Source organism: Phyllobates terribilis, unplaced genomic scaffold (assembly GCF_046119375.1).
Source record: "Phyllobates terribilis strain yellow unplaced genomic scaffold, ASM4611937v1 Scaffold_9__5_contigs__length_417890890, whole genome shotgun sequence".
NCBI lineage: Eukaryota > Metazoa > Chordata > Amphibia > Anura > Dendrobatidae > Phyllobates > Phyllobates terribilis.
The window spans coordinates 278,240,360-279,393,792 of NW_027362769.1; the positions used below are offsets into that span (position 1 = coordinate 278,240,360).

General features: G+C 46.1%; 2 protein-coding genes across 5 annotated transcripts; one reads left to right on the forward strand and one right to left on the reverse strand.

Moving 5' to 3' along the window:
• Window positions 1-212,162: 212,162 nt before the first annotated feature.
• Window positions 212,163-736,504, forward strand: SLC29A4 (solute carrier family 29 member 4). Of its 3 annotated transcripts, none has more exons than XM_073647824.1 (12): window positions 212,422-212,551; window positions 225,032-225,066; window positions 302,051-302,228; window positions 434,001-434,129; window positions 484,976-485,089; window positions 572,157-572,285; window positions 589,515-589,589; window positions 596,017-596,270; window positions 606,888-607,011; window positions 677,503-677,690; window positions 713,821-714,061; window positions 723,168-736,504. In XM_073647824.1, the coding sequence occupies exons 3-12, from the start codon at window positions 302,063-302,065 to the stop codon at window positions 723,308-723,310; spliced, it is 1,563 nt and encodes a 520-aa protein (XP_073503925.1). In that variant the 5' UTR covers window positions 212,422-212,551; window positions 225,032-225,066; window positions 302,051-302,062; the 3' UTR covers window positions 723,311-736,504. The 3 variants fall into 3 exon arrangements, with proteins under 3 accessions (XP_073503923.1, XP_073503925.1, XP_073503924.1); XM_073647823.1 differs by lacking the exon at window positions 212,422-212,551 and adding an exon at window positions 222,629-222,686; XM_073647822.1 differs by lacking the exon at window positions 225,032-225,066 and having other exon boundaries at window positions 212,163-212,551.
• Window positions 736,505-967,058: 230,554 nt separating this feature from the next.
• Window positions 967,059-1,091,805, reverse strand: WIPI2 (WD repeat domain, phosphoinositide interacting 2). Of its 2 annotated transcripts, none has more exons than XM_073647825.1 (12): window positions 1,091,581-1,091,805; window positions 1,073,362-1,073,444; window positions 1,072,147-1,072,316; window positions 1,046,933-1,047,029; window positions 1,034,272-1,034,369; window positions 1,033,920-1,034,012; window positions 1,025,501-1,025,571; window positions 1,012,167-1,012,274; window positions 1,003,002-1,003,166; window positions 1,001,049-1,001,156; window positions 988,346-988,473; window positions 967,059-967,758 (listed from the first exon to the last, which is right to left on the reverse strand). In XM_073647825.1, the coding sequence occupies exons 1-12, from the start codon at window positions 1,091,667-1,091,669 to the stop codon at window positions 967,646-967,648; spliced, it is 1,323 nt and encodes a 440-aa protein (XP_073503926.1). In that variant the 5' UTR covers window positions 1,091,670-1,091,805; the 3' UTR covers window positions 967,059-967,645. The 2 variants fall into 2 exon arrangements, with proteins under 2 accessions (XP_073503926.1, XP_073503927.1); XM_073647826.1 differs by having other exon boundaries at window positions 967,061-967,758; window positions 1,091,596-1,091,805.
• Window positions 1,091,806-1,153,433: the final 61,628 nt, after the last annotated feature.

A 1,153,433-nucleotide genomic window follows, 5' to 3' on the forward strand; every position in this document is an offset into this window, starting at 1 on the left:
TCATGGAGCCTGTGACTGAATACTCTGTACACACTACTGGTGATAGCACATGACGTCATGGAGCCTGTGACCGAATACTCTGGACACAATACAAGTGCTATCACCTGCCGTCATGGAGCCTGTGTACAAATAATCTTTACACAATACTGGTGATAGCACCTGCCGTCATGGAGCCTGTGACCGAATACTCTGTACACACTACTGGTGATATCACCTGCCGTCATGGAGCCTGTGGGAGAATACTCTGTATACACTACTGGTGATGGCACCTGCCGTCATGGAGCCTGTGACCGAATACTCTGTACACACTACAGGTGATAGCACCTGCCATCATAGAGCCTGTGACCGAATACTCTGTACACACTACTGGTGAAGGCACCTGCCGTCATGGAGCCTGTGACCGAATACTCTGTACACACTACTGGTGATAGCACCTGCCGTCATGGAGCCTGTGACCGAATACTCTGTACACACTACTGGTGATGGCACATGCCGTCATGGAGTCTTTGATCGAATACTCTGTACACAATACTGGAGATAGCACCTGTTGTCATGGAGCCTGTGACCGAATACTTTGTACGCACTACTGGTGATAGCACCTGCCGTCATGGAGCCTGTGACCGAATACACTGTACGCACTACTGGTGATAGCACCTGCAGTCGAAGAGCCTGTGACCGAATACTCTGTACACACTACTGGTGATGGCACATGCCGTCATGGAGCCTGTGATCGAATACTCTGTACACACTACTGGTGATAGCACCTGCCGTCATGGAGACTGTGACCGAATACTCTGTACACACTAGTGGTGATAGCACCTGCCGTCATTGAGCCTGTGACTGAATACTCTGTACACACTACTGGTGATGGCACCTGCCGTCATGGAGCCTGTGACCGAATACTCTGTACACAGTAATGGTGATAGTAACTGCCGTCATGGAGCCTGTGGGAGAATACTCTGTACATAGTAATGGTGATAGCACCTGCCGTCATGGAGCCTGTGGGAGAATACTCTGTACACAGTAATGGTGATAGCACCTGCCGTCATGGAGCCTGTGACCGAATAATCTGTACACTCTACAGGTGATAGCACATGCCGTCATGGAGCCTGTGACCGAATACTCTGTACACACTACAGGAGATAGCACATGCCGTCATGGAGCCTGTGACCGAATACTCTGTACACACTACTGGTGATAGCACTTGCCGTCATGGAGCCTGTGGGAGAATACTCTGTACACAGTAATGGTGATAGCACCTGCCGTCATGGAGCCTGTGGGAGAATACTCTGTACACACTACTGGTGATAGCACCTGCCATCATGGAGCCTGTGGGAGAATACTCTGTACACAGTAATGGTGATAGCACCTGCCGTCTTGGTGCCTGTGGGAGAATACTCAGTACACAGTATTGGTGATGGCACATGCCGTCATGGAGCATGTGACCGAATACTCTGTACGCACTACTAGTGATGGCAGCTGCCGTCATGGAGCCTGTGACCGAATACTCTGTACACACTACTGGTGATGGCACCTGCCGTCATGGAGCCTGTGACCGAATACTTTGTACACACTACTGGTGATAGCACCTGCCGTCATGGAGCCTGTGACCGAATACTCTGTATACACTGCTGGAGATAGCACTTCCCCTCATGGAGCCTGTGACAGAATACTCTGTACACAGTAATGGTGATAGCACCTGCCGTTATGGAGACTGTGACCGAATACTCTGTACACGCTACTGGTGATAGCACCTGCCGTCATGGAGACTGTGACCGAATACTCTGTACACACTACTGGTGATAGCACCGGTCGTCATGGAGCCTGTGACCGAATACTCTGTACATACTACTCGTGATAGCACCTGCCGACATGGAGCCTGTGGGAGAATACTCTGTACACAGTACAGGTGATAGCACTTGCCGTCATGGAGCCTGTGATCGAATACTCTGTACACACTACTATTGATAGCACCTGCCATCATGGAGACCGTGACCGAATACTCTGTACACACTACTGGTGATGGCACCTGCCGACATGGAGCCTGTAACCGAATACTTTGTATGCACTACTGGTGATAGCACCTGCCGTCATGGAGCCTGTGACCGAATACTCTGTACACACTACAGGTGATAGCACCTGCCGTCATCGAGCCTGTGGGAGAATACTCTGTACACACTACTGGTGATGGCACCTGCCATCATGGAGCCTGTGACCGAATACTCTGTACGCACTACTGGTGATAGCACTTGCCATCATGGAGCCTGTGACCGAATACTCTGTACACAGTAATGGTGATAGCACCTGCCGTCATGGAGCCTGTGGGAGAATATTCTGTACACACTACTGGTGATAGCACCTGCCGTCATGAAGCCTGTGGGAGAATACTCTGTACTCAGTAATGGTGATAGCACTTGCCATCATGGTGCCTGTGGGAGAATACTCTGTACACACTACTGGTGATGGCACCTGCCGTCATGGAGCCTGTGACCGAATACTCTGTACACACTACTGGTGATAGCACCTGCCGTCATGGAGCCTGGGACCGAATACTCTGTACGCACTACTGGTGATGGCACCTGCCTTCATGGAGCCTGTGAACGAATACTCTGTGCGCACTACTGGTGATAGCACCTGCCGTCATGGAGCCTGTGATCGAATACTCTGTACACGCTACAGTTGATAGCACATGCCGTCATGGAGCCTGTGATCGAATACTCTGTACACACTACTGGTGATAGCACCTGCCGTCATGGAGCCTGTGACCGAACACTCTGTACACACTACTGGTGGTAGCACCTGCCGTCATGGAGCCTGTGATCGAATACTCTGTACACACTACTGGTGATAGCACCTGCCGTCATGGAGCCTGTGACCGAACACTCTGTACACACTACTGGTGGTAGCACCTGCCGTCATGGAGCCTGTGATCGAATACTCTGTAAACACTACTGGTGATAGCACCTGCCGTCATGGAGACTGTGACCGAATACCCTGTACACAGTACAGGTGATAGCACCTCCCGTCATGGAGCCTGTGATTGAATACTCTGTACACACTACTGGTGATAGCACCTGCCTTCATGGAGACTGTGACCGAATACCCTGTACACACTACTGGTGATGGCACCTGCCGTCATGGAGCCTGTGATCGAATACTCTGTACACAGTACAGGTGATAGCACCTGCCGTCATGGAGCCTGTGATCGAATACTCTGTACACACTACTGGTGATAGCACCTGCCGTCATGGAGACTGTGACCGAATACTCTGTACACACTAGTGGTGATAGCACCTGCCATCATGGAGCCTTTGGGAGAATACTCTGTACACAGTAATGGTGATAGCACCTGCCGTCATGGAGCCTGTGGGAGAATACTCTGTACACAGTCATGGTGATAGCACCTGCCGTCATTGAGCCTGTGACTGAATACTCTGTACACACTACTGGTGATGGCACCTGCCGTCATGGAGCCTGTGACCGAATACTTTGTACACACTACTGGGGATAGCACCTGCCGTCATGGAGCCTGTGACCGAATACACTGTACGCACTACTGGTGATAGCACCTGCAGTCGAAGAGCCTGTGACCGAATACTCTGTACACACTACTGGTGATGGCACTTGCTGTCTTGGAGCCTGTGACCAAATACTCTGTACACACTACAGGTGAAAGCACCTGCAGTCATGGAGCCTGAGGGAGAATACTCTGTACACACTACTGGTGATGGCACCTGCCGTCATGGAGCCTGTGACCGAATACTCTGTACACACTACTGGTGATAGCACCTGCCGTCATGGAGCCTGTGACCGAATACTCTGTACACGCTACTTGTGATAGCACCTACCGTCATGGAGCCTGTGGGAGAACACTCTGTACACAGTAATGGTGATAGCACCTGCCGTCATGGAGCCTGTGGGAGAATACTCTGTACACAGTAATGGTGATAGCACCTGCCGTCATGGAGCCTGTGACCGAATACTCTGTACACACCACTGGTGATGGCACCTGCCGTCATGCAGCCTGTGGGAGAATACTCTGTACACACTACTGGTGATGGCACCTGCCGTCATGGAGCCTGTGACCGAATACTCTGTGGGCACTACTGGTGATGACACCTGCCGTCATGGAGCCTGTGACCGAATACTCCGTACGCACTACTGGTGATAGCACCTGCCGTCATGGAGACTGTGACCGAATACTCTGTACACGCTACTGGTGATAGCACCTGCCGTCATGGAGACTGTGACCGAATACTCTGTACACACTACTGGTGATAGCACCGGTCATCATGGAGCCTGTGACCGAACACTCTGTACATACTACTTGTGATAGCACCTGCCGACATGGAGCCTGTGGGAGAATACTCTGTACACAGTACAGGTGATAGCACTTGCCGTCATGGAGCCTGTGATCGAATACTCTGTACACACTACTGGTGATAGCACCTGCCATCATGGAGACCGTGACCGAATACTCTGTACACACTACTGGTGATGGCACCTGCCGACATGGAGCCTGTGACTGAATACTCTGTACACACTACTGGTGATTGCACCGGCCGTCATGGAGCCTGTGACCGAATACTCTGTACGCTCTACTAGTGATGGCACCTGCCGTCATCGAACCTGTGGGAGAATACTCTGCACACACTACTGGTGATGGCACCTGCCGTCATGGAGCCTGTGACCGAATACTCTGTACGCACTACTGGTGATAGCACTTCCCATCATGGAGCCTGTGACCGAATACTCTGTACACAGTAATGGTGATAGCACCTGCCGTCATGGAGCCTGTGGGAGAATATTCTGTACACACTACTGGTGAGAGCACCTGCCGTCATAAAGCCTGTGGGAGAATACTCTGTACACAGTAATGGTGATAGCACCTGCCGTCATGGAGCCTGTGGGAGAATACTCTGTACACACTACTGGTGATGGCACGTGCCGTCATGGAGCCTGTGACTGAATACTCTGTACACATTACTGGTGATAGCACATGACGTCATGGAGCCTGTGACCGAATACTCTGGACACAATACAGGTGCTATCACCTGCCGTCATGGAGCCTGTGAACAAATAATCTTTACACAATACTGTTGATAGCACCTGCCGTCATGGAGCCTGTGACCGAATACTCTGTACACACTACTGGTGATATCACCTGCCGTCATGGAGCCTGTGGGAGAATACTCTGCATACACTACTGGTGATGGCACCTGCCGTCATGGAGCCTGTGACCGAATACTCTGTACACACTACAGGTGATAGCACCTGCCATCATAGAGCCTGTGACTGAATACTCTGTACACACTACTGGTGAAGGCACCTGCCGTCATGGAGCCTGTGACCGAATACTCTGTACACACTACTGGTGATAGCACCTGCCGTCATGGAGCCTGTGACCGAATAATCTGTACACACTACTGGTGATGGCACATGCCGTCATGGAGTCTTTGATCGAATACTCTGTACACAATACTGGAGATAGCACCTGTTGTCATGGAGCCTGTGGGAGAATATTCTGTACACACTACTGGTGATAGCACCTGCCGTCATGAAGCCTGTGGGAGAATACTCTGTACTCAGTAATGGTGATAGCACTTGCCATCATGGAGCCTGTGGGAGAATACTCTGTACACACTACTGGTGATGGCACCTGCCGTCATGGAGCCTGTGACCGAATATTCTGTACGCACTACAGGTGATAGAACCTGCCGTCATGGAGCCTGTGACCGAATACTCTATACGCACTACTGGTGATAGCACCTGCCGTCATGGAGCCTGTGAACGAATACTCTGTACACACTACTGGTGATAGCACCTGCCGTCATGGAGCCTGTGACCGAACACTCTGTACACACTACTGGTGGTAGCACCTGCCGTCATGGAGCCTGTGATCGAATACTCTGTAAACACTACTGGTGATAGCACCTGCCGTCATGGAGACTGTGACCGAATTCCCTGTACACAGTACAGGTGATAGCACCTCCCGTCATGGAGCCTGTGATTGAATACTCTGTACACACTACTGGTGATAGCACCTGCCTTCATGGAGACTGTGACCGAATACCCTGTACACAGTACAGGTGATAGCACCTCCCGTCATGGAGCCTGTGATTGAATACTCTGTACACACTACTGGTGATAGCACCTGCCTTCATGGAGACTGTGACCGAATACCCTGTACACACTACTGGTGATGGCACCTGCCGTCATGGAGCCTGTGATCGAATACTCTGTACACAGTACAGGTGATAGCACCTGCCGTCATGGAGCCTGTGATCGAATACTCTGTACACACTACTGGTGATAGCACCTGCCGTCATGGAGACTGTGACCGAATACTATGTACACACTAGTGGTGATAGCACCTGCCATCATGGAGCCTTTGGGAGAATACTCTGTACACAGTAATGGTGATAGCACCTGCCGTCATGGAGCCTGTGGGAGAATACTCTGTACACAGTCATGGTGATAGCACCTGCCGTCATTGAGCCTGTGACTGAATACTCTGTACACACTACTGGTGATGGCACCTGCCGTCATGGAGCCTGTGACCGAATACTTTGTACACACTACTGGGGATAGCACCTGCCGTCATGGAGCCTGTGACCGAATACACTGTACGCACTACTGGTGATAGCACCTGCAGTCGAAGAGCCTGTGACCGAATACTCTGTACACACTACTGGTGATGGCACTTGCTGTCTTGGAGCCTGTGACCAAATACTCTGTACACACTACAGGTGATAGCACCTGCAGTCATGGAGCCTGAGGGAGAATACTCTGTACACACTACTGGTGATGGCACCTGCCGTCATGGAGCCTGTGACCGAATACTCTGTACACACTACTGGTGATAGCACCTGCCGTCATGGAGCCTGTGACCGAATACTCTGTACAAACTACTGGTGATGGCACTTGCCGTCATGGAGCCTGTGACCGAATACTCTGTACACACTACAGGTGATAGCACCTGCCGTCATGGAGCCTGAGGGAGAATACTCTGTACACACTACTGGTGATGTCACCTGCTGTCATGGAGCCTGTGACCGAATACTCTGTACACACTACTGGTGATAGCACCTGCCGTCATGGAGACTGTGACCGAATTCTCTGTACACGCTACTTGTGATAGCACCTACCGTCATGGAGCCTGTGAGAGAACACTCTGTACACAGTAATGGTGATAGCACCTGCCGTCATGGAGCCTGTGACCGAATACTCTTTACGCACTACTGGTGGTAGCACCTGCCGTCATGGAGCCTGTGACCAAATACTTTGTACACACTACTGGTGAAGGCACCTGCCGTCATGGAGCCTGTAGGAGAATACTCTGTACACACTACTGGTGACTGCACCTGCCGTCATGGAGTCTTTGATAGAATACTCTGTACACAATACTGGAGATAGCACTTGCCGTCATGGAGCCTGTGACCGAATACTCTGTACACACGACTGGTGATAGCACCTGCCGCAATGGAGCCTGTGACCGAATACCCTGTACGCACTACTGGTGATAGCACCTGCCGTTATGGAGCCTGTGACCGAATACTCTGTACGCACTACCGGTGATAGCACCTGCTGTCATGGAGCCTGTGACCGAATACTCTGTACGCACTACTGGTGATAGCACCTGCCGTCATGGAGCCTGTGACCGAATACTCTGTACGCACTACTGGTGATAGCACGTGCCATCATGGAACCTTTGACCGAATACTCTATACGCACAACTGGTGATAGAACCCGACTTCATGGAGCCTGTGACCGAATACTCTGTACACACTACTGGTGATTACACCTGCCGTCATGGAGCCTGTGGGACAATACTCTGTACACACTACTGGTGATAGCATCTGCCGTAATGGAGCCTGTGACCGAATACTCTGTACGCACTACTAGTGATAGCACTTGCCGTCATACTCTGTACGCATTATTGGTGATAGCACCTGCCGTCATGGAGCCTGTGACCGAATACTCTGTACGCACTACTGGTGATAGCACCAGCTGTCATGGAGCCTATGACCGAATACTCTGTACACGCTACAGGTGATAGCACCTGCCGTCATGGAGCCTGTGACCGACTACTCTGTACACATTACAGGTGATAGCACCTGCCGTCATGGAGACTGTGACCGAATACTCTGTACACACTACTGGTGATAGCACCTGCCGTCATGGAGCTTGTGACCGAATACTCTGTACCCACTACTGGTGATAGCACCTGCCGTCATGGAGCCTGTGACCGAATACTCTGTAAGCACTACTGGTGATAGCACCTGCCGTCATGGAGCCTGTGACCGAATATTCTGTACGCACTACTGGTGATAGCACCTGTCGTCAAGGAGCCTGTGACCGAATACTCTGTACGCACTACTGGTGATAGCACCTGCCGTCATGAAGTCTTTGATCGAACACTCTGTACACACTACTGGAGATAGCACTTGCTGTCATGGAGCCTGTAACCGAATACTTTGTATGCACTACTGGTGATAGCACCTGCCGTCATGGAGCCTGTGACCGAATACTCTGTACACACTACAGGTGATAGCACCTGTCGTCACTGAGCCTGTGACCGAATACTCTGTACACACTGTTGGTGATGTCACCTGCCATCATGGAGCTTGTGGGAGAATACTCTGTACACACTACTGGTGATGGCACCTGCCGTCATGGAGCCTGTGACCGAATACTCTGTACACTCTACAGGTGATAGCACCTGCTGTCATGGAGCCTGTAATCGAATACTCTGTACACACTACAGGTGATAGCACCTGCCGTCATGGAGCCTGTGACCGAATACTTGGTACACAATACAGGTGATAGCACCTGCCGTCATAGAGCCTGTGATCGAATACTCTGTACACACTACTGGCGATAGCACCTGCCGTCATGGAGACCGTGACCGAATACTCTGTACACACTTCTGGTGATGGCACCTGCCTTCATGGAGCCTGTGACCGAATAGTCTGTACACACTACTGGTGATTGCACCGGCCGTCATGGAGCCTGTGACCGAATACTCTGTACGCACTACTAGTGATGGCACCTGCCGTCATCGAGCCTGTGGGAGAATACTCTGTACACACTACTGGTGATGGCACCTGCCATCATGGAGCCTGTGACCGAATACTCTGTACGCACTACTGGTGATAGCACTTGCCATCATGGAGCCTGTGACCGAATACTCTGTACACAGTAATGGTGATAGCACCTGCCGTCATGGAGCCTGTGGGAGAATATTCTGTACACACTACTGGTGATAGCACCTGCCGTCATGAAGCCTGTGGGAGAATACTCTGTACTCAGTAATGGTGATAGCACTTGCCATCATGGAGCCTGTGGGAGAATACTCTGTACACACTACTGGTGATGGCACCTGCCGTCATGGAGCCTGTGACCGAATATTCTGTACACGCTACAGTTGATAGCACATGCCGTCATGGAGCCTGTGATCGAATACTCTGTACACACTACTGGTGATAGCACCTGCCGTCATGGAGCCTGTGACCGAACACTCTGTACACACTACTGGTGGTAGCACCTGCCGTCATGGAGCCTGTGATCGAATACTCTGTACACACTACTGGTGATAGCACCTGCCGTCATGGAGCCTGTGACCGAACACTCTGTACACACTACTGGTGGTAGCACCTGCCGTCATGGAGCCTGTGATCGAATACTCTGTAAACACTACTGGTGATAGCACCTGCCGTCATGGAGACTGTGACCGAATACCCTGTACACAGTACAGGTGATAGCACCTCCCGTCATGGAGCCTGTGATTGAATACTCTGTGCACACTACTGGTGATAGCACCTGCCTTCATGGAGACTGTGACCGAATACCCTGCACACAGTACAGGTGATAGCACCTCCCGTCATGGAGCCTGTGATTGAATACTCTGTACACACTACTGGTGATAGCACCTGCCTTCATGGAGACTGTGACCGAATACCCTGTACACACTACTGGTGATGGCACCTGCCGTCATGGAGCCTGTGATCGAATACTCTGTACACAGTACAGGTGATAGCACCTGCCGTCATGGAGCCTGTGATCGAATACTCTGTACACACTACTGGTGATAGCACCTGCCGTCATGGAGACTGTGACCGAATACTCTGTACACACTAGTGGTGATAGCACCTGCCATCATGGAGCCTTTGGGAGAATACTCTGTACACAGTAATGGTGATAGCACCTGCCGTCATGGAGCCTGTGGTAGAATACTCTGTACACAGTCATGGTGATAGCACCTGCCGTCATTGAGCCTGTGACTGAATACTCTGTACACACTACTGGTGATGGCACCTGCCGTCATGGAGCCTGTGACCGAATACTTTGTACACACTACTGGGGATAGCACCTGCCGTCATGGAGCCTGTGACCGAATACACTGTACGCACTACTGGTGATAGCACCTGCAGTCGAAGAGCCTGTGACCGAATGCTCTGTACACACTACTGGTGATGGCACTTGCTGTCTTGGAGCCTGTGACCAAATACTCTGTACACACTACAGGTGATAGCACCTGCAGTCATGCAGCCTGAGGGAGAATACTCTGTACACACTACTGGTGATGGCACCTGCCGTCATGGAGCCTGTGACCGAATACTCTGTACACACTACTGGTGATAGCACCTGCCGTCATGGAGCCTGTGACCGAATACTCTATACAAACTACTGGTGATGGCACTTGCCGTCATGGAGCCTGTGACCGAATACTCTGTACACACTACAGGTGATAGCACCTGCCGTCATGGAGCCTGAGGGAGAATACTCTGTACACACTACTGGTGATGTCACCTGCTGTCATGGAGCCTGTGACCGAATACTCTGTACACACTACTGGTGATAGCACCTGCCGTCATGGAGACTGTGACCGAATTATCTGTACACGCTACTTGTGATAGCACCTACCGTCATGGAGCCTGTGAGAGAACACTCTGTACACAGTAATGGTGATAGCACCTGCCGTCATGGAGCCTGTGACCGAATACTCTTTACGCACTACTGGTGGTAGCACCTGCCGTCATGGAGCCTGTGACCAAATACTCTGTACACACTACTGGTGAAGGCACCTGCCGTCATGGAGCCTGTAGGAGAATACTCTGTACACACTACTGGTGACTGCACCTGCCGTCATGGAGTCTTTGATAGAATACTCTGTACACAATACTGGAGATAGCACTTGCCGTCATGGAGCCTGTGACCGATTACTGTGTACACACTACAGTTGATAGCACCTGCCGTCATGGAGCCTGTGACTGAATACTCTGTACACACGACTGGTGATAGCACCTGCCGTAATGGAGCCTGTGACCGAATACCCTTTACGCACTACTGGTGATAGCACCTGCCGTTATGGACCTGTGACCGAATACTCTGTACGCACTACCGGTGATAGCACCTGCTGTCATGGAGCCTGTGACCGAATACTCTGTACGCACTACTGGTGATAGCACCTGCCGTCATGGAGCCTGTGACCGACTACTCTGTACACATTACAGGTGATAGCACCTGCCGTCATGGAGACTGTGACCGAATACTCTGTACACACTACTGGTGATAGCACCTGCCGTCATGGAGCTTGTGACCGAATACTCTGTACCCACTACTGGTGATAGCACCTGCCGTCATGGAGCCTGTGACCGAATACTCTGTAAGCACTACTGGTGATAGCACCTGCCGTCATGGAGCCTGTGACCGAATATTCTGTACGCACTACTGGTGATAGCACCTGTCGTCAAGGAGCCTGTGACCGAATACTCTGTACGCACTACTGGTGATAGCACCTGCCGTCATGAAGTCTTTGATCGAACACTCTGTACACACTACTGGAGATAGCACTTGCTGTCATGGAGCCTGTAACCGAATACTTTGTATGCACTACTGGTGATAGCACCTGCCGTCATGGAGCCTGTGACCGAATACTCTGTACACACTACAGGTGATAGCACCTGTCGTCATTGAGCCTGTGACCGAATACTCTGTACACACTGTTGGTGATGTCACCTGCCATCATGGAGCTTGTGGGAGAATACTCTGTACACACTACTGGTGATGGCACCTGCCGTCATGGAGCCTGTGACCGAATACTCTGTACACTCTACAGGTGATAGCACCTGCTGTCATGGAGCCTGTAATCGAATACTCTGTACGCACTACAGTTGATAGCACCTGCCGTCATGGAGCCTGTGACCGAATACTCTGTACACACTACAGGTGATAGCACCTGCCGTCATGGAGCCTGTGATCGAATACTCTGTACACACTACTAGTGATAGCACCTGCCGTCATGGAGCCTGTGACCGAATACTCTGTACACAGTACAGGTGATAGCACCTGCCGTCATAGAGCCTGTGATCGAATACTCTGTACACACTACTGGCGATAGCACCTGCCGTCATGGAGACCGTGACCGAATACTCTGTACACACTTCTGGTGATGGCACCTGCCTTCATGGAGCCTGTGACCGAATAGTCTGTACACACTACTGGTGATTGCACCGGCCGTCATGGAGCCTGTGACCGAATACTCTGTACGCACTACTAGTGATGGCACCTGCCGTCATCGAGCCTGTGGGAGAATACTCTGTACACATTACTGGTGATGGCACCTGCCGTCATGGAGCCTGTGACCGAATACTCTGTACGCACTACTGGTGATAGCACTTGCCATCATGGAGCCTGTGACCGAATACTCTGTACACAGTAATGGTGATAGCACCTGCCTTCATGGAGCCTGTGGGAGAATATTCTGTACACACTACTGGTGATAGCACCTGCCGTCATGAAGCCTGTGGGAGAATACTCTGTACTCAGTAATGGTGATAGCACTTGCCATCATGGAGCCTGTGGGAGAATACTCTGTACACACTACTGGTGATGGCACCTGCCGTCATGGAGCCTGTGACCGAATATTCTGTACGCACTACAGGTGATAGAACCTGCCGTCATGGAGCCTGTGACCGAATACTCTATACGCACTACTGGTGATAGCACCTGCCGTCATGGAGCCTGTGAACGAATACTCTGTGCGCACTACTGGTGATAGCACCTGCCGTCATGGAGCCTGTGATCGAATACTCTGTACACGCTACAGTTGATAGCACATGCCGTCATGGAGCCTGTGATCGAATACTCTGTACACACTACTGGAGATAGCACCTGCCGTCATGGAGCCTGTGACCGAACACTCTGTACACACTACTGGTGGTAGCACCTGCCGTCATGGAGCCTGTGATCGAATACTCTGTACACACTACTGGTGATAGCACCTGCCGTCATGGAGCCTGTGACCGAACACTCTGTACACACTACTGGTGGTAGCACCTGCCGTCATGGAGCCTGTGATCGAATACTCTGTAAACACTACTGGTGATAGCACCTGCCGTCATGGAGACTGTGACCGAATACCCTGTACACAGTACAGGTGATAGCACCTCCCGTCATGGAGCCTGTGATTGAATACTCTGTACACACTACTGGTGATAGCACCTGCCTTCATGGAGACTGTGACCGAATACCCTGTACACATTACTGGTGATGGCACCTGCCGTCATGGAGCCTGTGATCGAATACTCTGTACACAGTACAGGTGATAGTGACGCGCCCCTGGGCCTGCTGCTTCGCGCGGCATCGCGCGCACGGGAGCTTACCCGGAGCCGGATCTGTTGAGGGTTGTAGTCTCGTGGCGGTGACCCGGTCCGTGCCCAGGGAGTCAAACTGAGCGGCGATGTATTAGCGGTAGATGTTGGACGACTACGCCACCCGTTGAATGCAGCGAAGGAGCTGCCGCTGCAGGGCAGACCGCTGAGGCCGGTGGTTGGATTGTGCAGCGTGATACTATCACCCCCAACGGGAGGGGTATGGCCTCAGGGCAGCCGACGTGGCTGATGGGGGAAGCAGGAATCACTCAGAGACGATGCGGTGTAGTTCAGGGTCTTTACTGGTGATAAAGATAGACCCTCCCGGAGTACTGGCTAGCGATCGGGGCCTGGTCAGTCTTTGAGCAGATGGGATTTCCCCTGGCCAGGCGGAGTTGTAGGCCTCCCCAACTAATTGTACTCTTCCGGCTACCTTGCTAGAGGCGGGTAAAAGTAGCCCACGTCCCTGAGTGTACCGTGTGGTGCTCACCCGTATGGCCGGTGACTCGGGGCCTTCTTGTGGCGTCCGCTCCACGACGGCGGTGCTGGTCCCACGCGTGTGACCGTGCCTTCGGGTTTCTTGGCCAGAGGACCTGAAATCCCCTGCCGGGCGGTTTCTGCTGCTGGGTAAAGATTAGTCCCCACAGCCTCGGACTCCGGGTCCGGTGATAGCTTCTCAGTCAGGGCGAGCTCTGCAGCTGCCAGCCCCTGACTCCTTATAGCACTGCTCCCACAGAGCTCCTGATGTTCTTTTCCTAGATCTGCTTCTCTTCTCTGTCTCTACTTCTTCTCTACTCACTAACCCTGCCTCAGCCCTAGGTTTATATAGGGGAAGTTCTTCCCCTCCCAGGACTGGGCAGGAGGTGTGGCATGCATAGGATCCCTGACCAAGAGACCTCCCACCTGCTCTCAGACATAACATTGCTGTTACCGTGGAAACCAGACCCCTGGGGTGCCACATTCCCCCCTAGTGAAATTTAGTACTCCGGGACTAAACATTTTTTTTTTTTTTTTTTTTTTTAGAAAAACATAACAAGGTATAACCAATTATAATACAATAAGAAAAACACATAAAGATGGTTACGGCGTGTCCGCAACCGGGTGCAATTTTGAAGAAAAGCAAAGTGTCCATTTCACCAAAACAGGGAGACGTAACCAGGTAGGGGTCTGTCCTGCCCCGAGTCCTTAACAGTCTTTAGTCCATTCCTAGGTTACGCTCCAACCAATTGTACAAGGATTCCCGGTAAATCCACCAAGGACTCCTAAAAATAACTAGAAACACATAATTATTTACAAGTAACAGACAGGTGACCACAAATAAAACAATTTAAACACTTCAAATCCTCCAACGTGCGGGTAACTGGCCTCTAGTGGCCCTAGTGGACCTACGGAGCTGACTGTCTGGCCCTGAACTACAGGGTGTAGGAGCTGTCAAGGGTAAACTGGGCAGCTGTCTTCGGGCTCTTTGGCTCACTAGGGGTACGGCAGGCTCACTATGAGCAGAGGGTTGATCCTCCTGTTCTGCTGGTGTGGAGTCTGCTGCCTCCTGGACCGGCTGCTCTTCCAGCTCTACCTGTTGCTCCGTAGGCACTTGGGATGCTGGTTGGAGGAACGTGAGGACGGGTACCACAACTGCACCATTGACTTGAGTCCAGGACCGAGGGAAGTCTCCGAGCACAGTACTAACCATATCTTCCCTTTCCTCTACGGGTCGAGGGTCTTCTTGCTCTCCTTCTGGGTTCCGTAGCTGTTCGGGACACTTCTTCAGGTGATCCCGGGATACAATGGCTGTGGTTTCCCCTCCGTCTTTACTGATGGTACAAACCTTCGGGTTATCGTGGCTTGAGGGCAGTACGGTGTACGGGTCCTTCTCCCACTGGTCGTCCAACTTGTGGAGCCGTCTCTTCCTCTTCAAGACCTGCTCTCCGGGTACCAGGGGAACAGCGGGAGCATACTGGTTGTAAGTTTTCTCTTGTCTTTCCCTAGCGAGACAGAGACTTCGCTCCACGCTCTCCTGTACTTTCCGGTACTGCTGCTGCCTCTCTGTGTCCCAGTCTGCTTCCGGTGAATTGTCCTCGGGTGTCAGGACTCCCATCTCCAGGTCAACAGGTAGCTTACCAGGCCTTGCCCTCATTAGGTAAGCCGGGGTACAGTTGGTGGAACCTACAGGGATGTAGTTGTATAGGTCCACCAGGTCGGGCAGCTTCTCAGGCCACAGACTGCGTTCTTCCAGGGGCAACGTTTTCAGAAGATCCATTACCACCTGGTTCATTTTCTCACAAAGTCCATTAGTTTGCGGATGATAGGGTGTCGTCCTTATCTTCCGCCAGCCATACAGATTGCAGAATTCCTGGAAGACCTCCGCTTCAAAGGCAGGCCCCTGGTCCGTCAGCACTTGGTCCGGGTACCCGTGTGGACGGCAGAAGTGCTGCTGGAAGGCTCTAGCTGTTGTTTGAGCTGTTAAGTCCTTAACGGGGATGACAACCAAGAACCGGGAGTAATGATCCACAATGGTTAACGCGTAGACGTAGCCACTTCTGCTTGGGGTCAGTTTTACATGATCCAAGGCTACCAGTTCCAACGGCTGCTTGGTGACGATGGACTGAAGGGGGGTCTTCTGGCTGGCACGGTCCTTCCTTCTTAGGTTGCACGGGCCACAGTCTCTGCACCACCTCTCGATGGTTCCCCTCATGCCTACCCAGTGGAACCGCCCGCGCAGCAGGAACTCCAGCTTCTTCCATCCGAAGTGTCCAGCCCCGTCGTGGTATGCCTCCATCACCATGGCTGCGTCTCTTCGTGGCACCACTACTTGCCAGATTAGTTCATGCGTCCGGGAGTTAACCATTCTGCGGCACAACTTCCCCTTGTAATGGAACAGTCGACTCTTCTCAGCCCACAGTTGTTTGGCTTCCTCCGGAGCGTCTGGGTCAAGGCGAGCCTCTGGCCGAGTCAGCATCTCCTTCACCAGTCGGACGGCAGGGTCACTGTCTTGCGTTTCCTCCCAGTTGTAGTGAGGCAAGGGGTTAAACGTAGCGGCTTGCTTACTCCTTACCCGATGGGAATACTGGATAGTCCCATGACGGTGGAACGCGGGGAGTTCGACTTCTTCCAGTCCCTCTGGATCTTCCCCTACGTCCGGTAGGTTTGGCATCCTGGACAGGGCGTCCGCGTTGGTATTGGAGCGTCCTGCCCGGTATTTGATTGTGAACTCGTAGTTGGACAGACGGGCCATCCATCTCTGCTCTAAGGCACCGAGTCTTGCCGTGTCCAGGTGTGTCAACGGGTTGTTATCCGTGTACACGGTGAACCGGGAAGAAGCGAGGTAGTGCTTAAAGCGTTCGGTGACTGCCCACACCACTGCCAGGAACTCTAGCTTAAATGAGCTGTAATTTTCAGGGTTTCTTTCGGTGGGTCGCAGTTTTCGACTGGCGTAAGCGATTACTCGTTCTTTCCCCTGCTGGATCTGGGACAGTACGGCTCCTAGCCCGATGTTACTTGCGTCGGTGTAGAGGATAAAGGGCTGGCTGTAATCAGGGTACGCCAGGATTTCATCCCCCGTGAGGGCCATCTTCAGCTGGCGGAAGGACTCTTCTTCTATCTTCTCCCATTTGAAGGGCGGCTTCTGGTTCTTGGCCTTCCGGGACTGGCCTATCAGGAGGTCCTGCATAGGAGCTGCCTTTTTGGTGAAACCGGGGATGAATCTGCGGTAATAGCCTACCAACCCGAGGAACTGCCGCACTTCCTTTACACTGGAGGGACTTGGCCATTCCTTAATTGCGGTGATCTTATCAGGGTCGGGAGCCACTCCGTCAGCGCTCACCACGTGTCCCAGGTACTGCACCTTTGGTTTTAGGAGGTGACACTTGGAGGGTTTTACCTTTAGGCCGTAGTTTGCCAGAGCTTCGAACACTTCCGCCAGGTGTTTCAGGTGGTCCTCATAAGTCTTGGAATATACGATGACATCGTCCAGGTACAACAGGACCGTCTCGAAGTTTTTGTGGCCCAGACAGCACTCCATTAATCGTTGAAAGGTTCCTGGTGCGTTACAGAGTCCGAACGGCATGCAGGTAAACTCGCTAAGTCCCATCGGGGTGGTGAATGCGGTCTTCTCCCGGTCCGCCTCTGCTACAGGAACCTGCCAGTACCCACTAGTGAGATCCAAGGTAGAGAAGAAGTTAGCAGATCTTAAAGCAGCCAAAGACTCCTCTATCCTTGGTAAGGGGTACGCATCCTTGTGTGTGATACGGTTGATTTTCCGGTAATCTACACACATCCTCATGGTGTTGTCTTTCTTTTTGACTAAGACTAGTGGAGCTGCCCAGGGGCTACAGCTATCCCTGATCACCCCAGCCTCCTTCATGTCCCTAAGCATCCCCTTGGCGTGTTGGTAGTCTGCAGGGGGTACGGGTCGATACCTCTCTTTTATGGGAAGATGGTCTCCCGTGGGGATGCGGTGTTCTACCCCCTTGACTCGCCCGAAGTCTAATGGGTGTTTACTAAACACTCTCTCGTACTCTTGAACCACCCGATAGACTCCCTGTCTCTGGTGTGAGGGCGTGGAGTCAGTACCCAAATGTAGTTGCTGACACCAGTCCTCCATTGTTTCCTTAGAGCCGTTACTTTCCTCCGGGGAAGATGGAGGCAAGGGTTCTACAGACTGTATGGAGTTTTGATTGATGGTATACAATTTGGCTAGCGTAGCATACCGGGGCAGGTACACTTCCCTCTTCCCGATATTTATTATGCGAACGGGCACCCTCCCATGGCGTACATTGACCACCCCCCGTGCTGTCAAAATGGTGGGCCTACTGTCTGAGTAAACTGGTTCTACCATTGCCTGGTAATCTCTACCTCTCAGACCAATAGCTGCCCGGCACCAAATCATCATTTCACTTTTTGGGGGCATGGCAATAGGGAAAGGGTCACACATTCTTACGCTACCAATCTCACCACCGGAGAGTTCTATCTGTTGCCGTCGCATCAGTGCCCGGATCTCTTTCTGGAGCACTCGCTGCTGGCCGGAACTGGCGTTCTTGGCAACCTGCTGTAAAAGGAAAATCACTTCTGCAAGACAATTTTCAATTACATTAGTTCCTAGAGTTATCTTTGGGTGACTCTCGTGCTTGTCAATGTCTACAATGATCAGTCCCTGTGCCGCCAGTTCAACTCTACCGATTTTAATGGTCACCTCTTTACATCCAATTTGTGGCACGGGCTGACCATTGCTGGCGATGATACTCAAATCGTCGTCAGGGTAGCGGGTGATATCCGAGTCATTCCAGTACTGCTTGAAGAGCACGTACGGGATAGTGGTAACCTGTGACCCGGTGTCCAGTAGGGCACTCATAGGGATGCCATCCAGTACCACAGGCAAGACTGGACGTCCTCCCACATATTTGTCGCGCCAGTTCGATGGGCCTGATGATCTTTTTCCTGGGGGTTGGCCCTCTACCCCAGGTTGTGCCAGTTTAAAGGACAGTACCTTGCCATATGTCCGGGTTGATTGCAGCGGCGGCAGATGGGTTGTCCGTCCTCGTTGTATCGGTCGCTGGGTCTTCCTCTGGCCGGCGGGGTCCTCCTTGGTCGACGCCACGGGATGTCCTCCGGTCCGGATGCCAGCTGGATCTTCCCTGGAGTGGAAACCTGTAAAGACTGCACAGTTCGGGTTAGCGCGGCAACGCTTTTAGCTAGCTCTTGGACCTGATGGTGCAGGTCTGGAGCCGGGTCATTGTTCAAAGCCTGCGCATCAGCTCCCACAGGCCCTGCCGACAAGGGCGCCGCCTCCTGGTGGTAAGTGGTAGTGGGGCGTCTGTGGGTTACAACGCCACCTGGTGCCGGTTCTCGGAGCACCCGGATGGCTCTGTCCTTGAACTGTGCAAATCCCAGATGAGGGTCCTGTAAGGCCATTGCCCGCAACTGGGTTCGGTGGGTATTGCAATATAAACCCTCTATAAATTGTTCAGTCAACAGCCTGTCCTCGTCTCCCACGCCGTCAGGGTCGGTCTGCTTAATGGCTCTCAGGGCCTCTTGTAGGTTCAGAGCATAGTCCCTTATACTCTCTTGTGCTCGCTGCTTGCACCCGTAGAATCTAAGCTTGATCTCCGCTGAGGTGCGGGTATCAAAGGTGTCCCTCAGCCGGGTTAGTATCCCTGCGACAGTCCTCCCCCCAGGTGGCCAGGACTTTACCTCCCTTTTGGCTGCCCCGGTTAATTGGGCCACCAGGATGCTCACTTTTTGCTCTTCTGTGAGGGGATACACCTGGAAGAGGCTATCCAGCTTTTCTCTAAAGTCATGCAGGGTATGTGACTCCCCTGAGTACTGGGGTAGCCAGGCCGCTCCCGGGATATAGGGCATGGTGAAAGGCATGACTGCAGCAGCGGTGGCGCTGGCGGGGGTTGAGACAGTGAAGCTCTCCTCCGTATCCGACATCTTCCTCCCCCCTAGTGGACCGTGGCCTACCTTGCGATGATCCTCTTCCGTAGGCCGCGGCTCCGCAGTGGATCGTCAGGGTTGAGGACCTTCCGTCGCGCTCCTGTGACGTCGGCGTCTGCTGGACTCCTTCCAGGACCTTACGCAACGTCCGGACGTGAGGCGGGGCTTCGGTTCTCGCGCGCTTTCGGAGTCCACGCCCCTCTTCTTCCCGCGCGGCGTCTTCAAGATGGCGTCCAACGGCGGGAAAACTCCACGGATGGCGGGAAGAAGGCAGAAGATGGCGCCGGATGGCGGGAAAACTTTGCGGATGGCGGGAAAAAGGTAGAAGATGGCGCCGGATGGCGGGAAACCTCTACGGATGGCGGGAATCTTCACCACTGGTAAGTTTGAACAGTCTTTTTCAGGCACGCAGTACCCGGTGGTTGCGGGCACGAAATCCTGCCGACTACGCCAAAAGTTGACGCGCCCCTGGGCCTGCTGCTTCGCGCGGCATCGCGCGCACGGGAGCTTACCCGGAGCCGGATCTGTTGAGGGTTGTAGTCTCGTGGCGGTGACCCGGTCCGTGCCCAGGGAGTCAAACTGAGCGGCGATGTATTAGCGGTAGATGTTGGACGACTACGCCACCCGTTGAATGCAGCGAAGGAGCTGCCGCTGCAGGGCAGACCGCTGAGGCCGGTGGTTGGATTGTGCAGCGTGATAGTATCACCCCCAACGGGAGGGGTATGGCCTCAGGGCAGCCGCCGTGGCTGATGGGGGAAGCAGGAATCACTCAGAGACGATGCGGTGTAGTTCAGGGTCTTTACTGGTGATAAAGATAGACCCTCCCGGAGTACTGGCTAGCGATCGGGGCCTGGTCAGTCTTTGAGCAGATGGGATTTCCCCTGGCCAGGCGGAGTTGTAGGCCTCCCCAACTAATTGTACTCTTCTGGCTACCTTGCTAGAGGCGGGTAAAAGTAGCCCACGTCCCTGAGTGTACCGTGTGGTGCTCACCCGTATGGCCGGTGACTCGGGGCCTTCTTGTGGCGTCCGCTCCACGACGGCGGTGCTGGTCCCACGCGTGTGACCGTGCCTTCGGGTTTCTTGGCCAGAGGACCTGAAATCCCCTGCCGGGCGGTTTCTGCTGCTGGGTAAAGATTAGTCCCCACAGCCTCGGACTCCGGGTCCGGTGATAGCTTCTCAGTCAGGGCGAGCTCTGCAGCTGCCAGCCCCTGACTCCTTATAGCACTGCTCCCACAGAGCAGTTCTTTTCCTAGATCTGCTTCTCTTCTCTGTCTCTACTTCTTCTCTACTCACTAACCCTGCCTCAGCCCTAGGTTTATATAGGGGAAGTTCTTCCCCTCCCAGGACTGGGCAGGAGGTGTGGCATGCATAGGATCCCTGACCAAGAGACCTCCCACCTGCTCTCAGACATAACATTGCTGTTACCGTGGAAACCAGACCCCTGGGGTGCCACAATAGCACCTGCCGTCATGGAGCCTGTGATCGAATACTCTGTACACACTACTGGTGATAGCACCTGCCGTCATGGAGACTGTGACCGAATACTCTGTACACACTAGTGGTGATAGCACCTGCCATCATGGAGCCTTTGGGAGAATACTCTGTACACAGTAATGGTGATAGCACCTGCCGTCATGGAGCCTGTGGGAGAATACTCTGTACACAGTCATGGTGATAGCACCTGCCGTCATTGAGCCTGTGACTGAATACTCTGTACACACTACTGGTGATGGCACCTGCCGTCATGGAGCCTGTGACCGAATACTTTGTACACACTACTGGGGATAGCACCTGCCGTCATGGAGCCTGTGACCGAATACTCTGTACACAGTAATGGTGATAGTAACTGCCGTCATGGAGCCTGTGGGAGAATACTCTGTACATAGTAATGGTGATAGCACCTGCCGTCATGGAGCCTGTGGGAGAATACTCTGTACACAGTAATGGTGATAGCACCTGCCGTCATGGAGTCTGTGACCGAATACTCTGTACACACTACAGCTGATAGCACATGCCGTCATGGAGCCTGTGACCGAATACTCTGTACACACTACTGGAGATAGCACATGCCGTCATGGAGCCTGTGACCGAATACTCTGTACACACTACTGGTGATAGCACTTGCCGTCATGGAGCCTGTGGGAGAATACTCTGTACACAGTAATGGTGATAGCACCTGCTGTCATGTAGCCTGTGGGAGAATACTCTGTACACACTACTGGTGATAGCACCTGCCGTCATGGAGCCTGTGGGAGAATACTCTGTACACAGTAATGGTGATAGCACCTGCCGTCTTGGTGCCTGTGGGAGAATACTCAGTACACAGTATTGGTGATGGCACATGCCGTCATGGAGCATGTGACCGAATACTCTGTACGCACTACTAGTGATGGCAGCTGCCGTCATGGAGCCTGTGACCGAATACTCTGTACACACTACTGGTGATGGCACCTGCCGTCATGGAGCCTGTGACCGAATACTTTGTACACACTACTGGTGATAGCACCTGCCGTCATGGAGCCTGTGACCGAATACTCTGAATACACTGCTGGAGATAGCACTTGCCCTCATGGAGCCTGTGACAGAATACTCTGTACACAGTAATGGTGATAGCACCTGCCGTCATGGAGCCTGTGGGAGAATACTCTGTACACACTACTGGTGATAGCACCTGCCGTCATGGAGCCTGTGGGAGAATACTCTGTACACAGTAATGGTGATAGCACCTGCCGTCATGGAGCCTGTGACCGAATACTCTGTACACACTACTGGTGATGGCACCTGCCGTCATGGAGCCTGTGACCGAATACTCTGTGGGCACTACTGGTGATGACACCTGCCGTCATGGAGCCTGTGACCGAATACTCTGTACACAGTACAGGTGATAGCACCTCCCGTCATGGAGCCTGTGATTGAATACTCTGTACACACTACTGGTGATTGCACCTGCCTTCATGGAGACTGTGACCGAATACTCTGTACACACTACTGGTGATGGCACCTGCCGTCATGGAGCCTGTGATCGAATACTCTGTACACAGTACAGGTGATAGCACCTGCCGTCATGGAGCCTGTGATCGAATACTCTGTACACACTACTGGTGATAGCACCTGCCGTCATGGAGACTGTGACCGAATACTCTGTACACACTAGTGGTGATTGCACCTGCCATCATGGAGCCTTTGGGAGAATACTCTGTACACAGTAATGGTGATAGCACCTGCCTTCATGGAGCCTGTGGGAGAATACTCTGTACACAGTCATGGTGATAGCACCTGCCGTCATTGAGCCTGTGACTGAATACTCTGTACACACTACTGGTGATGGCATCTGCCGTCATGGAGCCTGTGACCGAATACTTTGTACACACTACTGGTGATAGCACCTGCCGTCATGGAGCCTGTGACCGAATACTCTGTACACAGTAATGGTGATAGTAACTGCCGTCATGGAGCCTGTGGGAGAATACTCTGTACACAGTAATGGTGATAGCACCTGCCGTCATGGAGCCTGTGACCGAATAATCTGTACACTCTACAGGTGATAGCACATGCCGTCATGGAGCCTGTGACCGAATACTCTGTACACACTACAGGAGATAGCACATGCCGTCATGGAGCCTGTGACCGAATACTCTGTATACACTACTGGTGATAGCACTTGCCGTCATGGAGCCTGTGGGAGAATACTCTGTACACAGTAATGGTGATAGCACCTGCCGTCATGGAGCCTGTGGGAGAATACTCTGTACACACTACTGGTGATAGCACCTGCCGTCATGGAGCCTGTGGGAGAATACTCTGTACACAGTAATGGTGATAGCACCTGACGTCTTGGTGCCTGTGGGAGAATACTCAGTACACAGTATTGGTGATGGCACATGCCGTCATGGAGCATGTGACCGAATACTCTGTACGCACTACTAGTGATGGCAGTTGCCGTCATGGAGCCTGTGACCGAATGCTCTGTACACACTACTGGTGATGGCACCTGCCGTCATGGAGCCTGTGACCGAATACTTTGTACACACTACTGGTGATAACACCTGCCGTCATGGAGCCTGTGACCGAATACTCTGTATACACTGCTGGAGATAGCACTTGCCCTCATGGAGCCTGTGACAGAATACTCTGTACACAGTAATGGTGATAGCACCTGCCGTCATGGAGCCTGTGACCGAATACTCTGTACACACCACTGGTGATGGCACCTGCCGTCATGCAGCCTGTGGGAGAATACTCTGTACACACTACTGGTGATGGCACCTGCCGTCATGGAGCCTGTGACCGAATACTCTGTGGGCACTACTGGTGATGACACCTGCCGTCATGGAGCCTGTGACCGAATACTCCGTACGCACTACTGGTGATAGCACCTGCCGTCATGGAGACTGTGACCGAATACTCTGTACACGCTACTGGTGATAGCACCTGCCGTCATGGAGACTGTGACCGAATACTCTGTACACACTACTGGTGATAGCACCGGTCGTCATGGAGCCTGTGACCGAATACTCTGTACATACTACTCGTGATAGCACCTGCCGACATGGAGCCTGTGGGACAATACTCTGTACACAGTACAGGTGATAGCACTTGCCGTCATGGAGCCTGTGATCGAATACTCTGTACACACTACTGGTGATAGCACCTGCCATCTTGGAGACCGTGACCGAAAACTCTGTACACACTACTGGTGATGGCACCTGCCGTCATGGAGCCTGTGACCGAATACTCTGTACGCACTACTGGTGATAGCACTTCCCGTCATGGAGCCTGTGACCGAATACTCTGTACACAGTAATGGTGATAGCACCTGCCGTCATGGAGCCTGTGACCGAATACTCTGTACGCTCTACTAGTGATGGCACCTGCCGTCATCGAACCTGTGGGAGAATACTCTGCACACACTACTGGTGATGGCACCTGCCGTCATGGAGCCTGTGACCGAATACTCTGTACGCACTACTGGTGATAGCACTTCCCATCATGGAGCCTGTGACCGAATACTCTGTACACAGTAGTGGTGATAGCACCTGCCGTCATGGAGCCTGTGGGAGAATATTCTGTACACACTACTGGTGATAGCACCTGCCGTCATAAAGCCTGTGGGAGAATACTCTGTACACAGTAATGGAGATAGCACCTGCCGTCATGGAGCCTGTGGGAGAATACTCTGTACACACTTCTGGTGATGGCACGTGCCGTCATGGAGCCTGTGACCGAATACTCTGTACGCACTACTGGTGATAGCACCTGCCGTCATGGAGCCTGTGACCGAATACTCTGTACACAGAAATGGTGATAGTAACTGCCGTCATGAAGTCTGTGGGAGAATACTCTGTACACAGTAATGGTGATAGCACCTGCCGTCATGGAGCCTGTGACCGAATACTCTGTACACAATACTGGTGATAGCACCTGCCGTAATGGAGCCTGTGGGAGAATACTCTGTACACAGTAATGGTGATAGCACCTGCCGTCTTGGAGCCTGTGGGAGAATACTCTGTACACAATAATGGTGATGACACCTGCCGTCATGGAGCCTGTGACCGAATACTCTGTACGCAATACTAGTGATGGCAGCTGCCATCATGGAGCCTGTGACCGAATACTCTGTACACACTACTGGTGATGGCACCTGCCGTCATGGAGCCTTTGACCGAATACTTTGTACACACTAGTGGTAATAGCACCTGCCGTCATGGAGCCTGTGACCGAATATTCTGTATACACTGCTGGAGATAGCACCTGCCGTCATGGATCCTGTGACCGAATACTCTGTACACATTAATGGTGATAGCACCTGCTGTCATGGAGCCTGTGGGAGAATACTCTGTACACAGTAATGGTGATAGCACCTGCTGTCATGGAGCCTGTGACCGAATACTCTGTACACACCACTGGTGATGGCACCTGCCGTCATGCAGCCTGTGGGAGAATACTGTGTACACACTACCGGTGATGGCACCTGCCGTCATGGAGCCTGTGACCGAATACTCTCTGGGCACTATTGGTGATAACACTTGCCGTCATGGAGCCTGTGACCGAATACTCTCTGGGCACTACTGGTGATAACACTTGCCGTCATGGAACCTGTGACCGAATACTCTGTACACACTACTGGTGATAGCACCTGCCGTCATGGAGCCTGTTGGAGAATTCTCTGTACACAGTAATGGTGATAGCACCTGCCGTCATGGAGCCTGTGCCCGAATACTCTGTACGCACTGCAGGTGATAGCACCTGTCTTCATGGACCCTGTGACCGAATACTCTGTACACACTACTCGTGATAGCACCTGCCGTCATGGAGCCTGTGGGAGAATACTCTGTACACAATAATGGTGATAGCACCTGCCGTCATGGAGCCTGTGACCGAATACTCTGTACACGCAAAAGGTGATAGCACCTGCCGACATGGAGCCTGTGGGAGAATACTCTGTACACACTACTAGTGATAACACCTGCCATCATGGAGCCTGTGACCGAATACTCTGTACACAGTACAGGTGATAGCACTTGCCGTCATGGAGCCTGTGATCGAATACTCTGTGCACACTACTGGTGATAGCACCTGCCATCATGGAGACCGTGACCGAATACTCTGTACACACTACTGGTGATGGCACCTGCCGACATGGAGCCTGTGACCGAATACTCTGTACACACTACTGGTGATTGCACCGGCCGTCATAGAGCCTGTGACTGAATACTCTGTACGCACTACTAGTGATGGCACCTGCCGTCATCGAGCCTGTGGGAGAATACTCTGTACACACTACTGGTGATGGCACCTGCCGTCATGGAGCCTGTGACCGGAGACTGTGTACGCACTACTGGTGATAGCACTTGCCATCATGGAGCCTGTGACCGAATACTCTGTACACAGTAATGGTGATAGCAGCTGCTGTCATGGAGCCTGTGGGAGAATATTCTGTACACACTACTGGTGATTGCACCTGCCGTCATGGAGCCTGTGGGAGAATACTCTGTACACACTACTGGTGATGGCACCTGCCGTCATGGAGCCTGTGACCGAATACTCTGAACACAGTAATGGTGATAGTAACTGCCGTCATGAAGAATGTGGGAGAATACTCTGTACACAGTAATGGTGATAGCACCTGCCGTCATGGAGCCTGTGACCGAATACTCTGTACACACTACTGGTGATGGCACCTGCCGTCATGGAGCCTGTGACCGAATACTCTGTACGCACTACTGGTGATAGCACCTGCCGTCATGGAGCCTGTGACTGAATACTCTGTACGCACTACTGGTGATAGCACCTACCGTCATGGAGCCTGTGACCGAATACTCTGTACGTGCTACTGGTGATAGCACCTGCCGTCATGGAGTGTTTGATCGAATACTCTGTACATGCTACTGGTGATAAGACCTGCCGTCATGGAGCCTGTGGGAGAATACTCTGTACACACTACAGGTGATGGCACCTGCCGTCATGGAGCCTGTGACCGAATACTCTGTACACAATACTGTTGATAGCACCTGCCATCATGGAGCCTGTGATCGAATACTCTGTACGCACTACTGGTGATAGCACCTGCCGTCATGGAGCCTGTGATCGAATACTCTGTACACGCTATAGTTGATAGCACCTTCCGTCATGGAGCCTGTGGTCGAATACTCTGTACACACTACTGGTGATAGCACCTGCCGTCATTGAGCCTGTGACCGAATACTCTGTACACAATACTGGTGGTAGCACCTGCTGTCATGGAGCCTGTGATCGAATACTCTGTACACACTACTGGTGATAGCACCTGCCGTCATGGAGCCTGTGGCCGAATACTCTGTACACAGTACAGGTGATAGCACCTCCCGTCATGGAGCCTGTGATCGAATACTCTGTACACACTACTGGTGATAGCACCTGCCATCATGGAGCCTGTGGGAGAATACTCTGTACACAGTAATGGTGATAGCACCTGCTGTCATGGAGCCTGTGGGAGAATACTCTGTACACAGTAATGGTGATAGCACCTGCCGTCATGGAGCCTGTGACCGAATACTCTGTAAACACTACAGGTGATAGCACCTGCCGTCATGGAGCCTGTGACCGAATACTCCATACACACTACAGGTGATAGCACCTGCCGTCATGGAGCCTGTGGGAGAATACTCTCTACACAGTACTTGTGATAGCACCTGTCGTCATGGAGCCTGTGGGAGAATACTCTGCACACACTACTTGTGATAGCACCTGCCGTCATGGAGCCTGTGGGAGAATTCTCTATACACAGTAATGGTGATAGCACCTGCCGTCATGGAGCCTGTGGGAGAAAACTCTGTACACAGTAATGGTGATGGCACCTGCCGTCATGGAGCCTGTGACCGAATACTCTGTACACACTACTGGTGATAGCACCTGCTGTCATGGAGCCTGTGACCGAATACTCTGTACACGCTACTGGTGATAGCACCTGCCGTCATGGAGCCTGTGGGAGAATACTCTGTACACACTACTGGTGAAGGCACCTGCCATCATGGAGCCTGTGACAGAATACTCTGTACGCACTACTGGTGATAACACCTGTCGCCATGGAGCCTGTGACTGAATACTCTGTACGCACTACTGGTGATAGCACCTGCCGTCATGGAGCCTGTGACCGAATACTCTGTACGCACTACTGGTGATAGCAACTGCCGTCATGGAGCTTGTAACCGAATACTCTGTACGCACTACTGGTGATAGCACTTGCCGTCATGGAGCCTGTGACCGAATACTCTGTACGCACTACTGGTGATACCACCTGCAGTCATGGAGCCTGTGACCGAATACTCTGTACGCACTACTGGTGATAGCACCTGCCGTCATGGAGCCTGTGATCGAATACTCTGTACACGCTACAGGTGATAGCACCTGCCGTCATGGAGCCTGTGATCGAATACTCTGTACACGCTACAGGTGATAGCACCTGCCGTCATGGAGCCTGTGATCGAATACTCTGTACATGCTACAGGTGATAGCACCTGCCGTCATGGAGCCTGTCATCGAATACTCTGTACACGCTACAGGTGATAGCACCTGCCGTCATGGAGCCTGTGACCGAATACTCTGTACACACTACTGGTGATAGCACCTGCCATCATGGAGCCTGTGGGAGAATATTCTGTACACAGTAATGGTGATAGCACCTGCGGTCATGGAGCCTGTGATCGAATACTCTGTACACCCTACTGGTGATAGCACCTGCCGTTATGGAGCCTGTGACCGAATACTCTGTACACACTACTGGTGATAGCACCTGCTGTCATGGAGCCTGTGATCGAATACTCTGTACACACTACTGGTGATAGTAACTGCCGTCATGGAGCCTGTGAGAGAATACTGTGTACACAGTACAGGTGATAGCACCTGCCGTCATGGAGCCTGTGACCGAATACTCTGTACACACTACTGGTGATGACACCTGCCGTCATGGAGCCTGTGACCGAATACTCTGTAGACACTACTAGTGATAGCACCGGCCGTCATGGAGCCTGTGACCGAATACTCTGTACACACTACTGGTGATAGCACCTGCCATCATGGAGCCTGTGGGAGAATACTCTGTACACACTACAGGTGATGGCACCTGCCGTCATGGAGCCTGTGACCGAATACTCTGTACACAATACTGTTGATAGCACCTGCCATCATGGAGCCTGTGATCGAATACTCTGTACGCACTACTGGTGATAGCACCTGCCGTCATGGAGCCTGTGATCGAATACTCTGTACACGCTATAGTTGATAGCACCTTCCGTCATGGAGCCTGTGGTCGAATACTCTGTACACACTACTGGTGATAGCACCTGCCGTCATGGAGCCTGTGACCGAATACTCTGTACACAATACTGGTGGTAGCACCTGCTGTCATGGAGCCTGTGATCGAATACTCTGTACACACTACTGGTGATAGCACCTGCCGTCATGGAGCCTGTGGCCGAATACTCTGTACACAGTACAGGTGATAGCACCTCCCGTCATGGAGCCTGTGATCGAATACTCTGTACACACTACTGGTGATAGCACCTGCCATCATGGAGCCTGTGGGAGAATACTCTGTACACAGTAATGGTGATAGCACCTGCTGTCATGGAGCCTGTGGGAGAATACTCTGTACACAGTAATGGTGATAGCACCTGCCGTCATGGAGCCTGTGACCGAATACTCTGTAAACACTACAGGTGATAGCACCTGCCGTCATGGAGCCTGTGACCGAATACTCCATACACACTACAGGTGATAGCACCTGCCGTCATGGAGCCTGTGGGAGAATACTCTGTACACAGTACTTGTGATAGCACCTGCCGTCATGGAGCCTGTGGGAGAATACTCTGCACACACTACTTGTGATAGCACCTGCCGTCATGGAGCCTGTGGGAGAATTCTCTATACACAGTAATGGTGATAGCACCTGCCGTCATGGAGCCTGTGGGAGAAAACTCTGTACACAGTAATGGTGATGGCACCTGCCGTCATGGAGCCTGTGACCGAATACTCTGTACACACTACTGGTGATAGCACCTGCTGTCATGGAGCCTGTGACCGAATACTCTGTACACGCTACTGGTGATAGCACCTGCCGTCATGGAGCCTGTGGGAGAATACTCTGTACACACTACTGGTGAAGGCACCTGCCATCATGGAGCCTGTGACAGAATACTCTGTACGCACTACTGGTGATAACACCTGCCGCCATGGAGCCTGTGACTGAATACTCTGTACGCACTACTGGTGATAGCACCTGCCGTCATGGAGCCTGTGACCGAATACTCTGTACGCACTACTGGTGATAGCAACTGCCGTCATGGAGCTTGTAACCGAATACTCTGTACGCACTACTGGTGATAGCACTTGCCGTCATGGAGCCTGTGACCGAATACTCTGTACGCACTACTGGTGATACCACCTGCAGTCATGGAGCCTGTGACCGAATACTCTGTACGCACTACTGGTGATAGCACCTGCCGTCATGGAGCCTGTGATCGAATACTCTGTACACGCTACAGGTGATAGCACCTGCCGTCATGGAGCCTGTGATCGAATACTCTGTACACGCTACAGGTGATAGCACCTGCCGTCATGGAGCCTGTGATCGAATACTCTGTACATGCTACAGGTGATAGCACCTGCCGTCATGGAGCCTGTCATCGAATACTCTGTACACGCTACAGGTGATAGCACCTGCCGTCATGGAGCCTGTGACCGAATACTCTGTACACACTACTGGTGATAGCACCTGCCATCATGGAGCCTGTGGGAGAATATTCTGTACACAGTAATGGTGATAGCACCTGCGGTCATGGAGCCTGTGATCGAATACTCTGTACACCCTACTGGTGATAGCACCTGCCGTTATGGAGCCTGTGACCGAATACTCTGTACACACTACTGGTGATAGCACCTGCTGTCATGGAGCCTGTGATCGAATACTCTGTACACACTACTGGTGATAGTAACTGCCGTCATGGAGCCTGTGAGAGAATACTGTGTACACAGTACAGGTGATAGCACCTGCCGTCATGGAGCCTGTGACCGAATACTCTGTACACACTACTGGTGATGACACCTGCCGTCATGGAGCCTGTGACCGAATACTCTGTAGACACTACTAGTGATAGCACCGGCCGTCATGGAGCCTGTGACCGAATACTCTGTACACACTACTGGTGATAGCACCTGCCATCATGGAGCCTGTGGGAGAATACTCTGTACACAGTAATGGTGATAGCACCTGCCGTCATGAAGCCTGTGGGAGAATACTCTGTACACAGTAATGGTGATAGCACCTGCCGTCATGGAGCCTGTGATCTAATACTCTGTACACAGTACAGGTGATAGCATATGCCGTCATGGAGCCTGTGACCGAATACTCTGTACACACTACTGGTGATAGCACCTGCCGTCATGGAGCCTGTGGGAGAATACTCTGTAAACAGTAATGGTGATAGCACCTGCCGTCATAGAGCCTGTGGGAAAATACTTTGTACACACTACTTGTGATAGCACCTGCCGTCATGGAGCCTGTGGGAGAATACTCTGTACGCACTACTAGTGATGGCACCTGCCGTCATGGAGCCTGTGACCGAATACTCTGTATACATTACTGGTGATGGCACCTGCCGTCATGGAGCCTGTGACCGAATACTTTGTATACACTACTGGTGATAGCACCTGCCGTCATGGAGCCTGTGACCGAATACTCTGTACACAGTAATGGTGATAGTAACTGCCGTAATGGACCCTGTGGGAGAATACTCTGTACACAGTAATGGTGATAGCACCTGCCGTCATGGAGCCTGTGGAAGAATACTCTGTAAACAGTAATGGTGATAGCACCAACCATCTTGGAGCCTGTGGGAGAATACTCTGTACACAGTAATGGTGATAGCACCTGCCGTCATGGAGCCTGTGACCGAATACTCTGTACACAGTAATGGTGATAGTAACTGCCGTAATGGAGCCTGTGGGAGAATACTCTGTACACAGTAATGGTGATAGCACCTGCCGTCATAGAGCCTGTGGGAGAATACTCTGTACACACTACTGGTGATAGCACCTGCCGTCATGGAGCCTGTGGGAGAATACTCTGTACAAAGTAATTGTAATAGCACCTGACGTCATGGAGCTTGTGACCGAATACTCTGTACACACTACAGTTGATAGCACATGCCGTCATGGAGCCTGTGACCGAATACTCTGTACACACTACAGGTGATAGCACATGCCATCATGGAGCCTGTGATCGAATACTCTGTACACACTACTGGTGATAGCACCTGCCGTCATGGAGTCTGTGGGAGAATACTCTGTACACAGTAAAGGTGATAGCACCTGTCGTCATGGAGCTTGTGGGAGTATAATCTCTACACACTACTGGTGATAGCACCTGCCATCATTGAGCCTGTGATCGAATACTGTGTACACACTACTGATGATGGCACCTGCCGTCATGGAGCCTGAGACCAAATACTCTGTACACACTACTGGTGATGGCACCTGCTGTCATGGAGCCTGTGGGAGAATACTCTGTACACAGTAATGGTGATAGCACCTGCCGTCATGGAGCCTGTGGGAGAATACTCTGTACACACTACTGGTGATGGCACCTGCCGTCATGGAGCCTGTGACCGAATACTCTGTACGCACTACTGGTGATAGCACCTGCCGTCATGGAGCCTGTGTCCGAATACTCTGTACGCACTACTGGTGATAACACCTGCCGTCATGGAGCCTGTGAACGAATACTCTGTACGTGCTACTGGTGATAGCACCTGTCGTCATGGAGTCTTTGATCGAATACTCTGTACACGCTACTGGTGATAGGACCTGCCGTCATGGAGCCTGTGGGAGAATACTCTGTACACACTACAGGTGATGGCACCTGCCGTCATGGAGCCTGTGACCGAATACTCTGTACACAATACTGGTGATAGCACCTGCCATCATGGAGCCTGTGATCGAATACTCTGTACGCACTACTGGTGATAGCACCTGCCGTTATGGAGCCTGTGATCGAATACTCTGTACACGCTACAGTTGATAGCACCTGCCGTCATGAAGCCTGTGGTCGAATACTCTGAACACACTACTGGTGATAGCACCTTCCGTAATGGAGCCTGTGACCGAATACTCTGTACACACTACTGGTGGTAGCACCTGCTGTCATGGAGCCTGTGATCGAATACTCTGTACACACTACTGGTGATAGCACCTGCCGTCATGGAGCCTGTGGCCGAATACTCTGTACACAGTACTGGTGATAGCACCTGCCGTCATGGAGACTGTAACCGAATACTCTGTACACACTACTGGTGATGGCACCTGCCGTCATGGAGCCTGTGACCGAATACTCTGTACACACTACTGGTTATAGCACCGGCCGTCATGGAGCCTGTGACCGAATACTCTGTACACACTACTGGTGATAGCACCTGCCATCATGGAGCCTGTGGGAGAATACTCTGTACACAGTAATGGTGATAGCACCTCCCGTCATAGAGCCTGTGGGAGAATACTCTGTACACAGTAATGGTGATAGCACCTGCCGTCATGGAGCCTGTGACCGAATACTCTGTACACACTACAGGTGATTGCACCTGCCGTCATGGAGCCTGTGACCGAATACTCAGTACACACTACTGGTGATAGCACCTGCCGTCATGGAGCCTGTGGGAGAATACTCTGCACACACTACTTGTGATACCACCTGCAGTCATGGAGCCTGTGGGAGAATACTCTATACACAGTAATGGTGATAGCACCTGCCGTCATGAAGCCTGTGGGAGAAAACTCTGTACACAGTAATGGTGATGGCACCTGCCGTCATGGAGCCTGTGACCGAATACTTTGTACACACTACTGGTGATAGCACCTGCCGTCATGGAGTCTGTGACCGAATACTCTGTACACGATACTGGTGATAGCACCTACCGTCATGGAGTTTTTAATTTTTGATTGAATACTCTGTACACTCTACTAGTGATAGCACCTGCCGTCATGGAGCCTGTGGGAGAAAACTCTGTACACACTACATGTGATGGCACCTGCCATCATGGAGCCTGTCACCAAATACTCTGTGCACACTACTGGTGATAGCACCTGCCATTATGGAGCCTGTGACCGAATAGTCTGTACACACTACTGGTGATGGCACCTGCCGTCATGGAGCCTGTGGGAGAATACTCTGTACACACTACTGGTGATGGCACCTGCCGTCATGGAGCCTGTGACAGAATACTCTGTACACAGTAATGGTGATAGCACCTGCCTTCATGGAGCCTGTGACCGAATACTCTGTACGCACTACTGGTGATAGCACCTGCCGTCATGGAGCCTGTGACCGAATACTCTGTACGCACTACTGGTGATAGCAACTGCCGTCATGGAGCCTGTAACCGAATACTCTGTACGCACTACTGGTGATAGCACTTGCCGTCATGGAGCCTGTGACCGAATACTCTGTACGCACTACTGGTGATAGCACCTGCCGTCATGGAGCCTGTGACCGAATACTCTGTACGCACTACTGGTGATAGCACCTGCCGTCATGGAGCCTGTGATCGAATACTCTGTACACGCTACAGGTGATAGCACCTGCCGTCATGGAGCCTGTGATCGAATACTCTGTACACGCTACAGGTGATAGCACCTGCCGTCATGGAGCCTGTGATCGAATACTCTGTACACGCTACAGGTGATAGGACCTGCCGTCATGGAGCCTGTGATCGAATACTCTGTACACGCTACAGGTGAAAGCACCTGCCGTCATGGAGCCTGTGACCGAATACTCTGTACACACTACTGGTGATAGCACCTGCCATCATGGAGCCTGTGGGAGAATATTCTGTACACAGTAATGGTGATAGCACCTGCCGTCATGGAGCCTGTGATCGAATACTCTGTACACACTACTGGTGATAGCACCTGCCGTCATGGAGCCTGTGACCGAATACTCTGTACACACTACTGGTGATAGCACCTGCTGTCATGGAGCCTGTGATCGAATACTCTGTACACACTACTGGTGATAGTAACTGCCGTCATGGAGCCTGTGAGAGAATACTCTGTATACAGTACAGGTGATAGCACCTGCCGTCATGGAGCGTGTGACCGAATACTCTGTACACAATACTGGCGATGACACCTGCCGTCATGGAGCCTGTGACCGAATACTCTGTACACACTACTGGTGATAGCACCTGCCATCATGGAGCCTGTTTGAGAATACTATCTCTGTACACAGTAATGGTGATAGCACCTGCCGTCATGAAGCCTGTGGGAGAATACTCTGTACACAGTAATGGTGATAGCACCTGCCGTCATGGAGCCTGTGATCTAAAGCTCTGTACACAGTACAGGTGATAGCATATGCCTTCATGGAGCCTGTGACCGAATACTCTGTACACACTACTGGTGATAGCACCTGCCGTCATGGAGCCTGTGGGAGAATACTCTGTACACAGTAATGGTGATAGCACCTGCCGTCATAGAGCCTGTGGGAAAATACTTTGTACACACTACTGGTGATAGCACCTGCCGTCATGGAGCCTGTGTTAGAATACTCTGTACGCACTTCTGGTGATGGCACCTGCCGTCATGGAGCCTGTGACCGAATACTCTGTACGCACTACTAGTGATGGCACCTGCCATCATGGAGCCTGTGACCGAATACTCTGTACACACTACTGGTGATGGCACCTGCCGTCATGGAGCCTGTGACCGAATACTCTGTACACACTACTGGTGATGGCACCTGCCGTCATGGAGCCTGTGACCTAATACTCTGTACTCACTACTAGTGATGGCACCTGCCCTCATAGAGCCTGTGACCGAATACTCTGTACACACTACTTGAGATGACACCTGCCGTCATGGAGCCTGTGACCGAATAGTTTGTACACACTACTGGTGATAGCACCTGCCGTCATGGAGTCTGTGACCGAATACTCTGTACACAGTACAGTTGATAGCACCTGCCTTCATGGAGCCTGTGGGAGAATACACTGTACGCACTTCTGGTGATGGCACCTGCCGTCATGGAGCCTGTGACCGAATACTCTGTACACACTACTGGTGATGGCACCTGCTGTCATGGAGCCTGTGATCGAATACTCTGTACACGCTACAGTTGATAGCACCTGCCATCATGGAGCCTGTGGGAGAATACTCTGTACACAGTAACGGTGATAGCACCTGCCGTCATGGAGCCTGTGACCGAATACTCTGTACACAGAAATGGTCATAGCACCTGCCGTCATGGAGCCTGTGGGAGAATACTCTGTAACAGTAACGGTGATAGCACATGCCGTCATGGAGCCTGTGACCGAGTACTCTGTACTCACTACTAGTGATGGCACCTGCCGTCATGGAGCCAGTGACCGAATACTCTGGACACACTACTGGTGATGACACCTGCCATCATGGAGCCTGTGACCGAATACTTTGTACACACTACTGGTGATAGCACCTACCGTCATGGAGCCCGTGACCGAATACTCTGTACACAGTAATGGTGATTGTAACTGCCGTCATGGAGCCTGTGGGAGAATACTCTGTACACAGTAATGGTGATAGCACCTGCCGTCATGGAGCCTGTGGGAGAATACTCTGTACACACAACTGGTGATAGCACCTGCCGTCATGGAGCCTGTGACCGAATACTCTGTACACACTACTCGTTATAGCAACTGCCGTCATGGAGCCTGTGACCGAATACTCTGTACACACTATATGTGATAGCACCTGCCGTCATGGAGCCTGTGGAAGAATACTCTGTACACAGTAATGGTGATAGCACCAGCCGTCTTGGAGCCTGCGGGAGAATACTCTGTACACAGTAATGGTGACAGCACCTGCCGTCATGGAGCCTGTGACTGAATACTCTGTACCCACTACTGGTGATAGCACTTGCCGTCATGGATCCTGTGATCGAATCCTCTGTACACATTACTGGTGATGGCACTTGCCGTCATGGAGCCTGTGACCGAATACTCTGTACACACTACAGGTGATAGCACCTGCCGTCATGGAGCCTGTGGGAGAATACTCTGTACGCACTTCTGGTGATGGCACCTGCCGTCATGGAGCCTGTCACCGAATACTCTGTACCCACTACTAGTGATGGCACCTGCCGTTATGGAGCCTGTGACCGAATACTCTGTACACACTAATGGTGATGGCACCTGCCGTCATGGAGCCTGTGACCGAATACTTTGTACACACTACTGATGATAGCACCTGACGTCATGGAGCCTGTGACCGAATACTCTGTATACACTGCTGGAGATAGCATCTGCCGTCATGGAGCCTGTGACCGAATACTCTGTACACAGTAATGGTGATAGCACCTGCCGTCATGGAGCCTGTGGGAGAATACTCTGTACACAGTAATGGTGATAGCACCTGCCGTCATGGAGCCTGTGACCGAATACTCTGTACACACTACTGGTGATGGCAGGTGCCGTCATGGAGCCTGTGGGAGAATACTCTGTACGTACTAATGGTGATAGCACCTGCCGTCATGGAGCCTCTGACCGAATACTCTGTACGCACTAATGGTGATAGCACCTGCCGTCATGGAGCCTGTGACCGAATACTCTGTACACACTACTGGTGATAGCACTTGCCGTCATGGAGCCTGTGACTGAATACTCTGTACGCACTACTGGTGATAGCACTTGCCGTCATGGAGCCTGTGATCGAATTCTCTGTACTCGCTACAGGTGATAGCACCTGCCGTCATGGAGCCTGTGATCGAATACTCTGTACACACTACTGGTGATATCACCTGCCGTTATGGAGCCAGTGACTGAATACTCTGTACACAGTACAGATGATAGCACCTGCCGTCATGGAGACTGTGACCGAATACTCTGTACACGCTACTGGTGATAGCACCTGCCGTCATGGAGCCTGTTGGAGAATACTCTATACACAGTAATGGTGATAGCACCTGCCGTCATGGAGCCTGTGCTCGAATACTCTGTACACACTACAGGTGATAGCACCTGCCGTCATGGAGCTTGTGACCGAATACTCTGTACACACTACTGGTGATAGCACCTGCCGTCATGGAGCCTGTGGGAGACTATTCTGTGCACAGTAACGGTGATAGCACCTGCCGTCATGGAGCCTGTGACCGAATACTCTGTACACACTACTGGTGATGGCACCTGCCGTCATGGAGCCTGTGATCGAATACTCTGTACGCACTACTGGTGATAGCTCCTGCCGTCATGGAGCCTGTGACCGAATACTCTGTACGCACTACTGGTGATAGCACCTGCCGTCATGGAGCCTGTGACCGAATACTCTGTACGCGCTACTGGTGATAGCACCTGCCGTCATGGAGTCTTTGATCGAATACTCTGTACGCGCTACTGGTGATAGCACCTGCCGTCATGGAGTCTTTGATCGAATACTCTGTACACGCTACTGGATATAGCACCTGGCGTCATGGAGCCTGTGGGAGAATACTCTGTACACACTACTGGTGATGGCACCTGCCGTCATGGAGCCTGTGGGAGAATACTCTGTACACAGTAATGGTGATAGAACTTGCCGTCATGGAGCCTGTGACCGAATATCTGTACACAATACTGGTGATGGCACCTGCCGTCATGGAGCCTGTGACCGAATACTCTGTACGCACTACTGGTGATAGCACCTGCCATCATGGAGCCTGTGACCGAATACTCTGTATGCACTACTGGTGATAGCACCTGCCGTCATGGAGCCTGTGACCGAATACTCTGTACGCGCTACTGGTGATAGCACCTGCCGTCATGGAATCTTTCATCGAATAATCTGTACACGCTACTGGTGACAGCACCTGCCGTCATGGAGCCTGTGGGAGAATACTCTGTACACACTACTGGTGATGGCACCTGCCGTCATGGAGCCTGTGACCGAATACTCTGTACACACTGCTGGTGATGGCACCTGCCGTCATGGAGCCTATGACCGAATACGATGTACACACTACAGGTGATAGCACATGCCGTCATGGAGCCTGTGGCCGAATACTCTAAACACACTACAGGTGATAGTACATGCCGTCGTGGAGCCTGTGACCGAATACTCTGTATACACTACTGGTGATAGCACCTGCCGTCATGGAGCCTGTGGGAGAATACTCTGTACACAGTAATGGTGATAGCACCTGCTGTCATGGAGCCTGTGGGAGAATACTCTGTACACACTACTGGTGATAGCACCTGCCATCATGGGCCTGTGGGAGAATACTCTGTACACAGTAATGGTGATAGCATCTGCCGTCATGGAGCCTGTGATCGAATACTCTGTACACACCACTGATGATGGCACCTGCCGTCATGGAGCCTGTGACCGAATACTCTGTATGCACTACTGGTGATAGCACCTGCCGTCATGGAGCCTGTGACCGAATACTCTGTACGCGCTACTGGTGATAGCACCTGCCGTCATGGAGTCTTTGATCGAATACTCTGTACACGCTACTGGTGACAGCATCTGCCGTCATGGAGCCTGTGGGAGAATACTCTGTACACACTACTGGTGATGGCACCTGCCGTCATGGAGCCTGTGACCGAATACTCTGTACACACTACTGGTGATGGCACCTGCCGTCATGGAGCCTGTGACCGAATACTCTGTATGCACTACTGGTGATAGCACCTGCCGTCATGGAGCCTGTGACCGAATACTCTGTACGCGCTACTGGTGATAGCACCTGCCGTCATGGAGTCTTTGATCGAATACTCTGTACACGCTAATGGTGACAGCATCTGCCGTCATGGAGCCTGTGGGAGAATACTCTGTACACACTACTGGTGATGGCACCTGCCGTCATGGAGCCTGTGACCGAATACTCTGTACACACTACTGGTGATGGCACCTGCCATCATGGAGCCTATGACCGAATACGATGTACACACTACAGGTGATAGCACATGCCGTCATGGAGCCTGTGACCGAATACTCTGTACACAGTAATGGGGATTGTAACTGCCGTCATGGAGCCTGTGGGAGAATACTCTGTACACAGTAATGGTGATAGCACCTGCCGTCATGGAGCCTGTGGGAGAATACTCTGTACACACTACTGGTGATAGCACCTGCCGTCATGGAGCCTGTGACCGAATACTCTGTACACACTACAGGTGATAGCACATGCCGTCTTGGAGCATGTGACCGAATACTCTGTAGGCACTACAGGTGATAGCACATGCCGTCATGGAGCCTGTGACCGAATACTCTGTACACACTACTGGTGATAGCACCTGCCGTCATGGAGCCTGTGGGAGAATACTCTGTACACACTACTGGTGATAGCACCTACTGTCATGTAGCCTGTGGGAGAATACTCTGTACACAGTACTGGAGATAGCAGCTGCTGTCATGGAGCCTGTGGGAGAATACTCTTTACACAGTACTGGAGATAGCAGCTGCCATCATGGAGCCTGTGACTGAATACTCTGTACACAGTACTGGTGATACCACAGGCCGTCATGGAGCCTGTGGGAGAATACTCTGTACACACTACTGGTGATAGCACCTGCTGTCATGGAGCCTGTGGGAGAATACTCTGTACACACTACTGGTGATAGCACCTGCTGTCATGGAGCCTGTGGGAGAATACTCTGTACACACTAATGGTGATAGCACCTGCCGTCATGGAGCCTATGGGAGAATACTCTGTACACACTACTGGTGATGGCACCTGCCGTCATGGAGCCTGTGGGAGAATATTCTGTACACAGTAATGGTGATAGCACCTGCTGTTATGGAGCCTGTGGGAGAATACTCTGTACGCACTTCTGGTGATGGCACCTGCCATCATGGAGCCTGTGGGAGAATACTCTGTACACAGTAACGGTGATAGCACCTGCCGTCATGGAGCTTGTGACCGAATACTCTGTACACACTATTGGTGATAGCACCTGCCGTCATGGAGCCTGTGGGAGAAAATTCTGTATACAGTAACGGTGATAGCACCTGCCATCATGGAGCCTGTGACCGAATACTCTGTACGCACTACTGGTGATAGCTCCTGCCATCATGGAGCCTATGACCGAATACTCTGTACGCACTACTGGTGATAGCTCCTGCCATCATGGAGCCTGTGACCGAATACTCTGTACGCACTACTGGTGATGGCACCTGCCATCATTAAGCCTGTGATCGAATACTCTGTACACACTACTGATGATGGCACCTGCCGTCATGGAGCCTGAGACCAAATACTCTGTACACACTACTGGTGATTGCACCTGCCGTCATGGAGCCTGTGGGAGAATACTCTGTACACACTACTGGTGATAGCACTTGCCGTCATGGAGCCTGTGAACGAATACTCTGTACACACTACTGGTGATGGCACCTGCCGTCATGGAGCCTGTGACCGAATACTCTGTACACACTACTGGTGATGGCACCTGCCGTCATGGAGCCTGTGGGAGAATACTCTGTACACACTACTGGTGATAGCACCTGCCGTCATGGAGCCTGTGACCGAATACTCTGTACACACTACAGGTGATAGCACATGCCGTCATGGAGCATGTGACCGAATACTCTGTAGGCACTACAGGTGATAGCACATGCCGTCATGGAGCCTGTGACCGAATACTCTGTACACACTACTGGTGATAGCACCTGCCATCATGGAGCCTGTGGGAGAATACTCTGTACACACTACTGGTGATAGCACCTACTGTCATTTAGCCTGTGGGAGAATACTCTGTACACAGTACTGGAGATAGCAGCTGCTGTCATGGAGCCTGTGGGAGAATACTCTTTACACAGTACTGGAGATAGCAGCTGCCATCATGGAGCCTGTGACTGAATACTCTGTACACAGTACTGGTGATACCACAGGCCGTCATGGAGCCTGTGGGTGAATACTCTGTACACACTACTGGTGATAGCACCTGCTGTCATGGAGCCTGTGGGAGAATACTCTGTACACACTACTGGTGATAGCACCTGCTGTCATGGAGCCTGTGGGAGAATACTCTGTACACACTAATGGTGATAGCACCTGCCGTCATGGAGCCTATGGGAGAATACTCTGTACACACTACTGGTGATGGCACCTGCCGTCATGGAGCCTGTGGGAGAATATTCTGTACACAGTAATGGTGATAGCACCTGCTGTCATGGAGCCTGTGGGAGAATACTCTGTACGCACTTCTGGTGATGGCACCTGCCATCATGGAGCCTGTGGGAGAATACTCTGTACACAGTAACGGTGATAGCACCTGCCGTCATGGAGCTTGTGACCGAATACTCTGTACACACTATTGGTGATAGCACCTGCCGTCATGGAGCCTGTGGGAGAAAATTCTGTATACAGTAACGGTGATAGCACCTGCCATCATGGAGCCTGTGACCGAATACTCTGTACGCACTACTGGTGATAGCTCCTGCCATCATGGAGCCTGTGACCGAATACTCTGTACGCACTACTGGTGATAGCTCCTGCCATCATGGAGCCTGTGACCGAATACTCTGTACGCACTACTGGTGATGGCACCTGCCATCATTAAGCCTGTGATCGAATACTCTGTACACACTACTGATGATGGCACCTGCCGTCATGGAGCCTGAGACCAAATACTCTGTACACACTACTGGTGATTGCACCTGCCGTCATGGAGCCTGTGGGAGAATACTCTGTACACACTACTGGTGATAGCACTTGCCGTCATGGAGCCTGTGAACGAATACTCTGTACACACTACTGGTGATGGCACCTGCCATCATGGAGCCTGTGACCGAATACTCTGTACACACTACTGGTGATGGCACCTGCCGTCATGGAGCCTGTGATCGAATACTTTGTACACACTACTGGTGATAGCACCTGCCGTCATGGAGCCTGTGACCGAATACTCTGTATACACTGCTGGAGATTGAACCTACCGTCATGGAGCTTGTGACCGAATACTCTGTACACAGTAATGGTATTAGCACCTGCCATCATGGAGCCTGTGGGAGAATACTCTGTACACACTACAGGTGATAGCACATGCCGTCGTGGTGCCTGTGACCGAATACTCTATACACACTACAGGTGATAGCACATGCCGTCATGGAGCCTGTGACCGAATACTCTAAACACACTTCAGGTGATAGCACATGCCGTCATGGAGCCTGTGAACGAATACTCTGTACACACTACTGGTGATGGCACCTGCCGTCATGGAGCCTGTTATCGAATACTCTGTACACGCTACAGTTGATAGCACCAGCCGTCATGGAGCCTGTGGGAGAATACTCTGTACGCACTTCTGGTGATGGCACCTGCCATCATGGAGCCTGTGGGAGAATACTCTGTACACAGTAACGGTGATAGCACCTGCCGTCATGGAGCTTGTGACCGAATACTCTGTACACACTACTGGTGATAGCACCTGCCGTCATGGAGCCTGTGGGAGAAAATTCTGTACACAGTAACGGTGATAGCACCTGCCGTCATAGAGCCTGTGACCGAATACTCTGTACACACTACTGGTGATAGCACCTGCCGTCATGGAGCCTGTGACCGAATACTCTGTACGCACTACTGGTGATAGCTCCTACCATCATGGAGCCTGTGACCGAATACTCTGTACCCACTACTGGTGATGACACCTGCCGTCATGGAGCCTGTGACCTAATACTCTGTACACACTACTGATGATGGCACCTGCCGTCATGGAGCCTGAGACCAAATACTCTGTACACACTACTGGTGATGGCACCTGCCGTCATGAAGCCTGTGGGAGAATACTCTGTACACACTACTGGTGATGGCACTTGCCGTCATGGAGCCTGTGAACGAATACTCTGTACACACTACTGGTGATGGCACCTGCAGTCATGGAGCCTGTGACCGAATACTCTGTACACAATACGGGTGATGGCACCTGCCATCATGGAGCCTGTGATCGAATACTTTGTACACACTACTAGTGATAGCACCTGCCGTCATGGAGCCTGTGACCGAATACTCTGTATACACTGCTGGAGATTGAACCTACCGTCATGGAACTTGTGACCAAATACTCTGTACACAGTAATGGTGATAGCACCTGCCATCATGGAGCCTGTGGGAGAATACTCTGTACACACTACAGGTGACAGCACATGCCGTCATGGAGCCTGTGACCGAATATTCTGTACACACTACAGGTGATAGCACATGCCGTCATGGAGCCTGTGACCGAATACTCTAAGCACACTACAGGTGATAGCACATGCCGTCATGGAGCCTGTGACCGAATACTCTGTACACACTACTGGTGATGGCAGCTGCCGTCATGGAGCCTGTGGGAGAATACTCTGTACACACTACTGGTGATAGCACCTGCCGTCATGGAGCCTGTGACCGAATACTCTGTACGCACTGCTGGTGATAGCACCTGCCGTCATGGAGCCTGTGACCGAATACTCTGTACACACTACTGGTGATATCACCTGCCGTCATGGAGCCTGTGACCGAATACTCTGTACGCACTACTGGTGATAGCACTTGCCGTCATGGAGCCTGTGATCGAATTCTCTGTACTCGCTACAGGTGATAGCACCTGCCGTCATGGAGCCTGTGATCGAATACTCTGTACACACTACTGGTGACAGCACCTGCCGTCATGGAGCCTGTGACCGAATCCTCTGTACACACTACTGGTGATAGCACCTGCCGTCATGGAGCCTGTGACCGAATACTCTGTACGCGCTACTGGTGATAGTACCTGCCGTCATGGAGTATTTGATCGAATACTCTGTACGCACTACTGGTGATAGCACCTGACGTCATGGAGCCTGTGACCGAATACTCTACACAGTAATGGTGATAGTAACTGCCGTCATTGAGCCTGTGGGAGAATACTCTGTATACAGTAATGGTGATAGCATCTGCCGTCATGGAGCCTGTGGGAGAAAACTCTGTACACAATACTGGTGATGGTACTTGCCGTCATGAAGCCTGTGACCGAATACTCTGTACACACTACAGGTGATGGCACCTGCCGTCATGGAGCCTGTGACCGAATACTCTGTACACACTACTGGTGATGGCACCTGCCGTCATGGAGCCTGTGATCGAATACTCTGTACACGCTACAGTTGATAGTACCTGCCGTCATGGAGCCTGTGGGAGAATACTCTGTACGCACTTCTGGTGATGGCACCTGCCGTCATGAAGCCTGTGATCGAATACTCTGTACTCACTACTAGTGATGGCACCTGCCCTCATGGAGCCTGTGACCGAATACTTTGTACACACTACTGGTGATACCACCTGCCGTCATGGAGCCTGTGACCGAATACTCTGTACACAGTAATGGTGATTGTAACTGCCGTCATGGAGCCTGTGGGAGAATACTCTGTACATAGTAATGGTGATAGCTTCTGCCGTCATGGAGCCTGTGGGAGAATACTCTGTACACACTACTGGTGATAGCACCCACCGTCATGGAGACTGTGACCAAATACTCTGTACACACTACAGGTGATAGCACATGCCGTCATGGAGCATGTGACCGAATACTCTGTACACACTACAGGTGATAGCACATGCCGTCATGGAGCCTGTGACCGAACACTTTGTACACACTACTGGTGATAGCTCCTGCCGTCATGGAGCCTGTGACCCAATACTCTGTACACACTACTGGTGATGGCACCTGCCGTCATGGAGCCTGTGATCGAATACTCTGTACACGCTACAGTTGATAGCACCTGCCGTCATGGAGCCTGTGGGAGAATACTCTGTACGCACTTCTGGTGATGGCACCTGCCATCATGGAGCCTGTGGGAAAATACTCTGTACACAGTAACGGTGATAGCACCTGCCGTCATGGAGCCTGTGACCGAATACTCTGTACACACTACTGGTGATGGCACCTGCCGTCATGAAGCCTGTGACCGAATACTCTGTACACAGAAATGGTGATAGCACCTGCCGTCATGGAGCCTGTGGGAGAATACTCTGTAACAGTAACGGTGATAGCACCTGACGTCATGGAGCCTGTGACCGAATACTCTGTACTCACTACTAGTGATGGCACCTGCCGTCATGGAGCCTGTGAGCGATTACTCTGGACACACTACTGGTGATAGCACCTGCAGTCATGGAGCCTGTGACCGAATACTCTGTACACACTACTGGTGATGGCACCTGCCGTCATGGAACCTGTGACCGAATACTCTGTACTCACTACTAGTGATGGCACCTGCCCTCATGGAGCCTGCGACCGAATACTCTGTACACACTACTGGTGATGACACCTGCCGTCATGGAGCCTGTGACCGAATATTTTGTACACACTACTGGTGATAGCACCTGCCGTCATGGAGCCTGTGACCGAATACTCTGTACACAGTAATGGTGATTGTAACTGCCGTCATGGAGCCTGTGGGAGAATACTCTGTACACACTACTGGTGATAGCACCCACCGTCATGGAGACTGTGACCAAATACTCTGTACACACTACAGGTGATAGCACATGCCGTCATGGAGCATGTGACCGAATACTCTGTACACACTACAGGTGATAGCACATGCCGTCATGGAGCCTGTGACCGAATACTCTGTACACACAACTGGTGATAGCACCTACCATCATGGAACCTGTGGGAGAATACTCTGTACACAGTATTGGTGATAGCACCTGCCGTCATGGAGCCTGTGGGAGAATACTCTGTACACACTACTGGTGATTGCACCTGCCGTCATGGAGCCTGTGGGATAATACTCTGTACGCACTTCTGGTGATGGCACCTGCCGTCATGGAGCCTGTGACCGAATACTCTGTACGCAGTAATGGTGATTGTAACTGCCGTCTTGGAGCCTGTGGGAGAATACTCTGTACACAGTAATGGTGATAGCACCTGCCGTCATGGAGCCTGTGGGAGAATACTCTGTAACAGTAACGGTGATAGCACCTGCCGTCATGGAGCCTGTGGGAGAATACTCTGTACACACTACTGGTGATGACACCTGCCGTCATGGAGCCTGTGACCGAATACTTTGTACACACTACTGGTGATAGCACCTGCCGTCATGGAGCCTGTGACCGAATGCTCTGTACACACTACTGGTGATGGCACCTGCCGTCATGGAGCCTGTGATCGAATACTCTGTACACGCTACAGTTGATAGCACCTGCCGTCATGGAGCCTGTGGGAGAATACTCTGTACGCACTTCTGGTGATGGCACCTGCCATCATGGAGCCTGTGGGAGAATACTCTGTACACAGTAATGGTGATAGCACCTGCCGACATGGATCCTGTGACCGAATACTCTGTACACAGAAATGGTGATAGCACCTGCCGTCATGGAGCCTGTGGGAGAATACTCTGTAACAGTAACGGTGATAGCACCTGCCGTCATGGAGCCTGTGACCGAATGCTCTGTACACACTACTGGTGATGGCACCTGCCGTCATGAAGCCTGTGACCGAATACTCTGTACTCACTACTATTGATGGCACCTGCCGTCATGGAGCCTGTGACCGATTACTCTGGACACACTACTGGTGATGACACCTGCCGTCATGGAGCCTGTGACCGAATACTTTGTACACACTACTGGTGATAGCACCTGCCGTCATGGAGCCTGTGACCGAATACTCTGTACACAGTAATGGTGATTGTACCTGCCGTCATGGAGCCTGTGGGAAAATACTCTGTACACAGTAATGGTGATAGCACCTGCCGTCATGGAGCCTGTGGGAGAATACTCTGTACACACTACTGGTGATAGCACCTGCCGTCATGGAGCCTGTGGAAGAATACTCTGTAAACAGTAATGGTGATAGCACCAGCCGTCTTGGAGCCTGTGGGAGAATACTCTGTACACAGTAATGGTGACAGCACCTGCCGTCATGGAGCCTGTGACCGAATACTCTGTATACACTACTGATGATGGCACCTGCCTTCATGGAGCCTGTGACCGAATATTCTGTACACACTACTGGTGATAGCACCTGCCGTCATGGATCCTGTGATCGAATACTCTGTACACATTACTGGTGATGGCACTTGCCGTCATGGAGCCTGTGACCGAATACTCTTTACACACTACAGGTGATAGCACCTGCGGTCATGGAGCCTGTGGGAGAATACTCTGTACGCACTTCTGGTGATGGCACCTGCCGTCATGGAGCCTGTGACCGAATACTCTGTACGCAGTAATGGTGATTGTAACTGCCGTCATGGAGCCTGTGGGAGAATACTCTGTACACAGTAATGGTGATAGTACCTGCCGTCATGGAGCCTGTGGGAGAATACTCTGTACACACTACTGGTGATAGCACCTGCCGTCATGGAGCCTGTGGAAGAATACTCTGTACACAGTAATGGTGATAGCACCAGCCGTCTTGAAGCCTATGGGAGAATACTCTGTACACAGTAATGGTGATAGCACCTGTCGTAATGGAGCCTGTGATCGAATACTCTGTACACACTACTGGTGATGACACCTGCCGTCATGGAGCCTGTGACCGAATACTTTGTACACACTACTGGTGATAGCACCTGCCGTCATGGAGCCTGTGACCGAATACTCTGTACACACTACAGGTGATGGCATCTGCTGTCATGGAGCCTGTGACCGAATACTCTGTACACACTACTGGTGATGGCACCTGCCGTCATGAAGCCTGTGATCGAATACTCTGTGCACGCTACAGTTGATAGCACCTGACGTCATGGAGCCGTGGGAGAATACTCTGTACGCACTTCTGGTGATGGCACCTGCCATCATGGAGCCTGTGGGAGAATACTCTGTACACAGTAACGGTGATAGCACCTGCCGTCATGGAGCCTGTGACCGAATACTCTGGACACACTACTGGTGATGACACCTGCCGTCATGGAGCCTGTGACCGAATACTTTGTACACACTACTGGTGATAGCACCTGCAGTCATGGAGCCAGTGACCGAATACTCTGTACACACTACAGGTGATGGCAACTGCCGTCATGGAGCCTGTGAACGAATACTCTGTACACACTACTGGTGATGGCACCTGCCGTCATGGAACCTGTGACCGAATACTCTGTACTCACTACTAGTGATGGCACCTGCCGTCATGGAGCCTGTGACCGAATATTTTGTACACACTACTGGTGATAGAACCTGCCGTCATGGAGCCTATGACCGAATACTCTGTACACAGTAATGGTGATTGTAACTGCCGTCATGGAGCCTGTGGGAGAATACTCTGTACATAGTAATGGTGATAGCTCCTGCCGTCATGGAGCCTGTGATTGAATACTCTGTACACACTACTGGTGATGACACCTGCCGTCATGGAACCTGTGACCGAACACTTTGTACACACTACTAGTGATAGCTCCTGCCGTCATGGAGCCAGTGACCGAATACTCTGTACACACTACTTGTGATGGCACCTGCCGTCATGGAGCCTGTGATCGAATACTCTGTACACGCTACAGTTGATAGCACCTGCCGTCATGGAGCCTGTGGGAGAATACTCTGTACGCACTTCTGGTGATGGCACCTGCCATCATGGAGCCTGTGGGAGAATACTCTGTACACAGTAACGGTGATAGCACCTGCCGTCATGGAGCCTGTGACCGAATACTCTGTACACACTACTGGTGATGGCACCTGCCGTCATGAAGCCTGTGACCGAATACTCTGTACCCACTACTAGTGATGGCACCTGCCGTTATGGAGCCTGTGACCGAATACTCTGTACACACTACTGGTGATGGCACCTGCCGTCATGGAACCTGTGACCGAATACTCTGTACTCACTACTAGTGATGGCACCTGCCCTCATGGAGCCTTTGACCGAATACTCTGTACACACTACTGGTGATGACACCTGCCGTCATGGAGCCTGTGACCGAATATTTTGTACACACTACTGGTGATAGCACCTGCCGTCATGGAGCCTGTGACCGAATACTCTGTACACAGTAATGGTGATTGTAACTGCCGTCATGGAGCCTGTGGGAGAATACTCTGTACATAGTAATGGTGATAGCTTCTGCTGTCATGGAGCCTGTGGGAGAATACTCTGTACACACTACTGGTGATAGCACCCGCCGTCATGGAGCCTGTGACCAAATACTCTGTACACACTACAGGTGATAGCACATGCCGTCATGGAGCATGTGACCGAATACTCTGTACACACTACAGGTGATAGCACATGCCGTCATGGAGCCTGTGACCGAATATTCTGTACACACTACTGGTGATAGCACCTACCATCATGGAACCTGTGGGAGAATACTCTGTACACAGTATTGGTGATAGCACCTGCCGTCATGGAGCCTGTGGGAGAATACTCTGTACACACTACTGGTGATAGCACCTGCCGTCATGGAGCCTGTGGAAGAATACTCTGTACACAGTAATGGTGATAGCACCTGCCGTCATGGAGCCTGTGGGAGAATACTCTGTAACAGTAACGGTGATAGCACCTGCCGTCATGGAGCCTGTGGGAGAATACTCTGTACACACTACTGGTGATGACACCTGCCGTCATGGAGCCTGTGACCGAATACTTTGTACACACTACTGGTGATAGCACCTGCCGTCATGGAGCCTGTGACCGAATACTCTGTACACACTACTGGTGATAGCACCAGCCGTCTTGGAGCCTGTGGGAGAATACTCTGTACACAGTAACGGTGATAGCACCTGCCGTCATGGATCCTGTGACCGAATACTCTGTACACAGAAATGGTGATAGCACCTGCCGTCATGGAGCCTGTGGGAGAATACTCTGTAACAGTAACGGTGATAGCACCTGCCGTCATGGAGCCTGTGACCGAATATTCTGTACACACTACTGGTGATGGCACCTGCCGTCATGAAGCCTGTGACCGAATACTCTGCACTCACTACTATTGATGGCACCTGCCGTCATGGAGCCTGTGACCGATTACTCTGGAAACACTACTGGTGATGACACCTGCCGTCATGGAGCCTGTGACCGAATACTTTGTACACACTACTGGTGATAGCACCTGCCGTCATGGAGCCTGTGACCGAATACTCTGTACACAGTAATGGTGATTGTACATGCCGTCATGGAGCCTGTGGGAGAATACTCTGTACACAGTAATGGTGATAGCACCTGCCGTCATGGAGCCTGTGGGAGAATACTCTGTACACACTACTGGTGATAGCACCTGCCGTCATGGAGCCTGTGACCGAATACTCTGTACACACTACAGGTGATAGCACATGCCGTCATGGAGCATGAGACCGAATACTCTGTACACACTACAGGTGATAGCACATGCCGTCATTGAGCCTGTGACCTAATACTCTGTACACACTACTGGTGATAGCACCTGCCGTCATGGAGCCTGTGGGAGAATACTCTGTACACAGTAATGGTGATAGCACCTGCCGTCATGGAGCCTGTGGGAAAATACTCTGTACACGCTACTGGTGATAGCACCTGCCGTCATGGAGCCTGTGGAAGAATACTCTGTAAACAGTAATGGTGATAGCACCAGCCGTCTTGGAGCCTGTGGGAGAATACTCTGTACACAGTAATGGTGACAGCACCTGCCGTCATGGAGCCTGTGACCGAATACTCTGTATACACTACTGATGATGGCACCTGCCTTCATGGAGCCTGTGACCGAATATTCTGTACACACTACTGGTGATAGCACCTGCCGTCATGGATCCTGTGATCGAATACTCTGTACACATTACTGGTGATGGCACTTGCCGTCATGGAGCCTGTGACCGAATACTCTGTACACAATACAGGTGATAGCACCTGCGGTCATGGAGCCTGTGGGATAATACTCTGCACGCACTTCTGGTGATGGCACCTGCCGTCATGGAGCCTGTGACCGAATACTCTGTACGCAGTAATGGTGATTGTAACTGCCGTCATGTAGTCTGTGGGAGAATACTCTGTACACAGTAATGGTGATAGCACCTGCCGTCATGGAGCCTGTGGGAGAATACTCTGTACACAATACTGGTGATAGCACCTGCCGTCACGGAGCCTGTGGAAGAATACTCTGTACACAGTAATGGTGATAGCACCAGCCGTCTTGGAGCCTATGGGAGAATACCCTGTACACAGTAATGGTGATAGCACCTGCCGTCATGGAGCCTGTGATCGAATACTCTGTACACACTACTGGTGATGACACCTGCCGTCATGGAGCCTGTGACCGAATACTTTGTACACACTACTGGTGATAGCACCTGCCGTCATGGAGCCTGTGACCGAATACTCTGTACACACTACAGGTGATGGCATCTGCTGTCATGGAGCCTGTGACCGAATAATCTGTACACACTACTGGTGATGGCATCTGCCGTCATGGAGCCTGTGATCGAATACTCTGTACACGCTACAGTTGATAGCACCTGCCGTCATGGATCCTGTGGGAGAATACTCTGTACGCACTTCTGGTGATGGCACCTGCCATCATGAAGCCTGTGGGAGAATACTCTGTACACAGTAATGGTGATGGCACCTGCCGTCATGGAGCCTGTGACCGAATACTCTGTACACAGAAATGGTGATAGCACCTGCCGTCATGGAGCCTGTGACCGAATACTCTGTAACAGTAAAGGTGATAGCACCTGCCATCATGGAGCCTGTGACCGAATACTCTGTACACACTACTGGTGATGGCACCTGCCGTCATGAAGCCTGTGACCGAATACTCTGTACTCACTACTAGAGATGGCACCTGCCGTCATGGAGCCTGTGACCGATTACACTGGACACACTAGTGGTGATGACACCTGCCGTCATGGAGCCTGTGACCGAATACTTTGTACACATTACTAGTGATAGCACCTGCCGTCATGGAGCCTGTGACCGAATACTCTGTACACAGTAATGGGGATTGTAACTGCCGTCATGGAGCCTGTGGGAGAATACTCTGTACACAGTAATGGTGATAGCACCTGCCGTCATGGAGCCTGTGGGAGAATACTCTGTACACACTACTGGTGATAGCACCTGCCGTCATGGAGCCTGTGACCGAATACTCTGTATACACTACTGATGATGGCACCTGCCTTCATGGAGCCTGTGACCGAATATTCTGTACACACTACTGGTAATAGCACCTGCCGTCATGGATCCTGTGATCGAATACTCTGTACACATTACTGGTGATGGCACTTGCCGTCATGGAGCCTGTGACCGAATACTCTGTACACACTACAGGTGATAGCACCTGCGTTCATGGAGCCTGTGGGAGAATACTCTGTACGCACTTCTGGTGATGGCACCTGCCGTCATGGAGCCTGTGACCGAATACTCTGTACGCAGTAATGGTGATTGTAACTGCCGTCATGGAGCCTGTGGGAGAATACTCTGTACACAGTAATGGTGATAGCACCTGCCGTCATGGAGCCTGTGGGAGAATACTCTGTACACACTACTGGTGATAGCACCTGCCGTCATGGAGCCTGTGGAAGAATACTCTGTACACAGTAATGGTGATAGCACCAGCCGTCTTGGAGCCTATGGGAGAATACTCTGTACACAGTAATGGTGATAGCACCTGCCGTCATGGAGCCTGTGATCGAATACTCTGTACACACTACTGGTGATGACACCTGCCGTCATGGAGCCTGTGACCGAATACTTTGTACACACTACTGGTGATAGCACCTGCCGTCATGGAGCCTGTGACCGAATACTCTGTACACACTACAGGTGATGGCATCTGCTGTCATGGAGACTGTGACCGAATACTCTGTACACACTACTGGTGATGGCACCTGCCATCATGGAGCCTGTGACCGAATACTCTGTACACACTACAGGTGATAGCACATGCCGTCATGGAGCATGTGACCGAATACTCTGTAGGCACTACTGGTGATAGCACATGCCGTCATGGAGCCTGTGACCGAATACTCTGTACACACTACTGATGATAGCACCTGCCGTCATGGAGCCTGTGGGAGAATACTCCGTACACAATAATGGTGATAGCACCTGCCGTCATGGAGCCTGTGGGAGAATACTCTGTACACGCTACTGGTGAAAGCACCTGCCGTCATGGAGCCTGTGGAAGAATACTCTGTACACAGTAATGGTGATAGCACCAGCCGTCTTGGAGCCTGTGGGAGAATACTCTGTACACAGTAATGGTGACAGCACCTGCCGTCATGGAGCCTGTGACTGAATTCTCTGTACACACTACTGGTGATAGCACTTGCCGTCATGGATCCTGTGATCGAATACTCTGTACACATTACTGGTGATGGCACTTGCCGTCATGGAGCCTGTGACCGAATACTCTGTACACACTACAGGTGATAGCACCTGCCGTCATGGAGCCTGTGGGAGAATACTCTGTACGCACTTCTGGTGATGGCACCTGCCGTCATGGAGCCTGTCACCGAATACTCTGTACCCACTACTAGTGATGGCACCTGCCGTTATGGAGCCTGTGACCGAATACTCTGTACACACTAATGGTGATGGCACCTGCCGTCATGGAGCCTGTGACCGAATACTTTGTACACACTACTGATGATAGCACCTGACGTCATGGAGCCTGTGACCGAATACTCTGTATACACTGCTGGAGATAGCATCTGCCGTCATGGAGCCTGTGACCGAATACTCTGTACACAGTAATGGTGATAGCACCTGCCGTCATGGAGCCTGTGGGAGAATACTCTGTACACAGAAATGGTGATAGCACCTGCCGTCATGGAGCCTGTGGGAGAATACTCTGTACACAGTAATGGTGATAGCACCTGCCGTCATGGAGCATGTGACCGAATACTCTGTACACACTACTGGTGATGGCAGCTGCCGTCATGGAGCCTGTGGGAGAATACTCTGTACGCACTAATGGTGATAGGACCTGCCGTCATGGAGCCTCTGACCGAATACTCTGTACGCACTAATGGTGATAGCACCTGCCGTCATGGAGCCTGTGACCGAATACTCTGTACACACTACTGGTGATAGCACTTGCCGTCATGGAGCCTGTGACTGAATACTCTGTAGGGACTACTGGTGATAGCACTTGCCGTCATGGAGCCTGTGATCGAATTCTCTGCACTCGCTACAGGTGATAGCACCTGCCGTCATGGAGCCTGTGATCGAATACTCTGTACACACTACTGGTGATATCACCTGCCGTTATGGAGCCAGTGACTGAATACTCTGTACACAGTACAGATGACAGCACCTGCCGTCATGGAGACTGTGATCGAATACTCTGTACACGCTACTGGTGATAGCACCTGCCGTCATGGAGCCTGTTGGAGAATACTCTGTACACAGTAATGGTGATAGCACCTGCCGTCATGGAGCCTGTGCTCGAATACTCTGTACACACTACAGGTGATAGCACCTGCCGTCATGGAGCCTGTGAGAGAATACTCTGCACACACTACTGGTGATAGCACCTGCCGTCATGGAGCCTGTGGGAGAATACTCTGTACACACTATAGATGATGGCACCTGCCGTCATGGAGCCTGTGACCGAAGACTCTGTACACACTACTGGTGATGGCACCAGCCGTCATGTAGCCTGTGGGAGAATACTCTGTACACACAACTGGTGATAGCACCTGCCGTCATGGAGCCTGTGACCGAATACTCTGTACACACTACTCGTTATAGCAACTGCCGTCATGGAGCCTGTGACCGAATACTCTGTACACACTGCAGGTGATAGCACCTGCCGTCATGGAGCCTGTGGGAGAATACGCTGTACACACTTCAGGTGATAGCACCTGCCATCATGGAGCCTGTGGGAGAATACTCTGTACACACTACTGATGATGGCACCTGCTGTCATGGAGCCTGTGACCGAATACTCTGTACACAGTACAGGTGATAGCACCTGCCGTCATGGAGCCTGTGTCAGAATATTCTGTACACACTACTGGTGATAGCACCTGCCGTCATAGAGAGTGTGGGAGAATACTCTGTACACACTATAGATGATGGCACCTGCCGTCATGGAGCCTGTGACCGAATACTCTGTACACACTACTGGTGATGGCACGAGCCGTCATGTAGCCTGTGGGAGAATACTCTGTACATACTACTGGTGATAGCACCTGCCGTCATGGAGCCTGTGACCGAATACTCTGTACACACTAATGGTTATAGTACCTGACGTCATGGAGCCTGTGGGAGAATACTCTGTACACACTATTGATGATAGCACCTGCCGTCATTGAGCCTGTGACTGAATACTCTGTACACACTACAGGTGATAGCAGCTGACATCATGGAGCCTGTGGGAGAATACTCTGTACACACTACTGATGATGGCACCTGCCGTCGTGGAGCCTGTGACCAAATACTCTGTACACAGTACAGGTGATAGCACCTGCCGTCATGGAGCCTGTGACTGAATACTCTGAACACACTATTGGTGATAGCACCTGCCGTCGTGGAGCCTGTGGGAGAATACTCTGTACACACTACTGATGATGGCACCTGCCGCCATGGAGCCTGTGATCGAATACTCTGTACATACTACTGGTGATGGCACCTGCCGTCATGTAGCCTGTGGGAGAATACTCGGTACACACTACTGGTGACAGCACCTGCCGTCATGGAGCCTGTGACCGAATACTCTGTACACACTACTCGTTATAGCACCTGCCGTCATGGAGCCTGTGGGAGAATACTCTGTACACACTACAGGTGATAGCACCTGCCGTCAAGGAGCCTGTGACCGAATACTCTGTACGCACTACTGGTGATAGCACCTGTCATTATGGAGCCTGTGACCGAATACTCTGTATGCACTACTGGTGATAGCACCTGCCGTCATGGAGCCTGTGGGAGAATACTCTGTACACACTACTGGTGATAGCACCTGCCGTCATGGAGCCTGTGACCGAATACTCTGTACGCACTATTGGTGATAGCACCTGCCGTCATGGAGCCTGTGGGAGAATACTATGTACACACTACAGGTGATAGCACCTGCCGTCATGGAGCCTGTGACCGAATACTCTGTACGCACTACTGGTGATAGCAACAGCCGTCATGGAGCCTGTGGGAGAATACTCTGTACACACTACTGGTGATAGCACATGCCGTCATGGAGCCTGCGGGAGAATACTCTGTACACAGTACTGGTGATGACACCTGCCGTCATGGAGCCTGTGGGAGAATACTCTGTACACAGTAATGGTGATAGCACCTGCTGTCATGGAGCCTGTGGGAGAATACTCTGTACACACTACTGGTGATAGCACCTGCCGTCATGGAGCCTGTGACAGAATACTCTGTATGCACTACTGGTGATAGCACCTGCCGTCATGGAGCCTGTGGGAGAATACTCTGTACACACTACTGGTGATAGCACCTGCCGTCATGGAGCCTGTGGAAGAATACTCTGTACACACTACTGGTGATGGCACCTGCCGTCATGGAGCCTGTGACCGAAAATTCTGTACACACTACTGGTGATAGCACCTGCCGTCATTGAGCCTGTGACCGAAAACTCTGTACACACTACTGGTGAGAGCACCTGCCGTCATGGAGCCTGTGACCGAAAACTCTGTACACACTACTGGTGATAGCACCTGCCGTCATGGAGCCTGTGGGAGAATACTCTGTACACACTACTGGTGATAGCACCTGCCGTGACGGAGCCTGTGACCGAATACTCTGTACGCACTACTGGTGATAGCACCTGCCGTCATGGAGCCTGTGGGAGAATACTATCTACACACTACTGGTGATAGCACCTGCCGTCATGGAGCCTGTGACCGAATACTCTGTATGCACTACTGGTGATAGCACCTGCCGTCATGGAGCCTGTGGGAGAATACTCTGTACACAATAATGGTGATAGCACCTGCCGTCATGGAGCCTGTGGGAGAATACTCTGTACACGCTACTGGTGATAGCAGCTGCCGTCATGGAGCCTGTGGAAGAATACTCTGTACACACTGCTGGTGATAGCACCTGCCGTCATGGAGCCTGTGGGAGAATAGTATGTACACACTACTGGTGATAGCACCTGCCGTCATGGAGCCTGTGGAAGAATACTCTGTACACACTACTGGTGATGGCACCTGCCGTCATGGAGCCTGTGACCGAAAATTCTGTACACACTACTGGTGATAGCACCTGCCGTCATTGAGCCTGTGACCGAAAACTCTGTACACACTATTGGTGAGAGCACCTGCCGTCATGGAGCCTGTGACCGAAAACTCTGTACACACTACTGGTGATAGCACCTGCCGTCATGGAGCCTGTGGGAGAATACTCTGTACACACTACTGGTGATAGCACCTGCCGTGATGGAGCCTGTGACCGAATACTCTGTACGCACTACTGGTGATAGCACCTGCCGTCATGGAGCCTGTGGGAGAATACTATCTACACACTACTGGTGATAGCACCTGCCGTCATGGAGCCTGTGACCGAATACTCTGTATGCACTACTGGTGATAGCACCTGCCGTCATGGAGCCTGTGGGAGAATACTCTGTACACACTACTGGTGATAGCACCTGCCGTCATGGAGCCTGTGGAAGAATACTCTGTACACACTACTGGTGATAGCACCTGCCGTCATGGAGCCTGTGACTGAATACTCTGTACACACTGCTGGTGATAGCACCTGCCGTCATGGAGCCTGTGGGAGAATAGTATGTACACACTACTGGTGATAGCACCTGCCGTCATGGAGCCTGTGGAAGAATACTCTGTACACACTACTGGTGATAGCACCTGCCGTCATGGAGCCTGTGACTGAATACTCTGCACACACTGCTGGTGATAGCATCTGCCGTCATGGAGCCTGTGGGAGAATACTCTGTACACTCTACAGGTGATAGCACATGCCGTCATGGAGCCTGTGACTGAATACTCTGTACACACTACTGGAGGTAGCACCTGCCGTCATGGAGCCTGTGGGAGAATACTCTGTACACACTACAGGTGATAGCACCTGCCGTCATGGAGCCTGTGGGAGAATACTCTGTACACTCTACAGGTGATAGCACCTGCCGCCATAGAGCCTGTGACTGAATACTCTGTACACAGTAATGGTGATAGTAACTGCCATCATGGAGCCTGCGACTGAATACTCTGTACACACTACTGGTGATAGCACCTGCCATCATGGAGCCTGTGACCGAATACTCTGTACACACTACTGGTGATAGCACCTGTTGTCATGGAGCCTGTGGGAGAATACTCTGTACACAATAATGGTGATAGCACCTGCCGTCATGGAGCCTGTGGGAGAATACTCTGTACACACTACTGGTGATGGCACTAGCCGTCATGGAGCCTGCGGGAGAATACTCTGTACACAGTACTGGTGATGGCACCTGCCGTCATGGAGCCTGTGACCGAATACTCTGTACTCACTACTAGTGATGGCACCTGCCCTCATGGAGCCTGCGACCGAATACTCTGTACACACTACTGGTGATGACACATGCCGTCATGGAGCCTGTGACCGAATATTTTGTACACACTACTGGTGATGGCACCTGCCGTCATTGAGCCTGTGACCGAAAACTCTGTACACACTACTGGTGATAGCACCTGCCGTCATGGAGCCTGTGACCGAAAACTCTGTACACACTACTGGTGATAGCACCTGTCGTCATGGAACCTGTGGGAGAATACTCTGTACAAACTACTGGTGATGGCACCTGCCGTCATGGAGCCTGTGGGAGAATACTCTGTACACTTTACTGGTGATAGCACCTGCCGTCATGGAGCATGTGGGAGAATACTCTGTACACAGTACAGGTGATAGCACCTGCCGTCATGGAGCCTGTGGGAGAATACTCTGTACGCACTACTGGTGATAGCACCTACCTTCATGGAGCCTGTGGGAGAATACTCTGTACACACTACTGGTGATAGCACCTGCCGTCATGGAGCCTGTGGGAGAATACTCTGTACACACTACTGGTGATAGCACCTGCAGTCATGGAGCCTGTGATCGAATACTCTGTACACACTACTGGTGATGGCACCTGCCGTCATGGAACCTGTGACCGAATACTCTGTACTCACTACTAGTGATGGCACCTGCCCTCATGGAGCCTGTGACCGAATACTCTGTACACACTACTGGTGATGACACCTGCCGTCATGGAGCCTGTGACCGAATATTTTGTACACACTACTGGTGATAGCACCTGCCGTCATGGAGCCTGCGACCGAATACTCTGTACACAGTAATGGTGATTGTAACTGCCGTCATGGAGCCTGTGGGAGAATACTCTGTACATAGTAATGGTGATAGCTTCTGCCGTCATGGAGCCTGTGGGAGAATACTCTGTACACACTACTGGTGATAGCACCCACCGTCATGGAGACTGTGACCAAATACTCTGTACACACTACAGGTGATAGCACATGCCGTCATGGAGCATGTGACCGAATACTCTGTACACACTACAGGTGATAGCACATGCCGTCATGGAGCCTGTGACCGAACACTTTGTACACACTACTGGTGATAGCTCCTGCCGTCATGGAGCCTGTGACCCAATACTCTGTACACACTACTGGTGATGGCACCTGCCGTCATGGAGCCTGTGATCGAATACTCTGTACACGCTACAGTTGATAGCACCTGCCGTCATGGAGCCTGTGGGAGAATACTCTGTACGCACTTCTGGTGATGGCACCTGCCATCATGGAGCCTGTGGGAAAATACTCTGTACACAGTAACGGTGATAGCACCTGCCGTCATGGAGCCTGTGACCGAATACTCTGTACACACTACTGGTGATGGCACCTGCCGTCATGAAGCCTGTGACCGAATACTCTGTACACAGAAATGGTGATAGCACCTGCCGTCATGGAGCCTGTGGGAGAATACTCTGTAACAGTAACGGTGATAGCACCTGACGTCATGGAGCCTGTGACCGAATACTCTGTACACACTACTGGTGATGGCACCTGCCGTCATGAAGCCTGTGACCGAATACTCTGTACTCACTACTAGTGATGGCACCTGCCGTCTTGGAGCCTGTGAGCGATTACTCTGGACACACTACTGGTGATGACACCTGCCGTCATGGAGCCTGTGACCGAATACTTTGTACACACTACTGGTGATAGCACCTGCAGTCATGGAGCCTGTGACCGAATACTCTGTACACACTACTGGTGATGGCACCTGCCATCATGGAACCTGTGACCGAATACTCTGTACTCACTACTAGTGATGGCACCTGCCCTCATGGAGCCTGCGACCGAATACTCTGTACACACTACTGGTGATGACACATGCCGTCATCGAGCCTGTGACCGAATATTTTGTACACACTACTGGTGATAGCACCTGCCGTCATGGAGCCTGTGACCGAATACTCTGTACACAGTAATGGTGATTGTAACTGCCGTCATGGAGCCTGTGGGAGAATACTCTGTACATAGTAATGGTGATAGCTTCTGCCGTCATGGAGCCTGTGGGAGAATACTCTGTACACACTACTGGTGATAGCACCCACCGTCATGGAGACTGTGACCAAATACTCTGTACACACTACAGGTGATAGCACATGCCGTCATGGAGCATGTGACCGAATACTCTGTACACACTACAGGTGATAGCACATGCCGTCATGGAGCCTGTGACCGAATACTCTGTACACACAACTGGTGATAGCACCTACCATCATGGAACCTGTGGGAGAATACTCTGTACACAGTATTGGTGATAGCACCTGCCGTCATGGAGCCTGTGGGAGAATACTCTGTACACACTACTGGTGATTGCACCTGCCGTCATGGAGCCTGTGGAAGAATACTCTGTACACAGTAATGGTGATAGCACCTGCCGTCATGGAGCCTGTGGGAGAATACTCTGTAACAGTAACGGTGATAGCACCTGCCGTCATGGAGCCTGTGGGAGAATACTCTGTACACACTACTGGTGATGACACCTGCCGTCATGGAGCCTGTGACCGAATACTTTGTACACACTACTGGTGATAGCACCTGCCGTCATGGAGCCTGTGACCGAATGATCTGTACACACTACTGGTGATGGCACCTGCCGTCATGGAGCCTGTGATCGAATACTCTGTACACGCTACAGTTGATAGCACCTGCCGTCATGGAGCCTGTGGGAGAATACTCTGTACGCACTTCTGGTGATGGCACCTGCCATCATGGAGCCTGTGGGAGAATACTCTGTACACAGTAACGGTGATAGCACCTGCCGACATGGATCCTGTGACCGAATACTCTGTACACAGAAATGGTGATAGCACCTGCCGTCATGGAGCCTGTGGGAGAATACTCTGTAACAGTAACGGTGATAGCACCTGCCGTCATGGAGCCTGTGACCGAATGCTCTGTACACACTACTGGTGATGGCACCTGCCGTCATGAAGCCTGTGACCGAATACTCTGTACTCACTACTATTGATGGCACCTGCCGTCATGGAGCCTGTGACCGATTACTCTGGACATACTACTGGTGATGACACCTGCCGTCATGGAGCCTGTGACCGAATACTTTGTACACACTACTGGTGATAGCACCTTCCGTCATGGAGCCTGTGACCGAATACTCTGTACACAGTAATGGTGATTGTACCTGCCGTCATGGAGCCTGTGGGAGAATACTCTGTACACAGTAATGGTGATAGCACCTGCCGTCATGGAGCCTGTGGGAGAATACTCTGTACACACTACTGGTGATAGCACCTGCCGTCATGGAGCCTGTGGAAGAATACTCTGTAAACAGTAATGGTGATAGCACCAGCCGTCTTGGAGCCTGTGGGAGAATACTCTGTACACAGTAATGGTGACAGCACCTGCCGTCATGGAGCCTGTGACCGAATACTCTGTATACACTACTGATGATGGCACCTGCCTTCATGGAGCCTGTGACCGAATATTCTGTACACACTACTGGTGATAGCACCTGCCGTCATGGATCCTGTGATCGAATACTCTGTACACATTACTGGTGATGGCACTTGCCGTCATGGAGCCTGTGACCGAATACTCTGTACACACTACAGGTGATAGCACCTGCGGTCATGGAGCCTGTGGGAGAATACTCTGTACGCACTTCTGGTGATGGCACCTGCCATCATGGAGCCTGTGGGAGAATACTCTGTACACAGTAACGGTGATAGCACCTGCCGTCATGGAGCCTGTGACCGAATACTCTGGACACACTACTGGTGATGACACCTGCCGTCATGGAGCCTGTGACCGAATACTTTGTACACACTACTGGTGATAGCACCTGCAGTCATGGAGCCTGTGACCGAATACTCTGTACACACTACAGGTGATGGCAACTGCCGTCATGGAGCCTGTGAACGAATACTCTGTACACACTACTGGTGATGGCACCTGCCGTCATGGAACCTGTGACCGAATACTCTGTACTCACTACTATTGATGGCACCTGCCGTCATGGAGCCTGTGACCGAATATTTTGTACACACTACTGGTGATAGAACCTGCCGTCATGGAGCCTATGACCGAATACTCTGTACACAGTAATGGTGATTGTAACTGCCGTCATGGAGCCTGTGGGAGAATACTCTGTACATAGTAATGGTGATAGCTCCTGCCGTCATGGAGCCTGTGATTGAATACTCTGTACACACTACTGGTGATGACACCTGCCGTCATGGAACCTGTGACCGAACACTTTGTACACACTACTAGTGATAGCTCCTGCCGTCATGGAGCCAGTGACCGAATACTCTGTACACACTACTGGTGATGGCACCTGCCGTCATGGAGCCTGTGATCGAATACTCTGTACACGCTACAGTTGATAGCACCTGCCGTCATGGAGCCTGTGGGAGAATACTCTGTACGCACTTCTGGTGATGGCACCTGCCATCATGGAGCCTGTGGGAGAATACTCTGTACACAGTAACGGTGATAGCACCTGCCGTCATGGAGCCTGTGACCGAATACTCTGTACACACTACTGGTGATGGCACCTGCCGTCATGAAGCCTGTGACTGAATACTCTGTACACAGAAATGGTGATAGCACCTGCCGTCATGGAGCCTGTGGGAGAATACTCTGTAACAGTAACAGTGATAGCACCTGCCGTCATGGAGCCTGTGACCGAATACTCTGTACACACTACTGGTGATGGCACCTGCCGTCATGAAGCCTGTGACCGAATACTCTGTACTCACTACTAGTGATGGCACCTGCCGTCATGGAGCCTGTGACCGATTACTCTGGACACACTACTGGTGATGACACCTGCCGTCATGGAGCCTGTGACCGAATACTTTGTACACACTACTGGTGATAGCACCTGCAGTCATGGAGCCTGTGACCGAATACTCTGTACACACTACTGGTGATGGCACCTGCCGTCATGGAACCTGTGACCGAATACTCTGTACTCACTACTAGTGATGGCACCTGCCCTCATGGAGCCTTTGACCGAATACTCTGTACACACTACTGGTGATGACACCTGCCGTCATGGAGCCTGTGACCGAATATTTTGTACACACTACTGGTGATAGCACCTGCCGTCATGGAGCCTGTGACCGAATACTCTGTACACAGTAATGGTGATTGTAACTGCCGTCATGGAGCCTGTGGGAGAATACTCTGTACACACTACTGGTGATAGCACCTGCCGTCATGGAGCCTGTGGAAGAATACTCTGTACACAGTAATGGTGATAGCACCTGCCGTCATGGAGCCTGTGGGAGAATACTCTGTAACAGTAACGGTGATAGCACCTGCCGTCATGGAGCCTGTGGGAGAATACTCTGTACACACTACTGGTGATGACACCTGCCGTCATGGAGCCTGTGACCGAATACTTTGTACACACTACTGGTGATAGCACCTGCCGTCATGGAGCCTGTGACCGAATACTCTGTACACACTACTGGTGATAGCACCAGCCGTCTTGGAGCCTGTGGGAGAATACTCTGTACACAGTAACGGTGATAGCACCTGCCGTCATGGAGCCTGTGATCGAATACTCTGTACACGCTACAGTTGATAGCACCTGCCGTCATGGAGCCTGTGGGAGAATACTCTGTACACAGTAACGGTGATAGCACTTGCCGTCATGGATCCTGTGACCGAATACTCTGTACACAGAAATGGTGATAGCACCTGCCGTCATGGAGCCTGTGGGAGAATACTCTGTAACAGTAACGGTGATAGCACCTGCCTTCATGGAACCTGTGACCGAATATTCTGTACACACTACTGGTGATAGCACCTGCCGTCATGGATCCTGTGATCGAATACTCTGTACACATTACTGGTGATGGCACTTGCCGTCATGGAGCCTGTGACCGAATACTCTGTACACACTACAGGTGATAGCACCTGCGGTCATGGAGCCTGTGGGAGAATACTCTGTACGCACTTCTGGTGATGGCACCTGCCGTCATGGAGCCTGTGACCGAATACTCTGTACGCAGTAATGGTGATTGTAACTGCCGTCATGGAGCCTGTGGGAGAATACTCTGTACACAGTAATGGTGATAGCACCTGCCGTCATGGAGCCTATGGGAGAATACTCTGTACACAGTAATGGTGATAGCACCTGTCGTAATGGAGCCTGTGATCGAATACTCTGTACATACTACTGGTGATGACACCTGCCGTCATGGAGCCTGTGACCGAATACTTTGTACACACTACTGGTGATAGCACCTGCCGTCATGGAGCCTGTGACCGAATACTCTGTACACACTACAGGTGATGGCATCTGCTGTCATGGAGCCTGTGACCGAATACTCTGTACACACTACTGGTGATGGCACCTGCCGTCATGAAGCCTGTGATCGAATACTCTGTACACGCTACAGTTGATAGCACCTGACGTCATGGAGCCTGTGGGAGAATACTCTGTACGCACTTCTGGTGATGGCACCTGCCATCATGGAGCCTGTGGGAGAATACTCTGTACACAGTAACGGTGATAGCACCTGCCGTCATGGAGCCTGTGACCGAATACTCTGGACACACTACTGGTGATGACACCTGCCGTCATGGAGCCTGTGACCGAATACTTTGTACACACTACTGGTGATAGCACCTGCAGTCATGGAGCCTGTGACCGAATACTCTGTACACACTACAGGTGATGGCAACTGCCATCATGGAGCCTGTGAACGAATACTCTGTTCACACTACTGGTGATGGCACCTGCCGTCATGGAACCTGTGACCGAATACTCTGTACTCACTACTAGTGATGGCACCTGCCGTCATGGAGCCTGTGACCGAATATTTTGTACACACTACTGGTGATAGAACCTGCCGTCATGGAGCCTATGACCGAATACTCTGTACACAGTAATGGTGATTGTAACTGCCGTCATGGAGCCTGAGGGAGAATACTCTGTACATAGTAATGGTGATAGCTCCTGCCGTCATGGAGCCTGTGATTGAATACTCTGTACACACTACTGGTGATGACACCTGCCGTCATGGAACCTGTGACCGAACACTTTGTACACACTACTAGTGATAGCTCCTGCCGTCATGGAGCCAGTGACCGAATACTCTGTACACACTACTGGTGATGGCACCTGCCGTCATGGAGCCTGTGATCGAATACTCTGTACACGCTACAGTTGATAGCACCTGCCGTCATGGAGCCTGTGGGAGAATACTCTGTACGCACTTCTGGTGATGGCACCTGCCATCATGGAGCCTGTGGGAGGATACTCTGTACACAGTAACGGTGATAGCACCTGCCGTCATGGAGCCTGTGACCGAATACTCTGTACACACTACTGGTGATGGCACCTGCCGTCATGAAGCCTGTGACTGAATACTCTGTACACAGAAATGGTGATAGCACCTGCCGTCATGGAGCCTGTGGGAGAATACTCTGTAACAGTAACGGTGATAGCACCTGCCGTCATGGAGCCTGTGACCGAATACTCTGTACACACTACTGGTGATGGCACCTGCCGTCATGAAGCCTGTGACCGAATACTCTGTACTCACTACTAGTGATGGCACCTGCCGTCATGGAGCCTGTGACCGATTACTCTGGACACACTACTGGTGATGACACCTGCCGTCATGGAGCCTGTGACCGAATACTTTGTACACACTACTGGTGATAGCACCTGCAGTCATGGAGCCTGTGACCGAATACTCTGTACACACTACTGGTGATGGCACCTGCCGTCATGGAACCTGTGACCGAATACTCTGTACTCACTACTAGTGATGGCACCTGCCCTCATGGAGCCTTTGACCGAATACTCTGTACACACTACTGGTGATGACACCTGCCGTCATGGAGCCTGTGGAAGAACACTCTGTACACACTACTGGTGATAGCACCTGCCGTCATGGAGCCTGTGACTGAATACTCTGTACACACTGCTGGTGATAGCACCTGCCGTCATGGAGCCTGTGGGAGAATAGTATGTACACACTACTGGTGATAGCACCTGCCGTCATGGAGCCTGTGGAAGAATACTCTGTACACACTACTGGTGATGGCACCTGCCGTCATGGAGCCTGTGACCGAATACTCTGTACGCAGTAATGGTGATTGTAACTGCCGTCATGGAGCCTGTGGGAGAATACTCTGTACATAGTAATGGTGATAGTACCTGCCGTCATGGAGCCTGTGGGAGAATACTCTGTACACACTACTGGTGATAGCACCTGCCGTCATGGAGCCTGTGGAAGAATACTCTGTACACAGTAATGGTGATAGCACCAGCCGTCTTGGAGCCTATGGGAGAATACTCTGTACACAGTAATGGTGATAGCACCTGTCGTAATGGAGCCTGTGATCGAATACTCTGTACATACTACTGGTGATGACACCTGCCGTCATGGAGCCTGTGACCGAATACTTTGTACACACTACTGGTGAAAGCACCTGCCGTCATGGAGCCTGTGACCGAATACTCTGTACACACTACAGGTGATGGCATCTGCTGTCATGGAGCCTGTGACCGAATACTCTGTACACACTACTGGTGATGGCACCTGCCGTCATGAAGCCTGTGATCGAATACTCTGTACACGCTACAGTTGATAGCACCTGACGTCATGGAGCCTGTGGGAGAATACTCTGTACGCACTTCTGGTGATGGCACCTGCCATCATTGAGCCTGTGGGAGAATACTCTGTACACAGTAACGGTGATAGCACCTGCCGTCATGGAGCCTGTGACCGAATACTCTGGACACACTACTGGTGATGACACCTGCCGTCATGGAGCCTGTGACCGAATACTTTGTACACACTACTGGTGATAGCACCTGCAGTCATGGAGCCTGTGACCGAATACTCTGTACACACTACAGGTGATGGCAACTGCCGTCATGGAGCCTGTGAACGAATACTCTGTTCACACTACTGGTGATGGCACCTGCCGTCATGGAACCTGTGACCGAATACTCTGTACTCACTACTAGTGATGGCACCTGCCGTCATGGAGCCTGTGACCGAATATTTTGTACACACTACTGGTGATAGAACCTGCCGTCATGGAGCCTATGACCGAATACTCTGTACACAGTAATGGTGATTGTAACTGCCGTCATGGAGCCTGTGGGAGAATACTCTGTACATAGTAATGGTGATAGCTCCTGCCGTCATGGAGCCTGTGATTGAATACTCTGTACACACTACTGGTGATGACACCTGCCGTCATGGAACCTGTGACCGAACACTTTGTACACACTACTAGTGATAGCTCCTGCCGTCATGGAGCCAGTGACCGAATACTCTGTACACACTACTGGTGATGGCACCTGCCGTCATGGAGCCTGTGATCGAATACTCTGTACACGCTACAGTTGATAGCACCTGCCGTCATGGAGCCTGTGGGAGAATACTCTGTACGCACTTCTGGTGATGGAACCTGCCATCATGGAGCCTGTGGGAGAATACTCTGTACACAGTAACGGTGATAGCACCTGCCGTCATGGAGCCTGTGACCGAATACTCTGTACACACTACTGGTGATGGCACCTGCCGTCATGAAGCCTGTGACTGAATACTCTGTACACAGAAATGGTGATAGCACCTGCCGTCATGGAGCCTGTGGGAGAATACTCTGTAACAGTAACGGTGATAGCACCTGCCGTCATGGAGCCTGTGACCGAATACTCTGTACACACTACTGGTGATGGCACCTGCCGTCATGAAGCCTGTGACCGAATACTCTGTACTCACTACTAGTGATGGCACCTGCCGTCATGGAGCCTGTGACCGATTACAATGGACACACTACTGGTGATGACACCTGCCGTCATGGAGCCTGTGACCGAATACTTTGTACACACTACTGGTGATAGCACCTGCAGTCATGGAGCCTGTGACCGAATACTCTGTACACACTACTGGTGATGGCACCTGCCGTCATGGAACCTGTGACCGAATACTCTGTACTCACTACTAGTGATGGCACCTGCCCTCATGGAGCCTTTGACCGAATACTCTGTACACACTACTGGTGATGACACCTGCCGTCATGGAGCCTGTGACCGAATATTTTGTACACACTACTGGTGATAGCACCTGCCGTCATGGAGCCTGTGACCGAATACTCTGTACACAGTAATGGTGATTGTAACTGCCGTCATGGAGCCTGTGGGAGAATACTCTGTACATAGTAATGGTGATAGCTTCTGCTGTCATGGAGCCTGTGGGAGAATACTCTGTACACACTACTGGTGATAGCACCCGCCGTCATGGAGCCTGTGACCAAATACTCTGTACACACTACAGGTGATAGCACATGCCGTCATGGAGCATGTGACCGAATACTCTGTACACACTACAGGTGATAGCACATGCCGTCATGGAGCCTGTGACCGAATATTCTGTACACACTACTGGTGATAGCACCTGCCGTCATGGAGCCTGTGGGAGAATACTCTGTACACACTACTGGTGATAGCACCTGCCGTCATGGAGCCTGTGGAAGAATACTCTGTACACAGTAATGGTGATAGCACCTGCCGTCATGGAGCCTGTGGGAGAATACTCTGTAACAGTAACGGTGATAGCACCTGCCGTCATGGAGCCTGTGGGAGAATACTCTGTACACACTACTGGTGATGACACCTGCCGTCATGGAGCCTGTGACCGAATACTTTGTACACACTACTGGTGATAGCACCTGCCGTCATGGAGCCTGTGACCGAATACTCTGTACACACTACTGGTGATAGCACCAGCCGTCTTGGAGCCTGTGGGAGAATACTCTGTACACAGTAACGGTGATAGCACCTGCCGTCATGGAGCCTGTGATCGAATACTCTGTACACGCTACAGTTGATAGCACCTGCCGTCATGGAGCCTGTGGGAGAATACTCTGTACACAGTAACGGTGATAGCACTTGCCGTCATGGATCCTGTGACCGAATACTCTGTACACAGAAATGGTGATAGCACCTGCCGTCATGGAGCCTGTGGGAGAATACTCTGTAACAGTAACGGTGATAGCACCTGCCGTCATGGAGCCTGTGACCGAATATTCTGTACACACTACTGGTGATGGCACCTGCCGTCATGAAGCCTGTGACCGAATACTCTGCACTCACTACTATTGATGGCACCTGCCGTCATGGAGCCTGTGACCGATTACTCTGGAAACACTACTGGTGATGACACCTGCCGTCATGGAGCCTGTGACCGAAAACTTTGTACACACTACTGGTGATAGCACCTGCCGTCATGGAGCCTGTGACCGAATACTCTGTACACAGTAATGGTGATTGTACCTGCCGTCATGGAGCCTGTGGGAGAATACTCTGTACACAGTAATGGTGATAGCACCTGCCGTCATGGAGCCTGTGGGAGAATACTCTGTACACACTACTGGTGATAGCACCTGCCGTCATGGAGCCTGTGACCGAATACTCTGTACACACTACAGGTGATAGCACATGCCGTCATGGAGCATGAGACCGAATACTCTGTACACACTACATGTGATAGCACATGCCGTCATGGAGCCTGTGACCTAATACTCTGTACACACTACTGGTGATAGCACCTGCCGTCATGGAGCCTGTGGGAGAATACTCTGTACACAGTAATGGTGATAGCACCTGCCGTCATGGAGCCTGTGGGAAAATACTCTGTACACGCTACTGGTGATAGCACCTGCCGTCATGGAGCCTGTGGAAGAATACTCTGTAAACAGTAATGGTGATAGCACCAGCCGTCTTGGAGCCTGTGGGAGAATACTCTGTACACAGTAATGGTGACAGCACCTGCCGTCATGGAGCCTGTGACCGAATACTCTGTATACACTACTGATGATGGCACCTGCCTTCATGGAGCCTGTGACCGAATATTCTGTACACACTACTGGTGATAGCACCTGCCGTCATGGATCCTGTGATCGAATACTCTGTACACATTACTGGTGATGGCACTTGCCGTCATGGAGCCTGTGACCGAATACTCTGTACACACTACAGGTGATAGCACCTGCGGTCATGGAGCCTGTGGGATAATACTCTGTACGCACTTCTGGTGATGGCACCTGCCGTCATGGAGCCTGTGACCGAATACTCTGTACGCAGTAATGGTGATTGTAACTGCCGTCATGGAGCCTGTGGGAGAATACTCTGTACACAGTAATGGTGATAGCACCTGCCGTCATGGAGCCTGTGGGAGAATACTCTGTACACACTACTGGTGATAGCACCTGCCGTCATGGAGCCTGTGGAAGAATACTCTGTACACAGTAATGGTGATAGCACCAGCCGTCTTGGAGCCTATGGGAGAATACTGTGTACACAGTAATGGTGATAGCACCTGCCGTCATGGAGCCTGTGATCGAATACTCTGTACACACTACTGGTGATGACACCTGCCGTCATGGAGCCTGTGACCGAATACTTTGTACACACTACTGGTGATAGCACCTGCCGTCATGGAGCCTGTGACCGAATACTCTGTACGCAGTAATGGTGATTGTAACTGCCGTCATGGAGCCTGTGGGAGAATACTCTGTACACAGTAATGGTGATAGTACCTGCCGTCATGGAGCCTGTGGGAGAATACTCTGTACACACTACTAGTGATAGCACCTGCCGTCATGGAGCCTGTGGAAGAATACTCTGTACACAGTAATGGTGATAGCACCAGCCGTCTTGGAGCCTATGGGAGAATACTCTGTACACAGTAATGGTGATAGGACCTGTCGTAATGGAGCCTGTGACCGAATACTTTGTACACACTACTGGTGATAGCACCTGCCGTCATGGAGCCTGTGACCGAATACTCTGTACACACTACAGGTGATGGCACCTGCCGTCATGGAGCCTGTGACCGAATACTTTGTACACACTACTGGTGATAGCACCTGCCGTCATGGAGCCTGTGACCGAATACTCTGTACACACTACAGGTGATGGCATCTGCTGTCATGGAGCCTGTGACCGAATACTCTGTACACACTACTGGTGATGGCACCTGCCGTCATGAAGCCTGTGATCGAATACTCTGTACACGCTACAGTTGATAGCACCTGACGTCATGGAGCCTGTGGGAGAATACTCTGTACGCACTTCTGGTGATGGCACCTGCCATCATGGAGCCTGTGGGAGAATACTCTGTACACAGTAACGGTGATAGCACCTGCCGTCATGGAGCCTGTGACCGAATACTCTGGACACACTTCTGGTGATGACACCTGCCGTCATGGAGCCTGTGACCGAATACTTTGTACACACTACTGGTGATAGCACCTGCAGTCATGGAGCCTGTGACCGAATACTCTGTACACACTACAGGTGATGGCAACTGCCGTCATGGAGCCTGTGAACGAATACTCTGTTCACACTACTGGTGATGGCACCTGCCGTCATGGAACCTGTGACCGAATACTCTGTACTCACTACTAGTGATGGCACCTGCCGTCATGGAGCCTGTGACCGAATATTTTGTACACACTACTGGTGATAGAACCTGCCGTCATGGAGCCTATGACCGAATACTCTGTACACAGTAATGGTGATTGTAACTGCCGTCATGGAGCCTGTGGGAGAATACTCTGTACATAGTAATGGTGATAGCTCCTGCCGTCATGGAGCCTGTGATTGAATACTCTGTACACACTACTGGTGATGACACCTGCCGTCATGGAACCTGTGACCGAACACTTTGTACACACTACTAGTGATAGCTCCTGCCGTCATGGAGCCAGTGACCGAATACTCTGTACACACTACTGGTGATGGCACCTGCCGTCATGGAGCCTGTGATCGAATACTCTGTACACGCTACAGTTGATAGCACCTGCCGTCATGGAGCCTGTGGGAGAATACTCTGTACGCACTTCTGGTGATGGCACCTGCCATCATGGAGCCTGTGGGAGAATACTCTGTACACAGTAACGGTGATAGCACCTGCCGTCATGGAGCCTGTGACCGAATACTCTGTACACACTACTGGTGATGGCACCTGCCGTCATGAAGCCTGTGACTGAATACTCTGTACACAGAAATGGTGATAGCACCTGCCGTCATGGAGCCTGTGGGAGAATACTCTGTAACAGTAACGGTGATAGCACCTGCCGTCATGGAGCCTGTGACCGAATACTCTGTACACACTACTGGTGATGGCACCTGCCGTCATGAAGCCTGTGACCGAATACTCTGTACTCACTACTAGTGATGGCACCTGCCGTCATGGAGCCTGTGACCGATTACTCTGGACACACTACTGGTGATGACACCTGCCGTCATGGAGCCTGTGACCGAATACTTTGTACACACTACTGGTGATAGCACCTGCAGTCATGGAGCCTGTGACCGAATACTCTGTACACACTACTGGTGATGGCACCTGCCGTCATGGAACCTGTGACCGAATACTCTGTACTCACTACTAGTGATGGCACCTGCCCTCATGGAGCCTTTGACCGAATACTCTGTACACACTACTGGTGATGACACCTGCCGTCATGGAGCCTGTGGAAGAATACTCTGTACACACTACTGGTGATAGCACCTGCCGTCATGGAGCCTGTGACTGAATACTCTGTACACACTGCTGGTGATAGCACCTGCCGTCATGGAGCCTGTGGGAGAATAGTATGTACACACTACTGGTGATAGCACCTGCCGTCATGGAGCCTGTGGAAGAATACTCTGTACACACTACTGGTGATGGCACCTGCCGTCATGGAGCCTGTGACCGAATACTCTGTACGCAGTAATGGTGATTGTAACTGCCGTCATGGAGCCTGTGGGAGAATACTCTGTACACAGTAATGGTGATAGTACCTGCCGTCATGGAGCCTGTGGGAGAATACTCTGTACACACTACTGGTGATAGCACCTGCCGTCATGGAGCCTGTGGAAGAATACTCTGTACACAGTAATGGTGATAGCACCAGCCGTCTTGGAGCCTATGGGAGAATACTCTGTACACAGTAATGGTGATAGCACCTGTCGTAATGGAGCCTGTGATCGAATACTCTGTACATACTACTGGTGATGACACCTGCCGTCATGGAGCCTGTGACCGAATACTTTGTACACACTACTGGTGATAGCACCTGCGGTCATGGAGCCTGTGACCGAATACTCTGTACACACTACAGGTGATGGCATCTGCTGTCATGGAGCCTGTGACCGAATACTCTGTACACACTACTGGTGATGGCACCTGCCGTCATGAAGCCTGTGATCGAATACTCTGTACACGCTACAGTTGATAGCACCTGACGTCATGGAGCCTGTGGGAGAATACTCTGTACGCACTTCTGGTGATGGCACCTGCCATCATGGAGCCTGTGGGAGAATACTCTGTACACAGTAACGGTGATAGCACCTGCCGTCATGGAGCCTGTGACCGAATACTCTGGACACACTACTGGTGATGACACCTGCCGTCATGGAGCCTGTGACCGAATACTTTGTACACACTACTGGTGATAGCACCTGCAGTCATGGAGCCTGTGACCGAATACTCTGTACACACTACAGGTGATGGCAACTGCCGTCATGGAGCCTGTGAACGAATACTCTGTTCACACTACTGGTGATGGCACCTGCCGTCATGGAACCTGTGACCGAATACTCTGTACTCACTACTAGTGATGGCACCTGCCGTCATGGAGCCTGTGACCGAATACTCTGTAAACAGTAATGGTGATTGTAACTGCCGTCATGGAGCCTGTGGGAGAATACTCTGTACATAGTAATGGTGATAGCTCCTGCCGTCATGGAGCCTGTGATTGAATACTCTGTACACACTACTGGTGATGACACCTGCCGTCATGGAACCTGTGACCGAACACTTTGTACACACTACTAGTGATAGCTCCTGCCGTCATGGAGCCAGTGACCGAATACTCTGTACACACTACTGGTGATGGCACCTGCCGTCATGGAGCCTGTGATCGAATACTCTGTACACGCTACAGTTGATAGCACCTGCCGTCATGGAGCCTGTGGGAGAATACTCTGTACGCACTTCTGGTGATGGCACCTGCCATCATGGAGCCTGTGGGAGAATACTCTGTACACAGTAACGGTGATAGCACCTGCCGTCATGGAGCCTGTGACCGAATACTCTGTACACACTACTGGTGATGGCACCTGCCGTCATGAAGCCTGTGACTGAATACTCTGTACACAGAAATGGTGATAGCACCTGCCGTCATGGAGCCTGTGGGAGAATACTCTGTAACAGTAACGGTGATAGCACCTGCCGTCATGGAGCCTGTGACCGAATACTCTGTACACACTACTGGTGATGGCACCTGCCGTCATGAAGCCTGTGACCGAATACTCTGTACTCACTACTAGTGATGGCACCTGCCGTCATGGAGCCTGTGACCGATTACTCTGGACACACTACTGGTGATGACACCTGCCGTCATGGAGCCTGTGACCGAATACTTTGTACACACTACTGGTGATAGCACCTGCAGTCATGGAGCCTGTGACCGAATACTCTGTACACACTACTGGTGATGGCACCTGCCGTCATGGAACCTGTGACCGAATACTCTGTACTCACTACTAGTGATGGCACCTGCCCTCATGGAGCCTTTGACCGAATACTCTGTACACACTACTGGTGATGACACCTGCCGTCATGGAGCCTGTGACCGAATATTTTGTACACACTACTGGTGATAGCACCTGCCGTCATGGAGCCTGTGACCGAATACTCTGTACACAGTAATGGTGATAGCTTCTGCTGTCATGGAGCCTGTGGGAGAATACTCTGTACACACTACTGGTGATAGCACCCGCCGTCATGGAGCCTGTGACCAAATACTCTGTACACACTACAGGTGATAGCTCATGCCGTCATGGAGCATGTGACCGAATACTCTGTACACACTACAGGTGATAGCACATGCCGTCATGGAGCCTGTCACCGAATATTCTGTACACACTACTGGTGATAGCACCTGCCGTCATGGAGCCTGTGGGAGAATACTCTGTACACACTACTGGTGATAGCACCTGCCGTCATGGAGCCTGTGGAAGAATACTCTGTACACAGTAATGGTGATAGCACCTGCCGTCATGGAGCCTGTGGGAGAATACTCTGTAACAGTAACGGTGATAGCACCTGCCGTCATGGAGCCTGTGGGAGAATACTCTGTACACACTACTGGTGATGACACCTGCCGTCATGGAGCCTGTGACCGAATACTTTGTACACACTACTGGTGATAGCACCTGCCGTCATGGAGCCTGTGACCGAATACTCTGTACACACTACTGGTGATAGCACCAGCCGTCTTGGAGCCTGTGGGAGAATACTCTGTACACAGTAACGGTGATAGCACCTGCCGTCATGGAGCCTGTGATCGAATACTCTGTACACGCTACAGTTGATAGCACCTGCCGTCATGGAGCCTGTGGGAGAATACTCTGTACACAGTAACGGTGATAGCACTTGCCGTCATGGATCCTGTGACCGAATACTCTGTACACAGAAATGGTGATAGTACCTGCCGTCATGGAGCCTGTGGGAGAATACTCTGTAACAGTAACGGTGATAGCACCTGCCGTCATGGAGCCTGTGACCGAATATTCTGTACACACTACTGGTGATGGCACCTGCCGTCATGAAGCCTGTGACCGAATACTCTGCACTCACTACTATTGATGGCACCTGCCGTCATGGAGCCTGTGACCGATTACTCTGGAAACACTACTGGTGATGACACCTGCCGTCATGGAGCCTGTGACCGAAAACTTTGTACACACTACTGGTGATAGCACCTGCCGTCATGGAGCCTGTGACCGAATACTCTGTACACAGTAATGGTGATTGTACCTGCCGTCATGGAGCCTGTGGGAGAATACTCTGTACACAGTAATGGTGATAGCACCTGCCGTCATGGAGCCTGTGGGAGAATACTCTGTACACACTACTGGTGATAGCACCTGCCGTCATGGAGCCTGTGACCGAATACTCTGTACACACTACAGGTGATAGCACATGCCGTCATGGAGCATGAGACCGAATACTCTGTACACACTACAGGTGATAGCACATGCCGTCATGGAGCCTGTGACCTAATACTCTGTACACACTACTGGTGATAGCACCTGCCGTCATGGAGCCTGTGGGAGAATACTCTGTACACAGTAATGGTGATAGCACCTGCCGTCATGGAGCCTGTGGGAAAATACTCTGTACACGCTACTGGTGATAGCACCTGCCGTCATGGAGCCTGTGGAAGAATACTCTGTAAACAGTAATGGTGATAGCACCAGCCGTCTTGGAGCCTGTGGGAGAATACTCTGTACACAGTAATGGTGACAGCACCTGCCGTCATGGAGCCTGTGACCGAATACTCTGTATACACTACTGATGATGGCACCTGCCTTCATGGAGCCTGTGACCGAATATTCTGTACACACTACTGGTGATAGCACCTGCCATCATGGATCCTGTGATCGAATACTCTGTACACATTACTGGTGATGGCACTTGCCGTCATGGAGCCTGTGACCGAATACTCTGTACACACTACAGGTGATAGCACCTGCGGTCATGGAGCCTGTGGGATAATACTCTGTACGCACTTCTGGTGATGGCACCTGCCGTCATGGAGCCTGTGACCGAATACTCTGTACGCAGTAATGGTGATTGTAACTGCCGTCATGGAGCCTGTGGGAGAATACTCTGTACACAGTAATGGTGATAGCACCTGCCGTCATGGAGCCTGTGGGAGAATACTCTGTACACACTACTGGTGATAGCACCTGCCGTCATGGAGCCTGTGGAAGAATACTCTGTACACAGTAATGGTGATAGCACCAGCCGTCTTGGAGCCTATGGGAGAATACTCTGTACACAGTAACGGTGATAGCACCTGCCGTCATGGAGCCTGTGATCGAATACTCTGTACACACTACTGGTGATGACACCTGCCGTCATGGAGCCTGTGACCGAATACTTTGTACACACTACTGGTGATAGCACCTGCCGTCATGGAGCCTGTGACCGAATACTCTGTACACACTACAGGTGATGGCATCTGCTGTCATGGAGCCTGTGACCGAATAATCTGTACACACTACTGGTGATGGCATCTGCCGTCATGGAGCCTGTGATCGAATACTCTGTACACGCTACAGTTGATAGCACCTGCCGTCATGGATCCTGTGGGAGAATACTCTGTACGCACTTCTGGTGATGGCACCTGCCATCATGAAGCCTGTGGGAGAATACTCTGTACACAGTAACGGTGATGGCACCTGCCGTCATGGAGCCTGTGACCGAATACTCTGTACACAGAAATGGTGATAGCACCTGCCGTCATGGAGCCTGTGGGAGAATACTCTGTACACACTACTGGTGATAGCACCTGCCGTCATGGAGCCTGTGACCGAATACTCTGTAACAGTAAAGGTGATAGCACCTGCCATCATGGAGCCTGTGACCGAATACTCTGTACACACTACTGGTGATGGCACCTGCCGTCATGAAGCCTGTGACCGAATACTCTGTACTCACTACTAGGGATGGCACCTGCCGTCATGGAGCCTGTGACCGATTACTCTGGACACACTAGTGGTGATGACACCTGCCGTCATGGAGCCTGTGACCGAATACTTTGTACACATTACTAGTGATAGCACCTGCCGTCATGGAGCCTGTGACCGAATACTCTGTACACAGTAATGGGGATTGTAACTGCCGTCATGGAGCCTGTGGGAGAATACTCTGTACACAGTAATGGTGATAGCACCTGCCGTCATGGAGCCTGTGGGAGAATACTCTGTACACACTACTGGTGATAGCACCTGCCGTCATGGAGCCTGTGACCGAATACTCTGTATACACTACTGATGATGGCACCTGCCTTCATGGAGCCTGTGACCGAATATTCTGTACACACTACTGGTGATAGCACCTGCCGTCATGGATCCTGTGATCGAATACTCTGTACACATTACTGGTGATGGCACTTGCCGTCATGGAGCCTGTGACCGAATACTCTGTACACACTACAGGTGATAGCACCTGCGTTCATGGAGCCTGTGGGAGAATACTCTGTACGCACTTCTGGTGATGGCACCTGCCGTCATGGAGCCTGTGACCGAATACTCTGTACGCAGTAATGGTGATTGTAACTGCCGTCATGGAGCCTGTGGGAGAATACTCTGTACACAGTAATGGTGATAGCACCTGCCGTCATGGAGCCTGTGGGAGAATACTCTGTACACACTACTGGTGATAGCACCTGCCGTCATGGAGCCTGTGGAAGAATACTCTGTACACAGTAATGGTGATAGCACCAGCCGTCTTGGAGCCTATGGGAGAATACTCTGTACACAGTAATGGTGATAGCACCTGCCGTCATGGAGCCTGTGATCGAATACTCTGTACACACTACTGGTGATGACACCTGCCGTCATGGAGCCTGTGACCGAATACTTTGTACACACTACTGGTGATAGCACCTGCCGTCATGGAGCCTGTGACTGAATACTCTGTACACACTACAGGTGATGGCATCTGCTGTCATGGAGCCTGTGACCGAATACTCTGTACACACTACTGGTGATGGCAGCTGCCATCATGGAGCCTGTGACCGAATACTCTGTACACACTACAGGTGATAGCACATGCCGTCATGGAGCATGTGACCGAATACTCTGTAGGCACTACTGGTGATAGCACATGCCGTCATGGAGCCTGTGACCGAATACTCTGTACACACTACTGATGATAGCACCTGCCGTCATGGAGCCTGTGGGAGAATACTCTGTACACAGTAATGGTGATAGCACCTGCCGTCATGGAGCCTGTGGGAGAATACTCTGTACACGCTACTGGTGATAGCACCTGCCGTCATGGAGCCTGTGGAAGAATACTCTGTACACAGTAATGGTGATAGCACCAGCCGTCTTGGAGCCTGTGGGAGAATACTCTGTACACAGTAATGGTGACAGCACCTGCCGTCATGGAGCCTGTGACCGAATACTCTGTACACACTACAGGTGATAGCACCTGCCGTCATGGAGCCTGTGGGAGAATACTCTGTACGCACTTCTGGTGATGGCACCTGCCGTCATGGAGCCTGTCACCGAATACTCTGTACCCACTACTAGTGATGGCACCTGCCGTTATGGAGCCTGTGACCGAATACTCTGTACACACTAATGGTGATGGCACCTGCCGTTATGGAGCCTGTGACCGAATACTTTGTACACACTACTGATGATAGCACCTGACGTCATGGAGCCTGTGACCGAATACTCTGTATACACTGCTGGAGATAGCATCTGCCGTCATGGAGCCTGTGACCGAATACTCTGTACACAGTAATGGTGATAGCACCTGCCGTCATGGAGCCTGTGGGAGAATACTCTGTACACAGAAATGGTGATAGCACCTGCCGTCATGGAGCCTGTGGGAGAATACTCTGTACACAGTAATGGTGATAGCACCTGCCGTCATGGAGCCTGTGACCGAATACTCTGTACACACTGCTGATGATAGCACCTGCCGTCATGGAGCCTGTGGGAGAATACTCTGTACACACTACTGGTGATGGCAGCTGCCGTCATGGAGCCTGTGGGAGAATACTCTGTACGCACTAATGGTGATAGCACCTGCCGTCATGGAGCCTCTGACCGAATACTCTGTACACACTACTGGTGATAGCACTTGCCGTCATGGAGCCTCTGACCGAATACTCTGTACACACTTCTGGTGATGGCACCTGCCGTCATGGAGCCTCTGACCGAATACTCTGTACGCACTAATGGTGATAGCACCTGCCGTCATGGAGCCTGTGACCGAATACTCTGTACACACTACTGGTGATAGCACTTGCCGTCATGGAGCCTGTGACTGAATGTAGCGCTGGCGTCCCTGCCCTCTGCTAGGCAGGGACGCTGCTCCCCTCACCGCTCTGCTCCGTGCCCGGCGTCCTCTCCCCGCTCTGCTGTCAGCGCGCGCTCCTTCCCGGCGTCCTCCTCCCGCTCTGCTCTCAGCGCGCGCTCCTTCCCGGCCCCTGTGCTTAGGGCGCGCGCGCTCCCCTCCTCTTAAAGGGGCCGCGCGCGCCGTCCTAAGGAGTCCCCGGCCAATGGCCGGAGGACTTCATCATATATAAGGCACCTCCTCCAAAATGGAGGTGCCCGAGCAATGTTGTTTGCACCTGTGTCTCACCTGTGCTTCAGCCCTCAGGTCCCGCTGCCAGTTTCCTGCCAGTTTCCTGCCAGTTTCCTGCCAGAATACTTGTTACCTGTCTGCCAGTCTGAGGTCCGACGGTCTGCCTTACTACTCCTGTCAGTCTGTCTAAAGGACCAGCCTGCCCGCTCACCTGGGAGCGCACATCAGCTACCTGCCTGCTTTCCTGAGGTCCGACGGTCTGCCTTACTACTCCGGTCAGTCTGTCTATGGACCAGCTTGCCCGCTCACCTGGGAGCGCTTCTCCGTTACCTGCCTGCTTGCCAGCCCGGAGGCTCCGTTGTCACGTGCTGTGACCACCAGCTATTCCAGACTCTTGCCCGCTCACCTGGGAGCGCTTCTCCGTTACCTGCCTGCTTGCCTACCTGGAGGCTCCGCCGTCACGTGCTGTGACCACCAGCTATTCCAGACTCTTGCCCGCTCACCTGGGAGCGCTTCTCCGTTACCTGCCTGCTTGCCTGCCCGGAGGCTCCGTTGTCACGTGCTGTGACCATCAGCTACTTCAGACTCTTGTCCGCTCACCTGGGAGCGCTTCTCCGTTACCTGCCTGCTTGCCAGCCCGGAGGTTCCGCCGTCACGTGCCGTGACCACCTGCTATTCCAGAGACTCTCGCTTGCTCACCTGGGAGCACACATCTACCATCTGCCTGCTAGCCTACCCGGAGGCTCTGCCATCACAGGTCGTACCTACCCTTTACCCAGAGACTGCCCTGATCACTTGCCGTATCTCCCTGTCCGTTCATCCAGAGACTGCCACCCGCTCCCTTACAAGGGCCGCCCCCTTGTATAGTAGCTCAGAGGTTCCGCCTCCCAGACCCGTTACAGTTTGCTCGGGCCATGGAACCCGGTGGCACCCAAGCTCCCTCGCTCTCGGACCTCTGTCTTGAACTGTCCCGTCAGAGGTCCCAACAGGAGTCCATCCTGGGTCACCTGCGGAATGTTAATACTCGCCTGAACACTCTGTCTGATCCACCAACAACCTCCGCCAGTGCCATATCTTGCAATCCGGCAGCTCCGCTGCCCACTAATACCATGGTATCCTACCCCGGACCCCGGCTTTCTGCACCTCCTCGCTTCGGAGGCGACTCCGTCCAGGCTCGGGGCTTCTTAAATCAGTGCACCCTGCATTTCGAACTTTTGTCCTACCAGTTTAACTCCGACCGGGCCAAAATTGCCTTCATCATGTCCCATCTCACCGGGGAGGCCCTGGCCTGGCTAAATCCTCTATGGGAGAGAGGAGACCCCCTGGTGTCCAACTTGCCTGCTTTTCTCACGGCTTTCCGGAAAGTCTTCGACGAACCCGGACGGAAGACCTCATCTGCATCATCGTTGCTACGCCTCCGTCAGGGGAGTCTCACCGTGGGCCAATATGCCATACGGTTCCGTACCCTTGCCTCGGAGCTGGCCTGGGATAACGACGCTCTGGTTTCCGTCTTCTGGGAGGGTCTGTCCGGCCGTATTAAAGATGAACTTGCCGGTCGGGACATTCCTACCACTCTCGATGACTTAATAACTCTTGCCACCCGGATTGACCTACGGTTCCAGGAGCGTGCCAGAGAGGTCACCCGTGAGAGGAGGTTACCACGTCTAGCTCCTACTTTTCAGAAACCCGTCACTCCTTCTGTCTCTAACCAGGTACACCCTCCTGAGCCTATGCAGGTCGACCAGACCAAGATGGTCAAGACCCATCAGGACTTACGCCGTGCCGAGGGGACCTGCTTCTACTGTGGCAGTAAGGAGCACCGGATCCGTGCCTGCCCGGAGAGGTCGGGAAACGCCTGTGTCTAGGTTCGCTCAGAGAGGTCCACCTAGACAAGAATAAATCCTCTCCATCCCTGCTGTTGTCAGTTTCAATCGTCTACGGGGAGAACCGTTATTTCGAACTAGCCCAACTGGACTCTGGAGCAGCCGGGAATCTTATTTCACAGTCCCTGGTAGAGAAATACCGCATCCCCACCAAACCTCTGGCTGTACCCTTGTCTGTGGCTGCCGTGGATGGGGGTCTCTTACCACGCCCCATCCAACTCATCACCGAATCCATTACTCTGCAGGTGGGAATGCTGCATTCTGAGAGTATCTCCTTTCATGTTCTGCCTGGACTCTCTCACGCCCTCTTGCTAGGTCTGCCTTGGCTCCAGAAACATGCACCCGTGCTTGACTGGCAAACCGGAGAAGTCCTTCGCTGGGGACAAGACTGTCATAAGACCTGCCTGGTTCCCGTCCATCCCGTCCGTCCCTCTCCTACCCGAGCTAATCTACCTGGACTTCCAATTCCTTATTGGTCTTATGCTGATGTCTTTAATAAAAAGGAGGCAGAGACATTACCCCCTCATAGACCATACGACTGTCCCATCGACCTGTTACCCGGTACTACTCCTCCCCGTGGGCGTATTTATCCTTTATCCGCTGCTGAGACCCGGTCGATGTCCGAATATATTGAGGAGAATCTGGCCAGGGGATTCATCCGGAAATCTACCTCCCCGGCGGGAGCAGGCTTCTTTTTCGTCAAAAAGAAGGACGGCTCTCTCCGTCCCTGTATAGACTATAGAGGCCTAAACCAGATCACGGTGAAGAATAAGTATCCCCTTCCGCTCATTCCAGAATTATTTGATCGTCTGAGGGGGGCTAGAATCTTCACCAAACTAGACCTCCGTGGGGCGTACAACCTGGTTCGTATCCGTCAAGGGGATGAATGGAAGACGGCATTCAACACCCGGGACGGCCACTATGAATACCTGGTAATGCCCTTTGGTCTCTGTAACGCTCCTGCCGTCTTTCAAGAGTTGGTCAATGACATCTTCCGGGACCTTCTCTACTCCTGCGTAGTGGTGTACCTGGACGACATCTTGGTCTTCTCTCCGGATCTCCAGACTCACCGGAGGGACGTTCGTCAGGTCCTGCTCAGGCTCAGGCAGAATCACCTCTTCGCGAAATACGAGAAGTGCCTCTTTGAGCAGACCTCGCTTCCGTTTTTGGGCTACATTATTTCTCAGACCGGCCTACGAATGGATCCAGAGAAACTGTCTGCCATCGAGAAATGGCCCCGACCGGAGGGGTTGAAGGCCATTCAGCGGTTCCTGGGCTTCGCCAACTACTACCGCCTCTTCATACCACACTTCTCTTCCCGGACTGCCCCAATTTCCGCGCTCACCCGTAAGGGTACTAACCCCAAAGAGTGGCCGCCCGAAGCAGAAGAAGCCTTTCTTTCCTTAAAACAGGCCTTCTCTTCCGCCCCGGTGCTGCATCGCCCGGACGGCAACAAGCAGTTCTTCCTGGAAGTGGACGCCTCCTCCTCTGGAGCTGGAGCGGTACTTACTCAAAAATCTTCTTCCGGGAGGATGGTAACTTGCGGCTTCTTCTCTAAACTCTTCTCCTCCTCAGAGCGCAATTATTCTATAGGAGATCGAGAGTTATTGGCCATCAAACTGGCATTGGAGGAGTGGCGTTACCTGCTTGAGGGGGCTCTTCACCCGGTAATAATTTACACTGACCACAAGAACTTGGCTTACCTCCAGCATGCCCAGAGACTTAACCCGCGCCAAGCCCGGTGGTCCTTGTTTTTTGCTCGTTTTGATTTTGTCCTTCATTTTCGCCCGGCTGACAAAAACGTCAAGGCGGACGCCTTGTCTCGATCCTTTCTGGTATCTGATCTCGAGGAAGATCCGAAACACATCATCGATCCCGCCAGAGTAATGCAGGTGGCTCCCGTGAGTCTAAATCGTCTCCCTCCCGGAAAGACGTTCGTATCAGTACCTGATCGGGAGAAGATCCTTCACTGGGGTCACTCGTCTAAACTGGCTGGCCACGCTGGTCAGAAGAAGAACCTCCAGCTTATTTCCCGGCACTACTGGTGGCCTACCCTGCACAAGGATGTAATAGACTTTGTTTCTGCCTGTGTGTCCTGCGCCCGCAACAAGGTTCCGAGACATCTGCCAGCCGGTCGCCTCCTTCCGCTCCCAGTACCTGCTGCCCCCTGGCAGCATATTGCAATGGACTTCATAACTGACCTCCCACTCTCTGCCGGTTGTACGGTCATTTGGGTGGTCGCTGACCGCTTCTCCAAGATGGCTCATTTCGTTCCCCTGCCAGGCCTCCCGTCTGCACCCGAGCTAGCTAGAGACTTTATTCGTCACATCTTCCGTCTTCATGGCCTGCCCCTCCACATCGTGTCGGATCGTGGGGTACAGTTCACCTCACGCTTCTGGAGAGCCACTTGTAAACTACTAGACGTCACCCTGGACTTCTCTTCCGCTTACCACCCACAGTCCAATGGTCAAGTGGAGCGGATCAATCAGAACCTGACCAGTTACCTCCGGCACTTCGTTAATGCCCACCATTCTGACTGGGTGGATCTCCTACCATGGGCCGAGTTCTCTTACAATAATCACGAGAGCGAATCCTCCTCCAAATCCCCGTTTTTTGTAGTCTTTGGTCAGCATCCTCGGATTCCTTTTCCTGTCTCCACCTCGGTGGACAACCCGGCTGCGGAATCTCTCGTTAGCAAATTTTCCTCCATTTCGGAGAGTACCCGATCCGCACTCCTTCAGTCTTCCGAGCGTATGAAAAGACACGCTGACAAAAAACGTCTGGACCCTCCTCAATTCCGTCCTGGGGATAAAGTCTGGCTCTCGTCCAAATATGTCCGGCTCAAGATCCCTTCCTATAAGTTAGGGCCTCGGTTCATCGGCCCACTGGAGGTCATCAGTCAGATCAACCCGGTGGCCTATAAATTGAAACTCCCGGCCAACTTACGGATCCCTAACTCCTTCCATGTATCTCTCCTCAAACCTGTGGTACTTAACTCTTTTTCCAAGTCTACAGGTACGCCTCCTGCTCCGGTTTCTGCTGAGGACGAGTTTGAGGTAGAGAACATTCTTGCCACCAAAAGGGTAAGAGGAAAGACCTTTTTTCTGGTAGATTGGAAGGGGTTTGGTCCTGAGGAGAGAACGTGGGAGCCCCGGGAGAACATCCATGCCCCTCTCATCCTAGCTAAATTTCTGTCTGGCCTAAAAAAGGGGGGGCCTAAAGGGGGGGGTACTGTAGCGCTGGCGTCCCTGCCCTCTGCTAGGCAGGGACGCTGCTCCCCTCACCGCTCTGCTCCGTGCCCGGCGTCCTCTCCCCGCTCTGCTGTCAGCGCGCGCTCCTTCCCGGCGTCCTCCTCCCGCTCTGCTCTCAGCGCGCGCTCCTTCCCGGGCCCTGTGCTTAGGGCGCGCGCGCGCGTGCTCCCCTCCTCTTAAAGGGGCCGCGCGCGCCGTCCTAAGGAGTCCCCGGCCAATGGCCGGAGGACTTCATCATATATAAGGCACCTCCTCCAAAATGGAGGTGCCCGAGCAATGTTGTTTGCACCTGTGTCTCACCTGTGCTTCAGCCCTCAGGTCCCGCTGCCAGTTTCCTGCCAGTTTCCTGCCAGTTTCCTGCCAGTTTCCTGCCAGAATACTTGTTACCTGTCTGCCAGTCTGAGGTCCGACGGTCTGCCTTACTACTCCTGTCAGTCTGTCTAAAGGACCAGCCTGCCCGCTCACCTGGGAGCGCACATCAGCTACCTGCCTGCTTTCCTGAGGTCCGACGGTCTGCCTTACTACTCCGGTCAGTCTGTCTATGGACCAGCTTGCCCGCTCACCTGGGAGCGCTTCTCCGTTACCTGCCTGCTTGCCAGCCCGGAGGCTCCGTTGTCACGTGCTGTGACCACCAGCTATTCCAGACTCTTGCCCGCTCACCTGGGAGCGCTTCTCCGTTACCTGCCTGCTTGCCTACCTGGAGGCTCCGCCGTCACGTGCTGTGACCACCAGCTATTCCAGACTCTTGCCCGCTCACCTGGGAGCGCTTCTCCGTTACCTGCCTGCTTGCCTGCCCGGAGGCTCCGTTGTCACGTGCTGTGACCATCAGCTACTTCAGACTCTTGTCCGCTCACCTGGGAGCGCTTCTCCGTTACCTGCCTGCTTGCCAGCCCGGAGGTTCCGCCGTCACGTGCCGTGACCACCTGCTATTCCAGAGACTCTCGCTTGCTCACCTGGGAGCACACATCTACCATCTGCCTGCTAGCCTACCCGGAGGCTCTGCCATCACAGGTCGTACCTACCCTTTACCCAGAGACTGCCCTGATCACTTGCCGTATCTCCCTGTCCGTTCATCCAGAGACTGCCACCCGCTCCCTTACAAGGGCCGCCCCCTTGTATAGTAGCTCAGAGGTTCCGCCTCCCAGACCCGTTACACTGAATACTCTGTAGGCACTACTGGTGATAGCACTTGCCGTCATGGAGCCTGTGATCGAATTCTCTGCACTCGCTACAGGTGATAGCACCTGCCGTCATGGAGCCTGTGATCGAATACTCTGTACACACTACTGGTGATATCACCTGCCGTTATGGAGCCAGTGACTGAATACTCTGTACACAGTACAGATGATAGCACCTGAAGTCATGGAGACTGTGACCGAATACTCTGTACACGCTACTGGTGATAGCACCTGCCGTCATGGAGCCTGTTGGAGAATACTCTGTACACAGTAATGGTGATAGCACCTGCCGTCATGGAGCCTGTGCTCGAATACTCTGTACACACTACAGGTGATAGCACCTGCCGTCATGGAGCCTGTGGGAGAATACTCTGTACACACTACTGGTGATAGCACCTGCCGTCATGGAGCCTGTGGGAGAATACTCTGTACACACTATAGATGATGGCACCTGCCGTCATGGAGCCTGTGACCGAAGACTCTGTACACACTACTGGTGATGGCACCAGCCGTCATGTAGCCTGTGGGAGAATACTCTGTACACACAACTGGTGATAGCACCTGCCGTCATGGAGCCTGTGACCGAATACTCTGTACACACTACTCGTTATAGCAACTGCCGTCATGGAGCCTGTGACCGAATACTCTGTACACACTACATGTGATAGCACCTGCCGTCATGGAGCCTGTGGGAGAATACGCTGTACACACTTCAGGTGATAGCACCTGCCATCATGGAGCCTGTGGGAGAATACTCTGTACACACTACTGATGATGGCACCTGCTGTCATGGAGCCTGTGACCGAATACTCTGTACACAGTACAGGTGATAGCACCTGCCGTCATGGAGCCTGTGACAGAATATTCTGTACACACTACTGGTGATAGCACCTGCCGTCATAGAGCCTGTGGGAGAATACTCTGTACACACTATAGATGATGGCACCTGCCGTCATGGAGCCTGTGACCGAATACTCTGTACACACTACTGGTGATGGCACCAGCCGTCATGTAGCCTGTGGGAGAATACTCTGTACATACTACTGGTGATAGCACCTGCCGTCATGGAGCCTGTGACCGAATACTCTGTACACACTAATGGTTATAGTACCTGACGTCATGGAGCCTGTGGGAGAATACTCTGTACACACTATTGATGATAGCACCTGCCGTCATTGAGCCTGTGACTGAATACTCTGTACACACTACAGGTGATAGCAGCTGACATCATGGAGCCTGTGGGAGAATACTCTGTACACACTACTGATGATGGCACCTGCCGTCATGGAGCCTGTGACCAAATACTCTGTACACAGTACAGGTGATAGCACCTGCCGTAATGGAGCCTGTGACTGAATACTCTGAACACACTATTGGTGATAGCACCTGCCGTCGTGGAGCCTGTGGGAGAATACTCTGTACACACTACTGATGATGGCACCTGCCGTCATGGAGCCTGTGATCGAATACTCTGTACATACTACTGGTGATGGCACCTGCCGTCATGTAGCCTGTGGGAGAATACTCGGTACACACTACTGGTGACAGCACCTGCCGTCATGGAGCCTGTGACCGAATACTCTGTACACACTACTCGTTATAGCACCTGCCGTCATGGAGCCTGTGGGAGAATACTCTGTACACACTACAGGTGATAGCACCTGCCGTCAAGGAGCCTGTGACCGAATACTCTGTACGCACTACTGGTGATAGCACCTGTCATCATGGAGCCTGTGACCGAATACTCTGTATGCACTACTGGTGATAGCACCTGCCGTCATGGAGCCTGTGGGAGAATACTCTGTACACACTACTGGTGATAGCACCTGCCGTCATGGAGCCTGTGACCAAATACTCTGTACGCACTATTGGTGATAGCACCTGCCGTCATGGAGCCTGTGACCGAATACTCTGTATACACTGCTGGAGATAGCATCTGCCGTCATGGAGCCTGTGACCGAATACTCTGTACACAGTAATGGTGATAGCACCTGCCGTCATGGAGCCTGTGGGAGAATACTCTGTACACAGAAATGGTGATAGCACCTGCCGTCATGGAGCCTGTGGGAGAATACTCTGTACACAGTAATGGTGATAGCACCTGCCGTCATGGAGCCTGTGACCGAATACTCTGTACACACTACTGGTGATGGCAGCTGCCGTCATGGAGCCTGTGGGAGAATACTCTGTATGCACTAATGGTGATAGCACCTGCCGTCATGGAGCCTCTGACCGAATACTCTGTACGCACTAATGGTGATAGCACCTGCCGTCATGGAGCCTGTGACCGAATACTCTGTACACACTACTGGTGATAGCACTTGCCGTCATGGAGCCTGTGACTGAATACTCTGTAGGCACTACTGGTGATAGCACTTGCCGTCATGGAGCCTGTGATCGAATTCTCTGCACTCGCTACAGGTGATAGCACCTGCCGTCATGGAGCCTGTGATCGAATACTCTGTACACACTACTGGTGATATCACCTGCCGTTATGGAGCCAGTGACTGAATACTCTGTACACAGTACAGATGATAGCACCTGAAGTCATGGAGACTGTGACCGAATACTCTGTACACGCTACTGGTGATAGCACCTGCCGTCATGGAGCCTGTTGGAGAATACTCTGTACACAGTAATGGTGATAGCACCTGCCGTCATGGAGCCTGTGCTCGAATACTCTGTACACACTATAGGTGATAGCACCTGCCGTCATGGAGCCTGTGGGAGAATACTCTGTACACACTACTGGTGATAGCACCTGCCGTCATGGAGCCTGTGGGAGAATACTCTGTACACACTATAGATGATGGCACCTGCCGTCATGGAGCCTGTGACCGAAGACTCTGTACACACTACTGGTGATGGCACCAGCCGTCATGTAGCCTGTGGGAGAATACTCTGTACACACAACTGGTGATAGCACCTGCCGTCATGGAGCCTGTGACCGAATACTCTGTACACACTACTCGTTATAGCAACTGCCGTCATGGAGCCTGTGACCGAATACTCTGTACACACTACATGTGATAGCACCTGCCGTCATGGAGCCTGTGGGAGAATACGCTGTACACACTTCAGGTGATAGCACCTGCCATCATGGAGCCTGTGGGAGAATACTCTGTACACACTACTGATGATGGCACCTGCTGTCATGGAGCCTGTGACCGAATACTCTGTACACAGTACAGGTGATAGCACCTGCCGTCATGGAGCCTGTGACAGAATATTCTGTACACACTACTGGTGATAGCACCTGCCGTCATAGAGCCTGTGGGAGAATACTCTGTACACACTATAGATGATGGCACCTGCCGTCATGGAGCCTGTGACCGAATACTCTGTACACACTACTGGTGATGGCACCAGCCGTCATGTAGCCTGTGGGAGAATACTCTGTACATACTACTGGTGATAGCACCTGCCGTCATGGAGCCTGTGACCGAATACTCTGTACACACTAATGGTTATAGTACCTGACGTCATGGAGCCTGTGGGAGAATACTCTGTACACACTATTGATGATAGCACCTGCCGTCATTGAGCCTGTGACTGAATACTCTGTACACACTACAGGTGATAGCAGCTGACATCATGGAGCCTGTGGGAGAATACTCTGTACACACTACTGATGATGGCACCTGCCGTCATGGAGCCTGTGACCAAATACTCTGTACACAGTACAGGTGATAGCACCTGCCGTCATGGAGCCTGTGACTGAATACTCTGAACACACTATTGGTGATAGCACCTGCCGTCGTGGAGCCTGTGGGAGAATACTCTGTACACACTACTGATGATGGCACCTGCCGTCATGGAGCCTGTGATCGAATACTCTGTACATGCTACTGGTGATGGCACCTGCCGTCATGTAGCCTGTGGGAGAATACTCGGTACACACTACTGGTGACAGCACCTGCCGTCATGGAGCCTGTGACCGAATACTCTGTACACACTACTCGTTATAGCACCTGCCGTCATGGAGCCTGTGGGAGAATACTCTGTACGCACTACTGGTGATAGCACCTGCCGTCAAGGAGCCTGTGACCGAATACTCTGTACGCACTACTGGTGATAGCACCTGTCATCATGGAGCCTGTGACTGAATACTCTGTATGCACTACTGGTGATAGCACCTGCCGTCATGGAGCCTGTGGGAGAATACTCTGTACACACTACTGGTGATAGCACCTGCCGTCATGGAGCCTGTGACCGAATACTCTATACGCACTATTGGTGATAGCACCTGCCGTCATGGAGCCTGTGGGAGAATACTATGTACACACTACAGGTGATAGCACCTGCCGTCATGGAGCCTGTGACCGAATACTCTGTACGCACTACTGGTGATAGCAACAGCCGTCATGGAGCCTGTGGGAGAATACTCTGTACACACTACTGGTGATAGCACATGCCGTCATGGAGCCTGCGGGAGAATACTCTGTACACAGTACTGGTGATGACACCTGCCGTCATGGAGCCTGTGGGAGAATACTCTGTACACAGTAATGGTGATAGCACCTGCTGTCATGGAGCCTGTGGGAGAATACTCTGTACACACTACTGGTGATAGCACCTGCCGTCATGGAGCCTGTGACAGAATACTCTGTATGCACTACTGGTGATAGCACCTGCCGTCATGGAGCCTGTGGGAGAATACTCTGTACACACTACTGGTGATAGCACCTGCCGTCATGGAGCCTGTGGAAGAATACTCTGTACACACTACTGGTGATGGCACCTGCCGTCATGGAGCCTGTGACCGAAAATTCTGTACACACTACTGGTGATAGCACCTGCCGTCATTGAGCCTGTGACCGAAAACTCTGTACACACTACTGGTGAGAGCACCTGCCGTCATGGAGCCTGTGACCGAAAACTCTGTACACACTACTGGTGATAGCACCTGCCGTCATGGAGCCTGTGGGAGAATACTCTGTACACACTACTGGTGATAGCACCTGCCGTGATGGAGCCTGTGACCGAATACTCTGTACGCACTACTGGTGATAGCAGCTGCCGTCATGGAGCCTGTGGGAGAATACTATCTACACACTACTGGTGATAGCACCTGCCGTCATGGAGCCTGTGACCGAATACTCTGTATGCACTACTGGTGATAGCACCTGCCGTCATGGAGCCTGTGGGAGAATACTCTGTACACACTACTGGTGATAGCACCTGCCGTCATGGAGCCTGTGGAAGAATACTCTGTACACACTACTGGTGATAGCACCTGCCGTCATGGAGCCTGTGACTGAATACTCTGTACACACTGCTGGTGATAGCACCTGCCGTCATGGAGCCTGTGGGAGAATACTATGTACACACTACTGGTGATAGCACCTGCCGTCATGGAGCCTGTGGAAGAATACTCTGTACACACTACTGGTGATAGCACCTGCCGTCATGGAGCCTGTGACTGAATACTCCGCACACACTGCTGGTGATAGCATCTGCCGTCATGGAGCCTGTGGGAGAATACTCTGTACACTCTACAGGTGATAGCACATGCCGTCATGGAGCCTGTGACTGAATACTCTGTACACACTACTGGAGGTAGCACCTGCCGTCATGGAGCCTGTGGGAGAATACTCTGTACACACTACAGGTGATAGCACCTGCCGTCATGGAGCCTGTGGGAGAATACTCTGTACACTCTACAGGTGATAGCACCTGCCGCCATAGAGCCTGTGACTGAATACTCTGTACACAGTAATGGTGATAGTAACTGCCATCATGGAGCCTGCGACTGAATACTCTGTACACACTACTGGTGATAGCACCTGCCATCATGGAGCCTGTGACCGAATACTCTGTACACACTACTGGTGATAGCACCTGTTGTCATGGAGCCTGTGGGAGAATACTCTGTACACAATAATGGTGATAGCACCTGCCGTCATGGAGCCTGTGGGAGAATACTTTGTACACACTACTGGTGATGGCACTAGCCGTCATGGAGCCTGCGGGAGAATACTCTGTACACAGTACTGGTGATGGCACCTGCCGTCATGGAGCCTGTGAGAGAATACTCTGTACACAGTAATGGTGATAGCACCTGCTGTCATGGAGCCTGTGGGAGAATACTCTGTACACAATACTGGTGATGGCACCTGTCGTCATGGAGCCTGTGGGAGAATACTCTGTACACACTACTGGTGATGGCACCTGCCGTCATTGAGCCTGTGACCGAAAACTCTGTACACACTACTGGTGATAGCACCTGCCGTCATGGAGCCTGTGACCGAAAACTCTGTACACACTACTGGTGATAGCACCTGTCGTCATGGAACCTGTGGGAGAATACTCTGTACAAACTACTGGTGATGGCACCTGCCGTCATGGAGCCAGTGGGAGAATACTCTGTACACTTTACTGGTGATAGCACCTGCCGTCATGGAGCATGTGGGAGAATACTCTGTACACAGTACAGGTGATAGCACCTGCCGTCATGGAGCCTGTGGGAGAATACTCTGTACGCACTACTGGTGATAGCACCTACCTTCATGGAGCCTGTGGGAGAATACTCTGTACACACTACTGGTGATAGCACCTGCCGACATGGAGCCTGTGGAAGAATACTCTGTACACACTACTGGTGATAGCACCTGCCGTCATAGAGCCTGTGACTGAATACTCTGTACACACTGCTGGTGATAGCACCTGCCGTCATGGAGCCTGTGGGAGAATACTATGTACAAACTACTGGTGATAGCACCTGCCGTCATGGAGCCTGTGGAAGAATACTCTGTACAAACTACTGGTGATAGCACCTGCCGTCATGGAGCCTGTGACTGAATACTCTGTACACTCTACAGGTGATAGCACCTGCCGTCATGTAGCCTGTGGGAGAATACTCTGTACATACTACTGGTGATAGCACCTGCCGTCATGGAGCCTGTGACCGAATACTCTGTACACACTACTGGTTATAGTACCTGACGTCATGGAGCCTGTGGGAGAATACTCTGTACACACTATTGGTGATAGCACCTGCCGTCATTGAGCCTGTGACTGAATACTCTGTACACACTACAGGTGATAGCAGCTGACATCATGGAGCCTGTGGGAGAATACTCTGTACACACTACTGATGATGGCACCTGCCGTCATGGAGCCTGTGACCGAATACTCTGTACACAGTACAGGTGATAGCACCTGCAGTCATGGAGCCTGTGACTGAATACTCTGAACACACTACTGGTGATAGCACCTGCCGTCGTGGAGCCTGTGGGAGAATACTCTGTACACACTACTGATGATGGCACCTACCGTCATGGAGCCTGTGACCGAATACTCTGTACATACTACTGGTGATGGCACCTGCCGTCATGTAGCCTGTCGGAGAATACTCGGTACACACTACTGGTGACAGCACCTGCCGTCATGGAGCCTGTGACCGAATACTCTGTACACAATACTCGTTATAGCAACTGCCGTCATGGAGCCTGTGGGAGAATACTCTGTACACACTACAGGTGATAGCACCTGCCGTCATGGAGCCTGTGACCGAATACTCTGTACGCACTACTGGTGATAGCACCTGCCGTTATGGAGCCTGTGACCGAATACTGTGTACGCACTACTGGTGATAGAACCTGCCGTCATGGAGCCTGTGGGAGAATACTCTGTACACACTACTGGTGATAGCACCTGCCGTCATGGAGCCTGTGACCGAATACTCTGTACGCACTATTGGTGATAGCACCTGCCGTCATGGAGCCTGTGGGAGAATACTATGTACACACTACAGGTGATAGCACCTGCCGTCATGGAGCCTGTGACCGAATACTCTGTACGCACTACTGGTGATAGCACCAGCCGTCATGGAGCCTGTGGGAGAATACTCTGTACACACTACTGGTGATAGCACATGCCGTCATGGAGCCTGTGGAAGAATACTCTGTACACACTACTGGTGATAGCAGCTGCCGTCATGGAGCCTGTGACTGAATACTCTGTACACACTGCTGGTGATAGCACCTGCCGTCATGGAGCCTGTGGGAGAATACTATGTACACACTACTGGTGATAGCACCTGCCGTCATGGAGCCTGTAGAAGAATACTCTGTACACACTACTGGTGATAGCACCTGCCTTCATGGAGCCTGTGACTGAATACTCTGTACACACTGCTGGTGATAGCACCTGCCGTCATGGAGCCTGTGGGAGAATACTCTGTACACTCTACAGGTGATAGCACCTGCCGTCATGGAGCCTGTGACTGAATACTCGGTACACACTACTGGTGATAGCACCTGCCGTCATGGAGCCTGTGGGAGAATACTCTGTACACACTACAGGTGATAGCACCTGCCGTCATGGAGCCTGTGGGAGAATACTCTGTACACTCTACAGGTGATAGCACCTGCCGCCATGGAGCCTGTGACTGAATACTCTGTACACAGTAATGGTGATAGTAACTGCCATCATGGAGCCTGCGACTGAATACTCTGTACACACTACTGGTGATAGCACCTGCCATCATGGAGCCTGTGAACGAATACTCTGTACACACTACTGGTGATAGCACCTGCTGTCATGGAGCCTGTGGGAGAATACTCTGTACACACTAATGGTGATAGCACCTGACGTCATGGAGTCTGTGGGAGAATACTCTGTACACACTACTGGTGATGGCACCTGCCGTCATGGAGCCTGCGGGAGAATACTCTGTACACAGTACTGGTGATGGCACCTGCCGTCATGGAGCCTGTGGGAGAATACTCTGTACACAGTAATGGTGATGGCACCTGCTGTCATGGAGCCTGTGGGAGAATACTCTGTACACACTACTGGTGATAGCACCTGCCGTCATGGAGCCTGTGGGAGAATACTCTGTTACATACTACTGGTGATGGCACCTGTCGTCATGGAGGCTGTGGGAGAATACTCTGTACACACTACTGGTGATGGCACCTGCCGTCATGGTGCCTGTGACCGAAAACTCTATACACACTACTGGTGATGGCACCTGCCGTCATTGAGCCTGTGACCGAAAACTCTGTACAAACTACTGGTGATAGCACCTGCCGTCATGGAGCCTGTGACCGAAAACTCTGTACACACTACTGGTGATAGCACCTGCCGTCATGGAGCCTGTGGGAGAATACTCTGTACACACTACTGGTGATAGCACCTGCCGTGATGGAGCCTGTGACCGAATACTCTGTACGCACTACTGGTGATAGCACCTGCCGTCATGGAGCCTGTGGGAGAATACTATGTACACACTACTGGTGATAGCACCTGCCGTCATGGAGCCTGTGGGAGAATACTCTGTACACTCTACAGGTGATAGCACCTGCCGTCATGGAGCCTGTGGGAGAATACTCTGTACGCACTACTGGTGATAGCACCTGCCGTCATGGAGCCTGTGGGAGAATACTCTGTACACACTACTGGTGATAGCACCTGCCGTCATGGAGCCTGTGGAAGAATACTCTGTACACACTACTGGTGATAGCACCTGCCGTCATGGAGCCTGTGACTGAATACTCTGTACACACTGCTGATGATAGCACCTGCCGTCATGGAGCCTGTGGGAGAATACTATGTACACACTACTGGTGATAGCACCTGCCGTCATGGAGCCTGTGACAGAATACTCTGTATGCACTACTGGTGATAGCACCTGCCGTCATGGAGCCTGTGGGAGAATACTCTGTACACACTACTGGTGATAGCACCTGCCGTCATGGAGCCTGTGGAAAAATACTCTGTACACACTACTGGTGATGGCACCTGCCGTCATGGAGCCTGTGACCGAAAACTCTGCACACACTACTGGTGATGGCACCTGCCGTCATTGAGCCTGAGACCGAAAACTCTGTACACACTACTGGTGATAGCACCTGTCGTCATGGAGCCTGTGACCGAAAACTCTGTACACACTACTGGTGATAGCACCTGCCGTCATGGAGCCTGTGGGAGAATACTCTGTACACACTACTGGTGATAGCACCTGCCGTGATGGAGCCTGTGACCGAATACTGTGTACGCACTACTGGTGATAGCACCTGCTGTCATGGAGCCTGTGGGAGAATACTATGTACACACTACTGGTGATAGCACCTGCCGTCATGGAGCCTGTGACCGAATACTCTGTATGCACTACTGGTGATAGCACCTGCCGTCATGGAGCCTGTTGGAGAATACTCTGTACACACTACTGGTGATAGCACCTGCCGTCATGGAGCCTGTGGAATAATACTCTGTACACACTACTGGTGATAGCACCTGCCGTCATGGAGCCTGTGACTGAATACTCTGTACACACTGCTGGTGATAGCACCTGCCGTCATGGAGCCTGTGGGAGAATACTCTGTACACACTACTGGTGATAGCACCTGCCGTCATGGAGCCTGTGACTGAATACTCTGTACACACTACTGGTGATAGCACCTGCCATCATGGAGCCTGTGACCGAATACTCTGTACACACTACTGGTGATAGCACCTGCTGTCATGGAGCCTGTGGGAGAATACTCTGTACACACTAATGGTGATAGCACCTGCCGTCATGGAGCCTGTGGGAGAATACTCTGTACACACTACTGGTGATGGCACCAGCCATCATGGAGCCTGCGGGAGAATACTCTGTACGCAGTACTGGTGATGGCACCTGCCGTCATGGAGCCTGTGGGAGAATACTCTGTACACAGTAATGGTGATAGCACCTGCTGTCATGGAGCCTGTGGGAGAATACTCTGTACACAATACTGGTGATGGCACCTGTCGTCATGGAGCCTCTGGGAGAATACTATGTACACACTACTGGTGATGGCACCTGCCATCATGGAGCCTGTGACCGAAAACTCTCTACACACTACTGGTGATGGCACCTGCCGTCATTGAGCCTGTGGCCGAAAACTCTGTACACACTACTGGTGATAGCACCTGCCGTCATGGAGCCTGTGACCGAAAACTCTGTACACACTACTGGTGATAGCACCTGTCGTCATGGAACCTGTGGGAGAATACTCTGTACAAACTACTGGTGATGGCACCTGCCGTCATGAAGCCTGTGGGAGAATACTCTGAACACTCTACTGGTGATAGCACCTGCCGTCATGGAGCATGTGGGAGAATACTCTGTACACAGTACAGGTGATAGCACCTGCCGTCATGGAGCCTGTGGGAGAATACTCTGTACGCACTACTGGTGATAGCACCTACCTTCATGGAGCCTGTGGGAGAATACTCTGTACACACTACTGGTGATAGCAACTGCCGACATGGAGCCGGTGGAAGAATACTCTGTACACACTGCTGGTGATAGCACCTGCCGTCATGGAGCCTGTGGGAGAATACTATGTACAAACTACTGGTGATAGCACCTGCCATCATGGAGCCTGTGGAAGAATACTCTGTACACACTACTGGTGATAGCACCTGCCGTCATGGAGCCTGTGACTGAATACTCTGTACACTCTACAGGTGATAGCACCTGCCGTCATGGAGCCTGTGACTGAATACTCTGTACACACTACTGGTGATGGCACCTGCTGTCATGGAGCCTGTGACTGAATACTCTGCACACAGTAATGGTGATAGCACCTGCCGTCATGAAGCCTGTGACCGAATACTCTGTACACACTGCTGGTGATAGCACCTGCCGTCATGGAGCCTGTGGGAGAATACTCTGTACACTCTACAGGTGATAGCACCTGCCATCATGGAGCCTGTGGGAGAATACTCTGTACACACTACTGGTGATAGCACCTGCCGCCATGGAGCCTGTGACCGAATACTCTGTACACACTACAGGTGATAGCACATGCCATCATGGAGCCTGTGGGAGAATACTCTGTACACACTACTGGTGATGGCACCTGCCATCATGGAGATTGTGGGAGAATACTCTGTACACAGTAATGGTGATAGCACCTGCCGTCATTGAGCCTGTGACTGAATACTCTGTACACACTACAGGTGATAGCACCTGCCATCATGGAGCCTGTGGGAGAATACTCTGTACACACTACTGATGATGGCACCTGCCGTCATGGAGCCTGTGACTGAATACTCTGTACGCACTACTGGTGATAGCACCTGCCGTCATGGAGCCTGTGACTGAATACTCTGACCACACTACTGGTGATAGCACCTGCCGCCATGGAGCCTGTGGGAGAATACTCTGTACACACTACTGGTGATGGCACCTGCTGTCATGGAGCCTGTGACTGATTACTCTGTACACACTACTGGTGATGGCACCTGCCGTCATGGAGCCTGTGACTGAATACTCTGTACACACTACTGGTGATGGCACCTGCCATCATGGAGCCTGTGACTGAATACTCTGTACACACTACTAGTGATAGCACCTGCCGTCATGGAGCCTGTGACTGAATACTCTGTACAAACTACTGGTGATGGCACCTGCCGTCATGGAGCCTGTGACTGAATACTCTGTACTCACTACTGGTGATGGCACCTGCCGTCATGGAGCCTGTGACTGAATACTCTGTACACACTACTGGTGATGGCACCTGCCGTCATGGAGCCTGTGACTGAATACTCTGTACACACTACTGGTGATAACACCTGCCGTAATGGAGACTGTGACTGAATACTCTGTATGCACTACTGGTGATAGCACCTGCCGCCATGGAGCCTGTGACTGAATACTCTGAACACACTACTGGTGATAGCACCTGCCGCCATGGAGCCTGTGATTGAATACTCTGTACACACTACTGGTGATGGCACCTGCTGTCATGGAGCCTGTGACCGAATACTCTGTACACACTACTGGTGATGGCACCTGCTGTCATGGAGCCTGTGGGAGAATACTCTGTACACACTACTGGTGATAGCACCTACCTTCATGGAGCCTGTGGGAGAATACTCTGTACACAGTAAAGGTGATAGCACCTGCCGTCATGGAGCCTGTGACCGAATACTCTGTACACACTACTGGTGATAGCACCTGCTGTAATGGAGCCTGTGGGAGAATACTCTGTACACACTACAGGTGATAGCACCTGCCGTCATTGAGCCTGTGACTGAATACTCTGTACACACTACTGGTGATAGCACCTGCCGTCATGGAGCCTGTGACTGAATACTCTGACCACACTACTGATGATAGCACCTGCCGCCATGGAGCCTGTGGGAGAATACTCTGTACACACTACTGGTGATGGCACCTGCTGTCATGGAGCCTGTGACTGAATACTCTGTACACACTACTGGTGATGGCACCTGCCGTCATGGAGCCTGTGACTGAATACTCTGTACACACTACTGGTGATAGCACCTGCCGTCATGGAGCCTGTGACTGAATACTCTGTACACACTACTGGTGATAGCACCTGCTGTCATGGACCCTGTGGGAGAATACTCTGTACACACTACAGGTGATAGCACCTGCCGTCATGGAGCCTGTGGGAGAATACACTGTATACACTACTGGTGATAGCACCTGCCGTCATGGAGCCTGTGGGAGAATACTATGTACACACTACTGGTGATAGCACCTGCCGTCATGGAGCCTGTGACCGAATACTCTGTACGCACTACTGGTGATAGCACCTGCCGTCATGGAGCCTGTGACCGAATACTCTGTACACACTACAGGTGATAGCACCTGCCATCATGGAGCCTGTGGGAGAATACACTGTACACACTACTGGTGATGGCACCTGCCGTCATGGAGATTGTGGGAGAATACTCTGTACACAGTAATGGTGATAGCACCTGCCGTCATTGAGCCTGTAACTGAATACTCTGTACACACTACAGGTGATAGCACCTGCCGTCATGGAGCCTGTGGGAGAATACTATGTACACACTACTGGTGATAGCACCTGCCGTCATGGAGCCTGTGACCGAATACTCTGTACGCACTACTGGTGATAGCACCTGCCGTCATGGAGCCTGTGACCGAATACTCTGTACACACTACAGGTGATAGCACCTGCCATCATGGAGCCTGTGGGAGAATACTCTGTACACACTACTGGTGATGGCACCTGCCGTCATGGAGATTGTGGGAGAATACTCTGTACACAGTAATGGTGATAGCACCTGCCGTCATTGAGCCTGTAACTGAATACTCTGTACACACTACAGGTGATAGCACCTGCCATCATGGAGCCTGTGGGAGAATACTCTGTACACACTACTGATGATGGCACCTGCCGTCATGGAGCCTGTGACTGAATACTTTGTACGCACTACTGGTGATAGCACCTGCCGTCATGGAGCCTGTGACTGAATACTCTGACCACACTACTGATGATAGCACCTGCCGCCATGGAGCCTGTGGGAGAATACTCTGTACACACTACTGGTGATGGCACCTGCTGTCATGGAGCCTGTGACTGAATACTCTGTACACACTACTGGTGATGGCACCTGCCGTCATGGAGCCTGTGACTGAATACTCTGTACACACTACTGGTGATGGCACCTGCCGTCATGGAGCCTGTGACTGAATACTCTGTACACACTACTGGTGATAGCACCTGCCGTCAAGGAGAATGTGACTGAATACTCTGTACACACTACTGGTGATGGCACCTGCCGTCATGGAGCCTGTGACTGAATATTCTGTACTCACTACTGGTGATGGCACCTGCCGTCATGGAGCCTGTGACTGAATACTCTGTACACACTACTGGTGATGGCACCTGCCGTCATGGAGCCTGTGACCGAATACTCTGTACGCACTACTGGTGATAGCACCTGCCATCATGGAGCCTGTGACCGAATACTCTGTATGCACTACTGGTGATAGCACCTGCCGTCATGGAGCCTGTGACCGAATACGCTGTACGCGCTACTGGTGATAGCACCTGCCGTCATGGAGTCTTTGATCGAATAATCTGTACACGCTACTGGTGACAGCACCTGCCGTCATGGAGCCTGTGGGAGAATACTCTGTACACACTACTGGTGATGGCACCTGCCGTCATGGAGCCTGTGACCGAATACTCTGTACACACTGCTGGTGATGGCACCTGCCGTCATGGAGCCTATGACCGAATATGATGTACACACTACAGGTGATAGTACATGCCGTCATGGAGCCTGTGGCCGAATACTCTAAACACACTACAGGTGATAGTACATGCCGTCATGGAGCCTGTGACCGAATACTCTGTATACACTACTGGTGATAGCACCTGCCGTCATGGAGCCTGTGACCGAATACTCTGTACACACTACTGGTGATAGCACCTGCCGTCATGGAGCCTGTGACCGAATACTCTGTACACAGTACAGGTGATAGCACCTGCCGACATGGAGCCTGTGATCGAATACTCTGTACACACTACTGGTAATAGCACCTGCCGTCATGGAGACTGTGAACGAATACTCTGTACACGCTATTGGTGATAGCACCTGCCGTCATGGAGCCTGTGACCGAATACTCTGTACACACTACTGGTGATAGCACCTGCCGTCATGCAGCCTGTTGGAGAATACTCTGTACACAGTTATGGTGATAGCAGCTGCCGTCATGAAGCCTGTGCCCCAATACTCTGTACACACTACAGGTGATAGCACCTGCAGTCATGGAGCCTGTGACCGAATACTCTGTACACACTAATGGTGATAGCACCTGCCGTCATGGAGACTGTGAACGAATACTCTGTACACGCTATTGGTGATAGCACCTGCCGTCATGGAGCCTGTGACCGAATACTCTGTACACACTACTGGTGATAGAACCTGCCGTCATGGAGCCTGTTGAAGAATACTCTGTACACAGTAATGGTGATAGCACCTACCGTCATGGAGCCTGTGACCGAATACTCTGTACACGCAACAGGTGATAGCACCTGCCGTCATGGAGCCTGTGGGAGAATACTCTGTACACAGTAATGGTGATAGAACCTGCCGTCATGGAGCCTGTGACCGAATATCTGTACACAATACTGGTGATGGCACCTGCCGTCATGGAGCCTGTGACCGAATACTCTGTACGCACTACTGGTGATAGCACCTGCCATCATGGAGCCTGTGACCGAATACTCTGTATGTACTACTGGTGATAGCACCTGCCGTCATGGAGCCTGTGACCGAATACTCTGTACGCTCTACTGGTGATAGCACCTGCCGTCATGGAGTCTTTGATCGAATACTCTGTACACGCTACTGGTGACAGCACCTGCCGTCATGGAGCCTGTGGTAGAATACTCTGTACACATTACTGGTGATGGCACCTGCCGTCATGGAGCCTGTGACCGAATACTCTGTACACACTACAGGTGATAGCACATGCCGTCATGGAGCCTGTGACCGAATACTCTAAACACACTACAGGTGATAGTACATGCCGTCATGGAGCCTGTGACCGAATACTCTGTATACACTACTGGTGATAGCACCTGCCGTCATGGAGCCTGTGGGAGAATACTCTGTACACAGTAATGTTGATAGCAACTGCTGTCATGGAGCCTGTGGGAGAATACTCTGTACACACTACTGGTGATAGCACCTGCCATCATGGGCCTGTGGGAGAATACTCTGTACACAGTAATGGTGATAGCATCTGCCGTCATGGAGCCTGTGATCGAATACTCTGTACACACCACTGATTATGGCACCTGCCGTCATGGAGCCTGTGACCGAATACTCTGTATGCACTACTGGTGATAGCACCTGCCGTCATGGAGCCTGTGACCGAATACTCTGTACGCGCTACTGGTGATAGCACCTGCCGTCATGGAGCCTGTGGGAGAATACTCTGTACACACTACTGGTGATGGCACCTGCCATCATGGAGCCTGTGACCGAATACTCTGTACACACTGCTGGTGATGGCACCTGCCGTCATGGAGCCTATGACCGAATATGATGTACACACTACAGGTGATAGCACCTGCCGTCATCGAGCCTCTGAGAGAATACTCTGTATGCACTTCTGGAGATGGCACTTGCCGTCATGGAGCCTGTGACCGAATACTCTGTATGCACTACTGGTGATAGCAGCTGCCGTCATGGAGCCTGTGACTAAATATTCTGTACGCGCTACTGGTGATAGCACCTGCCGTCATGGAGTCTTTGATCGAATACTCTGTATGCGCTACTGGTGATAGCACCTGCCGTCATGGAGCCTTTGACCGAATACTCTGTACACACTACTGTTGATAGCACCTGCCGTCATGGAGCCTGTGACCGAATACTCTGTACACACTACTGGTGATGGCACCTGCCGTCATGGAGCCTGTGGGAGAATACTCTGTACACACTACTGGTGATGGCACCTGCCGTCATGGAGCCTGTGACCGAATACTCTGTACGCACTACTGGTGATAGCACCTGCCGTCATGGAGCCTGTGAGCGAATAATCTGTACGCACTACTGGTGATAGCACCTGCCTTCATGGAGCCTGTGACCGAATACTCTATACGCACTACTGGTGATAGTACCTGCCGTCATGGAGCCTGTGATCGAATTCTTTGTACTCGCTACAGGTGATAGCACCTGCCGTCATGGAGCCAGTGGGAGAATACTCTGTACACACTACTGGTGATAGTACCTGCCGTCATGGAGCCTGTGACCGAATACTCTGTAAACGCTACTGGTGATAGCACCTGCCGTCATGGAGTTTTTGATCTTTGATCGAATTCTCTGTACACGCTACTGGTGATAGCACCTGCCGTCATGGAGCCTGTGGGAGAATACTCTGTACACAGTACTTGTGATACCACCGGCCGTCATGGAGCCTGTGGGAGAATACTCTGTACACACTACTGGTGATAGCACCTGCTGTTATGGAGCCTGTGGGAGAATACTCAGTACACACTACTGGTGATAGCACCTGCTGTCATGGAGCCTGTGGGAGAATAGTCAGTACACACTACTGGTGATAGCACCTGCCGTCATGGAGCCTGTGGAAGAATACTCTGTACACACTACTGGTGATAGCACCTGCTGTCATGGAGCCTGTGGGAGAATAGTCAGTACACACTAATGGTGATAGCACCTGCCGTCATGGAGTCTGTGGAAGAATACTCTGTACACACTACTGGTTATAGCACCTGCTGTCATGGAGCCTGTGGGAGAATACTCTGTACACACTACTGGCGATAGCACCTGCCGTCAAGGAGCCTGTGGGAGAATACTCTGTACACACTACTGGTGATAGCACCTGTCGTCATGGAGCCTGTGGGATAATACTCTGTACACAGTACTGGTGATAGCACCTACTGTCATGGAGCCTGTGGGAGAATACTCTGTACACACTACTGGTGATAGCACTTGCTGTCATGGAGCCTGTGGGAGAATACTCTGTACACAGTACTGGTGATTGCACCTGCCGTCATGGAGCCTGTGGGAGAATACTCTTTACACAGTAATGGTGATAGCACCTGCTGTCATGGAGCCTGTGGGAGAATACTCTGTATACACTACGGGTGATAGCACCTGCCGTCATGGAGACTGTGGGAGAATACTCTGTAAACACTACTAGTGATGGCACCTGCCGCCATGGAGCCTGTGACTGAATACTCTGTACACAGTAATGGTGATAGTAACTGCCATCATGGAGCCTGCGACTGAATACTCTGTACACACTACTGGTGATAGCACCTGCTATCATGGAGCCTGTGAACGAATACTCTGTACACACTACTGGTGATAGCACCTGCTGTCATGGAGCCTGTGGGAGAATACTCTGTACACACTAATCGTGATAGCACCTGCCGTCATGGAGCCTGTGGGAGAATACTCTGTACACACTACTGGTGATGGCACCTGCCGTCATGGAGCCTGCGGGAGAATACTCTGTACACAGTACTGGTGATGGCACCTGCCGTCATGGAGCCTGTGGGAGAATACTCTGTACACAGTAATGGTGATAGCACTTGCTGTCATGGAGCCTGTGGGAGAATACTCTGTACACACTACTGGTGATAGCACCTGCCGTCATGGAGCCTGTGGGAGAATACTCTGTTACACACTACTGGTGATGGCACCTGTCGTCATGGAGCCTGTGGGAGAATACTCTGTACACACTAATCGTGATAGCACCTGCCGTCATGGAGCCTGTGGGAGAATACTCTGTACACACTACTGGTGATGGCACCTGCCGTCATGGAGCCTGCGGGAGAATACTCTGTACACAGTACTGGTGATGGCACCTGCCGTCATGGAGCCTGTGGGAGAATACTCTGTTACACACTACTGGTGATGGCACCTGTCGTCATGGAGCCTGTGGGAGAATACTCTGTACACACTACTGGTGATGGCACCTGCCGTCATGGTGCCTGTGACCGAAAACTCTATACACACTACTGGTGATGGCACCTGCCGTCATTGAGCCTGTGACCGAAAACTCTGTACACACTACTGTTGATAGCACCTGCCGTCATGGAGCCTGTGACCGAAAACTCTGTACACATTACTGGTGATAGCACCTGCCGTCATGGAGCCTGTGGGAGAATACTCTGTACACACTACTGGTGATAGCACCTGCCGTGATGGAGCCTGTGACCGAATACTCTGTACGCACTACTGGTGATAGCACCTGCCGTCATGGAGCCTGTGGGAGAATACTCTGTACACACTACTGGTGATAGCACCTGCCGTGATGGAGCCTGTGACCGAATACTCTGTACGCACTACTGGTGATAGCACCTGCCGTCATGGAGCCTGTGACCGAATACTCTGTACGCACTACTGGTGATAGCACCTGCCGTCATGGAGCCTGTGGGAGAATACTCTGTACACACTACTGGTGATAGCACCTGCCGTCATGGAGCCTGTGGAAGAATACTCTGTACACACTACTGGTGATGGCACCTGCCGTCATGGAGCCTGTGACCGAAAACTCTGTACACACTACTGGTGATGGCACCTGCCGTCATTGAGCCTGTGACCGAAAACTCTGTACACACTACTGGTGATAGCACCTGCCGTCATGGAGCCTGTGACCGAAAACTCTGTACACACTACTGGTGATAGCACCTGCCGTCATGGAGCCTGTGGGAGAATACTCTGTACACACTACTGGTGATAGCACCTGCCGTGATGGAGCCTGTGACCGAATACTCTGTACGCACTACTGGTGATAGCACCTGCCGACATGGAGCCTGTGGGAGAATACTATGTACACACTACTGGTGATAGCACCTGCCGTCATGGAGCCTGTGGAAGAATACTCTGTACACACTACTGGTGATAGCACCTGCCGTCATGGAGCCTGTGACTGAATACTCTGTACACACTGCTGGTGATAGCACCTGCCGTCATGGAGCCTGTGGGAGAATACTCTGTACACACTACTGGTGATAGCACCTGCCGTCATGGAGCCTGTGACTGAATACTCTGTACACACTACTGGTGATAGCACCTGCCATCATGGAGCCTGTGACCGAATACTCTGTACACACTACTGGTGATAGCACCTGCTGTCATGGAGCCTCTGGGAGAATACTCTGTACACACTACTGGTGATGGCACCAGCCGTCATGGAGCCTGCGGGAGAATACTCTGTACACAGTACTGGTGATGGCACCTGCCGTCATGGAGCCTGTGGGAGAATACTCTGTACACAGTAATGGTGATAGCACCTGCTGTCATGGAGCCTGTGGGAGAATACTCTGTACACACTACTGGTGATGGCACCTGCCATCATGGAGCCTGTGACCGAAAACTCTGTACACACTACTGGGGATGGCACCTGCCGTCATTGAGCCTGTGACCGAAAACTCTGTACACACTACTGGTGATAGCACCTGCCGTCATGGAGCCTGTGACCGAAAACTCTGTACACACTACTGGTGATAGCACCTGTCGTCATGGAACCTGTGGGAGAATACTCTGTACAAACTACTGGTGATGTCACCTGCCGTCATGGAGCCTGTGGGAGAATACTCTGTACACTCTACTGGTGATAGCACCTGCCGTCATGGAGAATGTGGGAGAATACTCTGTACACAGTACAGGTGATAGCACCTGCCGTCATGGAGCCTGTGGGAGAATACTCTGTACGCACTACTGGTGATAGCACCTACCTTCATGGAGCCTGTGGGAGAATACTCTGTACACACTACTGGTGATAGCACCTGCCGACATGGAGCCTGTGGAAGAATACTCTGTACACACTACTGGTGATAGCACCTGCCGTCATGGAGCCTGTGGGATAATACTCTATACACAGTACTGGTGATAGCACCTACTGTCATGGAGCCTGTGGGAGAATACTCTGTACACACTACTGGTGATAGCACTTGCTGTCATGGAGCCTGTGGGAGAATACTCTGTACACAGTACTGGTGATTGCACCTGCCGTCATGGAGCCTGTGGGAGAATACTCTTTACACAGTAATGGTGATAGCACCTGCTGTCATGGAGCCTGTGGGAGAATACTCTGTATACACTACGGGTGATAGCACCTGCCGTCATGGAGACTGTGGGAGAATACTCTGTAAACACTACTAGTGATGGCACCTGCCGCCATGGAGCCTGTGACTGAATACTCTGTACACACTACTGGTGATAGCACCTGCTATCATGGAGCCTGTGAACGAATACTCTGTACACACTACTGGTGATAGCACCTGCTGTCATGGAGCCTGTGGGAGAATACTCTGTACACACTAATCGTGATAGCACCTGCCGTCATGGAGCCTGTGGGAGAATACTCTGTACACACTACTGGTGATGGCACCTGCCGTCATGGAGCCTGCGGGAGAATACTCTGTACACAGTACTGGTGATGGCACCTGCCGTCATGGAGCCTGTGGGAGAATACTCTGTACACAGTAATGGTGATAGCACTTGCTGTCATGGAGCCTGTGGGAGAATACTCTGTACACACTACTGGTGATAGCACCTGCCGTCATGGAGCCTGTGGGAGAATACTCTGTTACACACTACTGGTGATGGCACCTGTCGTCATGGAGCCTGTGGGAGAATACTCTGTACACACTAATCGTGATAGCACCTGCCGTCATGGAGCCTGTGGGAGAATACTCTGTACACACTACTGGTGATGGCACCTGCCGTCATGGAGCCTGCGGGAGAATACTCTGTACACAGTACTGGTGATGGCACCTGCCGTCATGGAGCCTGTGGGAGAATACTCTGTTACACACTACTGGTGATGGCACCTGTCGTCATGGAGCCTGTGGGAGAATACTCTGTACACACTACTGGTGATGGCACCTGCCGTCATGGTGCCTGTGACCGAAAACTCTATACACACTACTGGTGATGGCACCTGCCGTCATTGAGCCTGTGACCGAAAACTCTGTACACACTACTGTTGATAGCACCTGCCGACATGGAGCCTGTGACAGAAAACTCTGTACACATTACTGGTGATAGCACCTGCCGTCATGGAGCCTGTGGGTGAATACTCTGTACACACTACTGGTGATAGCACCTGCCGTGATGCAGCCTGTGACCGAATACTCTGTACGCACTACTGGTGATAGCACCTGCCGTCATGGAGCCTGTGGGAGAATACTCTGTACACACTACTGGTGATAGCACCTGCCGTCATGGAGCCTGTGGAAGAATACTCTGTACACACTACTGGTGATGGCACCTGCCGTCATGGAGCCTGTGACCGAAAACTCTGTACACACTACTGGTGATGGCACCTGCCGTCATTGAGCCTGTGACCGAAAACTCTGTACACACTACGGGTGATAGCACCTGCCGTCATGGAGCCTGTGACCGAAAACTCTGTACACACTACTGGTGATAGCACCTGCCGTCATGGAGCCTGTGGGAGAATACTCTGTACACACTACTGGTGATAGCACCTGCCGTGATGGAGCCTGTGACCGAATACTCTGTACGCACTACTGGTGATAGCACCTGCCGACATGGAGCCTGTGGGAGAATACTATGTACACACTACTGGTGATAGCACCTGCCGTCATGGAGCCTGTGGAAGAATACTCTGTACACACTACTGGTGATAGCACCTGCCGTCATGGAGCCTGTGACTGAATACTCTGTACACACTACTGGTGATAGCACCTGCCGTCATGGAGCCTGTGACTGAATACTCTGTACACACTACTGGTGATAGCACCTGCCGTCATGGAGCCTGTGGGAGAATACTATGTACAAACTACTGGTGATAGCACCTGTCGTCATGGAGCCTGTGGAAGAATACTCTGTAAACACTACTGGTGATAGCACCTGCCGTCATGGAGCCTGTGACTGAATACTCTGTACACTCTACAGGTGATAGCACCTGCCGTCATGGAGCCTGTGACTGAATACTCTGTACACACTACTGGTGATGGCACCTGCTGTCATGGAGCCTGTGACTGAATACTCTGCACACAGTAATGGTGATAGCACCTGCCGTCATGAAGCCTGTGACCGAATACTCTGTACACACTGCTGGTGATAGCACCTGCCGTCATGGAGCCTGTGGGAGAATACTCTGTACACTCTACAGGTGATAGCACCTGCCATCATGGAGCCTGTGGGAGAATACTCTGTACACACTACTGGTGATAGCACCTGCCGCCATGGAGCCTGTGACCGAATACTCTGTACACACTACAGGTGATAGCACCTGCCATCATGGAGCCTGTGGGAGAATACTCTGTACACACTACTGGTGATGGCACCTGCCGTCATGGAGATTGTGGGAGAATACTCTGTACACAGTAATGGTGATAGCACCTGCCGTCATTGAGCCTGTGACTGAATACTCTGTACACACTACAGGTGATAGCACCTGCCATCATGGAGCCTGTGGGAGAATACTCTGTACACACTACTGATGATGGCACCTGCCGTCATGGAGCCTGTAACTGAATACTCTGTACGCACTACTGGTGATAGCACCTGCCGTCATGGAGCCTGTGACTGAATACTCTGACCACACTACTGGTGATAGCACCTGCCGCCATGGAGCCTGTGGGAGAATACTCTGTACACACTACTGGTGATGGCACCTGCTGTCATGGAGCCTGTGACTGAATACTCTGTACACACTACTGGTGATGGCACCTGCCGTCATGGAGCCTGTGACTGAATACTCTGTACACACTACTGGTGATGGCACCTGCCGTCATGGAGCCTGTGACTGAATACTCTGTACACACTACTAGTGATAGCACCTGTCGTCATGGAGCCTGTGACTGAATACTCTGTACACACTACTGGTGATGGCACCTGCCGTCATGGAGTCTGTGACTGAATACTCTGTACTCACTACTGGTGATGGCACCTGCCGTCATGGAGCCTGTGACTGAATACTCTGTACACACTACTGGTGATGGCACCTGCCGTCATGGAGCCTGTGACTGAATACTCTGTACACACTACTGGTGATAACACCTGCCGTAATGGAGACTGTGACTGAATACTCTGTACGCACTACTGGTGATAGCACCTGCCGCCATGGAGCCTGTGACTGAATACTCTGAACACACTACTCGTGATCTCACCTACCGCCATGGCGCCTGTGATTGAATACTCTGTACACACTACTGGTGATGGCACCTGCTGTCATGGAGCCTGTGACCGAATACTCTGTACACACTACTGGTGATAGCACCTGCTGTAATGGAGCCTGTGGGAGAATACTCTGTACACACTACAGGTGATAGCACCTGCCGTCATTGAGCCTGTGACTGAATACTCTGTACACACTACATGTGATAGCACCTGCCGTCATGGAGCCTGTGGGAGAATACTCTGCACACACTACTGCTGATAGCACCTGCTGTCATGGAGCCTGTGGGAGAATACTCTGTACACAGTACTGGAGATAGCACCTGCCATCATGGAGCCTGTGACTGAATACTCTGTACACAGTACTGGTGATACCACCGGCCGTCATGGAGCCTGTGGGAGAATACTCTGTACACACTACTGGTGATAGCACCTGCTGTCATGGAGCCTGTGGGAGAATACTCTGTACACACTCCTGGTGATAGCACCTGCTGTCATGGAGCCTGTGGGAGAATAGTCAGTACACACTACTGGTGATGGCACCTGCCGTCATGGAGAATGTGGGAGAATACTCTGTACACAGTACTGGTGATTGCACCTGCCGTCATGGAGCCTGTGGGAGAATACTCTGTACACAGTAATGCTGATAGCACCTGCTGTCATGGAGCCTGTGGGAGAATACTCTGTACACACTACGGGTGATAGCACCTGCCGTCATGGAGCCTGTGGGAGAATACGCTGTAAACACTACTCGTGATGGCACCTGTCGTCATGGAGCCTGTGGGAGAATACTCTGTACACAGTACTGGTGATAGCACCTGCCGTCATGGAGCCTGTGACCGAATACTCTGTACACACTACAGGTGATAGCACCTGCCGTCATGGAGCATGTGACCGAATACTCTGTACACACTACAGGTGATAGCACCTGCCGTCATTGAGCCTGTGACTGAATACTCTGTACACACTACAGGTGATAGCACCTGCCATCGTGGAGCCTGTGGGAGAATACTCTGTACACACTACTGATGATGGCACCTGCCGTCATGGAGCCTGTGACCGAATACTCTGTACACAGTACAGGTGATAGCACCTGTCATCATGGAGCCTGTGACTGAATACTCTGTACGCACTACTGGTGATAGCACCTGCCGTCATGGAGCCTGTGACTGAATACTCTGACCACACTACTGGTGATAGCACCTGCCGCCATGGAGCCTGTGACTGAATACTCTGTACACACTACTGGTGATGGCACCTGCTGTCATGGAGCCTGTGACTGAATACTCTGTACACACTACTGGTGATGGCACCTGCCGTCATGGAGCCTGTGACTGAATGCTCTGTACACACTACTGGTGATGGCACCTGCCGTCATGGATCCTGTGACTGAATACTCTGTACACACTACTGGTGATAGTACCTGCCGTCATGGAGCCTGTGACTGAATACTCTGTACACACTACTGGTGATGGCACCTGCCGTCATGGAGCCTGTGACTGAAGACTCTGTACTCACTACTGGTGATGGCACCTGCCGTCATAGAGCCTGTGACTGAATACTCTGTACACACTACTGGTGATGGCACCTGCCGTCATGGAGACTGTGACTGAATACTCTGTACACACTACTGGTGATAACACCTGCCGTCATGGAGCCTGTGACCGAATACTCTGTACACACTACTGGTGATAGCACCTGCTGTTATGGACCCTGTGGGAGAATACTCTGTACACACTACAGGTGATAGCACCTGCCGTCATGGAGCCTGTGGGAGAATACACTGTACACACACTACTGGTGATAGCACCTGCTGTCATGGAGCCTGTGACCGAATACTCTGTACGCATTACTGGTGATAGCACCTGCCGTCATGGAGCCTGTGACCGAATACTCTGTACACACTACAGGTGATAGCACCTGCCATCATGGAGTCTGTGGGAGAATACTCTGTACACACTACTGGTGATGGCACCTGCCGTCATGGAGATTGTGGGAGAATACTCTGTACACAGTAATGGTGATAGCTCCTGCCGTCATTGAGCCTGTGACTGAATACTCTGTATACACTACAGGTGATAGCACCTGCCATCATGGAGCCTGTGGGAGAATACTCTGTACACACTACAGGTGATAGCACCTGCCGTCATGGAGCCTGTGACTGAATACTCTGACCACACCACTGGTGATAGCACCTGCCGCCATGGAGCCTGTGGGAGAATACTCTGTACACACTACTAGTGATGGCACCTGCTGTCATGGAGCCTGTGACTGAATACTCTGTACACACTACTGGTGATGGCACCTGCCGTCATGGAGCCTGTGACTGAATACTCTGTACACACTACTGGTGATGGCACCTGCCATCATGGAGCCTGTGACTGAATAGTCTGTACCCACTACTGGTGATAGCACCTGCCGTCATGGAGCCTGTGACTGAATACTCTGTACACACTACTGGTGATGGCACCTGCCGTCATGGAGCCTGTGACTGAATACTCTGTACTCACTACTGGTGATGGCACCTGCCGTCATGGAGCCTGTGACTGAATACTCTGTACACACTACTAGTGATAGCACCTGCCGTCATGGAGCCTGTGACTGAATACTCTGTACACACTACTGGTGATGGGACCTGCCGTCATGGAGCCTGTGACTGAATACTCTGTACTCACTACTGGTGATGGCACCTGCCGTCATGGAGCCTGGGACTGAATACTCTGTACACATTACTGGTGATGGCACCTGCCGTCATGGAGCCTGTGACTGAATACTCTGTACACACTACTGGTGATAACACCTGCCGTAATGGAGACTGTGACTGAATACTCTGTACGCACTACTGGTGATAGCACCTGCCGCCATGGAGCCTGTGACTGAATACTCTGAACACACTACTGGTGATAGCACCTGCCGCCATGGAGCCTGTGATTGAATACTCTGTACACACTACTGGTGATGGCACCTGCTGTCATGGAGCCTGTGACCGAATACTCTGTACACACTACTGGTGATGGCACCTGCTGTCATGGAGCCTGTGGGAGAATACTCTGTACACACTACTGGTGATAGCACCTACCTTCATGGAGCCTGTGGGAGAATACTCTGTACACAGTAAAGGTGATAGCACCTGCCGTCATGGAGCCTGTGACCGAATACTCTGTACACACTACTGGTGATAACACCTGCCGTCATAGAGCCTGTGACCGAATACTCTGTACACACTACTGGTGATAGCACCTGCTGTCATGGACCCTGTGGGAGAATACTCTGTACACACTACAGGTGATAGCACCTGCCGTCATGGAGCCTGTGGGAGAATACACTGTACACACTACTGGTGATAGCACCTGCTGTCATGGAGCCTGTGACCGAATACTCTGTACGCACTACTGGTGATAGCACCTGCCGTCATGGAGCCTGTGACCGAATACTCTGTACACACTACAGGTGATAGCACCTGCCATTATTGAGCCTGTGGGAGAATACTCTGTACACACTACTGGTGATGGCACCTGCCGTCATGGAGATTGTGGGAGAATACTCTGTACACAGTAATGGTGATAGCACCTGCCGTCATTGAGCCTGTGACTGAATACTCTGTACACACTACAGGTGATAGCACCTGCCATCATGGAGCCTGTGGGAGAAAACTCTGTACACACTACTGATGATGGCACCTGCCGTCATGGAGCCTGTGACTGAATACTCTGTACGCACTACTGGTGATAGCACCTGCCGTCATGGAGCCTGTGACTGAATACTCTGACCACACTACTGGTGATAGCACCTGCCGCCATGGAGCCTGTGGGAGAATACTCTGTACACACTACTGGTGATGGCACCTGCTGTCATGGAGCCTGTGACTGAATACTCTGTACACACTACTGGTGATGGCACCTGCCGTCATGGAGCCTGTGACTGAATACTCTGTACACACTACTGGTGATGGCACCTGCCATCATGGAGCCTGTGACTGAATACTCTGTACACACTACTGGTGATAGCACCTGCTGTCATGGAGCCTGTGACTGAATACTCTGTACACACTACTGGTGATGGCACCTGCCGTCATGGAGCCTGTGACTGAATACTCTGTACACACTACTAGTGATAGCACCTGCCGTCATGGAGCCTGTGACTGAATACTCTGTACACACTACTGGTGATGGCAACTGCCGTCATGGAGCCTGTGACTGAATACTCTGCACTCACTACTGGTGATGGCACCTGCCGTCATGGAGCCTGTGACTGAATACTCTGTACACACTACTGGTGATGGCACCTGCCGTCATGGAGCCTGTGACTGAATACTCTGTACACACTACTGGTGATAACACCTGCCGTAATGGAGACTGTGACTGAATACTCTGTACACACTACTGGTGATAGCACCTGCCGCCATGGAGCCTGTGATTGAATACTCTGTACACACTACTGGTGATGGCACCTGCTGTCATGGAGCCTGTGACCGAATACTCTGTACACACTACTGGTGATGGCACCTGCTGTCATGGAGCCTGTGGGAGAATACTCTGTACACACTACTGGTGATAGCACCTACCTTCATGGAACCTGTGGGAGAATACTCTGTACACAGTAAAGGTGATAGCACCTGCCGTCATGGAGCCTGTGACCGAATACTCTGTACGCACTACTGGTGATAGCACCTGCCGTCATGGAGCCTGTGACTGAATACTCTGTACACACTGCTGGTGATAGCACCTGCCGTCATGGAGCCTGTGGGAGAATACTATGTACAAACTACTGGTGATAGCACCTGCCGTCATGGAGCCTGTGGAAGAATACTCTGTAAACACTACTGGTGATAGCACCTGCCGTCATGGAGCCTGTGACTGAATACTCTGTACACTCTACAGGTGACAGCACCTGCCGTCATGGAGCCTGTGACTGAATACTCTGTACACACTACTGGTGATGGCACCTGCTGTCATGGAGCCTGTGACTGAATACTCTGCACACAGTAATGGTGATAGCACCTGCCGTCATGAAGCCTGTGACCGAATACTCTGTACACACTGCTGGTGATAGCACCTGCCGTCATGGAGCCTGTGGGAGAATACTCTGTACACTCTACAGGTGATAGCACCTGCCATCATGGAGCCTGTGGGAGAATACTCTGTACACACTACTGGTGATAGCACCTGCCGCCATGGAGCCTGTGACCGAATACTCTGTACACACTACAGGTGATAGCACCTGCCATCATGGAGCCTGTGGGAGAATACTCTGTACACACTACTGGTGATGGCACCTGCCGTCATGGAGATTGTGGGAGAATACTCTGTACACAGTAATGGTGATAGCACCTGCCGTCATTGAGCCTGTGACTGAATACTCTGTACACACTACAGGTGATAGCACCTGCCATCATGGAGCCTGTGGGAGAATACTCTGTACACACTACTGATGATGGCACCTGCCGTCATGGAGCCTGTAACTGAATACTCTGTACGCACTACTGGTGATAGCACCTGCCGTCATGGAGCCTGTGACTGAATACTCTGACCACACTACTGGTGATAGCACCTGCCGCCATGGAGCCTGTGGGAGAATACTCTGTACACACTACTGGTGATGGCACCTGCTGTCATGGAGCCTGTGACTGAATACTCTGTACACACTACTGGTGATGGCACCTGCCGTCATGGAGCCTGTGACTGAATACTCTGTACACACCACTGGTGATGGCACCTGCCGTCATGGAGCCTGTGACTGAATACTCTGTACACACTACTAGTGATAGCACCTGCCGTCATGGAGCCTGTGACTGAATACTCTGACCACACTACTGGTGATAGCACCTGCCGCCATGGAGCCTGTGGGAGAATACTCTGTACACACTACTGGTGATGGCACCTACCGTCATGGAGCCTGTGACTGAATACTCTGTACTCACTACTGGTGATGGCACCTGCCGTCATGGAGCCTGTGACTGAATACTCTGTACACACTACTGGTGATGGCACCTGCCGTCATGGAGCCTGTGACTGAATACTCTGTACACACTACTGGTGATAACACCTGCCGTAATGGAGACTGTGACTGAATACTCTGTACGCAGTACTGGTGATAGCACCTGCCGCCATGGAGCCTGTGACTGAATACTCTGAACACACTACTGGTGATAGCACCTGCCGCCATGGAGCCTGTGATTGAATACTCTGTACACACTACTGGTGATGGCACCTGCTGTCATGGAGCCTGTGACCGAATACTCTGTACACACTACTGGTGATGGCACCTGCTGTCATGGAGCCTGTGGGAGAATACTCTGTACACACTACTGGTGATAGCACCTACCTTCATGGAGCCTGTGGGAGAATACTCTGTACACAGTAAAGGTGATAGCACCTGCCGTCATGGAGCCTGTGACCGAATACTCTGTACACACTACTGGTGATAGCACCTGCTGTAATGAAGCCTGTGGGAGAATACTCTGTACACACTACAGGTGATAGCACCTGCCGTCATTGAGCCTGTGACTGAATACTCTGTACACACTACATGTGATAGCACCTGCCGTCATGGAGCTTGAGGGAGAATACTCTGCACACACTACTGCTGATAGCACCTGCTGTCATGGAGCCTGTGGGAGAATACTCTGTACACAGTACTGGAGATAGCACCTGCCATCATGGAGCCTGTGACTGAATACTCTGTACACAGTACTGGTGATACCACCGGCCTTCATGGAGCCTGTGGGAGAATACTCTGTACACACTACTGGTGATAGCACCTGCTGTCATGGAGCCTGTGGGAGAATACTCTGTACACACTCCTGGTGATAGCACCTGCTGTCATGGAGCCTGTGGGAGAATAGTCAGTACACACTACTGGTGATAGCACCTGCCGTCATGGAGCCTGTGGAAGAATACTCTGTACACAGTACTGGTGATTGCACCTGCCGTCATGGAGCCTGTGGGAGAATACTCTGTACACAGTAATGCTGATAGCAACTGCTGTCATGGAGCCTGTGGGAGAATACTCTGTACACACTACGGGTGATAGCACCTGCCGTCATGGAGCCTGTGGGAGAATACGCTGTAAACACTACTCGTGATGGCACCTGTCGTCATGGAGCCTGTGGGAGAATACTCTGTACACAGTACTGGTGATAGCACCTGCCGTCATGGAGCCTGTGACCGAATACTCTGTACACACTACAGGTGATAGCACCTGCCGTCATGGAGCATGTGACCGAATACTCTGTACACACTACAGGTGATAGCACCTGCCGTCATTGAGCCTGTGACTGAATACTCTGTACACACTACAGGTGATAGCACCTGCCATCGTGGAGCCTGTGGGAGAATACTCTGTACACACTACTGATGATGGCACCTGCCGTCATGGAGCCTGTGACCGAATACTCTGTACACAGTACAGGTGATAGCACCTGTCATCATGGAGCCTGTGACTGAATACTCTGTACGCACTACTGGTGATAGCACCTGCCGTCATGGAGCCTGTGACTGAATACTCTGACCACACTACTGGTGATAGCACCTGCCGCCATGGAGCCTGTGACTGAATACTCTGTACACAATACTGGTGATGGCACCTGCTGTCATGGAGCCTGTGACTGAATACTCTGTACACACTACTGGTGATGGCACCTGCCGTCATGGAGCCTGTGACTGAATGCTCTGTACACACTACTGGTGATGGCACCTGCCGTCATGGATCCTGTGACTGAATACTCTGTACACACTACTGGTGATAGTACCTGCCGTCATGGAGCCTGTGACTGAATACTCTGTACACACTACTGGTGATGGCACCTGCCGTCATGGAGCCTGTGACTGAAGACTCTGTACTCACTACTGGTGATGGCACCTGCCGTCATAGAGCCTGTGACTGAATACTCTGTACACACTACTGGTGATGGCACCTGCCGTCATGGAGCCTGTGACTGAATACTCTGTACACACTACTGGTGATGGCACCTGCCGTCATGGAGCCTGTGACCGAAAAGTCTGTACACACTACTGGTGATAGCACCTGTCGTCATGGAGCCTGTGGGAGAATACTCTGTACACACTACTGCTGATAGCACCTGCTGTCATGGAGCCTGTGGGAGAATACTCTGTACACAGTCCTGGTGATAGCACCTGCCATCATGGAGCCTGTGACTGAATACTCTGTACACAGTACTGGTGATACCACCGGCCGTCATGGAGCCTGTGGGAGAATACTCTGTACACACTACTGGTGATAGCACCTGCTGTCATGGAGCCTGTGGGAGAATACTCTGTACACACTCCTGGTGATAGCACCTGCTGTCATGGAGCCTGTGGGAGAATAGTCAGTACACACTACTGGTGATAGCACCTGCCGTCATGGAGCCTGTGGAAGAATACTCTGTACACACTACTGGTGATGGCACCTGCCGTCATGGAGCCTGTGGGAGAATACTCTGTACACAGTACTGGTGATTGCACCTGCCGTCATGGAGCCTGTGGGAGAATACTCTTTACACAGTAATGGTGATAGCACCTGCTGTCATGGAGCCTGTGGGAGAATACTCTGTACACACTACGGGTGATAGCACCTGCCGTCATGGAGACTGTGGGAGAATACTCTGTAAACACTACTAGTGATGGCACCTGCCGCCATGGAGCCTGTGACTGAATACTCTGTACACAGTAATGGTGATAGTAACTGCCATCATGGAGCCTGCGACTGAATACTCTGTACACACTACTGGTGATAGCACCTGCTATCATGGAGCCTGTGAACGAATACTCTGTACACACTACTGGTGATAGCACCTGCTGTCATGGAGCCTGTGGGAGAATACTCTGTACACACTAATCGTGATAGCACCTGCCGTCATGGATCCTGTGGGAGAATACTCTGTACACACTACTGGTGATGGCACCTGCCGTCATGGAGCCTGCGGGAGAATACTCTGTACACAGTACTGGTGATGGCACCTGCCGTCATGGAGCCTGTGGGAGAATACTCTGTACACAGTAATGGTGATAGCACTTGCTGTCATGGAGCCTGTGGGAGAATACTCTGTACACACTACTGGTGATAGCACCTGCCGTCATGGAGCCTGTGGGAGAATACTCTGTTACACACTACTGGTGATGGCACCTGTCGTCATGGAGCCTGTGGGAGAATACTCTGTACACACTACTGGTGATGGCACCTGCCGTCATGGTGCCTGTGACCGAAAACTCTATACACACTACTGGTGATGGCACCTGCCGTCATTGAGCCTGTGACCGAAAACTCTGTACACACTACTGTTGATAGCACCTGCCGTCATGGAGCCTGTGACCGAAAACTCTGTACACATTACTGGTGATAGCACCTGCCGTCATGGAGCCTGTGGGAGAATACTCTGTACACACTACTGGTGATAGCACCTGCCGTGATGGAGCCTGTGACCGAATACTCTGTACGCACTACTGGTGATAGCACCTGCCGTCATGGAGCCTGTGGGAGAATACTATGTACACACTACTGGTGATAGCACCTGCCGTCATGGAGCCTGTGACCGAATACTCTGTACGCACTACTGGTGATAGCACCTGCCGTCATGGAGCCTGTGGGAGAATGCTCTGTACACACTACTGGTGATAGCACCTGCCGTCATGGAGCCTGTGGAAGAATACTCTGTACACACTACTGGTGATAGCACCTGCCGTCATGGAGCCTGTGACTGAATACTCTGTACACACTGCTGGTGATAGCACCTGCCGTCATGGAGCCTGTGGGAGAATACTATGTACACACTACTGGTGATAGCACCTGCCGTCATGGAGCCTGTGACAGAATACTCTGTACACACTACTGTTGATAGCACCTGCTGTCATGGAGCCTGTGGAAGAATACTCTGTACACACTACTGGTGATGGCACCTGCCGTCATGGAGCCTGTGACCGAAAACTCTGTACACACTACTGGTGATGGCACCTGCCGTCATTGAGCCTGTGACCGAAAACTCTGTACACACTACTGGTGATAGCACCTGCCGTCATGGAGCCTGTGACCGAAAACTCTGTACACACTACTGGTGATAGCACCTGCCGTCATGGAGCCTGTGGGAGAATACTCTGTACACACTACTGGTGATAGCACCTGCCGTGATGGAGCCTGTGACCGAATACTCTGTACGCACTACTGGTGATAGCACCTGCCGTCATGGAGCCTGTGGGAGAATACTATGTACACACTACTGGTGATAGCACCTGCCGTCATGGAGCCTGTGACCGAATACTCTGTACGCACTACTGGTGATAGCACCTGCCGTCATGGAGCCTGTGGGAGAATGCTCTGTACACACTACTGGTGATAGCACCTGCCGTCATGGAGCCTGTGGGAGAATACTATGTACACACTACTGGTGATAGCACCTGCCGTCATGGAGCCTGTGGAAGAATACTCTGTACACACTACTGGTGATAGCACCTGCCGTCATGGAGCCTGTGACTGAATACTCTGTATACACTGCTGGTGATAGCACCTGCCGTCATGGAGCCTGTGGGAGAATACTCTGTACACACTACTGGTGATAGCACCTGCCGTCATGGAGACTGTGACTGAATACTCTGTACACACTACTGGTGATAGCACCTGCCATCATGGAGCCTGTGACCGAATACTCTGTACACACTACTGGTGATAGCACCTGCTGTCATGGAGCCTGTGGGAGAATACTCTGTACACACTACTGGTGATGGCACCAGCCGTCATGGAGCCTGCGGGAGAATACTCTGTACACAGTACTGGTGATGGCACCTGCCGTCATGGAGCCTGTGGGAGAATACTCTGTACACACTGCTGGTGATAGCACCTGCCGTCATGGAGCCTGTGGGAGAATACTATGTACAAACTACTGGTGATAGCACCTGCCGTCATGGAGCCTGTGGAAGAATACTCTGTAAACACTACTGGTGATAGCACCTGCCGTCATGGAGCCTGTGACTGAATACTCTGTACACTCTACAGGTGATAGCACCTGCCGTCATGGAGATTGTGGGAGAATACTCTGTACACTCTACAGGTGATAGCACCTGCCATCATGGAGCCTGTGGGAGAATACTCTGTACACACTACTGGTGATAGCACCTGCCGCCATGGAGCCTGTGACCGAATACTCTGTACACACTACAGGTGATAGCACCTGCCATCATGGAGCCTGTGGGAGAATACTCTGTACACACTACTGGTGATGGCACCTGCCGTCATGGAGATTGTGGGAGAATACTCTGTACACAGTAATGGTGATAGCACCTGCCGTCATTGAGCCTGTGACTGAATACTCTGTACACACTACAGGTGATAGCACCTGCCATCATGGAGCCTGTGGGAGAATACTCTGTACACACTACTGATGATGGCACCTGCCGTCATGGAGCCTGTGACTGAATACTCTGTACGCACTACTGGTGATAGCACCTGCCGTCATGGAGCCTGTGACTGAATACTCTGACCACACTACTGGTGATAGCACCTGCCGCCAAGGAGCCTGTGGGAGAATACTCTGTACACACTACTGGTGATGGCACCTGCTGTCATGGAGCCTGTGACTGAATACTCTGTACACACTACTGGTGATGGCACCTGCCGTCATGGAGCCTGTGACTGAATACTCTGTACACACTACTGGTGATGGCACCTGCCGTCATGGAGCCTGTGACTGAATACTCTGTACACACTACTAGTGAAAGCACCTGCCGTCATGGAGCCTGTGACTGAATACTCTGTACACACTACTGGTGATGGCACCTGCCGTCATGGAGCCTGTGACTGAATACTCTGTACTCACTACTGGTGATGGCACCTGCCGTCATGGAGCCTGTGACTGAATACTCTGTACACACTACTGGTGATGGCACCTGCCGTCATGGAGCCTGTAACTGAATACTCTGTACACACCACTGGTGATAACACCTGCCGTAATGGAGACTGTGACTGAATACTCTGTACGCACTACTGGTGATAGCACCTGCCGCCATTGAGCCTGTGACTGAATACTCTGAACACACTACTGGTGATAGCACCTGCCGCCATGGAGCCTGTGATTGAATACTCTGTACACACTACTGGTGATGGCACCTGCTGTCATGGAGCCTGTGACCGAATACCCTGTACACACTACTGGTGATGGCACCTGCTGTCATGGAGCCTGTGGGAGAATACTCTGTACACACTACTGGTGATAGCACCTACCTTCATGGAGCCTGTGGGAGAATACTCTGTACACAGTAAAGGTGATAGCACCTGCCGTCATGGAGCCTGTGACCGAATACTCTGTACACACTACTGGTGATAGCACCTGCCGTCATGGAGCCTGTGACTGAATACTCTGTACACACTGCTGGTGATAGCACCTGCCGTCATGGAGCCTGTGGGAGAATACTATGTACAAACTACTGGTGATAGCACCTGTCGTCATGGAGCCTGTGGAAGAATACTCTGTAAACACTACTGGTGATAGCACCTGCCGTCATGGAGCCTGTGACTGAATACTCTGTACACTCTACAGGTGATAGCACCTGCCGTCATGGAGCCTGTGACTGAATACTCTGTACACACTACTGGTGATGGCACCTGCTGTCATGGAGCCTGTGACTGAATACTCTGCACACAGTAATGGTGATAGCACCTGCCGTCATGAAGCCTGTGACCGAATACTCTGTACACACTGCTGGTGATAGCACCTGCCGTCATGGAGCCTGTGGGAGAATACTCTGTACACTCTACAGGTGATAGCACCTGCCATCATGGAGCCTGTGGGAGAATACTCTGTACACACTACTGGTGATAGCACCTGCCGTCATGGAGCCTGTGACCGAAAACTCTGTACACACTACTGGTGATGGCACCTGCCGTCATTGAGCCTGTGACCGAAAACTCTGTACACACTACTGGTGATAGCACCTGCCGTCATGGAGCCTGTGACCGAAAACTCTGTACACACTACTGGTGATAGCACCTGCCGTCATGGAGCCTGTGGGAGAATACTCTGTACACACTACTGGTGATAGCACCTGCCGTGATGGAGCCTGTGACCGAATACTCTGTACGCACTACTGGTGATAGCACCTGCCGTCATGGAGCCTGTGGGAGAATACTATGTACACACTACTGGTGATAGCACCTGCCGTCATGGAGCCTGTGACCGAATACTCTGTACGCACTACTGGTGATAGCACCTGCCGTCATGGAGCCTGTGGGAGAATGCTCTGTACACACTACTGGTGATAGCACCTGCCGTCATGGAGCCTGTGGGAGAATACTATGTACACACTACTGGTGATAGCACCTGCCGTCATGGAGCCTGTGGAAGAATACTCTGTACACACTACTGGTGATAGCACCTGCCGTCATGGAGCCTGTGACTGAATACTCTGTACACACTGCTGGTGATAGCACCTGCCGTCATGGAGCCTGTGGGAGAATACTCTGTACACACTACTGGTGATAGCACCTGCCGTCATGGAGACTGTGACTGAATACTCTGTACACACTACTGGTGATAGCACCTGCCATCATGGAGCCTGTGACCGAATACTCTGTACACACTACTGGTGATAGCACCTGCTGTCATGGAGCCTGTGGGAGAATACTCTGTACACACTACTGGTGATGGCACCAGCCGTCATGGAGCCTGCGGGAGAATACTCTGTACACAGTACTGGTGATGGCACCTGCCGTCATGGAGCCTGTGGGAGAATACTCTGTACACACTGCTGGTGATAGCACCTGCCGTCATGGAGCCTGTGGGAGAATACTATGTACAAACTACTGGTGATAGCACCTGCCGTCATGGAGCCTGTGGAAGAATACTCTGTAAACACTACTGGTGATAGCACCTGCCGTCATGGAGCCTGTGACTGAATACTCTGTACACTCTACAGGTGATAGCACCTGCCGTCATGGAGATTGTGGGAGAATACTCTGTACACTCTACAGGTGATAGCACCTGCCATCATGGAGCCTGTGGGAGAATACTCTGTACACACTACTGGTGATAGCACCTGCCGCCATGGAGCCTGTGACCGAATACTCTGTACACACTACAGGTGATAGCACCTGCCATCATGGAGCCTGTGGGAGAATACTCTGTACACACTACTGGTGATGGCACCTGCCGTCATGGAGATTGTGGGAGAATACTCTGTACACAGTAATGGTGATAGCACCTGCCGTCATTGAGCCTGTGACTGAATACTCTGTACACACTACAGGTGATAGCACCTGCCATCATGGAGCCTGTGGGAGAATACTCTGTACACACTACTGATGATGGCACCTGCCGTCATGGAGCCTGTGACTGAATACTCTGTACGCACTACTGGTGATAGCACCTGCCGTCATGGAGCCTGTGACTGAATACTCTGACCACACTACTGGTGATAGCACCTGCCGCCAAGGAGCCTGTGGGAGAATACTCTGTACACACTACTGGTGATGGCACCTGCTGTCATGGAGCCTGTGACTGAATACTCTGTACACACTACTGGTGATGGCACCTGCCGTCATGGAGCCTGTGACTGAATACTCTGTACACACTACTGGTGATGGCACCTGCCGTCATGGAGCCTGTGACTGAATACTCTGTACACACTACTAGTGAAAGCACCTGCCGTCATGGAGCCTGTGACTGAATACTCTGTACACACTACTGGTGATGGCACCTGCCGTCATGGAGCCTGTGACTGAATACTCTGTACTCACTACTGGTGATGGCACCTGCCGTCATGGAGCCTGTGACTGAATACTCTGTACACACTACTGGTGATGGCACCTGCCGTCATGGAGCCTGTAACTGAATACTCTGTACACACCACTGGTGATAACACCTGCCGTAATGGAGACTGTGACTGAATACTCTGTACGCACTACTGGTGATAGCACCTGCCGCCATTGAGCCTGTGACTGAATACTCTGAACACACTACTGGTGATAGCACCTGCCGCCATGGAGCCTGTGATTGAATACTCTGTACACACTACTGGTGATGGCACCTGCTGTCATGGAGCCTGTGACCGAATACCCTGTACACACTACTGGTGATGGCACCTGCTGTCATGGAGCCTGTGGGAGAATACTCTGTACACACTACTGGTGATAGCACCTACCTTCATGGAGCCTGTGGGAGAATACTCTGTACACAGTAAAGGTGATAGCACCTGCCGTCATGGAGCCTGTGACCGAATACTCTGTACACACTACTGGTGATAGCACCTGCCGTCATGGAGCCTGTGACTGAATACTCTGTACACACTGCTGGTGATAGCACCTGCCGTCATGGAGCCTGTGGGAGAATACTATGTACAAACTACTGGTGATAGCACCTGTCGTCATGGAGCCTGTGGAAGAATACTCTGTAAACACTACTGGTGATAGCACCTGCCGTCATGGAGCCTGTGACTGAATACTCTGTACACTCTACAGGTGATAGCACCTGCCGTCATGGAGCCTGTGACTGAATACTCTGTACACACTACTGGTGATGGCACCTGCTGTCATGGAGCCTGTGACTGAATACTCTGCACACAGTAATGGTGATAGCACCTGCCGTCATGAAGCCTGTGACCGAATACTCTGTACACACTGCTGGTGATAGCACCTGCCGTCATGGAGCCTGTGGGAGAATACTCTGTACACTCTACAGGTGATAGCACCTGCCATCATGGAGCCTGTGGGAGAATACTCTGTACACACTACTGGTGATAGCACCTGCCGCCATGGAGCCTGTGACCGAATACTCTGTACACACTACAGGTGATAGCACCTGCCATCATGGAGCCTGTGGGAGAATACTCTGTACACACTACTGGTGATGGCACCTGCCGTCATGGAGATTGTGGGAGAATACTCTGTACACAGTAATGGTGATAGCACCTGCCGTCATTGAGCCTGTGACTGAATACTCTGTACACACTACAGGTGATAGCACCTGCCATCATGGAGCCTGTGGGAGAATACTCTGTACACACTACTGATGATGGCACCTGCCGTCATGGAGCCTGTAACTGAATACTCTGTACACACTACTGGTGATAGCACCTGCCGTCATGGAGCCTGTGGGAGAATACTCTGTACACAATACTGGTGATGGCACCTGCTGTCATGGAGCCTGTGACTGAATACTCTGTACACACTACTGGTGATGGCACCTGCCGTCATGGAGCTTGTGACTGAATACTCTGTACACACTACTGGTGATGGCACCTGCCGTCATGGAGCCTGTGACTGAATACTCTGTACACACTACTAGTGATAGCACCTGCCGTCATGGAGCCTGTGACTGAATACTCTGTACACACTACTGGTGATGGCACCTGCCGTCATGGAGCCTGTGACTGAATACTCTGTACTCACTACTGGTGATGGCACCTGCCGTCATGGAGCCTGTGACTGAATACTCTGTACACACTACTGATGATGGCACCTGCCGTCATGGAGCCTGTAACTGAATACTCTGTACACACTACTGGTGATAGCACCTGCCGTCATGGAGCCTGTGACTGAATACTCTGACCACACTACTGGTGATAGCACCTGCCGCCATGGAGCCTGTGGGAGAATACTCTGTACACAATACTGGTGATGGCACCTGCTGTCATGGAGCCTGTGACTGAATACTCTGAACACACTACTGGTGATAGCACCTGCCGCCATGGAGCCTGTGACTGAATACTCTGTACACACTACTGGTGATGGCACCTGCCGTCATGGAGCCTGTGACTGAATCCTCTGTACACACTACTGGTGATGGCACCTGCCGTCATGGAGCCTGTGACTGAATACTCTGTACACACTACTGGTGATAACACCTGCCGTAATGGAGACTGTGACTGAATACTCTGTACGCACTACTGGTGATAGCACCTGCCGCCATGGAGCCTGTGACTGAATACTCTGAACACACTACTGGTGATAGCACCTGCCGCCATGGAGCCTGTGATTGAATACTCTGTACACACTACTGGTGATGGCACCTGCTGTCATGGAGCCTGTGACCGAATACTCTGTACACACTACTGGTGATGGCACCTGCTGTCATGGAGCCTGTGGGAGAATACTCTGTACACACTACTGGTGATAGCACCTACCTTCATGGAGCCTGTGGGAGAATACTCTGTACACAGTAAAGGTGATAGCACCTGCCGTCATGGAGCCTGTGACCGAATACTCTGTACACACTACTGGTGATAGCACCTGCCGTCATGGAGCCTGTGACTGAATACTCTGTACACACTGCTGGTGATAGCACCTGCCGTCATGGAGCCTGTGGGAGAATACTATGTACAAACTACTGGTGATAGCACCTGCCGTCATGGAGCCTGTGGAAGAATACTCTGTAAACACTACTGGTGATAGCACCTGCCGTCATGGAGCCTGTGACTGAATACTCTGTACACTCTACAGGTGATAGCACCTGCCGTCATGGAGCCTGTGACTGAATACTCTGTACACACTACTGGTGATGGCACCTGCTGTCATGGAGCCTGTGACTGAATACTCTGTACACACTACTGGTGATGGCACCTGCCGTCATGGAGCCTGTGACTGAATACTCTGTACACACTACTGGTGATGGCACCTGCCGTCATGGAGCCTGTGACTGAATACTCTGTACACACTACTAGTGATAGCACCTGCCGTCATGGAGCCTGTGACTGAATACTCTGTACACACTACTGGTGATGGCACCTGCCGTCATGGAGCCTGTGACTGAATACTCTGTACTCACTACTGGTGATGGCACCTGCCGTCATGGAGCCTGTGACTGAATACTCTGTACACACTACTGGTGATAACACCTGCCGTAATGGAGACTGTGACTGAATACTCTGTACGCACTACTGGTGATAGCACCTGCCGCCATGGAGCCTGTGACTGAATACTCTGAACACACTACTGGTGATAGCACCTGCCGCCATGGAGCCTGTGATTGAATACTCTGTACACACTACTGGTGATGGCACCTGCTGTCATGGAGCCTGTGACCGAATACTCTGTACACACTACTGGTGATGGCACCTGCTGTCATGGAGCCTGTGGGAGAATACTCTGTACACACTACTGGTGATAGCACCTACCTTCATGGAGCCTGTGGGAGAATACTCTGTACACAGTAAAGGTGATAGCACCTGCCGTCATGGAGCCTGTGACCGAATACTCTGTACACACTACTGGTGATAGCACCTGCTGTAATGGAGCCTGTGGGAGAATACTCTGTACACACTACAGGTGATAGCACCTGCCGTCATTGAGCCTGTGACTGAATACTCTGTACACACTACATGTGATAGCACCTGCCGTCATGGAGCCTGTGGGAGAATACTCCGCACACACTACTGCTGATAGCACCTGCTGTCATGGAGCCTGTGGGAGAATACTCTGTACACAGTACTGGAGATAGCACCTGCCATCATGGAGCCTGTGACTGAATACTCTGTACACAGTACTGGTGATACCACCGGCCTTCATGGAGCCTGTGGGAGAATACTCTGTACACACTACTGGTGATAGCACCTGCTGTCATGGAGCCTGTGGGAGAATACTCTGTACACACTCCTGGTGATAGCACCTGCTGTCATGGAGCCTGTGGGAGAATAGTCAGTACACACTACTGGTGATAGCACCTGCCGTCATGGAGCCTGTGGAAGAATACTCTGTACACAGTACTGGTGATTGCACCTGCCGTCATGGAGCCTGTGGGAGAATACTCTGTACACAGTAATGCTGATAGCACCTGCTGTCATGGAGCCTGTGGGAGAATACTCTGCACACACTACGGGTGATAGCACCTGCCGTCATGGAGCCTGTGGGAGAATACGCTGTAAACACTACTCGTGATGGCACCTGTCGTCATGGAGCCTGTGGGAGAATACTCTGTACACAGTACTGGTGATAGCACCTGCCGTCATGGAGCCTGTGACCGAATACTCTGTACACACTACAGGTGATAGCACCTGCCGTCATGGAGCATGTGACCGAATACTCTGTACACACTACAGGTGATAGCACCTGCCGTCATTGAGCCTGTGACTGAATACTCTGTATACACTACAGGTGATAGCACCTGCCATCGTGGAGCCTGTGGGAGAATACTCTGTACACACTACTGATGATGGCACCTGCCGTCATGGAGCCTGTGACCGAATTCTCTGTACACAGTACAGTTGATAGCACCTGTCATCATGGAGCCTGTGACTGAATACTCTGTACGCACTACTGGTGATAGCACCTGCCGTCATGGAGCCTGTGACTGAATACTCTGACCACACTACTGGTGATAGCACCTGCCGCCATGGAGCCTGTGACTGAATACTCTGTACACACTACTGGTGATGGCACCTGCTGTCATGGAGCCTGTGACTGAATACTCTGTACACACTACTGGTGATGGCACCTGCCGTCATGGAGCCTGTGACTGAATGCTCTGTACACACTACTGGTGATGGCACCTGCCGTCATGGATCCTGTGACTGAATACTCTGTACACACTACTGGTGATAGTACCTGCCGTCATGGAGCCTGTGACTGAATACTCTGTACGCACTACTGGTGATGGCACCTGCCGTCATGGAGCCTGTGACTGAAGACTCTGTACTCACTACTGGTGATGGCACCTGCCGTCATAGAGCCTGTGACTGAATACTCTGTACACACTACTGGTGATGGCACCTGCCGTCATGGAGCCTGTGACTGAATACTCTGTACACACTACTGGTGATGGCACCTGCCGTCATGGAGCCTGTGACCGAAAAGTCTGTACACACTACTGGTGATAGCACCTGTGTTCATGGAGCCTGTGGGAGAATACTCTGTACACACTACTGCTGATAGCACCTGCTGTCATGGAGCCTGTGGGAGAATACTCTGTACACAGTACTGGTGATACCACCTGCCATCATGGAGCCTGTGACTGAATACTCTGTACACAGTACTGGTGATACCACCGGCCGTCATGGAGCCTGTGGGAGAATACTCTGTACACACTACTGGTGATAGCACCTGCTGTCATGGAGCCTGTGGGAGAATACTCTGTACACACTCCTGGTGATAGCACCTGCTGTCATGGAGCCTGTGGGAGAATAGTCAGTACACACTACCGGTGATAGCACCTGCCGTCATGGAGCCTGTGGAAGAATACTCTGTACACACTACTGGTGATGGCACCTGCCGTCATGGAGCCTGTGGGAGAATACTCTGTACACAGTACTGGTGATTGCATCTGCCGTCATGGAGCCTGTGGGAGAATACTCTTTACACAGTAATGGTGATAGCACCTGCTGTCATGGAGCCTGTGGGAGAATACTCTGTACACACTACGGGTGATAGCACCTGCCGTCATGGAGACTGTGGGAGAATACTCTGTAAACACTACTAGTGATGGCACCTGCCGCCATGGAGCCTGTGACTGAATACTCTGTACACAGTAATGGTGATAGTAACTGCCATCATGGAGCCTGCGACTGAATACTCTGTACACACTACTGGTGATAGCACCTGCTATCATGGAGCCTATGAACGAATACTCTGTACACACTACTGGTGATAGCACCTGCTGTCATGGAGCCTGTGGGAGAATACTCTGTACACACTAATCGTGATAGCACCTGCCGTCATGGAGCCTGTGGGAGAATACTCTGTACACACTACTGGTGATGGCACCTGCCGTCATGGAGCCTGCGGGAGAATACTCTGTACACAGTACTGGTGATGGCACCTGCCGTCATGGAGCCTGTGGGAGAATACTCTGTACACAGTAATGGTGATAGCACTTGCTGTCATGGAGCCTGTGGGAGAATACTCTGTACACACTACTGGTGATAGCACCTGCCGTCATGGAGCCTGTGGGAGAATACTCTGTTACACACTACTGGTGATGGCACCTGTCGTCATGGAGCCTGTGGGACAATACTCTGTACACACTACTGGTGATGGCACCTGCCGTCATGGTGCCTGTGACCGAAAACTCTATACACACTACTGGTGATGGCACCTGCCGTCATTGAGCCTGTGACCGAAAACTCTGTACACACTACTGTTGATAGCACCTGCCGTCATGGAGCCTGTGACCGAAAACTCTGTACACATTACTGGTGATAGCACCTGCCGTCATGGAGCCTGTGGGAGAATACTCTGTACACACTACTGGTGATAGCACCTGCCGTGATGGAGCCTGTGACCGAATACTCTGTACGCACTACTGGTGATAGCACCTGCCGTCATGGAGCCTGTGGGAGAATACTATGTACACACTACTGGTGATAGCACCTGCCGTCATGGAGCCTGTGGCAGAATACTCTGTACACACTACTGGTGATAGCACCTGCCGTCATGGAGCCTGTGGAAGAATACTCTGTACACACTACTGGTGATAGCACCTGCCGTCATGGAGCCTGTGACTGAATACTCTGTACACACTGCTGGTGATAGCACCTGCCGTCATGGAGCCTGTGGGAGAATACTATGTACACACTACTGGTGATAGCACCTGCCGTCATGGAGCCTGTGACAGAATACTCTGTATGCACTACTGGTGATAGCACCTGCCGTCATGGAGCCTGTGGCAGAATACTCTGTACACACTACTGGTGATAGCACCTGCCGTCATGGAGCCTGTGGAAGAATACTCTGTACACACTATTGGTGATGGCACCTGCCGTCATGGAGCCTGTGACCGAAAACTCTGTACACACTACTGGTGATGGCACCTGCCGTCATTGAACCTGTGACCAAAAACTCTGTACACACTACTGGTGATAGCACCTGCCGTCATGGAGCCTGTGACCGAAAACTCTGTACACACTACTGGTGATAGCACCTGCCGTCATGGAGCCTGTGGGAGAATACTCTGTACACACTACTGGTGATAGCACCTGCCGTGATGGAGCCTGTGACCGAATACTCTGTACGCACTACTGGTGATAGCACCTGCCGTCATGGAGCCTGTGGCAGAATACTATGTACACACTACTGGTGATAGCACCTGCCGTCATGGAGCCTGTGGAAGAATACTCTGTACACACTACTGGTGATAGCACCTGCCGTCATGGAGCCTGTGACTGAATACTCTGTACACACTGCTGGTGATAGCACCTGCCGTCATGGAGCCTGTGGGACAATACTCTGTACACACTACTGGTGATAGCACCTGCCGTCATGGAGCCTGTGACTGAATACTCTGTACACACTACTGGTGATAGCACCTGCCAACATGGAGCCTGTGACCGAATACTCTGTACACACTACTGGTGATAGCACCTGCTGTCATGGAGCCTGTGGGAGAATACTCTGTACACACTACTGGTGATGGCACCAGCCGTCATGGAGCCTGCGGGAGAATACTCTGTACACAGTACTGGTGATGGCACCTGCCGTCATGGAGCCTTTGGGAGAATACTCTGTACACAGTAATGGTGATAGCACCTGCTGTCATGGAGCCTGTGGGAGAATACTCTGTACACAATACTGGTGATGGCACCTGTCGTCATGGAGCCTGTGGGAGAATACTCTGTACACACTACTGGTGATGGCACCTGCCATCATGGAGCCTGTGACCGAAAACTCTGTACACACTACTGGTGATGGCACCTGCCGTCATTGAGCCTGTGACCGAAAACTCTGTACACACTACTGGTGATAGCACCTGCCGTCATGGAGCCTGTGACCGAAAACTCTGTACACACTACTGGTGATAGCACCTGTCGTCATGGAACCTGTGGGAGAATACTCTGTACACTCTACTGGTGATAGCACCTGCCGTCATGGAGCATGTGGGAGAATACCCTGTACACAGTACAGGTGATAGCACCTGACGTCATGGAGCCTGTGGGAGAATACTCTGTACGCACTACTGGTGATAGCACCTACCTTCATGGAGCCTGTGGGAGAATACTCTGTACACACTACTGGTGATAGCACCTGCCGACATGGAGACTGTGGAAAAATACTCTGTACACACTACTGGTGATAGCACCTGCCGTCATGGAGCCTGTGACTGAATACTCTGTACACACTGCTGGTGATAGCACTTGCCATCATGGAGCCTGTGGGAGAATACTATGTACAAACTACTGGTGATAGCACCTGCCGTCATGGAGCCTGTGGAAGAATACTCTGTAAACACTACTGGTGATAGCACCTGCCGTCATGGAGCCTGTGACTGAATACTCTGTACACTCTACAGGTGATAGCACCTGCCGTCATGGAGCCTGTGACTGAATACTCTGTACACACTACTGGTGATGGCACCTGCTGTCATGGAGCCTGTGACTGAATACTCTGCACACAGTAATGGTGATAGCACCTGCCGTCATGAAGCCTGTGACCGAATACTCTGTACACACTGCTGGTGATAGCACCTGTCGTCATGGAGCCTGTGGGAGAATACTCTGTACACTCTACAGGTGATAGCACCTGCCATCATGGAGCCTGTGGGAGAATACTCTGTACACACTACTGGTGATAGCACCTGCCGCCATAGAGCCTGTGACCGAATACTCTGTACACACTACAGGTGATAGCACCTGCCATCATGGAGCCTGTGGGAGAATACTCTGTACACACTACTGGTGATGGCACCTGCCGTCATGGAGATTGTGGGAGAATACTCTGTACACAGTAATGGTGATAGTACCTGCCGTCATTGAGCCTGTGACTGAATACTCTGTACACACTACAGGTGATAGCACCTGCCATCATGGAGCCTGTGGGAGAATACTCTGTACACACAACTGATGATGGCACCTGCCGTCATGGAGCCTGTGACTGAATACTCTGTACGCAATACTGGTGATAGCACCTGCCGTCATGGAGCCTGTGACTGAATACTCTGACCACACTACTGGTGATAGCACCTGCCGTCATGGAGCCGGTGGGAGAATACTCTGTACACACTACTGGTGATGGCACCTGCTGTCATGGAGCCTGTGACTGAATACTCTGTACACACTACTGGTGATGGCACCTGCCGTCATGGAGCCTGTGACTGAATACTCTGTACACACTACTGGTGATGGCACCTGCTGTCATGGAGCCTGTGACTGAATACTCTGTACACACTACTAGTGATAGCACCTGCCGTCATGGAGCCTGTGACTGAATACTCTGTACACACTACTGGTGATGGCACCTGCCGTCATGGAGCCTGTGACTGAATACTCTGTACTCACTACTGGTGATGGCACCTGCCGTCATGGAGCCTGTGACTGAATACTCTGTACACACTACTGGTGATGGCACCTGCCGTCATGGAGCCTGTGACTGAATACTCTGTACACACTACTGGTGATAACACCTGCCGTAATGGAGACTGTGACTGAATACTCTGTACGCACTACTGGTGATAGCACCTGCCGCCATTGAGCCTGTGACTGAATACTCTGAACACACTACTGGTGATAGCACCTGCCGCCATGGAGCTTGTGATCGAATACTCTGTACACACTACTGGTGATGGCACCTGCTGTCATGGAGCCTGTGACCGAATACCCTGTACACACTACTGGTGATGGCACCTGCTGTCATGGAGCCTGTGACTGAATACTCTGTACACACTGCTGGTGATAGCACCTGCCGTCATGGAGCCTGTGGGAGAATACTATGTACAAACTACTGGTGATAGCACCTGTCGTCATGGAGCCTGTGGAAGAATACTCTGTAAACACTACTGGTGATAGCACCTGCCGTCATGGAGCCTGTGACTGAATACTCTGTACACTCTACAGGTGATAGCACCTGCCGTCATGGAGCCTGTGGGAGAATACTATGTACAAACTACTGGTGATAGCACCTGTCGTCATGGAGCCTGTGGAAGAATACTCTGTAAACACTACTGGTGATAGCACCTGCCGTCATGGAGCCTGTGACTGAATACTCTGTACACTCTACAGGTGATAGCACCTGCTGTCATGGAGCCTGTGACTGAATACTCTGTACACACTACTGGTGATGGCACCTGCTGTCATGGAGCCTGTGACTGAATACTCTGCACACAGTAATGGTGATAGCACCTGCCGTCATGAAGCCTGTGACCGAATACTCTGTACACACTGCTGGTGATAGCACCTGCCGTCATGGAGCCTGTGGGAGAATACTCTGTACACTCTACAGGTGATAGCACCTGCCATCATGGAGCCTGTGGGAGAATACTCTGTACACACTACTGGTGATAGCACCTGCCGCCATGGAGCCTGTGACCGAATACTCTGTACACACTACAGGTGATAGCACCTGCCATCATGGAGCCTGTGGGAGAATACTCTGTACACACTACTGGTGATGGCACCTGCCGTCATGGAGATTGTGGGAGAATACTCTGTACACAGTAATGGTGATAGCACCTGCCGTCATTGAGCCTGTGACTGAATACTCTGTACACACTACAGGTGATAGCACCTGCCATCATGGAGCCTGTGGGAGAATACTCTGTACACACTACTGATGATGGCACCTGCCGTCATGGAGCCTGTAACTGAATACTCTGTACGCACTACTGGTGATAGCACCTGCCGTCATGGAGCCTGTGACTGAATACTCTGACCACACTACTGGTGATAGCACCTGCCGCCATGGAGCCTGTGGGAGAATACTCTGTACACACTACTGGTGATGGCACCTGCTGTCATGGAGCCTGTGACTGAATACTCTGTACACACTACTGGTGATGGCACCTGCCGTCATGGAGCCTGTGACTGAATACTCTGTACACACTACTGGTGATGGCACCTGCCGTCATGGAGCCTGTGACTGAATACTCTGTACACACTACTAGTGATAGCACCTGCCGTCATGGAGCCTGTGACTGAATACTCTGTACACAATAGTGGTGATGGCACCTGCCGTCATGGAGCCTGTGACTGAATACTTTGTACTCACTACTGGTGATGGCACCTGCCGTCATGGAGCCTGTGACTGAATACTCTGTACACACTACTGGTGATGGCACCTGCCGTCATGGAGCCTGTGACTGAATACTCTGTACACACTACTGGTGATAACACCTGCCGTAATAGAGACTGTGACTGAATACTCTGTACGCACTACTGGTGATAGCACCTGCCGCCATGGAGCCTGTGACTGAATACTCTGAACACACTACTGGTGATAGCACCTGCCGCCATGGAGCCTGTGATTGAATACTCTGTACACACTACTGGTGATGGCACCTGCTGTCATGGAGCCTGTGACCGAATACTCTGTACACACTACTGGTGATGGCACCTGCTGTCATGGAGCCTGTGGGAGAATATTCTGTACACACTACTGGTGATAGCACCTACCTTCATGGAGCCTGTGGGAGAATACTCTGTACACAGTAAAGGTCATAGCACCTGCCGTCATGGAGCCTGTGACCGAATACTCTGTACACACTACTGGTGATAACACCTGCGGTCATGGAGCCTGTGACCGAATACTCTGTACACACTACTGGTGATAGCACCTGCTGTCATGGACCCTGAGGGAGAATACTCTGTACACACTACAGGTGATAGCACCTGCCGTCATGGAGCCTGTAGGAGAATACACTGTACACACTACTGGTGATAGCACTTGCTGTCATGGAGCCTGTGACCGAATACTCTGTACGCACTACTGGTGATAGCACCTGCCGTCATGGAGCCTGTGACCGAATACTCTGTACACACTACAGGTGATAGCACCTGCCATCATTGAGCCTGTGGGAGAATACTCTGTACACACTACTGGTGATGGCACCTGCCGTCATGGAGATTGCGGGAGAAACTCTGTACACAGTAATGGTGATAGCACCTGCCGTCATTGAGCCTGTGACTGAATACTCTGTACACACTACAGGTGATAGCACCTGCCATCATGGAGCCTGTGGGAGAATACTCTGTACACACTACTGATGATGGCACCTGCCGTCATGGAGCCTGTGACTGAATACTCTGTACGCACTACTGGTGATAGCACCTGCCGTCATGGAGCCTGTGACTGAATACTCTGACCACACTACTGGTGATAGCACCTGCCGCCATGGAGCCTGTGGGAGAATACTCTGTACACACTACTGGTGATGGCACCTGCTGTCATGGAGCCTGTGACTGAATACTCTGTACACACTACTGGTGATGGCACCTGCCGTTATGGAGCCTGTGACTGAATACTCTGTACACACTACTGGTGATGGCACCTGCCATCATGGAGCCTGTGACTGAATACTCTGTACACACTACTGGTGATAGCACCTGCCGTCATGGAGCCTGTGACTGAATACTCTGTACACACTACTGGTGATGGCACCTGCCGTCATGGAGCCTGTGACTGAATACTCTGTACTCACTACTGGTGATGGCACCTGCCGTCATGGAGCCTGTGACTGAATACACTGTACACACTACTAGTGATAGCACCTGCCGTCATGGAGCCTGTGACTGAATACTCTGTACACAATACTGGTGATGGCACCTGCCGTCATGGAGCCTGTGACTGAATACTCTGTACTCACTACTGGTGATGGCACCTGCCGTCATGGAGCCTGTGACTGAATACTCTGTACACACTACTGGTGATGGCACCTGCCGTCATGGAGCCTGTGACTGAATACTCTGTACACACTACTGGTGATAACACCTGCCGTAATGGAGACTGTGACTGAATACTCTGTACGCACTACTGGTGATAGCACCTGCCGCCATGGAGCCTGTGACTGAATACTCTGAACACACTACTGGTGATAGCACCTGCCGCCATGGAGCCTGTGATTGAATACTCTGTACACACTACTGGTGATGGCACCTGCTGTCATGGAGCCTGTGACCGAATACTCTGTACACACTACTGGTGATGGCACCTGCTGTCATGGAGCCTGTGGGAGAATACTCTGTACACACTACTGGTGATAGCACCTACCTTCATGGAGCCTGTGGGAGAATACTCTGTACACAGTAAAGGTGATAGCACCTGCCGTCATGGAGCCTGTGACCGAATACTCTGTACACACTACTGGTGATAGCACCTGCCGTCATGGAGCCTGTGACTGAATACTCTGTACACACTGCTGGTGATAGCACCTGCCGTCATGGAGCCTGTGGGAGAATACTATGTACAAACTACTGGTGATAGCACCTGCCGTCATGGAGCCTGTGGAAGAATACTCTGTAAACACTATGGTGATAGCACCTGCCGTCATGGAGCCTGTGACTGAATACTCTGTACACTCTACAGGTGATAGCACCTGCCGTCATGGAGCCTGTGACTGAATACTCTGTACACACTACTGGTGATGGCACCTGCTGTCATGGAGCCTGTGACTGAATACTCTGCACACAGTAATGGTGATAGCACCTGCCGTCATGAAGCCTGTGACCGAATACTCTGTACACACTGCTGGTGATAGCACCTGCCGTCATGGAGCCTGTGGGAGAATACTCTGTACACTCTACAGGTGATAGCACCTGCCATCATGGAGCCTGTGGGAGAATACTCTGTACACACTACTGGTGATAGCACCTGGCGCCATGGAGCCTGTGACCGAATACTCTGTACACACTACAGGTGATAGCACCTGCCATCATGGATCCTGTGGGAGAATACTCTGTACACACTACTGGTGATGGCACCTGCCGTCATGGAGATTGTGGGAGAATACTCTGTACACAGTAATGGTGATAGCACCTGCCGTCATTGAGCCTGTGACTGAATACTCTGTACACACTACAGGTGATGGCACCTGCCATCATGGAGCCTGTGGGAGAATACTCTGTACACACTACTGATGATGGCACCTGCCGTCATGGAGCCTGTAACTGAATACTCTGTATGCACTACTGGTGATAGCACCTGCCGTCATGGAGCCTGTGACTGAATACTCTGACCACACTACTGGTGATAGCACCTGCCGCCATGGAGCCTGTGGGAGAATACTCTGTACACACTACTGGTGATGGCACCTGCTGTCATGGAGCCTGTGACTGAATACTCTGTACACACTACTGGTGATGGCACCTGCCGTCATGGAGCCTGTGACTGAATACTCTGTACACACTACTGGTGATGGCACCTGCCGTCATGGAGCCTGTGACTGAATACTCTGTACACACTACTAGTGATAGCACCTGCCGTCATGGAGCCTGTGACTGAATACTCTGTACACACTACTGGTGATGGCACCTGCCGTCATGGAGCCTGTGACTGAATACTCTGTACTCACTACTGGTGATGGCACCTGCCGTCATGGAGCCTGTGACTGAATACTCTGTACACACTACTGGTGATGGCACCTGCCGTCATGGAGCCTGTGACTGAATACTCTGTACACACTACTGGTGATAACACCTGCCGTAATGGAGACTGTGACTGAATACTCTGTACGCACTACTGGTGATAGCACCTGCCGTCATGGAGCCTGTGACTGAATACTCTGAACACACTACTGGAGATAGCACCTGCCGCCATGGAGCCTGTGATTGAATACTCTGTACACACTACTGGTGATGGCACCTGCTGTCATGGAGCCTGTGACCGAATACTCTGTACACACTACTGGTGATGGCACCTGCTGTCATGGAGCCTGTGGGAGAATACTCTGTACACACTACTGGTGATAGCACCTACCTTCATGGAGCCTGTGGGAGAATACTCTGTACACAGTAAAGGTGATAGCACCTGCCGTCATGGAGCCAGTGACCGAATACTCTGTACACACTACTGGTGATAGCACCTGCTGTAATGGAGCCTGTGGGAGAATACTCTGTACACACTACAGGTGATAGCACCTGCCGTCATTGAGCCTGTGACTGAATACTCTGTACACACTACATGTGATAGCACCTGCCGTCATGGAGCCTGTGGGAGAATACTCTGCACACACTACTGCTGATAGCACCTGCTGTCATGGAGCCTGTGGGAGAATACTCTGTACACAGTACTGGAGATAGCACCTGCCATCATGGAGCCTGTGACTGAATACTCTGTACACAGTACTGGTGATACCACCGGCCGTTATGGAGCCTGTGGGAGAATACTCTGTACACACTACTGGTGATAGCACCTGCTGTAATGGAGCCTGTGGGAGAATACTCTGTACACACTCCTGGTGATAGCACCTGCTGTCATGGAGCCTGTGGGAGAATAGTCAGTACACACTACTGGTGATAGCACCTGCCGTCATGGAGCCTGTGGAAGAATACTCTGTACACACTACTGGTGATGGCACCTGCCATCATGGAGCCTGTGACTGAATGCTCTGTACACACTACTGGTGATGGCACCTGCCGTCATGGATCCTGTGACTGAATACTCTGTACACACTACTGGTGATAGTACCTGCCGTCATGGAGCCTGTGACTGAATACTCTGTACACACTACTGGTGATGGCACCTGCCGTCATGGAGCCTGTGACTGAAGACTCTGTACTCACTACTGGTGATGGCACCTGCCGTCATAGAGCCTGTGACTGAATACTCTGTACACACTACTGGTGATGGCACCTGCCGTCATGGAGCCTGTGACTGAATACTCTGTACACACTACTGGTGATAACACCTGCCGTCATGGAGCCTGTGACCGAATACTCTGTACACACTACTGGTGATAGCACCTGCTGTCATGGACCCTGTGGGAGAATACTCTGTACACACTACAGGTGATAGCACCTGCCATCATGGAGCCTGTGGGAGAATACTCTGTACACACTACTGGTGATGGCACCTGCCGTCATGGAGATTGTGGGAGAATACTCTGTACACAGTAATGGTGATAGCACCTGCCGTCATTGAGCCTGTGACTGAATACTCTGTACACACTACAGGTGATAGCACCTGCCATCATGGAGCCTGTGGGAGAATACTCTGTACACACTACTGATGATGGCACCTGCCGTCATGGAGCCTGTGACTGAATACTCTGTACGCACTACTGGTGATAGCACCTGCCGTCATGGAGCCTGTGACTGAATACTCTGACTACAATACTGGTGATAGCACCTGCCGCCATGGAGCCTGTGGGAGAATACTCTGTACACACTACTGGTGATGGCACCTGCTGTCATGGAGCCTGTGACTGAATACTCTGTACACACTACTGGTGATGGCACCTGCCGTCATGGAGCCTGTGACTGAATACTCTGTACACACTACTGGTGATGGCACCTGCCGTCATGGAGCCTGTGACTGAATACTCTGTACACACTACTGGTGATGGCACCTGCCGTCATGGAGCCTGTGACTGAATACTCTGTACTCACTACTGGTGATGGCACCTGCCGTCATGGAGCCTGTGACTGAATACTCTGTACACGCTACTGGTGATGGCACCTGCCGTCATGGAGCCTGTGACTGAATACTCTGTACACACTACTGGTGATAACACCTGCCGTAATGGAGACTGTGACTGAATACTCTGTACGCACTACTGGTGATAGCACCTGCCGCCATGGAGCCTGTGACTGAATACTCTGAACACACTACTGGTGATAGCACCTGCCGCCATGGAGCCTGTGATTGAATACTCTGTACACACTACTGGTGATAGCACCTGCTGTCATGGAGCCTGTGGGAGAATACTCTGTACACACTACTGGTGATAGCATCTACCTTCATGGAGCCTGTGGGAGAATACTCTGTACACAGTAAAGGTGATAGCACCTGCCGTCATGGAGCCTGTGGGAGAATACTCTGTACACACTACTGGTGATGGCACCTGCCGTCATGGAGCCTGTGACTGAATACTCTGACCACAATACTGGTGATAGCACCTGCCGCCTTGGAGCCTGTGGGAGAATACTCTGTACACACTACTGGTGATGGCACCTGCTGTCATGGAGCCTGTGACTGAATACTCTGTACACACTACTGGTGATGGCACCTGCCGTCATGGAGCCTGTGACTGAATACTCTGTACGCACTACTGGTGATAGTACCTGCCGTCATGGAGCCTGTGACTGAATACTCTGACCACACTACTGGTGATAGCACCTGCCGCCATGGAGCCTGTGACTGAATACTCTGTACACACTACTGGTGATGGCACCTGCTGTCATGGAGCCTGTGACTGAATACTCTGTACACACTACTGGTGATGGCACCTGCCGTCATGGAGCCTGTGACTGAATGCTCTGTACACACTACTGGTGATGGCACCTGCCGTCATGGATCCTGTGACTGAATACTCTGTACACACTACTGGTGATAGTACCTGCCATCATGGAGCCTGTGACTGAATACTCTGTACACACTACTGGTGATGGCACCTGCCGTCATGGAGCCTGTGACTGAAGACTCTGTACACACTACTGGTGATAGTACCTGCCGCCATGGAGCCTGTGACTGAATACTCTGTACTCACTACTGGTGATGGCACCTGCCGTCATAGAGCCTGTGACTGAATACTCTGTACACACTACTGGTGATGGCACCTGCCGTCATGGAGCCTGTGACTGAATACTCTGTACACACTACTGGTGATAACACCTGCCGTCATGGAGCCTGTGACCGAATACTCTGTACACACTACTGGTGATAGCACCTGCTGTCATTGACCCTGTGGGAGAATACTCTGTACACACTACAGGTGATAGCACCTGCCATCATGGAGCCTGTGGGAGAATACTCTGTACACACTACTGGTGATGGCACCTGCCGTCATGGAGATTGTGGGAGAATACTCTGTACACAGTAATGGTGATAGCACCTGCCGTCATTGAGCCTGTGACTGAATACTCTGTACACACTACAGGTGATAGCACCTGCCATCATGGAGCCTGTGGGAGAATACTCTGTACACACTACTGATGATGGCACCTGCCGTCATGGAGCCTGTGACTGAATACTCTGTACGCACTACTGGTGATAGCACCTGCCGTCATGGAGCCTGTGACTGAATACTCTGACCACAATACTGGTGATAGCACCTGCCGCCATGGAGCCTGTGGGAGAATACTCTGTACACACTACTGGTGATGGCACCTGCTGTCATGGAGCCTGTGACTGAATACTCTGTACACACTACTGGTGATGGCACCTGCCGTCATGGAGCCTGTGACTGAATACTCTGTACACACTACTGGTGATGGCACCTGCCGTCATGGAGCCTGTGACTGAATACTCTGTACACACTACTGGTGATGGCACCTGCCGTCATGGAGCCTGTGACTGAATACTCTGTACTCACTACTGGTGATGGCACCTGCCGTCATGGAGCCTGTGACTGAATACTCTGTACACACTACTGGTGATGGCACCTGCCGTCATGGAGCCTGTGACTGAATACTCTGTACACACTACTGGTGATAACACCTGCCATAATGGAGACTGTGACTGAATACTCTGTACGCACTACTGGTGATAGCACCTGCCGCCATGGAGCCTGTGACTGAATACTCTGAACACACTACTGGTGATAGCACCTGCTGCCATGAAGCCTGTGATTGAATACTCTGTACACACTACTGGTGATAGCACCTGCTGTCATGGAGCCTGTGGGAGAATACTCTGTACACACTACTGGTGATAGCACCTACCTTCATGGAGCCTGTGGGAGAATACTCTGTACACAGTAAAGGTGATAGCACCTGCCGTCATGGAGCCTGTGGGAGAATACTCTGTACACACTACTGGTGATGGCACCTGCCGTCATGGAGCCTGTGACTGAATACTCTGACCACAATACTGGTGATAGCACCTGCCATCATGGAGCCTGTGGGAGAATACTCTGTACACACTACTGATGATGGCACCTGCCGTCATGGAGCCTGTGACTGAATACTCTGTACGCACTACTGGTGATAGTACCTGCCGTCATGGAGCCTGTGACTGAATACTCTGCCACACTACTGGTGATGGCACCTGCCGTCATGGATCCTGTGACTGAATACTCTGTACACACTACTGGTGATAGTACCTGCCATCATGGAGCCTGTGACTGAATACTCTGTACACACTACTGGTGATGGCACCTGCCGTCATGGAGCCTGTGACTGAAGACTCTGTACACACTACTGGTGATAGTACCTGCCGCCATGGAGCCTGTGACTGAATACTCTGTACTCACTACTGGTGATGGCACCTGCCGTCATAGAGCCTGTGACTGAATACTCTGTACACACTACTGGTGATGGCACCTGCCGTCATGGAGCCTGTGACTGAATACTCTGTACACACTACTGGTGATAACACCTGCCGTCATGGAGCCTGTGACCGAATACTCTGTACACACTACTGGTGATAGCACCTGCTGTCATGGACCCTGTGGGAGAATACTCTGTACACACTACAGGTGATAGCACCTGCCATCATGGAGCCTGTGGGAGAATACTCTGTACACACTACTGGTGATGGCACCTGCCGTCATGGAGATTGTGGGAGAATACTCTGTACACAGTAATGGTGATAGCACCTGCCGTCATTGAGCCTGTGACTGAATACTCTGTACACACTACAGGTGATAGCACCTGCCATCATGGAGCCTGTGGGAGAATACTCTGTACACACTACTGATGATGGCACCTGCCGTCATGGAGCCTGTGACTGAATACTCTGTACGCACTACTGGTGATAGCACCTGCCGTCATGGAGCCTGTGACTGAATACTCTGACCACAATACTGGTGATAGCACCTGCCGCCATGGAGCCTGTGGGAGAATACTCTGTACACACTACTGGTGATGGCACCTGCTGTCATGGAGCCTGTGACTGAATACTCTGTACACACTACTGGTGATGGCACCTGCCGTCATGGAGCCTGTGACTGAATACTCTGTACACACTACTGGTGATGGCACCTGCCGTCATGGAGCCTGTGACTGAATACTCTGTACACACTACTGGTGATGGCACCTGCCGTCATGGAGCCTGTGACTGAATACTCTGTACTCACTACTGGTGATGGCACCTGCCGTCATGGAGCCTGTGACTGAATACTCTGTACACACTACTGGTGATGGCACCTGCCGTCATGGAGCCTGTGACTGAATACTCTGTACACACTACTGGTGATAACACCTGCCGTAATGGAGACTGTGACTGAATACTCTGTACGCACTACTGGTGATAGCACCTGCCGCCATGGAGCCTGTGACTGAATACTCTGAACACACTACTGGTGATAGCACCTGCCGCCATGGAGCCTGTGACTGAATACTCTGTACGCACTACTGGTGATAGCACCTGCTGTCATGGAGCCTGTGGGAGAATACTCTGTACACACTACTGGTGATAGCACCTACCTTCATGGAGCCTGTGGGAGAATACTCTGTACACAGTAAAGGTGATAGCACCTGCCGTCATGGAGCCTGTGGGAGAATACTCTGTACACACTACTGGTGATGGCACCTGCCGTCATGGAGCCTGTGACTGAATACTCTGACCACACTACTGGTGATAGCACCTGCCATCATGGAGCCTGTGGGAGAATACTCTGTACACACTACTGATGATGGCACCTGCCGTCATGGAGCCTGTGACTGAATACTCTGACCACACTACTGGTGATAGCACCTACCGCCATGGAGCCTGTGACTGAATACTCTGTACACACTACTGGTGATGGCACCTGCTGTCATGGAGCCTGTGACTGAATACTCTGTACACACTACTGGTGATGGCACCTGCCGTCATGGAGCCTGTGACTGAATGCTCTGTACACACTACTGGTGATGGCACCTGCCGTCATGGATCCTGTGACTGAATACTCTGTACACACTACTGGTGATAGTACCTGCCGTCATGGAGCCTGTGACTGAATACTCTGTACACACTACTGGTAATGGCACCTGCCGTCATGGAGCCTGTGACTGAAGACTCTGTAAACACTACTGGTGATAGTACCTGCCGTCATGGAGCCTGTGACTGAATACTCTGTAGTCACTACTGGTGATGGCACCTGCCGTCATAGAGCCTGTGACTGAATACTCTGTACACACTACTGGTGATAGCACCTGCTGTAATGGAGCCTGTGGGAGAATACTCTGTACACACTACTGCTGATAGCACCTGCTGTCATGGAGCCTGTGGGAGAATACTCTGTACACACTACTGGTGATAGCATCTACCTTCATGGAGCCTGTGGGAGAATACTCTGTACACACTACTGGTGATGGCACCTGCTGTCATGGAGCCTGTGACTGAATACTCTGTACACACTACTGGTGATGGCACCTGCCGTCATGGAGCCTGTGACTGAATACTCTGTACGCACTACTGGTGATAGTACCTGCCGTCATGGAGCCTGTGACTGAATACTCTGACCACACTACTGGTGATAGCACCTGCCGCCATGGAGCCTGTGACTGAATACTCTGTACACACTACTGGTGATGGCACCTGCTGTCATGGAGCCTGTGACTGAATACTCTGTACACACTACTGGTGATGGCACCTGCCGTCATGGAGCCTGTGACTGAATGCTCTGTACACACTACTGGTGATGGCACCTGCCGTCATGGATCCTGTGACTGAATACTCTGTACACACTACTGGTGATAGTACCTGCCATCATGGAGCCTGTGACTGAATACTCTGTACACACTACTGGTAATGGCACCTGCCGTCATGGAGCCTGTGACTGAAGACTCTGTACACACTACTGGTGATAGTACCTGCCGTCATGGAGCCTGTGACTGAATACTCTGTAGTCACTACTGGTGATGGCACCTGCCGTCATAGAGCCTGTGACTGAATACTCTGTACACACTACTGGTGATAGCACCTGCTGTAATGGAGCCTGTGGGAGAATACTCTGTACACACTACTGCTGATAGCACCTGCTGTCATGGAGCCTGTGGGAGAATACTCTGTACACACTACTGGTGATAGCATCTACCTTCATGGAGCCTGTGGGAGAATACTCTGTACACACTACTGGTGATGGCACCTGCTGTCATGGAGCCTGTGACTGAATACTCTGTACACACTACTGGTGATGGCACCTGCCGTCATGGAGCCTGTGACTGAATACTCTGTACGCACTACTGGTGATAGTACCTGCCGTCATGGAGCCTGTGACTGAATACTCTGACCACACTACTGGTGATAGCACCTGCCGCCATGGAGCCTGTGACTGAATACTCTGTACACACTACTGGTGATGGCACCTGCTGTCATGGAGCCTGTGACTGAATACTCTGTACACACTACTGGTGATGGCACCTGCCGTCATGGAGCCTGTGACTGAATGCTCTGTACACACTACTGGTGATGGCACCTGCCGTCATGGATCCTGTGACTGAATACTCTGTACACACTACTGGTGATAGTACCTGCCATCATGGAGCCTGTGACTGAATACTCTGTACACACTACTGGTGATGGCACCTGCCGTCATGGAGCCTGTGACTGAAGACTCTGTACACACTACTGGTGATAGTACCTGCCGCCATGGAGCCTGTGACTGAATACTCTGTACTCACTACTGGTGATGGCACCTGCCGTCATAGAGCCTGTGACTGAATACTCTGTACACACTACTGGTGATGGCACCTGCCGTCATGGAGCCTGTGACTGAATACTCTGTACACACTACTGGTGATAACACCTGCCGTCATGGAGCCTGTGACCGAATACTCTGTACACACTACTGGTGATAGCACCTGCTGTCATTGACCCTGTGGGAGAATACTCTGTACACACTACAGGTGATAGCACCTGCCATCATGGAGCCTGTGGGAGAATACTCTGTACACACTACTGGTGATGGCACCTGCCGTCATGGAGATTGTGGGAGAATACTCTGTACACAGTAATGGTGATAGCACCTGCCGTCATTGAGCCTGTGACTGAATACTCTGTACACACTACAGGTGATAGCACCTGCCATCATGGAGCCTGTGGGAGAATACTCTGTACACACTACTGATGATGGCACCTGCCGTCATGGAGCCTGTGACTGAATACTCTGTACGCACTACTGGTGATAGCACCTGCCGTCATGGAGCCTGTGACTGAATACTCTGACCACAATACTGGTGATAGCACCTGCCGCCATGGAGCCTGTGGGAGAATACTCTGTACACACTACTGGTGATGGCACCTGCTGTCATGGAGCCTGTGACTGAATACTCTGTACACACTACTGGTGATGGCACCTGCCGTCATGGAGCCTGTGACTGAATACTCTGTACACACTACTGGTGATGGCACCTGCCGTCATGGAGCCTGTGACTGAATACTCTGTACACACTACTGGTGATGGCACCTGCCGTCATGGAGCCTGTGACTGAATACTCTGTACTCACTACTGGTGATGGCACCTGCCGTCATGGAGCCTGTGACTGAATACTCTGTACACACTACTGGTGATGGCACCTGCCGTCATGGAGCCTGTGACTGAATACTCTGTACACACTACTGGTGATAACACCTGCCGTAATGGAGACTGTGACTGAATACTCTGTACGCACTACTGGTGATAGCACCTGCCGCCATGGAGCCTGTGACTGAATACTCTGAACACACTACTGGTGATAGCACCTGCCGCCATGAAGCCTGTGATTGAATACTCTGTACACACTACTGGTGATAGCACCTGCTGTCATGGAGCCTGTGGGAGAATACTCTGTACACACTACTGGTGATAGCACCTACCTTCATGGAGCCTGTGGGAGAATACTCTGTACACAGTAAAGGTGATAGCACCTGCCGTCATGGAGCCTGTGGGAGAATACTCTGTACACACTACTGGTGATGGCACCTGCCGTCATGGAGCCTGTGACTGAATACTCTGACCACAATACTGGTGATAGCACCTGCCATCATGGAGCCTGTGGGAGAATACTCTGTACACACTACTGATGATGGCACCTGCCGTCATGGAGCCTGTGACTGAATACTCTGTACGCACTACTGGTGATAGTACCTGCCGTCATGGAGCCTGTGACTGAATACTCTGACCACACTACTGGTGATGGCACCTGCCGTCATGGATCCTGTGACTGAATACTCTGTACACACTACTGGTGATAGTACCTGCCATCATGGAGCCTGTGACTGAATACTCTGTACACACTACTGGTGATAGTACCTGCCGCCATGGAGCCTGTGACTGAATACTCTGTACTCACTACTGGTGATGGCACCTGCCGTCATAGAGCCTGTGACTGAATACTCTGTACACACTACTGGTGATGGCACCTGCCGTCATGGAGCCTGTGACTGAATACTCTGTACACACTACTGGTGATAACACCTGCTGTCATGGAGCCTGTGACCGAATACTCTGTACACACTACTGGTGATAGCACCTGCTGTCATGGACCCTGTGGGAGAATACTCTGTACACACTACAGGTGATAGCACCTGCCATCATGGAGCCTGTGGGAGAATACTCTGTACACACTACTGGTGATGGCACCTGCCGTCATTGAGCCTGTGACTGAATACTCTGTACACACTACAGGTGATAGCACCTGCCATCATGGAGCCTGTGGGAGAATACTCTGTACACACTACTGATGATGGCACCTGCCGTCATGGAGCCTGTGACTGAATACTCTGTACGCACTACTGGTGATAGCACCTGCCGTCATGGAGCCTGTGACTGAATACTCTGACCACAATACTGGTGATAGCACCTGCCGCCATGGAGCCTGTGGGAGAATACTCTGTACACACTACTGGTGATGGCACCTGCCGTCATGGAGCCTGTGACTGAATACTCTGTACACACTACAGGTGATAGCACCTGCCGTCATGGAGCCTGTGACTGAATACTCTGTACACACTACTGGTGATGGCACCTGCCGTCATGGAGCCTGTGACTGAATACTCTGTACTCACTACTGGTGATGGCACCTGCCGTCATGGAGCCTGTGACTGAATACTCTGTACACACTACTGGTGATGGCACCTGCCGTCATGGAGCCTGTGACTGAATACTCTGTACACACTACTGGTGATAACACCTGCCGTAATGGAGCCTGTGACTGAATACTCTGTACTCACTACTGGTGATGGCACCTGCCGTCATAGAGCCTGTGACTGAATACTCTGTACACACTACTGGTGATGGCACCTGCCGTCATGGAGCCTGTGACTGAATACTCTGTACACACTACTGGTGATAACACCTGCCGTCATGGAGCCTGTGACCGAATACTCTGTACACACTACTGGTGATAGCACCTGCTGTCATGGACCCTGTGGGAGAATACTCTGTACACACTACAGGTGATAGCACCTGCCATCATGGAGCCTGTGGGAGAATACTCTGTACACACTACTGGTGATGGCACCTGCCGTCATTGAGCCTGTGACTGAATACTCTGTACACACTACAGGTGATAGCACCTGCCATCATGGAGCCTGTGGGAGAATACTCTGTACACACTACTGATGATGGCACCTGCCGTCATGGAGCCTGTGACTGAATACTCTGTACGCACTACTGGTGATAGCACCTGCCGTCATGGAGCCTGTGACTGAATACTCTGACCACAATACTGGTGATAGCACCTGCCGCCATGGAGCCTGTGGGAGAATACTCTGTACACACTACTGGTGATGGCACCTGCCGTCATGGAGCCTGTGACTGAATACTCTGTACACACTACAGGTGATAGCACCTGCCGTCATGGAGCCTGTGACTGAATACTCTGTACACACTACTGGTGATGGCACCTGCCGTCATGGAGCCTGTGACTGAATACTCTGTACACACTACTGGTGATGGCACCTGCCGTCATGGAGCCTGTGACTGAATACTCTGTACACACTACTGGTGATGGCACCTGCCGTCATGGAGCCTGTGACTGAATACTCTGTACTCACTACTGGTGATGGCACCTGCCGTCATGGAGCCTGTGACTGAATACTCTGTACACACTACTGGTGATGGCACCTGCCGTCATGGAGCCTGTGACTGAATACTCTGTACACACTACTGGTGATAACACCTGCCGTAATGGAGCCTGTGACTGAATACTCTGTACACACTACTGGTGATAGCACCTACCTTCATGGAGCCTGTGGGAGAATACTCTGTACACAGTAAAGGTGATAGCACCTGCCGTCATGGAGCCTGTGACTGAATACTCTGTACACACTACTGGTGATGGCACCTGCCGTCATGGAGCCTGTGACTGAATGCTCTGTACACACTACTGGTGATGGCACCTGCCGTCATGGATCCTGTGACTGAATACTCTGTACACACTACTGGTGATAGTACCTGCCGTCATGGAGCCTGTGACTGAATACTCTGTACACACTACTGGTAATGGCACCTGCCGTCATGGAGCCTGTGACTGAAGACTCTGTAGTCACTACTGGTGATGGCACCTGCCGTCATGGAGCCTGTGACTGAATACTCTGTACACACTACTGGTGATGGCACCTGCTGTCATGGAGCCTGTGACTGAATACTCTGTACACACTACTGGTGATGGCACCTGCCGTCATGGAGCCTGTGACTGAATGCTCTGTACACACTACTGGTGATGGCACCTGCCGTCATGGATCCTGTGACTGAATACTCTGTACACACTACTGGTGATAGTACCTGCCGTCATGGAGCCTGTGACTGAATACTCTGTACACACTACTGGTAATGGCACCTGCCGTCATGGAGCCTGTGACTGAAGACTCTGTAGTCACTACTGGTGATGGCACCTGCCGTCATGGAGCCTGTGACTGAATACTCTGTACACACTACTGGTGATAGCACCTGCTGTAATGGAGCCTGTGGGAGAATACTCTGTACACACTACTGGTGATAGCACCTGCTGTCATGGAGCCTGTGGGAGAATACTCTGTACACAGTACTGGTGATACCACCTGCCGTCATGGAGCCTGTGACTGAATACTCTGTACACACTACTGGTAATGGCACCTGCCGTCATGGAGCCTGTGACTGAATGCTCTGTACACACTACTGGTGATGGCACCTGCCGTCATGGATCCTGTGACTGAATACTCTGTACACACTACTGGTGATGGCACCTGCCGTCATGGAGATTGTGGGAGAATACTCTGTACACAGTAATGGTGATAGCACCTGCCGTCATTGAGCCTGTGACTGAATACTCTGTACACACTACTGATGATGGCACCTGCCGTCATGGAGCCTGTGACCGAATACTGTTAGGATTTGAACCTGTGACCCATTGCTTGCTAGTCTGTTCCTTTGCTGTGGAGCTATTCGGAACTTGTTTAACTCCTGCCTGAAACCATATGAACTTCGTCTGGGATAGAGATCATCACCTGCCCTGCTGATTGTTCCCGCCCTGATTGAGATTGATTGGACCTGCTATATATACCTGGCCCTGTGCAGCTTCCTGTTGCTGAGTATTGTGGTGCTCAGTCTAACTGAGTGAAGCATTATCTGAGCTCCTGACTTGGAAGGTGTTCTGCTGGCGCTTTCCTGCTTCTTGTGAAGACTCTGCTGTTCCTACCTCGAACTCCTATTGCCTAAACGAACCTGGTGCTCGTGTGTGATCCCGGCCGGCCCTTGCTCGGGCGGGCCCCTGCATCTGCTGACAAGGTGAACTACTACCGCCATATACTGCATCTTCTGACAAGGTGAACTACTACTGCCATATACTGCATCTTCTGACAAGGTGAACTACTACCGCCATATACTGCATCCCCAGAAGTCTTCCCACGGTCAGGTCACCTGTACACATCTGTTCCGGCCACTGACCTCCAGTCCAGTATCGCCAGTAGCGTGACAGAATACTCAGCCTCTCAAAAATGGAGGCCACTGGGGCAGAAACTATGGAGGCACGTGTCAGAAAACTGCAGGGTGCAATATCCAGTCTGCACGCCGAACAGATGAATGGAAAATCACGGGTAGACGCATTTATTGTACAGAGCGATCATAATGTTCAGAATCACCAACAAGCTATCCAAGATCTGCAGAATGCGGTACAAGTGTTGACTGCTCGAATTTCACAGCTAGAAGGACAAGCTGCCGTCTCGGCGTTTGCCATGCCCCCCAAGCTACCACCTTTTCGTTTTGGCGGTGATCGAGACAAATTTCGTGGATTTTTGAATCAATGCTACCTGTTCTTTGATACACATGCTAATCAGTTCCCGACCGATAGGTCAAAGGTGTTATGCATCATTATGCTGTTAACCCACAAAGCGATCGCTTGGGCTAATCCTCTGATTGAGACTCGGGACGCACGTTTAGACAATTTGAATGAGTTTATTCGAGCGATGCAGCAGATGTTTGATGACCCAAATCGTGCAGCTACAGCTGAATCAACGTTGCTGGCATTACGACAAGGCAAACGTCCCGTCGCAGAGTATGCTATGGAGTATAGGAGGTGGGCCGTCGACACCGAATGGAATAATGCAGCAAAGGTAACTTTCTTTAAAAGAGGACTTTCTAGTGTAATAAAGGACGAACTTGCCCGTGGAGACTCCCCTTCGGATCTGGATGATTTTATCAAGCATTGCATCCGGGTTGACACCCGTCTGTCTGAACGACGACAAGAGAAGTGGACCTCCATGAATCGTTCAACTAACTCGTATAACTCCTCCCTGCCATCGGTCACTAAAGAAGTGCCTATCCGAAATTTCCGAGATACAGAATTAGAGCCAATGCAAGTGGATGCGATCCAGAGACGAGCGAGTGCAGAACGAAGAGAACAGAGATTTAAAGAGAATCTATGTTTGTACTGCGGGGAAGCAGGACATTTTCTCATTAACTGTCCAAGTCGTCCCACAAACCGTTCAAGAAAAATGGTGGCGGCCATAATGGATCCTGATTCTTCCGACGAGGAGTCTTTCATCTCAGAGACTGATTACGCTAAAGATGAGATCCAGTCCATATCATCCATAGCTCCACATACCAGGAAGGAGAGCCGAGAATCCCATTATTTTGTAATTATCAAACTGAAGGTTAACTCCCAGTGGATCACCGCATCAGCCATGATTGACTCTGGGGCCAGTGGGACTTTCATGGATTCTGTGACGCGCCCCTGGGCCTGAGTCGCGCTGCGTTGCGCACGCGGGAGCCTACCCGGAGCCGGATCAGATGGGGGTAGTAGTCTCGTGGCGATGACCCGGTCCATGCCCAGGGAGTCAGACTAAGTGGCAGTCTATTAGCAGTAGATGGTGGATGACTACGCCACCCGTTGAATGCAGCTATGGAGCTGCCGCTGCAGGGCAGACCGCTGAGGCCGGTGGAAGGATGGTGCAGCGTGGATGGTATAACCCCCAACGGGAGGGGTATGGCCTCAGGGCAGCCGACGTGGATGATGGGGGTAGCAGGAACCACTCAGAGACGATGCGGTGTAGTTCAGGGTCTTTACTGGTGACAAAGATAGACCCTCCCGGAGTACTTGCTAGCAATCGGGGCCTGGTCAGTCCTTGAGCAGATGGGATCTCCCCTGGCCAGGCGGAGTTGTAGGCCTTCCCAACTAACTGTACTCTTCTGGCTACCTTGCTAGAGGCGGGTAAAAGTAGCCCACGTCCCTGAGTGTACCGTGTGGTACTCACCCGTATGGCCGGTGACTCGGGGCCTTCTAATGGCTTCCGCTCCACGATGGCGGTGCTGGTCCCACGCGTGTGACCGTGCCTTCGGGTTTCTGGGCCAGAGGACCTGCAATCCCCTGCCGGTCGGTTTCTGCTGCTGGGTAGAGATTAGTCCCCACAGCCTCGGACTCCGGGTCCGGTAAGAAATCTTCTCAGTCAGGGCGAGCTCTGCAGCTGCCAGCCCCTGACTCCTTGTAACACTGCTCCCACAGAGCTCCTGATGTTCTGTTCCTATATTTGCTTCTTTTCTCTGTCTCTACTTCTTCTCTACTCACTAACCCTGCCTCAGCCCTAGGTTTTTATAGGGGAAGTTCTTCCCCTCCCAGGACTGGGCAGGAGGTGTGGCATGCATAGGATCCCTGACCAAGAGACCTCCCACCTGCTCTCAGACGTAATATCTCTATCACTGTGGCAACCAGACCCCTGGGGTGTCACATTCCCCCCTAGTGAAATTTAGTACTCCGGGACTAAACATATTTTAGAAAAACATAACAAGATATAACAATAACAATAAAGAAACACATAAAGGTGGTCACGGCATGTCCGTAACTGGGTGCAGTCTTTGAAGAAAGCAAGGTGTCCATTTCACCAAAACAGGGAGACGTAACCAGGTAGGGGTCTGTCCTGCCCCGAGTCCTTAACAGTCTTTAGTCCGTCCTGGGTTACGCTCCAACTATGTACAAAGGATTCCCGGTAAATCCACCAAAGACTCCTATAAACAACTAGAAACACATAATTATACACAAGCAACAAGAAAAACAGGTAACCACAAATAAAACAATTTATACATTTCAAATCCTCCAACGTGAGGGTAACTGGCCTCTAGTGGCCCTAGTGGACCTACGGAGCTGACTGTCTAGCCCTGAACTACAGGGTGTAGGAGCTGTCAAGGGTAAACTGGGCAGCTGTCTACCGGCTCCTTGGCTCACTAGGGGTACGGCAGGCTCACTATAAGCAGAGGGTTGATCCTCCTGTTCTGCTTGTGTGGAGTCTTCTGCCTCCTGGACCGGCTGCTCTTCCAGCTCTACCTGTCGCTCCGTAGGTGCTTGGGATGCTGGTTGGAGGAAGGTGAGTACGGGTACCACAACTGCGCCATTGACTTGAGTCCAAGACCGAGGGAAGTCTCCGAGCACAGTACTAACCATGTCTTCCCTTTCCTCTACGGGTCGAGGGTCTTCTTGTTCCTCTTCAGGGTTCCGTAGCTGTTCGGGACACTTCTTCAGGTGATCCCGGGATACAATGGTTGTGGTTTCACCTCCGTCTTTACTGATGGTACAGACCTTTGGGTTGTCGTGGCTTGAGGGCAGTACGGTGTACGGGTCCTTCTCCCACTGGTCGTCCAACTTGTGGAGCCGTCTTTTTCTCTTCAAGACCTGCTCTCCGGGTACCAGGGGAACAGCGGGAGCATACTGGTTGTAAGTTTTCTCTTGTCTTTCCCTAGCCTGACAGAGACTTCGCTCCACGCTCTCCTGTACTCTCCGGTACTGCTGCTGCCTCTCTGTGTCCCAGTCTGCTTCTGGTGAAGTGTCCTCGGGTGTCAGGACTCCCATTTCCAGGTCAACAGGTAACTTACCAGGTCTCGCCCTCATTAGGTAAGCCGGGGTACAGTTGGTGGAACCTACCGGGATGTGGTTGTATAGGTCCACCAGATCGGGCAGCTTCTCAGGCCACAGACCGCGTTCTTCCAGGGGCAACGTTTTCAGAAGATCCATTACCACCTGGTTCATTTTCTCACAAAGTCCATTAGTTTGCGGATGATAGGGTGTCGTCCTTATCTTCCGGCAGCCATACAGAGTGCAGAATTCTTGGAAGACCTCCGCTTCAAAGGCAGGTCCCTGGTCTGTCAACACTTGGTCCGGGTACCCGTGTGGACGGCAGAAATGCTGCTGGAAGGCTCTAGGTGCTGTTCGAGCTGTTAAGTCCTTGATGGGGACGACAACCAAGAACCGGGAGTAGTGATCCACGATGGTTAGTGCGTAGACGTAGCCACTTCTGCTTGGGGTCAGTTTTACATGATCCAAGGCTACCAGTTCCAACGGCTGCCGGGTGACGATGGACTGCAGGGGAGTCTTCTGGCTGGCACGGTCCTTCCTTCTTAGGTTGCACGGGCCACAGTCTCTGCACCAACTCTCGATGGTTCCCCTCATGCCTACCCAGTGGAACCGCTCGCACAGCAGGAACTCCAGCTTCTTCCATCCGAAGTGTCCAGCCCCGTCGTGGTATGCCTCCATCACCATGGCTGCGTCTCTTCGTGGCACCACTACTTGCCAGATTAGTTCATGCGTCCGGGAGTTAACCATTCTGCGGCACAACTTCCCCTTGTAAAGGAACAGTCTACTCTTTTCTGCCCACAGTTGCTTGGCTTCCTCCGGAGCGTCTGGGTCAAGGCGAGCCTCTGGCCGAGTCAGCATCTCCTTCACCAGCCGGACGGCAGGGTCACTGTCCTGCGTTTCCGCCCAGTTGTAGTGAGGTAAGGGGTTAAGCGTAGCGCCTTGCTTACTCCTTACCCGATGGGAATACTGGATAGTCCCATGACGGTGAAACGCGGGGAGTTCGACTTCTTCCAGTCCCTCTGGATCTTCTCCTACGTCCGGTAGGTTTGGCATCCTGGACAGGGCGTCCGCGTTGGTATTGGAGCGTCCTGCCCGGTATTTGATGGTGAACTCGTAGTTGGACAGGCGGGCCATCCATCTCTGCTCTAGGGCACCGAGTCTTGCCGTGTCCAGGTGTGTCAACGGGTTGTTATCCGTGTACACGACGAACCGGGAAGAAGCGAGGTAGTGCTTAAAGCGTTCGGTGACTGCCCACACCACTGCCAGGAACTCTAGCTTAAATGAGCTGTAATTCTCAGGGTTTCTTTCGGTGGGTCGCAGTTTTCGGCTGGCGTAAGCGATTACTCGCTCTTTCCCCTGCTGGATCTGGGACAGCACGGCTCCTAGCCCGATGTTACTTGCGTCGGTGTAGAGGATAAAGGGCTGGCTGTAATCCGGGTACGCCAGGATTTCATCCCCCGTGAGGGCCATCTTCAGCTGGCGGAAGGACTCTTCTTCCAACTTCTCCCATTTGAAGGGCGGCTTCTGGTTCTTGGCCTTCCGGGACTGGCCTATCAGGAGGTCTTGCATAGGAGCTGCCTTTTTGGTGAAACCGGGGATGAACCTGCGGTAGTAGCCTACCAACCCGAGGAACTGCCGCACTTCCTTTACACTGGAGGGACTTGGCCATTCCTTAATTGCGGTGATCTTATCAGGGTCGGGAGCCACTCCGTCAGCGCTCACCACGTGTCCCAGGTACTGCACCTTTGGTTTCAGGAGGTGACACTTGGAGGGTTTCACCTTTAGGCCGTAGCTTGCCAGAGCTTCGAACACTTCCGCCAGGTGTTTCAGGTGGTCCTCATAAGTCTTAGAATATACGATGACATCGTCCAGGTACAACAGGACCGTCTCGAAGTTTCTGTGGCCCAGACAGCACTCCATTAATCGTTGGAAGGTTCCTGGTGCGTTGCAGAGTCCGAACGGCATACAGGTAAACTCGCTAAGTCCCATCGGGGTGGTGAATGCGGTCTTCTCCCGGTCCGCCTCTGCTACAGGAACCTGCCAGTACCCACTAGTGAGATCCAAGGTAGAGAAGAAGTTAGCAGATCTTAAAGCAGCCAAAGACTCCTCTATCCTTGGTAAGGGGTACGCATCCTTGTGTGTGATACGGTTGATTTTCCGGTAATCTACACACATCCTCATGGTGTTGTCTTTCTTTTTGACTAAGACTAGTGGAGCTGCCCAGGGGCTACAGCTATCCCTGATCACCCCAGCCTCCTTCATGTCTCTAAGCATCCCCTTGGCGTGTTGGTAGTGTGCAGGGGGTACGGGTCGATACCTCTCTTTTATGGGAGGATGGTCTCCCGTGGGGATGTGGTGTTCTAACCCCTTGACTCGCCCGAAGTCTAACGGGTGTTTACTAAACACTCTCTCGTACTCTTGAACCACCCGATAGACTCCCTGTTTCTGGTGTGAGGGAGTGGAGTCAGTACCCAAATGTAGTTGCTGACACCAGTCCTCCATTGTTTTCTTAGAGCCGTTACCTTCCTCCGGGTGAGATGGAGGCAAGGGTTCCACAGATTGTATAGCATTTTGGTTAATGGTATATAATTTGGCTAGCGTGGCATACCGGGGCAGGTACACTTCCCTCTTCCCGATATTGATTATGCGAACGGGCACCCTCCCATGGCGTACATTAACCACCCCCCGTGCTGTCAAGATGGTAGGCCTACTGTCTGAGTAAACTGGTTCTACCATTGCCTGGTAATCTCTACCTCTCAGACCAATAGCTGCCCGGCACCAAATCATCATTTCACTTTTTGGGGGCATGGCAATAGGGAAAGGGTCACACATTCTCACGCTACCAATCTCACCGCCGGAGAGTTCCACCTGTTGCCGTCGCATCAGTGCCCGGATCTCTTTTTGGAGCACTCGCTGCTCGCCGGAGCTGGCGGTCTTGGCAACCTGCTGTAAAAGGAAAATCACCTCTGCAAGACAATTTTCAATTACATTAGTTCCTAGAGTTATCTTTGGGTGACTCTCGTGTTTGTCAATGTCTACAATGATCAGTCCCTGTGCTGCCAGTTCAACTCTACCAATTTTAATGGTCACCTCTTTAAATCCGATCTGTGGCACGGGCTGACCATTGCTGGCGATGATACTCAAGTCGTCGTCAGGGTAGCGGGTAATATCCGAGTCATTCCAGTACTGCTTGAAGAACACGTACGGGATGGTGGTGACCTGTGACCCGGTGTCCAGTAGGGCACTCATAGGAATGCCATCCAGTACCACAGGCAAGACTGGACGTCCTCCCACATATTTGTCGCGCCAGTTCGATGGGCCTGATGATCTTTTTCCTAGGGGTTGGCCCTCTACCCTAGGTTGTGCCAGTTTAAAGGACAGTACCGTGCCATATGTCCGGGTTGATTACAGCGGCGGCAGATGGGTCGTCGGTCCTCGTTGTATCGGTCGCTGGGTCTTCCTCTGGCCGGTGGGGTCCTCCTTGGTCGACGCCACGGGATGTCCTCCGGTCCGGATGCCAGCTGGAGCTTCCCTGGAGTGGAAACCTGTAAAGACTGCACAGTTCGGGTTAGCGCAGCAACGCTTTTAGCTAGCTCTTGGACCTGATGGTGCAGGTCTGGAGCCGAGTCATTGTTCAAAGCCTGCGCATCAGCTCCCACAGGCCCTGCCGACAAGGGCGCCGCCTCCTGGTGGTAAGTGGTAGTGGGGCGTCTGTGGGTCACAACGCCACCTGGTGCCGGTTCTCGGAGCACCCGGATGGCTCTGTCCTTGAACTGTGCAAATCCCAGATGAGGGTCCTGTAAGGCCATTGCCCGCAACTGGGTTCGGTGGGCATTGCAATATAAACCCTCTATAAATTGTTCAGTTAACAGCCTGTCCTCGTCTCCCACGCCGTCAGGGTCGGTCTGCTTAATGGCTCTCAGGGCTTCTTGTAGGTTTAATGCATAGTCCCTTATACTCTCATGTGCCCGCTGTTTGCACCCGTAGAATCTGAGCTTGATCTCGGCTGAGGTGCAGGTATCAAAGGTGTCCCTCAGCCGGGTTAGTATCCCTGCGACAGTCCTCCCCCCAGGTGGCCAGGACTTTACCTCCCTTTGGGCTGCCCCGGTTAATTGGGCCACCAGGATGCTTACTTTTTGCTCTTCTGTGAGGGGGTACACCTGGAAGAGGCTATCCAGTTTTTCTCCAAAGTCCTGCAGGGTATGTGACTCCCATGAGTACTGGGGTAGCCAGGCTGCCCCCGGGATATAGGGCATGGTGAAAGGCATGACCGCAACAGCGGTGGCGCTGGCGGGGGTTGGAGCGGTGAAGCTCTCCTCCGTATCCGACATCCTTCTCCCCCCTAGTGGACCGTGGCCTACCTTGCGATGATCCTCTTCCGTAGGCCGCGGCTCCGCAGTGGATCGTCAGGGTTGAGGACCTTCCGTCGCGCTCCTGTGACGTCGGCGTCTGCTGGGCTCCTTCCAGGACCTTACGCAACGTCCGGACGTGAGGCGGGGCTTCAGTTCTCGCGCGCTTTCGGAGTCCACGCCCCTCTTCTTCCCGCGCGGCGTCTTCAAGATGGCGGCCAACGGCGGGAAAACTCCACAGATGGCGGGAAGAAGGCTGAAGATGGCGCCGGATGGCGGGAAAACCTCACGGATGGCGGGAAGAAGGCTGAAGATGGCGCCGGACGGCGGGAATCTTCACGGATGGCGGGAAGAAGGCTGAAGATGGCGCCGGATGGCGGGAAAACCTCACGGATGGCGGGAAGAAGGCTGAAGATGGCGCCGGACGGCGGGAATCTTCACGGATGGCGGGAAGAAGGCTGAAGATGGCGCCGGATGGCGGGAAAACTTCACGGATGGTAAGTTTTAAAAGTCTCTTTTTCAGGCACGCAGTACCCGGTGGTTGCGGGCACGAAATCCTGCCGACTACGCCAAAAGTTGACGCGCCCCTGGGCCTGAGTCACGCTGCGTTGCGCACGCGGGAGCCTACCCGGAGCCGGATCAGATGGGGGTAGTAGTCTCGTGGCGATGACCCGGTCCGTGCCCAGGGAGTCAGACTAAGTGGCAGTCTATTAGCAGTAGATGGTGGATGACTACGCCACCCGTTGAATGCAGCTATGGAGCTGCCGCTGCAGGGCAGACCGCTGAGGCCGGTGGAAGGATGGTGCAGCGTGGATGGTATAACCCCCAACGGGAGGGGTATGGCCTCAGGGCAGCCGACGTGGATGATGGGGGTAGCAGGAACCACTCAGAGACGATGCGGTGTAGTTCAGGGTCTTTACTGGTGACAAAGATAGACCCTCCCGGAGTACTTGCTAGCAATCGGGGCCTGGTCAGTCCTTGAGCAGATGGGATCTCCCCTGGCCAGGCGGAGTTGTAGGCCTTCCCAACTAACTGTACTCTTCTGGCTACCTTGCTAGAGGCGGGTAAAAGTAGCCCACGTCCCTGAGTGTACCGTGTGGTGCTCACCCGTATGGCCGGTGACTCGGGGCCTTCTAATGGCTTCCGCTCCACGATGGCGGTGCTGGTCCCACGCGTGTGACCGTGCCTTCGGGTTTCTGGGCCAGAGGACCTGCAATCCCCTGCCGGTCGGTTTCTGCTGCTGGGTAGAGATTAGTCCCCACAGCCTCGGACTCCGGGTCCGGTAAGAAATCTTCTCAGTCAGGGCGAGCTCTGCAGCTTCCAGCCCCTGACTCCTTGTAACACTGCTCCCACAGAGCTCCTGATGTTCTGTTCCTATATTTGCTTCTTTTCTCTGTCTCTACTTCTTCTCTACTCACTAACCCTGCCTCAGCCCTAGGTTTTTATAGGGGAAGTTCTTCCCCTCCCAGGACTGGGCAGGAGGTGTGGCATGCATAGGATCCCTGACCAAGAGACCTCCCACCTGCTCTCAGACGTAATATCTCTATCACTGTGGCAACCAGACCCCTGGGGTGTCACATCTGCATTTGCTCAAAAACATGGCATAGATGTGCAGAAAAGACGTTCACCTATTGTGATGGAGACAGTAGATGGATCTCCACTGAATTCAGGGCCAGTGGATCATGAGACAGGACTTTTGGAGAGCTATATTGAGCCGCAGCATCGCGAGATGTTGACATTCCTAATTATTTCTTCTCCACATTTTCCCATCATTTTAGGTCTGCCGTGGTTGCAGAAGCAAAACCCTATCATCGATTGGGAGATGAAAAAGATTAGTTTCCCCGAAAACGAAGTTCAGGCGGAGGTTCCAAGTGAGTCCTCATTAGAAGCAGCTCAGAATCCAGAACTGCCTCAGCTGCCAGCGGTGTATGAAGATTTCTTAGATGTCTGTGACAAGAGGGGAGCGGATACACTTCCCCCACATCGACCGTACGATTGCCCAATAGAGCTACTCCCGGGGGCGGCTATACCGTTTGGAACTATCTACCCTCTAGCGGGTCCTGAACTGAAGGCTCTCAAAGAATTTATTGATGAAAATCTAAGCAAAAAATTCATCCGTCCATCATCCTCGCCCGCTGGAGCCCCTATATTCTTCGTTAAAAAGAAGGATGGAGCACTACGGCCAGTAGTGGACTACAGGGAGCTTAATAAAGTCACGGTCAAAAATCGTTATCCCCTACCGTTGATCCCGGAACTCCTAGAAAAAGTACAAAGTGCGAAAATCTTCACTAAGTTAGATTTACGTGGGGCATATAATTTAGTACGTATAAAACCTGGGGATGAATGGAAGACGGCTTTTCGTACCCGATATGGACACTTTGAGAGTCTAGTGATGCCCTTCGGACTTTGCAATGCTCCAGCTACTTTCCAGCACCTGGCAAATGATATTTTCCGAGACCTGTTGGACCAGTTCATGGTCGTTTATCTAGATGACATCCTGATCTTTTCAAACTCTGTGGAGGAACATCAGACGCACGTAAGACGAGTGCTACAATGGTTAAGGGAGAATTCGTTATATATTAAATTAGAAAAATGTGAATTCCATCAAGAAGAGATCCAGTTCTTGGGATACATCATTTCACCTCAAGGATTACGGATGGATGCTAAGAAAACGCAAGCTATCACCGAGTGGCCTATCCCAAAAAATGTGAAAGAAGTTCAGCGTTTTGTGGGGTTCGCCAACTTTTACAGACGTTTTATCAAGAATTTTTCAGAAATCATGGCACCCATCACGCAACTAACAAAAAAAGGAGCAAAATTCATCTGGACCCCCCAAGGGCAAGAAGCATTCTCTCGTTTAAAAATGAAATTCACGACGGCTCCCATACTACGCCATCCTGACCCTGAATTGGCTTTTATCATCGAGGTGGATGCTTCAGACTGTGCGGTCGGTGCTATCCTCTCTCAGAGGACAGGGGAAAAGAAGTTGCTGCATCCCTGCGCATTTTTCTCACAACGTATGTCTTTAGCCGAAAAAAATTATGACGTGGGAAATAAAGAATTGCTCGCCATCATATCAGCATTCAAAGAGTGGAGACATCATCTCCAGGGGGCTGCATAACAAATTCTAGTGTTGACCGATCATCGCAATCTAGAGTTTATCAGGTCTGCGAAATGCCTCTCTCCTCGGCAGACCCGTTGGAGTCTGTTTTTGAATCAATTCAATTTTGTAATTTCATACCGACCAGGCTCCCGTAACAAGAAAGCAGACGCATTATCCCGAATGTTTTCAAGTGAGGCTAACCTCGTGACAACACCCAAACCCATTGTGGCAGATACTAAGATCTTGGGAGTAATACATGATGGAGATTTGCTGGAAGATTTGAAAGCAGCATACAAAACAGACTCGTTTCTATCACGTCCATCAGGGGATGTGCATCTGTTTTTTAAAAATCAAGTATGGACCGATGGTCGACGACTATATGTGCCAGAAGCAGTTCGGTTAAAAGTTCTACAACTAGTGCACGATTCTAAAGTTGCAGGGCACAAAGGGGTACAAAAAACGCAGGAATTTTTGTCACGTTTCTTTTGGTGGCCTAACTTTCAAGAAGACGTGAAGAAGTACGTTAATTCCTGTGACATCTGTGCCAGATATAAGACTCCACGTGCATCTCCTATGGGACTATTGCAGCCTCTCGACCATGGGGATCGATTTCAATGGACTTTATAGTAGACCTACCAGACTCCAAGGGAAAAACATCCATTCTGGTAGTAGTGGACCGACTTACGAAAGCAGCGCATTTTATCTCGTGTTCAGGTCTGCCTTCAGCAAAAGATACAGCTGATCTGATAATTTGCAATGTTTTCCGCCTCCACGGAGTGCCGGATGAAGTCGTCTCAGATCGAGGTGTGCAATTTACATCTAAATTTTGGCTCAGTCTATGCTCAGCGCTAGACATCAAGGTACGATTGTCAACCGCTTATCATCCCCAATCTAACGGTCAGACAGAACGTACGAATCAGATGCTGGAGCAGTATCTTTGTTGTTATATTTGCCATCTGCAAGACGACTGGGTAGATCTGTTGCCATTTGCGGAATTTTCATATAACAATTCACAGAATGCCTCTACGAAACAGACGCCATTTTTTGCAAATCTTGGATATCACCCAAACATCCTTCCCAAGAATCCTGTGGCACCATTAATACCAGCAGTTGCAGAAAGAATCTCTCTTCTACAGCAAAATCTGAATCTTCTGAAAGACACATTAAGGGAAGCTCAGGAGAAATATAAAAAAGCTGCCGACAGGTATCGTAGACCCACTCCCACTTTTAGGATTGGAGATCGAGTGTGGTTATCCACTAAGAATTTGAAATTGAAGATTCCTTCTCCTAAATTAGGACAAAAGTTTGTGGGACCATACAAAATCAGTAAGATTGTGAGTCCATTGGCCGTACGTCTACAGCTACCAACATCAATGAGAATTCATCCCGTGTTTCACGTGTCTTTGTTGAAAGCCGCCACAGCAAATCCATTTCCAGAACGTTCCCCTCTGCCTCCCGATGCAATTGAAGTGGACGGACAGGAGCAGTTTGTGGTGGAAAAGATCTTGGATTCCCGAATACACAGAAATTGTTTACAATACTTAATCAAATGGCAGGGCTACGACACGGAAGAAAATTCATGGGAACCAGTAAGCAACGTCAATGCTCCCCGTTTGATTAGACAATTTCATCAGCGGTATCCTGCAAAGCCTGGGCAAATTGCGTCCAGAGGCCGCCGTTAAGAGGGGAGTATTGTTAGGATTTGAACCTGTGACCCATTGCTTGCTAGTCTGTTCCTTTGCTGTGGAGCTATTCGGAACTTGTTTAACTCCTGCCTGAAACCATATGAACTTCGTCTGGGATAGAGATCATCACCTGCCCTGCTGATTGTTCCCGCCCTGATTGAGATTGATTGGACCTGCTATATATACCTGGCCCTGTGCAGCTTCCTGTTGCTGAGTATTGTGGTGCTCAGTAGAGATGAGCGGTGTTCGACTAGAACTGTTCGCCAATCTCAAATTCGAGCTGTTTTGGGCGGTGTTCGAGTTGTTCGACGAACCCGAACGATTTGCAAAAAATTCGGCTGTTTGAGGTTATGTTCGATAACTGTTCGTGCACCAAAAGCGTGTCCTGCATGTCTGGCGCTATTTAGAGCACCAATCATGCAGGGATTGTCTGCCACTCACTGTAATGCCACAGCCATGGTGGTTGTGGCATTACAGTGATTGCCCAAATCGATGGGAACAGTGCCAACAGTGAAACATGAAAAGCCGGCAATTCATCAGCGGCATATACCGGTACCCGACAATTTAGAACCGAAAGAATAGAGCTTCACACATAGATTAGATAGATAGAAACATGTCAGTCACACATATAAGAAGCACAGTGACAGTGTTGCTTACTGTACTTGTCATTTAGTGTAAAGGATTTATCAAAAAAAATAATAGTGTTTTCATGCACCGTCTCTTTAAAAAAGCCGGCCGGCAATTCAGCATCTGTACCCGACAATTTAGAATAGAAGGAATAGAGAATCACACATAGATCAGATAGATAGAAACATGTCAGCCACATATATACGAAGTACAGTGACAGTGTTGCTTACTGTACTTGTCATTTAGTGTAAAGGATTTATTAAAAAATATAATAGTGTTTTCATGCACTGTCTCTTTAAAAAAGCCGGCCGGCAATTCAGCAGCGGTACCCGACAATTTATAACAGACAGAATAGAGCTTCACACATAGATTAGATAGATAGAAACATGTCAGTCACATATATATGAAGTACAGTGACAGTGTTGCTTACTGTACTTGTCATTTACTGCAAAGGATTTATTAAAAAATATAATAGTGTTTTCATGCACTGTCTCTTTAAAAAAGCCGGCCGGCAATTCAGCAGCGGTACCCGACAATTTATAACAGACAGAATAGAGCTTCACACATAGATTAGATAGATAGAAACATGTCAGTCACATATATAATAAGTACAGTGACAGTGTTGGTTACTGTACTTGTCATTTAGTATTAAAATAAAGGATTTATTATTAAAAAAAATTGGCGTGGGGTTCCCCGTAATTTTAGTCTCTAGCGGAGGTTAAGCAGACAGCTGGGGCAGATGTTTGAAGCCTGGGAAGGGGGTAATACCCACGGAGCTTCCCAGGCTACTAATATCAGCCCCCAGCTGAATACCTAGCCTTTACTAGCTATTAAAATGGAGGACCCCCCCCCAAAAAATGACGTGGGGTCCCCCCTAATTTAATAGCTAGCAAAGGCTAGGCAGACAGCTGGGGGCTGATATTAATAGCCCAGGAAGGGAGCCATGAATATTGGCCCCCTCCCAGGCTAGAAACACCAGCCGTCAGCCGCCCCAGAAATGGCGCATCCATAGGATGCGCCAATTCTGGCACTTAGCCTCGCTCTTCCACGCTGCCCTGGTGCGGTGGCAGGGGGTAATAGGGTTGGGGTTGATGTCAGCTTATAATGCCAGCTGACATCAAGCCCAGGTTAGTAATGGAGAGGCGTCTATAAGACACCCCCATTACTAACCCCATAGTCAAAGTTAAAAAAAAAAAACACAAACACCCAGAATAAAGTCCTTTAATTGAAATAAAGACACATTCCTTTATTGTTCTAAATTAAACCATACTTACCATCACGCCCATTCCAGCTGAAGCCAACGATCTCCTGCAATAAAAGAAAAATAATAAAGCAACCTCATCCTTACCTTTCCATGGTTCCCACGACGGCTCCAGCTCTGCTACATCGAGATGACAGGCTGGACCGCAGCAGAACGCTGCCATCCAGCCTGTCATCCCGCAGACACTGAGAAGCGCAGGCATGCTTGCGCTCAGCAGTGTCTGGCTGTGACGGCATAAAGATGAGACGAGTTCATGTCCAATGAACTCGGCACACCTCATGCACGTCACTGACAGCGTGGGAGAATTCTCACGCTGTAGCGCTGAGTGCAGGAGAATTTTCCCACGCTGTCAGTGACGTGCATGAGGTGAGCTGAGATCATTGGACATGAATGAGCTCACCTCATGCACGTCACTGACAGCGTGGGAAAATTCTCCTGCACTCAGCGCTTCAGCGTGAGAATTTTCCCACGCTGTCAGTGACGTGCATGAGGTGAGCTCATTCATGTCCAATGAACTCAGCTGACCTCATGTACGTCACTGACAGCGTGGGAGAATTTTCACGCCCATTCCAGCTGAAGCTAATGATCTCCTGCAATAAAAGTAAAATAATAAAGCAACATCATCCTTACCTTTCCATGGCTCCCACGACAGCTTCAGCTCTGCTACATCGAGATGACAGGCTGGACCGCAGCAGAACGCTGCCATCCAGCCTGTCATCCCGCAGACACTGAGAAGCGCAGGCATGCTTGCGCTCCTCAGTGTCTGGCTGTGACGGCATCCAGATGAGCCGAGGTCATGTTCAATGAACTCAGCTCACCTCATGCACGTCACTGACAGCGTGGGAAAATTCTCACGCTGAAGCGCTGAGTGCAGGAGAATTTTCCCACGCTGTCAGTGACGTACATGAGGTGAGCCGAGTTCATTGTCGGCTCATCTGGATGCCGTCACAGTCAGACACTGAGGAGCGCAAGCATGCCTGCGCTTCTCAGTGTGTGCGGCATGGCAAGCTGGATGGCAGCGTTCTGCTGCGGTCCAGCCTGTCATCTCGATGTAGCAGAGCTGAAGCTGTCGTGGGAACCATGGAAAGGTAAGGATGAGGTTGCTTTATTATTTTTCTTTTATTGCAGGAGATCGTTGGCTTCAGCTGGAATGGGCGTGATGGTAAGTATGGTTTAATTTAGAACAATAAAGAATTGTGTCTTTATTTCAATTAAAGGACTTTATTCTGGGTGTTTGTGTTTTTTTTTTAACTTTGACTATGGGGTTAGTAATGGGGGTGTCTTATAGACGCCTCTCCATTACTAACCTGGGCTTGATGTCAGCTGGCATTATAAGCTGACATCAACCCCAACCCTATTACCCCCTGCCACCGCACCAGGGCAGCGTGGAAGAGCGAGGCTAAGTGCCAGAATTGGCGCATCCTATGGATGCGCCATTTCTGGGGCGGCTGACGGCTGGTGTTTCTAGCCTGGGAGGGGGCCAATATTCATGGCTCCCTTCCTGGGCTATTAATATCAGCCCCCAGCTGTCTGCCTAGCCTTTGCTAGCTATTAAATTAGGGGGGACCCCACGTCATTTTTTTGGGGGGGGTCCTCCATTTTAATAGCTAGTAAAGGCTAGGTATTCAGCTGGGGGCTGATATTAGTAGCCTGGGAAGCTCCGTGGGTATTACCCCCTTCCCAGGCTTCAAACATCTGCCCCAGCTGTCTGCTTAACCTCCGCTAGAGACTAAAATTACGGGGAACCCCACGCCAATTTTTTTTAATAATAAATCCTTTATTTTAATACTAAATGACAAGTACAGTAACCAACACTGTCACTGTACTTATTATATATGTGACTGACATGTTTCTATCTATCTAATCTATGTGTGAAGCTCTATTCTGTCTGTTATAAATTGTCGGGTACAGATGCTGAATTGCCGGCCGGCTTTTTTAAAGAGACGGTGCACGAAAACACTATTATATTTTTTAATAAATCCTTTGCAGTAAATGACAAGTACAGTAAGCAACACTGTCACTGTACTTCATATATATGTGACTGACATGTTTCTATCTATCTAATCTATGTGTGAAGCTCTATTCTGTCTGTTATAAATTGTCGGGTACCGCTGCTGAATTGCCGGCCGGCTTTTTTAAAGAGACGGTGCACGAAAACACTATTATATTTTTTAATAAATCCTTTACACTAAATGACAAGTACAGTAAGCAACACTGTCACTGTACTTCGTATATATGTGGCTGACATGTTTCTATCTATCTAATCTATGTGTGATTCTCTATTCCTTCTATTCTAAATTGTCGGGTACAGATGCTGAATTGCCAGCCGGCTTTTTTAAAGAGACGGTGCATGAAAACACTATTATTTTTTTTAATAAATCCTTTGCAGTAAATGACAAGTACAGTAAGCAACACTGTCACAGTACTTCATATATATGTGACTGACATGTTTCTATCTATCTAATCTATGTGTGAAGCTCTATTCTGTCTGTTATAAATTGTCGGGTACCGCTGCTGAATTGCCGGCCGGCTTTTTTAAAGAGACGGTGCACGAAAACACTATTATATTTTTTAATAAATCCTTTACACTAAATGACAAGTACAGTAAGCAACACTGTCACTGTACTTCATATATACAGTCATGGCCAAAAGTTTTGAGAATGACACCAAAATTATATTTTCACATGATCTGCTGGCCTCTGGTTTTTATTAGTGTTTGTCTGATGTTTATATCACATACAGAAATATAATTGCAATCATATTATGAGTACCAATAGGTTATATTGACAGTTAGAATGAGTTAATGCAGCAAGCCAATATTTGCAGTGTTGCCCCTTCTTCTTCAAGACCTCTGTAATTCTCCCTGGCATGCTCTCAATCAACTTTTGGACCAAATCCTGACCGATAGCAGTCCATTCTTGCATAATCAATGCTTGCATTTTGCCAGAATTTGTTGGTTTTTGTTTGTCCACCCGTCTCTTGATGATTGACCTCAAGTTCTCAATGGGATTAAGATCTGGGGAGTTTCCAAGCCATGGACCCAAAATCTCTATGTTTTGTTCCATGAGCCATTTAGTTATCACCTTTGCTTTATGGCAAGGTGCTCCATCATGCTGGAAAAGGCATTGTTGGGCGCCAAACTGCTCTTGGACGGTTGGGAGAAGTTTCTCTTGGAGGACATTCTGGTACCATTCTTTATTCATGGCTGTGTTTTTAGGCAAGACTGTGAGTGAGCCGATTCCCTTGGCTGAGAAGCAACCCCACACATGAATGGTTTCAGGATGCTTTACAGTTGGCATGAGACAAGACTGGTGGTAGCGCTCACCTCTTCTTCTCCAAATAAGCTGTTTTCCAGATGTCCCAAACAATCGAAAAGGGGACTCATCAGAGAAAATGACTTTGCCCCAGTCCTCAGCAGTCCACTCCCTGTACCTTTTGCAGAATATAAGTCGGTCCCTGATGTTTTTTCTGGAGAGAAGTGGCTTCTTTGCTGCCCTCCTTGAAACCTGCCCTTGCTCAAAAAGTCTCCGCCTCACAGTGCGTGCAGAAGCACTCACACCAGCCTGCTGCCATTCCTGAGCAAGCTCGGCACTGCTGGTAGTCCGATCCCGCAGCTGAAACAGTTTTAAGATACGGTCCTGGCGCTTGCTGGTCTTTCTTGGGCGCCCTGGAGCCTTTTTGACAACAATGGAAGCTCTCTCCTTGAAGTTCTTGATGATGCGATAGATTGTTGACTGAGGTGCAATCTTTGTAGCTGCGATACTCTTCCCTGTTAGGCCATTTTTGTGCAGTGCAATGATGGCTGCACGTGTTTCTTTAGAGATAACCATGGTTAACTGAAGAGAAACAATGATACCAAGAACCAGCCTCCTTTTAAAGTGTCCAGTGATGTCATTCTTACTTAATCATGACTGATTGATCGCCAGCCCTGTCCTCATCAACACCCACACCTGTGTTAATGGATCAATCACTAAAACGATGTTAGCTGCTCCTATTAAGGCAGGACTGCAATGATGTTGAAATGTGTTTTGGGGGTTAAAGTTCATTTTCTGGGCAAATATTGACTTTGCAAGTACAGTAATTGCTGTTAAGCTGATCACTCTTTGACAGGAGTATATGCAAATTGCCATTACAAAAAATGAAGCAGTAAACTTGGGAAAAATTACTATTTGTCTCATTCTCAATACTTTTGGCCATGACTGTATGTGACTGACATGTTTCTATCTATCTAATCTATGTGTGATGCTCTATTCCTTCATGTCTAAATTGTCGGGTACCGGTGTATGCCGCTGCTGAATTGCCGGCCGGCTTTTTTAAAGAAAGCGTCTTCTGAGCAGTTTGTGAGCTTTTGGACACCTTTGAAGGTGTTTTCTATGTGTTCCTATGTGTTTTTGTTTGCCTGCCATTGGTTTTAACGGTGTTCGACGGTGTTCTAAGGTGTTCGACGAACAGTTCGACGAACAGTTCCTCGAACATCCCGGTGTTCGACGAACCGAACCGAACCCGAACACTATGGGGGTGGCTCAACACTAGTGCTCAGTCTAACTGAGTGAAGCATTATCTGAGCTCCTGACTTGGAAGGTGTTCTGCTGGCGCTTTCCTGCTTCTTGTGAAGACTGCTGTTCCTACCTCGAACTCCTATTGCCTAAACGAACCTGGTGCTCGTGTGTGATCCCGGCCGGCCCTTGCTCGGGCGGGCCCCTGCATCTGCTGACAAGGTGAACTACTACCGCCATATACTGCATCTTCTGACAAGGTGAACTACTACTGCCATATACTGCATCTTCTGACAAGGTGAACTACTACCGCCATATACTGCATCCCCAGAAGTCTTCCCACGGTCAGGTCACCTGTACACATCTGCTCCGGCCACTGACCTCCAGTCCAGTATCGCCAGTAGCGTAACAAATACTCTGTACACAGTACAGGTGATAGCACCTGTCATCATGGAGCCTGTGACTGAATACTCTGTACGCACTACTGGTGATAGCACCTGCCGTCATGGAGCCTGTGACTGAATACTCTGACCACACTACTGGTGATAGCACCTGCCGCCATGGAGCCTGTGACTGAATACTCTGTACACACTACTGGTGATGGCACCTGCTGTCATGGAGCCTGTGACTGAATACTCTGTACACACTACTGGTGATGGCACCTGCCGTCATGGAGCCTGTGACTGAATACTCTGTACACACTACTGGTGATGGCACCTGCCGTCATGGAGCCTGTGACTGAAGACTGTGTACTCACTACTGGTGATGGCACCTGCCGTCATAGAGCCTGTGACTGAATACTCTGTACACACTACTGGTGATGGCACCTGCCGTCATGGAGCCTGTGACTGAATACTCTGTACACACTACTGGTGATAACACCTGCCGTCATGGAGCCTGTGACTGAATACTCTGTACGCACTACTGGTGATAGCACCTGCCGTCATGGAGCCTGTGACCGAATACTCTGTACACACTACTGGTGATAGCACCTGCTGTCATGGACCCTGTGGGAGAATACTCTGTACACACTACAGGTGATAGCACCTGCCGTCATGGAGCCTGTGGGAGAATACACTGTACACACTACTGGTGATAGCACCTGCCGTCATGGAGCCTGTGGGAGAATACTATGTACACACTACTGGTGATAGTGTGGCACCCCAGGGGTCTGGTCTCCACAATAATAGCAATGTTATGTCTGAGAGCAGGTGGGAGGTCTCTTGGTCAGGAATCCTATGCATGACACACCTCCTGCCCAGTCCTGGGAGGGGAAGAACTTCCCCTATATAAAACTGGGGCTGAGGCAGGGTTAGGGAGTTCAGAGGGAGAGTTCAGCCAGGAGGGCTGACAGGGAGCTGTGGCTCCGGCTGGGCCCAGCTCCTGGGCCATGCCCGAAGTAGAGACAGAGAAGAGAAGCAGCTATGGGAAGAAACATCAGGAGCTCTGTGGGAGCAGTGTTACAAGGAGTCAGGGGCTGGCAGCTGCAGAGCTCGCCCTGACTGAGAAGATTTCTTACCGGACCCGGAGTCCGAGGCTGTGGGGACTAACTCCTACCCAGCAGCAGAATCCGTCAGGCAGGGGATTCCAGGTCCTCTGGCCAAGAAACCCGAAGGCACGGTCACACGCATGGGACCAGCACCGCCGTCGTGGAGCGGAAGCTCCTAGAAGGCCCCGAGTCACCGGCCATACGGGTGAGCACCACACAGTACACTCAGGGACGTGGGCTACTTATACCCGCCTCTAGCAAGGTAGCCAGAAGAGTACAGTTAGTTTGGGAGGCCTACAACTCCGCCTGGCCAGGGGAGATCCCATCTGCTCAAGGACTGACCAGGCCCCAATCGCTAGCCAGTACTCCGGGAGGGTCTATCTTTGTCACCAGTAAAGACCCTGAACTACACCGTACCGTCTCCGAGTGGTTCCTGCTACCCCCATCATCCACGTCGGCTGCCCTGAGGCCATACCCCTCCCGTTGGGGGTGATACTATCACGCTGCACAATCCTACCACCGGCCTCAGCGGTCTGCCCTGCAGCGGCAGCTCCTTCGCTGCATTCAACGGGTGGCGTAGTCGTCCAACATCTACCGCTAATACCACGCCACTTAGTCTGACTCCCTGGGCACGGACCGGATCACCGCCACGAGACTACAACCCTCAAGAGATCCGGCTCCGGGTAAGCTCCCGCGTGCGCAACGCAGCGCGACACAGGCCCAGGGGCGCGTCAATAGCACCTGCCGTCATGGAGCCTGTGACCGAATACTCTGTACGCACTACTGGTGATAGCACCTGCCGTCATGGAGCCTGTGGGAGAATACTCTGTACACACTACTGGTGATAGCACCTGCCGACATGGAGCCTGTGGAAGAATACTCTGTACACACTACTGGTGATAGCACCTGCCGTCATGGAGCCTGTGACTAAATACTCTGTACACACTACTGGTGATAGCACCTCCCGTCATGGAGCCTGTGGGAGAATAGTATGTACACACTACTGGTGATAGCACCTGCCGTCATGGAGCCTGTGGAAGAATACTCTGTACACACTACTGGTGATGGCACCTGCCGTCATGGAGCCTGTGACTGAATACTCTGTACACACTACTGGTGATAGCACCTGCCGTCATGGAGCCTGTGACTGAATACTCTGTACACACTACAGGTGATGGCACCTGCCGTCATGGAGCCTGTGACTGAATACTCTGTACACACTACAGGTGATGGCACCTGCCGTCATGGAGCCTGTGACTGAATACTCTGTACGCACTACTGGTGATGGCACCTGCCGTCATGGAGCCTGTGACTGAATACTCTGTACACACTACTGGTGATGGCACCTGCTGTCATGGAGCCTGTGGGAGAATATTCTGTACGCACTACTTGTGATAGCACCTACCTTCATGGAGCCTGTGGGAGAATACTCTGTACACAGTAAAGGTGATAGCACCTGCCGTCATGGAGCCTGTGACCGAATACTCTGTACACACTACTGGTGATAGCACCTGCCGCCATGGAGCCTGTGACTGAATACTCTGTACACACTACTGGTGATGGCACCTGCCGTCATGGAGCCTGTGAGTGAATACTCTGTACACACTACTGGTGATAGCACCTGCCGTCATGGAGCCTGTGACTGAATACTCTGTACACACTACTGGTGATGGCACCTGCCGTCATGGAGCCTGTGCCTGAATACTCTGTACGCACTACTGGTGATGGCACCTGCCGTCATGGAGCCTGTGACTGAATACTGTGTACACACTACTGGTGATGGCACCTGCTGTCATGGAGCCTGTGGGAGAATACTCTGTACACAGTAAAGGTGATAGCACCTGTCGTCATGGAGCCTGTGACCGAATACTCTGTACGCACTACTGGTGATAGCACCTGCCGTCATGGAGCCTGTGGGAGAATACTCTGTACACACTACTGGTGATAGCACCTGCCGACATGGAGCCTGTGGAAGAATACTCTGAACACACTACTGGTGATAGCACCTGCCGCCATGGAGCCTGTGACTGAATACTCTGTACACACTACTGGTGATGGCACCTGCTGTCATGGAGCCTGTGACTGAATACTCTGTACACACTACTGGTGATGGCACCTGCCGTCATGGAGACTGTGGGAGAATACACTGTACACACTACTGGTGATAGCACCTGCCATCATGGAGCCTGTGGGAGAATACTATGTACACACTACTGGTGATAGCACCTGCCGTCATGGAGCCTGTGACCGAATACTCTGTACACACTACAGGTGATGGCACCTGCCGCCATGGAGCTTGTCACTGAATACTCTGTACACACTACTGGTGATAGCACCTGCCGTCATGAAGCCTGTGACTGAATACTCTGTACACACTACTGGTGATAGCACCTGCCGCCATGGAGCTTGTGACTGAATACTCTGTACACACTACTGGTGATAGCACCTGCCGCCATGGAGCTTGTGACTGAATACTCTGTACACACTACTGGTGATAGCACCTGCCGCCATGGAGCTTGTGACTGAATCCTCTGTACACACTACTGGTGATAGCACCTGCCGCCATGGAGCTTGTGACTGAATCCTCTGTACACACTACTGGTGATAGCACCTGCCATCATGGAGCATGTGACCGAATACTCTGTACACACTACAGGTGATAGCACCTGCCGTCATGGAGCATGTGACCGAATACTCTGTACACACTACAGGTGATAGCACCTGCCGCCATGGAGCCTGTGGAAGAATACTCTGTACACAGCAATGGTGATAGCACCTGCCGTCATGGAGCCTGTGGGAGAATACTCTGTACACACTACTGGTGATGGCACCTGCCGCCATGGAGCCTGTGGGAGAATACTCTGTACACACTACTGGTGATGGCACCTGCCGTCATGGAGCCTGTGACTGAATACTCTGTACACACTACTGGTGATGGCACCTGCCGCCATGGAGCTTGTGACTGAATACTCTGTACACACTACTGGTGATAGCACCTGCCGTCATGGAGCCTGTGACTGAATACTCTGTACACACTACAGGTGATAGCACATGCCGTCATGGAGCCTGTGACTGAATACTCTGTACACACTACAGGTGATAGCACCTGCCATCATGGAGCCTGTGGGAGAATACTCTGTACACACTACTGGTGATAGCACCTGCCGTCATGGAGCCTGTGACTGAATACTCTGTACACACTACTGGTGATAGCACCTGCCGCCATGGAGCTTGTGACTGAATCCTCTGTACACACTACTGGTGATAGCACCTGCCGTCATGGAGCCTGTGGGAGAATACTCTGTACACACTACTAGTGATAGCACCTGCCGTTATGGAGCCTGTGACTGAATACTCTGTACACACTACTGGTGATGGCACCTGCCGTCATGGAGCCTGTGACTGAATACTCTGTACACGCTACAGGTGATGGCACCTGCCGTCATGGAGCTTGTGACTGAATACTCTGTACACACCACAGGTGATAGCACCTGCCGTCATGGAGCATGTGACCGAATACTCTGTACACACTACAGGTGATAGCACCTGCCGCCATGGAGCCTGTGGGAGAATACTCTGTACACACTACTGGTGATGGCACCTGCCGTTATGGAGCCTGTGACTGAATACTCTGTACACACTACTGGTGATGGCACCTGCCGTCATGGAGCCTGTGACTGAATACTCTGTACACACTACAGGTGATAGCACCTGCCGCCATGGAGCCTGTGACCGAATACTCTGTACACACTACTGGTGATGGCACCTGCCGTCATGGAGCCTGTGGGAGAATACTCTGTACACAGCAATGGTGATAGCACCTGCCGTCATGGAGCCTGTGGGAGAATACTCTGTACACAGTACTGGTGATAGCACCTGCCGTCATGGAGCCTGTGGGAGAATACTCTGTACACACTACTGGTGATGGCACCTGCCGTCATGGAGCCTGTGACTGAATACTCTGTACACACTACTGGTGATGGCACCTGCCGCCATGGAGCCTGTGGGAGAATACTCTGTACACACTACTGGTGATGGCACCTGCCGTCATGGAGCCTGTGACTGAATACTCTGTACACGCTACAGGTGATGGCACCTGCCGTCATGGAGCTTGTGACTGAATACTCTGTACACACCACAGGTGATAGCACCTGCCGTCATGGAGCATGTGACCGAATACTCTGTACACACTACAGGTGATAGCACCTGCCGCCATGGAGCCTGTGGGAGAATACTCTATACACACTACTGGTGATGGCACCTGCCGTCATGGAGCCTGTGACTGAATACTCTGTACACACTACTGGTGATGGCACCTGCCGTCATGGAGCCTGTGACTGAATACTCTGTACACACTACAGGTGATAGCACCTGCCGCCATGGAGCCTGTGACCGAATACTCTGTACACACTACTGGTGATGGCACCTGCCGTCATGGAGCCTGTGACTGAATACTCGGTACACACTACTGGTGATGGCACCTGCCGCCATGCAGCCTGTGGGAGAATACTCTGTACACACTACTGGTGATTGCACCTGCCGTCATGGAGCCTGTGACTGAATACTCTGTACACGCTACAGGTGATGGCACCTGCCGTCAGGGAGCTTGTGACTGAATACTCTGTACACACCACAGGTGATAGCACCTGCCGTCATGGAGCCTGTGGGAGAATACTCTGTACACACTACTGGTGATGGCACCTGCCGTCATGGAGCCTGTGACTGAATACTCTGTACACACTACTGGTGATGGCACCTGCCGCCATGGAGCCTGTGACCGAATACTCTGTACACACTACTGGTGATGGCACCTGCCGTCATGGAGCCTGTGGGAGAATACTCTGTACACAGCAATGGTGATAGCACCTGCCGTCATGGAGCCTGTGGGAGAATACTCTGTACACACTACTGGTGATGGCACCTGCCGCCATGGAGCCTGTGGGAGAATACTCTGTACACACTACTGGTGATGGCACCTGCCGCCATGGAGCCTGTGGGAGAATACTCTGTACACAGCAATGGTGATAGCACCTGCCGTCATGGAGCCTGTGGGAGAATACTCTGTACACAGCAATGGTGATAGCACCTGCTGTCATGGAGCCTGTGGGAGAATACTCTGTACACACTACTGGTGATGGCACCTGGCGTCATGGAGCCTGTGGGAGAATACTCTGTACACAGCAATGGTGATAGCACCTGCCGTCATGGAGCCTGTGGGAGAATACTCTGTACACACTACTGGTGATGGCACCTGCCGCCATGGAGCCTGTGGGAGAATACTCTGTACACACTACTGGTGATGGCACCTGCCGTCATGGAGCCTGTGGGAGAATACTCTGTACACAGCAATGGTGATAGCACCTGCCGTCATGGAGCCTGTGGGAAAATACTCTGTACACACTACTGGTGATGGCACCTGCCGCCATGGAGCCTGTGGGAGAATACTCTGTACACAGTAATGGTGATAGCACCTGCAGTCATGGAGCCTGTGGGAGAATACTCTGTACACACTACAGGTGATAGCACCTGCCGCCATGGAGCCTGTGACCGAATACTCTGTACACACTACTGGTGATGGCACCTGCCGTCATGGAGCCTGTGGGAGAATACTCTGTACACAGCAATGGTGATAGCACCTGCCGTCATGGAGCCTGTGGGAGAATACTCTGTACACACTACTGGTGATGGCACCTGCCGCCATGGAGCCTGTGGGAGAATACTCTGTACACACTACTGGTGATGGCACCTGCCGTCATGGAGCCTGTGGGAGAATACTCTGTACACAGCAATGGTGATAGCACCTGCCGTCATGGAGCCTGTGGGAGAATACTCTGTACACACTACTGGTGATGGCACCTGCCGCCATGGAGCCTGTGGGAGAATACTCTGTACACACTACTGGTGATGGCACCTGCCGTCATGGAGCCTGTGACTGAATACTCTGTACACACTACTGGTGATGGCACCTGCCGCCATGGAGCTTGTGACTGAATACTCTGTACACACTACTGGTGATAGCACCTGCCGCCATGGAGCTTGTGACTGAATCCTCTGTACACACTACTGGTGATAGCACCTGCCGTCATGGAGCCTGTGGGAGAATACTCTGTACACACTACTAGTGATAGCACCTGCCGTTATGGAGCCTGTGACTGAATACTCTGTACACACTACTGGTGATGGCACCTGCCGTCATGGAGCCTGTGACTGAATACTCTGTACACGCTACAGGTGATGGCACCTGCCGTCATGGAGCTTGTGACTGAATACTCTGTACACACCACAGGTGATAGCACCTGCCGTCATGGAGCATGTGACCGAATACTCTGTACACACTACAGGTGATAGCACCTGCCGCCATGGAGCCTGTGGGAGAATACTCTGTACACACTACTGGTGATGGCACCTGCCGTCATGGAGCCTGTGACTGAATACTCTGTACACACTACTGGTGATGGCACCTGCCGTCATGGAGCCTGTGACTGAATACTCTGTACACACTACTGGTGATGGCACCTGCCGCCATGGAGCCTGTGGGAGAATACTCTGTACACACTACTGGTGATGGCACCTGCCGCCATGGAGCCTGTGGGAGAATACTCTGTACACACTACTGGTGATGGCACCTGCCGCCATGGAGCCTGTGACCGAATACTCTGTACACACTACTGGTGATGGCACCTGCCGTCATGGAGCCTGTGGGAGAATACTCTGTACACAGCAATGGTGATAGCACCTGCCGTCATGGAGCCTGTGGGAGAATACTCTGTACACAGTACTGGTGATAGCACCTGCCGTCATGGAGCCTGTGGGAGAATACTCTGTACACACTACTGGTGATGGCACCTGCCGTCATGGAGCCTGTGACTGAATACTCTGTACACACTACTGGTGATGGCACCTGCCGCCATGGAGCCTGTGGGAGAATACTCTGTACACACTACTGGTGATGGCACCTGCCGTCATGGAGCCTGTGACTGAATACTCTGTACACGCTACAGGTGATGGCACCTGCCGTCATGGAGCTTGTGACTGAATACTCTGTACACACCACAGGTGATAGCACCTGCCGTCATGGAGCATGTGACCGAATACTCTGTACACACTACAGGTGATAGCACCTGCCGCCATGGAGCCTGTGGGAGAATACTCTGTACACACTACTGGTGATGGCACCTGCCGTCATGGAGCCTGTGACTGAATACTCTGTACACACTACTGGTGATGGCACCTGCCGTCATGGAGCCTGTGACTGAATACTCTGTACACACTACAGGTGATAGCACCTGCCGCCATGGAGCCTGTGACCGAATACTCTGTACACACTACTGGTGATGGCACCTGCCGTCATGGAGCCTGTGACTGAATACTCGGTACACACTACTGGTGATGGCACCTGCCGCCATGCAGCTTGTGGGAGAATACTCTGTACACACTACTGGTGATGGCACCTGCCGTCATGGAGCCTGTGACTGAATACTCTGTACACGCTACAGGTGATGGCACCTGCCGTCATGGAGCTTGTGACTGAATACTCTGTACACACCACAGGTGATAGCACCTGCCGTCATGGAGCCTGTGGGAGAATACTCTGTACACACTACTGGTGATGGCACCTGCCGTCATGGAGCCTGTGACCGAATACTCTGTACACACTACTGGTGATGGCACCTGCCGCCATGGAGCCTGTGACCGAATACTCTGTACACACTACTGGTGATGGCACCTGCCGTCATGGAGCCTGTGGGAGAATACTCTGTACACAGCAATGGTGATAGCACCTGCCGTCATGGAGCCTGTGGGAGAATACTCTGTACACACTACTGGTGATGGCACCTGCCGCCATGGAGCCTGTGGGAGAATACTCTGTACACACTACTGGTGATGGCACCTGCCGCCATGGAGCCTGTGGGAGAATACTCTGTACACAGCAATGGTGATAGCACCTGCCGTCATGGAGCCTGTGGGAGAATACTCTGTACACAGCAATGGTGATAGCACCTGCTGTCATGGAGCCTGTGGGAGAATACTCTGTACACACTACTGGTGATGGCACCTGGCGTCATGGAGCCTGTGGGAGAATACTCTGTACACACTACAGGTGATAGCACCTGCCGCCATGGAGCCTGTGACCGAATACTCTGTACACACTACTGGTGATGGCACCTGCCGTCATGGAGCCTGTGGGAGAATACTCTGTACACAGCAATGGTGATAGCACCTGCCGTCATGGAGCCTGTGGGAGAATACTCTGTACACACTACTGGTGATGGCACCTGCCGCCATGGAGCCTGTGGGAGAATACTCTGTACACACTACTGGTGATGGCACCTGCCGTCATGGAGCCTGTGGGAGAATACTCTGTACACAGCAATGGTGATAGCACCTGCCGTCATGGAGCCTGTGGGAGAATACTCTGTACACACTACTGGTGATGGCACCTGCCGCCATGGAGCCTGTGGGAGAATACTCTGTACACACTACTGGTGATGGCACCTGCCGTCATGGAGCCTGTGACTGAATACTCTGTACACACTACTGGTGATGGCACCTGCCGCCATGGAGCTTGTGACTGAATACTCTGTACACACTACTGGTGATAGCACCTGCCACCATGGAGCTTGTGACTGAATACTCTGTACACACTACTGGTGATGGCACCTGCCGTCATGGAGCCTGTGACTGAATACTCTGTACACGCTACAGGTGATGGCACCTGCCGTCATGGAGCTTGTGACTGAATACTCTGTACACACCACAGGTGATAGCACCTGCCGTCATGGAGCATGTGACCGAATACTCTGTACACACTACAGGTGATAGCACCTGCCGTCATGGAGCCTGTGACTGAATACTCTGTACACACTACTGGTGATGGCACCTGCCGTCATGGAGCCTGTGACTGAATACTCTGTACACACTACAGGTGATAGCACCTGCCGCCATGGAGCCTGTGACCGAATACTCTGTACACACTACTGGTGATGGCACCTGCCGTCATGGAGCCTGTGGGAGAATACTCTGTACACAGCAATGGTGATAGCACCTGCCGTCATGGAGCCTGTGGGAGAATACTCTGTACACAGTACTGGTGATAGCACCTGCCGTCATGGAGCCTGTGGGAGAATACTCTGTACACACTACTGGTGATGGCACCTGCCGTCATGGTGCCTGTGACTGAATACTCGGTACACACTACTGGTGATGGCACCTGCCGCCATGGAGCCTGTGGGAGAATACTCTGTACACACTACTGGTGATGGCACCTGCCGTCATGGAGCCTGTGACTGAATACTCTGTACACGCTACAGGTGATGGCACCTGCCGTCATGGAGCTTGTGACTGAATACTCTGTACACACCACAGGTGATAGCACCTGCCGTCATGGAGCCTGTGGGAGAATACTCTGTACACACTACTGGTGATGGCACCTGCCGTCATGGAGCCTGTGACTGAATACTCTGTACACACTACTGGTGATGGCACCTGCCGCCATGGAGCCTGTGACCGAATACTCTGTACACACTACTGGTGATGGCACCTGCCGTCATGGAGCCTGTGGGAGAATACTCTGTACACAGCAATGGTGATAGCACCTGCCGTCATGGAGCCTGTGGGAGAATACTCTGTACACAGCAATGGTGATAGCACCTGCCGTCATGGAGCCTGTGGGAGAATACTCTGTACACACTACTGGTGATGGCACCTGCCGCCATGGAGCCTGTGGGAGAATACTCTGTACACACTACTGGTGATGGCATCTGCCGTCATGGAGCCTGTGACTGAATACTCTGTACACACTACTGGTGATGGCACCTGCCGCCATGGAGCTTGTGACTGAATACTCTGTACACACTACTGGTGATAGCACCTGCCGCCATGGAGCTTGTGACTGAATACTCTGTACACACTACTGGTGATAGCACCTGCCGTCATGGAGCCTGTGACTGAATACTCTGTACACACTACAGGTGATAGCACATGCCGTCATGGAGCCTGTGACTGAATACTCTGTACACACTACAGGTGATAGCACCTGCCGCCATGGAGCCTGTGACCGAATACTCTGTACACACTACTGGTGATGGCACCTGCCGTCATGGAGCCTGTGGGAGAATACTCTGTACACAGCAATGGTGATAGCACCTGCCGTCATGGAGCCTGTGGGAGAATACTCTGTACACACTACTGGTGATGGCACCTGCCGCCATGGAGCCTGTGGGAGAATACTCTGTACACACTACTGGTGATGGCACCTGCCGTCATGGAGCCTGTGGGAGAATACTCTGTACACAGCAATGGTGATAGCACCTGCCGTCATGGAGCCTGTGGGAGAATACTCTGTACACACTACTGGTGATGGCACCTGCCGCCATGGAGCCTGTGGGAGAATACTCTGTACACACTACTGGTGATGGCACCTGCCGTCATGGAGCCTGTGACTGAATACTCTGTACACACTACAGGTGATAGCACCTGCCATCATGGAGCCTGTGGGAGAATACTCTGTACACACTACTGGTGATAGCACCTGCCGTCATGGAGCTTGTGACTGAATACTCTGTACACACTACTGGTGATGGCACCTGCTGCCATGGAGCTCGTGACTGAATACTCTGTACACACTACTGGTGATAGCACCTGCCGCCATGGAGCTTGTGACTGAATACTCTGTACACACTACTGGTGATAGCACCTGCCGCCATGGAGCTTGTGACTGAATACTCTGTACACACTACTGGTGATAGCACATGCCGTCATGGAGCCTGTGACTGAATACTCTGTACACACTACAGGTGATAGCACATGCCGTCATGGAGCCTGTGACTGAATACTCTGTACACACTACAGGTGATAGCACCTGCCATCATGGAGCCTGTGGGAGAATACTCTGTACACACTACTGGTGATAGCACCTGCCGCCATGGAGCTTGTGACTGAATACTCTGTACACACTACAGGTGATAGCACCTGCCGTCATGGATCTTGTGACTGAATACTCTGTACACACTACTGGTGATGGCACCTGCCGCCATGGAGCTTGTGACTGAATACTCTGTACACACTACTGGTGATGGCACCTGCCGCCATGGAGCTTGTGACTGAATACTCTGTACACACTACTGGTGATAGCACATGCCGTCATGGAGCCTGTGACTGAATACTCTGTACACACTACTGGTGATAGCACATGCCGTCATGGAGCCTGTGACTGAATACTCTGTACACACTACAGGTGATAGCACATGCCGTCATGGAGCCTGTGACTGAATACTCTGTACACACTACAGGTGATAGCACCTGCCATCATGGAGCCTGTGGGAGAATACTCTGTACACACTACTGGTGATAGCACCTGCCGCCATGGAGCTTGTGACTGAATACTCTGTACACACTACAGGTGATAGCACCTGCCGTCATGGAGCCTGTGGGAGAATACTCTGTACACACTACTGGTGATGGCACCTGCCGTCATGGAGCCTGTGACTGAATACTCTGTACACGCTACAGGTGATGGCACCTGCCGTCATGGAGCTTGTGACTGAATACTCTGTACACACCACAGGTGATAGCACCTGCCGTCATGGAGCATGCGACCGAATACTCTGTACACACTACAGGTGATAGCACCTGCCGCCATGGAGCCTGTGGGAGAATACTCTGTACACACTACTGGTGATGGCACCTGCCGTCATGGAGCCTGTTACTGAATACTCTGTACACACTACTGGTGATGGCACCTGCCGTCATGGAGCCTGTGACTGAATACTATGTACACACTACAGGTGATAGCACCTGCCGCCATGGAGCCTGTGACCGAATACTCTGTACACACTACTGGTGATGGCACCTGCGACCATGGAGCCTGTGGGAGAATACTCTGTACACAGCAATGGTGATAGCACCTGCCGTCATGGAGCCTGTGGGAGAATACTCTGTACACACTACTGGTGATGGCACCTGCCGCCATGGAGCCTGTGGGAGAATACTCTGTACACACTACTGGTGATGGCACCTGCCGTTATGGAGCCTGTGGGAGAATACTCTGTACACAGCAATGGTGATAGCACCTGCCGTCATGGAGCCTGTGGGAGAATACTCTGTACACACTACTGGTGATGGCACCTGCTGCCATGGAGCCTGTGGGAGAATACTCTGTACACACTACTGGTGATGGCACCTGCCGTCATGGAGCCTGTGGGAGAATACTCTGTACACAGCAATGGTGATAGCACCTGCCGTCATGGAGCCTGTGGGAAAATACTCTGTACACACTACTGGTGATGGCACCTGCCGCCATGGAGCCTGTGGGAGAATACTCTGTACACAGTAATGGTGATAGCACCTGCCGTCATGGAGCCTGTGACTGAATACTCTGTACACACTACAGGTGATAGCACCTGCCGCCATGGAGCCTGTGACCGAATACTCTGTACACACTACTGGTGATGGCACCTGCCGTCATGGAGCCTGTGGGAGAATACTCTGTACACAGCAATGGTGATAGCACCTGCCGTCATGGAGCCTGTGGGAGAATACTCTGTACACACTACTGGTGATGGCACCTGCCGCCATGGAGCCTGTGGGAGAATACTCTGTACACACTACTGGTGATGGCACCTGCCGTCATGGAGCCTGTGGGAGAATACTCTGTACACAGCAATGGTGATAGCACCTGCCGTCATGGAGCCTGTGGGAGAATACTCTGTACACACTACTGGTGATGGCACCTGCCGCCATGGAGCCTGTGGGAGAATACTCTGTACACACTACTGGTGATGGCACCTGCCGTCATGGAGCCTGTGACTGAATACTCTGTACACACTACTGGTGATGGCACCTGCCGCCATGGAGCTTGTGACTGAATACTCTGTACACACTACTGGTGATAGCACCTGCCGCCATGGAGCTTGTGACTGAATACTCTGTACACACTACTGGTGATAGCACCTGCCGTCATGGAGCCTGTGACTGAATACTCTGTACACACTACTGGTGATAGCACATGCCGTCATGGAGCCTGTGACAGAATACTCTGTACACACTACAGGTGATAGCACCTGCCATCATGGTGCCTGTGGGAGAATACTCTGTACACACTACTGGTGATAGCACCTGCCGCCATGGAGCTTGTGACTGAATACTCTGTACACACTACAGGTGATAGCACCTGCCGTCATGGAGCTTGTGACTGAATACTCTGTACACACTACTGGTGATGGCACCTGCCGCCATGGAGCTTGTGACTGAATACTCTGTACACACTACTGGTGATAGCACCTGCCGCCATGGAGCTTGTGACTGAATACTCTGTACACACTACTGGTGATAGCACATGCCATCATGGAGCCTGTGACTGAATACTCTATACACACTACTGGTGATAGCACATGCCGTCATGGAGCCTGTGACTGAATACTCTGTACACACTACAGGTGATAGCACATGCCGTCATGGAGCCTGTGACTGAATACTCTGTACACACTACAGGTAATAGCACCTGCCATCATGGAGCCTGTGGGAGAATACTCTGTACACACTACTGGTGATAGCACCTGCCGTCATGGAGCCTGTGACTGAATACTCTGTACACACTACTGGTGATAGCACCTGCCGCCATGGAGCTTGTGACTGAATACTCTGTACACACTACTGGTGATAGCACCTGCCGCCATGGAGCTTGTGACTGAATACTCTGTACACACTACTGGTGATAGCACCTGCCGCCATGGAGCTTGTGACTGAATCCTCTGTACACACTACTGGTGATAGCACCTGCCGCCATGGAGCTTGTGACTGAATCCTCTGTACACACTACTGGTGATAGCACCTGCCGTCATGGAGCCTGTGGGAGAATACTCTGTACACACTACTGGTGATAGCACCTGCCGTTATGGAGCTTGTGACTGAATACTCTGTACACACTACTGGTGATGGCACCTGCCGTCATGGAGCCTGTGACTGAATACTCTGTACACGCTACAGGTGATGGCACCTGCCGTCATGGAGCTTGTGACTGAATACTCTGTACACACCACAGGTGATAGCACCTGCCGTCATGGAGCATGTGACCGAATACTCTGTACACACTACAGGTGATAGCACCTGCCGCCATGGAGCCTGTGACCGAATACTCTGTACACACTACTGGTGATGGCACCTGCCGTCATGGAGCCTGTGGGAGAATACTCTGTACACAGCAATGGTGATAGCACCTGCCGTCATGGAGCCTGTGGGAGAATACTCTGTACACACTACTGGTGATGGCACCTGCCGCCATGGAGCCTGTGGGAGAATACTCTGTACACACTACTGGTGATGGCACCTGCCGCCATGGAGCCTGTGGGAGAATACTCTGTACACAGCAATGGTGATAGCACCTGCCGTCATGGAGCCTGTGGGAGAATACTCTGTACACAGCAATGGTGATAGCACCTGCTGTCATGGAGCCTGTGGGAGAATACTCTGTACACACTACTGGTGATGGCACCTGCCTTCATGGAGCCTGTGGGAGAATACTCTGTACACAACAATGGTGATAGCACCTGCCGTCATGGAGCCTGTGGGAGAATACTCTGTACACACTACTGGTGATGGCACCTGCCGCCATGGAGCCTGTGACTGAATACTCTGTACACACTACTGGTGATGGCACCTGCCGTCATGGAGCCTGTGGGAGAATACTCTGTACACAGCAATGGTGATAGCACCTGCCGTCATGGAGCCTGTGGGAGAATACTCTGTACACACTACTGGTGATAGCACCTGCCGTCATGGAGCCTGTGGGAGAATACTCTGTACACACTACTGGTGATGGCACCTGCCGTCATGGAGCCTGTGACTGAATACTCTGTACACACTACTGGTGATGGCACCTGCCGCCATGGAGCCTGTGGGAGAATACTCTGTACACACTACTGGTGATGGCACCTGCCGTCATGGAGCCTGTGACTGAATACTCTGTACACGCTACAGGTGATGGCACCTGCCGTCATGGAGCTTGTGACTGAATACTCTGTACACACCACAGGTGATAGCACCTGCCGTCATGGAGCATGTGACCGAATACTCTGTACACACTACAGGTGATAGCACCTGCCGCCATGGAGCCTGTGGGAGAATACTCTGTACACACTACTGGTGATGGCACCTGCCGTCATGGAGCCTGTGACTGAATACTCTGTACACACTACTGGTGATGGCACCTGCCGTCATGGAGCCTGTGACTGAATACTCTGTACACACTACAGGTGATAGCACCTGCCGCCATGGAGCCTGTGACCGAATACTCTGTACACACTACTGGTGATGGCACCTGCCGTCATGGAGCCTGTGGGAGAATACTCTGTACACAGCAATGGTGATAGCACCTGCCGTCATGGAGCCTGTGGGAGAATACTCTGTACACACTACTGGTGATGGCACCTGCCGCCATGGAGCCTGTGGGAGAATACTCTGTACACACTACTGGTGATGGCACCTGCCGCCATGGAGCCTGTGGGAGAATACTCTGTACACAGCAATGGTGATAGCACCTGCCGTCATGGAGCCTGTGGGAGAATACTCTGTACACAGCAATGGTGATAGCACCTGCTGTCATGGAGCCTGTGGGAGAATACTCTGTACACACTACTGGTGATGGCACCTGCCGTCATGGAGCCTGTGGGAGAATACTCTGTACACAACAATGGTGATAGCACCTGCCGTCATGGAGCCTGTGGGAGAATACTCTGTACACACTACTAGTGATGGCACCTGCCGTCATGGAGCCTGTGGGAGAATACTCTGTACACAGCAATGGTGATAGCACCTGCCGTCATTGAGCCTGTGGGAAAATACTCTGTACACAGCAATGGTGATAGCACCTGCCGCCATGGAGCCTGTGGGAGAATACTCTGTACACAGTAATGGTGATAGCACCTGCCGTCATGGAGCCTGTGACTGAATACTCTGTACACACTACAGGTGATAGCACCTGCCGCCATGGAGCCTGTGGGAGAATACTCTGTACACACTACTGGTGATGGCACCTGCCGCCATGGAGCCTGTGGGAGAATACTCTGTACACAGTAATGGTGATAGCACCTGCCGTCATGGAGCCTGTGACTGAATACTCTGTACACACTACAGGTGATAGCACCTGCCGCCATGGAGCCTGTGACCGAATACTCTGTACACACTACTGGTGATGGCACCTGCCGTCATGGAGCCTGTGGGAGAATACTCTGTACACAGCAATGGTGATAGCACCTGCCGTCATGGAGCCTGTGGGAGAATACTCTGTACACACTACTGGTGATGGCACCTGCCGCCATGGAGCCTGTGGGAGAATACTCTGTACACACTACTGGTGATGGCACCTGCCGTCATGGAGCCTGTGGGAGAATACTCTGTACACAGCAATGGTGATAGCACCTGCCGTCATGGAGCCTGTGGGAGAATACTCTGTACACACCACTGGTGATGGCACCTGCCGCCATGGAGCCTGTGGGAGAATACTCTGTACACACTACTGGTGATGGCACCTGCCGTCATGGAGCCTGTGACTGAATACTCTGTACACACTACTGGTGATGGCACCTGCCGCCATGGAGCTTGTGACTGAATACTCTGTACACACTACTGGTGATAGCACCTGCCGCCATGGAGCTTGTGACTGAATACTCTGTACACACTACTGGTGATAGCACCTGCCGTCATGGAGCCTGTGACTGAATACTCTGTACACACTACTGGTGATAGCACATGCCGTCATGGAGCCTGTGACTGAATACTCTGTACACACTACAGGTGATAGCACCTGCCATCATGGTGCCTGTGGGAGAATACTCTGTACACACTACTGGTGATAGCACTTGCCGCCATGGAGCCTGTGACTGAATACTCTGTACACACTACTGGTGATAGCACCTGCCGCCATGGAGCTTGTGACTGAATACTCTGTACACACTACTGGTGATAGCACCTGCCGCCATTTAGCTTGTGACTGAATACTCTGTACACACTACTGGTGATAGCACATGCCATCATGGAGCCTGTGACTGAATACTCTGTACACACTACTGGTGATAGCACATGCCGTCATGGAGCCTGCGACTGAATACTCTGTACACACTACAGGTGATAGCACATGCCGTCATGGAGCCTGTGACTGAATACTCTGTACACACTACAGGTGATAGCACCTGCCATCATGGAGCCTGTGGGAGAATACTCTGTACACACTACTGGTGATAGCACCTGCCGTCATGGAGCCTGTGACTGAATACTCTGTACACACTACTGGTGATAGCACCTGCCGCCATGGAGCTTGTGACTGAATACTCTGTACACACTACTGGTGATAGCACCTGCCGCCATGGAGCTTGTGACTGAATACTCTGTACACACTACTGGTGATAGCACCTGCCGCCATGGAGCTTGTGACTGAATCCTCTGTACACACTACTGGTGATAGCACCTGCCGCCATGGAGCTTGTGACTGAATACTCTGTACACACTACTGGTGATGGCACCTGCCGTCATGGAGCCTGTGGGAGAATACTCTGTACACAACAATGGTGATAGCACCTGCCGTCATGGAGCCTGTGGGAGAATACTCTGTACACACTACTAGTGATGGCACCTGCCGTCATGGAGCCTGTGGGAGAATACTCTGTACACAGCAATGGTGATAGCACCTGCCGTCATTGAGCCTGTGGGAAAATACTCTGTACACAGCAATGGTGATAGCACCTGCCGCCATGGAGCCTGTGGGAGAATACTCTGTACACAGTAATGGTGATAGCACCTGCCGTCATGGAGCCTGTGACTGAATACTCTGTACACACTACAGGTGATAGCACCTGCCGCCATGGAGCCTGTGGGAGAATACTCTGTACACACTACTGGTGATGGCACCTGCCGCCATGGAGCCTGTGGGAGAATACTCTGTACACAGTAATGGTGATAGCACCTGCCGTCATGGAGCCTGTGACTGAATACTCTGTACACACTACAGGTGATAGCACCTGCCGCCATGGAGCCTGTGACCGAATACTCTGTACACACTACTGGTGATGGCACCTGCCGTCATGGAGCCTGTGGGAGAATACTCTGTACACAGCAATGGTGATAGCACCTGCCGTCATGGAGCCTGTGGGAGAATACTCTGTACACACTACTGGTGATGGCACCTGCCGCCATGGAGCCTGTGGGAGAATACTCTGTACACACTACTGGTGATGGCACCTGCCGTCATGGAGCCTGTGGGAGAATACTCTGTACACAGCAATGGTGATAGCACCTGCCGTCATGGAGCCTGTGGGAGAATACTCTGTACACACCACTGGTGATGGCACCTGCCGCCATGGAGCCTGTGGGAGAATACTCTGTACACACTACTGGTGATGGCACCTGCCGTCATGGAGCCTGTGACTGAATACTCTGTACACACTACTGGTGATGGCACCTGCCGCCATGGAGCTTGTGACTGAATACTCTGTACACACTACTGGTGATAGCACCTGCCGCCATGGAGCTTGTGACTGAATACTCTGTACACACTACTGGTGATAGCACCTGCCGTCATGGAGCCTGTGACTGAATACTCTGTACACACTACTGGTGATAGCACATGCCGTCATGGAGCCTGTGACTGAATACTCTGTACACACTACAGGTGATAGCACCTGCCATCATGGTGCCTGTGGGAGAATACTCTGTACACACTACTGGTGATAGCACTTGCCGCCATGGAGCCTGTGACTGAATACTCTGTACACACTACTGGTGATAGCACCTGCCGCCATGGAGCTTGTGACTGAATACTCTGTACACACTACTGGTGATAGCACCTGCCGCCATTTAGCTTGTGACTGAATACTCTGTACACACTACTGGTGATAGCACATGCCATCATGGAGCCTGTGACTGAATACTCTGTACACACTACTGGTGATAGCACATGCCGTCATGGAGCCTGCGACTGAATACTCTGTACACACTACAGGTGATAGCACATGCCGTCATGGAGCCTGTGACTGAATACTCTGTACACACTACAGGTGATAGCACCTGCCATCATGGAGCCTGTGGGAGAATACTCTGTACACACTACTGGTGATAGCACCTGCCGTCATGGAGCCTGTGACTGAATACTCTGTACACACTACTGGTGATAGCACCTGCCGCCATGGAGCTTGTGACTGAATACTCTGTACACACTACTGGTGATAGCACCTGCCGCCATGGAGCTTGTGACTGAATACTCTGTACACACTACTGGTGATAGCACCTGCCGCCATGGAGCTTGTGACTGAATCCTCTGTACACACTACTGGTGATAGCACCTGCCGCCATGGAGCTTGTGACTGAATCCTCTGTACACACTACTGGTGATAGCACCTGCCGTCATGGAGCATGTGACCGAATACTCTGTACACACTACTGGTGATGGCACCTGCCGCCATGGAGCCTGTGGGAGAATACTCTGTACACAGTAATGGTGATAGCACCTGCCGCCATGGAGCCTGTGACCGAATACTCTGTACACACTACTGGTGATGGCACCTGCCGTCATGGAGCCTGTGGGAGAATACTCTGTACACAGCAATGGTGATAGCACCTGCCGTCATGGAGCCTGTGGGAGAATACTCTGTACACACTACTGGTGATGGCACCTGCCGTCATGGAGCCTGTGGGAAAATACTCTGTACACACTACTGGTGATGGCACCTGCCGTCATGGAGCCTGTGACTGAATACTCTGTACACGCTACAGGTGATGGCACCTGCCGTCATGGAGCTTGTGACTGAATACTCTGTACACACCACAGGTGATAGCACCTGCCGTCATGGAGCATGTGACCGAATACTCTGTACACACTACAGGTGATAGCACCTGCCGCCATGGAGCCTGTGGGAGAATACTCTGTACACACTACTGGTGATGGCACCTGCCGTCATGGAGCCTGTGACTGAATACTCTGTACACACTACAGGTGATAGCACCTGCCGCCATGGAGCCTGTGACCGAATACTCTGTACACACTACTGGTGATGGCACCTGCCGTCATGGAGCCTGTGGGAGAATACTCTGTACACAGCAATGGTGATGGCAGCTGCCGTCATGCAGCCTGTGACTGAATACTCTGTACACACTACTGGTGATAGCACCTGCCGTCATGGAGCCTGTGACCGAATACTCTGTACACACTACTGGTGATGGCACCTGCCGTCATGGAGCCTGTGACTGAATACTCTGTACACACTACTGGTGATGGCACCTGCCGTCATGGAGTCTGTGACTGAATACTCTGTACACACTACAGGTGATAGCACCTGCCGCCATGGAGCCTGTGACCGAATACTCTGTACACACTACTGGTGATGGCACCTGCCGTCATGGAGTCTGTGGGAGAATACTCTGTACACAGCAATGGTGATAGCACCTGCCGTCATGGAGCCTGTGGGAGAATACTCTGTACACACTACTGGTGATAGCACCTGCCGTCATGGAGCCTGTGGGAGAATACTCTGTACACACATTTGGTGATGGCACCTGCCGTCATGGAGCCTGTGACTGAATACTCTGTACACGCTACAGGTGATAGCACCTGCCGCCATGGAGCCTGTGACCGAATACTCTGTACACACTACAGGTGATAGCACCTGCCGTCATGGAGCCTGTGACTGAATACTCTGTACACACTACAGGTGATAGCACCTGCCGTCATGGAGCATGTGACCGAATACTCTGTACACACTACTGGTGATGGCACCTGCCGTCATGGAGATTGTGGGAGAATACTCTGTACACAGTAATGGTGATAGCACCTGCCGTCATTGAGCCTGTGACTGAATACTCTGTACACACTACAGGTGATAGCACCTGCCGTTATGGAGCCTGTGACTGAATACTCTGTACACACTACTGGTGATGGCACCTGCCGTCATGGAGCCTGTGACTGAATACTCTGTACACGCTACAGGTGATGGCACCTGCCGTCATGGAGCTTGTGACTGAATACTCTGTACACACCACAGGTGATAGCACCTGCCGTCATGGAGCATGTGTCCGAATACTCTGTACACACTACAGGTGATAGCACCTGCCGTCATGGAGCCTGTGGGAGAATACTCTGTACACAGCAATGGTGATAGCACCTGCCGTCATGGAGCCTGTGGGAGAATACTCTGTACACACTACTGGTGATGGCACCTGCCGCCATGGAGCCTGTGGGAGAATACTCTGTACACACTACTGGTGATGGCACCTGCCGCCATGGAGCCTGTGGGAGAATACTCTGTACACAGCAATGGTGATAGCTCCTGCCGTCATGGAGCCTGTGGGAGAATACTCTGTACACAGCAATGGTGATAGCACCTGCTGTCATGGAGCCTGTGGGAGAATACTCTGTACACACTACTGGTGATGGCACCTGCCGTCATGGAGCCTGTGGGAGAATACTCTGTACACAACAATGGTGATAGCACCTGCCGTCATGGAGCCTGTGGGAGAATACTCTGTACACACTACTGGTGATGGCACCTGCCGCCATGGAGCCTGTGACTGAATACTCTGTACAAACTACTGGTGATGGCACCTGCCGTCATGGAGCCTGTGACTGAATACTCTGTACACACTACAGGTGATAGCACCTGCCGCCATGGAGCCTGTGACCGAATACTCTGTACACACTACTGGTGATGGCACCTGCCGTCATGGAGCCTGTGGGAGAATACTCTGTACACAGCAATGGTGATAGCACCTGCCGTCATGGAGCCTGTGGGAGAATACTCTGTACACACTACTGGTGATAGCACCTGCCGTCATGGAGCCTGTGGGAGAATACTCTGTACACACTACTGGTGATGGCACCTGCCGTCATGGAGCCTGTGACTGAATACTCTGTACACACTACTGGTGATGGCACCTGCCGCCATGGAGCCTGTGGGAGAATACTCTGTACACACTACTGGTGATGGCACCTGCCGTCATGGAGCCTGTGACTGAATACTCTGTACACGCTACAGGTGATGGCACCTGCCGTCATGGAGCTTGTGACTGAATACTCTGTACACACCACAGGTGATAGCACCTGCCGTCATGGAGCATGTGACCGAATACTCTGTACACACTACAGGTGATAGCACCTGCCGCCATGGAGCCTGTGGGAGAATACTCTGTACACACTACTGGTGATGGCACCTGCCGTCATGGAGCCTGTGACTGAATACTCTGTACACACTACTGGTGATGGCACCTGCCGTCATGGAGCCTGTGACTGAATACTCTGTACACACTACAGGTGATAGCACCTGCCGCCATGGAGCCTGTGACCGAATACTCTGTACACACTACTGGTGATGGCACCTGCCGTCATGGAGCCTGTGGGAGAATACTCTGTACACAGCAATGGTGATAGCACCTGCCGTCATGGAGCCTGTGGGAGAATACTCTGTACACACTACTGGTGATGGCACCTGCCGCCATGGAGCCTGTGGGAGAATACTCTGTACACACTACTGGTGATGGCACCTGCCGCCATGGAGCCTGTGGGAGAATACTCTGTACACAGCAATGGTGATAGCACCTGCCGTCATGGAGCCTGTGGGAGAATACTCTGTACACAGCAATGGTGATAGCACCTGCTGTCATGGAGCCTGTGGGAGAATACTCTGTACACACTACTGGTGATGGCACCTGCCGTCATGGAGCCTGTGGGAGAATACTCTGTACACAACAATGGTGATAGCACCTGCCGTCATGGAGCCTGTGGGAGAATAATCTGTACACACTACTGGTGATGGCACCTGCCGTCATGGAGCCTGTGGGAGAATACTCTGTACACAGCAATGGTGATAGCACCTGCCGTCATGGAGCCTGTGGGAAAATACTCTGTACACAGCAATGGTGATAGCACCTGCCGCCATGGAGCCTGTGGGAGAATACTCTGTACACATTAATGGTGATAGCACCTGCCGTCATGGAGCCTGTGACTGAATACTCTGTACACACTACAGGTGATAGCACCTGCCGCCATGGAGCCTGTGGGAGAATACTCTGTACACACTACTGGTGATGGCACCTGCCGCCATGGAGCCTGTGGGAGAATACTCTGTACACAGTAATGGTGATAGCACCTGCCGTCATGGAGCCTGTGACTGAATACTCTGTACACACTACAGGTGATAGCACCTGCCGCCATGGAGCCTGTGACCGAATACTCTGTACACACTACTGGTGATGGCACCTGCCGTCATGGAGCCTGTGGGAGAATACTCTGTACACAGCAATGGTGATAGCTCCTGCCGTCATGGAGCCTATGGGAGAATACTCTGTACACACTACTGGTGATGGCACCTGCCGCCATGGAGCCTGTGGGAGAATACTCTGTACACACTACTGGTGATGGCACCTGCCGTCATGGAGCCTGTGGGAGAATACTCTGTACACAGCAATGGTGATAGCACCTGCCGTCATGGAGCCTGTGGGAGAATACTCTGTACACACTACTGGTGATGGCACCTGCCGCCATGGAGCCTGTGGGAGAATACTCTGTACACACTACTGGTGATGGCACCTGCCGTCATGGAGCCTGTGACTGAATACTCTGTACACACTACTGGTGATGGCACCTGCCGCCATGGAGCTTGTGACTGAATACTCTGTACACACTACTGGTGATAGCACCTGCCGCCATGGAGCTTGTGACTGAATACTCTGTACACACTACTGGTGATAGCACCTGCCGTCATGGAGCCTGTGACTGAATACTCTGTACACACTACTGGTGATAGCACATGCCGTCATGGAGCCTGTGACTGAATACTCTGTACACACTACAGGTGATAGCACCTGCCGTCATGGAGCCTGTGGGAGAATACTCTGTACACACTACTGGTGATAGCACTTGCCGCCATGGAGCTTGTGACTGAATACTCTGTACACACTACAGGTGATAGCACATGCCGTCATGGAGCTTGTGACTGAATACTCTGTACACACTACTGGTGATGGCACCTGCCGCCATGGAGCTTGTGACTGAATACTCTGTACACACTACTGGTGATAGCACCTGCCGCCATGGAGCTTGTGACTGAATACTCTGTACACACTACTGGTGATAGCACATGCCATCATGGAGCCTGTGACTGAATACTCTGTACACACTACTGGTGATAGCACATGCCGTCATGGAGCCTGTGACTGAATACTCTGTACACACTACAGGTGATAGCACATGCCGTCATGGAGCCTGTGACTGAATACTCTGTACACACTACAGGTGATAGCACCTGCCATCATGGAGCCTGTGGGAGAATACTCTGTACACACTACTGGTGATAGCACCTGCCGTCATGGAGCCTGTGACTGAATACTCTGTACACACTACTGGTGATAGCACCTGCCGCCATGGAGCTTGTGACTGAATACTCTGTACACACTACTGGTGATAGCACCTGCCGCCATGGAGCTTGTGACTGAATACTCTGTACACACTACTGGTGATAGCACCTGCCGCCATGGAGCTTGTGACTGAATCCTCTGTACACACTACTGGTGATAGCACCTGCCGCCATGGAGCTTGTGACTGAATCCTCTGTACACACTACTGGTGATAGCACCTGCCGTCATGGAGCCTGTGGGAGAATACTCTGTACACACTACTGGTGATGGCACCTGCCGCCATGGAGCCTGTGGGAGAATACTCTGTACACAGCAATGGTGATAGCACCTGCCGTCATGGAGCCTGTGGGAAAATACTCTGTACACACTACTGGTGATGGCACCTGCCGCCATGGAGCCTGTGGGAGAATACTCTGTACACAGTAATGGTGATAGCACCTGCCGCCATGGAGCCTGTGACCGAATACTCTGTACACACTACTGGTGATGGCACCTGCCGTCATGGAGCCTGTGGGAGAATACTCTGTACACAGCAATGGTGATAGCACCTGCCGTCATGGAGCCTGTGGGAGAATACTCTGTACACACTACTGGTGATGGCACCTGCCGTCATGGAGCCTGTGGGAAAATACTCTGTACACACTACTGGTGATGGCACCTGCCGTCATGGAGCCTGTGACTGAATACTCTGTACACGCTACAGGTGATGGCACCTGCCGTCATGGAGCTTGTGACTGAATACTCTGTACACACCACAGGTGATAGCACCTGCCGTCATGGAGCATGTGACCGAATACTCTGTACACACTACAGGTGATGGCACCTGCCGTCATGGAGCCTGTGGGAGAATACTCTGTACACACTACTGGTGATGGCACCTGCCGTCATGGAGCCTGTGGGAGAATACTCTGTACACACTACTGGTGATGGCACCTGCCGTCATGGAGCCTGTGACTGAATACTCTGTACACGCTACAGGTGATGGCACCTGCCGTCATGGAGCATGTGACCGAATACTCTGTACACACTACAGGTGATAGCACCTGCCGCCATGGAGCCTGTGACCGAATACTCTGTACACACTACTGGTGATGGCACCTGCCGTCATGGAGCCTGTGGGAGAATACTCTGTACACAGCAATGGTGATAGCACCTGCCGTCATGGAGCCTGTGGGAGAATACTCTGTACACACTACTGGTGATAGCACCTGCCGTCATGGAGCCTGTGGGAGAATACTCTGTACACACTACTGGTGATGGCACCTGCCGTCATGGAGCCTGTGACTGAATACTCTGTACACACTACTGGTGATGGCACCTGCCGCCATGGAGCCTGTGGGAGAATACTCTGTACACACAACTGGTGATGGCACCTGCCGTCATGGAGCATGTGACCGAATACTCTGTACACACTACAGGTGATAGCACCTGCCGCCATGGAGCCTGTGGGAGAATACTCTGTACACACTACTGGTGATGGCACCTGCCGTCATGGAGCCTGTGACTGAATACTCTGTACACACTACTGGTGATGGCACCTGCCGTCATGGAGCCTGTGACTGAATACTCTGTACACACTACAGGTGATAGCACCTGCCGCCATGGAGCCTGTGACCGAATACTCTGTACACACGACTGGTGATGGCACCTGCCGTCATGGAGCCTGTGACTGAATACTCTTTACACACTACTGGTGATGGCACCTGCCGTCATGGAGCCTGTGACTGAATACTCTGTACACACTACAGGTGATAGCACCTGCCGCCATGGAGCCTGTGACCGAATACTCTGTACACACTACTGGTGATGGCACCTGCCGTCATGGAGTCTGTGGGAGAATACTCTGTACACAGCAATGGTGATAGCACCTGCCGTCATGGAGCCTGTGGGAGAATACTCTGTACACACTGCTGGTGATAGCACCTGCCGTCATGGAGCCTGTGGGAGAATACTCTGTACACACTACTGGTGATGGCACCTGCCGTCATAGAGCCTGTGACTGAATACTCGGTACACGCTACAGGTGATAGCACCTGCCGCCATGGAGCCTGTGACCGAATACTCTGTACACACTACAGGTGATAGCACCTGCCGTGATGGAGCCTGTGACTGAATACTCTGTACACACTACTGGTGATGGCACCTGCCGTCATGGAGATTGTGGGAGAATACTCTGTACACACTACTGGTGATGGCACCTGCCGTCATGGAGATTGTGGGAGAATACTCTGTACACAGTAATGGTGATAGCACCTGCCGTCATTGAGCCTGTGACTGAATACTCTGTACACACTACAGGTGATAGCACCTGCCGTTATGGAGCCTGTGACTGAATACTCTGTACACACTACTGGTGATGGCACCTGCCGTCATGGAGCCTGTGACTGAATACTCTGTACACGCTACAGGTGATGGCACCTGCCGTCATGGAGCTTGTGACTGAATACTCTGTACACACCACAGGTGATAGCACCTGCCGTCATGGAGCATGTGACCGAATACTCTGTACACACTACAGGTGATAGCACCTGCCGTCATGGAGCCTGTGGGAGAATACTCTGTACACAGCAATGGTGATAGCACCTGCCGTCATGGAGCCTGTGGGAGAATACTCTGTACACACTACTGGTGATGGCACCTGCCGCCATGGAGCCTGTGGGAGAATACTCTGTACACACTACTGGTGATGGCACCTGCCGCCATGGAGCCTGTGGGAGAATACTCTGTACACAGCAATGGTGATAGCTCCTGCCGTCATGGAGCCTGTGGGAGAATACTCTGTACACAGCAATGGTGATAGCACCTGCTGTCATGGAGCCTGTGGGAGAATACTCTGTACACACTACTGGTGATGGCACCTGCCGTCATGGAGCCTGTGGGAGAATACTCTGTACACAACAATGGTGATAGCACCTGCCGTCATGGAGCCTGTGGGAGAATACTCTGTACACACTACTGGTGATGGCACCTGCCGCCATGGAGCCTGTGACTGAATACTCTGTACAAACTACTGGTGATGGCACCTGCCGTCATGGAGCCTGTGACTGAATACTCTGTACACACTACAGGTGATAGCACCTGCCGCCATGGAGCCTGTGACCGAATACTCTGTACACACTACTGGTGATGGCACCTGCCGTCATGGAGCCTGTGGGAGAATACTCTGTACACAGCAATGGTGATAGCACCTGCCGTCATGGAGCCTGTGGGAGAATACTCTGTACACACTACTGGTGATAGCACCTGCCGTCATGGAGCCTGTGGGAGAATACTCTGTACACACTACTGGTGATGGCACCTGCCGTCATGGAGCCTGTGGGAGAATACTCTGTACACACTACTGGTGATGGCACCTGCCGTCATGGAGCCTGTGACTGAATACTCTGTACACGCTACAGGTGATGGCACCTGCCGTCATGGAGCATGTGACCGAATACTCTGTACACACTACAGGTGATAGCACCTGCCGCCATGGAGCCTGTGGGAGAATACTCTGTACACACTACTGGTGATGGCACCTGCCGTCATGGAGCCTGTGACTGAATACTCTGTACACACTACTGGTGATGGCACCTGCCGTCATGGAGCCTGTGACTGAATACTCTGTACACACTACAGGTGATAGCACCTGCCGCCATGGAGCCTGTGACCGAATACTCTGTACACACTACTGGTGATGGCACCTGCCGTCATGGAGCCTGTGGGAGAATACTCTGTACACAGCAATGGTGATAGCACCTGCCGTCATGGAGCCTGTGGGAGAATACTCTGTACACACTACTGGTGATGGCACCTGCCGCCATGCAGCCTGTGGGAGAATACTCTGTACACACTACTGGTGATGGCACCTGCCGTCATGGAGCCTGTGGGAGAATACTCTGTACACAACAATGGTGATAGCACCTGCCGTCATGGAGCCTGTGGGAGAATACTCTGTACACACTACTGGTGATGGCACCTGCCGTCATGGAGCCTGTGGGAGAATACTCTGTACACAGCAATGGTGATAGCACCTGCCGTCATGGAGCCTGTGGGAGAATACTCTGTACACAGCAATGGTGATAGCACCTGCCGTCATGGAGCCTGTGGGAAAATACTCTGTACACAGCAATGGTGATAGCACCTGCCGCCATGGAGCCTGTGGGAGAATACTCTGTACACAGTAATGGTGATAGCACCTGCCGTCATGGAGCCTGTGACTGAATACTCTGTACACACTACAGGTGATAGCACCTGCCGCCATGGAGCCTGTGGGAGAATACTCTGTACACACTACTGGTGATGGCACCTGCCGCCATGGAGCCTGTGGGAGAATACTCTGTACACAGTAATGGTGATAGCACCTGCCGTCATGGAGCCTGTGACTGAATACTCTGTACACACTACAGGTGATAGCACCTGCCGCCATGGAGCCTGTGACCGAATACTCTGTACACACTACTGGTGATGGCACCTGCCGTCATGGAGCCTGTGGGAGAATACTCTGTACACAGCAATGGTGATAGCACCTGCCGTCATGGAGCCTGTGGGAGAATACTCTGTACACACTACTGGTGATGGCACCTGCCGCCATGGAGCCTGTGGGAGAATACTCTGTACACACTACTGGTGATGGCACCTGCCGTCATGGAGCCTGTGGGAGAATACTCTGTACACAGCAATGGTGATAGCACCTGCCGTCATGGAGCCTGTGGGAGAATACTCTGTACACACTACTGGTGATGGCACCTGCCGCCATGGAGCCTGTGGGTGAATACTCTGTACACACTACTGGTGATGGCACCTGCCGTCATGGAGCCTGTGACTGAATACTCTGTACACACTACTGGTGATGGCACCTGCCGCCATGGAGCTTGTGACTGAATACTCTGTACACACTACTGGTGATAGCACCTGCCGCCATGGAGCTTGTGACTGAATACTCTGTACACACTACTGGTGATAGCACCTGCCGTCATGGAGCCTGTGACTGAATACTCTGTACACACTACTGGTGATAGCACATGCCGTCATGGAGCCTGTGACTGAATACTCTGTACACACTACAGGTGATAGCACCTGCCATCATGGTGCCTGTGGGAGAATACTCTGTACACACTACTGGTGATAGCACTTGCCGCCATGGAGCTTGTGACTGAATACTCTGTACACACTACTGGTGATGGCACCTGCCGTCATGGAGTCTGTGGGAGAATACTCTGTACACAGCAATGGTGATAGCACCTGCCGTCATGGAGCCTGTGGGAGAATACTCTGTACACACTACAGGTGATAGCACCTGCCGTCATGGAGCTTGTGACTGAATACTCTGTACATACTACTGGTGATAGCACATGCCATCATGGAGCCTGTGACTGAATACTCTGTACACACTACTGGTGATAGCACATGCCGTCATGGAGCCTGTGACTGAATACTCTGTACACACTACAGGTGATAGCACATGCCGTCATGGAGCCTGTGACTGAATACTCTGTACACACTACAGGTGATAGCACCTGCCATCATGGAGCCTGTGGGAGAATACTCTGTACACACTACTGGTGATAGCACCTGCCGTCATGGAGCCTGTGACTGAATACTCTGTACACACTACTGGTGATAGCACCTGCCGCCATGGAGCTTGTGACTGAATACTCTGTACACACTACTGGTGATAGCACCTGCCGCCATGGAGCTTGTGACTGAATACTCTGTACACACTACTGGTGATAGCACCTGCCGCCATGGAGCTTGTGACTGAATCCTCTGTACACACTACTGGTGATAGCACCTGCCGCCATGGAGCTTGTGACTGAATCCTCTGTACACACTACTGGTGATAGCACCTGCCGTCATGGAGCCTGTGGGAGAATACTCTGTACACACTACTGGTGATGGCACCTGCCGCCATGGAGCCTGTGGGAGAATACTCTGTACACAGCAATGGTGATAGCACCTGCCGTCATGGAGCCTGTGGGAAAATACTCTGTACACACTACTGGTGATAGCACCTGCCGTCATGGAGATTGTGGGAGAATACTCTGTACACACTACTGGTGATAGCACCTGCCATCATGGAGCCTGTGACTGAATACTCTGTACACACTACAGGTGATAGCACCTGCCGTCATGGAGCTTGTGACTGAATACTCTGTACACACCACAGGTGATAGCACCTGCCGTCATGGAGCATGTGACCGAATACTCTGTACACACTACAGGTGATAGCACCTGCCGCCATGGAGCCTGTGGGAGAATACTCTGTACACACTACTGGTGATGGCACCTGCCGTCATGGAGCCTGTGACTGAATACTCTGTACACACTACAGGTGATAGCACCTGCCGCCATGGAGCCTGTGACCGAATACTCTGTACACACTACTGGTGATGGCACCTGCCGTCATGGAGCCTGTGGGAGAATACTCTGTACACAGCAATGGTGATAGCACCTGCCGTCATGGAGCCTGTGGGAGAATACTCTGTACACACTACTGGTGATAGCACCTGCCGTCATGGAGCCTGTGGGAGAATACTCTGTACACACTACTGGTGATGGCACCTGCCGTCATGGAGCCTGTGACTGAATACTCTGTACACACTACTGGTGATGGCACCTGCCGTCATGGAGCCTGTGACTGAATACTCTGTACACACTACAGGTGATAGCACCTGCCGCCATGGAGCCTGTGACCGAATACTCTGTACACACGACTGGTGATGGCACCTGCCGTCATCGAGCCTGTGACTGAATACTCTTTACACACTACTGGTGATGGCACCTGCCGTCATTGAGCCTGTGACTGAATACTCTGTACACACTACAGGTGATAGCACCTGCCGCCATGGAGCCTGTGACCGAATACTCTGTACACACTACTGGTGATGGCACCTGCCGTCATGGAGTCTGTGGGAGAATACTCTGTACACAGCAATGGTGATAGCACCTGCCGTCATGGAGCCTGTGGGAGAATACTCTGTACACACTACTGGTGATAGCACCTGCCGTCATGGAGCCTGTGGGAGAATACTCTGTACACACTACTGGTGATGGCACCTGCCGTCATAGAGCCTGTGACCGAATACTCTGTACACACTACAGGTGATAGCACCTGCCGTCATGTAGCCTGTGACTGAATACTCTGTACACACTACTGGTGATGGCACCTGCCGTCATGGAGATTGTGGGAGAATACTCTGTACACACTACTGGTGATGGCACCTGCCGTCATTGAGCCTGTGACTGAATACTCTGTACACACTACAGGTGATAGCACCTGCCGTCATGGAGCATGTGACCGAATACTCTGTACACACTACTGGTGATAGCACCTGCCGTCATGGAGATTGTGGGAGAATACTCTGTACACACTACTGGTGATGGCACCTGCCGTCATTGAGCATGTGACCGAATACTCTGTACACACTACTGGTGATGGCACCTGCCGTCATGGAGATTGTGGGAGAATACTCTGTACACACTACTGGTGATAGCACCTGCCGTCATGGAGCCTGTGACCGAATACTCTGCACACACTACTGGTGATAGCACCTGCCGTCATGGAGATTGTGGGAGAATACTCTGTACACACTACTGGTGATGGCACCTGCCGTCATTGAGCATGTGACCGAATACTCTGTACACACTACTGGTGATGGCACCTGCCGTCATGGAGATTGTGGGAGAATACTCTGTACACACTACTGGTGATGGCACCTGCCGTCATGGAGCATGTGACCGAATACTCTGTACACACTACAGGTGATAGCACCTGCCGCCATGGAGCCTGTGGGAGAATACTCTGTACACACTACTGGTGATGGCACCTGCCGTCATGGAGCCTGTGACTGAATACTCTGTACACACTACTGGTGATGGCACCTGCCGTCATGGAGCCTGTGACTGAATACTCTGTACACACTACAGGTGATAGCACCTGCCGCCATGGAGCCTGTGACCGAATACTCTGTACACACTACTGGTGATGGCACCTGCCGTCATGGAGCCTGTGACTGAATACTCTTTACACACTACTGGTGATGGCACCTGCCGTCATGGAGCCTGTGACTGAATACTCTGTACACACTACAGGTGATAGCACCTGCCGCCATGGAGCCTGTGACCGAATACTCTGTACACACTACTGGTGATGGCACCTGCCGTCATGGAGTCTGTGGGAGAATACTCTGTACACAGCAATGGTGATAGCACCTGCCGTCATGGAGCCTGTGGGAGAATACTCTGTACACACTACTGGTGATAGCACCTGCCGTCATGGAGCCTGTGGGAGAATACTCTGTACACACTACTGGTGATGGCACCTGCCGTCATGGAGCCTGTGACTGAATACTCTGTACACGCTACAGGTGATAGCACCTGCCGCCATGGAGCCTGTGACCGAATACTCTGTACACACTACAGGTGATAGCACCTGCCGTCATGGAGCCTGTGACTGAATACTCTGTACACACTACTGGTGATGGCACCTGCCGTCATGGAGATTGTGGGAGAATACTCTGTACACACTAGTGGTGATGGCACCTGCCGTCATTGAGCCTGTGACTGAATACTCTGTACACACTACAGGTGATAGCACCTGCCGTCATGGAGCATGTGACCGAATACTCTGTACACACTACTGGTGATAGCACCTGCCGTCATGGAGATTGTGGGAGAATACTCTGTACACACTACTGGTGATAGCACCTGCCATCATGGAGCCTGTGACTGAATACTCTGTACACACTACTGGTGATGGCACCTGCCGTCATGGAGTCTGTGGGAGAATACTCTGTACACACTACAGGTGATAGCACCTGCCATCATGGAGATTGTGGGAGAATACTCTGTACACACTACTGGTGATGGCACCTGCCGTCATGGAGATTGTGGGAGAATACTCTGTACACACTACTGGTGATGGCACCTGCCGTCATTGAGCCTGTGACTGAATACTCTGTACACACTACAGGTGATAGCACCTGCCGTCATGGAGCATGTGACCGAATACTCTGTACACACTACTGGTGATAGCACCTGCCGTCATGGAGTCTGTGGGAGAATACTCTGTACACACTATAGGTGATAGCACCTGCCGTCATGGAGCATGTGACCGAATACTCTGTACACACTACTGGTGATAGCACCTGCCGTCATGGAGTCTGTGGGAGAATACTCTGTACACACTACTGGTGATGGCACCTGCCGTCATTGAGCATGTGACCGAATACTCTGTACACACTACTGGTGATAGCACCTGCCGTCATGGAGTCTGTGGGAGAATACTCTGTACACACTACAGGTGATAGCACCTGCCGTCATGGAGCATGTGACCGAATACTCTGTACACACTACTGGTGATAGCACCTGCCGTCATGGAGTCTGTGGGAGAATACTCTGTACACACTACAGGTGATAGCACCTGCCGTCATGGAGCATGTGACCGAATACTCTGTACACACTACTGGTGATAGCACCTGCCGTCATGGAGTCTGTGGGAGAATACTCTGTACACACTACAGGTGATAGCACCTGCCGTCATGGAGCATGTGACCGAATACTCTGTACACACTACTGGTGATAGCACCTGCCGTCATGGAGTCTGTGGGAGAATACTCTGTACACACTACAGGTGATAGCACCTGCCATCATGGAGATTGTGGGAGAATACTCTGTACACACTACTGGTGATGGCACCTGCCGTCATGGAGATTGTGGGAGAATACTCTGTACACACTACTGGTGATGGCACCTGCCGTCATTGAGCCTGTGACTGAATGCTCTGTACACACTACAGGTGATAGCACCTGCCGTCATGGAGCATGTGACCGAATACTCTGTACACACTACTGGTGATAGCACCTGCCGTCATGGAGATTGTGGGAGAATACTCTGTACACACTACTGGTGATGGCACCTGCCGTCATTGAGCATGTGACCGAATACTCTGTACACACTACTGGTGATAGCACCTGCCGTCATGGAGATTGTGGGAGAATACTCTGTAGACACTACTGGTGATAGCACCTGCCGTCATGGAGTCTGTGGGAGAATACTCTGTACACACTACAGGTGATAGCACCTGCCGTCATGGAGCATGTGACCGAATACTCTGTACACACTACTGGTGATAGCACCTGCCGTCATGGAGTCTGTGGGAGAATACTCTGTACACACTACAGGTGATAGCACCTGCCGTCATGGAGCATGTGACCGAATACTCTGTACACACTACTGGTGATAGCACCTGCCGTCATGGAGTCTGTGGGAGAATACTCTGTACACACTACAGGTGATAGCACCTGCCGTCATGGAGCATGTGACCGAATACTCTGTACACACTACTGGTGATAGCACCTGCCGTCATGGAGATTGTGGGAGAATACTCTGTACACACTACTGGTGATGGCACCTGCCGTCATGGAGCCTGTGACCGAATCCTCTGTACACACTACTGGTGATAGCACCAGCCGTCATGGAGATTGTGGGAGAATACTCTGTACACACTACTGGTGATAGCACCTGCCATCATGGAGCCTGTGACTGAATACTCTGTACACACTACTGGTGATGGCACCTGCCGTCATGGAGTCTGTGGGAGAATACTCTGTACACACTACAGGTGATAGCACCTGCCATCATGGAGATTGTGGGAGAATACTCTGTACACACTACTGGTGATGGCACCTGCCGTCATGGAGATTGTGGGAGAATACTCTGTACACACTACTGGTGATGGCACCTGCCGTCATTGAGCCTGTGACTGAATACTCTGTACACACTACAGGTGATAGCACCTGCCGTCATGGAGCATGTGACCGAATACTCTGTACACACTACTGGTGATAGCACCTGCCGTCATGGAGATTGTGGGAGAATACTCTGTACACACTACTGGTGATAGCACCTGCCGTCATGGAGATTGTGGGAGAATACTCTGTACACACTACTGGTGATGGCACCTGCCGTCATTGAGCATGTGACCGAATACTCTGTACACACTACTGGTGATAGCACCTGCCGTCATGGAGTCTGTGGGAGAATACTCTGTACACACTACAGGTGATAGCACCTGCCATCATGGAGATTGTGGGAGAATACTCTGTACACACTACTGGTGATGGCACCTGCCGTCATGGAGATTGTGGGAGAATACTCTGTACACACTACTGGTGATGGCACCTGCCGTCATTGAGCCTGTGACTGAATACTCTGTACACACTACAGGTGATAGCACCTGCCGTCATGGAGCATGTGACCGAATACTCTGTACACACTACTGGTGATAGCACCTGCCGTCATGGAGATTGTGGGAGAATACTCTACACACTACTGGTGATGGCACCTGCCGTCATTGAGCATGTGACCGAATACTCTGTACACACTACTGGTGATAGCACCTGCCGTCATGGAGATTGTGGGAGAATACTCTGTAGACACTACTGGTGATAGCACCTGCCGTCATGGAGTCTGTGGGAGAATACTCTGTACACACTACAGGTGATAGCACCTGCCGTCATGGAGCATGTGACCGAATACTCTGTACACACTACTGGTGATAGCACCTGCCGTCATGGAGTCTGTGGGAGAATACTCTGTACACACTACAGGTGATAGCACCTGCCGTCATGGAGCATGTGACCGAATACTCTGTACACACTACTGGTGATAGCACCTGCCGTCATGGAGTCTGTGGGAGAATACTCTGTACACACTACAGGTGATAGCACCTGCCGTCATGGAGCATGTGACCGAATACTCTGTACACACTACTGGTGATAGCACCTGCCGTCATGGAGTCTGTGGGAGAATACTCTGTACACACTACTGGTGATAGCACCTGCCGTCATGGAGCATGTGACCGAATACTCTGTACACACTACTGGTGATAGCACATGCCGTCATGGAGATTGTGGGAGAATACTCTGTACACACTACTGGTGATGGCACCTGCCGTCATGGAGCCTGTGACCGAATCCTCTGTACACACTACTGGTGATAGCACCAGCCGTCATGGAGATTGTGGGAGAATACTCTGTACACAGTAATGGTGATGGCACCTGCCGCCATGGAGCCTGTGACCACCCTGCGGGCAGGCAGACGTCCCCTGCACTGATGGCCAGCTCCTCACCATCCTGTCCGCAGGCGGCTGATGCTATATGTCTCCGGCCTCCACTGTGCACTGTGAATGGTTCTCATCTCTTCCATGACACAGTGGCTGGAGGCGCGGACATGAAGGAGGGCCTGTGCTCTGCACTCATCTATGGAGGGAGACATTTAGTAGGCGGGATTGGAAATGCATCCTGTTTTCTGCCGCCTGCCCTCTGTGCCGTGACTGACGTGATTCAGGCGCTGTCCTTTGTCCTGACGGTAAGATACCGGGGCTCGTCCCCAGCTCGTCCGCTGTTCTCTGCAGAAAGTAGCAGCTGCTGGACTACGTCTTGTCAGTAATGGCAGGCTGTATATGTGGCTGCCGGTGGCGAGTGGCCGATAGCGCGCTAATATGTGGGCGACGCTCAACAGATGGCCGGAGCTGGTGCTACACAGCCGGGTGCTGTCCGCCCGGGATGGGCGAGCATGGGAGACAGGGAGACGCTGGGCTCTGAAGCATTTGTTGGTTACATCAGGTTATTGCCGCAACATTTCATGTTTGTGCAGAAGATGGCACCTGTATGAGAGGCGCCTCCTGCCTCTGTCCCCGCCAGACGCTCCGGCCATACTACAGCAGGAAAGATGAAAGTCACCAGAGCGGGTGGTCCGGGAGGGTACAGGGGTATAGCTCCCACCCATAGTCCTAGGTGTGTGTGTAACGTGGCGCGGGGTAGTAGCCATGGGCGATGTGCTCATCTCTTACGCCCAGCACATTACATGAAGGTGGGGGTGCTGGCTGAGTGTGCGCTAGATGAAGGTGGGGTCCTGGGTGTCCGTTATATAAAGGTAGGGGTCCTGGCTGAGTGTCCGCTAGATGAAGTTGGGGTCCTGGGTGTCCGTTATATAAAGGTGGGTGTCCGTTATATAAAGGTGGGGGTCCTGGCTGAGTGTCCGCTAGATGAAGGTGGGGTCCTGGGTGTCCGTTATATAAAGGTGGGGGTCCTGGCTGAGTGTGCGCTAGATGAAGGTGGGGTCCTGGGTGTCCGTTATATAAAGGTGGGGGTCCTGGATGAGTGTCCGCTACATGAAGGTGGGGTCCTGGGTGTGTCATTACATAAAGGTGGGGGTCCTGGATGAGTGTCCGCTACATGAAGGTGGGGTCCTGGGTGTGTCATTACATAAAGGTGGGGGTCCTGGCTGAGTGTCCGCTACATGAAGGTGGGGTCCTGGTTGTCCGTTACATAAAGGTGGGGTTCCTGGCTGAGTGTGCGCTAGATGAAGGTGGGGTCCTGGTTGTCCGTTACATAAAGGTGGGGGTCCTGGCTGAGTGTCCGCTAGATGAAGTTGGGGTCCTGGGTGTCCGTTATATAAAGGTGGGGGTCCTGGCTGAGTGTCGGCTAGATGAAGGTGGGGTCCTGGTTGTCCGTTACATAAAGGTGGTGTCCTGGCTGAGTGTCCGCTACATGAAGGTGGGGTCCTGGTTGTCCGTTACATAAAGGTGGGGGTTCTGACTGAGTGTCCGCTAGATGAAGTTGGGGTCCTGGGTGTCCGTTATATAAAGGTGGGGGTCCTGGCTGAGTGTCCGCTAGATGAAGGTAGGGTCCTGGGTGTGTCATTACATAAAGGTGGGGGTCCTGGATGAGTGTCCGCTACATGAAGGTGGGGTCCTGGGTGTGTCATTACATAAAGGTGGGGGTCCTGGCTGAGTGTCCGCTACATGAAGGTGGGGTCCTGGTTGTCCGTTACATAAAGGTGGGGGTTCTGACTGAGTGTCCGCTAGATGAAGGTGGGGTCCTGGGTGTCCGTTACATAAAGGTGGGGGTCCTGGCTGAGTGTGCGCTACATGAAGGTGGGGTCCTGGGTGTGTCATTACATAAAGGTGTGGGTCCTGGCTGAGTGTCCGCTACATGAAGGTGGGGTCCTGGTTGTCCGTTACATAAAGGTGGGGGTTCTGACTGAGTGTCCGCTAGATGAAGGTGGGGTCCTGGGTGTCCGTTACATAAAGGTGGGGGTCCTGGCTGAGTGTCCGCTACATGAAGGTGGGGTCCTGGTTGTCCGTTACATAAAGGTGGGGGTTCTGACTGAGTGTCCGCTACATGAAGGTGGGGTCCTGGTTGTCCGTTACATAAAGGTGGGGGTCCTGGCTGAGTGTCCGCTAGATGAAGGTGGGGTCCTGGGTGTCCGTTACATAAAGGTGGGGGTCCTGGCTGAGTGTCCGCTACATGAAGGTGGGGTCCTGGGTGTCCGTTATATAAAGGTGGGGGCCCTGGCTGAGTGTCCGCCACATGAAGATGGGGTCCTGGGTGTGTCATTACATAAAGGTGTGGGTCCTGGCTGAGTGTCCGCTACATGAAGGTGGGGTCCTGGGTGTCCGTTACATAAAGGTGGGGGTCCTGGCTGAGTGTCCGCTACATGAAGATGGGGTCCTGGGTGTGTCGTTACATGAAGGTGTGGGTCCTGGCTGAGTGTCCGCTACATGAAGGTGGGGTCCTGGGTGTCCGTTACATAAAGGTTGGGGTCCTGGCTGAGTGTCCGCTACATGAAGGTGGGGTCCTGGGTGTCCGTTACATAAAGGTGGGGGTCCTGGCTGAGTGTCCGCTACATGAAGATGGGGTCCTGGGTGTCCGTTACATGAAAGTGGGGTTCTGGGTGTCCGTTACATAAACGTGGGGGTCCTGGCTGAGTGTCCTCTACATGAAGTTGGGGTCCTGGGTGTCCGTTACATGAAGGTGGGGGTCCTGGGTGTCCGTTACATGAAGGTGGGGCTCTGGGTGTCCGTTACATAAAGCTGGGGGTCCTGGCTGAGTGTCCACTCCATGAAGGTGGGGTCCTGGGTGTCCGTTACATGAAAGTGGGGTTCTGGGTGTCCGTTACATAAAGGTGGGGGTCCTGGCTGAGTGTCCTCTACATGAAGGTGGGGATCCTGTGTGTCCGTTACATGAAGGTGGGGGTCCTGGCTGGGTGTCCGTTACATGAAGGTGGGGATCCTGTGTGTCCTTTACATGAAGTTGGGGGTCGGGGGTCCTGGCTGGGTGTGCGTTACATGAATGTGGGGATCCTGGATGTCCTTTACATGAAGGTGCGGGTCCTGGCTGGGTGTCCATTACATGAAGGTGCGGGTCCTGGCTGGGTGTCCATTACATGAAGGTGGGGATCCTGGGTGTCCATTAATGAAGGTAGGGATCCTGGGTGTCCGTTACATGAAGGTGGGGGTTCTGGCTGGGTGTCCGTTACATGAAGGTGGGAATCCTAGGTGTCTGTTACATGAAGGTGGGGTCCTGGATGGGTGACCGTTGCATGAAGGTGGGGATCCTAGGTGTCAGCTACATGAAGGTGGGGTCCTGGGTGTCCGTTACATGAAGGTGGGGATCCCAGGTGTTTGTCACATGAAGGTAGGGGTCCTGACTGGGTGTCCATTGCATGAAGGTGGGAGTCCTGGCTGGGTGTCCATTACATGAATGTGGGGGTCCTGGCTGGATGTGTCAGACTGTTCAGATACAGCAACTCTCGTTCCATAAACTAGTGATCTTTATTAAAGGGAACCTGTCAGGTTCAGCTTGGTGTACGTGACCCGGCTTCAGAGGCTCAATGCAGTGAAGGAAAGAAGCTGCGCTCATGTTCAATGTTTGTATAGCGCTAGCGATGACGCTGACGATTGTAAGTTATGTACATGCTAAGTGAGCGACTAGTCTGGGGACAGTTTATTATAAATCGGTGGACGGCACTTTGGTCAAGGGTGCTCGAGAAAGGATTCCAACCCGTAACTAAAATAATTCTAGTTACTCGGCACTCAATAACATTTTTAAATTATTTAATTTTCAAGAAAATACTTTATTTTTGGCTTTTTTCATATGCAATCCAAAATTACGTAACGTTTCGACCTTTATATTGGTCTTCCTCAAACACTGTGTATACATAATGAACAAAAGAAAATCACATTACCATCCATGTCAAAAATACATCAGTTTAGTCACACAAAAAAAATGTCTGTTCAAAAAAATACAATTTCTATATTCTCAAAGAATTGATATGTGGTAGAAATCATAGTATACAAATGGATATACATCAAGCACAAATACACATATATGTATCTATAAATATACACAAGCAGGAAGTTCAGTGTCATAGTCAATTGTATCACATATTATCTAACATCACTTATTGTACCAATATCAAGAGTATAACTTCTCAAGCGGTATCATTAGTATTTTTTATAAATAAATGAAAAATGCCAAAAAAGGAATTAATCTCCATCCGAACTTAAGATGGTAGTGGACCCTTCAAACTTCAGGAAACCTTCACCAGAGATAAGCTAGGAAAAAAAAATCAAGAGAGACAGATAGAACAGGTTATAAAAGATATGAGCTTACCAGATTGGTAGGGAAATACCTCCTGGATTCTGCACTCTTGTGAAAAACGTGTACCACGTGTGAATCAGTGCTACCTGTTACCTTGCCCAGCTCGTGTTTTATGCTCTAGCCCCGGAAATAGATGTGTATGACTACATTACCTGATCAAAGTCCCACCCCATTGTGTGTCACATGACCAGTACCTCTGGCGTTATCTCATTCAGCAGAGAGCTCCACCCCCCAACATGTATATCTCCCACTTATAGTGTCATATGACGCTCCTAATAGTACCTCACCCCATTCGCGTCACATGACGCTCCTAGATAATACCTCCCCGGTCGCGTCATCTGACGCTCACAATAGCGCCTCCTCCCACTCGCGTCATACGACTCTCTCGGAGATGATTCCCTCCCGCCTCATGATTTTATGCTACAGGAAAGCGCTCACATATAACGCCCCTTATGTATCTGGCTGAAATTCTATATTGAAAGATATCCAGTACAGACCAAAGTTTGGACACACCTTCTCATTTAAAGATTTTTCTGTATTTTCATGACTATGAAAATTGTACATTCACACTGAAGGCATCAAAACTATGAATTAACACATGTGGAATTATATACTTAACAAAAAAGTGTGAAACAACTGAAAATATGTCTTATATTCTAGGTTCTTCAAAGTAGCCACCTTTTGCTTTGATGACTGCTTTGCGCACACTCTTAGCATTCTCTTGATGAGCTTCAAGAGGTAGTCACCGGAAATGGTCTTCCAACAATCTCGAAGGCATTCCCAGAGATGCTTAGCACTTGTGGGCCCCTTTGCCTTCACTCTGCGGTCCAGCTCACCCCAAACCATCTCGATTGGGTTCAGGTCTGGTGACTGTGGAGGCCAGGTCATCTGGCGTAGCACCCCATCACTCTCCTTGTTGGTCAAATAGCCCTTACACAGCCTGGAGGTGTGTTTGGGGTCATTGTCCTGTTGAAAAATAAATGATGGTCCAACTAAACGCAACCCGGATGGAATAGCATGCCGCCGCAAGATGCTGTGGTAGCCATGCTGGTTCAATTTTGAATAAATCCCCAACAGTGTCACCAGCAAAGCACCCCCACACCATCACACCTCCTCCTCCATGCTTCATGGTGGGAACCAGGCATGTAGAGTCCATCCGTTCACCTTTTCTGCGTCGCACAAAGACACGGTGGTTGGAACCAAAGATCTCAAATTTGGACTCATCAGACCAAAGCACAGATTTCCACTGGTCTAATGTTCATTCCTTGTGTTCTTTAGCCCAAACAAGTCTCTTCTGCTTGTTGCCTGTCCTTAGCAGTGGTTTCCTAGCAGCTATTTTACCATGAAAGCCTGCTGCACAAAGTCTCCTCTTAACAGTTGTTGAAGAGATGTGTCTGCTGCTAGAACGCTGTGTGGCATTGACCTGGTCTCTAATCTGAGCTGCTGTTAACCTGCGATTTCTGAGGCTGGTGACTCAGATAAACTTATCCTCAGAAGCAGAGGTGACTCTTGGTCTTCCTTTCCTGGGGCGGTCCTGATGTGAGGCAGTTTCTTTGTAGCGCTTGATGTTTTTTGCAACTGCACTTGGGGACACTTTTATAGTTTTCCCAACTTTTTCGCACTGACTGACCTTCATTTCTTAAAGTAATGAGCTGCTTTTTTCTTGCCATAATACAAATTCTAACCGTCTATTTAGTAGGACTATCAGCTGTGTATCCACCAGACTTCTGCACAACACAACTGATGGTCCCAACCCCATTTATAAGGCAAGAAATCCCACTTATTAAACCTGACAGGGCACACCTGTGAAGTGAAAACCATTTCCGGTGACTACCTCTTGAAGCTCATCAAGAGAATGCCAAGAGTGTGCAAAGCAGTCATCAAAGCAAAAGGTGGCTACTTTGAAGAACCTAGAATATTAGACATATTTTCAGTTGTTTCACACTTCTTTGTTAAGTATATAATTCCACATGTGTTAATTCATAGTTTTGATGCCTTCAGTGTGAATGTACAATTTTCATAGTCATGAAAATACAGAAAAATCTTTAATTGAGAAGGTGTGTCCAAACTTTTGGTCTGTACGGTATACATATGTACTACCCCTAACAGTGTGACATTATCTTAATTGGGATCATTGTGGTACCTCTCTAGATAAAATATCCTCACATCAATTGATTGTCAGCAAGCTATATAGAAGGGGAGGACAAAAGGAAAAATAAAGTGGAAGAAACGCAGGAGAAAAAACGTAAAAGAAAATAAAGGAAACTAGAGAGAGAGGAGGGGGAGAAAATGGAAGAAAGGCGGGAAAGAAAGGGAGGAGGAGGGGGAAAGGAGGAAGACACGGGGGGGAGTGGAGGGGGAGAACGAGGGAGGGGCCGGTGATGGGGGGGGGATTCTTTAAAGATATATAAACAGAGGAAACCAAAGGAGAGGAAAAAATAGTTACATACCCATATGTGAAGATCACCACCACCACAACCTTTTAACAATTCTGAAAAAGAAAAGAATCAAATTAGAACGTGAATCACAGATAACTGGAAACATCATATTCCTTATTAAGCCCTTTCTGGCGTAATGTTTAAAGGCGAAAAATCCAAAAGGCTTTGTTTTAATGTTTTTATTCGGTTACCCCCTCGTCTGGGAACTCCAATTTGTTCCAGTACCTGAAATGTGAGTTGAGTTATTGTATGTTTTGGCTCAATAAAGTGGCAAGATAGTAGCAGACCGATTTTTTTTACACCGTGTACTCGACTTATGTTGAGATATTCTATCACGTATATGTTGTGTGGTCTCCCACACATACATCAAACCACAAGGACATTTTATGCCATAGACCACATAGGATATCTCACATGTAAACAATCCCTTAATGGGTATCCCTTCACCTGTGTGCGGATGATATACTTTATCACCTTTCAATATGTGGTTACATTGAAAGCACTGAAGACGTGGAAAAGTTCCGTTTCTCCTAGATGACAAAAACCGTTGTGTAGGTAATTTAATTCCCGAACCTACATCGGCTTTGACTAACCTGTCTTTTAAATTTGTTGGTCTCCTGAAACAGGGTAAAACAGGACTCTGGAATTCCTCTACTCCTGGACAGCCTTGTGCCAAAATGTGCTAATATCTACGGATTTGGCGATGTATTTTATATGCAAAAGGGTGGAAATCGTGGACAAATGCCAGTCGTTTACCCAGTATCCTCATTGGTACCTGGTCAGTTTCTCCTGCTATAGAGAGTGTTTGTTCCGGATATCCCCTACTGCGAAATTTACTCTGCATTTCTTATCTCATTTCTTGCTGAACGGGGTCGGAAACTATTCTTTCTACTCTTTTAAATTGGGACTTTGGAATGGCTTTTTTAGTGGCTGTGGGATGGCAACTTTCATAATATAGAAGACTATTGCGATCTGTTTCTTTAGTGTATAAATCAAAAGTCAAAGAGCTTTCCCTCTTAATGACTGTAGTATCTAAGAAATTCACTTGATTCTCACTATATTGAATAGTGAACTTGATTTCTGGCCACACATCATTCAAAAACTCATGAAAGATCAAAAGGGAGTTTAATGGGCCCCCCATATGCAAAAAATATCGTCTATAAATCTTTTCCACATCACCGCATGTTGTTTAAATAATGGATGTACATACATGAAAGACTCCTCGAAACTCGCTATATAACAATTTGCATATGGGGGGTCCACATTGGACCCCATTGCTGTTCCCCGTTTCTGTTGATAAAACGTATCCTGAAACAGAATTTTTTTTCATACAATACAATTTTGAGTATGTCCATATAAAAAGATCTGACCAAACCAGCATGTCCTGTTCGTTTAAGTAGATCATCTACCGCTGAGAGTCCCTTATCATGCACTATAGAGGTATACAAACTTTTACCGTTACGGGTCCGGATGGTGGAACCATCTGGAGGGACCAGAGGGGCGTAACGAAGTGCCTACCCGGACCGACCCTGGCTATACGACGGCTTAGTCGACTCCTTGAACCAAGGAGGGACCGGGAAGGTTAACCAGGTGCCACTCTGGGACCGACCTCATGTAAGAGCAGGCGACTCCCACAGGGCTGACAGCCGAAGCAGACTGGCACGACAGATGGGCTGACAGATGTGCAAAATCTCATTAACATAATACTTAGTGTCCATAATCTCGATTGCTCCCCCCTTATCCGCAGGTTTTATGGTCAAATCCTTATCCTCCATCAATGAATCAAGGGCTTGTTTATCCAAACTACTCAAATTTGATGTACAATGTAAATGGCCCTTATCAATTTCCCGTTTAAAACTGGCAACCTCACTTTCTAGCAAAGAAATAAACATTTGCACAGGGTGATTATTTTTTGGTGGCATAAAGCTACTTTTCACTCTAAGACCAAATGATTATATAGAAACTAATGCCTTACTAGGTTCGCTGGTGTTCAAATGTCCATTCTCTTTATTGAAAAATGCCCTCAATCTTATATTCCTATAAAATCTTTATAAATCCATGTCCAACTTAAAGAAATTAAACCTATATGATGGACAAAAAGATAATCCTTTTTGTAATACTGCTAATTGTGCAGGGCCTAAAGTTTTAGGCGAAATATTAACCGGAAGTAGAGTTCTTATACCTGTGATCTGGTTACTCTTTGAAAAGTCATGTCTTCTCCTCCCTTGTCCTCCCCGTCGCAATTTCTTCTTCGATTGTACCTGTGTTTTGATCCTAAAAAAGTCGGTTGTTGATGATTTTCTCTTGTATACCTTTCGCTGTCCGTACTGGAGTATGAAGTGTCTGGTGAAACTCATCGACCTCGGGAGAAGAAGCGTCTGGTTTCCTGCCTTCTGTAAACTCAGTTCTGTATATAGTCCTTGGCGTCTCTAATAAACTTGGACTGTTTCCTCTTTTCCGATTCTTGATGATGGTTTACAAGATTATTCTCTATCTTTTCCTTCAAAGAGGTAAAATCCTCTGCTTTCAACGTTGTTTTTAGTTGGGATTCAATTTCATCTATTTTGGACTTAGTTGATATTGATTTCTGGAGATGATCAACCGTTAAGACCATTAAATCATGAGCATTTTTATTTCTTTAAGTTGATAGAAAGTGAAGTTGCCAGTTTTAAACGGGAAATTGATAAGGGCCATTTACATTGTACATCAAATTTGAGTAGTTTGGATAAACAAGCCCTTGATTCATTGATGGAGGATAAGGATTTGACCATAAAACCTGTGGATAAGGGGGGAGCAATCGTGATTATGGACACTAAGTGTTATGTTATTGAGATTTTATCACAATTACAGGATGATAATGTGTACTTACCTTTGAAATGTGATCCATCTTCGAATATTTCAAGAAAAATAGAGTGTACTTTACAACAATATCTGGGTTTAGGAGTGATAGATATGAAAACATATGAATTTTTGACTAAAAGTAATCCTATTACTCCCGTTTTTTACACTCTTCCAAAAATACATAAACGATTAAATAATCCCCCTGGACGACCAATTATTGCATAAACTGAATCCATATTATCCCCATTATCTATACTACTAGAGAAAGCACTTACACCTCTAATTTGGGGTACTAAATCATTTATTTGAAACACAGGTGATTTTATAGGATCGATCAAGAATTTGGATATTCCCGCTGAGAGTATCCTGGTGACGTGGGATATAAATAGTTTGTATACCTCTATAGTGCTTGATAACGGACTCTCAGAAGTAAATGATCTACTTAAATGAACAGGACATGCTGGTTTGGTCAGATCTTTTTATATGGACATGCTCAAAATTGTATTGTATGAATAATTTTTTTTTTGACTTTTGATTCATACACTAAGGAAACAGATCGCAATAGTCTGCTATATTATGAAAGTTGCCATCCCACAGCCATTAAAAAGGCATTCCAAAGTCCCAATTTAAAAGAGTGGAAAGAATAGTTTCAGACAGAACCTGTTCAGCGAGAAATAAGGTTGAAGGAAATGCAGAGTAAATTTCGCAGTAGGGGATATCCGGAACAAACACTCTCTATAGCAGGAGAAGCTGACCAGGCACCAATGAGGATACTAGGTAAACGACTGGCATTTATCCACGATTTCCACCCTTTTGCATATAAAATACATCACCAAATCCGTAGATATTAGCACATTTTGGCACGAGGCTGTCCAGGAGTAGAGGAGTTCCAGAGTCCTGTTTTACCCTGTTTCAGGAGACCAACAAATTTAAAAGACAGGTTAGTCAAAGCAGATGTAGGTTCGGGAATTAAATTACCCACACAACGGTTTTTGTCATCTAGGAGAAATGGAACTTTTCCATGTCTTCAGTGCCTTCAATGTTACCACATATAGAAACATGATAAAGTATATCATCCGCACACAGGTGAAGGGATACCCATTAAGGGATTTTTTACATGTGAGATATCCTATGTGGTCTATAGCATAAAATGTCCTTGTGGCTTGATGTATGTGGGGGAGACCACACAACATATACAGTGGGTACGGAAAGTATTCAGACCCCTTTAAATTGTTCACTCTTTGTTTCATTGCAAACATTTGGTAAATTCTAAAAAGTTAATTTTTTTTTCTCATTAAAGTACAATCTGCACCCCATCTTGACTGAAAAAAAAACAGAAATGTAGAAATTTTTGCAAAATTTATTAAAAAACTAAAGCTGAAATATCACATGGTCATAAGTATTCAGACCCTTTGCTCAGACACTCATATTTAAGTCACATGCTGTCCATTTCCTTGCAATCCTCCTTGAGATTGTTCTACTCCTTCATTGGAGTCCAGCTGTGTTTAATTAAACTGATAGGACTTGATTTGGAAAGGCACACACCTGTCTATATAAGACCTCACAGTTCACAGTGCATGTCAGACCAAATGAGAATCATGAACTCAAAGGAACTGCCCAAGGAGCTCAGAGGCAGAATTGTGGCAAGGCACATATCTGGCCAAGGTTATAAAAGAATTTCTGCATTACTCAAGGTTCCTAAGAGCACAGTGGCCTCCATAATCCTTAAATGGAAGAAGTTTGGGACCACCAGAAGTCTTCCTAGACCTGGCCGTCCAGCCAAACTGAGCAATCGTGGGAGAAGATCCTTGGTGAGAGAGGTAAAGAAGAACCCCAAGATGACTGTGGCTGAGCTCCAGAGATGCAGTAGGGAGATGGAAGAAAGTTCCACAAAGTCAACTATCACTGCAGCCCTCCACCAGTCAGGCTTTTATGGCCGAGTGGCCCAACGGAAGCCTCTCCTCAGTGCAAGACATATGAAAGCCTGCATAGAGTTTGCTCAGAAACACAAGAAGGACTCCAAGAGTATGAGAAATAAGATTCTCTGGTCTGATGAGACAAAGAAAGAACTTTTTGGTGATAATTCTAAGCAGTATGTGTGGAGAAAACCAGGCACCGCTCATGACCTGCCCAATACAATCCCAACAGTGAAACGTGGTGGCAGCATCATGCTATGGGGGTGTTTTTCAGCTTCAGGGACAGGACGACTGGTTGCAATTGAAGGAAACATGAATGCGGCCAATAACAGAGATATCCTGGATGAAAACCTCTTCAAAAGTGCTCTGGACCTCAGACTTGGCCGAAGGTTCACCTTCCAACAAGACAATGACCCTAAGCACACAGCTAAAATAACAAAGGAGTGGCTTCAGAACAACTATGTGACCATTCTTGTCTGGCCCAGCCAGAGCCCTGACCTAAACCCAATTGAGCATCTCTGGAGAGACCTGAAAATGGCTGTCCACCAACGTTCACCTTCCAACCTAACGGAACTGGAGAGGATCTGCAAGGAAGAGTGGCAGAGGATCCCCAAATCTAGGTGTGAAAAACGTGTTGCATCATTCCCAAGAAGACTCATGGCTGTACTAGCTCAAAAGGGTGCTTCTACTCAATACTGAGCAAAGGGTCTGAATACTTATGACCATGTGATATTTCAGTTTTTCTTTTTTAATAAATTTGTGAAAATTTCTACATTTCTGTTTTTTTTCAATCAAGATGGGGTGCAGAGTGTACTTTAATGAGAAAAAAATGAACTTTTTAGAATTTACCAAATGGCTGCAATGAAACAAAGAGTAAAAAATTTAAAGGAGTCTGAATACTTTCCGTACCCACTGTACGTGATAGAATATTTCAACATAAGTCGAGTATACGGTGTAAAACAATCGGTCTGCCACTACCTTGCCACTTTATTGAGGCAAAACATACAATATCTCAACTCACATTTCAGGTACTGGAACAAATTGGAGTTCCCAGACGAGGGAGTAGCCGAATAAAAACATTAAAACAACGGGAAGCCTTTTGGATTTTTTCGCCTCCAAACGTTACACCTGAAAGGGCTTAATAAGGAATATGATGTTTCAAGTTATCTGTGATTCACGTTCTAATTTGGTTCTTTTCTTTTTCAGAATCGTTAAAAGGTGGTGGTGATCTTCACATATGGGTATGCAACTATTTTTTCCCCTCCTTTGGTTTCCTCTGTTTATACATCTTTAAAGTCTCCCCCTCTCTCCAGCCCCTCCCTCGTTCTTCCCCTCCACTACCCACCTGTGAATTCCTCCTTTCCCCCTCCTCCTCCCTTTCTTTCCCGCCTTTCTTCCATTTTCTCCCCCTCCTCTCTCTCTAGTTTCCCTTTTTTCTTTTGCGTTTTTTCTCCTGCGTTTCTTCCCCTTTATTTTTCCTTTTGTCCTCCACTTCTATATAGCTTGCTGACAATCAATTGATGTGAGGATATTTTATCCAGAGAGGTACCACAATGATCCCAATTAAGATAATGTCACACTGTTAGGGGTAGTACATACATATATATCTGTCAATATAGAATTTCGGCCAGATACATAAGGGGCGTTATATGTGAGCGCTTTCCTGTAGCATAAGATCATGAGGCGGGAGGGAATCATCTCCGAGAGAGTCGTATAACGTGAGTGGGAGGAGGCGCTATTATGAGCGTCAGATGACGCGACCGGGGAGGTATTATCTTGGAACGTCATGTGACGCGAATGGGGTAAGGTACTATTAGGAGCGTCATATGACACTATAAGTGGGAGATATACATGTTGGGGGGTGGAGCTCTCTGCTGAATGAGATAACGCCAGAGGTACTGGTCATGTGACACACAATGGGGTGGGGCTTTGATCAGGTAATGTCGTCATACACATCTATTTCCGGGGCTAGAGCATAAAACACGAGCTGGGCAAGGTAACAGGTAGCACTGATCCACACGTGGTACACGTTTTTCACATGAGTGCAGAATCCAGGAGGTATTTCCCTACCAATCTGGTAAGCTCATATCTTTTATAACCTGTTCTATCTGCCTCTCTTGATTTCTTTTCCTAGCAAATCTCTGGTGAAGGTTTCCTGAAGTTTGAAGGGTCCACTACCATATTAAATTTGGATGGAGATTAATTCCTTTTTTGCCATTTTTCATTTATTTATAAAAAATACTAATGATACCGCTTGAGAAGTTATACTCTTGATATTGGTACAATAAGTGATGTTAGATAATATGTGATACAATTGACTATGACACTGAACTTCCTGCTTGTGTATATTTATAGATACATATATGTGTATTTGTGCTTGATGTATATCCATTTGGATACTATGATTTCTACCACATATCAATTCTTTGAGAATATAGAAATTGTATTTTTTTGAACAGACATTTTTTTTTGTGTGACTAAACTGATGTATTTTTGACATGGATGGTAATGTGATTTTCTTTTGTTCATTATGTATACACAGTGTTTGAGGAAGACCAATATAAAGGTCGAAACGTTACGTAATTTTGGATCGCATATGAAAAAATAAATAATATTCTTGAAAATTAAATAATTTAAAAATTTTATTGAGTTGAATTAGTCTGGGGACAGTAACGCCACATCCACTAGTCTAAGGCCTCATTTACATATCATAAACAGACTTTAAAAATAGTGTTTCGAAAGATCTGTTTTTGTGTGTAATGTAATATAGCGACTGTTAGGAAGGGTGTTTATATATGCAGACCCAACTGCCGGTGGTTCTGGGGGTACATGGAACCTGACAGGCTGCCTTTAAGCAGTTAACACAGTATGGAAAGTGTGACTTCAAATAAAAGACTTTTCAGCTCATCCCGAGCCTTGTTCTGATAGCCACTAGAAAAATTGTAAAAGTTGTGAGGCAGTGAGAGGGATCATATGCGAGGGACGGTACGTATTCCCCAGGATGTGCATATAAGCATATTGAACCCGCTGGAGTGCATTACAATCACAGAAACCGCTTTGGTTGCAGTGCAGAATAAAAGTAAAGTTTGGACTTGGTCAAACTATTTGGCTAATTTGGATTTAAGAAAGTCGGCATGGGTTTTTATTTTGGGAGTGAACTATAGGTGGCAGTGGGGCAGTCCACTCCCTCCAGCCCGGGTCTTGCATGTGGCTCATGGCAACAGATTCCATTTAAAAACCTGCAGCAAAGGTTTGGGTGTGTCAGTGTTGGGATTGCTAGCAGCAGAGCAGGAAGCTCTGCACTGCAAGCCTGTGTAAAGCTGAGCACAGGCCTGTGAAGGCGACGTATCTGATGCACCCTAAGTGACACGGCACGGCCGTCTCCAACGGCAGCAGGTTTATACTGTATGGATATCCCGGCTGCGATCCGGAGGACAGCTTTTGCATTTGAGTTGTGAGTTTTTGGCAATTAAAGATGTTTAAGTTGGACTTTCTTTGGGTCACTGCTCATTACTGCACAGTGAGAACATCGCCACACTACAAAGTATAGATCAGAGACATAGCATAATAAATTAAAGATATGTATATATATGTGTATATATATATATATATATATATATATATATATATATATATATATATATACACAAATAAATAAAAAAATATATATATTCAGTGGGGAAAATAAGTATTAGATACACTGCCGATTTTACAAGTTTTCCCACCTACAAAGAATGGAGAGGTCTGTAATTGTTATCATAGGTACACTTCAGCTGTGAGACACAGAATCTAAAAAAAAATCCTGAAAATTATATTGTATAATTTTTACATAATTAATTAGCATTTTATTGCATGAAATAAGTATTTGACACAATAGAAAAACAGAACTTAATATTTGTTTGCAATTACAGAAGTCCGACGTTTCCCGTAGTTCTTGACCAAGTTTGCACACACTGCAGCAGGGATTTTGGCCCACTCCTCCATACAGATCTGCTCCAAATCTTTCAGGTTTCGAGGCTGTCGCTGGGCGACATTGAGTTTCAGCTGCCTCCAAAGATTTTCTATTGGGTTCAGTTCTGTAGACTGGCTAGGCCACTCCAGGACCTGAAATGCTTCTTAAGGAGCCACTCCTTAGTTTCTCTGGCTGTGGGTTTCGGGTCATTGTCATGCTGAAAGACCCAGCCACGACCTAACTTCAATGCTCTTACTGAGGAAAGGAGGTAGTTGGACAAAATGTCGCGATACATGACCACATCCATCCTCCCTTCAATATGGTGCAGTCGTCCTGACCTCTTTGTAGAAAAGCCCCCCCAAAGTAAGATGCTTCCCCACCATGCTACATGGTTGGGACAGTATTCTTGGAGTTGTACTCATGCTCCTTCTTTGTTCAAACATGGCGAGTGGAGTTCATACCAGAAAGTTCTATTTTTGTCTCATCTGACCACATGACTTTCTCCCATGCCTCCTCTGGAGCATCCAGATAGTCATTGGTGACCTACAAACAGGCCTTGACATGTGCTGACATGAGCAGGGGGACCTTGTGTGCCGTTCAGGATTTTAATCCATGACGGCGTAGTGTATTACTAACTGTAATGTTTGAGATGTGGGCCCAGCTCTCTTCAGGTTATTGACCATGCCCTACCGTGTAGTTCTGTGTTGATTCCTGACCTTTCTCAGAATCATCCTTCCCACCCAAGTCGAGATCTTGCATAGAGCCCCAGACTGAGGAAGATTGACAGTCATCTTGTGTTTCTTCCATTTTCTAATAATTGTGCCAACAGCTGTTGCCTTCTCACAAAGCTCTTTGCCTATTGTCCTGTAGCTCATCCCAGCTTTGTGCAGGTCTACAATTTTGACAGCTCTTTGGTCTTGGCCATGGTAGAGAGGTTGGAGTGTCATTGATTATGTGGACAGATGTCGTTTATACAGGTAACAAGTTCAAACAGGTGCAATTAATACTGGTAAAACAGGTAATGAGTGCAGAGTAGGAGGGCTTCTTAACCCCTTTCTGATGCAGGGAGTACTAATACGTACCTGCGCCCTGTGACTTAATGACCAGGTACGTATTATTACGCCTTGGTGATAGCGCCGGCACAGAGGCTGTGCTGGCGCGATCTCCGCCAGGTGTCAGCTGATTTTGCATCAATTTATGATCAGCCGAGGTTCAGCACGCGGCACCCTCGCCAATCTGCTGTTATCGGTGCTGGCGGCCGGAAGTGTTTACCTGTGATGCTTGGCCGTCCACCTGTAGTGGCCGTCGCGGGGTACTGCACATCCGCCTCCTATTCAATTGAAGTGGACCGCTCCTTTAACTCCCCAAATGCTGTGATGAAAGTCGATTGCAGCATTTCCGGGGCAGGCAGAGGTAAGAGCGCCCCTCTTACCTTGGATCGGAGACCCCGTGCTGTGAGCACGGGGTCCGATCTTTGCCATGGTGACCCAATGTTGTCATGACGACATCCGGGTCACCAGGCACCAGCAAGTTAGATAGATCGAGCTCAGTGCACAATCTATCTAACTTGTGTCTGCAGGGCTGACAGACTGCATAGCATAGGGGATGCTACTGCATCCCCATGCTATGCAAGCGATCAGCCTGCAAAAAATGAAAGTCCCATAGTGGGATAAAGTGGAAAAACATCAGAAAGTGAAAAAATTTTTTTTTTGTAAAAATATAAAAAAAAAATGAAAAAATAATCCAAAAAATATATATACTGTACCCATAAATAAATATTACTATGAAAAAAATAAAATAAAAGTAGACATATTTGGTATCGCTGCGTCTGGAACGACGTGACCTATAAAACTGTCCCACTAGTTAACCCCTTTAATGAGCACGGTAAAAAATAAAAAACGTAGCATAAAAGGATACTTTATCATCATACAGCCAAACAAAAAATGGAATAAAACGCGATCAAAAAGGCGAATGTAAATAAAAATAGTACCGCTGAAAACGTCATCTTGTCCCGCAAAAAAACAAGCTGCCATATAGCTCCATCAGCCGAAAAATAAAAAAGTACTAGCTCTCAGAATAAAGCAATGCAAAAAAATTTATTTTTTCTATAAAATAGTTTTTATCGTGTAAAAACACCAAAACATAAAAAAAGATATAAATGTAGTATTGCTGTAAACGTACTGACCCTAAGAATAACGCTGCCTTATCAATTTTACCACACGCAGAACGGCATAAAAAAAAAAAAAAAAAACAATTCTTGAATTGTTGGTTTTTGTTTATTCTGCCTCCCAAAAATCGGAATAGAAAGCGATCAAAAAATGTCACGCGTCCGAAAATGGTACAAAAAAACTCCTTCAATTTGTCCTGCGAAAAACAAGCCTTTACATGACTCTCAGCCACGTACAAATGCACGGGGTGGCACACTGGATGAGGTAAAAATCTTCTTTAATTCACATAACGATTAAAACATGGATGCGGGGTAGCTGGTCCACAGTCGGACGATGGCCGTTTCGCATGCCAAGCACGCTTCTACGGGTCCAGGTAAGGCCTTTGAAGATGCTACACCTGCTAACGAGGGTAGCTGCTTCAGCTGTCACTGACTTCGGAGCTCCGCACTGAAAGGTACGCTCTGCACACGTGGTGCCGGTTATCACTCTCTTACATGACTCTGTAATATGGAAAAATTATAGCTCTCAAAATATGGCGATGCAAAAACTAGCCTTTGCAAAAAAAAAGTTTTTTTTAGTGTGTGACAGCTGTCAATTATAAAAACCCGATATACATCTGGCATCGCTGTAATTGCACCGACCCGAAGAATAAAGTTGTCTAATCACTTATGCCGCACGAGGAACGGCATAAAAAATAAACTGTAGGGTTAGGTTTGTGCTAGGGTTAGGATTACATAGTAACATAGTAATGTACAGTACAGACCAAAAGTTTGGACACACCTTCTCATTTAAAGATTTTTCTGTATTTTCATGACTTTGAAAATTGTACATTCACACTGAAGGCATCAAAACTATGAATTAACACATGTGGAATTATATACTTAACAAAAAAGTGTGAAACAACTGAAAATATGTCTTATATTCTAGGTTCTTCAAAGCAGCCACCTTTTGCTTTGATGACTGCTTTGCACACTCTTGGCATTCTCTTGATGAGCTTCAAGAGGTAGTCACCGGAAATGGTCTTCCAACAATCTTGAAGGAGTTGCCAGAGATGCTTAGCACTTGTTGGCCCTTTTGCCTTCACTCTGCGGTCCAGCTCACCCCAAACCATCTCGATTGGGTTCAGGTCTGGTGACTGTGGAGACCAGGTCATCTGGTGTAGCACTCCATCACTCTCCGTCTTGATCAAATAGCCCTTACACGGCCTGGAGGTGTGTTTGGGGTCATTGTCCTGTTGAAAAATAAATGATGGTCCAACTAAACGCAAACCGGATGGAATAGCATGCCGCTGCAAGATGCTTTGGTAGCCATGCTGGTTCAGTATGCCTTCAATTTTGAATAAATCCCCAACAGTGTCACCAGCAAAGCACCCCCACACCATCACACCTCCTCCTCCATGCTTCATGGTGGGAACCAGGCATGTAGAATCCATCCGTTCACCTTTTCTGCGTCGCACAAAGACACGGTGATTGGAACCAAAGATCTCAAATTTGGACTCATCAGACCAAAGCACAGATTTCCACTGGTCTAATGTCCATTCCTTGTGTTCTTTAGCCCAAACTTGTCTCTTCTGCTTGTTGCCTGTCCTTAGCAGTGGTTTCCTAGCAGCTATTTTACCATGAAGGCCTGCTGCACAAAGTCTCCTCTTAACAGTTGTTGTAGAGATGTGTCTGATGCTAGAACGCTGTGTGGCATTGTCCTGGTCACAAATCCGAGCTGCTGTTAACCTGCGATTTCTGAGGCTGGTGACTCGGATAAACTTATCCTCAGAAGCAGAGGTGACTCTTGGTCTTCCTTTCCTGGGGCGGTCCTCATATGAGCCAGTTTCTTTGTAGCGCTTGATGGTTTTTGCAACTGCACTTGGGGACACTTTCAAAGTTTGCCCAATTTTTCAGACTGACTGACCTTCATTTCTTAAAGTAATGATGGCCACTCGTTTTTTCTTTACTTAGCTTTTTTCTTGCCATAATACAAATTCTAACAGTCTATTCAGTAGGACTATCAGCTTTGTATCCACCTGACTTCTGCACAACACAACTGATGGTCCCAACCCCATTTATAAGGCAAGAAATCCCACTTATTAAACCTGACAGGGCACACCTGTGAAGAGAAAACCATTTCTGGTGACTACCTCTTGAAGCTCATCAAGAGAATGCCAAGAGTGTGCAAAGCAGTCATCAAAGCAAAAGGTGGTTACTTTGAAGAACCTAGAATATAAGACATATTTTCAGTTGTTTCACACTTTTTTGTTAAGTATATAATTCCACATGTGTTAGTTCATAGTTTTGATGCCTTCAGTGTGAATGTACAATTTTCAAAGTCATGAAAATACAGAAAAATCTTTAAATGAGAAGGTGTGTCCAAACTTTTGGTCTGTACTGTAGGTTGAATAAAGACCTAGGTCCATCCAGTTCAACCTTTCTCCCCGAATTGTACTCCCTGCATAACATACTAACTTACTGGGACTAGGAATCACAAACTTATTATTACCGTTTTTATTATTGCTGCACTATTACAATTAAAGATGTGCCCGCTTATAATTTTTTAATTAGTTTTATATTTTGTATTACTCTTATGTTTCTAATAGTGGTATTACTTAAATCCCTATTCTTAAATCTGTTGATCCAGAAGAAGGCAAAAACCCCAGGACACATTCAGCCAATTTGCATTACGGGGAAAAATTCCTTCTTGACCCCGAGAAAAGGCGATCAGTCTTAGAACCCTGGATCAAACCTAATTATGATACTAGTTATGTAATTACTATTATCGTATTATTGTACTACTATAGGTGTAATATTTTGTCTAATTTAACTGTAACTCACAATGTTATGTGTATCGAGGAAATCATCCAGACCTTTTTTGAAAGCTGTTATAGTGTCGGCCATCACTACCTCTTGTGGTAGGGCATTGCACAGTCCAACTGCTCTGACTGTAAAGAACCTTTTCCTGTTTCAGTGCCGGAATCGCCTTTCTTCCACTCGTAATGAGTGCCCCCTTGTCCTTAGTATGATCTTTGGAAGGAATAAGTCATGTGCTAGTTCTTTGTACTGACCACAAATATATTTATACATGGCACACACTCTTTTTCCACAGGAAATTGATCCCCAAAAAAAGAATTTATACGAGTATATTGTTGGACCATAAAATAAACTTTATTATATCAAAAATGAATTAAAAACTGTAAAATACAATGCTTCACAAAAAAGAGCGGGCAAAAAATTAATTGACATGCACAAACAATTAATAGGAAAATACTTTATCAAAAAAAATAGAATATATGATATGAAGAGGACTTGACCCTAATAGGTTGTTCAACAATCCCCCCCCCCCCAATTTTTTTTTGCTACTAAAATAGCCTATAGGATGTAAACAAAGCCAATTTGTGACTGAATCACATATTATGTGCATATAATAAAGAATGTATTGAAAATTGAGTACCACCTGTGTAATACAGGAATAAATAGGTATAGACTGACATGTTTATAGAATAAATAACTGTCCATCAGAGACACTTATGCAGAAAAAATTAAAATATATAGATGAATGAATAAATAAAAGAATAAATACTGAAAAGTTTTTACCTTAATAAAGTGCTATGTGCAAAAGACCGCCCGTCACCCAGACGCGCGTTTCGTCTAGCCTTCTTCAGGGAGCACCTAGAAGGCTAGAGGAAATAAAAGGTAAAAAACTTTTCAGTATTTATTTTTTTATTTAATTCATTCATCTATATATTTGAAAGTTTTGTGCATAAGTGTCTCTGATTGACAGTTGTTTATTCTATAAACATGTCAGTCTATACCTTTTTATTCCTGTATTACACAGGTGGTACTCAACTTTCAATACATTCTTTATTATATGCACATAACATGTGATTCAGTCACAAATTGGGTTTGTTTACATAATATAGGCTATTTTAGTAGGAATTTTTTTTTTTTTGGGGGGGGGGATTGTTGAACAACCTATTAGGGTCACGTCCTCTTCATATTATATATTCTATTTTTTTAATAAAGTATTTTCCTATTGTTTGTGTATGTCAATTAATTCTTTGCCCTCTCTTTTTGTGAAGCATTGTATTTTACAGTTTTTAATTCATTTTTTGATATAATAAAGTTTATTTTATGGTCCAACAATATACTCGTATAAATTCTTTTTTTGTGGATCAATTTCCTGTGGAAAAAGAGTGTGTGCCATGTTAATATTGAGTTTACGACCAGAATTACCATATAGGATTCCATTGGTGGAACTCTGTAGTTAATATATATTTATACATGTAAATGAGATCTCCAGTTGCATGGATTTATATTGTGTGACCAACTTGTCAAGCCCTTTTCCAAGTGATGCTCAAAATCGCTTGTAAAAGTGCTTGAAAATACGCATGCTTAAAACGCATGTAAAAAAGCTAAAATGCTTCTCCCTGGCAGAAAAAAACGCATGTCAATTCCGCATGCTTTTTTTCTGCCAGGGAGAGAAAAAGACGCATGCGGATTTTGGCGGGAATTTCCGCATCATGTGCACATAGCCTTAGGCTGTTATGCGGTACAGTATCGAATGCTTTTGCAAATTCCAGATAAATCACATCAGCCGCATTACCAACATCCAGATTTGCACTTACCTCCTCATAGAACACCAACATGTAGGTTAGATACTACCTATTTTTCATGAATCCGTGCTGATTATCATTTATTATATTACTCTCTGCGATATAACTCTGCAGGTCATCTCTTATGATGCCCTCAAAAACTTTGCACACTACTGATGTCAGACTTACCGGACGGTAGTTACCTTAATCCACCTTCTTACCTTTCTTAAATATCGGTACCACATCAGCTATCCTCCAATCCTGTGGCACTACCCCTGTTACAAGAGAGTCTAAGAATGAGATACAGTGGTTTGTGAATTACTGAGCTCAATTCCCTCAGTATCCGTGGATGAATACCATCTGGGCAGGGGGATTTGTCAATGTTTAAGTTGCTCAGTCGCAGGCGGACTTCTTTTTGTGTTAAAATAGTTATATTAGGTTGTGAACTTTGATTTTTGCCCTGTTGAAAGATCCCTGGAACGGACGGTTTGTTGGTGAACATGGATAAAAAGTGCCTGTTTAATATCTCAACCTTTTCTTTGTCCTCTATAATTATCTTATTATCATCTTTTAAGGGGCCGATACCATCTGATTTTTTCATTTTGGCATTGATGTATGTATAAAAATTTTTGGAATTTATTTTAATGTCGCTGGCGATTTGTTACTCTGTAGATAATTTTGGTAGCTTGATTTCTTTTTTACATTTCTTATTTAGGTCTTTATACTCCTGAAATGCTACTTCTGTATTCTCGGCCTTCAAGATTTTGAATGCCCTTTGTTTTTGTCTTATTAAACTATGTACTGTCTTATTTATTCATAATGGTTTCTTTTTATTCCTGGACATTTTATTACCAGAGAGTATACATTTTCTACAGGATTCTAATAGTATTTCCTTAAACATGCCCCATTTACGTTTGGTTTCCCCAGTTACCATGACATGGTCCCAGTCTACACGATTAAGTTCTTCCCTTAATTTGTTGAAATCAGCTTTCCTAAAGTTACAGGTTTTTGCATTTCCTTTTTGAAATGTTTTATTGAATATTACATTGAAACTTACCATATTGTGGTCAGTGTTTCCCAAATGTTCCTGGACCTGTAGATCTGAAACTGTATCTGGTCTATTTGACAGCGCCAGATCCAGCAGATTACCTCCCCTGGTTGGTTCATCTACCAGCTGAGAGAGGTAATTGTCCTGAGCTATGGATAAGAACTTGCAGCTTTTAGCACAATTGGACAATTCTATGTCCCATTGAATATCTTGATAGTTAAAATCCCCCATAATAAGAACCCTATTAGGCTATGTGCCCACGATGCAGAAATGCTCAGGATTTTTTCCTGAGTGTTTCTGCATCTCCCTGGCAGAAAAAAACGCATGCGGATTGTACATGCGTTTTCCTGCCAGGGACATGCGGAAGTGAAGCGTTCTTAACTTGCATTTCCGCATGCGGATTGACAAGCGCTTTCCAAGCAATTTTAGCATCACTTTGAAAGTGCTTGTCAACTTGGTCACACTATAAAAATCCATGCAAACAGCATGGATTTATATAGTGTGACCCGAGAGAATGTCAAAAAATAAAAAATAAATCTATACTTACCTTCTGATGGCCCCCGCAGTCTTGCTTCACCGTCCCGGCTCCCGGCAGATCGCGTTACACTGAAGGACCTGCCGACGTCAGCGTCGTGTGACCCGTCACATGACTATGACGTCAGCGCAGGTCCTTCAGTCCATCGCAAAGTGCCGGCATGAGAGGAGGAGTGCAGTGGGGGCTGCCAGAAGGTAAGTATATATTTATTTTTTATCTTATTCTTTTTTTTTACAGTTTTCTATGGTACCCAGGTCCGGAGGAGAGTCTCCTCTTCTCTAGACCTGGATACCATCCGCACATTAGAACGCATGGAAAGCACATCTACATATACCGTGATGCGTAATCCATGCGTTCTAATGCAAGTCAATGGCGGCGAAAACGCAGCACTTCCGCAAAATAATTGGTAGTGCTGCGTTTTTTTCCGCAATGATAATCCGCAGCGGAAATTTCCGCAGCATGTGCACAGCACATGCGGATTATCATTGGGGAACATGGCAGGCCTTCTACCATGCGTTTTTTAAGCGTTTCTGCAGCGTTTTTGACGCTGCGGAAACGCTTAAAAAACGCATCGTGGGCACACAGCCTTATTGTTTGCTGCATTTTTAATTTGTTGCAGCATTTTGTCCTCTACCAGCTATATTATGAGGCTTGTAACAAACTCCAATTAAAATCTTTCCATTATGCCCATCCCCATGTACATTAGCTCAAACTGACTCTACATTGTCGCAGCTCCCCCAATGTTGTCATTGAGCACAGGTCCAGGGTTGTGCTAGGGTTACTGTTAGGGTTGTATTAGGGTTGGGATTAGGGTTGGGTTAGGGATGTGTTGGGGTAGGGATTTTTTCAAAAGTAAAGAAAAAAATGATGACGATAAAAAAAGTAAAATAAAACACACGGGTATTGCCATGCACGGGCAATCCCCGCATTTCTTTTTGGGTGTCTAACAACCGTGAAACATGCTGGGCGGGGACTCGAGCACTTGGTGCTTACTAGAGTACCCGATGCAAACTCAAGTAGCGAGCACTTGCGCTCAAGAATAATGACAACTTATTCAATATGATGACCTAATGTTATGAAATTCTGTTTTGTACCTCTGGGTTTAAAATGTTCACTATACCTCTTGATAAAATCCTTGAGGGGTCTAGTTTCCAAAATGGGGTCACTTGTGGGGCGTTTCCACTGTTTAGGCGCATCAGCAGCTGTCCAAACGCGATATGGCGTCCGCTCTCGATTCCAACCAATTTTGTGTTCAAAAAGTCACACAGTGCTCCTTCCCTTCTGAACCCCACCGTGCGTCTAAACAGTGTTTTTTCCACACATATGGGGTATCTGCATACTCAGGAGAAATTGCACAACCGTTTTTGGGGTCCATTTTCTCCTCTTACCCTTGTGAAAATAAAAAATTTGGAGCTAAAAGATCATTTTTGTGGAAAAAGTTAGATTTTTTTTATTTTCACAGCTCTATGTTATAAACTTCTGTGAAGCACCTGGGGGTTCAGGGTGCTCATCACACATCTAGATAAGTTCCTTGAGGGGTCTAGTTTCCAAAATGGGGTCAGTTGTGGGGGTTTCCACCGTTTAGGTACATCATGAGCTCCCCAAACACAACATGGTGTCCACTAATTATTCAAGTAAATTTTACATTCAAAAAGTCAAATGGAGCTTCCTCCCTTCCGAACCCTGCTATGCGCCCGAACAGTGGTTTTCTCCAACATATGGGGTATAGGCTTACTTAGGAGAAGTTGCACAACAAATTGCATAGTGCAATTTCTCCTGTTACCCTTATACCAATTCAAAATTGGGGGCTGAAAAACATTTTTTGTGGGAAAAATGTGAAAATTTAATTTTTTACGGCTCAATGTTATAAACATCTGTGAAGCACCTTGGGGTTCAAGGTGCTCATTACACATCTAGATAAGTTTCCTGAGGGGCCTAGTTTCCAAAATGATGTCACTTGTGGGGGATTCCGCTGTTTAGGCACATCAGGGGCTCTCCAAACGCGACATGGCGTCCGCTAATTATTCAAGCAAATTTTACATTCAAAAAGTCAAATGGCGCTCCTTCCCTTCCGAGCCCTGCCGTGCGCCCAAACAGTGGTTTTCTTCCACATATGGGGTATCAGCGTGCTCAGGAGAAATTGGACAACAAATTTTGGGGTCTATTTTGTCCTGTTACCTTTGCGAAAATAAAAAAATTGGGTCTAAATTAATATTTTTGTGAAAAAAAGTTAAATGTTCATTGTTTTCTTCCACATTCCAAAAATTCCTGTGAAGCACCTGAAGCGTTAATAAACTTCTTGAATGTGGTTTTGAGCACCTTGAAGGGGTGCAGTTTCTAGAATGGTGTCACTTTTGGGTATTTTCTGTCATAAAGGCCCCTCAAAATCACTTCAAATGTGATGTGGTCCCTAAAAAAATGGTTTTGTAAATTTTGTTGGAAAAATGAGAAATCGCTGGTCAACGTTTAACCCTTATAGCTTCCTAACAAAAAAAAAATGTTGGTTCCAAAATTGTGCTGATGTAAAGTAGACATGTGGGAAATGTTATTTATTATCTATTTTGTTTGACATATCTCTCTGATTTAAGGGCATGAAAATTCAAATTTAGAAATTTTCACAATTTTTGCCAAATTTCCATTTTTTCCACAAATAAATGCAAGTCATATCGAATAAATTTTACCACCATCATGAAGTATAATATGTCACGAAAAAACAATTCCAGAATCAAGGGGATCCGTTGAAGCGTTCCAGAGTTATTACCTCATAAAGTGACAGTGGTTAGAATTGTAAAAATTGGCCTGGCCATTAACGTGCAAACCACCCTCGGGGGTAAAGGGGTTAAAGAAAAACTAACAGGTCTATGAGAAACAGACTTCTTGCTGGTTGGTAGGTGATCAAATACTTATTTCATGCACTAAAATGCAATTTAATTATGTAAAAATCATACAATGTGTTTTTCTGGATTTTTTTAGATTCTATCTGCAGACTTGAAGTGTAAATAAAAATTACAGACCTTTCCACTCTTTGAAGGTGGGAAAACTTGCAAAATCAAATGTGTATCAAATACTTATTTTCCCTACTACATGTGCATCTCACTAAATTAGAATATCTTCAAAAAGTTAATTTATTTAAGTTCTTCAATACAAAAAGTGAAACTCATATATTTTATATAGTCATTACAAAGTGATCTATTTCAAGTGTTTATTTCTGTTAATGTTGATGATTATGGCTTACAGCGAATGAAAACATAAAAGTCATTATCTCAGTTAATTAGAATACTTTATAACAACAGCTTGAGAAATGTTTTTAAAATCCAAAATGTTGGCCTACTGAAATGTATGTTCAGTAAATGCACTCAATACTTGGTCGGGGCTCCTTTTGCATCAATTACAGCATCAATGCGGCGTGGCATGGAGGCGATCAGCCTGTGGCACTGCTGAGGTGGTATGGAAGTCCAGGTTGCTTTGATAGCAGCTTTCAGCTCGTCTGCATTGATGGGTCTGGTGTCTCATCTTCCTCTTGACAATACCCCATAGAGTCTCTATGGGATTAAGGTCAGGCGAGTTTGCTGGCCAATCAAGCACAGTGATACTGTTTTTAAGGCTATGTGCACACGAAGCGTTTTTGATGCGTTTTTGCTGCGTTTTTTGTTAATAGGTCTGCCAGCTATAGCAATGCTTATCCTGATGTGCTGTGCACATGATGCGAAAATTTCCGCTCAGGATTAGCATTGCGGAAAAAAACGCAGCATGTCCATTATGCTAAGCGTTTCCGGAGCATTTCCCGCCCATTGACTTTAATTGAAACGCAGCAAATCCGCAGGTGTATGCGGATTTGCTGCCTTTCAGTTAAAGCCAATGAGCAGGAAACGCTCTGGAAACGTGGTGCGGGTGGTACCCGGGTCGGTAGAGGAGGACTACAACTCCTCTCATCCAACCTGGTAACAGCAGTAGTTCTTCTCAGCAGAGGCAGGAACCAACCGGCAGTGAAAAAATAAAGAAAACCAAACCTTCATACTCACCTGACCGGCGGCCCCCGGTGTCCTCCTAGTCCCCGGCGATGTTGTCTCCCCGGTGGCTGGCAGTATACTGCGGGGAACTCGCTTGCTCCCTGCAGTATACTGTGCTTCCAGGACCTGCGGTCATGTGATCGATCAGCTGATCGCTCAGGTGACCTCACCATAGGAACATTCAGAAGAACGTGCCCATGGTGGTAAGTTCACCGGGGCTCATCAGCTGATGAACCCCAGTGACCTCCTGCAGCAGCATGTATACTGTCAGTATACACTGCTGTTTTCTACAGCAGTGACATCAGTGATTGCTGATGTCACTGCTGTAAAAGTGTCCCAGATCGCTGTGGGACAATCGTTGACGGTACGTGGACTACGTTGTTGATGGCGGACAGGTGAGGGATATTGTTGTTTGTTATTTTACGTTTTTTTCAGAACATCAATGGCTTTGCGGACAGAGGGTAATAAAAAAAATTGTAGAACCGCGTGTTTTTTATTTAATTAAAATACGTTATTCTGGCCGTGTCTTTTATTGATAAAGCGGCAACCATTTTACTACGCGGTTAGTAATGGGGCGTCTTATAGACGCCTCTCCATTACTAACCTGGGCTTCATGTCAGCTGCCAATACAAGACTGATGTGAACCCCAACCCCATTACCTCACTCGCCACCGCTACAGGGCAGTGGGAAGAGCGGAGGATAAGCGTCAGATTTGGCACATCTCATTGATGCGCTATTTCTGGAACTGCTTAGGGGTGATATCAATAGCCGCGGAGGGGGCTAGTATTCATGGCCCCTTCCCTGGCTATTAATATCAGCATGCAGCTGTCTGTTCAGTTTTTGCTGGTTAGATTTTATAGGGGGACCCCACATAAATTTTTTTCTGGGGTCCCCCTCTAATCTAGTCAGTAAGGGTTAAACAAACAGCTGTGGGCTGATATTAATAGCCAGGGAACATTGTTGGCTAATGGCCCCTTCCCCGGCTACTAATATCAGCCCCCAGCGGTCGACTTTCCCTCTGCTGGTTATAAAACTGACGCGGGAACCCACGCCAATTTTTTTTAAAATTTTAGGCTCTGTGCCCACGATCCGGACGTAGCAGCGCTTTGGACACATATTTTTGCTGCGTCCAAAACGTTGCATTCTTATGAACGCAGGTAAATTCACATGTGTTCACTGAACCGTGTGTATTTACCGCTTCCAATACATTCTAGTGATCAAATTTCTGTTGCAGAGACTAGCGACTCCGCAAGAGAATTTGACATGCTGCGGTCCTGAAAGACGCACCGCATGTCAGTGTCCACGAGTGATTCGCAGCCTCTGATGCACGCATAGTGGACATGGGATTTCTAGAGATCCCATCAACTATGCTGTAACATCTGGACGCTGCGGGTTTGACGTTGTATAAACCCACAGCGTCAAACCTGCAACGGCTCCTGACCATGGCCATGTACCCAAACTTACCTTCAGCATGTAAATTTCTGTAGCGGACACTCTAGTCTCCGCTGCAGATTTTGACCAATTGAAGTGTCATTATATGTGGTGGATTCACATGCACCGACATCAAAAGTGCGGCATTAAAACACCGCGTTTTAGACGCAACAAAAATACACTGCTTCCAAAGCGCTGCTGAGAGCTAATTGAGGGGAAGTAGCGCTTAACGAAACAGCTGTGAGCTGTTAATAATGGCCAGGTATTATGTTTGCCTAAAGGCACCTTCCTAGGCTAAAAATAGCAGCTCACAGCAGCCACTTAAATTACATGAATAGAAATGCTAATGAAGATTGGGTGTATGGGATCAGCTGACACCTAGCCTTTGCAAGTGTTTTTTTGTTAATTATTCTAATTTAGTGAGATAATGACATTTGTGTTTTCATTTGTTGTAAGCTATAATCATCAACAGTAACAGAAATAAACACTATAAAAATAGATAACTCTGTTTGTAATGACTCTATACAATATTTGAGTTTCACTTTTTGTATTGAAGAACTGAAATAAATTAACTTTTTGATGATATTCTAATTTAGTGAGATGCACCAGTATATATATATATATATATATATATATATATATATATAGTCGACTGTGCGACCATTATATATATATATACAGGGTGGTCCAAAAGTAGGTGGCCAAAATTATATTTTCTAACACAAGCATAACATTGACAATTACATTTTATTCTGAACAATAATACAAAAGCCCTTAAATTTTATCAACGCAGGCGCTCAAACTGTTTTCCATTACAGTTTGCACAGCTTTGAAGTCTGCCTCTTCCGCTTCGATAAACTTTTTTGCACAAGTCTCTTTGGGTATTAATTTCTTGAAATGCATCTTTTATGTAATTTTTCAAATCTCTGACACTTTTTGGTTTTCGACTATAAACTTTGTCCTTGAGTACTCCCCAAAAGAAAAAATCCATTGGGGTCAAGTCTGGTGAACGTGTTGGGCAATCAAGTGGGCCTCTTCGGCCAATCCATTTATTAGGAAATGTTTCATCAAGATACTCGCGGACTACTCTTGAATAATGTGGCGGGGCCCCATCTTGTTGGAAATAAAGGTGTAATGCACACGCCCGGACTGACTGGCATGTGCATGTTTAGTGGTTCCACTGTGCCATGAACCGGAGAGTGTCTGGAGGGGCGTAACTAAGTATCTGCCCGATCCAACCAAGGTCGCACGACGGCATACGACGCCAGTGCACCACGGAGGAACCGAGCAGAGGGACCAGGGTCTACTCCAGGTCAGACTCCGGACATGGCTGTTGACCCACACCGGGGAATACAGGAACAGGCAGACTAAAGCGCAGGCTGGGTAGGGTCCAGTACAGACTGGGAGACAAATTCGGAGCCGCAGATGCGGTAAACAAACAGAGTAAAGCGAAACCGCAGGTGCAGTAGTCAAGGCCGAGCAGAGCAGAACCGCAGACGCGGTAGACAAGGCTGAGCAGAGCAAAACCGCAGACGCGGTAGACAAGGCTGAGCAGAGCAAAACCGCATATGCGGTAGACAAAGCTGAGCAAAGTGAAACCGCAAACGCGGTGGACAGGACTGAGCAAAGCGAAACCGCAGACGTGGTGGACAGGGCTGAGTAAAGCGAAACTGCAGACGCGGTGGACAGAGCTGAGCGAAGCGAAACCGCAGACACGGTGAACAGGGCAGAGCAAAGCGAAACCGCAGACGCAGTGGACAGGGCTGAGCAAAGCGAAGCCGCAGACGCGGTGGACAGGGCTGAGCAAAGCGAAACCGCAGACGCGGTGGACAGGGCTGAGCAAAGCGAAACCGCAGACGCGGTGGACAGGGCTGAGCAAAGCGAAACCGCAGACGCGGTGGACAGGGCTGAGCAAAGCGAAACCGCAGACGCGGTGGACAGGGCTGAGCAAAGCGAAACCGCAGACGCGGTGGACAGGGCTGAGCAAAGCAAGAACCGCCGAAGCGGCAAGCAAGGCAGAGCGGAGGGAACAGGGCTCAGTTCACACGGAACAGACAGGAAGGGAAAGGCAGAACCAGATACCCACAGGGTACTTGCAGAGAAGTTCCACTGTGCCATGAACCGGAGAGTGTCTGGAGGGGCGTAACTAAGTATCTGCCCGATCCAACCAAGGTCGCACGACGGCATACGACGCCAGTGCACCACGGAGGAACCGAGCAGAGGGACCAGGGTCTACTCCAGGTCAGACTCCGGACATGGCTGTTGACCCACACCGGGGAATACAGGAACAGGCAGACTAAAGCGCAGGCTGGGTAGGGTCCAGTACAGACTGGGAGACAAATTCGGAGCCGCAGATGCGGTAAACAAACAGAGTAAAGCGAAACCGCAGGTGCAGTAGTCAAGGCCGAGCAGAGCAGAACCGCAGACGCGGTAGACAAGGCTGAGCAGAGCAAAACCGCAGACGCGGTAGACAAGGCTGAGCAGAGCAAAACCACATATGCGGTAGACAAAGCTGAGCAAAGTGAAACCGCAGACGCGGTGGACAGGACTGAGCAAAGCGAAACCGCAGACGCGGTGGAGAGGGCTGAGCAAAGTGAAACTGCAGACGCGGTGGACAGAGCTGAGCGAAGCGAAACCGCAGACGCGGTGAACAGGGCTGAGCAAAGCGAAACCGCAGACGCGGTGGACAGAGCTGAGCGAAGCGAAACCGCAGACGCGGTGAACAGGGCTGAGCAAAGCGAAACCGCAGACGCGGTGGACAGGGCTGAGCAAAGCGAAGCCGCAGATGCGGTGGACAGGGCTGAGCAAAGCGAAACCGCAGACGCGGTGGACAGGGCTGAGCAAAGCGAAACCGCAGACGCGGTGGACAGAGCTGAGCAAAGCTAAACTGCAGACGCGGTGGACAAGGCTGAGCAAAGCGAAACCGCAGACGCGGTGGACAGGGCTGAGCAAAGCGAAACCGCAGACGCGGTGGACAGGGCTGAGCAAAGCGAAACCGCAGACGCGGTGGACAGGGCTGAGCAAAGTGAAACCGCAGACGCGGTGGACAGGGCTGAGCAAAGCGAAACCGCAGACGCGGTGGACAGGGCTGAGCAAAGCAAGAACCGCCGAAGCGGCAAGCAAGGCAGAGTGGAGGGAACAGGGCTCAGTTCACACGGAACAGACAGGAAGGGAAAGGCAGAACCAGATACCCACAGGGTACTTGCAGAGAAGTAGCGAGTGGACCACAAACTCACAAACGGAAGTACAGTGACAACGAGCAGGAGTTAGGTACGAGTTCAGACTCTGCAGAAAAAGGGAAGGTACGGACATAGAGAAAAACAAAACAGGCTAGGAGAGTATTCAGACAAGAACAGACACAGCAGCAAGATACAGGAGCGGGTCTAGGTAAGCGGCCCCTAGAAGGCGGAACGAACAGGCAGGAGCGTGTTCACACAGGCCTGCAAATATAGCCTCCAGGATAGGCAGAAGACAACAGGCTAGAAGATAATACAGACAGGACACAGTTCTGATACCGAAGGCAGGAAACATAAACGGGACCTGGCATATCAGTGACCAGAAGCCAACTGACAGAACACAATGCTCAAGCATGGGTTAATTGGAGCAGCTGGTTTAAATACCAGGTGACAGACAGCAATAGGCTGAGGACGCACAAGGGGTGTGCCTGCAGCAGGTACAAAAAGCAGGAAGTGATCGGGCGTCGCCCTTAAGCAGCAGAAACAGAAGCAAACAGACAGCATGGAGGGAAGCCAGAGAGACATTCTGGATTGGAGATCAAGTGCGCGCTCTTGCACAGTGGGAGATGGACCACTATGCAAGGACGCCGCCAGGTATGTTACAAAAGGTCATTTGAATTAGGCTGTTGCTGTAACTGGGGAACAACTTGATTCATTAGAATTTCGAGATACTTATCTCCTGTGACTGTTCCATCAAAAAATATTGGTCCTAAAACACCAAAACTTGAAATAGCACCCCAAACATTGATACCAGGCTCATTTAGTTGTTGCTCTAATGTTAAATGCATGTTCTCATTATACCAGTAAATACAATTATGTCTGTTAATATGGCCGGATAATTTGAAAGAAGCTTCATCACTCCACATAATGTTATCTAAAATTACTGGATTTTCTTTAATTTCGTTAAGCATAATCTCACTAAATTGCAGCTGCCTGTCTGGATCATCCTCCAATAAACCATGAATTAGACGTGGACGATAAGCTTTCCACCCAATAGATTTCAGGATTCTCATGATAGAAGCTCGTGAAATTCCCAGTTCCAAAGAGGCTCTTCTGGTGGAATTTTTGGACTCTTAACAAATGTTTCAGCAACAAGTTGTTTATTATCTTCTGTACGGACTGTTTTGGGTCGACCAGTTTTTGGAGCATTAAGGATTGAGCCAGTGGCATTGAATTTGTCACGAATGCGGTAAATGGTTTGTCTCTTTGGGGCTTGAGTACCAAATGTTTCAACCCAATTTTCTCTAACGGTTTCAGCATTTTGAGATTTCCAATACTCTGTTAAAATCCATTTTCTTTGATCTGTATTGAAATTATTTGCCATTATGTGTTATCTGAATTATCTGAAAAGAAAACAGATTTGGGGGAGATCTATCTGTGAAAACTAGATCTGTGAAACTGGCTCAGTTGCCCTTAGCAACCAATCAGATTCCACCTTTCATTTTCCAAAGAGTCTGTGAGGAATGAAAAGTGGAATCTCATTGGTTGCTTAGGGCAACTGAGCCAGTTTTACTTTACAACTTTACACCATGTTTGATAAATCTCCCCCTTCATAACCTTATTACACTTTCTGTCCACCTACTTTTGGACCACCCTGTATATATATATATATTGTAAGGTGGCTAATGGTCGCGTAGTCGATGGGAGGTATGTGTCATAGAGATGGCTGGTCTCTGTGATGTAACCTGTAGTGTTTCTCTAGTGCACATAAGCATCTGGCTGTTGGGTTACTTGTAGCTAGGAGAGAATGGGCGGGTCCAGCTACCCACATACCTCACCTCTGGCTGTGGTTAACGGCCTAAAAAATGGAGGCTGTTGTTTGACACATGGTCTGTGTGTTAGACGTGCGGGCAGCGTTCCCAACAGAGACGTGTGACTGCATGTCCTGGGTATAGTCTGTCGCAAGCCAGCAGGCATCGCCAGACAAAATGGAGGACTTGCTGAAACACCTGGTCCAGTCGCAGCAGCAGGAGGCCAACAGGCTGTTGTTACAGCAGATCCAGCAGCACCAGCAGGAACAATGGCAGCAGATGCAGCTTCTGGCAACCGCCATCCAGGGCAGGACGAGCGCCCCAACCCCAAGTCCGGCTGATGACACCCACGTCCGGAAGGCGGTAAAACGGGCTTTGCAGAAAATGACCCCGGGGTATGACGTTGAGGCCTTCCTGATGGTGTTTGAAAGGGTCGCCGAGAGTGAGAAACTTCTGCAAGGGCAGTGGGCAGAGGTACTGGCGCCATACTTGCTGGGAGAGCCCCAGAAGGCGTACTGTGATTTAGCTTTGCAGGACGCCAAAAAGTATGGCAAGCTAAAAACTGAGATTCTCGCACGCTTGGGGGTGACCATGACTGTCAGGGCGCAGCGGGTTCACCGCTGGGCGTATCACCAGGACAAACCACCTCACTCCCAAATGTTTGAACTGTTGCACCTGGTCCAGAAGTGGCTGCAGCCGGAGTCCTCTACACCTGCTTGCGCAGATGGTAGAGCGGGTGGTGATGGACCGGTTTTTGCAGCATAGGACGCCGTTGTTCATATTATGCATATCCGGCCTGCAGTGTGAACTGTCCACCCAGCGAGGGGCCTCAAGCATGTCCTGTGAAGGTGAACTGGCAGGAGGTAACGACACTGCTAGACTCCGGGAGTCTGGTGACCCTTGTGAGGGACACCCTTCCTCTCCAAATGATCGCGAGAAAAAAATTTGGCGTTCGGTGCATTCATGGTGATGCTAAGGACTACCCTATGGCCAGAGTGGACATTGAAATGGCCCACGATACTGACTCCCACGAGGTCGGCGTCGTTCAGGACTTATTGCACCCTATTATTATAGGCCGGAACTTTTGTTTATTTTGGGATCTGTGGGGGAAGGGTTCCGGGTTCGCTGGCTCAGATAAGAGACCAGTTAACCCTGATGAGGTATCACCACACCCAGAGTCAGACAGGTTTCCCTTCTTTTGTGTCCTTGTGGGGGATGAGGAGGTAGTGCTCCCTGAGTCTGACATTCCGGAGTTAGGGGTGACTAGCGAGAATTTTGGGTTTGCTCAACATAAGGACCTAACCCTGAAGGAAGCCTTTAATAATGTCACTGTCATAAATGGGGTTGCACAGGAGCGGGAGGCTGACACAAGGTTTCTCCATTTTATGATGAGTGGGGAGTTGTTGTACCGGGTCACAAAAGTGAGGGAGGAGTGTGTGGAGCAGTTAATAGTGCCGGGCCCCTATAGACGGAAGGTGTTGGACATGGCCCATTCACATGCCTTGGGGGGATATCTGGGAGTGGAAAAAAAGCAGGAACAGATCGTGCAGAGGTTCTATTGGCCCGGATGTCACCAGGAAATATTGAAGTATTGCAGGTCTTGCCCTATGTGCCAGTTAACCGCTCCCACCTCTCACTTTCGAAGTCCCCTCGTGCCATTGCCCATTATTGAAGTGCCGTTCAAGAGAATTGCTATGGACTTGGTTGGTCCCCTGGTTAAATCTGCTCGTGGTCATCAATATATATTGGTTACCCTGGACTGTGCCACCTGCTACCCTGAAGCGATTCCACTGAGAAACTCTTCTGCAAAGAGAATAGCCCGCAAGTTGGTCCACGTTTTTTCCCGAATAGGCTTACCAAAGGAGATCCTGACTGACCAGGGAACTCCCTTTATGAGTAAGGTGATGAGGAAGTTATGCAAAGTCCTGCAAATCTCCCAACTGATAACTTCAGTGTACAATCCTCAGACAGATGGCTTTGTGGAAAGGTTTAACAAGAATCTGAAGAGTATGCTGAGGAAGGCCATAGAAAAGGACAGTAGAGACTGGGACTGTCTCCTACCTTATTTGTTGTTCTCCATCCGAGAGGTTCCACAGGCCTCTACGGGGTTCTCGCCATTCGAACTCCTGTATGGACGTCATCCGCGGGGTCTTCTGGATGTCGCAAAGGAAACCTGGGAAGCCGATGTCACGTCCCACAGGAGCATTTTCGAGAATGTCGCTCTGATGCAGAAGAGGATTGCAAAGGTGATGATAAATAGCATAGGGATAAAATATAACCTTTATTAGAAAATTAATTAAAAAGGCCCAAAGTGAAAATGTGCATCCATAAATACAAGACGTACCATATAGTACTAAACCGTGGCATCCCTTCCAACACTCTTGCACCTCTCCAATCTATCCTAAACTCTGCTGCTCGACTAATCCACCTGTCCCCCCGCTATTCCCCGGCCTCTCCTCTCTGTCAATCCCTTCACTGGCTCCCTATTGCCCAGAGAATTCAGTTCAAAACTCTAACCATGGCATACAAAGCCATCCACAACCTGTCTCCCCCATACATCTGTGACCTAGTCTCCCGGTACTTACCTGCACGCAACCTCCGATCCTCACAAGATCTCCTGCTCTACTCCCCTCTTATCTCCTCCTCCCACAATCGTATACAAGATTTCTCCCGTGCTTCCCCCCTACTCTGGAACTCTCTACCCCAACATATCAGACTCTCGCCGACCGTGGAAACCTTCAAAAGGAACCTGAAGACCCACCTCTTCCGACAAGCCTACAACCTGCAGTAAACACCACTGCACGACCATCTCTACCCTCACCTAATGTATCCTCACCCATCCCTTGTAGACTGTGAGCCCTCGCGGGCAGGGTCCTCGCTCCTCCTGTACCAGTCGCTGACTCGTTTTGTTAAGATTATGTAAATGCTTTTGTTATGTATATCCCTATCACATGTAAAGCACCATGGAATAAATGGCGCTTATAATAATAAATAATAAATAATAAATAAATAATAATAAACAAGAATGCAAACAGGAAAAATTTGCCTATAGTACAGACAATCCTGTGTACAGAATGGTCAAAACATAACTTGTGAAAGACCACTTCCCAGGTAAAGTGGTGGATTCTTTAACCGTGCTATCAATGATAGAGTCCACCAAATGACCACATCCTCTCTAGCATAGTTCCCATCAGTCAGTAAACCAAATCAATGTACATTATATTGAACAGGTATACACCTAATATATGACTATGAGGAATAATGTAGGCTAGCTTAGTACATAAAGAAATCAGCCAAGCATATAGAAAAAATACTTTTTTCCACAGTTTTAAAGAAAGCATATAACCACATATAAACAATATCACTTTGTGGTGTAGCAGAAATATCACACAATCAAAGAGGAAACTTCAATACTTATCTGATCCTCCATTAGTGATGGGTATGAAGTCTTATATAGGCGGGCTCCCAACGCGTTTCCCTTTTGTCATCAGGGGAGTAAAAGTGCCCATGATCATGCCCTCATTCATTAGATATGTTAAACGGCCACAACCGGTCAGCCAGAGTGAGGCAATTCAATCCAGGAGACCGAGTCCTCGTGCTAATTCCTACGGTGGAGAGTAAGATCTTGGCTAAGTGGCAAGGGCCGTATGAGGTGGTGGAAAAAGTAAGTGAAGTAATTACAAGGTTCATTAACTAGGACGACATAAGCCATACGAGATATACCACGTTAACCTCATCAAGCCGTGGCAAGACAGAGAGGCTGTGGAAGCTCCCTGCTTGCTGGGCAAACCAGAAGGCGACGTTGGAGTAGTCGCAATAGTGGAAACGCTAACGAAGGCCCAGAAACAGCAGTGTCGGGAGTTGCTGTTGGAGAACCGGGATCTGTTCTCTGAATTGCCGGACTGCACAAATGTCATAGGACATGAGGTTCTGACGGAGCCACATGTGCGGGTGAATTTGAAGCCCTATCGGATACCTGAGGCCCGACGAGAGTTGATCTCAAAAGAGGTGGCTTGTATGCTGAAGCTCGGTGTCATTGAAGAATCTAAGAGCGGTTGGTCGAGCCTGATTGTTTGGTCCCAAAGCCCGATGGTGAGTGGAGATTCTGCAACGACTATCAGAAGTTGAATGAGGTCTCCAAATTCAACGCATATCCCATGCACGTGTTGATGAGCTGATCGAGAGGCTTGGGCCAGCAAGGTACATAACCACCTTGGATCTGACAAATAGATATTGGCTGATCCCCATGGCACAGGGAGCCAAAGAGAAAACTGCATTTTCTACACCAGACGGATGCTTTCAGTATGTCCGGATGCGTTTAGACTGCAGGGGACCCCTGCAACCTTCCAGAGAGCCATCGATCGCATCCTTGCATCCCATAAGAAATAAGCCGCAGCATACCTGGACGATATTGTTATCTTCAGCCCAGACTGGGAGACTCATCTGGAAAAGATCCAGGTGGTGTTTGATGCTCTGAGAAAGGCAAGGTTTTCAATAAACCCAAAGAAATGTGCCATGGGGAAAGAAGAAGCCAAGTACCTCGGATATTTTGTGGGTAGAGGCAAGATAAAACCCCAAATTACTAAAGTGGAAGCAATCCAAAATTGGCCGAGACCGCTGTCGAAAAAGCAAGTCATAGCCTTTCTAGGAATAGTGGGATATTACAGGAAGTTCACCCCAAACTTCACCATGATGGCCGCACCCCTGATTGACCTCCTTAAAGGGACAAAATCAGCCATGGCCAAGTGTACTGCAGAGGCGGAGACGGCCTTTCAAGAGTTGAAAGTGGCTCTGTGTAGGCAACCGGTCCTGGTTGCCCCCAACTTCAAGAAAGGGTTTATACTCCAGACAGATGCCTCAGATGTCTGTTTAGGAGCAGTCCTTTCCCAGGAGATACACGAGGAGGAGCACCCTGTCCTCTACCTGAGTAAAAAGCTGTCCTCCTGCGAGAAAAATTATTCGGGCATAGGGAAGGAGTGCTTGGCCATAAAGTGGGCGGTGGACACCTTGTGGCACTATCTGTTAGATCGAAAACATTTTTAACCCTACAGGACTTCCACTTCCATGTAGAACATAGAGCAGAGAAGCTACATGGTAATGCTGATGCGCTCTCGAGAATCCCCTGTCTGGTAGTAGAAGGTGCCAACCCAGAGGGGGAGGACCTTTACTTTGTTTGTCTGATCTAAAGGCTATTTGCTTTTCTGTTTGGCTTCTGGGTTTATGAAGCAATAAACTCACATGAACTTTTAAAGGAACAAGCCTCATGTTTTCCTCCCGTCGCACCCAAGTGAGTAAAACCCCTACAATGTATATATATGTATATATATATATATATATATATATATATATATTATATATGTATTTTCCATATGGTATCTAATGTATATACAGAAGAATAATAGACTAAATCCAGACAATTTAAATTTGTACAAAGCATATAATAAAACAAAAAGAGTAACAGGAATAATATAATTGGTAAACTGACAAAACGATATAGGGAATCATATATAAAACTTATAGAGAAATGTAAGTGTAAACCTAAAACCTGGTCAGAATAAAAGGACTCACCAGTGACAGAAAGTTACAAGAAACCACAGTAACACCAGGGCAGCTAGCATGAGAGTAGACCTGTGTGCACAGGTAATATGGCAGCTGCTTTGGAAGCATGTCATGGCGAGGGTGTTCATTTAAATGGTACAGGACCGAAAATGGGTGTGGAAAGGGAGGCAGAGCCATCTGATATTATCATAAACCATACATGTGTGGCTAGAGCTTTGTGCACCATTAAGATAAAGTAAAGGTAAAAGATATGGATCGCATTAAGAAAAGAGGATCTTATTGTAAGAGGAAGAAAAAAAAAGAGTAATCTATGTGGTAGTGATGCAAATCGCGTCATAAATGGGCGTGTCTTCAGAGGAGGAAGAACCTCCGGTATAGAGGTGTGTCTGTACAATGACAGGAGCATGCAGATACCCAGTGAAACATATTGCGTCACTTGTAGGCGTGTCAATGTTTGGTGAATGAAAAGAGGTCTGTTATCATAGAATGTTAGAGTTGAAAAGGACCTTCAGGGTCATCGTGTCCATCCCCTTGTTCAATGCAGGATTCACTAAACCATCTCAGACAGATGTCTGCCCAGCCACTGTTTTAAGACTTCCATTGAAGGAGAACTCACCGCAGCCTGTTGCACTCATTGATCACCCTCACTGTCAAAAAGTTTTTTTCTAATATCTAATCTGTATCTTTTCCCTTTCAGTTTCATTCCATTGTTTCTCATGTTTCCATGTGCAAATGAGAATAAGGATGATCCCTCTACACGGTGACATCCTTTCAGATATTTGTAGACAGCTCTTAAGTCTCCTCTTAGCCTTTTTTTTGCAAGCTAAACATTCCCAATACTTTAACCATGGAAACCCCCCTCAAGTGACACCATTTTGGAAACTAGACCCCACAGGAAACTTATCTAGATGTGTGATGAGCACCTTGAACCCACAGGTGCTTCACAGAAGTTTATACCATTGAGCTGTGAAAATAAAAAAAAATCACATTTTTCCCACAAAAATGTTTTTTAGCCACCATTTTTTTAAATTTCACAAGGGTACCAGAAGAAAATGCACCCACATTTTTTTGTTCAATTTCCCCTGAGTATGTAGATACCCCATATGTGGGGGAAAACTACTGTTTGGGCGCACGACAGGGCTCAAAAAGGAAGGAGTGACATTTTGGAATGCAGACTTTGATGGAATGGTCTGCGGGTGTCATGTCGTATTTGGGGTGCCCAGGCCCCTGTTGTGCCTAAGCAGTGGAAAACCCTCACAAGTGACCCCGTTTTGAAAACTAGACCTCTCAAGGAATTTAGATGTGTGGTGAGCACCTTGAACCCACAGGTACTTCACAGAATTTTACAATTAGTTCCAATTTTTTTTTTCATTTTCACAAGCATAGCAGGATAAAATGGACTCCAAAATTTGTTGTGCAATTTCTCCTGATTATGCTGATACTCCATATGTGGTCGAAAACTACTTTTGAGGCTGCGTACAAAGCTCAGAAGAGAAGTAGTGCCATATTGGAATTCAGATTTTGCTGGACTGGTTTGAGGGTGACATGTCACATTGGCAGAGCCCCTGAGGTGCCAGAACAGCAGAACCTCCCATAAGAGACCCCATTTTACAAACTACACCTCTCAATGAATTCATCTAGGCGTGCAGTGGTCATATTGACATCACAGGTAGGTCACCGAATTTTATACTATTGGGCAGTGCAGAAAAAATACATTTTTACAACAAAAAAAATAGTTTTAGCCCCATATTTTACATTTTCACACTGAATTGGGTAAAAATGGCACCAACATTTAAAAACTATTTTTGCTGAAAAATAATTACATTTTTATTACCAAAATTTTGTTTTAGCGTCAGATTGTACATTTTCACACTGGGAAATGGGTAAAAATGGCACCAAAATTTGTCCTACAATTATGTAGAAATACATGTGGCTGTACAGTACTGCTTAGCCACACGGCAAGACTCGAGAGGGACAGAGCACTAGTTGCTTCCTGGAGCGCAGATTTTTCTAGAATAGTTTGCAGACTCTACACAGAGCCCCTACGTGCTAAAAGAGCAGAATCCCCCCTCAAGTGACCCCATTTTGGAAATTATACCCCCTTTATCTACAGGTGTAGTGACGATTTTGACTCCATGGGTGTTTTCCAGAAACAAGCAGCAGTGATTGTTGCTGAGTGAAAATTGCAAACTGCCGTTGTAGTGACCAGTACGTTGTAGTGACCAGTATGTTATGCCCAGTTCGTGCTTCAGGAGACATGCACCCGTAAATTAGGTGGGCTCTCATCGCTACAGAAATGCCAAACATGTGGACGCAAAATGTGGTTTAGGCATACTGTGGGGGCCACGCTGCCAAAATTGGGGGATAAGGGGGCCACACATACCAGGCTTGGGGGATGAGGAGGCCACACATACCAGGATAGGGGGATGCGGGGGGCCATGCATACCAGGATTGGGGGATGAGGAGGCAATACATACCACGATTGGGGGCTGAGGAGGCCATGCATACCAGGATTGGGGGATGAGGGTGTCATGCATACCAGGATTACGGGATGTGGGAGGGCCATGCATACCAGGATTTGGGGATAAGGGGGCCATGCATACCAGGATTGAGGATGAGGGGTGCCATGCATACTAGGATTGGTGGATGAGGGGAGTCACACATACCAGGATTGGGGGATGAGGGCGCCACGCGTACCAGGATTGTGGGATGAGGGGGCCATGTATACCAGGATTGGGGGATGACAGGGGCCATGCATACCAGGATTGGGGGATGAGGAGGCCATGCATACCAGGATTGGGGGATGAGGAGGCCATACATACCAGGATTGGAGGATGAGGGGGGCCACACATACCAGGATTGGGGGATGAGGGGGCCACGCATACCAGGATTGGGGGATGAGGAGGCCATACATACCAGGATTGGAGGATGAGGGGGGCCTCGCATACCAGGATTTGGGGATGAGGGAGCAATACATACTAGGATTGGGGGATGAGGTGTGCCATACGTACCAGGATTGAGGGATGAGGGGTGCCATACGTATCAGGATTGGGGGATGAGAGTGTCATTCGTACCAGGATTGGGGGATAAGGGGTGCCATACGTACCAGGATTGGGGGATGAGGGGTGCCATACATACCAGGATAGGGAAATTTACCAGTTAGACGGTATTTTAAAATCATTGAGTACGTGGTGCCCATAATACTGCAGGACAGTGGGGTGCATTATACTATATGGGGGCTGCATTTTACCCTATGGGGTGTGTAATATACTGTATGGAGGACTATGGGGAGTGCATTATATTCTATGGAGGACCATGGGAAGTTCATTATACTATATGGAAGATTATGGGGGGCACATTATACTATATGGAGGATTATGGGGGGCACATTATACTATATGGAAGGCTATGTGGGCCATTATAATATTTTGAGGGCTATGTGGGGGACCATTATACTGAATGAAAGCAATTATACGGTGTGAAGGTTTGTGTGGGGTCCATCATACTGTTTGGAGGCCTGTGTGTGGGCCATTATGCTGTTTGGAGGGCTATTGCGGGCCATTATACTCATTATATAGTATGTAAGCATGTAAACCCATTATACTCTATGGAGGGCAGTGTGGGAGTCACAGTTGGGGGATCATACTGTGTTAGGGTCACCATACTTTGCCTTGGGAGTTGAAGTAGGGTGCAGTAGGGTCATTATACTGTGCATGTGGAGGAATGCACCATGGGGGTATCATACTGTGTTTGGGGGGCACTTTAATTGGCATCATACTTTATGGGGGTAATGAAAGAGGGATAAGAGGGATCTAGGACTTCAGCAGGAGGAAAATTACTAAGTAAAGGCTGGAAAGTTGTGAGATATGCTCTTCTGTGACACAGACAAGTATTTACTAATTTTTTTTTGGGGGGGGGCAATTAGACCTTCTGCTATGGGGCCCCATGATTTCTATCTACGCCCCTGATTAGCGGTCATGTGCCCGGAAAAGTGTGGGCTCATCGCTGGAGCCCGTGCCAAAGCGCGAGACACGACATGTGCCATACATGTACGGCACATGTCGTGAAGGGGTTAAAGGGATATTAAAAATGTATGAGACACAAGACACTCATAGCTGATGAGAATAATGGACAGCATAATACTTATTTTCAAATTACATGAAAATGATAAAAAATGTAAAGATAAGTAGTAATATATTATACCATATACAGTCTAGATGTTACAGATGTGTGTTTCACCAGCTAAGCTGGCTTCTAGGGGCAGAGCCTGCTGGACATGCCGTCTTTTTGTAGGTCAAATTCGGATTGACAGGTCTCACAACAAATCAGGTTGACCTGCACTATGTCAAATGAGCTAAACAAAAGAAATCTATTACTCTGTAATCAGATGAAGGATAAATTGGAGTTTTATTCTTATTTAATACCATTATGGATTAAAGTTCTTTAAAGCGAACCTGTCAGCAGGATTTTGCTAAGTAAACTACAGGCAATGTCATGTTGAGGCTGCTGCATTGATTAATATGATACCTGAGGTGAAGAAATCCACTATAGAGTTCAATATAAACGCATCACCCTCACCCACAAAGCACTCCATGCTTCAGCACCGCCCTACATCTCCTCTCTCGTCTCAGTCTACCACCCTACCCGTGCCCTCTGTTCTGCTAATGACCTAAGATTAACATCCTCAATTATCCAAACCTCCCATTCCCGTTTCCAAAACTTCTCACGTGCTGCGCCAGTTCTTTGGAATGCACTACCCAGGACTCTTCGATTAATCCCCAATACCCACTGTTTTAAGCGTGCCCTAAAAACGCATTTCTTTAGACTGGCCTATCACCTCACCTCACCTATCTAACTATCCTTTCTCCCCCCCCCCCATACAAAACTTCCTTCCAAATCAGGTCCCTCGTATCTTCTGTTCACACACCCCATTACTTAGTAGACTACTGTGTCTGTACTTTTTCAAATACTGGTTGGTGACTGGTTCATTTAGCATTAAGTGATTACCCTTTTTATTACATTGAGTGTTGATTGTACACTACAAGCAATTGTTACCATCCACCTTTCGTGTCTCCCCTATTTCCTCATAGATTGTAAGCTTGCGAGCAGGGTCCTCACTGATTTATGTGATTATTGTTATTTTGTAATGTCTTTTATTGTCTGTACAAGTCCCCTCTAAAATGTAAAGTGCTGAGGAATATGTTGGCGCTATAGATATATTATTATTAAATCCGTCTTCTGGTTCTTGTGTAATCAGTGTTTGCAGTTTTGAGTTAATGATATGTCCGTGCTCCAGGTTAGGACTGTAGGCAGGGTCTTATACTGTGCTCTAGGCCAGATCAGCAAGAAAAGACCTGCCCACAGGCTCTCCCTGAAGCACAAGTATGTTCCTCATCATAGAGACAGCCAGACAGAGACAGATAAGGCTGGGCCTGTGGGAAGATCTAGGCAATGCTGACAGCCTCCAAACGTTTCTTGTAGCCATCTGTGACAAATGGCACCAGAGAGATCCCACAGAATCCCACCGCTGCCACCACATGTGAAGAATGGCACCAGGGAGACCCCACAGAATCCATCCGCTGCCACCACTTGTGAAGAATGCACACCTAGCCACCTGCCTGATGTCACAGTTATGTCAGACGGATCACGTGATCTGCCCTTTGCACCAACGTGATATTCCACAACCACAACGTGTAAAGTCAGATTGGTACAGTCCTACACAGACACCCCCTATCCACACAGGTACAGAAAGGCACCGGGAGTGAGAAGAGGTGGCCCACTCAGTCACTGACATGGCACCACACTTACTTACACCCCTGACAGGCTGAGAGGCCCCTTCACTACCCCCAGTGAAGCAGAACCTTGTTGGCCTGGTAGAGCTGCCACCAGTTCCTATTAAATATAATTCCCGCTAGCGGACTGGGGGATTATATCGGGCCAGGAACCAGCCCCGGTTGCGTGTTCGTGGGACCGAACAAAGGACCTGAGAGTTCATGGATCGAGATAAAAGAGCAGCCCAAGGTTAAATTATATACACTGCTCAAAAAAATAAAGGGAACCCTCAAATAACACATCCTAGATCTAAATGAATGAAATATTCTCATTGAATACTTTGTTCTGTACAAAGTTGAATGTGCTGACAACAAAATCACGCAAAAATCATCAATGGAAATCAAATGGAGGCCTGGATTTGGAGTAACCCCCAAAATTAAAGTGGCAACACACACTACAGGCTGATCCAACTTTGATGTAATGTCCTTGAAACAAGTCAAAATGAGGCTCAGTATTGTGCGTGGCCTCCACGTGCCTGTATGACCTCCCTACAACGCCTGGGCATGCTCCTGATGAGGTTGCGGATGGTCTCCTGTGGGATCTCCTCTCAGACCTGGACTAAAGCATCCGCCAACTCCTGGACAGTCTATGGTGCAGCGTGACGTTGGTGGATGGAGCGAGACATGATGTCCCAGATGTGCTCATTCGGATTCAGGTCTGGGGAACGAGCGACCAGTCCATAGCTTCAATGCCTTCATCTTGCAGGAACTGCTGACACACTTCAGCCACATGAGGTCTGGCATTGTCCTGCATTAGGAGGAACCCAGGGCCAACCGCACCAGCATATGGTCTCACAAGGGGTCTGAGGATCTCATCTCGGTACCTAATGGTAGTCAGGCTACCTCTGGCGAGCACATGGAGGGCTATGCGGCCCTCCAAAGAAATGGCACCCCACACCATTATTGACCCACTGCCAAACCGGTCATGCTGAAGGATGTTGCAAGCAGCAGATCGCTCTCCACAACGTCTCCAGACTCTGTCACGTCTGTCACATGTGCTCAGTGTGAACCTGCTTTCATCTGTGAAGAGCACAGGGCGCCAGTGGCGACTTTGCCAATCCTGGTGTTCTGTGGCAAATGCCAAGCATCCTGCACGGTGTTGGACTGTGAGCACAACCCCCATCTGTGGACGTCGGGCCCTCATACCACCCTCATGGAGTCGGTTTCTAACCGTTTGTGCAGACACATGCACATTTGTGCCCCTTCCTGATTTTTTGTGGCCTGCTGGAGGTCATTTTGCAGGGCTCTGGCAGTGCTCCTCCTGTTCATCCTTGCACAAAGGCGGAGGTAGCGGTCCTGCTGCTGGGTTGTTGCCCTCCTACGGCCCCCTCCATGTCTCCTGGTGTACTGGCCTGTCTCCTGGTAGCGCCTCCAGCCTCTGGACACTACGCTGACAGACACAGCAAACCTTCTTGCCACAGCTCGCATTGATGTGCCATCCTTGAAAAGCTGCACTAACTGAGCAACTTCTGTGGGTTGTAGAGTCCGTCTCATGCTACCTCGAGTGTGAAAGCACAACCAACATTCAAAAGTGACCAAAACATCAGCCTGAAAGCATTGGTACTGAGATGTGGTCTGTGGTCCCCACCTGCAGAACCACTCCTTTATTGAGGGTGTCTTGATAATTGCCAATAATTTCCATCTATTGTCTATACCATTTGCACAATAGCATGTGAAATTGATTGTCAATCAGTGTTGCTTTCTAAGTGGACAGTTTGATTTCACAGAAGTATGATTTACTTGGAGTTATATTCTGTTGTTTAAGTGATCCCTTTATTTTTTTGACCAGTGTATTTAATCGCCTTAAGTGCACACTAGACAATACACTATATACATAAGGGTTATACATACATAATGGTCAGATATGCAAGCACAATAGCAGTGGTACAAAAGATTTAAGCAGTTATTAAGAGTCAGTTACCAGTCAGATGGAAGGCATGGCTTGCGGGGGAGGGTCTGCCACATGGGAAGCTGGTGGTCCCCTTTGTTGCAGGTCTTCTCCCACACGATGTGTCGTCGCGACCTCCCAGGGAAAAAGACACTGGGCTATAGTTGCTGGAGTTCTTAACCCCTCTGGGTCAATCCCCCTCCTGCCCGCTGGCTGGACCTAAATCTCTACCCCTGGTCTCTCTCAGCTACAAACTCCAAAAACTAAAATGGGCTATACTTCCATGATGGATGGTCCTAGGCAGCCGGTTCTGGTGTCATCAGCCAGGCCCCTGCTACGCAGGGAGACCAAACACAGGGGCCCTAGGGGTTTCCGAAAGGCTGTGTTGTGTATCTCCCCATCCTTACAGGGGGTCTTCCTGTGGCAGCTCCACAGCAGATGGTGGGGGTTTTATCACTCACTATCCCTCAGCCTCCTCCCTTATTGTTTAGCTGCAAAAGTGTCCAGTTACAGGTGTACATTGTAGACGTCTATAATCCCCTGTCAAACAGGGCACAATGATTGACGTAGGATTATATATTCAATATTCTTCACGCCATCTATAAGCTTCTTGCTCTTCTCAGCTGGAATTTACTTTCACTCTTCCTTTGCAGTTTGTTCAAGCTCTTGAATGTTTGCAGGGTTCTTTTTCCCAATGGCATATTTCAGCTCACCCCAAAGATATTCAATGGGATTGAGGTCAGGATTCATTGCTGCCCATTTTAAAACAGTCCATTTTTTCTTTTTCAACCATTCCTATGTCCTTTTTATGTGTGCTTTGGGTCATTGTCTTGCTGGAGGACCCATGATCTTCGACTCAAACCAAGTTTTCTTACATTGGGAAGGACATTTTGCTCTAAAATCTCTTGATAATACTCTGATTTCATGATTCCTGTGATACTGTCAAGGCCTCCAGTACCAGACTCAGCAAAGCAACCCCACAGTGTTATGGATCCTCCACTATGCTTAACTGTTGGTAAAGTGTTCTTTTCCTTATTAGCTTAAATGCACTGTCTGTAATCAAACTGTTGCTTCGCATTTCCAAAAAGCTCTATTTTTATTTTATCTGTCCACAGAACATTTTCCCAAAAGGATTGTGGATTGTCAAGGTAACTATTTGGCAAAGATCAGTCTTTCCTTTTTATGTGTTTTTTCAACAATGAATTCTTCTTTGGCCTTCACCCTTAAAGCTCTGCTTGGTTTAGTGTGCGGCGTATGGTACTTGTTGAAACCATGACATCAGACTGTTCCAGGTTGGCCTGCAGGTCTTCAGATGTTTGACGTGGTGTTTTTTCCACCATTCGCACCAACCTTCTGTAACATACCTGGCGGCGCCCTTGCATGGTGGTCCATCTCCCACTGTGCAAGAGCGAGCACTTGATCTCCAGTCCAGAATGTCTCTCTGGCTTCCCTCCATGCTGTCTGTTTGTGTCTGTTTCTGCTGCTTAAGGGCGGCGCCCGATCACTTCCTGCTTTTTGTACCTGCTGTGGGTCACACCCCTTGTGCGTCCTCAGCCTATTGCTGTCTGTCACCTGGTATATAACCCAGCTGCTCCAATCAATCCCTGCCTGAGCATTGTGCTTCATTCAGTGTGTGCTTGCACTCTGAAGGTGCCAGGTCCCGTTCTGTGTTTCTCTTGTCTGCCTATCCTGGAGGCTGTATTTCCAGGCCTGTCTGAACACGCTCCTAGCCTGTTCCTCCCGCCTTCTAGGGGCCGATTACCTAGACTCGCTCCTGTATCTTGTCTGTCCTGTCTGAACACGCTCCTAGCCTGTTCCCCCCGCCTTCTAGGGGCCGATTACCTAGACCCGCTCCTGTATCTTGTCTGTCCTGTCTGAACACGCTCCTAGCCTGTTCCTCCCGCCTTCTAGGGGCAGATTACCTAGACCCGCTCCTGTATCTTGTCTGTCCTGTCTGAACACGCTCCTTGCCTGTTCGTCCCGCCTCTCTGGGGGCCGTATTCCCAGACCCGCTCCTGTATCCCGCTGCAGTGTCGGTCTCTTCCGTACACTCAGTTCCAGTCTGAACTCTCTCCTATCCTTTACCTGTTTTGCCTCTATGTCCATTCCTTTCCTTTTTCTGCAGAGTCTGAACTCGTACCTAACTCCTGCTTGTTGTCTCTGTACTCCCGTTTGTGAGTTTGTGGTCCACTCGCTGCTTCACTGCGGGTGCCCTGTTGGTGTCTGGCTCTGCCTTTCCCTTCCTGTCTGTTCCGTGTGAACTGAGCCCTGTCCGTCCTGCTCTGACTCCTTGCTCACTGCTCTGGCAGCCTTGCTCCGCTCTGACCCTTTTGCTCACTGCTCCGGCAGCCTTGCTCCGCTCTGACCCTTTTGCTCACTGCTCCGGCAGCCTTGCTCCGCTCTGACCCTTTTGCTCACTGCTCCGGCAGTCTCGTCCTGCTCTGCTCTTGCTCACCGCTCCAGGCGGTCTCGTCCTGCCCTGCTCTTGCTCACCGCTCCAGGCGGTCTCGTCCTGCCCTGCTCTTGCTCACCGCTCCGGGCGGTCTCGTCCTGCCCTGCTCTTGCTCACCGCTCCGGGCGGTCTCGTCCTGCCCTGCTCTTGCTCACCGCTCCGGGCGGTCTCGTCCTGCCCTGCTCTTGCTCACCGCTCCGGGCGGTCTCGTCCTGCCCTGCTCTTGCTCACCGCTCCGGGCGGTCTCGTCCTGCCCTGCTCTCGCTCACCTCTCTGGGCGGCCTCACTCTGCTGTGTTTGTCCGCCACATCTGTGGTTCTGTTCCAGAGTCCCAGTGTGTACTGGGTCCTATCCCGCCTGTGTTCCTACCTGCTAGTGCCTTCCTGTCTGCACTCTAGCCGTGCTTGCCTGTACCCCCCTGCCTGCATACCCGCCTGCCTGCATACCAGTCGTGCCTGCCTATTCCCACCAGTCTGTGTGTCAGCCTAACCAGTCTGTTCCTGTATTCCCCTGTGTGGGTCAACAGCCGTGTCCGGGGTCTGTCCTGGAGTAGCACCTGGTCCCTCTGCTCGGTTCCTCCTTGGTGCACTGGCGTCGTATGCCGTCGTGCGACCCTGGTCGGATCGGGTGAATACCTAGTTACGCCCCTCCAGGCATTCACTCTCCGGCACGGACCAGTGGAATCACACGCACACGCCGCTCAGCCCGGGCGTGTGCATTACAGCATGCTCAGGCCATGGTTCCCGTTGAGCCCCACGGCCTTCGCTCTCTGAGACGTTTTCCAGCGAATACATGCATTAAAAATAAATAAATACAATTTTTTTTTCTCTAGCTGAGTTCCTGGCTAATTACGCACCCGTCCAGATGGATCTATCTGCTCTCGTTCCTGCGGATCCGCCACGTTACTATGGGGATCCAAGACAAAGTCGTGCATCTGTGGAGCAATGCATGCTACACTTCAAGTTCTACCCTCTATGTTTTCCCACCGATCGGGTTAAGGTGGCATTCATTATGTCTAACCTAGCGGGTGATGCCTTGGAATGGATCAACCCCCTATGGGAAACACAGGATCCTATCGTCCTGGACATAATGGCCTTCCTGGTGGCCTTTCTAATGGTCTTCGATGATCCTAACCCGGAGGCTCCTGCTGAAGCTTCACTTCCCAATATCCCGGAGCAGCCCCGATGGGTAATGTGTGTGGGTAGCGCAATAGTCCTCCAGCCCAATGAGACTACTGCCCACCCAGAATCCTCACAGGGTGACTACGCTCTCCGGAATACTTCTCCCAACCTCAAGAGGCAGTCCAGACGTGCTAGACGTAGAGGCAAGCCGTCACGCCAGGGTCTGTCCTCCCTGAGACCTCCTGACCCCAACCTTGAAGTCCCTACTGAAGCTTCATCTCCCTGTATCCCGGAGAAGCCCCAACGGGTAATGTGCGTGGGTAGTGCACCAGTTCTCCTGCCCGAAGAGACTACTGCCCATCCAGACTCCACACAGGAGAACTTCCTGCACCCGGCATCAGATGCTTCACCCACTTTAATCGGTGTGCATGTCCAAGGATGCTCCGAAGCTGTGATTACCTCAGAGTCTGTGCACCTCTACTACCTGGCGGAGGACCCCCAGTTGCCTCCTGAATCCTCCGGGATACCACTCGATGACAAATGGAGAGAGACTTCTCTACACCTGGTACTCGATACTTTGTCCGCTCCGTCCTGTGAGCCTGACAATGGGTACCCCAAAGTGGTAGATACCCCCGAGTCTCTACACCCCTCCGACCAGGCGGAGGACCTCCAGTTGTCTCCAGAACCCTTCGGGGTACTACCTGGTAGCGAAAGGACAGAGACTCTCCTATACTCTGTACCTGATACCTCGCTCGCTTCGTCCAGTGAGTCCAACCTAGTGTACTCTGAAGCAGAGGTTACCCATGAGTCTCTACACCCCTCCGACCAGGCGGAGGACCTCCAGTTGTCTCCAGAACCCTTCGGGGTGCTACCTGGTAGCGAAAGGACAGAGACTCTCCTATACTCTGTATCTGATACCTCGCTCGCTTCGTCCAGTGAGTCCAACCTAGTGTACTCTGAAGCAGGGGTTACCCATGAGTCTCTACACCCCTCTGACCAGGCGGAGGACCTCCAGTTGTCTCCAGAACCCTTCGGGGTGCTACCTGGTAGCGAAAGGACAGAGACTCTCCTATACTCTGCACCTGATACCTCGCTCGCTTCGTCCAGTAAGTCCAACCTAGTGTACTCCGAAGCAGAGGATACTCCCGAGTCTCTACACCCCTCCGACCGGGCGGAGGACATCCAGTTGTCTCCAGAACCCTTCGGGGTGCCACCTGGTGGTGAATGGACAGAGACTTTCCTATACTCGGTACCCGATACCTCGCCTGCTTCGTCCAGTGAGTCCGACCTAGTGTACTCTGAAGCAGATGTTTTCTCCGAGCCTCTGCACTCTTCTGACCCGGCGGAGGACCTCCAGTTGTTTCCTGAATCCTCCGGGGTACCACCAGATAACAAAGAGACAGTGATTTTTCCTCATCCTGTACCTGATAACCCGTCTAATTCTTCCTGTGAGCTTGACAAGATGTACCTCGAAGCAGAGTTTACCCCCAAGTCTCTGCTCCCCTCCAACCCGGTGGAGGACTTCCAGTTGTCTCCTGTACCCTCTGGGGTGCCACCTGAAAATATGTGGAGAGAGACTTCCTTGTGTGCTGTTCTTGGTACTCCACCCGTTTCGTCTGTTGCTGAGGATGGCTGGATAGGAGGTAGCAACCTAGCTAACTAGATGAGACCAGTTTTTCCTGTGGACAGTGGGAGTGATCTCCTTAAAGTGAAGGATTGGCCCTCGAATTCCCTGCGGAAGATTCTGGCAGGCCTGAAGAAGAGGGGGCGTAAGGGGGGGGGTACTGTAACATACCTGGCGGCGCCCTTGCATGGTGGTCCATCTCCCACTGTGCAAGAGCGCGCACTTGATCTCCAGTCCAGAATGTCTCTCTGGCTTCCCTCCATGCTGTCTGTTTGTGTCTGTTTCTGCTGCTTAAGGGCGGCGCCCGATCACTTCCTGCTTTTTGTACCTGCTGTGGGTCACACCCCTTGTGCGTCCTCAGCCTATTGCTGTCTGTCACCTGGTATATAACCCAGCTGCTCCAATCAATCCCTGCCTGAGCATTGTGCTTCATTCAGTGTGTGCTTGCACTCTGAAGGTGCCAGGTCCCGTTCTGTGTTTCTCTTGTCTGCCTATCCTGGAGGCTGTATTTCCAGGCCTGTCTGAACACGCTCCTAGCCTGTTCCTCCCGCCTTCTAGGGGCCGATTACCTAGACTCGCTCCTGTATCTTGTCTGTCCTGTCTGAACACGCTCCTAGCCTGTTCCCCCCGCCTTCTAGGGGCCGATTACCTAGACCCGCTCCTGTATCTTGTCTGTCCTGTCTGAACACGCTCCTAGCCTGTTCCTCCCGCCTTCTAGGGGCCGATTACCTAGACCCGCTCCTGTATCTTGTCTGTCCTGTCTGAACACGCTCCTTGCCTGTTCGTCCCGCCTCTCTGGGGGCCGTATTCCCAGACCCGCTCCTGTATCCCGCTGCAGTGTCGGTCTCTTCCGTACACTCAGTTCCAGTCTGAACTCTCTCCTATCCTTTACCTGTTTTGCCTCTATGTCCGTTCCTTTCCTTTTTCTGCAGAGTCTGAACTCGTACCTAACTCCTGCTTGTTGTCCCTGTACTCCCGTTTGTGAGTTTGTGGTCCACTCGCTGCTTCACTGCGGGTGCCCTGTGGGTGTCTGGCTCTGCCTTTCCCTTCCTGTCTGTTCCGTGTGAACTGAGCCCTGTCCGTCCTGCTCTGACTCCTTGCTCACTGCTCTGGCAGCCTTGCTCCGCTCTGACCCTTTTGCTCACTGCTCCGGCAGCCTTGCTCTGCTCTGACCCTTTTGCTCACTGCTCCGGCAGTCTCGTCCTGCTCTGCTCTTGCTCACCGCTCCAGGCGGTCTCGTCCTGCCCTGCTCTTGCTCACCGCTCCAGGCGGTCTCGTCCTGCCCTGCTCTTGCTCACCGCTCCGGGCGGTCTCGTCCTGCCCTGCTCTTGCTCACCGCTCCGGGCGGTCTCGTCCTGCCCTGCTCTTGCTCACCGCTCCGGGCGGTCTCGTCCTGCCCTGCTCTCGCTCACCTCTCTGGGCGGCCTCACTCTGCTGTGTTTGTCCGCCACATCTGTGGTTCTGTTCCAGAGTCCCAGTGTGTACTGGGTCCTATCCCGCCTGTGTTCCTACCTGCTAGTGCCTTCCTGTCTGCACTCTAGCCGTGCTTGCCTGTACCCCCCTGCCTGCATACCCGCCTGCCTGCATACCAGTCGTGCCTGCCTATTCCCACCAGTCTGTGTGCCAGCCTAACCAGTCTGTTCCTGTATTCCCCTGTGTGGGTCAACAGCCGTGTCCGGGGTCTGTCCTGGAGTAGCACCTGGTCCCTCTGCTCGGTTCCTCCTTGGTGCACTGGCGTCGTATGCCGTCGTGCGACCCTGGTCGGATCGGGTGAATACCTAGTTACGCCCCTCCAGGCATTCACTCTCCGGCACGGACCAGTGGAATCACACGCACACGCCGCTCAGCCCGGGCGTGTGCATTACACCTTCGAAGACATCTCTTGTCAATTTTTGTCTTTCCCCCACATCCAGGGAGGTTCTTGACAGTTCCATGCTTGGCAAACTCCTTAATAACATCGTGCACTTTTGAAACTAGGATACCAAGGACTTTGGAGATGGCCTTCTACCCTTTGGAAGTCTTGTATTTGCTAATAATAGCAGTTATGATGTCCTCAGAAAGATAGTTTGTCTTTACCACTGTGACAAAGGAACAGGGCCTACCATGTAACTTTTTAAAACACTGAAGTCATCATTCATTGGCTAATTCATGTCACAGGGGCACTGACAATTAACCACAGGAGAATCTCTTTTGTGATTTATCACAGGCGAGTCAAAATGTGTTTCCACACTAAATTAATGTTTTTTGTTTTAATTGTTTTTTTTTAAATGGTTGTTTATCATTTTCTCTTTGGTATTTAACATGAGCGCTCCATACAAAAAAACTTTCACTTCATTCATTTTTTTCAGGAAATATTCCACATTATGTACTTAAACTTCGTGGGTGCCAATAACGATGAGCAGGAGTGTATAAATTTAAATTAGATGGTTGTTTCATATTGCAATAACTAGTTTTGTCAAATCACAAAAGTTACATTTAGGAACAACATGACGTAATGGACTAATATAATTATTAGAAAACAAATCCAATATAATAGTTATAATAGTTCACACAATTCATGGATGAATTTAATCTTAGGATAAGCACAAGATGGCAAGATTAATAAATTAAGCTTAATACTTTAAATAATTAAATTATAATAATAAGATCTACTATACACTGTGTGCCGAATTATTAGGCAAATGAGTATTTTGATCACATGATACTTTTTATACATGTTGTCCTACTCCAAGCTGCATAGGCTTGAGAGCCAACTACCAATTAAGTAAATCTGGTGATGTGCATCTCTGTAATGAGGAGCGGTGTTGACTAATGACATCAACACCCTATATAAGGTGTGCTTAATTATTAGGCCACTTCCTTTCCTTTGGCAAAATGGGTCAGAAGAGAGATTTGACGGGCTCTGAAAAGTCCAAAATTGTGAGATGTCTTGCAGAGGGATGTAGCAGTCTTGAAATTTCCAAACTTTTGAAGCGTGATCACCGAACAATCAAGCATTTCATGGCAAATAGCCAACAGGGTCGCAAGAAGCGTGTTGGCCAAAATAGGCGCAAAATAACTGCCCACGAATTGAGGAAAATCAAGCGTGAAGCTGCCAAGATGCCATTCGCCACCAGTTTTGCCATATTTCAGAGCTGCAACGTTACTGAAGTATCAAAAAGCACAAGGTGTGCGATACTCAGGGACATGGCCAAGGTAAGGAAGGCTGAAAAATGACCACCTTTGAACAAGAAACATAAGATAAAAGGTCAAGAATGGGCCTAGAAATATCTTAAGACTGATTTTTCAAAGGTTTTATGGACTGATGAAATGAGAGTGACTCTTGATGGGCCAGATGAATGGGCCAGAGGCTGGATCAGTAAAGGGCAGAGAGCTCCACTCCGACTCAGACACCAGCAAGGTGGAGGTGGGGTACTGGTATGGGCTGGTATCATCAAAGATGAACTTGTGGAACCTTTTCGGGTTGAGGATGGAGTGAAGCTCAACTCCCAGACCTATTGCCAGTTTCTGGAAGACAACTTCTTCAAGCTGTGGTACAGGAAGAAGTCGGTATCGTTCAAGAAAAACATGATTTTCATGCAGGACAATGCTCCATCACATGCATCCAACTTCTCCACAGCGTGGCTGGCCAGTGAAGGTCTAAAAGAAGAAAAAATAATGACATGGCCCCCTTGTTCACCTGATCTGAACCCCATAGAGAACCTGTGGCCCATTATAAAATGTGAGATCTACAGGGAGGGAAAACAGTACACCTCTCGGAACAGTGTCTGGGATGCTGTGATGGCTGCTGCACGCAATGTTGATCGAAAACAGATCAAGCAACTGACAGAATCTATGGATGGAAGGCTGTTGAGTGTTATCATAAAGAAAGGTGGCTATATTGATCACTAATTTTTTTGGTTTTTGTTTTTGCATGTCAGAAATGTTTATCTCTAAAGTTTGTGCACTGATGTTGGTTTACCTAGTGAAAATAAATATGTGAGATGGAATTATATTTGTTTTTTATTAAGTTGCCTAATAATTCGGCACAGTAATAGTTACCTGCACAAACAGATATCCTCCTAAGATAGCCAAATCTAAAAAAAAAATACTCCAACTTCCAAAAATATTAAGCTTGGATATTTATTAGTCTTTTGGGTTGATTGAGAACATAGATGTTGATCAATAATAAAAATAATCCTCTAAAATAGAACTTGCCTAATAATTCTGCACACAGTGTAATGTATAATTGTAAGGCAGCGGTGTTCACACCGTGCAGTAACTGAGGCAGTGACCCAAGCAAGTCCAACATAAACTATTTTATTCAGCAACTCACGGGTAACAGAAAAGTCCTCCTGTTCGCAGCTGGGTTAACATCAGTCCATAAATATTGGTTGCCGGGGGGCAACTGCCGGGCCGGGCCGCTCAGAGCCTGACAGGTGCAGAGCCTTCCCAGGCGTGGGTTCAGCCAGACTCAATCCTGCTGAGCTTTCCTGCTATGCTCCTAGCAGGTTCCGATATAGCACCACACTAATCCTTAGTGCAGGGTTTTTAAAGGACCTTTGGCAAGAGCCACTGGAAAACCCGGGTTGGAGGGAGGAGGCCGCCCCACTGCCTTCCTGTAACCTCCCCCAAGAAATGAAGGCCCTGCCGGGTTTTACTTAATCTGCCTTAGCCAGATAGCCTGACCAGGTCAATGCTCACCTTCATTCCTGCATTGCAGCCGCAGGTGTGTTTGTGACTGCAATGCACTCCAATGGATTTAATAGGTCTCTGTACACATTCTGGGGGAATCTATCCTGCCTCTATCACTGGCAGGGGTACCAATAGGCTGCGGAAACTTGCGGTGGGTGTGGTCAACTGACATTCGGGGCAGAATTCGCAGTACTTTTGAACCTCCGCGTAAATCCCCGGCCAAAAGAATATACGCAACTTTGCAACTATTATGTCATGTCCTTTAAAGAATTGTAATCCATAATGGTATTAAATAAGAATAATAGTGCAGGTCAACCTGATTGGCTGTGAGACCTGTCAATCAGAAATTGACCTACAAAAAGACCACATGTCCGGCTGGCTCCGTCCCTAAAGGAAGACAGATTAGCTTGCGAAACGTGCAGATTAGCTTGCGAAACTGAGAGGCAGAACTAGCCGCATACACGCTATGTTCGGTCAGTGCAGTGCACACTGTAATTTCTTTAGCCTCAGTGTGCGACAGTTTAACCCCTTCATAGCAGAGGGATAGAGTTCCCTCTCTGCCCTGATGGTCTCCATCTTGTCCCAAATTTGCCAAAAGATGGCCGTGGGCCACCCAGGTACGGTAGCCGTAAGTTCCTGGTGAGAGCAGGAGCTGACATGCCCCCTGTCAGTCCAGAACGACTTGAACTATGAACTGTCACACTAGTTAACCCCTTCAGTGAACACCATAAATTACATGCCACAAAATTATGCTTTTTCATCATACCGTTGAACAAAAGTTGGAATAAAACGTGATCAAAGGGTCGAATGTAAATAAAAATTATATAGCTGAAAACTTCATCTTGTCCCACAAAAAACAAGCCACCCTACAGCCCAGTCAGCTGAAAAATAAAAAAGCTATAGCTCTCAGAACATAGCGTTGCAAATTTTTTGTTATAAAATTGTTGTTGACGTGTAAAAACTGCAAAACATAATATAATATGATACAAATGTGGTAACGCTGTAATCGTACAGACCCAAAGAATAAAGCTGCCTTATCACTTGTACCACATGGTGAGCAGCATAAAAAAAAACACAAAAAAACAGTTCTTGAATTGCTGATTTTTGTTCATTCTGCCTCCCAAAAATCGGAAAAGAAAGCGATCAAAAAATATCATGCGCCCGAAAAAAAAAATGTCACATGATTCTGTCGTCAGAAATCTAGAAAAATTATAGCTCTCAAAGTATGGTTATGCAGAAACTTTTATTTTTGTTAATTTAAAAAGCATTTGTTAGTGTGTGGTAGCAGCCAAATATTAAAAAAAATAGAAATCTGGTATCCTTGTAATTACACCGACCCAAAGTATAAAGTCGTATTATCACTTATACGAGAAATGATGCAAAAAAATAACTAAAACCAATTCTTAACATTCTGTTGATTTGTTCATTCTTCCTCCCAAAGATCGCAGTAAGGCTCGGCGCATATTTATCCTGCGCTCTACCCTGAGTGCTTACATCGGGGTTTCCATGTAAATCTCTGAAATATGTGATTCAGACGAACCTCAGGTCGAAGATTCCCTATAACGAGGCAGATGGAAACACTGTGAACGCTGTCTAGCCTATGATCCAGCAGTGTCCGTCTTTAAAAGCGCTGTAAGCAACAGTTTTAGGCACCTCTGAAAAGAAGGACACCACTGAGCTGAGGCCAAACGGAGTTAAGAGTAACTCTGCTGCCTCATTATAGTGAATGGATCCCTCGGGAGTTTCATCTGAATCACATCATTCGGAGATTTAGATGGAAACCTCAATGTAAGTGCTCAGCGCAGAGCAACCGTGATCAAAAATGTGGTGTAAAATGTTCCCTTTAAAAGCTTCAACTCAATCCACAAAAAAAGCAAGTCCCCACTCAGGTCTTTCATCTGTCAATGGAAGTATAGGGGACTTCCACGTTACTGGTAACAGGAAGGCTCTGAAAAGCAAAATGGCTGCCCCCAAAAGAAATCCAGCGAATTCTCCGCTCCAAAATCCAAATGACTCCTCCCTTCTGAACCCCAGAGTGTGCTTAAACCAAATTTAGCGTCCACATGTTTGGCATTATTGTAGTGAGGACAGCTTGCTTAATTTACTGGTGTGTGTCTCCAGAAGCACGATCTGGGCACAATGTACGGGCACTACAACTTACTGGGCACTACCTTCGTAGATTTCCAATTTTCACTCAGCAATATCTACTGCTACTTGTTTCTGGAAAACACCCATGGAGTAGAAATCGTCACTACACCTGTAGATAAATTCCCAGAGGGGTGCAATTTCCAATATGGGGTCACTTGAGGAGGGGATTCTGCTCTTCTGGCACTTAGGGACTTTGTATATGGAATCTGCAAACTATTCTCGGAATACCTGTGCTCCAAGAGTCAAATAGCGTTCCTTCTCTCCTGAGTCTTGCCATGTGGCAAAGCAGTACTGTATAAACACATATCAGGTATTGCCACGTTCAGCAGAAATTGTTTTTCAAATGTTGATGCCATTTGTACCCAATTCACCGTGTGAAAATGTAATATATGGGGCTAAAACTATTTTTTTTTGTGGTAAAAATGTATTTTTTTCTTCACTGCCCAATGGTATAAAGTTCTGTGACACCCCTGTGGTGTCAATATGATCACTGCACCCCTAGATGAATTGAGAAGTGTAGTTTGTGAAATGGGGTCACTTATTGGAAGGTTCCACTTTTCTGGCAACTCAGAGACTCTGCTAATGTGGCATCGTACCTGCAAACCATAACCGCAAAATCTGCACTGTAATATGGAGCTCTTTCTCTTCTGAGCATTGTACAGAGCCTCAAAAGTAGTTTTCAACCACGTATTGGTGTACACAAGAGAATTTACATAACAAATTTTACCGTTCCTTTTCTTCTATTAGCCCTTTTGTAAATTAAAAACTTGGAACCAAAGCAAGATTTCAGTGGAAAAAATGGTAATTTTCATTTACTCAGCCCAATGTTATACAATTCTGTGAATTGCTTGAGGGTTAAAAATGCTCATTACGCCTCTGGATAAATCACTCAAGAGGTATAGTTTCCAAAATGGGGTCACTTATGGGGGGTTTCCACTGTTTTGGCACATCAGGGTCTCTGCAAACACAACATGGCGTTTGCTATCTATTCCAGCCAATTTTGCGCTGCATAAGTCAAATGGTGCTCGTTCCCTTCCGTACCCTGCCGTGTACCCAAATAGTAGCTTTCCACCACATATTGGGTATCGGTATACTCAGGAGAAATTGCACAACAAATTTTATCTTCCATTTTCTCTTGTGACTTTTGTGAAAATTAAAAATTTGGGGCCAAAAGAACATTTTTATTTTCACGGCTCAATCTTATAAAATTATGTGAAGCACGTGTGAGTTCAAGGTTTTCACAACACCTCTAGATAAATTCCCTGAGGAGTTTAGTTTCCAAAATGGGGTCCCTTGTGGGGGGTTTCCACTGTTCAGGTACATTGGGGCTCTGGAAATGCGACATGGTGGCCGCTATCTACTCCAGCCAATTTTACACTCCAAATGTCAAATAATGCTCGTTCCCTTCAGAGCCCTACCGTGCGGCCAAACAGTAGTTTTCCACCACATTTTGCACAAAAAATTTACGGTCTATTTTCTCCTGTTACACTTGTGAAAATGAAATATTTGGAGCTAAAGGAACATTTTTGTGGGAAAAATTAAAATTTTCATTTTTTCCTTCCGCATTGCTTTAATGTCTGCCAAGCACCTAAAGGGTTAATAAACTTCTATGTGGTTTTGAGCACTTTGAGGGTGCATTTTTGTTTTTAATGGTGTCACTTTTGGGTATTTTCTGTCACATAGGCCCCTCGAAGTCACTTCAAACGTGATGTAGTCCATAAAAAAGTGGTGTAAACTTGGTTGGAAAAATTAGAAATGAAAAAATATTTTCACTCCGCGATCCAGACAGTGCCACCATTTTCTACAATGTTACACTCGCATCAGCTATTGAATTGGTCACCCCTCTCGTTCATTGTAGAGTGTGACGAATCAATTTTCTACAACGTCACGCTCGAATCAGCTAGTGACTCGGTCACCCCTCTCGTTCATTGTAGAGTGTATTGAATCAATAACCTTCAGTCGTACAACCCGGGCATAACAGCTTTACTAAAAAACTTTGGCAAGTATCCAGGGTTGTGGAGCGGCGCTACAAGAAAACACGACGACTTCACCACATTCAAACAAGCAACTTTCACATTCAATTTGGCCCTCACCTCTCCTAAACAGGACTGCTTCACAACCCTCATATCTTCATTATCCCACAACCCCAAACAGTTATGCAACACTTTTAACTCTTTCTTCCACCCACAACTGCCCCCTCCCTCCTCCCTCATCTCTGCGGAAGACTTTGCCGCACATTTCAAAAATAAGATCGACCAAATAAGGCAAGTCTTTACTGCTAAACCAGCTCACCCACTCAGACCACTGCCCTTCTTCCATAACCTTCCTCCCCACCGTCACTGAAGGAGAGCTTACTCATCTTCTCTCCAAATTGCATTTCACAACTTGTGCACTTGACCCTATCCCACCTCCTCCCCAACCTCACCACAACGCTTATCCTGGGCCCAACACATCTCTTCAACCTATCGTTAACTTCTGGTACCTTCCCGCCTGCTTTCAAGCATGTCACGATCGCACCTGTCCTGAAAAGACCATCCCTCGACCCGGCCTCTACGTCCAGCTATCGTCCCCTATTGCTGCTCTCGTTCACTTCCAAACTCCTCGAACAGCATGTCCATGCTGAACTTTCCTTCCACCTCTCATCTAACTCACTCTTTTACAACCTACAATCCGGCTTCCATCCCCACTACTCCACGAAACTGCTCTAACCAAAATTACTAATTACTTACTTACTTCCAATATTAACAGACAATTCTATATACTCCTCCTTCTAGACTTGTCCTTTGCCTTCGACACAGTTGACCACTCCCACCTACTACAAATCCTCTATTCCTTTGGAGAGAAAACCTTTGCTCTCTTCTAGATCTCCTCATACCTTTCTAATGGCACATTTAGCATCTCCCACTCCCATACTACCTCCTCATCCAGCCCTCTCTCTGTCGATGTCCCTCAAGGCTCTGTCCTGGGACCCTCACTCTTTTCAATCTATCTTTGGCCTGGGGCAACTCATAAAGTCCCATGGCTTCCAGTACCACCCATAGGCTGATGATACTCAGATCTACCTCTCTGGCCCAGATGTCACTTCTCTGCTGTCCAGAATGCCAGAGTGTCTATCAGCCATATCCTCCTTGATCTCCTCTCACTTCCTGAAACTGAATGTGGACAAAACTGAACTCATCGTCTTTCCTCCATCCTACCAAACTCCCTACCAGGGGTGTACATATAAATCATAGCAGAAGTTCTTTTTTTGCCCCCCACCCTCCATAAAAAAATCTCACAACTTTTCAGCCTTTACAAAGTCATTTCCTCCTACTGAAGCCCTAGATTCCCCTTTCATTGCACCCATAAAGTATGATGCCAACAAGAGTGCCCCACAAACACAGCATGATATCACCACAGTAAATTCCTCTGCAGTACCCTACACAGGCACAGTATGATGACCCTACTGTATCCCACATTAACTCCCCCGGCAAAGTATTGTGACCCCAACACAGTGTGATCCTCCAACTGTGACCCCCACACAGCCCTCCATGCAGAATAATGTGCCTACATACAGTATAATGGCCTCACACCTCACCACATTGTATAATGGTCAACACTAGCCCTCCAAACAATATAATGGACCACACGCAGCCCTCCAAACAGTATGGTGGACCCCACACAAACCTTCACACTGTATAATTGGTTGCACACAGTATAATGGCCCTCCATAAAGTATAAAGGCCCCACATAGCACTCCAAATATTATAATGCTCCCCACATAGCCCATATTATAATAGCCCCCATATAGAGTAATGGGCCCTATAATCCTCCATATTGTATACTGCACTCCATAATCCTCCATATAGTAGACTGCATGCCATAATCCTCCATATAGTATAATGCACTCCCCATAGTCCTCCATATAGCATAATGCACCCTCCATAGTCCTCTATACACTATAATGCACCCTCCACAGTCCTCCATACAGTATAAAGCACCCTCCATAGTTCTTCATACCGTATAATGCACTCCCCATAGTCCTCCTTATAATAGTATGCACTCCCCATATTCCTCCATATAGTATAATGCACCCAATAGTCCTTCATATAGTATAATGCATCCCATAGTCCTCCATATAGTATAATGCGCTTCCCATAGTCCTCCATATACTATAATTCACCCGTAGTCCTCCATATAGTATAATGCACCCTATACTCCTCTTTATAGTATAATGAACATTTAAAGTTTTTTTTTAGTTTTTTTTTTATAGTCCTCCATACAGTGTAATTCACCCCTTAGTCCTCCATACAGTATAATGCACCCCATAATTCTCCATATAGTATAATGCACTCCCCATAGTCTTGCATACAGTATAATGTACTCCCTATAGTCCATACAGTATTATGCAATCCCCATAGTCCTCCATACAGTATAATGCACTCCCACAGTCCTCCATATAATACACTGCTCAAAAAAATAAAGGGAACACTTAACAGAAAATAATTCCAAGTAAATCAAACTTCTGTGAAATCAAACTGTCCACTTAGGAAGCAACACTGATTGACAATCAATTTCACATGCTGTTGTCCAAATGGAATAGACAATAGATGGAAATTATTGGCAATTATCAAGACACCCTCAATAAAGGAGTAGTTCTGCAGGTGGGGACCACAGACCACATCTCAGTACCAATGCTTTCTGGCTGATGTTTTGGTCACTTTTGAATATTGGTTGCGCTTTCATACTCGTGGTAGCATGAGACGGACTCTACAACCCACAGAAGTTGCTCAGTGCAGCTCATCCAGGATGGCACATCAATGCGAGCTGTGGCAAGAAGGTTTGCTGTGTTTGTCAGCGTAGTGTCCAGAGGCTGGAGGCGCTACCAGGAGACAGGCCAGTACACCAGGAGAAGTGGAGGGGGCCGTAGGAGGGCAACAACCTAGCAGCAGGACCGCTACTTCTGCCTTTGTGCAAGGAGGAACAGGAGGAGCACTGCCAGAACCCTGTAAAATGTCCTCCAGCAGGCCACAAATGTGCATGTGCCTGAACAAACGGTTAGAAACCGACTCCATGAGGGTGGTATCAGGGCCCGACATCCACAGATGGGGGTTGTGCTCACAGCCCAACACCGTGCAGGACGCTTGGCATTTGCCACAGAACACCAGGATTGACAAAGTCGCTACTGGTGCCCTGTGCTCTTCACAGATGAAAGCAGGTTCACACTGAGCACATGTGACAGATGTGACAGTTTGGAGACGCTGTAGAGAGCGGCTGGAGTGTGTCAGCAGTTCCTGCAAGATGAAGGCATTGAAGCTATGGACTGGCCCGCCCGTTCCACAGACCTGAATCCGATTGAGCACATCTGGGACATCATGTCTCGCTCCATCCACCAACGTCACGTTGCACCACAGACTGTCCAGCAGTTGGCGGATGCTTTAGTACAGGTCTGGGAGGAGATCCCACAGGAGACCATCCGCAACCTCATCAGGAGCATGCCCAGGCATTGTAGGGAGGTCATACAGGCACGTGGAGGCCACACACAATACTGAGCCTCATTTTGACTTGTTTTAAGGACATTACATCAAAGTTGGATCAGCCTGTAATGTGTTTTTCCACTTTAAATTCGGGGGTGACTCCAAATCCAGGCCTCCATTGGTTAATAAATTTGATTTCCATTGATGATTTTTATGTGATTTTGTTGTCAACACATTCAACTTTGTACAGAACAAAGTATTCAATGAGAATATTTCATTCATTCAGAACTAGGATGTGTTATTGGAGTGTTCCCTTTATTTTTTTGAGCAGTGTATATTGCATTCCCCATAGTCCATACAGTATAATGCACTGTCTAAAGGCCTCCATATAGTATAGTTGCTCTGCACTGGTCTCTGCAGCGAGCTTTCTGAAGCACCCGCACGTCTCAACGCAGAGGTTGTCATCGCGCCCGTTGCTCTGAGATGTCAGGCGCCATAGAAGAATGGCGGAGGAGGAAGCGTCAGCTGACGCTCCCTCTTTCATCATTATTTTCATCCAGGATGCTGATACTGTTGAACCTGCGATGATGGGCGGAGGGAGGGGGCTGTTGCCGGCACTGGCACCGGGTCCCCCCTCACCTCACTGGCCTCATAGCAGCAGCGTGGCCTGCCGCCATTGGTAGTCTACTTCCTACTCGATGTTTCCATCACAATTAATCACACAACACTCTCCACAGTAAAGGAAGTCCGCTGCCTCGGAGTAACCCTCGACTCTGACCTGTCCTTCAAACCACACATCCAAGCTCTTGCCACCTCCTGCTGCTTCCAACTCAAAAATATTTCCAGAATCCGTCCTTTCCTGAACCCTCAATCTACTAAAATGTTAGTGCATATCCTCATTATCTTTTACCTCGACTACTGCAATATCCTCCTCTGTGGCCTCCCTGCTAATACCGCTCCAGTCTGTCTTTAATTCCGCTGCCCAACTAATCCACGTTTCTTCTGGCTACTCCTCTGCTTCTCCCCTCTGCAAATCCCTTCATTAGCTCTCAATTCCCTAACGTATCCGGTTCAAACTAACATTGACCTGCAAACCCATCTATAATCTGTCTCTTCAGTATCTCTCAGAACAAACCTTCCAATATCTCCCACCATGTAATCTACAGTATTCCCAAGACATCCTTCTCTCCTCCACACTTATATGTTCCTCACCTAATCGCCTCCAAAACTCCTCCCAAGTATCCCCCATCCTCTGGAACTCTGTGCCCCAAAACACGTCAGATAATCCACTACACTCGGAACTTTCAGACGTAACTTGAAAACGCATCTCAAGAAAGATTTCAGCCTGCAATAACCCACCTCACCACCACCACAGCTGCCGCAGTCTCTCTAGCCCAGGGTTCCCCAACTCCAGTCCTCAAGGCCCACCAACAGGTCATGTTTTCAGGATTTCCTTACTATTACACAGGTGATGGAATTATTGCCTGTTCAGGTGATGCAATTATCCTACTAAGGAAATCCTGAAAACATGGCCTGTTGGTGGGCCTTGAGGACTGGAGTTGGGGAACCTTGCTCTAGCCTACAGTCTCTTTCCCCATTACCTTGTAGACTGTAAACCCACAAGGGCAGGGCCCTCTCCTATCTGTGCCAGTTTGTCATTGTTAGTTTCTTGACTGTAATTTTGTATGTAACCCCTTCTCATGTACTGCACCATGGAATCAATGGTGCTCTAAAAATAAATAATAATATTACCACTCATATAAACAGTGCAAAATTCTCACTTGCAATAAAGACTATATTGCCCTAAGACATTTAATTATATCTCAATACACAACCTGTAACTATAACACCACTAAATATAATATTATATGTCTAGCCAGTCTGAGCATAAATATTTATAAATCCATTTAAAAAATCTGATGAAATTATAGTACTGCCTATACAGTCACTCCTTACTAAAATGGATAATTGTATCTCAATATTAGACCGGGAATTAACTTGGGGACCTCGGCCTATCCCATTCCTAAGGCCTCGTTCCCACTTGCGTATAAATACACCGAGTGCAATGTGATAAAAAATCCCATTGCACGCGCACCAATGTTATTCAATGAGTCAGAGTTCATCTGTGAGTTTTTCTTCAGCTGTAATCCGGATGAGGACAAAATCCCAGCATGCTGTGAGTGGCCACTTATATCAGACGAGACTCGCCAATGCAAGTCAATGGGTGCGAGAAAAAAAACGGACAGTATACGGACCATGCGTATGCTGTCTGATTTTTAAGCACACATCTCAAAGGAACCTCAGAATTTCATCAGCCCAGTACAGTAAATTTACAGCCAGAACCCTCAGAATAGATAGAATATATATAGGTGCTTTTCACAAAATTAGAATATCATCTAAAAGTTAATTTATTTCAGTTCTTCAATCCAAAAAGTGAATCTCATATATTATATAGAGTCATTACTGAGTGATCTGTTTCAAGTATTTATTTCTGTTAATGTTGATGATTATGGCTTATAGCCAATGAAAACACAAAAGTCATTATCTCAGTAAAATAGAATAATTAACAAAAAACACCTGCAAAGGCTTCCTAAGCGTATAAAAAGGTCCCTTGGTCTGTTTCAGTAGGCTCCACAATCATGGGCAAGACTGCTGACTTGACAGATGTCAAGAAAGCAGTCATTGACACACTCCACAAGGAGGATAAGCCACAAAAGGTCATTGCTAAAGAAGCTGTTCACAGAGTGCTGTATCTAAGCATATTAATGGAAAGTTGAGTGGAAGGAAAAAGTGTGTCATTGCTTCAAGATCCACCGCACACAGACGTATCCAGAACATGGGCTACAAGTGTCACATTCCTTGTTTCAAGCCACTCATGACCAATAGACAACGTCAGAAGCGTCTTACCTGGGCCAAGGAGAAAAAGATCTGGACTGTTGCTCAGTGGTCCAAGGTGTTGTTTTCAGATGAAAGTAAATTTTGAATTTAATTTGGAAATCAAGGTCCCAGAGTCTGGAGGAAGAGTGGAGAGGCACACAATCCAAGCTGCTTGAGGTCTAGTGTGAAGTTTCCACAATCAGTGATGGTTTGGGGAGCCATGTCATCTGCTGGTGTAGGTCCACTGTGTTTTATCAAGACCAAAGTCAGCGCAGCAGTCTACCAGGAAATTGTAGAGCACTTCATGGTTCCTTCTACCGACAAGCTTTTTGGAGATGGAAATTTCATTCTCCAGCAGGACTTGGCACCTGTCCACACTGCCAAAATACCAATACCTGGTTTAAAACAACAGTATCACTGTACTTGATTGGCCAGCAAACTCGCCTGTCTTTAACCCCATAGAGAAACTATGGGGTATTGTCAAGAGGAAGATGAGAGACACCAGAACCAACAATGCAGACGAGCTGAAGGCTGCTATCAAAGCAACCTGGGCTTCCATAACACCTCAGCAGTGCCACAGGCTGATCGCCTCCATGCCACGCCGCATTGATGCAGTAATTGATGCAAAAGGAGCCCCGACCAAGTATTGAGTGCATTTACTGAACATACATTTCAGTAGGCCAACATTTCGGATTATAAAATAATTTTTCAAGCTGTTGTTATAAAGTATTCTAATTTACTGAGATAATGAGTTTTGTGTTTTCATTGGCTGTAAGCCATAATCATCAACATTAACAGAAATAAACACTAAAAATAGATCACTCTGTTTGTAATGACTCTATATAATATATGAGTTTCATTTTTTGTATTGAAGAACTGAAATAAATTAACTTTTTGATGATATTCTAATTTTGTGAGAAACACCTGTATATACATTTTTAAATCTTTTTAACAATTTCTTGTCTATATTAATTTTTTGATGTTGTCTCTAATAAAATGTTTTAATCTTTACACTGGGTGTACACATTCTTTCTTCCTTGCTACTTTTTTTTCTTCACCGTTTTGTGACTAGATCTTACAGGGTTGATCTAGCACCCCTTTAACTGTTATTCTCTGTGCCCACTTTTTTCATTAACTTAATTCTGGCGCTTTGACCGGCTCCTCCCAATTGTCCTGGTGCGGTGGCAATCAGGGTAATGTTAGTTGGGGTTGATGTCAGCTGTGAATTGTCAAAAATAACAGCTGGCATCAAGCTCTGGGGTTAGTAATGGAGAGGTGTCTATCAGATCCCCCCATTACTAACCCAGTAATCAAAAATAAAAGCACTTAAAAAATACATTTGAAAAAACCGTCCCCCATACTTTCCCTGGTCCCCCAATTTGTTAAAAAAAAAGCCATGCAGGTCTACAATAGTCCAGAATTTCATAGAGTGCAGCCTGAGTCTGTGACTCTGATGAGCGGTGTAATTACTGACGTCACTGCTGTTCAGAGCCACAGGGTCTCGCAGAGTGCAGCTGGAGCCGGGAGTGGCTGCTGCTACAGCCTATGGAGCTTCCTTCTCTGAACGAGGCTCCATAACCTTTGGACGTCGGATTCGGGGATTGTCGTGGGAACGCCAAGGACCTCAGACCTGCATGAGAACTTTTTGTTTTCTAATAAATTGGTGAATGAGAGACAGCGTCTTGTCTTTATTTCTCTCTTTTTATGTTTTTTAGGTTTCCATTTGTGGACCACGGCGGACATGCATAGCCTTTTCTTCTTTTATTTAATAACTTGGTGAACCAGGGAAGGAGTGTGGGGGAGTGTTTTTTCAAATATAATATTTTTTTTTGTGTGTTTTTTTGATTACTGGGTTAGTAATGGGGGTTTCTGATAGACACCTCTCCAATTCTATCCCCAGGGCTTGATGCAGCTGTGATTTTTGACAAATCACAGCTGACATCAATCTCAACTACCATTACCCCTATTGCCACTGCACCAGGGCAATCGGGAAGAACCGGGCAAAGCACCAGAATTATTATTATTATTATTCATTTATAAAGCGCCATTGATTCCATGGCGCTGTACATAAGGGGTTACATACATAATAAGAATATCACTACAGTAAACAAACTAACAAAGATAGACTGGTACGGAGGGAAGAGGACCCGCCCTTGCGGGCTTAGAATTGGTGCATCTAATGTGATGCGCCACTTCTGGTGCGGCTGTGGGCTGGTATTTTTGGGCTGGGAAGGGCCCTATAACCATGAACATTTCCAGTCTGATAATATCAGCTCATAGCTGTCTGCTTTACCATTGATGATTATCAAAAATAGGGAGGACCCCACATTGTTTTTTAAAATTATTTATTCAGTTAAAGCTAAACACCCTTTAGTGTCGCATGAAAGGCACTAAAGAGTGCAAGTTTATTATATGTAGGAGGCTTGATATATATATCAACAGGATATCCAAATAATCTGTTATATATATCTATTCTATTTATTCTATCTACTGTGTATCTAAGATCTTTCTATAATCTATATTGTTATATAAGATTGCTTTATTAGGTTTGTAAACTAGCTTTAAGTTACCTTATATATTCGAGTATAAGCCGACTTTTTCAGCACATTTTTTATGGTGAAAAAGCCCCCCTCTGCTTATACTCGGGTATATACTTATACATAAAGTATATACCGGTGGTCGGGGGGTTGCGACGGCGAAGGAGTGGGCACAGGCAGTATCTGTCTGCTGCAGTTTATGTGTGCCCGCTGCTAAAGGAAATGAATATTCACTCTTCTCCACGCCCATGGGATTGGAGAGGGGTGAATATTCATTTTCTTTAATAGCGTAGTGTGAGTCGCAGCCTCAGCTTTCTCCTGCAACTCAGTGATCCTGTGAGCCACTATTAGAGAGTATGAATATTCACTCCTCCCCACTCCCATGGGTGTAGAGAAGAATGAATATTCATTCACTTTAGTATTGGGCACGAGGATAGCTGATCCGCAGCAGGAAGCAGCGGCTGTGACTCACACTGCACTAGTAAGGAGAATGACTATTCACTCCTCCACGCCCATTGTCCCGTGGAGAAGAGTGAATATCCCCGCAGCTCACCTCAGCGTCTGAGGGCACATGGCAGGGACGTCATGCACTGCTCAGCTGCTACTGGCAGAACAGGATGCAGCGCTGGAGCTGAGGGAAGGAAAGTGAGTAGAAGTGTTTATTTTTTTCATGTGTGCAGTGATGGAGGGGCCATGCATACCAAGATTGGGATGAGGGGTGCCATGCATACCAGGATTGGGATGAGGGGTGCCATGCAAACCAAGATTGCGATGAGGGGTGCCATGCATACCAGGATTGAGATGAGGGGGCCATGCATAAAGGATAGGGATGAGGGGGCAATGCATACTAGGATTGAGATGAGGGGGCCATGCATATCAGGATTGAGATGAGGGTTGCCATGCATACCAGGATAGGGGGGTCATGCATACAAGGATTGGGGATGATGGGGCCATGCATACCAGGATTGGGATGAGGGGGCCATGCATGCCAGGATTGAGATAAGGGGGCCATGCATACCAGGATAGGGGGGTCATGCATACAAGGATTGGGGATGATGGGGCCATGCGTACCAGGATTGGGATGAGGGGGCCATGCATAACAGGATAGGAGGGATGAGGGGTGCCATGCATACCAGGATTGGGGATGAGGGTACCATGCATACCAGGATGGGGATGAGGAGGCAATGCATACCAGGATTGGAGATGAGGGGGCCATGCATACCAGGATTGGAGGATGAGAGGGCATTGTTTACCAGGATGGGGAAATTTCCCAGTAGCTGCTGCATTTCCTACCCTAGGCTTACACCCAATAAGTTTTCCCAGTTTTTTGTGGTAAAATTAGGTGCCTCGGCTTATATTCGGGTCGGCTTATACTTGAGTATATATGGTACATAGAGCATTATCGTAAGTATAAGATCATGTTATAAACACATTGCATACGCATGTCATATGGATGCTAGGCGAGAAAAAAAAATTGCACACTCGCCTTGCACCCTGAGCCTGCATCTTTCCCTGCATATGACAGCTGATTTAATCAGGCATCATGTGCCTTTAACAGCCATTGGTCGAGTGTTAACCAGTTAAATCCCGCTGTCAGTCTCTGAGAGCATATCAATAATTCCACCCATCAACATCCTTGCCACATGATTAGAGGGCATCAATGGGTTTTCATGACAGCCGGGGGTCTGCAGAAGACGCCCTTGCCTGTCATTACAACGCTGGCACGTGGTCGGCGTTCATAGGAGATTGTGATTTTGATACATAGCATTGCTCAAGCTCTGCTATGTATAGCACAAGGAATTGAACGATTGCAGCTTCATGTCTCCTAAGGAGACTATTAAATAAAGTTAAAAAGTGAAGAAAAAAAAGTTTTTAAAAATATGTAGAAAATAAAAAAACACAAAAATTCAAATCACCCCCTTTTGCGCCATAAAAAAATGCACATATTTGGTATCGCTGCATTCAGAAATGTCCGATCTATCAAAATATAAAATAAATTCATCTGATCGGTAAACAGCATAGCGAGAAGAAAAAATCTAAACGCCAGAATTACGTTCTTTTTTACCTCCGCAACATTGCAATAAAATGCAATAACATGGGATCAAAACATCGTATCTACCCCAAAATGGTATCAATAGAAATGTCAGCTCAGGACACAAAAAATAACCCATCACCCCGCCTCAGATCCGGAAAAATGGAAATGCTATGGGTCTCGGAGGAGGGCGACATACGCAAAAACTTTTTTTCATAGAAATTTCGGAATTTTTTTTCAACACTTAAATAAAAACTAAATTATACATATTTGGTATCTGCGTACTAGTACCAACCTGGAAAATCATATTGCCAGGTCAGTTTTACCATATAGTGAACATAGTAAATAAAAAAAAACATAAAACAATTGTGAAATTGTACTTTTTTTGCAATTTCACTGCACTTGGATTTTCATTTTCCCATTTTCCAGTACACTGTGTGGTAAAATCAATGGTGCCATTCAAAAGTACAAGTTTCCCCACGAAAAACAAGCCATCACATGGCTATATTGACGGAAATCTAAAAAAGTTATGGCTCTCGGAAGAAGGGGAGAAAAAACAATGATGGAAAAAATGGAAAATGTCCTGGGGGTGAAGGCGTTAAAGACAATGTCATCCACCAAAGACATCTGCTTAAAAGGCAATGTTATGCACCAAAGACATCTGCTTAACCCCTTAATGACTGCCTTAATACATTTTGAGGTACTTATGCCTCAACGCCGTGAAAATGCATCGCAGAGGCATAAGTGTATAGTGCCGCACAGCGGCGGCAATTCCTGCAGTTGTCAGGTGGATATGACAGCTGACACCCTGCAGTATCAGCCCGGGCCGGGTTTGATGTCTATCGGGGCCGATTAACCCCTTAAATATCGCTGTCAATCGTGGGAATCATGGGTCTCGATGGTTACCATGGTACCCTGAGATCTTGTGATGATCCCAGGGTACGTTGGCCTGTGAGATCAGCAATAAGCTGGGTCTCACAGGCACAGTCAGTGAGTCACTGACAGGTCTCATACACTGCAGTGTGTGAGATCAGCAATCAAAGTGAAAATCACACATGTCCCACAGTGGGACTTGGTGAAAAAGTAAAAAAAAAGTGCAATAAATATGTCAAAAAGTAAAAAAACACACAAAAAAATGTACACAAATCATTGAAAATGCAGTGTTTGTAATAAAACAAAAATAAACGAGAAAACTTACACATAATTGGTATCGCCACTTCCGGAACGACGCTATAAACTGTCATGTTATTTATTCCGTTTGGCTAACGCCGTAAAAAAAAAACACGCCAAAAATGGCGCTTTTTCATCATTTTGACTCACAAAAAAATGAATAAAAAGTGATCAAAAAGTCTTATGTAAAAAAATAAAAAAAATATACATAAATAAAAACGCCAAACCACCCCGCATAAAAACAAGCCCTAATATGGCTCATTCGGCAAAAAAAATAAAAAAGTTACAGCTCTCAGAATGCGACGATGCAAAATCAAATTCTTTTTTGTAAAATACTGGTTTTAGTGTGTAAAAATAGCAAAGCATCAAAAAAAAAAAAATCTGGTATCGCTGTAATCGTACCGACCCGACAAACAAAATCGGTCTTATCACTCTTATCACTTTTACCGCACGGTGTACGGCGCAAAAAATAAAAACTAACTGAATTGCTCTTTTTTGTTCATTCTGTGTCTGAAAAATCAGAATAAAAAGCGATCAAAAACTACTATGTGCCCCAAAATGGTACAGAAAAAATCTGCAACTCGTCCCGCAAAAAATAAGCCATCATACAGCTCTGTTCACCAAACAATAAAAAAATTACAGCTCTCAGAATATGGCGACAAAAATAAGTACTTTTTATAAAAAAAGCATTTTTACTGTGTGATAGCAGCAAAACCTAAAAACAAAACTATATAAATCTGGTATCGCTGTAATCACACCGACCTGAAAAATAAATCCGCCTAATCACTTATATCTGTTTCTTCATTCTGCCTCCAAAAAAATCAGAATAAGGCTGAGCTCAGCTAAGGCTGCGCTCTCCATTGAGCGCTTACTTTGGGGTTTCGTGTAAATTCACCAAAACTGCAATTCAGACAAAAAAAAAAAAAACAGATGGAGCCACTCACTTATGAGGCCGACGGAGTCCCTTTGAACTGGTCTGTGTTCCAGCGGCGTCCCATCATTTTAGGCTTTTTTTTTAGCGCACAAGTGTGGACGATCACAGATCTGTGCACGCCTAAAAAGATGGAGACCACCAGAGCAGATGTCAAACGGACTCCAAAGTGTCTCCATTAGTGTTGAGCGAGTATGTTCTGTTCCGAGTATGCTCGGTCCGAGCTCCGAGTATTTACAGCTGCTCGGTGATATGGTTGAATCACTCCCCTGTGCATGATTTGCAACTGTTTGACAGCTTTATTACATGTGAGGAATGTGTAAGAAATAGACATTCCTCACATGTAGTAAAACTGTCAAACAGTCGCAAATCATGCACACGGGAGCGATTCTAACATATCACCGAGCAGCTGTAACTACTCGGTGCTCGGCCCGAACATACTCGGCGAAAGGGTTAATAGAACATACTCGCTCAACACTAGTCTCCATCTGTCTCTTTGTGTTGGGTGGTTCCGTTGGGGGTTTAGCCTGAGTTGCATTTTTGTGGGATTTACACGAAAACTCCGACTTAAGTGCTCAGTGTAGACTGGCGATACAGTCTTTTCTGGAAGCAATTGAAAATGATGTACCCCAAAATGTTACCAATAAAACCCCTAATTTATACCACACAAAACCAGCCCCCTCTCAGGTCCGTCATCTGGCACTGAAACTATAGGGGGTCCCACGTTACTAGTAGAACAAAGACTCTGGAAAAGCGACAGCTCACGCCCCCTCAAATAAAATCCAGTGAATTCTGCGCTCCCAAATCCAAATGTCCCCCTCCTTCTGAGCCCCACTCTGCCTAAACCGCAGTAAGTGGCCACATGTTTAGCATTATTGTAGTGGGGAGAGCAATTAACAATTTACGGGGTGTGTGTCACCAGGAGAAATGTATGGGGGCACTACACTTTATGGGGGCACCATGTATGGGCACTAAACTGAGATATTTGGAATTCTCCAAAATAAAACCTGGCGTGGATGTTACATAATATTCACTGCAGCAGTAGATGAATTCATTGAGATGTGGAATTTCTACAATGGGGTCACTTTTGGGGGTTTTCTGCTGTTCTGGCACCTTAGGGGTTCCGCAAATGTTGCCCACAAACTATTCTCCCAAAATCTATGCTCTTTCCAAATAGCCAAATAGTGCTCCTTCCTTCTCAGCCCTGATGTGTGGCCTAACAGTCATTTCTGATGACATATGGGGCATCATGGTGTTCTGGAGAAATGGCATAATAAATTATGGGGTCCTTTTTCTCCTATTATCCATTGTAAAAATTACAAATTTGGGGCTAAAACTACATTTTCGTGAAAAAAATGCACCCAAACAGTGGTTTTCCCCCACATGTGTCTGTGCTCAAGATAAATTGCACAACAAATTTTGGGGTCCATTTTCTCTTGTTACCCTTGTGAAAATAAAAAAATTAGGTCTGAAGTAAAAAATTTATGAAAAAAAAGTTAATTGTTCATTTTTTCCTTTCACATTGCTTCAGTTCCTGTGAAGCACGTGAAGGGTTAATAAACTTGAATGTGGTTTTGAGCACCTTGAGGGGTGCAGTTTTTAGAATGGTGTCACGTTTGGGTATTTTCTGTCATAAAGACCCTCAAAGTCACTTCAAATGTGATGTGGTCCCTTAAAAAATGGTTTTGTAAATTTTGTTGGAAAAATGAGAAAATCGCTGGTCAACTTTTAACCCTTATAGTTTCCTAACAAAAAAAAATTGTTTCAAAAATTGTGGTGATGTAAAGTAGACATGTGGGAAATGTTATTCATTAACTATTTTGTCTGACATATCTCTCTGATTTAAGGGCATGAGAATTCTAAGTTTGAAAATTGCAAAATTTTCCCCAAATTTCCTTTTTTTTCACAAGTAAACGCAAGTGATATCGAAGAGATTTTACCGCTATCATGAAGTACAATTTGTCACGAAAAAACAATCTCAGAATCAGGGGGATCCGTTCCACAGTTATTACCTCGTAAAGTGACTCTGATAAGAATTGTAAAAATTGGTCTGGTTATTAAGGACATAATTGGCTCCATCCTTAAGGGGTTAAAAGGCAATGTCATGCACCAAAGACAAATACTTAAAAGGCAATGCAATACTCCAAAAACAATTGTGTAAAAGGCTATGTAATATACCAAAGACTAAATGAATCTACTTGCTATAACCATGGTACAACTACTATGGATCTTTCATCATATGGACACACAATGGTCTTTTATAACACATATGGTAAGGGCTATCGACTTACCATCTTTCACTTTAGTATGCCATTTATATTTTGTTTTATTTAGCAATCTTATCTTTATTATTTACTCTGTGATACAGTCATTATTTTTTTCTGAGGTGCTTTTTACATTTTCAGTTTTTGCTAGCAATTTAATCAGGTTGCTGCCTTTAAGCATTTGTCTTTAGTATATGACATTGCCTTTTAAGCAGTTGTCTTCATTATATTAATAGTGCACAGATTCTTTACTTTTAAATCTCTCTCCATCCATCCATCTGTCCATCCATCCATCTCTCCAATCATCCATGTCAGTGAGTAAGAGTAGGGGATAATCTTTGTCAGGGCTGGTGTAATGATGCTTTGTACATTATTTCTGTTTCCTGCAGTGCCCTGTACAGGAGGTCATCCTGGGCCTGTGTGTGAAACTGGGGAGGAGTAGGAGGGGCTTAGGTGGAATTACAGTGGCTGTGCTCACTCTTGGCTTGCAGCCCAGCAAAAGGAATTATGGGAAATAGAGTAAGGGTATGTGCACACGATGCAGAAATGAAGCAGAAAATTTCTGCATCATTTCTGCATCTCCCTGGCAGAAAAAACGCATGCAGATTGTGCATGCGTTTTTCCTGCGGAATACATGCGGATTCACATGCGTTTCCACATGCGTTTCCGCATGTGGATTGACAAGCGCTTTCCAGGCGATTTTAGCATCACTTGGAAAGTGCTTGTGACAACTAGGTCACACTATATAAATCCATGCAAACAGCATGGATTTATATAGTGTGACCCGAGAGAGTGTATATACTTACCTCCGATGGCCCGCGCTGTCCTGCTCAATCCATTCTCCCTCGCCGGCAACTTTGAATTGAAAGACCTGCCGACGTCAGCGTCACGTGACCCGTCACATGACTCTGACGTCAGCGCAGGTCCTACAACTCACTGCAAGTGCCGGGAACCAAGCAGGAGCGGTGCGCGGGCCGACAGATGGTAAGTATGTATATATTTTTTATTTTATTCTTGTTTTACAGCTTTTTTAATGGTACCTGGGTGTGGAGGAGACTCTCCTCTCCTCCACACCCGGGTACCATCCGCATATTAGAACGCGCCAATAACGCAAGTACAAATGCAGTCTTGCGGAATTGGCGCGTTCTAATGCAAGTCAATGGCGGCGAAAACGCCGCGTGTCCGCAAAATTAATTGACATGCTGCGGATTTTTGAGCGCAGCGTTTACGCTGCGGAAAAATCCGCATCATGGGCACAGCACATGCGGATTTCAATTGGGGATCATTGCTGCCCTTCTACCATGCGTTTTTAATGCGTTTCCGCGGCGTTTACGCAACTGCAAAAACGCCGCGGAAACGCATTAAATACGCATCGTGTGAACTCAGCCTAAGAAAGGAGCAGATGATTCTGATGAGGAAGTGATCTCTGTAACGGGTCTGGGAGGCGGAACCTCTGAGCTACTATACAAGGGGGCAGTCCTTGTAAGGGAGCGGGTGGCGACCAGGGAAGACGGGCAGGAGGTCACAGCAGGTGACCGGGACAGTCTCTGAGTGAACGGGCTGGAGGTCACGGCAAGTGACCGGGGCAGTCTCTGGATGAACGGGCTGATGGTCACGGCAAGTGACCGGGGCAGTCTCTGAATGAACGGGCAGATGGTCACGGCAAGCGACCGGGGCAGTCTCTGGATGAACGGGCAGATGGTCACGGCAAGTGACCGGGCAGTCTCTGGATGAACGGGCAGATGGTCACGGCAAGTGACCGGGGCAGTCTCTAGGTAAAGGGTTGGTACGACCTGTGGCGGCTGATGATAGACGTGATCTCCCAGGTGAGCAGGCGAGAGTCTCTGGATGAACGGGTGGTCACAGCATGTGACGGCGGAGCCTCCAGGAAGACCAACAGACAGGCGGCAGATGAGCGCTCCCAGGTGAGCGGGCAGAAGTCTCTGGACAGGCGGGTGGTCACAGCACGTGACGGCAGAGCCTCCAGGTAGGCTAGCAGACAGGCAGCAGATGAGTGCTCCCAGGTGAGCGAGCAGGAGTCACTGGACAGGCAGGTGGTCACAGCACGTGACGGCGGAGCCTCCAGGTAGACTAGCAGGCAGGTAGCAGGTGTGTGCTCCCAGGTGAGCGGGCAAGCTGGTCCATAGACAGACTGACAGGAGTTGGAAGGCAGACCGTCGGACCTCGGGCAAGCAGGCAGGTGGCTGATGTGCGCTCCCAGGTGAGCGGGCAGACTGGTCCTTAGACAGACTGACAGGAGTAGTAAGGCAGACCGTCGGACCTCAGACTAGCAGGCAGGTAGCAGATAATCAGGCAGGAATCTGGCAGGTAACTGGCAGGTAACTGGCAACGGGACCTGAGGGCTGAAGCAGAGTAGTAAACAGTGCAACAACATTGCTCGGGCACCTCCATTTTTGAGGAGGTGCCTTATATATGGTGAAGTCCTCCGGCCATTGGCCGGGGACTCCTTAGGACGGCGCGCGCGGCCCCTTTAAGAGGGAGGGAGAGCGCGCGCGCGCCCTAAGCACAGTGGCCGGGAAGGAGCGCGCGCTGCCAGCAGAGCGGGAGGAGGACGCCGGGCACGGAGCAGGGAGGTGAGGGGAACAGCGTCCCTGCCTAGCAGAGGGCAGGGACGCCGGCGCTACAGTACCCCCCCCTTTAGGCACCCCCTTTTTTAGGCCAGACAGAAATTTAGCTAGGATAAGAGGGGCATGGATGTTCTCCCGGGGCTCCCACGTTCTCTCCTCAGGACCAAACCCCCTCCAATCTACTAGAAAAAAGGTCTTTCCTCTTACCCTTTTGGTGGCAAGAATGTTCTCTACCTCAAACTCGTCCTCAGCAGAAACCGGAGCAGGAGGCGTACCTGTAGACTTGGAAAAAGAGTTAAGTACCACAGGTTTGAGGAGAGATACATGGAAGGAGTTAGGGATCCGTAAGTTGGCCGGGAGTTTTAATTTATAGGCCACCGGGTTGATCTGACTGATGACCTCCAGAGGACCGATGAACCGAGGCCCTAACTTGTAAGAAGGTATCTTGAGTCGGACATATTTAGACGAGAGCCAGACTTTATCTCCAGGACGAAATTGTGGAGGATCCAGGCGTTTTTTGTCAGCGTGTCTTTTCATCCGTTCGGACGACTGAAGGAGTGCAGATCGGGTACTCTCCCAAATGGAGGAAAATTTGCTAACGAGAGATTCCGCAGCCGGGTTGTCCACAGAGGTGGAGACAGGAAAAGGAATGCGAGGATGCTGACCGAAGACTACAAAAAACGGGGATTTGGAGGAGGATTCGCTCTCGTGATTGTTATAGGAGAACTCGGCCCATGGTAGGAGATCCACCCAGTCAGAATGATGGGCATTAACGAAGTGCCGGAGGTAACTGGTCAGGTTCTGATTGATCCGCTCCACTTGACCATTGGACTGTGGGTGGTAAGCGGAAGAGAAGTCCAGGGTGACGTCTAGCAGTTTACAAGTCGCTCTCCAGAAACGTGAGGTGAACTGTACCCCACGATCCGACACGATGTGGAGGGGCAGGCCATGAAGACGGAAGATGTGGCGGATAAAGTCTTTAGCCAGCTCGGGTGCAGACGGGAGGCCAGGCAGGGGAATAAAGTGAGCCATCTTGGAAAAGCGGTCAGCGACCACCCAAATGACCGTACAACCGGCAGAGACGGGGAGATCAGTTATGAAGTCCATAGCAATATGCTGCCAGGGGGCAGCAGGCACAGGAAGCGGAAGAAGGCGACCGGCTGGCAGGTGTCTCGGGACTTTGTTGCGGGCGCAGGACACACAGGCAGAAAAAAAGTCTATTACGTCCTTGTGCAGGGTAGGCCACCAGTAGTGCCGGGCAATAAGCTGGAGGGTCTTTTTCTGACCGGCGTGGCCAGCTAGTTTAGACGAGTGACCCCAGTGTAGGATCTTCTCCAGATCAGGTACTGATACGAACGTCTTACCGGGAGGGAGACGATTTAGGCTCACGGGAGCCACCTGCATTACTCTGGCGGGATCGATGATATGTTTAGGTTCTTCCTCGAGATCGGACACCAGAAAGGATCGGGACAAGGCATCTGCTTTGACGTTTTTGTCAGCCGGGCGAAAATGAAGAACAAAATCAAAGCGAGCAAAAAACAAGGACCACCGGGCTTGGCGCGGGTTAAGTCTCTGGGCATGCTGGAGGTAAGCCAAGTTCTTGTGGTCAGTGTAAATTATTACCGGGTGAAGAGCCCCCTCGAGTAGGTAACTCCACTCCTCCAATGCCAGTTTGATGGCCAATAACTCTCGGTCTCCTATGGAATAGTTGCGCTCAGAAGAGGAGAAGAGTTTGGAGAAGAAGCCACAAGTTACCATTCTCCCGGAAGATGATTTTTGAGTAAGTACCGCTCCGGCTCCAGAGGAGGAGGCGTCAACTTCCAGGAAGAACTGCTTGTTGCCGTCCGGGCGATGCAGCACCGGGGCGGAAGAGAAGGCCTGTTTTAGGGAAAGAAAGGCCTCCTCTGCTTCGGGCGGCCACTCTTTGGGATTAGTACCCTTACGGGTGAGCGCGGAAATTGGGGCAGTCCGGGAAGAGAAGTGTGGTATGAAGAGGCGGTAGTAGTCGGCGAAGCCCAGGAATCGCTGAATGGCCTTCAACCCCTCCGGTCGAGGCCATTTCTCGATGGCAGACAGTTTCTCTGGATCCATTCGTAGGCCGGTCTGAGAAATAATGTAGCCCAAAAACGGAAGCGAGGTCTGCTCAAAGAGGCACTTCTCGTATTTAGCGAAGAGGTGATTCTGCCTGAGCCTGAGCAGGACCTGACGAACGTCCCTCCGGTGAGTCTGGAGATCCGGAGAGAAGACCAAGATGTCGTCCAGGTACACCACTACGCAGGAGTAGAGAAGGTCCCGGAAGATGTCATTGACCAACTCTTGAAAGACGGCAGGAGCGTTACAGAGACCAAAGGGCATTACCAGATATTCATAGTGGCCGTCCCGGGTGTTGAATGCCGTCTTCCATTCATCCCCCTGACGGATACGAACCAGGTTGTACGCCCCACGGAGGTCCAGTTTGGTGAAGATTCTAGCCCCCCTCAGACGATCGAATAACTCCGGAATGAGCGGAAGGGGGTACTTATTCTTCACCGTGATCTGGTTAAGGCCTCTATAGTCTATACAGGGACGGAGAGAGCCGTCCTTCTTTTTGACGAAAAAGAAGCCTGCTCCCGCCGGGGAGGTAGATTTCCGGATGAATCCCCTGGCCAGATTCTCCTCAATATATTCGGACATCGACCGGGTCTCAGCAGCGGATAAAGGATAAATACGCCCACGGGGAGGACTAGTACCAGGTAACAGGTCGATAGGGCAGTCGTATGGTCTATGAGGAGGTAGTGTCTCTGCTTCCTTTTTATTAAAGACATCAGCATAAGACCAATAAGGAATCGGAAGTCCAGGTAGATTAGCTGGGGTAGGAGAAGGACGGACGGGATGGACGGGAACCAGACAGGTCTTATGGCAGTCCTGTCCCCAGCGAAGGACTTCTCCGGTCTGCCAGTCAAGCACGGGTGCATGTCTCTGGAGCCAAGGTAGGCCTAGCAAGAGGGCGTGAGAGAGTCCAGGCAGAACATGAAAGGAGATACTCTCAGAATGCAGCATTCCCACCTGCAGAGTAATGGATTCGGTGATGAGTTGGATGGGGCGTGGTAAGAGGCCCCCATCCACGGCAGCAACAGACAAGGGTACAGCCAGAGGTTTGGTGGGGATGCGGTATTTCTCTACCAGGGACTGTGAAATAAGATTCCCGGCTGCTCCAGAGTCAAGTTGGGCTAGTTCGAAATAACGGTTCTCCCCGCAGACGATTGAGACTGACAGCAGCAGAGATGGAGAGGATTTATTCTTGTCTAGGTTGACCTCTCTGAGCGAACCTAGACACAGGCGTTTCCCGACCTCTCCGGGCAGGCACGGATCCGGTGCTCCTTACTGCCACAGTAGAAGCAGCTCCCCTCGGCACGGCGTAAGTCCTGACGGGTTTTGACCATCTTGGTCTGGTCGACCTGCATAGACTCAGGAGAGTGTACCTGGGTAGAGACGGAGGGAGTGACGGGTTTCTGAAAAGTAGGAGCTAGACATGGTAACCTCCTCTCGCGGGTGACCTCTTTGGCACGCTCCTGGAACCGTAGGTCAATCCGGGTGGCAAGAGTTATTAGGTCATCGAGAGTGGTAGGAATGTCCCGACCGGCAAGTTCATCTTTAATACGGCCGGACAGACCCTCCCAGAAGACGGATACCAGAGCGTCGTTATCCCAGGCCAGCTCCGAGGCAAGGGTACGGAACCGTATGGCATATTGGCCCACGGTGAGACTTCCCTGACGGAGGCGTAGCAGTGATGATGCGGATGAGGTCTTCCGTCCGGGTTCGTCGAAGACTTTCCGGAAAGCCGTGAGAAAAGCAGGCAAGTTGGACACCAGGGGGTCTCCTCTCTCCCATAGAGGATTTAGCCAGGCCAGGGCCTCCCCGGTGAGATGGGACATGATGAATGCAATTTTGGCCCGGTCGGAGTTAAACTGGTGGGACAATAGTTCAAAGTGCAGGGTGCACTGATTTATGAAGCCCCGAGCCTGGGCGGAGTCGCCTCCGAAGCGAGGAGGTGCAGAAAGCCGGGGTCCGGGGTAGGATACCATGGTATTAGTGGGCAGCGGAGCTGCCGGATTGCGAGACATGGCACTGGCGGAGGTTGCTGGTGGAGCAGTCAGAGTGTCCTGGCGAGTATTGACATTCCGCAGGTGACCCAGGATGGACTCCTGTTGGGACCTTTGACGGGACAGTTCATGACACAGGTCCGAGAGCGAGGGAGCTTGGGTGCCACCGGGTTCCATGGCCCGAGCAAACTGTAACGGGTCTGGGAGGCGGAACCTCTGAGCTACTATACAAGGGGGCAGTCCTTGTAAGGGAGCGGGTGGCGACCAGGGAAGACGGGCAGGAGGTCACAGCAGGTGACCGGGACAGTCTCTGAGTGAACGGGCTGGAGGTCACGGCAAGTGACCGGGGCAGTCTCTGGATGAACGGGCTGATGGTCACGGCAAGTGACCGGGGCAGTCTCTGAATGAACGGGCAGATGGTCACGGCAAGTGACCGGGGCAGTCTCTGGATGAACGGGCAGATGGTCACGGCAAGTGACCGGGCAGTCTCTGGATGAACGGGCAGATGGTCACGGCAAGTGACCGGGGCAGTCTCTAGGTAAAGGGTTGGTACGACCTGTGGCGGCTGATGATAGACGTGATCTCCCAGGTGAGCAGGCGAGAGTCTCTGGATGAACGGGTGGTCACAGCATGTGACGGCGGAGCCTCCAGGAAGACCAACAGACAGGCGGCAGATGAGCGCTCCCAGGTGAGCGGGCAGAAGTCTCTGGACAGGCGGGTGGTCACAGCACGTGACGGCAGAGCCTCCAGGTAGGCTAGCAGACAGGCAGCAGATGAGCGCTCCCAGGTGAGCGAGCAGGAGTCACTGGACAGGCAGGTGGTCACAGCACGTGACGGCGGAGCCTCCAGGTAGACTAGCAGGCAGGTAGCAGGTGTGTGCTCCCAGGTGAGCGGGCAAGCTGGTCCATAGACAGACTGACAGGAGTTGGAAGGCAGATCGTCGGACCTCGGGCAAGCAGGCACGTGGCTGATGTGCGCTCCCAGGTGAGCGGGCAGACTGGTCCTTAGACAGACTGACAGGAGTAGTAAGGCAGACCGTCGGACCTCAGACTAGAAGGCAGGTAGCAGATAATCAGGCAGGAATCTGGCAGGTAACTGGCAGGTAACTGGCAACGGGACCTGAGGGCTGAAGCAGAGTAGTAAACAGTGCAACAACATTGCTCGGGCACCTCCATTTTGGAGGAGGTGCCTTATATATGGTGAAGTCCTCCGGCCATTGGCCGGGGACTCCTTAGGACGGCGCGCGCGGCCCCTTTAAGAGGGAGGGAGAGCGCGTGCGCCCTAAGCACAGTGGCCGGGAAGGAGCGCGCGCTGCCAGCAGAGCGGGAGGAGGACGCCGGGCACGGAGCAGGGAGGTGAGGGGAACAGCGTCCCTGCCTAGCAGAGGGCAGGGACGCCGGCGCTACAATCTCTATGACGACAGACCTGGTGCCACCGCACAGCAAACAAAGCAAAAAAGCATAAAACAACATGAAACTTTGTTGAAAAGGTATATGGGGATCTTTAAAGGGAACCTGTCAGCAGGATTTTGCTACGTAAACTACAGGCAGTGTCATGTTGGGGTGGCTGCACTAATTAATATGATACCTGAGGTGAAGAAATCCGTCTTGTGGTTCTTGTGTAATCAGTGTTTGCAGTTTTGAGTTAATGATATGCCCGTGCTCCGGGGCGGGACTGTAGGCAGGTCTTATCCTGGTGCTCTAGGCCCGATCAGCAAGAAAAGACCTGCCCACAGACTCCACCCAAAGCACAAGTATGTTCCTCATCATAGAGACAGCCAGACACAAAGAGAGATATGGACAGAGACAGCCAGAGAGGGAGAGACAGCCAGACAGAGAGACAGATCAACAGCCACAGAGGGAGAGACACTCAGAGACAGAGAGACTCAGACAGCCAGAGAGAGAGATAGCCAGAGACAGATAGACAGCCAGAGACAGACAGCCATAGACAGACAGAGAGACTCATAAACAGACAGAGAGACAGCCAGCCAGAGATGGAGACATATAGACAGCCAGAGAGAGACAGCCAGAGACAAAGAGACAGCCAGAGACAGCTAGTGAGAGACACAGCCAGAGACAGAGAAAGCCAGAGACACAGACAGACAAAGAGATAGCAAGAGACAGATAGACAGCCAGCCAGAGACTGAGAGACAGATAGACAGCCAGAGACAGATAGACTCATAGACAGCCAGAGACTGAGAGCCAGAGACACAGAGAGATAGACAGACAGATAGACGGTCAGAGAGACTCATAAACAGCCAGAGACAGACACAGCCAGAGAGACAGTCAGAGACAGAGAGACTCGTAAACAGCCAGAGACAACCAGTGAGAGAAAGACAGCCAGAGACATATAGACAGCCAGTCTATATCTATGTCTCTGTCTCTGGCTGTCTATATGTCCCTGGCTATCTCTCTGGCTGTCTCTTTTTCTCTGCCTATCTATGAGTGTCTCTGGCTATCTATCTGTCTCTGGCTGTCTGTGAGTCAGCGGTCGGCGCTCATAGCAAGTGACCATTTTAGCTACACACAGCAGGGCTGAAACCCTGCTGTGTGTAGCACGAGCGATCAGATGATTGCAGCTTCTAGTCTCCCATGGAGACTATTGAAGCAGGTAAAAAGTGAAAAAAAAAAGTTTTTAAAAATATTTAAAAAATGTAAAAGTTCAAATCGCCCCCCTTTTTGGTCCATTTAAAATAAAACAATATAAAAAATCAAATATACACAGATTTGGTTTAGCCGTGTTCAGAATCGCCCGATCTATCAATATATAAAAATAATTAATCGGATCAAAACACCAGAAAAACGATAGTATCTACCCCAAAATGGTATCAATAAAAATGTTCGGTGCACAAAAAATAAGCCCTCACCCAGCCCCAGAAAAATGGAGACACTACGAGTCTTGGAAAATGGCGCCTTTTTGTGTGTGCAAACTTTCTGCTTTCACCACTTTTCACCACTTAAATACAGAAGAACCTATAAATGTTTGGTATCTACAAACGCGTAATGACCTGGGGAATCATAATGGCAAGTCAGGATTAGCATTTAGTGAGCATGGTAAAAAGCAAAAAAAAAAAACAATTGTGGAATTGCACTTCTTTTGCAATTTCACTGCACTTTGATTTTTTCCCCGTTTTCCAGTACACAATATGGTAAAACGAATGGTGTCGTTCAAAAGTACAACTCGTCCCGCAAAAAACAAGCCCTCACATGGCCATATTGAACAAAAAATAAAAAAGTTATGGCTCTGGGAAGAAGGGGAGCAAAAAAACAAAAACGCAAAAATGGAAAAAAACAAGATCGCAAAGGGGTTAAGGGAATTGACAACTAAGGAGCTTGATCACTAATATAATAAACTACAGTTAAAGGTCCACACAATTCATAAATGGGAATCTGGCTCTTGACCATGTGTAAAGGGAATGTTTTATCTACCAAACAATATCTATCCAAAGCCAAATATTTTGCAAAATTAAAAAAATATACAGAAAAAATGGTGAGTAGAAGAGTCTGTTTTAGACTAAAGTACTAATGCCGACCATACACATTAGATGGCTATCAGCTAAATGATGCTTCAGCTAATCGTTCAGCTGGCAGCCACCTTGGCTGGCTCTGCCATACACAAGAGCGCTCATTTGGACGTGCGCTCTTACGTTTTCTATTAGAAAGCTATTGCCAAGCATGTCTGGTGACGGCTTATCTCCTAGAGAACAAAGCTATCAGCAGTCTGAAATCGGACATACCCAATTCACATCTCCTGAGACGATCAGTTGTTTTGGGCCAGTGGCGTACATAGAAAACATGGGGCCCAAAAGAAGTTCTAATTGCCCCCCCCGCCCCCAAAAAATTGTCGGGGTTACAGAAGAGCATATCTTACAACTTTCCAGTCTTTACACAGTAATTTTCCTCATGCTTTTGTCCCAGATTCCTATTTCATTGCCCCCATAAAGTATTATGCAAGCAAAAGTTCCCCCCAAACACAGTATGACACCCCCATGGCGAATTCCTCCACATGCACAGTATAATGGACCTACTGTACCCCACCTCAACTTCCAAGGTAAAGTATGGTGACCCCAACACAGTATGATCCCTCAACTGTGACCCCCACACAGCTCTCTATACACATTAAAGGGCCTACATACCGTATAATGGCCCACACTAGCCCTCCAAACAGTATTATAGACCCCACACAAACCTTCATATTGTATAATTGCTTGCATACAGTATAATGGACCCCACATTTTATAATGGCCCCACATAGCTTCCATATAGTATAATGCGCTCCCCATAACCCTCCATATAGTATAATGCACTCCCCATGGTCCTCTATAAAATATAGTGCATTCCCCATGGTCCTCCATAAAATATAATGCACCCTCCAAGGTCCTCCATATAATAAAATGCTCTCCCCATGATCCTCCGTAAAATAAAATGCTCTCCCCATGGTCCTTCATACAATATAATCCACCCCCATGGTCCTCCATAAAATATAATGCACCCCCTATGGTCATCCATACAATATAATGCACCCCCCATGGTCCTCTGTACAACTCTAATGTACCCCCATAAGACTCTATATAGTATAATGCACCCCCATGGTCCTCCACACAATATAATGCGTCCCCATGATCCTACACACAATATAATGCTCCCACCATGATCTTACAGACAGTATAATGCACCCCCATGATCCTCCACACAATATAATGCGTTTCCTATGGTCCTCCATACAGTAGTATGCTCCCCTATGATCCTCCATTCAGTATAATGCGCCCCCATGGTTTTCCATACAGTATAATGCACCCCCCATGGTTCTCCACACAATATAATGCACTCCCCCCATGGTCCTCCACACAATATAATGCATTCCCCCCATGGTTCTCCACACAATATAATACACCCCCATACTGTATGATGGCCACCGGTCACTGATTTAAAAAAATAAACAGTATTCACCTCTCCTGGTTACACCTGATGCTCCAGTCTCCTCAGTGTGTGGTGTGATGCGCTGGACAACTAAGAGCAGCGGGTGCCCTGTAATGAAGTCATCGCACCTGCTGCTCTGACACGTCAGACGTCGAGGAAAAATGATGGGAGTGGAAGCGTCTGCTGATGCTCCCTCCTCCATCATCATTGCTCGGGTTGACCGTTAGTACGAGCAATGATGATGTAGGAGGGAGCGTCAGCAGACACTTCCACCCCCATCATTCTGTGCGGGCGGACGGCCGGGTGCTAATGGGCAGAGGCAGGGCCCGGTGAGGTGAGGGCCTGCTGTGGGCTCCCCCATAGCAGTGACGTGGTCTGCCACCATTGTCAGTACGAAATTGGGGCCCCTATACATAGTAGACTGTTGATCGAACCCATCTATATCAGTGGATTTTGCTGATATTACTCTAATACATATGGGGTCTTAAGTATAGCTCTTCCCCCTCAAACATTTATACAAGATTTTTTTATTCAAGATTTGCAATGGAAGCATCATGACTCACCGCCTCCAAAGAAGGCACGTGCCGAACCCTCGGCAGGCAAGGTCATGCTCACAGTATTTTGGGACCAGCACGGAGTAGTATTGATGGATTTCCTAGGAAAGGGTACCATGATCACTGGGGCATACTATTCTTCACTGCTGCGGAAATTGCAGGAGGCCATCAAAACCAAGAGACATGGCATGCTCACCAAAGATGTCTGCCTTCTGCAAGACAATCCACAAGTTCAAAACTCACATGTTGCTCAAATGGAAGCATGCTCCTATGGCTTTGAAATTCTACCACATCCCCCTTATTCACCCGACCTCACACCATCGGACTTCCACCTCTTTCCAAAAATGAAGTTATTTTTGAATGGCAAACATTTTCCAGATGATGAGACTCTAATTTCCGAAGTCACCACGTGGCTTTTGGAGCAACCTGCTGACTTCTACAAGCGAGGTGTTTACAGTTGCTTAAAGAGATGGGAGAAGTGTGTGTCCCTAGGTGGCACCTATGTAGAGAAGGACTAATAACTGCGGAAAGTTTTATTGCTCTCAGTCCACAGGAAGTGGGTCAGGGGAAATCTTTAATGATCGCCCCTCATATGTTATTTATCTTCCATTATTTGTTTTGAAACTTGTACTATCATAAAAGTGGATAATTTTTTTTACAGTTTACATCATTCTGAAAACATATGGGGGAAGGAATATGCAACAGGGTTGTTGTCATGAGCCAGAAAGATTCAATGTGGAATTCAGCGTCATTGTAAATCATATCATACATTTAATATGCATTTTCTTTGTCGTTATGTGTTTTACAGGTTGCACAGAATATGAAACCAGCTAAGGGTGATTGTTATAAAGAGCTTAGTCCAACCATGACTCATGAGGGAAATGTGGTTATGAGCTTTAGTTTTGATAGCTGCCAGCTTGAAGAAGAAGAACTGCAAGGAAGAGGAAGCCAACAAGCACAAGGGATCCTTACACTCATGGAACCAGGTGGCCGTAGTTCCATTTATTTATTATTCTGTGCAGTTTATACATAAGAGAACTAGAATAGGTATGAGTTGTTTTTTTTTTGTTGTCGTGAGGTCCTGAAATGATAGAATCTTGCTTTGAAACAGAAATTAGTGCAGATTACCTGATGTGCGTGTGTAAACAATGAAGAGGCCCCTTAATGACCAATAGCATGTCATGAGCAGATGTCAGTTCCCGCATCATGACAACCTATACACGTCATGTAATTGAACTGCCACTGTGTGAGAACACACAGTGACAGTTCCATGCCGACAGCGGTCACTGACCGCTGAGCGGTACCGCTAGAGATGCAGGGACCCATTTCAGCGGTCCCCACTCTCTGATTGTTGTGATCGGTCAGTCAATCTAACTAATCGATCACAGGATATGATCGGCGGGAAGTGCTGATACATCAGCACTTCCCAGCACGATCACCACTGGAAGCTTGGCTCAGCTGACATCCGAGCTCCAGCGGTAACAGCTAGGGCCGGTGCCCGCACCTCCCCTGTCTGATTAACCCTCTAGATGTCATGATCAATAGCGATCGTGGCATTTAGAATGTTGTGAGCAGACTCCCTCTCTCACCCTTATCGGCACCCCCACAACAAAATCTCAGGGAGCCGATAGTTGTAATGGCACTTGTGGGTCAAATAATGACCTACTGGTGTGCCAGGTATGGTGACCTGTGAGACCCAGCCATGGGCAGGGTCTCGCTGGCGTTCTGCCTGTGTAATCTCACAGGTCTCATTCATTGCAATGCTGGTGCATTGCAATGCACGAGACCAGTGATCAGACTAATAAAAGTTAAAGTCCCCTAGAGGTACTAAATAATACAGTAAAACAGGGATAACTGGGACTTGCAAAGAAAAAAAATGTACCTAAGCACTAAAAGTTACTAACTACTTGCCTGTTGTGCCCGGCGCCATTCTTTGCTGGCACAGAGTGGTCACAGACTTCCGCTGACCTCACGTCAACAGAGCGGCAGTTTTTTCGTCATTTTGACAAGGTGGGACTACTGGTGTCATGCTGATTGACCGTTTGCTCCCCGCCGCCTAATTGGGTGAAGCCTGCTGTCAATCAGCATGATGCCAGTAGTCCCGCCCTGTCAACAGGAAGAGAAACTGCTACTCTCTTGACAGGGAGGATCTGAATTTACGGCAGGAACGGCCAATGGCCGGCAACGGGTACAACAGGCTGGTAGTTGCCACTGTTAGCAACTACCTGCTTGTTAGTGCTTAAGAACATTATTTTTCTTAAAGTCCCGGATATCTCCTTTAATATCTCACTTGCGGGACTTCCAGGGGCAAAGATATTCTGAAAGTTGGAGCGCTCTTCATTTTTGGGACCCTAGCCACATCCCATGACCAGCCCCTATATGAGCTCAACAAAGAGAGGTATGTGGGCGTGTTTTTTGTTCAATTAAAGCAGATTTTGAGTTTTTCTCATTGTCAGTCCTGGAAGACACAGTTCGCTGTAGTACTGTACCGTTTCCCTAAAAGGAGTGCTTCCCTCCATAAAAGATCTATGACATTCCTGTGACAAACGTTTAGTAATTTTCTTTTGTTATCCCTTTTTATTTAATGTCATTATATATAGTGTATTGTTTTGTTCCCATTTTGTAACATATTTGCATATTTTTATAAACACTGCCTGCTTTTCGGATTAAATATAGAAAATTTAATAACTTAGTTCCTCTTGCTCTATAAACCACACCCCTGAAGCCATACGCTATCTGTAATGGGTGTCCAAATGTCATGTATAAACGACTGGTGGTGCAACTAGTTCCTTTTGTTATTGAGGAGTTTGGCAGTGACCATACCGGGTTATATATTCCATGCTTGGAATCGGATGTGTGTATGCTATACGTTCATGGTAGTTCTCTAATTACCAACCTAGTAGTGAATACAGCCACGGCCTTGTCTATTACTCGTCAGTCAATTGTGTAATTCTCCTGATGATTGGAGGCGGCAGAGTTTTGTTCCTTGACAAATTGGTGGCAGCGGTGGGATCTATGTGATCTCCCTGTTGTGTTCTCTTGACAAGAATATTGAAAAAAATATAAAAACAACACAAAATAAAGAACAAAAAATATTACATCAATAAATACACATTTATGTAACAACAAAAATAAACAAAAAAAAGTACACATATTGGTATCGCCGCTTCCGGAAGGACCCAATTTATAAAACTGTCAGACTTGTTAACCCCTACAGTGAACACCGTAAAATAAAATGAGTAAAAAAAGTGGCAAAAAAATATGTTTTTTCATCATACAGCTGGAAAAAAAGGGGAATAAAACGTGATCCAAAAAACAAATATAAATATTAATGGTATCACTGAAAATGTCATTCTGTACCGCAAACAAACAAGCCGCCATACAGCTCCATCAGTGGTTAAGAAAAAACTATAGCTCTCAGAATACAGCGATGCAAAAATAATATTAAAGCCTTAAAACAGAAAAAAATTATATAAATGTGGTATCGCTGTAATTGTAATTGCTGTTTTTTTTCATTCTGCCTCCCAAAAATCAGAATATAAGCGATCAAAAAATATTATGTGCCCAAATATAGTAGGTATAAAAACTCATACTCTTCCCGCAAAAAACAAGCATGACTCTGTCAGCAGAAATATAGAAAAATTATGCCTTTTAAAATCTGGCGATGCATAAACTTGTTTTTGTAAAAATAAAGGGCTTTTTTTTTTTAGCTTCTAGTCAACCCACAAAAAACAAGTCCCCACTCAGGTCTGTCATCTGATAACAGAAATATAGGGGGTGTGCAGATTACTGTTAGCACAAAGGCTCTGGAAAAGTGACGTGGCTCCCACCAAAAGAAATACATCTCCTAAATCCAAATTCCCCCTCCTCCTGAGCCCCACAGTGTGCCTAAACTACAGTTAGGGTATGTGCACACGGTCAGGAGCCACTGCGGGTTTGACGCTGCATGTTATGCGGCGTCAAACCCGCAGCGGCCAGCTGTTACAGCATAGTGGATGGGATTGTAGAAATCCCATGTCCACTATGCGTTCCTGTGCACCTGCGGATCACCCACTGACACGGACATGCGGCGCGTCTTTACAGACTGCAGCATGTCAATTTCTCTTGTGGAGTCGCTAGTCTCCGCAAGAGAAATTAGATCACTGTAATGTATTGAATGCGGTGAATCCGCATTGTTCAATGAGCACATGCGGATTCACCTGCGTACAGCGCTGTGGACGCAGCATAAAGTATGCTGCATTCAAAACACTACCTGTAAGGATCATGTGCACATACCCTTAGTGTCCACATGTTTGGCATTACAGTAGTGAGGAGAGCCCATTTAATTTACAGGTTGCATGTCTCCCGAAGCACAAACTGGGCACAATGTCCGGGTACTACAATGCATGGGCCCTGCAATATACGGGCACTACAATGGCATATTTGCATTTTTACTCTGCAATGTTCATGTCACAGGAATACAGACAGAGTGGGGTCAGACGATTGCAGCGTCTGGTGACACATACACCTGCGGTAGTTAGAATAGCTTCGCCATCCTATTAACAGTTCTGTCTCTCTTTGCTCTGGTGCTGCAAGGTTTAAATTGCTTAGTTGGACTCCTGGAGTTCTCTGCCTTGGTGTCACGGGTGTGTCAGGTGTAACTGACAATCGCTCTGGATCTGGCTGTAGAAGGTCACTGCGCTTGACATTGCAGACGCCTTCTTAATCCTTCTTCCTTTGGGACCCAGCGGCAACCTCCCTCCTGCTGCTAATTGACACACCCTTGTCCGAGTGTTAAAAACACTCAGTTTGCTTCAGGGAATCGGCGGTGATATTTTTATGTACCTTTGGGCAGGCTTGGAGCTTTAGCAATCGGTTAGCTTCTTCTCTGGTGCCCTTGGAGGATAGTTGGTGTTATCTCTCTGGTGTCTGCTCAAGCTAAGTTTTTCCCCTTTGTTTGTCTACCTTGTTGTCTTTAGTTTGTAGTGGGGCCTGACCAGTGCTCACCCCTCCCCCTCCATATCTAGGACCAAGCTACAGGGATATAAAGGGATTAGGTTTCCAGCTCGGCAATAGGTGTGGAACCTACATAGAGACGGTAGGATAGGCAGGGTGATATTAGATCTGCCTAGGGGTCTCCACTCCCCCTTTCCCTAGTGTTTGAGCTACCTCCCCCTCCTACCTTCGTGTTGCACTTAATCTTTCCCACACCTTGTGTGACATTATCACCGGCCGTGCATATATATACTGTATATATATAAAAAAACTGACATGTGCTTTTATTTGTGGGTGTGTTTTTTTTTTTGGGGTGTGTGTTTTTTTTTTCCTTTCTCCCTGAGTTAATGGATCCTGTTGCAGAGCTGGCAGAGCAGCTGTGCAGGCTGTCTCTGGAGGTGACTGACCTCCGCTATGAGGTTCAGCAACAGCGGCTGGAGGACCCTAATGTCGGGGTCTCTGTGAGTAGGCCGGTCCAGCTTGAACCGAAGGTTGCCCTCTCGGACAGGTTTTCAGGAGGTAGGGACAGTTTTTTAGTGTTCAAAGAAACTTTCAAACTGTATTATAAGCTTCGTCCTTACTCCTCTGGAAACAAGGAGCAGCGAGAGGGGATTGTGATCTCATTGCTGCAAGGAGATCCTTAATCCTGGGCTTTCTCTTTGCTGCAGGGTTCAGTTTGTCTCCAGTCTGTGGAGGGGTTTTTCAGGGCTCTAGCCCTCATCTATGATGACCTTGGCCGAATCTCCTTGGCTGAGTCCAGGCTGCGTCGCCTTCAACAGGGGGATCGGTCAGTAGAGATGAATAACTCCGAATTCCACAGATGGGCAACTGATACAAAATGGAATGACCCGGCTCTTAGAAGCGAATTTTGTCAGGGCCTTACTGAAAGGTTGAATGATGCTTTGGCAATGTATGAAACCAAAGAGTCCTTGGAGGCTGCCATGTCTTTGGCTATACGTGTTGATAGATGCCTTCTGGATAGCTGGGTGAGACCACCTTCTCCGGAGCCCTCATTTTTGGGAAATGCCCCTTTGCCGGGGTAGCGGTCTGGGGGTGAACCAGTACTGGGGGAGGTAAAAGAACCCATGCAGTTAGGGGGTGCCTCTGCATCGTACGTTTCCTCTGAGATCCACAAAAAAAGGGCGTGTGTTTTTTGTGTGGAAAAAAGGGACATTTTATTGGGGCCTGTCCTTCAATTCCTAAGAAAAAGGAAACTCAATTAACCCCTGGCAGTCTGGAGCTGGATAGCTGGATAATCAAGTGGTGCGTTTATCGTCAACCTGCAATTCTCGGTTTGTCCTAACAGCAGAGGTGGTGCTAGAGAGCAAGACCAGAAAATTTCTGTGTTTGTTGACAGTGGAGCTGGAGTCAGCATGGTTGATGCTGAGTTTGTGAGAACTCATGGTTTTGCTTGCTGTACTTTAGCTAAGCACATTCCCATCTTTGCCATCAACTGAGCGCCACATGCACAGAAAGCTGTGAGTCAGATTGTACATAATGTTAGACTGAGGGTGGGGTCGGTTCATTGTGAGATAATTCCTTCTATGTCCTGGATGGTCTTCCCACTCCAACTGTACTGGGTCTACCCTGGTTGGTGAAACATAATCTGTGGGTGGATTGTCAATCTAGAGAGATCATTGAGTGGGGAGATTACTGCCATGAGAACTGTTTATCATTTCCCTTTCTACAGTCTCTACAGAGTCTTTATCTGCATTTTTGTCTGGTTTTGAAGACGTTTTTTCTGAGCGGGGGTGTCAGGATTTGCCTCCTCATTGTGCATATGACTGTCCTATTAACCTGACCCCTGGAGCTAAACTAACAAAGTCCAGACTGTATGTTAAAAATACTTATTTACGTATATTTTTATAGAGGACTTCTTATCAGATGCGATTGATTAAAGAATATATGTCACAATATTCTTATAAAAAAAGTATTGATTTATTTTTGGATTGTCCATTAAAAAGAATAATTGCAGTAGTTACATAAAATAGGTGAAATAGTTACAAAGTGATTGTCCATTTGTTCATAGATTCAGCCATCGTTTCCTGGGATCCTGGATGATAGGTTGCGTCTGGCTGTGTCCAGCATGTGTGTCAGGGCCTACATGTCATCTGCTTCCTTCACACGTAGATCCTTTGTCTGGTATAGTGTGTAGTGGCAAGAGCCCCACCCTGTCTCTAACATGGGGTTATATATCCCCCTCATAGCATCTGTTCATCATATATGGCACTGAGTTAAAAATACCAAAAATAGCACTTTGTGATGACAGCTAAAAACCCTAGCACAATATCTGATGCAGTCTTATGCAATGTATGATACAGAATTCAGAATAAAATGAATATCTGTAATTAATATTTAACAATTCCCCTTTTTGAGGGTGACAGACATCAACTGGAATCCTCAAAGTAGATAGGTTCATCATTAGGATAACACGATCATCATTTCTTATTCTTCTTCCTTGGCAATATAATTTAATGTCCATAATAATAATAATATTAATAGTAATAATAATATCAATATCGGATTATTGTTCTACTCATTCAATAGCATTCAATAGCATAATGATGTGAATTCATGTTATGGTAAGCCGTGACTAATAGTCATATAAAATGTATAATTATACTTCCCCAAATCTAGATTGAAGTAATCGTGGGTCCAATCGTCATCATCTGATGTCATCAGATCTTCGTCTCGTCTTCTTCTTGGTTATTTTATAACACGGTCTTTAATTGAAAACACCTTTGGAATAAATTATAGTGTGTAGATATTGTACAGTTCATAATTGTATTATTCATTATTGTTCAGTCCATAAACTGTACTCTTTATTAGAAAGATCATGTGTGTCATTAGATGTTGAAAAGAAAACAAAGTTCATAGATGAGATGTAGCTTTGATATCTGTGCAGTGTCATCTGGACTTACGTTGGATTGTCTTTAGATAATTCTGGAATCTTCCGTGTCATCCACACTTGTCTCGTGTCCCTTTTGGAACAGATGTGACGTCTTTGATCGGCATAGCAAGGGTTAACTTGACACTTCCCTGCTTAATATAGCACCATAACTAGTACTTAATCCTTAATGTACAAGTCACATACTGTATGTCAGGCTGGCAGCTTCCTGACAGTTAAATGTTCAACAGCTTTCAGGTGATAAGAGACCACTGGAACATGATGAAAACTTGAACACAACACAGTACATTTAGGATCATCGTCCTCTGCAGTCGTGAAATGTATTGAATTGACACAGTGTATTATAAAACTCAGCATTCACAACATTTTTACCTTCTGAGACTTCCGGATAACGGTTGTTTCAGCTTGTAACTTTTGAGAATCTCTTTGATTTAGAAATATAGAGAAAATCTGGGCAGTGAGAAAGATAAAAACTGGGAGAAGAAAGGAGCGCTATCTGAGCGCAGTAAATAACATCACATATAGAATTTTGAAAAGGTAACTGGAGAGGCTCACCTTTGTGGATTGTGCAGATCCAGGCACAACTCTAGTAGAGATTTAATAAAATGTTTTACAGGGTCTCCACCAATAGTCTGCCGCTCATCCGAAAGCCGTGGTTGCACACCTTGTCCTGGCCCGACAGGTTGCCTCCACGTGGGTTTTTAACAAGAGATTACAGGAGGTGCTCCCTTTGATAATGATAGAGACTCCACTAAGTTTAGTGGAAACGTTCCAATAGGCTTGCAGGTGACTGCTCAAAAGCGCATAGGTTCAAGATATAAAAATTTATTTTGAATTAAAAACCACTTAAGGGATGAGTGGTTGACATATAATAGCATATAAAGGCACAACGCGTTTCTGCTCTCAAGGAGCCTTCATCAGGTGCATGTTGAGCTGTACAATATACAAGCTTTAAATACCCTATTTGTATAGTAAGGGGTGGGGCTCTCTCCCCCTGTATTGAGCTGAACTTCATTATATCAAACAGCCTACACCTTCCCACCCGCACACAGGCTGCAAGAACACTCCATCCCAACCACATTAAGAAAAAAGCCTGCCAGTAAAATGACCCGCATACACATGAAATACACAATTAATAGAAAGGATTCTATACAAAAATAAAACCAAGAGAATAACCAAGGAGAAAATGAGATTCTCACAACCCAATATGATGTATTGGATTAATAAAATAGATCTCTAAAGGAACCATTTTTGATTTTTAGTTTTACATTTGCATTCCCCATTTACTTCATATTCATTCATAAATAGATTCATGTTTTGTATAGTTGGCCCTTAGATATATAGAAAAATATATGTATGTATCTAATATATAAAGCTGAATGTGTGTATGTATGTGTGTATGTCCGGGATTGGCATCTGCACTGTCGCAGCTACAGCCACAAAATTTTGCACACTCACACATCTGGGCCCCGAGAGCGTCATAGGCTATGTTTTGAGGTGAAATTTTAACCCCGCGCATTCCAATTCACCAAACAATTTTGCCCCTATCTACATAAAGGGGAAAAAGTGAAAGGAAAAGTGTTGGAGGCAAATTGACAGCTGCCACATGTGAACAAGGGAGAATTAAAGAATGAGAGTGATGGCGCCAAAGAGTATATACCATACAGTTGCTAAGGTGGGGCCCCGACATGGGATACTCATACTCACCACACACGGGGATATGAACACACACACAAAATGCCCCACACACTACCACCTGCTTAAACACATATACACATATACCACCCTCAGCACACACACAACGCATCTCACAAAGATTTATCAGGCTGCCAATAGCAACCAATCACAGCTCAGCTTCTATTTTGCTACAGTTAATTAATCTGAGCTGTGATTGGTTAATGTAGGCAACAAAGGACATTCTCAGTATAACAAAGCACAAGGACTTCCTCCTCACAACCTCTTTCTAAAACCTGGAGCACCTATTCTGCTATTGAGAAATTTGCATCCACCAAAGCTGTGTAATGGAACAAGACTCTTGATTAAGAACCTGTTTCCACATGTAATTGAGGCAACCATTTTGACAGGATGTGCCACAGGAGAAGATGTTTTCATTCCAACAATTCCTCTCATTCCACCTGATTTGCCTTTTGATTTTAAACGCCTCCAGTTTCCTGTTCGCCTGGCATTTGCTGTGTCCATCAACAAGGCTCAGGGACAGTCCTTGAAAGTAGTTGGAATCAATTTACAATCTCCATGCTTTTCTCATGGTCAACTTTATGTGGCCTGTTCAAGAGTTGGAACAGCCAAAAATCTGTGTTTGCACCTGAAGGAAGAACTAAGAATGTCGTTTATCAAAAGGCTCTCGAATAAGGAGTAGAAGATTACTTCACATTACTTGGCCAATTTAGTTACATCTGTGTGGAATATCTCTGGTGTTGAAATATATCTTGTGAAATGCTTCTATTAGCTTAGTTTTTGCCTTTTAATAATTATATTTCTATCTATTTGTTTTGTGTTTTTTGTGTGGAGAATACATTTTTGTTAACACATTCTATTTTGCTAACAACAGTTATTAACCTGGGCGAAGCCGGGTAGTACAGCTAGTTATAAATAAAGGGCCGATAATAATAAAAAAATTAAAAACATTTCTTTTTTTCTCTTTTTCTTTCTTTTCCTTCCTTTGCAATAGAATAAATGTATTAAAATGGCACGAACCCCTCAAGTCCAAAAGCCTTTCCTCCAATGTGAATTCAAACCATGGGCTGTATTTGTATATATTTTATATATTCCATCTGTGAATAAAGAACATTATGCCTTTGGGCGTGGAGATGGGGTGAATATTCATGCCCTTTAATAGCGGGCACACGCGATCGCCCGGCAGCAGCAGGAGCCGCGCTGCAGCTACACTGTGTGCCGCTATTAAGGAGCATGAATATTCAGTGCTCCCCATGCCTATGGGCGTGGGGAGCGCTGAATATTCATTTTCTTTAGCAGCGGAGACAGTGTAGGCTGTAGCAGGCGGCTGCTGCCTCCTGTGCCCCGCTCCTCCGCTGCAACTGCTGCCCCCACACAGTATATATGTATATACCCCCCCAGCAACATTTGGACTATAAGACTCGCCCCCCATTTTCCTCCAAAATTTTGGAGGAAAAAAGTGCATCTTATAGTATAGTCCGAAAAATACGGTATATATATATATATATATATATATATATATATATATATATATATATACAGTACAGACCAAAAGTTTGGACACACCTTCTCATTTAAAGATTTTTCTGTATTTTCATGACTATGAAAACTGTACATTCACACTGAAGGCATCAAAACTATGAATTAACACATGTGGAATTGTATACTTAACAAAAAAGTGTGAAACAACTGAAAATATGTCTTAAATTCTAGGTTCTTCAAAGTAGCCACCTTTTGCTTTGATGACTGCTTTGTACACTCTTGGCATTCTCTTGATGAGCTTCAGGAGGTAGTCACCGGAAACGGTTTTCACTTCATAGGTGTGCCCTGTCAGGTTTAATAAGTGGGATTTCTTGCCTTATAAATGGGGTTGGGACCATCAGTTGTGTTGTGCAGAAGTCAGGTGGATACACAGCTGATAGTCCTACTGAATAGACTGTTAGAATTTGTATTATGGCAAGAAAAAAGCAGCTAAGTAAAGAAAAACGAGTGGCCATCATTACTTTAAGAAATGAAGGTCAGTCAGTCCGAAAAATTGGGAAACTTTGAAAGTGTCCCCAAGTGCAGTTGCAAAAACCATCAAGCGCTACAAAGAAACTGGCTCACATGAGGACCGCCCCAGGAAAGGAAGACCAAGAGTCTTCTGAGGATAAGTTTATCCGAGTCACCAGCCTCAGAAATCGCAGGTTAACAGCAGCTCAGATTAGAGACCGGGTCAATGCCACACTGAGTTCTAGCAGCAGACACATCTCTTCAACAACTGTTAAGAGGAGACTTTGTGCAGCAGGCCTTCATGGTAAAATAGCTGCTAGGAAACCACTGCTAAGGACAGGCAACAAGCAGAAGAGACTTGTTTGGGCTAAAGAACACAAGGAATGGACATTAGACCAGTGGAAATCTGTGCTTTGGTCTGATGAGTCCAAATTTGAGATCTTTGGTTCCAACCACCGTGTCTATGTGGTGACTCTGTTGGGGATTTATTCAAAATTGAAGGCATACTGAACCAGCATGGCTACCACAGCATCTTGCAGCGGCATGCTATTCCATCCGGTTTGCGTTTAGTTGGACCATCATTTATTTTTCAAAAGGACAATGACCTCAAATACACCTCCAGGCTGTGTAAGGGCTATTTGACCAAGAAAGAGAGTGATAGGGTGCTACGCCAGATGACCTGGCCTCCACAGTCACCAGACCTGAACCATATCGAGATGGTTTGGGGTGAGCTGGACTGCAGAGTGAAGGCAAAAGGGCCAACAAGTGCTAAGCATCTCTGGGAACTCCTTCAAGATTGTTGGAAGACCATTTCCAGTGACTACCTCTTGAAGCTCATCAAGAGAATGCCAAGAGTGTACAAAGCAGTCATCAAAGCAAAAGGTGGCTAATTTGAAGAACCTAGAATATAAGACATATTTTCAGTTGTTTCACACTTTTTTGTTAAGTATATAATTCCACATGTGTTAATTCATAGTTTTGATGCATTCAGTGTGAATGTACAATTTTCATAGTCATGAAAATACAGAAAAATCTTTAAATGAGAAGGTGTGTCCAAACCTTTGGTCTGTACTGTATATAACAACTAAAAAAAAAAATTTGTAGAAAAAAAAAGAAAAAATGTAAAAAAATAAAAATTTAAATAAGGGACTCATATCATTTAGAAACTATGATTTAGAAATATGAAAAGTCTTAAGATAGAATTCATAATTGCGATGTCTTGATTGAAGTTTTCATTCCCTAATCTAATACCAAATCTGGAAATTTTCTAACCTATAATATCACAGTGTACCATAGCAATCAGTAATATTCACTAATTATTATCAAAATATTAAAATAAATGATGTTTGAAATAATAAAACAATAATAGATAATAATTCATTATTAATCAGGTTCTTTATGTGATAAAATATTTTTATGTCATAGGTGTAATTACCTTTTCAAACCCATAGGTGTCAGTGTATTTTGATGTAACAAGTGTTTATATCCTTATTACTCAAACTTTTTTAATTGGATATATTTAATAAACCAATAATACCAAAGAATGTATACTCATGAACCAAAATGAATAAATATATGAATGAAAGAATGAATGCAAGAATGACTTGTGTTTACTCAGAAAATTGAAACATTTTCCTTTTTATATTGGAACCATATCATTATATTTAATGAAGCAATATTCTTGTATTAGACATTACTTTATTAAATATTAATGTGTTTTCTCAATTGAGATATTTAACTGAAATAAAATGAAAATTCAAATTAATAAATGGAAAGTAAGAATAGGGTAAGAATAAAAATTCAAAAATAAAAAATAAGAATAAGGCCTTTATATGTTAAATACAAATTCAGAAAGATTATGTTCTCAGTAACAAATCTGGATGATTTCATATTTGTCATAACCTTGTATTACTAAAACAATTAAATTATGCAACTTTGCATGTAATACCCTTCTTAGTTATATCATTATACCTTATTAATATTTTTCCTTTATTAAAAATGTGTGAAAAATAAGTATCGATCAAATGTGATTATGTAATCAAGATTAAAAACACATTTTCCCCCTTAATGCCAAAAATATTATTTTATAAAAGAATTAATGTATCAGAACTAGTGATGAGCGAGTATCGTAATATTCGTAATCGCTATACTCGTAACGAGTACTTTGTAATAATCGCTTATTTGTTCCGAATAGCGAGTACAATGTAAGTCAATGGGGCCCTGAGGAAAAGGCTGAAATGGATGGGAAAGTGATGAAACAGAATGGGAAGAGCCTGGAGAATATGCCTGCATGCATTTCAGACTCACATATGGTTTCTGGGAATAAGTTTGTCGCAGTATTACGCCACTTTTACAGACACAAGAACAACTACCAAACCTAACCTTAATTGCATTTAACTGGCCAAAAAGTTTAAGAAACAGTTTTTCCTGCAAAATCACTTGTTTATAAGGCTAAATAAACCAGAGAAACCAAAAAATATCCCTTTTTGTATTTGTTCACATATACTGTTGTGGCTTTTTTTCGCCTTTTACATTTGGGAGAGCCCTGACTTATACATTTTGCAGGTCCCTCTGTCATACATCATTTTTAGTTCGCTATTCCCCAGCACTTTACAAGCACAGCTAGAATGTACTAGTAGGTATGTTGATCTTTGACCTGAGGTGGCTCTGTAACATGCGTTTTGGAGGGACAGCTGTTACTTAGACATTTGGGCGGTCCCTCCATCATTGACACTCAGATAGTGGAATACATATTCCATAGCAGTTTACAATGTGCCCATTGTAGCGTTGGACTTGATCCCCTCCTCCTCCTCCACCACCATGTGATACTGCCGCCCTAAATTCAAATGTTTAGAGGGCCTGCAGTATGCAGGAAAGCTGAGTATTGTGAGAGCCCTCGTGTGGCCCTGTAGCATACATTTTGAAGTGCCCTCCTCTAGAAATTTTGGAGGTGCCTCTTGTGTACATTTGAGAGTGCCCTCATTTATTCATATTGTAGGGCCCCCACTATTATTTAACTAATTTAATGGCAGAGACCTCAGAGAAAATGGCCAAGAGAAATGGAGTACTAGAAGGTAGCGGTGAGTGCGGCCTATGATCCTCAGGTATGGCTGAACTCTGTGAACCGGAAAAATAAAGCTGCACTAGTCAACTGGATGACAAGCTCAAATATATCACTTGTGCAAGTCAGTGTACAAAGAATATACGGTGCCCCCCCCTCCAGGATGGGTTTGAGAAGCTTCTCCAAATGGCTTAGAGATTTTGAATTTGATTGTCAATATTCCCCAGATTAGATAGCAAGAGAAGACTTCGTGATACTGTACTGCTTGGTCTAGTGCAGAATGTGCATCATATTTCCAAAAATTACTCCTGGGGCTTGGGGCTGTGTCATAGGTGCAGGAAGATTCCTTGACAAGGGCCTCCCTTGACAAACATTATCTATGATGGAGTACTGTATTAGTTGTGGCCCTCAATTCAAGTTTTCAGAGGGCCATCAGTCGGTCATCAACAGTCAGTGTAAATTTCTATTGAATATGTATCCCCTATCTCAGTCATAATGTGTGACAAGGGCCTCCAATGACAAATATTAGTTTGGTAGGACTACTGTACATTCCAGATTTGTCCACTGCACAATGTGCATAGGGTTTGTGAAAATTAGCCCTATGGGCTGAGTCATGGTTGACGCAGGAAGCCCTCATCCCAAGGGCCTCCAATCACAAATAGTAGTTAGGCTGGAGTAGGAATACTGTCCTGGTTTGTCCATTGCACAATGTTCATAGGATTTGTAAAAATTAGTCCTATGGGCAGTGTCATGGTTGACTCACTATTTTGGCTGTGGCTGTGACCGCTAGCTTGGCTTGTTAAATCAACGTTAGAAAATCTGTCAACAAAACCCAATATGCCAAAAAAAGCCTGTTGTTAAGGGATGTGGACGGGGTGTTGTCAGTGGTGCGCGAGAAGGCACTCAGTCTTTGTCAGGTCAGAAGAAGCTTGATTCATCCACTATGTTCCTGGAAAAAGTTCCCTTTCTGGAACGTGTGTGGAAGCCAAAAGAGCGAGAGCAGATTCTGTCTTGGATAGCAGACAAGGCCTCTACGCATTTGTCAAGCAGCAACAAATCTTCCACGACCACACAGTCTATTGTGGATACATAGAAGGCTGGCCCTTCCAATCCTGAAGCTGGTTCTCGTTCCTCCCGCCATTATCAGTCACAAGAGACATATGACCCCAAGCTTCGCCACTCCGAGGATCTGTTTGGTACGTATCCTTTGGTTGGCTCTGGCCTATCACCGTGCAGCATTGAAGAGGGATGAGAGGAGGTGGCGTGCGTTGATGCTCAAGTATTTGAGGACCTACGGCCAGAAGAAAGCCACTTGGAGGAACATCATTTACTTTCTCCAGAGATGGAGGCTGATGATGATGAGACACAGTTGCCAACAGGTCAGCCTACAATGTCAACTGGAAGGAGGATGAGATAAAAGGCGAGGTGGTCGATGATGAGTCCACTGATCCGACCTGGACCATTGGCACGCATAGCCATGACAGCAACACAGAGGAAGATGGATATGTAGCATCAACACAGGCCTTGTGGTTGTGGTTTGCCTAGAGTGAGAACTGAGTCAACTGTTCCCAAGAGCACCGCCGCTGTTTGCCAAGTCAGGGCTAGGGGGTGTTCAGCTGCTGTGTGAAATTTTTTTTCTGAAAGTCCTTCAGAGAAAAACATTGTTGTCTGTGGCATCTGCCATACCAAGTTGAGCAAAGGCAAGCTGAGCACCACCAGTATGAGAAACCACATGGCAGCCAAGCAGCCCAGTAGGTGGGTGGAACACCAGGGTACCAAATCTACGTCTGCGGGTCAAACCAATAATAATAATAATATTCTTTATTTATATAGCGCCAACCTATTCCACAGTGATTTACAATTCAAAGGTTCATATTCAAAAGTCATAAGTAACATAGCTAAAGATAATACAATAATTAAAGCAAAAATAATAACGACCCTGCTCGTAAGAGGTCCGGCCATCTTAAGGGGACGAGGAATAGATAAAGGCTGCATGAGCTCATAACCAGCCAGTATCTGTAGTCCTTTTGGGTTCGGTGGAGACTTATGCCATGTCACCTGGGCTCTGTCTTTCAGAATCAGCTGTTCAAGAAGCAGGCGCTCATACCTCCTCCCACAAGCTGCGTTTGCTCACACACAACAAACATCAACCACATCCACTTCCTTGTGCCAGCAAAGCGTCCAGTTGTCTGTGCCTGAGAGCTTGGAAAGAATGTGCCTGAGAGCTTGGAAAGCCACGCACCCACAGGCACAAATACTAAATTCGCACAATGCCAAATTGCTAGCTGTGGAGATGTTGCCGTTTAGGCTTATGGGAACACAGTCTTCCGTGATCTCTTGGCTGTGGCTGCTCCATGATACAGTGTTCCCAGCCGCCACTATTTTGTCCGGTGTGCCATCCCTGCGTTACACACCCACATGTTAAACAATCTGAACCGTGCTCTCACCAACGACGTAACCCGGAAGGTCTACCTAGCAACAGACACCTGGACAAATTGTTGTGTACAAGAACGATACATTTCTGTCATGGCACACTGGGGGAAGCTGGTGGAGGGTGGGACAAAGGCGCAAACTGGAACATTACACATCCCACCCTAAGAATAGCGGGCCCAACTTCTGTCAGGATTTCCACCTCTTCATATTCCACTTCCTCTCTCCCCTTTTCCTGCTCTTCATCCTCTGCTGAATTACCCTCCCCATCACTGCCAAGCTGGGACCTGTGCAGCAGCGCATCGGAAAGTGGCAAGACGCCCTGCTGAAGCTGATCTGTTTAGGTCAGAAAGCACACACTGCAACAGAGCTGTGGCAAGCTTTAAAACAACAGACCGATCAGTGGCTTTCCCCGCTGAACCTCCAACCCGGTCTGGTCGTCTGCGATAATGGGCGTAACCTGGTGGCAGCTTTAAAGATCGGCAAACTGGTACACGTGCCACGCATGGCTCACTTGCCTAACCTAGTTGTTCAGAAATTTGACTTGCCGTAACTACTTCAGAAGGTGCGCCGTATTAGCGCCCATTTCCGCCATTCCTCTTGTGCTTTTGCAGCGCTGCAAAAGCACTTGAATTTGCCCAGTCACCGACTCATTTGCGACCTGCGCATTCCTATCATATGTTGGCGAGGATTAGTGAACAGCAGAGGGCAGTAGCTGAATACCAGCTTCAGCATGCCAGTCAGAATGAGAGTCAGCCACCACACATAACTGTCGAGTGGGTGTGGATCTCTGACATTTGTGAGGTTCTTGAGAACTTTGAGTACTGCACCAACCTTGTGAGTGGTGATCAGGCTATTATTAGCCTAACCATCCCGCTGCTGTGTCTCTTGAAACAATCACTTTATAATCTCAAAGAGGAAGCTTTGAGTGCCCATCATGTTGGTATGGAGCCAGATTTCCCAATTGGTGATATTACCCTGCCCGCCACTATTCTGAGGCAACATTGGGTGATGAGGATGAAGATGAGGAGGGAGAGGACTTGTTTTTCTGTGCTACCGAGGGGACTCATAATGCTCCAGAGGGGACACCCAACCCAAGCTTCATGTCTGTCCAGCCTGGATGGGCTAAAGAGGAGGAAGTGGAGAAGGAGGAGGAGGCGATTCAGCATGAGGAGAGGATGGGTACTGTTTCTACTGTTGGGGACACAGAACATTTGCCTTTTTGCAGCTTGGCCCACATGGCACCGTTCATGTATAAGTATCTGTGGCAAGACCCTTGCGTGATACACATTTTATCCAACAGTAATAATAATAATAATATTTATTTATATAGCACCAACATATTCCGCAGCACTTTACAATTAAGCGGAGACATGTACATACAATAAATTCAATACAAGGTAAGACAGTTTAAACAGTTACATTAAGAGTGAGGTCCCTGCTGGCAAGCTTACATTCAACAAAGAAATGGGTGGACACAATAGGTAAAAAGTGCTTGTTATTTCAGGTCAGGCAATTATAATAAGTAGGGATTTTCATATAAGACTGCATGATCCGGTCATCAGCCAGTATGTTTAAGTGCAATAATCAAGTATCGAGTGTAGTTATCGTGTGCATGGAGGGTATGGAGACATATGAATAGTAGGGTGCAGATTCAGAATAATATTTAGAATGAGAGAACAGGGGAAAGTTAGTTTACTGAGTAGTTGAGGTGGTAGGCTCAGAGATGGGTTTTTAAAGCGCGCTTGAAGACGTGGTGGCTAGGCATCAGTCGGATCGTCTGGGGTAAACCATTCCAGAGAGCTGGTGCAGCACAAGAGAAGTCTTGGAGACGGAGGTGCGAGGTCCGGATTATAGGGGATGCTAGTCTTAGGTCATTTGTAGAATGGAGGGCATGTGTAGGGCAATAGACAGAGATAAGAGAGGAGACATAAGGCGGTGCAGAACTGTGGAGAGCTTTGTGGGTGAGAGTGATGAGTTTATATTGGACCCTGTAGCAAATGCGCAACCAGTGTAATGACTGGCACAAGATGGGCGGCATCGGTGAAGCGGCTGGACATAAATACTACCCTGGCTGCCGCATTCAGGACAGATTGAAGTGAAGAAAGTTTGGTAAGAGGCAGACCGATCAGAAGAGAGTTGCAGTAGTCCAGACGAGAGTGAATAAGACCGACAGTAAGAGTTCTAGCAGATTCAAAGGTGAGAAAAGGTCGGATTCTGGAGATGTTTTAAAGGTGCAGGTGACAAGAGCGACCTATACTGGTTGGCCACCTTTCTCGATCCACGGTACATGGAGAAATTTCCTTCTCTCCTTTTGGAGTCAACAAAGAGTTTTACAATTGAATTGTTCAAGAGGGCCGTTGTAGATCAGTTGCTGAAAACATCACCCTCAGACAATGCTGGTGGCAGAGGTACCGACTCTTTTCAAACACCACGGGATAATGGGGAGAGACAAGAACACCAGCTCAAACAGAGGTGGGGGGAAAATGTGCACAAATTGGGCAATTTTCAATAAACCAGCACAACAGTAAAGGCTATCTGTGCCGGTAACAATGCAAGGAGGAATAAGTTGCAGAACATGGTCCAGGGGTACTTAAGTGACCATACATGCGTCCTTTCTGACGCTTCAGTTCCCTTTAATTATTGGATGTCTAAGCTGTACACTTAGCCCGACCTCTCCTTATATGCCTTGGAGGTGCTGGCCTGCCCAGCTGCTAGTGTGGTGTCAGAGCGTGTTTTCAGTTCTGCTGGGGCAATCATCACTGATAGGCGCACACGCCTCTCGATGGAAAATGCTGACAGACTTACTCTGATTAAATTCAACAAGGACTGGATATCTCTACAGTTTGTAATCCCTCCAGATGACAGCAAGCCAACCTAAATTCACCAAAAATGCAGATTCATGCTACTGCTAACGTCATCCCCTTCCCATAAGATCCCGTTTCCTTCCTTCGTCAACCATGACTCAGCCCATAGGGCTAATTTTTACAAACCCTATGCAGATTGTGCAGTGGACAAACCAGGACCGTATTCCTACTCCAGCCTAACTACTATTTCTGATTGGAGACCCTTGGGATGGTGGCTTCCTGCGTCAACCATGACTCAGCCCATAGGGCTAATTTTTACAAACCCTTGGGATTGTGGCTTCCAAAATAGTGGTTAAAATGGCCTGGTGCGTGCTTTTTAGCAGGCAGTAGGAAATGTGTGGACTACTGCTTTATGTAGGGCACTCAATGATTTTTTAAGTGGACTAATATGGACAGAAGGCAGGCTGACACCCCAAAATAGTGGTTAAAATAGCCTTGTGCGTGCTTTTTAGCAGGCAGTAGGAAATGTTTGGACTACTGCTTTGTGCAGGGCACTCAATTATTTAAGTGGACTAATATGGACAGAAGGCAGGCTGACACCCCAAAATAGTGTTTAAAATGGGCTTATGTGTGCTTTGTAGCAGGCAGTAGGAAATGTTTGGACCACTGCTTTATGCAGGGCAATCAATGATTTTTTAAGTGGACTAATATGGACTGAAGGCAGGCTGACACCCCAAAATAGTGGTTAAAATGGGCTGGTGCATGCTTTGTAGCAGGCAGTAGGAAATGTTTGGACCACTGCTTTGTGCAGGGCACTCAATGATTTAAGTGGACTAATATGGACAGAAGGCAGGCTGACACCCCAAAATAGTGGTTAAAATGGGCTGATGTGTGCTTTGTAGCAGGCAGTATGAAATGTTTGGACCACTGCTTTGTGCAGGGCACTCAATGATTTTTTAAGTGGACTAATATGGACTGAAGGCAGGCTGACACCCCAAAATAGTGGTTAAAATGGGCTGGTGCGTGCTTTGTAGCAGGCAGTAGGAAATGTTTGGACTACTGTTTTGTGTAGGGCACAAAACGCTTTTTTAAGTGGACTAATATGGACAGAAGGCAGGCTGACACCCCAAAACAGTGGTTAAAATGGGCTGGTGCGTGCCTGGTAGCAGGCAGTAGGAAATGTTTGGACTACTGCTTTGTGTAGGGCACTAAACGCCTTTTTAAGTGGACTAATGTGGACCTCAGAAGCCAGGTTCTGACCCCTAAAACAGCAGGGAAAATAGACCGGTGCTAAAAAAAAAGGCGGCACAAAATGCTACTTCTGTGTGTGCTGGAAAAATATTGCTTTGCCTCTCAGAAGAGCTGTTTTAAGATGGGCACTGGAAGAACACTTTAACCTCTCTCTACCTAATACACAATCTCTCCCTCCCTATACTCTGACTTTGCTGTCTGTCTAAAGCTTTGAAAAGAGCCATTTTTTGTGGTGTTATGGAGCTAGTTAGCGGCTCCTTTTAACACAGAACAAGTATATACTGCAGGTAGCCGTTAAAAGGGATTTTGTTTAATCAAGAGGCCTAAACACTCTCCCTAGCAGCTCAGCGATCTCTCCCTATACTTATAGAACGCAGGCTTCAGATGCACTGTGCACAAAATGGCGGCGGCAGGGCTTAAATAGACCCTATGATGCTGGGCTTCCAGCCAATCACAGTAATGCCACAACCAAGATGTCTGCATTACTGTGATTGGTTAAGAAGCCCCACATGTTTAGTGGCTGCAAAGAAGGCGCCAAAACTGCAGGGCGGGACATCCGAATATAGCGAGATGAGTACACAAATACTCGCAGAATAACGAGTAACCTGAATACCGTACTATCCGTGTGAATAGTAACGCATTCATCACTAATCAGAACCAAAATTAATACAATTCTTCTATGAATATTTTGTATAAATTTCATATCAATTTGTAGCATATATTTGTCTGACGATGTGTGTATTCATCTAGGTAACCATTAAAAAATAATAACCTTGAATACTATAAAATATAATTTGGAAAAATTATTCAAAGTGTAAATTTTCTTATATAAAGCATTTTGATGTGTGGTTGCACTTATCCACTATTAGCTAAATCAAGAAATAATAATTACTAAATAAATATATATATATTATGTAGATAATAATTAAGCATCATAATATTCTCACAATTAAACATATTTATATTACTTCACTTAAAACAGTTTTTTTTAAACATACATGAGGCCTCATTCACACAAATCTTAGCAGCTGCTCATTCACTTATCTGTCATTTCACTCTGACGGTCACAGATTTGTTCAACCATACATTCCACATACAAAGGTATGAATACGTATATATATATTTAACCCAGAATTATTGTATCCTAATTATCAATGCGCATTGTAAACTGTTAAATTTAACATCTTGATATTTCTTTGAATATTCCCCAAATACAACTAATATAAGATTTTTCTTCACTGAAATTTAGGGCACTTGAATAAAATGCTTTTGACTTGCAAAAATAGAAATGTCTTAGATTCTTTTTTACTGGCTACCAGGTTTAAATTAAACCAACTAAAGATAGGATGAATGGAAATCCATATTATTTGCTGAAAGTAACTGGTTCAGGACCGCCCACTGTACATAAACGTCGGCGCTGCCTGAGCTCTGTGCAGCGCCAACGTTTAAAAACGGTGGGTGGTCCCGCAGTGCTCAGGACCCTCAGGGTCCTGCAAGCGCTGCGGTTCTGGTGCAGAGCGATAGCTCTGACATGTGACATCATGGGGACCGGATTGGATCAGGTCCCCATGATGTTAACCTGTTCCTATCTTCTAGATGCCGCGATCCATAGCGATCGCAGCATTTAAAAGATAGTGACAGTCGGTGATCGGGACCCCCACATACCTTAACAGCGAGGGGATCCCGATGCTGTGACCTCTGACCTCATCAAGACCTTATTGGGTCAAGTCTCGATGATGTCAGCGTCACACCAGCCAATCAGAGAGATCACTAGGGAAGTTTGTTTTAGCAACAAACTTTCCCGGGCGATCTGCCTGATAAAACACTGTTTCCCCTCAGATCTCAGTGAAAGAGCAGAGGAGAAACAGTGTGACAAGAGCTGTGTCAGCCTTGCCACTGTGACAGTAAAAAGAAAAAAAAAAAAAAGAAAGTAAGAGGTAGGCTAAAGTTAGGTTTAGTCTTTCCTGTCAGTCAGTCCTGTCAGTCAGTCCCGTCAGTCAGTCCCGTCAGTCAGTCCCGTCAGTCCGGTGAGGTCAGTCCAGTCCGGTCAGTCCAGTTCAGTCAGTCCAGTTCAGTCCGTTCAGTCCAGTCCGGTCAGTCCAGTCTGGTCAGTCCAGTCCAGTCTGGTCAGTCCAGTCAATCCAGTCCGGTCAGTCCAGTCAAAAAATATAAAAACAAATAAAATGGACCGTCAGACTTATACCGCAGAGGAGGCGTATGCCCTGCTATGTTCTGACAGTGACGACAGTGCAATCTCAGATAGAGATGTGGATTTTGAGGGCTTTAGTAGCTCTAAACCTATAGATGAATTCCCAGAGAGGTGTCATTTCCAAAATGGGGTCACTTCAGGGGGGATTCTTTAGTTCTGGTACTTAGCGGCTCTGAAAAGTGCCAGAACAGCAGAATCCCCCCTAAAGTGACCCCATTTTGGAAATGACACCTCTCTGGGTATTCATCTATAGGTTTAGTGACCATTTACCTTTCTACTTATTTTCCCACCACTAGATTAATTTATACAGAGGAGTAGATAGTAAAATTCGGTCACTTTTGGGGGTTTCCTCTGTTTAGGCACCTCAGGGGCTCTCCAAATGCAACATGGCATCCACTATCGATTCTAGCCAATTTTCCATTCCAAAAGTCAAATGGCGCTCCTTACCTTCCGAGCCATGCCGTGCGCCCAAACAGTGGTTTTGCACCACATATCAGCGTGCTCAGGAGAAATTGCACAACACATTTTGGGGTCCATTTTTTCTGGCTGACCTTGTGAAAATTAAAAACTTGAGGCTAAAGTAGCAGTTTTGTGTTAAAAATGTGTTTTTTTATTTTCACACTTCAACATTATAAAATTCTGTGAAGCCCCTGGGGGTTCAAGGTGCTCACCACACATCTAGATAAGTTCCTTGAGGGGTCTAGTTTCCAAAGTGGGGTCACTTGTTGGGGGTTTCCTCTGTTTAGGCACCTCAGGGGCTGTCCAAATGCAACATGGCGTCTGCTATCAATTCCAGCCAAATTTCCATTCCAAAAGTCAAATGGCGCTCCTTACCTTCTGAGCCATGCCGTGCGCCCAAACAGTGGTTTTGCACCACATATGGGGTATCAACGTGCTCAGGAGAAATTGCACAACACATTTTGGGGTCCATTTTTTCTGGCTGCCCTTGTGAAAATTTAAAATTTGAGGCTAAAGTAGCAGTTTTGTGTTAAAAATGTGTTTTTTTTATTTTCACACTTCAACATTATAAAATTCTGTGAAGCCCCTGGGGATTCAAGGTGCTCACCACACATCTAGATAAGTTCCTTGAGGGGTCTAGTTTCCAAACTGGAGTCACTTGTTGGGGGTTTCCTCTGTTTAGGCAACTCAGGGGCTGTCCAAATGCAACATGGCGTCCGCTATCGATTCCAGCCAAATTTCCATTCCAAAAGTCAAATGGCGCTCATTACGTTCCGAGCCATGCCGTGCGCCCAAACAGTGGTTTTGCACCACATATGGGGTATCAGTGTGCTCAGGAGAAATTGCACAACACATTTTGAGGTCCATTTTTTCCTGTTACCCTTGCGATAATTAAAAAATATTGGGTCTAAGGTAATTTTTTGTGAAAAAAAGTTAAATGTTCATTGTTTTCTTCCACATTCCAAAAATTCCCGTGAAGCACCTGAAGGGTTAATAAACTTCTGGAATGTGGTTTTGAGCACCTTGAGGGGTGCAGTTTTTAGAATGGTATCACTTTTGGGTATTTTCTGCCATAAAGGCCCCTCAAAGTCAATTCAAATAAGATGTGGTCCCTAAAAAAATGTTTTTGTAAATTTTGTTGTAAAAATGAGAAATCGCTGGTCAACTTTTAACCCTTATAGCTTCCTAACAAAAAAAAATATTGGTTCCAAAATTGTGCTGATGTGAAGTAGACATGTGGGAAATGTTATTTATTAACTATTTTGTGTGACATATCTCTCTGATTTAAGGCCATGAAAATTCAAAGTTTGAAAATTGCAAAATTTTCAAAATTTTTGCCAAATTTCCGATTTTTTCACAAATAAACGCAAGTGATATCAAAGAAATTTTACCACTATCATGAAGTACAATATGTCACGAAAAAACAATCTCAGAATTAGGGGAATCTGTTGAAGCGTTCCAGAGTAATTACCTCATAAAATGACAGTGGTCAGAATTGAAAAAATTGGCCCAATTTTTTTACAGAGCCTGTTTTTACAAAGGCAAAAACAGGCTCTGGCGCAAAGTGGTTAAAATGTTAGATACATAAAATCATGCAGTCATTACAACTTCCTGTATGAATAAAGAAATAAATCCATTTTAGAGTTTTTCCAAATCCTGCTTTGAAATGAAAATTCTAAGAGAAACATAAAAGAAAAGATTAAATATCAAATTCATACTGAAACAGAATTATTTAAATATTTTATACATATATTGTCTCTAATGTAATTCAAAATATTGCTACTTTAATTTATATGTGAGGTTCTAATTTATTAATTAATATTTTAATTATATGACTAACACACACTGTTAGGTGGTTGCTAGACCTGAAATTGGGTCTCTCATTCTGGACCAACTGGGGCAGATGCTGCTTAGCATCACCATTGGTCCCAATGCCTAGCCAGTGCACAAGATGTACAGGCTGTCTCTTGGGGGTTTGTTCCTAGTAGTGTTAAGCATAGGTTGCGGAGGGGAACAGGGCTGCTACAGTCTAAGTCCACTGAGCATGCCCGTGACATGGCGGACCTTGATTGGTGGTTTGGTATCAGCTGATCCGGTGACCTGGCACCGCCTGATTGGTCACGGTGACTTCATCAGTAGTGCGACCAATAATGCGACGGTGGGCAGGGCTTAGTCTTTAAATAGCCCACCCACAAGCATGGCAGTGCGCTCTGATCATTGATTTTAGGTTGTGTTCCTGTGTGGACGCTTGGCTGTTTGGCTCCACGTGCTCTATAGCTGTTCTCTCCGTGACCTGCCGATGCCAGAGTTCGCTCGGCTGATTAGCACAGGTCGCTTAGGCATGTTTAGCGACGCTTAGGCAGGTTTAGCGGGGCTTAGGCAGACTTAGCTGGGGGGGGCAGGTAGTTCCCGTTTGGCAGTCTGGCTCCGTCAAGGAGGTTGCTATACACTTCGAGCAGACTACGGGCTCCGTATCCCTGGCAACGCCTGTTAGCCACGTGGAGAGTTACTCCGCAGTCCGGTCCCACACCGGCTGGAGCACGTACATGCCGGCATGAGTCACACACACTTCCTAGCACCGGCTGCGTAGCCTCTGTGCCGTTAACAGGGCTACCACTACGATTATTTGTGGCACATCTCTCGTTCAGTTAACGGAGATAGTGCAAATCCCTTTTCCCATCCAGGTGTGTTGTAACACTGGAGGGATTTACACTTTAAGTTGGTTGTCTTACACTCTTACCCGGTGGGTGTTCGGCCGCAGTCTTCGTGGCTGCATCACGGACCCCGGGGTTCGGTTGCATATCATTTTAATAAAGTTGTTGCAACCGTTCCCCTAACACACACACTTATATATATGGGTATATATGTACACTGCTCAAAAAAATAAAGGGAACACTCAAATAACACATCCTAGATCTGAATGAATGAAATATTCTCATTGAATACTTTGTTCTGTACAAAGTTGAATGTGCTGACAACAAAATGACACAAAAATCATCAATGGAAATCAAATGTATTAACCAATGGAGGCCTGGATTTGGAGTCACCTCCAAAATGAAAGTGGAAAAACACACTACCGGCTGATCCAACTTTTGATGTAATGTCCTTAAAACAAGTCAAAATGAGGCTTAGTATTGTGGGTAGCCTCCATGTGCCTGTATAACCTCTCTACAATGCCTCGGCATGCTCCTGATGAGGTTGCGGATGGTATCCTGTGGGATCTCCTCCCCGACCTGGACTAAAGCATCCAACTCCTGGACAGCCTGTGGTGCAACGTGACGTTGGTGGATGGAGCGAGACATGATGTCACAGATGTGCTCAATCGGATTCAGGTCTGGGGAACGGACGGGCCAGTCCATAGCCTCAATGACTTCATCTTGCAGGAACTGCTGACACACTCCAGCCACATGAGGTCTGGCATTGTCCTGCATTAGGAGGAACCCAGGGCCAACCGCACCAGCATATGGTCTCACAAGGGGTCTGAGGATCTCATCTCGGTACCTAATGGCAGTCAGGCTACCACTGGTGAGCACATGGAGGGCTGTGCGGACCTCCAAAGAAATGCCACCCACACCATTACTGACCCACTGCCAAACCGGTCATACTGAAGGATGTTGCAAGCAGCAGATCGCTCTCCACGGCGTCTCTAGACTCTGTCACGTCTGTCACGTCTGTCACATGTGCTCATGTCGGGCCCTCATACTGTGGATGTCGGGCCCTCATACCACCCTCATGGAGTCGGTTTCTAACCGTTTTTGCAGACACATGCACATTTGTGGCCTGCTGGAGGTCATTTTTCACGGCTCTGGCAGTGCTCCTCCTGTTCCTCCTTGCACAAAGGCGGAGGTAGCGGTCCAGCTCCTGGGTTGTTGCCCTCCACGTCTCCTGGTGTACTGGCCTGTCTCCTGGTAGCGCCTCCAGCCTCTGGACACTACGCTAACAGACACAGCAAACCTTCTTGCCACAGCTCAGCTCACATTGATGTGCCATCCTGGATGAGCAGCACTACCTGAGCAACTTGTTGTAGAGTCCGTCTCATGCTACCACGAGTGTGAAAGCACAACCAACATTCAAAAGTGACCAAAACATCAGCCAGAAAGCATTGGTACTGAGATGTGGTCTGTGGTCCCCACCTGCAGAACCACTCCTTTATTGAGTGTGTCTTGATAATTGCCAATAATTTCCATCTATTGTCTATTCCATTTGCACAACAGCATGTGAAATTGATTGTCAATCAGTGTTGCTTCCTAAGTGGACAGTTTGATTTCACAGAAGTTTGATTTACTTGGACTTATATTCTGTTGTTTAAGTGTTCCCTTTATTTTTTTGATCAGTGTATATATACACGTACATATATATACACATACATATATATACACACACACACACATATATATATATATATGCTCTATATATATATATTCTGTGACAGTGTCACTGGTTTTATATGTGAGGGGAGGTGTGTGTCTCTCAGGATGCTCTCCTGTGTGAACTAAGACCTACTTTATTTCTGCCAGCATGTTATATGCTGGTGGGTAGTGTTGAGCGATACCTTCCGATATCAGGAAATATCGTATCGGATTGGATCGGACCGATACTCAAAAAGTATCGGATATCGCCGATTCCGATACCGGAAACCAATGCAAGTCAATGGGACAGAAATATCGGAATGAAAATAAACCCTTTCTTTCCTTGTAGGTCAGACAGCTTGAGAAAGCTGTTTGGTACTCCACGCGAAACGCGCGTCAGGAAGCCAGTACCACCCACACTACTCTTTGGAGGCGCATCACTGATAAGGGGTAAGCGGCACCGAGGTTTACTAAGCTTGTGTGTTCATGCTATTGGTTTTTAGAGTATTACCCCTGATTATATTGCCACTGCCTGTGCAGCTTCCTACATTGCAATATATATATATTAATTGTCTACTCTCTCAGCTGTTTCAGGAAGTGTGGCTTTAACAAAGGCTTGTGCACACGGGTACCTCTTATTTTAAATTTTCCCAGGTGCTGTCATTTCCTTTTCCCTTATCATTGTTTTGCGCCTCTTGCTGCTATTTTTCATCCCCCTCCTGCTCAGATCTTGTCTAATTTTACAATTTTGTACTAAAATAACTATATGTATTAATAAAGTTGAATTTATCTTTATAGTAAAATTGAAAAAGACTCAGTGTTGTTCACTTTTTGTAACTGTCTTGTGGAGTTTCTTGTTTGTATTGGTGCACAGTTGGTTCAGACGGATTCATGTGCCCACAAACAATATGCGTTTGGGATTATTTGTTATAACTAAGAATAATGTAGAATGTATTATGCGAAAAGCCGGCAATTCATCAGCGCATACACCGGTACCCGACAATTTACAACAGAAAGAATAAAGCATCACACATAGATTAGATAGATAGAAACATGTCAGTCACATATATAAGAAGTACAGTGATAGTGTTGCTTACTGTACTTGTCATTTAGTGTAAAGGATTTATTAAAAAAAATATTAGTGTTTTCATGCACCGTCTCTTTAAAAAAGCCGGCCGGCAATTCAGCAGCGGTACCCGACAATTTATAACAGACAGAATAGAGCTTCACACATAGATTAGATAGATAGAAACATGTCAGTCACATATATATGAAGTACAGTGACAGTGTTGCTTACTGTACTTGTCATTTAGTGTTAAAATAAAGGATTTATTAAAAAAAAAATTGGCGTGGGGTTCCCCTTAATTTTAGTCTCTAGCGGAGGTTAAGCAGACAGCTGGGGCAGATGTTTGAAGCCTGGGAAGGGGGTAATACCCATGGAGCTTCCCAGGTTGCTAATATCAGCCCCCAGCGGAATACTTTGCCTTTACTAGCTATTAAAATGGGGGACCCCCCCAAAAAATGACGTGGGGTCCCCCCTAATTTAATAGCTAGCAAAGGCTAGGCAGACAGCTGGGGGCTGATATTAATAGCCCAGGAAGGGTGCCATGAATATTGGCCCCCTCCCAGGCTAGAAACACCAGCCGTCAGCCGCCCCAGAAATGGCGCATCCATAGGATGCGCCAATTCTGGCACTTAGCCTCGCTCTTCCCACTGCCCTGTAGCGGTGGCAGTGGGGTAATAGGGCTGGGGTTGATGTCAGCTTATAATACCAGCTGACATCAAGCCCAGGTTAGTAATGGAGAGGCGTCTATAAGACACCCCCATTACTAACCCCATAGTCAAAGTTAAAAAAAAACCACAAACACCCAGAATAAAGTCCTTTAATTGAAATAAACACACAATTCTTTATTGTTCTAAATTAAACCATACTTACCGTCACGCCCATTCCAGCTGAAGCCAACGATCTCCTGCAATAAAAGAAAAATAATAAAGCAACCTCATCCTTACCTTTCCATGGTTCCCAGGACGACTCCAGCTCTGCTACATTCACATGACAGGCTGGACCGCAGCAGAACGCTGCCATCCAGCCTGTCATCCCGCGGACACTGAGAAGAGCAGGCATGCCTGCGCTCCTCAGTGTCTCTCTGTGACGGCATCCAGATGAGCCAACAATGAACTCAGCTCACCTCATGCACGTCACTGACAGCGTGGGAGAATTCTCCTGCACTCAGCGCTTCAGCGTGAGAATTTTCCCACGCTGTCAGTGACGTGCATGAGGTGAGGTCATGTCCAATGAACTCAGCTCACCTCATGCACGTCACTGACAGCGTGGGAGAATTCTCACGCTGAAGCGCTGAGTGCAGGAGAATTTTCCCACGCTGTCAGTGACGTGCATGAGGCGAGCTGAGTTCATTGGACATGAACTCGGCTCATCTGGATGACGTCACAGAGAGACACTGAGGAGCGCAAGCATGCCTGCGCTTCTCAGTGTCTGCGGGATGACAGGCTGGATGGCAGCGTTCTGCTGCGGTCCAGCCTGTCATCTCGATGTAGCAGAGCTGAAGCTGTCGTGGGATCCATGGGAAGGTAAGGATGAGGTTGGTTTATTATTTTTCTTTTATTGCAGGAGATCGTTGGCTTCAGCTGGAATGGGCGTGATGGTAAGTAGAGTTTAATTTAGAACAATAAAGAATTGTGTCTTTATTTCAATTAAAGGACTTTATTCTGGGTGTTGTGTTTTTTTTAAATACTTTACTAGAAATTCATGGTGGTCATGTCTAATATTGGCGTGACCCCATGAATTTCGGGCTTAGGGCCAGCTGATAATGCCAAGCTGGCCTTAACCCCTTTATTACCCAGTGAGCCACCGCACCAGGGCCCTGGATGAGTTGGGTACAGCGCCAGAAGATGGCGCTTCTATGAACGCGCCATTTTCCGGGGCGGCTGCGGACTGCAATTTGCAGCTGGTGGGGCCCAGAAAGCTTGGGCCTCCCTGCGCTGCAGATTCCAGCCCCCAGCTGCCTAGTTGTACCTGGCTGGACACAAAAATAGGGCGAAGCTCCACATATTTTTTTTTTTAATTATTTCATGAAATTCATGAAATAATTAAGAAAAAAAGGGCTTCCCTATATTGTTGTGTTCGGCCAGGTACAAATAGGCAGCTGGTGGTTGGGGGCAGTCCGTTCCTGCCTGCTGTACCTGGCTGGACACAAATATAGTGCGAAGCCCCACGTCAATTTTTTTTTAATTATTTAATGAATTTCCTGAAATAATTAAAAAAAAATTGACGTGGGGCTTCGCACTATATTTGTGTCCAGCCAGGTACAGCAGGCAGGAACGGGCCGCCCCCAACCACCAGCTGCCTATTTGTACCTGGCCGGACACAACAATATCGGGAAGCCCTTTTTTTAAAAAAAATATTTCATGAAATAATTTAAAAAAAAAATACGTGGGGCTTCTCCCTATTTTTGTGTCCAGCCAGGTACAACTAGGCAGCTGGGGGATGAAATCTGCAGCGCAGGGAGACCCAAGCTTTCTGGGCCTCCCCCCCACTGCAAATTGCAGTCCGCAGCCACCCCGGAAAATGGCGCGTTCATAGAAGCTGGATGCTGTACCTGGCTGGCATACAAAAATATGGCAAAGCCCACGTCAAAATTTTTGGGAAAAATTAATTAAAAAATAAATAATAATTTAGGGACTGCATCTTTATTAACTCCTCAAATGTCATTTAGTGTTAAAATAAAGGATTCATTTAAAAAAAAAATTGGCGTGGGATGCCCCATAATTTTAGTCTCTAGCGAAGGTTAAGCAGACGGCTGGGGCAGATGTTTGAAGCCTGGGAAGGGGGTAATACCCACGGAGCTTCCCAGACTACTAATATCAGCCCCCAGCTGAATACCTAGCCTTTACTAGCTATTAAAATGGGGGACCCCCCCAAAAAAATGACGTGGGGTCCCCCCTATTTTAATAGCTAGCAAAGGCTAGGCAGACAGCTGGGGGCTGATATTAATAGCCCAGGAAGGGTGCCATGAATATTGGCCCCCTCCCAGGCTAGAAACACCAGCCGTCAGCCGCCCCAGAAATGGCGCATCCATAGGATGTGCCAATTCTGGCACTTAGCCTCGCTCTTCCACGCTGCCCTGGTGCGGTGGCAGGGGGTAATAGGGTTGGGGTTCATGTCAGCGCCAGCTGCCATGAAGCCCAGGTTAGTAATGATGGGCGTCTATAAGACACCCCCATTACTAACCTACAAAGTGTTAAAAATAAAAAACACACTACACCCAGAAAAAAATAATTTATTTGAAATAAAACACACCATTTTATTTAATTCTTAGTTTACTAAAAAAAATAGTTACCTGTCCACATTCCTGCGCTGATCTCCCATGCACAGCTGTCACATCTGGAGATGGTGACAGCTGTGCATGGCTGCTGTAAGCTCACACTGCCGGGAACACGTCCGCTCCCGGCAGCGGGAGCCACTGACTGAGGTCACCGGAGTGCATTCAGGCAGCGCAGCTCCGGAGACCTCCGTTACGGCACTGCTGTACCGTGGGAATTTCTCACGATACAGCAGGGCCGTAAAGGAGCTAACCGGAGCAGCGCTGCCTGAACTCCGGCGAACCCGCTTATGCAATGACGGGGCTGCTTTACGGCCCCATCATTCTAGCGGCGGCAGCGGTTCAGAGCGGTCACATTCTATGTGGCTGCTCTGAACTGGAGATCTTCGTGGGACACTCGTGGACTACTACGGAGGGGTAAGGATAAGGTTGTGGTTTATTATTTTATATTTTATTACAGGAGATCGATGGCTTCGGGGAATTAGGTGTCTAGGTGAGTATAGGTGTAGTTTTTTATTTTTTACTTTATTTTAGGTGGCGATCGGCGGGGACAGGTAATGTATGAACTAATTTATTGTAGGTAACCACTGGCCACCAATGACATGTATTTAAAATTTATTGGGGACACAGTAGGGCAATTTAAATAGCAGGATCAGGCTGATGGGAACTACTGCTCCATCGAGCTGATCCTGCTGGCACGAGTGGACGGGGGACAGACATAGGCCGATGGGAGTAGTAGTGTCACATCGGCCTATGTCTGCCTGCACGCACACACCCGCAGACATCGCACAGACACCGCACACACCCGCAGACATCGCGCAGACATCGCACAGACACCGCACACACCCGCAGACACCGCACACACCCGCAGACACCGCACAGACACCCCACACACTGCGCACACCCGCACAGACACCCACACACACCAATCATGACCGGTCTGGGAGGTGAGGCTGACCTGTGCGACCGTGGGAAAGTTCATGTGAGTTCATGCAATGCAGTGAAGCATGAACTCACATGAACCCTCCGAGGGCACCGCGGCGACTTCAAATGAACAGCTGATCGGCATCACCTGATACCTCAGCTGTTCATTTGAAATAACCGGCGGGAAAGCGCAGCACAGAACGGGAAAGCCGGCGGTGAAGTCTTTTCACTGCCGGCTTCCCCGCCCGAGTCCTTCGCTCCCCGCTCCTTGGTGCTGCGCTCCCCGCCCGGTCCTAACTTACGATCGGGATGGGAGGTGGCGAAGGGAGCGGAGGATCGGGGTGGGAGGCTGCAGGGAAGCAGTATGGGGCTGTGTGATTGTTTAAAAGCCGGCGGCTTTTTACCGCCCGCCGGCTTTTAAACAATCAGGAGAATTCTCCCACGCTGGGATGGCATTCTGATGACAGGCTGGATCGCAGCTGAGCGCTGCCATCCAGCTTGTCATCCTTCAGAGACACTGCAGAGCGCAGGCATTATGGGAACTTCCGATTCCGGTATTCGATATTGTAAAAGTATCGGAATTAAGTATCGGAATTCCGATACCGCGAATATCGGCCGATACCCGATATTTCAGTATCGGAATGCTCAACTCTACTGGTGGGTTTAATACAGTTATATGAAAAAGTTTGGGCACCCCTATTAATCTTAAGCTTAATGTTTTATAAAAATTGGTGTTTTTGCAACAGCTATTTCAGTTTGATATATGTAATAACTGTTGGACACAGTAATGTTTCTGCCTTGAAATTAGGTTTATTGTACTAACAGAAAATGTGCAATCTGCATTCAAACAAAATTTGACAGGTGCATAAGTATGGGCACCTCACCAGAAAAGTGACATTAATATTTAGTAGACCCTCCTTTTGCAAAAATAACAGCCTCTAGTCGCTTCCTGTAGCTTTTAATGATTTCCTGGATCCTGGATGAAGGTATTTTTGACCATTCCTCTTTACAAAACAATTCCAGTTCAGTTAAGTTTGATGGTCGCCGAGCATGGACAGGCCTCTTCAAATGATCCCACAGATGTTCAATGATATTCAGGTCTGGGGACTGGGATGGCCATTCCAGAACATTGTAATTGTTCCTCTGCATGAATACCTGAGTAGATTTGGAGCGGTGTTTTGGATCATTGTCTTGCTGAAAGATCCATCCCCTGCGTAACTTCAACTTTGTCACTGATTCTTGAACATTATTGTCAAGAATCTGCTGATACTGAGTGGAATCCATGCGTCCCTCAACTTTAACAAGATTCCCGGTGCCGGCATTGGCCACACAGCCCCAAAGCATGATGGAACCTCCACCAAATTTTACTGTGGGTAGCAAGTGTTTTTCTTGGAATGCTGTGTTTTTTGCCGCCATGCATAACGCCTTTTTGTATGACCAAACAACTCAATCTTGGTTTCATCAGTCCACAGGACCTTCTTCCAAAAAGAAATTGGCTTCTCCAAATGTGCTTTTGCATACCTCAGCCGACTCTGTTTGTGGCGTGCTTGCAGAAACGGCTTCTTTCGCATCACTCTCCCATACAGCTTCTCCTTGTGCAAAGTGCGTTGTATAGTTGACCGATGCACAGTGACACCATCTGCAGCAAGTTGATGCTGCAGCTCTCTGGAGGTGGTCTGAGGATTGTCCTTGACTGATCTCACCATTCTTCTTCTCTGCCTTTCTGATGTTTTTCTTGGCTTGCCACTTCTGGCCTTAACAAGAACTGTCCCTGTGTTCTTCCATTTCCTTACTATGTTCCTCACAGTGGAAACTGACAGGTTAAATCGCTGAGACAACTTTTTGTATCCTTCCCCTGAACAACTATGTTGAATAATCTCTGTTTTCAGATCATTTGACAGTTGTTTTGAGGAGCCCATGATGCCACTCTTCAGAGGAGATTCAAACAGGAGAACAACTTGCAAGTGGCCACTTTAAGTAGCTTTTCTCATGATTGCATACACCTGGCTATGAAGTTCAAAGCTCAATGAGAATACAAAACCAAAAAAAGTGCTTTAGTAAGTCAGTAAAAAGTAGGTAGGAGTATTTAAAACAAGAAAATGATAAGGGTGCCCATACTTATGCACCTGTCAAATTTTGTTTGAATGCAGATTGCACATTTTCTGTTAGTACAATAAACCTAATTTCAAGGCAGAAACATTACTGTGTCCAACAGTTATTACATATATCAAACTGAAATAGCTGTTGCAAAAACACCAATTTTTATAAAACATTAAGCTTAAGATTAATAGGGGTGCCCAAACTTTTTCATATAACTGTATATTAAAGGGTGTGCGGTTTAATGGGAATGGCAAAGAGGGCGGGACGCCATTCCCCCTTCCTCCCCTCAGGGTGTGGCTGAGCAATGTGTAAAAGCTCAGTCCTTTTTTTTTTCTCTGCAGTGTGGTCTGGAGAGTGAATTCTCCAGACAGTGTTGTGGAAGCTGCAGAGCTTTTTACAAGGACTTTGCCTGTGCAATTATGCTACCAAGAGTGGGTGGAACCCGCTCACCTATGGACTGAGCTATATTTTGTTTTGTTTTCCTCTTTAACCCAGAGGGGTCTTGTTTATTTTTCTTGTGGAACCCTGCATGAGTTTATGCCATATAATAAACCAGCAGGATATTAACCTGAGAATGTGTGTCCTGAGTCTGCCTCTGGGAGAGCCGAGCGAGTCATCTTACCACAATACATACATACGTATATACACTGTATACACATACAGCCATACACAATCTCTGCTTAAACATGTGTAATAGATGAATTTACAGAAACTATGCAATTATATAATTTTACTGTATAACATTATAAATAACTAATGATGCATTGTAACACTTTGATACAACATATAATTATAGTTTTTTCTTAGCCATTCCCTAAACCAAATCTTCTTTCTCTCTCAAAAATTTCCAGAAATTTCTATTTAGGAAAGACATTTCTTCATCCTTCAAAAGATCAGATGACTGAGCCTTCAGTTTACATTGCATTATGTCACTGTAAGCTGGCACCTGTCTCTGCCTGTCAATTTCAGCCATTTTTCTTTTTAGGGAGAGGTTACAGCTTTGAAACTGAAGAAATTGACTTTTGAATCATCTCATATGGCTTATAACATATATGAAATCTTCTGCGTATTTCATAGGTTTCATTTCGAGGATGACTCATTGGCTTTTGATATTTTTCCTTTTCTGGTTTTACAAATATAGCTTGATTTATTTTATTTTCACGATTCTCATGTTTTGTAGCAAAATCAAGCAACTGCGCACATTCAAATAAAGAAACTTTGTGTGATGCAATAACTCGAGATAACGGATTTAAGAATTTGAATTTTTGTACAAAAGTTGTTATCATTTGTTGTAATTTTCCATTTTTGATGAGAGTTTTGTACAACCGTTCAGATATGGAGATGAATATATATGTACATTCTTTCCTACCAATCCTTAAATTTTGAAGATCATCTATGTCTGGGAAATCCTTAGTGGCACAGTAAATCAAATATTTTAATATGTCCGAGTCATTTATCCATTGATTAGGAGAGTCATGTTCAGAGGACATTAAATTTAGATGTGTGGAAAATTTCCCAGGAATCCACATTTTAAATTATTGATACCTCTCCTCATTGGTTATATCAAACTTATCAGCAAAGCTCTCAAATATCTCTGAATTTCTACAGACATGGATTTTGACATAATATTTTGGCATGATTTTGTATAATTTTAGCAAATTTTTACTCAATTTAATTTGGAGTTGGCCCTCTGTGGCTTCTAAGTTCTCTGCTATTTTTAATGGCCCTTGTATATCAGCTTCTCTTACGTCACCTAGGTCCATTATCACTTCTCCTCCCTCATCTCCTAATATGTCAGTCTCTCGTACGTCAGTCATGTCAGTTTTTTCTATATCTGTCATTTTGTCAATACCTATTTCAGACACAAGATCACCTTCAGTAGCTGTTACAGACACTTGTTTCACATCTTGCTCAATTTCCACATTACAGTCAGAATCAGTATCACCATTTGACACTATTTCTACACAATTGGCCTTCTTAGACTTCTCTGACACAAGATTATGAAATACATCAACCAACTGGAAAATATTTCTCAATTTTTCTTTGTCTCTATAAAAGGACACCAGCTTAGATTTTCCTAACTGTAAATTCTCCAGTTCTCATTCTCTGTATAAACTAAGCCAAAACACATCTAAGTCAGTCCTGTCAGTAACTTTAAATTTAAGTTTACTTTGCTTAGAAAAAGAAGAAATTATATTCATATTTCTTACCTTACTTTCTCAGCTTTGGTGATCAGCACATCTTATCCTCCGTTCGTCTGATTTTGGTGCCTGTCAATCCATCTGACACATCTTAGTCCTCACTCATGTAGGTTCTTTCTGACTCTTGAAGTTAGTGGTTTTCCTGACACTTGAACAACAGCTGCAAACCTCTTCTCTCCCCCCTTTGTTCAAGAAGGAAATTCCACTTGAAAACACAAAAATCAGAACTGGATACTCGCCAAAATGTTAAAAATACTTATATACATATATTTTTATAGAGGACTTCTTATCAGATGCGATTGATTAAAGAATATATATTGCGATATTCTTATAAAAAAGTATTGATTTATTCTTGGATTGTCCATTAAAAAGAATAATTGCAGTAGTTACATAAAATAGGTGAAATAGTTACAAAGTGATTGTCCATTAGTTCATAGATTCACCCATCGTTTCCTGGGATCCTGGATGATAGGTTGCGTCTGGCTGTGTCCGGCACGTGTGTCAGGGCTTAGTGTGTCTGCTTCCTTCACACGTAGATCCTTCATCTGGTGTAGTGTGTAGTGGCAAGAGCCCTAAACTGTCTCTAACATGGGGTTATATTGCCCCCTCATTGCATCTGTTTATCATATATGGCACTGAGCTAAAAATACCAAAAATAGCATTTTGTGATGTCAGCTAAAAACCCTAGCATGATAGCTGATGCAATATTATGCAATGTATGATACAGAATTCAGAATAAAATGAATATCTGTAATGAATATTTAACACTGTATAATCTTTCTGGCCCTGAGAGACAAACCATGAAGGATTTCATTGCGGAAAGTCTGAAGAAGGGACATATCAGACCCTCATCTTTCCCCGTGACGGCAAGGTTTTTATTCGTGATGAAGAAAGATGGTGGTCTATGTCCCTGTTTAGAATTCCGGGAATTAAATAAAATTATCATCCGAGATCCATACCCTCTTCCTCTGATTCCAGATTTGTTCAGCCAGGTTGTGGGAGGTGTTCTCCAAGGTAGATTTAAAGGGAGCCTACAGTCTGGTAAGAATCAAAGAGGCGGATGAATGGAAAACAGCGTTCAATACCCCTGAAGGGCATTTTGAGAGTCTGGTTATGCCTTTTGGTCTGACCAGTGCACCTGCGGTGTTCCAGCATTTCATTAATGATATTTTCCATCATTTGGTGGGCAGGTTTGTGGTGGTCTATCTGGATGATATTTTGGCTTACTCATGTGATTTTGAGACATATCGAGGGCATGTTAAACAGGTGCTTCAGAAATTAAGGGATAACAAACTATATGCCAAACTAGAAAAGTGTATTTTTGGAAGTCCAGAAGGTGCAGATTTTGGGGTACCTGTTGTCATCTTCGGGTTTTCGGATGGATCCGGAGAAGATGCATGCTGTCCTTGATTGAGACCGTCCCGAGAACCTGAATGCTTTACAGTGTTTTCTGGGCTTTACTGATTTTTACCAGAAATTTATACAAAATTATTCGGTAATTGTGAACCCCCTCACTGGCAAGGAAGGGGTCAGATTTTTTTAAATAGTCGGATGCCGCCCTGCAGTCTTTCTTCTCCCTAAAGAGCTGTTTTGCCACTGCACCTATACTCAGTCAACCCGATGTTTCGCAATCCTCTATTGTGGAAGTTGATGTGTCGGAGGTGTGGGTTGGGGCTGTGTTGTGTCAGTGTTTTCCCCTGGTAAATGGCGTCCATGCGCTTTCTTTTCTAAGAGATTATCTTTGGCTGAGAGAAATTATGACGTGGGTAATAGGGAGCTTGTGGTGATTAAATTGGCTTTCGAAGAATGGCGACATTTCTTGGAGGGGGCTGTCCATCCTATTACTGTTATTACAGACCATAAGAACCTGTAATATCTTCAATCGGCTAAACGTCTCAACCCTAGGCAAGCTAGATGGTCCCTGTTTTTTTACTAGGTTCAATTTTGTTGTCACTTTCCATCCAGGGGTCAAAAACATCAAGGCTGATGCCGTGTCCCGGAGCTTCCCTGGTGGTGGTGACGATGAGAACCCTGCTACGATTTTACAGAAGGTGGTAGTCATTTTGACATTGTACCCTGAACTGGAGGATGAGGTGTTGGAGGCTTAAGAGGATGCCCCTGCTTCCTGCCCTTCAGGAAGGTTATTTGCACCGCAATCTGCACCGCAAAGTAATTAGGGAACTTCACAACTCAGTGCTTGCTGGTCATCCACGTGGTAAGGCAATTGCGGACCTCCTTTCTCGTCATTTTTGGTGGCCGGGGTTGCATCAGGATGTGACTGAACATGTGTCTGCTTGTAGTATTTGCGCGCGTTCTAAAGTATCGCATACCCGTCCGTCTAGTACTCTGCTTCCGCTACCTATTCCTAGCAGGTCATGGACACACTTGTCCATGGATTTTATTACTGACCTACTGGAATCTGCAGGCAAAACTGTGTTTTTTGTGGTCGTAGATAGGTTCAGTAAAATGGTTAACTTCTTCGCATTACTGGCACTTCCGAATGCCATGACTCTTGCTCAGGCATTTATAAATGAGATTGTGAAGCTTCACGGGGTTCCCTCCGATGTGGTGTAAGATTGGGGGACCCAGTTTGTTTCCAAGTTCTGGAAAGCGCTCTGTTCTCGATTGGGGGTGCAGCTGTCCTTTTCCTCTGCCTTTCATCCTCAGTTGAATGGGCAGACCAAGCAAATTAATCAGAATTTGGAGACTTACCTCAGGTATTTTGTCTCCTTAAACCAGAAGGATTGGGCATCTTACTTACTGTTGGCAGAATTTGCTATTAATAATCATCGTCAAGAATCTTCCGGCAGGTCACCATTCTTTGGTGCATACAGATACCATTCACAGTTTGGTACTTTTAGTGGGGGAGGGGCTTTGGTAGTTCCTGAGAAGGAATGTTTTGCTTCATCGCTCTCCTCGGTGTTGCAGGGGGTTCTGAGTAATTTGAAGATCATGGGAGATAGGTACAAACGTGTGGCTGACAGGAAACGCTCGCCAGGTTCGGACCGGAGTGTGAATGACTTTGTGTAGTTGTCTACCAGGAATATCACGTTCAAGGTTCCTTCCTGGAAGCTGGGACCTAGATTTATTGGTCCCTCTAAAATAACCGCCGTCATTAACCCAAAAGGATTTCGTCTTGAACCACTTCAGGCCCTTAAAATCCACAATGTCTTTCACAGGTCTCTGCTCAAGAAATATGTAGAACCTCTTGAGTCCTCACCCCTACCTCTGCCCCCAATCATCGTTGATGGTAATTTGGAGTTTCAGATTTCAAGGATTGTAGATTTTCGTCTCCAATGTCGTTCCCTACAATACTTGGTGCACTGGAAGGGTTATGGTCCATAGGAAAGGATGTGGGTTTCAGTATCAGAGGTGAATGCCCCCAGGCTGATTCGTACGTTCCACACCTCTTACCTGTTCCTGAGTGTCCGGAATCCATTTTAGAAGGGGGGTACTGTCACGGGTGTGTCAGGTGTAACTGACAGCCGCTCTGGATTTGGCTGTAGAAGGTCACTGCGCTTCGCATTGCAGATGCCTTTTTAATCCTTCTTACTTTAGGACGCAGCGGCGACCTCCCTCCTGCTGCTAATTGACACTCCCTTGTCCGGGTGTTAAAAACGCTCAGTTTGCTCAGGGAATCACTGGTGATATTTCTATGTACCTTTGGGCAGGCTTGGATCTATAGCAGTCGGCTAGCTTCTTCTCTGGTGCCCTTGGAGAACAGTTGGCGTTATCTCTCTGGTGTCTGCTTAAGCTAAGTTTTTCCCCTTTGTTTGTCTACCTTGTTGTCTTTAGTTTGTAGTGGTGCCTGACCAGTGCTCACCCCTCCCTATCTAGGGTCAAGCTCTAGAGATTTACAGGGATTAGGTTTCCAGCTCGGCGATAGATATGGAACCTATATAGAGATGGTGGGATAGGCAGTGTGATATTAGATCTGCCTAGGGGTCTCCACTCCCCCTTTCCCTAGTGTTTGGGCTACCTCCTCCTCTTCCCGTCGTGTTGCACTTAGTCTTTCCCACACCTTGCGTGATAGCTTGGTTATATCAGCTGTTCTGAGTTCATTACTCCCAGCATGTATAGAAACCGTCCTCCTTGCTTCTGACCTTGCCAGTGATAGTTTACCACTTCCTGGTGTGGAGTTGGTGGGGTACTCTGAGTTTGTAACAGGCGATTGGAGTTGCATTCAGGAGATTTCTGCATAGATTTGGTTTGTGTGATTCCTCCTAATCCACTTCTCATTTGCTTTTTTCCCACCTATTCCGTTCTTGTTTCCCATTCGGTTGTTTGGTGAGTGTTTTTGTATGATTGTTGTTTTCTTTTATCCCTGTCTGTTTACCCATTGTCTGTCTGGTTTGTGTTATTCTATACACTTCTGTCTCATACCTCTCTGGGTGGGGGAGGGAACAGATAAGTTTTATTATAGGCGCATCGCAAGGTACGAGACCCGGTGTCTCCACCTTCAGGAGTAATCCGGGTGACAGGGATATCCTAGGGTTACCCTAGTTTGAGGGGCACGGTAGGTGCCCACTGTCCCTGGCAATAACATGACAGTCCATTGTTGCTTGTTTCTGGAAAACACCCATAGAGTCAAAATTATCACTACACTATCACTACAATGTACTGGGCACTACAATGTATGAGCACTACAAAGGCAGATTTGCCATTTTCACTCAGCAACATCCACCAGAGAAATTGTGGTTGTCATTTTGTGATTGTGATTGAAATTGTCATTTTTACTTCTTTCCCCCTGTGAAAATGTAAAATCTGGGGCTAAAACAACATGATAGTATTAAAAATGTCCTTTTTTTCTTCACCGCTCAATGGTATAAAATATTCTGAAACACATATGGTGTCAATATGCTCACTGCACCATTGGATGATTTCACTTAGAGGTATAGTTTGTAAAATGGGGTCACTTATGGGGGGAGTCCTGCTGTACTGCCACCTCAGAGGCTCTGCCAATTGGGCACGGCATCCACAAACCATTCCAGGCAAATCTGCACTCCGATATGGCGCTCCTTCCCTTCTGAGCTTTGCACTGAGCCTAAAAAGTAATTTTTAACCACAAATGGGGTATTGCTGCACTCAGGAGACATTGCATAACAAATGTTGTGGTTCATTTTCTCCTTTTAGCCCTTTTGAAAATTAAAAACTTAGGGCTACAACAACATTTTAGTGGAAAAAATGTAACGTTTCATTTTCACAGCCCAATGTTATACAATTCTGTTAAATACCTGTGGGTTTAAAATGTACACTACATCCCTAGAGGAGTTCTTTGGGTGGTTTAGTTTCCAAAATGTGGTCACTTCTGCTGTTTTAGAACCTTGGCGGCTCTCCCAATGGGACATGGCATCCGCAATCTATTTCAGACAATTTTGCACTGCAAAAATCAAATAGCACTCCTTTCCTTCCAAGCCCTGCCATGTGCCCAAATAAGAAATTTTGTTCACATATGGGCTATAAGGATACTCAGGTGAAATTGCACAACAAATTACGTGGTTCATTTTCTCCTATTACTCCCTGGAAAATGAAAAATTTGGGGCTAAAACAACATTTTTCTGGAAAAAAAATAATTTTTAATATTCACAGTTCAATGTTTTAAAATTCTGTGAAGCACCTGTGGGTTCAAGATGCTCACCCCACCTCTAGATAAATTCCTTGAGGGGTGTAATTTCCAAAATTTGGTCACTTCTGGGAGGCTTTCACTGTTTAGGCACATCAGGGGGTCTGAAAACGCGACATGGCATCCTCTATATAACATAGTAACGTAGGTCCATCAAGTTCAACCTTTCTCCCCCAATTGTACTTCCTACACTAACACTGCACTAATTTACTAATCCCTATGCCTAAATCTCATAGCATAGCTAGAAAATAGAAGTGCATGGGTGGCACACTGCAGGGATAAAATCTCCTTTTATTCACATAAGAGTAAAAGCATGGTTGTGGGGGAGCGGGTCTCCAGTCGGACAAATGGAGACCCGCTCCCCTGCAACCATGCTTTTACTCTCATGTGAATAAAAGAAGATTTTATTGCTGCAGTGTGCCACCCCGTGCACTTCTATTTTCTTGCTATGCTATGAACTTTACCCGAGGAGGGAAAGTATGAGCAGTGTGAATAGTGCTGGTCACTGAACTGTTGCCTATGTCTAAATCTGTTGATCCAGAAGAAGGTAAAAACCCCAGGACACATTCAGCCAATTTGCATCATGGGGAAAAATTCCTTCTTGACCCCGAGAAAAGGCGATTAGTCCTAGAGCCCTGGATCAAACCTAATTATGATACTAGATATGTTATTACTATTACCGTACTAAATGTACTACTATGGGTGTAACATTTTGCCTAATTTAACTGTAATCCACAGTGTTATGTGTATTGAGGAAATCATCCAGCCCTTTTTTGAAAGCTCTTAGGCTATGTGCACACGATGCAGAAATGCTCAGGATTTTTTCCTGAGCGTTACTGCATCTCCCTGGCAGAAAAAAACGCATGCGGATTGTACATGCGTTTTCCTGCCAGGGACATGTGACGCGCCCCTGGGCCTGTGTCGCGCTGCGTTGCGCATGCGGGAGCTTACCCGGAGCCGGATCTCTTGAGGGTTGTAGTCTCGTGGCGGTGATCCGGTCCGTGCCCAGGGAGTCAGACTAAGTGGCGCTGTATTAGCGGTAGATGTTGGACGACTACGCCACCCGTTGAGTACAGCTAAGGAGCTGCTGCTGCAGGGCAGACCGCTGAGGCCGGTGGTAGGATTGTGCAGCGTGATAGTATAACCCCCAACGGGAGGGGTATGGCCTCAGGGCAGCCGACGTGGATGATGGGGGTAGCAGGAACCACTCAGAGACGGTACGGTGTAGTTCAGGGTCTTTACTGGTGATAAAGATAGACCCTCCCGGAGTACTGGCTAGCGATTGGGGCCTGGTCAGTCCTTGAGCAGATGGGATCTCCCCTGGCCAGGCGGAGTTGTAGGCCTCCCAAACTAACTGTACTCTTCTGGCTACCTTGCTAGAGGCGGGTATAAGTAGCCCACGTCCCTGAGTGTACCGTATGGTGCTCACCCGTATGGCCGGTGACTCGGGGCCTTCTAGTAGCTTCCGCTCCACGACGGCGGTGCTGGTCCCATGCGTGTGACCGTGCCTTCGGGTTTCTTGGCCAGAGGACCTGAAATCCCCTGCCTGACGGATTCTGCTGCTGGGTAGGAGTTAGTCCCCACAGCCTCGGACTCCGGGTCCGGTAAGAAATCTTCTCAGTCAGGGCGAGCTCTGCAGCTGCCAGCCCCTGACTCCTTGTAACACTGCTCCCACAGAGCTCCTGTTGTTTCTTCCCATAGCTGCTTCTCTTCTCTGTCTCTACTTCTGGCATGGCCCAGGAGCTGGGCCCAGCCGGAGCCACAGCTCCCTGTCAGCCCTCCTGGCTGAACTCTCCCTCTGAACTCTCTAACCCTGCCTCAGCCCCAGGTTTATATAGGGGAAGTTCTTCCCCTCCCAGGACTGGGCAGGAGGTGTGGCATGCATAGGATTCCTGACCAAGAGACCTCCCACCTGCTCTCAGACATAACATTGCCGTTACTGTGGAAACCAGACCCCTGGGGTGCCACATTCCCCCCTAGTGAAATTTAGTACTCCGGGACTAAACATATTTTTAGAAAAACATAACAAGGTATAAACAATAATAATACAATAAGAAAAACACATAAAGATGGTTACGGCGTGTCCGCAACCGGGTGCAGTTTTGAAGAAAAGCAAGGTGTCCATTTCACCAAAACAGGGAGACGTAACCAGGTAGGGGTCTGTCCTGCCCCGAGTCCTTAACAGTCTTTAGTCCATTCCTGGGTTACGCTCCAACCATGTACAAAGGATTCCCGGTAAATCCACCAAAGACTCCCATAAATTACTAGAAACACATAATTATTTACAGGATATGGCCGCTCTCAGTCCTCGGCCAGTGGGGATAAGGAATGGCTGCTCACAGTCCTCAGCCTGGTTTAAGATAGGGGCACATGGGGAACAATTCACTAATCCCAACGGGGACCATATTTTAATTAGCAGCAGTCCTTGTACCCTTACGGGTAACTATTTACAGCTCTTTATTCACGCTACTTCCCTTCAGTAGCTATGTCCTCTTTGTGCTCCCTCCTGAGGGTAGTCCTCAGACCCGTCCGGGTCCTCTTGGCTTTCCTCGTATTGGTAGTACTGCAGCTCCTCCTCGGTTAGCTGGGTTAGTATCTCTGCGACAGTCCTCCTCCCAGGTGGCCAGGACTTTACCTCCCTTTGGGCTGCCCCGGTTAATTGGGCCACCAGGATGCTCACTTTTTGCTCCTCTGTGAGGGGGTACACCTGGAAGAGGCTATCCAGCTTTTCTCTAAAGTCATGCAGGGTATGTGACTCCCCTGAGTACTGGGGTAGCCAGGCTGCCCCCGGGATATAGGGCATGGTGAAAGGCATGACCGCAACAGCGGTGGCGCTGGCGGGGGTTGAAGCGGTGAAGCTCTCCTCCGTATCCGACATCCTTCTCCCCCTAGTGGACCGTGGCCTACCTTGCGATGATCCTCTTCCGTAGGCCGCGGCTCCGCAGTGGATCGTCAGGGTTGAGGACCTTCCGTCGCGCTCCTGTGACGTCGGCGTCTGCTGGGCTCCTTCCAGGACCTTACGCAACGTCCGGACGTGAGGCGGGGCTTCAGTTCTCGCGCGCTTTCGGAGTCCACGCCCCTCTTCTTCCCGCGCGGCGTCCTCAAGATGGCGTCCAATGGCGGGAAAACTCCACGTATGGCGGGAAGAAGGCTGAAGATGGCGCCGGATGGCGGGAATCTTCACCACAGGTAAGTTTGAACAGTCTTTTTCAGGCACGCAGTACCCGGTGGTTGCGGGCACGAGATCCTGCCGACTACGCCAAAAGTTGACGCGCCCCTGGGCCTGTGTCGCGCTGCGTTGCGCATGCGGGAGCTTACCCGGAGCCGGATCTCTTGAGGGTTGTAGTCTCGTGGCGGTGATCCGGTCCGTGCCCAGGGAGTCAGACTAAGTGGCGCTGTATTAGCGGTAGATGTTGGACGACTACGCCACCCGTTGAGTACAGCTAAGGAGCTGCTGCTGCAGGGCAGACCGCTGAGGCCGGTGGTAGGATTGTGCAGCGTGATAGTATAACCCCCAACGGGAGGGGTATGGCCTCAGGGCAGCCGACGTGGATGATGGGGGTAGCAGGAACCACTCAGAGACGGTACGGTGTAGTTCAGGGTCTTTACTGGTGATAAAGATAGACCCTCCCGGAGTACTGGCTAGCGATTGGGGCCTGGTCAGTCCTTGAGCAGATGGGATCTCCCCTGGCCAGGCGGAGTTGTAGGCCTCCCAAACTAACTGTACTCTTCTGGCTACCTTGCTAGAGGCGGGTATAAGTAGCCCACGTCCCTGAGTGTACCGTGTGGTGCTCACCCGTATGGCCGGTGACTCGGGGCCTTCTAGTAGCTTCCGCTCCACGACGGCGGTGCTGGTCCCATGCGTGTGACCGTGCCTTCGGGTTTCTTGGCCAGAGGACCTGAAATCCCCTGCCTGACGGATTCTGCTGCTGGGTAGGAGTTAGTCCCCACAGCCTCGGACTCCGGGTCCGGTAAGAAGTCTTCTCACTCAGGGCGAGCTCTGCAGCTGCCAGCCCCTGACTCCTTGTAACACTGCTCCCACAGAGCTCCTGTTGTTTCTTCCCATAGCTGCTTCTCTTCTCTGTCTCTACTTCTGGCATGGCCCAGGAGCTGGGCCCAGCCGGAGCCACAGCTCCCTGTCAGCCCTCCTGGCTGAACTCTCCCTCTGAACTCTCTAACCCTGCCTCAGCCCCAGGTTTATATAGGGGAAGTTCTTCCCCTCCCAGGACTGGGCAGGAGGTGTGGCATGCATAGGATTCCTGACCAAGAGACCTCCCACCTGCTCTCAGACATAACATTGCCGTTACTGTGGAAACCAGACCCCTGGGGTGCCACATTCCCCCCTAGTGAAATTTAGTACTCCGGGACTAAACATATTTTTAGAAAAACATAACAAGGTATAAACAATAATAATACAATAAGAAAAACACATAAAGATGGTTACGGCGTGTCCGCAACCGGGTGCAGTTTTGAAGAAAAGCAAGGTGTCCATTTCACCAAAACAGGGAGACGTAACCAGGTAGGGGTCTGTCCTGCCCCGAGTCCTTAACAGTCTTTAGTCCATTCCTGGGTTACGCTCCAACCATGTACAAAGGATTCCCGGTAAATCCACCAAAGACTCCCATAAATTACTAGAAACACATAATTATTTACAGGATATGGCCGCTCTCAGTCCTCGGCCAGTGGGGATAAGGAATGGCTGCTCACAGTCCTCAGCCTGGTTTAAGATAGGGGCACATGGGGAACAATTCACTAATCCCAACGGGGACCATATTTTAATTAGCAGCAGTCCTTGTACCCTTACGGGTAACTATTTACAGCTCTTTATTCACGCTACTTCCCTTCAGTAGCTATGTCCTCTTTGTGCTCCCTCCTGAGGGTAGTCCTCAGACCCGTCCGGGTCCTCTTGGCTTTCCTCGTATTGGTAGTACTGCAGCTCCTCCTCGGTTAGCTGGGTTAGTATCTCTGCGACAGTCCTCCTCCCAGGTGGCCAGGACTTTACCTCCCTTTGGGCTGCCCCGGTTAATTGGGCCACCAGGATGCTCACTTTTTGCTCCTCTGTGAGGGGGTACACCTGGAAGAGGCTATCCAGCTTTTCTCTAAAGTCATGCAGGGTATGTGACTCCCCTGAGTACTGGGGTAGCCAGGCTGCCCCCGGGATATAGGGCATGGTGAAAGGCATAACCGCAACAGCGGTGGCGCTGGCGGGGGTTGAAGCGGTGAAGCTCTCCTCCGTATCCGACATCCTTCTCCCCCTAGTGGACCGTGGCCTACCTTGCGATGATCCTCTTCCGTAGGCCGCGGCTCCGCAGTGGATCGTCAGGGTTGAGGACCTTCCGTCGCGCTCCTGTGACGTCGGCGTCTGCTGGGCTCCTTCCAGGACCTTACGCAACGTCCGGACGTGAGGCGGGGCTTCAGTTCTCGCGCGCTTTCGGAGTCCACGCCCCTCTTCTTCCCGCGCGGCGTCCTCAAGATGGCGTCCAATGGCGGGAAAACTCCACGTATGGCGGGAAGAAGGCTGAAGATGGCGCCGGATGGCGGGAATCTTCACCACAGGTAAGTTTGAACAGTCTTTTTCAGGCACGCAGTACCCGGTGGTTGCGGGCACGAGATCCTGCCGACTACGCCAAAAGTTGACGCGCCCCTGGGCCTGTGTCGCGCTGCGTTGCGCATGCGGGAGCTTACCCGGAGCCGGATCTCTTGAGGGTTGTAGTCTCGTGGCGGTGATCCGGTCCGTGCCCAGGGAGTCAGACTAAGTGGCGCTGTATTAGCGGTAGATGTTGGACGACTACGCCACCCGTTGAGTACAGCTAAGGAGCTGCTGCTGCAGGGCAGACCGCTGAGGCCGGTGGTAGGATTGTGCAGCGTGATAGTATAACCCCCAACGGGAGGGGTATGGCCTCAGGGCAGCCGACGTGGATGATGGGGGTAGCAGGAACCACTCAGAGACGGTACGGTGTAGTTCAGGGTCTTTACTGGTGATAAAGATAGACCCTCCCGGAGTACTGGCTAGCGATTGGGGCCTGGTCAGTCCTTGAGCAGATGGGATCTCCCCTGGCCAGGCGGAGTTGTAGGCCTCCCAAACTAACTGTACTCTTCTGGCTACCTTGCTAGAGGCGGGTATAAGTAGCCCACGTCCCTGAGTGTACCGTGTGGTGCTCACCCGTATGGCCGGTGACTCGGGGCCTTCTAGTAGCTTCCGCTCCACGACGGCGGTGCTGGTCCCATGCGTGTGACCGTGCCTTCGGGTTTCTTGGCCAGAGGACCTGAAATCCCCTGCCTGACGGATTCTGCTGCTGGGTAGGAGTTAGTCCCCACAGCCTCGGACTCCGGGTCCGGTAAGAAATCTTCTCACTCAGGGCGAGCTCTGCAGCTGCCAGCCCCTGACTCCTTGTAACACTGCTCCCACAGAGCTCCTGTTGTTTCTTCCCATAGCTGCTTCTCTTCTCTGTCTCTACTTCTGGCATGGCCCAGGAGCTGGGCCCAGCCGGAGCCACAGCTCCCTGTCAGCCCTCCTGGATGAACTCTCCCTCTGAACTCTCTAACCCTGCCTCAGCCCCAGGTTTATATAGGGGAAGTTCTTCCCCTCCCAGGACTGGGCAGGAGGTGTGGCATGCATAGGATTCCTGACCAAGAGACCTCCCACCTGCTCTCAGACATAACATTGCCGTTACTGTGGAAACCAGACCCCTGGGGTGCCACATTCCCCCCTAGTGAAATTTAGTACTCCGGGACTAAACATATTTTTAGAAAAACATAACAAGGTATAAACAATAATAATACAATAAGAAAAACACATAAAGATGGTTACGGCGTGTCCGCAACCGGGTGCAGTTTTGAAGAAAAGCAAGGTGTCCATTTCACCAAAACAGGGAGACGTAACCAGGTAGGGGTCTGTCCTGCCCCGAGTCCTTAACAGTCTTTAGTCCATTCCTGGGTTACGCTCCAACCATGTACAAAGGATTCCCGGTAAATCCACCAAAGACTCCCATAAATTACTAGAAACACATAATTATTTACAGGATATGGCCGCTCTCAGTCCTCGGCCAGTGGGGATAAGGAATGGCTGCTCACAGTCCTCAGCCTGGTTTAAGATAGGGGCACATGGGGAACAATTCACTAATCCCAACGGGGACCATATTTTAATTAGCAGCAGTCCTTGTACCCTTACGGGTAACTATTTACAGCTCTTTATTCACGCTACTTCCCTTCAGTAGCTATGTCCTCTTTGTGCTCCCTCCTGAGGGTAGTCCTCAGACCCGTCCGGGTCCTCTTGGCTTTCCTCGTATTGGTAGTACTGCAGCTCCTCCTCGGTTAGCTGGGTTAGTATCTCTGCGACAGTCCTCCTCCCAGGTGGCCAGGACTTTACCTCCCTTTGGGCTGCCCCGGTTAATTGGGCCACCAGGATGCTCACTTTTTGCTCCTCTGTGAGGGGGTACACCTGGAAGATGCTATCCAGCTTTTCTCTAAAGTCATGCAGGGTATGTGACTCCCCTGAGTACTGGGGTAGCCAGGCTGCCCCCGGGATATAGGGCATGGTGAAAGGCATGACCGCAACAGCGGTGGCGCTGGCGGGGGTTGAAGCGGTGAAGCTCTCCTCCGTATCCGACATCCTTCTCCCCCTAGTGGACCGTGGCCTACCTTGCGATGATCCTCTTCCGTAGGCCGCGGCTCCGCAGTGGATCGTCAGGGTTGAGGACCTTCCGTCGCGCTCCTGTGACGTCGGCGTCTGCTGGGCTCCTTCCAGGACCTTACGCAACGTCCGGACGTGAGGCGGGGCTTCAGTTCTCGTGCGCTTTCGGAGTCCACGCCCCTCTTCTTCCCGCGCGCCGTCCTCAAGATGGCGTCCAATGGCGGGAAAACTCCACGTATGGTGGGAAGAAGGCTGAAGATGGCGCCGGATGGCGGGAATCTTCACCACAGGTAAGTTTGAACAGTCTTTTTCAGGCACGCAGTACCCGGTGGTTGCGGGCACGAGATCCTGCTGACTACGCCAAAAGTTGACGCGCCCCTGGGCCTGTGTCGCGCTGCGTTGCGCATGCGGGAGCTTACCCGGAGCTGGATCTCTTGAGGGTTGTAGTCTCGTGGCGGTGATCCGGTCCGTGCCCAGGGAGTCAGACTAAGTGGCGCTGTATTAGCGGTAGATGTTGGACGACTACGCCACCCGTTGAGTACAGCTAAGGAGCTGCTGCTGCAGGGCAGACCGCTGAGGCCGGTGGTAGGATTGTGCAGCGTGATAGTATAACCCCCAACGGGAGGGGTATGGCCTCAGGGCAGCCGACGTGGATGATGGGGGTAGCAGGAACCACTCAGAGATGGTACGGTGTAGTTCAGGGTCTTTACTGGTGATAAAGATAGACCCTCCCGGAGTACTGGCTAGCGATTGGGGCCTGGTCAGTCCTTGAGCAGATGGGATCTCCCCTGGCCAGGCGGAGTTGTAGGCCTCCCAAACTAACTGTACTCTTCTGGCTACCTTGCTAGAGGCGGGTATAAGTAGCCCACGTCCCTGAGTGTACCGTGTGGTGCTCACCCGTATGGCCGGTGACTCGGGGCCTTCTAGTAGCTTCCGCTCCACGACGGCGGTGCTGGTCCCATGCGTGTGACCGTGTCTTCGGGTTTCTTGGCCAGAGGACCTGAAATCCCCTGCCTGACGGATTCTGCTGCTGGGTAGGAGTTAGTCCCCACAGCCTCGGACTCCGGGTCCGGTAAGAAATCTTCTCAGTCAGGGCGAGCTCTGCAGCTGCCAGCCCCTGACTCCTTGTAACACTGCTCCCACAGAGCTCCTGTTGTTTCTTCCCATAGCTGCTTCTCTTCTCTGTCTCTACTTCTGGCATGGCCCAGGAGCTGGGCCCAGCCGGAGCCACAGCTCCCTGTCAGCCCTCCTGGATGAACTCTCCCTCTGAACTCTCTAACCCTGCCTCAGCCCCAGGTTTATATAGGGGAAGTTCTTCCCCTCCCAGGACTGGGCAGGAGGTGTGGCATGCATAGGATTCCTGACCAAGAGACCTCCCACCTGCTCTCAGACATAACATTGCCGTTACTGTGGAAACCAGACCCCTGGGGTGCCACACATGCGGAAATGAAGCGGTCCCACTGACATTTCCGCATGCGGATTGACAAGCGCTTTCCAAGCGATTAGCATCTCTTGGAAAGTGCTTGTGACAACTAGGTCACACTATATAAATCCATGCAAACAGCATGGATTTATATAGTGTGACCCGAGAGAGTGGTAAAAATAAAAAAATAAATGTATACTTTACCCTCCGATGGCCCCCCGGTGTCCTGCTCACTCCGTTCTCCCGGCTGCCGGCAACAGTGAATTGAAAGACCTGCCGACGTCAGCGTCACGTGACCCGTCACATGACTCTGACGTCAGCGCAGGTCCTTCAACTCACTGCAAAGTGCCGGGAACCAAGCAGGAGCGCTGCGCGGGCCGACAGAAGGTAAGTATACATTTATTTTTTATTTTATTCTTGTTTTTACAGCTTTTTAATGGTACCTGGGTGTGGAGGAGAGTCTCATCTTCTCCACACTCGGGTACCATCCGCACATTAGAATGCGCCAGTAACGCAAGTACAAATGCAGTCTTGCGGTATTGGCGCGTTCTAATGCAAGTCAATGGCGGCGAAAACGCCACGTTTCCGCAAAATTAATGGACATGCTGCAGATTTTTGAGCGCAGCATAAACGCTGCGGAAAAATCCGCAGCATGGGCACAGCACATGCGGATTTCCATTGGGGAACATTGCTTCCCTTCTACCATGCGTTTTTAATGCGTTTACGCAGCTGCAAAAATGCAGCGGAAACGCATTAAAAACGCATCGTGTGCACACAGCCTTATAGTGTCGGCCATCACTACCTCTTGTGGTAGGGCATTCCACAGTCCGACTGCTCTGCTCTTTCCTGTTTAGGTGCCGCAATCGCCTTTCTTCCGCCCGGGAGGAGTGCACCCTGGTCCACAGTATGTTCTTTGGAAGGAATAAGTCATGTGCTAGTCCTTTGTACTGAACAAACATATATTTATACATGTAAATGAGATCTCCTATGAAGCGTCGTTTTTCTAAGCTAAACAAGCTCAACTTTTTCAATCTCTCATCATATGAGAGACATTCATCCCTTGTAATAATCTAATTGCCCTTCTTTGAACTGACTCTAACTTCTGAATATCCTTTTTAACCCCTTCATGACCGGAGCATTTTCCATTTTTGCACTTTCGTTTTTTGCTCCCCTTCTTTCCAGAGCCAGAACTTTTTTATTTTTTGTTCAATATGGCCATGTGAGGGCTTATTTTTTGCGGGACGAATTGTACTTATAACGCCATCACTGGTTTTACCATATTATGTACTGGAAAACGGGAAAAAAAATCCAAGTGCTGTGAAATTGCAAAAAAAAATGCAATTCCACAGTTGTTGTTTTTTTTTTTTTAACCATGTTCACTGAATGCTAAAACTGACCGGCCATTATTATTCTCCAGGTCATTACGAGTTAGTAGACACCAAACATGTATAGGTTCTTTTTTATTTAAGTGTTGGAAAAAAAAATGGCGCTATTTTCCGAGACCTGTAGCGTCTCCATTTTTTGGGATCTGGGGCCGGGTGAAGGCTTATTTTTTAGCGCGCCAGGCTGACGTTTTTATTGATACCATTTTGGGGTAGACCCCATATTTGATCGCCCGTTATTGTATTTTATTGCAATGTTCCGGCGACCAAAAAAACGTAATTCTGGCGTTTTGAATTTTTTTCTTGTTACTCCATTTACCGATTGGATTATTATTTTTTTTTTATATTGATAGATCAGGCGATTCTGAATGCAGCAATACCAAATATGTGTATGTGGAGTTTATTATTTATTATTTTATTTTGAATGGGGCAAAAGGGGGTGATTTAAACTTTTATATTTTTTTAATATTTTTAAAAACATTTTTTATCCACTTTTTGCTTGCTACAATAGTCTCCATAGGAGACTAGAAGCAGCAGAAGTCCGATCGCCTCTGCTACATAGAGGCAATAAGCAGATCGCCTTTATGTAGTAGAAATGCTCACTTGCTATGAGCGCCAACCTCTTGGTGGCACTCATAGCAAGCGAAACATGACAACCAAAGGGGTCTGCTGCAGACCCTGGGTTGTCATGCCCACGCATCGGTGACCCGCAATCACGTGATGGGGTCACCGATGGGCGGGGCTAATGCCGCACTTCCGGGGCGGCGATGTTAAATGCCCCTGTAAGAGATTGACAGCGGCATTTAACTGGTTAACAGCCGCAGGTGGAACGCGATTCCACCCGAAGCTGTTGCGGGCACATGTCAGCTGTATAAATCAGCTGACATGTGCCCGGTTCAGTGCGGGCTCAGCGCTTGAGCCTGCGCTGAACAGGGGTTGCCGACGTGGTGCGTACTATAACGTACCACGGCGGAAAGGGATAAAAATGTGGAGCCCAAAACTGGATCGCATATTCCAGATGTGTCCTCGCCAGTGTTTTGTAACAATACTTTGGGATCGCAGGATTTATTTCTCTTTTTATATATCCTAAAATTTTGCTTTCTTTTGCGGCTGCTGCTTGACATTGAGTACTGCTGCTTAGCTTACTTGTAACCAAAATACCCAAGTCCTTCTCCTGTTCTGTAGTCCCGAGTATATTCCCATTTAATGTATATGCAGCAATAGGATTACACCGTCCTAGGTGCATTACTCTACATTTATCTACATTAACCCTTTCGCAACCTTGGGTTTTGTCATTTTTGCTTTTTCGTTTTTTGCTCTCCTTGTTCCCAGAGCCATAGCGTTTTTATTGTTTGGTCAATATGGCCATGTGAGGGCTTATTTTTTGCGGGACGAGTTGTACTTTTCAACGCCATTACTAGTTTTACCATATCATGTACGGGAAAATGGGAAAAAAATTCCAAGTGCGGTAAAATTGCAAAAAAAGTGCAATACCACAGTTGTTTTTTATTTATTTTTTTACCACGTTCACTGAATGCTAAAACTGACCTGCCATTCTTATTCTACAGGTCATTACGAGTTCATAGACACCAAACATGTATAGGTTCTTTTATATTTAAGTGGTGAAAAAAAATTCCAAAATTTGGTAAAAAAAAAAATAGCGCCATTTTCTGAGACCTGTAGCGTCTCCATTTTTCGTGATCTGGGGCTGGGTGAGGGCTTATTTTTTGCGCGCCGGGCTGACATTTTTATTGATAACATTTTGGTGTAGATCCGATGTTTTGATCGCCCGTTATTGCATTTTATTGCAATTTTGCGGCGACCAAAAAACGTAATTCTGGCGTTTAGAATTTTTTTCTCGTTACGCCGTTTACCGATCGGATTAATTCTTTTTTATATTGATAGATCGGGCGATTGTGAACGCGGCGATACCAAATATGTGTATGTGGGGTTTATTTTTTATTATTTTATTTTGAATGGGGCGAAAGGGGGGTGATTTAAACTTTTATATTTTTTTTATTTTTTTTAAAACTTTTTTTTTCACTTACTGCATGCTTCAATAGTCTCCATAGGAGATTAGAAGCAGCAGTTGTCTGATCGGCTCTGCTACATACAGGGGACCAGCAGATCCCCTGCATATAGCAGAATTGGTCCTGTGCTATGAGCGCCGACCACTAGGTGGCGCTCATAGCGACCAGATCATGACACAACCACAGGCGTCTGGTGCAGACCCTGGGTTGTCATGCACGGCCATCGGCGACCCACGATCACGTGACGGGGTTGCCGGTGGGCGGGGCTTAGGACGCGCTTCCAGGAAGATTGACAGCAGCATTTAACAGGTTAACAGCCGCGGGTGGATCGCGATTCCACCCGCGGCTGTTGCGGGCACATGTCAGCTGTAAGAATGAGCTGACATGTGCTCCGTTCATTGAGGGCTCAGCGCAGCAGCCCTCACTGAATGGGCAGTACGCAAATGTGCGTACTAATACGGCATGGGCTCTAAAGGGGTTAAACCTCATCTGCCAAGTGTTTTCCCATTCAGTCATCTTATCCAGATCATTCTGCAATATCGTAATGTCAAGCACCCGTCACCCAGCAGACATCACAATGTTCGGCATTCACGGTCTCGGCGGCAGACATCACAATGTTCGGCATTCACAGTCTCGGCGGCAGATGACCCTGTTCGCCTAATTATAGAGTCCCCTACCACCAACATCTGTCTGGCCATTGCTGCACTCATATTTCCTTTCTTCCTACAGCAGTCGTCTTCCTGGTTGCTAGGAGCAGCGACCTGCTGCAGTGATCCCATTCCTGGGCCTGCAATCCTAATATCAGCCAAACAGGCATATTTACTAGCTTGTGCCAGATTAGGTCTGAGCTCCCTGGCACTTTTCCCCCTGCCCCTTTTTCTAACTGTTACCCAGGTACCTACTTCTCTGTCCTGATCTTCCCCATCTCCACCCTCCTCTATATCACTGGCCCCAGCCAGCGCAAGCTCAGTGAGCTCTAAACTCCTCTCCAGATTTGCAATGATCCTGAGTGTTGCTGGCTGCACATTTAGATCCAGTATTTGGGCTTCCAAACATGTAACTCGCTGACATCGCGCGCAGACATATTCACCATCAAACGGCTGTTCAAGGCATGCATACATCTCACAAGACGCACACCTGGTAGCATTGTTCATGGAGCACATATTAAATGGGATAAATAATACACATAATAGCAGAATAAACAAAAGAAGTCTAGTAAGGAAGACACCAAACTATGCTATTGCGTTAAACTATGATAATGCATTTAACTATATACTTATTTGCCTCCTTTGTACTTATGCAGCCTCCGCTCACTCAGTAACCTCGCTACGTAGGTCTGCCTATCTAGTCCTCCAGTCAGCAAAGCACAGGTGTTCCTATGAGAATATTCTAAAACAAATAGACCTGCACACACACAGTTGATCACATGAACTAATCACAAACTACCCCTTTTGTTTTTTCCCTTTATACTCAACAGTAACCCACCACCAAGACAAAGAGATAATTTCCTTTTTTTCCCCTTTTAACTCACCAGTAACCCACCACCAAGACAAACAGATAATTTATCAACCCTTTCACCAGTTAACACAAACTATGATGATGCGTGTAACTATATACTTATTTGCCTCCTTTGTACTTATGCAGCCTCCGCTCGCTCAGTAGCCTTGCTACATAGGTCTGCCTATCTAGTCCTCCAGTCAGCTAAGCACAGGTTTTCCTATGAGTATATTCTAAAACAAATAGACCTGCACACACACAGTTGATCACATGAACTAATCACAAACTACCCCCTTTTTTTTCCTTTATACTCACCAGTAACCCACCACTAAGACAAACAGATAATTTATCAACACTTCCACCAGTTAACACAAACTATGATGATGCATGTAACTATATACTTATTTGCCTCCTTTGTACTTATGCAGCCTCCGTTCGCTCAGTAGCCTCGCTAGATAGGTCTGCCTTTGTAGTCCTCCAGTCAGCAAAGCACAGGTTTTCCTATGAGAATATTCTAAAACAAATAGTCCTGCACGCACACAGTTGATCACATGAACTAATCACAAACTACCCCTTTTTTTCCCTTTATACTCACCAGTAGCCCACCACTAACAGATAATTTATCAACACTTCCAATAGTTAACACAAACTATGATAATGCTTTTAAATATATACCGTATTTTTTGGACTATAAGATGCACCAGACCATAAGATGCACCTAGGTTTTAGAGGAGGAAAATAGAAAAAAAATGTAAGCAAAAAATGTGGTCATGATGCCCTGTGATGGGAGACGGGGTCTGCTGCTGACACTGATATTGGAGTAATGTCACCCAATTCTGTTAATATCCTCCATCCTGGTATGTATGGCCCCTCCATCCTGGTATAGGTGGCCCTCATCCCCATCCTGGTATACGTGGCCTTCATCCCCAACCTGGCATACGTGGTCCTCATCCAGTATATGTGGCCCTCATCCCCATCCTGCTATACGTGTCCCCCATCCACATCCTAGTATACGTGGCACCAGTTGATCCTTCATCCTGGCATGCATCTCACCCCTTGATCCTGGTATACATGGCACCCCTTGATCCTGGTATGCTTGGCACCGCTTGATCCTGGTATGCATGGCACCCCTTTATCCTGGTATGCATGGCATCTCTTGATCCTGGTATGCATGGCATCCCTTGATCCCCCATCCTGGTATGCATGGCACCGCTTGGTCCTGGTATGCATGGCACCCCTTGATCCTGGTATGCATGGCCCCCTTGATCCTGGTATGCATGGCACCCCTTGATCCTGGTATGAATGGCACCCCTTGATCCTGGTATGCATGCCACCCCTTGATCCTTGTATGCATGGCATCCCTTGATCCCCCATCCTGGTATGCATGGCACCCCTTTATCCTCCATCCTGGCATGCATGACACCCCTTGATCCCCCATCCTGGTAGGCATGGCACCCCTTGATCCCCCATCCTGGTATGCATGGCACCCCTTGATCCCCCATCCTGGTATGCATGGCATCCCTTGATCCCCCATCCTGGTATGCATGGCACCCCATGATCCTGGCATGCATGGCACCCCTTGATCCTGGTATGCATGGCACCCCATGATTCCCCCATCCTGGTATGCATTACACTCCTTGATCCCCCATCCTGGTATGTATGGCACCCCTTGCTTCCCCCATCCTGGTATGCATGGCACCCCTTGATTCCCCCATCCTGGTGTGCATGGCACCCCTTGATTCCCCCATCCTGGTGTGCATGGCACCCCTTGATCCTGGTATGCATAGCACCCCTCTTCCTGATATGCATGGCACCCCTCCATCCTAGTATGCTTGACACCCCCTGATCCCCATCACGCTGCCGACAAAAAAATAATAAACAATCATACTCACCTCCTCTCTCCTCCAGCACTGGGTCCGACACTCTCACTGTGTAAGCTGCACATGGCAGGGCGCGCCGGGACTCTGAGTGGGGAGCAGTGACCATTCACTCTCTTCAATAGCACTCACACTGTAGCCGCAGCGGGGCTCCTGCTGCTCTCGGCGGTCTGTGTGCCCGCTATTAAAGACCATGAATATTCACTACAACCCATGGGAGTGGGTTGTAGCGAATATTCATGAGCTTTAATAGCAGACACACAGACCACCGGCTGCAGCAGGAGCTGCGCTGTGGGTACAGTGTTCGCGCTATTAAAGAAAATGAATATTCATTGCTCTCCACACCCATGGGCGTGGGGAGCAGGGACTATTCATTTTCTTTAGCAGCAGGCACAGCGTAGACTGCAGCAGGTGGCTGCTGCCTCCTTTGCCCCGCTCCTCCGCCGCTCCCCCCCCAGAACCCCCACCACCCACAGCCATAGAACATATGTTCGGACTATAAGACGCACCCCCAACTTTCCTCCAAAATTTTGTAGGAAAAAAATGCGTCTTATAGTCCGAAAAATACGCTACTTATTTGCCTCCTTTGTACTTATGCAGCCTCCGCTCACTCAGTAGCCTTTCTGGATAGGTCTGCCTTTCTAGTCCTGCAGTCAGCAAAGCACAGATGTTCTAAAACAAATAGTCCTGCACACACGCGGTTGATCACATGAACTTAACACACTATCCCCTTTTTTTTTCCTTTATACTCACCAGCAACCCACCACCAAGACAAACAGATAATATTTTTTTTCCCTTTTTACTCACCAGTAATCCACCACCAAGACAAACAGATAATTTATCAAGACTTCCACCAGTTAACACAAACTATGATAATGCGTTTAACTATATAATTGTTTGCCTCCTTTGCACTTATGCAGTCTCCGCTCCCTCCATAGCCTCGCTAGATAGGTCTGCCTTTCTAGTCCTCCAGTCAGCAAAGCACAGGTGTACCTATCATAATATTCTAAAACAAATAGTCCTGCACACACACAGTTGATCACATGAACAAATCACAAACTACCCCTTTTTTTCCCTTTTTACTCATCAGTAACCCACCACCAAGACAAACAGATAATTTATCAACACTTCCACCAGTTAACACAAACTATGATAATGCGTTTAACTAAAGTATATACTTATTTGCCCTTTTTGTACTTCTGCAGCCTCCGCTTGCTCAGTAGCCTCGCTAGATAAGTCTGCCTTTCTAGTCCTCCAATCAGCAAAGCACAGATGTTCCTATCAGAATATTCTAAAACATATAGTCCTGCGCACACACAGTTGATCACATGAACTAATCACACTCTACCCCCTTTTTTTTTCCTTTATACTCACCAGTAACCCACCACCAAGACAAACAGATAATTTTTTTCCCTTTTTACTCACCAGTAATCCACCATCAAGACAAACAGATAATTTATCAACACTTCCACCAGTTAACACAAACTATGATAATGCATTTAACTATATACTTATTTGCCTCCTTAGTACTTATGCAGCCTCCGCTCGCTCAGTAACCTCGCTACATAGGTCTGCCTTTCTAGTCCACCAGTCAGCAAAGCATAGGTGTTCCTATCAGGATATTCTAAAACAAATTGTCCTGCACACACACAGTTGATCACATGAACTAATCACAAACTACCCCCTTTTTCCCTTTATACTCAACAGTAACCCACCACCAAGACAAACAGATAATTTCCTTTTTTTCCCCTTTTTACTCACCAGTAACCCACCACCAAGACGAACAGATAATTTATCAACCCTTCCACCAGTTAGCACAAACTATGATGATGCGTTTAACTATATACAGTCATATGAAAAAGTTTGGGCACCCCTATTAATCTTAAGCTTAATGTTTTATAAAAATTGGTGTTTTTGCAGCAGCTATTTCAGTTTGATATATGTAATAACTGTTGGACACAGTAATGTTTCTGCCTTGAAATGAGGTTTATTGTACTAACAGAAAATGTGCAATCTGCATTCAAACAAAATTTGACAGGTGCATAAGTATGGGCACCTCACCAGAAAAGTGACATTAATATTTAGTAGATCCTCCTTTTGCAAAAATAACAGCCTTTAGTCGCTTCCTGTAGCTTTTAATGAGTTCATGGATCCTGGATGAAGGTATTTTTGACCATTCCTCTTTACAAAACAATTCCAGTTCAGTTAAGATTGATGGTCGCCGAGCATGGACAGCCCTCTTCAAATGATCCCACAGATGTTCAATGATATTCAGGTCTGGGGACTGGGATGGCCATTCCAGAACATTGTAATTGTTCCTCTGCATGAATGCCTGAGTAGATTTGGAGCGGTGTTTTGGATCATTGTCTTGCTGAAAGATCCATCCCCTGCGTAACTTCAACTTTATCACTGATTCTTGAACATTATTGTCAAGAATCTGCTGATACTGAGTGGAATCCATGCGTCCCTCAACTTTAACAAGATTCCCAGTGCCGGCATTGGCCACACAGCCCCAAAGCATGATGGAACCTCCACCAAATTTTACTGTGGGTAGCAAGTGTTTCTCTTGGAATGCTGTGTTTTTTTTGCCACCATGCATAACGCCTTTTTGTATGACCAAACAACTCAATCTTCGTTTCATCAGTCCACAGGACCTTCTTCCAAAAAGAAATTGGCTTCTCCAAATGTGCTTTTGCATACCTCAGCCGACTCTGTTTGTGGCGTGCTTGCAGAAACGGCTTCTTTCGCATCACTCTCCCATACAGCTTCTCCTTGTGCAAAGTGCGTTGTATAGTTGACCGATGCACAGTGACACCATCTGCAGCAAGTTGATGCTGAAGCTCTCTGGAGGTGGTCTGAGGATTGTCCTTGACTGACCTCACCATTCTTCTTCTCTGCCTTTCTGATGTTTTTATTGGCCTGCCACTTCTGGCCTTAACAAGAACTGTCCCTGTGTTCTTCCATTTCCTTACTATGTTCCTCACAGTGGAAACTGACAGGTTAAATCTCTGAGACAGCTTTTTGTATCCTTCCCCTGAACAACTATGTTGAATAATCTTTGTTTTCAGATCATTTGACAGTTGTTTTGAGGAGCCCATGATGCCACTCTTCAGAGGAGATTCAAACAGGAGAACAACTTGCAAGTGGCCATTTTAAGTAGCTTTTCTCATGATTGCATACACCTGGCTATGAAGTTCAAAGCTCAATGAGGTTACAAAACCAAAAAAAGTGCTTTAGTAAGTCAGTAAAAAGTAGGTAGGAGTATTTAAAACAAGAAAATGATAAGGGTGCCCATACTTATGCACCTGTCAAATTTTGTTTGAATGCAGATTGCACATTTTCTGTTAGTACAATAAACCTCATTTCAAGGCAGAAACATTACTGTGTCCAACAGTTATTACATATATCAAACTGAAATAGCTGTTGCAAAAACACCAATTTTTATAAAACATTAAGCTTAAGATTAATAGGGGTGCCCAAACTTTTTCATATGACTGTACTTATTTGCCTCCTTTGTACATATGCAGTCTCCGCTCCCTCCGTAGCCTCGCTAGATAGGTCTGCCTTTCTAGTCCACCAGTCAGCAAAGCACAGGTGTTCCTATCAGAGTATTCTAAAACAAATTGTCCTGCACACACACAGTTGATCACATGAACTAATCACAAACTACCCCTTTTTTCCCCCTTTTTACTCACCAGTAACTCACCACCAAGACAAACAGATAATTTATCAACACTTCCTCCAGTTAACACAAACTATAATAATGCATTTAACTATATACTTATTTGCCTCCTCTGTACTTATACAGCCTCCGCTCGCTCAGTAGCCTCGCTAGATAGGCCTGTCTTTGTAGTTCTCCAGTCAGCAAAGCACAGGTGTCCTATGAGAATATTCTAAAACAAATAGTCCTGCACACACACTGTTGATCACATGAACTCATCACAAACTACCCCCTTTTTTTCCCCCTTTCTATTCACCAGCAACCCACCACCAAGACAAACAGATAATTGTCGTAGTCCTCCAGTCAGCAAAGCACAGGTCATGTATGTATGTATTCCAGCCAATTTTGCACTCAAGAGCGAAATGGTGCTCCTTCTCTTCCGAGCCCTGCTATGCGCCCAAACAGTAGTTTTCCACCAAATATGGGGTATCGGTGTACTCAGGAGAAATTGGACAACACATTTTATGGTCCATTTTCTCCTGGTCTAATTGTGAAAATTAAAAATTTGGGGCTAAAGCAACATTTTTATGGGAAAAATGTATTTTTTCAATTTCACGATTCAACGTTATAAAATTTGTAGAAGCACTTGTGGGTTCAATGTGCTCACCACACCGCTAGATAAATTCCTTGAGGGGTGTAATTTCCATAATGTCATTACTTGTTTAGGGTTTCCCCTGTTTAGGCACATCAGGGGCTCTGGAAATGCGACATGATAACCGTTACTTATTCCAGCCAATTTCGCGCTCCAAAATTCAAATGGTGCTCTTTCCCTTCCAAGCTTTGCCGTGCGCCCAAACAGTAGTTTTCCAGCACATATGGGGTATCTGTGTACTCAGAAGAAATTGGACAACAAATTGTATCGTCCATTTTCTCCTGGTATCCTTGTGAAAATGAAAAAATTATTTTAATTCCTGTGATGCACCTAATATATTTCTTGAAAATGGTTTTGAGCAACTTGAGGGGTGCAGTTTTTAATATGGTGTCACTTTTGGGTATTTTCTGTCATATAGCACCTCAAAGTCAGTTCAAATGTGATGTGTACCCTAAAAAAATAGGTTTTGTAAATTTTGTTGTAAAAATTAAAAATTGATAATAAACGTTTAATCCTTCTAACATCCTAACAAAATTTTTTTTTTTTTTTTAAAAAAAGATGCTACTGGAAAGTAGACCTATGGGAAATGCTATTTGTCATGTACACACTTCTCAGCATGTGACGTGGAGTGTGCCTGCAAGAGTTAATATATCTCCTCTCACTCAATCCAGCACTCAACCTCTATTTTAGGCTATAAAGTGAGCATAAATGACACCCCGACACATTTAGCAACCCCAATTACTTAACGCTGCCACCACTCATTAAACACACGGGGTGTTGAGTTCCCGAGATCTATGTTACTGTCAGACAATCAAAACAGTCACACACTCTTAAAGGCTATAGCTGTCAGGACTCAAACCCAGCAGCTCTTGTGCACCAAGCGGCAGCTCTTCCCTCTGAGCTATTCAGCTCGCTGAACGGTTCCTGGCTAATCGAGATTCTAGTACCTGTGTTGTTCTTGAGCGGCTCCACCCTGTGTTGTTCCTTATTGGCTTCATCCTATGAGTTCCTGATTCAACACCCTATTTAAACCTGGCCTTTTAAACCGTCTCCTTCCTTGCGATATTATTGAGCTCCGAGCCTTTATTCAAGCTCTCACTTTGCCTCATACAAGATTATACTGCTGTTTGTTTGACTGTGCTACTTACCAGTGCTGCCCCAAGTGGTTGCAATACCACTACTACAACCCTTGTCAGTTCCTAACTGAATAATCTCGCTCCCAATATGTAGTCTGTTGCAGCCCCCCTGAGATAACAAGTTGCTGAACTCCAGAATTTTGGTGCCAGATACCAAGAAAAATTTTCTAAGTTGCAAACACAGGTGTTAGGTCAGCAAAAAAAAATAATTATTGAGTTGCAGAGGCAGCTTCTGGATTTGCGCACCTCAGGCCTGGAATCAAATGCACACATGCCACTGCCAGCAAAGTTCAGTGGTAATCATCATTATTGTGGATTCCTTAATCAATGTCGTATCTATTTCCAAATGCAACCTTCTCTGTTTACCAGTGATATGAAAAAGGTTCTTTTCATCATTAATCTCCTGACTGATGAGGCTCTTTCATGGGCCTCACCTTATGTGGAAAAGAATTGTGACCTTCTAAATTACTTTGTTTCCTTCATCACAGCTATGGATCAACTGTTTGATGACCTGAATATGCTACAGCTGAAATCAATTTGGATAATTTACGTCTAGGGCAGCACTCTGTAGCTGAATATACCTCAAAATTCCGCCGCTGAATGGCAGACACCACATGGAATCTTCACAAAACCCAGTAGAAAGGTCGGCACTGTGTTTAGAATAGTGGTGCACGTGGAGATCCAAAGTCCATAGAAATAATTGAGTCCCGACACTCACATATGTTTCAATGCTTCTTTAATGAACATTCACATAGGAAAAATGTTTAGGCCCATCCCGGGCTTTTGTGAATCAAAAGCTCGGGATGGGCTGAAACGTTTTTCCTATGTGGATGTTCATTAAAGAAGTATTGAAACATATGAGTGCCTTGACTCAATTATTTCTACCACGTGGAATTTAGCTGGACAGGAGGAGTCAATTTCGACAAGGATTATCAGAGCTAATAAAGGAGGTTGAGACCCCTGATAATTTAGAGGACTTTATTCAATCGTGCATCCAAATTGATCAGAGTCTCACTGAACGAAGAAACGAAAGACTGTGAGTATTTGGAAACAATCCTAACTTCTCCTTTACTCAATCAGAATTAAAAAAAAACACAGGAAATGGAAAGTGTGCCTGAACCTATGCAAATTAATGTCATCTGAAAACCTCTCTCTGCAGTAGAGAAGGAGAGGCGATGTACAGAACATTTGTGCCTCTATTGTGAGGACTTTGGACATTTTGCCATCAACTGGCCTAATAAAAGGACTATAACCTTCACAAATGCCAAAACTGCCAGCCATTTAGACCTTTCTGAACAGCTAAATCCGATTATGCAGACCATCATCTGTAATGCAGGATAAAGGCAAAGAGCAATCACCATCGTCTCATTTTGTCGTTCCCGTACTGGTCATAATCGGGAGCCAAAAAATGCAATGTTCTGCCATGCTAGATTCTGGGGCAGGAGGGCATTTCATGGACTTACAATTTACACTTGATAATAACATTGCAAGCAGGACTAAATCCATGCCAGTCGATATGGAAACTGTAGATGGATAACCTTTATCTTCTGGACATGTTACTCACGAGACAATTGAATTTGAAATCTGTATTGAACCAAATCATCATGAAGCTGTTAGTTTTCATCTTATTTCCTCTCCAAAATTTCCAGTTATTCTAGGAATTCCCTGGTTCTCAACCCATAACCTTTCTAACAACTGGGCATCAAGGACCATTACCTTTCCCTCTGAGTACTGTAAGAAAACTGCCATGCTAATTTACCTGTTCTCAAAAAAATTAAATTATCTGAGATTTCTCATCAGAATTATGATAAGCTACCATCTCAGTACCAGCAGTTCAGTGAGGTCTGCAGTAAAAAGAAAGCCAATCAATTGCCTCCTCATCGTTCTTACGACTGTCTCATTGAATTGCTTCCTGGAGCATCCATTCTGTTTGAGCACATTTACAATCTTTCTGAACCAGAATTGAAGATACTAAAAGGGTACATAGATGAAAACTTACAGAAAGGCTTCATTAAACCTTCCTCTTCGCACTCTTGTTTTTTGTAGTAAAAAAGGACTCAACCCTGCAGCCATGTATTGATTACAGATAAATAAGATTACCATTAAAAATCGCTACCCACTCCCCTTAATTCCTGAGTTGCTTGAGAGACTATGTTCTGCCAAAATTTTTACCAGACTCGATCTAAGAGCGGCGTATAATCTCATACGAATTTGACGGGGAGATGAGTGGAAAACCGCCTTTAGAACTAAATATGGACATTTTGAATACCTGGTTATACCTTTCGGCCTTAACAACACCCCTGCCACCTTTCAGCACTTAATTAATGATGTTTTTCAAGATTTCTTGGATCGATTTGTTGTTGTTTATCTTGATGACATTCTTATATTTTCAGATACCATGGAGGAGCATCGCAGACTTGTCCAGTTAGTCCTGGAACGTTTACAGGAGAATCATCTCTATATCAAACTCGAAAAATGTGAATTTGAACAAACCAGGACTTAATTTTGGCATACTTCATCTCCCCAGAAGGTCTGAGCATGGATCCTAGTAAAATTAGAGTGGTAGTTGACTGGCCTTCCCCAAGAAATTTAAAAGATGGCCAGCGCTTTATAGGATTTTCAAATTTCTATAGCAGATTCATTAAAAACTTTTCAAAAGTCAATTTGCCAATTACTTCACTCACAAAGAAAACTAAAGTGTTTGTCTGCTCTCCAGAGGCACAAGGGGCGTTTGACAAACTAAAAACTCTTTTCACTTCTGCATCATTACTAGTCCATCCAAATCCCGAGCTGCTGTTTGTTGTCGAAGTAGACCCCTCAGACTCTGCGATGGGAGCCATTTTGTCACAGCGTGTTGGAGACAGGATGCAGCTTCATCCATGTGCATTCCTTTCTCATACCATGTCATCTGCAGAAAACAACTATTACATTGAAAATAAAGAACATTTAGCTTTTAAAGTCGCCTTCTCCAAATAGAGACATCTTTTGGAAGGGGCCAATCATTCGGTGACTGTCCTTACTGATCACAAAAATTTAGAATTTATACGTACAGCTAAGAGGTTGTCTGCAAGACAAGCACGCTGGGCCTTATTTTTCTCCAGGTTTAAGTTAGTAATTTCTTATCGACCTGGTTCAGGAAACGGCAAGGCTGGCACTCTGTCCAGGATATCTACTGAACCTCAGGAGAGGTCTAACACTAAGGCTGGGTGCCCACATAGCGTTTTTCAAGCGTTTATGCTGCGGAATTTCCGCAGCGTAAACGTTTGTTAAACGCTAGGTAATCCGCACCCCATGGTCCCCAAGGGGATTCCGCATGTTCTATGCACATGCTGTGGATTTTTCCGCAGCGTTTATGCTGCGTACAAAAATCCGCAGCATGTCATTTAATTTTGCGGAAGCGCAGCGGAACTCCCGCCATTGACTTGCATTGAAACGCATAGAAACCGCGACTGTACATTTGTACAAGCGGCTTCTATGCGTCTCTATGTGCGGATGGTACCCAGTTCTGGAGGAGAGGAGACTCTCATCCAGACCTGGGTACCATTGTACCTGTAAAAAAAGAATAAAATAACAAATAAAGTTATATTCACCTGTCCGGCGGCTTCTCTCTGAATGCCGGCATCGCTTGAGGACCTGCGATGACGTCACAGTCATGTGACCGCAGGCCCTTCACCGCTCTGTCTCGCGATATGCCGGCAGCCGGGAACCAGACAGGAACGAGCGCTGCTGCACACACCTGGGCCTCGGGGGTGAGTATAGCTTTATTTATTTTAATTTTTACGGTCACACTGTATAAATCTATGCCGTTTGCATGGATTTATACAGTCTAACCTAGTTGTCAAGCACTTTCCAAGTGATGCTATCGCCTGGAAAGCGCTTGTCAATCTGCATGCGGAAACGCATGTGGATCCGCATGTATTCTGCAGGAAAAACGCATGCACAATCTGCATGCGTTTTTTTCTGCCAGGGAGATGCAGAAATGCTGCAGAAATTTTCTGCTTCATTTCTGCATCGTGGGCACATAGCCTGATTATACCATTCTTCATCCAAAAAATTTCTTGGGAATACTGGACACTAAATAATTTTTTTCCAAAAATTAAAGATGGATACAAAATAGATTTTTTTCTTAACCATCATTCTAAAGATGTTGATCTTTTTTTTAAGGAGTGTTTTTTAAAGGAGGAAGCACCAAATATATGTCCCCAAATCTGCTCGACTTCAAGTCATCAAACTTGTCCATGATTCCAAACTTGTAGTACACCCTGAAGTCATGAAAACTCAAGAACTAATGCTCCGTTTTTTTTGGTGGCCTAATTATAGGAGGGATGTGAAAAAATATGTTTCCTCCTGTTTAACATGTACACGAAACAAGACGCCGCGATATTTTCTTTTAGGACTCCTTTAAACTCTTCCAGTTCCATCCATTCCTTGGGGAGCAATCTCAATGGATTTTATCGTAGACCTACCTCCATCTAAAGAAATGACTGTTATGCTTGTTGTGGTGCATATGGAAAACAAAAACAGTTGAAGCGCCAATGGTGAAGAGCCTGAGGTTTGGGGGGGGAGGGAGGGGGGAAGGGGGAGATGTTGTGACCACTAACCTAGTCCTGTTGTGCTAAGGAGCCCCGCACATCAAGGGAAAACGCTTCCAGGAGGGAGTCTGTATGATGACCGCAGCTTAACAGGGACTGCTGTAAGGAGTTTCTTCCTGCTTCAGTGATCACATGACCAGGACTGTGTGACCAAAGTGGGCATTCCACAATGACATCACGGCAGGTCCTGTGGTAAGCTAGTTGTAAACAGAGCAGCTTCCACCGCTCTCCACAGGGGAGATTAGCAATCAAGAAAAAGAATTGTGCGGTGTTAGGGAAGCGCTAGAACAACTAGACAGGGGATTAATGTTATAACACACAAACCTTGTTTAATACCCTCTCTAATGCCACGATGCGTTTCGATAGCAGAAGCTATCTTCCTCAGGTAGATCTAGTTGTTCTAGCGCTTCCCTAACACCGCACAATTCTTTCTTTCTTGTTTGTTGTGGTGCATAGGCTCACAAAGATAGCCCATTTTATTCCATCTAAAGGGATTCCTATCACTGAACAAACCACAGAGTTAATGGTCAGAGAGCTGCATGGAAATCCTGACAGTGTCATTTCTGATAGAGGTGTTCAATTTACATCAAAAGTTTGGAAAAGCTTCTGTACAGCTTTATGAGATATTGTTAATTTGTCTACTGCCTTCCATCCACAATCTAGTGGCCAGACTGCAAGAAATAACCAAACTCTCGAACAATATCTGCACTGTTTTATTTCTTACCTGCAAGATGACTGGGTGGACTATTTACCAACAGCAAAATTTGACTATAATATCTCCAACACAGTTCTACATCCCAAAGTCCATTTTTTACTAATTATAGCTTGCATCCAGTATTCATTCCTAATCTTCCATTTAATACTTTGATTCCTGCTGTTACTGACAGACTGACAAAGTTGCAGGAAGCTCATAAAGAACCAACTGAGCCGTTACAGAAGGCCCAAGAAGATTATAAAAAAAACAGCAGATAAACATCGCAAAGCCCCTCCTTCCCTTCAGGTCTGTGACAAGAAGGGTCGGATTGGGGTGTCTGCGGCCCACAGGAGGAATTGATCCTAGGGGACCACCCTACATCTATATGCAAATACCTGTTATCTGTTACCCCTGTTATAGTGGAGTGTTGACTGTAAATCACAGGAGGCTCCTGCACATCTACTGTGCGCCACTACAACTGGGATGTAGAATTACGGAAGTTTACATTACAGGAGTTCTAAGATGAAAACAAATTATCACCGAATCACAGGTTAGGTAGGAGATATCTTTTTGATCGGTGTAATCTGACCATTGAAAACCGCACCAATCAGAAGAATGTGGAACTTTATATGCAGCGGCTGATGGGACGTCTGACCACAGCCTCATTCATTCTCTTTGGGGCTTCCAGAAAAAAACAGGAACAGCCACTGAGGAAATGAATGGATCAGTGGTCAAGTCGCACATGAGCTCCAGTCTAATGGGGAGAAAAGTTCCACATTTTGCAGATAGGTGCAGGTCCCAGCATTCAGACCCCCACTAATCAATAACTTATCCTTAGGTCACGTTCACACTTTCAGTATTTTACATCACTTATTTGTAAGCCAAAACCAGAGGAATAGTATAATAGAAACAAGTCACCACTTATGCATTTATTACCCACTCCTGGTTTTGGCTTCCAAATACTGATGTAAAGTACTGACCAAATACTGAACATGTAAATGTGGCCTTAGGGTAGGTGATTACTTGTTTTCACTGGAGAACCTCTCTAAGTGCATGTTTGCTACTGTGTAATAGACACAGGACAGGGAGGGGTTAAACGTCAAAGCAATCTCTATTGGAAATAATAAATCTTCCTCTTATTGATATCAGAGAGAACAAATGGCAGCCATACGCAACACAATCCACTATACCAAGACCAATACCACCACATACGAGGGACACATACTGTCACACCATGATCAGATCACATATTACCACCACATAGTAACCGAATAATACCACAAACAAGGGACAAATACTGCCACACCGTGACCAGACCACATATTATCATCACATAGTGACCGAATAATACCACATGCAAGGAACAAATACTACCACACCATGACCAGACTACATATTACCATCACATAGTGAAAAGATAATACCACATACAAGTAACAAATACCGCCACACCGTGACCAGACCACATATTACCACCACATAGTGACCGAGTAATACCACATACAAGGAATAAATACTGCCACACCATGACCAGACCACAAATTACCACCCCATAGTAACCGAATAATACAACAAAAAAGGGGCAAATACCGCCACACCGTGACCAGACCACATATTAGCATCACATAGTTACCGAATAATACCACATGCAAGGAACAAATACTGCCACACCATGACCAGACTACATATTACCACCACATAGTGACCAAATAATACCACATACGAGGAACAAATATCGCCACACGGTGACTAGACCACATACTAGCACCACATTTTGACCGAATAATACCACATGCAAGGAATAAATACCGCCACACCATGACCAGGCCAAATATTACCACCACATAGTGACCGAGTAATACCACATACAAGGAATAAATACCGCCACACCATGACCAGACCACATATTACCACCACATAGTGACCGAATAATACCACATACAAGGAATAAATACCGCCATACCATGACCAGACCACATGTTACCATTACATAGTCAACGAATAATACTACAATAAGGATCATGAATAAAAAACAATACTAATAACACAAATATTACCACTTGTGATATTATACACAGGAGCGCTGTATATAGTGTCAATGTACAGGTAATACAGGGATTACCAATGACATTATACACACAAGCTCTGTATACAGTGTATAGTGTACCGGTAATACGGGGATCACCAGTGACATTATACACAGGAGCTCTGTATACATTGTATAGTGTGCATTTACATGTAATACACCGACTCACCAGTGACATCTCTAGTTGAAGTCCTTCATCTTCGCTTTTCTTTTTCATCCGGCACAGACCGCCATCACTTCTTCCATCCAGGACTTGTCGCTGCAGAAAATAACACACACTTATCAATAGCTGATCACTTCTAGAGCACATTCCACACTTATTCCCTGATTTCTACACTACACCAAATGAAGAAAAAAAGCGACATAGTGCCGCCCTTCACAGTAACAGGACCCCCCTTTTGTTACTCCCCCATGGAGAACAGTATCCTCAAAAGTAAATTATATTACAGCAGTAATGTTCCCTACAGTAATTATGTCCCCACTTGCCACCATAAACTAATAATACCTCATCCTGGCCCCTATACTGTAATTGTCACCCATCTTGGCCCCCTTTATTTAATAATGTCCCCCATCCAAGGCTCCCATGTATCCGCCCCCCCCCTCCATCCTGCGCCTGTATGTATCCCCCCACCCATCCTGGGCATGTACATATCACCCCCCATCATTGGCCCCCATGTATCATCCTCCTCCCCCCCATCATGGGCCCCTAAGTGTGATCCACTCTCTTGCCCCCACTCCATCATGGGCCCCTATGTGTGATCCACTCTCGCCCCCCATCCATCATGGCGGCGGCAGCAACAGCCATCAAGAGGAAGGTATGCTTTCTGACCACGGGCCCATCAGAGGCCGTCGCGCAGCGGCCTCTGATGGGCCCGTGGTCAGAAAGATCACGGATCGTTTACCGGCGGGCGGGCCCCACTATATCCATCTCGAGGGCCCACCAGGGGATCTCCCGGTGCCCCGATGCGCCAGTCCGATGCTGGTGACAAGGTTTGGCTTTCTGCAAAAAATCTGAAAACAAACATACCGTCTCTGAAGACCCGGGGTCTTCTATGGGTGTAATACTACTCAGACAACACAGGGTGAGGGTAAAACAGTGTGACAGTGTGCTAACACCAGTCCCCTTGCAGCTCCCTCAGATCTGCTGGGCTGAGTAGTATCCCACCGCTGCGACCAATATGTGAAGATCCTGGGTCTCCCATGGGCGTAGTACTACTCAGACAACACAGGGTGAGGGTAAAACAGTGTGGCAATATTTTATTGAACCACCAAACAGACAGTAAACATATAGAACAGTCCCAGCAAATAGCCAAGATGGTGCAAAATTACACAGTCTCACCCTTCCTCTGGCCTGCCTGGATTAGATCAGCTGCGACTTTGGGACTTCCAGGGCCAACTATCTCAACCAGTGGCCCCCTACTTTTGGCGGGCCCCCACGGAAAAGGAGGTAGCGGCAAGCTTAGGAAGCTGACAGTCCTTTGAGATACAAAGCCCAAACAACATGTCCATGGGGCCAGGTGACCTCATTGTCCCAACCTGGTTTCCCCAAATGTATCCATGGGTTCTCTGATGGGCAGTGGAACAGTTCTGTATCCTTCCAGCCATGGCCGTGTACCCTTAGGCTGGAATCCTGTAAAATTCAAATCTGTGTCTCTCTGGTTGGAGCCATGCTAACAAACTGCTGTCCTGAAGAGTCTGTCTGATTCTCTTTTTCTTCTTGCAGCAGGATAGAAAACCATTTTTACACTACTGTTCAAAAGTTTGGGGTCATTTAGAAATTTCATTATTTTTGAAAGAAAAGCACATTTTTTTTCAATGAAGCTAACATTAAATGAATCAGAAATACACTCTATACATTGTTAATGTGGTAAATGACTATTCTAGCTGCGAACGTCTTGTTTTTATTGCAATATCTACATAGGTGTATAGAGGCCCATTTCTAACAACCACAACTCCAGTGTTTTAATGGTACATTGTGTTTGCTAACTGTGTAAGAAGGCTAATGGATGTTTAGAAAACCCTAGAAAACCCTTGCACAAGTATGTTAGCCCAGCTGAAAACGGTTTGGCTGATTTGAGAAGCTATGAAATTGACCTTCCTTTGAGCTAGTTGAGAATCTGGAGCATTACATTTGTTTGTTCTATGAAACTCTCAAAATGGCCAGAAAAAGAGAACTTTCTTGTGAAACTCGGCAGTCTATTCTTGCTCTTAGAAATGAAGGCTATTCTATGCGAGAAATTGCCAAGAAACTGAAGATTTCCTAGAATGGTGTAATGGTGTGTACTACTCCCTTCAGAGGGGAGCACAAACAGGCTCTAACCAGAGTAGAAAGAGAAGTGGGAGGCCCCGCTGCACAACTGAGCAACAAGACAAGTACATTAGAGTCTCTAGTTTGAGAAATCAACACCTCACAGCTCCTCAACTGGCAGCTTCATTAAATAGTACACGCAAAACACCAGTGTTAATGTCTACAGTGAAGAGGCGACTCCAGGATGCTGGCCTTCAGGGCAAAGTGGCTAAGAAAAAGCCATATCTGAGACTGGCTAATAAAAGGAAAAGATTAATATGGGCAAAAGAACACAGACATTGGACAGAGGAAGATTGGAAAAAAGTTTTATGGACAGACGAATCAAAGTTTGAGGTGTTTGGATCACACAGAAGAACATTTCTGAGACGCAGAACAACTTAAAAGATGTTGGAAGAGTTCCTGATGCCATCTGTCAAGCATAGTGGAGGTAATGTGGTGGTCTGGGGTTGCTTTGGTGCTGGTAAAGTGGGAGATTTGTACAAGGTAAATGGGATTTTGAATAAGGAAGGCTATCACTCCATTTTGCAACGCCATGCCATACCCTGTGGACAGCACTTGATTGGAGCCAATTTCATCCTACAACAGGACAATGACCCAAAGCAAACCTCCAAATTATGCATGAACTAATTAGGGAAGAAGCAGGCCGCTGGTATTCTATCTGTAATGGAGTGGCCAGCGCAGTCACCAGATCTCAACCTCATTGAGCTGTTGTGGGAGCAGCTTGACCGTATGGTGCACAAAAAGTGCCCATCAAGCCAATCCAACTTGTGGGAGGGGCTTCAGGAGGCATGGGGTGAAATTTCTCAAGATTACCTCAGCAATTTAATAGCTAGAATGAGAAAGGTCTGCAATGCTATAATTGCTGCAAAGGGAGCATTCTTTGACAAAAGCAAAGTTTGAAGGAGAAAATTATTCTTTCTAATTAAGATTAAAAGCTGTATCGTCACATTGCTCCACCATCTTAATTAGGCAGACATGATAGGATCCCAATCATCCTTCTCCACTTATTGGGGACAGTCCATCAGCATGTCTTTAAGCACAGACATGAAAGTAAGCGGTCTCACCTTCATGAGAACAAAATTTTGTATCATCTACCTTGCGAATAAACTCCACATGTAATTGATGAGAATCGACTCGTATCCATTGCATCCACACATGCCATCCTCTGCATCCTGTGGTTCCTGAATTAAATCTGAAGAGTGTCGGTGGCCTGGTATTCAATCAGTTGAAGTTGGCACAGCTCCTGCAGTTGCCGTTTCTTGTTGCTGCTGTATATCCTCTCTGGTCCTCCTCCCAAGGCCGGGCAGCTGGGGTTGGACATGGTAGCATCCAAAACCTGCTGTGTATGACTCACCTACGGTCTGCTGGGTCTGTCTATATGTCTCCCTGGTTGTGGAGCACCTTGGACGGTGTGTGCTAACACCAGTCCCTTTTCAGCTCCCCCAGATCCACTGGGCTAAGTAGTATCCCTCTGCTGCCACCAGTATATGAAGATCCAGGGTCTCCCATGGGTGTAGTACTACTCAGACAACACAAGGTGAGGGTAAAACAGTGTGGCAATATTTTAGTGAACCACCAAACAGACAATAAACATATAGAACAATCCCAGCAAATATCCAAGATGGTGCTAAATTACACAGTCTCACCCTTCCGTTGGCCCGCCGGGAATAGATCAGTTGTGACTTTGGGACTTCTAGGGCCAAATACCTCAACCAGTGGCCCCTTTCTTTTGGCATGCCCTCACAGAGAGGAGGTAGCGGCAATCTTAGGAAGCTGACAGTTCATTTACAAAGCCAGGAGACCCGAAGGTACCATCCTGGCTTCTCCGAATAGAGCAGATTTGTATCCTTCCAGCCAGGGTCATGTACCCTTAGGCTGGAATCCTGTAGAATCCAAATCTGAGTCTCTGGATGGAGCCATGCTCTCAAACTACTGTTCTGAAGAGTCTGATTCTCTGATTCTTCTTGCAGCAGGATAGAAAACCCTTTTTATATTTACATATGTGGCTAAGGTCATCATTCACAGGGGAAAAGGTGCAGGGTTCAGTTCTCATTGTTTGAGCATTTAATCAATTTGCAAAGTTGGTATCCCCCTGCTCTTTAAATCAACAACTAGCTGGCTTAGTACAATTTGTAATTAGCATATTAACAAACACTATTGTTTCCAGACCAAGAGAAATCAACATTCAGGTTTATACAAATAGCAGTATGTCCTTCTTGACCAGCCAAAGAAAAACACATATATTCAAAAGTCAACACAAACACAATAGTGTATTTCTCTTGGCCTAACAAATCTAGACTTCTGGCTAATTAAGATTAGAAGCTGTGTCGTCACACCGTCGTTGAAATTGGGTCAAAAATTCATTGGAGCTTTTAAATTTCTGCACAAATCAACCAAGTTGCTTTCCGTTTAAAACTTCCTAACAGCATGAAAATTCACTCTGTGTTCAATGTGTCCTTGCTCAAACCTTTCAGCCACCTCCACCAGAAATAGTCTATGGTGAAGAAGAGTACATCGTGGATAAAATTCTGGACTCTAGAAGGTTTAGAGGCAGATTATAATATTTGGTGCAATGGAAGGGTAACGGACCAGAAGATAATTCATGGGAGCTAGAGTGTAATGTCCATGGACCCAAGCTTACAAGAGACTTTCATCAAAGACATCCAGAGAAGCCAGTGCCTGATATGTCGCGAGGCCATCTTGGAAGGAGGAGACTACTGTGAGGTCTCAAACCCAGCTCTTGTTTACCAGGCGGTAGCTCTTCCATCTGAGCTATTCAGCTCGCTGAACAGTTCCTGGCTAACCCAGATTCTAGTACCTGTGTCGTTCCTGAGCGGCTCCACCCTGTGTTTTTCTTGATTGGCTTCATCCTGTGAATTCCTGATTGAACAACCTATTTAAACCTGGCCTGGCACTCCCTTCCTTGCGAGATTATTTTGCTCCCAGCCTTTAGTCAAGCTCTCCCTTCAACTGCTGCCTCATACAAGATTATACTGCTGTTTCCATGCTCTGATTCCTGGCTTGTTACTGACTACGCAACCTGCTAAATCCTTCAAGACTATACTGCTGTTTCCGTGTATAGATTCCTGGCTTGTTCCTGACTACCAGGGCTGTGGAGTCCGTAAGCGAAACCTTCGACTCTGACGCCTCAATTTCCATGACACCAACTCCAACTCCGACTCCCTCATACATGGCTCATGTTTAAGTGATAAATTTATGGTAGGACACATTTTTCTCAGCTAAAAGTCTAGACCCTTAGATCAGCAATAGGACAGACATTTATAGGACATTTCATAACTTTCCCAAATTCTTATGAAAAAATATTCCCCACAAACTGCAGTGAACTACTGTACCCAATTTATTATATATTTTAGGAGTCGGTCCATTTTATACCGACTCCAACTCCAAGTCCGACTCCACCAAAATGGGCACCGACTCCACGACCCGACTCCACAGCCTTGCTGACTACGCAACCTACCAGTGCTGCCCCTAGTGGTTGCAATACCACTACTCCAACCCAGGTCAGTTCCTAACAATACGTTCTGTAGAGCGAACAAGGTTCAACTTATTAAAGGTTTTGAGTTTTAATATAGGTCTAAGGGGTAACGTTTCTCCTTGTGGAGAGTGACATACCAGCTCTGGCATGTCAAGGTAGGGAGGCTTATTCGCCGTGCAATGCTCCTCTGGGAAATTTAATATGCAAATTGCCTCTTCAGAGAAAAAGAGGACTTGAACTCTATAGCGCCATCTATTAGAAGCAGCAATCCTACAAGTCACAATCAACCCTTTAACGAGTCATGCAGTATGACTTAGGATAAAAGCCAAATCAGAATCCCATTTGTGAGATTCTGATTTGGCTTTTAAGTCATATTGCACAACTCGTTAAAGGGTTGATTGTGACTTGTAGGATTTCTGCTTCCAATAGGTGGCGCTTTAGAGCTTTAATATAAAAGTATACAGTGCTCACATTGAATATATAAAAAGGTAACAATACAACGACGCACAAATATGCGAAACAGTAATAAAATAAAAAGGGAGAAATAATAGAAAATACCTAAACATTTCCATCTGCAGTTATCCTGTTTAACTGAGGGAAGGTAAGTGAATCATTGAGCACCTCAGCCTTTAAGCTCCCCCCATATGTGAACACTTCTTTTTGTGTCACCCAGCTTTTTATAGTCTTGACCACAGACTCATATTTCCAGGAAGACCTGGATTGATCTATTTAAAATATGTCTGTAAATGGCCAACGAGCCAAGTTGTGGCATTTCAAATCCTATATCTCCCTATACAGATAATACAAAATATAATACAAAATATACAGAACATTTGCTAACTCCTTTGAAGCTCATGGTCTAGGAGCTAAGGTTCTAAGATTTTACACCTCCAGCAAAAGTACCTTTGTGCTTACAATACTGGTATATCCAGTTTCACCTTTTTGTTAGCTAAATGTAACTCTACTACTATTATGATTTCCCTTAGTGATTATATATTTTCCTTCACTCTATTTATTAACTATTTTGTGTGGTATAACTATCTGACTTAAGGGCAGAAAAATTCAAAGTTTGAAAATTGCTAAATTTTCTATTTTTTGTAAAATTTTTGAGATTTTCATAAATAAACGCAAATCATATCAACCAAAATTTACTATTAATATGAAGTACATGTCTGTACTTTTCTCAGAATTGCTGGGATATGTTGATGCGTCCCAGAGGTATTTCCTCATGATGCATGTCAGATTTTTAAGTGGCTCAGATCTTAAAGGGTTAAAAATGACTTTTCACCAAATTTTTGTTGAACTGGATACAGACCCTACAATGCAGATGAGCTGAAGGCTGCTATCAAAGCAACCTGGGCTTCCATAACACCTCAGCAGTGCCACAGGCTGATCGCATCCATGCCACGCTGCATTGATGCAGTAATTGATGCCAAAGGAGCCCCGACAAAGTATTGAGTGCATTTACTGAACATACATTTCAGTAGGCCAACATTTCAAAATTTAAAAACATTTTTCAACTTGGTGTTATAAAGTATTCTAATTTACTGAGATAATGACTTTTGTGTTTTCATTGGCTGTAAGCCATAAACATCAGAATTAACAGAAACAAACACTTGAAATAGATCACTCTGTTTGTAATGACTCTATATAATATATGAGTTTCACTTTTTGTATTGAAGATCTGAAATAAATTAAATTTTTGATGATACTCTAATTTTGTGAGAAGCACCTATATATATATATCTATATCTATATATATATATATATATATATATATATATATATATATATATACATAGATATGTACACTGCTCAAAAAAATAAAGGGGACACTCAAATAACACATCCTAGATCTGAATAAATGAAACATTCTCATTGAATACTTTGTTCTGTACTAAGTTGAATGTGCTGACAACAAAATCACACAAATATCATCAATGGAAATCAAATTTATTAACCAATGGAGGCCTGGATTTGGAGTCACCTCCAAAATTAAAGTATAAAAACACACTACAGGCTGATCCAACTTTGATGTAATGTCCTTAAAACAAGTCAAAATGAGGCTCAGTATTGTGTGTGGCTTCCACGTGCCTGTATGACCTCCCTACAACGCCTGGGCATGCTCCTGATGAGGTTGCGGATGGTCTCCTGTGGGATCTCCTCCCAGACATGGACTAAAGCATCCGCCAACTCCTGGACAGTCTGTGGTTAATGGAGCGAGACATGATGTCCCAGATGTGCTCAATCGGATTCAGGTCTGGGGAATGGGCGGGCCAGTTCATAGCTTCAATGCCTTCATCTTGCAGGAACTGCTGACACACTCCAGCCACATGAGGTCTGGCATTGTCCTGCATTAGGAGGAACCCAGGGCCAACCGCACCAGCATATGGTCTCACAAGGGGTCTGAGGATCTCATCTCGGTACCTAATGGCAGTCAAGCTACCTCTGGCGAGCACATGGAGGGCTGTGCGGCCCTCCAAAGAAATGCCACCCACACCATTACTGACCCACTGCCAAACCGGTCATGCTGAAGGATGTTGCGGGCAGCAGATCACTCTCCACGGGGTCTCCAGACTCTGTCACGTCTGTCACATGTGCTCAGTGTGAACCTGCTTTCATATGTGAAGAGCACAGGGCGCGAGTGGCGACTTTGCCAATCCTGGTGTTCTGTGGCAAGTGCCAAGCGTCCTGCACGGTGTTGGGCTGTGAGCACAACCCCCATCTGTGGATGTGGGGGCCCTCATACCACCCTCATGGAGTCGGTTTCTAACCATTTGTGCAGACACATTCACATTTGTGGCCTGCTGGAGGTCATTTTGGAGGGCTCTGGCAGTGCTCCTCCTGTTCCTCCTTGCACAATTGCGGAGGTAGCGGTCCTGCTGCTGGGTTGTTGCCCTCCTACGGCCCCCTCCATGTCTCCTGGTATACTGGCCTGTCTCGTGGTAGTGCCTCCAGCCTCTGGACACTACGCTGACAGACACAGCAAACCTTCTTGCCACAGCTCGCATTGATGTGCCATCCTGGATGAGCTGCACTACCTGAGCAACTTCTGTGGGTTGTAGAGTCTGTCTCATGCTACCACAAGTGTGAAAGCGCAACCAACATTCAAAAGTGACCAAAACATCAGCCAGAAAGCATAGTACTGAGATGTGGTCTGTGCTCCCCACCTGCAGAACCACTCCTTTATTGAGTGTGTCTTGATAATTGCCAATAATTTCCACCTATTGTCTATTCCATTTGCACAACATCATGTGAAATTGATTGCTTCCTAAGTGGACAGTTTGATTTCACAGAAGTTTGATTTAATTGGACTTATATTCTGCTGTTTAAGTGTTCCCTTTATTTTTTTGAGCAGTGTATATATATATATATATATATATATATATATATATATATATATATATATATATACAGTACAGACCAAAAGTTTGGACACACCTTCTCATTTAAAGATTTTTCTGTGTTTTCATGACTATGAAAATTGTACATTCACACTGAAGGCATCAAAGCTATGAATTAACACATGACCAAGTATGCAATGGACCAGGCAACTGTTAGGTGGATTCATAACTGGCTTAGTGATCGGACTCAAAGGGTGGTTGTAAATGGCTTCACATCCAGCTGGATGAATGTCTCAAGTGGGGTACCACAGGGCTCCGTCCTGGGACCTGTATTGTTCAACATCTTTATCAATGATTTAGATGAAGGAATTGAGGGTAAACTGATTAAATTTGCTGATGACACAAAGCTAGGAGGGATAGCTAATACTAGAGAAGAGAGAGAGAGGATTCAAAAAGACCTAAATAAACTGGAGCAGTGGGCAGCAACCAACAGAATGGTTTTTAACAGGGAAAAATGCAAAGTACTACATTTGGGCAATAAAAATGAAAAAAGCATATACAGAATGGGAGGAATAGAGCTAAGCAACAGTACATGTGAAAAAGACTTAGGTATACTAATAGATCATAGACTAAACATGAGTCAACAGTGTGATGCAGCAGCAAAAAAGGCAAATACAATTCTGGGATGTATTAACAGAAGCATACAGTCTAGATCACGTGAAGTCATTATCGGTCTTTACTCCTCTTTGGTCAGACCTCATCTGGAATACTGTGTACAGTTTTGGGCACCACATTTTAAAAAAGACATAGACAAACTGGAGCAAGTTCAGAGAAGAGCGACCAGAATGGTGACTGGTCTGCAAACCATGTCCTATGAGGAACGGTTGCAGGATTTGGGAATGTTTAGCTTGCAAAAAAGAAGACTGAGAGGAGACTTAATAGCTGTCTACAAATATGTCAAGGGCTGTCACATTGTAGAAGGATCATCTTTATTCTCATTTGCAGAAGGAAAGACTAGAAGCAATGGGATGAAACTAAATGGGAGGAGACACAGATTAGATATTAGAAAAAACTTTTTGACAGTTAGGGTGATTAATGAGTGGAACAGGCTGCCACGAGAGGTGGTTAGTTCCCGTTCAATGGACGTCTTCAAACAGAGGCTGGACAGACATCTGTCTGAGATGATCTAGTGAATCCTGCTTTGAGCAGGGGGTTGGACCAGATGACCCAGGAGGTCCCTTCCAACTCAACCATTCTATAATTCTATAATTCTATAATTCTATGAGATGATTTAGTGAATCCTGCTTTGAGCAGGGGGTTGGACCAGATGACCCAGGAGGTCCCTTCCAACTCTACCATTCTATGATTCTATGATTCTATGAATTATATACTTAACAAAAAAGTGAAAACAACTGAAAATTTGTCTTATATTCTAGGTTCTTCAAAGTAGCCACCTTTTGCTTTGATGACTGCTTTGCACACTCTTGGCATTCTCTTGATGAGCTTCAAGAGGTAGTCACCGGAAATGGTTTTCACTTCACAGGTGGGCCCTGTCATGTTTAATAAGTGGGATTTCTTGCCTTATAAAAGGTGTTGGGACCATCAGTCGTGTTGTGCAGAAGTCAGGCGGATACACAGCTCATAGTCCTACTGAATAGACTGTTAGAATTTGTATTATGGCAAGAAAAAAGCAGCTAAGTAAAGAAAAACGAGTGGCCATCATTACTTTAAGAAATGAAGGTCAGTCAGTCCGAAAAATTGGGCAAACTATGAAATTGTCCCCAAGTGCAGTTGCAAAAACTATCAAGCGCTACAAAGAAACTGGCTCACATGAGGACCGCCTCAGGAAAGGAAGACCAAGAGTCACCTCTGCTTCTGAGGATAAGTTTATCCGAGTCACCAGCCTCAGAAATCGCAGGTTAACAGCAGCTCAGATTAGAGACCAGGTCAATGCCACACAGAGTTCTAGCAGCAGCCACATCTCTACAACAGTTGCTAAGAGGAGACTTTGTGCAGCAGGCTTTCATGGTAAAATAGCTGCTAGGAAACCACTGCTAAGGACAAGCAACAAGCAGAAGAGACTTGTTTGGACTAAAGAACACAAGGAATGGACATTAGACCAGTGGAAATCTGTGCTTTGGTCTGATGAGTCCAAATTTGAGATCTTTGGTTCCAACCACCGTGTCTTTGTGCGACGCAGAAAAGGTGAATGGATGGACTCTACATGCCTGGTTCCCACCGTGAAGCATGGAGGAGGAGGTGTGATGGTGTGAGGGTGCTTTGCTGGTGACACTGTTGGGGATTTATTCAAAATTGAAAGCATACTGAACCAGCATGGCTGCCACAGCATCTTGCAGCGGCATGCTATTACATCCGGTTTGCGTTTAGTTGGACCATTATTTATTTTTCAACAGTACAATGACCCCAAACACACCTCCAGGCTATGTAAGGGCTATTTGACAAAGAAGTAGAGTGATGGGGTGCTACGCCAGATAACCTGGCCTCCACAGTCACCAGACCTGAACCCAATCAAAATGGTTTGGGGTGAGCTGCACCGCAGAGTGAAGGCAAAAGGGCCAACAAGTGCTAAGCATCTCTGGGAACTCCTTCAAGATTGTTTGAAGACCATTTCTGGTTACTACCTCTTGAAGCTCATCAAGAGAATGCCAAGAGTGTGCAAAGCAGTCATCAAAGCAAAAGGTGGCTACTTTGAAGAACCTAGAATATAAGACATATTTTCAGTTGTTTCACACTTTTTTGTTAAGTATATAATTCCACATGTGTTAATTCATAGTTTTGTTGCCTTCAGTGTGAATGTACAATTTTCATAGTCATGAAAATACAGAAAAATCTTTAAAAGAGAAGGTGTGTCCAAACTTTTGGTCTGTACTGTATATATATATATATATAAAGCAAAAGCTAATATGTCTTAAAGTTAATTTACAATTGGTAGTGAAATTATTATTAATTGTCCAGGACATACTGTATATATAAATATATATATATATATATATATATATGTATATACAGTACAGACCAAAAGTTTGGACACACCTTCTCATTTAAAGATTTTTCTGTATTTTCATGACTATGAAAATTGTACATTCACACTGAAGGTATCAGAACTATGAATTAACACATGTGGAATTATATACTTAACAAAAAAGTATGAAACAACTGAAAATATGTCTTATATTCTAGGTTCTTCAAAGTAGCCACCTTTTACTTTGATGACTGCTTTGCACACTCTTGGCATTCTCTTGATGAGCTTCAAGAGGTAGTCACCGGAAATGGTCTTCACTTCACAGGTGTGCCCTGTCAGGTTTAATAAGTGGGATTTCTTTCCTTATAAATGGGGTTGGGACCATCAGTTGTGTTGTGGAGAAGTCAGGTGGATACACAGCTGACAGTCCTACTGAATAGAGTGTTAGAATTTGTATTATGGCAAGAAAAAAGCAGCTAAGTAAAGAAAAACGAGTGGCCATCATTACTTTAAGAAATGAAGGTTAGTCAGTGCGAAAAATTGGGAAAACTTTGAAAGTGTCCCCAAGTGCAGTTGCAAAAACCATCAAGCGCTACAAAGAAACTGGCTCTCATGAGGACCGCCCCAGGAAAGGAAGACCAAGAGTCACCTCTGCTTCTGAGGATAAGTTTATCCGAGTCACCAGCCTCAGAAATTGCAGGTTGACAGCAGCTCAGATTAGAGACCAGGTCAATGCCACACAGAGTTCTAGCAGCAGACACATCTCTACAACAACTGTTAAGAGGAGACTTTGTGCAGCAGGTCTTCATGGTAAAATAGCTGCTAGGAAACCACTGCTAAGGACAGGCAACAAACCGAAGAGACTTGTTTGGGCTAAAGAACACAAGGAATGGACTTTAGACCAGTGGAAATCTGTGCTTTGGTCTGATGAGTCCAAATTTGAGATCTTTGGTTCCAACCACTGTGTCTTTGTGCGACGCAGAAAAGGTGAACGGATGGACTCTACATGCCTGGTTCCCACCGTGAAGAAAGGAGGAGGAGGTATGATGGTGTGGGGGTGCTTTGCTGATGACACTGTTGGGGATTTATTCAAAATTGAAGGCATACTGAACCAGCATGGCTTCCACAGCATCTTGCAGCGGCATGCTATTCCATCCGGTTTGCGTTTAGTTGGACCATCATTTATTTTTCAACAGGACAGTGACCTCAAACACATCTCCAGGCTGTGTAAGGGCTATTTGACCAAGAAGGAGAGTGATGGGGTGCTATGCCAGATGACCTGGCCTCCACAGTCACCAGACCTGAACCCAATCGAGATGGTTTGGGGTGAGCTGGACCGCAGAGTGAAGGCAAAAGGGCCAACAAGTGCTAAGCATCTCTGGGAACTCCTTCAAGATTGTTGGAAGTCCATTTCCGGTGACTACCTCTTGAAGCTCATCAAGAGAATGCCAAGAGTGTGCAAAGCAGTCATCAAAGCAAAAGGTGGCTACTTTGAAGAACCTAGAATATACAACATATTTTCAGTAGTTTCACACTTTTTTGTTAAGTATATAATTCCACATGTGTTAATTCATAGTTTTGATGCCTTCAGTGTGAATGTACAATTTTCAAAGTCATGAAAATACAGAAAAATCTTTAAATGAGAAGGTGTGTCCAAACTTTACTGTACACTGCTCAAAAATAAAGGGAACACTAAAACAACAAAATGTAACTGCAAAATGAAATCAACCTGTCCAGTTATCAAGCAACACTGATTATGAATCAATTTCTTCTAAAGTACAACCCACAGAAGTTGCTCAGGTAGTGAATCTCATCCAGAATGGCACATCAATGAGAGCTGTGGCAAGAAGGTAGCTGTGTCTGTTAGCACAGTGTCCAGAACAGACTCCATGATGGTGGTATGAGGGCCCGACATTCACATGTGGGTGTTGTGTTTACAGCCCAACACCATGCAGAGCAATTGGCATTTGCCAGAGAACACCAAGATTGGCAGATTTGACATTGGTGCCCTGTGCTCTTCACGGATGAGAGGAGGTTCACACTGAGTACATGTGACAGAGTCTGAAGAAACTGTGGAGAATTTTCTACTGCCTGCAGCATTTTCCAGCATGACCAGTTTGACAGTGGGTCAGTAATGGTGTGGGGAGGCATTTCTTTGGCGAGCCTCACAGCCCTCCGTGTGCTAGCCAGAGGTACCCTGACTGCCATTAGGTACCGGGATGAGATCCTTAGACCCATTTTGACACCATATATATGTGCAGTGGGCCCTGGGTTCCTTCAGATGCATGACAATGCTAGGCTTCATGTAGCTGAAGTGTGTCAGCAGTTCCTGCATGATGAAGGCATTGATGCTTTGGACTAGCCTGCCCGTTCCCCAAATCGAGAACATCAGGGACATCATGTCTCGTTCCATCCACCATCCACGTTGCGCCACAAACTGTCCATGAGTTGACTGATAATTTACTTCAGGTCTGGGAGGAGATCCTTCAGGAGAACATCCGCCACCTCATCAGGAGCATGGCCAGGCATTGTAGGGAGGTCATACAGGCACGTGGAGGCCACACACACTACTGAGCATCATTTCCTTGTCTTGAGGCATTTCCACTGAAGTTGGATCAGCCTGTAATTTGATTTTCCACTTTGATATTGAGTATCATTCCAAATCCAGACCTCCATGGGATATTAATTCTTATTTACATTGATCATTTTTATGTTTTATTGTTCTCAACGCATTCTACTATGTAATGAATAAATATTCACAACTGGAATATTTATTCAGTGATATTTAAGTATTCCCTTTATTTTTTGAGCAGTTTACGTTAAATGTAATTACATACTTGGGACTACAGAACAGTAGAAGGACTTGAATATTCTGATTACAAGTAAGCTGAGCATCAGTACTCAATGTTAAGCAGCCGCAAAAGCAAACAAGATTTTAGGATGTATAAAAAGAGAGATAAAATCCCCAATCCCAACGTATTGTTACCCCTTTATAAATCACTTGTAAGGCCACATCTAGAATGTGGGATCCAGTTTTGGGCTCCACATTTTAAAAAGGATAATCAGAAGTTAGAGTCAGTTCAAAGACGGGCAACTAGATTATTACAAGGGATGGAAGGCCTCTTTTATGATGAGAGGTTGGAAAAGTTGGGCTTGTATAGCGTAAAAAAAAGACGCCTCAGAGGAGATCTCATTTACATGTATAAATATATGTTTGGTCAGTACAAAGGACTTGTACATAATAATTCCTTCCTAAGACCATGCTTAGGACCAGGGGGCACTCATTACGGGTGGAAGAAAGGCGATTCCGGCAGCTAAATAGGAAAGGATTCTTTACAATTAGAGCAGTCAGACTGTGGAATGCCCGACCACAAGAGGTAGTAATGGCCGACACTATAACAGCTTTTAAAAAAGGGCTTAATGATTTCCTCAGTACACATAACAGTGTGGGTTAGGCCACAGCCCCACTATCAGTATTTAGTCAGTATTCGGTCAGAATTTTTTCTCAGGAGTGGGAGCCAAAACTAGGAGTGGGTGATAAATGCAGAATTGGTGACTTGTTTCTATTATACCTTTTCTCTGATTGTTCCTCACCTGGTTTTGGCTCCCACTCTTGATAAAAAATACTGACTGAATACTAATAGTGGGGCCGTGGCCTTATAGTTAAAGGGGTTGTCTGGTGAAAAGTTCAAAGTTTGCAGACACTCTCTGTGACTGCAGACTTATGAATCCCCCCAGCGCAGGCACTGTGCGCTGCGGGGATTCACCGGTATGAGACCCGGGACCGGAGGCTATGTATACGTTATACATACCCACGGCCAGTCAGCGCCGCCTCTCTCCATTCACTTGTATGGAGCGAGGCCACGCCCCATCTAGTGATGTAGACGGCCAGTGGCTGCGTCCGACTGGAAGGCGCTGCCTCACTCAATGCAAGAGAGCAAGGCCACGCCCACTGGCCGGGGGTATGTATAACACATACATACCCTCCGTTACCGGGTCTTATACCGGTGAATCACCGCAGTGCACAGTGCCTGCCCTGGGGGGATTCATAAGTCTGCAGTCAGACAGAGTGACTGCAGACTTATCACTTTGGACCGGACAATCCCTTTAATTTAGTGACAAAGGAAGGTTGAACTTGATGGACCTAGGTCTTTTTTCAACTTATGTAACTACGTAACCTGACAGTGTGTACATGGTGCCCATCGACAGGCAGCATGTGCAGCACTGGCTATATGATTTCAGCCAGGTATATTTGACTCTGAAACGTTAGGGGTGTTTCATAGAAAAAAACTACTTTAAAAGCCTGCGGTCAACTAAAGTTATTGGTCTCTCTCTCTGCATGCGTGTGTATGGAGAGACCCATCACTCAAAGGGAGTTGACAGAAAGAAGCCGCTGGGGACCCGACTTTTCAACTAGTCACTAGTCCCTGGTGGCTTTTAACCCCTTTCTGATGTGGGGCGTAATAATACGTATCTGTGCCCTGGGCCTATTGGACTAGATACGTATTATTACGCCCTAGCGATCGCCGCCGGGTGTCAGCTGATTGTCACAGCTGACACCCGATACTATGTGCTAGGAGCGGTGCCACACCGCTACCCAACACATTAAGCCCCGAAATGCTGCGATCGAAGTCAATCGCAGCATTTCCGTGGCAAGCAGCGTTAAGAGCGCGTCTCTTACCTGCTATCCGGCGTCCCGCGCTGTGTATGCCTTGTCTGGATAGTTGAAATGGTGACCCGATGTCGCATGACTACATCCGGGTCACCAGGCATCAGCATGTTAGCTAGATTGTGCTCAGTGCACAATCTACCTAACTTGTGTGAGCGGGAGCTGACAGCCTGCACAGCATAGGGGATGATGCGTCTTCCTTATGCTGTGCAAGCGATCAGCCTGCAAAAAATGAAAGTCCCATAGTGGGACAAAGTGTAAAAGTTAAAAAAAAGTCTCAGAAGTCGTGGCCTGGCTATAGAGTGAGGACGTGCAGCAGATCAGCTCCTGCCTGGGTGATGTCAACAGACCCCATTAAGAAATGCTAATTGCCCCCAAATGTCAGCTAAGAAGCGTCCCAGCTCTGGCCAAGCTAATAGACATTCCTCGGTGGTGCCTATGACTGATATTTCACGATATTTGAGAGGTTCTGCGGGCCCTGCACCGGAGCAAGCAAAATCCAAAATGGTGGCGGGACATGCTGCTGAGTGCCCGCTGGAGGAGAGGAGCGAGGAGGAAACCCAGGGAAACATACTCACCTCATCGGCGGCGGCTCTGGAGTTCACGCATTCAGCACAGCAAGATGAGGCTGGAGGGAGGCAAGGAGCTGCAGCGGGCAGGGGTACTGCAGAGACGGCAGGAAGCTGTCTAGCTGGAAGGAAGATGGCGGACGGAGGACCAGCATTATCCACATCAGGGAGCGTGAGTTGTATGAACAATATAGTCGGGACTTAAATGATACAGGCCTCTAAAGATGATATCCAGGGGCAGAAAGGGACGTCTCATGCTTCTTATTCAGATGTAGTGAGCAGCTCCTTACATAGGCTGAGAGACTTATCCTGTGGCATTCCTGATCATTCAGAGGGCCTGGCAGGCAATGTATCTATTCAAGCACAAAATGTATGGGAAGACCTAATTGCTCATATATGCGCTATTCCCACAAAATAAGAAATGGAGAACTATATCTCTAGGCTGGAAGCATCCTATAGGGCTGAGACTGCTGCTATCAGAGGGGAACTTCAGCTGCTTTCTGAAAGGGTGGCTAATGATGAAAACCATACAGAAGCCATCTCAAAGATTACACATACAAGAGAAGACATCTGCAGCTTACTCTCAACAGTTGGAATATTTGTCAACTTGGTGGACGATATAGAAAATAGAGGGAGACGCAATAATATCAGAATTAGAGGCCTCCCAGAATCTGTGGAACAGAATAAACTGGAGGAATCTTTACTCTGTTTCTTTAATTCTATACTAGATCTACCACGAGACTCAGACATAGAATTTGACAGGGCTCACAGATCTTTAGGACCCAAGTCTACTGATACAAACAAACCTAGAGATGTCATATACTGGATACATAGATATAAGGTGAAAGAGAACAGTCTTGGAGCCTATCATCTTCAATGAACATGTTATTCAGATTATGCATGACCTGTCCTGGTGCACACTTCAGAAGAGACTTGCCTTGAAACCCTTGCTCGACATACTGAGACAACATAAAATCCTTTATTCCTGGGGCTTTCCTTTTAGACTTCAAGTGAGACAATCTGGAACTGTATATGTTTTGCGAAGTCTGGGAGACTTATCAACGTTCACTAATGGATTGGGAATTCTGTCGGTCCAGGTGCTCCCATCAGAGTGGCTGGGCCTTCCTAGAGGCATAGGAAGAAGTGACACACCTCACCCCAGAGAAGAAAGACTTACAACCTTGGCATGAAAAATGGAGGTCGCAATTAGTGTTGAGCGAATTTGTTCGGCATTTAAAATTCATGTTCGTGTTCGGGTTCTGGCTTGTTCGCGCCAAAAAAACGGCTCTGCCCATGAACATCCCTGATTTGCCACGCTGTCACGCAGATAACATCTGACAAACATCCCTGATTTGAATTTCCCTTGACGAACATCCCTGATTTGCCACGCTGTCACGCAGATGTTATCTGCGTGACAGCGTGGCAAATCAGGGATGTTTGTGGGTGGAGCCGATTTTTGGCGCGAACAAGCCGGAACAACGAACACGAATTTGAAATGCCGAACAAATTCGCTCAACACTAGTCGCAATTTGGAGGAACGAGGAGCGTCACCTTCAGATTGACTGGCTTCACTACTCTCACTTATTGTTCTCTTTGATACTGATTAATGTTCAGCAGTCGGGGAATCCTATACAAGTTGATATAAGCACATATGTATAGATATTGTATAGATATTGTTTTATACAGGTTGGGCATTCAAGTTTTGGTAAATAGTATATGTTTCTAATAATAGTAAATTTATTAAGGCATTATGGGTCTGCGGACCAATCCTAGGGGGAACTACCCTCCATAGAAAGTGCGTTTCCACTAAGAGTATCTACATTCCCCTGGACGGGTGTGGAATTTTCTATTTTTCCCTAGTAGTCCTCCTCTCTGAACGCTTTCCTTGTGGTTGGAGAAGGTTGCCAACTGATTTCTTCTTCTTTCTTTCTGTGTTTTCTCCATCTTCTATCTTTTCCTGAGAGGAAGGAACTATCATCATTCAGACAGATAAACTGCCTTTCTCTTAAGTTTTCTTCCTTTATCTTTTTTGCTAACCCTCCCTCAGACCTATTCCTTAGTCCTCAAAATGAGCACAGTCAAATTTTGTTCACTACGTGCCAGAGGTCTTAATGTTCCTCAGAAACGTTCTCAGATTCTGTACTCCATGCACAAGCAAAGGGTTCTTATCCTCATGCTGCAAGAGACCCATTTCAAATCTGATCAGGTTCCTAAGATGAATGATAGATATTACAACTGGTTTCATAGTACAAATCCTGAAGTAAAGTCCAAAGGGGTTTCCATCGCAGTCTACAAGTCATTAGCATTCTCTCTAATTGACACACTTATTGATACGCAAGGCAGATACGTATTTCTCAAGATAAAAATTGTAGATTCAATATACACAATTGCTAATTGGTATCTGCCTAATAAGGGTCAGATTATTGCATGCCGCACATTTTTAACCGCATTGTCTAATTTCTCAGAAGGTACAGTGATTGCAGGGGGAGACTTCAACTTTACCATGAACCCAAAAGTAGACAACTCCTTGGATAGGGGAACAGTCCAGGGGAGACAGCTCCGATTTTTCAAAAGGGCCCTCCATGCCCTCCGACTGACCGATGTTTGGCGGATAATGAATCCACAGGGTAAGGGTTATACATATTTTTCGCATATACATAAATCACAGTCGCAAAGACCTCTTTCTCTTGAGCCATCATGCTTTGTCCTGGCAACTCGAGACCACAATCGGAGATATTTTGTGGTTGGACCACGCTCCGGTTTTTCTGACATTATCTCTTCCATCCCTAGCCCAACGTTCTTGGACTTGGAGATTGAATGATAACCTTATTAAAGATGTTCTGTGTGACTCAGAGTTAAAGGAGTCTATCGACTCTTTCATCCAAACTCATGCTTCTGATCAAACCTCAGTCCCGTTACAGTGGGAGACTTTGAAATGTGTCATTAGAGGGATCCTGATAAAGCATGGTTCAAGGTTAAAGAAAGAGAGGGCTCGGAAAATAGAAGAATTATTAAATCAAATTCACTCCCTTGAAAGTTTACATGAACAAAACCTCTATGCTTCCGCTCTTGTTGATCTGACAAAGAGACGAGTTAAAAGAAATTTTATATAAAAAATATTTGCAATGTAGGGAAAAATCAAAACGTTTCTTCTACGATTTTTCATACAAATGTGGGAGACCATTGGCCAGATTGCTCCACCCACGTATAACAGCTACACTTATCCCGTATGTTAAGGGGAAAGAGGGAAGGGATAAACATACTCCCAAAAAATTGTAGATCTTTTTTGGTCTTACTATGCGAATTTATATAATATTAAAGAATCAATTTGCAGAAAAGTCTCCCTTAGACCGCTCCAATAAGATCAAAGAATATATCCAGGAAACGCCTCTACCCATGTTGAGTAACTCAATGGTGGAAGCTCTGTAAGAGGTGATATCCATAGAAGAAATTTACTTTCGGGCCTCCCCGTCATGTAAATGTCCTGGCCCAGATGGCTTTACGCCGGCATTTTATAAACAGTTTAAAGAGCAACTCTCTCCAATAATGGCTAAAACCTTTAATGCAATTTATGGAAATACTGGATTTGTCCCCTAATCTCTAGAGGCACACATTAGCGTACTCCCCAAGCCAGGTAAAAACCGCTCAATAATTTCTAATTTTAGATCTCTTTATTAAATATAGATATTAAACTATTTTCAAAAATCTTGGCTGACATTATTCAGTCCTGTATTTTATGTTATTCTTTTACAATGTATGTTCAGATCAGCTTATTTGTATTGTGTAAACATTTTGATGTTGTTGTTTTCAAAAACCAAATAAAAAGATATTGTTTAAAAAAAAAATCTTGGCTGACAAGTCAGCTCCTTTACTCCCCTCTATAGGCTATAACGATGAAGTAGGCTTTGTCAAAGGACTAGAGGCTAGGGATAATACCATTAAGACACTACTCATTATCTCCAAAGAAGTGGCTCCACTCCATTAGGTCTTCTATCTATAGATGCAGAGAAGGCTTTCAATAGAGTTCACTGGGGGTTTATGGAGGAAGCTTTAAGACAGATAGGCTTGGACCCTTGTTACTTACAGAAAATAATGGTCTTATATAAAAGCCCAACAGCACGGTTAAGAGTAAATAATTATCCTTCTGCCCCATTTGCAATTAACAATGGAACCAGACAAGGGTGCCCTTGTCTCCATTGCCATACGTAGTGATAATGGAGCATTTGGCTAATGCCCTCAGAAATAATAACAATATTCATGGATACAGAGTGGGATCTAAGTCTTATAAAGCAGCTCTGTATGCAGATGATTTGCTTCTTTATATATCCCAACCACAAATATAATTTCGAATGATCCTAAAAGAATTTGATAGGTTTGGAACAGTCAGTGATTTTAAAGTCAATTACTGTAAAACAGAGGCCCTGATCATATCTCTCCCACAGACTGAAGTCTCACAAGTTATGACTAAATTTACATTTAAATGGCAGAGAGAATCCTTGAAATATCTAGGGGTCCATAGTCCCTCAGACCCTAATAAATTATTTGATCTTAACCATCGAGCTTTATTGCTTAGAACATATGGAGATGTATTGAAATATGGCAAACTGAAGCTATCTTTGTTTGGAAGAATAAACGCCATCTAAATGGATATTTTACCTAGTTTCTTGTACATTTTTCAATCAGTTCCGATCTCTCTTCCCCATAGCTTCTTTCGTAAACTAAGGTCAGCTTTGATCAAATTCATTTGGGGGTAAGATTAAACCTCGCATAAACATACGGGTCCTCTCTTGTCACAAATCATTGGGTGGCGCGGTGTAAAAAAATACTTATTTCCGTATATATTTCTATCGAGGACTTCTTATCAGATGCGATTGATCAAAGTATCGATATCACGATATTCTTATAAAAAAAATGTATCGATTTATTCTTGAATTGTTCATTAAAAAGAATGATTGCAGAAGATACATAAAATAGTTAAATAGTTACAGAGTGATTGTCCATTTGTCCATAATTAGCTTAATAGTTGAGATTCACCCATCTTTTCTTGGGATCCTGGATGGTAGATTGCGTCTGTCTGTTTCCAGCTCGTGTGTCAGGATGACACCATGTGTCCGGGTAAAGAACGTCTCTCCTTGGGCCTACATCAACAGCTGTTTCCTTCACACAAAGATTCTTGTCCAGTGTCCTGTGAAATGGCAAGAGCGTGCCCCCTGTCTCTAACATGGGGTTATATAGCCCCCCATAGCACCTGTTCTTCTGCATATGGCACCGAATTAAAAATACACAAATAACGCTTGTCATCTAGAAACCCTAGCACGATGGCTGAAGCAATCTTATGCAATGTATGGTACAGAATTCAGAATTAAGAATAAAATGAATATCCATAATTAATATTTAACAATCCCCCCTTTTGAGGATGACAGACATCAACTGAAATCCTCAAAGCAGATAGGTTAGATAGGTTCATCATTAGGATTACAGGATCATTTTTCTTTTTCTTCTTCCTTGGCAATATAATTTAATGTCCATAATAATAATAATAATAATATCAATATCAGATTATTGTTATACGTATTCAATAGCATAATGATGTGAATTCATGTTATGGTAAGCAGTGACTAATTTAACATGTATAATTATACTTCCCTAAATCTAAATAGAAGCAATCACGGGTCCAATCGTCATCATCTGATGTCATCGGGTCGTCGTCTCGTCTTCTTCTTGGTTCTTTTATAACACGGTCTTTAAATGAAAACTCCTTTGAAATAAATTATAGCGTGTAGATATTGTACAGTCCATAATTGTATTCATTATTGTTCAGTCCATAAACTGTACTCTTTATTAGAAAGATCATGTGTGTCAATTGATAAGAAAACAAAGTCCATGGATGAAATGTAGCTTTAATATTTGTGCAGTGTTGGATTATCTTTCGATAACTCTGGAATCCTCCGTGTCATTCGCACTGGTCTCGTGTCACTTTTGGAACAGATGTGACGTCTTTGGTCAGCAAAGCAAGGGTTAACTTGACACTTCCCTGCTTTATATAGCACCATAACTAGTACTTAATCCTTAATGTACAGAACACATATGTCAGGCTGGCAGAATCCTGACAATTAAATGTTCAACTGCTTTCAGGTGATAAGAGACCACTGGAACATGATGAAAACTTGAACACAACACAGTTCATATAGGATCATCGTCCTCTGCCGTCCTGGTTATCGGTTGTGAGAATGTATTGTATGTAATTGACACAGTCTATTATCACTCAGCATTCACATATTTGCCTTCTCAGACTTCAGAATATCAGTTGCTCCTTCTTGTAACTTTTGAGAAAATAACTTTTATAAATATGAAAACTCTTTATTAAGATAGAATTCATAATTGCGATGTCTTGATTGAAGTCTTCATTCCCTAATCTGATACCAAATCTGGCAATTTTCCTAACCTATAATATCACAGCGTACCATAGCAATCAATAATATCCGTCTAATTATTATCAAAATATTAAAATAAATTATGTTTGGAATAATAAAACAATAATAGATAGTAATTCATTATTAATCAAGTTCTTCATGTGATAGAATATTTTTATGTCATAGGTGTAATTACCTTTTCCAACCCATAGGTGTCAGTGTGTTTTGAAACAACAAGTGTTTATATCTTTATTAAACCAATAATACCGAAGAATGTATACTCATGAACTAAAATGAATAAATATATGAATGTATGAATGAATGAATGCAAGAATGACTTGTGTTTACTCAGAAAATTGAAACATTTTTCTTCTTATATTGGAACCATATCATTATATTTAATGAAGCAATTTTCTTGTACTAGACATTACTTTATTAAATATTAATGTTTTCTCAATTGAGATATTAAACTGAAATAAAATAAAAAAATGAGAATTAAAATTAAAAATTAGAAATAAGAATAGAGGAAGGATAAAAATTCAAAAATGAAAAATAAGAATAAAAATAAGGCATTTATATGTTAACTAGATGGTGGCCCGATTCTAACGCATCGGGTATTCTAGAATATGTATGCGGCCGACCGGGCGCAATCAGCAGTACGTTGTTTAAATTTGGCGCCAAAATCGCTGATTGGTCGCGGCCGTCAACCGTGACTAATCAGCAAAACTGTTTAAATTTGGCAGCAATATCGGTGATTGGTCACGGGTGGCGGCCGCGACCAATCAGCGAACTGTGTTACTGAGGACCGGAGAGCTTGTTTAAATTTGGCGATAAAATCGACCAATCAGCAGAGCATTGTTTAAATTTGGCGCCAAAATCGCTGATTGGTAGCGGTCGCCGGCGGCCGCGACCAATCAGCAGAGCGTTGTTTAAGTTTGGCGCCAATCTCGCTGATTGGTCGCGGTCGGCCACCGCAACCAATCAGCAGAGCGGTGTTTAAATTTGCCGCCGATATCGCTGATTGGTCGCGGTGGCCGGCCGCGTCCAATCAGCAGAGCGGTGTTTAAATTTGGCGCCAAAATCGCTGATTGGTAGCGGTCGCCGGCCGCGTCCAATCAGCAGAGCGGTGTTTAAATTTGCCGCCGATATCGCTGATTGGTCGCGGTGGCCGGCCGCGTCCAATCAGCAGAGCGGTGTTTAAATTTTCCGCCGATATCGCTGATTGGTCGCGGTGGCCGGCCGGGACCAATGAGCAGAGCGGTGTTTAAATTTGGCGCCAAAATCGCTGATTGGTCGCGGTCGCCGGTGGCCGCGACCAATCAGCAGAGCGTTGTTTAAGTTTGGCGCCAATCTCGCTGATTGGTCGCGGTCGGCCACCGCAACCAATCAGCAGAGCGGTGTTTAAATTTGCCGCCGATATCGCTGATTGGTCGCGGTGGCCGGCCGCGTCCAATCAGCAGAGCGGTGTTTAAATTTGCCGCCCTTCTCGCTGATTGGTCGTGGTGGCCGGCCGCGATTAATCAGCAGAGCGGCGTTTAAATTTGCCGCCCATCTCGCTGATTGGTTGCAGTGGCCGGCCGCGATTAATCAGCAGAGCGGCGTTTAAATTTGCCGCCCATCTCGCTGATTGGTCGCGGCCGGCCGGCCACCGCGACCAATCAGCAGAGCGGCGTTTAAATTTGACGCCCATCTCGCTGATTGGTCACGGCCGGCCGGCCACCGCGACCAATCAGCAGAGCGGTGTTTAAATTTGCCGCCCATCTCGCTCATTGGTCACGGTGGCCAGCCGCAATTAATCAGCAGAGCGGCGTTTAAATTTGCCGCCCATCTCGCTGATTGGTCGCGGTCGGCCGGCCACCGCGACCAATCAGCAGAGCTGCGTTTAAATTTGCTGCCCATCTCGCTCATTGGTCGCGGTGGCCGGCCGCGATTAATCAGCACAGCGGCGTTTAAATTTGCCGCCCATCTCGCTGATTGGTCGCGGGAGCCGGCCGCGACCAATCAGCAGAGCGGCGTTTAAATTTGCCGCCCATCTCGCTGATTGGTCGTGGTCGGTCACCGCGACCAATCAGCACAGCGGCGTTTAAATTTGCCGCCCATCTCGCTGATTGGTCGCGGTGGCCGACCGCAATTAATCAGCACAGCGGCGTTTAAATTTGCCGCCCATCTCGCTGATTGGTCGCGGCCGGCCACCGCGACCAATCAGCAGAGCTGCGTTTAAATTTGCCGCCCATCTCGCTGATTGGTCGCGGTGGCCGACCGCAATTAATCAGCACAGCGGCGTTTAAATTTTCCGCCCATCTCGCTGATTGGTCGCGGCCGGCCACCGCGACCAATCAGCAGAGCGGCGTTTAAATTTGCCGCCCATCTCGCTGATTGGTCGCGGCCGGCCACTGCGACCATTAAGCAGAGCGGCGTTTAAATTTGCCGCTCATCTCGCTGATTGGTCGTGGTCGGTCACCGCGACCAATCAGCACAGCGGCGTTTAAATTTGCCGCCCATCTCGCTGATTGGTCGCGGCCGGCCACCGCGACTAATCAGCAGAGCGGTGTTTAAATTTGCCGCCCATCTCGCTCATTGGTCACGGTGGCCAGCCGCAATTAATCAGCAGAGCGGCGTTTAAATTTGCCGCCCATCTCGCTGATTGGTCGCGGCCGGCCACCGCGACCAATCAGCAGAGCGGCGTTTAAATTTGCCGCCCATCTCGCTGATTGGTCACGGCCGGCCACTGCAACCATTAAGCAGAGCGGCGTTTAAATTTGCCGCCCATCTTGCTGATTGGTCGCGGCCGGCCACCGCGACCAGTCAGCGTCGTATTAGTGTGGGCCCGGGAGCGGCGCTGCTTGTGCGGCTCCGTATTAGCGAGGACCGGGGAGCAGCGCTGCTTGTGAGTCTCCTTCTGCTGCGAGAAGCCGGGAGATGAGCGGCTGCTCGCAGCAGAAGCATCCCGACCGGCGGCGCCGCTCCCCGGGCCTCCGTTCACACTTGCTGTCGGGAGATCAGCGGGCCAAGCCGCTGATCTTCCGACGTTAGCCGCATGGAGGTCAGCGGCGCCGGTCGGGGTAGTTGTGCTGCTAGCGCCGCTCATCTCCCGGCTGCATCGCCGCTGACCTCCGTCCGCCAGATGAGCCGCTAACGCCCGCCATCTTTTTTCAGAAATCCCGCGGCGCTGATTGGCCGCTGCCGGACCAATGAGCGACACGGGATTTCCAGGACAGACAGATAGACAGACAGACAGACGGGATAAGACAATTATATAGTAGATGACAAATTCAGAATAATTCTGTTCTCCATAAAAATACCCTTATATTTCCATTATCTGGATAATTTCATATTTGTCATAACCTTGTATTACCAAAAATGATTAAATTATGCAACTTTGCATCTAATACCCTTCTTAATTATACCATTGTACCTTATTAATATTTTTACTTTATTAAAAATGTGTGAAAAATAAGTATCGATCAAATGTGATCATGTAATTGGGATCAAAACATATTTTCCCCCTTAATGCCCAAAAAATATTATTTTATAAAATAATTTATATCTCAGAACCAAATTAAAAATAATTATTCTTCTATAAATATTTTGCATAAATTTAATATCAATGTGTAGCATATATTTGTCTGAAGAGGTGTGTACCTATTTAGGTAACCATTAAAAAATAATAACCTTGAATACTATAAAATTATCATGTGGAAAAATTATTCTCAAAGTAAATTTGCTTTATAAACCATTTTGATGTGTGGTTGCCCTTATCCCCTATTAGCTAAATCAAGAAATAATAATTACTGAAGAAATATAGAAATATATATATTATGTAGATAATACTTAATTATGTATCATCATTTTCTCAGAATTAAATGTATTTTTGTATCTTCACATAAAGAAACTTTTTTTTTTTTCAAACATACATGAGGCCTCTGTCACACAAATCACACTTAGCAGATGGAGTAAATGAACATCTGCTATTTCACTCTGACATTCATAGATTTGTTCAACTCAAACATTCTACATATGAAATATATATACTGTATATATTATATTTAACCCAAAATTTTTGTATCCCAATTATCAATGCGCATTGTAAACTATTACATTTAATATCTTAATATTTCTTTGAATATTCCCCAAATACAACTAATATAATATAAGATTTTTCTGAAATTTAGGACGCTTGAAAAAAAATGCTCTTGAAATGTCTTAGATTCTTTTTTACTGGCTACCAGGTTTAAATTACACCAACTAAAGATATGATGAATGGAAATCCATATTATTTGCTCAAAGTTCAAAGGCTGCAGCTGTCACATGTCATGCAGTAAAATTACTTTAGTTATAAAGCACAAAAGAAATAATTAATAAGTGTTACTCATAATATAGTTCAACTAGTTGTATTGTTATTATGTTAAAATGTTATACACATAAAATCCTGCAATTTTTTCCAACTTCCTGTGTGAATAAAGAAATAAATCAATTTTAGAGTTGTTTGATCAAATCCTGCTTTGGAATGAAAACTCTAAGGAAACAGAAAAGATGAGATTAAATATCAAATTCATACAGAAACAGAATTATTTAAATATCTTATACATATATTGGTTCTAATGTAATTCAAAATTTTGCTACTTTAATTTATATATGAGGTTCTAATTTATTAATTAATATTTTAATTATATGACTATAAATATATACATAAATATATATTTATATATACACATATACATACACTGTATGTACACTGCTCAAAAAAGTAAAGGGAACACTTAAACAACAGAATCTAACTCCAAGTAAATCAAACTTCTGTGAAATCAAACTGTCCACTTAGAAAGCAACACAATTTCACATGCTGTTGTGCAAATGGAATAGACAATAGATGGAAATTATTGGCAATTATCAAGACACACTCAATAAAGGAGTGGTTATGCAGGTGGGGACCACAGATCACATCTCAGTACCAATACTTTCTGGCTGATGTTTTGGTCACTTTTGAATGTTGGTTGTGCTTTCACACTCGTGGTAGGATGAGACGGACTATACAACCCACAGAAGTTGCTCAGGCAGTGTTGCCCTTCCAGGATGGCACATCAATGCGAGCTGTGGCAAGAAGGTTTGCTATGTCTGTCAGCATAGTGTCCAGAGGCTGGAGGCTCTACTAGGAGACAGGCCAGTACACCAGGAGACGTGGAGGGGGCTGTAGGAGGGCAACAACCCAGCAGTAGGACCGCTACTTCCGCCTTTGTGCAAGGAGGAACAGGAGGAGCCCTGCCAGAGCCCTACACAATGACCTCCAGCAGGCCACAAATGTGCATGTGTCTGCACAAACGGTTAGAAACCGACTCCATGAGGGTGGTATGAGGGCCCAACGTCCACAGATGGGGGTTGTGCTCACAGCCCAACACCGTGCAGGACGCTTTGCATTTGCCAGAGAACACCAGGATTGGCAGAGTCGCCACTGGCGCCCTGTGCTCTTCACAGATGAAAGCAGGTTCACACTGAGCACATGTGACAGACGTGACAGAGTCTGGAGACCCCGTGGAGAGCGATCTGCTGCCTGTAACATCCTTCAGCATGACTGGTTTGGCAGTGGGTCAATAATGGTGTGGGGTGGCATTTCTTTGGAGGGCCGCACAGCCATCCATGTGCCCACCAGACATAGCTTGACTGCCATTAGGTACCGAGATGAGATCCTCAGACCCCTTGTGAGACCATATGCTGGTGCGGTTGGCCCTGGGTTCCTCCTAATGCAGGACAATACCAGACTTCATGTGGCTGGAGTGTGTCAGCAGTTCCTGCAAGATGAAGGCATTGAAGCTATGGACTCCAGACCTGAATCCAATTGAGCACATCTGGGTCATCATGTCTCGCTCCATCCACCAACGTCACATTGCAGAACAGACTGTCCAGGAGTTGACTGATGCTTTAGTCCAGGTCTGGGAGGAGATCCCACAGGAAACCATCTGCAACATCATCAGGAGCATGCACAGGCATTGTAAGGAGGTCATACAGGCGTGTGGAGGCCACACACAATACCGAGCCTGATTCTGACTTGTTTTAAGGACATTACATCAAAGTTGGATCAGCCTGTAGTGTGTTTTTACACTTTAATTTTGGGGGTGGCTCCAAATCCAGGCCTCCATTGGTTAATAAATTTGATTTCCATTGATGATTTTTGTGTGATTTTGTTGTCAGCACATTCAACTTTGTACAGAACAAAGTATTCAATGAGAATATTTCATTCATTCTGATCTAGGATGTGTTAATTGAGTGTTCCCTTTATTTTTTTGAGCAGTGTATATACAGCCATACACAATCTCTACTTAAACAAGTATAATATATGAGTTTACAGAAACTATGCAATTATACAATTTTACTGTATAATATTATAAATCACTAATGATACATTGTATAACACTTTGATACAACATATAACTACAGTTTTTTCTTAGCCATTCCCTAAACCAAATCTTATGTCTCTATCAAAAATCTCCAGAAAAGCTCTGTTTAGAAAAGACATTTTCCTATCCTTCAAAAACTCAGATAATGGCCTGTTCTTCAGTCTACATTCCATGATGTCACTGTGAGCTGGTCTCACCTGTCTCTGCCTGTCAATTTCGGCCATTTTCCTTTCTAGGGAAAGGTCACAGTTTTGAATTTTTAACTCTTTCTGTGAAGAAATTGGCTTTTGAATCATCTCATATGGCTTATAACATATATGAAATCTTCTGCATATTTCATAGATTTCATTTCGAGGATGACTCATTGGCTTTTGATATTTTTCCTTTTCTCGTTTTACAAATTTAGCTTGATTTATTTTCTTTTCACGATTTTCATGTTTTCTAACAAAATTAAGCAACTGCGCACATTCAAATAAAGAAACTTCATGTGACGCAATAAATCGAGATACTGGACTTAAGAATTTGAATTTTTGTACAAAAGTTATCATTTGTTGTAATTTTCCATTTTTGATGAGAGCTTTGTACAACCGTTCAAATATAGACATGAATGTATATGGACATTCTTTCATACCAATCGTTAATTTTTGCTGATCATCTATGTCTGGGAAATCCTTTGTGGCACAATAAATCAAATATTTTAATCTGTCTGAATCGTTTTCCCATTCATTAGGAGAGTCATTTTCACAGGGCATTAAAATTAAACGTCTGGCAAATGTCACCGGAATCCACATTTTAAATAATTGATTCCTCTCCTCATGGGATAAATCAAACTTATCAGCAAAGCTCTCAAATATCTCTGAATTTCTACAGACATGGATTTTTACATCATATTTTGGCATAATTTTGTATAATTTTAGCAAATTTTTCCTCACTTTAATTTTGAGTTGGGCCTCTGAAGCTACTAAATTCTCTATTTTTAATGGCCCTTGTACATCAGCTCCTCCTACGTCCACTCATGTCTCCCCCACATCACCTAATATGTCAGTTTCTCGTATGTCAATCATGTCTCCTCCCATGTCCGTTTTTTGTATGTCCGTCTCTTCGTCAGACGCAAGGTCACCTTCAGTTCTTGTTACAGACACGTGTCTTACTTCTTGCTCAATTTCCATATTATAGTCAGAATCAGTATCACCATTTGAAACTATTTCTACACAATTGTCCTGCTTAGACTTCTCTGACACATGACTATGAAATACATCAACCAACTGTAGAATATTTCTCAATTTTTCTTTGTCTCTATGAAAAGATACCAACTTAGAATCTAACTGTAAATTCTCCAATTCACATTCTCTATATAAACTAAGCCACAAAAAATCTAAGTCAGTTTTGTCAGTACCCATAAATTTCAATTTACTTTGCTTAGCAAAAGAAGAAATCATATCCATATTTTGCTTACCTTCAGATTTCTTAGCTTTTGGTGATCGGCACATATTATTCTCAGCTTGTCTGATCTTTGTATTACTTCTGGTGCCTGTCAATCCGTCTGGAGAATATATCAGTCCTCAATCTGTAGGTTCTTTCTGATTCTTGTGACAAAGTTAGTGGATTTCCTGACACGTGAACAACAGCTGTTCAACTCATCTCGTCTCTCCCCCCTTTGTTCAAGTAAGTAATTCACCTGAAAACACAAAAAATCAGGACTGTCTGAGGCTCGCCAATGTAAAAAAATAATTATTTCCTTATATTTTTCTATCGAGGACTTCTTATCAGATGCGATCGATGAAAGTATCGATATCACGATATTCTTATTAAAAAAAATGTATCGATTTATTCTTGAATTGTCCATTGAAAAGAATGATTGCAGAAGATACATAAAATAGTTAAATAGTTACAGAGTGATTGTCCATTTGTCCATAATTAGCTTAATAGTTGAGATTCACCCATTTTTTCTTGGGATCCTGGGTGATAGATTGCGTCTGTCTGTGTCCAGCACGTGTCTGTCAGGATGATACCATGTGTCCGGGTAAAGAACGTGTCTCCTTGGGCCTACATCAGCAGCTGTCTCCTTCACACAAATATTCTCGTCCAGTGTCCTGTGAAATGGCGGCAAGAGCGCGCCCCCTGTCTTTAACATGGGGTTATATAGCCCCCCCATAGCACCTGTTCTTCTACATATGGCACTAAACTAAAAATACACAAATAGCGCATGTCATCTAGAAACCCTAGCACGATGGCTGATGCAATCTTATGCAATGTATGGTACAGAATTCAGAATAAAATGAATATCCATAATTAATATTTAACATGCGGGCCTTCCAAATTTCTGCAGGTATTTTCAGCCCTCTGACAAAAAACCAAGCAATGTGAACTGAGGTCTAAGATGGTAGACATGCAAGAAATAGGAGCATGTTCACACTAGCAAAAAGAAGCAAAACCTACAAAAGACAAAAATATATCTCATACCCTACCATTATTATATATAAATGTAAAGCAAAGTTGCATAATAAATATAGGGTACTTAGTGAACTATTTTTGATCAAAAAAAGTATACAAGCCGTCCCACCAGCGGCAAGGTGACCCTAAATTGGGACGGTATTTTCAGCCCTCTACCCTGCTGAGGATTCTAGATTGGCACTTTTATGCGGACACTAAATAATGTGTAGGGGTGGAACAGGAGGGCTCAGAAGTCCCTTTACGACATCTACCATGGTGCCAAGAAGACTCAGTGACCTTGACCAAATGCATTTTAACTAGGGAAACACTTAGAACATGGCATTCTGTGTTGAAAAAGATGTTTCCAGATAGAAGTATTAGCCCACTCACATCAATATTTTATAACTAGTGAAGAGCGAGTATGTTTTGTTAACCCTTTCGCCGAGTATGCTCGGGCGAGCACCGATTAGTTACAGCTGCTCGGTGTTATGTTTAAATCACTCCCATGTGCATGATTTGCGACTGTTTGACTCCTTTATTACATGTGAGGAATGCAAAAGATACAATCATTCCTCACATGTAATAAAGCTGTCAAACAGTGGCAAATCTTGCACATGGGAGTGATTTAAACATAACACAGAGCAGCTGTAACTACTTGGTGCTCGCCCGAGCATACTCGACGAAAGGGTTAACCGAACATACTCGCTCATCACTATTTATAACCCTTTCTTCCTATCCGGATATTTGCGTGGATCTTTCCTCGGTCGGAGGGCAGTGGAGGATACCCGATTGTTTCAGATTTTGGAAAATGGTGTGATACCTACTTTTGTATCTTTACAAACAAAATCTCCAAATGTGAAAATAAAGTGGTGTGAATACTTGCAAATGCGATCCTTTCTAGTAGCACACAACCCTAATAGAAAATCATTCTCAAACTACACCTTCTTTGAAAAAATGTTCCTTCAGGAAAGGGGACCGGCTCATGTTATTTGTGTGATATATGAGGGATTGGGTAGAGAGGAGGGAATGGAGAAACTGGCATTTCAGCGAGCATGGGAGAGGGACTTGGGGATTAGTTTGTCCCCCCTTGAGTGGGCAAAGGGGTTCCTCTTCACACATAAGCTTACTAATGCTGAGACTGCACAAGAAAAGAACTGTAAAGTACTTACACGATGGTATCACTACCCATCTAAATTACATGCAATGTTCCCTACAGTTTCAGAAATATGTTGGAGATGTGAAAATGAAGTGGGTTCTATGATTCATATCTGGTGGGAGTGTTCTAAAATTAAAACATTTTGGGAGAAGGTATTTGACAATTACCAACGTATCACAGGTAACAGAGTAACGAGGTCTCCTCAAATAGCCCTTCTGTCAATCCTCCCTTCTTCAATAGGTATACAAAAGAAAGATCTACTTCGATTTTGCTTATCAGCGGCACAGACGGTAATTCCGCGATTTTGGAAATTTCAAACCCACCTAGCATACTAGATTGGTATAAGGAAATGGTGAATCTATGTAGAATGGAAGAACTGTCTGCAGAATGTAATGGAACCAATGACAAATTCAGAAGGGTTTGGAGCAGATGGATTCTGTTTCAGAACTCACCTGATTTTCATAACCTGTTCTAATGGATTCAATAGATGCATGTGAATGTGTTCATAATTAATTACATGGGCATAAGGACCTCCCCCCTCCCCTCTCCCTTGACCCTCTGTTTTTTCTCTCTCTTTTTCTTTCTTTTCTTTATATGGTCTTTTCAGATACAATATAGAAGTTACCTCAACATATAATCCTCTTATTGGAAGTTATTTATAAACACTATGTTGTTCAATGTACTACCATTTGAATTATTATAGAAAAAAAGTGGTCTCATTTGAACTTTGGACATTTTTTATATTTCTATTTTGTCATATTTTCTTCAAAGTCGAATACAATATATTTTTCCTGATTTCCAAAATGTAAAATAAGTAATAATTAATGTTTAATTGATGTTTATTAAAACAAATTGAATATAAAAAAAAAGTCTCAGAAAGTGAAAAAAAAAATTGCCAAATTATTAAAAAAAATGAAAAATAATCCCAAAAAATAAAAATATACTGTACCCATAAATAAATATAATGGAAAAAAAAAAAGGTAGACATATTTGGTATCGCTGCGTCCGTAACGACGTAACGACCTGACCTCTAAAATTGTCCCACTAGTTAACCCCTTTAGTGAACACGGTAAAAAAATAAATAAAAAACTAATCAAAAAACGATGCTTTATCATCATAACGCCAAACAAAATATGGAATAAAAGACAAATGCAAATTAAAATGGTACCTCTGAAAACGTCATCTTGTCCCGCAAAAAAAAGCTGCCATACAGCTCTATCAGCTGAATAATAGAAAATTTACAGTTCTCAGAATAAAGCTATGCAAAAATAATTTTTTTTTCTATAAAATAGTTTTTATTGTGTAAAGGCGCCAAAACATAAAAAAACAATATAAATGTGGTACCTGCTGTAAACTTACTGACCCAAAGAATGACGCTGCTTTATCAATTTTATCACACGCGGAACGGCATAAAAAAAAAAAACAATTCCTGAATTGTTGGTTTTTGTTTATTCTGCCTCCCAAAAATCAGTATAGAAAGCGATCAAAAATGGTCTCGTGCCCGAAAATTGTACCAAGAAAAGCGCAAAAAACAAACTGTCACATGACTCTTTTGGCCGAAATATGGAAAAATTATAGTTCTCAAAATATGGCGATGCAAAAATTAGTCTTTGCAAAAATAAGTTTTTTTTTTAGTGTGTGACAGCTGTCAATCATAAAAACCCGATATAAATCTGGTATCACTCTAATCGCACCGACCCGAAGAATAAAGTCGTCTAATCACTTATACCGCATGAGAAACGGCATATAAAATAAACGCTACGGTTAGTGTTGTGCTAGGTTGTACTAGAGTTAGAGTTTTGCTAGGGTTAGGGTTGTGTTAGGGTTATAGTTGGGGCCGTGCTAGGGTTAGGGTTGTGTTCGGGTTAGGGTTATGCTAGGGTTAGGATTGTGCTAGGGTTAGGATTGTGCTAGGGTTGAGGTTGTATTAGGGTTGGGGTTGGGATTTTTTCAAAAGTAAAGAAAAAAAAATGATGACAATACACTGTGTTCCAAATTATTATGCAAATAATATTTTCTCAGATTTTCCCAAATTACCTATATGAATTGCAGTCATTGTAATTTTCCAGTCAAATAACTATTAGAGTACAATTGAAAGGTTTTTGTACAAACTACCTATGATAACAGTATATTTTTAAAGAAATAAAACACTCAAACTGCACTCAAAATTCATGTTCCAAATTATTATGCACAGCAGAGTTTTCAATCTTTTCATTTTAGTAAAGAACAAAAAAATGGTCATTTTTGAAATTATAAGCATTAGCAGGTTATTACAAACTGAAATCAAACAGTTTTCAACTCAAAACTTTATTCTAGGTGATGTAACATTTGCACATAGGACCCCTTGTTCGAAAGGAGCTTCTGAACTCTCTCGTCCATTGAATTTGTCAGGTTTTGGATGGTTTCTGCTTTAATTGTTTTGCATGAGGACAGAATACCCTCCCAGAGCTGTTGCTTAGATGTGAACTGCCTCCCGCCATCATAGACACTCCTTTTGATGATGCTCCAGAGGTTCTCAATGGGGTTGAGGTCAGGGGAGCATGGGGGCCACGCCATAAGTTTGTCCCCTTTTATGTCCACAGCAGCCAGAGATGCAGATGTGTTATGTGCAGCATGAGACGGGGCATTATCATGCATGAAATGATCTCGATGGTCCAGATGGATGGAGTGGAGGATGGCTGGTTGATGAACATCCCATGCAAACACGGCTACGGCGCCAACAAGGAGGAGGTGGAGTAATGTTTTGGGCTGGAATCATGGGGAGAGAGATTGTCGGCCCTTTTAGGATCCCTGAAGGGGTAAAGATGAACTCCATAATGCATGTTGAGTTTCTCAAACAGCACTTCCTGCCATGGTTCAAGAAGAATAACCGTGCATTCCGCAGCAAGATCATTTTCATGCATGATAATGCCCCGTCTCATGCTGCACATAACACATCTGCATCTCTGGCTGCTGTGGACATAAAAGGGGACAAACTTATGGTGTGGCCCCCATGCTCCCCTGACCTCAACCCCATTGAGAACCTCTGGAACATCATCAAAAGGAGTGTCTATGATGGCGGGAGGCAGTTCACATCTAAGCAACAGCTCTGAGAGGGTATTCTGTCCTCATGCGAAACAATTGAAGCAGAAACCATCCAAAACTTGACAAATTCAATGAATGAGAGAGTTCAGAAGCTCCTTTCGAACAAGGGGTCCTATGTGCAAATGTTACATCACCTAGAATAAAGTTTTGAGTTGAAAACTGTTTGATTTCAGTTTGTAATAACCTGCTAATGCTTATAATTTAAAAAATGACCATTTTTTTGTTCTTTATTAAAATGAAAAGGTTGAAAACTCTGCTGTGCATAATAATTTGGAACATGCATTTTGAGTGCAGTTTGAGTTTTATTTTTTAAAAAAATATACTGTTATCATAGGCAGTTTGTACAAAAACCTTTCAATTGTACTCTAATAGTTATTTGACTGGAAAATTACAATGACTGCAATTCATATAGGTAATTTGGGAAAATCTGAGAAAATATTATTTGCATAATAATTTGGAACACAGTGTATGGCGAATAGTGTTGAGCTCAAGTGCTCGCTACTTGAGTTTGCACTAGGGTCTCGGGTATGCACCGAGTATCGTGGGTTCTCGAGTGACATGCTCGAGTCTCCGCCCCATATGTTTCACGGCTGTAATACAGCCACAAAAAATTTGTGGGGATTGCCTACCATGCACGAGCAATCCCCGCATGTTTTTTTTGGGTGTCTAACAACCGTGAAACATGTGAGACGGGGACTCGAGCATGTCACTCGAGCACCCGCAATAAATGGTGCATACCCAAGTGTCCGATGCAAATTCAAGTAGCGAGCACTTGCGCTCAAGACTAATAACAACTTATTCAATATGATGACCTAATGTTATCAAATTCTGTGTTGTACCTTTGGGTTCAAAATGTTCAGTTTACCCCTCGATAAAATCCTTGAGGGGTCTAGTTTCCAAAGTGGGGTCCCATGTGGGGGGTTTCCATTTTTTAGGCACATCAGGGGCTCCCCAAACGCGACATGGCGCCCGCTAATTATTCAAGCAAATTTAACATTCAAAAAGTCAAATGGCGCTCCTTCCCTTCCGAACCCTGCCGTGCGCCCAAACAGTGGTTTCCCCCCCATACGGGCTATCGGCGTGCTCAAGAGAAATTGCACAACAAATTTTGGGGTCCATTTTTTCCTGTTACTGTTGCTAAAATAAAAAAATTGGGGTCTAAATTAATATTTTTGTGAAAAAAGTTAAATGTTAATTTTTTTCTTCCATATTCCATAAATTCCTGTGAAGCACCTGAAGGGTTAATAAACTTCTTGAATGTGGTTTTGAGCATCTTGAGGGGTGCAGGTTTTAGAATGGTGTCACTTTTGGGTATTTTCTGTCATAAAGACCCCTCAAAGTGATTTCAAATATGATGTGGTCCCTAAAAAAATGTTTTTGTAAATTTTGTTGTAAAAATGAGAAATCGCTGGTCAACTTTTAACCCTTATAGCTCCCTAACAAAAAAAAATTTTGGTTCCAAAATTGTGCTGATGTAAAGTAGACATGTGGGAAATGTTATTTATTAACTATTTTGTGTGACATATCTCTCTGATTTAAGGGCATGAAAATTCAAAGTTTGAAAATTGCAAAATTTTCAAAATTTTCGCCAAATTTCCGATTTTTTCACAAATAAACGCAAGTGATATCGAAGAAATTTTACCACTATCATGAAGTACAATATGTCACAAAAAAACAGTCTCAGAATCAGGGGAATACGTTGAAGCGTTCCAGAGTAATTACTTCATAAAGTGACAGTGGTCAGAATTGAAAAAATTGGCCCTTTCACGAAGGCAAAAACAGGCTCTGGTGCGAAGTGGTTAAGGTATGTTTTTCTCTGAAACTCAGAGCATTTCAGAGTCAAATATACCTGGCTAACATCACAGTCAGAGCCTGATAGATTCTGCCTGTGGTTTAAGCAGCATATGTCTGATTTCAGGTTCCCTTTAATTTTATTGGTAGACAGTACATTTTTAAAATATATGTGCTCTCCTAAATAAAATCAGAGGTTTAAATGGTAAAACTTTAGATATGGATCATTTTGTAACTGAAATTAACATGAAGGGTTAGATTTACTCCAAGTAATGAAAAATTTCAACTTTGTTACCAGGTCTAATGATCCACAATCGCTCTTTACCTGTTTATCGTCTGCTTGAGTGAGGCTTTGATGCATGTTACCAAGATGATAACATTTATTGTATACTTCCTTTGTGTAAAGCTTTCCTTATATATGATCAATGGGCTACCCAACTGCTGGAGTGCCTATTGGCCACTAGAATATGCAGGCATGCAGTGAGGAATCTGATGAAGTGGTGGTCAGGCTTGTACACTGCCACTATTCAGTGTCTATAGGGACTGCAAAAACAGACAGACACTGAACTTTTCAGCTGTTTCCTTTAGCCCTAAAGACATTGAATGGAGCAGCAGGGTGAAAGTGAGAGCACAGCGCAATTTATACTTCTTACTTTGGTTGTGCAGTAAGGATAATTTGGGGGTGGGTATTCCTATTGTAATGATCAGAGGGGTTCACAGTGATCCTATATACCAGGCGAGAAATATTTTAGTGAGATTAAAGGAAACCTGACAGCAAGTTTTTACATACTGAAGTAGTGTCATGTTCCCCCCAAAAATGATACATTTTCAGAAAGATCCAGTGTTATGTCATTTTTTATCAGGGGGCAAACAACACCATTCCACTACTTTAGCATGTAAAAGGCGCTGACAGGTTCTTACTAAGGGGGTTATGTCATAAAAACAAAACAATCACTGTAATGCGCTAAGGTGTTTGCAAAAATATAATGTTTAAAATGTGAACGGCATAACTACAATATAAAATACATTTAAAACATGAGGGTACTTAGCGCACAAATTGGCCAATTTGTGTGTGTCCGCAGGCCACAACAATGTGACTTTTCTCTGAAGGGATCCTGATCAAAGATTTATCAAGCACACATCTCCCAGGCTAAAAGCCTACACATTTAGGCCACGTTCACATGATCAGTATTTGGTCAGTATTTTTTTTTTTTTAAATCAGATAATTTTTTATTAACAGTTTTCAATTACAAAGCAGTACAAATACACAAAGAGACCCCCTCCCCGTCCCTCCCCCTTCATTTCAATTCCATTTAGTGCAAGTAGCTCTATTTAGAACGTTTTGATGTAGTCTTTTAAGGCCCTTGAATTAAGTATCACCCCACCAGGACCGACATTACAATCGTTAAGTGAGTCTGAGAGCCCATGGATTCCTTCATGAGACCCCACAAACACATCACAGCATAAATAACCTTTTCACATGCTCATTCAACAATAATATATCTTAATATAGAAATATCCTATCTCATAGCAGCTCAAAAGTTGCTAATCTTGGAGAATTTAGCCAGGTGGCCCAGATTTTTTCATATTGAAGCGGTTTCCAGCAGGATGGTATAATTAACCTTGTTAATGAATTCTCTGCTTGTAGGCGGAACATCTAACAACCAATGTGAAGCAATCAATTTTCTTGCAGCATACAGAAGTCTAGCAATCGTCATCTTCCAATGTTCATCCACAAATATCTCATCTGCAGAGCCTAAAATGCATATTGGGGTCTCTACGCACTGTCACTCCCATTACAAGATGGGAAGATATTTAAAGGGAATCTGACAGCAGGTTTTTCCTTACTTATCTGAGAGCGGCCTGATGTAGGCAAAGAGAAGCTGATCCAAATGATGTATCACTTAGATTACTGGGTGCAGCAGTTCTCACACAATCAGAGATTTTAGATTTAGCAATGCAGCAGAGCTGAACAAGCTAACCCTGCCCACACCCAGCTCTCCATGTACAAAGGCTCTCTCTCTTTCTCTCTGCTTAGTTGCCAGACTAGTCCAGCAATTTTAATCTCTTAGTGATAAATTCTTCAGAGTTAGTAAACAACAGCAATCTGCTGTCTTCAGATTACATAGCAAAAACCTGTTGACAGATTCCCTAAGACTGTAGTCCAAAACATCTGTAAGCAAGGCCAAGTCCACATCATGTGTAGAATATCTGCCCTCTGTAGTGCACCCGGGACATTTGAAGTCCATACGCAAACCCACCCTATACATGCATAAAGGTGTTTTGTATACGCTATATATAACATATAACTGAAACAATTGTTTAGTTTCACTAAGAGATATTTTGGGGACATATTCCAAAAATGAATCCCACAACTCTTCTGAGCTAGAACCCAGGCTATTTGTCCATTTGGTTTTGGCTTTAAATGGATGTTTTACAGAATATGTTGCTAAAAGGTTTGTATAAATCAGGGATATAAACCCTTTGGTACTTCTGCGACCCTATTACATCTAATACTATATCTGCTTGTATAGAAATGGGGAATAACTTACTTTGAGTCTCAAATGTGTGTAGCAGTTGTAGAAATTTAGAAAACATACTGTGACTAAGGGGTTACTCCTCTTGTAATCGCTTAAATGTTTTAAAAGTATTCCCTTCCAGTAGATGGGAAAGATTCACGAACCCCACTAGCCGCTAATATCTAAAGACTTGTAGGGACAGAAACTCTGGAATGTTCATATTATCCCAGATTCAGGTATACTTTGTTAAGGCAGTGATGTTTCATAGTTGTCTAATTTTATTCCATATCTACTCAATAAGTGCTAATGTAGGATCCTCGTCAAAGCCAGCGGCGAAACGCGCGTCGGATCCGGTCAGTACTCAGTGGTCAGTATTCACATCATGTATCCTTATGTCACCCTCTCTATATACTATATGCTATTATGATAATTAAGAGTTGAGGTGACTGGTTAATCGATGACAACTGTTCTATTCTTACTAAGTCCTTTATAAGTACTACAGTCCCTTATGTAGAAGGTTTTGGAGAGGGGTGGAGAGTGGGCCTGGAGATTCTAGGCACTTAGCACTTTATGCATATGTACTTTACTGATTTATACTCTCTCCCTCTCTATCTATGAAAACCATATAATATTTTATCCTGGAGTACAGTGATACATTGTTAGTTATAACGTCTAAGATAACCAAACAGAGTATTTTTAGGATAATTTCTGGATTGTATTTATTGTTGTATATCCCCTGAGACTGATCTTTTTTGTTATGTGGTCCTCTTCCCTTTTCTTTTGTGTAATTTTTATGTTATTTTAATGATTCTATTAATAAATGCTATGTTTTAAATTATAGAAGCTTCCATGTCATATGTATAGGATTATAGTCTAATGGCGGACATGTGAGCAATTTAGAATTGCATATATTGACAGTGTTCTCATCTTATGGAGTGTGTCAATGATTTCCTTCTGGACATCTGTCAAGTCAGCAGTCTTCCCCATGATTGTGGGGCCTACTGAAACAGACTAAGGGACCTTTTTAATCGCTTAGGAAGCTTTTGCAGGTGTTTTTTGTTAATTGTTTTAAATTACTGAGATAATGACTGTTGTGTTTTCATTGGCTGTAAGCCATAAATATCAACATTAACAGAAATAAACACTTGAAATAGATCACTCTGTTTGTAATGACTCTATATAATATATAAGTTTCACTTTTTGTATTGAAGAACTGAAATAAATTAACTTTTTGATGATATTCTAATTTAGTGACATGCACCTGTATATGCTAAAGGACAGTCCCCACAGAATTATTTATATTACGTTCCCCCCAACCTAGTAACTGCTGACTTTGACAGGATTAATAGTACAACCAGTTTTTTTTTAATCTTGTTAACAAAGGGGGCAAGTTTAGTTGTTCATAGTACACGAGTTTAGAGGAAATTGTGATTCCCAAATATTTAAACTGGGATCCTGTAAAGAGATGTTCACAAAGTCCAAGGAGAGCAGGATCGACTTGTTCCAATTCATGTTTAAGCCAGAGATTTTGGAGATGACTGTCATTGTGCTCTCCAGAGACCCCCGCGAATTTCCTAAAAACAGAAGCAAATAATATGCATATAATGCTCCCTTTTGTTCCTTGGTGCCATATTTGAACCTAATTATCTCAGGTTTCCTACTGTCACCTTGGGTGAGCGAAGGAACATGTGTACAACAACGGGAAGTGGGGGAAGGAAGCTCAACTATTAGGGAAAGGGGGAGTGGAAACCCATAGGCAGATCTGACAATTCCCTGACTCCCCTAATGTCCCTAAATAGGTTCTGCACCTAGCCCAGAGCAGGAAACCTAATCCCTGACTGCCCCTAGCGATAGGCCCTAGGTAGGGAGGGGACGGGGTGAGCACTAGTCAGTCCCCACTGCAACTAAAGACAAAGATGTAAACAGACAAGGGAATAGGGGTGTATAAAGAAAAAAAAGGAAAATTTCAGCCTACCATACATATGCCATAAGGGTCCACCAGTGCATGGAAATCCTTGGTAGCAAATCCAGGGATGAGAAGCAGTAAGAAGTAGATTAGAAAAACTCCAGCACCTTCTCCATATCCATCACAAGAGATGTAAAGTTAAAACGTCCATTTTATTAGTTCCATTAAAAAAGCGTCATATGTAAGGCCGACCTTACGCATTTCGAACCAAACAGGGGTTCTTAGTCATAGGTTACATTGCTGTAGTTAAAAGACATATATATACACATATGGACTAAAAACAAAAGAGAAAATAGGGTGGAGATCAACAAAGAACAGGAAGTTCATTAGTGAATGAAAAACCTCCTGAGGATAATTGCTCAGTAATATGCATAAATTGAATTTATGTGCATGGTATGCTAGCAAATTATGTACACCATTATAAAAAAGTATAAAAAATGTACATTAGATCATTGCGAAAATTGAGACCATTGGGAATGCGAGAGTTATGTTTAAGAATCCATGACTGCTCCTCTGGCTAAGAGAAGCTTGCCTCTATATTTGTCTTCGCACCTTATCTATACCAATAACCTTAAGGCTGTGTGCCCACTATGCGTTTTTTAAGCGTTTCCGCAGCGGCAATTCTGCTGCAGAAACGCGTAAAAATCTCTTGGTAGAAGGTCTACCATGTTCCCCAATGATAATCCGCATGTGCTGAGCACATGCTGCGGAAATTTCCGCCTCGGATTATCATTGCGGAAAAATCCGCAGCACTACCAATAATTTTGCGGGTTTTCGCCACCATTGACTTGCATTGGACCGCATGACATCTGCATCACTGCATCCGCACATGCGGATATTATGCGGTTCAATGTGCGGATGGTACCCGGGTACCATAGTACCTGTAAAAAAATGAATAAAATAAATATACTTACCTTCTGATGGCCCCCGGTGTCCTTAGCGATCCGTCCTTGCTTGCCGGCAGCTCGCGATGGTCTAAAAAGGACCTGCCATGACGTCATTTAGTCATGTGACGGTCACGTGACCTCTGACATTGGCGGTCGCGTGACCCGTCACATGACTAAATGACGTCATGGCAAGTCCTTTTAGACCACCTCGAGCTGCCGGCAAGCCAGGACGGATCGCTAAGGACACCGGGGGCCATCAGAAGGTAAGTATAATATTTATTTTTTATTTTTTACCATGCTTTTACGGTCACACTATATAAATCCATGCTGTTTGCATGGATTTATATAGTGTGACCAAGTTGTCAAGCACTTTCCAAGTGATGCTAAAATCGCTTGGAAAGCGCTTGTCAACCCGCATGCGGAAATGCATGTGAAGAAGGCTTCACTTCCGCATGTCCCTGGCAGGAAAAACGCATGTACAATCCGCATGTACAATCCGCATGCGTTTTTTCTGCCAGGGAGATGCGGAAACGCTCATCATCAGGGGTACACCAGATCATGATGACATCATCAATATATCTGGCGTACCACCTGATGTAAGGAAAAAAAGGGTTATCAAGAGTGTAAATATGAAATAATTCCCACCAAGCTACGTATAAATTAGCTAATGATGGGGAAAAAGACGCACCCATGGGGCAACTGCAGGTCTGCAGAAAAAAATCTGTATTAAAGTAAAAAAAATTGTTTTCAAGTAAGAATTGTATCAAATTTAATATAAACTCATATAATTCTTTTGTATAGATTGGTATGGTTAAGGTGATAGGAGATAGATTGTAATGAGAGATGGTGCGGGATGCTAGTGTATAATGACACAATATCTGTGGTAACCCATCTATCATTACATTCCCACTCAAAAGATTTCACAGCAGATAATAAATGCTTCCTATCCCTGATATATCCTGTAGTGGCCAAAACTATAGGCTGTAGTAGCTGATCCATCCATGCTGCAGTTCTTTCAGTAAGTGAACCAAATCCTGCCACAATGGGGTGGAATGGGGGTGGAAATGTTTCTTGTGCAGTTCAGGAAGGGCGTGCAGTATTGGGCACACTGGTGACTCAGTTAATAGATATTCATACAATTTTTGATTAATGAGTCCCTTTTGCAAGCCTCCTCTTAGGATAAAATCCAATTTTCCTTTTACGTGATTAGTTGGATCTTCTGCTAGTTTATTAGGTTTTTACATCCGATAGCATGGAGTTAATCTCTCTGATGTATAATGCCTTATCAAGGATTACAAGAGAGCCACCTTTGTCGGAAGCTCTAATAATAATATTGTCATTGTTTTTTAACAATTTCAGTGCTTGTCGTTCTTTGGTGGTCAGATTATCCGTTGTGACTGATTCGCTATCCAGTATATTTATCACCTCTCTTTCAATCATATTTTGAAAACTGTCCATCCCAGGTGTTCTAGAGGCTAATGGATAGAATAGTGGATTTGGAAACAATGTTGTGAATGAGTCATTTGGCATATCTGTTACAAAATCCGCATTCAAAGATTCCAAAGTTTTTACTGATATTTGTTCAAGTAAATTCCTAGAAAGGTCAATGGGAGGTGCTGTGGGGAAAGATTGATCCACAATGTGTTGTTCTTTATCCCTGTTCACTACAAAGAAATGTCTCTTGACTGTCAAAGATCTTACAAATCTGTTGACATCCGCAATAGTTTCAAATAGATTTGCTCTAGTTGTAGGAATTAATTTACTTCCTTTGCTTAATAACCGTAATTGAGACAGAGAAATAATATTCACAGAGAGGTTAACTACAGTAACCTCCTCATTGTTGATTTTCATTTTAATTTTCTGGTTGGATACCTCCGATTGTTTTGCAGATTTATGTTTCCTTCCCACTCTATGAAGCCCCTGTTTTTTGACAGGTTTCTTTTGGAAATATCATGATTTTCAGCAGGAGACTGATCGGGTGATGATAAGGAGTAATCTGTAAATTCTCCTGTTGTATCCAAATCAGCCTGTGGAAACCCAACTTGTTTTTTCTTATTTGGAGTTTTCAGTTTTGATGCTGGAATCTTAAGGATTGACTTCGGTTTGTGCAATTTCCAAGTGTAAACCTGGTTAGACTCAATCTGCACAATCACGAGCAAATTTTTTTCTCTTCACATCAGTGATAGTTTCCTCCACAGAATTAATATGTTTGGAAAGTTTTTCATTCCATTCTTTAAAATTTGTTGAATTCACATGTTCTTTCAGTGACTCCTGTAATGTGGTTATTTGTTCTTCCAATTTACTCTTAGCCAGAGAAGCTCATGGATTCTTAAACTTAACTCTCGCATTCCCAATGGTCTCAATTTTCGCAATGATCTAATATACATTTTTTGATACTTTTTTCTAATGGTGTACATAATTTGCTAGCATACCATGCACATAAGTTCAATTTATGCATATTACTGAGCAATTATCCTCAGGAAGTTTTTCATTCACTAATGAACTTCCTGTTCTTTGTTGGTCTCCACCCTATTTTCTCTTTTGTTTTCAGTCCATATGTATATATATGTCTTTTAACTACAGCAATGTAACCTATGATTAAGAACCCCTGTTTGGTTCGAAACGAGTAAGGTCTGCCTTACATATGACGCTTTTTTAATGGAACTAATAAAATGGACGTTTTAACTTTACATCTCTTGTGATGGATATGGACAAGACAAGGGAATACACTTAGCTTGAGAAGACACCAGAGAGATCACGCCAACTGTCCTCCAAGGAAACCCCAAGAAGAAGCTAGTCAACTACTAGTACTCCAGGCCTGGAAAGAGGAACATAGAGCTATCATTGACGACTCTCTGGAGACACTGAGAGTTTTTATTTATCAAGCAAGGGTTTGTCAATTAGCAGCAGAAGTTGGAGGTCACTGCTAGGTCCTAAAGGGAGAAAGATATCACTACACTACAGAGATGAGAGGATTAAGAAGACTTCTGCAGAGCCAAGCGCAGTGACCTTCTACAGCTGGATCCAGAACGACTGTCTGTCACACTTGATACGCCCATGACACCTACAAATTACTGCCGCCATTGGCTCAATTGCAAACAATAAGAGTGACAAAGGGTACCCCTGCCTCGTACCCTATACAACGAAACTTGTGCATACATACTACTATTAGCTCTTATTTTGGCTTTTGGAGCCAAATATAGTAATTGTACCTATCTTATAAAGGTGTTTCCGAATCCCTTTTGATGCAATGTGGCCCACAGGTAGAGCCAATCCATGCTGTCAAATGCCTTAGTGGCGTCCAGAGACAGAATTACCCATTGTTCAATGTTATCACCCTCGCTTGCATATTAATATAAAGTCTTCTAAGGTTAACTGAGGTGGATTTATTGGGCATGAACTCAGATTGATCTGGGTGTACTATTTATTTATTTTACTCACTTATTTAGCTCGATTAATTCCACAGCGCTTTAAAGTCTTTTCCAGCATGGAGCACCCATTTACGTCGATCTCGTTGTGCTTTTTTAGAAATTTGCTTGCTGTGTTTTATTAGTAATTTGTTTGCTCATCAGGTCAACCTCAGGTATTAATGCATCGATTCAGTAACCTTATCTCAGGGGCCTTGTGCTCTCAGCCAATAGACCCATTGTGTAGATGGGAAGAGTAGATGCAGAGGAGCTGTCACCACAGGGAGTCTCACATGCAGACCCAGATGATTGGTTAAACCTGAGAAAATATCTCCACTAAAACACACTTAGCTTTGTGGGGGGAGGGGTGAGCTCTTCTGCCCATTCAGGGGGCTGATCCCAGTTAAGGAGAAAAGAAGCCACATGTTTAGTGGGGAGTTGGTGGAATGTCATCGAAGGGAGAGGATCTAATCTGAGGACCTGGACCATGGGTGCATTGATGCCATATGGAGACCAGTACCGACTGGGCTGGTTAAACGTGCTACAGTTGTGGGATATGTCATTAGAATTTAAACTTTCTTAAAGGACTCTGCTACTGGATACCTGTGTTTCCAAGTTTTTATCTGTCGTACAGAGGAGTGTGGACTGAGACCATTGTATTTTGGACAGTTACCTAGAATTGCTGTATTACCTTGGATGTAAGGAATAAAATATTGTTGCATCGTTAACCTGCCTAGGTGATTATTAAAACCCTCAATCTCAAATCTTCACAAGTGGTGGCAAGCGGTGGGATCACCTATCTCTGGACAGAATACCAGGGAAAGTTACTGAGTGGTGACTTGGCAGAAGAGATGGCAGACTCCATCTACAAGAGGCTCAAGAAGGAGGAGGTGAGAGCCCTTTGCTCTGAGAGAGAATTAGAGTGGTTGCTGGATGACAATCGGGCGACCCTAATGCAACGCTTGAACGATTGGGACCGTGAACAACCACATGACGAGGTCAGGGCTGTCATCCAGATGGCAGTGGATCGACCGACTGAGTTGAGACGATTGCTGGACGCGCTAGGAGTGCAGGCCATGGAGACAGAGCGGGAGGCAGTGTTAAGCAAATATTTGGATGTGCATGTAGCAGTACCCCCAGTGGATAACAGGAGAGTGGGGCCCTCATCTTTAAGGTACTGGGATATACTACAGTTCAATGAGGACACCTCGGATATTGATGAACATCTCCGGTTATTTGAGAACCATTTCCTGCTGCATGAGGTGTCAGTCAGTGACTGGCCCAGACTTTTGAGCGTTGGCCTGACCAGAAAACCAAGAGAAGCTTTTAATAACTTGTCTTCTGGGGATCAGAGATGTTATTATACCATTCGGAGTACATTACTAGAGAGATCGCGCCTGAAACCTACCGGAGTAAGTTTCGGGAGACTTACAAGCCCGCTGCACACATCGGGAGTTAGCCAACACATTACGTACGGCATGCACTCAGTGGATAGAAGGACTGAGGGCTCGGTAAGCAGAACATGTCTTGGATATATTCATGCTGAAACAATTTATGTCTAAACTCCCAGGTGACTTAAAAGGATGGGTGGCGGGTAGAAAACCCTTGAGCCTGGATAAGGCTGCAAGATTGGCTGATGATTGGTGTGCTAATCGACCAGGGCTACGTGGAAGTACAGCCCCAGCGAGTCGGGAACATGAGCTTACAGGGAGACCAACGAGACCCATGGACCGGCCAGAGGAGCAATTGTGGTTATTTTGGACGTCACAAAGAGGTGAAGGTTTCCCAAGCCAACAAGTACAGCATGTGTTGGGGCGAGGAGGCTAAGCTGCCATAACTGTGGACGCATGGGACACTTTGTTAGGGAATGTCGGGAATGTTCAAGTCCACATAATCCCCGTCCCCAACCAGTGAACACTGTGCTGCAATGGGGCTGGAATACTGAGGAGGAGAGGATCCCACTACCCCGACCGGAGGAAGTAGAGGCATAAGTGGTACAAGGACAAGTGTCCTGAACTAGGTGGTTCATTAACCAGCATCTGCAGCCGGTCTGGGTAGAGGGCATTGAGGCTGTGTGGCTTTGTGACTTCGGAGCCTCAGTCACATTGATCAAAGAACATTTAGTACCGGGCCAATGTATTGTTCCTGGCAGCCATATGTTAGTCAACATAGCCGTAGGAGAATTTTTGAACATTCTAAGGGCCCGACTATATTTAGACTGGGGTCACCATCATGGAATGGTGGATGTAGGAGTAGTGCGGCATCTACCAGTAGAGGTATTGCAGGATTGGGGTGCCACTGGGCCAATGTTATAACCTGAAGCCAAGGTTCACACTGCGTCAACCGAGAGGGAAAGGAACAATCTCAACATGTCAACGACTAAACCCCCGCCAGCGGTGAGTAATACACAAAATACAAAGACTGTTACCATGAAGGAACGTGACCTGAGGGAGGTAAATTACATCAGGGAGGAGGCCCAGGGACATTGGTTCTACCATCACCATGGTTAGCCCAGATATTGTTCCCCCACAGCACCTATTTACCAGGCCGCCAATTGACCATCCCCCTAGCTGGGTTTCAGCACTCTGTGGTTGGTGGCAATGGATACAAGTTTGGTTCTCATTGGGTATGTGTGGAGTTTCCCAGGACAAAACGAGGATCAGGGGTAGGATATGGAGGACCCTGCGGGAGGGACAGACCCCTGTCCCAGCGAAATAAATAGATTGCTCATCTCAGGGCTTCCTCCAACGTTTGCATGATCTGAAAGATCATATGAGAGAAGCTGGAAATGTCTATTATACTGAGGTACACCATGGTGGAATGGGGACTGTGGAGTTTATTCGCAAGGGCTACATGGAATATGCTTTGTTGAAACTGGATGATACAAAGTTTCGTTCTCATAAATGTGGGACCTCTTACATTCGTGTCCATGCTAAAAAAGTGGGGGAGGACTGTAAGGCTGTGTGCACATGATCCGGAGCCGCTGCGGGTTTGACGCAGGGGACTTATGCAGCGTCAAACCCGCAGCGGCCAGATGTTACAGCATAGTCCACTATGCATCTCTGTGCACCTTCGGATCACCCGCAGAGACTGACATTCGGCGCGTCTTTCCTGACTGCAGCATGTCAATTTCTGTTGCGGATCCGCATGCGGGCTTTCCCCATAGACCTAACCTCTATGAGGAAATTCCGCAGGTGAAAAAAAAAATGGCGCCGCTCATGTGCATAGATGAGTGGAAGCCACTGGCGGCTCTTCTGCAGCATCTGGGCCGCAGGCTGGTACACATCGTGGGTACATACTGCCCATTTACTAAAGACTTTTTCAGCATGGAGCACCCATTTTCGTCAATTTTATTGTTGTGTTCTGTTAAAAATTTGTTGAGGGGGCTGATCCCAGTGAAGGAGAAAAGAAGCGACATGTTTAGTGGAGAGTTGGTGTAATGTTAGTGAAGGGAGAGTGTCACGCTTGGTATGGAGAGAACCCAGCGCATAACGACGGGAAAAGGGATGGAGTCCTACAACGGAGAGTGGAGACCCCTAAACAGATCTAACCAACAAACCCTGTCTTCCCTATAGACCCTAAATAGGTTCATCACTTATCACTGAGCAGGAAACCTGGCCCTAGCTGACCCTAAGGCTAGGCCCTAGGTAGGGAGCGGGAGGGGTGTGCACTGAGTCAGCCCCACTACCAACTAAAGTACACAGAGGGGAAACAAACAGGGGAAAACACTTAGCTCCAATATGACACCTAAGAAAACACGGCAACAATCCACAAAGGAACTCCAAGGTAATTCTAGCCGACTACTAGCATCCCAAACTTGAATATGTATAACACACTATCACCAGCAACTCTCTGAGCAATCTGAATGTATTTAAGGACACAGCAAGGAAGTGCTGATTAACAGCAGAAAGGTGAGGATACTTCAAGGTCCTAAATGGAAAGGTATAATCCCCAAGCAAGGTGAGGATCACCGCTGGATCCTAAAGAGAGAGGAATTGAATCATAAAAGGATCAAGGAGATGTTTGTAAGGACAAACGCAGCGACCTTCTACAGCCGGACACCGTATGACTGTCTGTCAACCCTGACACACCCGTGACAGTAGCCCCCCTTATACGAGTGGTCTCCGGACATTCAGGACCAGGTTTATCTGGATGAGAGGCATGGAAGGAACGAACCAACCTAGAGGTATTCACCTCCGATGCTGAAACCCACATTCTTTCCTCTGGACCATAACCCCTCCAGCGCACCAAGTACTGAAGGGAATTACGCTGAAGACGAGAATCCACAATCTTCGATATTTGGAACTCTAAATTGCCATCAACCATAATTGGAGGCGACGGCAAAGGGGAGGACTCCAGGGGTACCATATACTTCTTGAGCAGAGACTTGTGAAACACATTGTGGATCCTAAGAGCCTGAGATTACTCCAGACAAAACGCTGCTGGGTTAATGACGGCGGTTATTTTATAGGGACCAATAGATCTAGGTCCCAGCTTCCAGAAAGGAACCTTCAACTTGATATTCCTGGTAGACAACCACACAAAGTCATTCACACTTAGGTCTGGACTTGGCGAGCGTTTCCTGTCAGCCATACGTTTTATATCTGTCTCCCATGAGTTTCAAATTATTCTGTACACCCTGCCACACAGAAGAGAGCGACAAAGCAAAACACTTCTCAGGAATTTCCGAAGCCCCTTCACCACTAAAGGTACCAAACTGAGGAAGAAAACCGTATCCACCAAAGAAAGGTGACCTGCCACTCTTGGTGACGATTGTTTATAGCAAACTTAGCTAATGGTAAGTAAGATGCCCAATCCTTTGGGTTCCCGGAGACAAAACACCTGAGGTAAGTCTCCAAATTTTTGATTTATGCGCTCAGTCTGCCCATTCGACTGAGGATGGAAGGCAGAAGAAAAAGATAACTGCATACCCAGTCGAGTACAAAAAGCTTTCCAGAATTTATAAACGAACTGGTCCCCCGATCAGACACCACATTGGAAGGAACCCCGTGAAGCTTCACAATCTTATTAATGAATATCTGAGCCAGAGTCTTGGCATTCGGAAGTGCCGGTAATGCGATGAAATGTACCATCTTACTGAACCTATCCACAACCACCAAAACCACAGTCTTGCCTGCAGATACCGGTAGGTCAGTAATAAAATCCATGGACAAGTGTGTCCATGGTCTACTAGGAATAGGCAGCAGCAGAAGAGATCCAGACGGACGAGTATGCAAGTACTGCAAGCAACTTATGGTCAACCACATCCTGACGCAACCCTGGCCACCAAAAACGACGGGAAAGGAGGTCCACAGTTGCCTTACTACCTGGATGACCAGCAAGAACAGAGTTGTGATGTTCCCCAATTACTTTACTGCACAGATTAGATGGCACAAACAACCTCCCCGAAGGATAGGAGACAGAGGCGTCTCCCTGAGCCTCCAACACCTCTCCTTCCAAGTCAGGGTACAAGGCCGAAATGACCATCCCCTTCTGCAAAATAGGGACAGGGTTCTCATGGTCACTACCACCAGGGAAGCTCCGGGACAATGCATCAGCCTTGATGTTTTTAACCCCTGGACGGAAAGTGACAACAAAATTGAACCTAGTAAAAAACAAAGACCATCTAGCCTGCCTAGGGTTGAGACGCTTAGCAGACTGGAGATATGACAGGTTCTTAAGGTCCATGATAACAGTAATAGGATGAACTGCCCCCTCCAACCAATGTCGCCATTCCTCGAAAGCCAATTTAATCGCCAAAAGCTCCCTGTTACCCACATCATAATTTCTCTCGGCCGAACATAGCTTCTTGGAAAAGAAAGCGCATGGACGCCATTTACCAAGGAACGGTCCCAGAGACAATACAGCCCCAACTCCCACATTCGACGCATCAATTTCAACTACGAAAGGTTGAGAAACATCTGGTTGACTGAGTATAGGTGCCTTGGCAAAACATTTCTTTAAAGAGGAAAAAGTCTGCTGGGCGGCATTCGACCAATTAGAATAATCCGACCCTTTTTGTAATGTCAGTGAGGGGTTTCGCTATTACCGAATAATTTTGGATAAATTTCCAATAAAAATTAGTAAACCCCAGAAAACGATGCAATGCCTTCAAGTTCTCAGGATGATCCCATTCAAGTACAGCACGGATCTTCTCCAGATCCATCTGAAAACCCGACGGTGACAACAGATACCGCAAAAATTGTGCCTCATGGACAGATAAAACACATTTCTCCAGTTTGGCATAAAGTTTGTTATCTCTTAAAATTCGTAGTACCTGTTTTCTTAAAGCGGCTTGCTCGGCTGTATGCGGAGGTAGACACGGAACACTGTCTCTTTAAATTTCGGGTTGGTTTATTAAAAACATCATAAACCAACCTGGAGTTCATGAAGTAAACACAGCCCATTCGGCATAACAGCAAAACAAAATGCAAAGATGCAGCACAGTCCGTATATCAGCCGGGGTCCGGCCACTCAGGGTTAGCCACACATGGTTCAGCAAAACACATGCAAGCTCCTCTCTCGAGCAATTGTCTTCAGATACTGAAACACCCGAGTCCCAGGCTGGCTATTTAAAGCTCAGGCCACTCCCTGGGGTGGAGATATGGTGAATGACCTCCTGCCCAATGGCCTCCTGCCCGCACTTTAGCCATTCACCTATAAAACATGCCCTTTTAAGTATGGCTGCTTAACCCACTTTGCACCTACGATGCAGCAGAAAACTTCCACGTTTCACATCACTGAAACTAATACCCTCACTGAAACATATCTGCCCTCCAGTATTCTGCCAGTGACTTTGTCACATATCCCCCTTTCTGCCCAAAGCCGGGGTTTTTGGCACCTTCATTTGCTAAACATGGAAGTCTGGACAGGGCATCTGCATTACTATGTGGTTTCCCAGACCTGTGCTCCACATGAAAATTAAAGTCCTGGAGTGCAAGAAACCACCTAGTCACCCGGGCATTCTTCCCCTTCCTTTTCCTCATCCATCTAAGGGGCGCATGATCTGACACTAATCTAAATTTACTTCCTCAAAGGTAATACCTCAGGGTGTCAACTACCCATTTGACGGCCAAGCACTCTTTTTCTATGATGGCGTAGTTTTTCTCACAGGCAGAGAGTATTCTGCTTAGATACAGAATGGAGTGTTCCTCCCCACTCACTTCTTAGGATAACATGGCTCCTAACCCGACCTCTGAGGTGTCCGTCTGGACCACAAACTCTTATTGAAGTCTGGCTGCTTACACAGAGCGAGATTCAACTCCTGGAACACCCCCTCTGCTTCAGCTGACCATTTGGCCATCACCGTCTTTGTCCCTTTTAGTCGGTCAGTCAGGGGTGCAGCTATCATGGCGATATTCGGGATAAATCGCCAATAGTATCCTACAATTCCCAGAAATGCCCAAATCTGTTTCTTGGAATTCGGTTGCGGACAATTTTGGATCGCTTCCACCTTATTTACTTGTGGCTTGATTTTGCCTCTTCCGATGATGTAGCCCAAGTATTTTGCCTCTTCTTTCCCCATGGCACACTTCTTTGGATTTATTGTAAATCTGACCTTCCTCAGCGCATCAAGTACCGTCTGGACCTTCTGTAGGTGACTTCCCCAATCCGGGCTGAAGATCACAATGTCGTCCTGGTACGCGGCAGCGTACTTGTGCAGGGCAACGACTCGGTCCATGGCCCTCTGGAAGGTAGCCGGGTCTCCCTGCAGACCGAACGGCATTTTGGTGTACTGAAAGCACCCGTCAGGTGTAGAGAAGGCTGTCTTCTCCTTGGCCCTTTGTGATAGGAGAATTTGACAGTACCCTTTTGTTAGGTACAAGGTGGTGATGTATTTGGCTGGCCCCAGCCTTTCAATAAGTTCATCCACCTGAGGCATCAGATACGTGTTGAATTCAGACAACTGATTTATCTTTCTGTAGTCGTTACAGAACCACCATTCTCCGTTCTGCTTCGGCACAAGAACAATGGGGCTGGACCAGCTGCTCTTTGATTCCTCGATGATGGTCAGGTTCAAAATTTTCCGCACCTCCTTGGAGATCACCTCGCGGCGGGCTTTGGGGATTTGAAATGGCCTCTGGTTCACCCGTACATGCAGTTCCGTCACAATCTCATGTTCTACAACCTGCGTACACCCTCCAGTATTCTGTCAGTGACTTTGTCACACTGTTTAACATGACCCTGATGTGTCTCTGAATCAGGTGAATAAATCAAAATATCATCCAAATAGACCACTACAAACCTGCCCACTAAATGTTGGAAAATATAGTTTACGAAATGCTGGAAAACCCCAGGTGCATTGGTGAGACCAAAAGCCATAACCAGACTCTCGAAATGCTTTCCATTCACCCCCCTCTCTGATTCTAACCAGATTGTAGGCTCCCCTTAGATCCATCTTGGAGAAGAACTTTTGCTTCCCACAATCCGGAATCAGAGGAAGAGGATACATATCTCAGACGGTAAATTGATTCAGCTCCCAGAAATCTAAACAGGGATGGAAGCCCCCATCTTTCTTCTTAATGAAGAAGAACCCTGCCAACACGGACAAAGAGGAGGGTCTGATATGTCCCTTCTTCAGACTCTCAGCAATGAAATCATTCATGGTTTGTCTCTCAGGACCGGAAAGATTAGACAGTCTAGACTTGGGTAGTTTAGCTCCAGAAATCAGATTAATGGGACAATCATACGCACGATGAACAGGTAAATCCTGACACCCCCTTCTCAGAAAAAGCTCAAAACCAGACAGAAATATAGGTAAGGTCTTTGTAGAGACCGCAGAAAGATAAGTGCTTAAACAGTTTTCATGACAGTAATCTCCCCACTCCACAATTTCCCTGGATTGCCAATCCACTACCGGATTATGTTTCACCAACCAGGGTAGACTCAGTACAACAGGAGTGGGAAGACCCTCCAGGACATAACAAGGAATTACTTCATAATGAAGGGGCCCCACCGTCAATCTTATATCATGAACAATCTGTGTCAGACATTTCTGAGCAAGTGGCGCTGAGTCGATGGCATAAATGGGGATGGGCTTTGTTAACGTACTGCAAGTAAGCCCATGAGTTCTCACAAACTCAGCATCAACCATGCTGACGCCAGCTCCACTGTCCAAAAACACAGAAATTTTCTCAGTCCTGCTCTCTAGCACCACCTCTTCCGTCAGGACAAACCGAGGGCTGCATGTAGAAGACAAACACACCCCCTGATTATCCAACCCCACACTGCTAAGGGTAAATCGAGTTCCAGATATACCTTTTTGCTTAGGAACCGAGGGACAAACCCCAAATGTCCCTTTTTACCACAAAAAAAACACACCCCCTTTCGCGCATTTAATGAGAAATATGCGATGCAGTAGCTCCCCCTAACTGCATGGGCTCCTCCAAATCCATGAATACAGGTTCACCCCCAGACCACCCCCCGACACTGGGGTGTTGCCCCGAAAAAGGCTCCGGAGAAGGTGGTCCCACCCTCCTGTCCCTAAGGCGTCTACACATATAGCCAACAACATGGCTGCCTCCAAGGGCCCAGGGGTTTTGTAAACTACCAAGGCATCCTTCAACCTTTCTGAAAGACCCTGACAATATTGGCTTCTAAGAGCCGGGTCATTCCACTTGATATCAATTGCCCATCTACAAAATTCGGAACTATAAGTTTCCCCTGATCGATCGCCATGCAGAAGGCGATGCAGCTTGAATTCAGCCATGGAGATTCGGTCAGGATCATCATAGATGAGGGCCAGAATCCCAAAAAATCCTTTAACTGATCAGAGGCAAGTAGAGCCCTGTGGCAAAGAGGAAGCCCAGGATTGAGGATCTCCTTGTGACAGTGAGATCACAAATCCCACTCGCTGCTCCTCATCTCCAGAAGAGTAGGGTCGAAGCTTAAAATATAATTTCCAAGCTTCATTAAGCACAAAAAAATTGTCTCTACCTCCTGAAAACGTGTCTGGAAGGGCAATTTTGGGCTCAAGCTAGATGGTCTACCCGCAGAGTCCCCAACATTAGGAGTCTGTTGCTGCTGAACAGCTGACCTCCAGTGACAAACTAGACAAACTACTAAGCAGCACTGAAACGGGATCCATAACACAAAAAAAAAGCCCGAAAGTCAGTTTAACTGGCTGGTGATAATGTGGCGCTAGGTATGGAGAGAACCCAGCACATAATGACGGGAAAAGGGGAGGGAGCCCTACAACTATGGAGAGTGGAGATCCCTAAATCGATCTAGACAACAAACCCTGGCTCCGCTATAGACCCTAAATAGGTTCTGCACCTATCACCAAGTAGGAAACCTGGCCCTAGCTGACCCTAAGGCTAGGCCCTAGGTAGGGAGTGGGAGGGGTGAGCACTGAGTCAGCCCCACTACCAACTAAAGTACACAGAGGGGAAACAAACAGGGAAACAGAAAGCACGGCAACTATCCTTGAAGGAACTCCAAGGTAATTCTAGCCGACTACTAGAATCCCAAGCCTGAATAGGTATAACACGCTATCACCAGCAACTCTCTGAGCAATCTGAGTGTGTTTATGGACACAGCAAGCAAGGGCTGATTAACAGCGGAAAGGTGAAGTTACCTCAAGGTCCTAAAGGGAAAGGTATAATCCCCAAGCAAGGTGAGGATCACCGCTGGGTCCTAAAGAGAGAGGAATTGAATCATAAAAGGATCAGGGAGATGTTTGTAAGGCCAAACGCAGTGACCTTCTACAGCCGGACACCTGACTGTTTGCCAACCCTGACACACCCGTGACAGAGTATTTAATCAGAAGACCTGGACCATGGATGGATCAATGGCATAAGGAAATCAGTACCGACTGGGCTGCTACAAACATGCTACAGTTGGGGGATATGTCGTTGGGATTTAAACTTTCTTAAAGGACTGTGCTACTGGATATCTGTGCTTTCGTCATTTTATCTGTCGTATGGAGGATTGTGGACTGAGACAATTGTATTTTGGCCATTTACCTGGAATTGCTGTATTACCCTGGATGTAAGGAATAAAATATTGTTGCATCGTTAATCTACCTAGGTGATTATTAAAACCCATAATCTCAGAACTTCACAGCTCACAAACTACATTCCCTCTTTGGAGTGTGGAAGGAAACCAGAGAACCCGGAGGAAACCTACACAAACATGGGGAGAACATACAAACTCCTTGCAGATATTGTCCTTGGTCGGATTTGATCCCAGAACGCGGCTGCGTGTGACCGCAAGTGACGTCATTAAGGTTACTGACAGGTTTATTTTTTTTTAAGATTTTGTTTCTCACAGTTGAAGAGTACCTACCATAAAAATTAATGACCTCTCCATTCCTTGTAGGTGGGAAAACGTGCAAAATCAGCACTGTATCAAATAATTATTTTCCCCACTGTAAATAGTACGGGATTGTCGGCAATAAAAAATATTCTCAAAAATAAAGAGAAACCCCAAAACCCCCCAACCCTAACAGGCAAGTATGCAAATACTCTCTCCTCAAGAGAAAGTGGGCATATTATTTCTGTAGTCGCCCCTTGTCAAAGACCAACTATTAATCCTGCTTATTAGAAGAATAATATCACACTAGAATCACTTTCAGTTATACAGAAGAGTATCCTGCCTGGAACGTAGATCCCTTTGGAGGAGAAACTTGACCCCAAGTAAACTTAAGAAAAACATTATAGATGTAATAGAACCCAACAGTCAAGCAGATATTCAGTACATATCCACAGACCACTATGTTCTGAAAACTAAAAGACTGTTAAAACAAAGGCATTATGACGTCCTGGTTCTGCTCCTGACGTAACTGCTGCTCATTCATATCCATCAAGGTCGAAGTGGATGCTCAGGAGGAAGTGGAGGGGTTGGCAACCTGGGAGCATACAAGGGAGTTATGGCTTCCGGGCCAATTTTTAACTTCAGCCAATTCTCAAAAATTCAGTAGGAGAGGAGCCCTCAACTTTCTTAGGTTCCCTAACAAGCTGCAGATTATTACGTCTTGATCTTTTTTCTAAATTATCTTTTTTGGCCAGGAGTGCTGAAATTAGCGGTGTCGATTTCCTGCTCTCCTTCTTTGTGCCATCTATGGTGCTGATTCTGCCCTCCATAGCCCCTGTTCTGTTTTTCACTTTTTGCAGATTATGACAGATATTTGACATGTCCTCCCTGAGGCTGCTTAACTGCAGAGTGAGAGTAGATAGAGAGATCTTACAATGGGCAACAGCCAGAAAAATGTCTGTCAAAGTGGGTTATGCGGGTCATTATACTGTGTATGTGCTGTGTCTCGGATGTTATGCCCCATTAGTATACTTGCTCCGTCACACTGTCTACATATCCTACCTCTTCCATTGATTCCTCCACATCCTCCTCTGCTCTCTGCGGTGGTGAGACTGCAATATCTTTGCTTTCCTCCCGTGCGGGTCCCTGCGCCTGGGCAAATCGCTCCAGCCTGGCAGCCACCTCCCTTCTCCTGGACTCACCAGCTCCCGCCATCTCCACTGTGTCAGCCGCGGCACCATCTTGGATGTGGAGACTCGTGTCTCCCACCATCTTCTTCTGGCTTTTTCAGGTCATGGTGATGATGGGCAATGATATCTCCGGGTGCAGCAATGTATCCGGAGCACAGGGCTGCAAGTGAAGCAGTTATCTGCGGGTCCTAAAGCGGAAAATTAGCTAGATGCTGGGGCAGGAGCTCCTGTGTCTGCGTCCTCTTACATCTAGGCCATGCCCCCATTTGGTCAGTATTTTACATCACTGTGTGTAAGCCAAAATCAAGAGTTTCATACTACAAGAACTGACCAGCACCTCCTGACAGAATAAATTTGGTTTGTATATAGTACAGTCAAAGCAGCATGTGCTTGTTCACATTTGATTCATTCTGTGCGGGGGTGCTGGTCTGTTTTTTCCTCTTCTTCCACTGGAAATTTAGCATTGACACTCCATCAGCCCTCATGGTCTTTGTTTACATGCAGCCAGCATGCGATTCCTGCAGCCATTGCTATGGTCATAAGTTGACTGCTTGTACACTAAGACTGGAAGGACCGCTAAAGCATCAGTGCTGAATTGCCAAGGGAAAGAAGATGTGAGGAGTGTTGTAATCTTTTTATTTTTATTTGTTTGTTTAGAACATTTGTGGCTTATTTAATTTTTTTTTAAATTGCATAAATCCAATAGCGGCGCATTTTAACAGGACTGTAGTGGTGACTTACTGTTTATTGCATGAGACTGCTGCACCCAAACACTGATCTCAGCGGACTCGTGCCATCTACATCAGCACAAGACCACTAGTATGGTTATATGCCATAAATTGTCAGTAGTTTTTGCAACTGTTGTCTTTTGATATGTCTTTTTCTAATGTAACTGTGATTATTTCTGTACAGATACCAATCCAGAGCCTCAGGATCGATACCATGGGATATATTTTGCAATGCTGCTTGCTGGAGTTGGGTTTCTCCTCCCTTATAACAGTTTTATTACAGATGTGGATTATCTACACCACAAGTTTCCAGGTTTGTTAAATGTAATTTCTACATTGTATTCTATAAGTCATATGTCTATCGTGTAAATTAATGTAGATCAGTTCTACTAAAGTGTTGCTGTGACGATATTTCGACTATAATATTGTACATTTTATGACCCCTGTGTGCTGCGCCATATTTAGCATCATATCTTACCTCATTTGTACAAAACAATGTGAGCATCCCAACTATGACAGACAAGTGTCTAAATGACTGGCAAGGTTTTTTTTTTTTCGAAGTAGAAGTAGTTTTTAGTGTTACTGTGATCCACTCTGAAATGATAATAGAACTTAGCCAATGGCAATCATTTTATCTTCTTCTCTTCCAAAAAAGAGACTACTCTGCTATTCTCCTTCTGCGATTATGTTAAAGTATAAAGATTTATTTGACTTTGTTTCCCTATTTAAGAAGTGGCGAATCTTCTTTCGAGATCATTACTAGTGAATGTTCTTTTGAAAGTACTTTTGACCAATTTTGCCAAACTTCTCTCTTTAGTAGTGCCAGAATGACCCACCAACAATTTCAACGTACAAAAAACACATTTTAGTAAAGCTTATTTATCCCTGCTGTTCTGTTCTTACTGACCATACACTTGCACTGTTCAGGTCAATATGACTCGACCTATTAAAGTCTGGTAATTTTGACATTTAGCTACACTAAGCGTATTATTTGAATACCAGTTGCATTATTTAACTGTATGTGAACATGGTTGGTAAAAAAAATGAAAATCAAAACTTCAGTTTACTTTATTCTCTTTAGAAAAAGGTTGTACTTGTACAGGTTCACTTTTTGCTATCTTCAGGCATTCTTACATTCTGCACAGAAATAACTCACGTGGTTTACATAACTATTTACTACAACTAGAACATGTAATATTTGTTTTATCACATGGGTATGGACAAATGCTGCATCTTTTCCTTTTTAGGCTTTTTCCAGTGCTGGTGGAGGCCGTGGGTTCGAGTTGTTGAGCTGCTGGATATGGTTTACTATAGCTGATGCTCCTTCACTTCAGAGTTTTACTTTTCTTCCTAAAATAAATGGCATAGCAAGTGACTTTGTTGCACGCACGCCGCTAGGTTCAGATAGGGGCGAGACAGGTTACATGAATTCTTTGGAATTCTGGGGGAACTGTTACTCAGGGCAACCATAGACCATGTGCTGCAACTTCTCTCAGGCACACAGGGTTATTGACCCTCAGGCACAGACACGTAGGTTGTTTCACTTTCTGACCAGACACACTTGACAAGAGTCCTCATAAACGGTAGTACAGTAGCATTTAATAAGAAGCCGCACAACCAGTGCAAGTTAAGTCTTATGAGCAACAGGCTCCAGTGACAAACAGTACAGTTTCCTTAGCAGCACAGCAGTTCACAGTCTTCCCAGTAGTACAGGACAGCACAGTTCTAATACAAAGGCACATTAATGAACACAGCATTCTTTACAGCACAGTGAGATGGAGGAGGGGGGAGGGTTTGCTGAGGGAGATGATCCCTGTGACACCATTTCTTCCAGTCCTTATCTTTCTGCCTTAAAATACTCTGCACTGCTAGTTCAGGAACTCTACCTGACCTGTGCTTAGCTTCACTCCTGACTTGAATATGTTTCACTTGCAGGGGCGCTTCTGTGACATGCAGAACACACACACCACCTTTCTCTTCGGCTCCAGCCAGACAGTAAACAACTTCCCCACAATCCACCTGGGGCTCTGCTAAATCACTCTCCTTCTCCTGTGACTGTGTTAACCCCTCTAGTTGCTGGATGCTTCTGGAGCACAACACTTCTTGTCTCATGTGCTTGTGTCACTTCTAATAGTTGCTGAATGCTTTTAAAGCAACAGCACTACTTCTGCATGTCACACTCTGCAACATCACTACTTCTGCATGTCACACTCTTCCCTCCTTTTTGAATGTCGTCCTCGACATTCATCTTAATTGGTCAATCTGACCAATTCTGAGACATTGGTGAAAGTTGGATAACTTTATATACAAATTGGCATTGTGAAATTGGTATAACGTTCATAAACATTGATAACAACCTAATCTTACGACCTTTTTCTTGTAGGATGCCTGTAAGAAATAAACAATTAACACAATTAAAACAATCAGCATCTCTTCAGCTGGAGCTTTTCGTACGTCTTCAACCAGCTCTCTTTCTCTATGTTTTAACAGTTCTTTGTTTCTACAAAGTCTTTTAAGGAAAATCAAAGCATGAAAACTGTTAGAATCTATTTTGTTTTACTATCGGCCATCTTTTTGTGGTTTGCTGGCTTCTAGTCTTTTCCTCTGGTGCTGGGTTTCTTGGTCACGTGATCTCTACACTCTTTATTACTCAGCACCTGGCTCCCATTCCCTGCTGGACATCAGTGTCCTAACGCTCGTGCTCTGGCTAAGTAGCCTTGTTTTGTTCTTCTTGCTTTGGACTATTGTTATCCTGGGACTTCTTGTTCCACCAGTTTTGTTTCCTTTAATTTTCATTTCTGAAACTATATTTTCTGTTAGGAGGTCTCCTGCTTTTGCTCCCAGTCCTTAGATCTTTGAGGGACCCCTTTCCCCGTCCTACAGGTCTTCATTTGAGTTCAATGCAGGAGTTTCGGTGGGGCTATTCATAAGGAATAGGGCACCCACCCCAGCGTAGGGTTTAGCTGAGTCTCAGTGCAGGGACAGCTTTTCCCTCCTATTCCTTAGTTTTAAGTTGCAGAACATAACAGTATGTCCAGCCGCGTTTAAAAAAAAAATTTTTTTTTTTTTTCTTCTCCTCTCCTCTTCCTGGATTTTCTTCAGTATAGTTACCATCCAGGAGCTTGCTCAATGCTTGCAAGGGTTGACTCTGGAGGTTGCCGATCTTCAGCAGTGCATGAGTAAATACCCTGCAGAACACTATGAAGAACCTAAGGTAGGATTACCTGAGTGTTTCTCGGGGAAACAATAGGATTTTTTTTCATTTAAAAATGCTTGTTTGTTGTATTTTCGGCTCAGACCTAGGTCTTCTGGTAGTGAACTACAGCATGTAGGAATTATTATGTCTCTATTGCGTAAGGAACCTCAAATCTGGGCGTTTTCCTTGTCTCCTGATGATCATTGCTTGAGTTTTGTGGAGGCATTTTTTGATTTTGATGCCATGGGTTTTCTATATGATAATCCTGATCGGGTTACATCAGCTGAGGCAGAGCTCAGACGTCTCAAACAGGGTTCTCTTGATGCTGAGAGTTATTGCACCCTGTTCAGACGATGGTCTGCAGAGGTCAGGTGGAACATCTCTGCACTCAAGTTTCAGTTTCTGGCAGACTTGAGTGAAAGGGTTAAAGATTTGCTCATTGCATTCCCTGCACCTGATACTCTGCAAGTTGCCATGCCGTTAGCTATCCGTGTGGATAGAAGGGTGAGGGCTAGACAGAATGAGGAGAAGTTTCCTGCATTGCTGGATTCTGTTTCTCATAATATTCCTGCCGACACTGGGGCACCTATGCAGGTCGGGGCAATGTCATCCCGTTCCAAGGAGAGGGACAGGAGGTTCTCTGAGGGACTTTGCTTGTATTGCGGTAAGGCTGATCATTTTTTAAAGCAATGTGAGGTTCGCTTAAGGAAAGGAAAAAAAAGGTCAGTAGAAATAACACTCCCGTTCGCATTGCGTTTTTACGTTCTGCTGGGGTGTTTTTTCCTGGTAATACCACCTGTCAGGGTCGTTTGATTGAGTTTCAGGTTATGGTGGATTGTGGTTCTGCACTTAATTTGATTGAGCAACAATTTCTTGAAAAGTATAAGTTTGATTCTGAACCTTTGTCGTCTCCTTTTCCTGTGGTGGCGATTGATAATACTCCCCTGGAGCATGGGAGCATTCTTCGAAAGGTCACTGGGTTTCCGCTTTCTATGAATATGGAATATCAGGAGCAGATTGACTTATTTGTACTTGCTAAGTTGCTTTCCTCGGTTATCCTGGGGTTGCCCTGGTTAATAGTGCATAATCCTTTGCTGGACTGGTCGTCTGGTTCCATAAGATCCTGGGGTCAGGGGTGTTATGGTAAGTGTTGTAATGTTCACATTGCGGCTGTTGTTAAGGGGGGAGTTACCTGAACCCATTCAGGATTTTTGGACGTTTTTTTCAGAGGTGGAGTCGAAAGCTTTACCACCTCATAGAGATTACGATTGCGCTATTGATTTCGTCCATGATGCTAAGCTCCCTAAGAGTCGGTTGTTTAATCTGACAATTCCCGAGAGGGAGGCTTTGAAGGAGTACCTTCAGACTAGTTTAGCTGCAGGTCACATAAGACCCTCTAAGTCTCCTGTGGCGGTTGGGTTCTTTTTTGTCAAAAAGAAGGATGGGGGTCTTAGGCCATGTCTGGATTTTCGGGAGATTAATAAGATTACTGTGCGCAATCCTTACCCGTTACCACTTATTCCGGATTTGTTTAACCAATTGACTGGAGCTAAATGGTTTTCTAAGATTGACCTTCGTGGGGCATATAATTTGCTGCGGGTGAAGGACGGAGATGAATGGAAGACAGTTTTTAACACCCCGGAAGGACATTTTGACTGTTTGGTGATGCCTTTTGGGCTTACTAACGCCCCTGCATTTTTTCAAAATTTCATCAATGACATTCTGAGACCCTTGATCTGTAGGAGTGTTGTTGTTTATCTGGATGACATTTTGATTTATTCATCGGATCTTGAGTCTCCTTGGCAGAGAGTCCGCAAAGTTCTTCAGATTCTGAAAGATAACACACTCTTTGCTAAATTGGAGAAGTGTCAGTTTGCTGTCCAGAAAATTAGTTTTTTGGGTTACTTTGCCTCTTGTGATGGTTTTGAGATGGACCCGGTGAAAGTTCAGGCTGTGCTGGAGTGGCCGAGGCCTGAGGGTTTGAAGTCCATACAGAGGTTATTGGGGTTTGCCAATTATTACAGGAAATTCATAAAGAATTTCTCTGTCATCGCTAAACCCATTACTGATCTCACTAAGAAGGGTGCTAATACAGTCCAATGGTCCACTGAGGCTATTGAAGCTTTTGAGTATCTCAAGGAGAGGTTCAGCTCTGCTCCTGTTCTTATCCAAACGGATGAGACCAAGCCATTTTTGGTTGAGGTGGATGCCTCATCTATAGGCGTAGGGGCAGTTCTGTCCCAGGAGGGTGAGGGATGGGGTGCATCCCTGTGCTTTTTTTTCAAAAAATTTTTCTGAGCCAGAGCTCAACTATGATGTTGGGAATCGTGAGTTGTTGGCTATTAAACTCGCGTTCGAACATTGGCGACATTTTTTGGAGGGGACTCGACATCCTATACAGGTTTTCACTGATCATAAGAATTTGATTTATCTGGACGCAGCTAAACGTTTGAATGCCCGTCAGGCTAGGTGGGCACTGTTTTTTGCCTGGTTCAATTGTTCCATAACCTTTGTCCCGGGGTCAAAGAATGTTAAGGCTGACGCTTTGTCTCGTAGTTTCTCTCCAGCGGTGAATGCTGAGAGGGAGGAGTGTATTTTGCAGAAAGGGGTGGTGGTGGCCGCATTGGATTCTGAGTTGGAGAATAGCATCCTAGGAGCTCAGAGTGCGGCGCACTAACACTCCATGTGGTAAATTGTTTGTGCCTAGAGCCTTGAGGAGAGCGTTGTTTGTTGAATGTCATGAGTCTCGGTTGGCAGGTCACCTAGGGATTTCGGAAACTAGGAAGTCTATCGGTCGGAGTTTCTGGTGGCCAGTGTGGCAAAGGGAAGTCATCAAGTGGGTGTGTCAGTGTTCTGTGTGCGCTAGGTCGAAGGCCTCTCACGCTCCGGCTGCAGGGTTGCTATGCCCCTTGGAAGTTCCTAGTTCGCCATGGACTCACCTTGCCATGGATTTTATCACCGATCTGCCTTTATCAAAGGGTTTTTCTGTCATCTGGATTGCTGTGGACCGTTTTAGTACAATGTGTCATCTGGTTCCGTTCAACAAGTTACCTTGTGCAAAGACTCTTGCTAAGGCTTTTGTGAAGGAGATTGTTAGGTTCCATGGTGTTCCCACAGACATTGTTTCGCTCACTTTTGACGTGCTTTTTGTGACAGATTGAAAATTCATTTGTCATTCTCGTCGGGTTATCATCCAGAGTCCAATGGACAGACTGAAAGGAAGAACCAGGATGTCGAGCAATTTTTGAGATGTTTTGTGGCAGACAATCAGGAAATGTGGTCAGAATTTCTACCACTTGCGGAGTTTGCCCTTAATAATCATACTTCTTCCTCGGCTGGTTGCTCTCCTTTTTTTTGTTTTACTGGCAGGTATCCATCTTTTGGTCCATTTTCCAAAGTTGGGGCTGCTGTACCGGAGGAGGAAAATTTTCTGGTGATTTGGAGAGGGTTTGGGCCAGTGTACGTCTGAACCTTAAAGAGGCTAACAGGAGATCAAAAAGGTATTTTGACAAAAAAAGAAAAGAGTCCTTGTTTGCTGTTGGGGATATGGTTTGGTTGTCCTCTAGGAATCTTCGTTTGAAGATTCCTTCTAAAAAACTGGGGCCTAAATTTGTGGGTCCTTTCAAAGTGGTTTAGATTGTCAACTCAACAGAGGTGAGGTTGGGCATTCCCTCGTCCTGGATGATTAGTTCTGTGTTTCATGTGTCGTTACTAAAGAAGGTGGACGCGCCTGATAAGCAGGTGAAGCCTACTGTTCCTCTTGTTGATGAGGACGGTGAATTTGAGATTTCTCGCATTTTGGATTCCAGGTGGCATAGAGGAAGATTACAGTATCTAGTGTCCTGGAGAGGTTTTGGCCCCGAGGATAATTCCTGGGTGAAGGCCGAGGACGTCTCGGCCTCAAGGCTAATTAAGGCTTTTCACAGGAGATTTCCTGGCAAGGCTCGGCCTAGAGGATCCGGAGGATCCTCGTAAAAGGGGAGGTACTGTTAGAATCTATTTTGTTTTACTATCGGCCATCTTGTTGTGGTTTGCTGGCTTCTAGTCTTTTCCTCTGGTGCTGGGTTTCTTGGTCACGTGATCTCTGCACTCTTTATTACTCAGCACCTGGCTCCCATTCACCTCTGGACATCAGTGTTGTAACGCTCGTGTTCTGGCTAAGTAGCCTTGTTTAGTTCTTCTTGCTTTGGACTATTGTTATCCTGGGACTTCTTGTTCCACCAGTTTTGTTTCCTTTAATTTTCGTTTCTGCAACTATCTCTTCTGTTAGGAGGTCTCCTGCTTTTGCTCCCAGTCCTTAGATCTTTTAGGGACCCCTTTCCCCGTCCTACAGGTCTTCATTTGAGTTCAGTGCAGGAGTTTCGGTGGGGCTATTCATAAGGAATAGGGCACCCACCCCAGCTTAGGGTTTAGCTGAGTCTCAGTGCAGGGACAGCTTTTCCCTCCTATTCCTTAGTTCTAAGTTGCAGAACATAACAAAAACAAGTCTTTCCACCAGGCAACATCTTCCATACTGCCTCTAGTTGGTGAATACAACTCAAGTGGGCTTACCTGGTCCATAGGCAGAGATACCTGTTTCCAGTCGACAGTCCTTGGCACTTGATTCGGTTCACCAAGTGTCTGATGCATCAGTATCACGGGCTTCCTCACTTCTCGAGTCGACATCCTCCTGGTGGGTTGTTCCTCAGAGACCACGGGTTCTTCGGTCACAGAAGTTTCTTCCATCGCACTCATTTCCCGTGCTTCCGCAGATGCTCTTGGAGCTGCTTCTGTAAGTTCCTGTACTTCTCCTGAGTCGCTTGTTTCCACACAGTCTGGTACATCCGCTCCTCCTGAGTGTCGATCAGTCTCTTCAGGGGCCGATGTTCGACCATCAGATCTGAATTTGACTTCATCTGTACTCCTTATTACGAAGTCTGGAGCGTCAGAACTTAGTTCACTCTCCTGAGGATGGTACATCCCTCTCCTTGCCGGCCTGAGAAATACAACGGTGTGTTCTTCTCCATTGGAACTTTCAAGGTCACTATCCACCTCCGGAGCTTCAGTCTGTGGTCGTCCCTTAGTCGATCTTGGACGATGTCGGTGTACTTCTGGGATGTCTTGTTGTGGTGGGAGATAATCACAGGGTAGTAGTAAATTCCTATGCACTATTCTGGTTTTCTTGTCAACCGTTTCCAATCGGATTTCATACACTGGGCTGTCATCAGCTTTCTTCCTTATGACCACATACACCTCGTCTTCCCAGTACGAACAAAGTTTTCCTGGACCGCATTTCTCACGTACATTCTTGACTAGCACTCGGCTTCCCGGTGCCAATTCTGCTCCATAACATTTTCGATCATAGTACTCCTTACTCTTGCTCTATCCTTGCGTAACCACTTTGGACGCTATGTTGTATGCCTCTGCCATCCGTTCCTTCCATTTCTGAACGTACTGCGGATATGTTCTGTAAGTCTCTGACACCGGCGTATCTAACATGATGTTGATTGGCAGTCTTGGCAATCATCCATACAATAGGAAAAAGGGTGAGTAACCCGTTGCATCGCTCTTTGTACAGTTATAGGCATGTACCACTTTTGACAGAGAACTCTTTCAGTCTTTCTTCTCATCAGCTGTTAAAGTGCACAGTATCGACAATAATGTCCGGTTAAAACATTCCACTTGTCCATTACCCTCTGGGTCATAGGGCGTTGTGTGAGATCTCTGAATTCTGCTGTACTTTCCTAGCTTGGCAAAGAGCTGGTTCTCAAATTCTTTTCCTTGGTCGTGGTGTAACCTCGTAAGGAACCCAAACCTCAAAGCAAAATCATTGAAGATCTTCTCTGCTGCTGCTCGACCCGATTTATTGGTTGAGCAAATCGAGTGAAATGGTCCATCACCACCAAGACGTATTCGTAACCACCCTTGCACATCTCGAGATGTAGAAAGTCCATTGAGACCATTTCAAACGGATACGTAGTTTGGATGTTGCCCATAGGTGCCCGGGTTGATGTGTTGGGACGTTTATCTTTCAGACACCCACACTCTCTGGTCACATACCTCTCAATATCTCAGTGTATGTACTGCCAGAATAAACTTTCACGGATCAAATTTGTTGTCCTTTCCACTCCCAGGTGTGTATGTAATGCCATCATTACACCCGACAGACCAGCAAAAAAGAGGCGACCGCATTATTTACATTGCACACAGCATCCTCCCCTTGTCTCCGTAGTGTGAGATCAGCCGGGAGGGGGAGGGGCGGGACTCCCACGACAGCAAGATGAGAGCAGGCATGTCTGTTGTGTGTGGTGCCCTCTGCCCAGCACACTACAGGTAACCCGTACAACTGCTTTCTATCTCATCTTTCACTGTGTGTGCATATGAAAAAGGGGGAAATTTGACAAATGATTGAACATAGCAGGTTTGAGTGTGTGTATTTTCCTATGTGGATGTGGGAGCATGCATGTGTATTTCCCTGTGTGTGTGAGCGTGCATGTGTATGTGTTTGGGAGCGTGCATGTGTATTTTCCTGTGTGTGTGGGAGCGTGTATTTGTATTTTCCTTTGTCTGTGTGTGTGGGAGCGTGCATTTGTATTTTCCTTTGTCTGTGTGTGTGGGAGTGTGCATGCGTATTTTTCTCTGTGTGTGTGGGAGCGTGCATGTGTATTTTCCTCTGTGTGTGTGGGAGCGTGCATGTGTATTTTCCTTTGTCTGCGTGTGTGGGAGCGTGCATGTGTATTTTCCTTTGTCTGCGTGTGTGGGAGCATGCATGTGTATTTTCCTGTGTGTGTATTTTCCTGTGTGTGTGTGGGAGCGTGCATGTGTATTTCCCTGTGTGTGTGTGTGTGAGCGTGCATGTGTATTTTCCTTTTGTCTGCGTGTGTGGGAGCGTGCATGTGTATTTTCCTTTTGTCTGCATGTGTGGGAGCGTGCATGTGTATTTTCCTCTGTGTGTGTGTGTGAGCGTTCATGTGTATTTTCCTCTGTGTGTGTGTGTGGGAGCGTGCATGTGTATTTTCCTCTGTGTGTGTGTGGGAGCGTGCATGTGTATTTTCCTTTGTGTGTGTGTGTGGGAGCGTGCATGTGTATTTTCCTTTGTGTGTGTGTGTGTGTGGAAGCGTGCATGTGTATTTCCCTGTGTGTGTGTGGGAGCATGCATGTGTATTTCCCTGTGTGTGAGTGGGAGCGTGCATGTGTATTTCCGTGTGTGTGTGTGTGTGTGGGAGCGTGCATGTGTATTTCCCTGTGTGTGTGAGCGTGCATGTGTATTTCCCTCTGTGTGTGTGTGTGTGAGCGTGCATGTGTATTTCCCTGTGTGTGTGTGGGAGCGTGCATGTGTATTTTCCTCTGTGTGTGTGTGGGAGCGTTCATGTGTATTTTCCTCTGTGTGTGTGTGTGGGAGTGTGCATGTGTATTTTCCTCTGTGTGTGTGGGAGCGTGCATGTGTATTTTCCTCTGTGTGTGTGTGGGAGCTTTCATGTGTATTTTCCTCTGTGTGTGTGTGTGGGAGCGTGCATGTGTATTTTCCTCTGTGCGTGTGTGGGAGCGTGCATGTGTATTTTCCTTTGTCTGCGTGTGTGGAAGCGTGCATGTGTATTTTCCTTTGTCTGCGTGTGTGGGAGCGTGCATGTGTATTTTCCTGTGTGTGTATTTTCCTGTGTGTGTGTGGGAGCGTGCATGTGTATTTCCCTGTGTGTGTGTGAGCGTGCATGTGTATTTTCCTTTTGTCTGCGTGTGTGGGAGCGTGCATGTGTATTTTCCTTTTGTCTGCATGTGTGGGAGCGTGCATGTGTATTTTCCTCTGTGTGTGTGTGGGAGCGTTCATGTGTATTTTCCTCTGTGTGTGTGTGTGGGAGCGTGCATGTGTATTTTCCTGTGTGTGTGTGTGGGAGCGTGCATGTGTATTTTCCTGTGTGTGTGTGTGGGAGCGTGCATGTGTATTTTCCTCTGTGTGTGTGTGGGAGCGTGCATGTGTATTTTCCTCTGTGTGTGTGGGAGCGTGCATGTGTATTTTCCTGTGTGTGTGTGGGAGCGTGCATGTGTATTTTCCTTTGTGTGTGTGTGTGTGTGGAAGCGTGCATGTGTATTTCCCTGTGTGTGTGTGGAAGCGTGCATGTGTATTTCCCTGTGTGTGTGTGGGAGCGTGCATGTGTATTTCCCTGTGTGTGAGTGGGAGCGTGCATGTGTATTTCCGTGTGTGTGTGTGTGTGTGTGTGTGTGTGGGAGCGTGCATGTGTATTTCCCTCTGTGTGTGTGTGTGAGCGTGCATGTGTATTTCCCTGTGTGTGTGTGGGAGCGTGCATGTGTATTTCCCTGTGTGTGTGTGGGAGCGTGCATGTGTATTTCCCTGTGTGTGTGTGGGAGCGTGCATGTGTATTTCCCTCTGTGTGTGTGTGTGAGCGTGCATGTGTATTTCCCTGTGTGTGTGTGGGAGCGTGCATGTGTATTTCCCTGTGTGTGTGTGGGAGCGTGCATGTGTACTTCCCTGTGTGTGTGTGGGAGCGTGCATGTGTATTTTCCTCTGTGTGTGTGTGTGTGTGGGAGCGTGCATGTGTATTTTCCTCTGTGTGTGTGTGTGTGTGTGTGTGTGGGAGCGTGCATGTGTATTTTCCTCTGTGTGTGTGTGGGAGCGTGCATGTGTATTTTCCTTTGTGTGTGTGTGTGGGAGCGTGCATGTGTATTTTCCTTTGTGTGTGTGTGTGGGAGCGTGCATGTGTATTTCCCTGTGTGTGTGTGGGAGCATGCATGTGTATTTCCCTGTGTGTGTGTGGGGCCATTATGCTGTGGGGCACCATATGATGCCATTATGCTGTGGAGCACCATATGGGGCCATTTTACTGTGGGGCACTATATGATGCCATTATAATGTGGGGCACTATGTGGGGCCATTATGCTGTGGGGCACCATATGACGCCATTATACTGTGGAGCACCATATGGGGCCATTTTACTGTGGGGCACCATATGACGCCATTATACTGTGGGGCACTATATGGGGCCATTATGCTGTGGGGCACCATATGACGCCATTATGCTGTGGAGCACCATATGGGGCCATTTTACTGTGGGGCACTATATGGGGCCATTATGCTGTGGGGCACCATATGATGCCATTATACTGTGGAGCACCATATGGGGCCATTATACTGTGGGGCACTATATGGGGCCATTATACTGTGGAGCACTATATGGGGCCATTATACTGTGGGGCACTATATGGGGCCATTATACTGTGGGGCACTACAGTGGGCACAGAAACTATTCAGACCCCTTTAAATTTTTCACTCTATGTTTTATTACAGCCATTTTGTAAATTCTAAAGTTCATTTTTTTCTCTCATTAAAGTACACTCTGCACCCCATCTTGACTGAAAAAAACAGAAATGTAGAAATTTTTGCAAATTTATTAAAAAAGAAAAACTGAAATATCACATGGTCATAAGTATTCAGACCCTTTGCTCAGACACTCATATTTAAGTCACATGCTGTACATTTCCTTGTGATCCTCCTTGAGATGGTTCTACTCCTTCATTGGAGTCCAGCTGTGTTTAATTAAACTGATAAGACTTGATTTGGAAAGGCACACACCTGTCTATATAAGACCTCACAGCTCACAGTGCTTGTCAGACCAAACGATAATCATGAGCTCAAAGGAACTGCCCAAGGAGCTCAGAGACAGAGTGGTGGCAAGACACAGATCTGGCCAAGGTTACAAAAGAATTTCTGCATTACTCAAGGTTCCTAAGATCACAGTGGCCTCCATAATCCTTAAATGGAAGAAGTTTGGGACCATCAGAAGTCTTCCTAGACCTGGCCGTCCAGCCAAACTGAGCAATCGTGGGAGAAGAGCCTTGGTGAGAGAGGTAAAGAAGAACCCCAAGATCACTGTGGCTGAGCTTCAGAGATGCAGTAGGGAGATGGGAGAAAGTACCACAAAGTCAACTATCACTGCAGCCCTCCACCAGTCAGGCCTTTATGGCAGAGTGGCCCAATGGAAGTCTCTCCTCAGTGCAAAACATATGAAAGCCTACATAGAGTTTGCTCAAAAACACATGAAGGACTCCCAGACTATGAGAAATAAGATTCTCTGGTCTGATGAGACGAAGATAGAACTTTTTGGTGATAATTCTAAGCGGTATGTGTGGAGAAAACCAGGCACTGCTCATCACCTGCCCAATACAATCCCAACAGTGAAACATGGTGGTGGCAGCATCATGCTATGGGGGTGTTTTTCAGCTGCAGTAACATGATGACTGGTTGCAATTAAAAAATAACGGCTGCAGCTATTTTTAGCACATCCAGAGGCTCCACCCACTAAGCCATCTGCTTAGCAACTGCCTTGCCTCTCACTGACAACTGTGCCCAGCAGTGGCATCTTGTGGCTGATAAAAAGTACTGCAGCCCCACAAGGAATTATATCTAACCTCTGGACATGCCCAATGTCTATCCCTGTCACTATGTTTCCCCCTTACTCCACTGACTGCGCCACTGAAATTAACCCCGTAACTTGACCTAATAGCAATTCAGAGAGTGCCTAACTATGGGGATATGTAATTCTAACTACTTCAGTCCCAGGGCAAGGTTACACTCTTCCTCACTATTACAGTACTAGCTCAAAAGGGTGCTTCTACTCAATACTGAGGAAAGGGTCTGAATACTTATGACCATGTGATATTTCATTTTTTTTTTTAAATAAATTTGTAAAAATTTCTACATTTCTGGGTTTTTTTTCAGTCAAGATGGGGTGCAGAATGTACATTAATGAGAAAAAAATATGAACTTTTCAGAATTTACCAAATGGCTGCAATGAAACAAAGAGTGAAAAATTTAAAGGGGTCTGAATACTTTCCGTAACCACTGTATATGGGGCCATTTTACAGAGGGCTCAGCGACTCTTGATGATGTAGTTACTGGTGCTGTGAATTTTGACAATTCACAGCTGTCATCAACCCCAACTATCATTACCTCGATTGCCACCGCACCAGGACAATCGGGAAGGGGCAGGCATCTAATCTAATGTGATGTGCCAATTCTAGGGCCGTTGCGGGCTGGTATTTTTAGGCTGGGAAGGGCCCAATAACCAGGGACCTTTGCAGCCTGATAATATCAGCCCACAGCTGTCTGCTTTACCTTGCCTGGTTACTGATAGTGGGGCAGTGGCCTTATTAGGGTAAACACCCTTTAGTGCCACATAAAAGGCACTAAAGGGAGCAAGTTTATTTTAGGTAGTATGTATTATTGTGAAATTCTATATCTACTGGACGTTTATTCTATTACACCCCTGCTCCCTTAGAAGTGGACAGAGCAAGGTTACACATTTCTAAGGGAGCATTGGTGTAATGTGTGACCCCACTCGGTCCACTTCTATGGGAGTAGTAATATGGTGGATGGAGCGTGGGTCACACATTACACCACTGCTCCCATAGAAGTGGTGTCACCGGAAGCGTAGCTAGGGTTTTGGTTTGGGATGCTAAAACTTCTGAGTGGGCCCCTAACCAGGTAACCCTGATTACAACTACGGTGGTGCACCCTAATAGTACATGTAGGAGAACCTCCCCATCAAACGCCATATAGTGTAATTAACACCCCATCGGCCTCCATATATTATAATGCACACCCCATATGCCTCCATATAGTATAATGCTCTCCCCATCGGACTCTATATAGTATAATGCACTCCCTATCGGACTCCATATAGTAGAGTGCTCTCCCCATCAGACTCCATATAGTAGAATGCACTCCACATAGGCCTCCATACAGTATAATGCACTCCCTATTGGCCTCCATACAGTATGATGCACTCCCCATCGGCCTCCATATAATATAATGCACTTCCCATAGGCCTCTATACAGTATGATGCACTCCTTGTTCCCACGCTACTCCGTCTCTGTAGCGAGTGCCCGCACATCTCAGCAAAGTGGGCTCCATGTAGTGACGTCATCGCGCCCGCTGTCAGTGTCTGTATCAGTGATATCAGACGCAGACTCAACATTGCTTTCAACTATATCGGCAACCAGTCGATACAGTTGAATTTGTGAGGACGGACGGGGAGCCCGGAGCTGGACCCCTCTCCCCACCCGGCTCACGGGCCCTACTTCGGCTGCGTCGCAGTGATGGGAGATAACATCGCCCTGCTCTGTCGCAGAGTTTAACTGCATCAGCGCAAGTCGATACAGTTTACAGTAGCATAGCCCCGGGTGGGCCCCTCATAGCGTGGGTCCCGAGGCAACCTCCCACTCTTCCCTCCCTACTGGGTGTCACACATTACACCACTGCTCTCATAAAAGTGGACCAAGTGGGATCACATCTTAAATACTTTAGATACTCCGTATCTAAGCCCATCCTGTGTGATACACTGCGCTGAGCCCTGTATTTAATCCCAGCATGTTACTCTAAGCGTATCTAATCGTGCATGTGATACACTCCTCATATCTAACCCCGGTTTATGATACAGCTAGCAGCACCATCTAACAGAATCGGTGCTGCTGGCCATCCTCAGTGATACTGTACTTGTGAGTGTCACTGGCAGTCACCAACATAATGGCTCCTCACTGTGATCCTAAACTTTATTCTTTCTTATCTTTTTACAAACAGCCAGAGGGGGAAGAAAGGAGCGATGTCACACACATGTGAGCCGATCCATTTACTGCAATCTGTAATGTGAGCTAGTTGTACACTAGGTTTTCATGGCAAATTTCAGCAGCTGCTCCCCACCCCTTTACAGCCTGTGGCGTATTAATACGCACCAGGCTGTCACTCCCTGTTCAGCGTGGGCTCCGGCGCTGAGCCCACACTGAACCGGGCACATGTCAGCTGATTATTACAGCTGACATGTGCCCGCAACAGCCGCGGGTGGAATCGCGATCCACCCGCGGCTGTTAACATGTTAAATGCCGCTGTCATTCTCTGACAGCAGCATTTAACATTGCCGCGCCGGAAGCGCATCACTTACCCCGCCCATCCGTGACCATTTCACGTGATCGCGGGTCACCGATGCGTGGGCATGACAACCCTGGGTCTGCAGCAGACTCCAGTGGTTGTCATGAGCTGATCGCTATGAGCGCCACCTAGTGGTCGGCGCTCATAGCACAGGACCATTTCTGCTACATAGAGGTGATCTGCTGATCTCCTCTATGTCGCAGAGGCAATCAGACACTTGCTGCTTCTAGTCTCCTATGGAGACTATAGAAGCAAGCAAAAAGTGAAAAAAAATGTTTTTAAAAATATTAAAAAAATTAAAAAAATATAAAAAAGTTTAAATCCCCCCCGCTCTTCGCCCCATTCAAAATAAAATAATTTAAAAAAAAACCCACATACACATATTTGGTATCGCCGCGTTCAGAATCGCCCGATCTATCAATATAAAAAAATATAAATATATAATATAAAAAAATAATTAATCCGATCGGTAAACGGCGTAACGAGAAAAAAATTCTAAACGCCAGAATTACGTTTTTTGGTCGCCGCAACATTGCAATAAAATGCAATAACTAGCGATTAAAACTTCGGCTCTACCCCAAAATGGTATAAATAAAAACTTCAGCTCGGCGCGCAAAAAATAAACCCTCACCCGGCCCCAGATCCCGAAAAATGGAGACACTACGGGTCTTGAAAAATGGCGCCATTTTTTTTTTTTCTTTTAGCAAATTAAGGGAATTTTTTTTTACCACTTAAATAAAAAAGAACCTATACATGTTTGGTGTTTACGAACTCATAATGACCTGGAGAATAATAATGGCAGGTCAGTTTTAGCATTCAGTGAACGTGGTAAAAAAAAATAAAAAAAATAACATCTGTGGTATTGCACTTTTTTTGCAATTTCACCACACTTGGAATTTTTTTCCTGTTTTCCCGTACATGATATGCTAAAACCAGTAATGTCATTCAAAAGTACAACTCGTCCCTCACACGGCCATATTGACCAAAAAATAAAAACGCTATGGCTCTGGGAACAAGGGGCGTAAAAAACAAAAATGCAAAAACGGAAAATCCCAGGGTTGCGAAGGGGTTAAAAGTGGAAATACCAAACCTTTTTAAATTATTTTTCATATTTTACTTCATTAAAAACAAATGATCTTATTTAAAAAAAAAAATCAAAACATTAATACTTTACATTTTTTTCAATTGTTGAAAATAATTTTTTTGATGGCACCTTCCCTTTAAAGAGGATGGGGGTTTGGCTGTTCCAGACACTTTGGTGTACTATGTCTCTTCACAGCTGCAACATTTGAGGGGGTGGGAGAACCCAGAGTTTCCATCTTCCTCCGCTAGAATGATTAGGCACGCACTGGAGTAGAAAGCCTGGTGGAGGCTTTGGAGGGTGGAGGGTTACAGAATTACGACCCACCGGGAATAGCTATTAGAGGAATACACAAAACATGGTCCAAAGTGAAAGAGATGATGGGCATGGTAAGATACTCAAAATATTCACCCATATGGAACCAGAATTACCCAGAATTTGATAAGCTAAAGGGTTTTGGGCCATGGCGGGGAATGGGACTCTCCAGGATTATACAATTAAAGACAATACGTTCAAGACTTTCCAGGAGTTTCAGAGGGTGTTGGGAATCCCAAGTAAGGGATTTTACCAATATTTGCAGTTAAGACACGCTTACACATCGCAAACCAGACGATCCCCTTCAAAGTAAAGGAGCTGCCTTTTTGGATACTGTAGAGGGGAAAGGGTCAACGAGAGGAATAATTTTCTTCATTACAAATGCCTTATGGAACAGATCCTTAAAGCGCACTTGTTAGCAGGATTGTGCTCAGTAAACTACATACACTGTCAGGTGGGCGACATTACACTGATTAATATGATACCTTGGTTCATGAAATCCGTCCTGTGGTTCTTGTGTAATATATACTTTCAGTTTGGATATAATGATATGCTCATGCTTCAGGGCGGCCAGTGGGGTGGGCTCTATTTGCTCTGCTTACATATTCATCTATATGGTCTTTTGACAGGTCACTGTGCTTCACTGACCTGCCTCCTATATTACATAATGCATCTAGTAGTGCGGGGCTAGATAAAATAGGAAGCAGGTCAGTGAACGATCAGTGAGCTGTCATAAGAGCACACAGATGAATATGTAAGCAGAGCACCAGATAGAGCCCGTCCCGAAGCACGAGCATACCATTATCTCCAGACTGAAAGTAAAGATTAAAAAAGAACCACAGCACGGATTTCATCATCCAAAATATCATTTTAATCAGTGTGATGTCACCCACCTAACAGTGTATCTAGTTTACTGAGCACAATCCTGCTGACAAGTGTGCTTTAAGAAAAGGAGTTGTAATCTCAAAACCAAATGGGAGCATGACGTGGGCCCAATTAGTGAAGAAGACACATGGGGGGATATTCTACATTCAATCCCATTGGTGTCAATGAGTGAGGTGCAGAGGCTCTCACAATACTATCTGATCCACAGAGTGTATAATACTCCCCTGCGCTTATATACTTTTGGTTACAAAATGGATTCAGATTGCTATAGATGTGGGAATCCTGATGCAGATCTGTGCCATGTAATGTGGAATTGCCCTAAACTTGGGAAATTCAGGAAAGAGGTTTTTGATCTTATATCTAAGGTATTTAAGTGTGCTGTCCCTTCAAACCCCGTTGTCTGCTTGTTGGGCTGCGTAAATGTTCTACCAACTGAGGAGGCCCATCAGATAGCTTTCCTCCGCTTGTTGTTTCAAGCTACCAAACCTATTGCCTTTCACTAACACTAACACTAACCTGGTCAAGAATGCTATTACATGCACTTGTCAGATAGATTACACTTAGTAGTAAAGTATGAACAGAGCTCCCAGACATTATTTTCTTTTACTGACTAGAAGAGGACTTCATGATGATTAGAAAGGCTGAATATAAATAATCAAGGAAGAGAAAAAAAGTAACAAAAGTATATGATATGTATAAAAGTATTTTATTTTATACACTGTGTGCAGAATTATTAGGCAAGTTGTATTTTAGAGGATTATTTTTATTATTGATCAACAACTATGTTCGCAGTCAATCCAAAAGACTCATAAATATCCAAGCTTAATATTTTTGGAAGTTGGAGTGGTGTTTTTTTTAAATTTGGCTATCTTAGGAGGATATCTGTTTGTGCAGGTAACTATTACTGTGCAGAATTATTAGGCAACTTAATAAAAACCAAATATAATCCCATCTCACTTGTTAATTTTCACCAGGTAAACCAATATCAGTGCACAAAATTTAGAAATAAACATTTCTGACATGCAAAAAAAAAGAGTGATCAATATAGCCACCTTTCTTTATGATAACACTCAACAGCCTTCCATCCATAGATTCTGTCAGTTGCTTGATCTGTTTTCGATCAACATTGCGTGCAGCAGTCACCACAGCCTCCCAGACACTGTTCCAAGAGGTGCACTGTTTTCCCTCCCTGTAGATCTCACATTTTATGATGGACCACAGGTTCTCTATGGGGTTCAGATCAGGTGAACAAGGGGGCCATGTCATTCATTTTTCTTCTTTTAGACCTTTACTGGCCAGCCACGCTGTGGAGTAGTTGGATGCATGTGATGGAGCATTGTCCTGCATGAAAATCATGTTTTTCTTGAATGATACCGACTTCTTCCTGTACCACTGCTTGAAGAAGTTGTCTTCCAGAAACTGGCAGTAGGTCTGGGAGTTGAGCTTCACTCCATCCTCAACCTGAAAAAGTCCCACAAGTTCATCTTTGATGATACCAGCCCATACCAGTACCCCACCTCCACCTTGCTGGCGTCTGAGTCGGAGTGGAGCTCTCTGCCCTTTACTGATCCAGCCTCTGGCCCATCCATCTGGCCCATCAAACCTTTGAAAAATCAGTCTTAAGATATTTCTTGGCCCATTCTTGACATTTTATCTTATGTTTCTTGTTCAAAGGTGGTCGTTTTTCAGCCTTCCTTACCTTGGCCATGTCCCTGAGTATCGCACACCTTGTGCTTTTTGATACTCCAGTAACGTTGCAGCTCTGAAATATGGCAAAACTGGTGGCGAATGGCATCTTGGCAGCTTCACGCTTGATTTTCCTCAATTCATGGGCAGTTATGTTGTGCCTTTTTTGGCCAACACGCTTCTTGCGACCCTGTTGGCTATTTGCCATGAAACGCTTGATTGTTCGGTGATCAAGCTTCAAAAGTTTGGAAATTTAAAGATTGCTGCATCCCTCTACAAGACAATGTCACAATTTTTGACTTTTCAGAGTCTGTCAAATCTCTCTTCTGACCCATTTTGCCAAAGTAAAGGAAGTTGCCTAATAATTAAGCACACCTTATATAGGGTGTTGATGTCATTAGTCAACACCCTTCCTCATTACAGAGATGCACATCCCCAGATTTACTTAATTGGTAGTTGGCTCTCAAGCCTATGCAGCTTGGAGTAGGACAACATGTATAAATAGTATCATGTGATCAAAATACTCATTTGCCTAATAATTCTGCACACAGTGTAGTGTGTGAAACACATTGTATGGAGGGGGAGAGTGGGAAGGAGAAGAGACCGAAACTTAAGAATTGCCACGTTACACGAGACAAAGAACATGGAAATTTCCTTTAAAGAACCTGGAACATTCATTTACGCATTATTGTTTCCTGAATTGGAGAGCTCGGTGGGAAATGGTGGGAGGGGATGGGGTTGAAAGTTTTTGTTTGAAAATGTTCAATAAAAAATTATCTGATTTAAATAAATAGTATAATGGCCCCCAACCTACCCCTCCAAATAGTATAATGACACCTATATGGCCTTCCAAATAGTATAATGGCCCCCACATATCCCTCCATATAACATAATGGCTGCCACATGTCCCTCCAAATAGTATAATGGCCCCCACATAACCCTCCAAATATTATAATGGCTCCCACATAGCCCTCCAAATAGTATATTGACCTTCAGCACCGCCCTACAAACATTATAATGGTCCCCACATAGCCCTCCAAATAGTATTCATGGCCCCTAACATAGCCCTGCAAACTGTATAATGGTCCCCATATAGATCTCTAAACAGTATAGTGGCCCCAAAACATAACCCTCCAAACAGTATAACGGCCCCTACAATGTACTCACTAATTTAAGAAAAAAAAATACCTCTCTTCATTCCCCCCCCTGCTTTGGTCTCTTCAGCGTGTGATCTGAAGCTCTGCACAGCGGGCGCGATATAATGACATCATTGAGCCCCCTGCACTGAGATATTATAGCTCAGACACATAGGGAGAATAATGGAGGAGGGAGCTGGTGGCTCCCTGTTCCATCACTACTTTCAACTGTATCAGCATCCAGAATGGAGATGCAGTTGAAAGTGTGGTGCCAGATGGGGGCCCAGTGCCGGCGCTGGCACTGGGCCCCACCCAATTCACGGGCCCCATAACAGCCGTGTATTCTGCCGCTATTAGTGGTACGCCGCTGGAGCTAACACAGTACAGCAGAAGTGAACTGTGTCTCATTACTAACACATTTGCACTGCAAGTGTCCTCTCATAGTGCTTTAGCTTGCATCTCAAAGACAGCCATTGTTTGGGAAAGGGTAGTACAGCAAAACTGACAGCACTGTGAGAGGTCAACTTCAAATGTGTTTGTTGAGTTTGTAATTTGGAGATGAGCGAACATGTTCAAAAAATGTTCACCAATTTCAAATTCGGCATGAACGTTGCACATTCGTATTCGTGAGCGAACACCCGAGCATTTTTACTTAAAATTGGTAAAATTAGGTAAAAGTCCGGCAACTGATTGCGTTTCCACTACAGTATTTTCAGCACTTTGGCTAGGATAGTGGTGCTGTATGATGAGTAGGGAAGACGTGTTTGATGAGGGAAAGGGGTGGGGAGAGGTCAGAGGAGCAGCATGCTTGTAATCTAATTTTTTTTCTTCCTCACTAAATGTGTGCAAATTGCGGCTAGCCAATCAGGATTCAGGAATGTCCAGACATAAGGACTTGTGCCATTGGCTGCTGAAATCACATGTCCCGCTCTATATAAAGAGCGGACATGTTGTTTTAGCGCCATTTTGTGAGTATAACAGGTCAGAGAGGCTGCTCCTGGTCTGCTCCTGGATACTGAGCGGTATTAGATAGTTATCTAGGCGATTGCTTCTCAGATAGGGTCCTGAAATCGACCTTCCAGCAAATTTTGTTTTTGTGCTATTAGTGAGGTACAGACAAAGGCAGCAGGGCACATTTCAGCATAGAACTCTGTTGTGCACTTCTTCTATTGTGCTCCATGCACGAGTACACCTTTAAGAATCAAAATTGTTCTGTTACTAACGTGATACAGCATGCCATATCTCAGCTTGTCATTTTGTGGTGGGGAAATCAGCTGTATGCAGAGCTTGTTCACAGTAAAAAAAAAATCTAATTTCTTCTGTTACTAACGTGATACAGTAGAGGAGATTTCATTTTGAAATTGTTTGGAGCATATATTCTATTTAATACAGGCCTCACCCACAGTAAAAAAAATCTTCTGTTACTAAGGAGATACAGTAGGCTAGATCGCAGTTTGAAATTTCTTGGGGCATATATTCTATGTTATACAGGCCTCATCCACAGTAAAAAAAAAATAATAATTTCTTCTGTTACTAAGATGATATACTGTAGCAGGCTAGATCTCAGTTTTAAATTGTTTGGAGCATATATTATATTTAATAAAGGCCTCATCCACAGTAAAAAAAAAATAAAAGCAATGGCTTTCCCCGCTGAACCTGGAGCCAGGGAATGTAGTGTGTGATAACGGTGCGAACCTGGTGGCGGCCCTTTGCCGGGGCAAGCTCACACACATGCCTTGTGTGGCTCACGTCCTCAACCTAGTGGTACAGCCATTTCTCCGCCACTGTCCCGTCCTGGATGCGCTGCTGCAGAAAACACGGAGGCTGTGTGCTCACTTCCCCGGTTCACACTCCTCAGGTCATCGACTTGCATCGATACAGAGATCTTTGTCCATGCCAGTTAACTGGTTGATATGCGATGTGCCGACACGGTGAAATTCCACTCTGCACATGTTGTAACGACTGTGTCAGCAGTGACGAACCCTGATGCAGTATGTCATGTGGTATAGCCTGGGCCAATGCAGTACGGACATGGGGCATATCACGTTTACGGAGTGGGCACAGATTAAGGACCTCTTCACCCTTCTGCACAGTTTCGAAATGGCTATCTGCAACATAATCCTCATATAGTTAGGATTCAAAATAGTGCTGACTACTGGGTTGCCACTCTGTTAGATCCACATTATAAGAGTACATTTTTCCAGATGCTTGCCGCCCTGGAAAGGGACCCACGAATGCTGGAGTATCGAAACACGCTTTTACACAACCTTAACCACTTAATGACCGCCAATACGTCTTTTTACTGACCTGCGATATCAGAGACTAGCAACACCGACAGGTGACTATCCTGTAGCTATCAGCTGTACACTATAGCTGACAACTTGTTGCATCAGCCACGATTAATGTTTGCACCGACTGTGGCCGTTTAACCCCTTAGATGTTGCTATCAATAGTGACTACATCATCTTAATGGTTAACAGAATGTAGGGGCTTCCTCTTTAGCCCCATTGGCACCCTGAGATTTTAATTGTGTGGTTCTGATGTTTGCCATGCCAGTTCATGGCCAAATAACGGCCTTAGAGTCTGCTGGCTATAGCAGGCTATTCAGAAGTTATCAAAATTTAGTTGGTAAAAATAAACTTTTTCTTTCCTGTCTGCCACTTTGCATTAATTACTGAAAAGCACCTGAAGAGTTAATGAACTACCTGAAAGCAATTTTCAATACGTTGAGGGGCGCGGTTTTTAAAATGGTATCACTTTTTGGTGGTTTCCAATATATAGAATACCCAAAGTTACTTCAGAACTGAATAAGCCCCTATAAAAATAAGTTTTGTAAATTTCCTTCAAAAGATGAAAAATTACTGCTACATTTTTAAACCTTCTAAAATGCTAACAAAATAAAGCAACATTTTCCAAATGGTGCTGATGTGAAGCAGACATGAGGGAAATGTTATTTATTAATGTTTTTGTGTAGCATTACTAGCTGGATTAAATGGATAATTCAAAGTTTGAAAATTGCAAATTTTTTAATTTTTTTTATAAAATTTCTGATATTTTTATAAATAAACGCAAAACATACCAACCTAAATTTACCATTATTATAAGATGTCACGAAAAAACATTCTCAAAATCAATGGGATATGTTGAAGCATTCCAGAGTTATTACTACATAAAGTGACACTGGTCAGATTTAAAAAAATTGGTCCGGTCACTAAGAGGTTTTCCCCAAGACAGCAGCGAGGCACACAGCACCAGCTTGTGCACCAGCAGAGTACAAGTCTGACACGTGGTGAACGACTGGAGAGGATGATGCAGGAGTATCTAGAGCTCAATATCAATACCATCAGGGGGGGGTTTGGACCTTTTTACATTTTGGTCTTCAAAAATGGAAGAGTGGCCTGACCTTGCCTGTCAAGCCTTGGAAGTTTTATCATGCCCGGGATCCAGCGTTCTCTCAGAAAGTGTCGTCAGCGCTGCTGGTGGTGTCCTGATGGATAAGCACAGCGGGTTGTCCCCTGAAGGGGTAGACCGCCTAACTTTCAAGTAATGTGTTACGGATCCGGGTGGTGGAACTTCTGTGCTGTGATACAAGGAGGGACCAGAAGGGCGTAACTAAGTGCCTACCCGAACCGACCCTGGCTACCTGGCGGCTTAGTCGACTCCGTGAACCAAGGAGGGACCGGGAAGGTGAACCAGGTGCCACTCTGGGACCGACCTTGTGTTAGAGCAGGCGACTCACACGGGACTGATGGTCGAGGCCAACAGGCACAGCAGCTGAGTACGGCTGGTAGACAGACAGGTGATGCGGGTAGACAAGCAGGCGGGCACGGCCGATAGGCGGGCACGGCTGATAGGCAGGTGGGTACGGCTGATAGAGAGGCAGGTGGGTACAGCTGATAGGCTGGCAAGCACAGCTGATAGGCAGGTGGACACGGCTGATAGACAGGCAGGCACAGCTAATAGGCAGGCGGGCACTGGAACCTGTGGATTGAGGAGAGTGTTAGCACACAAACAACAATCTTGCACAGGCACCTCCATATTGGAGGAGGTGACTTATATGAGGGCAGTCCTCCGGCCATTGGTCGGAGACTCTTTAGGACGGTGCACGCGGCCCCTTTAAGAGGGAGGGAGCACACGCGCGTGCGCCCTAAGTACAGTGCCCGGGGAACTGCGAGCGGTGCGCTCACCCCGGGCAGACGCAGGAGGCGAGCCGGAGGACGTCTTTTTTTGCACCCCAATCGCAGACTAGACAATTTTGTGGTTTTCAGTGTGCTGCATTGATCTTGCGTAATTGCAGTCTGTGATATCTTTTTCGTGGCTTCTGTGCCTGCTGTTGCTGGTGCTGCAGATGTTAACAATTTTTGGAAATGTGGAGACTCCTGGTTGGGTCTCCATCTGCTGGGTTGGCTGTAGTGGAAGATGTGTTGGTCCCCATTAAACTATTTCCACTCTGGTGAAATTCATGCAAAGTACAGTGCCCGGGGAACTGCGCGCGGTGCGCGCACCCCGGGCAGACACAGGAGGAGAGCCGGAGGACCCCGGACCGGGACCGCGGCAGTGAGGGGATCGGCGTCTCTGCCCGGCAGGAGGCAGAGATGCCGACGCTACAGTACCCCCCCCCCCCTTTACGCCCCCTCTTCTTTAGGCCTGCCAGAAATTTTTCTAGAAGAAGAGGAGCATGAATGTTCTCCCTCGGCACCCAAGACCTCTCCTCAGGTCCAAACCCCTTCCAATCCACAAGAAAGAAAGTCTTTCCTCTTACTCTCTTGAAGGCCAAAATATTCTCTACCTCAAAGACGTCCTCAGGGGAGACTGGAACTGGAGTAGTACCTGGATCGTCAGAGAAAGGATTAAGGACAACAGGCTTGAGGAGAGACACATGAAAGAAATTGGGAATCTGTAAGGAGGCAGGGAGTTTCAGTTTGTACGCCACTGGATTTATTTTGTTCAAAATCTCGAAAGGACCAATGAACCGCGGACCCAACTTGTATGATGGTATCTTGAGACGGACATATTTGGAGGAAAGCCAGACCTTGTCTCATGGACAAAATAGAGGCGGATCCAGACATTTCTTATCAGCATGCTTCTTCATCCGCTCGGAGGACTGAAGAAGCGCAGATCTAGTGTCTTCCCAAATCACTGAAAAGTCACTGATGAGAGACTCCGCGGCAGGGTTGTCCACTGAGGAAGAGACAGGAAACGGAATTCGGGGGTTTCGACCGTAAACCACAAAGAACGGAGACTTAGCAGAGGACTCACTCACATGGTTGTTATAAGAAAACTCGGCCCAAGACAGAAGTTCTACCCAATCGCTATGGTGAGCGTTGACAAAGTGCCAAAGAAAACTGGTAAGGATCTGATTAATATGTTCCACCTGACCATTGGATTGAGGATGATAGGCCAAAGAAAATTCCAAAGTGACATCCAGCAGCTTGCACGTGGCTCTCCAGAAGCGAGAAGTGAACTGAACTCCTCTGTCTGAGACAATGTGGAGGGGTAAGCCATGGAGGCGAAAGATGTGACGGATGAAGTCCTTAGACAGCACAGGTGCGGATGGAAGACCAGGCAAAGGAATGAAGTGAGCCATCTTGGAGAAGCGGTCAGCGACTACCCATATGACGGTAGAACCGGCAGACACCGGAAGATCAGTGATGAAGTCCATAGCAATGTGTTGCCAAGGAGCAGAAGGCACGGGGAGAGGAAGAAAATGACCAGCTGGAAGGTGCCTAGGTATCTTGCTACGGGCACAGGATGAACAAGCTGCGACAAAATCCGCAACATCCTTGCGCAGCGTGGGCCACCAATAATTTCGGGCAATGAGCAGTAGCGTCTTCCTCTGGCCGGCATGACCAGCCAGTTTGGACGCGAGACTTGACCATCTTAACTTGGTCTATTTGCATAGACTCTGGAGAAGACACCGGAGGGGATGCTGGTTGCGAGACTGGCCTTTGGAAGGTTGGTGCGAGGCTCAGGGGTCTTCTCTCACAGGTTGCCTCCTTAGAACGCTCCTGAAAATGGATGTCGATCCGTGTAGCTAATGACACCAGGTCGTCCAGAGAGGGAGGTATGTCACGACCGGCTAGATCATCCTTGATCCGTCCGGAAAGGCCCTCCCAAAAGGTGGACACCAGAGCCTTCTCATTCCAGGCAAGTCCAGATGCGAGGGTGTTAGAACCCTCCTGTTAGTTTTTGCTATCTTGTGTTTTGCGGTCACGTGAACAGCTGCCTATATATTCCAGCTCCGCCCTTCTGGCTTTGCTGGACTTCAGTGTTTTTTGCTTGTCTCTCTAGCCAGGTGCTTCGGTGCCTATCTCTGTCTAGTTCGCTTGGTACTCTGGGACCTCTAGTACTTTTTGTCTGTTTGTCTTTTGCTCTGCAACAACTTCTGTTAGGAGGTGTCCCATTTTTGTCCCAGTCCTTAGTTCTTTTAGGGACCCCTCCCTTTATTCTATAGGTCTCCGTTCAGACTAGCCGAGGACGAAGGCGGGTCTGTTCACAAGGAACAGGCTGCCCGCTACATCGTAGGCATTCAGCTTGGTCTTACTGTAGGGACAGTTTTCCCTTATCTTTCCTTAGTTTATGTTGCAGATCATAACAGAGGGTGCGGAAATGCACAGCATACTGTCCCACAGAGAGACTCCATTGGCGGAGTTGGAGAAGAGAGGAGAAAGTCGAAGATTTTCGTCCGGGCTCATCGAGCACCTTCCGGAAGGCCGCGAGGAAGGCCTGGACATCGGACACCAGAGGATCCCCTCTCTTCCACAGAGGGTTAAGCCACGCCAATGCCTCTCCGATGAGGTGGGACATGACGAATGCCACCTTGGCCCGGTCAGAGGTGAACTGGTGTGCCAGGAGCTCAAATTGCAGCGTGCACGATTTATGAAGCCCCGAGATAGGGCAGGGTCACCACCAAAACGTGGAGGCACAGAAAGCCAGATGCCACAGCGCCACTGGGTTGAGGTGCCGCCGGAGCGGGTGCCACTTGGTTAGAGGCGGACACAGTCGGAGTGGACAGCGCATCCAGGCGGGAGTGGACTGTCCGCAGATAGGACAGGATAGTATCCTGTTGGGATCTCTAGCGAGAGACCTCTTGGTACAGGTCTGAGAGCGAAGGAGCCTGGGAGCCACCGGATTCCATGGCCTGTGCAATCTGTTACGGGTCCGGGTGGTGGAACCTCTGTGCTGTGATACAAGGAGGGACCAGAGGGGCGTAACTAAGTGCCTACGCGGACCGACCCTGGCCACACGGCGGCTTAGTCGACTCCGTGAACCAAGGAGGGACCGGGAAGGTGAACCAGGTGCCACTCTGGGACCGACCTTGTGTGAGAGCAGACGACTCCCACGGGACTGATGACCAAGGCCAACAGGCACAGCAGCTGAGCACGGCTGGTAGACAGACAGGTGATGCGGGTAGACAAGCAGGTGGGCCCGGCCAATAGGCAGGCAGGCGTGCATGGCTGATAGACAGGCAGGTGGGTACGGCTGATAGGCAGGTGGGTACGGCTGATAGACAGGCTGGCGAGCACGGCTGATAGACAGGCAGGCGGTCAAGGCTGATAGGCAGGCACGGCTAATAGACAGGCAGGCGGGCACGGCTAATAGGCAGGCAGGCGGGCACTGGGATCTGAGGACTAAGGAGTGTGTTAGCACACACACAACAATCTTGCACAGGCACCTCCATATTGGAGGAGGTGCCTTATATGAGGGCAGTTCTCTGGCCATTGGCCGGGGACTGTTTAGGACGGTGCGTTCGGCCCCTTTAAGAGGGAGGGAGCACATGCGTGTGCGCCCTAAGCACATTGCCCGGGGAACTGCGCGCGGTGCGCGCACCCCGGGCAGGCGCCGGAGGACGCCGGACCGGGACCGCGGCGGTGAGGGGATCAACGTCTCTGCTCGGCAGGAGGCGGAGACGCCGACGCTACATAATGGATCTCCAAGGACTTTTGCACCCCAATCACAGACTGTGCAGAGTAGGCGATGTTGTAGTTTTCAGTGTGCTGCATTGATTTTGCGTAATTGCAGTCTGTGATATCTTTGTCACGGCTTCTGTGCCTGCTGTTGCTGGTGCTGCAGATGTTAACAATAATTTTTGGAAATGTGGAGACTCCTGGTTCGGTCTCCATCTGCTGGGTTGGCTGTAGTGGAAGAGGTGTCGGTCCCCATTAAACTATTTCTACTCTGGTGAAATTGATGCCACTTTGGTGTTGTCTGCCCCTACTTTTTAGAAATATGGAGACTCCTGGTTGGGTCTTCATCTGCTGGGTTGGCTGTAGTGTAAGAGGTGTCGACCCCCATTATACTATTTCTACTCTAGTGAAATTGATGCCACTTTGGTGGTGTCAGCCCCTAATTTTTGGAAATGGGGAGACTTCTGGTTGGGTCTCCTTCATGTGTATTGCCTGTAAGAGTAGCCCTCCCAGACCAGATGTCCTCTGCTTACTTTCAATCAACTAACTGTGTTACTATCCTTAAATTTTTGTACCAATACTACTCTATGAAACTGATTTTTCTGCCATCTGTGGCTGAGCATAAAAGCAGCTTGAGCTGTTGCATGTGGTATCAGGGCTCACAGCACTGCAGGCCTACACTGATCCCTCACCCACCTCCTCGTAATTTGAAATTCAATTCAAAGCTGTAAATGCTGGCCCAGACAATGATACCTCATGCATGGCTCATGGCTGACTGCTGCTGTGCCAATATAAAATTTGTACTGTGGGTCAATTGATGCCACTTTTCCTGGTGGCTGCCCCTAATTTGAGCTGTTTTGGCAGCTTTTGGACCCGTTTGAAGGTGTTGTGTATGCGTTTGGTTTTACCTTCCATTGAATCCAATGGGATTCAGTATGTTCAACAAATTATTCGGCGAACATCGGGAAGTTCGTCGAGCTAGGGGGAACCGAACATTTAAAGTTTCACTCATCTCTATTTATAATGAGACAAGGTTCAACTCTGTATTTTGTTAATTCTGATCTCACTGCAGATCTGTGTGTGATTTTGAAAGCAGACTGTCAGTCATTATTTGGTAATGCCCCCTTTCATTTAAAATAGGCTCTGGAGGCTGATTCTCATCCAGATTTGTGTCCGGCCCATAGTCCTGAACAGCTCATTTTCATATAAGAAATATGTGGATTTCTCTAGAATAAGGCATCAGATTACATACTTGTATATCAAGGTATCATTGGATTCAGGTTTCTATGACCTACATGCCCATATATACAATTTAGGAGGGTTGCTCCTACTAACAGATTCCCTTGAAGGAGATATCCAGTTGAAATAAGTTATCATGGGATAGTTAATACGTTGTTGATTGGCCGGTGTCTGACCACTGGGACCTGCACCGATTAGCAGAATGGTGAACTTTTTTCCCTGTTAGCATGGAACCACAGTGCGCTTAGTCGCTCCATTAATTCCAAATGGGCCTCCAAGCTCTGCACTAGTTTTTCTGAAACCCTATAGAGAATGATTGAAGTGCCGTTAGTGCTCCGTTAAAGATAAATATTCCCCATTTCCAGCAGTCGGACCTCACCGATCAATAAGTTATCATGTATCCTGTGGATATGTAATTTGTTTTCACTGGACAGCCATGGTAATTTAGTGGGGATGAGGAAAGAGTTGGTTTCACCATGGCTCTTTGCAATTTTGATAGAGCTGAAGGTGGCGATGGTTCATCAGGACCGAAGAATATTGGATTTTGTTTTGGGCTGTACTCGTAGGCTAAGTGCCCACGATGCAGAAATGCTGCATATTTTTTCGCTTCTACCTGGCACGAAAAATGCATGCGGATTTTACATGAGTTTTTCCTGTCAGGTAGAAGCGTTTGTCAAGCATTTTTGCATGCATTTCTCCATGCGGGTTATCAAGTGCTTTTCCAAGCGATTTTAGCATCACTTGGAAAGTGCTTGACAACTTGGTCACACTATATAAATCCATGCAATCCTCATGGATTTATATAGTGTGACCAAGTATTAGTTAAAAAAAAAAAGAATAAGAATGGTAAAAAATAAAGATTATACTTACTTTCCATTGGCCCCCGGTGTTTTCTCCGCTCCATCTGGTCTGTTGTATGGGTCGCGGTGGTGTGAAGGATCTGCAGTGACGTCATTGAGTCATGTGACAGGTCACGCGACCGCCGACGTCAGCGGTCGCGTGACCTGTCACATGACTAAATTACGTCATGGCAGGTCCTTCACACCACCGCGACCCATACAACAGACCAGACGGAGTGGAGAAAATACCAGGGGCCATCGGAAGGTAAGTATAATCTTTATTTTTTATTTTAAATTATTTTTTTAACAGGTTTTATGGTACCCGGGTCTGGAGGAGAGTCTCCTCTTCTCCAAACCCAGGTACCATCCGCACATAGAATCGCATAATATCCGTGTGTGCAAATGTACTGACATGAATATTATGCGTTTCAATGCAAGTCAATGGCGGAAATTACTCTGCGTGTCCGCAAAATTAATGGACACGCTGCATATTTTTCCGCAATGATAATCCGCAACGGAAACTTCCGTTGCATGTGCACATGCGGATTATCATTGGGGACCATAGGGCACGTATTACCAAGCATTTTTTAAGCATTTTCGCTGCGGAAATTCCGCGGCAAAAACGTTTGAAAAACGCATAGTGGGCACGCAGCCATAAGCCGGCTATGTAGGCAAACAGTTGAAATTTCAAACAATTATGCAAAAAAACCACTGTGTTTCAAAGTTGTTTGAAGGTGTTCATGATGTTAAACAATAAAGGGGTGCTCCAAAACCAAATTTGAATTTCAACCTAAATGTCTGTCTAAGTTATTCATTTAATCACTTTTCTAATATACTTGAATTAACCCCGATACGCAAGCACCTTCCCCTGTTACCTGCACCATCCCCCAGTCCTCCGCGTCATGTTCCTGAAAAAAAAAATGGCGGGCACATGTTCAATGCGCACGCCGAGAGTTAGTAAATCAAATCCCCCTTTGTCATCCCCTTAGATAAAAATTATAAAATAAAATAAATATTTTTTTTCCATTCTTTGCCATTAGGGTTGGGGTTAGGGTGGTTTTAGGGTTGGAGTTGTGTTGGGGTTGGAGTTAGGGTTGTTTTGTTTTTTTCAAAAGTTAAAAAAAAAAATGAAGATTATATGATGACTAGTGTTGAGAGCAAAAGTTTGCTCGGGTATGCACCGAGTATCGCGGGTCCTCGAGTGACATGCTTGAGTCCCTGCCCCACATGTTTCGTGGCTGTTATAGCCAAAAAAAAACCTCACGGGGTTTTGCGCTCAACACTAATGACGACGTATTCAATATGACGACCTAATTTTATTAAATTCTGTGTAGTGCCTTTGAGTTCAAAATCCTGGCTATACCCCTGGTTAAAATCCTTGCTGGGTGTTGTTTTCAAAATGGGGTCATTCGTGAGGGGGCCAAATTTGTGTTCCAAAATTCAATTATTGCTCCTTCTGCTCTGAGCCCGGCCGTTTGTCCAAACAGAACATTTTGACTACATGTGGGGTATCGCCACGCTCGTAAGAAAGTGGGTAACACAATGTGGGGTCCATTTTTTGGTGTTACCTCTTACAAAAGTGAAAAATTTGGGTCTAGAGCAAGATTTTTGTGGGAAAAAAAATAACTTTTTCATTATGATGACCTAAAGCTATCAAATTCTGTGTCGTACCAGTGGGTTCAAAATGCTCACTATACCCCTAGATAAAATTCTTGAGGAGTCTAGTTTACAAAATGGGGTCAGTTGTGGGGCGTTTCTGCTGTTTAGGCACCTAAAGGGCCCTGCAAATGGGACATGGTGCCTGATATCTTTCAGCCAAATTTGTGTTCCAAAATTCAAATATTGCTTCTGCCGTTTTTTCCAAACAGAACTTTTTGACTACATATGGAGTATCGCCGTGCTTGTAAGAAAGTGGATGACAAACTGTGGGGTCCACTTATTTGTGTTACCTCTTGCAAAAGTGAAAAATTTGGGGCTAAAGCAATATTTTTGTGAAAAAGATTAACTTTTTCAATATGACGACCTAATGTTATCAAATTTTGTGTCACCTGTGTGTTCAAAATACTCACTATACCCCTGGATAAAATCCTTGAGGGGTGTAGTTTCCAAAATGTGGTCACTTGTGTAGGTTTTCCACTGTTTAGGCACATCAGGGGCTCTCCAAGCACGACATGGAGTCGCTCTCGATTACAGCCAATTTTGCATTCAAAAAGTCAAACGGTGCTCCTTCCCTGCCGAGCCATGTTGCGTGCCCAAACAGTTGTTTTCCCCCACAACAAATTTTGTGGTCCATTTTCTGTTGTTACCTTTAAAAATAAAAAAAATTGGGTCCCAAGTAAAATTTTTATGAAAAAAAGTTAAATGTTAATTTTTTCCTTCCACATTGCTTCAGTTCCTGTGAAGCACCTGAAGAGTTAAAGAAGTTGGCCACAACTTTTTATTATGCCCCCAATGTATTCCCCGGGGCCCATAAGTGTCTTTGTACTTACCTTCTGTTGCAGGTTCTGCCTGTGAGTGGCACTATCGCTGGCCGCTCACAGGCATCACGTGACCCCGCGCTGACATCACGACAGCGTGGCTGCTGGGTTGTGGGCGGGGTTTCCCCGCTTGTCACACCCAGCATAAACCGCTCGCTTTCCTGATGAATGAGGAGAGGGAGAGCGTGCGGTGGATGCTGGGTGTGACGTGCGGGATAACTCCGCGCACAACCCAGCATCCACCGGTGGAACGCAGAAGAGGGACCCTCGGCTGCAGCCTGGACTTGTCGTGACGTCAGCGGATGTCAGAGCCGGCGACAGCCGGGGGTCACGTGATGTCTGTGAGCGGGCAGCGATAGCGCCGCTCACAGGCAGTAACTGCGACAGAAAGTAATTCCAAAAACACTTATGGGCCCTAGGGGGATACATTGGGGAGGGGATAATAAGTAGTGGACAACCCCTTTAATAAACTTCTTGAATGTGGTTTTGAGCACCTTGAGGGGTGCCGTTATTAGATTGGTGTCACTTTTTCTGTCACATAGGCCCCTCAAAGTCACTTCTAATGTGATATGGTCCCTAAAAAAATGGTTTTGTAAATTTTGTTGGAAAAATGAGAAATCGCTGGTCAACGTTTAACCCTTCTAACTTCCTAATAAAAAAATGATGTTTTAAAAATTGTTCTGTCGTAAAGTAGACATGTGGGAAATGTTATTTCTTAACTATTTTGTATGACATAATTCTCTTGTTTAAGGGGACAAAAATTAATAGTTTGAAAATTATGACATTTTCCAAATTGTTGCCAAATTTCTGATTTTTTTCACAAATAAATACAAGTCTTATCAAACTAATTTTACCACTATCATGAAGTACAATATGTCACAAAAAAACAATCCCAGAATCAGTGGAATCCGTTGAAGCGTTCCAGAGTTATTACCACATAAATTGACATTGGTCAGAATTGTAAAATTTGGCTTAGTCATTAAGGTCAAAATTGGCTCAGTCACTAAGAGGTTAATTACCTTCCATTCCCTCTCTATATTTCTGTTTTTTTCATTTATTGTATTTCTTTTCTGATGATGTTTTGTTTGAGAATCCCCAGTGTATGCTGGGATGCTTAAACAAGATGACATCAGAGGGTTGGGGCTGCGGTCACTGCTGCAGCCTCTGTCTACACCCTGAAATGAAGCATCATTAGTGACATCCGTTTCAGGGGATGGGCTAGTCCCTGCTCTACTCAGCATTAGTGTTGAGCATTCCGATACTGTAATATCGGGTATCGGCCGATATTCGCGGTATCGGAATTCCGATACTTAATTCCGATACTTTTACAATATCGGATACCGGAATCGGAAGTTCCCATAATGCCTGCGCTCTGCAGTGTCTGTGAAGGATGACAAGTTGGATGGCAGCGCGATCCAGCCTGTCATCAGAATGCCATCCCAGCGGGGGAGAATTCTCCTGATTGTTTAAAAGCCGGCGGGCGGTATCAAGCCGCCGGCTTTTAAACAATCACACAGCCCCATACTGCTTCCCCGCAGCCTCCCACCCCGATCCTCCGCTCCCCTCGCCACCTCCCATCCCGATCGTAAGTTAGGACCGGGCGGGGAGCGCAGCTCCAAGGAGCGGGGAGTGAAGGACCCGGGCGGGGAAGCCGGCAGTGAAAAGACTTCACCGCCGGCTTTCCCGTTCTGTGCTGCGCTTTCCCGCCGGTTATTTCAAATGAACAGCTGAGGTATCAGGTGATGCCGATCAGCTGTTCATTTGAATTAGCCGCGGTGCCCTCAGAGGGTTCATGTGAGTTCATGCTTGACTGCATGAACTCACATGAACTTTCCCACGGCCGCACAGGTCAGCCTCACCTCCCAGACCATCAGCCCGTCATGATTAGTGTGTGTGCGGGGTGTGTGTGCGGGGTGTGTGCGCGATGTTTGTGCGGGTGTGCGCGGTGTCTGTGCGATGTGTGCGGGTGTGTGCGGTGTGTGTGCGTGCAGGCAGACATAGGCCGATGTGACACTACTACTCCCATCGGCCTATGTCTGTCCCCCGTCCACTCCTGCCAGCAGGATCAGCTCGATGGGAGCAGTAGTTCCCATCAGCCTGATCCTGCTATTTAAATTGCCCTACTGTGTCCCCAATAAATGTTAGATACATGTCATTGGTGGCCAGTGGTTACCTAAAAGAAATTAGTTCATACATTACCTGTCCCCGCCGATCGCCACCTAAAATAAAGTAAAAAATAAAAAACTACACCTATACTCACCTAGACACCTAATTCCCCGAAGCCATCGATCTCCTGTAATAAAATATAAAATAATAAACCACAACCTTATCCTTACCCCTCCGTAGCAGTCCACGAGTGTCCCACGAAGATCTCCAGTTCAGAGCAGCCACATAGAATGTGACCGCTCTGAACCGCTGCCGCTGCTAGAATGACGGGGCCGTAAGGGTTCACCGGAGTTCAGGCAGCGCTGCTCCGGTTAGCTCCTTTACGGCCCTGCTGTATCGTGAGAAATTCCCACGGTACAGCAGTGCCGTAAAGGAGGTCTCCGGAGCTGCGCTGCCTGAATGCACTCCGGTGACCTCAGTCAGTGGCTCCCGCTGCCGGGAGCGGACGTGTTCCCGGCAGCGTGAGCTTACAGCAGCCATGCACAGCTGTCACCATCTCCAGATGTGACAGCTGTGCATGGGAGATCAGCGCAGGAACGTGGACAGGTAACTATTATTTTTAGTAAACTAAGAATTAAATAAAATTGTGTGTTTTATTTCAAATAAATAATTTTTTTCTGGGTGTAGTGTGTGTTTTTTCTTTTTAACACTTTGTAGGTTAGTAATGGGGGTGTCTTATAGACGCCCATCATTACTAACCTGGGCTTCATGGCAGCTGGCGCTGACATGAACCCCACCACTATTACCCCCTGCCACCGCACCAGGGCAGCGTGGAAGAGCGAGGCTAAGTGCCAGAGTTGGCGCATCCTATGGATGCGCCATTTCTGGGGCGGCTGACGACTGGTGTTTCTAGCCTGGGAGGGGGCCAATATTCATGGCACCCTTCCTGGGCTATTAATATCAGCCCCCAGCTGTCTGCCTAGCCTTTGCTAGCTATTAAAATAGGGGGGACCCCACGTCATTTTTTTTGGGGGGGTCCCCCATTTTAATAGCTAGTAAAGGCTAGGTATTCAGCTGGGGGCTGATATTAGTAGCCTGGGAAGCTCCGTGGGTTTTACCCCCTTCCCAGGCTTCAAACATCTGCCCCAGCCGTCTGCTTAACCTCCGCTAGAGACTAAAATTATGGGGGATCCCACGCTATTTTTTTTTAAAATAAATCCATTATTTTAACACTAAATGACATTTGAGGAGTTAATAAAGATGCAGTCCCTAAATTATTATTTATTTTTTAATTAATTTTTCCCAAAACTTTTGACGTGGGCTTCGCCATATTTTTGTATGCCAGCCAGGTACAGCATCCAGCTTCTATGAACGCGCCATTTTCCGGGGCGGCTGCGGACTGCAATTTTCAGCGGGGGGCAGAAAGCTTGGGCCTCCCTGCGCTGCAGATTCCATCCCCCAGCTGCCTAGTTGTACCTGGCTGGACACAAAAATAGGGAGAAGCTCCACGTTTTTTTGTTTTTAATTATTTCATGAAATTCATGGAATAATTAAGAAAAAAAGGGCTTCCCTATATTGTTGTGTCCAACCAGGTACAAATAGGCAGCTGGTGGTTGGGGGCAGCCCGTTCCTGCCTGCTGTACCTGGCTGGACCCAAATATAGTGCAAAGCCCCACGTCAATTTTTTTTTAATTATTTCAGGAAATTCATGAAATATTTAAAAAAAAATTATGTGGGGCTTCGCCCTATATTTGTGTCCAGTCAGGTACAGCAGGCAGGAACGGGCTGCCCCCAACCACCAGCTGCCTATTTGTACCTAGCCGGGCACAACAATATAGGGAAGCCCTTTTTTTCTTAATTATTCCATGAATTTCATGAAATAATTAAAAAAAAAAAAATACGTGGGGCTTCGCCCTATTTTTGTGTCCAGCCAGGTACAACAAGGCAGCTGGGGGCTGGAATCCGCAGCGCAGGGAGGCCCAAGCTTTCTGGGCCCCACCCGCTGCAAATTGCAGTCCGCAGCCGCCCCGGAAAATGGCGCGTTCATAGAAGCGCCATCTTCTGGCGCTGTACCCAACTCATCCAGGGCCCTGGTGCGGTGGCTCACTGGGTAATAAAGGGGTTAAGGCCAGCTTGGCATTATCAGCTGGCCCTAAGCCCGAAATTCATGGGGTCACGCCAATATTAGACATGACCACCATGAATTTCTAGTAAAGTATTTAAAAAAAACACAAACACCCAGAAAAAAGTCCTTTAATTGAAATAAAGACACAATTCTTTATTGTTCTAAATTAAACCATACTTACAGTCACGCCCATTCCAGCTGAAGCCAACGATCTCCTGCAATAAAAGTAAAATAATAAAGCAACCTCATCCTTACCTTTCCATGGTTCCCAGGACAGCTTCAGCTCTGCTACATCGAGATGACAGGCTGGACCGCAGCAGAACGCTGCCATCCAGCCTGTCATCCCGCAGACACTGAGAAGCGCAGGCATGCTTGCGCTCCTCAGTGTCTCGCTGTGACGGCATCCAGATGAGCCGAGGTCATGTCCAATGAACTCAGCTCACCTCATGCACGTCACTGACAGCGTGGGAAAATTCTCCTGCACTCAGCGCTTCAGCGTGAGAATTTTCCCACGCTGTCAGTGACGTGCATGAGGTGCGCCGAGTTCATTGGACATGACCTCACCTCATGCACGTCACTGACAGCGTGGGAAAATTCTCACGCTGAAGCGCTGAGTGCAGGAGAATTCTCCCACGCTGTCAGTGACGTACATGAGGTGAGCCGAGTTCATTGTCGGCTCATCTGGATGCCGTCACAGCCAGACACTGAGGAGTGGAAGTATGCCTGCGCTTCTCAGTGTCTGCGGGATGACAGGCTGGATGGCAGCGTTCTGCTGCGGTCCAGCCTGTCATCTCGATGTAGCAGAGCTGGAGCCGTCGTGGGAGCCATGGAAAGGTAAGGATGAGGTTGCTTTATTATTTTTCTTTTATTGCAGGAGATCGTTGGCTTCAGCTGGAATGGGCGTGATGGTAAGTATGGTTTAATTTAGAACAATAAAGAATTGTGTGTTTATTTCAATTAAAGGACTTTTTTCTGGGTGTTTGTGTTTTTTTTAAATACTTTACTAGAAATTCATGGTGGTCATGTCTAATATTGGCGTGACCCCATGAATTTCGGGCTTAGGGCCAGCTGATAATGCCAAGCTGGCCTTAACCCCTTTATTACCCAGTGAGCCACCGCACCAGGGCCCTGGATGAGTTGGGTACAGCGCCAGAAGATGGCGCTTCTATGAACGCGCCATTTTCCGGGGCGGCTGCGGACTGCAATTTGCAGCGGGTGGGGCCCAGAAAGCTTGGGCCTCCCTGCGCTGCAGATTCCAGCCCCCAGCTGCCTAGTTGTACCTGGCTGGACACAAAAATAGGGCGAAGCTCCACGTTTTTTTTTTTTAAATTCATGAAATTCATGGAATAATTAAGAAAAAAAGGGCTTCCCTATATTGTTGTGTCCGGCTAGGTACAAATAGGCAGCTGGTGGTTGGGGGCAGCCCGTTCCTGCCTGCTGTACCTGACTGGACACAAATATAGGGTGAAGCCCCACATCAATTTTTTTTAATTATTTCATGAATTTCCTGAAATGATTTAAAAAAAATTGACGTGGGGCTTCGCACTATATTTGTGTCCAGCCAGGTACAGCAGGCAGGAACGGGCTGCCCCCAACCACCAGCTGCCTATTTGTACCTGGTTGGACACAACAATATAGGGAAGCCCTTTTTTTCTTAATTATTTCATGAATTTCATGAAATAATTAAAAAAAAAAAATACGTGAAGCTTCTCCCCATTTTTGTGTCCAGCCAGGTACAACTAGGCAGCTGGGGGATGGAATCTGCAGCGCAGGGAGGCCCAAGCTTTCTGCCCCCCCCCCCCGCTGAAAATTGCAGTCCGCAGCCACCCCGGAAAATGGCGCGTTCATAGAAGCTGGATGCTGTACCTGGCTGGCATACAAAAATATGGCGAAGCCCACGTCAAAAGTTTTGGGAAAAATTAATTAAAAAATAAATAATAATTTAGGGACTGCATCTTTATTAACTCCTCAAATGTCATTTAGTGTTAAAATAAAGGATTTATTTTAAAAAAAATTGACGTGGGGCTTCGCCCTATATTTGTGTCCAGCCAGGTACAGCAGGCAGGAACAGGCTGCCCCCAACCACCAGCTGCCTATTTGTACCTGGCCGGACACAACAATATAGGGAAGCCCTTTTTTAAAAAAATTATTTCATGAAATAATTAAAAAAAAATTGACGTGGGGCTTCGCACTATATTTGTGTCCAGCCAGGTACAGCAGGCAGGAATGGGCTGCCCCCAACCACCAGCTGCCTATTTGTACCTGGTTGGACACAACAATATAGGGAAGCCCTTTTTTTCTTAATTATTCCATGAATTTCATGAAATAATTTAAAAAAAAAATGCGTGGGGCTTCGCCCTATTTTTGTGCCCAGCCAGATACAACTAGGCAACTGGGGGCTGGAATCCGCAGCGCAGGGAGACCCAAGCTTTCTGGGCCACCCCCGCTGCAAATTGCAGTCCGCAGCCGCCCCAGAAAATGGCGCGTTCATAGAAGCGCCATCTTCTGGCGCTGTACCCAACTCATCCAGGGCCCTGGTGCGGTGGCTCACTGGGTAATAAAGGGGTTAAGGCCAGCTTGGCATTATCAGCTGGCCCTAAGCCCGAAATTCATGGGGTCACGCCAATATTAGACATGACCACCATGAATTTCTAGTAAAGTATTTAAAAAAACACAACACCCAGAAAAAGTCCTTTAATTGAAATAAACACACAATTCTTTATTGTTCTAAATTAAACCATACTTACCATCACGCCCATTCCAGCTGAAGCCAACGATCTCCTGCAATAAAAGTAAAATAATAAAGCAACATCATCCTTACCTTTCCATGGCTCCCACGACAGCTTCAGCTCTGCTACATCGAGATGACAGGCTGGACCGCAGCAGAACGCTGCCATCCATCCTGTCATCCCGCAGACACTGAGAAGCGCAGGTGACGCGCCCCTGGGCCTGTGTCGCGCTGCGTTGCGCACGCGGGAGCTTACCCGGAGCCGGATCTCTTGAGGGTTGTAGTCTCGTGGCGGTGACCCGGTCCGTGCCCAGGGAGTCAAACTGAGCGGCGATGTAACAGCGGTAGATGTAGGACGACTACGCCACCCGTTGAATGCAGCTATGGAGCTGCCGCTGCAGGATAGTCCGCTGAGGCTGGTGGATGGATGGTGCAGCGTAGATGGTATAACCCCCAACGGGAGGGGTATGGCCTCAGGGCAGCAGATGTGGATGATGGGGGTAGCAGGAACCACTCAGAGACGGTGCGGTGTAATTCAGGGTCTTTACTGGTAACAACGATAGACCCTCCCGGAGTACTTGCTAGTGAACGGGGCCTGGTCAGTCCTTGAGCAGATGGGATCTCCCCTGGCCAGGCGGAGTTGTAGGCCTCCCAAACTGACTGTACTCTTCTGGCTACCTTGCTAGAAGCAGATATAAGTAGCCCACGTCCCTGAGTGTACCGTGTGGTGCTCACCCGTATGGCCGGTGACTCGGGGCCTTCTAATGGCTTCCGCTCCACGATGGCGGTGCTGGTCCCACGCGTGTGACCGTGCCTTCGGGTTTCTGGGCCTGAGGACCTGAAATCCCCTGCCGGTCGGCTTCTGCTGCTGGGTAAGAGTTAGTCCCCACAGCCTCGGACGCCGGGTCCGGTAAGAAAGCTTCTCAGTCAGGGCGAGCTCTGCAGCTGCCAGCCCCTGACTCGTAGTAGTATTGCTTCTGCTGTTTCTTGTCTCTACTCTCCTTGACTGCTAACCCTGCTTCAGCCCCGGGTTTATATAGGGGAAGTTCTTCCCCTCCCAAGACTGGGCAGGAGGTGTGGCATGCACAGGATCCCTGACCAAAGGACCTCCCACCTGCTCTCAGACATAACATTACATTACTGTGGAAACCAGACCCCTGGGGTGCCACATTCCCCCCTAGTAAAATTTAGTACTCCGGGACTAAACACATTTTAGAAAAACATAAGATATAACAATAACAATACAATAAGAAACACATAAAGGTGGTCACGGCATGTCCGTAACCGGGTGCAGTCTTTGAAGAAAGCAAGGTGTCCATTTCACCAAAACAGGGAGACGTAACCAGGTAGGGGTCTGTCCTACCCCGAGTCCTTAACAGTCTCTAGTCCATCCTGGGTTACGCTCCAACTATGTACAAGGATTCCCGGTAAATCCACCAAGGATTCCTAAAAATAACTGGAAACACAAAATTATACACAAGCAACAATACACAGATAAACATAAATAAAACAATTTATACACTTCAAATCCTCCAGCGTGCGGGTAACTGGCCTCTAGTGGCCCTAGTGGACCTACGGAGCTGACTGTCTGGCCCTGAACTACAGGGTGTAGGAGCTGTCAAGGGTAAACTGGGCAGCTGTCTACCGGCTCTTTGTCTCACTAGGGGTACGGCAGGCTCACTATAAGCAGAGGGTTGATCCTCCTGTTCTGCTTGTGTGGAGTCTTCTGCCTCCTGGACCGGCTGTTCTTCCAGCTCTACCTGTTGCTCCGTAGGTGCCTGGGATGCTGGTTGGAGGAAGGTGAGTACGGGTACCACAACTGCACTATTGACTTGAGTCCAAGACCGAGGGAAGTCCCCGAGCACAGTACTAACCATATCTTCCCTTTCCTCTACGGGTCGATGGTCTTCTTGTTCCTCTTCAGGGTTCCTCAGTTGTTCGGGACACTTCTTCAGGTGGTCCCGGGATACAATGGCTGTGGTTTCCCCTCCGTCTTTACTGATGGTACAAACCTTCGGGTTCTCTTGGCTTGAGGGCAGTACGGTGTACGGGTCCTTCTCCCACTGGTCGTCCAACTTGTTGAGCCGTCTCTTCCTCTTCAAGACCTGCTCTCCGGGTACCAGGCGAACAGCGGGAGCATACTGGTTGTAAGTTTTCTCTTGTCTTTCCCTAGCCTGACAGAGACTTCGCTCCACGCTCTCCTGTACTCTCCGGTACTGCTGCTGCCTCTCTGTGTCCCAGTCTGTTTCTGGTGAAGTGTCCTCGGGTGTCAGGACTCCCATTTCCAGGTCAACAGGTAACTTACCAGGTCTTGCCCTCATTAGGTAAGCCGGGGTACAGTTGGTGGAACCTACCGGGATGTGGTTGTATAGGTCCACCAGATCGGGCAACTTCTCAGGCCACAGACTGCGTTCTTCCAGGGGCAACGTTTTTAGAAGATCCATTACCACCTGGTTCATTTTCTCACAAAGTCCATTAGTTTGCGGATGGTAGGGTGTCGTCCTTATCTTCCGGCAGCCATACAGATTGCAGAATTCCTGGAAGACCTCCGCTTCAAAGGCAGGTCCCTGGTCCGTCAGCACTTGGTCCGGGTACCCGTGTGGACGGTAAAAGTGGTGCTGGAAGGCTCTAGCTGCTGTTTGAGCCGTTAAGTCCTTGACGGGGACGACAACCAGAAACCGGGAGTAATGATCCACGATGGTTAACGCGTAGACGTAGCCACTTCTGCTTGGGGTCAGTTTTACATGATCCAAGGCTACCAGTTCCAACGGTTGCCGGGTGACGATGGACTGCAGGGGAGTCTTCTGGCTGGCACGGTCCTTCCTTCTCAGGTTGCACGGGCCACAGTCTCTGCACCACTTCTCGATGGTTCCCCTCATGCCTACCCAGTGGAACCGCTCGCGCAGCAGGAACTCCAGCTTCTTCCACCCGAAGTGTCCAGCTCCGTCGTGGTATGCCTCCATCACCATGGCTGCGTCTCTTCGTGGCACCACTACTTGCCAGAGTAATTCATGCGTCCGGGAGTTAACCATTCTGCGGCACAACTTCCCTTTGTAAAGGAACAGTCGACTCTTCTCTGCCCATAGTTGTTTGGCTTCCTCCGGAGCGTCTGGTTCAAGGCGAGCCTCCGGCCGAGTCAGCATCTCCTTCACCAGTCGGACGGCAGGGTCGCTGTCTTGCGTTTCCGCCCAGTTGTAGTGGGGTAAGGGGTTCAACGTAGCAGCCTGCTTACCCCTTACCCGGTGGGAATACTGGATAGTCCCATGACGGTGGAACGCAGGGAGTTCAACTTCTTCCAGTCCCTCCGGATCTTCTCCTCCGTCCGGCAGGTTGGGCATCCTGGACAGGGCGTCCGCGTTGATATTGGAGCGTCCTGCCCGGTATTTGATTGTGAACTCGTAGTTGGACAGACGGGCCATCCACCTCTGCTCCAGGGCCCCGAGTCTTGCCGTGTCCAGGTGTGTCAACGGGTTGTTATCCGTGTACACGGTGAACCGGGAAGAAGCGAGGTAATGCTTAAAGCGCTCGGTGACTGCCCATACTACGGCCAGGAACTCTAGCTTAAATGAGCTGTAATTCTCGGGGTTCCTTTCGGTGGGTCGCAGTTTTCGGCTGGCGTAGGCGATTACTCGTTCCTTCCCCTGCTGGATCTGGGACAGTACGGCTCCTAGCCCGATGTTACTGGCGTCGGTGTAGAGGATAAAGGGCTGGCTATAATCCGGGTACGCCAGGATTTCGTCCCCCGTGAGGGCCATCTTCAGCTGGCGGAAGGACTCTTCTTCCAGCTCCTCCCATTTGAAGGGCGGCTTCTGGTTCTTGGCCTTCCGGGACTGGCCTATCAGGAGGTCCTGCATAGGTGCTGCCTTTTTAGTGAAACCGGGAATAAACCTTCGGTAGTAGCCTACCAACCCGAGGAACTGCCGCACTTCTTTTACGCTGGAGGGGCTTGGCCATTCCTTAATTGCGGTGATCTTATCAGGGTCGGGAGCCACTCCGTCAGCGCTCACCACGTGTCCCAGGTACTGCACCTTTGGTTTCAGGAGGTGACACTTGGAGGGTTTCACCTTTAGGCCGTAACTTGCCAGAGCTTCGAACACTTCCGCCAGGTGTTTCAGGTGGTCCTCATACGTCTTGGAATATACGATGACATCGTCCAGGTACAACAGGACCGTCTCGAAGTTTCTGTGGCCCAGACAACACTCCATTAGTCGTTGGAAGGTTCCCGGTGCGTTGCAGAGTCCGAACGGCATGCAGGTGAACTCGCTAAGTCCCATCGGGGTGGTGAATGCGGTTTTCTCCCGGTCCGCCTCTGCTACAGGAACCTGCCAGTACCCGCTAGTGAGATCCAAGGTAGAGAAGAAGTTAGCAGATCTTAAAGCAGACTCCTCTATCCTTGGTAAGGGGTACGCATCCTTGTGGGTGATACGATTGATTTTCCGGTAATCTACACACATCCTCATGGTGTTGTCTTTCTTTCGGACTAAGACTAGTGGAGCTGCCCAGGGGCTACAGCTATCCCTGATCACCCCAGCCTCCTTCATGTCTCTAAGCATCCCCTTGGCATGTTGGTAGTGGGCAGGGGGTACGGGTCGATACCTCTCTTTTATAGGAGGATGGTCTCCCGTGGGGATGTGGTGTTCTACCCCCTTGACTCGCCCGAAGTCTAACGGGTGTTTACTGAACACTCTCTCGTACTCCTGAACCACCCGATAGACTCCTTGTTTCTGGTGTGCGGGAGTGGAGTCAGTACCCAAATGTAGTTGCTGACACCAGTCCTCCATGTTTTTCTTAGAGCCGTTACCTTCCTCCGGGTGAGATGGAGGCAAGGGTTCCACAGATTGTATAGAATTTTGATTAATGGTATATAATTTGGCTAGCGTGGCATACCGGGGCAGGTACACTTCCCTCTCCCCGATATTTATTATGCGAACGGGCACCCTCCCATGGCGTACATCAACCACCCCCCGTGCTGTCAAAATGGTGGGCCTACTGTCCGAGTAAACTGGTTCTACCATTGCCTGGTAATCTCTACCTCTCAGACCAATAGCTGCCCGGCACCAAATCATCATTTCACTTTTTGGGGGCATGGCAATAGGAAAAGGGTCACACATTCTTACGCTACCAATCTCACCGCCGGAGAGTTCCACCTGTTGCCGTCGCATCAGTGCCCGGATCTCTTTCTGGAGCACCCGCTGCTCGCCGGAGCTGGCGTTCTTGGCAACCTGCTGTAAAAGGAAAATCACCTCTGCAAGACAATTTTCAATTACATTAGTTCCTAGAGTTATTTTTGGGTGACTCTCATGTTTGTCAATATCTACAATGATCAGTCCCTGTGCTGCCAGTTCGACTCTACCGATTTTGATGGTCACCTCTTTAAATCCGATCTGTGGCACGGGCTGGCCATTGCTGGCGATGATACTCAAGTCGTCGTCAGGGTAGCGGGTAATATCCGAGTCATTCCAGTACTGCTTAAAGAGCACGTACGGGATGGTGGTGACCTGTGACCCGGTGTCCAGTAGGGCACTCATGGGAATGCCATCCAGTACCACAGGCAAGACTGGACGTCCTCCCACATATCTGTCGCGCCAGTTCGATGGGCCTGGTGATCTTTTTCCTGGGGGTTGGCCCTCTACCCCAGGTTGTGCCCGTTTAAAGAACAGTACCTTGCCATATGTCCGGGTTGATTGCAGCGGCGGCAGATGGGTAGTCCGTCTTCGCTGTATCGGTCACTGGGTCTTCCTCTGGCCGGTGGGGTCCTCCTTGGTCGACGCCACGGGATGTCCTCCGGTCCGGATGCCAGCTGGATCTTCCCTGGGGTGGAAACCTGTAAAGACTGCACAGTTCGGGTTAGCGCAGCAACGCTCTTAGCTAGCTCTTGGACCTGATGGTGTAGGTCTGGAGCCGGGTCATTGTCCAAAGCCTGCGCATCAGCTCCCACAGGCCCTGCCGACAAGGGCGCCGCCTCCTGGTGGTAAGTAATAGCTGGGAGCCTGTGGGTCACAACGCCACCCGGTGCCGGTTCTCGGAGCACCCGGATGGCTCTGTCCTTGAACTGTGCAAAGCCCAGATGGGGATCCTGTAAGGCCATCGCCCGCAACTGGGTTCGGTGGGCATTACAATATAGTCCCTCTATAAATTGTTCGGTCAACAGCCTGTCCTCGTTTCCCAGTCCATCAGGGTCGGTCTGCTTAATGGCCCTCAGGGCCTCTTGTAGGTTTAGTGCATAGTCCCTTATACTCTCATGCGCTCGCTGCTTGCACCCGTAGAATTTAAGCTTAATCTCGGCTGAGGTGCGGGTATCAAAGGTATCCTTCAGCCGGGTTAGTATCCCTGCGACAGTCTTCCTCCCAGGTGGCCAGGATTTTACTTCCCTTTTGGCTGCCCCGGTTAGTTGGGCCACCAGGATGCTCACTTTTTGCTCTTCTGTGAGGGGGTACACCTGGAAGAGGCTATCCAGCTTTTCTCTAAAGTCATGCAGGGTATGTGACTCCCCTGAGTACTGGGGTAGCCAAGCTGCTCCCGGGATATAGGGCATGGTGAAGGGCATAACTGCAGCAGCGGTGGCGCTGGCGGGGGTTGAGGCAGTGAAGCTCTCCTCCGCATCCGACATCTTCCTCCCCCCTAGTGGACCGTGGCCTACCTTGCGATGATCCTGTTCCGTAGGCCGCGGCTCCGCAGTAGATCGTCAGGGTTGAGGACCTTCCGTCGCGCTCCGGTGACGTCGGCGTCTGCTGGGCTCCTTCCAGGACCTTACGCAACGTCCGGACGTGAGGCGGGGCTTCAGTTCTCGCGCGCTTTCGGAGTCCACGCCCCTCTTCTTCCCGCGCGGCGTCTTCAAGATGGCGTCCAACGGCGGGAAAACTCCACGGATGGCGGGAAGAAGGCAGAAGATGGCGCCGGATGGCGGGAAAACTTCGCGGATGGCGGGAAGAAGACAGAAGATGGTGCTGGATGGCGGGAATCTTCACCACTGGTAAGTTTGAACAGTCTTTTTCAGGCACGCAGTACCCGGTGGTTGCGGGCACGAAATCCTGCCGACTACGCCAAAGTTGACGTGCCCCTGGGCCTGTGTCGCGCTGCGTTGCGCACGCGGGAGCTTACCCGGAGCCGGATCTCTTGAGGGTTGTAGTCTCGTGGCGGTGACCCGGTCCGTGCCCAGGGAGTCATACTGAGCGGCGATGTAACAGCGGTAGATGTAGGACGACTACGCCACCCGTTGAATGCAGCTATGGAGCTGCCGCTGCAGGACAGTCCGCTGAGGCCGGTGGATGGATGGTGCAGCGTAGATGGTATAACCCCCAACGGGAGGGGTATGGCCTCAGGGCAGCAGATGTGGATGATGGGGGTAGCAGGAACCACTCAGAGACGGTGCGGTGTAATTCAGGGTCTTTACTGGTAACAACGATAGACCCTCCCGGAGTACTTGCTAGTGAACGGGGCCTGGTCAGTCCTTGAGCAGATGGGATCTCCCCTGGCCAGGCGGAGTTGTAGGCCTCCCAAACTGACTGTACTCTTCTGGCTACCTTGCTAGAAGCAGATATAAGTAGCCCACGTCCCTGAGTGTACCGTGTGGTGCTCACCCTTATGGCCGGTGACTCGGGGCCTTCTAATGGCTTCCGCTCCACGATGGCGGTGCTGGTCCCACGCGTGTGACCGTGCTTTCGGGTTTCTGGGCCTGAGGACCTGAAATCCCCTGCCAGTCGGCTTCTGCTGCTGGGTAAGAGTTAGTCCCCACAGCCTCGGACGCCGGGTCCGGTAAGAAAGCTTCTCAGTCAGGGCGAGCTCTGCAGCTGCCAGCCCCTGACTCGTAGTAGTATTGCTTCTGCTGTTTCTTGTCTCTACTCTCCTTGACTGCTAACCCTGCTTCAGCCCCGGGTTTATATAGGGGAAGTTCTTCCCCTCCCAAGACTGGGCAGGAGGTGTGGCATGCACAGGATCCCTGACCAAAGGACCTCCCACCTGCTCTCAGACATAACATTACATTACTGTGGAAACCAGACCCCTGGGGTGCCACACAGGCATACTTCCACTCCTCAGTGTCTGGCTGTGACGGCATCCAGATGAGCCGAGGTCATGTCCAATGAACTCAGCTCACCTAATGTACGTCACTGACAGCGTGGGAAAATTCTCCTGCACTCAGCACTTCAGCGTGAGAATTTTCCCACGCTGTCAGTGACGTGCATGAGGTGAGCTGAGTTCATTGGACATGACCTCACCTCATGCACGTCACTGACAGCGTGGGAGAATTCTCACGCTGAAGCGCTGAGTGCAGGAGAATTTTCCCACGCTGTCAGTGACGTGCATGAGGTGAGCTGAGTTCATTGGACATGAACTCGGCTCATCTGGATGACGTCACAGAGAGACACTGAGGAGCGCAAGCATGCCTGCGCTTCTCAGTGTCTGCGGGATGACAGGCTGGATGGCAGTGTTCTGCTGCGGTCCAGCCTGTCATCTCGATGTAGCAGAGCTGAAGCTGTCGTGGGAACCATGGAAAGGTAAGGATGAGGTTGCTTTATTATTTTACTTTTATTGCAGGAGATCGTTGGCTTCAGCTGGAATGGGCGTGATGGTAAGTATGGTTTAATTTAGAACAATAAAGAATTGTGTCTTTATTTCAATTAAAGGACTTTATTCTGGGTGTTTGTGTTTTCTTTTAACTTTGACTATGGGGTTAGTAATGGGGGTGTCTTATAGACGCCTCTCCATTACTAACCTGGGCTTGATGTCAGCTGGCATTATAAGCTGACATCAACCCCAACCCTATTACCCCCTGCCACCGCACCAGGGCAGCGTGGAAGAGCGAGGCTAAGTGCCAGAATTGGCGCATCCTATGGATGCGCCATTTCTGGGGCGGCTGACGGCTGGTGTTTCTAGCCTGGGAGGGGGCCAATATTCATGGCTCCCTTCCTGGGCTATTAATATCAGCCCCCAGCTGTCTGCCTAGCCTTTGCTAGCTATTAAATTAGGGGGGACCCCACGTCATTTTTTTGGGGGGGTTCCCCCATTTTAATAGCTAGTAAAGGCTAGGTATTCAGCTGGGGGCTGATATTAGTAGCCTGGGAAGCTCCGTGGGTATTACCCCCTTCCCAGGCTTCAAACATTTGCCCCAGCTGTCTGCTTAACCTCCGCTAGAGCCTAAAATTAAGGGGAACCCCACGCCAATTTTTTTTTAAATAAATCCTTTATTTTAACACTAAATGACAAGTACAGTAAGCAACACTGTCACTGTACTTCATATATATCTGACTGACATGTTTCTATCTATCTAATCTATGTATGATTCTCTATTCCTTCTATTCTAAATTGTCGGGTACAGATGCTGAATTGCCGGCCGGCTTTTTTAAAGAGACGGTGCATGAAAATACTATTATTTTTTTAAATAAATCCTTTACACTAAATGACAAGTACAGTAAGCAACACTGTCACTGTACTTCATATATATGTGACTGACATGTTTCTATCTATCTAATCTATGTGTGAAGCTCTATTCTGTCTGTTATAAATTGTCGGGTACCGCTGCTGAATTGCCGGCCGGCTTTTTTAAAGAGACGGTGCACGAAAACACTAATATTTTTTTTAATAAATCCATTACACTAAATGACAAGTACAGTAAGCAACACTGTCACTGTACTTCATATATATGTGACTGACATGTTTCTATCTATCTAATCTATGTGTGAAGCTCTATTCTTTCTGTTGTAAATTGTCGGGTACCGGTGTATGCCACTGATGAATTGCCGGCTTTTCATGTCATTCTACATTATTCTTAGTTGTTTTACTTCATGTAGAATTAACCTACAAGGAAAGAAAGGGTTTATTTTCATTCCGATATTTGTGTCCCATTGACTTGAATTGGTTTCCGGTATCGGAATCGGCGATATCCGATACTTTTTGGGTATCGGCCCGATCCAATCCGATACGATATTTCCTGATATCGGAAGGTATCGCTCAACACTACTCAGCATGCGTTAGTTGTCAATTCATGTTCAGTATGCGCTCTCTGCTCTATATTTCTTCGAATGCTCAGTAACAGTGCACTCCCTCGCTGGCTCTAATAAGAAGTGACGAGCACAATGTCAGTGTGTATTGAAAAGGAGAGAATGCGGCACGCAGGGATAACAGAGACCAGACAAGCCCCCAAAACAAACATCACAGAATACATCGCAAATTCTGTTTCAAGGGCTGGCCTGGTCTCTGCTCTTCTGTGTTCTCTCCTTTTCAGTGTGCACTGACAGTGTGTTCTTTTGCAGAGTCTTCACTTCTCATTAGAGTGGGCGACGTAGTGCACTGTCACTGTTCATTGAAAAAGAATATAGAGCAGGGAGCGCATACTGAGTATGTGTAGGAATTGACAACCAACCCATGCTCAGTAGAGCAGGGTACGGTTAATATTTACATTGGCACAAATGAATAATTAGATGTATAAATTATTATAGGACCATATTGTGTTTTTGTTAATAACCCTTTAATGTAATTTCTAACTACTATTCCAAAAAATATTTCCTCTCTCTTTCAATTTTAGGCACATCTATTGTATTTGACATGAGCCTGACATACATCCTTGTGGCTTTAGCTGCTGTTGTCCTTAATAATGCTACAGTGGAACTTCTTACTACACATATGAGAATCACTGCTGGTGAGTTACTGAAAGATCCACCTGCTCTCAACAAATAATATTTACATATTGAGCACAGTTTCCAGTATTGTATCTTATAATATCGGAGTCCATTTGGAAATTTGCCATATATTACCACCTGTAGCACGTTATTAAATCACTATATTTTTTGCATAGTTCTGCAAAATCAGATATCATAAATGAATGGCATATGAGAGGTAATGGATAAACTGTTTATTCTTTTAGGCATGACTCATTTAACAGATTGCTTTCTTTACCCCCACCAAGGAAACAAATAATAATCGTTCTCAGCTGTCAATGACTTATTAAGTACAAGTTGTTTGTTTTTCTCTGTCACAAAAAAGAGGAAAATATTTATCAGGATACTGGACAAAGGTGTCCATCTGCATTGGTAAAAGTACCAGCGTTCAAGAAAATGATTCATTCAACCCATAATCTGATTTCACACCACCACAGTAGGCAGGGCCGGTTTTATACAAAGTGGGGCCCTGGGCAAAAGTTTAAAGTGGGGCCAAAAATGCTAACATATTGCACCATCACAAAGAAATATTTTGGTTGCATTTACATGCGCTGGGTTCAGACTGTTAAATGAGCTCGACCGACAATAATATAGTGGTTCGGCGATTGTTTCCCAGCCTCTTTACACAGGCTAACAAAGAATGATGGGCACAGAACAATCACTAGTAGATCAATCTGTCACCTTCAGTATCATGTTATCAGCAGCAAATCTGCAGTTTACACTAAACAATGTGCTGCTGAGAACAATTAAGGCCCCGTCACACTAAGCGACGCTGCAACGATCCCGACAACGATACGACCTGTCAGGGATCGTTGCTGCGTCACTATGTGGTCGCTGGTGAGCTGTCAAACAGGCAGGCTCACCAACGATCAGGGGAGCAGCGACATCGTGGAAAGAATCTTTCCACAATGTCCTGCTCCTGGTTACCAGCCTGCTACTGAAGCAGGAGCAGGCTGGTAACCATGGTAAACATCGGGTTACTAGGGGCACACGCGCACCTAGTAACCCGTTGTTTACCATGGTTACCACTCTGCTACAGTGAGCGGGAGGTTACCGCTCACTTTAGCAGGCTGGTAACCATGATAAACATTGGGTTACTAGGGGCACACGCGCACCTAGTAACCCGATGTTTACCATGGTTACCACTCTGCTACAGTGAGCGGGAGGTTACCGCTCACTTTAGCAGGCTCGTAACCATGATAAACAGCGGGTTACTAAGTGCGCGTGTGCCCCTAGTAACCCGATGTTTATCATGGTTACCAGCCTGATCGCTGCTCCCGCTGGTCACACACAGCGATGTGTGCTGACCAGCGGGAGGGCAACGACCAAAAAATGTTCCAAGACACTTTGCAGCGATCAGCGACCTCACAGCAGGGGCCTGATCGCTGCAAAGTGTCACACATAGCGACATCGCTGGTGAGGTCGCTGTTGCGTCACCTAAACCGTGATCTCGCTATGTGAGACGGGGGCTTTATTCATGGTCTGGTATAAACAATCTAATCACCCAATGAATGAGCAGCATTTTGCTAGTTCATTGGGCGATGTTTATACCTATGAACTCTCGTCTGCTCTGCCTGGGTTTATAATACGAATGCTACACACACAGTATGTGACGCAAACATTGTATGTTACACACACACACATATGTATATACAGGTGCTTCTCACAAAATTAGAATATCATCAAAACGTTAATTTATTTCAGTTCTTCAATACAAAAAGTGAAACTCATATTATATAGAGTCATTACAAACAGTGATCTATTTCAAGTGTTTATTTCTGTTAATGTTGATGATTATGGCTTACAGCCAATTAAATAACAAAAGTCATTATCTCAGTAAATTAGAATAATTAACAAAAAAACATCTGCAAAGGCTTCCTACGCGTTTAAAAAGGTCCCTTAGTCTGTTTCCATAGGCTCCACAATCATGGGGAACACTGCTGACTTGATATATGTTCGGAAGGCAGTATTGACACACTCCACAAGGAGGGTAAGCCACAAAAGGTCATTGCTAAAGAAGCTGGCTGTTCACAGAGTGCTGTATATAAGCATATTAATGGAAAGTTGAGTGGAAGGAAAAAGTGTGGTAGAAAAAGGTGCACAAGCAACTGGGATAACCGCAGCCTTGAAAGTATTGTTAAGAAAAGGCCATTCAAAAATTTGGGAGAGATTCACAAGGAGTGGACTGCTGCTGGAGTCATTGCTTCAAGAGCAACCACACACAGACTTATCCAGGACATGGGCTACAAGTGTCACATTCATTGTGTCAAGCCACTCATGACCAATAGACAACGCCAGAAGCGTCTTACCTGGGCCAAGGAGAAAAAGACCTGGACTGTTGCTCAGTGGTCCAAGGTGTTGTTTTCAGATGAAAGTAAATTTTGCATTTCATTTGGAAATCAAGGTCCCAGAGTCTGGAGGAAGAGTGGAGAGGCCACAATCCAAGCTGCTTGAGGTCTAGTGTGAAGTTTCCACAATCAGTGATGGTTTGGGGAGCCATGTCATCTGCTGGTGTAGGTCCACTGAGTTTTATCAAGTCCAAAGCCAGCACAGCCATCTACCAGATAATTATAGAGCACTTCATGCTTCCCTCTGCCTACAAGCTTTTTGCAGATGGAAATTTCATTCTCCATCAGGACTTGGCACCTGTCCACACTGCCAAAAGTACCAATACCTGGTTTAAAAACAACAGTATCACTGTGCTTGATTGGCCAGCAAACTCGCCTGACCCTAACCCAATAGAGAATCTATGGGGTATTATCAAGAGGAAGATGAGAGACACCAGACCCAACAATGCAGGCAAGCTGAAGGCTGCTATCAAACCAACTTGGGCTTCCATAATACCTCAGCAGTGCCACAGGCTGATCACCTCCATGCCATGCCACATTGATGCAGTAATTGATGCAAAAAGAGCCCCAACCAAGTATTGAGTGCATTTACTGAACATACATTTCCGAAGGCCAACATTTCGAATTTTAAAATCATTTTTCAAGTTGTTGTTATAAAGTATATAAACAGCAGCCAACATGTCAAATAACAAAAAAACACAGGTTAGAATCCCGGATAACCGGGCCTTACCCTGACAGCCTACTCACAGCATATATAAAACCAAACAGAGACTAGGAGTATAAATGGCTTACAAAAGAAGATTGTTTATTAATAGATAAATATACAGTACAGAATTAATTTTAAATATCATAAATGTAGGAGAAGGGGAAAAAAAGTGCAAAGTGCCTAAACCAAGGTCCGCAAAAGTTCACTGCATCCCATCCCAAATGCTGAGGAAGTTGCGGCCATCAGAATTTCAAGCCACACTCACCACTGCAGTAGTGGCCCAAATGGATGTGGGAAAACTCCCCTTGCCAAGTAGGAAACAGTATGTACTCACCGCAAAGTGAATGGGAACGCAGGGAAGGGGGGAGCCTCAGGGTAGCAGGCACACCTTGACGCACGTTTTTCTGTCAAGAGAAAGCTGTCCTGTGACAGCGAAACGTGCGTCGAGGTGCGCCTAGCATCCATATGACATCTGTATGAAATTAGTTTTTTTTCTCTGCAACTATTATTCTACAATCATTTACAGGACCATTTACAGTGTTCTATGCTACAGAATGAGAGTGTATTCATAAAAATCGGATGGCATATGGATGGTCTGTATGCCGTCTGTTTTTTTCTCTTGCACCCATTGACTTGCATTGGCGATTCTCGTCCGATATACGTGGCAATAAGCAGCATGCTGCGATTTTTATCTCAGTCCAGTTTCAGCTGAGAAAAAAATTGCAGATGAGATGTAACCCACTGAATAACATTGGTGCGAGTGCAATCCGATTTTTTATCGGATTGCACTCGTCCGTTTTTCTTGCATATGAGTATTAGCCCTTAAAGGCAATTCCGCATGGAGGATTTTTAAGACCAAAACGAATTTGCTCAAGGGAAAATACTTTTGAAAAGGAAAGTGTAACCATTAAAAATAGGCTAAGCGATAGAGAATATAAGAACAGTGAATTTGTTCCATCATATAACAAAGGTAAAAAATATGAACACAGAAAATATTTTAGAAAAGACAAAAAAAAACACAATTTATTACCTACTTTTTGCACACCTTGTAATGTTAATTTCAAAGACATTAAGAAAATATTTTCGAAATATGTTCCTGTTTGTACCAGGATCAAAAATAAAATGGCATTCTATAAAAAGGACATAGGGTAGTTACTATAAAAGAGGGAAATCACTGGGAAACATGATTTTCCCTAGTTTATACATTGGAAAAAATGCAAATAAGAAATGGTTAACACAAAAAGGATTTTTTAAGTGTGGTTAAAACTGTAGCATATGCCCCTATGGTGAAAAGAAAAAGCCCATAATACTACCTAATAATAAAGAGTATCTTAGATAAATTTATACATTTTGACACCCATCATTTGATATAGTGTGTAGAATGCAATATATGCAAATTGAAGAAAAATGAAAAAAATGTAAAAAAAAGAACACATTTATAACATCAGAAAAATTAATAACACTGATTCTGGAGTGACTAAACATTTTACATATGTACATGAAGGTAGAATAGATGGACTTATATGCTATGGTGTTAAACGAGTAATGTGTCCTGAAAGTGACAGACTGGAAGAAAAAGGTGTTTTTAAGGGAAAAGTTCTGGATCCTTAAAATAAACACTAAACAGCCTAATGGCTTGAATTTTCGTAATGGCACAATGTATTTGTATTGGTAATATAAAATTGACAGAAGATACTTAAAGTATATAATGTTTTTTGATGTATATAATATGAATTGTGTTATCTACGTTCTGATTGGTTTGCCGTGTTTTTAAATAGATTCTGATGAGACTCTGGTGATATCTCTATGACTAAGGGCGTCAGATGTATTGATGCATCAGGAACTTAATGGATACCGAATAAAGAAATATTTTTACATTTTATAAGTGGTTGTACCTGTTTTTTCCTACTCTTTTTTCTGATGGGTTACTATGGAAGTCAGGGTCTTGCTGAAGACCGCCATCGCTGTCATTTTGATCCTCCTATGAAGCCCAGCCTTTAATATCATAGTATAGAGTACAATCAATCAAACTATTGCAGGCTGAAGTCCTCTAAATTAACTAAAAATAAAAAAAATACAGCAGCCTACAAAAGGATACATGAACAGAATATTATCAGAATACTATAAATAATAATAATATGTCAGAGAATAATAATAATATACAAAAGAAGTGTCCAAAAAGTGCATCAGTGTATGAACAAATGATAACACATCCATAGTTCCTGTGTATGTCATACCATAGTGAGCCTCAATAAAATGCAGACCTACAGATTCAAAGGTGGCAAGTAAATGCAGTGACTCATATAGAAAACATGTTAAAACGTATTATACTGTGACACTGACCTCAAACCAAAAGCTATTTCCCGACGCACGTTTCGCCGGTGGCTTTCACGAGGGAAGTCACTCAGGGATGTGAAGAGGGGTGTGAAGACTGAATATTTATCCATTGATGGACCAATCAAAAAAGTTTTAATTAGCGACAGCTGTAACTGACCCATGCATGGGTAATGAGGCCCAGCGGATATCCGTGTCCAGGGGCGCATCTCTTGCAGAGCATGCCCTCCAGACTGGACATGACGTCAGATCGGAAGTACATTGCGTTTCACCTTGGAACGCAAGTGTCACATTCAAACTGGAAATATCCCACATTCCAAGGTGGAACGCAAACGTCTAGGCAGAAACCAGAAGTATGAAGTTTTCCACAATGGGACGAAAATGGATTACCAAATCAAGACCGCATCAGAACCTTCCCTCCCAACTACCAGAACTAAAGATGTAAGTGTCAGTGCTGATATATGCAGTATATGTGTGTGAATATAAATGTGTAATTAGATATAATATAATACTAAAGTGATCCAACTATATAGAAATATGCATATATAAGTATACAAATGAAAGAATAAATAAGTTATATGAAAATAAAAATATAAATAATACATAATAATGAAATAATATATTATAATAATGAGATGGGAAAAGATACAGCAGTGTTGTATATACACTGCTCAAAAAAATAAAGGGAACACTCAAATAACACATCCTAGATCTGAATTAATGAAATATTCTCATAGAATACTTTGTTCTGTACAAAGTTGAATGTGCTGACAACAAAATCACACAAAAATCATCAATGGAAATCAAATTTATTAACCAATGGAAGCCTGGATTTGGAGTCACCCCCAAAATTAGAGTGGAAAAACACACTACAGGCTGATCCAACTTTGATGTAATGTCCTTAAAACAAGTCAAAATGAGGCTCTGTATTGTGTGTGGCCTCCACATGACTGTATGACCTCCCTACAATGCCTGGGCATGCTCCTGATGAGGTTGTGGATGGTCTCCTGTGGGATCTCCTCCCAAACCTGGACTAAAGCATCCGCCAACTCCTGGACAGTCTGTGGTGACGTTGGTGGATGGAGCGAGACGTGATGTCCCAGATGTGCTCAATCAGATTCAGGTCTGGGGAACGGGCGGGCCAGTCCATAGCTTCAATGCCTTCATCTTGGACGAACTGCTGACACACTCCAGCCACATGAGGTCTGGCATTGTCCTGCATTAGGAGGAACCCAGGGCCAACCGCATCAGCATATGGTCTCACAAGGGGTCTGAGGATCTCATCTCGGTACCTAATGGCAGTCAGGCCACCTCTGGCGAGCACATGGAGGGCTGTGCGGCCCTCCAAAGAAATGCCACCCCACACCATTATTGACCCACTGCCAAACCGGTCATGCTGAAGGATGTTGCAGGCAGCAGATCGCTCTCCACAGCGTCTCCAGACTCTGTCACGTCTGTCACATGTGCTCACTGTGAACCTGCTTTCATCTGTGAAGAGCACAGGGCGCCAGTGGCGACTTTGCCAATCCTGGTGTTCTGTGGCTACTGCCAAGCGTCCTGCACGGTGTTGGGCTGTGAGCACAACCCCCATCTGTGGACGTCGGGCCCTCATACCACCCTCATGGAGTCGGTTTCTAACAATTTTTGGCCTGCTGGAGGTCATTTTGCTGGGCTCTGGCAGTGCTCCTCCTGTTCCTCCTTGCACAAAAGCGGAGGTAGCGGTCCTGCTGCTGGGTTGTTGCCCTCCTACGACCCCCTCCACGTCTCCTGGTGTACTGGCCTGCCTCCTGGTAGCGCCTCCAGCTTCTAGACACTACGCTGACAGACACAGCAAACCTTCTTGCCACAGCTCACATTGATGTGCCATCCTGGATGAGCTGCACTACCTGAGCAACTTCTGTGGGTTGTAGAGTCCATCTCATGCAACCACAAGTGTGAAAGCACAACCAACATTCAAAAGTGACCAAAACATCAGCCAGAAAGAATTGGTACTGAGATGTGGTCTGTGGTCCCCACCTGCAGAACCACTCCTTTATTGAGTGTGTCTTGATAATTGCCAATAATTTCCATGTATTGTCTATTCCATTTGCACAACAGCATGTGAAATTGATTGTCAATCTGTGTTGCTTCCTAAGTGGACAGTTTGATTTCACAGAAGTTTGATTTACTTGGAGTTATATTCTGTTGTTTAAGTGTTCCCTTTATTTTTTTGAGCAGTGTATATGCATGCATGGGAAGCAGTGTACAAAGAAACGTGTAGTCCATCAAAAATCCAGTCCTTAGATGTCCATATAAAGCCTAAAATAGACAAATAAAACATATAATTAATACAAACATATTTAAAACCAGACCAAAAAGAAACCGTATTAAATGCACATATCGTAATATAAAAAAGGGGAGAGACTGAGTGTCTCATTCAGAACCCTTGCGGCCATGGTGTCCAGTACCCTTATCCATCTTACCTCTCTCTGGGCTAACAATTTCCTCCAATTCCCCCCCCCCCCCACACACACACTTCTCTCATTAATCAAAATTCTATCTATCCCCTTACCTTGAGAAGAATCGCACTTATGAAAGAGACAAAAATGGCGTGGTGAGGTCTTAAGTGTCGAAATGTCTTCATCATCCTTTGCCGCATTAATGTCCAAGACATGTTCACGAGTTCTCCTGCATAACTCACGTGAAGTGAGACCGATGTGCATCTTGTGACAGGGACAGCTTGCACAATATATGACACCAATTGATGTGCAAGAAATGGTGTGAGTGATTTTATAAACGTTCTTCCCAGATGAGTCTATAAAAGAGTTAGTGGTCTCAATGTGAGGGCATGAAACACAATAGCCGCATGGACAACATCCCCAGCTGGAGCCCTTTGACCTAGTCGATGGTCCATTGGAGGAGCCTGAATTGACACTAGATTCAGTGTCCACAAATGAGGTGGAAAAAGTTCTCTCCCCTTGGCGTGAATTAATCCTCTTCCATCTATATACACGTTTAGTGTCAAAATCATTTTGAACCCATTTAAATTTCTTGTTTTATAAATTTAGCTTCATTAAGTTTAAAAAAAAATACAAATGCAAACACAGGACACTAATTGTGCCATTAGTGGCAAGTCAAACAAGACAACATAGAAATAACAATAACAAGTATTGTCATAATATTTAAAATAAAATAAAAGAAGTAAACACAATCCAAGGTAGAGTCACTGGTTGTACATTGGTTCAACTTGTTTTAGAATATACCAGCGTGGTGACTCAGACTTAAACATGAAATCATTACACACTCATGTAAATTATCAGAGGGATAATAAAGAAAAAGCAGGAGAAGAGTTAAACCAAAAAACACAAATACACACAAAAACAAAGGGGGATGGGGGAAGAGAACAAAAGCTCCTAAAGTGTAGACTTAGTTTTCCCCTATAAGTTCAAGGTAATCAGCGGACGATATAAACTCCAGTCAATAGAACCATGTTTTGCAAAATTTGTCATGGGAGTCATTGATCGTGGAGGTGAGCTCCTCCATTAACATAATCTCATTTATTTTGGAAAACCAGAGTGAGATTGCCGGACAGTGTTACTTTTCCATAACAAAAGAATGCATACTCTAGCAGACGTAATCAAATGTCTCAGTATTGAGTTTTTATATGTTTTTAAAGAGATATCACTGTCATGGAGAAGGACGAGAGCTGGATCAAGGTCTGAAATAAGATCAGTGAATTTACAAATCACTAGTTGAACTTTTCCCCAGAAAGGAGTTTGCAGGTCCAGAAAATATGTAGTAGGTCACCCTCCTCCTCCCCACATCTCCAACACATGGGGCTAGCATCTGGAAATATTGAGTGTAGGCGAGTTGGGACCCGATACCACCGTGAAAGCAGTTTATGGCCTTCCTCCTGAAATCGCGAGCTGATCGATGATTTATGTGTCAAGGTGAAGATGTGCCTCCACTGATCCCTCGTAAAGGTGCAACCCAGATCTCTCTCCCATTGAGATTGGAAGTGTGCTTTAGACTGGTCCAGGGGTTTAATCAGGAGGGAATATGAGAATGACAAAGTATGTCTTAATGGGCCGGTATTTGAACATTCCACCTTTTTTTTTTAGCGTTTTTATAAACTTTCCCTTTCCAATTCAACTAGTGTGTTAAAGCTATCCATATCCTCCTCCGTCAGACCTAGGGTTTTGCACTCCTCCCTATTATGGGACTTAAAAAAAAATTTCCACTTCAATTTTCGACCAAATAGATTGACACTTCCTTCACCCACTCAAAACAATTAAACCAATTAGTAGGTACAAATAAAATAACTTTCTTTAATAAACTGGTTTCAAAACCATTTAATGTGTAGTTCAGCAAGTTAATGATCTGATTCCTATCTATTGAAACCTGCTCCTTAACGGATAATCCCTGAGAGCACTCTGCTCTAAAAAGAGGAGAAGGATGAGGGTGCGCCTGAGGGTAAAGGTGATCTGTTGGCATATGATCTACCCTCATTCATCCTGTTTCTCTGGATGTTTTTCCGTCCAGCCCCTCCCTCTCTTTTTCTCCATCTCTGTCTGTTCGATCCCCCTTTACCTCTGAAAATTCCTAGATCCTCTTTTTCTGACCTGTCCGTGTCTGATGACTCTAGATCAGAGGAAGATGCTGTATTTGGTTTGATTGTAAAGGTGTAAGCCTGGTTCTCCCTGATCTCTCTTAGATCACGGAGGAACTGGGCATGTTTCCTTTCCTCTAAAATAGATTTGAGTGCACGCTAGTGCCCTGTGTTACATGTGGGACTTGGAGTGCGATGTAGCCTGGAAGATGTTATGGGGACATATGATCCTGAAGGATGGTACTGGGAATGAGAGACCATAACGTACTGTGTGTGGAGCAGTTAATCACATCTTGGTATCAATTACCAGGGGGAGGGACTCGTACTATTTGAATCAAAAATAGAGCATCTACCTTAAACATCTAATCTTGCTAAGATAAGTTTTCCTATGAATGTAGTATCAATGTTATATTGGTATATATTTTACACCAATAGAAATAAGACAAACAAACAACCACACAGCCCAGGTTGAAAATTGACAAAGCTTTAATAATAACACATAAAAGCAAATACACACAACAATAATAAAATCAAAGACACACCACAGATGGAAAAAGTGGAGTGCCTGGACTAAATAGTATAAAGGAAGACATTATAATCTAACATAGAACTCCCACAGGTAATATGTAATAATAATATAAAACCAAGGGCATAAAATACAAAAGGCAGCAAAAAATAATACTTGCATGGAAAATAATGAAGTTAACAAACAGATATTTCATATATATATATTAATATCACAAATGGCAGTACACATATTGCTAATAAGATCAAAGTGTCAATATATGCAGTAACTCTGCCTCAAAGATACGTACACAGATATATAAGTATATATGAACCGCTAGATAACCTCAACAAATACCTTATTCTAGTATAGCTGCATATATAAGTTATATATAATAACTGGTCAATAAGTTTTTATTGACCAGTGTCAATAAAAGTAGCCCAAAAATGGTTTACAAAATAGCCATAATTACCCAAATAACATAGATCAACAGTCCAGGCACCCACTACGCACCCGACGCGCGTTTTGCATAGGAAATGCTTCGTCCAGGGGTGATGATATGCTGGAGTGAATAAGTATATAAAGGATCCTGGCCAATATTGTGCAAATTGATGATTATCTACAGCTGTGCATGAGCACTTAGCCTGACCTCTGCTGGGTGTTACCATGGGTACCTGTGTGTTATCTTGCCCCTGCATGGAGACGCCACCGCCACGCCATCTGTCATGTTGCGGAGTTACCGGAAGGACATAATGAGAAGAAAGTACTTCCCATCACATGATCGCGAACGGTCACATGATCGGAACCAAATCACGTGATTTAATATAACAGCAGAGCGCGTGCGCGATGGCTGCCATTCAAACTGAAGCCGAATCTCCGGAGCATACAGGGGAGAATATATAGAAGACAGGAACCCTGAAGGATTACCACCAAGAAATAGAAAATAAAGAAAAAGAAAATAGGAGAAAAACAAATAAGAAGAATGTACCAGTGAAACCAACAATGTGCAAGTGAAAAATATAGAAAGAAATAAAGTGAAAAAACACACAGAAAAAGTCCAGAAAAAAAGCAAATATATTTTAATTTATATTACAAAGCAAACACATTACATACCATGTAAGACAGAAGAAACACCACGTGTGTGAATAGAATAGTGCAATATATATTTTAAACACAATAAATGTGTAAAGTGATAAAATGTGTAAGATTATATGAAAAAATATATATCAAAAAGATATATAAATATACAATATATATTAATGATGAAGTGTAATGTGCATTGTATAAAAAATATATCTCATAATAATATATATCAAATATATGGTGACATATGGAAACCTACATGCGTGGTCTAAAAAAAAAAAAAAAAAAAGGGAAGGAATCCTCGCAGAAGGCCAAGACAAATCCAGGACCAACTAAACAAAAATATAATCAGTGGCACATATAAACAGTTAAACAGTTAAAAAACACAATATATTAAAACCAGCACGATTAGGACTCTGATCAAAAGGTGGACAAAAAATACAACCTAAAAAATGTAACAAACACATATATATGTGTATATACACACACACATGTATAAATACTTGCAGATATAGAAGGCGACAGGATAACTTAGACAAAGGACACAAAACTATTGTGGTCATTTAGTCCAAGGGGTGATGTGGTCTTTAACTTATAAATCCACTTTGTTTCTTTTTGAGCCAATAACTTCTTCCAGTTACCCACTCTCTAACTCAAGAAAACCCGGTCAATACCCCTAAAGACCAGCCCAGTAGAGTCACAATTATGGGTCACTTTAAAATGACGTGGGATTAATATCCAAGACATGTTCACGAATTCGCCTCCTGAATTCACGTGTCGTCATGCCTATATATATAGGACCGCACGGACATGTGGCATGATAGATAACTGCCTTAGTAGTGCAATTGATATTGTAGGTGATTCTGTATCTTGCGCCCTTAGAATCAAGGAAATATTCCGCTGTGTCCACATTCTTGCAGGCAACGCATTTGTTACATGGTGAACATCCCCATTTTGGACCTTTTGAGCCAAAGATAAATTCTGTTCCAGGTCCCTTATGATAGCTATGGACCAAATGGTCACGTAGATTCTTAGCTCTTCTGTATGTAATAGAAGGCTTTGTGTTGATACATTGGGAGATGGTTTTGTCCAATGATAGGACACCCCAATGTTTCTGCATGATTGCACATACATCCTCGCTGTGGGAGTTATAATCAAAGACCCTTTGAGTCCGAGGGAACAGAACGTGGTTTATTCTTTAAAAGATCAATTCTCTCACTGTGGCGAGCTCTTGTATAGGCTTTGCAAATAGACTTCTTTCCATATCCCCGGTCTTTAAACCGGTTGTGTAGATCCTCTGCCTGTTTTTCAAAAAGAGGAATACTAGAACATATCCTTCTGGCTCTAAGGAATTGTCCAACCGGTATGTTATTGATCAAATGTTTCGGGTGCTGTGATGAAGCATGGAGGAGAGTGTTGGCAGAAGTACTCTTCCGGAACAGGTCAGTCTCGATATATCCATGACAGTCCACCTGTATGAGAATATCAAGAAATTCAATACACTCTCTACTGCTTTTATAAGTCAATTTGACATTCAAATTGTTGTTGTTAAGATCACTAAAGAATGAACATAATTCATCTTGTGAGCCCTGCCAGATAAAGAGTACATCGTCGATGTAACGCCACCATGATATCACTCGATCCGCACATGACACTTTTTCATCATATGTCTTGATGAAGTTTTTACACTTAGTGTTACTCTTCTATTCATTTTTTTTTTTTTTTTTTTAGACCACGCATGTAGGTTTTGCATATGTCACCATATATTTGATATAGATTATTATGAGATATATTTTTTATACAATGCACATTACACTTCATCATTAATATATATTGTATATTTATATATCTTTTTGATATATATTTTTTCATATAATCTTACACATTTTATCACTTTACACATTTATTGTGTTTAAAATATATATTGCACTATTCTATTCACACACGTGGTGTTTCTTCTGTCTTACATGGTATGTAATGTGTTTGCTTTGTAATATAAATTAAAATATATTTGCTTTTTTTCTGGACTTTTTCTGTGTGTTTTTTCACTTTATTTCTTTCTATATTTTTCACTTGCACATTGTTGGTTTCACTGGTACATTCTTCTTATTTGTTTTTCTCCTATTTTCTTTTTCTTTATTTTCTATTTCTTGGTGGTAATCCTTCAGGGTTCCTGTCTTCTTTATATTCTCCCCTGTATGCTCCGGAGATTCGGCTTCAGTTTGAATGGCAGCCATCGCGCACGCGCTCTGCTGTTATATTAAATCACGTGATTTGGTTCCGATCATGTGACCGTTCGCGATCTCTTGATGGGAAGTACTTTCTTCTCATTATGTCCTTCCGGTAACTCCGCAACATGACAGATGGCGCGGCGGTGGCGTCTCCATGCAGGGGCAAGATAACACACAGGTACCCATGGTAACACCCAGCAGAGGTCAGGCTAAGTGCTCATGCACAGCTGTAGATAATCATCAATTTGCACAATATTGGCCAGGATCCTTTATATACTTATTCACTCCAGCATATCATCACCCCTGGACGAAGCATTTCCTATGCGAAACGCGCGTCGGGTGCGTGGACTGTTGATCTATGTTATTTGGGTAATTAAGTCTATTTTGTAAACCATTTTTGGGCTACTTTTATTGACACTGGTCACTTATATATGCAGCTATACTAGGATAAGGTATTTGTTGAGGTTATCTAGCGGTTCATATATACTTATATATCTATGTACGTATCTTTAAGGCAGAGTTACTGCATATATTGACATTTTGATCTTATTAGCAATATGTGTACTGCCATTTGTGATATTAATATATTTATATATATATGAAATATCTGTTTGTTAACTTCATTATTTTCCATGCAAGTATTATTTTTTGCTGCCTTTTGTATTTTATGCCCTTGGTTTTATATTATTATTACATATTACCTGTGGGAGTTCTATGTTAGATTATAATGTCTTCCTTTATACTATTTAGTCCAGGCACTCCACTTTTTCCATCTGTGGTGTGTCTTTGATTTTATTATTGTTGTGTGTATTTGCTTTTATGTGTTATTATTAAAGCTTTGTCAATTTTCAACCTGGGCTGTGTGGTTGTTTGTTTGCCTTATTTCTATTGGTGTAGTTTACTGATTTTTAGTCTATATGACTTATTGGTGTTTATTGGTATATATTTTGTCAATATATCGGTTGCATTTGACTGTTATGAAACAAACTGAATAGTGCTGGGGCTAACCAGGGCTAGTGAGGGAGAGCCGCCGTGGAGTGGGGGCGCCATATTGCCAGCTTTCATTAGGGTGCCAACCTCTTCTGCTAGGCAGGTATCAGTATATAGGCTTTCTGGTGTAGGGCCCTGGCAGCCAATATATTTATACTGTACCTGGTAGGATGCTTATCTTGTATGTTTTTATATATGCACTTTATCACTTTATGCACGTATGTCACTTGTATTAGCTCAGTACATTCAGATATTTGAATATATATTGTATAAGACCTTGAGTGAACCTTTTTAGTCTGTGTTACATGTACAGGAGGGGAGCAGGGGATGGTTTTGTGTCAAGTTGGTAACTTGGAGTGATATAGACATAACTCCAAGCTTAGAAACTAGTGATCACTCTATCTGGATATGAGTAAGTCCATGAGTGTTCTGGGTATGTTCACACTTTGGGTATTTGTAGTGTCTGTTTTTAATTATCGTTAATAAAATTTTGTTGTTTTTTGAGGCTATATGCTAGCTAAATTTTCTCCTCAAAACAGTCTAAATCTATTCTATTTTTCTAATTTTAAAAATAGAAAATGTTTTTAACCCCCTTCACGACATTTGACATACCTATACGTCATAGTCGGGCTGGAGTTCCCGACCATTGATGTATAGGTACATCATGCCAATCATGCGTGGCACAGGAGCTTAAGTGATAGCCGAGCTCTGGCTGTCATGGCCAGAAGTGGTGCCCGGGTGTTTAACCCCGTATATACTGCGATCGATATTGATCGCAACATTTCGCAGGCTAGGGGAGGGAAGGGGATCCCTCTCCCTTCTGACTGGTGGCCCCGCAACGTCATCGCAAGGGCCCGATGGTCATTATTGCAACCTGAGGTTGTCATGATGACCTTCGGGTCTGCCAGCTATGGAGGCCTGTTTAGACCATGGTCTAAGAGGCTACTGTCAGTGTAACATTGTCAGATATAATGCATTGCGGTGCTGGCGCATTGCAATGCATTATACCAGCGATCAGAATAAAAAAAGTTAAAGTCTCATAGAGGGACTAAGTAAAAAAGTTTAAAAAAATTGTAAAAATATTTTTAAGAAATCACATAATAAAGAACAAAAAAAAATGTAATAAAAAAATACTATACCAATAAATACATATATTTATGTTAGAAAAATGAACAAAAAGTACACATATTTGGTATCCCAGAGTCTGGAACTTTCCAATCTATAAAACTGTCACACTATTTAACCCCTTCAGTGAACACCGTAAAAAATAAATTAAAAAAAGTGGCAAAAAACTGCTTTTTTATCTTACCAACAAAAAAAAGTGGAATAAAACGCAATCAAAAGTTGAATGTAGATAAAAATGGTGTCGCTGAAAACGTCATCTTGTCCCACAGAAAACAAGCCACCATGAAGCTATGTCAGCCGTGAAATAAAAAGGCTATAGCTCTCAGAATATAGCGATGCAAATACTGTGATGCTGAATCACTTCTCTCAGACAAGCTGTGAGGCCAGGAAGTCAATAAGTCCAAGGTCAAAAGCCAGGAGGATACTCAAAGACAAAGGGATAAGACAAACAGTCAGAAACAAAGTCCCGGGTCAGGTAACTAAGGTCAGACTGCATCAAGGCAAAAGGAGTAATACAGATGAGTAGTCAAAAGGCAAATCCAAGGTCCGACAGCAAAGATCAGAAAATCAGAACACAGAGCAAATACATCACAGAGCAAGGCTACGTTCTGATCAGTACCAACCAGGTAAATAGCCAGGTAATCACCCTGAGCAGATGATACCTGGAAGAAACCCCACAGACCCGGCCAGATTGGACAGCTTGCCCCTGTCTCAGATTGGATGACTGGTCACCCATAATACTGACAGCCCAGCATGCACTTCATCCTATAGGGTGGGTGAGCTGTCACTCACAGCGTCCTTAGGACTCCATGAGTGGTGGAATTGTGACAGTACCCCCTTTTCTAGGGGTGGCCACTGGACCCCCAAGTTTCCCAGGAAACCTAGAATGGAAGACCATGAACAGACGATTGACCTTCACGGATTGGGCTGGAAGCCAAGATCAATCCTCCGGTCCGTATCCCTTCCAGTAAATGAGGTACTGGAAGGAATTTCCAGCCTTTCGAGAAGCCACAATTCTCTGTACCTCGTACTCTAAACTACCATTGACAGAAACTGGAGGAGGCGGGGAAGAGGGAGATAAAATTGAACGGACAAACTCCTGTGTCGTCCTAACTCCCAACTGATCCGTGGAAGAGGTTAGGGATTTGAAGAGACGTAGAAAGCTTCAACCTAAAACCCACCAGATTGACCACTTCCAGAATCTCATAGGGACCAATGAACTTCGGATTCCACTTTCCTGATAGTACTTAAAGATAAATTTTTTTGAATGACAATCAAAACTTATCTCCTACTTTAAAGACTGGGCCCACTGAAGGTTTTCTATTAGCCTTCTGTTTTTGGCGAATCTCAGTGGCCTCAATATTCTTATGAACCTTCCTCCAGACAGCCCCAAGTTTCTGTATGGTGATCTCCACCCCAGGACACTCAGAAAATTCACCAAAGTGGGGATGAAAACCATAATTACAAAAAAAGCAAGGTTCCAGTGAACAGATTGACCCGACTGTTAAAGGCGAATTCAGAAAGAGGTGTTATGACTGCTAAAGCACATTCACACAGGTAACAAACAAACAAGGGAGACAAATATCAGAACCTGACAGATCCTTGTTCAGACTAGAAAAAGCCCTCGTCTGACTCTGGTTGTTTTCCTGCCTGACCTCGGAGGTTGACACCCTACGCCCCCACTTGACGGCGGCTTACCTTGAATGTCCTTAGCAGCTCCTAGTATCGCTAGAGTAGCAATTCCCTAAAGAAAACGCGAAACAGTTGCAACTAACATAAACTACTGCTAAGTGAATGAATCCAACAAAGATTATCAGGAGCAGGAAACACCATCAGGGGAAGGTATATAAAGCCACACCTGAAAGGTAATAGGGCAGACAAACAAAATAAATGAAAAACACCTGTCACCTAAAACCAACAGTACAGTGTCCATTTTACGACATGATCAGATATCAAAATCAAACATCAGAATGATGTCAGTTTGAGGCTAAATACCCTGTCTGACAAGTGATTCTGACGAGTGATTCTGACAAGTGATTCTGACAAGTGACTTTTACAACTGTAATAATAATAATAATAATAATAAAAAAAAGTCACTGTTCGCTGATGGAACTTAAACCAAAATTCTGTGTCCAGAAACTAGTGCACTAACCACTGAGCTATTAACTCAGTTGAAGAAACTTAGGAGTTCTATTTGGTTACATGATTTTCAGTGCAAACCTGATTGAAACTCATTGGGAATTATGCACAGACTGCAAGCAAGCCAAATTCAAATTATGTTTCATTTTGATGTGCAAGTCTGATGTGTGACTTTCTTCAAACATCAGAATCAGAATCACAATGACTTTTTGTCACCCTGAGTATTTTCATGGTTGATCTCATAAGACAAGAAAAGCTGACGGTTACTATCACTTGACTGGATAGCTCATCAGCCTCTGAAACTAAATCTCTGCTCAGTCTCAAAATCTGCTTTGTCCTGTAGAAACTTATCCTTTTTGCGCTGTTTAATTTCAGACTGCAGAGGTATCAGTTTGCTTTCAAGTTTTTTAAGACAGACTTAAAAGAGGATCCTCTTACAGAGTGAGGCGAAATGGATCCTCCGAACTAATGCCGAGGGACCCCTCAGGTTAAACGACAAGCTAGACATGGCAGTATTTTTATGATGAATATTTTGTAAAAAAAAAAATTTTTTTTTTTTTAAAACAATTGTTTTTAATTTTGTATTTTTTGTTGTAACATTTTGTATGGCTGTTTGGTCCAGGGGGTGGGGTCGGGAGTATTTTAACCCCTGCACACCCCCATGACCATATGCCTGGACCCGTGGAAGCGTGATAGACATGTGAAATGGCCGTCGTCCGCAAAAGGTGCCGCTTCCCTGCATTTTTAATGGAAATGGAATAAAAGAAGATTTTATTACATCGGTGTGCCACCTCGCATTCTTCATGTATGAATTATTGCTAATAATGTTTTATTATTATCACTATTATTATTATCCTTTCAAACCAAAACTATGTGACACAGATTCCTTACCATTAAACTGCAGGTTCATTATTTGATTATTTAGGTAGTGATATATAATAATAATTCTAAATTGGGAGTTTGCACCCAGTTCTTGGGTGGATGGAAAGAAAAATTGACAATAAAGAAATTTTATCATTAGATCCCTTTAAGAAATTATGCAAATGTACAGTCACTTGGAAATAGATATGTAGTAAATTAGTGCCTCTCAATTTACTTTGGCTATGTAATTTACCATGCAAATAGACAGCGTGTCTGAAACTCTTAACACGTCAGGATGACAATCAGAATGTCAGATATTAAAAGTAAAACACCCCTGTAGATTGTGTGCTAAACAGGCATAATTAAAAAAAAAATAATATTACAAATGGGATTTGAACCATGACACTGTAGTTTCAGAGGCTGATGCTTTACCATTGAGCTATCCAATTTTATTAAGCTCTCTGAAATCCAAACAAGGAGGCAAACCTCCATCTTTTTTCTTAACAAAGAAAAATCCCACAGCGACTGGTGAGGTGGAAGGTCTAATGTGACCCTTTAAGAGACTGTTTTGAGTATACTCCTTCAAAGCATCTCTTTCAGGGAGAGATTAAACAGATGAGATTTAGGCAATTTAGCCCTTGGGACATATTCAATAGCACAATCATGCGGCGGAAGAACATCCTCAAAATTCTGAATGTAATCAGGAAGAAGAGATGTCATAGATGGCAGGGATGTAGATAAACAACTGGAAAAACAAAAATGTCCCCAAGATTTAACCTCACAAGTCTCCCAATCAATAGTAAGATTGTATTTCACCAACCAAGCCATACCCAAAACAACTTTAGCTGGTAAGGAAGGAAACACCATGAAAGAAATAGTTTCTGTGTATAACACTCCCACCCTCATGCACATATTCTCAACCTTAGTAGTAACATGACTTTGGGTAAGGGGTGAATTATCATTTGCGGATGCTTGAATACGATGACCGAGATTAGCAAAAGTGTCCAAATACACCTTGACAGCAAAATCACTTTCAATGAGATCTAATGTGGAACCTGAGTCCACAAATGCAGTAATGAGGTAACTATAACTCCGGATTTGGTAAGCAAAGACACTTGGAAGAAAAAAAAACAGTAGTATGCATGAGAAATAACTTAAAATCTATAGATTCAGTGTCCTTCGTGTTAATGATCTTTTTGTTTTCTCTTTACCTTTAAGAAATTCATTATTGTATCTGAAACACTGAATCATTACATGACCCTTTCGACCGATGTATAAACAGAAACTAGCAGGTGTATCAAGTTCAACTACCTCCTTGGACTTTCTGCAGGCTCCAATTTGCATGAGTTCACTTGCCTCAACAGGATGAGAGGAAGAAGTCACTGAAACACCCTCAAATGTGCTCTTATCGCTAAGACGTCTGTCTGGTCACACTGCCAGAGACATGACCTCTTCCAGGAAAAACAGAGAGGACTTATTAACCATCATATCTTGTATCTGGCTAGAAAGACCCTTTCAAAATAGACTGCGGAGAGCAGGGTCATTCCAGGAGGTTTCCACTGCCCAGCGTCTGAACTGGGAGCAGTAGTCCTAATCTTTGCGATTTCTATGAACCAACCTGCGGATCATTGATTCAGCAACAACTTTATTGAGGTCATCATAAATGAGCCCAAGGGAAGAGAAAAAAGCGTCAACTGAGGAAAACACTGGAGAATCCTCAGGCAGAGAAAATGCCCAAGCCTGAGGATCTCCACGAACCAACGACAAAACAATACCCACGTGTTGACTCTCTCCCTCAGACAAGGTAGGAAGGAGATGAAAATACAATTTACATGAAGCAAGAAAGATGGAAAACTTACTTCAGTCCCCATCGAAACAGTCAGGTAAATTTACCCTAAGCTCAGATGACTGATTAGGGCAGAGTAGAACCTGCGTAGCAGTGGAAAATGCAAGGTGTTGTTGCTGCTTGATGTCTGCCACTTCCAAAGACAATTACCACAATTGCGCGGTCAGGGCATCTATGATGACTTCTCAGCGCACAACAAATGGAGTGGGTTGGTAATAATGTTATGACTGCTAAAGCACATTCACAAGGGTAGCGTACAAACCAGGGAGACAAATACCAGAACCTGACAGATCCCTGTTCAGACTAGGAAAAGCCCCCCTATGATTCTGGTCTGTCCCTGCCTGACCTCGGAGGTTGGCACCCTAGGATAACACAATGGCGCCCCAACTTGACGGCAGCTTACCCTGAATGTCCTTAGCAGCTTCTAGTATCGCTAGAGTAGCAATTCCTTAAGAAATAAAGGAATCACACATGAAACAGCTGCAACCAACATAAACTACAGCAAAGTGAATGATTCCAACAAAGACTATCACCAGCAGGAAACACCAGCAAGGGAAGATATATAAAGCTGTACCCGAAAATAAGGCAGACAAACAGAGTAAGGGTATGTGCCCACGATGCAGATTTGAAGCAGAAATTTCCTGAGCGTTTTTTCCTCACCCTGGCAGAAAAAACGCATGCGGATTTTACATGTGTTTTTTAAGCATTTTTAGGCTGTGTGCCCACGTAGCATTTTTCAAGCGTATATGCTGCGGAATTTCCGCAGCGTAAACGCTTGAAAAACGCATGTATATCCGCACCCCATGGTCCCCAATGGGATTCCGCAAGTTCTATGCACATGCTGCGGATTTTTCCGCAGCGTTTATGCCGCGTTCAAAAATCCGCAGCATGTCATTTAATTTTGCGTTTCCGCAAGCGGAATTGCCTTTGTCCAATGCATAAAAAACGCAAGGCAATTCCGCATGTGGAAAACGCGTGATAAACGTGCGAAAAATGCGCGATAAACGCGTGCGGAATTCCGCATGCGTTTTTCCGGGAGAGGACTTGCATTTATGCAGCAGAAATTTTCTGCTTCATAAATGCAACGTGGGCACATAGCCTTACATACATTTATGCATGCGTTTTTTCAAGCGGTTTTCCAAGCCATTTTGAGCATCACTAAAATGCATTTGGAAAAGGACTTGACAATATGACTTATGAGGAGAGTTCTGCTTTCAAATGGTGCATCTATAGTAAAAAAAAGAATTAAAAAGTAAAAAGAAAGAAAAAACCTTATACTCACCTCTCTGGCGGTCCCCGGTCTACTCCCGGCGGCGATCCTCTCTCCTCGGCGGCTCGCAGTGTACTGCCAGGACCTGCGGTGACGTCATTTATCAGCTGATGGTCACCGCGGGCCGGCGAGGAGAGAGGATCGCCGACAGGAGGAGACCGGGGACACCGGAGAGGTGAGTATGTATCATTATTTTTATTTTCTACTTTATAATTCTTTTTTAACTTGCGGGTGCGATGGTACCCGCGTCGGATGAGAGGAGTAGCAGTCTCCTCTTCTCCCGACCCGGGTACCATCCGCGCATAGAACCGCAGCAAATCCTCATGTATAGTTATATACATGCGGGTTTGCTGCAGTTCAATGCAAGTCTATGAGCGAGATTTCGCCGCGAAATCACACCCATATTGGTTGTTCTGCGGATTTTTCCGCAATAATAATCCGCAGCTGTAATTTCCGCAGCATGTGCACAGCACATGCAAATTATCATTGGGAAACATGGCAGACCTCTTAACAAGCGATTTTAATGCATTTCCGCAGCGGAAATACCGCCGCGGAAATGCATTAAATACGCATCATGTGCACACAGCCTAAATGAAAAACACCTGTTACCCAAAACCTACAGAAAAAAAGATAACAGAACTAAAACATCCAAAGAAAAGAAAAGGTGTATCTGCTGTGGCTCAGCGGAATGAGATGCCAACTACAAGATCAAGGGTTCAAGTCCAGACACATGACAGTATAAATAAAACCAGTCCTTCTGCTGAGCTGCAACAAAACAACTTAAAATTTGTCCAAAAGATTGTTTTGTCCTGCCTGACCATTGGTTTTAGGGTGGTAGGCAAAGGAAAATGACAAGTCTATTAAAAAATGCTTTCCAGAATTTGGAGACATATTGCACTCCCCTATCAGACACAATGTTAACAGGAATTCTATGCAATCTTACAACTTGACAAATAAACAACCTATAGAATGTTTCAGCATTAGGTAAACTTGACAAAGGAATAAAATGAGCCTGGTTACTGAATCTGTCAACCACCACCCAAATAACAGTTTTCCCACCAGACAGGCAAATCTGTGATGATATCCATGAACAGATGAGTCCACGGTCTTTCTAAAAGTAGCAATGTGCCAATCCGCCAGCCTGACAGCTATGACAGAACTTAGCATGTGCGCAAACTTCACTTGCGGATACAGAATCTTTAATATCATTATTCATAGATGGCCACCAAAAGAGCCTAGCAATAACTTTCTGCGTAGCTGTACCCCAGGATGACCAATCAAGACGGAATCATGAAACTGCTGCAACAGATGCAATCTTAGGTACACAGTTACAAACAACTTGGACCCTGGAGTGGCGGGAGCTCCAATAACTGGACTTTACAGATCTCTGATTCCAACTCCAAAGATACTACAGAGACCACAATGCCCTTAGGAAAAATGGAGGATAGAAGTTCTAGAGGAGAAACTGAATTAAGACTGCGTGATAATGCGTTAGCCTTCACATTCTTGTACCCTGGCCTGTATATGATAGAGAAAGAGAAAAATATGGACCACTTGGCCTCTCCTGGAGTTAGCCGTTTAGTTGATTCAATGTAAGCTAAATTCTTATTTTTGGTAATCCCAGTGACTTGATGAACTGCACCTACCCCCAAAAAATACCTCCATTCTTCAATGGCTAATTTAGCAGCAATTAACTCAAGATTCCCCACATCACAATTTCTTTCAGCAGACGAAAAAGATGCGCTTGGCCGCAAATTGATCAGAGTTTTGGAACCCTGAGATAGAACAGCTCCTACCCTGACCTCCGAAGCATCTCCCTCCACAAGGAATGGTTCTTGAAGATTGGGACATAAAACACTCTTTGAATTTCTCAAAAGCCCTAACAGCATCCGATGACCAAACCTTGAGATCCCCCCCTTACGTGTGAGGTCAGTAAGAGGTTTACAAATCTGAGAGAAACCCAGAATGAAGTTCCTATAATAGTTGGCAAAACCTAGAAAACCGTGCAACGCATTCAGGTCACTAGGTTGATCCCAATCTATTTCGGCTTGCACCTTCCCAGGATCCATCTTAAATCCAACAGCCAATAAAATGAACCCCAAGACTGATATTTCCTGAACAGATGAAATACATTTCTCAATTTTAGCAAACAAAGAATTCTCCCTCAACCTTTGTAATACTACATGGACATGTTCCTGGTTTGAATCCAAATCAGGGAAAAAAATTATAATATCATCAAGGTAAATTACAACAAATATCCCAATGCAATAAGAAAAGATATAATTCATAACGTTTTGAAATATTGCTGGCGCATTGGTTAACCCAATGGCATAACAAGATTTTTGAATAGACCTTCAGACGTCAAAAACGCCATTTTCCACTCATCACCCTTCTTGATGTGTATCAAATTGTAAGCCCCTGTAAGGTCAAGTTTAGAAAACCACATAGCTCCTATAAGCTGATTATAAAGGTCACGGATGAGTGGAGGTGGGTATGTATTCTTAACTGTAATTTTGTCGGAGGCCACCATCTTTCTTTTCTACAAAGTAAAATCCAGCAGCTACAGCGGAGAAGGAAGGACCCTTCCGTAAACTTTCTTTAACATAATTGTTCATGGCGGTATGTTCAGGCCCAGACAAATTGTAAAGGCAAGCTTCAGGTAATTTGGCATTAGAGACAAGATTAATAGAACAATCATAAGGACGATGGGGAGGCAATGTTATTGCTTCTTTTTCTGAAAACACGTCTCCAAAGTCTTTCGGGTATCCCTGCAGACCCTCCAGACTAGCAGAGCATATTTGTACAGAACTTAGACATTTCTTAGGTCAATTTAGGCTCCACTTAACAATACCAATCAATAACAGGATTATGAATAAGCAGCCATGGAAGCTCCAGTACCACCCCAGCAGGTAAATTATCCAAGACAAAACGGGAAATAGATTCAGAGTAACGTGCTCCCACCTGAAGTGTGAATTCCTTCGTTTGACAAAGTTCTGAAGTAGCGGTGTTTTGTCAATAGCAAAAATTTGAATGGGCTTTTCCAGACTAATTTCAGAACCTGTCCTGAATACATGAAGTTAGCTACAGACACGCAGTCAATGAAAGCCAATACAGTCAATACCTGGTTCTTGAAGGACAAAACTGTATTAAGCAGTACTTCATCCGAGGAGAAAAAAGGTACCCGGAAGTCTGGGTGACCCCCTCGACAATCACCCAGTCTTAGACATTTTCCCAACGGCATGCTTAAGGGCGAGTTGGAAAGTCTTTTTAAAAATCCACAGACAAAAAAGAAGGACGCCTGACAGCACTCACTAAGTTCCAAGGAACGCACTTGGAGGATTTACAACATAGAGGCAAACAAACAGCGTCCAGCCCAGGGTGATGCATTTCAAAAGTTGAAGTTTATTCCACCATCATACATTTCGGACTATCATAGGTCTTTTATCAAGTATAAAAATATATAAAGACCAAGCGCAACTATGAGAGAAAGGTGCCAGGAACACAACGTACTGAACAATGTAGACTAAGGTTCCGGCACTCTCAATAAATATAGAAAGTCAATAGTTGTGATTCAAAAGTAGATGCTTTAATTGATTCTCCACTGATATAGTCGCTTATATAGTTGCCCAACGTTTGAACCCCACCGGGGTTTTCATCAGGGGCTTCAGATAGGCTCAATGGGAGAATCTTGTAAGTAACGTTTTGGGGAGTCCTCAAATATAGCGTGGTGTATACCGGCAATAGATGCTATATGCTATGAATAGCTGTACAATGGGTGTCCAGGGGGTAAGTGCTGCCGGTGGTGACACCGCCACCGGCAGCATGTACAACTTGTTACACCCAGATATGCATACCTAATACCTAGGGGAGCAGTACCCTTAGCACTTACCCCCTGGACACCCACTGTATAGCTATTCATATCATATAGCATCTATTGCCGGTATACACCACGCTATATTTGAGGACTCCCCAAAACGTTACTTACAAGATTCTACCATTGAGCCTATCTGAAGCCCCTGATGAAAACCCCGGTGGAGTTGAAACATTGGGCAACTATATAAGCGACTATATAAGTGGAGAATCAATTAAAGCATCTACTTTTGAATCACAACTATTGACTTTCTATATTTATTGAGAGTGCCGGAACCTTAGTCTACATTTTATCAAGTATACACAGAAACATACAGAGCAGGTTTACATAGTGTGGCTGACACACATGCACCAATTACCACAAAAGCCAAACCCACTCATTTTAAAATACAATATTTACAAAAAACATCAATGCATGGCATATAATCCCTCACAGCAATACAAATTAGTAATACATTGTAACATAAAAGATGGAAAATAATCTCCATATTTAATATTTGTTGCTTACAAAAGAACATTAAAATGGTCCACCAAGCCATTAATGGCTACCCTGTAGTCATGGTTATCTAGATCCCATCACTCCCGAGTGAATCATAAATATGTATTGGGCAGCATATGGGGAGCCAATAGAGGATTGCCAGCAAAAAACGCGCCTAATTCCTAATAAGGAGTTGTGTACAATGCTTAAACACTACCAGCCAATAGTGTGCAAGCACCGCGTTGTCAGGGAAACACCAATCCTCATATCGATTAAGTCCCATCCAGCCAAGCTCACACGCCTCTTCAGCACATGCTCCTAACACTGGGCGGTCACATGACTAAGTCACATGACCCCCCCCCTTCTCCCCCGATGACACACCAATGTGGTGTGCATGCATGGGCGGTGCACACAGCCAGGCAACATCACAGGACATCACCCGAGCTGCGGTCATGTGACCACAGCAGAAGCCCGATGCCTCTCACGAATTCTGCGATCCCTATGGCTTGGGTTTTGGCCTCCCCCAAAGAAAAAGGTGGATCATGAAGAGACAAAACATCCTCAAGAGATTCGGACAGACCTCTTTGGAATTGACACCTGAGGGCCGCATCATTCCATTGAACTTCAGTGGACCATTGTCGGAATTCGGTAGAATAGTCCTCAGCTGTGCAGCTCCCCTGTTTCAGGTTACATAGTTACATAGGTTGAAAAAAGACCCAGGTCCATCAAGTTCAACCCCTCTCCACCAATCACACATGGTCACTAAATTAACCATACCTCACAATGTTATGTGTCCTAAGAAAATCATCCAGCCCATTTTTAAAAGCTGTTATAGTGTCTGTCATTACTACCTCTTGCGGCAGGGCATTCCACCACCTGACCACTCTAACTGTACAGAACATTTTCCTAGTTAGCTGCCGGAATCACCTTTTTTTCACCCTTAATGAGCGTTCACTGGTCCTTAGTATGGTCTTTGGAAGGAATAAGTCATGTCCCAGTTCTTTTGTATTGACCTCACATATATTTATACATGTAAATGAGATCTCCTCTGTGGCGTCTTTTTTTCTAAGCTAAACAAGCCCAACTTTTCCAATCTCTCATCACATGAGAGACCTTCCATCCCATCAGCTCTCCACATTTTAAACATTTTAAAAAGGATATTCAGAAGTTAGAGTTAGTTCAAAGGTAGGCAACTAGATTTAGTTGTCCACCTTTGAACTGACTCTAACTTCTCAATATCCTTTTTAAAATGTGGAGCTCAAACTGGATCCCATATTATAGATTATCACAAGTGATTTTTAAAGTGGTAATAATACGTTGGGATCGTGGGATTTTATCTCTTTTTATGCACCATAAAATGTTGTTTACTTTTGCCACTGCTGCTTGACATTGAGTACTGCTGCTCAGCTTACTTGTAACCAGAATACCTAATTCATCCTTTTCTGTAGTCCCGATTATATTTCCATTTAATGTACAGTTTTGCTCAAAAGTTTACATAACTCTGCAGAATTTTTCCTTTCTTGGCCTTGTTTCAGAGAATATGAATGATAACAAAAAAACTTTTTCTCCACTCATGATTATTGGTTGGGTGAAGCCATTTATTATCAAACTACTGTATTTTCTCTTTTTAAATCTTAATGACAACCAAACACATCCAAATGACCATGATCAAAAGTTCACATACCCCAGTTCTTAATACCGTGTATTGCCCCCTCTAACATCAATGACAGCTTGAAGTCTTTTGTGGTAGTTCTGGATGAGGTTCTTTAATTTCTCAGATGGTAAAGCTGCCCATTCTTCTTGGCAAAAAGGCTCCAGTTCCTGTAAATTTCTGGGCTGTCTAGCATGAACAGCGCGCTTGAGATCTCCCCAGAGTGGCTCAATGATATTGAGGTCAGGAGACTGAGATGGCCACTCCAGAACCTCCATTTTGTTCTGCTGTAGCCAATGACAGGTCGACTTGGCCTTGTGTTTTGGATCGTTGTCATGTTGGAACGTCCAAGTACGTCCCATGCGCAGCTTCCGGGCTGATGAGTGCAAATTTACCTCCAGTATTTGCTGATAACGTGCTGCATTCATCTTTCCTTCAACTTTTACCAAGTTTCCTGTGCCTTTGTAGCTCACACATCCCCAAAACATCAGCGATCCACCTCCGTGCTTTACTGTAGGAATGGTGTTCCTTTCATCATAGGCCTTGTTGACCTGTCTCCAATTGTAACGTTTATGGGTGTGGCCAAAAAGTTAAATTTTGGTCTCATCACTCCAAATTATCTTGTACCAGACGTTTTGAGGCTTGTCTCTGTGCTGTTTGACATATTATAGGCAAGATACTTTGTGGCATTTGCGCAGTAATGGCTTTCTTCTGGCGACTCGACCATGCAGCTCATTTTCCTTCAAGTGCCTCCTTATTGTGCATTTTGAAACAGCCAGACCGCTAGTTTTCAGAGAGTTCTGAATTTCAGCTGATGTTATTTGTGGGTTTTCCTGGGAGTTGTGGCTGAAATTTTTGTTGGTCTACCTGACCGTGATTTGGTTTTTACAGAGCCTCTGATTTTCCACTGGTTAATCAGAGTTTGAACGCTGCTAACTGGCATTATCAATTCCTTGGATATTTTTTTGTATTCCTTTCCTGTGTTATACAGTTCAACTACCTTTTCCTGTAGATTCGTTGACAATTCTTTTGCTTTCCCCATGAATCACAATCCAGAAACATCAGTGGCTGGATGAAAGATGCAAGAGTCAGTCTGGATCCCAGAAACTCACTCTGCATTTATGCACACACACTGATTACAAGCAAACAGGTCACAGGTGAGGATGTTACCTTTAGTAGCCATTCAGACCCATTTGTGTCAAATTCTGTGCATGTTATCAGGCCAAAATCATAAGGGGATGTGAACTTTTGATCAGGGTCATTTGGATGTTTTTGTTTGTCATTAAGATTTAAAAAGAGAAAGCACCGTAGTTTGACAATAAATGGCTTCACCCAACCAATAACCATGAGTGGAGAAAAAGTTTTTTTTGTTATCATTCATATTCTCTGAAACAAGGCCAAGAAAGGCTGGGATATTTAAACTTTTGAGCACAACTGTATATGCAGCAATAGGATTACACCATCCTAGGTGCACTACTCTTCATTTATCAACATTAAATTTAATTTGCCAAGTGTTTGACCATTGAGACATCTTATCCAGATTGTTTTGCAATATTGTATTGTCAAGGTCAGATGTTAATATCCTACATAGTTTGGTGTTGTCAGCAAAGACTGACATTTTACTCTCAATCCCATCCACGAGGTCATGATCTTAGCCTCAGCGACCTGGATACTGTCAGGGTCGTCTGAAATTAACTCTAAGGCGTCAACAGAAAATCTTTCTGGGGCTTGTGGGGACAGTGAAAATGCCTATGTCTGAGGACCCCCTCGCAGGAGGCACAACATTTTTCCAACCTGCTGTGGCTCATTGCCTGAAGACCGAGGTTGCAAGGTAAAAAATAACCTACAGCTCTCCCTGAATATCCTAAACTGATTTTTCTTTCCTTAAAATTTATCAGGAAAGGGTCACCACAGGTCCGGAAGAGGCCAACTGCACGTCTGATGGTACAGACATTGCAGTTACTGTCGGCGGCAGAAAGCAAGAGGGGGCTTTCATAAAGCTAGATACCTGGCCCTGCAACTGCGATGATTCAAAGTTCTGTTGCTATGTAGTCAAATTTTGAATCATTTGGGTCAGATTCGCGACATGATCACCAAGCGTGCGAATGGAATACATACTGGCAAAAAATTGTATATGGCCAGCTGTAATGTGACACTGAGTCACTTCTCATGGACAAGCCATAAAATGGGGAAGTAAAGGTGTCCGAGGTCAAAGCTAGGAGGTACGTCAAAGACAAAGGGATAAGACAAAAGTATAGTCATAGGCAAAGTCCGGGGTCAGGTAACTAAGGTCAGAGTGCATCAAGGCAAAAGGAGTAATACAAGCAAGTAGTCAAAAGGCAAAATTAAGATCCTGAAACAAAGATCAGAAAATCAGAACACAGAGCAAACACACCACAATATTCTTATCATTGCCAGCTAGCTAATCAGCCAAAGGCAGGTAATCACATTGAACGGGTGACACCTGGAGGAAACCCCACAGACCTGGCCTGATTGGACAGCTGGGCTGTCATTCACAATACTGACAGCCCAGCACGCTCCTGCCTTATATTGGATGAATGGGCTGTCACTCACAATGCTGACAGCCCAGCTCGCCCTCGATCCCCCTAAACCAGGGGAGGAGTCCTGAGGAGATAATTTGCATATTCCCACTGCATTTTGGGGTAAGTGAAGAGTCTCCGCGAGCTCAAAGAACACTGGATTTTGGCTGTTGGAGCTGAAAAGAGGACATCGGTAAACCAGGGGAGGAGTCCTGAGGAGATAATTTGCATATTCCCACTGCATTTTGGGGTAAGTGAAGAGTCTCCGCGAGCTCAAAGAACACTGGATTTTGGCTGTTGGAGCTGAAAAGAGGACATCGGTAAACCAGGGGAGGAGTCCTGAGGAGATAATTTGCATATTCCCGCTGCATTTTGGGGTAAGTGAAGAGTCTCCGCGAGCTCAAAGAACACTGGATTTTGGCTGTTGGAGCTGAAAAGAGGACATTGGTAAACCACGCGCATTTTGAAGCTTTTTTCACTGTTTTCAGAACATTAACAGTAAGAACATGGAAGAGTCCAGGAGCCATTTGGTGAGCTGCATATCCTGCTACATGTTCACAGACTTGCCAGTGGAAAAGCCAAACTTCACATGCCAGAAATGCAAGCTTGTGTCCCTGTTGGAGGAAAAGTTGCGAAATCTAGAAGAGAGGTTAACTACCTTGAAAATCATTAAGGAAGGTGAAGAGTTCTTAGACAGAGCAGAATTATCTCTTCATGATTCAGAAAGAGAAGAAATTCGAACTGCACCTGAGGAAACAGAGGAATGGAAGCATGTGACCCAGAGAAGCAGGAGGATCGAGAGGCAGTCAGCACCCATACTGCTCAGGAACCAGTACCAGGCTCTCACGCAGGAGAACCATGAAGAAATACAGCAAGATAAGACTTTGCCAGCAATGAATAACCTTGTAAGCCCTCAGAATCCTCCTGGATGGAGAAAGAAGAATGTTGTGAAGAAAAAACGGAGAGTGGTGGTCATGGGGGATTCCCTGTTAAGAGGAACAGAGGCCGCTATCTGCAGACCAGACATAACCTCAAGAGAAATGTGCTGTCTTCCAGGAGCAAAAATTAAAGATGTGTCTGACAGGATATCAAGACTCTTCAGACCTACAGATTACTACCCATTCCTGCTAATACATGTGGGGACAAATGACACCGCAAGAAAGGACCTGGAAACCATCTGCAGTGACTTTGAAGACTTAGGCAAGAAAGTGAAAGAATTGGGAGCGCAGGTGGTCTTCTCATCCATCCTCCCAGTGGATGGCCATGGAACAATGAGGTGGAATAAGATTCTACAGGTGAACAACTGGCTACGTCGATGGTGCCGTCAACAAGGATTTGGATTTCTGGATCACGGAATGAATTACCTATACGATGGACTACTTGCTAGAGATGGGGTGCACCTTACAAAGACTGGAAAACATGTATTTGGAAGTCGCCTTGCTACACTCATCAGGAGAGCTTTAAACTAGAAAAATGTGGGAAGGGAAGCAAAAGGCCAGAAAAAGCCATACAGCTGACAAATACTATTGAGATCTCTGCTACTGGAAGTGGAAAGGAAGAACAAAGACAAAACAATTTAAATAATAAAAATATGGGAGGAAGAGAAACCAATCACAAACTAAAATGTTTTTATACAAATGCACAAAGCATGGGCAACAAACAAGGAGAATTGGAACTACTAATGCAGGAAAAGAAATATGATGTCATTGGAATCACTGAAACTTGGTGGGACGATACACATGATTGGAATAAAAGGCTAAAAGGATACAACTTATTTGCAAGAAACAGACTTGATAAACGAGGAGAAGGTGTCGCATTGTATGTTAGAAAAGCGTATATCTGCACAGAGATTGAAGCTTCAGAGACTGGGAGTTCTGTGGAAACTGTTTGGGTAAGAATACAAGGAGAGAACAACGGAAAGGACACCATTGTAGGCATTTACTACAGGCCACCTGGGCAAGCTGAAGATATGGATGAACTCTTTATGTATCAAATGACCAAGTTCTCAAAAAAATATGACGTAGTGGTCATGGGAGATTTCAACTATCCAGACATTTGTTGGGAATCTCTCTCAAGTAAAACTAACAGGTCAAGCAAATTCTTATCCTCTCTTGCTGACAACTTTATCTTCCAAAAGGTAGGGGAGAAAACAAGGGTATCTGCTACTTTGGATCTAATCCTTATAAACAGGGATGAAATGGTTGAGGAGGTAAAGGTGGCTGGGACCCTAGGAGGCAGCGATCATGCTATTATAGAATTTTCGATAACTAGAGGAGGAAGACATGTGAAGACTCAAACTTCAAGGTTAGATTTTAGAAAGGCAGATTTTAAGAGACTCAGAAAGAGAATAGGAGGGATCCAATGGCTGGATGTCCTTAAGGACAAAAATGTCCAGGAAGGATGGGAAATTTTTAAAACTGAGATTCTCAAAGCACAATCGTTAACAATCCCGAAAAGTAGGAAGAATGGGAAGCATTTAAGGAAACCAGGATGGATGAACACAGAACTTAAACACATGCTAAAAAGAAAGAAAGAAATGTTTATTAAATGGAAAGAGGGAGGCATATCTAAAGAAGATTATAATGCAGTCTGCAGATCCTGTAGGGCACGTATCAGGTTAGCTAAAGCTGACAATGAATTAAGGCTTGCAAGAGATGTCAAAAGCAACAAAAAAGGATTTTGGGGGTATGTCAAAAGTAAAAGAAAAGTCAAAGATGCTATAGGATTTTTACAGGATGAAAATGGAGAAATGGTAAGAGAGGATGTTGAGAAGGCCGAACTTTTTAATTCCTATTTTGCATCTGTTTTCTCTCAGAAAGAAAATGTATCATCAACTGATCTTCACTGTCGTTTTAAAGGAATAGAAGAATCCAAGTTATCTGTAAACAGAAAGATTGTGAGGGAATATTTAGCTAACATAAATGAGTTCAAGTCTCCAGGTCCAGATGAATTACACCCCAGAGTACTGAAGGAGATCGTAGAAGAAATTTTAGAACCACTCTCCATAATCTTTGAAAATTCTTGGAGAACAGGAGAAGTCCCAGAAGACTGGAGAAGAGCAAATGTTGTTCCTATCTTCAAAAAGGGGAAGAAGGTGGACCCAGGGAACTATAGGCCGGTGAGTCTGACTTCTATACCAGGAAAGATCTTTGAACAAATTATTAAACAACATGTAGGTAAGTACATGGATAAGAATGAAGTGATTAACCAGAGTCAGCATGGGTTTGTAACTAACAAGTCATGTCAGACTAACTTAATTTCCTTCTATGACAGAATCACTGACTGGGTGGATCAGGGAAATGCTGTAGATATAGTATATCTTGACTTCAGCAAAGCATTTGACAAAGTATCTCACACCATCCTTATTGAAAAAATGACCAAGTATGCAATGGACCAGGCAACTGTTAGGTGGATTCATAACTGGCTTAGTGATCGGACTCAAAGGGTGGTTGTAAATGGCTTCACATCCAGCTGGATGAATGTCTCAAGTGGGGTACCACAGGGCTCCGTCCTGGGACCTGTATTGTTCAACATCTTTATCAATGATTTAGATGAAGGAATTGAGGGTAAACTGATTAAATTTGCTGATGACACAAAGCTAGGAGGGATAGCTAATACTAGAGAAGAGAGAGAGAGGATTCAAAAAGACCTAAATAAACTGGAGCAGTGGGCAGCAACAAACAGAATGGTTTTTAACAGGGAAAAATGCAAAGTACTACATCTGGGCAATAAAAATGAAAAAAGCATATACAGAATGGGAGGAATAGAGCTAAGCAACAGTACATGTGAAAAAGACTTAGGTATACTAATAGATCATAGACTGAACATGAGTCAACAGTGTGATGCAGCAGCAAAAAAGGCAAATACAATTCTGGGATGTATTAACAGAAGCATACAGTCTAGATCACGTGAAGTCATTATCGGACTTTACTCCTCTTTGGTCAGACCTCATCTGGAATACTGTGTACAGTTTTGGGCACCACATTTTAAAAAAGACATAGACAAGCTGGAGCAAGTTCAGAGAAGAGCGACCAGAATGGTGACTGGTCTGCAAACCATGTCCTATGAGGAACGGTTGCAGGATTTGGGAATGTTTAGCTTGCAAAAAAGAAGACTGAGAGGAGACTTAATAGCTGTCTACAAATATGTCAAGGGCTGTCACATTGTAGAAGGATCATCTTTATTCTCATTTGCACAAGGAAAGACTAGAAGCAATGGGATGAAACTAAATGGGAGGAGACACAGATTAGATATTAGAAAAAACTTTTTGACAGTGAGGGTGATCAATGAGTGGAACAGGCTGCCACGAGAGGTGGTGAGTTCCCCTTCAATGGACGTCTTCAAACAGAGGCTGGACAGACATCTGTTTGAGATGATTTAGTGAATCCTGCTTTGAGCAGGGGGTTGGACCAGATGACCCAGGAGGTCCCTTCCAACTCTACATTCTATGATTCTATGATTAAAAATCCTTGGAATATTGTGAGTGGTGGAATCATGACAAAACAATTATTTTTTCTATAAAATAGTATTTATCATGTAAAAGCGGCAAAACATAAAAAAATTATATAAATCGCTGTAATCATTCTGACCCGAAGAATAAAGCTGGTTTATCGCTTGTACCACACGGAGAACAGCTTAACCGGTTCAGGACCGCCCACTGTACATAAATGTCGGCGCTGCCCGGGCTCTGTGCAGCGCCGACGTTTAAAAACGGTGGGTGGTCCCGCAGCGCTCAGGACCCCCAGGGTCCTGCTAGCGCTGCGGTACCGGTTCAGAGCGATAGCTCTGACATGTGGCATCATGGGGACCTGAATGGATCAGGTCCCCATGATGTTAACCTGTTCCTATCTTCTAGATGCCGCGATCCATAGCGATCACGGCATTTAAAAGATAGTGACAGCTGGTGGTCGGCGATCGGGACCCCCCACATACCTCAGGAGCGGCGGGGATCCCGGTGCTGTGACCTCTGACATCATCGAGACCTGATTGGCTCAGGTCTCGATGATGTCAGCGTCACACCAGCCAATCAGAGAGATCACCAGGGAAGTTTGTTTTAGCAACAAACTTTCCCGGGCGATCTGCCTGATAAATACACTGTTTCTCCTCCGATCTCAGTGAGAGAGCAGAGGAGAAACAGTGTGACAAGAGCTGTGTCAGCCTTGCCACTGTGAAAGTAAAAAAAAAAATAAAAAAGAAAGTAAGAGTTAGGGTTAGTCAGTCCTGTCAGATCTATCAGTCAGTCAGTCCTGTCAGATCTATCAGTCAATCAGTCCTGTCAGATCTATCACTCAGTCAGTCCTGTCAGATCAGTCAGTCAGTCCTGTCAGATCAGTCAGTCAGTCCTGTCAGATCAGTCAGTCCTGTCAGATCTGTCAGTCAGTCCTGTCAGATCTTTCAGTCAGTCAGTCCTGTCAGATGTCAGTCAGTCAGTCCTGTCAGATCAGTCCAGTCAGTCAGTCCTGTCAGATCAGTCCAGTCAGTCAGTCCTCTCAGATCTGTCAGTCAGTCAGTCCTGTCAGATCTGTCAGTCAGTCAGTCCTGTCAGATCAGTCAGTCAGTCCTGTCAGATCTGTCAGGTCAGTCAGTCCTGTCAGATCAGTCCGGTCAGTCCAGTCCGGTCAGTCCCGTCCGTTCAGTCCGGTCCGTTCAGTCCGGTCCGTTCAGTCCAGTCAAAAAATCTAAAAATAAAATGGCCCGTCAGACTTATACCGCAGAAGAGGTGTATGCCCTGCTGTGTTCTGACACTGATGACAGTGCAATCTCAGATGGAGATATGGATTTTGAGGGCTTTAGTAGCGGCGACACTGAGAGCTCAGAAATGAGCAGTGATTCTGTTCCATCCTCAAGCCCAAGAACCGGTACAACAATAGGGGAAAATAGAGCTACTGGAGAAACGTCTCCAAATCAGGGAACACTGCCCAGTACAAGCGCTGTCCCTGCTACTAGTGAATTGGCGCACCCCAGTGTACAAGGGGCTTTGCCACATGATCTAGCATTTCCCAGATGGGAGGCTTCGGATTCGGCTGCTCCATTCAGCCCTGATTTCAACGCCACTCCTGGTATAAATGTGGAGGTGGAAGATTTTGGACCAATTCATTTTTTTAATTTGTTTTTTACAGGCAGCTTGCTAGAGCATATTGTCGTGCAAACAAATTTATATGCATCCCAATTCATAAGCCAGAATCCCCGATCTTACTATGCTAGGGCAAATTTATGGACACCAACTAATGTCCCGGAAATAAAAAAATTTTTAGGACTTACATTTGCCATGGGGCTTGTTAAAAAACCGAGCATTCGATCCTACTGGTCCAACCACCCTGTTCAAGCCACCCCTATGTTTTCAGTCATTCTGCCTAGGACCCGTTATGAAATGCTCATGCGGTTTTGGCATTTTAACGACAATAGTCAATGCCTGCCCAGAAATGCCCCAGAACATGACAGGTTATATAAAATTAGACCCATCATTGAAAATTTGTCAGAAAAATTCTTAAGCCTCTACACCCCAACACAAAATATTTCTATAGATGAGTCCCTTGTAAAATTCAAAGGAAGACTGCACCTCAAGCAATTTATCCCATCTAAAAGTGCAAGGTTTGGAATAAAGCTCTATAAAATGTGCGAAAGTTCAACCGGATACACATCCGCTTTTCGCATATATGAGGGGAAAGACAGCCAACTAAACCCACCAGGATGCCCTACTTATCTGGGGACATCTGGAAAAATTGTTTGGGAGCTGATAAGTCCATTTTTTCAAAAAGGCTACAATCTATATGTGGACAATTATTACACCAGCATACCCCTATTTAAAAGTCTGGTTGAACACAACATCGGGGCTTGTGGGACCATCCGTAAAAACCATCAGGGGTTTCCACAACCATTGGTCAACCAAAAGTTTCAAAAGGGGCAGTCAGGGACTGTACGCAACGGAGAGCTGCTTGCCCTGAAATATAGGGATAAGAGGGATATTTTTGTCCTCAGCTCGATCCACACAGATGCCACAAGGGCCACTGTAGAACTAGGATCCACCACTCCGAAGCAAAAACCTGTGTCAGTCATTGACTACAACAAACACATGGGGGGTGTGGACCTTGCAGACCAGGTTCTACAGCCATACCAGGTATCAAAAAAGTCCTATACCTGGTATAAAAAGTTGGTTATTTATTTGTTTCAGGTGGCCACATACAATTCTTTTGTGTTGTACAAAAAAGCAGGAAATTCAGATACTTTTCTTGATTATCAAGAAAAGGTAATTGAAAATCTTGTCTTTCAAAGTGTTAGCCCCGCTCATCCATTAGAATCTGAGGATGTGAAAAGACTCACTGAGCGACATTTTATTGCACTTATTCCAGCAACGGAAACAAGAAGGAACCCCCAGAAAAGATGTCATGTATGTACTAAGAGAGGAATGAGGCGTAATACCCGCTACTATTGCCCACAATGCCCATCATTGCCAGCCTTATGCGTCACTGACTGCTTTAAAATCTACCACACAGAACCACGTTTTTAAACTGTAAAAATGTATCCCAATTTGTCATTCAAACATTTGGTTCATTTAGTGAATGACATATTCGAGTAGAGCTCACTTAATTTCCAGGGGGGGTTCTCCAGAATCTAAACCTTCCATTGCGTGCTTGTTTCTGGAAATCATCCATCGAGTTAAAATGGTCACTAAACCCATAGATGAATTCCCAGAGGGGTGTCATTTCCAAAATGGGGTCACTTCAGGGGGGATTCTTTAGCTCTGGTACTCTGAAAAGTGCCAGAACAGCATAATCCCCCCTGAAGTGACCCCATTATGGAAATGACACCTCTGTGGGAATTCATCTATGGGTTTAGTGACCATTTACCTATCTACTTATTTTCCCACCATTAGATTAATTTATACAGAGGAGTAGATTGTAAAATTCGGTCACTTGTTGTGGGTTTCCTCTGTTTAGGCACCTCAGGGGCTCTCCAAATGCAACATGGCGTCCGCTATCCATTCCAGTCAAATTTCCATTCCAAAAGTCAAATGGCGCTCCTTACCTTCCGAGCCATGCCGTGCGCCCAAACAGTGGCTTTGCACCACATATGGGGTATCAGCGTGCTCAGGAGAAATTGCACAACACATTTTGAGGTCCATTTTTTCTGGCTGCCCTTGTGAAAATTAAAAATTTGAGGCTAAAGTAGCAGTTTTGTGTTAAAAATGTGTTTTTTTATTTTCACCCTTCAACATTATAAAATTCTGTGAAGCCCCTGGGGGTTCAAGGTGCTCACCACACATCTAGATAAGTTCCTTGAGGGGTCTAGTTTCCAAAATGGGGTGACTTGTTGGGGGTTTCCTCTGTTTAGGCACCTCAGGGGCTCTCCAAATGCAACATAGCGTCCGCTATCGATTCCAGTCAAATTTCCATTCCAAAAGTCAAATGGCGCTCCTTACCTTCCGAGCCATGCCGTGCGCCCAAACAGTGGCTTTGCACCACATATGGGGTATCAGCGTGCTCAGGAGAAATTGCACAACACATTTTGGGGTCCATTTTTTCTGGCTGCCCTTGTGAAAATTAAAAATTTGAGGCTAAAGTAGCAGTTTTGTGTTAAAAATGTGTTTTTTTATTTTCACCCTTCAACATTATAAAATTCTGTGAAGCCCCTGGGGGTTCAAGGTGCTCACCACACATCTAGATAAGTTCCTTGAGGGGTCTAGTTTCCAAAATGGGGTGACTTGTTGGGGGTTTCCTCTGTTTAGGCACCTCAGGGGCTCTCCAAATGCAACATGGCGTCCGCTATCGATTCCAGTCAAATTTCCATTCCAAAAGTCAAATGGCGCTCCTTACCTTCCAAGCCATGCCGTGCGCCCAAACAGTGGCTTTGCACCACATATAGGGTATCAGCGTGCTCAGGAGAAATTGCACAACACATTTTGGGGTCCATTTTTTCTGGCTGCCCTTGTGAAAATTAAAAATTTGAGGCTAAAGTAGCAGTTTTGTGAAAAAAAGTTAAATGTTCATTGTTTTCTTCCACATTCCAAAAATTCCTGTGAAGCACCTGAAGGGTTAATAAACTTCTTGAATGTGGTTTTGAGCACCTTGAGGGGTGCAGTTTTTAGAATGGTATCACTTTTGGATATTTTCTGTCATAAAGGCTCCTCAAAGTCACTTCAAATAAGATGTGGTCCCTAAAAAAATGTTTTTGTAAATTTTGTTGTAAAAATGAGAAATCGCTGGTCAACTTTTAACCCTTACAGCTTCCTAACAGAAAAAAATTTTGGTTCCAAAATTGTGCTGATGTGAAGTAGACATGTGGGAAATGTTATTCATTAACTATTTTGTGTGATATATCTCTCTGATTAAAGGGCATGAAAATTCAAAGTTTGAAAATTGCAAAATTTTCAAAATTTTCGCCAAATTTCCGATTTTTTCACAAATAAACGCAAGTTATATCGAAGAAATTTTACCACTATCATGAAGTACAATATGTCACAAAAAAACAATCTCAGAATCAGGGGGATCCGTTGAAGCGTTCCAGAGTAATTACCTCATAAAGTGACAGTGGTCAGAATTGAAAAAATTGGCCCGGTCACGAAGGCAAAAACAGGCTCTGGCGCGAAGTGGTTAAAAAACAGACAAAAATAATTCCTGAATTGCTGGTTTTTGTTCATTCTGCCTCCCAAATATTGGAAAAAAACACAAAAAAATGATGTCCCCGAATATGGTACCAATAAAAATGTAAACTTGTCTCGCAAAAAACAAGCCCTCTCGCAAAAAACAAGCCCTCATATGACTGTCAGCAGAAATTTAAAATAAAATCATTTTTTAGTGTGTGATAGTAGCCAAACATAAAACAATATATAAATCTAGTATTTCTGCAATCACAGCGATTTGACGAATAAACCCATCTGATCACCGAAACAGCATAAAAAAATAAATAAAACCAATTCTTGAGAAACAAAATGATCATATACCCTGCTGTAAGTAAATAAGTAAAAGCAATAGTGCATATAAATAACAGAGTATTGACTGTTTTTGGTCAAAAAAAGCCTAAAAGCCATCCTTCAAGCTTCAAACTGTTCCCAAATCGGGATGGTCCTAACCTCTAGTATTAAAACCTTAACATGTGACAAAGTGACGTCAATGTGAATAAGGGCTGAGTAGAACATGGTCCCGAATATGGATACCGTGCAAATGGGAAGCTATAGAAACCTAAAAATAAACACAATCAATTCTTGACCTGCAGTAGATTTGTTCATTCTGTCTCCCTAAGATCACAGTAAGGCTCGGCCCACATTTATCCGGCGCTCTACGCTGAGTGCTTACATCAGCGTTTCTGTGTTTTTAAGCATGCATAAAAGCGTAACTCTGCTGCCTCATTATAGTGAATGGATCCCTTAGGGGTTTCATCTGAATCATGTCAATCAGAGATCTAGATGGAAACACTTATGTAAGTGCTCAGTGTAGAGCACAGGATAAATGTGATCCAAAATGTTATGTAAAATGTTCCCAATAAAAGCTTCAACTCAATCCACAAAAAAGCAAGTCCCTTCTCAGGTCCGTCATCTGTCAGTGGAAACATAGGGGGCTTCCACTTTACTGTAGCACAAAGGCTTTGGAAAAGCACTATGGCTCCTCGCCCCCCAAAAGATATCCAGCAAATTCTGTGTTTCCAAACCCAAATGTCCCCCTCCCTTCTCATCCCCACTGTATGCCTAAACCACATTTAGCATCCACATGTTTGATATTTCTGTAGCGATGAGAGCCCACTTAATTTAGGGGTACATGTCTCCATAAACACGAGCTGGGCATAATGTACTAGGCACTACAATGTACTGGGCACCACAATGTATGGGCACTACAATGGCCGATTTGCAATTTTCACTCAGGAACATCCACTACTGCTTATTTCTGTAAAACACCTATGGAGTCCAAATCGTCACTACACCTGTAGATAAATTCCCAAAGGGGTGTAATTTCCAAAATGAGATCACTTGAGTGTGGATTCTGCTCTTCTGGCACTTAGGGGCTCGGAATATGGAGTCCGCAAACTATTCTATGAAAATTTGTTCTCCAACTGTCAAATAGTGCTCCTTCTCCCCTAAGTCTCATCATGTGGCAAGCAGTACTGTACAGCCACATATGGGGTATTGCCACGTTCAGCAGAAATTGTGTGACAAATTTTGCTGACATTTTTCCCTATTTCCCCATGTTAAAATGTAAAATCTGGGGCTAAATTTTTTTCTGTGGTAATAATGTCATTATTTTTTCTTTACTCCCAAAAGTATAACATTTTGTGACACACCTGTCATGTCAATATGATCACTGCATCCTTAGGTGAATTCAAGGAGAGGTTCTGTTGTTCTGGCACCTCAGAGGCTCTTCCAGTGGGTCCTGGCACCCTCAAACGATTCCAGCAAAATTTGAACTCCATTATGGCGCCCCTTCCCATCTGAGGTATGCACTGGGGCCTCAAAAGTAGTTTTCGACCACATATGGGGTTTTAGCGTCCTCAGGAGAAATTGTGTAACACATTGTAACATTAATTTTTTCCTATTATCCCTTTTGAAAATTAAAAACTTGGGGCCAAAGCAACATTTTATTGGAAACAATGGTAATTTTCCATTTATTCAGCGCAATGATATACAATTCTGTGAATCACCTGAGGGTTAAAAATTCTGACTACACCTCTAGATGAATTCTTATAGATAGAGGTGTAGTTCCAAATTGGGGTCACTTGGGGGGATTTCTGCTGTTTTAGCATGCCAGGGGCTCTTCAAATGTGACATGGCGTCTGTAATCTATCCTAGGCTAAATTGCGCTCCAGAATTCAACTGACACGCCTTCCCTTCTGAGACCTGCTGTGTGCCCAAACAGTAGTTTTCTACCACATATGGGGAATTGATGTACTCAGAGATAATTGCATAACAAATTGTATGATTCATTTTCTCCTGTTACCCTTGTGAAAAAGAAAAATTTGGGCCTAAAGCTAAATTTTTGCTAGAGAAATGTATTTTTTCATTTTCATGGCTCAACATTATAAAATTATTTGAAGCACTTGTGGGTTAAAGGTTCTCATCACACCTCTAGATAAGTTTCTTGAGGGGTGTAATTTCCAAAATGGGATCATTTGTGGGGTTTCCACTGTTTAGTTACCTCAAAGGCTCTGAAAGTTCAACATGGTGTCAGGTGCTTTTCAGACGTGACATGGCTTCCGCAATCTATTCCAGCCAATTGCACTCCAGAATTTAACTGGCGCTCCTTCCCTTCCGAGCCCTGCCATGTGCCCAAACAATAGTTTTCTACCTCATATGGGATATCGGTGTACTCAGGAGAAATTGCACAACTAATTGTATGGTCCATTTTCTCCTGTTACCCTTGTGAAAATGAAAATGTTGTGGCTAAAGTACCATTTTTGTTGAAAAAAATTTAATTTAATTTTTGCCTTCCACATTGCTTTTATTTCTGTAAAACACATAATGGGTTAATAAACTTTTTGAATGTGATTTGGGCACTTTAAGGTATGCAGTTTTTAAAATAGTGTCACTTTTGGGTATGTTCTGTCACATAGGCCACTCAAAAGACAATCATAAAAAGAAGCGCCAGCCGACGAGCACGGGGAGTAGTGGAGTTGAACGATTGAAACACTACTTTCTTCATAGGGGGGAGAAAGATTCCTATTCCCCCTTCTTCCAGGTCAGCCTCTCCTACTTTCACACTGAGCAATGAAGAAGAAGATAAACCATATACTGGAGTGATTGCCAATCCAGCCAGAGACTCGCAGAAATAATTTAACAGATAAAAATACTTTTAAAACTCAAAAAACAAATAAACAAACAGAGCCAAATCTACTGGTTTCAGGTTTCCCCTTCATCAGGATGGACAAATCACTTTCTAACTGCTTTATATACACTGCTCAAAAAAATAAAGGGAACACTCAAATAACACATCCTAGATTTAAATGAATGAAATATTCTCATTGAATACTTTGTTCTGTACAAAGTTGAATGTGCTGACAACAAAATCACACAAAAATCATCAATGGAAATCAAATTTATTAACCAATGGAGGCCTGGATTTGGAGTCACCCCCAAAATTAAAGTGGAAAAACACACTACAGGCTGATCCAACTTTGATGTAATGTCCTTAAAACAAGTCAAAATGAGTCTCAGTATTGTGTGTGGCCTCCACGTGCCTGTATCACCTCCCTACAACGCCTGGGCATGCTCCTGATGAAGTTGCGGATGGTCTCCTGTGGGATCTCCTCCCAGACCTGGACTAAAACATCCGCCAACTCCTGGACAGTCTGTGGTGCAACGTGACGTAGGTGGATGGAGCGAGACATGATGTCCCAGATGTGCTCAATCGGATTCAGGTCTGGGGAACGGGCGGGCCAGTCCATAGCTTCAATGCCTTTGTGTCACCCTGGCCTGGATGCCACAAAATGTAATAAAGCTGTGCCTGAGAGCAAGGGGGAGGTTCTCTAGTCAGGGGAACATTAGCATGCAGTACCTCCTGTCTCAGGCCAGTAGGGGGAGCAGGCTGCCCCTATAAAAGCTGGTGCTGGGGGCAGGGTTAGAGAGAACTTGATGGCCTGTCTCAGCACTGAGACTTGTCCCAGAGCAGAGCAGGGACAGACAGTTGCACTGCACCTAAGAGGAAGTGTGGCAGGAGGAGAGCCACAAGCCAGAGACAAGAGGCGAAGCAAGCCTGTCTTGGCAGATAAGAGACTGACTTTACCAGACTTTGGTGTCTGAGGCTGGGAGGATTCTACATCCTTCAGCAGAGAACCAGTCCGCAAGGGACTGTATATTCCTTGGCCTAAGAAGCCTGGAGGCTCTGCCACAACCGAAGGGACCAGTAAAGCCGTACAAGGCTGGGAGCAGAAAGGAACCCACGTCGCAGGCCATACAGGCGAGAATACACGGAAAGCTTGGAAACGTGGGCTGTTACCCTATAACGGGGAGATAGCCAGAAGGAGCACAGAAAGCACGGTAGGCCTACACCCTCACCCTGACCAGGGCCAATTTCCCCGTTGCTCTCAGACATCCAGGTCCCCTCCTAGCTGGGACTGTTTGTGGGTCAGTTTACTTGTTTCAGTAAAGACCCTGGACTGCAACCTATTGTCTGTGTGCTCCTTCGCGCCTCCAGCACTACCGGTACTGGGACTCTCACCACCATCACTCCCACCATCCACTACACTGCCCTGGGGCCGCACTCTTCCCGTGGGGAGTCACACCATCCCAGCTGCACACCTCATCAGCCCCAGCGGTCTGCCTTGCAGCGGCAGTACCTAATGACCGCAAATCCACGGGTGGCGTAGTCGGACATTATCAATAGCACATAACGGACTACCACTGGCCTGACCACCCTGAGCCACGGAACCGGGTTGCCACTACTACTCCCACCGTTTCCCTAATTGCCCGGATCCGAGTGCCCCACGGCCCAGGGGGCGAGTCAGCTTTAGCGTAGTCGGCAGGATTTCGTGCCCGCAACCACCGGGTACTGCGTGCCTGAAAAAGACTTTTGTAACTTACCTGTGGCGAAGTTTCTTGCCGTCCGGAGTCGTTTCCCGCCATCCGGAGCCGATTCCCGCCATCAGACGCAATCTTGGACCGTTTCCCGCCGTCTTCTGCCGTCTTCCCGCCATCCGCAGCTGTTTCCCGCCATCGGACGCCATCTTCAGGACGCCGCGCGGGAAGAAGAGGGGCGTGGACGTCAAAACCGCGCGAGATCCGAAGCTCCGCCCCACGCACCGACGCTGCGCAAGGTCCTGGAAGGGAGAGAGAGCGACGCTGACGTCATCAGGACGCGATGCAAGGTCCTCGTCCAGAGCAGCAGCAGCAGAGCCGCGGCCTACAGAAGAGGATCGTCGGAAGGTAGGCCACGCTTAACTAGGGGGGAGGAAGATGTCGGACACAGAGGCGCCCACTACCACCAACGCAGCTGTAGCAGCGGTGATGCCCTTTTCCCTGCCCTACATCCCTGGAGCGGCCTGGCTGCCCAAGTACTCAGGGGAGCCCAATGCCCTAACTGACTTTAACGAAAGGCTGTACAGTTTGTTCCAGGTTTACCCCCTGACAGAGGAACAGAAGGTCAGCATATTGACAGGGCAGTTAACTGGCGCAGCCCAAAGAGAGGTAAAATCATGGCCCACTGAGGAGAAAAGGACTGTGAAGGGTATTCTGGCCCGGCTGCGGGGTACCTTTGACACACGTACCTCCGCTGAGATTAAAATGAGGTTCTATGGGTGTAAGCAGCGGGCACAGGACAGCATCAGAGACTATGCCCTAAATCTGCAGGAAGCCCTAAGGGCCATCCAACAAACTGACCCTGGCAGTGTGCAGGAAACGGATAAGCTGCTAACAGAACAATTCATAGAAGGTCTGCTGTCCAGCGCCCACAGGGCCCAGCTGTGCCTCATGTTCTTTCAGAACCCCGACCTGACCTTTGCCCAATTTAAGGACAGGGCCATAAGGGTGCTCCGTGAATCTGCAACCAGTGGCGCTATAAACCCCCGGCGCCCTGCTCTCACCTACCACCAGGAGGGGACGCCCTCCTCTATGGACCCCGTGGGGGCTGATGCACAAGCCCTGAACCAAGCCCCGTCGAAAGACCTGCACCACCAAGTCCAGGAGCTGACCAGGAGTGTCGCGGTGTTGACCAGGACCGTCCAGGCGTTGCAAGTGGACCCAGCAAGACCCATCGAGCTGGCTTCAAGTCCGGAGGATGTCCCGTGGCGTCGACAGAGGAGGATCCCGTCATTCCGAGGGAGGCCCACAGACCGCTACGCAGAGGATGGACAGCCCATTTGCCGTCGATGCAACCAGCCCGGACACATTTCCAGGTACTGTAATTTAAACGGGTCCAACCTGGGGCAGAGGGCCAACCCCCAGGCATAAGATCACCAGGCCCTTACAATTGGCGTAATAAGTACGTTGGGGGGCGCCCGGTTTTACCCGTGGTGCTGGACGGTATCCCCATGAGCGCCTTGCTGGATACTGGGTCACAAGTAACCACTATCCCTTATGTACTTTTTAAGCAGTATTGGACTGATGCTGATATCACACGGTATCCAGACAGTAACTTGAGCATCATCGCCAGTAATGGCTTACCCGTGCTGCACATGGGGTTCAAGGAGATGACCATTAAAATTGGTAAAGTTGAACTACCGGCACAGGGAGTGATTATTGTGGACATTGACCGTCGTGAAAGTCACCCTAAAATAACTGTGGGTACTAACGTAATTGAAAATTGTCTTTCAGAGGTAATTGTAATTCTACAACAGGTGGCAGTGAATGCTAGTTCCAACCAACAGAGAGTCCTCAACAAGGAGATAAAAGCCCTGATGAGACGGCAGCAGATAGAACTGTCTGGTGGTGAGATCGGTAGCGTAAGACTGAGTGACCCATTCCCCATTTCCATGCCTCCCAAAAGTGAAATGATGATCTGGTGTCAGACTGCAATCGGGTTGAGAGGTAGAGACTACCAAGCCATGGTAGAACCCGTGTACTCGGACAGCAGGCCCACCATTTTGACAGCCCGGGGGGTGGTTGATGTCCGTCATGGGAGGGTGCCCGTCCACACCCTCAACATTGGGGAGAGGGAAGTACACTTACCCAGGTACGCTACACTCGCCAAGCTGTTTGTGGTCGAACACAAAGCTATCAGGGCCGTGGAACCCTTGCCTCCATCTCCACAGGCGGAGGGTAATGGCTCCCAGAAACAAAAGGAGGACTGGTGCCAGAAACTCCATGTGGGTGCTGACTCCACTCCCCTGCACCAAAAACAAGGAGTCTACCGGGTGGTACAGGAGTACGAGAGAGTCTTTAGTAAGCACCTGCTAGACTTCGGCAGAGTAAAGGGGATAGAACACCAAATCCCCACAGGGAGCAACCCACCAATAAAAGAGAGACACAGGCCTGTACCCCCTGCACATTATCAGAACGCAAAGGGCATGCTAAGAGAGATGAAAGAAGCTGGGGTCATTAGAGACAGCTGTAGCCCCTGGGCAGCCCCCTTGGTTCTGGTCAAAAAGAAAGATGGCACCATGAGAATGTGCGTCGACTATAGACAAATCAACCGTATCACTCACAAAGACGCATATCCGCTGCCTAGAATAGAGGAGTCTTTAGCCACACTAAAATCAGCTAACTTCTTTTCTACTTTGGACCTTACTAGCGGGTACTGGCAGGTTCCTGTGGCTGAGGCTGACAAGGAGAAGACCGCCTTCACCACCCCGATGGGACTGAGTGAGTTCAACTGTATGCCTTTCGGGCTCTGCAACGCACCAGGGACCTTCCAGCGGCTGATGGAATGCTGTCTAGGGCACCGAAACTTCGAGACGGTCCTCCTTTACCTGGACGACGTGATTGTCTATTCGAAAACCTACGAGGACCATCTAAAGCACCTGGCCGAGGTGTTCGAAGCCCTGGCAGGCTGTGGCCTGAAGGTGAAACCATCGAAGTGTCACCTGCTGAAACCAAAGGTCCAGTACCTAGGGCACGTGGTAAGCGCGGAAGGAGTGGCCCCTGACCCTGACAAGGTCACGGCAATCAAGAGCTGGCCAAGCCACTCGAACATCAAAGAGGTGAGACAGTTTCTCGGGTTGGTAGGCTACTACCGAAGGTTCATCCCCGGGTTCACTAAGATGGCAGCTCCTATGCAGGACCTCCTGATCGGACAGTCTAAGTCCAGGAGCCAAAAGCCGCCCTTCAAGTGGGATAAACCGGAAGAGGAGTCCTTCCGCCAGCTAAAGATGGCCCTCACAGGGGACGAGATCCTGGCCTACCCTGATTATGGCCAGCCTTTCATTTTCCACACAGACGCCAGTAATGTGGGACTGGGAGCCGTACTGTCCCAAAACCAAAAGGGCAGAGAAAGGGTGATCGCGTACGCCAGCCGGAAGCTGAGGCCCACCGAGAGGAACCCGGAGAATTACAGCTCCTTCAAGCTAGAATTCTTGGCGGTGGTGTGGGCCGTGACGGAACGCTTCAAGCATTACCTGGCCTCCGCAAAGTTCACCGTGTACACGGACAACAACCCGTTGACACACCTGGACAATGCAAGACTGGGTGCCCTAGAACAGCGGTGGATGGCCCGTCTCTCCAACTATGACTTCGTGATCAAGTACCGGGCAGGCAAAACCAATGCCAACGCGGACGCCCTATCAAGGATGCCTCACTTACCTGAAGGTGACGAAGACCCAGAAGAGCTGGAGGAGGTAGAACTCCTCGCGTTTCACCGGTATGGAGCCGCTCAATACTCTCACCGCGTGAAGGAGGAGGATCTAACAACTGTGATGATCAACCCCCTACCTCACCACAGCTGGGCCGAGACCCAAGATAGTGACCCTGCTGTCCGCCTGGTGAAAGATCTGCTGACCCAGGAAGATGCCCGCATAGATCCGGATGCTCCAGAGGAAGCCAAGCAGCTATGGAAAGAGAAGAGCAAGCTGTTCCTCTACGGAGGCAAGTTGTGCAGAAGGATTGTCAACCACCGGACGCACGAGCTGACCTGGCAAGTCGTGGTCCCAAGGCGAGATGCAGCTATGGTCCTGGGGGCTTACCATGACAGAGCGGGGCACTTCGGTTGGAAGAAACTGGAGTTCCTGCTAAGCGGAAGGTTCTTTTGGGTCGGCATGAGAGGAGCTGTAGAAAAGTGGTGCAGAGACTGTGGCCCTTGTCACCTGAGGAGGAAGGACCGCACCAGCCAGAAGACACCCTTGAGGCCCATCGTCACCACGCAGCCTCTTGAGCTGGTAGCTCTGGACCACGTCAAATTGGCTCCAAGCCGGTCTGGATACATCTATGCCCTGACAATCGTGGACCACTATTCCCGTTTTCTAGTGGTGGTCCCGGTAAAGGACTTGACAGCCCAAACAGCGGCCAGAGCCTTCCAGCAATATTTCTGCCGTCCACACGGGTATCCGGAACAGGTTCTGACAGACCAGGGTCCAGCGTTCGAAGCTGAAATCTTCCAGGAGTTCTGCAACCTCTATGGCTGTAAGAAGATTCGGACAACGCCTTACCACCCCCAAACCAACGGGATGTGTGAGAAGATGAACAATATAGTCATTGATCTCCTGAAGATGTTGCCCCTGGAGGAACGCAGCCTGTGGCCAGAAAAACTGCCGGACCTGATAGACCTATACAACAATATCCCGGTGAATGCTACAAACTGCACCCCGGCTTACCTGATGCGAGCCAGGTAAGCTGCCCGTAGACCTGGAGATGGGAGTCCTAATACCTGAGGACACCTCCCCGGATGCGAACTGGGATACGGAAAGGCAACTGCAGTACAAGAAGGTACAGGAGAGTGTGGAGAAGAGCCTGGCCCAGGTGAGAGAGAGGCAAGAAAAACTCTTCAACCAACACGCCCCTGCTGGTCTCCTAGAACTTGGTGAGCAAGTCCTAAAGCGAAAAAGAAGGCTACATAAGTTGGACGACCAGTGGGAAAGGGAACCCTACACCGTACTACAGTCTGATCACGACAACCCGAAGGTGTGCGTGATCACCAAGGACGGAGGAGAAACCACTAGTACCGTCTCCAGAGACCACCTCAAAAGGTGCCCCGAGCAACTCCGTAGTGCAGAAGAGGATCAGAGTGACCTTGAACCCGCAGAGGACAAGGAAGAAATGATCAGCACCGTTCTCGGAGAGCTCCCTCAGTCCTGGACTCGGATAAATGATGCCATAGTGGTACCTGTCCTGCATTTCCTGCAACCGGCACAGCAACAACCAACACCAGAGCCGGAAGGTGAAGAGGAGCAAGCGGTTCCAGAGGCAGAAGAGCCTGTACCAGCAGCCCAGGAGAGTCAACCCTCTGCTGACAGTGAGCCTGCCATGCCTGTGGTAAGCCAAAGGACCCGCAGACAGCTGCCTGCCCTACCTGTACACCCAGCTGGTAGCTGTACCCCTAACGCTAGTGGGGAAAGCCAGGATGGTCCACCACCAGACAGTGGGCTACGTAGGTCAACCAGAAGCACAAAGGGGCAGATACCCGCTCGCTGGAGAATATAGAGCGCGCTAAGATTGTAAATGACCCTGTTGCCAAATATTGAAATGTTTGCCAAGTTACATGCTTGTTTGGTAATTCTGTGTTTCAGTTTCTTGCAGCTACCGTAAGGATTCAAAGGTTATGGACTTTTTATAACCGGGTCCTTGTATGGACTGCATTTGGGGCCTAACCCAGGAATGAACTAAGACTGTGAAGGACTTGGGGTAGGACAGACCCCCACCTGGTTAAGGCTCCCCTTTGTATTGGTGATATGGACACCCGGTCACAGACCACACTGTGACCTTAAGAACTCAATCTGTGCGTCGTCTGTCTGTTAATGTTTTATGATCATGCATATAATCCTTGCTTACTGTTTAGTCCCGGAGTACTAAATTTTACTAGGTGGGAATGTGTCACCCTGGCCTGGATGCCACAAAATGTAATAAAGCTGTGTCTGAGAGCAAGGGGGAGGTTCTCTAGTCAGGGGAACATTAGCATGCAGTACCTCCTGTCTCAGGCCAGTAGGGGGAGCAGGCTGCCCCTATAAAAGCTGGTGCTGGGGGCAGGGTTAGAGAGAACTTGATGGCCTGTCTCAGCACTGAGACTTGTCCCAGAGCAGAGCAGGTACATACAGTTGCACTGCACCTAAGAGGAAGTGTGGCAGGAGGAGAGCCACAAGCCAGAGACAAGAGGCGAAGCAAGCCTGTCTTGGCAGATAAGAGACTGACTTTACCAGACTTTGGTGTCTGAGGCTGGGAGGATTCTACATCCTTCAGCAGAGAACCAGTCCGCAAGGGACTGTATATTCCTTGGCCTAAGAAGCCTGGAGGCTCTGCCACAACCGAAGGGACCAGTAAAGCCGTACAAGGCTGGGAGCAGAAAGGAACCCACGTCGCAGGCCATACAGGCGAGAATACACGGAAAGCTTGGAAACGTGGGCTGTCACACCATCCCAGCTGCACACCTCATCAGCCCCAGCGGTCTGCCTTGCAGCGGCGGTACCTAATGACCGCAAATCCACGGGTGGCGTAGTCGGACATTATCAATAGCACATAACGGACTACCACTGGCCTGACCACCCTGAGCCATGGAACCGGGTTGCCACTACTACTCCCACCGTTTCCCTAATTGCCCGGATCCGAGTGCCCCACGGCCCAGGGGGCGAGTCAGCTTCATCTTGCAGGAACTGCTGACACACTCCAGCCACATGAGTTCTGGCATTGTTCTGCATTAGGAGGAACCCAGGGCCAACCTCACCAGCATATGGTCTCACAAGGGATCTGAGGATCTCATCTCGGTACTTAATGGCAGTCAGGCTACCTCTGGCGAGCACATGGAGGGCTGTGCGGCCCTCCAAAGAAATGCCACCCCACACCATTACTGACCCACTGCCAAACCGGTCATGCTGAAGGATGTTGCAGGCAGCAGATCGCTCTCCACGGCATCTCCAGACTCTGTCATGTCTGTCACATGTGCTCAGTGTGAACCTGCTTTCATCTGTAAAGAGCACAGGGCGCCAGTGGCGACTTTGCCAATCCTGGTGTTCTGTGGCAAATGCCAAGCGTCCTTCACGGTGTTGGGCTGTGAGCACAACCCCCATCTGTGGATGTTGGGCCCTCATACCACCCTCATGGAGTCGGTTTCTAACAGTTTGTGCAGACACATGCGCTTTTGTGGCCTTCTGGAGGTCATTTTGCAGAGCTCTGGCAGTGCTCCACCTGTTCCTCCTTGCACAAAGGTGGAGGTAGCGGTCCTGCTGCTGGCTTGTTGCCCTCCTACGGCCCCCTCCATGTCTCCTGGTGTACTGGCCTGTCTCCTGGTAGCGCCTCCAGCCTCTGGACACTACGCTGACAGACACAGCAAACCTTCTTGCCACAGCTCGTATTGATGTGCCTTCCTGGATGAGCTGCACTACCTGAGCAACTTCTGTGGGTTGTAGAGTCCATCTCATGCTACTACGAGTGTGAAAGCACAACCAACATTCAAAAGTGACCAAAACATCAGCCAGAAAGCATTGGTACTGAGATGTAGTCTGTGCTCCCCACCTGCAGAACCACTCCTTTATTGAGGGTGTCTTGATAATTGCCAATAATTTCCATCTATTGTCTATTCCATTTGCACAACAGCATGTGAATTGATTGTCAATCAGTGTTGCTTCCTAAGTGGACAGTTTGATTTCACAGAAGTTTGATTTACTTGGAGTCATATTCTGTTGTTTGTGTTCCCTTTATTTTTTTGAGCAGTGTACTATACCACATGGCATCCTGAGACGTCCCCCACAGGAAATTACATATCTTCATCCTGTTTAGACTATACTCTTAAAATATTTATATATGTTATAAAAAATACTAATAATATATATATATATTATTTTTATTTATTCATTTTTTTTAAAAAAAACTTTTTTTTTTTACATTTCCAAAAAAAAAATCCAAAACATATTCCTCCTTGGATTTTCTGGCCTGGATTTTTAGATACCTAGAGGGTTAAATACCTCAGTAAAAAAAATTCTTTGATGGGTTGTTAAATACCATAGATCAAATTATATAAAAAAAATTTAGGGGAAAAAAAATTTGATTTTTTTTTTATATTATATTATTATTAGTATTTTTTATACCATATAAAAAATCATTTTTATCAGAAATAAACGCAAATCATATCGATCATAAATTAATACTAGCGTGAAGTACAATGTGTCATAAAAAACAGTCTCAGAATCACTGGGATATATTGAAGCGTTCCAGAGTTATTACGTCATAAAGTGCGCTGGTCAGAATTGTAAAATTTGGCCTGGTCAGGAAGGTGAAAACAGGCTCGGGGGTGAAGGGGTTAGAAATATAAAAAAGAAAATATAAAAGCTTTAATCACCTAATTTTTCCAGACTTAAAATAAAGAAATCATATTAAAAAATGAAAAATATAATTGTATCATCACGTCTATAAAAGTGTAATCTTCCAAAATAGAAAATTATTTCAAACATACATTGAATGCCAAAAAGAATAAAAAAATCAAAACTCCAGAATTGCATGTTTTTCAGTTACCACAATTGCCCCCAAAAATGCAGTAAAGAGCAATCAATATGTTCTATGCTCTCTAAAATGGAGCTTGGCACTCAAAAAATGGGCACTCACACAGATCCATTGACATAAAAATAACAAAATTTACAGATCTAAAAAAAAAATACGATACAAGTTTAGTGAGCTGGCAGGCTCTGGCTGTTCTGTGATAATTGAGATAGAGCCTGTGACAGAAATGATAACGCAGGATGGTGTTGCCACCTTGTGGCCAGAGGTTGCACCTGCGCAGGATGTGATGACAGAGAAAAAGACTGAGTCTCCTGGGTCCCTCCCTGGAGAGTCATGTGAGCAAAGTGAAAAAGAAAGCAAAGCGCGCGAGGAGTCTGAGGTGGTCTGTGAAAGGAACCAGTACGGTGTGCAGGTCCTCGTGTGTGCCGTAGAGGATACTCTCAACGTGGTTTCTGTTATCTGACACCTTATCCTCAGAGTTTTCCCCAGCTTCCGCACTGCTGAAGGATTCAGCTGTTACACTCCCCGCTACTGGAGTGTGAACCACATAAGGGAATCCACAAGAGCTACTACCCGGATCAGAGAGACTGTAAGCGGGACCTCTGGCTAGAGGCCGAAGCATTCCTTCCTTTCAGCGAAGTCTGCTGTTCCTGTTTTCTTCGGCTGGGACGCCTTCCTGCAAAGACAGACAGGCCTGCGACGTGGGACACATCCTTCTGGAGTAAAGGACTGGTAACGTGTGAGTAGGGACAGTGAGGGTCAGCTTATAAGTACACGTTATTGCTGTGAAGATTTACGGTTGTCATTTATTGTGTTCTGCTGTGTTAAAAATGTATACAAGTAAAGATACGGTTATCAAGGTAGAGTCTGTGTGTGGGGATCTTGCTGGGCCAGATCATGGATATCAACGTGCGGCCTTGCCTGCGGTCACTTCATCTGGCGTAGTCGGCAGGATCTGTGACCAGCAAGATTCCCACTCAGGCCACGTGTACAGTCAGAAAGCCCCGCCGGTGTCTATTGTGAATCAGGTCAGGAAATTTGGCGGACGAAACTACCCTGTACCAGAGTGGGCGGAACAAGTCCGGATACTGGGGGAAATGTATAATATTGACCCTAAGACCTTGGCAGAAATGGCGGTACTGATGCTAGAAGGGGAGGCATGGACGACAGTCAGACTGGAGACGGTCAGGGGCCAGCGTACAGTGGATGATTTGGTGCGGGTGCTGGAGAACACCTATGGGCCGACCACATACCTGGGAACACTGCGACACATGTTCTTTAGACGGACGCAGCTTGAATGGGAGGATATTCCCCAATATGCGAACGCCCTTCAGGTACTCCTTGAACAAGCCTATGGAAAAGGGGAACAACTAGCTGGTATGGGTCCTCGTGACCTGGTACTGAGAGACCAATTTGTAATAGGACTGAGAGACCAGTATCTTAACCGCACATTACAGGACTTGACCCGGATGATGCCGACAAATCCAGGATCAAGTGCACGCTGACCCACTTCCGGTACAAGAGGACTCACTGAATGTAGGTCAACTGGTCCTAGTCCGTATAAAGAAACCGCAAGGGAAACTCCGGCCCAAGTGGGAGACCGAAGTCTATCGAGTAATTGGACACCCGTACCCCGGTGGCCCCGTCTATCGAGTGCAGGGCGAAGACAGCGGCAGCATCCGTACTTTGCACCGTAATATGTTGCGCCCCTGTCATTCCCAGCCTGACTCCCCTACTGTGATACCTAGAGAGATGGATATCACTAATACTGTCGGAGACATTGACCCCGGGGATGTAGAGATTGAATGCATGCCTACCCCTGTCCGTCTAACTGACGCACTTGAACCGATTACCTCCACTACTGACATGTCGACTGGGTAAGAGAGTGGGGTGACTGATAGGAGAGAGGGGATCCAACCCGTTAGGCGGACAACGAGGACCACTGCAGGGGTACCTACAGGACAGTCCTACAGAGACCAATATGTGTGGCCCTCTTCCCAGCCGCCCCCTGTAACATCCACAGCCATCGCCGCCCTGGAGCCGGTCGTTGGCAGGGACTGCCAACCTTTGAGCGGGGGGGCGTGTAGTGAGCTGGCAGGCTCTGGCTGTTCTGTGATAATTGAGATAGAGCCTGTGACAGAAATGATAACGCAGGATGGTGTTGCCACCTTGTGGCCAGAGGTTGCACCTGCGCAGGATGTGATGACAGAGAAAAAGACTGAGTCTCCTGGGTCCCTCCCTGGAGAGTTATGTGAGGAAAGTGAAAAAGAAAGCAAAGCGCGCGAGGAGTCTGAGGTGGTCTGTGAAAGGAACCAGTACGGTGTGCAGGTCCTCGTGTGTGCCGTAGAGGATACTCTCAACGTGGTTTCTGTTATCTGACACCTTATCCTCAGAGTTTTCCCCAGCTTCCGCACTGCTGAAGGATTCAGCTGTTACACTCCCCGCTACTGGAGTGTGAACCACATAAGGGAATCCACAAGAGCTACTACCCGGATCAGAGAGACTGTAAGCGGGACCTGTGGCGAGAGGCCGAAGCATTCCTTCCTTTCAGCGAAGTCTGCTGTTCCTGTTTTCTTCGGCTGGGACGCCTTCCTGCAAAGACAGACAGGCCTGCGACGGGGGACACATCCTTCTGGAGTAAAGGACTGGTAACATGTGAGTAGGGACAGTGAGGGTCAGCTTATAAGTACACGTTATTGCTGTGAACATTTACGGTTGTCATTTATTGTGTTCTGCTGTGTTAAAAATGTATACAAGTAAAGATACGGTTATCAAGGTAGAGTCTGTGTGTGGGGATCTTGCTGGGCCAGATCATGGATATCAACGTGCGGCCTTGCCTGCGGTCACTTCATCTGGCGTAGTCGGCAGGATCTGTGACCAGCAAGATTCCCACTCAGGCCACGTGTACAGTCAGAAAGCCCCGCCGGTGTCTATTGTGAATCAGGTCAGGAAATTTGGCGGACGAAACTACCCTGTACCAGAGTGGGCGGAACAAGTCCGGATACTGGGGGAAATGTATAATATTGACCCTAAGACCTTGGCAGAAATGGTGGTACTGATGCTAGAAGGGGAGGCATGGACGACAGTCAGACTGGAGACGGTCAGGGGCCAGCGTACAGTGGATGATTTGGTGCGGGTGCTGGAGAACACCTATGGGCCGACCACATACCTGGGAACACTGCGACACATGTTCTTTAGACGGACGCAGCTTGAATGGGAGGATATTCCCCAATATGCGAACGCCCTTCAGGTACTCCTTGAACAAGCCTATGGAAAAGGGGAACAACTAGCTGGTATGGGTCCTCGTGACCTGGTACTGAGAGACCAATTTGTAATAGGACTGAGAGACCAGTATCTTAACCGCACATTACAGGACTTGACCCGGATGATGCCGACAAATCCAGGATCAAGTGCACGCTGACCCACTTCCGGTACAAGAGGACTCACTGAATGTAGGTCAACTGGTCCTAGTCCGTATAAAGAAACCGCAAGGGAAACTCCGGCCCAAGTGGGAGACCGAAGTCTATCGAGTAATTGGACACCCGTACCCCGGTGGCCCCGTCTATCGAGTGCAGGGCGAAGACAGCGGCAGCATCCGTACTTTGCACCGTAATATGTTGCGCCCCTGTCATTCCCAGCCTGACTCCCCTACTGTGATACCTAGAGAGATGGATATCACTAATACTGTCGGAGACACTGACCCCGGGGATGTAGAGATTGAATGCATGCCTACCCCTGTCCGTCTAACTGACGCACTTGAACCGATTACCTCCACTACTGACATGTCGACTGGGTAAGAGAGTGGGGTGACTGATAGGAGAGAGGGGATCCAACCCGTTAGGCGGACAACGAGGACCACTGCAGGGGTACCTCCAGGACAGTCCTACAGAGACCAATATGTGTGGCCCTCTTCCCAGCCGCCCCCTGTAACATCCACAGCCATCGCCGCCCTGGAGCCGGTCGTTGGCAGGGACTGCCAACCTTTGAGCGGGGGGGCGTGTAGTGAGCTGGCAGGCTCTGGCTGTTCTGTGATAATTGAGATAGAGCCTGTGACAGAAATGATAACGCAGGATGGTGTTGCCACCTTGTGGCCAGAGGTTGCACCTGCGCAGGATGTGATGACAGAGAAAAAGACTGAGTCTCCTGGGTCCCTCCCTGGAGAGTCATGTGAGGAAAGTGAAAAAGAAAGCAAAGCTCGCGAGGAGTCTGAGGTGGTCTGTGAAAGGAACCAGTACGGTGTGCAGGTCCTCGTGTGTGCCGTAGAGGATACTCTCAACGTGGTTTCTGTTATCTGACACCTTATCCTCAGAGTTTTCCCAAGCTTCCGCACTGCTGAAGGATTCAGCTGTTACACTCCCCGCTACTGGAGTGTGAACCACATAAGGGAATCCACAAGAGCTACTACCCGGATCAGAGAGACTGTAAGCGGGACCTGTGGCGAGAGGCCGAAGCATTCCTTCCTTTCAGCGAAGTCTGCTGTTCCTGTTTTCTTCGGCTGGGACGCCTTCCTGCAAAGACAGACAGGCCTGCGACGGGGGACACATCCTTCTGGAGTAAAGGACTGGTAACATGTGAGTAGGGACAGTGAGGGTCAGCTTATAAGTACACGTTATTGCTGTGAACATTTACGGTTGTCATTTATTGTGTTCTGCTGTGTTAAAAATGTATACAAGTAAAGATACGGTTATCAAGGTAGAGTCTGTGTGTGGGGATCTTGCTGGGCCAGATCATGGATACCAACACGCGGCCTTGCCCGCGGTCACTTCACAAGTTTGATATGGCCATAATTGTACTGACCTGGAGAATCATGTTGCCTGGTCAGTTTTATTGCAAAGTAAAACCTGAAGAATAATAGTGGAATTGCAGTTTTTTCACAATCACTCCATGCATTTTTGCCATTTTCCAGTACATCATACATTAAAACTGATTTCATTCCAAACTATGACTTGCTCTGAACAAATAAGTCCTCATACAGCTATTTTAACGAAAACATAAACAGTTATGGCTCTTGGAAGAAGTGAAAACCCCCCGCAAAAGCAAATAATCGGTCAGTTCCAAAGCAGTTAAGCTAAAAAACAGATCCCCTGCATAACCAAACAAACTTAATGGGGTTCATCAGGGTTCCATTACATGTCAGTTTTTAGAATGGGTTCAGGAGTTTGTTTGGTTTTTAATTCTTCATTTTAAAAAGAGCTTAGAACCCAGACCGACCCTTTAATAAGCAATGGGACCCCTCTGCTTCATTATGCAGCAGATCAATTTTGCACAATAATTCCACTTGTCTGTTCCTAAAACAGAAAAATCAAAAGGAATTCCCTAACTCAGATGTGAAAGTATCCAAAAGGTGCATTTACACTTCCAGATTATCCTAAAAATGCTCTTTTATCGATAATCTCACTGTGTTAAAAGCCTGCCGATCACTCAACATACAAGCAAACAGCTTGTTCGTTGGAAGCAATGATTTTTAAGCTTGTAATAATCATCAAATGGCAGACTGTGTGTACAGATTGCTCTATTACTAATCGCTCTGTGCTAATGGGAAGAGCATTCAGCCCTATAAAGGCTATTAAATGACCACAGATTTGGCTTGCGTCTATCCTATCAGTGGTTGTTTTAAAGGGAATCTGTCAGCATGATTTTGTTACCCCCCATGTGAGTGAGAGCAGCATAATATAGGCAAAGGGACCATGAATCCAATGATGTATCACTTAGTTTACTGGGTGCAGCCATTCTGACACAATCAGAGTTCTTAGATTTAACAGTGCAGCAGAGCTGAAAAAGCTGCCCCTGCCCACACCAGGCTCTTTATGTACATTGTCTATAGACAGTGAGCTGCTCATTACAGGAGAAGGTGGAGTCAAACCTGCTGACAGGTTCCCTTAAAGGGCTTGTCCACTACTATTAATAATTGACCATTCTATTTTTATGTTGAAAATAAGTATCTTTGTAAATACTTTGCTTTGCAGTTACTGCCTGTGAGGGGCGCTATCGCTGGCCGCTCACAGGCATCACGTGACCTTCGGCTGCATCCGTCTCTGACATCCGCTGATGTCACATCAAGTTCCTGCTGCAGCCGGGGTCTCTCTCTGCTGCGTTCAACGGTGAGTGATGGGCTGTATGCGGGGTTACCCCACTCGCCACACCCAGCATCCACTGCGGGGACCATGTCACTGATGTCGCGCCTCACTTGTCATGACATCAGCGGCGGGTCACGTGATGCCTGTGAGCGGCTAAGGATAGCGCCGCTCATAGGCAGTAACTGCAAAGCAAAGTATTTACAAAGATACTTATTTTCAACATAAAAATAGAATGGCCATATATTAAAAGTAGTGGACAACTCATTTAAACGCTTCAAGTCATACAGTGTAAACCTTTCTTTACTTAGGTGCTACTCACATAATGATCTCGCAATGGCCAAGCATGTACATTTGAAAAAACACAAATGAGGTATCTGAGGTACTACTCCACCCAGCCATAGACTGTAGGGGTAAGACATGATCACCTATAATTGTGTTTGATTTTCTTTATGCCGGGTACACATTTCAGTTAAAAAGTATTGTAAAGACCAGCATATACCATACCACGCTTCTAAACAATATATATCTCACCTACTGTTTCCTCACCCATCTCTTGTAGACTGTGCGCCCTCGCTGGCAGGGTCCTCGCTCCTCCTGTACCAGTCACCGTCACGTTTTGTTCAAGATTATTGTAATTGTTTTTGTATGTATACCTCTTTTTCACATGTAAAGCGCTATGGAATAAATGGCGCTATAATAATAAATAATAATATCTTGCACAAGATGGTTGAACATCTGTACCACATGAGATTATTACAATCTATGGCTCTGCCCAGCGCTACCTTTAACTCCTTCACGACATTCTGTACAAGAACAGCAGCACATGTCATGTCTCTCCCTTTGGCGCGGGCTCCGGCGATTAAACCGCACCTTTCCGGTGACATGACAGCGTATGTGATCAGCTGTCATGTGCCCCTAACAACGACAGGTGGAATCGCGATCCACCCGCAGCTATTAACATGTTAAATGCCACTGTCAATCTAACAGCTGCATTTAACATGACGGCAACGGAAGGACGTCACTAGTCCCGCTCGTTGGCGCCCGTGTCACATGACCGCGGGTTGCCAATGGGTTGGCATGACAACCCAGGGTCTGCAGGAGACCCCTGTGGTTGTCATTGCAAGGATGCTAAGAGCGCCGACCATCTGATGATCGCCTGTGTGTAGCACAGGCGATCAGACAATCTCAGCTTCTAGTCTCACATGGGGACTATTGAAGCGTGTAAAAAGTAAAAAAAATGTTTTAAAAATCATTAAAAAAAAAGTTTAAATCACTCCCCTTTCGCTCCATTCAAAATAAAACACTAAAAAAATCTAATATAACACATATTTCGAAATATGGCGACAACTTTGAAAATTTTGCAATTTTCAAACTTTGAATTTTCATGCCCTTAAATCAGAGAGATATGTCACACAAAATGGTTAATAAATAACATTCCCCATATGTCTACTTTACATCACCACAATTTTGGAACCAAAATTTGTTTTGGTTAGGAAGTTATAAGGGTTAAAAATTGACCAACAATTTCTAATTTTTCCAACAAAATTTACAAAACCATTTTTTAGGGAACACATAACATTTGAAGTGACTTTGAGTGGCCTTTATGACAGAAATACCCTAAAGTGAAACCATTCTAAAAACTGCACCCCTCAAGGTGCTCAAACCCTCATTCAAGAAGTTTATTAACCCTTCAGGTGCTTCACATGAATTTTTGGAAAGTGGAAGAAAAAAATGAAGATTTAACTTTTTTCACAAAAATGTTACTTTAGACCCCAATTTTTTTATTTTTTGCAAGGGTAACAGGAAAAAATGGACCCCAAAATTTGTTGTGCAATTTCTCCTGAGCACGCCAATACCCCATATATTGGGGGAAAACCACTGTTTGGGAACACGGCAGGGTTCGGAAGGGAAGGAGCGCCATTTGACTTTTTGAATGTAAAATTTGCTTGAATAATTAGCGGATACCATGTTGCATTTGGAGAGCCTCTGATGTGCCTAAACATTGGAAACCCCCCACAACTGACACCATTTTGGAAACTAGACCCCTCAGGCAACTTATCTAGATGTGTGGTGAGCACCTTGAACTCCCAGGTGCTTCACAGAAGTTTATAACATTGAGCCGTAAAAATAAAATGTTCACATTTTTCCCACAAAAATGTTTTTCAGCCCCCAATTTTGCATTTTCATAAGGGTAACAGGAGAAATTGCACCATACAATTTGTTGTGCAATTTCTCTTGAGTAAGCTGATACCCCATATGTAGGAGAAAACCACTGTTTGGGCGCCCTGCAGGTTTTGGAAGGGAAGAAGCGCCATTTGACTTTTTAAATGTAAAATTTGCTTGAATAATTAGCGGATGCCATGTAGCGTTTGGAGAGCCCCTGATGTGCCTAAACAGCGTAAACCCCCTACAAGTGACACCATTTTGGAAACTAGACTCCTCAGGAAACTTATTTAGATGTGTGGTGAGCACCTTGAACCTCCAGGTGATTCACAGAAGTTTATAACATTGAGCCGTAAAAATAAAATTTTCACATTTTTCCAAAAAAAATGTTTTTCAACCCCCAATTTTGCATTTTCATAAGGGTAACAGGAGAAATTGCGCCATACCATCTGTTGTGCAACTTCTCCTGAGTAAGCCGATACCCCACATGTGGGAGAAAACGACTGTTTGGGCGCACGGCAGGGTTCAGAAGGGAAGGAGCGCCATTTGACTTTTTGAATGTAAAATTTGCTTGAATAATTAGCGGACACCATGTAGCGTTTGGAGAGACCCTGATGTGCCTAAAAAGTGGAAACCCCTCACAAGTGACACCATTTTGGAAACTAGTCACCTCAGGGAACTTATCTAGATGTGTGGTCAGCACCCTTAACCCCCAGGTGCTTCACAGAAGTTTATAACATGGAGCCGTGAAAACAAAAAAAAATCAAACTTTTTCCACAAAAATTATGTTTTTGCCCAAAACGGTAAGAGGAGAAAATGGACCCCAAAAACTTTTGTGCAATTTCTCCTGAGTACGCCGATACCCCATATGTGGGGAAAATACACTGTTTGGGCGCACGGCAGGGTTCAGAAGGAAAGGAGCACTGTGTGACTTTTTGAACGCAAAATTGGCTGGAATTGAGAGCGGACGTCATGTCGTGTTTGGAGAGCCCCTGATGTGCCTAAATAGTGGAAACCCCCCACAAGTGACCCCATTTTGGAAACTGGGAATTGGATGTTTCGCCCCCAGCAGTTCGCCCCCAGCAGTTCGTCCCCGGGTACATTTCGCCCCCGCACATTTCATCCCCAGCATTTGGCCCCCAGGATGTTTTGCCCCCGCATATTTCACCCCCGCACATATCGCCCCCAGTTCGCCAACGTCCAGAGGCGAAACGTGCGGGGGCAAAATGTGCGGGGGCGTAATGTACCAGGGGGCAAACTGATGGGGGCGAACTGCTGGGGGCAAATTGCTGGGGGTGAAACTTCCTATAACCTTGGAAACTACACTGTGTGCAGAATTATTAGGCAAATGAGTATTTTGATCACATGATACTTTTTATACATGTTGTCCTACTGGCTTGAGAGCCAACTACCAATTAAGTAAATCTGGTGATGTGCATCTCTGTAATGAGGAGGGGTGTTGACTAATGACATCAACATCCTATATAAGGTGTGCTTAATTATTACGCAACTTCCCTTCCTTTGGCAAAATGGGTCAGAAGAGAGATTTGACGGGCTCTGAAAATTCCAAAATTGTGAGATGACTTGCAGAGGGATGCAGCAGTCTTGAAATTTTCAAACTTTTGAAGCGTGATCACCGAACAATCAAGCGTTTCATAGCAAATAGCCAACAGGGTCGCCAGAAGCGTGTTGGCCAAAAAAGGCACAAAATAACTGCCCATGAATTGAGGAAAATCAAGCATGAAGCTGCCAAGGTGCCATTTGCCACCAGTTTTGCCATATTTCAGAGCTGCAACATTACTGGAGTATCAAAAGGCACAAGGTGTGCGATACTCAGGGACATGGCCAAGGTAAGGAAGGCTGAAAAACGACCACCTTTGAACAAGAAATATAAGATAAAACGTCAAGAATGGCCCAAGAAATATCTTAAGACTGATTTTTCAAAGGTTTTATGGACTGATGAAATGAGTGACTCTTGATGGTCCAGATGGATGGGCCAGAGGCTGGATCAGTAAAAGGCAGAGAGCTCCACTCTGACTCAGATGCCAGCAAGGTGGAGGTGGGGTACTGGTATGGGCTGGTATCATCAAAGATGAACTTGTGGGACCTTTTCTGGTTGAGTATGGAGTGAAGCTCAACTCCCAGACCTACTGCCAGTTTCTGGAAGACAACTTCTTCAAGCAGTGATACAGGAAGTAGTCAGTATCATTCAAGAAAAACATGATTTTCATGCAGGACAATGCTCCATCACATGCATCCAACTACTCCACAGCGTGGCTGGCCAGTAAAGGTCTAAAAGAAGAAAAAATAATGACATGGCCCCCTTGTTCACCTGATCTGAACCCCATAGAGAACCTGTGGTCCATCATAAAATGTGAGATCTACAGGGAGGGAAAACAGTACACCTCTCGGAACAGTGTCTGGGAGTCTGTGGTGGCTGCTGCACGCAATGTTGCTTGAAAACAGATCAAGCAACTGACAGAATCTATGGATGGAAGGCTGTTGAGTGTCATCATAAAGAAAGGTGGCTATAGTGATCACTAATTTTTTTTTTTGCATGTCAGAAATGTTTATTTCTAAATTTTGTGCACTGACATTGGTTTACCTGGTGAAAATAAACAAGTGAGATGGGATTATATTTGGTTTTCATTAAGTTGCCTAATAATTCTGCACAGTAATAGTTACCTGCACAAACAGATATCCTCCTAAGATAGCCAAATCTAAAAAAACCTACTCTAACTTCCAAAAATATTAAGCTTGGATATTTTTGATTCTTTTGGGTTGATTGAGAACATAGTTGTTGATCAATAATAAAAATAATCCTCTAAAATACAACTTGCCTAATAATTCTGCACACAGTGTAGATCCCTCAAGGATTTTATCAAGGGGTATAGTGAACATTTTAAACCCAGAGGTATGACACAGAAATTGATAACATTAGGTCATCATATTGAATAAGTAGTCATTAGCCTTGAGCGCAAGTGCTCGCTACTTGAGTTTGCATAGGGTAATCAGGTATGAACCATGTATCGCGGGTGCTCGAGTGACATGCTCGAGTCCCCGCCCCGCATGTTTCATGGTTGTTAGACACCCAAAAAAAACATGCGGGCATCGCTCGTGCATGGCAGGCAACCCCACCAGGTTTTTTTGGCTGCGAAGCATATGGGGCGGAGACTCAAGCATGTCACTCGAGCACCCACGATACTGGGTGCATACCCAAGCACCCGATGCAAACTCAAGTAGCGAGCACTTACGCTCAACACTAGTCACCATATCGTCATTTTTTTCTCTTTACTTTTGAAAAAATCCCATCCCCAACACATCCCTAACTCTAGCACAACCCAAACCTTAGCACAACCCTAAGCCTAGCACAACCATAACCCTAGCACAAGGCTAACTGTAGCACAACCCTAACCCAACCCTAACCCTAGAGTTTATTTTTTACGCTTTTCCTCGTGCCGTATAAGTGATTAGATGACTATATTCTTCAGGTCGATGCGATTACAGCGATACCAGATTTATAGCGGGTTTTTATTATTGACAGCTGTCACACACTAAAAGACGCTTTTTTTTTTTGCAAAAACTAGTTTTTGCATCGCCATATTTTGAGAGGTATAAGTTTTCCATATTTCGGCCGACATAGTCATGTGATGGCTTGTTTTTTGCGAGACGAGTTGGCGTTTTTAATGGTGCCATTTTCAGGCACGTGAAATTTTTTGATCGCTTTCCATTCTGATATTTGGGAGGCAGAATAAACAAAAAACAACAATTCAGGAATAGTTTTTTGGGATTTTTTTTTTTTATGCCGTTCCGCGTGTGATAGGGCAGCTTTATTCTTCGGGTCAGTATGTTTACAGCGGTACCACATTTATATATTTTTTTTATGTTTTGGCGCTTTTACACAATAAAAACTATTTTATAGAAAAAAGAATATTTTTAGCATTGCTTTATTCTGAGAGCTATAACTTTTTTATTTTTCTGCTGATGGAGCTTTATGGCGGCTTGTTTTTTGCAGGACAAGATGGCATTTTCAGCGGTACCATTTATATTTACATTTGTCTTTTTTATCACGTTTTATAAAATTTTTTGATTGGCAGTATGATGATAAAGCATAGTTTTTTGCTTCGTTTTTTATTTGTATTTTTTACCGTGTTCACTAAAGGGGTTAACTAGTGGGAAAGTTTTATAAGTCAGGTTGTTACGGACGCGGCAATACCAAATATATGTATTTTTATTGTTTGGTTTTTTTTTCTTCATAATACTATTTATTGATTGGTACAATATATTTTTATTTTTTGGGGATTATTTTTTCATTTTTTTTTATATTTTTTCATTTTTTTTTCTCACTTTCTGACTCTTTTTTAACTTTTACACATTGTCCCACTATGGGACTTTCACTTTTTGCAGGCTAATCGCCTGTATAGCATAGGTATGCAGCACCATCCCTGTGCTAAACCGCCTGTCAGTGCTGCACAGGCAGAAGATACTGTGATCGTGCATTCTGCATGATCAAAGTATCATCCTGCTCTCTGGTGATCTGGATGTCGTCATGAAGACATCCAGGCGACCATGACAACCACGGGACCCGGCCAGAGACAGCGTGGGATGCCGGTGAGGAAGTAAGTAACAGTGCTTACCTCCTCTTGCCACTGGAATGTTGCGATAGACTTCGATCGCAGTACTTCGGGGGTTAATGTGCTGGGAGCGGTGCGGGACCACTCCCAGCACATAGCACCGGGTGTCAGCTGTGACAATCGCCGATGCGTACTAATACATATCTGGTCCATAAGACCCAGGGCGCAGATACGTATTAAGGATTAAAGAGGTTTTCCCGCGAACAAAAGTTAATTTTAATCAATAGATTAAACGTTAAGCCCCACTCAACAAGCCTTTCTGGACGCTGATTTTACGATAGAGGAGATAAATAGAGCTATAGTGGATGTGGATTCAGGGAAGGCGCCTGGGTCAGATGGATTTCCCATAGAAATGTATAAGAAGAATCGGGATACTTTGGCACCACTCCTTCTAAAGGTGTTTCAAAAGACCTGGGAGGAAGGTTCTTTACCAGACTCCTTTTATGAAGCAAATATAATAATACTTAAGAAAGAAGGGAAGGATCCCCTCGAGTGTGGGTCATACCGCCTCATATCGTTGGTAATGTGCATTATAACATTTTTACTAAAATCCTGGCCACTAGACTAAATTCAGTGATACTTGAAATAATACATCCAGACCAGACCGATTTTATGCCCGGGAAGAATACATCTATTAACATCAGGAGAGTTCAATCAGTAGTTCAGTACAGTTCTCTGGTACCAGATAATGAATGGGTCCTGGCCTCGCTAGATGCGGCTAAGGCCTTCAATTCCATTGAGTGGTCCTTCTTATCTGCATGTCTACAGAAATATGAATTTGGTCCTAAATTTCAGAAGTGGATTTGCACAATACACTGTGTGCAGAATTATTAGGCAAGTTGTATTTTAGAGGATTATTTTTATTATTGATCAACAACTAATATGTTTAATATTTTTGGAAGTTGGAGTGTTTTTTTTTTAAGATTTGGCTATCTTAGGAGGATATCTGTTTGTGCAGGTAACTACTACTGTGCTGAATTATTAGGCAACTTAATAAAAACCAAATATAATCCCATCTCACTTGTTTATTTTCACCAGGTAAACCAATATCAGTGCACAAAATTTAGAAATAAACATTTCTGACATGCAAAAACAAAGACCAAAAAAATTAGTGATCAATATAGCCACCTTTCTTTATGATGACACTCAACAGCCTTCCATCCATAGATTCTGTCAGTTGCTTGATCTGTTTTCGATCAACATTGCGTGCAGCAGCCACCACAGCCTCCCAGACACTGTTCCGAGAGGTGTACTGTTTTCCCTCCATGTAGATCTCACATTTTATGATGGACCACAGGTTCTCTATGGGGTTCAGATCAGGTGAACAAGGGGGCCATGTTATTATTTTTTCTTCTTTTAGACCTTTACTGGCCAGCCACGCTGTGGAGTCGTTGGATGCATGTGATGGAGCATTGTCCTGCATGAAAATCATGTTTTTCTTGAACGATACTGACTACTTCCTGTATCACTGCTTGAAGAAGTTGTCTTCCAGAAACTGGCAGTAGGTCTGGGAGTTGAGCTTCACTCCATCCTCAACCCGAAAAGGTCCCACAAGTTCATCTTTGATGATACCAGCCCATACCAGTACCCCACCTCCACCTTGCTGGCTTCTCAGTCGGAGTGGAGCTCTCTGCCTTTTACTGATCCAGCCTCTGGCCCATCCATCTGGCCCATCAAGAGTCACTCTCATTTCATCAGTCCATAAAACCTTTGAAAAATCAGTCTTAAGATATTTCTTGGCCCATTCTTGAAGTTTTATCTTATGTTTCTTGTCCAAAGGTGGTCGTTTTTCAGCCTTCCTTACCTTGGCCATGTCCCTGAGTATCGCATACCTTGTGCTTTTTGATACTCCAGTAACGTTGCAGCTCTGAAATATGGCAAAACTGGTGGCGAATGGCATCTTGGCAGCTTCACGCTTGATTTTCCTCAATTCATGGGCAGCTATTTTGCGCCTTTTTTGGCCAACGTGCTTCTTGCGACCCTGTTGGCTATTTTCCATGAAACGCTTGATTGTTCGGTGATCACGCTCCAAAAGTTTGGAAATTTCAAGACTGCTGCATCCCTCTGCAAGACATCTCACAATTTTGGACTTTTCAGAGCCCGTCAAATCTCTCTTCTGACCCATTTTGCTAAAGGAAAGGAAGTTGCCTAATAATTAAGCACACTTTATATAGGGTGTTGATGTCATTAGTCAACACCCCTCCTCATTACAGAGATGCACATCACCAGATTTACTTAATTGGTAGTTGGCTCTCAAGCCTATGCAGCTTGGAGTAGGACAACATGTATAAAAAGTATCAAAGTGATCAAAATACGCATTTGCCTAATAATTCTGAACACAGTGTATATATGAATCCAAAATCCCAAATAATTATAAACAATTCTATATCAGGGTCGTTCTCTTTGGAGAGGAACAACCTAAGGATGTCCCCTTTCCCTGGCCCTTTTTGCTTTTGCGATTCAAGCAATAACGATATGTATAAGATCCCCTCCAGCCATTATGGGTATCAATATAGCAGACCGTTTAGACACTATTGGTTTATACGCTGACAACATGGTGGTATTTATGGATAAAGCAGAAGAAACATTACCACACGTGATTACCACTATAGACAAATTTAGTAAATATTCAGGATTATACATAAACTGGGATAAATCCGCTTTAATGCCTTTTTCCCATGATCGAATGGATCACCTTGAAACGTTATCCCCATTGCCTATTGTATCTAATTTTAAATATCTAGGAATAAATATACCAAAACACAGCAGACTCAATTTACAATTAAATATTCTCCCGCTGTTAGAACTTGCCAAGCTTAAATTTGCCATTTGGAGTAAATTGCAGTTATCTGTCTCTGGACGTATAAACCTGGATTAAAATGATTCTACTTCCAAAGCTCAGTTATTTCCTCCAGCATAGTGCAGTATTGATTCCTAAATGTTTCTTCTCAAACCTAAATTCTTTAATCTCGTCCTTTATATGGGGGAAGATTAGACCCAAACTTAAATTGTCCACCTTACATAGATCTAAACAAATGGGAGGAGCGGCACTGCTGGATTTCTTTTTGTATTATTTAGCTGGGCAAATCAAAGCTTTGAGTAAGTGGATGCCCAATAATTACCTACCTAATTCGGAGAGCCATTTGGCCCACACTGCAAAGATCGATTGTCTGCTGGGTTTTTTGGAAGCAGATAAACCCAATACCCCTAGATTATTACCCTTACTCCGATTGGCACGATCAGTATGGAGACAAATTAAAAAAGTCATTCGCTTTTAAGGCATCATAGCTAAAATGCCATTATGGAATAATACTTACTTCCCAGTGCTACTAAACCACCGGTCCACTCAATTTTGGATTTCACATGTTTCCTCGGTTAAAGATTTATATGATCACAATGTCCTAATGTCCTTTGAACAAATACAAATTACATTTAGAATTCCCAGTCGCCAGTTTTTTCGCTATCTACAGCTCAGATCAGCAATTCAATCACACTTACACAATATCAAACAATATCGTTCTTTGCTGTAATAGGGGTCCTCAAATCACAAGGTCCCCAAGGCCTTATTTTCACTTTATATACGTTCATGTTGTCCGTGGGTATTGATTCTACTATATTAACAGTAAGAGAAAAATGGAAACTCCTCATTCCTGATATCCAAGATGAAGATTGGGAAGAGATTCTTGAATCTCCAACCAAGGTGTCCCCATTGGCTGATAACAAATGACCCAGTTATATATAGTACACCAATCATACCTGACCACTTTACGGTTATTCAGAATGGGGCGGTCTCAAACTTCAGAATGCTTAAGATGTCATGCAATGGATGTGGATTTTATACATATGGTATGGAGATGTCCAGTTATCCTATCCTTTTGAACCTCGTTGTTAACCTCTCTTATATCTAGTCCTGTTCCTCTTAATCCATTAGTATGCTTATTTGGTGTGCTAGATGAAGAGATATGGGGATTCCATGTTAAAATTTTCCTACGGGAGACTCTTTTCTTAGCTAGGAAAATATTGGCCCTATGCTGGATGGGTAATTTACATCCATCTCTTGGAGCTTGGATTGAGCTGGTAAATAGTGTTGAGCCACCCCCGTAGTGTTCGAGTTCGGTTCGGTTCGTCGAACACCCGTGTGTTCGCCGAACTGTTCGTCGAACACCTTCGAACACCGTTAAAACCAATGGCAGGCAAACAAAAACACATAGAAACACATAGAAAACACCTTCAAAGGTGTCCAAAAGCTGACAAACTGCTCAGAAGACACAACTAACACATGGAAAAGTGACAAGTACATATAGTCATGCGAAAAGAAAAGAGGTGGAGGAGTAAAAGGAGGGGGAGACACAGATATAGGCATGTCATGCCCTTCTAAAATCCAAAAAGTGAGAAGCCGACACGTTCAGTCCGCTCCTGCCCGTGCCACCTCCGCGTCGCCGGGTTTGTGCCAGAGCCGCGGTGAACCCTGACGGCCAGCCCCCCTCTCCCAATACTGGTGCCTGTCCGCTGGTGGGTCGAGCGAGACCCCTGTGGTGGAGGCAGCTCTAAGCTTTTTAATTTAAATTGTCTCTCTAATTTGAATGAATACACTTTAAATCCATTTACAAGGATCTATTGGAGGGCAAGTCTCATGCCAGCAGCCGCGTAATTCCAGCTCCAGTAGCGTCCACTAAAGCTGCTGCAGTTAAAAAGCTTTTATAAGGATCGAGCTCGGCTCTCCACCGCAAGGCATCCTACTGCCAGTCCCAGCCCCTATGCCTTGGGGTGCCTCCTGATGCTCTTCACTGAGTATCCCGTGGTCCCGAAGCATTTCCTTTGAAAAAATTAAGTGTCCAAACTACAGGTGGTGTAGCTTGCTTAACAGCCGGGATAATCCGCTGACTAGCAGACACTGCTACTAGGCACAAAGTATTTCCTGGGCTAGATGCAGTTAAAAATTTGTAATTAGATACTCTCGTTGGATGCTGAGAAAGCATTCCATAGAGTCTCCTGGCACGCCATATATGATTCTCTTAAAAAGCTTGGGGTAGGGGTCTAGGGGACCCTTTTATAGCCAAAATCACGGCCCTGTATCGCAATACGTCACCTAGGCTGAAGATAAATGGAACTGTAGCACCCTGAGGGCTCGGTTGCTAGAGAGGTATTGCACCTCACCCAGAGGTGTGATATCTCACTCTCAGGTAAGGATGTAGTGTGGATCAGGACCCGACACCTGCATGCATTACACCACATTGCCGTGGGGCAGGGCGACCAATATGCCCCTGAGATGGGCACGACAGTCCCTGTCCCTGGCTGGAGTGGGGGGAGGGAACACTGAGGAAGGGGAACCCTGTAGTGCAGGAGCAGGGAGGAAGCAGTTCCTGGGTGCATTGAGAAGGGAGTATAAAAGGTGGGCACCATCTTAGTTCAGTGCAGAGAAGTCTGAGCAGAAGTGGCAGGGAGCAGGGGCTCTGCATGAGCTCTGCTCCGGAGGCGGGCCTAGTAACAGAGGCCCAGGCCTGGAAGAGGGAGAAGGAAGGAAGAGGAGCGGAGAAGGCTCCAGGAACGAGGAACGAAGGGATCCCAGGGGTGCGGACGGGCGAGTCGCCACCGCACGCCCGAATCCACCTGCGTGGAGGGGTCAGGCCAAAGGGGGAGACCGGTCCCCGAAACTAGTGGAGGCAGGAAACGACCCTCAGCTAGAAACAGGAGGCTGTGACATTTTATGTGGCGCAGCCCCTCGCTACACCCGCTAGGAAGGCACCACATAGGGTCAGGGAAACTGGCGCCAAGTTTACCAAGAGGAGGCCCGAGGCAGCCGGACAGAAGGGTTGGTAAGAAAGGCCAGACAAAGGACACACAAAGGGGGTCCTGTGAAGCGCTCCAAAGTTATCTGGGAGTTGTCTGAGCCCCTCACCTGGTGAGCACAGTACGACGTGGGCAGCCGTTACCTGCAAACATGGTCTGGATAATAAGAACTGTGAGTAAAGGCCCTGGACTGCATCACTGACTCCGTGTCGTTACTGCTGCTGCCCTGCACCATCACCCCCATCCTCCGCATACACTGCCCTGAGGCTATACTCCTCCCGTGGGGAGTTATGCTACGCTCTGCTGCACCCACAACACCAGCCTCAGCGGTCTGCCCTGGAGCGGTGGTTCACTCTGACCGCAATCCACGGGTGGCGTAGTCGGACATTTAAACATCAAAACCACATAAATAGTTCCGCCACTGGTTTGACCGCCCTGAGCCACGGAACCGGGTCGCCGCCACGGAGACTACAACCACCAGCATCCACCAAAAAGGGTCCGGCTCCGGGTGTCCCAAGGCCCAGGGGGCGCGTCAGAACATTTTCATCACCTTTCACAATCACCAATGGGACAAGGCAGGGATGTTCTCTGTCCCCTCTCTTATACATCCTAGTGACGGAGCACCTGCTCTCATCAATTCGCCATAACCCCAATATTAGGTGGATTGAGGTGGGAGGCACCGAGTACAAGTGCTCTCTATTTGCTGATGATGTCCTAGTATATATCACTCAATCACATATATCCATCCATGCTGTTATGGCTGAAATAGATCACTTTGTTACATGGTCAAATTTTAAAATCAATGCAGCGAAGTCTGAGGCCCTCGATGTCTCCCTCCCCAAATCCATATAGGATTCCATCCAGTCCAACTTTCCCTTTGCCTGGCCCTCACAGGGTATCAAATACTTAGGAATTCCTATTCATAGAGACCTCTCCCATCTATGTTATCTTAATTTTGGGCCCTTTATTGAACAACTCCATACAGACCACGGTTGGCAAGTTAGAACTGTAAGATTCACTACGTGAACCACTGGTGTTTTGTGGAAAAGCACATGTACACTGTGTTCCAAATTATTATGCAAAAAGTGTTTAGGAGTGATAAGGGAAGAATTTGTTTGTTTGTCAGTTAAACTCATTGATGGTGATGTGTGTCAGGGCTCTTTATATCACTGTAAGCAATTGCAGACACCTGTGCTAATTAGTTTGGCAGGTGTGTCCAATGAAAGGCAAGACTACTTAAGAAGGCTGTCTCACATTATTAAGCAGCCTACATTTTCTGCCAAAATGGGAAAGAAAAAGGATGTGTCGGCTGCTGAGAAGCAACAAATTGTGGAGTGTTTAGGTCAAGGCATGACTACAATCAACATTGTGCGATGATCAGGATGAAGTGTCTTGGCAATCAAGAAGTATGTAGCTGATTCACAGTACACACGTGTGCGTGCTGATAAGGGCAAATTGAGGACTCTTTCCTACAGGCAATTACGTCAGGTTGAAAGAGCAGCGGCAAAAAAGCCTTGTCATAGCAGCAGACAAGTTTTTGAAGCTGCTGGTGCCTCCAACGTCTCCCGAACAACAAGATGCAGGGTCCTTCAGAGGTTTGCAGCTGTGCATACGCCATCCTGTCGACCTCCTCTATCCACTTCACACAAGTAGAAACGGCTCCAGTGGGCCAAACATTACATGAAGACTGATTTCAAAACTGTTTTGTTCACGGATGAGTGTCGTGCAGCGCTCGATGGTCCAGATGGATGGAGTGGAGGATGGCTGGTTGATGGACACCCCACGCAAACACGGCTACAGCGCCAACAAGGAGGAGGTGGAGTAATGTTTTGGGCTGGAATCATGGGGAGAGAGATTGTCGGCCCCTTTAGGATCCCTGAAGGCGCTAAAGATGAACTCCATAATGTATGTGGATTTTCTCAAACAGCACTTCCTGCCATGGTTCAAGAAGAAGAACCGTGTATTTCACAGCAAGATCATTTTTTTGCATGATAATGCACCATCTCATGCTGCACATAAAACATCTGCATCTCTGGCTGATATGGGCATAAAAGGGGACAAACTTATGGTGTGACCCCCATGCTCCCCTGACCTCTACCCCATTCAGAACCTTTGGAGCATCATTAAAAGAGGTGTCTATGATGGCGGGAGGCAGTTCACATCTAAGCAACAGCTCTGGGAGGGTATTCTGTCCTCATGCAAAACAATTGAAGCAGAAACCATCCAAAACCTGACAAATTCAATGGACGAGAGAGTTCAGAAGCTCCTTTCGAACAAGGTGTCCTATGTGAAAATGTAACATCACCTAGAATAAAGTTTTGAGTTGAAAACTGTTTGATTTCAGTTTCTAACAACCTGCTAATGCTTATAATTTCAAAAATGACCATTTTTTTGGTCTTTATTAAAATGAAAAGGTTGATCGAAAAGTTTGGGGGATCTAAGAGTGTGGCAACCCAGTAGTCATGATTACTTCGAATTCTGACAATATGAGGGTCATGCTGCAGGTAGTGCAGCAAGAAGGCACTTATGTGTCTTGCGCATCTCGGAGCCCCAAAATTATTTTCCGGGCTAGATGCAGCTAAAAATTATTATTAATTTTAAATCTGGTGAAGCTTTAGTATAGATGGCCTAATAGGATCAGTGCTGCACACTGCTACAAAGCCCAAATTATTTTCCAGTCAAGATACAGATAAACATGATTAGTAATTTTAAATCTGGTGGAGCTTATTATAGATGGCCTAATAGAATCAGTGCTGCACACTGCTACAAAGCCCAAATTATTTTCCAGCCAAGATACAGATAAACATGATTAGTAATTTGAAAGCTTAAAACGGTTGGTAGGGTGATTTTAACCAATCATCAAGCTTTTACTCTCCCCAGGATGACACACGGGTAGAAAAGTCGTTTCGGATCCATGATTTGTTCATCTTTATGAACGTGAGTCTGTCTACATTATCAGTGGAGAGCCGCGTGCGCTTATCTGTCAGCACACCACCAGCAGCGCTGAACACACGTTCAGACAGAACGCTGGCTGCGGGGCATGACAAGATCTCCAAGGCGTAAGTGGCTAGCTCCGGCCATTTATCCAGATTGGAAGCCCAAAAAGAGCAAGGGTCCAGTGACACAGTCATGGCTTCAATGTTTACTTGGAGATACTCCTGTACCATCGTCTCTAGGCGTTGACTATGTGTCAGACTTCTTGTCTCCTGTGGCCTTGCAAAGGATGGGCTAAAAAAGTGGTGAAATGATTCCGCAAAATTGATGTTACCAGCAGATACTGTGGTTCTGTTACGGTTTGAGTGCTGAACACTTGACGGTCCCACGGTTGGCAAGTTGGAACTGTGAGATTCACTACGTGCACCACTGGTATTTTGTGGAAAAGCACATGTAAGATTCTGCAACAGTCTCTGCTGATACTCCTGCATGCGTGCATCCCTTTCTATGGCAGGAATAATTTCTGCAAATTTACTTTTGTACCGGGGATCTAACAGTGTGGCAACCCAGTAGTCAGGATTATTTCTAATTCTCACAATTCGAGGGTCATGTTGCAGGTAGTGCAGCAAGAAGGCACTCATGTGTGTTGCGCATCCATGAGCACCAATTCCCTGTTGTGTTGGTGGCGAGGTAACAATCATGCTTCCTTCCTCTGTCCTCTCCCCCCAACCTCGCACAACAGAAATGTGATCAAGGTCTCCCTCATCTGATGAGTCTTCCATCAGTTCGTCCTCCACTTCTTCCTGGGCTCCTGCACCTTCCTCACTAGTTTGGCTGCTACCATGCGCCCTGGTAAAACCATCTCCCCCACCCTCACATGCCTCCCGCCTTGGTGCTGCCGACCGTCTGGACCTTGTAGATGTTAGCCCTTCCGCATACAACTCCTCCTCCTCTACTTCCTCCACCTCCTCTTGTGCCACCACCTGACTCCGAATTCTGTTTAACATGTGCTCCAGCATGTAAATCACCGGAATAGTCATGCTGATAATGGCATCGTCAGCACTAAACATCTTCGTCGCCATTTCAAAACTGTGCAGAAGGGTGCATAGGTCCCTGATCTGAGACCACTCCTCCAGCGTGATTTGCCCCACCTCTGGATCTCGTTGGCCCAGGCTATACGTCAGAACGTATTGCACCAGGGCTTGTCGGTGCTGCCACAGTCGCTGCAACATGTGCAGAGTTGAATTCCACCGGGTAGGCACATCGCATTTTAGCCGGTGAAGTGGCAGGCCCAACGACTTCTGTAGAGATGTAAGTCGCTGAGCTGCGGGATGCGAACGGCGGAAGTGAGCACACAGCGACCGTGCCCTCTGCAGAAGGCCATCTAGTCTGGGATAGTGGGCTAAAAATTGCTGGACAACCAGGTTCAACACGTGAGCCATACAAGGCACGTGTGTGACATTGCCCCGGCGAAGGGCCGCACCCAGGTTTGCAGCATTGTCGCACACGGCCTTCCCTGGTTTCAGGTCCAGTGGAGACAACCATTCATGAAATTGGTTCTCCAGAGCTGACCACAACTCCTCAGCTGTGTGACTCACATTTCCCAGACATTTCAATGTAAAAACCGCCTGATGACGTTGAGCCCTGCTGCCAGCATAGTAAGGAGGTGTGCAGGATCCTTTCTGCGCAGTTAGAAAGCTTGTGGCATGACCAGACAGGCTTTGGGTGCAGGTGGAAGACCGAGAGGAGGTTGAGGAGGCAGAAGCAGTGGAGGAACTTTGACATAAAGAGGATTGACGCACAACTCGTGGGGACGGCAAGACTTGGACAGCAGCCCCTTGTCCTGCTGTCACCATAGTTACCCAGTGCCCAGTCAGCGACATGTAACGCCCCTGTCCATGCCTACTCGTCCAAGTGTCTGTGGTGAAATGCACCCTGTCACACACAGAGTTTCTCAAAGAAGCGGTGATGTTGTGTGCGACATGCTGGTGGAGCGCAGGCACACCTTTCTTTGAGAAGTAGTGCCGACTGGGCATCTGGTACTGGGGCACTGCGACGGACATAAGGTCTCGAAAATCCTCTGTGTCCACCAGGCGGAAAGGCAGCATTTCTGTAGCCAAGAGCTTGCAGATGGTGAAATTCAACCTCTTAGCTTTCTCATGGCTAGGAAGAAATGGTCTTTTACTTGTCCACATCTGAGGGACCGAGGGCTGGCTATTGTGCTTAGACGGGGTTGATAAGGGTGTCCCCGGCAAACTGCCGGTCTGTGAGGAAGATGCAGGCGGACATGTTAGGTTGCCTTGATCCAAAGGTGGTGCTATCGATGTCGGACAGCGCTCAACACCAGCTGGTGTTACCACCTCCAAAGAAAATGATGACCTGCCAATCACGCTGGCTGTTGCGGGTAAAGAGGTGGCAGGTCTGCGCCCCAAAACAGGTGTGACTGCTGTCCCCCCAGTCACAGAGGATGAAGAGGCCGCGGATGCACAAGATATGGCAGACGGTGGTTGGCCCGGCCGGCTAGGCCGCATTGTAGCACACTGAGCTTCCCACTGCAACTTATGCTTCATGTCCATGTGCATGAAGTACTCAAACTATGTATTTTTTGGCCTCTACTTAGCTTTTGCTGACAAATGTTACAGATAACACGAGTTGGGTCATCTTTATCGATCTGAAAAAATGCCCAGGCTATGCAAGGCTTAGCACCCATGCGACCTGAAGAGCCACCACGACTTGTGGTGAGAGGCAGAGTTGTGTTTGAGGATGCAGTTGTTGACGTGCTTCCAGTACTACGTCTCTGTCCAGGAAGGCGCAACCTGACCTCGTCGTCACTAGCATCTTCCTCCACCTCCTCTGCTGACCTCATCTCTTGGCTGACTGTGGGTTGACAGTAAGTGGGATCTCCAACCTCATCATCATCACCCTGTGCGTTATCACACCCGTCGTCCTCAGAGCCAACCTGTTCCTGCCCTGACAAAAAACTAAAGTTGTCGCTCCAATCAGGTATTTGAGTCTTATCATTGTCTTCCTCATTGTCTCCACCAACAGGAGTTACAGTTTGGGAATGAGGGTCTACATTATGGTCAGAACCTTCTGCGTCTGGTCCTGGATCCGACTCATAAAGATTCTGGGCATCAGTGCAGATCATTTCCTCGTCTGGATTCACAGAAGCGCTGGAGTCGACCTCTGATTCCCAGGCTATAGTATGAGTAAACAGCTCTGCAGACTCAACCATCTGTTCTACCTCATACTCAGACGGGCAGCTGGAGATTTGGGAGCTGTGAGGAAGCAAGTGCGATTGGGGTGACACCTTTGAGGACTGGAGTATTTGTGATGTTGAAGTTGATGTGGAGGAGAGCCCACTTAAAGGAGCACTTGATATCCGTTGAAGCACCTGCTGTTTTTGTGCCTCATCTGGAATTTGTAGCGATTGGCGTGGCCGTAAGAAAGGGATCTTATCACATTGTCCGCTAAAAGAAGTAGACATTTTAGTTTGGCTGGAGGATGGTCTTTCTTCTGCAGATGTTACTGTTGCTTTAACACCTACCCCACGGACACAACCTTTTTTCCCCTTCCCAACACGCCTATTCCCCTTTCCACCAGCAGCAGGCCTTTTTCCACTCATTTTAGTGGTTAACTAATTCACAACTCTGGAGTTGTTTGCACAAAAAAACAATGGATGGGAACCGAGCAGAGCTGAGTGGCCAAACTGTGGTATTAGGCCAAAACTATTGGCTGGGTTAGATGCAGAAAAAAATTATATTCAATTTGCAACCTGATGGAGGTCAGTATAGATGGACTAATAGAACAAGTCCCACACACAGCTAGAAGCCCAAATATTTTTTCAGAGGTAGATGCAGAAAATTTTTTTATTCAGTTTGCAACCTGATGGAGGTCTGTATAGATGGATTAATAGAACAAGTCCCACACACAGCTACAAGCCCAATATTTTTTCAGAGGTAGATGCAGAAAAAAAATATATTCAGTTTGCAACCTGATGGAGGTCAGTATAGATGGACTAATAGAGAAAGTCCCACACACTGCTAGAAGGCAAAATATTTTTTCAGAGCTAGATGCAGACAAAAAATTATTTTGAATTTTCAACCTGATGGAGGTCAGTATAGGTGGACTAATAGAACAAGTCCCACACACTGCTAGAAGGCCAAATATTTTTTCAGAGCTAGATGCAGAAAAAAATTATATTCAGTTTGCAACCTGATGGAGGTCTGTATAGATGGATTAATAGAACAAGTCCCACACACAGCTAGAAGCCCAAATATTTTTTCAGAGGTAGATGCAGATAAAAATTATTTTTAATTTGCAACCTGATGGAGGTCAGTATAGATGGACTAATAGAGAAAGTCCCACACACTGCTAGAAGGCCAAATATTTTTTCAGAGCTAGATGCAGATAAAAATTATTTTTAATTTGCAACCTGATGGAGGTCAGTATAGATGGACTAATAGAACAAGTCCCACACACAGCTAGAAGCCCAAATATTTTTTCAGAGGTACTGTAGATGCAGATAAAAATTATTTTTAATTTGCAACCTGATGGAGGTCAGTATAGATGGACTAATAGAGAAAGTCCCACACACTGCTAGAAGGCCAAATATTTTTTCAGAGCTAGATGCAGATAAAAATTATATTCAATTTGCAACCTGATGGAGGTCAGTATAGATGGACTAATAGAGAAAGTCCCACACACTGCTAGAAGGCCAAATATTTTTTCAGAGCTAGATGCAGATAAAAATTATATTCAATTTGCAACCTGATGGAGGTCAGTATAGATGGACTAATAGAACAAGTCCCACACACAGCTAGAAGCCCAAATATTTTTTCAGAGGTACTGTAGATGCAGATAAAAATTATTTTTAATTTGCAACCTGATGGAGGTCAGTATAGATGGACTAATACAACAAGTCCCACACACAGCTAGAAGCCCAATATTTTTTCAGAGGTAGATGCAGAAAAAAATATATTCAGTTTGCAACCTGATGGAGGTCAGTATAGATGGAGTAATAGAACAAGTCCCACACACAGCTAGAAGCCCAAATATTTTTTCAGAGGTAGATGCAGATAAAAATTATTTTTAATTTGCAACCTGATGGAGGTCAGTATAGATGGACTAATAGAGAAAGTCCCACACACTGCTAGAAGGCCAAATATTTTTTCAGAGCTAGATGGAGATAAAAATTATATTCAATTTGCAACCTGATGGAGGTCAGTATAGATGGACTAATAGAGAAAGTCCCACACACTGCTAGAAGGCCAAATATTTTTTCAGAGCTAGATGGAGATAAAAATTATATTCAATCTGCAACCTGATGGAGGTCAGTATAGATGGACTAATAGAGAAAGTCCCACACACTGCTAGAAGGCCAAATATTTTTTCAGAGCTAGATGCAGATAAAAATTATATTCAATTTGCAACCTGATGGAGGTCAGTATAGATGGACTAATAGAACAAGTCCCACACACAGCTAGAAGCCCAAATATTTTTTCAGAGGTACTGTAGATGCAGATAAAAATTATATTCAATTTGCAACCTGATGGAGGTCAGTATAGATGGACTAATAGAACAAGTCCCACACACAGCTAGAAGCCCAAATATTTTTTCAGAGGTACTGTAGATGCAGATAAAAATTATTTTTAATTTGCAACCTGATGGAGGTCAGTATAGATGGACTAATAGAGAAAGTCCCACACACTGCTAGAAGGCCAAATATTTTTTCAGAGCTAGATGCAGAAAAAAATTATATTCAGTTTGCAACCTGATGGAGGTCAGTATAGATGGACTAATAGAGAAAGTCCCACACACTGCTAGAAGGCCACATATTTTTTCAGAGGTAGATGCAGAAAAAAATATATTCAGTTTGCAACCTGATGAAGGTCTGTATAGATGGATTAATAGAACAAGTCCCACACACAGCTAGAAGCCCAATATTTTTTCAGAGGTAGATGCAGAAAAAAATATATTCAGTTTGCAACCTGATGGAGGTCAGTATAGATGGACTAATACAACAAGTCCCACACACAGCTAGAAGCCCAATATTTTTTCAGAGGTAGATGCAGAAAAAAATATATTCAGTTTGCAACCTGATGGAGGTCTGTATAGATGGATTAATAGAACAAGTCCCACACACAGCTAGAAGCCCAATATTTTTTCAGAGGTAGATGCAGAAAAAAATATATTCAGTTTGCAACCTGATGGAGGTCTGTATAGATGGATTAATAGAACAAGTCCCACACACAGCTAGAAGCCCAATATTTTTTCAGAGGTAGATGCAGAAAAAAATATATTCAGTTTGCAACCTGATGGAGGTCAGTATAGATGGACTAATACAACAAGTCCCACACACAGCTAGAAGCCCAATATTTTTTCAGAGCTAGATGCAGAAAAAAATTATATTCAGTTTGCAACCTGATGGAGGTCAGTATAGATGGACTAATAGAATGATGCTATGCCCAAAAGATTTTACTTCACTAGGTGCAGTAAAAAAATTGGTATTCTATACACAGGTGGTATATCTTGCAACACAGATAGGCTACTCCACTGACTAACACACTCTGCAATAGGCCAAAAAGGATTAGCTTTGCTAGATTCAGCCAAATGCTGTGAAAAAAACTTGCACAGCACTGGCACAGACCTGCCTGGCAAAAACTGATAGGAACTGATGTAACCTAGTCCTGAAAAGGACTCCAATTACAATTAGTCTTTACTCCCACAATCTATCTATTTAAGAGCACAGACCTGCCTGATAAAAGTCGTAGGAAATGCTGTAACCTAGTCCTTAAAAGGACTGCAATCACAACTATTCCCTACTCCCAAGCTATCTGTAGATTTGTGCGAAAATTGGCTTGAAATTAACAAGGTATAGCGCACACAGCAACAGCGGTGAGAAAATGGTGGCGACGGGGAAAATGGCTTGGTCTTATAGGGCAAGGACATGTGACATACACTGCCAATGACACATGCCCTTGCTTGTGTGAAAAAAAGCACTTCGCTCCGTGTGTGCGCTGCTGATAGGCTGACAGATTGCACCTCCCCACTGTAAATGCGGGAAAGAGAAAAAAAAATGGAGATCTTCATTATTCCTGCAGAGATCCATCCCCTGCCCCTCCCCCCACCCCGCTGTACACTCAACCTGCGTATTAACATTAATTTTCATCATTACTGAGAAAAAATCCAGTAATGATTTTGGTGCACGAACAGTTATCGAACATAACCTCGAACAGCCGAATTTTTCTCAAATTGTTCGTGTTCGCCGAACGGCTCGAACACCGCCCAAAACAGCTCGAATTTGAGATTGGCGAACAGTTCGAGTAGAACAACGCTCATCTCTACTGGTAAACTCAATTATACCTTACGAGCGAACAATGTATCAGAATATAGGTTGCTTGGGGAAATTCAATAAGATTTAGGATGTGTGGTACTCGTCTCATCTTACTATATCAACATGTAGATAATGGTTTGGTACCATTATAATAGCGGTAGTAAAGGATACCTTGACCCACACTTGATAGTATCACAATGTTATTAACAATGTCGCAATCTTAATAGGTTCTTTTTTGAAGAATATGTATAAATCGTTCTTGGCAGCATGGTAGTCTTAGTTTTTCTTTCTTTAAGAATGTAATAGATATGTTGGATGTATTGTATCATTCTGAGTTATGTATAACCAAACATATAAATTTGAATAATAAGTCTTCTAATTACTTCTCAATTGTTCCATAAGCCTTGCAAAAAGAATATAGACTTGTGGAATTGAAGTGTATGCAAATAACTCATTATACAAACTTGCTCAATTACTATGATGAGTTTGTATATGTTATATTGGTTGGAGTATGTATACGTTATATTGGTTACATATAAAAAGTGAACGTTTTTTTTTTGTTTAATGAACAGATTAAAAAAAAAAAGAACTTTCGTCCGTGGGAAAACCCCTTTAAGTATGTTTTTGTGTTATTATTCACTTATCTGATGCCGAGATTGTAATGTAGAGAAGCCCGTATTCTAGATTTGTACTATGTTTTTATGTTTCAAATTTCCTACAAACAAGGGTATGCACTGTATGTAAATTATATGCTGTTTTATATATGTTTTGTTTTACAATGGTGGTGGCTACCTTTTTTGTCTGACTGTACAGTGTTACCTCTTAACCCTTTAACGACCGCCGATACACATTAAAACGGCAGCCGTTAAGGGGCCTTATTCCCTCATTGCCATTTTAAAACGGCGATCGGGAAAAAGGCTGCAGCACCCCCCAGAGTCAGAAATTCTCCGGGGTCTCAGCTACCAGTGGTAGCTGAGACCCTGGAGAACATGATCAGGTGTGCCCGCGGTAACAATGATTTCTCTCTCCTCTGACATTATATACTTGTCAGAGGAGAGAAAAATTATGCCCCCCAAGCCCACCCGGTACCTTCGCCATCCCCCGGATCTCCTGATCCGTCCTCCCGATCCTCCTTCACCTTCCTGTAAAAAAAAAAAAAATGGCGAGTGCATGCGGCACTGCACCCACCGAGATCTGCCGGCCGGTACCCTGCAACAATAGGGAATTTTTCCTATTGGTTCCTTTTCATCACTGTGATAGACTCTATCACAGTGATCAAAAGCAAAAAAATACTAAATCAAATCCCCTTTTGTCAACGCCTTAGTTAGATTTACCGTTAGGGTCGGGGTTAGGGTTGTGTTAGGTTTGTGTTGAGGTTAGGATTTTTTCAAAAATAAAGAAAAAAATGATGACGATATGATGACTAGTGTTGAGCGCAAGTACTCACTACTTGAGTTTGCATTGGGTGCGCGGGTATACACTAGGTATCGCGAGTGCTCGAGTGACATGCTCAAGATCCCGTCCCACATGTTACGCGGCAGTTTTACAGCCAAAAAAAAAAAACTTTCAGGGATTGCCTGCCATTCGCGAGCAATCCCCGCATTATTTTTTTTGGGTGTCTTACAGCCGCAAAACATGCAGGGAGGGGACTCGAGCATCTCACTCGAGAGTACCCAATGCAAACTCAAGTAGTGAGCACTTGCGCTCAACACTAATGACAACATATTCAGTATGACAATCTAATTTTGTCAAATTCTGTGTCGTACCTCTGGGTTCAAAATGCTCACTATACCCCTTGATAAAATCCTTGAGGGGTGTAGTTTTCAAAATGGGGTCACATGTGGGGGGTTTCAACTATTTAGGCACATGAGGGGTTGTCCAAATGCTACATGGCGTCCGCTCTTGATTCCAACCAATTTTGCGTTCAAAAATTCACACAGCGTTCCTTCCCTTCCGAGCCCTGTCGTGCACCAAAACTGTGGTTTTGCCCCACATATGAGGTATCGGTATGCTCAGGAGAAATTGCTCAACAAATTTTGTGGTCCATTTTCTCTTTTTACTCTTGTGAAAATAAGAAAAATGGGGCCTGAAGTAAAATTTTTGTGAAAAAAGTTAAATGTTAATTTTTCCCTTCCATGTTGCTTCAATTACTGTGAAGCACATGAAGGGTTAATAAACTTCTTGAATGTGATTTTGAGCACCTTGAGAAGTGCAGTTTTTAGCATGGTGTCACTTTTGCATATTTTCTGTCATATAGACCCCTCAAAGTCACTTCAAATTTGATGTGGTACCTAAAAAAATGGTTTTGTAAATTTTGTTGGAAAATGAGAAACTGCTGATCAACTTTTAACCCTTATAACTTCCTAAGAAAAAAAAATGTTGATTCTGCTGTTGTAAAGTAGACATGTGGGAAATGTTATTTATTAACTACTTTGTGTGGAATAACTCTCTGATTTAAGGGCATAAAAATTCAAAGTTTGATAATTGCAAAATTTTCCAAATTTTTGCCAAATGTAATTTTTTTTTGCAAATAAACGCAAGTCATATTGAATAAATTTTACCACTATCATGAAGTACAATATGTCACAAAAACAGTCTCAAAATCAGTGCGATCCGTTGAAGCGTTCCAGAGTTACCTCATAAAGTGACACTGGTCAGAATTGTAAAATTTGGCTTTGTCGTTATTGACATAATTGGCTCCATCACTAAGTTGTTAAAGGGGTTGGCCAAGACATTTAGAGACTTTCATACTGACACTAACATATGAAATCATAATACTGTGTAATACACTGATCAATACTGTTGTTTTCACACTTTTCACGTTTGTCACCTGACTGCTTCATATGCAGTTTGCATACAGTTGACCATACTATGATTGACAGCTCTGGCTTGATAGAGCCAGGGTAGGGTGAAAAAAGAGGGAAAACAAGCTGGTGGCAAGTTGTATTTAAATGGTTGGCCCTCCCAATGATACAACCAAGCAGCTGTACTGGTTTGAACAGTCATTCTGTGCTGGCAGAGTCCTTTTAATGGTGGCTGCACAGAAGTAAGATGCGCCAAATTCATTATGAGGCGCACAACACTTAATGAATTGGTTGCATCTTATCACTGGTGTGCGCCTCTCTTCTCATCATCTGCGATGTTACTCCAGTCAGAGATGGACTGATTAATTTATTGGGTGGGCTTCTCCACATCCCGTCCTGACCCAGCTGCACCCACTTTGTCGGAGCTAACAGAAACTGTAAAGGCACCACTATTCTGGCAAAAACACTTAGATGAATCAGGCACAAAGTTTTCAAAAGTTAAAAAGTTAGTGTGCGAAAGGGCCTCACTGTGTAACTTTGTCTAGTGTTCACAATTTATGTCAACATAACATGCTGTTTGATAAACTTTCAAAACATGAGTACAACATAAAATTTCCAATCTAAACACTTTTCTTTCCGACATCATGTTTTGTTCCCATAACTATGTTATAAGCCCGGATCTTTTACAGTATCTATACAGTAATCTTGGTTATGTTCCCATATATGTACCATCCAACGTATCTATGTAGTAAGCTTGGTTTTATTCCTGTATCTATATTGTAAGCAGGATCTTTTCCCATATCTATGTAGTTCTGTCCTGTATCTATGTAGTAAGCTATGATATGTTCCCTTTTTTATGTAGTCAGCTTGTTCCTCTATCTATGTACCAGCCATATTATCTATTTAGTAAGTTCGATTCTGTTCCTGTATTTATGTATCAGCCACTGCATCTATGCAGTAAGCTTGGTTTTGTTCTCATATTTATGTGGTAAGCTTAGTTCTGTCGCCGTATCTATGTATTCATTCGCTTTTGTTCCCGTATCTATGTAAGCTCTGTTCTGTTCCTGCATCTAGTTCCCAAATCTATATGGTAAGCACGGTTCTCTTCCCATATCTAGGTACAGACACCTTTATTATAAAAGCCTGATACCTCTGCTGCTTTAATGTTGCAGCCAGAGGTAAAAAGGCTAAAGTTGGGCCGTCACAACTTCTGATTGCTTAAATTTAGCAGACAGAACATAGAATAACATATTTCAAAGTAGATGTTTGATTAAAAGAATTTTCCGTACTGAAAAGAGGTCTGCAGTCACTCTCTGTGACTGCAAACTGTGATATGCAGAATGTCACAATCTCGTTTGCCCTGTGTGAGTAGGCAGTCACGTGACCACATGTATGCGATTTGCATAGCATAGCGATAGCTGTCACGTATCGAATAGATTCTTATCAAGTTCTCCCAAAAGAACATTTTTGCATTGCACACTGTTACAATTCGGCACTCTGCAGTCACAAAGAGTAACTGCAGACCTCTTATCAGCTTGAAAACCCTATACATGGTTGGTTCCATGATAAAACTCGTTTCTTTTTGTTTAAAAAAACGGTTCATAATGCATCTATGAAATCCCCCTGTTCATTCAGCACAGCTTTGTATAAACAGTACATTTCTTTTCCGCACCACCATAATATGATTGCGTAATTTAGACAGTTTTTGTTTACAGGTAGTTGATGATTAATTGTTTATATGTATTAAATTTGCAGGATATATTTTTGCTCTTGGACCTCTAATCTTTATTGGAATTTGTGACGTCTGGCTTGAGCTATTTACATTTAAACAGTCGTATGCCATCAACCTTTTTGCTGTTGGCATAGTAGCTTTTGGATGCACAGGTAAGTAAGGCTGCATAATTAAAAGAAATTTTTCTTGAAAATTAGCCTAAAAATCTTTTTTAGGTAATTTACAGATGACAAATTGGTGTTTTGTTGCTTAACATAATTATATACAATTTGGATTTTGAAGCAATAAAGAGATTCAAGTCCCAAATTTTAGTAGGACCATCTACAGGTGCCTCTCACAAAATTAGAATATCATCAAAAAGTTAATTTATTTCAGTTCTTCAATATAAAAAGTGAAACTCATATATTATACAGAGTCATTACAAACAGAATGATCTATTTCAAGTGTTTATTTCTGTTAATGTTGATGATTATGGCTTACAGCCAATGAAAACATAAGTCATTATGTCAGTATATTAGAATACTTTATAACACCAGCTTGAAAAATTATTTTAAAATCTGAAATGTTGGCCTACTGAAATGTATGTTCAGTAAATGCACTCAAGACTTGGTCGGGGCTCCCTTTTGCATCAATTACTGCATCAATGCGGCGTGGCATAGTGGCGATCATCCTGTGGCACTGCTGAGGTGTTATGGAAGCCCAGGTTGCTTTGATAGCTGCCTTCAGCTCGTCTGCATTGTTGGGTCCGGTGCTGCGCTGACTTTAGTCTTGATAAAAGACAGTGGACCTACACCAGCTGATGACATGGCTCCCCAAACCATCACTGATTGTGGAAACTTCACACTAGACCTCAAGCAGCTTGGATTCTGTGCCTCTCCACTCTTCCTCCAGACTCTGGGACCTTGATTTCCAAATGAAATGCAAAATTTACTTTCATCTGAAAACAACACCTTGGACCACTGAGCAACAGCCCAGGTCTTTTTTTGCTTGGCCCAGGTAAGACGCTTGGCGTTGTCTATTGGTCATGAGTGGCTTGACACAAGGAATGCGACACTTGTAGCCCATGTCCTGGATACGTCTGTGTGTGGTGGCTCTTGAAGCAATGACTCCAGCAGTAGTCCTTTCCTTGGACTCTCCCCCAAATTTTTGAATAGCCTTTTCTTAACAATCCTTTCAAGGCTGCGGTTATCCCAGTTGCTTGTGCTCCTTTTTCTACCACACTTTTTCCTTCCACTCAACTTTCCATTAATATGCTTGGATACAGCACTCTGTGAACAGCCAGCTTCTTTAGCAATGACCTTTTGTGGCTTACCCTCCTTGTGGAGTGTGTCAATGACTGCCTTCTGGACATCTGTCAAGTCAGCAGTCTTCCTCATGATTGTGGAGCTTACTGAAACAGACTAAAGGATCTTTTTTTTTTTTTCAAACATCATTTTTATTAGGTTTTTTCAAAAAAGCAAAAATGTATAAAGACATATAAAACAAAGCCAGGATGCACAATAATAAGGAGCCTGAACAAAGGTCAGGCAAACTGGATAACCAATAAGTTCAGGATTGCTGGCTTAACAATTAAACAGCTAAACAAAGATACAAAGATTAAGTATTGCAATATACAGTCATCTTGAGTCAAAAGAATTAAATAAATATCGGTGATTTGTGTCAATTATCTCCCATGTTTTAGTTAACGCGTAAAAGTCCCAAGTTGTCTTTTAGATCCTCTAGGATATACCGTTCTGTAGTAAATGGTTGGACAATTTTATTCTTTTCAGTCAGAGAGCAACATGATATAATAAACTGCTTCCATTTTGATAGAAACTTGCCGGCTTGTTGTTCTTTGTTACTAAGGGCATCTAGTTGTTCTACTCCCATAAAATGTTTCATTTGGATTATTAGCTCTGCTATAGGGGGAATGATAGGATCCAGCCAATGTTTGAGTAACTGTTTTTTTGCCAGGAAGAGTAGAGTATGAAGCAGTTTTGGGGGGCCTTTTGATTTTTTGTCGGGGTTCTCTGGGTTGCTCCAATGATGTAGTAGGGCTAAGTATGGAGAGAGAGTGTACCCTGGACCCCATATAGTATTCATCAAGTCTGAGACCTGATCCCAGTATACTGTTGAATCAGAGCAGCACCACAAGCCGTGCATAAGGTCAAAGTATGGATGATGACATTTAGGGCATGCAATTAGTCTATTTGATAATGGATCTTTTTTCGGTATATTAAAAGCGTAAATGGCCCCGTGTATTATTTTATACTGAGTTTCTCTCCATGTTTCATTTATAATGTATTTTCTGAATGTCTTCCAACCTAGTCTGATCTTAGTGGGAATTTCAACGTCATCAAGTTGTTGCTTCCAATATTTAAAGAAAACGTCAGGGTGTATCTTCAATAAATTGGATTTCATAGCCGAGTAAAGACTATGAAAGACTAGATATTGAGGGAGTGGCTGTTGGGGATAATAAAATTACATCAAATTCATTTTGAAAGGTCTCAAAGGTAACATCCTTTAAGTTTGACATAATGGATAATCTAATTTGTTCAAATTGAAAACCATGCTGAAGAGGTAGATCATACTTATCCATACATTCTGGGTACGTCAACCACCTCCTCTCAGTTGGGTGGAGAAGGTGGAGAAGGTGAGATATGTTATGTATACCTGCTTGCTGCCATTTAAAAAATAATTTATTTTCACTGCCCTGTGGAAATTCCGGATTCCGCGGCAGGTACTTAGAAATTCTGAAAGAAAGGCCATATTTCTTCCTAACCGCTTTCCAAGCGGAAATGGTGTCTTTAAAAGTTACTGATTTTTTGATTGCTGGGGGTAGGGAAGTGTAGCGAGAGTGTAGAAGTGCAGTTAAATTGAAGGGGTGAGCATAGTCTGATTCCAAAGAATAATCAGAGTATATATGTCTTTTATGGAGCCAGTCAATTATGTAGCGAAAAAGGCAAGGAAAGTTATAATTCCGGATACTGGGAAAATTGATGCCTCCATCATCCTTAGATGACATAAGTTTGTCTAGATTAATCCTAGGACATTTTCCTCTCCATATAAAACAACTAAAGGCCCTATTAAGTGTGACTACATCAGAGTGTTTCAGTAGCAATGGTAGAGTTTGGAGTTGATACATAATTTTAGACGTACTGATCATCTTAACGAGATGCGCCCTACCTAAAAAAGATAAGAGCAAATCTTGCCACGATTTCAATTGATCTGTGATTTTTTTGATGAGGGGGGGGATAATTCAACGTATACAAAGAGGATGTCAAACAGCCTATTTTTATGCCCAAATAGGTGATATGAGATGTAGCTATATTAATATAGAAAGATTATTTGGGTTAGAGTTTCATTCCTTTTTCAGTTAATGGTAGCAATTCACATTTTTTAGCATTTATTTTAAACCCAGAGTAAGTGCCAAAATTTTTAAGTAGATCCAGCACTGGAGGTAAATGCTGGATGGGATCCAACAAAATGATGTCGTCTGCAAAAAATGCCACCTGAATTGATATTTTATTGAATTGGATGCCTGAGAAAGTTTTAGGGTCAGATAAAATACGGACTAGGGGTTCAAGTGCCAGGTTAAAAAGTAAAGAGGAAAAAGGACACCCTTGTCTCGTCCCCTTTTCAAGAGGGAAGGGAGTGGATAGAAAACCCGGGGTGTACACCTGAGCTTTTGGAGACATATATAAATTACGAATGTAATTAAAAAAGGGCCTGACAATGCCATCTTGGTTAAAACCATATATAACCAATCCCAACTTATATTATCAAAGGCCTTTTCGGCGTCGAGGGAGATAATTGCCGTGGACCCCTTTAAATCAGGTGTAGAGTGTATTTTATCTAATGCCAGTAATACTTTCCTAATATTTAGCGTGGCTGAGCGACCCATAACAAAGCCTGCTTGCACATGTGATATAAGGTGAGGTAGAATAGAGGCAAGTCTGTCAGCCATTATTTTAGATAAGAGCTTAATGTCGATGTTTATAAGGGAGATCGGTCTGTATGAATTGGGGGATAAAGGATCCTTGCCTGGTTTTAGTAATAATTTGATATAAGCCATATTTCCAGAAGGGAAAATGGGATCGCCATTGATTGTTTTGTTGAAGATCGATACTAACATCGGGGAAGTATCTTCCGTTAAGGATTTAAAGAAGTCAGAAGTGTATCCATCAGGTCCAGGGGCTTTGTTTGGTTTCAAATTTTTAATTGTATTAGTAATCTCTTCCAATGAAATAGGCTTATTTAATATAGATTTATGTTCCTCCAAAAATGAAGGTAGTTTGACCCTATCTTAGATTGTATCAGCGTGGGGCAGGGTTTGTTTTGGATTTTTGTATAGGTTCTTATAGAATGAGCCTAAAATCTCATTAATTGATTTAGGATTTGTGTAAGTTACCCTGTTGATATTTCTTAATTGGAAAATTCCCTGTGGCTTTTTCAGACCTTTCGCTAAATTGGCCATCATCCTTCCTGATTTGTTGCCGAACCTATAAAAATATGCTTCTGTTTGAGATAAATGGAATTTTTCTCTCATATCCGCGTATTGGTTAAATTCAGATTGTTTTTGAGACCAATGTGTTTTGTTTAGAAGGGAAGGGTCCAGAAGAAATGTAGTGTAGGCTTGTTTCAGTTCAGAAGACAGTTCACTATATTTTTTCATAACTCTTTTTTTGTGAGGAAAAGAATACGCCAAAATTTTCCCCCTAAGTACTGCTTTGGCCGATTAAAGGTCCTTTTTAAACACTTAGGAAGCCTTTGCAGGTGTTTTTTGTTAATTATTCTAATTTACTAAGATAATGACGTTTGTGTTTTCATTGGCTGTAAGCCATAATCATCAACATTAACAGAAATAAACACTTGAAATAGATCACTCTGTTTGTAATGACTCTATATAATATAGGAGTTTCACTTTTTGTATTGAAGAACTGAAATAAATTAACTTTTTGATAATATTCTAATTTTGTGAGAAGCACTTGTATATATGTTTCATATAGTTAATCGGCAATAACTACTAGAAATACTTTAGAATTTGATCATTGTAATTCCACTATCCTGAAATTATTGCCACACTAATTCAGTGGGTGTATACAGACGCATACAATAAAGATGCTTATATGATTTTGCCTGAACATGTACCCTCTAATTGTAAAATCCTGTGGAATCTGATGGCGGAATGTACAAAAATGTATTATTATTATTAATAATAATAATAAAGGGATCATGTCAGGAGATTAATGCTGCTTGACCGCAGGGAGCATAAAACAGGGACAGGCTACCTTGTTACAAACAATTCTAAAAAGCTGCAGCGTTTCAGTGAAAACATTGTTTAACCCCTTTCCACAAATGGACATAAATGCACCATGATTCCCACATTAGGATGCATTTAATCTCCAAGGGATGGTGCAAGCATAGGAGTTGTGACCATGCCATCTGCCGCTGGAGCCAGCTGTAATATCAAGCTAAGTACCGGTATCTGCTGCAATTTATGGGGCTGGAACTAGCTCAAATCCTAACTCTCTAACCCCTCAGAAGCAACCACTGCATTTGTTGTGTTTTTGATAGAATGAGAGCCCTCTCCTTTCAGTCCATCTCCACCACCCGACCCCTACAGCGTAATCACTTGGTGCCAGTAGGTTGCTTTTTCAATTGGAAGCCTAACAATGGCTCTGGGTCTGTCATGTACTAAAACCTAATTGATCCTGCCGGAGGCAGGGTTTATCGCTCATCCAGTCAGTATAAGGCTGAGGCTAAACGGCAGCATGTGTCGTTGCGACAGAAGCTCTCTGACAAGTTGTGCGTATAGCAACGTTTGTGCATCATGTCAACTTGTCTGCAACGTACTGTCACATAAGTATTTTAGAGCTCTGATTTGTTTAAATAAAACACCCAAATTGCAAACAAGTCACATGTCATGTGTGACTCGCAAGTGTGGTCGTGTGCGACTTGCAACAAGAGACAAAAAATCCAATATATTTGGAAACATAGTAGACTTTGCATTTCATTGTCACAGGTTGCTGTGCAACACAATAGGAAATTGTTGTATTCAAAGCTGCAATGTGTCACTGTGATTCCAGTGTTGCACGACACATGTCAGCATGTAGCCAGAGCCTAACCCTGAATTGCCAAAACTGGTCACTCTTCTCTGTACCCACTAAAGTTCAACTATGTCCTTCTTATACACTGGAGCCCAAAATTGAACACAGCATTTTAAGTGTGGCCACATTAGTGACTTGTATAGAGGTAAAATTATGATGTTGTCATGAGCATATATGCCTCTTTTAAATCATCCCATTATTTTATTTGCCTTGGCAGCAGCTGCCTGGCACTGGTCACTAAAGTTAAGTTTGCCCTCCACCCATATGCCAAAGTTTTTTTCAGCGATGGTTTTACCCAGTGCTTTGCATTTATCGACATTAAACTTCAATTACTATTTCTCAGCCCAAGCCTAAAGCTTATATAAATTCCTCTGTTACATTAAATTATCCTCCTTTGAGTTTCTTACCTTTCAGAGTTTAGTATCATCTGCAGATATTGAAATGTTATTCTGTATGCTCTCTACAAGGTCATTAATAAATATGTTAAAAAGAAGAGGGCCCAATACTGACCCCCGTGGTACCCCACTGTTAACTGTGAACCAATCCAAGTGTGCTCCATTAATAGCCACCCTTTGTTTCCTATCACTGAGCTTGTTATTAACCGTGTTACGCATATTTTCCCCTAGTCCCAATATTCTCAATTTATGTACCAACCTTTTCTGTGGCACGGTATAAAACGCCTTTTAAAAGTCTACATAGGCAACATTCTCTGCGTTTCCCTGGTCCAGTCTGAAACTTACCTGCTCAAATTTGTTTGACAAAACTGATACCTCATAAACCCATGTTGATACAAAGTCATGAGGCTATTCTGATTGAGATACTGCAGGATAGCATCTTTTAGAAAACCCTCAAGGATTTTACCCACAATAGAGGTTAAACTTATCGACCTGTAATTTCAAATTTTGTCCCCTTTTTAAACATTGGTACCACATTTGCTATGTGCCAGTTCTGGGATTGAGAGTCTGTTATTATGTAGTGAATATTAGAAATAATGGTCTTTCTATCACAGTACTTAATTCCTGCAGTACTCGAGGGCTGTATGGCACCTGGGCCCGGAGATTTGTCTAGTTTAGTGATTTTGAGGCAATGCTGTATTTCCTGCTAGATTAAGCATATGACGTTTAATGAAGAATTTATGGTGTCCCTAATCATGCTGTCTGTCATGGGATTTTCTTGTGTAAATACTGTAAAAAAAAAAAAAAAAAAAAGTTTTTAGTAGATTGGCCTTTCCCTCATCCTTTTCCACCATTTCACCCATTATTTTTGAGGGGGGCAACACTATCATTTTTGAGATACCCATTAAAGGGGTTGTCCGGTCAAAAGTGATAAATCTGCAGTCACTCTGTGTGACTGCAGACTTATAAATCCCCCCAGTGCAGGCATTGTGCGCTGTGGGGATTCACCAGTATGAGACCCGGTAACGGAGGGTATGTATGTGTTATACATACCCCGGCTAGTGGATGTGGCCTGACTCTCCATACATTTGTATTGAGCGAGGCCGCGTCTTCTAGTCGGATGCACCCACTGGCCGTCCACCTCACTAAACAAGGTGTGGCCTCGCTCCATACAAGTGTATGGAGCGAGGCGGCCCTGAATGGCCAGTGGTATGTATAACGTATACATAGCGTCCAGTCCCAGGCCTCATACCGGCGTATCCCCGCAGCGCATAATGCCTGCGCTGGGGTGATTCATAAGTCTATAGTCACACAAAGTGACTGCAGACTTATCACTTTTGACAGGACAACCCCTTTAATGGCTCAAATGTCAATGGTACTTCCATATATCAAAATAAACCTATAAGAAAAGGAAGCTAATACCAATTCAAATCACAAATCTTTATTAACAAAATTCAATAACTCACTACGAATAAGAGGGAAATCAATGTAGAGTATGCTACATCCACAGGGTATACATAGGTAACCTTTTCCAAATCAGTTAATCCATTTAAAAGATATAGATTGTTATTACACTGTGTGCAGAATTATTAGGCAAGTTGTATTTTAGAGGATTATTTTTATTATTGATCAACAACTATGTTCGCAGTCAATCCAAAAAACTCATAAATATCCAAGCTTAATATTTTTGGAAGTTGGAGTGTTTTTTTTTTAGATTTGGCCATCTTAGGAGGATATCTGTTTGTGCATGTAACTATTACTGTGCAGAATTATTAGGCAACTTAATAAAAACCAAATATAATCCCATCTCACTTGTTTATTTTCACCAGGTAAACCAATATCAGTGCACAAAATTTAGAAATAAACATTTCTGACATGCAAAAAAAAAAATTAGTGATCACTATAGCCACCTTTCTTTATGATGACACTCAACAGCCTTCCATCCATAGATTCTGTCAGTTGCTTGATCTGTTTGCAATCAACATTGCGTGCAGCAGCCCCACAGCCTCCCAGACACTGTTCCGAGAGGTGTACTGTTTTCCCTCCCTGTAGATATCACATTTTATGATGGACCACAGGTTCTCTATGGGGTTCAGATCAGGTGAACAAGGGGGCCATGTCATTATTTTTTCTTCTTTTAGACCTTTACCACTGCTTGAAGAAGTTGTCTTCCAGAAACTGGCAGTAGGTCTGGGAGTTGAGCTTCACTCCATGCTCGACCCGAAAAAGTCCCACAAGTTCATCTTTGATGATACCTGCCCATACCAGTACCCCACCTCCACCTTGCTGGCGTCTGAGCCGGAGTGGAGCTCTCTGCCCTTTACTCATCCAGCCTCTGGCCCATCAAGAGTCACTCTCATTTCATCAGTCCATAAAACCTTTGAAAAATCAGTCTTAAGATATTTCTTGGCCCATTCTTGATGTTTTATCTTATGTTTCTTGTTCAAAGGTGGTCGTTTTTCAGCCTTCCTTACCTTGGCCATGTCCCTGAGTATCGCACACCTTGTGCTTTTTGATACTCCAGTAACGTTGCAGCTCTGAAATATGGCAAAACTGGTGGCGAATGGCATCTTGGCAGCTTCACGCTTGATTTTCCTCAATTCATGGGCAGTTATGTTGTGCCTTTTTTGACCAACAAGCTTCTTGCGACCCTGTTGGCTACTTGCCATGAAACGCTTGATTGCTCAGTGATCACGCTTCAAAAGTTTGGAAATTTAAAGACTGCTGCATCCCTCTACAAGACAATGTCACAATTTTGGACTTTTCAGTCTATCAAATCTCTCTTCTGACCCATTTTGCCAAAGGAAAGGAAGTTGCCTAATAATTAAGCACACCTTATATAGGGTGTTGATGTTATTAGTCAACACCCCTCCTCATTACAGAGATGCACATCACCAGATTTACTTAATGGGTAGTTGGCTCTCAAGCCTATGCAGATTGGAGTAGGACAACATGTATAAAAAGTATCATGTGATCAAAATACTCATTTGCCTAATAATTCTGCACACAGTGTAAATAGTATAAGAGAGGACACATGTCCTAATAAAGTATACATTCACAGTCATAATCAATGCTTTGTGGTATGTTTCAAGAATGTAATAGCGTACTGTAATACAGCACAAATTAAGTAGCAATGCAACAACGTAATTCCATATTAACTAACCCCCAAGGAAAAAGCTAGGCGCAAAACACGCCTTGGGGCCCGGTACTGCATTCCCGGGAATACCGCTTTCCTTCCGTAATATAGATTTATGTTGTTAAATTGTTCTGCTCTGCACTTGTTTTGCTAATTTAGATTTGAATTAATAAGGACATCTAGTATCTTGGAGACACTGAGTATATGTCTTTTATTTCCTGTATGACACTGAAGGTTTATACTTGATTCATTACTATACCACTATTCATTCACTTGTATTTTTCATTTTAAGAAAAACACTAGAGATTGCTTTTTTCTGGCACTGAATGCACTTTGGCCACTTGGCATTATTATTGAGTTATTGAATTTTGTTAATAAAGATTTATGTGATTTGAATTTTTTTAGCTTCCTTTTCTTATAGGTTTATTATATTATTATTTTTGAGCTGTTTATGTAGTTGAAGAATATTTTGGAATTATTTTTATTTTCTTTGGCAATGAGTCTCTCTGTCTCAATCTTTGCTGGCTTGATTTTCTTTTTACACAATTTTTTCTATAATTTCTTTAATGCCTCATCACTACCCTCTTGCTTTGATTCTTCAAATACTTTCTTTCAGTCATTTGTTGTGCCCCTTGCAGCTCTATTTGGCCCTACTGGTTGCCCCCTATTTCTAGATTGTTTATTCCCTTAGGGTATATGTTGTGCAGGTCCTACTAAGGATACTTATAAAAGTGTCCCATTTGCTTTGTCTGCTTTTATTTCTCATGACATAGTGCCATTAACTGGGACAATGATCATCTCTTAACCATTGGAAATTTGCCTTCCTGAAGTTTAGTGTTCTTGTAGTCCCTCTACTATACATCTTATTAAAGGATACATGAAAACGTATTATTTTGTGATGACTATTACTCAAGTGACCCCCAACTCGTATATTTCATATTCTGTCCAGCCTATTGATTACTATTAGGTCTAGCAGTGCCCCCCTTCTTGTTGGGTCCTGCACCAGTTGTGAAAGATAATTGTCTTTCATCGTTATCAAAAACCTATTTCCTTTGCCCGACCTGCCGGTTTCTGCTCCCCAATTTATATCAGGGTAGTTGTAGTCCCTTACAATAATGACTTCTCCCTGATTTGCTACCTCAACCGGTTTGCTTTATGAGGATATTTTCTGGCGCTTCCAATTTATTTGAAGACATATAGCAAAACCACTATCAGTATTTTTTTTCTTGCTCCCCTTATACCCATCCATAGGTAATCTACATTTTCAGTGGCCTCACATATATCACAGGATAGATTTTAGGGATGATTTTACATATACACAAACCCCTTCCCCTCACTTATTTATACGGTCATTCCTGAACAGACTATAGCCCCGTAAATTAACAACCCAGTCAAAGCTTTCATCCAGCCATGTCTCTGCTATCCCCACGAAATCATAATTTTCTTCCAACAATATTAATTCTAATTCCATCTTGTTGGTGAGGCTTCTAACATTAGTGTACATAGAGGTTATGTTACCAGCACCATTTTATTGAAGACCTCCCGAGAAATCAATCTGCACATGCACCACCGGCGCAAAATATCAAACAGGGGGCAGGTCACTGAAAAAAGTAGTGATCTGTCATTCAAATACTGGAGGCCGGTGGAGGATTTGGGGGAGGACAAGAAGACCCAGTGTACAGTCCGGCCCTCTTCACCAAAATCACATTACCAGAAAACTTCAAATGCTGATCAAGGAAGAACAACAATGTGGGTTTCTTCACCAAGGGTATCAGTTTAATCTTACAGAGCCATTATGGCCATGTGTTTAACTTACAAAATTGTGCTGATAGATTCTCTTTAAGGTAAAATTAGACCTGGTCATCAAAGGGTACAAATAAGCCTCTATTTTAGTATAAGGAAACACCTATCAACTAGCCTGAGCCAGGCAGAGACAAGCTAGTGGCGAACTGTCCCTCTGATGCTTCTCTCATTCCCAGCTTGCTTTTAAACTATTATTTGCAGAGTAAAACATGACGGTTTGTAACAGGAAGTCTGTCTCTGTTTTCTTATATGCCTAGTCCTTAAGGGACTAAATATAAACCTTTATTTTTGAGTAGGGAGAGATTTGTCAACCATACCAAGGCAGGTAAAGTGACGCTGGGGGAGAACTGTCCATCTGATGGACATTTTGCATGGGGTCCACAAACTTCAAGTTACGAGAGAGAGATTCACATTCGGGTATTAGTACCCGAACTTCGATGGGTCCCTAATTACAGTATGAGTTATAAGGTTTATAACTCTGCAGCTAATCATTGCATGGACTACTCTATTGTTGCTTTCTTATTTTAAGCAGAAATTATATTTTCAGCTACATGGAAGGATACTAAAGTGAATACAAAAGGGTGGAACTTGGTGGGGAATGAAGATGTCTGTGAGCTGCCAGGAGGGATTTATCAGGCGATGTCATCTTGTAAACTACAGGAAGTCAGAGACTGACCTCCTGTCTACACAGGATAGCATGCACTGGACTGCTGAACCGACTGGAGATCACATGAAAACACAATAATAAGTCTTAAAAGTTATGGTTATAACTGAGGAAGTTGAAACAAATTACATAGCTAGATTCTTGCATTATATGTGCAAAAAATGTTGCAGTGCTATTTAAAGGGGTTGTCTGGGATTTGTATTTTAATTATACTGCGGATAGGTCAACAAGATAAGATTGATGCAGTCCAATACTCATTACCACCTTGATAAGCAGTTATCTGATTCCACAGTTGCCAGATATGAGCAAGAGCAGCCACAAAATTGTTTACTTCTTGCTGACGGGTACTGCATGTGGCACTGTTGTGTTTTGATTGAGATCTCTGACTCTTGTTATAGATACAATTGATAATATAATCAGGGATGTGTCCGTCTGTCCAAAGCCTCTATAGACTGCCCCGGACAGAAGAACACATCAAGCCGTTACAGGTAAGAGGAGTATATGGCGCCGGAGATCGCGGTATGCGTAGGCACTGAACGCATACTGCGATCTCTGGCGCCATAAGCACATACCTGACCGGGTACGCGCAGACGCGAACTCCGGCTCCAGTTTGTTGAATGCAGAGGAGCGATGGAAAGGTGAATAAGACTGTTTTTCTTTATATAATTGATAAATGATGGGGCATCACAAGCCAGGATGGGAGCTGCACAAGCCAGGTAGAGAGCAGCATAAGCCAGGATGGGAGCAGCACAAGCCAGGATGGGGGCAGCACAAGCCAGGATGGGAGCAACACAAGCCAGGAAGGGAGCAACACTAGCCAGGAAGGGAGCAACACAAGCCAGGAAGGGAGCAACACAAGCCAGGAAGGGAGCAACACAAGCCAGGAAGGGAGAAACACAAGCCAGGAAGGGAGCAACACAAGCCAGGATGGGAGCAGCACAAGCCAGGATGGGGGCAGCACAAGCCAGGATGGGGGCAGCACATGCCAGGATGGGGGCAACACAAGCCAGGATGGGGGCAACACAAGTCAGGATGAGGGCAGCACAAGCCAGTATTGGGGCAGCACAAGCCAGGATGGGAGCAGCACAAGCCAGATGGGGGCAGCATAAGCCAGGATGGGAGCAGCACAAGCCAGGATGGGGGCAGCACAAGCCAGGATGGGAGCAACACAAGCCAGGAAGGGAGCAACACAAGCCAGGAAGGGAGCAACACAAGCCAGGAAGGGAGCAACACAAGCCAGGAAGGGAGCAACACAAGCCAGGATGGGAGCAGCACAAGCCAGGATGAGGGCAGCACAAGCCAGGATGGGGGCAGCACAAGCCAGGATGGGGGCAGCAAAAGCCAGGATGGGGGCAACACAAGCCAGGATGGGGGCAACACAAGTCAGGATGAGGGCAGCACAAGCCAGTATTGGGGCAGCACAAGGCAGGATGGGAGCAGCACAAGCCAGATGGGGGCAGCACAAGCCAGGTTGGGGGCAGCACAAGCCAGGATGGAGGTGCACAAAACATGATGGGGGCAGCACAAGCCAGGATGGGGGCGCACAAAACAGGATGGGGGAACAGGATGTAGGCACAGGATGGAAGGATGGAAAGGAGAATAGGACTGTTTTTCACTATTTAATTGATACATGATGTGGCAGCACAAGTCAGGATGGAGGCAGCACAAGCCAGGATGGGGGCAGCACAAGCCAGGATGGGGGCAGCACAAGCCAGGATGGGGGCAGCACAAGCCAGGATGGAGGCGCACAAAACATGATGGGGGCAGCACAAGCCAGGATGGGGGCACACAAAACAGGATGGGGGAACAGGATGTAGGCACAGGATGGAAGGATGGAAAGGTGAATAGGACTGTTTTTCTCTATTTAATTGATACATGATGTGGCAGCACAAGTCAGGATGGAGGCAGCACAAGCCAGGATGGGGGCAGCACAAGCCAGGATGGGGGCAGCACAAGCCAGGATGGGGGCAGCACAAGCCAGGATGGGGGCAGCACAAGCCAGGATTGGGGCAGCACAAGCCAGGATGGGGGCAGCACAAGTCAGGATGAGGGCAGCACATGCCAGTATTGGGGCAGCAGAAGTCAGGATGGGGGCGCATAAAATGATGGGAGAGCAGGATGGGAGTGCAGATAACAGGATGGGGGCAGCAAAAGCCAGGATGGGGGCAACACAAGCCAGGATGGGGGCAACACAAGTCAGGATGAGGGCAGCACAAGCCAGTATTGGGGCAGCACAAGGCAGGATGGGAGCAGCACAAGCCAGATGGGGGCAGCACAAGCCAGGTTGGGGGCAGCACAAGCCAGGATGGAGGTGCACAAAACATGAAGGGGGCAGCACAAGCCAGGATGGGGGCGCACAAAACAGGATGGGGAAACAGGATGTAGGCACAGGATGGAAGGATGGAAAGGAGAATAGGACTGTTTTTCACTATTTAATTGATACATGATGTGGCAGCACAAGTCAGGATGGAGGCAGCACAAGCCAGGATGGGGGCAGCACAAGCCAGGATGGGGGCAGCACAAGCCAGGATGGAGGCGCACAAAACATGATGGGGGCAGCACAAGCCAGGATGGGGGCACACAAAACAGGATGGGGGAACAGGATGTAGGCACAGGATGGAAGGATGGAAAGGAGAATAGGACTGTTTTTCTCTATTTAATTGATACATGATGTGGCAGCACAAGTCAGGATGGAGGCAGCACAAGCCAGGATGGGGGCAGCACAAGCCAGGATGGGGGCAGCACAAGCTAGGATGGGGGCAGCACAAGCCAGGATTGGGGCAGAACAAGCCAGGATGGGGGCAGCACAAGTCAGGATGAGGGCAGCACATGCCAGTATTGGGGCAGCAGAAGTCAGGATGGGGGCGCATAAAATGATGGGAGAGCAGGATGGGAGTGCAGATAACAGGATGGGGGCGCACATAACAGGATGGGGAAGCAGGATTGGGGTGCATATAACAGGAGGGGGTGCACATAACAGGATGGGGAAGCAGGATGGGGGTGCACATAACAGGGGGGTGCACATAACAGGATAGGGGCGCTCATACCAGGATGGGGGCGCACATACCAAGATGGGGATGCACATAACAGGATGGGGGAGCACATAACAGGTTGGGGAAGCAGGATGGGGGTGCACATAACAGGGGGGTGCACATAACAGGATGGGGGCGCTCATACCAGGATGGGGGCGCACATAACAGGATGGGGGTACACATAACAGCCTGGGGGACCACATACCAGGATGGGGGTGCACATAACAGGATGGGGGACCACATAACAGGATGGGGGAGCAGGATGGGGCCGCGCATAACAGGATGGGGGAGCAGGATGGGGGTGCACATAACAGGATGAGGGAACAGGATGGGGGCGCACATAACAGGATGGGGGCAGCACATAACAAGTGAAGCTCATCAAGAGAATGCCAAGAGTGTGCAAAGCAGTCATCAAAGCAAAAGGTGGCTACTTTGAAGAACCTAGAATATAAGACATATTTTCAGTTGTTTCACACTTTTTTGTTAAGTATATAATTCCACATGTGTTAATTCATAGTTTTGATGCCTTCAGTGTGAATGTACAATTTTCATAGTCATGAAAATACAGAAAAATCTTTAAATGAGAAGGTGTGTCCAAACTTTTGGTCTGTACTGTATATGGTATAATTCAGTTACTATCTGGTGGTAATATGTGGTTTTGTCATGGTGTGGCAGTATTTGTTCCTTGTATGTGGTATTATTCGGTCACTATTTGGTGGTAATATGTGGTCTGGTCATGGTGTGACGGTATTTCTCCCTTGTACATGGTATTATTCAGTCAGTATGTGGGGGTAATATGTGGCCTGACCACGGTGTGATGGTATTTGGCTCTTGTATGTGGTATAAATTGTCATCTTAAAAAATGTATGTGACACATTCCCTTAAAGAAAAATAAATAAAATTATACCTAAAAAGAGTATTGGATTTTTTAAGAAATGTTTAATAGGTTAGCATAGAGTAGGGCCCTGCCAAAAGAGTCTACCTTGTCGTGGTAGCAGGCTTAAAAAATCTTTTGGCTAAAACAAAAGCTGATGGCTATGTATGTGATATGGTGTACGATGGGAACTGTTAATGTGTGATTGGTGATCACAAGCCCCGCAGGAGTGGAGTTTTTCGAAGAGTGGGCGGTGGGACTGTGGAAGGTTTAAATGAGAAGGTGTGTCCAAACTTTTGGTCTGTACTGTATGTCCTGGACAATTAATACTAATTTCAATACCAATTCTAAATTAATTTTAAAACATATTAGCTTTTGTTACAAGCAGAGATCTCAAACAAAACATACACATCAGAACATGCCCTGCATACTTTGAATTGAAATAAAAATTCTTAAAGGGGTTGGCGGGCCTTAGGGTACAAGTCTGCCGTCATTCTATATTGCTGCAGACTTGTGAATTCTCACAGTGCACAGATTCTCCGGCGCTGGGAACAGGCGGTCATGTGCTGACCTGACGTGCTCGGGCTTGCTTAAGGCAAGTTTATTGACACATCTGGTCAGAATGTGGCCAGTAGTATGCAAATTGCATACTTGTGGTCACATGACCACCTGCTCCTGCCTCTCCTATTAGAGAAGCCTCACAGCGCGCAGTGCATGCGCTGTGAGGATTCACAAGTCTGCAGTCACATGGTTTGACTGCAGACTTGTACCCTAAGGCCAGACATCCCCTTTAAGGAGATTTTTTTCTAAAATTAAATAGAACACCACTCACCCATGTTATCTCCCTGACTATGGAGTACAGGTGCTCAGTCACCCTAGTCTGGTTTTTACAAGTGTTCAGCGCATGTCCTCTGCATCTGATAAGTGGCTGCAACAGTTATGTGTTGTTCTTTACTGGCATCACTGCTCAGCACCGGGCCATCATGCCAGAAGCGCAGCGCAATGACGTGCTAAAGACTGGGAGCGCTGGATTGCAGAGGCATAGGAGCGGTTGGTAGAGTTGTTGTTATTTATTTATTTATTTATTAGAAACTGAAAAAAACATTTAAAAGTTAGTAACTACTTTTTCTAAATATGCTCCACCCTATTAGATAAAGCTCCCCACATGCATAATTTGAGTGTTATTATTAATATGTACATTTTTTATCTAGTTTTGTTAGATAGTCAACAACAATAAAAAATAGTTCATTCATTAAGCTGTCATTTGTCCATTGTAATGAGTTATAGCAGATCTATACAGACTATTTACAGGAGTCTGCATATTTTTTATAGAAGTTATGTTTTTTTTTGTGTACTTTATCTTATGAATATTGACTTTGTTTCACAAGTGCAGCAATCCAGTTTCTATGGCTATACTGGCATGCTACCCAAACGTTACACTCAAGGAGTAATGACTGGTGAAAGTAAGTATTGTATATGTATTATTCACTGTAACCATACATTTTGAGTTTATTTTAACATTTTTTTCACACAAATGTATCCGGCCTTTCTGTTTGAAGGATTTTTTAAACACATTTTCAATTGAAAGATAAACAAGCATGAAAACATACAGTACCGTTCACATTATAAAATAAATCAGTGATTGCATAAAATAAAGATATAAGTAATATGAAGAAACAAAACATCAGTTCTACTTGTACACAGTGAATAACCAGGAAATATAAAGCAAAATAGAATTCCCATTATTATATTTGCAGGTTAGGAGAGGAGCTGGACAGAGTTTTAGCAAGGGCTGCACCCAAGGACTGGCTGATGGGCGAGTCACAGCACTTACCCCACAATTTTTTTAATTTTCCAGGTAGCCTCTATTTTTGTACACTATATTTTCATATGCATTTTTCCATTGTGATACAGATGACAGTCTTTCCCCAACCTAGAGCTTAGCAATTGCCTTCCAGCCCATAAAGAGAGCATCTCTTAGGAAAACCTCGTCATGATGAGGCCATAGTTGTCTAATCTATAGTTGCCTCTACCATCTATAATAAAATGTTTACAACTTTTGACCAAAAGCTTTGAATCTCAGAACAATCTCATTATAAGATGGCAGAAATTAGCATGGGGATTATGATACCTATGACAGCAGTCACATGGCACTCTGCCCATCCTGTATAGCCTGGAAGGAGTTAAGGAGATCTAATGTATAGCTGAATCATTTTATTATTTGCAGCCAGAGAAACTACTGTAGGGGATTCAAGTCTTCCCCATCAAAGCTCGTCCATTAATGTAGGAATTAAACTCTGCCATTTCTCTTTGACAGGCAATTGAGTTAGGGAGATTCTGACACTAAGTAAGGTGGTATAACGTTTCTTGCACTGATCCAGTGGGACACTAAGTTTTGATTACCCCTATCAAAGGGTATGATGATACTCTGTCTGGGATGAGGGAACGGGCTTGTGATTGCATCTCAAAATTGTAAATACTTAGAAAAAGCCAAACGTGGGATACCAAATTCAGACTTCATTTGGTCCAAGTGAGAAAAGGCTTCATTTGAAAAAATGTGATTAATGATAATAACTACATGTTATTTCCAAAACTCTATCCCCATTTGTGAAAACAAATGTGTGTATTCAGGGTTATCCCTTAATTCGGGCATCGCTATCAAATCATTGACGTTCTCCAAAGAGAATCTCCATACCTGCACTGCCATTCTGTGAGTAGGCAATAATTTACTTGAGGGCCCAGAATGATTTAGTGTTAAGGTAGTGCCCTAAATGTGCTTCAGCGTTAATAATCATTTAATATTCCAGACCTTAGATACCTTAACTGGTAAGCTAAATAATAAAGATTCAAGATGAGCATATCCCTCTTGATATCTGGGTAAAAGTTTTACTTTGTTTTGAATGTTTTTAGAACAATATACAGTACAGACCAAAAGTTTGGACACACCATCTCATTTAAAGATTTTTCTGTATTTTCATGACTCTGAAAATTGTACATTCACACTGAAGGCATCAAAACTATGAATTAACACATGTGGAATTATATACTTAACAAAAAAGTGTGAAACACCTGAAAATATGTCTTATATTCTAGGTTCTTCAAAGTAGCCACCTTTTGCTTTGATGACTGCTTTGCACACTCTTGGCATTCTCTTGATGAGCTTCAAGAGGTAGTCAATGGAAATGGTTTTCATTTCACAGGTGTGCCCTGTCAGGTTTAATAAGTGGGATTTATTGCCTTATAAATGGGGTTGGGACCATCAGTTGTGTTGTGCAGAAGTCATGTGGATACACAGCTGATCTTCCTACTGAATAGACTGTTAGAATTTGTATTATGGCAAGAAAAAAGCAGCTAAGTAAAGAAAAATGAGTGGCCATCATTACTTTAAGAAATGAAGGTCAATCAGTCCCGAAAAATTGGGAAAACTTTGAAAGTGTCCCCAAGTGCATTTGCAAAAACCATCAAGCGCTACAAAGAAACTGGCTCACATGAGGACCACCCTAGGAAAGGAAGACCAAGAGTCACCTCTGCTTCTGAGGATAAGTTTATCCAAGTCACCAGCCTCAGAAATCGCAGGTTAACAGCAGCTCAGATTAGAGACCAGGTCAATGCAACACAGAGTTCTAGCAGCATACACATCTCTACAACAACTGTTAAGAGGAGACTTTGTGCAGCAGGCCTTCATGGTAAAATAGCTGCTAGGAAACCACTGCTAAGGACAGGAAACAAGCAGAAGAGACTTGTTTTGCCTAAAGAACACAAGGAATGGACATTAGACCAGTGGAAATCTGTGCTTTGGTCTGATGAGTCCAAATTTGAGATCTTTGGTTCCATCCACCGTGTCTTTGTGCGACGCAGAAAAGGTGAACGGATGGACTCTACATGCCTGGTTCTCACTGTGAAGCATGGAGGAGGAGGTGTGATGGTGTGGCGGTGCTTTGCTGGTGACACTGTTGGGGATTTATTCAAAATTGAAGGCATACTGAACCAGCATGGCTACCACAGCATCTTGCAGCGGCATGCTATTCAATCCGATTTGCGTTTAGTAGGACCACCGTTTATTTTTCAACAGGACAATGACCCCAAACACACCTCCAGACTGTGCGAGGGCTATTTGACCAAGAAGGAGAGTGATGGGGTGCTACGCCAGATGACCTGGCCTCCACAGTCACCAGACCTGAACCCAATCGAGATGGTTTGGGGTGAGCTGGCAAAAGGGCCAACAAGTGCTAAGCATCTCTGGGAACTCCTTCAAGATTGTTGGAAGACCATTTCCGGTGACTACCTCTTGAAGCTCATCAAGAGAATGCCAAGAGTGTGCAAAGCAGTCATCAAAGCAAAAGGTGGCTACTTTGAAGAACCTAGAATATAAGACATATTTTCAGTTGTTTCACACTTTTTTGTTAAGTATATAATTCCACATGTGTTAATTCATAATTTTGATGCCTTCAGTGTGAATGTACAATTTTCAGAGTCATGAAAATACAGAAAAATCTTTAAATTAGAAGGTGTGTCCAAACTTTTGGTCTGTACTGTATATACCGCTGAGCAAATTTAACAACTGTTAGTGGAAAATAATAGCTTTTATAGTATTTTTTTCGGACTTTTTTAATGCGATCCACTCAGGTTTTAAAGAGGACATGTAAGTACCATATTTGACCCCTAACTATAGCCCCTTTAACACTTATTACATTTATTAATTTTTTTGTAGTGTTGGGCATTTTTTAGAGATCCATCCTTGAAATTTTTATCGCAAGTACACTGCACTTCCAGCTCTGCTGTTCCCTCTCCCTTCTCCCCCCTCCATTCGGCATTGGACTTTGATTGACAGGTCACTCTTTTTTGGAGCGCTAAGCCTAAAATATGTCTTACTGAAAAGAAAACTGGTTTCCAGCTCACTAGGAATCAGATTACAGCTGCCTAGTGAAGTCTATGGAGAGAGGAGGGGATAGGAGATGAGAGGAGCACAGTGTATGAGAGAAGCAAAGATAAAGTGCAGCTGCTTTTTAATAAGTGTTTTAGTTTACCCAGTGCTGGATCCCCAACTACATTGCTTTGTACTCCAAGCTGCACTGTTCTATAATGTCATCCATGCTGCTACTGCTTCTACACATGTGCTATTTAGAGACAGCAGAGCAAGAATCCCTTATGTCTCTGTCTATTGTGTATGGGAGACACCACAGCAGCTAGTCTTCACCCACAAGCTCAGGGATAACTGAAAATGTATGTAAAGATAGAGCATACGAAGGGGAAACTGCTGAATTATGCAAGCTACAAGACCTACTGTTAGGTCCAGAAATATTTGGACAGTGACTGAATCTTCGTGAATTGGGCTTTGCATGCCACTATTTTTGATTTAAGGTGAAACAACTGAGATGCAATTGAAGTGTCGAATTGCAGGTTTAATTAAAGGGGTTGAATAAAAATATTCTGTGAAATGTTTAGGAATTGTAACAGTTTTTTTACAAAGCCTCCTCATTTCAGGGGCTCAAAAGTAATTGGACAAATTAACTTTACCATAAATAATTTTGAATACTTTGTATAGAATCCTTTGCAAGCAATGACTGCTTAAAGTCTAGATGCCATGGACGTCGCCAGCACTGGTTCAGTCACCGCTCTCACTATACAGAGTAGCAACTGTAACCACGCCCCCAGCACTGACAGCTGGACTCAACGCAGAGCGAGTGTCAGTCGGGGCTGGGGGAGCGGTTACAGCGCCGCTCTGTATACTCAGAGTGGTAACTGAAACCGGAATGTTGCCAGGAAGAATAAAGTTCATTTTCTCCTGCGCTTTTCAGCTAAGTGCGGGCACCGAGCACATTAATAACACTATTATTAACACGATTAACCTCATACCTGCAGGTTAATAGCATTTTTTCTGGTGACAGGTTTTCTTTAAGTTTTGTCTTAAGCATGTGCAAATTATCGCTTCAGAGAGGAAGAGGACTTGAACTCTAGCGCCACCTATTGGAAGCAGCAATCCTAAAAGTCAATATCGACCCTTCAATGTGCCTTGCATAATGACATAGGATAAAAGCCAAACCAGAATCTCAATTTGCAGACACTGTGTTTTGGGGTGTTGCCCCTCACCAGTGCAAAGTATGAGATCTGATTTGGCTAGGTGAGAGGCTCTGGACTAGGGTTAAAGGGCTAATGTTTCTCCTTGTGGACCCTACAACGAGTCTTGACGAGGTTCAACACCCCAAAGCTTTGTGTCTGCAAATTGAGATTCTGGTTTGGCTTTTATCCTAATTCATTGTCACACAAGGTGTGGGAAAGACTAGGTGCAACACGAAGGGAAGAGGGGGAGGAAGCCCAAACAATAAGGAAAGGGGGAGTGGAGACTCCTAGGGAGATCTAATATCACCCTGCCTACCCTACCGTCCCTATATAGGTTCAACTAAAGACAACAAGGTAAACAAACAAATGGGATACACTTAGCTTAAGCAGACACCAGAGAGATAACGCCAGCTGTCCTCCAAGGACATCAGAGAAGAAGCTAGCCAACTGCTAGTGCTCCAAGCCTGCATAAAGGTACATAGAACTATTACCGGCGATTCCCTGGAGCAAACTGAGAGTTTTTAACTACCAAGCAAGGGTGTGTCAATTACTAGCAAGAGGTGGAGGTCGCCGCTGGATCCTAAAGTAAGAAGGTTTAAGATGGTGTCTGCAATGCCAAGCACAGTGACCTTCTACAGCCAGATCCAGAGCAACTGCCTGTTACACCTGACACAACCATGACAGTCATATTGCAAGGCTCGTTGAAGGCTCGATATTGACTTTTAGGATCACTGCTTCCAATAGGTGACGCTAGAGTTCGAATCCTCTTCCTAATCTGAAGAAAAAATTACCATATTTAATTTTCCAGAGGAGCATGCATGCCTTTTAAGTCTTCTCACTCTGACATGCCAGGTTTGACATGTCACTCTCCACAAGGAGAAACTTTATTACCTCTTAGACCCCTGTCTTAAAGGGGTTGTCTGGTCCAAACCGATAAGTCTGCAGTCACTCTGTGTGACTGCAGACTTATGAACCCCTTCAGCGCACGTACTGTGCGCTGCCGGGATTCGCCAGTTTCAGACTCGGGAACGGAGGGTATGTATGAGTTATACGTATCCATGGCCAGTGGGCACAGCCTCGCTCTCTATACATTTGTATGGCGTGAGGCCACGCCCACTGGCCAGGGGTATGTATAACTCATACATACCCTTCGTTCCCGGGTCTGAAACTGGCGAAACTGAACTGAACTGTCTGAAACTGCCATGTGGTGTGCTTTGGATCATGAGCAGTTCCAAGCGTTTTTCCTCTGCCCATCATAATGGCACAAGTTGATCTTAATTTCATCTGGCCATAAAATGCTTTTCCAGAACTGAGCTGGCTTCTTTAGATGTTTTTGGCAATCTAATCTACCCTTTCTATTTTTAAGGCTGAATAATGGTTTTCACCTTGTGGTGAACCCGTCTGTATTTGATCTCATGAAGTCTTCTCTTATGGTAGACTTTGATACTGAAACACCTACTTCCTGGAGAGTGTTCTTCACTTGGGTGGTCATTGAGGGTTAAGCCCATATTGATTATATAACTGGATCTTTAATATGTTTTGGGAAACAGCTAACATTCCAAAACTTGTATCACTATCCAAACATTTCTGGACCTAACTATATAATTAACGGAAAGTGTGTTATTTCTCATGTACAGCATACTACAGCTTATTCTAAAAAGCTTTATAATCAGCAGTGTCAAACTTTATTACAACCATTGTATTGTCACTTGCTTCACAATTCCATGATATTAAAATGGATAGTTGGTATCACCATTGAGTCTAGTATTATATGTCCAAGAGTACTAATTAATTTATTAAAAGATAAAACCCTTTCAATTTCATTTCTAGGTACTGCTGGAGTCATAATCTCTCTTAGCCGTATATTCACCAAACTTCTTCTACCAAATGAGAAAGAGAGCACTATTATCTTTTTTCTCATCTCCATCTCTCTGGAATTAATGTGCTTTGTTTTGCACTTGCTTGTGAGGAGAACTAGATTTGTTCAGTACTACACAAACAAAGCTCTACTAAAAATGTCATGTCGGAATATCTCAGAACCAAGTTTCCATTATAAAGTGCATCACAGTACCTACGGAGAAGATGTAAGTTTTTTCATAGTTTTGTCTGAAATATATAATGTCCCTCATCCTGGCCCCATTCTGGTATGTAAATGTCCTCCATTCTGGTATATATGTTCCTCTTCCTGGCCCCATTCTGAGATTCAGGTGCTTCTCACAAAATTAGAATATCATCAAAAAGTTAATTTATTTAAGTTCTTCAATACAAAAAGTGAAACAGTATCACTGTGCTTGATTGGCCAACAAACTCGCCTGACCTTAACCCCATAGGGTATTGTCAAGAGGAAGATGAGAGACACCAGACCCAACAATGCAGACGAGCTGAAGGCTGCTATCAAAGCAACCTGGGCTTCCATAACACTTCAGCAGTGCCACAGGCTGATCGCCTGCATGCCACGCCGCATTGATGCAGTAATTGATGCAAAAGGAGCCCCGACCAAGTACTGAGGGCATATACTGAACATGCATTTCATTAAGCCAACATTTCAGATTTTAAAATCATTTTTCAAGCTGTTGTTATAAAGTATTCTAATTTACTGAGATAATGACTTTTGTGTTTTCATTGGCTGTAAGCCATAATCATCAACATTAACAGAAATAAACACTTGAAATAGATCACGCTGTTTGTAATGACTCTGTATTCACTATTTGTATTGAAGACCGGAAATAAATTAACGTTTTGATGATATTCTAATTTTGTGAGAAGGACTTGTATATTCCCCATCCCAGTATACAGTACAGACCAAAAGTTTAGACACACCTTCTCATTTAAAGATTTTTCTGCATTTTCTTGACTATGAAAATTGTACATTCACACTGAAGGCATCAAAACTATGAATTAACAAGAGAATGTCAAGAGTGTGCAAAGCAGTCATCAAAGCAAAAGGTGGCTACTTTGAAGAACCTAGAATATAAGACATATTTTCAGTTGTTTCACACTTTTTTGTTAAGTATATAATTCCACATGTGTTAATTCATAGTTTTGATGCCTTCAGTGTGAATGTACAATTTTCATAGTCAAGAAAATGCAGAAAAATCTTTAAATGAGAAGGTGTGTCCAAACTTTTGGTCTGTACTGTGTATGTCCCTTATCATGGGCCCCATCCTTGTACAGTGGCATGCGAAAATATTCACCTCCTTGGCTTTTTACCTAATTTGTTACATTCCAACCTGTGTTTAAATATTTTTGTTATCTGATTTTTTGTGTGATCCATCAGCAATAAATAGTCTAATTTGGTGAAGTGAAGGGAGAAAAATATAGGCATCAATTAAATTTATAGGATCAAATAACTAAAAATTGGCATGTGCATATATATTAACCCCTTTTGCTATGAAGCCCCTAAAAAATTCTGGTGCAAGCAATTCCCTGCATAGGTCACATGTGAAAGAAAGTCCACCTGTGTGCAATCTAAGTGTCACGTGGTCTGTCAGTATATACACATCTTTTCTGATAGGCCACAGAGGCTGCAACACCGTTAAGCAAGAGGCACCACTAACCAAATAACACCATGAAGACCAAGGAGATCGTCAAACAAGTCAGGGACAAATTGGTTGAAACGTACAAGTCAGGGTTGGGTTATAAAAAAAAATATCTCACTCTCTGATTTTCCCCCTTTATCACCATCAAATCCATTATCATCAAATGGAAAGAACATGGTGCCACAACAAACCTCCCAAGAGAGGACCACACACCAAAACTCTCAGCCCAAGCAAGGAGGGCATTAAAGAGGCAGAACAGAGACCAACGGTAATCCTGAAGGTGCTGCAGAGTTTCCAGGCAGAGACTGGAGTATCTGTCCATACAACCACAATAAGCCATACACTCCATAGAGGTAACCTTTATGGAAGAGTGGGTAGAAAAAAGCCTTTACTTACACACAAAAATTGTAAGGCTCGTTTTGAGTTTTCCAAAAGACATGTGGGAGACTCCCCAAATGTATGGAGGAATGCGCTGTGGTCAGATGAGACCAAAATTTAACTTTTTGGCCACCAAGGTAAATGCTTCGTCTAGTGCCAAACCAACACAGCTCATCACCCCAAGAACACCATCCCCACAGTGAATCATGTTGGTGGCAGCATCATGCTCTGGAGATGTTTTTTGGCAGCAGGGACAGGAAAAATGGTCTTAGTCAAGGGGGAGATGGATGGTGCGAAATACAGTGATATTCTTGAGCAAAACCTGTTTGTCTGTCAGTGATTTGTGACGGGGACGGAGGTTCACCTTCCAACAAGGCAATGACCCAAAGCATACTGCTAAAGGAACACTCAAGTTGTTTAAGGGGAAACGTGTAAATGTTTTAGAGTGGGCTAGTCAAAGCTCAGACCTTCATCCAATTGAAAATCTGTGGTCAGACTTGAAAATTGCTGTTCACCAGAGGAAGCCATCTAACTTGAAGGAGCTGGAGCAGTTTTGCCTTGAGGAATGGGCAAAAATCCCAGTGGCAAGATGTGGAAAGCTCATAGAGACTTATCCAAAGCGACTTGCAGCTGTAATTGCCGCAAAAGGAGGCTCTACAAAGTACTGACTTTAAGAGGGTGAATAGTTATGCACACTGAAGTTTTCAGTTATTTTGTCCTATTTGTTGTTTTCTTCACAATAAAAAGAAAACCAAATGTACACAGTTGTAGGCATATTCTTTACATTAACTGATGCAAACCCTCAAAAAAACCTGTGAAATTCCAGGTTGTAAGGTAGCAAAACACAAAAAATTAAAAGGAGGGCGAATGTCCCTTATCCTGGGCCCCATCCTGGTATATATGTCCCTTATCCTGGGCTCCATCCTGGTATATATGTCTCTTATCCTGGGCCCCATCCTGGTATATATTTTCCTTATCCTTGTATGTATGTTTCCTATCCTCATATTTATTTTCTCCATCTTGGTATATGTCCCCCGTTCTGCCGACGTTCTTTAATGCATAGAAAAAAAGAAACAATTATACTCACCTTCCCTCGTCTACCCTGCTACGCGGCATTCTTTTCTGAATCCGGCAGCTGAATTCAGCATGCAAGCGACGGGAGAGCATGACGTCACTGCCATGCGCCCCCTGTCACGTGCACGCCGATGTCAGCTGCTGGCCTCTGATATTGCCGTGCACACAACCAACAGGTCTCTGTGCCTATATACATGTCCAGTTGAAGTTTGTGCTGGTGTCGGTGGGCCCCTCACCTGCACAGGCCCGGTTAGGCAGAGGTCGCAACCACGGTCATTACGCCCCTGACTGTATGATAGATTGGAGTAGATCCTCCATAGTAAGAACTATTGGATCAAACATCTGGTGACCAAAGCAGAATTACTTTGGTTGACAAGAATCACTAATCTTTCAAGGTAACCCTTTCTCAGAACAATTCTACATCATTAGGAGATACATTACTTATTGGACTTTGCACTCAATGCACTCATGAGCTCAGTTTTAAGAAGATACCATTTACAGCTATTCTTTGTTTTCTTTTCTTTGAAGAGGTTACCTAAGATTGGAGAAAGCAGAGTATAGCGCTAGGATATTTCCAGCAGCCACTTAGACGTTGAATGGAGTGGACCTCCTCTTCACTCACTTTGCTCAACCTCCACTCACTTTGCTCAACTAAACTACATGTCCACTAACACAAATTTTTAATGGCCATGCCATTTTAAAGGTATTATATGCAAAATCATACAGCAAATAAAATTAAAATTATGGATTTACATACCATTAGGATATAAAGTAATTAAAAAAAGCTCCCAGACCAGCCCTTTAAAGGGGTTGTACAGGCTTGGAGTTTAAGTCTGCGATCACTCTATGTGAATTTTGTACTTTCTTACAGGGCTGCCACCAGGAATTCGAAGGCCCCACACTGGCAAAATTTCCGGGTCCCTTTGAAACTGCACCTAGGCTCCACCCCAGCTCCCCCTCCACCCCTCAAACCTTCCAAAGTCCCACCGCCCACTCTTCGAAAAACTCCACTCCTGCGGGGCTTGTGATCACCAATCACACATTAACAGTTCCCATCGTACACCATATCACATACATAGCCATCAGCTTTTGTTTTAGCCAAAAGATTTTTTAAGCCTGCTACCACGACAAGGTAGACTCTTTTGGCAGGGCCCTACTCTATGCTAACCTATTAAACATTTCTTAAAAAAATCCAATACTCTTTTTAGGTATAATTTTATTTATTTTTCTTTAAGGGAATGTGTCACATACATTTTTTAAGATGACAATTTATACCACATACAAGAGCCAAATACCATCACACCGTGGTCAGGCCACATACTACCCCCACATACTGACTGAATAATACCATGTACAAGGGAGAAATACCGTCACACCATGACCAGACCACATATTACCACCAAATAGTGACCGAATAATACCACATACAAGGAACAAATACTGCCACACCATGACAAAACCACATATTACCACCAGATAGTAACTGAATTATACCATATACAGTACAGACCAAAAGTTTGGACACACCTTCTCATTTAAAGATTTTTCTGTATTTTCATGACTATGAAAATTGTACATTCACACTGAAGGCATCAAAACTATGAATTAACACATGTGGAATTATATACTTAACAAAAAAGTGTGAAACAACTGAAAATATGTCTTATATTCTAGGTTCTTCAAAGTAGCCACCTTTTGCTTTGATGACTGCTTTGCACACTCTTGGCATTCTCTTGATGAGCTTCAAGAGGTAGCCACCGGAAATGGTCTTCCAACAATCTTGAAGGAGTTCCCAAAGATGTTTAGCACTTGTTGGCCCTTTTACCTTCACTCTGCGGTCCAGCTCACCCCAAACCATCTCGATTGGGTTCAGGTCTGGTGACTGTGGAGGCCAGGTCATCTGGCGTAGCACCCCATCACTCTCCCTCTTGGTCAACTAGCCCTTACACAGCCTGGAGGTGTGTTTGGGGTCATTGTCCTGTTGAAAAATAAATGATGGTCCAACTAAACGCAAACCGGATGGAATAGCATGCCGTTGCAAGATGCTGTGAAAACCATGCTGGTTCAGTATGCCTTCAATTTTGAATAAATCCCCAACAGTGTCACCAGCAAAGCACCCCCACACCATCACACCTCCTCCTCCATGCTTCACAGTGGGAACCAGGCATGTAGAGTCCATCCGTTCACCTTTTCTGCGTCGCACAAAGACATGGTGGTTGGAACCAAAGATCTCAAATTTGGACTCATCAGACCAAAGCACAGATTTCCACTGGTCTAATGTCCATTCCTTGTGTTCTTTAGCCCAAACAAGTCTCTTCTGCTTGTTGCCTGTCCTTAGCAGTGGTTTCCTAGCAGCTATTTTACCATGAAGGCCTGCTGCACAAAGTCTCCTCTTAACAGTTGTTGTAGAGATGTGTCTGCTGCTAGAACTCTGTGTGGCATTGACCTGGTCTCTAATCTGAGCTGCTGTTAACCTGCGATTTCTGAGGCTGGTGACTCGGATAAACTTATCCTTAGAAGCAGAGGTGACTCTTGGTCTTCCTTTCCTGGGGCGGTCCTCATGTGAGCCAGTTTCTTTATAGTGCTTGATGGTTTTTGCAACTGCACTTGGGGACACTTTCAAAGTTTGCCCAATTTTTTGGACTGACTGACCTTCATTTCTTAAAGTAATGATGGCCACTCGTTTTTCTTTACTTAGCTGCTTTTTTCTTGCCATAATACAAATTCTAACAGTCTATTCAGTAGGACTATCAGCTGTGTATCCACCAGACTTCTGCACAACACAACTGATGGTTCCAACCCCATTTATAAGGCAAGAAATCCCACTTATTAAACATGACAGGGCACGCCTGTGAAGTGAAAACCATTTCCGGTGACTACCTCTTGAAGCTCATCAAGAGAATGCCAAGAGTGTGCAAAGCAAAAGGTGGCTACTTTGAAGATCCTAGAATATAAGACACATTTTCAGTTGTTTCACACTTTTTTGTTAAGTATATAATTCCACATGTGTTAATTCATAGTTTTGATGCCTTCAGTGTGAATGTACAATTTTCAAAGTCATGAAAATACAGAAAAATCTTTAAATGAGAAGGTGTGTCCAAACTTTTGGTCTGTACTGTACAAGGAAAAAATACTGGCACATCATGACCAGACCACATATTACCACCACATGGTGATGGAATACTACAATACTGATCATTAATAAAAAAAATAAATACTAATATTACCATAAGTGCCATTATACACAGGAGCTCTGTACATAGTATACAGTGTATAGTGTAAGTGTTTAGGTAATACAGGGACTCACCAGTAACATTATACATTATACACAAGAGGTCTGTATATAGTGTATAGTGTACTGGTAATACAGTGATCACCAGTGACATTATACACAGGAGCTCTGTATATAGTGTATAGTGTACAGGTAATACAGGGATCACCGGTGACATTATACACAGGAGCTCTATATATAGTGTATAGGTAATACAGTGATCACTGGTGACTTTATACACAGGAGATCTGTATATAGTGTACAGGTAATACTGGGATCACCAGTGAGATTATACACAAGAGCTCTGTATATAGTGTCAGTGTACAGATAATACAGTGATTATCAGTGACATTATACACAGGAGCATTGAGTATAGTGTACAGGTAATACTGGGATCACAAGTCGCATTATACACAGGAGCTCTGTACATAGTATACAGTGTATAGCGTAAGTGTACAGGTAATACTCATCAGAAACATTATACACAAGAGCTCTGTATATAGTGTATAGTGTACAGGTAATACAGTGATCACCAGTGACATTATACACAGGAGCTCTGTATATATAGTGTCAGGATGCAGGTTATACAGTGATCACCAGTGACATTATACACAGGAGTTCTGTATATAGTGTCAGGATGCAGGTTATACTGTGATCACCAGTGACATTATACACAGGAGCTCTGTACATAGTATACAGTGTATAGTGTCACTGTACAGGTAATACAGGGATCACCAGTGACATTATACATAGGAGCTCTGTATATAGTGTCAGTGTACAGATAATACAGTGATCACCAGTGACATTATACACAGGAGCTCTGTATATAGTATACAGTATATAGCCTAAGTGTACAGGTAACACACTGACTCACCAGTGATATCTCTAGTTGAATTCCTTCATATTTGCTTTTCTTTTTCATCCAGCGCAGACCGCCATCTCTTCTTCCAGCCAAGACTCATCTCTGCAGAAAATAGCACACAGTTATCTCGAGCCCCACTTCCAGAGCACATTCCCCACTTTTTCCCCAACTTCTAAACTTTGCAGCTGAATACAGACGTGCACCCACCAATAATATATAATTAGTTATTATGCTAGCCACCATTCCAAATATAAATTGTAATCCACCACTGTGCCCCCACTAACTATAAATAGCCATTTTCCTCACCCAATAAATATATAAATTAATTAGAACCTGTACTCTTTCCCCCAATTCTTTACCAGTCACACTCCTGCATCTTCAGCGCCCCCACTCTGTACCCCCCACTCCCACGATTAATTATATTTACATGCCCCCTCCATCCCAATTCATTATGTTATGTTCTCTCTCTCTCTCACCCCCACCCTCTATTCATTTTCAACTGCACTTCCCCAAACTCAATTCATCATCATTTGGTCTCCCCCATCCTCAATACAGCATCATTTGCACTCCTCCACACTCAATTCATCATTTACTCTCCACACCCCCAATTCATCATCATTTCTTGTCCCATCATTTGTTGTCTTAATTGATGATCAACATTTACTGTCCCCATCCCCCAGTCTCAATACATCATTTACTCTCCTCACCCTCAATTCATTATCATTTGCTGTCCACCATCCCCCAGTCTCAATTCATCATCATTTGCCCTCCCCCACCCTCAATTTATCATTTGCTGTACCCCACACTCAATTCATTATCATTTGCTGTACCCCACCTTCAGTTCATCATTATTTGCTCTCCCCACCCCCAGGTCATAATAGGATGTCCCCCATTCCCCACCCTTAATTCATCATTTGCTGTCCCCCACCCCTAATTCATCATTATTTGTGCTCCCTCACCTCAATACATAATTTCACTGTGCCCCTTCCCACATCCTCAATTCATCATCATTTGCTCTCCTCTAAGACCATTTAATTAATTTGATTTTTTTTAAAAAGAAAACGTTTTTCATACTTGCCTCTCATATGATCCCCTGCAGGCTCAGCTCCACTTGCATATACAGTACAGACCAAAAGTTTGGACACACCTTCTCATTTAAAGATTTTTCTGTATTTTCATAACTATGAAAATTGTACATTCACACTGAACGCATCAAAATGATGAATTAACACATGTGGAATTATATACTTAACAAAAAAGTGTGAAACAACTGAAAATATGTCTTATATTCTAGGTTCTTCAAAGTAGCCACCTTTTGCTTTGATGACTGCTTTGCACACTCTTGGCATTCTCTTGATGAGCTTCAAGAGGTAGTCACCAGAAATGGTTTTCACTTCACAGGTGTGCCCTGTCATGTTTAATAAGTGGGATTTCTTGCCTTATAAATGGGGCTGGGACCATCAGTTGTGTTGTGCAGAAGTCTGGTGGATACACAGCTGATAGTCCTACTGAATAGACTGTTAGAATTTGTATTATGGCAAGAAAAAAGCAGCTAAGTAAAGAAAAACGAGTGGCCATCATTACTTTAAGAAATGAAGGTCAGTCAGTGCGAAAAATTGGGCAAACTTTGAAAGTGTCCCCAAGTGCAGTTGCAAAAACCATCAAGCGCTGCAAAGAAACTGGCTCACATGAGGACCGCCCCAGGAAAGGAAGATCAAGAGTCACCTCTGCTTCTGAGGATAAGTTTATCCGAGTCACTAGCCTCAGAAATCGCAGGTTAACAGCAGCTCAGATTAGAGACCAGGTCAATGCCACACAGAGTTCTAGCAGCAGACACATCTCTTCAACAACTTTTAAGAGGAGACTTTGTGCAGCAGGCCTTCATGGTAAAATAGCTGCTAGGAAACCACTGCTAAGGACAGGCAACAAGCAGAAGAGACTTGTTTGGGCTAAAGAACGCAAGGAATGGACATTAGACCAGTGGAAATCTGTGCTTTGGTCTGATGAGTCCAAATTTGAGATCTTTGGTTCCAACCACCGTGTCTTTGTGGTACGCAGAAAAGGTGAACGCATGGACTCTACATGCCTGGTTCCCACCGTGAAGCATGGAGGAGGAGGTGTGATGGTGTGGGGGTGCTTTGCTGGTGACACTGTTGGGGATTTATTCAAAATTGAAGGCATACTGAACCAGCATGGCTACCACAGCATTTTGCAGCGGCATGCTATTCCATCCGGTTTGCGTTGAGTTGGACCATCATTTATTTTTCAACAGGACAATGACCCCAAATACACCTCCAGGCTGTGTAAGGGCTATTTGACCAAGTAGGAGAGTGATGGGGTGCTACGCCAGATGACCTGGCCTCCACAGTCACCGGACCTGAACCCAATCGAGATAGTTTGGGGTCAGCTGGACCGCAGAGTGAAGACAAAAGGGCCAACAAGTGCTAAGCATCTCTGGGAACTCCTTCAAGATAGTTGGAAGACCATTTCCGGTGACTACCTCTTGAAGTTCATCAAGAGAATGCCAAGAGTGTGCAAAGCAGTCATCAAAGCAAAAGGTGGCTACTTTGAAGAACTTAGAATGTAAGACATATTTTCAGTTGTTTCACACTTTTTTGTTAAGTATATAATTCCACATGTGTTAATTCATCGTTTTGATGCCTTCAGTGTGAATGTACAATTTTCATAGTCATGAAAATGCAGAAAAATCTTTAAATGAGAAGGTGTGTCCAAACTTTTGGTCTGTACTGTACATGACAGCGCTTACACCATAACGTCATCGCGTACGCGCCATCACCAGCGCGTCACAGAAGAGGCGGAGGGACTCTCTAGTAGCTGCACGACCATTTCGTGGAGCTCCAGGAAGGTTCCCTGCGCCAAGATGTGCTCCGCCACACAATGCTTTATTATACCCTGGGTCCCGGTGAGCAGGGCCCCATACAACAGTAAGGGCAGTAATGCCCTGATGGCGGCTCTACTTTCTCATTAATACTGCTGCACGAAGGTATGTTTAGGCACCTGCAAATGTCTTTTGTCTAGTGTTGTTAGCAGTTTTGCAGTGTCAAAACTGCTGACAGACTCTCGAAGCTACTCAATGCTTAATTTCTAATTTGTTTGTTTGTATGAAAAATGTACCCCAAAGTGTCTTGCTGTGCATAGAAAAATATTAAAATTTGAGAGTCCTCAGTGGTTCATAGCTTTTAAGGATTAACTGAAAAGATATTAACAAATCGCAAGGTTTTGAGACTATTCAGGTCTCTTCATCAGGCATAGAAGTAGTCTTGAAAGCTTGTGATTTGTTACCATCTTTTCAGTTAGCCATTAAGAAGTATCAACCACTGAGGACTCTCAAATTGTGATATTTTTCTATCTACTGGCTTACACAGTAAAAAGATATATATTTTTCCTGCTATGTATAAGCATCAGTGATGGCACACGAAGGATACACTGCTCCATATCCTTGCATACAGCACATCTGCTGGTATAACATATTAAAGGGAACCTGTCATTATACTACTACTTTTAAACTACTTTTGAAAAACTACTTACAGATTTTACTTTCTGGTTAACTTTTAAGGAAAATAGATGTTCTGCAACAGAAAACAATGTGGAACTGCACTCAGATATAACAACAAGAGGAACTTACATAAGATTCGATGTTCCTGAGCACAAAGTGAAAAGCAGGTGGCCAAACTTCAGAGGTAAGAATCTTTTTAAAGGCTAAAGTATTATTGCTAACATGTAAAATCCTGTACAATTTCCTTCAGTGAAGCATTTGCGGTATGTTTAAAATCTTCTATGACTATAATCTTACAATGTAAAAAAAATAGAAACTCACTCATACACTGATCTGCACTCCTGACCATACAATGGCAGCCGGAGGAGGAACATGTAATGAGACCATCAGCCTCCTCCAGTTGTAAAACATCTCACGTGGGCACATGGGAAAGCTACTATTCTATTGGAGGACTTTGATGGACACATATGGTCACATGCTCCTCCACCAGCAGTTATTGTATTGACAGAAGTGGTGGTCAGTCTTTTAGGAAAGCTGCACCAACAGTAGAAGGCGGGCAACCTAAGAATCTATTTAGGTCCTCTCAGCTGATTTTTGGCCACAGATTACATTAAAGTTGAATATGCAGGGAAACAAAGAGCATGTTAAAAACAAATGGGGCAACATTTGTAATGAAATCCAATTGAAAAAATGATTTGTAACCCCAAATCTTACATTTAAGTAAAAGTATGTTTAAGTATGTAAATGAGCTGTTCCAGACTATGGGCTGGACTCTGATCTGCATGAAAATCTGCCTCCAGAGCTTATTATAAATAAAAGAGGGAGTTACCATTGTGATGTGTAATGGCTGCTCTCTGCTCTCCTGATCTCACTGCGGAGCTGTGTGTGATTATAGCTGACACATCTTCAGGTTCCTCTCAGCTTCAGCTTTCATCACACAAGCCGCTAGTGTTGCAATATTGTTTTAATACAGCAGAGCTGTGAGAGCTGCAACAAATGTGTTTGTAAGGAGTAGGGATGAGTGAACCCAAACTGTCAAGTTAGGGGATCGTACTGGACACCCAGTGTCTGGTGCCGAAATCCGAACACAGACTTTTCTCCAGAAGTCCGTTTTATTGTTCGACTTAGGTGCCGAATAAAGTTTGTTGAAAGGGTGCAGCGCCTCCCTAACAGCCTGGTGCAGCGATGCCCTAACAGCCTGGTACAGCGAAGCCCTAACAGCATGGTTGCAGAGTGCCCTAACAGCTTAGTGCAGTGATGCCCTAACAGCCTGGTTCAGCGTGCCCTAACAGCCTGGTGCAGCGTGCCCTGACAGCCTGGTGTACAGTGCCATAACAGCCTGGTGCAGAGTGACTTAACAGCCTAGTGCAGCGTGCCCTAACAGCCTAGTGTACAGTGTCATGACAGCCTGGTGTAGCTTGCCCTAACAGCTTGGTTAGAGAGCCATAACAGCCTGGTGCAGTGTGCCCTAATAGTCTAGTGTAGAGTGCCATAACAGCCTGGTGCACAGTGCCATAAATGCATGGTGCACAGTTCCATAACAGTCTGGTATACAGTGCCATAAGAGCCTGGTATAGAGTGCCCTAACAGCCTGGTACAGAGTACCCTAACAGCCTGGTGTAGAGTGCCATAATGGCCTGGTGCAGCGTGCCTTAACAGTCTGCATGGCACACTGCCATAATAGCCTGGTGCACAGTGCCATAATAGCCTGGTGCAGCGTGCCATAACAGCCTGGTGTAGTATGCCATAACAGCCTGGTGTAGAGTGCCATAATAGCGTGGTGCAGCATGCTTTAACAGTCTGCATGGCACACTGCCATAACAGTCTGGTGCACAGTGCCATAACAGCCTGGTGTAGAGTGTCATAACAGCCTGGTGTAGAGTGCTATAACAGCCTGGTGTAGAGTGCCATAACAGCCTGGTGTGGAGTGCCCTAACAGCCTGGTGCCCAGTGCCATAACAGTCTGTTGTAGAGTACCTGTAACACAGCCTGGTGCACAGTGATCTAATATAGCCTGGTGCACAATGACCTAATACAACATTGTGCACAGTGACCTAATATAGCATGGTGCTTAGTGACCTAATGCAGCCTTGGTGCGAGCACCCTTAATACAGCGAATCACTAGCCACGTCAACAGCTATAGTTTAATTCACGTCAAGTTCTTGCTTTTTGCCATCTTGTTCTGTTTCTCATTGTCTCATATGAGTATCATCTGATGGAAATGAATTTTCCTTCTGATGACATACATCTTTTCCACAGTCCACAACATGATAGCTTCTTTCCATGCATTCATTAACAGATTCAGGCTATTTATAGTCATCTGAAAACAGAATTTCACAAAACAAGGCAAAATGAATTGATTTAATGACCATTTGCAGTCTCACTGTACCAAGCTTGTGTATGCGGTAGTCGTGGGAGAGACCTCATCTTCCAGTCTTCTTCCAATCCAATTCACAATCTTTTTAAAATCGTCCGATAAAATATCTGAGGACAAGTCAAATTCTAGCTTTGTTCCTTCTTGTTGTATTTCTCATCAAATGTCAGTATCCGCTGATGGAAATGAGTAGAGATGAGCGAACCCAAACTGTAAAGATCGGGGTTTGTACTGGACAGTGTCCAGTGCTAAATTCCGAACACAGACTTTTTCCATAAGTCTGTTATATTGTTGAATAAAGTTCCGCACTAACCCGTATCTCCCACTCCCGGCTCCAAGACTTCTCCTGAGCTGCACCTATTCTTTGGAATGCTCTACTCCAAGAAATTAGGACGAACCACAACTTACACAGTTTTAGGCGCTCCCTATAAACACATCTGTTTAGGGTGGCCTTTCACGTTCCCTAATTGAATTCCTTTTCTATTTTTATAGCCCATTCATTATTTCTCCAAACATAAGTCTCCACCAAACACCACCGCATCCAAAAGCAGTACAGATACTGGCTAGTGACAAGCTCATGCGACCTTTATCTATCCCTCATCCCCTCAAGATGGCTGGACCATTATTGTAAATAAGCCCCTGTACTTTGTGTCACCCCCACCTCATTATAGATTGTAAGCTCTTACGAGCAGAGTCGTCATTATTTTTGCTTTAATTATTGTATTATCTTTAGCTATGTTACTTATGACTGTTGTATATGAACCTCTGAATTGTAAAGCGCTGCGGAATATGTTGGCGCTATATAAATAAAGATTATTATTATAATTTGTTGAAAGGCTGCAGTACAGCCAATCAACAAGCTTTTAGGCTGTGGGCACTTCCAGAGACATCACACCAATGTAAAGTATGGGCATGGCTGTGATTGGCAGGCGCACCACGTTGCCCGGCCTGTTCACTGGTGGCACCTCCATTCTGCTCTGATTAGCATAGGGACAGGATGCCGCTCAAGTGAGGGGCAGTGTTAGGATCTGTGTGTGCACTCTGCCAAAAAGCCTCTATGTGTGTACTCTGCACCCATTTCTGTGGGAATACTCCACCAAAAAGCCTGTGTGAGTGTACTTTGCAAAACAGCCTCTTTTTTTTTTTTTTTTTTTTAATTTGAGGAGGCCCAAAGCATTGGGAATGGCAAATAGAACAAACAAGCTGTGATAGAGTATAATAATGGGTGGGTGCGGCTGGTATAAACACGTGGTCAAAATTGTTGGTACCCCTCGTTTAATGAAAGAAAAACCCACAATGGTCACAGAAATAACTTGAATCTGACAAAAGTAATAATGAATTAAAAATCTATGAAAATGAACAAATGAAAGTCAGACATTGCTTTTCAACCCTGCTTCCACAGAATTTAAAAAAAAAAAAAAATCATGAAATAGGCCTGGACAGAAATGATGGTACCCCTGAAAATAATGTGACAAAAGGGACATGTTAAATCAAGTTGTGTCCACTAATTAGCATCACAGGTGTCTACAATCTTGTAATCAGTCAGTGGGCCTGTATATAGGGCTACGGATACTCACTGTGCTGTTTGGTGACATGGTATATATCACACTCAACATGGACCAGAGGAAGCAAAGGAAAGAGTTGTCTCAGGAGATTACAAAGAAAATTATAGACAAGCATGTTGAAGGTAAGACCATCTCCAAGCAGCTGGATATTCCTGTGACTACAGTTGCACATATTCAGAAATTTAAGATTCATGGGACTGTAGCCAACCTCCCTGGACGTGGCAGCAGGACGAAAATTGATGACAAATCAAAGAGACGGATAATACGAATAGTAACAAAAGAGCCCAGGATAACTTCTAAAGAGATTAAAGGTGATCGTCAAGCTCAAGGAACATCAGTGTCAGATCGCACCATCCGTCGTTGTTTGATTCAAACTGGACTTCATGGGAGACGACCAAGGAGAACACCATTGTTGAAAAAAAATCAAAAAAGCCAGACTGGAATTTGCCAAACTACATGTTGATAAGCCACAAAGCTTCTGGAAGAATGTCCTATGGACAGATGAGACAAAAATGGAAGTTTTTGGCAAGGCACATCAGCTCTATGTTCACAGACGGAAAAATTAAGCATATCAAGAAAAGAACACTGTCCCTACTGTGAAACATGGAGGAGGCTCTGTTATGTTCTGGGGCTGCTTTGCTGTATCTGGCACAGGGTGTCTTGAATCTGTGCAGGGTACAAGGAAATCTCAAGACTATCAAGGTATTCTAGAGAGAAATGTGCTGCCCAGTGTCAGAAAGCTTGGTCTCAGTCGCAGGTCATGGGTCTTACAACAGGATAATGACCCAAAACACACAGCTAAAAACACTCAAGAATGGCTAAGAGGAAAACATTAGACTATTCTGAAATGGCCTTCTAAGAGCCCTGACCTAAATACTATTGAGCATCTTTGGAAAGAGCTGAAACATGCCATCTGGAAAAGGCCACCTTCAAACACGAGACAACTGGAGCAGTTTGCTCATGAGGAGTGGGCCAAAATACCTGTCGAGAGGTGTAGAAGTCGCATTGACAGTTACAGGAATCGTTTGAGTGCAGTGATTGCCTCAAAAGGTTGTTCAACAAAATATTAAGTTAAGAGTACAATCATTTCTGTCCAGGCCTATTTCATGAGTCACATTTTTTTAAAAATTCTGTGGAAGCAGGGTTGAAAAGCAGTGTCTGACTTATATTTGTTCATTTTCATAGATTTTTAATTTGTTATTACTTTTGTCAGATTCAAGTTATTTCTGTGACCATTGTGGGTTTTTCTTTCATTAAACGAGGGGTACCAACAATTTTGACCATGTGTGTACTTCTCTATTCAGCCAAAGGTACTGACAAGTCCATGCCTGGTTAATTTTTTTTTTTTCTTTATAACTGTAATTTTTATTAAAATTTTTCACATATTTTTAGGAAACATAGAACACAGAGAAGTCATTCACATTTTCATATCAGAGAAAACACTTAGGCCTCAAACAGGCCGGCCCATTAGAGATCACTTTAAAGCTTTCAAATTCAAATATCTGATATGACATCCATTTTAAATAACAGTCCATAAAACACAGAGAAAGAGAAAAAAAAACTAAGACAACAGAGAGAAGGAAGGGAAAGGAAGAATGATATAGACAAAAGATCAAGAAACAGTTGGCCATTCACTACGCTGCACCCAATAGTAGTCCCATGGGGCCCATACTGTCTCGAACAGGTCCATCTTTGCATTAAGACTTGCGGTCAAGGACTCCATCCGCCTCACATCACTGACCCTAGCGTAGTACTCTTGTCTAGAGGGTGGTGAGTCCCTTTTCCAGCAAAGAGCAATCATGCAACTCGCTGCTGTTCACAAGTGGAGGAGCAATTTGGAAGAATGTTTACCCATTGCCCTAGGGGTCACATTGAGAAGGAAAACAGAGGGCTCCAGAGAAATCTCTGTAAATAGCACCTCCTGAACCAGTTTTCTTATTGTTTCCCAAAAAGGAATTATTTTGCTGCAGGTCCAGAAAACTTGTCAGAGTGCCGACAGATGATCCACATCTCCAGCATATACTCGGGACCTGCGGGTTCATTTTATTCAGGATATCCGGCGTATGGTACCAGTGCATTAAAATTTTATATTGGTTCTCCTTGTATAGGGTGCAAATTGATGTCTTAGCTGCTTTAGACCATATTGTCTGCCATGTCTGAGGGGAAAGCCTCCTTCCCAAGAATCCCTCCCACTTAGACATATAGGGGTGCTGGAAGATGGGTCCACCCACTGGTGAATTGATTATTTTATATATATATCCGAGATCAACCCCTTAGTAGAGGGACCTCTCCTGCACAGCCTCTCAAACTCCGTGGGGGTGTACACTTTATATGAGCCAAACAGGGATCTTGCAAAATACTGAATCTGTATGTAATGATAGAATTCCCGATTAGTGATGTTAAAACTTTCTTTTAAATAATCAAACTGATGTATTACTAAGGTGTTTCTGTCCACTATATCCGCAAATCTAAATAATCCCACATTGATCCAGGGGTGAACCATCGATGATTCTTGGCTCTGAGGGAGCAAAGGCTGAAAGACAAACGATATCATCGGGGAGTGTTTAGAAGAAAGAGGGAATCTCCTCCTACAGGTGTCCCATATGTCTCTAGTGAATTGCATAGGGCCCAGTAAAGTGGTTTGGAGTTTAACAGATTTCTCAGACCACAGTAGTGAATTCGGATGAACTTGGGCTATCCATAATTTTTCAATTTCTGTCCACTTATTATATGCCCAAAGGGATGACCACGAAGGAATCCTTCTCAAGTGAGCCGCCCAATAGTATTTTACCACATCCACCACATCCGGGACCGATAACCCCCCCACTGCTCCCTCCCCGAGATCAGTACCTGCTTGGAGATTCTATGCCTCCCATTATTCCATATAAACTTCATTATACAGGATTAGAGAGCCCTCAACTCCCCCATAGGAACCCCAACTGGTAGAGTTTCAAAATAGTAGTTGAGTTTAGGAATAAGGGACATTTTCACCGCCGATATCCGCCCCAAAAATGAGATATGAAGATTGGTCCACTTGACCATAAGACCCTTCAGTTCTTTAAAAAGGGGCGGAAAATTATGAGCAAACAGGGTCCCATAGTCTGACGTTATGTTAATCCCCAGATATTTGATACTCTCTGACTTCCACCGGAATTTGTAATTCAGCTTAAGATGGTCTAATTCTTCATGGGGAAGGTTTAGTGGAAGTGCCTCTGTTTTTTTAGAATTAATCTTATATCCTGAGATAATGCCATATTCCCGAAGTGTCACTTTAAGATTAAGGAGGGTGATATGCAGATTCGTAAGGGTCAGTAGCACATCGTCTGCAAAAAGGGAAATTTTAAATACTTTACGCCTTACCTCCACCCCCGATATGTCAGGATTAACTCTTATTGCTGCCGCTAGAGGCTCAATACACATGGCAAACAAGAGCGGGGACAAAGGACAGTCTTGCCTTGTACCATTTGCTATAGAGAAACTGGGTGATACACAATGGGGAAGTTTAATGGACGCCGTGGGAGAAGAATAAAGGGCCTTTAGTGCTGTTAGAAAAGCACCCGATATCCCAAAAGTCTTCACTGTCTCAAACATAAAGGGCCAATTAAGGCGATCAAAAGCCTTCTCCGCATCAAGACTGAGGAGAAGCGCCCGAGACTTATTCCTATTGACCACATCCACCAGGTCCACAGCCCTCCTTGTGTTGTCTCCTCCCTGCCTGAAGGGCACAAACCCCACCTGATCCTTATGATTCTTGTGCGGAAGCCAGACATTCAGTCTGTTTGCAAGGAGACGGGTAAATATTTTTAAGTCCGAGTTGAAGAGGGCTATGGGCCTATAGTTGGCGCAGTCAAGGGGAACTCTACCAGCCTTGTGAATTAACACCAAGTATGAATGAGACAGCGAGCTAGGAATCGAGGTTCCCGTCAGGAAGGAGTTAAAAAGGTCAACCATATAGGGGAGTAGTATATCCGCAAAAGTTTTATAACATAGATAGGTCAAACCGTCTGGGCCTGGTGACTTACCCAGGGGCAAATCTTTCAAAATGTCAGTTAATTTCTCAAGAGTGATCTGTTTGTTAAGGAAATCTTGTGCCTCCGTCGAAAGAACTGGTAGACTAATTTTCCGAAAAAAGTTGTCTATCTCTGATCGCCTATATTCTGGATTGCCTGCCAGTGGGTCCTGAAGATTATATAATTTCTTATAAAATTTATAAAAGATATTTGACAATTCCCCCGGGCCATAGTGGGTAGTTCCCTCATCGTCTCTAAGAGCCTGAGGAGCCGCGGCCACAGAGCGATCCTACAATTGCCTAGTCAAGAAGGTATGGGCCTTGTTCCCTTTTTCATAATATCTCTGTTTTGAAAATACAAGCATCTTCTCCACTTTACGGATGGAGAGATCCTTCAATTTGTCCCTAGTGGCCAACAGCTTCCTCAGAGTCCCAGTTGATGGAGAAGAGGCAAAACTACGTTCCAGAAGGCGAATCTGAGAATTAAGATTCGAGAAAAGTTGCCTTGAATTTTTTTTAAGCCTCGCTCCCTCTGCAATACAACACCCTCTTATTACCGCCTTATGCGCTTCCCACAAAATAGGAAGGGAGTGCACAGATCCCGAATTTAGTTCAAAATACTGGGTTAAATGATCTGATACAGGGATCCTTTACCAGAAATTCATTCAGTCGCCAATGACAGGCTTTGGAGGAACTGAGACCCAACTTTAAATTTATTATTACCGGCGCATGATCCGACCATGTTATGGACCCCACCTCCACATTCTCTAGCATTCTAAGTGTGACAATATTATCAAAAAAGTAATCGATTCTGGTATGAGTCTGATGCGGATTTGAATAAAAAGTGTAAGCTTTTTCTTTGGGATGATCTATTCTCCACATATCAAAAAGGGAATTTGCCCGGATCAATTTTCTAAATTCCAATGATAATCGGGATGAACCAGCAGATGGAGAGTTCCCCCTCAAGGCAAGCCTATCATTTATTTCTGAGAATGGGATAATAAAGTCCCCACCCACCAACAATGCCCCAGGATGCAGCCGTCGAAGGCTAGCTAGAACCTTGCGAATAAAGGGTATTTGGCCCGAATTTGGGGCTTAAATGTTGCACAATATTATTGCTTTGCCCTGAAAAAAGCCCTCCAGTACCAAGAATCTACCTGCTGGGTCTTCATAAGACTTAGAGATTTGAATTGGACATAAAGATGATATGAGTATGGCCACTCCACCCTTTTTATTATTATTATAGGCAGAGTAGGCAGAAGGGTAATGATGCGCCGCAAATCTAAACGTCCCACTCCGGTCATAATGCGTCTCCTGTAAAAAGGCAATGTCCGCTCTCTGAGCCTTCAACTCCTGCAGTGTGAGCCTTCTTTTTCTAGGGGAATTACGCCCCTTTACATTCAAAGTGATCAACTTAACTATTGCCAGTGAGAAAAGGTGAACTACTGCTTATAAACATACTCACTGACAATCGTTGCAGCCTCCCGCCCCATAATGACCTGCCATGGAGCTTCATGAATGACCCCTGCTCTCTTGATAAGGAAAAGAAAAGGTAAAAAGGAGGGAGGGGAAAGACAGTGGGATACGGGGGAGACACAGACTGAAACAAACCAACATGAAGAGAAAACATGTACAAATATCAATACAGATCAGAACAATTTTCCCAAGAGTAACTCTTGGAGAAGGGTTGTTACCGTGGCACAAGGTGAGCCCACTGAGTTTCAAAAACGTACTATGCAGTTAAGGGAAATCACAATGTCCTTGCTATCCAACAACCCTTTGGAAAATTATATTGGAGGGCGTCCAGAAAAAGGGAAAAAAAAACCTTCCTGAGACGAGAAACAATAACCAAAATCCTTGTCCCGAAACCCAAGGAACCCCACTGAGCATTTATAAACAGGTTGTCAAAGTGACACTTTAAAATATTCATTCAAGGCATAGAAAAATATCAAACATAAGGATTTCAGAACTTGACGTTGAGTATCGGCTTGTAAGTGAAAAAGAGCGATAAAGACAAAAAGTAAACCCTCTAGCGAAGCCGCTTATGCTTCGGGTTTTACAGTCAACCATAGTTATTCTTATGCCCTCCAGAGGACGGGCCCTGCTCCCCAGGCCTGCGAGGTGTCGTTCCCTCTTTGCCCTGCCTCCCCACCTTTTGCCATACGGGAGGTGGAGCCTCCGGGGGGAGAAGATAGTCCCATTCCGGAATGTTCGGTGCTCTTAGTTGGAGGTCCCCACAAAACTTGGCCAAATCCCCCAAAGAGCGGAGCGCTGCCGACACCCCATCCCTGCGAGCCATTAAAGAAAAGGGGAAGCCCCATCTATAGGGAATCTTCTTATCCAGGAGCATGCTGAGCAGAGGTTTAAGATGCTTTCTCTTCTGCAGGGTAATTCTAGACAGGTCCGGGAAGAGCTGGATGTCCGCCCCCTATACTTTATGGCTTTCTGGGCCCTTGCCTTGGCCATTATCTTTTCTTTCAGCTCAAAGTCATGCAAGCAGCATATTACATCCCTCGGAAATGCTGTAGTACCTTTTGGCTTCAAGGCTCTGTGAGCTCTATCAAATTTGATCGAGGCCGGCTGGTTATCACCCAGGATAGAGTTGAAGATCTCCTGGAGTATAGCTCTGAGATCCCCCCCCCCTCCGATTCGGGGAGACCCCTCACCCGTATGTTGCTTCTTCTTCCCCTATTATCAAGATCTTCAATGTGGGCATGCATATCCTGCATCACTGATTTTTGCTGGGTGGCCACTTGTTGTAGTTTGGTTACATGAGCTCTAGTAGTATTATGATCTTCCTCCAGTATTTCTATATGATTTGCCAAGTGCCTCAGGTCTTGTCTCACACAAGCAATCTCTGACCTGCAGGTATCCTTGACTTCCTTTATAAGGTTTTTGAAGTCTGTCTTGGAGGGTAAATGCGACTGCAGGCTCCCAACCCCCCATTCATCCTCAGTACAGCCAGGGGAAGAGGACAAGTCTCCACCCCCTTTACCATGGACAGTGAAAATATTCCCCTCTCCTTCAATCTCCCCGGCTGCCTGTCTGCTCCTTTTCCCATGGGAATGCATAGAGAAGGTCCCTCCATCTTCTGATGGGGGCTGGAGATGATCAGCAGCACATGCTGTTATCTGTGCAATTGTCTGTGGGGAGGGGGCTCTGATGTGCACCTCATGTGAGCTGCAACAGTCTTGTTTGCAGAGGAGACGACTCTCACAGCTCTGCCTCTGCTTTTTGCTGTTATCTGCCCCTGCAAATCCACATCAGCAGGGGCTGCAAGCTGAGATTGATTCCCACTCCACTCCCCTCACCTCTGTGCTCTGTCTGAAGCTGTTGCAGCCCTGTCTGTTCCAGCCAAGATGGCTCCGGGACACCATGAGGTGCTGAGTCCTTCTGAAGAAAGGTGTCCAGAGCAGTCGCCATCACTGGCCCTGGAGTGGATGCCGGTGTCCTAGCACGTCGTGGCCCCATGTGTGCTGTAATTGAGGTGAAAATGCCGGCACTTTGCCTCTTCTATGCCTCTATTGTGTTCAGCTCAGCAGGAGCTCCTCACACACCCTTCCTCTCACATTGAGGTCCTGGCCACGCCCCGCCTGGTTAATTTTAACAAATGAGAGTTTGCCCATGTTGGTTGTGGACAGGCAGATGTGCCTGTCTGTGATCACAACCCCTGCCTTGCCGCAGGGCAGTCCAGAACCTCCAAGGCATAAAGGGCAAGCTCAGGCCTTGTGTCCAATTTGGAGACCCAGAAGTTAAATGGGGCAGACTCATCACTCAGTACGTGGAGACGTGTGGCTACATACTCTTCAACCACGTTGTTGAAATGCTGCCTCCTGCGGATACGGACCGTATCAGATGGTGGTGCTAGATGTTGTGAAATGCTGAGAAAGGTTTTCCACATTTCAGCCAGGCTACCCCTCCCTTCCAAGGTGGTGCCAGTGCCCCAGCTGCATTGGTGACTTATTCCTCCTCCTCTGCCTTGTTCTTCCACAGAGCACTGAACCCCCCCTGTAAGGTGGGAACGCCGTCAGTAGTGCGTCTACCAGCGTGCACTTGTATTCCCGTATTTTCCAATTCCACTCCACTGATGTAAATAAAGATGGTACATTGTCCTTGTAGCGGGGATCCAGCAGGGTGGTCACCCAGTAATCAGCACTGGTAGCAATCCTGGCAACTCGGCGCTCATTGCTCTGGAACATGTATTTGCTCATGTGTGCCAGGCTGCCCAGAGGGAATGACAAACTGTCCTCGGTGGGAGGTGTATCGTCTGTGTCCCCTGTATCCCCCCAGCCACGCTCTAGTGATGCCCATAAACTGCTTTGAGTGCCACCCTGCTGTGAACACAGTTCCTCCTTTTTCTTCTCATCCTCCAAAACTGTCCCCTGGATGGACAGTTGTGTACATGGACGTTGTTGGTACAGGAACCCACCCTCCGAGCCATGTGTGGATGACTGGCCTGATAATGGTGTAAATGGACTCTGTTCCTACTCCTCCTCTGCCATCACCTCATCCATCATCACCTGAAGTGTTTTTTCAAGGAGGCATAGAAGTGGGATAGTAACGCGCAGCCTCTCCAGCATATGCAAGGTCAAGTTCCACCTTGTTGGTGCATCACATATGAGGTGGTGAGCGGGAAGACAGAAGTAATGCTGCAGCGCAGACAGGCGAGCAGCAGCAGAGTGGGAACACCGAAAGCACACACAGACGGCCCACACTTTCTGCAGCAGCTCTGACATCTCGGGATAATTTTTCAGGAAGCTCTGCACCAGGCACATGCGCCAGGCAAGGGATGTGCATCAAACCAGCTAAGCCTAGAGCTGCTATGAGATTTTGCCCATTATCGCACACCGCCAGGCTGGGCTTGAGGTTCAGCGGCACCATCCACTCATTAGTCTGTTTGATCCCCGTCCATAGCTCCTGCTCGGTGTGGGATTTTCCCCCCAAACAGCCTACTGTCGTTTCCGCCTGCCTGTGGTGAAGTTCGTGGTGCAGGTGTCACCCTGACAAATGAAGAGGCGGTGGAGGAAGCGGAGTAGGAGGAGGAGGAAATATGGAGAAAGAAACATCCAAAAACATCCATGCAATCATCCGTGGCAGTAGGACATGTGCCAAAACACTTTCAGCCTCAGGCCCCGCAGCCACTACATTTACCCAGTGGGCAGTGAGGGATATGTAGCGTCCCTTCCCGTGCTTACTAGTCCACATATTGGTGGTTATGTGGACCTTGACAATGATAGCATTGCGCAGTGCACACCTGATTGTGTCCGGAACATGTTCATGCTAGGCAGTGATGGCCTGCCTGGAAAAGTAGCAGCTGCTGGGAACCACGTACTGAGATTCCCATGATCCCAACGTATTGTTACCCCTTTATAAATCACATGTGAGTGGGAGGCAGAGGCCAAAACCGCAGCAGAAGAGGGAGCAGGAGGAGCTTGTCCTTTGCATTCAGATGTCTCGTCATACAGGTAGTGCTCAGGTTAAAATCATTTATGCCTCGCTTCAGTCTCTGATGGCACAGCGTGCAAACCACCCATATCTTGTCAAGAGCTCCTTTGAGGAGGCTTTGGTGTTGATCCTACATCGATTCCCTTTAACTGTACAAAGTGGTACATAGTACTCTCACAGTGCTTTTTTTTGCTATTATGGTGGAACATTCTTTCTTTTGCTATAGAAAGTACCGGAAATCTGAATTGCTGAGTGAAGAAACTTGGTTATTTAATAATCATAGTGCTTCTCTGATAAAGAGACTAATTGTTTTTCTTCCTAAAGCTGACAATTAGTGTTGAGCCACCCCCGTAGTGTTCGAGTTCGGTTCGGTTCGTCGAACACCCGTGTGTTCGCCGAACTGTTCGTCGAACTGTTCGTCGAACACCTTCGAACACCGTTAAAACCAATGGCAGGCAAACAAAAACACATAGAAACACATAGAAAACACCTTCAAAGGTGTCCAAAAGCTGACAAACTGCTCAGAAGACACAACTAACACATGGAAAAGTGACAAGTACATATAGTCATGCGAAAAGAAAAGAGGTGGAGGAGTAAAAGGAGGGGGAGACACAGATATAGGCATGTCATGCCCTTCTAAAATCCAAAAAGTGAGAAGCCGAGACGGCCAGTCCGCTCCTGCCCGTGCCACCTCCGTGTCGCCGGGTTTGTGCCAGAGCCGCGGTGAACCCTGACGGCCAGCCCCCCTCTCCCAATACTGGTGCCTGTCCGCTGGTGGGTCGAGAGAGCCCCCCTGTGGTGGAGGCAGCTCTAAGCTTTTTAATTTAAATTGTCCCTCTAATTTGAATGAATACACTTTAAATCCATTTACAAGGATCTATTGGAGGGCAAGTCTCATGCCAGCAGCCGCGTAATTCCAGCTCCAGTAGCGTCCACTAAAGCTGCTGCAGTTAAAAAGCTTTTATAAGGATCGAGCTCGGCTGTCCACCGCAAGGCATCCTAGTGCCACTCCCAGCCCCTATGCCTTGGGGTGCCTCCTGATGCTCTTCACTGAGTATCCCGTGGTCCCGAAGCATTTCCTTTGAAAAAATTAAGTGTCCAAACTACAGGTGGTGTAGCTTGCTTAACAGCCGGGATAATCCGCTGACTAGCAGACACTGCTACTAGGCACAAAGTATTTCCTGGGCTAGATGCAGTTAAAAATTTGTAAGTAGATACTCTCGTTGGATGCTGAGAAAGCATTCCATAGAGTCTCCTGGCACGCCATATATGATTCTCTTAAAAAGCTTGGGGTAGGGGTCTAGGGGACCCTTTTATAGCCAAAATCACGGCCCTGTATCACAATACGTCACCTAGGCTGAAGATAAATGGAACTGTAGCACCGAGGGCTCGGTTGCTACAGACGTATTGCACCTCACCCAGAGGTGTGATATCTCACTCTCAGATAAGGATGGAGTGTGGATCAGGACCCGACACCTGCATGCATTACACCACATTGCCGTGGGGCAGGGCGACCAATATGCCCCTGAGATGGGCACGACAGTCCCTGTCCCTGGCTGGAGTGGGGGGAGGGAACACTGAGGAAGGGGAACCCTGCAGTGCAGGAGCAGGGAGGAAGCAGTTCCTGGGTGCATTGAGAAGGGAGTATAAAAGGTGGGCACCATCTTAGTTCAGTGCAGAGAAGTCTGAGCAGAAGTGGCAGGGAGCAGGGGCTCTGCATGAGCTCTGCTCCGGAGGCGGGCCTAGTAACAGAGGCCCAGGCCTGCAAGAGGGAGAAGGCAGGAAGAGGAGCGGAGAAGGCTCCAGGAACGAGGAATGAAGGGATCCCAGGGGTGCGGACGGGCGAGTCGCCACCGCACGCCCGAATCCACCTGCGTGGAGGGGTCAGGCCAAAGGGGGAGACCGGTCCCCGAACTAGTGGAGGCAGGAAACGACCCTCAGCTAGAAACCGGAGGCTCTGACATTTTATGTGGCGCAGCCCCTTGCTCCACCCGCTAGGAAGGCACCACATAGGGTCAGGGAAACTGGCGCCAAGTTTACCAAGAGGAGGCCCGAGGCAGCCGGACAGAAGTGTTGGTAAGAAAGGCCAGACAAAGGACACACAAAGGGGGTCCTGTGAAGCGCTCCAAAGTTATCTGGGAGTTGTCTGAGCCCCTCACCTGGTGAGCACAGTACGACGTGGGCAGCCGTTACCTGCAGACGTGGTCTGGATAATAAGAACTGTGAGTAAAGGCCCTGAACTGCATCACTGACTCCGTGTCGTTACTGCTGCTGCCCTGCACCATCACCCCCATCCTCCGCATACACTGCCCTGAGGCTATACTCCTCCCGTGGGGAGTTATGCTACGCTCTGCTGCACCCACAACACCAGCCTTAGCGGTCTGCCCTGTAGCGGCGGTTCACTCTGACCGCAATCCACGGGTGGCGTAGTCGGACATTTAAACATCAAAACCACATAAATAGTTCCGCCACTGGTTTGACCGCCCTGAGCCACGGAACCGGATCGCCGCCACGAAGACTACAACCACCAGCATCCACCAAAAAGGGTCCGGCTCCGGGTGTCCCAAGGCCCAGGGGGTGCGTCAGAACATTTTCATCACCTTTCACAATCACCAATGGGACAAGGCAGGGATGTCCTCTGTCCCCTCTCTTATACATCCTAGTGACGGAGCACCTGCTCTCATCAATTCGCCATAACCCCAATATTAGGTGGATTGAGGTGGGAGGCACCGAGTACAAGTGCTCTCTATTTGCTGATGATGTCCTAGTATATATCACTCAATCACATATATCCATCCCTGCTGTTATGGCTGAAATAGATCACTTTGTTACATGGTAAAATTTTAAAATCAATGCAGCGAAGTCTGAGGCCCTCGATGTCTCCCTCCCTAAATCCATATAGGATTCCATCCAGTCCAACTTTCCCTTTGCCTGGCCCTCACAGGGTATCAAATACTTAGGAATTCCTATTCATAGAGACCTCTCCCATCTATGTTATCTTAATTTTGGGCCCTTTATTGAACAATTCCATACAGACCACGGTTGGCAAGTTAGAACTGTAAGATTCACTACGTGAACCACTGGTGTTTTGTGGAAAAGCACATGTACACCGCGTTCCAAATTATTATGCAAAAAGTGTTTAGGAGTGATAAGGGAAGAATTTGTTTGTTTGTCAGTTAAACTCATTGATGGTGATGTGTGTCAGGGCTCTTTATATCACTGTAAGCAATTGCAGACACCTGTGCTAATTAGTTTGGCAGGTGTGTCCAATGAAAGGCAAGACTACTTAAGAAGGCTCTCTCACATTATTAAGCAGCCTACATTTTCTGCCAAAATGGGAAAGAAAAAGGATGTGTCGGCTGCTGAGAAGCAACAAATTGTGGAGTGTTTAGGTCAAGGCATGACTACAATCAACATTGTGCGATGATCAGGATGAAGTGTCTTGGCAATCAAGTATGTAGCTGATTCACAGTACACACGTGTGCGTGCTGATAAGGGCAAATTGAGGACTCTTTCCTACAGGCAATTACGTCAGGTTGAAAGAGCAGCGGCAAAAAAGCCTTGTCATAGCAGCAGACAAGTTTTTGAAGCTGCTTGTGCCTCCAACGTCCCCCGAACAACAAGATGCAGGGTCCTTCAGAGGTTTGCAGCTGTGCATACGCCATCCTGTCGACCTCCTCTATCCACTTCACACAAGCAGAAACGGCTCCAGTGGGCCAAACATTACATGAAGACTGATTTCAAAACTGTTTTGTTCACGGATGAGTGCCGTGCAGCGCTCGATGGTCCAGATGAATGGAGTGGAGGATGGCTGGTTGATGGACACCCCACGCAAACACGGCTACAGCGCCAACAAGGAGGAGGTGGAGTAATGTTTTGGGCTGGAATCATGGGGAGAGAGATTGTCGGCCCCTTTAGGATCCCTGAAGGCGCTAAAGATGAACTCCATAATGTATGTGGATTTTCTCAAACAGCACTTCCTGCCATGGTTCAAGAAGAAGAACCGTGTATTTCACAGCAAGATCATTTTTCTGCATGATAATGCACCATCTCATGCTGCACATAAAACATCTGCATCTCTGGCTGATATGGGCATAAAAGGGGACAAACTTATGGTGTGACCCCCATGCTCCCCTGACCTCTACCCCATTCAGAACCTTTGGAGCATCATTAAAAGGAGTGTCTATGATGGCGGGAGGCAGTTCACATCTAAGCAACAGCTCTGGGAGGGTATTCTGTCCTCATGCAAAACAATTGAAGCAGAAACCATCCAAAACCTGACAAATTCAATGGACGAGAGAGTTCAGAAGCTCCTTTCGAACAAGGGGTCCTATGTGAAAATGTAACATCACCTAGAATAAAGTTTTGAGTTGAAAACTGTTTGATTTCAGTTTCTAACAACCTGCTAATGCTTATAATTTCAAAAATGACCATTTTTTTGGTCTTTATTAAAATGAAAAGGTTGATCGAAAAGTTTGGGGGATCTAAGAGTGTGGCAACCCAGTAGTCATGATTACTTCGAATTCTGACAATATGAGGGTCATGCTGCAGGTAGTGCAGCAAGAAGGCACTTATGTGTCTTGCGCATCTCGGAGCCCCAAAATTATTTTCCGGGCTAGATGCAGCTAAAAATTATTTTTAATTTTAAATCTGGTGAAGCTTATTATAGATGGCCTAATAGGATCAGTGCTGCACACTGCTACAAAGCCCAAATTATTTTCCAGTCAAGATACAGATAAACATGATTAGTAATTTGAAAGCTTAAAACGGTTGGTAGGGTGATTTTAACCAATCATCAAGCTTTTACTCTCCCCAGGATGACACAGGGGTAGAAAAGTCGTTTCGGATCCATGATTTGTTCATCTTTATGAACGTGAGTCTGTCTACATTATCAGTGGAGAGCCGCGTGCGCTTATCTGTCAGCACACCACCAGCAGCGCTGAACACACGTTCAGACAGAACGCTGGCTGCGGGGCATGACAAGATCTCCAAGGCGTAAGTGGCTAGCTCCGGCCATTTATCCAGATTGGAAGCCCAAAAAGAGCAAGGGTCCAGTGACACAGTCGTGGCTTGAATGTTTACTTGGAGATACTCCTGTACCATCGTCTCTAGGCATTGACTATGTGTCAGACTTCTTGTCTCCTGTGGCCTTGCAAAGGATGGGCTAAAAAAGTGGTGAAATGATTCCGCAAAATTGATGTTACCAGCAGATACTGTGGTTCTGTTACGGTTTGAGTGCTGAACACTTGACGGTCCCACGGTTGGCAAGTTGGAACTGTGAGATTCACTACGTGCACCACTGGTATTTTGTGGAAAAGCACATGTAAGATTCTGCAACAGTCTCTGCTGATACTCCTGCATGCGTGCATCCCTTTCTATGGCAGGAATAATTTCTGCAAATTTACTTTTGTACCGGGGATCTAACAGTGTGGCAACCCAGTAGTCCGGATTATTTCTAATTCTCACAATTCGAGGGTCATGTTGCAGGTAGTGCAGCAAAAAGGCACTCATGTGTGTTGCGCATCCAGGAGCACCAAGTCCCTGTTGTGTTGGTGGCGAGGTAACAATCATGCTTCCTTCCTCTGTCCTCTCCCCCCAACCTCGCACAACAGAAATGTGATCAAGGTCTCCCTCATCTGATGAGTCTTCCATCAGTTCGTCCTCCACTTCTTCCTGGGCTCCTGCACCTTCCTCACTAGTTTGGCTGCTACCATGCGCCCTGGTAAAATCATCTCCCCCACCCTCACATGCCTGCCGCCTTGGTGCTGCCGACCGTCTGGACCTTGCAGATGTTAGCCCTTCCGCATACAACTCCTCCTCCTCTACTTCCTCCACCTCCTCTTGTGCCACCACCTGACTCCGAATTCTGTTTAACATGTGCTCCAGCATGTAAATCACCGGAATAGTCATGCTGATAATGGCATCGTCAGCACTAAACATCTTCGTCGCCATTTCAAAACTGTGCAGAAGGGTGCATAGGTCCCTGATCTGAGACCACTCCTCCAGCGTGATTTGCCCCACCTCTGAATCTCGTTGGCCCAGGCTATACGTCAGAACGTATTGCACCAGGGCTTGTCGGTGCTGCCACAGTCGCTGCAACATGTGCAGAGTTGAATTCCACCGGGTAGGCACATCGCATTTTAGCCGGTGAAGTGGCAGGCCCAACGACTTCTGTAGAGATGTAAGTCGCTGAGCTGCGGGATGCGAACGGCGGAAGTGAGCACACAGCGACCGTGCCCTCTGCAGAAGGCCATCTAGTCTGGGATAGTGGGCTAAAAATTGCTGGACAACCAGGTTCAACACGTGAGCCATACAAGGCACGTGTGTGACATTGCCCCGGCGAAGGGCCGCACCCAGGTTTGCAGCATTGTCGCACACGGCCTTCCCTGGTTTCAGGTCCAGTGGAGACAACCATTCATGAAATTGGTTCTCCAGAGCTGACCACAACTCCTCAGCTGTGTGACTCACATTTCCCAGACATTTCAATGTAAAAACCGCCTGATGACGTTGAGCCCTACTGCCAGCATAGTAAGGAGGTGTGCAGGATCCCTTCTGCGCAGTTAGAAAGCTTGTGGCATGACCAGACAGGCTTTGGGTGCAGGTGGAAGACCGAGAGGAGGTTGAGGAGGCAGAAGCAGTGGAGGAACTTTGACATAAAGAGGATTGACGCACAACTCGTGGGGACGGCAAGACTTGGACAGCAGCCCCTTGTCCTGCTGTCACCATAGTTACCCAGTGCCCAGTCAGCGACATGTAACGCCCCTGTCCATGCCTACTCGTCCAAGTGTCTGTGGTGAAATGCACCCTGTCACACACAGAGTTTCTCAAAGAAGCGGTGATGTTGTGTGCGACATGCTGGTGGAGCGCAGGCACACCTTTCTTTGAGAAGTAGTGCCGACTGGGCATCTGGTACTGGGGCACTGCGACGGACATAAGGTCTCGAAAATCCTCTGTGTCCACCAGGCGGAAAGGCAGCATTTCTGTAGCCAAGAGCTTGCAGATGGTGAAATTCAACCTCTTAGCTTTCTCATGGCTAGGAGGAAATGGTCTTTTACTTGTCCACATCTGAGGGACCGAGGGCTGGCTATTGTGCTTAGACGGGGTTGATAAGGGTGTCCCCGGCAAACTGCCGGTCTGTGAGGAAGATGCAGGCGGACATGTTAGGTTGCCTTGATCCAAAGGTGGTGCTATCGATGTCGGACAGCGCTCAAGACCAGCTGGTGTTACCACCTCCAAAGAAAATGATGACCTGCCAATCACGCTGGCTGTTGCGGGTAAAGAGGTGGCAGGTCTGCGCCTAAAAACAGGTGTGACTGCTGTCCCCCCAGTCACAGAGGATGAAGAGGCCGCGGATGCACAAGATATGGCAGACGGTGGTTGGCCCGGCCGGCTAGGCCGCATTGTAGCACACTGAGCTTCCCACTGCAACTTATGCTTCATGTCCATGTGCCGGTTCATGCATGAAGTACTCAAACTATGTATTTTTTGGCCTCTACTTAGCTTTTGCTGACAAATGTTACAGATAACACGAGTTGGGTCATCTTTATCGATCTGAAAAAATGCCCAGGCTATGCAAGGCTTAGCACCCATGCGACCTGAAGAGCCACCACGACTTGTGGTGAGAGGCAGAGTTGTGTTTGAGGATGCAGTTGTTGACGTGCTTCCAGTACTACGTCTCTGTCCAGGAAGGCGCAACCTGACCTCGTCGTCACTAGCATCTTCCTCCACCTCCTCTGCTGACCTCATCTCTTGGCTGACTGTGGGTTGACAGTAAGTGGGATCTCCGACCTCATCATCATCACCCTGTGCGTTATCACACTCGTCCTCAGAGCCAACCTGTTCCTGCCCTGACAAAAAACTAAAGTTGTCGCTCCAATCAGGTATTTGAGTCTTATCATCGTCTTCCTCATTGTCTCCACCAACAGGAGTTACAGTTTGGGAATGAGGGTCTACATTATGGTCAGAACCTTCTGCGTCTGGTCCTGGATCCGACTCATAAAGATTCTGGGCATCAGTGCAGATCATTTCTTCGTCTGGATTCACAGAAGCGCTGGAGTCGACCTCTGATTCCCAGGCTATAGTATGAGTAAACAGCTCTGCAGACTCAACCATCTGTTCTACCTCATACTCAGACGGGCAGCTGGAGATTTGGGAGCTGTGAGGAAGCAAGTGCGATTTGGGTGACACCTTTGAGGACTGGAGTATTTGTGATGTTGAAGTTGATGTGGAGGAGAGCCCACTTAAAGGAGCACTTGATATCCGTTGAAGCACCTGCTGTTTTTGTGCCTCATCTGGAATTTGTAGCGATTGGCGTGGCCGTAAGAAAGGGATCTTATCACATTGTCCGCTAAAAGAAGTAGACATTTTAGTTTGGCTGGAAGATGGTCTTTCTTCTGCACCTACCCCACGGACACAACCTTTTTTCCCCTTCCCAACACGCCTATTCCCCTTTCCACCAGCAGCAGGCCTTTTTCCACTCATTTTGGTGGTTAACTAATTCACAACTCTGGAGTTGTTTGCACAAAAAAACAATGGATGGTAACCGAGCAGAGCTGAGTGGCCAAACTGTGGTATTAGGCCAAAACTATTGGCTGGGTTAGATGCAGAAAAAAATTATTTTTAATTTGCAACCTGATGGAGGTCAGTATAGATGGACTAATAGACCAAGTCCCACACACCGCTAGAAGCCCAAATATTTTTTCAGAGCTAGATGCAGAAAATTTTTTTATTCAATTTGCAACCTGATGGAGGTCAGTATAGATGGACTAATAGACCAAGTCCCACACACTGCTAGAAGCCCAAATATTTTTTCAGAGCTAGATGCAGAAAAAAATTATTTTTAATTTGCAACCTGATGGAGGTCAGTATAGATGGACTAATAGACCAAGTCCCACACACCGCTAGAAGCCCAAATATTTTTTCAGAGCTAGATGCAGAAAAAAAATATTTTTAATTTGCAACCTGATGGAGGTCAGTATAGATGGACTAATAGACCAAGTCCCACACACCGCTAGAAGCCCAAATATTTTTTCAGAGCTAGATGCAGAAATTTTTTTTATTCAATTTGCAACCTGATGGAGGTCAGTATAGATGGACTAATAGACCAAGTCCCACACACTGCTAGAAGCCCAAATATTTTTTCAGAGCTAGATGCAGAAAAAAATTATTTTTAATTTGCAACCTGATGGAGGTCAGTATAGATGGACTAATAGACCAAGTCCCACACACTGCTAGAAGCCCAAATATTTTTTCAGAGCTAGATGCAGAAAAAAATTATTTTTAATTTGCAACCTGATGGAGGTCAGTATAGATGGACTAATAGACCAAGTCCCACACACCGCTAGAAGCCCAAATATTTTTTCAGAGCTAGATGCAGAAAAAAATTATATTCAATTTGCAACCTGCTGGAGGTCAGTATAGAAGGACTAATAGAACAAGTCCCACACACTGCTAGAAGCCCAAATATTTTTTCAGAGCTAAATGAAGAAAAAAATTATTTTTAATTTGCAACCTGATGGAGGTCAGTATAGATGGACTAATAGACCAAGTCCCACACACTGCTAGAAGCCCAAATATTTTTTCAGAGCTAGATGCAGAAAAAAATTATTTTTAATTTGCAACCTGATGGAGGTCAGTATAGATGGACTAATAGACCAAGTCCCACACACCGCTAGAAGCCCAAATATTTTTTCAGAGCTAGATGCAGAAAAAAATTATATTCAATTTGCAACCTGCTGGAGGTCAGTATAGAAGGACTAATAGAACAAGTCCCACACACTGCTAGAAGCCCAAATATTTTTTCAGAGCTAAATGAAGAAAAAAATTATTTTTAATTTGCAACCTGATGGAGGTCAGTATAGATGGACTAATAGACCAAGTCCCACACACCGCTAGAAGCCCAAATATTTTTTCAGAGCTAGATGCAGAAAATTTTTTTATTCAATTTGCAACCTGATGGAGGTCAGTATAGATGGACTAATAGACCAAGTCCCACACACTGCTAGAAGCCCAAATATTTTTTCAGAGCTAGATGCAGAAAAAAATTATTTTTAATTTGCAACCTGATGGAGGTCAGTATAGATGGACTAATAGACCAAGTCCCACACACTGCTAGAAGCCCAAATATTTTTTCAGAGCTAGATGCAGAAAAAAATTATATTCAGTTTGCAACCTGATGGAGGTCAGTATAGATGGACTAATAGAATGATGCTATGCCCAAAAGATTTTACTTCACTAGGTGCAGTAAAAAAATTGGTATTCTATACACAGGTGGTATATCTTGCAACACAGATAGGCTACTCCACTGACTAACACACTCTGCAATAGGCCAAAAAGGATTAGCTTTGCTAGATTCAGCCAAATGCTGTGAAAAAAACTTGCACAGCACTGGCACAGACCTGCCTGGCAAAAACTGATAGGAACTGATGTAACCTAGTCCTGAAAAGGACTCCAATTACAATTAGTCTTTACTCCCACAATCTATCTATTTAAGAGCACAGACCTGCTTGATAAAAGTCGTAGGAAATGCTGTAACCTAGTCCTTAAAAGGACTGCAATCACAACTATTCCCTACTCCCAAGCTATCTGTATATTTGTGCGAAAATTGGCTTGAAATTAACAAGGTATAGCGCACACAGCAACAGCGGTGCCGTCTAACACGCAGCTGCAGCAGTGAGAAAATGGTGGCGACGGGGAAAATGGCTTGGTCTTATAGGGCAAGGACATGTGACATACACTGCCAATCACACATGCCCTTGCTTGTGTGAAAAAAAGCACTTCGCTCCGTGTGTGCGCTGCTGATAGGCTGACAGATTGCACCTCCCCACTGCAAATGCGGGAAAGAGAAAAAAAAATGGAGATCTTCATTGTTCCTGCAGAGATCCATCCCCTGCCCCTCCCCCCGCCCCACTGTACACTCAAACTGCGTATTAACATTAATTTTCATCATTACTGAGAAAAAATCCAGTTATGATTTTGGTGCACGAACAGTTATCGAACATATCCTCGAACAGCCGAATTTTTCTCAAATTGTTCGTGTTCGCCGACCGGCTCGAACACCGCCCAAAACAGCTCGAATTTGAGATTGGCGAACAGTTCGAGTAGAACAACGCTCATCTCTACTGACAATATACAGTACATTAGGCAGCGGTGGATGTACAGTACAGACTAAAAGTTTGGACACACCTTCTCATGTAAAGATTTTTCTGTATTTTCATGACTATGAAAATTGTACATTCACACTGAAGGCATCAAAACTATGAATTAACACATGTGGAATTATATACTTAACAAAAAAGTGTGAAACAACTGAAAATATGTCTTATATTCTAGGTTCTTCAAAGTAGCCACCTTTTGCTTTGATGACTGCTTTGCACACTCTTGGCATTCTCTTGATGAGCTTCAAGAGGTAGTCACTGGAATCTTGAAGGAGTTCCCAGAGATGCTTAACACTTGTTGGCCCTTTTGCCTTCACTCTGCAGTCCAGCTCACCCCAAACCATCTCGATTGGGTTCAGGTCTGGTGACTGTGGAGGCCAGGTCATCTGGCGTAGCACCCCATCACTCTCCTTCTTGGTCAAATAGCCATTACACAGCCTGGAGGTGTGTTTGGGGTCATTGTCCTGTTGAAAAATAAATGATGGTCCAACTAATCGCAAACTGGATGGAATAGCATGGCGCTGCAAGATGCTGTGGTAGCCATGCTGGTTCAGTATGCCATCAATTTTGAATAAATCCCCAACAGTGTCACCAGCAAAGCACCCCCACACCATCACACCTCCTCCTCCATGCTTCACGGTGGGAACCAGGCATGTACAGTCCATCCGTTCACCTTTTCTGTGTCGCACAAAGACACGGTGGTTGGAACCAAAGATCTCAAATTTGGACTCATCAGACCAAAGCACAGATTTCCACTGGTCTAATATCCATTCCTTGTGTTCTTTAGCCCAAACAAGTCTCTTCTGCTTGTTGCCTGTCCTTAGCAGTGGTTTCCTATCAGCTATGTTACCATGAAGGCCTGCTGCACAAAGTCTCCTCTTAACAGTTGTTGTAGAGATGTGTCTGCTGCTAGAACTCTGTGTGGCATTGACCTGGTCTCTAATCTGAGCAGCTGTTAACCTGCGATTTCTGAGGCTGGTGACTAGGATAAACTTATCCTCAGAAGCAGAGGTGACTCTTGGTCTTCCTTTCCTGGGGTGGTCCTCATGTGAGCCAGTTTCTTTGTAGCGCTTGCTGGTTTTTGCAACTGCACTTGGGGACACATTCAAAGTTTGCCCATTTTTCAGACTGACTGACCTTCATTTCTTAAAGTAATGATGGCCACTCGTTTTTCTTTACTTAGCTGCTTTTTTCTTGCCATAATACAAATTCTAACAGTCTATTCAGTAGGACTATCAGCTGTGTATCCACATGACTTCTGCACAGCACAACTGATGGTCCCAACCCCATTTTTAAGGCAAGAAATCCCACTTATTAAACCTGACAGGGCACACCTGTGAAGTGAAAACCATCTCCAGTGACTACCTCTTGAAGCTCATCAAGAGAATGCCAAGAGTCTGCAAAGCAGTCATCAAAGCAAAAGGTGGCTACTTTGAAGAACCTAGAATATAAGACATATTTTCAGTTGTTTCACACTTTTTTGTTAAGTATATAATTCCACATGTGTTAATTCATAGTTTTGATGCCTTCAGTGTGTGTACAATTTTCAAAGTCATGAAAATACAGAAAAATCTTTAAATGAGAAGGTGTGTCCAAACTTTTGGTCTGTACTGTAGGTTTTTCGGCACCCAGGGCAAGCGGTTTGAGTAGTTGTCATATGACTTCTCATATTCGATTTGTTTACTTACCGCCACGTGCCGACTAGCTGCTCTTCATAATTCTCTCAATGTTAAGTGAAATACTACAGCCCCTGCAATTGAAAGAGGCAGGAAGAAGAGCTAGTCGTCACATGACCGCAAGTATAAAAATCGCATATGAGTGGTCATGTGATGACCACTGGAAGTGACAAGCAGAGCAGAATCCTAACAGTGGGTATATTAAACACTTTTAGGATTGGGCATGCTACAGTGATTAATATTATAATTAAAGGGGTTGTCCAGATTTGTGATGAAAGTCTGCAGTTACTCTGTGACTGCAGACTTTTGAATCCACATATCGCACCCACTATATGCTGTCAGGATCCTCCCTTGCCAGCGGCAAGAGTGGACTGTCATGTGACTGCAAGTATGCCACATTCCGACTAGATGTACGTAGCCTGGCTGTCACGCCAGGTGTGAGTGGAACACAGAGGAGAAAGGGAAAGGGAGCCCAGACACTAGGGAAAAGAGGAAGAGGTGACCTCTTAATCTGGACTAGTGTCACCATGTCTCCCCCTAACGTCCCCCGCAGCTGTCGCAGATCACGTGCCTTGCCCTACTATCCCTGGCGTAAGGCTATAGCTGGGGGTGGAAGGAGATTAGCACTAGTCAACCTCCGCTAGCACTCTAAAGACAAAAGGGGAAGACAACACAGGGGAACAACAACTCAGCTTTAGAAGAACTCCAACAGGGAACACGGCGTCAAGACTCCAGAGAGGACGGGATGCTGCTTCAGCCAAGTTTCAAGTAGAAATGAGTATAACCGGCGACGCCCACCTAGACACACCAGGTATATATACACCCAGACTAAAGGGAGGTAGTAGCTGGGTCCTAAACACAGCCTCCTATCTAGGCAGTTGTCTGCATTGCCAAACATGGAGATCTCCTGCAAACCACTACAGGGCGACTGTCGGTCACCTCTGACACACCCGTGACACTGACTCAATGCAAGTGAATCAAGCAAGGCAGCGCATGTCTAGTCGGCACGTGACCACATGTGTGCAAATTGTACATGCTTTTATATGACCTCCCACTCTAACCGCCAGCACCAGAGAATCCCGACAGCATGCAGTGCATGTGCTGTGTGGATTATGAAGTCTGCAGTCACCATTAACTTGTCAGATGGCATAACACTTTGTTAATAAAGTCATGTATCATGTAATCTTACAAGTTATGGATTGTTACATGTGTACATGATCAGAACCAATAACAGCACAGGAAACATCACCAGAACCATCATCAGTGCAGGAATACATCACCAGAACCACCATCAGTACATAAATACATAACTAGAACCAACATGAATACATTACTAGACCTACAATCAATGCAGAAATACAGTATCACAACCCCCATCAGTACATGTATACATCACAAGAACCACCATCAATATAGAAATACATAACCAGAACCACAATGAGTACTGAAATACATTACTAGAACTACAAGCAATGCAGAAATACAGTATCACAACCCCCATCAGTACATGTATACATCACCAAACGCACCATCAGTACAGGAATAAAGCACCAAGCTCAGTGTAGCAATCAATTGCAATGTTTGGTCAGCCCTTTATACAGTTGTATTGCTTGAATCTACAACTTCCAGTATGTCCTTAACAATGGTAAGTAGATGTTGGAAGTCGTTGTTAACAGCCATCATCAAACTGCAGACTATACAGGAACCACAGTACTGATGAGACAGTCAATATCATAAATAAACATTTACATCTAGGTAACTTATAGGTGATGTTGTCTCTGATTGGAGTCATTCTCTTTCTTTCCTTCTTCATCTTGTCCAGACGCCATGTTGAGTTTTCACATTCACAGCTCGTCTCTGCAGACTTCTCTCTTCTCCAGTCTTCTGCAGCTCATCCCAACACAATGCCCTTAAAAATAATAGTGTGATTATAATGCACATGAATAAAAATATCTGCCTTACATTGTGACCCTGAATAAATTATTGCCTCCTCGGTGTGCTCCCTGCATAAAATATGACCAACACATTGTCCCTTTTATGGTACATGGCTTCCAGACTGTCCTCTCCTTTCCATACTGGCCTCTCTCTCCACACTGTCCTCTCACATTGTGTCACCCCTATACTGCTGGATTCTATACTGTGACCCCTCATCACACTCTACCTCCTCCATATACTGTCCCCTACTTGCTCTGCCTTCAAAAAAATATGGCTTTAATGAAATCAAACTAAATGTTGAACTCACAATTCCAAGAGTTGCTAAGGGTTCCTCAGAATTAAGCAGCATTTCTACTAGTATCACTGAGATGGAGCTGACTTTTGCATATTGCCAGTGCTACCTTGTGTGAATGAGCATTATTGGTTGGGATGTTGGTGTTTTTAAAAGGTCTGTTTAAAGGGATTGCTCACAGGGCCGGCATAAGGGCATTACCTCCCTTACTGGCGCATGGGGCCCGGTGAGCAGAGGGGTCCCGGTCGGGCCCCCGTTCTTCTGCTCACTGGGACCCAGCAGTAGCATGCTTCGGTTCACTTTAAATCTATTGCCATGCGGGAAGCTTCCCGCACAGTAATAGGTAACAGCCGCCGGCCAATCACAAGATGCCGATGAAGTTGAACTTGTGATGACAGGTGGTGAGAGCTGGCTCACAGGCCATTGTAGCCGCATAGTCTGCTGCCATTGGCGGTGCGCCACTGGTCCACCTTACATAACTGTACAATGCGTGCTGTATACCATTATAAGCCTGCGTAAAAAAAACACTGCTGCCTTGCCTTCTCATCAGAATTTGTATGCAATGAAAGATCTGTATTTTTTATCAAATATTTTTTATTAATAATACAGGATATATAACAATTTTTTACAAATCATCTATAAAACAATAACTTGTACATATTGTGACAAAGTCACTGGCCGAATACTGGAGGGGAGATTACATTGGAACGCAGATGCCCTGTCCAGACTTACCTGTTTAGCAAGTGAAAGTGCCAAAACCCCCAGCTTTGGGCAGAGGGGGGGGATATGTGGCAAAGTCACAGGCAGAATACTGAAGGGGAGATATGTTTCACTGAGGCTGTTAGCTTCAGTGATGTGAAACATGGAAATCTTCTCCTGTATAGTAGGTGCAGAGTGGTTAATCAGACAGATTTAAAAGGGCGTGTTTTATAGGTAAATGACCAGAGTGCGGGCGGGAGGTAATTCACCATATCTCCACCCCAGGGTGTGGTCTGGGGACTTTAAATAGCCAACCTTTTGACTCAGGTGTGGTTCAGTATCTGAAGGCCAGCTCCAGAGAGAGGAGCCTCTGTTTCTTTGTGCTAATATGAATTGTGTGTTTTTTTCTAATCCTGAGTGGCCGGGCCCCAGCCGGTGCAAGGACTTTGCTGGACACTTTCTTATTTTGTTTTACCGTTATACCAGATGGGCTGTGTTTATTTCCATGAACTCAACATTGGTTTATGCCGCTTAATAAACCAACTGAAAATTTAAAGAGACAGTGTTCCGGGTCTACCTCCATGTGCAGCCGAGTGAGCAGATCTACCAGAATATATATATATATATATATATATATATATATATATATATATATATATATATATATATAAAACACACTCAAAATCTGTTGACTCTCCCAGGTATCCCATCACACATATTTTAGGGTCTGCCCAGAACATATGCATTAGATGAGCATCCTCTGTACCATAGCTAGGGCAATCTGCATCTGGGCGATCCCAAATCTTAAATAGAAAGCTTGGTGTACTATACACCCGGTGTATGAGATATAACTGCGAGAGTCTCTGAGACTCACAAGGGGACAGTCTAGAAACATGCTCCAATATTTCTTTCCATTGTTCATCTGTGATCTGCTCCATATCTGTTTCCCACTTCAATTTTACCATCCAATTGTGGCTGCTAAAACGAGACTGCAAAAGCTGCAGATATATCCTATATATTAGACCGGACGTATATTTTGTAGCTGCTAATGACTCAGGTACAGCATTACCAAACTGAGTTTAGAGCGCATGTCTCAATTATAAGTATTGGAAGAAGTATACATGAGAAAGCCCGAACTCCTGTTGGAGTTTGTTGAAACTTTTGAGTGTTCCACTATCTAGTATATTATCTACAGTCTGTATTCCTCTCAGTTGCCATCCCCCGAACCCTTTTAATTTACCAAACTCCACCAATTTATGGTTATGTCACAGTGGAGTAAACCTGGAGAGCCCTGTAATTCCCAACAAACTCCTCTATCCGATACCTTATACATTAGCACCAAAGTTGGTCTATCCCTATCTAGGCAACTTGCACCCACTTCCAATATATGAATAGGTGAGGAGCCTTTCTTATATTGCAGAACAAGACTACCAACCTAACCCATACCTTCTCTTGTTTCTCATCCATGAAAATGCTGCATCTGTGAAGCCACAAAGTAGATCCACGGGTCTGGTATTGCCAATCCACCACCTGTTTTTTCCCCCTGGAGAGTTAGCAACTTAATCCTTGCTCTACACTTACACCAAATTAATTCTGTTAATATTGTCTGCACCTTACGGAATATAGGAGGTGGAATGCATGGGGAATTGTGCAGCCCATATAGCATTTGAGGCATTAAAATCATTTTGATAAGATTATCCCTCCCAATTACCGATACAGGAAGACTGCACCAAGCATTTATTTTGGATCTAAATTTGTCTAACAAAGGGTTAATATTTAGCGTTATATAATCTTTTATGTGTAAACTAATCACTGCACTAAGGTATTTAAACATATCTACGACCTGAATTTGTCTTGTTGAAATTATATCCATGGGTGGGAGGGGGTCCACTGGTAACAATGATGATTTTTCCCAGTTAATCGTTAAACTAGACCAACAACCAAACTCCTCTATTTCCGACATTATTGGGCCCAGTGACGTCTCTAGGCTTCCCAAATATAGCAACATATCAGCGTACAAGCTTACTTTTTACACTATATCATTATACATGAATCCTACAAAGTTACGCAAGTCTCTTAGTCTACATGCCAATGACTATCGCCAGAGCAAATAAGAGGGGTGAGAGCCGGCATGCCTGATGCGTGCCCCTACCTAGACTTGACAAGATCAAGTTAATTCTCAGCCTTGCAGATGGTGACCCTTACAGTAATTTAACCCAATTTATAAACTTTTGACCGATTCCCATTTATCTCAAGACTTCCCATAGATAGTTCCACTCAACACTATCAAATGCTTTCGCAACATCAAGGGACATTATTGCTCTATGCCCCGTTTCTGCACTACACAGTTGCACCTTAAGCTATAAGTGTCTAATATTAATAGCTGTGGACCTATTAGGCATGAATCCTGTTTGGTCTTCATAAATCAGCTCCGTTATAACTTTATTAAGCCTAATGACTAGTACTTTAGCAAATATTTTCACATCAACTGGCAGCAGAGAAATTGGTCCATTGGAGTCCGGACACTCAGGGTCATTTCCTGGCTTCATTAACAGAACAATAATTGCATCATTCATTGAAGCAGGTAATCTCCCAACAGTTGTGGCTCCCTCTAATACTTTCAGCAATCTAGGAAGGAGAGCCTCTCTATATTCTTTGATATGCAAATTGCCTCTTCAGAGAAAAAGAGGACTTGTACTCTATAGCGCCACCTATTAGAAGCAGCAATCCTACAAGTCACAATCAATCCTTTAACGAGTCGTGCAATATGACTTAGGATAAAAGCCAAATCAGAATCTCAATTTGCAGACACGGTGTTTCGGCCTGTTGGCCCTCGTCAGTGCATAGTATGAGAACTGATTTGGCTAGGTGAGAGGCTCTAGACTGAGGTCTAAGGGGTAACATTTCTCCTTATGGAGAGTGACACACCAGCTCTGGCACGTCAAGGTAAGGAGGCTTATTCGCCATGCAATGCTCCTCTGGGAAATTTAATATGCAAATTGCCTCTTCTGCTTCCAATAGGTGGCGCTATAGAGTACAAGTTCTCTTTTTCTCTGAAGAGGCAATTTGCATATTACATTTCCCAGAGGAGCATTGCATGGCGAATAAGCCTCCTTACCTTGACATGCCAGAGCTGGTGTGTCACTCCCTATATTCTTTGAAAAATTCTCTGGGAAGACCGTCAGAACCTGGGGCCTTTTCATTCTGAGGTTTACCCAATGCCTCATCTAACTCCTCCTCTGTCAATAATTGATCCAAACTCCCTCTAGCCCAGGGGGTCTCAAACTCAGCTGGGTAAATGGGCCGCACAGTGAAAAAAATTGAATATGAAGGGCCACGTTCTTTGAGGGAGAAGAAAACGTTTTTCAGTGATACCATTATTTTTCTAAATGACTTTTTGATCATCTTTTTGTTTTACAGGTCTTCTCTTTTACTTACATTTTTACATAAAACAGCATTTTTAGTGGCCAAATATTATTCCATTATTTTTTCATTCTTTGTTTTACATTTGTTTTTAAATGTTTTGCTTTTTTTTTGCTCTCAATCAGCCCTATACAGTGTCAGGACAACACCGGCAGGACCGGCAGGATCATACAATATCCCACCACTGCTACCAATTTGTCAGGGATTATGCACATGCACGATCCCGATTACTCACTACGCAGCTATCGGCAAGCGAGCAGTGAGCATATGGCGTACACACCTCCGAAATTCCAACGCGTGGAATATGTGTATATTCCCCCGTACGATCACTGCCAGCTTCACGATAACCCAATTAAGATTATTCACTGCCACCACTTATCAGTTTAGTTTTTTAAAAGATATAAAATCCACTACAGGCCTGATTGGACACCTGCTTTCTGGTAGCGTATATGGCTTTGGGGAGGAACGATTACAGAACAGAAGAAACAGGACTACTAAATTTTATATTTAATCCAAAGGGAGGCAGTGTTTATGAAAAAATATACAAAAGATTTTACAAAGGGGGACAATACAATACATATACAGTCACACAAAGTAAAAGGGATTAATAGAAGAAACTTACTAGACCGATCGCAGAGACGATTCAGTTTAGCTGGAGGGAAGCACTCCAATTAAGGCCGTTATTGAACGGGACCCCTGCTTACAAAATATGTATCTCCCGCCATGAGTATAGACCCATATTCAGCATGATCTTTTATGCTGAAGTGGGGCCCTGCCCGCACACTCCCCTGTGATGACCTCACGTGGGCTGGTCTCCGCCGTTCATGGTTTTATTAAATCTCTTATTTCTGCGATAACTTCTCGCTGGTTGATCACAGAAGTTAATAAGTGATGCCTTTTTTTTTATTGTGAATTTACCTTTCTTTAGAGACCAAACATGACCTGGCTGCTGTCTGTTGTTGTTGTACTTTTGCGTTATAGCTCACTGGGGGTGCTCACAGATACGGAAAAATATGCGTATTGTTCCTTAGCTGACCCTGTCGCTAAAAATATGTGTCCCATCGCAATTGGAATTATAGAATTGTCAATATTCCATATTTCATGTCGGTGCCTACGAGACTGCAGATTCAACACATGTGCAAATGAGAATGTCCTGGCTATTGTGCGGGGTGGGGTAGATTTCCTTTGAGCCTTAATGAGCGGTTTCCTATTTAGCCAGGTGTCTACTCATCACAGGTCTATTCTACTAGTAGCTCCATTTGTATGGTAACTAGCCTGGATAATTGAGTTTGTAGCTTCTTTTGTACTGCCATTTGCATAGAGACAGCTCCTTAGATTGCGAGCTCTTCAACTTTGCAAATAGTATAGAGGAGGGAGGGGAAGAGTGGTTTTCGGGGAGAGAGGGATTTTTAATGATTTCTGTGACATACAGTAATATAGTTTTACAATTAGCCCAATATAGTAATTCTGTCCCCCATCTTGTAATAATGTCCGCTATCCTGTAGTAATGTCCCCATCCTGGTCCCATCTTATAGTAATCTTCCCATCTTGATCCCATCTTATAGAAATGTCCCCATCCAGGTCCCGTCTTATAGTAATCATCCCATCTTATAGTAATGTCCCCATCCTGGGCCCACCTTATAGCATTGTCCCTATCCTAGGCCCATCTTATAGTAATGTCCCCATCCTGGGCCCATCTTATAGTAATGTCCCCATCCTGGACCCACCTTATAAAAATGCCCCCATCCTGGCCCATCCTATAGTAATTTTCACTCACTCAATGAACAGCGTTCTCTTCCTCCTTCACAGCTGGGGAACTTAGCAATGATGTCATGTGCGGTCGTGCCAGAATGCTGATATCAGCTGCTGGCCACTGATTGGCCGGTGTCTGGTATTGGTATTGCACTGCAGAGTTGGTTTCTGTACAGTAATACATTTCAATTGAATGTGCGTCCCTGGGCACACATTCAGTTTAAAAGAAGCGCTGACTCATTGGACGCGATTGTTTCAAAGGCCCAAGGGCCGCACAACAGAGCCTCAGGGGCCGCATGTTTGAGATCCCTGCTCTAGCTTATACCAAAAGACTAGGGAGTTTAACACCCTTCAAATATGTCACTATATCTTCCTCCCGTGCTACCAATCTAGTGGTGTATACATCTCTGAAGTATTGGCTTAAGGACGGAGTCAATTATGTCCTTAATAGTGATGAGCGAACGTGCTCGCCACTGCTCGGTACTTGCCCGAGCATCACTGTGCTCGACGAGCTTGGCGCTCAGCGAGTATTTCCGGGTTGCTCAGGTGGGAACTCGGGTCTCCTCCCTGCATGTGTGGTGCTCTTTAGACAGCCAATAGCCATGCAGGAACTGCCTGCCACACACTGTAATGCCATAGCCATGTTGGTTGTGGACATTACAGTGATTGGCTGGCCACACAGAATCATCAGGTGTATATAAGACCGGGTGCCGCCATGCGCGTCACAGTCTACCCCGGAATCAGGCAGAGATTTGCTTGTTTATAGTTAGTATAGGTATTCCACAACATATATCAATATCCATCTGAACTAACAGTCCTTCTAAGGCTAATCCAGCGGCATATAATCCGTGGTAGGCAGGCAGGCAGTGTATGTTGCAGACTGCAGTGCATGATACAACACAAGAGGGTCCATTGAACGTCCTGTTAGTATAGGTATTCCACAACATATATATATATATCCATATGAACAAACAGTTCTTCTGAGGACTAATCCAGCTGCATATAATCAGTGCTAGGCAGGCAGGCAGTGTATGTGGCAGACTGCAATGTATGATACAGCACAAGAGGCACAAGAGGGTCCATTGAACGTTCTGTCTGCTGCTGCTGTAAAAATTACAAATATTTCTAGACATAGAAAGGCACATTTTTTTTCTATCTTAATCTTGGTTATTTGCTTACAAAGCAATCCAGAGTACACAATTGTTCTGCTTACTGCAGAATAAAGACATCTGTTCCATATTTAAGCGATTTAAAAATCCAGAAATTTGAACTGAACGTGGAAAATATTGGCCTCCTTTTCCATTCTGTTGCAGTGTGTCGGTGAAGCTATTCCTACTATGTCTCTGTGTAGAATAATATTCGTAAATTATAGGCCTACAATTTAAAGCCGTGGCTCTCTGTCAGACATATCAGCTAAAAGACTGTTCAAAAATCATACATTTGTTCCATTTTCATTCCGTTGCAGTGTGTCGGTGAAGCTATTCACACTAGATCTCCGTGTAGAATAATATTAATAAATTACAGGCCTACAATTTAAAGCCGTGGTTCTCTGTCAGACATATCATCGAAAAGACTTCAAAAATCCTAAATTTCTTCCATTTTCATTCCGTTGTAGTGTGTCGGTGAAGCTATTGACACTAGGTCTCCGTGTAGAATAATATTAGTAAATTACAAGCCTACAATTTAAAGCTGTGGTTCTCTGTCAGACATATCACCTAAAAGACTGTTCAAAAATCATACATTTGTTCCATTTTCATTCCATTGCAGTGTGTTGGTGAAGCTATTCACACTACTTCTCCGTGTAGAATAATATTAGTAAACTACAGGCCTGCTATTTAAAATCGTGGTTCTCTGTCAGATGTATCACATATAACTGCATTCCAAAATCAGCCATTTCTCGTGAACGTGGAAAATATTGTCCTCCATTTAAAATGGGCAAGGTGCGTGGCAAAGGACGGGGAAGTGGACGGGATAGTGACGGTGCATGCAGTGCCGAGGACGTGGCCGTGGGCAAGGTGAAATTGTGCCACAACAAACACCCACATCTTGTCGCTCGACCTTCCTGTCCCAATTACTAGGGGACCGCAGAGCACCACTATTGAACACAAAGCCATGTGAAAAGGTTATAGGTTGGATAGCAGATAATGCATCCAGTCACTTGGCCACCACCACCTCCACCATGTCTTCCACACGGTCAAGTCTCAGTAGCCGTGAGTCTGGACGGCATATTCCTCACCCTAATCCTCCTTCCTCCCACCACGCTGAGTACCCGAAGACAACTGATCCCACACTTGGACACTCAGAAGAGCTGTTTACTTTTCTATTTGTAAATTCTGGCCTCTCGCCTAGTCAACTTCAAGCGAGTCAAGAGGAGAACGCGTTTAGCAATGCCCAAATATTGGAGCAGCCACGGTCAGACGAAGGCAATGGTGGTAAAGTACAATTACTGTCACAAGAGGTGGATGATGATGATGAGACACAATTGAAAGTCAGGAGGAGGACCAGAGTGCGGAAGTGGAAGACGAGGTGGTGGATAATATAGTAACTGATCCAACCTGGCAGGGGGACACACAGAGCGAGGATAGCAGCACACAGGGGGAGGGAGGTGTAGCACCACAACAGGCAGGAAGAAGCAGTGTGGTGGCCGCAGACACAAGGCGGAAAAGCGTTCCTCGTAACGCCAGCACGACAAAAGTTGCCAGTACAACTGTTAGGTCTTCCCGAGTCTGGTTATTTTTTAAAGACTCTGCAGATAACCCCAAAAAGGCCATTTTCACCACCTGCCAGGCCACCATCAGCAGGGGTAGCAAAACTAGCAGCCTGACCACCACCAGCATGATCAGGCACATGGCAGCAAAGCACACGACTACGTGGGCCGAACCCCAGGGTCCAGCAACAGTGTCTGCGGGTGACACCACTGCTTCTTCCTCTGTTGTGCATGCACCCCAATCCTCTGTCCATGGCGCATGCCAAGATGCCTCCCGCCCTGCACTTGTCATTGCATACTCTCAACTAGCACCATCAGCAAGCATGTCCCAGCGCAGCATTCAGTTGTCCCTACCCCAGTCATTGGAACGCAAGCGCAAATACGCAGCTAATGCCCCACAGGCCTCACTACTAAATTCACACATTTCGCAAATGCTTGTGCTCGAAATGTTGCCTTTTAGGCTCGCGGAGACGGAATCTTTCCGCATCCTGATGGCGGCGGCCGTCCCTCGGTACTCGGTCCCCAGCCGCCACTATTTCTCCCAGTGTACCATCCTCGCATTACACGAGCACGTGTCCCACAATATTAGACGTGTCCTAAGAACACGTCCTCCCGACACCGAGGATTGCGGGCCCTGGGTCAGTCAGGATTGCCTCCACATTCTACAGCTCCTGCACCTCCTCCTCCTCCTTTTCAGCATTCATCTCTGAAATGACGACATCAGTCACAAGCTGGAAGCACTGCAGCACTGCCTTGGTCAAGTGGCAACAGGCTGTGCTGAAGCTAATATGCTTAGGTGACAAACCACACAATGCTGAAAAGTTGTGGACAGCTCTGAAAGAGCAGGCAGATCTGTGGCTGACACCAATGACCCTACAGCCAGGCATGGTCGTGTGTGAGAATGGCCGCAATCTGGTGGCAGCTCTGAGTCGAGTCGATCTCACACACATACCATGCTTGGCCCATGTGCTTAACCTTGTGGTTCAGTGATTTAAAAAAACCTACCTGGATCTGCTTGTCAAAGTACGCAGCCAGTGTGCCTATTTTAGAAAGTCAGCTACAGCTTCCGCCGCCCTTGCCGTGCTTCAGCAGCGTTTGCAGCTTCCAGCTCACTGACTGACCTGTAATGTCCCCACGCGTTGTAACTCTACATTGCAGATGTTGGGAAGGTTTTGGGAGCAGAAGAGGGCAGTTCTTGACTACCAGCATCAACAAGGCCATCGGTATTCAGGTCAGAATCCACACATAAAACCTCAGGAGTGAACATGGATGTCAGACATCTGTACCATCCTCCAAAACTTTGAGGACTCCACCAAGATGGTGAGCGGCGATGACTCCATAATTAGCTTCACCATCCCGTTTCTCTGTCTTCTGAAACGTTCTCTGCTCACAATTAAAGAGGATGCATTGCAGGCGGAGCACGATGAGATGGAGCACCATACAGGGTGATTACACACAGCCCAGGCTCATCTCATCCCAACGTGGATTGGGTGACTATGAGGAAGAGGAGGAGGAGCTAGTTTCCTGCGCTGTAGACAGTACTACCTGCACAACTGTCATACCGTCTGTTCAGCATGGATGGCCCGAGGACAGGGAGGAGGATAAGAAGGAGAGCATGGTCAGTAGTCCTCTTGGTGAGGACATGAAAGTCTTGCCTCTTTGCAGTCTGGCACACATGGCTGAGTTTATGTTACGCTGCCTTTCCCGTGACCCTCGTGTTGTCCAAATTTTGGGCGACAGTCATTACTGGTTGGTGACGCTTCTAGACCCGTGCTACAGGGAGCACTTTCTTTCTCTTATTCCCTTGCAGGACATGCCTAATAAAATGGGACAGTACGAGAAGGCGTAATTAATTAAAAAATTCCCACCTGAAAATGCTGGCAGCAGCGGTCATAGTTCGTTGGACAACCAAGGAGTACAGGCAAGAGAGACACAAATGCAATCCAGCAGAGGCAGGGGAACACTGTCAAAGTTCTGGGGCAGTTTTCTCAGACCCTCCAGGCCCTGAGGCGCAGGGGACTCTCCCAAGAAGTGCAAAGTTTCAGAAAATGGTGAGGGAGTACCTTGCCGACCATACCAACATCCTCCGTGATTCCTCTGTGCCTTATAATTATTGGTTTTTAGTGCTGCCGGTGGAATAATAACCGATAGGCGCATTCACCTGTCAACTGAAAATGCTGACAGGCTGACTCTTATAAAAATGAACAAGGGTTGGATTGGGCCAGACTTCTCAACACCACTAAATGATAGCAGCGTAACATAAACTCAAATACAGTGTTTTTTTTGGGAGGTCTAACTCTATTCCCATACACCTCTGTCTTCACACCGAAACATGGGTATACACTTCCTGATTTCGTCTATTTGCTCTTGTTTTCCTTCTCCCGCATCCTCATCCACCACCACCATATGTACCATATCAACCTATCTACGTCTCTTGCAAGGGGCATTGGAGGTCCTCCAAATTTTGGGCAGCCGTTGCTTCACTGCATACGCAAACAGTATGGGAGACACACTTCCTAATAATGGGAACATTGTTTTCAGGAGGCCCTGCGACCTCTACGTCTCTTGCAAGGGGGCATTGGAGTTCCTCCAAATTTTTGCCAGCCGTTGCTTTACTGCATAGGCAAACAGCATGGGAGACACACTTCCTAATAATGGGAACTCTCCCAAGAAGCAGCCCTGGCTAAGAAAAATGTATGGGAAGGTTCCCGGACTTTCTATGGCTGCTTTTTTAATGTGGATTGGACGTGCTTATGCATGTTATTTTTCAAACCGCATTGCAGATCAGGCAATTGCCCAACTTTGTAGTCATGAAATTAAAGGCACAAAGAAAGATGTTTGTGTGTCGAAGCACCACCGACAAGCGTGAGCTGATGTTGGATAGGCTGCCATTGCCCAATGATACCCAGAGTAGATATGGTTTTCCTCTATGCCAGTCCTTTCACCGAGCTAAAGAATATGGCTGTGGTGAAATACAACTGTCACTGAGAAGCAGTGTCAGACTGAAAAACATTGGGCCCACCAGAGGATTTGATTCTGAGGGCTCACTGTTATGTTCTGCAACTTAAAACTAAGGAATAGGAGGGAAAAGCTGTCCCTGCACTGAGACTCAGCTTTACCCTACGCTGGGGTGGGTGCCCTATTCCTTATGAATAGCCCCACCGAAACTCCTGCACTGAACTCAGACAAAGAAAATGACGGCACTTCCACTACAAAAACTAGGTGTGAACAGGTGCTTACTAAGAGCAGCTACCTCCATATATAATGAACAAATAAAGTAGCACACTGTAACACTGAGTATATAGATATGAAATATGAATAGCATAACTGCTGTAGAAAATAGAAATAAATGAAAAAAAATTTTGAAAATTTTTTTTAGCGCATGTAAATATGAAGTATGGAAAATGAATAGCATTACTGCTGTAAATAAATGAGAAATCTTAGCGCATAAATTGGCCAATTCATGTGTACCTGACAGCCGCGGTAAGGCGTTTCTCGATGTCAGGACCTATCAATGTGAATACCTCTCTAAGAGACCTCCGTCTGCTTATGTGTGGGAAAGACAGATCCTGATGCATTTAAAACCACCTGCGGCATGGGGGTGGGGGTGGAGTGCTCAGTCAACGCTGAATCTAGTAACAAAGAAAATGACGGCACTTCCACTACAAAAACTAGGTGTGAACAGGTGCTTACTAAGAGCAGCTACCTCCATATATAATGAACAAATAAAGTAGCACACTGTAACACTGAGTATATACAGTGGTGGCCAAAAGTATTGGCACCCCTGCAATTCTGTCAGATAATACTCAGTTTCTTCCTGAAAATGATTGCAAGCACAAATTCTTTGGTATTATTATCTTCATTTAATTTGCTTGCAAGGAAAAAACACAAAAGAGAATGAAGCAAAAATCAAATCATTGATCATTTCACACAAAACTCCAAAAATGGGCCAGACAAAAGTATTGGCACCCTCAGCCTAAAACTTGGTTGCACAACCTTTAGCCAAAATAACTGCGAACAACCGCTTCCGGTAACCATCAATGAGTTTCTTACAATGCTCTACTGGAATTGTAGACCATTCTTCTTTGGCAAACTGCTCCAGGTCCCTGGTATTTGAAGGGTGCCTTCTCCAAACTGCCATTTTGAGATCTCTCCACAGGTGTTCTATGGGATTCAGGTCTGGACTCATTGCTGGCCACCTTAGAAGTCTCCAATGCTTTCTCTCAAACCATTTTATAGTACTTTTGGAAGTGTGTTTTGGGTCATTGTCCTGCTGGAAAACCCATGACCTCTGAGGGAGACCCAGCTTTCTCACACTGGGCCCTACATTATGCTGCAAAATTTGTTGGTAGTCTTCAGACTTCATAATGCCATGCACACGGTCAAGCAGTCCAGTGCCAGAGGCAGCAAAGCAACCCCAAAACATCAGGGAACCTCAGCCATGTTTGACTGTAGGGACCGTGTTCTTTTCTTTGAATGCCTTTTTTTTTTCCTGTACACTCTATTTTGATGCTTTTTCCCAAAAAGCTCTACTTTTGTCTCATCTGACCAGAGAACATTCTTCCAAAACGTTTTAGGCTTTCTCAGGTAAGTTTTGGCAAACTCCAGCCTGGCTTTTTTATGTCTCGGGGTAAGAAGTGGGGTCTTACTGGGTATCCTCCCATACAGTCCCTTTTCATTCAGACGCCGACGGATAGTACGGGTTGACACTGTTGTACCCTCGGACTGCAGGGCAGCTTGAACTTGTTTGGATGTTAGTCGAGGTTCTTTATCCACCATCCGCACAATCTTGCGTTGAAATCTCTCGTCAATTTTTCTTTTCCGTCCACATCTAGGGAGGTTAGCCACAGTGCCATGGGCTTTACACTTCTTGATGACACTGCGCACGGAAGACACAGGAACATTCAGGTCTTTGGAGATGGACTTGTAGCCTTGAGATTGCTCATGCTTCCTCACAATTTGGTTTCTCAAGTCCTCAGACAGTTCTTTGGTCTTCTTTCTTTTCTCTATGCTCAATGTGGTACACACAAGGACACAGGACAGAGGTTGAGGCAACTTTAATCCATGTTAACTGGCTGCAAGTGTGATTTAGTTATTGCCAACACCTGTTAGGTGCCACAGGTAAGTTACAGGTGCTGTTAATTACACCAATTAGAGAAGCATCACATGATTTTTCAAAGGGTGCCAATACTTTTGTCCACCCCCTTTTATAGGTTTGGTGTGGAATTATATCCAATTTTGCTTTAGGACAATTCTTTTTGTGTTTTTTCATTGAAGACAAATTAAATGAAGATAATAATACCAAAGAATTTGTGATTGCAATCATTTTCAGGAAGAAACAGTATTATCTGACAGAATTGCAGGGGTGCCAATACTTTTGGCCAGCACTGTAGATATGAAATATGAATAGCATAACTGCTGTAGAAAATAGAAATAAATGAAAAAAAATTTTGAAAAATTTTTTTAGCGCATGTAAATATGAAGTATGGAAAATGAATAGCATTACTGCTGTAAATAAATGAGAAATCTTAGCGCATAAATTGGCCAATTCATGTGTACCTGACAGCCGCGGTAAGGCGTTTCTCGATGTCAGGACCTATCAATGTGAATACCTCTCTAAGAGACCTCCGTCTGCTTATGTGTGGGAAAGAGTGTTACAGTGTGCTACTTTATTTGAACTCAGACAAAGACCTGTAGGACGGGGAAAGGGGTCCCTAAAAGATCTAAGGACTGGGAGCAAAAGCAGGAGACCTCCTAACAGAAAAGTTAGTTGCTAAAACTAAAATTAAAGGAAACAAAACTGGTGGAACAAGAAGTCCCAGGATAACAATAGTCCAAAGCAAGAAGAACTAAACAAGGCTACTTAGCCAGAGCACGAGCGTTACAACACTGATGTCCAGCGGGGGATTGGAGCCAGGTGCTGAGTAATAAAGAGTTCAGAGATCACGTGACCAAGAAACCCAGCACCAGAGGAAAAGACTAGAAGCCAGCAAACCACAACAAGATGGCCGATAGTAAAACAAAATAGATTCTAACACTCACCTTTCTCCCCCGCTCAAGAGCCCCGTAGCAGCTGCAAAGTTTGCGCCTATCATGAACTCTCCTGATGGAGAAGCCAAGGCCCACCCGAGACACGGGGAGAAATAGTGGCGGCTGGGGACCGAGTATGGACACCCGGCCACCGCCATGAGGTGATGGACAACTTCCGCCTCCACAAGCCTAAAAGGCCACATTTCAAATGCAAGCCGTTGTCAAAAATTTGGCAGTATAGTATTGCAGCCTGTGGGTGGGTGGGTAGCTGGCTGCATACTTGCGCTTGCATTCCAGGGAATGCAGTAGGGACAACTGAACGCTGCGCTAGGACGTGGACGGTGATTGTTACAAGACTGCAATGACAGGTGCATGGCGGGAGGCATCTTCGCATGCGCCCAGGATCACTTATGATGGGCACACTTTTAGACAGTGACCTGGGAGTCAGAGATGCTTCCAGGGGTCTTCCCCATGCTGTTTCCATGCCTTTTCAGCACTGTATGCATGTGTGATGACGTGTCACACACCACATGTCCAGATAAGGTTGTAAAATGTTAATGACATTTCCCAGTGAGTGCATTTGTCTTGGTTGAAAGCAATGCAAAAGTGCAAAAACGCATCAAAAACGCTACGTGTGAACATAACTCAAGGTGTGGAGGAGCATTTTTGTTTTTGGTTATTTATTTTGCCATATACAAGTCATTACCTTGGAAAGGATGTTCTTTAACATATTTCCCAGAAAAATCCATTTTGGTTTCGTTTTTGCATGTTTTATAGTGAGTCTGTAAAAGTGGCGCAACACCTCTGACAACATTGTTGACAGCAGTGACCTGGGAGTCTGAAATGCTTCCAGGGGTCTTCTCCATGCTGTTCCCATTTCATTTGAACACTGTTCCCATCAATTTGGGCATTTTTTAGGCCCTCTGCAGACTGCCGGGGGGAGCCTCCTGAAAAAAGCTTGAGTTTCCCATAGAATTAAATTGGGCTCGTTACTCGGACCGAGCACTCGAGCATTCCAATTTGCTCGACTCTAACAACAAGTACTCAAGCATTTTAGTGCTCGCTCATCACTAGTCCTTAATGACCAAGCCAAATTTTACAATTCTGACCAGTGTCAGTTTATGAGGTAATAACTCTAGAACGCTTCAATGGATCCCACTGATCCTGAAATTTGGCGAAAGTTTTGAAAATGTTAAAATTTCTAATTCCTATGCCCTTTTATCAGAGATAAGGTGTCACACAAAATAGTTAATAAATAACATTTCCCTCATGTCTACTTTACTTCAGCACTTTGAAACTAAATTTTTTTTGCTAGGAAGTTATAAGGGTTAAAAGTTGACCAGCGATTTCTCATTTTTCTGACAAAATTTACAAAACCTTTTTTTAGGGACCACATCACATTTGAAGTGACTTTGAGGGGTCTATTTGACAGGAAATTACCGAAAAGTGACACCATTCTAAAAATTGCACCCATCACAGTGCTCAAAACCACATTCAAGAAGTTTGTGAATCCTTCATGTGCTTCACAGGAACTGAAGCAATGTGGAAGGAAAAAATGAACATTTTCACAAAAAGTTTACTTCAGACCCAATTTTTTTATTTTCACAAGGGTAACGAGAGAAAATGGACCACAATATTTCTTGTGCAATTTCTCCTGAGCATGCAGATACCCCATATGTGGGGTAAAGCTACTGTTTGGGCACCCAGCAGGGTTCTGAAGGGAAGGAGCACCGTTTGACTTTTTGAAAGCAAAAATGGCTGGAATCGAGAGCGGACACCATGTTGCGTTTGGAGAGCACCTGATGTGCCTAAACAGTGGAAACCCCCACAAGGGACCCTATTTTGGAAACTAGACCCCTCAAGGATTTTATCAAGGGGTATAGTGAGCATTTTGAACCCACAGGTACTACACAGAATTTGATAACATTAGGTCATCATATTGAAAATTTTAATTTTTTTTCACAAAAATGTAGTTTTAGCCCCAAATCTGTAATTTTTACAATGGATAATAGGAGAAAACTCACCCCATAATTTGTTATGCTATTGTTCCCGAATGTGATGACGCCCCATATGTAATCAGAAATTCATCATCTTTCCACCATCTCTCTCAACCCCTCCACCTGACCTATCTATCAAAGTCAATGGCTGTCCACTCTCCCCAGTCCTGCAAGCTCGCTGCCTCGGGATAACCCTTGACTCTGATCTCTCCTTCAAACCTCATATCCAAGCCCTTTATACTTCCTGCCATCTCAAACTCAAAAATATTTCCCGGATCCGCACATTCCTCAACCATGAATCTGCAAAAACACTAGTGCACGCCCTCATCGTCTCTCGCCTCGACTACTGCAACCTCCTGCTCTGTGGCCTCCCTTCTAAAACTCTTGCACCCATGCAATCTATCCTAAACTCTGCTGCCCGACTAATCCACCTGTCTCCCTGCTATTCCCTGGCCTCTCCTCTCTGTCAATCCCTTCACTGGCTCCACATTGACTTCAGTTCAAAACTCTAACCATGGCATATAAAGCCACCCACAACATGTCTCCTCCATATATCTGTGACCTAGTTTCCCGGTACATACCTGCACGCAACCTCCGATCCTCACAAGATCTCCTGCTCTACTCCCCTCTTATCTCCTCTTCCCACAATCGCATACAAGATTTCTCCCTTGAATCCCCCTACTCTGGAACTCTCTAACCAAACACACCAGACTCTCTCCTACCGTGGAAACCTTCAAAAAGGAACCTGAAGATCCACCTCTTCCGAAAAGCCTACAACCTGCAGAAACCATCGCTCCACCATACCACTGCACGACCAGCTCTACCCTCACCTACTGTATCCTCACCCATCCCTTGTAGATTGTGAGCCCTTGCGGGCAGGGTCATCTCTCCTCCTGTACCAGTCTGACTCGTTTTTGTTCAAATTATTGTACTTGTTGTTTGCCATGTACCCCCTTTTAAAATCATGTAAAGCGCCATGGAATTAATGGCGCTATAATAAATAATAATACTGTTAGGACCCATGTCAGTGCTGAGAAGGAAGGAGAACTATTTGGCTTTTGGAGCATAGATTTTGGTAGAATAGTTTGTGGGTGACATTTGCGGAGCACTAAAAGGTGCCAGAACAGCAGAAAACTCCGAAAAGTGATCCCATTGTAGAAATCACACATCTCAATCAATTCATCGATGGCTGCAGTGACTATCATGTAACATCCACGCCAGGCTTTATTCTGGAGAATTGCAATTATGTCAGTTTAGTGCCCATACATTGTGCCCCCATATATTGTAGCGCCCCCATACATTTCTCCTAGTGACGCGCACCCCGTAAATTGTTAAGTGCTCTCCCCGCTATAATAATGCCATACATGTGGCTGCTTACTGCGGTTTACACGCACAGTGGGGCATTTGGATTTGGGAGCACAGAATTCACTGGACAGCGGAGAGTGAAGAATAAACGTGAGCTGAGCCTTATTTTGATTTTTTTGGAGGCAGAATGAAGAAATAGACAGCAGTACCAGAATAGTTTTTATTTTTGTGCAGTTCTCCGTGCAATACAAGTTATAAGGCAGATTTATTCTTCAGGTTGGTGCGATTACAGCGATACCAGATTTATATGTTATTTTGGGGGGGTTTTGCTGCTATTACACAGTAAAAATGCTTCTTTTTATAAAAAGTAGTTATTTTAGTTGCCATATTGTGAGAGCTGTAACTTTTTTATTTTTTGTTAAACAGAGCTGTATGATGGCTTATTTTTTGCTGGACGAGTTGCCGATTTTTTTGGTACCATTTTGGGGCACATAGTAATTTTTGATTGCTTTTCATTGAGATTTTTCAGACAGAATGAACAAAATTCAGCAATTCAGTTATTTTTTTTATTTTTTGCGCCGTTCACCGTGCGGAAAAAAAGAGGATAAGACCGATTTGTTCGCCAGGTCGGTACTATTACATTGATACCAGATTTATATATTTTTTTATGATTTGCTATTTTTACACACTAAAAACAGTATTTTATAAAAAAGAATTTGATTTTACATCGTCACATTCTGAGAGCTGTAGCTTTATTTTTTTGCCGAATGAGCCATATTATGGCTTGTTTTTGGGGAGTTTGCCGTTTTTATTTATATATTTTTTTTACATACATATTTTTGATCGCTTTTTATTCACTTTTTTGTGAGTCAGTATGATGAAAGAGCGTCATTTTTGGCATGTTTTTTATTTATTTTTTTACAGCGTTCGCCAAACGGAATAAATCACATGACAGTTTTATAGAACCTGTCGTTCCGGACGCGGTAATACCAATTATGTGTACCTTTTTAGTTTATTTTTGTTTTATCACAAACGCTGCATTTTGAGTGGCGAAATGGATTTTAGTGACTTGTGTGCACTTTTTTGTGTGTTTTTTTTTACATATTTTATTTCACTTTTTTTTACTTTTTCACTAAGTCCCACTGTGGGACATGTATAATTTTCAGTTTGATCGCTGGTCTCATACACTGCAGTACTCCTGTACTGCAGTGTATGAGACCTACCAGTGAGTCACTGACTCATTGACTGTGCCTATGAGACCCAGCTTATTGCTGGATCTCACAGGCCACCGTACCCTGGGATCATTACATGATAGATTTACACTGATACACTTATGCCTCAGCGACGCATTTTAATGGTGCTGAGGCATAAGTACCCTTAACTGCCGTCGTAAAAATGCATTACGGTGGTCGTTAAGGGGTTAAGACTAGTGCTGAGCGAGTATGTTCTATTAACCCTTTCGCCGAGTATGCTCGGGCCGAGCTCCGAGTATTTATAGCTGCTCGGTGATATGGTTGAATCGAACCCGTGTGTATGATTTGCGACTGTTTGACAGTTTTATTACATGAGAGGAATGTCTGTTTCTTACACATTCCTCACATGTAATAAAGCTGTCAAACAGTTGCAAATCATGCACACGGGAGCGATTTAACCTCATCACCGAGCAGCTGTAAATACTCGGAGCTCGGCCCGAGCATACTCGGAACAGAACATACTCGCTCAACACTAGTTAAGACTGATAGGATATCTGAAATATCCTCGAGTGTATTTCCCTCTCTCGAACCAGTCTTTCTATATTTGTTGACCTCTCCTGTGCCTTAACTATTAATGATAGCAGGTGTCCCGCACTTTCTTCTTCAATTAAATAATTTTGTTTAGTAAACATACGTTTCTAGTAGGATAGAGCCAATAAGTTATCTGCCATGTTTTTTTGGGGAACTTCCCACTGTATTTTATTTACATCAGACCCATTTTCTATGTACTGCGCCTGCTGTACCGTGACCTCTTGTTGTAATTTCAGAGATTTTTCTCTAGTTTTGGTTTTTATTTCTCTAATTTCTCTTATACAAATTCCCCTCACACAGGCCTTCATTGTGTCTCATACTGTATTATCCTGCGCTGATCCCTCATTGATCCTAAAAAATTCTAAAAGTCTGTCTGAAATTAAGCCCCTTATAGCCTACAACCAGTATGGATGCAGGCAACAAAAAGGCCTCCTTGCCTGGATACCCACCCCCATCTGTAGCCGTATCAACAGTGAAGCATGGTCTGAAAGATTTCTAGACAGAAATTCAACTGTTTTAATATATCTCAAAATGGCTTCATTCCCTATAGCCAAATCTATGCGGGATAACGACTGATAACTAGGTGAATAACATGAAAACTGCTTTACACCTGGATGACCCAAACGCCACAGATCCAGCATTCCTGTTTCCACCAATAAATAATGTAGAGCCGTTGATCTGGTATTTTGGGGTACATTACCTGAGTGATGTTTATCCCAGTGCGGATGTGGATATGCATTAAAATCTCCCACCACTAATACAGGATAATCCAGATTATTTTCTGTAAAGGAAAGGATTACTTTCAAAACCTCCAAGGAGTAAGGAGGAGGGATATACAATGCTACTATAATTATGTTTGTATTATAAACCACGCAAGCAATGCATACAGTGAAGGAAATAATTATTTGATCCCTTGCTGTTTTTGTAAGTTTGCCCACTGACAAAGACATGAACAGTCTATAATTTTAAGGGTAGGTTAATTTTAACATTGAGAGATAGAATATCCCCCCCAAAAAATCAAGAAAATCACATTGTATAAATTATTTGTATAAAGTATTTGATCCCTTACAAACCATTATGAGTTCTGGCTTCTACAGACCAGTTAGACGCTCCTAATCAACTCGTTATCTGCATTAAAGACAGCTGTCTTACAGGCTGTGTGCCCACGATGCGTTTGTTAAGCGTTTCCGCAGCGACAATTCTGCCGCGGAAACGCTTAAAAAACGCTTGGTAGAAGGTCTGCAATGTTCCCCAATGACAATCCGCATGTGCTGTGCACATGCTGCGGAAGTTTCCGCTGTGGATTATCATTCCGGAAAAAGCCGCAGCACTACCATTAATTTTGCGTAATCGCAGCGTTTTCGCTGTCATTGACCTGCATTGAATCCCTAAATATCCGCATGAATACATGTGCACATGCGGATATTCTGCGATTCAATGTGCGGATGGAACCCGGATCTGGAGAAGAGAAGAGGAGACTCTCCTCCAGACCCGGGTACCATAGTACCTGTAAAAAAAAAAAAAAAAATTTAAATAAAAAGTAAAATTATACTCACCTTCTGATCACCTGCGGTCTTCTCTCCGATGCGTCCTGGCTCCCCGGCGGCTCGAGATGGTGTAAAAGGACCTTCCATGACGTAATTTAGCCATGTGACAGGTCACGCGATCGCTGAAGGAGACCGGGGGCCATCTGAATGTGAGTATAATGTTTTTTTTTTTTACATTTTTATTCTTTTTTTAACTATTAACTTGGTCACACTATATAAATCCATACCGGTTGCATGGATTTATATAGTGTGACCAAGTTCTCAAGCACTTTTCCGAGTGATGCTAAAATCGCTTTGAAAAGCGCTTGACAACCCGCATGCAAAATCGCATGTGCAAAGCGCGTGACTTACGCTTGTCCCTGGTGGAAAAAATGCATGTAAAATCCACATGTGTTTTTTCTGCCAGGGAGATGCAGAAACGCTCAGGAAAAATCCAGAGCATTTCTGCATTGTGGGCACATAGCAACATAGTCACCTGTATAAAAGACTCCTGTCCACAGACTCAATTAATCAATCAATCAGACTCTAACGTCTACAACATGGGCAAGACCAAAGAGCTTTCTAAGGATGTCAGGGACAAGATCATAGAACTGCACAAAGCTGGAATGGGCTACAAAACCATAAGTAAGATGCTGGGTGAGAAGGAGACAACTGTTGGTGCAATAGTAAGAAAATAGAAGAAATACAAAATGATTGTCAATCGACTTCGATCTGAGGTACCGTGCAAAATCTCACCTCGTGGGGTATCCTTGATCATGAGGAAGGTGAGAGATCAGCCTAAAACAGCACGAGGGTAACTTGTTAATGATCTCAAGCCAGCTGGGACCACAATCACCAAGAAAACCATTGGTAACCCATTACGCCTTAAAAGTTTAAAATCCTGCAGTGCCCGCAAGGTCCTCCTGCTCAAGAAGGCATATGTGCAAGCCCGTGTGAAGTTTGCCAATGAACACTTGGATGATTCTGTGAGTTATTGGGAGAAGGTGCTGTGGTCAGATGAGACAAAATTTGAACTCTTTGGCATTAACTCAACTCTCCGTGTTTGGAGAAGAAGAAGGATGAGTACAACCCTAAGAACATCGTCCCAACCGTGAAGCATGGTGGAGGAAACATTATACTTTGGGGGTGCTTTTCGGCAAAGGGGACATGACGACCGCACCGTACTGAAGGGAAGATGGATGGGGTCATGTATCGCGAGATTTTGGCCAAAACCCTCATGCTCTCAGTAAGAGCATTGAAGATGGGACGTGGCTGGGTCTTCCAGCAAGACAATGACCCAAAACATACAGCCAAGGCAGCAAAGGACGGTTTCAAAAAGAAGCACAGTAAGGTCATGGAGTGACCTAGCCAGTCTCCAGACCTTAATCCCATAGCAAACTTATGGAGGGAGTTGAACCTCCGAGTTGCCAAGCGACAGCCTCAAAATCTTAATGATTTAGAGATGATCCGCAAAGAGGAGTGGACCAAAATTTCTCCTGACATGTCAGCACACCTCATCATCAACTACAAAAAACGTCTGACTGCTGTGCTTGCCAACAAGGGTTTTGCCACCAAGTATTAAGTGTTGTTTGTAAGAGGGATCAAATACTTATTTCTCACTGCAAAATGCAAAAAAAAAAATCTAATTTATACAATGTGATTTTCTTGATTTTTTTGGGATATTCTATCTCACAATGTTAAAATTAACCTACCCTTAAAATTATAGACTCTTCATGTCTTTGTCAGTGGGCAAAATTACAAAAACAGCAAGGGATCAAATAATTATTTCCTTCACTGTATGAATCTTCCATTTGCGTCAATTTTCGTCACCATCACTATAAATGGTACATTCCGATGTATTAAAACACTTACTCTTGTGATGAGTAAACTGAATTAAACCCCCTCCCCACCAATGCCCTCTTCATTAGATGTAATCTGTCATTTGTTATATGTGTTTCTTATATGCAGATTATACAAGGTTGGTATTGGCATAACCAATCGAACACTGCCCTCCTTTTTACCGCATCTCCCAGTCCCTTGACGTTCCAAGCCACGATGTTAAGTATATGCATCATTCTCAAATATATGATTTTTCTTGACAGCATATCCCCCGACTCAACTGTGCACTCCCATATATTATGACACTTTTACTAGCATTATTTGGACATTTTGGGGTTTCCCTGGTGCAAAAACCCCTTTTAACAACCATGTCCATCAACGAAGATTCAAAATAGATGACAGAGTCTTGACGCTCCACCGTTTCTGGCTCCCCCAAAATTCATAGGTTATTTCACTGTGACCTATTTTCAAGGTCATTCACCTTATTAAGAAGCATATTCATATTCTGTTTGTTTGTTTTGATCTCCTTCTGCATACCAGGAAAAGTGTCCTTCACCTATCCAACTCTTTTCTCCATCTCTCCACATCCTCTCATTAAATTTTTGCATATCTTGTCTGAAGTAAATAATGTCTTCTTTGATTTCACCAACTTGTAATCTGAGACCATCTATAGTGGAGCTGCAGCCGTGTATGGCTGTGTAAATTTCTCCAAGAGAGGACTCCTCTCCCGCCATGTCCATATCTCACGATACATACTCCCTCCTGGATATAGGCTCCCCATCCCCCAACTGCCGCCACAGGAATGGCACCGTTACCTCCTACTGCGTCTCCATATTGACCTCCTCATCCGATCCCTCCGGCTCCTGAGACATTGTGCGCCGTTAAGGGTGAGCGGGTAAGTTGTCCACCAGCCTGGCGGATTTACCAACTTAGTTGCCGCGATCTCCGCCATCCTGACACTGTCAGGGCTGTTGTGGGACGCTGCACTCTCCCTGTCCCTCTCCTTCCATGCTTTGCAGTGTGTCATCCTCACCACCGATTTACACCGGATCTTGCTCCCTCTGCTGTGGATTCCTTCCCCCAGGTCTGGGTCTGTTAGGGCACGGCGTACGCTGGGCTGATGGTGGTATATTGCCAGGATATTGAGATGGAGATCAGCTTCACACGTCCTTCTTACATGGCCGCTAGGACACACCACTGAAAGATCTGTATTGATACTTCTTCCTCCTGAATATTCTCCATAAGAGAATATTCTCTACTTTTTTGACCTGCAGTTTTGCTTCTTTCTACTGCGGAGCAAGTAACTCCCTGTCTGCTCTAAGAGAATTCTTAACAGGGGATCCTCTTCTGTTGCTGCATAATTCTTTGATAGGGTATATGAAAACGGTGTTTCTAAACTAGACTGTCCTTAATAAGAGATACTCTGTTGTAAACTCTGTGGCAAGGGTGGAGTCCTTTTTAGTGTCTAGAGCCAATTAGATGTTTATAACATAATTCGCAAGCCATACAAAATTACCAACTTAAAAATTAGCCTGCTATATTTGGTCAACATTTAATGAACTCACCCCTAAAGTGATGGCTGGAATTGCCTTTCTTTGGTGAGATGTGTGAAGTTAGGTGGCATTGATGATGTTGCTACTCGCAACTGCTTTTCTAGGTTTTTGTTGATCTTCTGAAGTTTTTAAAATAACTGCATGTCTCCTCAAAGTGGGAAATTCATCATTGCTCATGTAACATTTCTAGAACTCAAGCAGTGGGAAGTCTGTAGTATATACATCACATAGGATACACAGATACTCTGCTGTATACATCACATAGGATACATTGAGACTGTTGTATATACAGTTGTGCTCAAAAGTTTACATATCCCGGCAAAATTTTTCCTTTCATGGCCTTGTTTCAGAGAATATGAATTATAACAAAAAACTTTTTCTCCACTCATGGTTATGGGTTGAGTGAAGCCATTTATTGTCAAACTACTGTGTTTTCTCTTTTTAAATCTTAATAACGACCAAAAAACATCCAAATGACCCTGATCAAAAGTTCACGTACCCTGGTGATTTAGGCCTGATGACATGCACAGAATTTGACACAAATGGGTTTGAATAGTTACTAAAGGTAACATCCTCACCTGTGACCTGTTTGCTTGTAATCAGTGTGTGTACATAAAAGCTGAGTGAGTTTCTGGGATCCAGACAGACTCTTGCATCTTTCTTCCAGCCACTGACATTTCTGGATTGTGAGTCATGGAGAAAGCAAAAGAATTGTCAACGGATCTACGGGAAAAGGTAGTTGAACTGTATAACACAGGAAAGGGATACAAAAAAAATATCCAAGGAATTGATAATTGCAGTCAGCAGCGTTCAAACTGTGATTAACTAATGCAAAATCAGGGGCTCTGTAAAAACCAAAGCACTGTCAGGTAGACCAACAAGAATTTTGGCCACAACTGCCAGGAAAATTGTTCAGGATGCAAATAAAAACCCACAATAACATCAGCTGAAATTCAGGACTCTCTGAAAACTAGCGGTGTGGCTGTTTCAAGATGCACAATAAGGAGGCACTTGAAGAAAAATGGGCTGCATGGTCGAGTCGCCAGAAGAAAGCCATTACTGCGCTAATGCCACAAAGTATCCCGCCTACAATACGCCAAACATCACAGAGACAAGCCTCAAAACTACTGGAACAAGGTAATTTGGAGTGATGAGACTAAAATTTAACTTTTTGGCCACAGCCATAAACGTTACATTTGGAGAGAGGTCAACAAGGCCTATGATGAAAGGAACACCATTCCTACAGTAAAGCACGGAGGTGGATCACTGATATTTTGGGGATGTGTGAGCTACATGCACAGGAAACATGGTAAAAGTTGAAGGAAAGATGAATGTAGCACGTTTTCAGCAAATACTGGAGGCAAATTTGCACTCATCAGCCCGGAAGCTGCACATGGGACGTACTTGGACGTTCCAACATGACAACAATCAAAAACACAAGGCCAAGTCGACCTGTCATTGGCCACAGCAGAACAAAGTGAAGGTTCTGGAGTGGCCATCTCAGTCTCCTGACCTCAATATCATTGAGCCACTCTGGGGAGATCTCAAGCGCGCAGTTCATGCTAGACAACCCAGGAATTTACAGGAACTGGAGGCTTTTTGCCAAGAGGATAATGCTAATACACTGCTATGTATACCACAATTGATTGGATCGCAGCTTCAAGTCCCCTAAGGACTACTAAATCCAGTAAAAAAATTAAAAAAAAGTTTGAATCAACCAACTTCCCTTTTGTCCGATTAAGGCAATGTGCCCACGATGCGTTTTTCAAGCGTTTACGCTGCGGAATTTCCGCAGCGTAAATGCTTGGGAAACGCTTGGTAAACCTTCCCCCATCGTCTCCAATGCAATTCCACACTTTCAATGCCCATGCTGCGTATTTTTCCGCAGCGTTTATGCTGCGCTCAAAAATACGCAGCATGTCCATTAATTTTGCGGACACGCAGCGTAATCGCCGCCATTGACTAGCATTAGAACGCGCCAATTCCGCAAGACTGCATCTGTACTTGCGTAATTGGCGCGTTCTAATGTGCGGATGGTACCCAAGTCTGGAGGAGAGGAGACTCTCATCCAGACCTGGGCACCATAGAATCTGTAAAAAAAAGAATTTAAAATAAAAAATAAAGTTTATACTTACCTTCCGATGTCCTCCCGGTGTTTTGTCCACGCCATCCGGTCTCTTGCAATGTTCGCGCTGTTGTGAAGGACCTGCCATGACGTCACTGAGTCATGTGACCCATCGCATGACTCAATGACGTCACCGCAGGTCCTTCACACCACCGCAAGCAATGCAAGAGACCGGACGCAGCAGAGATGACACCGGAAGGTGAGTATAATCTTATTTTTTTATTTTTTACCATTCTTATTCTTTTTTTTAACTATTAATTGGTCACACTATATAAATCCATGCCACTTGCATGGATTTATATAGTGAGACCAACTTGTCAAGCACTTTTCCAAGTGATGCTAAAATCGCTTGGAAAACTGCTTGAAAAACGCATGTAAAAATGCTTCTCTCTGGCAGAAAAAACGCATGTAAATCTGCATGCGTTTTTTTCTGCCAGAGAGAGGCAAAAACGCTCTGCATGAAATCTGCTACGTGGGCACATAGCCTAAAAGTAAAAAATGAAAAAAAAAAACAAAACACATAGAATCATAGAATGGTAGAGTTGGAAGGGACCTCCTGGGTCATCTGGTCCAACCCCCTGCTCAAAGCAGGATTCACTAGATCATCTCAGACAGATGTCTGTCCAGCCTCTGTTTGAAGACGTCCATTGAAGGGGAACTCACCACCTCTCGTGGCAGCCTGTTCCACTCATTAATCACCCTAACTGTCAAAAAGTTTTTTCTAATATCTAATCTGTGTCTCCTCCCATTTAGTTTCATCCCATTGCTTCTAGTCTTTCCTTGTGCAAATGAGAATAAAGATGATCCTTCTACAATGTGACAGCCCTTGACATATTTGTAGACAGCTATTAAGTCTCCTCTCAGTCTTCTTTTTTGCAAGCTAAACATTCCCAAATCCTGCAACCGTTCCTCATAGGACATGGTTTGCAGACCAGTCACCATTCTGGTCGCTCTTCTCTGAACTTGCTCCAGTTTGTCTATGTCTTTTTTAAAATGTGGTGCCCAAAACTGTACACAGTATTCCAGATGAGGTCTGACCAAAGAGGAGTAAAGACCGATAATGACTTCACGTGATCTAGACTGTATGCTTCTGTTAATACATCCCAGAATTGTATTTGCCTTTTTTGCTGCTGCATCACACTGTTGACTCATGTTCAGTCTATGATCTATTAGTATACCCAAGTCTTTTTCACATGTACTGTTGCTTAGCTCTATTCCTCCCATTCTGTATATGCTTTTTTCATTTTTATTGCCCAGATGTAGTACTTTGCATTTTTCCCTGTTAAAAACCATTCTGTTGGTTGCTGCCCACTGCTCCAGTTTATTTAGGTCTTTTTGAATCCTCTCTCTCTCTTCTCTAGTATTAGCTATCCCTCCTAGCTTTGTGTCATCAGCAAATTTAATCAGTTTGACCTCAATTCCTTCATCTAAATCATTGATAAAGATGTTGAACAATACAGGTCCCAGGACGGAGCCCTGTGGTACCCCACTTGAGACATTCATCCAGCTGGATGTGAAGCCATTTATAACCACCCTTTGAGTCCGATCACTAAGCCAGTTATGAATCCACCTAACAGTTGCCTGGTCCATTGCATACTTGGTCATTTTTTCAATAAGGATGGTGTGAGATACTTTGTCAAATGCTTTGCTGAAGTCAAGATATACTATATCTACAGCATTTCCCTGATCCACCCAGTCAGTGATTCTGTCATAGAAGGAAATTAAGTTAGTCTGACATGACTTGTTAGTTACAAACCCATGCTGACTCTGCTTAATCACTTCATTCTTATCCATGTACTTACATACATGTTGTTTAATAATATTTGGTATCGCTGGGTTCCTAAAAGTCCGATTGATGAAAATATAAAATAAATTAATCTGATTGGTAAGCGGCATAAGGAAAAAGATATCAAAACTACAGAATTACTTTTATTGGTCACCGTAACGTTGCAATAAAATGCAATATGAGGCGATCAAAACATCGTATCTACGGCAACGTTCTATCAATAAAAATCTCAGCTCAGGGCAGAAAAAAATAAGCCCTCACACAGCTCCATACTCCAAAAAATTAAAACGTTAGAGATCTTTGAAAATGGCAACAAAATTTTCTTACAAATTTCCAATTTTTTTTCACCACTTAAATAAAATAACCTATACATGTTTGGATTCTGCGTACTCATACTAACCTGGAGAATCATATTGCCAGGTCAGTTTTACCATATAGGGAACATGGTCAATAAAAAAAAATTCTTTGTGAAATGGAACTTTTTTGCAATTTCAACGCACTTGGAATTTTTTTTTACCATTTTCCAGTACATTATGTAGTAAATTGAATAGTGTAATTCAAAAGTACAACTCATCCTGCAAAAAACAATCCTTTATACGGCTATATTGACAGAAAGATAAAAAAAAGTTATGGCTCTTGGAAGAAGGGAATGAAAAAATGGAAAATGGCCATTGCATTAAGGAGTTAAAGTGCAGACTCTCAGCTTTAAGTTGAGAGTATTCACATCCTAATTGGAGTAAGGGTTTAGGAATTACAACTCTTTAATAGAGATGAGCGAACATGTTCGAAAAACATTTGCCAATTTAAAAATTTGGCACAAACGTTGCACATTCAGATTAATGGTCGGACACTCAAGCATTTTTACTTAAAATCAGCAAAAATCAGTGCGGGAAATTATTGCGTTTCCACTACAGTATTTTATCACTTTGGCTAGGATAGTGGTGCTGTATGATGCTCGGGGGGGCGGGGGGGATGTGTTTGATGAGGGAAGGGAGTGGGGAGATGTCAGAGGAGCGGCGTGCTTGTAATCTAATTTTTTTTCCCCTAACTTTATGTGTGCAAATTGTGGCTAGCCAATCAGGGTGCAGGAACCATCCACAATGTCCAAACACAAGGCCTTGCGCCATTGGCTGCTGAAATCACATGTCCCTCTCTATATGAAGAACGGACATGTTCTTTTAGCACCATTTTGTTACTATAACAGATCAGAGAGGCTGCTCCTGGTCTGCTCCTGGATACTGAGCGATTTTAGATAGTTAGCTAGGCGGTTGCTTCTAAGTCAGATAGTTTAGATAGATAATGTCCTGTGTGACTGTGAAATCAACCTTCCAGCAGATTTTTTTGTGCCATTAGTGAGGTCCCAGACAAAGACAGTAGGGCACATTTCAGCATAGAACTCTGTTGTGCACTGCTTCTATTGTGCTCCATGCACAAGTACACCTTTAAAAATGTAATTTTGCTGTTACTAACGTGATACAGCACGCCACATCTCAGCTTGTCATTTTGTGGCAGTGAAATTCAGCTGTATGCAGATCTCGTTCAGAGCAAAAAAAAATAATTTCTGCTACTAACGTGATACAGCAGACCAGATCTCAGTTTGAAATTGTTTGGAGCATATATTCTATTTAATACAGGCCTTATCCACAGTAAAATAAAAATCTTCTGTTACTAACGTGATACAGCAGGGGAGATCTCAGTTTGAAATTGCTTGGAGCATATATTCTATATTATACAGGTCTCATCCACCGTCAAAAATCTAATTTTTTGTTGCTAATAGCGTGTTCCAACCACACTATCTGAGCAACATGAGTGGGAAAAAGTGAGGTTGTGTTGGAAGGGGGAATAGGCTTGGTGTTCAAGGTATACATGGGGTAGGTGGTAATCTTAGTGAAAGCGCTAGTGAACCAACACTGTCATGTCCTATCCAAACACAACTGACAACTTCTGTTACTGGACGGGCTACTCCACTCCCTTTCTTTGGCAGCCGCACACAGTACGCCTTGTAGATGAGGACCAGAAAGAGCATGTGGATGGCAAGCACTACATCAAGTGGCCTCTCCTCCTCTTCCTCCACCTCAACATCACACACAGTACAGTCCTCAGAGTTGGCACCCCAATTACCCTTGTTTCCTCCTGCGCTACAACTCTCCAACCGCCCAACTAACTGTAGGGAACCACAGATGGGTGAGTCTGCAGAGCTGTTCACACATTCTGTGCCATGGGCATCAGAGGTCTGCTCCAAAGATTTACAGGGAAGCATCTGCACCAATGCCCAAATTTCTTTTAGGCAGGACGAAGTAGGGTCAGAGCAGAATCCTGACCCTCATCACCAGATGTTAACCCCCGAGGGGAGGTGATCCTGATGAGACTCAGATACCTGAAGATCACGCGGACTGTACTGTGCTGTCAGGGCAGGAAGAGAAGGAGGGTGACTCTCAGGGCGAGGAATGGGAGAACAGAGAGGATGAAGATGAGGTTGTAGATCCCACTTGGTGAGAACCCAGAGGCACACAGCTGAGTAGGTCATCTGAGGAGGAAGAGGAGGAGGTTACGTTATGCCCTATGGCACAGACCGGAGTGATGCAACCACGAAGAGCACTGCATCCTTCACGGGTCACGGTCACGCGTCTGCAGCTCGCAGGGGTAGCAAGGGTTGCCTAGTCTGGGCCTTTTTGACACCATAAAGGATGAGCCAACTCACGTTATCTGCCAACTTTGCAAAAAAAAAAACTCAGTATGGGGAAAAAGTGCAATAACTTGACTACTACATGCATAAACCCTCACATGTGCAATCAACATGCATTGCTCTGGCAATCTCACTGCAATAAAATGCGGACCTCACCAACTATCAGTTGCCCCATCAACCACATCTGCTGCTTCTTCCTCCTCCTCTGTTACCGTGCCAAGTGTTGCCGAGCAGGTCTTCGACCGCAGAACCTCCACTTGTTTACCCACTCCATTCAGGCTGAGTGAGAGCCCGTCAGCTGTAATGGAAGTGAACATGCTTGTTGTTTTTGACCAATCTCAGACACTGAGCACACCACATCTTTCTCAATCCACCGTTACATCTGCACCTCACTCACAGTCCAGCAGTTTGTCCTGTTCACCCTACTCCGCCCTCTTTTAGCACTGCAGCAAGCCCTCGGTCCCGCAGTTGTGGTCACATAAAAGATTGTTTCCTCCTACACATGACAAGAGGTTGAACTCCACCATCTCCAATCTGTTGGACACGGAAATGCTGCCTTTCCGCCTGGTAGATACAGACGGTTTCTGAAAGCTGATGGCAGTCATAGTCTCCCAGTACCAGTTGCCCAGTCGCCATTACTTCTATAAGAAAACTTTGCCTGCACTACACCAGCATGTCAGACAACATCACCCATTCCTTGACTAAATCTATGTCTGCCAGGGTGCATTTCACCACAGACACCTGGATGTGTAAGCATGGCCAGGGGCGTTACATCTTGCTGACTGGGCAGTGGGTGACTCTTGTGGCTGTGGTGGCAGGCGGGGAAGGAGCTGCTCCACAAGTCTTAGAATCCCCAAGGCTTGCAGGACAAACCTCTGTATTTCACACTTTCTCCACTGCTTATGCCACCTCCACCTCCTCTAGGGTCTCCACCTGTGCCCTCAATCTATGCCTTAATGAGACACGCGTTCCAACAGTGCAGAGCGAATCTCTACCACCTCCGTACTGCACAGCCAGGGTTCACTGCAATCAGGCAGTGTTAAAAATTAATATGCCTTGGAGATCGCAGTCATACAGCTGAAGAGTTGTGGACAGCTATCCAGGCCAAGTTTGAGCAATGGCTTTCTCCGCCGAACCTGGAGCCAGGTAAGGCTGCGTGCCATAACGGTGCAAACCTGGTAGCGGCCCTACGCCGAGGGAAGCTCACACACGTGCCTTGTATGACTCAACCTGGTGGTCCAGCGATTTCTCTGCCATTATCCTGGCCTGTATGCGCTGCTGCAGAAAGCACGGGAGCTGTGTGCTTACTTTCGCCGTTCGCACCCCTCAGGTCGATGCAGAGGTCTTTATCCATGTCAGTTAACCGGTTGATATGGGATGTACTGACATGGTGGAATTCCACTCTGCTCATGTTGCGGCAGCAGCAACGAGCCCTGACGCAGTATGTCATGTTGTATAGCCTGGGCCAACGCAGTACGGACATGGGGCATATCACGTTTATGGAGTGGGCACAGATTAAGGACCTCTGCACAGTTTAGAAATGGCTACTAAGATGGTTAGCGCCAGGGCTGTGGAATCGGAGTCGTGGAGTCGGAGCCCATTTTGGTGGAGTCGGTATAAAATGGATCAACTCCGACTCCTAAAATATATAATAAATTGGGTACAGTAGTTCAATGCAGTTTGTGGGGAATATTTTTTAGAAGAATTTTGGAAAGTTATTAAATCTCCTATAAATGTCTGTCCTATTCCTGATCTAAGTGTCTAGACTTTTAGCTGAAATGAATCTGTGCTACAGTAAATTTATCACTTAAACATGAGCCATCTATGAGGGAGTCGGCGTTGGAATCAGTGTCATGGAAATTGAGGAGTCGGAAGTTTGGCTTACCATCATCAGCATCACTATTCCAGTCATCTACATGCTGGAGCAGAATTTGGATAGCCTGCGGGAAGAGGTGGTGGTCCCAGAGGAAGAGGAAGAAGCAGAGGAGGATGCGGAAGGGATAACAATATCTCAAAGTTCCAGACTGTTGTCACACAGGCTGGTGCCAAGGGAGGGTGGATTGCAGTGATCGAGGGGGGTCTGGTGATACCAGACAAACTGTTAGTGAAGGTGCAGGAGCCAAGGAACAAATGGAGGAGGAAGAGGTGATGGGAAAGCAACAGTCAGGAGATGAAGAGGATAATTATCCCCGCTCTGTTGTTCGTGGTTGGTGGGAGTGGACGGAGTAAACAAGCATCAGTGTTACCCAGACACCAACATAGCATGGGCTTGGACCTCATGGAGGAGCCCGACATATGAGTGCCTTCTTTCTGCACTATCTGCAACATGATCCCTGTATAGTTAGGATTCGAAATAGTGCTGACTACTGGGTTGCCACTCTGTTAGATCCACGTTATAACAGTAAATTTTGTCAGATACTTCCCGCCCTGGAAAGGGAACCGCGAATGCTGGAGTATAGAAACACGCTTCTACACAACTTTAAGAGAGGTTTTCCCCAAGGCTTACAGTGTGCATCACAGCTCTAGACTACCAACCTCCGGAATGTCAGTTCGTCAACGCCAAAACATTTTCAGCAGCAGTGTAAATGGCAGAAGCTTTTTCTGTGAGTCCTTTCACACATTTTTTAGACCTGCTCGTGCACCAGTACAACAGAGTACAAATCTGTCACGTGGTGAACAACTGGAGAGGATGTTGCAGGAGTATCTAGATCTCAATGTGACATGCAGAAGCAACACAAGCTCATGAGACAGGAAGTGTTGTGCTCCAGAATCATCCAGCAACTAGAGGGGTTAACACAGTCACAGGAGAAGTGGAGTGTTTTAGCAGAGCCCCAGGGGGATTGTGGGGAAGTTGTTTACTGTCTGGCTGGAGCCGAAAAGAAAGGTGGTGTGTGTGTGTTCTGTATCTCACCGAAGCTCCCCTGCAAGTGAAAAGGATTCAAGTCAGGAGTGTAGCTAAGCACAGGTCAGGTAGAGTTCCTGAACTAGCAGTGCAGAGTATTGTCAGGCAGAAAGATAAGGACTGGAAGAAATGGTGTCACAGGGATCATCTCCCTCAGTAAACCCTCCCACCCTCCTCCATCTCACTGTGCTGTAAAGAATGCTGTGTTCATTAATGTGCCTTTTCATTAGAACTGTGCTGTCCTGTACTACTGGGAAGACCATGAACTGCTGTGCTGCTAAGGAAACTGTACTGTTTGTCACTGGAGTCTGTTGCTCATAAGACACTGTGCGGCTTCTTATTAAATGCTACTGTTCTACCGTTTATGAGGACTCCTGTCAAGTGTGTCTGGTCAGCAAGTGAAACAACCTACGTGTCTGTGCCTGAAGGTCAATACCCCTGTGTGCCTGAGAGAAGCTGCAGCACATGGTCTATGGTGGTCACCCTGAGTAACGGTTCCCCCAGGATTCCAAAGAATTCATGTAACCTGTCTCGCCCCTATCTGAACATAGTGGCGTGTGTGTAACATCAATACAATCAGGGAGGGTTTGGAGCCTTTTACATTTTGATCTTCAGAAATGGAAGAGTGGCCTGAGCTCTCCTGTCATGCCTTGGAGGTTTTATCATGCCTGGCAGCCAGCGTTCTCTCAGAACATGTCTTCAGTGCTGCTGGATGGTGTCCTGACAGATCAGCGCAGCCAGCTGTCCCCTGAAAGTGCAGACCACCTAACTTTCATCAAGATGAACAAGTCATGGATCTCCAAGGACTTTTGCACCCCAATCGCAGACTGTACAGACTAGGCGATGTTGTAGTTTTTAGTGTGCTGCATTGATCTCGCGTAATTGCAGTCTGTGATATCTTTAGCGTGGCTTCTGTGCCTGCTGTTGTTGCTGCTGCAGATGTTAACAATCATTTTTGGAAATGTGAAGACTCATAGTTAGGTCTCCATATGCTGGGTTGGCTATAGTTGAAAATGTGTCAGTCCTAATTATACTATTTCTACTCTACTGAAATTCATGCCACTTTGGTGGTGTCTGCCCATAATTTGGGGAAACATGAAGTCTCCTGGTTGGGTCTCCATCTACTGGGTTGGCTGTAGTGGAAGATGTGTTGGTTCTAATTATACTATTTCTACTGTACTAAAATTGATGCCACTTCGGTGGTGTCAGCCCCTAATTTTTGGAAATGGTGAGACTCCTGGTTGGGTCTCCATCTGCTGGGTTGGCTGTAGTGGAAGAGTTGTCGGTCCCCATTATACTAGCTCTACTCTACTGAAATTGATACCACTTCGGTGGTTTCAGCCCCTAATTTTTGGAAATGGTGAGACTCCTGGTTGGGTCTCCATCTGCTGGGTTGGCTGTAGTGGAAGAGGTGTCGGTTCCCATTATACTAGTTCTACTCTACTGAAATTGATGCCACTTTGGCTGTGTCAGACCCTAATTTTTGGAAATGTGCAGACTCCTGGTTCGGTCTCCATCTGCTGGGTTGGCTGTAGTGGAAGAGGCGTCGGTCCTAATTATATGATTTTTACTCTACTGAAATTGATGCCACTTTGGTGGTGTCTGCCAGTAATTTTGGAAAATGTGCAAACTCCTGGTTGGGTCTCCATCTGCTGGGTTGGCTGTAGTGGAAGAGGTGTCGTCCCCATTATACTAGTTTTGCTCTGCTGAAATTTATGCCACTTCAGTGGTTTCAGCCCCTAATTTTTGGAAATGTGAACACTCCTGGTTGGGTCTCCATCTGCAGGGTTGGCTGTAGTGGAAGAGGTGTCGGTCCTAATTATACGATTGCTACTCTACTAAAATTGATGCCATTTTGGTGGTGTTAGCCCTTAATTTTTGAAAATGGGGAGACTTTTGGTTAGGTATCCATCTGCTGGGTTGGCTGTAGTGGAAGAGGTTTCGGTCCTCATTTTAATATTTCTACTCTGGTGAAATTGATGACACTTTGGTGGTGTCAGCCCCTAATTTTTGGAAATGGGTAGACTCCTGGTTGGGTCTTCTTCATGTGTGTTGCCTGTAGCAGGCCTCCCTGACCGGCAGGCCTCCACTTACTTTCAGTCAACTACCCGTGTTACTAGCCTTACATTTTTGTGCCAATACTAATCTATGAAACTGATTTTTCTGTGATCTAAGTGTGTCTGAGCATAAAACCAGGTTGAGCTGTTGCATGTGGTATCAGTGTTCTCAGCACTACAGGCCTACACCGATCTCTCATCCACCTCGTCTTAATTTGAAGTTCAATTCAAAGATGTAAATGCTAGTCCAGGCCCTGATACCTCATGCATGGCCCATGGCTGATTGCTGCTGTATCATTATAAAATTTGTTCTGTGGGTCAATTGATGCCACTTTCCTAGTGTCTGCCCCTAATTTGATCTGTTTTGGCAGCTTTTGGGCCCATTTGAAGTTGTTGTGTATGTGTTTGGTGTTGCCTCCCATTGAAGACAATGGGGTTTGGTACATTTGGCGAATTATCCTGCAAACATTGGGAAGTTTGCCGAACTGGAACGAATCGAACATTGAAAGGTTCGCTCATCTCTACTCTTTAATATGTAGCTGCCTGTTTTTAAAGGGACCAAAAGTTAGTACAAAGTTTGAAAAAATTGGACAATTATCTCAAAAGTTGTTTCATGGGTTGCATGGGCTATTCCCTTGTTAATCCATCAACAGTTAAGCAAGTAAAAGGTCTGGAGCTGATTCTAGCTCTGGCATTTGCAGTTGGAAGCTGTTGCTGTGAACCCACAACATGTGGACAAAGGAGCTCTGAATGCATCATTATTAGTGTAACATACCTGGTGGTGTCCTTGCATAGTGGTCCATCTCCCACTGTGCAAGAGCGCGCACTTGATTTCCAGTCCAGACTATCACTCTGGCTTTCCTCCATGCTGTCTGCTTGCCTCTGTTTCTTCTGCTTAAGGGCAGCGCCCGATCACTTTCTGCTTCTTGTAGCTGCTGCGGGCACACCCCTTGTGCATCCTCAGCCTATTGCTGTCTGTCACATGGTATTTAACCCAGCTCTTTCCTGGCATCCTTGCCTGAGCATTGTGTTCTGTCAGTTGGCTTCTGGTCGCTGACGTGCCAGGTCCTGTCTATGTTTCCTGCCTTGCGGTATCAGTTCCCGTGTCTGAACTGAGTCCTGTCTGTGTTCTCTTGCCTGCTGCCTTTCCTGGAGGCTGTATTTCCAGGCCCGTGTGAACACGCTCTTTGCCTGTTCATCTCTCCCTCTGGGGGCCGCATACCCAGACTCGCTCCTGTATCTCGCTTCAGTAACAGTTCCTGTCTGAATTGTCTCCTAACCTGCTTCCTGTTTTTCTCTGTGTCCGTATCTTCCCTTTCTTCTGCTTTGTCTGAACCAGCACTTGGCTTTACCTTGGCTCGTTCCTGTATTTGTCGCAGTGACAGTTCCTGTCTGAACTGTCTCCTAACCTGTCTCCTGTTTTTCTCTATGTCCGTACCTTCCCTTTTTCTGCAGAGTCTGAACCTGCACCTAACTCCTTCTTGTTGTCACTGTACTTCTGTTTGTGAGTTTAGAGTTCACTCGCTACTTCATTGCAAGTATCGATTGTGTATCTGGTTCTGCCTTTCCCTTCCTGTCTGTTCCGTGTGAACAGAGCCCTGTCCCTTCTGCTGTACCTTGCTCACCGCTCCGGCGGTTCTAGCCTGCTCTGCCTTGCTCACCGCTCCGGCGGTTCTAGCCTGCTCTGCCTTGCTCACTGCTCCGGCGGTTCTAGCCTGCTCTGCCTTGCTCACCGCTCTTGCGGTTTCCGCTCTGCTCTGCCTTGCTCACCGCTCTTGCGGTTTCCGCTCTGCTCTGCCTTGCTCACCGCTCTTGCGGTTTCCGCTCTGCTCTGCCTTGCTCACTGCTCCGGCAGTCTCGCTCTGCTCTGTCCCTTTGCTCGCTGCTCCGGCAGTCTCGCTCTGCTCTGTCCCTTTGCTCGCTGCTCCGGCAGTCTCGCTCTGCTCTGACCCTTTGCTCGCTGCTCCGGCAGTCTCGCTCTGCTCTGACCCTTTGCTCGCTGCTCCGGCAGTCTCGCTCTGCTCTGACCCTTTGCTCGCTGCTCCGGCAGTCTCGCTCTGCTCTGACCCTTTGCTCGCTGCTCCGGCAGTCTCGCTCTGCTCTGACCCTTTGCTCGCTGCTCCGGCAGTCTCGCTCTGCTCTGACCCTTTGCTCGCTGCTCCGGCAGTCTCGCTCTGCTCTGACCCTTTGCTCGCTGCTCCGGCAGTCTCGCTCTGCTCTGACCCTTTGCTCGCTGCTTCGGCAGTCTCGTCCTGCTCTGACCCTTTGCTCGCTGCTTCGGCAGTCTCGTCCTGCTCCTCTCTCGCTCACCGCTCCAGGCGGCCTTGTCCTGCTCTTCTCTCGCTCACCGCTCCAGGCGGTCTCGTCTTGTTCTGCTCTTGCTCGCCGCTCTGGGCGGCCTCACTCTGCTGTGTTTGTCCACCTCATCTGCGGTTCTGTTCCTGAGTCCCAGTCTGTACTGGGTCCTATCCACTCGGTGCTCCAATCTGTCATACCTGCCAGTACCTCCCTGCCTGCATACCAGTCGTGCTTACCAGCATCCGTCAGTCTGCATACCAGCCGTGTCTGCCTATACCCAGCAGTCTGTGTGCCAGCCTAACTTGCCTGTTCCTGTATTCCCCTGTGTGGGTCAACAGCCGTGTCCAGGGTCTGTCCTGGAGTAGCACCTGGTCCCTCTGCTCGGTTCCTCCTTGGTGCACTGGCATCGTATGCCGTCGTGCGACCCTGGTCGGATCGGGTGGATACTTAGTTACTCCCCTCCAGGCATTCACTCACTGCACTCAGCCCGGGCGTGTGCATTACAATTAGGCTGAAAAAAAAAGAAGAAATCCATCAGAGATAGTAGAAATGTTAGGAATAGCCAAATCAACAGTTTGGTACATTCTACAAATAAAGAGCGCACTGGTGAACTTGGGGATTCAAGAAAGCCTGGACATTCACGGAAGACAACAGTTCCCGGAGAAGTCTACCATAAAGAGAAGACTTAATGAGAGCAAATACAGAGGGTACACAGCAACCATTATTCAGCCTTAAAAAAAGGCCAGGTTATACTTTGCCAAAAAATATGTCAAAAAAGCCAGTTCGGCGCAGGAAAAGCATTCTTTAGACAGATGAAACTAAGATCACCCTGGGAAGAAGAAAATATGGAGAAGGCGTGGAAGGGCTCAGGGGTGTTACACCCTCTGTAACACATGGTGGAGGCAGTGTTATGGCATGGGCATGCATGGATTCCAATGGCAATCGATCACTAGTGTTTACTATGTGACTGAAGACAGAAGCAGCCAGGTGAATTCTGAAGTGTACAGATGAACAAGGACCCAAAATATACTGCAAAAGCAAATCAGGAGTTTTTTAAGGCAAAGTGGAATATTTTTCAATTGCATATTCAATTGCCAGATCTCAACCCCATCAAGCATACATTTCACATGCTTAAGAAAAAACGTAAGGCTGAAAGACCCACAAACAAGCAACAACTGAAATCAACTGCAGTAAAGGCCTGGTAAAGCATGGCAAAGACAGAAATTCAGTGTTTGGTGACACCCATGACTTCCAGTCTTCAGACAGTCATTGCCTCCAAAGAATTCACTGCAAAGTATTAAAAGGTAAAGTATTTATGGTAAAGTTCATTTGTCCAATTACTTTTGAGCCCCTGAAATGAGGAGGCTTTGTAGAAAAATGGTTGTAATTCCTAAAGGATATTTTTGTTCACGCCCTTTAATTAAACCTGAAAGTCTCCACTTCAATTGCATCTCAGTTGTTTCATTTTAAATAAAAAATAGTGGCATACAGAGCCCAAATCATGAAGATTTGGTCACTGTCCAAATATCTCTGGACCTAACTGTAAGTGGCACTGAAACTACTGTATATACATTCCATAGGAGACTCCTACTGCTTTATGTACCTCATATAGGATAAACTGAGACTGCGGTAGGCATCACATAGGAAACACTGAGGCTGACATATATATATATATCACATAGGCACTGTGCAAATGGAGAATACATCCCATAGGAAAGAGTGAGACTGCTGCATACATACCATTGGAGACACTGCGACTGGTGCATATATCTGATAGGATTCATGCAAAGTGCGCTAACTCTGCCACAAAGAACATCCTGGCGCTAGCGCTGACCAGCATCAAGACGTAATCCATAGTTGCATGCACCATGGCGTTCATTGGTCAATGCTGCATGCATGCCCTCTGCAAAAAAATTAGTTGGTAACAAGAAAAACAGAGCCAGTGGCCCAAGCACTATAGCACATTGGGAATCTGTGTGATGGCCAGATTAAATGACATTTGCAGCCTGTGGGCCGGGGGTCCCTGCATTAGCAACTTTATTTTAATATTTTTTCATGTTTTTCACCTATTTTTCATTTGTGCCTTATTCTTATTTTAATGCGTGCTATTTTAAAGTCTATTGTATGTGTTCATCGTTTTTTTTTTTATGTTCGCAGGATTTATAGTTTCCCAATGTTTCCCTCTGATTATCAATTGTGACTTTTTAAAACGTTACAAAATTTGGTCACAAATGTTCTCCAGTTACCCCTAGAGTGATTCTATATACTCCTAAAATGTTTGTTCAAATTTTAAAGTAAGGTTAAAATAAAAAATGTTAAAGTAGAAAATAAACAGTGTTATTGATTGTGTGGAAAATTCAAAAACCACATGCTCCAACTTGAAAAAATTATCACAAAAACCACCAGCGAATAACCACAAGACAAAAAGAGTAACTTATAAAAACCCAAATGATGTATCTAGCTCGATAAGTCTTAATTATACTTTAGTGTAAATAATTGTATTGAATGAACACTCATTTTCCTCCTAAGGCTATGTGCACACGATGCAGAAATGAAGCAGAAAATTTCTGCATCATTTCTGCATCTCCCTGGCAGAAAAAACGCATGCAGATTGTGCATGCGTTTTTCCTGCAGAATACATGCGGATCCACATGCAGATTGACATGCGTTTCCGCATGCAGATTGACAAGCGCTTTCCAGGCGATTTTAGCATCACCTGGAAAGTGCTTGACAACTAGGTCACACTGTATAAATCCATGCAAACAGCATGGATTTATATAGTGTGACCCGAGAGAGTGTATATACTTACCTCTGATGGCCCGCGCTGTCCTGCTTTACAAAGTTCCCGGCTGCCGGCAACTTTGAATTGAAAGACCTGCCGACGTCAGCGTCACGTGACCCGTCACATGACTCTGACGTCACCGCAGGTCCTACAACTCACTGCAAGTGCCGGGAACCAAGCGGGAGCGCTGCGCGGGCCGCCAGAAGGTAAGAATACATTTATTTTTTATTTTATTCTTTTTTTTTTCAGCTTTTTTAATGGTACCTGGGTGTGGATGAGACTCTCCTCTCCTCCACACCCGGGTACCATCCGCATATTAGAACGCGCCAATAACGCAAGTACAAATGCTGTCTTGCGGAATTGGCGCGTTCTAATGCAAGTCAATGGCGGCGAAATCGCCGCATTTCCGCAAAATTAATTGACATGCTGCGGATTTTTGACCGCAGCGTTAACGCTGCGGAAAAATCCGCATCATGGGCACAGCACATGCGGATTTCCATTGGGGAACATTGCTTCCCTTCTACCATGCGTTTTTCATGCGTTTCCGCGGCGTTTACGCAACTGCAAAAACGCCGCGGAAACGCATGAAATACGCATCGTGTGAACTCAGCCTAAGAGTCCCAACAAGATGTAGTGTAATATAAATGCCAGATACCTCTTTCTGTTTTATTTGGTGATAAAGGTCTTTGTCTTTTTTTCAAATTTCAATTAGAGTGCAAATGATTTGGTTGACCTACTGTAAACTTGCATTTATCCCCTATGTCCCTTCAACTGCTCCCCCGATCCATAGCTCCTTTCCATCCCTTCCCTAATTAACCTTTTTGTTCTTGTTTCTTTGTTGATTTTAAACCTTTGTGTGTATTGTATTCCCCTCCCTATATCAAAAAACAATAAAGATAAATTGATAATAATTGTATTGAATTATTGAAAAATTATTTTCTTTTGTGCACTACTGATTGCTTGTTTTTGCAGATATGATGTTCCATCGTTATCTGGTTTTACGAGTAATTTGGGCTCATATGCTCTCTATTTCTGTGACATACTTAATTACTCTTTGCCTTTTTCCTGGACTGGAGTCAGAAATCCGAAACTGCACAATGGGAGAGTGGCTTCCCATCCTCATCATGGCTATATTTAATTTGTCAGACTTTGTCGGCAAGGTGAGTTTTAGTATTTTCAGTGTTTTTACCATTATACCTGTAAGTTATTAAAGGGAATCTGTTTTTATGAACCTCCCTCACCCGCCACCCCGAAAAACTACTTATGTGCATATAGCTCTATCAAAGACGTGTCCAGCAATACCTTTACATGACCAGTCTGTTCCTCTGTTATTGAGAAGTCAGCATTTGAATTGATATGCAAATGAGGCTGAAGAGCTGTTTGTAGTTCTGAATCCTCTGTCACTCCAGCTCTATTCACTGGCCAGCGCTGCCGCCTCCTGCTGGAGTCACAGAGGCTTCCTATCTATAAAAGCTATTCAGTCTCATTTGCCCATAAATTCAAACAGATTTCTTAGTAACGGAGGAACAGACTGGTCATGTAAAGGTATTGCTGGACTTCTCTTTGAAAGAGCTACTTGTGAATATAAATATATTTTTGGGGGAGGGTGAAATCTTGACAGATTCCCTTTAAAAGGGTTCTGCAAGAATTTAATAAAATGGCCCCAACACATACTTCAAATTGCAGCCCATCACAGTCATGTGTGAGTATGGGTTGCAGTCTGGAAAACCACAGCTCCTGAGATCGGCGTACCAACTGTCAGTAGACCAGTATCGTAAACACACATACTTCCATAAGCCAATAATTATGTGACAGGAGATTAAATAAATGTTCTCCTAGACTGACTGAGCACAAAGGATATTTCTCCAGCCTCATTCCTCTCCACGCTGAGGAGAAGATTCATGTATTCTGTCAAACACTTCTCCTCAGCTCACAGATGGTATGTGTGTTTACGATTCTGGTCTCCTGCAAAGTGGACTTACACTCAGGCATGAGATATGAGTTCAGTTTGTGTTTAGGTCGTGTGACAAATTTGTTAGAGCATTATAACTTCATTTAGAAATTGAAGCCACAAAGCAGATGGCAATGCAGCCTAAATCTATAGATCATGTCTACTGAGCGCAAGCAAGGAATCAGTGGTATTGCTCATTGCACCAAAGTTTATTTATTTGAAAATGATAGCAAGCAAATTAAAGGTAAGGAAACACAGGTAAGGAGCTTGTTAAAGTGGATCAATCATCAGGTTAAAAGCGGCTAGTTTTTGATCTTCTTTATTCCTGCTGCTACATTGAGTATTCCATTTTTGTTTATTTATTTTTTAAGGGAACCTGTGAGTCCATTCATGCTGCTCAAACCAGCATAAATCAGAGCCTGGCTGCACGATTGTATCCAGGTATGTTTGTTTCTGAAACGCTCCAGAATTTCAGAGAAAATATAGTTTGAAGAGCCAGCGAGAGACTATAGGCTGAAACAAAACAAGTCTGGCTCTTTCCCCCACTGCTCCAGGTGATTGACAGGTTTCTTCAATGTGTGAACTTAGCGAGAGACCTGCAAATCACCTGGAGCAGCACTGGTAAAATCCGGACTAATCTCATCTCTGCCTATAGTCGGCATTTCAAACAATATTTTCTCTCCAGTCATGCTGCCATACTTATTTATTTGATAACACTGTCGATTTTGCAAGTTTTCCCACCTACAAAGAATGTAGAGGTTTGTCATTTTTATTGTAAGTACACTTCAACTGTGAGAGACAGAATCTTGAAAAAAAATCCAGAAAATCACATTGTGTGATTTTTACATAATTAATTTGCATGAAATAAGTATTTGATACAATAGAAAAACAGAATTTAATATTTGATTTGATTTTTGCCCACTCCTCCATACAGATTTTCTCCAGATCTTTCAGGTTTCAGAGCTGTCGCATTGAGTTTAAACTCCCTCCAAAGATTTTCTATTGGGTTAAGGTCTGGAAATTGGCTAGGCCACTCCAGGACCTTGAAATGCTTCTTACGGAGCTACTCCTTAGTTGCCCTGGCTGCGTGTTTCGGGTCATTGTCATGCTGGAAGACACAGCCACGACCCATCTTCAATGATCTTACTGAGTGAAGCAGGTTGTTGGCCAAAATCTTGCCCCCATCCATCCTTCCTTCAATACGGAGCAGTCGTTCTGTCCCCTTTGCAGAAAAGCACCCCCAAAGTATGATGTTTCCCCACCATGCTTCACAGTTGGGACGATGTTCTTGGGGTTGTTCTCATCTTTCTTCTTCCTCCAAACATGGCGAGTGGAGTTGATACCAAAAAGTTCTATTTTGGTCTCATCTGACTACATTATCTTCTCCCAAGCCTCCTCTGGATCATCCAGATGTCACTGGCAAACTTCAAATGGGCCTGGACATGTGCTGGCGTGAGAAGGGGGACCTTGCGTAATCAAATACTTATTTCATGCAATAAAATGCAGTTTAATTATTTAAAAATCATACGATGTTATTTTATGTTTATTTTTAGATTCTGTGTACCTACAATTAAAAAGTATACCTACAATAAAAATTACAGACCTCTCCATTCTTTGTAGGTGGGAAAACGTGCAAAATAGGCAGTGTATCAAATACCATATTTTTTAGACCATAAGACGCACTTTTTTTCCTGGAAATTTGGGAGGAAAATAGGGGGGTGCATCTTATGGTCCGAACGTACCGGGGAGTTGCGATGGTGGTGGAGTGGGATCATAGGAAGCAGGGCCCTCCATTCCCTCCCTCAGAAACCCGGCGGCAGCAGCAGAAGAGGTGAGATGCCGGGGGACCAGTGTCTGGCTGTAGGCGGTGAAGCAGAGTGGCGTGCCCTGCTTTTCCGGGGGCCGTGGCCATCTTCCTGCAGCCGTGCTCTACAGGAAAATGGCCGCACGAGCCAGTACACGTGCAGACTGGGAGCTCGGCAGCCATTTCCCTGACGCCCACGGCTTCAGGAAAATGGCCGCGGCCACCGGAAAATCAGTGCATGCCGCTCTGCCTCACCGCCGACAGCCAGACACCGGCCCCGCCACCGGGTTCCTGAGGGAGGGAATGGAGGGCCCTGCTTCCTATGATCCTGCTCCACCACCACCGCAACTCCCCGCTGCTAGAGCACCCTGGGTCCGTAGCATTCATCCACTTCCGCCGGCTTCGTGAGGGACCCTGCCTCCTGTGACCCCCGCTCCACCACCCCCCAGATAAGATACATATTCAGGCTATACGATGGACCCCCATCTTATAAAAAATATTTATTTTCCTATTTTCCACCCCAAAATTTGGGGTGTGTGTCTTATGGTCCGATGAGTCTTATAGTCTGAAAAATACAGTACTTACTTTCCCCACTGTACTTAGTGCAAATTTTTATGATCTATACCAAGGGGCCATTGTTCACAGAATTTTCTGTGAGCGTGTCTTTAGTCTCCTATGCCTGATTACCCAGACAGCAATTCCCCCTTGGTAAAGTTTGTATGTTCTCCCCGTGTTTGTGTGGGTTTCCTCTGGGTTTTCTCCCACACTCCAAAGACATACGGATAGGAAATTTAGATTATGAGCTCCAACTGGGACAGCGATGACAATATCTGTAAAGTGCTGTGGAATGTGATGACATTATATAAGTAAGCATAATAAATAAATAAAATAAAAATTACAACTAAATAAAAAGGCCCATATATCTAAAACTGTATGGTGGAGCAAAACAAAAAAAAAATAACCCTGAATACTCTGGATAGGAATGGGAATAAAATAGGAGCAAAAACTGGCCATTTTTTACATTCAATTTTATACTTCCCACACGAGTTTGTAGTATGAAACATATATCTTCGATGAATAAAGTCTTTGAGAAAAACTCAAAATTGCATAGAGGGAGTTGGTCATTTCAAATAAAATAACCGTTATGCATAATATATGATGGAACAGAAGAATCTGTCATAGTAAATCTGTTCTGGAAAATGGCCTTCTCCATGAAAAAGGAATTTGAATGGTTTCACTGTATAAGTGATTTTATATATAATCTGTTTTATTAAAATTTTTGGTGTTTAACTAAATGTTATAAAATTCAACTAAGGTCTCATTCAAACGTCCATGTTGCGCATGCGTTGTATCCATTTGTTTCACGGATATGCACGTACTCATTCTAGTCTATGGTGCTATTCACGTGCTCGTTTTTTCCAGTATCACAGATGAAAAGGGCCAATAAAAGTCTACAATCAGAGGAAAAGTATAATAGAAACACGTCACCACTTCTGTATTTATCATCCACTCCTGGTTTTGGCTTACAAATACTGATGTAAAATACTGAATAAAAATAACAAAACTATAAAACATAAAAAAATATAATGTGGTTGCATAAGTGTGAACACTCTTTTAAGAGAGGTTATGGTTGGGTTCACAATTAGTTAATCACATTTAAAGTTATGTAAAGTGTCAGTACGCAACGGTCATCACTTACAGTGATTCTAATTAACCCCATATAATGTTTAGCTGTTATAGTAGGATTTTCCTGACATTTTCTTAGTTGGATTTTACAGCAAAAGTCATGGTCCATAAACAAGTCACAACACAGAAAATGGATATCATTGATGAAAGCTATCACTGAGGAGAAGGGTACAAAAAGAATGAATCAAGAAATTTGACACTACAGTGACATTACCTAGAACTGGATGTCCCTCAAAAATTGATGAAAAGACATGATGAAAATTGGTCTGGGGGCTGCCCAGAGGCTTACAGCAATATTAAACAAGCTGCAGGAATTTCTGGCCAGTACTGGTTGTCTACTGCATGTGAAATCACTATCTCGTGATCTTCATATACAGTATGTGATAGGGTGGCAAAATAGAAGCCTTTTCTTACAAAGAAAAACATCCTAGCCTGACTATGCTTTGCCAAAACTTACAGCAAATCTGCCAAAAGCAAGTGGGAAAACATGTTATGGTCTTATAAGACCAAAGTTGGACTGTTTTGCCATAATTTCAAAAGGTATATTTGGCGCAAAGCCAACACTTCGCATCACCAAATAAACGCCATATCCACGCTGAAGCATGGTGGATGCAGCATTATGCTTTGGGCCTTTTTTTTTCAGCAACTGGAATTGGGGCTTTTGTCAAGGTGAAGGGAATTATGAACAGTTCCAAATATCGGTCAATTTCATCTTGATATGCCACACCTGTGAAGTGGATGGATTATCTCAGCAAAGGAGAAATGCTCACTAGTGTTAAGCGAACGTGCTCAGATAAGGTGTTATCTAAGCACACTCGGGTGCTAACAGAGTATCTTCGGCTCGAAAAATATGTTCGCAACGCCGCGTCTGCATGTCTCACGGCTGTTAGAGGGCCGCAACACATGCAGGGATTGCCTAACAAACAGGCAATTCCTGCATGAATTGTGGGGAAAACTCACTGAACTTCGCTCAAAACATGTCATCTTCTGAAGCCCCAGCCATAGCTACAGTGCCAGCATAATCAACTACTCAGCAGGTCCAACGAAGATGGCCTTCTCGACTTGCCTGATCAAATGAAGCAAACAATTAAGTCTCAGAGATGCCAATCTTTTGAAGAAATTGAAGTTACTCCTACAACAAGAACTATCAGCGATAGCTGAAGCAGTATCAAATTATCTGAAAAGGAAATAGTTGAGTTTGGTATCAGCGATATATAGATGATGTTGTAGAGGTACTATTCTCACAAAATACTGAAATCAACAAGATTTGTGTAAATTTAGATGCTGTTTTCCTTCAATTAGAAGATGCCGAAAATAGAGCCCCCAGAAGAAACCTACACATATGCGTCCTACCCGAGTCCATTAAGAATCTCCAAGTCACAACTATGGCCTCTTCCAAAAATTGGTCCTTAACATTCATATAGATTTACTCGAAATGGAGCACGCTCATTGCTCTCCCTGTGGACAAGATGGCAAACCAAGGAAGCCATTATGAAGGCAACGCTTGAAAAGGCAATCTGATCATCACTACCAAATCTTTGCTGACCTTCAAAGTCTTCAAACTCTATTTAGACATTCTCTGTAAAAATAATATGTGACATGTCTGGTGTGCCCCTGCAAATTGAACTTCACACACATCTGAAAGCTTAAATTATTCTGCACTGCAGCAGACCTAAGATCCTACTTACTGGACAACTCCCTTCTAGTCACAGATTCACCGCTTGAAACTTCTCTACCTCTTTCTCCCTTGGTTTTCAGCATGAGAGTGCATGTCTGAAACCAGAGTAATCTAAAGGCCTGCTGGAAGAAGATGATGCCTCTCCGACCTTCTGGTAGACCTTCCACTCCATCATAACCAGGCTGAAGTGTAGGTCTCCACCACTAGCTTACATACGTCATTTGCCACATTGCACAATGCTAAGCTATACTCTGTTGTGCCTGATTTGTGTTTTTACACTCTATGTCCAACTTCAGGACATTTTTTGCTTAAAGCAGACCTTTTCATTACCTTCTAATAATTTCACCTTGTTTATTCATTATTACTTATTGTTGCTCATCATTTGATATTTGTATTACTAAAAGGGATTGTCCAGTCTAAAGCTACAAATCTGTAGTTACATAGACTAATCCTCACATCGCATGGTCATGATCTTGTGACCCCAAGTATGCTATATGCATACTGCTGGCCATATTCCGACTAGACTGTTTCCGGACTCGCTCAATACACTTGCATTGAGCTAGGCTATGTCCATCTAGTCAGATTGTGGCCAGAAATTAGCATATTTTAACATACTTGTGATCACATTATTACCACCACTCCTAACGCCGGTGAATTTTCAGAGCTCGCAGTGCAGTGTGCGCAATGTGAGAATTCACAAGTTTGCAGTCATATAGAGTGACTGCAAGACTCATAGCTTTAGACCGGACAACTCCTTTAAAGGTACTCAGGTTTATCCTCTATGTGTATTCCTGAACTACAATACTGACAAAGGGGGGCTTGAAAGCGAGAAAAGATGATCTACAGGTCACTTATAATGTAAAAATACAAATCTTTATTGAACAAAGTTATTGAAAAAGAGGTGGACATAGAACAGACATGTATATATAAAAACAACAACGAGTCACGTACAACACATACAAAGACCACATACTTCTATATCATAATTAATTAAAATTTTAGCTGTTTTGCACCTTGTTTCCCGTATATGTGGACCCTTTTCACACTGTGGAGCAAAGAAGCCTTCTTCATAGACTGGGACTTAACAGAGCGTTCTATGTGCAAACATAGGCCACCACGATATGGGCTATAATATTATTACTATGGACATTTTATCTTAATGTGGTTGGCCTTCTACATTTTGAATGTCTCTTTTTATACTATACCTTATTTCGTGCCCGGTCCATTATAGATATCTGTTTGTGCTTTCCTTGCCTTTAAACCTTCCACTGTTAGAATTTTTTGACTAATTATGTGCTGTGTAACTCTTTCAAATGAACAGAAGGTGTTAACTTATTGTTCCCTCCTATATTATTGGCGATTCCGAGTTGTTCTCGGTCCGCGCTCCATCCGAGAGTGACCAACACGCGTGCGCTGGATGCCGCGGTCATGTGACGATGACGCGGTCTCGAAGGGGTGGTGTCCCGGATCATGTGACGTCAATGGAGGAATTCCCTCTTCCGGGACGCCTCCTGAGACCGCGCCGTGGTTACCGCTGCCCAGCGGCATGCGGCATTATTGGTCAGTGCTCACATCTGGTCTCCATATAAGGGTCACCTTTTCCCACACACCTTACCACAGCCCCCTGAGGAAGTAAGGAAACACGTGTCGGGGCTCTTCCCTGACACTATTGGTGTTGCCACACAATCTACTGGGTATGATTGCAATACCTTAATATTGACTTTCTGTTCACAACGGTTATTTGGAATACCTTGCAAATTGTCTCCTTTGGTTTACTGGTACAGCCCATTTTGACCAGAAGTGATGGCATGCTTGTGAGAGGACCTACCAGGTGGGTCAAAAGTTGTGGGTACTGGTCCCTGTACCCCAGGGCAAGCTTCAGGCCGCCTGGGAAGGCCCATACCTCGTGCACCAGCAGCTCAATGCTGTGAGTTACCTGATCACCCTGAACCATGCCCGGGGAAGGCGGAAGGGTCCTCCACGTGAACATGATGAAGGCACATCATGAGTGGGAGACCTGCGCCCTTCCTGTGTGCAACCTGCCAGAGGAGGGAGAGGCAGAGACCCTCCTAGACATGCTTGCCCAGGCTAGGGCGGGTGGAACCATCGATGACGTGGAGGTTTGCCACCAGCTGTTGTCGGAACAACTGTCCCAGCTGTGGGCAACCCTACACCCCTTCCGGGATTTGTTCAGCAACAAGCCCGGAAGGACAGAGTCGGCCGTCCATCACGCAGACACCGGGGATCACCCCCCAATCCGGCGTACAGCATATCGGGTCTCCCTGGAAGTGCAGCAGCACATGCTCAGGAGATTTACGAGATGCTGAAGCTGGGGGTCATCCAACCCTCCAGCAGTGCTTGGGCCTCGCCTGTGGTCCTCGTTCCAAAAAAAGGACCTGACAATCCGGTTCCGTGTGGACTACCCGGGGCTCAACGCTGTCACGGTCACCGATGCATACCCAATGCCGCGCATCGATGACCTGCTCGATCAGTTGGCTGGGTCCAAGTACCCGACCATCATGGATCTGAGCAGGGATATTGGCAGATTCCCCTGACCTCTGAGGCACGGGAACGCACTGCCTTTATCACCCCGCTCGGACTATACGAGTCCACGGTGATGCCATTCAGCATGAAGAATGCCCCTGCCACTTTTCAGTGGATGGTCAACACGCTGCTTGAGGGACTCGAAGGGTACGCGGCCGCGTACCTGGATGACATTGCCATCTTCAGTTCCACCCCAGAACCAAGAAACAGATGATGTCCTTTCTGGGCACCGCCGGGCACTATAGGAAGTTCTTCCCTCACTATAGTAGCCTGGCGAAGCCCCTGACGGACCTCACCAAGAAGAAGCTGCCCCCGCAGTCGATTGGACAAACGACTGTAAGATGGCCTTCCGGGCACTGAAGACTGCCCTTTCTTGCTCCCCGGTACTACAGGCAGCTGACTTCACGCGGCCGTTTGTAGTGCAGACTGACGCCAGTGACTTTGGCCTTGGTGCTGTGCTCAGCCAGGTCGACACTACGGGCCAGGGACACCCTGTTTTGTACTCCTGCCGAGGGATGTGGCCTATTCCATGATGAAGAAGGAATGTATGGCAATTGTGTGAGCACTGCAGCCATACTATGCTGGAGCCTTGCTCTCCAGCAGTACTACTTCACGATTCGCCACAAAAAGGGCCGCGAGCATGGCAATGCCAACGGCTTATCCCGACAAGGGGAAGTTGCAAATGGGTGTGCGGGGGAACACCGAGTGGTGCTGCCCCCTATCGCCCTCTAAAGGGGGGGGAAGTTTGAAGATATTCAAGGTAATCCCATGTCAGTCAGTGTGCACTGTTGGCAGGTTTACAGAGATGTCCATGGACAGTGTAATTTGACACTGCAGCTTGCAAAGGAGGTGGCCGACAAGCATGAGTGACAAAATCCTCCACCAGCAGCTGTGCAGCTGCTACAGACCCAGCCATGCAGCTCCCTTTGTTTAAGAAACATAATTCAGCAGCGAGTTATGGGAAGACGATATGTCCGAGTGATACACAAAATAGATTTTTGTAAACCTAAAAGAATGGAGAATCTCACAATTCCTTTCTTCACCGCCCAGCAAGGAAGGATAGGGAGATATGCGGCACAACCTTTCTGAAGCCCCTAGGGCCACTGTGTTTGGTCTCCATGCGTAGCAGGGGCCCGGCTGGATCCGATGACACCAGAACCGGCTCCCTAGGATTGTCCAGTAAGGAGATATAGCCCATCTTACTTTGGGAATCTGTAGCTGTGAGAGAACCGGGGTGGAGACTTGGGCTTTGGCAGGGTGCAGTAGTGGGAGTGACCGAGAGAGTTTAAAGGTCTCTGTAGCTACAGCCTATCTTTTTTTCCTGAGGAGGTCGTGACATCAAGATGTGTGGGGAAAGTCCATCAACCAAGTGAGGGCCCACAGCCTCTCATTTGGCAGCCCTCCCCCACAAGCCAGACCTTTCCATCTACACTGGTAATTGACTCTAAGTTCTGCTTATACTTGTTGTACCATACTTTTGTATTTGTAACTCTGACCACTGTGTATGTATAACTCTTATGTATATAGTATATTATTTAGTGTGCCCTCATGGCGATTAAATATATAATTTAACCTTGAGCTGTTCTTTTATCTCAATCCACGAACCTTATGTCTGTTGTTCCGTCCAACAAACATGCTACCGGGCTGGTTTCTAGCCCAATATAAGTCCGTTATATCAAATAGAAACTGGCGGCAGCTCTACCAGGCCGACAAGGCTCTGCTTTACTGGAGCCAGTGAAAGAGCCTCTCAGCCTGTCAGGGGGTGTGAACGAGTGTGGTGCCACATCAGTGACTGAGTGGGTCACCTTTGCTCACTCCCTGGTGCCTCTCTGTACCTGGGGGACAGGGTGTGACTGTGTAGAACTGTACCAATCTGACCTTATGTGTCCTTGAGGGGGGTGCGGAGCGTCACGTTGGTGCTAAGGGTAGATCCATATCACATGCTCCGTCTGGCGTGGTGTGATGTCAGGCGGGTGGCGGGGTGTGGATCCATCACAAGAGGTGGCAACAGTGAGATTCTGCGGGGTCTACCTGCTGCCGTTTTGTCACAAACATGATGGGTTGTTTTTGAAAAATGTCAATGGTGCTTATGTTTTCTCACAATATTATCAATAGTTCTACTGTGTATACCATATGTAGTTACAAATGGGATTGGATGATGTCATTTAGTGTGCGTCCTCCCCTGCCTCTCCTATCCGTCTGTGTTAGAACCCTCCTGTTTGTTTTTTCCATCTTGTGTTTTGTGGTCACGTGACCATCTGCCTTTATATTCCAGCTCCGCCCTTTTGGCTGTGCTGGACTTCAGTGTTTGACTGTTTCTCTAGCCAGGTGCTTCTGTGCCTTTCTCTGTCAGTTCGCTTGGTCCTTCTGGGACCTCTAGTACCTTTTTGTCAGTTTGTCTTTTTGTGTTCTTCAACTACTTCTCTGTTTAGAAGGTGTCCCATTTTTTGTCACAGTCCTTAGTTCTTTTTGGGACCCCTCCCTTTATGCTATAGGTCTTCGTTCAGACTAGCCGAGGACTAAGGCGGGTCTGTTCGCTAGGAACAGGCAGCCCGCTACATCGTAGGGATTCAGCTTAGTCTTACTGTAGGGACAGCTTTCCCCTATCTTTCCTTAGTTCATGTTGCAGATCATAACAGTCTGGGCGATGACTGCAATAACCCCAATAGAAGTATTGTATAGCGTGGGGGTTTTGATATGTACTCCAGGAAGTCCTAATTAGCCAATACGATTCAACCTTCAATGGGGATACGATCAGACATTCTGTAATAGTGAGGTCCTCTATTATTTAAGTCCTTTTTGATAATGATTATACTTATAGGTGATTCTTTATCTCTTTGAATCTTTGGCACTTTGGTATGAACATAACTCCATTTTCCCTTTAGTACAGCATATATTTGCATAGTTCTACTTGATTTTATTGTGTTTTAATGTTTTGTTTATCTGATGAATAGATGACTGTCATGACAACCGGGAGAGGCTCTGAGAAAGAGGAAGAGGTGGAGCCTATTTCCGCTGATGTATAAAAAGCCTCAATTGTGTCATCTGCACTTTATAGCTGAATTTTTATCATTGTATTTCTGATAAAGGCCTGTTATGGCAGAAACGTCGCCTCATTTACCTCATTTTTGTATTTCTGCTATGTTATTTTAATCCCTTCACGACCTATGACTTATAGCTACGTCATAGGTTGTGTCCCGGCATTTGATCAAATCAGCTGTCATGTGCTGGAAAAGATGCGGGCTCAGTGCCAAAACCCGCATCTTTTCCAGCACATGACAGCTGATTTGATCATTGTACTGAGACATCCGAAAAAATTTAGGAAGATTCTGAGTGGATGGATATTATTTCAAGATTCTCCAGATTTTCATAACTTGTTCTAATAGAACGAATTATACAGTAATGTTCAAAATAATAGCAGTCCAATATGACAGATTAATCACTGTTTTTGGTATAAATTATATTACCACATGTCAAACAATTTACCAGTTGGTGCAGTAGATTCTAAGAAAACCAACAGACTCCACATTCATGATCTGCATGTTTTTGAATCTGTGTATTTGAATAATTAATTGTAAGGAGGTGAGTTCAAAATAATAGCAGTGTGGAGTTTAATTAGTGAGGTCAATCACTCTGTGAAGAAACAGATGTGAATCAGGTGGCCCTTATTTAAGGGGGAAGCCAGCATATGTTGTACATTGATTTCTCCTTGAATGCCTGAGAAGTATGGGTCGTTCTCATTGTTCAGAAGTTGATTGGAGAGGGTAAAACTTATAAAGAAGTGCAGACAATGATAGGCTGTTCAGCTAAAATGATCAACAATGCTTTAAAATGGAAAGCAAAACCGGAGAGATGTGGAAGAAATAGGAAGACTACCATTCGAATGGATCGAAGAACAGCCAGAATGGCAAAGGCTCCGCCAATGACCAGCTCCAAGATGGTCAAAGACAGTCTCAAGTTACCTGTGAGTACTGTGACAGTTAGAAGACGCCTGTATGAAGCTAATCTCTTAGCAAGAAGTTTCTGCAAAGTCCCACTGTTAAAATAAAGACATGTACTGAACCGGATACAATTTGCAAAAGAACACATCAACTGGCCTAAAGATAAATGGAGAAACATTTTGTGCACTGATGAAAGTAAAATTGTTCTTTTTGGGTCCAAGGACCGCAGATAGTTCGTCAGACGACCCCCAAACTCTGCATTTAATCCGCAGTACACTCTGAAGAAAGTGAAGCATGGTGGTGGAAGCATCATGATATGGGCTTGTTTCTCTTACCATGGTGCTGGATCTATTTACCGCATGCCAGGGATCATGAACCACTTTGCATATATTAAAATACTTGAAGAGGTCATGTTGCCTTACGCTGAAGAGGATATGCCCTTGAAATGGGTGTTTCAACAAGACAACGACCTTAAACAAGCAGAATCTTGGTTCCAGTCCAACAAAATTGAGGTTATGGAGTGGCCAGCCCAATCCCCGGACCTTAAAGGGAATCTGTCACCCCCTGGGACTGGACTTATCTGACCTCTAATATGGGCATACCGGTGATATAAATGTAAATCTATACCTACCTGTATGCCTCATATTAAAGTTGCTGTGAAATTTCTTTTTATTCTTACAGGCTTCTGATGCTTGCGGACCCTGGGCCCACAAGAAATCCTCACCCCCTGTGTTAATTATAATGTTTCCCCCTCCCCTGCACATCACAGTGCCCTGTGCCGCGGGCAATTCCCTCGCCTGTGCACTGCTGCCTCCCTTCTATGCTCATTTTACAGGAGGGATCTTGTGCGCAGGCGCCGGCGAGTCACTGACTTCCGCTCCAGTGACCTCCGGTGTGCGCAACACTAAGGTGCTCTTCCCACTTCCTCCCTGCATAGTCATCGTTAGGAACCATATGCATCATCAATACCACCTACCATCTCACGCCTCACCAAGGAGAAACAGTTCAAGCTTATCAAATTAGGGGTGAGTTTATTAATTGTTTGAAAAAAAAAAAGCAGGATCATTTTTAAGTTGATAATTTTGTCCTTGGCAGAAAAAAGGTTGCACACCCCTAGTCTAAGACATGAACTTATTGACATGAACTTGGACTTTGTCCTTAAACATAAGAGTACATAAAGGAAATGGGACACTTTTATATGATTTCCAAATAGGTCCTGCTCACAATAGCATTGTTGATATTGCTACTTACAACTGGTTTTCCAGGTTGACTCATTCTGGAGCGCAGTCGACTCTCTGTGATGGAGAGTTTTGAAAAGAAATGTGACTGCTGTGTACATCTTGTAAGAGACTCTGTGAATGCTGTCTACATCACATACAGTGCTGGCCAAAAGTATTTGCACCCCTGCAATTCTGTCAGATAATACTCAGTTTCTTCCTGAAAATGATTGCAATCACAAATTCTTTGGTATTATTCTCTTCATTTAATTTGTCTTCAATGAAAAAAAACACAAAAAGAATTGTCCTAAAGCCAAATTGGATATAATTCCACACCAAACCTAAAAAAGGGGATGGACAAAAGTATTGGCACCCTTTGAAAAATCATGTGATACTTCTCTAATTCGTGTAATTAACAGCACCTGTAACTTACCTGTGGCACCTAACAGGTGTTGGCAATACCTAAATCACACTTGCAGCCAGTTAACATGGATTAAAGTTGACTCAACCTCTGTCCTGTGTCCTTGTGTGTACCACATTGAGCATGGAGAAAACAAAGAAGACCAAAGAACTGTCTGAGGACTTGAGAAACCAAATTGCGAGGAAGCATGAGCAATCTCAAGGCTACAAGTCCATCTCCAAAGACCTGAATGTTCCTGTGTCTTCCGTGCGCAGTGTCATCAAGAAGTTTAAAGCCCATGGCACTGTGGCTAACCTCCCTAGATGTGGACGGAAAAGAAAAATTGACGAGAGATTTCAACGCAAGATTGTGCGGATGGTGGATAAAGAACCTCGACTAACATCCAAACAAGTTCAAGCTGCCCTGCAGTCCGAGGGTACAACAGTGTCAACCCGTACTATCCGTCGGCGTCTGAATGAAAAGGGACTGTATGGTAGGATACCCAGGAAGACCCCACTTCTTACCCCGAGACATAAAAAAGCCAGGCTGGAGTTTGCCAAAACTTACCTGAGAAAGCCTAAAACGTTTTGGAAGAATGTTCTCTGGTCAGATGAGACAAAAGTAGAGCTTTTTGGGAAAAAGCATCAACATAGAGTGTGCAGGAAAAAAAATACAGGCATTCAAAGAAAAGAACACGGTCCCTACAGTCAAACATGGTGGAGGTTCCCTGACGTTTTGGGGTTGCTTTGCTGCCTCTGGCACTGGACTGCTTGACCGTGTGCATGGCATTATGAAGTCTGAAGACTACCAACAAATTTTGCAGCATAATGTAGGGCCCAGTGTGAGAAAGCTGGGTCTCCCTCAGAGGTCATGGGTCTTTCAGCAGGACAATGACCCAAAACACACTTCCAAAAGCACTATAAAATGGTTTGAGAGAAAGCACTGGAGACTTCCAAGGTGGCCAGCAATGAGTCCAGACCTGAATCCCATAGAACACCTGTGGAGAGATCTCAAAATGGCAGTTTGGAGAAAGCACCCTTCAAATATCAGGGACCTGGAGCAGTTTGCCAAAGAAAAATGGTCTACAATTCCAGCAGAGCATTGTAAGAAACTCATTGATGGTTACCGGAAGCGGTGGTTCGCAGTTATTTTGGCTAAAGGTTGTGCAACCAAGTATTAGGCTGAGGGTGCCAATACTTTTTTCCGGCCCTTTTTTGGAGTTTTGTGTGAAATGATCAAGGATTTGATTTTTGCTTCATTCTCTTTTGTGTTTTTTCCTTGCAAGCAAATTAAATGAAGAGAATAACACCAAAGAATTTGTGATTGCAATCATTTTCAGGAAGAAACTGAGTATTATCTGACAGAATTGCAGGGGTGCCAATACTTTTGGCCAGCACTGTAGCACATGAAGAGATCACAGTTAAATAGATGAAATATTGTTTTCAGTTTGAGTGTGACCTCAGGCTTCTCCTCTTATCCTGGATCACCCCTTTGATTTGAGATGGGGAATAGAGGAATTTCTGCAGGCAGCCCAGTAAAATATTACATTTAATTAACTGGGATCTGTTTATGTGGTTTATAAATATATGATGCAAGCATAATGCCAAAGTGGAGGGCACAGTGTTCAGCAGCATTTGCCCCATGTCATTCAATCACACTCCCATCCCCCATATTTTATCCATAACTATAATAGCCCATTGCCTTTAGATAAAGAGCACTGCTGCAAATTCTGCTTCTGTGTATTTATACCATTGTTACTATTTCACAGTCTGCAGTCACATAGTGAATGTAGGCTCATCTCAGGAACTCAAAAAAACCCTAAAAAGGGAACCTGTTGAGTAAAAAGAAACACTATTAACATGCAGATATGCAGTTAATAGCATTCTGAAGCCATATGACCAATGCACAGAGTCCCGCTGCCAGCAGTAATTATACTTTATTCCTCTCAGCTGCCTCAGGCTTTCAATCATAGATGTGCGTCTAGCATGGTTTTATGGCTGTAACCACACCCTAGCACTCAGCATTAGGCCGGTTTATTTCCGGTACCGAAGATATCTGTGTGTCCACGTGTGGCAACCGTGTGCCGCATCAGGATCACACGGACCGGCGCCTGGGAATCAGCGCTACAGTTAGCACTGTTCCCAAGCGCCGGGAGCTGAACACTACCCTCATCAAGGTTCCGTGCCGGCGCTGCAATGAGCACCAGCAGGAACAATGATTAGGGTACTAGTAGTCTGATCCCACAGTGTCCCTGTGTAAAAATAAGAATAAAATAATAAAATCCTTATACTCACCTGTCCGGAGATGTCCCCCATTTTAATCCTCTGACGTCGAGGAGCCGGGCAGAATGAGCCATTCCAGCGAGCGGCCCTGGAGCTGCGCTGCACTCAGGAGCGGTGTCCTGTCATTCAATGAGCCCAGCTCTGGAGATTCTCATTCTCCCCAGCGTCAGCGGTCAGAGGATTACATTGGGGAACATCTCCGGACAGGTGAGTATATGGATTTTATTATTTTATTATTTTTACACAGGGACACAGCAGGAGCAGACACTACTACCCTCATCATTGTCCCTGCTGATGCTGATCGCAGTGCCAGCAGGGAACCCACCCTCTGACTCCGGAGGGTGTGGACATGCCTGTCTGCCTCTCTGCTAGATTGTGGAGACAATACGGCGCCGGACTACTGGCAGCCCATTGCAGCAGCAGAAGCTTCTACTTTATTTCAGTTACAGTTTTGTTACAGTTATTTTATTTTATTATTTTATTACCTTCTTTGGATTGCAACGTTCCTGTATACTCGTCTATTGGGGATGGAAGATACAACACTTCCCACACTATCAACTGCTGCTGGGCACACAGCACGAGATCTGCACCTGGATCTTCTTCCACCACTTACAAGTCTCCTGCAGGTACAGACACTCTGGGGCACGCAATACGGACCATCTCAGCTAATGCTACTGAAGGATGCATGCTGCTACCCACAGCCTGTGACAGGGATACAGCCATATGTGAGCGGTGGAGGTCACTGCATACGATTTGCCATGGAGAGGACTGGTGTGACGGGTGGAAACAATGACGGGATGGTGGACCCTAGGTCTGTTGCTAAACGAGCAGTGTATTCTAGGGATCGTCTTCTGGAACTGCGCAGGATAAAGTCTTCTCCAGCAGTGGCAATACGGAATGTTCCACGGGAAATAAGGAGACCTTTCAGAGGCTGCAGAGCAGGCAAGAAGATCAAGTCCTGGAGGAGAAGGTTTAAACCAGTGGTCCCATCCATTATCATGGGTAACGTACGATCGCTGGGAAATAAGTCGGATGAACTGCTGGCTCTGTGTAAGACCCAGAAGGAGTTTAGGGAATGCAGTCTCATGTGCTTTACAGAAACCTGGCTGCATGAGGAGGTCCCAGATTCATGTGTCTCGGTACCAGGATTTCAAATGGTTCGGGCTGATAGAGAGAGAGTTAGATGCGGCAAGAAAAAAGGTGGAGGAGTGATACTCTACATTAACAACAGATGGTGCAATCAGGGGCATGTAACTGTTAAGGAGAAACATTGCTGTCCAAATATTGAACTGTTAGCAGTGGGCCTCAGGCCTTACTATCTGCCTAGAGAATTCACTCTTGTTATTGTAGTTGTGATGTATATACCACCATGTGCGAACCCAGAGGCTGCTGGGGATGTGTTGTCAGGGGTGATGGCCCGGCTTCAGACTAAACACCCAAACTCTCTAACTGTAATTTCTGGGGATTTCAATCGAGTAAAGATCTCATCTGCAATACCAAAGTTCTATCAATATGTCAAATGTCCTACACGGGACAACAACACACTGGATCTCCTCTTTGCTAATGTTAAGAATGCTTATTCATCGGCTGCATTACCCCCCCTGGGGAAATCTGACCACAACCTCATACTATTGTCTCCTGCTTACCAACCAGACGTCCGCAAACAACCAGTGACAATTAAAAAGATAAGGAAGTGGTGTCCAGCAGCAGAGGAGGCTTTACAAGACTGCTTTGATTGTACAGACTGGGAGGTGTTGTGTACCATGAAAGAGAATTGCGATGTTAATGAGATTACTGGCAGAGTTACTGATTACATCAACTTCTGTATGGACATTGTAGTACCTGTTCAAGAGATTCGGTGTTATGCAAACAATAAGCCATGGATTACAAAAGAGTTGAAACATTTACTAAACATGAAAAAACTGGCTTTTAAAAGGAAGGACAAGGAGGCATTGAAAATTATACAGCGAGACCTAAAGGGGAAAATTAAGATTGCCCGTGAGGCATTCAGAGTTAAATTAGAAAATCAATTTGCACAAAAAAGCTCCAGAGAGGTGTGGGCTGGAATGAAGCTAGTGACTGGGTTTAAGGCAAGGTCGGAGCAGGGGGTTGGTGGACTTAGAATGGCTAATGAAATGAATGAGTTCTTCAATAGATTCAGCAATAAAGGTGCGGTAGCAGCAGGGAAGGGGGAGGAGGCCGGGGAACAACTAGCTAAATTAACAAGGGGTGAAATAGATCATTTCTCGGTCTCCAAAAATGACGTGAGGGACCAGTTTAGTAAGCTGGCCATTGGCAAAGCAGCAGGGCCTGACGGTCTCAGTCCACGTGTCCTCAGAGTGTGTGCAAATGAGTTGTGTACTGTCTTCCAGCATCTCTTTAACCAGAGCTTACAATCAAAGAGAGTACCAGTGCTATGGAAGACTTCCTGCCTGGTGCCGATTCCCAAGACTACCTTCCCGGCTTCCCCGGGGGACTATAGACCGGTGGCCTTAACATCGCATGCGATGAAGTCCTTGGAGAGAATAGTACTTGCTCACTTGTGTCCGAGGGTGATGGCGCATACTGATGCTCTTCAGTTTGCGTACCGGCAGGGACTGGGGGTGGACGATGCTGTAGCGTATCTGCTACAAACAGTACATTCCTTTTTGGACAATGATGGAACCACAGTGCGTGCTTTGTTCTTTGATTTCTCTAGTGCGTTCAACACATTACAGCCACTCTTACTGCGTGGAAAGTTGATTAAAATGGCGGTGGATGAGGGACTTGTGAATTGGATAATTGACTACCTGTCGGATAGGCCACAGTTTGTTAGGTGGGGGACGGCTACATCAGATAGTGTACTGAGCAGTGTCGGAGCCCCGCAGGGAACAGTGCTGTCGCCATTCCTCTTTACATTGTACACAGCTGACTTTCAGTATAAATCAGACCATTGTCACCTCCAGAAGTACTCGGATGACTCTGTGATAGTTGGCGGTATTGGGAAGGACCAGGATGAAGAGGAATATAGAAGGGTGGTTGCGGACTTTGTAGTATGGTGCCAGGCTAACCATCTAGAACTAAATGTTAAGAAAACCAGGGAGTTGGTGATGAGCTATGGAAGGTGCAAGAAGGTATGCCTACCTGTTACCATTGACGGTCAGGATGTGGAGATGGTGGACAGTTTCAAATATTTGGGGGTTTACCTGGATAGCAAGCTAGACTGGAAGTGCCACATGGAGAAGGTCTACAAGAAGGGGATGAGTAGATTGTACTTCCTAAGGAAGTTAAGGTCTTTTAATGTGTGTGGCAAAATGCTTGAGGTGTTCTACCAATCCATTGTGGCTAGTGTCACCTTTGCGGCAATAATTTGCTGGGGTAACAGTGTGCGTGTTGCTGACGCCAACAAGCTCAACAAACTTATAAAGAAGGCTAGCGCGACGGTGGGCCTACAGCTTGGGACTTTTGAAGAGGTGGTAGAGGATAGGATTAAGAAGAAGTGCAGAGCTATAATGGGCAACAACACACACCCGCTTTATGAACTGTTTGCGAAACAGAAGAGCACATTCAGCAATCGCCTAATACAACTAAGGTGTAAAAAGGAAAAATACAGGAGATCGTTTGTTCCAACAGCTATGGGGGTGTTTAACAAATGTCTGAAAAGCAATGTCTAAAGCATTCCAAATGTTATGTTATTATATGTGTCATGTTCGAGATCTGTGTTCTGCTGCTGTGATACCGCAATTTCCTCCGGGATAAATAAAGTATATCTTATCTTATCTTATCTTATAAGAGCAGTGTTCAGCACCCAGCACTTGGGAACAGCGCTAACTGTAGCGCTGATTCCCAGGCGCCGTCCGTGTGATCTTGTAGCTCTGATTCCCATGTTACACAGATGTCATCCGTGTGGGACGTTTGGCGGATCGTGCATCCACAAAAAAACGGACATGTCAGCTTGTGGAGCACACGGATACATGGTCCGTGGAAACACACTGACATGTGCACAGTAACACTGTGTGTGTCAGTGTCTTTATTACATGTGGAAACTGTCACCACACGTACTGGAAACACGGACGTGTGAAAGAGCCCTTAGAGTCAGCTTTCAATCAGTGCAGGGATGCAGTTACAGCCGCTGCTCACTATGCACAGAGCCGTGACTGAAGCCGTGCCGGCCTCACCCCTATGACTGGAAAGCTAGGGTCACACAAGCATATAAAAACATCGGTCCCATTCTCATCAATAAAATTGGTATGATTTTATTCTCACTTGTGATATATAGGAGGCTATATGCGGGCTCATTCTGTATATGGGGGCTCATACTGTAGGGGTTATGTGCGGACTCATACTTTATATTGGAGGCTATGTGGGGGCTCATTCTATATATAGGGGGCTCATTCTATATATAGTGAGCTATGTGCGAGCTCTTTCTGCATATAGGGAGCTATGTGTGGGCTCATACTGTACATAGGAGGCTATATGAGGGCTCATACTGTATGTAGTGTATGTAGGGAGCTATGTGTGGGCTCATTCTGTATATAGGGAGCTATGTGCAAGCTTATACTGTATATAGGAGGCTATATGGGGCTCATACTGTATATAGGAGGCTATATGGGGGCTCATACTCTATATAGGGAGCTATGTGGGGCCTATACTGTATATATGTAGTTATGCGAGTGCTCATACTGTAGGTAGCTATGTGGGGGCTCATCTCCCGGCTGCATCGCCGCTGACCTCCGTGCGGCAGATGAGCCGCTAACGGCCGCCATCTTGTTCTGAAATGCCGCGCCGCTGATTGGATTTCCTGGACGGACAGACAGACGGGATAAGCCGATTATATAGTGTATATATACACTGTGTTCCAAATTATTATGCAAATAATATTTTCTCAGATTTTCCCAAATTACCTATATGAATTGTAGTCATTGTAATTTTCCAGTCAAATAACTATGAGTACAATTGAAAGGTTTTTGTACAAACTGCCTATGATAACAGTATATTTAAAAAAAAAATAAAACTCAAACTGCACTCAAAATGCATGTTCCAAATTATTATGCACAGCAGAGTTTTCAACCGTTTTTAATAAAGAACAAAAAAATGGTCTCTGAAATGACTCTGAAAATTGTACATTCACACTGAAGGCATCAAAACTATGAATTAACACATGTGGAATTATATACTTAACAAAAAAGTGTGAAACAACTGAAAATATGTCCAGACTGTGTGAGGGCTATTTGACCAAGAAGGAGAGTGATGGGGTGCTACGCCAGATGACCTGGCCTCCACAGTCACCAGACCTGAACCCAATTGAGATGGTTTGGGGTGAGCTGGACCGCAGAGTGAAGGCAAAAGGGCCAACAAGTGCTAAGCATCTCTGGGAACTCCTTCAAGATAGTTGGAAGACCATTTCCGGTGACTACCTCTTGAAGCTCATCAAGAGAATGCCAAGAGTGTGCAAAGCAGTCATCAAAGCAAAAAGGTGGCTACTTTGAAGAACCTAGAATATAAGACATATTTTCAGCTGTTTCACACTTTTTTGTTAAGTATATAATTCCACATGTGTTAATTCATAGTTTTGATGCCTTCAGTGTGAATGTACAATTTTCAGAGTCATGAAAATACAGAAAAATCTTTAAATGAGAAGGTGTGTCCAAACTTTTGGTCTGTACTGTATATACACATGTGTTGCTCATGCAGTATATAGGAGGCTATGTGCAGGCTCATACTGTATCTAGGGAGCTATGTGTGGGCTCATACTGTATCTAGGTGGCTATGTGGAGGCTCATACTGTATGTAGGAAGCTATGTGGGGTCTCATACTGTATGTAGGAGGCTATGTGAACTCTTTATTGGAGGGGCAACCAGTGCAATGACTGGCACAGGGAAGAGGCAATGGTGTAGCGGTTGGTGAGGAATATGATCCTGGCTGCTGCGTTCAGGATGGATTGGAGAGGCGCACAGGCTGGAGACTACACTGTGGGAATATTAGGCTGCTTTCTCCAGGAGTGATGAAGACTTTGGTTGCACGAAGGCAGTGGAACATGAGATACCCACGGGAAACACCCCCCGCAATTCGGGAGAGAAATCGCCAGATCCCATTGAATCTCTACAAAGAGGTCAAGGGGATGATAGCACAAATGCTGGAATGTCATGAAAGTTAGCCGCCATCTTAGGTATGGTACGTCATACCTGAAGATATTCCCTATTGTCATTTCTAAAAATCCCTCACACAGCTCCTACCATGTCACAATTCTCCAGCCCCTGGTAAACAGAGCAATTCGCCCCCACCTCTGGAGATCAGTCTCAAGGAACTTCTTTGATATGGTAAATAGATGGGCCAGCTCTGTTGTGTCCAAGCAGGACAGAGTCAGCGAGACCCTATGGGGTAAATAACACCTTGATGTCACTTGAAACCAGAAGCAAACCATTTGTGCAAGCCTGTCAACCTCTCCATTGTCCCAAGGAACCATGTGCTTTCTTTGTGGAAAATGGCTGCCAAAAGCTAGACATACTATCAATTCATAACCACACGATACAAGTTAGGGAACCCAAATAAAATTTATCATGTGGGGAAGGTTCCCGCGGACACAATCATGGGACTTATAAATCCATGAGGGCCCTGGAAAGCTAGATATTTAGAAGAACCATATACAAGGTCCCAGGGGAGGCATGTTTAGAGTCAATAGTTCCCCAGAAGAGTAGGATCACGACAAGACCTCTGGTGATACGATGAGATCACCCCAGGGAAAGTTATGGGTACTTTTCTCAAATGGAGCCAAAACTGGCATTGGTAGGGGGGGTGGGGCCTAGTAAACTGACATCACCAAGAGTGGGCGCGACAGGACTTTAGTATAGCCGACAGCCAGAAACCCCCTCAGTTTTGACCCAGGAGATGATGTGAACAACTCCTAACGTCGGGTCCAGGTCTCTGAGTGGGAGGAGCACCTTCGCCATGTGCTACTGAGGCCGGGACGACTGCAACTAAGCTTGAACCTGTGGGATAGCAAATCCTCCCTTGCACCACAAGAACGGTAACTGATTTATCGTTGTTATTCCTGTGTTTTGTAATCCTAATTGTTATATCTCTTATTCTGGCCAAATACCGTTGTATAGTTAATTGTATAGCCTTGTAATCTAGTGTATTCTTATAATTGATTAAATCATAAATTAATCGTGGTCTGTATCCTTTACTCAGCATATATGAATCCATTGGTCCGGAAACACTTGGCTGAAACGCTACTGGGTTGGTTCCTGACCCGATACAAGTCTATTAACGGACCAGGCTTGTTTCAAACGAGAACTGGTGGCAGCATACCATCTGGGGGATTTGAGGAAGGCTGGCAGTGACGGTCGGAGGTGTGGATATATATTACTGGCGCAGCCAGGGAAATATATATACCACCCTCACTGCAGAAGGCTTCAAATACCCAGAGGGCTACAGGACGGCCTCTCCGGCGACCACTCACTCTAGGTGCAGTACCTTGACTCACCTGAGAGGTAAGGGGGCGCCAGAGAGCTGCACCCACCGGCCGTCATTTCATCACATGGATAATGGGGTGATCCGTCCGAGTCAGAGTCCTTGGGCCGCACCGGTCTTGTTGGTGCGGAAGAAGGACGGGTCCATATGGTTTTGTGTTGATTACCGCAAGCTGAATGCACATACTGTACGTGACTCCTACCCGTTACCAAGAATCGAGGAATCCCTGTCTGCTCTGGGAAAGGCGAAGTACTTCTCCACGCTTGACCTGGCCAGTGGCTACTGGCAGGTGCCCATGGCGGCTCGAGATCGGCAGAAGACAGGATTCATCTTACCGATGGGTCTGTTTGAGTTTAACCGAATACCCTTCGGACTGGCTAATGCCCCAGGAAATTTCAGCGGTTGATGGAGTATAGCTTGGGTGATTACAATTTTGAATCTGTGTTGATCTATCTGGACAATGTGATTATATTCGGGGATTCGTTCGATGATCACTTAAAAAAACTCTAACAAGTGTTGCACCGACTGAGAGACAATGGACTTAAGATCAAGCCCAAAAAGTGTTACCTGTTCCAGACACAGATCGAGTATCTGGGGCATGAAGTATTGGCTGAGGGTGTGCGGCCGGTAACGAGTAAAATTGAGGCCATTCAGGAGTGGCCCAGGCCCAAGACCCTGAGGAAGTACAGGCATTTCTCGGTTTAGCCAGATACTACCGTTATTTTGTGAAAGACTTTGCTAAAGTGGCTGAGCCACTGCATGAGCTGTTGAGAGGGATGGCCCAGGAACCAGCCTATCCAATGGACGGACCAACAACAACAGGCATTCGATCGGATTCGGGCCGCTGTGGTGCAGGCACCCTTGTTAGCATATGCACGTTTTGACCGACCTTTCACTCTGTACACTGACGGGAGTCTCCATGGTCTGGGAGCCGTGTTAGCCCAAGAACAACAGGGGCGTGAGAGGGTCATCGCTGATGCATTGTCACGAGTGACTCGAGGCTCACCCGAGCATGTGGTGAATGAAGATCTCGAGGATACTGCGATCCCCGATCTGAGGCGATTACCTATGTTCATAGACGTGGCACGTTCAAGTGGGGTGGCGACACAGATCGCCACGTTGTTGGGAAAGACTCGTGAGGTGTGAGCCGATCTGCAGGATGCAGACTCCGAGCTGTTGCGAGTAAAAAAATGGCTGAGTCAAAAGTACTGGCCCGATGGAAGGGTGAGAGCACGTCTGGGTGTAGAAGGGCAGAAGCTGCTACGGCAGTGGGACCAATTGGCCATAGCGGAAGGGGTACTGTATTACTGGATCTATGTAGCGGCAGAGCTGGGGTACCGTTGGCAGGTGGTAATCCCAGCCTCAGTGGCTACAGACATTGCACGAGAGGCTCATGTATGGGGTGCACACTTTGGGCCTGAGAAAACTTATCGATGGTTACACCGGTTTGTGTACACACCAGGCTTAGAAGAAGTTGTGAGAGAGGTGTGTGCTAGCTGCCGGCCGTGTGATTTGAATAAGTCGCCAGAACAGAGGGCTCCTGTTCAGACAATTGTGACGTCTGCCTCAATGGAGATACTAATGGTGGATTACCTAACAGTCGGGTACTCCTGAAGTGGTCATCATTCATGCCTATTCATGACTGATCAGTTTACAAAGTTTTCTGTGGCTGTTCCAACCAAGGATCAGACAGCTAAGTCCGCAGCAGAGGCGATTTGTAAGCATTTCATTCCGGTTTATGGGTGTCCCCAAAGGGTGCATTCAGATCAAGGTGCCTGCTTTCAGGGTCAGCTCATGACTGAGTTGCTGCAGGTCTATGGGATTCAGCAATTGCGGACGAGGCCCTATCACCCACAAGCAAATAGGGCTTGCAAGCGATTCAACCGAACACTGCTCCAGATGCTGAGAACACTGGAACAGAGGCAAAAGGAGCGATGGACTGAGTTCATCCCAGAACTTATGTTGACCTATAAGAACAGGGTCCATAGCACCACGGGGTTCACGCCTGACATAATGATGTTCGGTCGGCCTGCAGGAGAAATTGAAGAACTGGGACTGACTGTAACGGATGAGCTGGAGTATCGTACAGCCAGTGAGTGGGTTCAGGATAATCAACGAACGTTGCGAGAAATGCACCGAATAGTGGAAGAACGTGTACAGGAGCATCCCCACCGAGATCAGAGACTGGTGCACAAGGATGAGTTCCTGGTGGGTGATGAGGTACTAGTGCGGGTCACGCGTCCGGGAGAGAAGTTGAGTGACAGGTGGGAGGATACACCTTACACAGTAGTGGAAAGGGTATTTCCAGGGGAAAGCGTGGTTCTTGAAGGGTGCATTGGATCCCCTCGCACCATGCACCGAAATTGGTTAAAGAGGTGTATGTCTGACAAACCTGCCTATCTCTCTGAATCGCCTGAGCCATCAGCGGCGACTACGCCAAACAATGTTGAATGTGACTGTTGGGATGACTTTGGGGCCGATTCCCCGGACATGCAGCGTCCGACACTGCAAGTTCCTGATGTACCTGGGACGGCTCCCAATGTTATTATTTCACCAGATGTGCCAAATGCTCCATTGAGTCCGACAGTTACCGGCTTACGGAGGTCGGAGAGTAGCAAAGCAGGTGTTCCCCTGATACAATGCAATCCTGAAGAGTACGTGCTGCATGTGAGTAGTGAGAGGCCGTTTGTCGGGACGTCAAACTATAAGTGGGGTGGAGTGTAGTATGTTAATGTTTTCTGTTCTAAGATATGATGCCGCAATAACTTAGTTCGGTCACTAGAGGTCACCTTGGAACAAGAGAAGAAAAGACTGAAAACAGGAAGTAGAGAAAAACGGTAGTTTTTCCTGAGGTGATTTTGAAGAGAGGTCCTGCGGTTGTGACACGGAGGACTGGGACTCTAAAGTGATCCAAATTGGATGGTGTGATACAAAGGGAGAAGCTCCATGAGTAAACTCTAATGTGTGACCGGTCACCGACTGTTTAGTTAGTTAGGGAGAGCTAGATGGGAGTCACAGCTTCACAAGGAACATTGCTATTAATGAGAATATAGATGGACTGATGGAGACTGTGTGAACTCCAGTATATCGACACTCTGGTAAACGTGGACGCCATAGGAGAGCTCCGTGAAATAATACTGGGATTGATCTGAAACTGTTTCTGCTCCTGTGACAGAGGAATTGGTGACCTAGGAAGCTGATCAAATCTAGTGGATGGATGTCATCATAACAAGTCCAGTTGTTTTCTGTTTGAGGATATTCCGTTAGGGCGTCCTCCCTAAGTGCTCACAAAGAGGATTGTGTACATGTTGTGTTGGTTCAAGTGATTGGTCGTGTATATACAGTACAGACCAAAAGTTTGGACACACCTTCTCATTTAAAGATTTTTCTGTATTTTCATGACTATGAAAATTGTACATTCACACTGAAGGCATCAAAACTATGAATTAACACATGTGGAATTATATACTTAACAAAAAAGTGTGAAACAACTAAAAATATGTTTTATATTCTAGGTTCCTCAAAGTAGCCACCTTTTGCTTTGATGACTGCTTTGCACACTCTTAGCATTCTCTTGATGAGCTTCAAGAGGTAGTCACCGGAAATGGTCTTCACTTCACAGGTGTGCCCTGTCAGGTTTAATAAGTGGGATTTCTTACCTTATAAATGGGGTTGGGACCATCAGTTGTGTTGTGCAGAAGTCAGGTGGATACACAGCTGATAGTCCTACTGAATAGACTGTTAGAATTTGTATTATGGCAAGAAAAGAGCAGCTAAGTAAAGAAAAACGAGTGGCCATCATTGCTTTAAGAAATGAAGGTCAGTCAGTCCGAAAAATTGGGCAAACTTTGAAAGAGTCCCCAAGTGCAGTTGCAATAACCATCAAGCGCTACAAAGAAACTGGCTCACATGAGGACCGCCCCAGGAAAGGAAGACCAAGAGTCACCTCTGCTTCTGAGGATAAGTTTATCCGAGTCACCAGCCTCAGAAATCGCAGGTTAACAGCAGCCCAGATTAGAGACCAGGTCAACGCCACACAGAGTTCTAGCAGCAGACACATCTCTACAACAACTAAGAGGAGACTCTGTGCAGCAGGCCTTCATGGTAAAATAGCTGCTAGGAAACCACTGCTAAGGACAGGCAACAAGCAGAAGAGACTTGTTTGGGCTAAAGAACACAAGGAATGGACATTAGATCAGTGGAAATCTGTGCTTTGGTCTGATGAGTCTAAATTTGAGATCTCTGGTTCCAACCACTGTGTCTTTGTGCGACGCAGAAAAGGTGAACGGATGGACTCTACATGCCTGGTTCCCACCATGAAGCATGGAGGAGGAGGAGGTATGATGGTGTGGGGGTGCTTTGCTGGTGACACTGTTGGGGATTTATTCAAAATTGAAGGCATACTGAACCAGCATGGCTACCACAGCATCTTGCAGCGGCATGCTGTTCCATCCGGTTTGCGTTTAGCTGGACCATCATTTATTTTTCAACAGGACAATGACCCCCAAACACACCTCCAGGCTATTTGACCAAGAAGGAGAGTGATGGGGTGCTACGCCAGATGACCTGGCCTCCACAGTCACCAGACCTGAACCCAATCGAGATGGTTTGGGGTGAGCTGGACCGCAGAGTGAAGGCAAAACGGCCAACAAGTGCTAAGCATCTCTGGGAACTCCTTCAAGATTGTTGGAAGACCATTTCCGGTGACTACCTCTTGAAGCTCATCAAGAGAATGCCAAGAGTGTGCAAAGCAGTCATCAAGGCAAAAGGTGGCTACTTTGAAGAACCTAGAATATAAGACATGTTTTCAGTTGTTTCACACTTTTTTGTTAAGTATATAATTCCACATGTGTTAATTCATAGTTTTGATGCCTTCAGTGTGAATGTACAATTTTCAAAGTCATGAAAATACAGAAAAATCTTTAAATGAGAAGGTGTGTCCAAACTTTTGGTCTGTACTGTATATATATCTCAAGGGGAAAACAGGGTACCCGGAATCTATTGTAATTAAGCCGGGTGTAAAATTGTATGCCTGAGAGGACCACGTGTCACGGTATGACTACGGGTAGACCCTGTACCTGATAAGGTTGGCAATGGTATAGCCTGGGGGTAGTCCTTCTCCATACTGTGAAGCTGGCACTTGGGATCTCTCAGGCTGGATAAGTTGTATTTGTGATTGTTGGCTGTTGTGGCCCATATCTTGTTTAGAAAAGAAAAACTGTCATTTATTGCAAGTTATAAAAAAAAGAAGCTCGTTTGGTAACATATCAGAGTCAGAGTCATTCATAGCAGCGCCGTATCTCACACACACTCATATACAACTGCGTTACAGTCGTTACAAGGCCGTGTTCTAACAGCAATATTACATCAGGACCAGAGAGATAAAGTACGTTTGAGTTCCTTCAGCATTAAAGGAGTATTACAATTCATGAATTATCAGCTGCCTTAGGCCAAATGTATAGAGAGTGAAGAGCATGCATCCCAGGAAGGAGCATGAGGGATGCTAATAGAGAGAGAACTAAAGAAGAAGGTTGTGTATAGGTGAGAGAATTTACATTTTTGGTTATTGATACAGTACAGACCAAAAGTTTGGACACACCTTCTCATTTAAAGATTTTTCTGTATTTTCATGACTCTGAAAATTGTACATTCACACTGAAGGCATCAAAACTATGAATTAACACATGTGGAATTATATACTTAACAAAAAAGTGTGAAACAACTGAAAATATGTCTTATATTCTAGGTTCTTCAAAGTAGCCACCTTTTGCTTTGATGACTGCTTTGCACACTCTTGGCATTCTCTTGATGAGCTTCAAGAGGTAGTCACCAGAAATGGTCTTCCAACAATCTTGAAGGAGTTCCCAGAGATGCTTAGCACTTGTTGGCCCTTTTGCCTTCACTCTGCGGTCCAGCTCACCCCAAACCATCTCGATTGGGTTCAGGTCTGGTGACTGTGGAGGCCAGGTCATCTGGCGTAGCACCCCATCACTCTCCTTCTTAGTCAAATAGCTCTTACACAGCCTGGAGGTGTGTTTGGGGTCATTGTCCTGTTGAAAAATAAATGATGGTCCAACTAAATGCAAACCGGATGGAATAGCATGCCGCTGCAAGATGCTGTGGTAGCCATGCTGGTTCAGTATGCCTTCAATTTTGAATAAATCCCCAACAGTGTCACCAGCAAAGCACCCCCACACCATCACACCTCCTCCTCCATGCTTCACGGTGGGAACCAGGCATGTAGAGTCCATCCGTTCACCTTTTCTGCGTCGCACAAAGACACGGTGGTTGGAACCAAAGCTCTCAAATTTGGACTCATCAGACCAAAGCACAGATTTCCACTGGTCTAATGTCCATTCCTTGTGTTCTTTAGCCCAAACTTGTCTCTTCTGCTTGTTGCCTGTCCTTAGCAGTGGTTTCCTAGCTGCTATTTTACCATGAAGGCCTGCTGCACAAAGTCTCCTCTTAACAGTTGTTGTAGAGATGTGTCTGCTGCTAGAACTCTGTGTTGCATTGACCTGGTCTCTAATCTGCGATTTCTGAGGCTGGCGACTCAGATAAACTTATCCTCAGAAGCAGAGGTAACTCTTGGTCTTCCTTTCCTGGGGCGGTCCTCATGTGAGCCAGTTTCTTTGTAGCACTTGATGGTTTTTGCAACTGCACTTGGGGACACTTTCAAAGTTTGCCCAATTTTTCGGACTGACTGACCTTAATTTCTTAAAGTAATGATGGCCACTCGTTTTTCTTTACTTAGAATTTGTATTATGGCAAGAAAACAGCAGCTAACAGTCTATTCAGTAGGACTATCAGCTGTGTATCCACCTGACTTCTGCACAACACAACTGATGGTCCCAACCCCATGTATAAGGCAACAAATCCCACTTATTAAACCTGACAGGGCACACCTGTGAAGTGAAAACCATTTCCGGTGACTACCTCTTGAAGTTCATCAAGAGAATGCCAAGAGTGTGCAAAGCAGTCACCAAAGTAAAAGGTGGCTACTTTGAAGAACCTAGAATATAAGACATATTTTCAGTTGTTTCACACTTTTTTGTTAAGTATATAATGCCACATGTGTTAATTCATAGTTTTGATGCCTTCAGTGTGAATGTACAATTTTCAAAGTCATGAAAATACAGAAAAATCTTTAAGGCTATGTGCCCACGATGCAGAAATGCTCAGGATTTTTTCCTGAGCGTTTCTGCATCTCCCTGGCAGAAAAAAACGCATGCGGATTGTACATGCATTTTCCTGCCAGGGACATGCGGAAATGAAGCGTTATTCACTGGCATTTCCGCATGCGGATTGACAAGCGCTTTCCAAGCGATTAGCATCACTTGGAAAGTGCTTGTGATAGCTAGGTCACACTATACAAATCCATGCAAACGGCATGGATTTATATAGTGTGACCCGAGAGAGTGGTTAAAAATAAAAAAATAAATATATACTTACCCTCTGATGGCCCGCGCTGTCTTGCTTCGCTCGGTCCCGGCTGCTGGCAGCGGTGGATTGAAAGACCTGCCGACGTCAGCGTCGCGTGACCAGTCACATGACTGACGTCAGCGCAGGTCCTTCATTCCATCGCGAAGTGCCGGGAAGCAAGGAGGAGCGCACCACGGGCTGCCAGAAGGTAAGTATACATTTATTTTTTATAGCTTTTTTAATGGTACCTGGTTGTGGATGAGACTCTCCTCTCCTCTACACCCGGGTACCATCCGCACATTAGAACGCGCCAATTACGCAAGTACAGATGCAGTCTTGCGGAATAGGCGCGTTCTAATGCAAGTCAATGGCGGCGAAAACGCTGCACTTCCGCAAAATAATTGGTAGTGCTGCGTTTTTTTTCCGCAATGATAATCCGCAGCGGAAATTTCCGCAGCATGTGCACAGCACATGCGGATTATCATTGGGGAACATTGCTGCCCTTCTACCATGCGTTTTTAATGTGTTTCCGCAGCTGCAAAAACGCATTAAAAACGCATCGTGGGCACACAGCCTAAATGAGAAGGTGTGTCCAAACTTTTGGTCTGTACTGTATATAAGAAGATACAGGAGAGAGCCAAGATTGTGATGTCAAAGAACAACAGGATTTGAAATCCATATAGAACCACAGCACTTATAATGCTCATCAAATAAGTTTATTCATAGTTCATTAATTAATCTAACAGTTGCATATATTTCCTTGTGTCCAGTGAATTGTTACAGTTATAAAGTCAGACAAAATACTTGAAAAGACAAACAGAATACTTGAAAGCACCAGTGTTAACAGTTCTGTCCTCCTGGACCTTTGTATTAGGATTCCAACTAAACGGAGTTATCAAGGGCATATAATAGGAAATAAGGTGCGTTCTTCTCACAAAGACAGGATAAACTCATTGGGATAGAGACGGTATTCGCGTGTGTGGTGCACAATATCTGAGAGAGTTCAAATGTAACATATCAAAAAGTAGATTGGCACTTACCACATAGTATGATAAAAACAACTGTTTATTTTCTTTGCATGGTTGAGAAGTATACAAAAAGAACATTATTCAGCAGGTAAGTAGCTTACAGCTGTTTCATGTACTAATCACTTTCTCAAGATACAGGTGCATCTCACAAAATTAGAATATCATCAAAAAGTTAATTTCAGTTCTTCAATAGAAAAAGTGAAACTCATATTATATAGAGTCATTACAAACAGAGTGATCTATTTCAAGTGTTTATTTCTGTTAATGATTATGCTTACAGCCAATGAAAACACAAAAGTCATTAACTCAGTTAATTAGAATGATTAACAAAAAACACCTGCAAATGCTTCCTAAGCATTTAAAAGGGTCCCTTAGTCTGCTGTTTCAGTAGGCTCCACAATCATGGGGAAGACTGCTGACTTGACAGATGTCCAGAAGGCAGTCATTGACACTAAGTAAATGCAAAGTAAATTTTGCATTTCATTTGGAAATCAAGGTCCCAGAGTCTGGAAGAAGAGTGGAGAGGCACACAATCCAAGCTGCTTGAGGTCTAGTGTGAAGTTTCCACAATCAGTGATGGTTTGGGGAGCCATGCCATCTGCTGGTGTAGGACCACTGTGTTTTATCAAGACCAAAGTCAGCGCAGTCGTCTACCAAGAAATTTTAGAGCACTTCTTGCTTCCCTCTGCTGACAAGCTTTTTGGAGATGGAAATTTCATTCTCCAGCAGGACTTGGCACCTGTCCACACTGCCAAAAGTACCAATACCTGGTTTAAAACCAACAGTATCACTTTGCTTGATGGGCCTGCAAACTCGCCTGACCTCAACCTCATAGAGAATCTATGGGGTATTGTCAAGAGAAAGATGAGAGACACCAGACCCAACAATGCAGACGAGCTGAAGGCTGATATCAAAGCAAGCTGGGCTTCCATAACGCCTCAACAGTGCCACAGGCTGATCGCCTCCATGCCACGCCGCATTGATGCAGTAATTGATGCTAAAGGAGCCCGACCAAGTATTGAGTGCATTTACTGAACATACATTTCAGTATGCCAACATTTCGGATTTTAAAAACATTTTTCAAGCTGTTGTTATAAAGTATTCTAATTTACTGAGATAATGACTTTTGTGTTTTCATTGGCTGTAAGCCATAATCATCAACATTAACAGAAATAAACACTTGAAATAGATCACTCTGTTTGTAATGACTCTATATAATATAGGAGTTTCACTTTTTGTATTGAAGAACTGAAATAAATTAACTTTTTGATGATAAATTCAAAAATTCAATAAAAACAAGTAGTTTAACACCTTCCCGACATATGACATACAATCATCCCTGATCGGTAAATGGCATAACGAGAGATAGAAATCAAAAGCGTCAGAATTAAATTTTTTTGGCCACTGCAACATTGCAATAAAGTACAATAATAGACAATCAAAACATTGTATCTACCCCAGAATGGTATCCATGAAAAAGTCAGCTCAGTGCACAAAAAAAAAAAGCCCTCACACAGCTGCATATCCAAAAAAATTGAAAACGCTAATAGGATTTATATAGTGCGACCGAAAGAATGGTAAAAAATAAATATATACTTACCTTCTGATGGCCCCCGGTGTCTTTATCCGATGCATCCAGGCTTGCCGGCAGCTCGCGGTAGACTAAAGGACCTGCCGACGTCAGCGTTCACGCGCGACCCGTCACATGATTAAATGACGTCATGGCAGGTCCTTTTTAGACCATCGTGAGCTGCCGGCAAGCCAGGATGCATCGGATAAAGACACCGGGGGCCATCAGAAGGTAAGTATAATGTACTGTATTTTTCGGACTATAAGACACTAAGACACACTTTTTTCCTCCAAAATTTTGGAGGAAAATGGGGGGTGCGTCTTATAGTCCGAATGTTGCTGGGGGGTATATATATATATATATATATATATATATATATATACTGTGCTGGGGGGAGTTGTTGTGGCGGAGGAGCGGGGCACAGGAGGCCGCAGCCGCCTTCTGCAGCCTACACTGTCCCCGTTGCTAAAGAAAATTAATATTCATGCTCCTTAATACTGTAGTGACACACAGTGTATTAGCAGCGCGACTCCTGCTGCTGCCGGGCAATCGCGTGTGCCCGCTATTAAAGGGCATGAATATTCACCCCCTCTCCATGCCCATAGTCACTGCTCCCCGCGCACACAGTCCGGGCGTGGGGAGCAGTGACTTCCGGCAGTTGATCTCTCCTTGTGAGCCGCGCATGTCAGTGACGTCATTCGTGGCTCACATGGAGAGGTCAGTGCGGGCAGACAGGATGCATCGCTGGAGGAGAAAGAAGAAAGGTGAATAGGAGTGTTTATTTTTTTTTTTATGTGCAGCCTGATGGGGATTAGGGGGACCATGCATACCAGGATAAGAATGAGGGGTGCCATGCATACCAGGATAGGGATGAGGGGTGCCATGCATACCAGGATAGGGATGAGGGGTGCCATGCATACCAGGATAGGGATGAGGGGTGCCATGCATACCAGGATAGGGATGCGGGGTGCCATGCATACCAGGATAGGGATGCGGGGTGCCATGCATACCAGGATAGGGATGCGGGGTGCCATGCATACCAGGATAGGGATGCGGGGTGCCATGCATACCAGGATAGGGATGCGGGGTGCCATGCATACCAGGATAGGGATGCTGGGTGCCATGCATACCAGGATAAGGATGCGGGGTGCCATGCATATCAGGATGGGGATGGAAGCCACGTATAATAGGAAGGGGGGCATATCTACCAGGATGGGGGATATCAGAATTGGGGGATATTACCCCTTTTCCAGTGTCAGCAGCAGACCCGCTCCCCCTTAACAGTGCATCTTGACCACATTTTTTGCTTACATTTTTTTTCTATTTTACTCCTCTAAAACCTAGGTGCGTCTTATAGTTCGAAAAATACGGTATATTTTTTATTTTATTCTTTATTTAACAGGTACTATGGTACCCGGGTCCGGTGGAGAGTCTCCTCTTCTCCAAACCTGGGTACCATTCGCACATTGAAACGCATGGAATGCGCATCTGCAGATGCAGTGATGCGGATTCCATGCGGTCCAATGCAAGTGAATGGGGGCGAAAATGCAGCGCTTCCGCAAAATAATTGGTAGTGCTGCGGATTTTTCCGCAATGATAATCCACAGCGGAAATTTCCGCAGCATGTGCACAGCACATGCGGATTATCATTGGGGAACATGGCAGACCTTCTACCATGCGTTTTTTAAGCGTTTCTGCAGCGGAATTGCCGCTGCGGAAACGCTTAACAAACGTATTGTGGGCACACAGCCTAAAGGTAAAGCATGGTAGAGTGTTCATTTTCTTGGAGAAAAGTTTGGAAAAGCTGATAACAGTCAAAAGCAAACAGCTTTGACAAACAGAGGACTTGACATTTCAGAGGAGTTGCACAGGTGTTGGTTGAGGTTTTATAGCAGCCTGAAAACAAATGTTGTGACTGAATGATGAATTATGAATGAAGTCGATGTATAAAACGTAGGTCAAAGAAAAATTGAGGCAATTGTCCACCAATTAACCAGAAAGTTTCTTTCACCTTCAACAAACAGACGTGAATGCTGAAATCTTAAGTAGGCATCTATTCCAGTTTTTCTATGCACTAGTTTGTTTAGCATTTTTCCCTTTGTTATTCCTGACACCTACTACCATTTTATTCAAATAATTTTTAATTATGCACTAATGAAATTTTTCGCAGGTCTCATGTATTAGTTCATGCTTGCTTTTTACTGGTATTAGAAAATAAGTAAGCATGGTACACAGTGTTGATGCGTAATTTGCAAATAGGTATAATAGGGTTACAATAATGTAGACTCATGTCTCCCTTTTTTTCATTTTACCAGATATTGGCAGCAGTGCCATATGAATGGCGTGGTATCAACCTACTGATTTGTTCTAGCATGCGCGTTGTGTTTATTCCACTTTTTATTATGTGTGTGTATCCAAGTGGAAAACCTACCTTCAGTCACCCTGCCTGGGCATGCATCTTTTCTCTGCTTATGGGCATCACAAATGGATATTTTGGCAGTGTTCCTATGATTCTTGCATCGGGGTTAGTTGTACCAGAGCAACGAGAACTAGCAGGTATGATCTCGAATTGTCATTGAATTATTATGTAATGTATATTAACTAATGCTAATTAATACTAATATTTTATCATTACACATCAATCAGCTATAATACTAAAACCACTGATAGATGAAGTGAAAAGCATTAACTAATTTGTAACAATGACACCTCTCAAGGAGTGGAATATAATAGGCAGCTGTTACTCCCCTGTCTTGTGTTCAGAGTTGGGTCTTTCCTCCTTCCCCTTTGGCTGTCTCTCTTCTTGCTAGTCCATGTGGACATGGTGGGACAAGATCTGGATTAACCACACACTTTGATGCTCTTTTCCCTTCTTCGCCAGGAGGCGTTAATTATATTTCAAAAGATCATTTCTGATTTTTTATTTCAGTGAATAAAAGAGAAGTTATACTGAATCTTTTCCAACAATCCTATTTTCGTATATATCATTCTGCTCAGCTTTTCCATCTCTATACCATGCTGTTCATAGATTGAACTGCATATGCAATGTGACAGGTTCCTTTTATATGTAAAGGCAGTACTCAAATTGCACAATAAATAATTAAAGGGAAGTCTATGAAAGAGTTAAGCCAGCACAAGGACTCGTTTATCCAGGGCAGACGTCCTCAGGAGAGATTTAGGCTGTGTGCCCACGATGCGTTTTTGGTGCGTATTTGCAGCGCGTAAACGCTCCAGAAACGCATTGCATTCCTTATCCCATGACTTCCTATGACATTCTGCAAGTTCTGTGTAGAGATGAGCGGTGTTCGACTAGAACTGTTCGCCAATCTCAAATTCGAGCTGTTTTGGGCGGTGTTCGAGTTGTTCGACGAACCCGAACGATTTGCAAAAAATTCGGCTGTTCGAGGTTATGTTCGATAACTGTTCGTGCACCAAAAGCTGTCCTGCATGTCTGGTGCTATTTAGAGCACCAATCATGCAGGGATTGTCTGCCACTCACTGTAATGCCACAGCCATGGTGGTTGTGGCATTACAGTGATTGCCCAAATCGATGGGAACAGTGCCAACAGTGAAACATGAAAAGCCGGCAATTCAGCAGCGGCATACACCGGTACCCGACAATTTAGAACCGAAAGAATAGAGCTTCACACATAGATTAGATAGATATAAACATGTCAGCCACATATATACGAAGTACAGTGAAAGTGCTGCTTACTGTACTTGTCATTTAGCGTAAAGGATTTATCAAAAAAAATAATAGTGTTTTCATGCACCGTCTCTTTAAAAAAGCCGGCCGGCAATTCAGCAGCGGTACCCGACAATTTAGAATAGAAGGAATAGAGAATCACACATAGATTAGATAGATAGAAACATGTCAGTCACATATATATGAAGTACAGTGACAGTGTTGGTTACTGTACTTGTCATTTAGTGTAAAGGATTTATTAAAAAAAATAATAGTGTTTTCATGCACCGTCTCTTTAAGAAAGCCGGCCGCCAATTCAGCAGCGGTACCCGACAATTTATAACAGACAGAATAGAGCTTCACACATAGATTAGATACATAGAAACATGTCAGTCACATATATATGAAGTACAGTGATAGTGTTGGTTACTGTACTTGTCATTTAGTATTAAAATAAAGGATTTATTATTAAAAAAATTGGCGTGGGGTTCCCCTTAATTTTAGGCTCTAGCGGAGGTTAAGCAGACAGCTGGGGCAGATGTTTGAAGCCTGGGAAGGGGGTAATACCCACGGAGCTTCCCAGGCTACTAATATCAGCCCCCAGCTGAATACATAGCCTTTACTAGCTATTAAAATGGGGGACCCCCCAAAAAAAATTGACGTGGGGTCCCCCCTAATTTAATAGCTAGCAAAGGCTAGGCAGACAGCTGGGGGCTGATATTAATAGCCCAGGAAGGGAGCCATGAATATTGGCCCCCTCCCAGGCTAGAAACACCAGCCGTCAGCCGCCCCAGAAATGGCGCATTCATAGGATGCGCCAATTCTGGCACTTAGCCTCGCTCTTCCACACTGCCCTGGTGCGGTGGCAGGGGGTAATAGGGCTGGGGTTGATGTCAGCTTATAATGCCAGCTGACATCAAGCCCAGGTTAGTAATGGAGAGGCGTCTATAAGACACCCCCATTACTAACCCCATAGTCAAAGTTAAAAAAAAACACAAACACCCAGAATAAAGTCCTTTAATTGAAATAAAGACACAATTCTTTATTGTTCTAAATTAAACCATACTTACCGTCACGCCCATTCCAGCTGAAGCCAACGATCTCCTGTAATAAAAATAAAATAATAAAGCAACCTCATCCTTACCTTTCCATGGTTCCCACGACAGCTTCAGCTCTGCTACATCGAGATGACAGGCTGGACCGCAGCAGAAAGCTGCCATCCAGCCTGTCATCCCGCAGACACTGAGAAGCGCAGGCATGCTTGCGCTCCACATTGTCTCTCTGTGACGGCATAAAGATGAGCCGAGGTCATGTCCAATGAACTCGGCTCACCTCATGCACGTCACTGACAGCGTGGGAAAATTCTCCTGCACTCAGCGCTTCAGCGTGGGAGAATTCTCACACTGAAGCGCTGAGTGCAGGAGAATTCTCCCACGCTGTCAGTGACGTGCAGGAGGTGAGCTGAGTTCATTGGACATGAGCTCACCTTATGCACGTCACTGACAGCGTGGGAAAATTCTCCTGCACTCAGTGCTTCAGCGTGGGAGAATTCTCACGCTGAAGCGCTGAGTGCAGGAGAATTCTCCCACGCTGTCAGTGACGTGCAGGAGGTGAGCTGAGTTCATTGGACATGAGCTCACCTTATGCACGTCACTGACAGCGTGGGAGAATTCTCCTGCACTCAGCGCTTCAGCGTGAGAATTTTCCCACGCTGTCAGTGACGTGCATGAGGTGCGCCGAGTTCATTGGACATGAACTCGTCTCATCTTTATGCCGTCACAGCCAGACACTGCAGAGCGCAAGCATGCCTGCGCTTCTCAGTGTCTGCGGGATGACAGGCTGGATGGCAGCGTTCTGCTGCGGTCCAGCCTGTCATCTCGATGTAGCAGAGCTGAAGCTGTCGTGGGAACCATGGAAAGGTAAGGATGATGTTGCTTTATTATTTTTCTTTTATTGCAGGAGATCATTGGCTTCAGCTGGAATGGGCGTGATGGTAAGTATGGTTTAATTTAGAACAATAAAGGATTGTGTCTTTATTTCAATTAAAGGACTTTATTCTGGGTGTTTGTGTTTTCTTTTAACTTTGACTATGGGGTTAGTAATGGGGGTGTCTTATAGACGCCTCTCCATTACTAACCTGGGCTTGATGTCAGCTGGCATTATAAGCTGACATCAACCCCAGCCCTATTACCCCCTGCCACCGCTACAGGGCAGCGTGGAAGAGCGAGGCTAAGTGCCAGAATTGGCGCATCCTATGAATGCGCCATTTCTGGGGCGGCTGACGGCTGGTGTTTCTAGCCTGGGAGGGGGCCAATATTCATGGCTCCCTTCCTGGGCTATTAATATCAGCCCCCAGCTGTCTGCCTAGCCTTTGCTAGCTATTAAATTAGGGAGGACCCCACGTCATTTTTTTGGGGGGGGTCCCCCATTTTAATAGCTAGTAAAGGCTATGTATTCAGCTGGGGGCTCATATTAGTAGCCTGGGAAGCTCCGTGGGTATTACCCCCTTCCCAGGCTTCAAACATCTGCCCCAGCTGTCTGCTTAACCTCCGCTAGAGCCTAAAATTAAGGGGAACCCCACGCCAATTTTTTTTAATAATAAATCCTTTATTTTAATACTAAATGACAAGTACAGTAACCAACACTATCACTGTACTTCATATATATGTGACTGACATGTTTCTATCTATCTAATCTATGTGTGAAGCTCTATTCTGTCTGTTATAAATTGTCGGGTACAGATGCTGAATTGCCGGCCGGCTTTTTTAAAGAGACGGTGCATGAAAACACTATTATTTTTTTTAATAAATCCTTTACACTAAATGACAAGTACAGTAAGCAACATTGTCACTGTACTTCATATATATGTGACTGACATGTTTCTATCTATCTAATCTATGTGTGAAGCTCTATTCTGTCTGTTATAAATTGTCGGGTACAGATGCTGAATTGCCGGCCGGCTTTTTTAAAGAGACGGTGCATGAAAACTATTATTTTTTTTAATAAATCCTTTACACTAAATGACAAGTACAGTAAGCAACACTGTCACTGTACTTCATATATATGTGACTGACATGTTTCTATCTATCTAATCTATGTGTGATGCTCTATTCCTTCTTGTCTAAATTGTCGGGTACCGGTGTATGCCGCTGCTGAATTGCCGGCCGGCTTTTTTAAAGAAAGCGTCTTCTGAGCAGTTTGTCAGCTTTTGGACACCTTTGAAGGTGTTTTCTATGTGTTTCTATGTGTTTTTGTTTGCCTGCCACTGGTTTTAATGGTGTTCTAAGGTGTTCGACGAACAGTTCGACGAACAGTTCCTCGAACATCCCGGTGTTCGACGAACCGAACCGAACCCGAACACTACGGGGGTGGCTCAACACTAGTTCTGTGCACATGGTCAGGATTTTTTCTGCGCAGATTTTACTTGCAGAAAAAATACGGACATGACCAATTCTTGTGCGTTTCTGCATGCGTATTTGCCTATACAATGCATTGGAAAAACGCATGCAAATACGCATCAAAAACGCATGTAAAAACCGCATGGGTTTTTCTGCCAAGGAGATGCAGAAATGCTCAGGAAAATTTCTGCATCGTGGGCACTAAGCTTAGGCTATGTGCCCACGATGCAGAAATGAAGCAGAAAATTTCTGCTTCATTTCTGCAAGTCCTCTCCCGAAAAAATGCATGCGGAATTCCGCAAGCGTTTATCGCGCAGTTATCGCACGTTTTTCGCTCGTTTTCGACATGCGGAATTGCCTTGCGTTTTTTCATGCATTGAATAAGGCAATTCCGCTTGCGGAAACGCAAAATTAATGAACATGCTACGGATTTTTGAACGCAGCATAAACGCTGCGGAAAAATCCGCAGCATGGGCATAGAACTTGCGGATTCTCATTGGGGACCATGGGGTGCGGATTACCAAGCGTTTTACAAAAACGCTTGTAATCCGCAACGTGGGCACGCAGCCTTACTGCAGAATCAGCAGCCAAGGGTCAGCGGTGCTAATACCTAGAATCCATGTATGAGCTGTAAATGAATAGAAGAAAGGTAGCACTCACTATAGGTATGTGGGATCTGCAATCTTTATTTGGATAAAGACATACGGGAGCAGCGGTGCAGGAGGAGTGCGGGGGGGTGAGCATTACTGGACTACGGCTTGATTGTGCTTCTACGGGTCCACATGTGAGGGGGCGGGCTACTCATGGGATATCAAGGTAAGCAGCACCTACCTCCACACCTGCAACAAAGCTAATGAAAGTGCTGACAAGTGAACAATAATTAAAAGCAATACATACATTAGTATATAGAATGACAATCTCAGTATTTGATCTCATATTCAATCAAATAAAAATTGACATGTCTAGTTTGTCATTTAAACCAAGGGGACCTAAGGAATTACTATCCAAAATCAATCTACCCTCTTTCTGTAAAAGAATTAGGTTATGATTACCTCCGCAACGAGGATATTCCACCTTAATTAGACCAGCAAAAAATAATTTATTGGGGTCTGAATTATGTGATTCTTGCATATGTTTAATTAGACGGGATTCTCCTTTCCCAGTGATGATCGGCAGTGTTCCCGGAATCTTACATACATAGGTCTGATTGTTTTGTTTATATAAAAGAAATGGCACGGACAAAAAAGGCCATACACTACATGGGTCGTTTTACAACTAATAAATGCATTTACTGTCCTTGTGACAGAACCTAGTTGAAATGTTTTAGCTGTTAAGTGCTGCTGGCAAAAGGGACAGTGGCCGCAGTTATGGTTGGTTACCTGTTGGAATATTTTTTTGTAACCAGTCTGTTTTTTCTGGAATTATGTCATTTCTCACTAGCATATCTCCAAGATTGTTTCCTCTTTTATATGAAAACAGAGGTTTTGCTGATGCTGTAATATTAAGGTCAGAGTCACTTTCTAATGAATGCCAGTGTCTTCTGACAGTGCATGAACAGCATTATCCATATTGGTGTGTTGAAAGGTCAGGGAAAATCTATCCGTGTCATCTGATATTTTTTTGACTAACAACTCATTTTGTGTTTTAACATTTACCTGTCCTATTGCGTCATTTAGAAGGGAGTTGGGGTAACCTCTTTCCAAAAAATTATTTAGCAATTCTTTTGATTGTTTTTGAAATTTGCTATCTTTATTGTTAGTTCTTCTTACTTGCATTAGTTGACTATAAGGGAGGCTTTTTTTTAGTGTGCATAGGGTGGGCATTGTTGAAGTGTAACACTGCATTAGTTGCTGTAGGTTTTTTATTTGCAATCTCCAATCAATAATGTTAATACTCACATCAAGAAAATCGATTTTATCACCCCCCCAACAATGAGTGAACTTCATGTTTTCTATATTAACATCATTCAGATATTACAAAACTATTAAATTCAGCCTCAGCACCTGCCCATACAACAAATACGCCATCCACATAACGGAGGTAAGTACGGACGTGTTTGATGTATGGGTTGGACATATTCATAATATACTTTCCTTCAAAAAAAAATGCTAGAAATAAATTAGCAAATGTGCAAGCCACCGGCGCCCCTATGGCTGTACCAAAGCATTGGTGGAACCATTTCTGTTCAAACATGAACGAATTAGGAGACAAAATAAAGTCTAAAGCATCAAAAATAAACAAGATGAGAGCAGGATCTTTTTGTTGGGACTGCAATATAGCTCTTTGTTATGCTGGCGTGTCCTTTAATAAAATAAAATAAAACTCAAAGGACACGTCGGGGTCCACCGGACTGCAGAGGAGCTGCAGCAGCTGAGTCCAGAGGAATGTTCAGCTAAGCACAGAGAAAGAAATGAACTAGTGTTTTAAGTGCACACACAAGTAGTAACTAAACAAGGTACAATGCTGGGAGTTAGCGACACTCCAGAAACGAAACTAATAAACTTCTGTACTGCAATACACCGCTGTGCAGAGCAGGAAGGATTTGGCAGCATGAAACGCCTGAGCACTAGATGGCGGCGTATAGAGCTGCAGATAGCTGCAGGCCAGGAAAGACCTGGAACCTAAGTTCCTAAAGAGGAGGAGGATCTCTGCAGCACCCAACACATGGGTGCCAAAGCGGCAGTGTGACCACACATACAATGGCGGACCCTGGAATGCTGGATCGGTAGCAAGGACGCCTCCGTGGCGTGAACTCCAACCGGTGAACCGACACTGTAGAACGTGCTGCTCACAGCATTCCCCTAGCCCTAATTAATGGCTAGGATGACTAGGGAGCTTTCAGCAGGAACCCTTGACAATGACTCTCACACACTGCATTTACTGCCAGAGACCTCACCCCAGGTTAGAAAGAGATAGACTAGGCACTGGGGCGGAGCCCACGGAGCCCTTAAATACACTAGAGACAGCCCCAGCCCCCCAGGACAACCAACAACGCTGTACCAGACAGCAGGAGGCGTGGCTTAGCGACACATGACCGTGGGAGGGCGTGGCTTAGCGGCACATGACCACAAGTGGGCGTAGCTTAGAGGCACATGAGCAGAAACGCAGAAAACACACTTAGAATCCCTAGAATGGAACCTAAATGCTGACAATTACTGACCAGCAGGAAAGGGCCTGACCAGACGCCGCGAGAAAGCCCTGCTCCTGCGTACCGGCCTAACACTCTTATTCCTTCAATCCCTATATCCTGGGGTGTCTGGGTGTACAAGCTCTCTACATCAATGGATGTCCGTTTCCAGACTTCTTGCCATTGTAGGTCATAGATGGATTTTAAAAAGCACTAGTGTCTTTTAAATAGGAAGAAATAATTGCTATAATGCATCTACTGCATGCACCACTGCATCTATGGTCCTAACGTTGCCCATTTCTTGGTGCTTCTTCAAAACAGCTTGAACAGCACATCCTGAAACCCCAGGTTGCTTTCATATCTTTGGCTCAAAACAACTGTTTTGATGCAGTATAACTAGATATAACCTAGTGTCTTGTTTCTCTACTCAGATGATCATGTATAATCTGTGACATGAAATTGACTTCTACAAACTCACCTTTATAACAGAGTTTGGCAGGTGCTCACACAGTTTTTTAAATTCTGTAATCAACTATTTCTGTTAATAACCGTGTTTCAACCTACTTATGAAAATGATGATAATTATCACCTATTTAGTATAATTGGTTACTCATTCACCTGACTATCATCCTACAAAATCCACAACTCTGTGCAAGTGTACGTTGAAGAATCAATGCATTTTTTAAGACAAAGGGCGGTCACACCAAATATTGATTCGATTTAGATTTCTCTTTTGTTCATTCACTTCAACCATTTTTCATAATAAAATTCTGCTAAGATATAATTATAAAAAACCTACAAGAAGCTAAATGAACATAAACCCTGCTGTAAATAAATAAAAAGCAAAAGTGCATTTAAATAACATAGGGTTCTTAGTAACACTGTTTTTGATTAAAAATAGCATAAAAGCCATCCCAACACGCCAAGGCGACCCCATCCGGGATGGTCCTACTCTGTCTAATATTGAAAACCTTACCATATGTCAAAGTTGACCTCAGTGTGTGAATAAAGGCAGGAAAAGGACAGGGTCCCGAACTGTGGACACCAGCCTTGGGAAGCTATTTAAATGTAATTTCCAGAATCCCGAATGGGGTCGTCTTGCCGTGGTGGGATGCCTGTTATGATATTTTTGATCAAAAACAATGTTACTAATAACCCTATGTTATTTAAATGCACTTTTGGTTTTTATTTATGTATTTACAGCAGGGTTTATGTTCATTTTGCTTCTTGCAGTTTTTTTCTGATTTGTGGCCATTGTGAACATGTGTTTATGTGCTGCATGTATACCAGCTTAAACCAAGCTGAATTTTTTGTAAATTTTTTGTATTTTTTCTTAAGATATAATTATGTAGGCTATATCAGTGTTCTTCATTTTAATATGTTATTTAGTATCTTTATTTTGCTTGCTCAGTGTATTGACATAATTCAAACTGTCTCTTTTTTATTCTACAGGAAACACAATGACCGTATCATATATGACTGGACTTACACTTGGTTCAGCCGTTGCGTATTTTGCCTACAGCCTGGCTAGCAAATCTCAAAACATTTGCTTTCATCCGGAGATATACAACAGTTCCTTGCCACCAAACATTTAATCATTGCTATGAAGTTTATGACCTAGCTTCTTCTTTTTTTTAAACTTCTTACACAAGTTTATTTATGGTGTACTAATTACTCCTGTTTGCTCTCTGATTAACCCTTTATTGAACTGTTCTTGATTTTCTATTGTAAAATTTTGATTGCTTAGAGTATGGGTGCAGTACATAATTCTAGAAATTGGAAATTAGCAAGTCAACATTAGATTTCTTTAAGACTTCTCTTGTTCTTATGAGTTTAAAAAAGGAGGAGTTGCTAACATGAGGCAACTCATTTAGCTCTAACCAACCTTAATAACAATCCTTGTGTGTGAGTTAGTCTGTACCTAACTTACGATTATTCAAGTCGAGTGTCTGGAAGATCATAGGCCCCAGGAAAAATATGTATCAGGGCCTGGCCAGCTACAGCTTGTATTACTACACTACCTTATGCCATTTATGATACTGGTGTCTTCTTATGTGGCATATAGACCTTTGGGGCCCCATAGACACTTTCACCTGGATGCAACTACTACCTCTACAGTCTTCATAAATACACACCTGTGGATATGACGCAGGGAAATGTGGTTACTGTCCTTTCCCAGTTATAAGCAACATTTCTGCTAAGGCTTTCATATCATTACAGTATTTAATGTAATATACGTTATAAAAAAAAAAAGCAAATGTCTGCAATTAGAGATGATCGAACTGATCTGAGGAGATTTGAATTTGAATCGAATTTCCTGAAATTCACAGGTTCCCGCAAAGTCGAACAATCTCTGAGTCAATTACATGCGGATTAGCACCCCAAAAATGCCCTGCACCATTTCACACACAATCCTGAAGAGTCTTAGAGCAATGATGACAGATGTGGCCAGGTGAGCTTCCCTTTAATGCCCTGCACCTATCATATAACATGGTCTAGTGCAGCCAATCAGGGGGGACTATCACAGCCAGTACAAAAGTTGGGAGATAACCAATCTGTGCCATTTTTTGTTTTTACACTGTAGAGATAGAGGTCAGAGCACACAGCTCATTTCACATGGGATCAGAAAAGAACATTGAGTTGCAATCAATAGAGAAATGAGAGAGTTAGGGCAGGTGGTTGCAGTAGTGCTAGTGTAGTTGATTAATGACATGGTGTATCCAGTATCTATTCTACTCTACCTATATTAAAATCTCTCTCCCTTCACCCTTAAGGCTATATTAAAGATAAAACAGATTGCATACAATATTGGCAAACTACAAAATTTTCTATACACTTTTGCAAGGACATTAGGCTACTTGAGATTCAGGAAAAAGAGGAAAAAGCCAGCTCACCGTAACTGCTTGTTTCTATTCAGAGCCCAGAGAAAATGTCACTGACAGAGACCATAACAATCATGTAAATAGTCAGGATATCCAGCTCAACAAAGTAAAAATCTTCAGCTTTCTTTGTTAAAATAACTTTCACATCTGTCTGTAGTGCCTAAATTAGAAATGGTGGGCTCTGCACCCTTAGGGTACTTTCACATTGCGTTCTGTGTCCCCGGTGGGGTATGCGTCCGAAATCCGCAGTTGCCTACATCTGAGTGTCCGCCTCCTGTAGGTGTACACTCTTGAAAAAAGTGCACGGCACAGCGCACATTTGCTCTGCTGTCACCACTGCAGTCTATGGCCCCTGTCGGCACATACATGTGAACCCCGTTTTGCGGGCGATTTTGGACGTATGCCCCGATGGGGACACAGAACACAGTGTGAAAGTACCCTAACTCATGATGTGCTAGGCAAGGATAGAAATGCATTTAAGTAGCTTTTCGTTCCGGTGAGCACAATGTATATTTAGGTCCCAGAGATTAGGGAACAAAGGAGAGTGTAGTTGACATAATTCAAGCAAGAAAATTCATTAAAACTTAAACTGCTGCAGAGGAGGTGTCATTGCGCCTCCGATTTATCTGTAATTTCACACACATTATAATGAACTATCAATATATTGATTCGTTCAGACATCTGCTGTTTTGCTCTATGTACATTTCCATTGCTTGTATTTTCTTAGTATTGCGCTTCTTTCTTAATAAAAAGTGGCTATATATTGACACCTCCTCTGCAGGAGCTCAAGGATTTTTTTTTTTATAAACTGATTTATTATATATTTTGAACAGCATACATAATATAAAAAAGAAAATTGAATTATGTATGGTACATTTTATAAGGTATAATAACATAAAACCATAGCTTCTAATATAAGTGAGATCCTATAAGATATCTTACAGTAATTATCCCACAACTAGATAATGTAGAAACTTGAAATATTAATTCAGAAACGCAAACTTTTCCGGTACTATTTGTACGATACCATTCAAAAGAAAAAAGTGGTAAAAGGAAGCAAAAGGAGAATAAAGTGGAGAAAGAAAGACAGATAAGTAGAAAAAAAGAAAGAAAGCGGTGTGGGGGGCAGCGATGGGTGTTAAAGACTATGAGATTGAGAAGTAGTCTCAGTTATCAACTACTTTATTTTTCGGACTATAAGACGCATCTTACCATAACACGCACCCCAGGTTTAGACAGCAGAAAGCAGGAAAACCATTTTTTATATTAATTAAAACTTCCCCAGTGGTTTAAAGTGGAGAGGTTATTATCCCTAATTTTTATGTAATAGAGTAGAATAGGGAGGTAATAAATCTATTGTTAGTGTCTTTCTGCAGTGTGTATTATACACACACAGCTCTGCTACATAAGCCCGTGTACATACACACACAGCCCAGCTACATAAGCACATGTACATACAACAGCTCTGCTACTTGCACATATAGACCCACACAGCTCTGTTACCTGACCATACAGACATACACAACTCTGCTACATATGCACTTATAGATAAGATACCCACAGCTCTGCTACAGGCACATTCACACGCACGCTATACATTACCACATCTTGCAGTTACTGATCAGGACCTGAATTGAGACTGCATGCACTGAGCAGCTAAAGGACCTGCGACACAATAAGCTCAAAGACCTTTCAGGTCATGTGATCAGCAGGGCCAGACTGGGTAAAAAAAAACATAGAAACAGAAAAAACTGAGGGCACTTCTAATACAAGAAATAGGTGTGAACAGGTGCTTACTAGGAGAAGCTACCTCCATATACAATTAACAAATAAAGTAGCACTCTGTAACGCTAAGGATCTAAATATGAAGTATGAAATATGAATAGCATTACTGCTGTAGAAAATAGAAATAAATGAGAAATCTTAGCCCATAAATTGGCCAATTCATGTGTACCTGACAGCTGCAGTAAGACGTTTCTCAATGTCAGGACCCTACCAATGTGAATACCTCTCTAAGGGACATCCGTCTGCTTATGTGTGGGAAAGTCAGATCCTACTGCAATTAAAACCACCTGCGGCATAGGGGTGGAGTGCTCTGTCAAAGCTTAAACATACAAACAGAAAAAACTGACGGCACTTCCAATACAAGAAATAGGTGTGAACAGGTGCTTACTAGGAGAAGCTACCTCCATATACAATTAACAAACAAAGTAGCACTCTGTACCGCTTTTTGGGTAAAAAAAACAGCCCTGCCACACAAACCCCACCAGCCCACATACTATAAGGGTATGTGCACACAGTCGGTATTGGCAGCGCTTTGAATGTAGGATACTTTATGCTGCGTCCAAAGTGCTGCACGCAGGTGAAGCCACATGTGTTCATTGAACCATGCGGATTCACCGCATCCTATTGATTGCACTGATATAATTTTTCTTGCGGAGGCTAGCGTCTCTGCAAGAGAAATTGACATGCTGCGGTCTGGAAAGACGCGCCACATGTCCGTGTCTGAGGGTGATCCGCAGGAGCACGGAGACGCATAGTGGACATGGATTTCTACAAATCCCATCCACTATGCTGTAACATATGTCCGCTGCAGCAAGTGCGCTGCGTGCTATCCGCAGCAATTACTGATCGTGTGCATGTACCCTAACACTCATTACCCCCGATCAGTGAATTTTGCTTTACTTTGTTGTGCCCCTCACTCTCCTAAACGGAGTTATTTGAAGAGCCGCATGTGAATGGCACCACAGTGCGTATGATCGGCCACAGCTCCATTTACATGGTGCTCTACAGAGCTCCGATTCTCGGGATCATGGGGGTCCCAATAGTCAGATCTCCCTCGATTGGACCGTTATCCCCTATCCAGAGGAGAGGGGATCACTTAGGATAATCCATTTAAACAGGTTTTCCAATATTTATTTTTATTTGGCTATAGTAATATTGAAAATACTAAACCAATATTGACGCCTCTCCGACAACAGGACAGGAGAAGTGGTACTGTGCAGTGTATATATACATGACAGGAGAAGTGGTACTGTGCATTGTATATATACAGGACAGGAGAAGTGGTATTGTGCAGTGTATATATACAGGACAGGAGAAGTGGTACTGTGCAGTGTATATATACAGGACAGGAGAAGTGGTACTGTGCATTGTATATATACAGGACAGGAGAAGTACTGTGTATTGTATATATACAGGACAGGAGAAGTGGTACTGTGCAGTGCATATATACAGGACAGGAGAAGTTGTACTGTGTATTGTGTATATATACAGGACAGGAGATGTTGTACTGTGTATTGTATATATACAGGACAGGAGAAGTTGTACTGTGTATTGTATATATACAGGACAGGAGAAATGGTACTGTGCAGTGTATATGACGCGCCCCCTGGGACATATTCCTTTTTGAGGGGAATACCCGGCACCGGATCAGATGGGGGGTTGTAGTCTCCGAGCGGCTGTGACCCGGTCCCGTGCCCAGGGCGTCAAGCTCAGTGTTATGTGGCAGTCTTTACTGATGTTATTAAAGTTCGTTGTGTCGACTACGCCACCCGTTGTGATGCGGTCACTGTGGCCGCCGCTGCGGCAGGGTCCGCTGAGGCTGATGGTGGATGCGCAGCTTGGTGGGATAACCCCCAACGGGAGGGGTATAGCCTCAGAGGGGACAGGCGCAGAGGATGGGGGTTGTGGTGGTGCGGTGCAGCCGGTAATGATGACAGACTCGGGTAGTGCAGTTAAGGGTCTTTACTTACTGCAGATGTTCCTGGTCACTCTAGCTCCAAGTGACCTCCCGAGCCGTGCTGCGTCCACCAGGTCCTGGATCCGGCCAACCCCCAAACAAGTCCAGAGCGTGGCCCTGAGCTCTCCCTCTGTCCTTCCTTCAGCCGTCCCCACCAGTGATTCACCTAAATCCGGCTCCCTCGGGCCTTCTGTTGGGCAACCTTTGGCCTCAGGTTCCCTGACCCTCCATGTGGTCTGCCTTCAGGGTGAATGTAGTGGGTGACCGTGACAGACACTGCCCACGGTCTCCGGTCTCTGGCTGGGGAATGTCTTTACCCCCACCAGCTTGGGTTCCGGTACCCTTCTGCTGACTCCTCACCCGGTGTTCTTATTTGGGTTCTTGGGTCCCTTCTTTGTCCCCCTCTGGGTCTTCCTGCACTCCACTCTCTCTCCAGGGCTGTTGTTTCTTTCTCTCTCTCTTGCTGCAGGCTTGTCCTCTGCATCTGACTTCCTCTCTGCGTCTGACCCTGATTCTAAGTTGGTGCCCTCCTTATATATCCCTCTATGTGTGAGCTCAGGTGACCAGCACCCAATGAGCTCCTACCACTACCCAGACTGCTCCCCCTATCTGCCCCTACACTACATGGGATGTTCCTCCCCCCTCCCACTCCAGCCAGGAACAGGCTCGGTCGCACCTGCACATTTCTAAGTGGGAGTGCCGTCGGCCTGCTCCTCTGGAATGGGATGTATGTAGTGCATGCAGTCTATCTGAGCTCAGTTCCACACTCCTTCCTTACCCGGGAGTGGAATATCACACCTCTGGGTTGAGGTGCAATACTCCTGTAGCAGCCGAATCCTCAGGGTGCTACATTCCCCCCTGGTAAATCACAGCACGTCCTCGGGCTGCAAAGACAAAAAACACCAAAACATACAACATTTTATAAACATGTAAAACATATTAAATATTATACGAAATACTATATAAATATATATATAAACTTTTTCAGGTAAACAACATTCTCGTCGTCTCTTTCTCTCTTCTGTTCCTCTGGTCACCGTGCAACTCGTGACCAGGTAGAGTGCGACAGTCTTTTGGAAAAATGGTTTTTCCTATAAAAACCGGTAGGGGGCGCTTTAGCAAGCGCAACTATGTACAGGGAAATTTTGGCCGTTCTCAGTCCCCGGCCAGGTAAAGGGAAAGGGATGGCTGCTCACAGTCCTCAGCCTGGTATGGAAAGGGTTACAGGTAACAGTTCGCTGGTCCCAACGGGGACTATTTTAGCAGCAACAACAGTTCCAGTTTCAGTTTCAGTTCCGATTCACTGTGCCCCGACAGGCAACTATATACAGTCTCCTGCTCTGCCGCACTCAACGGCGTCTGCCTCCTGCTCTTATCTTACGGCTGGTGGTTTCTTCAGACCCGTCCGGGTCCTCTTGCTCCTCCTCCTCGCACCGCAACTCCTCCTCCGTCAAGCGATGCACGTGGAGGGCGTAAGGTCCCTTGGCACACTTGTGCCGGGTGAACGTTACCTCATCACCGACGTAGAGGTCACGGCCTTTGTGACCCTCTGGCAGGTGGGACTCGACGTCCCGTCGTGTAACGAAGACGTCACCCATGGTGTTCCGGTCCCTTATGAAGCCCCACCCATGCTGCGCATTAAACTTTATTACCGTCCCGATGGTACGGGGACGATCTGCTGCACGGGGGTCCCTTCTGGTCCGACTCTTTTGCTCCGCGCTGCGGGTCTGGGCCCATTGCTCTTTGGCCTGCCTCTCTTCCCGCTCTCTCTTGAACTCTTCCAGCTGTTGACGGCAACACTCGGTACGCTCTGCTGCAGCTGCCCGAGTCTCTCCGGTGAACCCCATCAAATCTTCTCCCGTGGGGTCCCACACGAACTGGGCTTCCTCGAGTGGAGGCGAGACCCGAGTCACGGGCTTCGGAGCCGGGATTAGGGGCTCACACAAGGGCCCTAGTTTTTGCTGCCGCTCTAGCTCCAAGAATCCTTCGGGCCAGATGAAAGGCCGACCGTCCGGCCACGTTAGCTGGCTGAAGGGGTCCTCTCCCAGATGTGGCACCCTAGGTATTACGGGCGCGGGCGCGGTGGTGGTGGCGCCCGGGTTGCCCAGGCCTTGCGGCCAGGCCTGGGGCACCTGGAAGGTGAAGGGCACCGTTAGGACGGCGGCGCCCTGGGTTACCCGGCCTTGCGACCAGGCCGGAGGCTCCGCGGAGGTAGATGGCTCTGCATTGGATGCGGCGCCCGGAAATGCTAGGCCCTGTGACCAGGCCGGAGGCTCCTCTTCCGGCGCCACGCTCCGGGTCACGATGCGTGACGTCATCGGGGTCGCGACGGCGGCTTCCGGTCGGGGCCTAGTCGGTGGCGATGTCATGGCGGTCTCGGGTACGGCCGGGGGACCTTCGGGCTCTGCGACGGGGAGCTGGGGCAGGTAAGCGGTCTTCCGGTATGGGGTATAGGCATCCCCCTTACCTGCTGCCATACGTCTCGCTCCCTCTTCTGCGCCGTCTCCGGCCTTGGGTCCTCCCGCGTCATCTGCAGAGGCAGTCGATGTCTTCTTCCAAGGGAGCGGGTTAAGTGGACGGGTTCCAGCTTGCTGGGCCATCTCCCGGCCCCACTCCGCCAGGATCTCCCTCTGCACTCGGGCCATCCTTCCCGCGAGGCCCTCCAGGGCACTCCGCGCGCACTCCCGATCTCGGGGAAGCTGCGCCAGGATCTCCGCTAAGCCTAGCGGGGTTGTTGACTCCAGCAGGCTCCTGACCATCGGGTCGGTGCTGCTCTGCTCTGCTTCCGGCAGGCTCCTGGCCAGCGGGCCGGTGCTGCTCTGCTCTCCTCCTTCTTCCTCCAGCAGGCTCCTGGCCAGCGGGCCGGTGCTGCTCTGCTGCCGCTCCATTCCCGGGTCCACTCTTTCTCTCCTCGACTCCGGGTGAGCTTCTCCGCTACTCCTCATTAGACCTCTTGCCTCCGGGTGCGCTCGTTCTACCCTGCTCCAAGCGACACCCATCTTTGCTCTTTTCTTTCGTCTCCTCCCACTTCGAGGGCGGTCCCGGGGCAACTCGGTGACTGTCAGCTCCAGGGGGAGTTCTTTCACGCTGACAGACACCTCCAGCATCACAGTCTCTGTTGGTGGGGGCGGTTTCCACTTTTGGCGCCATTTTCTGTCCTGGCCCACGATGGGAGGTGGCCTCTTGCCCTCCTTTGGCACGCCCATAATGGCGTCCGCTGCTCTTCCAAGGCGGGAAATCTGCGGTTTTGGCGGGAAGCGTCGCCCAGTGGCGGGAAACTCTGCAGATGGCGGGAACAAGTTGGAAATGGCGGACAATCGGCGGGAAACGACTGGTGATGGAGTCCGATGGCGTGGACCCTCCGGAACCGGCAGGAGTCTTCTTTCTGAGGTACACTTGCACTTTTCTTCAGGCACGCAGTACCCGGGTGTTGCGGGCACGTAATCCTGCCGACTACGCCAAAGTTGACGCGCCCCCTGGGACATATTCCTTTTTGAGGGGAATACCCGGCACCGGATCAGATGGGGGGTTGTAGTCTCCGAGCGGCTGTGACCCGGTCCCGTGCCCAGGGCGTCAAGCTCAGTGTTATGTGGCAGTCTTTACTGATGTTATTAAAGTTCGTTGTGTCGACTACGCCACCCGTTGTGATGCGGTCACTGTGGCCGCCGCTGCGGCAGGGTCCGCTGAGGCTGATGGTGGATGCGCAGCTTGGTGGGATAACCCCCAACGGGAGGGGTATAGCCTCAGAGGGGACAGGCGCAGAGGATGGGGGTTGTGGTGGTGCGGTGCAGCCGGTAATGATGACAGACTCGGGTAGTGCAGTTAAGGGTCTTTACTTACTGCAGATGTTCCTGGTCACTCTAGCTCCAAGTGACCTCCCGAGCCGTGCTGCGTCCACCAGGTCCTGGATCCGGCCAACCCCCAAACAAGTCCAGAGCGTGGCCCTGAGCTCTCCCTCTGTCCTTCCTTCAGCCGTCCCCACCAGTGATTCACCTAAATCCGGCTCCCTCGGGCCTTCTGTTGGGCAACCTTTGGCCTCAGGTTCCCTGACCCTCCATGTGGTCTGCCTTCAGGGTGAATGTAGTGGGTGACCGTGACAGACACTGCCCACGGTCTCCGGTCTCTGGCTGGGGAATGTCTTTACCCCCACCAGCTTGGGTTCCGGTACCCTTCTGCTGACTCCTCACCCGGTGTTCTTATTTGGGTTCTTGGGTCCCTTCTTTGTCCCCCTCTGGGTCTTCCTGCACTCCACTCTCTCTCCAGGGCTGTTGTTTCTTTCTCTCTCTCTTGCTGCAGGCTTGTCCTCTGCATCTGACTTCCTCTCTGCGTCTGACCCTGATTCTAAGTTGGTGCCCTCCTTATATATCCCTCTATGTGTGAGCTCAGGTGACCAGCACCCAATGAGCTCCTACCACTACCCAGACTGCTCCCCCTATCTGCCCCTACACTACATGGGATGTTCCTCCCCCCTCCCACTCCAGCCAGGAACAGGCTCGGTCGCACCTGCACATTTCTAAGTGGGAGTGCCGTCGGCCTGCTCCTCTGGAATGGGATGTATGTAGTGCATGCAGTCTATCTGAGCTCAGTTCCACACTCCTTCCTTACCCGGGAGTGGAATATCACACCTCTGGGTTGAGGTGCAATACTCCTGTAGCAGCCGAATCCTCAGGGTGCTACATATATATACAGGACAGGAGAAGTTGTACTGTGTATTGTATATATAAAGGACAGGAGAAGTTGTACTGTGTATTGTATATATACAGGACAGGAGAAGTGGTACTGTGCAGTGCAGGGGCGGACAAAGACTGCAGATGACCCCTGTGCAAGAAATATTTCTGGGCCCCCCATCTTCATAATGCAACAATGTTATGTAAACATATAGACTTTTATATTTATTACTAGTTTAGAACACAATTATAAAATCTAAACAATAAATGTAAGCTCGATATTTAAAAACTGAATATAACACAAAGCAGTCATTCCACTGATACATCATATTTGGATGTGCTTATCGTGGCCAATCACTTATCAAGTGGTCCAGACTCGCACTACTTTACATATTGGAGGAAATAATACTGTAGTTAGGAGAAATGTGTTTTATTTTCAAAACTCTAAGAGATTACCCAGAACTGTTTTTTTTTTTTGTTTTTTTTTTACTATGGGTCTATGAGCTAACAGGCAGATTGTGGGTAACTTCCTGCCTGTCCTACCCAGTTCTGGCATAGAGGGGTCACAGACGGCTTCGGTCTGTGATTCTGCTGCTTCATATAAACAGAGCATCTTTTTTTTTTTCCCGGCTGCTCTGTTGATGGGAGATCACTGCCAATGTCATGATGATCGACAGGGGGTTCTCCCCGCAGAAGCCGCTGAATCACTGGCAGGAGCCGTCTGTGATCGCTGTCTGCCAGCAGAGTTCGGCATTAAAATGAATATAGTTCTTTAAAGTGTACCAGTCATTTTATTTAGTATTATAAAAAATTGTTTGTTAAATATACACTGGGCACTGCAAATAGCTTGTGATTGGTGGGCGCCTGGGCCCTGAGACCCCCACCAATTGCTCAAAACACCACTCTGAAGTACGCTGCTCTTGTAAGCAGCACACACATAGAGCAGTGCATGGGGTGAATAGTAGTCCTATGGGTCCACACACTGGGTACGTGCTGCTTACAACAGCAGCGCAAATCACATATAAGGGATCACACCAACCACTTGCACTGGGAATCAGGACTGCAATTTATTTTAAGGGATGTAACAGGCTCATTTGAACAATTGTACTGTACATTGGGTCAGTATGACGCCCATGTTCAACAGACAGGAAACTGACCCCATAATGACCCGTGTACCAGGGGGACTTCAGCGATTCTTCATACAGACTTATGGTCTATGTGGGATTGCAGCTTGACCTTGCCAGGGACAAACTGCACTAGTGCATGTCACTGGCAGCCGCTGTGCACACAACTTATGGATATGTGACCACTGCTGCCAAAATGTTCATATATGAATTTTTGATTTCTTTAAAACAATACTATTCCAGAACTTCCACAGGAGAGGCTGCATGTCTTACCATCCAGTCAGTCTGGGCCACAGTCATCTTCTGCTGAAGCTTCCTGCTCCAAGCTATGACTCCAGGACACAGAAGACACAGGGATAGCATTCACTGTCAGCCAATCACAGATGTGATTATAAAGAAAAGTCTGTGATTGGCTGACAGGCAATGAGGCACAAATGTCAGTGTGCAGTGTCTATACCTTTATAAGGCTATGTGCCCACGATGCAGAAGTGCTCTGGATTTTTTCCTGAGCGTTTCTGCATCTCCCTGGCAGAAAAAACGCATGCGGATTGTACATGCAGATTGTACATGCGGATTGTACATGCGTTTTTCCTGCCAGGGACATGCGGATGTGAAGCGTTCTTCACTTGCATTTCCGCATGCGGGTTGACAAGCGCTTTCCAAGCGATTTTAGCATCACTTGGAAAGTGCTTGACAACTTGGTCACAGGATTTATATAGTGTGACTCCAAAGAATGTTTAAAAATAAAAAAATAAATCTATACTTACCTTCTGATGGCCCCCGCAGTCTTGCTTCGCTCCGTTCTCCCTTGCCGGCAGGAGGACGAGCGCAGCGGGGGCCATCAGGAGGTAAATATAATATATATTTTTTTATTATTTTTTTTACAGTTTTCTATGGTACCCGGGTCCTGAGGAGAGTCTCCTGTCCTCCAGACCCGGGTACCATCCGCACATTGAAACGCATGGAATGTGCATCTACAGATCCAGTGATGCAGAATCCATGCGTTTCAATGCAAGTCAATGGCGGCGAAAATGCAGCACTTCCGCAAAATAATTGGTAGTGCGGCATTTTTTTCCGCAATGATAATCCGCAGCGGAAATTTCCGCAGCATGTGCACAACACATGCGGATTATCATTGGGGAACAGGGCAAGCCTTCTACCATGCGTTTTTTAAGCGTTTCTGCAGCGTTTTTGCCGCTGCGGAAACGCTTAAAAAACGCATCGTGGGCACACAGCCTAATGGTGTATGAAAGGGTGCTCTGGAGACACCTCTTATAGTGATCAGGACATGGTTAATGCCCTGCTTCAGAGATCTCCTCTCTCCCAAGCAAAATTTCAGTGAGAGCTGCCCTTAGGATTGCTAGAGAGACAAATCAGAACCCCGCTTGACTGCAAGAGACATTTAGGAGACTCTGTATTTGTGGTACATTGTTCTACTGTTCAGAGGCACCTGCAGAAATATGGCCTTCATGGAAGAGTCATCAGAAGAAACCTCTCCTGCGTCCTCACCATAAAATTCAGCGTCAGAAATATGCAAAAGAACATCTAAACAAGCCTGATAATTTTTAAAATGTAAAAGATGAAAATATATATATATTTTTTTGTCTAAAATACAAAGGAAATGCGTCATCTTTAACTTTAGGCCTTTTAGAGATAAATTCATCTATACTATCTCAAAAGGCTCAAGCTGAAGGTTTTACAATGGTCCTCACAGTCCCCTGATCTGAACATCATTGAATATCTGTAGCTAAACCTCAAACTAGCAGTGCATGCAAGATGACCCAGGAATCTCAAGGAGCTGGAAGAATGGACGAAAATCCCTCAAACAAGAATTGAAAGACTCTTTGCTGGCTACAAAAAGCATTTACAAGCTGTGATACTTGCAAAAGGTGGTGCTACTAGGTACTAACCATGCACGGTGCCCAAACTTTTGCATCAACCCATTTTCCTTTTTGTAATTTTTAAAATGTAAAAGAAGAAAATGTTTGTTTTTTTTTGTTTAAAGTACGAAGGAAATGGTGCGTCTTATAGTCTGAAAAATACGGCAAATAAAAAAAAGCCTATACATGTTTGGTATCTACAAACTTGTAATCATCTGGGGAAGGAATCACAATGGCAGGTCAGTTTTAGCATTTAGTGAACATGGTAAAAAAAAAAAAAACAACAAATGTGGAATTGCACTTTTTTTGCAATTTCATCGCACTTGGAATTTTTTTCCCGTTTTCCAGTACACAATATGGTAAAACCAATGGTGTCGTTCAAAAGTACAACTTGTCCCTAAAAAAATAAGACCTCACATGGCCATTTTGACTGAAAATAAAAAAGTTATGGCTCTGGGAAGAAGGGGAGCAAAAAAAAGCGCAAAAACGGAAAATGGCACGGGGGTGAAGGGTTAAAAACTGCAATTTTTTTTTTTCTTGTGTTATCTTTGTATAATATTTACATTTGTTTTGTGATCTGAAACATTTAAGTGTGACAAACATGCTGAAGAATAAGAAATCAGTAAGGGGGGCAAATCCTTTTACACACCACTGTGTGGGATATGTATGGGGCCAATTTTGGGGCAATAATCTTGAAAAATAATTTCACATCTATGTTAATCATCTATGTTAATCAGGGAGATTGGTTGATAGCTTGAGCACATGTTTAAGTCTTTTCTAGGTTTCAGTATGACTGAGATATGGGCTTCCAAGGTTTGTCTAGGGAATGGATTTGAAGTTGTGACAGAGTTAAATACTTTAGTTATGAAAAGGTCAACTCTGAAGCTAATAACTTGTAAAATTTAGCAGTGTATCCATCAGGTAGGTGACTCTTGTTTGGTGGGGACATCTTAATAACTTGTAATGCTTCTTCATCATTAAAGGGCTGTTCTAGGGTACTATGTACTGTATATCCTCAGATAGAGAGTGAAGAGCAGTTTTTTCAATATATTGGTCTATTTTTGTCTGGAGACACGATGGTGATATATCTGCATATTGGCCTTTAATGTTGTGCGGAGATTTGTAATAATTATTAAATGCTTCAGCAGTTTGTCAGGATTCATTAACCTCCACATTAGCTGAGGTACGAATGAATGGGATATACAGTGGGTACGGAAAGTATTCAGACCCCTTTAAATTTTTCATTGCAGCCATTTGGTAGATTCTAAAAAAATAATTTTTTCTCATTAAAATACACTCTGAACCCCATCTTGACTGAAAAAAACAGAAATGTAGAAATTTTCGCAAATTTATTAAAAATAAAAACTGAAATATCACGTGGTCATAAGTATTCAGACCCTTTGCTCAGTAATGAGTAGAAGCACCCTTTTGAGCTAGTACAGTCATGAGTCTTCTTGGGAATGATGCAACAAGTTTTTCACACCTGGATTTGGGGATCCTCTGCCATTCTTCCTTGCAGATCCTCTCCAGTTCCGTCAGGTTGGATGGTGAACGTCGGTGGACAGCCATTTTCAGATCTCTCCAGAGATGCTCAATTGGGTTTAGGTCAGGGCTCTGGCTGGGCCAGTGAAAAATGGTCACAGAGTTGTTCTGAAGCCACTCCTTTATTTTTTTTTGTTGCTGTGTTTTTCATCAGACCAGAGAATCTTATTTCTCATAGTCTGGGAGTCCTTCATGTGTTTTTGAGCAAACTCTATGCGGGCTTTCATATGTCTTGCACTGAGGAGAGGCTTCCGTTGGGCCACTCCGCCACAAAGGCCCAACTGGTGGAGGGCTGCAGTGATAGTTGACTTTGTGGAACTTTCTCCCATCTCCCTACTGCATCTCTGGAGCTCAGCCACAGGGATTCTTCTTTACCTCTCTCACCAAGGCTCTTCTCCCACGATTGCTCATTTTGGCTGGACGGCCAGGTCTAGGAAGACTTCTGGTGGTCTCAAACTTCTTCCATTTAAGGATTATGGATTTCACTGTGCTCTTAGGAACCTTGAGTAATGCAGAAATTCTTTTGTAACATTGGCCAGATCTGTGCCTTGCCACAATTCTGTCTCTGAGCTTCTTGGGCAGTTCCTTTGAGCTCATGATTCTCATTTGGTCTGACATGCACTGTGAGCTGTGAGGTCTTATATAGACTGGTGTGTACCTTTCCAAATCAAGTCCTATCAGTTTAAACACAGCTGGACTCCAATGAAGGAGTAGAACCATCTCAAGGAGCATCAGAAGGAAATGGACAGCATGTGACTTAAATATGAGTGTCTGAGCAAAAGGGTCTGAATACTTGTGACCATGTAATATTCCAGTTTTTCTTTTTTAATAAATTTGCAAAAAAATCTACATTTTTTATTTTTTCAGTCAAGATGGGGTGCAGAGTATACATTAATGAGAAAAAAAAATGAACATTTTATAATTTACCAAATGGCTGCAATGAAACAAAGAGTGAAAAATTTAAAGGGGTCTGAATACTTTCCGTACTCACTGTATGTAGTGGAGGCTCGAGGATGAATACTCTTCATACACATTTATCTGCAGATTCATAAGTTTTTTCAAGTCATCTCTCTATTTATTTTGTCTAATGAGAGTTGTATAAGTTGGATTTGGTTTATGAGTTTGTTCCATAACATTTTTTGTTTCAACAATTCTTTTGTTTGAGAGGATTTTTCCTTCTTTAGACTCGAAGCTTCTCTAACGAGACTACCTCTAATCACGCATTTTAAGGTTCCCATTGAATAGGAATTGTGTGTTTTATAGCAGTCACGCTGTTAGTATCTTGCATAAGATTCGGGTTTAGGTGCCACTGCCATGCTCAGGGAGAGGCCTCTGGTAGCTGAAAAGTGAAAATAATAAGGGCATGGTCAAACCAGGTTATGGTGCCAACAGAAGCAGAAGGACTCCAACTCAACACGTGATAGCTGATCAGAATGTAATCAATCCTACTTTATGAGTTGTGGATTGATGAGTAGTAGGTATAGTCTTGGTCTTTTGGATGCAGAATGCTTCAAACGTCTACTGCTTGTAGTTTCAATAATTTGTTTTAAAATGTGGTCAGATGAGTGGGTGGGATCGAGGACTTACTCACAGAAGAGTCCAGTAATTTATAAATTATCAGATTCAATATTTCCTCCTTGAATCATGAGGCCTTCCATAAAACCTTCCAGTTGTGTCAGGTACCTTTCACAGATCTTGATCCTTGTTTGTAAGATAAAAATTAGCCAGAGTATAAATTTGATTCATAATTGAGATCTTCAAGAACAGAAATCAACCATTCTCATCTGCATTCAATCCCACAAGAGCATACACGTCAAACTCTGGCCCATGGGCCAAATCTGGCCCGCAGGGTGGTTGTATTTGGCTCGCGACACCAGAACCACCACCCCTATGTGGGCCCATTATTCTGTATGGAGGACTATGTGGGGCCATTATTCTTAATGGAGGACTATGTGAGACCCATTATACTGTATTGAGGACTATGTGGGGCCATTATTCTGTATGGAGGACCATGTGGGGCCCATTATTCTTTATGGATGACTATGTGGGCCCTATTATTCTGTAGAACTTGGTGTCAAGCTAACACACCAAGTTCATAAACAGTGCATTCAGCCCGAATTATCAGGTGGGGTCACCAGTAGTGTTGAGCAAATTTGTTCGGCATTTCAAATTTGTGCTCGTGTTCGGGGTTCCGGCTTGTTCGTGCCCATAAATCGGCTCCGCCCACGAACATCCCTGAATCCTGTTCTGCATGACAGCGTGGCAAATCAGGGATGTTCGTGGGCGGAGCCGATTTTTTAGCACGAACAAGCCGGAACCACGAACATGAATTTGAAATGCCGAAGAAATGCGTTCAACACTAGTCACCAGCTGCCTATGAGGGGGTGGTGCAGGCTTTCTCTAATTGCTGCATCTCATTCATAAACCCTTCTCTCTCCCCTTCATTCGCCCCAGCCGCTGCCTGTGCTCTGCTCCTTTGGTGTCCCCCGTGGGTCTTGGGGGAAAGGGGAGTGACGAGACCGTCTGTTTGCGGCCGAAAGACGCTGCTGCTCATCACCACCACTGCCTGAGAGGCGGCCGCCTCTGCTCTCTGGCACAGCTGCTGCTGCGGCAGGTGGGTCTTATTTGCGACTAAACAACAACAAGTGAGGGAAGGAGAGAGGGAGGCTGCATGGAGAGGCGCAGGCCGCGACCTCCGCTCTGGGCGCTGCGCTGGGCCCAAGCCTCGCAGCTGTGGGCGGATAGTGAGCGAGTGCAAATCCTACTGCGCCACCGGTGGGAGTGGCACTTTGATCTGGCCGGTACCGGCCCGGGACATGTCAAGTGGATCACACCCTCCTCCTCTGCCGCCGCCTGCCTTCATCTCTGCGCTCCCCTCCTGTCACATTCAGAGGGAATGTACAGAGGGTACTAGGGAATTGCATAACTAGCAATCCCTGACATGACCGGCTCCATTGTGACGCCTGACTGTGTCAAAATTTCAAAGCAATCGGTCAAGAACTTTTGGAAATGTAACATTTTGAACAAACGAACATTTACATTTTTATTTAAATAGATTATATATATATAATATTTAAATTTTTATTTATATAGATTATATATATATTATAATCTATAAATATTTTAGAAACATGCACTTTCACTTTTCTTTATTTTTTATTTAACCACACGGAGCCACAGCAACGCGTGGCCAGGTACAGCTAGTAAGATAATAAACATGTATATAGAATGGTTTCAGTAACCTATTAGATAATAATCATATACACATACCAGTTCTAATAACCTATTAGATAATAATCATGTATGTATACAGGTTCCAATAACCTCCCAGATAGAAATTCTATACATATACAGGTTCCAACAATATACAGGTATCAGATAATGCTTATATATGCACACAGTTTACAATAACCTATTAGAAAGGGTATATATATATATATATATATATATATATACTGTATATATGCAGTTGAAACTAGAAGTTTACATATCTGACTTGAAATCAGAATAAATCTTTCCCCTTTTAAGTCAATTAGGATTACCATAATTTTTCAAATTTGCCAAATTCGAGAATAATGAGAGAGAGAGGATGTTTTAAGGCATTTTTATTACTTACTGTAAAGTCAAAAGTTTACATACATTTCTTTAGTATTTGGTGACATTGCCTTTAAACTGAATGACTTGGGTCAAACATTTGGGATAACCTTCCACAAGCTTCTCACAATAGTTGGTGGTTATTTGGGCCCATTCCTCCTGATAAAACTGGTGTAACTGATCCAGGTTTGTAGGTCGCCTTGCTCGCACCTTCAGCTTTGCCCATAAATTTTCAATAGGATTGAGATCAGGGCTTTGTGATGGCCACTCCAAAACATTGACTTTGTTATCCTTAAGCCACTTTGTTACCATTTTGGCAGTATGCTTCTGGACATTGTCCATTTGGAAGACCCATTTCCGCCCAAGCTTTAACTTCCTGGCTGATGTCTTGAGATGTTGCTTCAGTATTGCCATATAATCTTCCTTTCTCATGATGCCATCTATTTTGTGAAGTGCACCAGTCCCTCCTGCAGCAAAACAACCCCACAACATGATGATGCCACCCCCGTGTTTCACAGTTGGGATGGTGTTCTTAAGCTTCCAAGCTTCTCCCTTTTTACTCCAAATGTAACGATGGTCATTATGCCCAAAAAGTTCAATTTTAGTTTCATCAAACCATAGGAAGTGTCTCCAAAAATTAAGGTCTATGTTTCTGTGTGCTTTTCCAAACATTAATCTGGCTTTTTTATGTTTCTTTGGGAGTAATGGCTTCTTCTTGGCAGAGTGGCCTTTCAGCCCATGTTGATTCAGTACTCGTTTCACTTTGGACATTGACACAATCTTACCAGCTTCCGCCATCATCTTCACAAGATGTTTTGCTTTTGTCCTTGGGTTGATATGCACATGTTGGACCAAAGCGTGTTCATCTCTGGGACACAGAACCCCTCTCCTTCCTGAGCTGTATGAAGGCTTTACATTCCCATCTTGTTTGTACTTGTGTATAATTGTTTGTACAGATGAACTAGGCACCTTCAAGTATCTTGAAATTGTACCCAAGGATGAGCCAGACTTGTGCTAGTCCACAATTCTCTTCCTGATATCTTGGCTGATTTCTTTAGCCTTTCCCATGATGCTACACAAAGAAGCAGTGTGTTTCAGGTGTGCATTAAAATGCATCCACAGGTGTGTCTCTAATTAACTCAGATGTTGCCAAGAAAGCTATCAGAAGCTTCCAAACACATGACATCATCTTTGACATTGCAGTAAGTAATAAATATGCCTTAAAACATTTTCTCTCTCTCATTTTTCTGGCATTTGGCAAATATTAAAAATTATTGTAATCCTAATTGACCTAAAACGGGAAAGGTTTATTCTGATTTAATGTCAGATATTGAGAAAAGCATGCATATGTGTGTTTTTATATAGTGTATGTAAACTTTTGGTTTCAACTGTATATATATATATATATATATATATATATATATATATACATACAGGTGCATCTCACTAAATTAGAATATCATCAAAAAGTTAATTTATTTCAGCTCTCTAATACAAAAAGTGAAACTCATATATTATATAGAGTCATTACAAACAGAGTGATCTATTTCTAGTGTTTATTTTCTGTTAATGTTGATGATTATGGCTTACAGCCAATGAAAACACAAAAGTCATTATCTCAGTAAATTAGAATACTTTATAACACCAGCTTGAAAAATGATGTTAAAATCTGAAATGTTGACCTACTGAAATGTATGTTCAGTAAATGCACTCAATATTTGGCCGGGGCTCTTTTTGCATCAATTACTGCATCAATGTGGCGTGGCATGGAGGCGATCATCAGCCTTTGGCACTGCTGAGGTGTTATGGAAGCCCAGGTTGCTTTGATAGCAGCCTTCAGCTCGTCTGCATTTTTGGGTCTGGTGCTGCGCTGACTTTGGTCTTGATAAATCACAGTGGACCTACACCATCACTGATTGTGGAAACGTCACACTAGACCTCAAGCAGCTTGGATTGTGACCTCTCCACTCTTTCTCCAGACTCTGGGACCTTGATTTCCAAATAAAATGGAAAATTTACTTTCATCTGAAAACAACACTTTGGCCCAGGTCTTTTTCTGCTTGGCCCAGGTAAGACGCTTCTGGCGTTGTCTATTGGTCATGAGTTGCTTGACACAAAGAATGTGACACTTGTAGCCCATGTCCTGGATACGTCTGTGTGTGGTGGCTCTTGAAGCAATGACTCCAGCAGCAGTCCACTCCTTGTGAATCTCCCCCAAATTTTTGTATGGCCTTTTCTTAACAATCCTTTCAAGGCTGCGGTTATCCTGGTTGCTTGTGCACCTCTTTCTACCACACTTTTTCCTTCCACTCAACTTTCCATTAATTTTCCATTAATATGCTTGGGTACAGCACTCTGTGAAGAGCCAGCTTCTTTAGCAATGACCTTTTGTGGCTTACCCTCCTTGTGGAGTGTGTCAATGACTGCCTTCTGGACATCTTTCAAGTCAGCAGTCTTCCCCATGATTGTGGAGCCTACTGAAACAGACTAAGGGGCCTTTTTAAACACTTATGAAGCCTTTGCAGGTGTTTTTTGTTAATTATTTAAATTTACTGAGATAATGCCTTTTGTGTTTTCATTGGCTGTAAGCCATAATCATCAACATTAACAGAAATAAACACTTGAAATAGATCACTCTGTTTGTAAAGACTATATAATGTATGAGTTTCACTTTTTGTATTGAAGAACTGAAATAAATTTACTTTTTGATGATATTCTAATTTAGTGAGATGCACCTGTATATAGGTTCCACTAACCCATCAGACAATATTCAAACATATAAACAGGTTCCAGTAACCTATTAGATAAAAATCCAGTAGGTATACATGTTCCAATAGCCCATCATATAATAATTATGTGTAAAGAAGGGTTCCGTGAATCTATCAGCTATTAACTGTGCATGTTAAGCTGGTGCACAGATGCACACACCCAAGTACAGTTGTTTCTACCCACCTATTAAGAGGTTTCCATAGGTATACAAATGTAAAGCGGTACCAATGATCTATTGGAGCCATTAAAATATGCTATTGCAATAAATCCGATGAACCATTAGAGAATAATCTGATACATACAGGCACCCATAGACATGTTCCCGCAAGTGGATAGATCAAATAACCATATATATATTGCAACCACTGTAAAGGAAATGTGAGAGAGATAAAGGAGGGGAAAATGGTTGGGGACTGGGAGATGGCTGCCAAAGTGTGCAAAAATACATACAGAGAGTTTAGTAAAAATGTCCTTGGGACTTAGAAAAAAAGGGCTGAGATGAAAGGGGGAGGTGGGCTTTTTAAAGGTGTGAGAAGGCAGGTAGAGGATAGAAAAAGATAAGTTTCATTAATTGAGCAATTCAAGGACTTCAGAGCACACTGAAGATACCAATAGTTAGATGGCAAAGCAATCTATTACTGTTCAACCAGTCAGAAGTGATCAGGAGGTCTGCATCTTTCTCTTTGTCATTGCTGCAATCGATGTTGGTTTCCTTATGAGTTAGGAGGTGTAAGTGGATTCGTCGGCCAGTCAGTGATGGTAATCCCAGTTATACCCAAGTCCTCGAGGAGTGACTGTATGTTACACAAGGTGTGGGAAAGACTTTCAACACAGAGGGAAGAGGGAAAGTGAGCCCAGACTCTAGGAAAAGGGGGAAGTGGAGACCTCCTAGTCTGGTCTAGTGTCACCCTGTCTCAACTATCGACCCTATATTGTTTCTCCACCAATCGCCGCACGCGTACCTCACCCTGTCTTTCCCTGGCATTAGACTCAGGCTAGGGAAGGGATGAGATGAGCACTAGTCGATCCTCACTGAACACTAAAGACAACAAGGGAGGACAAACGGTAAATAGCTTAGCTTTAGACGACTCCAGACAAATGTGCACATGACCTCAAGCACCAGAGAGGAAGCAGTACTGCACTTGCTAAAGCCTTCACAAGGAGTAAATGAATATTGCCGGCACCTCCCTCTGCTACACAGCAGGAATTTATACACCCAGATCAGGGAGTTAATTACCCAGAGGAAGGTAGCCGCTGGGTCCTAGAGACAGCCTCTAAGAAGATGTCTGTAATGGCAAACGTAGAGATATCCTGCAACCAACTGCAGGGCGACTGCCTGTCACTTCTGACACACCCGTGACACTGTAAGCCTTTTGGATCTTGCAGGAGAAAAGTTGCCCTGACCTCCATGACCGTGCATAGAGCTCGGTGTTTTGCCATAGGTTTTCTGGACAGGTCTGTCAGGAAGTATTACTGAGCACCATCAAAATCAAAGTAGCCTTTAGCTCAGGCTTGCTTCATAATTTATTCTTTAATACTGAAGTAATGTATCTGGCAGATAATACCTATGGGTTTGCCAAAATCATTGTTGCGAGGTCATAGGGCACAATGCGCTCTTTTCATCAAGTGGTCCATCCAGGGGAGCATTAAATATTGTATGTAGAATGGGTATTAAATCAGCTGTAGATGTAGCTTCTGGAAGAGCATGTATCCAGATATTATTGCGTCGGTTGCGGTTCTCCAGATCTTTGGTTATACCAAACAGGGAATCAATTTGTCTAGTATGTTGTTCAATAAGCAGACTTTGAGCTGTTTTTTTCTGTTGTAAGTGAGGCTGAGGAGGATTGTAATTGGGTCACTGTGTCAGAGACCTGTGATATGATTGTGTTGAGACCTTGTATTTCTGATCTATATAGGTTATATGCTCTCCCCGTGTTTGAGTGGGTTTCCTCCCACACTCCAAAGACAAACTGATAGGGAATTTAGATTGTAAGCTCGAGCAGGGACAGTGTTGATGATGTCTGTAAAGCACTGTGGAATACGATTGCGCTATATAAAAAAAACCATAATAATATTATCCTGCAGATATGGGGTTAATAGCAATCAAGCTGCCCAGCCGCTGCACTGTCATGGAAGCACAGCTGGCACGGAATTGCTCAGTACATAGTGAGCGCCAGCTGTAACCATGCCCCCTCAGTGCCACCATCCATGACTGTAAGCTGGAGGCTACCAGGAGGAATAAAGTAAATTTCCTCCTAGCAACCAGGCTTTCAATGCTTGTAAACCCATATCTTTAAGTTAATGGAAACAGTCACTGTGAAGGGTACAATAGGGTAAAATTCTAATATAGGAAGACACAACTAAAGGTTTTGATAGCCAGCTGCCACTGCCCTGTGACTAGGGGAAAATACGCAAGATGGACTTTAACAAAACAGGATAAAAACAGGTTCAACCTGTTCTGCTTTTTACACTTGATAAAGATGCCAGTACGGCATCACAGCTAATTTTTAAACCTGCTTTTATCCTGTTCTAGTATCTTTAAATTAATGGCATTTTGGGAGGTGACGGGTTCCCTTTAAGTGCATTTCTATCCTTGTCTAGCACAGCGTGCACCAGAAACGCGTTGAGGTTCTAATTTATGAATTACAGATGCATGTGAAGTTATTTTAACAATGCACCAATAAAGCTGAAGATTTTTACTCCTTTGAGCTGGACCTCCTGACTATATACTTTCTTGACTTTCGCCCAAATAAATTTGATTCAAATTGAATTTTTGGAGAAGATTCGCCCAAAAAGGTGAATTTGAAAAGGTTCGATCATCTCTAGCTGTAATAGAAAGCTGACCAAAATTTGTAAAATATTTATATTTACACTATTTGTAAAAAGAATATTTAATATAAAATTTCAGATAAGGGGGAAAGTGGAGCTAATGATGCCATTTACCTCAAATTTCAGTGATATAGAGAATGTCTTGGAATAGAATTCTCTATATGATGGAATAGGAGTTACTACCATTAGTTATTGGACTGATCTGTTTTTACTGTAAAGTTGCTGGACAAATTCCGATTGAAGAAAATCTTTAGATGAAAGGTTAGTGCTAAATCATCCAATGAACTCTCCCCAAAACTCCAATTGGTTTGCTGTGAGCATGCAGTGTATCCAACATGCCTTTTTCTACAGGAATTCATAACTACTTATTTTGTATATATTTAATGGAGCAGGCCACTTGCATTTGCATTTTTACCACACATTTTAAATATTTAATCATGCATTACCTAAATGCAGTAAATGTGGAATTTATTGTGGGAAATATGCTGGAAAAAATATTGAAGGAATATTGAAACAAGATAAATACAGTATACTTGTTTTGTTCATCAGATGTTTAAGAGTTTATCAAGAAAACTGATCTGAGGAACTGACTGATGTTTACAGATGAAGACTTCAAGAAGTGCCAAACTATAATTATCTTACATAATATAAGCTTTTATTTACATTACCTACTTGTGATTGTTAAAAATAAAGTTCCATTTATTTGGGTATTGAAACACAACGGCAAGCTTTTGTGATCTTAAATTTAAGAATTAATTACATTAAGAAAATAAAAAATGGTGAATTGAGTTGCATGATACTGATTTGGGGGCACACTCGATGGGTGTGTGGTTCTCTTAATTGTCTGCTGCCAAATTGAATATATGGTGGAAGAATGCAGATGACTGCCTGAGTTGGTGCCAAAAGTATAAATCACATTTATTGAGCAGGATATATAAGCAATGTTTCTGGAAGTTACCAATATCAATTATCTTCATAATTACTGCTGATATCTGCTACCCACATCCATCACATCCATTACATTTAAGATTCAAGATATTAATCTATTTGGTCAGTATCTTTATTATCCTGTTATTCGTTTTGAAGCAATAAAATCTATTGGCAAAGTCTGAACAAACATATTAATTGTCCATGTAAGCAGAAGCATATACATTTTCCATCTGGTCATGTCACATAGCATATAGCCTTTAGACCAGGACCGATGCGGTGTGGTACAGCATGTAAAAAGCCATTTTGTATATCTGCAATTCTTAAATAAATATAGGTACAAAGTTATATGCAGATATAACTTTGACATACAGTATATATACAGTTGTGCTCAAAAGTTTACATATCCTGACAGAATTTTTCCTTTCTTGGCCTTGTTTCAAAGAATATGAATGATAACAAAATAACTTTTTCTCCACTCATGGTTATTGGTTGGATGAAGCCATTTATTTTCAAACTACTGTGTTTTCTCTTTTTAAATCTTAATGACAACCAAAAACATCCAAATGACCCTGATCAAAAGTTCACGTACCCCAGTTCTTAATACCGTGTATTGCCCCTCTAACATCAATGACTTGAAGTCTTTTGTGGTAGTTGTGGATGAGGTTTTTTATTTTCTCAGATTGTAAAGCTGTCGATTCTTCTTTGCAAAAAAACTCCAGTTCCTGTAAATTCCTGGACTGTCTAGCATGAACTGCGCACTTGAGATCTCCCCAGAGTGGCTCAATGATATCGAGGTCAGGAGACTAAGATGGCCACTCCAGAACCTTCACTTTGTTCTGCTGTAGCCAATGACAGGTCGACTTGGCCTTGTGTTTTGGATTGTTGTCATGTTGGAACATACAAGTTCGTCCCATGCGCAGCTTCCGGGCTGATGACTGCAAATTTGCCTCCAGTATTTGCTGATAACGTGCTGCATTCATCTTTCCTTCAACCTTTACCAAGTTTCCTGTGCCTTTGTAGCTCACACATCACCAAAACATCAACGATCCACTTTCGTGCTTTACTGTAGGAATGGTGTTCCTTTCATCATAGGCCTTGTTGACCTCTCTCCAAATGTAAAGTTTATTGTTCTGGCCAAAAATTTCAATTTTGGTTTCACCACTCCAAATTACCTTGTTCCAGAAGTTTTGAGGCTTGTCTCTGTGCTGTTTGGCGTATTGTATCATAGAATCATAGAATCATAGAATAGTAGAGTTGGAAAGGACCTCCTGGGTCATCTGGTCCAACCCCCTGCTCAACGCAGGATTCACTAAATCATCTCAGACAGATGTCTGTCCAGCCTCTGTTTGAAGACGTCCATTGAAGGGGAACTCACCACCTCTCGTGGCAGCCTGTTCCACTCATTAATCACCCTAACTGTCAAAAAAAATTTTCTAATATCTAATCTGTGTCTCCTCCCATTTAGTTTCATCCCATTGCTTCTAGTCTTTCCTTGTGCAAATGAGAATAAAGATGATCCTTCTACAATGTGACAGCCCTTGACATATTTGTAGACAGCTATTAAGTCTCCTCTCAGTCTTCTTTTTTGCAAGCTAAACATTCCCAAATCCTGCAACCGTTCCTCATAGGACATGGTTTGCAGACCAGTCACCATTCTGGTCGCTCTTCTCTGAACTTGCTCCAGTTTGTCTATGTCTTTTTTAAAATGTGGTGCCCAAAACTGTACACAGTATTCCAGATGAGGTCTGACCAAAGAGGAGTAAAGACCGATAATGACTTCACGTGATCTAGACTGTATGCTTCTGTTAATACATCCCAGAATTGTATTTGCCTTTTTTGCTGCTGCATCACACTGTTGACTCATGTTCAGTCTATGATTTATTAGTATACCTAAGTCTTTTTCACATGTACTGTTGCTTAGCTCTATTCCTCCCATTCTGTATATGCTTTTTTCATTTTTATTGCCCAGATGTAGTACTTTGCATTTTTCCCTGTTAAAAACCATTCTGTTGGTTGCTGCCCACTGCTCCAGTTTATTTAGGTCTTTTTGAATCCTCTCTCTCTCTTCTCTAGTATTAGCTATCCCTCCTAGCTTTGTGTCATCAGCAAATTTAATCAGTTTACCCTCAATTCCTTCATCTAAATCATTGATAAAGATGTTGAACAATACAGGTCCCAGGACAGAGCCCTGTGGTACCCCACTTGAGACATTCATCCAGCTGGATGTGAAGCCATTTACAACCACCCTTTGAGTCCGATCACTAAGCCAGTTATGAATCCACCTAACAGTTGCCTGGTCCATTGCATACTTGGTCATTTTTTCAATAAGGATGGTGTGAGATACTTTGTCAAATGCTTTGCTGAAGTCAAGATATACTATATCTACAGCATTTCCCTGATCCACCCAGTCAGTGATTCTGTCATAGAAGGAAATTAAGTTAGTCTGACATGACTTGTTAGTTACAAACCCATGCTGACTCTGGTTAATCACTTCATTCTTATCCATGTACTTACATACATGTTGTTTAATAATTTGTTCAAAGATCTTTCCTGGTATAGAAGTCAGACTCACCGACCTATAGTTCCCTGGGTCCACCTTCTTCCCCTTTTTGAAGATAGGAACAACATTTGCTCTTCTCCATTCTTCTGGGACTTCTCCTGTTCTCCAAGAATTTTCAAAGATTATGGAGAGTGGTTCTAAAATTTCTTCTACGATCTCCTTCAGTACTCTGGGGTGTAATTCATCTGGACCTGGAGACTTGAACTCATTTATGTTAGCTAAATATTCCCTCACAATCTTTCTGTTTACAGATAACTTGGATTCCTCTATTCCTTTAAAAGGACAGTGAAGATCAGTTGATGTTACATTTTCTTTCTGAGAGAAAACAGATGCAAAATAGGAATTAAAAAGTTCGGCCTTCTCAACATCCTCTCTTACCATTTCTCCATTTTCATCCTGTAAAAATCCTATAGCATCTTTGACTTTTCTTTTACTTTTGACATACCCCCAAAATCCTTTTTTATTGCTTTTGACATCTCTTGCAAGCCTTAATTCATTGTCAGCTTTAGCTAACCTGATACGTGCCCTACAGGATCTGCAGACTGCATTATAATCTTCTTTAGATATGCCTCCCTCTTTCCATTTAATAAACATTTCTTTCTTTCTTTTTAGCATGTGTTTAAGTTCTGTGTTCATCCATCCTGGTTTCCTTAAATGCTTCCCATTCTTCCTACTTTTCGGGATTGTTAACGATTGTGCTTTGAGAATCTCATTTTTAAAAATTTCCCATCCTTCCTGGACATTTTTGTCCTTAAGGACATCCAGCCATTGGATCCCTCCTATTCTCTTTCTGAGTCTCTTAAAATCTGCCTTTCTAAAATCTAACCTTGAAGTTTGAGTCTTCACATGTCTTCCTCCTCTAGTTATCCAAAATTCTATAATAGCATGATCGCTGCCTCCTAGGGTCCCAGCCACTTTTACCTCCTCAACCATTTCCTCCTTGTTTATAAGGATTAGATCCAAAGTAGCAGATCCCCTTGTTTTCTCACCTACCTTTTGGAAGATAAAGTTGTCAGCAACAGAGGATAAGAATTTGCTTGACCTGTTAGTTTTACTTGAGAGAGATTCCCAACAAATGTCTGGATAGTTGAAATCTCCCATGACCACTACGTCATATTTTTTTGAGAACTTGGTCATTTGATACATAAAGAGTTCATCCATATCTTCAGCTTGCCCAGGTGGCCTGTAGTAAATGCCTACAATGGTGTCCTTTCCGTTGTTCTTTCCTTGTATTCTTACCCAAACAGTTTCCACAGAACTCCCAGTCTCTGAAGCTTCAATCTCTGTGCAGATATACGCTTTTCTAACATACAATGCGACACCTCCTCCTCGTTTATCAAGTCTGTTTCTTGCAAATAAGTTGTATCCTTTTAGCCTTTTATTCCAATCATGTGTATTGTCCCACCAAGTTTCAGTGATTCCAATGACATCATATTTCTTTTCCTGCATTAGTAGTTCCAATTCTCCTTGTTTGTTGCCCATGCTTTGTGCATTTGTATAAAAACATTTTAGTTTGTGATTGGTTTCTCTTCCTCCCATATTTTTATTATTTAAATTGTTTTGTCTTTGTTCTTCCTTTCCACTTCCAGTAGCAGAGATCTCAATAGTATTTGTCAGCTGTATGGCTTTTTCTGGCCTTTTGCTTCCCTTCCCACATTGTTCTAGTTTAAAGCTCTCCTGATGAGTGCAGCAAGGCGATTTCCAAATACATGTTTTCCAGTCTTCGTAAGGTGCACCCCATCTCTAGCAAGTAGTCCATCGTATAGGTAATTCATTCCGTGATCCAGAAATCCAAATCCTTGTTGACGGCACCATCGACGTAGCCAGTTGTTCACCTGTAGAATCTTATTCCACCTCATTGTTCCATGGCCATCCACTGGGAGGATGGATGAGAAGACCACCTGCGCTCCCAATTCTTTCACTTTCTTGCCTAAGTCTTCAAAGTCACTGCAGATGGTTTCCAGGTCCTTTCTTGTGGTGTCATTTGTCCCTACATGTATTAGAAGGAATGGGTAGTGATCTGTAGGTCTGAAGAGTCTTGATATCCTGTCAGACACATCTTTAATTTTTGCTCCTGGAAGACAGCACATTTCTCTTGAGGTTATGTCTGGTCTGAAGATAGTGGCCTCTGTTCCTCTTAACAGGGAATCCCCCATGACCACTACTCTCCGTTTTTTCTTCACAACATTCTTCTTTCTCCATCCAGGAGGATTCTGAGGGCTTACAAGGTTATTCATTGCTGGCAAAGTCTTATTTTGCTGTATTTCTTCATGGTTCTCCTGCGTGAGAGCCTGGTACTGGTTCCTGAGCAGTATGGGTGCTGACTGCCTCTCTATCCTCCTGCTTCTCTGGGTTACATGCTTCCATTCCTCTGTTTCGTCAGGTGCAGTTCGAATTTCTTCTCTTTCTGAATCATGAAGAGATAATTCTGCTCTGTCTAAGAACTCTTCACCTTCCTTAATGATTTTCAAGGTAGTTAACCTCTCTTCTAGATTTCGCAACTTTTCCTCCAACAGGGACACAAGCTTGCATTTCTGGCATGTGAAGTTTGGCTTTTCCACTGGCAAGTCTGTGAACATGTAGCAGGATATGCAGCTCACCAAATGGCTCCTGGACTCTTCCATGTTCTTACTGTTAATGTTCCCAAAATGCAGTGGGAATATGCAAATTATCTCCTCAGGACTCCTCCCGTGGTTTACCGATGTCCTCTTTTCAGCTCCAACAGCCAAAATCCAATGTTCTTTGAGCTCGCGGAGACTCTTCACTTACCCCAAAATGCAGTGGGAATATGCAAATTATCTCCTCCAGACTCCTCCCCTGGTTTACCGATGTCCTCTTTTCAGCTCCAACAGCCAAAATCCAGTGTTCTTTGAGCTCGCGGAGACTCTTCACTTACCCCAAAATGCAGTGGGAATATGCAAATTATCTCCTCAGGACTCCTCCCCTGGTTTTTGTAGGCGAGATACTTTGTGGCATTTGTGCAGTAATGGCTTTCTTCTGGCGACTCGACCATGCAGCCCATTTTTCTTCAAGTGCCTCCTTATTGTGCATCTTGAAACAGCCACACCGCTAGTTTTCAGAGAGTCCTGAATTTCAGCTGATATTATTTGTTGGTTTTCCTTTGCATCCCGAACAATTTTCCTGGCAGTTGTGGCTGAAATATTTGTTGTTCTACCTGACCGTGGTTTGGTTTTTACAGAGCCCCTGATTTTCTATTTGTTAATCATAGTTTGAACGCTGCTCACTGGCATTATCAATTCCTTGGATATTTTTTGTATCCCTTTCCTGTGTTATACAATTCAACTACCTTTTCCCATAGATCCGTTGACAATTTTTTTGCTTTCCCCATGACTAACAATCCAGAAACTCCAGTGGCTGGATGAAAGATGCAAGAGTCTGTCTGGATCCCAGAAACTCACTCAGCTTTTATGCACACACACTGATTATAAGCAAACAGGTCACAGTTAAGGATGTTACCTTTAGTAGCCATTCAAACCCATTTGTGACAAATTCTGTGCATGTTATCAGGCCAAAATCACCAGGGTATGTGAACTTCTGATCAGGGTCATTTGGATGTTTTTGGTTGTCATTAAGATTTAAAAGGAGAAAACACAGTAGTTTGACAATAAATGGCTTCACCTAACCCATAACCATGAGTGGAGAAAAAGGTTTTGTTTGTTATCATTCATATTCTCTGAAACAAAACCAAGAGAGGAAAAATTCTGCTGGTGTATGTAAACCTTTGAGCACAACTGTATATGTGTATAAATAAATATATATATATATATATATATATATATATATATATATATATATATATATATATATACAGCACAGAGCAAAAGTTTGGATACACCTTCTCATTTAAAGATTTTTCTGTATTTTCATGACTTTGAAAATAGTACATTCACACTGAAGGCATCAAAACTATGAATTAACACATCTGGAATTATATACTTAACAAAAAAGTGTGAAACAACTGAAAATATGTCTTATATTCTAGGTTCTTCAAAGTAGCCACCTTTTGCTTTGATGACTGCTTTGCACGCTCTTGGCATTCTCTTGATGAGCTTCAAGAGGTAGTCACCGGAAATGGTTTTCACTTCACAGGTGTGCCCTGTCAGGTTTAATAAGTGGGATTTGTTGCCTTATAAATGGGGTTGGGACCATCAGTTGTGTTGTGCAGAAGTCAGGCGGATACACAGCTGATAGTCCTACTGAATAGACTGTTAGCTGCTTTTTTCTTGCCATAATACAAATTCTAAGTAAAGAAAAACGAGTGGCCATCATTACTTTAAGAAATTAAGGTCAGTCAGTCCGAAAAATTGGACAAACTTTGAAAGTGTCCCCAAGTGCAGTTGCAAAAACCATCAAGCGCTACAAAGAAACTGGCTCACATGAGGACCGCCCCAGGAAAGGAAGACCAAGAGTCACCTCTGCTTCTGAGGATAAGTTTATCAGAGTCACCAGCCTCAGAAATCGCAGGTTAACAGCAGCTCAGATTAGAGACCAGGTCAATGCCACACAGAGTTCTAGCAGCAGACACATCTCTACAACAACTGTTAAGAGGAGACTTTGAGCAGAAGGCCTTCATGCTAAAATAGCTGCTAGGAAACCACTGCTAAGGACAGGCAACAAGCAGAAGAGACTTGTTTGGGCTAAAAAACTCAAGGAATGGACATTAGACCAGTGGAAATCTGTGCTTTGGTCGGAGGAGTCCAAATTTGAGATCTTTGGTTCCACCCACCGTGTCTTTGTGCGACGCAGAAAAGGTGAACGGATGGACTCTACATGCCTGGTTCCCACCATGAAGCATGGAGGAGGAGGTGTGATGGTGTGGGGGTGCTTTGCTGGTGACACTGTTGGGGATTTATTCAAAATTGAAGACATACTGAACCAGCATGGCTACCACAGCATCTAGCAGCGGCATGCTATTCCATCCGGTTTGCATTTAGTTGGACCATCATTTATTTTTCAACAGGACAATGACCCCAAACACACCTCCAGGCTGTGTAAGGGCTATTTGACCAAAAAGGAGAGTGATGGCGTGCTACGCAAGATGACCTGGCCTCCACAGTCACCAGACCTGAACCCAATGGAGATGTTTTGGGGTGAGCTGGACCACAGAGTGAAGGCAAAAGGGCCAACAAGTGCTAAGCATCTCTGGGAACTTCTTCAAGATTGTTGGAAGACCATTTTCGGTGACTACCTCTTGAAGCTCATCAAAAGAATGCCAAGAGTGTGCAAAGCAGTCATCAAAGCGAAAGGTGGCTACTTTGAAGAACCTAGAATATAAGACATATTTTCAGTTGTTTCACACTTTTTTGTTAAGTATTAGTGTTGAGCGAACATGCTCGACACTCCTCGATACTCGCCCGAGCATCACGCTACTCGGGATGTTGGGCGAGCATCGAGCATTTCCTGGTTACTTGGGGCGGAGCTCGAGTCTCCGCCCTGCATGTTTGGCGCTCTTTACAGAGCCAATGAACATGCAGGGATTGCCAGACAATCACTGTAATGCCGCAGCCATGTTGTTTGTGGGCATTACAGTGATTGGCTGGCCTTACAGCGTCACCTCGAGTATTTAAAACCGGGCGCCGCCATCTTTGACACAGTCGCTCCGGATCAGACAGTGTAGGGACAGCGCTGCTGATTTAGGGAGAGATATATACTGCAAAATAGTTAGTGTAGGGTCTGTAAAGGCTGCCAGATCAAACAAGCAGTCCTTCTCAGGACTAATATCCATCCCAGATATCAGGCAGGCAGGCAGGCTGTATAGGAGATGCAGTGGTTATACCAGCAAACGCTGCATTACAGTCCTGTGTGCTCCTGTTGCTGAAATTGCTGGACTTAACTCCAGGTCTCGGGGGCCAGGAAAAATCCTTTTTTTTTTCATCTAAATCCTCTTTTTTTTTTCCTCCTTCACACTGTACAAATGCCTGTCTTATTAACCTTTTGGTGTCCCCCCCCCCCAAAAAAAAAAAAAAATGTAAAGTGTGTCTCTGATTTTTCGGACACAAATATATCTGTTGAAAATAGTCTGGTGTAGGCTAGAGAAACAGAAGTGTGGTTTTGCAGTTCCACGGTTCAAACCTCTGTATTATCCACTTTTGGGCCATTTGTATCTAAAAAAAAAACAGTGTGTCGCTCACTGTTCAGCCACAAATATATATATTTAAAAAATATATTTAAATAAAGTCTGGTATACGCCAGTAAATTATAACTGTGGTTTTGCTGTTCCACGGTAAAAAATCTCTATTATCCTGCTTTTGGCATTTTTTGCCGTAAAGAAAATCAGTAGTGTCTCCTGATTGTTCAGACACAAATATATCTGTTGAAAATAGTCTGGTGTAGGCCCGAGAAATAGAAGTGTGGTTTTGCCGTTCCACAGGTCAAATCTCTGTATTATCCTGCTTTTGGCATTTTTTGCTGTGAAGAAAAACAGTAGTGTCTCCTGATTGTTCAGACACAAATATATCTGTTGAAAATAGTCTGGTGTAGGCCCGAGAAATAAAAGTGTGGTTTTGCAGTTCCACAGGTCAAATCTCTGTATTATCCTGCTTTTGGCATTTTTTGCCGTAACGAAAAACAGTACTGTCTCCTGATTGTTCAGACAGAAATATATCTGTTGAAAATAGTCTGGTGTAGGCCCGAGAAATAGAAGTGTGGTTTTGTAGTTCCACGGGTCAAATCTCTGCATTATCCTACTTTTGGCATTTTTTGCCGTAAAAAAAACTAATAGTGGCTCCTGATTGTTCAGACACAAATATATCTGTTGAAAATAGTCTGGTGTAGGCCCGAGAAATAGAAGTGTGGTTTTGCAGTTCCACGGGTCAAATCTCTGTATTATCCTGCTTTTGACATTTTTTGCCGTAAAAAAAAACTAATAGTGTCTCCTGATTGTTCAGACACAAATATATCTGTTGAAAATAGTCTGGTGTAATCCCGAGAAATAGAAGTGTGGTTTTGCAGTTCCACGGGTCAAATATCTGTATTATCCACTTTTGGGCCATTTCTAGCTAAAAAAAAACAGTTTGAGTGTGTCGCTCACTGTTCAGCCGCAAATATATATATTTAAAAAGGTCTTGTATACACCAGTAAATTATAACTGTGATTTTGCTGTTCCACGGTAAAAATTCTCTATTATCCTGCTTTTGGCATTTTTTGCCATAAAGAAAAACAGTACTGTCTCCTGATTGTTCAGACAGAAATATATCTGTTGAAAATAGTCTGGTGTAGGCCCGAGAAATAGAAGTGTGGTTTTGCAGTTCCACAGGTCAAATCTCTGTACTATCCTGCTTTTGACATTTTTTGCCGTAAAAAAAAACTAATAGTGTCTCCTGATTGTTCAGACACAAATATATCTGTTGAAAATAGTCTGGTGTAGGCCCGAGAAATAGAAGTGTGGTTTTGCAGTTTCACAGGTCAAATCTCTGTATTATCCTGCTTTTGGCATTTTTTGCCGTAACGAAAAACAGTAGTGTCTCCTGATTGTTCAGACTCAAATATATCTGTTGAAAATAGTCTTGTGTAGGCCCGAGAAATAGAAGTGTGGTTTTGCAGTTCCACGGGTCAAATGTCTGTATTATCCTGCTTTTGGCATTTTTTGCCGTAAAGAAAAACAGTAATAGTGTCTCCTGATTGTCCAGACACAAATATATCTGTTGAAAATAGTCTGGTGTAGGCCCGAGAAATAGAAGTGTGGTTTTACAGTTCCACGGGTCAAATCCTGTATTATCCTGCTTTTGACATTTTTTGCCGTAAAAAAAAAAACTAATAGTGTCTCCTGATTGTTCAGACACAAATATATCTGTTGAAAATAGTCTGGTGTAGGCCCGAGAAATAGAAGTGTGGTTTTACAGTTCCACGGGTCAAATCCTGTATTATCCTGCTTTTGACATTTTTTGCCGTAAAAAAAAAAACTAATAGTGTCTCCTGATTGTTCAGACACAAATATATCTGTTGAAAATAGTCTGGTGTAGGCCCGGGAAATAGAAGTGTGGTTTTGCAGTTCCACGGGTCAAATCTCTGTATTATCCTGCTTTTGGCATTTTTTGCCGTAAAGAAAAACAGTACTGTCTCCTGATTGTTCAGACACAAATATATCTGTTGAAAATAGTCTGGTGTAGGCCTGAGAAATAGAAGTGTGGTTTTACAGTTCCACGGGTCAAATCTCTGTATTATCCTGCTTTTGGCATTTTTTGCCATAAAGAAAAACAGTAATAGTGTCTCCTGATTGTTCAGACACAAATATATCTGTTGAAAATAGTCTGGTGTAGGCCCGAGAAATAGAAGTGTGGTTTTGCAGTTCCACGGGTCAAACCTCTGTATTATCCTGCTTTTGGCATTTTTTGCCGTAAAGAAAAACAGTAGTGTCTCCTGATTGTTCAGACAGAAATATATCTGTTGAAAATAGTCTGGTGTAGGCCCGAGAAATAGAAGTGTGGTATTGTAGTTCCACGGGTCAAATCTCTGCATTATCCTACTTTTGGCATTTTTTGCCGTAAAAGAAACTAATAGTGGCTCCTGATTGTTCAGACACAAATATATTTGTTGAAAATAGTCTGGTGTAGGCCCAAGAAATAGAAGTGTGATTTTGCAGTTCCACGGGTCAAATATCTGTATTATCCACTTTTGGGCCATTTCTATCTAAAAAAAAACAGTTTGAGTGTGTCGCTCACTGTTCAGCCGCAAATATATATATTTAAAAAAGTCTGGTATACACCAGTAAATTATAACTGTGGTTTTGCTGTTCCACGGTAAAAATTCTCTATTATCCTGCTTTTGGCATTTTTTGCGGTAAAGAAAAACAGTACTGTCTCCTGATTGTTCAGACAGAAATATATCTGTTGAAAATAGTCTGGTGTAGGCCCGAGAAATAGAAGTGTGGTTTTGTAGTTCCACGGGTCAAATCTCTGCATTATCCTACTTTAGGCATTTTTTGCCTTAAAAAAAACTAACAGTGGCTCCTGATTGTTCAGACACAAATATATCTGTGGAAAATAGTCTGGTGTAGGCCCGAGAAATAGAAGTGTGGTTTTGCAGTTCCACGGGTCAAATCTCTGTATTATCCTGCTTTTGACATTTTTTCCTGTAAAAAAAAACTAATAGTGTCTCCTGATTGTTCAGACACAAATATATCTGTTGAAAATAGTCTGGTGTAGGCCCGAGAAATAAATGTGTGGTTTTGCAGTTCCACAGGTCAAATCTCTGTATTATCCTGCTTTTGGCATTTTTTGCCGTAACGAAAAACAGTACTGTCTCCTGATTGTTCAGACAGAAATATATCTGTTGAAAATAGTCTGGTGTAGGCCCGAGAAATAGAAGTGTGGTTTTGTACTTCCACGGGTCAAATCTCTGCATTATCCTGCTTTTGGCATTTTTTGCCGTAAAAAAAACTAATAGTGGCTCCTGATTGTTCAGACACAAATATATCTGTTGAAAATAGTCTGGTGTAGGCCCGAGAAATAGAAGTGTGGTTTTGCAGTTCCACGGGTCAAATCTCTGTATTATCCTGCTTTTGACATTTTTTGCCGTAAAAAAAAACTAATACTGTCTCCTGATTGTTCAGACACAAATATATCTGTTGAAAATAGTCTGGTGTAATCCCGAGAAATAGAAGTGTGGTTTTGCAGTTCCACGGGTCAAATATCTGTATTATCCACTTTTGGGCCATTTCTATCTAAAAAAAAAACAGTTTGAGTGTGTCGCGCACTGTTGAGCCGCAAATATATATATTTAAAAAAGTCTTGTATACACCAGTAAATTATAACTGTGGTTTTGCTGTTCCACTGTAAAAATTCTCTATTATCCTGCTTTTGGCATTTTTTGCCATAAAGAAAAACAGTACTGTCTCCTGATTGTTCAGACAGAAATATATCTGTTAAAAATAGTCTGGTGTAGGCCCGAGAAATAGAAGTGTGGTTTTGCAGTTCCACAGGTCAAATCTCTGTACTATCCTGCTTTTGACATTTTTTGCCGTAACGAAAAACAGTAGTGTCTCCTGATTGTTCAGACTCAAATATATCTGTTGAAAATAGTCTTGTGTAGGCCCGAGAAATAGAAGTGTGGTTTTGCAGTTCCACGGGTCAAATGTCTGTATTATCCTGCTTTTGGCATTTTTTGCCGTAAAGAAAAACAGTAATAGTGTCTCCTGATTGTCCAGACACAAATATATCTGTTGAAAATAGTCTGGTGTAGGCCCGAGAAATAGAAGTGTGGTTTTGCAGTTCCAGGGGTCAAATCTCTGTATTATCCTGCTTTTGACATTTTTTGCCGTAAAAAAAAACTAATAGTGTCTCCTGATTGTTCAGACACAAATATATCTGTTGAAAATAGTCTGGTGTAGGCCCGAGAAATAGAAGTGTGGTTTTACAGTTCCACGGGTCAAATCCTGTATTATCCTGCTTTTGACATTTTTTGCCGTAAAAAAAAAAATAATAGTGTCTCCTGATTGTTCAGACACAAATATATCTGTTGAAAATAGTCTGGTGTAGGCCCGGGAAATAGAAGTGTGGTTTTGCAGTTCCAGGGGTCAAATCTCTGTATTATCCTGCTTTTGGCATTTTTTGCCGTAAAGAAAAACAGTACTGTCTGCTGATTGTTCAGACACAAATATATATGTTGAAAATAGTCTGGTGTAGGCCTGAGAAATAGAAGTGTGGTTTTACAGTTTCACGGGTCAAATCTCTGTATTATCCTGCTTCTGGCATTTTTTGCCATAAAGAAAAACAGTAATAGTGTCTCCTGATTGTTCAGACACAAATATATCTGTTGAAAATAGTCTGGTGTAGGCCCGAGAAATAGAAGTGTGGTTTTGCAGTTCCACGGGTCAAACCTCTGTATTATCCTGCTTTTGGCATTTTTTGCCGTAAAGAAAAACAGTAGTGTCTCCTGATTGTTCAGACAGAAATATATCTGTTGAAAATAGTCTGGTGTAGGCCCGAGAAATAGAAGTGTGGTTTTGTAGTTCCACGGCTCAAATCTCTGCATTATCCTACTTTTGGCATTTTTTGCCGTAAAAGAAACTAATAGTGGCTCCTGATTGTTCAGACACAAATATATTTGTTGAAAATAGTCTGGTGTAGGCCCGAGAAATAGAAATGTGGTTTTGCAGTTCCACGGGTCAAATCTCTGTATTATCCTGCTTTTGACATTTTTTGCCGTAAAAAAATAATAATAGTGTCTCCTGATTGTTCAGACACAAATATATCTGTTGAAAATAGTCTGGTGTAGGCCCGAGAATTAGAAGTGTGGTTTTACAGTTCCACGGGTCAAATCTCTGTATTATCCTGCTTTTGGCATTTTTTGCCATAAAGAAAAAGAGTAATAGTGTCTCCTGATTGTTCAGACACAAATATATCTGTTGAAAATAGTCTGGTGTAGGCCCGAGAAATAGAAGTATGGTTTTGCAGTTCCACGGGTCAAATCTCTGTATTATCCTGCTTTTGGCATTTTTTGCCATAAAGAAAAACAGTAGTGTCTCCTGATTGTTCAGACAGAAATATATCTGTTGAAAATAGTCTGGTGTAGGCCCGAGAAATAGAAGTGTGGTTTTGCAGTTCCAGTGGTCAAATCTCTGTATTATCCTGCTTTTGGCATTTTTTGCCGTAAAGAAAAACAGTAGTGTCTCCTGATTGTTCAGACACAAATATATCTGTTGAAAATAGTCTCGTGTAGGCCTGAGAAATAGAAGTGTGGTTTTACAGTTCCACGGGTCAAATCTCTGTATTATCCTGCTTTTGGCATTTTTTGCCATAAAGAAAAACAGTAATAGTGTCTCCTGATTGTTCAGACACAAATATATCTGTTGAAAATAGTCTGGTGTAGGCCCGAGAAATAGAAGTGTGGTTTTGCAGTTCCACGGGTCAAATCTCTGTATTATCCTGCTTTTGGCATTTTTTACCGTAAAGAAAAACAGTAGTGTCTCCTGATTGTTCAGACTCAAATATATCTGTTGAAAATAGTCTGGTGTAGGCCCAAGAAATAGAAGTGTGGTTTTGCAGTTCCACGGGTCAAATATCTGTATTATCCACTTTTGGGCCATTTCTGTTATGTTCTGCTACCAGAGCTAAGGAAAGAGAGGAGATCTGTCCCTACGATAGAACTCAGCTTAATCCCTACGATGTAACAGGGGACCTGATCCTGCGATCAGACCTGCTAAAGTCCTAAGCTAGTCTGTACGGAGACCTATAGATGTGGGGAAGGAATCCCTACAAGTACTAAGGACTGGGAGGAATATGGGACACCTCCTAACAGAAATAGTAGCAGACAGACGAACAAACAAAATATATAGAACATAGAGGTCAGTAGACCAAGCAAACTAACAGAGCAAGACACAGAGCACAGGCTAGCTAGAAAGTAGATATACAATGAAGTCCAGCAAAGCCAGAAGGGCGCAGCAGGATTAAATAGGCCAACAAGGTCATGTGACCAGCAAAGTAAAAAAAACCTAAGAGCAAGGTTCTAACAGTACCCCCCCTTCTAAGAGGATCCTCCGGATCCCCTAGGACCAGGCTTATCAGGAAATCTCCTGTGAAACGCTCTGATAAGTCTGGACGCGGAAACATCATCCGACCTCACCCAAGAGTTATCCTCGGGACCGAAACCTTTCCAGGCCACAAGATACTGCAAACTACCTCTATACCGTCTAGAGTTAAGGATGCGAGAAATTTCATATTCCCCGTCCTCCACCACCGGAGGAACAGAGGCAGAGGCGTCACAATCCGATACAACAGCTTTTTTCAACAGAGAGACATGAAATACCGGATTAATTCTCCAGGAGGTAGGAACCTCCAACCTAACAGCAGATTGGTTGACAACCTGAAGCACCTTAAAGGGCCCTACAAACTTGGGACCCAATTTCTTTGAAGGAATCCTCAACCGCAGATTCCTAGAGGACAACCAAACCATGTCACCAACAGCGAACAAAACCTCCTGTCGTTTCCTATCAAAGTAGTCTTTAGATTTTCTGTTGGCCTCCTGAAGATTACCACGCACATCCGTCCAAACTCTCTCCAAATCACCGGAAAAATTCTCCTCCTCAGGCACGGCAGATCCCAACTTGGAGAACGACCCAAACGACGGATGTCTCCCAGAACAACAAAAAAAAGGTGAACAACCAGCAGAAGAAGATGTATGATTGTTCAGAGCAAATTCAGCAAGTGGCAGAAACTCAGACCACCCCTCTTGATTGTCTGCCACAAAACAACGCAAGAACTGCTCAACATCCTGGTTTTTCCTTTCTGTCTGGCCATTAGATTCAGGATGATATCCGGACGAGAACGACAAATGAACTCCCAACCTATCACAAAAGGCACGCCAAAAACGAGCCACGAACTGAGGACCCCTATCAGAAACAATGTCAGTAGGAACGCCATGAAGTCTGACAATTTCCTTGACAAAGGCCTTAGCGAGAGTTTTAGCGCAGGGCAGTTTGACGAAAGGAACCAAGTGACACATCTTGCTAAAACGGTCCACGACCACCCAGATGACAGTAAAACCCTCAGAGGGGGGAAGGTCAGTTATAAAGTCCATAGCCAAATGTGTCCAAGGAGCACTGGGAACCTCCAAAGGACAAAGCAACCCCGCAGCAGGAGTATGTGAGGACTTAGATCTAGCACACATTGACGCACCCACTTAATGACTTCCTTCTGCCATCCAGGCCACCAAAAACTGCGACCCACCAGTCTCTTGGTCTCAGAGATTCCGGGATGACCTGCCAACCGAGATTCGTGACACTCAACAAACAAATCTCTCCTAAAGGTCCCAGGCACAAACAACCTCCCATGAGGAGTGTTAGAAGGGGCATTCTCCTGTGCTTTAAGAATCTCATTTTCCAAAACGGAGTCCAAAGCAGCTATCACAACACCTTCTTGTAAAATGTTCTCCTCTTTCTCAGCACCGACTATGGGAGAAAAACTGCGAGACAAGGCATCCGCCTTAACATTCTTAGTACCAGGGATGTAAGTAACGGAGAAATTAAACCGCGAGAAAAACAGTGCCCACCTAGCCTGACGGGCATTCAGGCGCTTGGCAGCATCAAGATATATCAGATTTTTCTGATCCGTAAGAACCTGAACGGGAAATTCCGCACCTTCCAAGAAGTGGCGCCAGTGTTCAAATGCGAGTTTAATAGCCAATAATTCCCGATTACCAATATCGTAATTCAGTTCAGTCTCCGAAAATTTTTTTGAAAAAAAGGCACAGGGATGTAATCCATCTCCGTTATCCTGAGACAATACTGCGCCCCCACAGAGGAAGCATCAACCTCAACCAAAAACGGCCTAGTAACATCAGGCTGCATAAGGATGGGAAAAAAGAAGCAAGACAAAAATATATCTCATACCCTACCATAATTATATATAAATGTAAAGCAAAATTGCATAATAAATATAGGGTACTTAGTGAATTATTTTTGATCAAAAAAAGTATACAAGCCGTCCCACCAGCGGCAAGGTGACCCTAAATTGGGACGGTACCTATACTGCCTATATTAAAAACCTTACTGTATATCAAAGTTGAAGTAATGCATATAAAAGGGTAGACAAATAGGACCGGGTCCCAACTCCAGACCACCCAGGCCCGTGGTAAGCTACATATATACCAATCAGCTCAACAAAGGGCATGCCACACCCTTAAATTGCACAGAATGCAAACAAGTCAAAAAACCAGACTATGTGAACTGAGGTCTAAGATGGCAGACATACAAGAAACAGAGGCATGTTCACACTAGCAAAAAAGAAGCAAGACAAAAATATATCTCATACCCTACCATAATTATATATAAATGTAAAGCAAAATTGCATAATAAATATAGGGTACTTAGTGAACTATTTTTGATCAAAAAAAGTATACAAGCCGTCCCACCAGCGGCAAGGTGACCCTAAATTGGGACGGTACCTATACTGCCTATATTAAAAACCTTACTGTATATCAAAGTTGAAGTAATGCATATAAAAGGGTAGACAAATAGGACCGGGTCCCAACTCCAGACCACCCAGGCCCGTGGTAAGCTACATATATACCAATCAGCTCAACAAAGGGCATGCCACACCCTTAAATTGCACAGAATGCAAACAAGTCAAAAAACCAGACTATGTGAACTGAGGTCTAAGATGGCAGACATACAAGAAACAGAGGCATGTTCACACTAGCAAAAAAGAAGCAAGACAAAAATATATCTCATACCCTACCATAATTATATATAAATGTAAAGCAAAATTGCATAATAAATATAGGGTACTTAGTGAACTATTTTTGATAAAAAAAAGTATACAAGCCGTCCCACCATCGGCAAGGTGACCCTAAATTGGGACGGTACCTATACTGCCTATATTAAAAACCTTACTGTATATCAAAGTTGAAGTAATGCATATAAAAGGGTAGACAAATAGGACCGGGTCCCAACTCCAGACCACCCAGGCCCGTGGTAAGCTACATATATACCAATCAGCTCAACAAAGGGCATGCCACACCCTTAAATTGCACAGAATGCAAACAAGTCAAAAAACCAGACTATGTGAACTGAGGTCTAAGATGGCAGACATACAAGAAACAGAGGCATGTTCACACTAGCAAAAAAGAAGCAAGACAAAAATATATCTCATACCCTACCATAATTATATATAAATGTAAAGCAAAATTGCATAATAAATATAGGGTACTTAGTGAACTATTTTTGATCAAAAAAAGTATACAAGCCGTCCCACCAGCGGCAAGGTGACCCTAAATTGGGACGGTACCTATACTGCCTATATTAAAAACCTTACTGTATATCAAAGTTGAAGTAATGCATATAAAAGGGTAGACAAATAGGACCGGGTCCCAACTCCAGACCACCCAGGCCCGTGGTAAGCTACATATATACCAATCAGCTCAACAAAGGGCATGCCACACCCTTAAATTGCACAGAATGCAAACAAGTCAAAAAACCAGACTATGTGAACTGAGGTCTAAGATGGCAGACATACAAGAAACAGAGGCATGTTCACACTAGCAAAAAAGAAGCAAGACAAAAATATATCTCATATCCTACCATAATTATATATAAATGTAAAGCAAAATTGCATAATAAATATAGGGTACTTAGTGAACTATTTTTGATCAAAAAAAGTATACAAGCCGTCCCACCAGCGGCAAGGTGACCCTAAATTGGGACGGTACCTATACTGCCTATATTAAAAACCTTACTGTATATCAAAGTTGAAGTAATGCATATAAAAGGGTAGACAAATAGGACCGGGTCCCAACTCCAGACCACCCAGGCCCGTGGTAAGCTACATATATACCAATCAGCTCAACAAAGGGCATGCCACACCCTTAAATTGCACAGAATGCAAACAAGTCAAAAAACCAGACTATGTGAACTGAGGTCTAAGATGGCAGACATACAAGAAACAGAGGCATGTTCACACTAGCAAAAAAGAAGCAAGACAAAAATATATCTCATACCCTACCATAATTATATATAAATGTAAAGCAAAATTGCATAATAAATATAGGGTACTTAGTGAACTATTTTTGATAAAAAAAAGTATACAAGCCGTCCCACCAGCGGCAAGGTGACCCTAAATTGGGACGGTACCTATACTGCCTATATTAAAAACCTTACTGTATATCAAAGTTGAAGTAATGCATATAAAAGGGTAGACAAATAGGACCGGGTCCCAACTCCAGACCACCCAGGCCCGTGGTAAGCTACATATATACCAATCAGCTCAACAAAGGGCATGCCACACCCTTAAATTGCACAGAATGCAAACAAGTCAAAAAACCAGACTATGTGAACTGAGGTCTAAGATGGCAGACATACAAGAAACAGAGGCATGTTCACACTAGCAAAAAAGTAGCAAGACAAAAATATATCTCATATCCTACCATAATTATATATAAATGTAAAGCAAAATTGCATAATAAATATAGGGTACTTAGTGAACTATTTTTGATCAAAAAAAGTATACAAGCCGTCCCACCAGCGGCAAGGTGACCCTAAATTGGGACGGTACCTATACTGCCTATATTAAAAACCTTACTGTATATCAAAGTTGAAGTAATGCATATAAAAGGGTAGACAAATAGGACCGGGTCCCAACTCCAGACCACCCAGGCCCGTGGTAAGCTAAGTACCCTATATTTATTATGCAATTTTGCTTTACATTTATATATAATTATGGTAGGGTATGAGATATATTTTTGTCTTGCTTCTTTTTTGCTAGTGTGAACATGCCTCTGTTTCTTGTATGTCTGCCATCTTAGACCTCAGTTCACATAGTCTGGTTTTTTGACTTGTTTGCATTCTGTGCAATTTAAGGGTGTGGCATGCCCTTTGTTGAGCTGATTGGTATATATGTAGCTTACCACGGGCCTGGGTGGTCTGGAGTTGTGACCCGGTCCTATTTGTCTACCCTTTTATATGCATTACTTCAACTTTGATATACAGTAAGGTTTTTAATATAGGCAGTATAGGTACCGTCCCAATTTAGGGTCACCTTGCCGATGGTGGGACGGCTTGTATACTTTTTTTTATCAAAAATAGTTCACTAAGTACCCTATATTTATTATGCAATTTTGCTTTACATTTATATATAATTATGGTAGGGTATGAGATATATTTTTGTCTTGCTTCTTTTTTGCTAGTGTGAACATGCCTCTGTTTCTTGTATGTCTGCCATCTTAGACCTCAGTTCACATAGTCTGGTTTTTTGACTTGTTTGCATTCTGTGCAATTTAAGGGTGTGGCATGCCCTTTGTTGAGCTGATTGGTATATATGTAGCTTACCACGGGCCTGGGTGGTCTGGAGTTGGGACCCGGTCCTATTTGTCTACCCTTTTATATGCATTACTTCAACTTTGATATACAGTAAGGTTTTTAATATAGGCAGTATAGGTACCGTCCCAATTTAGGGTCACCTTGCCGCTGGTGGGACGGCTTGTATACTTTTTTTGATCAAAAATAGTTCACTAAGTACCCTATATTTATTATGCAATGTTGCTTTACATTTATATATAATTATGGTAGGGTATGAGATATATTTTTGTCTTGCTTCTTTTTTGCTAGTGTGAACATGCCTCTGTTTCTTGTATGTCTGCCATCTTAGACCTCAGTTCACATAGTCTGGTTTTTTGACTTGTTTGCATTCTGTGCAATTTAAGGGTGTGGCATGCCCTTTGTTGAGCTGATTGGTATATATGTAGCTTACCACGGGCCTGGGTGGTCTGGAGTTGGGACCCGGTCCTATTTGTCTACCCTTTTATATGCATTACTTCAACTTTGATATACAGTAAGGTTTTTAATATAGGCAGTATAGGTACCGTCCCAATTTAGGGTCACCTTGCCGCTGGTGGGACGGCTTGTATACTTTTTTTGATCAAAAATAGTTCACTAAGTACCCTATATTTATTATGCAATTTTGCTTTACATTTATATATAATTATGGTAGGATATGAGATATATTTTTGTCTTGCTTCTTTTTTGCTAGTGTGAACATGCCTCTGTTTCTTGTATGTCTGCCATCTTAGACCTCAGTTCACATAGTCTGGTTTTTTGACTTGTTTGCATTCTGTGCAATTTAAGGGTGTGGCATGCCCTTTGTTGAGCTGATTGGTATATATGTAGCTTACCACGGGCCTGGGTGGTCTGGAGTTGGGACCCGGTCCTATTTGTCTACCCTTTTATATGCATTACTTCAACTTTGATATACAGTAAGGTTTTTAATATAGGCAGTATAGGTACCGTCCCAATTTAGGGTCACCTTGCCGCTGGTGGGACGGCTTGTATACTTTTTTTGATCAAAAATAGTTCACTAAGTACCCTATATTTATTATGCAATTTTGCTTTACATTTATATATAATTATGGTAGGGTATGAGATATATTTTTGTCTTGCTTCTTTTTTGCTAGTGTGAACATGCCTCTGTTTCTTGTATGTCTGCCATCTTAGACCTCAGTTCACATAGTCTGGTTTTTTGACTTGTTTGCATTCTGTGCAATTTAAGGGTGTGGCATGCCCTTTGTTGAGCTGATTGGTATATATGTAGCTTACCACGGGCCTGGGTGGTCTGGAGTTGGGACCCGGTCCTATTTGTCTACCCTTTTATATGCATTACTTCAACTTTGATATACAGTAAGGTTTTTAATATAGGCAGTATAGGTACCATCCCAATTTAGGGTCACCTTGCCGCTGGTGGGACGGCTTGTATACTTTTTTTGATCAAAAATAGTTCACTAAGTACCCTATATTTATTATGCAATTTTGCTTTACATTTATATATAATTATGGTAGGGTATGAGATATATTTTTGTCTTGCTTCTTTTTTGCTAGTGTGAACATGCCTCTGTTTCTTGTATGTCTGCCATCTTAGACCTCAGTTCACATAGTCTGTTTTTTTGACTTGTTTGCATTCTGTGCAATTTAAGGGTGTGGCATGCCCTTTGTTGAGCTGATTGGTATATATGTAGCTTACCACGGGCCTGGGTGGTCTGGAGTTGGGACCCGGTCCTATTTGTCTACCCTTTTATATGCATTACTTCAACTTTGATATACAGTAAGGTTTTTAATATAGGCAGTATAGGTACCGTCCCAATTTAGGGTCACCTTGCCGCTGGTGGGACGGCTTGTATACTTTTTTTGATCAAAAATAGTTCACTAAGTACCCTATATTTATTATGCAATTTTGCTTTACATTTATATATAATTATGGTAGGGTATGAGATATATTTTTGTCTTGCTTCTTTTTTGCTAGTGTGAACATGCCTCTGTTTCTTGTATGTCTGCCATCTTAGACCTCAGTTCACATAGTCTGGTTTTTTGACTTGTTTGCATTCTGTGCAATTTAAGGGTGTGGCATGCCCTTTGTTGAGCTGATTGGTATATATGTAGCTTACCACGGGCCTGGGTGGTCTGGAGTTGGGACCCGGTCCTATTTGTCTACCCTTTTATATGCATTACTTCAACTTTGATATACAGTAAGGTTTTTAATATAGGCAGTATAGGTACCGTCCCAATTTAGGGTCACCTTGCCGCTGGTGGGACGGCTTGTATACTTTTTTTGATCAAAAATAGTTCACTAAGTACTCTATATTTATTATGCAATTTTGCTTTACATTTATATATAATTATGGTAGGGTATGAGATATATTTTTGTCTTGCTTCTTTTTTGCTAGTGTGAACATGCCTCTGTTTCTTGTATCTGCCATCTTAGACCTCAGCTCACATAGTCTGGTTTTTTGACTTGTTTGCATTCTGTGCAATTTAAGGGTGTGGCATGCCCTTTGTTGAGCTGATTGGTATATATGTAGCTTACCACGGGCCTGGGTGGTCTGGAGTTGGGACCCGGTCCTATTTGTCTACCCTTTTATATGCATTACTTCAACTTTGATATACAGTAAGGTTTTTAATATAGGCAGTATAGGTACCGTCCCAATTTAGGGTCACCTTGCTGCTGGTGGGACGGCTTGTATACTTTTTTTGATCAAAAATAGTTCACTAAGTACCCTATATTTATTATGCAATTTTGCTTTACATTTATATATAATTATGGTAGGGTATGAGATATATTTTTGTCTTGCTTCTTTTTTGCTAGTGTGAACATGCCTCTGTTTCTTGTATGTCTGCCATCTTAGACCTCAGTTCACATAGTCTGTTTTTTTGACTTGTTTGCATTCTGTGCAATTTAAGGGTGTGGCATGCCCTTTGTTGAGCTGATTGGTATATATGTAGCTTACCACGGGCCTGGGTGGTCTGGAGTTGGGACCCGGTCCTATTTGTCTACCCTTTTATATGCATTACTTCAACTTTGATATACAGTAAGGTTTTTAATATAGGCAGTATAGGTACCGTCCCAATTTAGGGTCACCTTGCCGCTGGTGGGACGGCTTGTATACTTTTTTTGATCAAAAATAGTTCACTAAGTACCCTATATTTATTATGCAATTTTGCTTTACATTTATATATAATTATGGTAGGGTATGAGATATATTTTTGTCTTGCTTCTTTTTTGCTAGTGTGAACATGCCTCTGTTTCTTGTATGTCTGCCATCTTAGACCTCAGTTCACATAGTCTTGTGCATAAGGATGGGAGCAGAGGTGAACCTCTCCTTGAGATACACAAAAGCTTCAGTGGCCTCAGAAGACCACTGAACCGCATCAGCACCTTTCCTGGTGAGATCAGTCAGAGGTTTGACAATGCTAGAAATTTTTTTTATGAATTTTCTGTAGTAATTGGCGAAACCCAAAAACCTCTGTATCGATTTCAAACCAATAGGCCTAGGCCATTCCTGCACAGCCTGAACCTTAACCGGATCCATCTCAAAACCTTTGCTGGAGATAATGTAGCCCAAAAAACTAATTCTCTGTACAGCGAACTCACATTTCTCCAGCTTAGCAAAAAGCGAATTGTCCATTAATAACTGTAGTACCTCACGCACGCTCCGCCAATGAGACTCCAGATCCGGCGAATAAATCAAAATGTCATCCAAATACACAACCACATTTTTGCCGATCAAAGGTCTAAGGATGTCATTAATCAGATTCTGAAAAAATGCAGGAGCATTAGTAAGACCAAAAGGCATAACCAGATTCTCAAAATGACCCACAGGAGTGTTAAAAGCAGTCTTCCATTCGTCACCCTCCTTCATGCGCAACAGATTGTATGCCCCCTTAAGGTCAATTTTAGAGAACCACTTGGCCCCCATTAACTGGTTAAACAGATCAGGAATCAATGGCAGTGGGTAAGGATTGCGTACAGTAATTTTGTTAATCTCACGAAAATCCAGACAAGGACGTAAACCGCCGTCCTTTTTTTTTACAAAAAAAAATCCAACCGCCACAGGAGACTTAGAGGGCCTAATGTGACCGGCGGCCAAACTTGTCTGTATGTATTCCTCCAAAGCCTTCCTCTCAGGAATAGTAAGGTTAAATAAACGACTTTTAGGAAGAGTCGCTCCAGGGACAAATTCAATAGAACAATCATAGTCTCTATGGGGAGGCAAAACCTGCGAATCCTTCTCAGAAAAAACTCTCCAAAAATCCTGAATAGGAACAGGCAATTCTCCCCTATCCAAAGCTGCAATACGCCCGTTACAACACTTGTCATAACATTTATGGCTCCAGGATTTAATTTCACTGGTAGACCAATCCAGTACAGGATTGTGAAATTTTAACCAGGGCAATCCCAATATTACTGGAAAAGGCAAGTTATTCAACACTACCAAATCCAATTTCTCATGGTGAACACCATTAATAGTGAGAGGAAATTCACTGACCTTGAGAGTAATATTCTTCAAAGGGGAACCATCCACAGAAACCACAGCAATGGGGGATGATAAAGGTTCAGGTTTTAAATTGAGTCTTTCCACGAATCCCCCATCAATTACATTCAAAGTAGACCCGCAATCAACAAACACCCGAAATTCCATTAATTCTTTCTGAGCAATCGTGGAAGCAGCTAAAAATATACCCTTGGAATTTAAACAGGCAATACGGGCGTGACTGACCATTTTTTTTTTCTTTCTTCATACGAAGCTCACAGCCTTTAATCAAATGACCAGATTTTCCGCAATAGAAACACAAGCCTTCAGAAAATCGACGGTCTTTTTCTTGAAAGCGAGGTGCCACCGATCCAATCTCCATCGGTTCACCACTGTTAGTACACACATTCTCATAACCAGAAACTGACATAGCAGAGGATTTGCTCTCATTAACCCTTGCACGCAGTCTTCTATCCACCCGTATAGCTAATTGCATAGCCTGTTGCAAATCTTCAGGTGTAGGATAAGCAATTAGCAGGTCTTTAACCCTTTCACTGAGCCCAGCAAGAAATAGACTTTTCAGAGCAGAATCGTTCCACCCTGTTTGAGTAGACCAACGACGGAAATGAGTACAATATTTTTCCACATTACCTGATCCCTGTTTTAAACGTCTCAACTCAGTCTCAGCTGATGCGACACGGTCAGGATCATCATATAATAGTCCCAAAGCAGAAAAAAAACTATCCACTGATCTGAAGCATGTATCACTAGGTTGCAAAGAAAAGGCCCACTTCTGAGGCTCTTTGCGCAAAAGTGACATTATGAACCCTACGCGCTGGGATTCATCCCCAGAGGACTTAGGTCTCAAACGAAAATACAATAAGCAAGCATTTTTAAATGAAAAAAATTCTCAGTGTTCACCAAAAAATAAATCCGGCAAACATACCTTAGGCTCCAAGAAATGTGCTCCAGGACAGTTACTCACGTGCTGACGGAGCTCGGCCACCTCCAGAGAGAGTCCCTGCAGGCGATGAACCAAATCCTGAACCGACACCATGATGGAACAGAAAAATCTTTCCTTAGAGAACTTGCTGGCTGGACTTACTGTTATGTTCTGCTACCAGAGCTAAGGAAAGAGAGGAGATCTGTCCCTACGATAGAACTCAGCTTAATCCCTACGATGTAACAGGGGACCTGATCCTGCGATCAGACCTGCTAAAGTCCTAAGCTAGTCTGTACGGAGACCTATAGATGTGGGGAAGGAATCCCTACAAGTACTAAGGACTGGGAGGAATATGGGACACCTCCTAACAGAAATAGTAGCAGACAGACGAACAAACAAAATATATAGAACATAGAGGTCAGTAGACCAAGCAAACTAACAGAGCAAGACACAGAGCACAGGCTAGCTAGAAAGTAGATATACAATGAAGTCCAGCAAAGCCAGAAGGGCGGAGCAGGATTAAATAGGCCAACAAGGTCATGTGACCAGCAAAGGAAAAAAAACCTAAGAGCAAGGTTCTAACAATTTCTATCTAAAAAAAAACAGTTTGAGTGTGTCGCTCACTGTTCAGCCGCAAATATATATATTTAAAAAAGTCTGGTATACACCAGTAAATTATAACTGTGGTTTTGCTGTTCCACGGTAAAAATTCTCTATTATCCTGCTTTTGGCATTTTTTGCCATAAAGAAAAACAGTACTGTCTCCTGATAGTTCAGACACAAATATATCTGTTGAAAATAGTCTGGTGTAGGCCCGAGAAATAGAAGTGTGGTTTTACAGTTCCACGGGTCAAATCCTGTATTATCCTGCTTTTGACATTTTTTGCCGTAAAAAAAAAACTAATAGTGTCTCCTGATTGTTCAGACACAAATATATCTGTTGAAAATAGTCTGGTGTAGGCCCGGGAAATAGAAGTGTGGTTTTGCAGTTCCACGGGTCAAATCTCTGTATTATCCTGCTTTTGGCATTTTTTGCCGTAAAGAAAAACAGTACTGTCTCCTGATTGTTCAGACACAAATATATCTGTTGAAAATAGTCTGGTGTAGGCCTGAGAAATAGAAGTGTGGTTTTACAGTTCCACGGGTCAAATCTCTGTATTATCCTGCTTTTGGCATTTTTTGCCATAAAGAAAAACAGTAGTAGTGTCTCCTGATTGTTCAGACACAAATATATCTGTTGAAAATAGTCTGGTGTAGGCCCGAAAAATAGAAGTGTGGTTTTGCAGTTCCACGGGTCAAACCTCTGTATTATCCTGCTTTTGGCATTTTTTGCCGTAAAGAAAAACAGTAGTGTCTCCTGATTGTTCAGACAGAAATATATCTGTTGAAAATAGTCTTGTGTAGGCCCGAGAAATAGAAGTGTGGTTTTGTAGTTCCACGGGTCAAATCTCTGCATTATCCTACTTTTGGCATTTTTTGCCGTAAAAGAAACTAATAGTGGCTCCTGATTGTTCAGACACAAATATATCTGTTGAAAATAGTCTGGTGTAGGCCCGAGAAATAGAAGTGTGGTTTTGCAGTGCCACTGGTCAAATCTCTGTATTATCCTGCTTTTGGCATTTTTTGCCGTAAAGAAAAACAGTAGTGTCTCCTGATTGTTCAGACACAAATATATCTGTTGAAAATAGTCTGGTGTAGGCCTGAGAAATAGAAGTGTGGTTTTACAGTTCCACGGGTCAAATCTCTGTATTATCCTGCTTTTGGCATTTTTTGCCATAAAGAAAAACAGTAATAGTGTCTCCTGATTGTTCAGACACAAATATATCTGTTGAAAATAGTCTCGTGTAGGCCCGAGAAATAGAAGTGTGGTTTTGTAGTTTCACGGGTCAAATCTCTGCATTATCCTACTTTTGGCATTTTTTGCCGTAAAAGAAACTAATAGTGGCTCCTGATTGTTCAGACACAAATATATCTGTTGAAAATAGTCTGGTGTAGGCCCGAGAAATAGAAGTGTGGTTTTGCAGTTCCACGGGTCAAATCTCTGTATTATCCTGCTTTTGGCATTTTTTGCCGTAAAGAAAAACAGTAGTGTCTCCTGATTGTTCAGACAGAAATATATCTATTGAAAATAGTCTGTTGTAGGCCCGAGAAATAGAAGTGTGGTTTTGTAGTTCCACGGGTCAAATCTCTGCATTATCCTACTTTTGCCATTTTTTGCCGTAAAAGAAACTAATAGTGGCTCCTGATTGTTTAGACACAAATATATCTGTTGAAAATAGTCTGGTGTAGGCCTGAGAAATAGAAGTGTGGTTTTACAGATCCACGGGTCAAATCTCTGTATTATCCTGCTTTTGGCATTTTTTGCTATAAAGAAAAACAGTAATAGTGTCTCCTGATTGTTCAGACACAAATATATCTGTTGAAAATAGTCTGGTGTAGGCCCGAGAATTAGAAGTGTGGTTTTGCAGTTCCACGGGTCAAATCTCTGTATTATCCTGCTTTTGGCATTTTTTGCCGTAAAGAAAAACAGTAGTGTTTCCTGATTGTTCAGACTCAAATATATCTGTTGAAAATAGTCTGGTGTAGGCCCAAGAAATAGAAGTGTGGATTTGCAGTTGCACGGGTCAAATATCTGTGTTATCCACTTTTGGGCCATTTCTATCTAAAAAAAAACAGTTTGAGTGTGTCGCTCACTGTTCAGCCGCAAATATATATATTTAAAAAGTCTGGTATACACCAGTAAATTATAACTGTGGTTTTGCTGTTCCACGGTAAAAATTCTCTATTATCCTGCTTTTGGCATTTTTTGCCGTAAAGAAAAACAGTACTGTCTCCTGATTGTTCAGACAGAAATATATCTGTTGAAAATAGTCTGGTGTAGGCCCGAGAAATAGAAGTGTGGCTTTGTAGTTCCACGGGTCAAATCTCTGCATTATCCTACTTTTGACATTTTTTGCCGTAAAAGAAACTAATAGTGGCTCCTGATTGTTCAGACACAAATATATCTGTTGAAAATAGTCTGGTGTAGGCCCGAGAAATAGAAGTGTGGTTTTGCAGTTCCAAGGGTCAAATCTCTGTATTATCCTGCTTTTGACATTTTTTAACTGTAAAAAAAAACTAATAGTGTCTCCTGATTGTTCGGACACAAATATATCTGTTGAAAATAGTCTGGTGTAGGCCCGAGAAATAGAAGTGTGGTTTTGCAGTTCCACGGGTCAAATCTCTGTATTATCCTGCTTTTGGCATTTTTTGCCGTAAATAAAAACAGTAGGGTCTCCTGATTGTTCAGACGCAAATATATCTGTTGAAAATAGTCTGGTGTAGGCCTGAGAAATAGAAGTGTGGTTTTACAGATCCACGGGTCAAATCTCTGTATTATCCTGCTTTTGGCATTTTTTGCTATAAAGAAAAACAGTAATAGTGTCTCCTGATTGTTCAGACACAAATATATCTGTTGAAAATAGTCTGGTGTAGGCCCGAGAATTAGAAGTGTGGTTTTGCAGTTCCACGGGTCAAATCTCTGTATTATCCTGCTTTTGGCATTTTTTGCCGTAAAGAAAAACAGTAGTGTCTCTTGATTGTTCAGACTCAAATATATCTGTTGAAAATAGTCTGGTGTAGGCCCAAGAAATAGAAGTGTGGATTTGCAGTTGCATGGGTCAAATATCTGTGTTATCCACTTTTGGGCCATTTCTATCTAAAAAAAACAGTTTGAGTGTGTCGCTCACTGTTCAGCCGCAAATATATATTTAAAAAGTGTGGTATACACCAGTAAATTGTAACTGTGGTTTTGCTGTTCCACGGTAAAAATTCTCTATTATCCTGCTTTTGGCATTTTTTGCCGTAAAGAAAAACAGTACTGTCTATTGATTGTTCAGACAGAAATATATCTGTTGAAAATAGTCTGGTGTAGGCCCGAGAAATAGAAGTGTGGCTTTGTAGTTCCACGGGTCAAATCTCTGCATTATCCTGTTTTTGACATTTTTTGCCGTAAAAGAAACTAATAGTGGCTCCTGATTGTTCAGACACAAATATATCTGTTGAAAATAGTCTGGTGTAGGCCCGAGAAATAGAAGTGTGGTTTTGCAGTTCCACGGGTCAAATCTCTGTATTATCCTGCTTTTGACATTTTTTAACCGTAAAAAAAAACTAATAGTGTCTCCTGATTGTTCAGACACAAATATATCTGTTGAAAATAGTCTGGTGTAGGCCCGAGAAATAGAAGTGTGGTTTTGCAGTTCCACGGGTCAAATCTCTGTATTATCCTGCTTTTGGCATTTTTTGCCGTAAAGAAAAACAGTAGGGTCTCCTGATTGTTCAGACGCAAATATATCTGTTGAAAATAGTCTGGTGTAGGCCTGAGAAATAGAAGTGTGGTTTTACAGTTCCAAGGGTCAAATCTCTGTATTATCCTGCTTTTGGCAATTTTTGCCATAAAGAAAAACAGTAATAGTGTCTCCTGATTGTTCAGACACAAATATATCTGTTGAAAATAGTCTGGTGTAGGCCCGAGAAATAGAAGTGTGGTTTTGCAGTTTCACGGGTCAAATCTCTGTATTATCCTGCTTTTGACATTTTTTGCCGTAAAAAAAAACTAATAGTGTCTCCTGATTGTTCAGACACAAATATATCTGTTGAAAATAGACTGGTGTAGGCCCGAGAAATAGAAGTGTGGTTTTGCAGTTCCACAGGTCAAATCTCTGTATTATCCTGCTTTTGGCATTTTTTGCCGTAACGAAAAACAGTAGTGTCTCCTGATTGTTCAGACACAAATATATCTGTTGAAAATAGTCTGGTGTAGGCCCGAGAAATAGAAGTGTGGTTTTGCAGTTTCACGGGTCAAATCTCTGTATTATCCTGCTTTTGGCATTTTTTGCCGTAAAGAAAAACAGTAGTGTCTCCTGATTGTTCAGACACAAATATATCTGTTGAAAATAGTCTGGTGTAGGCCTGAGAAATAGAAGTGTGGTTTTACAGTTCCACGGGTCAAATCTCTGTATTATCCTGCTTTTGGCATTTTTTGCCATAAAGAAAAACAGTAATAGTGTCTCCTGATTGTTCAGACACAAATATATCTGTTAAAAATAGTCTGGTGTAGGCCCGAGAAATAGAAGTGTGGTTTTGCAGTTTCACGGGTCAAATCTCTGTATTATCCTTCTTTTGGCATTTTTTGCCGTAAAGAAAAACAGCAGTGTCTCCTGATTGTTCAGACTCAAATATATCTGTTGAAAATAGTCTGGTGTAGGCCCAAGAAATAGAAGTGTGGTTTTGCAGTTCCACGGGTCAAATATCTGTATTATCCACTTTTGGGCCATTTCTATCTAAAAAAAAACAGTTTGAGTGTGTCGCTCACTGTTCAGCCGCAAATATATATATTTAAAAAAAGTCTGGTATACACCAGTAAATTATAATTGTGGTTTTGCTGTTCCACGGTAAAAATTCTCTATTATCCTGCTTTTGGCATTTTTTGCCGTAAAGAAACAGTACTGTATCCTGATTGTTCAGACAGAAATATATCTGTTGAAAATAGTCTGGTGTAGGCCCGAGAAATAGAAGTGTGGTTTTGTAGTTCCACGGGTCAAATCTCTGCATTATCCTACTTTTGGCATTTTTTGCCGTAAAAGAAACTAATTTTGTCTCCTGATTGTTCAGACACAAATATATCTGTTAAAAACAGTCTGGTGTAGGCCCGAGAAATAGAAGTGTGGTTTTGCAGTACCACAGGTCAAATCTCTGTATTATCCTGCTTTTGGTATTTTTTGCCGTAACGAAAAACAGTAGTGTCTCCTGATTGTTCAGACACAAATATATCTGTTGAAAATAGTCTGGTGTAGGCCCGAGAAATAGAAGTGTGGTTTTGCAGTTCCACGGGTCAAATCTCTGTATTATCCTGCTTTTGGCATTTTTTGCCGTAAAGAAAAACAGTAATAGTGTATCCTGATTGTCCAGACACAAATATATCTGTTGAAAATAGTCTGGTGTAGGCCCGAGAAATAGAAGTGTGGTTTTGCAGTGCCACGGGTCAAATCTCTGTATTATCCTGCTTTTGACATTTTTTGCCGTAAAAAAAACTAAAAGTGTCTCCTGATTGTTCAGACACAAATATATCTGTTGAAAATAGTCTGGTGTAGGTCCGAGAAATAGAAGTGTGGTTTTGCAGTTCCTCGGGTCAAATCTCTGTATTATTCTGCTTTTGGCATTTTTTGCCGTAAAGAAAAACAGTAGTGTCTCCTGATTGTTCAGACACAAATATATCTGTTGAAAATAGTCTGGTGTAGACCCGAGAAATAGAAGTGTGGTTTTGCAGTTCCACGGGTCAAATCTCTGTATTATCCTGCTTTTGGCATTTTTTGCCGTAAAGAAAAACAGTAGAGTCTCCTGATTGTTCAGACGCAAATATATCTGTTTAAAATAGTCTGGTGTAAGCCTGAGAAATAGAAGTGTGGTTTTACAGTTCCAAGGGTCAAATCTCTGTATTATCCTGCTTTTGGCATTTTTTGCCATAAAGAAAAACAGTAATAGTGTCTCCTGATTGTTCAGACACAAATATATCTGTTGAAAATAGTCTGGTGTAGGCCTGAGAAATAGAAGTGTGGTTTTGCAGTTCCACGGGTCAAATCTCTGTATTATCCTGCTTTTGGCATTTTTTGCCGTAAAGAAAAACAGTAGTGTCTCCTGATTGTTCAGACTCAAATATATCTGTTGAAAATAGTCTGGTGTAGGCCCAAAATATAGAAGTGTGGATTTGCAGTTGCACGGGTCAAATATCTGTGTTATCCACTTATGGGCCATTTCTATCTAAAAAAAAACAGTTTGAGTGTGTCGCTCACTGTTCAGCCGCAAATATATATATTTAAAAAAGTCTGGTATACACCAGTAAATTATAACTGTGGTTTTGCTGTTCCACGGTAAAAATTCTCTATTATCCTGCTTTTGGCATTTTTTGCCGTAAAGAAAAACAGTACTGTCTCCTGATTGTTCAGACAGAAATATATCTGTTGAAAATAGTCTGGTGTAGGCCCGAGAAATAGAAGTGTGGTTTTGTAGTTCCACGAGTCAAATCTCTGCATTATCCTACTTTTGGCATTTTTTGCCGTAAAAGAAACTAATAGTGTCTCCTGATTGTTCAGACACAAATATATCTGTTGAAAATAGTCTGGTGTAGGCCCGAGAAATAGAAGTGTGGTTTTGCAGTTCCACAGGTCAAATCTCTGTATTATCCTGTTTTTGGCATTTTTTGCCGTAACGAAAAACAGTAGTGTCTCCTGATTGTTCAGACACAAATATATCTGTTGAAAATAGTCTGGTGTAGGCCCGAGAAATAGAAGTGTGGTTTTGCAGTTCCACGGGTCAAATCTTTGTATTATCCTGCTTTTGGCATTTTTTGCCACAAAGAAAAACAGTAATAGTGTCTCCTGATTGTCCAGACACAAATATATCTGTTTAAAATAGTCTAGCGTAGGCCCGAGAAATAGAAGTGTGGTTTGCAGTTCCACGGGTCAAATCTCTGTATTATCCTGTTTTTGACATTTTTTGCCGTAAAAAAAAACTAATAGTGTCTCCTGATTGTTCAGACACAAATATATCTGTTGAAAATAGTCTGGTGTAGGCCCGAGAAATAGAAGTGTGGTTTTGCAGTTCCACGGGTCAAATCTCTGTATTATTCTGCTTTTGGCATTTTTTGCCGTAAAGAAAAACAGTAGTGTCTCCTGATTGTTCAGACACAAATATATCTGTTGAAAATAGTCTGGTGTAGGCCTGAGAAATAGAAGTGTGGTTTTACAGATCCACGGGTCAAATCTCTGTATTATCCTGCTTTTGGCATTTTTTGCTATAAAGAAAAACAGTAATAGTGTCTCCTGATTGTTCAGACACAAATATATCTGTTAAAAGTAGTCTGGTGTAGGCCCGAGAAATAGAAGTGTGGTTTTGCAGTTCCACAGGTCAAATCTCTGTATTATCCTGCTTTTGGCATTTTTTGCCGTAAAGAAAAACAGTAGTGTCTCCTGATTGTTCAGACTCAAATATATCTGTTGAAAATATTCTGGTGTAGGCCCAAGAAATAGAAGTGTGGATATGCAGTTGCACGGGTCAAATATCTGTGTTATCCACTTTTGGGCCATTTCTATCTAAAAAAAACAGTTTGAGTGTGTTGCTCACTTTTCAGCCGCAAATATATATTTTTAAAAAAGTCTGGTATACACCAGTAAATTATAACTGTGGTTTTGCTGTTCCACGGTAAAAATTCTCTATTATCCTGCTTTTGGCATTTTTTGCCGTAAAGAAAAACAGTACTGTCTCCTGATTGTTCAGACAGAAATATATCTGTTGAAAATAGTCTGGTGTAGGCCCGAGAAATAGACGTGTGGCTTTGTAGTTCCACGGGTCAAATCTCTCCATTATCCTACTTTTGACATTTTTTGCCGTAAAAGAAACTAATAGTGGCTCCTGATTGTTCAGACACAAATATATCTGTTGAAAATAGTCTGGTGTAGGCCCGAGAATAGAAGTTTGGGGTTGCAGTTCCACGGGTCAAATCTCTGTATTATCCTGCTTTTGGCATTTTTTGCCGTAAAGAAAAACAGTAGGGTCTCCTGATTGTTCAGACGCAAATATATCTGTTTAAAATAGTCTGGTGTAGGCCTGAGAAATAGAAGTGTGGTTTTACAGTTCCAAGGGTTAAATCTCTGTATTATCCTGCTTTTGGCATTTTTTGCCATAAAGAAAAACAATAATAGTGTCTCCTGATTGTTCAGACACAAATATATCTGTTGAAAATAGTCTGGTGTAGGCCCGAGAAATAGAAGTGTGGTTTTGCAGTTCCACGGGTCAAATCTCTGTATTATCCTGCTTTTGACATTTTTTGCCGTAAAAAAAAACTAATAGTGTCTCCTGATTGTCCAGACACAAATATATCTGTTGAAAATAGTCTGGTGTAGGCCCGAGAAATAGAAGTGTGGTTTTGCAGTTCCACGCTTCAAATCTCTGTATTATCCTGCTTTTGTCATTTCTTGCCGTAAAAAAAAACGAATAGTGTCTCCTGATTGTTCAGACACAAATATATCTGTTGAAAATAGTCTGGTGTAGGCCCGAGAAATAGAAGTGTGGTTTTGCAGTTCCACGGGTCAAATCTCTGTATTATCCTGCTTTTGGCATTTTTTGCCGTAAAGAAAAACAGTAGTGTCTCCTGATTGTTCAGACACAAATATATCTGTTGAAAATAGTCTGGTGTAGGCCTGAGAAATAGAAGTGTGGTTTTACAGTTCCACGGGTCAAATCTCTGTATTATCCTGCTTTTGGCATTTTTTGCTATAAAGAAAAACAGTAATAGTGTCTCCTGATTGTTCAGACACAAATATATCTGTTAAAAATAGTCTGGTGTAGGCCCGAGAAATAGAAGTGTGGTTTTGCAGTTTCACGGGTCAAATCTCTGTATTATCCTGCTTTTGGCATTTTTTGCCGTAAAGAAAAACAGCAGTGTCTCCTGATTGTTCAGACTCAAATATATCTGTTGAAAATAGTCTGATGTAGGCCCAAGAAATAGAAGTGTGGTTTTGCAGTTCCACGGGTCAAATATCTGTATTATCCACTTTTGGGCCATTTCTATCTAAAAAAAAAAAGTTTGAGTGTGTCGCTCACTGTTCAGCCGCAAATATATATATTTAAAAAAGTCTGGTATACACCAGTAAATTATAACTGTGGTTTTGCTGTTCCACGGTAAAAATTCTCTATTATCCTGCTTTTGGCATTTTTTGCCGTAAAGAAAAACAGTACTGTCTCCTGATTGTTCAGACAGAAATATATCTGTTGAAAATAGTCTGGTGTAGGCCCGAGAAATAGAAGTGTGGTTTTGTAGTTCCACGGGTCAAATCTCTGCATTATCCTACTTTTGGCATTTTTTGCCGTAAAAGAAACTAATAGAGTCTCCTGATTGTTCAGACACAAATATATCTGTTGAAAACAGTCTGGTGTAGGCCCGAGAAATAGAAGTGTGGTTTTGCAGTTCCACAGGTCAAATCTCTGTATTATCCTGCTTTTGGCATTTTTTGCCGCAACGAAAAACAGTAGTGTCTCCTCATTGTTCAGACACAAATATATCTGTTGAAAATAGTCTGGTGTAGGCCCGAGAAATAGAAGTGTGGTTTTGCAGTTCCACGGGTCAAATCTCTGTATTATCCTGCTTTTGGCATTTTTTGTCGTAAAGAAAAACAGTAATAGTGTCTCCTGATTGTCCAGACACAAATATATCTGTTGAAAATAGTCTGGTGTAGGCCCGAGAAATAGAAGTGTGGTTTTGCAGTGCCACGGGTCAAATCCCTGTATTATCCTGCTTTTGACATTTTTTGCCGTAAAAAAAACTAATAGTGTCTCCTGATTGTTCAGACACAATTATATCTGTTGAAAATAGTCTGGTGTAGGCCCGAGAAATAGAAGTGTGGTTTTGCAGTTCCACGGGTCAAATCTCTGTATTATTCTGCTTTTGGCATTTTTTGCCGTAAAGAAAAACAGTAGTGTCTCCTGATTGTTCAGACACAAATATATCTGTTGAAAATAGTCTGGTGTAGGCCTGAGAAATAGAAGTGCGGTTTTACAGTTCCACGGGTCAAATCTCTGTATTATCCTGCTTTTGGCATTTTTTTCTATAAAGAAAAACAGTAATAGTGTCTCCAGATTGTTCAGACACAAATATATCTGTTGAAAATAGTCTGGTGTAGGCCCGAGAAATAGAAGTGTGGTTTTCCAGTTCCACGGGTCAAATCTCTGTATTATCCTGCTTTTGGCATTTTTTGCCGTAAAGAAAAACAGTAGTGTCTCCTGATTGTTCAGACTCAAATATATCTGTTGAAAATAGTCTGGTGTAGGCCCAAGAAATAGAAGTGTGGTTTTGCCGTTCCACGGGTCAAATATCTGTATTATCCACTTTTGGGCCATTTCTATCTAAAAAAAAAAAGTTTGAGTGTGTCGCTCACTGTTCAGCCGCAAATATATATATTTAAAAAAGTCTGGTATACACCAGTAAATTATAACTGTGGTTTTGCTGTTCCACGGTAAAAATTCTCTATTATCCTGCTTTTGGCATGTTTTGCCGTAAAGAAAAACAGTACTGTCTCCAGATTGTTCAGACAGAAATATATCTGTTGAAAATAGTCTGGTGTAGGCCCGAGAAATAGAAGTGTGGTTTTGTAGTTCCAAGGGTCAAATCTCTGCATTATCCTACTTTTGGCATTTTTTGCCGTAAAAGATACTAATAGTGTCTCCTGATTGTTCAGACACAAATATATCTGTTGAAAACAGTCTGGTGTAGGCCCGAGAAATAGAAGTGTGGTTTTGCAGTTCCACAGGTCAAATCTCTGTATTACCCTGCTTTTGGCATTTTTTGCCGTAACGAAAAACAGTAGTGTCTCCTGATTGTTCAGACACAAATATATCTGTTGAAAACAGTCTGGTGTAGGCCCGAGAAATAGAAGTGTGGTTTTGCAGTTCCACGGGTCAAATCTCTGTATTATCCTGCTTTTGGCATTTTTTGTCGTAAAGAAAAACAGTAATAGTGTCTCCTGATTGTCCAGACACAAATATATCTGTTGAAAATAGTCTGGTGTAGGCCCGAGAAATAAAAGTGTGGTTTTGCAGTGCCACGGGTCAAATCTCTGTATTATCCTGCTTTTGACATTTTTTGCCGTAAAAAAAACTAATAGTGTCTCCTGATTGTTCAGACACAATTATATCTGTTGAAAATAGTCTGGTGTAGGCCCGAGAAATAGAAGTGTGGTTTTGCAGTTCCACGGGTCAAATCTCTGTATTATTCTGCTATTGGCATTTTTTGCCGTAAAGAAAAACAGTAGTGTCTCCTGATTGTTCAGACACAAATATATCTGTTGAAAATAGTCTGGTGTAGTCCTGAGAAATAGAAGTGCGGTTTTACAGTTCCACGGGTCAAATCTCTGTATTATCCTGCTTTTGGCATTTTTTGCTATAAAGAAAAACAGTAATAGTGTCTCCTGATTGTTCAGACACAAATATATCTGTTGAAAATAGTCTGGTGTAGGCCCGAGAAATAGAAGTGTGGTTTTGCAGTTCCACGGGTCAAATCTCTGTATTATCCTGCTTTTGGCATTTTTTGCCGTAAAGAAAAACAGTAGTGTCTCCTGATTGTTCAGACTCAAATATATCTGTTGAAAATAGTCTGGTGTAGGCCCAAGAAATAGAAGTGTGGTTTTGCCGTTCCACGGGTCAAATATCTGTATTATCCACTTTTGGGCCATTTCTATCTAAAAAAAACAGTTTGAGTGTGTCGCTCACTGTTCAGCCGCAAATATATATATTTAAAAAAGTCTGGTATACACCAGTAAATTATAACTGTGGTTTTGCTGTTCCACAGTAAAAATTCTCTATTATCCTGCTTTTGGCATTTTTTGCGGTAAAGAATAACAGTACTGTCTCCTGATTGTTCAGACAGAAATATATCTGTTGAAAATAGTCTAGTGTAGGCCCGAGAAACAGAAGTGTGGTTTTGTAGTTCCACGGGTCAAATCTCTGCATTATCCTACTTTTGGCATTTTTTGCAGTAAAAGAAACTAATAGTGGCTCCTGATTGTTCAGACACAAATATATCTGTTGAAAATAGTCTGGTGTAGGCCTGAGAAATAGAAGTGTGGTTTTACAGTTCCACGGGTCAAATCTCTGTATTATCCTGCTTTTGGCATTTTTTGCCATAAAGAAAAACAGTAATAGTGTCTCCTGATTGTTCAGACACAAATATATCTGTTGAAAATAGTCTGGTGTAGGCCCGAGAAATAGAAGTGTGGTTTTGCAGTTCCACGGGTCAAATCTCTGTATTATCCTGCTTTTGGAATTTTTTACCGTAAAGAAAAACAGTAGTGTCTCCTGATTGTTCAGATACAAATATATCTGTTGAAAATAGTCTGGTGTAGGCCCGAGAAATAGAAGTGTGGTTTTGCAGTTCCACGGGTCAAATCTCTGTATTATACTGCTTTTGGCATTTTTTGCCATAAAGAAAAACAGTAATAGTGTCTCCTGATTGTCCAGACACAAATATATCTGTTGAAAATAATCTGGTGTAGGCCCGAGAAATAGAAGTGTGGTTTTGCAGTTCCACGGGTCAAATCTCTGTATTATCCTGCTTTTGGCATTTTTTGTCGTAAAAAAAAACTAATAGTGTCTCATGATTGTTCAGACACAAATATATCTGTTGAAAATAGTCTGGTGTAGGCCCGAGAAATAGAAGTGTGGTTTTGCAGTTCCACGGGTCAAATCTCTGTATTATCCTGCTTTTGGCATTTTTTGCCGTAAAGAAAAACAGTAGTGTCTCCTGATTGTTCAGACACAAATATATCTGTTGAAAATAGTCTGGTGTAGGCCTGAGAAATAGAAGTGTGGTTTTACAGTTCCACGGGTCAAATCTCTGTATTATCCTGCTTTTGGCATTTTTTGCCATAAAGAAAAACAGTAATAGTGTCTCCTGATTGTTCAGACAGAAATATATCTGTTGAAAATAGTCTGGTGTAGGCCCGAGAAATAGAAGTGTGGTTTTGCAGTTTCACGGGTCAAATCTCTGCATTATCCTGCTTTTGGCATTTTTTGCCGTAAAGAAAAACAGCAGTGTCTCCTGATTGTTCAGACTCAAATATATCTGTTGAAAATAGTCTGGTGTAGGCCCAAGAAATAGAAGTGTGGTTTTGCAGTTCCACGGTCAAATCTCTGTATTATCCACTTTTGGGCCATTTCTATCTAAAAAAAAACAGTTTGAGTGTGTCGCTCACTGTTCAGCCACAAATATATATATTTAAAAAAGTCTTGTATACACCAGTAAATTATAACTGTGGTTTTGCTGTTCCACTGTAAAAATTCTCTATTATCCTGCTTTTGGCATTTTTTGCCGTAAAGAAAAACAGTACTGTCTCCTGATTGTTCAGACAGAAATATATCTGTTGAAAATAGTCTGGTGTAGGCCCAAGAAATAGAAGTGTGGTTTTGTAGTTCCACGGGTCAAATCTCTGCATTATCCTACTTTTGGCATTTTTGCCGTAAAAGAAACTAATAGTGTCTCCTGATTGTCCAGACACAAATATATCTGTTGAAAATAGTCTGGTGTAAGTCTGAGAAATAGAAGTGTGGTTTTACAGTTCCACAGGTCAAATCTCTGTATTATCCTGCTTTTGGCATTTTTTGCGGTAAAGAAAAACAGTACTGTCTCCTGATTGTTCAGACAGAAATATATCTGTTGAAAATAGTCTGGTGTAGGCCCGAGAAATAGAAGTGTGGTTTTGTAGTTCCACGGGTCAAATCTCTGCATTATCCTATTTTTGGCATTTTTGCCGTAAAAGAAACTAATAGTGTCTCCTGATTGTTCAGACACAAATATATCTGTTGAAAATAGTCTGGTGTAGGCCCGAGAAATAGATGTGTGGTTTTGCAGTTCCACGGGTCAAATCTCTGTATTATCCTGCTTTTGGCATTTTTTGCCGTAATCAAAAACAGTAATAGTGTCTCCTGATTGTCCAGACACAAATATATCTGTTGAAAACAGTCTGGTGTAGGCCCGAGAAATAGAAGTGTGGTTTTGCAGTTCCACAGGTCAAATCTCTGTATTATCCTGCTTTTGGCATTTTTTGCCGTAACGAAAAACAGTAGTGTCTCCTGATTGTTCAGACACAAATATATCTGTTGAAAATAGTCTGGTGTAGGCCCGAGAAATAGAAGTGTGGTTTTGCAGTTCCACGGGTCAAATCTCTGTATTTTCCTGCTTTTGGCATTTTTTGCCGTAAAGAAAAACAGTAATAGTGTCTCCTGATTGTTCAGACACAAATATATCTGTTGAAAATAGTCTGGTGTAGGCCTGAGAAATAGAAGTGTGGTTTTACAGTTCCACGGGTCAAATCTGTGTATTATCCTTCTTTTGGCATTTTTTGCCATAAAGAAAAACAGTAATAGTGTCTCCTGATTGTTCAGACACAAATATATCTGTTGAAAATAGTCTGGTGTAGGCCCGAGAAATAGAAGTGTGGTTTTTCAGTTCCGCGGGTCAAATCTCTGTAGTATGCTGCTTTTGGCATTTTTTGCCGTAACGAAAAACAGTAGTGTCTCCTGATTGTTCAGACACAAATATATCTGTTGAAAATAGTCTGGTGTAGGCCCGAGAAATAGAAGTGTGGTTTTGCAGTTCCACGGGTCAAATCTCTGTATTATCCTGCTTTTGGCATTTTTTGCCGTAAAGAAAAACAGTAATAGTGTCTCCTGATTGTTCAGACACAAATATATCTGTTGAAAATAGTCTGGTGTAGGCCTGAGAAATAAAAGTGTGGTTTTACAGTTCCACGGGTCAAATCTGTGTATTATCCTGCTTTTGGCATTTTTTGCCAGAAAGAAAAACAGTAATAGTGTCTCCTGATTGTTCAGACACAAATATATCTGTTGAAAATAGTCTGGTGTAGGCCCGAGAAATAGAAGTGTGGTTTTGCAGTTCCGCGGGTCAAATCTCTGTAGTATGCTGCTTTTGGCATTTTTTGCCGTAAAGAAAAACAGTAGTGTCTCCTGATTGTTCAGACTCAAATATATCTGTTGAAAATAGTCTGGTATAGGCCCAAGAAATAGAAGTGTGGTTTTGCAGTTCCACTGGTCAAATATCTGTATTATCCACTTTTGGGCCATTTCTATCTAAAAAAAAACAGTTTGAGTGTGTCGCTCACTGTTCAGCCGCAAATATATATATTTAAAAAAGTCTGGTATACACCAGTAAATTATAACTGTGGTTTTGCTGTTCCACGGTAAAAATTCTCTATTATCCTGCTTTTAGCATTTTTTGCCGTAAAGAAAAACAGTACTGTCTCCTGATTGTTCAGACAGAAATATATGTGTTGAAAATAGTCTGGTGTAGGCCCGAGAAATAGAAGTGTGGTTTTGTAATTCCACGGGTCAAATCTCTGCATTATCCTACTTTTGGCATTTTTTGCCGTAAAAGAAACTAATAGTGGCTCCTGATTGTTCAGACACAAATATATCTGTTGAAAATAGTCTGGTGTAGGCCCGAGAAATAGAAGTGTGGTTTTGCAGTTCCACGGTAGAGATGAGCGTTGTTCTACTCAAACTGTTCGCCAATCTCAAATTCGAGCTGTTTTGGGCGGTGTTCGAGCCGGTCGGCGAACACGAACAATTTGAGAAAAATTCGGCTGTTCGAGGTTATGTTCGATAACTGTTCGTGCACCAAAATCATAACTGGATTTTTTCTCAGTAATGATGAAAATTAATGTTAATACGCAGTTTGAGTGTACAGCGGGGCGGGGGGAGGGGCAGGGGATGGATCTCTGCAGGAACAATGAAGATCTCCATTTTTTTTTCTCTTTCCCGCATTTGCAGTGGGGAGGTGCAATCTGTCAGCCTATCAGCAGCGCACACACGGAGCGAAGTGCTTTTTTTCACACAAGCAAGGGCATGTGTTATTGGCAGTGTATGTCACATGTCCTTGCCCTATAAGACCAAGCCATTTTCCCCGTCGCCACCATTTTCTCACTGCTGCAGCTGCGTGTTAGACGGCACCGCTGTTGCTGTGTGCGCTATACCTTGTTAATTTCAAGCCAATTTTCGCACAAATATACAGATAGCTTGGGAGTAGGGAATAGTTGTGATTGCAGTCCTTTTAAGGACTAGGTTACAGCATTTCCTACGACTTTTATCAGGCAGGTCTGTGCTCTTAAATAGATAGATTGTGGGAGTAAAGACTAATTGTAATTGGAGTCCTTTTCAGGACTAGGTTACATCAGTTCCTATCAGTTTTTGCCAGGCAGGTCTGTGCCAGTGCTGTGCAAGTTTTTTTCACAGCATTTGGCTGAATCTAGCAAAGCTAATCCTTTTTGGCCTATTGCAGAGTGTGTTAGTCAGTGGAGTAGCCTATCTGTGTTGCAAGATATACCACCTGTGTATAGAATACCAATTTTTTTACTGCACCTAGTGAAGTAAAATCTTTTGGGCATAGCATCATTCTATTAGTCCATCTATACTGACCTCCATCAGGTTGCAAACTGAATATAATTTTTTTCTGCATCTAGCTCTGAAAAAATATTTGGGCTTCTAGCAGTGTGTGGGACTTGGTCTATTAGTCCATCTATACTGACCTCCATCAGGTTGCAAATTAAAAATAATTTTTTTCTTCATTTAGCTCTGAAAAAATATTTGGGCTTCTAGCAGTGTGTGGGACTTGTTCTATTAGTCCTTCTATACTGACCTCCAGCAGGTTGCAAATTGAATATAATTTTTTTCTGCATCTAGCTCTGAAAAAATATTTGGGCTTCTAGCGGTGTGTGGGACTTGGTCTATTAGTCCATCTATACTGACCTCCATCAGGTTGCAAATTAAAAATAATTTTTTTCTGCATCTAGCTCTGAAAAAATATTTGGGCTTCTAGCGGTGTGTGGGACTTGGTCTATTAGTCCATCTATACTGACCTCCATCAGGTTGCAAATTAAAAATAATTTTTTTCTTCATTTATCTCTGAAAAAATATTTGGGCTTCTAGCAGCGTGTGGGACTTGTTCTATTAGTCCATCTATACTGACCTCCATCAGGTTGCAAATTAAAAATAATTTTTTTCTGCATCTAGCTCTGAAAAAATATTTGGGCTTCTAGCAGTGTGTGGGACTTGGTCTATTAGTCCATCTATACTGACCTCCATCAGGTTGCAAATTAAAAATAATTTTTTTCTGCATCTAGCTCTGAAAAAATATTTGGGCTTCTAGCAGTGTGTGGGACTTGGTCTATTAGTCCATCTATACTGACCTCCATCAGGTTGCAAATTGAATAAAAAAATTTTCTGCATCTAGCTCTGAAAAAATATTTGGGCTTCTAGCAGTGTGTGGGACTTGGTCTATTAGTCCATCTATACTGACCTCCATCAGGTTGCAAATTAAAAATAATTTTTTTCTGCATCTAGCTCTGAAAAAATATTTGGGCTTCTAGCAGTGTGTGGGACTTGGTCTATTAGTCCATCTATACTGACCTCCATCAGGTTGCAAATTAAAAATAATTTTTTTCTTCATTTAGCTCTGAAAAAATATTTGGGCTTCTAGCAGTGTGTGGGACTTGTTCTATTAGTCCTTCTATACTGACGTCCAGCAGGTTGCAAATTGAATATAATTTTTTTCTGCATCTAGCTCTGAAAAAATATTTGGGCTTCTAGCGGTGTGTGGGACTTGGTCTATTAGTCCATCTATACTGACCTCCATCAGGTTGCAAATTAAAAATAATTTTTTTCTGCATCTAGCTCTGAAAAAATATTTGGGCTTCTAGCAGTGTGTGGGACTTGGTCTATTAGTCCATCTATACTGACCTCCATCAGGTTGCAAATTAAAAATAATTTTTTTCTGCATCTAGCTCTGAAAAAATATTTGGGCTTCTAGCAGTGTGTGGGACTTGGTCTATTAGTCCATCTATACTGACCTCCATCAGGTTGCAAATTAAAAATAATTTTTTTCTTCATTTAGCTCTGAAAAAATATTTGGGCTTCTAGCAGTGTGTGGGACTTGTTCTATTAGTCCTTCTATACTGACCTCCAGCAGGTTGCAAATTGAATATAATTTTTTTCTGCATCTAGCTCTGAAAAAATATTTGGGCTTCTAGCGGTGTGTGGGACTTGGTCTATTAGTCCATCTATACTGACCTCCATCAGGTTGCAAATTAAAAATAATTTTTTTCTGCATCTAGCTCTGAAAAAATATTTGGGCTTCTAGCGGTGTGTGGGACTTGGTCTATTAGTCCATCTATATTGACCTCCATCAGGTTGCAAATTAAAAATAATTTTTTTCTGCATCTAGCTCTGAAAAAATATTTGGGCTTCTAGCAGTGTGTGGGACTTGGTCTATTAGTCCATCTATACTGACCTCCATCAGGTTGCAAATTGAATAAAAAAATTTTCTGCATCTAGCTCTGAAAAAATATTTGGGCTTCTAGCGGTGTGTGGGACTTGGTCTATTAGTCCATCTATACTGACCTCCATCAGGTTGCAAATTAAAAATAATTTTTTTCTGCATCTAACCCAGCCAATAGTTTTGGCCTAATACCACAGTTTGGCCACTCAGCTCTGCTCGGTTACCATCCATTGTTTTTTTGTGCAAACAACTCCAGAGTTGTGAATTAGTTAACCACCAAAATGAGTGGAAAAAGGCCTGCTGCTGGTGGAAAGGGGAATAGGCGTGTTGGGAAGGGGAAAAAAGGTTGTGTCCGTGGGGTAGGTGCAGAAGAAAGACCATCTTCCAGCCAAACTAAAATGTCTACTTCTTTTAGCGGACAATGTGATAAGATCCCTTTCTTACGGCCACGCCAATCGCTACAAATTCCAGATGAGGCACAAAAACAGCAGGTGCTTCAACGGATATCAAGTGCTCCTTTAAGTGGGCTCTCCTCCACATCAACTTCAACATCACAAATACTCCAGTCCTCAAAGGTGTCACCCAAATCGCACTTGCTTCCTCACAGCTCCCAAATCTCCAGCTGCCCGTCTGAGTATGAGGTAGAACAGATGGTTGAGTCTGCAGAGCTGTTTACTCATACTATAGCCTGGGAATCAGAGGTCGACTCCAGCGCTTCTGTGAATCCAGACGAGGAAATGATCTGCACTGATGCCCAGAATCTTTATGAGTCGGATCCAGGACCAGACGCAGAAGGTTCTGACCATAATGTAGACCCTCATTCCCAAACTGTAACTCCTGTTGGTGGAGACAATGAGGAAGACGATGATAAGACTCAAATACCTGATTGGAGCGACAACTTTAGTTTTTTGTCAGGGCAGGAACAGGTTGGCTCTGAGGACGACGGGTGTGATAACGCACAGTGTGATGATGATGAGGTCGGAGATCCCACTTACTGTCAACCCACAGTCAGCCAAGAGATGAGGTCAGCAGAGGAGGTGGAGGAAGATGCTAGTGACGACGAGGTCAGGTTGCGCCTTCCTGGACAGAGACGTAGTACTGGAAGCACGTCAACAACTGCATCCTCAAACACAACTCTGCCTCTCACCACAAGTCGTGGTGGCTCTTCAGGTCGCATGGGTGCTAAGCCTTGCATAGCCTGGGCATTTTTTCAGATCGATAAAGATGACCCAACTCGTGTTATCTGTAACATTTGTCAGCAAAAGCTAAGTAGAGGCCAAAAAATACATAGTTTGAGTACTTCATGCATGAACCGGCACATGGACATGAAGCATAAGTTGCAGTGGGAAGCTCAGTGTGCTACAATGCGGTCTAGCCGGCCGGGCCAACCACCGTCTGCCATATCTTGTGCATCCGCGGCCTCTTCATCCTCTGTGACTGGGGGGACAGCAGTCACACCTGTTTTGGGGCGCAGACCTGCCACCTCTTTACCCGCAACAGCCAGCGTGATTGGCAGGTCATCATTTTCTTTGGAGGTGGTAACACCAGCTGGTCTTGAGCGCTGTCCGACATCGATAGCACCACCTTTGGATCAAGGCAACCTAACATGTCCGCCTGCATCTTCCTCACAGACCGGCAGTTTGCCGGGGACACCCTTATCAACCCCGTCTAAGCACAATAGCCAGCCCTCGGTCCCTCAGATGTGGACAAATAAAAGACCATTTCCTCCTAGCCATGAGAAAGCTAAGAGGTTGAATTTCACCATCTGCAAGCTCTTGGCTACAGAAATGCTGCCTTTCCGCCTGGTGGACACAGAGGATTTTCGAGACCTTATGTCCGTCGCAGTGCCCCAGTACCAGATGCCCAGTCGGCACTACTTCTCAAAGAAAGGTGTGCCTGCGCTCCACCAGCATGTCGCACACAACATCACCGCTTCTTTGAGAAACTCTGTGTGTGACAGGGTGCATTTCACCACAGACACTTGGACGAGTAGGCATGGACAGGGGCGTTACATGTCGCTGACTGGGCACTGGGTAACTATGGTGACAGCAGGACAAGGGGCTGCTGTCCAAGTCTTGCCGTCCCCACGAGTTGTGCGTCAATCCTCTTTATGTCATTTTTCCTCCACTGCTTCTGCCTCCTCAACCTCCTCTCGGTCTTCCACCTGCACCCAAAGCCTGTCTGGTCATGCCACAAGCTTTCTAACTGCGCAGAAGGGATCCTGCACACCTCCTTACTATGCTGGCAGTAGGGCTCAACGTCATCAGGCGGTTTTTACATTGAAATGTCTGGGAAATGTGAGTCACACAGCTGAGGAGTTGTGGTCAGCTCTGGAGAACCAATTTCATGAATGGTTGTCTCCACTGGACCTGAAACCAGGGAAGGCCGTGTGCGACAATGCTGCAAACCTGGGTGCGGCCCTTCGCCGGGGCAATGTCACACACGTGCCTTGTATGGCTCACGTGTTGAACCTGGTTGTCCAGCAATTTTTAGCCCACTATCCCAGACTAGATGGCCTTCTGCAGAGGGCACGGTCGCTGTGTGCTCACTTCCGCCGTTCGCATCCCGCAGCTCAGCGACTTACATCTCTACAGAAGTCGTTGGGTCTGCCACTTCACCGGCTAAAATGCGATGTGCCTACCCGGTGGAATTCAACTCTGCACATGTTGCAGCGACTGTGGCAGCACCGACAAGCCCTGGTGCAATACGTTCTGACGTATAGCCTGGGCCAACGAGATTCAGAGGTGGGGCAAATCACGCTGGAGGAGTGGTCTCAGATCAGGGACCTATGCACCCTTCTGCACAGTTTTGAAATGGCGACGAAGATGTTTAGTGCTGACGATGCCATTATCAGCATGACTATTCCGGTGATTTACATGCTGGAGCACATGTTAAACAGAATTCGGAGTCAGGTGGTGGCACAAGAGGAGGTGGAGGAAGTAGAGGAGGAGGAGTTGTATGCGGAAGGGCTAACATCTGCAAGGTCCAGACGGTCGGCAGCACCAGGGCGGCAGGCATGTGAGGGTGGGGGAGATGATTTTACCAGGGCGCATGGTAGCAGCCAAACTAGTGAGGAAGGTGCAGGAGCCCAGGAAGAAGTGGAGGACGAACTGATGGAAGACTCATCAGATGAGGGAGACCTTGATCACATTTCTGTTGTGCGAGGTTGGGGGGAGAGGACAGAGGAAGGAAGCATGATTGTTACCTCGCCACCAACACAACAGGGACTTGGTGCTCCTGGATGCGCAACACACATGAGTGCCTTCTTGCTGCACTACCTGCAACATGACCCTCGAATTGTGAGAATTAGAAATAATCCTGACTACTGGGTTGCCACACTGTTAGATCCCCGGTACAAAAGTAAATTTGCAGAAATTATTCCTGCCATAGAAAGGGATGCACGCATGCAGGAGTATCAGCAGAGACTGTTGCAGAATCTTACATGTGCTTTTCCACAAAATACCAGTGGTGCACGTAGTGAATCTCACAGTTCCAACTTGCCAACCGTGGTCTGTATGGAATTGTTCAATAAAGGGCCCAAAATTAAGATAACATAGATGGGAGAGGTCTCTATGAATAGGAATTCCTAAGTATTTGATACCCTGTGAGGGCCAGGCAAAGGGAAAGTTGGACTGGATGGAATCCTATATGGATTTAGGGAGGGAGACATCGAGGGCCTCAGACTTCGCTGCATTGATTTTAAAATTTTACCATGTAACAAAGTGATCTATTTCAGCCATAACAGCAGGGATGGATATATGTGATTGAGTGATATATACTAGGACATCATCAGCAAATAGAGAGCACTTGTACTCGGTGCCTTCCACCTCAATCCACCTAATATTGGGGTTATGGCGAATTGATGAGAGCAGGTGCTCCGTCACTAGGATGTATAATAGAGGGGACAGAGGACATCCCTGCCTTGTCCCATTGGTGATTGTGAAAGGTGATGAAAATGTTCTGACGCACCCCCTGGGCCTTGGGACACCCGGAGCCGGACCCTTTTTGGTGGATGCTGGTGGTTGTAGTCTTCATGGCGGCGATCCGGTTCCGTGGCTCAGGGCGGTCAAACCAGTGGCGGAACTATTTATGTGGTTTTGATGTTTAAATGTCCGACTACGCCACCCGTGGATTGCGGTCAGAGTGAACCGCCGCTACAGGGCAGACCGCTAAGGCTGGTGTTGTGGGTGCAGCAGAGCGTAGCATAACTCCCCACGGGAGGAGTATAGCCTCAGGGCAGTGTATGCGGAGGATGGGGGTGATGGTGCAGGGCAGCAGCAGTAACGACACGGAGTCAGTGATGCAGTTCAGGGCCTTTACTCACAGTTCTTATTATCCAGACCACGTCTGCAGGTAACGGCTGCCCACGTCGTACTGTGCTCACCAGGTGAGGGGCTCAGACAACTCCCAGATAACTTTGGAGCGCTTCACAGGACCCCCTTTGTGTGTCCTTTGTCTGGCCTTTCTTACCAACACTTCTGTCCGGCTGCCTCGGGCCTCCTCTTGGTAAACTTGGCGCCAGTTTCCCTGACCCTATGTGGTGCCTTCCTAGCGGGTGGAGCAAGGGGCTGCGCCACATAAAATGTCAGAGCCTCCGGTTTCTAGCTGAGGGTCGTTTCCTGCCTCCACTAGTTCGGGGACCGGTCTCCCCCTTTGGCCTGACCCCTCCACGCAGGTGGATTCGGGCGTGCGGTGGCGACTCGCCCGTCCGCACCCCTGGGATCCCTTCATTCCTCGTTCCTGGAGCCTTCTCCGCTCCTCTTCCTTCCTTCTCCCTCTTGCAGGCCTGGGCCTCTGTTACTAGGCCCGCCTCCGGAGCAGAGCTCATGCAGAGCCCCTGCTCCCTGCCACTTCTGCTCAGACTTCTCTGCACTGAACTAAGATGGTGCCCACCTTTTATACTCCCTTCTCAATGCACCCAGGAACTGCTTCCTCCCTGCTCCTGCACTGCAGGGTTCCCCTTCCTCAGTGTTCCCTCCCCCCACTCCAGCCAGGGACAGGGACTGTCGTGCCCATCTCAGGGGCATATTGGTCGCCCTGCCCCATGGCAATGTGGTGTAATGCATGCAGGTGTCGGGTCCTGATCCACACTCCATCCTTATCTGAGAGTGAGATATCACACCTCTGGGTGAGGTGCAATACGTCTGTAGCAACCGAGCCCTCGGTGCTACAGTTCCATTTATCTTCAGCCTAGGTGACGTATTGTGATACAGGGCCGTGATTTTGGCTATAAAAGGGTCCCCTAGACCCCTACCCCAAGCTTTTTAAGAGAATCATATATGGCGTGCCAGGAGACTCTATGGAATGCTTTCTCAGCATCCAACGAGAGTATCTACTTACAAATTTTTAACTGCATCTAGCCCAGGAAATACTTTGTGCCTAGTAGCAGTGTCTGCTAGTCAGCGGATTATCCCGGCTGTTAAGCAAGCTACACCACCTGTAGTTTGGACACTTAATTTTTTCAAAGGAAATGCTTCGGGACCACGGGATACTTAGTGAAGAGCATCAGGAGGCACCCCAAGGCATAGGGGCTGGGACTGGCACTAGGATGCCTTGCGGTGGACAGCCGAGCTCGATCCTTATAAAAGCTTTTTAACTGCAGCAGCTTTAGTGGACGCTACTGGAGCTGGAATTACGCGGCTGCTGGCATGAGACTTGCCCTCCAATAGATCCTTGTAAATGGATTTAAAGTGTATTCATTCAAATTAGAGGGACAATTTAAATTAAAAAGCTTAGAGCTGCCTCCACCACAGGGGGGCTCTCTCGACCCACCAGCGGACAGGCACCAGTATTGGGAGAGGGGGGCTGGCCGTCAGGGTTCACCGCGGCTCTGGCACAAACCCGGCGACACGGAGGTGGCACGGGCAGGAGCGGACTGGCCGTCTCGGCTTCTCACTTTTTGGATTTTAGAAGGGCATGACATGCCTATATCTGTGTCTCCCCCTCCTTTTACTCCTCCACCTCTTTTCTTTTCGCATGACTATATGTACTTGTCACTTTTCCATGTGTTAGTTGTGTCTTCTGAGCAGTTTGTCAGCTTTTGGACACCTTTGAAGGTGTTTTCTATGTGTTTCTATGTGTTTTTGTTTGCCTGCCATTGGTTTTAACGGGTTCGAAGGTGTTCGACGAACAGTTCGACGAACAGTTCGGCGAACACACGGGTGTTCGACGAACCGAACCGAACTCGAACACTACGGGGGTGGCTCAACACTATTCCACAGGTCAAATCTCTGTATTATCCTGCTTTTGGCATTTTTTGCCGTAACGAAAAACAGTAGTGTCTCCTGATTGTTCAGACACAAATATATCTGTTGAAAATAGTCTGGTGTAGGCCCGAGAAATAGAAGTGTGGTTTTGCAGTTCCACGGGTCAAATCTCTGTATTATCCTGCTTTTGGCATTTTTTGCCGTAAAGAAAAACATTAATAGTGTCTACTGATTGTCCAGACACAAATATATCTGTTGAAAATAGTCTGGTGTAGGCCCGAGAAATAGAAGTGTGGTTTTGCAGTTCCACGGGTCAAATCTCTGTATTATCCTGCTTTTGACATTTTTTGCCGTAAAAAAAAACTAATAGTGTCTCCTGATTGTTCAGACACAAATATATCTGTTGAAAATAGTCTGGTGTAGGCCCGAGAAATAGAAGTGTGGTTTTGCAGTTCCACAGGTCAAATCTCTGTATTATCCTGCTTTTGGCATTTTTTCCCGTAACGAAAAACAGTAGTGTCTCCTGATTGTTCAGACACAAATATATCTGTTGAAAATAGTCTGGTGTAGGCCTGAGAAATAGAAGTGTGGTTTTAAAGTTCCACTGGCAAATCTCTGTATTATCCTGCTTTTGGCATTTTTTGCCATAAAGAAAAACAGTAATAGTGTCTCCTGATTGTTCAGACACAAATATATCTGTTGAAAATAGTCTGGTGTAGGCCCGAGAAATAGAAATGTGGTTTTGCAGTTCCACGGGTCAAATCTCTGTATTATCCTGCTTTGGGCATTTTTTGCCGTAAAGAAAAACAGTAGTGTCTCCTGATTGTTCAGACTCAAATATATCTGTTGAAAATAGTCTGGTGTAGGCCCAAGAAATAGAAGTGTGGTTTTCCAGTTCCACGGGTCAAATATCTGTATTATCCACTTTTGGGCCATTTCTATCTAAAAAAAAACAGTTTGAGTGTGTCGCTCATTGTTCAGCCGCAAATATATATATTTAAAAAGTCTGGTATACACCAGTAAATTATAACTGTGGTTTTGCTGTTCCACGGTAAAAATTCTCTATTTTCCTGCTTTTGGCATTTTTTGCCGTAAAGAAAAACAGTACTGTCTCCTGATTGTTCAGACAGAAATATAGCTGTTGAAAATAGTCTGGTGTAGGCCCGAGAAATAGAAGTGTGGTTTTGTAGTTCCACGGGTCAAATCTCTGCATTATCCTACTTTTGGCATTTTTTGCCGTAAAAGAAACTAACAGTGGCTCCTGATTGTTCAGACACAAATATATCTGTTGAACATAGTCTGCTGTAGGCCCGAGAAATATAAGTGTGGTTTTGGAGTTCCACGTGTCAAATCTCCGTATTATCCTGCTTTTGACATTTTTTGCCGTAAAAAAAAACTAATAGTGTCTCCTGATTGTTCAGACACAAATATATCTGTTGAAAATAGTCTGGTGTAGGCCCGAGAAATAGAAGTGTGGTTTTGCAGTTCCACAGGTCAAATCTCTGTAATATCCTGCTTTTGGCATTTTTTGCCGTAACGAAAAACAGTAGTGTCTCCTGATTGCTCAGACACAAATATATCTGTTGAAAATAGTCTGGTGTAGGCCGAGAAATAGAAGTGTGGTTTTGCAGTTCCATGGGTCAAATCTCTGTATTATCCTGCTTTTGGCATTTTTTGCCGTAAAGAAAAACAGTAATAGTGTCTCCTGATTGTCCAGACACAAATATATCTGTTGAAAATAGTCTGGTGTAGGCCCGAGAAATAGAAGTGTGGTTTTGCAGTTCCACGGGTCAAATCTCTGTATTATCCTGCTTTTGACATTTTTTGCCGTAAAAAAAAACTAATAGTGTCTCCTGATTGTTCAGACACAAATATATCTGTTGAAAATAGTCTGGTGTAGGCCCGAGAAATAGAAGTGTGGTTTTGCAGTTCCACAGGTCAAATCTCTGTATTATCCTACTTTTGGCATTTTTTGCCGTAACGAAAAACAGTAGTGTCTCCTGATTGTTCAGACACAAATATATCTGTTGAAAATAGTCTGGTGTAGGCCGAGAAATAGAAGTGTGGTTTTGCAGTTCCATGGGTCAAATCTCTGTATTATCCTGCTTTTGGCATTTTTTGCTGTAAAGAAAAACAGTAATAGTGTCTCCTGATTGTCCAGACACAAATATATCTGTTGAAAATAGTCTGGTGTAGGCCCGAGAAATAGAAGTGTGGTTTTGCAGTTCCACGGGTCAAATCTCTGTATTATCCTGCTTTTGACATTTTTTGCCGTAAAAAAAAACTAATAATGTCTCCTGATTGTTCAGACACAAATATATCTGTTGAAAATAGTCTGGTGTAGGCCCGAGAAATAGAAGTGTGGTTTTGCAGTTCCACGGGTCAAATCTCTGTATTATCCTGCTTTTGGCATTTTTTGCCGTAAAGAAAAACAGTAGTGTCTCCTGATTGTTCAGACACAAATATATCTGTTGAAAATAGTCTGGTGTAGGCCTGAGAAATCGAAGTGTGGTTTTACTGTTCCACGGGTCAAATCTCTGTATTATCCTGCTTTTGGCATTTTTTGCCATAAAGAAAAACAGTAATAGTGTCTCCTGATTGTTCAGACACAAATATATCTGTTGAAAATAGTCTGGTGTAGGCCCGAGAAATAGAAGTGTGGTTTTGCAGTTCCACGGGTCAAATCTCTGTATTATCCTGCTTTGGGCATTTTTTGCCGTAAAGAAAAACAGTAGTGTCTCCTGATTGTTCAGACACAAATATATCTGTTGAAAATAGTCTGGTGTAGGCCCGAGAAATAGAAGTGTGGTTTTGCAGTTCCACGGGTCGAATCTCTGTATTATCCTGCTTTTGGCATTTTTTGCCGTAAAGAAAAACAGTAATAATGTCTTCTGATTGTTCAGACACAAATACATCTGTTGAAAATAGTCTGGTGTAGGCCCAAGAAATAGAAGTGTGGTTTTGCAGTTCCACGGGTCAAATATCTGTATTATCCACTTTTGGGCCATTTGTATCTAAAAAAAAAAAACAGTTTGAGTGTGTCGCTCACTGTTCAGCCACAAATATATATATTTTAAAACGTCTGGTTTACACCAATAAATTATAACTGTGGTTTTGCTGTTCCACGGGTCAAATCTCTATTATCCTGCTTTTGGCATTTTTTGCCGTAAAAAAATACTAATAGTGTCTCCTGATTGTTCAGACACAAATATATCTCTTGAAAATAGTCTGGTGTAGGCCCGAGAAATAGAAGTGTGGTTTTGCAGTTCCACGGCTCAAACCTCTGTATTATCCACTTTTGGGCCATTTTTACCTAAAAAAAAACAGTTTGAGTGTGTCGCTCACTGTTCAGCCGCAAATATATCTATTTAAAATTGTCTGGTATACCCCAGTAAACAATAACTGTGGTATTGCCATTCCATGGTAAAAAAAATCTCTATTATTCAGCTTTTGGTATTTTTTCCGTAAAGAAAAACAGTAATAGTTTCTCCCTGATTGTTCAGATTGTTTAAAAGAGTCGGGTGCAGGCCAGAGAAATAGAACTGTGGTTTTCCTCTTCCACGGTTCTAATCTACTTTTTATTACCCTTTTTCCATTGATAGTGCGAGTGTAAGCTATTTTACTTCCTTTACAATGGGCAAGGCGCGTGGCAAGGGACGTGGAACTGGACGTTCTATTGATGGTGCGTGCAGAGGATGGGGCCGTGGCCAAGGTGAAAATGTGCCACAACCAACAGCCACATCTTCTCGCTCCCACTTCTTGACCAAATTACTCAAATTACTAGGGAAGCACAGAACAACACCAGTATTGCGAACTGATCAGTGTGAACAGGTTATTAATTGGATAGCAGTAATACTTCCAGTTACCTGGGCACCACCACCTCCGGTCTGTCTTCCACACGGTCCACTCTTAGTAGCCGTGAGTCTCGACTGCATACTCCTCCTCACCATGATGCTCCTTCCTCCCACCATGCCGAGTGTCGTCAGACAACAACTGATCCCACACTTGGACACTCTGAAGAGCTGTTCACTGGTCCATTTCCAGATTTATGCCCCTCGCCTGCTCCGCTTGAAGTGGTGGAAGAGGAGATCCCATGTAGCGATGCCCAAATATTTGAACAGCCACGGCCACAGGAAGTCGACGCTGGCAATTTGTCACAAGAGGTGGATGATGACAAGACACAATTGCCAGGAAGTGAGGAGGAGGATCGTGGTGCGCAAGTGGAAGAGGAGGAGGTGGTGGATGATCTAGTAACTGACCCAACGTGGTAGGAGGACACGCAGAGCAAGGCCAGCAGCACACACGGTGAGGGAGGCAGAGTACCCAAACAGGCAGGAAGAAGCAGTGTGGTGGCCGCACACAGAAGGCAGGCAACAGTTCCCCGTAACACCAACACGAGGGACGTTGCCAGTACAACCTGTAGGTCTTCCGGAGTCTGGAATTTTTTTAAAGACTCTGTTGATAACCCCAAAAAGGCCATTTGTACCACTTGCCATGCCAGCATCAGCAGGGGTGACAAAACTACCAGCCTGACCACCACCAGCATGATTAGGCACATGGCAGCAAAGCACCCGACTTTGTGGGGCGAACCCCAGGGTCCATGACCAGTGTCAGCGGGTGTCACCACTGCTTCTTCCGCTGTTGTGCGTGCAATAGATCCCCCTCTTGTGTGTGCAAGGCAATCCGCTGTCCATACTGCATTCAAAGATGCCCCCTCCTCTCAGTCTTCACTTGTTATGGCAGTTTCTCAAGAAACAGCATCAACATCCACGTCCCACCGCAGCGTTCAATTGTCCATGTCCCAGACCTTTGAACGAAAGTGGAAATTCGCAGCCAATGCCCCACAGGCCACAGTCCTAAATTCACACATTTCACGACTGCTTGCATTGTAAATGCTGCCTTTTAGACTGGTGGAGACGGAATCCTTCCGCAACCTTATGGCAGTGGCCGTCCCTCGGTACTCGGTCCCCAGCCGACACTATTTTGCCCGGTGTGCCATCCCCGCACTACACAAGCACGTGTCCCAAAACATCTGCCGTGCCCTCAACAACGCAGTTACTGGGAGAGTCCACCTGACAACGGACACGTGGACAAGTGCTTGTGGCCAGGGACGGTACATCTGCCTGACGGCACACTGGGTAAACATAGTGGAAGCCGGGACCCAGTCGGACCTTGGGACGGAACACATCCTCCCCACACCGAGGATTGCGGGCCCTATGTCAGTCAGAGTAGCCCCCACAGTGTACAGCTCCTGTGCATCATCCTCCTCCTCCTCCTCATGTTCAGCCTCCATCTCAGATATCACCACATCAGTTACAAGCTGGAAGCACTGCAGTAGTGCCTCTGCCAAGCGGCAACAGGCTGTGCTGAAACTCATAAGCTTAGGTGAGAAACCTCACAGTGCTTGTGAGTTGTGGACAGCTGTGAAAGAGCAGGCAGATCTGTGGCTAACACTGCTGAACCTACATCCAGGCATGGTTGTGTGTGACAATGGCCGTAACCTGGTGGCGGCTCTGAGGCGAGGCGAGATCACACACGTACCATGCCTGGCTCATGAGCTTAACCTCATGGTTCAGCGGTTTCTTAAATTGTACCTCGAGTTGCCAGATCTGCTCGTCAAAGGACGCCGCCTGTCAGCTCATTTCCGCAAGTCGGCTACAGCTTCTGCCGTCCTTGCTGTGTTGCAGCAGCGTTTGCAGCTTCCGTCACACCGACTGGTGTGTGATGTCCCCACACGTTGGAACTCTACCCTCCACATGTTGCAAAGGATTTGTGAGCAGAAGAGAGCAGTTGTGGAGTACCAGCTGCAACAAGGCCGTGAATATTCAGGTCAGACTCCACACATAAGACATCAGGAGTGGACCTGGATGTCTGACATATGTACCATCTTGACAAACTTTGAGGAGTCCACCAAGATGGTGAGTGGCAATGACGCCATCATTAGTATCAGCATTCCACTTGTCTGTCTTTTGCAACGCTCTCTGCAGAGAATTAAAGAGGAGGCATTGCAGCCAGAGTATGATGAGATGGATCAAGAAGCCGTAGCGGTTGATTATACACAGCCCAGCCTCATCTCATTCCAACGTGCATTGGAGGACAATGAGGGAGAGGAGGAGGAGGAGGAGGAAGAACAGGAGCTTGTATCACACGCTGTAGACGGTAGTACCTTTACAACTGTCATACCGTCGGTTCAGCGTGGGTGGCCTGAGGACAGGGGGGAGGAGGAGGAGGAGAGCATGGTCAGTCGTCATCTTGGTGAGGGCACGGAAGTCTTACCCTTTACCAGTCTGGCACACATGGCTGACTTTATGTTACGCTGCCTTAACCGTGACCCTCGCGTTGTCAAAATGTTGGGTGACAGTCATTACTGGTTGGTGACACTTTTAGACCACCGCTACAAGGAGAACTTTCAGTCTCTTATTCCTGAGGTGGAGAGGTCTACAAAAATGGGGCAGTACCAGAAGGCCCTTGCTGCTGAACTGTTAAAAAAATTCCCATCTGAACACGCTAGTGGTAGAGGTCACAGTTCGTTACCCAACCAAGGCGTACATGCGAGAGAGACACAACTCCAATCCAGCAGAGATAGGGGAACACTGTCAACATTCTGGGACAGTTTTCTCAGACGCTCCCTTCGGACAGACCCTGAGGCACGGGGTACTCTCACAAGGAGTGGAAAGTTTCAAAAGATGGTGAGGGAGTACCTTGCCGACCGTACCAGCGTCCTCCGTGATTCCTCTGTGCCTTTTAATTATTGGGTATCCAAGCTGGACACTTGGAATGAACTCGCTCTGTACGCCTTGGAGGTCCTGGCCTGCCCTGCCGCTAGCATGTTATCGGAGCGTGTTTTTAGTGCCGCTGGGGGAATTATAACTGATTAGTGCACTCGCCTGTCAACTTACAATGCTGACAAGCTGACCCTTATCAAAATGAACAAGGGCTGGATTGGGCCAGACTTCTCATCACCACCAAATGAAAGAAGAGTAACATAAAGTCAAATCCACTGTGCTATTTTGGGAGGTGGATTCACATGCACCGCTTCACACCCACACATGGGTATACGCTTCCTCATTTCGGCTGTTTTATGTTCTTCTTCTTATCCTCAGCCTCCACCACCACTATACCACCAGGGTGACCGTAGTCCGTGTTGCAATTATTGAAAGTTCCTCGGTCCTTATTTTTGTCAGCTTTTGCTTGGAAGGCATAAGCAAAGACTGTGGGAGACCCACTCCCCAATAATGGGAATAATATTTTTAAGATGCTGTACTGTATGGCTCTTGTAAGGGGCATTAAAAGCGTCTTGTTAAGCTACTGTGACCTCCACCACTTTTCCAAGGGGCATTAAAACCGTCTTGTTAAGCTACTGGGACCTCCACGTCTCTTCTGAGGGGCATTAAAAGAGTCTTGTTAAGCTACTTTGTCCTCCACCACTTTACCAAGGGGCATGAAAACCGTCTTGTAAAGCTACTGGGGCCTTCACGTCTCTTCTGAGGGGCATTAAAAGCGTCTTGTTAAGCTACTGTGACTTCCACCACTTTTCCGAGGGGCATTAAAACCGTCTTGTTAAGCTACTGTGGCCTCCACGTCTCTTTCGAGGGGCATTAAAACCGTCTTGTTAAGCTACTGTGACCTCCACGTCTCTTCCAAGGGGCATTCAAACCGTCTTGTTAAGCTACTACGACCTCCACCATTCTTCCAAGGGGCATTAAAACCGTCTTGTTAAGCTACTGCAAACTCCACGTCTCCTCCAAGGGGCATTAAAACCATCTTGTTAAGCTACTGCGACCTCCACCACTTTCCCCAGGGGCATTAAAACCGTCTTGTTAAGCTACTGCGACCTCCACCATTCTTCCAAGGGGCATTAAAACCGTCTTGTCAAGCTACTGCGACATCCACCACTTTTCCAAGGGGCATTCAAACCGTCTTGTTAAGCTACTGGGACCTCCACGTCTCTTCTGAGGGGCATGAAAAGCGTCTTGTTAAGCTACTGTGACCTCAACCACTTTTCCAAGGGGCATTAAAACCGTCTTGTTAAGCTACTGGGACCTCCACGTCTCTTCTGAGGGGCATTAAAAGCGTCTTGTTAAACCACTCTGAACTCCACAGCTCTTCCAAGGGGCATTGAAATGTTGTTTTAATTAACTCTAACCTCCACGACTCTTCGAACAGGCATTGCATTTCCTCCTAATTTTTGGCAGCTTTTGCTTGGAAGGCATAAGCAAAGACTATGGGAGACCCACTCCCCAATAATGGGAATAATGTTTGTAATATGCTGTACTGCATGGCTCTTGTAAGGGGTATTGCAAGCTCCTCCGTCCTAATTTTTGGCAGATTTTGCTTGGAAGGCATAAGCAAAGACTATGGGAGACCCACTCCCCAATAATGGGAATAATGTTTGTAATATGCTGTACTGCATGGCTCTTGTAAGGGGCATTGCAAGTTCCTCCGTCCTAATTTTTGGCAGCTTTTGCTTGGAAGGCATAAGCAAAGACTATGGGAGACCCACTCCCCAATAATGGGAATAATGTTTTTAAGATGCTGTACTGTATGGCTCTTGTAAGGGGCATTAAAATAGTCTTGCTAAGCTAAGGCGACCTCCACCACTTTTCCAAGGGGCATTAAAACCGTCTTGTTAAGCTACTGGGACCTCCACGTCTCTTCTGAGGGGCATTAAAAGCGTCTTGTTAAGCTACTGTGACCTCAACCACTTTTCCAAGGGGCATTAAAACCGTCTTGTTAAGCTACTGTGACCTCAACGTCTCTCTCGAGGCGCGTTAAAACCATCTTGTTAAGCTACTGGGACCTCCACGTCTCTTTCAAGCAAGGCAGAGCAGAGCGGAAACTGCAGGAGCGGTGAGCAAGGCAGAGCAGAGTGGAAACCGCAGGAGCGGTGAGCAAGGCAGAGCAGGCAAGAACCGCCGGAGCGGTGAGCAAGGCAGAGCAGGCAAGAACCGCCGGAGCGGTGAGCAAGGCAGAGCAGGCAAGAACCGCCGGAGCGGTGAGCAAGGCAGAGCAGGCAAGAACCGCCGGAGCGGTGAGCAAGGCAGAGAAGGCAAGAACCGCCGAAGCGGTGAGCAAGGCAGAGCAGTCAAGAACCGCCGGAGCGGTGAGCAAAGGCAGAGTAGAGGGGACAGGGCTCTGTTCACACGGAACAGTCTGGAAGGGAAAGGCAGAACCAGATACACACAAGGTACTTGCAATGAAGTAGCGAGTGGACTCTAAACTCACAAACGGGAGTACAGTGACAGCGAGTAGGAGTTAGGTGCAGGTTCAGACAATGCAGGAAAAGGGAAGGGATGTACATAGAGACAAAACAGGTAAAAGGCTAGGAGAGTGTTCAGACAGGAACTGAGTGTTCGGACAGGAACCGACACTGCAGCGAGAAACAGGAGCGAGTCTGGGTATGCGGCCCCCAGAATGGCGGGACGAACAGGCTAGGAGCGTGTTCAGACTGGCCTGGAAATACAGCCTCCAGGAAGGCGGACAGACAGGCAAGAAAACACAGATAACAGGTCTAGGTATGCAGCCCCTAGAAGGCGGAACAAACAGGCAAGGAGCGTGTTCAGACTGGCCTGGAAATACAGCCTTAGGAAGGCGGACAGACAACAGGCTAGGAGATAGTTCAGACAGGACCTGGCACATCAGGGGCAAGAAGCCCTCTGAAGGAACGAGATGTTTAGGCACTAGCTTCCAGGTGAAACTGGTTTAAATACCCAGTGACAGACATAAATAGGCTGAGAACGCATTAGGGGTGCGCCCACAGCAGCTATAAGAAGCAGGAAGTGATCGGGCGCCGCCCTTAAGCAGCCAGAACAGAGGCAAGCAGACAGCATGGAGGGAAGCCAGGCTAGCAGACTGGACTGGTGATCAAGTTTGCGATCTTGCATAGTGGGGGATGGAGCACTATGCAAGAACGCCACCAGGTATGTTACAGTACCCCCCCCCCTTTACGCCCCCTCTTCTTCAAGCCTGCAAGGGTGTTCTGCAGAGAATTTGGAGGCCAATCCTTCTCTTCAAGAGGACTACCTCTTCTGTCCACCAGAGGAAATGAACCTGGTCTCATTATCCTGGTAACTAGGATGCTTCCTCCCATCAAGCCATCCTTAGCAACAGATGAAATGGGTGAAGCACCGGGAACAGCACACAGAAAAGTCTCTCTCCATTTATTATCAGATAGCACCCCGGTGAATTCAGGAGACAACTGGAGGTCCTCCGGCTGGTTGGAGGGGTTCAGAGACTCAGGGGTAACCATTGCTTCAGACAGCACTTGGTCCAGCTCACTGGATGAAGTGGGCGAAGCACCAGGTACAGAGTGTAAGAAAGTCTTTGTCCATTTTCTATAAGGTAGCATCCCGGAGGGTTCAGGAGAGAATTGAAGGTCCTCCGCCTGGTTGGAGGAGTGCAGAGACTCGGGGGTAACCACTGCTTTGAAGTACCCATTGTCAAGCTCACTCGACGGAGCGGCCGAAGTATCGGGTACTGGGTGTAGGAAAGTCTCTCTCCATTTGCCATCATGTGGTACCCCGGAGGATTCAGGAGACAACAGGGGGTCCTCCGCCAGGTTGGAGGGGTGCGGGGACTCGGGGGTAACCACTGCTTTGAAGTACCCATTGTCAAGCTCACTGGACGGAGCGGGCGAATCATCGGGTACCGGGTGTAGGAAAGTCTCTCTCCATTTTCCATCAGGTGGTATCCCGGAGGATTCAGGAGGCAACTGGAGGTCCTCCGCCTGGTCAGAGGAGTGCAGAGACTTGGGAGTATCCTCCGTCTCGATGGACATATCACCAGATTCATTAAAGATGGAGAGTCCCTGCTTTGGGACCATCTTCAGCCCGGTTTCTGGGTGGGCAGCAGTCTCTTCAGGCAGGAGAACTGGTGAGCTACCCACACACATCACCCATCGGGGCTGCTCCGGGACACTTGGAAGGGAAGCTTCAGCAGAGGCCCCAGGATTAGGGTCATTGAAGACCATTAGAAAGGCCACCAGGAAGGCTTGCAGGTCAAGGACGATGGGATACTGTGGTTCCCATAGGGGTGTGATCCATTTCAAGGCACCACCCGCTAGGTGGGACATCATAAATCCCACTTTAATCCGATTGGTAGGAAAAGCGGGAGCATAGAACTGGTACTGCAGCATGCATTGCCATACAAACACACGGCTTTGATTTGGATCCCCATAGTACCGTGGCGGATCCACGGGAACGGGTGAAGAAAGCTCCATCTGGACGGACGCATAACTCGCCTGGACCTCGGCTAGAGGAAAAAAATTTTTTCATGATGCCTGTATTTGCCGGACCCGGATTCAAAAAGGTCTCTGAGGGCGGAAGGACATGGGGCTCAACGGGAACCATGGCCTGAGCATACTGTTATGCACAAGCCCGGACTGACTGACGTGTACGTGTTTAGTGATCCCACTGGACCATGAACCGGAGAGTGCCTGGAGGGTCGTAACTAAGTATCTGCCCGATCCGACCAAGGTCGCACGATGGCATACGACGCCAGTGCACCAGGGAGGAACCGAGCAGAGGGACCAGGTGCTAATCCAGGTCAGACCCTGGACACGGCTGTTGACCCACACCGGGGAATACAGGAACAGGCAGGCTTGGCTGGCACACCGACTGAGGGCACAGGCAGGCACGACTGGTATGCAGGCAGGCGGGTATGCTGGCAGGCGGGTATGCAGGCAGGGGGTACAGGCAAGCAAGGCTAGAGTGCAGACAGGAAGGCACAAGCAGGTTGGAGCACAGGCGGGATAAGGTCCAATACAGATTGGGACTCAGGAACAGAACCGCGGATGCGGTAGACAAACAGAGCAGAGCGAGGCCGCCGGAGCGGTGAGCAAGAGCAGAGCGGGGCGAGACCGCCTGGAGTGGTGAGCAAGAGTAGAGCAGGACGAGGCCGCCTAGAGCGGTGAGCAAGAGCAGAGCGGGGCGAGACCGCCGGAGCGGTGAGCAAGAGCAAAGCGGGGCGAGACCGCCGGAGCGGTGAGCAAAGGCAGAGCAGAGCAGAAGCCGCAGGAGCGGTGAGCAAGGCAGAGTAGAGCGGAAAACACAGAAGTGGTGAGCAAGGCAGAGCAGGCAAGAACCGCCGGAGCGGTGAGCAAGGCAGAGCAGGCAAGAACTGCCGGAGCGGTGAGCAAGGCAGAGCAGGCAAGAACCGCCGCAGCGGTGAGCAAGGCAGAGCAGGCAAGAACCGCCAGAGCGGTGAGCAAGGCAGAGCAGGCGAGAACCGCCAGAGCGGTGAGCAAGGCAGAGCAGGCGAGAACCGCCGGAGTGGTGAGCAAGGCAGAGCAGGCAAGAACCGTCAGAGAGGTGAGCAAGACAGAGCAGGCAAGAACCGCCAGAGCGGTGAGCAAGGCAGAGCAGGCAAGAACCGCCAGAGCGGTGAGCAAGGCAGAGCAGGAAGAACCGCCGGTGCCGTGAGCAAAGGCAGAGCAGAGGGGACAGGGCTCTGTTCACACGGAATACACTGGAAGGGAAAGGCAGAACCAGATACACACAAGGTACTTGCAATGAAGTAGCGAGTGGACTCTAAACTCACAAACGGGAGTACAGTGACAGCGAGTAGGAGTTAGGTGCAGGTTCAGACAATGCAGGAAAAGGGAAGGGATGGACATAGAGACAAAACAGGTAAAAGGCTAGGAGAGTGTTCAGACAGGAACTGAGTGTTTGGACAGGAACCGACACTGCAGCGAGAAACAGGAGCGAGTCTGGGTATGCGGCCCCCAGAATGGCGGGACGAACAGGCAAGGAGCGTGTTCAGACTGGCCTGGAAATATAGCCTCAGGAAGGCGGACAGACAACAGGCTAGGAGATAATTCAGACAGGACCTGGCACATCAGGGGCAAGAAGCCCTCTGAAGGAACGAGATGCTCAGGCACTAGCTTCCAGGTGAAGCTGATTTAAATACCCAGTGACAGACAGAAATAGGCTGAGGACGCATTAGGGGTGCGCCCACAGCAGCTATAAGAAGCAGGAAGTGATCGGGTGCCGCCCTTAAGCAGCCAGAACAGAGGCAAGCAGACAGCATGGAGGGAAGCCAGGCTAGCAGACTGGACTGGTGATCAAGTTTGCGATCTTGCATAGTGGGGGATGGAGCACTATGCAAGAGCGCCACCAGGTATGTTACTTACTGCAACCTCCACGTCTCTTCCAAGGAGCATTAAAACCGTCTTGTTAAGCTACTGCGACCTCCACCACTTTCCCCAAGGGCATTAAAACCGTCTTGTTAAGCTGCTGGGACCTCCACGTCTCTTCCAAGGGGCATTAAAACTATCTTGTTAAGCTACTGCAACCTCCATGTCTCTTCCAAGGGGCATTAAAACCGTCTTGTTAAGCTACTGCAAACTCCAGGTCTCTTCCAAGGGGTGCATTAAAACCGTCTTGTTAAGCTATTGTGACCTCCACCACTTTCCCCAGGGGCATTAAAACCGTCTTGTTAAGCTACTGCGACCTCCACCATTCTTCCAAGGGGCATTAAAACCGTTGTGTTAAGCTACTGCGACCTCCACCACTTTTCCAAGGGGCATTAAAACCGTCTTGTTAAGCTTCTGGGACCTCCACGTCTCTTCTGAGGGGCATTAAAAGCGTCTTGTTAAACCACTCTGAACTCCACAGCTCTTCCAAGGGGCATTGAAATGTTGTTTTTAATTAACTATAACCTCCACGACTCTTTGAACGGGCATTGCATTTCCTCCTAATTTTTGGCAGCTTTTGCTTGGAAGGCATAAGCAAAGACTAAAGGAGACCCACTCCCCAATAATGGGAATAATGTTTGTAATATGCTGTACTGCATGGCTCTTGTAAGGGGCATTGCAAGTTCCTCCGTCCTAAGTATTGGCAGCTTTTGCTTGGAAGGCATAAGCAAAGACTATGGGAGACCCACTCCCCAATAATGGGAATAATATTTGTAATATGCTGTACTGCATGGCTCTTGTAAGGGGCATTGCAAGTTCCTCCGTCCTAATTTTTGGCAGCTTTTGCTTGGAAGGCATAAGCAAAGACTATGGGAGACCCACTCCCCAATAATGGGAATAATGTTTTTAAGATGCTGTACTGTATGGCTTTTGTAAGGGGCATTAAAACTGTCTTGTTAAGCTAAGGCGACCTCCACCACTTTTCCAAGGGGCATTAAAACCGTCTTGTTAAGCTACTGGGACCTCCACGTCTCTTCTGAGGGGCATTAAAAGCGTCTTGTTAAGCTACTGTGACCTCCACCACTTTTCCAAGGGGCATTAAAACCGTCTTGTTAAGCTACTGGGACCTCCACGTCTCTTCTGAGGGGCATTAAAAGCATCTTGTTAAGCTACTGCGACCTCCACCACTTTTCTGAGGTGCATTAAAACCGTCTTCTTAAGCTACTGGGATCTCCACGTCTCTTCTGAGGGGCATGAAAAGCGTCTTGTTAAGCTACTGTGACCTCCACCACTTTTCCAAGGGGCATTAAAACTGTCTTGTTAAGCTACTGTGACCTCAAACTCTCTCTCTCTCTCGAGGGGCATTAAAACCGTCTTGTTAGGCTACTGGGACCTCCACGTCTCTTCCAAGGGGCATTCAAACCGTCTTGTTAAGCTACTACGACCTCCACCATTCTTCCAAGGGGCATTAAAATCGTCTTGTTAAGCTACTGTGTTATGCACACGCCCGGACTGACTGGCGTGTGCGTGTTTAGTGATCCCACTGCACCATGAACCGGAGAGTGCCTGGAGGGGCAGTAACTAAGTATCTGCCCGATCTGACCAAGGTCGCACGACGGCATATACGACGCCAGTGCACCAGGGAGGAACCGAGCAGAGGGACCAGGTGCTACTCCAGGTCAGACCCCGGACACGGCTGTTGACCCACACCGGGAAATACAGGAACAGGCAGGCTCGGCTGGCACACCGACTGGGGGCACACGCAGGCACGACTGGTATGCAGGCAGGCGGGTATGCAGGCAGGCGGGTATGCAGGCAGGGGGTACAGGCAAGCAAGGCTAGAGTGCAGACAGGAAGGCACAAGCAGGTTGGAGCACAGACAGGATAAGGTCCAATACAGATTGGGACTCAGGAACAGAACCGCGGATGCGGTAGACAAACAGAGTAGAGCGAGGACGCCGAAGCGGTGAGAAAGAGCAGAGCGGGGCGAGACCGCCTGAAGTGGTGAGCAAGAGTAGAGCAGGACGAGGCCACCAGGAGCGGTGAGCAAGAGCAGAGCGGGGCAAGACCGCCGGAGCGGTGAGCAAGAGCAAAGCGGGGCGAGACCACCGGAGCGGTGAGCAAAGGCAGAGCAGAGTGGAAACCGCAGGAGCGGTGAGCAAGGCAGAGCAGAGCGGAAACCGCAGGAGTGGTGAGCAAGGCAGAACTGAGCGAAAACCGCAGGAGCGGTGAGCAAGGCAGAGCAGAGCGGAAACCGCAGGAGCGGTGAGCACAGCAGAGCAGAGCGGAAACCGCAGGAGCGGTGAGCAAGGCAGAGCAGAGCGGAAACCGCAGGAGCGGTGAGCAAGGCAGAGCAGGCAAGAACCGCCGGAGCGGTGGGCAAGGCAGAGCAGAGCGGAAATCGCAGGAGCGGTGAGCAAGGCAGAGCAGAGCGGAAACCGCAGGAGTGGTGAGCAAGGCAGAGCAGAGCGAAAACCACAGGAGCGGTGAGCAAGGCAGAGCAGAGCGGAAACCGCAGGAGAGGTGAGCACAGCAGAGCAGAGCGGAAACCGCAGGAGCGGTGAGCAAGGCAGAGCAGAGCGGAAACCGCAGGAGCGGTGAGCAAGGCAGAGCAGGCAAAAACCGCCGGAGCGGTGAGCAAGGCAGAGCAGGCAAGGACCGCCGGTGCGGTGAGCAAGGCAGAGCAGGCAAGAACCGCCGGAGCGGTGAGCAAGGCAGAGCAGGCAAGAACTGCCGGAGCGGTGAGCAAGGCAGAGCAGGCAAGAACCGTCGGAGCGGTGAGCAAGGCAGAGCAGGTAAGAACCGCCGGAGCGGTGAGCAAGGCAGAGCAGGTAAGAACCGCCGGAGCGGTGAGCAAGGCAGAGCAGGCAAGAACCGCCGGAGCGGTGAGCAAGGCAGAGCAGGCAAGAACCGCCGGAGCGGTGAGCAAGGCAGAGCAGGCAAGAACCGCCGGAGCGGTGAGCAAGGCAGAGCAGGCGAGAACCGCCAGAGCGGTGTGCAAGGCAGAGCAGACGAGAACAGCCGGAGCGGTGAGCAAGGCAGAGCAGGCGAGAACCGCCGGAGCGGTGAGTAAGGCAGAGCAGGCGAGAACCGCCGGAGCGGTGAGCAAGGCAGAGCAGGCGAGAACCGCCGGAGCGGTGAGCAAGGCAGAGCAGGCGAGAACGGCCGGAGCGGTGAGCAAGGCAGAGCAGGCAAGAACCGCCGGAGCGGTGAGCAAGGCAGAGCAGGCGAGAACCGCCGGAGCGGTGAACAAGGCAGAGCAGGCAAGAACCGCCAGAGCGGTGAGCAAGGCAAAGCAGGCAAGAACCGCCGGAGTGGTGAGCAAGGCAGAGCAGGCAAGAACTGCCAGAGCGGTGAGCAAGGCAGAGCAGGCAAGAACCGCCAGAGCGGTGAACAAGGCAGAGCAGGAAGAACCACCGGTGCCGTGAGCAAAGGCAGAGCAGATGGGACAGGGCTCTGTTCACACGGAACAGACTGGAAGGGAAAGGCAGAACCAGATACACACAAGGTACTTGCAATGAATTAGCGAGTGGACTCTAAACTCACAAATGGGAGTACAGTGACAGTGAGTAGGAGTTAGGTGCAGGTTCAGACAATGCAGGAAAAGGGAAGGGATGGACATAGAGACAAAACAGGTAAAAGGCTAGGAGAGTGTTCAGACAGGAACTGAGTGTTCGGACAGGAACCGACACTGCAGCGAGAAACAGGAGCGAGTCTGGGTATGCGGCCCCCAGAATGGCGGGACGAACAGGCTAGGAGCGTGTTCAGACTGGCCTGGAAATACAGCCTCCAGGAAGGTGGACAGACAGGCAAGAAAACACAGATAACAGGTCTAGGTATGCAGCCCCTAGAAGGCGGAACGAACAGGCAAGGAGCGTGTTCAGACTGGCCTGGAAATACAGCCTCAGGAAGGCGGACAGACAACAGGCTAGGAGATAGTTCAGACAGGACCTGGCACATCAGGGGCAAGAAGCCCTCTGAAGGAACGAGATGCTCAGGCACTAGCTTCCAGGTGAAGCTGGTTTAAATACCCAGTGACAGACAGAAATAGGCTGAGGACGCATTAGGGGTGCGCCCACAGCAGCTATAAGAAGCAGGAAGTGATCGGGTGCCGCCCTTAAGCAGCCAGAACAGAGGCAAGCAGACAGCATGGAGGGAAGCCAGGCTAGCAGACTGGACTGGTGATCAAGTTTGCGATCTTGCATAGTGGGGGATGGAGCACTATGCAAGAGCGCCACCAGGTATGTTACATACTGCAACCTCCACGTCTGTTCCAAGGAGCATTAAAACCGTCTTGTTAAGCTACTGCGACCTCCACTATTTTCCCCAGAGGCATTAAAACCATCATATTAAGCTGCTGCGACCTCCACGTCTCTTCCAAGGGGCATTAAAACCATCTTGTTAAGCTACTGCAACCTCCATGTCTCTTCCAAGGGGCATTAAAACCATCTTGTTAAGCTACTACAAACTCCACGTCTCTTCCAAGGGGTGCATTAAAATCGTCTTGTTAAGCTATTGTGACCTCCACCACTTTCCCCAGGGCCATTAAAACCGTCTTGTTAAGCTACTGCGACCTCCACCATTCTTCCAAGGGGCATTAAAACCGTTTTGTTAAGCTACTGCGACCTCCACCACTTTTCCAAGGGGCATTAAAACCGTCTTGTTAAGCTACTGAGACCTCCACGTCTCTTCTGAGGGGCATTAAAAGCGTCTTGTTAAACCACTCTGAACTCCACAGCTCTTCCTTGGGGCATTGAAATGTTGTTTTTAATTAACTATAACCTCCACGACTCTTCGAACGGGCATTGCATTTCCTTCTAATTTTTGGTAGCTTTTGCTTGGAAGGCATAAGCAAAGACTATGGGAGACCCACTCCCCAATAATGGGAATAATGTTTGTAATATGCTCTACTGCATGGCTCTTGTAAGGGGCATTGCATGTTCCTCCGTCCTAATTATTGGCAGCTTTTGCTTGGAAGGCATAAGCAAAGACTATGGGAGACCCACTCCCCAATAATGGGAATAATGTTTGTAATATGCTGTACTGCATGGCTCTTGCAAGGGGCATTGCAAGTTCCTCCGTCCTAATTTTTGGCAGCTTTTGCTTGGAAGGCATAAGCAAAGACTATGGGAGACCCACTCCCCAATAATGGGAATAATGTTTTTAAGATGCTGTACTGTATGTCTCTTCTGAGGGGCATTAAAAGCATCTTGTTAAGCTACTGCGACCTCCACCACTTTTCCGAGGTGCATTAAAACCGTCTTGTTAAGCTACTGGGACCTCCACGTCTCTTCTGAGGGGCATTAAAAGCGTCTTGTTAAGCTAATGTGACCTCCACCTCTTTTCCAAGGGGCATTAAAACCGTCTTGTTAAGCTACTGTGACCTCAAAGTCTCTCTCTCTCTCGAGGGGCATTAAAACCGTCTTGTTAGGCTACTGGGACCTCCACGTCTCTTCCATGGGGCATTCAAACCGTCTTGTTAAGCTACTACGACCTCCACCATTCTTCCAAGGGGCATTAAAATCGTCTTGTTAAACTACTGTGTTGTGCACACTCCCGGACTGACTGGCGTGTGCGTGTTTAGTGATCCCACTGGACCATGAACCGGAGAGTGCCTGGAGGGGCAGTAACTAAGTATCTGCCCGATCTGACCAAGGTCGCACGACGGCATAAAACGCCAGTGCACCAGGGAGGAACCGAGCAGAGGGACCAGGTGCTACTCCAGGTCAGACCCCGGACACGGCTGTTGACCCACACCGGGGAATACAGGAACAGGCAGGCTCGGCTGGCACACCGACTGGGGGCACAGGCAGGCACGACTGGTATGTAGGCAGGCGGATATGCAGGCAGGCGGGTATGCAGGCAGGGGGTACAGGCAAGCAAGGCTAGAATGCAGACAGGAAGGCACAAGCAGGTTGGAGCACAGACGGGATAAGGTCCAATACAGATTGGGACTCAGGAACAGAACCGCGGATGCGGTAGACAAACAGAGTAGAGCGAGGACGCCGGAGCGGTGAGCAAGAGCAGAGCGGGGCGTAACCGCATGGAGCAGTGAGCAAGAGTAGACCAGGATGAGGCCACCTGGAGCGGTGAGCAAGAGCAGAGCGGGGCAAGGCCGCCGGAGCGGTGAGCAAGAGCAAAGCGGGGCGAGACCGCCGGAGCGGTGAGCAAAGGCAGAGCAGAGCGGAAACCGCAGGAGCGGTGAGCAAGGCAGAGCGGAAACCGCAGGAGCGATGAGCAAGGCAGAGCAGAGCGGAAACCGCAGGAGTGGTGAGCAAGGCAGAGCAGAGCGAAAACCGCAGGAGCGCTGAGCAAGGCAGAGCAGAGCAGATACCGCAGGAGCGTTGAGCAAGGCAGAGCAGAGCAGAAACCGCAGGAGCGGTGAGCAAGGCAGAGCAGAGCGGAAACCGCAGGATCGGTGAGCAAGGCAGAGCAGGCAAGAACCGCCGGAGCGGTGAGTAAGGCAGAGCAGGCAAGGACCGCCGGAGGAGTGAACAAGGCAGAGCAGGCAAGAACCACCGGAGCGGTGAGCAAGGCAGAGCAGGCAAGAACCGTCGGAGCGGTGAGCAAGGCAGAGCAGGTAAGAACCGCCGGAGCGGTGAGCAAGGCAGAGCAGGCAAGAACCGCCGGAGCGGTGAGCAAGGCAGAGCAGGCAAGAACCGCCGGAGCGGTGAGCAAGGCAGAGCAAGCAAGAACCGCCGGAGCGGTGAGCAAAGGCAGAGCAGAGGGGACAGGGCTCTGTTCACACGGAACAGACTGGAAGGGAAAGACAGAACCAGATACACACAAGGTACTTGCAATGAAGTAGCAAGTGGACTATAAACTCATAAATGGGAGTACAGTGACAGTGAGTAGGAGTTAGGTGCAGGTTCAGACAATGCAGGAAAAGGGAAGGGATGGACATAGAGACAAAGCAGGTAAAAGGCTAGGAGAGTGTTCAGACATGAACTGAGTGTTCAGACAGGAACCGACACTGCAGAGAGAAACAGGAGCGAGTCTGGGTATGCGGCACCCAGAATGGCGGGACGAACAGGCTAGGAGCGTGTTCAGACTGGCCTGGAAATACAGCCTCCAGGAAGGCGGACAGACAGGCAAGAAAACACAGATAACAGGTCTAGGTATGCAGCCCCTAGAAGGCGGAATGAACAGGCAAGGAGCATGTTCAGACTGGCCTGGAAATACAGCCTCAGGAAGGCAGACAGACAACAGGCTAGGAGATAGTTCAGACAGGACCTGGCACATCAGGGGCAAGAAGCCTTCTGAAGGAACGAGATGCTCAGGCACTAGCTTCCAGGTGAATCTGGTTTAAATATCCAGTGACAGACAGCAATACGATGAGGACGCATTAGGGGTGCGCCCACAGCACTTAAGCAGCCAGAACATTGGCAAGCAGACAGCATGAAGGGAAGCCAGGCTAGCAGACTGGACTGGTGATCAAGTTTGCGATCTTGCATAATGGGGGATGGAGCACTATGCAAGAGCGCCACCAGGTATGTTACAGTACCCCCCCCTTTACGCCCCCTCTTCTTCAAGCCTGCAAGGGTGTTCCGCAGAGAATTTGGAGGCCAATCCTTCTCTTCAAGAGGACTACCTCTTCTGTCCACCATAGGAAACGAACCTGGTCTCATTATCCTGGTAACTAGGATGCTTCCTCCCATCAAGCCATCCTTAGCAACAGATGAAATGGGTGAAGCACCGGGAACAGCACACAGAAAAGTCTCTCTCCATTTATTATCAAATAGCACCCCGGTGAATTCAGGAGACAACTGGAGGTCCTCCGGCTGGTTGGAGGGGTGCAGAGACTCAGGGGTAACCATTGCTTCGGACAGCACTTGGTCCAGCTCACTGGATGAAGTGGGCGAAGCACCAGGTACAGAGTGTAAGAAAGTCTTTGTCCATTTGCTATAAGGTAGCATCCCGGAGGGTTCAGGAGAGAACTGAAGGTCCTCCGCCTGGTTGGAGGAGTGCAGAGACTCGGGGGTAACCACTGCTTTGAAGTACCCATTGTCAATCTCACTGGATGGAGCGGGCGAAGTATCGGGTACTGGGTGTAGGAAAGTCTCTCTCCATTTGCCATCATGTGGTACCCCGGAGGATTCAGGAGACAACAGGGGGTCCTCCGCCAGGTTGGAGGGGTGCGGGGACTCGGGGGTAACCACTGCTTTGAAGTACCCATTGTCAAGCTCACTGGACGGAGCGGGCGAAGTATCGGGTACCGGGTGTAGGAAAGTCTCTCTCCATTTGCCATCAGGTGGTATCCCGGTGGATTCAGGAGGCAACTGGAGGTCCTCCGCCTGGTCAGAGGAGTGCAGAGACTTGGGAGTATCTTCCGTCTCGATGGACGTATCACCAGATTCATTAAAGATGGAGAGTCCCTGCTTTGGGACCATCTTCAGTCCGGTTTCTGGGTTGGCAGTAGTGTTGAGCCACCCCCGTAGTGTTCGGGTTCGGTTCGGTTCGTCGAACACCGGGATGTTCGAGGAACTGTTCGTCGAACTGTTCGTCGAACACCGTCGAACACCGTTAAAACCAATGGCAGGCAAACAAAAACACATAGAAACACATAGAAAACACCTTCAAAGGTGTCCAAAAGCTGACAAACTGCTCAGAAGACGCTCTCTTTAAAAAAGCCGGCCGGCAATTCAGCAGCGGCATACACCGGTACCCGACAATTTAGACAAGAAGGAATAGAGCTTCACACATAGATTAGATAGATAGAAACATGTCAGTCACATATAAGAAGCACAGTGACAGTGTTGCTTACTGTACTTGTCATTTAGTGTAAAGGATTTATTTAAAAAAATAATAGTGTTTTCATGCACCATCTCTTTAAAAAAGCCGGCCGGCAATTCAGCATCTGTACCCGACAATTTATAACAGAAAGAATAGAGCATCACACATAGATAGATATAAACATGCCAATCACATATATAATAAGTACAGTGATAGTGTTGGTTACTGTACTTGTCATTTAGTGTAAAGGATTTATTTAAAAAAATAATAGTGTTTTCATGCACTGTCTCTTTAAAAAAGCCGGCCGGCAATTCAGCATCTGTACCCGACAATTTAGAACAGAAAGAATAGAACATCACACATAGATAGATATAAACATGCCAATCACATATATAATAAGTACAGTGATAGTGCTGGTTACTGTACTTGTCATTTAGTGTAAAGGATTTATTTAAAAAAATAATAGTGTTTTCATGCACTGTCTCTTTAAAAAAGCCGGCCAGCAATTCAGCATCTGTACCCGACAATTTAGAACAGAAAGATAGAGCATCACACATAGATTAGATAGATAGAAACATGTCAGTCACATATATATGAAGTACAGTGACAGTGTTGATTACTATACTTGTCATTTAGTGTTAAAATAAAGGATTTATTAAAAAAAAAATTGGCGTGGGGTTCCCCTTAATTTTAGGCTCTAGCAGAGGTTAAGCAGACAGCTGGGGCAGATGTTTGAAGCCTGGGAAGGGTGTAATATCCACGGAGCTTCCCAGGCTACTAATATCAGCCCCCAGCTGAATACCTAGCCTTTACTAGCTATTAAAATGGGGGACCCCCCCAAAAAAATGACGTGGGGTCCCCCCTATTTTAATAGCTAGCAAAGGCTAGGCAGACAGCTGGGGGCTGATATTAATAGCCCAGGAAGGGTGCCATGAATATTGGCCCCCTCCCAGGCTAGAAACACCAGCCGTCAGCCGCCCCAGAAATGGCGCATCCATAGGATGCGCCAATTCTGGCACTTAGCCTCGCTCTTCCCACTGCCCTGTAGCGGTGGCAGTGGGGTAATAGGGCTGGGGTTGATGTCAGCTTATAATGCCAGCTGACATCAAGCCCAGGTTAGTAATGGAGAGGCGTCTATAAGACACCCCCATTACTAACCCCATAGTCAAAGTTACAAAAAAAAACACAAACACCCAGAATAAAGTCCTTTAATTGAAATAAACACACAATTCTTTATTGTTCTAAATTAAACTATACTTACCATCACGCCCATTCCAGCTGAAGCCAACGATCTCCTGCAATAAAAGAAAAATAATAAAGCAACATCATCCTTACCTTTCAATGGTTCCCAGGACAGCTCCAGCTCTGCTACATCGAGATGACAGGCTGGACCGCAGCAGAACGCTGCCATCCAGCCTGTCATCCCGCAGACACTGAGAAGCGCAGGCATGCTTGCGCTCCTCAGTGTCTCTCTGTGACGGCATAAAGATGAGCCGACAATGAACTCAGCTCACCTCATGTACGTCACTGACAGCGTGGGAAAATTCTCCTGCACTCAGCGCTTCAGCGTGTGAATTTTCCCACGCTGTCAGTGACGTGCATGAGGTGAGCTCATGTCCAATGAACTCAGCTCACCTCATGTACGTCACTGACAGCGTGGGAGAATTCTCACGCTGAAGCGCTGAGTGCAGGAGAATTTTCCCACGCTGTCAGTGACGTGCATGAGGCTCATATTTAAATTTGGCGCACAAATCGGTGATTGGTCGCGGGCAGCGTCCGCGACCAATCAGCACGGTAGTGTTTAACTTTGGCGGCAAGATCAGTGATTGGTCGCGCGCCAAGACCGCGACCAATCACCGATTTGGGCGCCACATTTAAATATCGGCCGCGACCAATCAGCACAGCGTTGTTTAAATGTGGATCCAAGATCGGTGATTGGTCGCGGCCGATATTTAAATTTGGCGCACAAATCTGTGATTGGTCGCGGGCAGCGTCCGCCACCAATCAGCACAGTAGTGTTTAACTTTGGCGGCAAGATCAGTGATTGGTCGCGGTCAAGACGGCGACCAATCACCGATTTGTGCCGCACATTTAAATAGCGGCCGCGACCAATTGGATGTCAGCGCCGCTCCCCGGTCCTCCCTTCACACCCTAGCCGCATGGATGTCAGCGGCTGCCTGTGCGGATACTTCCGCTGCGAGAACCCGGGACATGAGCGGGCGCTCGCAGCAGAAGTATCCCGACCCGCAGCGCCACTCCCCGGTCCTCCTTTCACACCCTAGCCGCTGATGTCCCCACAGTATCTGCATGGTGTTACAAAGGTCCGGACATTTGTGTTAAAAATCGCTGATTGGTCGCTGGTGCTTCCCGCGACCAATCACCGATTTGGGCGCCAAATTTAAATATCAGCCGCGACCAATCACCGATTTGGGCGCCAAATTTAAATATCCTCCGCGACCAATCACCCATCTTGGCTCCACATTTAAACACCGCTGTACTGATTGGTCGCGGACGCTATTTAAATGTGGCGCCAAAATCGGTGATTGGTCGCGCCCAGTGTCGGCGACCAATCAGCACAGCGGTGTTTAAATGTGGAGCCAAGATTGGTGATTGGTTGCGGCCGATATTTAAATTTGGCGCCCAAATCGGTGATTGGTCGCGGGCAGCGCCAGCGACCAATCAGCGATTTTTAACACAAATGTCCGGATCTTTGTAACACCATGCGGATACTGTGGGGACATCAGCGGCTAGGGTGTCAAGGGAGGACCGGGGAGCGGAGCTGCGGGTCGGGATACATCTGCTGCGAGGAGTCGCTCATCTCCCGGCTTCTCGCAACGGAAGTATCCGACCAGGCAGCGGCGCTCCCCGGTCCTCACCAATACGATTAGCTGATTGGTCGCGCTCTCCGCACGCGACCAATCAGTGATCTTGGCGCTAAAGTTAAACACCGCTCTGCTGATTGGTCGCGGACGCTGCCCGCGACCAATCACCGATTTCGGCGCCACATTTAAATAGCGGCCGCGACCAATCAGCGAGCTTGGCGCCAAATTTAAACAACGCTCTGCTGATTGGTCGCGGACGCCAGACGCGTCCAATCAGTGAGATTGGCGCCAAATTTAAACAACGCTCTGCTGATTGGTCGCGGACTCCAGCCGCGACCAATCAGCGAGATTGGCGCCAAATTTAAACCCCGCTCTGCTAATTGGTCGCGGATGCCGGCCGCGACTAATCAGCATTATTGGCGCCAAATTTAAACACCGCTCTGCTGATTGATCGCGGTCGCCGTCCGCGACCAATCAGTAGTATTGGCGCCAAATTTAAACCCTGCTCGGCTGATTGGTCACGGTTGCCGGCCGCAACCAATCAGCAGTATTGGCGCCAAATTTAAACCCCGCTCTGCTGATTGGTCACAGTTGCCTTCCGCGACCAATCAGCGATTTTGACGCCAAATTTAAACACCGCTCTGCTGATTGGTCGCGGCCGGCGATTGCGACCAATCAGCATTATTGGCGCCAAATTTAAACCCCGCTCTGCTGATTGGTCGTGACCGCCGGCCGCGACTAATCAACATTGTTGCCGCCAAATTTAAACACCGCTCTGCTGAATGGTCGAGGTCGTGACCAATCACCATTATTGGCGCCAAATTTAAACACCGCTTTGCTGATTGGTCGCGACCACAACCTATCAGCATTATTGGCGCAAAATTTAAACCCCGCTCTGCTGATTAGTCGCGACCGCCGGCCGCGACTAATCAACATTGTTGCCGCCAAATTTAAACACCGCTCTGCTGAATGGTCGAGGTCGTGACCAATCACCATTATTGGCGCCAAATTTAAACACCGCTTTGCTGATTGGTCGCGACCACAACCTATCAGCATTTTTGGCGCAAAATTTAAACCCCGCTCTGCTGATTAGTCGCGACCGCCGGCCGCGACTAATCAACATTGTTGCCGCCAAATTTAAACACCGCTCTGCTGAATGGTCGAGGTCGTGACCAATCACCATTATTGGCGCCAAATTTAAATACCGCTTTGCTGATTGGTCGCGACCACAACCTATCAGCATTATTGGCGCAAAATTTAAACCCCGCTCTGCTGATTAGTCACGACCGCCGGCCGTGACCAATCAGTGATATAGTCGCCAAATTTCAACACCGCTTTGCTGATTGGTCGCGGTTGCTGGCCACGACCAGTCAGCGATTTTGGCGAAAATTTAAACACAGCTCTGCTGATTGCGCCGGGTCTGCCGCATACATATTCTAGAATACCCGATGCGTTAGAATCGGGCCACCATCTAGTTTCATGAAATAATTTAAAAAAAAATTGACGTGGGGCTTCGCACTATATTTGTGTCCAGCCAGGTACAGCAGGCAGGAACGGGCTGCCCCCAACCACCAGCTGCCTATTTGTACCTGGCCGGACACAACAATATAGGGAAGCCCTTTTTTTCTTAATTATTTCATGAATTTCATGAAATAATTAAAAAAAAAAATACGTGGGGCTTCGCCCTATTTTTGTGTCCAGCCAGGTACAACTAGGCAGCTGGGGGCTGGAATCTGCAGCGCAGGGAGACCCAAGCTTTCTGGGTCACCCCAGCTGCAAATTGCAGTCCGCAGCCACCCCGGAAAATGGCGCGTTCATAGAAGCGCCATCTTCTGGCGCTGTACCCAACTCATCCAGGGCCCTGGTGCGGTGGCTCACTGGGTAATAAAGGGGTTAGGGCCAGCTTGGCATTATCAGCTGGCCCTAAGCCTGAAATTCATGGGGTCACGCCAATATTAGACATGACCACTATGAATTTCTAGTAAAGTATTTAAAAAAAACACAACACCCAGAAAAAAGTCCTTTAATTGAAATAAACACACAATTCTTTATTGTTCTAAATTAAACCATACTTACCGTCACGCCCATTCCAGCTGAAGCCAACGATCTCCTGCAATAAAAGAAAAATAATAAACCAACCTCATCCTTACCTTTCCATGGTTCCCAGACAGCTTCAGCTCTGCTACATCGAGATGACAGGCTGGACAGCAGCAGAACGCTGCCATCCAGCCTATCATCCCGCAGACACTGAGAAGCACAGGCATGCTTGCGCTCCTCAGTGTCTCGCTGTGACGGCATAAAGATGAGCCGAGGTCATGTCCAATGAACTCAGCTCACCTCATGTACGTCACTGACAGCGTGGAAGAATTCTCCTGCACTCAGCGCTTCAGCGTGAGAATTCTCCCACGCTGTCAGTGACGTACATGAGGTCAGCTGAGTTCAATGGACATGAATGAGCTCACCTCATGCACGTCACTGACAGCGTGGGAAAATTCTCCTGCACTCAGCGCTTCAGCGTGAGAATTTTCCCACGCTGTCAGTGACGTGCATGAGGTGAGCTCATTCATGTCCAATGAACTCGGCTCACCTCATGCACGTCACTGACAGCGTGGGAAAATTCTCACGCTGAAGCGCTGAGTGCAGGAGAATTCTCCCACGCTGTCAGTGACGTGCATGAGGTGAGCCGAGTTCATTGTCGGCTCATCTTTATGCCGTCACAGCGAGACACTGAGGAGCGCAAGCATGCCTGCGCTTCTCAGTGTCTGCGGGATGACAGGCTGGATGGCAGCGTTCTGCTGCGGTCCAGCCTGTCATCTCAATGTAGCAGAGCTGAAGCTGTCCTGGGAACCATGGAAAGGTAAGGATGAGGTTGCTTTATTATTTTACTTTTATTGCAGGAGATCGTTGGCTTCAGCTGGAATGGGCGTGGTGGTAAGTATGGTTTAATTTAGAACAATAAAGGATTGTGTCTTTATTTCAATTAAAGGACTTTATTCTGGGTGTTTGTGTTTTCTTTTAACTTTGACTATGGGGTTAGTAATGGGGGTGTCTTATAGACGCCTCTCCATTACTAACCTGGGCTTGATGTCAGCTGGCATTATAAGCTGACATCAACCCCAGCCCTATTACCCCACTGCCACCGCTACAGGGCAGTGGGAAGAGCGAGGCTAAGTGCCAGAATTGGCGCATCCTATGGATGCGCCATTTCTGGGGCGGCTGGCGGCTGGTGTTTCTAGCCTGGGAGGGGGCCAATATTCATGGCACCCTTCCTGGGCTATTAATATCAGCCCCCAGCTGTCTGCCTAGCCTTTGCTAGCTATTAAAATAGGGGGGACCCCACGTCATTTTTTGGGGGGGGTCCCCCATTTTAATAGCTAGTAAAGGCTAGGTATTCCGCTGGGGGCTGATATTAGTAGCCTGGGAAGCTCCATGGGTATTACCCCCTTCCCAGGCTTCAAACATCTGCCCCAGCCATCTGCTTAACCTCCGCTAGAGACTAAAATTACGGGGAACCCCACGCCAATTTTTTTTTTAAATAAATCCTTTATTTTAACACTAAATGACAAGTACAGTAACCAACACTGTCACTGTACTTCATATATATGTGACTGACATGTTTCTATCTATCTAATCTATGTGTGATGCTCTATTCCTTCTATTCTAAATTGTCGGGTACAGATGCTGAAATGCCGGCCGGCTTTTTTAAAGAGACAGTGCATGAAAACACTAATATTTTTTTTAATAAATCCTTTACACTAAATGACAAGTACAGTAACCAACACTGTCACTGTACTTCATATATACAGTCATATGAAAAAGTTTGGGCACCCCTATTAATCTTAAGCTTAATGTTTTATAAAAATTGGTGTTTTTGCAACAGCTATTTCAGTTTGATATATGTAATAACTGTTGGACACAGTAATGTTTCTGCCTTGAAATGAGGTTTATTGTACTAACGGAAAATGTGCAATCTGCATTCAAACAAAATTTGACAGGTGCATAAGTATGGGCACCCTTATCATTTTCTTGTTTTAAATACTCCTACCTACTTTTTACTGACTTACTAAAGCGCTTTTTTTGGTTTTGTAACCTCATTGAGCTTTGAACTTCATAGCCAGGTGTATGCAATCATGAGAAAAGCTACTTAAAGTGGCCTCTTGCAAGTTGTTCTCCTGTTTGAATCTCCTCTGAAGAGTGGCATCATGGGCTCCTCAAAACAACTGTCAAATGATCTGTAAACAAAGATTATTAAACATAGTTGTTCAGGGGAAGGATACAAAAAGCTGTCTCAGCGATTTAACCTGTCAGTTTCCACTGTGAGGAACATAGTAAGGAAATGGAAGAACACAGGGACAGTTCTTGTTAAGGCCAGAAGTGGCAGGCCAAGAAAAACATCAGAAAGGCAGAGAAGAAGAATGGTGAGATCAGTCAAGGACAATCCTCAGACCACCTCCGGAGAGCTGCAGCATCAACTTGCTGCAGATGGTGTCACTGTGCATCGGTCAACTATACAACGCACTTTGCACAAGGAGAAGCTGTATGGGAGAGTGATGCGAAAGAAGCCGTTTCTGCAAGCACGCCACAAACAGAGTTGGCTGAGGTATGCAAAAGCACATTTGGAGAAGCCAATTTCATTTTGGAAGAAGGTCCTGTGGACTGATGAAACCAAGATTGAGTTGTTTGGTCATACAAAAAGGCGTTATGCATGGCGGCAAAAAAACACAGCATTCCAAGAAAAACACTTGCTACCCACAGTAAAATTTGGTGGAGGTTCCATCATGCTTTGGGGCTGTGTGGCCAATGCCGGCACTGGGAATCTTGTTAAAGTTGAGGGACGAATGGATTCCACTCAGTATCAGCAGATTCTTGGCAATAATGTTCAATAATCAGTGATAAAGTTGAATTTACGCAGGGGATGGATCTTTCAGCAAGACAATGATCCAAAACACCGCTCCAAATCTACTCAGGCATTCATGCAGAGGAACAATTACAATGTTCTGGAATGGCCATCCCAGTCCCCAGACCTGAATATCATTGAACATCTGTGGGATCATTTGAAGAGGGCTGTCCATGCTCGGCGACCATCAAACTTAACTGAACTGGAATTGTTTCGTAAAGAGGAATGGTCAAAAATACCTTCATCCAGGATCCAGGAACTCATTAAAAGCTACAGGAAGCGACTAGAGGCTGTTATTTTTGCAAAAGGAGGATCTACTAAATATTAATGTCACTTTTCTGGTGAGGCGCCCATACTTATGCACCTGTCAAATTTTGTTTGAATGCATATTGCACATTTTCTGTTAGTACAATAAACCTCATTTCAAGGCAGAAACATTACTGTGTCCAACAGTTATTACATATATCAAACTGAAATAGCTGCTGCAAAAACACCAATTTTTTAAAACATTAAGCTTAAGATTAATAGGGGTGCCCAAACTTTTTCATATGACTGTATGTGACTGACATGTTTCTATCTATCTAATCTATGTGTGATTCTCTATTCTTTCTATTCCAAATTGTCGGGTACCGCTGCTGAATTGTCGGCCGGCTTTTTTAAAGAGACAGTGCATGAAAACACTATTATTTTTTTTAATAAATCCTTTACACTAAATGACAAGTACAGTAAGCAACACTGTCACTGTATTTCATATATATGTGACTGACATGTTTCTATCTATCTAATCTATGTATGATTCTCTATTCTTTCTGTTATAAATTGTCGGGTACAGATGCTGAATTGCCGGCCGGTTTTTTTAAAGAGATGGTGCATGAAAACACTATTATTTTTTTGATAAATCCTTTACACTAAATGACAACTACAGTAAGCAACACTGTCACTGTACTTCATATATATGTGACTGACATGTTTCTATCTATCTAATCTATGTGTGAAGCTCTATTCTTTCGGTTCTAAATTGTCGGGTACCGGTGTATGCCGCTGCTGAATTGCCGGCTTTTCATGTTTCACTGTTGGCACTGTTCCCATCGATTTGGGCAATCACTGTAATGCCACAACCACCATGGCTGTGGCATTACAGTGAGTGGCAGACAATCCCTGCATGATTGGTGCTCTAAATAGCGCCAGACATGCAGGACAAGCTTTTGGTGCACGAACAGTTATCGAACATAACCTCGAACAGCCGAATTTTTTGCAAATCGTTCGGGTTCGTCGAACAACTCGAACACCGCCCAAAACAGCTCGAATTTGAGATTGGCGAACAGTTCTAGTCGAACACCGCTCATCTCTAGTTGGCAGCAGTCTCTTCAGGCAGGAGAACTGGTGAGCTACCCACACACATCACCCATCAGGGCTGCTCTGGGACACTTGGAAGGGAAGCTTCAGCAGAGGCCCCAGGATTAGGGTCATCGAAGACCATTAGAAAGGCCACCAGTAAGGCCTGCAGGTCAAGGACGATGGGATCCTGTGCTTCCCATAGGGGGGTGATCCATTTCAAGGCACCACCCGCTAGTTAGGACATCATAAATCCCACTTTAATCCGATCGGTAGGAAAAGCGGGAGCATAGAACTGGAACTGCAGCATGCATTGCCATACAAACGCACGGCTTTGTTTTGGATCCCCATATTACCGTGGCGGATCCGCGGGAACGGGTGCAGAAAGCTCCATCTGGACGGATGCGTAACTCGCCTGGACCTCGGCTAGAGGAAAAAACAATTTTTTCATGATGCCCGTATTTGCCGGACCCGGATTCAAAAAGGTATCTGAGGGCGAAAGGCCGTGGGGCTCAACGGGAACCATGGCCTGAGCATACTGTTATGCACACGCCCGGACTGACTGGCGTGTACGTGTTTAGTGATCCCACTGGACCATGAACCAGAGAGTGCCTGGAGGGGCGTAACTAAGTATCTGCCCGATACAAGGTCGCACGACGGCATACGACGCAAGTGCACCAGGGAGGAACTGAGCAGAGGGACCAGGTGCTAATCCAGGTCAGACCCTGGACACGGCTGTTGACCCACACCGGGGAATACAGGAACAGGCAGGCTCGGCTGGCACACCGACTGGGGGCACAGGAAGGCACGACTGGTATGCAGGCAGGAGGGTATGCAGGCAGGCGGGTATGCAAGCAAGGGGTACAGGCAAGCAAGGCTAGAGTGCAGACAGGAAGGCACAAGCAGGTTGGAGCACAGACGGGATAAGGTCCAATACAGATTGGGACTCAGGAACAGAACCGCGGATGTGGTAGACAAACAGAGCAGAGCGAGGCCGCCGGAGCGGTGAGCAAGAGCAGAGCGGGGCGAGACCGCTGGAGTGGTGAGCAAGGCAGAGCAGGCAAGAACCGCCGGAGCGGTGAGCAAGGCAGAGGAGGCGAGAACCGCCGGAGCGGTGAGCAAGGCAGAGCAGGCAAGAACCGCCGGAGCGGTGAGCAAGGCAGAGCAGGCAAGAACCGCCGGAGCGGTGAGAAAGGCAGAGCAGGCAAGAACCGCCAGAGCGGTGAGCAAGGCAGAGCAGGCAAGAATCGCCGGTGCCGTGAGCAGAGGCAGAGCAAAGAGGACAGGGCTCTGTTCACACGGAACAGACTGGAAGGGAAAGGCAGAACCAGATACACACAAATTACTTGCAATGAAGTAGCGAGTGGACTCTAAACTCACAAACGGGAGTACAGTGACAGCGAGTAGGAGTTAGGTGCAGGTTCAGACAATGCAGGAAAAGGGAAGGGATCGACATAGAGACAAAACAGGTAAAAGGCTAGGAGAGTGTTCAGACAGGAACAGAGTGTTCGGACAGGAACCGACACTGCAGCGAGAAACAGGAGCGAGTCTGGGTATGCGGCCCCCAGAATGGCGGGACGAACAGGCTAGGAGCGTGTTCAGACTGGCCTGGAAATACAGCCTCCAGGAAAGCGGACAGACAGGCAAGAAAACACAGATAACAGGTCTAGGTAAGCAGCCCCTAGAAGGGGGAACGAACAGGCAAGGAGCATGTTTAGACTGGCCTGGAAATACAGCCTCAGGAAGGCGGACAGACAACAGGCTAGGAGATAGTTCAGACAGGACCTGGCACATCAGGGGCAAGAAGCCCTCTGAAGGAACGAGATGCTCAGGCACTAGCTTCCAGGTGAAGCTGGTTTAAATACCCAGTGACAGACATAAATAGGCTGAGAACGCATTAGGGGTGCGCCCACAGCAGCTATAAGAAGCAGGAAGTGATCGGGCGCTGCCCTTAAGCAGCCAGAACAGAGGCAAGCAGACGGCATGGAGGGAAGCCAGGCTAGCAGACTGGACTGGTGATCAAGTTTGCGATCTTGCATAGTGGGGGATGGAGCACTATGCTAGAACGCCACCAGGTATGTTACATACTGCAACCTCCACGTCTCTTCCAAGGAGCAATAAAACCGTCTTGTTAAGCTACTGCGACCTCCACCACTTTCCCCAGGGGCATTAAAACCATCTTGTTAAGCTGCTGCGACCTCCACGTCTCTTCGAAGGGGCATTAAAACCGTCATGTTAAGCTACTGCAACCTCCATGTCTCTTCCAAGGGGCATTAAAACCGTCTTGTTAAGCTACTGCAAAGTCCACGTCTCTTCCAAGGGGTGCATTAAAACCGTCTTGTTAAGCTATTGTGACCTCCACCACTTTCCCCAGGGGCATTAAAACCGTCTTGTTAAGCTACTGCGACCTCCACCATTCTTCCAAGGGGCATTAAAACCGTCTTGCTAAGCTACTGGGACCTCCACGTCTCTTCTGAGGGGTATTAAAAGCGTCTTGTTAAACCACTCTGAACTCCACAGCTCTTCCAAGGGGCATTGAAATGTTGTTTTTAATTAACTCTAACCTTCACGACTCTTCGAACGGGCATTGCATTTCCTCCTAATTTTTGGCAGCTTTTGCTTGGATGGCATAAGCAAAGACTATAGGAGACCCACTCCCCAATAATGGTAATAGTGTTTGTAATATGCTGTACTGCATGGCTCTTGTAAGGGGCATTGCAAGTTCCTCCGTCCCAATTTTTGGCAGCTTTTGCTTGGAAGGCATAAGCAAAGACTATGGGAGACCCACTCCCCAATAATGGGAATAATGTTTTTAAGATGCTGTACTGTATGGCTCTTGTAAGGGGCATTAAAAGCGTCTTGTTAAGCTACTGTGACCTCCACCCCTTTTCCAAGGGGCATTAAAACCGTCTTGTTAAGCTACTGGGACCTCCACGTCTCTTCTGAGGGGCATTAAAAGCGTCTTGTTAAGCTACTGTGACCTCCACCACTTTTCCAAGGGGCATTAAAACCGTCTTTTTAAGCTACTGGGACCTCCACGTCTCTTCTGAGGGTCATTAAAAGCGTCTTGTTAAACCACTCTGAACTCCACAGCTCTTCCAAGAGGCATTGAAATGTTGTTTTTAATTAACTCTAACCTCCACGACTCTTCGAACGAGCATTGCATTTCCTCCTAATTTTTGGCAGCTTTTGCTTGGAAGGCATCAGCAAAGACTATGGGAGACCCACTCCCCAATAATGGGAATAATGTTTGTAATATGCTGTACTACATGGCTCTTGTAAGGGGCATTGCAAGTTCCTCCATCCTAATTTTTGGCAGCTTTTGCTTGGAAGGCATAAGCAAAGACTATGGGAGACCCACTCCCCAATAATGGGAATAATGTTTGTAATATGCTGTACTACATGGCTCTTGTAAGGGGCATTGAAAGTTCCTCCGTACTAATTTTTGGCAGCTTTTGCTTGGAAGACATTAGCAAAGACTATGGGAGACCCACTCCCCAATAATGGGAATAATGTTTTTAAGATGCTGTACTGTATGGCTCTTGTAAGGGGCATTAAAACCATCTAGTTAAGCTACTGCGACCTCCACCACTTTTCCAAGGGGCATTAAAACCGTCTTTTTAAGCTACTGGGACCTCCACGTCTCTTCTGAGGGGCATTAAAAGTGTCTTGTTAAACCATTCTGAACTCCACAGCTCTTCCAAGAGGCATGGAAATGTTGTTTTTAATTAACTCTAACCTCCACGACTCTTCGAATGGGCATTGCATTTCCTCCTAATTTTTGGCAGCTTTTGCTTGGAAGGCATCAGCAAAGACTATGGGAGACCCACTCCCCAATAATGGGAATAATGTTTGTAATATGCTGTACTACATGGCTCTTGTAAGGGGCATTGAAAGTTCCTCCGTACTAATTTTTGGCAGCTTTTGCTTGGAAGGCATTAGCAAAGACTATGGGAGACCCACTCCCCAATAATGGGAATAATGTTTTTAAGATGCTGTACTGTATGGCTCTTGTAAGGGGCATTAGAACCATCTAGTTAAGCTACTGCGACCTCCACCACTTTTCCAAGGGGCTTTAAAACCGTCTTTTTAAGCTACTGGGACCTCCACGTCTCTTCTGAGGGGCATTAAAAGCGTCTTGTTAAACCACTCTGAACTCCACAGCTCTTCCAAGAGGCATTGAAATGTTGTTTTTAATTAACTCTAACCTCCACGACTCTTCGAATGGGCATTGCATTTCCTCCTAATTTTTGGCAGCTTTTGCTTGGAAGGCATCAGCAAAGACTATGGGAGATCCACTCCCCAATAATGGGAATAATGTTTGTAATATGCTGTACTACATGGCTCTTGTAAGGGGCATTGCAAGTTCCTCCATCCTAATTTTTGGCAGCTTTTGCTTGGAACGCATAAGCAAAGACTATGGGAGACCCACTCCCCAATAATGGGAATAATGTTTGTAATATGCTGTACTACATGGCTCTTGTAAGGGGCATTGAAAGTTCCTTCGTACTAATTTTTGGCAGCTTTTGCTTGAAAGGCATTAGCAAAGACTATGGGACACCCACTCCCCAATAATGGGAATAATGTTTTTAAGATGCTGTACTGTATGGCTCTTGTAAGGGGCATTAAAACCATCTGGTTAAGCTACTGCGACCTCCACCACTTTTCCAAGGGGCATTAAAACCATCTTGTTAAGCTACTGGGACCTCCACGTCTCTTCTGAGGGACATTAAAAGCATTTTTTTAAGCTACTGTGACCTCCACCACTTTTCCAAGGGGCATTAAAACCGTCTTGTTAAGCTACTGGGACCTCCACGTCTCTTCTGAGGGGCATTAAAAGCGTCTTGTTAAGCTACTGTGACCTCCACCACTTTTCAGAGGGGCATTAAAACCGTCTTGTTAAGCTACTGGGACCTCCGCGTCTCTTCTGAGGGGCATTAAAAGCGTCTTGTTAAGCTACTGCGACCTCCACCACTTTTCCAAGTGGCATTAAAACCGTCTTGTTAAGCTACTGGGACCTCCACGTCTCTTCTGAGGGGCATTAAAAGCATCTTGTTAAGCTACTGTGACCTCCACCACTTTTCCAAGTGGCATTAAAACCGTCTTGTTAAGCTACTGGGACCACCACGTCTCTTCTGAGGGGCATTAAAACCATCTTGTTAAGCTACTGTGACCTCCACATCTCTTCAAAGGGGCATTAAAAGCATCTTCTTAAGCCACTCTGAACTCCACAGCTCTTCCAAGGGGCATTGAAATGTTGTTTTTAATTACCTCTAACCTCCACGACTCTTCCAACGGGCATTGCATTTCCTCCTAATTTTAGTCAGCTTTTGCTTTTCAATGCAAAGGCGAAAACTAAGGGAGACCCACTCCCCAATAATGGGTAGAAGATTTTTAGTATGCTGTAATTCACGTCTGTTTCAAGGGGCATTGCAGTTCCGCATAATTTTTGGAAAGCCTTCCATTCACTGCTTAAGCCAACAGTGTACAGGAGATCCAGTTGCTATAAATGGAAAAAACGGTTTAGTTAAGGCCCTCTGACCTCCATGTCATTTCCAAGGGGCATTGGAGTGCCTCGAAATTTTTGGTAGGCATTGCACTCACTGTATGCCCTATAACTGTGTAGCCGAACCGCTCCTTTTGTTACAGAAACATATCCTACAAGACATATGTGGTTGACTGGCCTGATATTGATGTGAATGGTCCCTGTTCCTCCTGCTCTTTCTCCTTTGCCACCACCTCATCCATCATTTATCACTTGAAGCTTTGTTTTAACGGGAGTCATAGAAGTGGGATAGTAGCAGGAAAACATCCAGCAATCCTCGGAGGAGGTAGGATATGCGCCAAAACGCTGACCACCTCAGGCCTAGCCGCTACTACATACATGCGCTTGCATTCCAAGAAAACAAAGCAGATGCTAACTTCTATCATCATCATCATGCTCCTCACCTTGGCACTCTCAACTTCCCTGATGGAGAAGCCAGGGCCCACCGGAGGAGTCTGGTTCTCTGGTGGGCTCGTCCAATGCTATGGACACCCCGCTGCCCCCAGGCGGCTGGGGACCGTGTGTGGACACCCGGCCGCGGGTCGGCTGGGGACCGAGTGTGGACACCCGGCCGCCGGGCGGCTGGGGACTGAGTATGGATACCAGGCCGCCAACGCAGCCATGACGTGGTGGCCAGATTCTGCCTCCACATGCCTAAAAGGCCCAATTTCAAGTGCAAGCAAGCAGTATGGTATTGCAGCCTGGGGGTGGGTGGGTGGCAGGCTGCATACTTGCACTTGCATTGCAAGGAATGGGAGAGGTACAATTGAACACTGCCCTGGGACAAGGACTTGAACGGGGATAGTTGCAAGTCTGCAACGACAGGTGCAGGGTGGGAGGCATCTTCGCATGTACCATGAACAGGGGTTTGGCATGCACACACTACAGCGGAATAGGCTGTCCTTCCCTGGGGAGGGCACAGGTAATGTTTTGGTATGCGTGCTTAATCTTATGTATAAGGCACACCGGGACAAATAGGGGCGGCTGGGGACTGAGTATGGATACCTCGCTGCCTAAGCAGCCATGAGGTTGTGGCCAGCTTCGTCCTCCTCCAAACTGAAAGGCCCCATTTCAAGTGCAAGCTAGCAGTATGGTATTGCAGCCTGGGGGCTGGGTGGGTGGCAGGCTGCACACTTACGCTTGCATTCCAAGAAAGCAAAGCAAATGCTAACTTCTATCATCATCATCATGCTCCTCACCTTGGCACTCTCAACTCCCCTGATGGAGAAGCCAGGGCCCACCGGAGGAGTCTGGTTCTCTGGTGGGCTCGTCCAATGCTGCCCTAAAGCAGGCCGTGCTAAGAAAAGTGTGTGGGGGGAAGTTGACAGGAGAAATAGGGGCAGCTGGGGACCTTTTATGGACACCTGGCTGCCCCCCTGGCGGCTGGGGACCGAGCGTGGACACCCGGCCGCCGGGCGGCTGGGGACTGAGTATGGATACCTCGCTGCCGAAGCAGTCATGAGGTAGTGGCCAGCTTTGGCCTCCTCCAAACTAAGAGGCCCCATTTCAAGTGCAAGCTAGCAGTATAGTATTGCAGCCTGCCTTTGGTTGGCTGCATATTTGCGCTTGCATTGCAAGGAATGGGGGAGGTACAATTGAACACTGCCCTGGGACAAGGACTTGCACGGGGATAGTTGCAAGTCTGCATCTTCTGATGCGGCAAGGATGACTTCTGATGGGCACACTTTTAGGCAGTGACCTGGGTGTCAGATATGCTTCCAGGGGTCTTCCTCATAGTGTTCCCATGTCTTTTCAGCACTGTATGCATGAGTCACACAGCACATGTCCAGATAAGGTTGTAAAATGTTAAAATTACATTTCCCGGTGAATGCATTTGTCACGGTTGAAAGCAATTCAAAAGTGCAAAAACGCATAAAAAAATGCTGCTTCTGAACATAGCCCAAGGTGTGGAGGAGTATTTTTTGGGGGGGTTATTTATTTTACCTTATACACAAGTCTTTACCCTGGAAAGGAACTCCCTTAACATATTTCACAGGAAAGCAGTTTCAGTTTCGTTTTTGAACGTTTTATTGTGAGCCATTAAAAGTGGCTTAATACCTCTGACCACATTGTTGACAGCAGTGACCTGGGGGTCATAAATGCTTCCTGGGGCGATCCCCATGCTGTCCCCATGTCATTTGAGCACTGTCACTATCGTTTTGGGCATTTGTTGGGCTTTTAAAAGACTGCCGGGGGTGCCGCCGCAAAAATGCTCGGGTCTCCCATAGACTAACATTGGGCTCGTTGCTCGGGTCAAGCACCCGAGTATCACGGCGAGCTCGGCCCGAGCTTCGAGAACCCGAGCATTTTATTGCTCGCTCATCTAGTCATTTTAGACGTACTGATATAACATTAATGATGAGAGACCCTCGATTTTATCAATGCAAAACGTTCAAAGCTTGTCAAATATTGACTCCTAAAAAATCTTTTGTAGACGCTTTTGGAAAAACATATCGTGTCTACCAACATTTGAACTGCTACTCTACTAGAGCAGTAAATTATCTAGAGTGTACATGTGGATTGAGATATGTAGGCAAGACGAGAGATCTGAAAACTCGTATAAGAGAGCATATTAGGAGCATATTCAATTTTGACAAGGATGAACACAGCAGCCAGGAACAGAAAAAAACATTCATCCCTACCCCATCGCGAGACATTTTAAAAACAAACATGAACTGTGATGAAAGGAATTTAAGGGATGGGCAATCTGCCAACTAAAATTGGATATTAGAGGTGAAGATCTGGACTCAGTACTCTTGAAGAAAGAGAGTGAGTGGATATTCTGGCTCAATACTGTTAATCCATATTTAATTTTGGTTGCTTTCTATGAGATGACCATTTGAGATCTAGTGATCAAATATGACTTGTATCCTTGGAGATGGGTATGAACATGCATATGACGCGCCCCCTGGGCCGTGTGTGTGTGGGGATACCCGGAACCGGACCCGTTGTGGATGCTGGGGGTTGTAGTCCTTGCGTGTCGGGGACCCGGTTCCGTGGCTCAGGGTGGTTAACGAAAATGGCGGTCTATTTATAGGGTTTTGTGATTAAATGTCCGACTACGCCACCCGTGGATTGCGGTCAGAGTGAACCGCCGCTACAGGGCAGACCGCTGAGGCTGGTGTTGTGGGTGCAGCAGAGGATAGTATAACTCCCCACGGGAAGAGTATAGCCTCAGGGCAGCGAGCGCGGATGTTGGGGGTGATGGTGCGCGGGAGCAGCAGTAACGACAGAGAGTCCTGTAATGCAGTCCAGGGCCTTTACTCACAGTTCTTTATCCACGTTACTCCAGCTGGTCATAACGTCCCACGTCGCACTGTGCTCACCAGGTGAGTGGCTCGGCCTACTCCCAGATAACTTTGGAGTGTTTAACAGGACCCCCTTTGTGTGTCCTTTCTCTGGCCTGTCATACCCCGCCAGTGACCTAGTTTCTGTCCAGATGCCTCGGGCCTTCTCCGGTAAACGTTGGTGCCGTTTCCCTGACCCTATGTGGTGCCTTCCTAGCGGGTGTAGCGAGGGGCTGCGCCACATAAAATGTCACAGCCTCCGGTTTCTAGCTGAGGGTAGTTCCCCTCCTCCACTAGTTTCGGGGACCGGTCTCCCCCTTTGGCCTGACCCCCCTACGCAGGTAGATTCGGGCGTGCGGTGGCGACTCGCCGGTCCACACCCCTGGGGTCCCTTCGTTCCTTGTTCCTGGAGCCTCCTCCGCTCCTCTTCCTTCCTTCTCCTTCCTCCAGGCTCCGGCCGCTCTCTCGGGCCTGCCTGCGGAGCAGAGCCCATGAAGAGCCTCTGCTCCCAACCTCCTGCTCTCTCTTCTTCTCTGTCTGAACTCAACTGAACACTGTTCCTAAGATGGCTCCCACCTTTTATACCTCCTACTCAATGCACCCAGGAACTGCCCTCTCCCTCCTATGCACTACAGGGTCCCCCCTTCCTCGGTGTTCCCTCCCCCCACTCCAGCCAGGGACAGGGACTGTCGTGCTCTACTTGGAGCATATCGGTCGCCCTGCCCCCCGGAAATGTGGTGTAATGCATGCAGGTGTCGGGGTCCTGATCCACAATCCATCCTTACCTGGAAGTGAGATATCGCACATCTGGTTGAGATGCAATACCTCTGTAGCGACCGAACCCTCGGGGCGCTACACTTACACTATTATTGAATGTTATCTACACATATGCTACTTACCATGGGTGTAAGATAGCCTAGAATACAGTTTAACAACTTGGTCTGTACTTTTTGGGGATGGGATATGTATATCTTGAAATCATGCTTGTGGTTACGACCTTTGTAACTCAAACAATCAATCTATATACAATCCCCCTTTTTTCCTCTTCTCTCTGGGATCACATAATAAGAGTACATACAGCTTTCATACAGCTGTGGGTCCCTTGTTATCTAGTGAATTATAAGAGATGTATTATAACATATTCCCTTTGAATACCACTCGATAATATGGGCTATATAGAGTCAACCAAGGCGATATATTGATTTTATTTATAGGTCCTTAATTCATAGCGTAATAGGATGTACGCACCATGATAGATGGATGACGTTATTTCGGGGTATCATCTTATAGAATATATATTCTGGGTGAAAATAATATGCAATGTGACTACAACCATTTCTAATAATGTATATTTAACCCCTTTCCAACATGTGCCTTACTATTATGATACATTAGGTCTCTACTTTTGTTGCGGGCTCCAGCACTGAGCCCGCACCTTTCCGGGGACATGACAGCTGATCTGTACAGCTGTCATGTGCCCCTAACAGCCACGGGTAGAATTGCGATCCACCCGCGGCTATTAGCTAGTTAAATGGCGCTTTCAATCTCTGAGCAGCATTTAACTCGCTCTTACCAGAAGCATGTCACTTACCCGGCCCATCGGCGCCCGTGACACATGTCGCCGATGGGTTGGCATGACAACCTGGGGTCTGCAGGAGATCCCTGCGATTGTTATTGCCAGGGTGCTATGCGCGTCGACCAGTGGTCGGCGGTCATAGCAAGTGAGCATTTCTGCAACACCTAGGCGATCTGATCATCGTCTGTGTGTAGCAGAGGCGATCAGACAATCACAGCTTCTAGTCTCCCATTTAGACTGTTGAAGCATGTGTAAAGTTAAAAAAAAAGTTTTTAAAAGTATAAAAAATATAAAAGTTTACATCACCCCCCTTTCGCCCCATTCAAAATAAAACAATAAAAAAATCAAATATACACATATTTGGTATCGCCGCGTTCAGAATCGCCTGATCTATCAATATAAAAAAAGAATTCATCCGATCGGTAAACGGCGCAACAAGAAATAATTTAAAACGGCAGAATTACTTTTTTTTTAAATGCAATTACGGGTGATCAAAATATTGTATCTACCCCAAAATGGCATCAATAAAAACGTCAGCTCGGTGCACAGAAAATAAGCCCTCACCCAGCCCCAGATCCCAAAAAATGGAGATGCTACGGGTCTCGGAAAATGGTGACTTTTTTTTAACAAACTTTGGATTTTCTTTTCCCCACTTAAATAAAACAGAACCTATACAGTACATGTTTGGTATCTGCAAACTCATAATGACCTGGAGAATAATAATGGCAGGTCAAATTTAGCATTTAGTGAACATGGTAAAAGAAAAAAAAACAACAACTGTGGAATGGCACTTTTTTGCAATATCACTGCACTTGGAATTTTTTCCCATTTTCCAGTACACGTTATGGTAAAACCAATGGTGTTGTTCAAGACTACAACTTGTCCCGCAAAAAATAAGCCCTCACATGGCCATATTGACAGAAAAATAAAAAAGTTATGGCTCTGGGAAGAAGGGAAGCAAAAAACTAAAACGCAAAAACGGAAAATGACGTAAAGGGGTTAATATAGATCAAATTCACAGAATCATTATTGAAATTAAGGTCCTACTCTTTACAAAATATGTTTAATTTGATAGATAATCCATGATATTGATATACAGTATAATGCACAATTGGTTCAAGAACGTTTGTCATATTGTTTTCTTTAAAGATCTTATTAAGAATTAATTTTATGAAAATTCAAGTTAATATGTATAACATCTAACTCAATCTGTTTGTGCTTGCAATGATATTGTGTGATCCAGTTGCAGTTCCAAATCCCTATATAAACTTGAGAATCATCTGTGTGTGGATTGGCAGTCATGACAGGATGTATAAATATCCTGAGAGTGTGGCCGACCCTGCGATTAAAAAAAGCCGGTATCGCGGTGAAACGCGCATCAGGGACACATGTCCAGATCTAATGCTAGGTGTTGATTTTAGATGGGGTCCAGCTAACAATACTGAGATAGGAATATAACACAAATCTATGCTCATTGCTATAAGGCTGTGTACCCACGTAGCGTTTTACAAGCGTTTACGCTGCGGAATTTCTGCAGCAAAAACGCTTGGGAAACGCTTGGTAATCCGCCCCCCATAGTCCCCAATGACAAGCTGCTCTTTCAATGCCCATGTTGCGGATTTTTCCGCAGCGTTTATGCTGCGCTCAAAAATCCGCAGCATGTCCATTAATTTTGCGGACACGCAGCGTAATCGCTGCCATTGACTTGCATTGGACCGCGTGACATCCGCATCACTGCATTTGCACATGCGGATATCACACGGTTCAATGTGCGGATGGTACCCAAGTCTGGAGGAGAGAAGACTCTCATCCAGACCTTGGTACCATAGAAACTGTAAAAAACAGAATTTAAAATAAAAAATAAAGTTTATACTCACCTTCCGATGTCTTCCCGGTGTTTTGTCTGCTCCGTCCGGTGTCTTGCAATGTTCGCGTTGATGTGAAGGACCAGCCATGACGTCACTGAGTCATGTGACCCATCACATGGCTCAATGACGTCACCGCAGGTCCTTCACACCCCCGCAAGCAGTGCAGGACACCGGACGGAGCAGACAAAACACCGGGAAGACAACGGAAGGTGAGTATAAACTTTATTTTTTTTATTTTTCACCATTCTTATTCTTTTTTTTAACTAACATGGTCACACTACTATAAATCCATGCCGTTTGCATGGATTTATATAGTGTGAACAAGTTGTCATGCACTTTTCCAAGTGATGCTAAAACCGCTTGGAAAAGCGCTTGATAACCCGCATGCAGAAATGCAAGTAAAGTACGCTTCACAAACGCTTCTACCTGGCGGGAAAACTGCATTTAAAATCTGCATGCGTTTTTCCTGCCAGGGAGAAGCGTAAAAAATATGCAGAATTTCTGCATCGTGGGCACTTAGCCAAACAGTACGGCGCACGTTGACTGATGTTCAACACCGGTACGGCTTTTGATTTAGGGAGACCGTGCCTGCAGCCACTCAGCTGTTACACACATACGCGATAGCTCACGCTGGCCGCGCATACACTGGATGCAGTTTGCCTGTCATCTGAGCGGCGCTGGCTGCAATGCATCATAGCACTGCTTATACAGATAGCGGTCTCCCAGTTTAGCCGTATACACACTGGAATTCTTCTGTGTGTCGGATCTATCTATAGTGTGAACACTGATACTATAACAGCACAGAAACACTGCTACAAATCTACTTTATATGGTCTATACCAGCCGCATATATATTAAATACGACTTGTTTCGTCTGATTCGCTTCATTATGCAAACTTTAACTTGAAAATAGACATTTACCCTACAGTATAAGATCTTATCTATAATCTAATTTGAGATAGGGAGAGATCGTATATATCCTATGAGGATTAAATTCTTGGTGACCCTATATATGATTAATATGTAGGTATAATAACCTGACCAGTTATTTAAAAGGGACATGGTTAGGAATCCTATCTAAACATATATTATTTCCAAATCCTACCAAATAATTGAGACCTAAGGGATCACAGCTGTGATAACAATCTCTATAGCTATGATCCTATATACATCTGCAAAGGATGTATATGGATTCTATGATTTTTAACATTATTATTTATTAATAAAGAAATAAAAGTTAATTTTTATTCACACCTTTTTCTCTTTACCCTTCCCAACTAGTCTATAGTCTTTCTGGTGGTGTATACCTGTAGCATTGGCGTCTCTGCCCATTGCATACAAGGTCGGTCCCAGAGTGGCACCTGGTCCCTCTGCTCGGTCCCTCCCTGGTTTACGGAGTCGACTGAGCCGCCGTGCGACCTTGGTCAGGCCGAGTAGATACTTAGTCACACTCCTCTGGTCCCTCCTTGCACCGCAGCACAGATGTTCCAGAGGATCCGTAACAATACCTATGTGAAAAAATGTCCAATGAGATATGACAACTTCAATATTGTACACATTGTACTGGTAGAAATACTCTGCTGTGTGCAATGTACAGTGGGGAAAATAAGTGCAAAGAATGGAGAGGTCTGTAATTTTTATCGTAGGTACACTTCAACTGTGAGAAACAGAATCTAAAAATAAAAACCAGAATATCGCATTGTATGATTTTTAAATAATTAAATTGCATTTTATTGCAAAGAGTGTGCAAAGCAGTCATCAAAGCAAAAGGTGGCTACTTTGAAGAACCTAGAATATAAGACATATTTTCAGTTGTTTCACACTTTTTTGTTAGCTATATAATTCCACATGTGTTAATTCATAGTTTTGATGCCTTCAGTGTGAATGTACAATTTTCATAGTCACGAAAATACAGAAAAATCTTTAAATGAGAAGGTGTGTCCAAAATTTTGGTCTGTACTTGCCTAAAGGGAAATGGAGAAACATTTTGTGGACTGATGAAAGTAAAATTGTCCGTTTTGGGACCAAGGGCCGCAGACAGTTCGTCAGACGACCCCCAAACTCTGCATTCAAGCCCCAGTACACTCTGAAGACAGTGAAGCATGGTGGTGCAAGCATCATGATGTGGGCATGTTTCTCTTACTACGGTGGACCTACAGTTATATGAAAAAGTTTGGGCACCCCTATTAATCTTAAGCTTAATGTTTTCTTAAAATTGGTGTTTTTGCAACAGCTATTTCAGTTTGATATATGTAATAACTGTTGGACACAGTAATGTTTCAGCCTTGAAATGAGGTTTATTGTACTAACAGAAAATGTGCAATCTGCATTCAAACAAAATTTGACAGGTGCATAAGTATGGGCACCTCACCAGAAAAGTGACGTTAATATTTAGTAGATCCTCCTTTTGCAAAAATAACAGCCTCTAGTCGCTTCCTGTAGCTTTTAATGATTTCCTGGATCCTGGATGAAGGTATTTTTGACCATTCCTCTTTACAAAACAATTCCAGTTCAGTTAAGTTTGATGGTCGCCGAGCATGGACAGCCCTTTTCAAATGATCCCACAGATGTTCAATGATATTCAGGTCTGGGGACTGGGATGGCCATTCCAGAACATTGTAATTGTTCCTCTGCATGAATGCCTGAGTAGATTTGGAGCGGTGTTTTGGATCATTGTCTTGCTGAAAGATCCATCCCCAGCGTAACTTCAACTTTATCACTGATTCTTGAACATTATTGTCAAGAATCTGCTGATACTGAGTGGAATCCATGCGTCCCTCAACTTTAACAAGATTCCCGGTTCCGGCATTGGCCACACAGCCCCAAAGCATGATGGAACCTCCACCAAATTTTACTGTGGGTAGCAAGTGCTTTTCTTGGAATGCTGTGTTTTTTTGCCGCCATGCATAACGCCTTTTTGTATGACCAAACAACTCAATCTTGGTTTCATCAGTCCACAGGACCTTCTTCCAAAAAGAAATTGGCTTCTCCAAATGTGCTTTTGCATACCTCAGCCAACTCTGTTTGTGGCGTGCTTGCAGAAACGGCTTCTTTCGCATCACTCTCCCATACAGCTTCTCCTTGTGTAAAGTGCGTTGTATAGTTGACCAATGCACAGTGACACCATCTGCAGCAAGTTGATGCTGCAGCTCTCTGGAGGTGGTCTGAGGATTGTCCTTGACTGATCTCACCATTCTTTTTCTCTGCCTTTCTGATGTTTTTCTTGGCCTGCCACTTCTGGCCTTAACAAGAACTGTCCCTGTGTTCTTCCATTTCCTTACTATGTTCCTCACAGTGGAAACTGACATGTTAAATCTCTGAGACAGCTTTTTGTATCCTTCCCCTGAACAACTATGTTGAATAATCTTTGTTTTCAGATCATTTGACAGTTGTTTTGAGGAGCCCATGATGCCACTCTTCAGAGGAGATTCAAACAGGAGAACAACTTGCAAGTGGCCACTTTAAGTAGCTTTTCTCATGATTGCATACACCTGGCTATGAAGTTCAAAGCTCAATGAGGTTACAAAACCCAAAAAAGTGCTTTAGTAAGTCAGTAAAAAGTAGGTAGGAGTATTTAAAACAAGAAAATTATAAGGGTGCCCATACTTATGCACCTGTCAAATTTTGTTTGAATGCAGATTGCACATTTTCTGTTAGTACAATAAACCTAATTTCAAGGCAGAAACATTACTGTGTCCAACAGTTATTACATATATCAAACTGAAATAGCTGTTGCAAAAACACCAATTTTAAGAAAACATTAAGCTTACAATTAGTAGGGGTGCCCAAACTTTTTCATATAACTGTATTTACCGCATACCATGGATCATGGACCAGTTTGCATATATGAAAATACTTGAAGAGGTCATGTTGCCTAACGTTGAAGAAGATATGCCCTTGAAATGGGTGGTTCAACAAGACAACGATCCTAAACACACCAGTAAACTAGCAAAATCTTAGTTCCAGTCCAACAAAATTGAGGCTATGGAGTGGCCAGCCAATCCCGGACCTTAATCGGATAGAACACTTGTGGGGTGACATCAAAAATGCCATTTCTGAGGCAAAGCAAACAGATGCCAAACAATTGTGGGATGTAGTCAAAGCATCCTGGGCTGCAATAACAGTTGACAGGTGCCAGAATTTGGTTCACTCTATGCAACATAGATATGAAGCAGTTCTAAAAAACTGTTGGTATACAATTAAATATTAGGTTAGTGATTCACAGGAATGCTAAATCCTCAAGTGCATATTGTGAGTTTGTAAAGACAAATGCAGACACTGCTATTTTTTTTAGAACAGCCAGTGTTCATTTTCTGTTATTTTATGTAAAGTAGTTAAAAATTATATACATTTTGCTTCATGTTTTGAATTAGAATATGCAATGTTCCCAATGCATGGAAATAACTCATGTTTTTGAACACATTGCTATTATTTTGAACACTACTGTACAAACATACCCCTGGTATGATCACTTACAGCTCCGCAATAATGAAAGTAACTACTAGCTGCCCCCACCAATCGTTTATACAGGCCAATTTGACACCCGTTACAGGTAGCATATAGCTTCTGGGGTGTGGTTTACAGAGCAAGAGAAACAGAGCTAATAAATTTTATATTTAATCCAGAAAGATAGGCAGTGTTTTTAAAACATATACAAAGGATTTTACAAATGGGACAAAACAATATAGCATATACAATTACATAAAATAAAAAGTAATAATAAAAGAAACTTACTAAATCTGGTCATGGAAATGGCACAGATTTATGGAGGGAAGAACTCTTAAGAAAAACATGGGTCAAGCCTACAAAGCAATGTATCTTCCTGGCATTGAACAAGTTGTGTTAATTAAAAGACACTCACATACCTCCCCTCTGGTGACTCATAACAAGGCTGGACTTCAGAGAACTATAGGATGCGTCTTAATCTTAAGAAATTATAAGATTCTCAACTTTTACGATATCTCCGCTCCTGAAGGCCACCGACGGGAGACCGTCGTCATATTTTTAATCTTGATTTTATCTGTTCATAGATAGGAGACATGGAATAGATAGTCATCTATCTGGCCGATATAGAGTTGGCAGCACGCCGGTCATTGTCCAGCAACGTGAAATCATGCTTTGCGTTCGCTATTTTATCACATTTCCGGAAAGTCGCCATTTCATCTCGTTTTTGAAAATATGACTTTCCTATCTATTAGATCGACACACTTAAAAAAAACCTCACTTCATAATTTCTATAAGGCAGACAAAGATTTTACGTTTTCTCCTTTTTCTTATCTACCATTCATAAATCTGCCCTGCTCTGCATTGAAGCTAGATTGGCCTCACACCCGCTAGCCATTAGGATTTTCCTTAATTATCTGTTTTCAAAGGAAGGTGTCATCTACATAGGGGGTCATGTGAAGGTAACAGGTTAAATTGGAAGCTCTTTCTCCATGGTCTGGAGATGTCTGAAAGGATTTTCTTTCTTTCTCTATGACACCTCCCCCTTTTAGAAGTGGCCTAGCAGGCTGATTTACAGAGAGTCTCCCAAGCCCATGTTACGGCCTATCTTACAGCGTAACCTCCCACAGTACCCTCTCCTTCTGGGGTTTAGAGATGGGATTCTCCAAGAGGTCACTCAGTGACGAGTCTGAAACTCCTGGCTAGAGGAACATGTGCACACACCAATTTCCTGATTGCCAAACAAATCAATTAAATCCCAGGTGGGAAACCTCTACAGCTGAACATATATTAGAATTTCCCAAGCATTGCTACAAAAGATTTAAATGTGTTAATTTCTGTGATACAGTATAACATTATACTCTGGGACATTATGATAATAGTTTATATTACCTCTATATTTTACTCTACAACACAAGGAATCAGTTTTGAATACATTCCATGAAAAGTACATATTTTTTCAGATAGCATGATAAATAACATATAATATTCTAGGTATGTTGGATGTGGCATTACAGTGATTGGCTGGTCGCATAGCGTCATCGGGTCTATATACGACCTGGTGACCCTATGCTTGTCACAGTCTACCCTTCAGACAGGCAGAGTAGGGAGAGGTGCTGCTGAGTAATGGACAGTATTGACGGTTTAATAGTTAGATATACCATATTTTTCGGACCATAAGACGCACTTTTTTTCCCCCAAATTTGGGAGGAAAATGGGGGGTGCGTCTTATGGTCCGAACGTAGAGCTTACTTGATAGTTGCAGTGGTGGTGGAGCGGGATCGCAGGGCCCTTTGTTCCCTCCCTTCTTCAGGAACCCGCAGTGGTGGCAGAAGAGGTGAGAAGCTGCGGGACGGTGTCTGGCTGGGGGCCGGTGAGCGGGGTGGCAGAGCGGCGTGCATGGATTTCCAGTGTGCGCGGCCATCTTCTGAAGCTGTGATCTACAGGAACATGGCCACTCGAACTGGCGCATGCGCAGACTGGTAGCTCGGGTGGGCGTTTTCCTGTAGATCACAGCTTCAGGAAGATGGCCGCGCACACTGGAAAGCCACGCACGCCGCTCTGCCACGCCGCTCACCGTCCCCCAGCCAGACACCGGCCCCAGGCACCGGTTCTCAGCCAGACACCGGGCCTCAGCCATCTCACCTCTTCTGCTGCAGCCACCAGGTTTCCGAGGGAGGGCCCTGCGATCCTGCACCACCACCTCTGCAACTCCCCGCTGCTGGAGCACTGACTTCCTGAAGGACCCTGCCTCCTGTGACCCTCGCAGGTAAGATACTTATTCAGACTAAGATGGACACCCATCTTATAAAAAATATTTTTTCCCTATATTCCACCCCAAAATGTGGAGTGCGTCTTATGGTCCGGTACGTCTAATAGTCCGAAACATACGGTATGTATGCCACAGAAAGATATATATCCATCTGAACTAACAGTCCTTGTGAGGACTAATCCAGCTGCATATATTACTGGTGATAGCAGAAGTTAGGCAGGCAGGGTTTGTGGACAGAGTATACAGCACAATAGGGTCCTTTGTAGGTTCTGTCTGCTGCTGCTGCTGTTACAGATATCCATAGTCCTACATATTAGGGCTATTTTTTTTTTTTGCTCTTATTCCTGATTATTTGCTTAAAAAGAAATACAGTATACCATTTTACTGCTCCATTTGCTTGTTAGCAGAATACAGACTGATATTTTTTATTTTATTCGCATTGTGGTATTGTGGAAGCAGATAAACTTTTGCATCATCAGACTTGATCCCATATTACTGCAGTAATAATACAGACATTTTATGGAGCATGCCAATTATTACTCTCCATTTAAAGTCAGCCAGGTGTGTTTTGTTGAACCTATTCACACTTGGTCGCTGACTAATACCACATCTATAAGGCCACTTCCTAAAACCGTGGTCATCACACGTGAACCCATATTATTGCGGTAATAATTATGACATTTTTTGGAGTGGGCCAAATATTACCATCTATTTAAAGTCAGCCAGTTATGTTTTGTTGAACCTATTCACACTTGGTCGCTGACCAATACCACATCTATAAGGCCACTTCCTAAAACCGTCGTCATCAAAAATGATCCCATATTACTGCAGTAATAATACAGACATTTTGTGGAGTGGGTCAAATATTACACTCCATTTAAAATGGTAAAAATGGCACGTGGCAAGGGATGGGGAAGTGGACATGATGGTGATGGTGTACGCAGAGGCCGAGGCCGTGAGGAAAATGAAACTGTGTCTCCTGAAGGAGCACAACAAACACCCACATCATGTTGAACTACCTTCTGTCCCAATTACTAGGAGGGCACGGAACACCACTCTTGAAGCCAGGGTAGTGTGAAAAGGTTGTTGGTTGGATAGCAGATAATGCTTCCAGTCAGTTTGCCAACACCACCACCCTGTCTTCCACACGGTCAAGTCTCAGTACCTGTGAGTCTGGCCCATATATTCCTCATCCTGATCCTCCTTCCTCCCACCATGCCAAGTGCCAGAGACAACTGAATCCACATTTGGACACTTCGAAGAGCTGTTCACTTTCCCATATATAGATTCGGACCTGTCGCCCAGCCCGCTTCAAGCGGGGCAGGAGGAGATCGCATGTAGCGATACCCAAATATTTGAGTAGCCACGGTCACATGAAAGAGACGGTGGGAAAGTGCAATTACTGTCGCAAGAGGTGGGTGTTGATGATGATGATGAGACACAATTGCCACCAAGTCAGGAGGACCAGGTTGCATACGTGGAAGACCAGGTGGTGGACGATGAAGTCACTGACCCAACCTGGCAAGGTGACATGCATAGTGAGGACAGCAGCACACAGGGGGAGGGAAGTGTAGCACCATAAAAAGCAGGAACAAGCAGTGGAGTGGCCACAGACACAAAGCAGGCAACTGTTCCCCGGAACACCAACATGAGGGAAATTGCCAGTCCAACTGTTAGGTCTTCCAGAGTCTGGCTCTTTTTTTAAAGACTGTCCAGATAACCCCAAAAAGTCCATTTGCACCCTCTGCCATGCCAGCATCAGCAGGGGCAGCACGTGTCCCAGAACATTAGCCGTGCCCTCAACAACACAGTTACTGGGAAGGTCCACCTAACCATGGACACGTGGACAAGTGCTTATGGCCAGGGACGGTACATCTCGCTGACGGCACACTGGGTTAATGTAGTGGAAGGCGGGACCCAGTCGGACCCTGGGACAGAACACGTCCTCCCGACGCCGAGGATTGCGGGCCCTGGGTCAATCAGGGTTGCGGCCACATTCTACAGCCCCTGCACCTCCTCCTCCGCCTCCATCTCCGAAATGACCACATCAGTCGAAAGCTGGAAGCACTGCAGCACTGCCTCAGCCAAGTGGGAACAGACACTGCTGAAACTGATATGCTTAGGGCACAAACTGCACACCTCTGAAAAGTTGTTGACAGCTGTAACAGGGCAGTCAGATATGTGGCTGTTACCACTGAATCTACAGCCAGGCATGGTCGTGTGTGACAATGACCGTAATCTGGTGGTGGCTCTGAAGCTAGGCAACCTCACATATGTGGCACCCCAGGGGTCTGGTTTCCCACAGTAATGTAATGTTATGTCTGAGAGCAGGTGGGAGGTCCTTTGGTCAGGGATCCTGTGCATGCCACACCTCCTGCCCAGTCTTGGGAGGGGAAGAACTTCCCCTATATAAACCCGGGGCTGAAGCAGGGTCAGTCAGTCAAGGAGAGTAGAGACAAGAAACAGTCACAGGAAGAAACAGCAGAAGCTCAGTGGGAGCAATACTACTAGAAGTCAGGGGCTGGCATCTGCAGAGCTCGCCCTGACTGAGAAGCTTTCTTACCGGACCCGGCGTCCGAGGCTGTGGGGACTAACTCTTACCCAGCAGCAGAAGCCGACCGGCAGGGGATTTCAGGTCCTCAAGCCCAGAAACCCGAAGGCACGGTCACACGCGTGGGACCAGCGCCGCCATCGTGGAGCGGAAGCCATTAGAAGGCCCCGAGTCACCGGCCATACGGGTGAGCACCACACGGTACACTCAGGGACGTGGGCTACTTATATCCGCTTCTAGCAAGGTAGCCAGAAGAGTACAGTCAGTTTGGGAGGCCTACAACTCCGCCTGGCCAGGGGAGATCCCATCTGCTCAAGGACTGACCAGGCCCCGTTCGCTAGCAAGTACTCCAGGAGGGTCTATCGTTGTTACCAGTAAAGACCCTGAATTACACCGCACCGTCTCTGAGTGGTTCCTGCTACCCTCATCTTCCACGTCGGCTGCCCTGAGGCCATACCCCTCCCGTTGGGGGTTATACTATCACGCTGCACAATTCTACACCGGCCTCAGCGGTCTGCCCTGCAGCGGCAGCTCCATAGCTGCAAATCAACGGGTGGCGTAGTCGACACTCAAATAACATCTATCAAGACTGCCACACACTGAGTTGACTCCCTGGGCACGGACCGGGTCCCCGCCACTCGGAGACTACAACCCTCATCTGATCCGGTTCCGGGTAAGCCCCCGTGCGCGAGACGCTGCGCGACACAGCAGGCCCAGGGGCGCGTCAATTTTTGGCGTAGTCGGCAGGATTTCGTGCCCGCAACCACCGGGTACTGCGTGCCTGAAAAAGAGACTTTTAAAACTTACCATCCGTGGAGTTTTCCCGCCGTTGGACGCCATCTTGAGGACGCCGCGCGGGAAGAAGAGGGGCGTGGACTCCGAAAGCGCGCGAGAACTGAAGCCCCGCCTCACGTCCGGATGTTGCGTAAGGTCCTGGAAGGAGCCCAGCAGACGCCGACGTCACCGGAGCGCGACGGAAGGTCCTCAACCCTGACGATCTACTGCGGAGCCGCGGCCTACGGAACAGGATCATCGCAAGGTAGGCCACGGTCCACTAGGGGGGAGGAAGATGTCGGATGCGGAGGAGAGCTTCATTGCCTCAACCCCCGCCAGCGCCACCGCTGCTGCAGTTATGCCCTTCACCATGCCCTATATCCCGGGAGCAGCTTGGCTACCCCAGTACTCAGGGGAGTCACATACCCTGCATGACTTTAGAGAAAAGCTGGATAGCCTCTTCCAGGTGTACCCCCTCACAGAAGAGCAAAAAGTGAGCATCCTGGTGGCCCAACTAACCGGGGCAGCCAAAAGGGAAGTAAAATCCTGGCCACCTGGGAGGAAGACTGTCGCAGGGATACTAACCCGGCTGAAGGATACCTTTGATACCCGCACCTCAGCCGAGATTAAGCTTAGATTCTACGGGTGCAAGCAGCGAGCGCATGAGAGTATAAGGGACTATGCACTAAACCTACAAGAGGCCCTGAGGGCCATTAAGCAGACCGACCCTGATGGAGTGGGAAACGAGGACAGGCTGTTGACCGAACAATTTATAGAGGGACTATATTGTAATGCCCACCGAACCCAGTTGCGGGCGATGGCCTTACAGGATCCCCATCTGGGCTTTGCACAGTTCAAGGACAGAGCCATCCGGGTGCTCCGAGAACCGGCACCGGGTGGCGTTGTGACCCACAGGCGCCCAGCTATCACTTACCACCAGGAGGCGGCGCCCTTGTCGGCAGGGCCTGTGGGAGCTGATGCGCAGGCTTTGGACAATGACCCGGCTCCAGACCTACACCATCAGGTCCAAGAGCTAGCTAAGAGCGTTGCTGCGCTAACCCGAACTGTGCAGTCTTTACAGGTTTCCACCCCAGGGAAGATCCAGCTGGCATCCGGACCGGAGGACATCCCGTGGCGTCGACCAAGGAGGACCCCATCGGCCAGAGGAAGACCCAGTGACCGATACAGCGAAGACGGACGACCCATCTGCCGCCGCTGCAATCAACCCGGACATATGGCAAGGTACTGTTCTTTAAACGGGCACAACCTGGGGTAGAGGGCCAACCCCCAGGAAAAAGATCACCAGGCCCATCGAACTGGCGCGACAGATATGTGGGAGGACGTCCAGTCTTGCCTGTGGTACTGGATGGCATTCCCATGAGTGCCCTACTGGACACCGGGTCACAGGTCACCACCATCCCGTACGTGCTCTTCAAGCAGTACTGGAATGACTCGGATATTACCCGCTACCCTGACGACGACTTGAGTATCATCGCCAGCAATGGCCAGCCCGTGCCACAGATCGGATTTAAAGAGGTGACCATCAAAATCGGTAGAGTCGAACTGGCAGCACAGGGACTGATCATTGTAGATATTGACAAACATGAGAGTCACCCAAAAATAACTCTAGGAACTAATGTAATTGAAAATTGTCTTGCAGAGGTGATTTTCCTTTTACAGCAGGTTGCCAAGAACGCCAGCTCCGGCGAGCAGCGGGTGCTCCAGAAAGAGATCCGGGCACTGATGCGACGGCAACAGGTGGAACTCTCCGGCGGTGAGATTGGTAGCGTAAGAATGTGTGACCCTTTTCCTATTGCCATGCCCCCAAAAAGTGAAATGATGATTTGGTGCCGGGCAGCTATTGGTCTGAGAGGTAGAGATTACCAGGCAATGGTAGAACCAGTTTACTCAGACAGTAGGCCCACCATCTTGACAGCACGGGGGGTGGTTAATGTACGCCATGGGAGGGTGCCCGTTCGCATAATCAATATCGGGAAGAGGGAAGTGTACCTGCCCCGGTATGCCACGCTAGCCAAATTATATACCATTAACCAAAATGCTATACAATCTGTGGAACCCTTGCCTCCATCTCACCCGGAGGAAGGTAACGGCTCTAAGAAAACAAAGGAGGACTGGTGTCAGCAACTACATTTGGGTACTGACTCCACTCCCTCACATCAGAAACAGGGAGTCTATCGGGTGGTTCAAGAGTACGAGAGAGTGTTTAGTAAACACCCGTTAGACTTCGGGCGAGTCAAGGGGGTAGAACACCACATCCCCACGGGAGACCATCCTCCCATAAAAGAGAGGTATCGACCCGTACCCCCTGCACACTACCAACACGCCAAGAGGATGCTTAGAGACATGAAGGAGGCTGGGGTGATCAGGGATAGCTGTAGCCCCTGGGCAGCTCCACTAGTCTTAGTCAGAAAAAAAGACAACACCATGAGGATGTGTGTAGATTACCGGAAAATCAACCGTATCACACACAAGGATGCGTACCCCTTACCAAGGATAGAGGAGTCATTGGCTGCTTTAAGATCTGCTAACTTCTTCTCTACCTTGGATCTCACTAGCGGGTACTGGCAGGTTCCTGTAGCAGAGGCGGACCGGGAGAAGACCGCATTCACCACCCCGATGGGACTTAGCGAGTTCACCTGCATGCCGTTCGGACTCTGCAACGCACCAGGAACCTTCCAACGACTAATGGAGTGTTGTCTGGGCCACAGAAACTTCGAGACGGTCCTGTTGTACCTGGACGATGTCATCGTATATTCCAAGACGTATGAGGACCACCTGAAACACCTGGCGGAAGTGTTCGAAGCTCTGGCGAGTTATGGCCTAAAGGTGAAACCCTCCAAGTGTCACCTCCTGAAACCAAAGGTGCAGTACCTGGGACACGTGGTGAGCGCTGACGGAGTGGCTCCCGACCCTGATAAGATCACCGCAATTAAGGAATGGCCAAGCCCCTCCAGCGTAAAAGAAGTGCGGCAGTTCCTCGGGTTGGTAGGCTACTACCGAAGGTTTATTCCCGGTTTCACCAAAAAGGCAGCACCTATGCAGGACCTCCTGATAGGCCAGTCCCGGAAGGCCAAGAACCAGAAGCCGCCCTTCAAATGGGAGGAGCTGGAAGAAGAGTCCTTCCGCCAGCTGAAGATGGCCCTCACGGGGGACGAAATCCTGGCGTACCCGGATTATAGCCAGCCCTTTATCCTCTACACCGACGCCAGTAACATCGGGCTAGGAGCCGTACTGTCCCAGATCCAGCAGGGGAAGGAACGAGTAATCGCCTACGCCAGCCGAAAGCTGCGACCCACCGAAAGGAATTCCGAGAATTACAGCTCATTTAAGCTAGAGTTCCTGGCCGTAGTATGGGCAGTCACCGAGCGCTTTAAGCATTACCTCGCTTCTTCCCGGTTCACCGTGTACACGGATAACAACCCGTTGACACACCTGGACACGGCAAGACTCGGTGCCCTGGAGCAGAGGTGGATGGCCCGTCTGTCCAACTACGAGTTCACAATCAAATACCGGGCCGGACGCTCCAATACCAACGCGGACGCCCTGTCCAGGATGCCCAACCTGCCGGACGAAGGAGAAGATCCGGAGGGACTGGAAGAAGTTGAACTCCCTGCGTTCCACCGTCATGGGACTATCCAGTACTCCCACCGGGTAAGGAGTAAGCAGGCTGCTACGTTGAACCCCTTACCTCACTACAACTGGGCGGAAACGCAAGACAGCGACCCTGCCGTCCGACTGGTGAAGGAGATGCTGACTCGCCCGGAGGCTTGCCTTGAACCAGACGCTCCGGAGGAAGCCAAACAACTATGGGCAGAGAGGAGTCGACTGTTCCTTTACAAGGGGAAGTTGTGCCGCAGAATGGTTAACTCCCGGACGCATGAACTACTCTGGCAAGTAGTGGTGCCACGAAGAGACGCAGCCATGGTGATGGAGGCATACCACGACGGAGCTGGACACTTCGGGTGGAAGAAGCTGGAGTTCCTGCTGCGCGAGCGATTCCACTGGGTAGGCTTGAGGGGAACCATTGAGAAGTGGTGCAGAGACTGTGGCCCGTGCAACCTAAGAAGGAAGGATCGTGCCAGCCAGAAGACTCCCCTGCAGTCCATCGTTACCCGGCAGCCGTTGGAACTGGTAGCCTTGGATCATGTAAAACTGACCCCAAGCAGAAGTGGCTACGTCTACGCACTAACCATCGTGGATCACTACTCCCGGTTCTTGGTTGTCGTCCCCGTCAAGGACTTAACAGCTTGAACAGCAGCGAGAGCCTTCCAGCAGCATTTCTGCCGTCCACACGGGTACCCGGACCAAGTGTTGACAGACCAGGGACCTGCCTTTGAAGCGGAGGTCTTCCAAGAATTCTGCACTCTGTATGGCTGCCGGAAGATAAGGACGACACCCTATCATCCGCAAACTAATGGACTTTGTGAGAAAATGAACCAGGTGGTAATGGATCTTCTGAAAACGTTGCCCCTGGAAGAACGCAGTCTGTGGCCTGAGAAGCTGCCCGATCTGGTGGACCTATACAACCACATCCCGGTAGGTTCCACCAACTGTACCCCGGCTTACCTAATGAGGGCAAGACCTGGTAAGTTACCTGTTGACCTGGAAATGGGAGTCCTGACACCCGAGGACACTTCACCAGAAGCATACTGGGACACAGAGAGGCAGCAGCAGTACCGGAGAGTACAGGAGAGCATGGAGCGAAGTCTCTGTCAGGCTAGGGAAAGACAAGAGAAAACTTACAACCAGTATGCTCCCGCTGTTCCCCTGGTACCCGGAGAGCAGGTCTTGAAGAGGAAGAGACGGCTCCACAAGTTGGACGACCAGTGGGAGAAGGACCCGTACACCGTACTGCCCTCAAGCCACGAGAACCCGAAGGTTTGTACCATCAGTAAAGACGGAGGGGAAACTACAGCCATTGTATCCCGGGACTACCTGAAGAAGTGTCCCGAACAACTGAGGAACCCTGAAGAGGAACAAGAAGACCATCGACCCGTAGAGGAAAGGGAAGATATGGTTAGTACTGTGCTCGGGGACTTCCCTCGGTCTTGGACTCAAGTCAATGGTGCAGTTGTGGTACCCGTACTCACCTTCCTCCAACCAGCATCCCAAGCACCTACGGAGCAACAGGTAGAGCTGGAAGAACAGCCGGTCCAGGAGGCAGAAGACCCCACACCCGCAGACCAGGAGGATCAACCCTCTGCTTGCAGTGAGCCTGCCATATCCCTAGTGAGCCAAAGAGCCGGTAGACAGCTGCCCAGTTTACCCTTGACAGCTCCTACACCCTGTAGTTCAGGGCTAGACAGTCAGCTCCGTAGGTCCACTAGGGCCACTAGAGGCCAGTTACCCGCACGTTGGAGGATTTGAAGTGTATAAATTGTTTTATTTATGTTTACCTGTGTATTGTTGCTTGTGTATAATTTTGTGTTTCTAGTTATTTGTAGGAGTCCTTGGTGGATTTACCGGGAATCCTTTGTACATAGTTGGAGCGTAACCCAGGACGGACTAAAGACTGTTAAGGACTCGGGGCAGGACAAACCCCTACCTGGTTACGTCTCCCTGTTTTGGTGAAATGGACACCTTGCTTTTCTTCAAAGACTACACCCGGTTACGGACATGCCGTGACCACCTTTATGTGTTTCTTCTTATTGTACTATTATTGTTGTTATATCTTGTTATGTTTTTCTAAAATATGTTTAGTCTCGGAGTACTAAATTTCACTAGGGGGGAATGTGGCACCCCAGGGGTCTGGTTTCCCACAGTAATGTAATGTTATGTCTGAGAGCAGGTGGGAGGTCCTTTGGTCAGGGATCTTGTGCATGCCACACCTCCTGCCCAGTCTTGGGAGGGGAAGAACTTCCCCTATATAAACCCGGGGCTGAAGCAGGGTCAGTCAGTCAAGGAGAGTAGAGACAAGAAACAGTCACAGGAAGAAACAGCAGAAGCTCAGTGGGAGCAATACTACTAGAAGTCAGGGGCTGGCAGCTGCAGAGCTCGCCCTGACTGAGAAGCTTTCTTACCGGACCCGGCGTCCGAGGCTGTGGGGACTAACTCTTACCCAGCAGCAGAAGCCGACCGGCAGGGGATTTCAGGTCCTCAAGCCCAGAAACCCGAAGGCACGGTCACACGCGTGGGACCAGCGCCGCCATCGTGGAGCGGAAGCCATTAGAAGGCCCCGAGTCACCGGCCATACGGGTGAGCACCACACGGTACACTCAGGGACGTGGGCTACTTATATCCGCTTCTAGCAAGGTAGCCAGAAGAGTACAGTCAGTTTGGGAGGCCTACAACTCCGCCTGGCCAGGGGAGATCCCATCTGCTCAAGGACTGACCAGGCCCCGTTCGCTAGCAAGTACTCCAGGAGGGTCTATCGTTGTTACCAGTAAAGACCCTGAATTACACCGCACCGTCTCTGAGTGGTTCCTGCTACCCTCATCTTCCACGTCGGCTGCCCTGAGACCATACCCCTCCCGTTGGGGGTTATACTATCACGCTGCACAATTCTACACCGGCCTCAGCGGTCTGCCCTGCAGCGGCAGCTCCATAGCTGCAAATCAACGGGTGGCGTAGTCGACACTCAAATAACATCTATCAAGACTGCCACACACTGAGTTGACTCCCTGGGCACGGACCGGGTCCCCGCCACTCGGAGACTACAACCCTCATCTGATCCGGTTCCGGGTAAGCCCCCGTGCGCGAGACGCTGCGCGACACAGCAGGCCCAGGGGCGCGTCACATACATACCATGCCTGGCCCATGTGCTCAACCTAGTGGTTCAGCAGTTTCTCAAAACCTACCCGTATCTGCCTGAGCTGCTTGTCAAAGTACGCTGCTTGTGTGCCCATTTTTGAAAGTCACCTACAGCTTCCTCCGCCATCTCCATGCTCCAGCAGCATTTGCAGCTTCCCGCTCACCGACTGGTGTGCGATGTCGCCACACGTTGGAACTCAACGTTGCAGGTGTTGGGAAGGATTTGTGAGCAGCAGAGGACAGTTGTAGAGCACCAGCGTCAACACGCCCATCATTATTCAGATCAGCCTCCGTACATCTGTGCCATCCTCCAAAACTTTGACGAAGCAGCTTGTAGCAGCGATACACGCTGGGTTCTCCTCCAACAGGCAATACATTCAGATCTACTATGACACCTTGAATTTTTTTGAATATATATCAGGTTATGGTTTGCTATGCACTTTATTATATTTGTTATACTATCTTTGACCTATGGTGACTAACATGCTATAGTACTCATTGCTTGGTACTTGTTATACTGTTTTATACACGTCGTTTTATATCTTTTGTGACTGATTATAGTAACTACAGTCTACAGCATACCTTTAACCATTGTATTTATATTTGTACCTACTGTAATAGATACTGGGCTATTTTACCCAGTCATTTGACCTTGTTGTCCGGTTTTTAATGTTTTTAACATTTCCATTGTGTGTAGTTTTTCTGCTTGCTTCTCATTATGTCAAATAAAATGTGCTTAATTATTTAAACCTTGTGACCTTGTGTGTGCACAACTTTTCTGCCTGCATTTTTCCTCTCTACATACATTATAACTGATAGGCAGATCCGCCTGTCAACTGAAAATGCTGACAGGCTGACTCTTCTAAAAATGAACAAGGGCTGGATTGGGCCAGACTTCTCAACACCACCAAAAGATAGCAGCGCAACATAAACTCAAATCCAGTGTCTTTTTTTTGGGGGGGGTCTATTTCCATGCACCTCTTTACACCCAGACATGGGTATACGCTTCCTGATTTTGTCCATTTTCTGTTGCCATCCTCCTTTGCCTCATCCTCTGCCACCATATCACCAAGGTGACTGTGATGCAACACCCACAATTTTTTTAGGGGTGTTTATGGTGTGCGTAGGAAATTTTTTTTTTAGAGGCCTGCCTCTAACATTCTGTATGTTACACAGTATGTTCATGTATACCCCCAGGGGTAAATGCTTTTCGGCCCATGCACTTAGTGCATGGACTTTACCAGTATAGGAGACTCACTCCTTAACAATGGTAACAATTTTACCTCTTCTACGTCTCTTCAAAGTGGTATTAGAGTGCGTCCAATTTTTGGGCAGCCCTTGCCGTCACTGCATGGGCATTACCACTATAGGAGACCCACTCCTTTATATTGGGAACATTTTTTTTACTGAGGCCCTCCTCTATGTCTTTTCAAAGGGGTATTGGAGTGTGTCCAAATTTTTGACAGGCTTGCAGTCACTATATACGCAATAATAGTATAGGAGACCCGCTCCTTAATAATGGGAACATTTTTTTTTTTTTACTGAGGCCCTCCTCTATGTCTCTTCAAAGATATATTGGGATTTTTCCAAATTTTGGGCAGACCTTGCAGTTTCTGCATCCGCAATAACAGCATAAGTGACCCGCTCCTTTATAATGGGAACATTTTTTAAACTAAGGCTCTCCTCTATGTCTCTTCAAAGGTGTATTGGAGTTTTTTCAAATTTTGGGCAGCCCTTGCAGTCACTGCATACACAATAACAGTATAGGGAACCCGCTCCTTAATAATGGGAACAACAAAGCATAGTCAGCTGATGGCCCTCTAACAATTGTGAGGGCCGACTGCTGGCCCTTTAATAATAGCAAGGGCCGTCTGATGGCCCTATAAAAATAGGCTTTGTGACTTTCAGAGTCCCTGCTTCATAAGTGAAACAGGATGTGTCTGATCATGTCTCACACACCACATGGGCAGATAAGGTAGTAAAATGTTAAAAAGACATTTACTGGTGAATGTATTTTTCACAGTTGTTAGTGTCTCCGCGGCTGCATGTGTCACATCTATTAGACAGCTGTGACACATGTAGGGATTGCCTGTTTGTTAGGCAACACAAACTCAGGACGGATAAGGGTTCATTCTGCGTCGGTGTCCGTGAGCCCCATAGTGCCTGTGTTGCTCATAGAAATCAGTTGCAAATTTTCAAGGGCCCTCCGAACCGCCACCCCCACATAAAGAACAGCTGCAGTAGACCCCTGGGCCTCAGGTGTGGAGCTCCTCTTCTGCCTCTCTGGGCAGGAGAGGCTGATGTGGCCAATTCTGTCTGAGGTATAGCACCGGCAGGAGTCAGGTGCAGACCGGGTGCTGGAAGATGGGGCGGGACCTCCTGAAGATTGGCTGGCAGGGGCATTGGTGGTGGTCTTCGGCTTACCCCCTTTCCAGCTGGTAGCGGCTGACTTCTGCACCTCAGGTGTATAGTTGGCCTCATAGATGTCTGCAATCTATGCGGCCTCCTTTGGCTCCTGGTCGATCACGAACTGTCGCACCACTGCAGGGCAAAGATTAAGAAACTGGTCCTTCACCATCAGGTCCTTCAGTTTCTAAAAAGGTGGTAACCGATCGTACCTGGACCCACTGCTCGAGGTTGGTTCTGAGCTTGTCCACCAGATCACTGTAGCTGTCATGAGGTCCAAGTTTGAGGGTCCGGAACTTTTTTTTAGTACACCTCAGGAGTCAGCTGATACTTCATTATTCATTAAACTTCATTATTATTATGGCCTCATAGTATCCATCTTGATCTCAAGGCGAGAGAGGCGAACACAATTCCAGAGCTTTGCCTCATAGACCTGGGGTTAAATATTGGGCCTCCTGGTCATCAGGCAGCTGGTACTGTCTGCAGGCCTTTTTTAAATCCCTGCAGAAATATGTCCAAGTTCCCGTGCCTTTCCATCACAGGAAAATGCTCAGGACAGGGTTTAAAGCTGTTGGCATGTCTGAACTCACTCTCAGTGAGGAAAATCTCTGCACCTGGATTTGGGTCATCTTCAGCTCGTGCGCTCTCTGAGCTTGTCACTCAGTAGCCTCTCAGTCAGCCTGGGCCTGTCGCTCAGCTCGCTCTTGAAATTGCAGAATCAGTTTCAGTCAATCCTTACGATCGTCTGCATCGAGTTGCCATAAGGCCATTTGTAGGTGGGGGTCTACGCTGCCCTGGTTGCGGATGTGGCTTGTATCCACAGGTGTGACCTCTGCAGCAATGTCTCCTACACCTTGACTGGCCTCCCCTTCATCAGGTTCATTCAGGATTCAAGTTTCGGGGCTGTTGCTGGGCAACACCGAGTTTCGGCTCCCTCTAAAGATTTTCTATTGGATTCAGGTCTGGAGACTGGCTAAGCCACTCCAGGACCTTGAAATGCTTTTTATGGAGGCACTGCTCAGTTGCCATGTGTTTCGGGTCATTGTCATGCTGGAAGACCCAGCCACAACCCATCAATGCTAAAATTTCACGATACATGACCCCATCCATCCTCCCTTCAATATGGTGCAGTCATCCTGTCCCCTTTGAAGAAAAGCACCCCCAAAGTATGATGTTTCACCCACCATGATTCACGGTGTTCCTCCAAACATTTCGAGTGGCATTGAGACCAAAAAGTTTTATTTTGGGCTTATCTGACCACTTGACCTTCTCTCATGCCTGCTTTGGATCATTCAGATGGTCATTTGCGAACTTCAAAGGGCCTGGACATGTACTGGCTGTTATGATCTGCAACAAGTACTAAGGAAAGATAAGGGAAAACTGTCCCTACAGTAAAACTAAGCTGAATCCCTACGATGAAGCGGGCTGCCTGTTCCTAGCTAACAGACCCGCCTTAGTCCTCGGTTAGTCTGAACGAAGACCTATAGCATAAGGGGAGGGGTCCCAAAAAGAACTAAGGACTGGAACAAAAATGGGACACCTCCTAAACAGAGAAGTTGTTGCAGAACACAAAAAGACAAACAGACAAAAAGGTATTAGAGATCCCAGAAGGACCAAACGAACTGACAGAGAAAGGCACAGAAGCACCTGGCTAGAGAAACAGTCAAACACTGAAGTCCAGCACAGCCAGAAGGGCGGAGCTGGAATATAAAGGCAGATGGTCACGTGACCGCAAAACACAAGATGAAAAAAAACAAACAGGAGGGTTCTAACAGTACCCCCTCTTTTATGAGGATCCTCCGGATCCTCCAGGCCCAGGCCTATCCGGAAACCTCTTGTGGAAAGCTTTAACAAGCCTAGGAGCAGAGACATCATCCGTCCTTACCCAGGAGTTGTCTTCGGGACCGAAACCCTTCCAGGAGACAAGATACTGTAATCTCCCTCTATGCCATCTAGAATTCAAGATACAAGAAATTTCATATTCGCCGTCTTCCACCACAGGAGGAACTGTGACAGTGGCATCCCTATCTGATACATCAGCCTTTTTCAACAAGGAAACATGAAACACAGGATTAATCTTCCAGGAAGTAGGGACATCCAACCTAACAGCAGACGGGTTAACAACCTGAAGCACTTTAAATGGACCCACAAACTTAGGACCCAGTTTTTTAGAGGGAATCCTCAACTGCAGGTTCTTTGAGGACAACCAAACCATGTCACCCAGAGTAAACAAAACCTCCTTACATTTCCTGTCAAAATACTTCTTGGACTTCTTGTTAGCCTCTTGAAGGTTGCAACATACATTAGTCCAAACTCTCTCCAAATCACTGGAAAAATTCTCCTCTCCGGCACCGCCGACCCCAATTGGGAGAACGAACCAAAAGACAGATGTCTCCCAGTACAACAAAAAAAAGGAGAACACCCAGCAGAGGAGGATGTATGATTGTTAAGAGCAAATTCTGCGAGAGGCAGAAACTCAGACCACAATATCGTGAAAGGCGACTCATTCACACATCCCCTCTCTAGTAAAAGAAACCCAATTCAGGCATACTTTACATGCCAATACACACATGTGATATATCTTATTAAATGTCTGTGCTGTCTCGGGTATGTTGGGGAAACCACCCAGCATATCCGAGACCGCATCTCTCAACACAAATCAACCATCAGATGCAAACGCACCATACCTGCTCATTTCATAGACAGATCCCACACCATTTCTCAATTGAGATATCAAGTGATAGATCATGTACCACTTGCCCGCAGAGGCGGCAATCGCATAAAAACGCTGAAGGAACGTGAATCCTTTTGGATCCACACCCTTCAGACTTTACATTCCAAAGGTCTGAAATTCTGTTTTGAATATTATGATTTACATATGTTTTATAACCAATGTGTCTTTATCATTGTCTTTTCCATCAGTACATTATCTATATTGGAGTTTTATTTGTGGATTTATATTCATTACACTGTGTTCCAAATTATTATGCAAATAATATTTTCTCAGATTTTCCCAAATTACCTATACACTCCTTTTGATGATGTTCCAGAGGTTCTCAATGGGGTTGAGGTCAGGGGAGCATGGGTGCCACACCATAAGTTTGTCCCTTTTTATGCCCATAGCAGCCTGAGATGCAGATGTGTTATGTGCAGCATGAGACGGGGCATTATCATGCATGAAATGATTTCGATGGTCCAGATGGATGGAGTGGAGGATGGCTGGTTGATGGACACCCCATGCAAACACCGCTACGGCGCTAACAATGAGGAGGTGGAGTAATGTTTTGGGCTGGAATCATGGGGAGAGAGATTGTCAGCCCTTTTAGGATCCCTGAAGGGGTAAAGATGAACTCCATAATGTATGTTGAGTTTCTCAAATAGCACTTCCTTCCATGGTTCAAGAAGAAGAACCGTGCATTCCGCAGCAAGGTCATTTTCATGCATGATAATGCCCCGTCTCATGCTGCACATAACACATCTGCATCTCTGGCTGCTATGGGCATAAAAGGGGACAAACTTATGGTGTGGCACCCATGCTCCCCTGACCTCAACCCCATTGAGAACCTCTGGAGCATCATCAAAAGGAGTGTCTATGATGGCGGGAGGCAGTTCACATCTAAGCAACAGCTCTGGGAGGGTATTCTGTCCTCATGGAAAACAATTGAAGCAGAAATCATCCAAAACCTGACAAATTCAATGGACGAGAGAGTTCAGAAGTTCCTTTCGAACAAGCGGTCCTATGTGCAAATGTAACATCACCTAGAATAAAGTTTTGAGTTGAAAACTGTTTGATTTCAGTTTGTAATAACCTGCTAATGCTTATAATTTCAAAAATGACCATTTTTTGTTCTTTATTAAAATGAAAAGGTTGAAAACTCTGCTGTGCATAATAATTTGGAACATGCATTTTGAGTGCAGTTTAAGTTTTTTATTTTTTAAAAAATATACTGTTATCATAGGCAGTTTGTACAAAAACCTTTCAATTGTACTCTAATAGTTATTTGACTGGAAAATTACAATGACTGCAATTCATATAGGTAATTTGGGAAAATCTGAGAAAATATTATTTGCATAATAATTTGGAACACAGTGTATATTCATTATGTTTATTTGATGCATCTCTCATCCGTCTCCTCTTGTCTCTGTTCTCCCGTTTTAGGTCACCAGCTAGCATTAACATCATTTCATCTCACTGCACCTCAGGATGCTTGATCACTAGCGGAATTTCACTTCTCCACCATAAATGGACCCCATTACTATTGATCACTAGTGGATTATCACTCCCTCCTTCCAATTTCAGTAGCTGTTTTTTGACTCTCCGGACCACACTATGCACACCTGCACACCTTATCAATAACCCAGGATACCTCCTCACTTATCCTTATCACAGCTCTGTATAGCATCGGACGCCATGCACAGCATATGCGTTCCACCGCTTCCGGAAGTCACTTGTCATGTGACCGGAAGTTGCGGCACATGTGATTTGCAGGACCTGCAGGTCCTTTAGGCAATAGCATGGTGCGCTCCACTAGCATAGAGCGCGCCTCCACTGGAACCACCAATAACACTGCGTGGCACGATATATAAGGAGGCAGTTCCACATGTCTTCCCACACCATGTGTAACCCGGTCCATTTCCACCCCAGGCACAGGTATGAGATCTGCAGTGAGCTAATGGGACCACATGTTTGTATGTGTTTGCGCCGATTATATATGTTGTTTGGTAGTATAATCCTTATTCTTTATTGTATAGGAAGCAACGAGTTCCCTTTAACTCCAATTCTGCTTTAAGCAGCATTTCCAAACTGGTAATATGAATCCTGTTGAATTTTGTCAATTTAGTGCATTAGAAGATTTTTTGGCTCCTCATGGTGTACAAGTCTTAAATTTGTCCAATTTGGTCCGCATATGGTTTCCTCTATATATTCGGCTTTCCTCTTCAATACCACTCCTTCACTTATATAGATACATCAAAGCTTTGGTGCACCATCATATGTAGACACCATCATATGTTGCTATTTAACCTTTCTCTTGTTTCATAGTACCCGATGACATATCATGTTACAAAACTAAATTTATTTTTGTATAAATGTATATTTGCATTAATTAATTATTTGTTTGTTTATATTTAGTGATGACCTTGAAAAAGACCAATCCAAAGGTCGAAACGTTGGTTAATTTCAAGGGCTTATGCCCTGTTTTGTGAAACAAGGGGCACATGTAAATAAAAAAAATTTCTGCATATTATACATACTGGAATGCCAAAGTTTATTTCTTATAGTATATTCCGATTCCTTCTGAGCACCCACTACAACAGTGAGCGATCCCTCATTCTTTTGCCTTCCAAAAAATGACACCAATATTCAAATGCGAGTTTAATAGCCAGCAACTCCTGAATTCCAACATCATAATTCAGTTCGGTTTCCGAAAATTTTTTCGAAAAGAAGGCACAAGGATGTACTCCATCCTTGTTCTCCTGAGACAAAACTGCTCCGACCCCCACCGATGAAGCATCGACCTCAACCAAAAAAGGCTTGGTCTCATCAGGCTGCATAAGGATAGGGGCAGAACTGAACCTCTCTTTGAAATACTCAAACGCTTCAATGGCCTCAGTAGTCCACTGGACCATATTCGCACCTTTCCTGGTGAGATCGGTCAGAGGCTTAACAATTATAGAAAAATTCTTAATGACGTTCCTGTAATAATTGGCAAAACCCAAAAATCTCTGTATAGATTTCAAACCAATAGGCCTAGGCCATTCCTGCACAGGCTGAATCTTCACAGGGTCCATCTCAAAGCCCTCGCTGAAGACAATGTAGCCCAAAAAACTAATTTTCTGCACAGCGAACTCACATTTCTCCAGCTTAGCAAAGAGTGAATTATCACTCAATAACTGCAAAACTTCACGTACACTCTGCCAATGGGACTCTAGATCTGGTGAATAAATCAAAATGTCATCCAAATACACAACCACATTCTTACCAATCAAAGGTCTCAGGAAGGCATACTGAACCAGCATGGCTACCACAGCATCTTGCAGCGGCATGCTATTCCATCCATTTTGCGTTTAGTTGGACCATCATTTATTTTTTAACAGGGCAATGACCCCAAACACACCTCCAGGCTGTGTAAGGGTTATTTGACCAAGAGGGAGAGTGATGGGGTGATACACCAGATGACCTGGCCTCCACAGTCACCAGACCTGAACCCAATCGAGATGGTTTAGGGTGAGCTGGACCACAGAGTGAAGGCAAAAGGGCCAACAAGTGCTAAGCATCTCTGGGAACTCCTTCAAGATTGTTGGAAGACCATTTCCGGTGACTACCTCTTGAAGCTCATCAAGAGAATGCCAAGAGTGTGTAAAGCAGTCATCAAAGCAAAAGTTGGCTACTTTGAAGAACCTAGAATATAAGACATATTTTCAGTTGTTTCACACTTTTTTGTTATGTATATAATTCCACATGTGTTAATTCATAGTTTTGATGCCTTCAGTGTGAATGTACAATTTTCATAGTCATGTGTCCAAACTTTTGGTCTGTACTATATATATGTAGCACCCTGAGGATTCGGCTGCTACAGGGGTATTGCACCTCAACCCAGAGGTGTGATATTCCACTCCCGGGTAAGGAAGGAGTGTGGAACTGAGCTCAGATAGACTGCATGCACTACATACATCCCATTCCAGAGGAGCAGGCCGACGGTACTCCCACTTAGAAATGTGCAGGTACAACCGAGCCTGTTCCTGGCTGGAGTGGGAGGGGGGTGGTACATCCCATGTAGTGTAGGGGCAGATAGGGGGAGCAGTCTGGGTAGTGATAGGATCTCATTGGGTGCTGGTCACCTGAGCTCACACATAGAGGGATATATAAGGAGGGCACCAACTTAGATCAGGGTCAGACGCTGAGAACAAGTCAGTTGGAGAGGAGAGAGAAGGAAACAGCAGCCCTGGAGAGAGAGAGAGGAGAAAGAAAGAGAAAGACCCAGAGGGGGAAGACTGAAGGGACCCAAGAACCCAAATTAGAGCACCGGGTGAGGAGTCAGCACAAGGGTACCGGAACCCAAGCTGGTGGGGGCAAAAACATCCCTAGCCAGAGACCGGAGGCTGTGGGCAGCATCTGCCACGGCCACCCACTACATCCACCCTGAAGGCATACCACATGGAGGGTCAGGGAACCTAAGGCCAAGGGTTGCCCAACAGAAGGCCCGAGGGAGCTGGACCTAGGTGGATCACTGGTGGGGACGGCTGAAGAAAGGACAGAGGGAGAGCTCAGGGCCACGCTCCGGACTTGTTTGGGGGTTGGCCGGATCCAGGACCTGGTGGACGCAGCACGGCTCGGGTGGTCACTAACAGCTGGAGTGACCGAAACATCCGCAGTAAGTAAACTCCCTTAACTGCACAACCCGAGTCTGTCTTCATTGCCGGCTGCACCGCACCACCACAACCCCCATCCTCTGCGCCTGTCCCCTCTGAGGCTATACCCCTCCCGTTGGGGGTTATCTCACCAAGCTGCGCACCCACCATCAGCCTCAGCGGACCCTGCAGCAGCGGCGGCCACAGTGACCGCATCACAACGGGTGGCGTAGTCGACACAAAAGAACTCTTATAACATCAGTAAGAACTGTCACATAACACATAGCTTGACGCCCTGGGCACGGGACCGGGTCTCAGCCGCTCGGAGACTACAACCCCCCATCTGATCCGGTGCCGGGTATTCCCCTCAAAAAGGAATATGTCCCAGGGGGCGCGTCAACTTTGGCGTAGTCGGCAGGATTTCGTGCCCGCAACCACCGGGTACTGCGTGCCTGAAAAGCAAAGACTGTTCAAACTTACCAGTGGTGAAGATTCCCGCCATCGGTGAAGATTCCCGCCATCCGGCGCCATCTTCAGCCTTCTTCCCGCCATCGGTGAAGTTTCCCGCCATCCGGCGCCATCTTCAGCCTTCTTCCCGCCATCCGTGGAGTTTTTCCCGCCATTGGACGCCATCTTGAGGACGCCGCGCGGGAAGAAGAGGGGCGTGGACTCCGAAAGCGCGCGAGAACTGAAGCCCCGCCTCACGTCCGGACGTTGCGTAAGGTCCTGGAAGGAGCCCAGCAGACGCCGACGTCACAGGAGCGCGACGGAAGGTCCTCAACCCTGACGATCCACTGCGGAGCCGCGGCCTACGGAAGAGGATCATCGCAAGGTAGGCCACGGTCCACTAGGGGGGGAGGAAGATGTCGGATACGGAGGAGAGCTTCACTGCCTCAACCCCCGCCAGCGCTACCGCTGCTGCAGTTATGCCCTTCACCATGCCCTATATCCCGGGAGCAGCTTGGCTACCCCAGTACTCAGGGGAGTCACATACCCTGCATGACTTTAGAGAAAAGCTGTATAGCCTCTTCCAGGTGTACCCCCTCACAGAAGAGCAAAAAGTGAGCATCCTGGTGGCCCAACTAACCGGGCAGCCAAAAGGGAAGTAAAATCCTGGCCACCTGGGAGGAAGACTGTCGCAGGGATACTAACCCGGCTGAAGGACACCTTTGATACCCGCACCTCAGCCGAGATTAAGCTTAGATTCTACGGGTGCAAGCAGCGAGCGCATGAGAGTATAAGGGACTATGCACTAAACCTACAAGAGGCCCTGAGGGCCATAAAGCAGACCGACCCTAATGGAGTGGGAAACGAGGACAGGCTGTTGACCGAACAATTTATAGAGGGTTTATATTGCAATGCCCACCGCACCCAGTTGCGGGCAATGGCCTTACAGGACCCTCATCTAGAATTTGCACAGTTCAAGGACAGAGCCATCCGGGTGCTCCGAGAACCGGCACCAGGTGGCGTTGTGACCCACAGACGCCCCACTACCACTTACTACCAGGAGGCGGCGCCCTTGTCAGCAGGGCCTGTGGGAGCTGATGCGCAGGCTTTGGACAATGACCCGGCTCCAGACCTACACCATCAGGTCCAAGAGCTAGCTAAAAGCGTTGCTGCGCTAACCCGAACTGTGCAGTCTTTACAGGTTTCCACTCCAGGGAAGATCCAGCTGGCATCCGGACCGGAGGACATCCCGTGGCGTCGACCAAGGAGGACCCCACCGGCCAGAGGAAGATCCAGTGACCGATACAGCGAGGACGGACGACCCATCTGCCGCCGCTGCAATCAACCCGGACATATGGAAAGGTACTGTTCTTTAAACGGGCACAACCTGGGGTAGAGGGCCAACCCCCAGGAAAAAGATCACCAGGCCCATCGAACTGGCGCGACAGATATGTGGGAGGACGTCCAGTCTTGCCTGTGGTACTGGATGGCATTCCCATGAGTGCCCTACTGGACACCGGGTCACAGGTCACCACCATCCCGTACGTGCTCTTCAAGCAGTACTGGAATGACTCGGATATTACCCGCTACCCTGACGACGACTTGAGTATCATCGCCAGCAATGGTCAGCCCGTGCCACAGATCGGATTTAAAGAGGTGACCATCAAAATTGGTAGAGTCGAACTGGCCGCACAGGGACTGATCATTGTAGATATTGACAAACATGAGAGTCACCCAAAAATAACTCTAGGAACTAATGTAATTGAAAATTGTCTTGCAGAGGTGATTTTCCTTTTACAGCAGGTTGCCAAGAATGCCAGCTCCGGCGAGCAGCGGGTGCTCCAGAAAGAGATCCGGGCACTGATGCAACGGCAACAAGTGGAACTCTCCGGCGGTGAGATTGGTAGCGTAAGAATGTGTGACCCTTTTCCTATTGCCATGCCCCCAAAAAGTGAAATGATGATTTGGTGCCGGGCAGCTATTGGTCTGAGAGGTAGAGATTACCAGGCAATGGTAGAACCAGTTTACTCAGACAGTAGGCCCACCATTTTGACAGCACGGGGGGTGGTCAATGTACGCCATGGGAGGGTGCCCGTTCGCATAATAAATATCGGGGAGAGGGAAGTGTACCTGCCCCGGTATGCCACGCTAGCCAAATTATATACCACTAATCAAAATTCTATACAATCTGTGGAACTCTTGCCTCCATCTCACCCGGAGGAAGGTAACGGCTCTAAGAAAGACATGGAGGACTGGTGTCAGCAACTACATCTGGGTACTGACTCCACTCCCTCACACCAGAAACAAGGAGTCTATCGGGTGGTTCAAGAGTATGAGAGAGTGTTTAGTAAACACCCGTTAGACTTCGGGCGAGTCAAGGGGGTAGAACACCGCATCCCCACGGGAGATCATCCTCCCATAAAAGAGAGGTATCGACCCGTACCCCCTGCACATTACCAACACGCCAAGGGGATGCTTAGAGACATGAAGGAGGCTGGGGTAATCCGGGATAGCTGTAGCCCCTGGGCAGCCCCACTAGTTTTAGTCAAAAAGAAAGACAACACCATGAGGATGTGTGTAGATTACCGGAAAATCAACCGTATCACACACAAGGATGCGTACCCCTTACCAAGGATAGAGGAGTCATTGGCTGCTTTAAGATCTGCTAACTTCTTCTCTACCTTGGATCTCACTAGCGGGTACTGGCAGGTTCCTGTAGCAGAGGCGGACCGGGAGAAGACCGCATTCACCACCCCGATGGGACTTAGCGAGTTCACCTGCATGCCGTTCGGACTCTGCAACGCCCCAGGAACCTTCCAACGATTAATGGAGTGCTGTCTGGGCCACAGAAACTTCGAGACGGTCCTGTTGTACCTGGACGATGTCATCGTATACTCCAAAACTTATGAGGACCACCTGAAACACCTGGCGGAGGTGTTCGAAGCTCTGGCGAGTTACGGCCTAAAGGTGAAACCCTCCAAGTGTCACCTCCTGAAACCAAAGGTGCAATACCTGGGACACGTGGTGAGCGCTGACGGAGTGGCTCCCGACCCCGATAAGATCACCGCAATTAAGGGATGGCCAAGCCCCTCCAGCGTAAAAGAAGTGCGGCAGTTCCTAGGGTTGGTAGGCTACTACCGAAGGTTTATTCCCGGTTTCACCAAAAAGGCAGCACCTATGCAGGACCTCCTGATAGGCCAGTCCCGGAAGGCCAAGAACCAGAAGCCGCCCTTCAAATGGGAAAAGCTAGAAGAAGAGTCCTTCCGCCAGCTGAAGATGGCCCTCACGGGGGATGAAATCTTGGCGTACCCGGACTATAGCCAGCCCTTCATCCTCTACACCGACGCCAGTAACATCGGGCTAGGAGCCGTACTGTCCCAGATTCAGCAGGGGAGAGAACGAGTAATCTCCTATGCCAGCCGAAAACTGCGACCCACCGAAAGGAACCCCGAAAATTACAGCTCATTTAAGCTAGAGTTCCTGGCCGTGGTATGGGCAGTCACCGAGCGCTTTAGGCATTACCTCGCTTCTTCCCGGTTCACCGTATACACGGATAACAACCCGCTGACACACCTGGACACGGCAAGACTCGGTGCCCTGGAGCAGAGGTGGATGGCCCGTCTGTCCAACTACGAGTTCACAATTAAATACCGGGCAGGGCGCTCCAATACCAACGCGGACGCCCTGTCCAGGATGCCCAACCTGCCGGACGGAGGAGAAGATCCGGAGGGACTGGAAGAAGTTGAACTCCCTGCGTTCCACCGTCATGGGACTATCCAGTATTCCCACCGGGTAAGGAGTAAGCAGGCTGCTACGTTGAACCCCTTACCTCACTACAACTGGGCGGAAACGCAAGACAGCGACCCTGCCGTCCGACTGGTGAAGGAGATGCTGACTCGCCCGGAGGCTAGCCTGGAATCAGACGCTCCAGAGGAAGCCAAACAACTATGGGCAGAGAAGAGTCGACTGTTCCTTTACAAGGGGAAGTTGTGCCGCAGAATGGTTAACTCCAGGACGCATGAACTACTCTGGCAAGTAGTGGTGCCACGAAGAGACGCAGCCATGGTGATGGAGGCATACCACGACGGAGCTGGACACTTCGGGTGGAAAAAGCTGGAGTTCCTGCTGCGCGAGCGGTTCCACTGGGTAGGCATGAGGGGAACCATCGAGAAATGGTGCAGAGACTGTGGCCCGTGCAATCTGAGAAGGAAGGACCGGGCCAGCCAGAAGACTCCCCTGCAGTCCATCGTCACCCGGCAACCGTTGGAACTGGTAGCCTTGGATCATGTAAAACTGACCCCCAGCAGAAGTGGCTACGTCTACGCGTTAACCATCGTGGATCATTACTCCCGGTTTCTGGTTGTCGTCCCCGTCAAGGACTTAACGGCTCGAACAGCAGCTAGAGCCTTCCAGCAGCACTTTTGCCGTCCACACGGGTACCCGGACCAAGTGCTGACGGACCAGGGACCTGCCTTTGAAGCGGAGGTCTTCCAGGAATTCTGCAATCTGTATGGCTGCCGGAAGATAAGGACGACACCCTACCATCCGCAAACTAATGGACTTTGTGAGAAAATGAACCAGGTGGTAATGGATCTTCTAAAAACGTTGCCCCTGGAAGAACGCAGTCTGTGGCCTGAGAAGTTGCCCGATCTGGTGGACCTATACAACCACATCCCGGTAGGTTCCACCAACTGTACCCCGGCTTACCTAATGAGGGCAAGACCTGGTAAGTTACCTGTTGACCTGGAAATGGGAGTCCTGACGCCCGAGGACACTTCACCAGAAACAGACTGGGACACAGAGAGGCAGCAGCAGTACCGGAAAGTACAGGAGAGCGTGGAGCGAAGTCTCTGTCAGGCTAGGGAAAGACAAGAGAAGACTTACAACCAGTATGCTCCCGCTGTTCCCCTGGTACCCGGAGAGCAGGTCTTGAAGAGGAAGAGACGGCTCCACAAGTTGGACGACCAGTGGGAGAAGGACCCGTACACCGTACTGCCCTCAAGCCACGAGAACCCGAAGGTCTGTACCATCAGTAAAGACGGAGGGGAAACCACAGCCATTGTATCCCGGGACCACCTGAAGAAGTGCCCCGAACAACTGAGGAACCCTGAGGAGGAACAGGAAGACCATCGACCCGTGGAAGAAAGGGGAGATATGGTTAGTACCGTGCTCGGGGACTTCCCTCGGTCTTGGACTCAAGTCAATGGTGCAGTTGTGGTACCCGTACTCACCTTCCTCCAACCATCATCCCAAGAACCTACGGAGCAACGGGTAGAGCTGGAAGAGCAGCCGGTCCAGGAGGCAGAAGACTCCACCCAAGCGGAACAGGAGAATCCACCCTCTGCTTATAGTGAGCCTGCCGTACCCCTAGTGAGACAAAGAGCCGGTAGACAGCTGCCCAGTTTACCCTTGACAGCTCCTACACCCTGTAGTTCAGGGCCAGACAGTCAGCTCCGTAGGTCCACTAGGGCCACTAGAGGCCAGTTACCCGCACGTTGGAGGATCTAAATGTTTAAGTTGTTTTACAATGTTTACCTGTTTATTGTTGCTTGTGTGTAATTTTGTGTTTCTAGTTGTTTTTAGGAGTCTTCGGTGGATTTACCGGGAATCCTTTGTATATAGTTGGAGCGTAACCCAGGATGGACTAGAGACTGTTAAGGACTCGGGGTAGGACAGACCCCTACCTGGTTACGTCTCCCTGTGTTGGTGAAATGGACACCTTTGCTTTTCTTCAAAGACTGCACCCGGTTGCGGACATCCGTGACCATCTTATTGTGTTTCCTTATTGTATTTTATTGTTCTTTGATATACCTTGTTATATTTTTCTAAAAAGTGTTTAGTCCCGGAGTACTAAATTTCACTAGGGGGGAGTGTGACACCCCAGGGGTCTGGTTGTCACAGTGATAGAGATATTACGTCTGAGAGCAGGTGGGAGGTCCTTTGGTCAGGGATCCTGTGCATGCCACACCTCCTGCCCAGCCTTGGGAGGGGAAGAACTTCCCCTGTATAAACCCGGGGCTGAGGCAGGGTTAGTGAGTCCAGGAAGAGTAGAGACAAGAGCAGCATAGGAAGCAGCAGAGTCACAAGGAGTCAGGGGCTGGCAGCTAAAGAGCTCGCCCTGACTAAGAAGATTCTTTACCGGACCCGGAGTCCGAGGCTGTGGGGACTAACTTCTACCCAGCAGCAGAATCCGTCAGGCAGGGGATTTCAGGTCCCCTGGCCCAGAAGCCCGAAGGCCCGGTCACACGCGTGGGACCAGCACCGCCATCGTGGAGCGGAAGCCATTAGAAGGCCCCGAGTCACCGGCCATACGGGTGAGCACCACACGGTACACTCAGGGACGTGGGCTACTTACATCAGCTTCTAGCAAGGTAGCCAGAAGAGTACAGTCAGCTTGGGAGGCCTACAACTACGCCTGGCCAGGGGAGATCCCATCTGCTCAAGGACTGACCAGGCCCCGTTCGCTAGCAAGTACTCCGGGAGGGTCTATCGTTGTTACCAGTAAAGACCCTGAACGCTACCATACCGTCTCTGAGTGGTTCCTGCTACCCCCATCATCCACGTCGGCTGCCCTGAGGCCATACCCCTCCCGTTGGGGGTTATACTATCCCGCTGCACCATCCTTCCACCGGCCTCAGCGGTCTGCCCTGCAGCAGCAGCCCCCTGGCTGCATTCAACGGGTGGCGTAGTCATCAACCATTTTCTACCGCTAACAGACTGCCGTCCAGTTTGACTCCCTGGGCACGGACCGGGTCACCGCCACGAGACTACAACCCTAAACAGATCCGGCTCCGGGTAAGCTCCCGCGTGCGCAACGCAGCGCGACACAGGTCCAGGGGCGCGTCATATATATATATATATATATATATATACAGAAAAAATATAAGAAGGCAGCACTCCAAATAAGTTCAGATCTTAGAAAAAATGGACTTTATTGAGCCCAAATGGCGACGTTTTGGTTCATAGAACCTTTCTCAAGCAGAGTTCAAGTGCATATAGTGAAACATATATAGGTGCAGCTTGTGATTACCATAATTACAATTCATTAATACATAATGATTTTTTTTCACAATAAATAAGTGCAAAGTACATCCTTATTAATTTCATCTTATTGTATACAAATAATGTTAAGATTAATAAAGTTATCCTCTCACATTTTCACAGTTCATATTTCATATAAAGTGCCAAGTGACTAAATTGATAATCAAGTGTCAGATGTAAATCCGTAATATGGGGGTACGACTCACCTATCAACAATCATATATAATACACATTCTATGTTAATCATGCTGCTCTCGGCGTCCTCTATTGCATACTGCGCATGTCTCCCATAATCCACCTTGAATTCCATCATGTGACTGGAGCGCTAACAATCGGCCCATGTGGTGACGTCACTGGGCATGTGCATTACAGTCGTGACACTGCGGTCGCCATTTTTCAAATTTAGCCACTTGGCACTTTATATGAAATATGAACTGTGAAAATGTAAGAGGATAACTTTATTAATCGTATGCTGGTCTGGGCATGCAGGGAGTCTTTGTGCCTCCTGGTATGCTGGGATTCAGCTTGACAGCTGGGGGCGGGCGTTCTGTGAGTGAAGTGATCTGTGCATGTGAAACACGGGTACTTTAGATGCAGTGACACAGAAACACAGAGCAGCCAATACGGGGTTAATAAACAGGGGGGTTTATAAGAACAAGGTCAATCTCCACGCAGGGAGCAACAAGGAAAACATGGGGGGGGGGGGACAAGGGAAATAGCAGGTGAAAGTCTATAACTAACAGTTCACAGTCTGACAAGATGTAGCAGAGCCGAACCGGTTGTAAACGTCAGTTTGTACACTTAGCTGACTCTGGCTACTCACAAGGCAGTCGCCAGCGGATGCAGGTGATGATTTCTTCAGGCTTCCCCACCAAAACAATGCTCCGTCTTCTGGCGGCAGCGGGCGGTCTCCGGTTTTACCCGCTGAGCCCCTAGTCCATAACACGGCACCTCACGTGCCTCGGCTCCACGGACCCTGCGTTGCTTATCTCTATAGTCGGGCTTGACTCCTCCGGTCCACTGCACCCGACTCCTGCTCCCAGTACTCGAGCCAGGAGCCTGGACCCTCTCACACTGTTCTCCTGCGCAGGACTCAGCTCCGCTTTCCCGCGCAAAACGTCCTCATCTCTTCCTCTCTCTAGTCACACCAGGAGTCCCCCGGTCACCTGACTTCCCAGCTCTGTCTCTGGACACACTCCCAACTTCCCAGTCACATGACTCCTGTGCTCGCAGTCTGTCTCCCCCCTGCAACAGGAGGTACGGCCCCGGCAGTTCTGGATCCCTTGTTCTGAAAGCACTTACACCCCAGTCTTCCCCCTTACACTCCCGCTCTCCTTTAACTCGCCATTCCACGGGCGATAGTTCCTTCATCAAACGTTCACACTCTTGGACTTCCTGGACGATACGGTGCCATATAAATTGATCTTGTTCGTAACGTTGAGGAGGCACTCCTGCTGTTGTCTGTTCTCACTGGCGTAACTCAGTTTGACCGATGGGGGGTGCAGGGTCACTCGGATTCCCAATCTCCGCCTGCCAGGTGGCTTCAACCGATGTTGTTCCCTCGCCGCTGTAACATACCTGGCGGCGTCCTTGCATAGTGGTCCATCTCCCACTGTGCAAGAGCGCGCACTTGATTTCCAGTCCAGACTATCACTCTGGCTTTCCTCCATGCTGTCTGCTTGCCTCTGTTTCTTCTGCTTAAGGGCGGCGCCCGATCAATTCCTGCTTCTTGTAGCTGCTGCGGGCACACCCCTTGTGCGTCCTCAGCCTATTGCTGTCTGTCACCTGGTATTTAACCCAGCTCTTTCCTGGAATCCTGGCCTGAGCATTGTGTTCTGTCAGTTGGCTTCTTGTCACTGATGTGCCAGGTCCTGTCTATGTTTCCTGCCTTGCGGTATCAGTTCCTGTGTCTGAACTGTGTCCTGTCTGAACTATCTTCTTGCCTGTTCCTGTCTGAACTCGCTCCTAGCCTGTTCGTTCCGCCTTCTAGGGGCCGCATACCTAGACCCGCTCCTGTATCTTGCTGCTGTGTCTGTTCTTGTCTGAATACTCTCCTAGCCTGTTACCTGTTTTTGTCTATGTCCGTACCTTCCCTTTTCCTGCAGAATCTGATCCCGTACCTAACTCCTACTCGTTGTCCCTGTACTCCCGTTTGTGAGTTTAGAGTCCACTCGCTACTTCATTGCAAGTATCTTGTGTGTACCTGGTTCTGCCTTTCCCTTCCAGTCTGTTCCGTGTGAACAGAGCCCTGTCCCCTCTGCTCTGCCTTGCTCACCGCTCTGGCGGTTCTTGCCCGCTCTGCCTTGCTCACCGCTCCTCCGGTTTCCGCTCTGTTCTGCCTTGCTCACCGCTCCTGCAGTTTCCGCTCTGCTCTGGTCCTTGCTTGCTGCTCCGGCAGTCTCGCTCTGCTCTGTCCCTTTGCTCGCTGCTCCGGCAGTCTCGCTCTGCACAGACACTTTGCTCGCTGCTCCGGCAGTCTCGCTCTGTTCTGACCCTTTGCTCGCTGCTCCGGCAGTCTCGCTCTGCTCTGACCCTTTGCTCGCTGCTCTGGCAGTCTCGCTCTGCTCTGACCCTTTGCTCACTGCTCCAGCAGTCTCGCTCTGCTCTGACCCTTTGCTCGCTGCTCCGGCAGTCTTGCTCTGCTCTGACCCTTTGCTCGCTGCTCCGGCAGTCTCGGTCTGCTCTGACCCTTTGCTCGCTGCTCCGGCGGCCTCACTCTGCTGTGTTTGTCCACCGCATCTGCGGTTCTGTTCCTGAGTCCCAGTCTGTACTGGGTCCTATCCACTCGGTGCTCCAACCTGTCGTACCTGCCAGTACCTCCCTGCCTGCATACCAGTCGTGCTTACCAGCATCCGCCAGTCTGCATACCAGCCGTGTCTGCCTATACCCAGCAGTCTGTGTGCCAGCCTAACCTGCCTGTTCCTGTATTCCCCTGTGTGGGTCAACAGCCGTGTCCGGGGTCTGTCCTGGAGTAGCACCTGGTCCCTCTGCTCGGTTCCTCCTTGGTGCACTGGCGTCGTATGCCGTCGTGCGACCCTGGTCGGATCGGGTGGATACTTAGTTACGCCCCTCCAGGCATTCACTCTCCGGCACGGTCCAGTGGAATCGCTACATATACACACACATGCCACTCAGCCCGGGCGTGTTCATTACAGCCGCCTGCACTGGGGACTGCAGGTAATCGAGTGCTGGGGCTCGGAGGTAGAATCAACAATTCTTCTTCGTCCACATCGTGGCTTGGGGCAACTGTGACAGGACCTTCTCTAGAAGCATGTGATTCTTCTTCATCCTTGTCATCTTTAGACAGACAGGGCCGCAGCATACTACGATGAACCACTCTGGTAGGGGCTCCTTCAGTCCCCTCGGGTTGAGCTTCATACACAGGTCCTTCAGCGCCAATCCTGCGCTTCACTCAGTGCAGGGTCTATTCCCACCGCTTACTCAATTTGCCCCGGGGCCGCCTGTCCCGAACCAACACCCGCTCCCCGGGCCTTAGAGCTGTCCCTCGAAGAGGCAATGACTCATGATGTTTGAGTTCCTGAAACTTTTGTTGTACCAATCGTCGGAGTGTCTGGAGTCGATGCTGATGTTCCCGGACCCAGGAAGACATTCCCATCCGTGGGTAGTCCTCCTCGGGGTCCAGCTCTAACCAGCTCGACCACAAACTCAGGCCATCTTACCTTCCGATCTTCCTCCAACATGTGGAGCATTTGGATCAGTGTCCGATTAAAGCGTTCACAGGCTTCCTTGAGGGCGGTAAGGAGTAGTCCGTGACTTCTCAATCTTGTACAACCGGTGCAGCTCTTCCATCACCCGGCCTTGGAAGCAGGCTCCTTGATCGGAATGGATCCTCTTTGGGCAGCCGTACACCCCAATGAAGTCTCGGCAGATGGCCTGCACAGCTGACTCGGCGGTCTGGTCCCTAGTCGGGGTCACTACCGCAAACTTTGTGAACTGGTCTGTCATTACCAGGCAATGTTCATACCTGAGATGCGCCGGTCCAACGGCCAAATGGTCGATCATCAGCACCTCCAAAGGGGCAGAAGTCACAATGGTTTGTATGTGGACCCACTGCTCCGGGGGCTTAACCAGCTCACAGCTCCGACATCTTCGACAAGTATCTTCTATTGTTACTTGCAGTCGGGGATGATACACCAGCCTCTGCAACCACTGAAATGTCTTCTCTGGTCCGAAATGAGCCCCTCGTTCATGAGCCTCCTTGGCCACTACACCGACCAACTTCTCTGGGATCACCACTTGCCAGGTGGTGCCAAACTCTCGCAGTAGCTGCACCCGTCGGTATAGCAGCCCGTCTCACAAACACAGTCTCTCCCATTGTCCCAGCATTTTCAGTGCTCCCGGGGACAGGGTACTTCTCTCTTCTCGACTAGGGACTTGCCGCAAAGCCACCCATTGACGTAATTGAGCAACTTCTCTGTCAGTCTGTTGAAGTCGGATCCAGTCATCTCTTGATCGCCCTAGCACTTGTTCTTCCGAAGTCTCTCCAATCTGTCCCTGCGCCGCGGTCAGCGGTCTCACGAAACTTCGGAAGCTAGGGGTCTCATCCGCCTCCAAATCTTCATCACGGTCATGATCAGGCCAGTCATATGTCACTCTGGAGAGGGCGTCGGCGTGAGTATTCTCTGCCTTAGGCCGGTAGGCGATCTTATACCGGTATCTGGCCATGCGGGCCACCCATCGCTGCTCCAGGGCTCCCAATTTCGCATTCTCCAGGTGGGCCAGCGGGTTGTTATCTGTTCTCACCAGTACTTCAGACCCGGACAAATACTCTGCAAACTTCTCAGTCATTGCCCAAACCAGAGCCAGCAACTCTAATTTGAAAGAGCTATAATTATCTGGGTTCCTCTCGGAGTCGTGAAGGGAGCGACTGGCATATGCAATCACGCGCTCTTTCCCATCCTGTGCTTGACATAACATGGCTCCTAGACCGTGTAGGCCATCAGTGTGGAGTATGAATGGTTGGGAGAAATCTGCATAGGCCAGTATTGGGGCCTCGGTCAGGGCCATTTTTAGGGCACGGAAAGCCTCTTCCTGGCTGCTTCCCCACCGAATCGCCTCATTCTTGGAGCCCGCCGGCACTCCCTTAAGTAGCTCCAGCAATGGGTTGACTATGCGGGTGAAGTTCTTCACAAATCTTCGGTAGTACCCGGCAAGTCCCAGGAAGGCCCGAACGTCCTTCACTGTCTTTGGGGTAGGCCACTCCTGTACGGCGGCCACCTTCTCCCGGGTGGGCCTGACTCCTTCACCGGGTACAGTATGACCGAGATATTCAATCTGTTTGCGGAACAGATGGCACTTCTGGGGCTTCACCTTTAAGCCATGACTCTGTAGGTGACTCAGTACTTGCTCCAGTCGCTGGAGGTGTTCCTCGAAGGTGGCGGCATAGACAATTATGTCGTCAAGGTAAATCAGTGTTGCCTCGAAGTTCAAATAGCCCAGGCACCTCTCCATCAGACACTGGAACGTCCCGGGGGCATTAGTCGGGCCGAAAGGCATCCAATTGAACTCGAACAGTCCCATGGGTTATATGATCGCCGTCTTCGCACGGTCATGTTCGGCCACTGGCACCTGCCAGTACCCACTGGCCAGATCTAAGGAGGAGAAGTATCTTGCCTTCCCTAAGGCCGACAGAGACTCTTTGATTCGAGGTAGTGGGTAAGAGTCCCGTACTGTACAGGCATTCAGTCGTCTATAGTCCACACAGAACCGCAGGGTCCCATCTTTCTTCCGGACCAGGATAATGGGGGCTGCCCACGGACTCTGACTCTCCCGTATCACACCATTCTGTAACATATGGGCTAGCATCTCCTTAACCTCTTTATACATCTGGGGAGGTATCTGCAAGTATCTCTCCCGCACTGGGGCAGCGCTCCCCGTGGGAATCTCATGGGTAATGGCTTTGGTGCAACCAAAATCATCCTCATGGCGAGCAAAGACATCCTGGTACCGCTCCAGTACCTCCTCAACCTGCTGCACCTGTCGAGGTGTAAGTCCCGTCAATTCAGCCCGCATTCGTTCTAGGATTCTTCGTCCCCCCTTCGCACTAGCCCGGTGGGGTTCCGGCGGCACGGTGACCGCCAGAGTCCAGGGGTCTCCTCGTACAGCGGACAGCTGTACCACATCAGGTCGCACCAACTTCTCTGGTATTCCCAGAATCTGGGCTATTTCCGCCCTGGGAGGGAGTGTGAGATCATCTTCGCCCAGATTAACACACCGCACTATAACATTGCCACCCTGGACGGTGGTCAGTGTCCGAGCCACCAAGAGTCTGGGAGGTACTTTGTCCATTGATGTTGGTTCTATCTGAACTTCGACTCCCTCAAGAGGTGTGCAGGCCCGTGCGGGTAACGTGAGCACAGTTTCTCCAGTCTGTAAGGTGAGCGCCGTAGCTGCTGGCACTATTATTTTTCCCAGGACCTTCCCTTCACTCGACGTCTCCTGAGCCTGGGCAGCTCGGATTAGTTGTTGAAAGACTCTCCTTTGGGGGGTTCGTGGGTCCCACTGGTCTAGAGGAATCTCCTTCAGCTCACTAATCAGGATTTGCCCAATCTCTTTCAGCACATTCATTCCGAGGGTCACCGGGGGTCAACTTCCAGTTCCCCCTGCGACTAAGACGACTCCTTTTTTCCCCACATCTTTTCCACATACAGCACAGACCAAAAGTTTGGACACACCTTCTCATTTAAAGATTTTTCTGTATTTTCATGACTATGAAAATTGTACATTCACACTGAAGGCAGCAAAACTATGAACTAACACATGTGGAATTATATAGTTAACAAAAAAATGTGAAACAACTGAAAATATGTCTTATAATCTAGATTCTTCAAAGTAGCCACCTTTTGCTTTGATGACTGCTTTGCACACTCTTGCCATTCTCTTGATGAGCTTCAAGAGGTAGTCACCGGAAATGGTCTTTCAACAATCTTGAAGGAGTTCCCAGAGATGCTTAGCACTTGTTGGCCCTTTTGCCTTCACTCTGAGGTCCAGCTCACCCCAAACCATCTCAATTGGGTTCAGGTCTGGTGACTGTGGAGGCCAGGTCATTTGGCGTAGCACCCCATCACTCTCATTCTTGGTCAAATAGCCCTTACACAGCCTGGAGGTGTGTTTGGGGTCATTGTCCTGTTGAAAAATAAATGATGGTCCAACTAAATGCAAACCGGATGGAATAGCATGCCACTGCAAGATGCTGTGGTAGCCATGCTGGTTCAGTATGCCTTCAATTTTGAATAAATCCCCAACAGTGTCACCAGCAAAGCACCCCCACACCATCACACCTGCTCCTCCATGCTTCACGGTGGAAACCAGGCATGTAGAGTCCATCCGTTCACCTTTTCTGCGTCGCACAAAGACATGGTGGTTGAAACCAAAGATCTCAAATTTGGACTCATCAGACCAAAGCACAGATTTCCACTGGTCTAATGTCCATTCCTTGTGTTCTTTAGCCCAAACAAGTCTCTTCTGCTTGTTGCCTGTCCATAGCAGTGGTTTCCTAGCAGCTATTTTACCATGAAGGCCTGCTGCACAAAGTCTCCTCTTAACAGTTGTTGAAGAGATGTGTCTACTGCTAGAACTCTGTGTGACATTGACCTGGTCTCTAATCTGAGCTGCTGTTAACCTGTGATTTCTGAGGCTGGTGACTCGGATAAGCTTATCCTCAGAAGCAGAGGTGACTCTTGGTCCTCTTTTCCTGGGGCGGTCCTCAAGTGAGCCAGTTTCTTTATAGCGATTTATGGTTTTTGCAACTGCACTTGGGGACACTTTCAAAGTTTTCCCAATTTTTCGCATTGACTGACCTTCATTTCTTAAAGTAATGATAGCCACTCGTTTTTCTTTACTTAGCTGCTTTTTTCTTGCCATAATACAAATTCTAACAGTCTTTTCAGGAGGACTATCAGCTGTGTACACACCAGACTTCTGCACAACACAACTGATGGTCCCAACCCCATTTATAAGGCAAGAAATCCCACTTATTAAACCTGACAGGGCACACTGTGAAGTGAAAACCATTTCCGGTGACTACCTCTTGAAGCTCATCAAGAGAATGCAAAGAGTGTGCAAAGCAGTCATCAAAGAAAAAGGTGGCTACTTTGAAGAACCTAGAATATAAGACATATTTTCAGTTGTTTCACACTTTTTTGTTAAGTATATAATTCCACATGTGTTAATTCATAGTTTTGATGCCTTCAGTGTGAATGTACAATTTTCAAAGTCATGAATATACAGAAAAATCTTTAAATGAGAAGGTGTGTCCAAACTTTTGGTCTGTACTGTACTCGGATCTTCATCCACACCACCCCTGCGACTGGGATGGGTAATTAGCTGCCGTGAGTCTAATTACTGGTCCCCATTCAGGCTGCGCTATCTCTGGAAATCGCTGTAGGAAGTAGGCTTCTGTCATCGTAGTCACCGGGGATCCCGTGTCAATCAGGCAGTGAACAGCCCGACCGCTTATTTCGGCCCAGACAGTTGGGCTGGTGGAAACCAGGTCCTTGGGACTTCCTTTTCTTCTTTCCCCTTCCTCTTCTTCTTTCCCCTTCCTCAGGCTCCGGGTTGTGTGCCCCAAACACGGAGCCTGCTAGTTTAACGGCTGCCACGACAGGGGCCGCCCTCGGCTAGCACAGCCCCTGGCGTAATGTCCTGCACCTCCACACTTCCAGCAGGTCGTGTTTATGTCTGTGTAGGGCTGCTCACTTCTCTACGAAACTCTCCTGCAGGGGGTCCTGAATTCAATTCTTTCCATAACTGGGGCAATCGATCTGGGTATCTCTGGTGTCGGGGCAGGGGTCTTCTTGAGACTGGACCATTCATCCCGCATCTCCTGTATCTCCTTCCGCATCTCTCGAGCCCATTCCGGTTCAGCTGCAGGCGGGGTGGGTACCTCGTTACTCCGGACCATCCCTGCCAGGGCCGTCACCCCCATCTCCTGCTCTCTCACACGTGCCTCCGCCCCCAGTTCTAGAAAAGTCATACGTGGGTTGGCGCGCAGGCGCTCCCGCAAGGCCTGCTTCAGCTGCACATCCCTGAGGCCTGCCACAAACTGCTCCCTCAAGATCACGTCAGGGGGGGTCCATTCCCAAATTCCCCATGTCGTCTTTTCTAGTGATATAGGCATGCACCCTCTGTAAGGCATTAACATACTGCGTCACAGTCTCCCCCTCCTGCTGTACTTGGTGAAACATCCGTATCCTCAGCTCTCCTACATTGGTGGGATCCCCATGCATCTCCTCCAGTATCCGCACCACTTTTTCTACAGTATCCCGGCCATGGGGAGGGCGGTACATCACGGATTGTCGGGCATCGCCGTCCAGGGCCAGTAAAGCTATTTCGGCTTGCATAGCTGGGGTCATCGGATGCATTCGTAACATACTCCTAACTCTCTCAATACAGTCCCGCAGCATCATATTGTCCCCGGTGAACTTTGGGAGATTGCTGAGCATGGCCCCCATTGGCTCCCAGGATGGGCTGCTCTGCAGTGTCTGTGTCTAACGACTGCATCCTGCCGACTACGCCAAATGAAACACGGGTACTTTAGATGCAGTGACACAAACACAGAGCAGCCAATACGGGGTTAATAAACAGGGGGGGGTTATAAGAACAAGGTCAATCTCCACGCAGGGAGCAACAAGGAAAATATGGGGGGGGGGCGGGAAACAAGGGAAATAGCAGGTGAAAGTCTATAACTAACAGTTCACAGTCTGACAAGATGTGTAGCAAAGCCAAACCGGTTGTAAATGTCAGTTTGTACACTTAGCTGACTCTGGCTCCTCACAAGGCAGTCACCAGCGGATGCAGGTGATGATTTCTTCAGGCTTCCCCGCCCAAACAATGCTCTGTCTTCTGGCGGCAGCGGGCGGTCTCCGGTTTTACCCGCTGAGCCCCTAGTCCATAACACGGCACCTCACGTGCCTCGGCTCCACGGACCCTGCGTCCCTTATCTCTATAGTCGGGCTTGACTCCTCCGGTCCACTGCACCCGACTCCTGCTCCCAGTACTCGAGCCAGGAGCCTGGACCCTCTCACACTGTTCTCCTGCGCAGGACTCAGCTCCGCTTTCCCGTGCAAAACGTCCTTGTCTCTCCCTCTCTCTAGTCACACCAGGAGTCCCCCGGTCACCTGACTTCCCAGCTCTGTCTCTGGACACACCCCCAACTTCCCAGTCACATGACTCCTGTGCTCGCAGTCTGTCTCCCCCCTGCAACAGGAGGTACGGCCCCGGCAGTTCTGGATCCCTTGCTCTGAAAGCACTTACACCCCGGTCTTCCCCCTTACACATGTGCCGCCCACCCGCTCTCGTTGGTGAGGTAGGACCATGTGACCAAATCACATTGTATAATGGTCCTATAGATGGTATTCCTCTACTTACCCTTGAGAAAACATGTGTTTAACACGCGAAACGTGTGTACGTAGGGCTCTGCACTTTCTGTTTGTGCATTCCCTGGGGGGACTACACCTGCCACATGGATAAGGTTTCTTTTTATTGAACTATTCAATGGTGTTTTTTCTGACATACTTTCATTGACACATGTGTGACATAGGACAGATTGTATACATGTCAAGATTCCACCTGTCAGTCATAATATAATACCTTCTATACTTGCATGTTGCATGTGTTTTCCCAACCCCAGGGTTTTAGCTTGCCGCTATTTTGCCTGTCCTGGTTATTTGTAAGAATGTTTTTAACCAGAATTTAATAAAAATGTATATTTTATACGCACTCCCTTTACATATACATATATATTTATACATAATATACCCCCGGTAAGGTCAATGCCAGCTCTGCAATAACAAAAGTAACTACTAGCTGCCACCACTAATTTATACAGGCCAATTTGTCACCTGTTAAAGTGTGGTTGCAGTTTACAGAGCATGAGAAACAGAGCTTACCCCGCACACATACGAAACATCAGGAGGTGCAGTCGCACAGGTGCCTTGTCTCCCGCTGGTGCGGCACAGCAGGTATCGTGAAAAGGAGCAACACTACCGTACAATGAGCATATAAAAAATTTAACTTATTTCAATCCATTAAAACAAAGACAAAAGGTTAAAAACAAACTGATGCCTTTATGGCATGTGAAACGCCCTTAGTCATAGCAGATCAACTCAATGGCAGTAGTCTCGTTTTAAAGCTGATAATAGTGATGTTATGGATATAGCTTGTAATTATAATGAATTTTCTAACCTATATTTTCAGGAACAAAATTATTTTCCTTACAGCAATTGCAAGCAGAAAGTCTTAATACAGATAGGATGCAAGGCAATGATGTAACGCCAATAGCGGCAGGCCACCCGACTGCTATGGGGTCTGTGAGCCGGGAGGGCACCATAGCAGTCGCCTGCACCATGTACCCACCGCATCGGTCCCCATCACCCCTGTATCAGGCCCGCAGCCCTCCTGCATCACCGCTCCGCCAGCGCTGCAGTTTGATTGCCGCTGCCGGCACTTCAGACATAGCCGTGCGCAGTACGCTGTGCGGCTGGTAGTAGTGATAATGAGACGGCAGGGGCGACACTGCACCTTTAATTGTGCTTGTGTGACACCCCAGGGGTCTGGTTGCCACAGTGATAGAGATATTACGTCTGAGAGCAGGTGGGAGGTCTCTTGGTCAGGGATCCTATGCATGCCACACCTCCTGCCCAGTCCTGGGAGGGGAAGAACTTCCCCTATATAAACCTAGGGCTGAGGCAGGGTTAGGGAGTAGAGAAGAAGTAGAGAAGAGAAGCAGCATAGGAAGAAACTACAGGAGCTCTGTAGGAGCAGTGCAACAAGGAGTCAGGGGCTGGCAGCTGCAGAGCTCGCCCTGACTGAGAAGATTTCTCACCGGACCCGGAGTCCGAGGCTGTGGGGACTAACTCCTATCCAGCAGCAGAAACCGACCGGCAGGGGATTGCAGGTCCTCTGGCCCAGAAACCCGAAGGCACGGTCACACGCATGGGACCAGCACCGCCGTCGTGGAGCGGAAGCTACTAGAAGGCCCCGAGTCACCGGCCATACGGGTGAGCACCACACGGTACACTCAGGGACGTGGGCTACTTATACCCGCCTCTAGCAAGGTAGCCAGAAGAGTACAGTCAGTTTGGGAGGCCTACAACTCCGCCTGGGCAGGGGAGATCCCATCTGCTCAAGGACTGACCAGGCCCCAATCGCTAGCCAGTACTCCGGGAGGGTCTATCTTTGTCACCAGTAAAGACCCTGAACTACACCGTACCGTCTCCGAGTGGTTCCTGCTACCCCCATCGTCTACGTCGGCTGCCCTGAGGCCATACCCCTCCCGTTGGGGGTTATGCTATCACGCTGCACAATCCTACCACCGGCCTCAGCGGTCTGCCCTGCAGCAGCAGCTCCTTAGCTGTACTCAACGGGTGGCGTAGTCGTCCAACATCTACCGCTGATACAGCGCCACTTAGTCTGACTCCCTGGGCACGGACCGGATCACCGCCACGAGACTACAACCCTCAAGAGATCCGGCTCCGGGTAAGCTCCCGCGTGCGCAACGCAGCGCGACACAGGCCCAGGGGCGCGTCAACTTTTGGCGTAGTCGGCAGGATTTCGTGCCCGCAACCACCGGGTACTGCGTGCCTGAAAAAGACTGTTCAAACTTACCTGTGGTGAAGATTCCCGCCATCCGGCGCCATCTCCCGCTTCCTTCCCGCCATCGGTGGAGTTTTCCCGCCATCCGGCGCCATCTTCAGCCTTCTTCCCGCCACACGTGGAGTTTTCCCGCCATTGGACGCCATCTTGAGGACGCCGCGCGGGAAGAAGAGGGGCGTGGACTCCGAAAGCGCGCGAGAACTGAAGCCCCGCTTCACGTCCGGACGTTGCGTAAGGTCCTGGAAGGAGCTCAGCAGACGCCGACGTCACAGGAGCGCGACGGAAGGTCCTCAACCCTGACGATCCACTGCGGAGCGGCGGCCTACGGAAGAGGATCATCGCAAGGTAGGCCACGGTCCACTAGGGGGGAGAAGGATGTCGGATACGGAGGAGAGCTTCACCGCTTCAACCCCCGCCAGCGCCACCGCTGTGGCGGTCATGCCTTTCACCATGCCCTATATCCCGGGGGCAGCCTGGCTACCCCAGTACTCGGGGGAGTCACATACCCTGCATGACTTTAGAGAAAAGCTGGATAGCCTCTTCCAGGTGTACCCCCTCACAGAGGAGCAAAAAGTGAGCATCCTGGTGGCCCAATTAACCGGGGCAGCCCAAAGGGAGGTAAAGTCCTGGCCACCTGGGGGGAGGACTGTCGCAGGGATACTAACCCGGCTGAGGGACACCTTTGATACCCGCACCTCAGCCGAGATCAAGCTTAGATTCTACGGGTGCAAACAGCGGGCACATGAGAGTATAAGGGACTATGCCCTAAACCTACAAGAGGCCCTGAGAGCCATTAAGCAGACCGACCCTGACGGCGTGGGAGACGAGGACAGGCTGTTGACTGAACAATTTATAGAGGGTTTATATTGCAATGCCCACCGAACCCAGTTGCGGGCAATGGCCTTACAGGACCCTCATCTGGGATTTGCACAGTTCAAGGACAGAGCCATCCGGGTGCTTCGAGAACCGGCACCAGGTGGCGTTGTGACCCACAGACGCCCCACTACCACTTACCACCAGGAGGCGGCGCCCTTGTCGGCAGGGCCTGTGGGAGCTGATGCGCAGGCTTTGAACAATGACCCGGCTCCAGACCTGCACCATCAGGTCCAAGAGCTAGCTAAAAGCGTTGCTGCGCTAACCCGAACTGTGCAGTCTTTACAGGTTTCCACTCCAGGGAAGATCCAGCTGGCATCCGGACCGGAGGACATCCCGTGGCGTCGACCAAGGAGGACCCCACTGGCCAGAGGAAGACCCAGCGACCGATACAACGAGGACGGACGACCCATCTGCTGCCGCTGCAATCAACCCGGACATATGGCAAGGTACTGTCCTTTAAACTGGCACAACCTGGGGTAGAGGGCCAACCCCCAGGAAAAAGATCACCAGGCCCATCGAACTGGCGCGACAAATATGTGGGAGGACGTCCAGTCTTACCCGTGGTACTGGATGGCATTCCTATGAGTGCCCTGCTGGACACCGGGTCACAGGTCACCACCATCCCGTACGTGCTCTTCAAGCAGTACTGGAATGACTCGGATATCACCCGCTACCCTGACGACGACTTGAGTATCATCGCCAGCAATGGTCAGCCCGTGCCACAGATTGGATTTAAAGAGGTGACCATTAAAATCGGTAGAGTCGAATTGGCAGCACAGGGACTGATCATTGTAGACATTGACAAACACGAGAGTCACCCAAAGATAACTCTAGGAACTAATGTAATTGAAAATTGTCTTGCAGAGGTGATTTTCCTTTTACAGCAGGTTGCCAAGCACGCCAGCTCCGGCCAGCAGCGAGTGCTCCAGAAAGAGATCCGGGCACTGATGCGACGGCAACAGCTAGAACTCTCCGGTGGTGAGATTGGTAGCGTGCGAATGTGTGACCCTTTCCCTATTGCCATGCCCCCAAAAAGTGAAATGATGATTTGGTGCCGGGCAGCTATTGGTCTGAGAGGTAGAGATTACCAGGCAATGGTAGAACCAGTTTACTCAGACAGTAGGCCCACCATTTTGACAGCACGGGGGGTGGTCAATGTACGCCATGGGAGGGTGCCCGTTCGCATAATAAATATCGGGAAGAGGGAAGTGTACCTGCCCCGGTATGCCACGCTAGCCAAATTGTATACCATCAATCAAGATTCCATACAGTCCGTAGAACCCTTGCCTCCATCTTCCCCGGAGGAAGGTAACGGCTCTAAGAAAACGATGGAGGACTGGTGTCAGCAACTACATTTGGGTACTGACTCCACTCCCTCACACCAGAAACAGGGAGTCTATCGGGTGGTTCAAGAGTACGAGAGAGTGTTTAGTAAACACCCGTTAGACTTTGGGCGAGTCAAGGGGGTAGAACACCACATCCCCACGGGAGACCATCCTCCCATAAAAGAGAGGTATCAACCCGTACCCCCTGCACACTACCAACACGCCAAGGGGATGCTTAGAGACATGAAGGAGGCTGGGGTGATCAGGGATAGCTGTAGCCCCTGGGCAGCTCCACTAGTCTTAGTCAAAAAGAAAGACAACACCATGAGGATGTGTGTAGATTACCGGAAAATCAACCGTATCACACACAAGGATGCGTACCCCTTACCAAGGATAGAGGAGTCTTTGGCTGCTTTAAGATCTGCTAACTTCTTCTCTACCTTGGATCTCACTAGTGGGTACTGGCAGGTTCCTGTAGCAGAGGCGGACCGGGAGAAGACCGCATTCACCACCCCGATGGGACTTAGCGAGTTTACCTGCATGCCGTTTGGACTCTGCAACGCACCAGGAACCTTCCAACGATTAATGGAGTGCTGTCTGGGCCACAGAAACTTCGAGACGGTCTTGTTGTACCTGGATGATGTCATCGTATATTCCAAGACGTATGAGGACCACCTGAAACACCTGGCGGAAGTGTTCGAAGCTCTGGCAAGCTACGGCCTAAAGGTGAAACCCTCCAAGTGTCACCTCCTGAAACCAAAGGTGCAGTACCTGGGACACGTGGTGAGTGCTGACGGAGTGGCTCCCGACCCTGATAAAATCACCGCAATTAAGGAATGGCCAAGTCCCTCCAGTGTAAAAGAAGTGCGGCAGTTCCTCGGGTTGGTAGGCTATTACCGCAGATTCATCCCCGGTTTCACCAAAAAGGCAGCTCCTATGCAGGACCTCCTGATAGGCCAGTCCTGGAAGGCCAAGAACCAGAAGCCACCCTTCAGATGGGAGAAGTTAGAAGAAGAGTCCTTCCGCCAGCTGAAGATGGCCCTCACGGGGGATGAAATCCTGGCGTACCCTGATTACAGCCAGCCCTTTATCCTCTACACCGACGCAAGTAACATCAGGCTAGGAGCCGTGCTGTCCCAGATCCAGCAGGGGAAAGAACGAGTAATCGCTTACGCCAGCCGAAAACTGCGACCCACCGAGAGAAACCCTGAGAATTACAGCTCATTTAAGCTAGAGTTCCTGGCAGTGGTGTGGGCAGTCACCGAACGCTTTAAGCACTACCTCGATTCTTCCCGGTTCATCGTGTACACGGATAACAACCCGTTGACACACCTGGACACGGCAAGACTCGGTGCCCTAGAGCAGAGATGGATGGCCCGTCTGTCCAACTACGAGTTCACAATCAAATACCGGGCAGGACGCTCCAATACCAACGCGGACGCCCTGTCCAGGATGCCAAACCTACCGGACGTAGGAGAAGATCCAGAGGGACTGGAAGAAGTTGAACTCCCCGCGTTCCACCGTCATGGGACTATCCAGTATTCCCATCGGGTAAAGAGTAAGCAAGCCGCTACGTTTAACCCCTTGCCTCACTACAACTGGGAGGAAACGCAAGACAGTGACCCTGCCGTCCGACTGGTGAAGGAGATGCTGACTCGGCCAGAGGCTCGCCTTGACCCAGACGCTCCGGAGGAAGCCAAGCAACTATGGGCTGAGAAGAGTCGACTGTTCCTTTACAAGGGGAAGTTGTGCCGCAGAATGGTTAATTCCCGGACGCATGAACTAATCTGGCAAGTAGTGGTGCCACGAAGAGACGCAGCCATGGTGATGGAGGCATACCACGTCGGGGCTGGACACTTCGGATGGAAGAAGCTGGAGTTCCTGCTGCGCGAGCGGTTCCACTGGGTAGGCATGAGGGGAACCATCGAGAGGTGGTGCAGAGACTGTGGCCCGTGCAACCTAAGAAGGAAGGACCGTGCCAGCCAGAAGACTCCCCTGCAGTCCATCGTCACCCGGCAGCCCTTGGAACTGGTAGCCTTGGATCATGTAAAACTGACCCCAAGCAGAAGTGGCTACGTCTACGCACTAACCATCGTGGATCACTACTCCCGGTTCTTGGTTGTCGTCCCCGTCAAGGACTTAACAGCTCGAACAGCAGCTAGAGCCTTCCAGCAGCATTTCTGCCGTCCACACGGGTACCTGGACCAAGTGTTGACAGACCAGGGACCTGCCTTTGAAGCGGAGGTCTTCCAAGAATTCTGCACTCTGTATGGCTGCCGGAAGATAAGGACAACACCCTATCATCCGCAAACTAATGGACTTTGTGAGAAAATGAACCAGGTGGTAATGGATCTTCTGAAAACGTTGCCCCTGGAAGAACGCAGTCTGTGGCCTGAGAAGCTGCCCGATCTGGTGGACCTATACAACCACATCCCGGTAGGTTCCACCAACTGTACCCCGGCTTACCTAATGAGGGCGAGACCTGGTAAGTTACCTGTTGACCTGGAAATGGGAGTCCTGACACCCGAGGACACTTCACCAGAAGCAGACTGGGACACAGAGAGGCAGCAGCAGTACCGGAGAGTACAGGAGAGTGTGGAGCGAAGTCTCTGTCAGGCTAGGGAAAGACAAGAGAAAACTTACAACCAGTATGCTCCCGCTGTTCCCCTGGTACCCGGAGAGCAGGTCTTGAAGAGAAAAAGACGGCTCCACAAGTTGGACGACCAGTGGGAGAAGGACCCGTACACCGTACTGCCCTCAAGCCACGACAACCCAAAGGTCTGTACCATCAGTAAAGACGGAGGGGAAACCACGACCATTGTATCCCGGGATCACCTGAAGAAGTGTCCCGAACAGCTACGGAACCTTGAAGAGGAACAAGAAGACCCTCGACCCGTAGAGGAAAGGGAAGACATGGTTAGTATTGTGCTCGGAGACTTCCCTCAGTCTTGGACTCAAGTCAATGGCGCAGTTGTGGTACCCGTACTCACCTTCCTCCAACCAGCATCCCAAGCACCTACGGAGCGACAGGTAGAGCTGGAAGAGCAGCCGGTCCAGGAGGCAGAAGACTCCACACAAGCAGAACAGGAGGATCAACCCTCTGCTTATAGTGAGCCTGCCGTACCCCTAGTGAGCCAAGGAGCCGGTAGACAGCTGCCCAGTTTACCCTTGACAGCTCCTACACCCTGTAGTTCAGGGCTAGACAGTCAGCTCCGTAGGTCCACTAGGGCCACTAGAGGCCAGTTACCCGCACGTTGGAGGATTTGAAGTGTATAAATTGTTTTATTTGTGGTTACCTGTTTTTCTTGTTGCTTGTGTATAATTATGTGTTTCTAGTTGTTTATAGGAGTCTTTGGTGGATTTACCGGGAATCCTGTGTACATAGTTGGAGCGTAACCCAGGACGGACTAAAGACTGTTAAGGACTCGGGGCAGGACAGACCCCTACCTGGTTACGTCTCCCTGTTTTGGTGAAATGGACACCTTGCTTTTCTTCAAAGACTGCACCCGGTTACGGACATGCCGTGACTACCTTTATGTGTTTTTCTTATTGTATCATTATTGTTATACCTTGTTATGTTTTTCCAAAAAAATGTTTAGTCCCGGAGTACTAAATTTCACTAGGGGGGAATGTGACACCCCAGGGTTCTGGTTGCCACAGTGATAGAGATATTACGTCTGAGAGCAGGTGGGAGGTCTCTTGGTCAGGGATCCTATGCATGCCACACCTCCTGCCCAGTCCTGGGAGGGGAAGAACTTCCCCTATATAAACCTAGGGCTGAGGCAGGGTTAGGGAGTAGAGAAGAAGTAGAGAAGAGAAGCAGCATAGGAAGAAACTACAGAAGCTCTGTAGGAGCAGTGCAACAAGGAGTCAGGGGCTGGCAGCTGCAGAGCTCGCCCTGACTGAGAAGATTTCTCACCGGACCCGGAGTCCGAGGCTGTGGGGACTAACTCTTATCCAGCAGCAGAAACCGACCGGCAGGGGATTGCAGGTCCTCTGGCCCAGAAACCCGAAGGCACGGTCACACGCGTGGGACCAGCACCGCCGTCGTGGAGCGGAAGCTACTAGAAGGCTCCGAGTCACCGGCCATACGGGTGAGCACCACACGGTACACTCAGGGACGTGGGCTACTTATACCCGCCTCTAGCAAGGTAGCCAGAAGAGTACAGTCAGTTTGGGAGGCCTACAACTACGCCTGGGCAGGGGAGATCCCATCTGCTCAAGGACTGACCAGGCCCCAATCGCTAGCCAGTACTCCGGGAGGGTCTATCTTTGTCACCAGTAAAGACCCTGAACTACACCGTACCGTCTCCGAGTGGTTCCTGCTACCCCCATCGTCCACGTCGGCTGCCCTGAGGCCATACCCCTCCCGTTGGGGGTTATGCTATCACGCTGCACAATCCTACCACCGGCCTCAGCGGTCTGCCCTGCAGCAGCAGCTCCTTAGCTGTACTCAACGGGTGGCGTAGTCGTCCAACATCTACCGCTGATACAGCGCCACTTAGTCTGACTCCCTGGGCACGGACCGGATCACCGCCACGAGACTACAACCCTCAAGAGATCCGGCTCCGGGTAAGCTCCCGCGTGCGCAACGCAGCGCGACACAGGCCCAGGGGCGCGTCACTTGTGTGTCGCCCCTGCTGCGTCATTAGTACCAGACACAGCCGTACCGTCCCCACAGCACGTCATGTCGGCCACGCAGGATGAAAGCTCGGTGCAGGTCGCCCTCCGGTACGTGTGTGTGTGTTGGGGGTTGTGTGCAGGAGCGGACTGAGCTGTGACCTCTCTCCAGCACACGGGGCTGCACCTGCGCTGGGAGCCGGAGCCCTGTGCCCGGGTTGTGTACAGGATGAGCAGGCCGGCGTGTCCCCGAGCTGGGGCTCCCTGCCCCTCTGTAAGGCTGCACCTGTCTGGCCCACGCTGAGCAGACGGCGGCTGTGCGGCCCCTGGCAGCCTGCACATGTCCGTGACCACTGCGTGTGGGGCTGGGCTCATTCATTGTGTCAGGGACCGAGGCAAACAAAGCCCACTGCTGCTGCATACATGTGACATGTGTGCCAGCTATGCCTGTCCACACTGGTATGCCATCTATACTTATCATTGTGCCCCCCCTGTGTCATCTACTCCTGTGCTCGCCCGTATGCCAGCTATACTTATCAACACTGTGGAGGACCATGGCCAGTGTCTAATACTGTGTGGAGGACCATGGCGGGTGCGTTATACTGTGTGGAGGACCATGGCGGGTGTGTGGCGCCCCTGAGGGTTCAGTCGCCACAGGGGTACTGCACCTCTGCTTGAGGTGTGGTATCTCCTCTTCCAGGTAAGGATGGAGCATCACTCAGGACCCCACTTCACCAGTCAACACTACACCACTCCTGTCCTGTAGGGGGCCTAAATGCACCAGGGTGCTGCCCCGGTCCGGGATAGAGGAGATGGGGGAACCAAAGATAGGGTGTGACGGATCAACCCCGTACTCCAAGATTTTGCCACATGGGGGTTGTCATAGCGGCTATGCAGCTAATGGGACATAAAGTTATAAAGTGGGGTGAATATTGTGGATCGCATACTGTTGGACATTCTGTGATGTGACCGAAGCACTCCTGGCCCCCACCTTCCTGTGCTCACTTAGCAGGGGCAAACAGACAATGTGCTGATTAATGGGTTGTTGCCTAACTGCTGTCTGGGAGCCTACTGTGGGTATTATCTGGTGAGGACAATGGGTGCTAAAAATAGCTTGTGTGATTCTCTACAAAACCTGCTTGTGAGAATAAAAGTTTAGTTCATCTTGGAGACACAGTGCGGTAGTCATATTTTATATATCCCAGTGTAAGAAAAGCCTTTCCATATCAGGGGCCTGCAGAAGAAGATTGGACATCTGCGGATGGGGTAACTAGCTCCCGTCACATAGGGGGAACCATTTAGTGGGTGAGGGTGGAGGACAAACTTTTAGGAAGCACTTATTGATTGATATATAATCCACGGCCATCTTAAGTTCAAGGTCTTTGATTGAGGGTCTTCTGTCAGGATCCAGCAAGAGTCTGTAGCTGGCTGAAGGTTCGCGGTCCTCGTACTCTGGCCTTGAGATGAGGAGCGGGTCTACCGTCTCTACCCGGTCAAGGTCCTGTTCTAAGAAGGCCTAGGAGGGGAGCAGACGAGATAGGCTCCACAGGCAAAAGAATCCCAGGGGGATATGGACGGAGCGGAGTCGCCACCTGTATTCTTCACTCTGGCCTAGTCAGAGGGATTCCTGCTGCAAGAGGGGTAACCACCCCCCCCCCCCCCCCGATATCTGACTTTGTCACTTCAAGTCTCAGTCAGAAAAGCCCGGAGGCTTAGTGGATCCCAGGGGGATACGGATGGAGCGGAGTCGCCACCTGTATCTCTTAAACTGCGTTTATCCAGTAGGACCCGGCCTTACACCACGTTCATTCCACACACAGTCAGGAGGAGACTTAGTGGGAGAACTTACCAAGGAGAGGAACACACACCAGCGGGGTCTCGACAGGTGCTCCTGATCTACCTGGGAAGTGTTGAACCCCCTTCCCGGTGGCCGCAGTACGCCGTGTGTAGCAGAGAGAAGCTTTGCGGCTGAAAGTTCATCTAAAGTGAGTAAAGACCCGGATGACTTTCACCGCCTCCGCTTGTTTATTCCTGCGCGGCACTGCACCCACCATTCCTCTGCACACTGCCCTGAGGCCTGCTCTAACTGTGGGGATCCGTCCCATCCTAGCTGCCCCTAGCACCAGCCTCAGTGGACTGTTGCAGCGCTGGTGGCCTTCACCAGAGACCACAGGTGGCGTAGTCGAACAACCACTCATCCTAAGAAGCCCATTATTTTTGATGTGACAGCCCTGGGCACGGAACGGGTCCAGGCCACGACTGCATCCCCGCAACATCTACATTGACCCGGCTCCGAGTAACCCCACCGCTCAGGGAGGGCGAGGCGTCACAGGTGCCTTATACTGTGTGGAGGACCATGGCGGGTGCCTTATACTGTGTGGAGGACCATGGCGGGTGCCTTATACTGTGTGGAGGACCATGGTGAGTGCCTTATACTGTGTGGAGGACCATGGCGAGTGCCTTATACTGTGGGTAGTGTGAAGATTTTTGTGGGGGCCATTATACTGTATATAGGCCCATTATACTGCATGGATGGCTCTGTGAGTGTCACGCTGTCTCTGTATACTGGAGGTAGGGGGCCTAAGCTGACCCTAAGCTGGGGCCCTGACTAAACCCTCAACCTGGAGGTACTGTTAAAGGTACAGAGGTCCAGGCCGCCAGCGTAACCCCTACCTCCTGAGGATCCCTGCACCTAAGTAATCTAGTCCTGAGAAGGACCCCGATCACAACAAAAGAGGACAAGTAATAATATGCCCACACACAGTACTTAGACGAACGAGACAGTACAAGGGAAAAACCAAAACCACCTTGCATACAAAAACTACACAACTACAACAGAGGGAACACGAACGGGAAAGGAGATAAATGATAAAGCGAGGAAGGGAAAATACACTCCAAATACACTTATCTCAGAAACTCCAAATACCACGATCCGCTCTGTAAGTCTGTATGAAATGCTTTCACCGACACTTCCCAAACAGACCAGCAGGCATTTGAAGGAGACTCACTACAGCAGCATTGATTGCAGCTGGGCGAGGCTGGACCTCGTCTAGCACAGAGAGAGAGAGAATTAACTCCCTCACTGCCGAAAACACAAAGCACCAAAAACTCAGCTGCGAGAAGTCAGGCTGTGTAATCGTGACGATCTTCGTGGCGACACAGCCGTGACAGTACCCCCCCTTCTACGAGGGGCCTCCGGACCCTCAGGGCCAGGTTTATCCGGGTGAGTCGTGTGGAAGGCCCGAACTAATCGGTCTGCGTTAATATCCGACGCAGGAACCCACATCCTCTCCTCAGGACCATACCCTTTCCAATGAACCAGGTACTGAAGGGACCGACGATTAAAACGTGAATCGATGACCCTTGATACCTGGAACTCCAAGTTACCATTGACCACCACTGGAGGGGGAGGTAAAGGTGACGGTACCACCGGCGCCACATACCTCTTAAGCAACGATCTGTGGAACACGTTGTGAATTTTAAACGTAGGGGGGAGGTCAAGACGGAATGCCACCGGATTAATAATAGAACTGATTCTGCACGGCCCGATGAACCTGGGACCCAGTTTCCAGGAGGGAACCTTAAGTTTAATATTCCTGGTAGACAACCATACCCGATCGTTCACACTTAGGTCCGGACCAGACACTCTCCTCCTATCAGCCATACGTTTGTATCGGTTCCCCATAGTATTCAGATTCTTCAGCACCCCTCTCCATACTGAAGCGAGTGATGAGGAAAATCGTTCCTCCTCAGGAACCCCCGAAGAGCCCCCCCTACTGAAAGTACAAAACTGGGGGTGAAAACCATATGCCCCAAAAAACGGGGACTTACCAGTGGACTCGCTCCGCCTATTATTGAGAGCAAACTCTGCCAGAGGTAAGAAAGAAGCCCAGTCCTCCTGGTTCTCTGACACAAAACACCGGAGATATGTCTCCAAGCTCTGGTTCATACGTTCCGTCTGACCATTGGTCTGAGGGTGAAAAGCCGATGAGAATGACAAATGCATCCCCCGCCGTGCACAAAACGCCTTCCAGAACTTGGACACAAACTGAGACCCCCGATCAGACACCACATCGGAGGGTACCCCATGAAGCCTCACAATCTCCCCAATGAACACCTGCGCAAGAGTTTTAGCATTAGGGAGAGCCGGAAGAGCGATAAAATGTGCCATCTTGCTGAACCTGTCCACTACAACGAGTATGACCGTTTTACCCGAAGACGGAGGGAGGTCCGTAATAAAGTCCATAGACAGATGAGTCCAAGGACGCTCCGGGATCTTCAAAGGTAAGAGGGCCCCAGACGGACGGGTATGTGAGGTCTTAGAGCGCGCACAAACCCCACAGGACGCGACAAAAGTTACCACCTCCTTATGTAAGTTAGGCCACCAAAACCGACGCGAGAGGAGATCCACAGTTGCTTTACTCCCCGGGTGTCCTGCCAAAACTGAGTTATGGTGTGCCTCGATCACCTTTTGTCGCAACTGATCTGGAACAAACAGTCTCCCCGGAGGTCCAACAGGGGCGTCCCCCTAAGCCTCCAATACCTCCTCCTCCAGCTCAGAGCAAACTGCCGAAACCACCACCCCCTCCTGAAGGATAGGAATCGGGTCGTCCGTATTCCCGGCCCCAGGGAAACTACGAGATAAGGCATCCGCCTTTACATTTTTTGACCCAGGACGATATGTAACGACAAAATTAAACCTGGTAAAAAACAATGACCACCTAGCTTGTCTGGGATTCAGACGTTTCGCGGACTCCAGATATAGCAGGTTCTTGTGATCGGTGATGACGGTGACCGGATGGACTGCCCCCTCCAAAAAATGGCGCCACTCCTCAAAAGCTAACTTAATGGCTAAGAGTTCCCTATTGCCGACATCGTAATTCCTCTCAGCGGACGACAATTTTTTAGAGAAAAAGGCGCACGGATGCCACTTACCAGGGGACGAACCTTGTGACAATACTGCTCCCACCCCTACCTCGGAAGCGTCTACCTCTACAATGAATGGCTGTGACGCATCAGGTTGAATGAGTATGGGTGCCGAGGCAAAACATTTTTTCAAGCAGGAGAATGCTTGACAAGCCTTGTCAGACCACCTACAAAAATCCGTCCCCTTTTTAGTCATGTCTGTGAGAGGCTTAACCATGGACGAGAAATTACGAATGAACTTCCGGTAATAATTAGCAAACCCCAGGAAACGTTGTAGTGCCTTAAGATTCTCTGGCCGATCCCACTCAAGAACTGCCCGCACTTTCCCAGGGTCCATACGAAAACCGGACGCTGAAACCAGGAAGCCTAAAAACTGGAGTTCCTGTACAGCGAACACACACTTTTCCCATTTGGCATACAGTTTATTATCCCGCAAGATCTGTAACACCTGCCTAACGTGCTCCTGATGAGACACCAGATCCGGCGAGTAAATTAAGATATCATCCAGATATATGACAACAAACTATCCCACCAGGCGGCGAAAAATGTCATTAACAAAGTGTTGGAACACCGCCGGGGCATTAGTCAGACCGAATGGCATGACAAGGTTCTCATAATGCCCCTCCGGAGTGTTAAACGCCGTCTTCCACTCATCCCCCTCCTTCATCCTAATCAGATTGTACGCCCCCCTGAGATCCAACTTAGAGAACCATTTGGCGCCCACGATCTGATTAAAGAGATCGGGAATAAGTGGGAGTGGATACGGATCTCGGACCGTAATCCGATTAAGTTCACGGAAATCCAGGCAAGGGCGTAGGCCTCCATCTTTCTTCTTAACAAAGAAGAACCCCGCAGCCACCGGTGAAGATGAAGGTCTAATATGCCCCTTAGCCAGACTTTCTGAAATATAATCCTTCATGGCCTGCCTCTCAGGACCAGAAAGGTTATACAACCTAGCTTTAGGTAACTTGGCCTCAGGGAGCAGTTTTACAGAACAGTCATACTCGCGATGAGGAGGTAGTTCCTGACACCCTTTCTCCGAGAATACATCCTCAAAGTCCGCCAGAAATGGAGGTAAGACCCAAGGAGTAACCGCACCGATGACCGTGTTCATGCAGCTTTTATTACAGAATTTACTCCATTGGCTTATCTCTCTGGTTTGCCAATTAATAACCGGGTTATGCTTAGTTAACCAAGGAAGGCCCAACACTATAGGAGTGGGAAGACCCTCCAACACGTAGCAAGACAACAGTTCTTTATGTATCGCCCCCACTTGAAGTTTTACGTCATGCACAGCTTGCAAAAAACTTCCCTGACCGAGAGGCCTGGCATCGATCGAGAATATGGGGATGGGTTTAGCCAACTCACTCAATCGCATACCTTGAACCCGGGCAAACCGAGCATCAACCAGATTAGCCCCGGCCCCACTATCCAGAAGAACAGATATCCTCTCAGTTCTCGTACCCACCACCACCTCCGCCGGTACGAGAAACTGAGACGAACCTAGGGACGAAATACCTACTCCCAGATTGCCGTCCACCACACAACCTGGGATCAACAGTTTTCCGACGACTTTTCACTCTGCAAGGGACGGGATGGACACCCCCCAATAAAATGTCCCTTTCTCCCGCAGAAGAAACACCTTCCTGTCTTATGGCGCACCACCGGTCCCCTCCCCCGAAATGATGTCCCTCCTAATTGCATAGGCTCCTCTGGACTGACCAGGGGAACCACCATATGAGGGGACCTTGTAGGAGGTGGAGTCATCACAGGGGGTCGAGTTATCCCGCACCTCTCCCGAAGCCGTCTGTCAACGCGAATAGCCAGGGCCATAGCGGCTTCCAGTGACGCGGGAGAGTCATACTGTGCCAACACATCCTGTAATTTGTCGGATAAACCTTGACAAAACTGGCTCCTAAGAGCCGGGTCATTCCACTGGGTGTCCGTGGCCCACCTACGGAACTCCGAACAGAATTCCTCCGCCGGACGATCTCCCTGCTGGATCCTACGTAACTTAGACTCAGCAAGGGAGATCCGATCTGGGTCATCATATACGAGTCCCAGAGCAGCGAAAAACCTATCCACTGACTGGAGAGCCGGGGAGCCCGGGGGAAGAGAGAACGCCCAAGATTGTGGGTCCCCTTGTAGGAGCGAGATGACAATTCCCACCCTTTGTTCTTCACTCCCCGATGACCGAGGCCGCAGCCGAAAGTACAATTTGCATGCCTCCCGGAAAACAAAAAACTTGTCCCGCCCCCCAGTGAACCTGTCAGGGAGAGCTACTTTAGGTTCTGGTCCGGCTTGCTCCAGAGGATGCAAAACCTTGGACCTAACGTCCGCCAGCTCCATGGACAAACTCTGCAACTGCCGAGCTAGACCGGCTACTGGATCCATGGTAGCTGGAGAAAAACTAAGTGGGTCGGTGAAAATGTCACGCTGTCTCTGTATACTGGAGGTAGGGGGCCTAAGCTGACCCTAAGCTGGGGCCCTGACTAAACCCTCAACCTGGAGGTACTGTTAAAGGTACAGAGGTCCAGGCCGCCAGCGTAACCCCTACCTCCTGAGGATCCCTGCACCTAAGTAATCTAGTCCTGAGAAGGACCCCGATCACAACAAAAGAGGACAAGTAATAATATGCCCACACACAGTACTTAGACGAACGAGACAGTACAAGGGAAAAACCAAAACCACCTTGCATACAAAAACTACACAACTACAACAGAGGGAACACGAATGGGAAAGGAGATAAATGATAAAGCGAGGAAGGGAAAATACACTCCAAATACACTTATCTCAGAAACTCCAAATACCACGATCCGCTCTGTAAGTCTGTATGAAATGCTTTCACCGACACTTCCCAAACAGACCAGCAGGCATTTGAAGGAGACTCACTACAGCAGCATTGATTGCAGCTGGGCGAGGCTGGACCTCGTCTAGCACAGAGAGAGAGAGAATTAACTCCCTCACTGCCGAAAACACAAAGCACCAAAAAGTCAGCTGCGAGAAGTCAGGCTGTGTAATCGTGACGATCTTCGTGGCGACACAGCCGTGACAGTGAGGGTCACAGTTGGGGGATCATACTGTGTTGGGGTCAGCATACATTGCCCTGGGAGTTGAGGTGAGGTACAGTAGGGTCATTATACTGTGCATGTGGAGGGTAATGTGGAGGAATTCACCATGGGGGCATCATACTGTGTTTGGGGGGAGGGGGGTACTTTTGTTGCCCTCACACTTTATAGGGCAATGAAGAGGAATCTAGGACTTCAGCAGGAGGAAAACTACTATGTAAAGGATGGAAAGTTGTGAGATCTGCTCTTCTGTGACCGCGACAATTATTTACATTTTTTTTGGGGGGGGGGACAGAATTAGAACTTCTGCTATGGGGCCCCATGATTCCTATGTACGCCCCTGCCTCATACAATCCCTTAGAATCCAGAACCTCTGTCTTAGACAGTTTCCAAACTCTGGTAGAACAAGATTTGAAAAATCTTCATGCTCAAACGATTAGGTCAAATTAGGTCAAATACTCACAAAAAACTTTCCAGGGACCATTTTGCAGCCATTCAGGAGTTCGCTCTAGGCCCAATTTAATCATCCGTCAATCCGACAAAGCAGGATATGTGGTAGTACTAGTTGCTGCTTTACATGTCAAATAGGCCCTCTCCATTTTGGATGACACTAGTACCTACATCAGATTAAATTCTGACCCCACTATTTTCTTCAAAAATACATTGTAAAGGGTTTTGGATGAGGGTGTATCTCTAGGCATTATTGATTCTAAAAATAAAAAAAAATACTATTACAGATCATCCTATAATGCCTATATTTCATGGTTTGCCAAAAACCCATGAAAACACGTTCCCCCCGATCCCTTTGCTTCATAATTTTGGGGATCAGATCGCTAAATGAAGGTCTCAGTGAGTGGATTGATAACACAGGTCTGCAAAAAATAAAATTTCAAGGGCTGATTTGGTTATTCCACATAATCTTTGTTTTTTTGGAGAGCTGAATGCGGAAATGACCTCCAGTTTGTCATAGGACATCACGTTTACTGACAATTTAGGTAACTATGTTAAATAAGGCAATACCACGAAATAAATGTAAATAGACTTATAAAATTAATTTTTTATTACAAATTTTTCATGAAAATCATTTTTGAACTGAAATGAGCTCACTAACACTCACTAAAATCTATTTTTTTCCCTGTGAGGCTCCTCTTGGTACATTTACGCTTGTGAGTGGCATCTGGAATGTCTCTCTGAAGCATCCAACACTAGTCTGCCATCATTGTAATGCTACATTTTCCATGGTATCTTCTTTCCATCTCTTTAATGTCCTGGTGGATTCATTCACCTTGCTCTTCACTCACAGCTCCCAAATTTTCAGGAAAGTAGTGAAGGTGGGAATGGAGGAAATGCACTTTCAAACTCATCAGGCAACCTTCGCCTGACGATCTTTTTGCAGTCAGGATCTTTTTTATTGCCTAAAAACTTCTCTACGATCTCTTTAAATGCAATCCACCCTTCTTTTTGAGGATCCTTTATGGCAATGACAAACTCTTTATCAGCTATAAGCCTTCTAATGTCTGGTCCAATAAACACACATTCCTCCAATTTTGCCTCCGAGAGGCTTGGAAACTTGGTGACCAAGTATTTAAAGCATTCCCCATCTCTTGGAAGTGATTTTACGAATTGCTTCATCAAGCCCAATTTTAGGAGGAGAGGAGAGGTGGTAGAAGAACTTTATAGAGAGGTACCAAAGTTTCTAGGAGGACATTTTTTTTACCGACTGTGAGCACCCTCGGCTGCCAACTCTTCTTGGTCCAGTGATTTTGTCGGTCTCGACTGTCCCACAGACACAGAAAACAAGGGTATTTGGTATACCCAGCTTGTTGCCCGAGTGGCATGCACAAGACCTTCAAATCCCCACACACTTGCCAACCGTGGTCTTCATATTTAAGTTTACGAATAACCAATTCCAAGTTCTCGTAGGTTTCCTTCAAGTGTCCAGAATGATCTACAGGGATGAAAGCGTAAAAAACAGCCATTGTGGAGTAAAACTGCTTTGAGACTTCTTTTTGAAAAATCTATAAAAAGACGCCATTGCGCTGAATCATATTGGATTTTGAATTGACCCATCAAACATCGATGCAATAAACCAACTTGTCTTCCTGGGCAAAGTAAGGAACAAACTCCTTTTCACGATGTCTGAATCATGAAAAAGACACTCCTGGTAACAATAAATTCCTGCTTTTGAGCCTTGATGAGAGTAATTCAGCAGCATCTTTCGGAAGATTCAAGTGTCTTACTAAATACTTCATCTCCTCCTGGGAAAAAAATGTAGGTCTTGTATCATCTTCAAAGTCAGAACTTGATTTGTCATCTGGTTCAGGTATGATTCCACCTTCATCGGAGCTAGGTATCTCTTCCAAGGTAGCAGGGGCCTTGGGTACTGGTATATCTGTGCCATGGGGGATGGGACGAATTGCTGAGTGAAGATTGGGGTATGAAATGGAATGCTTCCATTTGGAATTATATCCTTTCACATTGCATGAACAAAAGTAACAGTCGTCACTACGGTTCTTTTGCTCTCTCCATACGACAGGAATCCCATAACAGAAAGCTTTTTTTTCTTACCCTTGAACCAATTTCGGAGGTCCTCAACACACCGTTTGCACACTATATGAGGTGCCCAAACTTTATCTTGATCTGCAAGTTTTAGTCCGAAGTTTGTGAAGTATACTTTTTTCACAAAGTCTGTAATATTCAGCTGTTGATTCAACACTGTACATTCACCACAAATGAAACAGAAATGGTCAGGCGAATTAATACACTTCCGCAAAGCCATATCACTAATTTGGGGAAACACGGTTGATGAATGAAATTCCAATGCAAGTTTCTTGAAAGCATAAAGACCTTTCATTATGTCACTAACCACCTGACTGCCACCAGCCAATCACACAGTTCCTATTGATGTTAATGGGGAAAGAAAATAAGCTGCTTGCCAATGATTCACACCAGAGTTTGCAGAAGAACCTATAGGTTTATAGTCCGGACGTTTAATATTTTATTCAATATTTTTTTCGTTATCAAAACACCAAAATACATGGAAATTATATGAAAATAATCAAACAGCTTTTTAGTCGCAGACTTGTGTAATTTTTACAACCATTAACCACTATTATACCAGGTTATCTCAAAGCCAGCACATACGCTCTGCGTTTTTTTGAAGTTTAATTGGGAAGCCAGTTACACGTTCATCACATGTTATGTGGTCAACCTATTTTCATCCATTCCCTACCATCATACCGTCCGTGCCATACATCATCATCTTGATCTGTGCGTGTGATGTAGCAACTCCTGATTGGCTCTAAGGTATGGGGCACGTGAGTGGCCCGTGCAGGATCGCGTCAGCGCAGGGGGGTGGAGTATTACCTATAATGGTTTGGCATCTATGCCGCCACATGCAGCTCTCATTCTAGCCAGGAACAGAGGCTCCTGTGTATGTATAAGCACAAAATATATCGCTTTAGCCTCCTGATGTGCCCATAAAGATTATGATATGGGAGAAACGCGTACAGGCGTCTATATGTGCTTTAGGGGTGTATGTGTATATAGGGACATACGCATCAGTATACTGCTGTGAGACCCTGAATTGTAAGAAGGGGCAGCATACATAAGAGGAACAGCTCAATGACAGACAGTATACTAGGTCTTGTCATTACACAATAAGAGCTGGGTCCTGTCTCTGTGAAGAGCTGCCATTGAGCAAGCTGTGATTGAGAAGGAATTAAAGGCAGTAATTTTATAACAGATACCAATTGCCATTTGACATGATAACAGTGTGGCACAGATAATGATGTGTTGGAAACATCCCCTATGGGTGGATTGTAATTTTTGGACTTATATGTACATGTCCTTGACTTTATAACAGTGATTCACTTCTGAAAACTTTATATAGGACAAAGTGCAATAATACTTACCTGCTTTGGCTGTGGGAGTATTGGATACCCACTCAGAAGTTGATTCTTGTCAATAATCAGGGATATAGCCACAATGAGAGTAGTATTTAGGTGCCTGATGTTTACAGGCACTGGGCGGTTGTTTTTTTTTAAATTAGTGTCCAGAATATGACTTTAATAATTAATTATATAAGTCATATAGGGCAGACTGCAAACAAGCACAGTGGAAAAACATTGGGTTTTAAAGTTATTGTGAATAAAGAATTAGAATTTTTAATTAAATTTTGAGTCCACCTCAGTCAGTGATTTTTCTACCAAGTCCTGAGCCTGATCCATCTTGTCCACACCTATACTGCTACCCTCACCGGGTTCAGTCTGAATGTGACCTGTGATCCCGCACCTGAGGCTGTCCTCAGGTACGGGACTCATCCTGTCCATTCCTGATCCAATACCTGTGCTGTCTACCAGCCGCACATCCCCCTGTGATCCAGTTCCTGGCCAGTCCTGCTACCCTGCCCCTTTGGAGCTCAGCTGCCGTGGCTTTAGGGTCTGTACTAGAGTAGCACCTGACGTCTACCTGGGCTCAAGTCTAACCACACCATCAGGGGCTCTAGTGAAGAACCAGGTGTTTGCTTAGTTACACCCCTCGAGGCTCTTCCCGGACCATGGTACAGTGGTTCCACAACCATGTGCGTAACAGTTTGCTAAGGACATGGAACCCACTGACTCACATACCCCTCCAGTCTCGGACCTATTCCATGAGAGGATCCATCAGAGAGATCAACAAGAAAAGATCCTATTGTTAGAACCCTCCTGTTAGTTTTTTCTATCTTGTGTTTTGCGGTCACGTGACCATCTGCCTTTATATTCCAGCTCCGCACTTCTGGCTGTGCTGGACTTCAGTGTTGTTTGACTGTCTTTCTAGCCAGGTGCTTGGGTGCCTATCTCTGTCAGTTCGCTTGGTCCTCTGGGACCTCTAGTACATTTTTGTCAGTTTGTCTTTTGTGTTCTACAACAACTTCTGTTTAGGAGGTGTCCCATTTTTGTCCCAGTCCTTAGTTCTTTTAGGGACCCCTCCCTTAATTCTATAGGTCTTCGTTCAGACTAGCCGAGGACTAAGGCAGGTCTGTTCACTAGGAACAGGCAGCCCGCTACATCGTAGGGATTCAGCTTAGTCTTACTGTAGGGACAGCTTTCCCCTATCTTTCCTTAGTACATGTTGCAGATCATAACAGCAAGTCAAGCAAAAAAATAAAAGGAAAGAAATTCGGGGATCAGTATGGTTTCCGTCCAGGATTTGGCTCAACGCTTGCAGTGATTGTCTCTCGAGGTGGCCAAGCTCCAGCAACACGTGAGTAGCTGTTCTGGAGTGCATTTTGTCGAACCCAAGGTAGGACTGCCTGATGTTTTTTATGGTAAACAGCAAGATTTTTTTTCCTTTAAAAATGCTTGTTTGTTATATTTTCATTTGAGACCAAGATCCTCTGGGAATGAATCACAGCACATTGGTTTTATTATGTCACTTTTGCGCAAAGAACCACAGGGGTGGGCCTTTTGTCTCCAACCTAATGATCCATGTTTATGACGCGCCCCTGGGCCTGTGTCGCGCTGCGTTGCGCACGCGGGAGCTTACCCGGAGCCGGATCTGTTGAGGGTTGTAGTCTCGTGGCGGTGATCTGGTCCGTGCCCAGGGAGTCAGACTAAGTGGCGCTGTTTTAGCGGTAGATGTTGGACGACTACGCCACCCGTTGAGTGCAGCCAGGGAGCTGCTGCTGCAGGGCAGACCGCTGAGGCCGGTGGTAGGATTGTGCAGCGTGATAGTATAACCCCCAACGGGAGGGGTATGGCCTCAGGGCAGCCGACGTGGATGATGGGGGTAGCAGGAACCACTCGGAGACGGTACTGTGTAGTTCAGGGTCTTTACTGGTGACAAAGATAGACCCTCCCGGAGTACTGGCTAGCGATTGGGGCCTGGTCAGTCCTTGAGCAGATGGGATCTCCCCTGGCCAGGCGGAGTTGTAGGCCTCCCAAACTAACGATACTCTTCTGGCTACCTTGCTAGAGGCGGGTATAAGTAGCCCACGTCCCTGAGTGTACCGTGTGGTGCTCACCCGTATGGCCGGTGACTCGGGGCCTTCGGGTTTCTGGGCCAGAGGACCTGCAATCCCCTGCCGGTCGGTTTCTGCTGCTGGATAGGAGTTAGTCCCCACAGCCTCGGACTCCGGGTCCGGTGATAACTTCTCAGTCAGGGCGAGCTCTGCAGCTGCCAGCCCCTGACTCCTTGTAACACTGCTCCCACAGAGCTCCTGTTGTTTCTTCCTATATTTGCTTCTTTTCTCTGCTTCTTCTCTACACACTCACCCTGCCTCAGCCCTAGGTTTATATAGGGGAAGTTCTTCCCCTCCCAGGACTGGGCAGGAGGTGTGGCATGCATAGGATCCCTGACCAAGAGACCTCCCACCAGCTCTCAGACATAACATTGCTGTTACTGTGGAAAACCAGACCCCTGGGGTGCCACATTCCCCCCTAGTGAAATTTAGTACTCCGGGACTAAACATATTTTAGAAAAACATAACAAGATATAACAATAACAATAAAGAAACACATAAAGGTGGTCACGGCATGTCCGTAACCGGGTGCAGTCTTTGAAGAAAGCAAGGTGTCCATTTCACCAAAACAGGGAGACGTAGCCAGGTAGGGGTCTGTCCTGCCCCGAGTCCTTAACAGTCTTTAGTCCGTCCTGGGTTACGCTCCAACTATGTACAAAGGATTCCCGGTAAATCCACCAAGGACTCCTAAAAATAACTAGAAACACATAATTATACACAAGCAACAATAAACAGGTAACCACAAATAAAACAATTTATACACTTCAAATCCTCCAACGTGCGGGTAACTGGCCCCTAGTGGCCCTAGTGGACCTACGGAGCTGACTGTCTGGCCCTGAACTACAGGGTGTAGGAGCTGTTAAGGGTAAACTGGGCAGCGGTCTACGGGCCCTTTGGCTCACTAGGGATATGGCAGGCTCACTGCAAGCAGAGGGTTGATCCTCCTGGTCTGCTGGTGTGGGGTCTTCTGTCTCCTGGACCGGCTGTTCTTCCAGCTCTACCTGTTGCTCCGTAGGTGCTTGGGATGCTGGTTGGAGGAAGGTGAGTACGGGTACCACAACTGCACCATTGACTTGAGTCCAAGACCGAGGGAAGTCTCCGAGCACAGTATTAACCATGTCTTCCCTTTCCTCTACGGGTCGAGGGTCTTCTTGTTCCTCTTCAGGGTTCCGTAGCTGTTCGGAACACTTCTTCAGGTGATCCCGGGATACAATGGTTGTGGTTTCCCCTCCGTCTTTACTGATGGTACAGACCTTTGGGTTGTCGTGGCTTGAGGGCAGTACGGTGTACGGGTCCTTCTCCCACTGGTCGTCCAACTTGTGGAGCCGTCTTTTTCTCTTCAAGACCTGCTCTCCGGGTACCAGGGGAACAGCGGGAGCATACTGGTTGTAAGTTTTCTCTTGTCTTTCCCTAGCCTGACAGAGACTTCGCTCCACGCTCTCCTGTACTCTCCGGTACTGCTGCTGCCTCTCTGTGTCCCAGTCTGCTTCTGGTGAAGTGTCCTCAGGTGTCAGGACTCCCATTTCCAGGTCAACAGGTAACTTACCAGGTCTCGCCCTCATTAGGTAAGCCGGGGTACAGTTGGTGGAACCTACCGGGATGTGGTTGTATAGGTCCACCAGATCGGGCAGCTTCTCAGGCCACAGACTGCGTTCTTCCAGGGGCAACGTTTTCAGAAGATCCATTACCACCTGGTTCATTTTCTCACAAAGTCCATTAGTTTGCGGATGATAGGGTGTCGTCCTTATCTTCCGGCAGCCATACAGAGTGCAGAATTCTTGGAAGACCTCCGCTTCAAAGGTAGGTCCCTGGTCTGTCAACACTTGGTCCGGGTACCCGTGTGGACGGCAGAAATGCTGCTGGAAGGCTCTCGCTGCTGTTCGAGCTGTTAAGTCCTTGACGGGGACGACAACCAAGAACCGGGAGTAGTGATCCACGATGGTTAGTGCGTAGACGTAGCCACTTCTGCTTGGGGTCAGTTTTACATGATCCAAGGCTACCAGTTCCAACGGCTGCCGGGTGACGATGGACTGCAGGGGAGTCTTCTGGCTGGCACGGTCCTTCCTTCTTAGGTTGCACGGGCCACAGTCTCTGCACCACCTCTCGATGGTTCCCCTCATGCCTACCCAGTGGAACCGCTCGCGCAGCAGGAACTCCAGCTTCTTCCATCCGAAGTGTCCAGCCCCGTCGTGGTATGCCTCCATCACCATGGCTGCGTCTCTTCGTGGCACCACTACTTGCCAGATTAGTTCATGCGTCCGGGAGTTAACCATTCTGCGGCACAACTTCCCCTTATAAAGGAACAGTCGACTCTTCTCAGCCCACAGTTGCTTGGCTTCCTCCGGAGCGTCTGGGTCAAGGCGAGCCTCTGGCCGAGTCAGCATCTCCTTCACCAGTCGGACGGCAGGGTCACTGTCTTGCGTTTCCTCCCAGTTGTAGTGAGGCAAGGGGTTAAACGTAGTGGCTTGCTTACTCCTTACCCGGTGGGAATACTGGATAGTCCCATGCCGGTGGAACGCAGGGAGTTCGACTTCTTCCAGTCCCTCTGGATCTTCTCCTACGTCCGGTAGGTTTGGCATCCTGGACAGGGCGTCCGCGTTGGTATTGGAGCGTCCTGCCCGGTATTTGATTGTGAACTCGTAGTTGGACAGACGGGCCATCCATCTCTGCTCTAGGGCACCGAGTCTTGATGTGTCCAGGTGTGTCAACGGGTTGTTATCCGTGTACACGACGAACCGGGAAGAAGCGAGGTAGTGCTTAAAGCGTTCGGTGACTGCCCACACCACTGCCAGGAACTCTAACTTAAATGAGCTGTAATTCTCAGGGTTTCTCTCGGTGGGTTGCAGTTTTCGGCTGGCGTAAGCGATTACTCGTTCTTTCCCCTGCTGGATCTGGGACAGCACGGCTCCTAGCCCGATGTTACTTGCGTCGGTGTAGAGGATAAAGGGCTGGCTGTAATCCGGGTACGCCAGGATTTCATCCCCCGTGAGGGCCATCTTCAGCTGGCGGAAGGACTCCTCTTCCAACTTCTCCCATCTGAAGGGCGGCTTCTGGTTCTTGGCCTTCCGGGACTGGCCTATCAGGAGGTCCTGCATAGGAGCTGCCTTTTTGGTGAAACCGGGGATGAACCTGCGGTAGTAGCCTACCAACCCGAGGAACTGCCGCACTTCCTTTACACTGGAGGGACTTGGCCATTCCTTAATTGCGGTGATCTTATCAGGGTCGGGAGCCACTCCGTCAGCGCTCACCACGTGTCCCAGGTACTGCACCTTTGGTTTCAGGAGGTGACACTTGGAGGGTTTCACCTTTAGGCCGTAGCTTGCCAGAGCTTCGAACACTTCCGCCAGGTGTTTCAGGTGGTCCTCATAAGTCTTAGAATATACGATGACATCGTCCAGGTACAACAGGACCGTCTCGAAGTTTCTGTGGCCCAGACAGCACTCCATTAATCGTTGGAAGGTTCCTGGTGCGTTGCAGAGTCCGAACGGCATGCAGGTAAACTCGCTAAGTCCCATCGGGGTGGTGAATGCGGTCTTCTCCCGGTCCGCCTCTGCTACAGGAACCTGCCAGTACCCACTAGTGAGATCCAAGGTAGAGAAGAAGTTAGCAGATCTTAAAGCAGCCAAAGACTCCTCTATCCTTGGTAAGGGGTACGCATCCTTGTGTGTGATACGGTTGATTTTCCGGTAATCTACACACATCCTCATGGTGTTGTCTTTCTTTTTGACTAAGACTAGTGGAGCTGCCCAGGGGCTACAACTATCCCTGATCACCCCAGCCTCCTTCATGTCTCTAAGCATCCCTTTGGCGTGTTGGTAGTGTGCAGGGGGTACGGGTCGATACCTCTCTTTTATGGGAGGATGGTCTCCCGTGGGGATGTGGTGTTCTACCCCCTTGACTCGCCCGAAGTCTAACGGGTGTTTACTAAACACTCTCTCGTACTCTTGAACCACCCGATAGACTCCCTGTTTCTGATGTGAGGGAGTGGAGTCAGTACCCAAATGTAGTTGCTGACACCAGTCCTCCATTGTTTTCTTAGAGCCGTTACCTTCCTCCGGGTGAGATGGAGGCAAGGGTTCCACAGATTGTATAGCATTTTGGTTAATGGTATATAATTTGGCTAGCGTGGCATACCGGGGCAGGTACACTTCCCTCTTCCCGATATTGATTATGCGAACGGGCACCCTCCCATGGCGTACATTAACCACCCCCCGTGCTGTCAAGATGGTGGGCCTACTGTCTGAGTAAACTGGTTCTACCATTGCCTGGTAATCTCTACCTCTCAGACCAATAGCTGCGCGGCACCAAATCATCATTTCACTTTTTGGGGGCATGGCAATAGGGAAAGGGTCACACATTCTCACGCTACCAATCTCACCGCCGGAGACTTCCACCTGTTGCCGTCGCATCAGTGCCCGGATCTCTTTTTGGAGCACTCGCTGCTCGCCGGAGCTGGCGTTCTTGGCAACCTGCTGTAAAAGGAAAATCACCTCTGCAAGACAATTTTCAATTACATTAGTTCCTAGAGTTATCTTTGGGTGACTCTCGTGTTTGTCAATGTCTACAATGATCAGTCCCTGTGCTGCCAGTTCAACTCTACCAATTTTAATGGTCACCTCTTTAAATCCGATCTGTGGCACGGGCTGACCATTGCTGGCGATGATACTCAAGTCGTCGTCAGGGTAGCGGGTAATATCCGAGTCATTCCAGTACTGCTTGAAGAGCACGTACGGGATGGTGGTGACCTGTGACCCGGTGTCCAGTAGGGCACTCATAGGAATGCCATCCAGTACCACAGGCAAGACTGGACATCCTCCCACATATTTGTCGCGCCAGTTTGATGGGCCTGATGATCTTTTTCCTAGGGGTTGGCCCTCTACCCTAGGTTGTGCCAGTTTAAAGGACAGTACCTTGCCATATGTCCGGGTTGATTACAGCGGCGGCAGATGGGTCGTCCGTCCTCGTTGTATCGGTCGCTGGGTCTTCCTCTGGCCGGTGGGGTCCTCCTTGGTCGACGCCACGGGATGTCCTCCGGTCCGGATGCCAGCTGGATCTTCCCTGGAGTGGAAACCTGTAAAGACTGCACAGTTCGGGTTAGCGCAGCAACGCTTTTAGCTAGCTCTTGGACCTGATGGTGCAGGTCTGGAGCCGAGTCATTGTTCAAAGCCTGCGCATCAGCTCCCACAGGCCCTGCCGACAAGGGCGCCGCCTCCTGGTGGTAAGTGGTAGTGGGGCGTCTGTGGGTCACAACGCCACCTGGTGCCGGTTCTCGGAGCACCCGGATGGCTCTGTCCTTGAATTGTGCAAATCCCAGATGAGGGTCCTGTAAGGCCATTGCCCGCAACTGGGTTCGGTGGGCATTGCAATATAAACCCTCTATAAATTGTTCAGTTAACAGCCTGTCCTCGTCTCCCACGCCGTCAGGGTCGGTCTGCTTAATGGCTCTCAGGGCCTCTTGTAGGTTCAGGGCATAGTCCCTTATACTCTCATGTGCCCGCTGTTTGCACCCGTAGAATCTAAGCTTGATCTCGGCTGAGGTGCGGGTATCAAAGGTGTCCCTCAGCCGGGTTAGTATCCCTGCGACAGTCCTCCCCCCAGGTGGCCAGGACTTTACCTCCCTTTGGGCTGCCCCGGTTAATTGGGCCACCAGGATGCTTACTTTTTGCTCTTCTGTGAGGGGGTACACCTGGAAGAGGCTATCCAGTTTTTCTCTAAAGTCCTGCAGGGTATGTGACTCCCCTGAGTACTGGGGTAGCCAGGCTGCCCCCGGGATATAGGGCATGGTGAAAGGCATGACCGCAACAGCGGTGGCGCTGGCGGGGGTTGGAGCGGTGAAGCTCTCCTCCGTATCCGACATCCTTCTCCCCCCTAGTGGACCGTGGCCTACCTTGCGATGATCCTCTTCCGTAGGCCGCGGCTCCGCAGTGGATCGTCAGGGTTGAGGACCTTCCGTCGCGCTCCTGTGACGTCGGCGTCTGCTGGGCTCCTTCCAGGACCTTACGCAACGTCCGGACGTGAGGCGGGGCTTCAGTTCTCACACGTTTTCGGAGTCCACGCCCCTCTTCTTCCCGCGCGGCGTCCTCAAGATGGCGTCCAATGGCGGGAAAACTCCACGGATGGCGGGAAGAAGGCCGAAGATGGCGCCGGATGGCGGGAAAACTCCACCGATGGCGGGAAGAAAGCGGAAGATGGCGCCGGATGGCGGGAATCTTCACCACGGGTAAGTTTTCACAGTCTTTTTCAGGCACGCAGTACCCGGTGGTTGCGGGCACGAGATCCTGCCGACTACGCCAAAAGTTGACGCGCCCCTGGGCCTGTGTCGCGCTGCGTTGCGCACGCGGGAGCTTACCCGGAGCCGGATCTGTTGAGGGTTGTAGTCTCGTGGCGGTGATCCGGTCCGTGCCCAGGGAGTCAGACTAAGTGGCGCTGTTTTAGCGGTAGATGTTGGACGACTACGCCACCCGTTGAGTGCAGCCAGGGAGCTGCTGCTGCAGGGCAGACCGCTGAGGCCGGTGGTAGGATTGTGCAGCGTGATAGTATAACCCCCAACGGGAGGGGTATGGCCTCAGGGCAGCCGACGTGGATGATGGGGGTAGCAGGAACCACTCGGAGACGGTACTGTGTAGTTCAGGGTCTTTACTGGTGACAAAGATAGACCCTCCCGGAGTACTGGCTAGCGATTGGGGCCTGGTCAGTCCTTGAGCAGATGGGATCTCTCCTGGCCAGGCGGAGTTGTAGGCCTCCCAAACTAACGATACTCTTCTGGCTACCTTGCTAGAGGCGGGTATAAGTAGCCCACGTCCCTGAGTGTACCGTGTGGTGCTCACCCGTATGGCCGGTGACTCGGGGCCTTCGGGTTTCTGGGCCAGAGGACCTGCAATCCCCTGCCGGTCGGTTTCTGCTGCTGGATAGGAGTTAGTCCCCACAGCCTCGGACTCCGGGTCCGGTGATAACTTCTCAGTCAGGGCGAGCTCTGCAGCTGCCAGCCCCTGACTCCTTGTAACACTGCTCCCACAGAGCTCCTGTTGTTTCTTCCTATATTTGCTTCTTTTCTCTGCTTCTTCTCTACACACTCACCCTGCCTCAGCCCTAGGTTTATATAGGGGAAGTTCTTCCCCTCCCAGGACTGGGCAGGAGGTGTGGCATGCATAGGATCCCTGACCAAGAGACCTCCCACCTGCTCTCAGACATAACATTGCTGTTACTGTGGAAAACCAGACCCCTGGGGTGCCACATTTAAGGTCTGTTGAAGAAATTTTTTCTGCTATGGGGCTATTATATGACGATCCTGATCGAATCTCATCTGCTGAATCAGAACTTAGATGTTTGAATCAGGGGTCAGATGATGTTGAAATTTATTGCACACACTTCAGGAGATGGGCCTCAGAAGTTAAATGGAATGATTCTGCGCTGAGATGTTTATTTCTTGCTGGTCTGAGTGAAAGGGTTAAGGATTTGATAATTGCATTCCCTGCACCTGAGATTCTGCAGGATGCTATGCAGTTAGCTGTTCGTGTGGACAGGAGACTGAGGTCCAAGGTGAATGATGTAAAAACTCCTGTAACGTCAGGTCCTAGTTCCCAGAAAAATCTGCTCTGACAGCGGAGAACCAATGGAGGTTGGGGCGATGTCACACCCTCTCAGGAAAGAGACCGGAGATTCACCGAGGGTTTGTGTCTTTATTGTGGTAAAGCTGACCATTTGATTAAGTATTGTGAGCGTCGTTTAAGTAAAGAAAAAAAAAAGGTCAGTTACGCCCGTATAGCTTGTTTAAGCTCTGCAGGAGTATTTCTTTCTGGAAGTACTACTTGGCAGGGAGATTTGATTGAATTTCAGGTATTTGTGGATTGTGGTTCAACACTTAATGTGATTGATAAAGGGTTTTGGAAAACCTTAAATTGAAATCCAAACCTTTGTCATCACCTATTTCTGTGGTTGCAATTGATAACACTCCTTTGAAATGTATTACTCACAAGACTGCTGCATTTCCCCTCACTATTAATGGAGTTCACCAAGAAATGTTGGACTTGGGTGTTTTGGATAATTTGCCCTCTCCAGTTGTTCTAGGATTGCCTTGGTTAAAACTGCACAATCCTTTATTGGACTGGTCTACTAAAGTGATTAAGTCTTGGAGTCCGAAGTGCTTTGATAAATGTTGTAATGGTTGCATTGCGGCTGTGGAAAAAGGGGAATTACCGGTACCTATTCAAGATTTTTGGAGTTTTTTTCGGAGGAGGAGTCGCAAGTTTTACCTCCTCATTATGATTATGATTGTTCCATTGAGTTTGTTCCGGGTGCTACTCTTCCCAAAAGTCGCTTGTTTAATCTGACTATCCCTGAAAGAAAGGCTTTGGACGAGTACATAGAGACTAGCCTGGCTGCTGGTCACATTAGACCTTCTAAGTCGCATGTGGCAGTTGGATTCTTCTTCGTTAAAAATAAGGACGGGGGTTTACGTCTATGTCTGGATTTTCGTGAAATTAATAAGATTACCGTACGCAATTCCTACCCATTGCCGTTAATTCCTGACTTGTTTAACCAGTTAGTGGGAGCCAAGTGGTTCTCTAAAATTGATCTCCGGGGGGCATACAATTTGTTACGAGTGAAGGAGGGTGATGAATGGAAAACTGCTTTTAACACTCCGGTAGGTCATTTTGAGAATCTGGTGATGCCTTTTGGTCTTACCAATGCACCTGCAGTTTTTCAGAACCTTATTAATGACATCCTGAGACCTTTGATTGGTAAGAATGCGGTTGTGTATTTGGATGACATTTTGATTTATTCGCCAGATCTGGAGTCCCATTGGCAGAGTGTACGTGAAGTTTTGCAGTTATTGAGTGATAATTCACTCTTTGCTAAGCAGGAGAAATGTGAGTTCGCCGTGCAGAAAATTAGTTTTTTGGGCTACATTGTCTCCAGCGAGGGCTTTGAGATGGACCCTGTGAAGGTTCAGGCTGTGCAGGAATGGCCTAGGCCTATTGGTTTGAAATCTATACAGAGATTTTGGGGTTTTGCCAATTATTACAGGAAATTCATTAAGAATTTTTCTGTAATTGTTAAACCTCTAACCGATCTCACCTGGAAAGGTGCGAATACGGCCCAGTGGACTACTGAGGCCATTGAAGCGTTTGAGTATCTCAAAGAGAGGTTTAGTTCTGCCCCTATCCTTATGCAGCCTGATGAGACCAAGCCTTTTTAGGTCGAGGTCGATGCTTCATCGGTGGGGGTCGGAGCAGTTTTGTCTCAGGAGAACAATGGTGGAGTACATCCTTGTGCTTTCTTTTCGAGGAAATTTTCAGAAACTGAACTGAATTATGATGTTGGAAATCGGGAGTTGCTGGCTATTAAACTTGCGTTTGAACATTGGCGTCATTTTTTGGAAGGCGCTAGATTTCCTATTCAGGTTTTTACAGATCATAAGAATTTGATCTATCTGGATGCTGCCAAGCGCTTGAATGCCCGTCAAGCTAGGTGGGCACTTTTTTCTCTCGGTTTCATTTTTCTGTTACCTATATCCCTGGTACTAAGAATGTTAAAGCCGATGCTTTATCTCGCAGCTTATCTCCTACGGTCGGTGCCGTGGAGGAGGAGAGCATTTTACAGAAAGGAGTTGTGGTGGCGGCTTTGGACTCCGTTTTGGAGAATGGGATTCTGAAAGCTCAAGATGATGCTCCATCTAACACTCCCCATGGGAGGTTGTTCGTGCCTAGAGCCTTTAGGAGAGATTTGTTTGTGGAGTGTCATGAGTCTCGGTTGGCAGGTCATCCAGGAATTTTGGAAACTAAGAGAATTATCAGTCACAGTTTTTGGTGGCCTGGATGGCAGAAGGAAGTCATCAAGTGGGTGCGTCAGTGTACTGTGTGTGCTAGGTCAAAGGCTTCACATACTCCTGCTGCGGGGTTGTTTTGCCCTCTGGAAGTTCCTAGTGTGCCTTGGACGCATCTCACAATGGATTTTATTACTGATCTTCCTGTGTCCGAGGGATTTACTGTCATCTGGGTGGTCGTGGACCATTTTAGTAAGATGTGTCACTTGGTTCCATTCATTAAGTTGCCCTGCGCCAAGACACTCGCTAAGGCGTTTGTTAAGGAGATTGTCAAACTCAATGGCGTTCCCACAGATATTGTTTCTGATAGAGGACCTCAGTTTGTGGCTCGCTTTTGGCGTGCTTTTTGTGACAGGTTGGGAGTCCATTTGTCATTTTTGTCTGGTTATCATCCTGAGTCTAATGGACAGACTGAAAGAAAGAACCAGGATGTTGAACAGTTTTTGCGTTGTTTTGTGGCAGACAATCAAGAGGTGTGGTCTGAGTTTCTGCCTCTCGCAGAACTTGCTCTTAACAATCATACATCCTCCTCTGCTGGGTGTTCTCCTATTTTTGGTTGTAATGGGAGACATCCGTCTTTTGGTTCGTTCTCCAAATTAGGGTCGGCGGTGCCGGAGGAGGAGAATTTTTCCGGTGATTTGAAGAGAGTTTGGACTAATGTACGTTGCAACCTTCAAGAGGCTAACAAGAAGTCCAAGAAGTATTTTGACAGGAAACGTAAAGAGGTATTGTTTACTCTGGGTGACATGGTTTGGTTGTCCTCGAAGAACCTGCGGTTGAGGATTCCCTCTAAAAAACTGGGTCCTAAGTTTGTGGGTCCATTTAAAGTGCTTCAGGCTGTTAACCCGTCTGCTGTTAGGTTGGATGTCCCTACTTCCTGGAAGATTAATCCTGTGTTTCATGTTTTCTTGTTGAAAAAGGCTGACGTATCTGATAGGGACGCCACTGTCACAGTTCCTCCTGTGGTGGAAGACGGCGAATTTGAAATTTCGCGTGTCTTGAATTCTAGATGGCATAGAGGGAGATTACAGTATGTCTCCTGGAAGGGTTTCGGTCCCGAAGACAACTTCTGGGTAAGGACGGATGATGTCTCTGCTTCTAGGCTTGTTAAAGCTTTCCACAGGAGATTTCCGGATAGGCCTGGGCCTGGAGGATCCGGAGGATCCTCATAAAAGAGGGGGTACTGTTAGAACCCTCCTGTTAGTTTTTTCTATCTTGCGTTTTGCGGTCACGTGACCATCTGCCTTTATATTCCAGCTCCACCCTTCTGGCTGTGCTGGACTTCAGTGTTGTTTGACTGTCTTTCTAGCCAGGTGCCTATCTGTCAGTTCGCTTGGTCCTCTGGGACTTCTAGTACATTTTTGTCAGTTTGTCTTTTGTGTTCTACAACAACTTCGGTTTAGGAGGTGTCCCATTTTTGTCCCAGTCCTTAGTTCTTTTAGGGACCCCTCCCTTAATTCTATAGGTCTTCGTTCAGACTAGCCGAGGACTAAGGCGGGTCTGTTCACTAGGAACAGGCAGCCTGCTACATCGTAGGGATTCAGCTTAGTCTTACTGTAGGGACAGCTTTCCCCTATCTTTCCTTAGTACATGTTGCAGATCATAACAGCTATCCTATCTTATCTACGGACTGTTTACTAGTGTTGAGCCACCCCCGTAGTGTTCGGGTTCGGTTCGTCGAACACCGGGATGTTCGTGGAACTGTTCGTCGAACACCTTAGAACTCCATCGAACACCGTTAAAACCAATGGCAGGCAAACAAAAACACATAGAAACACATAGAAAACACCTTCAAAGGTGTCCAAAAGCTGACAAACTGCTCAGAAGACACTCTCTTTAAAAAAGCCGGCCGGCAATTCAGCAGCCGCATACACCGGTACCCGACAATTTAGAATAGAAAGAATCACACATAGATTAGATAGATAGAAACATGTCAGTCACATATATAAGAAGTACAGTGACAGTGTTGGTTACTGTACTTGTCATTTAGTGTTAAAGGATTTATTAAAAAAAAAAATAATAGTGTTTTCATGCACCATCTCTTTAAAAAAGCCGGCAGGCAATTCAGCATCGGTACCCGACAATTTAGAACAGAAAGAATAGAGCATCACACATAGATTAGATAGATAGAAACATGTCAGTCACATATATAAGAAGTACAGTGACAGTGTTGGTTACTGTACTTGTCATTTAGTGTTAAAGGATTTATTAAAAAAAAAATAATAGTGTTTTCATGCACCATCTCTTTAAAAAAGCCGGCAGGCAATTCAGCATCGGTACCCGACAATTTAGAACAGAAAGAATAGAGCATCACACATAGATTAGATAGATAGAAACATGTCAGTCACATATATAATAAGTACAGTGATAGTGTTGATTACTGTACTTGTCATTTAATGTTAAAATTTAGGATTTATTAAAAAAAAAATTGGCGTGGGGCTCCCCGTAATTTTAGTCTCTAGCGGAGGTTAAGCAGATGGCTGGGGCAGATGTTTGAAGCCTGGGAAGGGGGTAATACCCACGGAGCTTCCCAGGCTACTAATATCAGCCCCCAGCTGAATACCTAGCCTTTACTAGCTATTAAAATGGGGGACCCCCCAAAAAAATGACGTGGGATCCACCCTATTTTAATAGCTAGCAAAGGCTAGGCAGACAGCTGGGGGCTGATATTAATAGCCCAGAAAGGGTGCCATGAATATTGGCCCCCTCCCAGGCTAGAAACACCAGCTGTCAGCCGCCCCAGAAATGGTGCATCCATAGGATGCACCAATTCTGGCACTTAGCCTCGCTCTTCCCACTGCCCTGTAGCGGTGGCAGTGGGGTAATAGGGCTGGGGTTGATATCAGCTAATAATGCCTGCTGACATCAAGCCCAGGTTAGTAATGGAGAGGCGTCTATAAGACACCCCCATTACTAACCTCATAGGGAAAGTTAAAAAAAAACAGAAACACCCAGAATAAAGTCCTTTAATTGAAATAAACACACAATTCTTTAATGTTCTAAATTAAACTCTACTTACCGTCACGCCCGTTCCAGCTGTGCTTCTACTGTGGAGATACCGGACAACTCATTTGCTTCTGTCCCAAGAAGCCGGGAAACTCCCAAGCCTAGGCCAGTAGGAGAGGCTACCTTGGGCGAGAGCAACTCCCCTCCGCCGTTGATCCTGACCGTCTCTGTGACTTGTGGTGGTTCATGATTCGTTGAGACGACATACCTGGATTCCGGTGAAGCATGGAACTTCATACAGAAAGCTAGATCCTCACCTTCTCAAGGCTGTATTTACCCCTTGTCCCAGGTGGAGACCCTAGCTATGTCCGAGTATGTTAAGGACAATCTGGCAAGGGGATTCACTCAGAAGTCTTCTTCACCAGCAGAAGCCGGCATTTTCTTTGTCAAGAAGGATAGGACTCTCTGGCCTTGCATAGAATTTAGGGGTCTCAATCAGATCACAGTCAAGAACAAATATCTGTTGCTGTTGATCCCGGAGTTGTTCGATCGCCTCAGAGGTGCCAGGATTTTTACCAAACTGGATCTGAGAGGAGCATACAATCTAATCCGGATACATCGAGGAGATGAATGGAAGAGTGCTTTGAGCACCCGGTACAGTCATTATGAGTACAGAATTATGGCATTTGGGCTCAGCAATGCCCCAGCTGTCTTCCAAGAATTTGTGAATGACATTTCCTGAGACTTCCTCTATGCTTGTGTCATGGTTTATCTGGACAATATATTGGTCTTCTCCCCAGATCTGCCCTCTCTTAGGCGGAACATTTGCCAAGTCATGCAGTGACTTAGAGAGAATTGTCTGCATGCTAAATTTGCTAAATTTGAAAAATGCATGCTTGAACAATCTTCTTTGCCTTTCTTATATTATCTCATCTCAGACACTGGCCTGTATGCTAAATTTGAAAAATGAGGCCTGAAAATGGATCTGGAGAAAGTGTCTTCCACCCTCAAGTGGCCGCGCTGCCGGCATTAAAGCTATCCAGCAATTCGTAGGTTTCGCCAATTACTACCGACAATTCATTCCGCATTTCTTGTTCCGGACTGCTATCATCTCCGCTATGATCCGTAAATGTGCATATCCAAAAGGTATGGACTCCAGAGGCTGAGAATGCTTGTCTCCCTGAAACAGGCGTTTTCCTTTGCTCCAGTATTACATTGACCAGAGGTGAACAAACAATTCTTTCTGGAGGTAGACGCTTCATCTTCTGGGGCCGGAGCAGTTCTAACCGAAAAGTCTTCCTCTGGCATTAAGGTGACCTGCGGTGTCTTCTCCAAGGCTTTCTCTGTCCCAGAGCGCAACTACTTGATTGGCGACCGAGAGTTGTTGGCAATAAATATGGCCCTAGAGGAGTGTCAGAACCTTCTTGAGGGAGCACTCCATCCGGTCGTCATTAATACAGACCATAAGAACCTGGCCTATTTGCAGTACACACAAAGCTGAACCCCCGCCTGGCTAGGTGGTCAATATTTTTTGCTCGTTTTGACTTTGTTCTGCATTTTCAGCCAGCTGATAAGAACACCAAGGCTGATGCACTTTCATACTCCTTCCTGCCCACAGACCAAAAGTAGGAACCCCATCTCATCATCGAGCTATCCAAGATGGTTACTGTAGCTCCGGTAGACTTTTCCTAAATTTCTCCAGGAAAGATCTTGGTGTTACAATCGGATGAGAGGAGAGTTCTGCTATGGCGGCACTCCTCTTAGGTGGCCGGTCATGCTGGACAGAGAAAGAAGTTGCAGTTCACTATTGGTGGCCTACCATGAATAAGGAGATCATGGAGTTAAATTCCACCTGTCCTTCCTATGCCCACAACAAAACCCCTAGGCAACTCCAGTCCGGATGACTCCTACCCCTACCTGTGCCCTCGGTGCCTTGACAGCATATCTCCATGGACTTTTTTACAAACTTTCCTGTGTCCTCGGGCTGTTCAGTCATCTGGATAGTGGTGGATTACTTCTCAAAAATGGCACATTTAACCCCATTGCCAGGCCTTATGTCTGCTCCGGAGAAATTCATCCAGCACATCTTCCGTCTTCTTCGGTTTCCTCATCACATTGTGTCCGACAGGTGTTCAGTTCACATATAGATTCTGGCAAGCTTTGTGCAAGCTTCTGAACGTAGTGCTGGATTTCTCGTCTGCATACCACCCTTAATCCAATGGACAGGTAGACAGAATTAACCAGAATCCGGCCAACTTCCTGCGGCACATCATGACGATTGGGTCAAGGTCTTACCATGGGTAGAGTTCTCCTATAACAAGCACGTAATTTAGTCTTGGACAAGTTCTCCATTCTTTATTGTGTTTGGTCTACAGTTAGGAATCCCTCTCCCAGTGTCGGCCGCTTTTGGCCTACCAGCAGCTGATGCTTTCTCAAAGGATTTCTCGAAGATATGGGAGGACACCAAGGCCACATTAGAGAAATCATCTAAGAGTATGAAGAGGCATGCAGACAAGTGATGCTTAGATCAATCTTGTTGTCATCCAGAGGATGAGGTGTGGCTATCTTCTAAGTACATACGTCTTAAGATTCCATCCTACAAGTTGGGTCTTTGCTTCATTGGCCCCTTAGAAGTCATCAAACAAATTAATGCTGTGTCTTAGAGGTTGACGCTGCCACCCTCTTTGCATGCGCCAATTTCTTCCACGTGTCCCTCCTGAAACCAGTCATCCTGAGTCCCTTCTTCAAGAATCCTAGTGCTACACCTGCCCCTATCAGTTCCTAGGATGTCTTTGAGGTAAAGCATATCTTAGCCTCCAATCTCTGTCGTTTGGAAGGGATTTGGACCTGAAGAAAGGCCATGGGAGCCTAAAGAAAATATTCATGCTCAACTTCTTCTACAGAAATTCCTAGCAGACTTGAACAAGAGGGGGCGTAAGGGGGCATAAGGGGTGGTACTGTTAGAACAGTGTCAGCGCCCCTGCACGAATCCCCTTCCCCCTCCCTGCAGGGACGCCGGCGTGTTCACTTATCCATCCGCGCTTCCGCAGTTTCATCCCAGGACCTGCACACGGCATATAGGTCTCCTGGGAGTGGTATTAGGGCGCGTGCTCCCTGCGTCTTAAAGGGCCAGCACGCGCGCTTCTGAAAACGTCCTTAGCCAATAGCTTAGACAGGTCTGATATTTAAGGTACCTTCCCATACTATGAAGTGCCTTAGCAACTTCTGTACTTAGTCTGTTTTCTGATAACAAGTTGTAAGGTCCCTGTACCTGTGCCCTGTCTGAACCTGACTTGGTTCATCCCACCTGCTCTGTCTGAATCTGACCCTGTTCATCCTGACTGCCCAGTCTGAACCTGGGTCTGTCTGTTCTGCCTGCACCCGATCCTGCTTGCCCTGTCTGAACTGCTTTCTGTCTGCAGTGCTATATCCTGTTCCTGAGCTCATTCTGCCTCTACCAAGTCCTGAGCCTGATCCGTCTTGTCGACACCTATACCGCTACCCTCACCAGTCCAGTCTGAATGTGCACCTTTGATCCCGTACCTGAGGCTGTCTTGTGTTCCTGAACTCATCCTGTCCATTTGTGATCCAATCCCTGGCGTCCACCTGGGCTCAAGTCTAACCCCACCATCAAGGCTCTAGTGAAGAACCAGGTGTTTTGCTTACTTACGCCCCTCCAGGCTCTCCCCGCACCGTGGTTACACAACCATGTGCGTAACACCCACTGTACAAGTTTCCTGAATGTGAATGTGTCTGTATATATAAACATTAAAACATTTTTTTTATAAAATATGCATCCGAGCATGAACCGCCTTTTTAAGGTCATGCCACAGCTTCTCAATCGGATTAAGATCAGGACTTTGACTAGGCCACTCCAAAATCTTAATTTTGTTTTTCTTAAGCCATTCTGAGGTGGACTTGTTGGATTGTTTTGGATCATTGTCCTGCTGCATAACACAAGTGTGCTTTAGCTTGAGGTCACAAACAGATGGCCGGACATTCTCCTTCAGGATTTTTTGGTAAACAGGAGAATTCATGGTTCCATTTACCACAGCTAGGCTTCCAGGTCCTGGAGCAGCAAAACAGCCCCAGACCATCACACTGCCGCCACCATATCTTACTGTTGGTATGATGTTCCTTTTCTGAAATGCTGTGCTACTTCTAGATGTGATGGGACATACACCTTTCAAAAGGTTCAATTTTTATCTCGTCAGTCCACAGAGTATTCTCCCAAAAGTCTTGGCGATCATTAAGATGTTTTCTGGCAAAATGGAGACAAGCCTTTATGTTCTTTTTGCTCAGCAGTGGTTTTGGTCTTGAAACTCTGACATGCATGCCATTTTTGCCCAGTCTCCTTCTTATGGTGGAGTCATGAACACTGACCTTAACTGAGGCAAGTGAGGCTTGCAGTTCTTTTGAATGTTGTTGCGGGGTCTTTTGTAATTTTGGTCGGCCAGCCACTTCTGGGAAGGTTCACCACTGTTCCATGCTTTTCGCCATTTGTGGATAATGGCTCTCATTGTGGTTCGCTGGAGTCCCAAAGCTATAGAAATGGCTTTATAACCTTTTCCAGACTGATAGATCTCAATTACTTTGTTTCTCATTAGTTCCTCAATTTCTTTGGATCTCAGTATGATGACTAGCTATTAAGGATCTTTTGGTCTACTTCACATTGTAAGGCAGGTCCTATTTAAGTGATTTCTTGATTGAGAACATGTGTGGCAGTAATCAGGCCTGTGTGTGGCTAGGGAAATTGAATGAAACTCCCAAAGATGTGATTAAAACACAGTTAATTTATGTTTTAAGGGGGGGGGAGTTATCACTTTTTCACACAGGGCCCTATAGATTTTGATTTATTTTTTACCTAAATAATAAAGACCTCTATTTAAAAATTGCATTTTTTAATTAGTTTTGTCTAATATTTAAATTTGTTTTGTGATCTGAAACATTTAATTCAAGTGTGACAAACATGCAAAAGAATAGGAAATCAGGAAGGGGGCAAACACTTTTTCACACCACTGTACATTCAATTTAATATAAATATCAAACATCTACATAACATATATTTGAATTTACATTTATTTTTTCCATGCAACTTGTTATATAAAATGAGGAACACATCTTATAATTGATTTTTAGTTTGGATGTGACAGACGTCTTGCAGCCAAGCCAGAGGTGTCCACAACATGAAGACAGAAAGGCAAATAGTTGGTAATGCTTTATTAAACATACAAACAGTCATAGACACCTAAGACACTCTCACAATTACACTGATAAAGCGGATTGAACAGCTGTTTCAAGTGGTCCCACAGCGCCGGCGTGCATATAAGTCATGTGATCCCTGGCCAGTGATGTGGAGATGTATAGGGACATTCCCAGTCCTCTTAACTGTGAAAAATTAAAGAGAATGCCGCAGCAATTTTTATATTTTTTTCCTTTCAAGAGATCGGTCAGGACCGCTGTTCTCCCAGCAAAATTAGGTATAAACCGGCGGTAATACCCAAGGATGCCAAGGAACGCCCTCACCTGCTTTACACTTGACTGGTTAGGCCAGTTTTTTATGGCCTCAACTTTATTGATTTGGGGCTTGATAACTCCTCTGCCAATCACATACCCCAAATATCTGGCTTCCTCTAGCCCTATCGCACATTTTTTGGGGTTTGCCGTTAACCCCGCGGCTCTGAGAGAATCCAGCACCGCTTGTACCTGGAATAGGTGCGTATGCCAATGGGTGCTAAAAATGATGATAATATCATCTAGATACGCGGACGCGTACTCCTGATGAGGCTTGAGCACTATGTCCATCAACCTCTGGAATGTAGCCGGGGCCCCATGTAACCCAAAAGGTAAGACCACATAGTGATATAGACCCTCCGGAGTTATGAAGGCGGTCTTTTCCTTCGCCCATTCCGTGAGAGGTACCTGCCAGTAACCCTTGGTGAGATCGAGCGTGGTAAAGTACTGGGCCTGCCCCAGTCTCTCAATCAGCTCATCCACCCTGGGAATATATATATGGATAATATGGATATAGGTCAAATTTTGACACTTCATTTAATTTCCGGAAATCGTTACAGAAGCGTAACGATCCGTCTGGTTTCGGAATCAGTACAATGGGACTAGCCCACTCACTCCATGATTCCTCAATGACGCCTAACTGGAGCATTAGTTTTACCTCAGCTGTGATGGCTTGCCTCCGGGCTTCGGGTACCCGGTACGGTCTCATTCATACCCTTACCTCAGGTTCAGTGACAATGTCATGTTGGAGAACCGTAGTCCTACCTGGTAGCTCTGAGAACACGTCGGTATTCTGCTACACCAGCGAGCGAGCCTCCCATCGCTGCTGTTTAGTGAGAGCATCGCTTATCCTGACCTCCCCCCCGGACACATTCCTGGCTGAAGGTAGAGAACTCTCTGGTGGCATGCCCGAAGTGACATCTGTAAATAAACACACTAGATCTTTCCAAGGTTTTAGCAGGTTTACATGATAAAGCTGCTCCGGTTTCCTCCTTCCGGGCTGATACACCCGGTAATTTACCTCCCCCACCTTTTCTCGAACCTCATATGGCCCTTGTCACTTGGCCATGAGCTTACTCTCGGCTGTGGGTACCAGTACTAACACCCGATCACCCTTGTTAAAAGACCTGACTGTGGCTCTTTTGTTATATGTACGCTTCTGTGCTGCCTGGGCATCTAACAGATGTTCTTTCACGATGGACATGACCGCTGCGATCCGGTCTTGCATACTAGCCACGTGTTCAATTATACTCCTATGTGGAGTCGGCTCTTGTTCCCATGTCTCTTTGGCTACGTCCAACAGACCCCTAAGGTGTCTGCCGTACAATAACTCAAAGGGAGAGAACCCTGTGGAAGCCTGGGGTACCTCGGAAAACATCAAATAGAGTAGCAACATGTCCCAATCCCTTCCGTCCTTAGAAACCACCTTTTTTAACATGGACTTGAGGGTTTTATTGAACTGTTCTACTAGCCTGTCGGTTTGAGGGTGGTACACCGAGGTGCGCAATTGTTTTAATTTTAGAAGTTTGCACAGTTCCCTCGTCACCTTGGACATAAGAGGGGTTCCTTGATCCGTCAGGTTCTCCTTAGGTAGCCCAAGGCGACAGAACATGGCAAACAGCTCCCATGCAATCAGTTTCACCGAGGTGTAGCGGTACAGCCTCCGGGTACCGGGTAGCATAGTCGACGACTACAAGTATATGTTGGTGGCCACAAGCGGATTTTACAATGGGCCCTACCAAGTCCATTGCTATCCGTTGAAAAGGTACCTCTATCACTGGCAGAGATACCAACGGGCTATGGAAACTTGCGGTGGGTGTGGTCAATTGACATTCGGGGCATGATTCGCAGTACTTTTGGACCTCCGCGTAAATCCCCGGCCAAAAGAAATGTTGCAAGATACGCTCGTGTCTTTTTAACCCCTAAGTGTCCACCCACCCCTAAGTGTGTGTGCCATCCCCAGAACCGCCCGACGATACGACTGAGGTACCACTAACTGTTCCACGACCTCGTCCCTGATTTTGTCTACCCTATAGATCAACTCACTGACTACCATGCGTATAAATACAGTATCTGCACCGGGCTGTTGAGCTACGCCATTTACCTCTAACACCCTTTCCCGCGCCCGAGTCAGGGTGGGATCCTGTAGCTGGGCTGCCCCAAATGTGTCCCGAGATACTTCCAGCTCGGGGATCGATGGGGTCTCCTCGACCTCTCCTGCCAGCACCTCTAGTGGAGACCTATCGGGGTCACACTCTGTCCCTAGGTTGGACGCCCCTACGGCAGGTACCCCTGACTCGGGTTCGTCGGGTAAAGCGCCTGTAACAAATTTTACCGGGGGGGAGTGGATTTTGTTTTTCCACAGAGTTCAGAACAGGGGCAAGTCTCTTCCCAACACAGTTCCATAGGGAAGAGTTTTTACCACCCCGACCACATCTTTTATGTCACGTGGACAAAACTACCTCCACGGTTGGGTACTCTCGGAGGTCCCCATGGATACAAACAACCCCGACTGTCCGTCCACTGGGGTGGTCTCCTGCTACCAGCGACCCATGTACTAAAGTCAATAGGCTCCCCGAGTCTAGGAGGGCCTCCGTGGGGTACCCATTAACCAGTACCTGGCACAGTTGGGGTTCACTGTCCGAGGGGTCGGCACTCGCAGTGCAGACGGTCTGGGCGTACATTGAGACCCGGCGGTTATACCCGCAGTCCATGGGCTCCGTAGTCAGGGAGCAGTTAGCAACCACATGTCCCGGCCCCTGACACCGCCAGTACCTAACGGTGGGGGTACTTTTAGTTCTTATGACCGTTTTGGGAGGGAACTGGTCTCCTGCCACTCTCACTTCGGCGTACCCCTTCAGCCTGGGTACGGTGCTGACTGTCCTCAGCAGAGGGACATGACCCCTTTCCCGGTTCCTGGGTTGGCAGGGATCGGCGTGACAGCCGCGAGGGGGCAGAGTCCTGAGTGGCTGAGTAGCGCTCAATCAGGCTGACCACCTGGTCGAGGGTGCCTGGGTACCCTTGCCCCACCCAACATTGGATAGCAGCCGGCAGAGTCCTCACCAGCCGGTCGACCACCACCCTCTCCACCATCTGGGCTTGAGTCAAAGACTCAGGCTGGAAGCCACCTCTTTACCAGCTGCAAAAGGTCATAAGCCTGAGACTGGGCGGGTCGGGTCTCCACAAAGGCCCATGAAATTACGCACTGAGCCCTCACGTACGTATTGACCCCCAGCCGGGCAAGGATCTCACCTTTGAGCTTCTGGTAGTCCTGGGCATCCTCCCGACTGAGGTCAAAGAAGGCCTTCTGGGCATCGCCGACCAAAAAAGGAGTCACCACTTCTGCCCACTGGCTGGCTGGTAGGTTTTCCCACTCTGCCGTGCCTTCATAGATGGTCAGGAAGGCTTTCTCGTCGTCCTCCGATCCCACCTTCCTCAACGCTGAGCGACCCTTGTCCCGGGCCTCTCGACGTTCCGGGATAGGCATTGTGGCTGTTTCCCGCAGGGCAGGAATCTGTTGTAGCATCAGTTCATTTGTTTTTTGCTGCTGTTGGGACAGTAGCTGCTGCTGCTGATTATGCTGCTGTTCCCGCTCCTGCTGTTGCCGTTGAGACTGCAGCTGCTGGGTGAGTACCAACTGTTTTAACAGCTCCTCCATTTTGTCCACGGGGTGAGGCTGAAAGGTGGCAGGCCTGCAGCTGCCGGTGGGGTATGCCTCAGTCACAATGCCCGCATTTTCCACCAAGCTGTAAGGTAGCGGTGTCCACACCATGCAGTAACTGAGGCAGTGACCCAAGCAAGTCCAACATAAGCAGCTTTTATTCAGCACTTACGGGTAAAAACAGAAAGTCCTCTGGTTCGCAGCCGGATTAACATAACTCCATAGCAACGGTTGCCGTGGGCAATGGCCTCACCGGGCCGCTCAGAGCCTGATGGGTGCAGAGCCTTCCCAGGCGTAGGTTCAGCTACACACAGGCCCGCCAAGCTTTGCTGTTATGTTCCTAGCAGGTCCCAACACTGAACAACACTAATCCTTAATGCAGAGTTTTTAATGGACCTGTGGCAAGAGCCAGTGGAAAACCCAGGTTGGAGGGAGGAGGCCGCCCCACTGCCTTCCTGTAGCCTCCTCCAAGAAATGAAGGCCCTGCCGGGTTTTACTAATCTGCCTTAGCCAGATAGCCTGACCAGGTCAATGCTCACCTTCATTCCTGTATTGCAGCCGCAGGTGTGTCTGTGACTGCAATGCACTTCAATGGGTTTAATAGGTCTCTGTACACATTCTGAGGGATATATACCGTCCCTTGTATACGATCCCCGTCGCTGCCTCACAGCACCCATACAGAATACTACTCCTTTTGAGGCCCATTAATGTTCTCACACAGTATGCCATCACTATACACACCACATACAGAACAATGTCAGTCACAACCCCACATACACAGTGTAATTGTACCATAACCTGTTATACGCAGTATCATGTCCCAGCAGCCCCTTATACATGGCAAGACGTCTCCATATCCCATCTTTACACCGAATGAAGTCCCCACAGGCCCCTCCTACATGGTATGATGTCCATCACAGCTCCTTTATATATGATATGATGCTCCCCAGGGCCGGCTCCAGGTTTTTGTGGGCCCCGGGCGAAAGAGTCTCAGTGGGCCCCTTTAGCACATACCACGATTCATGATGCACAGATACGGCGGGGAAATATAGGTATACAACACAGGGCCCAGCCTGCCCCCTCATTCTTCACATATGCAAACATGCACGCACACACACAGTACGCAGACATGCACTCACACACACAGTATGCAGACATGCATGCACACACACAGTACGCAGACATGCATGCACACACACAGTATGCAGACATGCATGCACACACACACAGTACGCACGCACACACACAATACGCCGACACGCACACACACACAATACGCAGACACGCACACACACACAATACACAGACACACGCACAATACGCAGACACACACAATACTCAGACACGCACAATACTCAGACACGCACACACAATATACGCAGACACGCACACACAATATACGCAGACACGCACACACAATATACGCCGACACGCGCACACTACGCAGACACGCACACACTACGCAGACACGCACACAATACACAGACACGCACACAATACGCAGAAATGTGCATGCACACGGTATGCAGGCATGCACACACATACACACATGAACATGGTACACAGATATACACACAATACGCAGACAGGCACAGATACATACACATACATATTTGAACACATTCTTAAAAACACATATAAAACAGACATAAATATATATACACAGTCATGCACACTGACATACACAGACATTCACATCATACATGCACACACACATAAGAAATATTTTTTATATGGGGATTGGGGAAGCTCGCTCACCTGCCCCCTGGCCTGTGTCCCGTCCAGCTCCTCAGTCATGTGGCAGTGCAGGGCCTCAGGCGTGTCACATGGCCCTGGACCATCAGGGGGGCCCACTCGTTATCGGGGCCCGGGCCGCTTCACGGCATATGTGCTGGACCCCCGGTGCTGTTCAAGCCCTGCTCTGCTACATGCAGCAAGTGCGACACACAAGCACAATTAAAGGCGCAGTGTCACCCCTGCATGTCATTACTACTAGACACAGCCGCACTGCGCACAGCGCGCGGCCATGTCTTGAAAGTGACAGCACTGGGCCTGATTGGTGGAGCAGCAGCACACTGACCGCACACTGCTGCTGCTGCATGAAGCAGAGCAGGGCTTGAACAGCACCGGCGGCCCTGCACAGATGCCGGGGAAGGGGCCCGGGCCCCGATAATTAGTGGGCCCCCCTGATAGTCCAGGGCCCTGGCACTTGCCCGGGTACGCCGGGTGCTGACGCCGGCCCTGATGCTCCCCACAGCGCCCTTATACATGGTATGATGTTCCCCAAAGCCTCCTTATATAAATGACATGATGCTCCCCACAGCTTTGTATATGCAGCATGAACGAACATACACACCTCTTCTTTCTTCATCACTTCCAGTCACATGAGACTGTCAGGTGACCCAAAAATCCTAGCAGGCCTTTCAGACTTTATAAGATTGAACATTGCAGGAAGAAGCTTTCAGCTCCCTTTTCCACCGTTCTATACAGCAGTCTGCCCCTGCTAACGTATGTATACGCCCAGATTTTGCGCACACTGAGGCTGTGTGCGCGCGATCGCCGCCGCATGTCAGCTGATTCTGACACCCAACACTCAGTGCCACACAGCTCCCGGCACTTTAACCCTCTAAATGCTGTCATCTAAATCGATTTGCAGCATTTAGAGTGCAGGCAGAGGGAGGAAGCGACTTTGTCGTGGGGGGTCGATCGTTGCTATAGTGACCTGATGTAGTCATGACGACAACCGGGTCACCAGAGCTAGCAAACGCTCTGCCCGCAAAAAGTGAAAGTCTCATAGCGGGACAAAGTAAAAAGAGTGAAAAATAACATTTGTAAAAATAAACATAAAATGTACACATATTTGGTATTGCCACGTCCAGAACGACTCGTCCTATAAAACTGTTGCACTCGTTAGGCCCTTTAGTGAATACCCTATTAAAAAAAAAAAAAACACGGGGCAAAAAAACGATGCTTTATCATCATCACACCGAATAAAAAGTGGAAGAAAATGCGATCACAAAGACTAATGTAAATAAAAATGGAACGGCAGAAAACGTAATATTGTTCCGCAAATAGAAAGATGCCATACAGCTCCATAAGCGGAAAAACAAAAAAATTGTAGCTCTCAGAATAAAGCGATGCAAAAATAATAATTTTTTCTATAAAATTGTTTTTATTCTGTAAAAGCGCCAAAACATAAAAAAAGATATAGATGTGGTATCGCTCTAATCGTACTGACCCAAAGACTAAAGCTACCTTATCAATTTTGCGACACGCGGAACGACATAAAAAAAAAAAAAAAAAAAAAAACAATTCCTGAATTGCTAGTTTTTGTTCATTCTCCCTCCCAAAAATGGGAATAGAAAGCTATCAAAAAATGTTATGTGCATGAAAATAGTACCGGTAAAAACGTCGACTCGTCCCGCGAAAAACAATCCCTCACATGACTGTCAGCTGAAATGTGGAAAAATTATAGCTCTCAAAATATAGTGATGCAAAAACTAGTTTTTGCCAAAAAAAAAAAAAAAGTCTTTTAGTGTGTGACAGCAGCCAAACAAAAAAACCCGATATAAACCTGGTATCGCTGTAATCGCACCAACACGAAGAATAAAGTTGCCTAATCACTTATACCACAAGAGGAACGGCGTTAAAAATAAATAAAACCAATTCTTGACCTGCTGTTGATTTGTTTCTTCTGCCTCCCAAAGACCGCAGTAAGGCTCGGCACTAGTGATGAGCGAGTATGTTCTGTTAACCCTTTCGGCAAGTATGCTCGGGCCGAGCACCGAGTAGTTACAGCTGCTCGGTGTTATGTTAGAATCACTCCCGTGATGATTTGCGACTGTTTGACAGCTTTAGTACATGTAAGAAATGTATATTTCTTACACATTCCTCACATGTATTAAAGTTGTCAAACAGTCGCAAATCATGCACATGGGAGTGATTCAAACATAACACCGAGCAGCTGTAACTACTTGGTGCTCGGCCCGAGCATACTCGCCAAAAGGGTTAACAGAACATACTCGCTCATCACTACTCGGCACACATTTATCCTGCGTTCTACACTGAGCGCTTACACCAGGGTTTCCGTATAAATCTTTGAAATACGTGATTCAGACAGAACCTCTGGCAGAATATTTCCTATAATGAGACAGATGGAGACACTGTGGACGCCGTCTGGCCTATCATCCGGCGGTGTCCGTATTTTTAGGCGTGCATAAAAGTGCCGTTGGCCACAGTTTTGTGCACCTCTGAAAAAAACAGCTGAACAGAGGCAAGACGGAGTCCAGAGTAACTCTGCTGCCTCATTATAGTGAATAAATCCCTCGGGAGTTTCATCTGAATCATGGAAACCCTGACGTAAGTGCTCAGAGTAGAGCAGCGGATAAATGTGATCCAAAATGTTATGTAAAATGCTCCAAACAAAAGCTTCAACTCAATCCACAAAAAAAGCCCCCGTCCGCAATTGGCCCGTAATCTGTTATTGAAAATATAGGGGGCTTCCGCGTTACTAGCAGTCCAAAGGCTCTGGAAAAGCTAAATGACGACTCCTCCCCACCCTCCCTTCCACCCCCCAAAAAATCCAGCGAATTCTGTGTTCCTAATCCAAATGCTGCCCTTCCTTTCTGAGCCCCAGTATGCCTAAACCGCAGTTAGCGTCCACATTTGCCATTTCTGTAGCAATGAAAGCCCACCTAATTTACAGGTGAATGTCTCCAGAAGCTTGAGCTGCGCATAACTTACTGGTCACTACACCAGTTTGCAATTTTCACTTGGAGTTAAAATCGTCATTAGACCTGTAGATAAATTCCCAAAGTGGTATAATTTCCAAAATGGGGTCACTTGAAGGGGGGTTCTGCTCTTCTAGAACTTAGGGGCTCTCTATATGGAATCTGCAAACTATTCTAGAAACATCTGCACTCCAGGAGGCAAATACCGCTCCGTCCCTCCCGAGTCTCGCGGTGTGGCTAAGCAGTACTGTACAGCCACATATGGGGTATTTCTACATCCAGCAGAAATTGTGGGACATATTTTGGTGCCATTTTTACCCATTTCCCAGTGTAAAAATGTAAAATCTGGGGTTAAAACAAAATTTTGGTGATAAAAATTTAATTTTTTTCTCTCCTCTGCCCTATGGTATAAAATTCTTTGACCCACCTGTGGTGTCAATATGATCACTGCACCTCTAGATGAATTCATTGAGAGGTGTAGTTTATAAAATGGGGTCTCTTATGGGTGGTTCTGCTGTTCTGGTACCTCAGGGGCTCCAATAAGGCACTCCTTCTTTTCTGAGCTTTGTTCTGTGCCCCAAAAGTAGTTTTCGAGCACATATGGGGTATCGACGTACTCAGTAGAAATTGCACAACAAATTTTGGGGTTCATTTTCACCTGCTATCCTCATGAAAATGAAAAAAATTGGGGCTAAAATGTTTTTGTGGGAAAAATATAGTTTTTTCATTTTCACAGATCAACGTTATAAAATTCTGTGAAGCACCTGTGGGTCCAAGGTGCTCACCTCAAATCTAGATAAATTCCTTGAGGGGTCAAGTTTCCAAAATTGGGTCACTTGTGGAGGTTTTCCACTGTTTAGGCACAACAGTGGCTTTGTAAACACGACATGATACTCGCAGACCATTCCATCAAAGTCTGCATTCCAAATCTTCACTTCTTCCTGTCTGAGACCTGCTGTGCGCCCAAACAGTAGTTTTCACCTACATATGGGGCATTCCTGTACTCAGGAGAAAATGCACAACAAATTTTGGGGTCCATTTTCTCCTGTTACCCTTGTGAAAATAAAAAAATTGGGTCTAAAACTGTTTTGTGGGAAAACTGTGATTTTATTTATTTTCATGGCTCAATGGTATAAACTTCTGTGAAGCACCTGGGGGCCCAAGATACTCACCACACATCTAGATAAGTTCCCTGAGGGGTCTAGTTTCCAAAATGGTGTCCCTTGTGGGGGGGTTTCCACTGTTTAGGTACATCAGGGGCTCTCCAAATGCGACACAGGGTATTGGCGTACTCATGAGAAATTGCCCAAATTTTGGGGTCCATTTTCTCCTGTTATTCTTGCGAAAGTAAAAAAAAAATTGGGTCTAAAGTAACATTTTTGTGAGAAAAATGTAAATGTTTGTTTTTTCCTTCCACATTCCATTAATTCCTGTGAAGCACCTGAAGGGCTAATAAACTTATCGAATGCGGTTTGGGGCAACATGAGGGGTACAGTTTTTAGAACGGTGTCACTTTTGGGTATTTTCTGTCATAAAGACCCCTCAAAGTCACTTCAATTGTTATGTGGTCCCTAAAAAATTGTTTTGTAAATTTTGTTGGAAAAATGAGAAATCGCTGGTCAACTTTTAACCCTTATAACTTCCTAACTAAAAGAAAATTATGTTTAAAAAATTGTGCTGATGTAAAGTAGACATATGAGAAATGTTATTTATGAACTATTTTGTGTGACATAACTTTAATTTAAGGGCATAAAAAAAGTTTAAAAATTGCAAAATTTTCCCAATTTTCACCAAATTTCCGTTTTTTTCCACAAATAAACTCAAGTCATATCAAACTAATTTTACCACTATCATGAAGTACAATATGTCATGAAAAAACAATCTGGGAATCAGTGGGATCCGTAAAAGCATTCCAGAATTATTACCTCATAAAGTGACAGTGGTCAGAATTGTAAAATGTGGCTTGGTCATGAAGGTGAAAACAGGCTTGGGAGGTGGAAGTGATAAAAAAAAAATAAAAAAAATTTATACTCATCTTGATGGGCGTAGCCTGGCTGTAGAGGAGTGAAGATGCATGATCCACAGCTCCCGTCCTTGGACAGTCTCCTCGGTCCTCCGGGCCCTTCCTTAAGGCCTCTGAACACCACCAGTGTTGGCGAAGAAGAACACCCTGCTAGTACACACTTACATTTCTTTGTCCACTCCAGCAAGCATTACTCGCTTCCTACACACGGCCTCTTCATTATCAGCACCGGAAATTTCCAAGATGCTGTCGGCGCCTGCAGAAATGCGACTCTGTGATCTAGCACTGTCTGAGGTGAGTAACCGCGGGGTCTTACCACCTTCCTCATCGCCCACAGAGAGGGTGTTTCACCCATATGTGGAGTCTGAGACCTCTGATACAGTGACTCGAGCCCCAGAGAATACATAACCCACACAGCATGGGTGTCTACATGCTCACAAAATGCACACTGCTCAGGACCAGGAGAGCCTCCAGGCCCCCGTTCTCGTAGATCAAGTACCTGTCTCCTCATGCCTGTCACCAACATGTAAAGTAGTTTGTTCCTTCTTTGACTCCTGATAATTGGGGATCTCTTTGTGACTCATACCTTTCCTCTCCCAGAGGCTCAGAAGGGGAACCACATGAATCATCACTACAACAGGAAAGAATATTGGAAAAGATGAGAATACCCATAAGGGCAATCCCAACCAGGGCAGGGGCGGACCTACCGCCCGTGCAGCCGGTTCATTGAACGGGGGCCCCGAGGGAGATGGGGCCCCTCCAGCCTCCAGCAGGGCCTCCATCAGGGCATGACTGCCCTGACTCCAGCATCGGGCCCGGGCTGTCGGGGCCCCCTCGGAGCCCCGTTGGGGCCCCCGTCTTGTACGTCTCCTCATGGGGCCCCCCCGCAGGACCCCCCGCCGTCACATGACCGGAGATGTCCCTGCGCTCAGCATGGGCCCCCGGCCCCATGCTGAGCGCAGGGACATCTCCGGTCATGTGACGGCGCCGGCACAATACTTACCCCTCCCCGTGCCTCCGCAGCGTCTTCTGCGTCCTCTGACTGTGATGTCTCAGGTCAGAGGGCGCGGTGATATGTTTACAGCGCGCGCGATCTCTCCTGAGCTGTCACAGCGGAAAGACGCGGGCGACGCTGTGGAGTCCGGATCAGCATCAGGTAAGAAGTGAGGTGAGTATTTGATTTTTTTTTTTAATGTATGGGGGCATGGGGCATTATATGGTGGGGGGAGAGTGGGTGTGACGTCCTGCATGGGGCATTATATGGGGGGGTGACATACCGCATGGGGCATGATATGGGGTGTGTGTGACATACTGCATGGGGCATTATATGGGGGGGGTGACATACCGCATGGGGCATTATATGGTGGGGGGAGAGTGGGTGTGACGTCCTGCATGGGGCATTATATGGGGGGGGGTGACATACCCCATATAATGCCCCATGCGGTGTGTGTGACATACTGCATGGGGCATTATAAGAGGGGAAGGGGGGAAGTGACATACTGCATGGGGTATTATATGTGTGGCACCCCAGGGGTCTGGTTTCCACAGTAACAAGCAATGTTATGTCTGAGAGCAGGTGGGAGGTCTCTTGGTCAGGAATCCTATGCATGCCACACCTCCTGCCCAGTCCTGGGAGGGGAAGGACTTCCCCTATATAAACCTGGGGCTGAGGCAGGGTTAGAGAGTTCAGAGGGAGAGATCAGCCAGGAGGGCTGACAGGGAGCTGTGGCTCCGGCTGGGCCCAGCTCCTGGGCCATGCCAGAAGTAGAGACAGAGAAGAGAGGCAGCTATGGGAAGAACAACAGGAGCTCTGTGGGAGCAGTGTTACAAGGAGTCAGGGGCTGGCAGCTGCAGAGCTCGCCCTGACAGAGAAGATATCTTACCGGACCCGGAGTCCGAGGCTGTGGGGACTAACTCCTACCCAGCAGCAGAATCCGTCAGGCAGGGGATTTCAGGTCCTCTGGCCAAGAAACCCGAAGGCACGGTCACACGCATGGGACCAGCACCGCCGTCGTGGAGCGGAAGCTACTAGAAGGCCCCGAGTCACCGGCCATACGGGTGAGCACCACACGGTACACTCAGGGACGTGGGCTACTTATACCCGCCTCTATCAAGGTAGCCAGAAGAGTATCGTTAGTTTGGGAGGCCTACAACTCCGCCTGGCCAGGGGAGATCCCATCTGCTCAAGGACTGACCAGGCCCCAATCGCTAGCCAGTACTCCGGGAGGGTCTATCGTTGTCACCAGTAAAGACCCTGAACTACACCGTACCGTCTCTGAGTGATTCCTGCTACCCCCATCATCCACGTCGGCTGCCCTGAGGCCATACCCCTCCCGTTGGGGGTTATACCATCCACGCTGCACCATCCTTCCACCGGCCTCAGCGGTCTGCCCTGCAGCGGCAGCTCCATAGCTGCATTCAACGGGTGGCGTAGTCGTCCATCATCTACCGCTGATACAGCGCCACTTAGTCTGACTCCCTGGGCACGGACCGGATCACCGCCACGAGACTACAACCCTCAACAGATCCGGCTCCGGGTAAGCTCCCGCGTGCGCAACGCTGCGCGACACAGGCCCAGGGGCGCGTCAACTTTTGGCGTAGTCGGCAGGATCTCGTGCCCGCAACCACCGGGTACTGCGTGCCTGAAAAAGACTGTTCAAACTTACCTGTGGTGAAGATTCCCGCCATCCGGCGCCATCTTCCGCTTCCTTCCCGCCAGCCATCGGTGGAGTTTTCCCGCCATCCGGCGCCATCTTCAGCCTTCTTCCCGCCACACGTGGAGTTTTCCCACCATTGGACGCCATCTTGAGGACGCCGCGCGGGAAGAAGAGGGGCGTGGACTCCGAAAGCGCGCGAGAACTGAAGCCCCGCCTCACGTCCGGACGTTGCGTAAGGTCCTGGAAGGAGCCCAGCAGACGCCGACGTCACAGGAGCGCGACGGAAGGTCCTCAACCCTGACGATCCACTGCGGAGCCGCGGCCTACGGAAGAGGATCATCGCAAGGTAGGCCACGGTCCACTAGGGGGGAGAAGGATGTCGGATACGGAGGAGAGCTTCACCGCTTCAACCCCCGCCAGCGCCACCGCTGTTGCGGTCATGCCTTTCACCATGCCCTATATCCCGGGGGCAGCCTGGCTACCCCAGTACTCAGGGGAGTCACATACCCTGCATGACTTTAGAGAAAAGCTGGATAGCCTCTTCCAGGTGTACCCCCTCACAGAGGAGCAAAAAGTGAGCATCCTGGTGGCCCAATTAACCGGGGCAGCCCAAAGGGAGGTAAAGTACTGGCCACCTGGGAGGAGGACTGTCGCAGAGATACTAACCCAGCTAACCGAGGAGGAGCTGCAGTACTACCAATACGAGGAAAGCCAAGAGGACCCGGACGGGTCTGAGGACTACCCTCAGGAGGGAGCACAAAGAGGACATAGCTACTGAAGGGAAGTAGCGTGAATAAAGAGCTGTAAATAGTTACCCGTAAGGGTACAAGGACTGCTGCTAATTAAAATATGGTCCCCGTTGGGATTAGTGAATTGTTCCCCGTGTGTCCCTATCCCTTACCAGGCTGAGGACTGTGAGCAGCCATCCCCTATCCCTTACCAGGCTGAGGACTGTGAGCAGCCAATCCTTATCCCCACTGGCCGAGGACTGAGAGCGGCCATATCCTGTAAATAATTATGTGTTTCTAGTAATTTATAGGAGTCCTTGGTGGATTTACCGGGAATCCTTTGTACAGTTAGTGGAGCGTAACCCAGGATGGACTAAAAGACTGTTAAGGACTCGGGGAGGACAGACCCCTACCTGGTTACGTCTCCCTGTTTTGGTGAAATGGACACCTTGCTTTTCTTCAAAGACTGCACCCGGTTGCGGACACGCCGTAACCATCTTTATGTGTTTTTCTTATTGTATTATTATTGTTTATACCTTGTTATGTTTTTCTAAAAATATGTTTAGTCCCGGAGTACTAAATTTCACTAGGGGGGAATGTGGCACCCCAGGGGTCTGGTTTCCACAGTAACAAGCAATGTTATGTCTGAGAGCAGGTGGGAGGTCTCTTGGTCAGGAATCCTATGCATGCCACACCTCCTGCCCAGTCCTGGGAGGGGAAGGACTTCCCCTATATAAACCTGGGGCTGAGGCAGGGTTAGAGAGTTCAGAGGGAGAGATCAGCCAGGAGGGCTGACAGGGAGCTGTGGCTCCGGCTGGGCCCAGCTCCTGGGCCATGCCAGAAGTAGAGACAGAGAAGAGAGGCAGCTATGGGAAGAACAACAGGAGCTCTGTGGGAGCAGTGTTACAAGGAGTCAGGGGCTGGCAGCTGCAGAGCTCGCCCTGACTGAGAAGTTATCACCGGACCCGGAGTCCGAGGCTGTGGGGACTAACTCCTACCCAGCAGCAGAATCCGTCAGGCAGGGGATTTCAGGTCCTCTGGCCAAGAAACCCGAAGGCACGGTCACACGCATGGGACCAGCACCGCCGTCGTGGAGCGGAAGCTACTAGAAGGCCCCGAGTCACCGGCCATACGGGTGAGCACCACACGGTACACTCAGGGACGTGGGCTACTTATACCCGCCTCTATCAAGGTAGCCAGAAGAGTATCGTTAGTTTGGGAGGCCTACAACTCCGCCTGGCCAGGGGAGATCCCATCTGCTCAAGGACTGACCAGGCCCCAATCGCTAGCCAGTACTCCGGGAGGGTCTATCGTTGTCACCAGTAAAGACCCTGAACTACACCGTACCGTCTCTGAGTGATTCCTGCTACCCCCATCATCCACGTCGGCTGCCCTGAGGCCATACCCCTCCCGTTGGGGGTTATACCATCCACGCTGCACCATCCTTCCACCGGCCTCAGCGGTCTGCCCTGCAGCGGCAGCTCCATAGCTGCATTCAACGGGTGGCGTAGTCGTCCATCATCTACCGCTGATACAGCGCCACTTAGTCTGACTCCCTGGGCATGGACCGGATCACCGCCACGAGACTACAACCCTCAACAGATCCGGCTCCGGGTAAGCTCCCGCGTGCGCAACGCTGCGCGACACAGGCCCAGGGGCGCGTCATATGGGGGGGGTGACAACCTGCATGGGGCATTATAAGAGGGGGAGGGGGGAATTGACATCCTGCATGGGGCATTATAAGAGGGGAAGGGGGAAGTGACATCCTGCATGGAGCATTATAAGAGGGGGAGGGGGGAATTGACATCCTGCATGGGGCATTATAAGGAGGGTGTGTGTGTGACATACTGCATAGGGCATTATAAGGAGGGGGGTGTGTGACCTCCTGCATGGGGCATTATAAGGGAGGGGGTGGTCTGACATACTGCATGGGGCATTGAAAAGGGGGGAAGTGACATCCTGCAAGGGGCATTATATGGGGGGGGTGACATCCTGCATGGGGCATTTTATGGGGGGTAGAGGTGACATCCTGCATAGGGCATTAAAAGGGGGGTGTCATCCTGCATGGGGCATTTTACGGGGGGAACAGCCAGCATGGAGCGTTATATGGGGGTCAGTATTCTGTATGGAGCGTTATATGGGGGACAGTATTCTGTATGGAGCGTTATATGGGGGCCAGTATTCTGTATGCAGTGTTATATGGGGACCAGTATCCTGTATGGAGCATTATATGGGGACCAGTATCCTGTATGGAGCATTATATGGGGACCAGTATCCTGTATGGAGCATTATAAGGGGGTCAGTATCCTGTATGGAGCATTATATGGTGCCCAAAATACTGTATAGAGGACTATACTGTCCGGTCTGCACTGTGCACTGTGAGGATTCGCCGGTTTCTGAGCTATTGTAGAATTTACAATAGATATCGCTCGTGTAATGGGGCATTATAAGGGGGGAACAGCCTGCATGGAGCATTATATGGGAGCCAATATTCTGTATGGAGCGTTATATGGGGGTCAGTATTCTGCATGGAGCGTTATATGGGGGTCAGTATTCTGTATGGAGCGTTATATGGGGCCAGTATTCTGTATGGAGCGTTATATGGGGGCCAGTATTCTGTATGGAGCATTATACGGGGGCCACTATTCTGTATGGAGCGTTATATGGGGGTCAGTATTCTGTATGGAGCATGTTATGGGGGTCAGTATTCTGTATGGGGCGTTATATGGGGGCCAGTATCCTGTATGGAGCTTTATATGGGGACCAGTATCCTGTATGGAGCATTATAAGGGGGTCAGTATCCTGTATGGAGCATTATATGGTGCCCATAATACTGTATGAAAGACTATACTGTCCGGTCTGCACTGTGCGCTGTGAGGATTCGCCGGTTTCTGAGCTATTGTAGAATTTACAATAGATATCGCTCATGTCATGTAGTAAGTGAAATCCTTGGCCTTGTACTATATATATATATATATATATATATATATATATATATATATTTCTCTGTGGTATCTGTGCATCATGAATCATGGTATGTGTTAAAGGGGCCCACTGAAACTCTGTCGCCCAGGGCCCACAAAAACCTGGAGCCATCCCTGGGGGTAAGTATAACATGTTTTATTTTTTTTAAATACAATTAATTAACTAGGAGTGGGGGGGAATCAGAGATGCACGGGGGGGAATCAGAGATGCACGGGGGGATGAGAGATGCACGGGGGGGGGGGGGCCTTCATGCCCCCTATAAAGGGCAGAGGGGGGGGCCTCAAAAAAATTCTTGCACAGGGGCCCACTACAGTCTGTGTCCGCCCCTGAACCAGGGAGTATATGGAGAATTATATCTGCAGGCTGAAATCTTCCTATAAGGCAGAGACAGCTTCCATAAGGGGAGAGTTACAACAGATAACTGAGAGGGTGTCATCTACAGAAACACAAATGGCTTCCTTTACACATCAATTGAATGTACAGAAAAAAAGTATTTCTTCTCATACATATCAATTGGAATATTCTACAGACTTGATGGATGATATCAAAAACAGGGGTCGCCGGAACAATATTAGGATCAGGGCACTACCTGAAATCGTAGAACATCAAGCACTAAATGAGACCCTACGTAACTTATTCAATTCTAATCTACCCGAGATCACACTGGAGCTGTACAGAGCTCACAGATCCCTGGGCCCCAAACCAACTGACATTAATAAACCACGAGATGTTATATGCAGGGTCCATGGATACAAGCTAAAAGAGGACATTCTTGTCAAGGCTTGCAAAATGGATTCCATTCTATGCCAGGATACTCCTGTTCAACATATGCTGGAGCATTGAGACCTCTATTGGAAGCTCTGAGACAAAAGAACATTTTTTATTCCTGGGGATTTCCGTTCCGCCTTCAAGTCAGTCACTCTAGATCCATCCATATTCTTCGTTGCTCTAATGACTTTCCAACATTAACCTCCGCCTTATGGATCCCTCCACTTACCACCACAAAAATAGACTGGCCAGGACTTACGGACATACCTGAAGATTCAAAAAGGGATAACCCACCACAACCACACAGGGAACCATGATGTAAATTCAGAGGAAAGTTCAGAAGAAGAAGGGATAGAGATACTGTCTCTCCTTCCCCCCAGGCTGAACTTTCCTGACATTGTAGTCTGTGGGTTTTTGTCCTTCAGTTTGCAAAACTGATTATTTTAGATGTGAATGTTAATCTTCCTCTTCTTTGCTGTTCAAGCGCCACTTTTCACAATTATATATGATGACTGTACAGGTGGTAATGCAGGTTTATGCATTGCATGTTAACTTGTTTTCCTCTTCTCCTACTAACAGGGCTAGTGTCACATAAGGTGTGAGAAAGACTAAGTGCAACACGAAGGGATAGGGGAGAGCGGAGACCTCTTAGGCTGATCTGATATCACCCTGTCTCCCCTATTGTCCCTATATTGGTTCCTCACCAATCGCCGCACAGGAACCTAAAACCCTGTATTTCCCTAGAGCTAGGCCCTGGCTAGGGAAGGAAGGTTGAGCGCTAGTCATTACCCTCCAACAACTAAAGACAACAAGGTAGACAGAAACAGGGAAAAGTAACTTAGCTTGAGCCGACTTCAGAGAGATAGCGCATATACATCCTCTTAGCACCAGAGAGGAAGAACTGCACTTGCTCCAAGCCTTCACAAGGAAACATGTGAATATCACCGGTGCCACCCTAAAGCTGATTGAAAGTATTTAAACACCCAGGCCAGCATGTTAATTAGAGCAGGAGGGAGGTGGCCACTGGGTCCTAGACAGCTTCTAAGAAGGTATCTGTAATGCCAGAGATCTCCTGCAACCAACTGCAGGGCGACTGTCACATCTGTCACACCGGTGACAGCTAGGAACAGGAGGAAAATCTTGGTCTAGGACGATATCCATATACATCATGTACTAAATGGAAGTAAGTTACCTTCATTTAATACTCTATAGCAGTGATGGCGAACCTTTTAGAGACCGAGTGCCCAAACTGCAATCCAAAACCCACTTATATATCGCCAAGTGCCAACACCGCAATTTAACCTGACTACTGAGGTTTTAGTTTAGAGAAAACAACTGATACAGATAGCAGCCACAGAAAGGAGCAGGGGTGTGAGACTGCAGAGATAAAGAATGTGCTCATCCCCATCTTGGTATATGCTCCCATCCTTGTATATATGCTGCCTTCCCCCAATCCATATATATATGCTGCCCTCCCTCAATCCATGTATATATGCTCCCCCCCAATCCATGTAAGTTGCCCTGCCCCAATTCTTGTATATATGCTGCCCTCCCCCAATCCATTTATATATGCTGCCCTCCACCAATTCTTGTATATATGCTGCCCTCCCCCAAATCCATGTATATATGCTGCCCTCCCTCCAATCCATGTATATATGCGGCCCTGCCCCCAATTCATGTATATATGCCCCCCACCCCAAATCCTGCTGGTATCGCTGTTCATCGCATATAAGAAAAAAAAAAACAGAATAAACACTCCTACTCACCTTCCCTCCTCTCCCGCGCGGCGTCCTCTCCTGTAGCCAACAGCTGATTTCAGCGTCTTAGCGACGGCGGCGCATGACGTCACTGCCATGTGCCCAGTCGCGTGTATGCTGATGTCAGCTGCTGGCCTCTGATTGGCCAGCAGTGTGTATTGCGGCGCACTGGCCTGGCAAGTTCATGCGCTGCAATACACTTCAGCTAGATGTGTGTCTGAGAACGCACGTCTAGCTGAAGTAGTGGCTGGCGTCGGCGGCCTCAAAGTCTTCACCCGCCGGGTCTGGTCCAGGCGCACTAGTTCCGTGGCGATGGCGCGCGTGCCCACTGCGAGGGCTCTGCGTGCCCCCTCTGGCACACATCATAGGTGCACTGCTCTATAGGCCCGTCCAAGAAATTACTATGGTTTGAATATTTACAACTTCATTATTCTTTTTTAACTTCTCAAGGATAAGATTGCTCTTTCCAGTCTGCACCCACTACCTTTGAAAATGTATTCTTGCAAAATACCTCTCCTGACCATGTAATTTACCTACTATATAACTAGCTGAGTAGAGAAGGTAAGGAAGGGAAATTAGGATATCAAAGAACTTGGGAACGGGAATTGGGTTCCTCTATTTCCCCCTCAGGTTGAGAAAAAGGATTCTTATTTACTCACAAAATGCCTGTGGCATGTAGGGCTCAGGACAAAAAATTATAAACTCATCATGAGATGGTATCTTTATTCATCTAAATTACATGCTATATATGTAGACTTCAATTACACTTGAATATATTCACTCATCTGTAGAGAGATGGGGAGCTGATTTTATAAAGCATCTGACAGCTAGAGTTTTAATGTTCAGATCATACTGTCCAGATCTGGCAGGATGTATGGCGGACTTAGCCTGTTTCGAAGTTTTTTTTTAGTGTCGTTGGTCAACAGAATGTAATGGGAGAACGTATTTTCCTATTTTTCTCAAATTCACAAAAGACAAAGTACTAATATAGTGAATTCATCAATGTGTCCCAAAGAATAACACATTAGCCAAATTCAAATCTTATAAAAAAAAAAAACGTCCTCCCCTCAAGCTAGGAACTAATATTTTAATCAAGCAAGTTATTCCTATACATTATACAACCCAGATAAAGAAGGATAAAGGGTTAATTTGACTATTACTACGTACACAACTCTCAAAAAACACACTAATAGAGCTGAACTGGAAGCGTGGAAGTATCGCCCCGCCGCCTTACTTGGTGATCTGACTTTGCGCATGCCCCACTCGCTCTCTTCTGGATTTCCCGTCCTGTGCAGTAATAACCACACGCGTTCCAAGAGTGCGGGTCAGCACGGATGACGGGAAGTCACTTTACTTAGAGATGGGATGCAAACGCCGCATGCGCTAATACACAGCTGATCACCACCAATGAGCCTATCATACTTATCACCAGGGTATTTAAATGGCAAGAGGACTAAATTAGGTTACGCCCCTTTTGAAAAAGCCAAGGTGAAACTGCGTCGTCGGGGTGGTGGCCCGGTCAGCTGCAGGCTTTAACCATCAGTAAGTGGGAACTTTATTTGATTCTTATTGACATATTTTGCTTTGAACTCTCTTCCCTGTTTCCAACACTATGACTTGTTGCAGCAGTATATTGGTATTGATCATGCTTTTGTAAACAAAGGGACTTGCACTTTCATTTGTTTATTAGCACTTTCTCAATACATATCAGCACTATGCACCTTAAGTCTATATAAACGCATGTAATTAGGGAAGCGTGATATGACTTACCTGCTTGCTACAATTTATACCTTATGCTTAATTTTAATATACTTTGTTTTTATTACATTCTATAATAAAATGTAATATTTTTAATTATGCATTTATGCCTCATTTAATAGAGACATCGTGGTTGCTCTATTAGTGTGTTTTCTAGTATGGTCTTAGAGGCTAATCATATCTCAGTGACACGGTGTACGAATACACAACTCTCAGCAGCTATAATGAAGAGAAAACGGTCATGATTTACTTCCATTACTGTACTTTCTAGCCTCCTCCTCAAATCTCTAAGCAGCCAGGGTCCCCACAGACAGTAGTATCTCCCAGCTTGGAAACATGGAGCTTCATTGAGCTGTCAAATCAGTGAGAAAGCCTCGTTTCTGCTGACTCCAGTCTCTTTCTCAAATAATTCATGCCAACATACAGTACAGACCAAAAGTTTGGACACACATTCTCATTTAAAGATTTTTCTGTATTTTCATGACTATGAAAATTGTACATTCACACTGAAGGCATCAAAACTATGAATTAACACATGTGGAATTATATACTTAACAAAAAAGTGTGAAACAACTGAAAATATGTCTTATATTCTAGGTTCTTCAAAGTAGCCACCTTTTGCTTTGATGATTGCTTTGCACACTCTTGGCATTCTCTTGATGAGCTTCAAGAGGTAGTCACCGGAAATGGTCTTCCAACAATCTTGAAGGAGTTCCCAAAGATGCTTAGCACTTGTTGGCCCTTTTGCCTTCACTCTGCGGTCCAGCTCACACCAAACCATCTCGATTGGGTTCAGGTCTGGTGACTGTGGAGGCCAGGTCATCTGGCGTAGCACCCCATCACTCTCCTTCTTGGTCAAATAGCCCTTACACAGCCTGGAGGTGTGTTTGGGGTCATTGTCCTGTTGAAAAATAAATGATGGTCCAACTAAATGCAAACCGGATGGAATAGCATGCCGCTGCAAGATGCTGTGGTAGCCATGCTGGTTCAATATGCCTTCAATTTTGAATAAATCCCCAACAGTGTCACCAGCAAAGCACCCCCACACCATCACACCTCCTCCTCCATGCTTCACGGTGGGAACCAGGCATGTAGAGTCCATCCGTTCACCTTTTCTGCGTCGCACAAAGACACGGTGGCTGGAACCAAAGATCTCAAATTTGGACTCATCAGACCAAAGCACAGATTTCCACTTGTCTAATGTTCATTCCTTGTGTTCTTAAGCCCAAACAAGTCTCTTCTGCTTGTTGCCTGTCCTTAGCAGTGGTTTCCTAGCAGCTATTTTACCATGAAGGCCTGCTGCACAAAGTCTCCTCTTAACAGTTGTTGAAGAGATGTGTCTGCTTCTAGAACTCTGTGTGGCATTGACCTGGTCTCTAATCTGAGCTGCTGTTAACCTGCGATTTCTGAGGCTGGTGACTCGGATAAACTTATCCTCAGAAGCAGAGGTGACTCTTGATCTTCCTTTCCTGGGGCGGTCCTCATGTGAGCCAGTTTCTTTGTAGCGCTTGATGGTTTTTGCAACTGCACTTGGGGACACTTTCAAAGTTTTCCCAATTTTTCGCACTGACTGACCTTCATTTCTTAAAGTAATGATGGCCACTCGTTTTTCTTTACCTAGCTGCTTTTTTCTTGCCATAATACAAATTCTAACAGTCTATTCAGTAGGACTATCAGCTGTGTATCCACCAGACTTCTGCACAACACAATTGATGGTCCCAACCCCATTTATAAGGCAAGAAATCCCACTTATTAAACCTGACAGGGCACACCTGTGAAGTGAAAACCATTTCTGGTGACTACCTCTTGAAGCTCATCAAGAGAATGCCAAGAGTGTGCAAAGCAGTCATCAAAGCAAAAGGTGGCTACTTTGAAGAACCTAGAATATAAGACATATTATCAGTTGTTTCACACTTTTTTGTTAAGTATATAATTCCACGTGTTAATTCATAGTTTTGATGCTTTCAGTGTGAATGTACAATTTTCATAGTCATGAAAATACAGAAAAATCTTTAAATGAGAAGGTGTGTCCAAACTTTTGGTCTGTACTGTATATACAAACAAAATTGGCAGCATTCCAGCACTATGGAATATTACCAATTTTGTTTATTATCAAAAGGATTGTCAATGGTTCTGGGATTTTAAACACACTTTTCTGGCTGTTACCGTGCTGCTGCTGCTTTTTTTCTTGAAATATTTAGTTTTGTGCAAAAGATATATGTAGGTATGGAAAAAATGCTGCCAAGTGAGAATGCTTTAAAAAAATGTAATTGTTTATTTTAATCAATAAACAAAATGCAAAGTGAATAGGCAAGAGAAATCTAAATCAAATCGCATTTGGAGTTACCACCTGTTTACTTCAAAACAGCAAAGCATGAATTATTCTAACTACACTTCTAGTTTTTGAAGGAGGTTGTTCCAAACATCTCGGAGAACCACAGATCTTCCGTGGATGTAGATTTGTGTAAATCCTTCTGTCTCTTCACACACTCAGTGATGTTGAGATGAGGGCTCTGTCGTGGCCATATCATTACTTCGAGGAGTCCCAGTTAGGTTTTATGCTGAAGATAAATCTTAACATTGGCTGTTTGTTTGGGGTTGTTGTCCTGCTGCAGAATAAATTTGTCATTCAGATCCCTCTTTGTTGGTATTTAATGATGGATAAGTATCTGCCTCAGCATTGAGTACATCAAGATATGGGCAACATTGAGGACTGTAAAACACAAGGAAACCTAATGTAGCACATGAAAGACGCATCATATTTACTTCCCTTCAAAATAAAAGATGTCCAGTAGTGCCATTGGCTCATAACGATTAGGTTATATCCTGAGGAAGAAGTTGGAAATAAAGTCGAAACACGTTGACTAGTAACCTTTAATAAAACTCACTCAAGAATACATCATTTCCTGGAATTTCATCAGAAGTGCAGGTTACACACACACATTACCTGGAACAGCAATTCTTCGGTCTGGCGACCCATGTCCAGCAGCAGCTAATTTCTGCCATTAAATGGTTGCAAATGCGCAACAATATCAGGTGAGCACATAAACACAAGGATGGATCAGAGATTATCAGTTAAGACCATATTTGCGCTTTCTGTTCCCCAGTATTCTCTAGTGCAAAAGAATGTCATTGGTATAAAAAGATAATTTAAACTACTTATCTCTAACCATTATTCCCCTGATATCTGGGTTTGCTTTGACATAGGCAGCAAAGGGTTCTATGCAGAGAACAAAAAGTAGGGCGGAGAGTGGGCAGCCCTGCCTAGTACCATTTTTTTTATTACAATTGGATTGGAAGAACCATGAGGTAGGCAGATTGTAGCCGATGGACTAGAGTAAAGACCTTTAAAAAAAACCGACCACCCATACTGAACGCTCCAAGGGCTCTGAACATAAATGGCCAGCTGAGGTGATCAAATGCCTTTTCAGCATTTAGGCTTAGAAGATTAGCTTCCCCAGATTTTTTTTAACGAAATCTATAAGATCAATTGCCCTATTATTGCTAGGAAGGGTAACCAATTCAGAAGGCCTGCAAGAAGTTAAGTAAATATTTTAATGTCTAAATTAAGAGCTATTGAGCTATAGTTTCTACAGTCTAATATGTATGTGCCTGATTGAGGAATTAAAAGTATAGTATAAATGTAGTATAGAATCAATGGTTGGAGATCCATTTAAAAAGGAGTTAAAAAAGGGGTGTTAGCAAAGGGAGGAGCACATCCTGAAGGTCATATAATACAGATAAGATAGACCATCAGGGGCTGGAGACTTCATGTTTGGTAAATGATGTACTGTGTCCTTAATTTCCTACTCCGTAATCGGAGCATTTAACATTGCTGTTGTCTCCAAAGCGAGGGAAGGTACCATATTTTTTGGACCATAAGACGCACCATACTATAAGACGCAGCTAGGTTTTAGAGGAAGAAAATTGAAGAAAAAATTGAGGCAAAAAATGTATTCATAATGCACTGTTATGGGGGAGGGGGTCTACTGCTGACACGGTCATAGGGGTGATGTCTCCCAATTCTATACTAATATCCCCCATCCTGGTATATATGCCTCCCCATCTAGGTGTGTGTGTGTGTCCAGCCATTACAGGTAAGAGGAGTGTATGGCGCCGGAGATCACGGTATGCGTAGACACTGAATGCATACCGCGATCTCCGGCGCCATACTTAGATACTTACCTGACCGGGAGGAGCGTTGTAGTGGCGCCTCTCTTCGCCAGAGCCCGGGGCAGGAGTGAGGCGTCGGATCGCCGTATGCGCATAGCGCTATCCAGCGCCATTTTACTGAAGACACCTTTGCAGTGTGTCTTCAGCAAAATGGCGCCAGACAGTGCGGTGCTCCGGCGCCGCACTCCTTCCCTGGCAGAACAGGACACAGCAGAGGCTGGAGCACAGAGAAGAAAGGTGAGTATAAGTGTTTATCCTGTTGTATGTGTGTACAGCGTGAAAGGGATGAGGGGGCCACACATACCACGATTGGGGGGTGAGGGGGCTATGCATACCAGGATTGGGGGGTGAGGGGACCATGCATACCAGGATTGGGGGGTGAGGGGACCATGCATACCAGGATTGGGGGGTGAGGGGTGCCATACATGCCAGAATAGGGATGAGGGGTACCATACATACCAGGATAGTAATGTGGGACACCATACATACCAGGATAAGGGGTACCATGCAAACCGGGATAAGGATGAGGGGTGTCATGCATACCGGGATTGGGGATGAGGGGTGCCATGCATACCGGGATTGGGGGGGAGGGGTGCCATGCATAACGGAATTGAGGGTGGGGGTTGCCACGCATACCGGGATAAGGGTGAGGAGTACCACGCATACCAGGATTGGGGGTGAGGGGTGCCATGCATACCAGGATAGGATGGTGGAGACAGGATGGGGGCAGTGCAAATTCCAGGAGGGGGGCAGCACATACCAGCATGGGAGACCATATACCAATAAAGAAATAAAAATGCTCGCCACCCAGACATAGAACGGGTTCAATAGCTAGTGTAATATATATATTTGTCCCCCAATACAGATATATATAGTCCCCAACCCAGGTATATATGGCCCCCATCCTAATCCTGGTATGCATGGCCCCTAATCCCCATTGTGGTATGCATAGCCCCCCATCCTTGTATACATGGTCCCCCATCCTGGTATGCATGGCACCCCTGATCCCCATCCTGGTATACATGGCACCTCTCATCCCCATCCTGGTATGCATAGCACCCCTCATCCCCATCCTGGTATGCATGGCACCCCTCATCCCCATCCTGGTATGCATGGCACCCCCATCTGGATCACACTGCACACAAAAGAATTAACGATTCTACTCACCTTCCTTCCCTCTGCTCCAGTGCTGAGTTCTGTTCTGCTGTCAGCAGCTGATCTCACCATCACTGCCATGCGCCCCCACACAGAGAGATCAGCTGCCAGAACAGTCACTGCTCTCCATGCCCGGACTATGGGCGTGTGTAGTGACTATTCATTCTCCTAAATAGCTTGAATAGTGTCAGACACATCTCACGGCTCCTGAAGCGGCTGGGCGATCGTGTGTGCCCGCTATCAAAGAGCATGAATATTCACTACTCCCAACGCCCATAGGAGTGGGGAGTAGTGAATATTCATGCTCTTTAGTAGCCGGCAAAAGTGATCGTGGGGCAGCTGCAGGAGCCGGCGGCAGCACTGTGCGTGCTATTAAGGAGAATGAATATTCATTTTCTTTAGCACTGGGCACAGCGTTGGCTGCAGCAGGTGGCTCCTGCCTCCTGTGCCCCGCTTCTCCACCGCGGCAGCCCCCCTCTCGTCCACAGCCACAGCAACAAGGTACATTTGGACTATAAGATGCACCCTCCAATTTCCTCAAAAATTTTGGTGGAAAAAAGTGGGTCTTATAGTCAGAAAAATACGGTAATTGGCAGGATTTTAAAAAGGAGGCAATGAACTTGTCTCTAGAAAAAAAGAAATAAAGCAGCTCACCACGCCATTGTTGTGAAATTTCTCCTTTGTATGTCCATATCCCATATGTGGTCGGAAACTACTGTTTGGGCACACGGCAGGGCTCAGAAGGGAATGAGAAGCATTTAAATTTCAATTTGGAAGCACAATTTTGGCTGGAATAGATTGTGGATGCCATTTCACATTTGCAAAGCCATCTAGATGTCAAAACAGAAACTCCTTACAAGTGACACCATTTTGGAAACTTCACCCTTAAAATAATCAATGGGTGTATTGAGCATCTTGAACAAACAGATGCTTCACAGAATAGTATAATATTGGGCTGTGAAATTGAAAATTCCAAATAATGTTGCTTTCGCCACAAATTTTATATTTGCACATGGGGGTTAACCAGGGCTGTGGAGTCGGTAAGCCAAACTTCCGACACAGACATTTCCCTGACTACCTGAATCCTGAGAATAACTCCACAGCACTGCCTTACTACTAAGCATGTACATAAAGTGCAGCACAGAATCATCTCAACTAAAAGCTTAGATCAGGAATAGAACAGACATTTATAGAACATTTCATAAGTTTCCCAAATTCTTATGAAACCATTTACAGCACACCCTGCATTGTACTACTGAACCCAATTTATTATATATTTTAGGAGTCGGGAGTAGGTCCATTTTATGCAGACTCCACAGCCCTGGGGGTAACCAAAGAAAAAAGAACGGCACATTTTGTAATGCAATTTATCCTGAGTCTGCCAGTAGCCCAAATGTGGCCAGAATCCACTGTTTAGGCACACAGCATGACTCAAAAGGGAAGGCTCGTCATTTTGGAGTGCAGATTTTGCTGGAGTTGTTTGTGGATGTCATATCACATTGGCAGAGTCCTTTAGGTGCCTTAACAGCAACACGTCCCCCAAAAACCCATGATCCCATTTTATAAATGCACACCTCCATGAATTCATCTTGGGGTGCAGTGGGCATGTTAATGTAGCACCCTGAGGATTCGGCTGCTACAGGGGTATTGCACCTCACTCCAGAGGTGTGGTATTCCACTCCCGGGTAAGGATGGAGTGTGGAACTGAGCTTAGTAGGCTGCATGCACTACATACATCCCATTTCCGGGGGACAGAACAACGGTACTCCCACCAGTATATGTGCAGGTACGACAGCGTCTGTCCCTGGCTGGAGTGGGAGGGGGGTGGAACATCCCAGTAGTGTAGGGGCAGATAGGGGGAGTAGTCTGGGTAAAGCTAGGAGCCCATTGGGTGCTGGTCACCTGGGTTCACACATAGAGGGAGTATATAAGGTGGGCACCATCTTAGGACAGGGTCTTTTTAGCCTGAGGAGCAGAGCAGAGGAGCTCAGCCAGGAGGGCTGACAGGGAGCTGTGGCTCCGGCTGGGCCCAGCTCCAGAGCCAAGCCTGCAGAGGGAGAGAGGAGAAAAGAAGAACCCAGAGAGAAAGACAAGAAGGGAACCCCAAGACCCCAGAATCAAGACAAAAGGGTGAAGGGTTGGCGGACAAGGGTACCGGATCCCAAGCTGGCAGAGGCCAAAACAAACCTTAGCCAGGAACCGGAGGTCGTGGGCAGGATCTGCCACGACCCTCACCAAATCCACCAGAATGGCACACCGAGCATAGGGTCAGGGAAGCCAGGGAAGGTTCAACCAACAAGAGACCCGAGGGAGCCGGACACAGGTGGATCCCTGGTGGGAACGGCCAGAGAGAGAGAGTCAGAAGGGAGCTCAGGACCACGCTCCGGAATCGCCTGGGGGTTAGCCGAGTCCAGGACCTGGTGGACGCAGCACGGCTCGGGTGGTCACTCAAGGCCAGAGTGACCAAAAGAACACCAGTAAGTAAAAACCCTGAACTGCATCTCCTGACTCTGAGTCTTCTTTCTGCATCATCACAACCCCCATCATCCACACCTGCTGCCCTGAGGCCATACCCCTCCCGTTGGGGGTTATACCATCACTGCTGCACATATACCACCGGCCTCAGCGGACTGCTCTGCAGCGGCGGCGTCAAAGCCGCACTCACGGGTGGCGTAGTCGACATCCAAGTTAACATCTACTGCCATAGACTGCCACTTAGTTTGACACCCTGGGCACGGACCGGGTCACCGCCACAAGGACTACTACCCCCATCGAGATCCGGCTCCGGGTATCCCCTGAACATGGCCCAGGGGGCGCGTCAACTTTGGCGTAGTCGGCAGGATCACGTGCCCGCAACCATCGGGTACTGAGTGCCTGAAGAAAAGTTCGCATTTACCTCAAAAAGAAGTCTCCCGCCGGTTCCGGAGGGTCCCCGCCATCGGACGCCATCTCGGATCGGTTCCCGCCATTTGCCCGTCATCTGCAGTCTTTTCCCGCCATCTGCAGTGTTTCCCGCCACTGGGAAGCGGTTCCCGCCATCTGAGAAGATTTCCCGCCCTGGCAGAGCGGACGCCATTATGGGCGTGCCAGAGGGTGGTAAGAGACGACCTCCCATCGTGGGCCAGGACCAAGAATGGCGCCAAAAACGAAGACCGCCCCCACCAGCAGAGACTGCAATGATTGAGATGTCCATCAGCGTGGGGGGTCTGCCCCTGGAACTGACAATCACCAAGTTGCCCGAGGACCGCCCTCAATGGGGGTGGAGACAGAACAAAAGAGAGAAGATGGGAGCAGCTTGGAGGAGTCTGGAGGAGCCGTACCCGGAGATGGAGGGAGAGGCAGGCAGCACCGACCCTGTGGTCAGGAGCCTGTTGCAAGCTACCACTCCACAAGACCTGGTGGAGATCCTGGCACAGCTCCCCCGAGACCGGGAGCGTGCACAGACCGCGCTGGAGGGCCTCGCACGGAGGATGGCCCAGGTGCAGCAAGAAACGCTGATGGAATGGAGCAGGGAGATGGCCCAGCAGGCTGGAACCCGCCAGCGGAGCACACCACCCGCAACGAGGAGCACGCCTGCCCCTGAAGAGGATGCAGAAGGGACGGAGGCCGGAGACGACGCCGCAGAGGGAGCTGAAGAGACGGAGGCAAGTAAAGGGGACGTCACTACCCCAAGCCCAGCCACCGTAAGCCTACCCCCGCTCCCCGTCGCAGAGCCCGAAGTCCCACTGATCGTGCCCGTTGCCGCACCGCTACCGCTCCAGACTAGGCCCCAAGCAGGAGCCGCGACCACGCCCCCTGTGACGTCACGCGCCTCAACCCTGAGCGCGGCCAAGCAGGAGACGCCACCGGCCTGGTCGCAAGGCCGAGTGCCCCCGGGCGCCGCCGTCTTCACGATGCCCTTTACCTTCAGGGTACCCCAAGCCTGGTCGCAAGGCCTAGTGATCCCGGGCGCCGCTGCCACCACCGCGCCCTCAACTTCCACTGTGCCGCACCTGGGTGAAGACTTGTTTGCCCAGCACACTTGCCCGGATGGGCAGCCCTTTGCGTGGCCACCGGAGTACCACCATCCCCGACTCCGGAAAGAAAGACCCCTGGATGAGCCCCTAATCCCGGTTCCGGCGCCCGTCAAGATGACCCCGCTCTCGTTAGAGGAGGCGCAGTTTGAGTGGGACCCCGCAGGAGGAGACCTCATCGGGTTCACTCAAGAGACCCGGGCGGCTGCAACTGAGCGTGCGGAGTGCTGCCGCCAGCAGTTGGAAGTCTTTGAGCGAGAACGGAGAGAGAGACGGGTCCGCGAGGAGCGGCTGCAAGTAAAGAGTGCAGAACAAAAGAGCCGGACCCGAAGGAACGCCCGTGCAGCCCACGGTCCCCGTGCCACCGGGACTGTAATCAAATTCCAACTGCAGCACGGTTGGGGCTTCATCAGAGATCATCACACCCCCGGCGACGTCTTCGTGACCAGAAGAGATGTCGAGTCCCACCTACCGGAGGGACACAGAGGTCGTGACCTTTACCTGGGTGATGAGGTCACCTTCACCCGGCACCAATGTGCCAAAGGACCCTATGCCCTTCATGTACACCGACTGACAGAGAAAGAGCTGAGGTGTCAGGAGGAGCAAGAGGACTCGGACGGGTCTGAAGAATACAGGGAGGAAGCATCAGGAGGACGCCGCTACTAAAGTACGGTAAATGGAACTGTAAAATAGTTACCCGTTAGGGTACAGGAACTGTTACCATTATAGTCCCCGTTGGGACCAGCAACTTAAACTGTTACCCGTATGTCCCTTAATCCCACTGGCCGAGGACTGAGAGCGGTCATTCTTCCCTAATCCCACTGGCCGAGGACTGAGAGCGGCCACCTCCCCTTGTATATAGTTGCGCTTCCTAAGGCGCCCCCTACTGGTTTTATAAGGAACTGTGTTTTTTCCAGAAGAGACTGTTGCACTTTACCCGGTCACAAGTTGCACCGTGGCCGGAGGAACAAGAATGTTTATAATGAAAAGTTTTATATGAAGAGTATTACGCTGCTGATATATATATATAGTGTTTTATATGTTTATGATGTTTTGAAAAAAAATTGTATGTTTGTGGATATTTTATTCTTTTCCAGCCCGAGGACGTGCTGTGATTTACCAGGGGGGAATGTAGCACCCTGAGGATTCGGCTGCTACAGGGGTATTGCACATCACTCCAGAGGTGTGGTATTCCACTCCCGGGTAAGGATGGAGTGTGGAACTGAGCTTAGTAGGCTGCATGCACTACATACATCCCATTTCCGGGGGACAGAACAACGGTACTCCCACCAGTATATGTGCAGGTACGACAGCGTCTGTCCCTGGCTGGAGTGGGAGGGGGGTGGAACATCCCAGTAGTGTAGGGGCAGATAGGGGGAGTAGTCTGGGTAAAGCTAGGAGCCCATTGGGTGCTGGTCACCTGGGTTCACACATAGAGGGAGTATATAAGGTGGGCACCATCTTAGGACAGGGTCTTTTTAGCCTGAGGAGCAGAGCAGAGGAGCTCAGCCAGGAGGGCTGACAGGGAGCTGTGGCTCCGGCTGGGCCCAGCTCCAGAGCCAAGCCTGCAGAGGGAGAGAGGAGAAAAGAAGGACCCAGAGAGAAAGACAAGAAGGGAACCCCAAGACCCCAGAATCAAGACAAAAGGGTGAAGGGTTGGCGGACAAGGGTACCGGATCCCAAGCTGGCAGAGGCCAAAACAAACCTTAGCCAGGAACCGGAGGTCGTGGGCAGGATCTGCCACGACCCTCACCAAATCCACCAGAATGGCACACCGAGCATAGGGTCAGGGAAGCCAGGGAAGGTTCAACCAACAAGAGACCCGAGGGAGCCGGACACAGGTGGATCCCTGGTGGGAATGGCCAGAGAGAGAGTCAGAAGGGAGCTCAGGACCACGCTCCGGAATCGCCTGGGGGTTAGCCGAGTCCAGGACCTGGTGGACGCAGCACGGCTCGGGTGGTCACTCAAGGCCAGAGTGACCAAAAGAACACCAGTAAGTAAAAACCCTGAACTGCATCTCCTGACTCTGAGTCTTCTTTCTGCATCATCACAACCCCCATCATCCACACCTGCTGCCCTGAGGCCATACCCCTCCCGTTGGGGGTTATACCATCACTGCTGCACATATACCACCGGCCTCAGCGGACTGCTCTGCAGCGGCGGCGTCAAAGCCGCACTCAACGGGTGGCGTAGTCGACATCCAAGTTAACATCTACTGCCATAGACTGCCACTTAGTTTGACACCCTGGGCACGGACCGGGTCACCGCCACAAGGACTACTACCCCCATCGAGATCCGGCTCCGGGTATCCCCTGAACATGGCCCAGGGGGCGCGTCATTAACACCACAGGCATTTCACAGAATTTTATACCATCAGGCTGTGAAGATATAAAAATTACATGCTTTCCCTAAAATAGGTTTTAGTTTTCATTTTCACAAGGGTTAAAAAGAGGTAATAGATGAAAGTTTTATTCTTCATGTCCCGTTTGGGGGGCCCCTTATGTGCTTAAAGAGTGGAAACCCCCCCCCACCCATAAGTGACCCCATTTTGTAAACTAGACCCCTTAAGGAACTTATATAGATGTGTGGTAAGCACTTTGAACCCAAGTGTTTCACAAAAGTTTATAACGTAGAGCTGTGAAAAAAAAAAACACCACCACTTTTTTTTCCACAAAAATGATCTTTTAGCCCTAATTTTTTTATTTTCACAAGGGTAACTGGAGAAATTGGACCCCAAAAGTTGTTGTGCAATCTCTCCTGAGTACACGGATACCCCATTTGTGGGAGAAAATTACTGTTTGGGCGCACGACAGGGCTCGGAAGGGAAGAAGCAACATTTGACTTTTTGAATGTAAAATTTGCTTGAATAATTAGCAGATGCCATGTCGCGTTTGGGGAGCCCCTTATGTGCTTAAAGAGTGGAAACCCCCCCCCCCCACAAGTGACGCCATTTTGGAAACTAGACCCCTTAAGGAACTTATCTAGATGTGTGGTAAGCACTTTGAACCAAAGTGTTTCACAAAAGTTTATAACATAGAGCTTTGAAAAAAGACCAAAACATTTTTTTTTTCCACAAAAATGATCTTTTAGCCCGAATTGTTTTTTTCACAAGGGTAACTGGAGAAATTGGACCCCAAAAGTTGTTGAGCAATTTCTCCTGAGTACACGGATACCCCATATGTGGGAGAAAACTACTGTTTGGGAGCACGTCAGGGCTCAGAAGGTATGGAGTGACGTTTTGGAATGCAGACTTTGATGGAATAGTCTGCGGGCATCATGTCGCGTTTGCAGAGCCTCTGATGTGCCTAAACAGTGGAAATGCCCAACAAGTGCCCCCTTTTGGGAAACTAGACCACCTAATGAATTTATCTCGATGTGTAGTGAGAACTTGAACCCCCAGATGCTTCACAGAAAATTAGAACATTGACTTGTGAAAATAAAGAAAAATAAATAACATTTTTTCCACAAAAATATTTTAGCCCAAAAAAATATTTTCACAAGTGTAACAGGAGAAAGTGGACCCAAAAGCACGCATACCTCACAAACTACTTTTGAGGCACAGTGCAAAGCTCAGAAGGGAAGAAGCACCATATTGGAGTTCACATTTTGCTGGGCTGGTTTGATGGTGCCATGTCACATTGACAGAGCCCCATAAGGTGCCAGAACAGCAGAATCCCCCATAAGAGACTCCATTTTACAAACTACACCTCTCAATGAATTCATCTTGGCATGCAGTGAGCATGTTGACACCACATGTGCCTCACAGAATTTTACACCAATGGGCGGTGAAGAAAGAATAATTACATTTTTACCACCAAAAGTTTTGTTTTAGCCCCAGATTTTACATTTTCACACTGGGAAATGGGTAAAAATGGCACCAAAATTTGTCACATCATTTTTGCTGAATGTAGAAATACCCCATATCTAGCTGTGCAGTACTGCTTAGCCACACGGCGAGATCCGGGAGGGACAGTGCGCTATTTGCCTGCTGGAGCACAGATTTTTCTAGAATAGTATGCAGACTCCATATACACAGTTCCTAACTGCTAGAAGGGCAGAATCCCCCCTCAAGTGACACTATTTTGGAAATTATACCCCTTTGGGAATTTATCTACAGGTGTGGTGAGGATTTTAACTACATGGGTGCTTTCCAGAAAGAAGCAGCAGTGGATGCTGCTGAGTAAAAATTGCAAACTGCCGTTGTAGTGACCAGTACATTATGCCCAGCTCGTGCTTCTGGAGACATGCATCTGTAAATTAGGCGGGCTCTCATCGCTACAGAAATGCCAAACATGAGGACGCTAAATGTGGTTTAGGCACACTGTAGGGCTCAAAAGGGAGATGGGTATTTATATTTGGGAGCACAGAATTTGCTGAATTTCTTTTGGGGGGCAAGGGCAATTTAGCTTTTCCAGAGCCTTTGTGCTACTAGTAACGTGGAAGCCCCCTATATTTCCGTTAACAGATGACGGACCTAAGTTGGGACTTGATTTTTTTGTGGATTGAGTCAAAGCTTTTATTGTGATCCAAAATGTTATGTAAAATGTTCCCATTTATCCTGTGCTCTATGCTGAGCACTGATATCGAGGTTTCCATTTAAATCTCCGAGTGACGTAATTCAGATGTAACCCCTGAGGGATCCATTCACTATAATGAGGCAGCAGAGTTAGGCCTCTTTCACAAGTCAGTGTGTCCGATATGAATGGGTCTGTGCACATGTCAGAGTCTTTCAACGGACCGTGTGTCTGTGGGAAAAACACGTTGACATGTCCGTTTTTTTTTTCGCACTGAACGGGCCACAAAACGTCCCACACTGATGACACACAGATTACATCCGTGTGTCATCAGTGTGACACGTACTGGCGCCTGGGAATCAGCGTACAATTAGCGCTGTTCCCAAGTGCTGAACGTTGCAATCAGCGCGAGCAAGGGACAATGTTGAGAGTAGTATTCTGCTCCCTCTGTGTCCTGGTGTAAAAATAAGAATAAAATAAAAAAAATCCTTATACTCACCTGTAAGATGTCCCCCGCTGTAATCCACCTAACTGCTAACGCAGAGGAGCTGGGGAGAATGACTCACTCCAGCGACATCTCCGGTACTGTTTTTTCCGGTACAGGAAATATCAGGGTGGGTGAAACCCGCCTTTCCCTGGACTCCGTCTGGCCTTTGTTTAGAGGTGTCTTTCTTTTCAGAGGTTCACAAAACTGTGGCCTACGGCACTTTTATGCTCGACTAAGAAAAAGGCAGACACTGTGAGATCACACGCCTGATGGCGTCCACGGTGCCTCCATGTGCCTCATTATAGGAAATCTTCCGCCGGGGGTTCCGTCTGAATCACGTATTTCAGAGATTTACACTGGGGTGGTGTAAGCGCTCATCGCAGGATAAATGTAAGCAGAGATTTACTGCGATCTTTGTGAGGCAAAATGAACAAATCAGCAGCAGGTGAAGAATTGGGTTTTATTTATTTTGTACGCCGTTCCTCATGCAGTATAAGTGATTACACGACTTTATTCTTTGGGTCGGTGCGATTACAGGTATACCAGATTTATATTGGGTTTTTATGTTTGCCAGCTGTCACACACTAAAAAAGTTTTATTTTTTTTCCAAAGACTAGTTTTTGCATCGCCATATTTTGAGAGCTATAATTTTTCCATATTTCAGCCGACAGTCATGTTAAGGCTTGTTTTTTGCGGGAAAAGTTGACGTTTTTATTGGTACAATTTTCAAGCACGTGACATTTTTTGATCGCTTTTTATTCTGACTTTTGGGAGGGAGAATAAACAAAAACCAACAATTCAGGAATTGTTTTTTTTTTTTTTTTTATGCCGTTCGGCGGGTGGTAAAATTGATAACGCAGCTTTATTCTTCTGGTCAGTACATTTACAGTGATAACACATTTACCGTATATAGTTTTTTTATGTTTTGGTGTTTTTACACAATAAACACTATTTTATAGAAAAAATTATTTTTTTGCATCGCTTTATTCTGAGAGCTACATCTTTCTTTATTTTTTGGCTGATGGGAGCTGTATGGCGGCTTGTTTTTTGAGGGACAAGATTAAGTTTTCAGCAGTACCATTTTTATTTACATTCGTCTTTTTATCAAGTTTTATTCCACTTTTCGTTCAGAGGTATAATAATACACCGTTTTTTATTTTTTACCGTGTTAACTAGTGGGACAGTTTTATAGGTTAGGTCGTTCCGGACGCAGCGGTATCCAAGTATGTGTACTTTCATTGGTTTTTTTTTTTTTCATAATAATATTTATTTCTGGGTACTATATAACCGGGCCCAGGTGCACCAATTAGTCCTCTTAGTGCAAGCGTGCACTAGAGAAAATACTCCAGGTTACATCAGAGACCAGCCATCTCTGTGATACATACCTCCCCTCGACTACGTGACCACTAGCCACCTTACAATATATATTGTATATATTGTGTATATTGTAAGGTGGCTAATGGTCGCGTAGTCGATGGGAGGTATGTATAGCAGAGATGGCTGGTCTCTGATGTAACCTGGAGTATTTTCTCTAGTGCACACTTGCACTAAGAGGACTAATTGGTGCACCTGGGACCGGGTTACGGGTAGCTGTTAAGAGCTGGGCAGATCGAGCTACACACATACCTCATCTCTGGGTGTGGTTAACAGCCTTTATAAGGGAGGCTGTTGTTTGACACATGATCTATGTTTGGAGGGAGAAGGCCTCCTGTGTGTTGTCTCCAGACTGAGCTGTGTACTGGATACTTACCAGCCTGTGTGATCACATGTCCAGTTTACCAGAGACTTTGCTAAAAGGACTGTTTTCTTTTGCCTGCACTAAAGGCTGTCTGTGTTTTTTTTTCTTTTAACGGTTTATGAAGTCAATAAACCGCTGTGGACAATTAAAGGAACACGCCTCCTTTTTGCCTCTCATCGTACCTGAGTGAGTACAATCCCGATAATATAATTTTTTTTTTTTAATATATTTATAACTTTTTTTTTTTTTCACTTTTTTTACTTAGTCCCGCTATGGGACTTTCACTTTCTGCAGTCTGATCGCAGTTATAAGGTATAGTAGTACAGGATCACTATTATACCTTATAACCAGTCAGCCCTGCAGACACAAGATAGTTTGATCATGCACTGCACATGATCAAACTACCTTGCTAGTGCCTTGTGACCCGGATGTCATGATGACATTGGGTCACCAGGCAACGATCGGGACCCTGCGATGACGTTGTGGGGTCTCCGATCCAAGAGCAGAGGGGCTTTTGTCCCTCTGTTTCCTTGCTAAATGCTGCGATCGCAGCATTTAGGAGATTAAAGTATCGGGAGCGGTGCCTGCACCGCTCCTGGCACTAAGTGCCCTCTGTGCGGGCGCTATCAGTGAGATGTGTACAGCGCCATGGAATCAATGGCGCTATATAAATTAATAATAATAATGTAATAATACGTTCCTGGTCCATAAAGCCCAGGGCACAGGGACATGTTATTACAGCTCACATCAGAAAGGTGTTAAAGAACCTGACACTGGCCTCCGCTGTTACTGCAGGAGTTCGGCTATCAGTTATGGCTGTAGATGCCACACAGTGTATGGGGGTGGGAGACATGGAAGCTACCATTGTGTACACACAGGGGACAGCACTGTGCAGAGGATCGCTGCTGTTCCATAGGTGCTGGGTCAGAGCAGCAGTATCTGCAGGTGTACAGGACAGTAGCAGAAAGATGACTGTATACATGTCTGTGGTGGATGATTAGCTGTGGACGGGAGGATTTTTACTATCACTGACGTTGGTTGCAGAGAGGTGGGAAGGATTATGGGTGTGGGGAGTAAATCCAAAATGAATATCACAGACACTGGCGCACAGGGCTGGGCGGGATTATGTGAATGGGGAGCAGAGCATATTCATATTAGATTTACATATGCCTGACCAGCAAATTCTCTGGTTCTTATAGCAAAAAAACTGGAGAAGCTACAGCAATAAAAGTTATAATACATACTAATCATGACCAGGTAGTATATATCATATCAAATATTATAGACCTAAGTGATTACTGTATTCAATACTACCCTATTACGGACATCATAAGGCTCCATCACCATAAATTCACAAACCAAACCAGAAAGGAGCCCATAGTATTTATCAAAATTTATTAATTAATACATAAATGGTGGGGAGCAGGGATGCCCCGACGCGTGTTTCGGTGTTTCCCTTCGTCCCCTGACTAAGGGAAACACCGAAACGCGCGTCGGGGCATGCCTGCTCCGCACGTGCCGACCCCAGACGGACCTATTACGCCTTGGTTACCCCCTGACTGTTCCGTGCTGAAGCCTGACATCCCTGGTACGTATACAAAGGTGACTCTAGCAAGTCACTCCTAGCTCTATTCAGTACATGATAGGGTATTTACATCCAGCACATATAGGACAGTGTGGGTAATCTTGCATATATGCTGTACTATAAAACTATGTATCTATAGATTACCCTCTCTGCAAATTCCATAGAGAGGATAGATAACAGTATCTTTTGTATGGCGATTACATTTTGTATATTTGGACATTTTTTTATATATATAATTGAATACTTGTTGTGTCCTGAATTGGGTCTGCCGTGTGTAGAGGGTTGTTGCGTTTTTTTATCGCCTCATTCTTTTTCCGCACTGATTCCTTTATCTGTCTGACCATTTATGTAGCAATAAAAGTTACATATTCTGAAAGGGCTGCCCAAGCCCTATTTCAGGATACCATTAGTATCGTACTAAGTTGGTACCTACCCTGTGGAGAGAGAGAACTTTTTATTTTCACCGGCGCACCCCTTTAAGTCTCTGGTATTGTGTGACAAAGTAATGAATTGATTTTAATTTAGTAGAGCAGAGTCATTTTTTTTATCTCTCTACAGACACTGAGCAGATTGCAAAGAGCAAGCAAATTGCAGTTTTGAATATTAAAGGGATTTACCAAGATTAAAATAAAGGGTCTGCCTTTCCAGAAACCACTCCCTTGTATGGGGTGTGCCTAGAATTGCAGCTCAACCCACTTACTAATATACTGTGTTAGAAAACATTTCTTTCAAAAACAGCACACCACCTGCCAATGAGTTGTGTCTAGTACTACCACTCGGCTCAACTGAAGTGGATGTGGTTGAGCTACACCACCACAACCTGTGGACAGGTGTGACACTGTTTTCAGAAGAAAGCCATTTATATTCTTGTCCGCCCTCTTTAAATATGCATTTGCTTTATTAGTGGTTCAGTAAACACGGATGAGCAAAATGTCAAAGCTTTAAAGCATATGGAATTACCATTACTACCAAACTTAAGTATAAATTTTGCAGTACCAAAAACAGCAGCTAAGATGTGAATTATCATATAATCCCCAGCTTATTAATCCTCTGCTTTTCACTTTAAGCAACCCCCACACACAACTATTATCTATCTATATATACACACACACACATACACACACTAATTAAAAAGAGGCAAAAGTCAAAATAGTTTAGCAGTTTCTATTTTTTTTCTAAATTTGGTTGGCACAACATGCTAAGCGAAGGATCATATCTTATTTTGGCAACCAAACAAGCTAAAAATTGCACTGAAAGTGAAGTGAAAATATCAGAATTTTCCCCACTGTTAAAAATAACCCACTTGTACTCTGCTGAACTTTTAAGTGTTTTCAAATCTTTCCTGATCCCCAAATTAGTCCATAGCAGCAAACACAAGAGATTCCAAAATGTCTTCTTGCAGTTTTGTGTCTATGTTGAGGAGCAGCTGAAAAGTCATTCACTCCGTTCTCAACACCATGGGTGGATTTTCACTGTCTTCATCTAATCGAAGAGCATGGGTTTCATCTTCTAAGCTGGTCCCTCCCACAGCTCCAAGCTCATCAGAAAAGGCTGTGAAAATATGAAAAACACAATCTTTTTTTAAGTGTTCAGTTTTAATTGCATACGTGTATTTTTTTTTTAGTCAGGTCCAAAAACAAAATATTCAGACCCACCAACAGATACAGTGAAAGAGAATCTGAGAACCAATCTGAGTGCAGCAAAATGTAGAGACAGAGACCCAGATTGCAGTGTTGCATCACTTACTGGGCAGCTTAGTGTCGTTTTTATGAAATCACTATTTTATCAGCAGGAGATCATCATTAGAGACTAGTGAACCTGCTGCCAGGTAGTCCAAAAAGACCCCCATCACTGATTGGCTGCTTTCTGCTTCTGCATAATATACACAGAAAACTGCCAATCGTGTGTGGGTGGGGTTATACACAGCTCAGCATTCAGAGCACTGCTACATCTATAGGAGATAAAACACATTTTAATCAAAACTGAAGCAACCAGTAAATTTAAGTGATACACCACTGGAATCAGGGTATCAGCCCCTACATCATGCTGCTCTCAGATGGGGTAACAAAAACTTGGTAACAGATTTACATTATAGGGGCTGTCGAGGCTAAGTAAAATGTTTTCTAAAACCTTGCATCTCCTGACAATAATGAGATTTCCCATACTCACCTGCTGTTTCCTCCTGTAGAACAAAAGTTAACTGATCAGGTGCCAAATATTTGACTGCTAATATCTCCACAATGTACAGGCAAAAAAAAAACACCTTTATTCCGCTATGCAGCTACTATTACATTGTGTGCCCACTACAACATGAAAAACTTGGTTTCAGGTCCTCGTAAACCCATTCAACCCCAAAGCCTGTTTTCACCTTTCTGTCCAAGCCAAATTTTCCAATTCTGACCAGTGTCACTTTATGAGGTAATAACTCTGGAATGCTTCAAGATTTCCCAGTGTTTTTTAGTGACACATTGTTCTTTAAGATAGTGGTAAATTTAAGTCGGCATCTTTTGCATTTATTTGTGAAAATATCGAAGCATTTCGCAATTTTCAAACTTTTAATTCTTATGCCCTTATACCAGAGAGTTACCGTATTTTTCGGACGATAAGACGCACCTAGGTTTTAGAGGAGGAAAATAGGGAAAAAAAATTGAAGCAAAAAATGTGGTCATGATGCCCTGTTATGAGGGGAGGGAGTCTGCTGCTGACACTGGTATTGGGGTAATGTCCCCCAATTCTGTTAATATCCTCCATCCTGGTATGTATGGCCCCTCCTTCCTGGTATGCATGGCACCCCTTGAGCCCCCACCCTGGTATGCATGGCACCCCTTGAGCCCCCATCACGCTGCCTACAAACAAAAAAATAAACAATCCACAGTGTGAGATGCTGTGCTGCAATAGTTAGTCACTGCTCCCCACGCCGGGACTCTGTGCGTGGGGAGCAGTGACCATTCAGTCTGTTCAATAGCCGGTGCACTGTACCGCAGCTCTGTTCCTGATGCCGCTCTGCGGTCACATGTGCCTGCTATTAAAGACCATGGATATTAATTACAACCCATGGGAGTGGGTTATAGGGAATATTCATGAGCTTTAATAGCAGGTACACTGACCACAGAGCGGCAGCAGGACCCGCACTGCGGCTCCAGTGTGCCGGCTATTAAGAAAAATGAATATTCATTGCTCTCCACGCCCATGGGCGTGGGGAGCAAGGAATATTCATTTTCTTTAGTAGCGGGTATAGCGTAGGCGGCAGCAGGCGGCTGCTGCCTCCTGTGCCACGCTGATCCCTCACTGCCGCTCCCCAACACCCTCCACCACGCACAGCCATGTATATAGTATTCGTACTATAAGACGCACCCCCCACTTTCCTCCAAAAGGAGCAAAGTTTGACTTTTTGAACGCAAAATTGACTGGAAACTAGAGCGGATGCCATGTCGCGTTTGAAGAGCCCCTGATGTGCCTAAACAGTGGAAACCGCCCACAAGTGACCCCATTTTAAAAACTAGACCCCTCAAGGAACTTCTCTAGATGTGTGGTGAGCACCTTGAACCCACAGATGCTTCACAGAAGTTTAGAATGGAGAGCCATGAAAATAAAAAAATAAAAATTTTTCCACAAAAATGATCTTTTAGCCCCAATTTTTTTTATTTTCACAAGGGTAAGGGTATGTGCCCACGATGTGCAAATGAAGCGGAAATTTGCGATTCATTTCCGCATGTCCTTTTCCCGGAAAAACGCATGCGGAATTTGGCATGCATTTTTCGCGCGTAATTCGCGCGTTTTGCACAAATGCGAAATTGCCTTGCGTTTTCTACTGCATTGAAGATGGCAATTCCGCATGCGTAAACACACAAATAATGGACATGCTGCGGAAGTTTCCGCACATCAAAAACGCTGCGGAAAATTCCGCAGCATGGACATTACAATTGCGGAATTACATAGGGGACCATGGGGGAAGGCTTAACATGCGTATATCATGCGTTTACGCAGCGGAAATTTCCGCACCAAATACGCATGAAATCCGCATCGTGGGCACATACCCTAAGAGGAGAAAATTTACCCCAAAAATTGTTGTGCAATTTCTCCTGAGTACGCTGATACCCCATATGTGGGTAAAAAACACTGTTTGGGCGCATGACAGGGCTCAGAAGGGAAGGAGCACCGTTTGACTTTCTGAAGTCAAAATGGGCTGGAATCGAGAGCGGACGCCATGTCCCATTTGGAGAGCCCCTGATGTGCCTAAACAGTGGAACTCCCCCTATCCCCCCCCCCATTCATGTGACCCCATTTTGGAAACTACATCCTTCAAGGATTTTATCAAGGGGTATACTGAGAATTTTGAACCCAGAGGTAAGACACAGAAATTGATTACACTAGGTTGTCATATTGAACATGTTTTCATTAGTGTTGAGCGCAAGTGCTCGTTACTTGAGTTTGCATCGGGTTTTTGGGTATGCACAGAATATCGCGGGTGCTTGAGTGACACCCAAAAAAAACATACAGGAATTGCCTGAATATTGCAGGCAATTCCCACAAGTTTTTTTTGACTGTATAACAGCCACGAAATATGAGGCGGGGACTCTAGCATGTCATTAGAGCAACCGCGATACTCGGTGCATACCAGAGCACCCAATGCAAACTCAATTAGCGAGCACTTGCGCTCAACACAAGTCGTCATACTGTCGTCATTTTTTTTTCTTTACTGTTGAAAAACCCCCAACCTCAACACAACCCCAACCCCAGCCCAAACACCACCCTAACTGCAAAGAATGGAAAAACAATATACACTGCTCAAAAAAATAAATGGAACACTTAAACCACAGAATATAACTCCAAGTGAATCAAACTTCTGTGAAATCAAACTGTCCACTTAGGAAGCAGCACTGATTGACAATCAATTTCACATGCTGTTGTGCAAATGGAATAGACAATAGATGGAAATTATTGGCAATTATCAAGACACAGACTAGGGAGAAGTTAAATGTTAAAGTAAAAGTAGGTCTTTATTTAGGATATCAAGACATAAAATATGTAAAAAATAAATAGTAGAGCAATAGATAAAAAGCTGATAAAAGTAGGGGGTTTATTATAACAAACACACACTGTGGTGTGTATGGCGGAGAAGTTTTCCTGAGGATACAATGTTCCTGGATTCAGATAGATCCTCTATAGGGTTCAGAGTTGGAGGACCTGTAGGGAGAAGGGGTGCGTGGTTAGGATATACTCAGGCTATACTATACCACAGGTACCAACTTGAGGACCTCCTGAGACTACACACTCAATAACCTCGATTCCTCTGATCAGGTAAAAATTGTATTCATATCAAACAGAAACCCCTCTCAATGAATACTTTCTAATATCGTAACCACACACCCCTTCTCCCTACAGGTCCTCCAACTCTGAACCATATAGAGGATCTATCTGAACCCAGGAACATTGTATCCTCAGGAAAACTTCTCCGCCATACACACCACAGTGTGTGTTTCTTATAATAAACTAGAAGAAGAGGGGATGGGAAGAAAAACGCCGGACACGAACATGCAACCAGAGGACATACTAATGAAAGATATGAAGTGCGACAAAGAAGGTCCAAGACAAGATACTTGGAAGGGAGGTAAGAAAATTTCTAATACAATCCACAGGGAGGAGATTGGAACAAAACAAAATCGTGTAAACTGCGTGCTAGCAAATGCCAGGAGCCTGACAAACAAGATGGATGAACTGGAAGCAGAAATATCTACAGGTAACTATGACATAGTGGGAATAACCGAGACATGGTTGGATGAAAGCTATGACTGGGCAGTTAACTTACAGGGTTACAGTCTGTTTAGAAGGGATCGAAGAAATCGGAAAGGGGGTGGAGTCTGTCTATATGTAAAGACGTGTCTAAAGCCTACAATACGGGAGGATGTATGGGAGGGAAATGAGGAGGTCGAGTCCCTATGGGTGGAGATACATGGGGCAAAAAACAAATATAAAATTATCATAGGAGTCTGTTATAAACCACCAAATATAGCAGAAGCCACGGAAAGTCTATTAATGAGACAAATAGACGAAGTAGCAAAAAATAACGAGGTGATTATTATGGGGGACTTCAACTACCCCGATATAGACTGGGAAACCGAAAGCTGTAGATCTCAGAAAGGAAACAGGTTTCTGTCAATTATCAAAGACAATTATTTGTCACAACTTGTGCAGGAACCAACTAGAGGGACGGCCCTTTTAGACTTAATATTAACTAACAGGCCAGACAGAATAACTGAGGTGCAGGTCGGGGGGCACCTGGGAAATAGTGACCACAACATTATACAATTCCACATGTGCTTCAGTAGGGTGCCCAGCAAGGGAGTCACAAAAACACTGAACTTCAGGAGGGCAAAGTTTGATCAGCTAAGAGATGCCCTTCACCTTATAGACTGGGATAGTATCTTTAGTAATAGGAGCACGGATAGAAAATGGGAAATTTTCAAAACAGTCCTACATAGTCACTGTAGAAGGTACATACCTTATGGGAATAAAAGGGCTAGGAATAGGAGGAAGCCAGTGTGGCTAAATAAGGAAGTCAAGAGGGCAATGAAAAACAAAAAAAGGGCTTTCGGTAAACTTAAACAAGAAGGCAGCGAGGAAGCGCTAATAACTTATAGGGAAAAAAACAAAATCTGTAAGAAACAAATAAGAATAGCAAAAGAGGAGACAGAGAGACTAATTGCCAAAGAAAGTAAAACGAATCCCAAACTGTTCTTTAACTATATAAACAGTAAAAGGATTAAAACTGATTGAGTTGGCCAAAGGAAAAATAACCTGGGTAAAATCATAGAGGGCGATGAGGGTAAAGCAAACCTACTCAATAGCTTCTTCTCCACTGTTTTCACAAAAGAAAACAATTTATCGGAGGAAATGCAAAGTGATAAAGTAAACCCTCCGCTAAATATCACCCACCTAACCCAGGAGGAAGTTCAGAAACGCCTAAATAATATCAAAATAGACAAGTCACCAGGCCCAGATGGCATACACCCCCGGGTACTAAAAGAATTAAGTAATGTGATAGACAGACCGCTGTATCTTATATTCAAGCACTCTTTATGGACAGGGACTGCCCCACTAGACTGGCGCCAAGCAAATGTGGTACCAATATTCAAAAAGGGGTCTAAAAGTGACCCTGGGAACTATAGACCAGTCAGCTTAACGTCTGTTGTGGGTAAATTGTTTGAAGGATTTCTTAGAGATGCTATTGTAGAATATCTTAATGATAATAACTGTCTAACTCCATATCAACATGGATTCATGAGAGAGCGCTCCTGCCAAACAAACCTGATTGCCTTCTACGAGGAGGTGAGCTCACAGCTGGACCGGGGAGAGTCAGTGGATGTTGTATACCTTGACTTCTCCAAAGCGTTTGATACCGTGCCACACAAAAGGTTGGTATATAAAATGAGAATGCTTGGTCTGGGGGATAATGTGTGCAAGTGGGTAAATAGCTGGCTGAGTGATAGAAAGCAGAGGGTGGTTATCAATGGAGTAAGCTCAGGGGGTGTCAGGGTTACTAGCGGGGTGCCTCAAGGGTCTGTCTTGGGCCCTATATTATTTAATATATTTATTAATGATCTAGTGGAAGGGTTGCATAGTAAAATAGCAATATTTGCAGATGATACTAAACTTTGTAAAGTAGTTAACACAGATGAGGATAGGGCATAGCTACAGGAGGATTTAGATAAATTGGGGAGTTGGGCCAAAAAATGGCAAATGGGGTTCAATGCCGATAAATGTAAGGTCATGCACATGGGAAAGAAAAACAGCAGTCACCCATACATATTAAATGGGAAAACGTTGGGGAAATCTGACATGGAGAAGGACCTGGGCGTCTTGGTTAATAGCAAATTAAATTGGAGTGCCCAGTGTCAGGCAGCAGCTGCGAAGGCAAATAGAGTCATGGCATGCATCAGAAGAGGAATAGGGGCATATGATGAGAACATTGTTCTTCCTCTGTATAAAGCGCTGGTAAGGCCGCACTTAGAATATTGTGCACAGTTCTGGGCTCCGGTGCTCAGGAAAGACATATTGGAGCTAGAGAGGGTACAAAGGAGGGCGACTAAGGTAATAAAGGGAATGGAGGGACTAGAATACCCAGAGAGGTTGTCAAAATTAGGCCTATTTACGTTGGAAAAGAGAAGGCTTAGGGGAGACCTCATAAACATGTATAAATACATCAGGGGGCAGTACAGAGATCTCTCCCATGACCTGTTTATACCAAGGATGGTGACAAAGACGAGGGGGCACACTATGCGTCTGGAGGAAAGGAGGTTCCTGCACCAGCATAGAAGGGGATTCTTTACGGTCAGAGCCGTGAGACTCTGGAACTCTCTGGGAGAGGAAGTGGTGATGTCCAACTCACTTAATGAGTTCAAGAGAGGCCTGGACGCCTTTCTTGAGAACAATAAAATTACATCTTATGCTTAGTGATAGTTAATTAATCCAGATTGGTGTCGGGAAGTGAATTTTTTCCTCAATGATGTCAATTGGCCTATACCGCATGTTTTTTTTTTTTGTTTTTTTTTTTGCGTTCCCCTGGATCAACGCTGCGGATTAGCTGCAGTGCACAAGAAATAGGCTGAACTGGATGGACGCTTGTCTTTTTTCAGCCTTATAAACTATGTAACTATGTAAACCCCCTACTTTTATCAGCTTTTTATCTATTGCTCTACTATTTATTTTTTACATATTTTATGTCTTGATATCCTAAATAAAGACCTACTTTTACTTTAACTTCTCCCTAGTCTGTATACCTCTACCCCAGCGCGCATTAACACTTTATATTTTGTTATCCTCACTCATTGACGCATAGTGGTTTGTGTCTCCTAAATTCGCTGCTGCAAAGTGACTAGCCTGCCAGCGCCTCCTTGCTCATACTAATTATCAAGACACACTCAATAAAGGAGTGGTTCTGCAGGTGGGGACCACAGACCACATCTCAGTACCAATGCTTTCTGGCTGATGTTTTGGTCACTTTTGAATGTTGGTTGTGCTTTCACACTCGTGGTAGCATGAGACGGACTCTACAACCGACAGAAGTTGCTCAGGTAGTGTAGCTCATCCAGGATGGCACATCAATGCAAGCTGTGGCAAGAAGGTTTGCTGTGTCTCTCAGCGTAGTGTCCAGAGGCTGGAGGCGCTACCAGGAGACAGGCCAGTACACCAGGAGATGTGGAGGGGGCCGTAGGAGGGCAACAACCAAGTAGTAGGACCTCTACCTCCGCCTTCGTGCAAGGAGGAGCACTGCCAGAGCCCTGCAAAATGACCTCCAGCAGGCCACAAATATGCATGTGTCTGCACAAATGGTTAGAAACCGACTCCATGAGGGTGGTATGAGGGCCCAACATCCACAGATGGGGGTTGTGCTCACAGCCCAACACCGTGCAGGACGCTTGGCATTTGCCACAGAACACCAGGATTGGCAAAGTCGCCACTGGCGCCCTGTGCTCTTCACAGATGAAAGCAGGTTCACACTGAGCACATGTGACAGATGTGACAGACGTGACAGAGTCTGGAGACGCCGTGGAGAGCAATCTGCAGCCTGCAACATCCTTCAGCATGACCGGTTTGGCAGTGGGTCAGTAATGGTGTGGGGTGGCATTTCTTTGGAGGGCCGCACAGCCCTCCATGTGCTCGCCAGAGGTAGCCTGACTGCCATTAGGTACCGAGATGAGATCCTCAGACCCCTTGTGAGACCATATGCTGGTGCGGTTGGCCCTGGGTTCCTCCTAATGCAGGACAATGCCAGACCTCATGTGGCTGGAGTGTCAGCAGTTCCGGCAAGATGAAGGCATTGAAGCTATGGACTGGCCCGCCCGTTCCCCAGACCTGAATCCGATTGAGCACATCATGTCTCGCTCCATCCACCAACGTCACGTTGCACCACAGACTGTCCAGGAGTTGGAGGACGCTTTAGTCTAAGTCTGGGAGGTGATCCCACAGAAGACCATCTGCAACCTCATCAGGAGCATGCTCAGGTGTTGTAGGGAGGTCGTATAGGCACATGGAGGCCCCACACAATGCTGAGCCTGATTTTGACTTGTTTTAAGGACATTACATCAAAGTTGGATCAGCCTGTAGGGTCTTTGATTTTGGGGGTGACTCCAAATCCAGGCCTCCATTGGTTAATAAATTTGATTTCCATTGATGATTTTTGTGTGATTTTGTTGTCAGCACATTCAACTTTGTACAGAACAAAGTATTCAATGAGAATATTTCATTCATTCAGATCTAGGATGTGTTATTTGAGTGTTCCCTTTATTTTTTTGAGCAGCGTATATTTTTTTATTTTATAATTTTAATTTAACTAATGGGGTGACAAAGGGGGATTTGATGTACTGTTTTTTGCTTTTGATCACTGTCATAGGGTCTATTACAGTGATCAATAGGGAAAATTCCCTATTGTTGCCGGGTACTGATCAGCACATACCAGTGGGTGCACTGTGCATGCGCCCGCCATTTTTTTTTTTTTTTTGCAGAAAGCTGACGGAGGGCCGAGGGACAGATCCGGAGATCTGAGGGACGGTGGAGGTACCGGGTGGGCTCTAGGGACCTCATTTTTACATGTCAGAGGAGAGAGAAATCACTCTTTTCGTGATTGCCGTTATTCACTGAATAAGGGCGTGACGTGATCGAGGACTGGAAAAAACAGCCCTGATCATGTTCTCCAGGGTCTCGGCTACCCCCGGTAGCCGAGACCCCGGAGATTTTCCGACGCTGGGGGCACTAAACTGTTATTCCTCAGCGCCGTTAAACAGCGGCGCTGAGGAATAAGCACCCTTAACTATCGCCGTTAAAAAGCGCATCGGCGGTACTTAAAGGGTTAAATATATACATTTACTGGTATATTATTATTTTCAGATTTTTGTCCTTTATTTTATGATATTTTTTTTTAATACTTTTACAATTTTTAAAAACATCTTATTTTTTTTACCTTGTCCCAGAATGGGGCAATAACTTTCCCTGCCCTGATCGCTGATCTAATACTCTCCATCGCTTTTGCATTGCAGGGCATTAGATCTGTGCATCGCACGCAGGCAGGAGGCTGTTCAGCTACTGCTCTGAGCAGGAACTTACAGGCCACCATACCTGGGTGAACCCGCGGCCATCTTTCAGCCCGGTGACTATCAGCACAACACGATCATATTTACGTTATGCCCATCTGCGCAGAGATGGTGCTCCCTCCCTCTGCCAATTTATGTCGCTGTAACTATTGATCGCATCTTCGGAGGGGGTTAAATACCCGCTAGCACCGATCGTGGGCGTTTCTGCAGGGTGTCAGCTATAACTTATAGCTGACAACCACTGATGATCGCACTGGCTCTGCAAGTGAGCCGATGCAATCATTCCACCATACATGTACAGCAATTTGCAGGAAAGCACCTCCCACGGCACTGGACCTGTACGGCGGATGTCGTGAAGGGGTTAAAGTGTAACTGTAATTTTAATTTTTTTCAGAATTCAATAGTACACATGAAAATAAGCTTTGTAATATATCTTAATCAGAAAAATTTGCTCCTTTCTCTGCCAAAATTGGTCATTATCAGAATTCTCAGTTCTGCGGTAAAATCTGTATTCAGTGAAGACAGACTTTCCCATTACTGAGATAGGAGATGGCAGTTACTACTGACAAGATTCTATAACTAAAACACCAAGGTTACTTACCGATGGCCGGTTTTTCCAGAACCCATGACACCACACCAGAGAGAGAGTTCGCCCATCGAGGACAGGAAACCATCTGAAATAAAAGGGCGGCACCTCTACCCTGCTTCAGTTGGTTACAGAGCATTGAGAGGACCTCCATAAAAAAAGTCATAAACAAAATCCAACACCACATTAAATAACACCCAACAAACGTGCACACCCATATGGTGAGAAAGAAGGGGGACCATATACGTGTGCAGTCATGGGTTCTGGAAAAACCGGCTACCGGTAAGTAACCTTGGTGTTTTCCCTTCACCCATGACAGCACACCTGAGAGAATTTTGGAGAAAGAAACACCTTAGGGAGGTGCTTGCAGCACCCTTCTGCCAAAGGTTAAGTCAGATAGGCAGGATAGATCCAAAAGGTAATGTTTGAAAAAGGTAGATGGTGATGACCATGTAGCGGCCTTACAGATCTAATTTATCAATACCTCTGCCTTCTCTGTCCAGGAGGTAGCCACGGCTCTGGTGGAGTGAGCCTTGATCAGGGTGTTACTAGTAGAGTAGGCTAAGAAAATGGCCTCCCTAATCCATCTGGCTATGGTTGCTTTTGTCACCCCATAACCCTTCCTACTCCCCTGGAAGGCTACAAACAGGGATTGGCTAAGTCTCCACTGGCTAGTTACCTTTATGTATTGTAATAGAGCCCTTCTAACGTCAAGGTTATGAAACTTTTGTCCCCCTGGGGTCTTCGGGTTGTTACAAAAGGAGGGCAGAACAATTTCCTGAGATCTATGAAACTTGAGCGCAACCTTAGGAAGGTAGCCTGGATCAGGTCTCAATACTATTCTATCCTCAAATATTTGTGTATATGGAGGATTTATGGATAGGGTCTGCAAATCACTTACTCTATGGGCCGATGTTGAAGCTACCAAAATAATTGTTTTGAGAGTTATGTATTTTGCAGACAACTCCTGAACTGGTTCTAAGGGTTTCATAGTTGGGGCGTCAAGCACTAAACTTAGGTTCCATGGGGGAACTTTGGGTATTGAGACTGGCCTAGATCTACCGCAAGATTTAATGAACCTTGCAATCCATTTATTGGCTGCGAGGTTATGATTATAAAGCGCACCCAAGGCAGAAACCTGGACCTTAAGTGTACTGGTAGCCAGACCTAACTCAAACCCCTTCTGTAAAAACTCCAGGATGGAATTAATTGGAGGTTTTTGGCTTAACGGAAATCTAAATTTTTTCTCCATGTTCTACCATAGATTTTGGTGGCTATGGGCTTTCTACTTCTTAAAAGAGTAGACACTAGACCTGATGAAAAACCTTTGCCCCTCAATATTGCCCTCTCAAACTCCAAGCTGCTAGGTGGAAACCCTTCACTTGAGTGGAATATTGGTCCCTGAGCCAGAAGGTCTGGGGTCTCTGGTAGGATCCATGGGTCTGATCGTGACATCATCCTCAAAAGGGAGAACCATGGTCTCTTTGGCCAAAAGGGGGCTATGAGAATCACTCTCGCTTGATCCTTTCTGATCTTCCTCACTACCAGAGGTATCATAGCTATTGTAGGGAAGGCATAGGCCAACTTGAAACTCAAAGGAATCTGGAGAGCATCTATTGCCAATGGGTTTCCCCTTGGGTCTAGTGAGCAGAACTTCTCCACTTTCCTTGTTGCTTTTGTTGGCGAACAAATCTATCTCTGGTAGACCCCACAGCTGTACTATCTGTCAGAATATTGTGGGATTTAGGGCCCATTCCCCTGGTCTCAACTTGTTGCGGCTTAGGAAGTCATCTCTTGTGTTTTCTATGCCTCGTATGTGTAGCGCCATAAGGGATAGAAGATTTTGCTCCGCTATTTGAAAAAGCCTGCCTACTTCTTCCAGAAGAGAATGAGATCTTGTTCCCCCCTGGTGGTTTATGTAGGCCACAGTGGTTCTGTTGTCCGACATAACGACCCTGGAGTAAAGGGAGGAAGCCTTCTAAAGCGTTCCTCACTGCCCATAGCTCTTTTAGATTTAACGATCCCCTTTTTCTCTAGGACTGACCAACAGCCTTGAATTATGTGATTTTCTAGGTGTGCGCCCCACCCTAAGATGCTTGCATCGGTCGTGATGATGTTTTGTACTGGTGTGTCCCACTGGACACCTAAAGATAAATTTGACTTGTCTGTCCACCACAAGAGGGCGTTCCTGGTTCGCAAGGAGAGATGTACCTTTCCTTCTAAATACCCTTTTAACAATTTTTGTGCTGACAAGATTTCCCACTGAAGGTTTGTTGTGTGAAATTGGGCCCACTTGACAGCCGGAATGCATGATGTTAGAGTACTTAGCAGGGACATAGCCTTCCTTAAGGACATGTCTGGGGTGTGTATGGCTGCGGAGACCAAATTTGTGACTTAGTCTATTTTGCTGTCGGGTAGAAGACCAGTCTGACACTCGGAGTTAGAGTAAACCCCAGAAAGGCCTGGACCCTTGCGGGTTCTAGTCTTGATTTTTGGGTACTGACCATCCAGCCTAAGTTCTGCAAGACAGCCATGACTTGTTTCAGTTGTGAAATACAGTGGCTCTCTGAATTCCCCACTATAAGGAAGTCATCCAGATATGGTATTATGACTGTATTTTGAATGCGAAGAAAGGCTGTCACCTCGGCTATCAGCTTGGTGAACACCCTTGGAGCAATAGATAACCTGAAGGGAAGAGCTTGGAACTGGAAGTGTCTGCAACTTCCTTGGATGCAAAGAGCAACCCTTAGATACTTTTGTTGATCTGGATGAATTGGGACGTGATAATAAGCGTCTTTGAGATCTATCACCGCCATAAAGCAATTGTCAAAAAGAAGCTTTATTGTTGAATTTATCGATTTCATTTTGAATGTATGGTTGTCTAAAAATCAGTTGAGGCCTTTTACAATAGTTCTGAATTAACCGTCCGTTTTTTTTTTATTAGAAAGAGAGGGGAATAAAATCCCCTTTCTTTTTGACTGACCGGAACTTTGCATAGCACTCGTTTGTTCAACAGGCTCAAGATCTCTGAATCTAGGGCCAACTGTTCGTCTGGGGATTTTCTTACGGGGTTATCACAAACGAGCGGCGTGGTTGCAGAAGGAACAGGAACCTTAGTCCATCCGTCACTATGTTGAGGACCCGGGGACTGGAGGAAATGTTTTCCTAGGCCTGAACAAAATGAGGCAGTCTCCCTCCAACTTGTGGCCTGACGTCATTGTGGAGGTATTTTGGAGGCGGCGGAGGGACCTCCGAACACATATCCGGACTCTTTCTTGTTCTTGAAATCCCACTTTCTTTTTTCTCCCAGGGGGGGCGACCTCTACTAAATTTACCCCTCCGAAAATAGGTCTTCCTGGCGTCCGCCAAAAACCCAGGGAACCTTCCTTTTTTTTGTCGCTTGCTTTCTCAAGGACATAGTCCAATTTTTTGCCAAAGAGAAATTGGCCGTCACAGGGGATAGAACACAATCTAGACTTTGATTGTAAGTCCCCAGGGCATCCCTTGAGCCACAGTTATCGTCTTGCCGCGTTTGATAGACCAGCCGACCTAGCTGCCAGTTTTACGGAGTCAGCAGAGGTATCTGCTAGGAAGGCAGCTGCACCATGCAATAGGGGGAGGTTGGCTAGAATTTTTTCCCTTGAGGTCTTTTTATCTTTCAGCTGATCTTCCAACTGCTGTTACCATATCATAAGGGAACGAGCGGTAATGTTCCTGCAATGGCTGGTTTTAGACCTCCTGCTGCAGATCCCCAAGTATGCTTTAAGAAGGTTTTCTTGTCTAAGGGGTCTCTAAGTACCCCTGAGTCTTCAAGAGGGAGTGCCGATCTTTTTGATGATCTAGACACAGCAGCGTCAATTTTTGACACCTTATCCCAGTTTTCAGAGTCCTTTAGGTCAAAGGGATACTTCCTTTTTGAGGATGAAGGCAAGGCTCCTACTTTCTCAGGCTTCCTCCATTCTCTATTGATAAGTGCCTGGACCTTAGAGTTCACCGGAAAGGTGCGTTTTTTCTTTTCTTCCAACCCTGCAAACATAATGTCTTCTAGGGACTTAACGGATTTATCTTCCTTTAACCCCATAGTGGTTCTGACAGCTTTTACCAATCTATCTGTGTCTTCTATAGGGAAGCATGATCTCCCCCCTCTATCACTGTCTGAAGAGGGTGAGGCCCCACTACGACACTGTCCATCCGATAACACAGAGGAGTCGGTCAGAAGAAGGATAACATATGATTTTTAGTCTTTTCCTCAAAATTGTTTTAAGGGAACCCTCTACCTCTGATCTGATGACAGGTCTGAGGCTAGCTGCAAAATCCAGGGTACCCTCACAAATAGTTCTCTGAATGCAGTCCAAGCAGAGCTCCTTCTGCCAGTCTATCGCTAGCGGGCATTTGCATATCGCACATTACCTGTTCCGCTTCTTGGTGGTAACTTTCCTGGATTACTCCAAGTGATTTAAAAACACAATAGGAGTCCCATTAGCAAATATATTTAGTGACATTCACGAAGATCACTCACCCCGCCACTGCGGATACCGGAATTGAAGACTGTTTCAGGATACGCGACGCATCCCTCCTGGAGACCGTGGAGTCCTGAGAAGTTTTACCCTTCTGACTAGGACGACTGCTGCTCCTTCCGCTGGACCCTCTAGACCAGACTGAGGTGGTGATGAAGGTGGCAGCGACTGCGGCAACATGCTGCTCCATGTCAGACATTATGCCAAGACTTTGAGCAGCGTTCTGACCCCAGGTGCTCCTTTTTATATAGGGAGATGGGCGGGGTCATGCACTTCCAGATTCCTGCGGTCTCCTTCCGGTGATTTGCCCCCTCCCCGCCGTTTCCGCAGCTGCCGCCAGCGTTTTTCCATGCCGGCTGGCATTACACAGGGCGCCGCCCCCGAAGTCACCGAGGCACGCCCTACCCAGCGTGCCCCGCGCCACAACGTCAGAGGCACAAGTCCGCAGTCACTTCCGGTCACATGGGCGGCAGGGGGAGGGCGGCGCGGCGGTGTACGGAAGCCCAGGACCTCTGCACTGCCTGCAGGTGGAACAGGTCCCCGGGGAACCTGCGGACGGCGCTACCAGCACCTGAAGAGCCCGCTCTTCCAGCGCCGGGACAGGCCTGGGTAAGTTCCTTAGCATGACAACCGCCGATTACTTCATGAGGATTCCCATCAAGGATAGGAAACCAACTGAAGCAGGGGAAAGGTTCCGCCCTTTTATTTCAGATGGTTTCCTGTCATCGATGGGTGGATCCTCTCTCAGGGTGAAGGGAAAAACAGTTTGAGCCAGAGCACATGTTGGTAAAAGTGCAATGCATAGGTGTGTATTCACACTGTGGCCATTTAAGAAGCAGAACCTGAGATATAAACAAAAAGCGCAAATACTCTGTAGTAAGTAAATAGTAATAATACATGTAAATAAACACAAAATACTTAGTTAACAATGTTTTGATTAAAAAAAAAAAAGTAAAAGCCATCCTACCACAGCAAGGTGTACCCAACTCTTGTAGTTCACCTCACAGTGCGCCAGCATAAGTAAAAACAGATAAGGGCATAGTAGGACCTGAGTCCCCACTGTTCAGGCACCAGCCTGTGGAAAACTATATGAACCGGCTCCATAATCCAATATGCTTCATGTGAAGCACGTGCATTTTGATATGTTAAAAAGTGGTTAAAGAGCGGTCGTAACTAAAACCATGAGAAAAATAAAGGAGTAAAAGGTTTATAAAAAATTATAATGATCTAAAAGTGTATTTATTTTTCTATGTAAAAAGCTAAGCAAACATGCTGTTGTGTCGATTCTTGCATAAACTTAGAGCTCAACATCCTTCAGTGATTTCTGAATGCACCCGAGAGGTTTGACATACAGTGGGGAAAGTAAATACTGTATCTTTCAAACCATAAGATGCACTTTTTCCCACCAAAATTTGGGAGGAAAAAGTGGGGTGCATCTTATGGTTCGAACGTAGCTTACCAGGGAGTTGCAGTGGTGGTGGGGCGGGATCGCAGGAAGCAGGGTCCCTCCGTCAGGAACCCGGCGACAGCAGCAGAAGCAGTGAGATGTTGAAAGGCTCAGGCGGCTATTTCCCCGTAAATCACGGCTTCAGGAAGATTACCGCAGCCACCGGAAAAGCAATGCACTACGCTCTGCCTGATCGCCGACACCAGCCCCGCAGAATCTCGCTGCCGCTGGGTTCCTGAGGGAGAGGGACCCTGCTTCCTGTGATCCCGCTCCACCACCAATGCAACTCCCCGCTGCTGAGGCACCCCTTTCTCCCATCCAGGGTCCGCAGCATTGCTTCTGCCGCCGCCGGCTTCCTGAGGGACCCAGGCTCCTGTGACCCCAGGTCCAACCTATTCTAACTATAAGTTGGACCTCCATCTTATAAAAAAAAAATGTCTTATATTTTACCCCAAAATTTGTGGTGCGTCATATAGTCCGGTGCGTCTTATAGTTTGAAAAATACAGTATTTGATACACTGCCGATTTTGCAAATTTTCCCACCTACAAAGAATAGAGGTCTGTAATTTTTATCGTAGGTACACTTCAATGGTGTGAGGCAGAATCTTCAAAAAAAAAACCAGAAAATCACATTGTATGATTTTTACATAATTTGCATTTTATTGCCAAAAGTAAGTATTTGATACAATAGAAAAACAGCTTAATATTTGGTACAGAAACCTTTGTGTGCAATTAGAGGTCAGATGTTTCCTGTAGTTCTTGACCAAGTTTGCACACACTGCAGCAGGGATTTTGGCCCACTCCTCCATACAGATCTTATCCAGATCTTTCAGGTGTCGGGGCTGTCGCTGGGCAACATTGAGTTTCAGCTCTCTCCAAAGATTTTCTATTGGGTTCAGGTCTGGATACTGGCTAGACCACTCTAGGACCTTAAAATGCTTCTTATGGAACCACTCCTTAGTTGTCCTGGCTGTATGTTTTGGGTCATTGTCATGCTGGGAGACCCAGCCACGACCGATCTTCAATGCTCTTACTGAGGGAAGGTGATTTTTGCCCCAAATCTCGAGATACTTGACCTCATCCATCCTCCCTTCAATACGGTGCAGTCGTCCTTTCCCCTTTGCAGAAAAGCAACCCCAAAGTATGATGTTTCCCCCACCATGCTTCAAGGTTGGGACAGTGTTCTGGGGGTTGTACTCATCCTTCTTCCTCCTCCAAACACTGTGAATGGAGTCGATACCAAAAAGTTCTATTTTGGTCTTGTCTGACCACATGATCTTCTCCCATGCCTACTCTGGATCATCCAGATAGTCATTGGTGAACTTCAAACCGGCCTGGACATGGGCTGGTGTGACTAGGGGGACCTTGCTTGCCCTGAAGGATTTAAATCCTTGACGGCATAGTGTGTTACTAACAGTAATGTTTGAGACTGGTCCCAGCTCTCTTCAGGTCATTGACCAGGTCCTCCTTTGTGGCTCTGGGCTGATTCCTGACCTTTCTCAGAATCATCCTTACCCCATGAGGCGAAACTTTGCATGGAGCCACAAACCGAGGAAGATTGACAGTCATCTTGTGCTTCTTTCATTTTCTAATACTTGTGCCAACAGTTGTTACCTTCTCACCAAGCATCTTGCCTATTGTCCTGTAGCTCATTACAGCCTTGTGCAGGTCTACAATTCTGTCCCTGGTGTCCTTAGACAGCTCCTTGGTGTTGGCCATTGTGGAGAGTTTGGAGTGAGATTGAAAGACTCCTGTCCACACATTCAGTTATACAGGTAACGAGTTCAAACAGGTTAAATTAATAAAGGTAATGAGTAGGAGGGCTTCTTAATTAAGAACTAACAGGTCTTTCAGAGCAAGAATTCTTGCTGGTTAGTAGGCAATCATACTAATTGCATGCAATAAAATGCAATGTAATTACTTAAAAATCATACAATGTGATTTTCTGTTTTTTATTAAATTCTGTCTCTCACAGTTTAAGTGTACCTAAGAAAATTACAGACCTCTCCATTTTTTGTTGGTGGGAAAACTTGAAAAATCAGCAGTGTATCAAATACTTATTTTCCCCACTATACCTATACAGTGGCATGTAAAAGTTTGGGCACCCCAGTCAAAATTACTGTTATTGTGAAATGTCCTGTCCTAACACAGGAATCTGCTGTCTGAAATATTTAGTTATGTTTAATACATCTGCAGCAGCCATACTTTGTGTGTATTGAACTCGGTTGATACTGCTTATTGTTTAGCAACAACACCATCTGCTGGTGATTTTCATTTACTTTAAATTTGCAATGTATTCTGGGATTATCACAATGTATCTTGGTCTTGTTGACACTGAGGGAACAAGCAGCCATTTCCTGCATTCTCCTGGAAAGGCCACTCCACTCATTTCTTTCTTGTGCTACTTGCAAAGCAGCTTGCTCCCAAGCATATTTGGGAAGCCACGGTCTATATGTTACAATGCAGTGATGTTAGAAGTATGTTAATGTAGTAGATAGGTAATCACTACCTCGTATTAATACCTCATGTTATACTGTATTGTAGAATATCTATATCTATGCACTGTATGGTTATATGTTACTGAAATACCCCTGTTTCACCCTTTCCTGTCATACTCTGCACAGCCTCTTTTTCTTAAATAAGACAGGGGGTTTAGCTACATGTCTCACTGCACACCAGGCTATCTATTGTGAGGACAGTATATGAAAAGTTAAACAAGTTGAAGATGAAATGATCTCAAAAAGGGCTAACATTAAAGATGACACATTTCCTTTGTATTTTAGACAAATTTTTTTTTACATTTTAAAAATTCCAAAAAAGAAAATGGCCCGATGCAAATGTTTTGGCACCCTGCATGGTTAGTACCTAGTAGCACCCCCTTTTGAAAGTATCACAGCTTGTAAATGCTTTTTATAGCCAGCAAAGAGTCTTTCAATTCTTGTTTGATGGATTTTCATCCATTCTTCCTTGGAAAATCCTTCCAGTTCTGTGAGATTCCTGGGTCGTCTTGCATGCACTGCTATTTTGAGGTCTAGCCATAGATTTTCAATGACGTTCAGATCAGGGGACTGTGAGGGTTATTGTAAAACCTTCATCTTGCGCCTTTTGAGGTAGTCTTTTGTGGATTTTTGACGTTTGTTTAGAACCATTATCCGGATATTTGTAGAAGCCATCATCTTTTCAACTTCTGATTTTTTTTTTATAGATGGTGTTGTGTTTGCATCAAGAATTTGTTGAAATTTCATTGAATCCATTCTTCCCTCTACCCGTAAAATTTTCCCCGTGCCATTGGCTGCAACACAACCCCAAAGCATGATTGATCCACCCCCATGTCTACTGGTTGGCGAGATGTTCTTTTCCTTAAATTCTGTGCCCTTTTTTCTCCACACATACCTTTGATCATTGTGGCCAAAGAATTTTATTTCAACCTCCTAGGTCCACAGGACTTGTTTCCAAAATGCATCAGGCTTGTTTAGATGTTCTTTTGCATACTTCTGAAGCTGAATTTTATGGTGAGGCTGCAGGAGAGAGAGGCCCATTTTTGCAAGTTTTAAAAAGCAAAAACTGACTAATATAATAAATATATGTATAATTTTTGTTGCCTAAAATACAATCGAAATGTGTCATGTTTGATGTTAGGCCTTGCAGAGATCATTTCATCTTTAGCACGGTGGTTCAGTGGTTAGCACTGTAGTCTTGCAGCTCTGGGGTCCTGGGTTGAAATCCCACCAAGGACAACATCTGCAAGGAATTTGTATGTTCCCCCCGTGTTTACGTGGGTTTCCTCCGAGTTCTCTGGTTTCCTCCCACAATCCAAAGACAAACTGATAGGGAATTTAGATTGTGAGCCCCAATAAGGACAGTGCCCATAATGTCTGTAAAGCGTTGTGGAATTAATTGCTCAACTGTTCACATGCCACTGTATATATAGTAAACCTGACCAATAAAGGAAAACTAACATACAGAAGAGTTTAAAAAAAAATTCAAAATTCATGTACGTTTTTTCTATCGCTTTAATAATCAAATGATTTTTATATCAATTTTCATCATACACAGACCTTAATTTTTATACTTTTTTTTTTTTGCCAATTATCAGGAAATACTGGTGGGAAAATAAAGGAAATACCTGATTTTCACATTTTTATGACCACTTAAATAAATTTTAAAGTTTGTTCTCCTTTCTGTAACAATTATATATCGGACACATTTTTTAATTTTATTTTTTTGATGGGGCAGGACTAGCAACAATTAAGATTAACAACGTTTTTTATTTTTTAAGTTAACTACTTTTTATTTATTTATTTTCCCCTGTAAATGGGTCTGGGTCTGGCAGCTCTCTCCCCTCTTCCACATCATACTATGTAGCTGCTATTCTATGCTGTCACATTTTAGAACATCAATGCAGAGAACACCCACCGCCCAGATGTTTTAAGTCTATGAGCGTTCCGCACATAGTTAAAGAGAATAAATCATATGCACGCTTTAAATGTTGTCTTACCATGACTTGTTGGTGATGTTGAGTAGGTATCTTTTGTGGCTGCGGCACTATAGTTTTTTGAAACAAATGGCCTATCATGTGATGCAGACTCTAATATTTCATTTGCAGGTTCCATGCTTCCATCTAACCTATTAAGAGAAAAAAAAATAGTAACATTGCAAAAATATAACAAACCTACAAGACAATAGCACGTTTTCCGAATTTTTCACATGTATGAATTTTTCCGTCTTTCTCAGGACAATATTGAACTGTTTGGTTCCCTTATCTTGCTTGATTTCCCCACCCCCTCCCATGCTGTTATGAGGTACCATAAAGACAAACAATGTTCACATGTAAATGCTGTGCATCCCGCAGCACTCTGATTGAACAGTGATTCATTAAAGTCAATTCTGCAATTCACATGTGCAACTTGAGACATTACTTTAGTCTGATTCTTGAAGAAATCTCCCTGAAGTCCATGAGACCATAAAAAATGAAATGCTCTAGGACACAATTTAGATAAAAAAATGTTTTTCCTTTTTATTACAACCTAATATTATTTTACATATTCTATATTGTCTTTGGTGTTTTATTCTATTATACAAGTTCGAGTGCTCCTATCTAGATTTTTTTTTTTGTCTGTGCAGTGCGGGGATTTTTTGTTTAATGACTGGTATTAATTTTGCCTTTAGGTTCAGTTGTGTGAGAGACAACAAACCGAGTTTTACTTACGCTTCCTAGGTCCGACACTGATCCTCCATTGGTCTCTGTTGATTTGTTCCAGTGATGTCACGTGACTGCACAGCAGCCAATCACTGAACTCAGCAGCTTGAGCTCTCTACATCACCGGAGCCGTTAAGCTAAATGACTGGAGGCAGCATTCTCGACGCGACGCCACCACTGCAGCTAATTAACAGAGAACTTGGGCAAAGCTGCACTGAACCCAAAATGTGCAAGTAAAACTCAGTTATTTTACACATAACTGAGTTTAGAAGTAAACGTTTTCTTAAAGGGAACAACTCCTTTAACCCAGTCACCCCCAAGCCTGTTTTCACCTTCCTGATGGGCCAATTTTTTCAATTCTGACCAGTGTCCCTGTATAAAGTAATAACTCTGGAACGCTTCAACATATCCCAGTGCTTGAGATGTTTTTTTCCTGACACGTTGTACTTCATGTTAGTGGACATTTTGGTCGATAAGATTTGCATTTATTTATGAGCATATTGGAAATTTCACAATTTTTTTTTTTGTTGTTGCAATTTTCAAACTTTGAATTTTTATGCCTTTAACCCCCTCCAGACATGCAATATACATATACGGCGCTGAGGGAGCTGCGTTCTCGCAAACCGCTGTATATACACTGCGTGACTATTGCATGGGCTCACTGAGACCCGTCGTGATCAAGTGCAGGTTTCAGCTCTATATGAGAGCTGACACCCTTCAGCAATGCACAGAATCATTGCTAGCACGGATCGCAGGCGTTTAACCTCTCTGATGCCGCTGTCATAAGTGACAGCGACATCGCGGAGCATCGCAGAGGGCGTGAGCTCCTCGTCAGCTTCCATCGGCACAATGATGTTCTGATGGTCTCTATGGTGACCCCGGGCTGCAAGATGGCCGCGGGTTCCTTCAGGGAAAGAGTCCTGTGAGCTCCTGCTCAGTGCAGGAGCAGACTCTCCTGCCTGGCTGTCAGACGCTGCTCTTATGACCTGCAGTACAGAAGCATTGCAGAGTATCAGATCAGCGATCAGTCAGTTTAAAGAAATGTAAAAAAAAAAAAAGTTATTAAATTGTAAATAAAAAAAAATCCCCAAAGAATATAAAAAATAAAATATTAATCTAATACATACATTTATGTAAAAAAAATTAAAAAAGAGAAGTACACATTTTGGTATCACCGGAACCTATAAAACTGTCCCACTAGTTATCCCCTTCAGTGAACACCGTATAAAAAAAACCCAAACTATTCTTTTCCATCATACCGCCGGACAAAAAGTGCACTAAAAATGCGATCAAAGACTAATGTAAATAAAAATGGTACAGCTGAAAAAGTCATAATGTCATGCAAAAAACAAGCAGCCATAAAGCTCCGTGAGCAGAAAATAAGAGTTATAGCTCTCAGAATAAAGTGATGCAAAAATAATTATTTTTTTTCTATATAAGTTTTTATTGTGTAAAAGCAACAAAACTAAAAAAAAAAACATCTAAATATGGTATTGCTGCAAATCCTACTGACCCGAAGAATAAAGCTGTCTTATTCAATTTTACCACACGCGGAACATAAAAAAAAAAAAACTGAATAAAAAACAATTCCTGAATTGCTGTTTTTTGCTCATTCTGTCTCCCAAAAATCGAAATAGAAACCCATCAAAAAATGTCATGTGACCGTCAACTGGTCCTGCAAAAAAACGAGCTCTCACATGACACTGTCAGCTGAAATTTGGAAAAATTATAGCTGTCTAAATATGGGGATGCAAAAACTTGTTTTTGCAATAAAAAGCGTCTTTTAGTATGTGCCAAGCATAAAAACCCAATATAAATCTGGTATCGCTGTAATCGCACCGACCGCACGAGGAACAGCGTAAAAAATAAATAAATAAAACAAAACTCTTCACCTGCTGTTGTTTTGTTCATTCTGCCTCCCAAAGATCTCAGTAACACTCGGCTCACATTTATCCTGCGCTCTACGCTGAGCGCTTACACCGGTGTTTCTGTGTAAATCTCTGAAATACACGATTCAGACAGAAACCGGGACCAGATCTGTTTACTTAACACATATGCATCAATGTTAGCCCCAACATCTACTTACTGTACAGTAGGTAACCTGTCAAGTTTTTTATATCCACAGGATTAGATTATATTAGATTAGATATTACCAAATCTACAATTTATCTGCCTTCTCTATCTAGGTTACCAAGGTGTCACAACCATCTCGCCTAACTCTTACTACTTTTACTGACCTCCTACACGCTTCTAGGTGGTTCATGGACACCGTCCTGACAATCAGATACTGACATTTATAACTACTGGGTCTAATCACCTAGATCACCTAGACCTCATCCTCTTATTTCTCTTTTCAGCATCCTCCTTAGGGGGTTCACAACACCCTACGGGACCGCTACACTACATCCGGAATTTAGACCCGGTCCAGGTATAAACACTGAGTCCCAGATCTAATTAACTTGAATACAACTAAAACTCTATTTTTACCTTCTTCTCTTTTATTCAAGGGATGACCACTACCCCAATCTAAACTCTTCAGCATTCCAAACAGGCATCCAAGTGACCTAGCTACTAACATCTACCCGATCCAAAGCAGGACTCAGTCCCTGGAAACAGGACCATCCTCAACACCCTCCTCCCCCTACTTTTATTTTTTATTGCATGTTATTTTAACCTTAATAAATTATTTCTATTTTTAACCATTACCCATGCCTTTATAACTCATTCTTAGTCCAGCGCAAATTACCTTAATTTTATTTCTTGTTTAATATCTATACTGGATATTTTATTGGCACTTAGTGGCTAGTGTCCCAATTTGCAGCAGGACTATTTGACTATCTACCAGCGCCACTGTTCTCCTCATTGAAGCCGTTATATTATACAGTATAATGGGCCCCGCACAGTCCTCCATACAGTATAATGGGCCCCGCACAGTCCTCCATACAGTATAATGGGCCCCGCACAGTCCTCCATACAGTATAATGGGCCCCACACAGTGATCCATACAGTATAATGGGCCCCACACAGTGATCCATACAGAATAATGGCCCCACACAGTGATCCATACAGAATAATGGCCCCACATAGTGCTCCATACAGAATAATGGCCCCACATAGTGCTCCATACAGAATAATGGCCCCACATAGTGCTCCATACAGAATAATGGCCCCACATAGTGCTCCATACAGAATAATGGCCCCACATAGTGCTCCATACAGAATAATGGCCCCACATAGTGCTCCATACAGAATAATGGCCCCACATAGTGCTCCATACAGAATAATGGCCCGATATAGTCCTCCATACAGTATAATGTGCACCACACAGTCCTCCATACTGTATAGTGGGCCCCACACAGTCCTCCATACTGTATAGTGGGCCCCACATAGTGCTCCATACAGAATAATGGCCCCACATAGTGCTCCATACAGAATAATGGCCCCACATAGTGCTCCATACAGAATAATGGCCCCACATAGTGCTCCATACAGAATAATGTGCACCACACAGTCCCCCATACTGTATAGTGGGCCCCACATAGTGCTCCATACAGAATAATGGGCCCCACATAGTGCTCCATACAGAAAAATGGCCCCACATAGTGCTCTGTACAGAATAATGGCCCCCACATAGTCCTCCATAGAGCATGATGGGCCCACATAGGGGTGATAGTTCTGGTGTCGCGGGTCAAATCTAATCACCCTGCGGGCCAGAGTTTAATATGTGTGCCCTATATGTAATCGGAAAATACTTTTCAGGCACAGAGCAAACCTCAGAAGATAAGGAGCGCCATGTTATAGTGCAGATTTTACTGTTATGGTTTGCAGGTGCCATGACCCACCAGAAGAACCCCTGAAGTGCCAGAACAACAACAAAAAAACCCTTAAATGACCTCATTTTACAAACTACACCTCTCAGTGAATTCATCTAGGGGTGCAGTGATCATATTGACAAAACAGATGGGTCACAGAATTTTATACCATTGGGCAGTGAAGAAAAAATAAATACTTTTTATCACAAGATTTTTTTCCCCCAGATTTTACATTTTCACACAGGGAAATGGGAAAAAAAAAAAAAAAGCACCAAAACTTGTCACGCAATTTCTGCTGAACGTGGCAATATCCCATATGTGGATGTACAGTACTGCTTAGCCACACGGCGAGACTCGGTGAGACAGAGCGCTATGTGCCTCTTGGAGCACAAATTTTCCTAGAATAGTTTGCGGACTCCATATACAGAGCTAAGTGCTAGAAGAGCAAAAAAAACACCTCAAGTGACCCTATTTTGGAAATTATACCCCTTTGGGAATTTATCTACAGGTGTAGTGTCGATTTGGACTGCATGGGTGTTTTCCAGAAACGAGCAGCAGTCGATGTTGCTGAGTGAAAATTGTAAATCGGCCATTGTAGTGCCAGTACATTATGCCCAGTTAATGTAGCTGCATACATGCATCCGTAAATAAGCGGGCTCTCATAGCTATAGAAATGACAAACATGTGAACGCTAAGTGTGGTTTAGGCACACTGGGGCTCAGAAGGGAGAGGTGCATTTGAATGCACCACCAAAAGCAAATTCCTGAATTGCTGGACTTTGTTCATTCTGCCTCCCAAAAAACAGAATAGAAAGCAATCAAAAAAAGTTGTGACCGAAAATGCTACCCATAAAAACCAACTCATCCCGCAAAAAACAAGCCGTTGCGTAACTCTGTAGGCAGATAAATAGGAAAATTATAGCTCTCAAATATGGCGATGCAAAAACTTTGGTTTGCAAAAAAAAACCATCTTTTAGTGTGTGACAGCAGCCAAAAAGAAAAAACTATATAAATCTGATATTTAAAGAATCTACGCTGAATGCTTACATCGGGGTTTCACTGTAAATCTCTGAAATACGTGATTCAGACAGAACCCCCGGCGGAAGATTCTCTGGCCTATGATCCGTTGGTGTCCATCTTTTTAGGTGTGCATAAAAGTGCCGTCGGAAAAAAGTTTTGTGCATTTCTGAAAATAAGGACACCACTAGACAGAGGCCAGATGGAGTCCAGAGTAATTCTGCTACCCCATTAGAGAATTGATGCATTGGGAGTTTCATATGAATCATATCATTCAGAGATTTAGATGATTTAAGTGCTCAGCATGGAGCGCCGGATAAATGTGATCCAAAATGTCATTTAAAATGTTCCCAATAAAAGCTTCAAATCAATCCACAAAAAAGCACCCGCTCAGGTCCATGTTAATGGCCTTCCAAGGTACTGGTAGTACAAAGATTCTGGAAAAGCGCTATGGCTCCTCATCACCAAAAATAAATTCAGCAAATTCTGAATTCCCAAATCCAAATGCCCCCTCCCTTCTGAGCCCCAGTATGCCTTAACCACATTTAGCATCCACAGTTTTGGCATTCCTGTAGCAATAATAATCTATATTTTTATGTAGCGCCAACATTCTGCAGCGCTTTACATACATTATCATGGCTGTCCCCATTGGGGCTCACAATCTAAATTCCCTATCAGTATGTCTTTGGAGTGTGGGAGGAAACCCATGGAAACTCCTTGCAGATTGCTTCTGGAAAACACCCATGGAGTCCAAATCGTCGCATCTGTATATAAATTACAAAATGGGGTCACTTGAGGGGGGATTCTAATATTTTAGCACCTAGGGGCTCTGTATATGGAGTCCACAAACTATTCTAGGAAAATCTAAGAAGAAAATTGTGCTCCATGCCTCCCAAGTCTCGTTCGTTGTGTGGTTAAGAAGTACTGTACAGTCACATATGGGGTATTTTAACAGCAGAAATTGTGGGACAATTTCTGGTGTAATTTTTAACCATTTCCCAGTGTGAAAATGTAAAATCTGGGGCTAAAAAAAAATTTTAGTGGTAAAAAATACAATAATCTTTTCTTCACTGCCCAATGGTATAAAATTCTGTGACACACATGGTGTCAATATGATCAATACACCCCTAGATGAATTCATTGAGGGGTGTAGTTTGTAAAATGGGGTCTCTTGTGTGTGTGTGTGGGGGGGGGTTCTGAACACCAATGTGGTGCTTCTTCCCTTCTGAACTTTGCACGGTGCCTCAAAAGAATACAAATTCTAACAGTCTATTCAGTAGGACTATCAGCTGTGTATCCACCAGACTTCTGCACAAACCCAACTGATGGTCCCAACCCAATTTATAAGGCCAGAAATCCCACTTATTAAACCTGACAGGGCACACCTGTGAAGTGAAAACCATTTCCGGTGACTACCTTTTGAAGCTCATCAAGAGAATGCCAAGAGTGTGCAAAGCAGTCATCAAAGCAAAAGGTGGCTACTTTGAAAAACCTAGAATATAAGACATATTTTCAGTTGTTTCACACTTATTTGTTAAGTATATAATTCCACATGTGTTAATTCATAGTTTTGATGCCTTCAGTGTGAATGTACAATTTTCATAGTCATGAAAATACAGAAAAATCTTTAAATGAGGTGTGTCCAAACTTTTGGTCTGTACTTATGTGCATTCCAGCCCTTGGAACGCAGGGCTCAAGGCATCACATCCGGCGCTCCCGGGAAAGGCACCTGCGTTCCACTTATTTGGAACGTATAGTGCTCACAGCTACGCAGCCGCGCAAAGGTTGATGCGCCCCATAGTCAAAGACATCAGAAGGGGGCAAAGCCCCGCCAAAAGGCCGCAACATATGTATGCATAGATGAACAATCAGCAGACAGGCCAGCAGATATAGACACTTTACCTATCACTTATGGAAGATTTAGAAATGTCACTCCAATAACACATCACAAGCAAGAGGAGGTATGTATAGAAAGACAGGGAGCACTAAATATATACCAACATGATTTTATTATACATCAAGACCGGACAAACATGCAGAGTTAAAAACATTAAAAAAGCACAACGCTTAGATACAACAATGAACCTCATCGAAGTATATTAGTGGTCAAGACCTCAAAAAATGTCTCCAATAAGCACATTTACATATTCATATAAATCCATATATATAAACCCCTCTCCTATCTGAAACACCGTTCGTTAGTGCAACCCAAGAGTTGCGGTCTTCTTAGCCTCCTGGGTGTACATGGGTACACGGTCACCTCTAGCTTACAGGTCTTATCTAAGGATCTTATAATGCTGGTACAGGGATAATCATCTCCCTCCCATCCTCTCTTGGTAAATTGTGCATTTCTCTATGAATAGTACCGATAGCATTTTCTATCAAAGAAACATATTTATTTATTTCTTTAAGTATTGCTTGCACTAACTATCGGTGTTTCTGATAGGAGAGGGGTTTATACATATGGATTTATATGAATATGTAAATGTGCTTACTGGTGACATTTTTTGAGGTCTTGACCACTAATATACTTCGATGAGGTTCATTGTTGTATCTAAGCGTTGTGCTTTTTAAATGTTTTTAACTCTGCATGTTTGTCCGGTCTTGATGTATAATAAAATCATGTTGGTATATATTTAGTGCTCCCTGACTTTCTATACATACCTCCTCTTGCTTGTGATGTGTTATTAGTCTTGTTCTGAGTATCTGACGAGTTGAGCAATACTTTGTACTTTCGATGGTGCCCTCCTCTTCCTTTGACTTTCAGAAATGTCACTCTATAGATCACAATACTCAAGGAAGAGACCCAAAAAGGATACAAATTTGATAAAGATTTTTTATAATTTATAAACCCCCTAAACAATATGGCTTGATAGCACGGAAAAATGAAATTAGCTTAAATTGGGGGTTTATTTTATCCATATAAAAATATGATGTACATAAAGGTAAACCTGATGGACCGGGAAGGAGAATATACATGATGTAAAGATAAATCAAGATGTGGGTGTCCCAAGCATAGGACAACCCATAAATCATGACAGGTCAGCAATCAATTTATGGTCCAAAACTGGGCCTGAGTGATGTACCAGAAAATCCCTCAGAACAAGACAACAAACCATTAAGGAGAACCTATAAGAAAGGGGCATATGACAGCTGTTCATTAATGCCTTTCAGTGTGATACTATTCAGTCTAAATATCCATTCGCATTCCTTCTGGAGTACTCGTTTGTCATGATCTCCCTTTCTAGCATTATGTCTTACTTTTTCCAAAATGTTAAATGAAACCGCTTTTACATTGCCATAATGAACCCCATTCATGTGTGTCACCAGTGGTGTACCTCTCTCATGGCGTATGTCCCCTAGGTGTTCTCCCACTCTACGTCTAAATTCTCTACATGTCTTCCCAACATAATCAAGCGGACAAGAGCAGGTGGCCTTGTAGATGACACTATCCGTTTTACAATTACAGAAGTCCCTTATAAAGAACCTCTTACCAGTCGAAGCACTAACAAACGACTTTCCTGGGCTCATCCGTTCAAACATCTTGCAATGATTGCATTGAAAAAACCCACAGACCTTTCTGTCAAGCCAAAATCCCCATCCCAGATTGTTTTTGATAAAAGCTATGGACCAGTCGATCCTTCAAGGATCATCCCTTTCTAAATGTCACACTCGGCGATGTGGAAATAGCACCCTTTAAATCCGGGTCGGATACCAAAATATCCCAGTGTCTCCTGAGAATCGCAAAGACCTGTTCATTTTTATTATCAAAGGTTCCTATTAATCTAGATATATCATTCCCCGCTCTCGGATGACCCTCAAGAAGGGAGTCTCTCTTAAATTTCATCGTGTGATCACACGCTTGATTCAAGATGTGTTGGATAGCCCCTCTCCTTAAATCTATATTTCAAATCAGAGGATTGCCTACGATAGTCGCCTATATCAGAACAATTTCTCCTAACCTGAAGGAATTGGCCCCTTGGTATCCCTCTTCTCAATGCCATAGGGTGGTGGCTGTCCCACCATAGGAAACTGTTAGTCGCTGTTGGCTTACGGTGTGTGATCGTTTGTAGACGTCCTCGTTCATCTTTGATAATCATCAGATTCAGAAAAGATAATCTTACAAATTCTGTGAAATAAGCTGATGACCCTGTCCACAAAATAAAAATATCATCTATGTATCTGACCCACAACGTGATCTTTTCTTGCCACCACATCTCTTCCCCAAAGATATGGGTTTCCTCCCACCAACCCAGGAAGATATTAGCATACGAGGGGGCACAAGGGCTCTCCATCGCAGTACCCATGAGCTGGTGGAAGTATTCACCATTAAAGAGGAAGCAGTTGTGGGTCAGTACATAATCAAGAAGGTTAAGCAGAAAATTATTGTGTTTTTCACACTCCTCCACTGCTCTGGATCTGAGATAGTATTTAATAGCTTGTAGGCCCACCCCATGTGGTATGTTGCTATATAATACTTCTACATCTCTTGACGCTAGGATGGTATCTGCATCAATATGGATCCCCTCAAGTTTTTTAAGAAGATCAGTTGTATCTCTAATGTATGATAGTAGCATTGTTTCATAGGGGCGTAAAATACGATCAAGATAAATACCACTGTTTTGTGTCAAGCTATCAACACCTGAGACTATTGGGCGTCCTTTGAGTGGACAGAGTAACCGGAAAAGTTGGACATAGAAAATCATATTCATTCTTGGACACAAGATGTTCATTCAAAGCCTGGTCCAGAATTGCCAAAAGTGGTTTCTTATATTCAGTTAGGGGACCCCCAGGGAGATTCTCATATAGAATACTTATGGACAAGGATACATAACACATCGTAAGATATTGTTCGTGGTCCATTATGACAATATTCCCGCCCTTATCCGAGGTCTTAAAAATCAGATGTTTATTTTCCTCTAAGGACCTAAGGGATTCCTCCTCAGCTGTCAAATTAGATCCTGTACCCCCAAACACTAGAAATCTTACGTAAGTCCCTTTCCACCAGATTGATAAATATATCCACACTAGAGAAGTCACCAGATGGTGGCATCTTTTTACTCTTATTTTTCAAGTTTGTGAAAGGTCCTGTACCTCTATCCCTCATGCTTTCTCTTTCCAGATGTACCAGGATATTTAGATTTTCAAAGTCGTCCTCAGATAGACCAAGAGCTTTGCATTCTTCCCTAATTGCACCACAATCCGATGCAATCTAAGGCATATAATATAAAGGACAATTAGGTGGTGCAATTAGGATTATATTCTAGGGCGAGCCAGGATATATAGGGAGAGCCGACTTGGAGCGGTGGCGCCAAAATTGCCAACTTTAATTAGGGTGCCAACCTCCGCAGATAGGCAGGAATCAGCATATAGGTGGTAATTTAGGGCCTGGTCAGTGGTATATTTAGTGTAGAGGTCTATGTAAGAGTGATCCTATTTGTTTGTTTTAATTATGCACTACAATCACTTTGTTCACTGGGTTGCACTTATCCTTGTGAGGTACTGAAAGACTCGCTAGATGATTCTATATAATCCTTTCTATCTATATAAAGGGGGCGATTACTTGATTATGATATACTAGCTGTGAGATATCCCCTTCTTTTTGCCAATTAGGGCTCTATGGAATTTGACTAATAGTGTCCAGTACCTTTGATGTGGTTTCACATTAATGTGTGTGTTTGTCCGCTTTTTAAAGAGATTTTTCTGATTAAAAGTGTTTTTTTTACTCTGAGGTTACATGTTAGCCACGTTTTTTCCTCGAACAGTGGTATTATAATATAAAAATTACCCTACTAACTTCCTAACAAAAAAATGATATTTCACAAATGATGCAGATGTAGTGTAGACATGTGGTAAATGTCATTAACTATTTTGTGACATAACTCTCTCATTTAAGAGCATAAAACTTAAAAGTTTGAAAATTGCTAAATTTTTGCCAAATTTCCGATATTTTCACAAATAAACACAAGTCATATAGAACAAATTTTACCACTTTCATGAAGTACAATGTCACAAAAAAAACAGTCTCAGAATCAGTGGGATCCGTTAAAGCTTTTCAGAGTTATTACCTCATAAAGTGACAGTGGTCAGAATTGTAAAATTTGCCCTGGTCATGAAGATGAAAACAGGCGTGGGGTTAAAGGAGTTAAGGTGCATTAAAAGAGATAAAACCCATTTTTGCAATGTACTATTACCCCACATCTTGATTATGGGATTCAGTTTTGGGCTCCACATTCTAAAAAGGATATTTTTAAAGCTGGAGAGGGTTCACAGGTGGGCAATTACTAAATGGGATGGAAGATCTTACAATGAGAAGTTAGAAGAAATTAAAGATGTTGTCCACCACTTTTTATAATGCCCCCAATGTATTTAAACTGTGCAGATAAGTGTTTTTGTAATTACTTTTCGTTGCCTTTATTGCCTGTGAGCGGCACTATCGCTGGCCGCTCACAGGCATCACGTGACCCCGGGCTGCAGCCGGCTCTGGCTTCCGCTGATATCACGTCAAGTCAGGATGAATGGAGGAGAAGGAAAGTACGCAGTGGATGCTGGGCTGTGACGTGGGGGGAAACCCCGCCAACAGGCCATCAATCACCGGGGAGTGCATCACTGAATCACGCCTCACTTGACGTGACATCAGTGGAAGCCAGAACCGGCTGCAGCCGTGTCACATGATGCCTGTGAGTGGCCAGCGATAGCGCAGCTCACAGGCAATAAAGGCAACGGAAAAGTAATTACAAAAACACTTATCTGCACAGTTTAAATACATTGGGGGCATTATAAAAAGTAGTGGACAACTTCTTTAAGCTTGATTAGCTAAGAAAAAAAAGACGTGTGGACAATACAAAGCAGTGGCACATAATTTATTTCTTCCAAGGACCCTCCAAAGAACCATGGGCTTCCATTAAGAGTGGAGGAAACGCAATTTAGATATCTAAATAGGAAAAAGTTCTTTACATGTAGAATACGCAGATTGAGGAATGCCCTACCACAAGAGGTAGTTATGACAGATATTCAGTCAGCATTTTGAAAAGGGTTGGATGCTTATAAGCTAGCAATAAAAAAAAATGTATATTTCATGGAAAAAGGTTGAAATTGATAGGTCTGTCTTTTTAATGTGACATTCAGTTCACTGATGAATAGAATTATATGCAGACAGAATTGCTCTCTCACTTGTGTTGTTTCATTAGTGTGCACTCTCCGCCCTCTTGTGGGTCAAGGTTGTAGATGTACAGGTAACCATCCGCAGCAGCAACTAGAAGTCGGGGGATCTTTTGAATTCTAAATATAAATTTTTAAGCATTAGAATCAAAACACAATAGAACACAATAAAGCACATTTATAAACTTATTTATATGCATCACATATATTAGGGCTCTGTTGCTAATTCCCCAATGATCACTACAACGAAGGGGCGTAAGTTAAGGGACGAGCCCCTTCAACTTTTGTTTACAGTTTTAAAAGAGGTTTTCCACCTTCAAAATAGTGGTCTCAAATGATAGCAAACATTTAAAGCAACCACCACAGTACTCCCCAATGTCCAGCATTGGCCCTCCTTTGTGCCAGTGTATTGACTGCAAAGGTGACGTCACGACAACAGCACACATCAACGCAACTGCCAATCACCGAACTCGGCGGCTTGTGCTGTCCACATCAGCAGAGACTATGAAGTACTCTGTAGTCGTGATGTCACCAGAATAACCAATACACAGAGTCCGGAGCAGAGGCAAAGAGTGGTCACTTGACCTCAGGTGACTTCTGTCTGTCATTTGAAATGTTACAATCATTCGGCCGGTACTTTTTGTAAAGTGAAAAAACCTTTTGAGCTTTCTCTGGGAGTTTTGAATGGGCTAGAGAAGGGAATAAAAAACGTGAGGCCATCAGACTGCATGTGGATCTCACAGATATACATTTGTGACATGTATCTATGGCATATTATGGGTTTATTTACATAAGAGGTAATTGCTTAAAGAGTAACTAAGCCTTCATTTTTTTATAACTTTGTCCAGCAGGAAAAATGTGAAACTGTGCAAACTATTTACTTTTTTTAAACTCTTTTTAACACACCAAGCATACATTTAATGCCATTTTAAATCAGAACAATCAATTCTGAATTTCTATATGTAACAAAAACATAATGAAGATGAATCAGGCTTCATGCATCAAATGTCTCAAGATTTATACAATTACGCCACTCAGAGTGAAATATAAATCATACAAATAAACAAAGATGAACAAGACTTACTTGACTCAGGATCTAGTTTCAGAGTTTAACGTATATTAAACCTTATTATTGTTATAACCTTAACCCACTATTTCAACCAGGTCTTGTTAGCCATAAGTGCTTGAGGAGTTCCTTCTCCTTCGCAGAGATCTATTTCCTGTTCCCCCACACCTTTCCAAACTTGCCTGGGCATTTCCTATTCTTATATGTGAAGTGTTCATATGAAAGCACCAAGTGTACCATTTCTATCCACGTGGAACGATTTGGAGGTCATCTATCTACCCATCGCATAGCTATCGTTTTCCTAGCTAGGAATAAAGACTCTCAGACATATACGAGAGCGCTGGGGCCACATTTCCTAGCTGAAAACACAAAAAAAAAAAAAGGTTCTATGGCAGTATTAATATTTAGAATTTCAAATTCTAGTATTTCTTCCCAAAAAGATCTAATAATTTGGTTCTCCCATATCATGTGCCATAGGAAGATGGATACATCTAGGGATACTGCTTTTCCCAGTCTATTTACCTTCACAACAATCAGAGGAGACCGGTGACTACCCTTTCACTGCCATCATCAGTACTCCAAATGTGTATGTTCTGATATCAATGCAGCTGAACGCAAATAAATTGTGGAAAAGCATGGAAGCCACTTGCATGCAATTATTTTTACAGGAATGAAGATAAATCTCTAATAAAGTGATAAGCAAAGTTTTATACATTTCCATGCCAGACAAAATTATTCTAAAAAATAAATTAAGTGCACAATGTAGTAATGCCAAATTTGTATAGACATATACGTTGCTTTACACTGCAATATAAGCACAAACCAAACATGTATCAAAAAAGAACAAACGGTTCTATTAATAGTTTAAAGCCCACAAGCAAAATGAGAAGTAAAATTACATTGCCAATGAACAGATGTTCCTGTGACCACAGAAAGGCAAGCGGACAGTTGCAAAAGCTCTGCCTTGGTTGAACATTTCAGTTACTTGAGAAGGCAAATAACTGGTGGAAGCCATTATAACTTTTCCAAAGTAACCCGTCCAGGTGGTTGGTTCTTCCGCAGGCCTATACAGCAGAAAAATATACTTGATGTAAGAATAAAATTCATTTTTAAAGGAGATGTACCTGTGTATACTGCTCTGTAACCATAAGAAAAGACAAATTGCTGTAGAGTATATACTGCCATTACCACATAGGCACGGAGATGAGTAACAACAGTATGAAAAAAAGCAGCGGTCTGGTATGTGTGCTTTTTTTTTTAATAAGTTTAAAAACATCATGTCTATTAAAGTGGTTAAAAGGAATTTTTTTTGTCCATATTTGTATTCTGGAAAAAAAAAATATATTTTTTAACTTTCTTCTTAACTTATCTATGGAATTTGAACTTGAGACCAATTATTTTAATGTACTGAAATACTTATGTATAGCATTATATTAAAATGACAATCTCCTATGAAGGCAAACCAGAGGCTAGGCTTCACAGCAGGACTAAAACAGCAGCAAATGGGGGTCTTCAGCAGGTCTTGGCTGCATTGACAACCCATCTGCACCCTGCGATTCAAAACACCAGCAATCATGCTATTTAACCACTTCGCGCCAGAGCCTGTTTTTGCCTTCGTGACCGGGCCAATTTTTTCAATTCTGACCACTGTCACTTTGAGGTAATTACTCTGGAACGCTTCAACGTATTCCCCTGATTCTGAGATTGTTTTTTCGTGACATATTGTACTTCATGATGGTGGTAAAATTTCTTCGATATAACTTGTGTTTATTTGTGAAAAAATCGGAAAATTTTGAAAATTTTGCAATTTTCAAACTTTGAATTTTCATGCCCTTAAATCAGAGAGATATGTCACACAAAATAGTTAATACATAACATTTCCCACATGTCTACTTTACATCAGCACAATTTTGGAACCAAAATTTTTTTTTGTTAGGGAGCTATAAGGGTTAAAAGTTGACCAGCGATTTCTCATTTTTCCAACAAAATTTACAAAAACATTTTTTTAGGGACCACATCATATTTGAAGTCACTTTGAGGGGTCTTTATGACAGAAAATACCCAAAAGTGACACCATTCTAAAAACTGCACCCCTCAAGGTGCTCAAAACCACATTCAAGAACTTTATTAACCCTTCAGGTGCTTCACAGGAATCTTTGGAATGTGGAAGAAAAAAATTAACATTTAACTTTTTTCACAAAAATGTTACTTTAGACCCAATTTTTTTTATTTTCACAGGGGTAACATGAAAAAATGGACCCCAAATTTTTTTGTGCAATTTCTCTTGAGCGTGCTGATACCCCATATGTGAGGGAAAACCACTGTTTGGGCGCACGGCAGGGTTCGGAAGGGAAGAAGCGCCATTAGACTTTTTGAATGTAAAATTTGTCTGAATAATTAGCAGACGCTATGTTGCGTTTGGAGAGCTCCTGATGTGCCTAAACAGTGGAAACCCCCCACAAGTGACACCATTTTGGAAACTAGACCCCTTAGGGAACTTATCTAGATGTGTGGTGAGCACCTTGAACCCCAAGGTGCTTCACAAAAGTTTATAATATTGAGCTGTAAAAATAAAATTTTCATTTTTCCCACAAAACCGTTTTTCATCCCTTAATTTTGCATTATCATAAGGGTAATAGGATAAATTGCACCATGAAATTTGTTATGCAATTTCTCCTGAACACGCTGATACCCCATATGTGGAGGCAAATTACTGTTTGGGCACATGGCAGGGTTTGAAAGGGAAGGAGCGCCATTTGACTTTTTGAATGTAAAATTTGTTTGAATAATTAGCGGACGCCATGTCACATTTGGGGAGCCCCTAATGTGCCTAAACAGTGGAAACCCCCCACAAGTGCCACCATTTTGGAAACTAGACCCCTTAGGGAACTTACAGTTATATGAAAGTTTGGGCACCCCTATTAATCTTAAGCTTAATGTTTTATAAAAATTGGTGTTTTTGCAACAGCTATTTCAGTTTGATATATGTAATAACTGTTGGACACAGTAATGTTTCTGCCTTGAAATGAGGTTTATTGTACTAACAGAAAATGTGCTATCTGCATTCAAACAAAATTTGACAGGTGCATAAGTATGGGCACCCTTATCATTTTCTTGTTTTAAATACTCCTACCTACTTTTACTGACTTACTAAAGCACTTTTTTTGGTTTTGTAACCTCATTGAGCTTTGAACTTCATAGCCAGGTGTATGCAATCATGAGAAAAGCTACTTAAAGTGGCCACTTGCAAGTTGATCTCCTGTTTGAATCTCCTCTGAAGAGTGGCATCATGGGCTCCTCAAAACAACTGTCAAATGATCTGAAAACAAAGATTATTCAACATAGTTGTTCAGGGGAAGGATACAAAAAGCTGTCTCAGAGATTTAACCTGTCAGTTTCCACTGTGAGGAACATAGTAAGGAAATGGAAGAACACAGGGACAGTTCTTGTTAAGGCCAGAAGGGGCAGGCCAAGAAAAACATCAGAAAGGCAGAGAAGAAGAATGGTGAGATCAGTCAAGGACAATCCTCAGACCACCTCCAGAGAGCTGCAGCATCAACTTGCTGCAGATGGTGTCACTGTGCATCGGTCAACTATACAACGCACTTTGCACAAGGAGAAGCTGTATGGGAGAGTGATGCGAAAGAAGCCGTTTCTGCAAGCACGCCACAAACAGAGTCGGCTGAGGTATGCAAAAGCACATTTGGAGAAGCCAATTTATTTTTGGAAGAAGGTCATGTGGACTGATGAAACCAAGATTGAGTTGTTTGGTCATACAAAAAGGCGTTATGCATGGCAGCAAAAAAACACAGCATTCCAAGAAAAACACTTGCTACCCACAGTAAAATTTGGTGGAGGTTCCATCATGCTTTGGGGCTGTGTGGCCAATGCCGGCACTGGGAATCTTGTTAAAGTTGAGGGACGCATGGATTCCACTCAGTATCAGCAGATTCTTGACAATAATGTTCAAGAATCAGTGATAAAGTTGAAGTTACGCAGGGGATGGATCTTTCAGCAAGACAATGATCCAAAACACCGCTCCAAATCTACTCAGGCATTCATGCAGAGGAACAATTACAATGTTCTGGAATGGCCATCCCAGACCCCAGACCTGAATATCATTGAACATCTGTGGGATCATTTGAAGAGGGCTGTCCATGCTCAGCGACCATCAAACTTAACTGAACTGGAATTGTTTTGTAAAGAGGAATGGTCAAAAATACCTTCATCCAGGATCCAGGAACTCATTAAAAGCTACAGGAAGCGACTAGATGCTGTTATTTTTGCAAAAGGAGGATCTACTAAATATTAATGTCACTTTTCTGGTGGGGTGCCCAAACTTATGCACCAGTCAAATTTTGTTTGAATGCAGATTGCACATTTTCTGTTAGTACAATAAACCTCATTTCAAGGCAGAAACATTACTGTGTCCAACAGTTATTACATATATCAAACTGAAATAGCTGTTGCAAAAACACCAATTTTAAGAAAACATTAAGCTCAAGATTAATAGGGGCGCCCAAACTTTTTCATATAACTGTATCTAGATGTGTGGTGAGCACCTTGCACCCCTAGCTGCTTCACAGAAGTTTATAATATTGAGCCGTAAAAATAAAATTTTCACATTTTTCCCTCAAAAAATGTTTTTCATTCCCTAATTTTGTATTATCATAAGGGTAACAGGATAAATTGCACCATGAAATTTGTTGTGCAATTTCTCCTGAACACGCCGATACCCCATATGTGGAGGCAAATTACTGTTTGGGCACATGGCAGGGTTTGAAAGGGAAGGAGCGCCATTTGACTTTTTGAATGTAAAATTTGTTTCAATAATTAGCGGACACCATGTCACATTTGGGGAGCCCCTAATGTGCCTAAACAGTGGTAACCCCCCACAAGTGCCACCATTTTGGAAACTAGACCCCTTAGGGAACTTATCTAGATGTGTGGTGAGCACCTTGCACCCCCAGCTGCTTCACAGAAGTTTATAATATTGAGCCGTAAAAATAAAATTTTCACATTTTTCCCTCAAAAAATGTTTTTCATTCCCTAATTTTGCATTATCATAAGGGTAACAGGAGAAATTGCACCATGAAATTTGTTGTACAATTTCTCCTGAGTACGCCGATACCCCATATGTGGGGGAAAACCACTGCTTTGGTGTACGGCAGGGTTCGGAAGAGAAAGAAGCGCTATGTTGGCTGGGATAGGCAGCAGACACCATGTCACATTTGAAGAGTCGCTGACATGCCAAAACAGCAGAAACCCCCACAAGTGACCGCATTTTGTAAACTACACCTCTCAAGGAATTCATCTAGGGAAGTAGTGAGCATTTTTTAATTTTTAAATTTATACCATTGGGCAGTGAAAAAAAGCAATTATATTTTTACCACAAAAAAATGTTTTACCCTCAGATTTTACATTTTCACACAGGGCAATGGGTAAAAATGGTGCCGAAATGTGTCACACAATTAATTCTAAAAGTGTTAATACCCCATATGTGGCTGTATCGTACCGCTCAGCCATACGGTGAGATTTGAGGGGGAAGGAGTGCTATTTGACAATTGGAGAACAAATTATTGTAGAATAGGCATTTGGATTTGGGAGCACAAAATTTTCTGAATTTCTTTTGGGGGGCAAGGACCATTTTGCTTTTCCAGAGCCTTTCTGCTACCAGTAACTTGGAAGTCCCTTATATTTTTAACAGATGATGGACCTGAGTGGGGACTTGCTTTTTTTGAGGACTGAGTTGAAGCTTTTATTGGGAACATTTTACGTAACATTTATCCGGCGCTCTAGGCTGAGCACTTACATCGGGGTTTCCATCTAAATTTCCAAGTGATGTAATTCAGATGAAACCCCTGCAGGATCCATTCACTATAATGAGGCAGCAGAGTTACTCTGGACTCCGTCTGGCCTCTGTTTAGTGGTGTCCTTTTTTTCAGAAGTGCACAAAACTGTGGCCAACCGCACTTTTATGCACGCCTAAAACAAATGACACCGTGGGATCCCAGGCTAGACGGCGTCCACAGTGGCCTATATCTGCCTCATTACAGGGAATCTTCCATCATGGGTTCTGGCTGAATCACGTATTTCAGAGATTTACACGGAAACCCTGGTGTAAGCGCTCAGCGCAGAGCACAGGATAAATGTGAGCAGAGCCTTACTGGGATCTTTGGGAGACATAATAAACAAATCAGTAGCAGGTGAATAATATTTGTTTTATTTATTTTTTATGCCGTTCCTAGTGTGATATAACTGATTAGATTACTTTATTCTTCGGGTCGGTGCGATTACAGAGATACCAGATTTATATCGGGTTTTTATGACTGACAGCTGTAACACACTAAAATACGCTTTTTTTGCAAAATCTAGTTTTTGCATCACCATATTTTGAGAGCTATAATTTTTCCATATTTCGGCCGATAGAGTCATGTGACGGCTTGTTTTTTGCGGGACGAGTTGACATTTTTTATTGGAACCATTTTTGGGTACGTGACATTTTTTGATCGCTTTCTATTCCGTTTTTTGGGAGGTAAAGTTAACAAAAACAAACACTTCAGGAATTGTTTTTTGAGGTTTTTTTTATGCCGTTCTGCGTGTGGTAAAAGTGATCAGGCAGCGTTATTCTTCGGGTCAGTACGTTTACAGCGATACTACACTTACTGTATTTTTTTTATGTTTTGGCGCTTTTACACAACAATTTTATAGAAAAAAAATATTTTTTTTGCATTGCTTTATTCGGAGCGCTATAACTTTTTTATTTTTCGGCTGATGGAGCTGTATGGCGGCTTTTTTTTGCGGAACAAGATGAAGTTTTCAGTGGTACCATTTTTATTTCTATTCTGCTTTTTGATCGCATTTTTTTCCACTTTTTGTTTGGCGATATGATGAAAAAGCATATTTTTTTGCTCCGTTTTTTATTTATTTTTATTACGGTGTGCACAGAAAGTTAATTAGTGTGACAGTTTTATAGCTCGGGTTGTTTCGGACGCGGCGATACCAAATATGTGTACTTTTTTTGGTTTTGTAGTAATATACGGATTTATTGGTTTAATATTTTATTTATTTTTATTTATTTTGTGATTTTTTTTTTTAATAGTTTAAAAACTTTTTTTTTACATTTTTACTTAGTCCCTGTATGGGACATTAATTTTTATTTTTCTGATCACTGATCTCATGTAATGTAATAGACATATATTACATTACATGAGATCTTCACTGACTGTTTCAGTCAGTTTCCTGTCTGGCATCAGCTACATACAGGCTGAAGCCAGACAGGAAGGACACCATATATGGCAGAGCTGGAGGCGGTCATGTGACCTCCAGCTGCCATAGCAACCCCAGGTCCTCAAACGAAACGGAGGTCTTCGGAGGTAAGTAAGACGACCCCCTCTCTTCCTGCTGTCTCCTATATGCCGCGATCACTATAGATCGCAGCATATAGAAGACAGCAAAGGGTTAACATCACTGGGACCTGATCTAATCAGGTCCCGATTATGTACCCTGTCAGAGCTAACGCTCTGCACCGGAATCGCAGTGCTTGCAGGACCCTGGGGGTCCTGAGCACTGCGAGACCACCCACCGTTTTTAAACGTCGGCGCTGCACAGAGCCCAGGCAGCGCGGACGTTTATCTACAGTGGGCGGTCGGGAACCGGTTAAATGCCGCAATTACTGATTGAAAGTGGCATCTAAATGGTTAAACACTTGCTGCTGTTACAGGAAGATGCTGGCTGTGTAATAGAGCCGACTTCTGTCTGCTACAATATGGGATCAGCTCCTCAGTCTCTTCATAAACGGACATCTAACTCGCAACATACTATTACATCACGTTTCGAAGAAGCTAAAATAAAACGCTATTTGACATTTCTTGAGTGTGCAAAAGGTTCAAAGTAATTAACATTAAGAAAGGAAAAACATGTCGTCATGGGTCTTCTGATACGCCTGGATCCCAAATTTTCCCTGGTCAATAACCCACCATTTCAGATCGGTTGTAAATCTCACCAGCTTTTATTACATATGACCACTGCTGCTAGAGTTCTAATGGCATGTAAATGGCAGTTAGTACAACCCCCATGAAATATTGAATTACACAGGTGTGACGATACAGAGTAAAATCTTAATTATGCCAGACATACTTTCTGATGGCAAGAGCAGCATTCCTTTATTTTTATGTTGACTCTTTAATCTCTGTTCTTCTTTAGTTGATTAACACAGACTACTCTCTTTGGAAAGAGATTCAGACAGACTTTGGAAGGAGAATGAGAGACATCCTCCAGGACAGCAGATGGATTGCATGGCATTACCAAAAAGACACAGATTTGAATTCTATATTATTCTAGCCTAAGGGTACAGGCCCTGACTGGAAAGGTTCAGATGTGCTCCATTAACCATCAGAGAGACATGGATAAATTTTGGGGAGTCCAGGAGAGGACGAAGAAGACACCTGGCTCCATGTATATGTTTTGGGGTTGCTAGGAGGGACTCACTGGTCGCCTAGAACCCATGGAGAAATTTGGAGTTGCCAGGATGGACCCACCGGTCGCCTAGCCCCATGGAAACTCTCGGACAGGCCAGATTTGGACCCTCGGGTCTCCTGGTCTTGTACCTCGATGGACTGCTAGCTTCCTAAGCTTGCCGCTACCTCCTCTCTGTGGGGGCCCACCAGAAGTGGGGGGCCACTGGCTGAGGTAGTCAGCCCTGGAAGTCTCCAAAGTTGCGGCTGTTCTATCCCAGGCGGGCGGAGCGGAAGGGTGAGACTGTGTAATGTTCTACCATCTTGGGCATTTGATGGGACTGTTCTATGTGTTTATTTTCTGCTTTGTGGTTCAATAAACTATTGCCACGCTGTTTTACCCTCACTCTGTGTTGTCTGAGTAGCGTTACGCCCACGGAGGACCCCGGGTCTTCACAACAGGCATATACAAGATGTACGAAGCATGGAGCTCCTTACAGTCTTATTAAATAAGACAGCTGAGCAATTTAAATAGCCTGGACTCTCTGGGACACATACTGGGTTCAAAGAGCTTGTTCATAGTCATGGTTATGAAAAGTAGTTCATGTAATCTGTGCAGAGTAAGAAATATTCTCTATTCCCTCTTCTGTGTCATTGGCTTGTCAATGTACTTCTCCAAATTTGATTTAGATGTGGATTCTTCAGTGTTTAGTCCATCCTATATTGACGGGATATTGTCAAGTTATACGGTTACGTATTGTATGCTACTATCCTAAGTTTTCTTTTCTTATTCTGTAACTTTATTTTGAAAACTCAATAAAAATTCAGTTAAAAATTGGAAAAACATCACTTGTGTAATGTAGACATTGAATATATGTCTCATGTAGGGAGGGATAGTTGGTGTTTAGCTTGAATGACCTAAATACTTATTTGTCTCTTACAGATTATTTTCTTTGATTTCTAACCTTACTTTATTCATGTCAATTTGGAGGAAATCAGATCATATTGTTTTATTGTTTGTATATGGGGTACCACATACTATATATGTTATATTTGGTGGGCTCTCTTCTAAAATAAATATCTTTTGTTTCAAGATTAGTAATTGTACTTTTTATTCATATATTTTTTTTTTTTACCATTGGGGGCATTCACTGCATACAGATTTACACTTCAGCCTCAATGAAACATGTCGAATGCATGCTGTGAAGATTCAACAAGGAGGGATTTGATCAAAGTCATTTAGCCAGTTTCCTGGTGCATAAAAGTCACACATTGTTGCACAACACAAAGTTGTGCATGAACATTGCAACCTTTGACATTTTTACAGTTGTCAGACATTTTTATTAAAAGATGGCAGGGCTAGATTCCCTATCATTTACACCAGAGAATAGAGGACATTGTTGCATGCAGAAATCTATAGCTGGTGTAGAAATCAGAGTGTGCTGCACCAACAACCTAAAGTTGTGTAACAGTCAATAACAGGCTTACATCTATTAGTGAATTTCACACTGCTAAATTCCCCCTAAAACCTTGTCAATATTGTGGTGGGTTGAAATATTTTTATACATATAAATAAAAATAAAAAATTAGAAACAAGCATTTACATACTTTTCTTTAACGGTCTCCAACTTGAAAATATGCACGGTTTCTGTGTTACTTGAGGCAGAAAGAAATGTGCCATCCATGCTGAACGCCAGTGAAAATATTGTCACACAACTAAAGCCATAGATTAGATAAAACAAAATAAATCACAGTGTGATCATTCTATTATCTTCATTATGTACATATTTATATATTCATGCATTCCCCCCCCCACCCCTCCCCCAAATGGTTGTACAGGAATGGGTTGGGTTAACTAGAAAAATTGTATCTGAAGGATTTCAAAAATTATCTCACATAGAAAAATAATCTCCTAATTAAAAATATAAACTTTATTAATATTGATTAAAAACTAAAACAAAATGCTAACAATACCCTAAAACACAAATTCAAAGGAAGGGGTAGGGGACAAAGACTCATTATACCCAGCACAATAACGGCAACCAAATCTCCATTGGTATGGTGTAGGTGACCAGAGTAGACAGTAGGGTGGTAGTAGGGGGTGGGAGAGGAGCAAAGATAATGCTGTCCCTCAACTGCAACCCTAAATAAATCCTAAAGTCTACTCTGCTCACCTTACTCCATACCAATGGAGATTTGGATTCGGCTATGGTGCCGGGATAATGAGTCACTGTCCCCTTTCCAGGGCCGGCTTCAGGTTTTCATTGGCCCCCGGGCGAGAGTCTCCGTGGGCCCCTTTAACACATACCACCATTCATGATGCACCGATATGGCGGAGAAACATAGGTTTACAACATAGGGCCCAGCCTGCCCCCTCATCCTTCACATATGCAAACGCGCGCACACACACAGTACGCAGATGTGCGCGCGCACATGCACACAGTGTGCAGGCATGCACACGCACGGTACACAGATATGCACACATACAATACGCAGACACGTACACAAACATATGCACAGATACGTACACATTTGAACACATTTTTAAAAACACAAACATATATATATGCTGGAAATCAAGCAGTGTCGGCGGTCCTGCACAGATGCCTGGGAAGCGTCCTGGGTCCCGACAGCGAGTGGGCCCCTCTGATGGTCCAGGGTCCCGGCACTTGCCCAGGTGCGCAGTGTGCTGACGCTGGCCCTGCCCCTTCCTTTGAGTTTTGGGGTATTGTTAACATTTGTTTTAGCTTTTAATCAATATTAATAAAGTTTATATTTTTAATTAGGGAATTACTTTTCCATGTGAGACAGGAATGGGTTGTGCACCATATTCCTCAGATCTCAATTCAATCAAACATTTGTGGGATGTGCTGGAAAAAAGTTGAATCCATAGGTGCTAGGTCACCTTCAGAAGCCTTGTGACTCAAGTGATTGTGAGAAGATCATTCCTCTTTTCTGAACTGCTATTTACGTAAATTAGTGGTTTATGTCTGATTTTGTTTGTTTCGAAGAATAATTTTTTTTCTGTTAAGGCCAATCAGTAACCAGGATTTTGCTACACCATCTGAGAGCAGCATGAAGTAGGGTAAGAGACCCCGATTACAGCATGTATCACTTATTGGACTCCTTGCTGCCGTTTTTTCAAAAAATAGATTTTTTTTTTTTACTTACCGTAAAATCTGGTTCTGGTAGTTTTCATTGGGGGACACAGAACCATGGGAGTGTCTGCTGCCACCAGGAGACTGACACTATTATTGCATTTAAAAAAATTGTCTCATCCCAAAAAATGATCTGATTAAAAAAAAAAATGGTTCTTTCCCAGCAGACTATACCCTGCCTGCTAGAGACAGGCTTCTTCAGTTTTCTGAAAAAGCAGTAGGAGGAGAGCAGAAAAGAATTAAGGCAAGAAGAAACATAACTGTATGCCCAACCAGGGGAGGGGCTGTGTCCCTCAATGAAGACTACGAGAAGCAGATTTTTTGGTAATTAAAAATCTATTTTTTCTTGTTCGTCTTCTTGGGGGACACAGAAACATGGGATATCCTAAATCTGTCCCTAGGGTGGGATAGTATTAAATCTCCTACAGTTACCACTTGGTTTTCCACCGTAACTTAAGCGGATGTTTGAGCTACTGCCGCCTGCAGTATCTTCCTACCAAGGATTGCATCTGCCGAGGCAAAATAGTGCACCCTTTAAAACTTAGAAAATGTATGCACTGATGCCCAAGTAGCTGCTTTACAGAGGTGCAAAACAGATACTTGATGATGAACCACCCAGGAAGCCTCCACTGCATGAGTAGAGTGCGCCCTAATCCTTAAATGGCGCCACCCTGGACTTAGCCCTGTAGGCCTGGATAATAGCAGTCTTGATCCAGCGGTCAATGGTCACTTTAGAAGCAGCTGGACCCTTACGTGGGCCCTCCGGTATAACAAACAAGGAATCAGAACACCTAAAAGGCAGTGGCCGATAAATAATATCTTACGGCTCTAACAATGACCAACCTGTGCAGAGCCTTCTCAATAGGTTGATATGGTGCTGGACAAAAGGAAGGTAAAACAATACCTTCATTAAGGTGAAAACTCAAAATTACCTTTGGGGGAAAAGACAGTACTGGCCTCAACACTGCTTTATCCTGATGAATAAAAAGGTAAGGGGCTCAACAATACAGAGCTGCAAGCTCCGAGACTCTCCTAATAGAAGTGATGGCTATAAGGAAAGAAAGCTTATAAGAAATAAAGAACATAGAGCTCTCGCTGATCAGCTCAAAAGGTGGAGACTAAAGAGCCTCCAAAACAAGATTCAGATCCCAAGGGTCCAGAGGAGTTTGACATGTGCCACCCCCTGGAGAAAAGTGTTAACTTGGGGTATAGATGCTAAATCCCTCTGAAGCCAAATAACCAGGAAGGACACCTGACCCCTGAGAGAGTTAAGCGCCAGTCCTGCTCCCAATCCGGATTATAAAAAGGAGAGCAGCATTGGCAAGGAAAAAGCTGTAGGCAAAGTACTGGTAGATGGTGATGAGCGAAGGAGCTCCCCACTGCTCGGTACTAGCCCAAGCATCACTGTGCTCGAGGAGCTCGGCGAGTATTTCCGGGTTGCTCGGGCGGGAACGCGGGTCCCCTCCCTGCATGTTTGGCGCTCTTTAGAGAGCCAATGAAGACGCAGGGATTGCCTGCCATGCACTGTAATGCCGTAACCATGTTGGTTGTGGGCATTACAAGTGATTGGCTGGCCGCACAGCATCATCATGTGTATATAAGACCGGGCACAGCCATGCTCATCACAGTCTACCCCGGAATCAGGCAGAGTAGGGAAAGGTGCTGCTTCGTCAGAGAGAGATTTGCTTGTGTATAGTTAGTATAGGTATTCCACAACATAGATATATATATATATATCCATCTGAACTAACAGTCATTCTGAGGACTAATCCATATATTCAGTGGTGATAGCAGGAGTTAGGCAGTGTATGTGGCAGATGGCAGTGCATGATACAGCACAAGAGAGTCCATTGAACGTCCTGTTAGTTTAGGTATTCCACAACATATATATTATCTGAACTAACAGTCCTTCTGAAGACTAATCCAGCTGCATATAATCAGTGCTAGGCAGGCAGACAGTGTATGCGGCAGACTGCAGTGTATGATACAGCACAATAGGGTCCATTGAATGTCCTATCTGCTGCTGCTGTAATAATTACAGATATTTCTAGACATAGAAAGGCAAATTTTTTTTATCTTAATCCTGCTTATTTGCTTAAAAAGCAATCCAGCGTACACCATTTTTCTGCTCCATTTGCTTTGTCTCACTGCATAATAAAGCCAGATCTGTTGCATATTTCAGCCTTAAAAATCCAGACATTTGAACTGAATGTGGAAAATATTGGCCTCATTTTTCATTCCGTTGCAGTGTGTCGGTGAAGCTATTCACACTAGGTCTCTGTGTAGAATAATATCAGTAAATTACAGGCCTACTATTTAAAACCGTGGTTCTCTGTCAGACATAACACCTATAAGAGTGTTCCAAAATCAGACATTTCTTCCATTTCCATTCTGTTGCAGTGTGTCCGTCAAGCTATTCACACTAGGTGTCTGTGAAGAATAGTATTAGCAAATTACAGGCCTGCTATTTAAAATTGTGGTTCTCTATCGGACATATCACATATAACTGCGCTCCAAAATCAGCCATTTCTCGTGAAAGTGGAAAATATTGTCCTCCATTAAAAATGGTTAAGGTGCGTGGCAAGAGACGGAGAAGTGGACGTGATGGTGCATGCAGAGGTCAAGGACGTGGCCAAGCTGAAATTGTGCCACAACAAACACCCACACCTTGTCGCTCGACTTTCCAGTCCCAATTAATAGGCGACTGCAGAACACCACTATTGAACACAGAGCAGTGTCAAAAGGTTATTGGTTGGATAGCAGATAATGCTTCCAGTCACTTAACCACCACCACCCTGTCTTCCACACGGTCAAGTCTCAGTTGCCGTGAGTCTGGACCGCATATTCCTCAGCCTGATCCTCCTTCCTCCTTCCCACTATGCCGAGTGCCCGGAGACAACTGATCCCACACTTGGACACTCAGAAGAGCTGTTCACTTTTCCATTTGTAGATTCAGGCCTCTCGCCTGGCCAGCTTCAAGAGAGTCAAGAGGAGAACGCGTGCAGCGATGCCCAAATATTGGAGCAGTCACGGTCACACGAAGGCGATGGTGGGAAAGTGCAATTAGTGTCGCAAGAGGTGGATGATGAGGATGATGATGATGAGAAACAATTGCCAGAAAGTCAGAAGGAGGACCAGGGTGCAGAAGAGGAAGACGAGGTGGTGGATGATATGGTAACTGACCCAACCTGGCAGGGGGACATATAGAGCGATGACAGCAGCACACAGGGGGAGGAAGGCATAGTAGTACAACAGGTAGGAAGAAGCAGCGTGGTGGCCGCAGACACAAGGCAGGCAATCGTTCCTCGTAAAGTCAACAGGACAGAAGTTGCCAGTACAACTGTTAGGTCTCCCCGAGTCTGGTTATTTTTTAAAGACTCTGCAGATAACCCCAAAAAGGCCATTTGCGCCACCTGCCAGGCCAGCAAAACTAGCAGCCTGACCACCACCAGCATGATCAGGCACATGGCAGCAAAGCACCCGACTCAGTGGGCCGAACAACAGTGTCCATCAACAGAGTCTGCAGGTCACATCACTGCTTGTTCCGCTGTTGTGTGTGCACGCCAATCCCCTGTCCATGGCGCGTGCCAAGATGCCTCCCACCCTGCACCTGTCGTTGCACACTCTCAACTAGCACCATCAGCAAGCATGTTTACGTCCTTGTCCCAGCGCAGCATTCAGTTGTCCCTACCCCAGTCCTTGGAACGCAAGCCCAAATACGCAGCCAACGCCCCACAGGCCACACTACTAAATTCACACATTTCGCAAATGCTTGCACTCGAAATGTTGCCTTTTAGGCTCGTGGAGACAGAAGCTTTCCGCAGCCTGATGGTGGCAGCTGTCCCTCGGTACTCGGTCCCCAGCCACCACTATTTCTCCCCGTGTGCTGTCCCCGAATTACACGAGCACGTGTCCCATAACATTAGACATACCCCCCAACAAAGCAGTTACTGGGAAAGTCCACCTAACCACGGACACGTGGACAAATGCTTGTGGGCAGGGACGGTACTTCTCACTGACGGCAAACTGGGTTAATATAGTGGAAGCCGGGACCCACTCGGACCATGGGACAGAACACATCCTCCAGACGCCGAGGATTGCGGGCCCTGGGTCAATCAGGGTTGCCCCCACATTCTACAGCTCCTGCACCTCCTCCTCCTCTTCAGCCTCCATCTCCAAAATGACCACATCAGTCCCAAGCTGGAAGCACTGCAGTACTGCCTCGGCCAAGCGGCAACAGGCTGCGCTGAAGCTAATATACTTAGGTGACAAAACGCACAACGCTGAAGAGTTGTGGAGAGCTCTGAAACAGCAGGCACATCTGTGTCTAACACCGCTGAACCTACAGCCAGGCATGGTCGTGTGTGACAATGGCTGGAACCTGGTGGCGGCTTTGAAGCGAGGCGAGCTCACACACGTACCATGCCTGGCCCATGCGCTTACCCTCATGGTTCAGCGGTTTATCCAAACCTACAAGGATCTGTCGTATCTGCTTGTCAAAGTAGGCCGCCTGTGTGCCCATTTTAGAAAGTCAGCTACAGCTTCCGTCGCCATCGCCGTGCTTCAGCAGCGTTTGCAGCTTCCAGCTCACCGATTGATCTGCGATGTCCCCACGCATCGGAACTCTACATTGCAGATGTTGGGAAGGATTTGTGAGCAGAAGAGGGCCAGTTGTTGACGACCAGCATCAACAAGGCCGTCAGTATTCAGGTCAGACTCCACACATGGATGTCAGACACATGTACCATCCTCCAAAACTTTGAGGACTCCACCAAGATGGTGAGCGGCGATGATGCCATAATTAGCGTCACCATCCTGCTTCTTTGTCTTCTGAAACGCTCTCTGCTCACAATGAGCATGATGAGATGGAGCAAGGAACCATACAGGGTGATTACACACAGCCCAGCCTCATCTCATCCCAACATGGATTGGGTGACAATGAGGAAGAGGAGGAGGAAGAACAGGAGCTAGTTTCCTGCGCTATAAATGGTACTACCTGCACAACTGTCATGTGGCCTGAGGACAGGGAGGAGGAGGATGAGAGCATGGTCAGTAGTCCTCTTGGTGAGGACACGGAAGTCTTGCCACTTTGCGGTCTGGCACACATGGCTGAGGTTACGCTGCCTTTCCTGTGACCCTCGCGTTGTCCAAATTTTGGGTGACAGTCATTATTGGTTGGTGACACTTCTAGACCCACGCTACAAGGAGAACTTTCTGTCTCTTATTCCTGCGCCGGACAGGCCTAATAAAATGGTGCAGTACGAGAAGGCCCTTGTTGCAGAATTATTTAAAAAATTCCCATCTGAAAAACACTGGCGGCAGAGGTCACAGTTCGTTGGACAACCAAGGAGTACAGGCAAGAGAGACACAAATGCAATCCAGCAGAAACAGAGGAACACTGTCAAAGTTCTGGGACAGCTTTCTCAGACCCTCCCATCGCACAAGCCCTGATGCGCGGGGTACGCTCTCCAGGAGAGAAACGTTTTGGAAGATGGTGAAGGAGTACCTTGCTGACCGTACCAACGTCCTAAGTGATTCCTCTGTGCCTTATAATTATTGGGTAAGCAAGCTAGACACGTAGCATGAACTGGCTCTCTACGCCTTGGAGGTCCTGGCCTGCCCTGCCGCTAGCAGGGTGGAATTATATCCAATAGGCACAGCCGCCTGTCAACTGAAAATGCTGATAAAAATGAACAAGGGCTGGATTGGGCCAGACTTCTCAACACCTACAAATGATAGCAGCGTAACAAACTCAAATACAGTGTCTTTTTTTTGTCAGGTCTAACTCTATTCCCATGCACCTCTGTCTTCACACCCAGACATGGGTATAAGCTTCCTGATTTTGTCTATTTGCTCTTGTCCTCCTCCTTCTCTGCATCCTCATCCTCCACCACCATAACAACATCATATGTACCATATCAACATATCTACGTCTCTTGCAAGGGACATTGGAGTTCCTCCAAATTTTTGGCAGCCATTGCTTCACTGCATAGGCAAACAGTATGGGAGACACACTTCCCAATGATGGGAGAATTTTTTGCTGGAAGCCCTCCGACCTCTACGTCCCTTGCAAGGGACATTGGAGTTCCTCCAAAATTTTTGGCAGCCGTTGCTTCATTGAATAGGCAAATAGTATGGGAGACACACTTCCTAATAATGAGAGCATTCTTTGCAGGAGGCCCTACGACCTCTACTTCTCTTGCAAGGGGAATTGGAGTTCCTCCAAATTTTTGGCAACCGTTGCTTCACTGCATAGGCAAACAATATGGGAGACACACTTCCTAATAATGGGAACAACAAAGCATAGCCGGCTGATGGGTCTTTAAGAATAGTAAGGGCAGCCTGATGGCCCTATAAAAATAGGTTTTGTGACTTTCAGAGTTCCTCCATCATAAATGAAACAGGATGTGTCTGCTGATGACGTGTCACACACCACATGGCTAGATAAAGTTGTAAAATGTTAACATGACATCTCCTGGTGAATGCATTTGTCTTGGTTGAAAGCACTGAAGAAGTGCAAAAACGCATCAAAAATGCTGTGTGTGAACATAGCCCAAGGTGTGGAGGAGCATTTTTGTTTTTGTATATTTATTTTGCCTTATATACAAGTCATTACTCTGGAAAGGATGTTCCTTAACATACTTCCCAGGAAAATCCATTTTGGTTTAGTTTTTGTAAGTTTTATTGCGAGTCTGTAAAAGTGGCGTAATAAAGCTAACAACGTTGTTGACAGCAGTGACCTGGGAGTCATAAATGTTTCCAGGGGTCTTCCTCATGCAGTTCCCATATCATTTAAGCACGGTTCCCATCGATTTGGGTAATTTTTAGGCCCTCTGCAGACCGCTAGGGGGAGCCGCCAGAAAAATACTCGAGTTTCTCATAGACTTACGTTGGGCTCGTTACTCGGTCCAATTTGCTCGACCCGAACAACGAGTACCCGAGCATTTTAGTGCTCACTCATCACTACTGGTAGAATCACCAACAAAAATAAGCCCTCCAAGTGTGATGGTAGACTCGCAATGAGGATGGCTTCCGAGCTCTAATCATAATCTGGATGTGTGATTCAGACAGACATGTTGTCCTCAAAATCGCGGCTTCAACAGCCATGCTGTCAATTTGAACGCCTGTTAATTTGGCTGAAAGAACTTATGGGACATCCACCTTGAGATTGATCACATCCGAATACCAGGCCCTCCGAGGTCATTCTGGAGCAATGAGAATGACTGGAACACCTTCTGCCCTGATCTTCTTGAGAAGTCTGGGTAGAAGTGGTAAAGGTGGAAAAAGATAGGGTGGCGTGAACTGGGACCAAGGGATTACCAGGGCGTCGACTGCGAACGCCTGGGGGTCCTGGTCACAAATTTTGTCACCTTGAGATTTAGTCTGGGTGCCAATAGATCTACATCCATCGTAACCCACGGCTGACAAATCTGCCTGAACACCTCTAGATGAAGAGCCCACTCTCCTGCGGGTAGCTTATGGCGACTTAAAAAGTCTGCTTCCCAATTGTACCCCTGGTATATGAATTGCAGATAAAGAGAAACTTTGTCCTCTGCCCACTCCAGAATACCTGAGACCTCCGCCATGGCTAATGGGTTTCGTGTACCTCCATCCCCCTTCCCCGTTGGTTGATATAGGCCACAGCAGTAGCAATGTCTTATTGAACTCTAATCGGCAACCCCTGGACTAAGTGCTGCCAATGTAAAAGAGCCAGACGGACAGCTCTGAGCTATAGCTTATTGATTGGGAGAAGTCTCTCCCTAATAGAAAAATAGAATATGTAAGGGTCATCAAAAGTAAAAATATAAAGAACCCTTGAAACCGAATATTTATTCGATATGCATTAAAACCATTGTCCAACACAAGAAAAAACAGACTATTAAAAACTAGTTAGAGGAGGACCATGGACCCTATAGTGTGATCAGGATAAAGCCTAGGAGGCCCCACAGTCTCTGTCCCTACCATGATACTCTTTGATAATTGCTACCTTACAGCGGAGGTTGGGACCCTAAAAAAATTAAAGGATAAATGGTGCCCCGCTCAATGGTGGCTGTCCCTAAATAACCTTACCTCCACCTATCTTATGCAAAAGCACCATGGTGTGGGTCCACTGATATACTGTAGCCACAGCGAGCAGAAACAGGAAACAGGTATAAACAACCCAAAGTAAAGGTAGCAATGCAACAGTTCCTCTGATTAATTCAAAATAGGATAGATCATGGTTATTTATCGTTTCACCAGTATGCCTCAACGTGTGTCCCCTTGACGATTCATCCGATTCATCAGGAGGCCAAGTGATAAGTGGAGGAACAGATGAAACATCAAGCTTGAATTTCTCCTTGGAATGGTAATCCCTTCAAAGATTTCTTTGAGTCCAAGTCTGACCTCCATACGTCGAATTGCGACGCAATCACTTGCCACCTGGGCAGAGCACTCCGCCACATCTAAGGATGCTGCACAGAGATACTTTACCTGCCTGCGCAATCTGATCGGCGACCTCGGCTAATCCCAGATCTTTGGAATCGGGCAACAAACTTCATCGCAAATGCCTAGCCCATGCTGTTACCGCCTTGGAAACCTAAGTGGCAGAAAAAGCTGATCAAAGGCCAAAACCTGATGCCTCAAAAGCGGACCTCGCCACAGACTCTTTACGTCTGTCCGTGGGATCCTTAAGTGACGCAATCTCGGCAAAAGGTAGAGTGGTCACTTTAGATAAGCGAGACACTGGAGTATCCACCACCAGTGGAGTAGACCAAGCAGCCACCAGCTCTGCTGGGAAGGGGTATAAGACCTCCATACGGCTATGCTTCTGAAAGCGCTTGTCTGGGTGTTCCCATGTTTTGTGTAACATCTCTAAACTCCACATGGTTACAAAAAGATCTAGCCATGCGCTTACCCCTTCTAAAGAAACAGGTTTTAATAAAGGAAGAGGGTGACGCTGCGGTCACTCCCTGACAGTCGTCCATTGCCAACACCAAACCACCCACCATTTCCCAACTGATATGGATCCAGGACGTATTCTGAACTGGATTCTGAGTGCTGAGTGGAACAAATCACCTAGGAAAAGGAATATGGGCACCTCCCCTGTGAAGGTGACCAAGATAAGGAACTACCCCGCAGCCGCCTGGACCACTTTCGTGACCGGCCATATTTGTACGGGGTGGCAGAAGGATCTGACTCACTCACAGCTGAGATGAGAGCTCATGGGGCGGGAGTAATCACCAACAATCGTTTCACAACTGTAACGAGTATCCAGGTCACCCTGGTTAGTTCGGCTACAGACTGAGCTAAATCATGAGTCCAGGCAGGCATCATGGCCACAACCTCCTGCCTGCATGCACACACGGCCAGACCGCACCCCTGACAGCTACCGCAGAGAGGCCTGCAGGAACCAAGGCAGCCACGTGGCGATACTTCACTCCCGCCCACCACCAGGGGGCGGGAAAGACGCAGGTGGTAATTAGTGGCAGGATTGCAATAATTTGCGTGCATCTGTTGGAGCTTGCTTCCTGAGCTTCAAAAAGAAATCTCCAGACACTTCGATTCCGATATGAAATATGGAATAACTGAAGTTTCATAATTTCGATGATAATGGGACCCATATTTTTAGGGGTAGAACCAGCTAGAGATGGTAGGAATTTTTTTCTGGCGCTAAAAAAACTCTACATAGAGCTGTAGCACAAAAACACCAGGAAAGCAGACTGCAACTATGCGATGTGTAGTCTCTAAATGAAGGTAAAATCATAATAGAAAATATGATATCACTTTTGGGCTTCTGGGAACATGCGATGAGTTATCCCAAAAAAACAGGTTTTTAATACAAATCTGAAGGGTGGAGCCAAGCTATTTTATGCTGAAGGGAGAGACCCCCCTGTGATAACATCACAGGGGTGGTCTCTCCCTTCAGCATAAAATAGTTTGTTGAGACTGAAGCCGTGTTCTTTGCCCGGGAGTATATGTCTATCATAGCGGAGGACCCTGTTCGATAACCGTTTAAACGGAGTGTCTCCCCTCCACCTATATTGAATCGTCGCAGCGGTCTTTATCGTCTAAGTTTCTCTTTTTTTACCGTTTTATTTGTGTAACTGCTCATGTATTTTAATGTCTCCTGTGTAACATCCCTGTATATATTTTTCTTAAACACTGCCTCCCTTTTGGATTAAATATAAAGTTTAATAGTTCTGTTTCTTTTGTCCTGTAATCGTTCCCTTCCCTGAAGTCATATACGCTACCAAAACACAGGCGTCCGGCCAGGCCTTTATTATATTTCAAACTCGGCCGGTGGTGGCAGCGAATAATATTAATAATCGGGCTATCGTGAAGGTCACAGTGACCGAACGAAGGGCTTAAACACGGATTCCATGCTTTGGAAAACCAAAGGTGTGACGCCATACGCTCACTGGTCGCTTGCCGATACCCACGTAGCGAGTAGTTTGGATTGTGTATTCTGGACGAAATACTGACAGCGTGACGGCAACGGCGAGATATTGCGTGATCTCCCCGGTGTCGTCGCTGTGGCGATCCCTGACAGGTAAACACTGCTTTAAAAGAAAAAAAAAAGCAAAACCAAAACAAATTTGGAAGCTATAGCCAGGTACTGGATGTAAAGACAGTCCACAATGACCATTTATGGTGCAGACTCCGCTCCTGAGCCAGCTCCATGCACTCCCATCAGACACAGCACGTATTAATACGTTCTACTTCAAGAAGGGAGAAATTCTTGAAAAAGTGGTATATGGTTGTAAACGGTAGAACATTGTGAATAAAAACAAAGTTGATGTAATCAAATTTGAAGTGCTCTGAATGGCTTCTGTGCTAGTTTTCCTACAAGTATTCGGTTGGGCCAAGAAAAAAGTCATCACCACACATAGAATATAATTTAGAAGAATTACATTCATTGTGATTCAAGCATGTGCAATTTTTCCTATAATAAACAAACAATAGAAACACATCTGAAGAGCAGTGAAACAAAAGGAGATGGGAGAGGTAGCTTTCACTCAATGGCTCTGGTTCAGGAAAGTGGGGAACCTTGTAACATGTGGGGCCCAAATACTCTGCATCCAGGCTTCCAAAAATTCCATATCAAGTGTGTAAATCTTTTTACTTGGGTCTCATTCAGACATCTATTTGTCTTTTCTCATGCACAAAAATAAAAGCCCAAACTATTTTCAACAGAGCACTAGATCTGATTTTCATCCATTTTTGGTCTGTTTGTCCATTTTGAACATCGGTGAGGAATTCACTTTTCGTTTTCTTAAATGCAAAAAAATGAATACAATTTTTCATGCTTCTCCTATCCATTAATCAGCAAAAAACAGACAGCACTCAGATGACACATTAACGGCACATGAGAAGTGGCCAAAAGAATGAGGACTATAATGGGTATGTGCTATATCCATGAAACAAATACCACAAAAATGGCCATCGACTTGAGGCCTTAGGATAATGTGCACTGTGTGTATTATAGTTGTTGAAGTAGAAGACACTTCAAGAAAATGCTTGCGGTGTTTGAAATGCCTTCTTTGTTATCTATTTTGTCATTTTTGTGACAGCTTTGCAGCTGGTACCTTTTTTCAACATTATACATAAAAAATAAATAGTGGTGGCTTCTTGACACTAGTGTGCATATGCTCTATTATTCTTATAGTTTACTGAGCACTTTTTCAGATGAGCTCCAGACAGAATCTGAAAAAGACGCCATGTGCACCCTACCATTTTCAGCAAATATATAAAATAATGTTCTTGCAACTATTTAGAATATTAAAATAATATTATTCTATTCACCGTTTCATTCCCCGCCTTAGCTCAAACAACTTCTGACCTTCTGGAATGGAAAAAACACGGATCACTGTGCCCTGTAGAGGAAAGTATCATTTCAGAGAATGCATACAAGTAGAAGATGGCTACACAGCACTAAGGGGGTCAAAAATGATCTGCAGGACAATGATGCTTTCCTGTCGTAACAAACTAAATCTTCTGACAAAGATATTATGACATTTTACTTTAAGACAACTTTAAAGAAAACTAAATTCACACTACAAACCGTTGACCAGAAAGGTAATGAACTGACAACCTCTCAGAATGGTGGTATGGGGTTAGTATGTAATAAGGAGGATCTAGTGATCATTTGTGGCAGAAATCCTACAATTATAAAAAGTGGGTCCACAACAAAAACAGATTTAGAAGTTTGAAAGAAACATGCCAGTCAAAAATCATATAATGTACATGACTTCATTACACATACATTGTAAGGGTTTAGTAATTCCTGCTGTCATTATTGAAAAGGAGAAAGAGTAGCATGGCATACCTCAAATTTTATTAAGAAGTGATATTTAAAATGACAATATCATATAAATACATAATACACAAATGTGACATGATAACAAAGTAGGTCGAGTGATATAACATCCTGCCTCGTCAGAATAGGCCTCAGAATATACCATAAGAGTAACGGGAGATGATATCAATCTATAGAATAGCCAAACGCCTTATACCAAGGTATAGGAGTAAATATATTCAAGTGAAGAAAGAAGCAGCAACCTTCAAGAGACTTACCACATTGATATAGTGCCCATGAACCGAGGCAGGGTGTCACACACAGCTGTGAAAGTGAAAAGAACGCGCCCCAAAGCACGTTTCGCCTGTAACCAGGAAGGCTTTCTCAAGAAGCGCTGTTTAGTGACTCACAAGGACCTTCTTAAATACACTCCTAGATGGTCTTTGCTGGCACAATAGGACCTGAAATTGTATGGTCACATGACCTGTCAGGTGACCATCTAGGGGTGTATTTAAGAAGGTCCTTGTGGTAAGTCTCTTGAAGGTTGCCGCTTCTTTCTTCACTTGAATATATTTACTCCTATACCGTGGTATAAGGCGTTTGGCTATTCTATAGATGGATATCACCTCCCGTTACTCCCATGGTATATACTGAGGCCAATTCTGACGAGGCAGGATGTCATATTGTCAAGGTAAAATATATATTATTATAGAAAATCAATTAGTTTCTTTTAATAGATTACCTAATCAGTATGAATTAATATAGGGATGATGGAATAATCTATGTGTATGTATGTATGCAAATGTGTATATGCATATGGATTATGTTAATAGTTAATGAATATATAACTAACAGTTTCTATTCTTATTGTAGAAATGATTTCCTGGGAATGACGTACGCATGTGCATGGCTGATAACAGATTCATGTCGAGTTGGCAAATATGGCGCTGAGAGACAAACTCACCCCCTCCCATCGGAATTCCTAAGGCGTTACTAAGGCCAAGAGATACATGGATGAACAAATTGCAGTGTGCAGAGTTATCAGAAAAAGCAAGGAATTTTACTAATCCCACCTAGAAGGAGAATACTATTTAACTCCATGTCTACGTAATAAAGTATGCCATTTGCGTGATTCAGTCTCTGAGTGAAGTTTTTCAACCAGATTAGCAGATTTGGTTAATCAGCTTCTCTGCATGCGCTCGGACATCTTTAATTTGGAGGAGAGCAGTTACCTGGTGTATCTTAAATTGGTGAAACCTCCACAATATCACCTGACCTACTTTGTTCACATGTCACATTTGTGTATTATGTATTTATATGATATTGTAATTTTAAATATCACTTCTCAATAAAATTTGATGAATGCATGATACTCTCTTTCTCCTTTTTTCAATTATATAGTTTTGAGTAGGCTTTTTTGGTGGTTAGAATTCGGCATTGATCACCGAATAACTATCCCATTTTCTCTACATTATGCGGGTCTCTGTTTTTGTATTAATTATTTTCTGTGTTTCCACAGTTCTCTTTAGAGCCAAGATGGACTTCCAGGCACGAGACAATACATGGCTCGTGCAACTTAATGAATTATCGAATGACATGGGTATTGATGGGCCGGGTCATGATTGAGATGTACAGGAGAGCATTATGAAATTTAAGACGTTGTTGAAACAGAGGACTAGAACATGGTGTAGTCACGCATTCCTAATATATTCATCAAGCCTTGATTCCCAGAGGTTTGCGAAACCAAATTTTCCCTTAATTTTCGATTGAAAATTAATCTTTTAAAAATAGATGGGAGACATTAAAAGATACTTGTTCTCTGGGATTTTTGAAACTTTTAAAAGAATTCAATGAGACATCATTAAAAGAAATGGAGACAGAGATTGATCTGCTCCAGATTCAAATTCAAAAAAAGCTATCTAATGAAGATTTGAAACGTCTGAATGACGAGATCGACACGGAATGTCAAAAATGGGTAAACGAGATTCACGCTACCAAAATAAAGAAATTTCAACGTGATATTCAGGACAAACAGTCCATGCGGGTATATAGATTGAGAGCTCCCATAGTGAGGTCCCGACCAAGGTTTAGGAATCTCTCACATTCTCGTTCAAGATCCACCTCTGTAATATCTGCTTCGTCTACTGAAGAACGGACTCCTGTGGGAAATTTGGTTCCCTCCTCTGGATCAATGGCACTAAAACCATCCCGTATTCAGACGAGATCTTATAGTGGGAAGAAACATAACACCCAACCTCAGATGCGTGGCCCCAGGGATGTTCTCCGTGTCATTAATTTATCTGATCACATACTAACCGAGACTCAGGTGGAGGTCCTTAGTATGGGCCTTTCTTTTGTCCCTTCCAAATCATATGACTATTTTACTGCCCTCAAGCACCTCCACCTTTTTGCTCGGAAACTTATTCTTAAAAAATGGCATTCCAGGTCGGGTGGGGAGTCGGATCCCCCAACGCCAGCGGAGAGGGAGGCGGTTCAAAATTTGGAGGATCTCCTATTGTAGCAGGAACCGCTTTCTGCAGGTGGGTTACCACAAACAAGAAACCCAAAATCTACGAGGTTCCCTCCCTTGTCCCGTGTCAGAAGATCTGAAGTGTCTCCCTAGTCGGAGAAGGTATAATAACCTTACATCTGCCCAGCGAATGGCTATTCATCAGCTGCAGTCCTTGAGAGAAGTTATTAAACCAGCGGACAAGGGAGGGAACATCGTATTATGGCCCTGCAGTATGTATGAAAAGGAGGCCTAGCGTCAGCTCAGAGATACCTCCACTTACTCTAGGTTATCTTCCAACCCTACTACCTCCTCCTCTGCTGCTCTGCAGGGGGTTCTGGCCAATGCTTGTGAGCATGAGATAATCATAAAGAAGACGGTGGAGGCGCTTACAGTGCGCTTTCCAAAAACAGCAACTTTTTATTTATTGCCTAAGGTCCACAAGGACGCCATGAGCCCACCTGGACGTCCGATCGTGTCTGGTCTAGGTGGCCTGTGTGGCCCGATATGTGAGTACATTGATAGCCACCTTAGGCCACTAGTGGAAATTCTTCAGTCATACATCAAAGACAGGACGGATGTCCTTACTCGGGTTGACGACGTTCTTGTGGAAGAGGGCACTCTCATGGTCACGGCCGATGTTGAGAGCCTCTATACATGTATCAGCCATGATCTGGGTCTGTCTGCAGTCCGCCTCTTCCTGGGGACCTCCAACCTGGATGGCCCATCGCGGAAATTTCTCCTTGAGCTCCTCCACTTCGTCCTCTGCCACAATTATTTTTTATTTAGAAATACGGTCTACCATTAACGGCGGGGTACGGCTATGGGGGCGGTCTGCTCGACCTCATACGTCAACCTCTTCCTGGGTGCCTGGGAGAGGGACCTTTTTGGCGAAGAGGGCAAGCAGGGCGCTGACCATGTCGTGTCCTGGCTCAGGTATATAGACTATATACTTTTCTTTTGGAGGGGACGGTGGCGGAGCTCGATAATTTCATGGAGCGGCTTAATACCAACTCATGGGGCATTAATTTGGCACACACTTATCCTACGAATATCGAGTTCCTGGACATTGCTCAGGAGGTGGACTCGCTCTCCGTCCTCCAGATCGACATCTATAGGAAGCAGACTGCTGTGAATTCATTGCTCCATGCCGCTTCGGCACATAACTCCTCGACGATTTGGGCCATCCCGGTTAGACAGCTTCTCAGGATGAGGCGGGTATGTTCCACCGATCTCAAATTTAAGAAACAGGCCACAGATCTGGCTGAACGTTTTAAACAGTGAGGCTATAGTAATACATGCATCGGCCATGGCTATGGGAGGGCCTGAAACACTCCTCGTAACCGTCTTTTATACCCCGCTCACCGGCAACCTACACGTGCACTGGACTTAATACACTTTATCTCCACTTATAATCATGAGTGGGGGGCGATGCGACGACATTTTAAAGCAGTTCATAAATGCGATCCTAAAAGCTTGAAGATACGTGCTATTGATGTACACTGCTCAAAAAATAAAGGGAACACTTAAACAACACAATGTAACTCCAAGTCAATAACACTTCTGTGAAATCTACCTGTCCAATTATGAAGCAGCACTTATTGTGAATCAATTCCTCCTGCTGATGTGCAAATGGAACAGACAACTGGTAGAAATGATAGGCAATTAGCAAGATACCCCCTACAAAGGAGTGGTTCTGCAGGTGGTGACCACAGACCATTTCTCTGTTCTCATCCTTTTTGGCTGTTGTTTTGGTCACTTTTTAATTTTGCCATTGCTCTCACCCCTAGAGGTACAGTAGCGTGAGGCGGTGTTTACAGTACAACCCACAGAAGTTGCTCAGGTAGTGCAGTTCATCCAGGATGGCACATCAGTGCGAGCTGTGGCAAGAAGGGTAGCTGTGTCTGTCAGCATAGTGTCCAGAACATGGAGCAGATACCAGGAGATGTGGACGGAGCCAAAGGAGGGCAACAACCCAGCAGCAGGACCGTTACCTCCTCCTTTGTGCAAGGAGGAATAGGAGGAGTACTGCCAGAGCCCTGCAAAATGACATCCAGCAGGCCACAAATGTGCATGTGTCTGCACAAACGGTTAGAAGTCGACTCCATGAGGGTGGTTTGAGGGCCCGACGTCCACAGATGGGGGTTGTGCTCACAGCCCAACACCGTGCAGGACGCTTGCATTTGCCGCAGAACACCTGGATTGGCAAAGTCGCCACTGGCGCCCTGTGCTCTTCACAGATGAAAGCAGGTTCACACTGAGCACATGTGACAGACGTGACAGAGTCTGGAGACGCCGTGGAGAGCAATCTGCTGCCTGCAACATCCTTCAGCATGACCGGTTTGGCAGTGGGTCAGTAATGGTGTGGGGTGGCATTTCTTTGGAGGGCCCCACAGCCCTCCATGTGCTCGCCAGAGGTAGCCCTTAGATACCGAGATGAGATCCTCAGACCCCTTGTGAGACCATATGCTGGTGCGGTTGGCCCCAGGTTCCTCCTAATGCAGGACAATGCCAGACTCCATGTGGCTGGAGTGTGTCACCAGTTCCTGCAAGATGAAGGCATTGAAGCTATGGACTGGCCCGCTCGTTCCCCAGACCTGAATCCGATTGAGCACATCTGGGACATCATGTCTCACTTCATCCACCAAAGTCACGTTGCGCCACAGACTGTGAAGGAGTTGGCGGATGCTTTAGTCCAGGTCTCGGAGGAGATCCCACAGGAGACCATCCGCAACCTCATCAGGAGAATGCCCAGGCGTTGTAGGGAGGTCATACAGGCACGTGGAGGCCACACACAATACTGAGCCTAATTTTGACTTGTTTTAAGGACATTACATCAAAGGTGGAGGATCAGCATGTAGTGTGTTTTTCCACTTTAATTTTGGGGGAGACTCCAAACCCAGGCCTCCATTGGTTAATAAATTTGATTTCCATTGATGATTTGTAATGTGATTTTGTTGTCAGCACATTCAACTTTGTACAGAACAAAGTATTCAATGAGAATATTTCATTCATTCAGATCTAGGATGTGTTATTTAAGTGTTCCCTTTATTTTTTTGAGCAGTGTAGTTAATCTTGGCTCCCGGGGGGGTAATGCCAGGCAACTCCTGGCACAGAGGGAGGCTAGATCGATTTCAATTCTGGACACCATGGCTCCGCGGGGTGTGAATTAAAGTTTGGGTTTTTCATCTCTCCTTTGAAAATATGTGCTCTCCGGTTATCTTTGATTTTTTTTTGTCCTTTTCCACTCTGGACTGGGCTGTTTATAGTCTGACTTGATTTTATTCTTTTCATTGTTTTTAACGTTATCCTTTTCTGTTTTATAAAGTGATTTTTCATCTGGACCTTCCTTTGTATCCCATTTGGCTATTGGGTCTGATCATTCCTGCGGACCCTCGGACTTGTCCTGTATAGCTTCATATTTGGACTTTGTTCAGATCTACCCATCTGCTGCATTATTGATTGATGGGGTGGGAATTTTCGTGCATTTGTCTATACAAACTCCTCTTTATTTGAGGTTTATTATGTATGTATTTTCATAATATGAGTAATGGTTTTTCTGTGGATTTTTTATTGCATAGATATATACCCTACTGCTGTCTCACCCCAGCACTATTACATTTTGGGAGATACATACTTTTATATTTGCTATAACAGGGATACCAGCACCTTCTTTTATTTTGTTTATACTAAGCCCCTGTTATATGCCTCGCTGCTGTGCGCCTGTGCGGTGGTGCGCGTCCTCGGCACGCACGTGCCCGCCTGTCTATATGCCCTCTGCGTGTCTTTGGTGTGCAGTCACGCCTGCTCCAGGACACGCGCCGAGGGCTGGGACTCATGTGGCAGTGCTCATTACGCATGCGCCATCAAATATTCTGGCACAATAGGACCTGACATTGTACGGTCACATGACCGGTCAGGTGATCATTCAGGGGCGTGTTTAAGAAGGTCTTTGCAGGCACAATAGGACCTGACATTGTATGGTCACATTACCTGTCAGGTGACCATCTAGGGTTGTATTTAAGAAGGTCCTTATGAGTCACTAAACAGCGCCTCTTGAGAAAGCCTTCCTGGTTACAGGCGAAACGTGCGTTGGGGCGCGTTCTTTTCACTTTCACAGCTGTGTGTGACACCCTGCCTTGGTTCATGGGCACTATATCAATGTAGTAAGTCTCTTGAAGGTTGCCGCTTTCTTCACTTGAATATATTTACTCCTATACCTTGGTATAAGCTGTTTGGCTATTCTATAGATGGATATAACCTCCCGTTACTCCCATGGCATATACTGAAGCCTATTCTGACGAGGCAGGATGTCCTATCACCCGACCTACTTTGTTCTCATGTCACATTTGTGTATTATGTATTTATACGATATTGTAATTTTAAATATCACTTCTTAATAAAATTTGATGTATGCCATGCTACTCTTTTTCCTTTTTTCAATTAAATAGTTTTGAGTAGGCTTTTTTTTTTTGGGTGGTTAGGATTCGGCATTGGTCACCGGATACCTATCCCATTTTCTCTACATTATGCGGGTCTCTGTTTTTGTATTTGCCATTATTGCATATTTTTTACATTGCTTTTCTATACACACCATCTACAAAAAATATGCAGTATACATTTTTTTGATATGGGAGGCGATAGAGGGCTTTTACCAATGTATGTCTATGTAGTGACATCTATTGAAGCCTTTTGCTGGACATTTCTAAGAAAATCATGGGGTTTAACCTTCTCAAATGTCATGTGAACAGAGCTTTATTGAGACAGCTGCATTTACGTAGCTCTTCCTACAGAAATAGCAGTTAGCAGGTTCACACAAATAAGCTGCTGCCACAAAGCAAAAAAAAAACAAAAAACTACTAAACAATAACAATGGAAGCAATGGGATTTCCCATGGTCCTTTCCATTTTCTAAATGACTGCCCGCAGCACTCCTCTGTCATCACAAGTGAAGGTTTCAGCTGTCGCCACTCTCAGACAAGCCATACATGAATGACAAACTTACTTTATTTCTACATTAATGGCATGTAAGCAAAACATTTTTACATAGGTCTATCAGATTCACAGAAGACTGAACGGTTAGCCCATGTTAACATACAGAATTCATCAAAAGACAATGACAATATGATATCATAAAACAGCTCTGTTTTAACTTATAAATGGCTAATTATGCTTCCTTTTACAGGCAAACAACATCCGTACAACAGAAACATGACCAAATGGAAACCAACAGAGCTGATCCTTGCCATACTTTTTGTACAGGTATTTCACGCTAGCTCTTTGCTACAGTGGAACATTCAGCTCGGTGCAATCCAGTAAACAGCAAGGAACCCTGCCAGACCAATTGTAAGTCAATGGGATCCCTCCATATTCATTACAAAATGTATCATAGTTTGAGTAAAAATAGAAAGCCATTACCTTTTCTGAAGCTGTTGCCAGCTTTGTGCCACTTGCATCAAAAGCCAAAGCTGCAAGAGGGCTATTATGTGCAGGGATCATATTAGCTGCTCTCTGTAAAGTATAAACAGTGGAAACATTTTAATTTAACTACATAAAACAGTGGTTTAATTAGTTTTTAATGTGCACATTTTAACAATATATTGCAGGGGAATGACGGCTATAAATCACAGCTGGTGCCTGCAGCGCCTGAGTCCTGTCCATCCAATGTACAGTACTGCATGCCCACTTGTGACAATTCACTGATGTACAATGCCACCTGAATGTGGGAAGAGGTGAAAGTTTAAGACATACTTACATACCCATCACTCACCAAGTTAACAGTGTCAAAGACTTGGACTTCTCCAATGGTGGCACTCCCTGGATATGCCAAGTAACAATTGTCCCCATTAATTGACAGCGCGCAGAGGCCTTAAAATATACAAAAGGAAGTGTGAGAATAATAGTTTCAGCAAATTTCTAGGCTTCACACATACTTTTTTAATACAACAATCCTTAAAGCACACCTGTCAGCAGGATTTCCTTAATGGTCCTATTAATACTGAGTCATGGCTCGAGGATGCTAATCAGGCCTTCTCTCTTATTGAACAAAACATGAGTGTGCCTAATTTACTGTCATTGAAATCACAATTTAATGAGCTGTACTCGACTTATAAAGGACATATTAGATCCTGGTAGGAGGTAAAAACATTGGAGAATTATATAAAAAACAAAATAGTACCAAGGGGGCTAAATATCAATATGCAGCCATCACCTAGGGTGATAAATCCCAAATTGGTGTCTGCCTGGCAGAAGGAATCCATAGATTCCTCTATACGGTTTATACAGATCTTGTTGGAGGAGGAGAAGAAGCATTTTGAGGAGTTTAGTAAAACATTGAATATCAAAATAGAGAATATCCTTAAGAATAAAGCCGATCCTGAATATAACAGACGTGAAAATATATTACAGACGCCGGTTGAAAAATTTCAATCAATATTAAAAGAAAGAAAACATTATCAATTCCTGCGAGATCTAAAGGAATTTAAGAAGAATCAGGCTTATTCTTTTGGATTGGATAAACCCAATATAGTATCCTCATCTGATCTTTAATCATCTGATACTGAAAGATCAGAGAGAAGTGACTATACCCCCTTAAGGGGCAGTGGGAGATCAGGCAGACAAAGATGGCGAAACAAGAGGGGAGGAGGTTTTGGACAGAGCAATTTCCAGAGGAACAAAAGCTATGTGGGTGTAGAGTATGTCAACAAGTCACCTTCACCATCAAATGGATATCTGTCCTCATCCTCCTCTTTTTTAGACAGAGCACTCTCAGGGACTACCCCCTAAGGAGCAAGTTTCATTGAATAGGAAGCAGATTATTAATGTGTCTAAGCATGTACTCAGCACTAATGAAATCAATGTGTTGAGTAAAGGTCTCTCATATGTACCTACAAACCGTTTCAATTGCTTTCAATGGGTGAAAGATGTTAATCTCTTTGGGCGGAAATTGAAATGGAAAACATTTTTTAAGTCCCACAATAGGGAAGAATGCAAAGCTCTTGGCCTATCTGAAGACGACTTTGAAAATCGAAATATCCTGGTAGATCTGGAAAGAGAAAGCATGAGGGATAGAGGTACAGGACCTTTCACAAACTTGAAAAATAAGAGTGAAAAGAAGCCACCATCTGGTGACTACTCTAGTGTGGATATATTTATCAATCTGGTGGAATCTGCCCTTAGGTCCTTAGAGGAAAATAAACATCTGATTTTTAAGACCTCGGATAAGGGTGGGAATATTGTCATAATGGACCACGAACAATATCTTACGATGTGTTATAGAATACTTATGGACAAGGATACATATGAGACTCTCCTTGGGGATCTCCTAACTGAATATAAGAAACCACTGTTGGCAATTCTGGACCAGGCTTTGAATGAACATCTTGTGTCCAAGAATGAATATAATTTTCTATGTCCAACTTTTCCGGTTACTCCCACTTTTTACACCTTACCCAAGATACATAAAGGCCTCAGTCCACTCAAAGGACGCCCAATAGTCTCAGGTGTTGATAGCTTGACACAAAACAGTGGTATTTATCTTGATCGTATTTTACGCCCCTATGTAACAATGCTACTATCATACATTAGAGATACAACTGATCTTCTTAAAAAACTTGAGGGGATCCATATTTTTGCAGATACCATCCTAACGTCAATAGATGTGGAAGAATTGTATAGCAACATACCACATGGGGCGGGCCTACAAGCTATTAATCTCAGATCCAGAGTAATGGAGTGTGAAAAACACAATTTTCTGCTGAATCTTCTTGATTATGTACTGATCCACAACTACTTCCTCTTTAATGGTGAATACTTCCACCAGCACAGCGGTACTGCGATGGGGAGCCCTTGTGCCCCCTCGTATGCTAATATCTTCCTGGGCTGGTGGGAGGAAACCCAGATCTTTGGGGAAGAAATGCGGTGGCAAAACAAGATCACGTTGTGGGTCAGATACATAGATGATATTCTTATTTTGTGGACAGGGTCATCAGCTGATTTCACATTAATTAATCTTACAAATTCTATTAACGAAGTGGGACTAAAATTTACTTCAGAATCTAATCACACATGATTATCTTTTCTGGATCTGATGATTATCAAAGATGAACGAGGACGTCTACAAACGATCACAGACCGTAAACCAACAGCGACTAACAGTTTCCTACGGTGGGATAGCCACCACCCTATGGCATTGAGAAGAGGGATACCAAAGGGCCAATTCCTTCAGGTTAGGAAAAATTGTTCTGATATAGGTGCCTATCGTAGGCAATCTTCTGATTTAAAATATAGATTTAAGGAGAGGGGCTATCCAACACACATCTTGAATCAAGCGTGTGATCACGCAATGAAATGTAAGAGAGACTCCCTTCTTGAGGGTCATCTGAGAGCGGGAAGTGATATATCTAGATTATTAGGAACCTTTGAAAATAAAAATGAACAGGTCTTTGCAATTCACAGGAGAAATTGGGATATTTTGGTATATGACCCGGATTTAAAGGGTGCTATTTCAACATCGCCGAGTGTGACATTTAGAAAGGGACGATCCTTGAAGGATCGACTGGTCCATAGCTTTTATCAAAAACAATCTGGGATGGGGATTTTGGCTTGACAGAAAGGTCTGTGGGTTTTTTCGAAGCAATGATGTGTGAACGGATGAGCCCAGGAAAGTCGTTTGTTAGTGCTTCGACTGGTAAGAGGTTCTTTATAAGGGACTTCTGTAATTGTAAAACGGATAGTGTCATCTACAAGGCCACCTGCTCTTGTCCGCTTGATTACGTTGGGAAGACATGTAGAGAATTTAGACGTAGAGTGGGAGAACACCTAGGGGACATACGCCATGAGAGAGATACACCACTGGCGAGACACATGAATGGGGTTCATTATGGCAATATAAAAGAGGTTTCATTTTGGAAAAAGTAAGACATAATGCTAGAAAGGGAGATCATGACAAACGAGTACTCCAGAAGGAATGCGAATGGATATTTAGACTGAATAGTATCACACTGAAAGGCATTAATGAACAGCTGTCATATGCCCCTTTCTTATAGGTTCTCCTTAATGGTTTGTCGTCTTATTCTGAGGGATTTTCTGGTACATCACTCAGGCCCAGTTTTGGACCATAAATTGATTGCTGACCTACCATGATTTCTGGGTTGTCCTATGCTTGGGACACCCACATCTTGATTTATCTTTACATCAGACGGATTTTGGTAAGACCTTACCTGTAAAATCCTTTTCAGCGAAGGAAGGAAGGGAGACACAGATCCATTACTAGTGGGTAGGCGGAGCCCCTCAGGATAGTTCACCTCAGATTTATAAAAAGTGACGACCGGCCCCTCCAGCTTAGGCTCCTCCTACTCCCATGTTCCTCAGTTCGTACACAAGCTAAGGAAGAGCAGATAACACCAGCGGAACAACACAACCCCTTCTGAAAAATCAGAAATGCGAGAGAACAGGTTATGCATATAACAGAAAGAACACACAGTCCCAGGCACTACTCACTGGACCTGACAACTGCGATGAGCTGGCAATGCTGGAACAGAGCCCTAGCGCGCCGACCCCAGTCCCGAAGACCGCCATCAGAGAGGAGTCACGCCGCATCTGGAAAAACAATAATGCACTTCTGCCCTGGGAGGGTGCTGTGTCTCCCTTCCTTCCTTCGCTGAAAAGGATTTTACAGGTAAGGTCTTACCAAAATCCGTCTTTCAGCAGCAGAAGGGAAGGAAGGGAGACACAGATCCATTACTAGTGGGACGTCAAAAAAGCAGTCCAGAACTCAACGGTGGGAAACAGTGGCAGAATCGCCAATACACCAACAACTTAGTCAAGCGCACAACAAGCGCCGAAACTAGATAAAGAGATAACCTAAACCACCGCCGCCTGCAGGACCCTGCGTCCCAAGGCCGCATCGGCGGAAGCACTCACGTCCACTTTATAAAATTTAGTAAAAGTGTGAACGGAGCGCCAGGTAGCCGCCCGGCAGAGCTGCGCTGCCGAGGCCCCCTGATGAAAAGCCCAAGACGAACCAACAGCTCTCGTGGAATGAGCTCGAACCTTAACCGGACAAGGCTCGCCCCTGAGCCGGTACGCTTCCAGGATAGCCGAACGTATCCACCGAGCTATAGTGTCCTTGGAGGCCCGCTGACCACGCCGACGACCAGCAGGAATCTCAAAAAGAGAGTCCGACTTCCGAAACCCTTGCGTGATTGACAGATAGAACTTCAAAGCCCGCACCAAATCCAACGAGTGCAAGGCTCGCTCCTTTGGACTTTTCAGATTCGGACAGAGGGAGGGCAACACGATGTCCTGATTGACGTGGAAACGCGACACCACTTTAGGCAAAAAAAATCGCCACGGGTACGAAGCACCACTCGATAGGGGTGGAACTCCAGAAAAGGGGGCGAGCAAGACAGTGCCGCCAACTCAGAAACCCTTCTCAAGGAGGTGACCGCCACCAGGAAGGCCACCTTCCAAGAAAGTAAGTAAAGCGTAGTTGAATCCATAGGCTCAAACGGTCCATGCTGAAGAGCCTCCAAGACTAGATTGAGCCGCCAAGGAGCCACAAACGCCCTCCGAGGCGGAAACTGACGTGCAAGCCCGCGAAAAAACGAGTGCACATCCCTGCGCGAGGCAATAGCCTTCCGAAAAAGCACAGATAGTGCAGATACCTGACCCCGCAAGGTACCAACCGCCAGACCCTTGGTCAAACCACATTGCAGAAAAGCCAAGAAGTTGGGAATGGAAAAAACCCTCGGGTTCCTTGACGATCCAGAACACCATGAATAGAAGGCCTCCCAAGATCTGTGATAAATCCTGGTCGTAGCTGGAACTCTGGCCGCCCGTAAGGTGGCAATGACCTCGGCCGAAAATCCACGACGGGTCGAGATCTCGGTCTCAAGTGCCACGCCGTCAAACGAAGCGACTTCAGGTCCTGATGACGAATGGGCCCTTGGGATAACAGGTCAGGGCGAAGAGGCAGTGGAAACGGAGGCGCCGCCCGAAGAGATACCAGCGTTGAACACCACGCCCTCCGCGGCCAATCCGGAGCCACCAAAATTGCCGGAATCTGTTCGAGTTTGATCCGCCGGATGACCAGAGGAAGCAAGGATACCGGCGGAAACACGTAGATCAGCTCGAACTGGTCCCACGGGGCCACCAGAGCATCTACCGCCACAGCCTCCGGGTCCCTGTACCTGGACATAAACGTCGGAATCCTGGCGTTCAGCCTGGATGCCATCAAGTCCACCTGGGGAATCCCCCAACGGGAGCACAGCAGTGTAAAAACTTCCAGATGAAGACTCCATTCTCCAGGATCCACCTGCTCGCGACTGAGGAAGTCCGCCGTGATATTCAGCACTCCTGGGATGTGAATCGCGGAAATGGCTGGGACCCTGGACTCAGCCCATACCAGGATCCAAGAGACCTCCATCATGAGTCTGGAACTCCTTGTCCCGCCCTGATGGTTGATATACGCGACCGCTGTCGCATTGTCCGTTTGAATCCGGACCAGCAGACCGCTCAAGGGGATCGTCCAATGTCGGAGGCAGAGAAAAATCGCCCTCAACTCCAGGATGTTGATCGGCAGAGACGACTCCTCTGACGACCAGACCCCCTGAACCCAAAGATCGTTCCAAACCCCCCCCAGCCAGTCAGGCTGGCATCGGTGGTAATGACCGACCACCGTGGGAGGAGGAAGGATTTCCCCAGGGATAAAGCCTCCGGACGTAACCACCATCCAAGAGACTCTCGCACCCTGCGGGAGATATCGACACAGCGATCTAGCGAAGCTGGCGATCGGTCCCAACGGGTCAGAATAAGATTTTGGAGACCCCGGGAATGAAATTGTGCAAAAGGTACCGCTTCCATTGCTGCCACCATCAGACCCAAAAGGCGCATACACTTCCGAAGGGGCATTGCCATCGCCGACCTCATAACCTGTACATGGTGTCGAAGGTTCGCTTGTTTGTCCGGAGGCAGGGACACCACCGCTCGGACCGTGTCGAAATGCATCCCCAAGAACAGGATTGACTGCGACGGCTCCAAAGACGACTTCTTCCAATTGACCAGCCACCCGAAGTCCTCCAGGTGCTGAAGGGAGAGATCGCGAGCCGCTACCGCCTCCTCCGCTGTGGATGACACAATCAACAGGTCGTCCAGGTAGGGGAGAATCGTAACTCCTTGCTTTCGAAGGAGCGCCATGAGGGGCGCCAGAATCTTTGTAAAAACCCTGGGCGCCGAGGCCAACCCGAATGGTAGGGCCACATACTGGTAATGGGCCTGACCTATGGCGAACCGCAGGAAGCGCTGGTGAGCCCTGCTGATAGGGACATGTAAATAGGCGTCGCGGATGTCGATCGACACCAAAAAATCGTGCTGCAACAGGACCGCCACGATGGAGCGAAGAGACTCCATACGGAATTTTCGGGTCCGGACATGCAAATTCAAATCTTTGAGGTCCAGAATAGGGCGAAACTTGTCCTCCTTTTTGGGAACCACAAAAAGGTTGGAGTAAAACCCCCTTCCCTGGTCCTCCGGCGGAACCGGAATCACCACACCCTGTTGCAGAAGAGAGTCGACCTCCTGCAGCAGAGCGGCAGCTAGCTTGGGCTCGGACGGGATGAGCGACTGACGAAACCTGTCCGGGGGTCGAGAATGAAACTCTATGAAATAACCTTCCGACATAACCCGCGTCACCCAGGCGTCCGATACGTGTGACGCCCAAATAGACCCGAATTGTAGAAGACGACCTCCCACCCGAGAGCCCTCGAGAGGGTTCCTGGCGTCAGTCCGCCTTAGCGGGCTTTTTGTCAACCTCCCGCTTGTCCTGACGGAAATGTTGTTTCCAGGGAGTACGGGATTTCTGGGAGGACTTCTTTCCGGAAGGCGAGGGACGATCCGATCTCCAAGAAGGCTGACTGAACCTACCCCGGGGCCGAAAGGACCAACGACCACTACCGGCACTTGACCTGCCGGACGTAGTAACCGCTGCCTTTCGCAGCGGCAAGGCTGTATCTTTGGCCTTGGCTTTAGCAATCAGCTCCGCGAGGTCCGAACCAAACAGCTGACCTCCCTTGTACGCCAGACTCAGCAAACCCTGTTTGGATACTGCGTCACCGGTCCACTGTTTAAGCCACAGTGCTCTCCTGACAGAGACGGCCGAGGATTGAGCCCTGGACATCACCGCAGTAGTATCCAGCACTGCGTCCCTGCCATATCGGGCCGCTTCTTCCAAGAGCTGGAAGAGCCTTTCCACTTCAGACAGCGGAGTTCCATCTTGCCATGCCGTCCGCAGCTGATCCAACCACCGCAGTGAAGCCTCACCAGCCCACATGGCCCCCAAGGCCACTCGGAATCCGTGACCCGCGGCCTCGTAGATGGACTTTGCCGCTGACTCCGTCCTTCTGTCCAGCAGGTCCTGGAGACTCGCCTTTCCTTTAATAGGAAGCAAAGAGGATTTGCTCAGCTGAGACAATGGCACATCCACTTCAGGAGAGGGGACCCAATTAGTGATCGTTTCCGTGGAACAGGGATACAGGGCATCAAACAACCGCGCCCCTTGGAAACGTTTATCCGGACACAGGCGTTCTTTCTCCACCGCCTTGTTAAGTTCCTCGTGCATCGGCAGCGTCGAGCGAGCCCGACACGACTCCTGATACAGCCGGCCCGATTTGCCAGGGCGCTCCGTCACCTCTTCAGACAGTTGTAACGCTTCCCGCATAGCTTCAACAAAAGCGTCCACGCGGCCTGAAAGCGAAGCAGAGCGACCCCGTCGATTCTCTTCATTAGAATCGGAGATCTCACCAGAAGAGTCTGTCGGCGATTCTGAAGCCTCCGACGCACTGCGCGGAGGAGACGGCGCCGCCACAAGCCTGTGACGCTTCTTGCTTCTAGACGTCGGTTGGGACTTAGCAGAGACCCAATGACCCAGGAAGTCAGACAGACTGTCAATGGAGCGAGTGAGCGCCTCCACCTTAACATCACTGAGACCCCCAACTAGCGTCGAACCTGACGCCGTTGAAGACCCCGGCGTATCAGATACGCGTGACCGATCCTGAAGCGGACCGGGAGAGAGGTCCGCGCCCCCTGGTCCCTGATCCGACATGCCCCCACACAGTTGCGAGCGTCGCGGATAAGGCGGTAATAACCTTACAATGGGTGCAGTAACCAAGGATGTGTGAATTCCACTATCACAGCCTGTTCTTGCACAAAAAATCACCCGGCACTGAAGGGTTAAAGCTCCTCCTAGAAGGAGAAAAGCTACCCCAGCGGCCTGCGGAGTAAAAGTTAACCTGACACACTAGAGAGAAGAACCCTCTGATCCCAGAAGGGTGCACCTCCAGAGAGGGTTAACAACCTGATGGGCCAGACCCCGTTCAGAAAGGGTTAACGCTACTGATCCACACTACCCTTTTTGTGAGGTGTGTGTCAGAGCCATATCAGCATGGGAAGAAGCAGCGCCGTAAATAGCACACCCTGTCATCTAAGACATAAGGAAAGTGCTCTGCGCTGTGGAAGGAACTTTCTGCCTAAAAGGCAGGAGAGACTCACCAGCTGGCGTAGAAACTGCTCTTCTCGGTGTGATGAGAGCGGGGAGCAGGGAGTAGGAGCCGCAGCACGAGGATGGACGCTGGCCGGAAGAAGAAGGGGCAGGGGCCTCTCCAGTGCGCGCTTTCCCACTTCCTGTCACAAACAGGCAGCAGAGAGACGCTAAGCCACGCCCCCCGCCGAATATGAAAAGAGCGAGCGAATCCTCCGTCCCCGCTCCCCTGCCCGCTGAGGATCAAGCGCTGCATGCAGAGGAGAAATCCCTGCAAGCAGAAAAAAACAGCAGTCACCACAAAAACACATATACAGTGACAGCGGCTGCCGCAGCAGCCGCTGAAAGCACTCCATAAGAGCACTTACCTAGCTGAGCGACACAGGGACCCCCAGGGATGTGTGGCGCCATGGCCCTTGCTCCCCCCCACGGCGGAGCGTGCAGGGACCCCACAGAAGCGGTGTGCGTCTCCGCCAGGGAGCGCCCTGTATCCCCCAGGGCCAGCAGGGTTCTGCGGGGACCTCCTTAGGGGGTACGCAGATCCGCCAGGGGAGGGTCAGGGGTCCCAGCAGCGCTGAGACCCCCTGAGACCTCTAGACCACAGGGGGTCCAGGTCTCCGGATAAAAATAATAAAATCTTCTGAGGAGCTGCAAAGGCAGCGACTATCCTCTGCGACCTCAAATTTAAAACTGAGGAACATGGGAGTAGGAGGAGCCTAGGCTGGAGGGGCCGTTCGTCACTTTTTATAAATCTGAGGTGAACTATCCTGAGGGGCTCCGCCTACCCACTAGTAATGGATCTGTGTCTCCCTTCCTTCCTTTCTGCTGCTGAAAAGTATATTCTCCTTCCCGGCCCATCAGGTTTACCTTTATGTACATCATATTTTTATATGGATAAAATAAACCCCCAATTTAAGCTAATTTCATTTTTCAGGGCTATCAAGCCATATTGTTTAGGGGGTTTATAAATGATAAAAATTCTTTATCAAATTTGTATCCTTTTTTGGCCTCTACCTTGAGTATTGTGATCTATAGAGTGACTTTTCTATATCTTCCATAAGTGATAGGTAAAGTGTCTATATCTGCTGGCCTGTCTGCTGATTGTGCATCTATGCATACATATGTTGCGGCCTTTTGGCGGGGCTTTGCCCCCTTCTGCTATCTGACTGTGGGGCGCATCATCCTTTGCGCAGCTGCGTAGCTGTTAGCACTATGCGTTCCAAACAAGTGGAATGCAGGTGCCTTTCCGGGGAGCACCGGATGTGACGCCTTGAGCCTTGCGTTCCAAGGGCTGGAATGCACATACATCATATTGCCGAGCATCGTAAGTGACGTTGGCGGAAACCGGAAGCTATGTGTTCCACGATGTAGAGCGCACACCGACTTGCTACAACTGAGAGTGCTGGTTTAGACCAGCAATGGGGACTATGGAGCGCAAACATATGGAACATGGATCCTATCTGTATAGGCTACACACCTGGTATTGATTATTGGGACTTTCTGGGGGGGGTGGGGGATGTATTTAAACAGGATTAGTGGAAGGTTTGAGTTACCTACCCTAGCTCTGATTATCAAAATGGACTGATCATCAGTATGCATTTATATATTATATATCTATACCCTGTACATTCCTTTTGTATCAGCCTCCTGAGGAACCGGACTTTAGGGAAACGTGTTGAGGCCATCACACGGGTCCCAAGCATACCTTGCTTCACCTGACATTATGTCACAAGGTAATTTCTATCCTCCATTCTTCTAAGTGTTTGACTAGGATACAAGTAGGACAAGGTTGCACTTATTCTATGATGATCGAAGATATATACTTAATTGCTAGCAACATACCTATCAGTGCATTCCATGGTCCAGTATAATTATTAGGATGCTTCATCTATTTGGCTGGGACCCAGTGTCTCTCCCCCTTTGTCGCTATGGCGGATATTCCATTATCCTTCCCATAGTGCTGCTGCAGTACTTCTTACCCTATTTTATATGATCTTTTCTTGTTCTGTATATTTATATTATATTGCAATAAAATTCATTACTTTTTCACAAAACTGATTCCCCAGTTTTTTTGAATTTGTTTGCCTTTAATGAAATGTTATGATGATTTATTATTATCAGCTAAGGTATACATATTAGGAAATTCTTTGCTTGTTGGTACTTTATTAAATTTGGGATTGATTTCACTTTTCTAAGTGTCATCTTTATAGGTTTATATAATGGGACACTGATCATAGACCTGAGACATGAGGACACGACTTTGAGGCTTTAGACTTCTATTATTTATCTGGGACCTTTTTTCATCTTTGGTCACAATAAGTCTTCCATTGGAGACACTGGGACACTGACCAAAGGCTGAAACCTTCGTTATACATCCTGGACCATCTCCTTATGGGCAAGGTAAGTCCTCTATTTATATTACTCTCACTTTCTTCTTGCTGTCCTTTATATTATATGCCTTAGATTGCATCGGATTGTGGTGCAATTAGGATTATATTCTAGGGCAAGCAAGGATATTTAGGGAGATCCGAAGTGGAGCGGGGGCGCCAAAATCGCCGACTTTAATTAGGGTGCCAACCTCCGCAGATAGGCAGGAATCAGCATATAGGTGGTAATTTAGGGCCTGGTCACTGGTATATTTAGTGTAGAGGTCTATGTAAGAGTTTTAATTATGCACTAATTATTTTATTAAAAAATAAAAACTATTTGTTTGTTTTAATTATGCACTACAATCACTGTGTTCACTGGGTTGCACTTATCCTTGTGAGGTACTGAAAGACTCGTTATATGATTCTATATAATCCTTTCTATCTATATTAAGGGGGTGATTACTGGATTATGATATATGATATACTAGCTGTGTGAGATATCCCCTTCTTTTTGCCAATTAGGGCTCTATGGAATTTGACTAATAGAGTCCAGTACCTTTGATGTGGTTTCACACTAATGTGTATGTTTGTCCGCTTTTTAAAGCGATTTTTCTGATTAAAAGGTTTTTTTTTACTCTGGGGTTACATGTTAGCCAGGATTGTGCTTAGTAAACTACATACACTGACAGGTAGGCGCTGTTACACTGAATAAAATGATACTTTTGTCGATGAAATCCGTCCAGTGGTTCTTTTATGGTCTTTAATTTCATGTCTGCCATTATGATATGCTCGTGCTCTGGGGCGGGACTTTAGGGAGGGGCTGTAGCTGGTGCTCTCATTACGTATGCCTATCTCTGGCCTCTGACAGGTCACTGTGCTTTCAGTTACCTGCCTATTGTTATAAATATTGCCTGTGTAATTTCTGTTCAAAAGTGAAAATTTACATCCCCCAATATGGCCGCCGTCGCCGCATGCGCAGTAACATCTTTTGGTTGCCGAGAGATGCTCCTGCGCACGCACAGGCGCCCTTTTACTTCAGGAAAAATAATTTGGGTGCAGCAATATCATTATGGTAGAACTGAAAAGAAAGATTATAAAAGAATCGCTGTATTGATTTCATCAACCCAGGTATCATATTACTCAGTGTAACGTCACCCACCTGACAGTGTATGTAGTGTTTGTAGTTTACTAAGCACAATCCTGCTGACAGGTGCGTTTTAGAGGGGTTTTCCCATGAACAGAGCTAATGTTAATCAATAGATATTGGAATAATAATAAGAATTGTTTATCAAGGCAAATGTCTTCTATAATAATAATTCTTCTTCTTTTTATATAGCGCCAACATATTCTGCAGCGCTTTACATACAGTACACTATCACCTATAAGCTTGATATCTAATATAAAAATCACAAAAATGTATCCTCCAGCTCGAAAGATGAAAAAAAACAACATTTATTAGAAAGGACAATGTAATTTGGACGTAGTTTGACATTTGTTAACAAAGCTAACTAACACATTTTGGATACCTGCAGGGTTTGGGGGTGTTTCTCGGATAGTGTGTAGAACTTTCATGTCTCTTATATTGTGTATGTACAGAGATTCTTCCAGACATACAATCAGCCTCTGGGGAAGTAAGAAGATAAAAAGTAAGGTATCAAAAAAGGACAGAAGCTTATGGGGACTTTTTTTTTATTTATTTTTCATTTAAATGCATGTATATTGGGTTACAGAATTTTTGCAATAGAGTTTTGCTAATTTCAATCAATTTATCTCCTATGGCCTGCAAAATGAGCTAAGAATCTATCAATGAGCTCAATTGGCAGGACAGTTTGTAACTTTTTTATCTATCTTTTCTGAGCTCCTCTGTGCTGACTTATGACCACAGGTCCAGCTGAACATTAAAGGTCATAAATCAGCTGTGAGGAGATGAGAAGCAGACAGATGAGTAACATAACATAGTAACATAGTTTTTAAGGTTGAAGGAAGACTAAGTCCATCTAGTTCAACCCATAGCCTAACATGTTGATCCAGAGGAAGGCAAAAAAAAAAACCCATGTGGCAAACACTAAGCTCCACATTGGGGAAAAAAATCCTTCCTGACTCCATACGACAATCAGACTAGTTCCCTGGATCAACGCCCTATCAAGGAATCTAGTATATATAACCTGTACTATTATGCTTTTCAAGAAAGGCATCCATGCCCTTCTTAAATTTTAGTAGTGAATCACTCATTACAACATCATGCGGCAGAGAGTTCCATAGTCTCACTGCTCTTACAATAAAGAATCCGCGTCTGTTATGATTAACGCATTTTTCGGACTATAAGACACACTTTTTTCCTCCAAAATTTTTGAGGAAAATGGGGGGGTGCGTCTTATAGTCCGAATGTTGCTGGGGGGGGGGGGTGGGGGGTGGTATGTATATATATATATATATATATATATATATATATATATATATATATATATATATATATATATATATATATATATATATATATATATATATATATATATATATATATATATATATATACACTGTGCTGGGGGGAGCAGTTGCGGCGGAGGAGAGGGGCACAGGAGGCAGCAGCCGCCTGCTGCAGCCTACACTGTCCCCACTGCTTAAGAAAATGAATATTCACTGCTCCCCACGCCCATGTAAATGTAGTACTGCTGTAATCATACTGACCCGAAGAATAACGCTGCCTTATCAATTTTACCACACGCAAAATGGTATAGGAAAAAAATAATAATAATTCCGGAATTGTTGATTTTTGTTTATTCTCCCTCTCTAAAATCGGAATGGAAAGCGATCAAAAAATGTCACGTGCCCACAAATGGTACTAATAAAAAAATCAACTTGTCCTGCAAAAAACAAGCCGCCACATGACTGTCGGCCGAAATACGGAAAAATTATAGCTCTCAAAATATGGCGATGCAAAAAGTAGCCTTTGCAAAAAAAAAGCGTCTTTTAGTGTGTGACAGCTGTCAATCATAAAAACCCAATATGAATCTGGTATCTCTGTAATCCTACAGACCCGAAGAATAAAGTAGTCTAATCACTAATGCTGCACGAGGAACGGGTTAAAAAATTAACTCTAGGGTTAGGGTTGTGCTAGGGTTAGGATTGTTTTTTTTTAAAAAATAAGGGAAAAAAAATATAACAACATGGCGACCAGTGTTGAGCACAATCGCTCGCTACTTGAGTTTGCATCGGGTGCTCGGGTATGGACCGAGTATCGCCAACCTTCTAGCCATTTTCTCCCCCAGCACAGCTGCACCCTCCCCATTGAGGTGCAGCCGGTCCCTAGCGTAGAACCTGTAGCCAACTGAGAAGTTGGCTTAGTTCTCCAGGAACCCAAACCCCTCCTTCCTACACCAATTCCTGAGCCACTTATTTATTTCCCTAATCTCCCGTTGCTTCTCTGGCGTGGCACGTGGTACAGGTAGTATTTCAGAGAATACCACCTTGGAGGTCCTTCCTTTAAGCTTGCAGCCTAATTCCCAGAAATCATCTTTAAGGACCTTCCACCTACCTCTAACTTTGTCATTTGTGCCAATGTGCACCATGACCGCTGGGTCCTCACCAATATAGTAAATATTCACATTTACTAAAACATTTAAAGGAGCAAAATAAATCCACAGTAAGAAACACCTGGTCTATGCATTTCGAACCCGCTAGGTTTTAGCACTACCGTCCACTTGTGGATGCTGGATTGTGCTACTATATCCGATACATTTCCTCACCCAGGAGCCTATCCATTCACAGCCCCCAAATGCCGGAACTTTATGTGGCAGTGGTAAGCTAATAATCATCTCTTTTTGTTTTTACTTTGAATGACAGTTTGCTCTGCAGGGTCTTTTCTGGTCCTGCATATTGACTCTGAAGGTGTTAATTACAAGTCTACGATTAAAAAGGCAATATTGAAACATGCAATGAAAATATGAAGCTAAACATCGCTAGAAGATCCTCATTTCTATACTGGGTTATCCAGATGGGGAATTTTTTTTAGGTCATGGCCCCACTACCAGTATTTGCTCAGTATTCGGTCAGTATTTTTTCTCAGATGCCAAAACCAGGAGTGGGTGATAAATGCAGAATTGGTGACTTGTTTCTATTATACCTTTTCTCTGATTGTTCCTCACCTGGTTTTGGCTCCTACTCCTGAGAAAAAAATACTGACCGAATACTGACCAAATACTAATAGTGGGGCCACAGTGGCCTTAAAATTAAAATCTCTTACTTGAATTGCTTGCTTTACAAGCTGGAGAACTTTGGACAATAAGGCTACTCTCTCGGGCACTTGTCACATAATTCAGTGCTCCTCAAACAGTAAGGATGGCCCCACCAGTAAAGTGACAGCCAGATAAGGCACAGCTGGGGCGGCAGCTTTCAGAAAAGCGACTACATGATGTAAAGTGCTATTTTGGCTAGGGCAACATGACGAATGAAACAGCATTGTCGCACAATCATCTAACGATTTCCTATGGTGTCGTGCTGGTCTCTCAGATGAGGTTCCAGTAGAAAAAGCTTCAGAAGTCCAGAAATGGTCTGTAAATACAGAATTTAGTGATGGAATTCAAAATTTAACCCCTTGTCAACATTAGAGTAGAGACATCCTAAAGTGCTGATTGGAGCTGGGGCTACACACAACAGTTTACTCTCCCATGACAACGGCATTTTAGGCTATGTGCCCAAGATCAGGAATAGCAGCATTTTGGACTCCGCTCACCTGCGCAGCGTCACTGAGATGCCCACTGTGCTTCTATGTGACGCTGCGTAAACTCACCTACGGTACGGGTTTACAAGTTGCAGCATGTTAATTTCTGTAGTGGAGAAACTAGTCCCCGCAACAGAAATTTCCACAGTAGAATGTATTGGATGCATTAAATCAGCATGGTTCAATGAACACATGCCGATTTAACGGTGTGATTAAACATAGCGGTTTGGACTCAGCAAAAATACACTGCTATTTCCTGAGCGAGGGCACCTACCCTAAAAGGTTGAAAGCGGTGTAGCGGGAATCCCTATCAATTGTGACCGCTCTCTAAGGATGCAACCATAGGGTGTCAATTGGTATGGCAGTCAGGGGCCTACTGAAGACTCCCGGTTTCTACCATCTTTTCACAACTATTTGGCAATTCTACAATAAACTACATATGCAATCAAGGGACTACAGGTTCAAATCCCCTAAAGCAGGGTTCCCCAACTCCAGCCCTCAAGGCCCACCAACAGGTCATGTTTTCAGGATTTCCTTAGTATTGCACAGGTGATGGAATTATTGCCTGTGCAGGTGATGCAATTATCACCTGTGTAATACTAAGGAAATCCTGAAAACATGACCTGTTGGTGGGCCTTGAGGACTGGAGTTGGGGAACCCTGCCCTAAAGGGACTAAAGCAACCAAAAGAAACAGTTTTAAAAAAATAAAATAAAAATATTCTTTAAGTAAATATGTTCCAATTCAGCATTTTTTTTTTTTTTAAACGAAAATTGCATAATCTTAAAAAAAAAAAAAAAAAAAAAAAAAAAAAAAAAAGATTAACAGACGTGGGTTTACCTCATGCTTAACCCCTTCACGACATTCGTTGTACATGTAAGGTGCTGCGAGAGGTGCATTCCCACAAACCACCGTACATGTGACAATCGCGCGAGCTCACTCCGAGACCCGGCACGATGATAAGCGAGTATCAGTGCTATAGGAAAGCTGACACCCTGGAGCAACGTCCACGATCGGTGCCAACGTTGTTCGCGGGCTTTAACCCCTTTGATGTCGCTGTCCATAGGGACAGCGACACCAATCGACATCGCAGCGGGAGGGAGCTACCTCTCTGATTCTATCGGCATAAAAGATTTGCAATCGCGTTGTGCTGATGGTCTCCATGGTGACCCCGGGCCGAAAAATGGTTGCGGGGGTCACCCAGGTACGGTGGTCTGTAAACTCCTGCTCAGAGCAGGAGCGACACACCTCCTCCCTGTGTGTGATACACTGAGCTAATGCAGTGCAATGCAAAAGCATTGCTAAGTATTAGATCAGCAATCAGGGCAGAAAAAGTTGATGTCCCATCCTGGAACAATGTAAAGAAAAAAAAAGTTTTTAAAGATTGCAAAAATATAATAAAAATAAATCAAAATAGAGAAAAAAAACCCTACAAAATATTGATCCAATACATTCATGTATTTATGTAAAAACAAAAACAGATAAAAGTACAAATATTTATCGCCATGTCCATAACAACCCGACCTATAAAACTGTCCCACTAGTTAACCCCTTCAGTGAACATCGTAAAAAAAAGTGACAAAAAAATTATGCTTTTTCAGAATACCGCTGAACAAAAAGTGTAATAAAATACTATCAAAAATTTAAACGTAAATAAAAATGGTATCGCTGAAAATGTAATCTTCTCCCGCAAAAAAAACAAGCCGCCATACAGCTCCATCAGCAGAAAAATGAAAAAAGTGCTGACCGTACTATATCACTGCCAGCCTGTTTCTATCATGATTAGTGCCAGATCCTGTCCTGCTGACCCAAAGAGAATTCCAATCAAGAAAAAACATAGAAGGAAAGGCAACTCTCAATAAAATCTTCAAGCTTTATTTCATTATCAAAAGGTTAACATTTTAAACCACCAATTTGATTTTAAACCACCAGTTTTTTTCCATTGATGTTATTTTTTCTTCCATTGTACGCATGTTATTTATTAGATATAATATCTGAAGAATATAGCTTTTTTCTGCATCATGTGATCTATATAATTGAAAAGTTGTCTCACATGTGGGATTCTTTTCCTTTAAAAGCCTCATCTCTATCCATTTATCACTATACTCTATGACTAAGGGCGCATTGGATGCCAGAAACGAGTCAGTGTGTTTTCATCATCAACATGTGAAAATTTTAACCTTTTGAAAATGAAATAAAGCTTGAAGATTTTATTCAGAGTCGTCTTTCCTACTACATTTTTTCTTGATTGAAAAAAGTTAGAGCTTTCAGAATAAAGCGATGCAAAAAAATGTTTTTCTATTAAAAAGTTTTTATAGTGTAAAAGCGCAAAAACATAAAAAAATTATATAAATGTAGTATTGCTGTAATCTTACTGACCCAAAGAATAAAGCTGCCTTATCACTTTTACCACACAGTAAACAGCATAAAAAAAAAAAACAATTCCTGAATTGCTGGTTTCTGTTCATTCTACCTCCCAAAAAAGCAGAAAAGAAAGCAATCAAAAAAAAAAAAAAAGTTGTGACCGAAAATGGGATCAATAAAAACATTATCCCATCCCTCATATGACTCAGTTGGCAGAAAAATAGAAATTTATAGCTCTCAAAATATGGTGGTGCAAAAACTTTGGTTTGCAAAAAAAAAAAAAAGCACCTTTTAGTGTCTGACAGCCGCCAAACATAAAAAACTATATAAATCTGGTATCGTTGGTATCGCACCAACTTAAAGAATAAAGTCATCTATTCACTTATACTGCTCGAGGAACGGCGTAAAAAATAAATAAAACCAATTCTTCACCTGCGGATGATTTATTCATTCTGCCTCACAAAGAATGCAGTAAGGCTCGGCTCACATTTATCCTGCGCTGTACGCTGAGCGCTTATACCAGGGTGTCCGTGTAAATCTCTGAAATACGTGATTCAAACGGAACCCCCGGAGGAAGACGGAGGCACTGTGGATGCAGTCTCGTCTGTGATCCGGCAGTGTCCATCTTTTTAGGCGTGCATAAAAGCGCAGTCCGCCACCGTTTTGTATACTTCTGAAAAGAAGGACAACACTGGATAGAGGCCAAACTGCGTAGAGAGTAACATTGCTGCTTCATTATAGTGAATGGATCCCTCAGGGGTTTCATCTGAAACACGTCATTAGGAGAATTTAAATGGAAACCTTGATATAAGTGCTCAGAGTAGAGTGCAGGATAAATGTGATCTCAAACATTATGTAAAATGTTCCCAATAAAAGCTTCAACTCAATCCACAAAAAAGCCCCCACTCAGGTCCGTCACCTGTCAATGGAAATATAGGGGGCTTCCACGATTCTGGTAGTACAGAGGCTCTGGAAAAGTGCTATGGCTCCTCGCCCTCCAAAAGAAATTCAGCAAATTCTGCACTACCAAATCCAAGTTCCCTCCTCCCTTCTGAGCCCCACAGTATACCTAAACCACAGTTAGCATTCACGTTTGGCATTTCTGTAGCGATGAGAGCCAGCCTAATTTATGCGTGCATGTCTCAAGAAGCATGAGCTGGGCACAATGTACAAGCGCTACAATGGCAGATTTGCAATTTTCACTCAGCAACATTGACTGCTGCTTGTTTTTGGAAAACATCTCTGAAGTAAAAAATAGAATTAGACTTACCGGTAATTCGGTTTCTAATAACCCACCACGACAGCACACAGGAGGATGTAACCCCACCCGAATAGGGACATGAAATACGAAGAGGTTTAAATAGCCCCTCCCACATCCTCCCTCCAGTGTTATTACAAAGGACCACAAGAGTATAGATGCTTCAAATAAATTTTTATTTCTACTGATCAACTGTCGTAGAAACAAACGAGGGGAAGGGAATTACCCGTGCTGTTGTGGTGGGTTATTAGAAACCAAATTACCGGTAAGTCTAATTCTATTTTCTCTAATAACCCCCCATGACAGCACACAGGAGGTATACCAAAGATATACTAGGGAGGGACAATAGCCTGAAGGGCCTTCCTTCCGAAGGCTAAATTTCCAACAGACATTAGGTCTAGTCTGTAGTGTTTGGAGAAAGTATGAATTGAGGACCATGTGGCAGCTCTGCAAATCTGTTCGATGGATGCGCTGGCTTTTTCAGCCCAGGAGACAGATATCGCCCTTGTAGAATGGGCCTTGAGCTTTGCTGGAGGAGGTAGATCCTGGATCTGGTAAGCCTCCGTAATCACCCTCTTAATCCAGTTGGCTATTGTGGATTTTGCAGCTTTCTTTCCTCTGTTTGGACAAAAAGGTTCTTGTCTTTCCTTCCTTCTTCTGTTTCCTGAAGATAGTGCAGTACTATTCTCCGAACGTCCAGAGTGTGGAATTCCATCTCTTTTTTGTCTTTTGGGTTGTCACAAAAAGATGGAAGGATTATCTTCTGAGATCTGTGGAAATTTGAGACTACCTTAGGTAGAAATGAAGGGTCAATTTGGAAAATTAGACGATCTTTCAGGATTCTCAGGTAGGGTTCATTGACCGAAAGGGTCTGTAGTTCACACACTCTTCTGGCTGTAGTTATTGCCACCAGGAAAGCCGTCTTCCAGGTCAGCCTGTCCAGTCTTATGGTTGATAAGGGCTCAAAGGGTGGAAGGGTTAACCCTTTCAGAACAATGTTAAGGTCCCAGCTGGGAACCAGGTCTTTTACTCTAGGGTGGATGCGGGTGGCTGCTGTCATAAATCTTCTCACCCACTGATGTTCCGCTAGTCTTTGATCGAAGTATGAACTTAACGCCGCTATCTGGACTTTAAGAGTACTAGTCCAGACCTTCTTGCAAAATGTCTAGAATCTGAGCCACATCAGCCCTATGAGGGTCTGGGCGAGTGGGTGCACACCACCTTAAGAAGGTTTTCCAGATCTTATGGTAAATGGTTTTCGTTATAGGTTTCCTGCTCTTCTGATGACTTTCTCTAAGAGGCCTCTTGTTTTTAATATCAGGAGTTCAGAAGCCAGGCAGTTAGGTGTAGTCTCTCGGGATCCGGATGGTGAATCGGTCCCTGGAGAAGGAAATCCTTGATGGGAGGAAGGTTTAGAGGGCTCTCCACACTCAGACTGGTTAACGTTCCGAACCAAATTCTTTTTGGCCAGCGAGGGGCCACTAGGATTACTCTGGTCCCTATCTTCTGTAAGGTTTTTGAAAGGATAGATAGTGGGGGAAAGGCATACGCTAGTTTGAATTCCCATTTGTAAGCGAATACATCCAGGCCCAGGCAAGAGCCGTTTGGATCCAGGGAGAAATATTGAGGTACTTTCGCGTTCTGGTGTCCGGAAAAGAGATCTACCTCTGGATAGCCCGATCTCTCGATTAACATCTGGAAGACGTCTGGGTTTAGGCTCCACTCTCCTGGATGAATCTTTGTTCTGCTTAAGAAGTCGGCCTGGATATTGACTGAACCTTTGATATGAAGAGCAGACAAGGATAGAAGATGTTCTTCGGCCCAGGAGAATATTCTTGCTGAGATTGCTATTAAGCTTTCGTATCTTGTACCCCCTTGATGATGAAGGTGGGCTACCGTGGTGATATTGTCTGAAAATATCTGAATGTGAGATTTCTGGACCAGAGGCTCCGCTGCTCTGAGGAATTCCTCTACGGCTTTTAGTTCTCTGAAATTTGATGAGCGTTGGCTCACCTCTTTGGTCCATATACCCTGGAATAGCTCTTGGGAGACCATGGCTCCCCATCCCTTTTCGCTGGCATCCACCTTTATGGTTACCAGCGGATTCTGGATCCACGGTACTCCTCTGTTCAGATTTTTTCCGTTCAGCCACTAGAATAGAGAGGTCCTTACTCGTGGTGGTATAGGGATTCTCCTGTTCAGAGACCGTGGGGATCCGTCCCAATTCGTAAGGATGTGGGTCTGTAATGTTCGGGTATGCGCCTGAGCCCAGGCCACCATCTGAATACAGGATGTCATAGACCTGAGGACCGACATGGCATCTCTTAATGATACTGATCTTCTGCTCCTTAGGACATTGATTTTTGCTTTTATCATGACCTGTTTTTGTTTGGGCAGGAATGACGTCTGGCTGTGGGAATCCAATAGTACTCCTAGAAATGTTTTTGTCATGGAGGGAACCATATCTGATTTTTTCTGGTTCACTAACCAGCCCAGAGACGATAGGATCTGAGTGGTCAACTGTAGATGTTCTCAGAGTACTGGTACTGAGGGCCCGATTAATAACACGTCGTCGAGGTATGGTACTATTGAAATGTTCTGACCCATGATATAAGACATGACTTCTGCCATGACTTTTGTAACTATTTGTGGGGCTGATGAAATTCCAAATGGGAGAACATTGAATTGATAGTGGACCATTTGATCCCACTGCGAATCTTAGGAACCTCCTGTGAAGTGGATGTATAGGGATGTGGTAATATGCATCCTAGAGGTCGATTGTGGCCATGACATGGTCCTGTCCTATCAGGGGGACCGTCGACCTGATGGATTTCATCTTGAATCATTGGTAGTGGATATACTGATTCAGTGGCCTTAGATTGATTATAACTCGGTGTGAGACATTTGGTTTTTTTATTAGGAGGAGTCTGGAATAATGTCCTGTGCCTATCTCTCTTGTAGGAACCAGGGATATCACCCCTGAGGACAATAGGTCTGTAAGACCGGATATCAGGGTGGCCTGACGACTCTGAGAGGAGAGTGGTGTTAACCTTATCCTTTCTGGAGGATAGGAGGAGAAATTTATTTTTACTCCGAACTCGGAGCTGGCCCAAACATGTATTTCCCCTTAAAGGGGATGGAACACAACTTCATTTTTGATGCCACGTCGCCGTTCCAGGATTTCAACCATAGGGCCCTTCTTACAGAGTTTGATAGCCCAGATGCTCTTGCCGCCACTCTCACGAATTCTGCAGAGGCGTCTGCTAAAAACCCTGTAGCTTTCTGTAGAAGCGGTAGGGATGCCAAAATGTCTTCTCTGGGGGAGCCTGAACTAGGTGTTCCTCCAGTTGATCTAGCCAACGAGCCATTGATCGAGCTACGCCCGTAGAGACTGCGTTGGTGCTTAATAGTGTTTTGTCGAGGTCTCCCAGGATTTTCTGAGTAGTCCCTCCATTTTGCGTTCCAAGGGGTCTTTTAATTGAGAGGAATTTTCAAAGGGCAGTGTGGTTTTCTTTGTTACACGTGCAATTTGGATATCCACTCTTGAGACTTCAGACCAGCATTCTGCAGTCTCATTGTCTACAGAAAATCTATCCCTTAACTCCGTAGGGGTATTTAATCTCTTTTCTGGAGATTCCCACTCCTCTAAGACTAAATCCCTAATACTCTGGTGTATAGGGAACACCATTTTTTTCCTGGAACGTAGCCCCCCCAAACATCTGATCCTGTACTGTTTGGGTGCACTTTTTCTTCCTCGACCTCCATAGTTCTCCTTACTGCCATGAGGAGTTCCTCCAAGCTATCTGATGGAAAGTAATCTCTCTCTCGTTGGGAGTTATCAGGGGTTGGAATTAGTTCACCTTCCTCTGGAAGATCTTCCGAGATATATATCTCATCTTGAGAGTCTTCCTCCCCTCCCTCTGGCGGGCTAATTTTCCTCTTTTTGGCTGCTGAGGGAGTAGATGTAGGACCCTGACTAGGTGAGGGTGTAGGGAGAGTGACCGATGCTAAGGAGGATTTGATCTCCTGACGTACAATCCCCTTTATCTCCTCCACTAAGGAAGATTGTTCCTGCCTGATAATCTTCTCCGTACAGTCCTTGCATAGGGGCTTTCTATGGAAGGACGATAGTTTTTTCAGCAGCAGAAGGGAAGGAAGGGAGACACAGATTCTCTACTTCGTGGGTAGGCGGAGCCCCATAGGATAGTCACCTCAGATTGGAAAAAGACGACCGGCCCCTCCAGTATATAGGCTCCTCCTACTCCCATGTTCATCAGTCTTTTTATCTGAGGTCTCAGAGGATAGTCGCTGCTTCGGCAGCTCCTCAGAAGAGTTGTTATTTTATATCCAGTGAGTCCTGGACCCCCCGTGGTCTAGAGGTCTCTGGGGGTCTCGGCGCTGCTGAGACCCCTGACCCTCCCCTGGCAGCTCTGTGTACCCCTTGAGGAGGTTCCCACTTATGCCTGCCGGCCCCGGGGGATACAGGGCGCTCCCTGGCGGAGGCGCACACCACACATCAGAGAGGGTCCCTGCGTGCTCCGCCATAGGGGGGAGCAAAGGGCCATGGCGCCACACATCCCTGAGGATCCCTGTGGCGTTCAGCCGGGTAAGTGCTCTTTGGTCTAAAGAGCATCTTTGACGGCTACGGCAAGTGTACTGCCTGTGTGTTTCTTGTCTATTTCAGACGCTGCCTTGACTGGTAAGGCGGGGGGCGTGGCCTAGCGGGGCGTGGCTTAGCGTCTCCTGGCTTCCTGCCGTCATTACTTAGGCAGGAAGCGCTTGGTTGAGCGTGTACTGGCGGTCCCTGCTTCTCCCTCCGGCGTCCAGCGGCGCCTCCTGCTCTCTGCTCCCCGTCCGTCCACACACTTAGGAGGAGCGGTCGCCGCAGTACCGGTGAGTCCCCTCTGCCTCTGGCAGGGGTTCTTTGTCAGTGCTGTCTCTCCAGGCTACCTATTAGGAGTCCTCAGGAGCACTGCCGCTTTCTCTCCTAAAGCTATTTACTTCACTGACCTTTTAGGCTGTGTAGTATTATAGTTGCTGTGATGTTAACCCCTTCTGAAAAAGTGGAACTTTAGGGGAAACACATGGTGTTTAAGGGAGTTTCCCCCTATTGATTTTTTGCTCGGCATTTCTGGGGTAGCTCTTTTCTAAGGGTGAGCTTTAACCCTTCAGAGCCTGTCGCATATATAAATAAATAAATAAATAAATAAATAAATAAAAATATTAAAAAAAAAAAAGTGAGTTTTGAAAACAGGCTGTGCAGCTTTCACACTTTTTTGCCATCCTTGTTGTACATCCTGGCATCTGGTGTGGGTGGCATGTCGGATCAGGGGCCTGGGAGTGATGATCGGTCTCCTGATCCGTTTCAGGTTCAGTCGCACGCCTCTGATACACTCAGGCCTTCTACTACATTAAGTTCAACGCTCAGTGATGTTAAGGTGGAGGCGCTCACTCGCTCCATTGATAGTCTCTCTAGTCTCCTGGGACAGTGGGTGTCAGCTAGATCACACCCAATGCCACGAGGTAAAAAGCGCCGCAAGACTATGGTGGCGTTGTCTCCCTCGCAGAGCGCATCAGAGGCTTCGGATTCACCAACAGATTCGGTTGATGAAATTTCTGAGTCCGAAGAGGAGGATCAACAGGATCGCTCTGTTTCTCTTTCTGGTCGCGTAGATGGGCTTATTAAGGACACTGTCTGAAGAGCCGACAAGACCGTCTAGGTCGGGCCGTCTGTATCAGAAGACGCGCCGTGTTCGTTCTACATTACCTGCGCATGAGGAACTTAACGAAGCGGTGGAGAAGGAGCGTCAGTGTCCGGATAAACGCTTCGAGGAACGCGTTTTTTTGATACCCTATATCCCTGTGCCAAGGAGATGGTTACTAATTGGGTTCCCTCTCCTGAGGTGGATATATCTGTCTCAGCTGACCAAGTCTTCCCTGCTTCCTGTTAAAGGGAGAGCCAATCTTCAGGATCCTTTGGACAGAAGATCGGAGTCAGCGGCGAAATCCATCTATGAAGCCGCGGGTCATGGTTTCCGAGCGGCCTTGGGGGCCATGTGGGCCGGTGAGGCTTCTCTGCGGTGGTTGGATCAGCTGCGTGCGGCGTGGCAGGATGGGACTTCGTGTTCAGAAGTGGAAAAGCTTTTTCAGCGAATGGAAGAAGCTATGTGTTATGGCAGAGATGCAGTACTGGACACTGCTTCAATTCTGTCCAGGGCTCAGGCTTCGGCAGTCACGATTAGAAGAGCTCTGTGGCTTAAACAGTGGACCGGGGATGCAGTATCCAAACAGGGATTGCTTAGTCTGGCATATAAGGGCGGTCAGCTCTTTGGTTCAGATCTTTCGGAACTAATTGCCAAAGCTAAAGCTAAGGATGTTACTCTGCCTGGGAAAAAGGCAGTGGCATCCACAGCCGGCAGGACAGGGCCCAGCAGAGGTCTTCGGTCCTTTCGGGCCAGGGGACGATTCAGTCAGCCTTCTTGGAGATTGGGTCGTCCCTCATCCTCCGGCAGATCCGCCCAGAAATCTTGCACTCCTTGGAAGCAACGGTCCCGTCAGGACAGACGGGAGGTTGATAAAAAGTCCGCTAAGGCTGACTGACGCCAGGGATCCCCCCGAGGGCTCTCGGGTGGGAGGTCGTCTGCTACAATTCGGGTCGATCTGGGCATCCCACATAGCAGACGCCTGGGTGACACGGGTTATGTCGGCAGGCTATTTCATAGAGTTTCATTCGCTGCCTCCAGACAGGTTTCGTCTGACGGGCATTCCGTCCGTGCCAAGACTGGCTGCCACACTGTTTCAGGAGGCGACTCTCTCCTACAGCAGGGTGTGGTGGTTCAGGTTCCTCCGGAAGACCAGGGAAAGGGTTTTTATTCCAACCTTTTTGTGGTCCCCAAAAAGGAGGACAAGTTTCGTCCGGTGCTGGATCTCAGGGATTTGAATATTTACGTCCGGACACGGAAGTTCCGCATGGAGTCTCTCCGATCGGTGATAGCGACCCTGTCGCAGTACGATTTCTTGGTGTCCATAGACATTCGCGACGCCTATTTGCATATCCCTATCGGCAGGGCTCACCAGCGTTTCTTGCGTTTCGCTATAGGTCAAACCCATTACCAGTTTGTGGCCCTGCCTTTCGGGTTGGCCTCAGCTCCCAGGGTTTTTCAAAAATTCTGGCTCCTCTCATGGCGCTTCTTCGAAGACAGGGGGTTACGATCCTCCCCTACCTGGACGACCTGTTCATAGTGTCACCCACAGCGGAGGAGGCAATAGCGGCTCGCGATCTCTCCCTTCAGTACCTGATGGACTTCGGGTGGCTGATCAATTGGAAGAAATCGTCATTGGAGCCAGCACAGTCCATTCTTTTCCTGGGGATGCAGTTCGATACTGTTCGGGCAGTTGTGTCCCTGCCTCCTGTCAAACAGACGAACCTTCGTCTTCTGGTCCAGGCTGTGAGGTCGGCGCTGTCAATGTCCCTTCGGGAATGCATGCGCCTTCTGGGTCAAATGGTGGCAACTATGGAAGCAGTACCATTTGCACAATTTCATTCCCGGGATCTCCAGAGCCTAATTCTGACCCATTGGGATCGATCGCTAACTTCTCTGGATCACTCGGTCATTATCTCCCGCAGGGTGCGAGAATCTCTTGGATGGTGGTTACGTCCGGAGACTCTATCCGTGGGGAAATCCTTCCTTCCTCCGAGATGGTCGGTGGTGACAACCGATGCCAGCCGGACAGGCTGGGGGGGAGTTTGGAACAACCTCTGGATTCAGGGAGTCTGGTCGCCAAAGGAGTCGTCTCTCCCGATCAACATTTTGGAGTTGAGAGCAATATTTCTCTACCTCCAACATTGGGCGGTCTTATTGAGCGGTCTACCGGTCCGGATCCAGTCGGACAACGCTACGGCTGTTGCGTACATCAACCACCAAGGCGGGACGAGGAGTTCCAGTCTCATGTCGGAGGTCTCTCGGATCCTGGTCTGGGCCGAGTCCAAAGTTCCAGCAATCTCAGCAATTCACATTCCAGGGGTGTTGAATATCTCGACGGACTTCCTCAGTCGCGAGCAAGTGGACCCTGGGGAATGGAGTCTCCATCCAGAAGTGTTTTCTCTTCTGTGTTCCCGTTGGGGGACTCCTCAGGTGGACTTGATGGCATCCAGGCTGAACGCCAGGGTTCCGACGTTCATGTCCAGGTACAGGGACCCGGAGGCGGTGGATGCTCTAGTGGCCCCGTGGGGTCAGTTCAAGCTGATCTATGCGTTTCCGCCGATATCCTTACTACCTCTGGTGATCCGACGGATCAAACTCGAAAGGGTATCAATAATTCTGATAGCACCAGACTGGCCGCGGAGGACATGGTATTCGACACTGGTGTCTCTTGAGGTGGCACCTCCGTTTCCACTGCCCCTTCGCCCGGACTTGCTCACTCAGGGGCCCATTCGTCATCCGGACCTGAGGTCCCTTCGTTTGACAGCGTGGCTCTTGAGACCGAGATCTTGACCCGTCGCGGTTTTTCGCCCGAGGTCATTGCTACCTTGCGGTACGTCCAGGATTTATCACAGAACTTGGGAGTCTTTCTATTCATGGTGTTCTGGATCCTCAAGAAACCCGAGGGTTTTTTCCATCCCCAACTTCTTGGTCTTTCTGCAATCTAGTCTGGCCAGGGGTTTGGCAGTTAGTACGGTGCGGGGACAGGTATCTGCTCTTTCCGCACTTTTTAGGAAGGCTATTGCCTCTCGTAGGGATGTGCGCTCTTTTTTTCGCGGAGTCGCACGTCAGTTTCCGCCACGGAGGGCAGTTGTGGCTCCATGGCGGCTTAATCTAGTCCTGGAAGCCCTTCAGCATAGGCCTTCTGAGCCTATGGATTCTGCTAAACTTTCACTACTTTCTTGGAAGGTGGCCTTCTTGGTGGCAGTCACCTCTTTGAGAAGGGTATCGGAATTGGCAGCACTTTCTTGCTCACCTCCTTTTCTGGAATTTTTTCCGGATCGCGTGGTGCTTCGTACTCGGGAAGATTTTTTGCCTAAGTTAGTGTCACAATTCCACATTAATCAGGACATTGTGTTGCCTTCTCTTTGTCCAGGACCTAAGAATCCAAGGGAGCGGGCCTTGCACTCGTTGGACTTAGTGCGGGCATTGAAGTTCTATCTTACGATCACCCAAGGTTTTCGGAAGTCGGACTCTCTTTTTATAATTCCGGCAGGTCATCGGCGTGGTCAACGTGCTCCAAAGACACGATAGCTCGGTGGATCCGTTCAGCTATCCTGGAAGCGTACCGGCTCAAGGGCGAGCCTTGTCCGGTTAAAGTTAAAGCTCATTCCACGAGAGCCATTGGCTCATCGTGGGCTTTTCGTCAGGGGGCCTCGGCAGCGCAGCTCTGCCGGGCGGCCACCTGGCGCTCCGTTCACACCTTTACTAAGTTTTATAAGGTGGACGTAAGTGCTTCAGCCGATGCGGCCCTGGGACGCAGGGTCCTGCAGGCGGCGGTAATTTAAGTTATCCCTTTACTTAGTTTTCCGTTATTTAGCGCGGTTTGCGCTCTTGCCTAAGTTTTGGGCTATGGAAGCTTCTGCCTCTATTTCCCACCCTTAAGTAGGTACTGCTTTAGGACGTCCCACGAAGTAGAGAATCTGTGTCTCCCTTCCTTCCCTTCTGCTGCTGAAAGCCGGATTTTGGTAAGAACTGACCTGTAAAATCCTTTTCAGCGAAGGAAGGAAGGGAGACACAGCACCCTCCCAGGGCAGAAGTGTTTTTTTGTGTTTCTAGATGCAGCGCGTCTCCTTCCTGATGTCGATCTTCTGGACTGGGTTTAGCGCTCTACGGCTCTCCTTCCAGTTTCGCCAGCTCTACACAGTTGTCAGGTCCAATGGGGTATGCCTAAGACTGTGTGTTTCTATTACATAACCTGTTTTCTCTCATTTCTGAAATTTCAGAAGGGGATATGTTGTTCTGCTGGTTGGTCTGCTCTTCCTTAGCTTGTGTACGGACTGATGAACATGGGAGTAGGAGGAGCCTATATACTGAAGGGGCCGGTCGTCTTTTTCCAATCTGAGGTGACTATCCTATGGGGCTCCGCCTACCCACGAAGTAGAGAATCTGTGTCTCCCTTCCTTCCTTGAAAAGGATTTTACAGGTAAGTTCTTACCAAAATCCGGCTTTTGTACAGATGGGACATCTGCGTGACGGTTTAACTTTTTCTCCAGATGCAGGTTCCTTGTCCCCCTAAAAGAGAGGGGAAAAGGAGAGGGGAGCTATAATCACTATTTCCTGCATCTGGGAGATGGACTACCAGTGTCATACTTACTGGGACTGGACCGGCGCTGGGCTCTTCAGATGCAGAGCGAGAAGCTTCAACAGACATGGTTTTGTCCTACCTGTAGATGTCTTCCTCTCCAGGGCTCCTTTTATGGGCGACCGGACCAGCGCCTCCCTCTGTTTAGAGGGCTCCTCCCCCGGTGTCCAGGTGAAGATTTTTGATCACCGGCAGCATTCCGCTCTTTTTCCCCCATAGCTTTTTGATGCGGTCCACAGTGGAACGCAAACTAACGGAAGTGACATCATCGTCCACAGCCCAGCGTCCGATGCCACTTCCGGGGCAGCGGAGTGCGCTCCACATCCTGGAGCCGGCATCGCCCGCGCATCCAGCGGGGGAAAGGAGGAGGAGGAGATGGACTGGAGAGCTCAGAGAGGCCTCCAGTCAGAAGATCCTGCAGACCTTGCCCGAGAGCGCGGACTGCAGGAGGGGGTCCCAAATCCGGAGGAGAAGGTAGCAGCGCCCTGAGGAGGAGAGGTAAAGACCACTCGATCCTCCACTGCCCGGCTAGTAGCTTTCCTCCAGTGCCTGTCGCTGGCCCAGCACACCGGGGATGACCTCTTCATCCCTGATAGGGACAGGAAATAACACTGGAGGGAGATGTGGGAGGGGCTATTTAAACCTCTTCGTATTTCCTGTCCCTATTAGAGTGGGGTTACATCCTCCTGTGTGCTGTCGTGGGGAGTTATTAGAGAAATAGTCACTGCACCTGTAGATAAATTCTCAAAGGGGTATAATTTCCAAAATGGGGTCACTTGAGGGGGATCCTGCTATTCTGGCACTTTTTACATAGTTTGAAAAAAGACCTAGGTCTATCAAGTTAAACCTTTCTCCACCAATTGTACATCTTGTCACTAATTTAACGATAACCCACAATGCTATGTGTACTGAGGAAATCATCCAGCCCTTTTTTAAAAGCTTTTATAGCGTCTGCCATCACTGCCTCTTGTGGTAGGACATTCCACAGTCTGACTGCTCTGACTGTAAAGAACCCTTTCCTGTTTAGCTGCTGGAATCGCCTTTCTTCCACCCCTAATGAGTGGCCCCTGGTCCAAAGTATGGTCGTTTGAAGGAATAAGTCATGTACAAGTCCTTTGTACCGACCATACATATATTTATACATGTAAATAAAATCTCCTCTGAGGCGCCTTTATTGTAAGCTAAACAAGCTCAACTTTTCAAACCTCTCATCATATGAGAGACCTTACATCTTTTGTAACAGTTCCAAGGCAAGAAACTAGATTGACTAACTTCTGAATATCCTTATTAAAATGTGGAGCCCAAAACTGGATCCCATATTCCAGATGTGGCCTCACAAGTGATTTATAAAGGGGTAACAAAATTTTGGGATCGCTGGATTTTATCTCTCTTTTTATACATCCTAAAATCTAGTTTGCTTTTGTGGCTGCTGCTTGACATTGAGTACTGCTGTTCAGCTTACTTGTAACCAGAATACCCAAGTCCTTCTCCTGTTCTGTAATCCCGAGTATACTCCCATTTAATGTATATGCAGCAATAGGATTACTCCGTCCTAGGTGCATTACTCTACATTTATCTACATTAAATCCCATTTGTCAAATGTTTGCCCATTCTGACACCTCCTTCAGATCATTTTGCAATATTGTAATGTCAAGGTCAGATTTTAACCCCTTTACCCCCGAAGGCTGTTTGCACAATAATGATCAGGCCAATTTTTACAATTCTGACCACTGTCACTTTTTGAGGTAATAACTCTGGAACGCTTCAACGGATCCCACTGATTCTGAGAATGTTTTTCGTGACATATTGTACTTCATAATAGTGGTAAAATTTATTTGATATGACTGGCATTTGTGAAAAAAATCCGAAATTTGGCGAAAATTTCTCAATTTTCAAACTTTTAATTTTCATGCCCTTAAATCACAGAGATATGTCACACAAAATAATGCATAACATTTCCCACATGTCTACTTTACATCAGTACAATTTTGGAACCAAATTTTTTTTCTGTTAGGAAACTATAAGGGTTAAAAGTTGACCAGCAATTTCTAATTTTTCCAACAAAAAAAAAATAAAATAGTTTTGTAAATTAAGTGACTTCGAGGGGCCTATATGACAGAAAATACTGAAAAGCGACACCATTCTAAAAACTGCATCCCTCAAGGTGCTCAAAACCACATTCAAGAAGTCTATTAACCCTTCAGGGGCTTCATAGGAATTTTTGGAATGTGGAAGGAAACGAACATTTAACTTTTTTCATATAAATTTAACTTTAGACCCAAATTTTTCTTATTTTTGCAAGGGTAACAGGTAAAAATTTACCCCAAAATGTGTTGTGCAATTGCTCCTGAGCATGCCGATATCCCATATACGGGCGAAAACCACTGTTTGAGAGCATGGCATGGCTCTGAAGGGAAGGAGCGCCATTTTACTTTTTGAATGTAAAATTTGCTTGAATAATTAGCGGATGCCATGTCGCGTTTGAGGAGACCATGATGTGCCTAAACAGTGGAAACCCCCCCACAAGTGGCACCATTTTGGAAACTAGACCCCTCTGGGAACTTATCTAGATGTGTGGTGAGCTCCTTGAATCCCCCAGGTAGTTCACAGAAGTTTATAACATTGAGCCGTAAAAATAACATTTTCACATTTTTCCCACAAAAAAATATTTTTCAGCCCCAAATTTTGCATTTTCATAACGGTAACAGGAGAAATTTCACCATGCAGTTTGTTGTGCAATTTCTCCTGAATAAGCCTATACCCCATATGTGGCGGAAAACCACTGTTTGGGTGCACGGCAGGGCTCGGAAGGGAATAAGAGCCATTTGACTTTTTGAATGTAAAATTTGCTTGAATAATTAGCGGACGCCATGTCAACCATGTCGCCCCTGATGTGCCTAAACAGTGGAAAATCCCGACAAGTGACAGTATTTTGGAAATTAGACCCCTCAAGGAACTTACCTAGATGTATGGTGAGTACTTTGAACCCCCAAGTGCTTCACAGAAGTTTAAAATGTGGAGCCAGGAAAATAAAAAAAAAAAACTGATTTTTCCCACAAAACTGTTTTTTAGCCCCAAATTTTTTATTTTCAAAGGGGTAACAGGAGAAAATGGACCCCAAAATTTGTTTTGCAATTTCTCTTGAGCACACAGATACCCCATATGTGGAGGAAAACTATTGTTTGTGCGCACGGCAGGGCTCAGAAAGGAAGGAGTGACATTTTGGAGCGCAGACTTTGATGGAATGGTCTGCGGGTGTCATATCGCATTTGGAAAGCCCCTGATGTGAGGGGTTTCCACTGTTTAGGCACAAGTGACCAAGTGACCCCATTTTGGAAACTATACCCCTCAAGAAATTTATTTATATGTGTGGTGAGCACCTTGAACCCACAAGTGTTTCACAGAATTTTACAATATGGATCTGTAAAAATGAAAAAAATATATATATATTCCCACAAAAATGTTGTTTTAGCCCCCAATAATTTAATTTTCACAAGGATAGCTGGAGAAAATGTACCCCAAAATTTGTCATGCAATTTTTCCTAAGATACCCCATATGTGGTTGAAAAACTACTTTGAGGCACAGTGCAAAGCTCGGAAGGGAAGAAGCGCCATATTGGACAGGGCTGTGGAGTCGGTAAGCCAAACCTCCGCCTCCTCAATTTCCATGACAGCGACTCCGCCTCCCTCTTACATGGCTCATGTTTAAGTGATATATTTACTGTAGCACAGATTTATCTCAGCTAAAAGTCTAGATCCTTAGATCAGGAATAGGACAGACATTTATAGGACATTTCATAACTTTCCCAAATTCTTATGAAAAAATATTCCCCACAAACTGCATTGAACTACTGTACCCAATGTATTATATATTTTAAGAGTCAGAGTCAGTCCATTTTATACCGATTCCACCAAAATGGACATCGACTCCGACTCCACAGCCCTGATATTGGAGTTCAGATTTTGCTGGGCTGGTTTGATGGTGCCATGTCACACTGGCAAAGCCCCTAAGGTGCCAGAACAGCAGAATCCCCCATAAGAGACTCCATTTTACAAACTACACCTCTCAATGAATTCATCTAGGGACGCAGTGAGCATTGTTGACACCACATGTGCCTCATAGAATTTTACACCAATGGGCGGTGAAGAAAGAATAATTACATCTTTACCACCAAAGTTTTGTTTGAGCCCCAGATTTTAAATTTCCCACTGGGAATTGGTTAAAAATGGGATCAAAATGTATCACACAATTTTTGCTGAATGTAGAAATACCCCATATGTGGCTGTACACTACTGCTTAGCCACACGGTGAGACGCGGGAGGGACGGAGTGCTATTTGCCTCCTGGAGCGCAGATTTTCCTAGAATAGTTTGCAGACTCCATATACATAGACCCTAAGTGCTAGAAGAGCAGAATCCCCCCTCAAGTGACCCTATTTTGGAAATTATACCCCTTTAGGAATTTATCTACAGGTGTGGTGAGGATTTAACTTTTTAACTCCATGGGTGTTTTCCAGAAACAAGTAGCAGTGGATGCTGCGGAGTGAAAATTGCAAACTGCCGTTGTAGTGACCAATACGTTGTGCCCAACTCGTGCTTCTGGAGACATGCACCCGTAAACTAGGCCGACTCTCATCGCTACAGAAATGCCAAACATGTGGATGCTAACTGCGGTTTAGGCACACTGAGGCTCAGAAGGGAGGTGGGGATTTGTATTTGAGAGCATAGAATTTGCTGAATTTCTTTTGGGGGGCAAGGGCCATTTCGCTTTTCCAGAGCCTTTGTGCTACTAAGTAACGTGGAAGCCCCCTATATTTCCGTTAACAGATGACGGACCTGAGTGAAGATTTGCTTTTTTTTGTGGACAGAGTCAAAGCTTTGTTATGATTCAAAATGTAATGTAAAATGTTCCCATTTATCCTGTGTCCGATGCTGAGCACTGATATCGGGATTTCCATTTAAATCTCCGAGTGACGCAATTCAGATAAAACCTCAGAGGGATCCATTCACTATAATGAGGCAGCAGAGTTATTCTGGATTCCGTCTGGCCTCTGTTTAGCAGTGTCCTTTTTTTTTCAGAGGTTCACAAAACTGTGACCGACGGCACTTTTATGAACTCCTAATAAAAAGTAGACACCGTGGGATCGCAGGCCAGATGGCGTCCATGGTGCCTCCATCTGCCTCATTACAGGGAATCTTCCGCTGGGGGTTCTGTCTGAATCACATATTTCAAAGATTTACACGGAAACCCAGTTGTAGGCGTTCAGCGCAGAGCCCAGGATAAATGTGCCTTACTGCGATCTCTGGGAAGCAGAATGAACAAATCAGCAGCAGGTGAAATGGTTTTATTTATTTTTTACACCGTTCCTTGTGTGGTTTAAGTGATTAGATGACTTTATTCTCCGGGTCAGTGCGATTACAGCGATACCAGATTTATATCGGGTTTTTATGTTTGGCTGCTGTCACACACTAAAAAATGCTTTTTTTATTTTGAGAACTATAATTTTTCCATATTTCAGCAGACCGAGTCATGTGAGGGCTTGTTTTATGCGAGACAAGTTGACTTTTTTTTGGTACCATTTTCAGGCACCTGACATTTTTTGATCACTTTCTATTCCGATTTTTGGGAGGCAGAATAAAGTAAAACCATCAATTCAGGAATAGTTTTTTTTTGGGGGGGTGGGGGGGTGGGTTTATGCCGTTCCGCCTGTGGTAAAATTGATCAGGCAGCTTTATTCTTCGGGTCAGTATGTTTACAGTGATACTACATTTATATAGTTTTTTATGCTTTGGTGCTTTTACACAATCTATTTTATATAAAAAGAGAAATTTTTTTGCATCAATTTACTCAGAACTATAATAACTTTATTTTTCGGCTGATGGAGCTGAATGGTGGCTTGTTTTTTGCGGGACAAGATGACGTTTTCAGCTGTACAATTTTTATTTACATTCGTCTTTGATCACGTTTTATTCCCCTTTTTGTTTGGCGGTGTGATGATAAAGACTGATTGTTTTTTGCTTCGTTTTTTATTTTTTACTGTGTTTACTAAAGGGGTTAACTAGTGGGACAGTTTTATAGGTCAGGTCATTCCGGATGCGGCGATACCAAATATGTGTACTTTTATTGTCTTTCTTCATAATAATATTTATTTATGGGTATAGTGTGTGTATGTATGTATGTATGTATGTATGTATGTATGTATGTATGTATGTATATGTATACATATATGTCATTATAATTTATTTCGTGATTTTTTTAAAAAAAAAAAAAACTTCCAACTTTTTTTTTTCTATTAATTTGTTCCATTATGAGATTTTCACTTTCTGCAGTCTGATCGCTGCTATAAGGCATAGCAGTGCAGGAGCTCTGCTATACCTTATAGCTGTCAGCCCTGCAGACACAAGATAGTTAGATCATGCAGTGCGCATGATCTACCTACCTTGCTAGTGACTGGTGATTCAGATGACATCGGGTCACCGTGGCAACGATTGTGACGTTGCAGGGTCTCCGATCCAAGAGCAGAGGGGCTTTTGTCCCTCTGCTCACTCGCTAAATGCTGCTATCGCAGCACTTAGGGGGTTAAAGTGCGGACACTGCTCCTGCCACCAAGTGCCGGGTGTCAGCTGCCAGAATCAGTGCGCGCGCGATCCTTGAGATGTGTCTATACGTACCTGGTCATTAAGGTCCAGACCGCTGGGACGTATAGATACATCTCACGTCACAAAAAGGTTAATATCCTACATATGGTAGGTTGGTGTCGTCAGCAAAGACTGACACTTTACTCTTTTCAGAGTCCTTTTCAGAGGCGCACAAAACTGTGGTCAACCGGGCTTTTATGCACCCTTAAAAAGAGGGATACCACCAAATCATAGGACAGAAGGCATCCACAGTGCCTCCATCTGCTTCATTACAGGGAATCTCATGTACTTCAGAGATTTACACGGAAACCGAGGTGTAAGCATTAAGTGCAGGATAAATGTGCGCCAAGCCTTAATGCGATCTTTGAGAGGCAGAACGAACAAATCAACAGCAGGTCAAGAATTGCTTTTATTTATTTTTTACACTGTTCCTCGTCCGGTATAAGTGATTAGACGACTTTATTCTTCGGGTCGGTGCGATTACAGCGATACCAGATTTATATAGTTTTTTATGCTTGCCTGCTGTCACACACTAAAAGACGCTGTTTTGAAAAAATAAGTTTTTGCATTGCCCTATTTTGAGAGCTATAATGTTTCTATATTTCTGCCGACAGATTCATGTGAGGGTTTGCTTTTTGCGGGAAGAGTTGACGTTTTTATTGGCACAGTTTTCAGTCAACATGATACTTTTTGATCTCTTTCTACCCCGATTTTTGGGAGACAGAATGAACAAAAACCAGCAATTCAGGAATTGTTTTTTTTTATTGGGGGGGGGGGGGGATTTTATACCGTTCACCGTGTGACAAAAGTGATAAGTCTATATTCTATGGGTCAGTAAGATTACAGCGATACCACATTTATAACTTTTTTTTTAATGTTTTTGGCTTTTACACACAAACTATTTTATAGAAAAAATAATTATTTTTGCATCGCTGTAATCTGAGAGCTAGAACTTTTTTATTTCTTTGCTGATGGAGCTGTACGGCGGCTTGTTTCTTGCAAGACAAGATGAAGTTTTCGGGGATACTATTTTTATTTACATACAACTTTTTGATCGCGTTTTATTCTACTTTATTTTAGCAGTATGATGAAAAAGCATTTCTTTGCCACGTTTTGTTCTTTATTTTTTCTACGGTGTTCACTGAATGGGTTAAATAGCATGACAGACTTATAGATTGGGTTGTTCTGGATGGGGCAATACCACTTGTGTGTACTTTTTTTTTTCTTCTTACATAAATATAAGTATTAGTTGGTGTAATATATATATTTTGTGATATATTTTTTTATATATTTTTGTAACTTTTTCTTTTTCACTTCATCCCTCTATGGGACTTTAACTTTTATTACTTTGATCACTGGTAAATGCAATGCATTAACCCTGTGGAGGGGTTAAAAAATACATTTTAAGCAAATGGCTGCATCTCGAAGGGTTTAAAACAAACTGTTTCAATAATATTTAGCACTCTATACTCACCTGTCTGTTTAATTTTACTGCCAAAATTGTGTTAGAATAACTGTAGTTGCAAATCTCTGTTCCTTTTTTAAAATGACATACTTTTAATTTTCGAGGTGCTTTGAGGCTGACAATAGCCACAAGGCTACTGGAGAAGAGCCGTTCCACAATGCAAACATCTTCTGTGTCGGCTGCAGAGACAAGACAAAAATATAATTTTGTTAACACGAATTCTTAAGTGTATATTCACTTGCTTGTAAGCAACATCAAAATGCTCGTGTGCGTCAATTATAACATTGACATTCATATGAATTAGCCTTTAAAGTAGGCTGGGTGATTAATCAAATTGATTGACAGTCTGCATAATTCTTTTTCAAAATAGAAAAATCAAATTGTGCCCTGCCCACGTGATGTGCCGGGTCAGTGATCTGCTGTGCAAGCAGCACTACTACGGCATGAACTGAATCCCCTAGCAGCGAGAGCACAACTCACACGGCAGACAGAGTCAACGTCAGGAAGAGTAACACCAGTAATTGGTAACTCCTACATCTCCCTGCAACATCCATAAGCTTGGAAAAACAGAGTGATACAGAGCTTGGGCTAAGAGATCCTGATGCATACTTAAGCCAACAGTGAAAAGCCCATCCTGCATCCAGCCTGTGTGCGGTTCAATATGTTGCTTCTCTTGTGCAGAAGATAAAGTAATGATTATCCCCCTCACACTAGTCCATTTCTGTTCTCAGGCTCCCCTGGCTTCAGCGTACCAACAAGCCGCATTGTTGACAAAGACTTCTGTGGAAGCTGAAACATTGCAGATCTATACCCCTGGATAAGGAGAATTATACTACTGTTACTCTATGTCTTGAGTGTTGCATGGCATGGACTGATCAACTTGGTGAATTGTTTTTATTACTATTACGACAGGTTCAAATAATTTCAAAAGGCATTGTGTTATATTAACACATGACAACTGCAGCAATCTTATGTGACAACGTTTTACTGCTGAAGGCCAGGCTACAGAGACTGTCAGGAGGCAATTATAGTGCTTTGCTTGTTTTTTTCCCATTATTTTAAGATTAATTAGACTAAGCTTAGCTTTAAAAGAAAAAAAAATTGACAGTTTAAAAAAAAAAAATGGTTATATTTTTTGGCAAAAAAAATAATTATAAAACATATGCAAAACAAGAGATTAGATTATCAGATTGTTCACATTTTTATAAATGAAGGCAAACTTACTGCACTCATATATTTGTTCCAACTTATCCACAGAAGGCAAAGAAAAGAACTTATACCCAGATTTGATACCGACTGCTAAGGATCTGTAAGAAAAGAAGAAAAATTATTGGGAACAAAGTAAAATAATCAATTTTATTTTTTTAGGCCATATTCTGTTCACATTCATAGCACTAATGGAACCAGTCATGTGAGTAATGCATTCAGTGCCTGCCTCAAAAGAGGACAGAACTGTGGAAGAGGTCAAATGATTACCCACATGACGCTACCATATTGATGACTACTGATTACATAATGGCCACCATCCGGGGAGCCTTGAAACGTAGCACAGGTAAGCAATGGGAGTATTCACGAGAGATATAGATAGATAGATATATGCAAGCCCATGTGTGTGTGTGTGTGTGTAAGAGATAGATAGATATATATATATATATCTATCTCTTACACACACACACACACACACACGGGCTTGCAAAAGTATAAACCCCCTTGGCATTTTTTGTGTTTTGCTACCTCACAACCTGGCATTTCACAGGTTTTTTTTGAGGATTTGTATCAGTTCATGTAAAGAACATGCCTACAACTGTGAACATTTGCTTTTCTTTTTATTGTGAAGCAAACAACAAATAGGACAAAATAACTGAAAACTTCAGTGTGCATAACTATTCACCCTCCTAAAGTGAGTACTTTAGTCTCCTTTTGCAGTAATTACAGCTACAAGTCGCTTTGGATTAGCTCCAGAATATCCCTGTATTTCGTACCATCCATCTTCCCCTCGACTCAAGACAATTTTCCCTGTCCCTGCTGTCGAAAAACATCCCCACAGCATGATGCTGCCTCAAACATGTTTCACTGTGGTGATGAGCTTCGTTGGTTTGGTGCCAGGCATAGCATATACTTTGGTGGCCAAAAAGTTCAATTTTGGTCCCATCTGACCACAGCACCTTCCTCCATAGATTGGGAAGTCTCCCACATGTCTTTTGGCAAACTCAAAACTAGACTTACAATTTTTGTGCGTAAGTAAAGACTTTTTTCTGACCACTATTAAATAAAGGCCACCTCTATGGAGTGTACAGCTTATTGTGGTAGTATGGACAGAAACTCGAGTCTCTGATTACCTTTGATCTCTGTACTGCCTCTCTGATTAACGCCCTCCTTTCCAGGCTGAGAGTTTTGGTTGGCGGCCCTCTCTTGGCAGGTTTGTTGTGGTACCATGTTCTTTCCATTTGATGATAATGGATTTGATAGTGCTCCGCTGGATCATCAGAGATTAGGATATATACAGGTGCTTCTCACAAAATTAGAAGATCATCAAAAATTTTATTTATTTCAGTTCTTCAATGCAAAAAGTGAAACTCATATAGAGTCATTATAAACAGAATGATCTATTTCAAGTGTTTATTTCTTGGCTTACAGCCAATAAAAACACAAAAGTCATTTTCTCAGTGAATTAGAATAATTAACAAAACACCTGCAAAGGCTTCTTAGGCGTTTAAAAAGGTCCCTCGGTCTGCTTCAGTAGGCTCCACAATCATGATGAAGACGGCTGACTTGACAGATGTTCAGAAGGCAGTCATTGACACACTCCCACAAGGAGAGTAAGCCACAAAAGGTCATTGCTAAAGAAGCTGGCTGTTCACAGAGTGCTGTATCCAAGCATATTAATGGAAAGTTTAGTGGAAGGAAAAAGAGTGGTAGAAAAAGGTACACAAGTAACTGGAATAACCGCAGCCTTGAAAGGATTGTTAAGAAAAGGCCATCCAAAAATGTGGGGGAGATTCACAAGGAGTGGACTGCTGCTGGAGTCATTGCTTCAAGAGCCACCACACACAGACGTATCCAGGACATGGGCTACAAGTGTCAGATTCCTTGTGTCAAGCCACTCATGACCAATAGACAACGCCAGAAGAGTCTTACCTGGGCCAAGGAGAAAATGACCTGGACTGTTGATCGGTGGTCCAAGGTGTTATTTTCAGATGAAAGTAAATTTTGCATTTCATTTGGAAATCAAGGTCCCAGAGTCTGGAGGAAGAGTGGAGAGGCCACGATCCAAGCTGCTTGAGGTCTAGTGTGAAGTCTCCACAATCAGTGATCGTTTGGGGAGCCATGTCATCTGCTGGTGTAGGTCCACTGTGTTTTATCAATACCAAAGTCAGCGCAGCCATCTACCAGATAATTATAGAGAAATTCATGCTTCCCTCTGTCAACAAGTTTTTTGGAGATGGAAATTTCATTCTCCAGCAGGACTTGGCACCTGTCCACACTGCCAAAAGTACCAATACCTGGCTTAAAAACAACAGCATCACTGTGCTTGATCGGCCAGCAAACTCGCCTGACCTTAACCCCATAGGTATTGTCAAGAGGAAGATGAGAGACACCAGACCCAACAATGCAGACGAGCTGACGGCTGCTATCAAAGCAACCTGGGCTTCCATAACACCTCAGCAGTGCCACAGGCTGATCGCCTCCATGCCACGCCGCATTGATGCAGTAATTGATGCAAAAGGAGCCTGACCAAGTATTGAGTGCATTTACTGAACAAACATGTCAGTAGGACAACATTTCAGATTTTAAAAACATTTTTCAAGCTGGTGTTATAAAGTATTCTAATTTACTGAGATAATGACTTGTGTTTTCGTTGGTTGTAAGCCATAATCATCAACATTAACAGAAACAAACACTTGAAATAGATCACTCTGTTTGTAATGACTCTACATAATATATGAGTTTCACTTTTTGTATTGAAGAACTTAAATAAATTAACTTTTTGATGATATTCTAATTTAGTGAGAAGCACTTGTACATATTTTTTATGACCCTACACTGACTTGTACTTAACAACCTTGTCCCAGACTTGCTTGGAGATTTCTATGGTCTTCATGGTATTGTTTGGTTAGTGGTGCCTCTTGCTTAATGGTGTTGCAGCCTCTGGGGCCTTTCAGAGAAGGTGTGTATATACTAACAGACCATGTGACCGTTAGATTGCACACAGGTGGACTTCCTTTCACTAAGCACGTGACTTATGAAGGTAACTGCACCGGTCGCTCATCTATGGCTGAAAGTTGGAGGCGGCTGGGAAGAATGTAGTTCATTTACTCATAGAAGCTGGGCTTTCAGTGCGGTGGCTGCCCGTCTTTAACCCCTTTCTGACGTGGTATGTAATAGTACGCATCACGTCGGAACCCCCGCTTCAGCGCGGGCTCAGGTGCTGAGCCTGCACTGAACCGGGCACATGTCAGCTGATTTATACATCTGACATGTGCCCGCAACAGCCGCTGTTAACTAGTTAAATGCCGCTGTCAATCTCTGACAGCGGCATTTAACAGCGCCGCGCCGGAAGCGCGTCACTTACCCCGCCCATCGGTGACCCCGTCACGTGATCGAGGGTCACCGATGGGTTAGAATGATAACGCAGGGTCTGCAGCAGACTCCTGTGGTTGTCAAGGCCAGATTGCTAGGAGCGCAGCCCAGTGGTCGGTGCTCATAGCAAGTGAGCACAGCTGCTGCATACAGGCGATCTGTTCATCACCTGTATGTAGCAGAGCCGATCAAGTAATTGCTGCTTCTAGTCTCCCATGGAGACTTTTGAAGCAAGCAAAAAAAAATGTTTGTAAAAATAAAAAATTATAAACGCCAGAATTAAATTTTATTGGCCGCTGTAATATTGCAATAAAATGCAATGACGAGCGATCAAAACATTGGATCTACCCCAAAATGGTATCAATAAAAACTTCAACTCGGCTCACAAAAAATAAGCCATCACCCGGCCCCAGATCCCGAAAAATGGAGTCTCGGAAAATGGCACCATTTTTTTGTTTGTTTAGCAAACTTTGGATTTTTTTTTTCACCATTTAAATAAAAAAACCTACAAATGTTTGGTGTCTATGAACTCGTAATGACCTGGAGAATAATAATGGCAGGTCAGTTTTAGCATTCACTGAACGTGGTAGAAAAAAAAAAAAAAGCAACTGTGGAATTGTACTTGTTTTGCAATTTCACCGCACTTGGAATTTGTTCCCTGTTTTCCAGTACACGATATGGTAAAATCAGTGATGTCGTTCAAAAGTACAACTCGTCCCGCAAAAAAATAAGCCCTCACACGGCCATATTGACTGAAAAATAAAAGTTATGGCTCTGGGAACAAGGGGAGCAAAAAACGAAAACACAAAAACTGAAACCGCTCCGATCATGAAGGGGTTAAACACTATAAACCTGCAGATTAACCCCATAATTACAGTTTAAAGGGACTGTCAGCACAGAATAACTGTTCTAAACAATTAAAGGAGCTCGGTGCACCCAATCATTTAAATACTCCGTCCCATCTGCTTGTCTTCCATCTATCTCTTCCGTTCTCTAGCTCTATGAAGTCAGAGCTGTCAAAGAAAAGAAAGTGGAGAATGAGGGAAAACAAGAGGCAGGGAAGTGTATTTAAGTGATTAGCCACATCATGGTGCACAATGAGACGGGATTTAGTTTGAAGAATAATTCTGTGCTTACAGAGTCCCTTTATAACCCGAGCCTGTTTTCACCTTCCTGACCAGGCCAAATATTACAATTCTAACCAGTGTTACTTTATGTGGTACTAACTCTGGAACGCTTCAACGGATCCCACTGATTCTGAGACTGCTGTTTCATGACACATTTAACTTTATGCTAGCGGTAAATTTAGGTAGATACTTTTTGCATTTATTTGTGAAAATATCAGAATTTTGACTGTACAATTTCTCCTGACTAAACCTATTCCCCTATGTGGAGGAAAACCACTGTTTAGGCACACCGCAGAGCTCGAAAGGGAAGGAGCGCCATTAGACTTTTGGACAGCAAAATTGTCAGAAATAGATAGTGGACGTCATGTCGCATTTACACAGCCCGATGTGCCTAAACAGTGGAAATCCCCCACGTGACCAGGGCTGTGGAGTCAGAGTCGGTGCTCATTTTGGTGGGGTAGGAGTCGGTATAAAATGGACCGACTCCGAAAATATATAATAAATTGGGTCCACTAGTTCAATGCAGAATGTGCTGAATATTTTTTCATAGGAATTTGGGAAAGTTATGAAATGTCCTATAAATGGCTGTTCTATTCCTGATCTAAGGCTACATTCACACACAGCGTTTTTGCTGCGTTTTTTGAGGATATGTTTTTCAGCTGCAAAAGCAGATCAGCTTTTTAAAAAACCGCATCACCTGAAAGTTTTTGAGCTCATAGATAATGTTTTCAATAGCTAAAGCAGATTAGAAAAACGCCGCACAAACTGACATGCTCATTCTTTGTGAGGATCCGTTTTTGAGCCCAAAAACGGATCCTCACAAAACGATGTCAGCAATTTTGTCTACAATATATTGCAGATGCAATGTCACATTTGAAAAGTCCATGACATGCCAAAACAGCACAAGTCTCCACAAGTGTTCCCATTTTAGAAATTACACCTCTTGAGGAATTCATCTAGGGGTGTAGTGAGCATTTTTAACCCTCAGATGATTCACAGAATTGCATAAAATGTTGCTTTAGCTTTAAGTTTTAAATTTTCAAAAGGGATAATAGGAGCGAGTGAATGGTACAATTTGTCATGCAACTTCTCCCGAGTACGCCAATACCCCATATGTGGTCGAAAACAACTTTTGAGGCATATTGCAAAGCTCAGAAGTGAAGAAGCACCATATTGGGGTTCAGATTTTGTTAGAATGGTTTGAGGGTGTCATGTCACATTCGCAGAACTCCTAAGGTTCCAGAATAGCGCCACCCCTCCATAGGTGACTCCATTTTACAAGCTATACCCCCAATTAATTCATCTAAGGGTGAAGTGATCATATTGACACGACATGTGCCTCACAGAATTTTATACCATTGGGTAGTGAAGAAAGAATAATTAAATTTTTTTTCGGACTATAAGACACACTTTTTTCGCCAAAACTTTGGAGGGAAGTGGGGGGTGTATCTTATAGTCCGAACTGTGCCCCGTACTATATACCTATGGCTGTGGGTGGTGGGGATGTGGGGGGAGTGGCAGAGGGGGATGAGCGGGGCACAGGAGGCAGCAGCCGCCTGCTGCAGACTACGCTGTGCCCACTGAAAAGAAAATGAATATTCACTGCTCCCCACGCTGCTGCTACAGTGTGCGTGATATTAAGGATAGTGAATAGTCACTGCTCCTCACGCACACAGTTCTGGCACGTGGAGCAGTGACTATTCCGGCACAGCATCTCACACTGTGTGAGGGCGCATGGCAGCAACACCATGCACGGCTCACACAGTGAGAGTGTTGGCAGCAGAGCGGGATGCAGCGCTGGAGGAGAGAGGAGGTGAGTATAATTGTATATTTTTGTGTGTGCAGCGTTACAGGGATCAAAGGGTGCCAAGCATACCAGGATGGAGGGGTGCCTTGCATACCAGGATGGAAATCAGGGGGTGCCATGCATACCAGGATAGGGGATAAGGGGTGCCATGTATACCAGGAAGAGGGATGAAGGGTGCCATGCATACCAGAATGAGGGGGGCCTAGCATACCAGGATGGGGATCAAGGGGTGCCATGCACACCAGGATGAGGGGTGCCATGCACACCAGGATGAGGGATTGGGGTGCCATGCATACCAGGATGGGGATGAGGGGTGCCATGCATACCAGGATGAGGATGAGGGGTGCCATGCATACCAGGATGGGAATGAGGGGTGCCATGCATACCAGGATGGGAATGAGGGGTGCCATGCATACCAGGATGGGAATGAGGGGTGCCATGCATACCAGGATGGGAATGAGGGGTGCCATGCATACCAGGATGGGAATGAGGGGTGCCATGCATACCAGGATGGGAATGAGGGGTGCCATGCATACCAGGATGGGAATGAGGGGTGCCATGCATACCAGGATGGGAATGAGGGGTGCCATGCATACCAGGATGGGAATGAGGGGTGCCATGCATACCAGGATGGGAATGAGGGGTGCCATGCATACCAGGATGGGAATGAGGGGTGCCATGCATACCAGGATGGGAATGAGGGGTGCCATGCATACCAGGATGGGAATGAGGGGTGCCATGCATACCAGGATGGGAATGAGGGGTGCCATGCATACCAGGATGGGAATGAGGGGTGCCATGCATACCAGGATGGGAATGAGGGGTGCCATGCATACCAGGATGGGAATGAGGGGTGCCATGCATACCAGGATGGGAATGAGGGGTGCCATGCATACCAGGATGGGAATGAGGGGTGCCATGCATACCAGGATGGGAATGAGGGGTGCCATGCATACCAGGATGGGAATGAGGGGTGCCATGCATACCAGGATGGGAATGAGGGGTGCCATGCATACCAGGATGGGAATGAGGGGTGCCATGCATACCAGGATGGGAATGAGGGGTGCCATGCATACCAGGATGGGAATGAGGGGTGCCATGCATACCAGGATGGGAATGAGGGGTGCCATGCATACCAGGATGGGAATGAGGGGTGCCATGCATACCAGGATGGGAATGAGGGGTGCCATGCATACCAGGATGGGAATGAGGGGTGCCATGCATACCAGGATGGGAATGAGGGGTGCCATGCATACCAGGATGGGAATGAGGGGTGCCATGCATACCAGGATGGGAATGAGGGGTGCCATGCATACCAGGATGGGAATGAGGGGTGCCATGCATACCAGGATGGGAATGAGGGGTGCCATGCATACCAGGATGGGAATGAGGGGTGCCATGCATACCAGGATGGGAATGAGGGGTGCCATGCATACCAGGATGGGAATGAGGGGTGCCATGCATACCAGGATGGGAATGAGGGGTGCCATGCATACCAGGATGGGAATGAGGGGTGCCATGCATACCAGGATGGGAATGAGGGGTGCCATGCATACCAGGATGGGAATGAGGGGTGCCATGCATACCAGGATGGGAATGAGGGGTGCCATGCATACCAGGATGGGAATGAGGGGTGCCATGCATACCAGGATGGGAATGAGGGGTGCCATGCATACCAGGATGGGAATGAGGGGTGCCATGCATACCAGGATGGGAATGAGGGGTGCCATGCATACCAGGATGGGAATGAGGGGTGCCATGCATACCAGGATGGGAATGAGGGGTGCCATGCATACCAGGATGGGAATGAGGGGTGCCATGCATACCAGGATGGGAATGAGGGGTGCCATGCATACCAGGATGGGAATGAGGGGTGCCATGCATACCAGGATGGGAATGAGGGGTGCCATGCATACCAGGATGGGAATGAGGGGTGCCATGCATACCAGGATGGGAATGAGGGGTGCCATGCATACCAGGATGGGAATGAGGGGTGCCATGCATACCAGGATGGGAATGAGGGGTGCCATGCATACCAGGATGGGAATGAGGGGTGCCATGCATACCAGGATGGGAATGAGGGGTGCCATGCATACCAGGATGGGAATGAGGGGTGCCATGCATACCAGGATGGGAATGAGGGGTGCCATGCATACCAGGATGGGAATGAGGGGTGCCATGCATACCAGGATGGGAATGAGGGGTGCCATGCATACCAGGATGGGAATGAGGGGTGCCATGCATACCAGGATGGGAATGAGGGGTGCCATGCATACCAGGATGGGAATGAGGGGTGCCATGCATACCAGGATGGGAATGAGGGGTGCCATGCATACCAGGATGGGAATGAGGGGTGCCATGCATACCAGGATGGGAATGAGGGGTGCCATGCATACCAGGATGGGAATGAGGGGTGCCATGCATACCAGGATGGGAATGAGGGGTGCCATGCATACCAGGATGGGAATGAGGGGTGCCATGCATACCAGGATGGGAATGAGGGGTGCCATGCATACCAGGATGGGAATGAGGGGTGCCATGCATACCAGGATGGGAATGAGGGGTGCCATGCATACCAGGATGGGAATGAGGGGTGCCATGCATACCAGGATGGGAATGAGGGGTGCCATGCATACCAGGATGGGAATGAGGGGTGCCATGCATACCAGGATGGGAATGAGGGGTGCCATGCATACCAGGATGGGAATGAGGGGTGCCATGCATACCAGGATGGGAATGAGGGGTGCCATGCATACCAGGATGGGAATGAGGGGTGCCATGCATACCAGGATGGGAATGAGGGGTGCCATGCATACCAGGATGGGAATGAGGGGTGCCATGCATACCAGGATGGGAATGAGGGGTGCCATGCATACCAGGATGGGAATGAGGGGTGCCATGCATACCAGGATGGGAATGAGGGGTGCCATGCATACCAGGATGGGAATGAGGGGTGCCATGCATACCAGGATGGGAATGAGGGGTGCCATGCATACCAGGATGGGAATGAGGGGTGCCATGCATACCAGGATGGGAATGAGGGGTGCCATGCATACCAGGATGGGAATGAGGGGTGCCATGCATACCAGGATGGGAATGAGGGGTGCCATGCATACCAGGATGGGAATGAGGGGTGCCATGCATACCAGGATGGGAATGAGGGGTGCCATGCATACCAGGATGGGAATGAGGGGTGCCATGCATACCAGGATGGGAATGAGGGGTGCCATGCATACCAGGATGGGGAATGAGGGGTGCCATGCATACCAGGATGGGGAATGAGGGGTGCCATGCATACCAGGATGGGGAATGAGGGGTGCCATGCATACCAGGATGGGGAATGAGGGGTGCCATGCATACCAGGATGGGGAATGAGGGGTGCCATGCATACCAGGATGGGGAATGAGGGGTGCCATGCATACCAGGATGGGGATGAGGGGTGCCATGCATACCAGGATGGGGATGAGGGGTGCCATGCATACCAGGATGGGGATGAGGGGTGCCATGCATACCAGGATGGGGATGAGGGGTGCCATGCATACCAGGATGGGGATGAGGGGTGCCATGCATACCAGGATGGGGATGAGGGGTGCCATGCATACCAGGATGGGGATGAGGGGTGCCATGCATACCAGGATGGGGATGAGGAGTGCCATGCATACCAGGATGGGGATGAGGAGTGCCATGCATACCAGGATGGGGATGAGGGGTGCCATGCATACCAGGATGGGGATGAGGGGTGCCATGCATACCAGGATGGGGATGAGGGGTGCCATGCATACCAGGATGGGGATGAGGGGTGCCATGCATACCAGGATGGGGATGAGGGGTGCCATGCATACCAGGATGGGGATGAGGGGTGCCATGCATACCAGGATGGGGATGAGGGGTGCCATGCATACCAGGATGGGGATGAGGGGTGCCATGCATACCAGGATGGGGATGAGGGGTGCCATGCATACCAGGATGGGGATGAGGGGTGCCATGCATACCAGGATGGGGATGAGGGGTGCCATGCATACCAGGATGAGGAATATTTACCTATATAAATCCATGCAACCAGCATGGATTTATATAGTGTGACCAAGTAATAGTTAAAAAAAAAAAAAAAGAATAAAAGTTGTAAAAAATAAAGAGTATACTTACCTTCCGATGGCCCCCGGTAATTTCTCAGCTCCGTCTGGTCTGTTGTATGGGTCGCGGTGGTGTGAAAGGACCTGCAATGACGTCATTGAGTCATGTGACAGGTCACGCGACCGCTGACGTCAGAAGTCGCGTGACCTGTCACATGACTAAATGACGTCATGGTAGGTCCTCACACCACAGCGACCCATACAACAGACCGGACGCATCACTGAGGAGACCGGGGGCCATCGGAAGGTAAGTATAATCTTTATTTTTTATTTTACATTCTTTTTTTAACAGGTTCTATGGTACCCGAGTCTGGAGGAGAGTCGCCTCTTCTCCAAACCCAGGTACCATCCACACATAGAATCGCTTAATATCCGTGTGTGCAAATGTGCTGACACGGATATTATGCGTTTCAATGCAAGTCAATGGCGGCAATTACGCTGCGCGTCCGCAAAATTAAAGGACATGCTGCGTATTTTTCCGCAATGATAATCAGCAGCGGAAATTTCCGCAGCATGTGCATAGTACATGGGGATTATCATTGGTGACCATGGGGCACGTATTACCAAGCATTTTTTAAGCGTTTTCGCTGCAGAAATTCCGCAGCAAAAAGCGCTTGAAAAACGCATAGTGGGCACGCAGCCTTACAGCATTCTTTTCATGTGACAGGTTTCCTTTAAACAGCAGCGATTGGAACGCACTCTGGCCGCTGCTCTCACAGGAAGATGTCAGCTATGATAAACAGGCGGAATTCTTCCAGGTATAGTGTAGGCTCAGCTCCTGTTCCATACACAGGAACCCAAGCTGTGATGTACTATTATGTACATCAGAAAAGGGGTTAAAATGTTACCATTATTCCGCCAGGACTTATGATTTCTGCGATGTTACATTTACATCGTTTTTTTGATGTTTCCCATCTTTTGCACAAAAATTTCCTTTTTTTAAATGTTTCATTTATTTTTATTGGCGTGGTAGGAGAGCCATATCTTCTTAACTTTTTTATTGGTATGTGTTTAGGTATTTTGGGGGTTTTGTGATAAAACACAAAAGTAAGTTTTGTCATTTTCTATTTTTTTCATAGTTGACACCATGCACGTTTTATAAAATAGTTTCCTAAAACAGACCATTGTGGACTGGATACCAAATATGTTTTTTTTATGTTTTGTTTTCCAAAGTAAAGATATTTATTATTAACTGTGATGTCAGTTTCTCTCAAAAAAAACCCGGTACAATAGTTTACAATATTTAATCAGTCCCACCTTATGTAGTGCAGTTGATGTTATACTCACAAGCATCCTATCCGTCTCTTTAGAAAGGCCTATTATACCTTAGCACTTGCCACGGCTGGAGGCCATTGTTAAGCATCCAACTGTCAAGGCAGCAGATTGCCAGCCTATGATCACAGAGTGGAGGGTGATGGGGTGAGAGATTTCTCTGTCAGGGTCACCATTGACCCTGGCATCTAAGTAGGAGCCCAGCTGTATGTGACTGCCTCCTGCTTCTGTGCCCGCTCCATCCTTGTGGGTATGCGTTAAAGAGTTTGTTCCTTTGAATGGAAAAAAACTAAATTTGTAAAAATATTAATATATCCAATTTACTAATATATTTGTATTAAGAATATTTAAAACACCCAAACAGTGCAGGATAGAAAAAGACTAAACAGTAGTGAAATGCCCAATTAGAAATTTATGGGACAAAAAATAAAGATTTTAATAACAGACTGGACTGTATGAATGAACAGTCTATATCAATATGTGAGCATTATAGGACAGTATTTATATACACAAATCACATGCAGTGCTGTCAGTGCAGGTTTAATGACTGGGCTCAGGGGCAGACTTCCTCTATAATGAAGTACTAACAGTCTGCAGCCAATCATCACTGACTGGCTGCAGCAGTAATGTGGTAACAATATCAGGTAACCAACAGAAGACAGGATGCTGCGATTGGATGACCGCTGACAGTCTGGGAAGTAGATTTGTTTGTACTTTATGATGCACAGTTTAAGGCTGTGTGCCCACGTAGCGTTTTTCAAGCGTTTATGCTGCGGAATTTCCGCAGCATAAACGCTTGTGAAACGCTAGGTAATCCGCACCCCATGGTCCCCAAGGGGATTCCGCATGTTCTATGCACATGCTGCGGATTTTTCCGCAGCGTTTATGCTACGTACAAAAATCCGCAGCATGTCATTTAATTTTGCGGAAGTGCAGCGGAACTCCCGCCATTGACTTGCATTGAGACGCATAGAAACCGCGACTGTACATTTTTACAAGCGGCTTCTATGCGTCTCTATGTGCGGATGGTACCCAGTTCTGGAGGAGAGGAGACTCTCATCCAGACCTGGGTACCATTGTACCTGTAAAAAAAGAATAAAATAACAAATAAAGTTTATATTCACCTGTCCGGCGTCTTCTCTCTGAATGCCAGCAGCGCTGAAGGACCTTCGGTGACGTCACAGTCATGTGACCGCAGGCCCTTCACCGCTCTGTCTCGCGATATGCCGGCAGCCGGGAACCAGACAGGAACGAGCGCTGCAGCCACGCCGGGGCCTCGGGGGTGAGTATAGCTTTATTTGTTTTCATTTTTACGGTTCACACTGTATAAATCCATGCTGTTTGCATGGATTTATACAGTGTGACCTAGTTGTCAAGCACTTTCCAAGTGATGCTATCGCCTGGAAAGCGCTTGTCATCTGCATGCGGAAACGCATGTGAACCCGCATGTGGATCCGCATGTATTCTGCAGGAAAAACGCATGCACAATCTGCATGCGTTTTTTTCTGCCAGGGAGATGCAGAAATGCTGCAGAAATTTTCTGCTTCATTTCTGCATCGTGGGCACATAGCCTAACAAGGAGTTGTTAAGTAGAAGATTAATGGTTTACAACCACTTATAGTAGCTCACAGAGAATACAATTAAAGGAGTTGGCAAATACTGGACAACTCTCTGTAACTGCCCCAGAGAGCTGCAAAACGTGAAGAAAACCGAAATCTACACTGATCTCCTGTGTTCTCAGTGAGATGTCCTGCAATGGCCTCCTGACAATGTCGGCTGACTGCTGGCAGCCAGTAGGCGGCTGCAGATCTGTTCATCCTCTCTGACAGAATAGTGGAATCTGCACAGGGGAGAACAGTGGAGCAGGGCAAGCCCGGACGGTAAGTTCTTTTAGGGCTCAGTCAGATGACTGTACAAATCAGAGAGATGGGACCGCAATGAACGGACTGGCAGGCAAGTCTCCTGACCCAAGCGTGACAGCTTCATGTATTTCTAGTCTTGAGACTTTTAATGCAAAGTAAACTGGAGAGCTGCTTATGTTAACATGCATTTAGCAATTTTAACAATTTACGAACATGAGACAACCCCTTTAACTATCACAGGAGAGAGGTAAATAAAGTACTATATTAACCATGCATGTAGACAATGTCACTTATTGAGGAGGTTTCTACCCACAATAAGGGGTAACCCTTGCGTGCACCTGTGGCAGTTATATTTAAAGAGTTTGTCCACTTCTTTTTGATTGAGGACCTATCCTTAGGATCAAGTAGTAGTGGACAACCTCATTAATCTATCACCAGTATTTTACCCCCAATCTGTTTATTTGAACATGTAACTCGTCTTTACATTATGGCTGGGCTTGTCTTTACAGGAACGGTCCCTCGTAAACCCATGTTGATATTGGGTCATGAGGTTATTCTTCTTCAGATACTGTAGTATAGCGTCTCTTAGGAAACCCTCCAGGATTTTACCCACAGTAGAGGTTAAGCTTACCAGCCTATAATTTCCAAGTTCGGTTTTTGTCCCCTTTTTGAATATTGACACCACATTTGCTATACGCCAGTCCTGTGGTACAGACCCTGTTATTATGGAATCTTTAAAGATTAAAAATAATTGTCTATCTATGACGTTACTTAATTCCTGCAGTACTCGCGGGTGTATCCCATCCGGGCCCGGGGATTTGTCAACTTTAGTGATTTTTAGATGCCGCCGTACTTCCTGCTGGCTTAAGCAAGTGACATTTAATGGAGAATTTTTGTCGTCACTAATCATGTTTTCTGTCATGCGATTTTCTTGTATAAACACTGTTGAAAATAAATCATTTAGCATATTGGCTTTTTCCTCATCCACCATTTCACCCAGACTATTTTTAAGGGGGCCAACACTATCATTCTTTAGTTTTTTACTATTTATGTAGTTAAAGAAGATTTTGGGATTATTTTTACTTTCTCTCGCAATGAGTCTCTTTGTCTCAATCTTTGCTGCCTTGATTTGGTTTTTACATAATTTATTTATTTTTCTGTAATTATTTAATGCCTCATCACTACCTACTTGCTTTAATTCTCTAAATGCTTTCTTTTTGTCCCTTATTGCGCCCCTTACAGCTCTATTTAGCCATAGTGGTTTCCTCCTATTTCGAGCATGTTTATTACCATAGGGTATATATTGTGCACAGGTCCTATTCAGGATGCTAATAAATGTCTCCCTTTTGCTTTGTGTAGTTTTATGTCTCAGGATATCGTCCCAGTTTATTTAACTAACATCATCTCTCAACCGTTGGAAATTTGCCTTCCTGAAGTTTAGTGTCCTTGTAACCCCTCTACTACACATCTTATTAAAGGAAACATGAAAGCTTATTATTTTGTAATCACTATTACCCAAGTGACCCCCAACTCGTATATTTGATATGCGGTCTGGCCTGTTGGTTAATACTAGGTCTAGCAGTGCCCCCCTTCTTGTAGGGCCCTGAACCAGTTGTGAAAGGTAATTGTCTCTCATAGTTGTCAAAAAGCTATTACCTTTGCTTGATCTACAGGTTTCTGTTTCCCAATGTATTTCAGGGTAGTTAAAGTCCCCCATAATAATGACTTCTCCTTGAGTCGCTGCTTCATCTATTTGCTTTACGAGGATATTCTCCCCTCTTCCATTATTTTTGGAGACTTAGGCTATGTGCCCACGTTGCGGACCTGAAGCATATTTTTTACGCTTCTCCCTGGCGGAAAAATCGCATGCGGATATTACATGCGGTTTTCCCGCCAGGTAGAAGCGTTTGTGGGGCGTCTTTGCATGCATTTCCGCATGCGGGTTATCAAGCACTTCTCCAAGCATCACTTGGAAAAGTGCTTGACAACTTGTTCAGAATGGTAAAAAATAAAAAAATAAACTTTATACTCACCTTCTGATGCATCCTCTGCCCCGTCCGGAGTCTTGAGCGGCTCACGCTGTTGTGTGCAGGACCTGCGGTGACGTCATTGAGTCATGTGGTGGGTCACATGACTCAATGACGTGGCAGGTCCTTCAGACAACAGCGCGACGGAGGGAAAACATCGGAAGATAAGTATAAACTTTATTTTATTCTTTTTTTTACAGGTTCTTTGGTACCCAGGTCTGGATGAGAGTCTCCTCTCATCCAGACTTGGGTACCATCCGCACATTGATTCCGCTGCGCTTCCGCAAAATTAATGAACATGCTGCGGATTTTTGACCGCAGCATGGGCATTGACATTGCGGAATGCCATTGGGGACCATGGGGTGCGGATATACATGCGTTTTTCAAGCGTTTACGCTGCGGAAATTCCGCAGCATATACGCTTGAAAAACGCTACGTGGGCACACAGCCTTAGGCTATGTGCCCACGTTGCGGACCTGAAGCATATTTTTTACGCTTCTCCCTGGCGGAAAAATCGCATGCGGATATTACATGCGGTTTTCCCGCCAGGTAGAAGCGTTTGTGGGGCGTCTTTGCATGCATTTCCGCATGCGGGTTATCAAGCACTTCTCCAAGCATCACTTGGAAAAGTGCTTGACAACTTGTTCAGAATGGTAAAAAATAAAAAAATAAACTTTATACTCACCTTCTGATGCATCCTCTGCCCCGTCCGGAGTCTTGAGCGGCTCACGCTGTTGTGTGCAGGACCTGCGGTGACGTCATTGAGTCATGTGGTGGGTCACATGACTCAATGACGTGGCAGGTCCTTCAGACAACAGCGCGACGGAGGGAAAACATCGGAAGATAAGTATAAACTTTATTTTATTCTTTTTTTTACAGGTTCTTTGGTACCCAGGTCTGGATGAGAGTCTCCTCTCATCCAGACTTGGGTACCATCCGCACATTGATTCCGCTGCGCTTCCGCAAAATTAATGAACATGCTGCGGATTTTTGACCGCAGCATATATGCTGCGGAAAAATCCGCAGCATGGGCATTGACATTGCGGAATGCCATTGGGGACCATGGGGTGCGGATATACATGCGTTTTTCAAGCGTTTACGCTGCGGAAATTCCGCAGCATATACGCTTGAAAAACGCTACGTGGGCACACAGCCTAAGGCTATGTGCCCACAATGCAGAAATGCTCCGGATTTTTCCTGAGCGTTTCTGCATCTCCCTGGCAGAAAAAAAGCATGCGGATTGTACATGCGTTTTTCCTGACAGGGACATGCGGATGTGAAACGTTCTTCACGTGCATTTCCGCATGGGGGTTGTAAAGCGCTTTCCAAGCGATTTTAGCATCACTTGGAAAGTGCTTGACAACACTATATAAATCCATCCAAACGGCATTTATTTATATACTGTGACCGAAAGAATGGTAAAAAAAATAAAAAATAAATCTATACAGTACTTACCTTCTGATGGCCCCCGCAGTCTTGCTTCGCTCCGTCCTGGCTTGCCGGCAGCTCGCAGTACACTACACTGAAGGACCTGCGGTCACATGACTATGAAGTCAGCGCAGGTTCTTCAGTCCATGGCGAGTTGCCGGCAAGGGAGGATGAGCGCAGCAGGGGCCATCAGAAGGTAAATCAAATATTTATTTTTTATTTTATTCTTTTTTTTTTTTACAGGTTCTATGGTACCCGGGTCCGGAGGAGTCTCCTGTCCTCTAGACCTGGGTACCATCCGCACATTGAAACGCTTGGATTCCGCATCTACATAAGCAGTGATGCGGATTCCATGCGTTTCAATGCAAGTCAATGGCGGCGAAAACGCCGCGCTTCCGCAAAATAATTGGTAGTGCTGCGTTTTTTTCCGCAATGATTATCTGCAGCGGAAATTTCCGCAGCATGTGCACAGCACATACAGATTATCATTGGGGAACATGGCAGGCCTTCTACCATGCGTTTTTGCAGCATTTTTGCCGCTGCGGAAATGCTTCAAAAACGCATCGTGGGCACACAGCCTTATAACAAACCCCTGTCAGTAATTTATTACTTTTTCCCCCTCCCCTTATCTCCACCCACAGGGACTCTACATTTTCATTAGATTCACATATATTCGCACGCAAGATGGGTTTTAAGGATGATTTTACATAAAAATACACCCCCCCCCCTCTTGCTTGTTTGTACGGTTATTTCTGACCAGACTATAGCCATGTAAATTAACTGCCCAGTCATGGCTCTCATCCAGCCATGTCTCAGATATCCCCACCATGTCATAATTATTTTCCAATGAAATTAATTCTAATTCCTCAATTTTGTTGGTGAGGCTTCTGGCATTAGTGTACATGCATGGAAAGGTGGGCGGCCGGCGCGCGGGAAAGGTGGGCGGCCGGCGGGCAGGAAAGGCGGCCGGTGGAGTGACGCGAGGTGGCGTGACGCCTATATATGATGTAGACAGCAGCTCAGGCTGAGCACACACTTCCCCCCACCACCTATACCAGGTGCACCCTACATGTCTGCAACCACCAAACCAGACAGACAACCACCAGCAACCCACAGGTGAGCCCAAGAGCCACACGTCTCAGACACGACGAAGCAACACGTCTATGGCTGAGCACAGAAAACTAACAAAGTACTAACAGCGCTCACATTGGACCCACGTACGTGTTATCTTGGTTGAAATTCGCAAACAGGAGCTGCGTGGCTCCGGTCTCCACGATCTGCCTCGCCAGGTTCATAGTGAGACCGCGTACAGGACACTAAGCAGCTGCAAGCTCAGTAATGTGCGCCCGCTCATTCCTTGTTTACCGGCCTGGACATAGCAGTGTAATGCGCGTGCGCACACCTACTGTGAAGTCGCCAGTGCGCAGGTCTCCAAAGGGCACAGAAACGTCATATCACGTGCGCCGTGTAACCGTGAGCTTACGGCTAAACCTAGAATATATGGGCTCCTTCCAGGTCCTGACTGCAGCCCATACATTCTAGCTGGCTCACTAGTGAAGACACTAACATCTATAGGCTCCTACCAGGTATATATTATTGGAGGCAGGAGAATGTATGGGCTCCTGTCAGGTATATATTATTGGAGGCAGGAGAATGTATGGGCTCCTGTCAGGTATATATTATTGGAAGCAGGAGAATGTATGGGCTCCTACCAGGTATATATTATTGGGGGCAGCAGAATGTATGGGCTCCTGTCAGGTATATATTATTGGAGGCAGGAGAATGTATGGACTCCTGTCAGGTATATATTATTGGAGGCAGCAGAATGTATGGGCTCCTGTCAGGTATATATTATTGGGGGCAGCAGAATGTATGGGCTCCTGTCAGGTATATATTATTGGGGGCAGCAGAATGTATGGGCTCCTGTCAGGTATATATTATTGGGGGCAGCAGAATGTATGGGCTCCTGTCAGGTATATATTATTGGGGGCAGCAGAATGTATGGGCTCCTGTCAGGTATATATTATTGGGGGCAGCAGAATGTATGGGCTCCTGTCAGGTATATATTATTGGGGGCAGCAGAATGTATGGACTCCTGTCAGGTATATATTATTGGAGGCAGCAGAATGTATGGGCTCCTGTCAGGTATATATTATTGGGGGCAGCAGAATGTATGGACTCCTGTCAGGTATATATTATTGGAGGCAGCAGAATGTATGGGCTCCTGTCAGGTATATATTATTGGGGGCAGCAGAATGTATGGGCTCCTGTCAGGTATATATTATTGGGGGCAGCAGAATGTATGGGCTCCTGTCAGGTATATATTATTGGGGGCAGCAGAATGTATGGGCTCCTGTCAGGTATATATTATTGGAGGCAGCAGAATGTATGGGCTCCTGTCAGGTATATATTATTGGAGGCAGGAGAATGTATGGGCTCCTGTCAGGTATATATAATTGGAGGCAGCAGAATGTATGGGCTCCTGTCAGGTATATATTATTGGGGGCAGCAGAATGTATGGGCTCCTGTCAGGTATATATTATGGAGGCAGCAGAATGTATGGGCTCCTGTCAGGTATATATTATTGGAGGCAGCAGAATGTATGGGCTCCTGTCAGGTATATATTATTGGAGGCAGCAGAATGTATGGGCTCCTGTCAGGTATATATTATTGGAGGCAGCAGAATGTATGGGCTCCTGTCAGGTATATATTATTGGAGGCAGCAGAATGTATGGGCTCCTGTCATATATATTATTGGAGGCAGGAGAATGTATGGGCTCCTGTCAGGTATATATTATTGGAGGCAGGAGAATGTATGGGCTCCTGTGAGGTATATATTATTGGAGGCAGCAGAATCTATGGGCTCCTGTCAGATATATATTATTGGAGGCAGGAGAATGTATGGGCTCCTATCAGGTATATATTATTGGAGGCAGGAGAATGTATGGGCTCCTGTCAGGTATATATTATTGGAGGCAGCAGAATGTATGGGCTCCTGTCAGGTGTATATTATTGGAGACAGCAGAATGTATGGGCTCCTGTTAGATATATATTATTGGAGGCAGCAGAATGTAAGGGCTCCTACCAGGTATATATTATTGGAGACAGCAGAATCTATGGGCTCCTGTCAGGTATTTATTATTGGAGGCAGCAGAATGTATGGGCTCCTGTCAGGTGTATATTATTGGAGGCAGCAGAATGTATGGGCTCCTGTCAGGTATATATTATTGGAGGCAGCAGAATGTATGGGCTCCTGTCAGGTGTATATTATTGGAGGCAGCAGAATGTATGGGCTCCTATCAGGTATATATTATTGGAGGCAGCAGAATGTATGGGCTCCTTTCAGGTGTATATTATTGGAGGCAGCAGAATGTATGGGCTCCTATCAGGTATATATTATTGGAGGCAGCAGAATGTATGGGCTCCTGTCAGGTGTATATTATTGGAGACAGCAGAATGTATGGGCTCCTGTTAGATATATATTATTGGAGGCAGCAGAATGTAAGGGCTCCTACCAGGTATATATTATTGGAGACAGCAGAATCTATGGGCTCCTGTCAGGTATTTATTATTGGAGGCAGCAGAATGTATGGGCTCCTGTCAGGTGTATATTATTGGAGGCAGCAGAATGTATGGGCTCCTGTCAGGTATATATTATTGGAGGCAGCAGAATGTATGGGCTCCTGTCAGGTGTATATTATTGGAGGCAGCAGAATGTATGGGCTCCTATCAGGTATATATTATTGGAGGCAGCAGAATGTATGGGCTCCTGTCAGGTGTATATTATTGGAGACAGCAGAATGTATGGGCTCCTGTTAGATATATATTATTGGAGGCAGCAGAATGTAAGGGATCCTTCCAGGTATATATTATTGGAGGCAGCAGAATGTATGGGCTCCTGTCAGGTATATTTTATTGGAGGCAGGAGAATGTATGGGCTCCTGTTAGTTATATATTATTGGAGGCAGCAGAATCTATGGGCTGCTGTCAGGTATATATTATTGGAGGCAGCAGAATGTATGGGCTCCTGTCAGGTATATATTATTGGAGGCAGGAGAATCTATGGGCTGCTGTCAGGTATATATTATTGGAGGCAGCAGAATGTATGGGCTCCTATCAGGTATATATTATTGGAGACAGCAGAATCTATGGGCTGCTGTCAGGTATATATTTTTGGAGGCAGCAGAGTGTATGGGCTCCTGTCAGGTATATATTATTGGAGGCAGGAGAATCTATGGGCTGCTGTCAGGTATATATTATTGGACGCAGCAGAATGTATTTTGGTTCCTGTCAGGTATATATTATTGGAGGCAGCAGAATGTATGGTCTCCTGTCAGGTATATATTATTGGAGGCAGGAGAATGTATGGACTCCTGTCAGGTATATATTATTGGAGGCAGGAGAATCTATAGGCTCCTGTCAGGTATATATTATTGGACGCAGGAGAATGTATGGGCTCCTGTCAGGTATATATTATTGGAGGCAGGAGAATGTATGGGCTCCTGTCAGGTGTATATTATTGGAGACAGCAGAATGTATGGGCTCCTGTTAGATATATCTTATTGGAGGCAGCAGAATGTAAGGGCTCCTACCAGGTATATATTATTGGAGGCCGCAGAATGTATGGGCTGCTGTCAGGTATATATTATTGGAGGCAGCAGAATATATGGGCTCCTGTCAGGTATATATTATTGGAGGCAGGAGAATGTATGGGCTCCTGTCAGGTATATATTATTGGAGGCAGCAGAATGTATAGGCTCCTGTCAGGTATATATTATTGGAGGCAGCAGAATGTATGGGCTCCTGTCAGGTGTATATTATTGGAGGCAGCAGAATGTATGGGCTCCTATCAGGTATATATTATTGGAGGCAGCAGAATGTATGTGCTTCTGTCAGGTGTATATTATTGGAGACAGCAGAATGTATGGGCTCCTGTTAGATATATATTATTGGAGTCAGCAGAATGTAAGGGCTCCTACCAGGTATATATTATTGGAGGCAGCAGAATGTATGGGCTCCTGTCAGGTATATATTATTGGAGGCAGGAGAATGTATGGGCTCCTGTTAGTTATATATTATTGGAGGCAGCAGAATCTATGGGCTGCTGTCAGGTATATATTATTGGAGGCAGCAGAATGTATGGTCTCCTGTCAGGTATATATTATTGGAGGCAGGAGAATGTATGGACTCCTGTCAGGTATATGTTATTGGAGGCAGGAGAATCTATAGGCTCCTGTCCGGTGTATATTATTGGAGGCAGGAGAATGTATGGGCTCCTGTCAGGTATATATTATTGGAGGCAGGAGAATGTATGGGCTCCTTTCAGGTATATATTATTGGAGGCAGCAGAATGTATGGGCTCCTGTCAGGTATATATTATTGGAGGCAGCAGAATATATGGGGTCCTGTCAGGTACATATTATTGGAGGCAGCAGAATGTATGGGCTGGTGTCGGGTATATATTATAGGAGGCAGCAGAATCTATGGGCTCCTGTCAGGTATATATTATTGGAGGCAGGAGAATGTATGGGCTCCTGTCAGGTATATATTATTGGAGGCAGCAGAATGTATGGTCTCCTGTCAGGTATATGTTATTGGAGGCAGCAGAATGTATGGGCTCCTCTCAGGTATATATTATTGGAGGCAGCAGAATGTATGGGCTCCTGTCAGGTGTATATTATTGGAGACAGCAGAATGTATGGGCTCCTGTCAGGTGTATATTATTGGAGACAGCAGAATGTATGGGCTCCTGTCAGGTGTATATTATTGGAGACAGCAGAATGTATGGGCTCCTGTTAGATATATATTATTGGAGGCAGCAGAATGTAAGGGCTCCTACCAGGTATATATTATTGGAGGCAGCAGAATGTATGGGCTCCTGTCAGGTATATATTATTGGAGGCAGCAGAATGTATGGGCTCCTATCAGGTATATATTATTGGAGGCAGCAGAATGTATGGGCTCCTGTCAGGTGTATATTATTGGAGACAGCAGAATGTATGGGCTCCTGTTAGATATATATTATTGGAGGCAGCAGAATGTAAGGGATCCTTCCAGGTATATATTATTGGAGGCAGCAGAATGTATGGGCTCCTGTCAGGTATATTTTATTGGAGGCAGGAGAATGTATGGGCTCCTGTTAGTTATATATTATTGGAGGCAGCAGAATCTATGGGCTGCTGTCAGGTATATATTATTGGAGGCAGCAGAATGTATGGGCTCCTGTCAGGTATATATTATTGGAGGCAGGAGAATCTATGGGCTGCTGTCAGGTATATATTATTGGAGGCAGCAGAATGTATGGGCTCCTATCAGGTATATATTATTGGAGACAGCAGAATCTATGGGCTGCTGTCAGGTATATATTTTTGGAGGCAGCAGAGTGTATGGGCTCCTGTCAGGTATATATTATTGGAGGCAGGAGAATCTATGGGCTGCTGTCAGGTATATATTATTGGACGCAGCAGAATGTATTTTGGTTCCTGTCAGGTATATATTATTGGAGGCAGCAGAATGTATGGTCTCCTGTCAGGTATATATTATTGGAGGCAGGAGAATGTATGGACTCCTGTCACGTATATATTATTGGAGGCAGGAGAATCTATAGGCTCCTGTCAGGTATATATTATTGGACGCAGGAGAATGTATGGGCTCCTGTCAGGTATATATTATTGGAGGCAGGAGAATGTATGGGCTCCTGTCAGGTATATATTATTGAAGGCAGCAGAATGTATGGGCTCCTGTCAGGTATATATTATTGAAGGCAGCAGAATGTATGGGCTCCTGTCAGGTATATATTATTGGAGGCAGCAGAATGTATGGGCTCCTACCAGGTATAGATTATTGGAGGCAGCAGAATCTATGGGCTCCTGTCAGATATATATTATAGGAGGTAGCAGAATCTATGGGCTCCTGTCAGGTATATATTATTGGAGGCAGGAGAATGTATGGGCTTCTGTCAGGTATATATTATTTTAGGCAGCAGAATGTATGGGCTCCTGTCAGGTGTATATTATTGGAGGCAGCAGAATGTATGGGCTCCTGTCAGGTATATATTATTGGAGGCAGCAGAATGTATGGGCTCCTGTCAGGTGTATATTATTGGAGGCAGCAGAATGTATGGGCTCCTATCAGCTATATATTATTGGAGGCAGCAGAATGTATGGGCTCCTGTCAGGTGTATATTATTGGAGACAGCAGAATGTATGGGCTCCTGTTAGATATATCTTATTGGAGGCAGCAGAATGTAAGGGCTCCTACCAGGTATATATTATTGGAGGCAGCAGAATGTATGGGCTCCTGTCAGGTATATATTATTGGAGGCAGGAGAATGTATGGGCTCCTGTTAGTTATATATTGTTGGAGGCAGCAGAATCTATGGGCTGCTGTCAGATATATATTATTGGAGGCAGCAGAATGTATGGGCTCCTGTCAGGTATATATTATTGGAGGCAGGAGAATGTATGGGCTCCTGTCAGGTATATATTATTGGAGGCAGCAGAATGTATGGGCTCCTGTCAGGTATATATTATTTTAGGCAGCAGAATGTATGGGCTCCTGTCAGGTACATATTATTGGAGGCAGCAGAATGTATGGGCTGCTGTCAGGTATATATTATAGGAGGCAGCAGAATCTATGGGCTCCTGTCAGGTATATATTATTGGAGGCAGGAGAATGTATGGGCTCCTGTCAGGTATATATTATTGGAGGCAGCAGAATGTATGGTCTCCTGTCAGGTATATGTTATTGGAGGCAGCAGAATGTATGGGCTCCTGTCAGGTATATATTATTGGAGGCAGTAGAATGTATGGGCTCCTGTCAGGTATATATTATTGGAGACAGCAGAATGTATGGGCTCCTATCAGGTATATATTATTGGAGGCAGCAGAATGTATGGGCTCCTGTCAGGTGTATATTATTGGAGACAGCAGAACGTATGGGCTCCTGTTAGATATATATTATTGGAGGCAGCAGAATGTAAGGGCTCCTACCAGGTATATATTATTGGAGGTAGCAGAATCTATGGGCTCCTGTCAGGTATTTATTATTGGAGGCAGCAGAATGTATGGCTCCTGTCAGGTGTATATTATTGGAGGCAGCAGAATGTATAGGCTCCTGTCAGGTATATATTATTGGAGGCAGCAGAATGTATGGGCTCCCGTTAGATATATATTATTGGAGGCAGCAGAATGTAAGGGCTCCTACCAGGTATATATTATTGGAGGCAGCAGAATGTATGGGCTCCTGTCAGGTATATATTATTGGAGGCAGGAGAATGTATGGGCTCCTGTTAGTTATATATTATTGGAGGCAGCAGAATGTATGGTCTCCTGTCAGGTATATATTATTGGAGGCAGCAGAATGTATGGACTCCTGTCAGGTATATATTATTGGAGGCAGGAGAATCTATAGGCTCCTGTCAGGTATATATTATTGGAGGCAGGAGAATGTATGGGCTCCTGTCAGGTATATATTATTGGAGGCAGGAGAATGTATGGGCTCCTGTCAGGTATATATTATTGGAGGCAGCAGAATGTATGGGCTCCTGTCAGGTATATATTATTGGAGGCAGCAGAATATATGGGCTCCTGTCAGGTACATATTATTGGAGGCAGCAGAATGTATGGTCTCCTGTCAGGTATATGTTATTGGAGGCAGCAGAATGTATGGGCTCCTCTCAGCTATATATTATTGGAGGCAGCAGAATGTATGGTCTCCTGTCAGGTATATGTTATTGGAGGCAGCAGAATGTATGGGCTCCTCTCAGGTATATATTATTGGAGGCAGCAGAATGTATGGGCTCCTGTCAGGTATATATTATTGGAGGCAGCAGAATGTATGGGCTCCTGTCAGGTGTATATTATTGGAGGCAGCAGAATGTATGGGCTCCTATCAAGTATATATTATTGGAGGCAGCAGAATGTATGGGCTCCTGTCAGGTGTATATTATTGGAGACAGCAGAATGTATGGGCTCCTGTTAGATATATATTATTGGAGGCAGCAGAATGTAAGGGCTCCTACCAGGTATATATTATTGGAGGCAGCAGAATCTATGGGCTCCTGTCAGGTATTTATTATTGGAGGCAGCAGAATGTATGGGCTCCTGTCAGGTGTATATTATTGGAGGCAGCAGAATGTATGGGCTCCTGTCAGGTATATATTATTGGAGGCAGCAGAATGTATGGGCTCCTGTCAGGTGTATATTATTGGAGGCAGCAGAATGTATGGGCTCCTATCAGGTATATATTATTGGAGGCAGCAGAATGTATGGGCTCCTGTTAGATATATATTATTGAAGGCAGCAGAATGTAAGGGATCCTTCCAGGTATATATTATTGGAGGCAGCAGAATGTATGGGCTCCTACCAGGTATATATTATTGGAGGCAGCAGAATGTATGGGCTCCTGTCAGGTATATATTATTGGAGGCAGGAGAATCTATGGGCTGCTGTCAGGTATATATTTTAGGAGGCAGCAGAATGTATTTTGGTTCCTGTCAGGTATATATTATTGGAGGCAGCAGAATGTATGGACTCCTGTCAGGTATATATTATTGGAGGCAGTAGAATCTATAGGCTCCTGTCAGGTATATATTATTGGAGGTAGCAGAATCTATGGGCTGCTGTCAGGTATATATTATTGGAGGCAGCAGAATGTATGGGCTCCTGTCAGGTATATATTATTGGAGGCAGGAGAATCTATGGGCTGCTGTCAGGTATATATTATTGGAGGCAGCAGAATGTATGGGCTGCTGTCAGGTATATATTTTTGGAGGCAGCAGAATCTATGGGCTGCTGTCAGGTATATATTATTGGAGGCAGCAGAATCTATGGGCTGCTGTCAGGTATATATTATTGGAGGCAGCACAATCTATGGGCTGCTGTCAGGTATATTTTATTGGAGGCAGCAGAATGTATGGGCTCCTGTCAGGTATATATTATTGGAGGCAGCAGAATGTATTTTGGTTCCTGTCAGGTATATATTATTGGAGGCAGCAGAATGTATGGTCTCCTGTCAGGTATATATTATTGGAGGCAGGAGAATGTATGGGCTCCTGTCAGGTATATATTATTGGAGGCAGGAGAATGTATGGGCTCCTGTCAGGTATATATTATTGGAGGCAGGAGAATCTATAGGCTTCTGTCAGGTATATATTATTGGAGGCAGGAGAATGTATGAGCTCCTGTCAGGTATATATTATTGGAGGCAGGAGAATGTATGGGCTCCTGTCAGGTATATATTATTGAAGGCAGCAGAATGTATGGGCTCCTGTCAGGTATATATTATTGGAGGCAGCAGAATGTATGGGCTCCTACCAGGTATAGATTATTGGAGGCAGCAGAATCTATGGGCTCCTGTCAGGTATATATGATAGGAGGCAGCAGAATCTATGGGCTCCTGTCAGGTATATATTATTGGAGGCAGGAGAATGTATGGGCTCCTGTCAGGTATATATTATTGGAGGCAGGAGAATGTATGGGCTCCTACCAGGTATATATTATTGGAGGCAGCGGAATGTATGGGCTCCTGTCAGGTATATATTATTGGAGGCAGCAGAATGTATGGGCTCCTGTCAGGTGTATATTATTGGAGACAGCAGAATGTATGGGCTCCTGTTAGATGTATATTATTGGAGGCAGCAGAATGTAAGGGCTCCTACCAGGTATATATTATTGGAGGCAACAGAATGTATGGGCTCCTGTCAGGTATATATTATTGGAGGCAGGAGAATGTATGGGCTCCTGTCAGGTATATATTATTGGAGGCAGGAGAATCTATGGGCTCCCACCTGGTATATATCATTGGAGGCAGCGGAATGTATGGGCTCCTGTCAGGTGTATATTATTGGAGCCAGCAGAATATATGGGCTCCTGTAAGGTTTATATTATTGGAGGCAGCAGAATGTATGGGCTCCTGTCAGGTATATATTATTGGAGACAGCAGAATGTATGGGCTCCTGTCAGGTATATATTATTGGAGGCAGGAGAGTCTATGGGCTCCTGTCAGGTATATATTATTGGAGGCAGGAGAATATATGGGCTCCTGTTAGATACATATTATTGGAGGCAGCAGAATCTGTGGGCTCCTGTCAGGTATATATTATTGGAGGCAGCAGAATCTATGGGCTCCTATCAGGTATATATTATTGGAGGCAGCAGAATGTATGGGCTCCTGTCAGGTATATATTATTGGAGGCAGGAGAATGTATGGGCTCCTGTCAGGTATATATTATTGGAGGCAGGAGAATGTATGGGCTCCTGTCAGGTATATATTATTGGAGGCAGCAGAATGTATGGGCTCCTGTCAGGTATATATTATTGGAGGCAGGAGAATGTATGGGCTCCTGTCAGGTATATAGTATTGGAGGCAGCAGAATGTATGGGCTCCTGTCAGGTATATATTATTGGAGGCAGGAGAATGTATGGGCTCCTGTTAGATATATTTTATTGGAGGCAGCAGAATGTATGGGCTCCTACCAGGTATATATTATTGGAGGCAGCAGAATGTATGGGCTCCTGTCAGGTATATATTATTGGAGGCTGCAGAATGTATGGGCTCCTGTCAGGTATATATTATTGGAGGCAGCAGAATGTATGGGCTCCTATCTGGTATATATTATTGGAGGCAGCAGAATGTATGGGCTCCTGTCAGTTATATATTATTGGAGGCAGGAGAATGTATGGGCTCCTGTTAGATATATATTATTGGAGGCAGCAGAATGTATGGGCTCCTACCAGGTATATATTATTTGAGGCAGCAGAATGTATGGGCTCCTATCAGGTATATATTATTGGAGGCAGGAGAATCTATTGGCTCCTGTCAGGTATATATTATTGGAGGCAGGAGAATGTATGGGCTCCTACCAGGTATATATTATTGGAGGCAGCGGAATGTATGGGCTCCTACCAGGTATATATTATTGGAGGCAGCAGAATGTATGGGCTCCTGTCAGTTGTATATTATTGGAGGCAGGAGAATGTATGGGTTCCTATCAGGTATATATTATTGGAGGCAGGAGAATCTATAGGCTGCTGTCAGGTATATATTATTGGAGGCAGGAGAATGTATGGGCTCCTACCAGGTATATATTATTGGAGGCAGCAGAATGTATGGGCTCCTACCAGGTATATATTATTGGAGGCAGCAGAATGTATGGGCTCCTGTCAGGTGTATATTATTGGAGGCAGGAGAATGTATGGGCTCCTATCAGGTATATATTATTGGAGGCAGGAGAATCTATAGGCTCCTGTCAGGTATATATTATTGGAGGCAGGAGAATGTATGGGCTCCTGTCAGGTATATATTATTGGAGGCAGCAGAATGTATGGGCTGCTGTCAGGTATATATTATTGGAGGCTACAGAATGTATGGGCTCCTACCAGGTATAGATTATTGGAGGCAGGAGAATGTATGGGCTCCTGTCAGGTATATAGTATTGGAGGCAGCAGAATGTATGGGCTCCTGTCAGGTATATATTATTGGAGGCAGGAGAATGTATGGGCTCCTGTTAGATATATTTTATTGGAGGCAGCAGAATGTATGGGCTCCTGCCAGGTATATATTATTGGAGGCAGAAGAATGTATGGGCTCCTGTCAGGTATATATTATTGGAGGCTGCAGAATGTATGGGCTCCTGTCAGGTATATATTATTGGAGGCAGCAGAATGTATGGGCTCCTATCTGGTATATATTATTGGAGGCAGCAGAATGTATGGGCTCCTGTCAGTTATATATTATTGGAGGCAGGAGAATGTATGGGCTCCTGTTAGATATATATCATTGGAGGCAGCAGAATGTATGGGCTCCTACCAGGTATATATTATTGGAGGCAGCAGAATGTATGGGCTCCTGTCAGGTGTATATTATTGGAGGCAGGAGAATGTATGGGCTCCTATCAGGTATATATTATTGGAGGCAGGAGAATCTATTGGCTCCTGTCAGGTATATATTATTGGAAGCAGGAGAATGTATGGGCTCCTACCAGGTATATATTATTGGAGGCAGCGGAATGTATGGGCTCCTACCAGGTATATATTATTGGAGGCAGCAGAATGTATGGGCTCCTGTCAGGTGTATATTATTGGAGGCAGGAGAATGTATGGGTTCCTATCAGGTATATATTATTGGAGGCAGGAGAATCTATAGGCTCCTGTCAGGTATATATTATTGGAGGCAGGAGAATGTATGGGCTCCTACCAGGTATATATTATTGGAGGCAGCAGAATGTATGTTCTCCTACCAGGTATATATTATTGGAGGCAGCAGAATGTATGGGCTCCTGTCAGGTGTATATTATTGGTGGCAGGAGAATGTATGGGCTCCTATCAGGTATATATTATTGGAGGCAGGAGAATGTATAGGCTCCTGTCAGGTATATATTATTGGAGGCACGAGAATGTATGGGCTCCTGTCAGGTATATATTATTGGAGGCAGGAGAATGTATGGGCTCCTGTCAGGTATATATTATTGGAGGCAGCAGAATGTATGGGCTGCTGTCAGGTATATATTATTGGAGGCTGCAGAATGTATGGGCTCCTACCAGGTATAGATTATTGGAGGCAGCAGAATCTATGGGCTCCTGTCAGGTATATATGATAGGAGGCAGCAGAATCTATGGGCTCCTGTCAGGTATATATTATTGGAGGCAGGAGAAAGTATGGGCTCCTGTCAGGTATATATTATTGGAAGCAGGAGAATGTATGGGCTCCTACCAGGTATATATTATTGGAGGCAGCGGAATGTATGGGCTCCTGTCAGGTATATATTATTGGAGGCAGCAGAATGTATGGGCTCCTGTCAGGTGTATATTATTGGAGACAGCAGAATGCATGGGCTCCTGTTAGATGTATATTATTGGAGGCAGCAGAATGTAAGGGCTCCTACCAGGTATATATTATTGGAGGCAACAGAATGTATGGGCTCCTGTCAGGTATATATTATTGGAGGCAGGAGAATGTATGGGCTCCTGTCAGGTATATATTATTGGAGGCAGGAGAATGTATGGGCTCCTACCAGGTATATATCATTGGAGGCAGCGGAATGTATGGGCTCCTGTCAGGTGTATATTATTGGAGCCAGCAGAATATATGGGCTCCTGTAAGGTTTATATTATTGGAGGCAGCAGAATGTATGGGCTCCTGTCAGGTATATATTATTGGAGGCAGGAGAGTCTATGGGCTCCTGTCAGGTATATATTATTGGAGGCAGGAGAATATATGGGCTCCTGTTAGATATATATTATTGGAGGCAGCAGAATCTATGGGCTCCTGTCAGGTATATATTATTGGAGGCAGCAGAATCTATGGGCTCCTGTCAGGTATATATTATTGGGGGCAGCAGAATGTATGGGCTCCTGTCAGGTATATATTATTGGAGGCAGGAGAATGTATGGGCTCCTGTTGGATATATATTATTGGAGGCAGCAGAATGTATGGGCTCCTATCAGGTATATCTTATTGGAGGCAGCAGAATGTATGAGCTCCTGTCAGGTATATATTATTGGAGGCAGGAGAATCTATGGGCTCCTGTCAGGTATATATTATTGGAGGCAGCAGAATCTGTGGGCTCCTGTCAGGTATATATTATTGGAGGCAGCAGAATCTATGGGCTCCTATCAGGTATATATTATTGGAGGCAGCAGAATGTATGGGCTCCTGTCAGGTATATATTATTGGAGGCAGGAGAATGTATGGGCTCCTGTCAGGTATATATTATTGGAGGCAGGAGAATGTATGGGCTCCTGGCAGGTATATATTATTGGAGGCAGCAGAATGTATGTGCTCCTGTCAGGTATATATTATTGGAGGCAGGAGAATGTATGGGCTCCTGTCAGGTATATAGTATTGGAGGCAGCAGAATGTATGGGCTCCTGTCAGGTATATATTATTGGAGGCAGGAGAATGTATGGGCTCCTGTTAGATATATTTTATTGGAGGCAGCAGAATGTATGGGCTCCTACCAGGTATACAGTCATATGAAAAAGTTTGGGCACCCCTATTAATCTTAAGCTTAATGTTCTATAAAAATTGGTGTTTTTGCAACAGCTATTTCAGTTTGATATATGTAATAACTGTTGGATACAGTAATGTTTCTGCCTTGAAATGAGGTTCATTGTACTAACAGAAAATGTGCAATCTGCATTCAAACAAAATTTGACAGGTGCATAAGTATGGGCACCTCACCAGAAAAGTGACATTAATAGTTAGTAGATCCTCCTTTTGCAAAAATAACAGCCTCTAGTCGCTTCCTGTAGCTTTTAATGAGTTCCTGGATCCTGGATGAAGGTATTTTTGACCATTCCTCTTTACAAAACAATTCCAGTTCAGTTAAGTTTGATGGTCACCGAGCATGGACAGCCCTCTTCAAATCATCCCACAGATGTTCAATGATATTCAGGTCTGGGGACTGGGATGGCCATTCCAGAACATTGTAGTTGTTCCTCTGCATGAATGCCTGAGTAGATTTGGAGCGGTGTTTTGGATCATTGTCTTGCTGAAAGATCCATCCACTTTGTAACTTCATATTTATCACTGATTCTTGAACACTATTGTCAAGAATCTGCTGATACTGAGTGGAATCCATGCGTCCCTCAACTTTAACAAGATTCCCAGTGCCAGCATTGACCACACAGCCCCAAAGCATGATGGAACCTCCACCAAATTTTACTGTGGGTAGCAAGTGTTTTTCTTGGAATGCTGTGTTTTTTTGCCACCATGCATAACGCCTTTTTGTATGACCAAATAACTCAATCTTGATTTCATCAGTCCACAGGACCTTCTTCCAAAAAGAAATTGGCTTCTCCAAATGTGCTTTTGCATACCTCAGCCAACTCTGTTTGTGGCGTGCTTGCAGAAACGGCTTCTTTCGCATCACTCTCCCATACAGCTTCTCCTTGTGCAAAGTGCCTTGTATAGTTGACCGATGCACAGTGACACCATCTGCAGCAAGTTAATGCTGCAGCTCTCTGGAGGTGGTCTGAGGATTGTCCTTGACTGATCTCACCATTCTTCTTCTCTGCCTTTCTGATGTTTTTCTTGGCCTGCCACTTCTGGCCTTAACAAGAACTGTCCCTGTGTTCTTCCATTTCCTTACTATGTTCCTCACAGTGGAAACTGACAGGTTAAATCTCTGAGACAGCTTTTTGTATGCTTCCCCTGAACAACTATGTTGAATAATCTTTGTTTTCAGATCATTTGACAGTTGTTTTGAGGAGCACATGATGCCACTCTTCAGAGGAGATTCAAACAGGAGAACAACTTGCAAGTGGCCACTTTAAGTAGCTTTTCTCATGATTGCATACACCTGGCTATAAAGTTCAAAGCTCCATGAGGTTACAAAACCAAAAAAAGTGCTTTAGTAAGTCAGTAAAAAGTAGGTAGGAGTATTTAAAACAAGAAAATGATAAGGGTGCCCATACTTATGCACCTTTCAAATTTTGTTTGAATGCAGATTGCACATTTTCTGTTAGTACAATAAACCTCATTTCAAGGCAGAAACATTACGGTGTCCAACAGTTATTACATATATCAAACTGAAATAGCTGTTGCAAAAACACCAATTTTTATAAAACATTAAGCTTAAGATTAATAGGGGTGCCCAAACTTTTTCATATGACTGTATATTATTGGAGGCAGCAGAATGTATGGGCTCCTGTCAGGTATATATTATTGGAGGCTGCAGAATGTATGGGCTCCTGTCAGGTATATATTATTGGAGGCAGCAGAATGTATGGGCTCCTATCTGGTATATATTATTGGAGGCAGCAGAATGTATGGGCTCCTGTCAGTTATATATTATTGGAGGCAGGAGAATGTATGGGCTCCTGTTAGATATATATTATTGGAGGCAGCAGAATGTATGGGCTCCTACCAGGTATATATTATTGGAGGCAGCAGAATGTATGGGCTCCTGTCAGGTGTTGTCACGCTGTCTCTGTATACTGGAGGTAGGGGGCCTAAGCTGACCCTAAGCTGGGGCCCTGACTAATCCCTCAACCTGGAGGTACTGTTAAAGGTACAGAGGTCCAGGCCGCCAGCGTAACCCCTACCTCCTGAGGATCCCTGCACCTAAGTAATCTAGTCCTGAGAAGGACCCCGATCACAACAAAAGGGGACAAGTAATAATATGCCCACACACAGTACTTAGACGAACGAGACAGTACAAGGGAAAAACCAAAACCACCTTGCATACAAAAACTACACAACTACAACAGAGGGAACACCAACGGGAAAGGAGATAAATGATAAAGCGAGGAAGGGAAAAAACACTCCAAATACACTTATCTCTGAAACTCCAAATACCACGATCCGCTCTGTTAGTCTGCATGAAATGCTTTCACCGACACTTCCCAAACAGACCAGCAGGCATTTGAAGGAGTCTCACTACAGCAGCATTGATTGCAGCTGGGCGAGGCTGGACCTCGTCTAGCACAGAGAGAGAGAGAATTAACTCCCTCACTGCCGAAAAACACAAAGCACCAAAAAGTCAGCTGCGAGAAGTCAGGCTGTGTAATCGTGACGATCTTCGTGGCGACACACCCGTGACAGTACCCCCCCTTCTACGAGGGGCCTCCGGACCCTCAGGGCCAGGTTTATCCGGGTGAGTCGTGTGGAAGGCCCGAACTAATCGGTCTGCGTTAATATCCGACGCAGGAACCCACATCCTCTCCTCAGGACCATACCCTTTCCAATGAACCAGGTACTGAAGGGACCGGCGATTAAAGCGTGAATCGATGACCCTCGATACCTGGAACTCCAAGTTACCATTGACCACCACTGGAGGGGGAGGTAAAGGTGACGGTACCACCGGCGCCACATACCTCTTAAGCAACGATCTGTGGAACACGTTGTGAATTTTAAACGTAGGGGGGAGGTCAAGACGGAATGCCACCGGATTAATAATAGAACTGATTCTGTACGGCCCGATGAACCTGGGACCCAGTTTCCAGGAGGGAACCTTAAGTTTAATATTCCTGGTAGACAACCATACCCGATCGTTCACACTTAGGTCCGGACCAGACACTCTCCTCCTATCAGCCATACGTTTGTATCGGTTCCCCATAGTATTCAGATTCTTCAGCACCCCTCTCCATACTGAAGCGAGTGATGAGGAAAATCGTTCCTCCTCAGGAACCCCCGAAGAGCCCCCCCTACTGAAAGTACAAAACTGGGGGTGAAAACCATATGCCCCAAAAAACGGGGACTTACCAGTGGACTCGCTCCGCCTATTATTAAGAGCAAACTCTGCCAGAGGTAAGAAAGAAGCCCAGTCCTCCTGGTTCTCTGACACAAAACACCGGAGATATGTCTCCAAGCTCTGGTTCATACGTTCCGTCTGACCATTGGTCTGAGGATGAAAAGCCGATGAGAATGACAAATGCATCCCCCGCCGTGCACAAAACGCCTTCCAGAACTTGGACACAAACTGAGACCCCCGATCAGACACCACCTCGGAGGGTACCCCGTGAAGCCTCACAATCTCCCCAATGAACACCTGCGCAAGAGTTTTAGCATTAGGGAGAGCCGGAAGAGCGATAAAATGTGCCATCTTGCTGAACCTGTCCACTACAACGAGTATGACCGTTTTACCCGAAGACGGAGGGAGGTGCGTAATAAAGTCCATAGACAGATGAGTCCAAGGACGCTCCGGGATCTTCAAAGGTAAGAGGGCCCCAGACGGACGGGTATGTGAGGTCTTAGAGCGCGCACAAACCCCACAGGACGCGACAAAAGTTACCACCTCCTTATGTAAGTTAGGCCACCAAAACCGACGCGAGAGGAGATCCACAGTTGCTTTACTCCCCGGGTGTCCTGCAAAAACTGAGTTATGGTGTGCCTCGATCACCTTTTGTCGCAACTGATCTGGAACAAACAGTCTCCCCGGAGGTCCAACAGGGGCGTCCCCCTGAGCCTCCAATACCTCCTCCTCCAGCTCAGAGCATACTGCCGAAACCACCACCCCCTCCTGAAGGATAGGAATCGGGTCGTCCGTATTCCCGGCCCCAGGGAAACTACGAGATAAGGCATCCGCCTTTACATTTTTTGACCCAGGACGATATGTAACGACAAAATTAAACCTGGTAAAAAACAATGACCACCTAGCTTGTCTGGGATTCAGACGTTTCGCGGACTCCAGATATAGCAGGTTCTTGTGATCGGTGATGACGGTGACCGGATGGACTGCCCCCTCCAAAAAATGGCGCCACTCCTCAAAAGCTAACTTAATGGCCAAGAGTTCCCTATTGCCGACATCGTAATTCCTCTCAGCGGACGACAATTTTTTAGAGAAAAAGGTGCACGGATGCCACTTACCAGGGGACGAACCCTGTGACAATACTGCTCCCACCCCTACCTCGGAAGCGTCTACCTCTACAATGAATGGCTGTGACGCATCAGGTTGAATGAGTATGGGTGCCGAGGCAAAACATTTTTTCAAGGAGGAGAATGCTTGACAAGCCTTGTCAGACCACCTAGAAAAATCCGTCCCCTTTTTAGTCATGTCTGTGAGAGGCTTAACCATGGACGAGAAATTACGAATGAACTTCCGGTAATAATTAGCAAACCCCAGGAAACGTTGTAGTGCCTTAAGATTCTCTGGCCGATCCCACTCAAGAACTGCCCGCACTTTCCCAGGGTCCATACGAAAACCGGACGCTGAAACCAGGAAGCCTAAAAACTGGAGTTCCTGTACGGCGAACACACACTTTTCCCATTTGGCATACAGTTTATTATCCCGCAAGATCTGTAACACCTGCCTAACGTGCTCCTGATGAGACACCAGATCCGGCGAGTAAATTAAGATATCATCCAGATATATGACAACAAACTGTCCCACCAGGCGGCGAAAAATGTCATTAACAAAGTGTTGGAACACCGCCGGGGCATTAGTCAGACCGAATGGCATGACAAGGTTCTCATAATGCCCCTCCGGAGTGTTAAACGCCGTCTTCCACTCATCCCCCTCCTTCATCCTAATCAGATTGTACGCCCCCCTGAGATCCAACTTAGAGAACCATTTGGCGCCCACGATCTGATTAAAGAGATCGGGAATAAGTGGGAGCGGATACGGATCTCGGACCGTAATCCGATTAAGTTCACGGAAATCCAGGCAAGGGCGTAGGCCTCCATCTTTCTTCTTAACAAAGAAGAACCCCGCAGCCACCGGTGAAGATGAAGGTCTAATATGCCCCTTAGCCAGACTTTCTGAAATATAATCCTTCATGGCCTGCCTCTCAGGACCAGAAAGGTTATACAACCTAGCTTTAGGTAACTTGGCCTCAGGGAGCAGTTTTACAGAACAGTCATACTCGCGATGAGGAGGTAGTTCCTGACACCCTTTCTCCGAGAATACATCCTCAAAGTCCGCCAGAAATGGAGGTAAGACCCAAGGAGTAACCGCACCGATGACCGTGTTCATGCAGTTTTTATTACAGAATTTACTCCATTGGCTTATCTCTCTGGTTTGCCAATTAATAACCGGGTTATGCTTAGTTAACCAAGGAAGGCCCAACACTATAGGAGTGGGAAGACCCTCCAACACGTAGCAAGACAACAGTTCTTTATGTATCGCCCCCACTTGAAGTTTTACGTCATGCACAGCTTGCAAAAAACTTCCCTGACCGAGAGGCCTGGCATCGATCGAGAATATGGGGATGGGTTTAGCCAACTCACTCAATCGCATACCTTGAACCCGGGCAAACCGAGCATCAACCAGATTAGCCCCGGCCCCACTATCCAGAAGAACAGATATCCTCTCAGTTCTCGTACCCACCACCACCTCCGCCGGTACGAGAAACTGAGACGAACCTAGGGACGAAATACCTTCTCCCAGATTGCCGTCCACCACACAACCTGGGATCAACAGTTTTCCGACGACTCTTCACTCTGCAAGGGACGGGATGGACACCCCCCAATAAAATGTCCCTTTCTCCCGCAGAAGAAACACCTTCCTGTCTTATGGCGCACCACCGGTCCCCTTCCCCGAAATGATGTCCCTCCTAATTGCATAGGTTCTTCTGGACTGACCAGGGGAACCACCATATGAGGGGACCTTGTAGGAGGTGGAGTCATCACAGGGGGTAGAGTTATCCCGCACCTCTCCCGAAGCCGTCTGTCAACGCGAATAGCAAGGGCCATAGCGGCTTCCAGTGACGCGGGAGAGTCATACTGTGCCAACACATCCTGTAATTTGTCGGATAAACCTTGACAAAACTGGCTCCTAAGAGCCGGGTCATTCCACTGGGTGTCCGTGGCCCACCTACGGAACTCCGAACAGAATTCCTCCGCCGGACGATCTCCCTGCTGGATCCTACGTAACTTAGACTCAGCAAGGGAGATCCGATCTGGGTCATCATATACGAGTCCCAGAGCAGCGAAAAACCTATCCACTGACTGGAGAGCCGGGGAGCCCGGGGGAAGAGAGAACGCCCAAGATTGTGGGTCCCCTTGTAGGAGCGAGATGACAATTCCCACCCTTTGTTCTTCACTCCCCGATGACCGAGGCCGCAGCCGAAAGTACAACTTGCATTCCTCCCGGAAAACAAAAAACTTGTCCCGCCCCCCAGTGAACCTGTCAGGGAGAGCTACTTTAGGTTCTGGTCCGGCTTGCTCCTGAGGATACAAAACCTTGGACCTAACGTCCGCCAGCTCCATGGACAAACTCTGCAACTGCCGAGCTAGACCGGCTACTGGATCCATGGTAGCTGGAGAAAAACTAAGTGGGTCGGTGAAAATGTCACGCTGTCTCTGTATACTGGAGGTAGGGGGCCTAAGCTGACCCTAAGCTGGGGCCCTGACTAATCCCTCAACCTGGAGGTACTGTTAAAGGTACAGAGGTCCAGGCCGCCAGCGTAACCCCTACCTCCTGAGGATCCCTGCACCTAAGTAATCTAGTCCTGAGAAGGACCCCGATCACAACAAAAGGGGACAAGTAATAATATGCCCACACACAGTACTTAGACGAACGAGACAGTACAAGGGAAAAACCAAAACCACCTTGCATACAAAAACTACACAACTACAACAGAGGGAACACCAACGGGAAAGGAGATAAATGATAAAGCGAGGAAGGGAAAAAACACTCCAAATACACTTATCTCTGAAACTCCAAATACCACGATCCGCTCTGTTAGTCTGCATGAAATGCTTTCACCGACACTTCCCAAACAGACCAGCAGGCATTTGAAGGAGTCTCACTACAGCAGCATTGATTGCAGCTGGGCGAGGCTGGACCTCGTCTAGCACAGAGAGAGAGAGAATTAACTCCTTCACTGCCGAAAAACACAAAGCACCAAAAAGTCAGCTGCGAGAAGTCAGGCTGTGTAATCGTGACGATCTTCGTGGCGACACACCCGTGACAGGTGTATATTATTGGAGGCAGGAGAATGTATGGGCTCCTATCAGGTATATATTATTGGAGGCAGGAGAATCTATTGGCTCCTGTCAGGTATATATTATTGGAGGCAGCGGAATGTATGGGCTCCTATCAGGTATATATTATTGGAGGCAGCAGAATGTATGGGCTCCTGTCAGGTTTATATTATTGGAGGCAGCAGAGTGTATGGGCTCCTACCAGCTATATATTATTGGAGGTAGCAGAATGTATGGGCTCCTGTCAGGTTTATATTATTGGAGGCAGCAGAATGTTTGGGCTCCTACCAGGTATATATAATTGGAGGCAGCAGAATGTATGGGCTCTTGTCAGGTATATATTATTGGAGGCAGCAGAATGTATGGGCTCCTGTCAGGTATATATTATTTGAGGCAGGAGAATGTATGGGCTCCTGTCAGGTATATATTATTGTAGGCAGCAGAATGTATGGGCTCCTGTCAGGTGTATATTATTGGAGACAGCAGAATGTATGGGCTCCTGTTAGATGTATATTATTGGAGGCAGCAGAATGTAAGGGCTCCTACCAGGTATATATTATTGGAGGCAGCAGAATGTATGGGCTCCTGTCAGGTATATATTATTGGAGGCAGGAGAATGTATGGGCTCCTGTCAGGTATATATTATTGGAGGCAGGAGAATGTATGGGCTCCTGTTAGATATATATTATTGGAGGCAGCAGAATCTATGGGCTCCTGTCAGGTATATATTATTGGAGGCAGGAGAATGTATGGGCTCCTGTCAGGTATATATTATTGGAGGCAGGAGAATGTATGGGCTCCTACCAGGTATATATTATTGGAGGCAGCGGAATGTATGGGCTCCTGTCAGATGTATATTATTGGAGCCAGCTGAATCTATGGGCTCCTGTCAGATATATATTATTGGAGACAGGAGAATGTGTGGGTTCCTATCTGGTGTATATTATTGGAGGCAGGAGAATGTATGGGCTCCTACCAGGTATATATTATTGGAGGCAGGAGAATGTATGGGCTCCTGTCAGGTATATATTATTGGAGGCAGCAGAATGTATGGGCTCCTGTCAGGTATATATTATTGGAGGCAGTAGAATGTATGGGCTCCTGTCAGGTATATATTATTGGAGGCAGGAGAGTCTATGGGCTCCTGTCAGGTATATATTATTGGAGGCAGCAGAATCTATGGGCTCCTGTCAGGTATATATTATTGGAGGCAGGAGAATGTATGGGCTCCTGTTAGATATATATTATTGGAGGCAGGAGAATGTATGGGCTCCTACCAGGTATATATTATTGGAGGCAGGAGAATGTATGGGCTCCTGTCAGGTATATATTATTGGAGGCAGCAGAATGTATGGGCTCCTGTCAGGTATATATTATTGGAGGCAGCAGAATGTATGGGCTCCTGTCAGGTATATATTATTGGAGGCAGGAGAGTCTATGGGCTCCTGTCAGGTATATATTATTGGAGGCAGCAGATTCTATGGGCTCCTGTCAGGTATATATTATTGGAGGCAGGAGAATGTATGGGCTCCTGTTAGATATATATTATTGGAGGCAGCAGAATGTATGGGCTCCTATCAGGTATATATTATTGGAGGCAGCAGAATGTATGGGCTCCTGTCAGGTATATATTATTGGAGGCAGCAGAATGTATGGGCTCCTGTCAGTTATATATTATTGGAGTCGGCAGAATGTATGGGCTCCTGTCTGGTATATATTATTGGAGGCAGCAGAATGTATGGGCTCCTGTTAGATATATATTATTGGAGGCAGCAGAATGTATGGCTCCTATCAGGTGTATATTATTGCAGGCAGCAGAATGTATGGGCTCCTACCAGGCATATATTATTGGAGGCAGCTGAATGTATGGGCTCCTGTCAGGTATATATTATTGGAGGCAGCAGAATGTATGGGCTCCTGTCAGTTATATATTATTGGAGCCGGCAGAATGTATGGGCTCCTGTCAGGTATATATTATTGCAGGCAGCAGAATGTATGGGCTCCTGTCAGATATACAGTACAGACCAAAAGTTTGGACACACCTTCTCATTTAACGATTTTTCTGTATTTTCATGACTATGAAAATTGTACATTCACACCGAAGGCATCAGAACTATGAATTAACACATGTGGAATTATATACTTAACAAAAAAATGTGAAACAACTGAAAATATGTCTTATATTCTAGATTCTTCAAAGTAGCCACCTTCTGCTTTGATGACTGCTTTGCACACTCTTGGCATTCTCTTGATGAGCTTCAAGAGGTAGTCACTGGAAATGGTCTTCCAACAATCTTGAAGGAGTTCCCAGAGATGCTTAGCACTTGTTGGCCCTTTTGCCTTCACTTTGCGGTCCAGCTCACCCCAAACCATCTCGATTGGGTTCAGGTCTGGTGACTGTGGAGGCCAGGTCATCTGGCGTAGCACCCCATCACTCTCCTTCTTGGTCAAATAGCCCTTACACAGCCTGGAGATGTGTTTGGGGTCATTGTCCTGTTGAAAAATAAATGATGGTCCAACTAAACGCAAAGCGGATGGAATAGCATGCCACTGCAAGATGCTGTGGTAGCCATGCTGGTTCAGTATGCCTTCAATTTTGAATAAATCCCCAACAGTGTCATCAGCAAAGCACCCCCACAACATCACACCTCCTCCTCCATGCTTCACGGTGGAAACCAGGCATGTAGAGTCCATCCGTTCACCTTTTCTGCGTCGCAAAAAGACACAGTGGTTGGAACCAAAGATCTCAAATTTAGACTCACCAGACCAAAGCACAGATTTCCACTGGTCTAATGTCCATTCCTAATGTTCTTTAGCTCAAACAAGTCTCTTCTGCTTGTTGCCTGTCCTTAGCAGTGGTTTACTAGCAGCTATTTTACCATGAAGGTCTGCTGCACAAAGTCTCCTCTTAACAGTTGATGAAGAGATGTGTCTGCTGCTAGAACTCTGTGTGGCATTAACCTGGTCTCTAATCTGAGCTGCTGTTAACCTGCGATTTCTGAGGCTGGTGACTCGGATAAACTTATCCTCAGAAGCAGAGGTGACTCTTCGTCTTCCTTTCTTGGGGCGGTCCTCATGTGAGCCAGTTTCTTTGCAGCGCTTGATGGTTTTTGCAACTGCACTTGGGGATACTTTCAAAGTTTGCCCAATTTTTCGCACTGACTGACCTTCATTTCTTAAAGTAATGATGGCCACTCTTTTTTCTTTACTTAGAATTTGTATTATCGCAAGAAAAAAGCAGCTAACAGTCTATTCAGTAGGACTATCAGTTGTGTATCCACCAGACTTCTGCACAACACAACTGATGGTCCCAACCCCATTTATAAGGCAAGAAATCCCACTTATTAAACCTGACAGGGCACACCTGTGAAGTGAAAACCATTTCCGGTGACTACCTCTTGAAGCTCATCAAGAGAATGCCAAGAGTGTGCAAAGCAGTCATCAAAGCAAAAGGTGGCTACTTTGAAAAACCTAGAATATAAGACATATTTTCAGTTGTTTCACACTTTTTTGTTAAGAATATAATTCCACATGTGTTAATTCATAGTTTTGATGCCTTCAGTGTGAATGTACAATTTTCATAGTCATGAAAATACAGAAAAATTTTTAAATTAGAAGGTGTGTCCAAACTTTTCGTCTGTACTGTATATTATTGGAGGCATCGGAATGTATGGGCTCCTATCAGGTATATATTATTGCAGGCAGCAGAATGTATGGGCTCCTGTCAGGTATATATTATTGGAGGCAGCAGAATCTATGGGCTCCTGTCGGGTATATATTATTGGAGGCAGGAGAATGTATGGGCTCCTGTCAGGTATATATTATTGGAGGCCGGAGAATGTATGGGCTCCTGTCAAGTATATATTATTGGAGACAGCAGAATGTATGGGCTCCTGTCATGTATATATTATTGGAGACAGCAGAATGTATGGGCTCCTACCAGGTATATATTATAGGAGGCAGCAGAATGTATGGGCTCCTGTCAGGTATATATTATTGCACGCAGCAGAATGTATGGGCTCCTGTCAGGTGTATATTATTGGAGGCAGCAGAATGTATGGGCTCCTACCAGGCATATATTATTGGAGGCAGAAGAATGTATGGGCTCCTGTCAGGTATATATTATTGGAGGCAGCAGAATGTATGGGCTCCTGTCAGGTATATATTATTGGAGGCAGCACAATGTATGGGCTCTTGTCAGGTATATATTATTGGAGGCAGCAGAATCTATGGGCTCCTACCAGGTATATATTATTGGAGGCAGCACAATGTATGGGCTCTTGTCAGGTATGTATTATTGGAGGCAGCAGAATGTATGGGCTCCTGTCAGGTATATATTATTGGAGGCAGCAGAATCTATGGGCTCCTGTCAGGTATATATTATTGCAGGCAGCAGAATGTATGGGCTCCTGTCAGGTATATATTTTTGGAGGTAGCAGAATGTATGGGCTCCTGTCAGGTATATATTATTGGAGGCAGCAGAATGTATGGGCTCCTACCAGGTGTGTTATTGGAGGCAGCAGAATGTATGGTCCCCTGTCCGGTATATATTATTGGAGGCAGGAGAATGTATGGGCTCCTGTCAGGTATATATTATTGGAGGCAGCAAAATGTATGTTCTCCTATCAGGTATATATTATTGGAGGCAGGAGAATGTATGGGCTCCTGTCAGGTATATATTTTTGGAGGCAGCAGAATGTATGGGCTCCTACCAGGTGTGTTATTGGAGGCAGCAGAATGTATGGTCCCCTGTCCGGTATATATTATTGGAGGCAGGAGAATGTATGGGCTCCTGTCAGGTATATATTATTGGAGGCAGCAGAATGTATGGTCCCCTGTCCGGTATATATTATTGGAGGCAGCAGAATCTATGGGCTCCTGTCAGGTATATATTATTGGAGGCAGCAGAATGTATGGGCTCCTGTCAGGTATATATTATTGGAGGCAGCACAATGTATGGGCTCTTGTCAGGTATATATTATTGGAGGCAGCAGAATCTATGGGCTCCTACCAGGTATATATTATTGGAGGCAGCACAATGTATGGGCTCTTGTCAGGTATGTATTATTGGAGGCAGCAGAATGTATGGGCTCCTGTCAGGTATATATTATTGGAGGCAGCAGAATCTATGGGCTCCTGTCAGGTATATATTATTGCAGGCAGCAGAATGTATGGGCTCCTGTCAGGTATATATTTTTGGAGGCAGCAGAATGTATGGGCTCCTGTCAGGTATATATTATTGGAGGCAGCAGAATGTATGGGCTCCTACCAGGTGTGTTATTGGAGGCAGCAGAATGTATGGTCCCCTGTCCGGTATATATTATTGGAGGCAGGAGAATGTATGGGCTCCTGTCAGGTATATATTATTGGAGGCAGCAGAATGTATGTTCTCCTATCAGGTATATATTATTGGAGGCAGGAGAATGTATGGGCTCCTGTCAGGTATATATTTTTGGAGGCAGCAGAATGTATGGGCTCCTGTCAGGTATATATTATTGGAGGCAGGAGAATGTATGGGCTCCTGTCAGGTATATATTATTGGACGCAGCAGAATGTATGGGCTCCTGTCAGGTATTTATTATTGGAGGCAGCAGAATGTATGGTCTCCTGTCCGTTATATATTATTGGAGGCAGGAGAATGTATGGGCTCCTGTCAGGTGTATATTATTAGAGGCAGCAGAATGTATGTTCTCCTACCAGGTATATATTATTGGAGGCAGGAGAATGTATGAGCTCCTGTCAGGTATATATTATTGGAGGCAGCAGAATGTATGGGCTCCTGTCAGGTTTATATTATTGGAGGCAGGAGAATCTATGGGCTCCTGTCAGGTATGTATTATTGGAGGCAGCAGAATGTATGGGCTCCTGTCAGGTTTATATTATTGGAGATAGCAGAATGTATGGTCTCCTGTCAGGTATATATTATTGGAGGCAGCAGAATGTATGGGCTCCTACCAGGTGTGTTATTGGAGGCAGCAGAATGTATGGTCTCCTGTCCGCTATATATTTTTGGAGGCAGCAGAATGTATGGGCTCCTGTCAGGTTTATATTTTTGGAGATAGCAGAATGTATGGTCTCCTGTCAGGTATATATTATTGGAGGCAGCAGAATGTATGGGCTCCTACCAGGTGTGTTATTGGAGGCAGCAGAATGTATGGTATCCTGTCAGGTATATATTATTGGAGGCAGCAGAATCTATGGGCTCCTGTCAGGTATATATTATTGGAGGCTGGAGAATGTATGGGCTCCTGTCAGGTATATATTATTGGAGGCAGGAGAATGTATGGGCTCCTACCAGGTATATATTATTGAAGGCAGCAGAATCTATGGGCTCCTGTCAGGTATATATTAATGGAGGCAGCAGAATGTATGGGCTCCTGTCAGGTATATATTATTGGAGGCAGCAGAATGTATGGGCTCCTACCAGTCATATATTATTGGAGGCAGTAGAATGTATGGGCTCCTGTCAGGTATATATTATTGGAGGCAGCAGAATGTATGGGCACCTGTCAGGTATATATTATTGGAGGCAGCAGAATCTATGGTCTCCTGTCAGGTATATATTATTGGAGGCAGCGGAATGTATGGGCTCCTGTCAGGTATATATTATTGGAGGCAGCGGAATGTATGTGCTCCTGTCAGGTATATATTATTGGAGGCAGCGGAATGTATGGGCTCCTGTCAGGTATGTATTATTGGAGGCAGCGGAATGTATGGGCTCCTGTCAGGTATATATTATTGGAGGCAGCGGAATGTATGGGCTCCTGTCAGGTATATATTATTGGAGGCAGCGGAATGTATGTGCTCCTGTCAGGTATATATTATTGGAGGCAGCAGAATGTATGGGCTCCTGTCAGGTATATATTATTGGAGGCAGCGGAATGTATGGGCTCCTGTCAGGTATATCTGATTGGAGGCAGCAGAATGTATGGGCTCCTGTCAGGTATATATTATTGGAGGCAGCGGAATGTATGTGCTCCTGTCAGGTATATATTATTGGAGGCAGCAGAATGTATGGACTCCTGTCAGGTATATATTATTGGAGGCCGCGGAATGTATGGGCTCCTACCAGGTATATATTATTAGAGGCAGGAGAATCTATGGGCTCCTGTCAGGTATATATTATTGGAGGCAGCGGAATGTATGTGCTCCTGTCAGGTATATATTATTGGAGGCAGCAGAATGTATGGGCTCCTGTCAGGTATATATTATTGGAGGCAGCGGAATGTATGTGCTCCTGTCAGGTATATATTATTGGAGGCAGCGGAATGTATGGGCTCCTGTCAGGTATATATTATTGGAGACAGCAGAATGTATGGGCTCCTGTCAGGTATATATTATTGGAGGCAGTAGAATGTATGGGCTCCTGTCAGGTATATATTATTGGAGGCCGGAGAATGTATGGGCTCCTGTGAGGTATATATTATTGGAGGCAGCAGAATCTATGGGCTCCTGTCAGATATATTATTGGAGGCAGCAGAATGTATGGGCTCCTACCAGGTATATATTATTGGAGGCAGCAGAATCTATGGGCTCCTGTCAGGTATATATTATTGGAGGCAGCAGAATGTATGGGCTCCTACCAGGTATATATTATTGGAGGCAGCAGAATGTATGGGCTCATGTCAGGTATATATTATTGGGGGCAGCAGAATGTATGGGCTCCTGTCAGGTATATATTATTGGAGGCAGCAGAATGTATGGGCTCCTGTCAGGTATATATTATTGGAGACAGCAGAATGTATGGTCTCCTGTCAGGTATTTATTATTGCAGGCAGCAGAATGTATGGCCTCCTGTCAGGTATATATTATTGGAGGCTGGAGAATGTATGGCCTCTTGTCAGGTATATATTATTGGAGGCAACAGAATCTATGGGCTCCTGTCAGGTATATATTATTGCAGGCTGCAGAATGTATGGGCTCCTACCAGATATACAGTTAGGTCCATATATATTTGGACACAGACAACATTTTTCTAATTTTGGTTCTAGACATTACCACAATGAATTTTAACCAAAATAATTCAGATGCAGTTGAAGCTCAGACTTTCAGATTTCATTTGAGGGTATCCACATTAAAATTGGATGAAGGGTTTTAGGAGTTTCAGCTCCTTAACATGTGCCACCCTGTTTTTAAAGGGACCAAAAGTAATTGGACAATTGACTCCAAGGCTATTTCATGGACAGGTGTGGGCAATCCCTTCGTTATGTCATTCTCAATTAAGCAGATAAAAGGCCTGGAGTTGATTTGAGGTGTGGTGCTTGCATTTGGAAGGTTTTGCTGTGAAGTAAACTTGCGGTCAAAGGAGCTCTCCATGCAGGTGAAACAAGCCATCCTTAAGCTGCAAAAACAGAAAAAACCCATCCGAGAAATTGCTACAATATTAGGAGTGGCAAAATCTACAGTTTGGTACATCCTGAGAAAGAAAGAAAGCACTAGTGAACTCATCAATGCAAAAAGACCTGGGCGCCCACGGAAGACAACAGTGGTGGATGATCGCAGAATAATCTCCATGGGGAAGAGAAACACCTTCACAACAGCCAACCAAGTGAACAACACCCTCCAGGAGGTAGGCGTATCAATATCCAAATCTACCATAAAGAGATGATTGCATGAATGTAAATACAGAGGGTTCACTGCACGGTGCAAGCCACTCATAAGCATCAAGAATAAAAAGGCTAGACTGGATTTTGCTAAAAAACATCTAAAAAAGCCAGCACAGTTCTGGAAGAACATTCTTTGGACAGATGAAACCAAGATCAACCTCTACCAGAATGATGGAAAGAGAAAAGTATGGCGAAGGCATGGTACAGCTCATGATCCAAAGCATACCACATCATCTGTAAAACACGGCGGAGGCAGTGTGATGGCTTGGGCATGCATGGCTGCCAGTGGCACTAGGTCACTAGTGTTTATTGATGATGTGACACAGGACAGAAGCAGCCGAATGAATTCTGATGTATTCAGAGCCATACTGTGTGCTCAGATCCAGCCAAATGCAGCCAAACTGATTGGTCGTCGTTTCATACTACAGATGGACAATGACCCAAAGCATAAAGCCAAAGCAACCCAGGAGTTTATTAAAGCAAAGAAGTGGAATATTCTTGAATGGCCAAGTCAGTCACCTGATCTCAACCCAATTGAGCATGCATTTCACTTGTTAAAGACTAAACTTCAGACAGAAAGGCCCACAAACAAACAGCAACTGAAAACCACCTCAGTGAAGGCCTGGCAGAGCATCAAAAAGGAGGAAACACAGCGTCTGGTGATGTCCATGAGTTCAAGACTTCAGGCAGTCATTGCCAACAAAGGGTTTTCAACCAAGTACTAGAAATGAACATTTTATTTACAATTATTTAATCTGTCCAATTACTTTTGGTCCCTTTAAAAACAGGGTGGCACATGTTAAGGAGCTGAAACTCCTAAACCCTTCATCCAATTTTAATGTGGATACCCTCAAATGAAAGCTGAAAGTCTGAACTTCAACTGCATCTGAATTGTTTTGTTTAAAATTCATTGTGGTAATGTCTAGAACCAAAATTAGAAAAATGATGTCTCTGTCCAAATATATATGGACCTAACTGTATATTATTGGAGGCAGCAGAATGTATGGGCTCCTACCAGATATATATTATTGGAGGCAGCAGAATGTATGAGCTCCTGTCAGGTATATATTATTGGAGGCTGGAAAATGTATGGGCTCCTACCAGGTATATATTATTAGAGGCAGCACAATGTATGGGCTCTTGTCAGGTATATATTATTGGAGGCAGCTGAATGTATGGGCTCCTGTCAGGTATATATTATTGGAGGCAGAAGAATGTATGGGCTCCTGTCAGGTATATATTATTGGAGGCAGCAGAATCTATGGGCTCCTGTCAGGTATATATTATTGGAGGCAGGAGAATGTATGGGCTCCTGTTAGTTATATATTATTGGAGCCGGCAGAATGTATGGGCTCCTGTCAGGTATATATTATTTCAGGCAGCAGAATGTATGGGCTCCTGTCAGGTATATATTATTGGAGGCAGCAGAATCTATGGGCTCCTGTCAGGTATATATTATTGGAGGCAGGAGAATGTATGGGCTCCTGTCAGGTATATATTATTGGAGGCAGGAGAATGTATGGGCTCCTACCAGGTATATATTATTGGAGGCAGCGGAATGTATGGGCTCCTGTCAGGTATATATTATTGGAGGCAGCAGAATGTATGGGCTCTTGTCAGGTATATATTATTGGAGGCAGCAGAATCTATGGGCTCCTACCAGGTATATATTATTGGAGGCAGCACAATGTATGGGCTCTTGTCAGGTATGTATTATTGGAGGCAGCAGAATGTATGGGCTCCTGTCAGGTATATATTATTGGAGGCAGCAGAATCTATGGGCTCCTGTCAGGTATATATTATTGCAGGCAGCAGAATGTATGGGCTCCTGTCAGGTATATATTTTTGGAGGCAGCAGAATGTATGGGCTCCTGTCAGGTATATATTATTGGAGGCAGCAGAATGTATGGGCTCCTACCAGGTGTGTTATTGGAGGCAGCAGAATGTATGGTCCCCTGTCCGGTATATATTATTGGAGGCAGGAGAATGTATGGGCTCCTGTCAGGTATATATTATTGGAGGCAGCAGAATGTATGTTCTCCTAACAGGTATATATTATTGGAGGCAGGAGAATGTATGGGCTCCTGTCAGGTATATATTTTTGGAGGCAGCAGAATGTATGGGCTCCTGTCAGGTATATATTATTGGAGGCAGGAGAATGTATGGACTCCTGTCAGGTATATATTATTGGAGGCAGCAGAATGTATGGGCTCCTGTCAGGTATTTATTATTGGTGGCAGCAGAATGTATGGTCTCCTGTCCGTTATATATTATTGGAGGCAGGAGAATGTATGGGCTCCTGTCAGGTGTATATTATTGGAGGCAGCAGAATGTATGTTCTCCTACCAGGTATATATTATTGGAGGCAGGAGAATGTATGAGCTCCTGTCAGGTATATATTATTGGAGGCAGCAGAATGTATGGGCTCCTGTTAGGTTTATATTATTGGAGGCAGGAGAATCTATGGGCTCCTGTCAGGTATGTATTATTGGAGGCAGGAGAATGTATGGGCTCCTGTCAGGTATATATTATTGGAGGCAGTAGAATGTATGGGCTCCTGTCAGGTATATATTATTGGAGGCAGGAGAATGTATGGGCTCCTGCCAGGCATATATTATTGGAGGCATCGGAATGTATGGACTCCTGTCAGGTATATATTATTGGAGGCAGCAGAATGTATGGGCTCCTGTCAGGTTTATATTATTGGAGATAGCAGAATGTATGGTCTCCTGTCAGGTATATATTATTGGAGGCAGCAGAATGTATGGGCTCCTACCAGGTGTGTTATTGGAGGCAGCAGAATGTATGGTCTCCTGTCCGGTATAGATTTTTGGAGGCAGCAGAATGTATGGGCTCCTGTCAGGTTTATATTATTGGAGATAGCAGAATGTATGGTCTCCTGTCAGGTATATATTATTGGAGGCAGCAGAATGTATGGGCTCCTACCATGTGTGTTATTGGAGGCAGCAGAATGTATGGTATCCTGTCAGGTATATATTATTGGAGGCAGCAGAATCTATGGGCTCCTGTCAGGTATATATTATTGGAGGCTGGAGAATGTATGGGCTCCTGTCAGGTATATATTATTGGAGGCAGGAGAATGTATGGGCTACTACCAGGTATATATTATTGGAGGCAGCAGAATCTATGGGCTCCTGTCTGGTATATATTAATGGAGGCAGCAGAATGTATGGGCTCCTGTCAGGTATATATTATTGGAGGCAGCAGAATGTATGGGCTCCTACCAGGCATATATTATTGGAGGCAGTAGAATGTATGGGCTCCTGTCAGGTATATATTATTGGAGGCAGCAGAATGTATGGGCACCTGTCAGGTATATATTATTGGAGGCAGCAGAATCTATGGTCTCCTGTCAGGTATATATTATTGGAGGCAGCGGAATGTATGGGCTCCTGTCAGGTATATATTATTGGAGGCAGCAGAATGTATGGGCTACTACCAGGCATATATTATTGGAGGCAGTAGAATGTATGGGCTCCTGTCAGGTATATATTATTGGAGGCAGCAGAATGTATGGGCACCTGTTAGGTATATATTATTGGAGGCAGCAGAATCTATGGTCTCCTGTCAGGTATATATTATTGGAGGCAGCGGAATGTATGGGCTCCTGTCAGGTATATATTATTGGAGGCAGCGTAATGTATGGGCTCCTGTCAGGTATATATTATTGGAGGCAGCGGAATGTATGTGCTCCTGTCAGGTATATATTATTGGAGGCAGCGGAATGTATGGGCTCCTGTCAGGTATATATTATTGGAGGCAGCGGAATGTATGGGCTCCTGTCAGGTATATATTATTGGAGGCAGCGGAATGTATGGGCTCCTGTCAGGTATATATTATTGGAGGCAGCGGAATGTATGTGCTCCTGTCAGGTATATATTATTGGAGGCAGCAGAATGTATGGGCTCCTGTCAGGTATATATTATTGGAGGCAGCGGATTGTATGGGGTCCTGTCAGGTATATCTGATTGGAGGCAGCAGAATGTATGGGCTCCCGTCAGTTATATATTATTGGAGGCAGCGGAATGTATGTGCTCCTGTCAGGTATATATTATTGGAGGCAGCAGAATGTATGGACTCCTGTCAGGTATATATTATTGGAGGCCGCGGAATGTGTGGGCTCCTACCAGGTATATATTATTAGAGGCAGGAGAATCTATGGGCTCCTGTCAGGTATATATTATTGGAGGCAGCGGAATGTATGTGCTCCTGTCAGGTATATATTATTGGAGGCAGCGGAATGTATGTGCTCCTGTCAGGTATATATTATTGGAGGCAGCACAATGTATGGGCTCCTGTCAGGTATATATTATTGTAGGCAGGAGAATGTATGGGCTCCTGTCAGGTATATATTATTGGAGGCAGGAGAATGTATGGGCTCCTACCAGGTATATATTATTGGAGGCAGCGGAATGTATGGGCTCCTGTCAGGTATATATTATTGGAGGCAGCGGAATGTATGTGCTCCTGTCAGGTATATATTATTGGAGGCAGCACAATGTATGGGCTCCTGTCAGGTATATATTATTGGAGGCAGCGGAATGTATGGGCTCCTGTCAGGTATATCTGATTGGAGGCAGCAGAATGTATGGGCTCCTGTCAGGTATATATTATTGGAGCCAGTAGAATCTATGTGCTCCTGTCAGGTATATATTATTGGAGGCAGCAGAATCTATGGGCTTCTGTCAGGTATATATTATTGGAGGCAGGAGAATGTATGGGCTCCTGTTAGTTATATATTATTGCAGGCAGCAGAATGTATGGGCTCCTGTCAGATATATATTATTGGAGGCAGCAGAATGTATGGGCTCCTATCAGGTATATATTATTGCAGGCAGCAGAATGTATGGGCTCCTGTCAGGTATATATTATTGGAGGCAGCAGAATCTATGGGCTCCTGTCAGGTATATATTATTGGAGGCAGCACAATGTATGGGCTCTTGTCAGGTATATATTATTGGAGGCAGCAGAATCTATGGGCTCCTACCAGGTATATATTATTGGAGGCAGCACAATGTATGGGCTCTTGTCAGGTATGTATTATTGGAGGCGGCAGAATGTATGGGCTCCTGTCAGGTATATATTATTGGAGGCAGCAGAATCTATGGGCTCCTGTCAGGTATATATTATTGCAGGCAGCAGAATGTATGGGCTCCTGTCAGGTATATATTTTTGGAGGCAGCAGAATGTATGGGCTCCTGTCAGGTATATATTATTGGAGGCAGCAGAATGTATGGGCTCCTACCAGGTGTGTTATTGGAGGCAGCAGAATGTATGGTCCCCTGTCCAGTATATATTATTGGAGGCAGGAGAATGTATGGGCTCCTGTCAGGTATATATTATTGGAGGCAGCAGAATGTATGTTCTCCTATCAGGTATATATTATTGGAGGCAGGAGAATGTATGGGCTCCTGTCAGGTATATATTTTTGGAGGCAGCAGAATGTATGGGCTCCTGTCAAGTATATATTATTGGAGGCAGCAGAATGTATGGGCTCCTACCAGGTGTATTATTGGAGGCAGCAGAATGTATGGTCCCCTGTCCGGTATATATTATTGGAGGCAGGAGAATGTATGGGCTCCTGTCAGGTATATATTATTGGATGCAGCAGAATGTATGGTCCCCTGTCCGATATATATTATTGGAGGCAGCAGAATCTATGGGCTCCTGTCAGGTATATATTATTGGAGGCAGCAGAATGTATGGGCTCCTGTCAGGTATATATTATTGGAGGCAGCACAATGTATGGGCTCTTGTCAGGTATATATTATTGGAGGCAGCAGAATCTATGGGCTCCTACCAGGTATATATTATTGGAGGCAGCACAATGTATGGGCTCTTGTCAGGTATGTATTATTGGAGGCAGCAGAATGTATGGGCTCCTGTCAGGTATATATTATTGGAGGCAGCAGAATCTATGGGCTCCTGTCAGGTATATATTATTGCAGGCAGCAGAATGTATGGGCTCCTGTCAGGTACATATTTTTGGAGGCAGCAGAATGTATGAGCTCCTGTCAGGTATATATTATTGGAGGCAGCAGAATGTATGGGCTCCTACCAGGTGTGTTATTGGAGGCAGCAGAATGTATGGTCCCCTGTCCGGTATATATTATTGGAGGCAGGAGAATGTATGGGCTCCTGTCAGGTATATATTATTGGAGGCAGCAGAATGTATGTTCTCCTATCAGGTATATATTATTGGAGGCAGGAGATTGTATGGGCTCCTGTCAGGTATATATTTTTGGAGGCAGCAGAATGTATGGGCTCCTGTCAGATATATATTATTGGAGGCAGGAGAATGTATGGGCTCCTGTCAGGTATATATTATTGGAGGCAGCAGAATGTATGGGCTCCTGTCACTTATTTATTATTGGAGGCTGCAGAATGTATGGTCTCCTGTCCGTTATATATTATTGGAGGCAGGAGAATGTATGGGCTCCTGTCAGGTGTATATTATTGGAGGCAGCAGAATGTATGTTCTCCTACCAGGTATATATTATTGGAGGCAGGAGAATGTATGAGCTCCTGTCAGGTATATATTATTGGAGGCAGCAGAATGTATGGGCTCCTGTCAGGTTTATATTATTGGAGGCAGGAGAATCTATGGGCTCCTGTCAGGTATGTATTATTGGAGGCAGGAGAATGTATGGGCTCCTGTCAGGTATATATTATTGGAGGCAGTAGAATGTATGGGCTCCTGTCAGGTATATATTATTGGAGGCAGGAGAATGTATGGGCTCCTGTCAGGCATATATTATTGGAGGCATCGGAATGTGTGGACTCCTGTCAGGTATATATTATTGGAGGCAGCAGAATGTATGGGCTCCTGTCAGGTTTATATTATTGGAGATAGCAGAATGTATGGTCTCCTGTCAGGTATATATTATTGGAGGCAGCAGAATGTATGGGCTCCTACCAGGTGTGTTATTGGAGGCAGCAGAATGTATGGTCTCCTGTCCGGTATATATTTTTGGAGGCAGCAGAATGTACGGGCTCCTGTCAGGTTTATATTATTGGAGATAGCAGAATGTATGGTCTCCTGTCAGGTATATATTATTGGAGGCAGCAGAATGTATGGGCTCCTACCAGGTGTGTTATTGGAGGCAGCAGAATGTATGGTATCCTGTTAGGTATATATTATTGGAGGCAGCAGAATCTATGGGCTCCTGTCAGGTATATATTATTGGAGGCTGGAGAATGTATGGGCTCCTGTCAGGTATATATTATTGGAGGCAGGAGAATGTATGGGCTCCTACCAGGTATATATTATTGGAGGCAGCAGAATCTATGGGCTCCTGTCAGGTATATATTAATGGAGGCAGCAGAATGTATGGGCTCCTGTCAGGTATATATTATTGGAGGCAGCAGAATGTATGGGCTCCTACCAGGCATATATTATTGGAGGCAGTAGAATGTATGGGCTCCTGTCAGGTATATATTATTGGAGGCAGCAGAATGTATGGGCACCTGTCAGGTATATATTATTGGAGGCAGCAGAATCTATGGTCTCCTGTCAGGTATATATTATTGGAGGCAGCGGAATGTATGGGCTCCTGTCAGGTATATATTATTGGAGGCAGCAGAATGTATGGGCTCCTACCAGGCATATATTATTGGAGGCAGTAGAATGTATGGGCTCCTGTCAGGTATATATTATTGGAGGCAGCAGAATGTATGGGCACCTGTTAGGTATATATTATTGGAGGCAGCAGAATCTATGGTCTCCTGTCAGGTATATATTATTGGAGGCAGCGGAATGTATGGGCTCCTGTCAGGTATATATTATTGGAGGCAGCGGAATGTATGGGCTCCTGTCAGGTATATATTATTGGAGGCAGCGGAATGTATGTGCTCCTGTCAGGTATATATTATTGGAGGCAGCGGAATGTATGGGCTCCTGTCAGGTATATATTATTGGAGGCAGCGGAATGTATGGGCTCCTGTCAGGTATATATTATTGGAGGCAGCGGAATGTATGGGCTCCTGTCAGGTATATATTATTGGAGGCAGCGGAATGTATGTGCTCCTGTCAGGTATATATTATTGGAGGCAGCAGAATGTATGGGCTCCTGTCAGGTATATATTATTGGAGGCAGCGGAATGTATGGGCTCCTGTCAGGTATATATTATTGGAGGCAGCAGAATGTATGGACTCCTGTCAGGTATATATTATTGGAGGCCGCGGAATGTGTGGGCTCCTACCAGGTATATATTATTAGAGGCAGGAGAATCTATGGGCTCCTGTCAGGTATATATTATTGGAGGCAGCGGAATGTATGTGCTCCTGTCAGGTATGTATTATTGGAGGCAGCAGAATGTATGGGCTCCTGTCAGGTATATATTATTGGAGGCAGCGGAATGTATGTGCTCCTGTCAGGTATATATTATTGGAGGCAGCGGAATTTATGGGCTCCTATCAGGTATATATTATTGGAGACAGCAGAATGTATGGGCTCCTGTCAGGTATATATTATTGGAGGCAGTAGAATGTATGGGCTCCTGTCAGGTATATATTATTGGAGACCGGAGAATGTATGGGCTCCTGTGAGGTATATATTATTGGAGGCAGCAGAATCTATGGGCTCCTGTCAGATATATTATTGGAGGCAGCAGAATGTATGGGCTCCTACCAGGTATATATTATTGGAGGCAGCAGAATCTATGGGCTCCTATCAGGTATATATTATTGGAGGCAGCAGAATGTATGGGCTCCTACCAGGTATATATTATTGGAGGCAGCAGAATGTATGGGCTCATGTCAGGTATATATTATTGGGGGCAGCAGAATGTATGGGCTCCTGTCAGGTATATATTATTGGAGGCAGCAGAATGTATGGGCTCCTGTCAGGTATATATTATTGGAGACAGCAGAATGTATGGTCTCCTGTCAGTTATATATTATTGCAGGCAGCAGAATGTATGGCCTCCTGTCAGGTATGTATTATTGGAGGCTGGAGAATGTATGGCCTCTTGTCAGGTATACAGTACAGACCAAAAGTTTGGACACACCTTCTCATTTAAAGATTTTTCTGTATTTTCATGACTATGAAAATTGTAAATTCACACTGAAGGCATCAAAACTATGAATTAACACATGTGGAATTATATACTTAACAAAAAAGTGTGAAACAACTGAAAATATGTCTTATATTCTAGGTTTTTCAAAGTAGCCACCTTTTGCTTTGATGACTGCTTTGCACACTCTTGGCATTCTCTTGATGAGCTTCAAGAGGTAGTCACCGGAAATGGTTTTCACTTCACAGGTGTGCCCTGTTAGGTTTAATAAGTGGGATTTCTTGCCTTATAAATGGGGTTGGGACCATCAGTTGTGTTGTGCAGAAGTCTGGTGGATACACAGCTGATAGTCCTACTGAATAGACTGTTAGAATTTGTATTATGGCAAGAAAAAAGCAGCTAAGTAAAGAAAAACGAGTGGCCATCATTACTTTAAGAAATGAAGGTCAGTCAGTCCGAAAAATTGGGCAAACTTTGAAAGTGTTCCCAAGTGCAGTTGCAAAAACCATCAAGCGCTACAAAGAAACTGGCTCACATGAGGACCACCCCTGGAAAGGAAGACCAAGAGTCACTTCTGCTTCTGAGGATAAGTTTATCCGAGTCACCAGCCTCAGAAATCGCAGGTTAACAGCAGCTCAGATTAGAGACCAGGTCAATGCCACACAGAGTTCTAGCAGCAGACACATCTCTTCAACAACTGTTAAGAGGAGACTTTGTGCAGCAGGCCTTCTTGGTAAAATAGCTGCTAGAAACCATTGCTAAGGACAGGCAACAAGCAGAAGAGACTTGTTCGGGCTAAAGAATACAAGGAATGGACATTAGACCAGTGGAAATCTTTGCTTTGGTCTGATGAGTCCAAATTTGAGATCTTTGGTTCCAACCACCGTGTCTTTGTGCGACGCAGAAAAGGTGAACGGATGGACTCTACATGCCTGGTTCCCACCGTGAAGCATGGAGGAGGAGGTGTGATGGTGTGGGGGTGCTTTGCTGGTGACACTGTTGGGGATTTATTCAAAATTGAAGGCATACTGAACCAGCGTGGCTACCACAGCATTTTGCAGCGGCATGCTATTCCATCTGGTTTGCGTTTAGCTGGATCATCATTTATTTTTCAACAAGACAAAGACCCCAAACACACCTCCAGGCTGTGTAAGGGCTATTTGACCAAGAGGGAGAGTGATGGGGTGCTACGCCAGATGACCTGGCCTCCACAGTCACCAGACCTGAACCCAATCAAGATGGTTTGGGGTGAGCTGGACCGCAGAGTGAAGGCAAAAGGGCTAACAAGTGCTAAGCATCTCTGGGATTGTTGGAAGACCATTTCCGGTGACTACCTATTGAAGCTTATCAAGAGAATGCCAAGAGTGTGCAAAGCAGTCATCGAAGCAAAAGGTGGCTACTTTGAAGAACCTAGAATATAAGACATATTTTCAGTTGTTTCACACTGTTTTGTTAAGTATATAATTCCACATGTGTTAATTCATAGTTTTGATGCCTTCAGTGTGAATGTACAATTTTCATAGTCTTGAAAATACAGAAAAATCTTTAAATGAGAAGGTGTGTCCAAACTTTTGGTCTGTACTGTATATTATTGGAGGCAACAGAATCTATGGGCTCCTGTCAGGTATATATTATTGCAGGCTGCAGAATGTATGGGCTCCTACCAGATATACAGTTAGGTCCATATATATTTGAACAGAGACAACATTTTTCTAATTTTGGTTCTAGACATTACCACAATGAATTTTAACCAAAATAATTCAGATTCAGTTGAAGTTCAGACTTTCAGCTTTCATTTGAGGGTATCCACATTAAAATTGGATGAAGGGTTTTAGGAGTTTCAGCTCCTTAACATGTGCCACCCTGTTTTTAAAGGGACCAAAAGTAATTGGACAATTGACTCCAAGGCTATTTCATGGACAGGTGTGGGCAATCCCTTCGTTATGTCATTCTCAATTAAGCAGATAAAAGGCCTGGAGTTGATTTGAGGTGTGGTGCTTGCATTTGGAAGGTTTTGCTGTGAAGTAAACTTGCGGTCAAAGGAGCTCTCCATGCAGGTGAAACAAGCCATCCTTAAGCTGCAAAAACAGAAAAAACTCATCCGAGAAATTGCTACAATATTAGGAGTGGCAAAATCTACAGTTTGGTACATCCTGAAAAAGAAAGAAAGCACTAGTGAACTCATCAATGCAAAAAGACCTGGGCGCCCACGGAAGACAACAGTGGTGGATGATCGCAGAATAATCTCCATGGGGAAGAGAAACACCTTCACAACAGCCAACCAAGTGAACAACACCCTCCAGGAGGTAGGCGTATCAATATCCAAATCTACCATAAAGAGATGATTGCATGAATGTAAATACAGAGGGTTCACTGCACGGTGCAAGCCACTCATAAGCATCAAGAATAAAAAGGCTAGACTGGACTTTGCTAAAAAAACATCTAAAAAAGCCAGCACAGTTCTGGAAGAACATTCTTTGGACAGATGAAACCAAGATCAACCTCTACCAGAATGATGGAAAGAGAAAAGTATGGCGAAGGCATGGTACAGCTCATGATCCAAAGCATACCACATCATCTGTAAAACACGGCGGAGGCAGTGTGATGGCTTGGGCATGCATGGCTGCCAGTGGCACTAGGTCACTAGTGTTTATTGATGATGTGACACAGGACAGAAGCAGCCGAATGAATTCTGATGTATTCAGAGCCATACTGTGTGCTCAGATCCAGCCAAATGCAGCCAAACTGATTGGTCGTCGTTTCATACTACAGATGGACAATGACCCAAAGCATAAAGCCAAAGCAACCCAGGAGTTTATTAAAGCAAAGAAGTGGAATATTCTTGAATGGCCAAGTCAGTCACCTGATCTCAACCCAATTGAGCATGCATTTCACTTGTTAAAGACTAAACTTCAGACAGAAAGGCCCACAAACAAACAGCAACTGAAAACCACCTCAGTGAAGGCCTGGCAGAGCATCAAAAAGGAGGAAACACAGCGTCTGGTGATGTCCATGAGTTCAAGACTTCAGGCAGTCATTGCCAACAAAGGGTTTTCAACCAAGTACTAGAAATGAACATTGTATTTACAATTATTTAATCTGTCCAATTACTTTTGGTCCCTTTAAAAACAGGGTGGCACATGTTAAGGAGCTGAAACTCCTAAACCCTTCATCCAATTTTAATGTGGATACCCTCAAATGAAAGCTGAAAGTCTGAACTTCAACTGCATCTGAATTGTTTTGTTTAAAATTCATTGTGGTAATGTCTAGAACCAAAATTAGAAAAATGATGTCTCTGTCCAAATATATATGGACCTAACTGTATATTATTGGAGGCAGCAGAATGTATGGGCTCCTACCAGATATATATTATTGGAGGCAGCAGAATGTATGGGCTCCTGTCAGGTATATATTATTGGAGGCTGGAAAATGTATGGGCTCCTACCAGGTATATATTATTAGAGGCAGCACAATGTATGGGCTCTTGTCAGGTATATATTATTGGAGGCAGCTGAATGTATGGGCTCCTGTCAGGTATATATTATTGGAGGCAGAAGAATGTATGGGCTCCTGTCAGGTATATATTATTGGAGGCAGCAGAATCTATGGGCTCCTGTCAGGTATATATTATTGGAGGCAGGAGAATGTATGGGCTCCTGTTAGTTATATATTATTGGAGCCGGCAGAATGTATGGGCTCCTGTCAGGTATATATTATTGTAGGCAGCAGAATGTATGGGCTCCTGTCAGGTATATATTATTGGAGGCAGCAGAATCTATGGGCTCCTGTCAGGTATATATTATTGGAGGCAGGAGAATGTATGGGCTCCTGTCAGGTATATATTATTGGAGGCAGGAGAATGTATGGGCTCCTACCAGGTATATATTATTGGAGGCAGCGGAATGTATGGGCTCCTGTCAGGTATATATTATTGGAGGCAGAGGAATGTATGTGCTCCTGTCAGGTATATATTATTGGAGGCAGCACAATGTATGGGCTCCTGTCAGGTATATATTATTGGAGGCAGCGGAATGTATGGGCTCCTGTCAGGTATATCTGATTGGAGGCAGCAGAATGTATGGGCTCCATTCAGGTATATATTATTGGAGCCAGTAGAATCTATGTGCTCCTGTCAGGTATATATTATTGGAGGCAGCAGAATCTATGGGCTCCTGTCAGGTATGTATTATTGGAGGCAGGAGAATGTATGGGCTCCTGTCAGGTATATATTATTGGAGCCGGCAGAATGTATGGGCTCCTGTCAGGTATATATTATTGCAGGCAGCAGAATGTATGGGCTCCTGTCAGATATATATTATTGGAGGCAGCAGAATGTATGGGCTCCTATCAGGTATATATTATTGCAGGCAGCAGAATGTATGGGCTCCTGTCAGGTATATATTATTGGAGGCAGCAGAATCTATGGGCTCCTGTCAGGTATATATTATTGGAGGCAGGAGAATGTATGGGCTCCTGTCAGGTATATATTATTGGAGGCAGGAGAATGTATGGGCTCCTACCAGGTATATATTATTGGAGGCAGCGGAATGTATGGGCTCCTGGCAGGTATATATTATTGGAGGCAGCGGAATGTATGTGCTCCTGTCAGGTATATATTATTGGAGGCAGCGGAATGTATGGGCTCCTGTCAGGTATATATTATTGGAGGCAGCGGAATGTATGGGCTCCTGTCAGGTATATCTGATTGGAGGCAGCAGAATGTATGGGCTCCTGTCAGGTATATATTATTGGAGGCAGCGGAATGTATGTGCTCCTGTCAGATATATATTATTGGAGGCAGCAGAATGTATGGACTCCTGTCAGGTATATATTATTGGAGGCCACGGAATGTATGGGCTCCTACCAGGTATATATTATTAGAGGCAGGAGAATCTATGGGCTCCTGTCAGGTATATATTATTGGAGGCAGCGGAATGTATGTGCTCCTGTCAGGTATATATTATTGGAGGCAGCAGAATGTATGGGCTCCTGTCAGGTATATATTATTGGAGGCAGCGGAATGTATGTGCTCCTGTCAGGTATATATTATTGGAGGCAGCGGAATGTATGGGCTCCTGTCAGGTATATATTATTGGAGACAGCAGAATGTATGGGCTCCTGTCAGGTATATATTATTGGAGGCAGTAGAATGTATGGGCTCCTGTCAGGTATATATTATTGGAGGCCGGAGAATGTATGGGCTCCTGTGAGGTATATATTATTGGAGGCAGCAGAATCTATGGGCTCCTGTCAGATATATTATTGGAGGCAGCAGAATGTATGGGCTCCTACCAGGTATATATTATTGGAGGCAGCAGAATCTATGGGCTCCTGTCAGGTATATATTATTGGAGGCAGCAGAATGTATGGTCTCCTACCAGGTATATATTATTTGAGGCAGCAGAATGTATGGGCTCATGTCAGGTATATATTATTGGGGGCAGCAGAATGTATGGGCTCCTGTCAGATATATATTATTGGAGGCAGCAGAATGTATGGGCTCCTGTCAGGTATATATTATTGGAGACAGCAGAATGTATGGTCTCCTGTCAGGTATATATTATTGCAGGCAGCAGAATGTATGGCCTCCTGTCAGGTATATATTATTGGAGGCTGGAGAATGTATGGCCTCTTGTCAGTTATATATTATTGGAGGCAACAGAATCTATGGGCTCCTGTCAGGTATATATTATTGCAGGCAGCAGAATGTATGGGCTCCTACCAGATATACAGTTAGGTCCATATATATTTGAACAGAGACAACATTTTTCTAATTTTGGTTCTAGACATTACCACAATGAATTTTAACCAAAATAATTCAGATGCAGTTGAAGTTCAGACTTTCAGCTTTCATTTGAGAGTATCCACATTAAAATTGGATGAAGGATTTTAAGAGTTTCAGCTCCTTAACAAGTGCCACCCTGTTTTTAAAGGGACCAAAAGTAATTGGACAATTGACTCCAAGGCTATTTCATGGACAGGTGTGGGCAATCCCTTCGTTATGTCATTCTCAATTAAGCAGATAAAAGGCCTGGAGTTGATTTGAGGTGTGGTGCTTGCATTTGGAAGGTTTTGCTGTGAAGTAAACTTGCGGTCAAAGGAGCTCTCCATGCAGGTGAAACAAGCCATCCTTAAGCTGCAGAAACAGAAAAAAACCATCCGAGAAATTGCTACAATATTAGGAGTGGCAAAATCTACAGTTTGGTACATCCTGAGAAAGAAAGAAAGCACTAGTGAACTCATCAATGCAAAAAGACCTGGGCGCCCACGGAAGACAACAGTGGTGGATGATCGCAGAATAATCTCCATGGGGAAGAGAAACACCTTCACAACAGCCAACCAAGTGAACAACACCCTCCAGGAGGTAGGCGTATCAATATCCAAATCTACCATAAAGAGATGATTGCATGAATGTAAATACAGAGGGTTCACTGCACGGTGCAAGCCACTCATAAGCATCAAGAATAAAAAGGCTAGACTGGACTTTGCTAAAAAACATCTAAAAAAGCCAGCACAGTTCTGGAAGAACATTCTTTGGACAGATGAAACCAAGATCAACCTCTACCAGAATGATGGAAAGAGAAAAGTATGGCGAAGGCATGGTACAGCTCATGATCCAAAGCATACCACATCATCTGTAACACACGGCGGAGGCAGTGTGATGGCTTGGGCATGCATGGCTGCCAGTGGCACTAGGTCACTAGTGTTTATTGATGATGTGACACAGGACAGAAGCAGCCGAATGAATTCTGATGTATTCAGAGCCATACTGTGTGCTCAGATCCAGCCAAATGCAGCCAAACTGATTGGTCGTCGTTTCATACTACAGATGGACAATGACCCAAAGCATAAAGCCAAAGCAACCCAGGAGTTTATTAAAGCAAAGAAGTGGAATATTCTTGAATGGCCAAGTCAGTCACCTGATCTCAACCCAATTGAGCATGCATTTCACTTGTTAAAGACTAAACTTCAGACAGAAAGGCCCACAAACAAACAGCAACTGAAAACCACCTCAGTGAAGGCCTGGCAGAGCATCAAAAAGGAGGAAACACAGCGTCTGGTGATGTCCATGAGTTCAAGACTTCAGGCAGTCATTGCCAACAAAGGGTTTTCAACCAAGTACTAGAAATGAACATTTTATTTACAATTATTTAATCTGTCCAATTACTTTTGGTCCCTTTAAAAACAGGGTGGCACATGTTAAGGAGCTGAAACTCCTAAACCCTTCATCCAATTTTAATGTGGATACCCTCAAATGAAAGCTGAAAGTCTGAACTTCAACTGCATCTGAATTGTTTTGTTTAAAATTCATTGTGGTAATGTCTAGAACCAAAATTAGAAAAATTATGTCTCTGTCCAAATATATATGGACCTAACTGTATATTATTGGAGGCAGCAGAATGTATGGGCTCCTACCAGATATATATTATTGGAGGCAGCAGAATGTATGGGCTCCTGTCAGGTATATATTATTGGAGGCTGGAGAATGTATGGGCTCTTACCAGGTATATATTATTTGAGGCAGCACAATGTATGGGCTCTTGTCAGGTATATATTATTGGAGGCAGCTGAATGTATGGGCTCCTGTCAGGTATATATTATTGGAGGCAGAAGAATGTATGGGTTCCTGTGAGGTATATATTATTGGAGCCAGTAGAATCTATGGGCTCCTGTCAGGTATATACTATTGGAGGCAGCAGAATGTATTGGCTCCTATCAGGTATATATTATTGCAGGCAGCAGAATGTATGGGCTCCTGTCAGGTATATATTATTGGAGGCAGCAGAATCTATGGGCTCCTGTCAGGTATATATTATTGGAGGCTGGAGAATGTATGGGCTCCTGTCAGGTATATATTATTGGAGGCAGGAGAATGTATGGGCTCCTACCAGGTATATATTATTGGAGGCAGCAGAGTCTATGGGCTCCTGTCAGGTATATATTATTGGAGGCAGCAGAATGTATGGGCTACTGTCAGGTATATATTATTGGAGGCAGCAGAATGTATGGGCTCCTACCAGGCATATATTATTGGAGGCAGGAGAATGTATGGGCTACTGTCAGGTATATATTATTGGAGGCAGGAGAATGTATGGGCTCCTACCAGGCATATATTATTGGAGGCAGGAGAATGTATGGGCTCCTGTCAGGTATATATTATTGGAGGCAGCGGAATGTATGGACTCCTGTCAGGTATATATTATTGGAGGCAGTGGAATGTATGTGCTCCTGTCAGGTATATATTATTGGAGGCAGCGGAATGTATGGGCTCCTGTCAGGTATATATTATTGGAGGCAGCGGAATGTATGGGCTCCTGTCAGGTATATATTATTGGAGGCAGCGGAATGTATGTGCTCCTGTCATGTATTTATTATTGGAGGCAGCGGAATGTATGGGCTCCTGTCAGGTATATCTGATTGGAGGCAGCAGAATGTATGGGCTCCTGTCAGGTATATATTATTGGAGGCAGCGGAATGTATGTGCTCCTGTCAGGTATATATTATTGGAGGCAGCAGAATGTATGGACTCCTGTCAGGTATATATTATTGGAGGCTGCGGAATGTATGGGCTCCTACCAGGTATATATTATTGGAGGCAGCGGAATGTATGGACTCCTGTCAGGTATATATTATTGGAGGCAGTGGAATGTATGTGCTCCTGTCAGGTATATATTATTGGAGGCAGCGGAATGTATGGGCTCCTGTCAGGTATATATTATTGGAGGCAGCGGAATGTATGGGCTCCTGTCAGGTATATATTATTGGAGGCAGCGGAATGTATGTGCTCCTGTCAGGTATTTATTATTGGAGGCAGCGGAATGTATGGGCTCCTGTCAGGTATATCTGATTGGAGGCAGCAGAATGTATGGGCTCCTGTCAGGTATATATTATTGGAGGCAGCGGAATGTATGTGCTCCTGTCAGGTATATATTATTGGAGGCAGCAGAATGTATGGACTCCTGTCAGGTATATATTATTGGAGGCTGCGGAATGTATGGGCTCCTACCAGGTATATATTATTGGAGGCAGGAGAATGTATGGGCTCCTGTCAGGTATATATTATTAGAGGCAGGAGAATCTATGGGCTCCTGTCAGGTATATATTATTGGAGGCAGCGGAATGTATGTGCTCATGTCAGGTATATATTATTGGAGGCAGCAGAATGTATGGGCTCCTGTCAGGTATATATTACTGGAGGCAGCGGAATGTATGTGCTCCTGTCAGGTATATATTATTGGAGGCAGCGGAATGTATGGGCTCCTGTCAGGTATATATTATTTGAGGCAGCAGAATGTATGGGCTCCTGTCAGGTATATATTATTGGAGGCAGGAGAATGTATATGCTCCTGTGAGGTATATATTATTGGAGGCAGCAGAATCTATGGGCTCCTGTCAGATATATTATTGGAGGCAGAAGAATGTATGGGCTCCTAACAGGTATATATTATTGGAGGCAGCAAAATCTATGGGCTCCTGTCAGGTATATATTATTGGAGGCAGCAGAATGTATGGGCTCCTACCAGGTATATATTATTGGAGGCAGAAGAATGTATGGGTTCCTGTGAGGTATATATTATTGGAGCCAGTAGAATCTATGGGCTCCTGTCAGGTATATACTATTGGAGGCAGCAGAATGTATTGGCTCCTATCAGGTATATATTATTGCAGGCAGCAGAATGTATGGGCTCCTGTCAGGTATATATTATTGGAGGCAGCAGAATCTATGGGCTCCTGTCAGGTATATATTATTGGAGGCTGGAGAATGTATGGGCTCCTGTCAGGTATATATTATTGGAGGCAGGAGAATGTATGGGCTCCTACCAGGTATATATTATTGGAGGCAGCAGAGTCTATGGGCTCCTGTCAGGTATATATTATTGGAGGCAGCAGAATGTATGGGCTACTGTCAGGTATATATTATTGGAGGCAGCAGAATGTATGGGCTCCTACCAGGCATATATTATTGGAGGCAGGAGAATGTATGGGCTACTGTCAGGTATATATTATTGGAGGCAGGAGAATGTATGGGCTCCTACCAGGCATATATTATTGGAGGCAGGAGAATGTATGGGCTCCTGTCAGGTATATATTATTGGAGGCAGCGGAATGTATGGACTCCTGTCAGGTATATATTATTGGAGGCAGTGGAATGTATGTGCTCCTGTCAGGTATATATTATTGGAGGCAGCGGAATGTATGGGCTCCTGTCAGGTATATATTATTGGAGGCAGCGGAATGTATGGGCTCCTGTCAGGTATATATTATTGGAGGCAGCGGAATGTATGTGCTCCTGTCATGTATTTATTATTGGAGGCAGCGGAATGTATGGGCTCCTGTCAGGTATATCTGATTGGAGGCAGCAGAATGTATGGGCTCCTGTCAGGTATATATTATTGGAGGCAGCGGAATGTATGTGCTCCTGTCAGGTATATATTATTGGAGGCAGCAGAATGTATGGACTCCTGTCAGGTATATATTATTGGAGGCTGCGGAATGTATGGGCTCCTACCAGGTATATATTATTGGAGGCAGCGGAATGTATGGACTCCTGTCAGGTATATATTATTGGAGGCAGTGGAATGTATGTGCTCCTGTCAGGTATATATTATTGGAGGCAGCGGAATGTATGGGCTCCTGTCAGGTATATATTATTGGAGGCAGCGGAATGTATGGGCTCCTGTCAGGTATATATTATTGGAGGCAGCGGAATGTATGTGCTCCTGTCAGGTATTTATTATTGGAGGCAGCGGAATGTATGGGCTCCTGTCAGGTATATCTGATTGGAGGCAGCAGAATGTATGGGCTCCTGTCAGGTATATATTATTGGAGGCAGCGGAATGTATGTGCTCCTGTCAGGTATATATTATTGGAGGCAGCAGAATGTATGGACTCCTGTCAGGTATATATTATTGGAGGCTGCGGAATGTATGGGCTCCTACCAGGTATATATTATTGGAGGCAGGAGAATGTATGGGCTCCTGTCAGGTATATATTATTAGAGGCAGGAGAATCTATGGGCTCCTGTCAGGTATATATTATTGGAGGCAGCGGAATGTATGTGCTCATGTCAGGTATATATTATTGGAGGCAGCAGAATGTATGGGCTCCTGTCAGGTATATATTACTGGAGGCAGCGGAATGTATGTGCTCCTGTCAGGTATATATTATTGGAGGCAGCGGAATGTATGGGCTCCTGTCAGGTATATATTATTTGAGGCAGCAGAATGTATGGGCTCCTGTCAGGTATATATTATTGGAGGCAGGAGAATGTATATGCTCCTGTGAGGTATATATTATTGGAGGCAGCAGAATCTATGGGCTCCTGTCAGATATATTATTGGAGGCAGAAGAATGTATGGGCTCCTAACAGGTATATATTATTGGAGGCAGCAAAATCTATGGGCTCCTGTCAGGTATATATTATTGGAGGCAGCAGAATGTATGGGCTCCTACCAGGTATATATTATTGGAGGCAGCAGAATGTATGGGCTCATGTCAGGTACATATTATTGGGGGCAGCAGAATGTATGGGCTCCTGTGAGGTATATATTATTGGGGGCAGCAGAATGTATGGGCTCCTTTCAGGTATATATTATTGAAGACAGCAGAATGTATGGGCTCCTGTCAGGTATATATTATTGGAGGCAGCGGAATGTATGGGCTCCTGTCAGGTATATATTATTGGAGGCAGCAGAATGTATGTGCTCCTGTCAGGTATATATTATTGGAGGCAGCAGAATGTATGGGCTCCTGTCAGGTATATATTATTGGAGGCAGCGGAATGTATGGGCTCCTGTCAGGTATATCTGATTGGAGGCAGCAGAATGTATGGGCTCCTGTCAGGTATATATTATTGGAGGCAGCGGAATGTATGTGCTCCTGTCAGGTATATATTATTGGAGGCAGCAGAATGTATGGACTCCTGTCAGGTATATATTATTGGAGGCCGCGGAATGTATGGGCTCCTACCAGGTATATATTATTAGAGGCAGGAGAATCTATGGGCTCCTGTCAGGTATATATTATTGGAGGCAGCGGAATGTATGTGCTCCTGTCAGGTATATATTATTGGAGGCAGCAGAATGTATGGGCTCCTGTCAGGTATATATTATTGGAGGCAGCGGAATGTATGTGCTCCTGTCAGGTATATATTATTGGAGGCAGCGGAATGTATGGGCTCCTGTCAGGTATATATTATTGGAGACAGCAGAATGTATGGGCTCCTGTCAGGTATATATTATTGGAGGCAGTAGAATGTATGGGCTCCTGTCAGGTATATATTATTGGAGGCCGGAGAATGTATGGGCTCCTGTGAGGTATATATTATTGGAGGCAGCAGAATCTATGGGCTCCTGTCAGATATATTATTGGAGGCAGCAGAATGTATGGGCTCCTACCAGGTATATATTATTGGAGGCAGCAGAATCTATGGGCTCCTGTCAGGTATATATTATTGGAGGCAACAGAATGTATGGGCTCCTACCAGGTATATATTATTGGAGGCAGCAGAATGAATGGGCTCATGTCAGGTATATATTATTGGGGGCAGCAGAATGTATGGGCTCCTGTCAGGTATATATTATTGGAGGCAGCAGAATGTATGGGCTCCTGTCAGGTATATATTATTGGAGACAGCAGAATGTATGCTCTCCTGTCAGGTATATATTATTGCAGGCAGCAGAATGTATGGCCTCCTGTCAGGTATATATTATTGGAGGCTGGAGAATGTATGGCCTCTTGTCAGGTATATATTATTGGAGGCAACAGAATCTATGGGCTCCTGTCAGGTATATATTATTGCAGGCTGCACAATGTATGGGCTCCTACCAGATATACAGTTAGGTCCATATATATTTGAACAGAGACAACATTTTTCTAATTTTGGTTCTAGACATTACCACAATGAATTTTAACCAAAATAATTCAGATGCAGTTGAAGTTCAGAATTTCAGCTTTCATTTGAGGGTATCCACATTAAAATTGGATGAAGGGTTTTAGGAGTTTCAGCTCCTTAACATGTGCCACCCTGTTTTTAAAGGGACCAAAAGTAATTGGACTATTGACTCCAAGGCTATTTCATGGACAGGTGTAGGCAATCCCTTCGTTATGTCATTCTCAATTAAGCAGATAAAAGGCCTGGAGTTGATTTGAGGTGTGGTGCTTGCATTTGGAAGGTTTTGCTGTGAAGTAAACTTGCGGTCAAAGGAGCTCTCCATGCAGGTGAAACAAGCCATCCTTAAGCTGCAAAAACAGAAAAAACCCATCCGAGAAATTGCTACAATATTAGGAGTGGCAAAATCTACAGTTTGGTACATCCTGAGAAAGAAAGAAAGCACTAGTGAACTCATCAATGCAAAAAGACCTGGGCGCCCACGGAAGACAACAGTGGTGGATGATCGCAGAATAATCTCCATGGGGAAGAGAAACACCTTCACAACAGCCAACCAAGTGAACAACACCCTCCAGGAGGTAGGCGTATCAATATCCAAATCTACCATAAAGAGATGATTGCATGAATGTAAATACAGAGGGTTCACTGCACGGTGCAAGCCACTCATAAGCATCAAGAATAAAAAGGGTAGACTGGACTTTGCTAAAAAACATCTAAAAAAGCCAGCACAGTTCTGGAAGAACATTCTTTGGACAGATGAAACCAAGATCAACCTCTACCAGAATGATGGAAAGAGAAAAGTATGGCGAAGGCATGGTACAGCTCATGATCCAAAGCATACCACATCATCTGTAAAACACGGCGGAGGCAGTGTGATGGCTTGGGCATGCATGGCTGCCAGTGGCACTAGGTCACTAGTGTTTATTGATGATGTGACACAGGACAGAAGCAGCCGAATGAATTCTGATGTATTCAGAGCCATACTGTGTGCTCAGATCCAGCCAAATGCAGCCAAACTGATTGGTCGTCGTTTCATACTACAGATGGACAATGACCCAAAGCATAAAGCCAAAGCAACCCAGGAGTTTATTAAAGCAAAGAAGTGGAATATTCTTGAATGGCCAAGTCAGTCACCTGATCTCAACCCAATTGAGCATGCATTTCACTTGTTAAAGACTAAACTTCAGACAGAAAGGCCCACAAACAAACAGCAACTGAAAACCACCTCAGTGAAGGCCTGGCAGAGCATCAAAAAGGAGGAAACACAGCGTCTGGTGATGTCCATGAGTTCAAGACTTCAGGCAGTCATTGCCAACAAAGGGTTTTCAACCCAGTACTAGAAATGAACATTTTATTTACAATTATTTAATCTGTCCAATTACTTTTGGTCCCTTTAAAAACAGGGTGGCACATGTTAAGGAGCTGAAACTCCTAAACCCTTCATCCAATTTTAATGTGGATACCCTCAAATGAAAGCTGAAAGTCTGAACTTCAACTGCATCTGAATTGTTTTGTTTAAAATTCATTGTGGTAATGTCTAGAACCAAAATTAGAAAAATGATGTCTCTGTCCAAATATATATGGACCTAACTGTATATTATTGGAGGCAGCAGAATGTATGGGCTCCTACCAGATATATATTATTGGAGGCAGCAGAATGTATGGGCTCCTGTCAGGTATATATTATTGGAGGCTGGAAAATGTATGGGCTCCTACCAGGTATATATTATTAGAGGCAGCACAATGTATGGGCTCTTGTCAGGTATATATTATTGGAGGCAGCTGAATGTATGGGCTCCTGTCAGGTATATATTATTGGAGGCAGAAGAATGTATGGGCTCCTCTCAGGTATATATTATTGGAGCCAGTAGAATCTATGGGCTCCTGTCAGGTATATATTATTGGAGGCAGCAGAATCTATGGGCTCCTGTCAGGTATATTTTATTGGAGGCAGGAGAATGTATGGGCTCCTGTTAGTTATATATTATTGGAGCCGGAAGAATGTATGGGCTCCTGTCAGGTATATATTATTGCAGGCAGCAGAATGTATGGGCTCCTGTCAGGTATATATTATTGGAGGCAGCAGAATCTATGGGCTCCTGTCAGGTATATATTATTGGAGGCAGGAGAATGTATGGGCTCCTGTCAGGTATATATTATTGGAGGCAGGAGAATGTATGGGCTCCTACCAGGTATATATTATTGGAGGCAGCGGAATGTATGGGCTCCTGTCAGGTATATATTATTGGAGGCAGCGGAATGTATGTGCTCCTGTCAGGTATATATTATTGGAGGCAGCAGAATGTATGGACTCCTGTCAGGTATATATTATTGGAGGCCACGGAATGTATGGGCTTCTACCAGGTATATATTATTAGAAGCAGGAGAATCTATGGGCTCCTGTCAGGTATATATTATTGGAGGCAGCGGAATGTATGTGCTCCTGTCAGGTATATATTATTGGAGGCAGCAGAATGTATGGGCTCCTGTCAGGTATATATTATTGGAGGCAGCGGAATGTATGTGCTCCTGTGAGGTATATATTATTGGAGGCAGCGGAATGTATGGGCTCCTGTCAGGTATATATTATTGGAGACAGCAGAATGTATGGGCTCCTGTCAGGTATATATTATTGGAGGCAGTAGAATGTATGGGCTCCTGTCAGGTATATATTATTGGAGGCCGGAGAATGTATGGGCTCCTGTGAGGTATATATTATTGGAGGCAGCAGAATCTATGGGCTCCTGTCAGATATATTATTGGAGGCAGCAGAATGTATGGGCTCCTACCAGGTATATATTATTGGAGGCAGCAGAATCTATGGGCTCCTGTCAGGTATATATTATTGGAGGCAGCAGAATGTATGGGCTCCTACCAGGTATATATTATTGGAGGCAGCAGAATGTATGGGCTCATGTCAGGTATATATTATTGGGGGCAGCAGAATGTTTGGGCTCCTGTCAAGTATATATTATTGGAGGCAGCAGAATGTATGGGCTCCTGTCAGGTATATATTATTGGAGGCTGGAGAATGTATGGCCTCTTGTCAGGTATATATTATTGGAGGCAACAGAATCTATGGGCTCCTGTCAGGTATATATTATTGCCGGCAGCAGAATGTATGGGCTCCTACCAGATATACAGTTAGGTCCATATATATTTGAACAGAGACAACATTTTTCTAATTTTGGTTCTAGACATTACCACAATGAATTTTAACCAAAATAATTCAGATGCAGTTGAAGTTCAGACTTTCAGCTTTCATTTGAGGGTATCCACATTAAAATTGGATGAAGGGTTTTAGGAGTTTCAGCTCCTTAACATGTGCCACCCTGTTTTTAAAGGGACCAAAAGTAATTGGACAATTGACTCCAAGGCTATTTCATGGACAGGTGTGGGCAATCCCTTCGTTATGTCATTCTCAATTAAGCAGATAAAAGGCCTGGAGTTGATTTGAGGTGTGGTGCTTGCATTTGGAAGGTTTTGCTGTGAAGTAAACTTGCGGTCAAAGGAGCTCTCCATGCAGGTGAAACAAGCCATCCTTAAGCTGCAAAAACAGAAAAAACCCATCCGAGAAATTGCTACAATATTAGGAGTGGCAAAATCTACAGTTTGGTACATCCTGAGAAAGAAAGAAAGCACTAGTGAACTCATCAATGCAAAAAGACCTGGGCGCCCACGGAAGACAACAGTGGTGGATGATCGCAGAATAATCTCCATGGGGAAGAGAAACACCTTCACAACAGCCAACCAAGTGAACAACACCCTCCAGGAGGTAGGCGTATCAATATCCAAATCTACCATAAAGAGATGATTGCATGAATGTAAATACAGAGGGTTGACTGCACGGTGCAAGCCACTCATAAGCATCAAGAATAAAAAGGCTAGACTGGACTTTGCTAAAAAACATCTAAAAAAGCCAGCACAGTTCTGGAAGAACATTCTTTGGACAGATGAAACCAAGATCAACCTCTACCAGAATGATGGAAAGAGAAAAGTATGGCGAAGGCATGGTACAGCTCATGATCCAAAGCATACCACATCATCTGTAACACACGGCGGAGGCAGTGTGATGGCTTGGGCATGCATGGCTGCCAGTGGCACTAGGTCACTAGTGTTTATTGATGATGTGACACAGGACAAAAGCAGCCGAATGAATTCTGATGTATTCAGAGCCATACTGTGTGCTCAGATCCAGCCAAATGCAGCCAAACTGATTGGTCGTCGTTTCATACTACAGATGGACAATGACCCAAATCATAAAGCCAAAGCAACCCAGGAGTTTATTAAAGCAAAGAAGTGGAATATTCTTGAATGGCCAAGTCAGTCACCTGATCTCAACCCAATTGAGCATGCATTTCACTTGTTAAAGACTAAACTTCAGACAGAAAGGCCCACAAACAAACAGCAACTGAAAACCACCTCAGTGAAGGCCTGGCAGAGCATCAAAAAGGAGGAAACACAGCGTCTGGTGATGTCCATGAGTTCAAGACTTCAGGCAGTCATTGCCAACAAAGGGTTTTCAACCAAGTACTAGAAATGAACATTTTATTTACAATTATTTAATCTGTCCAATTACTTTTGGTCCCTTTAAAAACAGGGTGGCACATGTTAAGGAGCTGAAACTCCTAAACCCTTCATCCAATTTTAATGTGGATACTCTCAAATGAAAGCTGAAAGTCTGAACTTCAACTGCATCTGAATTGTTTTGTTTAAAATTCATTGTGGTAATGTCTAGAACCAAAATTAGAAAAATGATGTCTCTGTCCAAATATATATGGACCTAACTGTATATTATTGGAGGCAGCAGAATGTATGGGCTCCTACCAGATATATATTATTGGAGGCAGCAGAATGTATGGGCTCCTGTCAGGTATATATTATTGGAGGCTGGAGAATGTATGGGCTCTTACCAGGTATATATTATTTGTGGCAGGACAATGTATGGGCTCTTGTCAGGTATATATTATTGGAGGCAGCTGAATGTATGGGCTCCTGTCAGGTATATATTATTGGAGGCAGAAGAATGTATGGGTTCCTGTGAGGTATATATTATTGGAGCCAGTAGAATCTATGGGCTCCTGTCAGGTATATATTATTGGAGGCAGCAGAATTTATGGGCTCCTATCAGGTATATATTATTGCAGGCAGCAGAATGTATGGGCTCCTGTCAGGTATATATTATTGGAGGCAGCAGAATCTATGGGCTCCTGTCAGGTATATATTATTGGAGGCTGGAGAATGTATGGGCTCCTGTCAGGTATATATTATTGGAGGCAGGAGAATGTATGGGCTCCTACCAGTTATATATTATTGGAAGCAGCAGAGTCTATGGGCTCCTGTCAGGTATATATTATTGGAGGCAGCAGAATGTATGGGCTACTGTCAGGTATATATTATTGGAGGCAGCAGAATGTATGGGCTCCTACCAGGCATATATTATTGGAGGCAGGAGAATGTATGGGCTACTGTCAGATATATATTATTGGAGGCAGGAGAATGTATGGGCTCCTACCAGGCATATATTATTGGAGGCAGGAGAATGTATGGGCTCCTGTCAGGTATATATTATTGGAGGCAGCGGAATGTATGGACTCCTGTCAGGTATATATTATTGAAGGCAGTGGAATGTATGTGCTCCTGTCAGGTATATATTATTGGAGGCAGCGGAATGTATGGGCTCCTGTCAGGTATATATTATTGGAGGCAGCGGAATGTATGGGCTTCTACCAGGTATATATTATTAGAAGCAGGAGAATCTATGGGCTCCTGTCAGGTATATATTATTGGAGGCAGCGGAATGTATGTGCTCCTGTCAGGTATATATTATTGGAGGCAGCAGAATGTATGGGCTCCTGTCAGGTATATATTATTGGAGGCAGCGGAATGTATGTTCTCCTGTCAGGTATATATTATTGGAGGCAGCGGAATGTATGGGCTCCTGTCAGGTATATATTATTGGAGACAGCAGAATGTATGGGCTCCTGTCAGGTATATATTATTGGAGGCAGTAGAATGTATGGGCTCCTGTCAGGTATATATTATTGGAGGCCGGAGAATGTATGGGCTCCTGTGAGGTATATATTATTGGAGGCAGCAGAATCTATGGGCTCCTGTCAGATATATTATTGGAGGCAGCAGAATGTATGGGCTCCTACCAGGTATATATTATTGGAGGCAGCAGAATCTATGGGCTCCTGTCAGGTATATATTATTGGAGGCAGCAGAATGTATGGGCTCCTACCAGGTATATATTATTGGAGGCAGCAGAATGTATGGGCTCATGTCAGGTATATATTATTGGGGGCAGCAGAATGTTTGGGCTCCTGTCAAGTATATATTATTAGAGGCAGCAGAATGTATGGGCTCCTGTCAGGTATATATTATTGGAGGCTGGAGAATGTATGGCCTCTTGTCAGGTATATATTATTGGAGGCAACAGAATCTATGGGCTCCTGTCAGGTATATATTATTGCCGGCAGCAGAATGTATGGGCTCCTACCAGATATACAGTTAGGTCCATATATATTTGAACAGAGACAACATTTTTCTAATTTTGGTTCTAGACATTACCACAATGAATTTTAACCAAAATAATTCAGATGCAGTTGAAGTTCAGACTTTCAGCTTTCATTTGAGGGTATCCACATTAAAATTGGATGAAGGGTTTTAGGAGTTTCAGCTCCTTAACATGTGCCACCCTGTTTTTAAAGGGACCAAAAGTAATTGGACAATTGACTCCAAGGCTATTTCATGGACAGGTGTGGGCAATCCCTTCGTTATGTCATTCTCAATTAAGCAGATAAAAGGCCTGGAGTTGATTTGAGGTGTGGTGCTTGCATTTGGAAGGTTTTGCTGTGAAGTAAACTTGCGGTCAAAGGAGCTCTCCATGCAGGTGAAACAAGCCATCCTTAAGCTGCAAAAACAGAAAAAACCCATCCGAGAAATTGCTACAATATTAGGAGTGGCAAAATCTACAGTTTGGTACATCCTGAGAAAGAAAGAAAGCACTAGTGAACTCATCAATGCAAAAAGACCTGGGCGCCCACGGAAGACAACAGTGGTGGATGATCGCAGAATAATCTCCATGGGGAAGAGAAACACCTTCACAACAGCCAACCAAGTGAACAACACCCTCCAGGAGGTAGGCGTATCAATATCCAAATCTACCATAAAGAGATGATTGCATGAATGTAAATACAGAGGGTTGACTGCACGGTGCAAGCCACTCATAAGCATCAAGAATAAAAAGGCTAGACTGGACTTTGCTAAAAAACATCTAAAAAAGCCAGCACAGTTCTGGAAGAACATTCTTTGGACAGATGAAACCAAGATCAACCTCTACCAGAATGATGGAAAGAGAAAAGTATGGCGAAGGCATGGTACAGCTCATGATCCAAAGCATACCACATCATCTGTAACACACGGCGGAGGCAGTGTGATGGCTTGGGCATGCATGGCTGCCAGTGGCACTAGGTCACTAGTGTTTATTGATGATGTGACACAGGACAAAAGCAGCCGAATGAATTCTGATGTATTCAGAGCCATACTGTGTGCTCAGATCCAGCCAAATGCAGCCAAACTGATTGGTCGTCGTTTCATACTACAGATGGACAATGACCCAAATCATAAAGCCAAAGCAACCCAGGAGTTTATTAAAGCAAAGAAGTGGAATATTCTTGAATGGCCAAGTCAGTCACCTGATCTCAACCCAATTGAGCATGCATTTCACTTGTTAAAGACTAAACTTCAGACAGAAAGGCCCACAAACAAACAGCAACTGAAAACCACCTCAGTGAAGGCCTGGCAGAGCATCAAAAAGGAGGAAACACAGCGTCTGGTGATGTCCATGAGTTCAAGACTTCAGGCAGTCATTGCCAACAAAGGGTTTTCAACCAAGTACTAGAAATGAACATTTTATTTACAATTATTTAATCTGTCCAATTACTTTTGGTCCCTTTAAAAACAGGGTGGCACATGTTAAGGAGCTGAAACTCCTAAACCCTTCATCCAATTTTAATGTGGATACTCTCAAATGAAAGCTGAAAGTCTGAACTTCAACTGCATCTGAATTGTTTTGTTTAAAATTCATTGTGGTAATGTCTAGAACCAAAATTAGAAAAATGATGTCTCTGTCCAAATATATATGGACCTAACTGTATATTATTGGAGGCAGCAGAATGTATGGGCTCCTACCAGATATATATTATTGGAGGCAGCAGAATGTATGGGCTCCTGTCAGGTATATATTATTGGAGGCTGGAGAATGTATGGGCTCTTACCAGGTATATATTATTTGTGGCAGGACAATGTATGGGCTCTTGTCAGGTATATATTATTGGAGGCAGCTAAATGTATGGGCTCCTGTCAGGTATATATTATTGGAGGCAGAAGAATGTATGGGTTCCTGTGAGGTATATATTATTGGAGCCAGTAGAATCTATGGGCTCCTGTCAGGTATATATTATTGGAGGCAGCAGAATTTATGGGCTCCTATCAGGTATATATTATTGCAGGCAGCAGAATGTATGGGCTCCTGTCAGGTATATATTATTGGAGGCAGCAGAATCTATGGGCTCCTGTCAGGTATATATTATTGGAGGCTGGAGAATGTATGGGCTCCTGTCAGGTATATATTATTGGAGGCAGGAGAATGTATGGGCTCCTACCAGTTATATATTATTGGAAGCAGCAGAGTCTATGGGCTCCTGTCAGGTATATATTATTGGAGGCAGCAGAATGTATGGGCTACTGTCAGGTATATATTATTGGAGGCAGCAGAATGTATGGGCTCCTACCAGGCATATATTATTGGAGGCAGGAGAATGTATGGGCTACTGTCAGATATATATTATTGGAGGCAGGAGAATGTATGGGCTCCTACCAGGCATATATTATTGGAGGCAGGAGAATGTATGGGCTCCTGTCAGGTATATATTATTGGAGGCAGCGGAATGTATGGACTCCTGTCAGGTATATATTATTGGAGGCAGTGGAATGTATGTGCTCCTGTCAGGTATATATTATTGGAGGCAGCGGAATGTATGGGCTCCTGTCAGGTATATATTATTGGAGGCAGCGGAATGTATGGGCTCCTGTCAGGTATATATTATTGGAGGCAGCGGAATGTATGTGTTCCTATCAGGTATTTATTATTGTAGGCAGCGGAATGTATGGGCTCCTGTCAGGTATATCTGATTGGAGGCAGGAGAATCTATGGGCTCCTGTCAGGTATATATTATTGGAGGCAGCGGAATGTATGTGCTCATGTCAGGTATATATTATTGGAGGCAGCAGAATGTATGGGCTCCTGTCAGGTATATATTATTGGAGGCAGCGGAATGTATGTGCTCCTGTCAGGTATATATTATTGGAGGCAGCGGAATGTATGGGCTCTTGTCAGGTATATATTATTTGAGGCAGCAGAATCTATGGGCTCCTGTCAGATATATTATTGGAGGCAGCAGAATGTATGGGCTCCTACCAGGTATATATTATTGGAGGCAGCAAAATCTATGGGCTCCTGTCAGGTATATATTATTGGAGGCAGCAGAATGTATGGGCTCCTACCAGGTATATATTATTGGAGGCTGGAGAATGTATGGGCTCATGTCAGGTACATATTATTGGGGGCAGCAGAATGTATGGGCTCCTGTGAGGTATATATTATTGGGGGCAGCAGAATGTATGGGCTCCTGTCGGGTATATATTATTGGAGGCAGCAGAATGTATGGTCTCCTTTCATGTATATATTATTGCAGGCAGCAGAATGTATGGCCTCCTGTCAGGTATATATTATTGGAGGCTGGAGAATGTATGGGCTCTTGTCAGGTATATATTATTGGAGGCAACAGAATCTATGGGCTCCTGTCAGGTATATATTATTGCAGGCAGCAGAATGTATGGGCTCCTACCAGATATACAGTTAGATCCATATATATTTGAACAGAGACAACATTTTTCTAATTTTGGTTCTAGACATTACCACAATGAATTTTAACCAAAATAATTCAGATGCAGTTGAAGTTCAGACTTTCAGCTTTCATTTGAGGGTATCCACATTAAAATTGGATGAAGGGTTTTAGGAGTTTCAGCTCCTTAACATGTGCCACCCTGTTTTTAAACGGACCAAAAGCAATTGGACAATTGACTCCAAT

Coding starts and splice junctions, on each gene's coding strand:
- SLC29A4 (XM_073647822.1), top strand. CDS start 212,195: ATGGAGATTGTGGGAGAATACTCTGTACACAGTAATGGTGATGGCACC. Junction 485,090..572,156: donor ACATATGAGAATCACTGCTG/GTGAGTTACTGA, acceptor TTAAATTTGCAG/GATATATTTTTGCTCTTGGA. Junction 596,271..606,887: donor ACAGTACCTACGGAGAAGAT/GTAAGTTTTTTC, acceptor TTAACTTTTAAG/GAAAATAGATGTTCTGCAAC.
- WIPI2 (XM_073647825.1), bottom strand. CDS start 1,091,669: ATGAACCTGGCGAGGCAGATCGTGGAGACCGGAGCCACGCAGCTCCTG. Junction 1,034,013..1,034,271: donor TCTTTGACACTGTTAACTTG/GTGAGTGATGGG, acceptor TATACTTTACAG/AGAGCAGCTAATATGATCCC. Junction 1,025,572..1,033,919: donor TGGCAACAGCTTCAGAAAAG/GTAATGGCTTTC, acceptor TTTCCTCTACAG/GGCACAGTGATCCGTGTTTT.